We start from the raw sequence: 1,153,433 nt of genomic DNA on the forward strand, positions 1-1,153,433 counted from the left end.
TTCATCTGTCTTAGGCTGGTCTTGGCCTGTGGCTCTCATTCTCAGGAACAATTCACAGGTCCAAGTGGCAAGGTCCACGTCCAGCCTGCAGTCTGCATTTCAGAGTATAGGAAGGAGACAGGAACAGGCAGTACTGGAGAGCCTCCATTTCACAAAAGCCAACCATTCTCTGAACACTTCATCAGCCGCTCCGGTTTGTCTGCCAAAATACACCTAGCAGCAAGAGAGGCCAGGAAGTGTTTTCTAGCTGGTCACGTGCTGCTTTGGACCAAATTCGGGTCTTGTCCAAAAGGAAGATAGGGAGGATAGACATCAGACTGGCAATCAGCGGTGATTTGGGCTTTCATCAAAATGTTTCAGCTTAATCAGAAGAATGAATTGAGAAAGTAGCACATAAATGAATCTAAAAAGCCAAATCAAAGCTCTAAAGCGAAACAACACAATAAGACGGTGATGTGGACAAATATATTTTTTTAACGTTTGTTTATTTTTGAGAGAGAGAGAGAACGAGACAGCAAGCATGAGTGGGGGACGGGCAGAGAGAGAGGGAGACACAGAATCCCCAGGCTCTGAAACCCGAGGCAGGGCTTGAACCCACAAACCACGAGATCATGACCTGAGCTGAAGCCAGGCACTTAACTGACTGAACTACTCAGGTGCCCCAGGGACGGGGACAAATATTAAGAATTAAGGGAAGAAGCTCAAGCTGAGTTTGTAAGACTGAGCAAAAATCAGCATTAATTTTTGAATTCACCCTATGCGTGCAGATTTTGAGACCTGCCTATGTGACTAATTATTATTTTTTACAGACTACCCGACAATCAAGGATTGGTGATAGGATCCAAACTTTTGTTAATACACCCAGTGTTTCTTCTTGGAGCTACAGTACAAATGATCATAATATATGCCATTGACTTTTCTGAATCGAATCATTTAGGTTCTTCATTCTCAAGCCTATTGAAAGCCAATGCTCGACTTTTACAACAAGTGTTCTGAGATGCCCACTCAGCCATCCTGAGAAGAAGAGATCTTAACTGGTTTTTAAGGGCTTATAGTATGCCCAACAAAAATATAAAGATGAAATAATTATTTAAAATAGAAGATTATGTTCCTCTTTGTGTAAACGCTTGGTCACAACCAGGCCAGAAGAGCTAACCTTACCCCTGTACGTAGCATCACTGTGATAGTGATAACTACACAAATTGACTGATGCAGGGGCGTCTGGGTTGCTCAGCCGGTTAAGTGTCTGACTCTTGATCTCAGCTCAGGTCTTGATCTCAGGGTCATGAGTTCAAGCCCCACATTGGGCTCTGTGCTGGGCATAGAGCTTACTTAAAAGAAAAAAAAAAAAAAAGACGGATACAGGAGTGTTCTTTTGGTGAGTTGTTGTTCTTAATTTTGTGAACCAGCCTTGGTCAATTTCTGATCAAAACAAGGTTGAATCTTTCGGTAATTTATATCACCGTGGTTTTTCCAGGCAAAAATGCTTCTTGTCTACATGTCAAATGGAGCACTGTTACAAGCTTACATACTTCTGAACAGGTTCTTAACACCTGCGGATGACGGTGGCACCCTCGAAAGCCATGAAGGATACTGGCAATTCTTCCTCCTGTAGGATTGTCTCATATACCGCAGAATGTTTAGAATGTGTGGCTTGTGACCACTGAATGTTAATGACAATAAAAAAAAAAAAAAAAAAACCTTTCACACATTTCTAAACTACCTCCTGAGGAGGCAGTAATGATTCCATTAAGAATCCTTAACCTAGATGTTTGGTCTAAGAACTGAAATTTTGTTGATGAAATTCAATACTAAATCAGTCTGCCTTAAAATTCATCTAGGAGGACTGCATACATTTGATAAGAATGCCCCCGTTCCATTCTTTGGGTCTTAATTTGCCATTGCTGCTTCCTGTTCCTGTCAATAGGCCCCAAGCCAGTCAATCTGGGGAGTCAATTTCTTCATTCAGTGGAAGAAGCTCATTAAATCTATAAGCATTGCTGACACGTTAAATCATAGCACAAAGTTTATTTCTCCTTGCTGCTAATATTTGTTATGAAGATTCTGTGCCCAGCTCTATAATTTGATGTCTTCTTCCTGTATATGCAATCCGTCAATTCCTGTCCACTTAGACTTCTGACCCACGGTCCAATTCTGATCAATGATGCTTGACCTTCTCTATGCCTGAGCAGCCTACATTGAATTTCGATGTTTTGGTACCAGGTTGTGACTTTTGATAATGTAGGGCTGCCACTGGACACCTCATTGGTCTCTGATGCCTTCATTCAGTCTGACTCCGTTCAGAGTGAATGTATTCCACTCCACTGTAAATCCAAGAACCCAGGCTCTCTCCAAATACACCCTCTCTAGCTCTCTCCTTCCGCTGCCTCAGCATTTAGGGCCTATCCCCTCACCATGCCACCTATGTCCTGGCATTAAAAAACAAAAACAAAACCAAAACAGATTCTCTTGAAGAGGCAAAAACAATGAGAAAACGTTGAAGAAAAGGATTGAATAAAGAATCGTCAATGCCCTAAACCATATAGACAGTCAGAAAGAAATGAAAATATTTGAGCGTTAAGTACCTCCTCTGTGTGTTTCCTCTTCTTCTCTCATCCCATAACCACAGATTATAAACTCCCTGAGGATCGGGATCTGTCATTTTGTCTATTGTTTGCTACTGATACCACAAATTTTGCTAGTGTCTGAACCACAGTAGACACTCAAACATCTGATAAATGAATGAATGAATGAATGAGCGAAAGCATCATATGAGGGACAGCAGTAGTCAAAAGAAGTCTGTGTGAAAGTGTGAAGTTGCCCATCAAATTCTGAAATGGCCCACACATTGATCTTAACTAAAATGGTTAATTCAAAACAGTTATAACTACTTTGAAAGTCTTTGAAAACAGAATAATGTTGTCCAGTAACAAATGCATATCTTTTATGGTCAACAACAAGCAGTGTTTACTATTCTCCTGAATGTGTGTATATAATATATATAATGATAGGACTTCTAAATTTAAATTGTAAATTGTGAATTTTAAAAGAGTGTCATTATTTCCCCATTTAAATGCTGGGCAGCAACAACAATCACTCACATAGTTTAATTTTACAACTTGAGAAATTTCCACTTGTTTATCAATGGGTAAATCATTTTAAAAAATACAAGAATATTATCTTTCTAGTTGAACCTCAACCAGAATCTATAGTGCTAGATTTAAATTGCTTTGAACCAAGCATTTCAGTCTCCTAAAATTGGCATATTTTGAACTATAAAATACATGCATTTGCAAAAATATTTTGAATTGTTGGGTTTTATGTCTAAAATGAAGTAAAAGTGGCATATAAAAACATACTTGAATCAAATTTTGAAAACTGATTGAAAAAATCAAGAGATACAGCATTTAGTATTTAGATGATTTCTGCACCTTAGAACTCTTTTGATACAGAAACAGAACGAACAACAAAAATTTTTCATTTTGTGTCAAGTGCAGTAATTTGGAAACAATAAGCCAGTAATTTCCTGGTCTCCCAGTGAAATCAGGGAATTCAGAACATTCCTTTGTACAGGAACTTTCAGACGCAGGAGGCAAAAGATGGCAGCAGTGAGTTGTTCCAAGACCTACACTACATATGATCATTGGACTTCATTTTTCAATATTATCTAATTGTGCATTTAATAATATCTTAAATTATAAGTGATTTTAGATGAAGAGAAATCATAATTTACCAATGAAATTGGGCACAGAGCAAATCAAAACTGTTCAGGGCATCACTGCCCTTCTTAAATACCCACCTCACCTACCCTCTACATAAGTTTATAGGGACTGCCTCCGGGTCATTTCCAAGGATTACAATTAGCGAATAGGTTTTGCCACGGCTCAGTTAAAAAAATAACTCTAAAACACTTATAAAAAATTATTTTCTTAACTTAGATCTACATAGGCATAGAAGACACATGTTTCCCATGGATAATATTTATGCATGTACTTTAAATTTAATCCAAAGTGTAACTAACCTTTTCTTAACACCTCCCTCTCCACCCCACCATGACTTCCTGAATTAAAAGATGTGAAATACAGGTTAAAAAAAGTTTTTTCCCCTCCAAAATCCGACCAAAGCTAAGGTGAGAACAGAGCATCCTTTAAAATATAATGCAGCCTAATGGATACACTACTGCTAATTTGTCTTGTACCAAGTTCTCTGCAGTAATTGAATGCCTTTCTGAGGACTAAAACAAAAAATACAGTTCGACATGTGCTGAAATATGGCCCTGCAGTGTCCTCTCTCACAGGGATCGGGAGTATTTTAATATGGAGCTGGCTTTAAAACTTGAAGCCAGGCCAGAGCACTAATTTTGGAGGCGAGACCAAGCTTGTGTGGGCACCTGTAACCCTGGGTTGAGAGGATTAAAAACAAACATTTGCACTGTCGTCCGAAGTCCTTGTCTTAATATGCTGCTCCTTGCGTTTATTTCTACCTATTTAACCTGTCTAAAACTTTTTTTTTCTCTTTGCATTTACTTCAAATGATAGTTTAGCATGCTCCAAAGTACAACAGAGAATAGCCCCGGATAAGTATTCAAGTCATTTAACTTTCTTGGATTATCTCTTTTGACACAAAAGAGAAGCACTTTGCCAGGGAGAATCATAAGCCCCCCAAATCCCTCTGATGACAATTTCCTGTATTCTTCCCTGCTTATCCGTGTCTCAGAAACCAGCTCTGGGGAGGGGAGGAATAGAGAAGATCACAGCCTCAGACAGTCTGGGATCTACAGGGTCAGGGACGGCGAGCTGTGGCATGATTAGGAGAAACGTTTGCCTCTGGCCCAGGGTGGGCTGCGGTCTGCGGTCTGCCCGCCCAAGTCCTTTGCAGGAGGGGCAAGCCCCGTCATGATACCTGAAACAGGGACACAGGTGAAGGCCCAGAGGACTTTCTTGGCACATAACTTGGGGCTTGTTTTCTAACAGTCCTTTCATCGTTCACGACGTTGATTGTACTTGCTGTATTTCACAGTAAGAGAGGCACAGAGAAGTCTCAATGGAGTCAATGAGTCAAACCATGGGGAGATACGGAAAACCAATCTCAAAGTGAAGAGAGCAATGCGGGATCCATTGGAAAACTATGCAGAAGGGACAGGTGGGGGGGGGGGTTCCAGTTGAGCTTGGGGAAGGGGCGGAGGGGGGGGGGTGGAGGGAGGAGGACGAGAAGAGAAGGTGCCGAGGTGTGGAAGTAGGAAGGCACAAGAGGGGGCTCAAGAGGAGGCGAACTCGTCATCGCGGTCTATTCAAGTTCCAGACTGGACAAAGGTCTTTCTCGCAGTTAAGTTCACATACGTTCCAGATTCAAAACCAGAGGGATTCTGTTGAGAAGAAAGTCTCTCCCATGTGCGGAAAACATGTTTTAATCTAAGTGCCGGGGGTGCCAAAAACAGGACTGGCGCTGTGGTGCGGCTCGCAGATGGATGTCCTGCGTTCTCTGCTCTAGAACAACAGGATTTCAGAACACCCACTTGCACCCAGTGGCTTGCACCTTCAGCCTGCCCCCTGCCCCCAAGGCGCACACCAGCTGCTCTAGACCCCCCTCCCGCCCCTGCCCCTTTGTTTGCAGGCCGGCATCTGCCCCGCCACAATAAACTGTCGGCTTCTTGCACGTGAACCAAGGAACCGGCCCAACCCGGGGTTCCAGGCCTTCCCGGGCCCCTTCCGGCTTTCGCCAGGTTGCGAACAGCCACCCGTCTCGAGGCCCGGCAGCGCGTTCGCCAAGGATGCTCGGCCCTCTCCCAACCCGCGGCCTCCTCCCCTCTCCCCTGCTGCTGCTGCTGCTGCTGCTGCTGCCGCGAAAACCAGGAGAAGTGGAATGCGCACGGCGAAGCGCCGCGCGGTCGCGGCGGCACTGGGCATGCTCGGCGCCCAGGGCAGGTTTGGGCGGCGGGGCGGACGCTTCCTCACTAGCCGGGCGCCCGAGCCGGCCGCCGAGGCATAGGTGGAGGCTGAGGCTGCCGCGCGCCGCGGGAGGAGCCTCGCCCTCGGCGGCGGCGGCGGCGGCGGCGGCGGCGGCACAGGTGGCGCGGGCCGCGCGCGGGGCGCAGCACGGGAGCGCTCGGCGCCGGGCGCCGCGGCGGCCCCAGGCTCGCGCCCGCGGCGGCAGCCGGCCGAGCGGAGCGCCGGGCGCGGCGGCGGCGGCGCCCGGAGCCCCGAGGAGCCTGGAGGAGCCCGGAGCCCGCGCAGCCCGCGCAGCCCGCGGAGCCGGGCAGGGGGCGCTGCGCTCGCCGCGCTCGGAGGGGCCGCCCGGCCGGGCGCCGCGCACTCGCGTCGGGAGCCGCCTCTCCCCCGCGGCGCTCGCCCCTGCTCCCCGCCAGCCTCGCCTGTCCCGCGGCCGCGCTCAGACAACAAAAGCGGAAGATGCTGCACTTGGGCAAGGTCAGGACCTTGCCCTGAAGCCGGGCGGCGGCGCGCACGCCTTTTCCCGGACTGAGGAGCTGTCGCTGGTGGCGGGTGCATGTTCTCCAGGAAGCAGTCGGGCGCCGCGCCGTTCGGTGAGTTGCTTTCGCTGGGCTGCCGGGGCCAGGCGCATCCTCCTCCTGGGCGCCGTCCTCCTCCTCAACAACCACCTCCTCCTCCTCCTCCTCCTCCTCCTCCTCCTCCTCCTCCTCCTCCTCCTCCTCCTCCTCGCCGCCGGTGGGGGGTTGGTCCTCTGCTCCCGGCCGGCTGGCGGCGGCGACTGCTGCGCGGTCCTGCCAGCCGGGGGAGGACCACGATCGCGCCCGGTCCCCTCTCGGAAGACGGCTCTGCCTGGAATGGGGACCAGGGTTAGTGCCTTTCTCGGAGCGGTTAGCAAGTGGCTTCTTGCGTGCTCCCCCTCCCTGCCGCCCCTCTCCCCCGGAGGAGGCGTATATAGGGCAACATCAACAATACTGCTCCCCGCCACCCTCAAGAACATACCCGTTGCCTTCATGACGTCCCTAATATACGGAGAAGACGGGGTGGGGGTGGGGAGGACTTCCCTCTAGTCTTTTGCCCTTATGTTCAATGTCATTACGATGTTTGGCTAGAACAAAATGGAAATACTTAGTCATATGCGTCCATGGCCGTTTCTTCAGTCTCCCGCTGCTTGCCAGACCCAGAGCCCCTTTGGTCTATATTTAGCGGTTTCAGAGGAAGCCTTTTCAGCTCGATTCACAGGTTTCGGGGGCTTCTGCGTCCTGACAATAGATAGCGAGGCTCTGGAAAGCGCCGCCTGAAACCCAGGTTTGGAACGCTGTGCATGTGTGTGGGGAGACTGCGATGCGATATTTGGGGGATCGGTAATTAATGGCTGAAAAGCAACGCTGCTTTTCTTTTCGCCGACCTTCCTCTTATTCTGGTGTGTAATGTGTTCTCACCGATTGCTGCTCAGCTGGTTCGAGCCACTACGTTCAGAATTAAGTCACCGGAGAGGTGGTGCAGCCTCCCCGGTCGTGTGGTAGGAAAGCAGTCTTGGGGATTTTTGGGGTGTGTGTGTGTGTGTGTGTGTGAGATTCCAACAAAGGACAGCTACTTCCCAGATGCCTAAAGTTGTGTTTCCTTGTACGTGCAGGGGTAGGGAAGGGTGTGGAAATAAAGAAAAAGAAGGGCAGGTTGTGGTTCCAAGATGTTTTGTTCCCCTTGTGTGCTTGGGTTGAACTGATCTGATTTGCTTTGGCCCTGAAAGGTGTTGTTAACATGCATGCCTAATGTTACCGAGCAAATGTGTTGGTTTAGAAAAGGGATAGGGTACAAGCAGACTGTCGGGCCTGACATGCATAGATTTTCACTTTTCGGAACTATGTGACCAGTGTTTAAGATGCTTGCAATTTTCTGCAACGACTTCCATGAAAATAGGGAGGTGGTCCAACTACCCAAGAGTTCTCTCATTGTGCATCTTTCCATCAGTAGCGCAGGGTCCGGTGGTAGTCCTGTTCAGCTCTTTGCAGTTAGTAATTCACCTACAGGATTAAAAGGCTTTCAAGCCGCAGCACTTCTAAAATCCCATGGAGAAGTGTTTGATATGACTCATGTAGAATTACAAGGATGAACCTGTGCATGATTTTGGGGGCTCGTTCTGTGAGAAGCATGACACATAGGGGTGGGCATCCTCAGATGAGGACTGGGTGCTTTACACTGCCCTAAATTCTCTTTGCCACATGCAGAATCCATGTTTAATGCTTTTGGGGGAAAGGTTAAGTGGCATCCTTCCTGCTCTGTGGGCCACAGGATCTCAGGACTTGAATGAAGATGCTTGTATCGGGAGTTAGACGGTGAAATTTGGGAGGCCTGTAATTATACAGCTAGGAGGTGTCAGCGTTGTAGGAAGCCCTCTACGGCTTGAGTTAACTGAACGGTGTGATTAGCTTTACCTGTATCCTGTTAGTTTCACCTTCTACATGTTTAGAAAACTTTCCAAAAGCACTTTGAACACACCATTGTGTTCGTTGCATTGTTTTAATACAAGATTTCTTTCAAGAAGAAGCAGAAAGTGAGGGAGACAGATTTTTTTTTTTTTTGTTTCCTTTGGAGTCTGCTGTTCAGTTTTAAACGTGATTCTTAAAGGACTAGTGGATACTGTTCTGTGCTTATGTGTGTACGCAGACAGGTGCCGGTGAGCAGGAGTAAAACTACGTGTGTTGTATGTGTGAGTTTCATGTTATATTGTAGATTGAAAACGATAGTACCTGATTGAATGGCAATTGTAGTACGTACATGAGGTTGTTGCTCTAATAAAATTGTCATAGTCTTGTGGAAAGGAGTTATTTAATTTCTCGAATGTTTGTGTAGTTGTACAACCTAATCATTATAGATGTCACTAATGTTTTCATTGTTTGTAATAAAAGTCATGCACTGTCGAATTACAATATTTCCATCAACTTCACATCTTTCACAGTAGAACACAAGCCAAGTCTTTCTCCCAGTGAAATGGTTCATTGGCGAGAAAATGAATTTCAAATGAAATTAGTTGGAAAATGCAATTTATAGTTTGTTAAATAATTTCTGAGGATAATATCACTTTCATAATGACCTTTAAAATTAAAAATGAAGATATCATATTCTCAAATATAACATTACTTTTGACATATAATTGAGAATGCAGTGCTCTCCTGAAAATATTGTAGAACGTGCTCCTTTCCACGGTGCTTTATCAGAATTCTCTTTTATACAGTACGCGTTTATGTAGTACCGTTGGAGAGTTCTCTAGAGGAATTTCATCAGGCTTTCCTTATGTAAGAAAACAGCAAAACTGCATTTAAGCTAATTTATTGTAATTTGCTTGTCCATAAAGTCAGGTGTGCTTGGTATGGACTAGTGTATCTGGTTAACAAGACAATTGAACCAAAATTAGAACTGTTGCGTTTTGGACATCCAAAAATGTTTTTCTTCCTTCTTTTTCTCATGACTGTCCACAGAAGATTTGAACATCCATTTAGGATTGTTTCTCTATGTGAACATTATTTTTACTTCTGTAATGGGGAATGGGTGCTGTGAGTATTACTCTTCCTGAAAGTTTCTGTTTAATAAAGATTGTTATTTTTGAAAGATGCCATATAGTTGAGAGTATTTAAACCGGAACATCACATTCAGGGAATGAATTACCTCTGAATTGCCATTCAGGGCACGAAATACCAAGAGAAGTCAGGCATATATTCTTAAATCCAGTAGTTCCGTTGAAGGCGTGGTACCGTGGGTCCTGGTGGGCGGATTCACAAGTCAGAAGTACATTTTCAAGCCAGATTCTTCAGTTGGCTTCCATGATGGTTTTCATCATCCATATTCCAAAGGTGTTCTCAGTACTCTGAAGGCTCTGTGAGAGGTGTTATGTGGGTGTGGGTGAAAAGTTAATTTGAGGGGGAGCAGTTCACGATATTTGTTGCTGGCTTCTGATTTTTTTTTTGTATTAATGTAAAATATTAAACATGTCATAAGTAAATCATTTCTATCACATTGTCTGCCAGTCTAGCCTACTGATTAATACACTGCCTGGTTGGGTTTAATGAATCTAATTATCTTCACAAACAGTACCTCTAACAGAGGAAACTCACAGAAATATTTGATCGTACTGTGCTTTTAGTCCATTAAAAATGTTAAAACTCATAGCAAAAATGTGTAGTTTTGACACTTCTCGTTGTTTGTCTTTTGGTCACGTAGCTGTTAAGTATGCTCTCAAGCTCTTTATCATGGTAATTGATTTGTAAGAAATGTCTTAGCTATATTAGGATATTGAAGCTATACTCTATATCAATTAGTTTTTGACAAATTGGAAATAATGACTAAATAAATGAAATAGTACTTCCTGGAAGCTTTCCATCTTAGACACATATTCACATGTGTCCCTTGGTGAGATTCCTCAAAAGTTATCTGTAAACTGAATTACATCTATTGAAACTTCTTATTCCCTTAATTGTCATTTCATATCAGAAATACATTTCTAGAGGAAAAAGTTGGGCTCTGACCTACAATGAATATTGTGTGTGTGTGTGTGTGTGTTTTATATATTGTATGTATATATTATATATAAAATACATGTGTAAAATAATGAAATATATTTATGTTATAGTGTAATGAATGCTATTTGGGATTCTGTTTTGTGCGGGTGCAGAGATGTGGAGAGAGTGTTGGCTTTGGGTGCGTCCCAGTCTGTCTCTTCTCAGCTGTGTCCTTGGCCATTTATGTGATACTCAGACTTTAGCTCAGTTTTTTTCCACTGTAAAATGGGCACAACAGGACAGAATATCTGAAAAGATTGATTTCAGGATCAAGTAAGTAAGAGCACAGGTGGCTTAGACATTATGAGCATTTGCATAAACATATGAGATATATATCTGCATATTAAGGTGGATAGTTGTGCTTCATTTATGTATTATTAAATATGTCCTATAGGCTACCACCCTCTCTAACAAAAGTGTTCAATGGATATATTCTCTCCCTACTCTTATTGTAATATTACTTTATTATGTAGCTTGGCATATAAAGTATATCAAGTTTTCTAGTCTACAGCATACCAGTCCTTTGAGTATTAAAATATATATTAGTTAAGCTAAAAGAGAAGTAAATTGTATCTACCAGCACTATTATTAATAAAAAATATTCTAATCAGAGTCAGAAATTATAAAACTTTGATACTCTCTATTAATGTTTATATTATTCACCTGATTAAGATCAAATTTTCTACAACGATTCACATTATACAAAGAATATCATAGACAGTTTAGGAAATACAACCTCACTTTCTGTGAAGTCAGATACTAAACACATGCTCTGTTTGGAACCACAGGGCATGAATCCCATAATAATGTCATTGTAACAAAGATAAAGAAACATTAAACAGCTAAACTTATTATGTAAATAAAAGACTCACTCACCCCCACCTCCTCATTCAAAGCAAGTTTTTTTTTTGAAGTTTATTTATTTATTTTGAGGGAGAGAGAGAGAGCGAGAGCGAGCATGCATGAGTGGGGGAGTGGGGCAGAGGGAGAGAGAGAATCCCAAGTAGCTTCCAAGTTTGGCACTGAGCCCTATTTGGGGCTCAATCTCATGACCATCAGATCACAACCTGAGCAGAAATTAAGAGTCAGTTGCTCAACCCACTGAACCACCCAGGCACCACTAAAATCAAATTTTTGAAAGTAAAATGTGTGTTGTGGTATCTTTTTGACACTAAAGGATAATTTTCACTTGCCATCTAATTCAGTAACTTTAGTAAAGTGTCCTACTCCTTTGGGTTTGGTTATAGGAGCTCCTGCAAGGGAGAACTGTGATCTTTAGCAACCTAATTTTACCATACTAAAGCTTGGATGTATCTTAGGATTTGTTACAGAATGTGACCTGTTTAACAGGAGACTAATTTATCTGAAGTCAGAAAAACATTTTGACAATAAATATAGTTATTTATATTCAAATTTATGTGTTGTTGTGGGAACTGCCAATTATGTTACCAGAGTAAAATACACGTTATAATAACAGACCTTTCTGGTTTTTGGCTCAAAGTGAGTGGTAAGCCAATTATGTTTGGTTAAATAGATTTAAGTGTCAAGATGTCTACAAATTTCGCATGATACAGAATGTACTATTAAAGGGTATATTTAATTTGTAGCATTAGATGATGAAGAAGAGATAGAATTTAATTCCACCGTGGAAATTATCTAATACATTTATCCCGCATAGGTAAGGGCTAGAGTTTTCTCATTTAAGAACATTTTGTGTGTGTGTAATAGATGTGATTATCACTACTGTCATTAGAAAGTTGATCCAATAGGTGTATATTAAGAAAAATGCATTTTGTATGCACGTTTTATTTAGTTTATTCTTTGGGTTTTTGCGGTTTTAAGTAATCTTACAATGTTTATTTTAATCTTTTTTCATTTAAATGTTCAACATCACAAATCACAAAAAGCTATACATTTACCTTAAATTATAACACGTGCCAAAATGTGGATTGTTGGGGGTCTTTAAGAAACCCAATAAATATCATCCCAGCACCCTTATAGTTTCTGAAAAAGTCGATATTTTGAAAGAAAAAGAAGTAAAGGAGTAGCCACCGTGGACTAAATAATCAGGTTTGATTAGAGGTAGTTTGATGTGATGCCAGATGACATCCCAGGGCCTTGGCCTTCTCCCCTCCTCCCTTCCCACAGGGACGGAGCTGTCTCTGAGCCCTGGAGCGTAGCCTTGACTCTCTGCAGGCAGGGGGTTCTTTAGAGGAAGAAGGAGGGAACTAGCCAAGCTGCTTCCTTTATTTTTCAGAAACAGAGGAAGTGAAGGTATGGAGAGAGGCCATAGTGTCACATGAATTAAGTTCCCTTTACCTGGAAGGAAATATCAGAAGTAGGAAAGAAGTGTTCCTCATTGACATGCTTTATAAAGAATTCTGGTTGTAGAATTCTGGATATAATAGCTTCCACAGTATTTTGCTTAGAAGTTGAGCTCTTTAAATATTTTATGGTATTTTGACACTATATCAGGAATTATCTAATGCCCTGGCTGATTTATAGAGAGTATGGTCCATGAAATTCAGCTGATTTATGTATTGCCAACTTTAAAATAACTCATTCTCAGTGTTTCTTCCCTACTCTCCACGTTAGACTTTGACTGCCAATACTTGGGTGGCCTTGTAAGTGGTGAGAATTGGGCATAAAAGGGACAGTGTCAAAATGTGACTTCCCAAACCATATATAAATGATGATCCATGCCAGCTGTTATCGACAGCACTTTCTACCTCAGTGTAGATAATTAGAATTTGGCTGGCATTTAATGTTTTAACTTTTAATAGAAGCAATAATGGACACCGTCAAGAAGAAAAAAGTGAATTTCTAAGGAAATGTGATGTTTTATTTGACTCCGAGCATGACTACTCAACCTTAAGAAAGCTCACTTCTTAAAATAAATTTTATTCTTCTCTCTCAAATAGTTTGTTTGGACTTTCAAACATTAGAGTAACCTAGCAGTCATTACCTTCAGCAATGCAATAATTTAATTCTCAGAAGAATAACTTCTTTGGCAGCAATCCAAGTCTCCCAAATACAAAAAAGCCAAGATTCAGTCTCTTGTCTCTAACACGGTCCTCACTGGTGGCTCTGGTGTTTGTTTGTTTGTTTGTTTGTTTGTTTGTTTTTTTGGGTTACTAGATAAGGAGGTGGGACGAAGATTTCCAGAAAGGCAGAAAGGTGAAATGGGCATCATCTGAAAAGTCTCAGAGACAGTAGAAATCATGTCATATGTACCCAGGTCATAGAAGGTGATGCAAGAAGCCTGGTGCTTGTAGTGTGTGGGTCAGACTGTTTGGCTTGAATTGGGTTGGAGAAAAGTAATAATGTTAAATCCACTGTAGATGCATAAATATATTATGGCACCTCTACCCAAAGGAACATTATACAGTTGAGAGTTATCTCTTCTAAGACAGCGGGGAGTGTCCATGACATTGAAGGTTAAGAAGAAGGTTAAGGTTAAGAAGCAAAGCAGAAACCTATATTGAATATGATACCCAGCACACATACCCATATACACACCCATACAAACACAAGAACATCGTGTTTATGACAGGTTTCAAGAGCTTTGTTCATTGTATATTGTCTTTCCACCAAATATATAATAGTTTATTATGTATTACATCATTACACAGAACAAAAGTATGCCTTTAAATTTGAAAAGGATATTGTATTTTTGCTTTGGGATAAATTTCGTTAATTAGCTGAATGCCTGACTGAAATTAACAAGGCGCATCCTTCATTCAGTGTATATTACATATATTCTGTTCAGTTCTACACCTACATTTTCTGCTTTTAAAGTTAAGAGATGTTTTGAGTAGGTTTAGCAAGTTGGTGTCTTCTTGAGAGCTGTGCAGTGTATTAGTGAAATATTTTCTGTTTTTCGAATAATGTTTTATTATTTTTTTCTGTTTTCAAAAGTAATGTGGATTAATTAAAAATTTGAAAATATGGTAGTGATGAAACAAAGCTAAAGTTCATGCATATATCTCAAGCTACAGAAATGACTATTTTTAGCAGAATGCAAATCCATGTACATTTTTAAATTTAGAAGATCCCTCATATTCTGTTTTGTTACTTTTTAACACATAAAGCTGCTTTTTTTCATATGATTTGTATTCATTTTTAGTGTCTGTTTTCCATACCTTTATGTAACATCATTTACTTAAATAACTTCCTATTTTTGGAGATTGATGGCATTTTTGTTTTTTGGTGGTTTGTGTAATGCTGTGATTAAAGCTACATAGTTTTCATCAGGCTATTTTCTGTAGATTACTTCCTAGAACTGGATGTTTTCAAGGCTGTTGATAGATGTTGTCAATTTGTCCTCCAGAAAGGTTATATAATTTACATTTCCTTCAGCGAGGCAGGAGTGTGCCAATTTCTCCATGATTTCAACAACTGGGTATTTTAATTAAAAAAAAAACAAAAACGAAAACAAATTCCAATTAGGAGGAAAATTGTGTTTTTCCTGTGATTTAATTTGCCTCTCTGTGACTATGGCTGAGGTTAAATATTACATAAGTTGATGACGCCGTCCTAATTCTTTTGTAAATTGTCTTTTTATATGTTTTGCGCATTTCTGAGTTGGTTTATCTGTCTCATTTCTCATTGTTTTATATTATTTGTCTATAATAGTTATATTACCTTTGCCAGGTTTTATCAATTTATTAACCATTTTATTCTTATTTTTAAAGCATAATTCTAAAGCTTGTAGTTAAATGTATTCCTTTTTCCTGGGGGGAGGGAGTCCCTCTTTAAGGGAGCATTCTACCTTCCCTGATTTTGTTTGTCCCAGTAGTAAATATGGTAATGGAGCAGATGGTGGAGGGAGTATTTAATAGTTGTATTCTGACTTGACTGAGTTCATATCTCAACTGTTCCATTTTTCTATTAGCAAGTGGTAAGTTACTACTGAGTGCCACTGTTGATAGAGGGCAGGTAACTCCTGTGTCTTCAGGCTGTTGTGAAGGCAGATTAAGAGACTATGGACCTCACATACATAGCAGAGAGGCTAGTATATTTGTGAATCTCAAACACCTTAGTTATTTCTACTCTTCCTTTTTTTATTAAAATTTTTTTAAAGCTGATTTGTTTATTTTGAGAGAGAGAGAGCGAGCATGAGCAGGGTAGGGGCAGAGAGAGAATCCCAAGCAGGCTCCCCATCGTCAGTGCAGAGCCTGATGCGGGGCTCGAACTCATGAACTGGGAGATCATGACCTGAGCTGAAATCAAGAGTCGAATGCTTCACTGACTGAGCCACGCAGGCGCCCCTCAACTGTTAAATAATAAAGATGACACATCTTTTTCTCTAATTCTGCCTTTTGCTTGCTCCACAGGAAGCATAATTAGGCACCTGCACAGGCTTAGGGACCTGTGTATGACGGGCCAGGTGTTTGCCACGGTCTGGGGCTCACAGGTGGAAGGTCTGTGTGTGTGCTCTTGTCATCCCCACTGTGGCCTCACTGAAATAGTGTTTCACGTTCTTCCGGAAGAGTAAGGGTGACATTCTTAGGCAAATATATGATTTTCTATTTCACAGATAATATAGATCCATATGTATATTTCCCTATCAAATCATATGTGTACCCTTTAGTACATGCACCTTTCTCTCTGGTCACATAGGACCTTGCTTCTTTCCACCCCCACTGCACACCGGTAATCTGTCTTTTTATCATTGATTCTCAAATCTTCGGATAATAATTGGCACATAGTAAACACTATGTGTTAATCATTGTGGGCTCTACATACATTTGTTTTCATTGTCAAAACTGGTTCATCAACTAGGGTCTGTTTGGTTTCTTTCAGTGAATTTTGGGCACTGGAATTCTGGAGGGAACGCTGAATTAGGATTCTGAGTTTGGGATCCAAATCATGAAATCATTTTTGTTCTGTCTTCTGACCTTGCATCTGAGACTATTTTGTCATTCGCTTATCAGGGTCAACACTTACAGTATTTTTGTGAATGTGATATTATAATAAATGTGAAAATGCTTTGGGAAATGCTATCATAATAAGCATTTAAGTATAAAATACATTCCCTGAAATTGTTGATCTGCTTCAGGGTTTTTGATTTGTTTTGTTTTGTTTTGTTTTCTTGATGAATTGGACCGGACCAAAAGATTTTCTTGTCTGTAAAACTAAATCTCTGACCTCCATGATGAACATGGTTATGAAATGGTCAGTCCCCTAATAGTTGTCAAGATGCTGTGACATTCCAAGCTTAGGCCTCACTTAGAGGAAGAATTCTCCTTTATCCACCACTGGAAATAATTCCTGTTGTTTCTTTATAGCACTTCAAAAATTATGTCACACCAAATTGGCTCAAAAAAAAAGTTCTATTTTTTTTCTCTCTGCACAGATATGTCCTGCTGAAAAGAGGAGGAGTGAAAATGAAGCCCTATTGTTCCTCAGGGACTGAAGTCTGTAGAAATGTCCCCAGAATATTATTTTCTCTCCTGGTGGGCTGCTGAGTCTGGCGCCTGGAAGGCTTTATCAGGACAGTTTTAGAGGTGTGAACTGAAGCTGGCTTCCATCTTTCTTTTTTTTGAGCAGATTTCCTTAAATCCTTGGAACAAAATTTCAGAGGATTCTTATCACTCTAACTGTAGGTTGCCAATAGGAAGAAATCGTGTGTAAACTTATGAGAACAACAACAACAACAACGAAACTTTAATTTGTTCCCTGTTCTCAAAACTTGAAGGAAGTAAAGAAGGGAAGTTTATATCCCTTCAGTGAGTATGTTACTTAGTAGTAAAGGTTTAGGTACTCGAGGGGAGATGCTGGTCAATCATGGTTTTGCTTGTGCTTCTCGCAATTTCAGAGACGGTTCTATTTTTTGTTTTTGTTTTTGTTTTTGTTTTTAATTTAGCTTCGGGTAGGTTGTGTGATGAATTGTACAGTGATCCCGTACTTCTGGCTGTAGCAGTCGAGAGGTTCGTGGTGCGCTCTTAGCTTGTACATGTGAACCCCAGAAAGAAACAGGGTGTAAGAGGATATGGGACAAGGGGACAGCTCGGGGAACCTGACCCTTGGGAGATATCCCTCCTTCATCTGCAAATACAGACTGTGGAGACAGAAGACTATGTTCTGGTGGCTTCTGATAGAGGGGTGGAGGGTTAGTAACACGTGAGAAGAAGTATGGACTTTTTAAGAAGTGAGAGGGAGCAGGAAGCTTCAACTAGTTTTTGGTAACAGAATGTTTTTCGATGGGCTGGTCAGTTGTTTGTGGACTAATCCATTCAGTCAACACACCTGGCCAAGTATAAGGTTCGAAGAAGCGATCTGATATGTTATACTTATATGTTACGCAGAGTAGCAAGTGATATACGTACACGTTAAACAGAGCAGCAAATGACCTGCTGCTCCAGGGTCAGATAACCTGCCGCCCGCCCCCCCAGTGGTTTAGCCTATTTCTCTAGTTGAAAAGTGACTGTATCTCTATCCTCTTCAGACTTGGACTTCAAGCTGAGCATGCCATCCCCGAGCACACCTTATTTCCTGTCACTTCTCTGAAATCCTTCCCTGCCTTCTGAGTGCCAGGTCTGCGAAAACGCGTTATATAATTGCTCCCAGGACTCGCGATCTTTCCGTATGAAGCATAAATGCTTTGCATTTGCACAGTGTAATAATCCGAGTTTTATGTGGCTTCCCGGCGGCTTGTCAAAGTACGCATTTTATACCAGTGGTTGTATTCTCTCCAGGCTGGCAAGTGGGAGAGCGGGGTGATAACCTGATACGGTGCTGTCTCAGCCGAACAGGGTGTGGGAGGAAATACAAGCAAAGTTACTCCTTTGGCTTGTGTGGCTTGTTCGTCCCGGCAAAGTGCTCCCCTGTGTTTCAACTTTTGAACGCGAGGCTGAGAATTTTGAATACAATGTAACAGATTTTTGAACCAGTAGTAGGTTTTGTCATTTTTGCTTATTCTCAGAAGCTGCTTGGGTGATATTACGTCTGAGTTTGAATATACATGCTGTTCCTTGCAGTCAGTTCTCATTGGAGCTAATTGAGATGTAATGGATTCAGGATTTGGTGGCCAGATGAGGTTTTTGTTTGTTTTTAGCTCTGACCCAAAGAAGCTGCTTTTGAACTTTGAGTTATTTTCAGTTTCTCTCACTGTCCTTTATGCTTACACAGAGGCATTGGGGGTCCTTGCTTTTTCTTCTTCTTACTTTTTCGAATGAATTGCTTTGTGGACTTTGAGGGATGATTCTGTTTCCTGTTTGTTGCACCTTATTAGTTTTCAATATGTATGCCCGTGACTTACATTAAGACGCTGCCTGTGTACCGTAGGAGTAATTTCAGATTTTCTGCTTCATAGTTTTCATGTAAGTAGAGCTTTGCTACCTGTGTGTTTGTTACTCATGCATCTTTGAAGACAGGTATCATTAGGCATTTGGGACGAGGTAGGGCTGCTTCCACATCCACTGTAAGGCACTGAGAAGGACAGTGAAGGCAGGTGGGTCGTCCTGGTGTATGCGTGTGGTGCCCAACGCTTTGCGGTGACTCTGGAGGCACGTGGAAATGTTTGCCATCGTGACATTCAGAAGCTAGGCTGCACGTGCATATTAGGCTAGAAAGTATAGATGCAGGGTGAGAGGTCAAGTGTTGTGATATGCAGATGTACGCGATTATAGAGAATACTGTGATGTCAGAATTTGTGAAGCTGGTGTGTGTGGCTCACCAGAAGAAGACGGTAGAACATTTTGACAGTGGGTCTGTAGGCAGCTCTGTAGCACTGAGTAGATGCTGGGTGGCATCAATATCACTAAACCCAAAGGTAGGGACACACCATGTTTCCCTCAGCTGCAGAAGTTCAGGAAAATGTCCAGGGGCTTGTCTTTTGTGGTGGTGGAAGGACTTCACTAAATGAAAACATTATACCAGATAGTCTTAGCTCAGGCTGCCATAACCAAATACTGTGGACTGGGGGGCGTCAACAACAGACATGTATTTCTCACAGCTCTGGAGGCTGGGGAGTCTGAGTTCGAGGTGCCTGCTGATTCGGTTCCTGGTGAGAGCTCTCTTCCTGGCTTGTAGATGACTGCCATCTTTCTGTGCCTTCACATGGCATTTCCTTGGTTCATGTATCTTTCTCTCTTCCTCTTCTTATAAGATTCTTTATCCCTTTATGAGGACCTCAGCTCATGACCTAAGCTAGCCCTAATTATCTCCAAAGCCCCAACTGTAAATACCATCACATTAGAGTAAGGCTTCGATATACACGTTTTGTGGGGATACAAGCTTCCTATCCGTGACAGAGAGCATAGTGAGGTCTCAATGCCCAGGAAGGCCCACATCTGATGGCAGATTTGGGGTGTTTGATATTGAATTGATCCCTAAATGAATGAGAATCACTGATTGATAATCTGGGTCATTACTCAAGGTATTTTTAATTATTTTTTAGTTCACTTTAAGTCTTTGGCTTTGATTTCTAAATTATAGAATGTGACACACAGAACAATTAGCTAGGTAGAATTCCTAGACATACATTTCTTTTCTTTTCTTTTCTTTTCTTTTCTTTTCTTTTCTTTTCTTTTCTTTTTAAGTTTGTTTAGGGACGCCTGGGTGGCTCAGTCGGTTAAGCCTCTCACTTCGGCTCATGTCATGATCTCGTGGTGTGTGGGTTCGAGCCCTACGTCAGGGACGGCTGACAGCTGACAACTCAGAGCCTGGAGCCTGCTTTGGATTCTGTGTCTCCCTCTCTCTCTCTGCCCCTCCCCTGCTCTCACTCTGTCAAAAATGAATGAATGGTAAAAAATGTAAAACAAATAAAGTTTGTGTATTTATTTTGAGAGAGAGAGACAGAGGGAGAGAGAGAATCCCACGCAGGCTCCGCGCCATCAGCACAGAGCCCAACGCAGGGCTCAGACTCACGAACCTTGAGATCGTGACCTGAGCCAAAATCAAGAGTCAGATGCTTAAACACCTGAGCCACCCAGGCGCCCCCTAGATACACATTTTTATATTTATTAACATATGCTATTCCAAAGTTTTTTAATAATATTTTTACAAATTACATGGATGCTCCTCGTCTTGGTTGACCCTTCCATCTCTTACCACCTTTACTCTTAAAGATGCGGATCCAAGCTCTCGTCACTTCTTACCAAGATTTGTGTAGCAAGCTGGCCCCCCTGCCTTTCCTGTGCTCCCTTGAAGTTTCCCTCCACAGTAGCCGGGCGTCTCCTTTTAAGTCTTCTCATATCTTGCCTTTGTTTAGAAGCCTCACAATGATGCCAAGGAAAAGGTTCAACTTCTTCCTGTCTTGTCTCACCTACATCTTCTCCCAGTGGTTTATTAGGCTGCAGTCCAGCCAATTTGGCCACCTCTCTGTCTCCCCTACTCATTTCCCTAAAGCTGATCCTCTCCTGGTTTCTCACCTAACACTTACCATTTTATTTTCTTCACGACATGTAAGAGAATTGGAAACCATCTCCTTTGTTTATTGGTTTGCAAGTTTATTTTCACGTCTTCTCCCATTAGAATACAACCTTTTGGAAGGTTGGTCATTAAAAAGACTTTAAAATTTGGGCACCTGGGTGGCTCAGTTGGTTAAGTGTCCAACTCTTGATCTTGGCTCAGGTCATGATCTCATGGTTTGTGGGTCTGAGCCCCGTGTCCAGATGTGTGCTGATGGCACGGGATTCTGTCTCTCCTTCTCTCTGTCCCTCACCTGCTTGTGCTCTCTCTCTCTATCTCAAAATAAATAAACTTAAAAAAAAAAACTTTAAAATTCATCCTATACTGATGTAGTAGCAGGAGGAACTCACAAGGATTAATGTCTGCCTGGCTTCGAGTAGCGATCTTATGTAGGATAAATTTTTAATACACAGTAATCATTGAATCATATCACAGATGTATGTTGAAATGGAAGACAAGATAGAAGACAGATCACCTATCACTGAATGAATGTCAGAGACCAATACGATGATTAGTTAGTAAGAGCTGATGCGTTTCCATGTGTGGATCTAATATAATGCTTTTGCCTAACAGGTCAGCTGTCATATGATTTCCTGGCATCCTCAAGCATGGTAGGCTGTTTTTCAAAGGCAGATTAGCTCATAGTAAATAGGATATAAATATGCCAGGAATTTTGCTGCAGGAGGACATTAAACTTACTTTTAGAACAAAAAAATAGAACTGTACAAAGTTTACTTTTTCATGGAACAGTATTCATCATCTTAAAGCAGTGGAGTATGAAATATGGAAATGTTGATTTAGATGAGAACTTCCAGGATATTCTTTTGTCAAGACATTATCTTAAAGTATTGATGAATGTAGGCAAAAATGGGAAAAATGATCATGTAGGATTATCAGAAGTAGATTTATTTTCGTAAGGTGAATTTATTTAATATTCCCTGTTATATTTAAATTGAAGATACTGTCTATGATTTGGAATATTGTCAACCGAAAGAAAAGTAAATTATTTTGAATTACTACAGCCTTATCTAAATGTTACTCTTGGCATAAGCCCTTGAATGATATATGTTGATAATTTTGTGACTTGTTTAATCAAGAATAAATGGCAATGTTTCAGGGATGTGGATTTTTTTAACTGCTACCTATTAAAATATCACAGGCCAATTTATGTGACTTCAAGACTGATATTTCATAATTGCATATTTGCTTCTATTTCCTCTCATACAGGAAATGTCTACAACTTGGAGTTAATATTAACAGAAAAATAAGTATTTGCTTTTACACACTTTCATGTCTCATGTTAGGACTCTGCTGTCACAAAATCCCCTTTCTATTTAAATTAGCTATGCTTTTAGTCAGATTATTTGTCTTTGAAAAACAAAACCTCCACATAGCAAATTTGATTGAAGTTATTGAATTAGTGTCATTAGGTTGAGGAAGTTCCTTTTAAGTAACAGGAGTATTTTAGGGTGGTTTTCTTTTCTTTTCTTTTTTTTTTTTTTTTTTTTAAGTTTAAAGTTATTGCTACCCACTCGAGCAAAAATATGGATTAAATTGTTTCCTGTTGTCTTGGCTACATATTTCTGCACCTTTAGCTTATGAATTTCTCTGTAGATGATGTCTTAAAATAATTGACAGGTTAGTCATGGAGAGCAGTTTGGGAGTTTGTAACAGGAAAGGAAGGTGTCATCTGTGACCTTGTCTAGATGCTGGTCACCTCAGGAGCTCAGCGCAAGGTAGCAGGCTCCTTGCAGTGTTTACCTGTTGACATTCAGCATGCGAATAGTTTCAGCTTTTGGCATGGAGCCTTGTTCAAAGAGAAGTGGGGCCCTCACCTGATTGTTTACCAAGGGCAGTACATGTCTTGAGAAGGTTTTTACTTAAGTCATCCTGGGAAATGCAGGCCTAGGCCTACATTGCTATATCATTGAGAGTATTAGGTACATCCATGTGAAATTGCTGACATGAAACTTTCTTTGACCTACAAAAATGGCAATTGAAGCCAAATCATTGATCTCATTAATCGAGGAGTTAATTAATAATTGCAAAATAACATCTATACTTTTTTCCTCTTCAGTTCACCATTTAGTAGGTTAATAACAAATAAGGGATTCAAATTCTCTTGTGTTTATGAGTACTGAGGGAGATGTGCCAACTTGTGGCTCGTGGGGGAAACCACTGATTGGATTAAGGTTGGCAGGACTGGAAAGAATTAACTTTAATCCCGGAGAAATTTAAGGAACTGTCAGCTGGTATGTTTGGCCCCAGGGAGTGGGATGCAGGCTGTCACTTTCTGCCCTAGATACTTACTCTTATCTTCATCAATGATTTTACTGGTGTGTGTGTGTGTGTGTGCGTGTGTGTGTGTTTAGCCTAGCTATAAGCTTGTAATTTTGGTTTTTAAGCTACGTAGGATTTATTTATTTATTTAAAGGACAAAATAAATTAATGTTCTCATATTTTCATGAGACTCTTTTCTAAGTTTCAATGATTTTTGGTTCTTGCACTTTAAAATGTCATACGGTCATTCTAAATGATGTTTGAAGTCGTATAAAAATGCCATTGATTTATACAATTGAAGCTCCTCAGTCTTGTCCAAATGTTTACTTCAAACTGGATATGCTGGTAATACTAAATTGAGGACATTAAAATATACTTTAGTTTCCAAGAACACAAGTAAGCAATTTATAAAAACTATTATTTAAAAAAGTCCAGCTTAAAGCCTTGATCTGATGGGTTGAAAATGGCACGTGACTTTTGTGGCTTCCTCCCTGACACCTATAGGCCTCATCCAGTCATGAGAAAAACATCAGGCCAGTCCCAAATGAGGGACATTGTACAAAATATCTAGTTCAGTATTCCTTAGAACTTTCAAGGTCATCAAAAACAAGAACAACCTGAGACATGGTTAGAGCCAAGAGGAGCCCAAGTAGACATTAAGACTTAAAGTGCTATAGTGTCCTGGATGGGATCCTGGAATAGTAAAAGGACATTAAGAAAAAATTAAGTAAATCTGAATGAAGTATGGACTTTAGTTAATAATAATGTGTCAAAACTGGTTCATTAATCGTAACAAGTATACCAATGTAAGATGTTTATAATAGGGGAAGTTGGGTGCAGAGTATATGGGAATTCTGTCTACCGTCTTTGCAATTTTTCTATAAACCTAAAGTGGTCCTAAAACATAAAGTTATTTATCTTTTATATCTAATTTTTAACACTGTAAGTTTTTAAAATGCCCACTAAAGGATTTCAGTAAAGGAAAGGATGTTTCTGTCTGATTTTAATAGGCTTGGATGTTGTCCTAATATTTTTAAATTGTTATTCAAATTGATTTATTAGCTACTTGTTAAATAGTAAATCAGCATAAAATATTTTTTATCATCTATGTTGTGGATTTATGGTTAAGGTGAGAGAAAGGACAGAATTTCTCAAAATTATAGAAAAAATAATGAAAAAGAAAATTTTTGTTTGATGATGTTTACAGTCATTAGATATGGATAACTCATAAGTGGCAAAATATCTCCCTTAATGTATTTTGTGTAGTGGCTTTTATAGAAGCAAAGGACATTGTCATCTTTTGTTTTGAAAATATTTTAACAAACAAAATATATACATACATATTTTTTAAGTAGGCTCCACTCCTAGCATGGAGCCCAATGTGGGGCTTGAACTCACGATCCTGAGATCAAGACCTGAGCTACCATCAAGAGTTGGATGCTTAACTGACTGAGCCACCCAGGTGGCCCCAAATGAAAATATTTTAACAAATATTTTAATAGGGACTCTTTTCCTCCTCCCGTTTACAAAACCAGAAACAAATATAGTTAGTTTTCATTTTATCATTTGTCTTACTGAAAACTTTGATGCCTTGTCTCTGACCTTCTTAGGCAACCTGCACAGTCCCCAAGATGTACCTAGAGTTAGAGTTACCAGATTTAGCAATGAAAATACAGGATCCCTAGTAAAGTACAAATTGCAGATAATCAATAGTTTTGCTTGTTTTTTTTTTTTTTCCCCAGTGTAAGTATGTCCCGTAAATGTTGCATGGGGCACACTTATACTAAAAAATTGTTTTTCTGTAGTTCAGATTTAACTGGATGTCCCCATGTAGAATCTTATGGACATGATAAGATCTGAAATTCTGTTGCTTTAATAATATTAACAATAATAATTACAATAGTTGTTGAGCCTTTAGTGTATGTTTAAGACTCCAACACTTTCCTTGTAATAAGAGACTTTCTTTTGGGTTTATTAATTCTTCAACATCACTATCTTAAATGCCACTTTCTTATGCCAAACCTTTTAGTCTTAACCTTGGCCCAAAGTGGACTCTTACAGAGCTTTTGTTTTTCATTTACTGTGGAGTATTTCATATTTTCGCCCTTTATAGCAATCATCTGCTAACTTGCCAGACCGTGACTTTGAAGAGACAATCTGTGATGATCCTGTGGACACCTCAGACAAAGGAGTATAATATATTAAAATTAAAAAAAAATTTTAATGTTGATTTTTGAGAGAGAGAGAGTGAACAGGGGAGGGGCAGAGAGAGAGGGAGACACAGATTCAGAAGCAGGCTCCAGGCCCCAAGCTGTCAGCACAGAGCCTGATGTGGGGCTAGAACTCACAAACAGCGAGATCATGACCTGAGCCGAAGTCGGATGCTCAACCGACTGAGCCATCCAGGTGCCCTTGATATATTAAAATTTTTATGATTGAGGGAGGAGATTGTGTATTCATTAGGATAAGCTTAGTTAAGTTGGTTTAACAAATGGCACCCAAATTTCAGCAGCTTAAAAGAGTAAAAGTTGGTACATCTTCAGCATGGTTGGTGAAAAGTGGGAATGGAGGCTTGGATAATCCTAGGCACCCCGGGCCCCAGGCCAATGGATCTGGCTTCTTAGTGAATTTTTCCATGATCATTGAAGTAGGGAAAGGGGAGTGGAAAATTGAGTCATCTGTCACTCAGTCCTGTATCATCAGGTAGAGTGAGTTGTGTGGCCATGCTCAACCTTAAATGGTGAGGGAAGCCAGTCCTACCATATACCCTGGGTGGGGAGAATCTGGACACTGGTGAACAGCCCTAAATACAGCATGGACACAAATGTTGGTGGAGCCTTTGAATGAGAGTTGGACAGCTTAGAAATACTTTAACTGTAGGAGTTATTTGTGAGCCTACAGCTTTTATTGGTAAAACAAATATTGCTTTGGAATTCTTGTACATAAAATAAAAACTGAGGATTTTTTATAAAAATGACAAAAAAGTAAATGTCAAAGTCTCATTGATGGCACAGAATAGGGCGTGAATCATGATTGCGAATAAATATTATGATAATGTGCTCAAATGAAATGGTAGCACACTCCAAAGTAGTCTTGCTGTTTTTCAATATTTCCATGAAAATTAACTTGTCTAGAAATACTGTTCCCAGATGTTAAGAGAAGGCAGATCAAACTTTTCCTGTATACACACACACACACACACACACACACACACACACACACACAGTTTTTTAAAAATAAACTTGAAGACTTGATTTTTACATTTTATTTTGGTGCAAACAGTGCATCGTATCCAGAGACACTTGCCAGTTTTAAATGTCTCTCTTTGTCATATCCATTTGTTTTCTGTTCTATACTGACTCCCTGTCATTTCTCCCTGGCCCTCCTGTCCTTGCTTATGCGTCTGTCCCGAGGACCCCAGGGGTCGGTGATGCTTGGGTCAGGTTCTGCTGCTCCCCTTGGCATCCTTCTTGCGCTCCCTTCCATGCGGCCCTGTCTCCATGGAAACCACAGGCTACTGGGCGGGCAGCTCCTCGGTGCCGGGTGGCTGGAGCTGGCAGAGGCAATCAAAGAGAGAGGAGGCCTTGAAGAGCCCTGGAAAAAGCTTCCAGTGTAATTGCAGAGACAGGACCGAAAAACGTTATTAATTTGAGACATCCAGGCTTGTGGCGAAACTCCCGGGGGCCCCCATCTCTGCTCACGCCTTGCAGAAGTGTGCTCCTGCATCCACTGGCTTCCTGCTCCCGTGGGCCAGTGTTCTCCTTTGGGGTCTGAGGAAATTTGGGGAGGACCGAGGGAGTGTCAGTGCTGCGTAGCTGGTCACAAGCAGCAGACTGCCATGGCTCTTAAAATAATTTAGATGTAGACACTGAATTTCCTGGTCACTGGATCTCAAGGCTACAAGCTTCAGTTCAGGGTTTGGCCATAAGTTGTCACTTTTGCAGGTGTACAAGCATTAGAGGAGTTTTCTGATGGAATTGTGCTATTTGAGATCTGGATGGCTGAACAATGACAAACATTTGCTTCTGCTTTCTTCTCTAAGCATTGATCTCTCCTGAAGGTGGGAGGTAAACAGAAGTACAGATTCCTTCTGTTTCTTGGGTTGCAATGAATCCTGCTCTATTTGGACCTGACCTTTTCTCTGGGGATCTCATCCCAGAGACAAGTGAGCAACCTTTTACAAGAAATACACATACTGCTGAGGAGAGAGAGCAAAGAAGACAGAGAAGAAATTCTTTAGGGAACAGACCTGAGGAAAATATGTAATATTTATAACAGTTTTTTTTTTTTTTATAACTCTGTTACACCATGCTTGTTAGTACACGCTGATGTAGTTTTTCAGGTATAAAATGAAAAACAATTCAGAAAGAATGGAATCACATTTTTGAGAGTCTCTTATTACTTCCAAAATTTCAGTTCCTTTGTGTATGCCCCTGTGTGTGTGTGTGTGTGTGTGTGTGTGTGTGTGTAACATTGTTAAGCTATTCTATAAAACAGTTTTAAAAAAGAGAGCATGAATAGAAGATAATTTTCTTCTGTGTTTCTTTTCTTATATGCAGGATTCATTTATTTGATTCCACTGCACGGAAGGTCTCAAGTTTGCATGCTACTCTTTGGTGCTTACATATTTTTAGATATTGGGTGGATTTATATGTAGTTTTATTCCAATTTGATGTCTTTAATTTGAAATTGTATTTTTTCTTGCCTTTTACTATAGCGCATTTTCCCAAATGCAATAGTGTTAGTCCTTCTCATTTGATTCTCTTATTATATCTTTGTCTCAAAGATCAGTGATACTCTCAAAAGAGAATATGATGACAAACGATGCAGATCATAATTATTATTATTGAAAATGAGGATTTTTCCCCCAAACCTCTTATTTTCCAGCTGTGGATTGGGGGTTGATACGAAGCAAGAGCTTCTCAATAATAGATTCTTTAAATATTGGAGATGATCTACAAACATATTCAAATATTGGTGATCTGGTTTAAAAACTATTTCCTTATCTTTTGAAATCTGCTTCTTTTACAAATTAAAGATGGTTTATTTCTTAGATTCTCAGTTTATAATGATCATTCCAAATTATTTTGAAAAGTTAACTTTTGAGACATAATAATTAAATTTTAGAAAATTAACTGAATGCCAATTAAAACAGCAAATAGCAAAATTTGAAGAGTGTATCTAGTGTAGTACATAGAAACCAACTTTTAGCATTTAATGCATATATTTGAAAAGAAAAATAATTGATAATGAATTAGGTAAGTGTGCATGTTAAGATATTAGGGAAAAAAAGGAGATGGAGTAAAATGAAAGAAAGCAGTTAAAAGACAACTATTACAAATATGCATACTACAGTCATTCCTAAGTATGATTTAGTAATAGGAATATGTTTTATCGGTCACAGACCACTTCAGTATTTACAACAGAGGGGATTTAATAGAGGAGATTGGTTACATAGTTGAGAGAAAAGCTGAGAAGTCAAACAAGGAGGCAGAGAAGTAACTCACAGACTTCCTCAAAGCATGACTCCCATTAGCCTAGAGCAGTGTTTGTTGTTGTTCTTTTAAGTTTATTTATTTTGAGAGAGAGAGAGAGAGACAGAGAGAGAGAAGAAGGGGGGGAGGGCAGAGAGAGAGAGATTGAGAGAGAGAGAGACAGACAGACAGAATCCCAATTCCAAGAAAGCTCCTCACTGCCAGCGCAGAGCCCCGTGCGGGGCTCTAACTCACGAGCCATGAGATCATGACCTGAGCTGAAGTCAGATGCTTCACTGACTGCGTCACCCAGGTGCCCCTAGATCAGTGTTTTCCAACCAGGCCCTGTGTGGTCCCTCTCCTCCACCAGAGGACGCTTCGCAATCTTTGGAGACATTTTGACGGTCATCACTGGGTGGGAGGTGCTGGTGGGATCTAGTGTATAGAGGCCAGGGATTCTACATGCACAGGACAGCCCCCTCTAACAAAGAATTATCTGGCCCCCAAATGTCAGTAGTACTGAGACTGAGAAACAATGACCCTGAGAGATAGGGAGAGGCAGTGCCACCAGTGTCCTATGCCTGGATTTCCCAGGAGAGGACCATCCAGCAGGACATAGAGCCACGAAGGGGATGCGGTAGCTCTGAGAGGCTGCTGGACAAAAGGAAGGGAGAGTGATGTTCTGTCTCCTGCTCTCTTCCTTGCATCCAGCCTCTCATCAGGGCCTCCCATTGGCTAACCTCAGCTGGAAGCGTGCTGTTACTTATGCACAGAACACTGCCTGCAGGGTAACCTCATGATGCTGGACGAGTCAGGAAGGTGGAAGGCTGGCTGGATCTGAGGGCACAAGGGAGGCACCAGCCAGCAACTACTGTAATTGCCAACATTAACAGATGGAGGAGAGACCAGTGATGATTTCAGTCAGTGTTTCAAAACTGATACATTTCAATAGTAGGTCATAATTAATAATTCGTGGTAAACTAAGAATTGGAGAATACTCTTAACCTAAATAGTACTGAAATCCTAGTTTTATAGTATCATTTTAATAAAAAACAATAATATCTGCCCCTACCACTTGTCAGCCCTCAGATGTCACAATAAGACAAGAAAAGACAAAAGCAAGGGATGCGAAAAAAGGAGGAAACATTTAAAAATTATTTGCAGATAATATGATTGTTTATACACACATCCCAAAGGAATCTGAAGGTAAACTATCAAAAACTACAATCTGTGTGTCTGTTTTTGTGCCAGTACCATACTGCCTTGATGACTACAGCTCTGTAATATAGCTTGAAATCTGGAATTGCCAGTTTTGTTTCTGTTTTTCAGTGTTGCTTTGGCTATTTGGTATCTTTGGTGGTTCCACACAAATTGTAGGATTGTTTGTTGTAGGTCTGCAAAAAGTGCTGGTGGTATAGACAGATTTCAGCAAGTTTTCTGGGTTAAGTATCAGCATCTGAAATACAGCATATTTCTTTCAGCCTTGATTTATAATGATAATTCAGATTACTTTTGAAAGCAAACAGTGAAACATCATAATAAACTTTAGAAAACGTTTGTAACCCGATGCCAATTAAAATGGCAAAAGTGCGGAGTAAAATAGTGCTGGCTTTGATCACTTGTTCAATCCATAACATTGTTAAATGCATATGAATTTGCAGTATGTTTTTAAGATAACCTTTTATCCAAATCAGGCTTTTTGACTGTTTCTCAGCTTTACTCTCTATGCAGAATTATCTTTCTACTTTGTTTAAATACGTATATGCATTTTAATATGTACACATGTATATGTACATGCACATGTGTATGTGCACACATGGTTTGTTGAATGAATGTGATTATATTTGATATTAGCTCTGTGATTAAGTGTTAACCTTTTAGACTTTTAAATGGGATTCTTCCCTGTGAAATGCATTTGTAATCTGATTTACCAAGCTGAAAGGTTATGTATGCTATCTATAAACTCATAAATCCATATATTTATAAATATATAATTAGACACATGACACAGACTTTCTGTTCTTTTAAGGGAATAGAAATAGGAAACAGTTCTTGCCTGTTTCATCTTATGTTTCTTTGTATGAGGAGCAGCAAGTTAAATATTTTATATAATGTCATCCATGATATGGCTGTTATAGAAATGGAGAATTTATATACCTTAAGATTTAGTCTACTGAATTTTTAATCAAATATCTTCCCTTAAGACTGCTGTGCAAGTAAAATCATACCCGATGGAGAGCCAACATTTGGCTTTGATGATCTTGATTGCTTTCTTGCTAATGTTCACAGATTGAAAACTCTACATGCTGGTGATTCTAGTAAAATCCGGAGTCTGCTCAGTTCACTAATCCGAAGTGCCGAGATGCTTTGGCAGCACTTTTCCTTGCCAACATATTGAAGATTTTTGATTGAGTTATGTATTCTCAGAGTAACAACCATAAGAAGCAGTGCTCTTGCACGAGTTTAATAGTGAATGTGGGACTTCAAGTGAACATTGAGGCTTCAGGGTGAAGGGGATATTTGTGAAGCTGGAGAACTGGATACAACAATAGGTTAACACTCGTGTCTATCGAGTGTTTGAAACTCAGTAGAACATAGGTTTCTACCAGCATGATTTAGCAGTGCGGAGACCTTTGTTCCTAAATGGGTAGGAACTTAGCGGTTCTATAGGAAAATTATTTCCAAATTACTCACAAAAATGAAAGATACAGCCATGAAGAGTGTAAGAGGTTCAAAATATTTGTTTTCCACTTGTGCAAACCACTTTGGGATTAGGTCATTTATATATTTTTAAAAATTGTTTGAAAGCATCTACTTAATCATATATACATATATATATATAATATCCAACTTAATATATATATAATATATAATATATATATAATATATATAGGTATATAATATATATAATATATATTATATATATAACCTAACATATATAAATATATATATGTATATATATATATATATATATATATATATATATATATATATATATATAATCTAACTTAAAAGGTGTCTGGGTTATACTTTCCTTTGAAAATTAATGATGAGACTTACTTTGACTTATAGGTTATCTGGGTGAGGGATTGTGGTGCTAATTCCCTAAAGTAAATGTTATTGTACTTTACCGGCTCAGTGACATTTGATATTAATACCATGTTTTTGTGTAGTGTGGAGGTTTTGATAAGTTTTTCACAAAGAGGTCATAAGAATGAGATAATTTTATCATTAAAGGTTGCTGTTTTAACTTAGAAATAGGATAGGGCTTCAGTATGTGGTTAATAAATGGTAAAGTTTGTTTTTTCCTGCCATTTCTCCTTAAAGCAAGTCTATAAAAGTGCTCAACAGTCTATTCACCACTGACTAGTAGCACTTGAAGTCTGTGTCGGCCATCATATGGCTGTCATGAAAATGGAGAACTTATATATTTGTATGCAAACATGACAGTTTAACCAAACTTGTGATACTTTTCCCACAAGTAGGAAAACCAATACTAAAGTTGTTCTTTTTCAGACCCAGATATCTTCAGCAAAATGAAAATGCAAGAAGCATATTTTTTATATTTAGAAGAAAATAGCACTGTCAAATGAAATGAGAAATGTGTGATCTTCTATGTAGTTCTTACACATTGACTATGAAAAGTGTTTCCCCGCAAAGAGAAGAATCTTTACATGGAAAACCCAAAAGACTCCACCAAAAAACTGCTAGAATTGGTACATGAATTCAGGAAAGTCAGAGGATATGAAATCAATGTACACAAATTGGTTGCATTTCTTATATGTCAATAATGAGGCAGCAGAAAGAGAAATCAAGGAATTGATCCATTTATAGTTGCATCAAAAACCATAAAATACCTAGGAATAAACCTAACCAAAGAGGTGAAAGATCTATACACTTAAAACTATAGATCACTTGTGAAAGAAATTGAAGAAGACACAAAGAAATAGAAAAACATTCCATGCTCATGGATTGCAAGAACAAATATTGTTAACATGTTGATAGTATCCAAAGCAGTCTACATATTTGATGCAGTCCTTACCAAGTTAACACCAGCATTCTTCACAGAGCAAGAACAAAAAATTTTAAATTTGTATGGAACCACAAAAGATCCTGAATGGCCAAAGTAATGTTGAAAAAGAAAACCAAAGGTGGAGGCATCACAATTCCAGACTTCAAGGTGTATTACAGAGCTGTAATCATCATGGCAGTATGGTACTGGCACAAAAACAGACACTCAGATCAATGGAACAGAATAGAGAACCCAGAAATAGACCCACAAACATATGGGCAACTAATATTTGACAAAGCAAGAAAGAATATCCAACGGAAAAAAATGGAGTCTCTTCAGCAAATGCTGCTGGAAAAACTGGACAGCAACATGCAGAAGAATGAACCTGGACCACTTTCTTACACCATACACAAAAATCAACTCAAAATGGATGAAAGACCTAAATGTAAGACAGGAAGCCATCAAAATCCTAGAGGAGAAAACAGGAAACAACCTCTTTGACCTCAGCTGCAGCAACTTCTTACTTGACATGTCTTCAGAGGCAAGGGAAACAAAAGCAAAAATGAACTATTGACACCACATCAAGATAAAGAGCTTCTGCACAGTGAAGTAAATAATCAGCAAAACTAAAAGGCAACGGACAAAATAGGAGAAGATATTTGCAAATAACATATCAGATAAAGGGTTAGTATCCCAAATCTATAAAGAACTTATCAAACTAAATACCCAAAAACAAATAATCCAGTGAAGAAATCTGTAAAAGACATGAAGAGACACTTTTCTAAGGAAGACATCTAGATGGCTAACAGACACATGAAAAGATGCTCAACATCACTCATCATCAGGAAAATACAAATCAAAACCACAATGAGATACCACCTCACACCTGTCAGAATGGCTAAAATTAACAACTCAGAAAACAACAGATGTTGGAGAGGATGTGGAGAAAGGGGGGGACCCTTTGGAACTGCTGGTGGTAATGCAAATTGGTACAGCCACTCTGGAAAACAGTATGGAGGTTCCTCAATAAATTAAAAAAAAATTTCCCTACTACCCAGAAATTGCACTGCTAGTTATTTATCCAAAGGATACAAAAATGCTGATTCAAAAGGGCACATGCACCCCAGTGTTGATAGCAGCACTATTGACAATAGCCAAAGTATGAAAAGATCCCAAATATGTACTTACTGACTAATGGATAAAGAAGATGTGGGATGTGTGTGTGTGTGTGTGTGTGTGTGTGTATGTATGTATGTATGTATATAATGGAATATTACTTGGCAATCAAAAAGAATGAAATCTTGCCATTTGCAACAACATGGATGGAACTAGAGTGTATTATGCTAAGTGAAATAAGTCAGACTTATGAAACACCATATGATTTCATTCATACGTGGAATTTCAAAAACAAAACAGAAGGACATAGGGGAAGGGAAGCAAAAAGATGACAAAAACAGAGAGGGAGATAAACCATAAGAGACTCTTAAATACAGAGAAAAAAACTGAGGGTTGCTGGTGGGGTGTTGGGTGGGGGGGTGGGCTAAATGGGCGGTGATTCACTAACTTCTATTCCTGAAATCATTATTACACTATATGTTAACTAACTTGGATTTAAATTTTAAAAATGGTGGGGGGGGGGGGCAGAGAAGACTCTTGTGTCGTCACAAAATAATTGAGAGTGCAGAGGGAAGGGAAGATGTAAAATAACCAATCTGGATAACAGCATGAACCTTGGATGCGTAGTAAAAGTGAATCTAATAGCTTATAAAAAACACATGAGATCTAGAAAATAAAATAATTTTCATGTACATCATAATTTAAAACAATGCAATCTGAATAACAAATTTCAGACTAGTTATCAAATTTAAGACTGTCAAATGAGACTAATTACTATTACCTGAATATCAAATTTAAGACCAGTTACTGTTACCATAGTTTTTTCCCCATATACAATACACACACATTATTAAAAATAGTAAAACACTTCCATATTCTTAAATCTAAATTATTTCTCTAGAAATCTTCCAAAAGAGTAGCTTTTACAAAGAAAGGATTAGTTTAAGTCTACGTTAGTTTTCCCATCTCCTACACCTCTGTGGAGGTGTTACTAGTAGATGGTCTCATATGGACTCTGTTACGTATACTTCTTCTTGCTACGGGGGGCGGGTCTCACCTGCTGGTGGATCTATGAGTGGAACCAGCATGTTAATCCTAAGTATTCCACACAAAGCTCCTGTCAAACTGCTCATGTCCTCCTTCTCTTCACCTTCTTCTTGAGCAGGTGTCCCACAGGGAGTCTTTGTTCCAGATCCTTGCCCAGCTGCTGGAAGGTATGGAGTGGCTGGCTTTGGCCTTCAGTTCAACTCTGCCAGCAGTAAAGCAGAGGCTTTATTTCTAATTCCATCCAGTCTTTCTTAACTGGTTCAGAATGGAGAGGTGACTTATATGCAACATGTTTGTATCGATTTGAACTTTTTGATAAAGTGGGAAATTCATAGATAGTCAATAAAATCTTCTGTGACTCAGTTTGCCTTGAAAGATAAATATATAGGGGTTAGAGAGGAAGCCTCAACCTTCCCAGGATACATCTCTTGTCTGTGCCTTGGTGGTGGGAGCAAACACACTGTAGATCACCTCCTGCTGGCTGCTGGATCATTTTGTTTGGAGAAGATGGCCACTTTGTACAGTAATTGTCTCCATCTTAAAGTGTCAATTCAGGGCATTTCAGGTGGTTATCGTGATATTGATTAGCTTTAAATAGTTGTGGTGAGTGTCCTCAGCTTTAAACACTGTAAACATCTTGGAGCTACTTTTTGCTTTTTTTGTTATTGCCTAGGAGTTTTGGACAGGTATGTGAGACTGTTGAATAACTATGTAAGAATGAATAGGTTTCTGCAGGAAATAGAAATGATCAAATCAGACCGTGCTGTTTCTTTACCCACCCTCCCCCAAAAGTGTTTAATCATTTCTCCTTCCTAATTAAAGAATGGGAAATTTGCCAGAGAAAATTCTTACTTAGCATAATTGAGTCTTATTTTTATCTAATCTTTTTTGCTCAAAATGAATGGTGAAGAGTTGCTTCGTTTTAAATTACTACAGTGTTAACAACATCACAAGGAGCAGCAACATACTCCATGGAGATCATGTGGAGACAGGAGTAAAGCCTCTAGAAGGTACCAGAAAGATAAACTGTCAGTGAAATTTCTGATAATGTCACCATCTTTTTCTTTTTCTTTTTCTTTTTCTTTTTCTTTTTCTTTTTCTTTTTCTTTTTCTTTTTCTTTTTCTTTTCCTTTTCCTTTTTCTTTTTCTTTTTCTTTTTCTTTTTCTTTTTCTTTTTCTTTTTCTTTTTCTTTTTCAATACAGGTTGTTATAAATCTGATAGTTCTGGAGAAAATGAAACAGTGAAGAGAAAGAAGGGACTCCATGAAATGAGCCATGTTGAATGCGTTTTGTAGGTTCTCTTCAAAGTGATAAAGGGAATGAGCTACTTGGAGGTTTTGGATATAAATGTCACAGTCATGAAACCAACACTACAATCCAAGGACTAACATAGTCTAGTCCTATTACTTTATTGTGTCACATCCACTTCAGTGTGGAGTTGAGAATAAAGACTCTTCTCTGGGCGTAAAACTTCAGAGACCTTTGTTTGACATTGACAAGTTTAGTTAATTATTTCAAATTACCGTGGGCTTAACTCTGCTTTTAATTACGTGCGATATTAATATGAAGTGAAGAACATTTTTAATGTTAAAATATCCGCCCCCCCCCCCCCGCCAAGTTTTCAAGTATTCTTTTTCTTCTTGGCAAGAACACTTTGATTGTGGTATTGAATGTTCAGTTTCTGGCTACCCAACATTTTCATTTTAATATTGGCTACAAATAATCTGTGGGAACTTGGGCATCACATTCAATTTTGGGGGGGCCTCAGATTCCTTCTCTCTAAAATGTGCAGTTGGCTGCCTCTAACATTAAGCGCTATTTACAGTCTTTATTAACACAAACATGGCACTTTTGATGTGCCAGGCATTATTCTGAGTCATTTATGTAATTAACTCCTTGACTCCATCTAACAACCTATGGGGTAGGTACCATTTTTATCCATTTTGCAGATGAGGAAACTGAGGCACAGAACGATGCCTGCCCCTGTGTGATGTCTTCTACAGAAGAGCAATATAAACATGGGAGGTGGTGTCTTAGTTTGAGCTACTGTAACCAACCACCATGGACAGGGTGGCCTCGCAGTTCTGGAGGCTGGGAAGTTTAAGATCAAGGTGCCAGTGCATCCCGCGTGTGATGAGAGCCAGTTTCCTGGCTCATAGATGGCTGTCTTTTAGCTGTGTCCTCACATGGCAGAAGGGACGAGAAAGATCTCTTGGGGTTTCTTTATCCATGAGGGTTCCGTTGTTTTGGCCTAATCACTTGTCCAAAGGTGCTACTTCCAAACACCATCATATTGAGAAATAGCATTTCAACGTATGCATTTTGGGGGGGGGACACAAACATTCAGTGCATTGTCAGTGACGTAGATAGAAATCTCATTTGTGAGTCTCCCCTGAAGGTTAATTTTCCACTAATTGATGTCCCAACGCTTTGTCTTGATCAGTCGGTCAATAGTAAGTTCAACCTCTATGCCTGACTCTGAACTTGGTTCCCCTTCTGGCACTGACTTCCGTGTTCCCGCCAGTCCTTGCGGGAGCGTGCCCTGGGACTGGTTCTCCATGACTGGATTGGGTCAGCGTGGGGGTAGATGGCAACAGGCCGGAAGAACGTCCTCCGTGCCTCACAGAGATGTGGAGATGATGACAGATTTTCTTGCTCTGCCTGTAGAAAGCAAGCTTAGCACTTCATGCCCTTTTAGCACTTCCTTTTTACAAGGGATTGAGCTGAGGGAACTTTTTGTTTATCATCAGGTGTTTTTAAGTTAGGGACCTTTGCCAGAGCATTTCCGTGGTGAGCAGCTTTGGGTCTCCGGTATGTTTGCCCGCGTAGCTGGGTCAGGAGTGCGCCCGTGGCTCTGAAAGGAGAGACACGACTGCTGACGAGGGTCAGCTTTCACGTGGAGCAGGGTGTCTCCACCTTGGCACTGTTGTCATCGTGAGCTGGCTAACTTTCCATTGTGGTGACTGTCCTGTGTACTGTAGGGTTCTCAGCGGCAGTCCTGGCCTCTACCCGCTAGATGCCAGGAGTGCCCCACCCTCCATTTGTGACAGATAGCAATAGCTCTAGAGATTGTGGAATGTGTCCGGGGGTGGAGGCCGCACCCATGGATGAGAACCAAGCTGTAGATTGAAAGAGGCTTCTGGTAGACCCAGTCCCCTTGGCAGCCCCCTGCTGTCCCGCTAGCCCTCTCCATGAGGGGTTACGGTGGGTGCCTCAGATTCCAACGTGACCAGTGTTCTTATTACAGTCACCCTACATGTATTCGCCAGGTGGTTATCATGGCCCATCAAGGTCTGTCTCCCCAGTGTTCTTAAAGTGCAAGCATCTTGAGATTTTCACCCTGATGATGATTAGCTGCTCCGTTCAGGCTTTAGAAAAGGGAATATGCTTGTATTTGGCCCAGATTGCTTTGTCTCTGGTGCACGTCTTGGGCAAAATGCTTTTTAAAAATACTTTTTTATTATGGCAAAATATATGTAACATTTTAAACTATTTTTAAGTGTACAAAGTGGCATCATGTATATTCACGATATTGTTACGATTACCATAACTATCCATTTCCAGAACTTTCCATCATTCCAGATAGAAGTTATGTACCCATTAAACAATAACGCCACCTCCTTCCCTATCCCTGCCAGGCATGGGCAACTATCATTCAACTTTCTGTCTCTATGAATTTGTTTATTCTAGATACATCATATAAGTGGAATCATACGGTGTTTGACCTATTGTGTCTGACTTATTTCATTTCACATGATGTTTCCAGAATCATCCATGCTGTGACATGCATCAGAAATCCATTTCTTTTTACAGGTGAATAATATTCCATTGCATATAGAGACCGTATTCGGTTTATACATTCATCTCTTGATGGAAACTTGTGTTCTTTGCACCTTTTGGCTGTTGGGAATAATGCTGCTGTGAACATGGGTGTATCTTTCTGTGTGCCTGCTTTCGGCTATTTTGTTATATGGTTCTTTGTTTTTGTTTGCTTTTCTTTTTTTTATATTTGGAGTGGAAATGGTGGATCACGTGGCAATTTTTTTTTTTTAATTTTGAGGAACTGCTGTACTGTTTAACATAGTAGCTGTAGCACTTTACATTGCCATCAGCATTGCATGAGAGTCATAATTCTCACCAACACTGATATCCCATTTTTTAAAATTATAGCCATCCTAATGGATAGGAGAATATATTATGCTGTGTAAAATAAGTCGGTCAGAGAAAGACAAATACCATAGGATTTCACTCATATGTGGAATTTAAGACACAAAACATGAGCATAGGGGAAGGAAAGAAAAAGTAAAGTGACATAAAACCAGGAGACAAACCATAAGAGACTCTTAACTCTAGAGAACAAACTGAGGGTTGCTGGGAGGGGGGGGGGTTGGGGGGATGGGCTAAATGGCTGATGCACATTAAGGAGGGCCCTTGTTGGGATGAGGATGTGATGAATCACTGACTTCTCCTGAAACCAATATTATGCTATATGTCAACTTGAATTTCAAGAAAACTTGGAAAGGAAAACCAAACCAACCAAACAAAAAACAAAAACAAATGAAGTTGTATCTCATTTTGGTTGTGATTTGCATTTCCCTAATAACTAATGATGTCGACCATCTTTTCTGGTGCTTACTGGCCATTTGTCTATCTTCTTTTGGTGAAATGTTTATTCAAGTCTGTGCCCATGTTTGATTTTTTTGTGTTATTATTATTAGATTGGATACTTTTAAAGAACAGATAAATTCCACGATCTGCTTGATTCTGAATATCCATCCAGTCGTTTAACATTAGAGGCCATTACTTCGCTTCATTTAGTTTGTATGGATTTCATCTCGTGTTTGAGGGCATCGTGACACTGAGACCAGTAGTTCTGTCCTGTCATTAGTGTTTCCCACGGGACTGCTCGAGGTGGGAATTTCCACCAAAACCAGATCACGGTGGAACATGGAGGGTCTGAGAGATGACAGTCCAGCTTCAGGTCTTAGTGGTGGCCAGTGTGGTCATAAACAGCACCGCAGAGACTGTGGCTGCAGTCCAGGAACACCTGCTGCCCATACTTCCCTTCTTTCTGTGGCTGTGACTGCAGTTGGCATCTGGCCTTTGTTCAGACCGGAGGGCTTATACTCCCCTCTTCACATGAACCCAGCTGTCCACGATGGTGTGCACGACAGCATGGCAAGTCTTGACACGAATCACACTTCCCATTTTGTGGCGAAGACCGTACTAAAATAGGAGTCATGCTAATCATTTCCCATAAATTAAGGGTGGCAGGGTTTCCCAATGTAATAACCCAGTAGAGCTGAGAATCATGGGAGAATGGAGGCACCCTTTATAATTCCGACGAGAAAAAAAAGGATAAGAATGATGAGAGAGGTCACATGTGATCATGAATGTCAGAGCCTGTCCCCACCTCGGGACTGTCTTCATGTGACTCCTTCTGCACAGCTGGGTTTTCTGGGTTGATTAAAGATGGCACGGACACCCTGCATGTGGCACCGGTTCCATGATGGTTGGGGAAGAGAATCTGATTGGGGTATGTCATGAAACAATACATTTTAGATGTCCAGCACTGCATGGATTCAACCCCTGTTTTTAATACAGTCCTACAGTTTATGAAGAATAGATTATCTTCTGTAGTCACACCAGTTGGCATTTTAATAGGTATATTGGTTGATCTGTGAAAGTTCCTGTCTTAGGATCATAGCTCTGCCACTGATTTACTGGGTGATCCGGGGGTCCGTGTCTGATTCTTTGAGACCTGCACGGGCCTCATAGGGCACAGGTACTAATTGTTGAATGAGTGAATACATGAAGAGTCTTTCTGTCTGTCACTAAGGGCAAAAGTGGTCTTTCAAGTCAGTCTCAGCTCTGATACACAATAATTCTAAAGGGATCATTGTTCATCTCTGACAAAGGAACCTGTAGGTTTCTGCCAGCGTGCCAGAGCATCTTGTTAATGGACCAGAATTGCCATCTCCACAGAGGAGAGGGAGAAAATCTTCCACAACTCATTACAGTTCTGATTGGCTGATTATAATGATCTGAGATGTCCCTCTTCCTCTGCAATGCTGTCTGTGATTTTGTATTTTCTTTCCCCAAATAAAAACAAAAACAGCAATTATTGCTTGCCTCAAATAATTATTGGACTTTTTTCTGAAATCGGTACAAAGTCTGAGCAAAGGGCGATTTCCCTGGCTAGAATCAACATGATATAAAATTAGCACTGCAGCCTTGAGCAAGTTCGTTCTTCTCTGGAAGAACTCAACTTGTTGAAACTATCTCTGGCTTCACCATATATTTTGCATGAGCCAGCCAGTATTCTAGGCGAGGTCATTAAGCCTTGGCACTCCAGCAGACATTAAAAGGAAAGCTTGAATCAGAATCATGTGGTATTACATACAGACTTGGGATATTAAAAACGAAGCTGGGTGGAGAAAATATAATGCCACATCATGCATTTGTCACAATGATAGATGCGCTCATGGATATCCAGAAAAATTGTTACAGCTTATCTGCTGCTCCTGATAAGGTGTCAGGGAGGCGAGACTCAGAATGAGTTCATGATGACTGGAATCATGTATTGATCGGGACCACACAGAATAGCACACAGGTATTGATCATTCTAAAGATTCTAAGAGAGGCCTAAAGGCACGTGATTTCTCTCTCCCTGTGCATTTTTCATGAGTGGTAGTATAACTTGTCATTAGGCCAACCCGGGAAACACTATTCCACTGTGGCAAAAGTTTTTCTATTTGCCCACAGGGAAAATGCAGCAGCATATCCACAATAAACATGTGTTTAGCACTTAGGATGTGCCAAGTACTGTGCTGGGCACTTATATCAACATCTCCTTAAATTCTCCCAGTGGGTCTCTGAGATGATTTGGGTTTTAATTTCCTATGTCAGAGAGGTCAGCTCGGGCCTCCTGATTTTCATGTATGGTTGACTTTGTCCCGTATCGCCATTTATATGGCCATTGAGATATGGGCATCTTCCACTGTAGGGTTTCTGTAAATTCCTAATAGGTCACTTGCTCAGGCTTCCCTGGAAGCCAAGCCCTGCGTCCTCCTGTGCTGTATCAGTTATAGCTGACCGAAGTTGCTGTAGCAATTTAGCATAACTTCAGTGGCTTAAAACAGCACAGATCTATTCTGTTACAGTCCTGGAGGTTGGACGTCCAACGTGGATCTCATGGGGCTAAAATGAAGGTATCAGCAGAACGTGGTTCCTTTCTGGAAGCTCTAGGGGAGAATCTGTTTCTTCCTGTTTTCGAGGCTGCCCGCCATCCGTGTCTCGTGGCCCCTTCCTCTGGCTTCGAAGCCAGTGACAGCAGGCTGAGCCGTCCCATCCCATCACATCCCATCCCATCACATCCCTCAGACTTCCTCTCCTGCTTCTTTGTTCACGTTTCAAGACCCTTCTGATCACACTTGGGTCACAGCTGGAGATGATCCAGGATACTTTCCCTATTTCAAGATCACCTGGTTAGCAACCTTCATTCTGTCTTCACCCTAACTCCTTTGACATGTAACATAAAGTATTCACAGGTTCCAGCATTGAGGATGTAGACATCTCTGAGGGATATTGTTCTGTCTCCTACAGTGCTTTAACCTGGAAGTAAAAAATCTAACTCCTTTGCTGATCTTTAGTAATAAGCCGTGTATCTTAATCGTATCAGCACTTTATTCAGTTTGATGAAGGCTAAAGAAGCTGACGATTATACCACTTTTCTTCTTCTTTCCTCTCTTTTCCCTTTCTCTGTGGTTTTATTGGTAAATGACCTTCCTTATTCAAACCAGATGGTTCTTCCTATCTCAGCCCCTGGAAGTCTCTTTCTCTCAGTAGCAGATGAGTCACTAATAAATAAATAAGTAAAAGGAATTTCAGAACAATGGAGTATCCATTTCCTGACAGAAATGTTATGATTATGCTTTTTTCCATCTCACATTAACCCATTTTACACATTAACAACAACAACTGACTAGGCAGGTGAGTGATGTCCCATAGGGCGTTGGTTCTCATCTGGGCTGATTTTGCCCCCCGGAGGATACTCGGCACTGATGGAGACATTTTGCTTGTCGCAACCAGGAGGGGAGGGGTAACGGTGCTACTGACACCTGGCTTGAAGAGTCACGGGGCTGCTAGATCCTTTCTCACACAGGAGAGCCCCTAAAACAAAGAGGCACCTGACCCATGGTGGTAGCAGTCCCGAGGTTGAGCAAGTCTGCTGGAGAATATGCAGCCACCTGGTGGATGAGGGGCGGGGCCGGGGGAAGGCCCCCTGAGTGCCAGTCTCCGGTCGACCAGCCGTCTCTTCCAGAGAAGAAAGAGGACACTTTGGATAAACTTTTAACTTTTCTTAGTTGTAAGGTTATTGTATTTGTCGGAAATGAATCATGTTCAGGGGGTTTGTAAACATCGAGAATGTGGTGGGTTGCCTGTGTTTGGTGTGGTTTCCACATTTCTGGGTAGTACAGTGATGATTTCCAGCGAATAACTACAATAGACATTTCTTAGAAGAGCAGTGTCATTCGTCCGCCTTCAGAACTGAATGACTCTTTGCCTCTCTGAATTACACCTCTTTTCCTTGAATTAGAGGCCAGCGAAGGCCCTCGCTGGTGGTGTCCCTGGGTCAGGTCAGCTCATGGAGCCATGCCTCTCATCTGGGAGGAGTGTTTTTCTGTGAATGCTGAAGACACATGAAGTCAAGGAAGAATCAGGAAGCAGCAGTGCTGGCCTGAGCAATGCAAAAAAAAAAAGTAGGCAGTATTCGTGATCCATTTGCACTGAACCTAGAGAGAGGGCCCAAGCCATTGAAAGAACTGAGAATCGTTTTAGGTGGACCGTAAATTAAACCTTAGATAAGTGGATGCTAGCCTCAGGTGTACTTCTGCTGATTTCAGACACCTTTCATTCTGATTTCGTAGAGAATGTTGAAGGGAATTCTAGAATTCAGAGGTGTAAAACCATCCATTTGTCTCAGACAACCATAAATCTGACCATCTCTGATTGTGTGTTATTTTTTATATACTCTGCTGCCTTCAAAGAATGCGATGATAATATTCTCAGGTTTAGTTTGGACAGAAGAGGTGCTTTGATAGAAGCAGCAAAGTATGGGGGGGGGGGCACCTGGGTAGCTCAGTCGGTTGAGCGTCCCACTTCAGCTCAGGTTATGATCTCATGGTCTGTGAGTTCGGCCCCCATGTCGGGCTCTGGGCTGACAGCTCAGAGCCCGGAGCCTGCTTCTGATTCTGTGTCTCTCTCTCTCTCTCTCTCTGCGCCTCCTCCGCTCATGCTCTGTCTCTCTCTCAAAAATGAATAAATGTTAAAAAAAATTTAAAAAAAAGTATGGATGTTGATTTAGTTTTGTGCTGATTATGTACTTACAGCACGTTAGTATTTACCTAGAAATTGCTATGTTGAGCTTCCAGTGCTCAGGTTTTATTATTTTCCTACAAATCAGCACTAAACAGAAAGAACCTCTCTCCCCTCCTGCTTTGCCCATGTGACACATACACGAACACCTTTTGTCCTAATAATTGAATTACTGCTGGAAGTTATTAATAATTTCATTGTCCTCATAGCTTCCTTCCATGTAATGTTCTTACCAATCAAAAATAATTGGTTTGGAAGCTAGGGAAGCTATTGTGTGTGGGATCCCGTTGTGACATATCTGGCCCCATAATTTGATTTATTCCTATTGAGTAAAATCCTTTGAGATCTATAGCCCTCAAGTTGGGAAAGAGAATAATTTTCAAAGATATATCATTTATGCTAAGAAACACCGATTGTTTGGTGATCCAGGGTTTTATTGAGTATCTCTTTGCATAACAGTGTGCGGGGTTCTCTGGAGAATGTGCACATCAATATATGATTTGTTCTCTTTAAGAGAAAGCTTTCAACTTTATTAGGAAGACATGATTTAAACGTGTATGTTTTTGTAGAAGTTTATGGGTTCGATGAAATATGAGAAAATAGATGTGATCAGGAGGAGTGCTGGGCACTGTGGAGTCTTGTCAGCAGAGCTGACCTGTCCCACTGAGCCTCAAGTCTCACTGGTCTTCAGACTGTATTTTAGCCCTGATCTTACTTTTTAAAAACATGTTTTTGATGTTTGTTTATTTTTGAGAGAGAGAGACAGACAGAGTATGAGTGGGAGAGGGTAAGAGAGAGGAGGAGACACAGAATCCGAAGCAGGCTCCAGGCTCTGAGCTGTCCGCACAGAGCCCGACGTGGGGCTCGAACCCACAAATTTTGAGATCATGACCTGAGTCGAAGTCGGACGCTTAACTGACTGATCCACCAAGCCCTCATCTTTCTATTGATTGGATACAGAAGACTTTTATTTTTATATTATGCATATTCACTCTGTGTCATTCATATTTGATTTTGATATTTCATTTAATACCACCTTCGTTAATAAATGTCACCTTATATTTATTCCAGAACGGATCAACGATAAATAGAAAGGAATTTGAGAATAGTCAGGAAGTGAAGAAGGGAAGAGTTGGTCACGTGTCAAAGGAAATAGTTGAAGTATAGCCAAGAAGCTGTGTTCCAATGGTCCTGTTAAAACAAAGTCTCCTTTTTAAGGGAAGCCTGGGGAGTGAGGAAGCAGGTGAAGTGGCAGCAAAATGATTATTCTTTTAGTGGCTCTTCAAGATGTCAACTTTTTAGGATTATGAGGTAGCACACTAAAACTTGTCTTTTGTACTAACGTTGAGAAACGTCTTCAGTTTCCTAATGCCCTACTCACCAATGCGCTTTCAGGGTGAGCTCTTTGAAGAGGTGGAATACAAGTTTCTTTCAAAACCATAGTGCCTTAGGGGCGCCTGGTGGCTCCGACTTAGACTCAGGTCATGATCTCACAGTTCGTGGGTTCGAGTCCCACATCGGGCTCTGTGCTGACAGCTCGGGGGGCTGGAGCCTGCTTCGGATTCTGTGTCTCCCTCTCTCTCTGCCTGTCCCCTGCTCACGCTCTGTCTCTCAAAAATAATAAATAAACATTAAAAAAATTAAAACAAACAAAAAAACAAAACCATAGTGCCTTCAAAGTAGGGAAAGGTCATGTTAGTGAATATTTGGATAAATTCCATCATTTGAAAGGAGACCTCTTCAAAATATAACTGTCCTTAAAAGACCATAGCAAAAATGAATTACTGTAGCAAATACTGTCATATTTACTAGTTTATATTGGCTAGAATAGAGCATTCTTTGAGAAAGGTCTTATTAACAATTGGTTCATTGTTTTATGATATAAATGTGGATATTTGGTTCCATCAGTGGTTGGAAGAAGCCTTAATTGTTAGTTAACATTTAATCCCATTTCACCTAATTACAGAAGGTGATTAATGCTATTAAAAAAAAAAAACATAGAACAGGGTTAAAGGGTTTGGGTATTAAAAGATAGGGTGCAGGGGCACCTGGGGGGCTCAGTCGGATAAGCATCTGATTCTTGGTTTCAGCTCAGGTTATGATCACACAGTTCATGAATTCAAGCCCTATGTGTGGCTCTGTGCTGACAGCTCATAGTCTGCTTGGGATTCTCTCTTTCTCTGTCTCTCTGCCCCTCTCCCTCAGAATAAATAAATAAACTTAAAAAAAGGTAGGGTGCATTGTTTGAAATTCTGAATAGTGTGGTCAGGGTAGACTGCGTTGAGAGGTGTCATTTGACCTAAAGGTTCAGGAAGGTGGGGGCGTGTGGATCTTAGGGGGAATGAAAATCAAGGGGACAGCTGATGAGGTCCCTAGGTGTGAGAATACCTAATACTGTCAGAGAATAACAAGGAGGCCAGTTGTGGCTGCAGACAGGAAGGGTAGGTCATAGGAATTGTAGTCCTGACATCAGACTGGCTGTGAGAGGACAAACCCAACGATTTTATAGACCACCATGAGGGATCTTTGGCTTCCACTCTGCCGAGTTTTGAGAAGAGAACTGACACGATTTGATTCACATTTTAGAAGAATTCTCTGCTGACCTGCAAAATTGTTGGGGGCGAGGGGCAGAGTGGAAGCAGGGAGCTCAGTTAGGAGGCTCTCGGTGGGATCCAGGCGAGATGTTGGTCGGGACAGTGGTGTGGAGATGGTGAGAGAAGTGATCATATTTTGGATATGTTCTAAGGGTCAGAGGATTTGCTGGCCAATTGGGAAGGGGTGTCAGAAACGGGGATAAAAAGTGACTCCAGGTTTTTTTGACACAGCAATTGGAAGGACAGGTAAAATTGCCATCCAGTGAGAGGGGAGACAGTGAAACTGGGGGGGGGGGGAGGGGCGGGGCGAGGTCAGTGGTTATTGTGTTATGTTATTGTTATGTTATTATGTTACATTATGTTATTATGTTATGTTGTTATGTTATGTTATGTTATGTTATGTTATGTTATGTTATGCTACGTTATGTGGCAGCAGTTTCTCAGACATCTAGGTGGAGGGGTCCAGTAGGCAGGAGATTATAGGAGTCTGGAGTGGAGCATAGAGGTCTCAGGTCACAGTGGGAACGTAAAGCATGAAAGCATAGAGTTGGCGATCGTATTCTGTAGACATAAAAGTGGACTGTGTATGTGTTGAGAATGGGTGTGTGTGTGTGTGTGTGTGTGTGTGTGTGTTTCTGTTCAAGTTATTTTCTATGGTTTGCAGCATAGAGGGCAGTACCAGTAAGAACGTTCCAGTACCTTTTAGCATACTGTAATAATGCTATTTAGATTGTGATTCGCAATGGAGAGGTTTCTGAAGGATTTTATTCTTTGGGCACAAAAAGAAACCTCATGGTTTTTTGGGAGAAAAATTCTGCTGTAGTAGTGAAATATAAGTGACAATATAGGCAGACTCTTTGCCATGCTCTATACAGTAGTACTTATTGAGAGGTCATGTTTTATGGTAGATCTTGGATTGGTGGGGGTTTGCCAGTTTTCTTCAAGAGCCATGTTTGTTTGTTTACTTATTTTTGAGAGAGGGAGAGAGAGAGAGAGAGAGAGAGAGAGAGGGAGAGAGAGAATCCCAAGAAGGTTCCACAGTGTCAGCACAGAGCCCAGCGCGGGACTGAAACTCACAAAGTGTGAGATCATGACCTGAGCTGAAATCAAGAGTCGGACGCTTACCCGACTGAGCCACCCAGGCTCCCCAAGAGAGCCATGTATTTAAATGTTACGTCATAGTAGCTAAGGTCACTGCTCGAACTAAAATAAATTAAACGTTATAAGAGGTATCTAAATTACTTGGTTTAGCCTCTTTGTAAATGTGTAGTATAATAAATTATAGCACTTGTTAAAAAACAAACAAAAAACCAAGCAACCTCTGGCTTCCATAGGATGTAATTGTTATAAGCAGTAAAGTTATGTGTATGTTCTTTTGCCTTTTCCTATTTTGTAACTGTAACGCATCTTATGTGCATTATGGAATTTTTAGATGCAGTTATCAGAAATCCAATTAAGATGCTAGAACAGTAAAATTTACAGATGAGCTTAAAAGTCCTTAGCTCTAATAGGGAATTAGTTATAAACCTCTGTGTAAAACATTACTGATCATGTATCTTTTGAAATGTTACCAACTATAATATTAAAACCATAGCATTCACAATTGAGCTCTAAAATTTACTAAAAAAGGGATTACAGAATGGACTGGCAGTTGAAATGTTAGTATATCTGCAAAGAGTGGTTTCACAGCAGGAAGTGTGAGTGCTGTTTTGTTTAAAATATGTAACACTTCTTACCAGAAGAATCAAACATGAGAGTAAACTATTTGTGTAGCCAGTAAGTCTTGGTTACAAACCATTCTTAAAAAAAAAAAAAAACATGGGGCGCCTGGGTGGCTCAGTCGGTTGAGCGGCCGACTTCAGCTCAGGTCATGATCTCATGGTCCGTGAGTTTGAGCCCCGCGTCGGGCTCTGGGCTGACAGCTCAGAGCCTGGAGCCTGCTTCAGATTCTGTGTGTCCCTCTCTCTGACCCTCCCCCGTTCATGCTCTGTCTCTCTCTGTCTCAAAAATAAATAAACGTTAAAAAAAAAATTAAAAAAAAAAACAAAAAGAAACTTTGTGTGTTATTACGAATACACCACGTATATGTTCCAAAACATCACATGCTCTAGGATACTTAATGAAATCACTCCTAGCTAACTCCACTGTGAGTGAGCAAGTATAATAAAGAACACTGCTTTTAAAAAAAAGTAGCTTGAGAGCCAGAATTGGAGGCGAGAAGTAGTAATTTTTTCATTCTCGGTACTGCAGTTTCTATTTTCATGGGAGATTGAAGTGGAAATACTGATACTGATTATACTGATAGAGTCAATGCTCCTCTGGCATTTCCTGGCAGATTAGACACCCAGGACGTACACAGCACAGTCCAGTTTTTGAACTTCAAATTTGTCACTAATACAACTGGTGAGGTTTTACAAAGTCTTTCATTGTAGTATCATCTGATTGAACCATAAGTATCTTTAGAGGTTTAACCTGGTTGTGATTTACATGGTGAACCAATGTATGGTTGACATTTGTGTAAAAATGGGGCAACAATTTACCCAGGTTGTTTTTTTCTTTATTGTGATAGTTCCTGGCATATATGGCAAATAAAGAACTCGGGGAAAATCTATTTGTCTGTTTCCGGTAGTCTCCGTGCTTCTACTGTGGTAAGAGGAGGTATTGAGGACAGAGGGCTTCATACAAAATACAGACCCTGCCTGGCCTCATGGTGCTTGGTCGTATGGGGAGGAAGATGTGCTGCTGAGAAGAAGTCTAAGTGGGAAAAAGGCAGGATGAAGATAATCATCAAGGGTGAGAGTCAGGGATGGAGAGTTCTGGACAGAGCATGTGCAAAGACCCTGAGACAAGAGAAAGCTTGGACCCTTCCCTGATTGGAAGAAGGCCAGTAAGAAAAGGGAAGGTGACCGACAGAGCCCTCCAGGGCCATGTAGAGGCTCCAGAGAGCCAGGTCATGCCGGACTTTGTTTTTCCCTAAGAACTGGGAATTTACTCTTCCTGCAGTATCTTCATGGTGATGGAAGGAAGGATGTTGTCATTATTATTGGCATTGCTGCTGTTGAGTGCTTGGTTTGTTCTGTGTTTCCAGCCTTCTTGCCCTATGAAGGTCTGCATCTGGAACTTGGCTGGTGTGGAGTAAGTGTGAATTGCAGCTCTAGGCACCGTGTTTTAAATATGACAGCTGTGGCACAGAAAGGAACTGTGTCAGTCATTCCTGGAAAAGAGAAGGCAGCATTAAAGGAGAACGAAGATTCCATACAGGAAGGGAGCTGGGGCTGTGTCTTAGCAGACAGTCCTGAAGGAGGTGTTATGGCAGTCGATTCACAGTCTGAGTCTAAGATCAGGTTGTATTCCTAACCCGTTAGCTTTGCAGCCTTGGAGGCACTCTTCACTGTGAAACGTCGCAGAGCCGAATTCATTAGGTTTTCCTAATAAATGAGGTAATACGTGTAAAGCACTTAACCCGGGGTGGCATACCTGAGTTTACTGAAATTATTAGCTATCATTGTTGCTGCTACTACTTTTATTATTTGATTAAGTTGGTAACAAGAAGGGTGGACAAGTAGAGAATAATTAATGCCTTGGAGCTAAGAATATACATCCATGATAAATAGATCCGTAAGCGGGGATGCAGGGTTCCTGTAGAGCAATGTTAGTAGATAAGATTAGAAAAAACAGGATGCATACTGATATTTTATTGCTTATGTCCTAACCTGCCGCTTGCAGACAGCAGTTCTGGGCTTATTCACTCAACAAACACTTCATGTTCTTCATGTCACTCAACCTTCTGCCCCCTTACCCTACTCCTATCACCTGGGCATTTAACCACCTGTAAAATTGTAGGGGTTTCTTTGTGTGTGTCTGTAATGACATCCTTATCAGGCAGTATTTCATAAAAGCAGCTATGCCTCTTGTTTATGTTGTTTCGAGAGTTGAGAGTTGTTCTGGAAAATGTCTGAGAAGGCTTTTGAGAAGTGTGTATTGGTCACCAGAAGATCGAATTAAACGTGGAAACAAGCATGAGAAACAACCATGAGCAATTCTAGTATAAAGTTGAATTTGAGCTACAGTGTCTGTGATTTTGTTCTACACAGTCATTTGGAGGGAGAAAGTCCAGCCACCAAGTACATGCTGTAAGAAGTCCCAGACGTGCTATGGGCCCCTAAAACAAGGGTTCCTGAAGAACCCACAATGCGCGTGGCTCCAGCAGAAAAGCTCTCTCTGCCTTTCAGCATTGTGCTGACCATGAACAACAGGTCTTGTCAGCCTTTTGTGGAATCCTGGTTGGAAGGTTTGTGTTGAAATTGTAGTATGTTACAATGTGTATTCTTCCTTTTCCTGGATGCTCATGTAGGATCTCAAAACACATAAGAGAGCAGACAGGCATCATTTCTATTATATGGAAATGATATTTTTTTTTCTTTAATAATACAGGTGGTGATTAAATATGCACATTTGTAGCTCAGCTCAAATTTATGAAATATGACACTAAGTAAGTTAACCCATACTTAATGTATATTAGCTCTCCTGCTTATTGACCTATGAAAGATCAAAGATACCCTCATGAGTCAAGAGTTTTTTACATTATTCCAAGTCTAGATGACATGATTTGCATTACTCAGTAGAATATAAGTAGAAACTTGTGGGCAGAGGGTAGTCAGTCATATTATTCTCCTGCTTACCACCCTCTCTGCAAATCCTGTGTACCTGGGAAGAGTGTTTTTACCATGGTCTACAAGGACATGACCCCGTTGACAGCCGTATCCCAGCCACACTTGGCATTTCCTTGTTTCTCACAGACCGGGTGTGTTTCTGCCACAGTGCCTTTGCACCTGCCATAGGTTCCTCCCAAACATCTTTGACAGAACTGTACGTCTTGACCTGACTGGCTCGTCCTTATCATCTTGGGCTCTATTCCATTGGAGGGCTCATTTCTGTGTCTGTTTTATTGCACAAGATGTAATCATATGAGAGTAGAGGTCATTGACCTATGAAAACTGATGTTTTTAATATTTAAGATGCACTTTAGTATTTAGAAATTTAGCCCTGATGTCAGGAATGTTTTTAAAGTACAAATATCTAATGAAGGATGTGAAATTTTAAAAGTGCACGTTCTCCAATCAACTAATTTGGACATCGATGTTATCTTTACTCACTGACTGATTTCCACTCTCTAAGCAGATTGTTTGAGAATTTGATAAATTTGAGAATAGTCTTATATAATATTAAAGGGATTTCTGTAATCAGTTTCCATTTTGGTTTGACCCTCTGAAGCGCTGTAATTCTGGTTTGGTTCCTTGTGCCAGTAACTTACGTCATAACGGTCGAGCGTATTGCCGTCCAGACGTAGCGTTCTGAACAGGTTCTGTAGCCCAGCGTCAGCCACGTTATCACTAAGTGTAGTATGTCCCATGCCACATACGTGTGAAAGGGAGATGTACTTTGGGGCGTACTTCCTTAAACCTGGGTCTATATTTGACTCCCCCTATATTTGACCCCCAGTCATTCATTCTGCAGATCTAACCGTCGTTCTATCCTGACTGTGCTTTGCCATTTTCACTAACGTTTCCTGCTCCTCCCCTCTCTTTTCTGTACAGTTTGCTTGTTTTCTGAGACTCGGATTGCTGCTTACTGTCATCTAGACTCAGGTTTGGTGGATAGAGAGAAACATGGCCTTTCTCAAAACCTCATTCACTTTGTGCTGCGAACGTAATAAAGGCCACTTCCTCAGGGTGACACTCAAGTCCCAATTACATGTCCAGCCTCCTCCCCAGCAACATCGCTCGTTACCTCCTTTCCTCCTGCCGTGCCTGACCGACTGCTGCTATCATCCCTTGTTTGCTTATCTTCCTGGACACTTGTTCCTTATTTGTGACAGCGGGAGCTGCATTCGGCTTTGTATTCTTCTTAGTCTTTCTGGGTCTGAATACCTCATGATATTACAGACTCCCAAGGGCTGAGGTCCATGTTTCATCATCTCCGTGCCTCCTGGTTCATAGCATGCTGGCTGACACATAGTTATCGCTCGGCGGATCCTTGTGAGTTGAAGATTTTGTGTGCTGCCGAACCAAATACCGTTTCCAACTGAATATCGTCTTCAGTCTGTGTTTTCTAAATGTGTTTTCTTGCAACCATATACTATCAATTCATCACTTAGATAAAGCATTTGAAGAGTCAAGGTCAGTTCTCCATCAATATCTTTTCTCTCTCGGGAGTTGATGGCTGAAGGCAATGGTTCTCCGATTGGCTCATGCCCCCATCGTCTGGCTTGTTAGAATTGAGATTGCTGGGTCCCAGACCCATAGTTTCTGATCCGGTTGGTCTGGGCTGGGGCCCAAGAATGTGCATGTCTAACACGTTACCAGGTGATGTGGCCGCTGCTCTCCCAGAATCCCACTGAGAGAGCCTGTTTTAGGGTCACCTGGGATCACTGGGTATCTCTGTGCTAAAGCAGCTGAGTCAGAGAGTGCTAAGTCTGTGGAAAAATCTTCCCATCAGGGTTAAACATTAGCACTGAGTTGCGCACGTCTCATTCACCCCTTTGCGTGACGGTTTTGTTCCTCCACCTAATGAGAGAAGATGCTTTCCTACCGCCTCTCCACTGGCCTTCCCTTAACTGGCGGGGAAGATGCTTTCACCTGCGGGATGCGTATGTTGAACTCTGTTTAGTTTGTTGGCCCACGCTTGCTTTCCCTAAAGAATTCCTGGTGAACACGGGTTGTCTCGGTGCCCCCCAGGTAGCAGTTCACGTAATCCTCCCAGGAAGCCCGGGGATTGTCTTTGTTTTTCCCATGCGAGGAGGTTAGGCGCTTAGTGTGAGGCCATATGCACAGTAAAGGTGGGTGAACCAGGGGTTGAGCCCAGGAAGTCTGGCTCTGAGTCTGGACACGTCACCACTGTCAGCTGGTCTCTCTCTAGGTGGGAAAAACAAAACAAAACAAAACAAACAAAAAAACCAAAAAACAAAAAACTGCTGTTGTCCTCGTTGTGGCTTGACGGCTTCTCCACAAATCCTTTTGGCATCTCCAGTTAGTATCTGGTCTAAGACTGCCTTCGGGGCCTCAGAGGATTTTTACGCTTCAATGGGAAAACCTTAGTGACCATCACTCTTTAAGGGACTGTGTCTTAATCAGATTTATTTTGGTCAGTGAGTGCAGCTGCACGTTACGATTTCAGCGTATTTTCATCGCTTGCTTTATACAAAATGACAGCACAGGGAAAATGACCCAGTTCAGAGGGAAACAGGGGTTCCTCTTGTCGTATGATCTTGCACTTCTGATTTCATAGTTTTACATGCACCATCATAGTTGGCCTTACGCATAAAAGCAACAGCAAAAAAGCATGAAGCATTATCTGATTTCACAGAGAAGGAGCTGAGTCTTGGGGAGGCTGAAGAAGTTCTCCTTTACCAAACTGCAAGGATGGGATTCGGGCTCAGCTCTGGGTTTTCAATTCAGAGTTTGATATTGGTTTCATGATATATTAGGAATTTATATTCAATCGAGTTTCCATTAAAATTTGTAAATTTCCGGTGGGGCTTTGCAGATATTGAGTGCAATATTTAAATTAGATTTCTGAGTATTCGTTTATTCAACAAGTGTTTACTGAGCCTCTCCTTTGAGCTAGGCATTCTTCTAGGTGTGTAGAATATATTAGCAAACAAAACACTGAGACAGCTGTTACAACACCGTGCTGGTAGGAAAGGACAATAAGCAGTGAGCACAAATGAGTAAATTATATTGTATGTTGGAACCTGACAAGTGCTATGGAAAACAAAAGAAGAGTAGAGCAAGACAGGGTAGAAAGAGCAGGAAGAGGATGTCGTTGAAATTTTCTGGGTAGTTAAGCAGAGGGACGGTTAAGCAAGACGTAGAGAAGGTGAGGGAGTTAACCGTGGACCTGGCTGGGAGAAGACCAGTCCAGGTGCAGAGAGCATTGCTGGCAGGGAAGGGCCACATATGGGAGTGGACTTCAGGAATGGCAGGTGGGACAATGTGGCCATGGAGAGAACAGCAGGGGACTAATTTAACGAAATGATGCTTACCCAGATTTTCTAGGGCCTTGTATGGCGTCGAAAGTGTTGACCTAAGGTGTGGCCTGATCTGACATAGACCTAGGCTGGTGCTCTAGTAAGAATAGACTGTAGGGAAGCTGTGGTGGAGACTGTATCATCAAGCCAAGTGAGTAAAGATGGATTGCTCAGACTAAGGAGAGTCAACAGTGGAGGTGGGGAGAGACGACCAGGTGCTGGATATATCTGACAGGTTGAGGCAGCTGAAGTACCTGATGGCTTGGGTGTAAGGTGGGAAGGAAAAGGTGAGTCAGGGCGATTTCCAAGACTTTTGACCTGAACAACTGAGAAGGATGGAGTGGGCACCGACTGAGAGGCAGAAGAAGGTGGGTGGAGCAGGTTTCGGAGGTGGATAAGCTTAAGAGAGGAGTTGTGAGTTCCACAGTGTCTTGGCATCTAGATGTCGGTGCTGTGAAGACAGGGGAGAAGGGCGTGTGGTCCAGGCTGGATATAGTGACTTGAAGTTCATCAGCATCTGCCAGCAGGATGAGATCCCCCAGGAAGGGAGTGTAATACAGAAGATGAGAAAGACTGCTGAGCCCTGGTGCGGGTGCCTTTAGGGGGTCAGAGAGGAGGTAATGAATGCCAATGAAGTGGGAGGAAAACCAGCCGAGTATGATGTTCATGAAGCCAGACAAGAAGATTAGTCAAGGCTTTGGAGATAAAGAATCCTGAAAATGCTGTAGGTAGCTAAAGAAGGCAGGCCTGAGAATTGCCATGAGTCACTGGGAATCCTACCAAAGCTGTTTTAGTGGGGTGACAGGAGCAGGAGCTGCATGGGGTACCTCCTGTAAAATGGGGAGACTCTGGAAGAGGTTGGGGACAAATGGATCCTTCGAGAAGTGTACTCCCTTCTCAATTTTAAGATGCTTTGATTAGGTTTCCTAGGTTGGAATATTATTCAATCATGTTCAATAGAAAAAAAAAGGTTCAAAAAGGAAAAGGTTCAAAAAGAAAAAAAAAAGGCATTGAGAGCAAGACACAGAAGCAGGCCAGACAAAGACACTCAGAGGAAAAAGACACGACAGTGGCTCCCAGAGAGATCACGGGAACTTTCATCTGTGAACGTGCACAAGGGAAGACACATTATCAAATCAGTTTCCTGTTGTTCTTTTCCAGCTGCCTCTTTTCTTTCTGATGAGTAATTAATTGGGTTTTCTGTGAACGAGTAATCCTAACATGTCTTTTAGCTCTCTGTTAAATTTCTTACCTGCCTGTGTTTCAGAGGTAAACCATGAGCTATTTCCACAAAGGGTCAGTGTAATTCCAAGATCTAGGAAAGACTGGTTTCAAACTCCGTTGAAGCTAGAATGTTGAGGTTTTAAATTTTAAATATATAGGATCTTTTCACTAAGTGTGTATTTTTGAACTTGATACTGTTTGTGTCATCCCAGGATATGTAGAGGTTTTCCTGTAGCTTCTGTGACCTGCGATACTGATGCAGCCTCCTTTAGGACAGGGAGCTCTCTGCCATTACCTCTGCATGATGCTGTATACATGGAAATTGGAAATGCCCCATGTGAACTCAGATAAGTTTCTCTCACTGTCTTCCTCAGTTCTCTGCTGATTGATTTTTTTTAAGTTTTTTTTTGAGAGAGACAGAAAGAGTAAGTATAGGGGAGGGACAAAGAGAGAGGGAGAGAGAGAATCCCAAGCAGGTTCCGTGCTGACAACAGAGAGCCCAATCTGGGGCTCAAACTCACGAAACCATGAGATCATGACCAGAGCTGAGATCAAGAGTTGGTCGCTTAACTGACTGAGACACCCAAGTGCCCCGAATTCTCTCTTGATCCTTGTTATTGTTCTCTGTTGCTGTTAGACCATCGCTTAGTGTCAAGGGAGGAAAATAATGGTCCAGAATTGTACGGATCAAGTTTTGTGTATTACTATTAAACAGGGATTCTGTTATTATTTTTTTCTAACTTGAAGAATGCGCTTTTCTTTTTAATCCTTTTGGACCTTCAGGAAATTTTTTTGTTGTTTTTGCATTTTTGAGAGTGAGAGAGACAGAGTGTGAGCAGGCGAGGGGTAGAGAGAAAGAGGGAGACACAGAATCTGAAGCAGGCTCCAGGCTCTGAGTTGTCAGCACAGAGCCCAACAAGGGGCTCAAACTCACAAACCACAAGATCGTGACCTTAGCTGAAGTCGGATGTTTAACTGACTGAGCCACCCAAGTAACCCCCCCCCCCTTTTGGACTCTCATAATCATAATCACCTTTGATGATAATGAGTAGCTTTACAGGTAGCATATTGAGGTTAGTTGCTGGGTGACATTCTTGGGCTAAGCCCGGGGTAGTTGTCCGTGGTGGGCACTGCAAAATATGAAGCTAATAACTGAAAGCTAATGAATCAAAAAGGTAAAGGAAAGAGGGAGCAAACAATGGATAACATTGGATACAGTTAAGGAGGGAGCAAGGTCAAGGTTTGTAAGCTAATTCTTAATGTAGAGAGTGAGAACAGACAGAGAGGGGGAGGGAAAGAAAGCGTAGGGCTGACTTGAGGTGGGAGAAAGCATACTATGACTGTCTGACTAGAAACCATACTCAAAATATTTACTTGTCCTTTCTGGAAATCGTGGAATGGATTCAACTGCCCTCTGTCCTAACCAAGTATATACCACTGATTAGAATATAAATAGCTTTTTCTGGCTAGGCTCTTGAGTATTAAGACTGAGATTTTTGAGATTACTTTTATGATCAGCACCCTATGAAACATACTGTGTTTACCAAAATCACAAATGGAATTGTCCATTGCCAAAATGAACACTTGGCATCAACACGTAGGCCAAGCAAACTCCCAGAAATATAAACACTATTGCTGGTTGAGTCAGTACTATAAGCCGAATACAGCGCTTCTGTGGGAAGGTCCTGGTTAGACTCTGTTGAATGACTTTAAAAGTGGGATCACCACACAGGCTCTGTGTTGATTAACAAGGAAGCAGAAAGCCAACTGGTCCTGTTGACTGTGGATGGATGAAACCAATTACCATCAGGCCCCCAGAGTCTAGTTAGGAAATTCCTTTAAGAAATAACTGGAACTGAGAAAACACAGCACCATTTCTCTCAATCACGCAAAGACTTCTTCTCCTGAAAGGTAGAGTTTAAGCCAAGATCTTGTTGATGGCATTTGAATATTCTAGTAAATCTGCTCCATGATAGACCATGTGTACAGATATTCATTATATATTACCTTAAAGAGGTACATTGTCATTGGTGAATGTATTAGTCAGGGTTCTCCTGAGAAACAGCGCGCGCGCGCGCGCGCGCGCGCACACACACACACACACACACACACACACACACACACACACACACACACACATTGTCGACCCTTGAACAACATGGGGGTTAGGGGTGTTGACTCCCTTGCAGTCAAAAATTCACATAGTGTGATGGCATGGGTGGTAATTTATTTTCCTAAATAGAATCATGAAACTCACTGCATCGGTGCTATTAATTTGAATTTTGTTTATTTTATTACGCTTTATTTTATAATTTTAAAATTTATATTTGTATTTGCTGTAAATTGCTATAAATATAAACACTCTTAGGCTAGTTGTATATTCTCTGTGCTTAGGGAAGTTTACAATAAATGTACTTAAAAACTGGATGTCCTTTTTTTTCTCTTAAAGTTATATCATTTTAGACCACGGTGTGTGTTTACTCCTGTTGAACCTAACAGTGTTTGGACTCAGGGAAGCAATTTGGTGAATATTTTAGCATTCATTTTTGACCAAAGGAAATTAAAAGTAGAAAGAACAGAAGGGCAAGTTTGCCTTGCACAGGATGAAATCTGTGAAAATTATGTGTACAAGTATGAAAAAGTTCTCATCACCAAACGAATCTTGGATTCTCTTTGGTATCTTAAAATGTGTTAAAGGTAAGCCTTAAATAATGTTTCTACAGGGGCGCCTGAGTGGTTCAGTCGGTTGAGTGTCTGACTTCGGCTCAGGTCATGATCTCACGGTTCATGAATTGGAGCCCTGCGTTGGGCTCTGTGCTGACAGCTCGGAGCCTGGAGCCTCCTTCAGATTCTGTGTCTCCCTCTCTCTCTGCCCCTAACCCACTCGCATTCTGTCTCTGTCTTTCTCAAAAATAAATAAACATTAAAAAAAAATAATGTTTTTACAGAATTCTTAACAATGGCCCACTTGTAATATAATTAATATTGTTATTGAAAGTTTTTAAAAAAAATATACCCCTGGACAGTATAATGCGTAATTCATTAAGGAAGGTATCTATGGACATATTGGCATAGTTATGCTTTTCATTTAAAAACTTCAGTAACTATTTCCACATTGTTTATTTCTAATCACCCCTTAAAGACAGAGCAGCTTTGCCTTCTGTACAGCATGAGGCAAAAATTTGATAAATGGTTCTTTGAAATGTTAAAAATGTCATTGTACTTGTATTTTTCTCAAGCTGACAACATATGGCATATTTCTAATTTTTCTACTAGGATTTCCTTTTTAGTGACTGACATATACGTGATTTAAAAAGAAATCACAAAGTTCTTCAAGTAGAAATTGTAAAGGAACAGTTGCTTTGTATATAAACCTATTTCCAGTTTCATTTTTTAGTTTTTAACATTTTATTAAGCATGATCACCTATTTGCTACTATATTTTGAGTTATAATTCTCTGTATTAGACATTCATTCATTCATTCAACAAATCATTATGGTTTATGGCCATAATGTTGCTAGGCTGTATTTTAGGTACTGAGGAATGTGTCAGTGTACAAACGAAGTTTCTTTTTTCGGAAGGCTTTATGTTTCAGATGTTCTCATTTAATTTAGTTGATCATCTGCTTATGCTTATCTAAATGTAGACTAGGTGTAATTTTGGGGGATCTAAACATTAAATATGGTGAAAAACAACCCTTGAAAATTTTTTCTTAGCTTTCATATTCTGTTTATTTTATTCACAATTAAATTTCCCATGTTTATTTATAAGTATCAAGTCATAGGTTGGTTCCTGTATTTGTTTGTGTTAGTATTATAGGGCTGCTATAAGAAACTTACACAGATTGGGTGGCTTAAGTAACCAATTTATTTTTCTTATTTATTTTAAATTTTTTAATGTTTATTTTTGATACAGAGAGAAAGAGACAGAGTGCGAGTGGGGGAGGGGCAGGGAGAGGGAGACACAGAATCCGAAGCAGGCTCCAGGCTCTGAGCTGTCAGCACAGAGCCCAATGAAGGGCTTGAACCCACAGACTGTGAGATCATGACCCGAGCCGAAGTCAGATGCTGAACCGCCTGAGCCACCCAGGTGCCCCGAAATAACAAATTTATTATCTCATATTTCTGGAAACTAGAAGTCCGAGATCAAGGTGTCCAGAGGGCCGTGAGGGAAAATCTATTCCACACTTCTCCTGTGGTTGTTGGCAGTCTTTGGTTTTCCTTTGCTTCTACTGCATCACCCCCATATCTGCCTTCACCATCATGTGACGGTCCCCCTATATGAATGCTTTTTCTAATGGCATTCCTTTTTGAAGGACAGCAGTCATATTGCATTAGAGGCCTACCCTACTTCAGTATGATTTTGTCTTAACTAATTACATCTGCAATGGCCGTATTTCCATATAAGGTCACATTCTGAGATACCAAAGGTTAGGATATCAACATGGGAATTTTGGGGCGAGATGCAATTCAGTCCCTAATAGCTACCATGGAGTGAATGAGAGCTTTTTTACTTATTGAACAAATATTTATTATATACCTACTAAATTGTAGCATTGTGCTAAGGATAAGTGATACAGAAGGGTTTTGTTTTGTTTTGTTTTGTTTTGTTTTTTAAGACACGTTAAGGTCCTGATTTTGTAACGCTGACTGGCAGGTAGGTCATCCATATAATGTTGGTAAGACCAGTGTCAATGTCCCTGGTTGTTCCACGTACTAAATATTGGGACAGAAAACTGGTTTCCATCTTGGATATGCTCTCCTACCATAGCAGTGATTTCTCCGTCAATCCTTAGCCATTAAACCACTGGAGAGTCGGGTTTTAGCCATGTCACATTAGGTGACCCAGTTCTAGGTACATTCCAGCTCTTGTTTGCCAAGGCAATAGCTCCCTGGGCACTCAGTCATGTACAGGATAGTTCCCTCATTTTACCTTCCTGCTCTTACTTACAGTAAGCTTTGTGATAAGCAAATTTGACTCAGATACTTCCCGTGCAGTTTGAGTGAGACACTAGTAAGACTTACCATACATGAGGCTTAGGAGTGAAAAAGTAATCCCCAGAGGAATATAATGGTTAATAAGAAGACAAATTTAGTTCTTGAGGTTTTTTTTAAATAAAAATCATCAAGCCATCAACAAACTGGAAACTGAATAAACATGGGATCTCTAAAATGGCTGAGATTAAAGTAAACAACAGGTGCTCTATGAATCCATCAGTTCCACAATTAAAAACAAAGTGATATAGACATTCTGGGTTATGCTACTTTACGCTAAAACAGATTTCCCAATTTTCAGGATGCGTGAAATAATTATAGCTGGGAGATTGCTTTCATTTTAATGGGAATTTGCAAATGCAAATCCCAGTTTGCTTTAGGAGTTGCATTATTAGATTTCAAAATCTGGCACGGAATGGTGTGTGTGTGTGTGTGTGTGTGTGTGTATTTCAATCTATCCATTCCTAACTTAGGAGGATTCATAATGCATTCAAGTTAGATGGCTTTATAAATTTTAAAAAATCTTTGAGGAAATGTTGCACACCCTTAGAAATATGTATTAAAATATTTCTATAAAGATGTTCTTAAATATCACCTAGGTTTTCTTTGGATAAATGTGGGTTTTCTTTGGTTAAATAGGAAGTCTTGTTTTTTCCGTTCCATTTACTTAGAACATTGGAAAGTTGGAGCCAGGAGGAGAATGGTAGTACAACAACTAGTGTCTTCATTGAGCTCTGAGCAAGTGAAGATCTTAATAATTTGACTAGGACCCAAATTAGTTATCTTGATTCTAAGTCTAAATGAGATGGCAGTGCTTGAACCACTTTAGGTTACTGATATTTCATAATTTAAAGATACATCAAACTACTCTTCAGATTCTCTGTGTCATATCAGATGTTATATTCTTTGATTTTTCCTTTAAAACTCCGGTTCTCTTAAACCCAAACAAACAGCCCTTGAGAAAAATTTACTTTTTGAGATTTCATTGATCCACATTGGGTCAGAGTTCATCTCTTAGGAATGTAAATAATCGTTTGTGTTCTTTAATGGGCATCAGAAAGTGAACTACTTAGAACTAGTGAAATGTGAGCCCAAATTTTGTAGCTTTAGATTGGACTCAAGATCAGATCATTGTAGGGGTTTTTTTTTGCTATTATCCTCAATATCATAGTGATGAGACAGATGTATTTTTGGGGGCTAAAGTCTGTTGGCAGTCTTGATTATATGTTGCTGGGATCAGCATTATGGAAACAGAAGCTTGACTTATTTATTTTTTTCCTTCTGCAATACTGAAGCAGTCTGGCTGGATAGCTTAACAGTGTCAGTGTGGCAATATTCGTTCTAATAGATGATGTGTAATTTGTTCAGGAGGACATTTAACAAGGGTAAGTGGCATCTTCAGGAAAGTGTTCGTCTGCCATCAAGGATGTCACTTCCTCTGTTCATGTTATTGCCTGCCTAGACTTCCACCAATCATCCTCTAAAGCGAAAATGAAATGAATTGCTGTAATTTTTCTCTGGAGAAAAAGAGAGAGTGTGTTGGGAACTGCTCACGAGGCAACGTTTTTTGAGACGTGGTTAGGTTTTCTGGTTTCTTTTTCATGGCTGTATTTTCAGATTATTTTGTAAGACAAGAAATGCAACCTTTTCATGACTCTCTGGTTCCGTGATGAATCTGTGGGAGGATTGACATTCCCTACTGGGCATTTTGGAAAACGAGCAGATCTGTTGCCTGCCCTCGGTCATATAACAACATTAAGGCCTGGTTGTAATCCTTGGTTTCAGACTGAGCCAAGTTAATATTTCTTGCATATAGAGGTGCTCCAAATGTTGGAAAAGAACTACCTACCTACTCTGGTTGTCTCTAAAAGCAGTACTGTCCCGTAGAAATAAAACGGGAGCCACACAGACAATTTAAAAGTTTCTAGGGGCGCCTGGGTGGCTCAGTCGGTTAGGCGTCCGACTTCAGCTCAGGTCACGATCTCGCAGTCCGTGAGTTCGAGCCCCGCGTCAGGCTCTGGGCTGATGGCTCAGAGCCTGGAGCCTGCTTCCGATTCTGTGTCTCCCTCTCTCTCTGCCCCTCCCCCGTTCATGCTCTGTCTCTCTCTGTCTCAAAAATAAATAAAAACATTAAAAAAAAAGTTTCTAGTCGCCCTGTTAGAAAATGCAAATAGAAACAGCTGAAATTAAAGTTTGAATTAAACCACCGCAGCCAACATATGATTGCAACATAGTCAATATAAATCACTATTAAAGAGATACTTCACATTGTTTTTTTTTTTTATGAAATTTTTGCCCTCGAGGTGTATTTTACACTTACAGAACATTTTAATTTAGAGTCACTTCATGTTAAGCGCTGAATCCTTACACGTCGCTGGCTAGTGGCTGCTGTGTACTGGCGAGCACATTCTGAGCTAAACATCCCCAGTGCCTTGGAAGAAGATCGATAGTTTTAGAGGTTTGAGCCTGTCCCCTGTCATGGCCTAACTGACCTACGTCTTATTAATGGTACTCTTACATTGCAGCTATAGTCTCTCTGAGCTAGAGGAGAGATTCACTTGGTCTGACCTGGTGAAGGGACTGGGGTGGTACATGCACAGTCACCGGGGAATCTTTCTAACCTCCCGTCTGATTGTATACATCTGGAGTGGATTCCAAGATTCTGATTTCTAACCAGCAGCCAGGGGATACTGATGCAGCTGGTCCAGAGAACACACCTGGGGCGATTGTTTGGAGGAACCTGTTATTATTGGTGATTCCAACTTCTACTTACTATAACTGCTAAAATTTCTAAGGAGATTTTCTTTATATATATTGCTGCAAGCCTCTTTATTGCCATTCTTGTTCGCCTGGTTTGCTAATCCTTTGTATAGAATTTTGCATTTGTACCGGTCCATTTGTACTGGTGCATTTGATTCTGCCCATCAAACTGGGCTTAAGAGGTCCCTGAAGACCCTGCTCCTCAATTGTCACATTCAGAATCACCTCCTCCCTTTATGTAATTCCTGCCCCTGCTACCATTTACTCAATAGCATCCTTCTTGTCACACACACACACACACACACACACACACCACACACAAGTCAGGGTTTCTGCATGAAATTGATTTCTTTGGTGTCTTTTTCAGGTTATGAGAACTTGGACAGTAAATATTTTACCAAATTAGATATCTCTGGTCAACAATATAAACCAATGTGGAATCCTGAAAATTCCTTAGTGTTGTTTGGAAATATTATGTCTATGGTATTTCTTCAATAAATGGTGCTGGGAAAACTGGATAGTCACATGCAAAAGAATGAAACTAGACCGCTATCCTACACCATGCACAAAAATTATCTCAAAATGGATTAAAGACTAGAATGTAAGGGCAGAAAGAAGAAAACTCTTAGAGGAAAACACAGGTGGTAAGCTCCTTCATATCAGTCTTGACAATGATTATTTGGATCTGACTCCAAAAGCAAAGGCAACAAAACCAGAAATAAACAAGTGGGACTATATCAAACTAAAAAGCTTCTACACAGGAAAGGAAATGGTGAACAAAATGAAAAAGGCAACCTACCGAATGGGAGAAAATATTTGCAAATTATATATCTGATAAGGGGTTAATATCCAAACTCTATAAGAACTCCTACAACTGTGGACAGAAGGTCTGAATAGACATTTTTCCAAATTAGAATACAAATGGCCAGCAGGTACGTGAAAGGATGCTCAGCATCACTAATCATCAGGGAAATGCAAATCAAAACTACACTGAGATATCGTCTCACACCTATTAGAATGGCTGTTATCAAGAAGACAAGAAATAACAAGTGTTCCTGAGGATGTGGAAAGAAGGGAATCTTGTGTACTGTGGGTGGGAATTTAAATTGGCTCAGCCACTGTCGAAAATATTGTGGAAGTTTTAATAGAACTACTATATGATCCAGTAATTCCACTTCTGGGTATTTGTCCAAATAAAACGAAAACACTAATTTGGAAAGAAAACTGCACCCCTGTGTTTATCACAACATTATTTACAATAGCCAAGATAGAAGCAACCTAAATGTCTGTTGATGGATGAATGGATAAAAAAGATGTATTTATACGTCTAGATATCTAAATATATAATGGAATATTATTGAGCCATAAAAATTAAAAAAAATGATATTTGTGACAATGTGGATGGGCCTTGAAGTCATTATGCTAAGGGAAGTAAGTCAAACAGAGAAAGACAAATACTGTATGATCTCCTTGTAGTTGGACTCTGAAAAAAACAAAAACAAACCCCAAACCAAGTTTGGAGATCCAGAGAACAGATTGGTGGTTGTCAGAAGTAGGGCATAGGGCATAGGGCATAGTTAGAATAAGTGAAGGGGGTCAAAAGGTATAAACTTCCATTTATAAGATAAGTAGGTCATGGGATGTAAAAAAAGAAGTATTGTGTCTATTGTCTAGCAAATAGTTACTATTTAAACACCGTTTTTAGATTAAAAAGAAGAAAGCAGGCCTTGCCCGTAGAGGGGAAAGATTCATAAGGAAATGCAAGATGGTGATGGCTCAGTATCTTGGTTCCACTGGAATCAGAAGGTCTTCAGGTTGGCTGGTGGAGTCGCCTCTTCACTGTCAGGCTTTCCTCTGAATAGAAGGTCTCAGAGCCCTAGAACTTCAGAGTTTGGAGGTCCATTAAATGCCATTCTAGTCCAATCTAGTTTTACAGACCAGGAAACTTGGACATAAAAAGCTAATATGATTTGTCCAGGGAAAGCAGATAGTTTCACGTCAAGCTGTAATGTATAACGTCACGTCGGCTGAAATGTCACCACCCCCAAAGAGGCCTTTCCTGACAGGGTCACTCTTTCCACACCTTGCCCTGCTTCCTTTTCCTTTTGTAACCACTGCGACTTGACTTAGCTATTCCATCTACCTCAACCTCTAGAATGGAAGCTCCAAGAGAACAGGCATTTGTTGCTTTAGCTGTTTTGTCCTGGAGTCTGGTACACAGTGTGTGGTCAGTAAATATTGTTACCGATTTACTCAATTTGCGTCTTGACTTTGGTGATCCGTATTGCAAATTTAATTAGTTCTTTCACTGCAGTGAAATGGGGCTGGTGGCGATGGGTGTGCAATGATGTCTCATTACTTTGTTGTTGTTGTTGCTATTTTGTCTGGGATTGATTAATGCTGGTCTGGGGGTTAGATGTCTTCTAAGGCTGATGGCAATGCTGAGATTTGATAAAGAACTGGCACGAGAAAATAGGTTTCTAAAAAGACTAGCAAGAAATCAGTGGGTGAAGGTTGCATGTTGACAGGGGTTTTTTTTCTTTGCCTTTTCTTCATTGTTGTTTGTTCTAAGGAGCTGAAATGATTCTGTGAGAATTTGTAGAGAATTGGGTGATTTGCGGAGTGGGTTTCTCAGATCTAAAATGGAGAGGGTGTCATTGGCCTGATATGGATATACTGAGGGTTCAATGAAATCGTGTATTTCAGGCACTCAGGATGGTGCTTAAAATAAGGCTAGTAATAGGGGCGCCTGGGTGGCTCAGTCGGTTGAGCGTCCGACTTCAGCTCAGGTCATGATCTCCCGGTTCGTGAATTGGAGCCCCGCGTTGGGCTCTGTGCTGACAGCTCAGAGCCTGGAGCCTGTTTCAGATTCTGTGTCTCCCTCTCTCTCTGCCCCATCCCCACTCATGCTCTGTCTCTCTCTGTCTTAAAAATAAATAAAACATTAAAAAAATAAGGTTAGTTATATTAATACCACTAATATAAAATTATCTTAATGTAAATCTTTCTCCACTCTGGTGAAAGCATATTTTTAAAGTTTATCAGTGGCTGCCTGTTGGGATACATATGTACATTAAAATGTAAAGCTTCTAAATCACTTTAATCAATAGCACATGGACAAATAGATTTTGGGTGTTCCTTGTTTTAAAGGTGAAAACAGTTTTTACTGACATTACCTCCTGTGAATCTAGTCACTTCCCCTTGTGCCCACTTCCTATTGAAAATCAGGCTCACGGTACTGCTTCTGAAGACTCTTTACCCCAAACAGCATGGCCTCCCATGCACAGGCATCCATGAGTCTTTACTTTTCGCTTTTAATGTTTTATTTATTCTTGAGAGAGAGAGGGAGACAGAGCATGAGTGAGGGAGGGGCAGAGCGAGAAAGGGATACAGAGTCCGAAGCAGGCTCCAGGCTCTGAGCCATCAGCACAGAGCCCGACGCGGGGCTCGAACTCACAAGCCATGAGATCATGACCGGACCCGAAGTCGGATGCTCAACTGATTGAGCCACCCAGGTCCCCCTTCGTGAGTCACCCAGGCCCCCCTTCGTGAGTCACCCAGGCCCCCCTTCGTGAGTCTTAAGTAACATGAAGTAACAGAGAATTATCGTGATGGATCCAGTGTGCAGTGTAGTTGAGTCCAAATCAGAGAATCATCTGCCCATTTAATGTTTGTTTCTTTGAAAAATGCCAAGCATGTAGGGCGTATTTATTGTTTTGATGATATTCAAGTTAAGCCTCATGTTTCTCAGGATGCAGTGCATAGATAAAACCATCCAGTAACTTGAGATAGTTAATTTTGAGGGATACAGTCTTCCATAATGCATTTTAAAAATGTTTTTCAACACATGGTAGTAAACAATGAATATTTCATAAATACTGGTATTTTTTATGTTTATTTTTGAGAGAGAGATAGAGCATGAGTGGGGGAGGGGTATAGAGAGAGGTAGATTCAGAATTCGAAGCAGGCTCTAGGCTGTTAGCTGTCAGCACAGAGCCCGACCCTGGGCTCAAACACATGAGCCACGAGATCATGACCTGAGCCTAAGTCAGATGCTTAACCGACTGAGCCACCCAGGTGCCCCAACAATGAATATTTCATAAAAAAACATTATTTATGACATTTTAAGCAACTTTATGGAGATATTTTTGTATTGATCCAGTTTTTATTTAGGAAAGACATGCATTGTATATCCTTGGGTTGTTGGGTTTTATTTACTTTTTTTTTTAAGGTTGTTTAGAGTTCTGTTTGTTTCAGCAGAATACTTACATGTAGTTGTGATTTTTTCTACTTATCAAAAATATTGCAGTAACTCTTACAACTTTTTTTATGAAATACCAGATTTTTCAGTGATTAATTTTCCCAGTAGAGATTATTTAAAATAGAAGAGTTGACTTTAGTATTCAGAGAATGATAACATTTAAAAAATTCCTCTCTTTGTGGCAGTTTTAAAACATATCCACAAATTTAGTTATCTTCCTTTGAATGGAGACTGGCTTTAGGGACTCAGTTCTAACAAATATGTTGCCACAGACTCGTCAGTGCCTAGGTTAGGTCTTAAAGAGCTTAGTAGTTTCCGTAGGCTCTGTCTGTCTCTTTCTTTAACTTTCTCTCTCTGGAGACACCCACCTTTGGAGCCCTGAGCTTGCATGTGAGAAATCTGACTACCCTGTAGCATCTTGAGAGACCCCCTCCCAGCTGTCTGTGTCTTCCAGATTTGTGAGGGGGCTCTAGACACAGTCTAGACTCAAGATTTTACTGAAGATCTTTTATACTTCTAGGTGTAATATTCCAGACTGAATTAAGTCAATCATTGTAATATTGTACCATTCTACTACTTTATTTCTATAATATTAATTGACTTGTAACTTTTAACTTTGAGTTAGAGTAGGATTTTCTTACTTTTGAATTTTAATTGAAAGATACACTATTGTTACACAGTGCTGACCAGTGTTTTTAAGATGCAGATTTTAAGGCATAATCCCATATCAAAGGCATTCAGATGTGGAAAAGTCTATCTCATAAATGGATGCAATATAATATTTAATATTGCTACTCTCATATTCTAGCAAAGAATCTTGAGAATAAACAAAATTTCAAAATAGGCTCAGCAAGTGGGGCATGAGTTGGGTCAGTTTGTTCTAGGGCCTGACTTTTATTCTACAACATAGAACTTAAGTCGTCATTTACGCAAAACTTTCTGAGGCACCTGAATCATAGTACCCCATATCCATAGCGGTCTTTTTCAGACGTCCACATGTATCAGAATCTTTGCTGGGAGAGCTCCTGAGTCATAACGAAAGGCAGGTGTTCATTTAGGGGGCCTGGGCCTCTGTATTTTTACCAAATCTCCCCACAGACTTCACTACACACCTGTTTGGGAACTGTTACTCTAGAACATGCTTTCCTTCACATCTGGCAGAGAAAACGTAAAATAAATGTGCCTGCTGCTTTCAGAGTCCTTAAAGGACAGCTAGGGGAATCTAAAAATGTGGAGATGGCAGAAAAGGAATCCCAAGAAGCGTAAGTGAGTCCCAGGAATTGGGACTTTGGTGGAAGTGAAGGCCTGACTTGTGGAGAATTATGAAGCTTCTCCATGGGGAGAGGAAAATATGTGAGATCTGAGGCTCCATCTGGCATGGTGGGAAGTGCAGTTTCTCTGAGAAGGGAACATGAGGATACAAGGGAGGGAAGGCATGAAGAATGGGAGTGGTGCTTTCGGAACAGAAGCTGTGTGTAAAATTGATTGTCCCCTCTTGGTGAGGGGGCCAGAGTCAGGAGGACAGTAACCGGGAGGTAGCCTGAGCTCAAGGCAGTGAGAGCTGATCATAGACAGCGGCTCTTGTGATGAACAAGAGGAAGGGGCCTGGAAATGTTAATAAAAGCGAAAGTGTTATACACTTGACGGTTTTCAGAATTGATTATGTCCCAAAACGTGACCCGAAATTCCAATAACTGGTTGGACTTTGACGATATCCATGAGCAGAAATTGTATACATTATTTTCTCACTCTAGAACATGTTGAGCCTTTGAGACAAAAAAGATTGAAGGAAAGATTAAGCATCCTTCAAGAAAAGCAGAAGCAAAAACCTCCTACTTCTCATCCAAGGGATCTGATTGGTTCCGAAAGATCCCCATACTAAAAGAAGCCAAGGCAACACGGACGGAACCGGTTACTTAAAATCCAGCAGCTAGGCCAGTGGCATGACCATTCGGTTATGAATTGAGATTTCCCATTGCCACATGTCACAGTGACTAGTCTTTCCTGCCTTCTCCTATGCTGATTAAAACAAAAAATAAATAACCTAATTTGCTGAAGATTCCATAAAAGCACTAAGGTCAGGGGATGTTACCAGCTTTGTTCCTCAAATATTGATCACTGGAACTAATGTTCTAACTACATACTTACAATTTAAAAAGCGTGTTAGACAGAAGCCAGTTTTAAAAGTTTAGCTCTTATTTCTTGTTTGGCCCCATCTATGCGGTCTTTATGGGAGGGTAATGACTGCAAGTGACAGACAGCAGGTCATTGGGCGCCAGTGGTTAGGGTGAGAGGAGGGCGCCCAACAAAGGGAGGAGGGCATTTATTGGTGGAGGATCTGTTCTGTGTCTTTGTGGTGAAGGGTGGTGGCTATCTAAACTTATACATGCGTTACAGTTTATAGAACTGTACACAAAAAGTTAACGTTACTGCCTGTTAATAAATACATTTTTAAAAACATGAGACCTAAAAGTAAGGGAGAAGATGGTGTCCTGATAACAGTTATACGAAGGCTTATTCTACAGAGAGGCTGTGGATGCTTTGGGGGAAACCCACAACAGTGAATTTCCAAACTTCTCTGGGCTTGCAGAAACGTATCATATACGTGTGTATGTGTAGGATATGTACATATAGATATATGCATGTACGTATATACACAGATGTGTATATGTATTTCCAGTTGAATGACAGTCGATAAAAATGGTATGTGACTTCTGAAAGTGAGCATTTTACAGTCGGTATCAGCTAAAGAAACATCTCATGATCTTTCTGACATGGTCACGTGCTCCATGAATAGCTACGGTTCGCATGTTGTTTTCTAAGAATGAACATGTGGCATGACATCCACTGGATTCTATGATGAATAATCTTACGGAGATCCTTTACTAATTCAGAGGGACAATACAAGGAGTGAGTGCTGCAGAAATTCTAGCATCTGGTTTCGATTTTACTTCTATGGAGGTACATAGGCTCTTTACTGGTTTCTATCTTAAATATTAGATTAACTTAATTTAATTTAAATGAGCTCCTATTAGATATTGTGTCAGAACAATTGGCTGGAAATGAATTCTTTTAAACAGGTAAATTAATTTATCTTCCAAAGGTGGTGTTGTCTTTTTATTATTATCAATTACTGATATTAAATTGCCATTTATCGTGTTTAGAGCCCACTACGTATTGAGTGGATTCCGGGAGTGTTACAGTCTCACTTGAGAGGGAGGAGGCCCAGTGCTGGGGGCCGTTAAGGTTGAGCGGACACCGTGCACAGGGCAGGATAAGCCCAGAGCCCAGCGCAGAGAAAGTGCTCAGCGCATTCTTCTTCTCTTCCCCTCCGTGTCCATCTATGTTCAAATGCTCTGTAGTTCTCCGTTTCCGACAAGGAATGTAGTGTGAAGAGGGGAGAAGCGGAAAGACCTGTGAAATGAGATTTGGAAGGTCTTGTCACCTGTGTTTGTACTTCGGGTTTGTTTGTTTGTTTTTATGTTTACTTTTAGAGAGAGAGAGAGAGAGAGAGAGAGAGAGAAGTGTGAGGAAGGGAGGGACAGAGAGAGAGGGAGACACAGAATCTGAAGCAGGCTCCAGGCTCCGAGCTGTCAGCACAGAGCCCGAAGCAGGGCTCGAACTCACAAACCATGACATCGTGACCTGAGCTGAAGTCGGGCGCTTAACCGACTGAGCCACCCAGGTGCCCCTGTCCTTCTGGTTTCTGGTGTGGGAATCAGAATTTATTTCTCTGTGATTTGATAAAAGACCACACACACTGGATCCAACTCAAGGCCCTGTAGGACACACGGGTATTCATGTATTCTGATTTAACTGAGGCCTTTCCGATTACTTTTTATCCTATTTTGGGAAACCAACCCTGGACGCTTTCTTGTTTGGGCTTCTCATGGTATCCAGGGAAGAAAAATTGGAATGCATAGGAAAAAGCTGTCGATTCCAGTGCTTGTGGGTGTCGTAGGTAAAAGTAAACATGGATGACCCGGGGGAGAGAGAAGCAGAGGGAGAGATCATGATGTTATTTTGTAAAGTATTTATTTTCAAATGCATAGGTTTACTAAGGGCCTGTCTTAATAGTTTTGCAAGGATTTTGATGGTGCAAATATTAAGATTGTTAGTTTTTCATCATTGTGCCTTATTTTATTCCCCAAGGTCCTCTTTTTCTTAGATTTTACCTCGGGCTGCTCCCTAGCTGCTCGGAGAGAGCAGACTACTCTCGTCCCTCCTTTTGGGCTTCTGTGCCTCTCCCACAAATGTTTAGTTTGTGCTGCCACGGTCCTGTAGATCTGCCGTGTGATTAATGTGTATTTTTAACTCAGGATTGTTTCCGGATACATTGAAGATTTGGTGTATAACATACATACAATAAAACTCATATTTTAAGTTGAAATCTAATGAGTTCTGGCAAACGTGTAGTGTTATAGTTGCCACCCAAAGTAAGATACGAAACAGTTATTGTTACACAGAGCTTTGTCTTACCGCATCCCTGCTTTCTGTCCCCAGCCCTTGGCAACCCCATCTGATTTCTGTCCCGGTAATCTTGCCTTTTTCAGGGTCTCATGTGAGAGGTTCATATTATGTGTACATAACCCTTAATGTCTGGCTTCCTTTGCTCGGCAGAATGCATACGATTTTGTATCTTGCATCAATAGTGCAATAAAAAATTGCTATTTGGTATCCTGTTTGGATGTATTCAGAATCTGTTTATTCATTCACTAGTTAAATGGACTTGTACACTGTTTCCAGTTATTAACTATTGTGAATAAATTTGCTATACATTTTTGCATGCAGATACCAGACATATGTTCTCATTTCTCGAGTAGGTAGATGCCGGGGGTGTGTGGAGGGGTTGGTGGGTCATACGCTTAAGTGTGTTTTTTAATTTTTCAAAAATTAGTGGGGTTTCATTGTGCATTTGTTTTGCCTTTCCCTAATAGCTGCAGATGTTGCCCTTAGTATATCGATTGCTTTTTCGGCCAAGTGTCCGTTCAAAACTTTCGCCAGTTGTTTTAGCTGTGTTGTTCTACTTTCCAGAGCAGTAAGAGTTTTTTCTATCTGCTGGATACAAGTCTTTTATCAGTTACATACTTTGGAAATATCTTCTCCCAATCTATGGCCTGTCTTTTCACTTTCTGGATAGTATATCGCTCTCAAAGACTGGAACATTTATATTTTAATGAAATTCTATTTAAAATTTTTCTCTTTGATGACTCACATCTTTTGGGTCATTTGTTTGAAATCTTTGCCTAACTCAGGACTATAAAGACTTTTCTCTTGCATTTTCTACTAGAGTTTTTAACACATTAAATTTTACATTAGGTTTGTGATCCTTTTAGTTCGGTATTTTATGTATGGTGTGAGGCTCTTGTTATGCTTAAAAATACGTCGAGTTTCTGTTGTTAAGAGGATGATTTTCCTATCTCCAGTGAGTAACGTTGGCACATTTGTGAAAAAGCAGTTGACCCACATATATGAGTGGGCGTATTTCTGAATTCTCTTCTATTCACTCCTTCTCTGTTTCCATTCTTATGTCAAAGAGACACATGGCCCTAATTATTGTAGCTTCCTATTAGGTCTTGAATGAGGTACTAGAAGTTCTTCAACTTTGCTCTTCTTTAAAAAAAATTTTTTTTAAGTTTTTTAAAGTTTATTTATTTATTTTGAGAAAGAAAGAAAGAGAGTGAGTGAGCCAGCAGGGGAGGGGCAGAGAGAGAGGAAGAGAGCGAGAATCCCAAGAAGGCTTCTCACTGTCAGTGCAGACCCCAACACAGGGCTCGAACTCGTGAACCTTGAGATCATGATGGGAGACAAAGTCAAGAGTCGGATGCTCAATGTACTGAGCCACTGAGGCACTCTTCAAAATATTTTTTTTTATTAATCTTGGTCCTTTCCTTTACCATGTAAAATTTAGTGTCACCCTGTCAATTTCTACAGCCAAGACTGCTGAAATTTTGATTAGGATTGCATTGAATTTAAAGATTAATTTGGAGACATATGATATTGTGTCTTCCAATCCATGAAAAAAATAACATTTAAAAAATTTCCTACTTCGTTGCTTTATAATTTTCACTGCATAAGTCTTGAAATTATCTTATGACTTTTACCCCTGCATATTTCATAATGCTTTGATGCTATGAGTAGAATTTTTAATTTCAATTTCCAATTGTTCATTTTTTTTTCTGTAGTAAGCAGAGTCCTGCAGTCTTGCTAAGGCAACTTATTCTGGGAACTTTTTTTAAAGTTTATTTATCTTGAGAGAGAGAGAGAGAGAGAGAGAGAGAGAGAATGCATGTGCGAGCATGAGCAGGGGAGGGGCAGAGAGAGAGGGAGAGAGAGAATCCCAAGCAGGCATGCTATCACCACAGAGCCCGACGTGCAGCTTGATTTCCAAACTGTGAGATCATGACCTGAGCCAAAATCAAGAGTCAGATGCTTTGCTGACTGAGCCACCCAGGCATCCCTAGTTCCAGTAACTTGTATGTGGTTTCTTTGGAAATCAGTGCATAGCCAGTTATGTTGTCTATGAGTATTTACTGTTTCATTTCTGGCTTTGGAAACAATGTATCCTGTATTTATTTTTCTTATTTTATATCACTAGCTAGACTTTCAGTATAATGTTAAATAAAAGTGGTGGCTGTACATTCTTACTGTGCCTTCACTCTTAGGGGAAATCATCAAGTCTTTGATCATAAAGTGATTTTAGCTGTAAGTTTTTTTCTAGATCTTCTTTATCAAATTGAGATTGTTCCCCTCTCTGCTTAATGGGCAGCAGGTTTTTATTATGATGTGGAATTTGGTCTAGTGCTTTTTCTTCATCTGCTTCCTGCAGATGGTACGATGGAGGGTTACCTCTTCTCCTCCTCAAGGGAGACACATTTTTTCCCCCTACCGCTGCCAGCACCTCCCCTTCTGTCCACCCCGGAGTGAAAGCATTTGCTGACCTCCCTGCAATGCGTTTACTTCCTACGTGAACAGAGTGTGGCATGAGGGCTGTGTTGTATGCCTGTCGACTGAATTTGTGACTGTGGTACTAAGGACGTTTATGGAGTGACTTCCCATTGGCAGAAACAGCCATTTCTGTATAACTCATTTCTGTTCAAGTCTGGATGGATCCTGAAGGACCTGGCGACAAGGTGACATTATAATTGTGACATTATACATATTTCCTAAGACTGTTAGAACTCAGAGTGCAATGGTATCTATCGGCGGAGCACCCCTCTTTGCCTGTGTACCAGGATACGGGCGATGTAACCACTTCCTTGCAATTACACTGCTTCTATCCCTTCCTTGTCTGTTCCAAACCTTCCGTCAAGCTCACCTGACATATTTTATACTTCTCAGATGTAGCAGCTTTAAACACCTTTCGTGTACTTCTCTATCAGTATAAGCACTGTTTTAAAAAGTTATCATTTTAAGAATTATTTAAGCCATGTAGTCCTACTTGCTGTACTTAGAGATAATAATTGTAACTCATCAGTTGACTATCCAAAACAGGCCAACAGGCAAATGATACAAACAGACAAAACGCTCACTAGTGCCTTTCTGTCCATGTGTCAGGTAGAGGGATGCTACGTTTGGCTTGTTTTGCTGAGTATCCAGGTTGCATACTGACGAGTGAGTATACATCAGGAATGCTTGATGGCTTAGTGATTTTCTTTCTGATGATATCAATTTTTTTTAATATTGCCAGTACTGTGTTGTTAGTTTGCTATTGATGTTATTGTGAAAAGTGCTTAAGAGAGCAAAACTTTGTTTAACTTTATGCTCGTGTGTATCCATTTTAATGAAGAGATCTGTGATGAGGATGCTGGTGACAGAGCGTAGCTATATAATCTTTGGAACTTAGTGTTTAGAAATGCCTCAGATTGTGTATGACACTTCTCATGTAAGCGTTTCCCTGGATGTCATTCATAATTGCCACCAAGATACAATTTTAAAAATACTATAGTATAATATGGCACTGAAGAAGTACCAAATAGCCTAGAAACATTTATAGTTTATCATGAGTTATACCTTCATCCAAACTTCTCACTGATATGAGTATATCCTTCTACCTTATGAAATTTTTATTTTGTATATATAACTTTAATTTGCTTAATGAAAATAAGCCATGTAGCAGCTAAAAAATTGTTTTGTTTTGTTTTTTACTGGCTGACAGTTACACTTCGGTTTTTATTCTCTTCAGATATGAAAATATCCTCAGTGATTAATAAATTGGGTAGGCTACTAGTGTATTTCAGTAACCATGGCTGTAATGCTTTTAGAAATAAGCTAAAAAATAAATAATGAGATATTTTCTTTGCAAATATTTGAGAATAAAATTGAGTCAACAAATTGCTGATTGACTCTAATAATCTAATGTAACCCAGCCCAAACTCAAAAAGCGCAGTAATTGGGGAAAATTGCATGCTTCATTTGTGGTTTTCCTTAATATCTTTTCATCTTCCTTTTGGAGGGCACTAAGCATCAAAGTTTGAAATATTCACCATGTGTAGCTCTTTAATTTATCTCCTATTAATCAGTGTTCTACTTTTGAATATAATCCTCATTAATTTAGTTCAATATACATGTCAATTGTTGATACAAGTATTAAAATTATGCACAAGATATGGATTGAAGGAAATTAGAATTTAATATAATCATCAGTAGTTAGAATAATTGAATTATTTCAACGGCGATATTGTATCTATCATTGCATTGTAATAAAAATGCAAATTTTAGCAGTTATGGAAACGCACTGATCATCTTACAATTTCTGTGAGTAAGGAACTGGGCATGGGCTGGATGGACTTCCTGTTTCATCGTCTTTCACAAGGACTGAATCATGATCTGTAGTCTCATCTGAAGGGTTGACTGGGGAAAGATACACATCCATTTTCAATCAGTAGTTCTTAGTAGACTCTGAGTTCCTGGCAGGTGCCAGCCTGAGGTCTTCGTATCCTCATTGGTTTTTAGCCAGTGACTTCCCTCAGCTCCTTGCCAGGTTGGTCTCTCCAGTATGACAGCTTGCTTCATCACTGTGTGCAAGCAAAGAAGCCATAGAGAGTCTACTAGAAGTACACAGTCACAACCTTTAACCTATTCATGGAAATGACATTGTATCAGTGTCTCCTGTTGTTGGTTAGAGGGAAGTTATTCATGGAGAAGGGATTACACCGGCCATGAATACTAGGCTGTGGGGCCTATCAGAGAGGCTGCTTGCTATCCTGAAATAATCATTTGTGACACAAACCAGGTACCGTTTGAATCTTTGCTTAGACTGTGATTCTTTATCCTAGAATTCAGTTGCTTTGGCGAATTTGAAAGTCATACACCGTTCATCATTTTTTAATCGTGTCACCAGAATGTCTTCTCGGCTATATTTCTTCTCGATTCAAATTGTACCATAATTTATGACAACCTTCCAAAACATAGTGTTGGAAATACAGACCAAGACAGTTATTAAGGAACTGAATGGAAGACGTATAACATAGAGGGCAGGGTATGATTTAATACAAATTCTCTTTCTGCTACTTACTACACGTTGCCGAGGCCCATTTCTTCTCTTTCAAATGGAGATAACAGTGCAATCATATTGATAGTTTTTAAAGTTTACATAAAGTAATAAATGTAAAATACTTCTACGGCTACAGATTAGGTGCTACATAAATGGGCTTTATCAGTATTATATATCATTACTGGACAAATGAGGAATCTTCTCCTAATGAGGAAAAACTTTCAACACACCGTTACTAAGCTCAATTTTTTGTTTTCTTATTTTGGGTCACTTGGTTAATTTAAAGGTGTATTTCAATGAAAATAGAATTTAAATGGCTGACGGTTAATCAGTTACTGAATTGTGGTTTACAAAGGAGCCATGTTTTATCCGGAAGCTTCCGTAGATCAATCACTGTGGTCATATATTTCAGTTTAATACTGTTAAAAAGTCCATACTGTCCAAAGTGCAGTTTCAGTGCAATCCCTATGAAAATTCCCAATGGCAAGGGAACCTGGGTGGTTCAGTCAGTTGAGTGTCTGACTTAGGCTCAGGTCATGATCTCACGGTTTGTGAGTTTGAGTCTCACATCAGATTCCCTGCTGTCAGTATGAAGCAAGCTTTGGATCCTTTGTCCCCCTCGCCCTGCCCCTTGCCCATGTGCGCTCTCTCCCTCTCTCTCTCTCTCTCTCAAAAGTAAACATTAAAAAAAAAAAGAATTGTCAATAGCATTTTTTGCAAACACAGAAAAAAAAATCCTGAAACTTGTGGGACCACAAAAGACTCTGAACAGCCAAAGCAATCTTGAGAAAGAGGAAAAAATGAGGGAGGCATCACAACACCTGATTTCAAACTATATTACAAAGCTATAATAAACAGAATAGTATGATACTGGCATAGAAACAGACAAATAGACCAAATGGCACAAAATAGCCCAGAAATAAACCTGCACTTATAAAGTCTCAACTCATCTTCAACAAAAGTGTCAAGAATACACAATGGGGAAAGGATAGTCTCTTCAATAAAAAGTCCATGGGGCGCCTGGGTGGCTCAGTTGGTTAAGTGGCCGACTTTGGCTCAGGTCATGATCTCACAGTCCGTGACTTCAAGCCCCACGTCGGGCTCTGTGCTGACAGCTCAGGGCCTGGAGCCTGTTTCGGATTCTGTGTCTCCCTCTCTCTGACCCTCCTTGGTTCATGCTCTGTCTCTCTCTGTCTCAAAAATAAATAAACGTTAAAATAAATAAATAAAAAGTCTTGGGAAAACTGGATATCTAGATGCAAAAGAATGAAGTTGGACCTTGTCTTATACCCAATGCAAAGACGAACTCAAAATGGATTAAAGATTTGAATTTAAGACCTGAAACTGTAAAACTCCTAGAAGAAAACATAGGGGAGATGTTTTTTGACATTGGCTTGATAACGAATTTTTTATGTGACACCAAAAACACAGGCAACAAAAGCAAAAGTAAATAAATGGGACTATTTCAGTCTAAAAACTTGGTGCACAGCAAAAGAGACCAGTGACAAAATGAAAACACAACCAAATATCTGATAGGGAGCTAAGAGCCAAAATATATAAGAAGCTCATCAACTCAATAGAAAATAAACCAACAAACACACACAAAAAAACCCAAACCTGATTAAAAAGTGGTAAAGGACCTGAATATAGATTATTGCCCCAGGTACTTGAAAAGATGCTTGAAATACCGAATTATTGGGGGAATGCAAATCAAAGCCACAATGAGATATAACCTCACGTCTGTTCAGATTATATCTGCTAAGTTATCAGAAAGTCAAAAGAAAGCAAGTGTTGGTGAGAATATGGAGAAGGGGAACCTTTGTTCACAGTTGGTGGGATTATAATTCGGCACAGCCTGTATGGGAGCAGAATGAAGAGTTCCCGAGAAACTAAAAACAGAACCACCCTCTATGATCTGGCCGCTCTTCTGATTACATATGCAAAGGAAATGAAATGAGTACCTTGAAGAGATATCTTCACTCTCAGGTTCATTGCAACATTATTCAGTAACTAAGATGGAAATAATAAGCGTCCATCAACAGGTGAATCAAGAAAATGTGGATAAATGTATACACACACATAATTAGATATTATTAAATCTTGAAAGAAATAGGGAAATCTTGCCATTTGTAGCGATAGGGGTGAACCTTATAGAGGTACATTATGTTGCGTGAAAGAATCCAGGCACAGAAAGCCAAATACTGCACGATCTCACTTATATGTGGAATCTAAAAAAGTTGAACTCAAACTGAGAGTAGACATGGGGTTACCAGAGGCTGGATGGCAGGGAGAAATGGAGGGATATCGGTCAGAGGCTACCAACTTTTAGTTACAAGATGAGTAAGTGCTGGAGATGTGTGTGTATAGCATGGTGACCATAGTTCGTAAAAAATGTTGCTTGAAATTTGCAAGTGGATCATCTTATGTGCTTTTACCACACACACAAAAAGAGGCATATATGGAAAAAGAGACAGTTTTAGAAAAAGGTTTATTTGTCCAAGGAGAGAGAGAGCAAGCAGGGAGGGGCAGAAAGGCAGGGATAGAGAGAATCTCTGTGCTGTTAGTGCGGAACCTGCCACGGGGCTCGATCTCACAAACTGTGAGGTCATTACCAGGGCCGAAATCAAGAGCGGGACGCTTAACCAACTGAGCCCCCCGGGCACCCCAGAAGCAAGAGACAGTTTAATTTAGACATATTCTTTTCTTAAATTGTTGCTGTGAATGGAGACAAAGTGAAATAATAGGGTAACTTACAATAAAGAGAAGGTAAGTTGTGGGTGTTAAGTACTCTATATTCACTACATATTTAAATACTTATCAACTTATGAACACTATATATTTAAATACTTATCAATACTTTAATGCTGGTTGCATATCACCAAGTAGGACTTAGTATTTCTTTCTTAGGTAAAAGTTATGTAAAATGGCACAAATAAACTTAAGTGTACCATTTAATAAGTTCTTTTTTAAAATTTTATGTTTAATCACTGCATCCAGTGTGGGGCTCGAACCCACAAGTCCTGGTACAAGAGTCTTAAATGCTCCACTGGCTGAGCCAGACAAGCACCACTGCCCCGCCCCCCCCCCCCCCCCCCCCCCCCCGCGCTTAAATACCAAATTCTGACAAGTGAGTTTTAGGCCTTTAGTTTATATGTTACATATGTTTAAAAAAATCAATATGAAAATAACAGAGAACAGTGTTTTGACAACTGATCAAAGTTATATTATCCACAAAAAAATTCATATGAATTAAAGGTATACGTAGATATTTTATTTTTATAATAACATTGTCAGAATATCACAGACATTAGTATTTTGCCCAATAAATGGTGGCTAATTTGTGAATTGTACAGCCCTCTGAAAGCTTAATTTACCATGGAGGATGATTTCTGTTGCCATGGTAATCCTGGGGCCGTCAGACTATTGCCAAATAGCCCATAAATGAACTGAACCTGGCATTTAGTGCAAGTATAGAGAGTGAGTATCATTTAAAACCCACCTCATACAATGCCTGAAGTTTTGAGTGATTTACTCAAACTTGTTTAGCAGAAAAACAACAACTGTCTTAGTGCCACATTCACAGAAGACTTTATATCAGAGTAAGCACATTAATTTACAGACCAAATAGGAAGAATCTAAATTGAAACAATTCTGTAAACCAAGAAAGTAAATCCTGTATGTAGGGTAGATGGCCAAGAGAATTTCATCTGAAAATCTGAAACCCTTCACGAGCACATCCTAGAGAGTTGGGACTGTTGTCACAATACGAATTTACCATGACATTTTGTAAATACAGGCAGTGCTATTAATTTTGGGACAGAAACTAATATCATATGGGTAATATTTTGCAAATATAAAGGTGATGCATTTTAACTTCCACCTGCAGACTTGTTCCATTCCACTATCTTCCTTCTGTTTGGGCTTTAAGGTTTCTAGTTCCAGGGAAGGAGATATTAGATACACCCAGCGTGGAGAATCAGCTTTGGCCCTTAAGTAGACTTTCTTCATCTTTTAGCATGACAGAATCATGAATGCCATGGGATGGGTAGACATGAAAGGATTTTCCTTGTCTGTAATCCCCTGTACCACACTGATAACAAGGATGGACAGATTAGACTGTAGAGTTTCATATCTGAGTCTGGATCGGATGAGAGGTTGGGAGCTCACATCTTCTGCATCGGTCAGTGTAGGAAAGGGGCCCTGTGTCCCCTCTTCCATCCAGAAGTTCTGAAGGGAGGGGCCACGTTAGATAAATATAAGAAAGAGAAAGAGAAAGCCAGTGGCTGAGGGCTATTGAGGGCTCTTTATTTAGCAGTAAGAGAAGAGCTGGCTTTGCTGTGAGAGACTGTAAGAACAGTCTCATCAAAGTAAATTGTGAAGAGTGAAGGCTTGTGTATAGCTCTCCCATGCCACCTTGAGATCCCCTTAGGGCGTGAAGTCATGAGCTGCCATGACAGGGCCCAGGAGTCTGCTGAGACTCTTCCTGGACAGTTTGCCGAAGGTGTCGCCAAGGCCAGGCAGAGGGGCCCTGAAATCCAGAATGCAGCAAAGATTGCTTTGGTCTGGATTCATCCAGCCCTCAAGAGGATTGAGAATACCTGTTGATTCATCTGAGTTGCAAGGAAGATAATCGAGCCTTCCTAACCAGAGACTGAGAAGAGATTGTGAAGTTTCCCCAGCCTCCAGCTTCTGTAGCAAAGCCTGACAGAATGCTGAGGGAGAGCACCAACAACCCTCAGCTCCCCAGCTGGTGAACAACACCCCAACAGGGGCTGTCAGAGTGTTCAGAGTCCATGTCCCCTAGCCTTGCACCCAGCTCACGTACCAACTGGGCACCATCTTGGGAAGGAAGAGGGGTAGGTCAGACTCTGAAATACCAAGTACTGATGATAGACATACAGGCAAAGACTCCATTCGACTATTTAATTTGTTTAATCTGGCCAGAGTCACCTCATCGTAGTAAAATTCAATTTTCCAGCAACTGATCGACCAATGGCTTCAGCTCAGGAAAATAAAAATAGTTATGGGGAAAGAGGATATATATATATATATATATATATATATATATATATACACACACACACACACACACACATATACACATATGTGTGTATATATAAATAGTCACTCTAGTATTTTTGTTATTCCTGTAGTTTGATTATTCAAAGTATATTTATTGTATTGCGATAAAAACTGTAGCCAGTAGGTTACATGGATACACCCATAGTCTGTGAGAAACAGGGCAAATCCTTTTGAAGTCTTTGCTTCACCTGCCTCCACTCCTCAATGTGTCTCCAGTCAGGCCCAAATGGAGAAGAAAGTCGTAAAAACTTACCAGTTGCTGCCTCATAGCTGCAGAGACTGGATCCGCTAGAATTCAGACAGTTCCCCACAAGTTATCAGGAGAGAAAACTACTCGAGGTTGTGCAGTTATTTTTCTCCCATTAAGAAGATAAAGACAGGCACTTGTTTCTTTTAGATTCTGTATTCCTTCTTTTCTCTCACATTCACAAAGCCTAGCGTAATACTATTAATTTTTTTAAATTTAAATTTCAGTTAACATGCAGTGCAATACTGGCTTCTGGAGTAGAATTCTGTGATTCCTCACTCACATAAACAGCCAGTGCTCATCATAAGTGCCCTCCTGAGTGCCCATCACCCATCTAGGCCATCCCCCACCCACCTCCCTCCGTCAACCTTCCATTTGTTCTCTTTCATTAAGAGTCTTTTGTGGGGGCACCTGGGTACCTCAGTTGGTTAAGTGTCCAGCTTCAGCTCAGGTCGTGATCTCGCGGTCCGTAAGTTCAAGCCCCGCGTCGCGCTCTGTGCTGACGGCTCAGAGCCTGGAGCCTGCCTCATATTCTGTGTCTTCCTCTCTCTCTACTCCTCCCCCACATGTGCTCACTCCTCTCCCACTCTCTCTCTCTCTCTCTCTCTCTCTCTCTCTCTCTCAAAAATAAAAAATAAACATAAGAAAGAGTCTCGTGGTTTGTTTGCCTCTCTCCTCTTTTTCTCCCACTTCTCATTTGTTCATCTGTTTTATTTCTTAAATTCCACAAATGAGTGAAATCATATGGTGTTTGTCTTTCTCCAACTGACTTATTTTGCTTAGCATAATACATTCCAGCTCCATCCAAGTCATTGTAAGTGGAAGATTTCATTCTTTTTGATGGCTGAATGATATTCCATCACATATATTTACCACATCTTATTTAGTTAACTATTTATTGAACTCCAACTCTACAGACATTGTTTGAAGTAGGGAGTCAGTAATGCACGTCCTTGCCCAACATTCTTGGAATAAGTCTTGGAAACAAATCCTATCTCCTGCCCTGTGCTCATTACCTCCTCATCTACAGTTACCTGCTGAGGAGAGAAAACATGCTATAACTAAATACCTGGCATTTTCATTTTTAAGTTGACCACGTATGTACTCAAGGCTTTGTTTTAGCTGACATATGAGGTTTCCCTTTTGGATGTGTGTATATCACACACACACACACACACACACACACACACACACATACACACACACATATTCTTTGGTACACTCATTTTTTTTTTTTTTTAACGTTTATTTGTTTTTGAGACAGAGAGAGACAGAGCATGAACCGGGGAGGGGCAGAGAGAGAGGGAGACACAGAATCGGAAGCAGGCTCCAGGCTCTGAGCTATCAGCCCAGAGCCCGACGCGGGGCTCGAACTCACATACTGTGAGATCGTGACCTGAGCTGAAGTCGGAGGCTTAACCGACTGAGCCACCCAGGCGCCCCTGGTACACTCATTTTATTGAACTTGCTTATTCTAGTATTTCCTTGCCACTTCAAACCAACAGAGCTTAGAGGTGAAGACTGTAGGTACTTTAGCCATTTGGCCTAGTTCAAATGAGATGCCCCCTCTCTTTCTAGCTGTGGGAACTGAACACTGGCTCATGGGGCTCATACACAGTTGGTGGAATTAATACTCTTAGCGAATTAATGAATTCATGGGCATCACTATGTTAATGCTAAAGCCCTCGCAATAATGTCTAGACACATCATAATCAGTACATTTCCTTATCTCCATCTATCTGTCCGTCCCTCCCTCCTACTTTTTCATTATTGTTAATAGATTTCCATGTTGTTTAATGAGTTGGCATGTGTTTAAGAACCATGATAACCTGCCAAATTTATGATGCTTCTGTCTTCTGAAACATAATATGCTTTGATAATGGATGGAGAAGTGCAAAAAAAGAAAGTCCTATAATATATATATTTCCTTAGTCAAATTTTGAAACTCTCCAGAGACTTTTTCTTTTTTGAGTGCAGTTATAGTTTAGTCTGTGTCCTCAATTTCTGTTTTCAGCTTATGTGCTTCTTCCCAAGCATTAATTTTCTTATTTTATAATAGTGGGGTTTTTTTAGGCGTAAAGAACGTGTCTGTACTGCTGGTCTACGTAATGCCCTAGACCTGCTTGAGCTGCATCGTGGTACCCAACATAGTAAACGGGCCCAAATCCCCAAGGTCAGAGCCTGTGCCTCTCTGTAGCCTCTGCCTTCCAGCATGCCCCATGGAATCCCCTGACCTCTCTGTGGAGACATGGCGTGGAGACTCCCGGTCTTTTCAAAGAGAGAAGCTGTCTGATTTTAATAACCACACACAATTTTCATGTGTTCAGTCCAGCTTGATTCTGAATTTCCATCATAGATACCCGGCAAAGCGCTCTGCCCCCCGACCAGTGGGATGGAGTTGTGCCGGTGAATCACCAGCCCAGCTGGCTGTCTGCTGTCTCCTCCCTTCTCACTTTCTGCTGCCCTCGGCTTCTGCAGTGCTGGGCCCCTGGGAGAAGGCCTTAGAGGCAGAGCAGTTGTACTGATGTCAGCCAGCTGCAGGCCTCCCGTAGGAGAGGCATCCCAGATGCTAGTTCTGCCTGAACCCCTGGTCCCGGTTCTTTTCATGTGTGACACGTTCACGAACTGCTGGGATTCTCTCCCCTAAACTCTCCTGTGCACAAAAGACCCCCGAGCACATCTTATTTCTGTAGTCTCCTTGCCCCAGCATGCAGGCCTTTGGAGCAAGATCCCTCTGAAAGGCCCGGGCAACTTGTGTTTTCCCCAGGTAGCTGATGGGAAGTTCACACCTTTCTCACCAAAGAAAGGATGAACAGACTTCATCTATTCTTACCCGGCCCATGGTGAGTCTCCCACACTGTATATGTTTTCAGATTTCTCCAGGCATGAGACATGTGCCAGCCCCCAGGTGCATGTGTGGCCCCAGGCCCAGGGACACCTGCCAGGCCTTTGCAAGGGCACTCTGTGCACGCTCTATGTGGATACCAGGGTGGGCTCTTGGGCTCATGTGCTCAGCTGGCCAGCAGGGGGCAATGAGAAGCTGTGTCTCCTCCTTGCAGGTACCCCCTTATATCTCAGTGGGTACCTCGGAGATCTCATCAGTCACACGAGGGGTGGGAGGGAGACTTCCCCTCTGCTTTCCCGAAGTTAGGACCCCACCTCTTAACAAGTCTTGGAGGAGGCTGATGGCAGCTATTCAGCACTATTCAGCTGCTCTCATTAGAACCCCTGTTCTGGGCTTTTGCTGAAATGCTCAGAGGGCGTGAAGAGCTCCATACCTTGTCCCGTCGTATTAACAAATTGCTGGCACAAGCCTCGTTACCTGAATGGCATACTTGATTTGGTTTTAATTAGCATTTAATGTTAATTTTAATTCATTGGTACAGAAGCTTCATATTTTTCTATGGTTTTCAGTTAACTTAAATTTCTTTTTCATTTTCATTTCACTCATAGCAATGTTCACGTCATTTCCACATCTGGCTGTATATCACTCCTTAGTGATATCTGTCCTCTCTTTATGAACGTACATTTTGGAGGGATTTGGGTTCTTATATATAACTTGCAGGCATAATTCCTGCAGGTATAATTTCGCAAGTAGGATCCTGGCATCCACAAAATTCTCATTAACGAGAATCCTACAAAATGAGAGAAGGGCTTAAAAATAAGTTCATAAATAATGTTTACCTTTTACAGTAGAAGTCTGTACAATCCGCCCTGGTCAATCATAGCTTAGTGCCAGTTGATTATAAGAATGGAAACATCAACTCATTTATCTTGTTTAGAAATCTTAAATATAAGTCTACATTGTAATCTCACAACCAGAATTATAGTCTTACTGCTGCTATACTTTCATTTGATATTTTATTTTGATCAAAGGCAAAAACCTTGTTTGGGCTGCATTGCAGAGTCCTTTTTAGAATGAGATCTGAGAATTTCTAGCAAAATCCTTGACATTTGCCCATTAAAACTGCAGCTTAGATATGATTCAAAGTAGCTTAGCCTCACCCAACAGTAGCTCATCATTTCCTGTGTAGCGTTTCCTCTTTTCACCTGGCCGAGTGCCATTCACTTTCCTTTTCCACACATACTATGCTCCTCTCCATCCCATGAGCCTACCATGCTGTCACTACTGCTTGCAAACTTTAAATTTGAGACAGATTTGCCTTCCGGTCATAGAACTATTTAAATTAGCAGCCCATGATAGTGTGAGTACATCCAGCGGTGATATCCCACATACACGGACTAGAACTTCTGTCATCTACCACGTCTTTTAACTAAATGCAAGTCCACTGGGGACTCTGTTCTGCAACGTCAAGATGTCTCTATGCTCATATGTGAGATTTCTAGTTGTGTAGGTACGCAAAAATGCATTCTGATTTAAAAATGCATTTAACACACATCTTAAAATCTGCATTGGCATGATTTTAAATGTTTTAGGCAGCAGCTAATTGAAGTTGGAAATGTTTCACTTTCATCAGTATTAAAAATGACATATGCTAGGGGGCACCTAGGTAGCTCAGTCGGTTGAGCGTCCGACTTGGTCTCAGGTCATGATCTCATGGTTCATGGGTTCGAGCCCCGTATCGGGCTCTGTGCTGACCGCTCAGGGCCTGGAGCCTGCTTTGGGATTCTGTGTCCCCCCCGCCTCTCTGTCCCTCTCCTGCTCGTGCTCTATCTCTCTCTCTCTCCCTCAAAAATAAATAAACATTAAAAAAAGACTTTTTAAATGACATATGCTGGTAATCATAGATGTAGAAAATAAATACACAGATGATGAAAATACGTGTCAGATACATAAGCAAGCATAAACTAAAAAATCAAAAAAATTATAACAATAGCATAATTCCATTAGCAATTTTATGGTAACTAATAGATTATACTTCTCAAATAATTATTGAGAGTATTAACAGCATTTACCTGGAGCAGTGAGTAAGTGTGCTTACATTGACTTGTGGGAAAGCATGAAAATCATAGCCTCATTGTAAAGCCTTGTTAACATTTTGATTAAAACACTTATTTAAATGTTTGTTCTAAAACAGATGTGGACTCTTCTGGAAATTGGGTGCTGACATAAAATGAGGTATAGGTACCACCAAAAATATCAGTCGCTCGGGAAGTATTTGGATATGCGTGTCAGTGCATACAAGACCCAATTAACAGCAGAAATAGTTGAATATACTTCTGTAGCAAGTGGTGGAGGACGAGAGTTATTGCAGCTATTAAAATGATAAATTGAAGAGAATACTTCATGTTGTGAAGACGTTCCAGGGTGGCTAAGGCAGAAGTATGTTATTTCATTTTATTCTGGAAGACCGTAGTACAAATGAGATTCTTAAAAAGCCCAATTATGCGGCTTCATTAAGGTGTACATCTGCGTATGTGTGTACTTTTTTGTGTGTGTTTGCACATGGCAGTTCATATTGCTTTGACCCTATAAAGCCGGGAAAAAACTCACCCAGAATTAAATAATCATAGGAATTTATTGTTTAACATATCTGAAAAATCTACTGGGATTGTAGGTTTCAAGCATGGTTTGATCAGGGCTCCATAACATGCCTATGTAATTCACTTCTCCTCTCCTAAGAGGAAGCTTGATTCCAGGCTCCTTTCCATTATCAATAAAACAAAGGCTACGGCAGTTCTGAATGTCGCATTGCCAAATACATCTGCTGGAGAAAGGAATCTTCCTTTTTCCCTTTTGTTTCTCACCAAAGGTACTCCGCTTTGCTTTTATTTTCCTATCTTAGGTTTTGCCCACATCTGAGTTGTTCAATGAGGTCAGTGAAATGACCTGTTTGGGTCTGGTTAGACCTGGGTTACAGACCAGTTACTATGCCAGGTTTTGTTACAGTGTGGTGATCAAGTCAATTCCACACACAAGCCTTGGCCTCTGAACAATGGACTAGGGAAGGGAACACGTGTTTGAGAGAACCCAACAGAGTCTGCTCTTGGGGAGAATATGAACAGGAGACTGGAAAGATACATAGGGGCCAGGATAGTTTCCAGGCTTGCAGTTAGAGAAGGACAGAAGGACTTTGGTATATTTCCAAAGTGACCTCTTTTCTAAAGAATATGTTTCCACAGAATTAAAAAAATGTTCAAATAGAGGGGCACCTGGGTGGCTCAGTCACTAAGCGTCCAACTTAAGCTCAGGTCATGATCTCGCAGTCTGTGGGTTTGAGCCTTTGTCAGGCTCTGTACTGACAGCTCGGAGCCTGGAGCCTGCTTTGGTTTCTGTGTCTCCCTCTCTCTCTGCCCCTCCCCACTCACGCTCTGTCTCTCTCACTCTCAAAATGAATAAATGTTAAAAAAAAAATGTTCAAATAGAATCTAAGAATAGAAATAGGGCTGCAATAGTAAGGATTGCAAACACAGAGTGATGATAATGACATGCAGTTCTAATTAATGTAATTAACTTGATTCCTGCCCTCAGGTGCCTTCTCATCTTCATTCAGATGTCAGTGATCTTAGGGAGGACATGTTGATCCACTCCATTTAAGAGAGCGATATCTCACCCCACAATTTCAATTCACTTTCTCTGCTTGGTTTCTCCTACTCAGGTGGACATCTGTATGGTACTAGCTCATTTCAGTATTTAGTGTTTATTTCTCCCTGGTAGAAGATATGCTCCACAAGGGCAGGGATATTGGACTTTTTGAACATTTGATTGTAATGGGGCTTCCATTGGATAGTGTCTAATAAATACTTGATAGATACATTACCCTGTGTGCTTTTATTATGTTTTAGTTAGCACTTCAAGTGTATGAGGATGGCCATTTCACTAAAGATTTTTTTTAAGTTTATTTGTTTTGTGTGTGTGTGTGAGAGAGAGAACAGGAGTAGGGGAGGTGCAGAAAGAGAGGTAGAGAGAGAGTGTGGAGAGAGAGAGAAAGAGGGAGAGAGAGAGAGAATGAAAATCCTAAGCACTCCATGCTGTCAGCACAGACCCCAATGCAGGACTCAGTCTCACAAAACTGTGAGATCATGACCTGAGCTGAAATCAAGAGTCGAATGCTTAACCCACTGAGCCCCCCAGGTGCCCCCTTCTGAAGATTTTTAAAGAAGCTAATGGAACAGGAAATCAACCCACATAACTCTCATGATGCCATGTTTGAGGCTGTTGCTAACCTAAGACATTGCCAGCTTCTGCTGTTCATCCAAGGACAGTAAGTTAGTTGATTCTGGCTGCTGTAACAAAATACCACAGACAGGGTGGCTTAAACAACAGGAATTTATTTTGTCACGGTTCTGGAGGCTGGAAGTCCAAGACCAAGGTTCTGGTCGATTCAGTTCCTGGTGAGGACTCTTCCTGATGTGCAGCTGGCCACCTTCTTGCTGTGTCGTCACATGGTCTTTCCTCCGTGCATGGGCACGAAGAGAGGAAGCAAGCACGTGTAAGCTCGTTGTCTGATGTCTCTTCCATTAAGGACACCGATCCTATCAGGTCAGGTCCTATGACTTCATTTAACCTTAATTACCTCTTCCTTCCCTCCAAATACAGCCACCCTGGGTTAGGGATCAACATACAGATTTGGGGGAGGGGGAGGGAGGCACAAACAGCCCATAACAGCTTACTTGTGGATCCAGTGTCTACAAAGAAGCAGGGTTATTGAGCCTTAAATTATATGTGATTTTACTGATCTGATCTTCTCATCATTGAAATGGGGGGAATTCATGAATAGTTATTTCCCTTCATCTTTAAATGCCACAATGAAAATAGATCAGAAGCTTTGTTGACTTCTTAGCACTTAAGCAATGCATAATATAAAACCAGGACTCAGACCCTGTGTAATATAAACTGAAATTTGGTCAATCTAGCTTTTAATGTTTATTTATTTTTGAGAAAGAGAGCGAGAGACAGAGCACAAGTGGGGAGGGGCAGAGAGAGAGAGGGAGACGCAGAATCTGAAGCAGGTTCCAGGCTCTGAGCTGTCAGCACAGAGCCCGATGTGGGGCTTGAACTCATGAACCTCGAGATCATGACCTGAGCTGAAGTTGGACGCTCAGCCAACCGCCTGAGCCATCCAAGTGACCCTGGATCTAGCTTTTAGATGCACCCAAGAAGCATGTGCCACCTTACATGTTGACTTATGCAAAGAGAACTTCTGGTAGCCCATTACATTTATTTGTGTTCATACATCATCTTATTTCACGACAGTCTTTAAAAGAAAAGTCTAGTCTAGAATCAGTCAGTTGTGCTACCTATGTGCACTCAGTCAGGAGACTCACGATGGCAATGAAATAGCCAAATCTTATCAGCAGTTGTACCGACCCATTAAACTGAGCACTGGAGATGGTAGTTTAAGTTCCCCAGGCAGTATTTAACTCCCTTCTCTGTAGTTAATACAACTAGTCAGTTCTCAATTAAGCAGACTCGTTGTGTGGTGGTGAGAGCATGGCATTTGCAGTTGGAAGGCCAAGGTCAGATTTCAGCTCAGCTGCAAACTGTATGAGGAAGTCTGTTCCTGTGGTTCCATTTCCTCCCTGTCTCAGACCCCAAGAGTGGCTGGTTCCTAGGGAATCCAAGTATTTGTTGGCTGAATGTAAAATCCTCATTTTTCTAGTAATGTTTTTTTTTTAAATGCAGACTTTTCATTTTTAAGGTGATTTCTTATGGCTTAAAGATACTGTAATTTTTAGCTCACTATAGAGTACATCTAACAACACGACCTATAGCAAAGCTCAGACAATCCATACAAAATATAGTAACGTATGTAATATAATAATATAAAAACCATTTCACCACTGCATGTCACAAAGTATGTCTGTCTGTAAAAAATAGGTCCTTGGGGCACCTGCGTGGCTCAGTCAGTTAAGCGTCTGACTTCAGCACAGGTCATGATCTCACGGCTGGTGAGTTCAAGCCCCACGTAGGGCTCTGTGCTGACAGCTCAGAGCCTGGAGCCTGCTTCGGATTCTGTGTCTCCCTCTCTCTCTGCCCCTCCCCAACTCACACTCTGTCTCTCTCTCCCTCAAGAGTAAACATTAGAAAAAAAAAAAAAAAAGACTAGGTCCTTAAGTATGGACTCCAGGTGTTGGCTAATTTACCCGACAATTTTAGAATCACATTGAAAGTGGCATGACAGTACTTAATTAACTGATTTAAGAGGTTCATTGCTTTTCATTTTAATCAATAGCATACCTGTATATACTCATACATCCACATACACACACGAGTAATTTTGTTGCTCTCCAAATTACAATCATGCCTTATAATAAGCACTAGAAACAAAGTTTTTCACATTAATGATTTTCCTGATGCAACACAATTGATGTAATTGCAAATTATATTTTATAGTAAATGAAAAAAGTGCCCATTTTTAATTTAGAAATCAACATTTGTTAAAAGTAGTAATCCACATTTAAAAATTTAATGCAATGCACATTTAATTTTCAAAACATTGCTCTAGGCAGTGGTTTGACATTTCTTATAATTTACCAGATTGCTTTTTAAAATTAAGCTAAAAATTAATTTACTCTAGTAAATCCTTGAAAAAATTATGAATATCATCCCAAACTCCACAACCATCCTTAATGAAGGCCTTTCTTCTTTTCCATCATCAGTGTCATAGTTATTCTTAATTGCTTTTTAGCTTACGTCATAATCTTGGCAGTTTAACTCAAATTAACATGATGGCTCAGATGGCAACTTTAGCAAACGCTCAGGAAATGTACATAACACCATTTAAAACTACTGTGCTAGATACTAGATATGGATTTTCTGCGTAAAGCAGAACATATTACATACAAATATTTCACATGGTAAAGAATACGAAGTTCCACTTGGGGACATGTGGTGTTGCATTTAGTTCTTATATTTAGGGTTCTGAGTATCTCTGGGCACTTGATTGTCCCAATATTTATAAAGTAGGGTACTGTCAGGTTCAGAGACCGATACTTTCTTTGTTTTTGTTTGTTTGTTTTTGCTTCAGAGACTGATACTTTGTTTGTTTGTTTGTTTGTTTGCTTCAGAGACTGATACTTTGTTTTTTTGCTTCAGCGACTGGTACTTTCTTTGATTCATTTGCTGCATCCTTAGTGCCAGTGTTTGTAGACCATACTGTTCCTTGAGTTCCACTCTTCCATTGGGAACTCGTACACGTTCTCCCCCCTGATGATAGTGACTTCTCTTATACCCTGTGCTCTTCAACCATCATCGATTGCTCCGTGCATTTGAAACAAAGACGCCTTTAATTGGTTCCGGTTGTTTCTGGTTGTCAGCCACTAAACTGTGAGCCTTCCGTGAACCATGACCTGTTCCTGTATGTTGGTATAGCACAGAACTTTTCTTTATCCTTGTGTACACATGGTGATAAATCAACATTTGTTGATGCTGAGGAAATATCATTTGAACGTGGAGACCTGAGTCTACCCTGCCTCAGTTATGTGTGTGTGCCTCCTTTCCCTGGCATAAGGTACGCATTTCTACCATGGCTCACCCTTCATCATTTGTGAGATTCATGCTTGAAGGGTATCCAAAGGAGTTGACTAAATTCAGTTGGGTAATGAAATTAGGAGCATTTTCTTGAGTTTTGAAGTAACCTTGTCAATATAGAGTCTAAGAAAGATGACTCAGTTTGAATCCCACCAGTTTACTGTGACACACATATACTTTTAGAATTTAGAATGTCCTGAAAATTCATCTTTTTATGTTTTATTGTGTGATGTATGGCTTTACAACACTTTGAAAGTGATGTATTTCCAAAGAATGCTAGAATAAATGGATAGCCCATTTAGAAGAATTCACTTGTGTGAAGAGGCTTAAAATAAGGTTGCCGTAGTTAAAATCCTGATCATGAAAACATCCAGATTTCCCATCTTATCACAGAAAAGCTTGTGCTTTTACAGTTTGCTTAAGCATTTAGAAATTAGCTCCATGCTCAACCTGCATCATTTCCAGGGAGTTAAATTCCAGGAATCCGCCTTCCGTGATGACCACAGAGTGAAGTGTTCCTAAGTGGTCTCAGAGGTGATCATTCCAACCACTTTCTCCTCTTATTGGACTCGGGTCATTATTGGGCTCAAGTTAATTTCCTTTGTATCTTTTCAGATGTTTTAGTGGTAGTTGTCAATACTCTCATTTCCACTTTCGACATCTTTTGTAATAATGCATATGATGCAGTTTATAACCACTGAGCTTCTGGTCACGGACATGTTGTGATGAACGTGAACTTTGCATTTCAGTAAAATCAGTTCTGAAATGTTTGTCAACCGTGTTCCGATGGATACATGTTCTAATGGATTGGAATAAATAACTGAAGGAGGATGAAACCATTTTAAAGAAATCTCAGTATCAGATCTGGCATGTGTGGGTGATTGTTAAAGAGCCAAATAGACTTGATGAGTGCAAGTCCTCAATGACTTACCTGTAATTTGGAGATGCAAAATGCTCCAAAAACCAAAGTTTCTTTCAGGCGTTCATGGAAAAGTCGTTGGGGAACAACATCTAACCTGGACTGAGGCACAGTTATATGTAATCATCGTTTCTCTCACTTAATGTGAATATGCCTATCTTGGCTCAGAAATATCAGTAAGTATTGAAATTTCTCAGTACATTGCTTGGAGTTTTCTATAGAAACGGTAGATGCATCTTTCTAAATCCAAAAGAAATTGAATGTGGAAGCACATATAACTCCAAGGATACAGATAACCAACTGGGAAGCCTCTAAAAGGTGAAAGTTAATAATTGGTTCTGCTAAGAAAATGATGGGGTCATAATCAGGCATAGGAAACGGTGCTGTGGGTAGGGACATGCACAGATGTTGGTTCGTGTTGCTAACTCCACAGTGAATGGCTTTGATTTCTATTTTCCACAGTGTTAGTGCCTGTAATAGAGAGATGAAAGAAACCAGTGCAGGTGAATCCACGGGGGTGGACAGACCAGCTAGGAGGGGAAAACATTAAGGAAGAAATCAACTTCTGGTAGCTCTGAAAAGCTCCACAGAGCAGTTGGCATGAAACTGCCTGAAAGCCCAGAGCTGCAGAAAAGTCCTAAGAGGATCCAATTCTAAATGAAAGAATTCCCTGTGAAAGTTAGGGTTAGTTTAAGCAGCGATTGATCTCAGTACTTATTGGTCTGCATTGTTAGTGCCTGTTTATATCTCTGTGCCCCACTAGACCGCAGGCTCCGAGCGCGTAGCACTTGTCATCTCTGTTGTTGAGGGAGGGGTTCTCAGCTCCTGGCACATGGCCCGCCGGGTGGTGGGTGTTCAGTAGATACTTGGAAGTAAGTCAGTGAAATATGTTTAGCTGCGCTCCAATAGCTGTAAGTCTGCACATTATATTTGAAATCTATGATGTGTATTGTGGTACATTGGAGTAGGGCAAGGGAGAAAAGTGGCCACGTGTTTCTAGAATCCCTTCCTTTGGACAGAGACATGGGGCATATTTTCAGACTGCAGCACATATACTATCCCATCTGAATTCTAGGGCACCCCACATCTGATGAGAATTTCTATTGTAAGGAGCCTTTCTTACTAATGGAATATCTCCTGGTTTTTTTTTGTACTGAAGTGAAACATAAGGGTGAGAACCACCATAGAAAGCAGCATATAACCCACTCAAACACAACCATGAATAATATAAGTTAATTCATAGGCTTAACAGTTCTAATAATAATGGCTGTGTTAATATATATTTGATAGAAAAAACGTGGCACGCGTCTCCTTTTGGTTAAGCGAGCCCATGGGAATATGCAGACACTACTTACTGGTATGCTTGTGTTCATGGGTCTTGGTGCATGCAAATTGCAGACTGAGTCCCAAGGGGAAACATAACATGGTTTTCATTTGGCTTTTGCACACGCAAATCTATAACGATCACACGGTTAACAATTCTAAAGTTATATTAGAGATGAAGTCTGCATTTTTCCGGATTTCCAGTCAATTCTATTGTGTAGATCACAACTCTGAGCTGTGTGTTATATATCCTCATTCCTCTGGCTATGGTGGCCTCGGTGCCATATTTGTTGAAAGTAATACTGGGACAATTAATGGCAGTCAAGTTTTTGACACCTTCTTTATTTTCTGGCACCACAAGATTCTCCAGGCTCATCTCGTACAGTCCCAGCCATAGTCCTTAGACTCCACGTGTCTAAGTGTCTAAGTCTAAGTGTCCTTAGACTCCATGTGTCTAAGTCCTTAGACTCCTCCGTGTCTCCACGGAGCCCTGGTTTCTTTTATTGGAGAACAGTGTGTGTGCTCTTCACTACTGGGATACCCTTGTTTTAGGCCCTTTCTGCTGACTGGGAAAGGAAGCACACGTGTGTATACTGAACGTATATACCTATCTATAAGTGTTTCTATATGTGACAGTCTGTATCTACATGAAACTATACATGCGTTCCCTTTTTGTCTCCTTCCTTACAACATGGGTCATTCTACTTATTTCCTTGCTTGTGTATAACGGCCTCCTCCACATAAGAGAAATCCTTCAAACCATCTGCCATCCATTTACTTAATTACAGTTTACATTTAGAGCAGGAGCAGAATTGTTAACCTGTAGTCCTGTGGAAAATTACAACTGGATTGCAATGCTTCAGGACAACTGATCTTCCCTGTAGTCCTACAGCAGCAATGCTCTTCCACACTTGCTTAGGTCACCATGTCTTTACCCTACCGCCCACAGTGACATTACTCCACGTTTGTGATGCCTGTAGGTTGCTTTCTCATATTCTGCATTCCACTCCAAGATGCCCTGATCTCCTCAGTGAGCTTTAAACTTTGTATACATTAAGCATCAGACTTGTGCTGTAATACTGCATTGAAAGATGCATATTGAAAATGAATTGAAAAATTAATATTATCATGTCTCCACCATTATAGTTTCATAGAGAATATTTTCACTGCCTTAAAATATCCCCTGTGCTATACTGTTCATCCCTCTTTTCCTCTCAAAACCCTTGGCAACCACCAATCTTTTTTTTTTTTTTTTTTTTTTACCATCCCTATAGTTTTGCCTTTTTCTGAATATCAGATCTTCCTCAACTTATGATGGGGTCACATCCTGATAAATGCATTGTAAGTTCAAAATATACTGAGTTGAAAATGCATGTAATACGCCTAACCTACCAAACACCATAGCTTAGCCTTGCCTACCTTAAATGTACTCAGAATAGTTACCTTACCCTACAGTTGGACAACAGGTAGAACACAGAGCCTATTTTGTAACAAAGTTTTGGCGATCTCATGTAATTTACTGAATCCTGAAAGTGAAAAGGACAATGGTTGGTTGGGTACAGATGGCCATCAATGTATCACTTGTTGGCCCTTGTGACCACCTGGCTGGCTCACTGCCACAGCCCAGCATCATGTTAGCTTGCAAAAAGATCAAAATTCCAAAGTATGGTTTCTATTGACCCCATGTTGCTGTTGTACCATTAAGTTGAACCGTAATGAGTCTGGACTGTCTGTGCTTAGAACATATAGTACGTAGCCTTTTCAAACTGGCATTTTTCCCTTGTAACAGTAGGCATTTAAGATTCATCCATGTCTTTTCATGGCTCGATAGCTCATTTCTTATTGCTGAATAATATTGCATTCTTCGGATACACCACAGTTTGTTTATTCACTCACCTACTGAGGGAGATCTTGGTTGCTTCTAGTTTAGGTAACAATGAATGAAGCTACTATACACATTCACAATGCAGGTCCCCCCGCCCCCTGCTAATTTTACTGAGATATAGTTGACATACAACATCATATAAATTTGATGTCTACCATGTGAGGACTGGACACATTTTTAAATAATTTGTGTATGTAACTAGGAGTGTAATTACTGGATAGCATAGTAAGACTGTATTTAGCTGCCAAATGGTCTTCCAGAACGGCTGAACTATTTTACAGTCGCATCAGCGATGAATGAGAGTTAGGTTGTTCTGTATCTTCAAACGTCAATTGGAATTGTCAGTTGTATTTATTTATTTTTTAGGCAATTCTAATAACAGCATAGTCATCTCTCTCTTTTAAAATTTTTTTTTAAGTTTATGAGAGAGAGAGAGAGAGAGAGAGCGCGCGCGCATGAGTGGGGGAGGGGCAGAGAAAGAAGGAGACACAGAATCCGAAGCAGGCTTCAGGCTCCAAGCTGTCAGCACAGAGCCCGACATGGGGCTCGAACCCACAAACCACGAGATCATGACCTGAGCCGAAGTCAGACGTCTAACTGACTGAGCCACCCAGGCACCCCTCTCATTTTTGTTTTAATTTGTAACGTATCTGAAAAAAGGAACCATGGCTTTTATTTGAAATCGCGTCTACCTAGAAGTCCCTGAATCAGAGTCTTTGCCAAACTTACTCCAGAAAGTATGAAGACTTTGAAAAAGTGGAGAACTCCTATGAATCCTCAGAATAAAAGTTAGCAGTTAAAATTTAGTAAAACTGTTTTTACAGATTAGACTGGAGCAGAAAAAAAAAATGTGTGAGAGAAGAAAAAAACCAACAGCAATATAGCAGGACCAGATGGGGAAAGGTGGATACTGGCCAGAAAACATTGAATTCTAGGAGGGCTGGTATAAAATTGTATAAGTGCTGAGATCTCCCTTTGAAACAGTAACAGAAACAGGTTGTAGAATAAAAAATAAACTCATCTCATGTTGGAAGGACACTAGACAATGACAGCCAACAATGCCCTGAAAAATGGGCTGTGGGAGTCAGATGTGGCAGAAAAGGGTTGTTCTCTTCATGTTTCACTTGCCTTCAGTTGGGTGGCTCTTTCTCTCACCCCCTCAATCTCTGAATCACCAAGGTGTCTGTTGGGCCCACCTCTGAAAGATCACTCAACACCAAGTCAGTAACTGGGTGATGGCTACAGACTGTTCCACTCAGTCTTGGACTTTTCAGGTCTGTTTCCCTGCTGGAACTGGAACTAAAATGGTCTTTCAAAAACACAAAGTTAAGTTGCTCAGTGGCTCTTTGTTCTGCGAATGTTAGAATGTCTTAATTGGGTTGAAAGCCTTGTGTGAACTCACAGCCTTCTTAATAAACCTTTTGTGTATCAGAATTCTGTCTTCCTTCTCTCTGTGTTCTCGGTATCTTGAAATGTGTCAAGGTCCCTGGTTTTTGGTGCTCCAGGGCAAATGTAGGCCACTACACTATAAGTTTTTGAGAACAAAGATTGTATTTATTGTGAAATTGCCCATACCAAGGACTCAAATGTAGCTAATTGAATGAATACATATTTGACAAAATGGTCTTCATTATAATGCAGTTAATAGTAAAAAAGTAATATTATCCAAATAATCATAGAAAGTTGTTAAATGCATTAGGATAGAGCTATATACTGGACTATTATGTAATATTAAAATCATATTTTGCTTGTACCCAACTTGGTAAAGTATGTGCACTTAAACAAACAATAAATAAAGGTGTTTTTACAGTATTTCAGCACCAGACACATAGGGACATAGAGATGAGTTTGGGAAAAAAGTGTTAAAACATCAACACATTAACATCTCATGAGTGTCGAGTATTTTCCTTTTTGTGCTTTTTCTGTCTTTTCCGAATATTCTATAATTACAGAATGACATATTTTTCCAAAATTTGTTATAAAATATATTTTGTTATTTAGATCACAATGTTCAGCTCAGAATAACTGATTATTGTTTACTGATTTGATATGGTAGGATTGCTTTGACAATAGGAAAGTCCTAGTTTTATACTGACACACTTTAGGATAAAAGTTTCACTGCTAAATATATAATATAGTTAAGGGTATATAAGCAGATGTGAAAATAAAAAAAAAGCCCAAAACAATTGCTGCCTATGGAGATTCCCCAATTATATACCTGGCATGTGCCAGCCATTCTCATTTCAAACGCTTTTAGATACAATGTCCCCCCAGAAGCCTTGCAAAAATGGAAACTGTAATTGCCCGATTATCATAGGTGAGAAACAGCTAGCACTGAATTTAGACATCTCTGTACCTGCTCAAATTAGGCTGCTCATAAGTGAGCAAAAGCCCGGGTTTTGTTATTAAACACAGAGCCAAAAACAGATTTGAGATTTAAAAGAGATCCAAAAGCAACTGTATCACCGATTCAATGCTTTGTAGCTAGTCAATGCAGTTATCGCTGTTCCTCACCCTAGGTGTGTAAGAGTTTGCTCATTATTACATCTGTTCTGTACTGGCTCAGAAAATAAAACCACTGTGCAAACTTAGACAAAAGCTCTGTGCTTAACTGGTACCCGTCAGCTACCAAGACATTTTGCCAGTGTGCTGTTTAACTTGGGCAACAACAACAATGAAAGAATGTGTTCATTCTGGAAGATAAAATAGTAAAAGATAATTATGGAAGGACACCCTTGAAAGTGTCCAAACCATTTATTATGCCTGTAGGAAATTAGCTTCTTAAATACCTTCTTTCTTTTAGTACTGGTAGATACAAAGAACACCCTCATGAAAAGCAGTCATGAAACACTGTATGTACTTCCTCATTAGGTAATTAGTGGGCTGATTACTAGTCAACAACTGAATTTTCTGAACGTCACGTAAGGACAAGAAGGGAATTCCAAAATGTATTTCATGCCAAGTGTCAGGGCACCTGGGTGGCTCAGTCAGTTGAGTGTCTGACTTTTGATTTCGGCTCAGGTCATGATCCCAGGGTTGTGGGCACGAGCTCCATGTTGGGCTCTGCACTGAGCTTGGAGTCTGCTTGGGATTCTCTCTCTCTCCCTCTGCCCTTCCCCTGCCTATTGCTTGCTCTCTCTCTCTCTCTCTCTAAGAAAAAGTAAAACAAAACAAAACAAAACTAAACTAATAAAAAAATGCAAAGTGTCTGCCAGTTTATATTTGAACTTTAAATATAATACTAAATTTTGATTAATTATTTCTTCCAGGATTTTATTTAAATTCTAGTTAGTTAACATACAGTGTAGTATTGGTTTCAGGCATAGAATTTAGTGATTCATCCCTTACTTACAACACCCAGTGCTCATCCCCTCCTTAATGCTCTTCACACACTTAGCCCATCGCCCACCCCCCGCCCCTCCAGCAGCCCTCACTTTATTCTTTCTGTTTTCCTTTTATTAAGTAAACTCCATGCTCAACATGGGGCTTGAACTCGTGACCCCACGATAAAGAGTCACATGCTCTACCAACTTAGCCAGCCAGGCACCCCATAATATTTAATTTTAAATGAGAATGATTGGGCTTCCTATTAGCTGAAGGTATGCGGGCAGTGTTATTCTGCTAAAATAAATTGTTTCTGCCTGATTATCTCAGTTTATTCCATTTTTACCAATTGTTTCATATACTGAAGATGAGTCAAATTAAAATACTGTTATAAAAGCTTCTTCGGTTGGCTGAAGAATATGCCATTTTTTTCCACTGTAACCCGGATGCCCAGCCGAGTGTCTGGCACACAGTAGGACCGCAGTGAGTGTCCGATGCATGGATGAATAAATTAAGGAATTTATACTGGTCAGTTTCTTATTCTGCTAAATAAGGCTCAGTAATTTCCTTAATATGTACTGTGTGATTCCATGACTGCTTAGTATGTCCTATCTAGATGGAATTTTGAAATGTATATCCCCAGGTGCTTTATGTCATTAAGATTTTGAATCGCAGAGATAGTTTCCGGTATTAGGAGCCCAGAGGCCATAACATATTGAATCATCTTTGGTTTCAGCTCCTCCCAAAAGTTCTATATTTGCTAACAGGTGGCTACGTAGGGAAAGCCCAAACTGATATGCTATAATGTGAGTAATTATTTGATGACTTAAATTCCATTTAACAACATTTACTCAACACCTAATATGTATCATGCTTTTTTTAGTGTTTATTTATTTTTGAGAGAGTGTGAGTGGGGGAGGGGCACAGAGAGAGGGGGACAGAGGATCAGAACTGGGCTGCGTGCTGACAGCAGTGAGCCTGATGCGGGGCTCGAACTCACCAACCACAAGATCATGACCTGAGCTGAAGTCAGATGCTCACTTATCTGAGATACCCAGGCTCCTCCCAGGCTTTTCTCATACATTTTATATCATTAAGTCACCTCAGAAGCCCATGAGGTTTATTTTATCATTCAGATGTGGGGGAAACATATTACTGAGGCCAAGAGACATTAATTCATTTGACTTACTAGGTAGCTGAATGGACAGCCAGTCCAAGATTCTGTTGTATCAAACTCTACCACGCTGGTCTGTCCCTCTTGGAAATGATTTAGTATGGAGTTTGTTGTACTAAAAAATGTTTGCAGTGTTTGGACATGAGTCTGAATCCCTACTTTGCTGTTCATTCTATGACTTTGAGTAAATTACATAAACTTTTTCAGCCTCATTTTCTTTACCTTGACTAGCACAATTTAAGTGTCACGTAAATAGCATCTGTTACTATCTGTACTGTTAGGACCTTGTTTCATCATAAAGGATGGCTAACACATAAACAACATTGAAAAGCCTCCTCTCTATCCAAGTAGAGATTTGGACAGAGAGGGGGGATATTTCATAGTAGAGGTGTAATATAGCACCTTGTATCTTCTCCCATTAAATTCTGCATAAAAGTCTATAATTTGCCTGAAAGAAAGTAAGTGCATTGAAAATAATGTAAGTTAGCAGCACCGGAGTGGCTCAGTCAGTTAAGCAACTCATTTCAGCTCATGTCATGATCTTGCAGTGTGTGAGCCGTGTTGGGCTCCGTGCTGATGGCTCGGGGCCTGTAGCCTGCTTCTGATTCTGTGTCTCCCTCTCTCTCTCTGCCCCTCCACTGCTCATGCTCTCTCTCTCTCAAAAATAAATAAACATTAATTTTTTTAAAAAAGAAAATAATGTAACTTAAAATGGGGAGAAGTTCATAAAAATTAGTAGTTGATGATTTTATGTTCTGAAAACACGTACACACTTCAAAGGGGGGAAAACAGTAAAAATGTACAGATTAAGTTATGAAATTCTACCACAAAACAAAGACATAGAAGCCAGCAAAGAATCTAGACCTTTACTCTAAGAGATAAGAACAAAAAAACAAACAAAAACAAAGAGGGGCATCTGGCTGGGTTAGCTGGAGGAACATATGATTCTTGATCTTGGGGTTGTGAGTTCTAGGCCCACATTGGGCATAGAGGTTACTTAAATAAATAAACTTAAAACAAAACGAAACAAAAGAAAATTAGCAAAGCAGGTGGTAAACAAAACCAATATGGGATTAAAAACATCACCAGTGAGATAAAACTACTTTAGAAATTAAAGGTAGAACCACAGAATGGGAAATTAAATCAAAGAAGTAGAAGATAAAGTCATGGCACACCTGAGAAATGTGGGCAAACATTAAAAAGATAGGACATATGATGCATGATGTAGGACATAAAGGAAAAAGCACAGAAGTCTAAACTGGATATACTATTTTCCAAAGCGACAAAATGTATGTCACATACTAAGTCGCTAAATACTTCCAAAGTGAAAAGAGGGATTGAGTTTCCAATTGGAGAGACATTATAGAGTGCCAATTTAAAAAATAATAATAATAAAAGCACAAACCAATACAAAGAGAATTATTCATAAAATTTACAAACATTAGGGGAATATTAGTATATGGCATATATTGACAAGTGTGCAGTGTATAGAAATCAACTATTTTGATTGTTTGCCCTATAGAATATGGTGTGAAATATATCACTAAGTAATATACACATATGTAAGTAATAGTATATATAAGATAAATATGTATACATATATGTGTATATATACATATTTACATACACATACCCACACCAATATATTACTGAAATAAAATGATGTTATAGAAATGAAAAGTTCGCCTAAGTGTTTCTCCACAGATTCAGGACCACTTTCATTATTGAGTGGAAGGCTGCAGTATTGGTATGGAAACATGGAAATGATTACAATTAATGATCTGGACTGCTTTTATAAACATGCCATTCATTATATAAGCACCTAGGGGAACAAGTGAAATACTTAACAAACAAAAAGAAACTATAAATTAGGAATATCTTAAATATTAATGTTCAACAGGTCTGTGTCATCATAGGGAAAAGAAAGGTGAACATTCAACACACTACCCTTATGGACTGAATGTTTGTGTCTTCCCCAAATTCATGTGTTGGACCCCTGTTTCCCCAGAGCGATGGAATTAGGAGTTGGAACCTTGGGGGGTGGTTGGGATTAAATGGGATTGGTGCCTTTGTTAGGGTCAAGAGGGATCTTATTTTCTTTGTTCTCTGCCATGTGAAGAGATAGGGAGAAGATGGCCATCTGCATGCAAACGAGCAAGCAGGCTTTCTCCAGACACTGGATGTGCTGGCACCTGGTTCTGGGACTTGCAGCTTCCAGAACTGTGAGAAATAAATGTTTGTTTAAGCCACTCCATCTGTGGTATTTTGTTATAGCAGCCCACACTGACCGAGACAGCCACCAGAAGGAATCAGATACTGGCATCAAACAAGCCCACAACTTCTTCTGCCTGATCAACTATGAAGTCATGTAGTGACTTAGTAGAGGTGTTATCTGTGAAAGAAGAAAGACAACTCGTTTATAGTGACTAGAACATGAAGTAATTGGTAGCAACCTTTAATCCAGTGGGTCATGTGATCTAGTTAAAGAAAACTAAGAAATTTTGAGTTTTGCTGGTGATCACACCATTTGTATTTATTTCTACCGAGATCTACTGTGCTTCTATCATATGCCTTGGAGAAAAGTTACAATGTCGTGCTTAGGAAATATTTTCTTGACTGCGTGAATGAAGGCTCCGAAGCAAGACCCATCTCTCCTGTGGATAACATTTCTGTTCCAAACTACATATGTTCATTCATCTTTGAATTCCTTGGAACACATTTACTTCTAGCACACGGTTAATTCAAGATCTAGTTATTGTAGTTGCATTGAAGTAGCCTCCTTAATAATAATGATATAATTATAAGTACCTTGTTTAGGAAAATGAAACAAAATGGAGATCTCACATATTTGAATTTTACAACATGAATTGTGTTGAAATCTAGGCTTGCTTCTTAGGGAAGAATTCCTTCTTTACTGTTAACGTAATCAACTTGAAATGTACAATAGTAGTTTCAACGTGTGTAGTGCTAAGTTCCTCAGGGAACAATGATAAAAATACAATACATGAGGGGAAGCTAACAAACTTAGATTTGAATGCTGCTATTAATATTTTAGAAGAAATTTTGTTTTCAATGGTTTAATAGCATATCAGTTTAAAAAAAAACATTTTTGAGTTTAAGCTTATTTTTCTGTGGCAATGCGTTTCCAAAATATAAGCAAGTTTGAAAATATGTTGTCCCATTTTTCCAGAATATCTTTCATAAATTGAGGACTACTCCTGTTGGAAATATTGGATTTGAAGCATAATTTCCCATTTAATTGGATATTTTAGGATAATATATTTCATAATTTATATTACCTAGAAATGCTCCCTTAAATCTTATATTATTATTATTCAAGTTTACAAGTAAATGGTAGTACACTGAAGATTTTACAAATGAGTAAATTGAGGTTTGTCGAAGTTAACTTACTCAACACTCTTTAAGAATCAGCCTCAAACAATCCCAAAATTTGTGCAGAATCACAAGAGACCCTGGAATAGCCAAGGCAGTCTTGAAAAAGATGAAGAAAACGGAGGTGTTAGAATTCAGGACTCCAAGTTATATCACAAAAATGTAATCGAGACAGTATGGAACTGCAAAAAATAGACACATAAATTAATGGAACAGAATGGAAGGTAGAGATGAACTCACAGTTATATGGTCAATTAATCTTCAACACAGGAGGCAAGAATATACAGTGGGACAATGTCTTCAGCAAATGATGTTGGGTAAACTGGACAGCAACATACAGAAGAATCAGTAAATTGAGGCTTAACCTTCAATGTCACGCCTTATCAGGGAAATACAAATCAAAACCACACTCAGATATCACCTCACACCAGTCAGAGTGGCCAAAATGAACAAATCAGGAGACTATAGATGCTGGAGAGGATGTGGAGAAACGGGAACCCTCTTGCACTGTTGGTGGGAATGCAAATTGGTGCAGCCACTCTGGAAAACAGTGTGGAGGTTCCTCAGAAAATTAAAAATAGACCTACCCTATGACCCAGCAATAGCACTGCTAGGAATTTACCCAAGGGATGCAGGAGTTCTGATGCACAGGGTCACTTGTACCCCAATGTTTATAGCAGCACTCTCAACAATAGCCAAATTATGGAAAGAGCCTAAATGTCCATCAACTGATGAATGGATAAAGAAATTGTGGTTTATATACACAATGGAGTACTACATGGCAATGAGAAAGAACGAAATACGGCCCTTTGTAGCAACGTGGATGGAACTGGAGAGTGTGATGCTAAGTGAAATAAGCCATACAGAGAAAGACAGATACCATATGGTTTCACTCTTATGTGGATCCTGAGAAACGTAACAGAAACCCATGGGGTAGGGGAAGGAAGAAAAAAAAAAGAGGTTAGAGTGGGAGAGAGCCAAAGCATAAGAGACTCTTAAAAACTGAGAACAAACTGAGGGTTGATGAGGGGTGGGAGGGAGGAGAGGGTGGGTGATGGGTATTGAGGAGGGCACCTTTTGGGATGAGCACTGGGTGTTGTATGGAAACCAATTTGACAATAAATTTCATATATTGAAAAAAAACTTGAGGCTTAACCAGGTTAACTTACTCAACTTTCAGCAGGGAAAAAATAATGGAAAAGCAGGAACCATTGTCAGATATTTCAGATTTTTGAGGTAGCATTTTCTTCTATGAATGAAAATGCTTGTTACCTTCTTTAAATTCTGCAGATTAAAATAATGATTATTTACACTATAACACATATATATTTATGCTATTATATATACAGGTATGAACATTTTCTATGATTTATACTGTGTTTTATATGCTTCATTGAATGTATTCAGTATGTTTTAATGCAAAACCTCTTATTTCTGCTGAATACTTATTGGCCAAAGATGTTTACAACCATATAATTCCACCATATTTTTAGAAAATGTAATTAAAATATGTAATGTAAGCTTATACACACACACACACACGAACACACACTGGTTTTTACAGGAACAAAAGAATTCTAACACACAAGAAAATAGTTCCCAGTAAAAGAAAATAACCTTTAAAATATTTAAAGAAGTATATTAATATCTGCATTATTTTCTGGAAGCTCTAGTGGGGAATATGGTTCCTTTTTCCAGCTCCTAGATGCTGCCCACATTTTCAGTGGCTTCTCAATGCTCATAGGACAAAAATTTCATCTCTTTAAAGCCTGGTAAATCTTGTTTCTAGAATTTCATTCCTTCTGTGTGGTTTGTATCCTGACCTGTTAGTTTGGTGACTCCGTTGTTCTTTTCAGTGCTCAGCTTTAATGTCACTTCTTCTAGAGACCTTGTGTGACCTTCTAAATAAAGATGACCTTGGCATTTGTAACCTCTGTCTACTTTTCCAGAATGGCGGGCATCAAGTTTATTTGGCCTCCCCAGGATCATAGCCTATAGGGCATTGTCTATCACAGTAGGATCACTCTGTATTTGTTTCAAAACTGGGTGAGTTAATGAAAGAATAAGTGAACATTTATTCTCCTTCAAGAGTATTTTTTTTCACCGAGTTGAATAAGTTTGTCAAAAGAGAGAAGTCACAAATGCGTGAGAAAATATGAGACTGCTAAGTAGAAATACAATGTTTGGAAAGAGAATAATTGTGAGTTTCTTTCCTATGGGGCTAATGACATAAGTTTTCCTGTGTTGAGCCTCCTAATAATGAATACAGACGTTTAAACCATTATGGATGACAAAGGGCACCCAACTAGATATTGCTTACCCAGAGAGGCTTGGGCCATGCAAATGGGGAAAATGGAAAACCCACCTGCTTGGGTCCTAGCATTATATCCTTTCCTTTCAATCATGCATACACTGGAGAAAGATGGTATTAAAATCTCATTTTGTAAATGACCGGTATTTATAATTCTTGCTTTCCTTGCTGGTTTACAATTTATCATCTTCCCATCCTGTTGAAAAATCAGCATTTCGTGTGGACAAAGATGTTTAAGTATGCTTCCATGTTGTAAATTAATTCTAAATACTTGTAAGATATCCTGAACAGAGATGAGTCTACAGATGACAAAGCAAACCAAAGAGAGAAATGCATCCTCACACAGCAAGACTCCAGTCCTCTGACACACTCTCATTGATCTAAGCCTCCTCTGATCTATTTTAGCAAGTAACATCTGTGTGCACAATTTAGCACCTAATTACTCAGTGACTTGTATCTGTAGCTGTTGCGTTTCCGGTTCATAAACTATTTTTTTCCAAATTCAGCTCTGTTACTAAAATTTCAACAGACTGATTAAAAAAATACAAACCCAATGGATGTATTAAAAGACAGTGAGAAATGATAGTGCTTAATAACTTTGAGGACTTTATTTGACTTGCTTGATGATTCCTGTTTGAGAAGGAAAACTCTTTGGGGAACAATTAATATTGAAAACTTGGCTGTGAATAAAGAGGGCTAGAATCTCGGAGAGACTCAGGAAAGCACAGCCTTCTGAAGGTGTGATCACCTGGTATGTTGTCATGCAGCAGGTGGACAGGCTTCCCTGTGGTCCACCAGCAAGGATGGAGGAAACAAAACAACAAACTCACATCTTTTATTATATTTCTTATCAGTCAATTTAAAAGAAGTACTGGAGGGGCACCTGGTTGGCTCAGTTGGTTAAGCACTTGACTCTCGGTTCCAGCTCGGGTCATGATCTCATGGTTCATGGGGTAGAGCCCTGCATCCGGCTCTGCGCTGACAATGCGGAGCCTGCTTGGGATTCTCTCTTCATCTCTCTCTGCCCTTCCCCTGTTTACTCTCTCTCTCTCTCTCTTTCTCAAATAAATAATCTTTTAAATAAGCAGAGTCAAGGTAAAACTAACACTATTTCGTTGAAAACTTCCTCAAGGGAAGTAAAATCTAGGAATAACCCTAGTGTTTGAAGAAAAACATTTGCAAGTAATTTTATGGGTATGCGGAGCCAGTAGGTTTGGCTGATGGATTGACTATTCTTAGTTTGCCAGGCCACTGCCATAGAGTACTGCATACTAGGTGACTTCAAACACCAGAAACTTAATTTCTCATGGTTTTGGAAACTAGAAGTCTGAGATCAAGGTGTCGGTGGGGCTGTGCTCCCTCTGAAGTGCCAGGGAAGGATGTCTTCCAGGCCTCTTTTCCCAGCTGCTGGTAGTTCCTTGGCTGGCGGCAGAACGATTCCAGTGTTCACATGGCATTGTCCCCGTGTGTGTGTGTGTGTGTATGCCCAATTTCCCCTTTTTGTAAGGGTCCCAGTCATATTGCATTGGAGGCTCACCCTACTTCAGTATGACTTCATCTTAACTAATGACACCTCACTCGATTCTATTTTCAGAGAAGGCCGTATTCTGAGATATTGACGGGGACACAGTTTAACCCATAACCAATCCTGTGTGTGAAATAAGAGTCAAGAATGAGTCCAGAGTTTTCAGACTGGGCAAATAGAAGAACGGAATTGCCATTCATGGGAAATAGGTGACAGAGAGGAGCTGGTGTATGGGGAAAATCAGATACGGCGCCCCGGAAGGATGGATTTCGATGGGTCCTTGTGAAGGGTGTATGTTTAGAGTGAGGATCAAGGGTGTATGTTTAAAGTGAGGATCACCAATAAAACAAGAAATCACAAAATAGTTATCTAATTCTCCAGCTTTCAAAATTTATATCAATAGCTCAGCATGTGGAAAAATATATATTGATTGCATAAGATAATTTTTAACTACCCAAAGCATTTGTAGTTTTTCTTAAAATGCGTCATGGGTTCATCACTGTATGTATTAAAGAGTCCTGCAAATGTGGACTTCTTTCCCCCTAAATAAATGTAGCTTAGGCATTTTATCTGAGTTAGTTTATCATTTCAAGTCTTTGTTGGCAAGAGTTTGCTGGCTGTGAATGGGATCTTGCCAGGAAGCTTTCCTTAGGGAATGAGGAAATGGAAGCACAATAGAAGCATTGTGCACTGCTAGAATATTCTTCTTTTAAGAGGACATTGCTGTTTTATTGGTGGAAGTAACCATGGAATTTGATAATTAAAAGAAAGAATAAGCAAAATTCCAGGCGACAAGAAGTGAGAATTTTATAAAAAGCCATGTCAAGCATGAATAATATCTTGAATACTCAATTCATTGGCCTTGATATGCTTCCTCTTAGACCCCTGCTGTAATTATATTTAAATTTATGAAAGCTTTCACGCTTGTACAAAAATATACAGGGAAGAAGTGTCTATGGACTTTTTCTTATAGTCGCATACCGTGTGATAATAAAATATTCATGTTTCCATTGAGTTAACCAATATTTTTGAATTGTTTAAAAATGGAAAGAAAAACACATGTCAGAACTAATTTGATAGTAACAAGTTTGTGCTAATAATCATTAATGATGGATTTTAATGGATACACATTTAGATAGTTAAAAAATATCTGCATATATGTTTTAAAGAAAATTGAATCTTGGTATTTAAACCAATCAGCATTGCCCTACAATTTTTGAGGGTAGAACCTGCAATAATTATCATCAGTCCTTCCTAACTATGCGATTAGAGCATTGAGGTTGGCAGGAGTCCTGTCATTTAAACTGATTATCATTGGAGAATTAGAACTTTGAGACCGCATGGTCTGGAGAAGAGAAAACTGATGGTGAGAAATTCTGGTTTCATTCCCAGATTTAGAATTGCTTCATCATATGACTTGGAGAGTAAGTCAATTAATTCTATTTGTAGAATGTTAAATGCGGCCCCCCACTTCTTATCATTGCTGTTCACATCTTTGATCCCGTTTGACCAGAGTGAAACCAGCATGACTACATTTTGCTCATCTGGAGTTTCTGATCAGGGATAATCATGATCAGTTTAGCTCTTGTCATCAATTATAAAATAGAGAGTGATGAGGAAGATGCAGTTGTGAAAGTTGACATTGACACTATTAAGAAATTACATCTAAGAAAGTTTGGCAGTAATGAATGGATGAGACAAATGGGAGTTACAAGGCAGGGGAGTCCCAGTGCCCAGGATGCTTTTTCATGAACTGTTTTTGTGACAAAGGTAATTGGAGATTATGAACTGTTCGGGGTTACTATGCCCCAAGAAGTTGTGTTTCTTTGGCAACATTTGTTAAACCCATTATCAAATATATTCTAGCAGTTAAAATGGTACCTGTTACCTAGTGAGTTAATGAGCATCTGATAGAATTGTAGTTACTCTTGACCACGGTTCACCATTATGGCACAAATGGTTGTATTCTCTGCTCTCTTCTAGTTTTATTCTGCTGGATGCACAGTTCAGTTCATGTTCCTATTTTTGTCCCAGCTCAGATAGCATCCAACTTAAAAATCAACACTTTCTTCTTGCTGGCTCTGTGCCATCTTTCTCTTGGTTTATTCCATTGACAGCCTGAACCTCCAAGCCATTCCCTGCTTCTGATGCCCAGGGGGACCATTACAAAGTAACAGCAACTAGGTGGCTTAAACAGTGGAAATTTATTATCTTAGAGTTCCACAGGCTAGAAGTCTGTAATCAAGCTTTTGGCAAAGGCTCCTTCTGAAGTTCTGAAGAGAATCCTTTCTTATTTCTTCCAGCTTCTGGTAGCCCCAGGTGTTCCTTGGCTTGTAGATGCATCACTCTAGTCTCTGCCTCTGTCATCATGTGGTGTTCTCCCTGTGTGCCAGTGTGTTCACATCATCTTTCCTCTTTTTATAAGGACACTAGTCATATTGGATTAAGAGCCCCTGCTTACTCCAGTGTGACCTCATCTTAGCTAATTATATCTGAAAAGATCCGATTTTTAAATAAGGCCACATTCACAAGTACTGGAAGGAATAGGTTCCCAACATATTTTCGGTTGGGGGGGCACAACTCAACCCAGAACAATCACCTACTTGGGCTGTGGGCCCTACCACATGGTTTTCATTTCCTCCACTGCCTTAGGATCTGTATCTATTTTCTGACACCAATCTATTCTTATACGTCTACCAGTAAGCTTTCTTTTATGAATGATATTTGTGCATATCCTATGTCAACCCTAGGTGTCACTCGACATGCAAAGATCAAGGCTGACATATTCAAAGAAAAATGTTTGTTTACATTCATCAAAAAATCACGACCTTTGTTATTTATAGAAAACCTTGTATATATCAGATACTCTGTGAACATTAACTTATTCTTCTAACTGCATGCAGAATAGCTATATCCATCCACTTTACAGAGGAGAACATGGATCTCAGTTCACACAGTACTGGACCACATGGGGTCTGACTCATTCTGCAGTTGTGTGGCATTCCCACCCAAACCAGGGGGCTTCAGGACTGCACAGTAAAATGTTCTTTGAACAGGCAGTGATAAGCATATGGTTGGTACTAAGTGGGTGAAATGTAACCTGGGTGGGGGAGGATAGAAAGGCCGACAAGCCAGCAACAATGTAATTTGAGTTGCTTAACCAAAGAAAGATTATGTTAAAGAAATTTAATTTTATATAAACAATACGGGACCCCACTGCCTACGCCAGAAATGAAAGTATAGCTCGGCTTCACTTTTAAGCACTGGAGCAAAAATCATATGTAAAACTCAATCAGCTAAGTATAAAATAATCACAGAAAAGTGAGTTTTGTTTCAGATATGCAAGGATGGCTTAATGTTAAAAAACTTGTTAATGAAATCTAGTATATTAATATTAATCAGAAGAAAAGCCTATGGCCATCTCCACAGATGTCCAACATCTACTTGAAAAAGTACCCTATCATAATTAAAGGAGAATTCTCTTATAGCTTCCAATCATGGAATGAATAAGTTACAGGCGTAAAAGGCACAGCATAGGGCATATAGTCAGTGGTATTGTAAAAGGGTTCTGTGATGTCGGACGGTAGCTACACTGAGATAAGCACAGCGTAACACATAGGCAAGTTGAATTACTATGTTGCACACCTGAAACCAACGTAGCATGGGGTGTCAACTATGCTCCAATTAAAAAAAAATAAAAATAAATAAATACAAGTTAAAAACTCTCTTAACAGAACACAGAAGGGGTGTTCTTCAATTTCTCAGGGAGTTACCAGTCAGGTATATCATATTTAGAAGCTTTATAAATATTAAAAACATTTCCAAAAAAAATGGAATTTTATGCATCATGTCATCTATAATATTTAAAATTATACTTGGGATACTAAGCAATGCTAAGCATCATAAAAGCGAAGGGAAAAGCAAGAGACATGCCATTATTTGTGGACTTCACAATTATATACCCAAGATACACAGGAGAATAACATCAAGCTGTTATAACTCATAAAATGAGTCCGTTATCCAGATATAATCTCAAAACACAAAATCCCATAGCTTTCCTTTATACCAGCCATAAATAACTAGAAAATGTAAAAAGAAATGCAATCCAACCTATAAAAACAATAAAATGATAAGATACATAGGGTAAAATCCTAACAGAAATATGCAAAATGTTTTGGGAGAAAAATACTAAATTTTATATAAGCTCAAAATGACCAGAGGAAAAAGAGACACGTGTCAAGCTCATGAATGAGAAGGTTCACTATAGAAGCCTTGAATTTGAAGGAGAGGACCCCTCCCAATAGGCTCATTTAATGATCTTGCATTCAAAGATTCCAATGAGATTTTTCAGGAGTGGCAAAAAATTGATTCAGTAAATCACATGTAAATATAAATGACCAACACAGCACAAGACAATTAACAGGAAGATTACAAGAACCATAAGACAAAGCATGCACAGGCACTATGTTCTTTTTTAAATGCTGATTTAATTATTTTGAGAGAGAGGGAGAGTGGACACGCAGGGGAGGAGCAGAGAGAGAGGGAAAGAGAGAAGCCCAAGCAGGCTCCACTCCACACTCAGCACAGAGCCCGATGCAGGGCTTGATCCCCCGTGACCGTGAGATCATGACATGGACCAAGATACAGAGTTGGATGCTTAACTGACTGGGCTACCCAGATGTCCCTATGCTGTTTGGTTTTTTTTAAACGTGAATTACCTTAAGTTCTTAAGACAATAATATAAGGACTAGAAGTAGACTCCTACTTGGATAAGAATTTCATATGTGGGAGGGATATATAGAACTTTTCAGTTCTAACTTTTCAGTCAGTGCAATTGTCTGAATGTTATATCCTTGGCTGTCTATATGGAAAATGAAGTAAAATTAGATTTCTGTCTATACACCACAAACAAATTCTGTGTTGAATAAGGGTCTACATGCTTTAAGAGTATAAAAATTAGGTAAAGTTATGGGAATGTTTATTCATGTTGCATATTTAATGTCTTTATGGACAACAAAATAAAGTATTGAGAAATTTGCCCATATTAATCCTTAAATCTTCTGGAGAAAAAAAGTCTTCATAGCTAAGGTTAAAAGTCAAGGGATATGCAAAATAAAGTAACAGTGAGGTAGTACTGCACATCTATTAGAATGGCCAAAATCCAGAATATTGTAACACCAAATCGTGGTGAAGATGTAAAACTGGAAATCTTTTTTTATTGCCCATGGGAATGCAACACGGTACAGCCACTTTGGAAGACAGGTCGGTGGTTTCTTCCAAAAGTCAGCACTCTCTTACCCTGCGAACCAACAGCTGTTCTCCTTCACGCTCACACAAAGGAGTTGAAAATTTATCTCCACGGAAAAACCTGCACACAGTTGTTTGTAGCAATTTTGTTTATAATTGCCCAAACTTGGAAGCAACCAAGGTGTCCACAGTAGGTGGATGGATAAACTATGGTCCATCCAGACAATGGAACAACATTCAGCACTAAACAGGAATGAGCTATCGAGCCATGAAAAGAGATAGGGTAAACGTAAAAGCACATTGCTAAGTGAAAGAAGCCAATCTGAGAAGGCAACGTGCTGAATGATTCCAGCTATATGAACAGGCAAAAACTATGGGGACAGTAGAAAGATCAGGGATTGTCAGGGGCTTAACGGGGGAGTAGGAATGAATCAGTGGAGCATTGAAGACTCAAAGGGCAGTGAAAATAGTCTGTATGAGATCATAATAATGGGTACGTATAATTAAGTATTTGTCCAAACCCAGTGAATATACAACACCAAGGGTGAACTGTAAGGTTATCTGTGGACTTTGGGTGATTTTGATATGTTGATCTAGATTCAATCATTGTCACAAATGTACTACTTCGGTGGGGGATATGGATAAAGGGAGAATGTACTTGTGTAGAGCAGGGAGTATATGGGAAATCTCAATACCTTTCCCTCATTTTTACTGCAAACCTAATAAAACTGTTCTAAAAAAGTAAATTTTTAATTAAAAAAAAAAGCTAAGGACGGATGGGAACACACACCTATAGAAGCAAACAGTAAATACCATGAATATGTAAAGAAGTCACATGAGTGAATTTTCAAAAGTCATATATACTAACGTCCCAAATTTTGAGGAGGAAAGAAAACGGAAATGGATGATATATGTAAGACGAGATGTTCAACCTTGCTGACATTCATAAAGTACAAATTAGAAAGACATACTGTTTTCAGGCATCAGATCGGCAATAATTAATGTTGGATAATATAAGGATTAGCTGTACGTGTGGGAACCTTGGGATTCAAAGTGGAGAATAGCCATCTGGGAGGGCACTGTGGCAATATTATTTGAAATTTGACATCAGCATTACTCATCCTCCAGCAATTTCCTAGAGCAGATCAGTGATTCTAATAGTGCATCTCTATTCTGGTAGCATCGTCATCACCTGGGACTATGTTAAAAATGCAAAGCAGGTCTCCCAGGTGATCCAAATGCCAAAATTTGACAATCACCATTATGACCATTGTTAGGTAACTAAGGGATGACAGAACCATGCGATGAAACACTGTGCTACAATTAAGAAAATATGGGATAGATCCATATGCCTCGCCACACCAAAATATATTGTCAGTAAAGCAAGCTGCAGAACAGGACGTGATAGAATAGCCATTTATGTAAGTGGTTCAGATAAGACTTGAGTCTTACCTGAAATGACTCCAGTTGTTACAAAGGAGAAAGTATTCCATGCCATATGTACACATTGAAATGAACGATAACGAAAGGTCTTGCTAGAATGACCTGTAAGTGTAGACCAAATGGAGCCATCATTGCCAGGTGGGCCATGTCTGGTATGGTTTCCAAACTGGGGTATGCCTATGCCATTGGGTGCATGTTGGGCTCTCGGAGAATATATTAGCTCTACTATACTGCTTGTGTGTGCAGTTTTTACACCCCCAAACCAGAAAAAATAGAACTTTATTAGTTTTAGTTATGGATTGACATAGGAGCCTTCACTCTTTCTATACATCTGATGGCCATATGAGATTCATAGTGAGCATATAAACTGAAGAAGTTGGGATTCTGTAATGCAACCATGTGCCTCGGTCGTTGTCCATTGTCGGTCCATTGTCTTCAATTTATTCAGTTTAAATGGTGTCATAGAACGTGTTCCTTTAACATTACTGAAACTTAATGATACTTTGTAATGGTGACTGAGATTAAAAAATTATATCCGATAAATGTGAACAGCTTAAACTATCACTAGTGGAAAAAAATGCACAACTTATGGACTAAAAAGGTTTCAAATTTTCCTCATTTTTTCCTGTGATGACAGGTGGCTCTCCACAATATGCTACATATTTGAAAATATATTTGAAACGAAAACACATTTTAAAAGGTGGATATTTAAAGGTGGCCTTTAAAAATCAAGAGTAAGTTAATTGCTTTTATAAATGAATTATGCGCTAGAAAGAACATTTTGAATGTTTGAAAGAGCTTGGAATATGTGATTAGTCATTATGTGACGTTGTTGCTAAAATCATGTAAGCCATTGTGTATTTTTTCATATTTGCTTACTTAACAAGTCCTGAAAAATCAATGTTGTAAACATTTTTGATTACTCGCACAGTTTCTTTCTTTCTTTCTTTTTTTTAATTTGGGCCCGGTTTGCTCCAAAATATTAACATGAAACAACTGGACAGTTGCACGACTGGAGTGGAAATAAAAATTACTACCTCAAGTTCAACAAAATATTCCTTAATAATAATTAACTTTGGTCAATTACAAATGTAATTCGTCAAGCATGTGCAAAAAGGAGCACCCCATCTGTGACTGTGGCATGGTTTCCTCCTTCTTTGCTGTTCAGCTCTGTATCTGCTACCTATGAAATTCATCCCTATGATTCTCTATTTAGTTTTCCAAAAGCTGCCTTTTGCCTTCCTTGCCTGTCCTGCTCATGCTTCTCTCATTCTGGCTGACTTTGTGGAAGTTGTAAAAAGGGGATTGCTGTCCTGTGCATAAATCCAGTCCAAGGAGTTGTTTCACAGTGACCATGGTCACCTGTTAGGGCTTCTCAAGTGCTTGTTTCATGTGCATTTGTTACAGGGTGCAGTCATCATTTTCCACAAAGCTTATTTCATTCAGGTTTTCAACAAACACAAATACCTAAGGTGAACAAAATATAATTCCTCAAAGAACTGGTGAATTAGGGAGAAAACAGGTAAAACAAGTGATGCGGAGAGTCTCGGACCATATGGCTTATCTGAGCAGCCAGAAGGATAAAGGAATTAAAGAAAGGTTTCAGCAGGGGTAGTATTGGCCAGGAGGAAACAGAGGACATTCTAGGAACAAGTAAAGGCAGGAAAATGTAGAACAATATAGTTTTGAGGTAAAATTACTACAGTTTGCTTTGCTTTGGTAGAAAGCCTGTCAGCAGCTGATGGAATCTCTCCTAGGAAAATTTTTTATTACTAAATTATAGATTTATGGTTCTTAGCGTGGGCTATGCATCAAAGTTGTCTGGGACCTAACCCAAGACTACTGAAACAGGACTTCAGGTTGGGACCTCAAGCACTGTATGTTTTTTTGTTTTTTTTTTACAAGATCAGTTAATTTTGAGGGGCTGAGAAATTTGTGTACAACGTGTCAGTATTTAATATTCTTTTGATGTTGCAAGACCTTGCAACAGTGATGTTTATCTATTTCATTAGGTATCTGCTGCATCGAAAGCAATACTCTCATAGATTTAAGCAGAGTCCTTAGGGTTCTTAGCACTGTCTCAAACATAAAGTTATAAAGTAAGGGAATAACTTTAATAACAGATTGTGAAAATTCTGAATACCGTGCTAAATTATTTAACATTTTAATTGTTAAAAGGTGGATAATCATCGAGCAGAACTAACTACACGTAAAAATTAGTTGTGGCCAATGGAACATTCTCCATGATAGATCACGTTAGCTCACAAAACAAGTCTCAGTTCAAAAAGGTTGAAATCCTATCAAGCATGTTTTCTAATAACCACAATGTTTTGAAACTAGAAATCAATTACATGAAGAGAACTGGAAAAACCACAAATGCATGGACATTAAACAGCATGCTACTGAACAACAGTTCAGTAGGGTTGTTGAAAAACAGTTCAGCTGGGTTATTGAAAAAATCAAAAGGAAAAAACATACTTGGAAACAAAGTGGAAACAGAAAGCCAATGGTGGAATCTGTGGGATGCAGCAAAGGTGGTTCTGAGAGGGACATTCTTAGCAATACAAGCCTACCTCCAGAATGAAGAAGCATCTCAAAAACTCTAACTTTACACTTAAAGGAACTAAAAAAGAAGATCATAAACAAAGCTTAAAGTTAGTAGAAGGAAGGAAATAAGAAAGATCAGAATGGAAAGAAATGAAATAAAGACTAAAAACACAATAGAAAAGATCGATGAGACTAAGAGGTAGTTTCTTGAAAAGATAAACAAAATTGACACACTTTTAGCTAGACTCACCAAAGAAAAAGAAGTTTCAAAAGAATAAAATCCAAAATGAAGCTACAACTGATACCACAGAAATACAAAGGATTATAAGAGACTAGTGTCAACAATTGTATACTAACAATTGGACAATTCTCGAAGAAATGGATATATTCCTAAAAAATGGACTATCTATGTAAGACTGAATCATGAAGAAATAGGAAGTCTGAAAGGACTGATTACTACTAAGGAGATTGAATCAGCAATCAAAAGCCTCCCAACAAACAGAAGCCCAAGACCAGATGGCTTCATTGGTAAATTCTACCAAACATTCAAAAAAGATTTAACACCCATACTCAAATTATTCCAAAAAGTTGAAAAGGAAGGAATGCTTTTAAACTCATTTTACAAGTCCAGTCTTTATCCTGAAACCAAAAGCAGACAAAAACACCACACAAAAAGAAAGAAAATTATAAACAGTATCCTTGATTAGCATTGATATAAAAATGCACAATAAAATATTAGCAAACTGAATTCAACAATATATTAAAAGGATCATATGCCACCTTCAAGTGGGATTTATATCAGGGATGGAAGGATAGTTTATTTCTACAAATCAGTGTGATACACCACTTTAACAGAATGAAGGATTAAAGTCATATAATCATCTCAATAGATGCAGAAAAAGCATATGACAAAATTCAAAATCCATTTATCATAATAACTCTCAACAAAATAGGTATAGAGGGAATGTACCCTTAATATAATAAAAACCATATATGGCAAACCCACAGCTAAAACATACTCAAGGATGAAAATCTGAAAGCTTTTTCTCTGAGATCAGAATAAGACAAGGATGCCCACTCTCTTCACTTTCTTACTGATGGGAGTCCTAGGTACTGCAATTAGGCAAGGAAAGGAAATAAAAGGCACTCACATTGGAAAGAAAGAGGTGAAACTGTCACTGTTTACAGATGACATGTTACTGTATACAGAAAACCCTAAAGACCACCCAAAAACTGTTAGAGCTAATAAATGAATTCAATAAAGTGGCAGGGTACAGAGTTAATATACAAAAAGCTGTTGTGTTCCTCTACACCAATAACAAAATATGACAAAGAGAAATCAAGGGAATAACAGCACATACAATTGCATCAGAAAGAGTAAAATATCTAGAATAAATTTAACCAAGAAGGTGAAAGATTTGTACACTGAAAACTGTGAGACATTGATGAAAGGAACTGAAGAAGACACAAATAAGTGGAAAGATATTCCCTGTTCATGGACTGGAAAAATTAATATTGTGAAGATGTCGATACTACCCAAAGGAGTGTACAGATTCAAAGGAATCCTCATCCAACTTCCAATGGCATTTTTTTTTTGCAGAATGGAACAAATGATTCTAAAATTAGCATGAAACCACAAAGACACCAAATAGATAAAGCACTCTTGAGAAAGAGGGACAAAGTTAGAGGAACCACGCTCTCAGATTTCATACTATACTACAAAGATGTATTAATCAAAACAGTATGGTGTTGGTATAACAACAGACCCATAGATCAATGGAACAGAATACAAAGGCCAGAAATAAACCCATACATAGGTGCTCAATTAGTTATGATAAGGAAGCCAAGAATATGCAATGGGGAAGAGAAAATTTCTTCAATAAATGGTGTTGAGAAAACTGGGAAGCTACAAGGAAAATAATGAAATTGCACCAGGATCTTATACCACTCTGGATAACAGAATGGAGTTCCCCAGAAAGTTAAAAATAGAACTACCCTACAGTCCAGCATTGCACTACTCGGTATTTACCCAAAGAATGCAAAAATACTAATTCAGAGGGCTACATGCACCCCAATGTTTACAGCAACATTATCTATAATAGCCAAAATATGGGAACAGCCCAAGTGCCTGTCAACTGATGACTAGATAAGGAAGATGTGGTCTAGACATACAATGGAATTTTACTCAGCCATAAAATGAATGAAGTCTTGCCATTTACCAAGATGTGGATGGAGCTAGAGGGTATTATGCTAAGTGAAGTCAGAAAAAGCCAAATACCTTATGATTTCACTCATATGTGGAGTTTAAGAAACAAACAAGCAAAGGGATAAAAAAATAGAAATGGAGGCAAACCAAGGACAGACTCTTAACTATAGAGAGCAAACTGATGGTTACCGGTGGGGGGGGGGGGGGGATCGGGGGGAAGGGATAGGGTAAAATAGGGAATGGAGATTAAGTATTGCAATTGCTGTGATAAACTCTGGGTGTTGTATAGAAGTGTTGAATCACTGTATTGTACACCTGAAACTAATATTACACTGTATGTTAAGTAACTGGAATTTAAATAAAAACTTAAAACAAAAGGCAACTTACTGAATGGGAGAAGGTATTGGTAGGTCATATATCAATAGGGGGGTTAATACTGAACATATATATGGAACACATACAACTCAATAAGAAAAACAACAAATAATTTGATTTAAAAATGGGCAGAGGATCTGAATAGGTGTTTTTCCAAAGAACACATACAGATAGCCAATATGCACATGAAAAGGTGCTCAACATCCTTAACCATCATTAGAGAAATGCAAGTCAAAACTACAAACGGATATCATCTTACACCTGCCCCAGTGGCTATTATCAGAAAGACAAGGTTTAACAAGTGTTGATGAGGAGGTGGAGAAAAGGGAATCCTCATGTTCCATTGGTAAGAATACAAGCTGGTGTAGCCACTAGTGAAAACAGTATGGAGGCTTCTCAGTCACTAAATTCTACATCTGAAACTAATATTATACTGTGTGTTAACTAACTGGCATTTAAATAAAAATGTAAAGAAAAATGAACAAAATGCCCCCTCAAAATAGAAGTATTATCTGATCAAGCAATTTCATTCCTGGATATCTGTCAAGAAAAGGAAAATGCTAATTTAAAAAGACATATGCATGGCATTCATTCGTTGCATTCATTCATTGCATTCATTGCAACATTATTTATTAGGCAAGATATGGAAACAATGTAAGTGTTCATGGATGGATATACACAATGGAATATTACTCAACCAAAAAAAGAATGAAATTTTGCCATTTGCAACAACATGGATGGATCTAGAGGGTATTACGTTAAGTGAAATAAGTCAGAGAAAGACAAATACTGCATGATTTCACTTGTATGTGGAATCTAAAAAATTAAAACAATTAAAACCCAGACATAGAGATAAAGAAAGCAAATTGTTAATAGCCAGAACGTGAACAGGGAAAGGGTGGGTAGTGGGTAAAGGAGATAAAAAAAATACAGACTTTCACTGGGCACCTGGGTGGCTCAGTCTCTTAAGCCTCTGACTTCAGTACAGGTCATGATCCCACGGTTCGTGGGTTTAAACCCCGTATTGGGCTCTGTGCTGACAGCTCAGAGCCTAGAGCCTGCTTCAGATTCTGTGTCTCCCTCTCTTTCTGTCCCTCCCCCATTCACACTCTGTTTCTCTCTCTCACTCTTCTCTCAAAAATAAATAAACATCAAAGAAAAAAATTTTTAAAGTACAGACTTACACTTATATATTAAATAAGGCATAGGATGTAATGTATAGCATGGGGACTATAATCAATAATATTAATCTCGTGTGATGAGAGATGGTAATTAGACTTATACAAAGGTCAAATCACTATGTTGTACCCCTAGAACTAATGTAATATTGTATCTCAACCATACTTCAATTAAAAAAAAAAAAACTAGATGTGAGCGTCAGCTAATGATGACCTCAGCTTCGAAATCTTCTGAAAAATACTTTTAAATATGGTTTGAATAAGAGAAATATTAGATTTTCCGCATATCTTCTTCAAAAGCAGTAAACTTGAAGTTCTACAGATGAATATCTACTGTGTATTTGTTGGGAAATCAGTCATTAATTGATAGAATTCTTTGTAGTTTAGTGTAAAAGTACATTAAAGATGATTGAACACATTCTCAATAGGAATTGGAAGTAAAAATATTCCCCCAACAAAACTCAACTGTGTTTTAGGATTTGCTTTCACTTTTCTTACGGCAAGTCACAAGATATCTGCATAAAATAATCTTCCTATAAATAATCTTCCTGACTCATCTTAAAACTAGAGTCTATATTGTGTGGGCATGTGCACACATGCTTGCACACACACTTGCGCACACACACTGAGAGCCCTTTATTAAGTGATGGAAATTTGTGCTAAAATCCAATGATTTCTAATATAAACAGTCAAAAATGTTAAGTGGAGTTTCAATAATCCTTTATGTTAATTAAAAATCTTAAGACGCTCCAAATCCAGCCTACTAAGAAGGAAAAAGTAAACCTCACAAATACTCTGCATAATTAGATCGATTACAGATGAGATTAGAAATGTCATCACTGGGGAGCCTATTTCTTAGTGCGACTGTGGTGGCTAAGTAGTGGCATATAAACGAGTCCCTAGAAAAGTGGCTGAGTTAAATGAATAAATAATGTGTAATAAGTCATGAGTTACTGGTTATTAGTATTGTTTCACTTATCTTACTTATGGTTTATGTTCATTCTCAAATCTTTTTCTGAGTTGGTATTACAGTTGGAAACGTTTAGCATGTCTGAACTCTCAACAGACTTTTTAAGCTAGGTGTACATACGCATAACAATTTTGCTTAGCTCTGTTTAACCAGAACAGTGTGTAAAGATATCATTGTCTAATTTAAGAAACATTATCAGTATTAATAAAGACTTGCATTTTGTTTAAAAAAAAATCAAGGTCTTTAATAACTTGCCTACTGTTGCATAGTCCAAAAGTCCTATATTAGGATCATGGGATCATTCCATCCATCACATTCCACAAACTGATATCTGATTTCACCTCTGGAGGATAACTATGTTATTGTTCTGATGTGACTTTATTGTTTTAGCCATTTTGCATCTCTGTGGTGGCTAAGCATTAGGAGGGTGAAAGTTCCTCTGGCATTTTCATGATCTGACTTGTGGCTCCTGATTTTATTCTGATACTTAGAGAGAATGAAATTATTGTGCAATAATAAATTAAATATGGGGATACACCCTAAAAATATCACTGAGAGTCTCAAGCTCATTATATTAGCACACTGTTAGAAAGTTGAACAATTGAAGATAAATGTTTATGCACAGAAGTTATTTAGGAAAATATACCCAACTTCGGAGGAGAGAGATTTTGAGGAATTCTTCATTTTTACTTTAGTGTAAACTACTTTTCCTTAATGGCCCCAGGATAGTATTATTTCATTTATTAAGCACTTAAAAATTATTTTCAGGGTGCCTGCATGGCTCACCTGGTAGAGAGACCAACTCTTGATTTTGGCTCAGGTCATGATCCCAGGATCGTGAGCTCGAGTCCCAGGTTGGGCTCTGCTTTGAACATGGAGCCTACTTAAGATATTCTCTCTCTCTCTCTCTCTCTCTCTCTCTCTCTCTCTCTCTCTCTCTGTCTCTCTCTCCTTCCGCCCTGTCCCCCCACCCACATGCTCTTTCTCTCTCTCCCAAATTAAAAAAAATCACATTATTTATTACAAAAATTTTTATTAGTACGCATTTTCCATTTCTCTGTTATTTTTCAATTGTCTCTGACTTCCATGAACATTTAATGTTCTGTATGTTTTCAGGTGTGTCAACTCTTTTTTTTAATGTTTATTTCTAGTTAGTTAATAGTGTGATATTAGTTTCAGGTGTACAATATAGTAATTCAGGACTTCCATACATCACCCTGTGCTCATCTCAACAAGGACACTCCTTAATCCCCATCACCTATTTCACCCATCCCCCCCCCCCCACCTCGTCTGTGGTAACCATCAGTTTGTTCTCTGTATTTAAGAGTCTGTTTCTTTCTTTTTTTTTAAGTGTATTTATTTTGAGAGAGTATGCACAGGGGAGGGACAGAGCAAAAGGGACAGAGAATTTCAAGCAGGCTCCGTGCTGTCAGCACAGAGCCCAACATGGGGCTCCATCACCCGAATCATGAGATCACGACCTGAGCCAACATCAAGAATTGGATGCTTACCCTAGTGAGCCACTCAGGTGCCCCAAAAGTCTGTTTCATCACTTGTCTCTCTCTTATTTTTTTCCCTTTGCTCATTTGTTTTGTTTCTTAAATTCCACATGAGTGAAATAATATGGTATTTGTCTTTTCTCTGACTTGTCTCACTTAGCATTATCGTCTCTAGCTCTATCCATGTCATTGAAAATGGTGAGATTTCATTCTTTTCATGGTTGAATAATATTCCGTTGTATATTTATATACCACATCGTCTATGTCAACTGATGGACACTTGAGCTGTTTTCATATCTTGGCTATTGTAAATAATTCTTCTGTAAACATTGGGGTGCACGTGTCCCTTTGAATTAGTATTTTTGTATCCTGTGGGTAAATACCTAGTAGTGCAATTACTGGATCATAAGGTAGTTCTATTTTTAATTTTCTGAGGAGCTTCCATACTGTTCTCCAGAGTGGCTGCCTCGGTTTGCATTCCCACCAACAGTGCACAAGAGTTCCTCTTCCTCCACATCCTCGCTGACACCTGTTATCTCTTGGGTTGTTGATTTTAGCCATTCCGATGGGTGCGAGGTGATAGCTCATTGTAGTTTTGATTTGTATTTCCCTGATGATAAGACATCTTGTGTCTGTGGGCCATCTGGCTGTCTTCTTTGGAGTAATGTCTGTTCACATCTTCTGCTCATTGTCGGCTCTTATCGTCATTTTGCCATAGGTTATGTCATTTTCAACAAGGCAACAATAAATGTTATAGTATCAACTCTGTATGTATCCACTGATCCCAAAAAGAAAGTCTACAGGATCCCCAGGGTTTTCTGTAAGCCATTGTCTTTTCTGTTCTGCTTGAAAGCAGCAGTTTTGTGGAAGTGGTATGCAGTCTGTCTACGGAACATGCCGGTGGCGCCCTGCTGAGGGGCTTCGCAAATCTCCTGTCTTACTCTTCCAGCTTCTCTGAGAGTTCCCTGTCTTGGGGGGTGGGGGGCAGGGAGAGCCATCACACAGGAAGTCCTGGTACCGGGACGGTAACACTGGCGTTCAGGGTCTTCCCTGTCTGTGGTGGCCCTGGGAAGGAAACGAAGAATCCTCTGAGCAATAGGGCAGGACAGTCGTTTGTTAGAAATAGAACAGAAGACATAATTGAAGGTGGCAAATGAGAAGAGCCACCAAGACGAAATAATAGTGCATATTTGCCAGTTCCTACTGGAGGTCATGACCGGATCTGCAGTATACTTGCTATGTGCCTGTGGTGAGGGAGAAACTTCTTTCCCTGGACCTCTCTTGCCACAGGAAGGCACACCAACTAGAGAAATCTTGACTTCTCTCAGCTGCCTCTCTCATGTCCCCTTGGGTGATTGGGGAGCCTAGGGAAGGGACTTGGCATGTGTTGATCCCCTTCTCCCTCCTCTTTGGGGTCTGCCTCTGTATTGCTCTGCTTTATAATACATTAAGGTGGCTAAAGCAGCCTCAGTTGGTCTGGCTGTGTATGTACTTCAGTATCCGCGTTCCTTCTGGCCCACAGCTATAAGCCACATTCTCCAAAGTCCACGAGACTAGCACTAAGAGTGAATTTTTTATGTCCATTTTTTCAGTCTTGCATCAGTCTCTTCCTTGGTTCTAAACTTAGGCTTTAAGCAGAAGTGTGATTTACTCAACTCCCTAAAATATTAACATCATAGATATTGGTGAATTGGGTGTAATCAGAAGAAAGATCAGCACATATATGGGAAATACATTCCTAATATCATAATGGAATATGGTAATGAAACGTGAAGATACTGAAGTTTTCATAGTAAACTTGGATAGTTCGTAAATGAGGGTTAAATTAGGCCCAAGCAAATGATTCTTTTTGAAATGTTGCTGTGGTATGTAAACACTTTTAAAATAGTCCAGCAGTATATAACAAAGCATGAAACTTTATATGAAAAACACACACATGTTTACGCTTGATTTTATAGACATTGGATGTGCTTGATAGAGAGTTTAGATGACTACCAAAATCATTTTATTGTCCTGATGAGTGGTTAATTTAGGGTTGGTCTTCAGTCTTATTTCTTATAAAGGAAATTCTAAATATCATAAGGTTACACTTTTTTTTCTTATTTAGTTGAGCAGTTTTCTTTTTTTTTTTTTTTAAAGTTTACCCATTTATGTTGTGAGAGAGCATGCATGTACCTGTGCATGTGGTAGAGGGGAAGAGAGAGGGAGAGGGAGGGAGGGAGGGAGAGAGAGAGAGAAAGAGAGGGAGAAGAGAGAATCCTAAGCAGGCTCCTTACTGTCAGCACGGAACCCTCCAACCCATAAGCCCTGGGATCATAACCTGAGCTGAAACCAAGAGTCAGATACTTAGCTGTCTAAGCCACACAGGCATCCCAGCAGTAGTTTTATGCTACATTGAAAATTGCTACGTTGCTACACTTTAAAATTACCATCCCCCAATCCAGCCCACGCTCCGGCCTAGTTTCTTCAGAATTTTCTGGGGACAGGAGCCCAGGTATCAATATATATTTATTAAAACCCAAACGATCCCAAAGTATAGACACATTTAAGGATTATTGTAGCAGTAATTTAAAAGTACGTTGGCACCCTCCCCCACCCTCATTTACAGCTTCGCTTTCTGGGGGTTTCGGTACCTGTGCTCAAACGAGGCTGGAAACGGGTGATCGTCCTTCTGACCAATCTTGGCACATCACTGATAGCCTAATGCTGTACTTACAGTGCCTATCTCAGTCACCTCCATCTCATCATGTATGCATTTTATCATCCCACATCATCACGAGAAGTTGGGTGAGTTTGGTACAATAAGGTATTTGGAGAGAGAGAGAGAGACAGAGACAGAGACAGAGAAGAGAAGAGAGAGACCACATTCACACAACTTGTATTACAGTATGTTATTATAATTGTTCTATTTTATTATTAGTTCTTTTGTTAATGTCACAACTGTGCCTAATTTATAAATTCAGCTTTATTGTAAGTACATATGTAGAGGAAAAAACATAGCGTGTGTAGGGTTCAGTACTGTTGTGGTTTCAGGCATGGAGGTCTTCAAACATATACCCCTCAAAGCGGGACTACAGTAGTACATTCTTTTTTTTTTTTTAAATTTTTTAACATTTATTTATTATTGAGAGACAGAGAGAGACAGAGCATGAGCAGGGGAGGGGCAGAGAGAGGAGGAGACACAGAATCCGAAGCAGCCTCCAGGCTCTGAGCTGTCAGCACAGAGCCCGATGCGGGGCTCAAACCCACAGACCGCGAGGTCATGACCTGAGCCGCAGTCGGAGGCTTAACTGACAGGCGCCCCGTACAGTAATACATTCTTTAGGACAATAATCAGTTAGAAAGTAGAGAGAGATGTGAGTACCAGTTATATGCCCTGTGATCAAATGTGATCGTTGTGGTGCATTGTGAGTGTCATTCAGTGTGGACAAATTCAAAGGGAAAAAAAGCAAAGAAAACTTTTTTAAGTATAGATGATTAATCAGTTGTAAAGCTGATTTACAGGTGTTTACACAATTATCCCTTGTGTAAATTATCTGTTAAATAGATTTCAGAGAAAAGCAGATGTTTGCTCTTGTATGCTACTGTTTATTTCCGAACCCATCGTAATATAGGTTATATTCAGAAAGTACCTTGTGCTTTTATCAGATATTCCTCATATTGTAATATTTGCTGCAAAAAGATGAAGTGAAATAAAAAGCAAAAGTGAAACGGTGGGGACGAGAGGTTCTCAGCATTGGATTGTAGGCTGCCTGACTGCAGGGCTGGGTGTAGTTCATTTCTCCACATTCCTCGGGATCCTCAGGACTTGGTTGTGGCTTTGGTTAAATTGTCAGCGTTTGGTGAGTGATCACATTAGGGAATTTGTAGATTAGAATGACAGTGGAAAAGCCAGCCAGAAACTGGAAAGGCACGGACTTTTTAAATTTTTTTTTTTAAACGTTTATTTATTTTTGAGACAGAGAGAGACAGAGCATGAACGGGGGAGGGGCAGAGAGAGAGGGAGACACAGAATCGGAAGCAGGCTCCAGGCTCTGAGCCATCAGCCCAGAGCCCGACGCGGGGCTCGAACTCACGGACCGCGAGATCGTGACCTGAGCTGAAGTCGGACGCTTAACCGACTGAGCCACCCAGGTGCCCCAAGGCACAGACTTTTTAAATTCAGCTGGGCTGGAGTTCAACAGTGTTTCTACTTAGTTCCCTCCCCTGTAAATGAGATTAGTGTTCTCTCTCTTACCTACTTGCTGGCAAAGTTGAAATGATGTTTGTAAAACACCTGGTGACTGTAATAACTGGTATGTGTTGAGGTACTTGTCCTCTTCTACACCTGTAGTGAAAACAGTTAATATGAGAGTTAATACAAGAAGTTGCTGCGGGCAAGATCAAAGAGGTTTTTGGCTGCTTTCTCCTCGAGGATTTTGATGGCTTCCTGTCTTACATTGAGGTCTTTCATCCGTTTTGAGTTTATTTTTGTGTATGGTGTAAGAAAGTGGTCCAGGTTCATTCTTCTGTATGTCGCTGTCCAGTTTTCCCAGCACCACTTGCTGAAGAGACTGTCTTTATTCCATTGGATATTCTTTCCTGCTTTGTCAAAGATGAGTTGGCCATATGTGTGTGGGTCAATTTCTGGGTTCTCTATTCTGTTCCATTGATCTGAATGTTTGTTCTTGTGCCAGTCCCATACTGTCTTGATGATTACAACTTTATAGTATAGCTTGAAGTCCGGGATTGTGATGCTTCCTGCTTTGGTTTTCTTTTTCAAGATCGCTTTGGCTATTCGGGGTCTTTTCTGGTTCCATACAAATTTTAGGATTATTTGTTCTAGCTCTGCGAAGAATGCTGGTGTTACTTTGATAGGGATTGCATTGAATATGTAGATTGCTTTGGGTAGTATCGACATTTTAACAATATTTGTTCTTCCTATCCAGGAGCATGGAATTTTTTCCCATTTTTTTGTGTCTTCTTCAATTTCTTTCATAACCTTTTTATAGTTTCCAGTGTATAGATTTTTCACCTCTTTGGTTAGATTTATTCCTATGTATTTTATGGTTTTTTGTGCAACTGTAAATGGAATTGATTCCTTGATTTCTCTTTCTGTCGCTTCATTGTTGGTATATAGGAATGCAACCGATTTCCGTGCCTTGATTTTATATACTACAACTTTGCTGAATTCATGAATCAATTCTAGTAGTTTTCTGGTGGAATCTTTTGGGTTTTCCATATAGAGTATCATGTCACCTGTGAAGAGTGAATGTTTGACCTCTCCATGGCCAATTTGAATGTCTTTTATTTCTTTGTGTTGTCTGATTGCAGAGGCTAAGACTTCCAATACTATGTTGAATAACAGTCGCGAGAGTGGACATACCTGTCTTGTTCCTGACCTTAGGAGGAAAACTTTCAGTTTTTCCCCATTGAGGATGATATTGGTGTTGCACTATCAACAATAGCCAAAGTATGGAAAGAGCCCAAATGTCCATGGATGGATGGATGAAGAAAATGTTGTGTGTATATATATATATATATATATATATATATATATATATATATATACACACACACACAATGGAGTATTACTCGGCAATTAAAAAGAATGAAATCTTGCCATTAGCAACTACGTGGTTGGAACTGGAGGGTATTATGCTAAGTGAAATCAGTCAGTCAGAAAAAGACAAAAATCATATGACTTCACTCATATGAGGACTTTAAGAGACAACAAAGATGAACATAAGGGAAGGTAAACAAAAATAATATAAAAACGGAGGGGGACAAAACAGAAGAGACTCATAAATATGGAGAACAAACTGAGGGTTGCTGGAGGGGTTGTGGGAGGCGCGATGGGCTAAATGGGTAAGGGGCATTAAGGAATCTACAACTGAAATCACTGTTTCACTATATGCTAGCTAATTTGGATGTAAATTTTAAAAAATTAAAAATAAAATTAAAAAATATATGAGATACTATAAGTATAATTGGGAAAAAAAAGAAAATGGAGTAGTTGGTTTGCAACAAGATTAAGGAGGTTATAACATTTAAGTTTGAAGGAAATAGTGAGCCCCTTATTGGTTAAAGAAATTCTCATGGAAATCCATGGACCTTACTGTCCTTGTTCTCCACCTACTCAGAAATGACTGGTTAGCTTTGGGTGGGCTCCTTGGGCCATTGGTGACATCACTGGCCTGTCTTTTTGAAGGCCTGGCCCTGGTGAAGTCATAGAGAAGGAAGGCACCATCTATATTAAACATCTCTGGCGTCAGCTTTTTGTGCCAGTGTCATCGCTCCGTGGAAAAGCCTTTGCCAACCTCTCCCAACCTCCTCATTCCTCTCCTTGTTGGATACCTTGAGATAATGTGTAACCGGGGGTGGGTGTGCTAGGTGGGGACTTTTCCGGACTTGGGGACGGGGATCTGTGGATTCAACGACATTCTACCATCACAGGTTTGCTGGCTGTGGGCTCTCACTTAGGGGAGACGAGAGGTGCCGTTTCATTGAGTGGTCACCATAGACTCAGCACTCCCCGGTGAGAGGGCAGATGGAGGATGCATGGTGGCTTTGGGGGCAGTGCAGTGTGAGCAGAGGCAAACTCCCCCCTGCCTGAGTGAAGACTGGAGGCTGTTCCCTTCCTGAGGTCCTGCCAGTCACTGGCAGAGTTGGGGAATGCTAAGCAAAGAGTGAAGGACCACATCTCCTTCCCTGGGCTTACTGAACTTGACTATGAGAAAGAAGTATGGTGGCTGGCTGGCATTGTGTTGAATTTCTGGTTTCTGGGAAGTATGAGAGATGGGTCCAGCCTGTGCCTGGGAGCTCAGAATTGTGCAGCAGGGGCAGATGAGGGTGGCTTTCAACTTCCCAGGGGCCCTGTGGTGTGGTGTTCCTAAACAAGTGACTTGGAAGTCCAGAGGGGATCATCTGGAGGACTTGGCCCTGGCTCCAAGGGTCTATTGATGCCCAAGGCAGATGCTGTGATCTGAGCAGCTCTCACAGGTGCTTTCCAGGAGCTTAATGAGTGGGAGCCCCTTACAGGAAGGAGACCTCACACTCAACAGGGAAAGTCACTTGAAGCCCCCCCCCCCCACCCTTTCCTTATCCTTCTTTTGTCCTCTCCCAAATCCTCAAAGTGGAAGAGAGAGGAGATAGGTTACAGGGTATGGCCTCCACCCTCCTTAATACTAAAAAAAGGGAGATTGACTTTAGAACGATGTTAGAGTCTTAAAATCCACAAGTATTAACTCCTCTTAACTGAAATTAGACAGTTTAAGTAGCCAAAAATCACTGAAAATTTAATAAATTTAGACAGAACTATTTTTAAGGAAACCAGCCACCTGGCAGGAAAGGGAAGGTTGACAAATGATCGCAGGTAGAAGTAACTGGGAAAAAATAAGACCATTTGATATTGAAACCTCAAAAAGTAGTGATTCCCCACATAGCCAAGGTAGATATTTGAATTCCAAGAGAAGCCGTGATAATAGCTGACCTCCATCTAAGTGACTTATTAAGACTGCCAACTCATAACTGATATAACCTATATTTTATGTGGACGGAGGCCAGCAGCTTCCTGGGTGCTGGCTCTCCTCGAGGCTACCTATGGATTCTTCCCCAAGGGCCTGTTGTGTTCCCATGAATAGGTCATTTAGCTGAACAATACATAAAGCAATGGGATGGGAGGCAAGGTGAAACCTATTGTTTCAGTGGGAGCCACCATACATGTTGGAAGGTGAGAAGAAAAAAGCTGTTGTATCCTTTGGATAAATACCTGGTAATGCAATTGCTGGGCTGTGGACTAGTTCTATTTTTAATTTTTTGAGGAACCTCCATACTGGTTTCCAGAGTGGCTTGCTGATTCGAATGGGCACATGCCCCCAATGTTTATATCAGTGCTGTCAACAATAGCCAAATGATGAAAAGAGCCCAAATGGCCAATGACTGATGGATGGATGAAGACGATGTGATGTAATATATACACAATGGAATACTAATTGGTGATGAAAAGGAATGTAATTTTGCCATTCGCAACAACATGGCTGGAAGTGGAGGGTACTGTGCTAAATGAAAGAAATCAGTCAGAGAAAGACAGATATTATATGATTTCACTCATAGGTGGAATTTGAGAAACACAACAGATGAACATAGGGGAAGGGGAGGAAAAATAAGATAAAAACAGAGAGGGAGGGAAACCGTAAGAGACTTTTAAATACAGAGAACAAACTGAGGGTTGCTGGAGGGGCGGTGGATGGGGGGAGAGGTTAAATGGGTGATGGGCATCAAAGGGGACACTTTTGGGGATGAACATTGGGTGTCATATGTAAGAGATGAATCACTGGGTTCCATTCCTGAAGCCAAGACTACACTGTATGTTAACTAACTTGAATTTAAATTAAAAAAAAAAAGATTCTGGGGAAGGTGCAGGTATCTGCTCATCCTGCAGCCACCTAAGACAAGCCACCAAGCCCCTTGTATAGGTTTCCTTGCTTATAAAACGACCACATACAAAAAAAAATAGCTGTTGGATTAGGGTGTGTTATGAAGGCAATAAAAAGTATGGTAAAAAAAAATCATAAAAAGTCCAAAATTGGTCTGCACTCACTCTGTTTCACAGTTTTGACATTGAATTCCCCACACCTCTGATAATTAACTAAAATGTGTGCTTATAGAAGATGCAGCATGTATCACAGGTCACACGTGAAGATGTTGTTGCCTTCTGATCCGAGGTCCAGACCCCAAAGGGACCTGTCTTTCTATGGAAAGATGGGAGAGCGAGTGTACATCATGTTGTAAGTTTAAAAAAAAAAATTAAAGGATTCTATCAAAATTTGTCAGTTTTTTTGCTTTAACTGATTTTCTCGCTTTTTTTTTTTTTAGTAAACTTTCTTATTTTAGAACACTTTTAGATTTACAGAGCTGTGAGAAAATAGTTCAGAGAGTTTCCATATGCTTCACACTCAGTTTTCCCTATTATCAACATCTAACATTCCTGTGTTTCATTTGTCACGATTAATGAAGCAATATTGGTACATGATTACTAACTGAAGTTCATAGTTTATTCAGATTTCTTCAGTTTTTTTCCTAATTTTTTGTTGTTGTTGTTGTTGTTCTGAGATCTCATTCAGGATACCATGTTACATGTAGTAGTTATGTCTTCTAGTCTCCTCTTGGCAGGGCAGTTTTCCTGACCTTCCTTATTTTTGACGACCTTTGATGGCCGTGGCAGTTTTGAGGAGGGCTGGTCAGGTATTTTTTAGAATATCCCCCCACTGGCATTTATCTGAAGTTCTGATCATGATTCAGCTGAGGTTATGGGGTTTGAAAGGAAGACCACAGATAAAGTACCATTCCTGTGAAGGTTACTTCCTGTCAACATGACTTCTCTCTATTGATGTTGACTTTGATCCTTGGCTGGGGTTGCTGCTCAAAGTCACCTGGAGAATCCACTGACCGTTCGCATTTTTGGGCCTGGAGATTTTGATTCCAAAATTAAAAGATACATTTGGCAACTGGTTGGTTAAAATAGTGCAAGGAATGTCATAGGTAATAAACACCATTAGGATCTTTGAGCTCTGAAATTCTTTTATTCTGGGGCAACCTTAAAACCAAGTATCAGGTGCTGACACTTACACTGGTATGGACTAGCAGTTCTCAACTACTTAGGTACATCAGAATCAAAATCAATCAGAATTGTAGAGCTAAAATAGAAATACACGAAGGCCAAGGGTCATCGAGAGAGTCAGGGCCTGGGTGTTTGTGTTTACCAAATTTTTCAGGTGAATTCTGACATGACAGACATTTGAACACTAAAAATGAAAATGTTGGCTGCAGGACACTTTGGGGCAGGGGGAGAGGGGGAGAAATCTGTTGTGTTTTCTTGTCTTACATCCGGTTCTCTACTTTAGGTATAGATCCTAATGCTTGTTAGTGAAGCCCTTTCTCATTTGTATGGTTGCCTCTGTCTAAGACTCAGCAGTGAAGCCTTGACTCAAGCTTGGTCAATGAACCAAGTCCATTTTCCTGATTTCAGAACTTGATCAGGGCTGGAAACATGAACCAAGTTGACCATGTTAACTGAAGTGAAGCAAATGAATGGGAAATATGAGTATGAACATTGCATCTAACAAATTCAGTGTTTTGAACATTGATGTACGAAATGCCAAGGTAAACTTGACTCAAGAAGTGTTTTGTAATCAATAGTCAATGAACTGATTATCTAGTTATGGGCAGAATGCCATCTTTGAATTAATGATAGATGGCTATTGTTAAAGTAATTGTGCACAAAGGCCCTGTTTGTTGAAGAGAAAGGTGATTCATTTGTAGCTGAGAGACAAATTCACATGCCAAGAGATGTTTCCTGACATTTTGTTCATGTGAAGGTCAATTATGGTAATTTATTTAAGCAATTCATTGAGTATATTAAAACAAAGTGATTGAAAGTGAGGATGTGCTTATACAATTAAGTTTTTGGAACAAAAGGATGCCACACCTATGTATGTCATGAGTGTTACATATTTATTGAGACTTACTTAATGAAGATACTTACTTTTTAACAAGCAGTCATCCCTAGATTATCCTTTTTGACAATCTAGATTTTATATACTGTTTTTATTGGAAGCACCGATAGCTAGTAATATAACTTACCTAATTTTTTTATTATGGGATGCCTCATAGTTCTCAATTATTCAGTTATTTTGATCATTATCATTAAGGACTTGTAACTGAAGAATGTTTAAAAATAAAATATTTCTATCCTCTGCTATTCAAGATTATGCCCCACTCCCTTTATGAATAAGGAACAGGCAATTTTTATTTGCTACATGATTAACTTGGGGACATCTCCCTGGGATAAAGCATCCTATCGTAGCTAAAGTCAGATATATTTTGTGGGGAAATCCCAGATTAGTCGCTCCTTAGCCATTTGTGAAGTTGAGTATGTTCATCAATCTAAGTCATAGTTTTCTCATCTATGAAATAATTGGGATATTTGGTATCCCATTTCTGATTCTGCAGATTAAAAACAACATAGCAATAAGCCTATCACATAGTACATGTTCACATTATCGTGGCTGTTTTAGAGTGCATATACTGCATCTGTTGCTTCTTTGTGTCTCTGTTCCTATAGAAACACTTGCATGTCCGGCAGAGAAGGCACATGATTAGGAATTAAATTAATAGAAACTATTATCGACAATACATTGTTGGTAGAATGGGAGGTGACCATTTCGAACCCCAGTGTTTTCAACACGTCTTGCTAACTGGCTGAAGAAGGGGAGGTCTTTCCTCCGTGCTCTGCCTTGCTTTTTCATGACCACAGCAAAACCAAGATTTGGGTGTCTTTCCCACTCCCCGGGTGTATTTGTTCCCTAAGGTTGCTGTAAAAAATGACCACAAACTGAGTGGCTTAAAGCAATAGAAATCTGTTCTCTCTCAGTTCCGTGGGTAGAAGTCCTAAGTGAACGTGTCAGGAGGGCCAGCCATTCCCCTTCTGAAGACTCTAGGGGAGACTCCTTCCTTGTCTCTTCCAGCTTCAGTTGGTTGCTGGTAATTGTTGACATTCCTTGCCTTGTGGCGGCATACTCCAATCTCTGCCTCCATCATCATATCGTTTTCTTCTCTGTATGTATGTCTGTGTCCAAATTTTCCTCTTATTAAGGACACCAGGCATTGGATTAGCTCACACCCTAATCCACTATGACCTCATCTAAACTTGATTATGTACGCAAAGGCCTTACTTCCAAATATCACATTCACAGGTTCCAGGTTGACAACTTTTGGGGGATACTACTCAAAACAGTGCACCAAGGCTTCCGACACATGCTCCATCCCTTGTCCCTTCTGGAAACCCTGGCTTCTCACACACTTTGCCCCTCTGAGTCCCCTGCAAGCAACAGCAGCCCCCCTGAGAACAACCCGTAGCCCTCCCTGAGGTTCTACGGGAACGGAAAAGGCCAAATTCTATTTGTGATATTACCTGCATTGACTTATTAGTTGTAAATATCCCAAGTTGTAAATTTTCCATGGGGAAATATTCTCCATGGGAGAGTGATATCAAATAGCAAGAGAATTGGGGAAAATGCAATGGAGGGACACTCGTAACGGGTACTGAGCGTCCAATGGTATGAAGGTCTAAACCCGCCTGAGCTCATCTCATGTGAGGATAGTGCTCAGCATTCTCTCAGTTTTACAGGTGAGGAAATGGATGTTTCAGTTACATGACTTCTCCAAGGTCCTACAGCTAATACATGGCAGAGAGAATTGTATGTCCAGTTTTCTCCAATGCAAATGTTCAAGTCCCTTCCTCTTCTCCAAGAATTTAGGATATGTGTATATATATACATATTATATGTATATATATATCTGTATATATATATAAGCATATATATATAATATGTATATATATCTGTATATATATATATAAGCATATATATATGTATATATATATATATCTGTATATGTATATATCTGTATATGTATATATGTGTGTATATATATATCTCTACATATCTATGTATTTACATATATACGTATATATATACATATATATATATATATATATATGTATATATATATATACACACATACATACACACACACAAACTTTTTTCTCTTTTAACTGCCCACTGAATTTCTATGATATTTTCTTATGATGGAATAATTCCTGAAAAGACATTGTGATGAAAACAGTGTTTTCCCCTACCCTTGTAAGTGCTATTTGTCACACACATATATCACACATATACTCTTCATCCTCTTTATTTTGCTGCCTTTGATAACAATGCTTTCTGACCACTACTTGCAACTTATTCAAATGAGATGTGCATCCTGAGGGGATTCCAGAAGGCAAGCTAGGATGGATGTGGATGGAAGAAGCGAGGGGCTGGTGACTGCATTTCCAGCTAAGGAGTATTATAGTCAGAACACTGCAGCAGTTGAAATTAGTTGTTAGGGACGGTCTCCTCGATATGCAGAAAAAGACTGTCGGGTAACACAAAGTAGAGTAGTGTGATACAGTTGGAAAAACACATCCCTTCAGTCAAGACGGAGGTATATTTTATTTCCAGTTTGCAAATGACAATTTAAGTGACTGCTCATCAACATGGCTAGCGTGTAACTGGTGATTCTGACAAAAGCCGGCATTATTTTGTTCTCTGTCTAGAAATAAGCAAATTGACTTGACTTGAAATATATTCCAATGAACTATGCTGTGTGTTTATCGAATAATAAAAGACACAGTAACGTTAAGGCTTATTCAGTTGTTGTTGTTGCTGTTGTTGTTGTTTTGTTTTAAGCTAATACTTGAATTGCCTTCTGCTCAATAGTTTTCCTGACCACATTCAGTCCTACAGATTCATGTACTGTCTCTTCTTGCTTGACAACATATTCAGTATTTTATCTCCTCTAACAAATTGTTTAGAATAGCAAGTACAAAACAAAAAGAGAAAACAACCCTATTGTGCATTCTCTTAGTATTAAAAGAAAGAATTTAATGGCTTCTACATAATGACTTTCTTTTAATATTGATTGGGTATAAATTTCCATGTTTTTCACATGGTTCTTTATTTGGTCCTGATTTGTGGAAACTAGTTGTAAAAGAAAACAACATTGTCAGAGCTCTGTCCTAAAACAGCACCTGGAGTGAAGGCTGAGTTTGGCATAACTGATTCTGCATTGCAATAGCTTTTAAATCAATTGGCGATATTATGTATTAACTAAAAATGAACTGTTTGGGACAATATTATTACTATTGCCCAAAGTAGGAAACCTAAAAAGAACTGAATTTTACTGCTTGAAAAAAAATCATTATATTTGTGTGGGCTTACAAACATATTTAAATTCACATGTGGATGCAATCTTTTTTTCTTGTTACATTCTACAATGGGTACGTGAACTCGCAGATTAAGTGGGTCGTGTCCAGTGGCCTCCACTGCTATTTGAGGTTGATTTCATGGTGGGCAGACACTGTTCAGCACAAAAGCTCCCTCTGTGACACTGTCAATCCAACTTGGCACTGACGCCACAGGGTCTCGTATAGGATGATGACTTGGGTCATCTTATAGTCAGTTCTTTGAGGCAAGGGTGCATCTTCCTTAACTGGTCCACTACATGATTTATTTCAGTTTCTGTAACCATGGCAAATTTGAGTTATGATAAATCATTCCGAGAACTTCAAATAAATGGTAGAAGATGAATTTCATGACACATATTTTGCTCCCTGGAACCATATTCTAATAAGATATTATAAAATTCTGCTGCAGATTTTGAGGCTCTCCAATGCCTGACTTAATAGAAACTTTGCTATTATCTGTTGGGCTTTGTGTGACATTTCACTTAAACAAAGGTTTCAGTGGCCAAAAGATCAGGCAACTATGTCTGCTCTTCTGAAATTAAAAGGAGTTTACCACCTTTTTAAAGAAAAGGACCACTGTATGTTTCATCTGTATTTAACTCTTTAAAGCAAAATTCTTCACCATTTAGAGTTTATATACCTATTTGAGAATTTTATATTAAGTTTGAAACTTAGATAAATTTACAAATGCATAGGCATGCAGTTTTTCAGAGATAATTTAAAATATTCAAAGTTTACTGTAAGCCCTTGAATGCCAAGTTAACTCTTATCTAAATTTTATGTGATTATTAATTTTACCACCAGAAAACCTGAGACAAAATGCCTGCTACTGGCCTTTATATTGTTTATAAAAATGAATTCAACAGAGATATAACTTTAATTCTAAAAATAAAACTTTAGAAATAGTTAAGAGAGTGTATGTATAGAATATTGGAAAATCAAAGGCAGACATAATAAAGAGTCAACGATTGAATAAAGATTAAAACATCGAATTTCTAAATAACAAAATCATTGTAAAATGAACTTTTGATGACTAATAGGAAAAAAGTAACTTGATACATACATATGCTAGTTAGATAGTTCATCTTTTTCCTATATAATGAAAAATATATAAGAAAAGACTGTCATGATGGTAGAAAAATGGAGAAAGGCCCTGAATGTGCAAACCTTAATAAGAAATAAAAATGTTCAATGAAATGTTCATTTTCCCTAGTAATTAAAGCCTAATGTAGCTGTTTGTTCTTCAGATCAGCAGACTTAATACAAAAAAAAAAATCCCGGTACCCAGCATGGCATTCTGATGTGCCTACTGAGCCCATAAATCGAACAACCTCCCTGGAGTGAAATTTTTCAGTGTGTTTCCAAAGCCCTACAATGGTACATGGCTTGAGGCAGTAATCCCATTTCAAATAATTTATTTAAGAAAACGGACAAGAAAGCAAAGGTTTCTGTTGCAACCTCTTTTAATAGTGGGAAATGGGAGACAACTTAAATATTCTAAAAAGCAGATGGAGTAGGTAATTATAATACATCAGCTAATTAGATATGATTGAGTCATTAAAATGACATTGCATAAAATGATTACTGATATAGAAGAGTGTCAGAAGAAAATATTAATTGAAGACTGCATATTACAAAGTAACTATAGAATTTTGTTTGTATGTGTTATGAAAAATATATATGTATGTATACATACATACATATATACATACATATATATAAACATACTGTTTTTTTTAATGGTAGTATTTTAAGTATTTTAACTCTGCTCTTTTCAAATTACATTGCTTATTGGTATTTTCTATTTTCTGCTGTCCTGCACGGATGGAATCTGTTCCAAATTTAAATTTTAAATGTATTTCGAAATCTAAAAAACAATGCTGAAGGCGTGGATGTATGAAACATGTAGTTATTTCCAAGATGATAAGAAGTTCAGATTCCTTTCCTTTTTTATATTTTAAAGCTTTTAATTACATATGTGTATATATGTGATTTCATATATATTTACATCATGTATATATAGTGATTTTATGAGGAGATTAGGGATATTTGGTTCTGACAGAATCCAGCTCGTACATGTTGAAGAAAAGAACAAGTTCTTGTTTTATGAGGAGACAGCTTGGGTCTCTGTTACCCAGGAGGACGAATGTGACTTTCTCAGGAAACCAATGATACTAGTCACCTCTCTGCTCCTTTTTGGGTACTTGCTGTGCTCTCTCCCTGTCTCTTTCTCATTCTTTCTCTCTCCCCTCGTCTTTCTCTCCATCTTTCTGCTTCTCTGGTCTACATGATGGGAAGTGCAAGCACTCAGTATTCTCAGACCATACAGTGGTAGAGCCGTAGTCATCGGAGAGAGATTGGGTAACCCCAGTGGACCCCAAATCCACAGTCCCAGGTCAGACTGTGTCTGTGGTAGCATGGGTCAGATGCCCGTGGCCAGAAAGTTGGCTCTGGGGGAGGGGTCCAGCAGGGTAGAAGAACATGTCAGCTCTCTCCTGTTCCCTGTGGGTCACAGCACACAAGTTCCTTGATTATTGGGAAAAATTCAACCGAATTAAAAATGTGTATCTGCCATCTTGAGCAGTCTTTTTATTATTTGTTTAGTTTTCTGCAGAACACCTGACAAACTGAATGTGAATCTTCACTAGGATTTCAAGATCCTGATGTTTTATAATTATGCGTTGTTTTGTGTAGTATTAGTTCAGTACCAAGCACTCAGATTAAGATTAGAATTTAAAATTGCAATCAAATTCCACGGATGCTCGTTCTGTGTTTTGGAAAGTACAGAGACCAGGTGTCAGTGCATGTGTGTGTCCCTCAGTCTGGCTGCTGGGGAGGGTCTCCTGATAAGCTTCAGGCAGTCTCTGTTTCGTCTTGTCCAACACATGACTGTGGCTTCTCTCCAAAGACTTCGCCAACCGCAGAAGTGTAGGGTGTTTGGAACAATTTAACCCACGGTGTTAGTTTACTTGAACTATTCTCGCAGGCTGATGACGTCCTTTAAAATTTTTAGCTACTTAGAATTTTATCGTTTTCCCCAGAGTTCTAGCAGAATCCAGTCCTAAAAATATACAGAAAGTTATTAAACCTGGAATTAGGCTGCCAACATATTTTCAAATCGAATGTTTAATTTCATAATTGGGAAATGATACATCTGCCTGGAGAAAATCAGTGGGGTTGGAAAACAAATTATGTGTCGACAGTGTTGGTGCAGAGAAATTATACATATTTATGAATGGCCAAATCATCTTATTACTGGAATTTGAAAATATAATTATCAATCATTTATGAGGTAATGATTTCAACTGAATGCCTTCTCCCGGGGCATGTATTTTATGTGTGTGTGAATTGACACACGTATACTACTCATGCACAGTCTCCCTGGGTACTATCTCATTTAATCTTTACATTTTTATTAATAGAATTCAGAATCTACAGAATTACGTGTCCACTTCACTGCTACTGCAAATAGGTACTGTGTGAAATGATTAGTAAAGTAAATTTCCATTTTAAGTTTTAGGAGAATGCTAAGCGTCACAGTATTTTAATATTTATGTGTCACATACACCTTAAGTACGTTGTGTGATTCGTTCAAAGACCGTATTAAACTGAGATCCTTTAAGGATTTTAGTTTCGTACTCATAAATGTGAAAGGACAGTGTCTTCTATTGATGTGTGGTTATTGTAGTTCGCTATAAATATAAATGTGTTTTCCATGTCACTTTATTTTGATACTGTGGGGATTGGATGACATCAGTCTGCAGGAAGATACTCTGGAGGTACCATCACCGCCCCCCACAAAGTTGCTGTGGAGACAACCTCGCCACGGTTTCTGTGTCTGGGTTTTCAAGATGAGGTATGGGACAGGCGGTTCCTTCAGTGACCGAGGCCTGGATCCCGGAAGGAATTCCAGAATTTGTAAATCTGATTTTCTGGTGTGCTGCTTAGAATTCTACATTTTTACCAAGGTCCCCTGTGATCTGCTGCATATGGACGAGTGAGACCCACTGACTTTATTCAGAGGGGGAAATACATCCGTTATATAATGTGTGAAAGTCAAAGCATCGAAAATGCTCTTTCCTCCCCTTTAAGAGAAATCGACTTTATTATGTTAGCTGGATGAGTTCTCTCCTGCAGAAACCTAAATCTGGGGAGAATAACTCCATGCAACATTCTATTGCTGAGTTCTGGAAAGGCAGAGAAAGGACCCAGGATCCTGCACATAAAGGAATCGGGGCCTTTAGAGCTAGTATGTTTCTCGTGGGAGGATCTCGTGATTCATCTCTGACACTGGTTTGTCCTCAGAAATGACTGCAGAGAGTTCTTGTCAATCATTTGGAGATAGTGTGCTGTTGAGAACTCTAAATGCCTAGTCGGGCAACCTGGATTCTGGGTCTAGCTTAGTCATTCGTTGGTTATATGAACTTTGGAAATTCTTGGGACCCCAGATTCTTGGCTCTTTAGCAATATCCTGATTGAGAAGGAGGCTCTTTGAGTTGTGGGTGGCCCTCACTGCCCATGACTTAGTATATTACATCCATAATATAGTTCTAGTTGTTGTTAGAAAGACTAATTAAGAGACCACAGAAAACCAGGTTCATTTAGTTTTGTAGAGCTTCATGCAAGAGTTTTCTCATGCTTCATACTGTAATTAGGGAAAAAAATTGGTATGACAAGTCACGTCAACCTCTATCTTGGATTATTAGTAGAAATGAAGGAATCTGCAATTTCAACCTAGAATTTTTATATTTCAGTGAAGAATTTTGTGAAACATTATTGGAATGTTCTCTCTTTTTTTAACGTTTATTTAAACATTAATGAGAGAGAGGGAGAGAGAGCACAAGCCTGGGAGGAGCAGAGAGGAAGACAGAGGATGCAAAGAGGGCTCAGTGCTGACAGCAGCGAGCCCAATGCGGGGCTCAAATTCATGAGCTGTGACATCATGACCTGAGCCAAAGTCGAACACTCAAACAACTGAGCCACTCAGGTGCCCCTTGGAATGTTCTTTTAATTGACCGATAAAACTATGGACTGTTATGTGTCATATCTGTATCTGTCATATAGTTTTCCCTTACTTAAATTGGCAAATACTGTCCAAAGAATGTACAGTGGAGTAGATGGGGTACAGCCACAGAGACTGTCAACAGAACACACAGTGTTGATCAGATGTTTGCCAAATAAGCTTGCTTCACTCTGCCTTTGGCACTCCTACCAAAGTGATCGTCAGCGTCTGGTCAGTGGGAAACTTGTGCAGACTCAGGGAGAATCATTCTTCATGGCAGGTTGCCTCGATTTGCGTCCTCTAGGAATCCATTGTCAGTATTACGTAAAAGAGAGGCTAAAATCATCCTGGAGGTTTACCAAAAGACAGTAAGATAAAAACGGGCATTCATCTGACTCACTCAGCGGCAGGGATAGAATTCTTGTTTGTGGCTCCCTTCTAAATCGGCTCCTGAGTGTAGCATATACTCAGTAGTCCTTTGTCCTAGAGACAGGTGCTCAGGCACAAGCTGTGCATTTTTGGAACTGGGGTTGGAGACATTCGTTGGGTGTATATGAACAGACAGAGACACGGACACAGCACACACACACTCTCACACCTGCAGTACTATGGCATCTTAGTAATTAACATTGTGCGGCCACTGGTTTTCCTGCCATCAAAGTATTTTGAAACAGTGGCAGTATTGGTCTGTCATGTACAGCTGCACAGGATGCACTCTGCACAACTCTTAAGGGATGCTTTCATCTACCTCGGTGCGTCCTGTTACAATGCTGATTCCGTTCAGCTTCGCGTGACAGCCAGTGCTGCAGGAGTAGTGACTACATTGAGGAGTGTGCCCCCAGACAACAATGTGGATGGTACCCCCCAGAGTTGCATGATGGGGCAGCCCTAGGTTGGAGCCAGGCTCGCACAACTGCCTGCCACAGAGAACCGTCAGTTTCTTGGTTCTTCTCATAGCTGGTACGTATCACCATGAATACTTCAGACTCACAAATCTTCCCCTAAAATACAGGGTGGGTTTGAGATTTTATGTTACCGTATTTTAAAAAGCAAGGAGAGGAGAGGAGAAGTAGGATTTATAGCACATCAGTCCACAGGTGACAGGCTTTCCTCCATGACTTGTAGGGGGCTCCCCAAATCCTCGTGGGCTGAACCTCTGAGGGACAATTAAATGGCCCCAGACTTCCCACTGTGAACATGAGGTGGCTCTGAGCCACTAATACTAATGTCATTGTGACTTGCCTTATTATCCCTATGTAATGCTTCCCAGCATTTCTTCCTATGGGATGTGCATTCGTTCAGCCAGCCAATGGCATATTGAATCCACAAATATCTGTAAACAATTTATTACAGGAAATGTGGTTCAGTTATTCAAAGTAAGTGTAATGGGAAGATAAAAATCATGTATAAGTCGAATTCTCATTATAGGAGTGACATAGTTAAAATGCCCCATATATGTGCCACGGGATTTCCCCAAATTGAGTATTATAGCCTGGCGTCATTGTGTGTCTTTTTGAAAATCCAAGCCTTTGTTTCTGTCTTCTGTGATGATTCTAGTCACTAAGAAATCATGCAAAATCCACAGTGTATACTCGATCTATTCTGATAAAATGAATAGATAACACTCACTATTTGAATATTTGTTTTTGATTGAAATATATTTTTTATTTTATTTTAAAAAATTTTTTTAAATGTTTATTTATATTTGAGACAGAGAGAGACAGAGCATGAACGGGGCAGGGTCAGAGAGAGAGGGAGACACAGAATCTGAAACAGGCTCCAGGCTCTGAGCTGTCAGCACAGAGCCCAACGCAGGGCTCAAACTCACGGACCGCGAGATCATGACCTGAGCCGACGTCGGCCGCTTAACCGACTGAGCCACCCAGGAGCCCCGAAATATATTTTTTAAATGTTTGTTATTTACTTTTGAGAGAGAGAGAGAAAAAAAAAAACACAAGTGGGACGGGGGCAGAGAGAGAGGGAGACACAGAATCTGAAGCAGGCTCCAGGTTCTGAGCTGTCAGCACAGAGCCCAACGCAGGGCTTGACTCACAAACTGTAAGATCATGATGTCAGTCAAAGTCAGATGCTTAACCGACTGAGCCGCCCAGGCGCCCTTGATTGAAATAGTTTAATAACTTATTATTAATAAATTATTTAAATCATTATCTGACCCAAAGTAGTTTTGACTCGTTTTGAAAAACCCACATCCATCAAATGGACTTCTAGATGTTTATCCTGGCATCTCCAATCTTTCCTCTTCTCTCCATCTCATTTGAACCCATCATACACACAGATGACTGCAAGAGTCTTTATAACGGGGCTCTGCTGCAATTCCTACACAGATAATTTTCAGACAGTTCTCAAAATTAAAATCTGACCTCGAAGGTCATTACCCCATGTATAAGATCCTCGAATTTATTGCCAGATTCTTTAAGATAAAGAGGACAAGCTCAAAAGTGTGGACTGCAGACCTTCTGTGGCCTGGACTTCCCTTTCTTTCCAGTCATATCTTGTAAGGTTCTTTTCTGTGGGACTTCACTCCACTTTTCCGATCGCTGTGGCCGCCTGGAGACTTGCTGTATGTGTGACTGCCTCAGACAGAGGAGCACACATGCTCCCCGAGACTGGCGCTCCCTCCCCTCCGCGCTCCCTCAGCCCCACTTCTGCTCGTCCTGTAGGGCTCCGTGTCCTGTTCCCCAGGCATGCTCCTGGCCTTGCCATCCTGCCTCACCCTGTCAGAACATTTGTCTCATTGCAGAGATGATCTCTTTAGTCAGCTGCCCCCACTGAGGACCACAGAACGCCAGTATCTTTTGACTTTGTTTCTCTGCCTGGTATTCCCTGTGCTTAGTGCATAACATAGAGGCTTCATGAACACCTGCTATATAAGTAAATCGAAGGAAAGAAGAAAGAAAGAAGACGGAAGAAGGAAGGAAGGAAGGAAGGAAGGAAGGAAGGAAAGAGGAAAGGAAGGAGACGAGATAGGGAAGAAGGAAGAGTGGGCCCTACCTGAAGAGAGATTTAGTGACTCATTTTTTGTGTGTGTGCGTTTTTATTATTTTTATTTTATTTTATTTTAATTTTTAGAGAGAGGGCACATGAGCAGGGGAGAGGGGCAGAAGGAGAGAGGGAAAGTTCTTAAGCAGGCTCCACATGCAGCATGGAGCCCAATGCGGGGCTCGATCCCATGACCCTGGGATTATAACCTGAACCCAAATCAAGAGTTGGACGCTCAACTGACTGAGCCATCCAGGCTCTCCTGGTGACCCACTTCTTGAGGATGGATCTTACAATATTCACCGTGACCGTGACCGTGACCAAAAGAATCTTGACAAGTTTACAGTTACAGTTTGTGCCAGTTAGATGATACTCCTTGGTTTTTAGCAGGATATCTTCTTCTTTGTATGAATGTAGCTTTTATTTATGTGAATTGTATCTATAATATTGGCAGCTAGAATGTAAGCACTTTGTAGTAGAAACTGCTTTTCTTGTTGACTTCTTGACCCTCAGTGCCTAGCATAGAGTCTGGCCCTTGGAAAATAAATTTTAATAGCACAGTCAACCAATGGTGTTGCTACAAACAGACTAGGTAGCTGACTGAATGAAATATACCAGGATCACTGATTGCAAGTCTAAGAAGCACTGGTTTGCTTTGAGGAGGAAGAGGCATTTGTTGGAACTATGTGAGATGCTCGTAAAAGAAAAAGAAATGTCCAAAAGCCAGGGTTTGTAAAGGGCAGGATCCAGGAGAACTCCAGGGGTATAAGAACCAGGGACTAGTAGACAGGGGCTTTGGAGTGCTCCCAAGGACAGAATAAAATTCACTTTTTTATTCTTGTTTCAGATCCCAAGAGGAACCCATTAGATTAGAGACATTCCCACAATTGGCCAGGAAAGCATGGGGTGTTAGTTTCCTATGGTTGCTGGAACAAATTACCACAAATTTCATGGCTGCAAACAGCACAGATATAATATGTTATAATTCTGGAGGTCAGGAGTCTAAAATGGACATGTTAATAGGGCTGCATTGCTTCTGGAGGCTCTAGAGGAAAATCCATTTCTTTGCCTTTTCTACTTCGAGAGGCTGCCCACATCCCATAGCTTGCTTCTGTCTCAAAGCCAGCAATCACATCATTTCATCTGCTTCTATTGTCACATCTCACCTTCTTTTCTCTTCCACTAATAAGGATCCTCTGAATTACACTTGGCTCACAAAGGTAACACAGGATAATCTGCCCAATCAAGAGCAGCTAAGTAGCAACCTGACATCCATCTGTACAAACTCCCCCTTGCCCTGTAATGTAACGTCCTCACAAGTTCTAGGCATTGGAATGTGGACTACTTTGGGGGCCATTATTCCACCTCTCGTGGATTGGAACCCTTGATTGTGAACCCAAGCAATGTCATGCAATCTAAGGTGGGTAACTCCCTCCAGGAAAATCAAGGTTCAGTTAACAAAAGCAGAGAGAAGGACTATAGGTGAGACAAAAGCAGGTTTTCACTGCACAGGTTGCAGATCATTTTGTTAATTTTTAGCACTGAAAATTACATTCTAAAGATGTTTCTCCTTGCAGTGAAGATGTTTGAAGTTAGGTGAGTGGATTTGCCATATGAGATGTTTGAAATAGCGTTGGAGTGAGCCATTCCCCTCTTCTTTATTACTTACTTTGGAGGCTTTTGTAATGTCAGTTGACCAAGTGTGGCACACAGTTAAAGCTAAATCAGTGTTTCTTCTGTTTCTCCTACAGAACCAGTTGCCCTAGTCATTTGACCCATAGGTTGTTGGGACATTAATAGGCCAAATGACCAGTACAGTACGGGTCACTATCCTACAATGAAATGGTCTAAAGGACTTTTAATCAGTTTACTTGTTTTCATAGGCTTGGGTAATTGGGCAGAACATAACAGCTCCGAGGAAAAGTGTGTTTCTCTTATTTCTGTTGGCTTTTATGAGCCTTTACTAACAGCCAGTGGAAAGGGCTTCCGTATCCTAGACAAAGAACAGTTGTCCAGGCATGATTCAGTTGGTGAATTCTCTTCTCTTTGCAAATTCAAATGTGTGATCTCAGATTCACAGATAAGCAGGGTAAAACAGGACACAGGACAATGTTTGGAGTTGACTGGCCCGACAGAGGATGTACTTCTTATATGGAAATGTTCCTGTGCATTCTAGGTGCATTCTAAGGCAGCTGAACTTGTAATTTAAGATACCCTACATTAACCTCTCAAGGTCATTACAAAGTACATGATAAAAGCAAGCAAAGGAGAAATATTTTGAACACTGTCATTTATCTTAAAGCAAGCTGCCACTTGGGAATAGCATGCGCCTTTATTTCGTCTTTCATTTACTTTTGGAAACAATTCTTTTTTGAATCATTTCGTGTCTTGGATAAGCCAGTGTTTCCTATTACACACGTGAGGGTTGTACAGTGCCAGTAACTTCCTTTTGGTTCATTGTTCAAGAGCATAAGATTGGGAGCTTACTCTAGACATTACGGTATGTATTTAATAGCCAAAACTTATGGTTTCGTTCTCTGCTCTGTTAAAGACTCCGGGTCTGACCTTGAAAATGTAACTTAATTCCTATATGCCTCATTACTCTCCCATTTATAAAATACATCTGCAGAGAGTCCTCACTGTCCCTTGGGCTACTTCCTCAAGGGCTGTTCATGTGCTTCTGTACTGTTGGCTCTGTGCCAAGAAGGAACGTGTAGAATGGATGTTGCTATTGTAGTGGCTTCTGGAAATGATGACGTGAAATGGAGATTTCGGCTAGTTATACCAACAAATACTAGTACACTGTTTTCATTTTTTTTAAAGGTGCAATTTATCTTCCACGTAAGAAATAATTAAACATATTCAAAGTCACGTATGCATGCGGCTAACAGAGTTTTTCCTGTTACTGAGTTGACCAGCACCACCTGTCTCTTTGTGACTCAGTCCCCGGACTTTTCAATTCTCACATTTTTCTAATCATGGTAGAGTTCACTGTTCCAAATTTGCCTATTATGTTAAGTAATGGGGTCAATTTAAATTTTAAATTGGAGGATTTCTTGGTGACCGATATAAGCTACATTTTTGTGTGTGTGTGTGTGTGTGTACAATTGTGTATGTGGAAGACCTTGGTTTTATATCCTATAAATGCTTAGATGGCAACTTGATAAGGTCTTATCCAGGCTAAGCAGCTTGTTGTATTCGTACTAGGCTCATCATCTATTCTGAGGTTGTTTGTTCCTAAATCATTATATCATAACTCTAATAACTTGAATTTAATGATGAATCTGTGCAGTATGGTACATACTTAAATATATAAAATTGAAATTCAATACATTATTATTCAGTTTTCTCTAGTTACCTATGCAGTGATTAAAACATGACTAGGTATTGTATAATCTTGAAAATGAAATCTACAAATTAATTTTTGATTAATGTTCTTCACCCTATTTTGTTCAATTCATTCAATATATCAATGGAACTTTAATCCCGTGTTCAAATTTCAAAGAGATTTTATTTTTCAAACAGTTAATTGAGAGACAGTTTTTTTCTCAATTGTTAAAATTATATATGTGGTACACAGAAATTCGATAATGGTTTTCCAATCAGATGACATGTAGATTTATTATTCCAAATTGAAATTCAGTCACTTGTGTAATTTACATTTAGCATCATTCTTAGAGTACTTACTGTTTCATAAAAGCAGCCTATCGGACTGCATTGCCTCATGTGGATGCCATGAACAGACATAAAGTCACAAGGGAACAGAGGCAGAATCCATGGAAACAAAAGGTTCTTTCAAAACCCAGCATTGTTTTCTTTGGTGGAATTACTGACATCAACAAGTAGCACTAGCCACTTGTTTCTTAATTAAGTTAATAAATGACTAATTGATCCAGTAAGTAAATGATTCCAGGCAAAACAAATGCTATACAAAATGAAGACCACTAAATAATCGCTTAACAGACAGAATAGGTTAAGAATGATCAGTTTACTTACTGTTCATTCATTCAATCACTCATTCATTCATTCACTCACTCACTCAGCAAATAAATACGGATACACTGGTTGCTTCAAAAACTCTTTTAATCAAGAGATTGAACCAGTCAGTAAAGAGGTCATTTAAAATAGGGAATCATTTTTTAAAACTATTTAAAGCTGTATTCTTTTGGTTTCAATTTAATTGTACTGCTGTTCAGTCACCTTATAGAACCTGGGTCATTTATTTAAGTATGGCGCTGCTCGTAAGAGTGCTAACTAAATATTCTTGCAGAGCCCTCCCCAGCCCTACTCTCTCCTCTTTGCATCTTCTATGATTTCCCATTCCATCTCTTTAAAGCAAGTAAGGAATCTAAGACATTTTTGAAGCATTTTGAAGAAGGAGTTTCTCTATGTGTTTATAATTTTTTCCTTAAACTCTTTATAATCATCTCATCTATAATTCATTCCATAGCTTTTTAAAATGGGTTACCTTCAAGGAGTTTCACCAAATCATTCATAAGGAAATAAAAACTTACTCTTGATGCAATTAGATCTCCTTGGTTTACGTATGTTTAATAGAATTACAAGTTAAGCTGGAGAATGAGTGGATTTGGAGGCAACATAGCTAGCTTCCGGGAAGCTGCTCCTTGAGCAGTGAGGGCAGGAGGACCCCAGTCGGCTGTGGAGTGGACAAGTGACCTCAGGTCCAGTGGGAGTCAGGTAAGGTTACAAAATGGAGCCAGGTAAAAAAGCTTCTTGAGTGCATGCTGGTCATTGTGCTAGACACTGGGACACCAAAATAAGCTTTCTGAAGGCATTCCCATTTATAAACTTCCCCTCTTCACAACAAAGATCCACATTTTATTTATTTTTGTGTTTTTTTTTGTTGAGGTATGATTAACGTATGGTGTTTCAGGCAGACAACATAATTGTTCATCCATTCTATACATTACCCAGTGCTTACCACTGTAATAGTCACATCTGTTACCAGACAAGGTTATTACAGTCATACTGACTGTATTCTCTGTGCGGTACTTTTCATCTCTGTGACTTATTTTGTAGCTGCAAGTTTATACCTCTTAATCCCCTTGATCTATCTCACCCATCCCCCATCTAACTCCCCTCTGGCAACCACCAGTTTATTCTCTGTATTTAAGACTCTGGGTTTCTTTTTCTCTTTTAACTTTGTTTGTTAATTTGTTTTCTTAAATCTCACGTGTGAGTGAAATTATATGGTATTTGTGTTTCTCAGACTGACTTATTTTACTTGGTGTTACACCCTCTAGGTCCATCCGTGTTGTTGCCAATGGCAAGATCTCACTCTTTTTTTATGGCTGAATAACATTCCATTGTATATATTTGCCACATAGAGATCTATACTTTATATCCGATTTCTGTATTCGTTATTTCCGCCCCATGACTCCTCTTCCCCTTCCTAGTTTTCTTTTACATCCAATGTTCAATGCCTTGTGCTGAGCCTGGCACATGCTGTGGTCAGTGAATTATTTTAAAGTAATGAATTATTTGCTAAATTAGTATCAGTATTAAAAGATGTTGTTTAGATTAGCAACACATAGTGATTGAGAACCATAGGTTGTATGGCTTCAAACAATAGCTCTTCCCATGTTGCTTTGGGGAGGTTAACCTCTCTGGACCTGAGTTTCTTTTTGGGGAAAATGGGTATAATAATAAAAGTACAGCACAGGGTTGTTGTATTAATTGTGTCAATAATGGTGAAGAGCTTAGAAGAGTGTCAAGTACATAGTAAGCATACAATTAATATTATTATATTATCTTATAAAAATATTCAGTTGTACCTTAAATTTTTAAATATACCGCCATATAATTAGGTAATATTCTTTTGTATACCTGTGAGGACTGGTATGATACTGATACTCATTGTTTATTGTTTTTTCATCTAAGAAATACTGTAATTAATTGAAAAGAAACCTGATTGTAGGAAAGGTCAATGTAAGAGAATATTTATGATTTTTCTACCCAAGATCTATATGCTTAAACAGTATTTATATAATTGGGATTTTTAAGAAATCTGTTGATTCATCTTTGAGTATTATTTTCTTAAGACCCTTGAACTTTGTAAAAGACAAACAAAAGCTTCAATCTCAGGTGCTTTTTACTGTGCTTCTAGTAATCCCTGCACGTTGCTGAGGTTTTTACATTAGATAGATCTTTAAACCTTTTTCCCCTTTAAAAAATATCATCTTTCAGTAATTGGGATTTCATCTTTTGGAGATCATGAAACTTTGTCAACAAAATAGAGGCATAAAAAAGTAGATTATAATCCAGTTTATTTACTTTTGGATCTCTCCCTCCAGAAGGATCACGAACTGCACCAAAATACTGCCACATAAAAAGTACAAGCTTCCTACTTAATTGGCAGAAATGTTATTTTTCTGCTGGACACAAAGCCACAGTTTATTTTTATAGAGGTTATGCGTATTTGCTTTAAATTTATTAATATATTGGGGCGCCTGGGTGGCTCAGTCAGTTGAGTGCCTGACTCTTGATTTCAGCTCAGGTCATGATCCCAGGGTCGTGGGATTGAGCCCTTTGTCAGGCTCCATGCTTAAGATTCTCTCTCTCTCTCCCTCTGCCCCTCTACCCTGCTTGCACGCATTCTCTCTCTCTCTCTCTCTCTCTCTCTCTCTCTCTCTCTCTCAAATAAAACCAGAAAATTATATATTCTAACTCTTATAATTGACTAATTTTATAACTAAATACTAAAAAATTTTACCTCATTTGGGAACAATTTGTGTATTAAAGAGTGGTGCCTGCTGATCATGGGAGATGTTGAAAGTATTCAGAAACAGGAGAGAGAAGAAAGTAGGAGGTGGGAAGCCTAATGCTGGAAAGAGACTTTTTCTCAAACTTAGAATAATTTAATTCTGAAAAAAATTGTTTTAAAACATAAAGTAGAAACATGATACAAATGAACTATAAAATGTTAAACATTATTTTTAGATCAGGAATATGATATCATTATAAACAAACCTATTTACATATGTCTGAGATTTAAAATACAGTATGATTGCATACAGTAAATGGAAACATAGAGAATTTTATTTCAAACAGCTTTGCTAAAATTTGCCTTTGGAGATCTGAACAAGCTTGGTCTGGTAGAGAATAACGGGCTTCACAACCCATTAAAGATGTTGGCATCATGATGCTTTCAAAAGAAGGCACCCTCTCTTCAAGATCTCCATAGTAATTAGTGTCTTAGTGTCAAAACCTAAGGATTTATCTAAAATTATCAAAACAAAAATCTTTCCCGAAACCAATGAGTGTTGTTTGTAATCAGATTTCCAATGTAAAAGAACTGTTGCATTTGAGTATCAAATGTCAGCTATTTGGGTGAAAATCCTTAACCACTGTTGTCTTCTGCCTTCTGAGACTGGACTTGCTTTTTGTTTTTTTCAAGCCTCGTTGTTCTCCATTTGTAAAATGAAATTACTTTTTATATTTTATATTATTTTATATTTCTATATTATTTTATATTATTACTTTGTATCTTTTTATGTTTTTATATTACAGTAAAATGGATTAGGTGTGATAAGGGCAACATAACACTTATGTGACAACTCACAGAGTGAAAGATGACCTGTGTTTCTCCCTGGTTGGAATCAGCTTTTTGTCTGATAGATTCTATAGTTTAAATGTCGTTTTATGGACGGAAGAACTGAGTAGACGTTTTTCCAAAAAAAGATACAAATGGCCAACAGGTGCAGGAAAAGACGCCAGTGTCACTGGTCATCAGGGAAGTGCAGATCAAAACCGCAATGAGATATTACTTCACACCTGTTGGAATGGCCACCATCCAAAAGACAAGAGACAACGAGTGTTGGCAAAAATGTGGAGGAAAGGGAACCCTGGTGCATTATCGGTGGGAATGTAAATTGGTTCAGCCACTATGGAACACATTAGGAAGTTTTTAAAAAAATTAAAAACAGAATTGCCATATGACCCAGTGGTCCCACTTCTGAGTATATATTGAAAGGAAATGAAAATAGGATCTTTACGAGATAGTGCCCCATGTTCATTGCAGCATGACTTACAGGAGCCAAGATACAGACACTTGGGTGAATGGATAAAGTGTGTGTGTGTGTGTGTGTGTGTGTGTGTGTGTGTGTAAAATATTATTCAGCCATGAGAAAGGAAATCCTGCCATTTGTGACAACATGGATAGGCCTTGAGGGCATTATGTTAAGTGAAATAGGTCCGACAGAGAAAGACAAAATATGATATCACTTATGTGTGGAATGTAAAAATGATTACTCATAGGAACAGTCTAGTAAACAGAAAACAAATTGACAAAAAAAAAAAAAAGTAGGGTTATGGATTGATAGTCACCTTTTTGTAATATCCAGTCATTCATCCATTTAAAATTATTTATTGATCACATGCCAGGATATTTGAACTCCCAGTGTGTATTTAATGAATATATATTCCAAAAAATAAGAGAGATTCTTTGCTATGTAACCTTCACAAGTAAAATGAAACCTCTACACACATGATTTAGATTTACTCTCTATGCAAAGTGTTACCTCTTCCGTGAAATGTGTGTTATAGTAAGGTAATTATATCATTTAAAATTACACAATTTCTTATATGTGCGTAAATATTCAACATAATTTGGTAACTATCAAAAATCATCATGACTTCTGATTTTGTCTTATGTAATTGTTTTTCTTTTAAGGCTAGTTGATTTGTTGAAAAGATTTCTAAGTCAGTAGTAGCAACTAAAGTTGTGAAGGAGTAGTTGAAACTCTGTTCTAGAATTAAATTTAAAACACTGATTGACAGTTTCCCTGCTTTGATGAGTTAAACATGTTTTCTAAATTGGGATGCTACAGATGCTTACTTGCAGTGCAAGACTGTCTTTGGTTGTCCATTGATAGTAATTCTGGAAAAAAACAAACGTGTGGTTGTTCTTTAGTATCTTGAGAAATTGTCGAGTGGCAGATACGTATTTGGAATCAATATGAAGGGCAAATTGCCGTAATTTGAATGGACACTTTCAAGTACTATGAAGTGAGAGCATGTTGCAGGCCAGTGTGTGGCTGGCATTTGGGGACTTTCTGTTTCATAGATCGTGACAATCAGAGTTGGTAGTTCACAGTAGTGAAACTGTTGCGGAGTGGCTTTGTGACTTGATTTTTTTTTTTCTTTTTATTTTGGTACCAGATTTCATCATGTCAATCGGTGATTAAGTAGAAGACCTCAAAATGGAAAACCGCGTATTTGTTGAAAACACCGTTAGAGAGAGTGTTTGAGAAAGCACACTGGTTTTCACTTGCAGGCTTAGAGGCTATTGTTCAGCATCTTGCAAAGACACAATGTAGGGGATGGTGGTGAGTCCAGTGCCTGGGGCATTTGGCAGTGACAGCGTGTTCTGGGCAGTCGCTGTGTGTGAGCAGTACTGTATTGGGAGCTGTGCTAAGCATGCTTCTTTGAAGTTTCAGCCAGAAGAATAGTCAGTCTACCGCTGAGCCTCTTTATTATAGGATGTTTTAGAACTTTTCCTCCTATTCAGGGAGAGCCAAAATTTCAGGTATTGTGCCTGTTTCAATTCCTCCTCAGCTTACAGTTACTGTGATGGATCTGTAATTATAGAATCTCAGACTTTATTTCTCTGGTGTGAAGGGAAATGTCCCTCTAGCTTAGCAAACCCATGAAATTGGCTGGTGAAACATCCCTTGTAGTGTCTGAGGGAGCTAGGATGGTTATTGATTTCAGAAGTGGGTCACTGACTTTTCAGGGAAGATCAGCCCTGAAACTTTATTTTGTTTTTATCACAAGCATTAGTTTCATCAGATACATTCCTGCTGTAAAAGGAGACGAAGGTGGAATTAGAAACATACATGGGTGGGCTACTTTTGTATGTTACGCAAGGTCATTAATTTGAATGTTTCTATTTTCATGGTCCCACGCGTCCATTTCTTCTTCTCTGCAGTCTTTCTAAACAATTCGACAATGCAAATCCCTTCCTCCTCCCTGTCACCTTCGTAACGCGAACCTTCCTCAAGCAGTGCATTTATCATGATGAGCTGTAATGATCATATGTCTTCCAGGATTGAAAAAATCTTTTAATGTTTTTGAAATCGGGATGCTTCTTAATGTGACTGTTGCTCCCTTTTTCCTTGAAGCCATTTGGGATGGATTTTCTGTCACTTGCAAATGAAAGCATTATTAAGTCCCAACAGCATGGCAGCTACCTCCAGTTTCCTCCGTCTCAGTGTTTCTGGTCTCGCCCTCGATGCTCCCTGATTGCCAGCCCCGGTGCTTCCTGCCTTTCCTGCCCTTCTTACCTCACTTTATAGATCCATTCTGATCCTTTTCTCTCTGCCAGCAACCTCTGCCTTTCCAATGTCCACCAGTCAAGCCACTGTCTTCTCTCTGCTTGTCCCTTCACTCAGGTTTGGGCACCCCGATCATGGTTGAGGAATCTGTGAGATCCCACTCTTAGCTTCTTGCCTGTCGGGATCCGGCCTTATCTCTAGGTGGCTGAAGCGCCTGCCCTCGTTTCCCCTACAGATTATAAGTGTGGCTGGGACAGGAGGGGCAAGTACTCACTGTCATCTGCAGGCCCCTTTTCCAGAAGCACTGCCTTTTCAGTACTTCTTAAAATGTTTTATTTATTTATTTTGAGAGAGAGAGAGAGAGAGAGTGCACATGAATGGGGGAGGGGCAGAGTGAGCAGGGGAGAGAGAATCCAAGCAGGGTCCGCGCTGTCAGGGCAGAGCCCTGAACTCATGAACCGTGAGACCATGACCTGAGCGGAAATCCAGAGTCAGACGCTTGACCGACTGACCCAACCAGGCACCCCACCAAAACTTTTTAAAGAAAGATAAATTGCTGACATAATGTCATTTATAATGTCATAATATCACAGGTGAAAATGCCTGAGATCATGCTTTAGGAAACAGGACCGTGAGACACCCAGGCAAGACCGTCTCCTGTCCTCACTGACCTCATTTTGGTAGAGCTCGGCTGATTGTACGACTGTCCCAATCATGAGCCCTGCCATTCCTCCTTGCTCTCCAGTCTCTACAGAAGCCTTCTTTCTAACTTCAGACACAATTTATGTCACCAAGAATACTATTCAGGTGGGCTCTAAGTCTGTGGCGCTGTTTAGGTTGGTCCCATCCTCCGCAACGAAGTGGACTTTTGACTCTCTCTGTTGTTATGTCCAGCTTCCTACCGTTCCCACTTGTCTGCACACACAGGTAGGACACGCATCCCCTTGTGTTCGACATGTGACTCTAACACTCAGATCCCATGTCTCTCCGCCCTGCCGTCCTATCTTCCACTGTAGGGACGAGGGACCTCATGCCTCTGATTCCGTGAGCAGCCTCTTATTCTTCACCCCGAACTATCAGATAGAATAGGACATTTCCCTGCCTCCTGGTTTCGCCTGGCAGTTGCATATTCTGTTTATGGCTCACTACTCCTTCTTCCTTGCTTGGTGCTTTCCATAAATATTGCCAGATTCCATTTGCAAGTTGGGAGTTGTAGCATCAAGTCCCGGAAGCTCCAGATCCCGCTTAATTGACGGTTCTGCCTAAGAAGCCAGCAACCCTGGGTGGCAACCCTGGGAGGAAAGGCATGCACTCGTCCTAATAAGGTTGAGAAAAAGCAGCTTTCTTGAGTCAAAGTTAAGAAGTGTCATTTCAGGGACATCATGGTGGCTCAGTCGGTTAAGTGTCTGCTCAGGTCATGATCTCACGGTTCCTGAGATTGAGCCCCATGTCAGACCCTGCACTGTCTATGCAGAGCCTGCTTGGGATTCTCTCTCTCCCTCTCTCTCTCCCTCATTCTTTCCCTCTCTGCCCTTTCCCCACTCGCACTCTCTCTCTCAAAATAAACATAAATAGACTTAAAATAAAATGTGTCATTTCAAACACCATTCAGAGAAGTGTTCCTTATACAAAGCCCATTTTACTTATGTTATGTGCTCTACTAAGCAACCATTATTGATTTTGCACTAATAGTTCATACATTACCTCAACAAATACTTATTGACTGGCTGCTATATATTAGATACTGAGCCAGATACAGGGAATTGAAATAGACCAAGACGGATTGAGTTTCTGCTCTAATTATGTTGAGTTTTGACAGCTATTTATTATATTGTGTATGTTATTAGGACAGGCTGTGATTTAAAGAAAAAATTTTTAATGTTTATTTTTGAGAGAGAGAGAGCATGAGCAGCGGAGGGGCAGAGAGAGGGAGACACAGAATCCGAAGCAGGCTCCAGGCTCCGAGCTGTCAGCACAGGGCCCGGCGCAGGGCTTCATCTCACAGACCGCGAGGTCATGACCAGAGCCGAAGTCGGATGCTTAACTGACTGAGCCACCCAGGTGCTCCAGGACGAGCTGTATTTCAAAACTTCTCTTTAAAAGGAAGAAACAGGGATGGATATGCTTTTATGCGTGCAGAGTGCACCTGAGAACAATGCTGTGCCTATTTCTCTGGGCCGTGACCTATCAGTTGCAAATACAGAATTGTGGTCTTGGTGACCAGAGTGATTACACAAATGAGGTGTTCGGTATTGTTTTTCATGTCACTAGTTTGTACGAATCCACACATTCTCTGCAACCTAATGTTAATAATATGCTTATGCCGGTTCTTCGGTTTTACATGATCTCTTACATGTCACCTGTGGAGTGGAAGGTTATAAAAATCGCATATATATTCAATTTAAAATACCACATGGAGGTGGGGTCCGACTGAGTGGTTCAGTCGGTTAAGCATCTGACTTGGCTTGGGTCATGATCTCATGGTTCGTGGGTGGGAGCCATGCGTCAGGCTCCGTGCTGATGGTGCAGAGCCTGCTTGGGATTCTTTCTCCCTTTCTGTCTGCCCCTCCCCTGCTCTGTCTCTCTCTCTCAAAAATAAATAAATATTTAAAACATCAAATTGGATACGTAAATGCGTATGTATTTGTTTATATATATATATTTAAATTTGTGTATGTATGTATATACATATATATGACTTTATTTTAAGAGGTCATCAAGAACTTAAGCAGTTCTTATATAAGCAGTTCTTAAGCAGTTTATGTGTGTGTGTGTGTGTGTGTGTGTGTGTGTGTGTGAGAGAGAGAGAGAGAGAGAGAGAGAAAGAGAGAGAGAGAGAGTGTGACAATTTTTGGCGTATTGTAATGGCCAGTTTCCTTCCTCACTGGGCTGCAACCATAATGGAGAATTATGAAAGTGAGGCCTAAGGATAGGCAAAGCTACAAGTCAGTCTATTTTGTTTTGTACTTTAGAAGATAGGATCAAGAACAGGGTGGGGCACTGTCTTGAAGAGGGTGGTACATGTGAGGGAAGGAAATAGCTTTAGGTGTGGCCGCATATGCATGGGATGCATTTGTTAGTTTGGTGTGAGGGTCAAGGAAGCTAAAGTCTAAAAGTCTTAAGTTGAAGCCATTGACTAAAGCCAAAGGAAGATGAGGAGAATTCTAGAAGTTTCTAGCAATTCTAAAGTAAAAGATAAAAAGGGACCTGCCTGAAGAAAAGGAAAAGGGGAGAAAATGATTTGATAAGCAATGTTTAGAAATCATCAATCTCTACATTACCCAATACATATCAAAGTGTAGTTTCTGGCTTGAGCTGGTCTCAGCTACCCAGATGTTAACAGCAAAGAAAAATCATTGATAGATGCATTTTGGGTTGTAAGTTTATATGCCAGGTCACCTTCCATTTTCTCAAATATGTTTTACCCACAGTGTCAGCATTTTGGCTAATGGCCAGTCACTCAGACCAAACCCTGGAATCATCTAGACTCTTCTCTCTTTGCCTCACTATTGCATGCAACCTGTCAGTAATCCTGACAGTTCTCCCTTCAAAATATGTTTATAAGCTGATCCTTTTTCATCACCTGTTCCCAAGGACTGAAGCTACAGATAAAAGATTACATCAAGGCATTGACTGTTGGGTATAGATCAAGGCCATCAATAGAACTTTCTGCAGTGATGGAAATCTACACTTTTACTATCCACTACAGTAGCCACTGGCCACATGTGGCTATTGAGCACTAGAAATGTGAACACTGCAACTTGTAAACTGGCTTCTTAATGTTATTGAGACTTAAATAGCTATATGTTGGTAGAGGCTACCATATTGGACAGTGCAAGTCTAGCTAATGAAATAAGTTTTGAGTCCCACAGTATGCAAGGGATTTGGAATTTGAAGTAGGTGGGACCTGCACCCTGGGAGAAGAAAGAAACAGGTCTCTATGACAACACAGTGTGAGGGCCTGGGTAGTGACAGAATGAGAGGGCACTTGAAAGGATGAGACGTCATGGGTTATAGACAGAGGGTAGCCAGTTCAAGAGGAGCAATGACCTCATCGTGGCCAAAGGGGTTATTGCTGAATCAGAGAGGAGGAATCAAGTAACAGTGGCATGAGAAGACTAGGTGGCTCATTGAATTAGATGATGGTGTGACACCAGAATCCATCAGTTAATTTTTTGAAGGTGGCAATATCTGATGTCAAAGTCTGTTGGTTTGCAAACTGGAGCCCATACTCAAGGGCAGGGAGGGACTGAAGAAGGCAACAGACCACTCTAGACTGGTAGGTGGCAGGTTTAATAAACAAGAGAACTTATTTACAAGGCTCACCTTGGGTGGCTATGGCACAAGTAGATTTCTGTACTGCCCACTGGCCAGAATCTTAAAAGTTTCTATAGGCCTTAATTGGGTTCAGTCACATACCCTACCACCACATTTCTACCACCGGGCTATATTCTTAGAGAAGCTTCTGGGAGTGGGGAAGGTGAGCAGACACGCATTCATTCCAAGGACAGGGGAGGGAGTATGGAGCCTGTAGTTGGCCGGATCCAGCTTAAGGGTTAACTGGTTTTCAAGAACTATTTAAGTTCTTGATGACCTCCTCCAGTAAAGTCATCGGTTGCTGGGCAGCAGTGACTAAAGAAGGAACGAGTTTGAATACTTACAAAATGTAAAATAAGAATTTTATTTTCTTTTTGTGTGATGGAGGTCAATAAAAGATAGCGTTGAATGTGGTCCTTGAATTGAAAGCAGGAGAATTTGGCCTTCTAAAGTGCACATAAGATTACAACATGTACGTTTATATCCCAAACTCATGTTTGGGAAATGAAAGTTTAGAATATTTATTTGGACCTCATGAAATCTTATTACTTATGGTCATAAGAGTTCATATTGGGAAGGATGCTCTGTATATGAGGGCTGCCTGCTTTTGCTATTTTTCTCATCCCAGCCAACTTTGCTGAATTTCTTGTTGCATCATCTGTGAAAGTCCCATGGAGGTTCTTAAGATAGTGTTTTGTTCCATAGGCTTACTTCACACCAGTGGGGCACAGCCCTCTTACAAGCTTTGGTTTATCCAGGTTGCTGATTTGAAGCAGCACATGCCTTTTCCTGACATCTGTATTTCATCTTGGACGTAGGCGTCCGCAGAGAGGACGTATCAATAATACGTGATATTACTGGCCTGCTAACATCGGTTCCCCAGTGCCCCCATACTCGCCTCCCGGGGGAGGTAAGAGAAAGAAGCTGAGAACATCCAACCCCAGGCTGCCTTAATAAGATGCCACAGACAGAGGGGCTTCAGCAGCAGAAATATATTTTCTTACAGTTCTAGAGGCCAGAAGTCCAAGATTGAAGTTGTTGGCTTATGTTTTTGCTGAGAATGCTCTTTTTGGCTGCTCGCTTCTCTCTGTGTCCTCACAAGGTGGAAAGAGCTCTGGTCTTTTCCTCTTTTTTGTAAGGGCAACAGTTCCACCCTTAGAAGCCCCACCCTCGTAACTGCATTTAACCTAAATTACCTCCCTGAAGGCCCCATGTCCAAATATGGTCACCTTGGGCATTAGGGCTTCAGCATATGGATTTGGGGCAGAGGTGGGGCCAGGGATGGGGGTATGAGTCAACACAGTTGAGTCCGTAACACTCATGCATGCGCAGGTATAGCACAGCACGACTTGTGGTTTTGTATTTTCTGGACATAGAACTTGTTAGTACCAAGTTCTGCTAGAGAACAAACCCACTAACATGTGACAGTATCTGTCCCTCATTATTGTCCCTTTTTCTCATGTCGAAGATGCTTCCGTCTAAAATGTAGTTTAGATATTTGCCGATTAGCATGTGACTAGCGATAGAAAGACTTCCTACACAGTCGTTGTATAAAGAGAATAAGAGGTGTTGTACGTAGGATCAATAAATCTGTAGGAAAATGTGCACTGTACTTGTTGCCAAAGAGAAAACAAATCAAAGGGATGCATTTTTCTATATCAAATTGGTAAAAGCAGGAGAAGATAATAGAGGCCAGTCTTGTTCACATTGTGGGGGGGGGGGGGGGGGACATTCTCATGGGCAGATATGTTGAACCAGCCTGGCGGCAGGGAAACTCGTTCTGGCTCTCCAAAGTCTGAAACCTGCACTGGTTCCTCATTCCATCAACACCACTTTATCTATTGAAAATGTCACAGACATAACAGTAGGGTAAAAGTTACAAATAAGAGATAGTAAATTATGATGCCTTACGAATACTAAGTATTCGTGACATTTTAAAACTGTAGAATCATTTTTGTTGACATAAGACACAGTTCATGCTATGATGGTGAACAAAGTTTAAAAACACATCGAGAATATTACATTAGGACTCCATTATGTAACACTCATTACATAGAATGTGTTCAATCAGAAAAAAACATTCTGTCAGAGAAGCCTAAACCAATACACCAACGTAAATATACTTATCTCGGGTGGCAGAATTACTTGAGGATGCCTCTTCCTTGGTGTTGGGTTTTTTTTTTTTTTCCTTTCTTATTGTCTCTCTACATTTTCCAGATTTCCTGGATTTAACACAGAATATCTCCTCATTTTGGTGGATTAGTTCTAATTAAAACTAAAGCACTTGGCGATTTACTGCCAAGTCAGAAGGCTTAAAGCTTTTTACACTTACCATTAGGCAGTCCACAGCTTGGTTGCCGTAGTCTTCACGTGGCCCTGCCTCTCTTCTTGTGCTGTGAGCTCAAAGGATTAGGAGTGGAGGTCGGGCAGTCTTACTCATACACAGGGATGGCCAACGGTCGAATTAAATCTGGGTGTGAAAAATCACGAGCCATGGAAATGATTCCCAGTCATTTCCATTCAGGCACAATGGCTAGCCGTGACTCTGGATGGTGGGCCTTGAAGGCCTTGAAGCATTCACTTTTTTTCTGTCGTTGCTGTAAGGAGAAAGGGGGGGAAGTAAACAGACTTAATTATTCCTTACAGTGTGTGGGTCAGAGTTGTCCGGTGCCTGAGGATTTACCTTGATTCAATGCCTATTAAATCCCACATTTTATTATGACAGGTTACCCTCCTACTTTTAAGAGTAACATTTTAGAGAAATTGGTGTGTAGACTAGCATTTATGAGGCAGCACCACAGGTAATGGGAAATAGGCCAATGCATCACAGGACTCTAGGAATAAAGAGGGAGAAAACCCGGGTTCTAGGCCCAATTATATAAATAACTTAGAGACTTTAGACAATTTCTTTGTCAAAAAATATATCGATAATAATGCTGGTCCAAAATCTAGATTCACATGGACCTGACAAAATTTGGAAAACATGAAAGCTAAAATAATTTAAAATATGTAAGACTCATCCGTTCCCATCTTGAGGGCGTCCCCTTTGGAAGAGGTAGAGTCCCCTTTGGAAGCCAGTGACATGGATACAGGCGGAGATGCAAGGCCGGGGAGGGGGGTGACTTTGCATGTAAGAACTGCCATTTTCCTTTCTTCTTGCTTTCTGCCTTCCCCCCCTTCCCCCCATTCTCACACTTTTCCTAATTAGAAGGGCTTGGCTTCCAGGCTCTGTTACCTGGGCACAACATTTGTTGATCTGTTTATCTAAATCCTTATAATTATAAGGCTTGATCAAACAGGATACTACGTGTGAAAGCAAGTGGAATATAAAACTGTGCTTTATTATTATCTTCTCAACCCCACCACCATAATTATTTAAATCACTTTCTTTCATCTTGTTAGTATCCATCACCTAAAATACCTTCTGGTTTTTAGCCATGGTTACGTTTTGCCAAACTATGTTTAACTTGATCTTTACTCTTTGCTCGAATCTTGCTTGCAAATATTATTTTCCCGAAACCTCCTATAAATTCTGTTTGTAACCGATTTATCTTTTCAGTGCTATTCTAATCGTCGTTGATATTATTATTACAATTTTTACTTAAAAAATGACAACAAATCAAAACTAATTTGGAAAGTCCAGTGAAAAAATTAGATGACCACCTTTTTCATACATTTTAAGGAACATTCTATAATAGAACCTGTTTCAGATAGCATAGCCCTAGTTAATAACTGCTAGCAAATATAGGTAATATCACAGTGCAAGGGTTCCTATGAAAATGATGTTGTTGACTGGAAAACCCAGGCTGCTCAGATACAGTAGAACAGGAAATACTCTAACATTCACATAGCACTGGTTCCCGGAGGGGCATGTGATATGATAGTTGGAGGCAAGAAAACCACCTTTATTTACTCCCAGACTTTTATTTGAATAGTGGTTTTGTAGTGCTCTGGTAAAAATTGTTATTGGTTAATTATTATTTCCCCTGCTAATGAGCACTGCTAGATTATATATATAATGAGTACTTTAGTCTTATTTATTTGTTAGGGAAAGATAACGGGAAAAAATAACTTTCGGGATGCTGTTTTTAACCTGTACAATGGTGTCCATTTATGAATTGAGCTGATGTTATTTGAGTTTCTTCTTTCTTTTATAAACTCAGAAAAAAATAAACTGTGGCAAATGAGCCTTGGCAGCTTTAAAAAGCTTTCATCTGCCGTAGGTCACAGAGAGGGAACTTGGTAAATATTTGTGGAGTGGGCTAGGTATTTAGTATTCACAGTACTAATCTTCTTATGTTAATTCATGAATTCCCTTAATTATTTCTAAATTATTGATCATTTATTTTTGTGATTTCCTTATAAAGGGGAATATTGAATAGATTTTCTTTGAGATGGAAATACACCAATACACAAGTAATAAAATTATGTAAAACAGAAATAAAATAGTAGATCAGCTGGCTTTTTTTTAAAAAAAAGACTCAGTACTTCATTTCTTTTCTCTTTTTTTTCTTTCTTCTTTTTTTTTTTTTTTTTGCTTCTTATTATTTCTTCTTCCACTTACTTCAAATACAAAACAGAAAATTGTGAGTGTATCTTAGAATTTGGTTGGGGTGAGAAAGGAGAAACGATTCTGTTTACTTGTGTTGTTTCCTATTCTATAATGATGTCGTGTGCCTTCTCTGTAGTTCATAATTTTCATTTTTCCCAAGGGGAGTGCTTAAGGTTCCTGACAGTTGTATCTGTTTGCCATGGCGACATCTCACATCGCATTCAACATGTCCCTCTGCATTGCAGGAGCTATGCCTGTCCCAGACCAGCCTTCGTCCACCTCAGAGAAGACCAGCTCCCTGAGCCCTGGCCTGACCACCTCCAATGGGGATGGCTCAGAAACGGAAACCACCTCCTCCATCCTCGCCTCGGTCAAAGAGCAGGTAGAAACGTTCCACTTTTGTGACCTACTTATGGGCGCACTTTAGAACTTGTTCTTTCAGGTGAACCCGTGATGACTCAGCTACGTTGGAAGAAACTTACGATTTTCTGGCCAAATGTTGGTTTTTAGCATAAAAATATTAAAATTGGGTTATAATTGCCATTGGAGAGTGGATTCATATGTTTTATGTTTTCATTCATGATTTAGGCACTTTTCGTTGAGAAATATTCCACAGGGGGTAAAAAACAAACAAACAAACAAACAAAAACACTTTACAGTCAAAATTCCCTATATGGGTGAAGTTTTGGAAGATTTGGTGATGGACCTTTTATTTAATACTGCTAAATGCTGAGGCCAAATAATTGGTCTTTAGAAAAGATAAAGTCTAATCAACAATCAAAATATATCCACAAGTCTAAAAAATTAGTATGTGTGACAGCAGATGAATTCTGTGTTGGGTCAAGGCAATTGGTCTTTACAGTATCTCTGAGATAGATCTGGAAGAACTGTGTTTTAGAACTTTCCCTATAAAACTAATTAAAATCTGAATGCTTCTTCCCCCGACATTACTTTGCCTTAAAATGAATAAGTAAATAAAGTCTGAAGTCTTAGATCAAAAAAACAACAACAACAAAAAAACCGTTTCAGAAAAGTTATGTTTCTTGTAAATAAAGGGTGGCAAATAATCAAAGAAAGCTGGAAAACCAAGATTTTTTTCTCACTTCTTTTAGCATGTGCTAGAATATAAATCATAATTTTTTTAAAGAAATTGAAAAAGCATCCTGTGTTTGGTTTATATGATTCAGGGATGCTGAATAAGCAGCAGAAGTGGCCAGGCTATCAATAGAGTAGCTGAGGAAAGATCCATTGACAGAAGGGATCGATGATGCTCTCAGTCAAAGTGTGCCCTCGGGTCAGGAAGTGTATGACTAAGTGGGTACACAAAGCAAGTTGAATAGAGTAATTGGATAATCTGGTTTTTGAAAATGGTCTGTAAGCAGGAAATTGAGGCACAGGCCGTATTCCTTGATGAGTTTGCTACCAAAAGCACACTCATGAGCGTGCTGACTCTTTTTAAGGAGTAATTGAAGAAAGGAACGAAGGTTCATGCCAGTTCCCATACTCAAGATAGTGCTTTGTTAAAGTTGGTCTATGCCACGGTTTCTTACTCACGTATGATCTGGAAGTCTTTGGGCCAGTAACATTGGACTAGTGACAAAATATAAAACAGGAGGAATAAACTGAACAAGAAAATGACAAGACCTGTCTGATGAAAAGTATAGCATTTCATCAGAAGACATAAAGTAATTAGGAATAAATGGCAAGGTATGCTATGATCCATAATAATATCACTTTCTCCCAAATAAAGGTATAAACTTTAGGCTATGGTAATAAGGATCTTACGGCTGATTGTCTCTTTGACAAACTGGAATAAACTATTGTAAAAATTACATGGGAAGGATAAGTATATGAGAGTTACAAGGAAATTTTTGGTAGAGAGATTTTACCTTACCAAACATACTCATCACTATAGTGTCCAGTGGGTCCAAAATGTTCTCTCTGTAGGACATAACTGAGGGCTCAGAAACACAAGGACACATTCAACATAAAATCGTAGAAAAAATAGGCCAAGAGAAAATATGTGCCAAAAATATGATGAAGTGTTGATACAGTTAGTATATTAATGCTTCCTAATGTTGATGAGAGAAAAAGAAATACAGAATAGAAAAGTAGGCAAAAAATACGAACAGCAATTCACAGAAGAAAAATGTAAAAGACCAATGAATACATGCAAATGTTTTATACTCTACTGATCAGGGATATAAAATTCAAGATGGAAATGATTTTCTTTAATCTACCAAACAGACAAACATTAAAAAATAGTATATATTGTAATCTACCTAAGGGTTAAGGTTTGAGGAAATTCACATTCTTTGTCACTTTATATGGAAATGTGTATTGCTGTAACCTTTGTTTAAAATGAAATGTTGCTATGAATTGGCATTTATAGTGTTCAGTAGCCTTTGATTTGTTGTGCCTAGACATGGATAGTATAGAAATGGGTGACCTAGATCATAAGGTTTTATGTATATGGGTGTTTATTGAAAAATTATCTAGGATAGAAAAAATAGAACAATAATGATAAGTTGAAAAACAAGGTGTATCTTTTTTAATGTTTATTTTTGAGAGAGTGAGAGAGCATGAGTGACTGGAGGAGGGGCAGAGAGAGAGAGACACACACACAGAATCCGAAGCAGGTTCTATGCTCTGAGCTATCAGTACAGAGCCTGATGCGTGGCTCAAACTCATGAACTGCGAGATCATGACATGAGCCGAAGTCAGATGCTTAACCAACTGAGCCACCCAGTTTCCCCAAGGTGTATCTTTTATATAAAAGCTATATCCTTTTTATGTAGTTATTAATAAAATGAGTTGGAGCTATATATTATATCTTTGAAAAATTCCGTGAGAACTTTAAAAAACAACATAATAAATATTTTTGTTTATGTTTATGAACATCTAGAAAAGTGTAGGAGGAAATAAATCAAACTATCAACATTGGTTACCATATGTGTTTCCGATTAGATGGAGGTAGAGTATAGGGAAGACAATCACAAATGAGAGAAAGAATTGGGAGATTGGAATAGATATTAGTTGGATACTAGGAGATGCTACTTCTGCTGAGATAGTGATGTTTGTAGTCGAGAGAGTGGATAAGCTGCTTGAAGCAAAAATACATTGCTATAAATAACATGGCCTCTCCAAATCCTTGATGAAGATTTAATAAAAACTTATTGTGAAGAGTTTTTTGAAATAATTAAAATAAGTCCAGCGTTCATTTTTGGATGGCAAAGGTTAGATTCTTTGTGGCAGGAAACTAACGTGAACAGGTGTGACAGTCTGTCCTGGAAGCCGAGTAGAGGATCTGGAAGCCTCCGCATCAGAGGTTCAGGCATCATCAGGTCCTGTGGGCAGCGTGTGCCCATGTTAAGGCCAGATCCACCAGCAGCCAGGTCCATGGACTTCCTTGGGTGGCCTGGTGCAAACAAGCAATTTTTTTCTTCACTGAAGATTTTCGTCCTAAATTATTTTTAAGGTTTGCATCATTTCTTTTCCTGAGGTCTAGGCTATTATCTATGGAGCCAAAGCTAAGTTAAATATATGTGAAAAAAAAAATTAGCTGAGATGAAAGAAAACTGACTTTGGCCATTAAATGTCTTTTATGATTTTAATAATTATGTACATAAAATATTTATAAATATGTTCATTTGCCTATTGCTTGCCTGGTCCTCTTTGGTGCTAATGGGAAATAGCTTTCTTGACTAAAAGTCCTATTTATTAAGTTAGAAAGTTTGAAGGAAGAAATTTTATGGCATCACTCTTATGTGCTACCCCAGTGCTGTCTCCTTGGACATCAGTTCTGCAGGAGAGAAGTCATTCTTTATCACAGCAGGCATATATTCTGAGCTAACTGCCAAGTGATAGGTTGCATAATTTATTTACTCATTCATTAAACGTATTGAGCACTTTATATATGCAAAGTACAATAACGATGAAAGAAATACATGTATAAAGAACACTCAGTTTGACAGTTTATTGGAATAAGTTGTTATGGAGAGTAATAATGTAAGTTTTTAGACAGGCAGTTAACATTGCATAGAAACAAATTCTGGTTTATAACCACAGAATGAGCTTAAGTCATGCCAAGCCCTGTGTCATGAAATGTGTCCACATGACATGTATGGCATGACTAAGATATTTGTAATCTGAGTCCTAGAGACCTTGCACCCAAGCAGTCATGGGTTACTCCATGAAAAGGTGTTCATTGATTTATTTCTTTGTTCTAATTTCCCATCTTGATTGCTTTTAGCTGGTAAATTTTACACTTTCATATTAACATAAATAGAACCATGATTTATGTTATACTCTATGGGTAATTTTCTGTATTTCAGACACATCTGTCTCATTTCCAAGTTATCAAGTTTCTCTATGGGGCATTAAGAGAGAGGGACCTAATTCCTATTTCCTCTCCTGTAAACAAGCGTCCTTCACCAGAAGAGGAGGGGGGTGGGTGGAGGACAAGCATGTGATGACTTCGTTCATGTGATTTGGATACATAACTTAGAGCAGGTGATTGATAGCCATTCATTATATATAGCAGCCCCAAACGTGGGGTGTCTTAAAGGGGTGAGAACAATGAAGGGATTCTTTTTTAAGGATGGTAGGTATCCCTATGATGATGGCAGTGACTTATAGAAAGTGAAGTTTATGATGCTTTAAAGGGGGGGAAATAACAGGGAGAAAAGTTACTGGGTAGATGAGAGTGAATGGATCTAGTGCATCAGAGAAAAGAATGGCTTTTGGAACAAAGACAGTTCATCCATGAGAATGGAAAAGAGGCAAAGTGCATGGTCTCAGGTCACGCGATGGCTTGGTGTTGGAAACTGTGGTATTTCTTCCCCTCTCTTCAGATGAGCACAGTCATCTTGTTTGAGTTGGACTTGTTTGGAGTGAGCTGGGCTAAGCAGAGGTGGGGAGGGGAGGCATTGGAGATGAGGGATGCAAGACAGCCATTATAACGATGGATCTTAGAAGTGACATAGAGTGGAAGCGAGGAAAGAGAAATTGTTAGTGACAATGCATTCGCAGTGAGTGTGCGCAGATGGTGATAGCTTGAGAGCTGTGTGCTCAAAATCAAGAATTAGAAAGTCATGATTGTTAATGTTTAGACCTAGGTTGTGACTCTTTGAGATGAGATCAAAATGAGAAAAGAGAGCAAAATTTTTTTGACTCTGGGAAAGGTGGTGGGGAGTCATGACAATGCCAGGACAGTGGTCTCCAGGAGAAGGGACAGTGCTCGCGTCGCCCATGTGGAGGGGTGTGACTGTGAGAAGCACGATAATGTTCGCTTGTGGTTGCCTAAGAGTAGTAGTCCTGGTGTTCGCCCGTGTGTTTTCATTGTTTTTAATTGTCACAGTGCTGGTCTACACAATTAGATAAGAATTTATATTTGTTTACACTATGTAACCTTGTCTTTGTATTTTGCCTTAAATCAACATGGTACCCCTTTGCTCTTAAGAAAACCATGACTTTCCTAAAAATATATTCATTTCGAAAGAATATTTCTTTTCCTTCAGGTAACTATTGTTTCATTTGATCATCACACAATTCCAACACTGGCATCCAAATAGTCTTCTCGTATAAGCTAGAAAATTACGGGGCATTTTAAAGACCTTTAGAACTCATATAGTTCATTGATCTTTGTAAATTATGACTCAGATAAGTGTGTTTTTTGTAATAATTCAACCAGTGAAGTACATTTAAAAATGAATAGGTTACATAGAAATTGTAGGTATATAACAGTATATGCCAGTGTCTCATTTCGTTGTATTTTTCAGTAGTGTTTATCAAATGCCAACACTGTGCTTAGAACTAACCTTCCCTGGGTGATACACAAATCTGAACTCTGACTTCTACTATTTAGCAGTGAAGTTAGAAGACAAACCTATATAGAAATGTATAAAACATTTAAAAACTTATAGACAAAATTTTAAGGAAACTCTCTAGTCTATTTACTTAAAAATTCCAAGTAATTTATACTAATAAGAACATTCCTTAACTTGACAGTATTTATAACCCTAGACACTATTGCTACAGTAATTTCTCTTGTTTTTTTTTTTTTTTTTTGTTTTGCTTTGTTTTTTGTTTTTACTTTGCACAAGGATTGCAATCATGTTCTTGATTTTAGAGGAAATTTTTGGTACCATTATTTAAAATACTGATTATTTTCTAGGTGGTAAAACAGAAGATTTCTTGCTTTTAATCACTTTTGTTACTATTTTTAATAGAGGGGAAAGTAGGAGTGAAGACATTTCTGACCTCCCACTATGGGCAAAGCTACTGCACAGAGTACTTCATACATGGTATGTCCTGTGAAGGCACGAAACAAGCATTTTAAAACATTCTTCTTACACGGAATCTAAAGAAATCTTGATATTTTACATTGACTCATGGTGAGGATAGCATGCCTTTATTTTTATTTAGTTTCTTTTATTTATAATTAAAAAAATTTTTTTTAATGTGTATTTATTTTTGAAAGAGAGCGAGAGAGTGGGGGAGGGTAGTGAGAGAGGGAGACACAGAATCGGAAGCAGGCTCCAGGCTCCGAGCTGTCAGCACAGCGCCCAACATGGGGCTCGAACTCACGAACTGCGAGGTCATGACCTGAGCCGAAGTCAGACGATCAACTGACTGAGCCACCCAGGCGCCTCTATTTATAATTTTTAAATTCCATTAGCTCTGTATAAAAAGCATATGATTGGGAAAGAGCACATTATAAAATCCTCCTTTAATTAGTCTTTGTCCTGTGCCACATGTCATTGCCAAGTCTTTCAGCATTGGTAGTGTTACTGTAATGTGGAACAGTAGTTTCTGATAACATGATGTGAAAAATGACCTGTGATGATTAATCACTTTCCAAACTATGTCTTGGGAAAGCATCTTATGAAAGTAATGACACAATTATCATCCATGAAAAGGAGGAAATTAAAACACCTTTGGGAAAGGTCAAGAAGATAGGGAAGGATTATCTGCAAAGACTAGTGAACTTTATATTCATGTAGTCAGAGAAAAAAGAATTCTATGTATCAAAGTGCCACAAGTGGAACTCTTTCCATATATTAAAATTAAAATGAGAATTGCTCGATGATTTTGAATTTATTTCTTGTTTCAAGCCAGATGTAGATTGAAAATGGGGGGAGAAAGCATATTTTCCCCCTTGCTTTCATTGTTAGAACATAAACCATGGTAGGAACAGTCATGACCTTTTTCGAGATGTGAACTGAGCTATGAAGTTGCAAGCCAGGAGTCTGCGGATCTGGGTCCTGGTAGAGGGTGTGGTTTGGAAGAAGGAAGGGCAGATCCTGGAGTCGGCAAGGATCAGAAAGCCTTGTGGATGGATATCGCATGCACAGACATGGTGCAGACAGGCTGACCAGACTAGGTGTTTAGATTCGCAGCAAGCTAAAGAAGGAAATTAAGTGGTGTATGTAGCAGTGTGGAGCTCCAGGTAGGAAGGAAGGGGACTGGTCAGGTGGCAGCGGGTTGATGGAACTTGCTGGGTATGAAACAGTCTGTTTCTTTGTGGATCCTGGATCTGTTACATCGCAAAAATGATGACCGAAGCTTGAGAGAGCGGAGCAACGAGTGTCCTAAACCGCTTGTCTAAGGTCTTGGGAATTGGTGCTAGGAGTTCTAGTCACTGGTGAATATTCTGGAAGTGTGGATGGGTCATCTCCCTCCCTTCCTCCTCCTGCCTGCCATGCTCTTTTGTATATATTCTGTTCTTGCCTGTAAGTTATTTTGAATTTTTCCCTTAAAATTTGACTTTGTAACGCTTCTCAAGACACACATATACTTATCTACCTTTTTAATCACCCCAAATTCTAAGAATTAATTCGTTTGGATGCTGTCTGTTCTGTTCCCTTTGAAGCTATTAGGAGTTGGGTTTTCCAGGCACTGGAGGCTATGATGGGAAAAATAAAAATGGACTAAGCTTTTATATGCTAAATTAGAAGATAAGCTCTTAGGGGCGCCTGGGTGGCTCAGCCGGTAAGGTGTCCGACTTCAGCTCAGGGCATGATCTCACAGTCTGTGAGTTCGAGCCCCACGTTGGGCTCTGTGCTGACAGCTCAGAGCCTGGAGCCTGCTTCAGATTCTGTGTCTCCCTCTCTCTCTGCCCCTCCCCTGCTCATGCTCTGTCTCTCTCTCTGTCTCAAAAATAAATAAAAACATTAAGAAAAATTTAAAAAAAGAAGGCAAGCTTTTAATATGTGGGGTTTTGTAACATGACATTATAGTGCCTTTCTAATGCCTCTTTTATATTTATCATTAGAATTCATTGCTAAATATTCATATGTGAAATCACATTGACCATTTTAATATGATATTTTATAAAGTTTCTGTGAATTTTCCATTATAAAGTAATTCATACACATTGTAAAAAAGTTTAAAAACTCAGAAAGGAATGAAGATAAAAATTTTATTTGGGAGTCATATTGCAGCTAGAGATTGGTGTAAATATTTGGGAAGGGCCCTTCTAAGATTTTTATATGAATATGTAATTATTTATACAACATTTTTATTTTCCTTTATAAATTTTTTATACTTCCTCGTATACTTAATATTATAGTAAGACTATTTTTCATATCACTATTGTATTAAAACCTAAACAGATACACTGTGAGTTAACATTATAATTTTATTGAACCTTTCCATCTTTGTTGATCTCCTAGGTTGATTCAATTTTCTCAGAATGAAACAAAAATGCCATGTCACACTTCCTTGTACATAAATCATTGGGTCTACTTTGACAGAACCTGCCTGGAGCAAAGTTTTGAGAAAGACTTTAAAGACCCTTACAAACTCACTGGGAAAATATGTCATAATTAGTTACTGATAAGAGCCACAGGCAGGACTTACAAAGCAGGAGCTCCAGGGGTATTAGTCAGTGCCCTTGTACAGGGTTTGCAAAGTAGGAAATTAACAAGCAGAATATTCTAGAGGGAATAAATGGGGGAAACATGTTCAGTATTCAGAACAACTGAACCAAATATGGTGGAAACAGTAAAGATAAACATATAAAATACGATAGGACAAGAAAACATTGTTAAATAGTATCTCAAAATCACAAAAATGTTTTTAATATAGACACTACATTTCATTAAAATGTACATATTTTTATAAAATATAAATGACATACTTCTGTTAACTCTTTATGTAAAACTTATTTCATGAGATCTGTAAGTAATGACTGTTACTCTAGTAATTATTTCATCCAGTGTCTTCTGTTGATGACCAAAGAAACTCATTTTAAAATGGTATTTAATTTGCTTACCTCAAGCCATATAAGAAATTGCCATAGAACTGAAATGAGAAAATTAGCTTGTTTTATTCTGAATCCAGTGCTCTTTTCACTGTACTGCATTCTCTCTCAATTCAGGTATAATAATGGGGCTTCAATATATTGTCTAATATTTCTCCCAAAAAAACATTTCTCTATGGCCAAAGTTTGCTGAGGTCAGGTTAAATGATGCCCCTGCCTGCCTTGCTCTCATTTAACTAGGAAAAGAGAGGCAGACAACTTCATATCCATTTGATCTGCAATATATTTTTGCAATCTGAAGGAATCATGAATGAGATTCTAAACAAAAGGAATTCACACGCCTAGGTGGCTCAGTTGGTTAAGCGTCCGACTTGGGCTCAGGTCATAATCTCACGGTTCGTGGATTCGAACCCCTTGACAGGCTCTGTGCTGACAGCTCAGAGCCTGGAGCCTGCTTCGGATTCTGTGTCTCTCCCTCTCTCTCTGTTCCTCTCCCCATTCACGCTCTGTCTCTCTCAGTCTCCCAAAAATAAATGTTAAAAAAAAAATTCAAGGAATTTACGCACCTCATTGTTAATGTGTGTAGAGAAAATGTGGTATGAAACAAGAACTGTGAGCTCAATACCACGGCTTTCTTTTCATTGAACATTCCTGTTTCCAAGAATCAGTGGTGTGGACGGAAGTTTTCTCTAGCATGCATCAGTGACACAGGTAAACACGCCCGCGGCAGCCCATCGATCATGTTCAAGTTGCTGTCATTCAGCTGCAGTCATTAAAGGAAAATGTGCAGGTTCATGCCCCAGGCTCTAAATGAGCTGGCTCCATGGCCTGCTGCCATAAAAAAAACCTGAAGATCAGCATCCTCCTCCTTGATAATGACAAGTTCTGATTTTCACATTCTTCACAGCGTCTCCAGAAGTAGCTGGACCACTTGCCTAATTACTAGGAGACAGAAGGACTCAACAAGACCAAAACAAACAAAAGTCGCTTAGGACAGGTAATCCTCAGCATTTAGTAGCCAGTTCTAAAGAGCTGCATTCAGCAGTCAATAGATGTTACCTGGGGGTGCATTTTACAGCTTAGACGGGTATCCTGGAGGGTCTGCTAGGTGCAGGAGTTATGTTCAGAATTAAAAATTAGAATTACATTGGGGCGCCTGGGTGGCTCAGTCGGTTAAGCGTCTGACTTCAGCTCAGGTCACGATCTCGTGGTCTGTGAGTTCGAGCCCCACATCGGGCTCTGGGCTGATGGCTCATAGCCCGGAGCCTGTTTCCGATTCTGTGTCTCCCTCTCTCTCTGCCCCTCCCCCGTTCATGCTCTGTCTCTCTCTGTCTCAAAAATAAACGTTAAAAAAAAATTAAAAAAAAATTAGGATTACATTGAATTCAATCTAAGATCATGTCATAGTTGTAGGCAAAGACGAGCAATCCCGCGTGCAGTTTGGTGCTGCTGTCTGCCCTGTTTTGGGAAGCAGAACTCCGAGGTGTCAACCAAGGGCATTTCAATCTTTGAGTTGTTGTGAAACTTTTAAAGTGCAGTTGTGGTCCTGTAGGTCAGCACCGGTACTCTCACCTCTGCCCAGACAAGAGATCGGCTGTGTCCGGAGCCACCCATTGGTGAACACAGACACTTCGAATAAATGATACCCCAGGCTTCAAATACTTGTCAGCCACCTGCCTACCTTCTGTAGACCTCCTGTCAAAACGAGAGACTGTTTATGCTGAAAATTAATAATCTAGAGTGTAAATTCTTTCTATTTGGGGAGCCCTCACGTATCACGAATGGCATCTCAGCCCTCTTTGGGCATGCCTTCTAAAAACATGGCTTTAATAATACTGCAGGAATAGGGTCTCTTTATGGAGACCCAAGATAAGAAATTACCATGCCGAGGATTGCCTGGGTGGCTCAGTCGTTGAGCTTCCGACTTCGGCTCAGGTCGTGATCTCTTGGTTCATGGGTTCCAGCCCTGCATCGGGCTCTGTGCTGACAGCTTGGAGCCTGGAGCCTGCAGCCTGCTTCAGGTTCTGTCGCTTTCTCTCTGCCCCTCACCCACTCATACTCGCTCTGTTTCTCTCAGAAATGAATAAACATTAAAAAAAAAAAAAGAAATTATCATCCTGAGAGCTTTTCAACCCTTCTCACGCTGTTGTCACTTGATTTAATGTCAATGAAATATTTTAGTATTACATGCATATTGCTACTAAAATAATAATAGTAATAATAAAAATTGTGATTCTTTTTCTGAGAACTGACTAATCAATTAATTTCTGGAATAGGTTTGTGGCTGGGTCTCCCCCCCCCCCCCCCTTACTGTTGTGTTGCTGCCCAAGAACAGTAGTGCCTGCCCGACACAGAGAATGAATCCAGTGTCTTTGTGTGGAGGGTACGCGTTCATTAATTGACTTATTATTTTGGTTTTTTTCTGCTCCATTTTAGCTGAAAACTGAGTGCTTTGCTTACTTGTAATAAAATACCTGTTAGGGTTTCAGTTTCTTCAATCAGTGTTTTTATTTTTTTATTTAAAAAAAAACCTTGGAGAGAGAGAGAGACAGAGAGAGAGAGAGAGTACATGTGAGTGGAGGAGGGGTAGAGGGAGGGAGAGGGAGAATCCCAAGCAAGCTCCATGCTGAGTTTGGAGCCTGATGTGGGGCTCAGTCCCACAACCCCAGGGTCGTGACCTGAGCCAATATCAAGAGTCAGAAGCTTAATTTACCGAGCTGCCCACACAAGGCCCCCCCACATCCTTGTTCTTGTATGTCTTTTTTTTTTTTTTTATAGTTATCCCTGTGGGCAGAGGTCACTCTTTGAAATGAAGTGCTAGCCCAGAGTCTAGTGACACATGGCAAACCATTCTATAGCATATGTTATTCTATATTCTACAGGATCATAGATTTTAAAATATTTAAATAATACATTTAAAAATATTTGCAGTATGTTTATAGAGTAGACGCAATAAGCTCCTAAACATGAGTTGTTGTAAGCCCCAGCATTCCCCGGGGCAGCACCAAGGCCTGTGAAGAGTCTAGAAGGCAAGTGATGTGGGGTGTCAGATGGGAGAAACACTGATGAACTGTCTTGGAGTGGGAAGGAGGTTGGTATGAGCTGCCTCTAAATATTTGGTATGGGGAACGAGAAAACTTTTATTAGACAGATGTTACCCAACTGAGAAGAGAATTAGGATAAAGGATCAAAACTGGCAGATAGCAGGTTCAGTTTTGTACCAGACATGATCCTTAGTTGCAAACTTAAGCAACTTGAAGCTGAAAAGGAATAATTCAGTGACAGGTAACTCTTGAACTATTTGGAAGGCCCAAATAAAATGGTCAGGCTTGGGGTTCGTATTGCTAGAGTTAATGACCAATTTTATTCCAAGTCTACCCTGAGAATGGGTTCAAAAGGTGGAGACTTTCAAACATGGAAGAAATCTCCTCAATGATGCTGGCAAATGACAAATTTAGGGAAGTACCAAGGAGTACAACTAATCACTTTTCTGTCTCTTCGGGAAATGCGCTAACGAACAATGATCAGTGGCAGACCTTTGACCAGTGGGTGGCAGCACAGAAATGTACCATGGCTGCTTGTAAATGTGCTATTATTTGACGCCTGTAGCCTTGGGTGGCTCTGGGTGGGCCTTTTGCTGCCAACTTCATTCATTGCCTTTCCATAGGATGCCCAAAATATATTATTGTTTTTCTTTTTTCTTCTTGTCTTTTCTTTTTGGTTTTCTCTTCTCTTTCCTTCTCTTCTTTCCTCTCCTCTCTTCTCCGCACCAGTGCGTAGCCCAACATGGGCTTGAACTCATGACCCTGATTTCAAGACCTGAGCTGAGATCAATAGTCAGACACTTAACCAACTAAGCCACTCAGGCACCCCTATTTTATTCTTTTTCTGACCAGGATATGAAACTAAGATATGGCAATCCTAGGAAACAAGGATATGAAAAAAGTTGGAAAGACTATGTGCTGTAATATTACCTAAAATAACAATTAAAATAAAATCAGAACTGCCCAGAAATTCAAAGAAAGAAATAGTGAATCCTTTAGTTATTAGAATTAAGGAGAATCTGAATGAATATCTGTCAGGGACTCACGTTTGATACAAAGTTTAACTAAATGAACTCAAGTTGCCTCCACATGTTAAATGTTTTTGAGGTCTGGTATTCACTTGTTAGTAAATAAAATTTGTTAATTAGTATTCCATGACTAAAGATAAATATTGCAAATTATTTTTTAAATATTGGCATAGTTTAAATATATGCAGATTTTTTGTATCTGCTAAGAGTCTTTTCTCAGTTGTCTAAGGTATTCATAACTTCTAAATAATTTGGTGTCTACCAACAGACTGATTATTAATATGTAGCATTAGAAACTATTGCCTTTGTCGTGAGTCCAGTTAAAAACTTGAGCTAAGACATTTGATGAACCTTTGATAACCTGGCGAAAGGGCAGTAGGCATCACTGGGCTAAAAACGTTTCTTCCAGTTTCAAAGACAAGTTAAATTTTCAGAGCTTCTGCCATGGCACAGAGTAAACTGGTAGTGGCTCCTGAAGTAAAGTGGGTCATCTTGTTTTGAGGATTTATTCATAAGTGGATATGGGATTTAGGCCAATATTTGATATGGTGGGAGAAGTGATATACTTGGCATCAGTACATTTGATTCAAATTCCTCTAGCATTTTCTTACTACATACCCTTTTAAGGCATGTAACATCTCTCCAAAATTAAGTTTAATTATCTACTGAAATGAAGAGTCTTATATGAGAGTTATAATGGAATGTGTGCAAATTATAACACAAATTGTACAAACATGTTAGTTAATAAATTTACTATGACCCCATGGAAATCTGTGCTCCCTAATTAGTTTATATCTGCTTAATGAATTTCTCTTCACCAGTCTTTGTTTGACAATTAAACATATATGCAATCTCAAACTTTGGATGAATTCATGAAACCCAAAGGTAAATCTGGGGGTTTCTTTGGTCCCTTAGCAGTTTGTGAGAGAGGAAGAGGATACTTGGCTGAGGATAAACCATAATAAATAAGCCTTTAGAGTTTTATTTATGGTCAGAATATCACATGCGACGTAATGCTGAAGAGACAGTATAAGAGGTATTTTGAAGCTCCTGATTACACTTAATTATATTAACTTTCTAGAAGAATATATAGATCATTTTTCCTGTCGCTTTTCTTTTTCTTTTCTTAGAGAGAGAGTGTGCGTGAGTAGGGGAGAGGAGTAGAGGGAGAGAGAGAGAGAGAGAGAGAGAGAGAGAGAGAGAGAAAATCTTCAACAGGCTCCATGCTCAGTAGGCAGCTCAACAGCAGGGGGCCTCTATCCCACAACCCTGGGATCATTACCTGAGCCACCAGGTGCCCCCCTCTGTCACTTGTCTTAATTAAACTCTTTATAAAACAAGAAAGAAACAAATGGGTCTAGAACTCTTGATAATCAGGTCATTTGTATTGCTGTGATTTAAAAGTCGTCTGAAACCACAGGCATGGACACATGCCCCAGCACGGGTGAATGCCTGATGTCAAGAAGTATGGATAAATCAGAGAAAGCAAGATGTGTGTCTCATCCTGGTGTGCTCCTGGGTCTATTGTAATTGAGAGAAGGGAGAGGTCTTTCCTACAGAAGCAGGAGCTCAGAGCCAAAGAGGACTGGAAGAATGTTAGGTCCCAGGGTTTACATAAATCTTAGGCCAGTTAGGATTCTCACAAAATGAGATAGGAGATTCCAGGTAGTCCTAATTGTTAATTCAAGGATATTAGCCACTGCTTGAATTATATTATGGAAAGTGATTCTGTGCCCTTCTGATGTATATCCCCCTTCTTTTTTATACTGGAGAAAGGGACTTCCACAATTCCTGGACTGTAGAAACTATTCCTTGTGCAGTGGTTACACTTTTAAAAATGACATTATTTTGTCAATTAATAATATGAGTAACAATAGTAATAAATTTCATTCTTAGCCACCAAAGTTGAATTAATTATGTAAAATCCATTCCAGGAGTTCTGATGTTTCACTGCTATTGGGCTATTTTATGTAAGTGAAAGGAATGCATCCATTTTATTCAGATTTGAGGAGTATTTAAGAAAGTGTTAATGGTAAGTTTGGTGAAGGCTACTTTCTGCCTTTTCCAAAACTCTCTATTTGATAACAGAATTTCTACTATCGAGACTCTAGTACTTTCTAACTTAATAACTGATGGTGATTCAATTTTAGGTTGAATGAATGAATGGGTAGTAAAATAAATAACAATGGTTAGGAATTGTACGTGGAGAGAGAAATTAGATGAAATTTGATGTATTTAGATAGATCAAGAGTTGCAAGCTCGTGATGTGAATATTTCAGTAGCAATAATCCTCACATTTAATTATGAAAGACTTTAACCCAAGTAAATTATCTTCTTTATTCACAATAATGTGAGATGTCTGGGTGTTTGCTTGATTTTTACCTTTTTATACTGTGTACATAAAGGAATGAGTGAGAAATTGCATTTTCACCTTGTTAACTTCCCTCATTTGTGATTTCATTATTTAAAGTAATTAGCTATGTGCATGACTAAATTGCAATTCTTTTTGTTGCTAGGATTTTCATTTTTTTTAGGCATTATGACTTTATAATGATGCAGTGTCACTTTAGGCCTCATAGAAAGGAATCTACAGTACACTTGTAAGAGATAAGACACATTGGCGGTGGCTGCCAGGCTCACCCGAGGCCCCTGCTCTGAGGACAGTCCCAGATACCCCGGGTTTGTGCCATCCGCAGGGGATTGATGGCCCCCGAGTGGTGACTTGGATACGGACACATCAGCACGTGTCTCTGGGTCTTTTTGTCCCAGCGCTGCATGTTGAGTAGAGGCTGATGGTCTAACAGATGAAATTTGGGTAATTGGTGACCTTGTTTTCTGACCTGTGAAGAAAGCCAGAGTGCTTGGTTCAACTTTTTGAAAAATCTAATGAAACATCCCAGCATCATTCCAATATATTACTTTTTTTTTTTTTTTTTTTTTTTTTTTTTTTGGTCATTGTTTCTTGCTTAAACTCGTTCAAATTGAGCTTCAGGTCACTTAAAACCAGATGAATCCTGGCTAAATCATGTATTTGGGAATTGATGGGTAAATTTTTAAAGTCAGGCCCATGACTTTTTTCCCTGTATCTTCTGACACATTTAAGATGCTTTAAAAAAAAAAGAAAGAAAAGAAAAAAACCACCGTGAGTCAAAGCATTGCAGACTATTGACTCCTGGCAAGACCTCTCAAGAACTGAATTCCTGGTAAAGAACAGCGTAGAGAAGTCTGCTCTCCACGTGCAGCTGTTATTTGGACAATCTTCTGTGGTTGGTTAGGGGAGATGTTCCTTAGGTGAAGAGACGTGATCAGCTAACAGGAGAGTTCTGGAATTAGCTATTAAGTCAGTTATTTGCGAATATTTGTACCAAAATCATCACAAGGAGCCAGTCAGGGTTTACTCACAGGGAACCATTACAGTCTTTCTTGATGTTTCTTTCTTTCTTTCTTTCTTTCTTTTTCTTTCTTTCTTTCTTTCTAAAGTAGATTACTATACAGATAAGAGCAGTGACAGTCTGAAGATGTAACGCTTCATGATGTCACTAAAGCCTTTGGCAGTCTCTTGTGATATTCTTGGGTACAATGAGTCTGTGAATGACAGTACAGTTCACATCTGCACTGGCCGTGGTTAATAAACTGTTGCCCAGAGACTATTGGATATTAAATTGGGCTTTTTCGTAAAGAAAAAAAAAAAATCAGTCTGCCTGGACTTAGGGCAGTAGAGGGAAATTCAATCTAAGACTGAAATTCTGTCTCCAAAAAGCTTAAGATATTTCATTTTTGCATGGCTTTTGATAGTGATAATTGTAATAATAATAGCTAAGACTTACATGCCATTATTAATGCTAGTGAGGTTTTATTCTTTATCTTCCTGGATCCTTACAATTTGCATGTGAGGAAGGTTATGTTAATCTGCATGTTAAAGTGAAGATGAGACCATGAGCGATTTTGCACCTTGCTGGGGCTCTGTGGTGTCGCAGGGAGGGATTTGAATTAAATTGCCTTCCCTTTAAAGCAGGCTCCCTTCCACACTCCCCTATAAATGTGCATACATGAAGGAAGTGATCAAGGCCACAAATGTCATGCTCTGTGACTTGCCTGAGTAAGGTATTAGAGAAGAGAGAGAGAAGTACCGGCAAGGATCTTTAGAAGAATTCAAAGATCTTGGGGGGCACCTGGGTGACTCAGTCAGCTAAGTGTTTGGCAGTGCGGAGCCTGCTTGGGATTCTCTGTCTCCCTCTCTTTCTCTGCCCCTTCCCCGCTCTCTTTGAAAAATAAGCAGACATTAAAAAAAAAAAAATTCAGAGATTTTCATTTAAAAACGTCATTATTCCCAGGAAGATAAAAACATTTAAAGATTTATTGATGCATTTCTTTCTCTGTCTGCAAGATTGATTCTAGACAGTTTTTGCTGGGGTTTCCTTTTTTCTTTTTCTACCAATTTTAGCTCCACAAAGAACGCCCCTTCAGTCAGATCCATTCACTTTGTTTTCAGATACAATCACAAGAAAAACCTTTCAAGTTCTCCTTAAAAATAAATTAAGCCATCACTCACAGCAAACATGACCTCCCCGCGTACGGAAGTTAAATATAGAGGGTAATTTACAATTAAGCTAATATTTAACTTGCTGTCAGAGCCACAGCCTTGTTACAGACTGATGTGTTTGAGTGGGTGGAACTCGGAATCCCATGGTGCCCCTGCGTCCCCTCTGCCTTGCCTCCAGGAAAGCAGGTCAAGACAGCCAGCTTCAACGTTAATGATTGAGTTTATCAAACCACTTATTTCAGTCTTAAAATCCATCCAAATTTTCTTGTCCTTTGTACCCTTAGAAAGATGCGGAGTCGTACCTCTTAATATTAAATTGTATTTCTCCCTATTGGAATGGAGCTGATTTTTAAACCCTCTAATGATACTGAGGTTGTTGGTAAAGAAATCTCGTCTTCCTAAGGAAAGTGGGAGACGAACTGCTCTGAGTGTCTGCACGTTTGCATTTCTTATGCATCGAGATGTGAAATATCTCCCCAAAGAATAAATCATTTGTAAGCCAGCCTTTCTAATAAACAGTAGTAATAACAACAACAACAAATGGTGTTGATGAAATTGCTCAGTCTGGCTCATTTCTCTCCTCCTAAAATAAGAAAATAAAATACTAACTAAGTTTACTATTTCTGTCTGGCCATAGCCAATATTATTTTTAATAGAAAGATCTAAATATCCGAAGTTCTCGTTTCTCTCTTCTATCCAATTAGCAACACTATGTACACACCATTTTTGTAACAATGGGACGATAACTTTATTTTATTTGTCTTCACCATGATCCCTAGGCTCATATAGAAGAATTGATTATCCAGAAATAACCTTATTTTCATATGCTTCTGTTCCCTACCATTTGCCCATTTCCCCTTATATGATTTTTTTTATTATTTAAAAGTTTGTTTATTTATTTTGAGGGGGAGGAAGGGCAGAGAGAGAGGGAGAGAGACAAACCCACTGCACTCATGGTGCAGAGGGTGACACAGGGCCTCATCTCATGACCATGAGGTCATGACCTGAGCCAAAAGCAAGAGATGGATTTTTTTAAAATTTTTTCAATGTTTATTTATTCTTGAGACAGAGACAGACCGTGTACAGGGGAGAAGCAGAGAGAGAGGGAGACACAGAATCTGAAACAGGCTCCAGACTCTGAACTGTCAGCAGAGCCCAACGTGGGGCTCAAACCCACAAGCTGTGAGATCATGACCTGAGCTGAAGTCGGACGCTTAACCGACTGAGCCGCCCAAGAGCCCCAAGAGATGGATGTTTAAATAAATGACTGACTCACACAGGTGCTTCTAAAAAAAAAAAAAAAAATTGATCTTAGGAGCGCCTGGGTGGCTCAGTCGGATAAGTGACCGACTCTTGGTTTTGGTTCAGCTCATGATCTCATGGTTCGTGGGTTCGAGCCCCAAATCAAGCTTGGGATTTTCTCTCTCCCTCTCTCTCTGCCCCTCCCCTGCTCGTGCTCTCTCTCTGCCTCTTAAAATAATTAAACTTAAAAAAAAAATGATCTTATTCAAACTTTCCTTCTGAAACTAGTATTTTTGGTTTTTTCTGAAAGCCTATTTTAAGCCATTGAAAATTTCAGCCATGTCCACATTGAAAATTGTGGAAAGTTTCTAAATTCCAATTTCCAGAATGAATAGCTGTTTAGTGGTACTTTATTCTGTTTGCTGTATGCAAAAGCAATCCTTATATCCCAAATTTATGAAAGTATTATTTAAATTATACCCATTTACTCAGCATCATTGGAAAGTGAGTTTCAAATAAATAAGAGAATTTACATTTAATTTGGGTTTGACCTTTGTGCACACTATAACAATTTTATTTAAATTATCTTTATAAAGTTATTTTTATCTTAACATTGCCCCATCGTTCAGCAAATTAAGGACAAACACTGAAAACATTTCAAAGTTTCCTTGATGTGTTGGTGTTGTTACTAGGAGCACTAAATTTATTGTGTTTCATCTGTAATTATAGAAGCAGGGCTATGAAACTTTGGAGAGACAGGCCTGTATCTCAAGAAAATCTCTGAGAGTTGCTTTGTTGAAGAATTCCTGAAAGCCTATTTTTTAAAAATTATCTGCCATTTTGCCATTAAACACATATAATATATATATACATATACAAAGTAAAAATATGTATTTATATTTATATGTGTGTGTATGTATATATGTATATATATACGTATATACATATATATACATACATATATACATATATATACATATACATACATATATACATAAATACATATATACACACACACATATACACACACACACACACACACACACACATACACACATATATACATATGTATAAGGTAAAAACATTTAGCCATGTGATCTCCAGGGCCCTGAAACTTTCTGAAGTGGTAATTACAGAATAAAAGGTCAAAGCAATTTCCTCCCAGGTGATTTAATGAAAATGATAGTTTGTATGTGTGTAGTTCTTTCCAGTTTACTGACTGCTCTGCAAACATTAATTTGATCTTGCACTGCATGATCTGATTGGCAGGGGACATTTAGCTAATCTCATCTACAGGCAAAAAAACGGAGAAACTCAGGGCTTTCAGGTCTTCTCCAACAGTACACGAAATATAAGCTTCAGATCCAAGACGAGAAGTCATTGTTTGAATTCCTACCAATAATAATATTAACTAAAAATCATGGATGGCTTACCCTGAGCCAGGTACCTGTGCCACATACATGATCTTAATCCTTTCCACGAGGAACCACCTGCAGTCGTAATGCCCATCTGACACATGAGTAAACTGAGGTTTAATAAGATAAATTAACTGGCCTGATGCCATGTGGCTAGCATGTGGCAAAGCATGAATGCTTAAGAGGTAAAGGTTATCCATAAATAAAAGTATTGTAAAATACATTTTACTACATTATTCAACCTCTCTATGCTTCCGTTTCCTTATGTGTTAAATTAGGGTTAATAATACTGTCCACCTCGTAGAGTTGTGAGGATTTCAAAGTGAGTATATGAAGGGAGCTTAAAAACAGTGCATGATATGTAATAAACACAAAATAAATATTAGCTACTATTTTATGTTATAGTAGCCTAGGAATATATGTTTTTTTAATTATTATTTAAAAGGCAATAGCGAAGCCTGGACATTTATGTAATATAGCTTGGAATTAAACTAGTTGGAACTGACAGATATGTTTCCATATGTAAGTTGCACATAATGAACGTGTCTTACAAGTTAAAACTAGGTCTTGCCAGTGAAACCAAAACCAGTGTCATCAAAATAGTCAGTCATTGGTAAGAGGAATGTGAATCTCAATGATACATGTTTAAGATCTAAGTTCATAAGAAAGATATTTGAATAGAGTAATGTCTGTGCAGTTAATGTGGAATAACAGGTGATTAAAACTTGTTTTCCTTCATAGGTTTGTTTAAAGTTAATAGGCAAGGAATCAGATTGCATTGGATTTTGTTTTGCCTTGACCAACAGTAATTTAGCAAAGGGGTGCGTAGGTGACTCAGTCGATTAAGCATCCGACTTCGACTCGAGTCATGATCTCATAGTTTGTGGGTTTGAGCCCTGCATCGGGCTCTGTGCTGATAGCTCAGAGCCTGAAGCCTGCTTCAGATTCTGTGTCTTCCTCTTTCTCTGCCTCTCCCCTGCTTGTGCTCTGTCTCTGTCTCTCTCAAAAATTAATAAACATTAAAAAAATTTTTTAAAGAAGAGTAATTTAGCAAAACTTTAATGCTAGTACTTAGCTCAATCCTAACCTTCTTCTATCCACTGATGCAGCTATGAGGTGGTCCTGTCCTGAACTTCATCTGTAGCTGCTGAAGGAAGGAGCAGGCTAAGGCATTTGGTGAAAAGACGAGGTGCATAGAGTTAAAGTTTATGATTGATCTTCATCAGTTCCTTTTAACCAGATCAACCCTCGAGGAATTCCATACATAAGTCAATGAAGGAGAAAGTGTAGACACCTTTCATGTTGTCTTTGCTGTATGCGAGATCACTTCACAGAAAACTGATTTAGGCTTTTTCACAACTACTTACCCATCAACTCCGTTTTTAAAATAGGTTCCAAGAAGTATTTAGCTTTTCACATAGACACAGTCCTGGATTCCTATCTCAAAGCTAGGGAATAAATTCTTTAGAACTATTGAAGGCTCTACCCAGTTAATATTAGACGTAATCCCTATAATCTCTTCAGATTTATTGGGCTAGGATTTTAAGAACATCTACTGGGAAGCTTTGTAAGAAACATGCTAAATGAGATCTTACAGTAAAGGGATAGCAAGTTAGGTATACAATAGGGTCTTGAGAAAATTTATTTATTTTTTGCATTCAACTGTATATAGATTCACCCAATCAACAAACATGTATTGAGCTATTCTATGCCAGAACTGGAAAGATTAATGAAAAATTGTGCGTCTTTCAAGAAGTTTAAATAGTAGAGCAGGAAAGAATGTAGTGAATGACAACAGCATGGGATAAAAACAGAAATGCGTTATAGGACAGCATAGAAAGGAAAATGGTGAAGCCAAGCCTTGGATGGGTAGGAGAGAGTGCTGTCATGGAATATGGGTCTTGAAGACTTAGTAGGAGCAAAAAGTAGACGTAGAACAGGAACTAAGCAGCCCAGGTACATCCCTAAATTGTTTCCCCTCTAGTCACCATACAGATCACATAGATTGGGATTTCTTTTGTATAGGTTTGCTGAAATCAAAGAAATAATCCTAACAATACCATCTGAAAGAATGTTTATTACTTTTACCTGTAAGTGAACCTGCTACAACAATAAAGCCATGCATGTCTCCATGGATAATATCCCCTTGAAGTAGAATCAGTTGACTATGAATGCTTCCCCAAATAATCCTCTCTTCTTGTTATTGTCTAGTCATTAGTGTTAGAGTGTCTGACCACCAGGATAGAGGCAGTGAAATGAACTCACAGACTGGCAATCTAAGGGTGAAGTCTATAGTCCCCAGAGAGCCAGCAATCCCTCTGAAGTTCCCAGCAGGAATGGCGGGGAGTTTTCTCTGGGCATCAGGAGTGTTCTAGGACAGGCAGTGCCACTCTGTAACTGCATGGTGTCACATCGGGCATGGTGTCACAGTGGGCATGATGTCATACCGGGCATTGGAATGAGGGAGATACAATGGCCCAGGAAGAGAGGACTTAGGATCACTACTTCTCCAGTTTTGGATCTTAGTTTTCTAGATCACCGTGTCTATCATTCCATATTGAAAATGGGGCCACTTTTGGAGCTCCTGGGTGGCTTAGTCAGTTAAGCGGCTGACTTTGGCTCAGGTCATGATCTCACGGTTCCTGAGTTCAAGCCCTCTGTAGGGCTGCTGTGCTGACAGCTTTAGATTCTGTGTCTCCCTCTCTCTCTGCCCCTCCCCACCCCGCTCATGCTCTGTATCTCTCTCTGTCTCTCTGAAAAATATACATTAAAAATTCTTTAAAGAAAATTGGTCCACTTCCCTAGTAATAGTGAAAGAAAGTGACTTCAAACACAAGGAGTTTTGATTTTGTTTTGTAGACAGTGAAATATCACATCTAGAAGTGGTGATGCTTTGGTTTTAAAACAGGGGGATGCTATAATCAGATTATTCTTGGGGCGCCTGGGTGGCTCAGTCGGTTAAGCGTCTGACTTCGGCTCAGGTCGTAATCTTGTAGTTCGTGAGTTCGAGCCTCATGTTGGGCTCTCTGCTGACAGCTCAGAGCCTGGAATCTGCTTCAGATTCTGTGTCTCCCTCTCTCTCTGTCCCTCTGCGCGCGCTCTCTCTCTCTCTCTCTCTCTCCCTCAAATATAAATAAACATTAAAAAAAATTTTAAATGTTTATAATCAGATTATTCTTTAGGAAAAAAAAATGACCCCAGCAGCTTTGTTGAGAATCAGATCAAGGAGCTAAGAGCTTTCACAAGACTCCAGGGGAGAGGAGATGGTAACCTAACCCAAGGAGGTAATCTGGGGAATGGACAGGGACATGGGAGAGCTGAAGGCATTGGGATTTGGTCACTGGGTAGATGTGCACAGTCACAGGCAGGAAGTAGAGCATCCTTCTAGATCGAACCTTCATGTGATTTAGGAAATAGAGATGAAGCACAGCAGTTCAAGATCCAAATGAATTGTTCTTGGATCTGTAAAGTTTCCTTAAGGAGTTAATCATCACTCCTTTGCCTACACCTCTCTTGGGACCCTTACTATTTTCTAACTGGTATTACAATTATCTGTGTTTGTCTCCCCCTCCTAACTAAAGTGAAAGATCCCTATGGGTTCAGCTTAATCCCTAAAATGAAAATGTTTTTGTATTCCATGTATCACAGAATACGTAGCACTCAAGGACTTTGAGTGAAAACACTGTAGGCATTTTCATAAATAACCTCTTGGTCATAATCTACCAATACGATTTTGGGGGTATCTCCACTTGTTTTTATTTAAATGAGTATATTTTCTATTTTTAAAATATACTTAGATAACAGTTTCATTATAGGATGCTTTAACTAACAAACATGGGTGCAAATATTAAAATGTTGTTCTTTACAAAATCTTACTATGTTAAAAAGAGCCCATCTTCTTCTTAAAACATTATCTGCATTCTTTTTGCATAATCTAAATACTTTGTCTACCATTTCAAACATGATGGAAGCAACTGTGTGCTGGGCTTTTTGCCTTCTGCATAATTTTTAACTTCGTACATTGTTTCTGTAGCTCACCATATGATCTTAGGAAGCAGGAAAAAAGAAATTAAAATCACACAGAAAGTGTTCCACATTATTGTGTACAATTTTAGAATACAGTATTAGTTCATCATCTTATTTTATCTGACATTTTGACAAGTGTCTTAGCAGATCAGAGAAAAGAGAGGCTTTTACATGATTAAATTATACTAAGAAACACACACAGCATGTCACAAAATAGTTAAGAATTTTCGCAGAATCAGTAATCACTGGATAAGAGGTAATTCACATCTCTATATGACTAGGCCTGGGAGTTATCTCTAACTGCTAATGTCCTTAAGGAATAATTACCATAAAAGCACTTTGGACTTGTGAAGTGTCTTCCAGGCACTGTAGATTGGCCAAGTTCAACCATCTTCCGCCATAAAAACAGAAAAGCTGAATTTTATCGTCCAGTCTTTTTTTGTAGCCAGGTGTGTCTGAGGCACAGAGCTGACAAATAAAAGCAGACACCGACTATGCCTTTTGAGACAGCTCTTGCTTTCCTGAAAATGGCTGCTGTGCTGCCCTTGCCCATTATCCCTGCCTTAAATGTGCACAATGCTGTGAACTATAATAGTGGCTTACAGTTGTGAGTTGGCCGGTGACACGCACAGGATGTGAAAGCATCAAGAATTATGGAATCTGGGTCTTCAGCCTCTTTGAGCCACACCACAGAATTCCTGGACTAAACACCTGCAGACTCATCATGCAAGAAAAATAAACCTCCAGTTTTTAGACATCATTACTCAGATTGTACAGAAGGGCACATCCTAGCAAATACAATAGTATGTAAATAAGTCATGTGAGTATTGTAATTATTAGAAATACTCAAATCTCTGTAATGTCTAAAGAGAGCCACAATTAAACCCTTGCAGCAGGATGTAATCTTTTCTTAAAGCCTTTCACTGTGGGAGACTTTTCCACCTCCTTTGGTAATGTTTAATGGCTTTCTTTCCTTAATAAGCTGAGGCACATTTTATATTATTCTAAAAATGAAATAAAGCTGATTATGTTCCACTCGCTGTTTTCACATTTTACCACTCATGGAAAATACGCAGCTATTCCTTAGGTTAAATGAAAAATCATCTTTTAAAACATTTTTAATCATGTTAAACGTATTTCTTCTGGACATATATGAGTTATTATTTAGTGTCATAATTAATGTCCTAGAACTAGCAGAATACAGAAGTTAAGAGTTAGAAAGTTCTTAGACATATTTATTTCTGTATCTTTACTTTTTTTCTGCTTACTAGTTTATTTACCTTAAGGTCCATACAGTTATCTACTTCTTTTTTCCTGGGGAGTCACGGCCAAAGTGGTCATAGGTGAATTTTTTTTTTAATGTTTATTTGTTTTTGAGAGAGACAGACAGCATGAGTGGGGAAGGGGCAGAGAGAAAGGGAGACATAGAACAAGAAGCAGGCTCCAGACTCTGAGCTGTCAGCACAGATCCCTATGCGGGGCTCAAACTCACGACTTGTGAGATCATGACCTAAGCCAAAGTCAGACGCTCAACCGACTGAGCCACTCAGGCACCCTGATCATAGGTGAATTATTTAATCACAAGATGACTCATTTTCAATAAGACATTAATTCATATTATGGAGATGTTGAGGATCCAAGAGTCCTAGCTCTGAATTTAGAAATATTAAATTAAAACTCTAACTCACTTTTACTCATATAGATCTGTTAATATAAAATATAAATAAATTGTGATGTTGTAAAAAGGGGGAAATTATTTTCCTTAATTATTTTGTACCAGCATTCACAATTTTCCCACTTAGCAAAAGCAGTAGGTAAGCTTTGTAATAAGCTTTGAAGTTTGCAGAGTTCTTTCACATAAATGGACTCATCATGTCCTTATGTTAGCCTTATATCAGTTCTACAAATTAGAAAGTATGACTCAGTAATGTTCAATGATTGGCCCAAAAATATATCACAGAAATCCTGACAGACTGAAGTTCAAATTCTAATGTCTGTCTTTTTTTTAACACCATTACCAACTTTGCTGTGTTCTGTGTTAGATCTTAGGCATTCTATATCTTATACCTGAAAGTAGTGTTGTTTCACCAACCTGTGTTTCCCCCACCAGCACGCCACTGGGAACAAGTTTTCTACTGTCTGTTTCTATGAGTTTAAAGTTTGTTTTTTTTGTTGTTTGTTTTTTGGTTTTTTGTTTTTTAATTCCATATACAATTGATAGCATGCAGTATCTGTCTTTCTTTGTCTGGCTTATTTCCTGTGGCATGATGCCCTGAAAGTCCATGTGGTTCCAAGTGGCAGGATTTCCTTCTTTCTCAAGACTGAGCAATATTCCATTGTGCGCACACCCACTGGTGGCCACCGTTAACCCCGTAATTCTACCTGTTAGCATATGCTTTCAACAGAGATGAGCCTCCAGTTGTTTTCCAACAATGGAGATGAACTTGCTGATCTGGCCAGTTCTCTTGCCAAGGCTCCCTGGTGAACAATAGCTTCTATCAGAGCACGGTAGCTACCACAACGATGAGGCCCTGGGGCTCCTCTCACAAATGGATATAGAAATGTTGAGAACAGGGATGCCTGGGTGGCTCAGTCGGTTGAGCTCCAATGCTTGGTTTCAACTCAGGTCAAGATCTCATGGTTCATGAGTTGGAGCCCTGCTGAGGGCTCTGTACTGACAGGGCAGAGTCGGCTTGGGATTCTCTCTCTCTCTCTCTCTGCCCCTCCCCTGTCCACTCTTTTTCAAAATAAATAAATACCTTTAAAAAAATGTTGAGAACGTCTGCTACAAGCTGTGCTGTGGGTCCACTGCCACCTGCTGACACTTGCAGGACCTCTAGTACCACGTCCGGAGCACCAGCTCCCCTGACGTGAGGGCGGTGCCACTTCCTTTTTCCAGTCCCTGTCCTGCACAGGCCCGGGACTTTGTAGCTCCGGCCAGCTGGCCGGGTGGGGACAGTCAGCACCAGAGACAGCTCCGACAAGGTGGGTGCACAAATATCACAGCCCCTGGCCTCTCACTGTTTGGAGAGATGGCCTTTCATTGAGCCTCCGGAAGCCAAACCTGGAAGCTGTCTCTTTACTTTGAAGATGTAGAAGTGGAGGCTCCAAGAGGTTAGTGAAAGTTGCCCACAGTGGTGGTGTTCGAAGACCTTCTTGGCTTTTATGAAGCTTTCCTTCTATGTCTGGTTTTCATTATTTTTAGGGAGGCCCCTTTTCAGTTTATAGACTTTGTCTTTGTAAATTGTTGCTAGTCTCAAATCTCGGCTTATAAAATGAGATTTCCATAATAGAATGAGGGGGAAGAGAGCATTAAAACTTCTATTTATATTTAGGTTGAATCTTAAAAATAATGGAACATCTACCATTTAGTATATATGGTGGCAGTCACCTGTACCTCTGTTCCCAGTTTGAGGCAGTGGCCCACATTTCAGGTGGACAGAAAGAAAGGATAGAGGGATATCCTGCTGGACTACAGAGACAGGAAAGGTAAAAATAAATTTTCCAGAGTCCTTTTCATTTAGACATTGAATTTGTTAGAGGTTTTTGCCAGTTGGATTGCTTACTTGAGAAGAAGGCAGCATTGAGATGGGTGCCGTCCTTCTGGCTGTGTGTGGGGATGGGGAGATTTTCCGAGGGACGTCATTAGGTTTGTGCACATCAAGAGGAAGACGGGTCTAGCAGGACTGCTCTGTTCCTGAAGTCATCAGTTGTCACAGGGGATAGCCATGGGATGCCTGCTTTTCACCTTCTTATCAGAGTGGCATCCCTGGTGAGCAAGTTCAGAAATAAATAGAAGCTAGTTATCAACCCATGCAACAACTGGATGAATCTCATAAGCATTATGTCACATGAAAGAAGACAGACGTGCAAAACTACGTAATATATGATTCTACTTATAAGGAATTCACAAAAAGACAAAACTGTGGACAAAAATCATATTGGATATCTGGGGGTTGGGGGAGGGGGCAGATGACAAAGAGGCAGGAAGATACTCTTTGGGGGGAATAAAAGTATTCTATATCCTGATTGTGGTGGTGCTTGTACGAGTCTAGACATTTGTCATTTTTTTATGCCTAAGTAGGGTGAATTTTATTGAATGTGAAGGTTACTTCAATAAGCGTGATTTTCAAAAAATGTTGGGAGAACACAGGTCTTGAGAAAATCTTCTCATCCCTATTCCCTGGCTCGCCCATGTTTTATCACCATGAATCTGATCACGCTAATGGAAATGGTTTTAGGGTTTTGTTTTTATTTTGTTTTCGATCACACACAAGATTTCCTGGTTTCTACGGGTCAGAAGTCCAGATACAGTTTAGTTGGGTCCTCTGGATATTCCACATGGTTGCAACCAAGGTATGGGCTGAGTTGGATTTTCATCTGAAGGCTCAACTGAAGAAGAACCTTCTTTTATATTCACTCAGGTTATCAGCAGCATTCATTTCCTTGTACCTGTGAGGCTGAGAGCCACGCTATTTACTGGTTAGAGACTGGAGGTCGCACTCAGCTCTTAGAGCCCACCTGTGGTTCCTTGAGATTGCCCGCAGTCCCTGGCCATGTTGGCTGTCTCACTGTGGCTGCTTATCTCATGAAGCCAGCCAGGAGTCTCTCAAGTGAATCTGTTAGCAAGATAGAACCTTAAATAATACAGTATAAGCACAGCGAGACATGCCTTTACTTTGCCATATTCTGTTGGTTAGAAACAAATCACAGGTCCTGCCCATGCTCAACAGGAGAGGATTGTGCAAAAGTGTAAACACTAGAAGACAGACATCATGGTGGAGGCACCCTAGAGTCTGTTCATTAAGGTCAGGAGAAGGATATAGAGGGATTCACCGGTTATGGTAGAGGATCAGTTCTGGGCATGGTGGAATTGGTTGGGAAATGGGGGGAAGTTGGGTCAGGAGCGGGTTCAGGAGCAGGGAAGTGCTGAGCCTGTGAGGATGAGGGTTTGTCAAGGGGCCGATAAGGTAGAGGGTCACGTTTGACACCACACTGAAGTATTTTCCTAGAGAGAGGTCTACTCTCTCCAGAGACAAACCAAACTCAAATTTTTCAAAGATGGTATTTTAAGAGAATCAAAATGTATCTCTATGAATAAAGTAAAGAGTAGAATTTCATACTTCTTCTGGCTCATAACTCAGACATGTACCGGTTAGATTTTTAGATGTCTCACCCCAGATATTATTGTATTTATCTGACTACATATACGTCTATTTTTACACAAACGGGACCTGGCTCTCTATGGTTTTGTACTTTATTGCATTGTTTCTCCCATCTGCCTTTTGCTTTTTCCACTTTATATTATTTCATCTTTTCTTTTTCTAATAATGCTTCTTTTTCTTCTTCGATTAGAGGTCTGGCTCATGATTTGCTCAGGATGGCATTGGGCAATAGGAGTAATATTGGCTAGCACACTGCACAGGTACATTCTGTCTCTCCAGACATCGTCTGTAGCATCCTTAGTTGGGAGGCAAAGGAACTGACCATCCTGGCAGAATGGCAGTATGGCGATTGTTTGCTTCTCATAGGCATTGATTAGCTATTTGGGGATGATTTATCCCTATACCATTGACAAAAGCCAGCTCTTCAAAAGCTCACAGCTATTTTCTCTTTTTTCCCCTCTGGCTTCATCTCCAGACAATTTCTCTAGTTTAATTGCAGAAAATGGATCATTCAGTGATATACTGAGGATTCTCTCACTTAATTCCAGAGAAATCTACCTTTTGCTTAAGCTCTGGAGAGAAACGTATTGGCTTTGTGTATCCTCCATAGAGGTTCGTTGGGTTTGCATTTTTATGAAATTTTCCAGTTTTATTATGCATGATTATAATAATGGTGTTCCTTCATTTCAGCAGGTTTCAACAGAAAGGGGCCAAGTAAATAAATACACTTTTCTTAGGCAGCTTTTCCCCTTTTCCTAACTCTGAGCCATAACCAAGCTGCAGCAGCTATATCATCGTTAGGCTGGACATAAGGTCGCCAGAGGAACAAGCTGGAAGTGTATTCATTTAGATGTGAGCTTAAGTGCATTTGGGTTAAAAGTTAGGATGCATCCATTAGAGCTGATGTAAATGGACTCCACCAACACATTCCGTTCCAAACCTAAGTGTCCTTCACTGGTGTTTGCTGTCACCTGGAAACCGACTTTGAGCTGCACCTCTGATGCTCAGGGCCTGGTCCAGGGTCCCTCTGTGTGGCTGAGGTGCCTTTAGCTCTCTACCAGGTGAGAAATCAGAGGTACTCACTCATGTTTTCCTCAGGCCTATGTTAAAGTTAACCAGCATCTACTCTCTGTCATCTGTCTCTTGACCTAAGTGAAAAATGGTGTGTGTCACTTCAGTCCTCATTATGTAGGCACCTGCACTCCGAGAAGACTTCTTAATTAATCTTCATGAAGTGAATGTCAGCCAAGGCCATGTATGGAATTGTTCTGAAGTGTGAGCTGTCTTCACACCTTTGTAGGTGGTCCTTTGAGGTCAAGCCCGAACAAGATTGATAGGAGAGTGCTGTTGAGGCTTCTTAGATAATTAATTTCAAAGGAGTTTGACTACATCTGGTCTTCTGGTCATTGCTATTAAAACAGCATGTTCACATTTCTGATTCAAAAGCCATTTCCTTTCTTCTTTTATACCCTCCTCATGAAAGATGCAGAAATTGTAGGATTGTGGCCTAGGCCTGACTCGAAATGAAGAGTCCAGTACAGGTACTGGGACACTATATACTATGTTTTAAGATTCCATGACAACCAGTCAGGCAAGATAAAATTCTTTTACTTTTCTCCCTTGAGGATAATATTCCTTTGCTGCTTCTTAACTATTTTAGTTACTAATTGGTTCTGATCAAAGACACTTGGTTCTGATCAACATATATTTTGCATACTTATTCCAAATTCCAATTTTTTGGCAAATATACAAGAAATCCAGATAAATAATTAAATCCAATTTAATTAAATCCAACTGAAAGCCTTATTTATTTATTTATTTATTTATTTATTTATTTATTTCACCTATGAAATTACCCGTCTGCTCCCTGAAAACAGAGATGATGTTGTATTCCACTCTAAATCCTTGAGACAACTAGAGTAATCCCTTGAGTATAACATTTGCTCAAACATTAGAATGGGAGTTACTGTATTATTTCAACACATACTTGACGTTGGTAGGAGATGTAACTCTACAGCAACGACACAAATTTACCTGTGTAGCTTGTGAGTGCCTCTGTGTTACACTGTGACCCTATGAAACCTATCTAAGGGCAAGATGGGAGTGTGTTGCCCTCAATAAATAGCATCGTTCAGATACCTCACAGATTTCGTGATTGTAAAGACAGTTTTCCTGCGGAAAAATGCACCAAATAAATCAGACCCTTATGGTTGCCATCCCCTGATTCAAAGTTAGCAAAACTGTAGCCTAGATATATAGATACAGATGTAGATATAGATAGATATAGATACAGATACAGATACAGATACAGATATAGATATAGATATAGATAGGTATAGGTATAGATATAGTTATAGATAGATATTGATGTAGATGTAGATGTAGATTGTTTGGATCATGTTAAGAGTTTTTTAAAAAAGGATTAGTTGCCAACTACATTCCTTTTTTATTTCTTTTGAAAATTTGGAAGATTGAAACTACATTCTCCTTGGGTAGCATTGGCTAGAAATTTGTAGAGTTTCTGTAAATCTAGCTTCAGCCTAGCCCGCTCTGCTCATGTACATTACCTACCTGATCCTGTTGGAATTTGCTGTTGTGGTTCCTGAAGGCTTTATCCTAGAATTCCCCTGTGCAGGTTTCTCCTATAGCCATGTTTTGGGGATAACATTGAAGCATCTGGGTGTCAGGGAAGCTGGTTACTGAAGTCGACATGATCAGGTACCTAGGCTCTTATCCAAGTTAAGTAGGGAACCTGGCTCTCTGGCCCAGTGTGGGGTCCTGAAGTCAGGGCTGGTTTGTATCTGTGAAGATTAGAGCAAGAATAAATGGAAGAAACATCCCAGGCAAAGAGTGACTCAATACTTCTTTTTTTTTTTTTTTTTGAAAAAAAATTTTTTATGTTTATTTCTGAGAGACAGAAACAGAGCATGAGCAGGGAAGGGGCAGAGAGAGAGGGAAACACAGAATCCGAATCAGGCTCCAGGCTCTGAGCTGTCAGCATAGAGCCTGATGTGGGGCTCGAACCCATGAACTGTGAGATCATGACCTGAACCGAAGTCAGATGCCCAACAGACTGAGCGACCCAGGCGCCCCATGGTGACTCCATACTTCTGGATAGAGAGAAGGAAGCTGTTAACTTCATTGATTTACAAGAGTGCTCAATGGAACGTCCCTCATATAAAAAGATTGTATTCACAGCTAGACAGAAGAGTTAGACAAGGCCTTTGCCTTGGATTTCCACCTGCAGGATCCAATGTAATACTCCCTGACCTTTGGAAACTGTCGGAAGATGGTGACCTAGTATTGTCTTTGCAATTGTATGTGGAAGGAGGAAGAGAAGGGCAATGTGGGTGGGTAGGTAGCACTAGATGATGTGGAAGAAGCAGAACTGGGTCAAGGAGAATGATTGGTCTTAACAATGTGGCATTTTGTTGGCAGGAAACAGTGAAACACGCACTCTCTCAATACTTCCTTCATGCATTCTCTGTAACTCCTGGGCTGTGGATTGAGGAAATTGGCATGTGTATGCATGTTGAAACTGATTTTAGGTAGTGTCCATCAAAACAGGGAAATAAACTAGAAACTAAAGTCAGACCCCAGGGGACTGATAGCTGTATAAGTCATCCCTTACCACAGTAACCCCGTGGACCAATGACCACTAAGCTTCAGTGAGAAACAATAAGCATTTATTGTCTGCAGCACTGAGGTGGTTAACTCAGTTCTGCTGACTTTGTGCTCATGTGTCTGGATGCAGCTGGATGTCACCTGGGCCACATGAGCACCCGGGTTCTGCTCACTGTGTTTTATTATCTCATAGGCTAGTCATTGTGTATATGCATAGCAGTGTTGAGGCTCGAGATAGAGGGCAAACCCAAGAGTAGAAGAGTCATTCAGGCCTTTCCTTGTGTCATGTTCACCATGACTAGCAACATGACCAAGCCCAGAGATACAGTGGGAGGGCGCTGTAAAATTAATCCTCATTGATCTCTTGTGGAGTTAAGCTACTAAAATTTCCAGGGTGTTTTTACTGCAGCATAACCCAGCCTACCTTGACTGATAAAATCATTAAATATCTTCTCAGCGTAATTTTTGCATCACAGGTGAAAAATTATACAGATGACAAATACTTGCGGTCATGTATTTTTCAAGGATCTATAACAGAGATTCCGTACTTACACTATAGAGGGCTTATATACTTTATAAGGGGTCATACTATTCCCTTGTTTGTTATACGTTCATTCTTATATGCATGTATATTTTTGGTAAGTTTTAATACCGCAGTTATATTATAGTAAATGAAGTTGGTAGAATTGTGTCCTCATACATTGTCATTGCATATACAATCATGTATAAACTTATCAATAGCAATTCTGTGTTTCCTAGTAGCATTTCAGCAGTTGAGTTGAAAGTAAAATAAACATAAATATCAAATATATAGAAATTCTTTGAGATGTTTATGTAATCACTTTGTGCCAGATGTTTGCTGACTGATTTTGATATTAAGTTCAGTTTGGACTTATCTATACTGTGTTCACAGACTTCTGAACATTAAGCTGTCAGTCCCATGTGTCTGTCCAGCAGACTGGTTGAAATGTAGCTGTCATCTCTGATACCCAGTGATGAAATTCTCTATGCGGGAGGCTCCTAGCTGGTGGCGTAGTCCTGGGGGGCTCCTCTTAGGATGTTTCCTCACGGGAACTTAGGTCTTATTAAAGGAATGGACACTCAGAAGGCCTGCTGTGCCTTCAAATAAAGAGGAGAAATATTTACCTGTGGGCCACAGTTATCTTAAAAGCCCTTGGACGATTCTATTAGAAATGCAAGATTATTCAATGCAGCATGGTCTCAGCTGATCACAGAATATTTAACCAAAATGAACATCTGTTGACTAAAACAACTGCCATTTGGTAATGTCTGACATCAGTGAAACAGAGATCTTTTTAGAGTAATGCTGAATTTACACAGATTCTATTTCCACTGACTTCAGTATTCTCTAAGCAGAATAAGTTGACAGTGCAGTCCCGACGTTCTAATTTCAAGTAGATCACTTGTTTTAAAAAGGCCTTTCTCTGTCTTTCGTCACTTGTTCAACTGGACTCTTGTGTCGGGGTTTCTTTTCTCTTCTTCACCTTTCTGACACTTTTGCGCTGCCTAGAAATTCCTGAGATTTGAGAATAATCTTCAACTCAACCAGTACCTCTGTTGACCTTTGGCCCCAGTGAGTGGATAGGTAACAGAAAAAAGGATGCCCACCTAAGAGGATGCCACAAAATGCAACCCTTAGAGCGCATACGAAAAGCTCACAAATGTGTGTCACCGTGTGGCAGATTTCCACCATGGGTTGTCTTCCCGTCGCACTTAAGAAACCAATTAGAGGTTTAGCTCTTTAAGTCATTCACCCCTCAGTAAACAGTAATCTCCTAAAAGTCAGGGACTTCCTATTAATAATTAAATCTTTTTAAATCAAAGATTAACTTTCAGTACATACTGATATGTTAAGCGCGCGTGCGTGTGCGCGCGCGCACACACACACACACACACACACACACACACACATTTAAAAACCCAACATATAAGTGATTTGGATTTGGACAAAGCCTCCAAGGTGAGTGAAATGGAGTTTCTACAAAGCACTCAACTTCTTCTGCTGTAAAAGAATGAAGCTGTACCAAAAAGGGAAACCACTCTGTAGGAATTTGATTAAATTTACAGTCTGGTGTATTGTGCTCATTACAGGCTTACCCTTATAATTTCTAAGTTTGTAAAGAACTAGTTAAAATTTTGCTTAAGCAAATATTTTTATTTTGGAAAGAAGCTCATGGACTATACATATGTGCACGTGGTAAGAATTTAACGAGAGAGAAAAATAAGAGGAAGAGGAAATGGTCCAAAGTATTTTTTTGGACACTCCTCTTTCTCATCTTGTTTTTTAAATATTCCTTCCATCTTGGCCCTTTTCTGTCCCTCTCACTGTGTCTTCGAGGAATTTTACCCTTCTCCCTGTTTTCACTTACATTTCTGAAGTTTTGCAAAAGTTTGGCTCAATACTCCCTTCAGCGATTTAGACTTTTTCACTCAACTGCTCATGCCCTAAGAACATTCTACACTTAGCACACACATAATATATCTAATTTCTCCTTTGCCCCCAACCTTCTCTTGTTGTTCTCACTGTAAGTCCTTGGATGACTCAGACACCCTTCCAGTTCTCAAGCAAAAGGCTTAGGACCATGCCACACTTGTTTGTTTACTGCACACAGCCAGTTAGTTACTAATTCTTCCTTCTTCCTTCTTTAACATCTGCTCCCCTCTATCCCTATCTCCACTTCATACTTCTATGACTCCTTCCTCTCCACTTTGTTTTTCAGTGGGCTCTTGGCTACGCCTCTGATTTGTTCCAGCCCTTATCTGTACAATCACAGTGATGTCTCTGACTGTATTGTCCCAGTGCTTCTTATCGTGATTGACCATAACAAACTATTCCACAGATGCTCATTTGAAAGGTATTGATGTAATTAGTGTCAACTTTAAAAAGGTTTCTCTCTTTCTAAAAGAATAATTATATAGTTCTAAATATTACATGGGTCAAAGAAGAAATCCCAAGAAAAATTTTAAAATATTTTTAACTATGTGAAAATGAAAACAATGTATCTCGTACTTTATGGGATAGAGTGAAAGCAGTGCTAAGAGGGAACTTATAGCATTGAATACATATATTATGCATATAGGTATATTACTCATCTAATGATCTAAAGTCAATAATCTAAGTTTCCAGCTTAGGCAAATATCAAAAGAAGAGCAAAATAAATCAAAGTAAGCTGAAGAAAAAAGAAATAGTAAGAATTAGAACAGAAATCAATGAAATTAAAACAGGAAATAGAGAAAATCAATGAAACCAAAAACTACTTCTTTGAAAGGCCGATAAAATTGATAAGCCTCTAGTCGGGCTAAGAAAAAAAGTGAGAGGACACAAATTCTAAAACATAAATGGAAGAGGGGACTTTACTGTAGATCCCATAGAATTTGAAAGGATTATAAAGGAATACCATGAACAACTTGATGACCACAAATTTGATAGTGTGGATGAAATGGCACACTATATGCCAAAACTCACACAAGAACTCACACACAAGAAGAGAAAGATCTAATAAAAATGAAGAATTTAATCAATAGTTAAGAATATTCCAAAACAGAAAGTTCCAGGCCCATATGGTTTCACTGGTGAATTCCACCAAATACTTACGGAACAAATTATAGTAATTGTCTACAATCTCTTCCAAGGATAGAAGCAGATGGGATACTTTGTAATTCATTCCATTAGGCCAGCACCATTACCCATATGCCATAATCAGACAAAGACATTACAAGAAAACGACGACCAGTATCTCTGATGAATATAGATGCAACATTCAACAAAATATTGCCAAATTGCATCCAAAAAAGTATATGAAGAATTATAAACCATGACCAAGTATGCAAAGCTGGTTCAACACTTAAAAATCAATTAATGTGATCTGTCATATCAACAGACTGAAAAAGAAAAGTTGCATGATAATATCAATATATGCAGAAAACATACAGAAAAGTGTCTGACAAAATCCAAATCTTCATGGTAAGAACTATCATTAAACTAGAAATATAAGAGAATTTTTTTCCAATTGATAAAGACTATGTACAAAAAAAATCTATACCTCACATTGTACTTATTCATGAGAAACTTGAAACTTCCCCTGGGGAACTTTAAGTTTCCTTGTTCCTCATGGAAGGTATGTCCCTGTCACCATTCCTTTTCAGCATCATCCTGGAAGTTCTTGCTAATGCGACAAAACAAGAAAAGGAAATGAAAGGAATATAGATTGGGAAGGTAAAGATGAAACTGTCTTTGTTCAGGGATGACATGATCATCTCTATAGAAAATCCAAAACAGTCCACAAAAACCTTCTGGAACTAATAAGTGATTACTGCATGGCTTCCAGGTACAAAATTTAATATACAAAAATCAGTTGCTTTCCTGTGTATTAACAATAAGCAAGTGGAGTTTGTTACTGAAAACACAGTACCATTTACATTAGCATCTGGAAAAAATAAAATATTTAGGTGTAAATCTAAGAAAATATTGGGGGCGGCTGGGTGGCTCAGTTAGTTAAGCATCTGACTTCGGCTCATGTCATGATCTCATGGTTTGTGAGTTCGAGCCCTGCATCGGGATCTGTGCTGACAGCTTGGAGCCTGAAGCCTGCTTTGGATTCTGTGTCTCCCTCTCTCTGTTCCTCCCCCACTCGTACTCTGTCTCTGTCTCTGTCTCTCTCTCTCAAAAATAAAGATTAAAAAATTATTTTTAATAAAAAAAGAAAATATGTACAAGATACATATGAGGAAGACTATGGGCTGGTGAGTGAAATCAAAGAACTAAATAAATGGAGAGATATTCAATGTTTATGGATAGGAAAACTCAGTATCTTTAAGATGTCAATTCTTCCCAAATTGGTGTATAGATTAAGTACAATCCCAATCAAAATCCCAACAAATTACTTTGTAGGTATCAACAAAGTGATTTTGAAGTTTATATGGAGAGGCAAAAAAACATAAGAGTAGCCAACACAATATTAAAAGAGAACAAAATTAGACTGGTTCTACTTGACTTTTCGACTTACAAAACTGCAGTAATCAAGACAGTGTGCTATTGGTGAAAAAATAGACAAATAGATCAATAGAACAGAATAGAGATCCAGAAACAGACCTTCATAAATATAGTCGATCTTTGTCAAAGAAGCAAAGGCATCGCTGTGGAGCAAGGACAGTCTCTTCAACAAATTGTGCTGGAACATCTGGACATTCACGTGCAAAAACATGAATCTAGACACAAACCTTACACCTTTCACAAAAAGTAACTCAAAATTGATTGTAGACCCAAATATAATATATGAAAAACTATAAAAGTCCTAGAAGAGTACATAGGAGGAAGCCTACATGACGTTGGGTATACAATGGCTTTCTAGATGCAAAACCGAAGAAATGATCTGTGAAAGAAAGAATTGGTAAGAGGGACTTCATTAAAACTTAAAACTTCGGCTCTGCAAAAGGCAATTTATCAGGAGAATTTGAAGACAAGCCACAGACTAGAAGAAAATATTTGCAAAAGACACATCTGATAAAGGACTGTTACCCAAAAATACATCAAGAACTCTTAAAACTCAACAGTAAGAAAATGGATAATGCAGTTAAAAATGGGCCAAAGAAGATGTGTAGATGGAAAATAAGCATATGAAAAGATGCTCCACATCATATGTCATCAGGGATATACAAATTAAAATAACGAGATACCAGGGGCTATGCAAATTAAAATAACGAGATAAATGCTCCCCATTTAGAATGCACCATTCCGCAACTCTGACAACACCCGATGTTTACAAGGATGTGAAACTATAGGAATTCTCAGGCATTGTTGGTGGGCATCACAAAATGGTACTACCACTTTGGAACACATTTTGGTGGTTTCTTACAAACCTAAACATACTCTTACCATAGGATCAAGCAGTCATACTCCCTGGTATTTATCCAAAGTAGTTGGAAACAAGTCCTCACAAAAAAACTGCACGTGGATGTTTATGGCAGCTTAGACATAATTGCCAGAACTAAGAAGCAACCAAGCTCTCCTTCCCTAGGAGAATGGACAAATGAACTATGGTCCGTCCAGACAATGGAATATCATTCAGCACTAAAAAAGAACTGAGCTATTAAGCCTCGAAAAGATATGGGAGAAACTTAATACTGCTGAGTGAAAGGCTACATGCCATGTGATTGAATTGTATGACATTCTGGAAAAAGTAAAACTGTGCACAATAAAAAGATCAGTAGTTGTCTGGGGCAGAGGTCAGAGAGAGTTAACTAGTCAGTGCACAGAGGCTGTTTAGGGGAATGAAAATACTCTGTATGGTAATATTACAATGAATATTGTAACTTTTTCTAAACCTATAGAATACACACCACTATAGCGTGAACTATAATGTAAACTGGAGTTTTACACTATAGTGTAAAATGGGGTTTGGGTGATTATGATATGTTAATGTAGGTCCATCTTTGGCAAAAAAAAAAAAAAAAAAAAACCCGAAATGTTTCATTTTATTCAAAAATGAATAAGTTAAAATTTCTTTTAGTAAAAATTAAAAAAAAATGTTCTGGTGGGTTTTTTCTTCTCCCCAGTGTTTATCCTGCTTTAAACTACTCTTGTTTCTGATCTTCAACAACCTCACTCATCTCACCTTTTATACTCTCGTCCCCCAACCCTCATTATCAATTTCTGCATAGCAACCAAAGGCATTTAAAAATAAGATCTGACCTGTGCCTCCCCTACTTTCAACCCTGCAGCGGCTTTCTGTTGGCGTAGAATAAATGCCAAGCTCCTATCCCTTGGCTTCCCATGTTCCAGGCATATCCGCTTCCCTTCTGTTCCAGGAAATCTCCTTCCAGACTTAGGATGTCAGACATGCTATGTTTGGGATGCTTGCCTTTTTTTCATGGATGATTCCTTCCCACTTGTCAGGCTTCAATTTAAATTACCCTTGCTCGGGCAGGTCTTCCCTGGCAGTGCATGGAGTAACCCCCACCCCGACCCCAGAATTACTCCACCACACTCGGAAGTGCAGAGATTAAGACCACAGACTCTGGCTTCAAATGACCTGTGTTAAAACCCCAAACCAGCACTTTAAAGTTGTATCATGTCAAGAGATTCTGTAATTCCTCTGTCCCCCAGTTTCCTCATTTGAAAGGAGGGGATAATATCAGAGTTAACTTATCTGATAAGGTTGAGGTTTTGAATGGGTTGATACACATCATGCACTCACTGAGGACAGTACCTGGCACATAGAAATCCTTATGTTAGTGATTAGTACAGTACGTCGTTGTGGTCTTATAAAAGAGAAAAGAATTTCAATGCATTTTAATTGCTTATTTTTTATTCCCTCTTCTCTAATAACAAGGCAGGGACTATATCTGCCATTTCCCCCCACTACTATGTACCCAGCTATTCCTGGCACATAGGAGAACATCAGCAAGTATTTATTGAAGAATTGTGAATTGGGATCAGACTTTGCCAAATTAAATTAAACCATATTGCTGAGGCTCAGCTTTTTTTTTTTTTTAATTTTTTAATGGTAGGCAGTGGAGTGGCACCTGCTAATGCTTAGAATTGGGTGAGACTTAGCCACTTCCCGACAACCTGTATCTAACTGCCTTTTTTGCCATGCCTGCAAGCATTTATAAAGCAAGCATTGATCCTCAAACAGGCACGAAAGAGGATCCAACTGTCTGTGAAATCAGATAGAATCCTTTGAGGCAGGGCTGATCTTTAGCTATTAGGCACTGATACGACCATATTGGTTGTTGACTACTAGTGCTTATGTTGCTTGGCGTGTAATTCCTGTCCAGATTCCTAGAGTGCCTCTGACCTTCTTAAGCATCTTCAGGAGCTCAAACTGAATGCCCAAAAAAGGGTTAAAAGCTGTCTCTGAATACCACTAATTTCACCCATGAAAACTCATTCTGATTCAAATTATTGAAAATAGCTCTTGCTGATCAGATGTAGAAATAGATCAAACTCTGGTAGTAGCTTCCCTCTGGAGGAAGGGGCTTCTTACTGGAAAGGGAGTTGACCAGTCCTGGAGCATGAAATCCTTATTAGAGCATTTGACTAAATTTGCAGTGTGGCTTATACTAGAAATCTGCAAACTGTAGCTCTAAGCCAGACCCAGCTGCTGCCTGTTTTCCTACGGCCTGTGGGCTGAGAAAATTTTTTTACATTTTTAAGTGGTGGGGAAGAAAAAAAAAAAGAAGAAGAATATTGTGGTGTAAAAATTTTATACGATTCAAATTTTAGCACCTAATAAAGTATTTTTGGAACAGAGAATGCTCATGTTTATGCTCTGTGTATCACAGCTTTGGCCTTTCCATGGTGGAGGTGAGTAGTTGGGTTGGAGACCTTGTGACACAGAAATCCAAAAATACTCACTGTTGTCCCTTGACAGAGGGACAATCCTGGCTTACCCTACCAATGAGCTATCCGTGCTCAACAGTTTAACATAAACTATACATATCTATAAAAAGTGTAAAAATACTTATAATAAATGTGGCAAAAGGTTAAATGGTTCAGCTAATATGGATAATGTGAACTGTTTCTGGAAGACTGTTAAGTGACACTGGACAGTACTCATGTATTAAAAGGAATGAATCAGGCAGAGAAAGACAGATGTCATCGTATGTTTTCACTCATATGTGGAACTTGAGAAACTTAACAGAGGACCATGGGGGAAGGGAAGGGGGAAAATAGTTTCAAACAGAGAGGGAGGCAAACATTAGAGACTCTTAAATACAGAGAACAAACTGAGGGTTGATGGGGGGGCGGGGGAGAGGGGAAAATGGGGGATGGGCATTGAGGAGGGCACCTGTTGGGATGAGCACTGGGTGTCCTATGGCAGCGATGAATCATGGGAATCTACCCCCAAAACCAAGAGTGCACTGTATACACTGTGTGTTAGCCAACTTGACAATAAATTATATTAAAAACAGAGTAATAATAAAATGGGGAAAAAATCTAAAACTATATAATATGATTGCAATTTTAATATTTGATATGTATATGTAATATTACACTGGTTTATAATGAGAAAGAAATGGAGCAGATTAATGGGTAACAGCTTACTTTTCTGTATTTATTGCCTAAATAAACCTATTTATTCTAAATAAGCTTGCATCAGTTTTATCAGTTTTCAAATAACAAGACTAAATGGCAATGCAGAACATCAAACTCATGGTAAAGCTAAGTAAAAGGAAGTTTGCATAGTCTTCTTCATTAGTGAAATAAACATAAATGTGCCATAGTTCCAGAATAAAAATATTCCAGTTATTCTCAAGAGATAGGAAAGTGTTTTATAAATGGCAAAATGTCTCTTAATCACTTGTTATCGCTCCATTCCATTATAAAATACGAGAAGAGAAGTGGTGCTCTTTCCCTAGTTCTTAATGATTCATAGAGAATTGTATTCTTTTTTTTAAGTTTATTTATTTATTTTGAGAGAAAGAGAGAGGGAGAGCAGGAATGGGGGAAAGGGCCTGGAGAGAGGGAGGGAGAGAATCCCAAGCAGGCTCTGCGCTGTCGGCACAGAGCCTGACTTGGGCCTTGATTCCACGAACCATGAGATCATGACCTGAGTTGAAATCAAGAGTCAGCTGACCACCACTGAGCCACCAGGGCATGCTCAGAAAATAATTCTATTCTTGAGCATGAAAAGAAGGAGAAGTTTTAAACCAATACACAGGGCATAGGGCTATCCAGACAAAAAAAATCTATTCCCCTCATTGCTTGCCACTGAACAATAGCTTAGGTAGGTTATGATAGGGTATTAATTTCTTCTAAGGCCAGTTGCTAGACATTTGTCATGGACCATAAGTGATGTGACAGGATATAACAGAATCGGCATCTTTCATAACATACTACTTCAGTCAACTGTGTGCAATCCTTCTTCTTCTGGGCTGCCTCTTCCTGATCGGACCTTTTTATGATTATAACTTCCTATAGTCCCTGATTGAAGCTAGTTATTTTCTATCAACTTTCTGTTTCCTCAGCCTCATCTAACATAGTTCAGTTTCTTCTAACTGTTCCCCAGCCCAGTAATGTTCATTTAAGGCCATACCTTTGTAAGCGACATCTTTCAGAATGATGTGCTGTATATAGTATCTTTTGGATGACCACTCTACCAAATATATTTAAGATAGTAAGACAAGTTGTGAGGTTCTTAGTCCTGTTGCGTAGTTTCCACTGGACTAAAAATCCCCCAGACGTGCTCATTTTCCTATTCAGCAATCAGTGATGGGGAAAATCTGTATTTAAGATACTGTTGTACAAAGGGAGAGGGGAAAAGGTGCTGATACACAAAATTAGAAAGGGTGATCCTTATCAGAATATCGTATATTTCCTGTTAGATATACAGTCAATCCTCACTATTTTCAGATTCCATATTCATGAATTTGTCTACTTGCTAAACTTTGTTCGTACTCCCAAGTCAGAACGCATGTGTCTTTTGTAGTCATTCATGGGATTTGCACAGAGTGGCAAATGATTTTAGTTGCCGGACATGCACATTCCCAGCTGAGATCAAACAAGGCGGCATACCACCTTCTTGTTTTAGCTCTCCTACTGTAAGGAAGGGTTTATTTAGTGCCTTTTTTTTTCTTCACTTTTCTGCTTTTTTGCTCTGTGTGATTTTGCTGTTTAAAATAGCCCCCGGGCACAGTGCTGAAGTACTGTGTGATGCTCCTCAGTGCAAGAAGGCTGTGATGTGCCTTATGAAGAGAATACGTGTTAGACAAGCTTCAGTCAGGCATGAGTTATGGTGCTGTTGGCCATGGGTTCGATGTTAGTGAATTGACAATACGTATTAAATAAGGTGCTATTAAATGAGCTATATATTGACAGGTTGATGAAAATCTGTGGCCAGAGGCTTACAGGAACCTCACCCTTCATGTCCCTAGGAGTAATGCTTCATCTTTCACTAATTTAGTGTTTGGGTTGATTTTGTAGAACGTAGCTAATAACGAGCATCTACTGATTCTGTTTGGGCTGGTACTTAAGTTTAGAGAAAAGTCTTGGGGTAATTATTAAAATAACGATGGTTATTCATTCAGCATTTACTGAGAATTTCTGTGTATAAAATGCACAGCAATGATCAAAAGACACAAATATCCCTGCCCTCAAACTTCCATTATAGTTAAATTTCTTGGCTTCTGAAGGCCTGTGCCACACACTTCATGTGCATCATGTAACACTACTGCGAAGTGGGTCTTTTAAGGCCCATCACAAAGGAAGCTGTAATTCAAATAATTTTAAATAAGTAGCCCAAGATAAAACAGAGTGTCCCCTCCAACAAGGTTTCAAACCCAAGCTGACTTGATCTAAGCCTCTACTCTTAATACTATGCTGTTGTCATGATTTACTTTTAAACTACCTAAAATGGTATACTGAGACTTGGTCATAGAAAATCCACATGCCTACTGAATATTTCCATTTTATGAATTCAATGCTACAGGATAGCACTTCTTCAGATTCAGTAATTTAGGCGAATATTACATCGTGGGTCTAATCTCGTTTTGCCTTTGGTAGATTCTTCATCATCTTGTTCTTCTTTGGAAGTTGGAGTTAACTTTGAAAAATGCTCTTGGTCTCTGGACACTGCGAGTTTACATGTAGCATTTGGTGAAAATGGACATGGCAGACATTGTTAGGATTAAACTTTGAAGAGAGAGGGGGATTTTCTATTAACGTTTTAGGGCGGTAAGAAGAAAGCATTTTATTAAACATCGCATAGTGACATTCTAAAAATCTTGTTTCAACATCTGCCTAGTTTTCCAGATTTCACTAATGGCACTTATCATTCTCAGCTTCATTATCTTTTGTCCCTCACACTCTCCCAGCCTCCTCTTGAGCCATTCCACCTCCTGGAGACCCTCCTCAGCCCTCATGACTTTTGCCAACATTTGGTTTGTCAGCTACCTGATAAGACAGTCTAGACAAGGAGATTTCAGCAGAGCTCATGAGTGTGGCAACAATCTCATCGCGCCTCTGGCTGGTTTCATTTTAAAATACTATCCTTCAATATTCTTCCAGTTTGGGTTTTACATTTTTAAGGTGGCTTAAGAATTTTACTTCTTTATTTGAAAAATACTTTACCTTTTATTCTAAAATTTCCACCAAAATTGTTAAGAGAGAGCAAATTAAAATGTCTGGCAATTACATGTTCAACATGAGCCAAGATTAAAATTCAGAATTCAAAATTCAAAATAAAATGCAGCCATGTTCCCGAATTATTAAATATTCATCTGCTAAAACATGGTGAGGCAGAAAAATTATTTACTGGTGTTTTTGAGATACTAGGTAGAGTGAACTTGTTTTTAATCAAAGTTTCACCTTATACTTTTTTTTTTTTTTGGTACACAAACTTTAGATTGTACAGAACCCCTTTAAAGAAAATGTTAATGTAGAGTATGGGGAAAAAGCACTAAGCACATTTTAAAAATACAGTTGTATGATTGGAAACCAAAGGATTCCTTACCTTTTTTTATTACATACTTAAAGTTTCCTTCAAATACAATAAAACTTGTGTCTGGACTATGCATCTTTAAGATAAAAGCCACTTTTCAAAACAGAAATGCTTCCATTGAGGGTTCATGTGTTTGGGGAAACATATTTTTCAAAACTCACACTAAAGGCTGCATTCTGTGATGTGTTAGCCAAACACATAATTTCGTTCCTGTTACTAACTTTATTCACATTCCTTTTTCCTTATCTCGTGGAGACCCGCTGTCCTGTGGGTTATTTAAAAAAAATGCCAAAACAATGCAGCTGTTGCCATGGTCAGAAACATTACATTCTGTTAACTGAGGGTTTCCTTTTTCTTTCCACCATTTTTCAGGTTAGTAAACTCTGATTCCTCTATGTGAAGTTGTTAATTTCTTATTAGCCCATCGTACATACAGCAGTGATTTCTGTCACAGTTAGACATAATGAAGCTTAGTGTTTTGGAAAGGCAGTATGGAATTGAGGGCATAGATTTCTTAAGTCAGAGCCCGGCCTCTTGAGTGAGTTATCTGGGCTTTCGTACTTGATTTTCACTTCTCCCTGTGACTAGAGGACCATGCAATTTTCAATGGACGTGCTTCCTTATTCGTTTATAACATTGTTTGACAGATTTTTTTTTAATGTTTAGTTGTACATTAAAAACTGCTGTGCTGCTGCTTAAATATTTGTCAGCCGTTACACGATCTGGAAGTCCTGTGTATGCCAGCGGGCTGACACATTAGATTCCATTCTCTTCCAGCTCAGTCCTGGCGCTCGTTTTTATTTCCCCATCAAAGTGCAATTTTCTTTGACTTAGTCATTTTCACTTAAGTCATTTTACAATTGCAGCAATTTGGAAATTGCCAAGCTTGGAATGATAATCTTTTAAAATTTAAACTCAGGTTATAAGTTTCCCCCTGACGTGTGAGTGGTGCTAAATATTTTCACAATTTTGTGTAGGAAGGAAGAAAAACGGCGATTCATTCACATCGTTCATTGCTATCCCAGAGTCAAGCCAGGGATGGTGACACTGTTCTGACAAATTAACTTCGCTATATTATACTAGACACTGTTGAAAAGAGATGATAGGATCAGTCATCCTCATAGTAAGGCGGACGAAATAAATTTCCTTCCTTTAGCTTGCTAGGCAATTTGATGTAACTGTTCCCTTACCTCTTTCTGATCACAAACTCTTACAGCTTCTCCTCGTCAAATATTAAAGTAGCGCTATAACAAAATGTAGAAATGGCATTGCTGAATAATACACCTATTAGACTATTTTGGTAATACGGTGATTATTAGCTACATGAAACTGTGACACAATGTATGTGGGGGAAAAAGCAAGTCCCACCGTGTTCTCCAGTGGCATTCCCAAATTGACATATTTACTCAAAGGAAACACTAAGATATGAATGGTGGGTGCCTGGGTGACTCAGTCAGATGGGCGTCCAACTTCAGCTCAGGTCATGATCTCATGGTTCATGGGTTTGAGCCCCATGTCAGGCTCTGTGCTGACAGCTTGGAGCCTGGAGCCTGGAGCCCCCTTCAGATTCTGGGTCTCCCTGCCTCTCTGCCCCTCCCCCACCTGTCTCTCAAAAAAATAAATAAACTTTAAAAAAAGATATGAATGGGAGTGGAGTATGATTCTGGATTCTGGTTTTAGGTGTCGGTAGTTATTTAGATGGTAGAAAAGATTCTTGAATATGTATTTTATAAGAAACCCAAAGCTTAGTAAATTATCATGTAATTTTAAGACAACACAATCCCCAATATACAGGGAGCGAGATTTATATTATCTCTCACCTTCATAGAACACTTCATCATTTTTAATATTCTACCATATTATTCATCCTGCAACAAGCCTCTTACAAAGACACGGTCTCCCCCACTTTGCAGTTTAAAACCCTGGGCCCCAGGACCGAGATAAGTAGCACGTCCGCGATCTCACGTGCAGGAAATGCAGTCTCTCCCGGATCTGAGCACAGTGCTCTTTAGTCTTTGGTGGATGTGCTGCGGCTGCTCTCCATCACGTAGCACACGGCCCTGCTGCGTAAGCGTAGAAGTTCATGAAGATACAACATAATAAAGCAGTGATTTGGCGAATCGACACCGCTGGTAGCAACTTCGGTGTAAATACTGTCTGTGTGAGTCATCTTGACAGCTCCCCTTGTTTTGTGGTCCTCACCGCCTCATCCATCCAAAGGATGGCTCCATCCGCGATTAGTGCGTACAGGATGGGCTTCTTTCCCGGTGAGGGTCTCCCCGCTCACGACGAGTCTTGCTTCATCATCCGGGTCTGTTGTTAATGGTGTTTCTGCCCCCCTCAGCTCGCCGTGCTGTGGCCGTTCTGATGGGATCCTCTGCTCGCTCTCTGGGCTTAAGCGGCTGCTCCGTTCCATGCAAGCAGCGGGGCCCTCCTCACAGGACATGGGTTCCCGGGTTCGGACACTGAGCCTGCCATTTGCTGCTTCTTTGGGGAACGGGGCTCAATTTTCTTATCTGGAAAATAAGAGATATTTACCCCGGGAAAAGCACAGGGTTGTTTTTGAGACAGATGTAAACAATGCATGTAAAAATTTTGCAAATTATAAAACAATGATTTTATTTTTTTTATAAATGTTTTTCAAGTTTTATTTATTTTTGAGAGAGAGACAGAGCAAGTGAGAGGGGGAGGGGCAGAGAGAGAGAGAGAGGGAGAGAGAGAATCTCAAGCAGTCTCCGCACTGCCAGCGTGGAGCCCATTGTGGGGCTCGAACTCACAGGCCACGAGATCGTGACCTGAGCCGAAACAAAGAGGTGCTTAACCGACTGAGCCACCCAGGTACCCCTAAAACAGAATAATTTTAGCGAAGTAGCCTAGTGTCTCTGAACCCCATTGCTGGAATTGTTGAAAATTCAAACACGATGACGGTGGAGGACATATGCTTACTTTCCATGTCTGTCTGCAGGATCTTATATGGTAGGCTCGCCTCACTGTGGCGTCGACCCTTTTCATTGGTCTTCTGAAAGTGTGTTGCTTGTTTTTCATTTTCATGTTCATTTGAAAATGCGGTCACTCTTTACTGAACGGTCCCTGCACGCTTGTCAGCCCCACAAACCGCTGCAGATGCTGAGATGAGTGACTGGGCCTGGGGAGTTGCGGGGCTGGGGGGCTGCTTTACCAAGAGGCTTGCTGGAGGTGCCAGAGGCCCCATGGCAGCAGAGACAACGGGCTTTGCTCCCAGCCCGGAAGATTGGGGTAACATTTCCCAGGAATATCAAGCGGTAGAGGGAAACCAGCATCCTTAACGTGGCCCGCGAACCACCGCACAACATGGCCACAGCCCTTGTCCCTGATTTCAGTCCGACGCTCACCCAGGCATGCCGGCCTTCAGCCTGGCTTCTGTGCCCTCTAGTCCCGAGACTCACCTGCCGCGTCCCACCTCACAGTCCTTGCTTTGCTCCCTTCTCTGCCCGAATGTGCTTCCCCAGACGCCCGTGGGGCTCACCTTCTCGTCTCCTTCATGTCTTTGATCAAAGGCCACTTGGTCCGTAAGGTCTTCTCCCTCCTGCCCTGTTTAAAATAACACTCCACGCTAGCCCTGCTTTAACTTTCTTCGCAAGAGTTTTTTACTTCCAGCACACTAAGTATTTATCAATATTTTAAATTACCTGTCTTCACTGGAATGTGTGCTCTGTGGCTCCCCCCACCCTTGTTAGGAGTTAAGTATAAAGCATTCTTAGCTGGGGGCGCCTGGGTGGCGCAGTCGGTTAAGCGTCCGACTTCAGCCAGGTCATGATCTCGTGGTCCGTGAGTTCGAGCCCCGCGTCAGGCTCTGGGCTGATGGCTCGGAGCCTGGAGCCTGTTTCCGATTCTGTGTCTCCCTCTCTCTCTGCCCCTCCCCCGTTCATGCTCTGTCTCTCTCTGTCCCAAAAATAAATAAACGTTGAAAAAAAAAAAAAAAAAAAAGCATTCTTAGCTGTCAGAATAGGGGCCCGAGAGTATTACTGGGGAATGAGCCACACCCTGCGTGGCCAGCTTTACGTGCGTTATCTCATTCGATCCTTACAGCTGAGCTGTGAGTTAGGTCTAATTGCCTCCTTCGTATTGCAGCAGAGACCGTGGCTCTCAGAGCCACAGAAGCTTGCCCACGCCTCAGCTACTGGGTGATAGAAGTAGGCTTTGAATCGTGGTAGAGAGCCCGTACGCTGAGTCTTGACCCTCGAATCTAGACAGGAAAGAGAACCCGGCATATTTGGGGCACTGCTTCATCTACCTGTGACTTGGGAAGTGGCTGGGGATGTGGTGTCAGGAATTGAGGCTGGGAAGGCAGCAGGAGATCCTTTGTCGGCTTTGTGACAGTCTGGTATTTCCATGTGACGGTTATTGAAGGATGCCGAGCAGGGAGTATGGTGACCAGACTGCTGTTCTAGGAAGATCACTCCAGCTACAGAGTGATGAATATACATTAGAAGGAATCGGTGTTGGGCTTGGGAAGCCAGCTGGGAGGTTATCAGAGTAGCCCAGGCCAAGAAAAAAAAAAAAAAAAAGACAAAAAACTGAACCAAGTGAATGACAGTGGAAATGGAGAGGTTGGAAGGCAAAATGGGCTGATGTGTGTAAAAGTAGATATGGAAGCAGGTGAAGGAGAGTCTTGGATGGTACATTTCTGGGACAGATGGGAGATGGGTGGTGCCACTCTCTTACCTTCTTGGATGAGTTTTCTACTTTCTTTATATTAAGAAAATAAAATATATATTACTATATTATATATAGCTATTATATATATACATTTTATTGAATAATATTACAATTATATATATTACTTCCAATAATAAACCATGTTGTGAAATACACAAACGTGCTAACATTTAGGAGTATATAACGCTCACACAGTTCATTAACTATCATTATCTCTTGAGGAGGAACCAGAGATACAAGCCCTGGGAATTCTGTCTGGAGCTCACAAACACTCCAGAGAGAGCCCTTTGATTTTGGCACAAATAAAAATAAATATAGTAATATTAAGTAATTCATAATAAGTAATTATGTTCATAATTCATAATAAGTAATAGTATCATCATCATTGTTACACATTTAATAGCACATCCTCCTCTTCGGCCACCTGTCAATGAGCAGCTCACTCCTGCCCCCAAAGACTGTTTTCCTAACTCTGCCTGGAAAAGAGAGATTACTGAATGTGAAAGTAGGCTGTTGACAATAACCAGTGCAGTGGCCTGCTCTTGGCAGGTTTTTTGCTTTGCCTGGCAAAGTTACCCGCAGTATCTTATTAGGTACTTTATATTTAAATCACAGTAGAATTTTCCACAGTGCCATCCTTCATATAACTAAAAAAAAATTGTTAAGCTTGTTTACATAATGGATGTAAATGTTAAGAAGACTTCTTTTCGGGGAGCATGAGGATTTAAGATAAACACCTCTGATTTTCATTGCCTCATCTTTAAACTAGGGAAAATAACCCCAACGAAGGTTTGATGTGTGGGAATTACATGAGATAATGTTTATAGAGTTTCTCGGAACAGAGATCAATAATATTCCAAGTGTTCTTCAAAAAGCAGTTAGTAGTAATGGGATTGGTATCATCATTAAAATGATTACTGTATTATGTATTGATGTAATTTAGCCTAGGAAAACCTTTTAGGGTCTGCATGCAAAGTGTGCTGTCTTTAGAATTTCGATATTGGGAAGTAAACGGTTGAGTTTAAGAATGATCTCAGTTGGGACGCCTGGGTGGCTCAGTCAGTTAAGCATCCAACTGTGGCTCAGGTCGTGATCTTGTGGTTTGTAGGTTTGAGTCCCGCGTTGGGCTCTGTACTGACAGCTCAGAGCTTGGAGCCTGCTTCAGGTTCTGTGTGTGTGTCTCTCTCTGCCACCCCCCCCCCCCCCCCGCCACTCGTGCTCTGTCTCTTAAAAATGAATAAATGTTAAAGAAAAAAAGAATATGATCTTGGTTTGGTAAATGAAGCCATAGTTAGACGAATTTATTTGAACAATCTAAAATTCAAAGTCTATGTCACGGCAACTAGTGGGCCATTATAATCCTTGTTTGATAGTTTATGCACAATCAAATATGGCCTGGCACTCAAGTAACCAGAAGCTCAAGTAGTTCTAAGCCCGTTGTAAGAAAGTAACAAGGGATGAGATTGTGAGCTGTCCACGTGTTTGGTATGATAGCTGCCATTTTTATTTCATTTTTTATGAAGTTGAACCAACTTGGGCCGACCATGTATTCCTCGGGTCACTTTGGTCCCCATGCTCACGGACTTCACACGTGCACTTAATCTGTTGCTCCTTCTTTGAATGAGTGACTCCAACTTTAGTGAAGAAAAGTATCTTAAGGGTCAGCATAGTATTGATATTCCTATATACTATGCTCTGGTGTTTGTAATAACCTGCTTTTCCAAAAACAAGAATCCACTATGCTAAACCATATGGAATTGCTGAACTAGACTGTTCTAGATCCACAGGATGGCACTTTTATTAGGTTCCATCACTAATAAGACGAAGGCAGTGAGTTAGTTCCTAACAGTAAGTTAGTCTACCGAAGCATTCATGAGAGTAATCCGTAGGCCATCAGTTAACAGGGAATAGGGAGGGAGTGGATCATTCTCTGCTCCTACTTGTTGAACTGTAGGTAGTAGGAAGCATTTTGAGGAAGGAAGTTCGAGTGATTTCAGAAAGGTGGAAAATCTTCCTGTCTTTAAGGCCGTTGAATAAAGAGATGATTCACATAGAAGTCTTGAAAAGCATGGATAAGGTGACTTACCAAAGTGATATTCTGAGCACACGGTAATTAGAGGAACAACTGGTAGATCGTGTTAAGACATTCGTGGTAAAAAAGCACTCCAGTACTGTCACACTCCGCAACATCAAGCCTTTTTATAGCCCACCTTGATTGTGTTTTAACTTGACATTTGGGATAAGCCTCTAACACGTTCTCCTTCTTTTTCATCTTTATGTGATTCGCGCTTCCTTACTGTGGCTTCTTCTCCAGTCTTCCTTCTGTCTTTTTGTTCCAGTGTCCCACTTAGCAAAATCAAAACCGTGAATGCATAAAAAAGTTGTTAGTCAATCCTCCCAGTATCCTTGGTCAGTATAGTAATCAAAACTGTGGTTTTGAAAGCCACCTTGGCATTTATAAATAGAGAGGATCTTTCTGGCGCGAAGATACTTCCATCTGTCTAAACATTAAAGTTCTGTTGACATCATACACCAACTCTAAGATAACTTCTCTCTGAAAGCAGGATTGCCGTGAAAAGCCCATCATGCCCTGGGACATACTCTTTAGTGTGTTGAACACAGGTCAGTGTGAAATAGTTCAAGAAACAAACCCACGCAAAAAGGCACTATTCCTTTGCTTGTTCTTTTTCCCAGAGGTGGCACAGCTGAAGAGACCCTTTAACAGCGTGTCTTTGTCTTCCCTGAAATCACGCAATCCCAGCACTTTGACTGTCATAACGTGTTAGACCCTTCGAGAGCTCAGAGTTTATTTCCTCCAAACGCTTCATGTTACACCCGAGGAAATGGAGGCATACACAGAAAGTAGTGATTGGGGCTTTGACCTAGAGTCACTGTGAGTCTGTCGCTCAGTCATGATGATGGAAATACACCGTCATGCTGCCGGGAGCCCTGTTTGTTGTTTCTCCAGGGGGTCTCAATAGAGATTTCTAGTTTACCCTGTGTGATTTTAAGTTTTTTGAAGCAGAGAGATGGGAAACTCACTTCAGCTGGGTGATCTGTCTCCAGGAGCCTTTTGCCATGACATTTCCACCTCCTGGCATGTATTTAGCCACAGTGGGAAACTCAGGAGGATATACATTCATTCCGTCTTTGAGCACTCTGTAAGAGCAGTCTTGTAGAAGAGAAAAGAAGAATACTGATTATTGGCAAAGTATCGTGTAAATGCAAAGACAGCCTTCAATAATTGGAGGACCACTGACTTAAATTGTGCGATGAACCATTAAAAAGATAAACGTGGGTTTTGGTAAAAAAACATCATTGTCTTTTACTGGATTGTAGATATTCTATTGATGACTTCATGGCGCATTATAAATCACAGTTTAAATAAGTGATGAAGGAGAAAGTAAATCTCGGGAGTAAATGAAGCCTGCTCATTTTCTGCTGCTTGATAAATAGTGTGTACAGTGCTCATAATACTTAAAATGGTTTCAGTGAAATTGTTATCGTCTCTTTAGAGTTTACATTTTGACACGAAAACTTGATATTCTGTTTAATGCACTGCATATAAAAGACTTTTTCAGTGCCATGTATCTCCACTGTGGGCCCATAGATTTCTGAATGACACACAGAGAACGTTAAGTACGAAATGGTAGAAACTAGTTAGGTAACCCATAAGCACATGACACGTTAACACTGCAAACTGAACCGTAAGAAAATCCAGGTGATATTATAAATCAAAGCACGATCGACTGGGAAATAAATGACGTGGGAATGTGTTGTAAATCATGTTATGGGGCTACATATTCTGTTTCGAGAAATTTAATAGTACCCCTTATTTAATTATTATGTGTTCTGCACACTTACTTTGTAAATTTCACTTCCCCCTCCCTTTCTTTTCTTCCTCATTTATAGGTGTTTATTTCTGGGATGTTTCAAGTTGGCAGGGTTGTTTCGGTGGTTATTTTTAGATCCCATTCTGAACATCACACTATCTGCCAACATATTTAGCATCTTAGTCTGGTTATTTGTTGCATTTCTATCCAAGAACAAGGACCCTTTGTATTACCTGCACTTCACACAGTTCCTGGTGCATTTTAGCTGTTCAACAATGTCACTGGTGCCATTGAATACAGTAACTGTCTCCTTATACTGTTCACCTTCTGTTGATTGTAAAACGTGTTAGGATTTACATAACACCAAATTTGTTGACCTTTATAAACATAGTGAAAGGATTAGTGAGAAAGAAGGTAAGGGAGGACCCTTATTTTTTCTCTGAATTTCACACACACACACACACACACACACACACACACACATACACACACACCCTTCCACTGTATATTCCATGGGTTCTTTTCATTTTGAACATATTCACCATCCAGAATAGACATTCTCTTATTTTTATGGGTATGTCCAGATGCCATTAGTGTCATATGCAAATGGTTCTGAGTAAATCGTGTTGGGATCATCCGTGGAATATTGCACATCAGGGCGCAAGGGTGCCCTCGACACCTGGGCCTGTCTCTGTCATCTTTCTTCCATCTGTTGGTTCTAATAAATATTGTCCCCAGCCCAGTGGAGGAGTCCAGGGCTTCCGACGCAAAGGCTAACTTTAATATAAAGAGCCGAGTGTCTAGGAAGGGGATACGAAACTGCCACATGCTAAGCCAGAGTGCACCTGTGCATGTCTTCTCCACAGAAACCAGAGAGAATTCAGATGCGACATGACTTTGTGCTGTGACTCAGTGGCAGGAAGTCCCAGCTAGGTCCGTGTGCTGTTCCCAGGTACCTGGGGGTGAACAGGCAGCACACTTACCTACACAGAAGGACAGCAAGCTGTTTCACTCATTTCCTGTGTAGACAGCTTGTCTGCTTCCTACTAAATTGTGATAATTACTTCAAACGGTGGCCATGGGAATGCTGCTGAGAAAAATTAACCCCTTCCTGATGGGTCAGTAGATTTTCATAATAGGTAATTAGTACCCTTGCAGGTAGCTGGCAAGAGCAGCCTTTCTGATGAGTCTAAGCTGCCTTGTTTTAAGGAATTAGGCATCAGATTTGACATCAAATGTATCTACGTGGAGTGGTCAGCGGTAATTACCTGGTGATAAATGACTGTGTAATTATGATTACTGTGTAGTAGTGAAAAGTGTTGGCTTGTACTTATACGACAAGACTATAAGTTAGTCTTATACTTTGTGTTGCATTAATTCTTCCTTCATTAACTTTCGCTGTTGGAAATGGAAGGAGAATGTTTTGTCTCCTAAAGAACCAGACTTGCTTAGAGTCCTTTAGCGGGTACATAGCAGAAGCACTGTGGAGCAGGTTGGAAGATCAGGTTTGTGTAAGAGTCCAGACCGATACGGTATTATCTGACTTGTATATGGAATCTTCAAAAGCCAAACACAGAAACAGAGGCTATAGTGGTGATTTCCAGGGGCTGTGGGTGGGGGAGAATGGGCGACGTGGTCCCAAGGCACAGACTTCCAACTGTAAGATGAATGAGTTCCGAGGATCTGTCATACATCATAGTAATTATAGTTAACACTGCTCTACTATGTACTCGAAAGGTGTTAGGAGAGTAAGTCTTAAGTGTTCTCATCCCAAGAGAGAAATGGTAATTATGTGATGTGGTGCAGATGTTAGCTGAAGCTATGGTGGTAATCATTTTGCCATATATAAGTGAGTCAAGTCAACACATTGTACGCCTTAAACTTACACAGTGTTATATAAGTCAATTACATCTCAATAAAGTTAGGGGGAGGGGGAGAGAAGCTAAGCCCAGAAAGGAAAAGGTAAACCTGAAAAGGCAGGACTCATATGTCAGTATTATTGACACAAGGTTTTGATTTAAAAAAAAAAGTAAAATTTTTATTGAGTTCTGAAGTCTTAATCTACAATCACTTAGATTCATTCATTTGAATATATATTTTTAAGTTTATTCATTTATTTTGAGAGAGAGAGAGAGAAAGAGAGAGCATATTTGTGGCGTACCAGTGCAGGAGGGGCAGAGAGAGAGAGAGGGAAAGAGAGAATCCTAAGCAGGCTCCATATTGTCAGTGCAGAGCCCAATGTGGGGCTCAAACTTACGCACCGTGAGATCATGACCTGAGCTAAAGTCAAGAGTTGGATGCTTAACCGACTGAGCCACCCAGGAGTCCCTTTTTGAATATTTCTTGAGTGTCACCTGTGGACATGGTAGCATTTTCATTTTACTTCATCTGTAGATTCTATTCTATACTATTAAACAGTCCATCCTTCTGGAAACACTTTCCTTGTTAAGTACAAATAATTACTTGTTTTTGGGTTTCCTCTTACCCTTCTGGTTATTCTTTCTGTTTTCTTTGCTGGCTTCTTCTTCCCTACCCAACTTTAAATGTGGAATGAAGGCATAGCTGGAGCCTTGCCTTGCCTTGCCTTGCCTTGCCGTGCCTTGCCGTGCCTTGCCGTGCCTTGCCTTTCCATTCCTTCCCTTCACTTCCCTTCCCTTCCCTTCCCTTCCCTTCCCTTCCCTTCCCTTCCCTTCCCTTCCCTTCCCTTCCCTTCCCTTCCCTTCCCTTCCCTTCCCTTCCTTTCCATTTTAAATGTTTATTTTTTTATTTTGAGAGAGAGAGAGAGAGAGAGCAAGCAGGGAGGGGCAGAGAGAGAGGGAGAGAGAGAAACCCAAGCAGGTTCTGTGCTGTTAGCACAGAGTCCAACCCTATGAACCATGAGATATTACCTGAGCCGAGATCAGGAGTTGGACACTTAACCGACTGAGCCACCAGGGGCTCTTAGCTAGAGCCTTTCTTTGTATCTCATTCTGCCCTTCCCAGATGGCTGAGTTCATGTCCATCACTGAGAGCTTTAATTTGCATCACTTTCCTTACTTCCAGCCTTAACTACTTCCTTTAAATCTTTACTGATTCACAGGCCACTCAACCTCAACATGTCCAAAACTGAATGTGTGGTTTTCTCTCCAAAACTTGGTCCTCCTCGAGCATTGGCCTTGTTAGTGAATGGTATCTCTGCCTCCCCAACTGCAAAAGCTAAAAGGATAGGAGTCATTCTTGGAACCTTCCGTTTTCTTGTCCTCCATGGCCAATCATGGGCAAGGCTATTGGGTTTTTCTCCATGGCATCTCTTGAATATGCCCACTCTTACCACCTCCAAAGCCACCACACTCATCTGTGCCATCATTTTGTCCTGTCCTCCTGGACTTGGACGTCCCTCTCTTTGGACATCCCCACATCCCATCTTGCTCTCTGACTCATTTTCCTTGTAGGAGCTTCAGTACTTTGGTTGTTTGAGGTGCATGTGGTGCATATATTAGCCTGCTCTTCTCATTATTTTAAGACTGTTTTTTTTAACATCCACACCATTGACATTCAAGCCAGACAACTCTATTGTGGTGCTGTCCTGTAAATTTTAAGATGTTAGCATCATCCCTGGTCTCTACCCACTAGATGTCAGTAGTACCCCATCCCTACAGTTGTGACAACCCAAATGTCTTCTTTCCATACCAATGCCCTGGGGCTGCGAGGGATGGGGTAGGAGGAATTGGGGTAAAATCACTCTAGCTAAAACCACTGTTCTAGGGATAAAGAGCAAAAATCCTAAGCACAGCCCTAGGTTCTGGCATTTTGTAATTCCTGGTTTGGTGCCTCAAGCTTATTTCATGCTCTTTTCTCACTTTTCCACTCTGGCCCCCTCACTGTGGTATGGCACCCCATAGGCTTTACATCTCAGGAAGTTTTCCTAGACTGTTCCCTTTGTCTGGACCCTTCTCCCACACTCTGCCACCCCCATTCCCTTTGCCCTTGTAATGTCCATGTTTCCTTCACATCGCACTTCAAACACTGCTTCTCCCCTCAAAAGTAGATTTCCTCTAACCTCCAGAATAAGTAATGCACGTGTGTACCTTGTTTTGTTGCACTTCCTTTCATTGTGCTTCACAGATAATTGCGTCTTCTACCAATTCCAGGGTTGGGACAGCCCTGTGTCTGGCAAGTCTGTTGGCACCATTTTCCCAATGGCATTTGCTCACCTCTTGTCTCCTTGTCCCATTTTGGTAATTCTGGTGATATTTCAAACCTTTTCATTATTATTGGATTGGTTATGGTGATCTGTGATCAGCAATTAGAACTTACTGAAAGCTCAAATGATGGTTAGTGCTTTTTAGCAATAAATTATTATTTATACAAGGTCTATACATTTTTTTTTTTTTTTTTTGGCGAGAGCATGAATACAGGAGAGGAGCAGAGGGAGACAGAGAATCTTAATCAAGCTTTATGCCCAGTGTGGAGCCTGATGCAGAGCTCAATCTGATGACTGTGAGATCATGACCTGAGCAGAAATCAAGGGTTAGACACTTAATGGACTAAGCCACCCAGGAGCCCCAGGTATATATGTCCATTGAAGCCATAATGGTATTGAACACTTAATAGACTACAGTGTAGTATAAATATAGCTTTTATGGGAAACCAAAAAATCCATTGGAGTTGCCTTATTTCCATATTTGCTTTTATGGAGGTGGTTTGGAAGTGAGGCATGATATCTCCAAGGTATGTCCGTACTCAGATTATACTCTTTTATGAACCCTGTAATTGTACTTAAGGACATGTATCACAATTTAATTAAATTGTTAATCTTCAGCTGTTTAATTTCTACCTCCGTCACTGGAATGCAAGATCTATGAGGGCAGGACCTGTTCTTTCCTGTTTCACCAGTGCCCAGAACACCATGAGTTGTAAATATTATTAGGTAGAGTTCAACAAGTCATTATCAAGTGTGGTAGACTAAATAGCTACCCATCCCAAGATAGCCACATCCTCATCCTCAGAACCATAAATATTACTTTAAAGAGACTTTACAGGTGTGATTAAGGATCTTGAGATAGGAGATTATCCTAGATGATCTGGGTTATCACAGAATGGTTTTATAAGAGGGAAGCAGGGGAGATCTGACTACAGAAGAAGGCAGGGTGGTGGTGGAAGGAACTCACCATCCTGCTGGCCGTAGAGACGGAGGAAGGACTGTGAGCCCAGGAATGCAGGGGACCTTTATAAAAAAGAAAGGCAAAGAGATAGAGCCTCCTCTAGAGCCTTGAAGTCCCAGCACTGCTGGTGCTTTGACATTAGCTCATTGAAGCTGATTTTGGGCTTACAACCTCCAGCTCATACAGTGTATTAAGCCACTGTGGTAATTTATTACAGCAGCAATAGCAACTAATACATCAAGCAAAGCAAAATTTCGAGCTGTGACAGTGTCTATAGAGAGAAGATGGTTTTTGGCATCAAAGACTTCATAATCTAGAAGTAAAAAATATGCATAATTATAGGACAAGATAAATTGGTCATAATTGAGGTACAAAGAATGTGCTGTTCTGGTGCAAAGGAAGGAATAGCAATATCCTGTTAGAAAGATCAAAAAAGCCTATTAGAATGTTTACAATTTAAAGGAGGCATTGAAGGACACATGGTGTTTGGATGCACAGAGATGAGTTGAGGGAAATTCAGGCAATAGAAACAGCTTGCATGAGAGAAAGACGACAGAGAATATGAAGTGCATTTGGAAAAGACTTGTTTATCCTGAATGTTGAATGCAGTGAAATTAATCGAAATGAACTCAGTGATACGAGTTTGGTAAAGTAGACTGGCCCAGATGACAAAGGATCGTGACTGACAGCCATCTAGTGATTCCCACGGCTCAGGAGCCCATAAAACATCGCTGAAGTTTTTGACCAGGCACTGAGGAGATAGAGCTCTTTCTTTGCTTTAGAAAGCAAACCTCGGTGTATCATATGGTATGTACTTGGTTAGAGAGCAGTTGGGTTGGAGGCAGGAAAACAAAGCAGGTGTTTTGTCAGTCTAGGTTCGAGAGAGCTAGAGCATGAAGAAGGCTGGTAGCAGAGGAAATAAAAACCAAAGGAACATCTTAGAGACGTTTTGGAAGTAGGAGTCACAGCAGTGTAATGGAAGGCCAGAGTTTAAAGGGTTGGTATGTGAGAGTCTAGAACAGATCCGGGTGCAGGAAGTAGAAAGGCTGCTAAGAGTGTGGAAAGAAAGGGATCACTGGATTAGCCCATTTGACTTCAGCCACCAGAACAACTATTTCAAAGTCCAGACCTAAAGCTTTGGGTTGTGGCTAAAGTTATTAGCACCTGAGAGAGTGAGGTTCTACCTGGATGAAACGTCCCTGACTTCATTACAGACTTTTTTTACAGAGATTCCTGCTACTAATATAATCCAGCATAATTGACCTAAAGGTGGTATGTATATGAGACTACAGTTAATTGCTTTTCTTTAATTATGACAAAAATGGGAAGTGTCATTAGTTTGAATTCCCATGTTTTGGGCTTCATAGTGCTTAGCAGAAGGCCTGGCCCATAGTAGATACTCAACAAATACTATCTAAATTGATAGAAAAGTAATTTGTCTGTAGTAGAAATATGGTGTTTGTACAGCCTTTTAGTGTGGTTCTGTTGGGATGGTTGATTCATCTTCAAGGGTACGGAGGTGACTCATGAGTAGCCAATCGAGGGCCTCATCTCCCTGACCACAGGGTTTAGTTCCTGGATGGGCATCAATCCAGGAAAGGCCAATCAGAGTCCCTGCATGGAATGTGATGTAAGGATACTGAGCAGCCAGAGCCATAGACCAAACGTTTGTATGCTCTGCAAAATTTATATGTTCAAACCTAATCCTTGATGTAATAGTATTTGGAGGTGGAGCCTTTGGGAGGTGAGTAGGCCATGACATAGAGCCCTCACGAATGGGATTAGTACCCCTATAAAAGTATCCACACAGATCCCTCACCCGTTCCATCATGGGAGGACCCAGTGAGAAGGTACCAGCCGTGAATCAGGAAGAGGGCTCTCACCGTAGCCTGACCTTGCCGGCACCTTGATCTTGGGCATCCCAGACATCAGAACTTTGAGAAATGAGTTTATATTTGTTTTTAAACCACCCAGTCTCTTCCTCTGGGAACTCAAACTTTTAGAATGAGGTAATCCCAGAACCATCGGTGAACATCTTGCCTCTGTGTGGAAGATACCTGGAATGGATGTATCTGTCAGTGTGACCAAGCCCAGAAGAGGAGTGGTAGTGAGGGATTGTGGGGAAGGAGGAGCACACCCACATTGCTCCTTTGCTCCTGGAGGCAGCTGTGCCTGTAATTCATGTACTCTGGACTTCGCATTTACATGAGCCAGTAAACTTTACTTTCTTCCTTACATTAAGCTATAACTTGCCACAGTCTTACCCACAGTACGTTAAAAGAGTGTTCGTTACTTTAACTAAAGAAAGAATAGCCTTAGCTCTTCTCATGATCCACATGGTTTGCATTATTTTAGCCAGATTAATTTGTGGGGCAGTTGCAAAGGACACAGCAATCAGGTCAAATGTAATCCACTTGCTCATATCAGAAGTCAGTAGTGCTAGAGGGCTTTGTCTTAATAATATTTAATTTCCTAACTGAGGCTGATGATTGTTATAGCATTAACAATACTCCTTATTTTGTTTGAAATCTTTCAAAGCCTCTGCCATGCACACTGTGGCCTCCTGAGCTGTCCAGATGAAGGATTGCTAGTTGGGGAATTTTCTTTTAACTCAGCTCGGCAGAGCCCCATAGCTCTAGCCAATTGTATTATTGTAAAATACAGTCGTGAGGTTCTGAAGTCACCACTCAGAAAACCCAATGTCTTCTTGACAGATAATGGGTTTGTTAAACTGCAGCTGTTTGATTAGTAAGTGAATGAGCATTCCTGCCAGAGTAGGAGGTAACTCCGGGTCAGCCTATAGAGGATTGATCTGATATGTTAGTTTTCTAAAATATCTATCCAGATTATTCTCCTGACAGTGAAGGGAAATCTGACGTTACAGATTTGCTCAAGTAATGTATGAATGTTTATTGTCAAAGTTCTGATCTGATATTTGTTAATTCTCCAATGGTCTGCCATAGAGTGGATGTTTTTCCTGCTATGATAAGGAAATCTTTCCCCTCTTTTTAGTTGACTACCTATTCTTGGATGTTGGACCAGAGTAGTATGTTGAAAGTGTAGAAAATAAGAACAAAGACACATTTTGAAAATCAGTAAGATCCGTACAGCCTCCTGCTCAAAACTTCCTGGTTCAGATTAACTTGACCTTTGCCCCATATCTGGACTTCTTGGAAAGGCCAATAACGTCATTGGATAATTTCGGTGTTTTGTGAGGAAACTACACGCATGATCAAATAGAATTACTTATATGTTCTTCTTTAACATTAAAAAATTTAAGTTTATTTATTTATTTTGAGAGACAGAGAGAGAGAGAGAGAGAGAGAGCGCACAAGCAGAGGAGAGGCAGAGAGAAGAAGAGACAGAATCCCAAGCAGGCTGGGTGCCATCAGCACAGAGCCCGACGTGGGGCTCAAACTCACAAACTGTGAGATCATGACCTGAGCCCAGATCAACAATCAGACGCCCAATTGACTGCATCATCCAGGCGTCCCTCTTTTTCATATTTTTGATATTTTTTTTCATATTTTCATTTTTTGAACAATAGCAACAAAAGGAAAAAAACAAAAAAAACCCAAACTTGAATATGTATATTTGCATAAGACTGCATGTACACTTTTTAATTGCCCACATTTCTTAAATACATTATTAGACATCAGAGGTTTAAATATTTCTACTCAAAAACATTTCCTTTTTTGCCTCTTAATGTGTGTTCATCTTAACCTCTGCCTCAAGGGAATGGCAATCACAGTATAGTCTGTCTGACGTTGCTCTACTGGAAAAACCACTACAAACCAAAGAAGCAGACATAGAATCAGTTAGTCAAATCAGTAGAGAAATGAAATGGAGATTGGCTTACAACGGAAGCAACTAATTGAGCACCAAGTTTTGAATTACCTTTTAGAGCGAAAGAGATAGTTTTGAGAAAGTGAAATGTTGGTGAAATTAATACCATTTCCTGATTGTATATTAATTCACACAAAAGGAAAACAAATTCAGTATTAATCAGAGTTGTACCTTTCATAAGAAATGCTTTGGGATTAAGAATCAGAAGTCAAGAATAGTAGAAAATCAGCAGAGAACCATTAATAGAAAACATTAAGAGAACATAAAATACAATTTATCTGTATTAAAGAGGAATGGCTCCAGAACCTTCTAACGCTGACAGGAAAGCTCTGTGAAGGAGTGATAAAATATGGCACAGACTCATTTGGGATTGAATGTTTTTGCGTGTAGTAAAAAGCACAGCTTGGAGAGACTTGAAAGATGTACATCTTGTTTTCTTTCACTTTTGGGGAGCATCGCAGGTGAGCCTCCCAGGACTGTTTGGACAGTTTAGTATTCTAACTGTTGTTCTAAAACTTCAGAGACTTACATTACTCCTAAATACTCATCCATTCTCAGGGTGTGAGCCCCTCACTGCTGTTTTGAATCACAGCATTTCTTCTCACTCTTCTGAACTCTGGTCCCCTATCATCTGGGGCTCTAAACCCTCAGGATTGAAGTCGCTGAGGACGTGGGAACCATTTAATTTGCCACCATATTTTATGACTTTCCAAGAATTTCCCACCTCTTCTCAGTAACTGTGACCCACTTGAGAGGAACACAGCAATGGTGACAATATTAAGCCATGAAGTACACTTCTTGCCACACCTAATAAAGCCTGTCTCTTTAGAAAGCATGCCACTGTATAAAGCTGTCTTTATACCTGAAAGGCAATAGAGAAAAAAGGGAAATTATACAGAAACAATATATACATGGGACTTCCATTCTTTTTTTAAAAAAAAATTATATTTGATGGATTTATGAGTATTTCATTCACAGGGAAAAGTTTTGGTTGTGGCTACATCAACAGTCTCTTAGAAATCAATCTCATTAAAAAAATCTCTCCAGGGTCAGAACGCCTGGGTGGCTCAGTCAGTTAAGCATCCAACTTCGGCTCAGGTCATGATCTTGCAGTCCATGAGTTCCAGCCCTGCGTCAGGCTCTATGCTAATAGCTTGGAGCCTGGAGCCTGCTTCAGATTCTGTGACTCCCTCTCATGTTTGCGCACACGCTCTCTCCCTCTCTCTCTCCTTAAACATTAAAAAAATTAAAAAAACAAACAAACAAACCTCTTCAGGGTCACCTCTGGTTTGGACTGACAAATGCAAAATGCAGGTGAAGAAGGAATTTAAAACCAGAGAGAGAAAAATTGGAGGGGGCATGGTTATGCAGAGGGGTGAGAGGAAGGTGGGGCTCTGGAACAATGAGAACTGACTTCCCCAGTAGTTCTTGTACCACTGGTTTCCCTCCCTTCTGTCCGTCCCACGCCCTTGGACCCAAAATGTCTGTTCTCGCCTGAAACACAGGCTCTATTTAGATAAGTCTCTCCTGTCCATGCCAGTGGATGCTTCAAAACTGGGATAACAAAATTAAAACAGGGGCTGGGGTGGGTACTGTGAAAAGTTTCTATCCTGCTACACTTCATTTTACCTGATTGGTTAATTTCCCGTTTCAAGTAGGAGTATAGAAGATCAAGTGCTCCTCCTCCTCCTTCTTTTTTTAGTAAATGCTATATTTCCTCCAGTTCTCTGTCTTACAGAATAGTTCCATCTGCAGTCTTACTTTGAATATTTGAATCAACTCAAACATTCTGCTTTCTTTAGAAGGAACTTAATGAAACTTGACCCATGTTGTATCAAATAGACTCTTTCCAAACATGGACTATAATTTTGAAGGCTAATGGATTGTTTCATTAAGAAAAAAAAAAGCTCGAGATATTATTTCACTTTAAAATCTACTGGCGTACCTTATCTTATGTCTGGTATTCAAAAGATGCTCAGAATCAACACCTAGACGAACCAACTTGTATAGTCGTTTGGGACTTGAAGAGACATTTACTCATTTTAATTCACAGATGACTTTTTCTGCTAATTAGATACATCTATTTCCCAAACATCTGTGAATAAATATGAATTCATTTTTTGTTTATTTTTTTAACGTTTATTTATTTTTGAGACAGAGAGAGACAGAGCATGAACGGGGGAGGGGCAGAGAGAGAGAGGGAGACACAGAATCGGAAGCAGGCTCCAGGCTCTGAGCCATCGGCCCAGAGCCCGACGCGGGGCTCGAACTCACGGACGGCGAGATGGTGACCTGAGTCGAAGTCGGACGCTTAACTGACTGAGTCACCCAGGTGCCCCTGCATTCATTTTTTTTTTTAATGGAAATGAATATGCTCAGATCTGGTCGATACAGTTCAACTTGAGTTGTTCATCCCCAGATCTGGAACTTACTCGGTCATAATTATGGTCTGTGGAGACACACAAAACAAAAACCTTGCCCCTGAGCCAGCACCTGGGACACTTCTGTGGTTCTGATTTAGGAATTGTGTTGATCAACAATAGAGCCTCTACCTAACATCAAATTGTGTGTGTGTGTGTGTGTGTGTGTGTGTGTGTGTTTTATATCCCATTATCTTTCTATCTAAAGTTATGAAAACTGCCCTGCATAAAGTGTCACCGCACTTTTAATGTAAACATCAGCTAAATTCCTAGTATTGAATAAGTAAATCAGCATGCTAAATATCCACCCAAATTCTTGATGCTTCTGGCTGGAGGCCATTACAAAACTTCCAAAACAATAAAAACACAGCCTTCAGAATAAGATTTTAAAATACGAGAAAGAGAAGATTGGACTGAATTCCCAAATGTGAAGCAGCAGCATCCCAAGTTAATTTTAACTCATAAAAATGAAAGCATCTGCATAATTATTTACTGCAATTTGAAATAAGTCTTTGCTCAACGTTTGCAATAGCTTTTCAAAAAAAAAAAAAAAAGACTGCAAAAGCCACAAACATGCATTTGTAAACAGTGACATTTATATCTGTATCTTTCTCTATATATAGTGAGGACTCTATAAACAGAGAGATAAATATATATAGAGAGATAACTACAGACAGTAAAATTCAACAGCAAGAAGCTTCTGTACTCCTTCCTACTCTGGTGGGAAAATCAGATTGATCCTGTATACTGTGGACTGCATCAAAATTCCAGACTTCTTGGAAAATTTGGAAAGGGTAACGTGTTCCCAGGACGAAAGTCCTAGATTTCCCGATTGCATAACCTGAGAGTCTTGAGGTAATCAGGTAAAACATTAGAAGAGATTCAGCTTTATTTGCATCCCAGATTTGGGGACTTGGTGTCAGTTTCAGAGAAATCAGATTCTCTGAGTTTGCAAGGAAGAATTCATTCGCTTTACATTACAAAAGAGTGTTTAAGACTCTTAAGTGTTTGCCTTCTTTTGTAACAGCCAGAGCAGACCTTGCAGTGTCTGTGGCTCTGCTGCTCAGATGCAGAAGAAAACAATTCCAAAAATGAAGCACAATTAGCTGCATTTTGTGATTGAATCACAGTGCACTTTTATTTTTACCCAAACCTATTCCTCCAACTTAATCTGGGGAAAACTTAAACTTTGTTTATTTTGTAGTCTCTATTGAAATAATTCCATCTATGAAAATTGTTTCTCAAACTTCCCCTCCAAAGGGTATAGCGATTTTTCTAGGCAAAAGCTGTTCTTTCCTTCATCTTTGTCCTTGTCTTAAAGTACTTGTCCTGTTCTGGTCGTCTAGCCTTTGTCTTCCCTTCTGGGCTGATAAAAGCCTGTGGATGTGGGATGTTCCTTCTAGAAAGACATAGCCCTAGACCAGGGTGCATAGCTTAGCCAGTGTAGTGAGGGTCAGATCTCAGTCTCTTATTACCTCTTCTTTCATTTGCTTTTTTGGCAGTGTGCAAACTGTGCAGCTGGACCTGGAGGCTATGATTTTATCTCAAGTTGCAATTTGTGCACATGCCTTTATCTCCCTAAACTTTAGGTTTGGGACTTACCTCGCCTCTTTCATCACCATCCTTCTATAGTACAAATTCAGTGTTTGAGGTAAATTTAATAATCATGGTCACTGCATACAGGTATGGTGAAGAGCTCAGATCTTTGAAAACATGTTTATATTTCTTTGCTCATAATACGTGTGATTTCTAAGTGGTGATTATCTAGGAAAATATGCTTCATTTTGTTTTCTTCTGACCTATTTCAGCTGTTACATCTTTATCTTGACACTGTATTTGTGAGGCATGAGGGTAACTGGTCCATTTGGGAAGACAAAGCAAAGGGATTTAGCCAGAGTTAGGCAGTGAGGTTGAGGGAATTGGCTGGCGAGAGTCCTCTTGTCACTTAGCTGGTCCCTGAATCCACTTTTTCCTCAGTTCTCAATTTCGCATAAATATTAAGATAGAGAAAAGAAATAGTGGATACTTTTTATTTAACGTATGGGCAATTATGTAAATTTTCCCTTGTGGAATGTTAAAACTATCCAGGAAATAGCCATGTAATATCACATATAGCATTAAAATATAAAACCAAATTACAACTCTTGAAAAGAAAGAAAGTCTTTACATCACTTAGTCTATTTCCCTCTCAAGTGAAATAACTGAAGACAGCAACATTCTGTTTGTGGAAAGGTATTAAGAATGACACATGGTCTTGGGAGTTCTATGTGTATTAAGTGACTGGCTGCATGCTATACAGAGAAATCTAGATCAACCTGTATGAGAATTCTTTCATGTAGCTATCATTATGCTAACTCTAGCAATGAAGCAACTCGGAATAGCTTGCTCACCATCTTGTAGCTGCTAAGTAGTGAAGCTGAGATTCACAGGCTAAGATCACAGCCAGCCCATGTTCTCATTATCATATTTGTAAGCTATATAATTTCACTATTGAGCCCTAGACTAAGGTACCATATGCACAATAAGAAATACAAACTCAACAATGGCAGGGGAACTTGTTTGGCTCTGTGGGTTGAGCACCCAACTCTTGATTTCAGCTGGGATTATGATCCCAGGGTCATGGGATCAAGCCCTGTGTCAGGCTCCATGCAGGGTCTGGAGCCTGCTTAGGATTATTTCTCCATCTCCCACTGCCCCCCCCCCCCAATTTTGCATGTTCTCTCTCTCTCTCTCTCTCAAAATAAATAAATAAAAATTAAAAAAAATTTAAGGGGCATCTGGATGGCTCAGTCTGTTAAGCCTCTGGATTTCAGCTCAGGTGATCTCATGGCTCATGAGTTTGAGCCCCACATTGGGTTCTGTGCTGGCAGTGTAGAGATTGCTTGGGATTCTCTCTCTCTCCCTCTTTCTTTCCCTCCCCAGCTCTCTCTTTCTGTCTCTTTCAAAGTAAATACATGAACTTAAAAACAAAACAAAACAAAACAAAAAACCTCAATGATGACATTAGTTATTAAGAGGCAATCTGGTTAGATTAATTTCCAATTCACCCTCATATTCCTCATCTAAAGTGGGCCAACCCTTGCATATTAGAAAACCAGGTGACATCAAATATAAACACTTTAGTGATTTTTCATCCATACGAGCCATTCCTTTAATTGGGGTTTTTCCTTCAAAGCAATGATTTCACCATGCAATTAATTTGCTTTCAGTCTACAATTACACATTTAATCCTGCAATGAAGAACGACTTCATACTTCATTCCCTGAACAAGATCTTTTGGAGCAGTTCATTCTGTGGAGAATGGGAAACTAAGTTGTCAATTCCAGTTTTGCCCGATAAGTATCCATGGGGGGAAATAGCAAGTCAAATGAATTAGAGGTGATAATTTTGTTGAAAATGATCTCAGCCATCTGAGACTCAGAAAATGAGCAAATGTTTTTCAGTGATAATTTTTTTAAATTCATTCATGAGTTTATGTTATGAAACTTAAGGGAATGTATCTATTTTTATTTTTCAAACATCTCCTTAATACAATCAGTCCTGAAAATTGTTTTTTAATTTTTCTCAAAGTATGAGAAAGAAATAATCTTTCTTTTCAAACACTGTTTTGACAATGATATGTGCAGAAGTATTTGATAGACATATGACATTTTGAATAAAGATATTAATGTTAGCAACCAATTTCTATTATTAAGGAACAGCATTTTCTTTAGTAACTTCAACTGAGGCATTCAGATCTGAATGAATTTCAAGACTAAACCTTTTTAATTAACTACTCTGTCGCTTTGAGATATGTTGGCAGCTAATGGTATTTGAAGAAAGAACAGCATCTGGTCTTGAGATGGTTTCTACCTTCTTGGCTCACTAAGAAATGTTTCTTTGGAATGCTGCCAATCAAATTTTCTGTACCATCATTAAAATTAATTCCACAAGCTAGTATAATTCAAGGACACAACAATTTAAGTTATTTAATGTTACTAGCAATGAATATAGTGGTAAAATAAAGAGTATTTTAAAATATTATTATTCTACATATGCAATATGTTAGAATTATTTTCTTATTTTTTCCAGGTTAAATTCTGACTCCTTTTTGGTTTATTTCATTAGAAATAATATTTGTTTGGGGTACCTGGGTGGCTCAGTTGGTTAAGTATCTGACTCTTGATTTCAGCCCAGTTCATGATCTCACAGTTCATAGGATCAAGCCCTGCATTAGGCTCTGTGTTGACAGTGTGGAACTTGCCTGGGATTCTCTGTCTCCCTTGCTCTCTTCCCTCCCTTGCTCGCTCTCTCTCTCTCTCTCTCAAAATATTAAAAATGCCACATAATCTTTGATTTATACAGAGTCTTTGAATTAAATATACATGTTTTAAGACTTTGTGCAAATTTAAAATTTGGCTTTATTCTCTCATTTCTAAATATGGTACTAGAATATAATATTTTAGAATAGTAATTAATTAAGAATAATTTTTATCTGTGTTAAGTGAAAATACATGTTACACATAAACACATACAATATGAATTCATGGTATTAGGAGTACATCATATTTCAGTTGTTTTTCTGATTGTTATTATAAAGAAATAGACCATTATATTTTCCAGAAATAGATATCTTTCTTCCAGTAATATCTTTGCTGTACCTGTTAAGCAACTTAGTTGTTTGACAGGTTGTGTGTATTAAAGTATCAGTGGCAAATAGGAATAGAAACTCAGGTTCATAGTTGGATATTTTCTCTTTAATAGGAAAATTTGATCCCTTTGTATTATAACCTATAGACAGAGAACATTAGGATAGTGGAGAACATTAGGATAATCTGATTGTTTTAAAGTTCATATTTCAAATCAATTATGTAGACATATTTTCTACAATGACGTTACCACTTCATTTCCAGAAAGTCCAAATGCATGGGAGGCCATCTGCAATGAGTTGGGTGTGTGTGTGATGTGTTTGAGTCTTGCCTTAATTAAGAACCAGATTTGAGACATTTCTTTAAAATGAAAATGTTAAAACCAGCTAGGTATAATTTGGTGCCTTTGTCACTGCTATAATTCCCTTTAACTCATGCCTTAATCAAATCCTGGTCTTGACATAATGCCCCAGCGTTTTCCTTCTCAAGTAAGTCCAGATTGGAAATATTTGGGCTAATTTATTTGTTTGGTGATGGCTTTTATCTAAGCAATTGTCTAGTAATCATGTTTAGGCTTGTAGAATGAATTAAAATAAAAGCCTTAATTTGCTTTTCTTATTATCCACATCAATTAGGACTTAACTCTTCACTCTGAACTTATTTTTTGCCTCCAAAAGGTAATAAGAAGAAAAGAAAAGTATGGTTTTTGTATCTCTGAACTAGAAATCTAAAATTCTTTCTTATTTGGTCTTTCTAATCAGAAGGAAGTAATTGCTTTCTAAAGAGGAGGGAAGCAGCTTTCTTTCCATTTTTAGTATCCATAATGAGTGACTTTCTTAATGGCCTGGCAAAGAAAAGTTTGCTGGCAAATTTAGATATGTACTTTCATAAAAACTCTCCTGTTTGCATATATTGAACAACACATAAAAATAATTTTGAAGTGGGGGGTGGTTCAAGGTGGCAACACAGGAAGACCATGAACTCCCCTCCACCCATCGACACACCAGATCCATAGCTATATATGGAATGGTTCCCACTGGAAAAATAGCTAAAACTAGCTGAACAGCTTCCACAACAAAGGATAAAAAGACATGCAGACAGGTAGGAGAGACAAAGATGTGGTCTTACCAAACCCCCACCCCTGTACAGCAACACACAACATGAGGATCTCATGGATCCCAGGCTTCTCCCTAGGGAGTGCAGGGTTCATGCCTACATTAGGCATCCCAGCCCTTGAGATCTGCATGGGACAGAGGAGTCTCCCAAATGTCTGGCTTTGGAAACCAGGGGGCCTTACCTCCAGAGGACCTGGGGGGCTGTGGGGATCTGAGATACTCTTTTTTAGTGGCATTCATATGGGCTTACTTATCCCAGAACCCAGCACAAAGGCAGTTTGATAGGTGACTGGATTATATGAGAAGGAGATTCATTTCCTAATGTTAAAGCATCTATGGGAGGGGCAAGGACCAGCTGAGACTTTCTTCAGCGACAGAGATGCTGGTGAGTGCCATTTTTGCACTCTCCTTTACCTTGCTAGCACAGGTGGTTAGGCATGGACACAGACATACTAAAGCAATGGGTGTGCCCCTCCCCCAACAGTCTTCTAAACGGCCAAAGCTGAGTGAATACCCCCCTCTAGTGTGCAAGACAGCCTTCAGGCTTACCACACATCTAGATGCTACTCTAAGGAAACTTAGGCAGGGAGGTGCCGTCTTTGTGCTCTACCTCGGCCTTGCCACAACTTGCTGGTACCTCCCAGAGAGGAGCGAATACACTTGTCCAAATCCCTGATTCTTGCTACTGTCTTCCAGGTGACAGAGACATCCATGTCTGATATGGAGGTCAACAGGGTCTACAGTCGTGGTTCCACAGGACTGTGTGTGTGTGTGTGTGTGTGTGTGTGTGTGTGTGTCTGTGTGTGTGTGTGTGTGAATATATATTTGTATATATTATTTACTTATATTAAAAGCTGCTGCTTGAGGTTCTGGCTTCTGGTCAGCCTGAAACTAGGTGCTGTCTGAGATGACTCCCTTTAGAACACTGACAGGTCCTGGCACATCCTCAACAACTGGGACCTCAACAATTGGGAGAATAAATCAGCTACTTAAACTATCACAAAAGTTTGAGAGACAACCGAAAGCTAGGGCAAGGGTGAATAATAAGGTTCATTTCCTACACAAGGCCATTTCTTGAAGACTGGGAGAGGTAGCTGTTTCACTAATACATAGAAGTAAACACACAGAGTCAGGCAAAATGAGGAAACAAAGGAATATGTTCCAAATGAAAGAATAAGACAAAACCTCATTAAACAAAACAAAACAAAACAAAACCTTAATGAAACAGAGATAAGTATCTACCTGATATGGAGTTCAAAGTAATAGTCAAAAGATGCTCACTGAACTCAAGAGAAGAATGGATGAACATTGGGATAACTTCAACAAAGAGATAAAGACTATACGAGAATACCAAACAAGAAGGCACAGAGGTGAAGAGTACGACAGCCACACTGAAAAATACATGAGAGGGGTTTAACAGCAGACTAGATAAAGCAGAACACATCAGTGACCTGGAAGACTAGGCAGTGGAACTCACTCAAACAGAACAGCAAAAAGAAAAAAAAAAATCATAATAATTGTGAAAAGTGAAGATAGTTTAAGAGACATGGGAGACCAGACCAGCAGAATAACATTTTCATTATAGGGGTCCCAGAAGGAAAACAAAACAGAGGAGACAGGCAACTTATTTGAGGAAACAATGGTTGAAAACTTGTTTAACCTGGGGAAGGAAACAGACATCTAGGTCCAGGAAGTGCAAGACAGTTCCAAATAAAATAAACCCCAAGAGATCCAAGCTAAGATACATTATAATTAAAATGTCAAAATTTACAGATGAGAGAATCTTGAATAAAGCAGCAAGAGAAAAACAACTTGTTATGTACAAGGTAACTCCCATAAGACTGGCAGCTGATTTATCAGTAGAAACTTTGCAGGCCAAAAAGGAGTGGTATAATATAGTCAACATTCTGAAAGAAAAACAAAAACAAAAACAAACTTCCAAACAAGAATACTTTAACTGGCAAGGTTATTACTCAGAATTGAAGGAGATGTAAAGAGTTTACCAAACAAGCAAAATCAAAAGAAGTTCATCACCACTAAACTGGCCTTACAGGAAGTGTTAAAGGGACTTCTTTAGGCAGAAAAGAGAAGACACTAGCTAATAATAAGTTAATATATAAAAATAAAAATCTTACTGGTAAAGGTAGAGGTAGTGGATCAACCACTTTTAAACTAGTGTAAATGTTAAAAGGCAAAAGTAGAAAATTAGTTATAATAATTAAGTGATACACAAAAATAAAAAGCTGTAAAATACATATTAGAAACATTACACATGGGAGAAGGGAGTAAAAAAAGTAGAGGTTTTAGAAATTTTTCAAGTTTAAGTTGTTATCAGCTTAAACTATACTGTTTTATATGCATATATATAGGTTATTCTATGTAAACTTCATAGTAGTCACAAAGCAAAAACTTACAGGACATACACAAAAGATAATGAGAGATGAAGCTAAGCGTAACATTAAAGAAAGTCATTAACCACAAAATAATAGAGAGGAACTACAAAATTAGTCATAAAACAATGAACAAAAGGGCAATAATTACATACCTATCAATAACTACTTTAAGTGTAAATGGACCATATTCTCCAGTCAAAAGACATAGAATGGCTTAATAGGAAAAAAAAGAAGAAGAAGAAGACTCATCTATATAAATTGCCAATAAGAGATTCAATGCAGATCTAAGGACACACACAGACTGAAAGTGAAGGGATGGAAAAAGTTATTCCATGCAAATGGAAACATAAGGGAAGCTGGTATAGACATGCTTATGTCAAATAAAATAGACTTTTAAACAAAATCTGTAATAAAAGACAAAGAATGACATTACATAATGGTAAAGGCATCAACCCAACAAGAGGCTATGACATTTGTAAATGTGTATATACACAACATACGAGTACCTAAATGTATAAAGCAAATATTAACAGACTTAAAGGGAGAAATAGACAGCAATACTATAAATTATAGGTGAATTTAACACCCCTTTTGCATCAATGGATAAATCAGGAAGAAAATCAATAGGAAATACCTGCCTTAAGTGACACATTAAACCAGATAGACTTAGTGGATATATACAGAGCATTCCATCCCCAGGTAGCAGAATATACATTCTTCTCAAATGTACATAAAACACTCCAGGATAGATCACATGTTGGGCCACAAAACAAGCCTCAATACACTTAAGAAGGTTAAAATCCTATCAAGTATCTTTTTTTTAACACAGCAGTATGAAGCTACAAGTCAATTACTAGAAGAAAACTGGAAAAAAATCATAAATATGTGGAGATTAAATAATATGCCATTGAACAAGCATTGGGTCAGTGTGGGAATCATGGAGAAATAAAAAAATACCTTAAGAAAAAGGAAAATGGAAATACATTCATCCAAAACTTTTATACTAATCCACTAATAGACTTTCACAGTTATTACCATCCTTGTGTTAAATTTCTTACTACCTCCATCCTCATTTATGGCCTTACTGCCTCAAGTAGCAGCATCTTGCCTGGTCTCTATATGTGAATGTCATCCCATTTCCAGTCACCTGCTAAAGCTCAGCTAGATTAAAATTTTCAACACACACTGTTGATAGCATCACATCATCTCCAGATTCTTCAGAAGCTTCCCCTTTGCCAATCTAATAAAGACTTCATTGGCAGCCAAAGAAGTCCAAAATCTAATTTCATCTATCTTTTCATTACTTTAGTACAAGTACCCAGTATTTTAATCTGTTTAGTTTTTACTGTTCACCTCAAAGTGTTCATTAATATTAGTTAAAGACTGTTACTATGGTAGTAACAATTATTCTTAACACGTGTTTGACTGGAAGTCTGCTTCTGGTCATAAAGAAGTAATTGGTAGAAGAGGGCCTCTTAACGGCATGAGTGGCTGTAACGCCGAACAAGTATATGAGGCACTAGTTTCCAAGACTGCACAGCAGGTGGTGCAGGACTTGATTCTTGAGAGAAAAGAAACAGAAGAGAGGAGACTCCAATTTATCCCAGCTTTCATTCTAGAAGTGGTTTCCCAACACTGACACAAAGGAGAGAACGTGGATGTCTCTCTCTGAGTTAAGGAGCAGATACCAGAGTTTGAAACTTCTAGAATTTGAACAGCTGGGTATCAGAGAAGAGGAAAATGTACAATTTTCATGTGATGACCCCTCATGAAGAGGATGAGACCCCAAAAGGCTGTAAATAGAACAGCTTCTTTGGAAGGCAGAGCTGAATGGAGATATCAGAGGTTATGTGGTCCTGAGTGATGCTGGAGTCCTGGTCCATCCAGAAGAAAATAGGCCTACTGAGCACCTAAGACATTCCATTGAGACCCCACAAAAAGCCACATTTGGAAACAAGAACCACAGCCGAGAGTAAAACTGATCACCTAGTCCTAAGGAGAGAAACAGAATACATTGGTACTATCAAATCATAAGATCAGGTCTGAGTCTGGGGTGTTTTCTACCCCCAACTGCTAATTCTCTGAATCTCTGGATACCAACTGGGTGTTCAGTAATTCAGTTCTGACACTAACAACCCAGAGTTAATGGAGACCCCACAAGTTAAATACTCATTTCAGCAAGTTTGCACCTTGCTTCACATGTGAATCACACGCCCCAGGAGCCACCTGTACTGCTGACCAACCAGCTGTAAACTAGGGATTCCCACAACCCCCTCCTCAGGTCTTATAATTTGCTAGAATGACTCACGGAAATCAGGAAAATGATTTACTTACTGTTACTGGTTTAATATTAAGGATATAACTCAGGAACAGTGAAACAGAAGAGATGCATAGGGCAAGAAATGAGAGGAAGGGGGGAGGGCTTTCATGCCCTCTCAGCCTGCCTCACCTTCCCAGCACCTTAATGTGTTTCCCAACCCCAAAGCTGTCTTGAACCCCATCATTTAGGGTTTTAGAGGGTTTTGTTGAGGTTTCGTTATATAGGCATCATTGACTAAATCATTGACTGCCGTTGATTGACTCAGTCTCCAGCATCTCTCCACTGCTGCCCTCTTCCTCCATGTTGGGAGCTGGGGCTAAAATTCCAAACTTCTGATCAAGGCTTAGTCTTTCTTGTAACCAGTCACCATCCTGAAGGTATCTAAGAACTGTCAATAGTTTGCTTGTTTAGAAGAGTAGACACTCCTATTACCCTTATATGGAAGTTCCAAGGGTTTTAGGTGATCTGTGCCAGGAACTCAGGACAAAAACCATACACACACACACACACACACACATACACACCACTGAGAGAATCAAGATACTCTGATTGTAATTCAGCTATCTGTTAGAGAAAAAGTTAACACACTTTATTGGGGAACATAATAACTCTCAGTTCCTACAATGAATCATCACAAAAGAGAAAAATACAGAAATATGGAAGATTAAACCAACCTTATTAAAAATTATATTAAGTGTAAATGGGCTAAACATTCCATTTCAACGGTAGAAATTGTCATATTGTGTAAAAACAATACTAAACTATATGCTGTCTACAAGAGTGTGCTTGAAATATAATGTCATAGATAATTTTGAAAATAAACAGAAAAAAAAGTTATTTAATACAAATAGTAAGCATAAAAAAGCTGGTGTCAGATCATTAATTTAAATAATTGATTAATCACTGACAAAGTAGACTTTGAGGAAATAGAAATTAATAGAGATAAAAGATGTCTTTACCTAGAGGCAGAAAGATATAACAATCCTAATGTGTATACGCATAAAAACAGAATTTCAAAATATATGAAACCAAAACTGATGGAACTAAAAGGAGAAATAGAAAATGCAGTTGGAGATTTTAGCAAGTAATACAAGTAAATGAAACATCAGTATGTATCTTGAAGGTTTGAACAATGTGTGTGGTTTTGTTGTAAAGGCAGTTTATCAGTGAAACACAATAAAATTGAGAAATCCACTCTTATCGTCAGAGTCAACTGATTTTGGTTGAAAAGACACCAAGGTATTTTGATGAGAACAGGAAAATCTGCAATAGATAGAGGAGGAAAAATTGGATATTTGTGTAGGGAAAAATTGACTTGACCATACCTCACGTGATACACAAAAATTAACGGAAGATAAATAATAGATTGAATTTTTAAAGCTAAAAGTATAAGGTTTCTGTATCTTTTCTACTGATTTTCCTAACAGTGTCTTTTACTATGCATATTTAAAAACATTAAAAAATCCAAATTGACTTTTTAAAATCTGTATCTTAGAACTTTCCTGTTCTCTGTAAGAAATCTTTTCCTATGACAAGATTATTCTCTATGGCAAGGAAAATACAGCATGTGGACTTTTCATAGATTACAGGTAGGAGTCTAACTGGTGTAACCATTTTGTAGAAAATTCTGATAGTTAAAAAAAAAAAAAAACTTAACCATCTACCTACCACATTCCCCAGTGATTCTAGTCTTAGAAAAATAGAAACATATGTTTAAAAAATAGTGACACCAGGATTTCATAGCTTTGTAATAATAGCCTCTGACAGAAAACAATGAAAATAACCATGATAGATAAGCACATTATGGTACAGCCATGGAATGGAGTATCGCCCATCAATTAAAAGGTATACATTCTTCTGAAACATATAACAATATGAGTGAACCTCAAAAAGTCATTTTGCTGAGCAGAAGATGCTGCACAAAATTAATTTATGATTCTATTATATACAGTTCAAAATCAAGCACAACTATGCTACAGTGACAAATTAGACAGTGGTTGTGGGTTGTGGGCAAAGGGGCATGAGGATACTTTAAGAGGTGAGAGAAATGTTCTCCATCTTGATTCAGGTGTGAATTACCTGGTTGTATGCATTTAACAACTTATCAAATTGTATAATTAAGATATGTGCATTTCACTTTAGGGAAATTTTATCTCAATTAAAAAAAAACTACTTCAGTAAATTCAGTTTGACCTGGAAGAAACAAATATGTGAGAAAAATACCTTTGAACTCCCCCTCTCTGCATTTTTATCTTATTCTTTTTAATTTATTTTCTTCCATTTAAATTTTTCCAGCCTTCTAAGCCCATGCAGATGGCTTCTCTGGGAATTACCCTCCATCTAGTTGTGTGCGTTCATATAGCAGCTATCAGAAATTATTATGCATTACAGCTGTTAGCATAAATGATATATATGCAAATGCAAAAAGTACACTACTTAAGGCAAATAATATACCTGTTTGTTCAAGAAAAAATAATTAATCCAGGCATTGGGCTCAGAGTTATAGAATCTAAAGAAAACATAGTATATTGGTCTTTAAGGCTGTTTTTGTTTTGAATGAATGTGTTCGGTGAATGAATCTATTATTAGAATTTAATCTTCAGCATTTAAATTATGGTTTATATACACAATGGAATACTACATGGCAATGAGAAAGAATGAAATATGGCCTTTTGTAGCAACGTGGATGGAACTGGAGAGTGTTATGCTAAGTGAAATAAGTCATACAGAGAAAGACACATACCATGTTTTCACTCTTATGTGGATCCTGAGAAACTTAACAGAAGACCATGGGGGAGGGGAAAGGAAAAAAAAAAAGAGCTTAGAGAGGGAGAGAGCGAAAACATAAGAGACTCTTAAAAACTGAAAACAGGGGCACCTGGGTGGCTCAGTCGGTTAAGCGTCCGACTTCGGCTCAGGTCATGATCCCGTGGTCCATGAGTTCGAGCCCTGCGTCGGGCTTTGTGCTGACAGCTCAGAGCCTGGAGCCTGTTTCAGATTCTGTGTCTCCCTCTGTCTCTGACCCTCCCCCGTTCATGCTCTGTCTCTCCATCTCAAAAATAAATAAACGTTAAGAAAAATTAAAAGAAAACCAAAAAACTGAAAACAAACTGTGAGTTGATGGGGGGTAGGTGATGGGCATTGAGGAGGGCACCTGTTAGAATGAGCACTGGGTGTTGTATGGAAACCAATTTGACAATAAATTTAATATTAAAAAAATTAAAAAAATAAAATAGTAGATCATCAAAGAAAAAAAATAATTTAATCTTCAGCATTCATACTCAATAATATGTTTCCAGACATTAAGAATAACAAAGAACTTATACAACTCAACACACTCACACACACACACACACACACACACACACACACACACATACACACACAACAATGTGATTAAAAACTGGGCAGAAGGCTTGAATAGACATTTTTCCAAAGAAGACACACAGATGGCCAACAGACACAGGACAAGATGCTCAACATCACTCATCATCAGGGAAATGCAAATTAAAACCACAATGAGACATCACCTGACACTTGTCAGCATGGCTAAAATCAAAGACAAGAACCAGCAAGTGTTGGCAAGCATGCGGAGAAAAAGGAACCCTTGTGCACTGTTTTGTGAGAATGTAAATTGGTGCAGCCACTGTGGAAAACAGTATGGAGGTTCCTCAAAAAATTAAAAATAGAAATATCATATGATCTAATAATTCCACTACTGGGCATTTACCTGAAGAAAAAACACTAATTCAAAAAGATCTATGCATGTTTATGTGTATCGCAGTATTATTTACAGTAGTTAAGATATGGAAGCAACTTAGGTGTAGATATATATATCACGTCCATATCCATTCATCTACTGATGAATTATAATGGAGGATTATGCAGCCAAAAAAAAAAGGGTAAAATCTTGTCATTTGTGACAACATGGATGGAAGCTGTTAATGCTAAGTGAATACGCTAAGAGGTATTATGCTAAGTGAAATAAGTCAAATAGCAAAAGACAAATGCCATATGATTTCACTTGTGTGAAATCTAAGAAAGAAAACAGAGGTGCCTAAGTGGTTCAGTTGGTTAAGCATCTGACCCTTGACTTGGACTCGGGTCATGATCTTGCAGTTTGTGAGTTCAGGCCACATGTCAGGCTCTACGCTGACAATGCAGAGCCTGCTTGGGATTCTGTCTGTCTCTCTCTCTGCCCCTCCTCTGCTTCCTCACTATCTCTCTCTCATAATAAATAAAAATAAACTTGAAAAAAAACCCAAAGGAACAAATGAACAAAAAGCAGAATCAGACCTCTAAATACCAGAGAACACTGATGGTTGCCAGAGGGGTAGGAGGTTGGGGATGTGTAAAATGGGTGAAGGAGATACAGGCTTCCACTTACAGAATGAGTAAGTCACGGGAATAAAATATACATTATAGACAGTATAGTCAGCGCCATTATAGTAGTGTTGTATGGTGACAGATGGTAGCTACCCTTGTGGTGAACATAGTATAGAGATGTTGAATCACTCTGTTGTATACCTGAAATGAGTGTAACATTGTGTGTTAGCTATACTCAAGTAAAAAATTTCAGAAAAAGAATGACAGTGATGGCTTATAAAATATGGCTCCCGGCTTTAAGGCTCTCCCAGCCAATATTCAAGTCAAACAACTGAGTAAGAAACTTACAAAAATTTAGAAAGGTATCAAATGCTACATAAGATCAAAAGAAGCAGAATGAAGGAAGTTTCTGGTTGGCATGCCCAGGTGAGGAGCTTTAAGTTGAGACCTTATAATCTTAACAGCTTTGGAGTATTGCTGAGATTACATTAGTTTTGATGTGTAGAAACAGTAATTATATATTGTTCAAGCTAGTACCTGGTTGGGAAGTGTTTCTGGCAAGAGGGGGTGTGGAAGGACCCCAAGGAAAACAAAGTGTGTTGCATTCAAAGAATGGAAAATTTAGTTCAGTTCCAGTAAGGCTGAACTGCGGGGTGAGAGCTGAAACTGGAACGGCACACAGGGTCAGAATTGTAGAATCAGTCCACCATTTTTTTTCCAGATGGGTAAGGAGAACAAGCAGACATTAGAGAAAGAGGGAGAAAGAAAAGCCCTAAAACTTCAAGCCCCGACACAAGAAACGATGACCACAACCAAAGCTTCATTTGGCCTTCACATGTCTTACGTTTGATATTTTGGAGGGGCCACCACCCATCTGGGGATAATCAACTGAACAGGCATCATGAGACCTCGTTCCAATGTCCCCTGTTCCCATTCCTGTTCCAGTCAAGGAGCTGTTTACTGGGTGGTGCTCTTGCATTAACGTACGCACTAAGACTTGAAAGCTCTAATGCATTTAGCAAATGTGGGAATTGTGTCTGGATATGTATAGTCCACACCTAAGCTTCTTCTGCAGGAGTTAGGGATCCATTTTAATAGTGTGTACTCTATTAAGAATATTTGCAATATACACACACACACACACACACACACACACACATATATATACATATATATTGCGTACGATTTGTGCACATTTTACTGAAATGAATTTTTAAAACTTTTTATTACAATGTTAAATCTTAAATGCTATCCTGTTATACTCACCAATATCTAATTCATTATAGATCCCTAAATTCTTTTTGCTCATCCTTTGTATACTAAATAAAAATGTGACTCGTTTTTATTACACAAAACCTCGGCTTATAAAATTTCAAATTTTGTACCTGTTTTTGAAACACTTAGCATCCAAAAATGCCACATGGTCAGGAAATGTGTTCATATAGTGCCGTGTAAATTTTTAATTCACTAATTTGTCACTTCCTCCCGTTAGCAATCAGCCGTCATTTATGAAGAGCTTACAAGCTAAGTGCCTGGAGAGAGAGGGCTTAAGTGACTTTAAGACATTGACTTTAATTTTTTTAGGACCTGGACCAAGATGAGGGATGTCAGGGCTTTTCAGTTTAGTGAGCTTCCCACTGAATACAGCAATACAGAATAGAAGACAAAAGATGGACTTTCCAGTGATGGATTCTGTTCATTTGTTAGTTGTCAGTAATTTGACTTGCCTCCTTCTGGTCCAGTCTAGAATGGCAGATGACCTCAGAATGTACCATCACCATCAAGCTTCTGTAATATCCGTGATGTTCAGACAAGCTTGACGTAATGCATACTTACTTATGTCTTATTTTTGCTGTTGGTCTTGATCTCCACTTCTAGAGATTGTATTCTTTGTCATCTGTGGAAGGTTAGCGACACCAACTTCATGTAGTGAAGACATGTGTCAGTATGAACACACATACATGTACATGCAAGGTGTGTTCAGTACATATGTGTTACACATACTTGGTAAAGAATCTTCAGTTTTACAATCTTTAGAATAGGTAATATTTACAACCCTTATAAAATTTGAAGGGGGAATTTACTATAATTTGTGGATGTAGAGATTCAGAGAATAAATGTTACAGAATGGATAAATGAAAGATGGATGATAATTGTTTGAAAAATAAAAAAATTTACTTTTGATCATAAAAATAAATGACATTCTTCTGGATGGTGATTTTAAGAAGATGATTTTCAACTACTTTAAAGATAATTATAAACATCTATATGACAAAAGTCATAGAGTTAATAGGAAACAACCCAGATTTTTATGTCATGTCAAATATAAAGCATTGAATTTATGAGTATTTGAATTTTATGTGCAAGAGACTTATCAAAATGATTTTGAAAAATATTTTGACTAGCATGGCAATGAAAAAAGGCATTTAAAACGTACTTGTGAAAAAAGATATTAATCTGAAAAATGGCTTTTTGTATTGTCAGTCTTTAGACTAATTGTCACTAATTGTCACTACCTGTAACTGTGTGACTAAATGTCAGAATCACAAACACTATTTGAATTAGTGCCAAAATTTGAGACACATTAAAATGAAGACACACCATTATTTTATGTACCACTAAGAGATAAAGGACAAAAGGAAGGAAGAAGAAAAGAAGCAAAGGAAAGAAGGGAAAGAGGGAGGAGGAATAGGAGGGAGAGGAAGGGAGGGAGGAAAGAGAGAGGAAGGAAGGAAGGAAGAGAGAGAGGGAGGGATGGAGGGAGGGAGGGAGGAAGAGAGAGACAGGTAAGAAGGAGGAAGGAAGGAAGGAAGGAAGGAAGGAAGGAAGGAAGGAAGGAAGGAAAGAAGGAAAGAAGGCAGGCCAGCCAGGGCATGAAGCTTTCTTGGTACTTAATTTTTTTTAATTTTATATATATTGGAAAAGCTCTTTTAGATTCATCTAGGTATACAGTTTTCATTATGTGGTACACACTTTTATTTTTAAGTTTATTTATTTGAGAGAGAGAGAGAAAGAGGGAGCAAGAGAGAGTGAGAGCATGAGCTAGCCACAGGGGGTTTGGGGGGCAGGCAGACAGACTGGGAGAGAGAGAATCCCAAGAGGTTCCGCACTGTCAGTACAGAGCCCAGTGTGGGACTCGATCCCATGAACCGTGAGATCATGACCTGAGCCAAAATCAAGAATCATACGCTTAACCAACTGAGCCACCCAGGCGCCTCACATGCTCTACGTTCTTAAAAATGGAAGGGATTATTGTACATTCTTAAAAAATGAAAATCTAAGCTCGGCAAGTTGTTTAAGTATTCCCAAAACTTCTCCAGAGTCTTTCTCTTCTGACTCACTTTTGATGTTTTGTCATCAGCATCTCTGTTTTCCACATGCCACCATCCATCCCCAGCAGCACCGAAGCGGTGAGGGCACAGAATCCTTTTAAGAAGTGTTTCCCAGTTGCCTCTGTGATTGTCCTTTGAGCTGCTGTGACATATTCTGCAAGTTTTGTTTTCTTGATCTCCCCAGAATGTCACTGGAGGGTTTACAGACAACAGCCAGAACTGATAGTCCTTCCTCAACGTCCTTCAAGAGTGTTTTGAGGGACACACAGGGGCCACTTTCCCCTGGGTGCAGGACTTGAGAAGAGCACCATGACCACCATCTACCTACAAGGGATCGTAAGAAGCTACTGGCTTTACATCTGGCTACTCCTTTGTCATTCTCCTTTTTGTTTGTGGTCGTATGCTTAAATTCAGGGATGTTAATAGTTTATCTTATGAAGCTCTGCTTTAAAGCTTACCTGGACAGGAGAGAGAGATGGAAAAGATCTTTCCCTCTGTAGGTTTCCACGGTTCACGGGTCAGGAGGAGCAAACGTTCTCTCTTGAGATGGAGGGCTGGTGGCTTCACTGGCCATGGGAGCGTGATGTAGGTTTGGAAAAGCCTCTGTGGTGGCTGAGACAGGGAATCTAGAAAAGAGAGAGCCTTCAACAAATAGGCTGAAAATCAAAAATGGGGTTGTGTAGTGGTTCTAGTCCACAGGAGCATGGAATTTTTCTCTGGCTCAGCAGTGAGTGCAGAGGCAGAGATGGTGTGGGGCTGGCTAATCAAAAGTGGAGGTTTCATCATACAGCAAGTGGCAAAGGAAAGTCAGAAGTCCCCTACCACTCTTACTTTCTTGAATGGCGTGTAGTATTAGTTATTGCAAAGGGTGACACTGCAAACAGAATCATGGAAAGAGCAGAGACGTTAAACCGCTTATGGATTGTACTTCTGCGTAACATGCCTGTGGACGAAAACTGAACAAGCATACGTGAACGTAAATTAAAAAGATCCAGTTCATCTTGCTTGGGACGTTGTTCTTCTTTGACTGCAATACTCCTGGGCCAATTGATAGGTACTTGTCTTTTCTGTAATTCTGCCCACGTTCTAAAACCCTGAAAACGATTTCGAATGGAATGGCTTGGTGGCACTTTAAAGCTAAAATGATTTGTTGTTGTTGTTGTTGTTGTTGTTGTTTTTAGCTAAATCAAAGAGGAACCTGCTACAAGTACAGCCTTCACCATGTTGCTACAAAACTAAGTCAAAGATCGGTGACTCAGTACCTCCCATATTAAAAAACAAATGAATGTGTGTCATCATTGAAAGAAAAAAAAATAACAGAAACCTTGGAGCCACGTGAGCAGCCATTTCAGTAACTGAAACCACAAGTGTGTGTAATATTTACTTCCTGGGCAACCATACATGGGCTGCTTAGGGCTGCTTCTCGTGCATTGGGATTGATCTCGTTTGCTTCCTCAGCCCTGAATGAAAATAATCAATGGATATAGCAAAGCTTTCTGCCATTTGAGTTGTGAGTTATCTCAGGAAAAAAAATACGTGACCCTGAGCTGAACACTGAATGTCTTTCTTAAACATTACCTATTAGTGTAATTTATTATGGAATGCTTTTAAGTGAAGTTGGAAGGATTAATCATGACAGAGAGAAGAGGCATAAACCCGTCCTCACACTTCTCCTTTCATTTACAAATATGAGTTGTACATCCGTAGTGTGGCAAACAGAGCCCCATTGGGTGATATGTGCCTGTCTTCTCAATTGAATGGATCGTCTCATTTTGCAGGATGTGGGGGAGCTATGGCGCTCTTTCATAATAAAAGATCCAGGGAATGATAAGCAGTAGCTGACTGAATGTAAGACTGTCGGTGCCTGGTGTTTCCTTAACAGATTAGACAGTACCCACCTGAAAAAAAAAACAAAAAACAAAATAGCAGAAGCTCTCTTACTAGAAGCATTCCCACTGGTGTGGGATATAAGACAGGTATGTCTGATGCAGAGTCTGTTGAAAATTGTTCAGGAAAAAATATGGTTCAGGAAGGGCTAACCCAAACTTTTCTTTTTTTGAGAAGAATATAAAATGATGAATTTTGGATATTGAGAAACAAAACCTAGATTTTTTTTTTGATGAACTTCCTAAATAACCTAGGATGATCAACTGATAAATGATTGGGATTTATCACTTTTCAACAGGGTAGCAAGATAATCTGCAAAAACCAGTGCTTTCCTGTATGCTAGCAATAACAACATAAAAACGAATGAGAGAAGTTCCCAGTCACAGATATCAATGTATATGAAGAGGTAGAAATATACTTTATCCATGATTTGAACAGTAGTTGAGAACTTAGTGTTCAAAAGTCATGGGTTCTGGAACTAAGGGAGTATAATAAAAATACCAGCTTTGTTCCTCTTTGGCTGTGTGATATGAAATCACTTAATTTAAAGAGACATCTCTGTGCCATCATTCCCAACCTGTGAAACGAAAATGATAATAATGATGCCAATGCCATCGGGTCATAGTGAGAATTAAACGAATTAGTATTTATAAGGCATTCAAATAGGTGCCTACAATGTGGTAAGTACTCTATAAATATTAGTTGTATTAACAGTATAAAACTTTAATGAAGAACGAATAATTTGGTAAAGGATGATCATAATACTGAACAGGAAGACTTACTATTCAACACTGTCAATTCTCCCCAACTAAATATGTAGATTGAATCTCAGTCTGAGCCCGGTCTCTGCAAGAGTCTGTACAACAGAAGGGATGCACTGTAGTCATATGGGGTACACAGTTTAGAATCAGGTGACCTGGGTTCCTTATTTCATGATTCCCATTTTCATTCTCCTGATTTGTGAAGCAAATGTAATAAAAAAGTATATCTCATATGATTAGAGTATCTGTGTCGATAAAGCCTTTATCACAGTGCCTGACCCATACAAAACAAACTATGAGTAATAGTGAGTTGTTGTTACTAATATGTTTGGGGGAAAAAAAGAGATTTTACTAAAAAAAATAATTGAAAAGATTAGCAAAGTGATTTTTTTTAATAAGAGGAAGTGAGGAGAAGTTTGATGATTCAGGGAGATTATTCTTCTAGACCTGAAAATGTGTTAGCCTTCTACAGCGATTAGAACTGAAGGGGCGCCTGGGTGGCTCAGTCGGTTGGGTGTCCGACTCCAGTTCAGGTCATGATCTCGCAGTTTGTGAGTTTGAGACCCATGTCGGGCTCTGTGCTGACAGCTCAGAGCCTGGAGCCTGCTTCGGATTCTGTGTCTCCCTCTCTCTCTGACCCTCGCCCACTCATGGTCTATCTCTCTCTGTCTCTCAAAAATAAAAAAAAATAAAAAAAAAAAAGAACTGTGTGGCATAGTTTCAATAATGAAAAGGTGAATGAAGCTGAAGACAGTGACGAGTGCACAGTAGCCCTGTTTTGTGTCCCTCCTTGAAGCATTTTACATGTAGTGACTGCTGTTACCCCTGAGTTACAGGTGTATGGGGAGGTGAAGTGACCTGCCCAAGGCGTATTGAGTATCATAGTGACATTGGATCTGGGCATCTGGTTCTGGAATCCATACTCTCCTCTGAGGCACTAGGAGATATTACTATTTAGTGGAGTTGAAATTTTTGATCATTGGAGAGTATTTGAAGAGTTCAGTAAATAGTGGCAGGATAGCCAACCAATTGGAATGACACACATCCGTATAGAATGTAATTCTATATGTGTAGAGTATAACTATATATGTATATATATATATATATATATATATATATATAGAGAGAGAGAGAGAGAGAGAGAGAGAGAGAGAGAGAGAGAGAGAATGTAGCTATATATAGAAAGAATGTAACTATACATGTACAGTATAACTATATATATAACTATATATACATATATAGAATGCAGCTATGTATATAACTATACATGTAATTGTGTTACATAGTTATCTATATCTATATATCTATATCTGTGTATCTATCTATGTATCTATGTATCTCTCTGTATGTATATAGAGATACATATATACAGTTATATTCTAGGAATCCAAATTCCTGATCAATAAATGATTTAACATGCTAAGTACATCTAAATAAACTTGGGGGCGTGATAATCGTGGGGAAGACTTTTCAAAGTATGGTAAGGTGTCAAGGGGAACCCAGATGGGGCTGTACATTCCACTACTCTGAAAAATGGGCGGGTCATTGGCTTCATTGGCATTAATTAGCAAGAGCTGATAACCTTGGAGAAAGTGGCTTTTGAGGAAGATGTCTGAGCAATCATCCCTAAAAAGTGACAGCTGAGACATGGAGATTAACAGGGCAGGACCAAACGACCTAGCTTTGGCGGCCTGTGTGTATAGAGAGAACCCAGGTAGAAGTTAATTCCATTCCGTTCAGTTCATTCCAGCAATAGGCACACCTGCCATGTGCACTGTGCAGTGTTGTAAATACAGTAGTGGGAAAAATTAGTGTTTTCTCTGTCCTCATGGGGCTGGTTTATAGTCACCTGAGAGAGAATGAAAATCATATACGGAAGTATCATACAGTGTGCTAAGTGCTGAGAGAGAAGTCCAGGGTGCTGTAGGATAAAAAGGGCACTTAATCTAGATTTTGTGCCTGTAGAAGTCTTCCTAGAGAAAACAATATCTCGGCTAAGATCTGAAGGTAAAGTAAGATACAGCCACGCACATCAGCTCCTTTTCCTCTGATTGTGAACACAGCTGTGTTTTATCCAAGTGGTGAAGCCAGAGACCTGGATTTCTAAGGAAATAAGCAAATGAACCATAAGATACATAGGCTGAGAATCGGGAGCAAGATCTTGGCTGGGTGTGGAACTGAGGTGTCATTAAGCGAGCAGCTAGTGATGGACAACATGACAAAGATTGTCAAGGGCCAGAGTGCAGAGTTAGCACAGTTCCTACTGCGGTGCTCTGAGGATCATCAACAGTTACGAGTGTTGAAACATAAAATTCAACTGAGAACATTTTAAAGATCTTATTGGCCTTATTCAGCAATTCATGAATTGGGCAGCATCCTGTCTGCAAGATAGGAAAGAGCCCTGATGAGCCGTACAAAATGGAGTCTAGGCAGTACAGGGGACAAAGAAGTTCCGAGCACAGAGTGGATTGATTCAAGAAAAGTCACCTTGCTTTGGGTGACACAGGGGTCTGTCAGGCAGATTACCTCACTGGTGCTGACCAGGACATTCCAGACTGACTAATTAAGATTATATTCCTGGGAGAGGCTGAAACCTCAGTTAAGATATTAAGTCTCCGTTTGGTGACCTGGGCTTTGCAAAGCGACTCCCTTTTGAGACTGCTGTTTCCTTTTTGATCTGGGACAGAGAATCCCAGAGAGTATTGTGAGAAAGGGGTATAATCAAATGAGGAGCACACTGGGAGAGCGGGTGTCATGGAAACCGGTGGAAGGAGGCTTTCACTTGTACGGGGCAGGTGACACGGGAGCATCACAGACAGACGGAGGATGTGAAGGCTCCGTCAGCAGACTGGTTCACAAAGGAGCCAGGCCGCGGCCAGTGTGATTGGTGATTGGTGGGCTGGGCGAGGAGAGGATGTATTGGGACGGTAGGTGGAACTGGGGACTCCACACAGCCTGCCTTCTCAGAACCGTGGTCTGTTCAGTTGGGCGTTTTTCCAGCAGTAATCATGTTGCTGGAACTCATACATGAAGTAGGCAGATGGCCTAATTGGATTTGTTGCCAGACAAGTAATGGAAGGAAAGTGGGCAAAGGAGTCGGGGGTACTTGAGAAAAGCCAGCTAAGTGTTTTAATACGGCGTGGTGTCTAGCTAAGGAAGGACAAGTGTGATCAGCACTAGAGTTTGCTGGGTGAGCGGAAATGTTGATATAGGACGGGACGATGGTTGTGGATCAAATGCCGCGTGAGTACAAGAATGGTTTTACTAGGCATAATGTTCTGGCAGTGTTAGAAGAACAGAAGGCTGAAAGGAAACAGAAGACAAAAAAGGAGAAGGTCTTTTGTTAAGAATCCTGTTGGGGCGCCTGGGTGGCTCAGTCGGTTGAACGTCTGACTTCCGCTCAGGTCATGACCTCGCAGTTTGTGAGTTTGAGCCCCACATTGGGTCTGTGCTGACAGCTCAGAGCTTGCTTTGGATCGTCTGCCCCCCTCTCTCTGCCCCTCCCCCACTTGCACACGCACTCTCTCTCAAAAATAAATAAACATTAAAGAAAAAAAGGATCTTGGGGCACCTGGGTGGCTCAGTCGGTTGAGCGTCCGACTTCGGCTCAGGTCATGATCTCACAGTCTGTGAGTTCGAGCCTCGCATCGGGCTCTGTGCTGGTGGCTCAGAGCCTGGAGCCTGCTTCCGATTCTGTGTCTCCCTCTCTCTCTGCCCTTTCCCTGCTCATGCTCTGTCTCTCTCTGTCTCAAAAATAAATAAAAACATTAAGAAAAAAAATTAAAAAAAAAAGAAAAGAAAAAAAGGATCTTATGACTTTGTGGCCTGCATGTACTCTGCTGCTTTCTTGTCCTGGAGGCTTATCCGTAGAGAGAACGAAGAGAGAGCCCGGTGTATGTGAGGACTGAAGACTCCCCAAGGGTCAACAGCTTTGTGAGCCCTAAGGGACAGCACCCTGAACCAGTTTGCACCTTTTGCAGTTGGGGGTTGTGACTACAGTAAGAGGCCATGCAGCTTCAGAGGACTCACCATCCTTAGACATTCTCAAGATGGCTCGGGCAGAAGGCTTGGTCCTCTGACATGCCCAGGAATTATGAGGCAGGGAAGAGGAATTTTCCTTAGCAGATAAGAACAAAAAGACAAACTGAACAAAAATATTTTAAAATATTGAATAGGGGTGCCTGGGTGGCTCAGTTGGGTAAGCATCTGACTCTTGGTTTCAGCTCAGGTCATGAGCTTTGCGCTGACAGTGTGGAGCCTGCTTGGGATTCTGTCTCTCTCCTCTCTCTCTTTTAAAATAAATAAATAAACTTTAAAAAATAATTAAAAATAAAATAGAATATTGAGTAAATAACATTGGGTACTAAGAAGTGGAAAGCTAGGGATTTGCGTGCATTTTTAGTAGAATGTTAATTGAAGACAATTTGTAAGTATGAATCAAAAGTTATATATATATATCTTTTCTCCCTTCAGAGAATCCCCCATAAAATTTCTTGCAGGGCTGGTTTAATGGTCACAAACTCCTTTAATTTTTGTTTGTCTGGGAAACTTTTTATCTCTCCTTCTATTTTGAATGACAGCCTTGCTGGATAAAGAATTCTTGGCTGCATATTTTTCCGATTCAGCACATTGAATATATCTGCCCCCTCCTTTCTGGCCTGCCAGGTTTCTGTGGATAGGTCTGCTGCAAACCTGATCTGTCTTCCCTTGTAGGTTAGGGACTTTTTTTCCCTTGCTGTTTTCATGATTCTCTCCTTGCCTGAGTATTTTGTTAATTTGACTATGATATGCCTTGTTGACGGTTGGTTTTTGTTGAATCTAATGGGGGCCCTCTGTGCTTCCTGGATTTTGATGTCTGTGTCTTTCCCCAGGTTAGGAAAGTTTTCTGCTATGATTTGCTCACATAACCCTTCTACCCCTATTTCTCTCTCTTCATCTTCTGGGACCCCTATGATTCTGATATTGTTCCTTTTTTTTTTTTAATTTTTTTTAGTGCTTTTATTTATTTTTGAAGGAGAGAGAGAGACAGAGCATGAGCAGGGGAGGAGCAGAGAGAGAGGGAGACACAGAATCAGAAGCAGGCTCTAGGCTCTGAGCTGTCAGCACAGAGCCCGACGCGGGGCTCGAACTCGCAAACTGGGAGATCATGACCTGAGCCGAAGCCAGACACTCAACCGACTGAGCCACCCAGGCACCCCTGATGTTGTTCCTTTTTAATGATGTACTGATTTCTCTAATGCTCAAATCATGCTCTTTTGCCTTAATCTCTCTCTTTTTTTCTCCTTTGTTATTCTCTGTAAGTTTGTCCTCTATGTTGCTGATTCTCTGTTCTGCCTCGTCCATCCTTGCCGCCGTTGCATCCATCCGTGATTGCAGCTCAGTTATAGCATTTTTAATTTCATTCTGGCTATTTTTTACTTCTTTTATCTCTGCAGAAAGGGATTCTAATCTGTTTTCGACTCCAGCTAGTATTCTTATTATCGTGATTCTAAATTCTGGTTCAGACATCTTGCTTGTATCTGTGTTGGTTAAATCCCTGGCTGTCGTTTCTTCGTGCTCTTTCTTTTGGGGTGAATTCCTGTTGAATTCTGTGGTTCAGATTCTGCAGATTGTTGTGTTAATCCTCCAATCAGTTTTCTAGGTGTGTAGGATGTTTTAGTGTTGGTCTGGCAGTGTTTCATGGACGCGAGACACACAAAAAACTTCCATGCTGTCCCGCCATCTTGGCTCCTCCCCTGAATCAAATTTTAAATTAACATGGCTAGAACCATTGACAGGAACTCATTCTAAGGAAATTTTCAGACAAGGATACAGTGCCACACACTTAAAATGTATGTATAAGAATCTATCACAGTGAGATGGTTAAGGGCTCTACTCTAGAGATTGACCCTCTTTTTGTTTTTTTAATTTTTTAATGTTTATTATTTATTTTTGAGAGAAAGAGAGAGAGAGAGAGAGGGAGAGAGCAAGCAGGGGAGGGGCAGAGAGAGAGGAGGACCCAGAATCCGAAGCAGGCTCCAGGCTCTGAGCTGTCAGCACAGAGCCCGATGTGGGGCTTAAACTCATGAGCCATGAGATCATGACCTGAGCTGAAGTCTGATGCTCAACCAAGTGAGCCACCCAGGTGCCACTAGCAACTGACCCTTCTAAATTTGGATCTCAGCTTTGCTATCTGTTTTTCCTCGATGACCTTGGGAAATTGTTTAATCTCCTTAAACCTCATTTCAATGATCTGTAGAAAGGGTGCACTGATAATGACTACCTAGAAAGTTGTGATTGGGGCTGTGATGCTGCATGTGAAACTGAACACAGAAGCTGGACATAACATGGGAAATGCTCATTCCATTTTAATTATGCTAAAAAAGGTGAGAGGGAGGGGATATGAAGTGAGAAAAAGGAAGATAAGGAGGGGAGGAGAAAAACATGGAAGGGAGGAGGGTAGATTAATCACTACCACCTGGTGAAATAAAATACAGTACATCTCTAAAATGGAAAACTTTGCAGCCATTAGAGTTGCATTCTGTATTTATGCATAGTGACAAGAACACCTGTAGAAGACAGGTTACTTTCCCCATGATTTCAGTTTATTTATCATATAAACACTGCTATTATTTTGAAATTGCAGTCCAGCAGCACTAATTATTTTTCTTTTTAAATCAGTTTATCGATGTATAGTTTACTCACAGTAAAATGATACGTTTTTTATGTTATTTGCTTTACTTTTTTAAATTGAGGTGTAATTGACTTGTAGCATTATATTAGTTTCAAGCGTGCAGTGTAATGATTTGACATTTGCGTATATTGCAAAAGGATCACCTCAGTAGGCCTAGTTAATATCCATCACCATGTATAGTTATGATTTTTTCTCGTGATGAGAACCTTTAAGATCTGCTTTCTTAGCAACTTGCAAATGTACAGTATAGCTATATAAACTATAGTCAGTCAACGTCACTCATCATCAGGGATATACAAATCAAAACCACTATGAGTTACAACCTCACACCTGTAAAAATGGCTAAAATTAACAACACAGGAAACAACAGATACTGGCGAGGATGCAGAGGAAGGTAAACCTTCTTGCACTGTTGCTGTGAATGCAACCTGGTGCAGCCACTGTGGAAACAGTACGGAGGTTCTTCAAAAAGTTAAAAATAGAACTACCCTATGACCCAGCAATTGTATGACTAGGTATTTACACAAATGATACAAAAATACTGATCCAAAAAGGCACATGCACCCTGCTGTTTACAGCAGTATATCAACAGTAGCCAAGTTACAGAAAGAGCCCAAATATCCATCAACTAATGAATGGTTAAAGAAGAAGTGGTATACACACACACACACACACACACACACACACACACACACACACAATGGATTATTACTCAGCTGTCAAAAAGAATCAAGTCTTGCCATTTGCTATGACGTGGATGGAGCTAGAGTGTATTATGCTAAGCAAAATAAATCAGTCACAGAAAGACAAATACCATATGATTTCACTCATATGTGGAATTTAGGGAACAAAATAGATTAATCTAGGAGAGGGGGGATAATAGGGAGGGAAGCAAACCATAAGGTACTCATAACTATAGAGAACAAACTGAGGTTTGCAGGAGGGAGGAGACAGAGATGGGCTAAATGGGTGATGGGCATTAAGGAAGGCTCTTGTCATGAGGACTGGGTGTTATATGTAAGTGATGAATCACTAAATTCTACACCGTAAACCAATTTTGCCATATGTTTTAACTAATGAGCATTTAAATAAAAACTTGAAATAAAATAACAACTGTAGTCACCATACTGTACATTATATCCCATGCCTTATTTATTTTATAATGTTGAAATTTGTACCTTTTGACTCCCATTTTGCCCACTCTCCCCAGCCCCACCTCTGGTAAGAACCAATCTGTCTTTTTTTAGATTCCATATATAAGTGAGATTACACTGTTATTGACTTTCTCTGACTTGTTTTACCTTCAAGTTCCACCCATGTTGTTGCAAATGGCAACATTTCATTCTATTTTTATAGTTGAATCATATTTCATTGTGTTTATGTGTGTGTTCGAATACGAATATTCTAATGTGTATGGAAGGTTGTATATATTCCATTATATATATTTACATTATATGTGTACACATGTATGATATGTGATATATATGATGTGGCACAGATATGATGTGTTATAGGTGTAGATACACATTCACACACATATACACACACATATGTACACACATATCACATTTTCTTTATCCATTCATCCACCAATAGACGTTTAGGTTGTTTCCATGTCTTGGCTATTGTAAATAACGCTGCAGGGAACACATGGGGTGCATTTATTTTTTCTACTTAGTGTTTTCATTGTCTTTGGATAAATATCTAGAAGTGGGTTTGCTGGATCATATGGTAGTTCTAATTTTATTATTTTTTTTATTAGAGAGAGAGAGAGAGGAAGGGAAGGAGAGAGAATGAGCAGGCAAGCAGGGGTAGGAGGAAGAGGGAGAGAGGGAGAGAATCTTAAGCAGACTCCACACTTGCATGGATCCCATCGTGGGACTGGATGGCATGACCCTGGGATCATGACATGAGCCAAAATCAAGAGTCAGATGCTCAATTGACTGAGCCACCTAGGTACCCCCCCCCCCACTTTTAATTTTTTGAGCCATCTCCATACTGTTTTCTATAGCAGTCGCACCAATTTATATGCCAACCAATAGCATAAAAACGTTCCCTTTTCTGTACATCCTTGACAACACTTGTTATCTCTTGTCCTGATATTAGCCATTCGGAAGGGTATGAGGAGATAGTTCACTGTGATTTTGATTTACATTTCCCTGGTGATTGGGGAGCATCTTTTTCTTTAGTTGAACATCTTTTCCTGTGCCTGTTGTTTGAATATATCTTCTTTGGAAATGTCTAGTCAGATCTCCTGCCCATTTTTAAATCAGATTGTTTGTGTTTTTCTATTCTATTGGATGAGTTCTTTATTTTGGATATTAATCTCTTATTAGATATATGGTTTGCAGGTAGTTTCTCCCATTCGAGAGGATGCTTTTTCAGTTCCTTTCCTGGATGGCTTCCTTTCCTGTGCAGAAGCTCCTGGGTTTGATGTAACTCTGCTTTTTTTGTTTTTGCTTTTGTTGCCTTTGCTTTTGGTGTAAAACCCCCCAAAATCATCACCAAGATTGGTGTTAGGAGCTCACCTTTTTACAAAAAAAAATCTTCTAAAACAATTTTACAAAATCAGAGTATAAAACCAAGTAAATAGCATGATATAATTTTTTAAGTTTTTATCTAAATTGCAGTTAGTTCACATACAGTGTTAACATTACTTTCAGGTGTACAGTATAGTGATTCAACACTTGCATACATCACCCGGTGCTCTCTTCCATCACAGGTGCACTCCTTCATCCCTATCACTTTTTTCACCCATCCCCCACCCCACCTCCCCTCTGGTAACCATCAATCTGTTCTCTGTAGTTAAGAGTCTGTTTCTTCCTTTGTCTCTCTCTTCCTTTCTCTTGTTTTCTCCCCTTTGCTAGTTTGTTTTGCTTCTTACATTCCACATACGAGTGAAATCATATGGTGTTTGTCTTTCTCTGACTCGTACCATTTTTTATTTTGAAAATTATTATAAGATATTAAATATAAATACAAATGAAGTTGTCTACTGTATTTTTCAGGTGATGTACTGCTGATTCTCTTTTTAATATTGTTTATTTTCAGAATATTTTACAGTAAGAAAGTAATATTTAGATGCTCAGTACATTCAAGAAACTTTTATTTTACTTTTTAAAAAAAAAACACCTGCACATGCACAAATAATACAGAAAATGTGTCTGAAAGTGCTATTAACTCTTAATTATTGCACCAAAAGAGAATCCGTTCCCTTTTGCTTAAAGGCTATAATGATAATTGGGAGATATTGAGATATCTCAAAAAATAATTATTAACATATGCATTAATTTATTATAAATAACTACAGAAAATGATCATAATGTCTCTTTTTTAAAAAAAGTGCTTTGACAGTGAGCAGAATTTCTGGTATGTAGTTTTGTGTTACATAGCCTATTTTGTATTCTGTTGGGTCATGATATAATAAATATGTGGAAGGAATCATTATAGCTTAAAGTTTGTATATCAGGAAAAAAAGAATAGTTTGCTACTTGATGGTTTGAAAATACATCCATTAGTTTTCTGCCATCAAGTACAATGACTTCTCTCATGTCTGTATTCATAAAAACTATCTGTTCAAATGTGTGTATTTTGAGGTTGATTCTCAGTGTGGTTCATAGGTGACGAGCTTCAGCTGTCTACTTTTATGCCTGAAGGGACAAGTTCAATGATCGTGTGATGGACAGTCATGACCGATGTCCTCTCTCATTATGCTTTTGTAAAACCAGGATTTAAAAAAAAATTACATTGCTGGGTATCACTCACATGATTTAATTGTTACTGTAGTTAGAAATAACAATTACGGTTGTTTGTCTGAAACATGTTCTAACTACCCACAGCAAGGAGACAGATCAGTTTATCACCGTAAATATAGATCAGGTAACACTGGTCCTCGTGTCCTGCATCTGGCACGAACACTCCTATTGGTCTTCCCCCTTCTGTTATCTACACTGTTTTCATTTTTTCTTATTGATCCATTTATTGATTCGGCCATTAATGAAACTTTCCCACTGTGGCCAAAAGTAATGAAGTTGGCCTCCAGACTAAGTGATTTTATTGTACTTCATGCACTGAATATTTAGGAAACAAAATCAAGGGCTTGCTTCCAGTCACTGGCCTATTTGACAAGTGGAATGAATCATTTCTTTTAAAATTCCCTTCTCTGCAAAAAGTTATTTTTTTTAGTATTTATTTACTTTTGAGAGAGAGAGAGAGAGACAGAGTGTGAGTGGGGGAGGAGTAGAGAGAGAGGGAGACACAGAATCCAAAGCAGGCTCCAGGCTCTGACCTGTCAGCACAGAGCCTGACACAGGGCTGGAACCTACGAGCCGTGAGATCATGACCTGAGCCGGCGTTGGATGCTTAACCGACTGAGCCACCCAGGCGCCCCTAAATGTTCAAGTTTTAAAAAAAGTTTTTTTAATGTTTATTTATTTTTGACAGAAAGAGAGAGAGACAGGCTCCCGGCTCTGAGCTGTCAGCACAGAGCCTGACGCGGGGCTCGAACTCACGGACCGTGAGATCATGACCTGAGCCGAAGTCAGATGCTTAACCGACTGAGCCACCCAGGCACCCCAGGGGCTCAGGTTTCTAAGAAGCTCTTAGAGGAGGCCAGACTGCCATAGACAACAGTCTGAAGGGCAAGAATATTTATTTGTTTGTTTGGTTGTTTATTTATTTGGAGAGCAAGAATGGGAAGGGGGGGGGAGAAAGAGAGAGAGAGAGAGGGAGAGGGAGAGGGAGAGGGAGAGAGAGAGAGGGAGAGGGAGAATATCTTAAGCAGGCTCCACGTCCAGCACAGAACCTGACTCGGGGCTCAATCTCATGACCCTAGGATCGTGACCTGAACCGAAGTCAAGAGTCAGGCACTTAAATGACTGAGCCACCCAGGTGGGCCTGAATAGCAAGAATTTAGACTGAGGCTCTCACCCTTAGCACCATTGGTATTTTGGACTGGATAATTCTTGGCTGTGCCTGATGGCCTGTGCATTCTAAGATGTCCGGTAACATCACTGGCTTCTAACCACTTGGTGACTGCATGGCCAGGTAGCACCTCCTCACTCTAGTTTTGGTAACCAAAAATATCTCTAGACATTGCAAATGTCCCTTGCAGGCAGAATCACATTTTTTGAAAACCAGTGATTAAAGTGGTTTATATTGAGACATTTTGTCTCTTTGGTTTCTCAAGTATTCCTTCTCAGTTGTCATAGGTCAGGGAAAGACACTTTTTCTTTTTCTTATAAAGCAATAGGACACTAGCCTTCCTTCAGAGTTGAGGCAGGGGGACGCCACGGTTCTGTTCAGTTACAGGGATAGCTGGTGTGCACTTGTCGGCTTTTTCCAGGGAGTGTATTTATAATTTGATGGAACTCTCAAGAACTGGAGAATGTAATGAGCTCCAGACAACTTAGGGGCTTGTGCAGAGCTAAGAAGGAGAATTAAGGCACCCATTTTATTACTGGAATAGCAGTGATTTCTTAAACTAATGCTTGTGCTTCTGGCTAATTTTTTTTTAAATGAAACCAAAATTAAGGCATAAAAACAATGAGCAAACATAAAGTAAAATACCTAAAATAAGTGTGGCTAGTTTTCTGAGGAGCTGAATTTTCTAGTGAGATAGCCACGAGCAGAATGTTTGGGAATGGATCACTCCCAGCATGTGCATTATAGCTCCACAGAGAAGAACGTTCTCTAGACAGGCCTGGACAAAGGCCATTAATCTCCCAGAGGGGCAGCTGGGAACAAGAAAACTGCACGCCCTCCTCTGGCTCAACTAATCTAAAGGTCTGAGAATGTTTTAACACAACTTCATAAATCTGAAACTAACTCATTTGACCAAAAGAGAAAGAGAGAATCTATTATCTTTTCTCATTAAAATCAAAGACTTTGGAGACCACTTCTTCACATTAGATTTTACATTTGTCTTGTTATAAGTTATTACTTTTCTTAAGCAGATGAAACCTGTATCCAAGTTACGTTACCCTCTCTGGGCCCCCATGGTCCTATCTGTAAACTGGGGCTGTAGATTAGATATTTGTAGGTCTCCCTCAGTTTCAAGGTAACGCATTGCGGTGATTCTGTAATAGGTCTTGAGTAGAGGAAGCAGAAACCAAAGTGGGTCTGAAAACTGACTCATCGATAATAATTTTAAGAACCATAAATATGTATGTATTACAAACAGTTATTATTTGGTGACTAGATTGCCTGGGTAGTTTGTAAGATAGATCATTTTTTCATGTTGTTAAAATAAAAAAGGCATGATAATTTTCAAATTGAGGACTGGGATTCAGTGAGTTAGAAATAGATATTGCAGAATATTGTGTACGTATTAGTGCTCTGTTCAGTAACACTGTTCTAAGGCTAAAGAGGGAATTCTAGACCAAGGTATTTTAATAAACAAATAAGCAATTCAAATAGGATTGACTTGTCACATAAAATTCTGCAGGAAAGGTAATTGGTAGTAAATTAAGTGCAAGATATTGATTTGCATATTCTCAAGATGAAAATATTTCTAGAGTTTGAGCAAAAGACAACATCTCCATTACTTTGGGGCATCTATAGTCTTTTTTTTTCAAACGGGCTGTTAGCAAGATGTTCTTTTGATACATCTCTTTACTCAGGAATTATATGTTCTATTAAAATGGTTTATTGACAAGAATTCTGTTTGTTTAATACACTTTCTGTCTGTTAGTTATTTAAATCTAACTCAGTGAGCATTGAGAAATAGAAAAAATTAACTAAATATTTTCCAAGGTCATGATTGCATTTCGACAGCGTTATTTCTCCTTTAAAAACTGTAGAGCCACTGAATGAAATGGCCATCTTACTATTCTGAAATTGCCACTTATTTAAAATTTTTTTAACATTTATTTATTTTTGAGACAGAGAGAGACAGAGCATGAACGGGGGAGGGGCAGAGAGAGAAGGAGACACAGAATCGGAAGCAGGCTCCAGGCTCTGAGCCATCAGCCCAGAGCCCGACGGGGGGCTCGAACTCACATACCGCGAGATCGTGACCTGCGCCGAAGTCGGACGCTTAACCGACTGAGCCACCCAGGCGCCCCAAATTGCCACTTATTTAAGGTAGTAACTCCTTTTTTCTGCTGGTTGCCCCTTTTCCCCCCATGGCTTTTGGGATCATGATATTATTTACTCCTGCTACAATCCACCGGTACCTTGGAACCCCGAGAAATAAATTCTAAATGCAGAGAAGCCCATGTGAAGAATTGCCTCCACCTTCCAAATGGAAGGTCATTGCTTGATATTTATGTGGTCTCCGGTGCTCTTTCTTTCTGCTCCGTTCAACACCAGCGTGCAACACCAGCGTCTTAAGCTTACTCTCTGCGCATATTGAGAAATAGATCTGTTCCAAATGCTTGCACTTCAGCTGGTTGCCGAGATGACACATGTTATAATGTTTCAGAAGTGTCTTCCAGACTCGGCCATTGGACCTGATTTTCTTTGGTTAACAGTGTTCCACTTTTTCGGGCAGTAGAGGTAGTTTGCCAAGTTGTACCCAAAGGTGGGAAATAATCAAGAGGGAGTAGAAATACTCACTGAAAGTTGACCACATGATCATAACAGCCTGATTTGGGTGCCTATCTGTCATTGGTACAACTTTTTCCCACCCCAAGCCTATATTCTTTCTTTAGTGAAATGCTTATTTCTATGATTTCTGAGGACTTCATGTCTCTACTATAACCAGGATCTGGATTGATAGAGCAGAGAATCATACCCCTTCACAAAATTTATCCCAGAGTAGGAGGAAGAGGAAGACAAAGCTGGTGTTTTCTGTAGAGGGATTCTGGGGCAAGAATAGGTTTGAGATTAGTAGTAGTTACAGCTATGAAATCTTTTGTTTACGTCGGCTCCATGCCCAGCTTTGGACTTGAAATCGTGACCCTGAGATTAAGAGTTGCATGCTAGCCAGGGGCCCCAGCTGTAAAATATTCTATAGCTAGCTGATAAACAGTTTAATTGTATGTGTGTGTGTGTGTGTGTGTGTGTGTGTGTGCGCGCGTGTGCGTGCTATTTAATTTCTATTGGAAGTATAATATACACGCTAAATAGACTATTTTCAAAGGTTTATATGTGGTGTCCATTTAAGAGGCAGGCTTTTCTCATTTTTCTCCCATCCTGTCTAAAACTCCAGTAAAGTGACAGCAGAGTCACGAATGAAGGGAATTCAGCTCGTAATGCTGGGAGGGCTCAGAACATGAGGCATTGAGCCCATTCCCAGAAGACCATGACTTGGTGTGAGAACTTTGATCTATGACATGAAGAACAGGAAAGAGAAACCCAGAGTCCATGCACAGGGGAGGTGGCTTGAGGAGCAGGGTGGGGTGGGGGCTGATCTTCTGGCAGCACCCAGAGGACCTTCAGTCCCAGGCAGTGTGTCCACGAGGCCAGACTGACAGCGGTCCTGAAAACAAATAGGTTACAAAAATAGCTGGTCTACATTATGAGATCCTATGAGGAATGCACGGGACTGATGTCCTACAGTACAGTCATAAAGACAAAACAATGATGATTACAAGTAAGATGTGCATGTCGAGTGTTGAAATGTGGCCAGAAAGTTGTGGCAGTTCTGAGAAAGAATCTGCAGCAATTTGGAATGCCCTGGAAGTTAATAATAGAAATGTCTCGTCCCTAACATGCCTTCAGAAATCGTGAATTTCTCTCCTTTCCAATCACATCTGATCGCATAATGCTCCCATGAAGTGAGTTCTGGAAATAATAAACAAAATTCCTGGTGAGATTTATTTCTTTTCTCCATATCCTACCTCCCTCAAGCTTCCCATTCCCTAGCTCCCCTTACTCTTAAGAGATGACCCTGCAACCCCAATTCCTCACCCTTCTGTCTAGTCATTACCCTCTCAGCCATGGGGCCTTCTTTCTAAAGATACCATTTAACCACTTTACTCCCCGACACACACCTTTGTTCTATATTCTTATGAATCTTGCTTCATAACCTATTTTCCTTCTCAAAGTTTTAATTATGGTCTATGCTCTTCTCCACATTCTTTGCCTAAAAACATTCCCAAATCATTCCCTCCATTTTCAGTTTACAAAGGATAAAAAACCTTTGTGTATATATTTTTTTCCTTTTCAAACTACCCTCTCCTCACTATCATCACTGAATGTCTTGAAAGGATGCTGTGTACTCTTTGCCTTTAATTCCTCATTTCCCATTGATCTTTTCACCTATTGGCTCTATCTCCTGCCCACAGATGACATTAAAATTGCTCATAAGGCACATGATCACCAGGCTGCCAAAATAATAGCCTCTTTTTGTTTCTTAACTGTGGACCTATTGAAAGCACCTGATACCATGGGTTTCACACAGAAAACTGCCTTTCACCCTGCATGTTCCAGCGCCACTGTTCTTCTCTCTTTTTCCCAAGATTCTTCTCATTTCCATCAATGGCTCATTTTCTTCCAGTTTTCCCTTAAATATTAAAATCCCCTATAATTCCACCCTGAACCCTCTTGTGACTTACCACATGCTTTCTGGGCCATTTCATCTTATGTTCAACTACCACCTACTTAAACAGTAAAATATTCAACTTTCCTGATCTGTGTTTCAAAATCTAGTGTGAGATTGCATAGAAACAGCATCCTGTTGAGAATGCAGATTCTCTTACATGGCTTATCATCTCTCCTCCCTCCAGAAAAAGAGTTTGATAATGAACCACACACATAGTGCCTAGAATTGGGGCAGAGAAGAAACACAGGAGCTTATCTATGCCCTTTACATCACTTTGGACCTAAAGGGAAAGGTGGCTTCTGCTCTCCAAAGTCCTGAAGTGGGAACTCACAAGAGAACTCGCTCTCCCTCTCACTCTCCCTCTCTTTCTCTTCCCCTCAAAAGGAAGTTTATTGTGAAGTTTATTAAGTGCTTTCAAGAAGAGGAGGCAGCCACCCTGCTCTATGGCACTGTGTGTGTGTAATCCCATGGTCTCTGTGGCCTCCGTGGCTGTGTGTGTGTAACCCCGTGGTCTCCGTGGCTGTGTGTGTGTGTAACCCTGTGGTCTCCGTGGCTGTGTGTGTGTGTGTAACCCCGTGGTCTCCATGGCTGTGTGTGTGTGTAAGCCCGTGGTCTCCATGGCTGTGTGTGTGTGTGTGTGTGTGTGTGTGTGTGTGTGTAAGCCCGTGGTCTCCGTGGCTGTGTGTGTGTGTAACCCCGTGGCCTCCGTGGCTGTGTGTGTGTAACCCCATGGTCTCCATGGCTGTGTGTGTGTGTGTGTGTGTGTAAGCCCATGGTCTCCGTGGCTGTGTGTGTGTGTAAGCCCATGGTCTCTGTGGCTGTGTGTGTGTGTAAGCCTGTGGTCTCCATGGCTGTGTGTGTGTGTATAAGCCCGTGGTCTCTGTGGCTGTGTGTGTATGTAAGCCCGTGGTCTCCGTGGCTGTGTGTGTGTGTAAGCCCGTGGTCTCCATGGCTGCGTGTGTGTAAGTCTGTGGTCCTGCTCCAGTTCCACTGAGGCTGAGAAAGCGTACTGGAAAAATATGATGCTATGTAACCCCAGATGTTTTTTTTTTAACAAAAGGTAAAATTGTCTCCTGGTGAGTGTACAGTTTCTTGAAGGTAGAGAAGAATGATCTTTTGATCCCAAGAATGGAAGCTTTGTGGCAGAAAGGTGAGCCTGATTCTGTCAGCCGGACAGTAGACTGAGAATGTAACCAGATTTCACAAGGCACTCGAAACGCCTGGCACCATGTCACTTCGGAGCTCTCGGCATCTGCCAACTTGCACAAAAACGTTTCTCAAGCTGTTGGATGTGCCATGATGACCAGCACAAGGGGGGTGGCCATATCTCCACTACCATGGTGAAATTGTTCATGTGGCTTACAAACAATTACCCACTTTCAATGACAGCCTCATAAAGAAACATCTTTCTCTTCCCCTGTGCCTACCCAAGGAGAAAGATCAGATGTAAGAAGACGGACTACAGCCCGATCTTCTCAAAATCACAGAGCCTAACATCCAGCCCTCATTAAAAGCAGGAAATTATTTGATTCCAAAGGAAGATTTTTAAAAAATGTACAGAACAAAGTCTTAAGCTGCAAGATACTGTTTTTAATAAAAACTTGGCATAACTAGGAAGTTATGCAAGCCGACTCAACTTCTTTAAGAAAGCCTGTACCTAACAGATAAGGGTTTTATAAAGAATTTCAGTGCTAACCATAAATGCACAGGTTTGTTTCTGGACTTCTAATTCTGTTCTGCTGGACTGTATTTCTACCAAGATAGTCTGTCCATTAGTGTAAGTGGGATATTGAAGTCTTCAACTAATATTGCTGAGTTTTCAATGTCTACCATCAATTCTGTGTTTTTGCTTTATGTCTTTTGGGGCTTGGTAGTTAGCTACATTTATTTTTGGAAACTTTATATCTGCCACATGCACCGACCCTTTGGTCATTAAAAACATCCCTCATATCGCTAGTAAACGTGTTGGTTGGGAGTCTGTTTTGTATGATATTATGATTGCCACTCTAGGTTCTCTTTTTTTGACCGTTTGCACAGTATACCTTTTCCAATCTACTTGCTTTCCATCTATTTATACCTTTCAGTCAAAAGGGTGTCTCTCTAGGTAGCATATAGTTGGATCTGTTTTTCCTTTCTCCAGCACGAAAATCTTCATCCTGTGATTGGATTATAATTCACATATATTCAGTTTGTTATAGTTGGATTTATGTCTGCCATGGTTTTTGGTCTGGTTTGGTTTCTGTGTGTCTCGTGTGTCTCTCTCTGTCTCTCTCTCTCTCTCTCTTTTTTTTTTTTTTTTTTGTCCCTCTGTTCATCCTTCCTGCTTTCTCTTGCATTAAGTGAATATTTTCTAGTGTGACATTTTAATTCCTTTAATGGCTTTTTACTACTTTTTAAAAGTTATTTTCTGGGGTGCCTGGGTGGCTCAGTTGGTTAAGCGTCCAACTTTGGCTCAGGTCATGATCTCACAGTTTGTGGGTTCGACCCCACATCGGGGTCTGTGCTGGCAGCTCAGAGCCTGGAGCCTGCTTCAGATTCCGTGTCTCCCTCTCTCTCTGCCCTGTTCACACTCTGTCTCTCTCTGTCTCTCAAAAATAAATAAAACAAAAAAAATTTTTTTAAATAAAAGTTATTTTCTTAGTGGTTGTTTTGGAGCCTAAATATACATATTGACTTATCAGATTTATACTAACTTAATTCTGGTGATTTATAGAAAAGCTATTCTTAGGTAGCCCACTTTTCTCTTCCCATTTTTTGTGCTGATGTTGCTAATGTCTATCTATGTTCCACTACAAAACCAACAATATAGTGTTGTAATTATATTTCATACAATTTATGTCTTTAGAAGAAAGGGAGAATGAATATGCTTACAGAATTTGTCTTTTTTCCTTTGTTCACCATTTCTGGTTGTCTTCATTTGTTTCTGAGTATTCAGTATACCATCTGGTGTCACTTCTTAGTCTAATAATCCTTTTCTCCCATCTTCTTCCTTTGTGCTGTCAAATATACTATATTTATATATTCTGTAATAGCACTATTGCAGTGATATACATATTGTTTTATGTAGTTGCTTTTAAAATCAGTTAAAAGAAGAAGGGGGAAGAATTAAGCATTTGCACCTTTATAAGTACATTATTACCTTGACTGGTGCTCTTTGTTTTCTTATTTTTATTTTTATTTTTTTGGTTTTAATGTTTTATTATTTGCTTTTGAGAGACAGATGGACAGACAGAGCGTGAGTTGGGGAGGGGCAGAGAGAGAGGGAGACACAGAATCCAAAACAGGCTCCAGGCTCTGAGCTGTCAGCACAGAGCCCGAGGCGGGGCTCGAACTCACGAGCAGTGAGATCATGACCCTAGCCAAAGTGGGATCTTAACCGACTGAGCCACCCAGGTGCCCCTGTTTTCTCTATTTTGATTTAAAATAATGTCCAGCATCACATGCTCTCATCCTGAGGACCTTTCCTTAGTATTTCTTGCAAGGAGGTTGTGCTGGCAACAAATCTCTCAGTTTTTGTTTACTTGAGAATGTATTTATTTCACTTTTAGTTTTGAAAGATGATTTTGCTGAATATAAGATATTTGGTTGTGAGGTTATTTTTCTTTCCATACTTGGAATATTTCATCTCACTGTTTTTTTGCCTCCATTGTTTCAGGTAAAAAGTCAACTGTTCATTTTATTGGTATTTCCTTGTAAATAAGGAGTCATTTTTCTCTTGCTGTTTTCAAGATTTCTCACTGTCTTCCTCTTCTAACATAACCATCATGTGTCTGGGTGTGATTCTCTTCGGATTTACCCTCCTTGCTTATTGAGCTTCTTGGACTGTGGATTACTGTTTTCCATTGAATTTGAGAAGTTTATAATAATTATTTATTTGACTATTTTTCTGTTTCTTTCTATCTCTCCTGTCTTTCTTGTAGTCCCTTTACATGCATAATGTATAGCAATGTATAATGGTGTTCCCCATTTCTCTGAGGCTCTGCTCAAGTTTCTTCATTGTTTCCTCTCTGATCTTCAGGTTGTGTAATTTCCATTGGTCTGTCTTCAAGTTTACAGCATCTTACTTCTGCCAGCTCTGGTTTACTGCGGATCCCCTCTTGTGAATTTTTCGTGTCAGTGGTTCTGCTTTTCAGTGGAAGAATTTACATTTGGCTCTTTGTGATGATTTCGATCTATAGATATTCTGTGTTTGATTAGTCGTCAGTCATGCAATCCTTTTATTCTGTAAGCACGGTTTCCTTTAGTTCTTTGGACGTATTTGTACCAGCTGCTTTGAAATCTTTGTCTGTGAAGTGTACCATCTGGTACACTTCAGCTGTAGTTTCCAAATTTTTTTTGGTCCTTTCTATAGGTCCCTGTTTCTTCGTATGTCTCCTGACTTTTCTGTTGAAACCTTGCCATTTTAGGCAATATATGTCAGCCGTTCTAGATGCCGCTCCCCACCCCTCACCCATACACACCACACCTAGGTTTCTTCTTTGTTTTGTTTGCTTGTTTAGTTCTTTACTAACTTGGCTGGACTGATTCGGTGAAGTTCGTTTCCGCCGTTTAGCATCTGGTGTTGCTTCTCAGAAGCTGCATCCTTAGGCACGTGCTCCGTTCACCCTTGCTTCGCGGCTGGCTTTGGTTTAGACGGGCTCCTTCACTGTTTTTTGTTCTTTTTTCTTTGACCTCCCTAGTCCTTGAGATTTGCTTCATCTCCAGGAAGTGTCTTCATAGTTGCCTCTGTCCTGGATTCTCTCTCAGTCTAGCTGGTCTGCCTCCTCATCTCCTGCTGTCATGGAACGGCCAGCCTTCTGTCGATTGTTCCCTACCAAGATTGTCATTGTTTTCAGTAAACGCTTAGGCTTCAAATTCTCCATGTTCTGCTTCAAATATAGTCAGTTCCTTTAGGGAGAACACTGGAGTTCTCTGGTCTTACATGTGCCTCTCCCTTTGTTCAGATCATTGGCATCAGTGCTCTGGAGGTGGGGATCAGGACAGTGGACCACTTCTGGAGGGCTACATCTGCTCTGTGAGAGGGGCACCAAGATGGGACGGTGATTCTTGGTTGTCTCAGCTCGCCTCTCCCAGTATGGCGCCTCCTTCTTATAAGCAAGCTGGACCAAGGCCAGTCAGGGCCAACCATTGTCAGCTTGCCGGCTGGGACAGGGCGTCCACCCTACAAATTGGGCTGGATGAAGGAAGACTGCTCCAGATACCTCAGTCGCATTTGCCTGACATAGAACTTCCGCATGACAGAGGTCCTGAGATAAGTAACACCGATGTTTTTCTCTGCCTGAGAAGAAACTACGGCCTTGGACTTGGAAGTGGTGGGAGAGGAAGCCCTGTCTTTTTGCCCCAGGCATTCAGAGTAGAGCTTCTATGACATTTATCCACAGGAAGGGGAGTGTGCCATGGTTCAGACGCCACAGATTCTCTTTTTACTGGGACTTAGTCAATGCCTTGAATAAACGTTTCTGTCCATTTGTTATATGCCTTTAAGACAATTTCCAGAGGCTTTAAATGGTCGTTGATGTTTAAAAATCATTTGTGCCAGTTCTGTTTGTTTCACTGGGGAACCTGAGTTTTAGGGAATCACTAAGCTGCTTTCTGCCTCTATACCTTTACCCTTCCCAAACAGCTCATACAAATGGCATTACACCATATGTAATCTTTTGCCCCTGGCTTCTTTTGTGTGTCAAAATGCTCTTGAGCATCATCCATGTTTTAGCATGGATCAGTGGTGCATTCCTTTTAGTTGCTGACTAGTATTCCATTGTACAGATAATCCACATTTTGTTTACCCATTTGCCAGTTAATGAACATTTATATTGTTTCCAGTTTGGGTTTATGATGAATAATTCTTCTATGAACATTTGCATGCACATCTTTGTGTGGACATAAATTTTCATTTTTCATGGATATATTCATAGAAGTGTAATTTCTGTGTATGGTGAGTTTCTGTTTAAATTTTAAGAAACTGCCAAACCGCTTTCCCAAATGACGGTATCATTTTAAATTCACACCTGCAACGTACGAATGTTAACAGTTTTTCCACATCCCAGACAACATTTGTTATTATCTGTCTTTATTGCAGCCATTCTCGGGAGTGTGTAATGTTACCTCATTTTTATTTTATTTTATTTATTTATTTTTTATGTTTATTTATTTTTGAGAGAGAGGGAGAGACAGAGCGTGAACAGGGGAGGGACAGAGAGAGAGGGAGACACAGAATCTGAAGCAGGCTACAGGCTCTGAGCTTTCAGCACAGAGCCCAATGCAGGGCTTGAACTCACAAACCACGAGATCATGACCTGAGCCAAAGTCGGGCACTCAGCCGACTGAGCCACCCAGGGCCCCATGTTACCTCATTTTTAAACTGTGATAATGAAATGGTTACTTTAATGCCCCAAAGTAAAATCTTTTACGTGTTTGAAAACTGTAATAGATATCCTCTAAAATATATGAAGAAACAAAATTTGGTCAAAGGGGGAAATTGGCCTAATTATAAGTTACCAGTATGATCTTAAGCGATATTATATATGATATTATTTAACAGTACGTACTAAAAATGATATACCTTTCTCCTCAAGATCACACAAAGAAACATTTCTCTTTTTTTTAAGTTTATTTATTTTGAGAGTGGCGCAGGGACGAAGAGAGAGGGAGAGAGAATCCCAAGCAGGCCCCGCACTGTCAGCACAGAGCCCAAGCAGGGCTGGATCCCACAAACCTTGAGATCATGACCTGCATTGAAAGCAAGGGTCAGACGCTCCACCGACTGAGCCACCCAGGAGCCCCCACACAAAGAAATATTTAATGTTCTAGAATGTTTAGACATAGGAGAGTACCTTTTTATCCTTACATAAAACTGATTCACAGGGACATATCTGTGTGAAATACCAATTTTAGAAATACCAATTTTGTTTGACGAGGTGTGTCTAATCCTTTTAGCTCGTATTTTGTTAAAATGCCCTTCTTCAGCTCCGAAGCATGTTGCCTTGGTCAGTATTAATTTAACGTAAGATTGCGTTGTCCTGTGTTGGTTTTACTTCTGTTACTTTTCAAGTAACCTATTTTGAAGTGAAGGATGTGTCTATGTCTTCAGTTGATCGACACAGGAGCGATCTTGTGTTTGAGACAAGGCATGAAGGTGAATGCATGAAGAAAGCCTACCTTCTAGGAAATTTGTCTAGAAATAGAGACATGGAAATTACCTTTTTTCACTGAAATTTCTATTTGGGTGATTTTTATAGGCTCATAAAAATTTTAGGGTTTAAACAGACCTTCAACATGTTCGTCTCCATTCCTTTTATTTTAGAAGTGAGAAAACGGGCTTGGCATCAGACTTTAGTTGTAAGAAGCCTGGAACTTTATAAAACTTCCTCCTATAATAAAAAATAAGTGTTTATACTTCAGAGTAAACATGGTGACAGACTCTTTATCCATGGCAATATGTGATGTCTTTGTGGTAACTTAACAATGTATTCCTTAATCTTGTTAGAATATTGTCAAGAACTGAGTATTTCCATTTGACATTGTAAAATATAGACTGGAATGTTTTAAAATTAAGTATCATATAAATGAAATAGTAAGGAATCTCTTTACCATATAGTAAGATCAATTTCATAGTAATAAAACCCATGTATACTTGTTCAGCAAAATACAAACAGATCACTGCTGCACAGGAGTCCAGAAAGATCTCCATGAGTATATGTGCCTTTGATATGTGATCAAAGTAATAGAACTTGCAAGCAAATTTGGTTTACTGTGGATAGAACATATAAAACTTCTGATGTATTAAAGACTAATTATGAGAGATAATCCTATAAAGTGTATAGAATAAAATGTTGGGGAGTATTTTAATGATAACAAGATAGGAAATGCGTTCTTGAACAAACCTGTTTTTTTTCTAAAAAGCAAAAATCATAAGAGAAATCAGAAGTTGACATTATAAGATTGCATCAGAATTAATATTTCTAGGGGCACCTGGTTGGCTTAGTCGGTTGAGCATCCAACTCTTGATTTTGGCTCAGGTGGTGATGCCAGCCAGGGTGATGGGATTGAGCCCCATGTCGGGCTCTGTGCAGAGCTGGGATTCTCTCTCTCTCCCACTCTGCCCCTCTCTTTCACTTCTGCCCTCCCCCCCTTCTAAAAAAGTAAAAAGAAAATCAAAGAATTAATAAAGTTTTAGAAGAGCGTATTCTATTAGAAAAATGCACAAAGCAAGTCACCAGACAAGTTTCAGAGGTAGAAACTGGAAGCCTTTCTTAGTAGTTGTGCATGTAATTTAAGAAAAAAATGACCAATTTTGCAGAAGCCAGATGACAGCAAGTGCTGTCAGGAATTTGGGACACACCATCCCACCTGAAGTCTTGACTGCATCCCACCACACGTGCTGGTCAGTCCTCCGGAAGCAGGGGTCTGAACTGGATGAAATGCACTCTGTGTCACCAGCATTCTGCACTCCCCCCTCGAGTACATTACTGGGCCACTCTCCCAGCTCACGAGGCATGCAGCAGGCACCCACCACAGCAGTGTTTGGAGAGATCCCGGGGGGATGAATAAGCCAGGTGTGATGCATGGGGAGCTCTGCACAAGCCCAGACTGATGAATTCAATCTCTAAGCAGGCACAGGGTCTCAGAAGCTTGGTGTTAGGTGAAATAAAGGGAAACAATTAGAATTAAAATATATCTTCTTTTAAGGAGACACATATGATTAGGTAACCACATGGAGAATGGATTAGAAGAACATATATTAAATACCCTTCTGTGAGTTACTGTGAGGGAAGGGAGGAGGATTGAATTAAGATGAAGGGCAGGATGACCAGAACAAACACACACACACAAAAGCAAACACGAAAAAGAGCAGCCTTTCATAGACCAACAGAGTGTAACTGGGGTTAAATCACAAAGATGCGTTTTCATTTTTGCGTCTGTTAAAAAATGAGGTTGAAACACCTAGGTGGCTGAGACCGTTAGGCGTCTGACTTTGGCTCAAGTCATGATCTCGCGGTTCATGGGATCGAGCCTGGCATCGGGCTCCACACTGACAGTGCAGAGCCTGCGTGGGATTCTCTCTCTGTGTCCCTCTCTCTTTGCCCTTCCCCACTAGTGCGTGCTCATATGGGCACTCTCTCTCTCTCTCTCTCTGACCCAGCAATAGCACTACAAGGAATTTATGCAAAGGATACAGGAGTGCTGATGCATAGGGGCACATGTTTTCCAATGTTTATAGCAGCACTTTCAACAACAGCCAAATTATGGAAAGAGCCTAAATGTCCAGCAACTGATGAATGGATAAAGAAGATGTGGTTTATATATATAATGGAATACTACTTGGCAGTGAGAAAGAATGAAATCTAGCCATTTGCAGCAACGTGGATGGAACTGGAGGGTATTATGCTAAGTGAAATAAGTCAGTCAGAGAAAGACAGATACCATATGTTTTCACTCATATGTGAAACTCGAGGAACTTAACAGAAGACCATGGGGGAGGGGAAGGGGAAAAAAAGTTACAGAGGGGGAGGGAGGCAAACCATAAGAGACTCGTAAGTACAGAGAACAAACTGGGGGTTGATGGGAGAGGGGGTGAGGGAGAGAGGAAAATGGGTGATGGGCATTGAGGAGGGCACTAGTTGGGATGAGCACCGGGTGTTGTATGTAAGTGATGGATCATGGGAATCTACCCCCCAAAACCAAGAGCACACTGTATGCAATGTGTGTTAGCCAAGTTGACAATAAACTATATTAATATATAAATAAACAAATTACTTTTTTTAAAATGAAGTTAACCTTAATTTTAATTTGCTTTTTCAACATTTAAATTAAGGCATTATGTATTGTAGCCTGTTTGAGTTGGGGTCCAGCTGTATTTAAAAACATATATTATAGGCTATATTTTATAAGGGCTCCTAGGTGGCCCAGTTGGTTAAGCATCCGACTTCAATTCAGGTCATGATCTCATGGTTCGTGGGTTCGAGCCCCGCATGGTGCTCTGTGCAGACAGCTCAGAGCCTGGAGCCCGCTTCTGTCTCTTTCACTCTCTGCCCTTCCCGGCTTGTACTCTGTCTCTCTCTCTCAAAAACAAAATAAAAAATAAAAATAAGCATTAAAAAATTTAAACATAGGGGCGCCTGAGTGACTCAGTCAGTTAAGTGTCCGACTTTGGCTCAGGTCATGATCTCGTGGTTTGTGGGTTCAAGCCCCACGTTGGGCTCTGTGCTGACAGCTCAGAGCCTGGAGCCTCCTTCAAATTCTGTGTCTCCCTCTTTCTCTGCCCCTCCTCTGCTTGCTGTCTCTCTCTCAAAAGTAAATAAACATTATTTTTTTCATCTTATATACATTATAAACTATGTATTAAAAGTTGAATGAGTGTTCAGGTACACACAATGTATGCCTACAAATACAACACAAAATGGAAAACTGTAAATGAGCAGAAACAGTCAGTAGTTCTTTGGTGCTTGGTCACTGTGTTCATGGTCTCTCCTAATGGCTGGTAGTTTTTATTTGATACATCAAACTGTTCTCTTTTAGAGGTGGAAATGCTCATATCATTTCTAAGCAAATACCATTATCGCTTTTAGTGATATGAGCACCCTGGAGAACAAGATGGGGGAGGTTTCTGAGCCACCTGTGGAGAACAGTTGTTACACCGTCCACCCAACAGACCTGTCCTGTCTCTTCTGTGTCTTTATTGGCTTCAGTGTTAGACGACACACATTTTTCAGAAATGTTGACATTGGCCTTACCAATCGTGGTTTTAACATTTCCATTTGTTCTGCAAACTAGCTCATCGATAGCTATAGAATTGTAGATGGGAAAGGAACTTTGGAGTCACCTGTCAAATCTTCCAGCCTGGTACAGCCCCCCTGAACTCGCATCATCCACCCTCCAAATAAACACTCTGCCGTGTAGAGGAATTTCCCATCGGTCTGTTTTGGGACACTCACAACTGCTAAATAGTTGGTTTTTTTTTTTCCCCCATCGCCACTTGTTTCTTCTTCTGGACCTACGCAGAAAAGTAAAAGTCCAATTTCCAAATAACAGTTCTCTGGACATCTCAAGATGGTGGTTGTGTCCTTTTAAGTCTTCTCAAAAGTTATAATCACTCTTTCTTTTTGGGCCCTTTCCCACCCTGAAGATGGCTGTAATTTGAAAAGCCACAATTTGATAAAAAGCACAAACAGCAATGAAGAATAACCATCCTCCTTAGCCTGGATATAACACATCTGTTAATGGCAGCATAAGGTGTTATTAATATCTGGGGGGGCCTCGTCCCACCTAGCGTATTTGAGAATCAGCATAGCGTGTTGGTCCAGAGCAGGGCTTTATGCCCAGAGAACCAAGGATCTTACACTGTGTTGTGTCACATATTAATTGTGTTACCTTGGGCAGGTTAGTTAAGCCCTCCCTGTGTCAACTGCCTCATCTTTTATTTGCTACATTAGGCTCTGTTATGAGGATTGAGCTAAGTATACTTGTACTGCTTAGCCCTTCAACTGATGAAGATGAAGTGCTCACTATTGTGGTCTTCTCTTCATGTTATGCTATAAGCTTCAGTGTCTTGATCCTGGACTGTGAAACATTTGTATCTAAAACTAGGCTTATTTATTTATCCTGATTAAATTTCATCTTTTAGGACTTCACTCATTGTTACAGCATGGTGCAAACTCCTTGAATTTCCTGTGTCATCCAAATAATGCCTACCCCTATCCAAGTCTGAAATTACATAGGGAAGTCATTTGGATGCTCTAAGTTAACTTCCTGTCTTTTGAAATGAAATACCATTTCCATGTTGTTATGAAGTATCTACTTATATCTACTGTTACCCACAGTCAATTTTCTTCATTTTGTCTGCAGGACTTCACCTACGGCTCTCCTCGAGTATTTATTGATACCTTAGCGCAGGCCAAACATTGTGCCACCTTACGGATCACGTTCTAGTAGAAGAGGCCGGTGTCCAAACAAATTGTTAAAAGCCCTGTGATTCACACCTAATAAAAGGGCACAGTAGAGAACATCTGTTCCAAGGCACCACAGAGAAGCTGCTGGTGACTCTCCCTGAATGAACCAGGGGTGTGCTTTGCAGAGTTGGTGATATCTGGATAGGTCTTGAAGAATGGTTAGAAACGATAAGAGTTGGAAGAGCATTCCAGGACCCCACAAACAGTCTCCTCAGATGCTTGACTAATGGCCAGAAGCCTCATTTTCACACACTTCCAGTTCTAAGCGTTCTTCCAGGGCTAATAAATCTATCAAAAAAGACAAAAGATCTGCCTTACGGGACTTGCTCTTCATGACTCGGGTTTGGAGCCTAACGATCACCAGTAATTTTTCAGATGCTTTCCAAACACCTCTGCAAATTAACCCAAATTTTACTCACCGTCTCGCCTCCACCTGGCAGTTAAAAATAGATGAAACAGGTTCCTAGCTTGGCAGAAATAGTGAAAGAGCCTGCAGCATGCTGAATAAGGAGAAAGAACAATTTGGCACAGTGTGTATTATTTATTTATTTGTCTGTTTGTTTGTTTGCTTGTTTGTTCATTCATAGGAGAGAGAACGAGTGGGGGAGAGGGGCAGAAGGAGAAAGGGAGAGAATCTCCAGCAGGCTCCACATTCAGCACAGAGCCCGACACGGGGCTGGATCCCACGACCCTGGGGTTATGACCTGAGCTGAAATCAAGAGTGGGACCCTCAACTGACTGAGCCACCCAGGTGCCCTGGCATAGTTTTTAAAGCTTAGGTTAAAGCACCAATGGGTTCTTGAGTGGTGTGTGTGAGTGTGTGTGTGAATCTTCTCAGACTTCCACTTTCCTATTTGCATGAAATGCAGAATGCATAGTCTGGGGCAAGTATTTCATTTCATAAAAAGCATGCACCAGTGTATTTTTGTGGGCTGGATATGTGATGCCATAGCCTCCTATATCTGAGGTAGTGTTAATCTTGCTGCCTTTGCTGCTCTAAAGAGAGAACATTAATTACACGGTGGCAGTCACCAGAGACGAAGTCAGAGAGTCTAGCGAAACTGAAAGCACATTCCAAGACCCAGCCACTTAACAACGTGTTAAGTGACTTAAACACCCTGAGTCTTCAATTTGTGTTGGTTGATGGAATATAATTTTGTAATTAGCAATGTGTACGTTCCTAATATGATGGTGTTTTTATATAATCTCAATGAATTATGTAAATGACTTACCTCTACGCTTACATTTTAGTTTTTACCTCATCACTAAATACCACACATGCTATAGTGTTCACTTTTAAAGACAATGCAATTAAAACCTTTAAATAAGGTAATCAGGGGTCCACAACAAGCAATCAGCCTCAAATATGCAGTCAAATGAATAAGAGGCAAACACTGCTCAGTGTTTGGGAGAAGGTAGACAAGTTGTTATTGCCTTATTACGCAAGATGTGGGCGCAAGTGTCCCTTTGCTGTACTTGAAATGGGAAGCTCCATAGCCCTTCTCAGATTTTGGTTAGGTTCATTTCCATTGTGGTCTCAAGGTTGATTTCATGGTAGGTATCTGTTATACTAGCACTTTGTCTCAGTCTTTAATCGTTAATGATGATATCATTCTATACTAGTTAGAAGAATATTTTTTTAAAATACAGTATGCGGTCATCTTTTGGGTTCATATTGTTCTGTATGACTAGATTTTGGCTTTGCACTGATTTTTATTTCTGACTTCGATACCTGTGACCCTGCCTGCACGTGAGTCTAGCTGATTCCTGGGTCATCAGCATAGTCGTATTCATCTCCTTCTGTGCTATCCCTGGACCATAAATCTAGGATTGATGACTTCCAGGGGACTGATGGCTAAATCCTAGCCGACTAGCATTTGCGCTTTTGCCTCGTATTCTCCTTGCTGAAGGAAGCTGCATTGACTTTCCTATTGGCCCCCCTTTCTTTGGTAGTAGCAGAATTTAGATGAGCATGTCCGTGTTCACACAAATGACTGTTTTACTCAGGATGTATTCAGCTGCATTCCTTGTACTCCTCTGGAATGTGTATCTGGAGTGAAAAGAGTATGTTTGTAATTTTAGCTAAAGTTTAAAAATTAATTTATAGTCTGTATCTAAACTCTTAGCAAACACACTATTAGAATTTTTTGTTGGCTTTATTGAGGTGTAATTTACAACTCATAAAACTGTCCAATTTTAAAAGCATAATTCCACGAGTTTTAACTAATATATTTAGTCATGTGACCACCACCACCATCTGGATAGGAAACCTTGCCGTCACCCTGAAAAGTTCCCTTGTGCCACTTGAAAAATCAGTCCCCTCCACCATCACCCCTTCCCCCCACCAACATTGATCTCTTTTCTGTCATTCTACTTGTGTCTTTCCTAGAATTTCATATACATGGACTCAAAGAGTATTGCATCCTTTATGTCTGATTTCTTTTAGTTAGCATAATACTTTGAGATTCATCTAGGTTATTGAGTGCATTAGTGTTGTATTAGTTTTCTTTTTTTTTTGCATAGTATTTTATTGTATTTGTTATCCAATCCTCAGTTATTTCCATTTTTCATGAAGTATGAATAAAGCTGTTAGTATCATTCAAGTGCAGGTTTTAGTGCAGACATGTCTTCATTCTCTTGGGCAGACACAGGAGGCAGAATGGCTGAGCCATATGCTAAGGGTATTTTTTTTTAGGGAACTGCTGAACTGTTTTCTAAAATGCCTTGCCCATTTTGTTTTCCCTCTGGCAGTCTGCGAGCTTCAGTTCACCAACACTTGGTATTATCAGTCTTTTCCATTTATAACAATTCTAGGAATTTGTTATGGTATCTCATTGTAGTTTGAATTTGCAATTTTCCAGTGATTAAATATGTTGTGCATCTTTTAACATGCATATTTATCATTTGTATGTTTTATTTTTTATTTTGATTTTTAATTTTCATTTTTTTATTATAGAGAGAGGGAGCAAGAATGCAAGTGGGGGAAAGGGCTGGTGGGGGGGGGGAGAGAGAATCTTAAGCAGGCTCCACACTCACCTGACTGAACCACCCAGGCACCCCTGTGTATTTTGGTTTTTTTTTTAAGTGTTCATTGAAGTCATTTGCTCATCTTTTTCATCAAGTTGTCTGTCTTACTATTATTGAGTTGTAAATATTCTTTATGTATTTTGGAAATAAGTCCTATGTTAGATGTGTGTCCTGCAAATATTTCTTCCAGTGTGTGGCTCCCTTTTTCATTTTATAGCAGTGGTTTGTTTTTTTTTTTTTTTTTTGAATGTACTTATTGAGAGAGAGAGAGAGAGAGAGAGAGAGAGAGAGAGACAACTCATATGCAAGTGGGAGAGGGGCAGAGAGAGAGAGAGAGAGAGAGAGAGAGAGAGAGAATCCCAAGCAGGCTCCACACCATCAGCACAGAGCCCAACACAAGGCAGGATCTCACAAAGCTTGAGATCATGATCTGAGCAGAAATCAAGAGTTGGACACTCAACCATCTGAGCCATCCAGGTGTTTTTTTGAAGAGGAAGAGTTGGTGATTTTGAGCAATTTTAATATATGCATACTTTTATCGTATACTTCATGTGTATGTGTCATTTTAAAGAAATCTTTGTCTAACCCATGATCACAAAGATTTTCCCATATTTTCCTGCAGACGTTTTGTAAGTTTTGGTTTTACATTGAGTCTGATTCATTTCAAATTAACATTTTTTAAGTGGTGTGAAGTAACGTAGAGATTTGTTATTTTCCCTTTTTTTGAATTTTTGAATATGGTTACACCATTTGTGGAAAACCGTATCCTTTCCCTGTTGAACGGGATTTACCCCTTGGTTGAGAATCAATTCACTGTGTGAATGTGGTCTTCTGCTCTAAGTTTTAGAATACAAGTGTTCCTCAGTCATTCTAACAAGAAGGTTGGTAGAGTGGACTTTTGAGGACAAAATCCCTTCCCCAGGAAGGCAAAAGGCAATAAAGGACATACTGATTCATAGCTGTTTTGTGAAGTGTCACTGACATTCATGTTTTAATCATTTCAGCCATGTGGTCATTTCTCTGCGTGCTACTGACAATCCGTTTTGAAGTCGATTGTAATTTGTGTATTTTTGTTGTTGTTTGCTGTTGTTACTGCTGGATTTTCTTTTTGTTTTTGTTTTACAGATGGATGCTTCTAAAATATAAACCTTAAATTATAGTATTACATGAAGCTTCAAGTATAGCACCTGGCATATAGTAATAGACTCTAAATAAATATCTGTTGAATGAATGCACATTTAATAGATACAGTTTTAGTTCCGTCATTGCATTTCCCCTTGAAACTATTTTTGGTACAGATTTGGGACACCCAAAATTAGGGGTGGAGGCAAAAGAATTGTCATGAAATTCTTATCATTAATTTTCCTTAACTGAAGAAGAATCATTTTGCTTTGTTTCCTTTTTTTAACACCTTATAAATCAAAATCACCCAAAATACCATACGTTTAAAAAACATTCATAATAAATAATTTTTTCTAAATATTTCTATTCCATTCAAGTCTCCTTTTAGTTTGGTATTTGAAATGAAATCTGTTTAAGAAATCATACCTGAAATTAAATCTCTTTAATGAAATACAACCTACTGCACAGTGTATTTTGACTAATTATTGTCAGTGAATAAAATGATACCGTTGTCACCAATATTAAAATGAATTCCACGTCTCTTATGTAAATGAAAACAGTAGGATTATTCAATATTTTTACTCTAACCTAGAAAGTCATTTCACATTTGTGCCTTTTTCTTCTCAATAAGCAGTTGATATGATCTGGTTTTTTAGAATAAAGTAGATAACTGGAAGCTCCTATATTGCTGAATATTCTGTCTCAGTAAAGACAATCTTTTTTCTTATTTTAAGAATTGTTAACAGTGGGGGCGCCTGGGTGGCTCAGTCGGTTAAGTGTCCAACTTCAGCTCAGGTCATGATCTCACGGCTCCTGAGTTCGAGCCCCCCATCGGGCTCTGTGCTGACAGCTCAGAGCCTGGAGGCTGCTTCAGATTCTGTGCCTCCCTCTCGTCTGCCCCTCCTCTGCTCGTGCTCACTCTTCCTCTCTCTCTCTCTCTCTCTCTTTCTCTCAAAAATAAATAAACATTAAGAAATTTTTAAATTAAAAAAAAGAATTGCTAACAATGTATTCTTCCATACCATTCCTGGCTAATTTATCACATTATATTCCAAATATCTGCACTTTTCCTTATTATATATTTTATATATAATATATATATATATAAATTATATATATATATTTTCTTTCAGTCTCCTGAGCTCCAAGGTTTTTTGTCTTGTTTTGTGGTTTCTTTTAGTTTTTGGTTTTTTTGGCATTCATCCGTAATTCCAATTCCTATTATAAATCTCACTGATACTATTCCTGTGTGCACCTGAGCGCACACACATATGAGTATACAGCATTTTGCAGCAAGAGAGAACCAACTCATCTAGTTCTAAACCGGTGCACCCTCTCCTCCTTCAAATATCAGCTTTAATGCTAACGCCTCAAAAAACTTTGCTAGAATAAATCCTCCGGTTATTCTGGATCACAGTGACTTAATGACTTTCTCTCTGAAGTTATTCAAATGTGTAATTTTAAAACTGTATGTAATTGTTAATCTGTCTCTTCTAATAAAATATAAGATCCTCGGGCGCCCGGGTGGCTCTGTCTGTTCTGCCTCCAACTTTAGCTAGGGTCCTGATCTCTCAGGTTGTGAGTTTGAGCCTTGCGTTGGGCTCTCTGCTGTTAGTGCGGAGCTTGCTCTGGATCCTCTGTCTCCCTCTCTCTGCCCCTCTTCTGCTTCACATGAATGCTCTTTCTCTCTCTCTCTCAAAAATAAATAAACGTTAAAAAAATATAAGTTCCTGAAGGCAGGGACCATTTGTCTTTCCTGCTTTGTGTCCCCATCACATAGAATTGGGCCAAACACATTTAGAGGTGTGTTAAGCATTAATGAAATTAAATTGAAAACAAAGACGTGTAAACTTTCTAAACTTTCGTGTTTTTGTCTAAAAAAAAGAAAGAACAATAGACTCCTCTGAGGATCCAAAGAGATCTCACCTAGAGGCCCTTGGCACCCTAAGACATAGTAAATCTTCCATGTATGAAAGGTCACATACCCTTTTCACTTCTTTACTTCTCTAAGGAAGTAAAAATAATCCAGTGCAAATTCATGAATGTGTGCTTCTCCTAATTTAACATTTTCCTCTATAAAATAAAGAGCAGTCTGCCTGGAGGTCAAAAGTCTCATTCCTTGTAGGAGGAAGGAGTATTTCCACTGGAAAATTCTCAAAGACCAACAGGGTGATTTAAGTTTCTTATCCGTGTTCAGTGGGGACAGTTTGCCAGTAACTATTCTGATGATGCCAAAAATAAACTTGTCATTTTGTTAATGTTACTTTGAAGGACATAATTGTAGTAGACTAAAAATATTAACAATGAAAGAAAAGGTTTTAAGAGGTGGAAATCTTACATGTTTTGGAGTAGAATACCTGTTTTAATCATTCTGAAGTTAATGTGAAAGGTATCAGTGTTATTTGCTAGTTTGCTTTTCTCCCTTAAGGGTTTTTTTTTTCCTCCCTTGATGTAACTATCTCAACTCTGTTTTGAAGTAGACGAAATATAAATAAATGCTTAAGAAGATGCCATTGTATGAATGTGGGAAACCTTTCGGAGCCATGCTTTTGTGGGGAGAGTTTTGCCTCTGTCAAGGCCATGTTTTTCTAGAAAGCACTGAAAAGAGCCATAAGCAATATTATCATTTTAGCCATTTTAACTAGGGGGTCAGTTCAACCAATTGTGCCATTTAGAATGATTGGAATAAATCCTTATCAACAAAAACTGTTCTGTTTACGAGCTGTCATGAATACAACCGACAACTCTATTTTAGAAAAGGACTCATCAGGTCTTTCTTAGGTCATCACAGTATTAACTACAAAACTTGTTAGGTGTATTTGCTTTCTATTGATGTTTTATATTAGGCTGGCTAGTCTCATCCCCAATCAATGACACAGCCATCATGTTTTATGTTGGTAAGAAAATAAGTTCATTTAATTTTTGATAAATCTTTGCTTGGAAAACATACATTCAATATAAATTCCAATATAAAAAGAGACATAATTTTAAAGCTTATTTAGAGCTTGGGGAACAAGTCACATTATTCCTTACCAGGATTTTATGTTAGGTAACATTTGGCAAATCCGTAAGAAGGCACAGGTGTTTTGTTCTCTTTTCCCTAAGTGAGCATGATGATATAAATGCAGCATTTAAGGCCACGTTATTCCTATTTAAAGACTATTGGATTTTAAAGTCTCCCTTTGACAAATTTGTTTTTAGTTTTATTTTGAAATGAGGATGAATATTTCATTTTAAAAGGAGTATATTTTGTTTGTAGATTATATGTGTGACCCACAAAGGCTTTGGAATAAGGGATGGGAAGGTGCTTAAAGGTGGTTATGGAACAAGCCAACTATAGCAGGCTTCATACACATGAAATCAACTCCAAATTTGTAATATAATTTCAATACATTTATTAATATATTTATTATCTTATTTATTATTAATGTGTTATACAAATTAATATCTAAATACAATTTAAAATATAATTACCAGTAATTATCCATTAATTTGTGTGTATACGTGTGTGTCTATATCACAAAATTATTTCCTAAGAAGTGCAAATATGGTAGTCTGAAATTTGATATTTATTTTTACATAATCTCCTTAATACTGATTTTACGTGTTTACCTATGGCAGAATTAGTTTAGAAAGATACATGTGACTGTATATACGAATGTGTGTATGTACACAAGCATGCACACATTCATCCATGGGGACTTGAGTGCATGACAGTGAACCAGGCCATCGAACTGGACTTGACCCTCTGGCAGGAGGCAAGGTCAAGTGGACCAGATATTGGCTAACAGTCATGTTTTCTGTAGCCATAAACAGTTGCCCTGGGGCCACATCGGGACTACTACAGCTCGAGCCCCAAATGCAGGCTTTGGCATCGGGAAATGCTAGGAGTTGGGTGTCAGAGCCACCGGGCTGCGTGTCACCTGCAACTAGAGCATCTTCAGGATCCGGATACAGAGGGGCTGTGATGTCACAGGAACAAACATGGGATGCAGTCAGCCGCAGGTATTAAGATATGGACCCAGTGACCTATAGTTTTAAAATGTAGGTTTTATTATTATCCAGGTGTGATGAGTTCAACAGATCAGGGGTTGCATGTCAAGGAAAAGATACTTACTCATAATTCAGAGTTTCGAAGGAACTGTTCCACACAGTGTGGGGCCTTACAGGTAGAGGCCAGGATTTGTCAGGAGGCACAAGGAGCAGCAGGTAAATGTGGGCAAGAACCTTTGTTGTGGTTTCTGTGGGAAGGAGCAGGGGAGGCAGGGGAAGCAGGTGTAGGATTGGCTACCTTCTAGAATAATGTCAGTGGGCTTTGTGGTGCAGGAACTGCCCTAGGTTGTCTGGTTCACGGCTCTGGGGTGATTGAGGCAAGTGAGTGAGACAGCCTAATAGACGGCAGGCTGTGTGGACCCAGGACTAGTTAATTTTCGCATGAAAGGCACACTCCAGGGAGAGGCACTGTCTCCAGGAATTGGCTAGTCCTGGGAGCAGTGGTCTCTCTAGGGTCTGAAAGTCCCCAAGATGTCAAAGCATCAGAATTACAGAAAATAAAAAGAACTGATCAATACATCTGTGATACATAATACTCTTGGAAAGACTAACAATAATAATGATAGAAGCTACTATTTTCAAAGATTTTGAGATTTATATTTATTTCTGTATATTTTTTAATTGTTTAATATAATTTTTGTCAAGTTAGCTAACATACACTGTATATGGTGTGCTCTTTGTTTCAGTAGTTTCCCATGATTCATCGCTTGCATACAATACCCAGTGCTCATCCCAACAAGTGCCCTCCTCAGTGCCCATCTCCCATTTTCCCCTCTCCCTCTCCATCAACCCTCAGTTTGTTCTCTGTATTTAAGAGTTTCTTATGGTTTGCCTCCCTCTCTGAGATGTAAAATACCATTGATTAAACTTTAAAATTTTTTTTTAACATTTATTTATTTTTGAGAGACAGAGAGAAACAGAGCACAAATGGAGGAAGGATAGAGAGAGACACACAGAATCCAAGTAGGCTTCAGGCTCTGGGCTATTAGCTCAGAGCCTGACACGGGGCTCAAACCCACAAACTGTGAGATCATGACCTGAGCTGAAGTCGGACGTTTAACAGACTAAGCCACCCAGGCACCCCATTGATTAAACTTTTTGTTGTTGTTGACATTAAAATGCATTTGGTACATTATTTTTTAAACATTTCTTGAAAATGTACTTAAAAATAAATATAAAATATGTTTGGCCTCAAATTCCAATGAATATAAACTGAAAATGAGCTATGCCACCAAATAAAGTGCACCGGCAAGAAATGGGCCCTGCTTTGTAAGACAGTGTAGAAATGTAAGACGTTGAGAAGGGTACTATGGTGGTAACTTCAAAGTTCAAACAGGAAGATGAGTCATGTGAATTCTTTCTTATGTGAAATTTCCAAATGGCCGCCAATTTGGATGCCCATTCCTTGAGAACCAACAGATGGCACCAGTAGTTAGTGGAGAAGGGTTATGACTCTAGCTAAGTGAAAAAATTGGAGGTTCCCAGATCCTTGTACAGCTTGAAGAAACCGGGATGTTCTGAATAGTGTCATTTTTATATACCTACTTAAGCCAAAATGCTTGTACCTTCTGTTTGGAATGTTTATCTAAGTTCCTCTGCCATCATGGAAACAAGTTCAGAAATTTAAAATCTGTTAATTATGACCCACATTGAGAGTGCAGACAGGCTCTGATCGGCAGAGACCCTTGGGCATGAGATTTAAAAAGCTAAATAATGAAAACAGAGAGGGAAGCAAACCATAAGAAACTCTTAAATACAGAGAACAAACTGAGGGTTGATGGGGCTGGGGGGTGGGGAAAATGGGTGAGTGGCATTAAGGAAAGCACTTGTTGGAATGAGCACTGGGTGTTTTATGTAAGTGATGAATTCTACCAGGAGGATTCTATTTCTAAAGGAAGATGACACTGTAAATTAACTAACTTGAGAATTAAAAAAAAAAAAAAGCTAAATAATGAATAACGCACCAGGACCACAAATCAGCTGTACTTTCAGACTATGGCTAGGACAAGGCAAGGGAAGGGTTGTACATTAACAATATATTTTGAATGGTTTTCATTTTTAAGATTCTTAAGTTGTAGTGCTTATAAATACAAGCCGTACACCAGAAAACTCCAGAAAGAAGATACTGGTTTTTTAAAACAATGACTCTCTTATTAATTTTGCAAAATTCTAACTTGGATTCAAACATCTCCTAAAGCTACGCATATTTACTAACAAGAAGCTGGAGAGAAGCATAATATAGTTTTCAGTTAATCAATAATAACTTTACTGAATTTATTTTTAGCAAAAAAATAACTTTTAATTGATAAAATAATGTACTGATAAAATGAGGGTGCAAATTATGTGAAATATATGTGGGAGGCTCATCCAATTACTAAAGTTCTGCCTGGATCATAGTTGCAATGTTTCTTTTAACTAGAACAGGCTAGAATGATTTGATTATTAAGAAAACTGATGTGCATTGTGCCACTGATCAAGATTTTTTTTTGTTAACAACTCGGATGGTCAGAACATGGAAAGAATGAAAGGCTTCAGTACTATTTCTACCAGATTACATACATTATCACTGAACTCCACAGTCTATGAGTGTATGTGTGTATATGTGTACGTACATATGTATATGTATGTGTATGTACATACGTATATATGTGTGTATATACATACGCATATACAAATGTGTATATGTATATACACACATATACACGTATATACATATACACACATATATATGTGTATGGTGAATGTGGTATTGTGACGAGGTTTCCTAAAAACAATAAGCAGCATAATGTCAGCGAGGTGTTAAAAAGAGAAGTGACTAAAAACTTCTTCCTTTTTGAATCTAACCATGACCCAAACTAACATGAGGCTATGTATCATGTTATTAATCCTGGTAAACACGAGTGATGGCACATACTTTTGTGGAAACTTCAGTGTGCTGATTCTGGGTGCTTCTCCTTGACTCCATTATATACGTATAGTAATATCTTTGTAGTCAAAAATTCTTAATTCAGAAATACATCTAGTCCCAAGGGTTTTGTATAAGGGACTTGCCGAGCTGTAATTGATGGAGAGGATGCTTTAACGTTTTTCAAATGATGTGAAATGAACATCAAAACCCAAGTACCTGGTGTGGTCAGATATAAATGGGATAAAGAAAACCTGACAGGTTTAGGTAGAGAAGGACAGAGAAAAAGATAAGGGTACAAGGTAGGTGGTAAAATGGCTAAATATGTGCAAAGCAAAGGAGCAAATCTTTTAGTAGACTTAGGAGATAGATTAGCCATCATTTTGTAGTCTATTACTGTAATTACTTAAGTTCCACTGACATCTGTTTTCCCATCCATAAAATGGGGGCAGTGACGTCTCCTCTGTCAGTCTGTGTTGTTTGCATGTGCCCAGGGATAGAAACCTTTGTCTGGGATAATAAATTAGTGATTCTGTGCTCCACCTCCATTTTCTGGGTGCTTCTCCTTGACCCCATTATATATGTATAGTACTATCTTTCTAGTCAAAAATTCGTAATTCAGAAATACATGTAGTCCCAATTTACAATGTCCATCAGCATACTCATGATTCTGAGAATCCTATAATGAAGACTCTTGTTCACCTGTGACCCAGTATGTACCAGAATTATTTCTCCAGAACCCTTGTGGAAGTACTGCTCCCTGGCTGCCATTTTGGGAAATGGCTCACAATCTGCAGGACACCCAGGAACTAAGGTCGAGTCATATTTTATTCATATTCATATTCATGTGCTCCTGATCTAAAAAAAAAAGGAACCTAGCATAATAGCTGTGCAATAAATGTTTCTTGCGTGATCACTTGAAAATTATTCTTAACAAAGCATGCATTTCGGTAAACATACTCCATAAATGCTGAATGAATGATGGATGAGCTAAGAAATGGCAGCATAGATGGCAAAAGATGAATCACGTTTAGGGGCTGTGATATCAAGCACCCTGTGGGCGTTAGATGGGATGAGAATAAATTGCCACTAGGGATCCAGCTACTGAGAAATGCCCTGGAATGTCTCTGCAGGAGTGAGAAATAATGAAGATGGTGTCACTAGAGGTAAATGAAGGGTCATATTTGATAGACCCTCTTGAACTTGGAAATAAATGTTGGAAGCAAATAAGAGAGAAGAATCAAAGCTAACATCACAGTTTTTAGCCTGGATGACAAGAAGAATGTAATGCTATAAACCAGGATAGGGAAGCTAGAAATAGGAGCATTTGTGTTATGAACATGATTTTTAGTAACCCTTTGGTCATCCATGGAGGTAGTAGATGATTGGAAATGTATTTCTGGGATTTTATAGAAAATTTGGGAAAAGAGGATCAGAAGGCTGATACACATAGATATGCTTGATGATGCTTTGGGGATCGACAAAATTAATGGAAGAAAACGTGTGAAGGAGAATCAGTCCTTGTCGGCAAAACCCAGAAGAATGCCTGTATTTAAAGGGAAGCAAGCAGGGATAAGAAGATTGGCATAAAGAAATAGCACAGAGGCAGAAATTAAGATAGTATTAACATCAAGGCCAAGGTATGTGAACTGTGTCAGGAAGGACGAGTCATCAACAGTCATATACTGCAGATATGAAATTACGAGTCTCAGGAAGACAGCCACACTTGGGAATTAGGAAACCATTAGTCATGTTCAACAAAGCGGCACTGTAGAGTGGCAGTGATAGAAACTTTTTGCGGTGGACTAAGATAGGGATGGATGAAAGGAATAGAGGGACCACTTTGATATGCTTGGCAAAAGTCATAGTGGAATTATTTTGACAACACACACACACACACACACACACACACACACACACACACACACACAACCCCCTGTTCCCACCACCTCCCAAAATGATGAAACGCAGATTTAGATACTAATGTGTGGTGTCCAGCTGTAGTTCATTGAATTCATTGTAAAAAGTGAGCATTTTTGTAGGGAGAAAAGTGTCCAATGGAGAGAACGAGATTGGAAATGAAAGGCAAGGTAAGGCTGACTCAGGAAGCGACGCCCTAGAGGAAGCCATCTGAAATGTGAGCACGAACCCAGGGAGAGGGAGGAAAAAGTCTTGACTGTAGGAGGAAAGAATGGAGGCTGAAGACTCAGATGGATTTTGAAGTATAGGGAAGTAAGAAATTGCTGCTATGAGTTGATCATCATCTGTTGAAAGCAGAGGTGAGTTTGGAGAGGGTAGAGGTTGGGGAGGTGGTTAGGCCTGCTCCTCAAGCCCGTCAGAAAGAGTCCCTCCTCAGGGTCTTCGGTAGGCTGGACTTGGCGCCTAGGAAGTTCCTCCTGGAGATACCCACAAAGCTGTCTCCCTCCTCCAGGATCTTGACCCATCAACCACGTGATCCTAGTTCATAGGACAGGAGGTCAGTTGTCTCATTATTAACTTGAACAGCTATTGTATTATCAGATATATTTCTTTACAATTTTTTTAATGTTTTTTATTCATTTTTGAGAGGGAGAGAGACAGAGCGCCGGCAGGGGAGGGGCAGAGAGAGAGGGGGAAACAGAATCTGAAGCAGGCTCCAGGCTCTGAGCTGTCAGCACAGAGCCCGACGCGAGGCTCGAACTCACGAACCATGAGATTGCAACCTGAGCTGGAGTCGGATGCATAACCAATTGTGTCACCCGGGCGCCCCCCAGATATACTTATTTAAAATGAGTTTATATGACCTACTAAACAGAAAAACAACTAGCAATCAGAACATAATGTTTTCCAGTTACTGTCCTTTCCCCAGCTCATGTGATAGTTTGTGTTATTTGTTAATTTCTCCATGTCTCATTTTTCCTCATTTGGAAAATCAGGGTTTTGAGTAGATTACTTCAAAGATTTACTCCAGTCTGGAATTTTTCATATATATATCTGAGCAATATCTCAGCATTTCTAATTTTGGTATTTAATTTAAAAATTTATAGTCATGCCAAAGTGTCTATTTGATAAGTAACCTTACATTATTTTTAAAAATATTTTAAATATTAATCCAATTAGGACTAGAAAATTCTTTATATTCATAGAGTGTCTAATTGTTTGGTAAGGGACTTAGATCACATACTAATAAATATTATCCTTCAGTGTTTAATAGCTGCTGTTATTGTTCCAGTTAAATAAATATATATCTAAACTAGTCTGTTGAATAGAACACATGTAGTTATGCTGTAAGAAGTAGATTCGATCTCTTCTACATTTGTTTAATGCATATGTACATTAAATATACTTGAAATTTTGTTCAGATTCTACTATACGTTCTAGCAAAATGGTGTCAGTAGTGAGAGAAACACATATGTAGTGTCATTGCCCATTCAAATAGCTTGTGAATAGTTATATTCATGAGTTCTTACAAAGACTCTCTGAGCCAGGTATCATTACCCTCACTCTAGAGATGAGGAAACTGAGGACAGAGAGGTTACAGAATTTTCCAAGATCGCACTGCTATTAGTGCCAGGCCTGGTCTGGCTCCCCGATCTGGACTTTCAACCCCCTGTTACCACCACCCCACAAAACGATGAAACACAGATTTAGATACTTATGTGCTGTATCCAGCCATAGTTCATTGAATTCACTGCTCTTAGAGTATTCGATGTTGTAATAATACCACTATTCATCCATTTTTCCTCGATGGGCATTTGGGTTATTTCTGAGTTTTTGCTGTTTTGAACAGTGCTGCCATGAACAGTCCTGTATATGTCTCTGGCTTTACGTTTTTCCAAGAGTTTTTCTTCATTATATGTTCAGGAATCAAATTTCATCTTAATAAGTTAATGCCTAATTGTTTTCCAAAATGGCTATCTACATTGTATTCCTGTCAGCCAACAGAAGAGCGTCACATGAACTGTATCGCTTGGGTTTCTTAATCTTGGTAGACAGAAATGGAAATAATTCATTAGGAGAAAAGGAAGCGGTATTTGGTACAGAGGAAAAGTAGACCTTTAGCATCAACAGAACTTTTCTGTGTTTGAAGTCGTGGTCCTACAAACTCGCCAGAAGTCATAGCTCACATGCAATTTTTAACCCTTCCAGACATCATGATATACTTTTGTAAATTAAAGGTAGTTTATTTAATCTGTTGAACATAGTCACTACATAATAGTGTAAATTCACTAAAAAATGTGAGTGGCATGCAAATAATCAGAACTGTAATTGTACACACAGTGTGAAGGAGTTTAATGTCAACGTAATTACAGTGTCCTTTACAACAAATGTATGGGAAAAAGGTACTTCATCAAGCAAGACATTTTCTAAGCTTATCGACACAGTCAAACCTTTTCAACTGGCACGCATCTTGTTTTGGTCTTCATAAATGCATGTGTTTCAAGTACAACCTGGCGAGCCGCTGTAGATGCCAAGATGAACAAGACTTTCAAAGGATTGATAAATGTACTGGAGTAGAGATGGGGTCTTGTTGGTAGAGAAAGAGATGGGGCAGCTAAAGTGATGAGACCCTGTGTAGTTGACATTAAGCTACAGATAGGCGCTGACTATTATGGACACGCAGATTAAGGTCTAACCTCATGCTCGTCGTCCCCAGGCTGGGCAGGATAGGGATGCTGGTGGGAACGAGGTGACGTGACCTAAGACTTCAGAGCCCGGCTCCTTGGGCTGTTTACATATAGTTATCTCTGGGAAATGTGTGCATGCTAGTATCTAATTCAGTTCTGAAGCAGTACATTGCCAGAAGGAGAAATATCAAATTAGTACATAAAAATTAAATACAGAACATGTCAGGTGTGGTATTTTTGCATGCCCAGATTGGACCTCAGGTTCCTCTAGAGACTTAGCTCCTAGCAGTACTTTAACGCCATGATTCTGTGTACCATGGTCATCTTGATATTTTCTTATCATTAGGAAGGAAGCACCAGGGTTTGCTTACATTTTTCACAAATGTCATTGAGAAATTTTAATGAGATGGTCTTTAAAAAGATTATTTTAGTTTAAGCTTCAACAAATGGCATAGATAGGCACACACATGCGTATATGTCTACATAATTGTAGGGAGGAGGGGATCCACACAGGCTACTTCAAACAGGATAATTGCTATATCAATGCCATGTTGACAAAATAAAAACAATTCCGAAGCAAAATGGGTTTTGATTAAGAAAACTTGACATTGGCAAAAATTTATTAGCAAATGTCACAAAGAAGCAGATTGGTACCACCCTCCACGTGTATTTCATTCATAGCATCACTCAATTCAGAGGGGAAGAGGATGTGTTCAGGAAACAGGCCATACCCAGGACGGAAATTCGGTGACTCTATTAAATATGGCAGTTAATGTAAGTGATTGTCAATTGACCCTTAGAGAGCTGAAAATTGTTTGTGTTTGGTTTTGTTTTTAGAAATAGGAAGGACTTTAGTCTTATTAAGTAACAGGACCTTTTTAATTTTTTTTTTTTTCAACATTTTTTATTTATTTTTGGGACAGAGAGAGACACAGCATGAACGGGGGAGGGGCAGAGAGAGAGGGAGACACAGAATCGGAAACAGGCTCCAGGCTCCGAGCCATCAGCCCAGAGCCTGACGCGGGGCTCGAACTCACGGACCGCGAGATCGTGACCTGGCTGAAGTCGGACGCTCAACCGACTGCGCCACCCAGGCGCCCCAACAGGACCTTTTTAAAGCCATGCTTTCTATGAATAGTTTCCCTTCACATTCACATTTACTGTATAACGTGTACCTTGAAGGAATCGAAATGTGGATAGCTGAGACTCAGTGTGCCTTGGCATAAATCTGCTTATTTGGGTCATTAGCAGTTTAAATATATTTCAGAGATACTGAATTGTTTAATACTATTTTTAAAAGATAATTATTTCTTCTGAAAATTTTGGTTTCTATAAAGACAAAATTTCTGATTCAGAAGGCATGAGTAATAATATAACAAAAGATAAGATTCATATTCAAACAAAAAGTTCTTTCAAGTGCTCATTTTGTAAAATCACATCTCTTAATGCCCGAAGTCAAGACCATTAAATGCTAGAACAGAGTGCCCCTTCTCTGGGATTTCGAATTTCCTATCATGAGTTCTCACATGTATACGCTGTTAGGTCAAAAGCTCTGTATCTCCACCTTTTGTGACTTTCCCTTACAATCTAGGCTTAAAGAATACCTAGTACTGGGATGTCAATCCAAATAAAAAGGATTTTTTTTCTTTTAATGTCTGATATTCCTTGATCACTTATTTCTATTGGGAACACAGTGAAGAATATGATACAGTCTTTGCCCTCAAAGAGCTCAGAGTTTGGAGAGGGCTGGCAGTTAGAGATAAATGTCTATCAGACAGTGGAGGGAAAGTCACAGTGGGACATCTGCCTGAGGCACGTGAGCCTGAGGTGATCCCTTTCTTTGAGAGGAGCAAGGAAAGCTCCTTATTGCAACTGACCCTTGAACTAGACAAGAGCCAGGGTTTGCCAGACTGGCAAGGGGAGTGGTGCTTGTTAAGGGGGTCCGGTGGAAGAAACTGAACCTGTAGAGGATTACAGAGCAGAACTGGGTGTTCTTGTGAGTGATGTGTCATTGAGATGCACTAGATAACTGGGGTCTGTGCGCTGGATAGGGCACAGGAAGACGAACTGGTCGAGGTGTCCACCTCCTCTGTTCCGGGTTTGAGAAGACCTTATCACTGTATCCTGATACTCATTGTATGAAATAGAAGTGTTTTGGGATCGTTGGACATGACAGTCTAGAAAGAAGCCTGGAGACATTTTACGGTGTAACTTAATGAGTTTATTTCAGTAGCATGGCGACAGGCCCATGTGCACAAAGAGATGCACTTTTGCCGTACGAAGCTGGTGTTTATATGATTAGTGCTAAAGCAGGAGGGGATGTGCAAAGAGTATTAGACCATAAACATTTTCTTCAAATTTCTACTTTTGCGTGGTTTCCACTTTTCTTCAAATTTCTACTTTCACAAGATTTCTCTGAAACTTATCATTCAGTTTGATATTAACCATTGGTGAGATGTACAGGCAGTCATGAGACCCTTTAAGAACGAAGCACCAAGCACATATTTGATCCTTATGGAAACCATGCAGGCTGTAGGTCAGCCTTCTGGGCTTCAGGTGAAGATCTTTCTGCTTCTGTCCCTCATCTTGAAATACATAGACTCCATGACTAAGTGCAGGCTAACAATGATAGTCCTAAATCTTGCTTAAAATGAAACTTTGAAGGTGGTAGAATTGACCAATTTTGCTGTTGGAGAGAATTTTTCTACCAACTGAGACCCTACATTTGTATCCTAACTCTTGGCTTCCAATTCCAATCTACCTCTACTCTATTTGCCTTAAGTGTCTTCTTGTTTCAGCAGACAAAGGAGCTTCCTTTGATAGCTTCTTAAGAGTGTTTTACGTAACCACATATGCAGCCAAAGCTCACAAGGCAACAGCATAGCCAAACCTATACTGTGTCATTCATAATGAAAAGTTGAATTTATCATGCTTCTTTGAGATACATAGAACTCTGGATGACCAACGTATCTTTTGCTCCAATTGATTCAGGCATCATTTATGGTGGTAATATTCTATTGCTCAATTGTTATGGAACATCAGCTAGAACCCAAAGGGTGTGCTTTAATAAGCAGAGGAAGGAAAGTGCCTTATTGGGAGACAGGTGCCCTGGGCTGAGAGTCAAAATCATGATAGCCCTCCAACATTAAGATTTAGTGACTTATAAATCCAGGAAACTCACTTAACTTCTCTAGGCATGTTTTTCTTCGCTGATATGGGAACGCTATCGGTCTCCCCACTGCCTTACGGGGTTATGGCAAATATCACATCTGATTATCACCAGCTTATCTTTTAAGGTATTTTGGAACATTCAGCTATTCCTATAAATAAAATTTTCAACATCGTTTCAACTAAACAGTTTGAAATCTTTAGTATTTTGAATCATTTTGAATGTCATTTCCTTAAGATGTTTGTCCTTCCCAACCTAAACAAGGCACTGGGTTTTTGCTTAGGATCTGCATATGAAGGCCATTACTCTCCTTGGGCTGGCTGGGCATTACTCCAGCTCCCCTCCAGTGGAATGGCCTACCGATTTCAGTGTGTGCATTTAGGGAGAACTCAGTGTCTAGGAAGCTAATGTTGAACTTTGTGTCCAGAACTCACCATAAAACTCTTTGTCATCAGCCCTTCTATTGTTATCATAAATCAACATAACAAATACTAGGACTAAAACCAAATTGCTGTCACATAAATCAGTTCTAAATTTCTCCTCATGTTTAAAGGAGGTCATTGTGGAGGTTAAAAGATTCTCAAAGTGATTTTGTTAGGAAGAAATTGTAATGGTAAAAGGTTAACAGAGTCTGGCCAAGTGTAAGAAGTTTACTATGAGTAGGTGGTGAGGTCAAGATCCCAACCCTGAGGGTGAGGGTGGGGGTTTCTCAGGTTCAAGCCTCCCCTTGGAGGTTGTCTTCAAACTTCAGGACACCTGTGTCCAGGCCAGGTTTTGTCTAGACACATCTTCCTGGACTTTTGAAACAGTCATACCTACGACAAGGCATTCCTTCGTCTTATTTCACTGGCCAGTGTTGGGCATTATTAGTGTGTATTAGATCAAAAAATAAGTTTTGAAATTTTGTCCATTATCAGTATGATAAAAGAGACCATTGTTCCCCCAAAAGTTCAAGAAAAGTCATTCTCTTATTAGGATATCAGTGGGTGATTAATAATTCTCACTCAGTTAAAACTGTCATCGTAACAGAGGGTCAACTGAGATCTACTAATTTGGAAAGAAATTCATGCTCTTAAAGAGCACACGTTTTCCCTGTCCTTTAGGAAAAAAAAAATAGCTGTAACCTTAGGTCAGCTATTCATAATATTCATCAAAAAGGATCAACCCTTCATATTTTGTGAAAAGTAAATAAAAACTAAACCAGAGTGACTTACTGGGGGAGATAGGCAAAAGCAAAACAAAAACAAAAACAAAAAACAACAAGATAAAATATAAATAAGCAATACATATAATTTCAGATCATGATCCATGGTATGAAGAAAATAAAACACATGGGGCAATGGCAGGAAGAATGAGCAGGGGACAGCTGGTCAAGAGTAGCTGAGGAGATTTGGGGCACCTGGGTGGCTCAGGCGGTTAAGCATCCAACTCTGGCTCAGGTCATGATCTCAGGGTTCTTGACTTTGAGCACCATGTTGGACTCTGTGCTGGCAGCTCGGAGCCTGGAGCCTGCTTCAGACTCTATGTCTCCCTCTCTCTCTGACCCTCCCTCACTCGCACTCTATCTCTGTCTGTCTCTCAAAAATTAAACAAAAGCATTAAAAAAACTAAAAAAGAAAATAAGACTAGCTGAGGAAAGCCTTCTCTGGATAAGCATCATTTGTGCTAAGGCTCAGAGGAAGAGTGGGAGGCAGCCGGGTGAGGGTCTGGGAAAAGAATGGTCCAAGCTACTGGAATGGTTTCAGGGGTCTGAGGAAGAAAAATGCCATATGTTTGGAGCCTAGTGAAAAAGAGGGAATAGTGAAAGCAGACCAAGTCAGGGAAGTAGACAGGTGCTCTGTGACTGAGATGATGATGATGATGATGATGGTGATGACGACAACTTCATGGGAAGACCATTGGAACATTCTAAGCAAAGGTTTGAAATGATGTGATTAAAAATTGGAAAAACCCCGACTGCTGTGGAAAATAACATTCTGGAGGCAGTGGGGGATGGGGCAAGAAGGGAAGGCGGGAAACCAAGAAAGATGCTGTTGCAGAAATGCAAGCTAGAGATGATGGATTAGGTGGCATAAGGGGGGATGACGAGAAGTGGAAGAGTTCAAGATATAGATTGCAGGAGAATAGAACCAATGCTCACTGATGTATGCTCATGGGTCATAGGAAAAAGAGACTGGTCCAGAATGTCTCCTACGTTTTTGTCCTCAAGGACTAGATTGGTGATGGTCCCATTTACAGAGATGAGGAAAGGTTGGGAGTGATGGAATGGGGATAATGGGAGAAATAAAAAAAAAAACAACAAAAGCTCTCTTCTGGATGTGTGAACTTAGAGAGAAGTCTTGTGAATGAACACCCAGTAGAAATGGGAAGTAGGTAGTTGACTAGATACGTCTAGAGCTCAGTGGGAAGAGCAGAGCTGGAGATGAAAGCATTGGGAATCATCAGCATATAGATGATGTTTAATGCCTTGGGCCTGGGTGCGATAACACTGTATTAATTTTCTCTTTCCAGTCATGTTGTTTTCTGGCTTTTTATGAATCATAGCTTTTCAGACTTGAACGGGACTCTTCATAGCTTCCATTGCTCTGGGTAGGTTCACATTTTATTTAGCATAATACATTAAGCTGGCAGCTTCTATTTCTAGGTTTGTTGCAAATTGTTGATAAAATTCACAAGTGCTAAGTTTTATAAGAGTATTTTTTCCTTGGGTTCTTTTTTATAGTTGTTAATGAGCTTGAGAATTTCTTATAATGCATAGTGTCAACTTTAAGCACATTTCTTGCATGGGACCTCATTATGTATAAATTTCTGCTTATAACAGAAGGCATGCTCCTTTTAAAATTGGAGGGGGTTTGATACCTGCTGTGTTCATAGACATGCAGCCCAAGTTTTAAATTTCTTCCACTGGAGACGTTGACAGTTTGACATTTTTAACAGGTCTAAGTTAAATAAAACAGTATTCAAATAAATACAAAGAATATCTTGGAGAAGTGGGTTCATAGCTAAGACTGTTGAGCATCCTTCTTTCCATAATTTTTCATGGAGGATGAACATTCAAATACTCATAATTTGTGTCAATTGAATGGCAATCAATTTTAGTATCTAATAAAAGAAACTTTAACTCCAAAGTGAATTTATATGTATCTGTTGGTTCTTAAAAAATGGTTAATTAAAATTGTATGATGACTGTTGCAATTATTAGAATGGATCATTTTTCCTTGCCACACTTTCATCTATTTTATTTATTTTGAAATGAGTGGTAATATTATATATGCCAAAGATGGAAACCATACTGTTCGAGACACGTCTGTATAGCTGTCTCAGGTCAATTTCACAATATTATGTGTGTGAATTAGTTAGGGCTGCTCTAATAAAGGACCACACCTGGGTGGCTTAAACACCAAAATTTATTGTCGCTCAGTTCTGGAGGCTAAAAGTTGAAAATCAAGGTACTGGTTCCTTCTGAGGCTGCGAGAGAGAACCCGTTCTGTGCTCTCCCTTGGCTTCTGGTGGTTTTCCAGCAATCTTTGGTGTCCCTGGCTTGCTCAAGCATGACACTGATTCTTCAGTGATGTTCTCCTGCTGTGCACGTCTCTGTCCAAATTTTACTTTTAATAAGGACAGCAGTCATTTTGGATGAGGGAACACCCTAATGGATTCATTTTAACTTCTTTATGTCTCTAAAGATCCTATCCTCAGTTATGGTCACATTCACATGTTCTGGGGATATAATTCAACCCATAAAAGTATGTAACCCTCTTTCCTTACTAACATTCTTAATTTTCCTTACATGTTGTTAATGTTAATCCTGTAGACGTTCTGACTCTATGTATCCTTCTAGCGCTCGTGCGTAGCCCCATTTATATGCTCATGACACATTCACAAAGCCAGTTTATATCTTTGATCCTGGCCACTTCTCCAAACTTCAAATTTCGATTTTTACCTGCCTTGTTACCTCCAACTGGATGAATGAGAGATGTCACAGGCTTAAGATGTTCAAAACCAAAGTTTTGTTTTCTATCCCTCTCTTCAAATGCCCTTATGTCATTCTTTCCCATCTCAGTAAATGATCCCTCCATTCCCCTTCTCTGTCCGAAGAGCTGAGTCATCCTGCCATGTCTCTTTTCTTTATTCCCATCTAATATCCGTTCCATTGCTGTATTAGTTTCGTATTGCTGCTGTGACCAATTGCAACCTAATAGCTTAAAACAATGCTATTTATCTTGTGTCTCAGAAGTCCAACATAAGGCTCACTGGGCTAAAATCAAGAGAGCCGCACACCTTTCTGAAGGTCCTGGGGGAGACTGTGCTTCCCAGTTTAAGTTGTTGGCTACATTCATTTCCATGCAGTCATAGAATTGAGGTTTCCATTTCTTTCCTAGCTGGTGACCACCAGCCATTCGTAGCATCTGGGTCCACTTGTATTCTTTGGCTCAGGCTGTCTTCCTCCATCCTTGAAGCCAGCAAAGGTGCCTTTGAATCTCTCTGACCTCCTTTTCTGCCTCATCTCTTGCTTTTTCTGCCAGACTCCATGCAGAGAAAATTCTGGCCTTTTAAAAGTTCATGTGATTAAATTGAGCCAATCTGGTTAATCCAGGATAGTCTGTATATTCTTGGGTCAACTCTTGTATAACCTTAACTCCACCTTCAAAGCCCAAGTCCCTTGACAGTAGGACTTAGTTAAATGTTTTACTGAGTAATCAGGGCACAGGAAGTAGGGGAAGGGGGAATGTTTTTTAGAATTCTTCCTGTCACTACAACCTTGTCTTGTTAGCTCCATTTCAGGACACTTCTGCTTTTCTTCCTCCACCACTACCACTGTATTCCAGGCAGCGATTGCTGTTTCTAGATGTTACCATATATACCTCACTTGTTACCCCACATGTTTTGTATGGATCATCGTTTATCAGATCCAAACAGAATTATTTCTTCATAACTTGTGTTGTTCAAGACACTTTTGCCTTAAATTTAGCATAATACATTAAATTGATCTTTTTAAAAATAATATCTGTCAGAAAATGTTACTCACGTCCCTCCAGTGGCTTTTTTTAGAATCAAATCCAAACCTTGAAATGGCCTGCAAGTCCCTATTTATTCCTATGAAGGCGAGATCACTTCATCAGACAATTTTATTTCCTGCATAGCACTTATCACCATGAGAAGCCATCTTTTTCATTTATTGTGGATGCTAATAGTCTGTGACTGTCCCCCCTTGTCTATTATCTTCATCTCTTAGAACACATTGACAATGTGGTCATTCTAAATGCTTCTATCTCTGTATGATTTATTTATTTTCTTTTTTTTTAATATTTATTTTAATTCTAGTTATTTAACATACCCTGCAATATTGGTTTCAGCAGTAGAATTCAGTGATTCGTCACTTATATACAACACCCAGTGCTCATCATAACAAATGCCCTCCTTAATGCCCATCACCTGTTTAGCCCATCCCCCACCAGCCTCCTTCCATCAACCCTCAGTTTGTTCTCTATCATGAAAAGTCTCTTATGGTTTGTTTCTCTCTTTTTCCCCGCTCCCCATTGTGAAACTCCATGTATGAGTGAAATCATGTGGTATTTGACTTTCTCTGATTGACTTATTTCACTTAGCATAATACATTCTACCTCCATCCATGTCTTTGCAAATGGCAAGATTTCATTCTTTTTTTTTTTTTTAATTTTTTTTAACGTTTTTATTTAGTTTTGAGACAGGGAGAGACAGAGCATGAACAGGGGAGGGTCAGAGAGAGGGAGACACAGAATCTGAAACAGGCTCCAGGCTCTGAGCTGTCAACACAGAGCCCGACACGGGGCTTGAACCCACGGACCGCGAGATCATGACCTAAGCCAAAGTCGGCCGCTTAACCGACTGAGCCACCCAGGCACCCCAAGATTTCATTCTTTTGATGGCTGAGTAATATTCCATTGTGTATATATACCACATCTTTGGACATTTGGCTTTTTCCAGAGTTTGGCTATTATTGAAAATGCTGCTATAACATGGAGGCTCATGTACCCCTTTGAATCTATTTTTGTATCCTTTTGTATCCCTTTCTGTCTGTTCTGAGGGTGTCACTGTGCTTGGTACCCTCTACTCTGAACAGTGAAAAGAACTTTTCCTCATGAGATTTTCCCCTAGACACTGTGAGGAATATATTAGGCAAGCCCTCAACCCCCCAAAACTTGTAGCTTTAATTTCATATAGTTCTATAACCTTTCATTGAACTAGGGTAAATAAATCTTATTCCAATTTTATAAATAAAGACACTTCATTCAAGACCAATTAAGTAGCTTCCCCAAGAAAACCTGGTGCTATAACTCACACTCTGAGCACATGTTCCGGATTCCTTTCTGAATCACACCAGCATTGGCATTTATCCCACAGGTATGCAAATTAATTATTCAACCACTTTTTTCCAAAAGTGGATATATATCATTTTTGTGTTACTGTCTAATGTTTCTCTTTGGCACTTTTATTGCCATCAAATATTAAATTATATGGAGGAGCCTGAAAACGACTGGCAATGTGTGGCAACAAAACTTTTCCAGGGAAACAAAGAAGGGAGGTTGGAAAGAGGAGATGATGCGGAGGCTTCAGGGTTGGCACCTAAGGCTGTTCATTCCTTTTTCTACTTCACTCAGGAGCCTAAGAGGAAGCAGGGATTCATTTCTTTACTACTTGAGACCCAAACCTGATTGTGGTTTCTACACTTCCCATTATACATTTCCTAATCCCTGGGGGAACGAACGAACATAGGACTCCAAACTAAAAACAAGGGCTGAATGAAATGGTCATGCAAATCTCCCTGGCGTCCTTCCAATGGTATATTGAGATTATGCATGCCTTGCTTCACTTCCCATTCAGTGTGATAATACTAATGTGACTGTTTTAATGAGATAGTTTCTAGGATTTGGGACCTGGGTGTTTAAATGGATCCAGGTAATATTAGACCATTGGACATGTCTAGAGGTTAGCCCCAAGCTTTCTAGGGGAGAGAGGAGGAACTAAGATTTGAAAAGCCAGAGAATGTCAGAGCAGGGGGCAGGAGAATAAACACTGCATACGGAAGAGGGGAGGAAACTTACAAAATTGGGGCTAACAATCCGCAAGGAAAGATTCAAGGCTTGAGAGCAGACTTGTGCTCCGGTCCACACTCCACCATATACCGGCCTGGGGCCTGCCACGGTCATTCCCATTCTGGAATCTCTCTCACCACAAAGAGGGGACAATAGCAGTTAGTTGCAGTGCTGAAAATTGTTGTTGATGTAAGTATTTTGCATGATGTCTAGGTTATGGTTACCGTCCAACTCATGTTAACAATCAGAACCTTTGTAAATTTCCCAGGCCAACCGCATGGCTGTTGAGACCCGGGGCATGAGTTGCTGCAGCTGAATGCTATATAAATGAAATACTGCCTTTCTTCCAAAATCTGACCCACCGTAAGCCACATTTTAGCAACTGACTTCAATGGTAAAAGAAGAACCAGCCTATGAATCTGAATGCTCACCAAACATGCAATAGGAAATTTCTGTGTTCCTATTTCTGCCCTCGATGTGAAAGAGTAAATTAGCAAATAACTTTTAAGTTTCAGAATACGATTTAATACTATACATTTATCAGTTATAAAGGAAACTGCTAATCAGTCTGTGTGCATCACTATAGGAATGAGTAAATTGATTTGTTTAAAAAAAAATAAAATTGCAGGGTGCCTGGATAGCTCAGTTGGTTGAGCATCTGACTCTTGGTTGCGAGCTCAGGTCATGATCTCATGGTTGGTGAGTTCGAGCCCCATGTCTGCCTCTGTGCTGACAGAGCATAGCCTGCTTGGGATCCTCTCTCTGTGCCCCTCCCCCTTTCTCTCTCTCTCAAAATAAATAAAATTAAAAAAATCAATAAATAAAATTGCTTTTCTAGAAGGAGGAATAAGTACCAGATATTGAGTGTTTCCAAATAATAGCAGAGAGCAACTATGTGAGGGCGGAGATATGTCTATCTACCTAACTGCCTTTCAGAATAGTGCTCAGAACAAAATAGCCATTTAATAACCATTCATTGAATGAAGAATGCATGAATGCTAAAAAAAAAAAAAAAAAAAAAAAAAAAGGACTGCTCAAAGTACTAATTTGTTGGACTATGTAATAGACTTCTCTGCAGTATTTGCCTTTCGTAAAGACAGCCTCTGTCTATTTACATTGCCTTTTACTTTTAGGGAAACCCATCTTCCTAGGTTTTACATTTTACATGAGCGTAACATGATAATCCAGACAAATGTGGGACCTCTGTAATTAGCCATTTACTCTGGACTCCTTTGGGGCCTCCAGTCTGTTTTACTTTTGCTCCCGGTGTGTGGCAGGATAATCTTGGTTTCTCAGGACCACACTGAGTTTTTTAGGAGTCCCAGTGCTGCACGTGAAATCCTGACAACAACACCAACAAGGGATAGTAAAATTGAAACCTGTCAGTTACTATAACTATAATATCTAATGTAGACGGCGTTTGTTCCCCAGTGTGGTTCTTGTTAAATGCATGTACTTAGACTGTGTTTTGGAAACTAGAATTGACGACTTGCGTATTGCAAAAGTAGGCAGCCACCTTCTTAATATGCTAAATGCAGGTGAAAGTTTGTTCAATGGGTTTATGAAACTATGGCACTTACACTTCTTTGCTCATGGTTAGTTCGAGTTATGTTTTGGAGGTAAAGGCGTACAGGGTCAACAGTCTATTTGGTAGTTGTTAAGACGCCTCTTGTGAAGTACCCTCTTCCAGATCTTCTTTACTCTGTTATAGGTTCAAGAATAACCCAGGAAGGCATCTTTCCTTTTAACAAATGGGTAATTTCTATTGCATTCACCAAAATATTTTAATAAGTCACCTCACTGTGTCCTAAGGTACTGGATGTACCCCCTCATTGATTGTAGGCTGCCACTGGCACAGGATAATTCTAGAACTATTGCTTCCTTCTAGTATTATACATTAATGTTATTAGCTTGAAAAAGGAAAAGCAGCATGCTAAATTGTTGATTTTGTTGTTGCTGTTGTTGTCGTCGTTAGTATTTAAGGAGAATGTGAAACTGTCTCTTGGCTTCTTTTTCAAACCTGAATGTTGTAAGATCATTCTGTAAGTGCCCACACTGGCGCAGTGTGTCAGTCTTCCATCTGGACAGACACTGGGTGAGATGCTCTGGACTCCATGGCCAAAGGGCAATGCCCTGGCTTCTTGCTGCGACTGCCAAGGAGGTGTTTGAATAGTGCTATCGAATGTCATCATGTTTATTATGCATTCTGACACATGTCCATGGGGAACTTGCCTGAAAAGAAATACTCATTTGCGTTGCTTTGGATTCTCAAATCTTCCTGGATGACAAAAATCATGGAGATATTCCTAGTGCCAACGATGAAAAAAATATCTCTAATATATCTCTACCTATAATTTCCTAATTATGATAATATTAATATAGAAGTGGCAATGCTTAGGTATTGTTATGAACCACTTGCATTGTTAAAATTAAATTATGATGGCATATTTTACAAAAATAGATTTTTAAAAAGAGAAATTATATCATTAATTTCCAGAGGAAGAGAAATTGAATCTCATGGTGCTTTGCATGCCTTTATTATTAAGGGAACTTAATTATCATACCCTTGGAGGAAATCCCTTGCCTGCCAAAGTCTTGGGAACAAAAGAGGGGATGGAAGGGGTCACTTGTTGCCACTTGGCTCAAAACCTTCCAGAGAGTCGGGGGTTGGGGAGAAGGGAGTTGAAGGGGTTCAGGTGAATGTTTTGAAACATAGCACTAAGTACTTCCTTTAATGAACACTACCAAAGTGTATTTTAAGAAGTGCCTGAGCACTTTTTTGTAATTAGCTTGGTAACTTAACTTCCCAAATAAGAACTTTGATATAAATTGGCTTTCTGTTATTAAGTTCACAATATCATTCTGGTTTTAGATACTGCTGTCTAATTGAAAGATTGTTAAGATCAAAAGTGATAATTTATGTAAAACCATTTTGTAAACTATAAGGCAGTAGATGTTTATGTGGTTATCATTATGGCATATTTTAGGAAAGTATGAGTTATTAAAATCTTAATGAGTCGTGAGACGTGAACAAACAAATATTAACAATTAAATCTAATAAAGTGATTTAAATAAATTTACAATGACTAAGGTTTTTCAGATAGACCGAATTAGAATTTGGAGACCTAAATTTTATTTTTTAAGGAGCTGAATTAAATCCGTTCCAATTCTGTATGGCTTATTATGATGCCTCGTCCTGTCGGGGAAATTTTCTGCAGAAGAAAATAAAATTCATATATAGCAATATGCCCTTTTCCATAGTACTGTAAGAAAGACACTGTGCAAAAAGTTGAGTAGAATCTGATAATGCCAATTAGGTCACAAACAGCAAAAAAATGGTGAAAATTATGGTATGGTAAAAAGCAATGGGTATGCCTGGGTGGCTCAGTCAGTTAAGCCTCCAACTCTTGGTTTCGGCTCCGGTCACGATCTCATGGTTTTGCGAGTTTGAGCCCCACGTCAGGCTCTCTGCTGACAGTGCTGAGCCTACTTGGGATTCTCTCTCTCTCCCTCTCTGCCCTTCCTGTGCTCTCTCTCTCTCTCTCTCTCTCTCTCTCTCTCTCTCAAAATAGATAAGTAAACATTAAAAGAAAAGAAGCACATTATTTGTGATTCTGGCGTCTCCTGTACTTCTCAGATAATGTGTTGTCTCACAGTATGTGCATGTGAAAAGTATGTACTCATGTTCTTGTTCATACATACATCGATACAGATACATATTCACATGTGCCTCTGTCAGTCTTTCGTTTCAGAGATGAGATATTCTACAATACTTCTGCATAGTGTATTACTCTAGAGAAATGTCCTTACCAAGCACTTTATACAAGTCGAATGGTAGTATTTTTTAGATTCAGAACTCTTAATGTTCTTTTCATTTACTTCAGCTATTTATCTGCAAGCTTTCAATCTCACCAGGAGACAGGCGTTCATGGATGCCTTCACAGTGTTGTTCCTGTTGCATTTTTATCACCAATACTCTCATTACCTTCGACTTCTGTGCTATTACTGCTGAGTTAATTGCTGACATTTCCTTCCAGATCAAACCTTTCATTACCAACATCATTGTCTGGAAATGTTCTGCCCAATAATTTTTAAACACAATTTCCTGTGCCAGTATTCATTTTAAAAGATATGCCCGTGTATTGGTTCAACTGATGCATATTTTGTTTCAAGTTGGGAAAATAAAATACATAGAGTATTTAATATATCTGTAGAAGATATTCTGTACTTTTATACATCGGCAGATTTTTTTTTATATATAGTTTCAGGGTTTCTCAAACATTGCTTAGAATTTAGGTGACAGCAAATGTTTTTTTACATGGTGATTAAAAACACACACATACACATACACATACACACACAACAACAACAACAACAACAACAACGTGCCCACATACTGATATTTTAATGTAGGTAGTAATCCTCTAAGTAGGTAAGTATTTCAGTGATTATTTTGGACATCCAGCAATTCCAGATGAGGAAGACGTAGATGGTAGATAGAGAATTGGAAGTTGGAGTAACATATTTCAATGACAGGTCATTTTCTCCAGATTTGTATTTACATCTGTGCTTCAGAATTGGATAACCAACATTTATGGTCCCAGGTTTTGAGATTTCCAGAAAGTGGGTACATTGATGCACTTTTGAGCGACCTTGAAACTTTGGAGTTCCTTAGCATGCACTTGAGGTATCAGTTTGATGGTAAAAGAATGTCATCAGAATATCAGGAGAAACTTGTACCTTTGAGATCCCCAGGTGTACAGTGAGTCTCAATTAATTGGAGAGCCATGTCTGGGTGCCATTTGTCAACACGAAAATAATAAACCCTTTGCCCTAAGAACCCTAGTGGAAAGGCTAAACGATATTTCATTTGTCCCTTTTCCATTGCCCGGATTCATCACTGAATTGTACTCCCAGGCATAAATCTCACCTTTGATACACATTGACCTCATAGATAAGTAGAACTTATAGTCATTTTGGATTTTAGAAACTAGTGGAAATAAAACAAAAAACCAAAAAAAAAAAAATCCTTTTTCTTTCTACATACATACGACCTTTTGGGGAAAAAGGTTTATTTGGCAAAAACTACTGCTTCCAAGTTCAAGATTTCATATGCAGGGGAGAATGAAAAATCCAAAAGTTAGTACACTTAAAACCTGTTGATACCTACAAAAAAGTTCTAGAAGACACAAACTTCCCAAAAGATGAATTAGAAATAAAATGCTTCTTTGAGATAAAATTCTCTCTGATAGTTAACTTTTCTTTTTTAAAACTAGTTCTTTCAGTTTTCTAGGAAATGGCACTGTGTCCTCATGATCTACCAAATCAGCTTGCCCCATACATTTTGTGGCTACAGGTACTATACTTACTTTGGATGTTTATGAGCCAGTCCTTAATGATTATTAACTTGCAGTTACTGGTAAAATGTTTTGGTTATGTCTTGTACTTTTCGTAAATTATCATGGTGACTTAAAACATGTTTCTTCACCTCTTGGTCTTCAATTCGTGTGTTAAAAGGCTGTAGGTAAAAGATAATTCCTCTCTCTCCTCAACTGGTAAACCTGCCTATCGGAGTCCTATTAAAGGGAGAAGTGATATGTGTTTCCTGTTATTTAAGGAAGTACAACTAAATCCTTCAAATGTTAGCAGATAAAGAACTTTTAAATGTCTATATACAATATCAACCTTAATGACCTTTACAATGATAGACAAAACCATAGTTGACAAAGGATTACTTAGTAGGTGGAGTAGATTGGGGACAGTTCTGGGATGCTGGCTCCCTTAGGAACCTGGCTGATTTGGGGGGGACTGGGATTTCTCATTAGAACTTCCTTCCTTCGTGAGGAGTAAGGTGTGGATAATCTGATCCTTCATTGCTCTACAAACCCCTTAAGAACATGATGGCACTGTGGCTTTTAATCATGACACCAGAAGACAAACTTAAAACCTTGTAAATGATTATAGGGATCTCCAGTGGGTAAGAACATGAGTTCTGAAGTTAAACTGCTCCCGTGGAAATACAGGTTCTATTACGTAAAATCTCTGTGATTTGGGGCACATTACTTAATCTCTCTGAATCTTTTTCCTCATCTTTAAAATGAGGTAGTAACTTGCTCCATTCGACTGGATGCAGAAACCATGTACAGTTTCACTCCTACTTGAGCTGCTTTTTTGTTAACAAAAAAGCAAGCTATTCCTTACCACGTGAGGATATGGACAAAGGCAGTTTCAGGGGTGTGGGAAGTGAGTTCTTGTTATCCTGTGGTGAGTTCCTTACCCAGTAAAATGCCAGCTCTTCTTATTCTCATTGTTATTTGTTTAATATTCCACAGTCCAGAGTGCTCGGTTGCAAATTAAGGGAAACTTATTATCAGAGGCCAAATTTTGAACCTAGGGCAAGAACGAGAGAACATAGCGTAAACCTACAGAGGTAAATGAGCCTCAGTTTTTCATCCAGTCCATCTGATGACCTGAGAGGCTTTGAAAATGCCAAGCAATCGCTTCACTCCAGATGGGCCGTACTTATAAAGGAGCAACCTCAGGATTTAGGAGCTTTAGAGAACTGTAAACAAAGCTTATAGACATCCTAACAAACGCTTATTTCAAAAATGTGGATTCAATTCTAGAACCAGCTGCAGTTGCATCATTCGGCCAGGGCCTCCGTTTATTGGATACCAGTGTTTGGGCAATGTTCAGAAATAGAGACATATTCAAAACATATTGTAGAAAAGTCTTCAAAATTCTCAAAAGAGAGTGTATTATTTCAATAGATGATACGGTACTTGATGTGGGAAACAAAGGCAGGAGGAAGTGTAGATAAAATTAAATTTGCTTATAACCTGCAGCCAAAAATACTTGAGGGCAGGAGAGTAGAACATTTCTCCAGGAGCTCAGCACAATCTTAATGTTCATGTTTTGCTAGAGGGAAAAACAACCTTAGCTGGACCATAGCTAGGCCTCCACTATCCCGGGAGTCTTTTTCAGCATATGATATTGCTTTTGGAAACCTCCCCTTGCCTTTACCTCCCCCAACTCCCAAGTGTATAATCAGTCACTGTTCCCAATCCAGGGGCAGCTCTTTCTGCCCAGGGGTCCTGGCCCCATGCTTCAGTAAAATCACCTTTTTGCACCAAAGACATCCCAAGAATTCTTTCTTGGCCTTCGGCTCGGGACCCCACCGCCTCCAAACCCCATCAGCACCGATCCTATTGTGATTCACATCTGTTTGATATACACATCTGTTTAGTAATATCTGTTACCATATCTGCAGGCAAAGTCCTTTCAGGAAAGATCAGTTTGGACTTGGCTTTGGCCAGCTTCCTACACTACTCCATCCACATCCAGCCCCACCATAGGACAAAGAACAAGTTTAGAGATTGTTCTTAGGCAGTCATGATGAAATGGAACAGAAAGCATACTACAATTCATGAAAGATTGCTGACCAAATAATTTTTAAATTTTTTTTGTGTTTATTTATTTTTGAGAGAGAAAGAGCACGAGAAGGGGGAGGAGCAGAGAGAGAGAGAGGGAGACACAGAATCCAAAGCAGGCTCCAGGCTCTGAGTATCAGCACAGAGCCCAACACGGGGCTCAGACCTACCAACCGTGAGATCATGACCTGAGCGGAAGTCAGATGCTCAACCCACTGAACCACCCAGGCGCCTCTATTCTTAAGTAATCTTCACACCCAGTGTGGGGCTCAAACCTACAACCCTGAGATCAAGAGTCACATGCTTTACCAGCTGAGCCACCCAGGTGCCCCTACCCAAATATTTAAATGCTACTCTCAGTTTAAAAAATGCTGACAAGCAAGCAAAAGTACAAAGAGGGCACTAGCATCCGAGAATTACAGGGATGCTCATCATCTTGAGCCTTTTGGTCCTTGTTTAATCCCCATCACCATGAGAGTGCACCGCTGGCCTTTGTATCTTAGTTTTCCAAGATACAAGTTAAATCTTAAGTTAGAGGACGGAATGTTCCAGGCTAAATGTAAGAAAGTGTGCCAATACCCTGGGAGAATATATCCTGTGGAGGAAATTATACCAGAATATTATGTAATTCTGATGTGATATATTGAAATGTATAGTTTCAAGTATTTACTTGTTTGTTTTAAACGTGCCCCTCCAATTTCTTTGAAACTTAGTATTTTTTTTTTGTAAAGAATTATTTTTAAAGTAGTCTCTTTGGGTAATGTTGTAGCCAAACACATTGTGGGAAGAACTTAAAATGCTTAGTCATGCGCGTTTTCTTGTTGGTATTCCTTAGGCACCTCAGCCTAGGGCAATGACGTAATACCCAAGTCGGCCCAAGAAACAGGGGCCACTCTGTTTTGACAGAGTATTATTCATGACCACCACTTTACATAAATGTTAAAGAATATCAGATAAAGACGGAAGCTAATTATGCAAAAAAATTGAAACAAATGCTACTCTTAATACTGGGAGATGAAGATAGGATACTCTTAGTAGTCAGATACATTGAATTATTTGTTAGAAGATAATGTCTGAAATATGTGCTTCAGATATGGTAAAGGATAAAATATGGTAGACATTGTCCATTCAACCATAAAGAAACTCTACCTTGTCATTTAAAATGTTGCATTCTGCAGAGGTGTGTGTGTGTGTGTGTGTGTGTGTGTGTGTGTGTCTGTGTGTGTGTGTCAGAGAAAGAGACAGACTGCTTTAAAAATAGGAACTCTGCATTTAAAAATGAGAATTCTGTGTTATTATTAATATTACTTGGAAAATGCATATATTCATGATAAAACTGGTACACTGTGGCATTTTAGAAGTATTCCATAGAACAGATGTGTTTCTACCTCTTATTAATTAATGCATTAAAAAAAATCATGTTCTAAATTCACTCTCTTGGAGTCATTGCAGTCATGCATTCGGTAACTGGGGATTCCTGACTTCCAGCCTTGTTTATGCCCAAAACATTAATTCATATGAACTTCATGGATTGATAATTGACAGCATTAGGAATGCCAAGGGGTTTGCTGAACCTTTACCGGATGGTCAACTGCACATCCTATTTGAGAAACCAAGAGTGCTTTGAATACAGTGAAATTAATTTCATGCCAGGGTAGAGCGCTGTCCCTGCAATCCTCTGGTCTTAATCTCTCATTCCATGAGCTTTAACTTAAAGCGGACAGTGAAGGAAGGCATGTGATTTGCCCAGTATAAAAGGTCCCAAATAAGAGGTTTATATCCCGCTAGGGCAAATAATCACCAAAATGTATTTTATTAATGGGATTTAGTATATGTAGCCTACATTTCTAGTTACAGAGTTCAGGTTTACACTGATTGGCGGTCAAGAGCTAGTGTGTGATCTCATGCATTTCCAGCCTCTTAATACTGAGTGTCCTATTTCTGAGTGTGCCTGTCACCAGGTAGTGACATTTGAGCAGCAGCAGGCAGCACGGGGTTCAGTTTTATCCAAGTAGCTGTCACTACCAGGGCCCTAGGCAAAAGTCCAGCATTGTTTGTGTCACTCGCTTCCTCTTTTCTCTTCTTCTTCTTTCCCCCAACGCTAACATGTCCTGCAATCCATCCTGGCCATGGGCAGCAGAGATAACCACAGACTACAAATGAAAAGCTGAGCTGGCCCCAAAAATATTACTCCTTGCAACTATTTAATTGCAAAAGAATCTTTGTGCTAAAGTTTCACCATGCCCTTTGAAAGGCAGACTCAGTAATTTGGCTGTCATTCATTTGTAATTTTATACCTTAGAGTCCAGAGGGATAGTAAATAGAATTACAGAGTTTTATCCTGGAATGCTGGTTCTGAGGGGAAAAAAAAAAAAAAAAAAAAAAAAAAAAGCCAAAATTTCAGGAAAGAACCAAGTTAAAAAAAAAAAACAACTCGTTTAAAGATTGTTCTACTAAAAGTATACAACTATTCATATTACACTTACTTGGAAATCACTACAAAGTCTTCACTTGTTTGTAATGTGAAAGCTTTCCTGTATTAATTAGTGCTGCTTATTCCTTTATCGTGCTGTCAGAGTTAGTGGGTAAAAGTGGCCAGAACATTAAAATGCAGTTTCTTTCTTTTGTCAGATCATTTGTCCAGTAGAACACAACATAGGGAATTATTTTTAAATTAATGATACCACACCAAATAGTGATCCCTTCATTCTTTAGTTCTACTTCTAAGACTTAAAAGCCTTTTATTTTCATTTAAAATAACTTGGTAAGCTGAATTTAAAATGGTTTTTTTCTCATTTTTTTTTCTTTTTTTTTTAGAAAATCAGGAACATTCGTAGCTACATAATGTACACGTTTTCATTCATGCCTGATATCTAGGATTGGAAATCATTTAGGACTTTATTTTTTTAAGAATAGTATACATACAGAAAAGTGGATACACCATGAAATACAGCTTGGTCAAGATCATGTGTATAAGACTCAGCCATACACTGCGTTTGGTTATCTGTTTGTTTGTTTGTTTGTTTATTTATTTATTTATTTTGCTGAAAAGAATTTCATTGTGCACAGATGTCATACTACATTTCTTCTTGTTCCTGGGCATGTCCGTAGTGTCCAGGTGGGGCGGATATGAATATTGCTGGGAGGAGCATCTTGATAGATGTTTCTGGTGTACTTGTGTGCACCTTTCTGTGGAGTGTATACCTGGAAGTAGAATTTCAGAGACCTAGAGGGATGTCCTGAAGGGCTGTAGAAGAGATGGAAAAACACCAAATTACTCTCACCGTTTTACAATTCCACTCAGTCTGTGAAAGTTCTGCTAACACCCAGTACTTTTCAGTATTTGATATTTTGTCTCTTTTTTTTTTTTTTATTTTAACCATTCTCATGGTTATTCTCATGACTATGTACTGGCATCCCTTGGAAGTCATAAATTTGCATAGCACTAATGAGTAATAAAGTTGATCATCTCCTTTCTGTACTGCCTATGTGGACAGCCCCTTTTGTGAAGTGCTTGTTTAGGTATTTTGACCTTTTTTTTTGTATTGGGTCACGTATCTTTTTGTATTAGACTGCATTTGGAGAGTTTTGTTGATGATATAGATATACTTACATACACAGACACACATAAAGAATGAGAATATCTTTTTCCACTAGGTGCCCCGTCACTTTCTCAGTGGTGTCTTGATAAACAGGATTTCCCGATTTCGAAATGGCCCAATTTATACCTCTGTAATTCCTTCTATGGTTAGCACTTTTTGCATCCTACTTAAGAGAGCCACGGTTCCTGTAAGATCCTGTTTGTGTCCTATATTTTACTCTCAAAGCTTTATTGTTTAATCCTTCACATCTAGCCTGAGGCTCCGTGGGAACCGATTTTTGTGTAGCTTTTTAGATGGAGTCATCGTGCATTTTTTCACCATGTAGATACCCAGGTGAAAGCACCATCTCACCAGTATGTGGCAAGGGCATGATTCTCATAAATTACATATAAGCCTGGTTTGGTGTCATAATTCTCTCCTGATCCACTGTTCTGTCTTTGTCTCTTCTTATATGGATGCCATATGGTCTTAATTTCTGCCCCTTTGTAAAGTGCCCTCTTATCTGTAGGTTCAGTGTATTGATCTGTTTCTTTCCTTCAAGACCGCTTGTATGTCTTGACCGTTTGCATTTTCATGTAAATTTTAGAATCCACTAGCCATTGTCTCAGCCTCTCCCACCCCTGGAAGAAAAAAAAAAAAAAAGCATGCTGAGGTTTGAATTGGAATACTGTTAAACCTGTCAATTAATCCAAAGAGATTGAAATCTTTACAACATTAAATCAGCCAGGCATAAGCGTGGTATTTCCCTGTAAAACCATTATTTGGGTCTGCTTTAATTTCGGGAGTGTCGTGGAAGTGGTTAGTGACGAGGTCTTATATCACCTTCACAGATTTATCCCCAGGTATTGGATGTTTTCCTAGGTTTTTTGTAAATGTTACTATTGTTGTAATTTCTTTATTGGCAATATACACAAAGAAAACGGATGTTTTTGTACATTGGCTTTTTGTTTTCACTTTATCCCAGGAGACCTCCAGTACAATTTGTTTTTAAGTTGTTTTTTTTTTTATTTTGAGAGAAAGAACGTGTGTGCGTGCGTGGGGGAGGGGCAGAGAGAGATGGAGAGAGAGAATCCCAAGCAGGCCCTGGATGATCTGGGCGGAGCCACACCCAGGACCACTCTTACAATGTGAAGTAGAAGTAATGATAGTGAATAACACATCGTTCATCTCTTAAGGACGAGTTTGCAGTTTTTAAATCTGTAATTTTTAGGCAGTCTTTTTTTTCATTATCAAATTGAAGGGGTTCCTCCATATGCCTAGTTTGCGAAGATTGATTTTTAAATTGTGAATTACTGTTGGATTTTGTGAAAAACACATATTTATGCCTTTCTAGGATTTAGGTTAAGTTATTAATTATGGATATTCTGCAATTTTTAGTTTATTTCTTTTCTGGAAAAAGCAAAATCAACCAAAAATGCAATAAATTAGTAATACAGTTCCATTTACAGTAACACTCAGAAGAGAATTGGCCACAAACTCCTAAAAAGAAGGTACACAGAATGTAGATATCACTTTTAAGATACCATACATTGAACCAATCTTATTTAAAAAAAGTAAAGAGGGGTGCCTGTGTGGCTCAATGTGTTGAGTATCCGACTCTTGATTTTGGCCCAGGTCATAATCTCATGGTTTGTGGGATCAAGCCCTGTGCTGGGCTCCATGCTGACAGTGCGGGGCCAGCTTGAGATTCTCTCTCTCTCTCTCTCTCTCTCTCTCTCTCTCTCTCTCTCTCCCTCTCTCCCCCCCTCCCCTTCCTCTCTCTGCCCCTCCCCCACTCTCACTGTCTTTGTCTCTCTTAAAATAAATAAACATGAAAGAAGAGAAAGAAAGAAAGAAAGAAAGAAAGAAAGAAAGAAAGAAAGAAAGGGAAAGAAAGAGAAAAAGGACTGAATTATGGAAGAGAGGGAGGGAAAAAGGGAAGGAAGGAAGGAAGAAGCAATGGCCATGATTCAGTGTCCTTCACTGGAACACTGAGCTCTGCAGACAAGAGGAGACACAGAGGAACAGGAAGCCCCGTGGAGGACAAACTCCCATAAGAGAGAATATTGTTGAAATGGGGGATGTTACAAGAACTGCATGTTTAACCTTTTTTTTTATTCATTTATATTTAGCCCCCCCTCTTCTCCTCAATCTGATGAAGCAAAAGCCAAGCCCAGGTGAAGTTGCTGGAATTATCAAGGAAATAATAAATTGAAGGGTTTAAATATAAGACAGTGGATTGACATTATCACACACACACAAAAGATAAACAAAGAAATCAGAAAGAGAAGAAAGTAACATAACAGTAATATACAAAATGAAAAGAGAGTATAACTCCAGAAAAATTAAATTACCTACAAGTAATGTAAAAGAACATTAGCCATATTCTTTTTTATAGTCTAAAGGAGGTTAGAATCATAAAATATATATATATGGAATTGAAGAAATGACAAGACTAAGAAGTCATGAAAGGAATGATGAGAGTAGGCAGCGCTCATGGAAAAACCAGAAAATGTAAAGCCATTGTGTAAATGAAACCACATTTAAATCATTAGGAGGCATAAATAGTGCAGAAATAAAGAGGACTGCTATGAGGAAATAAAACAGAGAGGAAAAAAGGCAATAAAAGCAGCAAAAAAGGTGATAGATACGGAAGAGAGAAAACTGGGAACTAACATGTGGGTGGAAGTTGTTCTCTCCCAGGAGAACTCTTTTCTTAAAAGAGAGTACTGTTAGCCTGCTCTTTAATTCTCTAGTTTTCAGTGTGAGGTTATCTGAATGATGTATTCACAAAATTTGTATAGCCGTCTAAGTAGGGCCATGAGTTGTGCAACTCAGGAGGCATCCTCATGGAAGATGAAGGTGAACTGTGCTTCTGGAGGCACCAGGAACACCCAGTTCTGGGAGATCTATGCCCCCAGGAGATATATTTGCCTATGTTGCAGGCAACAGAAAATCTTACCAAATATGCTCTGACAGAAAACACTAGCATCCATGAGTCAATCTTGCAAATTGTCTTAAAGACAACGCAGAGTCAATCAAGACTTAGATCAAGATGCATGATTTAGGTCTTAGACATACACTATATTAAAGGAGAGTGGTGTGGGGTGGGTGGGGGATAAGAATGGTCCTTTATAAAGTAGGTACTGGGGCACCTGAGTGTCTCAATTGGTTAAGTGTCCAACTTCAGCTCAGGTCATGATCATGTGGTTCATGAGTTCAAGCCCCTCATTGGGTTCTGTGCCGACAGTTCAGAGGCTGCTTGGTATTCTCTGTCTCTTCCTCTCTCTCTGCTAGTCGCCAACACATGCACACATTCTCTCTCTCTCAAAATAAATAAATAAACTAAAAAAATAAAAATAAAAGTAGGTTCTGTTTGAATTTTCATCTAAAAAGCTTGTACTATTTTAAAAATAATCAAGACCTAGTTTTTAAAAGTCACCTTGTTTAGCTCTATTTGAGCTAACACTAAATATGATACTTTCTTTCCAACATCAAGTATTATCCTAACAATTATAGTCATATATTGTTTTAGAATTGAAGAAAGTATTTCCTCAATAAGATAACATCTTATTAATATGGTAACCTCATTACATCGGGGTGCTATCTCTGTTGTACATAACTTGCCCTAGGTCATCTAATTACAACATGTGGACGTGGGGTCCCTTGGCCACACAGTTGGTAAAAAGTACTTAAAATACTTGGAAGTCACACCCAAACTAGAATCAAGTAAGACTCAGAACTGAGTTTTCTGAGGTACTACGATGGCTGGGAATGGGTAGGGGTGGATATAAGCATATAAAATTTAGTGTTAAAGTCAAGCATCTAGACAGGTTCTCTTTTCTGTAAGTCTTCGGGTTTGTTAGAGTTTCCCATATTTTATATTTCTTTTGAATTACAGTCTCATTTCAAAAATAAAATAATTTGAGGGGCGCCTGGGTGGCTCAGTCGGTTAAGCGTCCGACTTCGGCTCAGGTCATGATCTCACGGTCCGTGAGTTCGAGCCCCGCATCGGGCTCTGGGCTGACAGCTCAGAGCCTGGAGCCTGTTTCAGATTCTGTGTCTCCCTCTCTCTCTGCCCCTCCCCTGTTCATGCTCTGTCTCTCTGTGTCTCAAAAAGAAATAAACGTTAAAAAAAAATTTTTAAAATAAAATAATTTGAATAAACTTATGTTTTTTCAAAGTGTCCATTTCTAAATCAAAACTAGACCCCAGCTTTGAATGTGAACTCTAAGCAATCTTGAATCTACCTCTTGCCTTTGAATTCACCAAGGAAACAAAGTCTAGATTCAGTCTGAGACTAATTTTATGATTCTGTGGGTTTTTCTTTCTTTTTTTTTTTCTTTTTTTGTCAAAATGTTGAGATACAGATCGCTAAGGATCCAGATACAGATTTAGGGTAAAGAAATGGAAGATCCGAAAACTAGAATTTGCTAGGCAGGCTAGTGGGAGGGTCCTTTTGTGATGAAATGTTGCATAAATAATGCCGATGGGGGTCTAAATTCACTGTTGCCATGGAGACCTTTGTGCCTGGCTGAACTCAATTCTTTTCTCTTTTAAGACTGCTACCACTAGGCTTGTGGTGTCTCTGATGCCTCTTTGCTTTGCTTTCTCTTAAACTGTTGGCGAGTGAAAGAAGAAATTAAACTATGATAATTTGGCATCCTGACTTTTGCGAGACTGTTCTTCCACTCCATTCGTGATTTTTGATCTCCTCTGGGGTTCCTTTTAGCCCTGGCTCGGGGAGGGAGGAGCAGGTGCAGAAACGGCTGAAACCCCCGAACGCTGCCTGGAAAGAGGGAAAAGTAACCCCTCATCTTTGTGACTAGTCGACTTGTTGGCCTCGACTACAGTTTTGAAGTATTTAAGGACCATTTGTTTCCAAAGGTAAAAGAGAAGAAAAAGTGAAAATGGAACGTATTTGTTTTTTAAATGCTTTCATTATTAATGTTGTTTGTGTGATGATTTTTAGCTAAAGTTGTAAAACTGCAGGTTGAGAGTTACATGTAGAGAACACAGGTACAATTTATCTCCAGCCTCACAGTTGTCAGTTTATTCAGAGTATTAATGTTGAAATTGTAAATGCCAAATAACCGAATTAAACAGAACGCAGTTGTAAGGACCCATGTGCCATTTTTCTATCTGTGAACCATTATAACTGCTTCATGACTGCATTTGGTAAAACTTGGTATGTTGTAAATACATCCTTTAGATTTCATGGAAGTTATGATTATCCGTGTAAATGCCGGTTTAAGTAATTAAAAGTTGGCTTGGAAATTGTGGGCTGTCGACCCCCCCCCCCCCACTTTGGCACACAGTTAAATAAAGAGCCTCACTCAGAAAGAAATTAATCATTGAGAGTAAGGGCATAAAAATCGCACAACCAGTGCCAGTGTGTCAAGTAACTAAAAATTCAATGTATTGGACAGCTAACTTGTTGCATTGCATTGCCTTTCTCAACAGAGCTTGTTCAGTTCTCAGTGATGAGCTTTGCGTTAGAACTAGAATGCAATAATTGCATGTTTTGATCATTCTAAATGGTGTAAACAGGATGCGCAAATCCCATAATTATAGAAAACCTTTACCGTACAAGTATTTCCAGATTGCTTTCATCCACACAACTCAGTGAGAGAATCATTGACCAAAATTTACAGTGACTTCGTAGGTTTCACGTATGTAGCCACCAGAGTTTAGAATATATTTGTATACTCAACAGGTTAAAGAGACAAATCAATTTAGGAAAGCTGGGGATTTAACAGTGGGGTGTCACTGGGGTGACAGTCTGTGAGAATTATATGTTCAATTGCTATATATTTATGAGATAGGTGCTCGCTGGAGAATTCTAAGTGAAATACCATGGTGACTCAAAGTCTTTAGGTTTTTATCTTTAGTGTTTTCAGCTGGATGGTAATAGCAAAAGAGAAGAACGAGTTCCAACTTAATTGTGACAATCACAAGATAGAATTTCTACTTGATTAATATTTTTGAAATTTGAGTGACTTTGTAACTCAGATACTGAGGGCGAATAATAACCAAGTTGATAGAAAGAAAATTACTTCTTTTTAATCAGGAGCATGTTAGGGCACATGTTTTAGTATGTTAATTGACTAGCATGGGTATGTTTTATTTTAAAGAAGCTAACAAAGGAAGGCTTGAATATACTCTGGGGATACCTCTCAGTAAATATTTCATTTCGATTCATTAAAGTTAAAAGTTATTTGGATCATATGAAAGCTAAGAAACCTTTTTCACTTTGGGGGAATGGGTGTAAACCTATTAATGGTTTCAAAGGTATCCGCTGGGAATTGCTACTTAAAACTTTGACCTTTGAAAAGAGTTTTCCATGCATTGACCATTATTTAGTAACACAGCCTAAATGTAAACTCAAATGATCAAGCCTAAATATAAAGCTTCACTTCGGGAATGTAGTGTCTAGGCACTCACACTTTGTGGAACACCAATGTCATGGGTTCAAGTGGCATTAAGTCTTCAAGCTGCAGGGCACAGTATAGGCATGTGACCCAACTTAACTAACTACATGGTATAATTGCCTATTACCTCACACTGCTGAATATAAATATTGTATATGGGAAGAAAATTTAAACTCTTTTTAAATTTGTTTTTTTTTTTAATCCAGCTATTTAAATGCTGTGAATGCATCAGACAACATACTAAATAGGGTCCTTCAGATTTTGAAGATCCTCAAATGCCAAGTTGCACAATCTTTCCTGGAGTATTTTACTGTGAAGTTTTATGCAAACAGTGAAGAATAGTTTTAATTGTTAAATATTTATAATTATATACATATATATATATATATATATATATATATATTTTTTTTTTTTTTTTTTTTTTTTTTTTTTTTTTTACCCAGACAATTCCAGATTTGGCCCAAATCATTGACATTATATTGATAGGTTACAAACTCATAGCTAATACATTTGACCGAAAGTTCCCGTTGAAATGGTTTAGGAACAAAGACTTGTGTTTGTATTTCTGTAAGAAGCTTATTAACATGTGACTCCTGATTTAGAGTTCTGTTTTATAGCTCTTTTGTAATTCTTATCTCTTACAGTACCTTATATTCAGCAAATCGATGTTGAGTTCCTCCCTGGTACTAAACATTGTATGCCATGAACAAAAAGGAAAGAGGAAGTTCCCAGAGTCCATGAACTAAAAAATCTGGTGCAGATGAAGATATGAGAACTCGTAACTGTAATGCAGTAAAATTACTGCTGTAATGGACCCTGGCCAAGGAGAGCCAGAAACACTGCTGAACTTGATATAGTACATTAAAATATGATTATTTGGTCTTCCCAAACCAAAATGAGGAAAGAATCAGTGACGTGCACAATATAATTGTTAAAGCATGACTGTAAAGATTTTAAATAGTAGCCAGAGAAATCCTCTGGAAACGTAAATCCTAAAATTTAAAAAGTTTCGACTCTTTTTAGTCTAAAATTTTACTATATGCAGAGTCAAAGTCAAAGACCATGCAGTCGCCCAAGCCCCTCCATCGTGTGTCTCCTACCACCCCTGGCTCTCCCACCTTTCCTAAGTCGTAACCTCTTGCCCACTTTGCTCCAGCAGAGAACCTCCTTGCCTTTTGGAGAACCATCACGTGGCCCTGGCACTTGCCATTCTTCTCTGCTGAAAACAGAAAACAGCAGCCCCCAACCAGAATCCAGTCCAGATACACACGTGCCCCCTTCCCCTCGTGTCTCTCAGGTCTCTGATCAGAGGTCACCTTATCGATGAGTCAGGTCTTGATAACCATACTTACATTGCCTCCCTATCTCCTTTTCCTGCATTATTTTTCTCCTCCGCCCTTACCACAGATGGTACTCTAAGTAACCCATTGGTCCATCTTGTTCCACGTCCATTTGTTTCTACCAGAACGTAAACTCCATAAGGACAGGGATTTTTGTCTAACATTTTTATTGATGCATTCCCAGGACCTAGACCCTTGCGTGCCTTATTTATTGAACAAATGATGAACTAAATATAAATTTCCTGGCACCAAAGATACGGTGTTCTACTTTGGTGGTGTTGTTGTTTTTCGATTTTTTAAAATAAAGTAGAAATTTTCAAATTTATCACTGGCCACTCATTATTCTAGCATAAGTGTGAGAGAAAGTGGTCAAATACCGGCAGTAGATTTATGATTGTTTATGCGCCGACACTCAGCCAAGTCATCTGTATCACAGAATAGGGGTTGAGAATTTCCCTCCTAACGCATGGTCAAGGCATCAGATGGATTCTTAGTGAGAAGACCAGTGTGTCCTCCCCTCTTCCCAGCCTCTAGTGGTGGAAACTTGACCACTGCCCTCAGCTTCTGAAGTCATCTGTTGCTTCCATCATAAACGGTGTGGCTGTTATTGTAATACTCCAGCTGTCTCTAAGGTTCTGTAATTTATCCGCATATTCTCCAAACTAGTGCATAAGGAACACACAAAGAATTATACATAGTCTCTAAAATCTCACATCATCTCTTTCTTCGTATTTCTAATGTTCATTGACAGGAGAAAAAAGATCCAGTGGCCTGGATCATTTATGTGATCATATTCAGTCAGCGGTTCTGTTAAATAAAGTTCTACTCAAAAATCAAAACCCGTTTTCAGGATCCTAAGAATTACCAATCAGCATTAATTATGTCAATAGTGGCATCTCATATAGTGGCCATAACTAATGCTGGCTCATCTGGAAAGCATAATCAGAGTGAGAATATTTTTGTCATTTGTGCACCCAATCACCTGCTTCTATCACATCAAGTTTTTCCTACATTTGACAAGTTTAATTAAACTTAGCACTGCTGGTTTTAAAAATAAACTTTGCAAGCTCTAAGAATTTAATGAATGCTGCAGTGTGGCTAAATTACATAGTGACCTTCTCCAGTGTATAAATATTTTTCAAGGATGTGAAGGTTACTTCCTCTAGGAATAAAAATGTTGAGCTAGTCTGTGGCTTCCAAAAGTACTGGCTCATTTTTAAAGAGGAAAGACTGATTTTAGGTGTTGGTCAACTGGTCAACTGTCTCCTTGTTTCGGTAGGAGTCTAATCAATTGTTAGAACCTTTTTGTTTCCCTTAAGCCTCAGCTGCTGTTTGTGTGGGGTGGGGTATGTGACATTTGGATACGTAGCCAATGAGAGTAATTCCCAATAGGATTATTTGTTGCATGGCTTTCCCATTATTCACACACACCTTCTTTATGAATTTCAGCTGCTTCTGGTTAGTTTAAAGCCCTCCTGCTCTTCTGAACCAACTTCTGGTAATTTTCATCAGCATTAGTAGAGTTTCTACTATCTTCAACCTCGAAATGGTAAAGGTAGTTAAATATCGGTGTTAAGGCTGAGGATTAACTGCACCCACATTATCATGCAGCAGTTTTGCCGGAGATTGGAAACCATAAACACGGAGGTGAAGACGACAAAGACTTGCAGAGGGTCACTCTGAGTGTGTGGGCCCGTGGGTTGTTGGCTCATTTGGTTGTCGAGCCTAGTGCTGCTGTGGACCTGATGTTAGTCTGTGGACTGTGGCATATTCCGGCATATATTTTGCAAATGGGGTGCACAAATATTGGCCAAATGTCACACGTTTCCCTTTTAGGGATTTCTCTAATCTCCAGGTATATGGAATTAAACAGGAACTTTGCATGCCTTCATTTCAGCATTTATGAACCTAACCCTGCCTTTTATTTGTTGCTGTGAATGATAACTAACACACTCGTTGAGCGTATCTAGTGTTTGCTTATGGCACCTCGCTAAATCCTCACAGAGGCCCGTATATGTTAGCTATTGTCCCTGTGCTATAGATGAGAATCATTAAGCAGAGTAATTATTTCATTATGTGGATGTCTGAGATTACAGAAAAAAAAAAGTGTGCAAGATTTTGAACCCAAGTCTACTTGATTATGCACCTCCCTCCCCTTCAGCCTTCCCACCAAGGGCACTGCTCAGTTTAACCATCTCACTTAGATTTTGGAGAACCTTTGTAGATCTTTGCCTATTCATAGAAACTCCCCTCCACACATTGCATAGCTCTGCCTGTTTTTCTTTACTGGTCACCTCCGGCCACATGCTCCAGGCTCTTCTCCCTTGTACTGTGAATTGACCCACTGATCGACATGTTCCTGTTTAGAATCCTGCAGGGCCTGGGAGCCTTGGTGGCTCAGTCACTTAAGTGTCCGACTTCAGCTCACTGCATGATCTTGTGGTTCAGGAGTTCGAGCGCAGAGCCTGGAACCTGCTTCGGATTTTGTGTCTCCCTCTCTTTCTGCCCCTCCCCTGCTAGTACTCTGTTTCTCGGTGTCTCCCTTTCTCTCAAAAATAAACATTAAACAAATTTTTAAAAAAAGAATCCTGCAGGGCCTGGAGCTCAGGGATTGATAATGGGGTGCCGCATCAGAATCCGCTTGAGTATGTATTGTAAATACAGCTCCCTGACTCAGCATCTCAAAGTCTGGGCTGGACATCTGCATTTCTAAGAGGTTCCCTAGGGGATTCCAGGAGCAGTTGAGAACCACCTCTCTGCTTTTATGGATGCAGAAACTGGCTGTGAATGAGGTGGGTGAGAGAACAAGTTTAAGGTTGATTTGAAATTTTTCTGCAGAGAGTTAGGGGTAGCCTATAGATCGGGGCAGTCTCATCTGCCACAGTGGAGACTCCTGCAGGTTCAAGGTGAGAAGAGATCGGAGGGCTCAGTGGTATCTGGTTTATCCTAGTCTTGTATTTTTCCAGGCTCTTTATTTCCAGGCTCTCTGCCATGCTGTATTTGTGCATGCACATGTAAGGTAGAGAGAGGGAGATACGCAGCAGGAGGGGAGAACACGGTAGCCTGATCTTGTGGTGGCCTCCCCATTCCTCAGTCTCCTCCTTTCCTTCTCTCCTCACTGCTTTCACCTGCAGCCATTGTGTGGCTTGGTTTACAGTACGGCCTTGTGTGTCAATTCAATACGTCTGTGGATGCGGATATTTCCAAAGCATCTCCTAAGACTGGTTTCAATGAAATGGCATGGTCTAGGGATTATTACAGCACGATGTACTGAGCTGCTCTTTGCCAGTCCCTGTTCTAAATCTAGGAGTAGGGAGCTGCACAGCCATTGCCTTCATGGAGCTCTCTTTCTTGCAGGGACCGGAAGATAAATCAATGACTATGATTGCTGTCACTCCTCCTCCTCTCAAAAGAACAACAGTCTAGGAGTCGAGTCCCTGTGATGACCCAGAGGCTTAGGATGTGTGCCCATCCTAAGGAGTTTATCCCTGCAAGTGTATCCCTGTCAGTGCTCTGGGAGCCCTTTCTCTTTCCTCTCATTTTCAAAAGGAAGCCAGGCCAACTGGCTTCTCATCCTTGTCTGCAAGTGACAGTGACGATTTGGGGTAACTTGGAGAATCTGTGCTTTGTGTGGAGACAAAATTCTTAGTGTTTTTAACCAGGTATGAAATAAGCCTTTTAGCTTTGGGGTCGTGGGAAAAAATATGGGCCTAGAGGCCAGAGGCTTAGCTCTATGCGCTAAGAAAACACGGGCATACTCGTGCCTCACTTTCTCTCCATCGGAATAGTGACATTCTCATCCCTGTGGCACAGGTGCAGTGTGATGTCCTGTATAAGCATAACTTCATACGGTAACTTCCTCTTCCATCTGTAGAACATTTTACCGGATCTAGATTACAAGTGGATATTCCCGTGCTGTAAGCATTTATTTATTTTGGGGAAATGCGTTATTCATCCTAGAACAATGTGGATGTTCACAACTTCTGAAGGCAGAATTCTAAAGGGGCTTCAAGTTAGAAGGTGGCTGTGTCACCCTGAGCGATCGGCCGACGTTCAGAACGTTCACTGCCAATGCTTCTGCACTGTGTTTGGTGCATTCCCCAGAAAATCGGTCAGCCTAAGTACGGCGCCTAAGGCTGTGTAAGACTGTATTCGGTGACTGTCACCCTCCCATCCCTTCTTCTTCTCTTCCTCAGTTGTGGCTTTTGGCTTTGAGTTTGTATGTTTACTACTTTATCGGGATATATTTTGAGAAAAAGCGATGGAATGAACTCAGTTCCAGCTCTGGTATTAATTTTCTTTCATTTCGTGTTCTTTTTCCCTCGAATGTCCCCCAAGGGCTTTGAAGCTGCACCATCTACTCACTTAATCCCTCTGCACCTGAGTTTCCTTACCTGCAAAATTAAAGGCTTCAATTCTGTGATCCCTTCCAAATGAATAGGATTTTAGTATTTCTCCTCTAGGGGCTCCCTGGTGCCGAGTTAGGGGTACAACTTTTAGCTGTGGAGCACAGAAGATTGGCCAAGGTGGGCTCTCAACAGGGTCGCTGGCCTAACCTGTGTGCGTCTCTTACCCTGGGGTCTCCAGCCCTTACTATTTTCACTCCTCCGATCCGGAAGTCTTTTGAGCAAGAACATTCATAAAGTGCCCATTGATTTGTACGTGATATAAGTGTACTACTGTACTAAGATGCATATGTTAGAAAATAAGATAAAAAGCTCATGTTAAGAGGTGAGAACAGTAATTTAAACCGTAAGTTCTTTCTTCCCCTACCCCAGGCGATTGTCTTATGCGCCCTACTTCAGAGGAGTGTCGCCACCACAGAGCTGCACGACTCAACGGGGTCGGGAAGTTAACGGTCACATCCCAATTCAAAAGCTGCAGTACGAGAAATAGGAACATTTGTTAAGCTCAGCCGTCTGTCCTTGTAAGACACCCCCCCCCCCATCTGGCTTATCTCCAGATTCAGGGTCAAGGATGAAGAAGATCATACAGCCATGAATGATTGTTCCTAATTTGTAAATGAACACGTAGTTACTGCCAGGCATTCTGCAGACAGCGGGCCAAGAAGACAATGTTGGAATCACAGCGCACTGCATCTAGGTACTGGAAAACAGTCCGAGGCTTATGTTGATTTTTGTATCCTGATGACATGTACTAGGCATGTCTTTATATATCTCTTTGGATGGTTGTCTACAGGAAAGGAGATTGGGGTGGAAAAGCATTGAGCTATGTACTTACTTTTCAAAACAAAACTAATCAAACAATTGGCCTAATGTCTTCAAAGCAAGCTTATAGAATATGCAGGTTTTCTTTTTTTTCTTTTTTTAAAGTTTTTATTCATTTTTTGAGTGACAGAGAGAGAGAGAGAGAGAGAGAGAGAGAGAGAGCATGAGCGGGGGAGGGTCAGAGAGAGAGGGAAACAGGCTCCAGGCTCTGAGCTGTCAGCACAGAGCCTGACGCAGGGCTCGAACTCATAAACCATGAGATCACGACCTGAGCTGAAGTCAGACACTCAACCAACTGAGCCACCCAGGTGCCTCCCCTCTTTTGTTTTCTTTTAAATTTTTTAAAACTTTTTAGAATATGCAGGTTTTCAAGGCTAGTAAAATACACATACATTTTGGGGCTCCTGGCTGGCTCAGTCAGTAGAGCATGGGACTCTTGATCCCAGGGTTGTAAGTTTGAGCCTCACATTGGGTATAGTGGGTGTAGAGATTACTTAAAAATAAAATCTTAAAAAAGTATGCATACATTTGGTATAAAATTAGATTTCAAGAAAAATCTAAAATCCCGAAAAAAATATGAGATAAAACAAAAAGTTGAAAATTTGGAATCCATGTCTGTGGGCTCATAGGGATCAACTATAGAGATATATTGTGTATGGAAGTCTGGTTCTTGGCAGTTTAGAACACAAGTACTAAAGGTTTAGTTGAATTCAAATTTCCTATAAGGCAACTATTTGACAAAGTTAAGAAAGCTAATGTAATGTTAGGTTCTATTAATGGAAGTTCAATATCAGTGCTATGAGTGATGCTTCTGAAGTACTTGATAGTTTTCAGATTATATTTGAAATAGTGCATGGAATGTTGGTTATTAAGGGAAAGGGAGATCAACAAACAAAAGAGACCATGTAGAGGTCTGGCCACAATGATGAAAGCCCAAATAAGCAGGGGTAGGACCTCTGAACTGCTCCTGTTTAAATCAGAAGAGAAGGGACGTCTGGGTGGCCCAGTTGGTTAAACGTCTTACTTTTGAGTTTGACTCAGGTCATGATCTCACGGTTCGTGGGAACCAGCCCTGTGTTGGGCTCTGCACTAACAGCGTGGAGCCTGCTTGATATCCTCCCTCCCTCCCTCCCTCCCTCTCTCTCCCTCCCTCTCCTTCTCTTCTCTGCCCCTCCCCTGCTTGCTCTCTCTCTTTCTCTCAAAATAAATAAACTTAAAAAAAATAAATAGGAAGAGAAGATGTGGTTTTCAAATAATGGGGTCTATTGTATCAATGAAAACATCAGAGTATTGCTTTAGTGAATCAGGAGACAGAACTAGAACAGAGGTCAGAATCAGAAGCAATTATTAGATTTTCATGAGTAGGCATGTTATGCTTTTGATGACCTGGGCCGCCTTCAGTGGGTGTGCGTCTGACTTTGAACCACCGTCCCCAGTAGTTTCCAGGTGGGAACTGTCTATGAAGCTGACTGTCCAAGACCGACAGATGATGAACTTCAATGACCTTGTAGATCCCCTCCGCTTATGAAATTCTCTGAGACTTTTCAGAAATGACATCTTGATCGATTAGAACTAGTTTGGGTGTGTAAAGATCTAGAAAACCCATAATTGTACTTGCAATGTCTGTTTTCCTGTATGCTAAGGTTTCTGGAGGTAGGAGGAAGAACGTGAATTTGGAAAACATCACCCAAGCGATTCATGTACACCCGCTGTCTAAGATAGAATGAGAATAAAGGAGTTAGATTATTCACATAAGTACTTATTCATCCTATACATAAAACTCTATGGAAATACCTAGCTATATATCGAATGCCTGTTCCCTTAACGTAGCAACTGGCTAACTATGGGTTATCCATTTCCTCATCTATAAAATAGCAATGATAGTCTTTATAATAGTGATATTATTATTAACAGCAATTAATAGTAGTAGTTCCTACATACCGAAAGGGTATTCACTCTACTGTGGGGAGAGAAGGAGGGCATTGCTTTTCTAGGGAAAACGGTGGCCTAAGTTAATTATACTAGGAAGGTTCTCCATGCTGAGTTGGGTAGGATATGGTTCAAGTCATTTTTCTTAACTAAGTACAAGTTCTACAGTATTTATCAAATACACGTGTCTTGCTGATTATTTAATTTCTGACTAGACTATTGCTTTCCCTGCTTGAATAGCAAGGGAAAAGCGTTTGGTGGAAAATTGGCCTAATATGTGCGAAACAGCTGCTGGAATCCTGGCAGCTTGCTGTCCGGCTCGGCAGCCAGGGAGCTGGTGTTCATTAGCTCTGCCCTCCCTATCAGGTAAACACTGCAGCTGATGGAAATTACAGTCCCCTGTTTCAGGGGACACAAGGATAATTTGGCTGTTCCTAAAAAGGCATAAACAAAATATTGGCTAAGCACAGACAGATGTTAAGGTTACACTCTGTACATGAATTCATGTACTTGAATTCACTTTAATGGAGTTGAGCTTATGGTGTAAGATCTTGCAGCTCATTATAACTAAGTTGTTATGGGCTGCTAATTTGCTAGAAGCTGCTGTATCATGAGCTAGCCCAACTGCCTTGATGGGTCTCCTGGTAGTTAATGTGGATTAAATGTGAATCTTTTATTTTTTCCCCTGTGGTCTCCCATAATGATATTAGCTTGTCTACAGTGTGACAAATTCAGTGTACCAGGAGCATCTGGTACCCTATTCTTTATGACTGAAAATAAGCCTGCAAACTCGATACTGCACGTCCATTAAGACATTTCCCCAAATTGGGGAGAGGTGGAAGGGTGGCGACCATGGAAGGGATTTATTGGTCACAGTTCATTTTGCTCCAGTGTATGTAAACTATCTCAACAGTGGTACATTCATCAATGCTGCATTCCTACAAGTTCTCGCTGCATTCTCAGGATGCAAATATGGATATATTCCTTGTTAGACTGAGCTTAATTTATTCCCAGAAGAGGAATTTCAAAAAGAAAAAGATAAAATAAAAGGAAAAGAAACTGAATTTTCACAGCTTGAAGATAGGTTTATATTCATCTTTTGAAGTTGTTCTGGGAATGGATCACCCTGAAACGTTCAAGTCATGAAGCTACTTTAGTAAGGAGGGTATTTTTTTTAATTGAATGCCTAGTCTTGTAAAAAATGAAAAGTAGAATCAGATCCCGTGGTGCCATTTGGATTTAAACAAGTTAATGTAAGAATGTTCATGTTTTGTTGTCACTACCTAAGCAGTGAGGAAATGTAAAATGAAAGACTTGACTTGTCGTTTATATATAGCTTGTCTACAGTATGTAAATGCATATTGCATACCTTATCAAGAATAGGGAAGACCATTGGGCTAGATGTCACTGTGTTATCATCTCTGCTATACCGTTAGCTGAGTAATCTTGAATTATTCACTTAATCTCTTTGATTGCTAGTTCCCTCCTCTCTATACCAAAGAATTATATTTCATATCCTATATTCTTCTCTGGGGCATTTGAAGATAAAATAATCAGAGTAATAATACAGCTGTTATTATTCAAAGACTAAAACCATTATACTATTACATTAGAGTACAGTTATAATAATAACTCCCTCTTACCTGATGTCAGTGCTGTGGTGACCTCAAGCCCCTCAGTCAATGGTAGATGTGACATTGGCAATTAAAAACCACTCTGGAGGCAATGAGGTGAGCTCTGAAAGGCACACCAAAAAAAAAAAATAAATAAATAAGAAAGAAAAAAGGAAAAAAAAACACACACAGGAAAGAAATGTCAACAATATAAATGAAGCAGAAGAGAAATGAAACTATTTCTTTGGGTGTAGGACCCCATAACTGTGTCCAGAATGCCAGAGGACTTTACTGTGTCCACCTAATTGTGAAAAAGCTCTGGAGGAGACAGGAACGTTTAGGGACAGGCAAACTAACATCCTAGCAGGACAATGTGCTTGTGATGTAACACGAGATCCACGTCACCACTGAAGACCTTCACATGTCAAAAGCCAGTTCAATGCTTTTATTTCCTTATCAAATGGGTTCAATAAAATTTCAAAGGATTTCTTAGTTGGAGTATGGAAACAGATGAAGTGGTGCATCACATTTAATGGATGAGGAAAATCGGGATCGTTGTTGAATATTAACCTGTTATTTAAGTCACAACTTCCAACCTAATTTGCCTGATATTCTCTCCAGTCCTGCACGCCAGTCAAACCGCACTCTAATTACTCCCTGAAACACTTACATACACCTTCAATATTTGTCTAATTCTATGCCTTCATTGATGCTGTTCCTTCCACTCATAATGCTTTTCCTCAACCTTTTCACACAGTCAACCACTAACCTCTCATCGTCCACCTCGGGTGCCACCTTCTGTATGTGCCATTATCCTTGATGTTCTTCTCCCCACCCTCTCCCATCTTCCCTAACTGGATGTTGCCTTTGAAATTAATTTGTATCCATCTCATCACAATTTAGCATTTTACTTTATATTCTGTTTAATTATATACAGATTTCAACTCTTTTGCTAGACTTAAAACTATCAACAAAATCTCTGTTAGGGTTCTCCACAGAGAGAGAGAGAGAGAGAGAGAGAGAGAGAGAGAGAGAGAAGCAATTGAATATATGGAGATACATAGAAAGTTTTATTATGAGGTCAGGATGAGATGATTGTAGAAGCTGAGAAGTCCCACAATCTGCCAAGTGCAAGCTAGAGGCCCACGAAACCTGATGGTATAGTTGCAGTCCAAACTCAGAGAACTGAGAATGAGGGGAGTCCATGATGTAAGTTGGTGTGCTCTGAGTCCAAAGGTCTAGACAACCAGGAGTGCCAGAGTCTAAGGGCAAAAGAAGATGGATGTCCTAGCTCCCATGGAGAGACCAGACTTGCTTTTCTTCTACCTTTTGTTCTATTGAGACTCTCAACTGATTGGATGATTGATGCCCACCAGAATTGGTAAGAGTGATCTTCTTAGTCTACTAAGATTCAAATTCCAGAAACACCATCATAGACAATGTAAGAAAGAATGTTTCTCAGCGATTTGGGCATTCCTTAGCTGAGTCAAGTTACGTAAAATTAACCATCGTAGGATCCATACCTGAGCTAATTTTGTACCCATGTCTTTGTCATCCAACACCTTATAGAACGCTTTGCTCCTAAATATTTGTTGCCCTACTGCTACTTTATTCATTCATTCAATTAATGTGTATTTGGCACCTACTGTGTGGTTGGTATTAGAGATCTGGATTAGAAAGGTATCAGTATTTTTCTGCCTGGGAATTTAGCATTATAAACATAGGAACTCCAAAATAATGGGTTCTTGTGGTATGCTGGCAGTCAAGAAAGTGTTGATGGCTTAATCCCCATCTATGGTTGCTTTTAGTGAGAAGACAGTATTCCTTTTGCATTTCATCTGTGTACCAGAGAAATCTGATATCGTAGCACTGAAGAGATACTAAGCAGCAATGTCCGCCATACTACTGGAGATAAACTTTGATTTCTAGGGATCTAATGACAGAACTCCTCGGAACTTTGGAGCCAGTGAAGATACTTAAGTCATCTCCTCATCCTGAAAAACTGATAGGCACTCAGCTCAAAGAACTACCAGTAAAATTCATTAGGGATTTTTATGTTAGGAAGATGGTAAATCGTGGGAAAATTGATTATTTTGCCATACAAGTGTTACAGCATGAAAGTATATGAAGATGCTGATTTTATAATTGAGGGGTCTTTTTTAATGTAGATTTTACAGTTTGTCAAGAGAACTTTGGAGGCTAGGTCAATAGAAAACAAATATTTCCTGGGGCACCTGGGTGGCTCAGTAGGTTAAGCGTCTGACTTTGGCTCAGGTCATGATCCCACAGTTTGTGAGTACGAGCCCTGCATCTGGCTCTCTGCTGTCAGCACAGAGCCCGCTTTGGATCCTCTGTCTCCTTCTCTTTCTGGCCCACCCCTGCTTGCATGCTCTCTCTCTCAAAAATAAATGAAAACATTTATAAAGCAAGTATCTCCTGAAGCTTTTCTCAGAATCAGAAAAGTGTTCTTTCTTACTCTGTAAAGTATTATATTCTTTCTTTTCTTGGTGGCCCAGCAAAGGGATAATATCTTTTGAACTTGGGAGTAACTAGTTTACTAGTGACTAGTAACTAGTATGCTAATTTGTATGTAATTAGTATACAGAGTATTTAATTGTAATTAAACTATAGTAAAGTGTGGAAGAAAATGTGAGAGGATTAAGTTTTAACTATTTTAGGTTATGTCTGTAATTTTAAATTAATAATACTATATTAACTTGCAAAAGCCTATGTTCTGTGTCAACAAAAAAGTATGAATAGAGACCGCCAGTCAGATTCTCAACATATTCAGTTCCTCAAGTTGATATCAAGACTTAGTAGAGATATCGTGATGCGTGTGATAATAAATATTTCTCTTAATGTTACAGAGTATTGAGCTATTGAAGGGTTAAATGTTAAGAATTATTAATTTTCATTTTTAGTAAGTAAGGAGTCACTGAAAGGTTCTAAGTAGATGAATAACAGAATCACATTCATTAATATTTTAAGGATAATTTTTTACTATATTGTGGAGAGCAGACTGAAGGCAGGTATGAACAGGGGCATACACTCTAAAAATGAGTTTAGTTTTGCAGGCGTGTGTACACGACTGTCCACTGACACCCAGTGTGGGGTAGAATTGGAGTGGTGGCAATGGAGACAGTGGACAGATTGGAGAGGTAGAATTGGGAGCTACAAGTCTGTTCTCATATCCAATGTGGGTTTTCCCCCCACACCAAGCAATTACCTAATACCACCTGGGTGTCCTACAATTCTGCCACTCTCTACCTGGAGATAGCATCAGATCCCACAAGTTAAGATTCAGTCCTACAGCCCCTCCCCCGGCCACACATACACTTCACACGCCAGTGGCAAATCCAGGTTGTCACCTGTCCTTCCAGCCAACCAATCAGCTGTAGATTGGGTTCCATTAATTTCCTAGAGCTGCTCTTAGAACCCAGAGAAGCATTTTACTTACTAGATTATCGGTTTATTGTAAAAGGATATAACTCACGAGCAGCCAGCTGGAAGCGATGCATAGGGCATGGTATGGGGGGAGGAGCTCAGTGCTTCCATGTTCTCTCTGAGTGCACCCCTCTCCCCAGATCTTCATGTGTTCACCAACCTGGAAGCTCTTTGAACCTCATGATTTTGGGTTTTTTATGGAGGCTCCATTATGTAGGCACAAATGATTAAATCATCAACCATTGATGACTAAACTCAATCTTTAGTCCCTCTCCCCTTTCTGGACACCCTGGCGTATGGGACTGAAAGCCCAACACTCAAATTACATTGTTGGTTCTCCTGGCCACCAACTCCCCATCTTTTGGTGTGGTCCAGAATTTCATTAACATAACAAAAGACACCTTTGTCATTCTTAGCACCTAGGTTAATTTCAAGGGTTTTAGGAACTATGTGACAGAAATGGGACCAAAGAACAAACATATTTCTTATTATAAATCACAGTATCACAGTGGTATTTAATGATCTATTGTGCATATCTGGGGAGAATAAAGTCCAGAATCATAAACAAATTTGGGGACTAGGTAACTTGGGTAAATGATGGTACCATGGACTAAGATAGGAAAACAACAGAATGAGAACAGGTTTGTAGGTTGTCTGTGATGTCAGTTTTGGACATGAACCTGTGGATTTTCTAGAGTGGGTGCCGGGGACAGTTGTGTACCCACCATTATTGGTTATTGAAGCTGTGAGGATTGGTGAAATTATTTAGACAAAAATCTAAGAAAATAGAAATTTAAAAGAATCCCAATGAGAAGAGTAGCTTGAGAGAGTAGGAGGCATCCACAGAGAAGAAGAGCAGCCAGAGAGGTGGGAAGGAAGGCAGGGAGGGGTGTATTGAAAACCATAAGAAGAATTTGTTTCAGGAAGAAAGGAGAAGCCAACAAAGTAAAAAGCTAACAATAGGTTACAATACTGGTGGCATATGGTAATGAGAGCATATATAATTATTCCATTGATACGAATATTTAGCTATTCAAATTTCAACAAAGCATTGAGTGAGAAAGGATAAATATTGGCCTTTGTCACTCAAACATTTCTATTCTAAATAGAATTATTACTATAATTCTTATTCGGTAATTCAAGTTAGTTATACAAAAGACAGTATGGGGGGAAGAGCAAGCACAATTCATGGAAAAATATCATAGAAATTTTGCATTGGAAATGCCACAAAAGTATCTTTTATCTTTTATATTTTATATTCCTTCTTTTATATTCCTTCAGATCCCTTAATCAGTTTGCTTTAGGCATGCACACTGTTGCACACTTTCTCATATTGACCCAAACATTATTTTTTGAGGTCAGACATTAAGTCATCCATCCATCCACCCATCCACCCATCCATCCATCCATCCATCCATCCATTCATCATTTATTGAGAGTGCTATATATTACGTGAGAAGAAGATGATAATGTAAAGGCATGACCCCTGCCACCAAGACATGTATGTGCTAAGACAGAAGGCAAGTATGTAATTAAGTTAATTCAATAAACATTGTTGTACTATGAGAGTGGTGGTCATTTCTTGTCATGTATAGGGGGTGAGGGTGAGGCCAGGAATGTACTCATACAGAACAGATGAGAATTAAATGAATCAATGTTGGGATTCAACACCATAAAACTGAAAGGCAAAAGCATATTTCCTAAACATAAGGAACAGAGGAACGGTGGGGAAGAGGAACTGGATATTTGGAGCAATGGTCGTAGAGTCAGCACATGCAAAATCCATTGGAGGAGATGCAAGTCATTGATCTTGTCAGAGCCTAGTGTTTTGGTACTTCCTCTTTTACTCTTTAAATATTGGAAGGCTGCTCTCTCCACTGTGGTGTAAACATAGACAAAGCTGTTGGAGCATAACTTCTTATCGTCGCCCTTGCCCTCACAGGGTGTATATGAGTTTCACAGTGGCACTCTTACAAGTTAAGGATCATTATTAGAAGGAAATATTTCAGTTGTACTGTGAACTTGAACACAACAGTAAGTATAATTCTTCCAGTGGTTGGACGTACTCATCCCAGTATTTTATTTCTAGAAAGGCAAGGAGAACTAAGAAGAGAGTATGAAATGGTAAGCTGTAGTCATTCCTCAATAAGGAAGTTTGTATTGTTATTTTGGCTGGATTGCTCCTGATTCTATAGCCTCCATTAAAATGGTGGGAACAAATAATCCTAGATTTTTGAGGCAGTGGGGTTCTGAACAGTTAGAGCTGGCCTTTGAGTTCTACTCCCGCCTGATCTTTGGGGAAGCTCCTAACATTTTTAAGTTTGAAATGTCTCAGACAATAAAATGCCTTATTGGGTCAGTGTGAGGAATGAATAATTAATGCATGTAAAGCACTTAACAGAGTATGATACATGGTAAGCAAATACTTACAATCTTGATTACCATTATTATGTGCTACTATAATAAATAGAGTAGTCATTCCTAAACAGATATGGGCATAAAAATCACTAGTAGAAGCTTTTCAAAATGTACATGGTAGGGCCCCATTACCTTTAATTTTTTATTCTGTAGTTATGGGTTATGTATTAGGTATTTTCAAAGTTCTATAAATAAAAATGAAAAAAAAAAAAAAAAGAGGGGCACCAGGGCGGCTCAGCTGATTGAGCGTCCAGCTCTTGATTTTGGCTCAGGTCATGATCCCAGGGCCATGGGTTCAAGCCCTGCATCAGGCTTTATGCTGAGCATGGAGGCTGCTTGAGATTCTCTCTCTGTCTCGCCTGCTCACGTGCTCTCTCTTAGCTAAATAATATGGAAAAAAGTTCTAGAAATTATCATGATATCGTTAAGAGTCACCAATATAATACCATCACTAATTTTTTGAATGAAACTTAGTGGATTTTTACATCATTTTAAACTACCAAGAACTATGGCCTTCTTTATTTCATGGAGTCTTGTCATTTAGGTGATTTAAGTAAACTGTGGTAAACATGCTTTATTCGGATAACAAAGCATTTGGTAAAATGTCAGAACAAAGCAGATAGAATTCTACAGCTTGAAGGAGTTGGTCAGAAAGAGGCATTTCTTCATGTTTTTATTTTATTGAAGCCGTTCTGGAAAGATGCCTATGATTTTGCTTCAGGGTGCTGATTCCTGTCATCTGCTGTCTTGCTAGGTGACCCAGAATGACACTGTGGTTGTTTAAAACATTAATCTGTCAGTTTTGTAAACTTCCATGGACAGCTCTTTGCCATAGTTTTTGACTCATCAGTGAGGTCTACACAGCGTTACAGTTGACATTGATTTGTTCCATTCCATCCTGACATCATGGCTTTGTTCTTTCCAGATTTGTTGGACACTTTGCTGTAGGCTTCCTATCATTACCCTGTCATGTGTGCCACCGTCCCTTTGATTTGGCTTCAGAACATGTCTCAGTGGGATGAAATTGACATTGCCAGGAGTTTGTGGCTATGAAATCAACTCATTCATGTGAAACAGGAATTAAAAGCGATGTGGGGGGAAAAGGTCACCTAAGATTATCTGATGGTATAAATCCTTGATGGACACAGGGATGGGGGGCACTGGGAAGCAAAACCTCATCTACACAGTGGAAAAAGGACACGAGCTAGAATACAGTCCTGGAAATCACTGCATCCTAGGGCCTGAAGAGAGATGCAGTGATCTTCCATTCTGTCATTTTATATAGAACTAGCAAGGTTGCATTAACATTGATGCTTCTGAGAATGAGGCCTTAGAACCTGGTGTGGGATATGGTTAGGCTTGGGTGAGGAGTAGGAGGACCGACCAGTGTAACTTACAATAATCTTGCTGAGAGCACCCCTCAGATGGTAGGTACGAAGGCCAAGGACATTTGAGGTTCACTCATACTGTGGTTTGTACTCCTTGGCTCTGAGGTTTCTGATTCCTTTTAGAAAAGGAACTGACCTCCAAGTAAAGAAGGTAAATGGAACTCTTGCGTTAATATCTGCTCCCTCGCCAAAGTGGACTTTTTAAAAGGGATAACCCCATAAACATCTCACCAAGTTTGAGTGGCCATCAACTCAAAATTATTTCACATGCCATGAAGAAGGCCACAGTGCTTCTGATCAAACTAGAATACACTATGAAATATAAGTCATCCCAATTCAAGAGCGAATAAACCCAGCATTAAAAGGTGAAGTCTTAGAACTGATTAAACATGGTTCATAGACAAAGTGGTAAATAACTTATCATATCTAAGAAAATGAGTTCTAAACAGAAGAAGTAAAAACATAGGTTAATTTATAAGGAAAGTCTTGGAAAGGTTTGTAAGAGTGGGGACATGGGGTATGAAGTATAGTTCTACAGACAGGAGATTGCTTGCAAATCTGTTTAAATATCAATTGACCCCCAAGTCCCTGACCCTACCATACACCAGATGACTGTTCCTCTCCCACACTGGCGAACACTAGAGGTGTAATATCTGGAGGGGATGAAATTAGAGTCTCTTAACTCAGGGGCATGAGGAAGAGTGAGTGATAAAGTCGGTATTGAAAGTTGACAGTGGGAGTAAGTGAAATTTTACTTACTAAATTTTGAGCAACCCCCCCTCACCCTGCCGCCGGCCTCTACCCCTAGACAGTTTTCAGAACAGGACAGCCACATGTGTATACTCAAAGATGGAGCTTGAGAGAGCCATCTTTGGGAGTTCTGCATGGACACACCCACGGATTCTCCTGGAAGAGCACAGATAACCAGCTCGTTTCACCAAAGGTCTGATCAGCTGTCTGAACGCCCTCTCAAATAGAAGAAGCCTGCCAGGGAATCTGATATGTTCAAAAGCCTAGAACGTGAAAGAAAGACTCTAAAACAAATGGAAAATCATTATAAAATAGGAAGTATGCAAAGAGAAGAAAACATAATATTAACATCATGGAGAGAGGAAAAAAAGATTTCACATAAAATAAATATTGGATGATAATTAAAAGAAAGATTCAGAGAACAAAAATGAGGTCTTAGAAATTTAAAGTATAATAACATATTGACGCTGATGATGATTAAATTGAGGAAACTTCCCAGAAAGTAAAAGCAAAACATAAAAGAGATGGGAAACTAGAAAAGAAATAGATTTAAATAAGAAACTTAGTCAACTGATGTATATAACATCTGAAGAGTTAAAAACACAAAAACAGCAACAAGAAAATTTTTTTCTATTTTTTTTTAATGATGTTTTTTAATTTTTGACAGAGAGTGCAAACGGGGGAGGGGCAGAGAAAGGGAGACACAGAAACCAAAACAGTCTCTAGGCTCCAAACTGTCAGCACAGAGCCCGACGCGGGGCGTGAACTCACGAGACATGAGCTCATGACCTGAACTGAAGTCGGATGTTTACCTGACTGAGCCACCCAGGCACCCCAAGAAAAATTTTTTTTCAAGGGAGAAAAGCATGAAGAAATTTTGAATAGAGTTATAGAATTGCCTAGAACTGAACAATGTAAGTTTCTGGATTGAAAGGTCCCACTAAAGGTCCTGAAAATGTCTCACATTTCAGGACTAAAGGTCCTGAAAATAGACATATCACAACAGAATTTTAGAACACTAGGGACCAAGAAAAGATACAAGTTTTCTGGGAAGAAGTAAAAGCAGATTTCACGCAAAAAATAATAAAAATTTATAATGTTTCACACTTTTCAACAGCCACACTGGAAGGCAGGAGATAATGAAGTGCTAGCTGAAAATTCTAAGGGAAAATTATTTCCGACCTAGAATTCTCTACTTCTGTAACTAGTTTTAGAACTAAGTTTGAGAGTAGAATAAAAACATATCAGATATGCAAGATCTCAAAAAACTGCCTCCCACTCTCTCTTTCTCTCTGGAGAGACATTTTCTACCAGAAAAGGAAACAAAGTAGGAAAACGAAATAGCAGGTCTAGAAAGAGGGAACCCACATAAGAGAAGGCCAGAGGAGATCCCCAGCTTGAAGGTGAAGGGAGGGTCCAGGATGACCACTGTGTAAAGAGGCCAGATTAGAACAGGTTGGAAGACACCAGAAGAGAGGTTTTTTTCAATGGATAGAACTGATATGTTCTTTCCTGTGTTGGATTTATTGAGAGAAGTTGATATCAAGCAAGGGAAGTTTTTGGTTGGATTCATGGTAAGTACATAGACAGCTGAACAAGTGAACAGTAGTAACAAAAAAGACAAGCCATTCATTTGGAGAAAACAAAATGTTTGATATTGGTGTGAAGAAAGCCATGGTATGAAGCATGTGCGTTTTGATATTGTTCTACTGAACGTCAAAGTTTAAAATATGTAGAGAACATGGGGGAAGATGGGCAAAGTGTCAATGCATGATGGCAGATGGGGAAATGGAGCTAAATCCTTGTCTTCTACTGTGGGAAATCAATTGATGATGCCTATAACCAAAAATTTCAGGAATAGTAATGTTTGAAAGTTAATGGAGATTTGGAAATAGAAATCAGTAAAGGAGTTAAAAGTGCTTGACTCTGAAGAAGAGAAAATGACAAGGTGGAATTGCTGCTAGTTTTCAAACAAACTTGATCAAATCTTTTACCCGCTTCAATTTGTACATATTTAGATGGATTGAACAGTGACAAGTATTTTCCCTTATACAGTTAGAAAGATAGATGACAATTGGATTATCTTTTTATATATAATTTTATATATTTATATTTTATGTGTGTTATTATATATTTATTATATATAAGGCATGTATAATTATGTAATATGCAAATAAGTGTATTTTTATATATGTATAAAATCAAAGAGGCACTGATTAGAAGGAAAAAAAGCAAAACAAAGAAAATTTAAACAAAAGAAACATCACCTAGATAAACCTTTAACAGCTCTTTTAAGTAAGGATCGCACAAGTTTATTACAATTGATGAGCTGACTGAATTCTGAGAATAGCACTATGAGGAAATCATTTCATAGAGCTGCTGATATTTTTTAAGTCCTGTGGAAGTTTTCTCACCTTCACTTGTGACCAGGAAATGCCTTCTTTGAAAAAAAAAATACTTTGTAACAAACCATTTAGCAATTTCATTCCAGGGAACTTGATACCAGGATCTTGTGTCATTTATTCACCCACATGCACCTAGTTCCAGTTACATATCCAGAGTTTTACTCACAAGATAAAATGATCACTTAGGACCTAGTCCCTTCCTTTAGAAGTAATCATAATATTGAAGAGATAATCATAATAAAGTACATAAAGTATGAGAACAAAAGTATAAACTGATTATCATTGGATCCCAAATTATAGCATTATAGACTCTTGACAAGTGGAGATTAGAACAGCTGGCCATTAAAGGAAAGTAGACCTGTTGCCCATTAATAGGTTTTCCATTCCCATCTACGTTGACCTAACAGGCCTCACTTAGGAGACCCTGGGAGCCTTCACTACCATGGTCAAAACGATCAAATACCATCCCCTTTCTGCTTGTCACCTTCATGCCTACCACTGTTCTGTTGCAACATAAGACTGTGCAGGACCGCCATTTTGTGTCTTGGTAGGTGCCGGTCCTCATTCTACCTTACTCTTATAGGAGAAAGGTTGACGAAGAAGTCTTGATGCCTTAGGATGTGAAGTCCACACAAACAGTCTCAGAATATGTTCTGAGTCCATCTTCCCACTTCATGTGGTTGGCATGGTCAGTTTGAATCTTAAGTCATTGGCTTCTAGCAATCAGATCTACTCTGTAGAAAATGTCTTCCGCTGCCTAGAAGCTCATCCATCTTGCCCATTCTCCACTTCTGTCTAATCTCTTTTCTATCTTCTCATATTAGAAAAATCATGGCAGGGGCGCCTGGGTGGCTCAATTAGTTGGGTGACCAACTTCGGCTCAGGTCATGATCTCACAGTTTGTGAGTTCGAGCCCCACATGTCTGTGCTGACAGCTCAGTGCCCGGAGCCTATTTCAGATTCTGTGTCTCCCCCTCTCTCTGCCCCTCCCCTGCTCACGCACTGTGTCTCTGTCTCTCAATAATAAATAATCATTTAAAAAAATTTTTTTAAAGAAAAATCATGGCAAATCTATATTTACTGAATTCACTATGCAGTCTAAAGTTTTCTACTTCCTTAAAGTTTATTTATTTTTGAGGGAGAGAAAACACAAGTGGGGCAAGGGCAGAGAGAGAGAGGGAGACACAGAATCTGAAGCAGGCTCCAGGTTCTGAGATGTCAGCTCAAGTCAGGGCTCAAACCCACAACTGTGAGATTATGGCCTGAGCCTAAGTTCGACGCTTAACCAACTGAGCCACCCAGGCACCCTTAAGGTTTTGCACTTCCTTAAATCTAGTTAGTATAGTCCCAATTTATGCTATGGTACATTGTTAAGTAAATTATTTATTGAAGGAATTAATAAAACTGTAAGTATGTGTTTTCTGATTTCATTTTTCACATTGAGTTAGCTAAGCCCCTTCAAGAGGCTTTCTATGCTTTTATCCTCTTAAAAACATTTAATAAGCTGTATTTAATTAAGTGGAATTAATTATTAATTAATTATTAATGTAGGCTCTTTAGGAAAAAGTTATAAACTATATGACAATTTTTCTTATAATACTAATGTGTTATGTGACCTAATGATGTGCTATTCTAGGAGTGAATATCATTTAGATCTGGCTCTTAGTAAATTTTAATGAACTCTGGTATCATATATCTGCTACTTTTATAAAATTTTATCTCTAAAATAAGATAATTTCCACAGAGTGGGGAGATTTAGGTTTTCTAACACTACTTAGCTTTTTCTTCAAACTTCTTTTATCAAAGAATGCCTTCTTTAATCCACATCCCAATGTTAATTCCCATGAAATACAGTACAGTTTTATTTAAGCATTATTGATATTAAAAACTGGCTATATTTAATACACACAATTTGGTGAGTTTGGACATATGCCTATACCCACAATACCAGCACCACAATGAAGGTAATAAAAATATCCATCACCTCCAAAAGTTTTTGCCCCTTTTATTTATTGTTTATTTATTTATTGGTGATAAGAACACTTAATATGAGATATACAATCTTAACAAATTTTTAAGTGCACAACATTGTGTTGTTAACTATAGGCACTATGTTGCATAGCACATGGCTAGAACTTGTTCATCTTGTATAACTGAAACTTTGTACCTATTGAACAACTCCCTATTTCCCCCACTCCCTAGCCTCTGGCAACCATCATCCTATTTTCTGATCCTATAAGTTTGACTGTTTCACACATCTAAGTGGAGTCAGGTGCCTTTTGTCCTCTGTCACTGACTTACTTCACTTAGTATCCTGTCTTCTAGGTCCATCCATGTTGTTGCAGATGGTGCTAATTCATTCTTTTCTAAGGCTGAATGATGTTCCATTGTAGGTGTCTACCATAGTTTCTTTATCCTGCTGTCTGTTGTCCATTTAAGTGGTTTGCACACGTTGGCTCTCGTGAATAGTGCTACAATGAACATGAGAGTGCAGAGATGTCTCAACTGTAGTTCTTTGGCCATATACCCAGGAGTGCAATTGCTAGATCATATGACAGTTCTATCTTTAATATTTTATGGAACCTCCATACTATTTTACATCATGGCTGCAACAATTTACATCCCCACCAAGAACATCTAAGCATTCCGATTTCTCTACATCCTTGTCCAACTTGTTATCTTTTGTTTGCTTTGATAATAGTCATTCTAACAGGTACGAGGTGGTATCTCATTATAGTTTTGATTTGTATTTTCTTGATTAGTCATATTGAGCACCTTTTTATATACTTGTTGGCCATTTGTAGGTCTTATTTGGAGAAATGTTTATTCAAGTACTTTGTCCAATTTTTTTCCCTACTGGGTTGAGCTCCTTCTGTATTTTGGAAATTAACTCCTTTAAATATTTTCTCCCATTCTATAGGTTACCTTCTCACTCTGTTGGCTATTTCCTCTGCTAAAAGGAAAGGAAGCATTTTAGTTCGGTGTAGTCCTGCTTGCCTAGTTCTGCTTTTGTTTCCTGTGCCTTTGGTGTCAATCACTTTTTCAAGCCTGGTTTACATCATCACTTCTGCAGTGAAACTGCTGAGAAGGCGGCCATGCTAGCGGTCTTTGTCCTGTAATTCTTCCTCTATTTATTTTGCTGGCTTCTATTGTTCCTACTACCCTCCAAATCCCAAACCTTCAAAGATCTTTCTTTGCTCTTCTTATCTGTTCTTACACTCTCCCCTTCACTGAACTAATTTAGTCCCACATATTCACTTTCAGCCAGCATTACAAATTTCACTGACTATATCCACATTCTTTTATTTTTCCAGTTGATTTCTTGGCTACCCACCTGGCCTTGTCAACAACATTCCTGTCATGAATGCTCTTCTATCTATCTCAAAGTCTTTCAGAAACCCAGGGGGTTATTCATTCCTAAGAGGCCTGTTGTCCCTCCAAGCATGAAATCTAGTTAGAATTGGAGACTGTAATGTTTGCACCTACACTACAGTTCAAGTATCCCCAGTGGAGTGGAAGCTCACTCATTTTTGTGACAATGCCCTAGGTGATACCATGGAGGCTGTAAGGCCACACGAGTCTCTGCGTTTGAGAACAGGTCCAGCTCTTCTAGTTCCCAATTCTAAAGTCAGTTTTCAATTCTAGGCATAAAAACCACACTAAACTCTGCGTAGGCCCTGAGAGCTCCCAACCCCAGTGATGTGCTGTGGCAAGAACAGCCCCCCTTCCTCATGAGCTTGAGGCCCTTTGGTTTGGGGTAAAGTAGGAAATGACTGTAATATGAGCGCTAGGCTGGAGGACATTTCAGAACCTGGTCTCTAGAGTTCAGAGAAATAAAAACTATTTAAATGACGAGTCTTAATATGAATGTAAGTGAAATTCATAGTTTATATTGGCATCACATGCCCACCATGTTAATGGACTGCTATGGCCTCTAAAACAAAAGAATTGACAATAAGAGGAAGATGTCATCTACCCAATATTAGGTAGCTTCTTCAATTAATTACCCCTTGTCTATGTCCAGATCTCCTAAACACCATTCTTTAGCTCACTCTCTTTGCTCCTTTTGAAAGAAGAATTTTTTTTTTTCCTGGCCAAGGCTAATAAGCCTTTCACCTTAATGAACATTTTTGTAAAATGAGAGAAAAAAACCCAGAATCTAGGAAATAGTGGTGTGATGATGTTTACACAAGGTAATACATGTAAAGCATTTAGCTCAGTGCAGATACATGTATCTAACAGGTGTTTATTGAGTAACTTCTATGTGCCAGGACTGCTCTAGACACCAGATGCATTGGCAACACAGCACAAAAAAATTTCTGGTTTATACGTGGTCCTAGAAATAAAGTACTCAATAGTGAACACTTGATAAAAAATTGTTTCCAATTTTATTCTTGTGTTTTGTGCTGTTACGTTGATAAAACATAGGATTGTAGATGAAGAAGAGAAACTTCCTTGCTCCTTGAGGACCTTAACATTTACTATGTACTCCTTAGCAAAGCACAGGGGAAAATTCACTTAATTACTTCCTTGGTTCATATACACGATGACAAAGTAAACATTTATTGAATGGACCTTTTAAAAAGGCAACATATTGATACCGTTGCCTTAATAAAGAAAATGTCAGTTCAGTTAAAAAGTCATCAGGTAAATAAAACAAACAAGTAACCCAAAGTAGCCATCTATTTTTAATAATAGTGAACAACATTGAAGAGAATGTGCAAACGCATAAGTATTTGCTTGGTTAGTAGCTCATTGACTGGGAGTTTTAAAATACGGCAGAAAATATGCATTTACAAATCAAGCATAGAGGAAACTTGTTAATTCTTAAAACCTTGCGGCTTTCAGGTAAGATAGACTAACAGGGCCCGGCAGTGCCTTCCCACCTGAAACAACACATCACAGAGAATATGAAACACCAGCTTTCAGGAGGACTCTGAACTTTAGGCAGTGAAGAAAGGTGGTTCGTAAGAGACACGGAACAAATACACTGGGTGCACAATTTCCCCAGGTACAACAGTGTAGAAAGGGAACCCATGGGGCGCCCGGGGGGCTCACTAGCGTAAGCATCTGACTTGACTTCAGCTCAGGTCGTGATCCCACATTTCATGAGTTCAAGTGCCATGTCAGTCTCTGTGCTGACACTGCACAGCCTGCTTGGGATTCCCTCTCCCTCTCTCTCTGCCCCTCCCCTGATTGTGCGCTCGCTCTCTCTCTCTCTCTCTCTCTCTCTCTCTCAAAAAGAAAAAAAAAAGGTGGGGGGTACCCAGGCAGAGCCCAGAGAACTCCCTGCACTGGAGAGACAGTGCAGACAGTCCACGGAGGTAAAGGTAACTAGAATTTGTGGGGCAAAGTAGGAGGGCGATCACCGCTCAGACCAAGAACCCTGGAGATCTGCAGAGGGTCCACTTGTGCTATTCAGCTGAGACCTGAGAGCCTGCATATGTAAAAGGAAACCACCAGGGGGCAGGGAAGGAACCATCTGAGAGGATGGGAAGAAACAGTACCTGGGGGCTCACCTGGGGCCAGGAACATGTGTCCACACTGACCAGCCGAACTGGGAAACCCACCACCCATTGGATGTTGAGTACTTGGAAGGATCCGCCCAGGTAAAGGAGTACTTAGCCCTAGACCAAATGCTGCTCTGTCTCCCCTAACAAAGCTGAGCTGCAAGACTCAAGTGTATCCAATTGCTTCCAAGTAGTTGTGCCCCCAAACAGGCCTTAAAATACCTGTAAGGAATATGAAGATATGCAGCACACAAGGGGGAAATTCAAAATGTGTTATGTTTTATGAAAGATCACCATACGATACAGACATCACCCAGGCCTCATCCCAAGAAGTGCCCCCCTCAATGCCCATCACCCATTTTCCCCTCCCCCTGCCCCAGCGATGAATCACCAGAATCTACCCCCGATACTGTATGTTAGCCAACTTGACAATACATTGCATTTACGAATTTTTAAAGATAAAAAAAAAGTGAAAATAGAGATTAAAAAATGTAAAACAAACAAAAAAAGATCACCATACCTGACAAGGAGCAGAAATAGGGCCTGTACTCAGGAGAAAAGTCAAGCAGTTGGAATTGACACAGGTGCTAGAATTAGCTAATCAAGACATTAAAACAGGTTTTATATGCGTATTCCCTAGATTTCTAAGTTAAAGAGACATGGAAAATCTACAAGAGACCCGAGGGAAACTTCTAGGGATGTTTGATTCATCAATGTTGGAGATAAAAATATACTCTACAGGATTAATGGTGGATTAGACATTGCAGAGGGAAAGATTGATTAACTCGACAACCAAAGGACACTGTTCAAAATGAAACACAGAGTGAGGGGAAAAAAGGATTTTAAAAATGAAACAAGAATCCATGAGCTGTGGGGCAATTCCACATGATCTAATGTATACTTAGTTATTGTCACTGAGGGAGGGGTGTTACTGGGGAAAAGAGAAAAGAAATCGAGGAATTAATGACTAAAATTTTCCCAGATTTGATGGAAATGATAAATCCACAGATTTATCCAGGAAGCCCAGCGAATCCCAAGCGTAAGAAACATGAGGGAAACTACATCAAAGAGCATTATGATCACGTTTTGTTCAGAACCAGTGATAAAGAGAAAATCATAAAAGGCAGAGAAGAAAGACACTGGGTACACTAAGAACCAAATACGCAAATAACAGAGGTGTTTTGTTTTGTTTTGTTTTGTTTTGTTTTGTTTTGTTTTGTTTTGTCAGAAACAATGTGAGAGGACAGATGCCTTACAAAAAAACGAGGGCAAAATAACAACTCTTGTTAGGCACATAAAGCTGAGAGAATCCACCGAAAGAACTGCATTCCAAGAAACACTGAAGGAAGTCTTTCAGACAGAAGGAGAATAATGCCACATGGAAATAAACATCTACACACAGAGATGAGAAGCTCTAGAAATATGTGATTCTATGTTTGCAAGGCAGCTGACGTAACGGATTTCCACGTAGAGGCACCACGGTGGCTCAGTCGGGTTAAGCATCTGACTCTCAGTTTCGGCTCAGATCATGATCTCACGGTTTTGTGGGTTTGAGCCCCACAACGGGCTGTACTTTGGCAGCATGGATCCTGCTTGGGATTCTCTCTCTTTCCCTCTCTCTCTGCCCCTCCCCTGCTCACGCTCTATCTGTCTCTCTCAAAATAAACTTAAAAAAAAAACAATACTGAATCTCCATGTGCCTATGAAGAATGCTACATGATCTTTAAATATTGTTTTTCACGTGTTATCAATCCAAAGGTATAACTTGGTTTTCTGTTACACAGACAGATGCAGGATAAAATATAAAGCCTGGAAATGAAAATCTTCTGGAATCTGTGTATTTCTGTGGAAAGGAGCTGCCAAAAAAAAATTAAAATTAAAAAAAAAATAAATAAAAGCAGTAAAACTTGCTGGAAGAAGCGGTGGAGGTTAGGTACACAAAAATGCATTTTGGTAGAGGTCTTGGTTTTTCGTCCTTACGAATAATCTTTGCCATCCTTCAGAACATGTAAGAAGAAAGATTTGAGCTCCCATAACATGCTTCCTCAGTTTTAGCACCTTAAAGGAAAAGTTGAGCTCTCATTTGTGAAGTGTCTCTTGGTTCCCCCAAATAATGTTGTTAACAGAAAAGAAATCTCCTGTGGAAAAGGCCAAGGGAATTTTTAATATGTATGGAGGACACGCCAGATCCTGCTTTTTACAGGTATCCCCCAAGAATGTCCCAGGGCAACAAATAAAACAAATGCAACTTTTATGGGAAGACACATCTCTGCGATGTGGCAAGTTACAATTCTTCCAAACTAACCTGTATTTTCAGTATTCTCCAGCATTTTTGTTTTCCCCTACCCAAAACATAACTGTGCAGATAACTTACATTTTACAGAAATTAAATGTGACATTGCAAAAACTTTTCCTGAAATTTTTAGTGAAAATATATGCTTTGCTATAATTATGTTTAGTAAAAAACTTAAGTGTATGGGAAAATATAATGCAAGATGAAAATGTGGTACAAAAGTCCTATAATTGGAACAGCTAAGATCCTTGATGCACTGATTGAATCATTTTTCGTTAATGTTGACCCTTTAACAGTGGATTTCAGGCATTCTTCAAAGCATTCTTCATTGGTTTAATTGGTTTTTTTTTAAGGTGATACAGCAAATATCTCAAAAGATATTCATTTAGTAATTAGGTTGTGTAGGATCAGTATCATTGCCTTTCTCCTGGAGTTTAAAGCCTACAGAAGTATAAGCATTATTTTTCTTCAGTCTACAATATATGTAAGTAATATTACGATCAAGTTAGTAGAGAGGCAGCTAGAACCCAACAGGGAATAAACACAGTACTCCAAATGATAGAAAAATTGTTTCTTTTAACATTTCATGGAATGTTACAACTTTAATGGAGGAAGTATTAATATCCATTGGGTGCTGGCCGCCAGCCAAAGAATAGTTTTTCATGGGCGGGCTCATTTAATCCTCACCCCGACTTTATGGAATAAGTATTGTAAGCCCATTTTACAGGTGATGAAATCGATATAAGAAAGATTAAATAACTTACTCAAGGCCCCACAGCCAGCAGGTGCCAGGACAGAGATCTGAACTCAGCTCTGTCCAAACTGCCAACCCTTCTTGGGTTTCCCAACAGCATCCTCTGCTTCTCCTGTTTGACATCTTGATAAATTGCATTTTTCCCCTTGACCATCATGTCACTTTGATAGGAATTCCCCTTTGCAAATAGATGATAGAACTCATCTCTTTGGTGGTTTTATTTCAGGAATTACAGTTTGAGAGACTGACCCGAGAGCTGGAGGCAGAACGCCAAATCGTAGCCAGCCAACTGGAGCGATGCAAGCTTGGATCAGAGACGGGCAGCGTGAGCAGTATCAGGTACTGGGCACGCTGCCTCCTTACAGTTCTGGGCTGTGAGCTGCCAGTGCAAGTAAATTGTGGTGTTTGTCTTCTCCTCACAAACCTGGCAGTGGAACGGAACAGTCAGATGTGGGGAGGGAATTGTAACCGATCTGATTTAAGATGTTCAAAAGGTGTCTGAAATGGCCTGATTTGTACTTGAAACTCCTTTAACAGAATTAACACCTGCCCCGGATGCAAATGGCGCATAATTGTCCATAAAGGAAGGCTCTGCATGCAGTCAGCTTGCTGGAAATCAGATTCCACAGCGCAGTCTCTCAGTCTGGTTCTCTTTTCCTAGATGATCCAGAGTTGCAGGTTCCTGAGGGGAAAGGGAGAACATTTTGATGTAACCTGTATTGTTTGCTAATATATGATGCTAAAGTGTGAAATCGCACCTCGGTTATCAACCACACAGGCAATTCTCCTGGGTAGAACAATTTCAAATTCATAAGATAGAAGAGTTATTCAGTTAGGGGCTGTTTTGAGGTTCTAGAATGTCTCAAAACAAGACTTAGTCACTTGCCCACAAAATAAATGATCCACCCTAGGACCATGTTTTCACATTTAAAAAGTGTGTGTGTGTGTGTGTGTGTGTGTGTGTGTGTGTGTGTAATGTGAGTATGTGTGAAAGAATCATGAAGCTCTCTATAAGACAGCTTTTATTTCTCAGTAATGCATCGTACTTTTCTGTCGTCCTGTTCTACATTGTGTTTTTGACCTTCTACATTTTTAGGGAGGAGTCTTAGTTCAGGAAACAGTAGTTGCTGTGGCAAATCAACTCCAACATTGCAGTGACTTAATGCAATAGCAGTTTGCTTCTCATTTATGCAACAGATGGAGGTAGTGGATGGTAACCAGGGGCTGCCCCTCTGCTTTCCCTCCTACAATGGTGAAGGATCCAGCATCTCTCTTGAGAGCTCTGTCATCCCTATACCTCATTGTCAATTGCATTGCCAGTTGCATCACTGCACCTACAAACCATTGGTGAAAACCAGTCACATGGCCTCTCGTAGATGAAGAAGGGTGGGGATCCCTAGACCTGGGGTCTACAGCCACTCTGCTCAGGAGCATGAATTTGATGGTCTCTTAGCCACCTGCTCTGACAAAAGAATTAAAAAGGTCCTTGTCTCCATTGCTCTAAAATATTTTATCATTGTAGTCAGAATGTTTCCCACTAGAGTCATTTGCCATCGGTCTTTTAACATTATTCTTTTTTTTTGTTTAACAATGATGAATTTTTGCAAGGAAATCATTGCACTCTTGTTAGACTAGCTTCCTTGGGTGCAATATCATTTTCCATCCCAAAACTTTATTTTGGGCATGTGGAAGTGTATCCACCTCTGCATCCAAGTACCTAGGTTATCAGTAGCTGTAAATGGGTACACGGGGACCCCTTAAACTCATCACAGACTTGTTGAACACCCAGATTAACCAAAGCAGAATGGACAAGAAAAAAAATGCGAATTGTGCCTACCTGAAATTGTTTACAGAAGGTTGACTGGTTGAAGATGGTGAGACTAAGTCAGGGAGAAAAATGTTTGTAAATATGTATTCGAACCAGTTCCTACGGTTATACGTATTTGAAGAGCTTTTTGTTAAAGATTTTTTTTTTTTCTTTTTCCCTACTTCCTGAGAAGCTAAGACTGTCAGGTTTTTAGGTCTATACACACCACTGAATTCATGTTTATTTCGCTTTGAAACCCGTTGTTTCATTATTGGTCAGTTTATATATCCAGTCTTTCTGTGTGCTATGTTTGCATCCTGTACATCTTTTATTTTATTAAATCCACCCCCAGCCCCTGGTAGAAATAGGTCTAGGGGACCATGTTGTATCCTGTGCCTGAATGCCCAACCTCTGATTGGATTAGAGATAGATATCTGATCTAATGGTGATTCATCCAGTGACCAACCTGTAAGAAATTGGTCTTACTCTTGAAAACGCAAAATAAGTGATCCACAGGTGCCCGGGTAGCTCAGTCAGTTAAGTGTCTGACTTCGGCTCAGGTCACGATCTCACAGTTTGTCAGTTTGAGTCCCACATCGGGCTCTGTGCTGACAGCTCGGAGCCTGGAGGCTGCTTCAGATTTGTGTCTCCCTCTCTCTCTGTGCCTTCCCTGCTTGTGCTCTGTCTCTGTCTCTCTCAAAAAATAAATAAATATTAAAAAACATTTTTTTAAGTAAGTGATCTAAAGTCTGTGACATCTAATGGTAAGCGGTAGAGGACGGTGGCCCTGTGGATTCGTGCCAGTGGAGGCATCTGTAATGACAAAAAGTGGTCCAACAGAGAGACTGTATTGTTCCTGAAAGTCAAACAGGCCAGTTTGCTTATCATTAGGACCAGCTGAATTTTTAAATTCTTAAAAACTTCCCTCCTCCCTCATTTGATTTGACTGAATTGATTTCTTTTCCTTGGGTCCAAGGTATCTGGAATAGAACCCATCAGTGAACCACCAAAGTTGACAGAAAAATTATCCCATGACAACTTTTGATTCTTAATCTTATATTCTTAGCTCTCAGCCATGATACACAATCAATAGTTCTGTGTAAAATATATATTGAATGGTAATGTTAAGTGCAGATGACACTACCTAATTATTTCTCCTTGCCAGATAGCTATATAATGTCAGTTTTCATTAAGCTTAATTATTTTGTATATTGGAAATCTCCAGTGTATGAATCTGCACTTGAATAATACAAGCAATTTACTGATAATTCATTGGGGGAAAGTCTAATACATAGCTTCCACTGTTCTTTTTTTGTCATAACCTAGTTGTTTGCTCAGCTTCAGAAATCACCTTTGGAAATTCAGGTCTTTATTAAGTGTGATAGACTAACCTAGTTAGCACATCAAAAGGAATATTCAAAAAACATTTAAAAATAGAATACAAACATTTTTTAAAAGGAGACTAGGTAAAGAAGTCTTTGATAATTTAGATGTTGTTTCGTACTTCTTAGGGATGCGAAGGAGGGGTAAGAGAGTTTCTTAGAGGAAATGAAACAAATCAAATATTTTTTAGACTTTTAGTGGAAGTGGTAAAAATGACTCATAAATATAGTTTGGTTTTCCTCTGCCTTTTATCAGTGATAGGAAACTTTCCATTTGGTTTCTAAGACCCTTTCCCTGGTAGTCACATTGACAGTTGAAACTTTCAAGAGAACTTTTGTTGATATGCATTTGTAACAGCCAACTTTGTAATCATCAGATCATGAGCGTGAACACTGGGAACTTGGAGAAGGAAAAGCTGGAGCTCCCTGTTGTTGAAGCACGTCAGCGACTGTGTCCAAACAGCCAGACCTTATGTAGCTGCAGATAGGAACGTTGTGATCTCCTAACATCTTCACAGACTTTTTTTGAATGTTTATTTATTTTTGAGAGAGAGAGACAGAGCGCGAGCACGGGAGGGGCGGAGAGAGACAGGGAGACACAGAATCCGAAGCAGCCTCCAGGCTCTGAGCTGTCAGCACAGAGCCTGACACGGGGCTCAAACCCACTAACCAGGACATCATGACCTGAACCGAAGTCAGACATTTAACTGACTGAGCCACCAGGGAGCCCCGCTTCACAGATTTGTCTAAACATCCGTGTTGGTATTGAAGCTTCCCGAGTTCAGATGCATTAGTGGTGAAGTGTTGGGATTCCTCTACACAGGAATTATTGGTGCTTCTTACTGCAACTACACATCCACCATGCACCTTATCTCCTTCCTGACTTGGCTTTGCTCACTCTTTCCAGCCCAGTCCTTTCCAAGGTGTTAGATTCTGCTCCCTTCCCATGAGAGTGTTTGGTTTCACATCTTCTCCTTGATTGCTCAGAACCATCCAGATCCGAGTCAGGAACTTTACTTACACAGATGTTGCCCTGTATTCAGGGTCATGATCAAATCCCCCTTGCTCGTGGCTCACCCCCACACTCTGGCCAGTTGTGATTGCTTGGCTAATGCCTGTCCCTCGGGCCAAGGCCTGTCAGTGATCATGGTCTGACAGCCCTGTGAGCCATTCATTCCCTCCCAGGCTGGGGGCCATGCATTACTCTTTTAAGTCTCCTGGTCTGAGGACCTGCTTATACCTGTACCCATGTCATTCTCTCCACAGACTCTAATAACAGCTTTCTAGCTCATCCTTCTGCCTGCGGTATGCCCAAATCTATCCCCCATACAGGGTGAGATTGAGCTACATAATACATAAATCAGAACCGTGTTCGTGAAGCATTCTTTCCCACTTCTATAAACACACCTGTCTTTCCCATTTCAGTGCCTATGACCATGTGATCCCTTCTATCTAGAATGTCTTCCTTCTTTCACCAGGGCACCCCCTCCGGTGAATCCAGTTACCCAGCTGAGGGCTCATATCCTTCCGAACCTTTCCTTGATCAGTCCAAATTGGATCAGGTGTCCCTTCCTTGAGGGTCATTAGAACTTAAAGCATTAGAGATGAAACACCATTGACGCTTTGAGAGGTTACCTGCCACAGAATGTCTAACCTTCACTCAAAGGATGTGTGGGGATTTTCTCGAGTGCTACTGAAAATTTAAGGACATCAAAATAGATGACTAATCATATCCCTGATTCCCAAGAACACAATGGGAGAAACACTGAATGCAAACCAGAGTTGAACCTATCTTATGGACTCTTCTTAAAGGACACCTGACTCTTGGAAACAATGATGATGATGATGATGATGATGATGATGATGATGATGATGATTTATAACAATGGTCTAGAGCTCAGAGACAAAGGAAGTCAAAAATTCAAAGCTACAGAGATTTGACACATAAATTCTCTATTGCTGGCTTTAAAGATGGAGAGGCTATGTGACTAGCAATGCACATGGCTTCTAGAAGCTGAGAGTGATCCTTGACTGACGGCAGCAAGAAGAGGGTCTCAGTACTAAAACCAAAAGGAATTGAATTCCGCTCACATCCTGAATAAACTTGAAACAGATTATTTTCTAGAGCATCAACAAAGGAATCTAGCCCAGCAGAAACTCTGATGCTAACCTCTAATGACCTTGAACAGAGAACCCAACCATACCACATCTGAATTTTACAAAACTTATGAAACTGTTAGCGTAAAAAATGGGACATTGTTTTAAGCTGCTCAGTTAGTGGTAACTTGTTACACAGTAATAGGAAATATCTACAGTGCTTTCCAGTTGGTCGTTAGAGATTATAATAAGCTGAATTATTGAAAGTTTTCCAAGAAAATAAATCTTTTCTGTGACCATCTATATTTCATTCCAAAGGTGAATGTCTATAGCCCATTTTATTTTTCATGCATGTATATATGCGTTTGGATTCACATATAAAAATAATCTGTAGGCTTTATTCTAAGAAGTGGAGGTATTTGAATATGGAGTAGCGGCATTATTTATTGTGGAATAAGGGCTATTAAATAAAGCAATCATACTTAGGCTCACCATTTTTTTTTAATAATATAGACACCCAAGATTCTAATTGGAGTTATATATGTTTAAAAAGATGAAATGTTAGGGGCACCTGGGTGGCTCAGTCAGTTAGGTATCCAACTTCGGTTCAGGTTATGACCTCAGGGTTCATGGGTTCGAGCCCCACCTTGGGCTCTGTGCTTACAGCTCAGAGCCTGGAGTGCTCTGGATTCTGTGTCTCCCCTTCTCTCTGCCCTTTCTCTTCTTGTGCTCTGTCTCTCTGTTTTTCAAAAATAAATGTTAAAAAAAATTTTTAAATACAAAATGTAATATATATATTCACACACACACACACACACACACACACACACACACACACATATGAATTGCTTGCTCCATGTAAGAAGCTGCTCTTTCTTCCCTGCAGATGAACTATTGAATTTCTTGCAAACAAGTGTCCACAAAAGTTTGCCATATCTTAGAGACTGGATGCAAAAGGAATTAATGTTATACGTGTTACCAAAGGTCATTCTCTTTATTAGCTAACTTCTGTGAGCTGAAATGCCAACAATTCTATTAATGGAGTCTAAAAATCTTGTCCACAGTTAACAAAGAAGTCAGGCTTATTTTAGGAAATATGCTGATTTCTGGTTAAAGTAGTTAGAGGTGAAGAAACATTAGTCAAGTAGACACATACTTTTTGTCACAATGAAATGTATTTATTTAAAAGCATGATCACTGAACTTTTTAAGGAAATAAACCATATATGAATATAATTGTAAGTAAAACATGTGCATTTTTTCATTATCCTGTAGGATATGATGTTTAAAAAAGTAGATAGTTATATTTATTGTTTCAAGATAAAGAAGGAGTAAATTTGCCAAAAAATTTCATTTTGAAAAGAACACAGCTTGGATAATTAAATAATTACTTTTATTTTTTTTTCACATGAATTTTTTTTACTATGAAGATATTTCTACACATTTGCATGTTCCCAAATGACATCATTTAGCCAAAGGAAAAAATCACTCAATGCCATAGGATTCTAGGTTCTTATCAGTGGTGAATACAGGCTTGCTCACAGGGGAAAAAAATAATAGCAATAATAATATTGCTATAATATTATAAAAAGTAGTTTTTACTTGAAAATTAGAGAATAGCTGTTAGTTTCCACACTAGGCAGTATTTCTCATGTGGCTGAAGTATTACTCTTCCAACAAAGTCTAGTGATTTATTTGAGCAGGACATTTAATTGATTGAATTGGTAATAAGAATTAACATTGCAGTGGTATTTTCTAAGTCTTTCAGAATGGCTTCTTTGTATGAAAACAGAAATAAAAACAAAAATATAGAGACTATAGACCTATTTTAGAGGTTTTCCTTTTTCATTGCCAATTAAAAAAAAATTGTTTCGATCTACTTTTCTCCAGTGACCTAGTCTCTCATAGCTTGCCTTTTAATGCTACCGTTATTCCTTTAGAATTTCCTAGTGTAGTCTTGTCTTTTTCCGACATAAATTAAGAATATTCTAGACCACTTTCTGGGCCCTCAGAAGCACCATCACATTTCTGCTCAGGTCTCCACTCCAGAAAGAGCGAGAACATTCATAGTCTTTGTTGGTTTCACGGGGACATACTTAACTCCTCTCGACCCCTTTTCTCTCAGTCTTCAGTCCCTGGAGCCCTTCCCACCTTGCCTAGAGTCCAAGGTCCCTGTGCTGAGCCACCTGTAGATAGTACCCTAGTGTCCTTTGGATTCCTAGGCATGCAAGAAAGCTTACACCCCAGGTTGAAGCCGCCACCTCGTCCTCACCTGCACGGAGACTTTGCTGAGCCTTCTCAGCCACTGGAAGTAGTGGCTGTCCCTCCTGCCTGTCCTCCGTTGGCCTCTAAGTAATTCCTGAAGGGCAAGGGCCAGGGGCGTATGCCAAAGCCGTGGCCAGCACATGCTAACTGTGCAGTCAGTGCTGAGTGAAGCAATGAGTGAATGGATATATAGTATTTCTATGACTGTTCTTATTTTTGTCACTCTTGTTCTGGTAGAAATCACTAGTCGTACTAATTTATAAGGATTTCTGTCTCTATGTATTCCAGAATATATATACATATAATATATATTACATATCAAATGGTTTACATTATTCTGAACTTACCAGATCGGAATATCACTTTTTAGTACTCATTCTAGTTACTTTTCACGTTAAAATAGCACACTGGATTCCAGAGCCAGTTGATTTGAGGTACTCTGTGCATGGAGTTATGGTTGACCTAGTCTCATACTTTCACTCTGACCTTAGGAAGATGATGATACTGGTGATAACTTTAATAATATTAATGACAGGGCACCTGGGTGGCTCAGGCGGTTGAACATCTGTTTCAGCTCAGCTCATAATCACCCTGTTTGTGAGTTCAAGCCCCCCATCTGGTTCTGTGCTTATAGCACAGAGCCTGCTTCGAATTTTCTCTCTCCTCTCTCCCTGCCCCTCCCCTGCTCTCTCTCTCCCTCTCTCTGTCTCTCAAAATAAATAAACATTAAAAAGTTAAAAAATATTAATGATAATATTTGTTGAGCAATTTTCATAGACCAGGCATGGATATGGTTTACGTAGATCATGCTGTTCACTTCGAGTTAACCCTATGAGTTAAATCTGATTTCATTTTGTAGATAACAACACAGATTCAGAGAGGGAAATTTGTTTTCCCAACATCCAGCAGCTAGGACCAGACATTGATTGTCGAGCCCAGGTATCTTTACTCCCCAAGTACACATGTTAATATGCCTTACCACGATGCTGTTATTCAGTCTTAAATGGTGTCTTAAATTATGTTGGAAATTATGCATGTTGTAAATAACTATCTAAATGTCTCCAGTCCCTTTTCTTCCTAGGGATATAAACACTTTGGACTGATTTTGTGCTTATTTTTTCTCTACCCCCCACCCCAGTAATTATAGCTATTTTGAATTCCTTTATCTGAATATATTTCTGAGATTCATTCTTACACAAATGAGGTAATGAGTGCTAATAGTATATGTTATTATTGCTTTTAATTACATCCGGACTGTTAGGCATTCTCTTGCAAATTGCAGTGGACAAATTATACTAATATTTATGTGTATAAAATGCTACTTGTATTGTCTTAGGCTGTTCAGGCTGCTATAGCAGAATAACGTAGATTGAGCAGCTTATAAACAACATGAATTTATTTCTCATACTTCTGAAGACTGGGAAATCCAAGATGGAGGCACTAGCCAATTTGGTATCTGATGAGTGCCTGCTTCTCGGTTCGTAGACCATTTTCTTTGTGCTGTATCTTCACATGGCAGAAGGGCTGAGGGAGCTCTCTGAGGCCTCCTTTATAAAGGCACTAATTCCATTCATAAAGGCTCCACCCTCATAACCTAATCATATCCAAGAGGCCCCCACCTCCAAATACCATCACAGAGTAGAGTAGATTAGGAGGGGCACAAGCATTCAGTCTATGTCACATATTAAACACATTTTTCTAGATTTCTTCTGTGGGATAACAAATAGTCACCTGTCCTGAGGATTTGATGTAGGTCCTAAAAAAGGGTCAAATACTTATAATGATTCAATGTTTGTTTAATGTTTATTTATTTTTGAGAGAGAGAGAGAGACAGAGTGCAAGCGGGGGAAGGACAGAGAGAGCGGGGGGACACAGAATCTGAAGCAGGCTCCAAGGTCTGAGCCGTCAGCACAGAGCCCAATGTGAGGCTCCAACCCATGAACACAGATCATGACCTGAGCCAAAGTCGAATGCTTAACTGACTGAACCACCTGGGAGCCCCTTATGTATTTCTTATAGCAACTACCATAGTCAACACTTTTGTATCAATTTTGAAGCCTGGGGTCTTTCCAAAATGATATATCAAAAAACTAATATTAACTTTATATTTAAAAACAATATACCAAATCTTATTTAGAGATTTTACATTGTAAAATAGATATTTCAGGAATATTAACTCTAGTTAATTTTAAATTTAATATTCTGATTGGTATAGAACTGAAAATCTTTAAAAATTTAGTCTAGAATATTTTCCATATTTTCTGTCATCCTTAGCATTTTTTAACTCATGGATCTGAAAAGTGAAATTGGTAGTTGCATAGTTTAGAGCTAAATTTCTTCATTGTGTTTTTAGATATTGCCTACGCTCACTAATTTCCCTGAATTTCACTTTTTAAAAAAATCTGTAATAGTATAATGCTTTTCTGTAATTTTGCAAAGGTTGAATGAAAAATGTAAGTAAAGCACATATCACCTCGCACATTGTTCCTGGTGAATCATATATATTTTTCCTTTTTGATGAATAGAACACATAATCTTTTTGTTGAAGTCTCTTTCCTAATTTTTCTACAAAAGATGATAAAATAGTTTTTCTCACTATGGGCTAAAACGACATATGAGGGTAGCACCACATTTGTCTCCTTCATTTTATAGACTAGACAACCACACAGAAATTGACATGATGAATGGAAGAAACTTTTCACATGGTGCATCTTAATATGTCTCTGCACCTACTGCTCAAGCTGGAGATGAGATTCTTGATATTGTGTGGTTGTGAAATGAAGAGCAGTAATGCAGTGGTAACATGTTGACAGGAAATGTTCAGTAAATTAAGATCTAGAAGCCAGTGGCTCTTTGCATGGGTATTTTTCAGACAGGGAGCAGCAAGAGATTAATGCATGGACCAAAATATGCATGCTCATTATTTTCTCTGCTTGTGTAAATACAGTGAGAAGTAGAAGTGTCTCTGATGAAGGCATTTGGGTGTCCTTCTGCCTTTGCTTAGACACTGAGGGTTCAAGAGCTTTTACCAGCTTTTTTGTATTTATATTTGTGTATGCTCCTTTCAGAGGATTAAAAACCAGTGATATTTCAGCTGACGAAATAACAATGAACATTTGATTCGCTTAAAAAGAAAGAACTTCAGTGGTCATCACTGGGATGACAGCAGCTCGCTCAACACCATGACCATTGTGTGTTCAAATTATTAGGATGGAAAGGCAGTGGGAGCGAGCAGGAAGAATGTGGTAGTGTGTGTGAGGAGATCGTGGTCTGGGCACCAACACACTCAAGAAGTGACTCAGGGCAAGTCATTTGGGTTTTCTGGGCCTCCATTTCTACACCTGTAAAATAGGAATAGTACCTAGGTTTGTTTCAAGTCTTCACTCCTGTGTTCTTCATCTCATTGGCACCTTTCATTTTAGGCAGTAAGTTGCGTGGGAATATTTTAAGATGGCGACATTATGTGAACTTGAGTAACAAATCAAATTGAGAAATGAGGATAGCAAGATGTTCCCAGATAGATTTGGTGCTTCAGAGGAAGGCAGCTAGATGTCTGTACATTCATATAAATAGTTTTTTCCAATATAAGAATCTCCAGTTAGGTCAAGGCATGGATTTTATATTTGGGAAAACACAGTCTAAAAGAAATTGTGTACATATGTATGTTATAAACTACCTCAGATGTTCTCCATGTTTTCTAGTTTGGCTAAAACTAGGGCAAAGATATGGAACTAGAACACAGTTTCACACTGAGAGACCAGGGAGATTGGGCTTTTTTTAAGAAAAAAAAAGTTTATTTATTTAGAGAGAGAGAAAGCTTGAGTGGCGAAAGAGCAGAGAGAGAGAGAGAGAGAGAGAGAATCCCATGCAGGCTCTGTGTTCAATGTGGAGCCTGACGCAGGGCAGGGTCTCACAAATGTGAGATCAAGACCTGAGCCAAAATCAAGAATTGGACACGTAACCTACTGAGCTACTCAGGTACCCCAGGGAGTGGGCTTTTTAAGAAATAACCATTGGTTCCATGAAAAAAAAATGCTCACGAGGTAATTCTAAGGACCTAATAGGTTAGGAAGCTCTCCTGTACTTCAAATATGAAGGCTCCTGGACTCCAGGGGTTTCCTATCAAATACAAAGAGAGATTTATAAGCAGATGAAGCATGATGAAATTTGTCGGTGCTCTGAAGAGAGCAAGTCGTGGCTCTGGGGATAGTTTTACGGAGGGATATTTGTGTGTGAAGGATAGGAACCACTGGTGGGAGACAAAACGGGATAAAGGCATTGCTCAGAGGTAAAGTTCAAAGTCAGAAATACAGGGGTCAACTTGAAATCACTGTGGTTGGAATAGCCAACGCATGGCGCAGACTGGTGTTGGAGAAGGGTGCAGGCAGACGTAACCATTCTGTGAGCGGTCCCGCAAGTCAGTGTAGTGATTTGGGGTTTGTTGAGTTGTCAGTAGAACGTGGAAGACAGCTTTATCCAAGGAAGTGATGTCATCATCCTTGGTTCTGCCAGCCGCTCGGAGAATGGAGTGAAGCCCGTGGAGGCTGGTGACAGCCCCACATATTAGAAATGGCAGCATTTGTCCGACAGAGAAGTCAAAAGATTTAAACCAAGGTCATGAGCACCTATAGCAATTTCAGAGTTGGGAGGCTCTGCGGACTCACTATGTCAAAGGAGACAGAGTAGGTTTGTGAAATTATTATTTATTTTTCTTAAAAAATGTAAACATTTGTTAGGCTAAGCCAACACTGAGCTTAGCTTCTATTGCAAGCATTGCCCGTTTTCAACAAGGAAATCTCTGATGTTTTTATTTCATGGAATGTGAATGTATTCTAATTCCCCTTTATCCAGGAGAAACTATCATAGAATTTTAAATTTAAGAGATTGCTGTGTTAGCAGCAGGCAGCAAAGATGTTGCCTGATTTGTTGACAGTAAAGCTGTATTCATAAGCCTGTCTTCTCAAACATCTGTGTGTTTAGTACCTCAAGAGCTGAGGAAGTTTAAAAATTGTCACACGTTGTTGCTTAGTCTTCTGCACGTATTTGAGAATGTACCTCTCAGCAAGATTTTATTGAAAAGCTATGTCTAAAGAATTGACTGCCAACTTTACTCAAAATTTAGCAATTAACCTTTTCTCTCTAATGTGGGAATGACGGTATCCACCTGTTAGGACTCTGTCATTTTGACACTCTTCATTTAAGGTAAACAGTTTCATTCCGTCTCTTGAAACTCATGCATTCCTGTCATATCATAAATGCCCAACAAACATTGCAGCTCTAATTTAAGCAGGTGGCTTAGGGTTGTGGATCACACCACGGAATTTTGAACTAGTCAGCTTTGGGTTTGATTCTCAGCTCCACGTATCGCTAACTGTGTGACATTTGGAGAGGTCTTCTAGAAGCTCCATTGATCTATGTGTAAATTGTGGAGAATAATACTTACCTTAGAGGTTTGTTGTAAGGATTAAATATGAAAATGTGTTTAAAGCAATTGGCGTAGTGTTTGTCACTGAGGAAATATTCAATATGTGAGGCCTGGTTCTCTCCTTAGTAATTGATGAATTAATTTATATAAATATTGCAATTATGACTCACATGTCACATACACAAATGGGAAAGGCCCTCCTTTTCACAGAGAAATGTTGTTTATTTATATTTTCTCTTCTTTATCTTTTATTTAGGAGGTGATTATGATATCAAATTAACTGAAAGCAGTATTCTCACTATTGTCATTCTCCGCCATCACAGTAAAGTGATGTTCTTAAATTTATGTGTGAGTGATATGTATGTGAGGTATGACCATGATGCCTGAAATATCACACTGGTCAGGATACAGTCTCATCACCACTGAAGAGTGTATTTGCCCTCAAGTGGACAGTTGCTCAAGGTCACTGTAATTTGGAGCACCTGTGTTCCCCTATCAATAAACTTTGCATAATGCCTTTGTAACATGGTACAAGAAGAGATAAAGGTGAGAATAAAGAAGATGCTCGATGTTACCTAAACACTGGAGTTGCTAGCATTTTATTAAAGCATTGGGGGTCTTTAAGGAATTGTGGAAGCTAATGGTGTCCACTGACACCTGTGTCTAAAAACTGAAGTCTGCTTATCTGGTTGCTGATTCACAGAAGAATTGCCCATGGCCACATGGCTAGGTTGCTAGGGTCAACAAAATAAGGACAAATGTGTAGAGGCATGGATTTGTGAAGTTGTCTGTTAATAAGGAAGGAGCGCACGGTCTCATAACATCCATCCATCCATCCATCCATCCATCCATCCTTCCATCCTTCCATCCATCCATCCATCCATCCTTCCATCCATCCTTCCATCCTTCCATCCATCCTTCCATCCATCCTTCCATCCATCCATCCATCCATCCATCCTTCCATCCATCCTTCCATCCATCCTTCCATCCATACATCCATCCTTCCATCCATCCATCCATCCATCCATCCATCCATCCTTCCATCCGTCTATCCATCCATCCATCCATCCATCCATCCATCCATCCATCCATCCATCTTTCCATCCATCCTTCCATCCAGCACATAAAAATCATTGACCTAATATATGTCACACAATATGATAGACACTGGGAGTATAGCTCTGGATGAAGAAGGCAAATTGCCTGTTGTCAAATAACCTACAGTCTTCATGCTTCCTTGAGGATGTGACTTTACTTAGTAAGGATGATAACCAGATCATTCCCTGGTTAAAATTGCTCTCCTTAGTGTCTATAACAAAACATATGTCAGACTAACCTTTATATGTATGATAGACTATTTAATACTAAGTTAACACAGCAAATGCAAGATCCAGATTCAAGAGAGAGAATTAAATTAGCTCGATTCTATTTAAATTAATCTTTGGGTTGGGGATGCAGAGGTGTATTTTAAGCATAAATCTGCCCATTTTCAACACTTATTATATTTGGATAATGAACTAGCATTCCAGAGGGAGAAAATTAATCAGAACTTAGTTTCATGTGCAACTCATGGAATCATAATAAAGTAATAATAAACTAATGAAGAAATAAGGCTCCATAGGATATTTGAAAGTTTTTAAATAAATATTAAAAACTTCAAAAGAGAGAATTTTAAGAAATAAGATTTAAAAGAACTCGTGGTGTTTCTGTCAGGGGATTTGATTCGTCATTTTTCACAGAAGACTTAACTTGCTTTACTATTTCCAGAGAGAATTCTTTCATTTTCAGTGAGAAAAGTAAAACACACACACACACACACACACACACACACACACACACACACACGCACACACACACACACGAAATAAAACTCTGAGATGCTAATTGAGCACAAGGATAAAATAAGATACTTTTCCAAATAAAAGTATTAAAATGGATTGATGGCCTATTTTTAAAGTTATCATTTATTAATAGGACTTTAGTTAAGAAATGAAGTTTATTTTGTGAGATTGTTATACAAATATAACTTTCAGAAACCAAGCTCATATTTTAAGATAGTGGCATATATGGGCATAATGAAATATATGACATATGCAATGGAGAACATGTGGGTTTTTTATGTGCACGATTTAAAGAATGCCACAACTCTGCCGAGGAAATAGAAATTGACTAATAGTTAATGGAGACTCTACTATTATTCTCTCTCTCACTATCTCAGAGAGAAACGCTTGACTGCATTTTGTGTTTATTCATTCCCTTGGATTTCTTTATATTTTCCCACATGTATCATCCAGATATGCAAAATATTATTTGGTTTGCCTGTTTTTGTATCTTATATAATTATGTTACACATTTTTTGCAACTTGCCTTTTTGTTAACCAACTGTTTTTCAGATTTATCCATGTTGATGTGAGCGCTTGTGATTTATACACTGTTTTCACTGATGCCTCCTAATTCATCATGTGAATATGCCATAATCCATTTATCCTTTCTCTTGAGGAGAACATTTGCAGGCAGATGTTGCAGGTTTTACTTTTAGAAACTTATGGCTTGGGACACAATTATATGAACTTCTAGTGTAGGTGTGCAAGGGTTTCTCTTGGATGTGCACAGACGTCCTGTGCACCCATCCTGGGTGGCCTTGAGGATTTGAACATCTTCAGGCTCCTCTGTAATGCAGAAGAACTTTCAGAAGTAGCGGTACCAATTTACATTCCCTTCAGCAAGGAATGATGCATTACTCCATTTACTCAGCAATACTCGCTATTTCCCAAGTTTTTGTTGGTGCTGTTGTTGCAGCTCTGGTGGGTTTGCTTCTCCTTGACTTCTGCATTGAGAGAACTTTTTATACATTTATTAGATATTCACGTTTATTCTTCCATTTAAATCTTTTGCACATTGTTCTATTGGTGGTTTGCCTTTTTTTAGTTATTTTAATTCTCAATATACTTAGATCGTAATATTTTGTTGGTTGAATGCATTATAACCATGTGTCATAACTCTCAGATTGTATGTTTTTCCGTCTTTATGGTGTCCTCTGGTGAACACAAGTGCTTACTTATAGTGTTGCTAGGTTGATCACTGTGTTTTCTTTAGCATCTATGCTTTTTGGAATCTTGTTTAAGGAATTTTACCCAGTAAAACAACATTAAAGCCATTTCCTGTTTTTTATTTTAATAACTGTAAAGTGATGCCTTTAATTCATTTGTAGTTGATTTTTTTTGACATGACAGAAGGTAGAAATTCAATTTTCTTTTTTTCCATGTAAATAATCAATTGTCTCAGTACCTGCTATTGAGTAGAATGCCATTTGTCCCAAAACCTACAGTTCCATCTTTCTCATGTGTCAAATTTTCATATATGTATAATCTAATTCTGGGAAATTGGGGGAGAATTATAGATTTATTATTTTGAGTCTTCCTGTCCATGAACTTGATGTCAGTCCATTTTATGTGCCATCTTTCAATGAAGTTTACGCGTTTCGTCTTAAAGGGCTCACACTGTTTTTTTGTCTCATTCATTCTAAGGCTCTTTAGAGTTTTGTTGCACTTGGAAATGTTATCTTTTTTATAGGATGCATCTGCTAAGAGTTTCTTTTTTATATGGAAGTGCAGTTGATTTTTATATCCTGATCTAATACCAAGAAAACTCACTAAACTCTTTTCACTACTTCTGGAAATTGTTGGTAGATTCCTTGAGGGTTTTTATATGAGTAATCTGTGAAGATTACTTTATCATGTCTTCTTTTAAAATCTTTTAAGTTTCATTTTGTTTTGTTTTCTTTTTTGTGCTGGTGAGAAGAGACGGAGAGTGGGCAACTTTTTTTTTTTTTTATTTAATGGAATTCCTTTCATTTCTATCGCCAAGAACTGCTGCGGGGTTTCTTTTAATACCAACTCTACTGACATATAATCCATGTTTCATTCACTTCACTCATTTGAAGTGTCCGATTTAATGAATTTTAGTATATTGCAGCCATTGCCACAATCAACTTTAGAACGTTTGCATCACCCCCCAAAACTCCCCATCTCCATACATTTGCCTTTCCTGGACATTTCATACAAATGGAATCATGCAGTATGAAATCTTTGATGATTGGCGCTCTTGGTTAGCATCATATCGTCAGCATGATTTTAGTTAGCATCATATGGTTCACCCATTCTGTACATGTATCAGTATTCATTTTTTTTATTGTCCAATAATAGTTGTATGGCTGTAACATACTTTATTTATTAATTAATCTGTCACTGGACTTTTAGATTGCTTTCTATTTGGGGGATATTATAAATGGTGCTGTTATGAACATTCCTTAAATTTTTTTAATGTTTATTTACTGTTGAGAGAGAGAGAGAGAGACAGAGCACAAGTGTGGGAGTGGCAGAGAGAGAGGGAGACACAATATCTGAAGCAGGCTCCAGGCTCCAAGATGTCAGCACAGAACCCCGACATGGGGCTCAAACTCATGAACTGTGAAATCGTGATCTGAGCTGAAGTCAGATGCTTAATTGACTGAGCCACCCAGGCACCCCTTATGTAAAAGTTTTTATGTGCACACGTTTGTTTTTTATTTCTCTTGGTTTTTTAGCTACAAATGAAATTTCTGTGTCCTTCTATATTTAATGTATTTTTTAATAGATTCATTTCATCTCTCTAAGGTCATTCCTTTTAGTTCCTAATTTGCTAAATGTTACATCATAAAGAACTATTAAATTTTACTTGTTGGTTATCAGTAGTGCATTCCGTTTTGTTGCTGCATGTTATCCTTCTGTATGAATATGTCACCATCTGTGTATTCATTCACCTGTTGATGGGCATTTGGATTGTTTACAGATATTTTGCTATTTACAAATGAAGCTGCTGTGAACAAGTATACAAGTCTTTGTATGACATATACTTTCTTTTTATGCGGGTAAATACATGTGGAATGGCTAGGTCATATAGCAGGTGTATATCTTACTTTTCAAGAGAATGCCAAACTATTTCCAAAGTAGTTGTGCTATCTCTAATCCTATCAACCTGAGAGTTCTATTAAACTATTTTTAATATGCTAATCTAAAGTATATAATCACTTCTCTAAGTTCAGTTTGTTCTTACTCAAATTTTTTGTGGAATATTGGATGATCTCCTCTAACTTTTAATTCCAAAGTCCGCTTTATGTCTTTAACATATTAAACAGACTTGTTTTTATTTTCTGAATCTGACAATGCCACCAACTTCATTCTTTGCGAATTTTATTCTGCTGCTTAATGTTTCCAAAGAATCTGGCTCATAGGGACTTATTTTTTCTTGTGTTTGAGACTTCTGATTGTGGGTTTATGTTCCTAGGAGCTCATGCGTGGGAATTATATAAAGGCTGAGTGTAACATGTGGTCTTCCAAGGAAGGTGCGTCATTTTCTTCTGCCAAGTGTGGGAAGCCCTACTTACTTAAGGCCACCTCAAACTGAATTATTGCCCTGGGTTTACAGAGAGCATCATATGTAATAGAAACATGGCCTTAAACACATATGAGTAAGGATGCTTCTCTTCTGTCATGTTCACTATTCTCTTTTATGTTTAGATTGAGCTGAGAAAGCATGCATGCCGTATTTGTTTGGATCGCTCCATTCCAGCTTGTGGCTTTAAATGGCAGTTGTTGACATCATTTTATCAGCGAATGAGTAAAACATAACAAAATAAAACAAGGCAGGATGAGACGATGCTAAATCCTCAAACTAGTTATTATAAACATGACTTATGCAAGGAATAGAGGGCTGGATTTTATTTTTAAGTATTCAGTTAAAAGAAGTATCTTCTGCCCCAAACCCCATGGTCTCCTTTGTCTTGTTTACGTCATAGAATGTATGGAGAACACTTACCTTGAGTGGAAAGCACAGCTCACCCCCTTTCTCATTGACTCCTATTACATTTCCAATGAAGAAACATTTTTACAAGTCTGGAATGTTTGCAGACTTAATCTACAGGGAAAACAAAAAGAGGACCCTGCCCATCTGAAGAGTTTTCAAAGTCAGACCTGAAGAGAACTCCGTGATTCTGACTGCAGGGACCATACAGTCTCATCTGTAAAAGCAGATTCCACCTACTTACAATACCTACTCGTAGCCACAGAGCACAGAGGAGGTATCTGTGTTTTTATTGAGTCCTGCAGATGCCTGACAATTATATGTCTTGCTTATCCTGAATTTTTATGTGAAAACCCAGGGTTAAGAAGCGAGAGTACTAGAACTCAGAAATGAAGCCAAGGGAGAGCCCGTGCCCCACCCCAAATGTTTCACCTCTCTTTCCCGTTGCTGTTGGTCTTGTAGGACCCACATAAATCAGAGGTGGGATGACGCTTCATTATATTCCTGTATCTAAGATTTTGTGAGTAAAAATGGAAAGTATGTCTTTTGTAAGTTTACTGATAAATTGCCTGAGTTCAGACTTGTATAGCGACCTTTTCATTTCTTTTAAAGGCATAATTATAAAAACTTGACTGGATTATATGCCTTCTGAAGTTTATTATGATATACGTAACCATTTCGCTACCTTCCCATTATTTAAATAAGCTGATGCATGCAACGGCATTTTTACTTTTTTTTTTTTTTTTTTTTAATTTTTTTTTCAACGTTTTTTTATTTATTTGTGGGACAGAGAGAGACAGAGCATGAACGGGGGAGGGACAGAGAGAGAGGGAGACACAGAATCGGAAACAGGCTCCAGGCTCTGAGCCATCAGCCCAGAGCCTGACGCGGGGCTCAAACTCACGGACCGTGAGATCGTGACCTGGCTGAAGTCGGACGCTTAACCGACTGCGCCACCCAGGCGCCCCAGCAACGGCATTTTTAAATGGCAAAGCACAATGTAAATAAATGAAAGGGATTTCATTTATTGTTAGGGATAGCAGTGAAACATTTCGCATTGTTAGTGGCTACCTATTACCAACTTACGTTAGCAGCTCTAGCAATCAAATCATTTATCTTAAAACTAAACAAAGTGAAGGCTCAGAATGAGAATGAGAATAGAATTCTTATTTGAGCATTTACTCAGAAAACAAGCAGAGAAATCTGGATTGTTAGTTAAAAGGACCCTTGAAATAATGAATAGGTAGAACATTCTTTACTGTTATCTATATTTACCTATCCCTCAATAGAAAGTTGTGTTCACCAGGCAGTGGGTCTCTGCAGCGTGATACAGGGCGAAGACTTAGAATTTGATACAATTCATTATTGATTGGATTTACTGATTCTGAGACATGAGAGTGTCCTCTTGGGTTTCCTCTGAAGCAGCTTCTAACAGCTCATGCTCTTGGCTGACAGAACCACTGAACCTACAGCATACATTTTTTAAATTAAAAAAAATAATGTTTATTTGCATTTGAGAGAAAGAGAGAGACAGGCAGACAGAGTGTGAGCAGGGGAGGGGCAGATAGAGGGAGACACAGAATCTGAAGCAGGCTCCAGGCTCTGAGCTGCCAGCCCAGAGCCCGATGCGGGCTCGAACTCCCAAACCACCAGATCACGACCTGAGCTGATGTTGGAGGCTTAACTGACTGAGCCCCCCGGGCGTCCCTACAGCCTGCTCTCTTTTTATTTATTTTTATTTTTTTTTAACGTTTATTTATTTTTGAGACAGAGACAGAGCATGAACAGGGGAGGGTCAGAGACAGAGGGAGACACAGAATCCGAAACAGGCTCCAGTCTCTGAGCTGTCAGCACAGAGCCCGACGCGGGGCTCAAACTCACGGACCGTGAGATCGTGACCTGAATCGAAGTCAGAAGCTTAACCGACTGAGCCACCCAGGCGCCCCATGCTCTCATTTTAACAGAGAGCAACAATTGTTTTTTGTTGGGGAGGGCCAACAAAAGTTAGATATTATAGTGGCTTGCTGTCCTCCAAAGACCACAGAACATAAACAGATATATGGCATATCTATGGTCTTAAAATTACAGGGGCGGGTTGGAGGGATGCTTGGTAGAAAAGTCCAGAAAGACTTCTTAGGGAGTTGATACTGAACAAAATGGACAGATGTTGGCATATGAGGATCTGGAGATTCGTCTCATGCAGAACTCAGCTGCGGGGGCAGGGGCTGATAAGCATTTTGGTTCATATACCCTAAGAAAGGTTTCATCGTAGTCAAATAATAGAATCCATTGAGTGTAGGTGGCACCTGCAAACGTTCCCTCATCCAAGGTAAGAGGCATTTCCTGCCCCTTCTTTAGAGCTCTGTATAGAAAAGTATAAGCATATTTGCAATTCTCTAAAGGCTAGAAGCTTACTTACACTTCTTTCCTAACCCCTAAACTCTGGCCATTAAGTTTCGGTCACCAAGTTTAATATGGCAGATGTGTTCTATTTTGGTGGTGGCCACGGTTTGAGGAAATAAAAGAAACAGGAATGATACTTTCCCGATGAGGCGTGACAACCTTGGGAAAGAACTTTTACTTTGAATAACTTTTCTTTATGGTTGTTTACCATTATTTCACAAATGAGTACCAGACTACTACAGGTAATAGTGAAGTGTGGCCCGGGAGTGTTTTATGTTAGTGGTTCTTGGGCCTGGCTGTGCTATTAGAATCATCTGGGCAGCTTTTTAAAATGCTGATGCCTGGGCCCCAACCTCAGGGAGTCTGATTTCATTCTTCTAGAAAGGCGCCCAGGGATCCATAGCTTTTGAGGTGCCCCAGCTGAATCGACGTGCAGCCAGCGACACGGGCCCATGCGCTTGCTCTGAAGCAGCCTTCCCCGCTTCGTGGATAGCAGCTTCCTGTTTCACAGTCTAGCCCTCAGTTTTCCTGTGAAAGGGCTGGCCTCTGAGTCTGCAAGAGGCTGGTTTACAGCACTTGTCATTTTGAAATAATAATAATAACAACAACAACAGCAACAAGAACAACCACAATAAAAGCTGGTATCCATTCAACCCGTGGTGAGCACTGACTGTGACCTTACTTAATTCCCATACCAAACTACAAGGCGAGTGTAAGCTATTATCATTGCCATTTGCACACAGGGATAAACCGGTAGGAAAGGATTACATTGGAATTTGAACATGGGCATCATGACTGCAGGTTTGGGTCATAGTGGTTTTTCTTCTCTTCTGAGATTCTCGATGACTCTTGCAAATAATGACAAGCATTCACAGGAGCAAGGGGTCTGGAAGATACAAGGGTGAAGGAAGGGGAACGGGTACAGCCCTACCGAGGACCTATACTCCACAACCTAATGGCAAGGTATGCATCCTAAAGAGCTATTCTAGCAACTTAGAAGTTCTCTACAGAGGGACTTTGGTCTAGGGAGAAATTTCTTATAGCTAAAGTAAGCAGCACCGCTGCAGGCATGGAAAGCAGTTCATTGTAAACCGGGGCCGTGTCATATAGGGAGTAGATTTGTAGACGTATTAGGTCAAACATATGAAATTGCTAATGACCATCCACTTGACCTACAGCCATAGCAATTTCAGAGTTCAATCTACGAGAGACAGTGATCTTGGTAGAGAGACGAGCGAGTCACCGTGCCGCAAGAGTCGCTGCAGATGTTGACAGGTTAGGTCTGGCCATTGGCCTCATCCATGGCTTGCTAATTGCTTCAACATTACATGGAGGCAATTTTTGCAAGACTGAATGACTTTGCTTGTCCAGACCATGTGTCTACACTGCTGGTCCCGCAGACAGCAACAGCAGAGTGACTACGACATCGCTAAGCCACTTGTAAATGATAAGTTAAAAAGGGGGTTAAGACGAAGATGGAGACAATGCTTCCTTAGGGCTGAGCGCCCACAGCTTCCAGAAGTGTGGCAAGGACTTAGAGAACTGGGACGTGAGCTGGACGCGAGGCAGGGCCCTGGGCCTCAGCGGCGGGCGAACCCTCTCCCAAGGCAGCAGTCGGCAGGAAGGGGTGAGAACTCAACTGTGGAGACGCTCTACAGTCAGCCAGAGCAACATCCAAGTCAAAGAACAATCCTCACGCGTCCACAATGTGGACGAATCGAGCATCTCATATCTGCCTTGATGCAGGGTTATGGGCATGGGCTGCCAGGGCCAGGGCACCTGGAGAGCAGGGATCCTGACATTTCCATCTTCAGGTCCCCCACAGCCTGAACATAGGACAGCAAGGGGCACCTGTGCACGTGTGAGTTGGATTAACCTGAAGTATACATCTGACCTGATGTATGCATCTAGGAAGCAACAGTTAATGTTAATGACAATAATTTTAATTAATCTTAATAATAACTTTGGGGTTTAAAAAACTGAGTGTAGGGGCGCCTGGGTGGCTCAGTCGGTGAAGCGTCTGACTTCGGCTCAGGTCATGATCTCACTGTTTATGAGTTCAAACCCCACATCGGGTTCTGTGCTGACAGATCGGAGCCTGGAGGCTGCTTCGGATTCTGTGTCTCCCTCTCTGTGTGCCCGGCCCCTGCTCACACTCTCTCTCTCACACACAAAAATAAACAAACATAAAACAAAATTGAGTGTAGATGCTACACATCATTTCTATAAAAATTTTCATGACTTTTGCTTTAGTTTATTTATTTTGAGAGAGAGAGAGAGAGAAAGAGAGAGAGAGAGAGAGAGAGAAAGAGAGAGAGAGAAGCATGAGTGCGGGAGGGGCAGACAGGGAGAAAGAGAATTCCAGGCAGGCTCCACGCTGTCAGCACAGGGAGCCCGAGGCAGGGTCTATCCCACAGACCATGAGGTCATGACCTGAGCCCAAATCAAGTCAGACTCTTAACCAGCTGAGCCACCCAGGGGCCCCTGTTTATGACTTTTTGATTCCATTCACGTGACATTATAGATAGCCAGCTGAAAATCATCTTGGTGTACTGGAAAACTATTGAGGATTATTTCTGAGAACTTTATCGTTGAAGATACATAAACACCCTGTGAATTTTTTGGAGAGCACTATAGAACAGAGTGCACAGGCCCAAGTTTCCCAGCCAGTGTGATTAGGAAAGACTCTTCACAAAAAGTAACTAAGAAGACACCAAGAAATAGATTACTTCTATTTCTCTTCATTAAGTGTCTACATCTCAGGTAGAATGTCACAGAGTAAAGATAGAATATATAATGTTGTTCAGTTGCCGCGTTACTGGTCTTCTCAGCATCCAGAAAGTGTTAGGGAAATAGCAGAAACAGCACCATTAATGGCAACAATTAATCTTTGAAATTTAGACCAGGAAAAAAAATATTATAATGAATCTCTTTGCCCTGTTTATACAACATTCCTTACTTTGATATGCTAAGAATACTAATAAGGATAGTGGCCCTTGGTTAAATGAGCAGACTATTAGGTTGATAGAAGTGTTGAAAGGAGTTTAAGTTGGATGAGCATTGCCTGTCGATGGCAGATTATTACACAATAGGCATAATTTGTATGCTTTGCCGAAAAGATCCATGCATTTTTCTTCCTTTCCCTTACTCTTCCATTAGATTAAAAACCTGACTTCTAAAGATTCTAACAAAATTGGAGACTAATTCTAATTCTTGGTGAATTCAAGGCTGTGGTGAGTCGGCAAATTCCAGGGATGGAATTAATGTCTGGACACACTGCTACTTTGCTACTTGGAAGAAACCAGAACGAGAATGGATAATCGGCTCCAAAATGGTGCTCACACAGGAAGAGTTTCTTTGGATTCAGTCCAAGTGGTAGATGGGCTCTTGAGTTGCTTCAGAATATTCTAGGAACATTATGGATGCATATAGAGAATCTTAAATTGGCAATTAATGAGCGCAAAAGTAGCACTTATGATTCCACACTCTATAATATTATTTCCAGGAGAATGTACTGAAGAAATAGTTATAAAAGCTAATGAATATGTATTTTGAACAGTTTTCTTTTTATTTTTATATAGGATATTAAGATATATTTTCCATGATCTTGTTTACTAAAGCTAATACCGTATTTTAAGTATATATCTCACCCTTGGTCTTGCTTTTGGGAAGAGCACCTCCTTCTGAATCCCACCCTATGACAGAATCTACATTCCCCCGACCTAAGTGTAAATATCTTTATCACTTGGTCGTTACTTTACTTTTCCATGTCAAAACAGAATAAAAAGGATAACTATTTTAAGGGTAAACTAATTTAAAGGGTAACTATTTAAGGGTAAACTATTTAAAGGGTAAACTATTTTAACTATTTACTCTGTGTCTGTAGAATAGTAATGCCCAACTCAAAAGAATCATAGCTGAGACAGAATGGATTTTCAACAGAATGAATTGTACAATGTATATAAGTTCTCTTCAAGCCCATAATGTTTTTTGATTAAAATAAAATTGTTAGTGCCAATATTTGCTCTTAATTTTGTTTGGGTTATACCAAAAGGATAATTGTAGCATTATTTTTTAGATATTTATTACTTTCAGGACAGATTTTATTTTATAGTGCATAAGCATTATAAAAATGATGAACTAGTATTAAAGAAAGATACTTGGGTCATTCCTAAGTTGAGCTTTATAGCTGTTTACCAACCTTTCCTCATCACCTCAAACTAATTAATGCCTAAAACAAAGCCAGAAAACCATTGGAAATTCGTATCAATTAGAAGGGTCAATAATATATTCTACCTTTATCCCAGTGGATTGCAAACTTGAGACTTCCCCGAATGATCTGGAGAGCTTATCAAAGACTGACTCCTGTGTCCACCTTTCCGGTTTCTGATTCACTGGGTCTGAGATCGATTGGGTCCAGGAATTTGTATTTCTGAGTTCCCAGGTCATGTAGATACTGTGCATCTGAGAACCACATTTTGAGAACCACTCCTTTAAATTATTAAATGTGTTTTGAAATAATAAGAGCTAATGTTTATTATAAGAGTGCTTCCTGTGGATCAAGGGTTCCTTCAGCATTTTACATATAGAATAGGCATTTAATTCTTACAGTCAGACCACAAAGATGGTTCTGGTCTTAGCCCCATTTTACATAAAGATGGGGAAATGGAAGGTCACAGAATGCAGGATGCTTTTCTAGGTCACCTAACCAGTAAGTAGCAGACCTGGAATTTGAACCCAGTAATGGAGGTCCAGGGCTCATGCTTGTACTACCAGGAGAAAAATGTCTTCTTTAGTCAACGCTTTTATATATTTTACTATTTGTGTAATTTTCCCACTCCACATTTTTCATATTTCACCAGCTCCATTTTACTGAGATGTATCAAACATGTAAATACCATTTTTATAATATTCTGTGAGGGTACAGACACAGCAATGCCTTTAGTTTTCTTTCAATCTATAAATACTCAAGGAATGAACCAGAGGAAGAGCTGCCTCTCACAAGATTACACATGTAGAAAATTTTCATGTTATAATGGAGAACAAAGAATGCAAGACAAGAAATTTCACACTCAGCGTGGTGCCACCTATGGGGAAAAAATTTGTATAGGAAACAAACATATTTGAGAAGAAAACATATCATAATGCTGACATACACACAAGACAATGTTATACATTATTTGGAACACTTTGAAGCACATTTTAGACCATATTGCAAACCATTTCTTGGACAAGGCAGTATAGTTTAGTAAATCATTTTATATTAGAATTCCTTTTAGCATTTAAAATTAGTACAAATTAATGTTCCATAATAAGTAAACGTCATTTATTATTATTGTTGTTGTTTAAGAGTTTCTAAAATAGAAGACCAGAAAGAACAGGTTGTCACAGAAGTCTTTGAGGAAAAGCTAGTTTGTGAGTTTCTTAGAATATTTAGCTCACAACCAGGTCCCCATACTTTGATTCATTTTATTCTGAGAACAACCTTCTAAAGAGGGAGGTGTCACTCCAGATTTTAAGTGGATGTTGTTAGAACCCATAGCAGAGAACTGTCCTATCCTATGAGATATACTCTTCCCCAAATTTCTGTGGAGGTCCATAGTTCTACCCAAAAGAACTTGGGATTTTCAGTTTTTCCAAAGATGTTCAGTACTCATTGAATTAATTAAGGAGGTTGAAATGGTTTGCAAACTAGAAACAATAGGAAAATGGAGGGAAAGGCTGTTTTGTATAACATTTAAGAAAAAAAGGTGGATGTTGATTTGGAGCAGGGTGCTAAAGGGAGAGGACCTTTTGGGTAAAATGATCCTGTAAAATTCAGGGCTGTCCTGAAGCCAGCATGCTGGGAATGTATTCATTCTTTCTAGCAGTGGGAATTCATGAAGTTATCTGTAATGGTGTGCAAACTTATCCCTCTCTCTACAGTCTAGATTACTAAATCATGGCTTCTCAAAGTGAGGTGCCATGTCCGTGAATATCACTCCCCACCACCACCACCAGAGCTTATTAGATTCATAGAATCTCAAATCTGGGGTAATTTGAATACACATCAGAGTTTAAGAGAAGCTGCCATTGATAACACTAATGTCTCCATGAAGCCAAATTAGCAGACCTGTCTTGGGTGAGGAGGTTGACGTTGGAAGGGGAGACCTTTGCCCGTAGAGGAAGTTCACGGCCACCAGGAAGAGGGGAGTTGTGTGGGATGTCAGTGCTTAGCTGGGGCTGTGCTACCTCCTTGCCTCCTGGCTCCCACTGGACCTCTGTGGTGGGGTCAAGACCAAAGAGTGGGCACTGTCTTAGGTCCCAGTGGCGTTTGCTCATGATTCCCAACGGATCTGCTGGGAAGACATGTTCTCCCTGGGGCAGCTATGGGCTACCAATTCCTACCCCAGGTGGAAGGAGTCAGTGAGGCCAAATTCCCATTGGGACCTATCCTGAGTATGATTGACTTTATCAGTCCACGCACTGATGACTCAGAATTCTGAGCACACCCTATCATGTGTTTCCTGTTAAAGATGCTTATCTATGTAGGCATCACAAGCCTTACATTTGATGCAAGAATATAAATTTAATATTTTTAGAGAAGATGGGTGACCTCTTATGCATGTAAATGTGAGCTCTTTTTGACTCCTCTTAGCCCCAAGTGTCTTTGTGAACTTGGATTTCCGCCTTTCCTCTTCTCGGCCCCCTGGGGCTGCCACTTCTTGTAAACACTAGTGTCTGGTGTTAAAGTTTCTACTAATTGCCTTATCATTTCATAAAGAGGCATTAATTGCTAGCATAATTTCCTCTTTTCCTCTGAATTGCATACTCCTTTTATGCAAAATGACTACTTCAAATGCTTTTCCATCCCCCTTCTTTTTTTTTCCTATCAGTGGAGAAAACAGCAAACCTTGGGTGCTTGTAGGAAAGCTTTTCCTTCAGCATTTGACTCTTTGTTCATAAATTTCTTTTGTGAAATGTTACTTGAAGTTTATTTCTTGAGCTAGATATCCATTTCTTCAAGCCCCTTCTGAATTGTTTTGTTATTTTGAGCCCATAGAAATTCTTTGAAATGATGGAATGAAATATTTTTATATGCAATTTGTTTTCTTACTTCCCATTAATTTCTCTAATTTCATACTGTATTTTAATTGGTTCTCTTCTCTGTAGACTGCTCACCTGAACTCACACATGCACATACAACACGCATGTTGCTGATATGCCAGACATACCACTCACACACACACACACATCCACCCACACACACACACACACACCCACACACACACACACACACCCCGCATCAGTAATCTCCATAGAATCTACAGATCAAGGTCTATGCCTATATATTTTCAGTAGCTGGCAAGGTGGATTCTCTACAGTAGGTGCTCAATAGCTTAATAAAAGTTTGGCTTATCATTGAAAGGTCTTTAAATCCTTTTGATTAAAAGAGTATTTTAAATTTTGAAATTGAAATTGTCTTGTCGAATGCTATCTCGAAACCAGTTGGAGATTCAAAATCTTATTTTTCTAATAAATGCTAATCTTCCAGGTCAGGTCCCCTGGGAAGCCTACTCCAATATGAAGGGTAGCATGCAGGAGGCATGCTAAGGGTGCTGTTGGGGTCAACACTGCAAAAGGAAAGGGAAGGGGAGGGAAAAGGGGGGGAGGGGACTGGGCAGAGGGAGAAGTTGGCTGTGGTACAGGCACAACAAAGGCCCTGGTTGACTTAGGGAGGGGTTGTAGGGCTTACCTGGTTCAGGGGGTTGAACCCTAGATCTCCCATGGTCAGCCAGTCAGGAGACGCAAGCTGGTCCAGAAAGGGAGCTGAACTTGTCAGCAGAGCCTCCCCACTGGGGGGCTGACAGCTGAGGGCTGTCTGGCAGCTGCATTCCCAGCACTTGGGAGGGATAGAATAGGTCCTTCCTTAGAGGATCACAGTGCCCACTACAGTTAGTTATGGTTTATAGTAATGTTACTGGACTTTATTTAGCAGACAAGCCAAATCAGTGATCAAAATCACCGTTAAGCAGTATTAATTGCAATCTTTGGTGAAAGCAACAGAATATAAATTTCCACATGCAGTATATCAACTGTGTAAAATACTCATAGGAAAGAAGACTGGAAAAGCTCATTTCAAAATGATGAGTGTTGGGGTGCCTGGCTGGCTCAATCGATAGAGCATGGGAATCTTGTTCTGGGGGTCTTGAGTTGGAGCCCCACGTTGGGTGTTAAGATTACTTCAAAAAAATTGTTAAACAAAATGATGAGTGGTGTCTTTGGGTGGTTTTTATTTTATTCTTTATTCTTTCCCGAGTTATCCGATTTTCAGAATTAATATTCACTATTTTATGCCTAAAAAATCCACCGTGGCAGTTCACCCTGGGGGGTGCAGTCCGCTATCATTCTCCACTTCCTCATCCCTACCTACGTAGATTTGATTCATTGATTTAGTCCCCTCTTGTTGCCTTTGTTCATCCACTTGATGTTTTGCCATGGCTCTCTTCCCATTTTCTGTGGCCGGCCTTGCTATTTCGAAGACAATTGCACCATCCACTCTAGCCTGACCCCACTGGATTGGACCCGTTTTGTAAATGCAGACTGTGCAGTTCCAACAAAGTATCAACATTTTCCCTCACTTCTCCAGCCACTGGAGTAATAAGCCAGGAATGATAGCTCTGGCTACAGGATGTTATTTCCATTGCTTGCAGGAGAGAAAACCTTGTGTTACATTTTCTGTAGATGAATCTCTTTTAAAGATACTTCGTGTAAGCAGAGTGCTGTATGTGTGTGTTTGCAAGTTAACTTTATTTTTCACCCCAGGTTTGGGTAATCGGTGGTTGAGAACCCCAGTCAGAAGTGCCTAATCTTGGAATGGTCACTGGGCCCTTCAAAAATGGGTACCAAGACCCTCACTAGTGGATTTTGCCATTGGAAAAAAGGGTGCTAGAGTCATGGAGTCATGGTTAAGATGTGCAATGTCAAGATATACCTATCACCCCTTTGTGACCGGAGCGTCAGATTCTGGAAAATCTTTCACTAGAGAGCTTTGAGTACAGTGCTCAGGGCTTGAGGTCTGACGTGTTGTGGGCCCCACGGCTCCCCAGCTCCTGAAGATTCGGTCTCTTGGGCACACTTGAAGAATGACCTTCCCTGCCACAGAATGCTGCTGTGTCTGTCTTGCAGTGAACTTCTCTCTCCTGGAAAGTGCTGGCCCTGGGCCTGAAAGCAAAGAAGGGGAGTCCCACAAGCCACAAACACAGGCTGTGTAACTTTTGTGTCTGCTGGGTAATTTGGATATGAGGCCAAATTGGGTCTAAAACTGGATGATTTTAAACCACGTGATGTTTGTAGGGACAAGATTATTTATGTCCCACGTTTATTTTTGAGAGAGAGCGAGAGAGAGCGTGAGCACACACACACACCAGTGGAGAGGGGCAGAGAGAGGGGGACAGAGGATCTAACTTGGGACTTGGGCTCCGCGCTGACAGTATAGACCCAGATGCGTGGCTCAAACTCACTAACCGTGAAATCATGATTTGGGCTGAAGTCCGGCTGAGGCACCCAGGCACCACTCTCCCACTCATTTTTTTTTAACGTTTATTTATTTTTGAGATAGGGGGAGACAGCATGAACTGGGGAGGGTCAGAGAGAGAGGGAGACAGAGAATCTGAAACAGGCTCCAGGCTCTGAGCTGTCAGCACAGAGCCCGACGCGGGGCTCGAACTCACGGACCGTGAGATCATGACCTGAGCCGAAGTCAGATGCTCAACCGAATGAGCCACCCAGGCACCCGTCTCCCACTCATTCCTAAAGATAGGAGGATATTGATATTTTCAGCCTTTAAACTGGTATATTCAGTGTATAGACATTATGAGCCATTCTGGAATTCTCATCTCACACTTCCTTCCAAGCAAGAATTGTACCCACTATTTTCATAAAGAAAACTTTGTGGTGGACACTTAGAAAGTTAAAACCGAAAGAACTGTTGTGTTCTAGGAGAATCTAGGATGCCCATTTAATAGAAACATCTTGGTATCTGAAACTAAGCTAACTACAGGGTGCAGTGTAGCTTAAAGTACAGCTTCAAAAAGGAAAATTACGGCATATAGTATGTAATTTTCAAGATAAATTACTATTTCTAAATAATATAGGAATGAAGGAGTTATCAGAACAAAAGGATTTTGATAATTATGTTCCAGATACCTAAGTGCATATTGTTGAGTAATTTGAAAGACAATAAACCAAAGCAAGATCTTTCAAATCCATGATTTTAGATTGTTTGAAAATACCATTAATCTCTTTACAACCTTTTTTTATGAAAATATTTCTAAATCTATTTGAAATTTTGCTCTGAATAAAGCTTAAGCTATCTGCATAATCTTGGGTTAACTCACAAGTCCCCATTCATATTCATGTTCTTGCTAAAGATCTAGCAAATCCATTGCTTGCTTAGTATTTAGGAGACTACAAAACCAGCTTCCAAACTAAGCTTTATTTGATTATTCTCCCATGAGGATATTGCTTTTTATTGAATCATTTTTTTCTCCATAAGTTTCTCTTGAGCACCAAGGCAGAGTTAAAAATAGATCCGAGTTGGCTGGAATTATGTAGAACTGTAGTGTATATTTCTTATTTATGAACTATAGAAGAATTTCCCTTCTTTTTGGTCTCCCTTTTTGAATATCTACAAATAAAATGTACTTCACTGAAAGAAGACTTTGGTGTTACGGAGCATTTGATTTTTTTTTAACAGAAATTAGATAGTTTACTAGCATTCTCAAGCATTACAATGTCTCCTATTAAAAAATCTGCTTTCACACACCTGATAGAACATTCACTCGAAGCATCGTTCCCTCATTTGGTGTTTTGGGCCTAATGAACGGTCCCGTTTTCACTTGGGAAGGCCCAAGAATGAAAATGAATGGAAAGAAGTCAAGCTTTGATTTCCATGTCCTTCAGGATGGGGCGAAGCAGCCCTTACTTCTCCAAATCTCACAGCCAGTGACTGCATTTGTGGCCAGGCATCCTTGTTGTCTGCATTGCCATGTGCTGCAAACACCCATCTGCCCAGATTAGCACAGTGCAAACCTGGCGTTTCTCTCCTCAAATATTTTCATCACCTCCATGATGTCAACACAGGCCTGCTGCCTCCTGTCCGAAAACCAGAGACCCAGTTGTGTCCCCTGAAGCCAAAGACTTAAACTGCCAACCCCCAACAGCTTTGTTTGGCCCTAGCAGCCGCTGAGGCCACCTCACTGCTGGTGATGAGAAGCTTCCTAATGTCCCCACCAATCTCAGGGCAGATCAAGATTAGTTCAAAGAAATGCCTGCCACACCTGAGTTCATCCTATTCGGCAGGTGTGTCCATGCTTATTTCCTGTGTGGCCCACATTCCAGGCGGAAATGGCCCTCTTGCCTAATGTAGGCTCAGGATGGGGTGACAGGGTTTGGCATCAGTGTGTAGCTGGACATTTGGGACAGACTCCTCTGGGGACCCTGGCCCTTGTCACAAGTCCCTATCACCAGCCCTGGATCCTTCACCTCCTTTTTGGTGATTTTTGAGGGACCGTGATCCCCACTATAGTCTGGCTGTCCCTCTTCCTCCAATTACTTTGACTTTCTAAAATCTCCAAGCATGGGGGGATAACTCCTGAATGTATTGAATAAGAAACTTCATTTTTTTAAGTCAACTACTGTGAATAACAGCTCTTCATATCATTGGTTGCTGTGTTTCACTTGATAAACCCAAAGTGAGTATATAGATGAAAAGCTGGCAAATCAGTCTTCAAGAGCGTGGCTTTGAGGTGCTGAGAATAATCTGTGTGTTCCAGAAAGCCTCTGTGCATACAGCCCAAGGCAGGCTTGGCTTGATTTTACCACGATGTCTCCTTGATGGATGACGTTGTCATTTGACACCTAGTACATTTGCAGGAGTAACAATACATCCATTCTTTCTGAACCCTGGATGAGACGCCTCAGCTTAGAGACCAATTGTGAAAATGATATTGATTGATAAGTCCCCTGGGAGCTATTACATGTGATTCTCTTTGCTCTCTGTATGTATTCCCATACGGAATGGTTTTTTTTTAACTGATTCTGTTAATATTATTGTATTATCATGGTATTATTCTAGTTTATTTACTTTTCTAGAGAAATCTGTTTATCTCTACTTAGAAAAATGCATCTTGGTATCCAAGTCATAAACTGTTGCCATTATGACACCCTGGGGTACCTGTGAGGAGGACATTCATTATGCAAATGTTTATTGTGCATTTCTGTGTCCGCTGTTCTCCAAGTGCCAAGGGAAATATAAAGCATGAGGTCACCCTCTCTCCTTTAAGAGAATACGGTAACATTTAGAAGACAAATTTATATGAGATGTTAAATACAGTGACATTGTAGTTAGAAGAGTATCATCCAGTGACAGAGTTCTTGGTGAGAAACTATAACGAATGGAACAAATAAAAATGTCCCGCAGCTGCCTACTGAAGTGTTGTAGGAAGAGATGTTGGGGGAAAGGCCATTAACTCCATCGGTGCTGCTTTTGATCTTAAGTGAAACATGCAAGAAATAAGAAAGGTGATCTTTAGAACCCAGAGGTTTAGGGGATTAGCTGAAGCAAGGCAAGTTCAGAGAGACTTGGAGGTGGGTGGGAGGGAGGGCGAGAGCCAAGGGCATACTTGCAGGTGTCCTTGTCAAGGTCTCGTCAAGGCGGGGCAGGCGAGCCAGTGTAATTGTGATCAGCCACACTGTGCCTCGTGCAAGTCTCTGTTCATTCCTACAGCCTGCACTGATGGCGGACGTGGTGGGTCTGTGTGAGTCCTACAGGTTCATAGCTAAGAACGTGGCCTCTGGCCCCTGACTGTCTGAGCTCTAGACCACGCTCTGCCATTCACAGGATCAGTGGTTTGGAGCCTAAGTTCCACTTCTTGGCACCTTGGTTTTCTGCTTTCTTTTATTTTGGTAAAATAGACATAACATAGGGGAGCCTAAGTGGCTCAGTCAGTTGAGCATCCAACTTCGGCTCAGGTCCTGATGTTGCAGTTGGTGAGTTCGAGCCCTGCCTCGTGCTTACTGCTATCAGCGTGAAGCCCGTTTCAGATCCCCTGTCCCCCTCTCTCTCAGCACCTCCCCGCTGGTGCTCTCTCTCCAAAATAAATAAACATTAAATATATATAAAACATAAAATTTGCCATCTTAATCACGCTTAAGCGTACAATTCAGTTTCAGTAAGTATATTCACACTGTTGTGCAGCCATCACCACTGTCTATTTCTAGAACATCTTCATCTTCTAAAACTGCAGCTCTGTGCCCATTAAATAATAACTCCGCATGTCCTTCACCCCCAGCCCCAGGTATTCTCTATCCTACCTTCTATCTCTATGAATTGGACTCCTCTGGGTACCTCATGTAAATGGAATCATACAATATTTGTCCTTCCGTGTCTGACTTATTTCACCTTGCACAATGTCTTCAAGATTCATCCATGGACCACATTTGTTTACCCATCCACCTGTTGGTGGATGTTTGGGTTGTTTCTACCTTATTAGAATAACCCTTATTGGGTTGTTTCCACCATTATTGTGAATAATGTCACTGTGAACATGGAGGTACAAGTAAGAGTCCTTGGTTTTGTTGTTGTTGTTTTTGTTGTTGTTGTTGTTGTTGTTGTTGTTGTTGTTGTTTTGGTGTACCTGGAATGGAAATTTCTGGTTCAAATGGTACTTCTGTGTTTAACTTTGTACCTTCATTTTCTTATGTATGAAACAGGGACAGTGATGGTTCCTGATGAGCAGGGCTGTTTTAAAGATTGAAGGCTAGTGTATTTGAAATCTTCAGACCTGTTTCAGAGCATATGGAATATGAAGAGTTATGGATAAGCGCTGGCTGCTTGATTTTACCTGAAGGCACAGCCCTGTGCAGGCTGCATGGTGGCATGAGGGGGTGCGGTCTGAACACCGGCACGTCTCCCAACAAGGCCAATGCAGCCGTGAGTAGCGTTGGACACGTCTTCGGATTCACATGAAGCTCATGACAGTACTGTTCTCCCTCTAGCTTTTGAGGTTTCTGGTACCTCACGGGTAGGCGATAGAATTCTGGGTCTCCTTTTCTACAAAGCCCGGGATCTTAAGTCAGAATTTTTGAGTTGCGCCTCCTCCTGAATTCTTTGGGAAAATCAAATACGAGCATATGTTTTTAATTTGAAAATGTTATTCGTAGTGCATAAAGACAGTGTGTCCTTTTGTGCAGTCTGTAAACTTAGCTCTGAAATATCACATGTGTTGCCAGGGGCCACCTCGTGAAGTTGGGTCTCCAGAGAGGCACTTTCTAGTCGATAACTCAGCAATTACTGAGGACTGATAATCCAGTAACCAGTTCGTACTGGTAATTGTGCTCTAAGTGCTCCAAGTTGGGCTGCGTTGAAAAATCTCCTTTGATACAAAATTCTATCTTGGATGTGTGACTGTAACTAAAAAGCACTGAAGCCCTCACTAACGTTATCTCTCATGAGGAGGGTAGGACCATAGATATGTTCCTTGGTTTCACAGGGAAAAGGTCATTTTATAATAAACATAAAAACCACTTTCAGGGGCTCCTGGGTGGCTCAGTTGGTTTAGCATCCAACTTCGGCTCAAGTCATGATCTCGTGGTTGGCGGGTTCAAACCCCGTGTCGGGCCTGGAGCCTGCTTCGGATTCTGTGTCCTCCCCTACCCCCTGCCCCTGCTTCTCCCCTGCTCACGCTCTGTCTCCCTCTGTCTCTCAATAATAAATAAATGTTAAAAAATGTAAAAAAAAAAAACCACACACTTTCAGGGCGGCCCAGGTGTCTCAGTCAGTTAAGCCAACTTCAGCTCAGGTCATGACCTCAAGGGGTTAGTGAGTTCGAGCCCTGCGTCAGGCTCTGTGCTGACAGCTCAGAGCCTGGAGCCTGCTTCAGATTCTGTGTCTCCTCTCTCTCTGCCATTCCCCTGCTCGTACTCTTTCTCTCAAAAACTAAATAAACATTAAAAAAAAAAAAACACTTTCAACTTCTTTAGACACCCTGCTTTCCTAACTTAGGTAACCTTAAATATTCTGTTTAAATTCCGTGTCAAATAATATCATTCAAAGAATTCTGAGAATTGTGAGCCATGGATCAATGAACACAGCATAGAAAGGATTCAGGTGAAAGGACACCACTGTAGTCTTGTTTGTTTGCTTCCTTCACAGGATGGGAAACAGAGATAGGTTTGCAAAGTGAATTCATTCTACATTTACAATTTGCTGTACGATACGAGTGCTGGTGAGTATCGCCAGCATAAAACATCTATACGACATTTATTATGTTATGGGTGGTACTTTTGTCGAAGCGTGTGGGTTACTTTATTGAGGAAACAAAAGGTGGCCTTTTTAGGGAGAGAAATTTGTTGAGAAAGCTGCCCCCCCGCCATGGTCGTCTCTAGTACCCATCTGTGAATTGCCTCAAATCCTCTGGAGAGGGCTTTGTCGGGGAAAGACCTTTGTGCACAGGGTTCTCCGTGCATGCCAGGTCACCGTTCGCTCCCTCCCGTGAAAACAGCCAGAACTGGAGTCTCCTTTCAGCTGGTCCTTCTAGACCCAGAACAACAATAAAAATCCTGTGTTTGCTGATGCTTGAAATTCTGTGAGCCAAAGAACAAAAGCTTTTCATTCCACAACTTGCAACCAGAATACATTTGGTTTAATGCTTTAGTGTGATTATGTCGAACTCAGAGGGGTCATAAGTCAAGAAAACCATTCAAATGATCGGGTTTTGTTAGGAGGTCAAAGGGCAGGCGTTGTGACCAAGTGCCTGAAATGGAGGGGGGTCAGGCAGAGGGAGCGTGAGAAGATGGAGACCAGGAGTGGGGTACGGGAGGGGTTGGGGTTTGGGGCAGGGGAAGGGTTAGAGATTCCAGCGGGGGCTTTCCAGCTTCCCCTGTCTGCAATCCTACCTTTATCTGAGGTATTTACGAAAGAAGCTGGCCCTTCAGGGATTTAAAATTTCTGCCCGTCATGATTTATGAGGATCACTTTTTAAACTTGGTTGAACTTGTAGAACCAGGGGATTAATTCGCTGAAGAATCACTGTGACAATAACATAGATAAAGCACCAGGACCCAGGGCCAGAGGTGCGGGTGGAGGCCTGGCCTGCGCTTACATGGTGCCAGGTGAAAAGCAGGCAAGGAGAGGTCAGTGCGTGCTGGTCTTGTCCGAGGAGGGTGGATCTGGAGCCCAGGTCAGTAGGCTATCTGTGAAACAAGGGTGGACAGAGTTGGGAAATGTGAAGAGGAAGCATTCCAGCCAGATACTTCAGAGACATGGAGGGGGAGAGACACTGGCAGGTAGACAGGAGAAAGAGAGGGAGAAAGGACAGACACACACACACACACACACACACACACACACACACACACACACACACACACAGAAGTCGCAGATGCAGGACACCTTCCCTGCACTGGATCTTTTCAGACACCAGTGAAGGGACCAGTCCATTATCTCATTGTATCCACTTGCTGACGACCTGGGATTGTCACGGGTTCCTCTCTCAAGAGATGTGGACTCCAGCCTGTGGTCCTCTGCACCTGAACCTCTAACCCTGTGGGTACCTGAGCAATACCACTTGGTATAAAGTGCTAAAACATAAGTAGAGGATTGAAGTGTCCTGTTCTGGGTGCTGACACTGGGGATCATTGATTGTTGAGGGATCGGTGGTTCTGGAATTGCACCTCCATTACTTATCCTCTGTACCTTTATGTCTCCTGGGAAGTTATTCTTCCAAGGCATAGAAACCATAAATAAGCACCTTAAAAATTAATCTTATGTGATTTGAAAATAACACTTCAGCAACTGTGGAATGATTTGCTTTAGGGCTGGCACACGTCTTGGAGAGAACGTAGCTGTTATCCTTCATAATTGCGTTATGTATTTAGTTTTGAACAGAGCCACTATTTGTGGATTCGGTGTGAAATTAGTATCAGCTGTGGAATTTTTTTAATCTCAATATTCAGTAGCAAGTAACGTGGGGAAGCAAGGTCAACGCATACCATCATGCCACATAGAGCCTCTGTCACTCTTCGATATCAGAAGGATTGGACAGTATGCATTGAAAATGTCCTCATTTTCCCACAGAACGTCGATTTTTAAAAGTATTAAAAATGTATGTGTTTTTCTCTACAAAACTATACGTGTGTAAGTAGTTTATAGAGACAGGATTTATCGTATTGAATTTTTCTGATGTCCAGAAGTTTCCGTCTGCACCTTTATCATCAGAATGCTGCCTGTGTCTGTGGACTAACAGGATTTAATTAGTCCTGAAGAATGCAATGTGATATCCTGCTCTGGCCCCGTCTGCCATCTTGTCATGAGTAGGTGATGATGAGAATGAGTGGGAAATACTGGTTTATGGTGTCTTTGGACATTGGAGTCTCATTCACATGGAGAAGGAACTGGCTGGCCGCAGCAAATCCTCATTGTGAGTGCTGATTTGATATTATCTCCCCGCAGATAGAGTCTGGGTAGAATGGTGAATTCTAAGATGGAAAATACAGTCGACTGTAGTCTGTGACAGTGCTTCCAGAGGGGTGACACTGACAAAACACCAGATTGTAATGATGGGATTATTTTTGGCAACTTGGAGTTTTACAACTGAAAGGTAACCCTACAGGTCTCAGAAGAAAACAAAGAGATTCCTGTATATATGAGGTTTGTCCAAAATCATGAAGTCAAGACTGTGCAGCTGGATTCTAGGACTCCCAGGGCCCCTTTCCCTCAAACCACATAGTTCGGAGATGGAGCAATAAACTATGGCTCCATCAATCTGTCATGCAAATTTTACTTTCTCTCCTCTGACACACACAGAATCAAAAACCTGTTTGAGTGACAATATTAAAGAGATTACTCTTTCGGTAACATTTACCCATCTATTTAATGTTTACTTTTTTTTTTTTTTTCATTTTCACACTCTTGTTGCCGGAATTACTAGCCATCCGTCACTCAGCGTGCCTGCTTGATTTGAGACGGAGGGCTTCTTCGCTGTGCTTTAACGTTGCCGGATGAAGCTCATCTCAAACACCTGGACGGACTACGGGTTACGGCAGCGTTCTTTGTAAATGTAATCAGTTATCAGTAAAGGGCAAGAAAGGACACCTTATAAATTATTCTTATTGGGGGTGTGTCCAGTGTCACTTGTCGTTGTAATGGAATATGTAGCTTTCTGCATCATTTCCTAATGGATGTTTTACATCGAGATCCATTGTGTTTGCTGCCCTTGACACCATGCCCAGCCTCAGAAGGGCTGCAACATGACCGTCTCCACAGTGGAACTGCACAAGAGGATAAAATCATGACTAACGCTCTTTATACATTTACTAGATACCTAATTTCTGCCGTATACTGTCTTAGGACTAGAAGACTAATAACGTGTGGCAGACTGTTTTGAAGAATGCTAAGGAAGTTCACAGTAATGTTGATTAAGTATGTGTTGAACGGTAATGGTAGTGGGTTTGATGATGACAGACATGTATTGAATATTTACTATGATTTAAGCATTGTGCTAATTATCTTACCTGGGTTATAGAGCAACCCTTACTCCTCTGTAAGAATGACAAGGAAGAAACAGAGGCTTAGACAGATTAAATAAATTGCTCAAGAATAATCAAGGAAGGCTCACTTAGAAGAGTCCTCTGATATGCACCTTGATGTTAAGATAGAATTTATTTGACATTGCAGTTGCTGGGGGGAGGAAGTAAAATTAAAAGGTAACTAACACTAGAAAATGCATGGCCGGGGCACCTGGGTGGCTCAGTAGGTTAAGCGTCCGACTTCGGCTCAGGTCACGATCTCACTGTCCGTGAGTTCGAGCCCCGCGTCGGGCTCTGTGCTGACTGCTCAGAGCCTGGACGCTGTTTCAGATTCTGTGTCTCCCTCTCTCTCTGACCCTCCCCCCTTCATGCTCTGTCTCTCTCTGTCTCAAAAATAAATAAACATTAAAAAAAAAATTTTTTTAAATAAAAAAATAAAATGCATGGCCATATTAGGTTTGAAAAAAGCCTTTGGCTGTGTCATTTTTCTGGTATGCCCAATTTTCCTTTGGTATAAATATTTATTGTATTTCAAAGTGGTAATAAGTACATCATCTGCTTGCACGTCCAAAGGAGAATACCTCTACTTCTCCCTAAATTGAAATAGAACATACAGAAAATAGGAAAATGCTGAAAATTACATTAAGCAAACTATAAACCAAGTAGCACAAAGCTATAGTTCCTTTTCATTTATTTCTTCGGGTTTATAGAATCACAGAGTTCCATGGTGAAACATACATCATTGTCATCATTAGCATTTCTCCTAAACAGAAATCCTGACTATATTCAGTCTATTTATCGCAAACTGGTAGGTGCTGAGCTCTGGTATATGGTAGATGAAATAACACAGCTTCCCTACAAAGCTGCTGAGATCAGGGCTGCCCATCTGACTAGGGAAAGCAGGGGGCACCATGGTTGATGAGTTGGCATTGGATGAAGCCAGTCAAAAGTAGAGGGGCCACAATTTCAGGTCAGGCTAGATGGCATCAGTCAGAACCCAAAGGAAACTACATAAGGCCTTGGAGAGACTTCTGGGTGACAAGTTGCTGTGACTGAAATCAAGGCCCAATGCTACGCTGTAGGCTGCTCAGAAACACCTGTAAAAGGGATCCTGCTACTATACCCTTGCTTGCGGCCTAGTGAACACTTCACTCTGCCTCTGTGAATTTTGGCATCCCTGCTTCATGAGTGGTTCAGTCCAGCATGATTTAGTTCTCCTGTGGAGGATTTATACTCATAGCAAACATCCTCGTAGCAAACATCACAGAGTAACCTGGTTCTTCTGTTTAATTTAGGTTAATCCTGGGATCCAGTAGGGGCAGGGCCATGGTAATACGAGGGAGTCAACAATGCTGATGCAGATGGGCCTACCTAGTAGAATGCAGTGAAATGCTAAGTGTAGAGAGCGACCCAAGCTTTGTCAGAGAAGGGAGCCCTGAAGTAGAGGTAGTCCAAGGTCAGTCCTTCCCCTGTCAGGTCACAGTTTTCCTAGGAAGAGGGGATTAAAGTTTATGCCTGAACTACACTCTCTTCCTTCCTTTTTTCCTCCCTGCCTTCCATTCATCCTTTCATCCACCCATCCATCCATCCAGAAAACACTTATTCGATACTTTCTTTGTGACTCATGGTGCTTATGTACTGGTGTGGGGAGACGATAAGCCAGTAAACAAGGAAATAAAATCCAGATAACTTCAAACAGTGTCTTGTGTCTACCCCTGAAAGTGAGGATGCAGAGGCCCAGGGCCAATGGTCAAGGACTGTAGCCCTCTATTACTTAGCAGTTGAGCAGAAGGAAGGAGCCCACAAAAGAGAATGAAAAGTAAACCATAAGAGCCTTTAAGTCACAACTGCCAAGAAGAAAGGATTCCAAGAAGGAAGCTGTCCGGCGTGTTCAATACTGCTTTGAAGATGTGTAAGATAAATCAAGACTAGTAACTGTTGGATATGCTAACGTGGAAGTCATTAGTGACCTGGGCAAGACCAACGTCAGTGAAATGGGGAGCTTGAAAGTCCAAGAATGGTACTCAAAGTAGTGGAGCCCTTTTGAAAAGTTTTGCTGTAAAAAGGAGCAGTAAATGGTTGCTGTTAAGAATGGACTAACTGTGTGTGGTCTATAAAATTATGCTGAGCTGAATTCTGGCTCCACTGTTTGCCAGCTATATTGTAATGGGCTGGTGCCTAGCCTTACCAAGCCTCAGTTACTTCATCCATACAGTGATTTTATTTTTTAAATGCTTATTTATTTTGAGAGAGAGAGAGAGAGAGAGAGAGAGAGAGAGAGAGAGAGAGTGTGTTGGGGGGCAACAGGGAGAGAAGGAGAAAGAATCCCAAGCAGGATCCACACTGTCAGTGTGGAGCCCCATATGGAGCTTGATCTCTTGACTGAAAGATCATGTCCTGAGCCAGTATCAAGAGTCGGATGCTCAGCCATTTGAAGCACCCATGTGTCCCCATACAATGATTTTTATAGGGCCTATTAAGGAAGGATGCATAGGGCTAAATGTTTTCTCTCTCTATCTCTCTTTTTTTTTTAAATTACCCTTGTATGTGTGTTTGGAGGTAGAGAAAGGGCCCAGAAAAAAAAAAGAAAGAAAACAAAGCAAGAAGCAAAACCATAGACAATTTGGGGGTGAAATTATATTATCTTAAAATTATTTAAGTAACACATAATTAGTGTTACCCTGTCATAGAGAGAAGACTTTAGACATCTTGAGAATTACCTTAACTTGATTTTATATGCAAGTATTTTCATTCAGTAAGGATGATGTAAAGGTGTGACTTGTTTATATTCTTCTTAGATTTGTTAGTTACATATATATCTTAGTTAAAGTAGATGTAAAATTGCCGAAGATCAAATTAAGCCAGTGATTTAAGGGATAAGAGAATAATTACATGATTTAAGCATATTTTGTGTTGGGTACTTAGCAGTGTTCATTTTGCAGATCTCATCTGGAACTTACACATATTGTAAAACGTAAAATGAAACTAGACCTTGCTGCTACTTGGAATATTGAAATTCTTTTTGCTATTGGAAAGTAATTACGGTAATATACTTGCCCAAGAAATATATATTTCATGTGGAAGATTAATTCTAGGTAGTAGGAACAATGTAAACATGGGCCACTGCATAGTTACTATCATTAATAACCAAAGTTACTATGTTGATGTAGGAATGCCATGCCAATTGGGGCACCTGGGTGGCTCAGTCGGTTAAGCGTCCGACTTCGGCTCAGGTCATGATCTCACAGTTTGTGAGTTCGAGCCCCGCGTCAGGCTCTGTGCTGACAGCTCAGAGCCTGGAGCCTGCTTGGGATTCTGTGTCTCCCTCTCTCTCTGCCCCTCACCCACTCACACTCTGTCTCCCTCTCCTTCAAAAATAAGTAAACATTTTTTAAAAAAATCAAATAAATAAATAAATAAATAAATAAATAAAAGGGTGCCATGCCAATAAGTAGATCTTGTTTTAAATTCATACCATCTCTTTGAGATAGGAAGGGTAAAAGAAAATCCCCACTTTTCACATGGCAAGATTAGGTTACTTAATGTGATCGTTTGGTAGTAGGTATGATTAAAAGCAAGACGCTTTGACGATCATCATGGTACTTTCGTCTCTAGTGAGGCATCAGCATAATTAGATTGATACTTTGCGAGCAAGAAAATGTCAAACACAGCTCACAACATTGTGCAAGTAGTTAGTTTTCATTCTAAATGCTTTCTAATGGCAGCCAAAACATCTCTGGCTCAATTTATACAGTTTTTCAGTGAACACAAAATGAGTATTCTAGCTGTAGCCATTACTCCATGCCGAAGACAAAGTGGGTCTGTGGCTGTGAAGATGATTTTGTAATAACAGCTTTGTTGAGGTTAAGCTCATATGCCATAAAATCCACGCTTTAAAATGTACGTTTCAGTGAGCTTTAGTATATTCACACAGTTGTGTAATTATCACCACTAATATTGGAACATTTTCATCAATCCCCAAAGAAATCCTGTACCTGTTCCCTATCACTCCTCATTCTCTTTTCTTCCCACCCTTGGCACCCACTGACCTGTTTGTCTATGTATTTGCCTCTTCTGGACCTTTCATACAAATAGAACATACAATATGTGATCTTTTGTAACTGGCCTCTTAAGTTAGCATAATGTTTTCAAAGTTGATTTATTTTGTACACATCTGGGTACTTTATTCCTGTTGCTGGCTGAATAATATTCCATGGTGTGGCTATACCACATATTTTTATTCGTTCATGAGTTGATGGCCATTGGGTTTGTTTCCACTTTTTGACTATTATTATTATGAGTAATGCGATTGAACATTCATGTGCAAGTGTTTATGTGGAGGTATGCTTTCATTTATCATGGACTAAGCTTAGGAGTGGAATTGTCGGGTCCTGTGGTAACTCTATACCTAATCATTTGAGGAACCGCAAGCAATTTTTCAAAGTGCGAGCACCATTTCTATGGCAAGCAGCAAGGTGGGAGGGTTCCGATTTCTCAACATTCTTGCCGACACTTGTTAGTGTCTATCTTTTTTATTTGATTTCAGCATTTTAGTAGGTGTGAAGTGGTATCTTATTGTGGTTTTGATTTGCATTTCCTGAATGACTAACAGCCTGGAGAACCTTTTCATTTGCGTATTGGCCATTTGTGTATCTTTTCTGTAGAAATGCCTACTCAGATCCTATGTCCAATTTTTAATTGGTTTATCTTTATATTGTTGAGTTGCAAGTGTTTCCTTCCGCTCTGTGGTTTGTTATTTTGCATTCTTAACGGAATCATTTGAGGCACAAATATTTTTAATTTTGGTGAAGTCCAGTTTATTGAATTTAGTTTTTGTTGCTCATGTGTTTGATGTCATATCTAAGAAACCATTTCCTAGCCCAAGGTAATGAAGATTTATCCCTGCAGTTTCTTCTAAAAGTTATATCGTTTTAGCTGGCACAGGTAGGTGTATGATTTATTGAGAGCTAATTTTTGTGTGGTGTGAGGTTAGAGGTCCAACTTCATTCTTTTGCATGTGGCTATCCAGTTGTCCAAAGACTCTTATTTTCCCATTTATTGACACATCTACCCTTTTATCAGTATGTCATTGTTATGATTACTGCGGCTTTTTAGAAATTTAGAAATTGGAAAATGTGAATCCTCCACATTTTCTTTTTCATGGCTATTTGACTATTCTGTGTCCTTGCTTTTTCATTGTGAATTTTAGGATCAGCTTATGGATTTCTGCCAAAAAGAAAAAAAAAAAAAAAACAGCTGAGATTTTGATAGAAATTGTGTTATATCTGCTGAGGAATTTTGGGAGTATTGCCATCCTCACAATATTAAACGTTCCAATCTGTAAACACGGAGTATCTTTGCATTTATTTATATCTTTTTTGATTTCCTCCAACAATGTTTTTTTCATTTTCAGTTTTGCATTTCTTTTGCTATCTTCATTTGTAAATATTTTATTTTTTGAAGCTATTATAAGTGGGATTTTGTCCTTAACTTCATTTTCAAATGGTCCATTGCTAGTGTGTAGAAATGCAAATGATTTTTTGTATATTAGTCATGTGTCCTGCAACCTTGCTGGACTTGATTATCAGTTCTAAAAGTTGTTTTGCAGATTCTTAGGATTTCCTTTATGCAAGACCATATCATCTGTGAACAGCGATAGTCTTGTTTCCTTCCTTTCTCATCTAGATGCCTTTTATTTCTTTCCTTGTCTAATTTCCCTAGCCATGACCTTCATTACCATGATGAGTAGAAGCGGCAGTAGTGGACGTCCTTGTCCATCATCCCTATTTTTGATTTTAGGGACGATTTAAGATGTGATTACTTATAATGAAATATATCGGTGGAGACTCTGAAAATTCAGTTCTCTTGCCCACTTTCTTGTTTAATAATAATGAGATTATTGTACTTAAAAAGTTAAGTAAATATTTTTGACTTGAACTATTAACAAATTTTCTGGAAAATATAATAAAAGAGTCCGTTATAGATTCTATAACTATTTTACAGCCTTTTAACTGAAAATTTTATCTTTGTTTAGATTTTTCATGTAATTAACACATACACTTCTGCTGAAATTCAAACATTGAGTGTTTTTTGAAAGCCTAATGGGGTGCTGTGTTCATAAAAAGACATATTTTGTAGTGTTGTAAAAATTATGTAATTACGTATTTGTGTTTTGCTTTTATGTCCAGGATTACAAGATCAAAGAAAATCAAAGCTATGTTATGGTTATAGAATATAGTAGAACTCCACTTAGTTTGTCCGTTGATAATCTTGAAACTTCTTAGCCAGCAACTAAATAACTCCGTATCCTTCTGTGTGCCTACCTAGTGAAGTGGGGACCCTGCTGGTTAAAATGCATCATAAACTGAATTTCCATCTCAGACTCTTTCTTCCTCTCTCTTCTAATTTTTCGAATCGCGTTACTATGGTTGTGTCAGCAGAAAGAGGATAGGAGCTTCATGTTGTCTGCAAGGTTTCACGTCATTAACCTTCCGGTGTCACTTTTATTATACGAGGAAAATTAATGGACTAATATTTGAGGGAAAGCGTTGCAGTGAGAAAAACACACTTTCAGAGCGTGATGGCCGTGATCCTTCTGCACAGAAAAGCAGCCCCCTTTCATTAGGGCATTGATGCTGTGGGTGTGAATTAATGAGATGCACAATTTTGTTTCTATGTTTGTTTCCCTGCTTTTAAGGAAAGTTGACTGATTTCTTTTCATATTCTTATCATATGGCACAGACATTAGAAAACATTCTTCTCCACACTGCAATGCAAAAAGTATTTGAATGAATTCTGTAGAAATATCATTGCCTGTAATTTTCTGAGGCGTGTGTGCGTACACATTTGCATCTCATGCGGAAGGAAGGTCAGAGTCTAAGCAAATGGGTACTTTAGAGGTTTGTCTTAATATTTCCTGTGCATATGCCTAAAATGCCAACTTCTGTGTGTAGCTGTCACTGCACATTCATACAGCATTGCTTTTTGAGGTCACACTGTGACATTTAAAGATGAGGAAATTTTTATATTGTAGACAGTTGAAAGGACACAGTAAAATAAGCTTGACAGCTGATCATCCCCAAAATGTGTTATGAAGTTACATAGAGAGAAGACGATTTTTAAATATTTGTATTGTATTCATACTCTTAAACATGTTAGTAACTCAAAATCCCTCACGTGACTACAGCCAGCTGTCTGGGAGAGAACATAGCTAACTTCTTTCCAGAAAAAGATATATTTATGCGACATCATTTTTAAAGGCTGAATTATCTTGCATGGATAGCCGTGTGGTAGGCTATATTTCAAGTCTTTTCAAATGTATCAATCAAAACTGTTGCAGTTAAATACTGTTTCATTCCCCGAGTTATTTCTTTATTATCAGTACATGGCAAATGGAATTACTGGGTCAACATGTTTGTCTTTAGTACGTTTGATACCTAGACATACTTTCTTTTTTTTTTTTCTTAAGTTTATTTATTTATTTTTGAGAGAGAGACAGAGAGAGTGAGCAGGGAAGAGGCAGAGTGGGAGGGGAAGAGAGAGAATCCCAAGCAGGCTCTGCACTGTCCACACAGAGCCTGACGCAGGGCTCGAACTCACAAACCGTGAGGTCATGACCTGAGCCGAAACCAAGAGGCAGACGCTTAACCGACTGAGCCACGCAGGTGCCTCAAGACTTTCTATTGTCTTACCATTTATTTGTGAATACATCTCTCCCCTTTTTAGATTATTGAGTTATGTGTCTCAGGACCAGGCCAAATAGTACGGACTTAACAAGTGTCTGTCCAATGAATGCTTCAAATTAGGCACATTCAGAAATGAAGATGTGCCCGAAAAGATTTTAAAAACTATAGAACTGAACTGCTGAAAGATCAAAGTCAAAAAGATATTTGCCTATTTGATGCTCTTCAATTACACATTTTTACCAATCTGCTATATTTTCTCTAATAGAGATGGTGTCTGGTTTAATTGTGAAAATTATAATTGTTGAAGTGAAATGGTGAGATGCAGAAAAGTTGAGCGCAGTTAAGTATCTTCGCCAGGAACACAAGGATGTAGGCAAATGCTAATCCTTTCTGTATCACACCGCCGAAACATCATGCAGCCTATCTTCCGAAATAGACGTGAGAAGATTCAGAAATAGCGGACACAGCCCCTGTTGTCAAGGATTTCAGTTTGTTATTAGTTGGGACTAGTTTGTAGAACAAACATGGTGACAGGCCATGAATTCAGCTGTGTGTGTTCAGGTGCCTGGATCCTTACAGAGAGAAAGAGAAAAGAAGGAGAGGGCATTTTTGTGGACTGTTCAGGCCTGCAGCCGTGGAAGGGAGGAGGTGGGTCAAGCACACAGCGGGAGCGTAATCTAGTGCACTAGAGTCTCCTGACACGGGTTTGCACGTGTCTTGTCTGCCCACCCGTGGATGCATCGCGGTCGGGGTTCCTGTGTAGACCAGCAGCTTTGTGAAGAAAAGCAGCCATGAAAATGAAGTGGACCATGCTTAGAAGTGCATGAGTTAGTGCAGCCTTCAGAGGGATCTGGAAAGAAGTATGCACGAGTTTTATGGTGCAGCGAAGGCATGAAGTCAAGAAGGCAAAGACTTGGGAGCTATATGAAAAGACTAGCTTTTTCCACTTGAGGGAACATGTGGTTTGGGAAGCGTATCTCTTTTTTTCTTCTGCTGCTTTGGGCGAAAGCCAGCGTTGTTAATGAGCCGAACGCCCCTGTCGTCTCACACGTTCTCGTCATCCTGCTGCCAGAAGAAACCAAGGACCGGAGAGACTTGTACTCCATCCCCCTGGGCCTTCTGTAGATTGGCTAGTGGTCACTTTCCATGCCAATACCGCTAACCCAGATGCGGGATATGAGGGTGATGAAAGGCAAAGAAGGGCCATGCACCACAGCAGTAACACTGAATCTTGAAGCATGAGTGAAGTGTGTCACATACAGAAAGGAAGTGACTCCAAGTCCCTGGGATACTGACGCAAACGCGTGAAAGGCAGGGTGTCTAGAGGTAGAGATGCATGGGAATTTACGCTGGTGAATTAATGGCAGTCAAGGCCCAAAGACACGTCTTTCACCTGTACTCTTTGGGAAAGTGATAGCAGAATTTTAGATTTGTAAAAAAATAGTAAAGGAGATACTAACTGCATATATTTATTTGATTTAGGGAAATAATTCCAGCTGACATACGTAAGGACAGATTACAGAGAAACAGAGCTAATATAACTCACAGGGTCCAATTCACAATGAAAATGTGGTTCCTGTTGTTAAAAAATTATTAAGACTTTTCAGATGGCAACAGCAGAGCATTAAACCAAGCGTAGGATTCTTCTAGGTGCAATATCCTATGCAACTGCATGGGTCATGGGCCCTTGAAGCCAGCCTTGGCTGGGGAATAAGTGAGAGGTGAGAGAAATCCAGGATACTTCTGTGTTTAGGTTTGAATGTAGGAAGGTGGCATTGTTCCATTAAAAGAGAGTTGAATTCAGGAAGAAAATTTGCTTCATGGGGATGTGAACTATGTTTGCCTTGACGATTTTGAGCTGACTTCAGGAACATTCCTTGGTAATGTCCAGGGGCATTCAGAAGTGGGAGTCTGGAGCTCAGAAGTGAGATAAAAATTTTAAAATAAAGACCTGAGCGTTAGCCATACAGAAGTGATCCCTGATACCCTCATGAAAATGACAGGGACCAAGAATACATTGTGACCAAGGGCAGAAGCTTATGGGACACTGGAGGTCAAAATGGGGGGAAACGGGGGAGGATTGTTTGAGATGTCTTTTTTCCCCCAGTATTCCAGCCTCAAGCTCACTTCTTAGTATGTAAGGGGGAAATTAATGGACAGGAAAAAAATGAAAGCTGAAATCATTCTTTGGGTCAAGATTCAGGTGTCCACTGCATTTCTAGAAATTAGATGATCCGTCCATTAAATGCCCCCAAATGGGCTTGTTCATCACCCCCTAAATTTGGAGGAAATTTAATTAAATGGGAAATCCTTGAAGCTGGGATTTTATCTTGCTCTGCACTCACATCCATCACTCACCTTTGCCAGCCTACACTTCCTCCTAAGACGACTTTCCTCTAATCTTCTCCCCAGACGTGGCTCTGGCTCAATTATTCTAATTTCCTGACACATCCTGGGTTAAAACTTTGGTTTTGATCTTTGCCTACTACAGATAGAAACCAAATAGAATGATATGTCTGTGACTCATTAAATGTTAGATATTTTTTTCTTAAGAAAGTGAAATGACCTTTAACATTTTCTGAGAAAACATGACAGAAAAGCTGAGAGTAATGACTCCTTTAAAGTATAACTCCAATCAGCTCTCAGCAAGACAACGTGAAATGCCACAGGGCTTTCACTGTGCAAGGCCTTATTATCATAAAGTTCAGATTCTTGGACATAGCACCACATTATCAAAGTTTCCTGTGTTCTCATGTAGAGACTCTGCTACGTGTTCCTCTTTCATGATATGATGATGAAAGCTGGAGACAGAATTTCTATTCAAATGCATTTTAATGTGAGTCTATTTACTGTTTCATTCCTTTGAATTCTGTTTCTTACATAGCTCTTAATGCCTGTCACAAGTGTGTACAATATAGAGAGTCCTAGTAATAATTAATGAAAGAAAAGTACAAATGAAGGTTATCCAATTACATAAACATAACCACAAGTAAAGTTGTCATAACCGATACCTAAACAAATACCGTTCATCTCTTAGAACAGTGATTTAGACTAGTGCTTTGTAAAGTCATGATCGTAGGAACCGAGGATCTTGCTATATGCAGATCCGGACTGACTGGTTTAGGGATGGAACCTGAGATTCAGCATTTTTAACAAGCTCTTTGGTGATTCCAGTGTTTGCATCAAAGACTGCACTGAAGTAGCAAAGATTCCAGTCTTAAGGCAAAATGCAGGGCTTTTTTTTTTTTTAATTCTCTTTTGTGTAACTTGTGAAGCTTTGATTCTGTTCCTAAAAATTACAATAAGCATTTCTGCTTTGGTAGGAAGGGGAATCCTCTCTAGAGAAGGTGAAAAATTTAAACACACTCCCCAGTAATGCCTCTTTGGAAGGATAGCTGTGTCTCTGCTAAAATTTAAATGGGTCTTTGCCGAAACAAGAGTGAAGGGATTATTAGATCTACTTTGATTTTTCCTGCTTCAGAGATTCTATATGTGTTGTACATTAAAAAAAATAAACAGAACACTGATTTCTTTTTTAATTTTTTTTTTACATTTATTTATTTTTGAGAGACAGAGACAGAGCACAAGCGGGGGAGGGGCAGAGAAAGAGAGGGAGACACAGAATCCGAAGTAGGCTCCAGGCTCAGAGCTGTCAGCACAGAGCCGGACATGGGGCTCAAACCCAGGAACCGTGAGATCATGACCTGAGCTGAAGTCAGACGCCTAACCGACTGAGCCACCAAGATGCCCCAGAGCACTGATTTCTTATGTTAGAAGATAAAGTGAGGCTTATTAAAAATTAAGGGTTTATTTGAGCAAAAATCCATTCAAATAGGGCAGCACAAAACCAGAAGTGGTTAGTAAGTAACACTCCTCTGACGGGAACCAGTGGAAAATTAAGGGGGAAAAAGGAAATTATTGCTTGGCTGTAGCTTAAAGCCTGGGTGGCCATTTGTGATTGGTTGTCCCTAGCGTTTTGATTTCATAATCTTGAGGCATTTACAGGCTTAGGTTTTGGTTGACTTATATAAGCCACTATGGCATTCAAGCCACCTCAGTCTAATGACCTCCTTGCTTCATTAATTTAACACTTATTTATTTACCTTTTGTTTTACTTGGATATCTTTGCTTTTCCTTTTCTCTACTGCTCAATTTCTGCACCCTGTAATTATAAACATCCTCTTGCTTTCAAGCTCCTCTTACACGATTCATTCTTTAACCCTCACACTTTTCTTCCTTTTTTCCATTATTTACTTTCTTTTCTTTCTTTTCCCCAAAGTCAAATCTTAGATGGGAGAAACAGGGAAAAAATAAAGCTGTTTTGAGCTAGATAAATGTTATAAAATATCCTATGGGATGGCTTTTTAAATAGTTTTGTTGTTGTGTTTTTTTTATAGTTCCACAATATGTGTAATTTCTGGCATCCTCTGTCTGTTTTATAAGCACCTTTTATAAGTCTAAATGCCTGTATTTACAGAGAATTGTTCCCTTTAGCCAATAAAACTGAAATCTGTTCACCGATGCAATGCCTTAGGGAAACCAACTGAATTCTGGCCTTTTGGAGTTACTGGAAATGTGGTCTTTCTTATTAACACTTAGTTACTTGATCTCCATAGTACTCTTTTGTGTTTTAAATCAGCCAATTGGTTTTGTCCTTTTTTTAACTTTTTAAAAATGTTTATTTATTTTGAGAGAGAGCACAAGCTGGCGGGGAGGGGAGGGAAAAAGAGAGAGGGAGAGAGAATCCCAAGCAGGCTCCACACTGTTAGCTTAGAACCCCATGGAGGGCTCAAACCCACGAACCATGAGATCATGATCTGAGCCAAAATCAAGAGTCATATGCTTAATCGATGAGCCATCCAGGCACCCCAGTTTTTGGCTTTAAAAGAAGTCAAAGGTATCAAAAAGTTACCTATGTCAAAGGCCAAGGCCAATCATGTTAATGTCATGTTAAGGTCACCCCCAAAAATGGTATTTCTAGTGATTCTCTTCAAATCTAATAACATTACCTGTTCTGTAGTTTTGATTACAAGTTGGAAACCGTGCTGCATCCTGGGGAAATTTTTTGTGTTTATTTATTTATTTATTTATTTATTTATTTATTTATTTATTTTTGTAACACAGTGTTTTTTGTTTTGTTTTGTTTTTTTCTGTATGAATATTAAAACTTTTTCAAAGTGCAACGTAAAAGACATTATTTCACTTGACAATGTGTTGATATACGGTGTTTGGGGCCATGTGAAAGAAAACCAGTGTTTTCTTCTGCGTTGTCATAGCAGAAGCAGGAGGGAAACACCTTCCTTTCCGGCTCTCTATCTGTGGTTTCAACCTGAAGTCCCAGGAACATGGGGATTGTTTGCTTACCAGACCATCAACAGAAGTGCAAGGAAAAAGTCAGAGCCTAAGGCTTTGCATTGAAACGCATATGTGGAAAAGAGAACCTTAACTACAAAACAGATGCCTAGTTTTGTCCCTAAGAAAAGAAAATGTTCACAAGCATAGTTTTTCTGGTCACAGATTCCAGCTGTTTCCAGTGGCTGAATTATTTCCCTAGAATAACTCCTCAGAGATAGCAGAATATTATTTCATATACTTAAAATAATTCTAAATCCTGACAGCCATGATATAAAATCGAGTACCTCAAGACAAAGCGATAGAGAAAAGAGTGTCACTGTCCTCAGTAGCTACTACCGACAGAGTGCAATTCCACTGTGTCATTTGTCCAAAGTGTCCAGGCGTAAGACTTACCTCTCCTTACTTGCTGGAGGTCAGCCCGCTCAGTGACCCTCGTGCTCCTGAGAATTGCACCTGGGACCTCCATGCCTGGGCTGTGCAATGTGTCCTCCAGTGCTGGTCCTTAGACTCCTCTTGGCCCCAGGCCTCTGTTGCTGCTGAAATGCCCAAGCGTGTGCCATCCGGGCCACTCCATGTTGTGGGCAGAACCCCTGCTCTCAAGCTCCCACAGCACTGATGGTTGTCAAGTCTTGGGGAACCCCATGAGCAAAGCGTGTATGGCTGCTCTCAGACCAGGCTTCTCTGCAGCCTCATAGGGTGGGGGAGGGCGGAATGCACCATATGCCGCTTTGCCACACCCCTGAACCCATGTGGCACTGCCCTTGTGCCAACAAGGAAGGAGGAATCCCTTCCCCACTCAAAAACTCAGTTCCTTTTCTGCCCGTGATGGATGGAGGTAGGACATTCACTTCTCTGAGTGAATCCCCTGCCTACTCTGCAAGGTACACTCTGGACCCTGTAGCCTGAAGGAGAGTGTCTCAGTCCATTTGGGGCTGCTTCAGCAAAGCCACACAGTCTGTGTGACTTATCCAGAACAGAGATTCATTTCTCACAGTTCTGAAGGCTCAGAGTCCAAGAGCAGAGAGCCATCATGGTTGGGTTTTGGTGAGAGACCTCTTCCTGCTTCTTAGCTGGCCAACTTCTTGTTTCATTTGCGTGGCAAAGAGAGGGGGAATGAGCACCCCGGGGTCTCTTTATAAGAGACCTAACCCCGTTTAGGATGGCTCCACCCTCATGGTTTAATTCACCTCTCAAAGACCCCACCTCCTGCTACCATCACACTGGGGATTGAGATTTCAACATATGAATCTGGGAGAGACATAAATATCCAGTCCTTGCAAAGACCATCGCAATACACAGAAGTATTTTCCATTTGGCTTATCTTTGGCTTAACCTCATGAAGCTCCTACCATCTAATGTAGGTTATGTGGACCAAACTCAGTCCAATTTCTAGCCATCGTTTAATTAGAGTTCAGGAGAGGGCCAGGCCCCCCCCCCCCCGGTACCTAATCACTGCCTACCCCAACCCAGATTTTTTGAGAACTGTTCAGAGCAATTGCGGACATCTCTTAAACACAGGCATAGAACATTTTCATCCTGTGCATAGGCATCATCCAACTAAAAATGCATCCAATTCATGTTACTAGACAACATTTAAAGTCTTGGGCTGGAGCACCTGTAGAGTTCCTACCTGCCTACCACCTGCATGACTGAAAGGGCTCCCCGCGGTGATGTCCCCTTCAAAAAGGGACACCCACCACAAGGTCAAATTCCATGCGTCAGTCAGTATAAAATGCAGGACCCACTTAAAACAGTGCCATTTTAGGTTCACATATCTGGAGACCCTGTCCCCAACAGAACCCTCGTGATGATCAGCTCGGGAGATTAGTCAGTCACAGAAGGAAAATGTCTGCAATTTCCAAAGGTGTTCCATGTGTGTCACTACATGAATCAGATGTTTGGGGGTTCTGGAACGATTGCCAGGGTACAAAATAAGCAGCTCTATTCCAGCTCGAAATGCAGCTGTTTAGATGGAATCAAGCTCTTCATTTTTCAGGTAGTCGTTCCACAAACATTGGAGTGCTGACGAGTCTGTGCTGGGGATTTTAATAACAGGAAAAGATAATGCGTAATGAGGTGAAGAATATTGAAATAATGGTGTGCAACAAAGCATAGTGAGAGGAGCAGGAGGGTAGGAGAGTAGGAGAGCAGGAGGGTAGGGAGATGGCTTTAGAAGACTGTTGTGTGAAGTGAGTGTTGCAAAGTCACATTTCTCTGGCAGCACTAAGCGGACTTGATGGTATGTTGGTATCCAGAAAGAGAATGGCTAGACATGGAGAGTCTACACGTTATATACACATATGTGTGTATCCATCTACTTTCATCGTGTTGAATGTTTTCTGAACCCTAGACACAAATGATAGACCCTTCTTCTGCAAGGATCTCTTTTTAATGAGACTTTTGACACCACTTTTCTTCATGGCTTTTGGTAAACAAATAATCTAAGCATTGCTTTTTTTTTTCTTTTTTTTCTTTTTTCTTCTCAGAGTGGCTTTCTAACCTGATTGTCCTTGGTTGTATATGAAAGGGAGACTGTTCCCAAACACCAGGCTATTGATTTTCTCACCAGAGACTTCTATCAGGTTAACAGACTCCAGGCATCTGTTAGGGAAAGAATACCAAGTTCTGGGAGAGAATTTGGTCTCTGGAAACTTAGTCTGACATAGTTTGCTTGTTCTGTGAATGTGGAGGCAAAAGCGGCTACATCCAAAGGAAGAGTCAAATCAAACTGCCAGGTGCGCCATTTCTAGACTATGTACCCAAAGGGCTTACACGGAGAGAAAGAAACTATCACAAACCCGGTAGGACTGAGAGTCATAAGACAGCGGATGCTCCAAATAGAGAAATGGAGGGACGTGGAATAATTCTCTAGTCGGCACTGCTACAGGACGTTTGCCCATAACAGGAAAACATGAGTAATCTAGCACAAAGTGAGCCTAAGTCGAACGCATTGGAAGTGTGATCTTGATTTTTCAACAAAAGGTTTATTTAAATTATAATAAGTGTATAATACATAATAAATGAGCCAGTGTTGGCTAACAACCCTGGGGAGTATCTCCTGCCACACGTTTTACAACACATTTCAAAATACCATTCCTCATAATCACATTAATGTAGAGTAGAATACAGTCATCCATTTGTTCATTTATTTTTTGAACCCATCCACCACTGTGTTAAGTAAAATCCAGATAAGTATAATCTGCAATGAGCATGCAGTTTATTAGAAGATATAGATATATCTGTATAGCTATGTATGTCTTCATATAGATATTTTTATATATGAAGCAAAACATGCTTATTAAACATGGAAAAATACATGTTTTATGATAATTTTGAGGAAATGTCATGCATGGAAAGATGGAGAACAAAGCTCTTAATTCCAAAAAGGTTCTTAGGGAGAACATCAGGAATGTGACGCATCTTGAAATACAGGTAGGACTTTCATGGTCAGAAATGGAAGCAAAATCTATTCTGCACCAAGGGAATGCCATGACTGGAGTACCCGAAATGTGGGAAGGTGCCACATGCAGGGCCTCAAAGGTGCCTGTCTGCACCTGGGTGAGGTCAGATCTTTCAGCGCTCAGAAGCCTGGATGTGATTCCTCAGTGAGTAAAGAGCCACTGAAACTTTCTGAGCCATTTAAAGACATTATTATATAAGAACATAATTGGCAACCATTAAGGGTGTTTTAGAAGCAAAGGGAAACTATTACAGGCCAGTAGTCTATGAGGCAGTCCGTGTACAATATCCCAGTGAGGGGTCAACCACAGAGGTACAGATGAAAGATGGTGAAGGGCCAAAGTAGGTCGGTGACTATGTGAAAATAAGGAACACAGCTTAGCTTTAAGATTTAGTTTTTAGATATTGGGCAGGAAGGTGGGAAGGATTTGGCAACTGATTGGAGGTGAGGATTGTTAAGGAAGTGGAAAATGACTCAGGAATTGATTGCTGGTCTCAGTAACTAAAGTGGTAATAATTTTGTTACTGAAGTAGGGTACAAAAGAGGAGAAATACTTTTTGAATTTAAGGTAATGGATTAAGTTGTGGACAAATTTGAAGTGACATCAGTAAGGTGGGATCTAACAAGCAGTTAAACAGAGCTACCATTTATGGAGGATGTACTTTTGTCCTGGGCATTTTGCTAAGCGCTTGACATGCATCGTATTATTTATAACCTATTGTTTTTCATTTTTTCCCATCTCTGATATTTTATTATCACTTCTGGATCCTAGATAATGGAAAAGGGTCTTAGTTGACTCTTGCCCTGAGCCATACAACTTGCTAACGTTGGAGCCACTCTATTGGCCACTGCCCTATGCTAGCCCCAAGTATGTGGATTTGGAGCCTAGGGAGAAGTCAGGGCTAACAGCGTAGAATTGGAAGTTAACCATTTACTCACAGCCTTTGTTGAACCCCTGCAAGTGGCCATCTGTGGTGCTCTGAGCTGGGCACACTCAGATACCACTGGGGCAGCCCTAGAAGTGTGAGTTGAAGTAACAGGCATGAATCAAAGACTTGTGAGCAAGAGGAAGAGAAGAGGATAAGGCAAAGGATCCTAGTAAGTTGGGCAATGAAGACATCACTGAAGAAGAGGGAAAATAGATAGTAAAGAAAATAAGAGGAAAACCCAATACAGAAAGCACAGGCAGCAAGGGAAACTGGTGGGTGTCTGTTAGTACTCCAGAAAATAATCTGATGAAAGAAGATTGTGAGAAGCTGTTGAGTGTTAATTTTGGGGGTGTTCATGCTCATGGACTCCAGCCTAGAGTGACTTTTTTGAGGGGCTGTGAAGTGCAAATGTGGAGACGTAGTAGACTAATATACTTAAGAATTTGAGGCTTGAACAACAAGAAAACAGGTACAGGAGGATGGCTAAAGGAAGAAATCAAATTGAGAAGAGGATTTTGTTTTGTTTTCTGCCTCAGGCTTTTGTTTTGTTTTGTTTTGCTTTTGTTTTCCGACTCTGCAACCTGAGGGAAGGAGACAGTAGGGCAAGGGAAGCACTCTATTCTTACAAAGTCAGCGATGGGGGGTAGATGGTCAGGCAACTGAAAAAGCTAGTTCACACAGAAAATCCTAAAGATGACACATACAAACGTTAAACATTTTATTTTAACTAAACCATGTAAATGTTGATTTCTTGGCTAACTTTTTGCTGAGAAACTGGACCTTCACTTCACATGTGGGCCTGCTTTGCATTTCTTCACCACGCATCCTGTAGAAATTGCACCTCTAATACAGCATCTGCCCCTCCAGTTCTGCTTTCTTTAAAGAGAAGGAGACTTAGAGTTATTACTTGAACACAGAGACTTTCTTGATTGTTTGTTTTTTTTTTTAATGATTTCCACCTGCCATTTTCTTTCTCATAAGTAATTCAACAGATTTTGGTAAGACTCTTCGAGAGCATTAGACCCAGTTTTTACTAAAACATTAACTCCCCTGCAGAAGAGTTAATGCTTATTCTTCTCAAGATATTCCAAAAAATAGAAGAGGAATAAAAACACCCAAATTCATTCTATGAGACCAGTACCACCCTGATACCAAAACCAGATAAAGACACCACAAAAAAAGAGAAGTATCACTATCTCTGATAAACTAGATGCAAAAATCCTCAACAAAATACTAGCAAACTGAATCCAGCAATACATTTGAAAAAGTCATTTACCACAATCAAGTGGGATTTATTCCCAGAGTCGTTCAGTATTCCCAAATCAGTCGAAGTGATACATCACATCCATAAGAGAAAGGATAAAAACTATATGATCATTTCAATAGATGTGGGAAAAGCACTTGACAAAGTAAAACATCATGATAAACATCATTGATAATGATGATAAAATATCATTCATGATAAAAACCTTGACAAAGTAGATTTGGAGGAAACATACCCTAACATAATAAAAGACATATGAAAACCATACAATGAACGTCATACTGAGTGGTGAAAAACTGAGAGCTTTTCCCCTAAGGTCAGGAATGAGACAAGGATGTCCACTCTCACCACTTCTATTCAACATAATATTGGAAGTCATAGTCACAGCAGTCAGACAACAAAAAAGAAATACAAGGCATCCAGATTGGTAAAGAAGAAGTAAAACTTTCATTATTTGCAGGTGACATGATACTATATATAGAAAACTCGGAAGATTCCACCAAAAAACTGCTAGAACCGATATGTGGATTCAGTTAAGTCTCGACACAGAATCAGTGCACACAGGAATATGTTTCAATTCTACACACTAATTATGAAGCAGCAGAAAGAAAACTTAAGGAAACAATTCCATTTATGACTGCACCAAAAACGATAGTGTACCTAGAAATAAAATTAACCTAAGAGGTGAAAGACCTGTACTCTGAAAACTACAAAATGTTGATGGAAGAAATTGAAGGAAAACAAACAAACAAACAAACAAACAAATTGGTAGTAAAATATCTATACTACCAGGGTGCCTAGGGGATCAATTAGTTAAGCATCTAGTTCTTGATTTTAGCTCGGGTCAGGATCTCATCATTTCTGAGTTTGAGCCCCATATCAAGCTCTGTTGACAGCATGGAGCCTGCTTGGACTTCTCTCTCCTCCTGTCTCTCTGTCTCTCTGTCTCTGTCTCTCAAAAACAAATAAACTTTAGAAATAAATAAATAAATAAAATGTCTCTACTACCAAAAGCAATCTACACACTTAATGCAATTTCTATCAAAATACCAACAGCATTTTTCACAGAACTATAACAAACAATCCTAAAATGTGTATGGAACCACAAAAGGCCCCAAATAGCCAAAGCAATTTTGAAAAACAAAACTGGAGGTATCACAATTCCAGACTTCAAGTTATACTACAAAGCTGTAGTAATCAAAACAGTATGGTTTGGGCACAAAAATAGACACATAGATCAATAGAACAGAATAGAAAACCTAGAAATAAACCTACAGTTATATGGCCAATTAATTCTTGACAAAGTAGGTAAAAATATACAACGGGAAAAAGTCTTGTCAATGAATGATGTTGGGAAAACTGGACAGCAGCATACAGAAGAGTGAAAGTGGACCACTTTCTTACACCATCCATAAAAATAAGTTCAAAATGAATTAAAGAACTAAATGTGAGACCTGAAACCACAAAACTCCTAGAAGAGAGCACAGGCAGTGATGTTCCTGACACCAACCATAGCAACATTTTTCTAGATATTGGGACTACATCAAAATAAAAACCTATCCATGGTGAAAGAAACAATCAACAAAGCTAAAAGGACCCTGGGACCGGGGAGAAGATATTTGCAAATGACCTATTCAATAAAGGGTTAGTATCCAAAATACAGAAAGAACTAATGCAACTCAACACCCAAAAACCAAATAATCCAAATAAAAAATGGGCAGAAGACTTGAACAGACATTTTTCCGAAGAAGACATCCAGATGGCCAACCATTAAAAGATATCCAACATCCCTCATCATTAGGGAAAAATCAAAACTAGAATGAGATATCACCTCACACTGCTTAGAATGGCTAAAATGAAACACACAAGAAACAAGTATTGGTGAGGATGTAGAGAAATAGCAACCTTCACACACTGCTGGTGGGAATGCAAACTGGTGCAGCCACTGTGGAAAATGGTATGGAGTTTTCCTCAAAAAGTTAAAAATAGAACTATCCTATGATCCAGTAATTATACTACTGGGTATTTTCCCAAAAATAATACAAAAACACTAATTCAGAGGGATACATGCAACCCTATGTTTATTGCAGCATCGGTTACAATAGCCAAATTATGAAAGCAGCCCAAATATCCATCAATAAATAAATGGATAAAGAAGATGTGGTATTTATATTCAATGGAATATCACTCAGCCATAAAAAATAACGAAATCTTGCCATTTGCAATGCCATGGATGGAGTTAGTGAGCATAATGTTAAACAAAACGAGTCAGAGAAAGATAAATACCGTATGATTTCACTCATATGTGAAATTTAAGAAACAAAACAAATGAGCAAAGGGAAAAAAACAAAACAGAGAGGAAAGTAAACCAAGAAACAGACTCTTAAGTATAGAGGACAAACTGATGGTTACTAGAGGGGCCAAGGGTCAGGGGTGGGGTGGGGAACGGGTGAAATGGGTGATGGAGATTAAGAGTACACTTATCATGATGAGCGCTGAGTAATGTATAGAATTGTTGTATTACTATGTTGTACACCTAAAACTAATAGAACACTGTATGTTAACCAGGCAAAATTAAAAAATGAATTAAAAAATAAATAACATGTAAAGGGAAAAAATGGCTATATTTGACTCTGTTATGAGGACAGTGAGAGAGTCCACAGGATAGAAGTAGCAGTCTGGTACTGGAAAGGTATCCAGAGCTCCTGTCTGGAAAATTCGTAAGAAATTACCTTCTTACAAGTCAGTGGGGGATGAACAATGTAGGGGAGGAGGGTCTGCAACAACAACGAAGACAACAGAGAAAGCACAGTGCTTCCTGATGAAGTTCCAGGACCAGAACCTTGACCAAAGTACTCCAGAGCAAGGGCAATCGGGAGAAAATAACGCCTGATGATTTCAGGAGAAGAGAGCTACCAGGTCACCAGTATGTAAAAACAAGGGTGGGCACATTGATGGGCACAACAAAGATGACAAAGAGGCTGAGGACATGGGCCAGGAGGGTGATGATGGGAACTGATCTCATGGCGGCCTCAGAAGGAGCAGTCACAAATAGGTGCAATGTCACCCAACTTGCCAGTCACCATCTTTGGCCCCATCAGACCCAACAATACCAAAAGGGAGTTCAGTAGTCAGAAACAGTTGATAAATGACACATTCAGGAAAATCCGTTATGAATCATAGTTCCTAGTGATTTTCAAAGTTCAACCCAAACTGTGATGACGATATTTTGAATAACATCATTGCACAAGGTCTCCTCTTCTATCAAAAATAGAGTTTAATGTGGATGAAAACTGATATCGGGGTGGCGAACTTAAAGGTTTTTTGGGTTGTTTTTTTAAGTTATCTGAATTATTCAGAGCAAACAAATCAGTCATGGATGACACTGGTAGTTGTCTCTCTTCTTGTTGACAAATCTAGATTTTCTTCAGATGTTTACCCATCCAGATGCTAATGGAAAGTAGTAAACCCCAATGGGTTTATGGGTTTAATACAATTACAGTAGTTCTATTTCTCCTTAACATGTGACCCGATCCTCATCTCTGGGGTGGGAAGGAGTTTTGGAAAGAGTGTTCTTGTTAATACCAAGAAGATCACTAGAGGACAGTCTCTTCATTGTCCAAACATTGTGTATCTACATAAAGATGCCTGCCACTGAGGCAGCCATCTGGTAAACAAGAGAACAGAGGCCTAAAAACCAAGTTTATAGACGCAACATAACATGCTAAAATCCCATCTTTTAGAGCCTGGACCCTGAATGATGGTATTTGTGAGATGGAGAATCCTTCTGGAACTGTCTCAGCTTTAATAATATTAATAACACGATTATATTCTTATTGTCTTGGTCATCATTATAATTGTCTCAGGTAATAAAAGAGCAAAACACTGAAAAAAAACTCAACTCCCTTTACTAAGAAATATTCCACCAGTTTATAGGATGACTCAAGCCTGAGGCAGGAAACAGGCTAAGGAGCTCATGGTGGCAGAGTGGAGGGAGATGGGAGAGAAGGTGTTCTTTGGACTACAGGGTGAAAAGAAGATGTGGACCCTGAGGAGGAGAGCTGGGTCATTTTGAAAGGACTCGAGAGACCTGCCAGGAGCTGGACACCTCAGTGAAGATGGCTTCAGGGACACTGTCAGATGCTAATGCTGGGCTCGGGGTGGATCTTAGTGGGGGAACAGCAGGGAGATGTTGCCCAGGTCCTGCGTCCAGGCAGTGGCCATCCGATGTCCCTGGGGAACACCTCTCCCTCAGTCAGAGTCAGCTGCCAACAGCCATCCCCCTAGGAGAGCATCAAGAAGGAGTGTCATACTACTCCTCAAGTCAGAGCCTCCCCTCTGCAGCTCACCCCCTTCCCACCCTCATGGACCCCGAAGGGCTGGGAAGCCCCCAGTTTGAGGTGTGGAAGGAAAGAGATGCAAGGCAAAGACATCAAAGAGAAGTCAAATACAGCTCAGTTTACCGGAGTCTTCTCCCCAGCTGAAGCCGGGACTTGATGACGTTTGATATATATGCGGGAATTTAGGCTCTTTAAAGAGACAGGACATTTTAACTAGTGAAATTATCTTGCCTTTATGATTAATAGTGACCAAAGGACTTCCAAAGTCATGATCTGTGTAATCAATGTAAGAATAATTAGAAGAGGAAGACGACAGAGGAGGAGGGATAAGGGGAAGAGGAGGAAGGGGAGGGGAAAGGGTGGGTGGGGGAAAGAGGTGTCCTGCCAAGGATTTCATCCAAGAAGTAGATAAGAGGGTAGGGGCGCAATGTGAAAGTCAAATGCTCCATTTGAACTCTTTGTAGTTATCTGACTCGCATGTAAAAGTTACAAATAGTACCGAAAATTTTAGCCCAGCTTCCAGAGACTATTATAAATATAATGGTTCTTTTGCATTGTCATTCATAGCTATTGTGCTTTGATAATTATCTTTTAGGATGAGGTAATAGTAAAGTCATTTAAATGGAAATACTGATGTAATTCAGGCAGTTTTTTTTTTCTTTTTCTTTTTTTTTCCCCCTCAGTGAGTGATTTCCATGTTGCACTACTCTCAGTGGTAACTGCTTCCAAGATCAGAGACTGGAATAGGAGCTAAAGAGAGAATTACTTAGGTTTACATATTTTGTCTTCGCTCCTGTTCATTAGAACGTCCTTATTTATCCCAAAACAGTCATGAAAAGACATGTACGAGGCATAGTGGAGGGTGCAAGCATTATTTCTCTTTCTGCTATTTTCTTTTCTGTTATTTTTCTTTCTGTAAACTGGCTTATCCACGCTTGCACCCTCCAGAAAGGAAAAATAATGCCCAATCCAACTGCAGAATCCATTGTTTGAGATATGCAACTGTCTCTGGCTTGCCTAGAGTTTGGGTGAATGCTTTGTGTGTTTTCACCCTCATGACTACAACAGTCTTTGTGTGAGGCCAATAAATCTGCACAAACCTGTTGCTTTTGAATGCAAACAATATCATAAGTTGTAGGTATCTCCTTCTGCCATTTGAATCCCTAACAGAGATGTATTTTTATTTTCTTATTTTTGAAAGCATATTACCACATGGTTGATGACTTATGAAATTCACCAAAAATAAAAGCTGAGAGCAAAAATTTAAAGTAATAATATGAAAACCTCAAAGAAGTCACCCACGACGTTTGGGGCCACCTAGACAATTAATTGATCTTTCAATTGAGGCAGTATTCCCAAGCTAAGTGGAGTAATAGCCCAAAAGAAGTAAAGAGCTTATACTCACCTTTTATCAGAGTGGTAGATACCAAGAAACTGAGACCTGCAAGTCTTATTAAATAGGAAAATATGGTCTTACCTTGTTCAGACACTTGATAGCACAGGAGTTATGATAAATTATACCCATATGCATATGCACGCTGTCTTTGTGTGATTGCTGGAGGGACAGATGGCAGTCTGAAGATGCTGAGGGGACAGATGCAAACTGACCCCCATGAAGTCATCAGTACTCCCTCGCTGCAATTTTAGCCGTATTTCTGTCGCTGTATACAGTTTCGTTCATTGATACTGGTTCTAATGTGAACAGAATAATCTAGCTGACAGATTTTCATACGGTGACAATGGACATTATGAAAGCTTCCAATAGAACTCAGATTTGATGTCAGAGTACAAAGCATACATTTAGGCCTTTGCATTTCAGTAGTCTCTTCATTTTATTTCCATGGTGTGAAATGCCCTTCGCCTCCATTTCTGACCATAAAATTTCTACCTGTATTTCAAGGTTCTCTCTTTCATGATGTTTTCTTTATCACACTTTTTTGGGGATTGGAGCTTTCTTCATTTTTCCATGAATATAGGGTGGAGGAGAACACAGTGGAAGGGTTTCAGGAGTTGGCAAGAGTGGAAGGCAGATTTAGTCAAGAGGTTGTACGAAGCCCTCCCTATGAGGATAAGGGTCTATTTGCTGATGGGGGCTCAGAGTTCCTGGGCTTTTTGTGCTGAATAATGTCAATGGGGAGTTATCCTAAAGGGTTTTCGGGACAGATAGTGGTGGGGAGGCAGGCGGTGCTGGTGGGGAGGGTGTGGAAAGCAAGGATGGAAGTTCTTGTGTGTGGGTGTGTGTCTGTCTTATTGTATACACACATAACTTATTTATACATTATGTCTCTTATTTATAAGTAATTCTCAGACACCCATGGTTTTTGGCACTTAGCATGGAGCTAAGCAATTAGCCTAGTCATTGCTTAGACTTCACAACCAGCACAGCTGATATTAAGTTCCCACACCTGTCTTCCATCTCCCAACTCAAAGCAACCATCAGCTAGAGCTAATTGTGCATTATAGGTTTTATAGGATTCCGTTCCTTAGTTCCTTTGAAGAAAAATATCAGTTGGTTCAGCACCGAGAAGAGGAGAGAAGAGAAGAGAAGAGAAGAGAAGAGAAGAGAAGAGAAGAGAAGAGAAGAGAAGAGAAGAGAAGAGAAGAGAAGAGAAGAGAAAAGGAGAGGAAAAAAAAAAAAAAAAAGAAAAGAAAAGAAAAGTAACAAAAATGGCCAGTACCTAAAAGCCTGGCTCATGGTAGCTACATAAAATTTGTTGAATTGGATTAAACTTAATGAGTATAATAGTGACTTTCAAATTATGTTATAAGGCCCTCTCAGTGCTTAGAGACAGGGCTTCAGTAACTTCCGGTTTTGGCAAGTGGGTAGTCCTTGGTCAGATAAGAGACTTAGCTGTCACTCTTCATTGGCCCCAGGTGGGAGCTCTCGCCAGGAGCACACAGAGCTCTGAAGTGTCATTCTCTTTCTGGGCCAGTAGGGGTTCTATCTGGAGAGAATCCATCCTGGAGGCTTCCACCGTGTCCTTGGAGCACCTGAAGCTCTGGGGCTTCCCCTCAGCTCTCAGGAATGGGTTGAAGAAGGGTTCTAAGAAGCAAGTGTGTTGAGGACAAGAGCTTTACCTTTTCGTTCTTTTCTCTAGGGTTGGCTGAGCTTGTAGCCATAGGGATTTCACAACTTTTTAATGGAAGAATGAATGATAAGGTAACCCCTGTCTTCCTTAAGTGACCGCTAGAGCAGTCTCCTCTTTCTAGGAGTATCAAAATAGGCTTGAGAGACACACAAAGTTAAGGGGAAAAAAAAGAAAGAAAAAGAGAATTCAATAAAAAAAAATGCTACAGGGCAGTTTTTGATTAATTACAAATCATGAGGCACTGATGGTGGACATGCCTATGTTCTGACTAGTGTGATTCTCACATCAGGGTTCATTGGGTTTTGTCTGCATAAGTAACAATAATCATCTTTAGTTGTCTCCCAGTAGCTAATTTGGATTCGAGCTGAGAGAGTACCAAAAAAATTAATTCTGTTTATGTTCTTCTGATAAAATCATCATCCACTCCGAGATTCGTAACATCACATACTTCATAGCCTGGTGTTCAGTACAAATTTTCGAATGTGTACCTATTAGAGTAACAACCTCTGGTCAATATGTACAGTGACAGACTGGTGATAATTACACGGCATATTCATTTTCCCTCCAACCATACGATGTGAAATTGAGATTCTTATGTCACCTTCCTAAGCTATTATATTTTGAGTGTTCAGCTTTTTGACTGGCTTTTTTTTTTTGTTATTGTTGTTTGTTTGTTTTTGAGTAACAGTGTTTGAGTACCAGATAAGACCAAAATTCCCTAGAAGATGAAATTGCCTGTGACAATGAATAGGAAAAAGAATTTTCATTCCATTGCCAATATAGAGAATATCTTGGTTTATGTTGTGATGGGTTGTAGAGCGTTTGTATACCATAATCCAGAAATTGATTATATATTTTAATGACTGATGTACTGTTATTTTGAGTGATAAATTGAGATTTATTTCAATTCAGCTTCAACCAATATTTAGGACTTTGCCATTTGTTAGGGATTGTGCCAGATGCTTCCATGCATATTGTCTAGGTGCAGGATTTAGAATATACTGTATAACAGCCTACCTACTATTTAGAAAAGGAACAAATGCTGGAAAATCAAAGTCTCTTTATCAAAACAGTCTTGCTCCTTAGAAGAGAAATAAATCAGTGAAATAATGGAACAGCTCATATTACAGAAGAGACGAGGGGAGGTTGGATTGAAAGATAAAAATATGCCTTCCATTGATCCCACTCTCCATGGAATGAGGGGATTTTCACAGATTCTTACTCTCTTTTTAAGACATATTCTTAAAGATCACCTATCTGGGATATTCTGATTTTAGGGCATCATAAGACAGAGGCTCAAATTATCAAATTCATTGATAGTATAAGGGAATTACTGTCCAAACCCAGAATGCGAAAAATTTTTTTTCTTTAAGAAAAAAAATTAAAAAAAAAAAAAACTCCTTTTAGAAACAAATCAATAAAAGGAGAATTCAGGAAGGGACTGTTAAATAGAAGAACTTTAGAGATATAGCAAGCAAATTAAATATGTGGGGTTTTTTTTGGGGGGGGGGGTTCCTGATTTGAATAAATGAACTGTAAAAAACAATCTTCAAGGTAAGAGAAATTTTCATGAATTTGGAAGATGAAATGAAGGATTTTTACTAATTGCCCTGGGAGTATCTACTAATTAGGATAATGGCATATCCTTATCACGTAGGGTGCATTGAAATTTTCATGGATGAAATAGTAGGGCACCTTGGATTTATTTTAAAAGACTTCAGCCAAAAAACTGAGGGAGGGGGGAATAGATGAAACAAGGTGGCCAAAATGTTGACAGTGATCGAGAGCACCATGATGCATCTGTTGAAGCCCGGTAAACTTCTCTGTAAAAGCTTTTGAAAGTTTGAAACAAACCAGAAGCAAGTTGATAAACAGTAACCCTGCAGTGGCCTGGTCCCTCACCGTGCTTTCTGCCAACACTGAGCCTTCAGGGCGATGGGCAATTTGATGGATAAGACAGGGAAAACGATTCTCTTCTGGAATGAGGACAAGAGCGGAGCTGTTATTCTGGACAGATGGGTTCTGTTATTCTGGATGAAACCCACGGGCGAGTTTCAGAATGATCTGCCCTCCCTGTATGTATATCCCAAGGTTGGATTAGAATTATTTCCTGGGGAGACATTTCGTAGATTTCACTAGATCCTCAAAGGGATTCATGACCCACGAAATTTGAGATAGACTAGATTATAGGAATTCTGAAGCCTGTGTCAGCTGTAAATTTTATAAACCCATCTAAGAACACGATGTTTAATTGTGCTATTTTAAGAACTCCCTGCACATTGTAAAGGGCTCTAGGTTTCAGGAAGTCTGCATTTTAATATATTTAATTTTTTAGGATATGGGAATGTTTAAGAGCTATCAGATGCATTGAAAAAAAAATCACATCTGGGTCTTACACTGGTTCAGCCATTAACACAATGGCCAAATGTATCAATGCAATTTTCTCTCTTTTAGATACCTTTCAATGTCATCCTGGAGTCTATGTAGTAAAACCTCACTGTTAAAAGATCTGCTTAAAAAAAAAAAGTTAAGAATTGGGAAGCATTATAGTAACATAAAAATCCCTCAGCTATACACAAGGGAGCAATGTAATCGCTCTAAGTGCCAGCATCTTACTGGCTATAAAGAAAGAAACGTGCCAGTAAAGTCTGAGATCTCCCCAGGCTGGAAACTGAGATCATGCTAGCTGCTCATGGCATTTCTTTTATGCCATTGCAGTTAATTTGTATTCTACCTTTTTTTTTGAATAAAATAAATTTGCAGTAAAATAACAGGTTTATAATGAAGCATAGAGCGGTGCGGTCAGTAACAGGAGGCTGCTTTAATTCAGTTACAAAGTGGGGGCCCAACTAGCCATCATCCAGTATTGTCAGAGTTCAGACTATAGTTCATGCACCAGGTGGGCTTCTGGCCGTGACACTGTTTGCCTGTTTCTTCTTGCTGTCGTCAAGCCTGGTGATGAGCCAGAGCAGAACGAACTTGTGCATGCCCGTGTGCCCATCTGTGTGTGTTTGCGAGGGCACACGTGCATGTTTGTTGGGGGGGGGGGGGGGTGGGAGTAAAGAGAGCAATTTTTAGTATTAAAACTTTGTATTCAGTAGAACTGCAACAAAATTACATGCTAAACCACCTTAAAAATCAGTAGCCTGTAACACCAAGCATTTATTTGCATAGTCAAGACTTGTGCACATCTCTCATGAATGAGGGTTTGTCTGTTCCTGGCTGGGTGGCCCTGATTCATGCAGTTTGCTGGCTGAGCTTCTCTTCAGGCTTCAGATGCGGCTCAGATCAGTTTGCTGCCCAGCGATTCTGGGCTGAGGAAGGGGCATGGGCCTCTCACGATGGGAAGCCAGAACCTCTGATGCTCACATCATATACATCCCCTTCCTACTGGCTGTATCCAGTCACCTGGCCAGGTCCCAAGTCAGTAAAGCATAGAAGTCTACTCCACCACAGTGGAGAGGGAAGAAGTACAGATTAGCTGAAAGATAATCCAATGTATCACGAAGCCATTTCCTTACAATATTACACAAGTGTGTTATTAATTTTCTTGCTCAATTTGTGGCTAATTTCTGGCTTAGAAACACTAGACTTATGGGTGAGTCATGCACACAAATCAGTGTCCAATCAGTAAAGCCCCTGGATCCAAATGTGGGTCACCTACCTTTTATTTCCTAAAATTTTTCTTCCCTTTCAGCATACTTGTTATCTCAACCCTGCTTTTCGTTTTTGTTTTTGTTTTGTTTTTTGTTTTGTTTTGTTTTGTTTTGTTTTGTTTTGTTTTGTTTTGTTTGCAAACTCTCCCCGTTACTCTTCCTTCACTCTTCACCTCCCAGTGGGTCTTTCGGTTCCCCAAAATGCATCACGATTTTGGTGCCTCAGGGCCTTTGCTTATACTATCCCCACCACTCTACCCATGATTCTTTGCCTCATGGAAGTCTATTCATCTTTCCTATATCATCTTAAGCATTACTCCCAAAGCCATCTTCACTGACCACCCAGCCTCATATGCCCCCATTATGCTCAGAATACTCTACCCCTTCCTTTGAAGCCCGTGATAATTTCTGTTTACATAGTTCTTTTGTGATCACATCCACCTTTCCCATTAGACCTAAAGTGTCACTGATACAGAAGTGATATCTTTGTTCCCCATTGCATTCAAAGCACCCAGCCTGGAACTCAGAGAGTTGTTGAATGAATGATTGAGAACAGAACCCTGGAGGGTGGGAGATTCCTCTTGTCAAACGTACTGCGTTTCTAAGCTTGGAGACATGGAGACAGACCAGCATGAGTGTGAACACCAGCTCCAGTGGTCACTTCGGCTCCCATCCTTCCCAATGTGACCTGAGTTCTTTGTGCGTGTGAGCATATGCCTCACTCTGACCCCAGGTTTGAAGAGTAGTGGGGTTGTGGATGCAAAGCTCCTGGCCCAGTGCGAGAGGCGGTCAAATCCAGGAACCCAGGAGGGGGTGCTGTCTTTCTCTCTCCCTGAGTGTAGAGTCTGGACCACTATCCTTCCCAGGCACCAGCATTGGGGAGTGCTTGTCCCACATCCTGCTTAGTGTTAGTCCTACAGTGAGTTCACGTAGCTGCCAGAGTAAAGCAATATTCTGAGTGGAGTGTGGGGCTGGTGGTCGTATATAACACCGTTGCTATGGGAAAGTGAGTTTGGGCTTCAAAACAACTGGCTGAGTAAAGGGCTTTTGAAAAATAACACACAACCAGAGGCTTCTATTCGTGGTGCATTCCCTCTTTTGACAATAATGAGGGAACTCTCTGTCCTCCCCAGTGACACAGTCCTCTCCCCGGTTTATCAAGTGGATGTGCAGTATTTCATCTGAGTTCCTCACTCGGGGTTGGGAGGGGTGATCCCTGGAAAGACTGACTGCATCTTCTGATGGGACACAGCAGAACCAGCAACCCCTTCCCGGGGACAGCCCTGCTCCATGAACCACATGCCAAAAGAACAGCTGCAGTTGTATTGGCCCCAGGAAGAAATCTTACAATAGAACATTGACTTGAATCACTCCTGTGCTAAAAACCAATGTGTTCTCAATGTGACCGTTCTGACCATGAACTCTTTGATGACAGAGGTGGAGGTTAGGGGTTGGGTTGAGGGGTGTACCTGACAAAGAAATAAGACCACTGCCTCTGGCCTGGTTGTTCTGAGATCTATTCATTCATTCCCCATGGTCCTGAGGTTAGCACACATACTTGCATGGTCCTTGCTACTTTTTCATTCCTTACAGCAACAATAGATAAATCAATTTAAAAAATAGCCTTGGCAGAATATCCATGATGCTTATATCCAGGTGTAAATGGGGTGTAAATGGTGAGGCATTCTGGGGATTGTTTAAGGAGTCACTCTCATTTCAGAATAATCATGATAAAGCATGCTGGGGAAGTGAATGGATGAGGCAGAGCCATTGAGACAGGCTATGGGTGAGGCCAGGAGAGGAATTATCATAGCATCATAGGACATGACTTAAGACACTACAGGCTTTGTGGTGCCCTTTGGGGGAAAGCTTCTTTGGGACCACTGGGCTGTGAGAACCATGAAATAGGGTGGGGAATGGGCTCTGTGTGTCCCCACCTCCTCAGTCCTCTGTAAGGGAGGCTGGAGTCAGAAGTTGGGTGAGTTCCTGTCGCAAACAGGACTTAAGTGTCAGTTTCCTTCTGTCCTTTGGAATTAGTCCGTGGCTCACATGGCCGGTCACTCTTCCTCTAAACTACAGGTGCATTTTGGAAACCCTTTAATTTAAATCTTCGGCATGTGAACTGATTGATTTGAATAAATAATTATTTTAAAGAGGTGGAAATACTGTAGATATCAACGATGCTATTGAATATTCCTTAAGACAGCTTCCCAGTTTTTAAAGTAAAACGCTTGGCATTTAGTATACCACGATTAATATTTCAATTTGTTAAAATATTTTGATAAATAAAAGATCATCATTTGACTCAAAAAAAAAAGATTTCCAATTTCAAGTCAGAGTCAGTTAAATGAAATTGTTACAAAGGCATGGGGCCTACTCTTACTATAATTATTGATCAGACCGCGACTGCAGTTACTATAGTGGGTAGATTATTTTCTTAAGGGTAACTGTTCCTTCAACCTGAAAGAAAATTAATTTTGGATAATGAAAGAAATTGTAAAGAACTATAAGAAAATTGGAGAAGAGAAACTTGGCCCCTACTACATTTAGAGAGTGAAATTGGTAAAAAGATGCTCACAAATATGAGAAATAATCAATGATGAAATGAGACTTGAGTCTAAATAGAGTGCTGAGAACAGAAAGTGTAAGACATCTTTTCTGTCCCTTTGTTCAATACGATAAAAATTACTTTTTATTGCCTCTGATGGTATCATAGTATTAATTGACTGTAGTAAAACATGGAAAAATCTCTATTTCTGAACTGGATCGTTTCTACTGTGATATTAATAATTGGAAAAATTATTTCTTACCCTTGAGTCTTCCTGAAACCTACCAAAGATAGTGGGAGCCATCCAAATAAGACATACGGACATAATGGAGTTACTTGTGGTCTCAGTATGTTCAGCCTTTCATGAAGCGTTTCTTATGACTGCAAGCTCTCAGGAATGAGTGTGTGCTTCTTGGAAGAACAACCAGAAGGGGGCAGCACGTCTTTGAAAACTATATTTATTTTATTTTTTTAATGTTTATTTTATTTTTGAGAGAGAGAGAGAGACTGAGAGTGAGCATGGGAGGTGCAGATACAGAGAGAAACACAGATCTGAAGCAGGCTATAGACTCTGAGCTGTCAGCACAGAGCCTAATGCGGGGCTCGAACCCACGAACAGTGAGATCATGACCTGAGCTAGAGTCAGATGCTTAACCGACTGAGCCACCCAGGCGTCCCCAAGAGTTATTTATATTTATTTCACGTCAGCACTTTTTTCAAGTGCCCCTCATACATAGTTGATGTGTGCTATAATATGCATTTATAGGTCAGAAAACTCCCTTTCTTTGCAAAGAAAAAGATGATGCAGTAACAGCTATTGATAAAATGGAGCTTCAAAAAATGCTTGTTTCCAATGAAGACTTGTCCTTCTCTTTAGTCACATGGCTCATTATTTGTGAATTATGTGGCAACATACCCATTCCTTCTTCAGTCAGAAAATCTTCATGGAGTCACCTAATCGTTAGCAATAACTGTGTTAATTAACCAATGGAAGGTTTAGAAGCTTCCTTATGAGAATATTATGAAAACCAATATATTCTCAAGAACCACAGATAGGTCTTTTTTTTTTTTCCTGAGGAGATGGATGCTGAATTAACAATTCTTTAAATAGTTTTCCTCCAGCACAAATTCTACCAGACTTTTCCATAAAAATGTTTTTAATCATGTGATATTGGCACCCCTTCAATGTCAAACTTAAAATTGTTTTTTAGAATAATTCAGACATTCATAATTCTAAATTAACCCGGCTACAAATCTGTGTTTATCCTAGATTAACCTATTTTCAGATCCTTAACCTTTCTCGTATATTAAAGACTTCAAGAGAAAATTAGCAAAGTCAAATACTAAATTTTTCTTAAAACAATAGTTTGCTTTTCTGTAATAACACATTATGTAAAACCTCATTGATTCACATAAAATAAAGTCTGAGGATTAGCATTCTGTTTATTGGACTTTAATTATTCTCGCGTGCTTATGGTTAACCTAAATTAAGCTAAGCAAGGAAAGAGCCCCTGTCAAAGTCTTCCTTTGATATATAAATTATCGATGGATGTAACTGACTTTTAGACAGTTGGATTCTTGGTTCCATTAGAGCAGCAACATTATACTTTTCTGTGTTGTGCACAGATGTATAGAGTCAAGATGCCATTCTTTAGAAGATTGCAATAAATTCTAACATCAGTGTGTCACTTTAGGAATTAAATGACAGAAATGTATAACTGCAAGGGGCTTTGAAGATCAGAAGTTTTCCCCTCTGTGTAAAGATTAGAGATTTTCACATATGTGTCCAAATTTCTAGTGAAATCTTTTTCAGAAGTCCAGTCTAAAACTCAGCCCAGGGAGGCGAAGTTCTAGTTCTTTGCTGGGTGGGGAGCCTGTTGTCTCTCCCCCTCCCTCTGCAGCCCGCTCACCCTGAGACATGAAACCAGGGACCCTGCAGACCTCAGGCCCAACAGCGCTGACTTCACTATCCCTTTGTTTTCCGAATGCCAAGTGAGGATGCCGTCATCTAAGCACATGGTTCAAAGCGATGGAGGTCATTAATTAAAACCCAGTAATTGCAAGAATAACTGCGTGAATAAAAGTATATATTTCATTTCATCTCATTGTACCATATTTTATGTTATTCTGTTACTTCTTTTCAACGACAAAGAAGGGTTGGTAAACGAAGGTCTAGATATAGCTATCTGAGAGTCAGTTCACAGAAAGTGTGCATAGAAGCAAACTTCCGTATACGTTATGTACATTTTCGGGTATTTGCACATACTTCAAGTATGCGTAAAGCACGCTCGCACCATCGGATGAAACTTTCTTGCACTGAGACAGCAGGAAGTGCAGAATGGACCGCACTCTCCAAAGGGAAGAATACTAGTGTAGAAGCTGGTTTGAGGTAAATAGCCAAGCGGGACGCCCCACTTCCGTTTCACACATAGAGACACTCAACAGCTTACTTCATGATTCCTCACATTGCAAAGGTTATGATCATTTTTGACAGCTGTCCTTGTTCTTTTTGAAAATATTTTTGCTAAGCAAGTTCTCATGCATGAAATAGCAGTGTTGTGGTGACAGCAGAATGTCTAGAGAGAACCAAATGTTCAATGGTAATTAGAAAGAGTGCATCGCAAGTGCTTGCCGGATTGCTGGATTCTGTCTAAAATATGTTATTTAAAACACTGGGTATTTGCGTGGAAATCAGACTCGTCGCTTTAGCGTCTTCCCATTTTGGCAACGGCAACTGCTCCAAGGGTCCCCCACTCTGTCAGGGAGCCAGAGCACTTGTAAAGAGGAGGGTGTTGATGTGAGGAAGGCTGGAGAGAGCCTTCCGTCTTTCCAGAGGACCCGTGGAGGAACAGCATCTGTTATTTCTAGAAGGGTGTTCTGCATTTCTGTCTTGCTGGGAGGCAGTGCGGGGTGACGATTGTGGACTCTACGGTCATCTGCCTGGGTCGGAATCCCAGCCCTGCCCCTTCCTAGTTCGGTGAACCCGGAAGTTCTGTTCGACCTCTCTGTGTCTTAGCTTACTTTGAGGTTGGTCTTCACAGTGGTGCCCACGTCCTAGTGTGTTTGAGAGGATTGAGCGATATTGTATATGGAAAACACTCGGGAAAGTGCCTGCTGCACGTGTGTGCTATTTAACTGCTTGCACTCTTTATAATAAATGCTCTGCTGCATTGCAAATGTTCCAAATCCTGCCATTTACAAGAAAAGGGAGTCCTTGTGGGATCAGAGCAGGTGGGTCCTAGGTGGAAATCATCATCATAATTGCGTCGTTCTGTGGCATTGAAAAAGCTTCAGGCTTTTAAAACATTCACTTTTTCCACGTTTTCAAAAACCAAGAGATTAATAGTCATTCGTCTCACATTTTGATTTCTTGATGGTTATGGTTTCCACCATAAGCAGTGACTCTTTTTTTATGTGTTCTTTTGCCAATTTTATTTGAAGGAGGGAATTTACTAGAGATTATTCAAGACTTGTGACCAACGGTGGTCATGTCTCCTGATACGTTTATTAACATTTAAGAATGTGAGGTTGCAGGTTATCTAAGGGATGAAAAATAAAACTTTAAGCCGTGTGTGTGTGTCCGTATGTATATATGTTCTATTTTGTTTGGTTCTTAAAGCTAACATTATTGTCAGGCCCAAGAATTATAATGTAAAATTCAAAATGAAAAGGCTTCAGCTATTTAAATGTTCTTCATTGAATTTGTCTGGCATTTTGTGGCTCTTTGAGATCTTTTGGTTAGTATCTAGTTCATACTTTCCCCAAAATAAGTGTGTGATAAATGTGCATTTAATTTCAGGGGTGCCTGGGTGGCTCAGTCTGTTAAACGTCAAACTCTTGATTTTGGCTTAGGTCATGATCCCATGATTCATGGGTTCGAGGCCCATATCTGGCTCTGCTCTGACAGCATGAAGCCTGCTTGTGATTCTTTCCCTCTCTCTCTGTCCCTCTCCCACTCTCTCCCTCTCCCCCACTCGTTCTCTCTCTCTCTCTTTCTCAATAAATAAACTTTTTTAAAATGCACATTTAATTTTAAAAGCAAAGAAAGAAATGGAAGTAATGGATGCTAAATCTGTATCTTGTTTTAATGTTTCTGTTTTGTAAAGAGCACATCAAGGATGAAAGTCAACATATTTCTCAAAATGTATTACCATTTTTAATAGGTAAGGCACAATTGTGCACCATTTCCCCCCTTCTTTGACTGTGAATATCTGGCCTCAAAAACGCATGCATCGTTATTTTTTTCATATGGGAGTTTTGAAACTCTCATAGACTAGGTTTTTTTTTTTAAAAATGCTGTCGCAAGCTCTATGCAGCAAAAAGTCGAATATTAGCAGAATAAAGATCGAAAGAGGGACTCTAACCAGAGCTATAGGCTTCGCTTTATATCTTGAGCTTCTCTGAACCACCACCAGCATGAATTCACATCAGGGATTTTATGCACCTTCAGTGTGGGCTGGGGTTGATACGCGGCTGGCTGGGGAGCACTTTCTAGAAAATGAATATGAGCCATTACTAGAGCAGGTGGAGCCAGAAGGCATTGGGATAAACACAATAAACCTAGTGCGGAATTTGCAGAGACTGTCTTGTGTGCATTCACGACGTTGTCGTTTCATACACAGCTGGACGTGCAGATGATAAAAACGCTTTCCTAACAACAAATCCAGTATTGAAAAAACCATAAGTACAGTGAATAACAATTGAATGTATGTTAGGACACCTCAGTGAGCAAGCACAGAGAATATGTTCACGCGGATGTACAAGTTGTGTGGGCAGCTGTGTGCCAATCTGCATTCTTACTCACCGACTTTGTTCTTCTTTGCATATTTGGTTACATTATCCGGAACGCATCTCCCAACTCGCTCTGTTTTCATTTCACCCAAAGAAGGAAAACTGTGTGTTGAAAAGCTCCTCTCTTCACATGTTTCTCTCTATTCAGTGATTTTCAGGGCACATTTATTGAATTTATAAAAGGCAGATGAGTCGACAGCATAAGAAAATCAAATGGATTGCCTAATCTAGCCATATTTTTATAGCCTATACATTTTATCTAGAAAAGTGATGACAAAGAAATACCTCTCAAATTTAAAGTAAAAAGGTACAAGGAGGACTGGAACAGGTACTTTATCCAAGAGGACATGAGGGTGACATAAAAGCACAGGGAAGAACATCCAACATCATTAACCACTGGGCAGGGGATGCAATTGAAAACTGTAATGAGACACCATTCACACTCGCCAGAAGAATGACTAAAATTTAATAACAAATTTTTAAAGCTTTTTTGGGTACTGTTTATTTTGAGAGAAAGAGAGCATGAGCTTGGGAGGGGCAGAGAGGGAGTGAGAAAGAGAATCCCAGACAGGCTCTGTGCTGTCAGCTCAGAGCCTGATGCGGGGCTCAATGTCAAGAACCATGAGATCATGACCTGAGTCGAAATCAAGAGTCAGACACTTAACCGACTGAGCCATCCACACGCCCCTAATAATGAATTTTCCAAACACCTGGCAATACTAGGTTCTGGCAAGAATGCAGAAGATCCAGAACTCTTAGACACTGCAGAAGGGTATATAAAATGCTACAGACTCTGGAAAATGGTTTAGCAGTTTCTTATAAGGTTAAACATATTTTCCATATCATCCATTACCAAACTTCTGGGTGTTTACCCTAGAGAAATGAAAGTTTATGTTTATACCAGAACTGCGTATGAGTATGCATACTAACTTTATTTGTGAAACTCATGAGCTGGGAACAATCCAAATGCCTTTAAGCGGGTAAATACTTAAACTTCAACTGTGATACAGCCAAGCCACAGAATGCTCTTCAGCAGTAAAGAAAGAACTCTTGATACATGGAGCAACTTCAGTGAATCCAAAGACATTTGGTGAGTTAGAAAAGCCAGCTGGATGGGACACCTGTGTGGCTCAGTCGGCTAAGCGTCCGACTTTGGCTCAGGTCATGATCTCGTGGTGTGTGAGTTCGAGCCCCGCGTCGGGCTCTGTGCTGACAGCTCAGAGCCTGGAGCCTGCTTCTGATTCTGTGTCTCCCTCTCTCTCTGCCCTACCCCCACTCATGCTCCGCCTCTCTCAAAAATAAATAAGCATTAAGAAAAAAAAAATAGAAAAACCAATTGGAAAAGTTTACAAATATATGACTATCTGCATGACACTCTCCAAAGACAAACTCATGAAGATGGAAAACAGATCAGTGATTACCAGGGGTTGTGGGTAAAGGGCAAGTGTGGCTAAAGAGATTTCATGAGGTAGTTTTTTATGATAGAACTGTTCTGTATCCTGATGAGACTATATATCTGTTCAAATTCACAAAACTATACAAGAAAAATATCCCAACTTTATTATATAGTAATTAAAAAAAATTTTTTTAAGTAAACTCTACCCCTAACATAGGGCTCAAACTCACAATCTGGAGATCAAAAGTCACATATTCTACTGACTGAGCCAGCCAGGTGTCCCTTTCTTTTTTCTTTTTTCTCTTTCTTTCTTTCTTTCTTTTCTTTCTTTCTTTCTTTCTTTCTTTCTTTCTTTCTCTTTCTTTTTTTTAACTAAGCTCTATACCCAACTCAGGGCTTGAACTGATGACCCCGAGATCATGAGTCGCATGCTCTAATGTCTGAGCCAGCCAGGCACACCCTTAAAGATACTTTTAAAAATCATGGCTAGCATATTTCTCTCTAAGCCGCTTGAGAAGCTGAAGTCACATATGAAAAAGGTCAAATCAAGTACAGTTTCACAAACTTTAAAATATTTAATGAATTTATATTTTTGGTTAATATCTGCATCTCACACAGTGCTCTCTAAGTGGCAGAGGTAAGGTGGTACCATATGGGATGGTTGCACGTGGCTCATGGTTGAGCACTTTTCATTTTAACAGTTATATATTTATTTCAATAGGTAAAGAGGCAAATAACATGTCAGATCCATAATTTCATGGGTAGTGTTGCTCAAGAGTGGCTGAATGTAAAAATGGTAAAATAACTTAAAAGCCACTCTGTGTGTATGTGTCTGCGCACACGCATGTATGTGTGTATTGAGAAATAGCCAAGAAAGTTGATTGAGATCTAAGAAATACTAAGCAAGTCATTTTTTTGAGATAGCTAGCTTTTTAGACCATATGTAGTAGGAAAGAAAAAGTTATAAGGAAATGACCATATAGTCAGATTTTAAAGACTTAAAGCAAAATCGTACTTTGTTTCTGAAAAAAGAAGAAAATGTTATACGGAGAATTTCCATTGTTTAAAAATAATCGCTTGTGTCTGTGTCTCCGTGTTATCAAGGCAAATGCTAAAGTGCCAAACAGGCAAGAGAAACCTACAGGTATATTTCACAAAATAAAAACTAATTGTACAGGTAAGGAGGAATTCAAATACATGTTTTGTCTCGGTTTATCTATTTGAAATTCTTCCTGACATAACCATTTATATCCTGTATTCCGTGTTCAGTCATGGATGTTCCAATGAAGAAAATAAACTCTTATTAACATACAAGTGAATAAAAACATTTAACCGGTTTCATATTTTCACTGAACCAAGAAAAGAATTAATTTTATGGAAACCTAAGTATAGACATGAAAATAATCGAGCAGTTTTACATATTATCCAGAGCTTCAGGTTATTAATATGTGTTTCAGCTTCTTCCAAATAACTTAGGAATATTATAAACTATATTTAGAATTACTAATAAGCAACACATAGGAAAAAATAGCTAACAACTAGTTGATTGTTTATATTCAATTTTAAATCATTTGGTACATAGCTTTGGTAAGATTTTCTCAGATTAGAGATGAAAACAGGGAGTTTCACAAGGCAGTCATACTAGGAGACCATTTAGGTTGTTACTGGGGAAGAACTGATGACGGTTGCTGATGATGGTTGTTGAATTGCTCTTTTCTCCACCATTCTCTCCTGTATCCCCTGCCCATCCTCCTCCTTCTTCCTCCTTGCTTCCTTTCCTCCTCATTTTCTCTCCCTTCCACCATCCTTCCTGCCTTCCTTTCTTTGTTTCCTATACAAGGAATTTCTGGGTCAGAAAATATATGCACTTTTTTTCTTCGCTGTTTATTGACATATTGATTTCCTGAAAGATTCTGCCAACTTAACCCAGTATTGTGTGAGACTGCCTGCCCTCCGCCAGGCAGGGGAATGCTGGATGGGATCAATCAAGGATACCTCGTTCTTATATAAACTTACCTTTCCCTGGTCGCTGCTGACACTGAGCATGTTTCCTTCCATCTGCAAGAGATTTCTAATTCTTTTTTTTTTTCTGCAGACTGTTCTAATTTAAAAAAAAACAATTTTTTTACATTTATTTATTTTTGAGAGACACAGTGAGACAGAGCACAAGGGGGGAGGGACAGAAAGAGAAGGAGACACAGTATCTGGAGCAGGCTCCAGGCTCTGAGCTGTCAGCACAGAGCCCGATGCAGGGCTTGAACTCATGGACCGCGAGATCATGACCTGAGCCAGAGTCGGACGCTTAACCGACTGAGCCACCCAGGCGCCCCTCTAATTCTTCTTTAGTGAATTGCCTGCCTATGTGTTTTGACCCTCTTTCTACGCCCTTTATCTTTTGCTTCTTGCTTGGGCTTCTTTCTACACTATTTTTTATTAACAATGATATACTTTGCAAAACATTTTCATAGTCTTTTGTATGTTCAATTGTTTATGGAATCATTGGACTTAACAAAATCATAATTTGACTTACTCTTAACTGGATTATAATCTTAATTTGATAGGAAAATAAAAATAACGGGCTCCTATTTCTTCAACTACTTTCGTACTTATTTATTTTCTTGTTTGGGGTTCTGTTTGTTTCAAATGTCAGCCTAGCTGGGATATATTTTCAATATCGTATGAGACAAGTTCAGCAAACTTGAATTCTTTCAGATTAATTTAGACTTGACTTTTCAAGTTAAGAAAGGATCTAAATAGGTTTTTAAGAAATTGCATTGAATATATATATTCTGGTAAGAAGTGGCATTTAAAAATATTATCTCTTGCCATATAGGAATATAATCTGTTTTCAAATTGCATGAAATGTTTCCTTTTTTGTTTTTTCTCCTTCTTTCAAATTTAAAAAATTTTTTTTTTACATTTATTTATTTTTAAGAGAAAGAGACGAGCATGAGCAGGGGAGGGGCAGAGAGAAAGAAGGAGACAGAATCTGAAGCAGGCTGCAGGCTCTGAGCAAGCTGTCAGAACAGAGCCTCATGTGGGGCTCGAACCCACAAAACTGTGAGATCATGTGATCTGTGAGCTGAAGTCAGATGCTCAACCAACTGAGCCACCCAGGCGCCCCAACCTTCTTTCAAATTTAAGAGTTAAACTATATATATTTTTTTCTTATACTTTTTCTGTTACATCTATTTCTAGACATTTTATAACTTGATATTATGGTAACCCCCCCCCCCCACACACACACACCTAGTAATGTGCATTATGTTGTCTTTTCACCAACATACAGATAATGTATTGATTTTAGTATATGTCATATAACCTACTGTTAAACCGATTCTTTTTTTTTTTGAGATAGTTATTAAAGTTTGTTTGTTATCACTTGATACTTTCATCTCTCCTAGGTAATCAACAATAGTGAGGGTTTTGTATTGTTTTTCTTTTTTAATTGGAATTCCAGTATAGTTAACATAGGGTGTTATAGTTGTATTTTTCATATAGCACCTCTTCTAGAAAGTATTGGTAGACCTTCTAGGAGAGAGTTAAATACCCCTGGTGAAGGTCAAGGTTGCTGACTTTATGTGCACACTTTTAGTTTATATTGTGCATTTCATTTCCTTCTTGTTTGCTGTCATTTTAACTAGAATCTGCTCTTCATAAGTAATTTTTGGCTAGTTTTCAGGAGTTCACACTTACTCCGTATAGTACTTAAGGATCCTCTCTGTCATTCTTTATGCTCTAGAATAGTTAAAACAACAGAATGTATTATGTAGAATTATTGTGGCTAAAAAGCATCTGGGATATGAAATTTCTCTGTAAACTGGAAGGTAATGGTTAGGAGCGAGTGCACAGTCTGGAGGAAAATCAGGGTTTAAATTTCTGGTCTGCCATTGACTCCGTTTTGACTTTGTAGAGTTCACCTACTTACTCTCTGAGTGTAAGTCTCTGAAGTACAGATAACAATAATATATAATTTCTTGAACTTCTCTCATGTATCTCTTTGGTAACACATCCTCTAACACATGAATAGCCTGACCTGCTATTCCACATCCATCAATTTTAATGTTCTGAATTAGATTATAAGATCCTTGAGCATTCTATATTTATTTTGAATCCCCTGAAACTTGTAACCTACAGAGGAGGCAGGCAGTACATTGTCTGATTAATTGAATTTCAGAACTGTCTTACTCATTTTTTCCTCACGTAGTTCTCAGGTTATGATTCTTAATTTTGCTGGTAGAGTACATTTTATTCATTTTCCAAACTTCAGTTGACTCTGGGGAACTCTACTTACTATATTAACCAAAACTAGGAAGCTCATTTTTAAACCATAGTTAAAATGCCTTAAATGCCTTCTAGAAATGGTATATTTGTCACCAAATATTTATTCTCCATCAAAGGTGATCATTTTACAGTGTCATGTAAGAAAAATTAAATTAATAATCAAAAGATTGCTTTGTGAAGTTCAAAAACAAAGCCAAATCAAACATGGAGACAGGAAATCGTTGGGCTCGGGTGACATATCATCTTGGCATGTTAGGGGTCCATGGGCTACTTTCCCCCAAGGAATAGATTCTGGCTTTCACAGTGAGTAAATGCGGGTTCCCTTAAGTTATAGCACATTCCCATGGGAGACTGACCCTTTCTTATTTGCCAGCTCTCGGTTTTCTAGATTCTGTGCTACATTTTCTAGATTCTGTGCTACACATTTACTAGTTCCTCATAGGCCCTGTGCTCCTATCGCTCCAAACCGCCAATCCGGACCCAGTATCAACGCTGCACAACACCATATGACAGATTCTGTAGTTTGTCAGGAGTTGGGGGGATGGGGGAGATGTTGCCACAGAGACACAACTCTTGGTGGCAGCTTTGAATACTGAGTGAGAGTTCACAAGCTGAACAGTAGAGGAAGTGAAGGGACAAGAGTACAGTCAAAGCCAAGAATGTGCAAAAGAACTTAGAGCACTTGGGAATATGGAGTGGGGCTCAGTTTGGCTACTAGAACATGGAGAATGTGGTTGAGATGCAACCAGAAGGAATGTCTAGGGAGAGCCAGTTGGTGATATCACCATGTTGACCCAGACTGATTCTGATCTCTAGTTCTGTGCCTGTGTTTAACTACCATTCTCAGTTCCTCTGTGTTGAGTCGCTTGTATGAACAATCCAGTTTTCCTTCCCCTGGATCAGACTGGCAGTGAAAAGTCCATTCTGGGACATTGTTTTTCCTGAATCTGTTTCCTGCCTCTCTCTCTAATCTTCCAGTGTACTCCTAGGAGTTGACTTTCCTTTAACCTTTGTTGAACACTTTCCACTTTCTGTACGAGAAATCATTCATTTGCCAGGCTTCACTGAGAATTAATTCCATGCCAAGAACATGCATCCCTGAACCATAAAGAGCAAGGATCCCTACTCTTGGGGAGCTTATGGGGGACCACAGGCATGGTGCATGAGTGAAGTATGACAGGTTATAAAGCAAAAGCGTGATGTCGAACATGGTAAATCAAGAGTTACATGCTCCATCTAACGGCGCACAAATTCTCTTTTTAAAACACCCAACAGCACAATGAGTCACGTCTTCCAGTTGGGTCCACTCCAACTTTAAATGCCATCTGTTCTCTGCCAACTGCCAAATATCTATCTCCAGCTCCTTCTCTCCATTGAACTCCAGACAGCTCAGAGTTTCCTTTTGAATTCCTCATTCCCTAAACTCCAAGGTGCGAACTCTCATGGCCCCTTAGACGTCTCCTAGGCCCACACTCACCACACCCGGAAGTGACCTTTCCATCTCACCCAGCCCAAACCTGTACTTTCTGCACCTGCTTCTCCCAGCCAGAAAACAGAAATTCCATTTCTCCAGCTGCTCAGATACAAAAACTCAGGTGTCATCTTTGACTCTCACTTTTTCTCACATTAGGTATTTAACTTATTAGACCCATCAGCTCTAACTTCAAAAATTATCCAGAATTCACACCATTCTTTCTGCTTATCTTCTGCCACCTTTGTGACAGCACCACCGTCCTCCACCCGTTTTCATCTTTGTCCCCGAGCAAACTCATTTTCCTAACAGCCAGAGGAGCCTAGAAACAGGAGGCCAACTATTTCACTCCTCTGACCAACATCTCTCCACGGTTTCTCATCTCAGAGAAAAGTCCATGTCCTTACAATGGCCTAAAGGACCCTCATACGCAATTCTGCTTCCCCCTCTGTCCATTCCCATCTTCTGACCTCCTTCTTCTCTCCTCCCTGACCCTACCTCCATCCCTCTTGCCCTCATCCACCCCATCTTATTTTGTTACAGCACCTGGCTCTCCTTCAGATGATCAGTCTTCCAGCCAGGTCCCAGCATCAGGACTTCGCGTTTGCTGGAGCTTTCTCCCCTACCCCTAGTCATCCACTTACTCTCTCACCTTCTTCAAGTCCTTGTTCAAATGTCACCTTCCCAGTGAGACTTTTTTTTTAATGACCTACCAACCTAAAATGACATTGGCCCACCCCAGGCCATCTCTGCCTCCTTCCCGTGCCTGTTTCATCTTCCTCTCTGGCCCTTCTCTGTCTGACTCACTTACGTGAGTCTGCTCTACTTACGTGCCTTTATTGTACAGCCTTTTCCCACTGCAGTGTTAACACCTTGAGGATAGGGGATTTTGATCCTTTTATTCATTGCTTCATTCCCAGGACCTAGATTTGTGTCTGACACATAAAAGGCACTCAGTTATTTTATGTTTAATGAATGAATAAATGAAGGCACATGGGAAAATTCCTCTTCATTGAATCTTAAACATTCCTTGTGTCAGTGCTCAGAATGCTTTATCATTCAAATATTGTGTGTAGGGGGGTTGCATTTCACCAGGGGGCCTTGCTTCCTATACTCCTATCCATAGAGATGTAATGTATTGGGGATAAAACCCTTGACCGAGAAGCTGTGGTGTGCAGACGAAGGGTGCTGGGAAACCACATCATGCTGATTCCTGCTGTATTGAGGACAGTGCCATAGAGGCCAGAACATAACGAAGTTCATGTAGAAGTCTGGGCTTCGGGCATGGGAGAGAGCTTGACTTTATAATACCTTTTGAGCTGGCACAAAGTCGTGTTCCTCAGACCCAGGGAACCGGTAGCAGGGATCAGGCACTTCCCCCACCCCTTGAGGCTGTGTGCTGTTCTTTACCCCTTCTTGTAGTCAAAAGACAATGCAAAGGAATTCACAAAGAAATGGCATAATTAAAATCTTTCCAAACAGTGCATTCTGAGGCTTGCACAGGCTGCTTTTTGTGTCGGTGATTCCAGTGTCTGATTTTGGTCTCCCTCAGCCAGTGACTTTGCAACTTGTCTATGACAGCAGAAAGTAATACATCTCATAACCCAATGTGTCCACACAAATGTGGCTGATAAACACAGAGAAGAGTTAGTCTTCTTAGGTTTGCAGCACCCAGATGATTTCTGTTTTGTTCTCTTCTATTTTATTATTACTATATTCTTAATTCTGACGGACAACCAGCATTAAGGTAAGGCAGGTGAGAAACTACCTAAAGGCATGATACTTAAGGGGTGCGGGGCAAAAATCACTATTAAGACAAATACTATTTTAAGGCAGTATTTCAAAAAAATCCAAATTAAGGCAAACTACCCACAATCAATGACTTGTGGAGATTTTAAATACAAAAAGGCAGTTGCATGTTTTACGACCCTAGTGTAGGGTGCACCTCTACGTTATTGTGCCCTTGACAGCCAGCCACGCGTGTCACCTCTGGTGGGTTTACAAAGGTTGACAACGGCATGCAAATTAGGCAGCATGGGGCTTTCTAGGCATGCTTTTTGATTGTAGAACTTTTATTAACTTTTGCCACCTGGTTCAGAATATGAGAGTGTATCTCGATGAGTGGACACAGGGCGCATTTCTCCTTTTGCCTCAGACTCCAACATGACTCAGCCCAACACTGCCGGTTGACTTGTCTCTACCTCTATGTCTCATACTATTGGTTGGAAAGAAGACAGCCCTAGTCTGTCACCGACCTTCCTAGGATGCATGGCTTGTGCCGGTGTGGGGAGTTCACCTGCCATCAACAGCTTCCCCTCCCACTGGTCTCCTAGACAGGCCATCCCGCACACCTGCACCGGGCTCTGTAATCCTTCTCTTCCAAGTTGTTTTTTTATATGATTTATCTATAATATATACTATTATGTCTTATGTATATAATATATATATATATATATATATATATATATATGTATGTATATATGCACCTATAAACACATACACACACACACACCTATTTTGTAACTATATATACCTATAAACTATATATACTAACTATATACACCTATAAACACATGCACACATATACACCTACTTTTGACTCATAGAGAAGGCATGTTTTAGGTTAACAGAAACCTAAGTAGTTCCATCAGAATGAAGAGCTACCACTGAATCAGCATTAGACATAAGATACTAGGAGCCTAAAGGGAGCGATCTGAGCACCTGACTCACATCATGGGAGTAGCAGGTGGGAGAAGAAAGTTTAATAATCAGCCCCTTGAAATGATAGCACAGGAGACACAAACTTAATGTGGTCTTTACTTTGCCGGTGGAAATCTTAAACCGTGAGGAGTTGATTGCCCTGCCCAATTTTGCTCAGAGCTGCGTTGGTGAATTAAAATTCCAAGTTTGCTTCCTGTTCCAGTATTCAGTGTAAGAGAAGATCCTCCGGTGTTCTTTAAATGCCATCACTATTTAAGCTTGTGATGATAACGGTGAGATTCTAAGTGAGAGAGACATGCAGAATGGCGTTTCCATCCAGCGTCTCCTGGCCCTGGAATTCACCATGTATGCATCTCTTTATGTTCAGATTTCAGCTTAGCAGAAATCTAACACACACAGTGGTGTGTTAAACAGTTCCACGTTCAGAATTCACCTCAATGGTGATAAGTGCCAGAGCACTCGAAGCCCAGTGCTAAGTTCACAGGACCGTGGAACAAAATGATAATTATCATAGGCCGATGGTAAGTTGAGCCTGTGAAGGGGAACACAGGCATAGACCTTTAGGAAGTAATCAAGCAGCAGCAATGTGCCTGATTTAAGAAGATCTTAAAAGAAAAGCTGTTTTCTCTGGTTCGAATAAAGGAACAGATGTGGCTGGTATGATGTGTTTTGACAAAGTGCTCCAAAGACACGGTGCTTAAAAGGCTGAAAAGCCACTGCTCCAGTAATTCCCATCTTCTAAGTGCCACACTGCCGGATTTCACAGCTCTTACACAGGGAGGGAACGCAGTTCACGAAAGTGCAGGGGGCATGAGCAAGTCCAGAGCCGTGGGTAAAATGCAAGATGTTACATTCAATCAGCTGTGTTCTGATAACCGCTTTTGGTAAAATAGAGATCAAATCCAGAGGTCCCCAAGCGCCGCAAAGGCAGAAGGACCCATGATAAAACGCATACAAATGGATAAAACAGGGTGGAAGAAATTTAAATGAAATCTCAGTCTACTATGAAGGAGAAGAAAATGAAATCATGCACATGCACATTTGTATATTCCTCCTTCCCCCCGTCCATAGGTGTGAGCGAGAGAGTCTAATGTGAGGGTCTAGGATGGGCAGGTAATGAAAAATAATTCTAGTAGACTTATTAATAACAAGTTAATTTCTACCAAAATCATATTTTTTTGTCAGGTGAGTTAATCTGAGTTAATTATGTCACCCCAAGCTGAATGATTGAAGATAATGTCTCACTACTTGACATCCGTCATATTTATTTGCTTGATTTAAATCCCTAAAAATCAAGACAGCCCAAGAGTACAAGTTAATTTGCCAGTGGTTCCTCATCTTACCAATGTTTTCTTTTTTTTCCCATCCACATGTTCTAAGGAAAAGTGAAAGTCATAACCTAACGAGAAGAAATTTCTCATACACCGTTGTAACCACAGTGGAAAGATAAACTTGGTATTAAGAGAGGTAATGTGTATTCAAACCATCATCACTTTCCCTTGGGTTGAGTCTACCCTCCAAATAGGTGTATGTCTACTCTAAGATTACCCTCTCATAATAGTCAAATTTTTACACAAACAACAATACTTGCCTTTCAGAGAAAACATCCTGCAGAATTGAGAGTGCACAATGGTCAATTATCGTGATAATTATGGTATAAATCATGACTGGCAAATAAAACAATGAAATATAAAAGATCTGCTTGTAAAGCCGTGAGAACAAATTCACACAAAAGTCATTCGGCACAGTCTCATTCTTCTTGCCTTTCAACTGACTCCAGTCAAGTCAGAAAAAAACATCACTGAAGGCCAATTATTTCCTTAGTCAGCTCTTCTTAAATGTGAATCTCCCAATGGTCTTTGTTAAACTACCCTTATACAAAAGGGGCAAGTTTCATTTCAGGCCAGGCAGAGTTAACTAAGACCCATTCCATTCCATTCCATCCCATTCCATTCCTGTGCAATGTTATAATTTAGCTGGCAGGAAAAGGCAAACATAGAAATCACTGTAACAACACAACTATTACTTCGACAGTACAGGTCTCTACTGTTTTTTTTTTTATTATTTTTTATGTATTTTTTACTATAAAGAGTGTTAAAACCTTACATTTATATAGCATTTTCCATTTCTGAGGTAAATTGGGCAATACAGTAATTTAATTCTAACAGTGACCACCACGTGAGTTTAGTATATACCTCTTGTTCTACCCAGAAATAACACCCCCTGGGCATGTTCCCTATACTGTCTAGGAAACGGATTATTATTCACAGAGAAAGAAACTTGGGAGAAACCATGACTGGAAAGCTTGTTGGGTGTGTGGAAGAATGGGGTTTTGGATATGTGAAGGTGGTATGGAATCAGCCAGGTTTGTGTTTGTTTTTGCCTCCGTCTGGCAATGGGATCTCTCTAAACCTTCCTTACCCGTGTGGACCTTCTATGCCTCGCCTGAGAAACCTTGATACCTGCCTTGCATTATTATTGAAAAGTTTGCGTGCAGTCATGCTTGTCACTCACACGACATGTTGTCTAGCACCCAGTAAATTTTCCAAGTAATAGCTCTTAATGGCAATTATATCTGAGCATGGAATGGTCAAGTGGGAATTTAAAGATATCCTGGAACTCTGCAAAGTCATTAATAATGCAAGACTGTTGATAGAGTTACAAGTCCTTAAGTGAATTTTCCAAGTTAATTAGTTTCCTGAATCATCCGGTTTGAGTCCATCCAGGTTGAGCAACGTAAAGCCATCTATTTCTTTCCTTTATGTGAATATAGGGCATAAGATGCTGAAAGCAATCCTGCATTTAAATATAGAAAGTGGAAGAAGGTAAAGCCTCCACTTCCCATGCCAGCCTCTACTTCCTCATAGCAGTTGACTCTGTGTGCCATATTGCAAATTCCACTGCTCAGACTTCTGTGTCTCAGGCTCTCAGTTTGCCTTGCTGGCATTGGGAAATCTTAGCACATCAAAGTTTGGATGTTCCTTCTGCCTTGATTGGAGTTCACTCTTTATACAAAGTGTGTTTCCCCTAAATTTCTGAAAGCAAGAGACTAACCAAGCATCCTCACACCCAAATGAGGCACATAAATACTATTGAACCCAAATTGGGCATTTTTATGACATTAATTTTTCACTTTTAGGTTCTAGAGTGGATAGAAGGCAGTAAGAATTAGGCATTCAGCTCCTTGAGTAAATTTAATTTCTGGCGATACAGTTTCTTGAGCAAGCTTTGATAGGTCGTTTCACCCCTTGGTCTTATAGGACCAAAAAAAAAAAAAAAAACAAAAACAAAAAACAACTGTTGTGAATCCTAAGTTCTCACTTTCTGCCAGTATCCAGGCTACCGAAACCTCATGAGGTATATTGGCTTCTTTGCAGTGTGAAGGGAGAATGGTGGTAATACCTGAGACGTGTGTCATTTATAAACTCTACCTTAAAGACTTTCCATAGAAGTCTGCTTGGTGGTTCAGAAAATTCTCCCTGTGGAGGCAGCATAACTTTGTTAATCACAGCTCAGCTTTGCGGGCAAATGCAAAAATGGGTGGCAGCAAGTTGGCACAGAAGTATACTTCTATATACTTCTATATACTTCTATATACTTCTATATACTATATGCTCTAGCATGCGGAGCTGGGGAGAGGCAGGTGTGCACATCCAGAAGTTGAGGACGCTTCAAGGGCACCATGGAAGGTAATTTGTAATAATGAGAACAAGACCTGGGAAACAGCCATAGGCCACTTGTTGAACTAGCAGGACTCAATCTAAAGGGCTCAGTTTGAATACTTTAAGACCGAGAAATTGCAGTTATCATGGTCTTCAGAGATATCTCATAAGAAAAAAAAATATTTTTTCCATCCAATATTCATAGCGGTGCTTCAAGCCAACCATAACTTTTGAGCAGACATATGCCAGGGCACCTTCTATGTTGGTGCCCTCTCTCAGGTTCGCCCTCCAGGAAAAGCTCTAACCTGTCTTTTGAAAGCTATCCAGTGTCCAAGGCCAAGGTCAACTACTGCCTACTCCAAGGTGCTTTTTGGATTCTCACGTCTCCACCAATTTCTGTCTTACTCTGGGTTGCAATAACGAAACATCATAGACTCGGTGTGGCTTATAAACAACAGAAATTTCTTTCCCACAGCTCTGGAGGCTCCAGGTCCAAGATCAGGTGTCAGGATGGTCGGATTCTGGTGAGAGCCCTCTTTGGGGTTGCAGGAAGGAGGTTCGATATGATTTGGGGGATGGACACAAGCATTCAGTGTGTAACATCCAAGCAGCTCTCTTCCTACTGGGCTCTCCTAGTATCATTTTTGAAACTTGATTCTCATCGTTATAAAATTTTTGAATTACAATATGTAAGTCCTTTTATGTTCTTCCTAATAGATTGGAACATCTTGATAAATCTAGCTCGTTTGGGGGAGTTGGGAGAGGAAGACCCAATACTTTGCCCAGTGCATGGAGTAGAAGCTAATAATTAATTGAATTATTAAATAAATAATAATTGTATAAACAACTCATTGAAATCTTAAACTTACAAACCATGCTGGATTGTTGTTGTTGTTGTTCTACTTCCACCTGGCCAGAAAGGTTACAAATGTTCAGAGTTTTTCTATAGACAAATCTCAGTGTAAACCGGATGGTCATGTATGCATACCTCATTTATGTTCCCTCTGTTCCAACCAGCATGGATGCTATTCTTAGCACTCCTATTTGCGGCTCACCAAGGAAGAAAGGGCTCTTTAGCTGCAGTCAGACTTGGTCACAGGTGCATGCAGGAGCTTAAAACTCTATGTGGGATCAGGGGTTTGTTCAAACTTGTCACTATGAGGACCAACACAACTACTTTGCACTGGCACAACTACTGGAATGCAGTAGGTCCCACAGAGACTCTTCTGAAATACTCTGGTCTCAGACCTTGTCCTTTTATTCACAATTGTCCCTGCAAACTTTGTCTTCAGTTCTTGATTCAGTCATGGGTCTTCTCACAGTATGTGGACTGTGCAAATGCCTCCTGTGTCCTCTCCATTGTGTTCCAGGACAGGTTTTTTACTGTCCCTCAATATGAATGTCATCCCTGGGAGTGCTGATGAAGCCATCCGCAGCCCCTCCACCCCACATCCCCCTCCAATACCCCCACCACTTGTGGTTGAGGGTACCAGTGAATTCTTCTGAAGGCAGTGAGAGCAAACTTGCTTGGGCTCTCTCGTTTGCTCTGGAAGCCACAGGCACTGCACCCCATCCAGAACTCAGTATCCCCTTCCCCTTCTCGAATGATAGGATGCCCTTGGGATGCCAGGCGTTGCTTATATCTTTATTACTTGGTCTAGGGAAAGCTTATTACTTACAATAAACCATGTGGACATTCAATGCCAGAGTGAGCTAGAAAATGCTACAAGTCACATTTGCTTCTTATTGATTTTGCATTTGCTCTCCTCCCCACCTCCCCTGCCATTGGCTTGCTTCTGTTGAATGCCATAAAATCTTTGAGAATGCGGTTGTCTTCCCTTCTTCTTAAGCCCTGTACTCCAAAGATCTGGCTATAAAGTGAATCTTTTTACTTTATTTCTTGAGTTCTGGCAATCCGTTTTGTATTTTCTGCTGAAGATTTTGACTTGCTACTAAATTTTGAGTATAGACAAAAGTACTAAAATTTAATCAGTAACGATCTCTTGTCTTCACGTCTTCACTGAGACTAGGAAACATTTGGTCTTATCCATTCCACTCTCTGTACTGAACTTGATGTCAGCATAATTGCTGGTCAGTCTAACATTTTCACACTGTACATGTTTCCAAATCAGAAAATAGACTATAATATAAAAATCAATAGCAGCCCTAACTATCTGTAAGAACCTGTTAGAAAATTTAACAGTATAAGATCTCAAATTCAATAGCTGCAAACCTGTAACATTCTTGGAAGTTACTTCAACCAAACATGCTTGGAATCTAAATGCAGAAATTTACAAAAGTAATATATACGAACACTGAAAAGACATAAGTTCTTCCAAAATATACTTAGAAAGTAATATGATTCTCCCAGTTAAACAATTCATTAGGGATGAGTCAAGAAAATAGGAAAGGAAAATTAATCCAAGGTTTTTCTGGAAAAATGAATGCATGAGTAGCAAGTAGTTCTTGCTACTGCCAAGAACATTCCACAAAGCAATGGCAAAGCATGAGATAATTCTATTGAAAGATACTGCTTGACTATCCCATCTATTGTAAAGTAAGAATTAACATGTTAGTTAGTAAGGGTTCTGTTACGTTCAATGTTTTCCAACAATCATAAGGATTAAATGAGAATCTACCCTAAAAAACTGAGAATGAATAAGTACTTATGTAAAAGGAGAGCCTCACACGGTGACACTTTTTGCTTCTTCTGCACTTAGTTTTAAAGGCAAGAAATTAAACAGATTTTAGGGATATCCTTTGGATATTATAATGTCTGCCTCTGAAAATAAATTGAAGGCTGAACTGTCCTACATATGCTGACAAGAATACAAGTGCCTTTGCCAGCCTGTATTATGGACAAAATGGAACCAGGCATATAGACTTACCTTAACAATTTTAATATTTAAATAGTACCAAATTCCAGTATCTTGTGGCTTTACTTTGGAACTAATTCTATATTAAACCTAATTCCTATTCTTCTTGACAGTGATATTTCTTATTTCTGGCATTGGTAACTCCTACTTGGAAATTAAGTCTTTACAATGACAGGAAGTTCCCATATCAATTTTTCTCAGAATGATTTTGGCACGATATTTAATGGACCATTTTTTGGCCTTTATAGAATGAACTGTCTGAGCTTTTAAAAGTCACAGTCAATATGTGTCTGTCAGATAGAGAGGGACACGCTAATTAGTAGCACATGCTCTCAATTTGTTTAGCATTTACTGTCGGTAAATACCTTTATCAAAAGCAATATTCTCTTCCTGGAATGTGTTATTTACAGACGTTGATAACATCACTAAACATGTTTTAAAGACAGTGGGAACTGATGCAATCTGAGTATAATCAGTTTCTCCCTAAAGAAAAAAAATGAAAGAAACTTTTTAATGCAGAAAAACATTCTGATGTATTTAATTTCCTTTCTTAGACTAGAAAATATATAGTAAAATGTTATAAAAAAAGATAGAAAACTAAATTAAATGTTTAAAAAAATGCATTGAGATCATTAAAAAAAATATTGACCCAATTCTGGGTCGAAGCATGGTTCTGTCCTGCTAATTGAGCAATTGGGGGAATTTTTTTGACCCAATCTAATCTTAATTATTAGGAAAAATAAGTATCTGTCACATCTGAATGACATGAGCATTCAGTGAACTAAAGCAGCCAAGTGCTTAGGATAGGGCTTTGCAAAAAATTTCGACCCTCACTGCCAAGGAACTATTATTGTTTTTATGCTTTCTTTCAGATAAAGAGTGGATTTCTTATCCCCCCCCCCCCCATGGAGTGTTCCATCTATGCTAACTGTCAAACAGCCACTAGGGCAAGCCGAGGCTGTGAGATACATTATTTTCTAGTCCATAGTTCAGGAGTTGGGCAAATAATAATTACTGATCATTGAAGTAGACACCTCATAGGCTTGCCTTCTTTCTCCCCATAGTCCTAACAAGAGAATATAGCATAATAGTAGGAGCATGGGTTTCATGGTTAGACACCCTGGGATCAAATTCCTACCCTCCCAACTTCTTAGCTACGCACATTTGGACAAGCTTCCAACTTGGTCTATAAAATGAAGATAATAATCTTGTCTACTTCCTAATGCTACATGGAAGGTAGCCATAAATAGTAGGTAATTCTGTTGTTTTATTTTGCCCTACAAGCGAAGTAAACTGTAACTCTGATAGGTGATGTAACCTGCCGGTAGTCATGCAGTGAGTCCCTGGTAAAGATCTAACTCAGATGTCTGAGGTCAGAATCCTTTCTTGCCTTTTCCTCTCTGCTCCTCAAGCTTTCCTGGGTTCGGTGTTGCTGGGGAGACAGGGTGCTTGAACTTGCAATGAATTCAACAATTAAATTAAAAGATTTAACTGGGAAGAATCCACAGAGAGGTTGATCTTGAGAGACCAGTGAAGTGTGGATATAGGGATAAGAGAAAAACATGAGCGCGTTTAGCTATAACTTAGATAATGATGGTTTTTTATTAGGACCTGCACTGACTATGATGAATATTCATGAGTGACGAGACAGATAATCCAACAAAGAAACTAGTATTTGATATCAGACCTGGATTCTTAAGGGAATTATGTGTTTGGTGATCTCAGCATTACAAGTCACAGGCTAGAAAGTAAGTAGTGCATCGTGTTGAAAATTGGCTCACTGCATGGAGAAAAATTAGTCATCTCAATATCAAATCCTATAATTTCATAATCTAGAATACTATGTTGGTGACCGTGAAGAAGATAAGTATTTCTTTAATGTTTATTTATTTATTTTTTTTTGAGACAGAGAGAGAGAGAGAGACAGAGAGAGAGAGAGAGACAGAGCATGAGGCGGGGAGGGGCAGAGAGAGAGGGAGACACAGAATCTGAAGCAGGCTCCAGGCTCTGAGCTGTCAGCACAGAGCTCGACTCGGGGCTCAAACCCATGAACTATGAGATCATGACCTGAGCCGAAGTTGGACACTTACCAACGAAGCCACCCTGGTGCCCCAGAAGATAAGTATTTCTTAAACAAAATGCCCAAAGGCCAAAGGGTAAGTAGAGAATTTGATGTATTTGACTACATCAAAATAAAAGATTACTGGTTTAAGAAAGGACTTCATAAACAAAGGTGAAAGCTGGGATAAGGTAATGGCAACGTACAAAGCAGACAGGAAGACTCAAGTCCAGAGTACAGAAAGAAGTTTTGTACATCCACTAGAAGGGCAAAACACCTACACACACACACAAAACAAAATAAATAAAAAAGGGCAAAGGATGTGATTAGACTGTTCACGGTAGGAGTAAAATATATGCTAAGACCTGTAAAATAAGTTAGATCCTACTAATTGTTGTGCTTGATTTTATGTGTCACCTTGACTGGCCATGGGGTAAGAGAACTCTAAGACACTGATAATCAAAAATGCAAAGTAAAGCAAGAAGGATATACCGCTTTATAACTATCAATCTGGGGATGATTCAAAAGTCAAATAATATTAAATATTAAATATTATATTTAATAATATTTAAATAAATAATATTTAAGTCAAATAATATTAAATATTAAATATTAAAATAAAATTAAAGGATGTGGGCAAAGAGGTAGTCACAGCCCATGAAAACAGGGGCAGCCACTCTCAAAACATGATTTTTTTTCTAAGAAAGCTTTTTTAAAGGGCATTATAGCATGCATGTGTTCTTAAAATTGTACATGCAAAAATACCACCTTTTATCTAATAAAAGAAGATGAATAGATGGTTACATGTTTAATGTATTAGAGAGTGTGTGGGGGGGGGGTTAGTTGTGGCAGGGATGTGTGTAGAAATAGAGGAGGAAGGAAAAAAGTAATAAAATAAGGGGCGCCTGGGTGGCGCAGTCGGTTAAGCGTCCGACTTCAGCCAGGTCACGATCTCGCGGTCTGTGAGTTCGAGCCCCGCGTCAGGCTCTGGGCTGACGGCTCGGAGCCTGGAGCCTGTTTCCGATTCTGTGTCTCCCTCTCTCTCTGCCCCTCCCCCGTTCATGCTCTGTCTCTCTCTCTGTCCCAAAAATAAATAAAAAACGTTGAAAAAAAAAATTAAAAAAAAAAAAAGTAATAAAATAAAATTGAACAGAAAAGGTACCTTGCAGAAAGCCTTCTTAAGTGTGTGCTGGGAACCAACGTGTAGCTATATAAGTCAGTGCACCATGAGTCCTGAAAAGGAAAAAAAAAGAAAAGAAAAAGCAAAAACAAATAAACACTGCCTTGGCCAGGTTGTCAAGGTCTGCGTCAACAGTGACAAGTCACATGGGCACTGTCTGATGTGATGAACTTGCCTCTTTATCTCTGTGGTCTTCCTCCCCAAACCCACCATCTCTGTCTTAGGATGAGAGAAAAGTGAGACAAATCCTAATAATGGGACATTCTATAAAATATCTGACTACCACTCATGAAAACTGTCAAGGTCATCAAAGACAAAAAAAAAAAAGTCTGAGAAACTGTCATGTACCAATATTGGTTTAAGAATTGTGATAAATCTGCCACACTACTATAAAATGTCTATAAAGTGGGGAAAACTCAACGTCGGGTATATGGGCATTCTCTGTACTGTTTTCCTAATTTTTTTCTGTAAAGCTAAAACCATTTTAAAATATGTAGTCTAATAAATTAGTGGGAGCAAGATTGGAGTGGGACATAGAATTATTACATGCTGGACTAAGCAAGTCAGAATATATTTTGATCTTGGAATGTATTTGAGTTGGGGGGCCTCTAAAGGATTGAGTCGTAAAATATGAATTCTAGAAGGCCTCTGAAGGCTCACGTGCAGAAGGAGCAGTAGATCAGGGCGGGGACTTTAGAAAGCGAGTCGAGATAAGGCTGAGTCCCGAACCAGGCAACAGCACTGAGAATGAGTAGGAAGCAGAAGGTAAAACGATAAAGCATTGGAATTAAAGCAGTTAATCTCTGAGTAAATGGGGTAGATTGGAGGAAGGAGGGAAAAGTCTGTCCGCGGGGTTTTTAAGTTGAAAATGGAATGTTGCAAAAAGTTTACAAAAGGAAAGAAAATGGCCTAAGGAAGTGTTCACAATACCAAGAAACAATCTGGCGAGGAAGTCATGCCTGGAATTTTGTAACGTTAGAGAAAATTCCGTGGAACTGGACTTCCCCGTGTGGCTGTGGGTTTTCTGGTCTAAACCAGACAATACTTGGAAGCTGACTTTTGTCAGCCTCTGTGATGTGATAATTTCTGTTTGTAACGAGCAGTGTCAGTTGATTGACTGACTTCTCTGAAAATGCTTCCAGGTTTTCAGTCCCCTATTGCTTCAATAAATGCGGCGGCTTTACACATTTCTGTGCTGAAAGCGAATTAAGAGGGTCCTGGGTTTAGTGTGCTTGCTTCCATATCGATTTATCCAGCTCCCAACAACATGGCTGACTGAGCTGATGTCTACTGGCCTTCTTTCTGCATACTAGAAACGCTTAGAAATCATCAATAAAATATGACCAAAATATTTAATCCGTAGCTAATCTCCAAGGAAAGCAAGGGGTATCTCCAGGCACCAGAAATTGAGAAATCAAAGCCAGTGGAACGTGAAAGCAAGGCTCTGAGTTTAAGATCCAGATATAAACTGAGAGGAAAGAGAACCAGATGCTAAAAGCCCGTTGCTCAAGGCTGAATGTGCGCCCCCCGCTCCAAATTCATATGTTGAAACCTAATCCCCAGTGTAATGGTATCTGGAGGTGGGGTCTCTGGGAGGTGACTAGGTCATGAGAGTGGGGCCTTATGAATGGGATCAGTGCCCTTATAAAAGAGACCCCACAGAGCTCCCTCATGCGGATACAATGAGCGGGTGGCAATCTGCAAGCCAAGAAGAGGGTTCTCGCTAGAATCCAGCCATGCTGACATCCTTATCTCAGACTTCCCAGTGTCCAGAACTGTGAGAAATATTTTTTATAGGCCATCCAGTCTATAACACTTTGTTATAAAAGTCCGAACAGATGAAGATACCCACCCAGAGAGAAGGATGCAATTTTAGGCTGGATGAAGAGGGAGCTGAGCCATCTCTACACAATGCCTAGAGACTCAAAGTCCAGCCCCATCTGTGGAAAAAGCTAGAAACTCTCTGACCACTGGTTTGGGATCAACAGGGCAGCCGGTCCACTCAGGGCACTTGGGTGGGGAAAACCCTCTTCCTTGAGAAACCCAAATTCTAGACCCATTTGAAGGTAGCATCTAAATTTGCACCCTGCGTGCCGTGCAGAAACTCTAGCTCGAAAGGTTAAGCTGAAGAGATTGTCCAGAAGCCCTTCAGCGCCAGCATGGGCAAAGGTAACACTTCTCTGAAGGGCCCTTCCACAAAGCAAAAATCCCACAGGAAAAAAAGAGAAAACGCTGCTGAACGTGAGCTCAGAGTTAAAAATGTCAAGTGACAAGACAAGTGAGTCACCATGAAGGAGTCAAGGTTTTCAACAAACAGAATGATTAGCAATCCAGGGATTTGAGCAGAGCAAACTGAAAGAAACAAAAGAAGAAAGCATAAAAATTGAAAAAGGATGAAATAGAATTTCTAGAAATGAACTAGTATAGTCACTAAAATTAAAGCCTCGTGGGAATGTTTGAGTAACCCCAGTATTGACGATACGCTCATTAGACATTTCAGAATAGTGGTCAAGGGCCTGATAAACACCTTGGAAACAGTGTCCACACACCTATCTGAAAGCTTGCTATTATTTTGGCGAGTCACTGCTTCCTGTGGTTTACGCCATGGAACTATTGAGATGGTTTCATTCTTTCCCCAGATTTTTATCCTGAGTTTTTTTGATTGATAAGTACCTCCTAATCCCCTTATTCATTTATTTTTTGTTGAATAAATTTGACATGTAACATTGTATAAGTTTAAAATGTACAGCCTGTTACTTTGGTACGTTGATATGTTGTAACATGATTGCCCGTGTAGGGATATTTGTCACATTATGCAATTATAGTGCAATATTATTGTCTATATTCACTATACAGTGCATTAGATCTCCATGGGTTATTTACTACTTGTTACAAGTTTGTACCCTTAAACACCATCACTCTTACCCCCTGCTTCCCATCCCCCCGGTAAAATCACCATTTTACTCTCTGTTTTTTACAGGTTTGCCTTTTATAGATTCCGCATATTCTCTGCCCTACTTTTCTCGCTTAGCACAGTGTGCTTAAGGTCCGTGCATGTTGTCCTGATTGGAAGGATATCCTCCTTTCTCATAACTGACTAATATTCCATTCTACATATGTACCACATCTTCTTTATCCATTCATCCATTGATGGGCATTTGGGCTGTTTCCATATCTTGGTTAATATGAAGTAATGTTATGGTAAACATAGGAAGGCAGAGATCTTGTCAGAATCCTGTTTTCATTTCTCTGGGTATTTACCCAGGAGTGGGATTGCTGGGTCATATGGTAGTTCTGTTTTGAATTTTGTGAGAAACCTCCATACTGTTTTCCATAGTGGTTGGACCAACTTACGTTCCCACCAACAATGTATAAGGGTTCCCTTTTCACCATCCCTTTTCATGCTTGCCAGCACCTGTGAAATCCCCCTTTATAGACCTGAAGTGTCGTAAGTGGACTGTTTGTTTTAATGAGTTTCCATGTTATGATCACACAGTGAAAAATCACTTTTCTTCTCTCACCTTTATCTCCATTGGCTGGCAGACCTGAGAGATACTTAGGGACTCTGATTCCAAAGGATCACGTAACCTCTCAGGTTGCCACGATTCCCTCTTTTGCGGGCTGGGGACCACTTTTATCCCAGGACACCTGGTACCCTGGAAATAACACAGGACTACAGTTTTCTTTTATTGTTAACTCTGCCACGAGTCTCACTCTCCCTGCTGACTTTGCCATTTCTTGGTGTTGATTAGAATGACGATTCCAGCTTCGCACTTTACATTAAGACATTTTTAACTCTCTAATTTGAATTAATAAAAGAAGAAGAAACTGACATATCTTAGTTAAAAGAGGAAGAATAGCACAGTATCACTAAAAGTGAACACGTACTTTTTATCCTATTCTTTTTACAAACTAAATTTAAAGGCAGACAGTACTTCCTCACCTTTATGCCCCGTAAAAGTACTATGTATGTGTTAGATGTCTGTTTAAAGACACTTGCTAAAAGTTCTGAATACTTCCGAATGTCTAAAAAAAATGAAATGTTAGTTGCACCATAAAGCTGATTGGTCAGAATTCATTTTAGGGATTTCTGCCCTTACTGCTAAGATTAAATCCCCAATAATTACTGCTCAAATAATGTTAATAATTCTGTAAGTAAAAAGATATTACCCGGAGCCCAAACACATCTTTTTAAAAAAACAATCTAGTAAAAAGTGTTTGTTCATTTAGTCTACTTACTTATTTTAAATATGTGTATAACACAGAGAGAAAAAAAATTAAATTTCAAAAGCCAGAACCTGTTAAGACATCTTTTTCCACGCATGAATATTCTGGGCAGGGCCAGGCCTGACAAAATCGCCAGGCTGACAGAATAGCTACTCACCCCAGAGACATCACAGATGTCAGGACCTTGGACATGTACTAAGACGAGCACAATGTGTAGGATGGAGAGAGGCATCTTGGGGCCAGCTCATTCCAAATAAAGCCAAGCCAGGCAGAAACCATCCAAAAAGAGGAAGGTGGGGGATGACGGGGTCACACGGTAGAGCAGGGGCAAGCCCGGGAGAACCTAAGCTCTCTTCACTCTCTTGATGGAGTTCACAGCCCATGCTGGCCCCATGGACACTTCCTGCACATCTTGGACACATTGCAGCTCTCCTGCGGGCCATGTTGTGGACACCAGCCTCATGGATCAGCTTCCACCTGTGCTCCTTGCATGCGTCCATGAGTATCCTTGTGAGCAATACCCACTCTTCGGTCTGGGCAGCAGGACCCAGCCCTGGGTTCTGTACTTCTACTGTGTCCAGCTCCTGCTTCTAGACCACACTCAGGATACCCGGTTCCCTGGAAACATTGACATAGCACAGTTCTCCTTCCTTGTAAATTCTACCCGTATAACATTGCTGCTGCTGTACCTGCACGTGTGGAAACTTGAACCCGCAGAAGATCATTCGCCCCAGAATGAGCGTGTCACAAAGAATCGATTGGGTGGTATGAGAGAGGGCAAGTGGATAAGAAGGCATCGGTAACTTTCATGTAAGATGGTCTTACAGAACCACTGCTAACGGGGGCCTTGGAGATGCTGTCATCTCCTCAGTATCTCAGGAGTCTGCGGACAGTATGCTCGTCAGCAAGTAATTTTTTATCGTCATTTTTAGAGGCGTGTTTTTTTTTTGAAGTACTTCAAGTCAGAATGGAGGGGGGTAGCTCGCAATACTCAAAACTTTGGAAAAGGAAGAGAAAGAGGAGTAAATTGTTTATTGTCCTTAGTAAGTCTTTACACTCGACTCTGTAGACTTTCCTCTACATGTGATGTGTCATAACCTAGTGTTGATTTGAGCGTAGAATTTGTGAGACACCAGCTAGTATGTTTTGCCATATTTTCTTCAATTTTTTTCCCCTAAAGACAATAGATCTGGAGGAACTCGTTAATAAACTGGCAGATGAGTTTCAAGATCCTGATGAAAAGGTCCGGAACCCAGTGGTAATCGGTAACTCCTCTGAATGAACTGCCTTCCAGATGAATGGCTATAGGAGAGAACAGTCTCCTTTTAAAAGTTCCGTAAAGTCCATTTTTAGTTGCACCCCTCATCTGTTTCCACAAAGGCTGCCATTCGAGAAGCTTTTCCAAAGATGGCCATCTGCACCTGCGGATTCAAGTGGAACACTGTGTTCAGCAGCACCCTGCACAGGTAGCCACCATGGACTGTAGCAGCACCCATAGTTCGATAATGAAATTCCAAGGAGTAATAAAAAAAAAAAAAAAACCTCCAGATGGATGTGGTCATCTCCTTGCCAGTATTTTTGGAGAGGCTAAACTGGACCAGCCTGCTAAATTTACTTAATCACCTCAATTGGTTTTAATATTTTTAGGGCCTGGACCATTTTGGGAGGAGAAACAGATGTTGTATGATAGCTGTGAGTTTTTCAGGACCTGCTGCTGAAATAATTACAGATCAGGAACCGCACAGTCAAAAGTGATCTTCATTCAAGTCAGTTTGGCAAAAATAAAGGTGACGGGAAGGCTGTCTCCCTTTTGTTTGTCCGCTTAGTCCTTCCGTTTCAAAATTGGGACACGGCTCTTCTGAGAATGCCCAGGTGCACAGCTGTTGCATTTATTATGTTTCCGAGTTTTACCATTTGCTAAAACATGCATATTCATCAACAGTAATTGAGAGCAACCCATTAACTGTGAAAGTAAGAGGATGTAAAAAAAAAAAAAAAAGAACAGTCTAGTTTCTAGTTTGGGATATTTTGTATTATTTCAAGAAAAACTCTGATTGAGTAGACATAGTGAAAGACGGAGGGTTTTTGGAAAATATTTTAATACACTTACTTGGAAAAGTTGTGCATATTAATAACAATGTGAACAGTAATTTTGTGAAAATATAAAATGTTTCCAGTCATTTTTACCAAAATTATTTAAGAAAAATGTATCTTCCAAAATACAAAAACAGTTACAATGATCATGAAGTCTAAAGAAAAAAGTGGGGTAGGGGAAGAAGAGAGAAATATCCTTTCCATTAGGAGAAACGAGGCACACGAGGAGAAATCATTTAGGGGTCTCTACCTGTACTCAAGGTAACTGACTAAACAAGGTGTTAACTCTTTCATGTTGTTAGGTATTTATAGTAAATATGGCCACAATGACTGAACACCTGTATCAAAACCATGGCTGAGTATTTGTAGAATTTTAGTTAACAAAGTATATGACTCAGTCTCAGCTCTTTTTATCTCTTAAACCCCATACCCCACCCAGCAATCAATCCTGTTACCTTACCTTCATAATCTAGCCAGGATCACTCAGTCCTCTTCAGCTTCTTACCTAACGGGGCCTCTGCTCTATCACACCTGAAGAGTTGCCTTTGCCCCATGACTGGCCTCCCAGCTTCAGCTCCTCAAGAGTCTATTCTCAAGAGTCTGTTCTCAGCACAAGAGTCAGTGTCATCTTTAAAAGCTTATGTCAGTTATTTTCACTCTCTAGTTCAAGTACTTCCTGCCTCTCAGGATACTCAGATAAACGTCAAAGTACCTGTTACAACTGAGTTGATCTTCTGATGTTCACCGCTCCCTGGGCTGGTGACATACAGCCCTTCGGGTGCTGTGTTCCCTGGAGGACATTGAAAACGTTCTTTCCTCTGCCTGGGACTCTCCTCCCATACCTTATCACCTGCTCCCCCTTTTCACCAGCTTGGTGAAGACCTCCCAATACTTCATTTAGAACTTAACACTTCACCTTATGTATCCCTGTTTCCTTTTGTCACCTTCCAACATACTATACATTTATTTACTTACTAATCCCATCTAATATCTTCCTCTCTCAAGAACAGAATTAAGAACATTTGTCTGTTTGGTTAACTACTGAATTTCCCTAAATGTACCCAGAGAGTCCTAGGCACTTGTAGAGAATCAATAAATATCTGGTGAATGAAATATCCAGTGTGTTTGCCATATAGTTTTTTAATCATGTCATTTAGATATAATCTCCAAAGTGAATCTTAGGTCCTAGTCACCACTAGCTGACAAAAGTTAACTCAACATAACTAATTAAAACTGCTTCTAAGCGAACACATTTTTCCAGTCTCTATAGAGCCTGCCTCACTGATCAGTTGAGAATGGAACTCTGTCTCATTTACAAATAAAATTGCTTTCCCAGCTGCCAAAGCTTAGCAGCCAAACCTCTAGTTCATAAACATCTTCCTCTTCTGCTTTCTAATTCATTAATAATAGTAATAATACAAGAAATTGAGTCAGGGTTTGCTTTTTACATGACAAAGAAAAAAGGTATAGCTCTGTATAGATACAGATATATATCATTTTATATATATTTATACCTGGTGCAACTATGGCAAGGGGGTTGTACTCGAACTGAATTCTGGCAGAGTCAGTCAAAAGTTGAGAAAGTAGGAAATGATGCCAGGAAATGGTTTGTATCTCTCACCCTGCTAGGCTGGAGTCACCAGAAGTGATTCCTCAAAATACGTAACTGGGAACCACGTTTCCCTTATGCATAGGTTTATATGCCTGAGAACTCCGGCGTAAATTGTTTTTTTATCAAAAACACAAGTGAAAGATGGAAAAATGGTTTAACAAAAAGCCAAAACACCCAAAGAAAAAAGTAATTAGTCCTCCTTATGGATGTATGGGTATTACTGCACAGTTTAAGAGATGGATGGATGGATGGATGGATAGAGGGATAGACAGATAGATAGTAGACAAACAGAATGTCTTACTTCAGTAGACACTTATAAGTACGTTTTCAAGTTTTGTGCATAATTGTCATGAGAAATAGCCTTAACAGTGTACCATATACCAAAAATAGGATTATTATTTGAATACACTTTCTAACTTGGCCAGAAGCGATACAATATAATTACAGTACACTTGAAATGAAACGTTGGAGCGGGAGCACTTAAATTGGAAAAGCTATTATGTTGGACTTGTGCGATTAATCTCTGAGAAGAATGGCAAACAGGTTTTTAATGAGTTTTAAATGTAGGACTAAGATTGATGGATCGTCCACACTGGGTACCAAGGCTGAGGAGTAAACCAATGCGGGGAAGGAGGGCATCCATGCAAAGTCCACATGGGACGGAGGCAGTTCCTGGTGTCAGTGTTGTTCTTTTGTTTGTTTCTTTACACCATGGCCATTTCTTAGCTGTAGACCAGAGTGAAGAAACCTATAGACTGGAATTGTAGCAACTCATTTCTTTGTTGACATCTTTAATCATTTAAACAACACACCGTATAGCATAAAAGTCACTTACTTCCCAAGACCAGAAATAGAGTTTATTTCCCATTTACATTTGTAACTTCACTTTAAAAAAAATTCTGCTTCAGTTTTCATGCTGAAATTTTTTCTCATTATAACTTATTTCAATCCAGCTTATTATTTTGAAGGGAAAAAAAAGTAAGTAGAATATTTCTTCTGTAAGTGCGCCTAGAATATCCTAAGACTGAAGTCCGAGGTCACAAATGGTGAACAATCATCCACTGCCACATCAGGAAATGTGCAGTGAGGAACAGGTATGCCAGGAGAGACCAAGGCCAGGACTCAAGTTGAGAAACAATGTGTGGCAGATATCAGTGCTTTTCAGTAGATCAAGTCCAAAGTGAATGCCAAGGAGCCAAGCCTTGCCTGAAAGATCACCTGTGTCTTCTGCCTGTGAGGTCATTGAGAGTGAGGTATAAATAACCTTGACTTTAAAATTGCAAATGGGATCTCTCTCATCCTCAGCTCTTTGCTCTGGGCCAGGAATTATGCTCTCTAGTTTGAGTGGACACACACAACTTGCAGAAGTGAGTTTAGATATCCCTGGATTATAGTGAAAAAGAGAGGCATTTATTCGTCAGCAAGGCTAAATCTCAGTGATCCTCTGTAGAGGTTTTGAAATCCCGTGCTCTGATCTGAATGCTTGTGTCCCTCCTCCCCCAAATTCTTATGTTGAAATTTTAGCTCCCAATGTGATGGCATTTGGAGGTGAGACACTTGGAAAGGGATTATTTCAGGCAGGTGGAGCCTTTGTGGTGGCAATAGGGCTCTTACAAGAGACCCAGAGAGGTCCTTCACCCTCTTCACCAGGTGAGGACACAATGAGAAGTCTGTGACCTGGAAAAGATTCCCCACCCAACTGCGCAGGCACTGGGATCTCAACCATCCAGCCTCCAGAACTGTGAGAAATAAGTCTGTTGTTTATCAGATGCCCAGTTCAATGCACTGTTAGAGCAGCCCAGACAGACTGAGACACCACCAGGACCTGGGTGCCACCTGCAGTGTCTGTTAGCTCCTACCCTTGTTTTCCTCTGTCACCTTCGGTTAGTTCAGTTCAGACCACAGGGTTCACTATAACCTGGATATCAAATAACAATGAAACAGTGATCCTAATATCACCTTTGAAAATTTTTTAATGTTTATTTATTCTTGAGCGAGAGAGACAGAGCATGAGTGAAGGAGGGGCAGAGAGAGAGAGGGAGACACAGAATCTGAAACAGGCTCCAGGCTCTGAATTGTCAGCACAGAGCCCAACGCGGGGCTGGAACTCGCCAGCCATGAGATCATGACCTGAGCCGAAGTCGGATGCGTAACCGACTGAGCCACCCAGGCACCCCACTAATATCACCTTTTAATGATAAAACATTTTATTGTTAAATTTTTAAACTTTACCCAGGATGTACATGAGTGCTACACAGTATCTTTTAGAAGCAATGTCTTGGTCCCTATTTCTTTCAAATCTAAAATTATTTCTTGAAGACTAATTTCCCCAATCCTTGAGTGCAAATAGTTGAATTTTTCAAAATGTCACTCTATTATTTCCTTGTTTATGAGGAGCGTTGTTGGCTCAGTGATCCATTCCAGCTTTGAAATTTAGTGATTTTATACTGCTTGTCCATCGAAGCTAGAACATGTTGCAAATGGTTTGCGTCAATCATCCTGAGGGTAACAGAGTCCCCAGTGACCTTGACCTGTTGTCTCTGGGCTTAGTCCACCCCAAAGTCAATCAGAGTTCTTGAAGCTAGACCAGCCAGAGCTACACCTGGTTCTTAGAGCTGAGAGGTTCATAAGCAATCTCTTACTCTGGGTCGTATTGGATCTCCTCCCTACCTGGCCTGTTTCTCATTCCTTGGGCTTATTTTTACATTTAGTCTCAGGTTCTTGCAAAATGGTGGGGTTTTGGGCTGAGGTTGGGATTTTTGTACCTTCTGCCCTGTCTGTACATAATCCAAGTACATGTGCAGATGAGACCTGAAAATGCTTCACTTATTTATTCATGTTTATCCCCTCAACAGATACTTATTTGGTGACACTTTTGTTCCACACACTTCTAGAGGCATGAGATTCAACAGTAAACAAGACAAGCAAAGGGAACCATAAAGAATAATAAAGCAGAACAAGGGTGAAAAGAGTAAAGGGATAGATGGTATTTTATATATAAAATAGCCAGTTAAGGTAAAATGATATTTGAACAGAGCTCTCAGGAAGAAGAGAGGGAATGAGCTGTGTCTGAGGGAAAAGTAGTAGCAAGTGCAAAGGTCCTGAGGCACTTGAAGGAGAGCACCTGCTGGGATGGCCTGAAGGAGGGGGCAGGTCCAGGAATAGGTGGAAAAATGCAGAGGGGCCACCTTTAGGGGTAACACTGTAATCAACTAATGGGGAAAAAAAGCAAGTGGGAAGCAAGTGGGGGGAAAAAAAGAAAGTGTATGTTTGGGATTATTATACACAAACACGCTTCTCAGTACTAAAATATGAGTGAAATCTCATGTGTCAACATTTAGGTTTTCCAATGTATATCAAAATCAGAAACGGGTTGGACAGTTATTAAAGAAACAGATGATAAGTATTAGCCATAATTCAAAGCTTTATTCTCTGCATATTTTCCACTGAATTTCTTCATTAGGTAGTCTATTTTCTATTTCTTCTTGGGTTATTGTTTCCTGGGGTCGCCCTGTGCTGTGAGGTGGGAAAACTTTAGCACACGGTGTGTGAGGAATGCCATGGTCCCACCTATGTTGGAGGCTTCCTCTGACTGCATTTATGTAATGGACTGTTGGAGGCAGAATGTACCAGGAGCGAGATCATTAAATCTGTTGTCAAGGGGGCCCAAGAGCTCTGTCCATTCCAGTTGGGTGATCTTGTCAGAATAATGGGTAAACATTGTTTGAGAACAGTTCTGCTTCATCAGAATTCTAAGCATGAATTCTGCAGTGTGAGAATAGCCACCTTGTCAGATTGCTTGGGGTGTAGACCACTGGACCTTTTATCAGTACACAGACCACAAGGTCTGTGCGAGGCAAGGAAAGAATGCAGGTTCTGAATTCGTTTGCAGGTACTTGCAACATGATACTGGCCTGAATGTAGATGTAAAATCATAAAACATTGAACAGAGGCTGCAGCATTGGCTAAATGCACTCTGGCAAATGTACACATAATGTCCTCCAGGTAAGTTAGAAATTACGGTCGCAAGGTTTTATTCACATTCGTTTTGAAGTTTTAAATGAGCTCTCTTTTAACATCTTCCTGCAAATTTGGGGATTTGTGATATGTAGAGAAGAGGCACTTTTTGTGGAGGAATAAAAGAACTATGTGGAAACATTTTCCTTTCCGAGAGCAAAGGCAGTTAGCTGTATATGCTGACAAAGCACATGAAAGGTGGGCAGTATTAAATCTATCACCTTATTCGTTGTTGCTCTTTTAAGAAGTGCAAAAAGGAAGAGTATCTTTATCTTTAATATATTGTGGTGGGTAAGAGGAACCCCTGCTGTTCCACTGACTGCTGCCAAGTGGAACTTTCCATGGTGCGGTTTCAGTGCTTAAGGCGCTGTTTATCTTTCTACATGAAGTGGAAAACGTAAGACTGACACACTGTTGATGGCGATAAGATGCAAATGACAATCTAGGACTCTGCTTGAGACAGAATTCTTTGTCTCGCCAGCAGCACTGTTTCACTAAATATTAGTTTAAACTTGGTAACTCCTGGGCGCCTGGGTGGCTCGGTCGGTTGAGCGGCCGACTTCAGCCCAGGTCATGATCTCGCGGTCCCTGAGTTCGAGCCCCGCGTTGGGCTCTGTGCTGACAGCTCAGAGCCTGGAGCCTGTTTCGGGTTCTGTGTCTCCCTCTCTCTCTGACCCTCCCCTGTTCATGCTCTGTCTCTCTCTGTCTCAAAAATAAATAAACATGAAATTAAAAAAAAAATAAAAAAATAAACTCGGTAACTCCGTCAGCTGTGTGGTAAAACAGAAATAACGGAAACGGAACTTGTAATAGCCACGTGGTCTGTGCCAAGCCCTCTGCTGAGCACGTTCTATGTACTTTCATTGACTGTTCCCCTTGTTTGCTTCCTCCTTATAACACACCTTTGAGCCAGACTAGCGCCATAATCTGTACGTTATAGAGGAATACAGTGAGGTGGGGCAGTTAGGGGGCTTCATCGGCTGGCCACTCGGGTGAAGAGCTGGTGTTAGGGATCAGGACACCCAGAGTTTTTCCATTACACACGTGAATCACTCGATCCAAATGATCTCTCTGAAGATCTGAAGTGTCTAGAATTGTGCACTCTGGTAAATGTTTTTACATGGTCTTATATCTCACCCTTTACTTTATCTTGTCCATGGTCAAGATCTCAAGTCTGATCGCAGAGATTTGGGCGAAGATAAGACAAAACTAAGATCAGTAAAAGTTAGGAAGAGGAGAATCAGCGGGAAACAGTTGAACCCACTGCTTTACAGCAGGACTTCTAAGAAATTTCCGTATGTTAATGTGCTTTATGGATCTGCAAGAGGAAAGTAGAAACTATGGTGTTTTCCAAACGCACATGGCCACGTCAGGGAGCACACATTGCTGTCCTGTGGTGCACTGTTTTTCTCCTGGTCCCTGTCAGAGAACTAATGAACTAGAGAGGAAGGATGTGCTCTCTCTCTGGTTCCCCTCCCCAGTCTGTTCACCTGTTTCTGCTTAGAGACTGAAGTTTTCACTTAGGGGATTTCACATTCACAGATCTGCCTGGGAATCCCACAGCCAGGATGCTCGTGTGGAAACGCACTTTAGGACAACTCCTCCTTGCTAATATTTTCTGGGATCACAGTGTTCCCAGTTTTCCTATAGAAGTCAGAGTCCAACAGCTGTTTGGGACTTTGCTCCCATCCCCGTGTGTGAAAACTCCATCTACACTTCTCTCCACGCATCCACGTTGGATTATGGACCAGCTGGCACAGGAGCTACCGGAAAGGTCTCCACAGAGATGCCCTACCATTCTCTCAGAAGTCCACAGTCACATTCTTGAGCTTGGAAGTAAGCAATTCTCAGGGATGTCCTCGAGTTATTCACATCAGTGAAGCCTGGAGAGGATAAAGGTCAAAACTGGAAGGACTTAATAAGATGCTCTTTATTAAGCCCTAAGTGAATGTCAGACTGTTTGGCTTTTTACATGCATTAACTCATTTAATCTGAATAGCTCTTTTAGGACCATACTCTTCCTATGATATGAAAATTTGCCCCGCTAGTAGATTACAGGACTGGAACTGGGCTGTAGTCCAGGGTCCAGATTCTAGAGCCCATGCAAGTAACACTGTAATGTTTTGTCTCTCGTCAGTTAATATGATGGTTAAGTTTCTAAGGGAGTTGGGAACCTAAAGGGTCACAATCAGAGAGATAACAGTGGACTCCAGGAGGCAGCCAAAAAGGAATGGAAGCAGATGTCCCAGCGGTGAAGACAGGCAAGGAGCCATATTTTTGGGTCTTGGAATCATTCAGTGTGATGACAAGAATCTGGTAAATGACAGCATCTTTATAGATATGCCCTATAGATGTGCCCTAATAGAAAGGCAGTCAAAACTGCCTGCAGTTTGGGAACGATCAATCATCACCCTTGGGATGTGCACATACCTGACTTCTTCTTCATCAATGAGGAGTCAATGAGCATTCCATTCCTTAAGAAGACAACGAGGGAATAATGCCAACTTGTGGAGTCAACAGTCCTGGCACCACCACTATCTCTGTGACCTTTAACAAATGCTGTCACCTCTTTCGATCTTAAAAACGTGGATTATCCTACAGAGGGTGTCATATGAATTAATGCGGTGACATGTCAGTTGTCATGCAAATATAATGTGGTGAATTAATATTGTTTCTCCATTGTGCAGCTGATATATATAGCCATTCTGCTTCTAGAAAATTTTAAGTTTTGAGATCATCTGTACAAAATTGTTCCTAGACCTTGAACTCTGGATAATATTTTTGGAAAAGATAAATTGCAATAACATTTTTAAATAACAGAACGTATTTGGGGCCGCCTTCCCAGGTCTTGGGGCTGAAACGCAGAAGCGTGTACAGCTAAGTGCGTGAGAAGCATTTCTCAGGGCCCACATGTGATACAGCTCTCTGCTGTGTCACAGCACCTGTGTCTAGCCGCTGATGTGAGACTATCATCAGTGCAGAGCTTCCTGTTGCTATGAATAGAATACTCATAACAGCTGGAGGGGTTCGCTAAAAGGAGTCTCTGTTATCCCCTCACCACACCCCATTTTGCACAGCAAGCATACTGGGCAAGCATACTTTTACATATGGGTAAAACCAGCGCTGTCTCCTTGATGCAGAAAGGAAAAAACCAAATACAATCCTTCCCTTGGGGCACATCAAGAAGTTTCAGAACCCATTAAAATCTATTGCCCAGATGATTGAATTAGATTCTAGATGAGTGATGGTAATAAGTGTGCATTTGCCCAAGTGGGTAAAGACTGAAATGTGATTTGCAATCTTGTAGATGCTGTGCTGGGCAAAGACGAATTCGTAAGAGTAGCTTAAAAGTTCCATTGTCTTTAATTGTATTAATTAAAGTATTATTCATTCTCTTGGAATATGAAAGATTCCGTAATAATAAATAAATAAATAAATAAATAAATAAATAAATAATCTTCTCATTGCCAGTGGGGAAGATTTATGCAGAGATAGAGTGTAAGTAATCTTGTATTGTTTCTCAGAGGTGCCTGAAGGAGCAGTGTTGGGTTACAGGAAAAGCAAAATCTTAGCTTCCTATTATATGTGATCACTTTAATTCTGAGCAGAACAAACCTTCCTTGATAAGCATTAGTTGCCATTAGTTCAAGTAAAAAAAGTCATCCTTTTTCATGCCCTTATTTTCTCTCCTGCTAGAAATGTGTGATCCCTTTTTGAATGACAAAATGATTGATTTTAAACCAACACATCAAAAACTGAAAGGCAAAAGGGAGGAAGGGGGAGGGAACGAGTCCCACAGAACTTTCTAAGCTGCCTCAGAAAAGAGACTTTAAAGGTCACCTCCTGCCATTTAATTTGAAATTCCCAGCCAATGCTTGGAAATCTAAATCAAGATCAAGCTCATCGTGAGAGGTAGCAGTGTGCCGGCTCTGGGTGAGGCATTGCACTGGGCTTCACACAAATATACGGGGTTCAGATAAACTGTTTCCACTAACAACGGGAGGACCGTGATTATGACGTGTGTACCTGCGATAAGGTGAACTAGAAAAAACTAGAACGGGGTCCAAAAAACTGTTATTATCACTCTATCTGGCAAAACAAATAAGGTTCTTTGCATGATTCTTCTCCCTGGAAGCAAACAGAAAATAATACTGATTTTATCTTCCTTCTCTTCTTCCTCTCAGTAGCAGCATTTAAAATCCACTTCAATTCCATATTTTAGTCCCATACTTGGCCCTTTTTGCTACCAGTGTTTGAGTAGTTCCTATCCACCCCGTTTAGCTTAGACCCAGAACAAGTTCAGTAGTTCCGACTTCGGTGCCGTGATGCAAAATGGGAGGTAAATGATGTGCCAGCATTCGGTTTCCTAATGCAGCTGGTGCCCAACTTACGATGGTTCAACTTAGAATTTTTTGACAAAGCAATGCACATTCACATTTTTATTTTGGATCTTTCCTTGGGTCCATGCTCTGTGGTCTGGTCCTCTCTCTGGCTGCTGGGTAGCAACAGCCCCCAGTCAGCCCCGTGATCACAGGATCCACAACCCAGACACTGACCACCTTCTGTCTCCACACAACCGTCCTGGTTTTTCACTTTCAATAGTTGACATGAAAGAGTCAACACTTCATTATAAAACGGGCTTCCGGTTCGATGATTTGGCCCACCTGTAGACTACTGTAAGTGTTCTGAGGACGCTTGAGGTGGGACAGGCTAAGCTATGGCGTGCAGTAGGTTAAGTGTATTAAAATGCATTTTCCACTTCTATTTTCAACTTATGATGGGTTTATCAGGATGTAACCCCGTTGCAAATTGAGTTAGATCTGTATTCAGAAAATTTCCATTTGTAAGAAAGAATTCGAAAGAGTACCCCTCTCAAAAAAAAAAAATAAATAAACTTTCTGTTCTAAATATTCTGTTAACTTGTGTCTTAAGAATGCATAACACGGAGAAATCAGAAGATTTTTGTAAACCAAGATTACCTCTGATTTGAACATAGAGAAAATTAACTTAGGGCATCTGAAAGCAAAACAAATATTATGCTAATCATATTTTATAAGTAAAACCCTAAGGTCATCTAAAAAGTGTTACAGAGAATATGGGACAACCTATATGGAGAAGAACCAAGTAAATAATTTGCTACTAAATAGTTACTTCGGCCTGTGGCTCCTTTTCTGCGTGTTAAAGCCTATAAAGTGTTCATGTCGGTAAGGTAAATTTTTGTTTATAGCAGTGCTCCAGAAGCGAATGAGCCTTGATTCTCCATAAAACAATCTTTTTCTGTTTATTAAAGGAAGTTATGTGTCATCCTATAGAAAATGATTTTCAAGCAGAGTAACATAAATCTAACAGAAACCAATACAGTGGTCTTCAGAAGGAAGAGTATAAATACGCACGGAAGAATATAAAAGAGAATCGTGTTATATCTTTACCTCATGAAAAGCAAAAGTCTTAACTTACATCAGTGTAATTTTGAATTTGTTTTTAATGAGGTGTTCCTTTTTGAGGGGAGGAGTAAGTATACCATGGCTGGTAATACTGGGTTATATGTTCTTTCAGTGCTGTAATCCAGCCAGAAGAGAGCCTTGCCCAGATGGAAAACTCATCTACTTGTCAGAAATAAGTCTTGTGCTCCGATATTCTGAGCCTCCTCTCTTTGGTTCATACTCCATATAATTGACAATAAGCAAGGACAAATTGGCCAGAGATGAGAGCATCGCAGGACAATGGGAAAGAATCTGCAGTCAGGTCTCCGTAAACTAGAAAGGACACTGTTTCACCTTCTGCCAGTGTCCTTTCTGCTGAGAGAGCTCAAATGTTTTGCAAAACAATCAGGGCCTGCGTGTAGTGCTGTGGATGCTGGTGTCAGCCTTGATGAGACAATTTTTAGTGTTAGGAATCAGCCTCTGATACCCACTGTCACAGACACCAGGGTTATGATGGTGTCAAAGACGTGTTGGTAGAGCAGTTATGTCTGTTGTAAGTAAGAAGTGGCATTTTAGGGAAAGGCACGGTGTGGAGGGCACACGTTTTGACCTCCGTGGCCTTTGGGATTTTTTTTAATTTTTTTTTTTAATGTTTATTTATTTTTGGAGAGAGACAGAGCGTGAGTGGGGGAAGGGACGGAAAGAGAGAAAGAGACAGAGACAGACAGAATCCAGAACAAACTTCAGGCTCTGAGTTGTCAACACAGAGCCTGACGCGGGGCTCGAACCCGCAAACCATGAGATCATGACTCGAGCCAAAGTCTGACACTTAACCGACTGAGCCACCCAGGTGCCCCCAGACTCTCATTTTTTCTACAGCTTCCTTTGTCACTTTCTAGCTCTCTGGTCTTTGGCAAGTCTTTTCAGTTCCCTAACCTGTGAAATGAAGATGATGTCACTTGCTTTTCAGGGTAGTTGACAGAGTCCCAGTTGCATATGTAAAAGCACCTGAAACAGGCAGGGGACTCATCACTGGTGGCTGTTGATGAGTAGGGTATGCTCATGCAGATTTTTCTCCAGGAATTTTTCTTCAACCCAAGTTGATCAGTGTAATATACATATATTATGATGGAGTTCAAACACGTGCAGCTCAAACAAATATATGCGCATTTGTCTGTGTGTTTCAAAGGACAAGATTCTTCAAATTTTCATTTAAATGAGCTATTTCAAAACAAGTTTGGGTTTCTTGTCTGAGCTTTTTTCCTCCTTCTTGAAACCAACTGATATTGGATGTGTTACTGGATACAGGTCAACGTGATTGTTGGTGTAACAGGCTACAGAGAATGAAAAGATAGAATGAGTAGAACTTTGAAGAATCTCATGTCACTAAGCATCTAGATACATGATGCTTAAAAAAAAAAAAGATATTGTTAGATCATGGTATTCATTGCTAAAACCCAAAACAAAGCCTTGAAGTTTCCATAGAGTTGAGCTGTAGAAAGTGAATTTCCTGGAGGAAGGAGCCACTTTACAATTTTCCAGCTTCTCCCTAAACAGCAGTGTCACCAGTCATATATATATATATATATATATATATATATATATATATATATATATATATATAGGGTGGGGGGGGGTGGATTCTGGAGTAAAATTGTTAAAATTATATGACCCGAAATAATTACATTTCTGAAAAACTTGAGACTTCCTGGCCTTTTGTAAAGGTTAAGTTATGTTAGTTTTTTGTTTAGGGGATTTTTTTTTTTAAGTTTGGGGTATATTTTTCTATAGCAACTCAATTTCCCTTTGTAGAGCATGAAATGCCTTTCTATTTACCAATACATTCCCTTCATTAATTCATAGACTTGCAATAGAACTGTATCAGCCATAATAGTTGAAAGACCAGCAAATATTGAATTCCATTTGCTCTTTTTTATTGATGTTCTACAGCCTGGCCTTTCATCCTGTCTATGCCAGCACTGGGTGCTTAGCCCGGAGGCACACAGTAGTTCTTATCCACGCAAACATGTAACATCACTAAAATAAGCTAATCCATTATTTTTAAAGTTTCCTTCTGAAGCATGCTTAGCTTTAGAATTTACAGTTATGCCTGAAATTATCCTTGTAATCGCCATGGAAAGTATCACTATTGGGACAAACGAGAGGAAAGCAATCTTTGGCATGCTATGGTTGCTTGTTGTATTTAGTTGATGAAAATAACTAAAGGAAAATGCTGAATGGAAGGAGATGCCATTACGCTTACTTTTTTTTTAATGAAAGAGTGTGTGATTCACATGTATTATTTAATCTGAATAAGTCTTAATTGATTTTCTGTTTCCAATTTAAAATAAGCATATTATGGGATTTAGGCAAACAGATTGCTAACGTGAGAAGTATATAAAAATGAGTTAAAAATGTCTTCCATAAAAAATGATCACCATTAGACGTTACTATTTTAGTCTGATCCTACAGTAAGATTACCACCCCTAAGATAATTGTGGTGGGAATTTTTCATAGAATCCAAGGTTTGCATATGTGTTTGGCAATGCACAGTTCGGGGAGAAGGATTACACTCTACTTGGCATGTTTCTAAAACCCTTGAGTCTAGCTATGGTTCTATAGCAAAGTAGGGTGATGTTGAGGAAATATAATGCCTCTAGCCTTCAATTCTTATATTAAATGTGGCTTTTGTATTAGCTGAGCTACAAAGCCTTTTTTTAAATCAGGTTAAAAGCTTATATAATTTAAAGCTATGATTATTATACTTAAGGTATACTTCTAATCCAGAAATGGATAGGTATCATATGCATAAACATAATATGTATCGTACAAGAGACTCTGGTTCTAAAGTTAATAGTTAATATTTTTCTCCCTTTTTTTTCCAGTTTCTATAAACCCCAGAATTTTTGCGACAACAAAGTACTCCTTGTATTAAAGACTACTCTTATATTTCCTTCTTAGGTCTACCATGTATGATAACTTGTGGCAATGAGAATAGTCTATTAAGAGATGTTAGAGGGGTCCCTGGGTGGCTCAGTTGGTTGCACATCAACTTTGGCTCAAGTCATGATCTCATGGTTTGTGAGTTTGACCCCTGCATCAGGCTCTCTGCTGTCAGGGGGTAGCCTGCTTCGGATACTCTGTTCCCCTCCCTCTCTGCACCTCCCCCCGCTCACTCTCTTTCTCTAAAAAATAAATAACCATTTCATTTTATTTTTATAATGTTTACTTATATTTGAGAGAGAGAGAGAGTGAACGAGAGAGTGAACAGGGTGGTGGGAGGAAGGGGCAGAGAGAGAGGGAGACACAGAATCCGAAGCAGGCTCCAGGCTCTGAGCTGTCAGCACAGAGCCTGATGTGGGGCTCCAACTCATGAACTGCGAGATCATGACCTGAGCTGAAGTCAGAGGCTTGACCGATTAAGCCACCCCGGTGCCCCTAAGAATGAAATGCACATTTTAAAAAAGAAGAGAGATGTTAGACATTTTGCAAACAGAATAAAGGATTATCGGTATGTTTAGTAAAGAAAAAATACTTACAAATAAGAGCAGAAAAATACAAAAATCCTAATGTAGTGTGCCAAGGACATGAACATGTAATTACCAAGAGTAGATATTTACAAGATAAATAAAAATGGGGTCAAGTTCTTAAAAATTGAAGAAGCCAAAATCAAAAGAAGTGTTATGAACTCAATGTGTATGTCCCTCCAAACTCACAGATTGAAATTCTAACTCCAGTGTGACAGCTCTGGGAGGTAGAGCCTTTGGGAGGTGATTAGGTCTTGAAGGGCCAGCCCTTACGGATGGGATTAGTGCCCTTATAAAAGGGATCCCACAGAGGGGCACCTGGGTGGCTGAGCGTCTGGCTCTTGGTTTGAGCTCACGTCGTGACCTTGCTCACGGATTCATGAGCTCCAGCCTCTCATAGGGCTCTGCGCTTACAGTGCGGAGGCTGCTTGGGATTCTCTTTCCCCCTCCGTGTCTCTGCCTCCCACTCTGCTCCTCACCTGCTGGTACATGGGCGTGTGTTTGTATGCATTCTCTCTCTCTGTCTCTCTGAAGATAGACTTAAAAAAATAAAGTGTTTCACCTTTTTCAAAAAAGGAGGATCCCACAGAACTCTCCCTTCTCTCAAGTAAGACGATGAGAGATCCCTCTGCAATCGGGAGGAGGGTCCTCACCAGAACCAGATCATGCTGGCACCCAATGTTTCATTTCCAGCCTCCAGAACTGTGAAAAAGAAATTTCTGTTGTCCATACGCCATCCAGCTCTTACGTTCCGTTTTAGCAGTCCGCAGTGAGACAGGAAGATATACCACTCTTACCTACAAAATTGAGCAATATATACTTTGAAATACTCTGTGCTAGCTTGGGCACGGTGACCCCCATAACATTCATAAACTACAGACAAGGGGAGAAAATTGTCTCGATTCTTCTTTGAAAAAAGTGACAATATGCACAGTCCCCTTAAAAATGGTTACAACTACTGACCATTTACTTCAGTTTGCAGAACTCGATCTAAAATTGATTTACATTTTAAAATACATAAACTTGGGGTACCTGGGTGGCTCAGTCGGTTAAGCGTCTAAATTCGGCTCAGGTCGTGATCTCATGGTTCATGAGTTCGAGCCCCGCGTCAGGCTCTGTGCTGACAGCTCAGAGCCTGGGGCCTGTTTCAGATTCTGTGTCTCCCTCTCTCTCTCTGCCTCTCCCCTACTCACGCTCTGTCTCTCTCTCTCTCAAAAATAAATAAACATTAAAACAATTTTTTTTTACTATCTAAAGAATCCCTCCAATACAAGGTAGATGGTTAAATAATTCCAATGCATCTATTGGCTAGTGAACACATTTTTTTTTGCCCCCAAATACGCAAGAATGTATCCATGAAATGGCTGCTTTAGTTTTAAGTTTTGTCTTGAAGATTTAATAAACAAGACTGTGTAAAGAAGCCCGCTGTGCTCTGGGCATTAGTGGAGCAAACCAGGCGGTCTGCTGGCTTCACTTCCCTAGAGTAACATATTGGATGAATAGATGTGATAATTAATGATACGCCTCTCTCCAGCACTGTTAGTTGTTTTTAAGAGCTTTAAGCTTTGCCCATTGGCACCATCACTGGAAGCATGACGGTTCTGTTGCAGAGCATGGCAAGACAGCCCAACGCTTTAGTCCTTGGATTTTTTAAGGCGATATGCAGAATAACGTCCTCTGTACATTTGATGATAGAACTTACCAGTAGCGTCCCAAAGACATGTATAGTGACCCAAAGAAAGAATCCTGCTGGTGAAATTTATACTACATGTCACAGAAACGTGAGAAGCAACTCATTTTGTAAACCTGGTATGTAGGTTGAAGCCCAGATCTGCAGAAGGCAGGGAATATGGGCCTGATGCAAAGTCGAGTTCAGTGTAGACCAACCAGCCTTGTGTGAAGTCTGAGAATGGATTATTCTTTATCACTCAGTTTATGCTACTTCTATGAAAGGAAGGGCTCTTTCCAAATCTCATGAACTACAACTTTATATCATTACTGTCTAGCAACTGTAAAGATAATGAGTACCTCGGAATGACAGTATGTTCAGTGGATCCAACAAAAGTATCTTATATTCAGTCAACATTTACTGAGTGTCTCTGTGCCAGATGGGGTGGTAGATATTGGGGGTACAGCAGTGAACAAAATAGAAACTATCTTCACTCTCTTCGTCAAAATAAAAAGCTTCTGCACAGCAAGGAAATAAGCAACAAAACCGAAGTCAACCTATGGAATTGGAGAAGATATTTGCAAATGACATATCTGATAAAGGATTAGTATCCAAAATATATAAAGAACTTACCAAACTCAACACCACCCAAAATGAATAATCCATTTAAAAAATGGGCAGATGGCATGAACAGACATTTTTCCAAAGAAGACCTACAGATGTCCAGCAGACACATGAAAAGATGCTCAACATCACCGATCATCGGGTAAATACGAATCAAAACTACAATGAGATATCACCTCACACCTGTCAAAATGGCTAAAATCAACAACACAATAAGCAACAGGTGTTGGTGAGGATGTGGAGACAGGGGAACCCTCTTGCACTGTTGATGGGGATGGAAACTAATTCAACCACTCTGGAAAACAGTGTGGCTTTTCCTCAATAGGTTAAAAATGAAACTACTTTACTCTCCAGCAATTGCACTACAAGGTATCTACCCAAAGAATACAAAAATACTAATTCAAAGGGATACATGCACCCCAACGTGTATAGCAGCAATTTCTACGATAGCCAAATTATGGAAGTGGCCCAAGTGTCCATTGATTGATGAATGGATAATGGAGATGTGAGATACACACACACACACACACACACACACACACACACACACACACACACTGGAATATTACTCAACCATAAAAAAGAATGAGATCTTGCCATTTGCAATGACATGGAGGGAGCTGAAAAGTATTTTGCTAAGCAAAATAGTCACAGAGACAAATAACATGTGATTTCACTCATGTATAGAATCTGAGAAACAAAACAAATGAGCAAAAAGAGAAGCAAACCGATAAACAAGCTCTTAACTATAGAAAACAAACTGATGGTTACCAGAGGGGAGGTAGGTGAGAGGATGGGTTAAATAGGTGATGGGGATGAAGGAATGCTCTGGTTGTGATGAACACTGGGTGTTGTATGGAAGCGTGGAATCACTATATTGTACACATGAAACTAATATAACACTGTATGTTGACTAACTGGAATGTAAATAAAAACTTTTAAAAAAGGAAAATACCAGGGCACCTGGGTGCCTCAGTTGATTAAGCATCCGACTTGGGTTCAGGTCATGATCTCTTGGCTCGTGAGTTCCAGGCCCACATGGGGCTCTGTGCTGACAGCTCAAAGCCTGGAGGCTGCTTCAGATTCTGTGTCTTCTTCTCTCTCTGCCCCTCCCCCTCTCGTTCTCTCTTTCTCTCTCTCAAAAATAAACGTTAAAATTTTTTTTGAAAAATTAAAAAAAAGAAACCGCCTTCACTCTTGAGCAAAGTATATTCTAGTAAGGGTTAGAGATAATAGGTAACTGAGCAAGAAATAATGTAATTTATTACATATATAATGTTATTAATGAAATAATATTTCATATAGAACTAAAGGACATGTAAAAAAAGAATAGTAACAACACCACATTACTTAGGATGCTTTCAGCTACAAACAAGTAACAGAGAAACCAACGCAACAAACGAATGTAGTATCTCACTTCTCTTGAACCACATCACAGCTAGTTGTGACTCAGTAGAGTCATTCGGGACCCAGTGATTTGAGGTCTGCTCTTGTGTGTTCCCCAATGCCTTTACTCATTCAATGCACAGCCCCCCCCCTCCACCCTGGAGTACTCAGATGGCTTCTGGCTTCTATAAGGCCACCTGCTATTTGCTATGGTTAAGAGAGTGGAGCTGTCTGATGATGGCTGATCCAAATCTTGTTGGCATCACAATGGCCAATAACAATGTGGTTTTTGGCTGGAATGCTATGGCCACATGTGCTCATTGACAAAGCCTAAAGATGCTGAATTCTTCTGTGAATTCACTATTCATCGGAAACAGTTGATCAATTAATTTGCTTTCATATACAGGGACAATGAAATGCTCAGGAGACAAAAGCTTAGGATTCTCTCATAAGCAATCATATTATATCTGTAAATAACCTTAAAATAAACAAATTTATTTAAATAACAGCATAGAAAACATGTATTTGACCTCGCAATAAGCAATAACAATGAATTGTTTGTGTTTTGATTAGAATTAACTTTCAATGAAAAGTTTAGATACCTAGACAATTGGGTTTTTCTTTTTCATTCTTTGGGATTTATTAGCATCAGAACCCAAGTTCTAGGATTAAAAATTATGTTTTATGCAGGATAAGGGTGGGTGGATGATATGTTAGTATGTGAAATAAGAACTTAAAAAAATTAAATTAGGTTCTTTTACTTGCATTTTTATAGTAGTACTTGTAGCAGAACCTAATTCTTTTACTTAAGAAAATGAAAACAAAACAAAATTAAATACACTAATGAACTACTAACAAAGCAATAAAATCTCACCTCTCTGAAGGGATTGAAATGTTAAGGTAATATTTTTTTACTTTTTTCTGCTTTGGCTCATGGTGAAGGATGGACATAGCCCATCTGTTGCCTACTGTTTTTTTTTTTTTAATATTATTAACTAAATTTTAAAGGATTTTAACTGATCATTTAATAAACTTTAGCACATAAATCCATAAACCAAGTAGTCAAACTGATGATATTCTGTATCCCATATCAATCGTTATTACACTTATCCATTATTGTTGGATGTTATAAATCATTTGGTAGAAACAATTTTAACAGCAGTAACAATTGAACAGCATAGGTAATCTTTAAAATGCACTCTTAGGATAAGATTACTGTTTTGTGATTCCAAAAAAATAACTAAATAATTTTGTGATTCCACACGGGGGCTAATCCATCACCATTTATACCACCATTAAGATTTTGTCCTTCCTCCCTAGCTACATCTTCAGGCAACTTGAAGATGGTACAGTTGTATATATCAGGCTCTGTCTAAGCAGCTTACTTAGTTAATGTAAGTAACTAGTGCATCAGTCAAGATTCATGGAATGCAGTCACAAACAATCTTATTTTGTTCTCACTGTCCCTTTAATATGTATTCAGAGAGCTCTTTCCTTGGCCAGTCTTTCAGGCCTCCCTTCTCAAACAAGTGGCTGGTTAAAATATCAATGCACTTCAGTTTGGGTTGCTAACAGCCCTCTGCCTCAAGTACGCCTCACCCAGCCACCAGCCAGTGACCGGCCACCCTGACACCTCCCCTGTCACCTCCTCAACCTGCAGCGACAAGGCACAACATAGGGCTTCGGGGCTCCGCTCCAACGTTGCTGGTGCCTGTTCTCAGCAATCAGTACCCAAGCCATACTGGATTTTCACGTTTGAATATTTGGGTAACAGATGTTTTTAGAAGTTACCTTGATTTTTTAAATTTTTTGATGTTTATTTATTTTTGAGAGAGAGAGAGAGCATGAGCAGGAGGGGGGCGGAGAGAGAGAGGGAGACCGAGAATCCAAAGCAGGCTCCAGGCTCTGAGCTGTCAGCACAGAGCCCAACGCTGGGCTTGAACTCATGAGCCATGAGATCAGGCCCTGAGCCAAAGTCAGACGCTTAACTGACTGAGCCACCCAGATGCCCCTGATTTTTCAAACGTAGTCTCATTTGATACTTATAATACCTACTCTCATAATAGTCGAAACTTCTAGCTTCATTCAGAGTTAGAGCTATGCACCCTCCTTTGAGGTTAGGTGTCCTGTAGGAATGAAGGGTTTTCTCTTGGCTACCTGGGAAGGGAGTTATGGAGCCCTACAGAGGTGTGTGTGCACACGCGCACGTGTGTGTGTGTGTGTGTGTGCACATGTGTGCATGTGCATGTGATTAAGGTGGGAGAACAGGGAGGAAAGGATACCAGGGAGTTGAGAAATACAGGAAGGTTCTCGAAAAGCTGGCTCCCCAACATTAGCACCCCAGCACCAACGTCTCCCCTGCGATTCCCTTGAGGCAGGCAGGTGATGCTCTCCTGCAGCCTTTCCCCTCTGTGGAGGTCTGCCTGTCAAATGCCTCTCGACCCTGACTCACTGTCTTGTAGCCCAAGGAATCCACATCTTTTTCCCCACTGGCCCTGGAGTGTAGCTCGACTCCTATGCAGTCACCTCTCCTTCAGACTATCAGTCGGCAGCCAGCCAGCCTGTCTCTTGCCCTTTTCAGCTTTTCCAGTTCAGACAGAATATGAGTCCCTTGATTACCCTCAAATAGTCTCCTCAGGCTTGAGGCATGCAGAAGTATCTTCCAGAAGAACTCTGAGCATAGCAAATCGTATACTGGCTCTTAAAGCTTCTTCCTGTGGCAAACAACACCCCTGCCCCATGTCGTTGGCCAAAGGATGTTATTATCGTAACCCTGTCGGGTTGGAAATCCCAGTCCTCCCATGTGCCTCGGAGGAGGACTGGAATACTTGTGAGTATCATCACTGATTGCAAGTTACAGAACTGGGTTCGTTCAAAATTTGCATTTAAGTTTGTACCTCGCTTTGATATCCACCCCATGCCATCTTATGCCTGTGCCCAAATTTCCATTTAAATACTGTTACATTTACATTTAATTGTTGACCGCTGCATTTCAAACTGATATTTTATTTTTAACAATTGGCTTTCTTATTTTTATTTCTAGAATTTACTGCCTAACAAATAATCTACATGTATTGTAGAATACTCACTTTCTTGTTTTTGTTTTTGCTTTTCTGTTTTTTGTTTTGTTTTGAGAGAGACACAGTGAGTGAGTTAGCTGGGGAGGCACAGAGGAGAGAAAGAATCTTAAGCAGGCTCTGTGCCCAGCATGGAGCTCCGTCTCACGACTGTGAGATTATGACCTGAGCTGAAATTGAGAGTTGGGTGCTCAACCAGCTGAGCCACAAAGACACCCCTCCCTTTCTTGTGTTCAGCTGTCTTCCATACCTTCCACCCCACCAGCCCTGTTCAATTACTTTGCCAAAATCCCTTTGCCTGACCTCCAGGACTCTATAAGTGGGCCTTTTTAATACTGTGTTTTTTCTGTTGGTTCACTGGGGTTCAATTCTGTTGTTTGGTTATCATCAGTGTGGGGATCCTAGGAATGGATGAAGAAAAGCAAATAGAGCCTGTGTGGCAAAGCCAGTCTCTCTGTCCCCACTTAGGCACCTAGAAGATGCCGCTTTGGGACCCCAGTACTCTCAGAGATGTAAGAGAAGAGGAGTTAGCCTGCCATTTAGTTCCTTTACAGATTCAGTTGTGTCCCCCCAAAAGATATGTTGAAGTCCTAACCCCGACCTTATTTGGAAATAGGATCTTTGTAGATGGAATCAAGTTAGGATGAGGTCATACCCCACTGGGACAGGCCATAATCCAACATGACTGATGTACTTATGAGAAGAGGAACATTTGGACCTACAGACACACAGAAGACAATGCTGTGTGTTGACAGGAGGCAGAGATTGGAGTGATGTCTCTATAAGCCAAAAAATGCCAAGGACCACCAGCAACACCAGAAACCAGAGGGGAAACAAACAATAGGATCACCCTCTAGTCTTTAGAGAAGATGGTCCTTCTGACACCTTGACTTAAGACTTTTAGCCTCCAGAACTCTGAGAAAATGCATTTCTATTGTTACAAGCCACCCAGTTTGTGATATGTCAGCTCTAGGCAGCAGTTTCCCCCTTACTTTCTGGGGCAGACAGACCCTCGCACTCACTCAGGGTTGAAAGTGTCTCTTGACCCTGAGCACATCCACTCTGGGCAGTTCTTCACATGGTTCACACACTGTGGTCCCTGCCTCTGAGTCCCAGCTCTGTCCACGGGACCTCAGCGCAGCTCATGGCTTTGCCCATGCGTTGTTGTCCACAGGTCCCAGTGTCTACCCCAATTAGGAGAGGACAAGAGCAAGGGCCTTACAAGCCACTACATTCCCAAAACTGGTCAATTACTTGTACTTGCTGTTTCAGGTACATGGACTGGCCCATCTGCACTTCCTTATTTCCCCATTGCTCTTGGCACAGACACTTGGTGCCTTAGCACAACTGAATTTAGTATGTGCTGAGCATTTCATTTGACCAGTGTTTTAGAGAATCACATTGTCTATATGAGGATCCCCAGTTCCCTCCCGTTTTTTACTTGAGTCATCTTAGGCAATTGTGGGAAAAATCATATTTTTGTGAACATTTTTTCAGTATGTACCGTTCTGAAGGAGACAAAAATGCTTTGTGTATTCTCCACGTCAATCCCAAAAGTGATCAGGCGATACTAGTTTTCCTGTAGCCCAGTAATTTATTTAGGACCCATATCACTTCCACAGTGCATTAGGTCAGGTGTTAGTGGTCTGTTATTTACTTGGAAATGTCTTAATTCTCCTGAAGTCTGGCATTAAGTCAATGCCAGGGTAGACCAGTTAGCTTTTTGTAGTTACTATTTCTGAGCTGAGTTAAACAAAGCCAATATTCTGTGCAGCAGTGATGGAGGGTAATTAATCACTTTATTTATCCATATGTGTAAATGAAATCATGCCATTGTTAAGCAGCCAATAAACATTTGGTGTAAGCATGGAATAAATGGATTAAGTGGAAGGAAACTAATGTTTATCCAATGCAGCTTTTTATTATGGCCACCCAATAAGGTTCATATTTATAATTCTGTCTCAGAAAAGAAATCTGAAACTCACAGGGCGTTTAAAAATCTTACTCAAAGGGCACCTGGGTGGCTTAGTGGGTTGAGTGTCCAACTTGGGCTCAGGTCATGATCTCATGGTTTGTGAGTTTGAGCCCGGCATTGGGCTCTCTGTCCCCCTCTCTCTTTGCCCCTTCCCCATTTTTGTGCTCTTTCTCTCTCTCTCTCAAAAATAAATGAACATTATAAACAGTCTTACTCAAGTTATTTCTTATGCTGTTGAGAAATAACAGATCGAATTTGAACCTGATTTTATGTGATTTCAAATGAAAAATGTTTCCTCTGGAGTAAAGTTTTCTCATTGTATAGAGTGTCGGTAAATGTCTTGTTTGGTTTAGTTTGTCTTGGAGTTAACACTATATAATTTAAGTGCAAATGTCAAGACAAGTAACAAAATACAGAGACAAATAGAAAAGAAAATAAAGATATAAATTTGGAAGATCATTTTTAACTAGAAAATTTTAATTAACTCTATATGTTCTTATATTAGGAAACACATATACATATATTTGGAGACCAGAGTCAAAGTCTGAATTTGTTTCATTTATTTATTTTTTTAGTGTCTATTTTTGAGAGAGAGAGCGAGCATAGTGTTTATTTTTTATTTACTTTTTTAGTGTTTATTTTTGAGAGAGAGAGCGAGAGAGAGAGCGAGCATGAGTGGGGGAGGGGCAGAGAGAGAGGGAGACACAGAATCCGAAGCAGGCTCCGGGCTCCGAGCTGTCAGCACAGAGCTCGATGCTGGACTCGAACCCACAAACCACGAGATCATGACCTCAACTGACGTCGGACGCTTAACCAGCTGAGCCACCCAGGCGCCCCTGGATTTGTTTTAAAACAAAAGTGGCCTTCTTTGTCACATCAATGACTTTTCCTCAAGTGCACTTGTGGTAAAATGTGGATATAAGCCAATTTACTCTTTGGGTGTATATGTCAGGTGTATATTGTGATTGCAGCCCCATAAGATTGAATGTATTACCCCCTCACTATCATACTGATTCTTCTTTTACGCTTCATAAACAATTTAAGTTCAAAGCCCGAACACAGCACATCTGAATTTACTCTTTATTTGCCTCTTGGGCACTGAGAAAGCCTGCCGCAGAGAAAACACATTTCCCAAAACCTCTTAGTGTACCCACAGTAAGGAAATCTTCGAGTTTCTTCAAACTCACTCTTCCTTCTTGTACAGAGGCTGAATGAATAATTTTTTTAGCTGTTGCATCACATTTCCAGTCAGTGTATTAGCACAGCTGATTTTCTGTGCTTATTTGTCCCATGTTAAGTTAGTTGTGTTTTCATGGTATTGAACCACTAAGCCAAATCTTCAGCAAACTAATTAGATAACTCTTTTCTGCATGCACAAGGAATTCTAATTTGTCAATCCATCTGGTATATACCTATATCCATATCTATATGCTTTTTACAAAAAAATGAATTAGAGAAAAAATATCAACACCTAGACTTTTTAATAACATATACACGTTCTGTTTGTACCTTGTAAGTAACAGAAGGACTGGTGCCTGAATGAAATGCATCTGTTGGGTAGATATGTAGTAGTACCTTTTTCATGGTGTTTTTCTTGGAAGATCTAGTGGAGTATTGCATGGATGTTTTTTCATTAAAATAAAGAAAAATTAAGCTATTGTCAAATGAAAGAGGAGATTGATGGAGTTTTTACATTCTCGTAAAATCTGGATTCAAATTTGAGCTACTTGTATGTAATTGTAAAACCATAAAAAATTAAACGGTGAATAGTTCTGTGTCAAATGTTCACCTATAAGCATTATTATAAAGAAGGGAACAGTAAGCTGTGGAAAAATCTAGTTACTCTCTTGGTAAATTAAGCTGAATTTGATCAGAACAAAACAAAATAAGCCAATTACATATAAACATGCAGAGTTTTAATATTTGGGAGAATTGCTTTTGTAGTTCTCTTGAGGAAAATAGGGATAGCAAAAAATAGATTTATTGTGTACTGTATAAAGGGCAGAGTATTTTTTCCAACATTCTAATCTCTTTGAACTTAATGTATATATAATTTATTGTTCCTATATATTCATATATCTATGAAATTAGGAAGTTGATTTATTGAGAATGTCCAGCTTGTATTTAACCTGTAATTAAATCTTAATGTTGAATTCAGATTTTTTTTAAAAAGCCCTGTAGGAGTGATACTTGAACTATTGTCAAACTAACTATAAACACTGATTTTTGGAAAGTAATTGATAAAATTAATCAAGAACACGAAAATAGTTTTATTGTTTGTCTCCACAATGCCACTTCTAGAAATCTGTTCAAACAATCAAAATTTTATAAAGATATTTATTAACATAATACATGTATATCCATTCACACATGTACAATGATAATATCTGTAACACTTATTAAAATAAATATATAACCAAAATAAATTGGAAATCAACTAAATGATCAATAATAAGGTATATATGCAAAGTACATCATATGGCTTAGTGTGTACCCATTATAAATTATTTCTTCAGGGAATAAAGACTGTAAGAAATGCTGACAAATCAGTGGCAAGTAAAAAAAGTAGTATGATTTTAATTTTTAAAAATATAAAATAAAAAGTAAATAGACGTTAATAGAAAATAGTGGAAGGAAACGCAGTGAAATGTTCCCAGTGATTGTCTCCGACTTACAGGATTAAAAGTGATTTGATTTGGGGGCACCTGGGTGGCTCAGTCAGTTGAGCGTCCAACTCTTGATTTCAGGTCAGGTCATGATCTCGCAGTTCGTGAGATTGAGCCCCGCGTCGGGCTCTGTGCTGACAGTGCAGAGCCTGCTTGGGATTCTCTCTCTCCTCCCTCTGCCTCTCCCCTGCTTGCTCGCTCTCTCTCTCTCTCAAAATAAATAAGTAAGCTTTTTTTAAAAAGTGATTTTATTTTATTTTTTTGACCTTTACTGAATGTCTAAATTTTTACCATACATATGTAGTACTTTTATTTAAAAAAAAAAGAAAAAATCTTAAGAAGTCATCCAAAAAACCTGGATTAGGAGACACATAAAAGAATGTCATCCCTGACAAGTTTGGGAAGAAACTAGATTAGAAATCCGCATGGGCCTATTTGCTGCTGCAATTTTTATGTCAGATATTTAAAGATTAAAAAAAGCGTAAGGTAATTAGGGCCAAGAATTATGCTAATGGAAGCACATATTGGATAAAATATCTTGTTAATATTCACATTAACTGATGATTAAGGGAGAAGACAGTTTGACTGATATACTTTCCTCCAGACATGGTAATGGAGCTGAGATATTGCCCAAAACATCCCCCAGTTCAGTTAGCAACGACTCCCATCCCTCGTTGGAGATTTGAACAATTTTCCTTTTTTTTTTTCCACTGTGCATATAATGAGTTCACTAATAAAATGGCTTGATCTGTGGTTTTTACATACGTATCAACTCTGCTCTATGCAACTGAAAGTATACATTGCAAGATTATGCATAGTTGTAAGAAAAATTCATAAATGTTTCTAGTTTATTCGTTATTAATGCTGTGACAGATTTCAGTAACAAAATTAATTACCAGACATGATCCTAATGTAGTATTATTTTAAATTTGCCTCAGAGCAAAACAATCATCCTTTAAAAAAAAAAACTCAGTGTAATTATAATACATTATGTTTTCAGCTCTTTAGATGAATAAAAACATGTTCTTCTGAATCCAATGTCAGTGTTTCTGACAACTGTAGATATTTTATGTAAAATTTGTATATTTTCATGTATGGCAATCATTTACAAATATATATTCTCCTTTACATGATTATACTCACATTATATTTGTTTGCATATGAATTTGCTCAGCATATAAATCTAAAATATAGCTTGGCAAGTTTGTAGATAATAGAGCTTCAAGAATAACTTTATCCATACTATCTGGAAGTTAAATTTTAACTTCTGGAGGGAATTTGTTTGTGCATATTTTCCTAAGATGTACTTACTTTATCATAAATACGTAAAAGTATACATATTGACCCTCTTACATCATTCTAGCACTGTTTAATACACTTTATAATACTGGTATTGTGAGCATTTCCAAATAGTAGTTGCAAATCAAAATACACTTTAGTGTTTGCAATTTCTGATTATAAGGCTAGATTATTTCTCAGTATTTCTCATTTAGGAATCCCCAACAGTAAACATGTTCTTATCCTATAATTGTGCATAAGAATTTGGAAGAACGTTTTATTTGCCCAGAGCTTTTCATAGGAATCCCAACATTCTGAAGGTAAATTGCCTGCCTTATCAAATAGTTTTTAAAACCTATACACTAGGATCATAACATGCCAGATGACTAAGAAAGTAGAAATTGAGCATGAGGAGAATAAAAATCCACATAATTTCTTTTTAAGTTTTAGATAAGATGCAACATTGTTTGCAGAGAATTTTGATGCAGTGAACAAAGCTTCTCTACCCACTAGAATAGTTGCAAAGTCACTATTAGTATGCGTTAAATTAACGAGAGTGGGGAGCGTCGGTGGCTCAGTCGGTTGAGTGACCGACTTTGGCTCAGGTCATGATCTCACCGTTTGTGGGTTCGAGCCCCGCATCGGGCTTTGTGCTCATAGCTCGAAGCATGGAGCCTGCTTCAGATTCTGTGTTTCCCTCTCTCTCTGCCCCTCCCCTGCTCATGCTCTCTCTCTGTCTCAAGAATAAATAAACATTAAAAAATAACACTAACAACAGTAAGTAAAATCAATGAGAGAATATGTAGAAATGCAGGGGGGTATATTAGATTGAGCAAATAATCATCTAAGTAATATTTTTACCTGAATATTAACAGGGGAGTCTTTGAATTTATGGTTTACCAAGAACAGTATGGTTTCTGACAGTGGTCCCGGCATAACCGTTGGTAGATTTTCCCTCTCAAAAAAACTGTCCCAGTTTGGACTAGAAGTCAAACTATTCATGGGAAGTTATTCACTTTCATTTATCCCCTCTTCTCCCATGGAGCCTACTAACAAGAGCTTAAAGAAATAAAAGAGAACGAGTATTTGATTTCTTTTTGGCTAGTGAGGGTGCCACAGAGCTTCTGGCTAACTCACGGACAGAAGACCCTCTTTGCAGCTATCATAGTCTATGGAGACCCTACCACCGCCATCCCCAAGGGGTCAGTCCTCTGTGCAGTGATTTGATACCCGTTGAAGTCTACTGAACGGTGACCAGGATCAACATTGTAGGGCTTCACTTGGAGGTTCCACAGCAAGAAAATATGGGGCCGCTCACAGAAACCTGAAGACTCTGTGCCTTGCTTCTCGGACTTGGCTGGCGCAGGCATTGAGACCTAATACGGAGCCCATTGCTTTTCCCGCCAGGTCAGTTCCGTGTGTGGAAAAGGCCTGTCCGCCGCTAGCTGTAGAGACATGCTGATCATGGTGGTGTGATGAACATCTCAAAATCAACACTAGATATTCCACTTGAAGCTCTTCTAAGTCATTGGCCATGTGTAACTTTTAGGTGTAATCACTTTTCAGCAGCTAGGTTCATTTCCTCTGGGGAAAGGAATAAAGAATAAAGAGAAGAATTACATGTCGATTAGACTTTCATAAAAGAGCCATATCCCTTAAGCAGGACCATGTGCCGTATCTCTTATCCAGTTAAAATTGAAGCATGTCTTTTGGAAAGAACTAAATCATGTTTTACTAGACATTGATTAGATCATCAGATCTCAACTGGGCTGTGTAGGAAGGACGTCATGATAATGCAAAGAAATCATTCATCTTGTATGTGAGACTATCCAAACATTCTCCCTTTGCAAACTATAGATCACTAAGATTAACTATTGTGTTCATTCTTGGAAGTTTCCTTCTTACATTCTTTCAACCATATAACTGAGAATCCTTTATCAAGTGTGATTGTGAAATTAGGTACACATTTTTAACATAAGACCACATGTTTTTCTCAACACCATGTGTAGGTTCATATATGAGAACTTGGAAACTCCCTAACTCCTCCTGGAACCTTTCCCAGGCGGCACACCCTATCCACCCATGTCGATTTTGTATTCCCACTGACGCCTCCTTGTATGTTCCCCCCTGAATAGCCAGTCTCCAAAAGAGTACCTGGTATGTTGTGGACATTCATACATTTTATTGACTGAATGAATGAATGAATGAAATGAAAACAAAAATATAATTACAACTATTGTTGTAGTGGTATATTCTCGATGTGATTGCCTTTACCAGACCAAGAGAACCATCTCTGAAGATGAAGACTCCATTCTCCCAGTTGTGCATATTCCCTACAGTCTACCTGTAGGCAGCTGGCTATTTTTGTGTGCCTTTGAGATCCTCTTAATGTTCCTCATTTGCATCAGTTATGGCGGGACTATGGGGTCTTCCCCGTGTTGTCACACACACGGCACACACACGCACACCCTGAGATCGTGGGATTGAGACACTGCAGAAGAGCCTGTACTGAACCTGCAGGGAGCCTCACAGGTGCTGTGTTGGAGATCTGGTACCTCTGACAAGGCTAAGCCTGACATACCTGTGTGAAGGTGTTTGTGGGACATTCTTCCCACCATCTTCTTTAATCAGGCCATCCTATTACTCAGAAACCTCCAATGGCGCCCAAGTTTTTCCAGAAAAAAAAAAAAGCCAAATATTAGCCCTTGGGGTCATTCACAAACTGGCTCCAGCTTATCACCCGGGACCATCTCCTACTACACCCCCTCTTTTCCTTCTCGAAGGTACCTCCTTTGCTCCTGACTTAACAGGATATTGCCTTTGCTCCATAACCACCCTTTGGGTTCGCACTCATGTCTTTATTTACTGTCAGTCTCTCTCTTCCCACACTGCACCCAACCCAGCCATGATCACCCTCCCTCTATTTGTTTATCAGAGATCCTCCTCAGCCCGTGCACTGTGGCTCCCACACCACCTCTCCTTTGGTATTTCCATGGTTTCCTCCTTCACATGCAATGGTGCCCAATTCTGTGCTTCTGATGCCCCATGTCTTAGACCGGGTGCCCACCGCAAGCCTGTCCTCACCACTGAATCCAGTGCACCTTGAGGGCAGGACCGCTGGCTGTCCACTCCTCTCCCAGTGCCTCGCACAGTGGTGGGTGCGGATTGGGTACGTTGAGATGGGGCCAGATGATCATGCATCTGTTGAGTCCGCTTGATTTCTTCCACAGAAAATGAGAATTGCTGTCATGTGTACACAGGTCTCCTGAAACTCAGAGTTCAATAAAACAAACAGAAGGAAGCAGTTTAATTGGCTCAGTCTTAGAATGGCTCAAATACATAACAGTTGAGTAAATTTTGCTCTTTCACACACTGGCAAGTGCATCGTTGGGTTTCTGGAGTGCTTCGGTGTTTCCAGTTGGTACTCCAGAACGTTTCTTACAAAGTGATGGGTTTGTTTCAAGATATAAGGAAGATATATGGCTCAGGTGGGATGTAGTTGCTAGCCCATATTTCTAGATATCCACCATTTCCATCTGTGGGTTGACATTTGAAGGCATGACTAATGAAGTAAAATAAAATGTTATGTCAATTAATTGAGGCGTTATAGTTACTTAACTTCTATTGCTTTTATCGTTCAATGTTTAAGGGACTTGACACCAGGATACTAAAAGAGCTTAAAAGCAATCTGTGTCATTTGTGTCATTTGGAAAGTGTCCACAAAAATAATTGGTGAGATTTTGCTAAATTCCATTTTCTTTTTTTTTTTTAATTTTTTTTTTAACGTTTATTTATTTTTGAGACAGAGAGAGACAAAGCATGAATGGGGGAGGGTCAGAGAGAGGGAGATACAGAATCTGAAACAGGCTCCAGGCTCTGAGCTGTCAGCACAGAGCCCGACGCGGGGCTCGAACTCACAGACCGCGAGATCATGACCTGAGTGAGCCGAAGTCGGCCGCTTAACCGACTGAGCCACCCAGGCGCCCCAAATTCCATTTTCTAAATAAAATAGCTTACATTTTAACCTTTGATCTGAGGTAAAGAGACAGATGGTTTACAAATGTTTCATTCCTTTTTATAAACTAATCTAACCTAAGGAAAATTGAATGAACACTTTTGGCGACAGGCTGACCATTGCAGTCTGCTGAATTCTAGATAAAGAAAAAGTAGATGGGGCACCTGGGTGTGGCTCAGTCAGTTAGCCATCCGACTTTAGCTCAGGTCGTGATCTCGCGGTTCATGAGTTCGAGCCCCACATCGGGCTCTGTGCTGACAGCTCAGAGCCTGGAGCCTGCCTCAGATTCTGGGTCTCCCTCTCTCTCTGCCCCTCCCCTGCTCACACTCTGTCTCCCTCTTTCTAAAATAAATAAGTGTTAAAAAATTTAAAAAAAGAAAAAGTAGATATAAGTAAAAATATTTTAAAATGTTGTGCCTAATGAGTCACAAGGCCCTGTTACTAAGTATCATCTGTATAATCTGATATTTTCTCTCTCCCAGTAACAAACTGTGTTTGTGAATTGTGACATTTTACACCAGATTCTGGGTTTGCTCCTTCTGGTTGAGGCGTTGCTCTAATAAACATGCCTGACTGGAGGTTATTTGCTTTTTCTTGATTACTTCCAGGGATGATGAGCTTCCTCTGTCTCTGGGAATAAAATTCAACCCCGATAGCTCTACTTACAGAGGGGTCTTCATAATGAGTGAATTTTTCTCCCGTTCACCTGTTGCTTGTTGGTCCCATGACTACAAAATCACCAGCACTGTAAGTTCCTGGAGGGCAGGAAGTATGTATCAGAAGTGGTTGGCCCTCCTACCTCGCCGGCACCCACTTGGAGCTCAGGAAAGAGCGAGCGAGTCTTTTCTCTCCTGCTTGGATCTGCCCTTAGGCAGGTAAAGGCATTTACCTTTATCCTGCAGTCTGCTTTCTCCTACCCCAATTCTCTCAACACTCCTTCTAGTTACACTCATAACTGCTATTTCATCCCCAATCATTATGCAGGGATACCAAACTCCCCTGTAGTAAGCACTCAGGGAGCCAGGAAATGTGAACATTTCACTCCCAGTGAATTTTGAGAACAAGATCTACTCTCCACAGCAATCCTGGATCAAAAAAAGGCCCCGTAGGGGCACCTGGGTGGCTCATCAGTTAAGTGTCCAACTTCGGCTCAGGTCATGACCTCGCAGTTTGTGGGTTCAAGCCCTGCGTTGGGCTCTGTGCTGACAGCTCGGAGCCTGGAGCCTCCTTCAGATTCTGTGTCTCCCTCCCTCTCTGCCCCTCCCCATTCACCCTTTCTCTCTCTCAATCTCTCTCTCTCTCTCAAAAATAAATACATTAAAAATTTTTTAAGTCCTGTAAAAACCTTTTCAGCTTATAGAACTGTCCCTGAAGATATTTGAATTACAAGACTTGAAAAAATAAGGTTGACCTACTAGCTGATCTGAAACTAATGTTCACACTCTAAATACTGTAAAATCTGTGGTGTGGGGTTGCCCACAAATTCAATTATGGTGATTCTTCAAATAGATCAGGAGTTGGCAAACTATATCCTGAGGGCCAAATCCGGCCCGCTACCTGTTTTTGTAAATAAAGTTTTATGGGAACCTAGCCAGGCCTCCTGGTTTAGGTGTTGTGTACAACTGCTCCTGCACTATACCACAGGCAAGTAACTGCCAGAGAGACCTTATTGCCCACAGAGTCTAAAACGGCTGCCCTTTCCAGGTGCTTGAAAAAACTTTGCCAACACCTAAATAGAAGATCAACCAAAATAGACCTTCTTCCCATGGCACTGAAAAGCTCAGATATTTCTGCAGCAAAATAAATATTTGATTTTAGATTAGAATTGGATAAAGGCAATCTCAAGCATGTTGCCATTTATTGATTGTGTATATGTTGCACTTGAACATGCTGTATTTTCTATACAGGTGTCCAGTTAGAGTGGGTTATATACTCTCCTTATTTGGGAGAATGTGCTTTTTCCTTCTGCGTGTATAGACGACAATTCTGAGCGAGGAATACGAAATGCATTCTTTTCCCAATTGCTAATGTTCTGGGTAATTCTTTTCTAGCATTTAATGATGAAAAAAAAAAAAGGAGAAAAGTTGAAAGAATTTTACAGTGACTACCCATATGCCCACCACCTGCCTCCTACCACTAACAGTTTAATATACTTGATTAATCACATATGTATTCATCTATGTGTCATCCAGTCGAATGCGATTTGTTATATAACAAATACTGTTTGTTACGTAACTAATGTTATTTGTTGGTGCATTTCAAAGAAAAATCGCAAACTTACACCACGCTCCCAAATACTTCAGCGTGCGTATCAATAACTAGAGTCTAGTATTTAATTCCAGTTCCTGTTTTTCTCTTTGAAGTGCAGCTTATGTACCAGGAAATGCACAAATCTTAAGTGCACCATTCAACTAGCTTTAGTAAATGAACAAAAGGAAGTAACACAAACCTCCATCGACATATATGCATTTCCAGTCGCCCCAGTAAGCTAAGCCATTACCCTTCCCAGCAAACTTCAATCCCATTCTCTGACAGGCAACCACCACCATTTCCTACCATAAACTGGTTTTGCCTGCTTGAGAATTCCATATGAAATGGAACCAAGAGTATGTGTTATTTGCTGTCTTTTTTCATTGAACAAGAAGCTTTTGAATTCATCACACTGATGACACAAACCGTGCTTTTTTATTCACTGCGTAGCACGATTACAACACAGATTACAAACCCATTCCATTGGTGCGCATTTGGGGCTATTATAAAGTAAGCGGCTGAGAACATTCTTGTACAAGTGTTTTAGCATGTGTATGTTTTGTATTTGTGGGAAAGATACCTAGGATTAAATTCACTGGATCATTGAGTAGGTGTACGTTTTGTTTTGTAAGAAGCTGTCTGACCTTTCCTCATCGTGGTTGTACAATTTGACACTTCTACAACAACATATCGGGGTTTCTGTTGCTTCACAGCCTTGCTGATATTGGGTAGTGTCATTATTTTTAAAATAGCCATTCAAGTGGCTATGAAGCAGTGTCTCATTTTGGTTTTAATTTGCATTTCCCTGATGAGCAATGATATTGAGCATTTTTTTGTTGTTTTACTGTAGTTAATTTTAACATAGTCTTAAAATAAAACTCCCATGGAAAACCTGATGTGGAAAAAATGCACACTTTCCATTTGTTTTGTAGCAGTTTCTTCCCCATAAAATTTCATGACATGACTGATGTCAACCCCCTTCTTTCAGAGTCACCAAAGATATCAAGATATCCGCTGTTGCAAAACACACACATATGCACACAATTACAGTAATAAGTCCAGAGCAAGGTGCCCCTGCAGTAATTGCTGATTTCTTTGTTTGTTTGTTGATTGGTTTCTGGCTTAGGGGTTTTTGTTGTTGTTGTTGTTTGCCTATCATTTTATTTAGCTTATTCTCTCATGCTGTCTCCTGGGGATAGATCCCAAATATCACGGTTCCGCTTAAATTGCACTCCCCACCCACATCCCTCCATTTCACCACCTCCACAGCAAGGGAAGAATTATTTCTCAGGCTGAATTACATTCTGCGGAGCTTAGCTATAGTATTGTCTAGAAATGTTTAACTGACTTAAATAAGTTATTGATTTTTATTTTTCTTTCATCTTTAGCACCTATTAGAAACCTGTCATGTCAGTATGCCCATGGGATTCTCCTCCATACTCCCATTCAGTTTTCTCCTATCATTTCTTGCAAGATCAACGTCATACCACGTTTCCACCCAGGTATCTTCCTTGGTGAAGTTCACTTCATTTTTTTTTTACAAAGTCTGTGCTATCATATGCCCAGTTTATGCTAACTTGCCATACTTTCTTTGTTACCTACTATTAATTCATAGTTTTATATGTCATTTCCATTGCAAACTGTACTTTTTTTCCTGAAGGTAACAGGCCCTAAACATTTTACTTCTTTTTAAATCTCAACTCCAGAAACTCATTGGTTGGAGTAAAGCTGGTGTGTATTCACTTTAATTCATTGAAGAATTCAATAAAATAGAAGATTAATTCCCTCAGGATACAACAAAGCAAGTAGTTAAATGTTTAACCTTGTGTTTAAGTATCTCTGTGTTCAAAACAAAATGCAGAAATACATTATGCCTTGTAAATTTAAGAGTTAATCATTAGATTCATTTCCTTTACTACCGTCGACTGCCAAGGAGTTTTCTGTGCTATGAGCATTGTTTGGGTTATCCAGAACCTTTCTCAAACCAGCCTAACGCTCAGTGGCTTTAACATTAAGTACCATTTTACTTGCTACAGATCAAAAATGGAGGCAGGGTTCATGTGGTTCTTCATTGTGTGCAGGGGTTATCCCCTCTACCAGCTAGGCTCAGAAGGAAGGTTCAAGAAGTCTTCACCCCTGTGTCTGGCACCTCCGTGCTCCCCCGTGTGGCCCCCATTCTCTGCACGTGACTAGCTTTGGCTTCCACATAGCAGGGTTGTGACCAAGTAGTCAAACTTCTTATACAGAGGCTGGCCTCCAGAAGGAATATTCTATCATGCAGGAATGGAGAGGTCTTAAGACCCAGCCTCGAGAAGTTTCAAAGTCACAGAGCATCACTTTTGCTGCATTTTAATGATCTAAGCAGGTCATGGCGAGTCCAGAATCAAGGGAAGGGATGGAAAGAGACCTCCCTTCTCAGTGAATGAAGTGGTGGGAATTTGTGGCTAACTGTGATCTATCACGTGCATTCCTGACATAAGTCTATCTAGTTTAACTTGCTAGGCTTGTTTAATGAGGACTAGCAGCCGCATTGCAGGGTATCAGTCCCAGAGCTAGGGGCTCGCCCTCGCTGTGGATTTACAGTGGTTTTAGGTGAGTTCCCTTCCAGGAGCTCTTTGTCGTTTTTAACCTCCGCTTGCAAAGCACAGACTTGGAGGAGGCGAGCATCACAGCACCTTCCAATGAAAGAGGGCTTAAGAAAAGAAGAAACGCCATAAAAATCCTCTCCTAAATGCCAGAACCTCTGGGAAGAAAAACTGCTAATACTATTTCATGTTATCTAAAGGCGTTTCTACTGACCAATCCTCAATAGGTAGTGTATTTGTATCATTATTTTTTCAAGTAGTGACGATACCTGTCAAGGACACTGGCACGTCAGACTGCTCAATCCCAGCCAACTACAGACCAGATGTGATAACATGACAAAATAGAGTTCTTCACTGAATCTCTGACAAGGAGAAAAAAGTATGACCCCTATGCTTGCTTTTATTTTATTTTATTTTATTTTATTTTATTTTATTTTATCTTATCTTATCTTATCTTATCTTATCTTATCTCATCTCATCTCATCTAATTTCATTTTATCCTATGCTCTTCTATTTTATTCTCTTCTATTTTATTTTTCTCATTTAATTTTTTAATTTTTTAATTTAAATTTCAGTTCGTTAACATACGGTGCTAGATTAGTTTCAGGCATATAAGTTAGTGATTCGGGACTTCCATACTTCACCCAGTGCTCATCCAGACAAATACCCGCCTTCATTCCCATCACCTGTTTATGTCAACCCCTCCCCCACCTCCCCACTGGTAACCATCAATTTGTCCTCTGTAATTAAGAGTCTGTTTCTTGATTTGTCTCTAAAAATTTGTTCCCCTTGGCTTGTTTGTTTTGTTTCTTAAATTCCACATCTGAGTGAAATCATACATCACTTGTCTTTCTCTGACTGACTTATTTCACTTAGCGTAATATTCTCTAGCTCCATCCATGTCGTTGCAAACGCCAGGATTTCATTCTAAAATTCACATTTTCCTATGTTATCCGTAAGGTAAAATACTGGCATTTCTGTTGTCTACTCTCTGACACAAAATACTGTCTTAACTTCCAAATTAGGACAAAAAGAAGATTGGTACTGTCAGTGGTGATGGGGCGTGGGAGGTGTGTGTGTTTGTCCAGTGACTCTGGGTAAAGCGACATTTTAGGCAACAATCAAGTCATTTCTCAGGATAGTGCATTAATTACATACAATTCTAATTTTGAGGGAATTTGATTTGTTGGTATTTTCTTATATTTTGAGGGTCAAAAAAGAAGAAAGGGAGTGTGATTTGTATTCTCGTTTTGACTTTCAGCCTGTTTGAAAAAAAAATTAAACCACCCTTACTTACATTATACTATTATTTTTTAACTATTTATACGATAAAACAGGAGAATATGTCTTCCCTGACTCTAGCAGAATCAGTTTATTATATTTTATACTGTGTTCCAACATTTTACTTCTTTTTGTATTTTCTTATATTAACTCATAATAGAAAAAAAAGTCACTTTACATTCCAGTAGTGAAAATACCAACTACAAATAAAAGAAAACAAAACTACTATAAATAAAAGAAACTACAAATAAAAGAAAACAAAAATTACATTCGTTTCTCTGGTTATTTCATTCTGGATAGCGGGGGTAAGTGGAGAGAATCTTTAGTCCTGTTAGGGTATCATTTTCCCCTATGCTGATAATGACCTGCACTTTGAAGGGGGTGATAACCCATTTTCTGGATTCCTATCATTTCACTTCTGTAATGCTCTTGGAATCCATACAAAATGTCAAGGTCTAGTTTCTGTGTTTCCTATGAGAAAGGCTCATTAGAGTAATTCATCAGGGGCTTGTATGACTTAGAAATGGGTCCAATAAGGACTAAACCAACACCACCAACTGATTTCATTTAGACCATTAAGCACATTAGGTGATGAAGATTTTGTCAGTTCCTCTCTAGCCAGATTAAACCAACAAATTAAAAATGAAGGATGTCCTCACTGCCTGTGAATTTCCTGAGCTTCTTCATCAAGGCTCCCTCTGGAGTCTTCATATGCCCTATTGCCTTAAACCAACATGTAGGCATCAGAAGTCGAACAGGGACATGCTAATGACAACTGCCCCTGATGAGTTCTGATTTATCTGTGTATAATTGTCCCAATTAGAAATCACTAGGAGCACATCATAGAACATTTATAAGTGAAAACAGTGTTTCATTTCATAGGAAGCTTGAGTGAGTGAAATATGATAATGGGATTAATTAAGAAGAGGAAAATTAGTTTGTTCAAATCTATAGGATGAACAGAATTTAACAATTAAAAAAAAGAGATTATTATATAGTGGCCTAAGATGTAGTGCTACTTGAAAAGGATAGATTTTCCATAGGGATGTCAACATCGCCCTCACTCTTACCCCCACAGAGAAATAATCTTGCCCGCTCTGGACTTCTCTTGAATCAAGATATATACTGAGCTTAAGGGAAAAAAAATGGTAATTTCTAAATTTTGGTGTATAAAAACATAAAGCTCCGTTGTTTTTATAAAAAGATTTGTCATGGTGCACCATGAAAACATATGTGCTTTGATCATTTCATCTATAGGGTAACTGATAGCTTAGCAGCAGATTAGTGAACGTTCTTATTCCAATTGGGGTTGTACAAATCAAAACACTCACTCAGTGGGTGACTGACTTACTCCACTGATGTTTTATGATAGAAGTATAGTAAAAGAGTGTAGTCCCTTTTCGTCACGATGCAACTCTGAAAAAGAGAAAATTCAATGAAACAAGAGGACACTCCGAATATGAAGTTGAAGGTCCTGACTTGTACTAACTGTGCTGATCTTCATTCATGAACAAATGTGTAGTGAATACCAGGCAAAGAGCTTTATACTGAGGAATACAGAGATGAATACTGTTTGGTTTCTTGTCCTCAAAGAGGTCATCATCTAGCAAAGTATTAAAGACAAGTCATTGTGGTGTGTTTTGACAAGTGATAAGGCTGCTCTGGGCTCTCAGATGATGCAGAGCCTCAATCAGCCGGGACATCTAAAGCGGGTGGCTGAGGCTGGGTCCTCAAAGTGGGTTAAGGAGGTCCTTATAGACCAAGAAGATTCTGGAGAGGAACCTGGGTGTGATCTCACAGGCAGTGGGAAACCACTGAAAGCTTTTGAACTACTGGTTTCCATGATCAGCTTTCTGCTTTAGGATGTTGACTTTAGTGACATAGTGGGTAATTGATAGGAAGAAGAAAAGACTGCAGGCAGAGGAGAGAAGCAGTTGGGTGGAGTGAATTGGAGGAGAGACAGGAAAGGATTGGTTGATACTCTGTGCCTAGGACCTTAATGTCTATTTTCATTTAATCTCCACAATCTCAATTTGTGGTAACTCATGTTTAGAGCCGGTTATATAATCTGCAACACTCAAGTTCAAAATTAAAATATGGAGTTTGTTGTTTAAAAACCAGGGAGTGGAATGCCATTAAAGTTACTAAAAAGATACTAAAGCTTTTTCCTAACACATACACTCACGAGCGTGCTCTCTCTCTCTCTCTCTCTCTCTCTCTCGTCATGATGTTTTTGTATTTACTATTTAATGTTCTTCTAAATAAAGAAATTAAAATTTTAAACTATTAGCATGAATTTTACCATTTATCTTTGTATTGTGCTTGCCAGATTTAAATGCAAATATAGGCGCGCTTAATTTATATGTTAAATTACTGAAATGATACAATTCATATTTCATAGCCCATACATGCATACATATTTTGTTCTTGGAAGATCAGAGGAAACACTGTGCAATTTACCTCAACCATTTTTATTTCACTTCTCAATATGCACATATTCTACCAACATTCTCTTACTAAAGAGTAAGGAAGGACTGAATGGAAATAGGACTGGGGGCACCTGGGTGGTTCAGCCATTAAGCATCCAACACTTGATTTCAGCTCAAGTCATGATCAGTTCGTGAGATCGAGCCCCATGTCGGGCTCTGAGCTGATAATGCAGAGCCTGCTCGGGATTCTCTCTCTATCTCTCCCTCTCTCTCTGCCCATCCCCCCCCCCCGACATGCTTGCTCTCTCTCTCTCTCAAAATAAATAAATAACATTAAAAAAAAAAAGGAAATAGAACAGTGGATTGTCATATCTTTTCCTTTCCTTCTAGGTCATCATGTTCATCATAAGTAGTTGGCAGACACAGGAGAGTAACATGAGTAAGAAAGAATATGATAGGGTGTCTTGATTGCTCGTGGTTCTTAGAACATCATTGCCTTCTTCTTTCAAAGCAAGTTCTGGTTCAGAGGGTAAGCATGGCCTTTTGGGGGCAGTCAGCAAGCACTCCTGCTTACTCAGTCATAAACATAACATGTTTACCTGGTACTCGCCTTGAGTCTTGCTCAGCTCCCACAACACATCATGGCTCCAACAGGGCACTGCACGCATTCTGTGAATGAGGCAGGACAGAACAGAATTACACATACATTGTGCATATCCACATCCTCATGCCTATGCTCCACCGTCTTGTTGGATTCCACTTGCAAAACACAAGTTCAAAGATGGGGGGCCCTCTGAGTGTGACACAGTTGTAATTTGAGACAACTGCAAGGTTTCTAGCCCATGGAGCCCACCCTGGTAGTATTATCTCAGTACCCAGGAGGAGACTGAGGTTCCAGAAGGATGCGACTTTGCATGTTCCCCTCGGGCTGTGGGGCATTGGTGGTGGGAACTAAAAAGAACGGTGTGGCAGGCTTTATTCAAGGGTGGGGCTTGAATACAGTGGGGTTTTTCAGTGAGGGAGAAAGATTGGGCCCAACTCTAAATATTACAAGGAAAAACGGGAATTTAAAGCCAAGGACCAGGGTGGGGGTCAATGGATAGGAAGTTACTCAGAGGAACCATCAAGAGTAAGGATGGGGGGTGCACCTAGGTGGCTCAGTGGATTGAGCATCTGACTCTTGATTTCAGCTCAGATCATGATCTCATGTTCATGAGATCAAGCCCGGCGTCAGCCTCTGCCCTGACAGCACAGAACCTGCTTGAGATTCTCTTTCTGCCTCTCTCTCCCTCTCTCTCTCTCTCAAATTAAATAAATAAAAAAAAAAAAAGGAGTAAGGAGGGGTGGTGGGATTCTGGCTAAACTGACCTACCAAGATTCATGCTAAAGACAGGGCAGGTGAGCAGACATCATCAGAGGATGAAGAACCAATGAGATATGCAGGGTCCTCAGACATCAAGTGGGGGGGATTCTAGCTATCCTGGCTCAGAAGGATCCTTGTTAGAACTAGACTCTGCCAGGAAGGTCATGAGAGCCCAAGATTGGGCCTCGTCAAAAAAAAGCTCGCAGGAGCCTAGCCAAAGTTTGATCAAGGAGAGAACCTTGTGGACGGGAAGTTAACATCTACCCTTCAGTCACTGAGCTCTTTATAGCACCAGGGAAGAGAGCACAAAAAGATCCAACAAGGCAATGGCAGGGAGTGGTTTTCAAGGCACAATTCCAGTGCAGAAATGATGGGTAGATGCTAAGGATCCCAAACAATGATTCTGGGAAAGATAAGCTTTCATATCTTAAGAATATTAATAGATATTTCAATTCATGGATTTTAAAATGGTTTTATACATCTGGCAGGCAGTACAATTGTTTAGTGAGATCTCACATTCAAATCCTCATTCTTTCTTCAAAAGAGGACTCGAGACAAATAAAGGCACCCTGCGATGGTAAGATAGGGAGACGATGGAAAGGCTGATCCAGCTTTTCAGTTTCAAACACCAGATATTAAGGGCTGGCTGGAAAGGAGGCAATTTTTAATGTGTGAATTTTTCCCCACCACAATAAATACGGAAAGCCACAGACAGATGTAACCAAGGAAACCAATTTCCAGGAGTCGGGATAGTGGGTAGGGGGTTGTGGAAGCAGATTGGCACCAGGGTGGCTCCCCTGTGACTTGGCGGGAGGAGCGGGAGTGCGTCTGCCAGGTGTGAGCCTAACTTGAATAAATATGCTTCCAGAGAGCCAATGAATTGTATCATGTGAGGTCTCTTGGACTCACCTAGAATGCATTAAGACTTGTATTTTGCTCTAGGACTGTAAGCCAAAATACCATTTTTAATTTTCCCCAAAAACATATGGCAATGGAAGTTAATACAGGGGCCTGATGAGCAGGGAGCTTAGATATAATGGATGAATTTTCATTTGGAAGCAGCACTAGTCCTTGCATCTGAATGACAGTGGGCAGTATGATTGGTATATTATGCTCCAGGGATAATGCCTTCATTCACAGAACAAAGGAGAAGAGAGCCCAGGGCAGAGTCACTTGAGTTCTACTGAATAAAGAACAAAAAAGATAATCAGAAGTTAGCAGTGGTTTCTTTTTTTATTTCTTCCCTCTCTCTTTGTTCCTTCCTTCCTTTGTCTTTACTCCACTCTTCTCAATGCCTTTTTAATTGTTCTTTAATTATATAGAAATAATTAAATAGTATATTGCATATAGAGAAAACAGTTCAGGGGAGAAAGAAAAGAAGGCATACCAAACCATACCCCACTGTTTTTTAAGCTTTTTTTTTTAAGTCTATTTGTTTTGAAAGAGAGAGAGAGTGCATGCTTGCAGGGGAGGGGCAGAGAGAGAGGGAGAGAGAGAATCCCAAGCAGGCTCTGTGCTGTCCGTGTAGAGCCTGATGTGAGACTCAGTCTCACTGAGTGTGAGATCATGACCTGAGCCAAAATTAAAAGTCGGACGTTCAACCAACTGAGCCACCAAGCACTCCTATATTTTAACCTTTTTATTTTGAAATGGTTATAGATTAGTGGGAAGTTACAAAATAAAATACACACAGGCATATCCTATAACTTCTCCCAGTTCCCATCAATGGCAACATCAGTGGTGTCGCCACGTGGTACAGAATCACAACCAGGAAACTGACGTTGGTACAACGTCGGCGCTGGCTTTCCCCAGTTGTACATGCACTCCTGTGTCTGTGTGTGTGTGTGTGTGTGTGTGTGTGTGTGTGTGTGTGTGTGTAGTTCAGCTCAGTCTTATCAGATAAGTAGCTTTGTGTAACCACCACCACAAGGACATGCAGGATGCCTTCAGCACCATAAGGCCTCGTGTTACCCCTTTATAGTCACACACACACTCACCCTCCGTCCGGAAGCCCTGGAAACCGCTGATCTATCCTCCAGTTCTATAATTTCGTTATTTCAAGAAGGTTATTTATCTTTTTTTACTCAGCATAATTCCCTTAAGATCCCTCCAAAACGTCATTTGGGACATATTATCAATAATCCATTTCTTTTTATTGCCACATACCTCCCTTTGGCGTGGATGTATTAGCGTGTTGAATCATTCACCTGTTGCAGAACATTTGGTCGTTTCTAGTTGGGGGCATTTATGAATGAACTATCAACATTTGTGCACCCATTAAACATTTGAACTGAACCTTCATATGGTTTTTAAAACCACTACTGATCATAAGGAAGTAAAGACCTATAATGCCATGAGAGTTGTTCATGAACATGACATGATTTCTGCTCCATAAGGACACTGAAATTGAAATTTATTTTTACAAATCATCTGTTGCTACTGAAAGACAGAAAAACAAAAGATTCAGACTTTTCTGTGAAACAGGCAATGGTTATTCGCATAAATTTCCATTAAATATCTAAGAAGTGTTAGCTTCACTTATATTAATGAAATCATTTCACTCTCAGTCAAGTTCAGTACTCAGGGTTTGACATATCTGTAATAGACACAAAGTTATGAAGCAAGAACAGATGAAAGCAAAGCAAAGCAGGGAGTTTCAGAGGAACAGAAGAGTGAGGGACACCCCTGAACACGATCTCACACATGAGCCCAAGAAGCTAGGAAAATATAAACTTGACCCCTCCTTTTGTCCAGAGATGTCTCCAAGGTTAAAGTGCTCCCTTCACTGAGCAGATGCTAACAACAGGAATAATTCTGGCAGAATGACTGCAAAAGACTGATACTTGGAACATCTGAGAACCTTCATATAGGTACCACCTCTGTCAGCAGACAAACCTACTACTCTTCTCCTGCCTGAGAAATCACTTATGAATGAGCAGACTGCAAAACGCAGTGAGCTCTCTATTCACCCTCAATATTCATGAGTGAAGCCGTCAGGCTCACCAAAGATCTAACCCTGAGTTGCAAGGGACCCCAATGGAGATTATGAATATCATGATGTATAATGCAGGAATCTACACTTAGCACAGAAATGGCATAAACCACTCAGTTTCTGGTGGTTTGGAAGGCATTTCAAAATATTACAAGATCTCAGAATTAATTCATTAACAGTATCCCTGGTCATCTGCAATTGCAATTTACTACATTCTGATTTATGGAGTGCTCACTGACAAAAATATTATGATAACTTTATTGTCTAATGTGGCTGGCATTCAGAAATTTTGCTTCAACAACTGTAAAATTCTGATGCATTCGCATAAGCATTTAAAAAAATACCCAGCTCGTTCATGAGAAATCTCTCAGAAAACTACAAAGGGAGCTATAACGTGAGAATTTTCTAGTTTATAATTTACCATTTGTTCCTCCTTCTGATATTGAATTTTATGCACAATGTGCCTCTTGTAATATAACTACAACCAATGGCAAAACTAGAAAAGCATTTGAAGAAGAGAAACTTGAAAATATGTGTTTCCCATGGTAAGACCTTGACTTTGTGTAGATAGTGCCTTTAAGGTATTGAGCCAAGGGCTAATTCTTTGTCGTTGCTAGAAACTGGAGTCCGTATTTTGAAGGAATTAAAACAAACCAGAATTCATGTTCATTTCCTGTTGTTCAGCTCTGGCTGGCCAGCGCACAACCCTGACATTGTTGTGGTACTCCGAGATAAACATTGCAGCCGTGTGTATCCAGGCTACGGCATGGGAGCCATTTTGCGGTATCAGTTTCTTAGATAATTTGTCAGTCAAGAGCTCCATCCAGATTAATTTAGGAATATGAATTTCCCTTGCCTCAAAATAAAAGAAATTAATAATAGCAATTTGGGTCTGATTTATTTTCTTCCAAGGTTTTGAAAATAAGTTTTTTACTACGGGAAGAACAGTAGTGGTTACCAGCAGGGGCATTTTGTGCTGGACCGATGGGAAAACTTACAGCTTAAAAGTGAGTCCTCTTTCTTTGGAAATCACAGACTGCCTCTTTTTCTCCACAGCTTTAGTGTAGAAAAAAAGAAAAGATGGACAATGTAAATTCTACAAAGGCTATATGTAACGTATTGGTGAGATGGTATTTATTGGCCCCCAGCGTGGACAACTTGAATCGCATATGTGGACCTATGGAACTTTCAATTCTATTAGTTGGCTGTGCTCTCTCAGCCTTCTGTTCTGCATGTGATAATGAGAGCTTACTTTTAAAAAAAAAAAAATAATGCCTTCTGTGTTCCCCCACTGTTTTGTGGGTTTTACATACATTGGTTTTCTAAAGATCCCTCTGGGAAATTCTAGTAAATCTCCATTTTATAAATGGGGAAACTGATGTTTAGAGAGATTAAGTGGTTTGATAAAGGCCCTACGGTCCTATGTGCAGTAGTGCCTTGAACACATCTTCTCGTGCAATGACTCTCTGAGCTTTGCACGCTTGCTTCCCACACCTCTAGCGACTGCAACGTCCTGGTGAGCCGCACTGCGTCTCTCTGTTCTGTATGCCCGAAGCCACCATGAGCACTCACTACGGGTTTGTGCTGACTTTGTTTCCATTTTCTCCAGGACTGGCTGTCACCAACAGGCTAGGCACGACACCACCGTGCCTGGGTATTTTCTCAATGTCCATTGTTCTCACGACCCCACGTCTGTCCCCATTTTAACCCTCCCACAACAGACCACACCAGGCTCCAAAGGATGAAATAGAGTAAGTCATAACCTACAGGCCATGTAAACCATTTTGAAGCAATTCCGTCCTTGCTCAGGTAGTGCCAGGCGCCGATCCACTGAAAATACATCACTTGATATAAACTAATTTATTTCACCCACAAAATGTCTGCGCTTCTGCCCACAGAGTTTAAGTCACTTGCCCAAAGTGTCCTAGACTGAAAGCAGCGAAGCTGGGCTCCAGTCTCATGGAGTCTGTCTTGTGAGTCCACACCCTTGGCCACTACACACGGCCCCCTGGTTCGGGAGCTTTGCGGTCCTCCAGCTAGGTGGTGTAGCCCTGCGAACATTTTTATGATAGCTGTACAATTATATTTCTAATGAGAAGAGGTAGAGCGGGAAGAGGATGTATGATCGAAGGAAGAAAGAAACATGCCAGTTGCATGGCAGAGAGATCAAGACACTCATTTGGGAATATATCGCAGATGCACGTAGAGACCACAAGGCAGTAGAAGGACGGAAAAACAGCTCCACAGGAAGTTCTGGGGGGAGCAGGGTTCCTCGCATATCCAAACAAATATGGTCTGGGTACAGTGCACTAAACAGCTGCCTACCTCTCAGCTCCACGGGCTGCCGCTTCTCACCATCTTTAGTGAATATGTCACATTTGCACATATTTGGGACTTTTGACCCAGGTCATTTTATCTTGCAACCAATATGCATTCTTGTGAGGTGGCTGCATGCAAGACCATATACTAAGAAGTATTTTATGGTAGAGTACAATTTTAGGTCATACTGACATCATAAATATGAGGGCCTTTGTTCCCGTAGGCAAAGATCCAACATCAGTTCTGCAAACCTTTATTTCACAACAGTTTCTCTAGCTTATGTTTTAGGTACATTGCTTAACTTGAAAGCAAACTAACAAAAAGAAAAAAAGGGAAAAAAAAACCCTCATAGTTCCTTGCCTTTATTTCATTTTGAGTCATATTGTGAGCAATAACGCATCACACGATACAGTGTAGGGATTGATGCTCTGGGCATCAGAAAGCTGAAAAAGAAAATAAGGAAATATATTTGTGCAGCTTCATGACAGACAGAGTAGCTATAGTAATGGCTTGCTTTGTGTCTTTTCCTGACATTAAGCAAACTCTCTGAACTTTCATATTATATATATTAGAAGTGGCCTGGAGGTGGGTAAGGATCCTATCATGCTGGAAATGATGAGGGTGAAAATCACTTCTCTAGGAGCTCAAAGGTTATTCTTTGGTTTCAACTAGTTTTTCCCCAACATCATGCCTGCAGAACTTGAAAGTTATTGGTTACTTACTTGAAATGTTTAAGCTTATATCAAGACATAGCCGAAGTGATCCTGTCATTTTTATCACATAGAAAATAGAGACAAATAGTAATTACATCTCTAAAACCATTCTTTTCCTCTATTATTTGGACTTACATATTTCATATTTTTTTTGCATTATTTGAATTTCAACTACGAGTGATGTATCAACAGTGAGAATATTATGTAGAACTGGGTCACCAAGATTTATCTAAGCATTTAAGGAGACGTTTCTAGATGTAAGAATCATGATGTTTTCCTAGTCCAAGTAACAAAGGCATTCCTAAGTTAATGTTAAGATTTTCCCTCATTTTTCATGAAATAAAACATTAAGAATAAAAGAGAAATTCCCTTTTAACCCACCTCAGACATTTCTCTGTTCCTCAGAGGCTACCACCATCAAGAAATTCAGTGTATGAGGCCACCTGGGTGGCTCAGTCGGTTAAGGAACTGACTTTTGATTTCGGCTCACAGTCATGAGATCAAGCCCCGTGTCATGCTCCATGCTGAGCATGGGGTCTGCTTGGAATTCTGTCTCTCTCCCTTTGACACTTCCCTGCTTACACACATTCTGTGTGTATCAGAAAAAAAGAAAAATTCGGTGTATCTTTTTAATCTATGTTTATATGATTTCACTCAATAGATAGACAGACATATAGTTGAAAAACTAGCTTAAACCAAAGAATAGCCTTTGTGTATATACGTGTGTGTATACATATATGTATATGTATTTATACACAACATCATTTAATCAATGTTTTTAAAATTCACATAATTGGGATCATGTAATACATATGTGAAATTTGCATTTCCCACTCTATATTTTACATTTGAGAACTACCTAGGTTGCTTCATTGTGTATTTGGCTAATTTATTTTAACTGCTGAGTAGTGTTGATTCCATATATACGTTCTCTGTGTATGCAATCATATTATTTACATTTGTCCATTCCCTATTACTGATCCCTTAGGTTATTTCCATTGTTTTGGTACTGCTGACCTCTAGGCGTGAACAGTCTTGTAGAGGTGTTCCAGGCATAGGTGCTCAGATTTCCCTGGAAGTTCTACCTAAAAGCAGACTTACTGAGTGATTAGGCATCTGCATATAGGACATGACCAAGTATTGCCTCATTGCTCACCGAGGTGACTGGTTTATTCTCACGTGCAACGTATGCGAGTTCTTGTTCCCATCTTCTGTCCAGCACATAATATTGTCAGACTGTCTAATTGTTTGACAGCCTGTGGAGTGTAAAGAATTGCCTGTGTTTGGTTTTTATTCTTTCAATTGCTAATAGGCTTGAGTATCTTTTAATATGGTCAGTAACCATACATTCTAGATTTTTTTCTACTGTGCATCAGCTATATGTATACATACTGACCTTGCTTTTGTTTGACCTTTTTCATCTTTATCTTAAAATGATTTGTAGGAGTCATTTTAATATTTGTAAGTTATCTGCGCTGCCAATATCTTCTCCCAGGACATGGCTTGTTTTTTCAACTTAGTTTCCGGTTTTATGTTTATGTTTTTGCTTTTATCACATAGGGGTGTAATTTTGATGCCGCTAAATGTGCGAATAGAATGGTAGTTCAGAATGTGGCCTCTAGAAGCAAGAGACCCAGGGTCGTAATTCTCCCTCCACTGCTTGCTGGATGTGGGACCACCAGCAAGTTCCTGAACGTCTTTTTACCTCAGTTTCATTATCTGTAAAATGGGAAAATAGTACCTGTCTCAAAACTGTTGTCTTGGAAATTAACTGTAAATCAACCAGAATATTGCCTGGTAGAAAGCTAGAGGTATGTAAGTGTTAGCTATTAGGAGTTGTGCTTTTAATATATTGTTTTTAAACTCTTTCCTAGCACTACTGATTTATGGACATATTTCTGTATACATTTAAAGGTTAAATGTTAGGTCATCTTTGTTACAAATATGTATTTTTCTCACAATAATTGGGTTCTGGAACTTGTACATAGTTTTATGTTTAAATACATACTGGCTAATCTAAATTATATCTATATCTTTATTAAATTTAGTTCTTTACAGATTACTTCTATTTGAAAAAAGAGCATTTTGGTAGTGAAAGCAAACTTTAGTTTCTAAAATTGAACATGCATGGAAGTTACAAGTGTTTCAGAAATAACTTTTATATTATACTAAATTGAATGCTGTAATTGGGAGAAAGTTCACCATGAATAATATCCAAACACTTGAAGTAAGAATGTGTGAGACACAGGCATAATCTGTGTTTATCGGATGAATAAATAGTTTGTTTGCTTTTTTAAAAAAGCATCCACCTAAAAGCAGCTTTTAGGAGAAGAAATCAAGTATATAAGATATACAATTGCATAGAATCCCCTAACAGAGAGTCAAGTGAGCACTTAATGGAAATAAAATCCAAACCAGGTCTCTCTTGGGACTTCTATTTTCTGTGATCAGTCATACTTTTAATGCATTTTAACTGTGCTAAAGGAATCAGGATTTTAAATGATTGATGCTCTTTATCTGGCGAAAAGGAAGCTTCCTCTGCTTTGAGAGGAATAGTTTCATATTCACTGCGAACGGCATTCTTTCAAATGTAAGGGGAAAAAATGTCTCATCTTGTTTCTGTTGCATCATCAAATTGAAACACTTCTGAAAGAGATGAACAAAAAGTAAATATTATAGGAAACTCTGATGTGTGGTCTGACACATAAAATCACCCGTTATTGTACATGAGCAGATACATCTCACAGGATGAGTAAAAGCTGTCACACCACCTTATTTGTGGTAGAGTGACCCAAGACATTTTCTCCCAGCGCTCCACGGCGGAAATGTAAAATAGAGAAGCAAGAAACACCTTACAAACTCAAACACTGCCACATTTCTCTATTACTCAGTGTGACATTTATTCAACAGAAACAAACCCCCCTCCGGCTCCAGCGTTTTCACACAACAGTGGTTTATTTCTCACTCGTGCTGTGTCTTCTCTGGGTTGGCAGCAATCTTCCTCCCTCCTACTCAGGGACCCATCTCAGTGGGGGATTAGGAGAGAGAGAGAGCATGAAAATCTCGTGCCTGGCCTTCTGTGCTTGGGGCAGGAAGTGGCACTTGTCCCTTCCTCTCACGTGGCGCCATCTATGTGCAAGGGCGCATAAAGTGCGCTCTTCGCTGCGCCTGCGAGCAGAGGAGTGGTGAATGCAATGACTTCTGTTGACTTATTCGTATTGTTTCCGGTGGGAAGCCCCTTGAGTGTGTGTTTCCCTCCACAACGTTTTATTGTGAGTTAGAAATATGAGCTTTGGAGTTTGGCGGATTAATTTAAATCCTTGTTGAGTTCCTTATGATCCATGTGGTCAAGTTATCTAACGCCAAATAAGCCCGTTTTTGCCATCTCCCAAAAAGACCATTGTGGTTGACAGGAATCAGAGGAGCCAAGGTATACAGTAAGCACTTAGTAAAGGGTGATACTGACAAAAGAAACATAGCAGCATAGAGATAGTAGTAAATCCTAGAGGGTTAACATGAGACCATCTTTATTGTACAAGAAAAATATTGTTACCAGTTTCCTGGGGCCGCCATAACAAGTGACCACAGCTGAGTGGCTTAAAACAAAAGAAATGTATTCTCTCAAACTCTTTGGAGACTGTAAGTTCAAAATCAAGGTGTCAGCAGGGCTGTGGTCTCTATAAAGGCTCGGGAGGAGGATCCTTCCTTATTTCTTCTAGGCTCTGATGGCTCCAGGCATTCCTTGGCTTGTACATGCCTAATTCCAGTCTCTTCATCCTTTTTCATATAACCTTGTCTTCTGTGTGTCTCTTGTAAGGACAGTTATAATGGGATTTGGGATGATCTCATCTGAAGACCTCTCCCTTAATTTAAACATCTACTAAAACACTTTTTCCCAGGCGCCTGGGTGGCTCAGTTGGTTAAGGGTCCAACTTCGGCTCAGGTCATGATCTCACGATTCGTGAGTTCGGGCCCGGCGTCGGGCTCTGTGCTGACAAGTCAGAGCCTGGAGCCTGCTTCAGATTCTGTGTCTCCCTCTCTCTCTCTACCCCTCCCCCACTCACATTCTGTGTGTGTGTGTCTCTCTCTCTCTCTTAAAAATAAATAAGCGTTAAAAAATATTTTTTCAAAAGCGCTTTTTCCACTAGTAGTCATATACAGTTTCTAGAGATTTAATGTGGACATATCTCCTGGGGGTGAGGGGCACCATTCAACTTACTACAACTATGAAAGCATTTTTTTTATTCCTATTTAAAATCGCACTTACTGGGGCACCTGGATACCTCAGTTGGTTAAGCCTCTCACTCTTGGTTTTGGCTCAGGTCCTGATCTCACAGTTCATGAGTTCAGGCCCACATCAGGCTCCATGCTGTCAGTGCAGAGCCTGCTTGAGATTCTGTCTGTCTCTCTCTCTCTCTCTCTCTCTCTCTGCCCCTCCTCTCTCTCTGTCTTCTCAAAAATAAATACATACATACATACATACATACACTTAAATTTATTAAAACAATCAAATAAAATGCTACTAACTGAACCAGTGCATGCAACTTTTAAAATATTGACCTTAGGATTACTTTTCTGTTTTAAGTGTGGAACTTTATAGATAACATATTACCACTATATGGCACATACCTTTTTGAAATAAGAAAAAGTTGCTTTGGATTGAATTTGTAAAGTTATCATTTCATGTATCAGTTGTGTGTATGGTTTTCACCATTGTGCAGCTGTTTTCCAGTTTGATAAAATGGATTGGTCAGGGAGAAAGATGCCCAGGAAACAGTCACATGTCCCTTAAGATACTATTCTTGTGTTCATGTATACCGATCGCAGCTTTTCTGAACACTGATTCATACCAGAATTCCCTTTCCTTTTCCCTCTGTAAATATATCCAGAAGCCCCCTCTAAGGTACAGATTAAAGGTCTAAAATCCACTTGCTGTTGTGCAACTGATGAGCTATTCATAGAAGCTGCTGGATCAGAGTAAAAGATTTAGTGAAATAAGTGTAGAAAATCATTCTCAAAATGATACCTGTCTGTAATTGGCATCTAGATTTCTTACCAATCATTGACATATAAAAAGGGGCATGTAGAAAGTATTTGCATGTGTAATGAAAGAGTTATGCACGTGTAGACATTTTAAATTTATTTATATATTTAATAAATCATTCAAAATTAACCATGTCGCCTTCATAGATGAACTCTGCACATTGTCTTTGGCACATCGTGTATATGAACAACCCTTTCTCCCTAGGTCGTCTTATAAGATGTATTTGTAAAGCGAGGAATCGGGACTGTATATTCAATTGGTGGCAAAGTGTTACAATTTGTAAATGACTTAATTTGAACTAATAATCAGCTGAAAGGAACTGCTCATGTGATATGTCTAGAAGAAGGAATAAATTTATCGAGCCTTCTTTATAATGAAAAGGAGGTTATTTCTTTCCTAGACAATCTCACAAAGTCTATATGAAACTAGTCAGACTCGTATTTTAAAATAACTAAAATTGGGTAGGACTGCATCTATGTAAAAGCTGTTGCAAGAGAGGAGTATAATAGGTTGGGCTTTGTAAAAAAAAAAAAAAAAAGAGCTGTTCTCTGAAAATTACTGAACAGTGTCCATTTATAACACACTAGTTAGTGCCTGTGAATCAAAAGAGATCTACATCAAATGGATTACAGTTAAGATTGTATCAAAATGGGATCTTTTTTCTCAGTAAAAATCTAAAGGACACACCATGGAGCCACCATTGCTACTCCAATGCATCTTTGTGTCTTCTAGTCTAGGGTCCTTGGTTTCTAACCAGTGCATTATATCTGTGTATTCTCTTTTTTACAGTTCAGCAGAAGAGCAGTTTCACTGGCAATCACAAGGTAAAGTACAGCTTCTTGATGAAACTTACATCCATTTCTACATGTACGTCTACTGATTAATATCCTTGTGAACTTTAGAAAAAAGACTGATAAAAATGAGTATGAGAACACCATGACACTAAAATTAAATGTTCCTGTGATAGCTCGTGATTCCCTGAGAGTTAAGTTCTCTCAATTCCCTAGAAACCTTTGGGTTTTTCATGGATACCTGGAATTGGCTGGCCTTGGCTTTTGATACTGGTTGACCAAGGATTACAATGCGAAATCTAATGAGAAGCTCATGAGATAATGTCTTTGGTTAGGATACTTTCCATTATTAAATAGTAACCTGAAGCTTTAGTAATAAGAGCATCATGTGTTTGTTCATCACTTTAAAATGTTGTGTTTCAGATGGTCAAAAAGACATCGAAGATGAACTTACAACAGGTCTTGAGCTGGTGGACTCCTGTATTAGATCCTTGCAGGAATCAGGAATACTTGACCCACAGGATTATTCCACAAGTGAAAGTAAGTCAAATGACAATGATGCTTGAAGACAATTTTAAAATATAAGAGTATACTTTATTCTAATATAATTAACATCAAAAGCTATATCTAAGAGGACTTCAACCTGTGTTTGTACATGTTTTATCCATTTCAGTCCACTCTCATCTAATTCCTTCCCACATCACCCATCCCAACTCACGTTAGATTATAGTCTCTCTTAAGTCAGCAATTGAATCTAGATTCCTCACAAATTACTGACAGAGTGGGGATTCTCACCAATTTTCTGATATCCTTTTTGGCACCTAACCAGACTATCACATTGAATGAACTCACCATATATTTGTTTAACCAGTACAGTGTCTGCTTTGAAATTTACTGTGAATGCTTTACATACACAGATCATTGTTGGTAGAGATCATAAACAGTACAACAGCTATGCAACAAAATAGAAAGAATCGATGTAATATATGCAGTACTAACTACTTAGTATTATGCTGTAGTACTCTGCAGTAGCCCCTTGTATTTCTATATGTAGCCACCTTGAATTTGCATATTAACCTCGACAGAATATTTTAAAATTTCTTCATCTCCTCCTAATTATATATATTTTCAACCATAGTGGTTGAGGCTTAGGAATAAAAGTGCTGTGAATTGAAATGAGCTTCACTTTAATAAATCATAAAATTCTCTTGACTTAGTTTAATAAAATCCCACAAAAAGCTAAAAATGAAATCATTAAAACATATATCACACTGGTAATTTCTGTATCAGAAATCAGTGGAGCATTTCATTTCTTAATTAAAAAAAATAAAATCTCCTTGAATACCCATCAAGGTTTGCTATTTAAAAGGAAGATATAAGAATAAGATAGCATACTTATCTTGAAACCATTAAATTTACACATTAGTTCACTTTCTCTACATTTTTTATAATACCACTACTCCTAGGATAACATCATCATGAATATCCAGATTTATTTAAACCCATTTGAATCCCCTCAATAAAACTTCTAAAATAAGATGCATGATTTATAGTATCCTTGTTATCTGTATTTTATATTTTAGAATGTAGCCTCATTACTTATCTCTCAGTCAATAAATGTATTTCTCTTATAGGGGTAGTTGTAGTCTGACTTATATTTAATTAATATTTGAGGCACATGTACTCACTTTGTTAGAGTAAGGAAAATAGAGATAAAATAGTGTGTCTTGTGAGAGAGTTGATATTTGATATCATATTTTTCATATGATAATAGAGGAACATCCTCTTATGAGCTTAGGAGAAGGAATAACCTTCAATACACAGAAGGTACAGAAAAAAAGAAGGAAGAGAAGTAAAATAAGAGGCAAACAAGTTGAAACAGGAGGGATGAATCAAGTGTATTAGTCTCGCCCTACAGGTGAGCACACTGAATTCTTTGAAAAGAATAAAAAGTTTGTAATAAAGATAAGATAGTTATGTGATGTTGATAAGGGACATATTTATATTAATGAAACAAATGTTGAAGTTCAAGGAACAGAGTAGTAACAGCAATTATAATCAATATAAACTAGGATTGGGAAGAATTTGTGAGATGAAGTGGAATTTAATGCAGGAACATGAGGCCAGGTCAAAGAGGAATTATCTAGTGAAAATGTTTTTGCTTATAAGGATGTGATAAACTCATACTAACATCTAGTGAACGTGATGTACCAAACAGAATAATACCTGAATATTAAAATAAAAATTATTAAGAATGAACAGAGAAATTGATGAAAAATACCGTTGTGAACATTTCAATGCGCAGAATCAGACAGAATCCAGGAAGAGAAAGACAAGTAAAATTGGAATACGTAATCGACAAACCAATGTAATAACTATATCTAAAAAGTTAGATCCATTGAATGATAGTATACATTTGTTATATATGTCCAGGAAAACTTAGAAGACTTGATCAGCTATAGGGCAGTAAAGACAATCCTAAAAATTAAAAAGTACAGAGGGGTGCCCGGGTGGATCAGTCAGTTAAGCATCTGATTCTTGATTTCATCTCAGGTCATGATCTCATGGTTCATGAGATCGAGCCCCACATTGGGCTCTGCACTGAAAGCATGGAGCCTGCTTGGGATTCTCAATCTCTCCCCTCTCTTTGCTCCCCCACCCCACCCCAGTCATGCTTTCTCCCTCTCTCTCTCTCTCTCTCAAAAAAAAAAAAAAAAGTCATCTTAAAAAAAAGTATAGAAAGGCCACCTTCTTTGGTAATAATCTAGTAAAATTAAAAGTAAATAAAATGATAAAATATATCCACGGTAAAATTAAGAAAATGCATTTGAATCTACAAATAAAAATAGAAATAAAAAGAAAGTTACATACTATTTAAAAAGCAAGTAAAATAGCAGGGCGCCTGGGTGGCTCAGTCGATTAAGTGTCCAACTCTCGCTTTTTGGCTCAGGACATAATCTCACAGCTCATGGGTTCGAGCCCTGCATCAGGTACCATGCTGATGGAGCAGAGCCTGACTGGGATTCTCTCTCTCCCTCTCTGTCCCTCCCTTTCTCTATCCTTCTCAGAAATAAACTTAAAAAATAAATAAACAGAAACAAATAGAATAGTGATATTTTATAATGAAAATACAGGGGTAAGGGGGAGAAACCGTACTCAGTAAATCTTAACTTTAGGGGCGCCTGGGTGGCTCAGTCGGTTGAGCAACCGACTGCGGCTCAGGCCATGATCTAGCGGTTTGTGGGTTTGAGCCCTGCGTCGGGCTCTGTGCTGACAGCTCGGAGCCTGGAGCCTGCTTCTGGTTCTGTGTCTCCCTCTCTCTCTGCCCCTTCCCAACTCACACTCTGTCTCTCTCTGTCTCAGAAATAAATAAATATAAAAAAAAATTGTTAACAAAGATCAGATCAAAGAATGTAGTACTCATTTTGGGGAAACCTTAAAAAGAGCTAAATAAACCAAAGAAATTAGAAAGATGGGAATAATAAAAGTAATGCAGAGATAAAGTAATATAATATAAAATAGTAGAAGAGATAAATAAAGTGATAAAAGGAGTAAATATAGGAACTTACAAAAATTTTTAATCAACTGATAATCCTGAGTTTTCCTAATTGAAACACTCTCTACACATGAGAAAAATGGAATGAATTTTTAGTGTTCACTTTTCGTTTCCTGTAATATGTGTTCAAAAATTATCTACAAAAGATGTATCTTTGTTCCAGGAAAGTTAAATACTCCAGTAGGGTTTTTTGGAATGTTTATTTGGTAACTGCTGGATTTTTGTCTTTTGGAAAGATTAGTTAGGTCCTGTTACTATGTACTGGGTTATCTTTTGAAGACTCCTAGGATTTTAGTTGTTTGTTTTTCCTGCAAGGCCCTGCTTTGTTGTTTGAGAAAGAAAAGTAACAAGGCAAAATAAACCAAAAACAAAAACAAAAAAACTCAAATAACCCAGGTGATAAAATCACCATCTAAAACTTTTATGCCAAAGGATCAAAAACCACAATGAAGAATATTGTTACTCTTTTTTTTTTTTTAATGTTTCTTTATTTATGAGAGAGAAAGAGAGACAGCCGGGGAGGAGCAGAGAGAGAGAGAGACACAGAATCTGAAGCAGGCTCCAGCTTCTGAGCTCCAAGCTGTCAGCCCAGAGCTGGACACAGGGCTCGAACTCAACAACGTGAGATCATCTGAGCTGAAGTTGGACACTTACCCGACTGAGCCACCCAGGGGCCCCTATTGTAATTCTTCAGATACATTTGTTCTTAATATTTTCAGAGTAACTTTGAGACAGAACTAATTAAGTAAAATTGGGGAAATTAATTTTAATTTTTTTAATGATTTATTTATTTTAGAGAGAGAGAGAGAGAGAGCAGGGGAGGGGCAGAGAGAAACACACACACAGAATCTGAAGCAGGCTCCAGGCTCTGAGCTGTCAGCACAGAGCCTGACGCGGGGCTCGAGCACATGCACCGTGAGATCATGACCTGAGCTGCAGTGGGACACTTATCCAACAGGGCCACCCAGGCATCCCAGGAGACTAATTTTAAAATATTGGGTAGGTAACTATCATTTCAGGGATCAATTACGGCTAATTTTAAGTGTTTAGAAGGCCATAAAATAAAAGTCTCTCTGTTGCTCTTGTATTTGTATCAGGGTCCAGCTGGGAAATAGATTGTACTCAAGAGTTTCACCGAAGAGAAGTTCATTAAGGGACTATTTGCAAAGGAGTGGGCAAGATCGAGGGCATAAAAGGTGTCTGTTGAGGTGCTCAGGTAGCAGCAAGAGAGGGCAGCCCTTCCCACGGTGGACATGAAGGAGAAGTCTAGGGAATAGGACCAGCAGTCAAGAGGTGTGGCAGGAGCAGAAGGATGAACACCCTAACTTCCCTCCTCCTGCTTTCTGATGTCCCCATGCCTACTATTGGCCAAATCTGATCACAAACCAAAGAGCAAGGGGCCCTCGTGAGACTCCACATGGCAAAAAGGGCAGAGAATGACTACGGGAGTGAAGAAGCAATCTGCATGACATCCCATTAAGTAGTAGAACAACATACCATGTTTATGTTCTTGTTTTGTAAACAACACATTGATATCCGGTGACTTTTTGACACATTTCATATAGTTAGTGCAAATTTAACAAATATGTGTCACAGAGTCATTAGGAGAATTGCTATTGTTTACTGGGGAAGAAAAAAAGTTCTAGAACCTCAGCGATAGAACCTTAGCTTCTCACATAATGTACAGCTTGAGCCAAACTGCTGTGGACTAAATACCTTATTTAATCCGTGTATCTTTGGCGATATAAACTCAGAGAGAAGTGTGATTAGATCTTATCCAAAAATTAATAAAACTATTTGCCAGTCAAAATCAGAAATGGAATGGACAACTTTGGAGAAAATGACTTACATGTTTATAGACAATGTTAATTTGTTTAAATATTGTATTTTGAAACAGTAATTATTTTTATCTGGAGCATATTGACAAATTTAAATTCCACCACATTCTAGAAAACCCCAGCATTCGGGAGGATGAAAACCTTAGGAGCTTATTATATTCTGAATGTTATGGCAAAGAAAGGACTGTTATTCTGAGATTTTAAATCAGAACATATTCAAAGAAATCAAGAATCAATCATGTAACCTACCATTCTGAGCAGATAGAATCCAAATTGAATAATCATATATACTTGGACAGAGGTGGATATGTTATTTACTGTTGATTTACAGTCTGTCATTTTTATTTAATTACTGTGATTATTCTTAATTGTTATGCAGCAAGAGAATTGTTGAGGGATCAAGTTAGTAAGATACTGTAAAATATAACTCCATCGAGTCTTATGCGGTAATAACAATAAAGGGGAGGGACATCCTTATAAAGTGAATCTTTTCATAATTCCTAGTAAGCATGGCACCAAAGGATGCAGAACACTTTTAGGAGTAAAGGTTTTTATAATAACTAAAATGATCAAAAAATAAATGTATAGACCACGGCTCACAATATTGATATCACGCTCAGGGAAAGAGAACTGGTTCGTTTCATTTCTTTTATGGTGGAGACCAGTCCTTAGGTAGACCCAATGAAGAGCCTCTGAGAAGGGGTACAAGGCAGCCCATCCCACCCTTGGAGTCAGAAAACCTGGATTTAAAAGTCCTCCTGCTCCCACTGCTCCACCAGTGGTTGAGAACTATCACCCGGAATCTGGAGATCCCAAGTCTTTTCCTGGAAATGCATTTATTCAAGTTAGTTGAGTTGCTCCTTGGGTTGTTCATTTCCTGTAAAATCACTTCATCTTATGCCTTTGGTTTTTGAAATGCAAATGACAGTCTTCTTTCCAGAAGTTTGTCATGGTTCCAAGTCTAAAATTATCTTTAAATACTACATGCATCTATTTGTTTCCTTTCAAAATTCACTCACATCCATTTCCCTTACTGCCTTTGGTGTCACGGGGCCAGTAGGAAGTTAACAGCGGCAGAAATGGTAAGTACGAGAAAAGTCAAGGGAAAACACCCAGGTGACACACAGGACATAGGAATATCCACCTAGAAGCTGTAGTTCATTTCCCTTCCTGATGCTCCCTCTGTCAGGTTTGCAACAGTTTCTTTTTCTCTGATTTCCTTCTATCACATGGGTATTCAAGGGTCATGTTCTACCTTTTCCAAAGAGGCAAACATAGGAATCGAAGGGATAAACAAAGGCATGAAGTACCAATGCTTCCTTCTCCATTTCCAAAGCAAGGGAGGACATGATGCAAATTTCTCGTTAAAAACATCATTCTCAGGGCGCCTGGGTGGCTCAGTCGGTTAAGCGGCCGACTTCAACTCAGGTCACCATCTCACGGTCCGTGAGTTCGAGCCCCGCGTCGGGCTCTGGGCTGATGGCTCAGAGCCTGGAGCCTGCTTCGATTCTGTGTCTCCCTCTCTCTCTCTGCCCCTCCTCCGTTCATGCTCTGTCTCTCTCTGTCTCAAAAATAAATAAAACGTTAAAAAAAATTAAAAAAAAAAAAAAAAAAAAACATCATTCTCACCCGTGTTAGTAGGGTGTCCTGAGATCAAGCACAGAGTTTAAAGCCCGATGGGAATTTTTAATAAAAATAAAATTGGGTTTTGGAATTGTCAAAGTGTCCAAAACACGGGTGTGCAAAACATAAATATGAGTATCGAACAAAAGCTGGTGAAAGGAAGGAAAGGATCAGAACTGGCACGAGTATAAGAAAAGTTACAGAGGCGAACGCCCCGGTGAAAAAGTCAGAACAAGCAAACTCTTTCTCAGGAGACAGTGAAAGGAGGGGCTGGTAGTACCTTGTGGAGACATCCTGTGGGATTCCCCCAGAACTTAAAACACTCAAACTGCCCCTGGTCAAACAATAAGCCACTGCAACAGCAACTGATACAATCAAAGTATAATACGCTGGGTTTTTATTGCATCAGTATGGGCACAGGTGGTGTTATAGTCATTCATTTTTTTTTTAACATATGTATTAAATACTTATTAAAGGAAGCACAGAGAGTCTCTGCCCTTGTGGCATTTACATGCTAGTCAGCAAAGGCTGAAATCAAGTAATCTGAATACTATAAGGTCAAGTAGATAATGGCTACAAGCAAAAAAAAAAAAAAAAGTAAGACGTGGAGTAGAATAGGGTTCTCAAAGTGTACTTGGGCATCGTGGAGGGTCCCGAGACCCTTTCAGGGGGGCTGCAAAGGCATGAGTTTTCACAAAAATCCTACGATGTTATTTGCTTTTGCATGCTCATTCTCGCCCAGTGAGGGTGAAGGCGTCTCACCGGAGCCACGTCACAGGGGTTTTCCAGAGGCTACATGGTGCGTGATGGCATCACTGTCATCCGTTTCAAAGATCTTTCGGTTTTAATACAGTGAATAACATTCTCTACCACCCATATAAATAAAAGCTCTTTGCAGTCCTCAGTGATTTTTTTAGAAGCATGAAAGTGTTATGAGAACTGCTCTAGTTTTGAAAGAATGATCAAAGGCCCAGGAAGACCTCCTTTGGGAGAAGATGTTGGATTAGGGACCTGAACGGAATGCACAGCCAAGCCCTGCAGATTTCTAAGGGAAAAGTCTGTGATTTGTGGCAAATCACACACTGGTTCTTTAAGTTAGTATACTCCATAAATAAATTAGTTTTCAGCATTTAGCTTTTAAATTTTGTTTCCTGCTAAACTGGTTTCTATTAATTTTCTATTTCTTTTCATAATTCTTGATAATAAGAAATATGGATGTACTATCTTTAGGCAATTAATTTATGAAGAAATATATATAATGCTTTTCCTCTGTGTGCTACATTAAGTTTTTTAAATGGTAAATAATCTGAAGATAAAACTTTACAAGGAAATAGTTGGGAATTGTAATGAGCTATAAAAAAAATACTGTTCTGTGATTATAACATCATGTAAAATCCCATGCATAATAAAATTCTTGAGCGATACATTTTAAACTAAAGTTATACATTTGAAGTTCATTTTGTGGTAAATGTCATTTTGTTAATTCCCCTCTATTGGTTACAGCTGTTAAAGAAACTGAGTTGTTGCATAAGTGTGAGTACATTACCGACCTTCTATTTATCCATATACAATAGGAAAACTTGAAAAAGCCCACTGATTAGGACAATAGCATTGGTCGAATCTAAATCAGTTTAAAAACTAAATGAGTACTTTTCTAATCCTGGGACCACTAGAGCTGTAATTTTCACCTAAAGCATTGCACACTGCAAGCAGCTGCCCAGACAAACTTGACATTCTGCGGACAGACTTAAAAATCAAGTGTAGAAACACACCTGTCCTCGGAATAATTCCACATCACTCGGAGCTTCCTTGCATAACAACCTTCTCGAGCTTTTTTCTTTGGTTAATTCTAGGAATAGTGGATGGGCCTAACTACCATTTTCAGGGAAATTCCTCAGTGAAATGCCTACAGTTGAGCTTTGAGAGTTACTAGTGAAGATTAGAAGAAAATAACTAGTTTAACACCACGAGCCACCTGTATTCCAAGTAAGCTTAAGCTGACAAGTTTTCCAGAATTCACAAAGAGGAAATGGCCACTCTAAATGAAACTGATTAGTAGTTCGATTTAAATAAAAGTCAATATTTGTACTCTATAAAGTTAACTTGCAGTTAGATATGACCAAAATGCTATGAGCTTATTAAAATCAATTTGATAATCTTACAAATAATTGACAACTTCTCATTGATTTTGTGATTTATAACAGCCCATTTGTATATGTCTATATAATTTCCACCAACTATTTCCTCTATTCTTGGTCAACATTTTTTTTATAAAGAAAGATGTTCTCTTTCTCTTCAGTTGATGTGGCTCTGAGAGTTTACGCTCATTTAAAGCACAGTAACACTTAACCTTCAAATCATTCTTAACCTCCCAGAAAGACTGGAGAATGAGAGGGTAGAAATGAATGCAGATTCTGTCAGTTATAGATGTATGTGAATCTAGGTGGCGTTATCCTTCATGGTCTATGTAAAGATAAGTTTTTATATCATTTTGACAGACTCAATTTAGCCTAAGAATAAATGTTTCTAAACTTCCTGACAAACGTAAATCTAAACAAAGCTGCCAAAGTCAGGTGTCCAGTCCTGAAAGGGTCTGTCTCAGTTTGCGTTTTTATTATTCCTTTGATAATCCTGAATTAACAGCCTCAACAGAACATTCATGGAGTGCCTGTCTGAGGCATTGCCTAATTCTAATGGTTTATTTTAGTGCATTCTTGTTAGTAACGCTTTGTTTTTAATGGTAAAAATGACCCTTTGGAGTTAAATTGATAATCACCCCTTAGAAACCTTATCTTTTTTTCCCCCTAAGTGTATTTATTTATTTTGAGAGAGAGAGAGCGAGAGTGAGCAGAGAAGGGGCAGAGAGAGAGGGAGAGAGAGAATCCCAAGTAGACTCCATGCTGTCAGCACAGGGCCCACCATGGGGCTCGATCTCAGGAACGATGAGATCACGACCTGAGCTGAAATCAAGAGTCAGATGCCTAACCGACTGGGCCACCCAGGCGCTCCCAGAAACTGTCATTCTTGTGGCTTCAACTTCCACTATTGATGACTTTGGTAGCTCCGTCTCTGTCCTCAAGTCTCACCCACGTGCAATCAGACTTTGATCTTGGAAATTGCCAGGTTATATTTGAGCCGGTACTAAAATCAAGCTCAGAGTCCCTTTCTAACTACATAAATCCTCACCATCTCCTTCTGCTCTGTAATTTAAAAATTAAGCCCATCCTTCCGTAAAACACACCCACTAATTTCTCTGCTTGGGAATGCCACGTCGTTGGGAGTTTCGGCTTTCCCGCCCTCACCTGTGAGCGTGTGTTGTATTCTGGGACAGGTGCTCAAGTAAAGCAGACCAGAATTAGCAACTCCCAATAAATCACCTTAGAACTTACAGATTCAGAAGGTACGTGCATGATTACACCAGTGCATTACTGTCTGCTCGCTTTTCTGGAAAGACTTACTCTGCACTGTGCGAACCTCCCGGGCTCCCACTGCAGTGCTCGCAGTCAGCTACACGGTGGAGTCATTTTGTCTCGGCTTCACTCCTGCCCTCTTCGTCACTAAGTCCCCGTGAGCTTTTCTTTTAAAACGTCTCCCAGCTGTGCACCTCTCTCTCCCTTCCTCAATTACAGCGGGTTTTCTTTCTCTACACTGCAGGAAATTCCCGGTCCTAGTCTCTCCAGTATCTAAGCAGTGTCCTGCTGCCTTCATTGTAAATGTTCAGAATTCTGGGGCGCCTGAGTGGCTCAGTCCATGAAGCGTGCACCTCTTGGTTTCAGCTCATTTCATGATCTTGCAGTTCACGGGACTGAGCCCTGCTCTAGACTGTGTGCTGACAACGTGGGGCCTGCTTGGGATCCTCTCTCTCCCTCTCTCCGCCCCTCCCCTGCTCATGCTATCTCTCTCTCTCTCTCTCTCTCAAAATACATAACTAAACTTAAAAAAAAGAAAGTTCAGAATTCTGCTTCCATCCTATTACCCTCCGTCTGGAGAACCCATTGCTGTGTGATACTGTACAAATCTCCCTGTCAAATGCTTAAAATTTCTCAAGAGTCTGGGCTGCTCAGAGGGTTAAAGCAACCCGGTGGGGGTAGGATGAATTCTCTCTGAGCCATCAGGCATCAAGGCAGGCTGCAAGGAGGAGGTGACATTTAAACATCACTTTAAGGATGAGTTTTGATATTGACAGAGAAATGAATTTTAAGCTGAGGGGACAGAGAGAACCTTTGCTTTCTCATCTCTTGGCTCTGACGACTAGGTGTTGTTTGGGTTTGTTTTCAATTTTAAGCAGGCCACTTTAATGATCTATGCCTTGAATGTCTCATTTGTAAAATGAAAGCTCACGAGGTGTTGAAGGGAAACATTAAGTGATACCTGGGATAGTACTAGAATAAGGTTTTCGGGACAAACAAATCCCAATCAAGGTTTTGTTATTATCAGACCACGTGGCTATGCGATTAGATCTAATGACTAACTAAAAACGGACATCCGTAAAGGAGTTTATGCTTTCGCGAACATTTTTCCATCCATTGTCTCCTTAGGTGCTCAAATTTGCCAAGATTAACATTTGTAGAGACACAGTGATGGAGTGTGGTTAAGAACACACGCTCTGAAGCCAGATGCCTCACCTGCAGGCAGCCCTGGGTGTCCTCAGTTAGTGCCCCTCTCAGTCCTGTTGACACAAACGGGATGGTTGGAGGTGCCTTCCCACTGGCTCCTTGTGAAGATTCGGTGAGCTAAGCGATGTCAGCTCTTCTGGACGGTCCCCAGAACCTAGAAAGTACTCAGTGAAGGTTAGCTTCTATTACTGACACATCAGTATCCTCATCATCTCTGCTTTTATAAACATGGAGGTCTACTGAGTTCTAGTTCTGGATTCTATTCAACCCACCCCATTGGCATGACTGTGACCTACATAATGACTTAGGAAAAACGCACTGCAGGTCTCTGGCCTTTTCTGTGTTATTGCAAAGTATGTAGCTGAATTAAGGGTTATTGTTTTCTGAGATCGATATTTAGCTACAGAAGGCAAGAATGAACAATTCCAGAAGTCTCTTTAAACCTGTGCAGAATAAGTGCATATAATCATGAAAACTCTAGAATTTCTAGCTCAGTTAGGAAAAAGCAGACTATATATTACAGTATATGTGCTAATACGACCTGTGAGTCTGAATTTTTATGCACAAAATTAGCCTTTCAAGCTTTCTACCTGCCTAGGCTGATCTCTGCCCCACTGACAGTGGATAGCAAGCTTCCCCAGCCAATACCGGAGTCTCGAAGGAGAGGTTCTTTGGGGGCGTACCACAGTCTGAGGCATAGAGCTTTCTCCTGCAAACAAATTGGCTTCTCTTTAGAGAAGAATTTTTCAACCTTAAAGTATCAGTTTGTGTATAGGACTTAATACTGCTTGGATACTAAACAGCACCTACCCCTAGACTTGGGGATAGAAGATGAGGATCTGAGTCCCATCTTCGTTTTACCACGGGCATGACACTGGCTGACCAACCCTTCAGCCTCTCCACACCTCTGTTTGCGTTTCTGAGAATAATCAAAAAGATTCAAGGACGGTTGTTTTCACAGATTGCTGTGTGGTCTCTAGTCAATTCATGTATGTGAAAGCACACAGAGATATTATTGAGATACTGGTATTATACTCAAGATTCATTGCTTCAGGTACCTTTCTAGGTTCAATGGAAGGTTTTATGTCCCTCTATTCTGCAGTTCCCTTGGAATTTCTCCCCTGTGTCCAGTTGGATTATTGTGTCTTGATCAGATCAAGGACGCATATAATCTTGAATTTTAACTATTTACCAGGTCATCGTTTCACCTCCTCTTCCCAGTCCCCCAGAACTGAGTCATATTGAGCAGACCCCTGGGCTCAGCTTTGAGGACTATTCCACCCTGGGGAAGGTCCAGAATGGTCAAAGAAGTCACAGTCAATGCCCTGGAAATATGCTTCCCATACCAGAGGGTAGCTGTTGCTTTCTGTGACCTACTAAGACTTGGAGATCCGCTGTTGCTCATAGTTTTGGTTTCTTCTGGAAGAGTTAATTGCCCTAAAGGCAACATTCTATTTCCCTAGGTGGAATTTTAAAGCCCAGTCTCTCCCCACCCCCCACCCTAAGAAATCCTCTCACATGGTCCTTATCCCCCAGCAGAATGCTTCATATCCTCAGGACTGTGGTCTAATACTACCTCTAGCCCGAGCCTCTAGGCAAGACTTGATGAAGGAAAAAGTTCTGTAGAAAAAAAACAAATCATAATTTAAAATCCAGAACCATGAATGCTTTCGGAATCCCTGGAAATTTTGTATTTTCTACCTCAATGCACAGTAATGTTAATAAGCAAATCGATAGTTAGTTATATGTAAATTTTACTTCCATTATAAAGTAATTAAGGATTATCCTATAATTTTAACCTTTTTCATCTTCTCATATAACTTTGCTGTTTAAAATTAGAATGAATAAATGCTGTTCATTTGAAACCTAGTGAGCAATGGAAAATCATTCTAAAAGGCACACAGTGTTTCAGCTCTTGTCCTGTTTCGTCCTTGCCAGGTGATATGTCAGTGCTGTAATATTATGATACATTGCTCATTGTTGCAATTACCTTTGTCAGAGTGCATCTAGGTTTCATGCTTGAGATGTGTGAACAAAGTCATGAGATGGAGAATCTCGGTTTGTTTTCGTTGAGTATTGATCAAATACAACACTGATTCTATAAAAGATGAGCAGATCTGATTATTACGTGATATGTATTTCAGGAGCACATAAATCACATTTTTAATTGAAATTTCTTTGCAAAGGGACTTTAAATTGCTACCTTTAATATCCTGCCTGGAAGGCGTTCGTAGGTTTCTGGTGATGATTTTATGAATCTCTTCAGAATTTACAGAATTGTTTCACTTGCTAACTTCATAGGCAAGAAAGTTCATCAGAGCAAAGTCATTCAGTCTCCCTCAAAGGCAAATAACCGGGACTCACAGTTCTCTTGCTTTATAGATTGTTTCACTGTGTACATGAAATTAAAGATTTTATTTTGTTTTGTTTCACTTTTACTGAAGTTTCCAAAGGTCTGGGCACTGTGGTGTTTCAACTTTCACTGCCCTGGAGATGCACTGTCATGGGGGAGGGGGCATGGCCAGGACAAGCCATTACCTTGGGGCAGAGAGAAGTAACCAAGGGAGGTCTCTGTGGGAAGCCCCCCAGTGGCAAGTAGAATGGTGACCACTGATCTTAAAGGGCCTTCCCTCTCTCACGGTGGCTCACTCTCCTCCGCTGAGCTGTGATCTTCAGTAGGGTAGCGACCAAGGGGAGCACCTTTGGCTACGGTTTGTAACTGTCCCCCTCCCCACCATGCCTCCCTCTTCTTCCTTCTCCTTGCATTTAGTCCCATCTGCCTCTGCCCCCATCACCCTGGCTCTTCTTGCTTCCGAGGGTTCTTTCGTATCTCAGTCTGCCCCTCACCTGGGCCTCTTGACTCTGTCGGCGCCTTGAAGTTGCCACAGCAGCAGTGGGGACAGTATGTTCCTGGCATCCACAATGAAACTCTGACTGCACTCCCCATAGACACATCGTATTTCTGGTGATTAGGCCTATAATACCATCAGTATGGATTAAACGATTTTTTTGCAGGCTATTGCAATCTTCACCATCTGGTATATACTGTTTGCTTGGGACTCTATTTTCTAAATTACAAGAAAAAGGATTACGATTGTACTTTTGTTATGCCCTTCATGATGAAATTGGGACTGGATGGGAGCATTTTTATATCCTTGCTTGACTTGTTTCCAGATTTCAAAATACCCAGTCTTACCTGTGTCCGTGAATTGGCTTATTATTCAATATCCAATGATGAGAAGGTATATTTGCATTGTTTAGAGTTCTCACCAAAGAATTCGAGGGAAGGAAGGCGGAAGAAGTTCTTAAATGGCAAACATTATAGGAACTGATGCTTTTTGAGAAATATACATCACTTTTATACTATCGCAGGTCAAATCTGTGGTTTCATTCGAAACATGAAGCCATGTTATATTCTTGAAAAGAAAGAAGTGGGGAACTTGAAATCTGCCCACATTTATCAGGAATGATACTATTGTCTAAAATAGCCAAAGAGGGCGATTAAGGATGGATGATGATTACAGCGTAGTCTGTGTGTATATAATTATGCTCTATCAAAAGAGGGAGAGACTTTGTGCTGTGGTTCAGATAGCATGAGAAAGCTTGCATTGCCAAGTCCTTCCCACCCAACTCCCCCTCCTCACCCCAAGCCCCTCTCAGACACGCACAAGTGTGCTTGGGCTCTTTTAACCCCCAAGACGAGTCGGTAAAACATTCGATTAAAGACATTTGCTTAAAGAGAAAGTGGGCAAACTCTCACAAGGAGCCCATTGAAATAGAAAGGAATACAATAAAACGCAGTTTCTCATACAAAGTATAATTAAATAGGACGGCCAGGAACTGAGTCTCATATCTCCATCACTTGTAACATCAGCCACATTAGCAACACCAATTTGAGCACTGTATCTTCTCATTGTTCTGCACACGGCTGCGATGGCAAAGATAACCAGCCAGTGGCTGCTTATTCTGTGAGATCAGGGTGAATTCTGCATTGTTTGAAGACCTATTAATATTTTAAACACTGTCTACCCTTCAGGCATTGAGGTATTACATCACTATTTATACAGCGCAATTTGCCACTGCTTGGAAGGTTTCGAGCACTTCAGCATCCTGATAATTAAGTAGGAGATAGAATTATATTAACACAATTAACATGAGCCAAAAGGTAGACTTTTAAATTATTTCAAATGTTTCTGATATTGTGTAATCCAAAAATAACTCCTTGATTAACTAATTTGTCTCATAAGAAATGTCTCTATGTAGGTCAGGATGAGATCACTTGAAAAAACTCTACTCTTTTGAGAACTTTTAAACCGCCAAAAAAGAAAAATCTCATTTAAGAGCTGGAGTCAAATTATATGGTCATTTTAGTTCTCAGAATTCAAAGCATAGATGGCTGGAATCATGCGCGTGTGATAATTCTAGGCTACTCTCAATAAATAATACATGTCATTTCTGCTTCACTGAGGCTGTCACTTACTGCTCTAAATGACTTTCAATGCAGGGCCCAGCCTGCTCTCCCAGAGTGCACTTCAGCTCAATTCCAAACCTGAAGGGTCCTTCCAGTATCCGGCCAGCTACCATAGCAACCAGACCCTGGCCCTGGGTGACACGGCCCCTTCGCAGCTCCCTGCCCGAGGCGCGCAAGCCCGAGGTGCGGCCCACGGCTTCAGCCAGGTACGTGTGGGAATGGGGGTTCCACGGGAGCAGGTGGGGAGCAGGGCTGCGAGCTGGCCACCGCGTTCCCTCCTCCCCTCTTCAGGCATGCCCGGTAACTTGGGAAAGTTAGGAAAGATGCCTTCAGGGCTGTGAGTGAAGGAAATGAATGATCAAATACCATTCTCAAGTAACACCGAATTGTAGATATTTTCTTGAGGAATGTCTGTGGATCACTCCTGCTGTCTGCTTTGTACAGGCTCATCTATGTGAATGTGTGCCTCGTTACTATTTCTGTGTCTATATGGGATATAAATATGACAGACACTCCGAGTTTGTGAGTGCACCTGGAACCAATTTTTTCTCCTAAAAAAAAAAAAAAAAAGCACGAAATTATTCCTTGGGCATAATCGTATCAAGGAACATAGTATTAATGCATAATCAAGTACACCGAACTCTTCTGTAGATAACTGTGATTAGTTTAGGAGTGGTTACACGTTGTCAGGTTTGATTTTGAAATGTGCCTGTAATTGTTTCTTTAAAGCCGCGCACTTTCTCCTGTCGTTTCACAGCACAAATTCATCAGGTGCAGTTGAGATCAGCTCTTGGTAAAGAGAACTAGCTCCTCACCTGAATTTGTTTTTCACGCGAGATGTAAGCGTTATTTACATGTTAATTTGGGGGTGCAGGCTTTAGTTGGTCAGCGCACCAGAATTAATGTATTGATTGGAGGGCTGTCTTCTCTTCAGCGACTTTAAACTTACTGTAATCTCTGCATGTTTGGTCCTGGAATGAAGAACCGGCCACCTTCAAAGTAGCCCTTTAAGCTGATGAGCTTCATTTCATCCTTTCTGCACTAACGCTCGGGACCTCCGTACCCCATTACCTCCGCCAGGAACAGTTCCCCAGCTGCACTGCCCATCTGGGGGCTTCCAACGACCAAACCCATCCATCTCTGTTATCAGTTTATCGTTACTACACATCCGTGGATCTTTCCACCTAAAAACTGAAAGCAACCTGAGGGCAGGGCCATTTTCCTCTTTTATCAGCAGCCCCTAGCCATCCCGGTGGCCCTCTGGAAATGTCTGCAGACAGGTAGGAGGTAAGGCGAGCCAGAATGGCATACGGTATAGTCACCGGGAGATGCTGATTTTCAGTGACATGGACACAGAGAAGCATGAACTGAAAAGTCTCAGTGCATTTCAATTATTAAATTATTGCCCTGGCAATATGTTAAAAATACGATTACCTCCTGCAGGCAACACCCTTGTCCGTCAGTGGCTTTGTGACTTTTACCTTCTTGGGGATGCCAAGCACAGGGTATGTGAATAAAAGGGAGGGGTAAATAAAACATTCCACTGAGAAGATGGGCCGGCTCCCCTGTTGTGGTGCAGTGTGTGACCCTTGCGGTGCTTGATTTTTTTTAATGTTTATTTATTTTTGAGAGAGTGAGAACGTGAGCGGGGAAGGAGCAGAGAGAGAGAGAGAGAGAGACAGAGACAGAATCTGAAGTAGGCTCCAGGCTCTGAGCTGCCAGCACAGAGCCCAACACGGGACTCAAACTCACAGACCGTGAGATCATGACCTCAGCCGAGGTCGGACCCTTAACCCACTGAGCCACCCAGACACCCCAGGATCACTGTTCTTTAAATGTACTGGTCTGTTCTATTTCCCTGAAAGAAAGATGCAAGGATATGCTAGGGACTATCTAAAAATGGTTTTTAATTTATTAGAAAAAAAATCATACACACATGCATTTATCACATATACATAATACTGCGTAGTTTTTCATTACCTAAGAACATTCATTATGTGATGTTTGAAACACTGGGTGTTGTCAGCATAGGAAATATTGTTAGATTTTTTTTTAATCTAATTTTATTTTATTAAAAGATAAAATGGAAGCTGTGATTTCACTATGTAGATGTAGATTTTTTTTTTCTCAAAAGCATCCCATTCTTGAAAGGGACTATTTTTCTCCTTCTCATCTGTCTTCTCTTTGACCATGATACAGTGATTGTGGTAGAATGCACTCAATTTTGAATTCTTTGGAAGCAAGCAACTGTATTACACACCCTCTATTATCCTTGTATCTGACTATACTTCTAGGTCCAAGAGGCCACATTCAGAAATGAGGAATATTTTATACTCAAATTAACCTGCGAAGGTTATGAATTTAGCTTTTACCAGCCTCCTAGAACTTCTAAGACACACAGGTAGTAAAACAATAAAGTTCTGTCTTTTTAAAAAAATATCTTGAACTCATATTACTCCTGTTTGGCTTTTTTTTTTTTTTTTTTCATAAATACCTAAGACCTCTGTAATTTGAGCTGAAACACTGAATCAGTTTCTTTTTTTAAATCTGTATTACCATAGCTGAGCATCATGGAAAATAGAAATGTCAATAGAAAATGAAAAATCAGTTAACTTCTCAACTCATCTGTGAGCATCTTCTAAGTTCAATTCACACATAGCTGTATAATGACTAGCTGTTAAAGCAAAGCTTTCTTATAAAATTAATAGCTACCATTTTTTTTTAATTTTTTTTTAATGTTTATTTATTTTTGAGACAGAGAGAGACAGAGCATGAATGAGGGAGGGTCAGAGAGAGAGGGAGACACAGAATCGGAAGCAGGCTCCAAGCTCTGAGCTGTCAGCACAGAGCCTGACGCGGGGCTTGAACTCATGGACTGTGACATCATGACCTGAGCTGAAGTCGGTCGCTTAACCGACTGAGCCACCCAGGCGCCCCAGTAGCTACCATTTATTAAGCATGCAGAAGTAATCTGTTTTACGTGCATCATCTTATTTCATGCCCACCACGGGGCTGTATTAGTATCTACACTTTAAAGACGGGAAAATTCAAGCTCATCACATTTAGAGACGTTGTCACACACCATTTTAAGGAAGCAGTGGTAAAACAGGGCACAAAATCTGGACTGAGTTGAAGCCTAGTGATTCCAGCACTGTTTCATAGGTTTCCTTTTATTATTGACCATGTCAACAGCTTGGATCTAGTCAGAGGTCTATAAATGTGGACGAGCAGTATGGCGGTTTATCTACTTCCGTGTTATAGAAGTTCTGTTTGGAGCTAATTCTTTCATTCAGTACTTAACATGGGAGTATAACAGTGGAAACTCAGAACGACAGGACTGGGCCTCACATTAAAAGTCTGCTTTAAAATTTAATCAGAAAATGTAACAAAGTTATAAAGATATCAAAGCTATGTATTTGAAGTCATCAGAGTTATAGTTTGAAGACGTCTATAAATGTGCATGTTCAAAGTGATGACTTAAGTTTGAGCCAAAAGTGACTGGCATACTCATTTACTCTGGCAGGTGGGTGGATGGAAAGTCTGAACATTCAAAGCAGGGGGTTGTTCTAATCCACTTGATTAACAGGATTGAGGCTGTTGGCAAACACCTAAATCTTATTTATTTTACTAAGTGGTAGATCTTGGTACCATGAGTTACTTTTAGCTTTTCTGTGCTGCAGTAGGAAAGTCATGTTTTATTGAATACCCAGTAGGACCTCTGACTTCAAAATAATGTCAGAGAAGCGTTGAACAAGTAAACAGTATTTTTAGTTGGCTTTAGCATTATACCTAGAAAGTAGGGGCACCATTTCCCATTCCAATAGCATCCCTTTTGTTTAGATTATCTCGAGAATCCCTCTATTCCAGTGGTTTTTCAGAGCCCAGTGACACATTCTTTTCAATATTCTGACTGGTGCGAAAGCTCATGTCTTCAAGGCTGGATTAATTTTTAGAATACCTTGCAGTTTGAAAGTGCCAGCGGGGCTAGGGAAATTCAAATTATTGCCAACAGATGCCAGACCAAGTTAATAAGGTCAATAATCAATCAACACAAAAACATTTCTTTTTTTTTTTTTTTTTTTTGGTTTTTTTTTTGTGTGTGTGTGTGTCTTAAAAAATATGTGTAATTCTAAAGTAAAGCAAATGGTTTTGTGTCTGGCTCATAAATCATGTCACCATGCAATGTCAAAGGAGTATCATGTGTGTTCAAAGATTCTAATTTCAATTAAAAAGAAACAACTCTGACTTATTCAGCAGAATAAATGTTGGTGGAGTGACCATCACCCGCTCTACACCAGACCCCGGCAATACATGCCTCACCTACATTGCCCCATCGTATCGGTCTGCAGATAAAACTATGAGTCACAAAAGGTGCAATAGAATATTGATTCTCTGGTGTTGCCCTAACTACAATCCTTGAAAGTCCTTCCCCTCAGACACTAGGTTGAGTTTAGGAGACTGGGAGGCATAGAAGGTAAGACCCTACCTATCAGCCCCCAGGGCCTTTCTGGGAAGTAACATGAGCCAATTTATGGTTATTCTTTACCCCACCTTGCAGTCTCCATGCCCCAGACTCTAATCAGGCTGTGTAGATAACCTCTCCCTCCCTCCCTCCCTCCGTCCCTTCCTCCTCCAAGTCAACCTTGTCCTTTATGTAACTCTCCTGAGGTGCCCCAGTTACATTTGTGTATCTATGGGCTATTCTTTTTTTTTTTTTAATGCTTATTTATTTTTGAGAGAGAGAGAGAGGGTGCAAGCAGGGGAGGGGCAGAGAGAGAGGGAGACACAGATACCAAAGCAGGCTTCAGGCTCGGAGGTGTCAGCACAGAGCCCAATGCAGGGCTCGAACCCACAAACCGTGAGATGATCGTGACCTGAGCCAAAGTCAGAGGCTTAACCGACCGAGCCACCCAGTCTCCCCATCCGTGGGTTATTCTTTAATGCATCTGAGACGCTTTGTGTGCCTGTTGTAAGCCGTGTGCTGTTGTGTGTGCTTGGGAGAGAGCAGGAAAGAAAATAGACACAATCCCCGCCCTCAAGGAACCTACATTCCAGCAGCAGCAATGAGAACGCAGAATATCGACACAGGGAATAAGTACATTACATAGTTTGTTAGACAGCGATGATTTCTATGAGGAGGAAATGACGCAGAACAGGATAAGCAGGATCCAAAGTGTGGGACCGGGTGTGGTATATGGGGCCTTGTGCAGAAGGTAAGGATTGGGAAAGACCTGAAGATGGGGAGAGAGGTAGCTGTATGTAGGGGTGTCGTGGGGACACGAAATACAGTGAATGGCTCCCGGATGAGGTGGCCTGGCATCTTGATGGAGCAGCAGGGAAGCTAAAGCGGGTGCAGGACTTTTCAAAGGGGCTGGAAACCCAGCCCGTTATTGTGAGGACCTTGTGTTTTACCCTCAGAGGCACTGCATGGCCTGACGTAGGCCTTGAAAGCATCATTCTACCGTATCACGTATAACGCCTGTAGTTAGTCACGCAAGAGTCTGTTTCTTCGATCAGACTGCCTTTGCTGCCAGAGTAAGAACCACACACAGTTGACCTCCATATCCCAAGTGACCGGCCCAGGGTTCACCAGGTGTCCATCAGGCTCCTCAAACCCCAGCCTCCCTCTTTACAGTCGTACCACAGAGGTTGTGGGTAGAGAGCTGATAGAGAAGCTGGATCTCCTCCAGGCTTGTCTGCTTCCGCTCACATCAGATTCCCTGTGGATTATATGAAATGCATCGAGGAGTCACTCTAAAAATGTCAGTGTCTCCCCATGTGCAAACATGAAGTAGTCTCGCCGAGCATTTCTTCCCTCAAAGAAACAAAATGTGCAAGAGAGAAAGTATATCCCTGTATAAGGGGCACTAGCAGAGTAGCATTGGACCCTCAAGGTTTTAACACCGCTCTCATGTTCTTCCGCAGAACTGATGTAAGTAGGTGCGTATTTATAATTCTAGAAAAATGCCTGCTTGCTGTAGGAAAGTCAGAATCGTATGCTGGTTTGGTGGAATAAAACTGGGCAATAGTGGATCTATCCTAGAAAAGCAGTAAGCTTTCTCAGAAGCAAAGTTGCCATTTCTTTTTGATGCGGGCCGCTTATTTAATGTGGCACCGACTTTTATGTCTTAAAAGTGCTCATGTAGGCTATATCGTAATTATAAATATGCCATCTGCCCACTTGGGCCAGCGCCCTGGTGTTTGTAGAATTTGGAGCATCTCTTACAGGTGGTGCAGTCTCACATCAGGACGATGTGAAGGTCAAGGGGGTGGAGAGCTCGGGGGATGGTGGCTCAGTGGACAGAGACCCACGTGGTGTAGAGGAGGAGCAAGTCCCCAATAAACACCGATTTATTGACCGCTGAATGAAAAGGGTCATACAGACAACTGGGGTGACATCACTCCGATTTGCTTCATTATGAGCAAAGTCGTTGTCTGGTAACATTGATGAAGAGAAAAGTCACCCATGACCTTGGGAAACACAAAATTACATGGATGCATTTAGCATATATACAGTGCATAGCATTTAGAGGAGAAATCATGCCATTTTGTCTATTTTCCTTGACTTGTCTGTGGCAAACTAGTGGTTCTTTTAAGATAGTTTTCAGACGACCACCTATTGGAAATCTTTCCTCATTGCGCTGCTTTAAAATCTTCCCCCTCCATTTTCTGTTTCCAGTATAAATATATTTAATCTGGCTTCAGTAGGTGAAACATCTCTCCTTGCAGGGAGGGTGTGTGTGTGTTGTACTATAACATTTCCTCTCCTAAGTAAACATTTGATGTGGCTTCTTGAAGTAAATACTGAATGAACCTCTTGCCGAAATAAACCGTTTTTCTTGGTAGTATATTTTTCCCAAGGCCCATTTAGTTTTTTTGAAAAAGTTGCTATCCAGAAGCCCTCCTTATATATTCTTTAAGACAAATTTATGTAAGTCACTGTTTTCTTTTTCTCTCTTTTCTTTCCATTCATAGAGACTTTTAATGGCCATAGGAAATACTTGTCTGAATATTTATTGATAATGGCCCTAATCATACTTTTATTAAGTGGAGGTCAGAGGGTAGGAAAATCCATCACCCAGGATGCAAAAGTCTGCACCACCCTGTTTTTATAGTGTCTGGGAAACCTTGGAAAAGGGCTCACTTAGTGCCTCCTTCTCACTTGAGTGACAGACATGATTTGCAAGAGCAGTGCTCTCTCCCTTTCTCTCATACTCGCTCTCGCTTTCTCTCATAATTTTGAGACCCTCCTGCAAAAAGAAAGCAGTGAGTGCGGTCTCCATTATTATCTCAGAGATTATAGCTCTTAGGGTCCTTTAAATTAAATTGTCCTCCTCTGAAGAAGGAATTTCTTCCCAACTCCTTGGTTGTTACAATTACCTAAGTTTACTTTGCTCTGGGTACCACCTTTTGCTGTTAGGACAAGGTCACCGCCAGGTAAACCCTGTGCTTCCGTTCTCATCCAGCAGTGATGACTCCAGGGATAGTATGAACTGTGACCAGAAGCTGTCTCTTTATGTTTCCTGTTAGTTTTTACCAAAACCAGTGCTCCTCAAGGGAATTGCTGAACAAAGGTCTTCATGATTCTATTTGGCTATTTCCAAAATCAAACCTTTGTCACAGCACCAGACTTTTCTACCTTGGGGATTATTTTAAAGAGTGACATTCCTTCTAAAGTTAATTTCAAAAGAGAGGTTATCAAAATTGGGGGGCGGGGGGCAATGGTAGTAGTGCTCAGGAAGATGTATTTCATCCCAGGGAGTATGTTAGTTCCAGGGCACAAAACTTTTGGGGAATGTCGATTCATTTTAATTATTTTGTACTGTAGGAACATTTCTGATAATACCTCAATGCGACTGCTTTCTGGAGGTGTGATTTCTTCTCTTTTCCAAGTTGTGAGGGTCGACGGCTTTGTCATCCTGAGCTCCTGAGTGTGCTGACCTAAAGCCCCATGCAGACTTACTCTAGGAAAGTTCTCCGTGCTCTCAGATATTTTAATCAATAGCATGTAGCTAATATTTCTAAATCGTGTTACCAGATTGTTATGGTTTAGAAATGTATTTCTTCAGAGACTTCATCTTATGGGACACCTGGGTGGCTCAGCCGGTTAGTGTCCAACTTTGGCTCAGGTCATGATCTCACGGTCCGTGGGTTCAAGACCCGCATTGGGCTGTGTCCTGACAGCTTGGAGCCTGGAGCCTGCTTCTGATTCTGTCTCCCTCTCTGTCAGCCCCTCCCTGGTTCTCTCTCTCTCTCTCACTCTCTCTCTCTCTCTCTCAAAAATAAGTAAACATAAAACATTTTTAAAAGATGTCCTCTTAAAGCCATGTCCTATTTACTTAGTATTTGAACACTATTCAAGCTTCTTAACTCATCAAACAAATATTATTCAGTCATTGCTTTTATTCTCTTATTTGCCTCAACTGGCTGCCCACCCCTTGCTCACTGAGTCAGTGTTGTCTCTGTGTGTGTGTGTTCTTTGGCACCCTGGCCCTGCGGTGTCTCCCTTGCTTTGAAACGTGCTCACCGGCTTCGCCTCGCATGCCAGTATTTTTGCCCAGGACCTCCGTAGTCACCACAACCAGGACTGTCTGCACCATGAATTATTAGGTTCACCAGTCTGATGGTAATCCCAGGAAAGTGAAGGTGATGAATGTGGCCCGAGGGGAAAACAGACAGCTGATCGACGGCTCCCTCTGGGAAGCCATGAAACAAGGACTCCTGTTCCCCATTCCTGACAGTGTCGGCCTGGCTGCCCAGCTTTCCGGGCAAATACTCCTCCTGACCCAGAGTTAGGGGTCTCGCTGACAATTCCAGGAAACTTGGCAGGTCTGAATGCGTCTTCACGGGGACTTCCCATAAATCATGGGCCTGCTTTATAGAACGTTGTGTTGCTCGGTGACACTGCTTACTTGTGGTTTGAAGTCAAGATTCCTTAGACAGTCCAGGCTGTCAAGTTTCTTTTTTAACTGGCTGGAAGCATGGCTGGGTTTTGTTTTGCTTTCCTGGCACTGCCCGATCCCCAGACAATGAGGATTAAATAAGTTTCCAAGTTTGGAGAACTTCTACCCCACGTCACCCCTATGCCCAGCCTCACCCTGTTTATGCAAGATAAAATGTAAAGGACGAGGAAGTGACTCTGCTCTCTGTTGAGGCCAGTGCCACATTCTGGTCCAAGAGTGCCATATTTTCAGAGATTCAGGCTTCCCGAAAAGAACGATGTCATAATTGTTAACCTGGCATTATTCTGTATAAATGACGATAGGTCTCCACAATAATGTCATGGTAAAATACGATCGCAGAGAGACCTTCAAGAACAAAGTCCTCATTTGTATGTGGAACATAGCAGGTGCTAGTTTATGGTTTACTGAGTTAGGGAATGAATTAAAGCATGGATCTTGAATACTGTTGGCTAATGGGTGGTGGGAATAATGTATACATTGCCTAAATTCCCATTTTAGTACTCTTTTTACTACACTTTGAAAATCCATTCTCCCCTTAAACACTTTCATAAAGTAGATATAAAGGTACTCCACAATTACACAAGAGGCCTTGGTGTATAAGTGTATACACACAAACACACACAAACATAAATGTATAAATCACAACGAGTATTTGCTAAATCTGACCCATCTGAAACTTATATGTAAACTATTATGCAGACGAAATACTTAATCTATAAGAACTTTCATAAATTTTATATATTGCTCATGTGTCATTAAAAAACAAATCCCGACTTTTTTTAAATTTGAGATATAATGTACTTAAAGTAGCCATGGGAACTGGAATAATGTTTCACTTTTCTCTTGATGAATTTCCATAATGGGAAGCAAGAAAGGAAAGACATTTAGTGTGTACCAAACTCAGCCTATTGGAAACTATTTAATCAGAGTGTCTATTTGGCAATGTTCTACTTCCTTGTTAATTTCACATGGGTGGGTCTCCTATTTCAGAGGGGTAGGAAAAACAAAGTAACCCTTTGGGTGGAGTCTGTTCCCAAGAGCTGAAAATGAAGACCCGGACAGAAATCGTCCTTCTCCAAAGGACTGTCTTAGAAGACAGTATTAGGGCACAGTCTGCCCCAAGTATGTAAAAAAAGTTTTATATCATCCTAAGGGTCTCATCATCAATAAGAAGGTTATATCAATTCCTACTGCATTTCCAAATATCCTTAGGGAAGAAGGTGTCATAGTCATTAGTTTTTTGTTGATATTGTTGTTCGGGATTTTTTTGTTTGTTTGTTTATTTTTGAGAGAGACAGAGCACAAGCAGGGGAGGGGCAGAGAGAGGGGGAGACACAGAATCCAAAGCAGATTCCAGGCTCTGAGCTATCAGCGAACCATGAGATCATGACCTGAGCTGAAGTCGGATGCTTAACCAGCTGAGCCACCCAGGCATCCCTGGTTTTATTTTGTTTGTTTGTTTTAAGTGAAGTTTTGGAATGCTACCTTTAAAACTGGCTTCATAGTTTTATAGTGTTAACACACTTTTAAGGTGGAATTGAGCTTCTGTGACAGTCAAGTGGGTAACATTCATTCTATGTGTGTTGAAATCTGCCTATCTTATTTTAACCCAATGACCTAGGTAGGAATAAGCCTAGATCTGAGGCACAGATACTGTATCCTTAACTGGCTAAGAGTTGCTAGACAAATTATATAATGGAACAAAACATAAACACAAGAGTGGAAACAAGCTTCCAAAACATTACTGCTTTTGTCTAATTGATGCTCAAAAACAGATTTCTTTGTGTAGCCAAAGAATCATTCTTAGGCCCCGATTACTCCACAGCCTTCAGAATGGAGTCTAACATCCAAGGGTTATTTATTGAAAACTGCAAAGGGACATACGCAATAGTCAGTCCAGTGAGGTAGGCCACCACCTACAGTTGCCTGTTGGAATTCAAATTAATTAAAATTAAATATGTGTTAAAATCCAATGCCGATGTTAAGTACCCAATAGACTCCTGTGTCTAGTGGCTACCATATTGGACAGTGCTGATACACAACATTAACAACGTGAGCAATACCAATCTTAAAAAGCATATAAATTTTTTTTTTATGTTTTAATTATTTTCATGTAAAAAAATGGCCAAATTTCACCAAGATCCTACGCTATTTAAAAGATTTTGGAATGGGGCACCTGGGTGGCTCAGTCAGTTAAGGGTCCAGTTACTGATTTCAGCTCAGGCCACGATCTCATAGTTCGTGAGTTCAAGCCCCCTGTCAGGCTCCGCGCTGGCAGCGTGGAGCCTGCTTGGGATGCTCTCTCTCTGCTCCTCCCCCCCTCTCAAAATAAATAAATAAACTTAAAAAAAAGACAGAGAGAGATTGTCGAATGGGCTGCTATAGCCTGTCAAAATATCTGGAGGTGATAGGCCAGTTCTCAAAACTTCTACGGACTCAGGGGCCATTTAAGGAATCTTTTGAGACAGTAATATTTAGCAGCCAGCACTCCTGAGACTAGAAGTGTCAACGGATTAAAAGGAAAATTAAATGTGTGCAAAGTGTGTTCAGGGTTTTCCTGGTAGCCACATCAGTCTAACATTTAAATCCTAGAGTTCTACATAGCATTGTTTTCATTTATATTTGTATACTTTAGTATTTATTAAAAATTGTGTCACTTGGTGATAGCATTGCTGATGTCACATAGGGTTATTAATGTTACATACCCAAGACATAACTCAAAGTATCTGTTCTGTTATAAGCAGGGAACGCTCTTGTGAGCCTCTGGGGTTCTCTCTCCTCTTTATGCTCCTGTGGGAAGGGGTTGGAGAAAATTCCTGTTGTAGGCTTTTCTGCCACTTGTCAGCTGAGTTCTGCACAAACGAATGTAGCTCAGGCCCCAGGAGAGCTCCAGAAGAAAAGTGAAGGAAGGAGGTCCCTGTCTGCAGCTTAATGGTGGTTCTCACATCAGCAGCATCTGTCTTCCCCGGGAGACTGCTGGAAATTGAGGCTCACAGGCTCACTCCAGACCCCTGAATCAGAATCTCTTCTAGATCTGTGGCTTGTAAACTCTAGCGAGCACCATAATCACCTTTGGAACTTGTTAAAACAGCTCCCTGGGCCCCTATCCCAGAAGTTCTGATTCAGTAAGGGTATACTGATTCTGACCGCAGGCAAGGGCACACTTGGGAAACCATTGCTCTGGGATAACTTGTTCTCTTGTTTGCTTGCACACTGGAGTCACCTAGAGAGCTCCCCAATAGCCTGATGCTTGAGTCCCACCTCCAGAGATTCTGAGTGCATGGATACGGAGATTTTTTACGGAGATTTTTTTTTAAAAATCTCCTTTGCCCATGATAATATGAAGCCAGGTTTGAGAAGCCCAGCCTGTATAAATTTCATGCTCAGAACTTGTACCTGGATGGAAGCAACATTGGAAGTGAGCAGCACCCTTAGGACCCTGGATGATGCTGGGATGAATCTCTGGGCTTCAGGATGAACACACCAGTTTTACAGAGCTTCTCCACCATCCTCCACATAGAACCCCCCTCCGCACCCCCAGTGTCAACGTCTTGGGACCAGCTTTATTAACTATCCCTTTTTTCTGCAAATATCTGTGATATCTGGGCTATGGATCAGGCCTTGTTCCAGTTGCTGGAGACACATTATTGAACAAAGTTATGGAGTTTATTTTACATTTTACTTCCACTCCTACCGTTAAATTCAAAATAATTGCTCAGTGATGTTAAAGGAAAACTAGAGCTGGGCAGTAAAGTGGTAAATAGAGATTTTATTCAGGAAAAAAGAAAAACAACTGTAGTAGAGGAAAAGAGACCTTGGTAATGAACTAGGCTCAGTCCATTCAACAAGGAAAAGTGGGATTTATGGCCAAGGAGCAGGGTGGAGTCACAGGGCAGAAAAGAGGAAACATTAGGGGGAAGGGGATTCTGACTTAAATTCACCTCACAGGTACTTGCTGAAGGCAAGCCCGGTGCTCAAAAGGCACCTGAAAGGTGGTGAGGCCTGAGGAAGGAGGTCCGATCTGCAGGGTGGCCGGGCATGGAGCATGGGGGCTTCCGGCTAAAGTGACTCAGCAGGGTTCTTGCTAAAAATGAACAAAGCAGAGGTGAACAAGGAAGGGCCCCCAGCCAGGGTCTAACTGAGAAAAGAGCTCAGAGGAGCCTCACCAGAGTTTGGTCAAGGAGAGAATCTTTGTCAGCGGACTGATCTAAAAGATACACAGATATGTAAAATACATACATCGTATATAAATGCACACACAGTCGTACACACACAGTGTCTCCACCAACTGCTGTCTCCTCTCATCCCACTGCCGTTAATAGAGAATTTTGATTGTACTCAGTTTAGTCTCTGGGATCTTCCCATGAACCTGACAACCAGATAAATTTTGGAATGGAATGGAATGGTGTGTGTGTGTGTGTGTGTGTGTGTGCACATGCGTGCACACACACGAGGATGGAAGTGCCCAGCCTGTTATTTGCCAATTGCCATTCCAAAACGGGTGGAGAGGCAGCATCGAAACTTTTAATGGATGGCATCTGTTCAGGCTCTCGCCCCCCCTTCCCTCCACCTTACCCGCTTCCTCCTTCCCACTCAGTTCCCACCCCTAATTTCAAAATCTTCCTTCCCCAGCTTCTCTCTCTGTGCACAGTCCTACCCCCTTTTCACACCAGCCCGCTCTCAAAAACCTTTCTGCTCCTCCGGGAAAGCCTGGAAGATCCCAGACCTCCTGCCCAGAAGTGGTTGACAATGTAGTGTTTTCATTCGAATGCAAATTTGTCTCTGGACAAGATTCAAGGAAACTGCTTTCCCCTCCAACCGTCTCTCCAGCTCCACCCCAGCCCTTGTTGTCTTTTGTGTTCTTGTAAATAAATGAGAGGCAACTGGCTTTCAGTTTGAAGACACAGCTGCAGGGGGCTCTTCAAAGACAGCTAGAGAGAGACAGATGCTGAAAGATTTGTCTCCCAGCGTTAAAATCTAGAAAAGGGAGGCTTTTTTAGTCTTTCATTTGCGATGGCTCTGATTCCTCCAGATACCCCCCCCCTTTTTTTTAACTACTGAAAGACTAAGGGTACTTCTTTTGACTTAATAGTTTCCCCTCCTTCTAACTTTTCTGGTCCCCAAAGAAGAATCCACACGGCAATAGCAACAGAATAAACTCTGAGAAGTATGTTTGCTCTTGATGTTCTCCAGATAAGTATGCAACTGAGCCCATTTTGGAGGCAGAAACTGTATCCAGTGAAATGACGGTGGGGGTGGGGGATTCAGTGCCTCGATTTCTCGTTTGACCACGAACGGATCGTGATTGCATTCAGGTGCATCCCGGTGGCCCCGCCGGGTGGCCTTTGAAAATCTGCGCCTAATGCGATGCCTCTGCTATTCCAGAAACATCTTAGATATGTAAGCAGAACAGTGTGCCCCGCTCGCCAGACGCGATCCCCATCCCGTTGTCGGCCGGCCCTTGCCGGCCGGTTGTCCCTCGTGTCCGAAAAGACCCTGCCCGAGAAGATCGGGGGCCTCTGCGTCCCGACCCCGCGCGCAGGGCAGCGCGGCGGGCCTGCAGCGCGCGCGAGTTTCGCTCCGTCGCCGGGGCGCGGGGGGCGCGGGGGGCGGGCTTCCCGCCGGCTAAGCGCGCGTGTTCTCTGCTCTCCCGCGCACAGGGCACCACGAGCCGCGCGGCGCACCTGGCGGGGCCCGAGCCCGCGCCGCCGCCGCCGCCGCCGCCGCGGGAGCCGTTCGCGCCCAGCCTGAGCAGCGCCTTCCACCTGCCCGACGCGCCGCCCGCCGCCGCCGCCGCCGCGCTCTACTACTCGAGCTCCACGCTGCCCGCGCCGCCGCGCGGGGGCTCCCCGCTGGCCGCGCCGCAGGGCGGCTCGCCCACCAAGCTGCAGCGCGGCGGCTCGGCCCCCGAGGGCGCCGCCTACGCCGCGCCGCGCGGCTCCTCGCCCAAGCAGTCGCCCAGCCGCCTGGCCAAGTCCTACAGCACCAGCTCGCCCATCAACATCGTCGTGTCCTCGGCCGGCCTGTCCCCGATCCGCGTGACCTCGCCCCCCACCGTGCAGTCCACCATCTCCTCCTCGCCCATCCACCAGCTGAGCTCCACCATCGGCACGTACGCCACCCTGTCGCCCACCAAGCGCCTGGTCCACGCGTCCGAGCAGTACAGCAAGCACTCGCAGGAGCTGTATGCCACGGCCACCCTCCAGAGGCCGGGCAGCCTGGCAGGTAACCGGCTCGCCGGCCCGCCTTCCGCGGCTCCGCCCCGGGGTGGAGGGCGGGGGACACCTGGGCGCGCGGTAGGGGCGCGTGCGGGACCCGAGCGCCCCGCCCGGGGTGGGGGTAGGGGTGGGGGGTGGCTTGAGCGCAACTCGAGCCGGGCGTGTCTGGGCCAGCGTGCAGCGTGCGGGGTGGAGAGGGAGCCAGGGCGTCCCTAGGCTTTGCTGGTATCCCAACTATGATGCGCCGGCTACTTCTTTGAGAAGTAATGCTGTGTCTCAAACTGATTTCTCCAGCTCTCACTCCCTGGCTCTCTCCCTCTCAATCTCTCTCTCCCTCCCTCCCTCCCCCCAATCTGAAGACTTAGACATCCATACAATTCAGTCGTATTGAATAAAGAATCACACAGACCTGTTGATTAATGTCCAGAAAAAGAGCCAAGCAAATAAAAATCGCAGAATCCAAGTGATCGCCTGTAGTCACCTACAGTTGGTGGTTTTTTATATATATATATATATATATATATATATATATATATATATATATATATATATAAGATTTTTCCCAAAGCAGCCTTTCAGTTTACATAGATTTCAATAGTAGTGAGAAAGTAACCAAGGATTAATTGCTTTGAATTGTTACTACTTCGTTATGGCTCTCATTTCTTCAAACTTATTCTATTTAGTCTAAATTTAGTTACTGGGAAAAGTGAAAGATTCCTCCAGACCCGTCATTGCATACACATAGATTCCAACAGTGGGCATAGAGTAAACCAGTGATGAAGTCCCTTGAATTCGTTACCTGCTTATGGTAGGCACAGAGGGGTTGGTGCTAGGAAACCTTTTCTCTGCCAGTTCAGAGGAGGTGACTTTTCTGTAGTTGTTGTGCCCGTCAAAGACCAGGCTGAGCTGGTGATTCTCTGCTGGTAGCACCATATGTTCAGCTTAGACGGGACACTGTGATTGAAAGACTGTTTTGTCTCCTAAAGCACCTGACGACTCACCCGGATTTATTGTTGATTTTTTTTTTCCCTCTTATGAAAGTATTTGGTAATTGTGTCACTCTAGTAACAGATGCTATGATCATATGTTTCCTTTCTTGACATAAATAGATGACTGCAAGATAAATAGGATTAAAAAAAGAAAAAAGGAACTTGTTGCATGCAGAAGGCAGGTGTCCGAGGGCTTCTTTAATTCAGCACAGTAATTGCTGGTGTGGACTGGCCTGGGGTAACAGGATGCAGGCTGGAATTCAGCTGCCCCCGATTTATGTTAGCTGTGCTTACTGAGATGAAAATATTTCCTCTCACACACTCCACTGTCTTTAATAGAATTGTGGAGGTAGATAATCATTAATGCCAACCCAGTAGCAGGACCAAAATCTCTAAATGTAAGGACTCAGGTTTGGCACTTTGGATGGCAAAGGTGGCCAGGAGACATGTATGGCAACTTTGTGTTTATAAGCTTGGAAACTTTGTTTTATGAATTTGTACAATAAGTTACTAGATCTGTCAAGGAGGGGGAACCAGCTGCAGAACTTGTAGAAGACTGAAGCCCTGTGTGGTCCTCCTTGGCCACAGGGCAAGGACCCTGAGTCCCTGAGAGCCCTGCGATTGCTAATGGCCATTTCATTCCCTGTGCAAACCTGGGGAAAGAAACCAAGAGCTTAGCCCTTTCTCCTACTGAGTGTATATATGTGTGTGTGTGTGTGTGTGTGTGTGTGTGTGTGTGTGTGTGTGTGTATATATATATATATATATATATATATATATATATATCCATCCTAAACGTGTGATTGTTCCACTGGATCGTCGTAGTTAAAACGGGGAGTATGGGTCTGTTGGAGAGTTTGCGGGAGTGTGAACGGGGCAGACGGAAAGTCTGACTGCTTGGTATGTCCCTGAAGTTAGGAGTAAATATGTTGTGAAAATCGCTTGCTCTCTATAAAAGCTTGAATGAGTGTTTCTAGGATCTGATGTGGGATGTGTGTATGTGTGTTGGGGGGGTGGGGGGTGGAGGTAGGGAGGTGCTGGCCAGAAAGAGGGAAACCGTCCCTGGGATCAACAATCCCACGTGCCTTTGCTGCCTCTGCATTTCCATCTGCCCCTCAGATGTTCTGACCATATTTCATTTTTGCTACCTGGCGGTGGGGGCGGGGGTAGGGGGAATATCAATGTGCCATTGATGATTCTTAATTTTAGAGCTACAGTGAACATGTTTAATGTTTGAATTATTTTGTTTAAAATGCATGCTTTTAAATATCCATTTAAAGATTTTCTCATGCAAATTACTGCTGGTGGTGTTTGAGTTTAAAATTACTCCATAACTCTGCATAAATACTTGAGTGGCATAAGATCATAGTCCCCATTTAGGAATTAGAAAACTGTGGCCCAGAAAAGATACGGGGAGAGACTCTAACATTTGCAAGAGATCAGGCAGGACACTTGGAGCGCTGACCAAGTGGGACCCCATACCTCAATCTGTGTGCTTCGTACCATACCTGACTGGCATGGTAAAGTTTGGATCCACCTGGTTTGCTAGTTGAAAGCACCATGAAAGTCAAGACTGACAAATACCTTTTAGATTTTCAGGGTTGTGATTTTGAAGATTTGTCACTGATAACCAGGAAGTACAAATTACGGGATAGGTAGTGATTTTCACTACTGAATGACTTAATTCATTCAATAATTATTAAGTACCTCTTACCTACCGGCACTGATTAAGACCCTGGGGATCCAGCAGTGATCAATATCAACCAAAATCCCCGGCCTCCTTTCAAATGGAGGAGACAGAAAATCAGCAGATAAATAGTTTTGGTAGAGTGGCCAGGGAACGCTCTAATTAAAAGGTGACTTTTGAGTTCCTCCCGAAGGAGGTGAGGGAGCTGGCCCTATTGATGTCTGGGGAAACTGCATTCTGAAAAGAAAGAGTGGCAAGTCCCAACGCTGGTAAATGGGGGTGTGTCTGATATGTTTGAAGAACAGCAGGAAGTCGAGTGGGGGTGGATCAAAGAGAAGGAGGGCAAAGAAATGACCTGAGGTCAGCAGAGTGAGCAGCCGGGTCAGGGTGAAAGCTGAGGTTAGGGAGAGACTGGTAAGCCTTGAGGACTTGAGGATGCCAGCTGTGGCCAATCCATGGGAGCCATCGAGGATTTGAGCCGAGGAGTGACACAAGCTGCCTTAGTTTGTAACAGGGTCTCTCTGGCTGCTGTGTGGCGAGTACGTTGTAAGGGATCAAGGACAAAAGCCAGAATGCCAGTCAGCAGGGTTATTGCAGTAATCTAAGCAAAAGAGGATGGCTTGAGCCAGGATGGCAGCAATGGAGGTTATGAAAAGTAGGGTAATCTGGATGCATATGTATGGTGGAGCTGAGCAGATTATCTCACACAGTAGGTTGTGATGGTAGGAGAGAGAAGATTCAGGGAGCCCCAACAGCCAGAAGAACGGAGTCCCCATGGACTGAGGTGGAGCCAGGTACAGAGAGGTCTAGTTGGGATTGAGGCAGTGCTAGTGAATGTTAAGGTCTTGGTTTTGAACATATGATGTCGGTGTGTCAGCATCAAAATGCACACGTAACTCAGACCGTTGGATCTGTAGGTCAGTTCAGAGAAGAAGCCCCTGAATGAGGGAGTCATAAGCAGGTGGATGATATTAAGACCATGAATCTAGAAGACATTAATTACCTAGGAAGTCAGTGTAGAGAGAAGAGGTCCAAGGACTGAATGCTGACCGCCCCCGCCCCTGACAGATGTAAAGGTCTGGGAGTTGAGAAGAAGCCAGCAAAAGAAAGAGATAACCAGAAGTGTAGGTCAGTGTCGTTTCTTAGAAGCCAAGAGAAGAGCATGTCTCAAGGTTAGAAGATCAGTAAACTATGTCTAGTGCAATTAAGAGGTCAAGACAAAGGAAGACTGTTCGATGATACTGGTGGAATGATTTCAGTGCAGGATGGTGGTGAGATCCTACTGAAGGCAGGAGGTGGCCCAAGAAACAACGGGAGGAGGAAAGCTGGAGACGAAAAACGTGCAGAACCTTTCCAGGGAGCTTTCCTTGCTTAGCTACAATCACTTCCAGAGATTCAAAGTCTGTCTGAGGATTTCAAGTCCTCAGTGGTAGTGGGCGCTTGGTAAAGAACACAGCTTCCACATGTTCCTCTGGATCTTACCAACAGCCAAACTTTATAAAAGTCTGGCCAGAAATCTCAGAGTTCCAGCTCTCTGGGGAAACACCCCGATTCAGATCAAACCTAGAAAAGTACGATTTCTCAGGTGTTAGGTCATCAGGATCCAAAGACCTCTTAGAACGTTTCATCCCCCTCCCCCCACCCCCACCTCCTCCTCCTTCTTGCAATTCTTTGCATCATAGAACAGTGCCTGAGTGAAAACCTAGCTCTGCCTTGTGGGAGGTCCCTAAGGTTAGGTATATTACACCTTGACATTGTTCTCTCATCCAGGGGATCACAACAGTGTCTATTTCTATAATCTCAGGCATAAATAAGATAACGTGTATAAAGTTCTAGCCCCTTTCCTGGCTCAGTAAAAGTTAACTCATATTATTTAATAATACCTACCATATAAACTTGGATTCGTAAGGAAGAAGCCATTCGTTTTTGTTTCAGACAAAAGCAGGTCTTTTGAGTCCCCAAAACATGCCAGTTTCTGTGTTGGACACACAAAGAGGAGTGAGAGATACTCTTTGCCCTCCAGAGACCCAGCCTCGGAACAGATAAACGAATGGACAGTTTTAGCCCTCGTGCTGCAATAAGACAGATTTCAGTTACTGTGGGAACATACTGCAGGGGCATCTTATGCTGGGTGTTCGATGTCTGCCACTGATGCTTCCTTGACGTCGTGGCTCCAGAGCTAAGTGGTGTAAGCGGAACCACTGAGGAATGGTAGCCGGAACAAAGTCCAAGAAGAGAGAAGGTAGGGAGCGTAAGGGTGGAGACTTCCAGCAGATCAGGGTTTCTGGAGGGAGAAATGGATGGTTCAGGTGGTGAGAGAAGGGGAGCAGGAGAGGAGGAGCAAAAGCTGTGTTATTTCATCCTTGCGGCGGACAGCCGACATGATCATATTTGCACATTAAAAACTCCATTCCAGGGACTGAGTGAAGGAAGGATTTCTTTTTACAAGAAAAAAGAGGCAGGGGTGCCTGGGTGGCTAAGTCAGTTAAGCGTCCTACTTTTGATTTCAGCTCAGGTCATGATCTCCCGGTTTGTGAGTTCAAGCCCCGAGTCAGGCTCTGTGCTGACAGTGTGGAGCCTGCTTGGGATCTCTCTCTCTCTCCCTCTCTCTGCTCCTCCCCCACTCGTGCTCACGAGCTTTCTCTGTCTCTCTCTCTGTCTCTCAAAATAAATAAATAAACATTAAAAAAAGAAAGAAAGAAAAGACAAAACAGGCAGAGAGACACAGGAAGGCATTGGAATAACCCTTCCATTGGAATAACCCTCCCAGATCTAGTAGTCTAAACTGCCCCCCCCACACATACATACTTGAGGGGAAGAAGGCTAAATAAATAGCATAACTAGTTCTTACATTTTTCTCTTGACAGATAGGTGGCTTAATTTTCTTTTTTATAGTTTAAAAAATGTATCCATTTTGTGCATGATGAATAAAATTATGTTAAAAAAAACCCATACTGCAATATAAAGCATTTGCGAGATGCCAGGCACTTTGCAAACTGTATCTCATGTAGTTTCCAACAACTTAAGGAGGTAGGTGTGATTTTTGCCACATTCTACAGATTTGGAAACTGAGGTTTCTCAATGATAAGTTTCTTGCCCAGGGTTACTTGGCTGGAAGTGACAGGGATAGGATTTGAACCTAGATCACTTTGAGTGTGGCTTCTCTATACCTTTAAATATACAGGATAAGGCAGAGAGGCAGTATATTTTTTGTTGTTGAAGAAAAATACCAGGAATATAGAGATACAGTGTAAGTTTTTTTAGCTTTTTTAAATAACTAGTAATTTTGAAGAAAGCAAAAGTATCTCAGAAATGTGTCAATATCTTACTGAATATGACTCTACCAGTACCTATTTTTGTTCCCTTTTGTAAAGAAGACAGCATGATCCTCTCATTTTCTGTGTTAGAGGAAAATCAATCCTATTAAAAGTAGGAATCTGAGTTGTAAATAGGTATTAAAGTTAAGCCAAACATTAGAAGCTTATTTTGAGGTAAAAACGAAATGAATTAAATGTAGGTTCTTAACCAATGATTACAATACAGATTGGCCTAATATGGACAGGATTTTGGTCACGACGTGTTCATCTTTTACCTCTGCCTAGCGGACATAAAACCCAGTGTTTAGAGTGTATCACATGCCATGCCTCTCAAATTCGCGTACTTGGTGATTTCAGTTCCATTCTGTGACGTGCTGATTCTTCCAGGTGTACCTGCTATAAGAAAGAAAGAAAGAAAGAAAAAAAAAAAGCCTAATCCCACATAAAAGCTTTACAATTTTCACTGTCAGGTTCTCAAAGGAAACATGAACTCTACTCAAGTAAGGAGTGAGTTTGTTTAACACCCAATGCTTGGGATGCGGTCACAATGCAGCACGAGATCTTGGTGCCTGCTGTCCTTTAAATCACATTTCCCGAAGGTGATCCTCTAACAGTTTTTGCGAACCTTCCTCTCACCCTTAAATAAGACAAAAATTTCTAGTTTACATTTACTAATTAGAATGTGATCAGCCTGTGATATCAACCAACACGTTAATCTTCTCTCCAAGGCGGTTAAGGCCAGTTCTCAGCCAAAACTTCCAGGGCGTTCCGGAACCAGACCTCTCTCGGGTCTCCTCCGCAGCCACAGAAAGCCTGTGGCATTCCCTGCCGGCCATGCCTCTCAGGCCCAGAATCTTCCTCAGAAGTTCCTGCTCTCAGAGCTCAGTCCCCATCCAGGCTGTTTTCTAGTTCTGCGTTTAATCTAGTCTCTCTCCTGCAGGCTGCCTTCTGGTATCCCGCACCCCAGTGGACACTGAGAGTGCAGGCCAGGTCCCACACGCTGACCCTCTCCTGCTTCCACCAACAAAGTGATTGTTTTGTCAACCACTTGCCCTCCAGAGTTCTGGAACCTCATTTTCCAGCAGGGAACTCACATCCAAGTGGTCCCACGGAAGCCCACTGTCTTCAGGCTTTCCCTCCGAGGGGATGGTTACTGAAATCTCATCAGCAAACCCCCTCTGGACTTGCTGACTGCTGTCTCACAGCCCCCGTCTTCCTAGAGCGCAGGGCACACAGAAATGGCAATCGGACATCCTTTGCGAAGTCACTCCATGCAGCGTCTCATCATACTCATATTGGTATATGATTTCTGTCCAGTTTATGTCCACGGCAAACTTGCATCAGGGAGACTGCCATTTGAACATCCCGTTACAGTAAGTTAGTGGCTGAACCTGGAACTAAATGTTTGGGATGCTAGGTGGCCACAAAAGGCCTACCTGACTTTTGTTGATTCGCAGAAATTAATACCTTCCCTTCCCTTCCTACCACATTGGCAACCATGCTAGTTGAAATGGGGCAGACAGGTCTTTTTTGTACTTTTGTAGGAAAATGGCATCTTTACCTACAGTTCTATAAAAAGCTTTTCCAGTGTCTCTTACGCTTTGATGATTTTGATCATGCTTTATCTCAGAGAGTGGTTCCAGATGTCATTCTCTGTCCATGCATCTGCCTCCCCTGTGTCCAGATCCTCTGAAAAATACAGAATTTCAGTGGGTAAGCCACCAAAGACACAAGAACACAGAGGCCAGTGGTTGTGGCTCATCGAAAGCAAGCCGTGATAGGAATTTTCTAGAAAGCAAAATACACAGGAGTGATGAGCACTTAAAATGTTGAAAGTTTCTCCCAAGAATCTGCTGTGTCAGTATGACAGAGGTGGACTGATGATTTTCAGTAAAGCCTTGGACAGGCTCAATTGTCAGAGTGAAGCTGGGGAGATACGTGGGGCTAAAGATGGAGGGATTCGCTGGAAGTCAGGGCTTGATACAGTTTTAAGTCTGCTGCTCGCTCCCACTTACATATTCTCTCTCCTGCCAAGATGACGAGCCTGTAGCCATGGCTTACTCCAAAGTGAAGAATGGGGGTGGTCTCATGAAACTGGACAGGCTGTCTGAGAAAGTTCGACTCCGATTTGGCGGCCGGTGGCTTAGATAAAGTTTATTTCAAACAGTCATGCGGGTGGTGGGCTGGAAGGGGGCTCAGGCTGTTCTTTACCCTCTTTCTCTCATCCCCAAGGAGGAATGCCAGGCCGTATGCCCCTCCTACCTTACTCAGGGGCATTTAGCGGGAGATACTTCCATTTAGGCTGTAGTTGAAGAAGCTGCCAGCAGGTTTTTCTTTCTCAAATATGATAAATTAGTAAGGATTACTGAGGAATTGGAGAGAATTAGTGACATGAAAAAAAATAGCAAAAATGAACTGTCTCTCAGAAAAAACAGATAATTTACAGAATAAAAGAGATTAAAGGAAACAAGGAAGAACTTTTGGATCCATACTGAGAAGGGTTTAAGAAGATCTTGTGTTTATTAAATAAGAACTGGGTGATACATGAGAGGATCAAAGAACAAGAAGATCTTTATAGGCTGTAAAAATAGCACCACCCAAACAAAAAAAAAGTGATAGAATAAGTGGGAAATAGTCGAGGAAATCGCTCAGAAGGTCGCCATACAGGGAAGGAGACAGAAAATACAAGAATGATGCAATAATAGTGCATGGAAGACACATCCAAGACTTAGGAAAATCCCAGAAAGAATAGAGGGAAGCAAGCTACCAAGGAAGTAATACAGAGCAATTCCTCAGAGTCGAGGGACCTATACCTTCATAGGAAATGCCCCATGTTTGCAACAGGGCATTTCCGCATTCTGCATCGTGCAATTTCAAAGCACCAACATAAAAGACCCTAAAGCCCCTGGAGAGGAAGAACACGTATGCCACCAGATTGAGGCAGTGATACTGGGTGGCAAAGAACAATCAGGTGATGTGCTCAGAGTTCTGGGGGCAAGTTATTTTTTTAACATTTATTTATTTCTCTTGAGAGAGAGAGAGAGAAAGAGGGAGAAAAAGGGAGAGAGAGAATCCCAAGCAGACTCTGTGCCTTCAGTGGAGAGCCCAGTGAAGGGCTCGAACCCACGAACCATGAGATCATGACCTGAGCTGAAACCAAGAGTCTGACGCTTAACTGACTGAGCCACCCAGATGCCCCTGGGGGAAACTTATTTTTAACCTAAACTCTATACCTAGCCAAATTTTCCACATAAAGGCAGAATCAAATATTTTCAGTCCTGCAAGTATTGATAAAATTGATCTCCATATAGGCCCCCTTGCCTGGAGATTTACAACACTCAGTGGGTGTGTCTCAGCTGAATGAGGGCATAAAACAGGAGGAAAACGTGGTACCCAAGAACAGTGTATATTGACCGTCAGGACGGTGCAGAGATGTCCCCAGGGTTGGGGGGGGGGACATCTGGGCAGTAAGCTAGCAAACTAGGAAAGGTAGGACTCAACACATAAATGTTGACAGTCGTGAATGTTGGCCTAAGTCCCAAAGAGTCTGGGTAATTTCAATATCTAAGTGCTGAACAAGTACAAGTTAAGAATAATGAGTTTAATTGCAGTTTGACAAAAAAGAATAGTTCCTGCATTGCATTGAGTTCCACAAATACAGGAGGCGATGGTTAAGAGGGAGAATGGATTGAGGCCAGACATGGGTGCATCAGTTACTAGCTTGGGTCCATCATTTACTTGTTCTGTTCACCTTTTTTATCCTACTTTTTTTTTTTTAATATAATTTGTTGTCAAGTTAGTTAACATACAGCATATACAGTGTGCTTTTGGTTTCAGGAGTAGAATCCCATGATTCATCGCTTACATACAACACCCAGTGCTCACCCCAACAAGTCCCTCCTCAATGCCAATCTCCTCTGCCACCCCCCCACCCCTCCAACCCTCAGTTTGTTCTCTGTATTTAAGAGACTCTTATGGTTTGCCTCCCTCTCTGTTTGAAACTGTTTTTCCCCCTTCCCTTCTCCCATGGTCTTCTGTTAAGTTTCTCAAATTCCACATAATGCGTGAAAACATATGATATCTGCCTTTCTCTGACTTATTTCACTTAGCATAACACCCTCCTGTTCCATCCACATTGCTGCAAATGGCAGGATTTCATTCTTTCTCATTGCCAAGTAGTTTTCCATTGTATGTATAAACCACGTCTTCTTTATCCACTCATCAGTTGATGGACACTTGGACTCTTTCCATAATTTGGCTATTGATGAAAGCACTGCTATAAACATCAGGGGTACATGTGCCTGGGGATTAAGGATCCCGGGAGCGTGCACATGATCTTCGAGACATGAGGGATTGAAGGCAGGGTGACGGTGTGCGTGAAGTTTGAAGAGAAGTGGATTAAAACGGGACCGCTTTGGGGGCTTCCGGAAATGAACCAACTCACACGCAGTTCCCTTTTCCTCTTCGAGAAACAGGCCAGGTAATGTGCAGTCAGGTGTTTTGCAGGTGCTGAACCCTGAACACCCGTCTTACTTCCCAGCGCTGCGGGTCAGATCGGTGGAAGCTAGAAATAGGAGTTCCGCGGGAAACTGCTCTTAGGTATAATACCGCATCAGGGAAGGAAATGACAGAATGCGAGGAGAGATGTGGAGACACACATAGTAATTAGGTCTGGAAGCCAGGCTGCAGATGCACTGTTCGCTCTTGTGCTGCCGGGGTATCGGCCGCCCTGACTGTGGACCATTTTCTTGGCTGGGTCCCCGGCACTCAGCAATGGGGGCAGCCTGGCTGATGTCTGACACGTGGTGTGGGTTTCTCCTGCTCTTCAGGCTCTGTGCTGCTGAACTTCAAGTCAGCAGGGCATTGAAGGTAAAATATTCCTGGGTCTGTTTTCACTGATCGCTCCTTGCGGGTCACAGGTGTCAGTTAATCTGAGCAAAGGGGCATCTGTGCTTTGCCACTCACCTCACACGTGAGCATCAGTTCGATTGTTGCCTGGTCGCTCCACCTTAATAAGTACGATGCTGTTAAATATTTATTTTCTTTCTACCTAAGCCACAGGGGTGATGTGGAGACCAGCTATCTTAGTAGACGCACAAATACTCTTCAATAATTAAAAACCTAAAATCTCTCAAAATGGAGTCGATTTGCAACCAAGGCTGCATCAAAATCCCACCTGCCACTGTATCTCACCAAGGTGCATTTTGTAATTTTTAAAAATCTCTCTGTATGTTTACTTTATATGTGTATATATATATATGTATATATATATGTATATATATATATATATATATATATATATGAAGTGTGTATATATATTAAGTATGTATACATAAAACCTACAGTTTTTTCTTATTATTTATATATATTGTAAATATGACAAAAATTACCGTAGATACATTTATTTATACATATACATACACATATATGCGTATGTATTTTATATATACCTATAAAAGTTTGCATCTCCTGTGGATAACTAACGTGAAATATCTGAAATCTCTAAAGGCTAATCCCACATGGGTCTACATGTATTTGTTGTGGTGCCCTGTATTGCCAAAGAACTTATTTACATTACAAAGCAGAAAGTATCTTGAAGTATCTTGTAATCCTGGCAGAGCATTTGAATAGTGGGAGTTGTGGGCTCCCAGAGGGCAGCTAATGGGACTTTCAGAGTTCAGAGTTTTCCAGAACTCCTCACCAAGCCTCTTCTAGTAGGTATTCAACAACTTTTTTTTTTCCTTAAGATTTTATTTTTAGGTAATCTCTACACCCAATGTGGGTCTCGAATTTACAACCCCAAGATCAAGAGTCACATAGCAGCATAGCCAGCCAGGAGCCCGTTCAACAAATATTTTTGAGTGACTATTGTAAAAGTATTTATGGGTGCAAATGGTATATCCCATTGGTAACCGGAAGTCATGCTTAGCACGGAGAGAATACAGAGAAATACCAGGTTCTACCCAGAATGAGTGAACCATTAAAAACTTAACCAGTAGCTACCAGAAAGACTTGGTTCAATGCATATTGAGAATCTGTAAGATAAAGTGTCTGCGTCCTCACCTCTGAGTTTCCTAATTCTTTGGAAAGTGGCTTCCTGTACTTTCCACGTTCCTGTTGCAGCGTGAACAGAGGCACGGACAGCATTCCAAGGAATGTCGCAGGCTCACCTCGAGAGCTAGCAGTTCTTTGTGTGTGTAGCTGTAGAGACGAAATCATAAAAACAGATAATTCCTATCCTGTGGTGTCTGTATTCTGAGCATGTGCCCAGGATCCTGCAGGTAGAAACTTGGCAGCAAAGAGAACCCAAGGAAAACCATTAATTATTTTGGTTCAGTAGACTCTAGTGGCCCCTCCTATTTCTGCTTGCTATGCTAATATCTTCAAATAGACGTGATCGCATTGATTTTTCCTGTTGGGCTTCCTAGATGGTGCCTGGGCCCGCATGTGCTCTGCTGTTACAGACGGTGCCTGGGCACACAGGTGCTGTGCCATTACAGAGGTGCTATGCCCATACCGTACCCCAAATGATATCTGCATTTCCCGATGTTTCTGGCTTCAACCTTAGAGCTCCCCTAGAATGGACTGGCAATGTGATAAAGTCAAAACCCCCCTTACAAGATAAGCTTCATTTTAATAATTGATGTAGAAAAGGGAAGTCTGTATACATTTCTCTTTAGAATGAAGAAAATACACACACACACACACACACACACACACACACACACACACATGCACACAGGTACTGTCAGGTCTTAAGCTCAGCTGGTTAGAAGCTTATAATACTCCAGTCCCCTCCATGGCGGAGCCAGTTAGTTGGTTATAGTTGACATGACCCCAAAGAGCCCCCTACACCTTGACAGCCTTCTTGCAAATATGTAGTATTTGTTTTGCACTTAAAGAGTCAACACAGATTGATTTCTGGACTGGAAAACCATCACTGTGCCTACTGTGCCACACCAATTGGTGGTTTAGTAGTAACTTCTTTGGATAAAGAAAACAGTTAAAAATAAGGTGGGGGAATTATAACTACACATCGGTCTCATCCGGGTGCTTTGTATTAGGGATTTAATGTTTAAATAAATGTAACTGGTATCCAAATAATAAGTATACATATATAATACATTACTAATTGGATTCTAAAACCCACAGATACAATCATTAAAGCCCTTTAACCAGAACAGAATCAAGGGAAAATTTTAATCCTCCTCAGAACTGTTTATTACACAGCATACTCTCTCTTCTCAAACCCTTTTTTTATATGCCAAATATTATGTTGAGTAAAATAAGGAAAATGTAATAAAGTGTTGATACGAAGAATTTATAAAATGTAAATATAGAGAATGAGTAATCTATGAAGCAATTTGCTTGCCATTTCTCCCCCCATAAATTATGTTGAAAGTTCATGGTATCTTCTTCTTCTGGAATTAACACCAGGGCCTCCCTGTGGGTGTTAGTAAGATATATAAAGGAATGGAAAAATGATAACAGGAGAATACATCTGAACTTCGCATTATAAAAGCTAAGTAATTTTTGAAAAGGAATTTGCACACCCTGTCTATGGTATATTTAATACAGTCTGATCAAAAAGGCCTGTGTTTGACAAAACATCTTAGCTCATGTATATTTCAAAATATTTAAACCAATTAATGAAGAAAACAACTTAAGCCTACTTTTGTCTGATAAAACTTTTCTCCTTGCCTTTACACTGAGAATTTCATCGGTGCCCTTTGAGGGGCACATACACAAAAAATGAAAATTCAGCTTCAATTCTGAAGAGCTCCGGTCCCTTGCAGCCGAAGCTGGTCTATCTGTCCTGCTTTGCATCTCAACAACAACAACAACAACAACAACAACAACAAAAGATGGGTCAGGAGCGCCCTGTTCGGGCTTCTTTCCATGGAAATATCCATAATTATCCATAGTAATTAGGTCCTGAAACCAGACTCCAGATGTACTGTTCGCGTATTGCACTGATGGGGTATTGAGAAGCAGCTGTCAAGAAATAAAATGACACTCATCGAATTTTGTCCGCCTTGTTGATAGAGAAGAGTATCTGTGTGAATATGAGACTGGCCATTAAAAACTCTGGTAAGTGACTAATTAATAAAGCACCGAGTCGTAGATCACTCTGCATCAGTAGTTAATTAGGACAATAAGATAGTAGTGAGCCTGGCTCCTGGTCCCTTTCACCCTGAACGTGGCTGCCCAAAGCTTCTCTCCAGGCGGAGATGGGGTTCGAAGCAAATTTTAAACAGGAGACCCCTCCTGGGTAAAAATTAACATTCACAGATCACACTTGTTTACAAGTTAATGTCAGAAGACTTTAATTACAAGTCCGAGGTCACATTATGTTGCCCTTCTGCACAAAGATACTACAATTCACGATTCACCCCTGCCAATTTTTTATCTACCAGGTGTCAACTGAAAAGGATTTGGGGTGTCTTGATGGACTGTTTGGGGGAGTCATTCTTTCAGCTTCACTGGGACGTTTATCTGAATAGTTGTGATTACACACGAGTTAATTTTAGAAAGATTCCTACGTGTTCACAGGATCCATGATTGTCACGGCAAGGACCCCACCCTCACCTGATGTAAAAAATCAGGCACCTTCCAGCCTAAATGCCCCTTTTCCCAAAACCACGCTGTGTCGGGGCGCCTGGGTGGCGCAGTCGGTTAAGCGTCCGACTTCAGCCAGGTCACGATCTCGCGGTCCGTGAGTTCGAGCCCCGCGTCAGGCTCTGGGCTGATGGCTCGGAGCCTGGAGCCTGTTTCCGATTCTGTGTCTCCCTCTCTCTCTGCCCCTCCCCCGTTCATGCTCTGTCTCTCTCTGTCCCAAAAATAAATAAAAAACGTTGAAAAAAAAAATTAAAAAAAAAAAAAAAAATTTAAAAAAAAAAAAAAACCACGCTGTGTCCAACCCGAAGACATTTTCTGGAGACCTACAGAAGTGAGGGGATGGGAGGGGCAGGAAATGTCCTGCGGGCCGTACGTGTCTACGGTCTGTGAACTTGGGGGACTTCCCAGCAGGAAGTCAATTGCAGCACAGTGAATAGCACAGGTGGACAGAAAGCATTCCGTACCCTTTTTACTCTCAGAGGCGTTGCTGCCTTCCTGCAAAGCTCAGAACCTGCACCTCCCTCCAAAGGGGGTGACTCCTTTCCCCCCACCACCCATTCAAGAACAGAAATTTCTGTATTTTATTTATTTTTTTTAATTTTTTTACATTTATTTATTTTTGAGAGACAGAGTGAGACAAAGTGAGAGTGGGGGAGGGGCAGAGAGAGAGGGAGACACAGGATCGGAAGCAGGCTCCAGGCTCTGAGCCGTCAGCACAGAGCCCCACGCGGGGCTCGAACCCACAGATTGTGAGATGATGACCTGAGCCGAAGTTGGACGCTCAACCAGCCGACCCCCCCCAGGCGCCCCATGAGATTTCTGTATTTTAAATCTGCAGTCTTAAGGGCTCTGCTGAGGACCAAACCTTGGCATGCACTCCTCAAGACCCTACATTGGCCCCAAATCTACCAGGCCTGCCCCTAACCATCCAGTGCTAGATCTTGTCTTAGAAACGTCTGGGGAGTGTTTGAACTCTTCTGTTCCCTGGGCCCATCCCCTCAGGTCCCAGTTCAGTAGTCTGGAGGGGGCCCCAAAAAATCAATACTGTTAAAAAGGCTTCCAAGTGAACGCCATGTGTGTCCTCCCAAGGTTGGGAAGCACCGAACCGAACTCTTACATAGGTGTGCACCGAAGCAGTGAAGGGAACCTAGACTTGCTTCCCCAGAATCCTCCTAGAAGCATAGCAAAAGCAGCAAAAGCATTCCTGGCCACCCATATGTAAAAAGTCTGCCCTCTGTAGGAAAGATGGGCTTTTATATGCCCCTTGGTGTCTGAGCCTTGGCCACCTAGAGCTGAGATCAGTCACTCTGCAGCAGCCCACAGGTGGAAGCCTGACCTATAGGCCCAGGCAACCCGTGGCAGCCAGTACGATGCCCGCGTGCGGTGGCCGGCACAGCCACCTGCTGGACCCAGCTGCCGATGTTCCTGCTGAGGCCCCATCAGCATGGTCAGCATCTGGCTGCACCCTCGGCCTGCACCTTTGTTGTTGCAATCGTGTTTGCTTAGTAAGGCAGGGAGAGATAAGGAATCCATAGTTCGGTCCCCAGGGCTTCAGTATGGTGCCTAAGTTGAAGCCCCCTAGCAACCAAGATATGTGTCCGTGGCTCAACCAGTACGTGTGTGGACCATCCGCACCAACGTTGCCAGAGAACTTGTTAAAAATGCAGAACTTCGGGGCCTCCCCCACACCTGAGCCAGGACCTAGATTTTAATCAGAAGATGCGTGCCAGTGGTGTTTGGAGAACCACTGAAATCCATGGCTGGTTCGTTTGGAGCAGCTCTTTACCTAGCCTGAGATAAACCGAAAGCAGATGATGAGGACACTCTCCAGGCCACCACTAAGTTTACCTGGTGTGTTTCACTAGTATGTGTACCATCTTAGACAAGTGTGTTTTCGCTCAGAGTTCTGAGTTTTGCCATAGGACGCCGTCCACTCTGGTGCAGACGCAGAAGCACTGGTCGCTGCAAAGAAAACATAGAAGTGGTCCGTCCTATGAACGTGAAGATAGCAGACTTCTCATTGCCCGTTACTTCCCGTTACTGCTGTCTCGTTACTTTACTCGTGCCTGCCTGTCACGAAAGGAAATGAGCAAAAGAAGCCTGGCTTTCTAACAGCTTGAGAAGAAATGCTCGTGGTAAGAGAGAAAATACTAGAAAGAATGAGGGACACCTGCTATTCTAAGGGACATGATCACATGGGCACCGTAAATGCTACTTCCTGACTTGTGATTTTTGACTTTTAAGATACGCTTGGTGGAAAGTATTTGAGCCCAAACAGAATACAGTATCCATTTGGTAAAAGGTGTGGTGCGGTCTCATAATTAAGTTGCATTGGAAAATGCGTCATCAAGTTGCAGGAATAAATTCTGTGTTTTGTACCTGGTCAGAGACTGTATGAGCATTCACGTTATTTGTGACAGCAAAGTTACCATAACGGATGAAAATCTAGGATTCATGGAATACATGAAACAGAAGGGCATTTTCTAAAGGTTTCCAAAACAGACTTTTTGTAGAATCACTTTATATCATCAGATGGCCTGTTGCATTGAACTTATTAGGCTCCAATGCAGATTTTGTCATTGAATATACATGAATAGTCTCCTTCCAAATGTCAGTCTGAAATATGGCTGGTAGCCTGTCTAGGAAGTGTGTTCATATATCTTAACATTTACAACAACGTGGGATAAGATGTCTAACTAATTCAATGAATTGATGATCATTTGCAAATGAAATTTAGTGCAGGGACTTGACTCAAGATACATAGGAAATATTTTGGGGTCTCTTAAATACTAAAATTAGTGAATTAGCATAGGAGTGGGGAGGAGATTTTGGAATTTTGAGTTGAGTCCAAAGCAAAAACCAAGAATTAAACAAGTCTTTATTATGGTAAAGTATTCCTTAGATCTGAGATGCTATATTTGCATCTTTGAGCAATTTACTTAGCACACATGTATGAAATAATATTAGCCAAAGTGGCTTTTTTTATTCTTAAAAGTGCTTTTATGTTGATATCATTTTTCTCTCTTGAGATTAATAATGACAAATATCAAGGGCTAGAAGTTTTAAGAGGTTCAAAGTCTACAGAATAACTGTTCCGGGGCCATAAACTGTCACAGAGCACAGGCTACCTACCTGCATGGGCCGTGCTGCCTGGCCACGTTGCTTAGTGACGCCAATGTATCAGCAGGGATCAAACCGCTGATATCGGAGTATTCAGCGGGAGGAGTTCAGTGGGAATTTGCGAGGGGAAAATCTGCTACTATTCCAAAAACCACAGTTCTCTTTGGAAGTTCTGTTTTGGGGTGCCTGGGTAGCTCGGTTGGTTAAGCGTCTGACTCTTGATTGCATCTCAGGTCCCGATCTCACAATTTGTGAGTTGGAGCCCCGTGTCGGACTCTGTGCTGTCAGCATGGAGCCTGCTTGGGATTCTCTTTCCCCCGACCCCTCTCTCTGCCCCTACCCTGCCCTCTCTCTCTCTCCCTCCCTCCCTCTCTCTTTCTTTCTCAAAATAAATAAACTTAAAAAAAAGTTCTATTTTGCACTTCAAAGATACAGTTTTACTAATAAACATCGATGTTGAACTGGATTCACAATTTTCAAGAAACCTGAATTCCTAGATTTTACTTTGGCCTTTTCTTCCTCTGAATACCGTTGTTTAGATCAGGAATGAAACTGCCTGTCTCTGCCACCTGTTCACAAATACTGAGTCAGCTTGCTCTGGCCAACGGACTGCTGTATCATTTGGGTCCTTATTTTTGCCTGTGAGCATTTGAAAAAAATTTTATTTTATTTTATTTTAATTTTTTTAATGTTTATTTCTGAGACAGAGCATGAGTGGGGGAGGGGCAGAGAGAGAGGGAGACACAGAATCCGAAGCAGGCTCTAGGCTCTGAACTCTCAGCACAGAGCCCGACTCGGGGCTCGAACTCACAAACTGTGAGATCGTGACCTGAGCCCAAGTCGGTAGCTCAACCGACTGAGCCACCTAGGCGCCCCTGAAAAAAATTTTTAAATGTTTATTTATTTTTGAGAGACAGAGAGAGTGCGTGCACTAGAGGGGGGAGGGGCAGAGAGAGAGGGAGACACAGAATCCGACCGAAGCAGGCTCTAGGCTCTGAGCTGTCAGCACAGAGCCCGACGCAGGGCTCGAACTCATGTGAGATCATGACCTAAGCTGAAGTCAGACGCCTAACCGACTGAGCCACCCAGGTGCCCCCTTTGCCAGTGAGCATTTGAAACTGGCTCCCAGATTTGGAAAGAACAGATAATGGCAGGCAGTATGTCCTTCAGAACCTAATATTAATATTTCCAGATAAAAACATGCAAACACTTATTTCTTTGCAAAAGCGAGTGAATTCATGCTAAATTAGAGGGTCATAACTTACATATTATAGAACTAAAAGAATGTAAACGGGTCCCAATTAAAACCAGAATGTATTTGTTTCATTCTGTCTGGTAAAGTAATTGGTATAATGTGGTAGTAAATTATATTATTAGAAGAAAGCAAGAAATGATAAATTGAATGTTAACAACTTATTAGGCATTTCTTTCTTTCTTTTGAATATGCCTGTCTCCTCTCTCTCTCTTTATCTAAAACAGGGGGGCTCTCACTGTCATCTCTGCAGTAGAATCATGAGGTGAGAGGGTGCCCATTAAGAGAGGCACACAGCCTCTCCTTGCTCAATAGACCAAGTCCTCATCTTTCGGGGCTATGTCCAAGAATCAGCCTTCCAAAGAGTTCCCTGGATGATTTTTGGGAAAGTAAATGAAGATTTGAGAATTAATCATGTTCTAAGGAACAAAAATTCAAAGGCTGTATGTGTGTGCGTGTGTGTGTTACACATGTATATACATATATATGTATGTATTATATATACGTGTACACATACATACATATATATGTAAATTTGAGCCGAATCTCAATCAGAGATTGTGCTGCTCTCATGAGCTCATTAAGTGTGATCTTCCACTGAATATTCCAAATCCCTTTGATATAAATGTGGCTATTGTGATTGTGAAATTTTGAGTTAAAAAGGAAATCTGTTCAGTTCTTACAACCGATTGTAGTCTGAACTCATGAAGAGTCCATACGCTGTGTTTCTTTTTAAAGACAATATGGATTAAATAGGTACTGATAAAATCACTTCTATAAATACCATGAAATGAATTTCTTAAAGAGGGGCCTTTGCTCTTGCGGCTGGTTCCCTCTGTCTGGGAACCACGTGGATCTCCCTCCATCATGGCTTTCTCTGGCCTTCGGAAGTTTTCCGCTGAAATGGCAAATAAGCAAAAAGAACTTTCTTGACCACCTTATCAAAACAGCATGCACCACACTTTGTCTGCTGTCCCCTTACCCTGCTTTACTTTTCTTGAGTACCTTTATCCCTATGTTGAATGAATCAATCTGTTAGTTAATAGGGACTAGCCTGCTACATGTAAACGACAGATATAAAACTTAACATGTAGACATTTATTTGCACATCAGTCTAAAAACAATAACTTTCATATTGCTGGTCAAATGAAAACAGTGCCTGCTGGACTCTGACCCAATGAAACTGTGGCGTGGAGGAATGTGACAAGCCCTTTCTGCTCCGTGATTATTTCCCCGTGCTGCTGGCTTCCTCCTGGACTAGCAGAGTGTTGTTATCTGTAAATTTGCAGATTTAATTGATGCTATATCTCTTTCTAAAAAGTATTGCGCATTTCCTTGGTCATTTCAGTCCTTCCCTTTTTGACTTCATTCATCCCTGCAATCTTTGCAATTACCCATTAAAAGCCGTGCTAAGGGTAGGCTTTAAGATTCTTGCTCCTTGCCTAGGACCCTTGGTCATTAATGTCTGAATCGTGGTTCTATAAAAATTTCCTCATGCCCAGTAAATGCTGGCCCTCACATCCTGTCCCCACTCAGATCATCAGGACTTTTTGTGGTTCCCTTGTTGGGTGTTTTTAGAGACTTAGAATCAAGAACATGATTAAGTTATAACTCTAAATCTACGAGTGATGGATGGCTTTCATTTAGCTATATAACATTTGGATATAATGACTGTTTCCTTGATTTTTACACTTGTAAGTCTTTGGCAATATTAAGAAAGCCTCCAGAAGAAGGAAGAATTGACAGCAGGAACTCAAGGCGTATCATACTTAAATATATTCCTGGAAAATATGAACATGAGATAATATTCAGTGTGATGTTGGCATTTGATAAATCAGATGCAATGAAGCTAATTATGCAAAACAGTTATTTTGAACCTATCATTCATCTGAACGCTATCTAAATCAGAGTTGATTTAATTACTAGCAAAGGGAAAGGTAAGGAACTAACTTTCTCTATTCCTTCCCTTTCCTCAAAACATTCAGTAATTTTTATTAACACTGAATTCATAGAATTCTGAGCACTGCCTCAATCATTCAGAAATGCTCTGTTTTGTTTATGTAAATTTAAAACAGCCCTGTGTACAATATACTAATAAAGCGTGTATTTATCTGCCAGCAATTTCGAAACTTTGGAATGGGCTTTTTCTCAAATATACTCGATGAGAATATTAAAATCCTGGGGGTTACATGATCCTGAAGAAGCAGTGCAGAGTCACTGAGCATTGAAGATCTTGTCTCTAAAGTGGCCACCGGTGACTGCCTTGGACGGCCACACAGAGATAGAGCTGCCCGCAGACACTGCTGAAATCAAGGAATTCCAAAATCCCGTTGCTTAGAGTGGAGTGGAGAGCTCCCAAGTTCGGGCTGTCCAGAGGCCGCTGACAGTTAAATCCCAGCATGGCGTGTGGGTATCGGCTTTGAAGGTTTAGCCGAAGGGTCTTGCCAAAAGTCCGCTCTCCGCCTCATTCGGTTCTTGTGTGTGTGCTCCGCTCACCGCCATGAGATAGCCGTCTCTCCTTGCTGCCCTGCATCCTTCATTGTCCCCCGGTGTCCTCCACCCCATCTGCCCCAGTGGAGATGATGCTTCTGGGATTCTGACCGTACCTCAGGTGCAATGTTGGCTCTCGGTCAACATCGTCTTTTCCGTGTGTCAGCCGAACCTCTTAGCCCTCGCAGAATGCACTGTCCTCGGGTCCGCAAAGGTTCCCTGGTCCACAGCACTGTTTCAAAGCGACACCTCCTCCCATACGGTGCGAGGAAATGACACAAATAAGGATTTACAAATACTACAAGGCGAGCGATGCGCAGACTCCGTTTACAAATTCAACCAGTTAGTGACAGCCACTTGTACCGTTTTTTAGAGGAAGGTAGACTAAATGAGGTGCTTCAGTTTGGAGGGTAAGAGTAAAAGGAAATGTGACTTGAAAACCTGTTTCTTTACAATCTGCTTCTCTTAGAGATGTAGGCTGTTGTAAGTCCAGACATTTCCGTTCATTCATTGTCCGGGAAGAAACTGCTGATGAGAACGAATTCTGGCTCACTTTTCAGGAACAGCATCAGGATGGCTTGCCATCATGGTTTATTTGTTTGCTCATCATTTTACATAATAATTTCTGTTGCAGAATTTAAGGTGCAAGGACTATGGGATAAGAAGAGGTTTTGAGGTTCGACTTGTCTGCCTGATTCCTTTAGTAAGGAAGCCAGCCACATTCGTTAGGCTGAGAAAAATGATGTTTCGCTGGCCCTGTTCAGGGTGGATTTATCTCAGAATCATTATCATCCTTATAGGGAGATCAGGTTTGGGAGCAAAGCAAGGCAGCTGGGTGATGCCGATAAGCTGATTAGCTTGACATATTGCTGCCATTTCATGCTATTCATTTGATTTTCTGCAGATTTCACCATTTCTGTGCAAAAAACAAATTCAAATATGTCTTTGATAAAACAAGTTCTGTCTGAATGTTGGTTGGGTCCTAATGTCTCCTGTTCGCTTATTTCAGCTGGGTCCCGGGCCTCGTACAGCAGCCAGCACGGCCACCTGGGCCCGGAACTGCGGGCCCTGCAGTCCCCAGAGCACCACATAGACCCCATCTATGAGGACCGTGTCTATCAGAAGCCCCCTATGAGGAGTCTCAGCCAGAGCCAGGGGGACCCTCTGCCATCAGCACACACGGGCACGTACCGCACGAGCACAGGTGTGTATTCAGGCCCCCCTGGGTGGTCTGTGCGTAATAGGCGGTGGGGGGGGGGAGGTCCTGCTCGGGAGCTCATCAAAGGTGTGTGTGTGTGTGCGCGCGCACACACCTTCTCATCCTCTCTCCCCACCAGCATTATGACCTGCTTCTACCATTAATGTCTGTGATGATAATGAGAGAAACCAAATACGATTCATTTAGCTACCTGAGTCTCTTTTAAATGAAAGAAGTTTAATGGGGGGTTGTAAGCTTATTTTGTCCAATAGGCGATCTGAAAGAAAACTAATTTTTTGTGTGCCATCGTTAACATATTTGATGAATTTAAGTACTCCAAGAAAGCATAGTCATTATGCAGGACAGAAAAGGCATATACCTAATGCTGGTAAGTGTTCTTTAATGATACAGGCTACCTATCTGGCAAGCTGGGGGGAAACCTATTTAGGAAAATGTCGCATTATTTTGTAAGGCAAAGTGAGACTTTGCTTCATAAGCACTATCAGGTTCAGTCATGTGAAATTATCGTGTAAAGGTCAGATATTGACAAATTGCACATGAGTCAATCAACCCTAGAGCTCTCCTGGACTAAATACATATTTTGAATTGAACACGACCACAGGCTGCGCAAAGAAAGGCAAGCATTTTCCAGAGCATGTAGCCATTTGCAAAATAACTGGCTAAATGCCATGCTTAAATGTGCTGGAGAGCATTCATCTAACAATAAAATTGATACAATTAAGATACTGAGAACTGCCCTTGTTACAAAGCTTCACATTGCTAAGGAAACTTAGAAAATAGTATGCCACTGGTTTGCGTACAGCCACTGATACACGCTGCACTTGAACCAAGGCTGAGGCGTGGGAAGACCGAAGCTCTGGTCCAGAACTTGGCACACAGGGGCCTGCACCTTCAGACTATTGTAACTTCCAGTTACCCTGAAGTAGAGCATAGCAATTTTGTTAACTGCATTATGATACTAAATTACACGTTTTGAAATCCAGGCAAGTGAAGTTGCTTTTATGGTTGATTACTGATATTTACATTTCAGTATTTCACTGCACCGTAAGAAGAATGGCACAAAATACTCTTTCTTTTATTTTTGACATCGTAAATGCCATCCACCGTTAATAATTCATATCTTGGTTCAGATGAAAAGGAATACCCATTTATTCTTCTGTCGGAGTTCTTCATTGTCAGCCTGCTAGAACCACTCCTGTGTGAGGCTGGGCTCTTTTAACCATTAGTTGGTTGCATAATAGTAACTAAGGCAATTTTATTTCCATGCACCCCTTACAAAAGGCAAGGATTACCACCGCAGTGATGTTCAATATGTAATTTGCATAAAAACTGACAACAAAGGGGATTATATGCTGATTCTCTGTCCTGCATTCCTGTGCTCTTCGAATTATCTTTTGTTAATAAACTTCTGGGGGCTTCATAAAAATTTACCTACAATAAGAAAACAATACTTCATTCTACTGTGTCGGATCAAAGGGGAAGATGTTCACACTTAAAACAAAACAAAACTAGTATTTTCTCTAAACTAGGGGTCTGAAAACTCTCGCTCATGGGCCACATTCAGCTGGCCACCCATTTGATTAGTGCTCCTGAGCTAAAAATCATTATTACATTTTAAATGGTTTATGGTCAAATGATGGATAATATTTTCTGATACGTGGCAGTTCTATGAAATCCAAATTTCAGTGTCTATAAATAAAGTTACTGGAACACAGCCATGCCTATATGTTCCCATATCATTTCTAGCTGCTTCCATGCTGTAGCAGCTGACTTGAGTAGTTGTGGTGGAGACCATCTGGTTGGTAAAGCTGACAATATTTACCTTCTGGCCCTTGGTAGAAAAGTTGGCTGACCCCTGCTCTAAGCCATCAGTGGAGCACTGTGCCGAATGAACGAACAAGGGTGTCATCCTCCTTAGGAGGGAAGCCAGCAGTGTCCTCTAAATGCATCAAGGAGAAAAACCTGTTTGCCTGGGTGTTCTCAGTAACAGTAATCTCTGCCCTGGCAGAGAGCTGCTGAGGTTGTGACGTCCAGATGTCCGAGACCCCAACCCAGCCTGCCCTTTTGAGCTTGAGGCACTTTTGAGGAAATCTGCTGATTTATGCAACAATATTGACATTTCCAGGAGTGCATGGATGGTCTCTTGGGGTGACAGGTGGGGAGAAGCCACCTCTCTCCAGCTCCTAAGTAGAAAGCCACAGGCTCTATCTTCCCTGCACCTGCTCGGGTCACTCCCTGTTTCTACACTTAATTCATTTCATTTCAAATCCTTATACTTTCTTAGCTAACCCTGCAACCCCAGGAACTGTCTCTATTAGAACCCACATGTTTGGGAAAATGCCTTTAATATGGGTGTATGCCCTTTACTTATAAATTGTATACATAGTATACAATATCATTAAATAATATCTAGTAAAAGTCAGGATTACAAATTAATATAAAGAAACATTCTAAGATTGTTTTTTCATATCCAGGAGGTTATTTTTTTTTGAAAGTTTATTTATTTTGAGGGAGAGGGAGAGAGAAAAATCCCAAGCAGGCTCCGCTCTGTCAGCTCAGAGCCCGACGCAGGGCTGGATCCCATGAACCTTGAGATCATGATCTGAGCTGAGATCAAGAGTCCGGACGTTCAACCTAGTGAGCCACCCAGGCACCCCCAGGAGGTCGTTTTTCAAATCCTGTGTTGCACACACCCCATACTGGAGACTTCTGATGCAGAACTTTGAGAGGTTTCCAGGGCCAGAGCAAATACCCCAATTTCTTGGGACGGTCTTCTAGGGCCTTTTAGACCCGAAGTATTCAGGGGCCACTGACTTTTGGCTCCCATTGTGGCTAAGGTGGTTTGAGCAACCTATCTTGGGTCTCAGCCCTTGGGTAGCAGGGCACTGACTGGTGTTCCTTCAGTTTGACCCCTAAAGCATTTCCAGAGGACACATCAAGGAGGTGGGTCACGGGAATTGAGGGGCACTTGTTCTAGTCAACACTTAGGAATGAAGACAAATGTACTTGCCTAAAAAACCAGGGAATTACTAGATGGCGCTATAGTAAGAGCAGGTGAGTCCGAATGACAGAAGCATGTAGCAGGTCACTGCTTTCAGAGATCATTCTAAATTCTCTGAACATATTCACAAATCCTCAGAACCACCGCATGAAGGAGGTACTGTTACGATGCTCATTTTACAGGATACTGAGGCACAGAGATGTTGAGTCACCTTCCCAAGGTCCCACAGGTTGTATCGAGCCAGTCTTTAAACCTTTGCGCCCAGGCAGTCTTGCTCTGGAACCTGGCTCTTAACGTTCATCTTGATTGAAACTGTATTTGTAGGGGCTCCGTTGGTTAAGCGCCCAACTCTTGATTTCGGCCCAGGGCATGATCTCAGGGTTCGTGAGTTCAGGCTCCACGTGGAGCTCTCTGCTGTCAGCACAGAGCCGTTTTGGATCCTCTGTCCCCCCTCTTTCTGCCCCTCCCTCGCTTTCTCTCTGTCTCTCTGTCTCTCTCTCTCTCTCTCAAAAATAAATAAACATTAAAAGAATAAAAAAGAAACTCCATCCTTCTCTCTGCGTGCCTTCTCCAGGTCTCTTTGACTGCCATAATAACCACTCACCCCTGTTATTTACTCTGAAGACTGATTTATTTCTCTATTTTTAATGTTTATTTTTGAGAGAGAGAGAGAGAGTGCAATCAAGGGAGTGGCGGGGTGGGGGGCACAGAATCCAAAGCAGGCTGTAGTCTCCAGGCTCTGAGCTGTCAGCACAGACCCCAATGCGGCACCCAAAACCACAAACTATGAGATCATGATCTGAGCCAAAGTCAGACGCTTAACCTACTGGGCCACCTAGGCCACCCCCTTTTTTTGTAACGTTTGAAGGCTGACTTAAATCTCCACTGGAGACACCAACTCCGATGGGGACCTCTCTCTACCTTTGGGTAGGCAAAGAGGTCCTCAAGGCCTTCCCAAACCACAAAGCTACCTAACCCTTCTGTGAGAGAGCCTACACACATGTATTTGTGTACATTTATGAACAGGTTAGGGGGTCAGGGTGCTAACGTCCTACTTCTCACCTCCCTTCTGCTCCAGACTGTGGAAGGTGAAACTTATACAAACAAGGTTCACTACTCAACACTGGAAATCAGTGGGATGTTACTCAGCTGGTGGATACTCTTGTCAGGGCTGTGCCAGGAAGCACGGTGTGAAGAGGGTCTTGTGCCCCTGCCCCCGCACGCTCAATGGGCCCCGGCCATTGTAAGACAAGAACCGCAGACCTTTGCCCCACCCGGTTCCGGCATAAGGGAGCAGGTTCTGAGGACGGCCCGCTGGCCTCCCTGGCCCCAGACGTGCTCTTGGTAGGAAGGCAGACAGAAAGTAGAGCAGCACGCCCTCATGCCTGAGGACGGGATTGAGATAGAAGCCAGCAGTGTGGCCCCAGAGATCTCGCCGCCTAAGAGAAGGCAAAGGGTCACTTCCTGAATCAGCACTGGTGTCTGCTGAACGGAAAGCATCCTCTTGCCAGACGTGACAGCCACTCATTCCTTGTAGAGCCAAGAAATGAGAGGGGCCACCATCGATGTTCTCTCCCTGTGCAGGGAGGCGGAATGGTGTGATCTGCGGCCGAAAAGGCAGGCCAGTGAGTCTGATGGCAGCGCGAATATCCCCACCTGCTTTTACAGGACATCAACCCAGTGTCTGAAGCTTTACTTCTTGCGTGATGAAAATTTAAAGAGGCACACTTTTAACTTGGATGTCTGTTTAAATAAAACATACCTTTCATCTGGGATAAGGCTTGTCAAAACCAGAGCTTATATAATAAGAAGTACAGCCAGGCAGGGACGATGCGATCTTCATGGATTTGCTTATGATAAAGTCTATTAAGCAGAAACTAAGTAGCACGAATTTTTATTTCAAACTCAAACATACCAGTAACTGTCAACTTAGGAGTCATTTGATTAACACAAATGCTTGACTCTGACACTCCCCCCTATCCCGGCCCTCCAAATGCATCTTTCTAAACTAATGAAAATGGCCAATGTCTGCCGTGATGAATGTCGCATGAATTTACTTTGGGATAAATGCGTTTCTCAGTGAGTGGAGAAAACAAGCTTTCTGTGATGAATGTGTCAGCTTGTAATAAAAAATGAGTTATCATAGGTATGTTGCGAGGAGAAAAATCCGCTAACTATCTCTATGAGGTTGACAAATCCTAAAACATAAAAAGAAAAAAAGAACGGGATGAAAATATTTGCACGTGTGGAGAAAGTACTTTGAAAGAACTTAAAATTCTCCACAATAATGGCCACTGCTCAATAAAGGTTAGAGGCATATTCACCTTCATATTCATACAACTTTATTACTTTTATTTACTTTACAACTTTATTACTATTATTCACTAATAGGTAAATAACATCTTCAACTAAAATCATCATTGGAGTCCACAAAAACGTGGCATATTAGCAGTTTATTACTTCTTAAATGCTGTTACTTCAAACTGTAAAAGTGATTGCTTTCCATTAGAGCAAGTCAAATTAGATCCTTCATAACATCTTGGTTATTTTTTTTTTAAGTCTAGGAAGTCAGGGGCACGTTATTACCCTATTGGAAAATTTTAATGAACCTGGTGATGAATATCCTCTAAAAATGGAGAAGGGCTTCCAGAAGCTTACCTATATCAAACCACCTAAAGAGATGTGAATAAAAAGTGTAACTGAGCTCAGCTGAGGGAAGGCAGAGTGTTGGCTAGTAGGAACAGTTTTTTGGTAAAATCCAGAAACATCAACATCCGCACCATAATAATGATTCTATTACTAGCAAAACCCCTGCATTAATGCCCCTCCCCACAAAGGCAGTAATACCTGAAGTTAAAAGATTATGTTCATGATGAGCCCCGAGTAATGTATAGCATCGTTGAATCGCTGTTTTGTACACCTGAAACCAACATAACATTCAGTGCGAACTGTACTGGAATTAAAATGGGGGTGGGGGGGAAGATTACATTAAATTTACCCAGGAATATTTTCCCATTGAGTTTAGCACGGATCAGCCTGTGTAGAGTGCAGAAAATGGGAAGGCCTTTACAGTTGAGTTCTAGATAATAATACTGCTGGGAATATAGCAGATTGAGTGCTAAAAGCTCTTTGTCCCTAAAATAACAGAGTCGAATTCTCTTTAAGAGAGTTCATGGCCACGTTCTTGGACCTGATGGCACCTAAGCTATCTTTATTTTCTGAGATTGCACAGGGAATAGTATTTAATTATTGTGTTCCTATTTTGTATTTAATAAGGGTAGGTATAGTTTATGTTTTCATATTTCTGTAAATGCAAATATACAGAAAAGCAAAGAGAATTAAAAAAAACAAAAATAAAGGTTTTTCTTCTTTTGTTGAACCGCACTTTTTATTCCCCCTGCAACCAAATCTCTTCATGTGCCAGATTCTTATATTTTATTCTGTTTTTTTTGTTTTGTTTTGTTTTGTTTTGTTTTTTATGGTCAGTAAGTAACGGATGTGACCATCTATCATCATCCAAGTAGAATGTCTGGCTGATGAAAAAGGATCCCTCCTCCCCCATTCCGAGCAAATATTACACATAAAACATCTCTCCCCCTTTTGTACAGTAGACCTTTATTTGTGTAGCTCTGAAGAAAACAGGTAATTTCGTGAACAGTGTAGAAGTCGGGTGAAGTATCAAGTCAGCTGCTGAAGAGGCTGCTTTTAAAATCTCCCCAAAGGTACCAGCGACATGGCTCGCTGAGCTCTGAGAGCTCATTGAGGGGAGAAGGGGCCGTTTGCGGAGCAGGTGAGGAGAGAGGGGAGTGTTGGACACGCTGACGGGGAGCCTTCCACTTCAGATGTTTGCCCTGGAAGGTTCCATTGAATAGAGCCCTCCTGCAAGGCGGGTGACGTGGTCCACCGAGCTCTAAAGCTCAAATAAGAGAAAAATGTGCGATGGGACAGAAATGCAGGCAACGTGTTAAAGGAGAAAGTCTTTAAGGGTGTGACCAGTGTCCGCTGATCCACACTAATGGGGGGCCATGGTTTGCATGTGCCACGCTGAGGTCTGAACAGGTAGGGCACAAAGGGGGAATTTAATTTGTGATGCCGAAGTCATTTTTCCATGTCGTGCTTAAAGAAATACAAGGCATCGCGTTGTTACACTACTGATGGCTAGTTTGAGATCTATTTGAGCCTCACACGTTTTCTTCAAGACAGACGGTTGCATGACCCACACTTTCAGAGAGTGTATTTTTCTCCCCGTCTGTATTCCATGTTGCATTATTTTCTTTGCACTGATTAGTCTCTTTTTTTTCTCATTTCGGCAGTACCAGCTTGAATTCTCATTTTATACTTTGAAATTCCCATCAGGCATCCTATTTATTCTGACCTAAAAGTTTAAACTGTGGATTCAGGAAACTTCTGAAATGTCATTTATCAAATGCCACACATGCGATTATGATTTTCTAATAAGATCTCTCTGGAAGTTGTTCACCCATCTTAGATTTCAGAGTCTACCCTCTTTTTTTCGAATTATAGTGGTATTAGTGATTAAACTAAGACTCAAAACACTTTGAGTGGTGCCTGGGTGATTCAGTCGGTTAAGTGTCCAACTTCAGCTCAGGTCATGATCTCATGGTTTGTGAGTTCGAGTCCCGCATCGAGCTCTACGCTGCCAGTGCAGAAGCCTGTTTCCGATTCTGTGTCTCCCTCTCTCTTTGCCCCTTCCCTGCTCACACTCTATCTTCAAAAGAAATAAACATTAAAAAAAAAACTTTGAAATAAAATTAAGGTAACTATGAGTATCCCTATTCTTTGATTTTTATAGACATGAACAAAGTTAGGTTTTTTTTCTATGTGAAGAATTTTTCCCTATATTTTTCTGCATATCTCAATAAATTCAATTTGAGGGGAAATGATCTAAATTAACACACGAACTTTTACCAATTTTTACTATAATATTCATGTTAATTCCTATTGTAAACCTGTCTATCCTCTATGCCTTTAGTAGACATTTCCCTTCATTTTAAGCCTCTCATAAATTGTCTTACCATGAAGCTAATTCAGTAACACACATTTTGAAGTTTAAAACCTGGTCCAGTTGCAGCGGTGGTTGTAAGAATAAACTCTGGAGGCAGCGTGCGAGGACTTGATCCCTTCACTGCTAGATACCAGGCAGATCCAGGCAAGTTACGTAATCTCTCTGTGCCTCAGTTTCCCATCTGTAACGTGAGAGTGATGTGTTCAGTCTCTTATAGGGTCTTAGCAGAGAGAAAGCCCTTGCGGGAGCTCTGGAGCCTGATACCCAGTGGCAAGTGTCTCCCCCTCCCCACCCCCCCAGTGCAGTGGGTACAATTTCCTTGTCGAGCATCAGTTGATTTCAACATTGTTAATGGTAGACATAGCAATAACTCACTTGTTTCACAGTTCCTACATATGGGATGTTTAATACCCTTCATGTCTTTAAAGCAAATAATGATCCCATGAGGCCATCTTGTTTTCTTCATGCCACAGTCGGGAAGGTGGAGCTTAACAAGCTCAGTAACTCACTCGTCTCATACCCAGAATTGGCCAGGAGGCCTGGATAGGAACCCACTTGTCTAACTTAAGAGGCCAGGCTCTGAATGAATTCCCTGCCCCTGACCCCAAACAGGCCAAAGTGAAGCACAAATACGAGCCTGACGATATTCCTACATCTGCCTCTGCCTTCTCTTCCTCCTGGAACACTGGAGCTATTCCTGTTTCTGCTTAATTAACTGCATTTCACACCCTGTTTTCACCTTTGAAGCCAGTGTCCTTACAGTCTTTGCTGCTGCAAGTGTTTTTTTTTTTTTTTTTTTTTTTTTTTTTTTTAAACCCTCTCATGATATTGTCTTTCAATTTAAAGTCCCTGGAGAGTTTTTGGCATGGTTAGGTCGCTCACCTTACTGTTACTGCTTTTTTAACAAGTATGTTTTTGTTTTTGTTTTTTTAGATTTCTGTATGATTTCCTGATCTGTGCCATGTTGTCCTTCTTTCCTGTTAATCATTGTACTTACTCCATTAGTTATTAACACTTTGGAATAGAAAAGGATATATTTTCTGCTATTAGTAACCATTTTCAGCAAGCTTGAATGTAGATACTACTTTCCTGAAGGGGGAAAAAATGAATGTATCTGAAAAATGTCAGGTGTATTTAGTTTTCTGCTTTGGCCCTGGATTTGCTGGCTGTCCTGTCACAACTCTTCTAGAAAATGAAATTTTGTTTGCCTCTGTACATCTGTTCTTCTAAAAGCAAGGTTAGGCCTGGCCTAAATCTTAAACCCCCGCCATCATGATATAAAACACATTGTTCATACGTTATTAAAACATGAATTCTAACTACACACGTTTGTAAGTTTGCGAGAAAATAGAACTCTTCCAGAAATTGCGTAAAGACATAAGACAGATTTCCTGGTTCTGAACTTAATGTTCATTAGTCTAAACTGGTCATTTTGAAACAAGCCATCAGGACGGTCTTCATCATTGCAAAGACCGCTCCTCAGAGTATACATACATTTTTTTGTTTAGGAAGTTTTTCTTAAATGTGTTTCTACTTTTCACCATGCCTCAGTGGCTGTTCTCCTAATTTTGATTATTGTAAGATGAAATATTGTAATTCATTGGAAATGAGAAGCCCTGAACTCTTTTTTAATGTTTCTTCTTTAAGATTATTTATTTACTTTGAGAAAGAGAGCACAAATGGGGAGGGGGGAGAGAGAGAGAGGGAGAGAGAATTCCAAGCACACTCCATGTTGTCAGCACAAACCTAATGCGAGACTCAAACCCAGGAACTGTGAGATCATGACCTGAGCTGAAGTAGGATGCTTAACTGACTGAGCCACCCAGGTGCCCTGAGAAGCCCTGAACTCTTCATTAAAACTCAGTTCTCAGCATTAGAGTGTTTTCCTCCAGTTCACTTTATAACTTTTTTGTCATTTGGCACAATTTCCTTAACTTCTTTTCATAATTGTTTGCTCAATGTGACATAATTTTTTGGGTGTTTGATTTGGCGTATGTCCTGTAATGCGAGAGAGGACAAAATAAACTCTCTGTCACCCACTAATAAGCACTCAGTAGTCAGAGTCGAGGGGTATCGTTTATAATTGAAATCCTACTCCTTAGAGCCTGGATACTCCTGGATACAAATGGTTGTATCCAGACACTGGCTGTTTTTTGGATATCTTCTGATCTGCAATGCCAGTAAAGAAATTGTACTGTCTACGGCTGATCATGGCTAACAACTGTTGCAACAGTTAATGACTGGTCCCATTCTGTTAACATGAAAGATGCTGTTTGCATTGTATTTGGTCATTAAACCTTCGACGTCAAATATTTTTGAGGACCAGATAAAAACAATGCCATGCAATGGACTGACAAGAATCCACGAAGGAAGCATAATTGAAATTCAGTTTGGGACTAGTCAAACTGACATTAATAACTGGTGGAGACTCTTCCCGGAACAATGTAGACGTTTCGAAAAGATGCACGTGCTTCTGGAGAAGCCAGGTCGGCTCGTTATTTTGTCTGGGTTGCAGTTGGGCACCTCCTCCCACCTGCCTACCCTTCCCCGAATTTACTTGCTACTGTGACAGCTTTAGTTGAAGAAGAGGCATATGGAAATCTTTGGGGAATTGCTTTCCAGGAGCTAGAGCAGTCCTGTGTTTACTGCTCTAGGACTAATTGTGGAAATAGGAGCCCTGCCCCACCCTACCTCCCCACCCCCAGGCCCGCAGTTTCTTTCTTTTATTCAGGAAAATGCGCGACATTACTAAGTTTGCCTTATACTCTTAATAAAATTAATGTGACATCACCTGAACACCTCTGAATTTTCTCAACTTGAACAATAAGGAACTACTCATCCATGATGCCTTATAAATGGTCCCTATGCAGCCTCTGGGTTTGGGTTCTACACAGACTTTATTTTCCTTTGAGATGAACAAAACTTCTCTTGGGGATTGGGAAGCCATCAACACACAACTGATGCATTTCCCACCCACCCCCATCGCCGAAAGGTTTATTTCGGAGATAGCATGCTAATGATCATATTAGTGGATAACATTGAATGTATTGGTTCAAATATGACAGATTATTTTTTTTATTCTTCCAAACCCCCCCCCCTTTTTTTTTTCTTATGTGTGTAATTTCCCCCCGCCCCCTGCCTTAGACCTGGTTAACCGTTTCTGTGAGCAGGTCCTCAATTTTTTACTTTGTCCCTACTTTCCTGTCCTAGCCCCATCTTCCCCCGGTGTCGACTCCGTCCCCTTGCAGCGCACAGGCAGCCAGCATGGCCCGCAGAACGCCGCCGCGGCCACCTTCCAGAGGGCCAGCTACGCCGCGGGCCCAGCCTCCAATTACGCAGACCCCTACCGACAGCTGCAGTACTGTCCCTCTGTGGAGTCTCCGTACAGCAAATCCGGCCCCGCCCTCCCGCCCGAAGGCACCTTGGCCAGGTCCCCGTCCATCGATAGCATTCAGAAAGATCCCAGGTGGGTACAAATCCTTTTCTTTTCCCGACCGCGATGTCTAAAGAGGTTTTCCAAGCAGACGTCGTTAAGACATTGTTCCATGCATGTCCCACCATCGCGTTCGTGTTCCTGGCCGAGTATGAAAGGGTTGGCTTGGGGCTGGGTTTTAGAATCTTGGTTTGATTTGGAATACGGGTATTGATCATGTGTCTCTGTCTAGTATCTTTTGTGGTTCAACAGCAAATAATAACCTCTCCAATAAGATACGAAACAGCTCTCTTTCGTGCAACAGAAATTGAGGAGTTGGGGATTCAGTGGTTCGACTTCAGGTATCCCGGTCTAAGCGCCTTCTTGTCTCAGTGGAACCGTGTTTGGTCACTGCGTAGCCATGTTTCTGTATTCATGCCTTCCGGGTTATACCCAGAATTGAAAATTTAGAAAATCCAATTACCTTTATTTTTCTGTGTCCAAAAATAAGCATTAGGTTGGCATTGTTTGGGCGTCGATAAAAACTTGGGTGTAATATCAAAGAAATTCTTATTACTGAGTGGTGTTTCTTTTTTGCTTCCTTTTTTCCAGCAGTGGTGAGATATTTAGTGGTGCTCTACTTCTGAAGTTTAGAATTGGTTTAGTGATGTTTTATTCATAGCCATTTGATTTATGCTGATAGAATCCCATAAATATATATCTGCATCTGTGAATACTATAGATATGTCAGATTTCTGGTATTTCTTTATAGCAGGGCATATCACTTGGCTTTGGTAAGTATACTTAAAATTCGTCTCAAGGAATTTTCTCTGATAGAGCACACAAGTGCATATGTACTGTATTGAGGAGTTCCATAGATTCTTTTGTGGAAAAGAAATCGCTTCTACAAACATAAAAGGAATAATGGGACCATTTCATAGTATTTTTTGAGACAGCTCCTTTCGCACAATTCAGACTGGCTTTGAGGGTCCATGTTGAATATTATATTTGATGGAGGCTCCATGATAAAAATAAATTGTAATAAATGCTCACTGTTAACTACTAGAAATAAGAAGTATGCTTACATTACATCGTACAGTGTCTACTTATCCAGATCTTCAGTTTCAAAGGTCCTGAAATCTGCCCCAAGTCCTTAAGTACTTTCGCTGGCGTGGGTAAAATGTTCTTCAGATAACACCTCAGCACTCTCTTAAGTATTTGTTCTTGACGTGCTACTGAAAGCATACAGAAATAGAAGAGTAGTAAACTCTTAGGAAACGGTAAATAGAAAAATACATCATTGAATTGGCATTGGTTTATTTAGCACCATATATTTAAATGAGGGTAAACATTTTATCTCCAGTGGAAAGGTTTTAAATTTTCATATTAGGAAAAGTTGGCTTAGCAAGAAACCAAATGTACTTGTTTCTCTAGCCACAGCCTAGCCTCTTTATTTTATGCTGTATATTAAATGTATTTGATTTTATTAAATGGTGTATCCTTTCTATTTTTTATTACTGTCATTTTTACGACCTTTTTTTTTCTTCTTTCAGTGTATTGCCATGGCTCTCTTACCTTTTTAAGTTATGGATTGTGTCACCAATATTTACTGCATGCCCACTGTAAACCAAAAAAGGGAAACACCAATAAGCAACGTTAATCATAAATAAGACAGTATTGGCTATTAATATTGTGTATGTGTAAAATTTATGTGTAAGCCATTGTGTCATATGAATTACAAATTCGCCGTTACTTTCAAGAATGCCAGTCGTTAGCCCTTAACTATGTGTTCAATCTGAAAAAAAAAAAAAAAAAAAAAAAAAAAGCACTCCACCATCCTCAGCTCGGATATACAACAAAACAGAACCATATCTAGAACCAGAATTAGACTGTCATGGCTTAGTTAAATACAAAAGGAGCTAATAATCTGGCATCATCCAAAAATGGATAGAGCTTACAATACAGTAATGCCTTTCTTGTAGAGTTTTCTTTAAAAAAAGGAACATGTCACAGTGTTCAGATTTAACTGACAGACATCTCAAATCTAAAATTCAAGTCCAAATTACAATGATTCTCCTATGATGAGATTTTTGCATCTTCCTTTGAATAATAAATTTTGATTGTTACCAGGTGAATTTTACTCGAACCAATAGGTTTAACTTCCAGGGTTCAGAATTGTTTATTTTGGCACTGTGACCCATGATTTAAAGCTTTCCGGTCCTTAGACTTTTTTGAAGCTTTTATACATACATTTTTAAAGAGAATTTCTTTAACATTTTATTTATCATTAAAATACCAGACCATGTAAGCCTCTGCTGTTCCCAACATGTTTATAGCACGTTACAATTCTCAAAGCCCTTTTACTTACATCTTTGATGTAATTCTCCTTTGTGGAAGGAAACTGATAGGTTTAGTGCCTTGAATAAATGGAGAATTAGAGTGTTAAATGACATTGAAGACCACATTGCTGGCAGGTGGGTACATGGGCTAGAATCCATACTTTCAGGACTCGGAAGCACGTGTTGGCATGAACATCTTAATTTTTTCATAAAAAAAGGAAAGAATATACCCCCGTCTCTTATGATTATTTTCAGAGGGTGATTGAATGGTAGTACCTGGTGCTTGGGTGTAGGAGTTTGGAATGATGAAAGAAATGATAGAAATTACTGAGATCGGTCTCCTTGCTCTGCTGATTGCTAACTGGATGTGTGGTCTTTGTTTTATTTTTTTATTTTTTTGGCTTTCTTTTCTTTTCTAATACCTGCCTTATGTATCTTACTGCAGACCAGGGTATTTTTCTGTGGAAGAGTTTTAGTATTATTTATGTATTTATTTTCTGAGAAAGAGCAAGTAGGGGAGGGTCAGAGAGAGAGAGAGAGAGAGAGAGAGAGAGGACCCCAAGCTGGTTCTATGCTGTCAGAGCAGAGCCCTATGTGGGGCTCTATTCCACAAACCGATGAGATCATGACTTGAGCCAAAATCAAGGGTCAGACGCTTAACGGACTAAGCCACCCATGTGCTCCTGAGTTTCAGGATTATTCAGTGAGAAGCTTTCCAGAAAATAGTGTACCTTAAAATAAGAATTTGAAATCAAGATAGCTCCAATTCAGTCATTAGACTTGAAACCAAAGATTCAGCTCTTAATTCCTCTGAACCACAGCATGCAAAAAATTGGTTCTAAAGGCTTGCATTTTTCTCACATGCTGGCTCCGTCGTATATGGAGGCAAAACTTTGGTCTTTTTACTTTTGACTGCCCCCGTGATGTACTCCAACAAAGAATGCACAGAAACCTTTTTTATACAGAGAGATGATAAAATCTAATTTTCCTTTTTAGAGTCAGCAACCCCTGAGAAAATTTACATCCATGTGTTTTTGTTTTCCAAGAAGTTTTTATTTTTTAATTGCATGTGTGAATCTCTTAAGGATTGTTAACATGGCTAATATATTTTCAGTGCCCTCCAAATTCTGAATTTTATACACTGTTGTTTTCAAACACATAGGTCAAATATAAATCTTAACATCAAGTAATATGAAAGAGGTTTTAGTGATGTTGGGAATGATAAGTCATAGCATCCTTATTTTAAAAATCTGGTTGATGAAATAACCAGAACAACATAACGTAAGACTGGCGTACCTGTGTGTACTAAATTTACTATAAATGTTCTTATCCATAAAAGGAAACTTACGGCTTAGCCATTTCCTGTCATAACTTAGCGTGTAGGTTGTAGTAGGAATAACATCTTTTAATCTTGTTGATGAATCCCTTTTCAAGATGTTGTAATTCGTGATGTGCACAATCTCCAGCAATTTTTCAAACATGTTAAAAGAATCTCACTTAGGGGCGCCTGGGTGGCTCAGTCGGTTAAGCGGCCGACTTCAGCTCAGGTTATGATCTCGCAGTCTGTGAGTTCGAGCCCCGCGTCGGGCTCTGTGCTGATAGCTCAGAGCCTGGAGCCTGTTTCAGATTCTGTGTCTCCCTCTCTCTGACCCTCCCCCATTCATGCCTCTGTCTCTCTCTGTCTCAAAAATAAATAAACGTTAAAAAAAAAAAGAATCTCACTTATTATAAACCTGGTTTAAACTTAAACGCTGTCTTCTTTTTGTTACTCAACATAACAGAAATAAATACAATGGCACATCTTTGATGCTGACTTTGGGCCCAGATTTGCACCTGCCTTCTAGTTGGCTCTATGAGACTTCGATTCCATAGAATATTTGAACACAATATTTGAACAATAATAAAAAGATAATTCATTTTTCTAAGGAATCCTAAGGAATTGCCTAGTGATTTCTACTATGTTTTAACTATTTTAGGAATCGATTAAAGTTATTTTACTATTGGATGTTGTATTAGCAAATATTATTTAGTAATGCTGCTTGTAAACATCTTATCAGTAGGTAAACCTAGGTTAAGAATGTTTTCCAAAGGCTGTTTCTTCATTGCCCACTACAAAACCACACGTACGGCATACAGTGAATGAATGAATACTCAGGAAACAAAATATACTACAACAATGCTTTTTAAAAGGTGAAGATTTGAAAAATAATTTTCAATTCTTTAGTAACGTTTAAGACACTATTATGTAACTTACGTGACATGGCTGAAGTGTTTATAGTGAACACAGTTACATGATATTCTTCATTGTCCTGTTCTCTTAGATGGGGGGATCTCTGGGGAGCTTGGTTTTCACTTCAGATGCTCAATAATCATTTATTTAACTGCGGCAAAATACAGCGTTCACAATTTACAGACCATCCGAGTGTGAAGAGCATTTGGAAGTCACTTATTCAGTTAGGCTAAAAGCAAGCCTAACAGTTGACGTTCAGTCTCTACTTGAATGCCTCTAGGCCACGGGCCACTCACCATCTCCTGAAAGCATTTTATTAATTCTTCGAGTAATTCAAGCCTATGAACTAATTTATAGTGATACAAAACCTGCACCTCTTGTAAGTTCATCCCCTGACCTTGTTCCTGACCTTTGAAATCACATGAGATCATGCCTACCCTCCCTCCCAAGGCCAGCCCTCGAAGACAGTTACACCACCTCCCCAGTGCGCGGGGCTCCTGTCTCTGTGCTGGCTGCGTCCCTTCCCTGAGCCGTGGTTTTCATTTGTCTTTCCCTGATGGTGAGTGATGTTGAACATCTTTTCACGTGTCTTTTGGCCATCTGGATGTCTTCTTTGGAGAAACGTCTGTTCATGTCTTCCGCCCATTTTATAATTGGATTATTTGGTTTTAGGGAGTTGAGTTTTATAAGTTCTTTATAGATTTCAGGTACTAACCCTTTATCAGATATGCCGTTTGCAAATATCTTCTCTAATGCAGTAGGTTGCCTTTTATTTTCGCTGATTGTTTCCTTCACTGTGCAGAAGCTTTTTATTTTGATGTAGTCCCAATAGTTTATTTTTGCTTTTGTTTCCCTTGCCTCAGGAGACATACCTAGAAAGAAGTTGTCATGGCTGATGTCATGGAAGTTACTGCTTTTATTCTCTTCTAGGATTTTTATGGTTTCAGGTCTCAAATTTAGACCTTTCGTCCATCTTGCATTGATTTTTGTGTCTGGTGTAAGAAAGTGGCCCAATTTCTTTCTTTTGCATGTAGCTGTCCAGTTTTCCCAGCACCATTTGTCGAAGAAAGTTTTTCCTGTTGCCTTTTCTTTCCTGCTTTGCTGAAGACTAATTGATCATACGACAGCATGAAACTTTTTAAATATGCATTATTTAATTTAATCCTCCCCTAAATCCCTATGGCACAACTCTTCGTAGTGCCCATTTTACGTATGGGTAAACTGAGGCCTAGAGCGCTAGAAACTGGATCCATACCTGTCCAAATTCTTATCTCATGTTCATAACTACTATGAATATTGATCCCAATATTAATGTTACAATCAAATAAAATGCAGTCTTTCCACATGTGACTTCTATAAGGCTATAAATTAATGATTCTTACCTTGAATTTTTAATTTCCTCTTTAACATAAATGAGGGGCTTCAAGTTCACTTCTTGTTCGCAGTCATTCCAGTATCCAATGCTTCAGAAATCTCTGGATCCCAGTTTTGTCGTCCAGCATAATTGCTGAACACACTGCTCTGTGTTCCTTGGAAACATGAAAGACACACATGCATGTCCTCAGTGAGATTTTATCAGGAGTGGCCAGAGCTGGCCCAAAGGCAGAGCCTTGCGTGTATTCCCCAGTCTTTGGGCTCCTCCCTCCAGGTCCGTCTGAAGGCACCTGTGTTCTATGTGGCTTTCCGGTGGAATATTCTAGGGTGAGCTCTGTGGGTGTGATGACAGCGTGAAAACAGCTTCATTTTTCAAGGAGCTTTCAAACTTATGTGAGAGAGAAAGTGACTGAGGGGCCCTGTGTGAACAAGACAGACATGATCAGAGAAGCAGAGAAGAGCAACTGAGTGTTTTTTGCAGTGTTTTCACTGTATTTTGCAGTGTTCTTCTTATGCTCTAAATGTGTTACTTTAACTAGTAATACAGAAGGGAATGTTAGCTTATACCCCATATGAGGATCTGTTTCTTATGAAGTATAGATATAATGTATTACTGTCCCGTGGCTGCCATAACACCGTACCACAAACTGAGTAGCTTACACCAACAGGATTCACTCTGTCACAGTTCTGGAGGCCAGAAGTCCAAAATCAAGGGGTTGGTGCAGGGCCACGTTCCCTCTCAGGCTCCAGGGGAGGATCCAGCTTCTTGTGGGCCCGGCCGTTCCGTGGATTGTGGCAGCATCCCTCCTGCCTCTGCCCCAGGCTTCACTTACGAGCTTCTCTCTTTCCCAGCCCCCTCTCCTCCTGTAAGGACACACCAGTCGTTGTATTTAGGGTCCGCGCCAACCCAGTGTGGCCTCACCTTAATTACATCTGCCAAACCCTGTTCTCAGATAAAGTCACGTTCTGAGCTTCCGAATGGATGTGAACTCTGGGAGGACACTCTTCAGCCAACCACACAAGCTTTAGTGTACATTTGCACTATTTACACTATTTGCACTATGAAATAGTTGTACACAGGGCTCCTGGGTGGCCCAGTGGGTTAAACATCTGACTGAAGCTCAGGTCATGGTCTCGCGGCTCATGGGTTCAAGTCCTGCTTCGGACTCTCTGCTGACAGCACAGAGCCTGCTTTGGAGCCTCTGTCTCCCTCTCTCTGCCCCTTCCCCCCCTCCCAAATAAATAAATAAACATTTTTTAAAATTTTAAATAAAAAATAAAATAGTTGTACACCAAAGATAGGACTTGAGATAGGGTATGTTAAAGATAAAACAACAAAATTGAAAGTTTTTAGATCGCTTTGTATTTTTAATTATGAAGACATTTCTTCAGGAAGAGTGACATGGTTGAACACGTAAGGTCTGAGCACAGTATCTCTGTTGTTACTGGTTCACATGGCTGGTGGTCTTTGCTCTGGCTGGAGAGAGATGGGTGAACTCAGCTCTTTTCTTGGCCTTTGGGCGTGCTTGAATGATTAGTGCTGCCTTGCTCATATTGTGAAGGTTGGTTTCAAGCTAGATAAGATCTAGAACTTCACATGGGCTAACACCCACCGACAGCAACAAGGGGCCGTGGGGCCGTGGGGGATGTGCTGGAAGAAGCAGGGCGGGGGGGTCATAGTCAGCCCTGACATGGGTAGCTTCCAACGAAGATGCACCATCATCTGACTGGGAGAACCAGTGAGCGGACCAATCCATAGAGTAAATACGATAGTTATTCATTCCTTTATTTTGTTTCATTAAATAATCGAGTAGAAATTCCAGGGTTCTCCCCTCTCAGCCCGACGGATGATCTTGCACAGCCCTGCAGTGTAGACTCACCTCAAACGGGAGAGTGGAGGGGGTCACCTGGGGAAAGGGATTCGCAGCCAGTCGCTATCCTGGAAGTGACGCTCTGCCCTTAGCGTCCGTGTACGCGAAACAGTGATGTATCATCATCTTCCTCATAAAGTTGTGAGATGAGAGTTGTTAAGACTCCGACATCTTTGGGATATTTCCTTGCACGGGGAAAGGCCCATCATAGGCTGTGTCAGGACTGCTGTCCCACCCCCTGGGACTGCAGCCACCCGTCCCCTACCCCCTACACCCCCCTCCCCCCGCCATCAAGACACCCCCTGGGATGGAGTCAGAGCCATGGGAAACATGGCTGAAGGCAGAGAGGCCAGAGCTGTCTAGTTGCAAGGACAGAGAGCCCAGGAGCTGGGAGGCCAGTGTGGGAGGGGATCTGGGGAGCCCAGTGCAAGGAGGTGGGGTAATTGAGAGCCCAGCCCTCGTGGCAGGAGAAACAGAAGTGCAAGATGGAAGGGAAGACTTCACTGCAAAAGGATTTTTTTTTTTTTTTTTTGGTTTGTTTTACAAAAGCCTCCTTTCCGGAATTCCTTTTATCGGTTTAAAGGAAAGCAGTGTTTTCACACAGTACTTGTCTGTGCCAGTATTGATTTTTCCCACAGCCAAGGATACTCGTTTTGCCTCCTGTCTTAAAAATCACTCGTAAAGAGTAAACAAGTGCACTTTTAAAACAGCAACTCATTTCTAAAACGACACCCCCACCTCATTGATACCAAAGCAGACTCAGGCCAGGGAGCGCCACGACATTCCACGGTAAAGAGCCACGAAACGGAGTCACGACTGACAAGCAACCGTCACTTGTGCTGGAAGTCTCCCTGTTGTGCTTTCCTGGCAAACAGACTTTTCTCCTGAGAACCGACCTCTTCTTTGCCTTCAGTCCACGTGCTCTGACTAAACCAGACGCTGCCCCAAGTTCGAAGGGGAGCGTGCAGTCCACACCCGCCCCAAGAGCTCACGCCTTGCAGGCCCCACAGACTAGCCAGGCCTCCAGGTGTGTGGATGAGTCTGAGGAACCCATCTGTCTCAAGCGGGCTACACGCATTCTGGACTTTTCCACCTCATTTAGGTCAAAAAGCCAAATCCAGGTCAGGTAGAGCCGACGCACGCCCTCTTGTCTGTAAAGTTTCCTGTCCCCTGCCCAGTCTCTCCAGAGCTGGCTGTGATGGTCTTTGGTTTGGTTCCATTATGCGGCCAAGAACATTCGTCTTCGGTCACTCTAGTTGTATGTCTAATGATTTAACAGTGTAAATTGAGTGTATACACTCTTCCCGGAACTTTCCTTTAACCTTCTGCTTAAAGCCAGCTGCACTCTGTGTCCCAGAAATCGAGATTTTTGTCTTTCCCCCAATTCAAAACAACTGAGAGGTTCTAGTCAATAATTAAATTATCATGAAATCTTTCCCAAATAATGGGAGAGACTAACTCCAGTGACACCTTCCAGCATCAGGGTACCTTGGATCCCTAGAAGTCAAAACTCTGTGGAGTATGAAGCATTTCAGTCTTAATTTAGGGCCCCCAACAATGGTAAGTACAGTGATAACTCATAATAAAAATAAAAGTAATTGGTGGTTCGAAGGAATGGCATATTGACTTCCTAAGTAAAACAAACAATTATTTTTCAGGGTTACTCTTATGCTTTGAATGTGCTACTTTAACTAGTAACTTACGTTCCTTCCTGCTTCTCAGTTGTTCTCTGTTTTTTCACTGATAATCAGATTCATGTGTGTGATGTGTGTCTTACCTGTTGGATTTAGATGTTTTCATACTGAAAAGAATAGGATCTTGCAGGTGAAGTCATGCCTTGTACCCATCACTGAGGATAAACAGAGCTCTGACACAGGAAGCTACAAACGAGACGGAGGAAGTCCATCTTTTCATCTTTAGTGTGAAAGAACTTATCAGACTATTTCAGAGCACAGAAGGGATGTAAATATTAAAAATGATGCCCCTTGGGGGCGCCTGGGTGGCTCAGTTGGTTAAGGGTCTGACTTCTGCTCAGGTCATGATCTCGCAGTTCGTGGGTTCGAGCCCCGCTTCGGGCTCTGTGCCGACAGCTCAGAGCCTGGAGCTTGCTTCGGATTCTGTGTCTCCCTTTCTCTCTCTGTCCCTCCCCCGCTCGCACTCTGTCTCACTCTCAAAAATAAACATTAAAATTTTTTTTTAAAAAATGGTGCCCCTTGGAAACAAGTTGAGAACCAAAAGTAAGGGGCCCCCTTTCCCTGAAATCTCATGGAGAATTTGAGACCTGTAGATCCACAGGAAGCTCCAAGATCCAAATGCTCCATTTGGGTGAACTGCCTTTATTTCATGTCCAAATACTGCCTGTTTACTTCCCACTTGATACTGTTTAGGGTTCTTGGAGGGAGTTTGAAGGAATCAAAAGACGATTTTGTGCTTCAGAGGGAATCAAAGGAATGTTGTTTGGGTCCATTATTGAATGAGCTTATAAAAGTGCTGACAACATCCCCCCCACCATTGTCGGTTCCTGTGGGTGGGGAGCCCTCACCAGGAAAGAGAACCCAAGAAAACTCAGGGTGACAGAATTAGCTACGTTGGTCAGTCATTCCTCAGGGACTGTCATTTTCCAGGGGGATCTTGACAATCCCAGGTACACATACACATACCTATATGGGAGTATACATGCATACGTGTGTGTGTGCTGCATAGATTATGTGTCTTTGCATACATAGATTGTGTGTATATATATATATAGGTACAAACAGACATAGTTTATGTGTGTATGTGTCTGTATACATGTGTATATTTTTACACAAGTTATCTGTTTATTGGCTCTGCACACATTTATCTGGAGATACGACTTTGCAAAACTTACAAAAGCACAATATTATTCACGTGACAAAAAGACACAGTAACAAGGTACTGATTTTCCTCCTTGTCTACTTATCTGCCGGCCTGCTCTCTCACACCATGCTTTGCTTTTATTTTGTTTTTCCACTTTTTTTTTAAGTCATTCTAAAAATAATCCGTTCTTTAAATCAATGTTGATAGAGTGTTAAAAATGAAAAATAGAAATTCACAAAACCGGAGAAGCTCAAGATTTGTTTCCCCTGCAGAAATATGGATCCTTCACAGTAGCTATCAGAACATTGAAAAACACATTCTGGTTGTTTGTCGACGCATTTAATAGGCATCCACATGGTTCCGCTCAACCTTTTGCAATTACGTGCCATTTTAAAGTATGCTATCCTTCTCAGAGAACTTGACTAGTTCTTAATTTAAAAGAACTTCCTTTCTTTATCTTCGACTTCTACTGTGGAACTATTCAAGGCCTATTGCATTATAAGCATATCTCAATTAACTAATCCTCAGAGCCTTCCGTGTAGATTCCCCTGCAATCAAAATCTGAAATCTCCTTTGTGATTTCATGTACAAACCAGCTTTAATATTTCTCACGATGTCGTAAGTCGCCTTTCTTCACCATCTGACTTTAAACATTTGGTTGAGGCCAAAAGGGGAGCTTTCAAAACTTTCATTGTCCTACAAGGAAGGTGGTAGTTGCCTGTCAGTTTGTAACTAATGGGAATTAATTTTTGTTGCTTCTTGAGGTATTTTGCAGCTAATAGCGCTCATTAATTTGGAGGCACTGACATCTATGGAGATAAAATTAGCATTTGATAGTAAGAAATACTGTACATTTTGAACTGAAATTTCCATTGCCATGATAAATTATGGTTTGACAAATCCAGTAACCTAAATTCTTTCATCTACTGAAAACCACATTCAGCTGTCTTAACTGGACTGCTGAACCACGCGTGGTCTAGAGTCCAAATCATTGTATTACGAAGAGTAGGAGGAAAAGGAGGAGGAAGAACAGGAAGGGAAGGAGGAGGAGAAAGATATGGGGTGGGAAATTTAGAAGGAAAGCCTCTTGCCATACAGAATGTTTTATGTGCTAAAATGCCTCTCATTGAGTGAGATGAAACGTGTATCCTCACTTAGAATTTCATACCAAAACGTGGCCCATGGGCCATCAGTTGTGGGGTCCTCTTCAGAGATGAACCCACTACACCAAGAAAACTCTGTTTGATATCTGGACCATTTGCAGAGAAGCCCCTAAAGCGAGGGACCCCGCCCGCCGTCAGCCGCTCTATACTGAAGGAGGCCGCAGTGAGACCCCAGGTGTTTCCTGTAGACTCTGAAACCTGGGACAGTAAATTCCCCACAGTTTTGGAATTCATATGCTGGTTACATTGGGGTGCCGCCAGAAGGTGCCCAGTCTTTTATTCTGTAATATCCTCCAACCGCATACTCTCTCTCAAAAGAAATAAGTTAACATTAAAAAAAAACGTCTCCATGATTGCTTCCAAAACAGTGCCTTCTGCTGCTTTATGGGCTCTCAAGCCCATTTTTAAGGGAGATGCACACACAGCATCCTGTCCCATTTATCGCTTGCCAAATATGTTACCTAAGTAAGGTATTTAATCTCTTGCCCACATTTTCTTATGATTAAATAAAAATAAGTAATATATTACCTAATATACGAGCTATAAGACTAGTTAAAATAATGAATGTGAAGTAACTTTTTCAATGAGCTGACACAATATTATTCTACAGAAAAAAAAATTGTTCATATTAGTTGAGAAATAGTGCCTTATGGTGATCAGTTTTAAATAGTTTATTTATTTTTCCATTCAACAAATATTCATTGAGTACCAACAGCCAGCCATTCTGGATACTGGAAACTTTTGGATAGGAGATGATACGGGAATATTAACTAGGAAATAAGTAAGAATTATCTCGTTTAAAATCATATAAGCTTAAAACTAAATCAAATTTAAGTGAAAACTATCTGCTACATTTTTATTAAAAATTGCCTTTAGAAACGGATTATATGAGCTACCACATAATTCTAGTGTAATAACTCAGGCATTCTACTTGTGCTTTTTGCTTTCAGAGCCCAGGTTCTATTTCATGACTTGTACTGGGGTTAATTTCCCCTCGCACTGGAAATGAAGGCAGTAACTCCTACCTCAAAGGCCCTAAATCAGAAAGCTTTCAACCAACATAAAGAAAACAGGCAGGGAAAAAGCATCCCGTTTCTCCCAGGAACCAATAGTATTCCTGTCCCTATCTCTCCTTGACAAAGAAGTCTGCTATATTTCAAGCCAGGCTCTTTTATATTAGAAAAGAACTCATTAAGATAAGTGGCAATTAACATCTACACTGCAATAAAAGTGCTTCTGACATTAAAGAGGAAATATAAAACATGGGCTCTTTTAGATAAACTGAAATGTTTCTGCAGGGGGCCTTACAATGTGTTTGCTGTGCTTTGTTTTGAAGGTTACTAAAACATTAACAGATTGAAATTTGCTATAAATCAGTTTGAATGGAACAGGCGATATTGTTAATATTGTAGAAGTGACCATCAGGAACACAAACGCAGGGCGTGTCTGCTGAGCAGTGTTGGTACATACACACGCAACCACACGCGCGCGCGCGCACACACACACACACACACACACACACACACACACACACACACACCCCCCCGGCTGGACCTGCTCTGTGTAAGTAACTGCCAACCCTTAATGACTATAAATTTTCACTTTTGTCCATTAGAAAGGAGAGGATTTCTTGTTTGATGATCCCATGCTGTTGCTTTAATAAAAAAAGGCAAAGCTTGCAACATATAACAGGACCCTTACGTACATCAGTGTGGAACGTTCCTATCATTCAAGCCCATACTGTCTCCTGAAGCGCTTGTATGTAATATGCAACATTAGCTCCTTCCCTGCGATGAGAACTTACAAATTGCAACGAATAAAAATGCACTCCTGGTTATCTCAGTCAATAGGAGCTTGTTGTAAGTTTCCAGAGGGGTATGGAAGAGACAGGAAGCTGTTTCAGCAGCCCCAGCCAGGCAGGTCTCATTGAAAAACAGATCACGGCCATGGATACAGAAGCTGCTTTGGGGCCATGGCAGGAACTCTGAACAGGGCGCTGAGAAGTCTGCTGGGCCCTCATGCAGAGCTTTGCGGTGTGGGGTCTTTTCTTCCCTGTCCCCGCTTCCTCCCGACCTCTTTTCTCTTCTCCTTCTTGTCTCTTAGCACTGACTGCCAGGGCTGCTAATGGCCCGGCTTCTGCCTGTCTTCTGTCTGCATCTGTCTCCAATTGTATGTCACGGTGCAGTGCCTTGAATTCAAACTTGCTCAAGAAAGTTGTTTGGGGCTGAAGTGGGTGTCCCCCGAAATTCAAATGTTGAAATCCCAACCCCGCAGTATCTCTGAATATAACCATACTGGAGAGAGAGGCATATTAAAGAGGTGGTTAAGTTAAAATGAGGCCATCATGGTAGGGCCCTAATCCAGTAAGACTGGTGTCCTTATAAGAGAAAGGACCATGTGAGGACAGAGTGAGAAGGTAGCCGTCTGCAAGCCAAGACGAGGGAAGCCTTGGGAGAAACGAAACCTGCTGACACCTTATCTTGGATTTCTAGTTTCCAGAACTGTGAGAAGATAAATTCTGTTAGGACAGTCCAAGTGGACTAATGCAAAAAGCTGTGTTTGGAGCCACAAGTGAGTGTTCAAGATAAAACTTGCTGGACAGAGCTCAGCGGCAGATGACGTCGCCCTTCTAGGCAGGGCTGCCTGTGGGTCAGTGGGAATTCCAGTGGCATTAGCTGTGGTGGGATTCTACAATCATCTACACATGTATGTCCTCAAAGGAGGGCCTAGGGGGTGTGATAGCTGCTCTGGGCCCAAAGTCCAGCTGGCCAATCATTTTCCCCATAGAGGTGTACCTTTAATGAAGACAAATTTTGTATAGTGTTTATTTTTTTTTAATTTTTTTTAACGTTTATTTATTTTTGGGACAGAGAGAGACAGAGCATGAACGGGGGAGGGGCAGAGAGAGAGGGAGACACAGAATCGGAAGCAGGCTCCAGGCTCCGAGCCATCAGCCCAGAGCCCGACGCGGGGCTCGAACTCACGGACCGCGAGATCGTGACCTGAGCTGAAGTCGGATGCTTAACCGACTGAGCCACCCAGGTGCCCCTTGTATAGTGTTTAAAGTGTAACTTGAAAGTCAACAAATGTGTATTTATCTTCTGTAAATTTGAAAAGGTTTGTGTAGGTTATAGAGAATGGGATTCAAAAGAGTAGTTTTACTAGTTTTACACATAAATCATGAAAAGTATGAATAAATCCTCGTAATGTAATAAATCACTAGTGCTTTGATAAATTGGACATACCCGCTTGTGGAAATGGGAGTCATTGCTACAAATTAAGAATCACTGTCTTTTCTGTTTCATGCCTTCAGTTTTCAAATCATTGAAATGTTCAGTCTACCCCATTTGGAATTTTATATTAAAATATATCTTCGTATTTAAAACATTACAAACACTAGAATAACCAGAACTTAAACTTTCTAGCACCTTCTCTAGAGCCTTGCTGTCCAAAGTGTGTTCCAGGACATGGGTGATGGTTAGAAGTGCATGTACTGAAGGGGACTCGGCATTTTAATAAGGCACCAAGATGATTTCTGTGCACGTTAAGGTCTGCATCACTAATATGTAGTGAGAAACTTCTCACAAATACCGCATCCAGTTTATTGCAGAAGTTAGAAACCAAGCTGTGAATTAAGATGCCAATCATATTTGACCTTGCAAATGTGCTTTTTATTATCTTGTGGCATTGGTGGCATAATAAGGCACTAGGATCATTTGACTTTTGCAGGCTTAGCAGGCTTTATCTAATCAAAAGTCTGAATTTAGGTCTACAGTTGATAATGTGATCAGGAAAATGTAAACTCGCTTTTCAAAATGTTGCAGTATAGATTTATGAAGATACCATTTTCTTCTTACAGTTCCCCCACAGTATCAGTTCTCTTTATTTTTTATTTTTACAGTAATTGCATTACACCTGTGTTATTCTGCAACTTTCTTTTATTCACATAATGTGTCTTGATGAGGCTTTCTGTCAAAATATATAGACTGACTTTATTCATGTAACCACCACATCCAAAGTACGAGATGTGACATGACTCTTACATCACATTGTCTCATGGATTGTTTTCACCTGCTCGTCTTAGAGAGACAGTTTTTTCGTTGTTTATTATCTGAGTATTGGAGTTTATGAGATGATGCCGTTCCCTCTAAAATGCTAAAAACGAAAATCTCAGTTTGTCTTTCAAGGATAACCAACATTCGTTCTCCTTCACGAACCGTAGCCACACCCCATGTCTCTTTTTTCTCCTACTGAGCCTGTCTCAGCCTAGCTGAGGTCTTCTGAATGGGTCGTGCCAAAATTACTCAGACTTGCTTGGAGATTTATTCTTTCCCCTGTCTTTGCCCGTGGCCTCCATTTGATCTAATGCACTACTCAGCCACATCTAGTCTCCCTAACTTCAGTAGATAGCATCATCCCTTTCTCTAGCCTGTGACCCCTCAACAAGGACATAGTCCCTTCATGCTCTGTCGTGAGCCAGTAACAGCCCGGATGGTGCCTTGTGAGTGCTCCTTACAAACCCAGTGGGCACGCCCTCAGTCCACTGGGTGCTGCACACCTCTCCAGCGTGGGGACTGACGTAAGACCATTCTCTTCAGCCAAAGCGCCTGCCCCTCGGTATCACATTGCGGTGTGCAGCTCTTAGAAATGCAGAACCCCAGACCTATTGGCCAGAATCTTCACGTTAACAAGATGCCTCAGTGACGCACATCACAGTAACGTTTCAGGAGCCCTGATCAGAAGCTCCGTGTTGTCCAACCACTTTCATTATGTCTCATTAAGAAAAGGCCTTCGTATTTCTTATGCAGAGGTCGCACCCCCAATGGAGAATCTGGGGCTAAGCTGTGAGAGAGCGTGGGGGTCCGGAGAGTGGGGCCACACAGCAAATTGGAGCCCTTGGGATGGAGGAGAAAGGGAGACTCACCTGGAAGGCAGTAGTAGTTTCTTCTCTCTTGTCATGATGCTTTCTGAGCTTTGGAATGGGAGTTGTTTCCCCAAAGTCTGGGCCCCTGGCTTTTGAGCTGAGGTGGACTGTCCTTGGGGTGAGGGTCACTGAGCATTCCAACCCATTTCAAGACGCTCACCTTTGCCAACACCTATCTGCTCTTCACCCATTCTCCTTTCCACCCTCCCTCTCATGGTTTCTCATCACCTTCTTTACAAATAAAGGCCAGCCCCCCACTCATTCAGAGCCTTGCTGCTTATTTACATGAACAAAGTTTCTCCATACTTGTATCTCTAAAAGCCAAAAATAGAAAGATTGGTACTGACCGGTCTCGTTCTAGCAAAAAATATTCATTTCTTGGGGTACCTGGGTGGCTCAGTTGGTTGAGCGTCTGACTCCTGGTTTAGGCTCAGGTCATGATGTCAAGGTTCATGAGTTCGAGCCCCGGTGCTCGTCGGACTCGGTGCTGACAGCACAGAGCCTGCTTGTGATTCTCTCTCTCTCTCTCTCTCTCTCTCTGCCCCTCCCTGCTCATGCTCTCTCTTTCTCTAAAATAAATAAATAAATAAACAAACAAACATAAAACAAATACTCATTTGTGGATTCATAAACTAGTTTTTAAAACTCCACATCCATTTCATTAAGGGATGTGTTTCCAATAAAATTGCATTTTATGTTTAATAACAGTCTGTCACATTTTGTATGCATTAATAATCCTAGGTTTTGAACAGTTTGTGTACGACCAACAGCCAAAATAACTCCAAACAAAAGAAACAATTAATAGATCTCTATGGTCAGAGGAAATAAAGCATGCCAGGATGTATGTGTAGTGTGGATGTGTTTATGTGTTGTTTCAATGAAATCTCAAGGCACCGTCTTTTAATCTCTGATAGATGGTTACTTTAAAGGGAAAAACCACAGAGGCTCATTCAACAACTGAGGCTACTTCACAATCTAAATTTTATTGGGTCAGACTCTGAGGCTTTCATTAAGCCTGCAAAGGAAAATAAAACTTCTGAAGACTTCCATTAGGCTTGACCTTTGAACCAGTTTGTCAGAAGAAAGGAAATGCATAGTGGCGGCTCTTGTTAAACACCAGTTCAGGCAAAGGGGGTTAGTTCTTGTGCTTCAGACTTTGATTTCCATTTAAGGCTTTCACTCCTTAGAAAAAAAGGATCATGTGTTAGGTTGAAAGCAGGAAAAATTAATGTTGGCCTTGAGTTTTCTGAGAAATCGGCACCCGTTTCTTAGCAAATTTCAGAAGCAAACTTATTTTAGCCTCAAAACAAATGGTTTCTTTCAGTTAATACACAGCAAATGAGGGTGTCTGGAGTTCTTTTTAAACAATGGACCAACTATACTGTGCCTGTCCTGTTACCCTCTCTGCGGGCACAGCAGTGACAGACTGCCGTCAGGCTGAGAAGCCGAGGGCATTTCATCTTTTCAAGAAAGCCAGAATTCTCCCCTGCCAGTAACCTGATGTGCCCCCAGCCCTGTTAGGATAGGCTCCATTTGAGTTTTCTCATCATTATGCGAAAAAAGAGAAGCATAGGGAAATATCCTCAAATACCTCCTAGATCGTTAATGCCAATAGAGAAAAGGCTTTCATTGCAATTGATGGGAAAAGTCTCTTTGGTAAGTTTCAGCAACAGAACAGAGCACGTGATGACTTTTTAATATATATATATTTAATATATGCCCTTCAAAGTTTTCCCTACTCAGTTTCAAGTGGTAGAGAATGACAAGCAGGCTGTGACTTGGCAAAGTTCTGCCTCGAGCAGGTAGTATTACCTGCACATATTAGTATATGTGAGCTTGTTAGTGTTACCCTGTAGGATTTCAGCCTAATGGGGAAGGTTACCTATAAAATGGGTCAGGCATTAGTCTTTATTGTTCTCTTGGATCACTCTTGTATTCGGCACATCAGCATACAAAAAGAGTCCCCTGGGCTTGTCCAGAGCCCCAGGGGCCCATACCAAGAAGGTTTAGTTTTCTACCAGTGCTGTAGTCAATCTAGACCAAAGTCAGAAAATGACTAAGACAACACTGCTCACTTTCCAAGGACCCGGCATCCTGCTGGCCCACCTGTCACCTAGGACCTGGCCTTTTCTGCGTTGCTAATTCCCATCTTATCCCCTACTTCTAATAACCAGATGATGGCATGCTTCCCTGGGCCTTAGCCACACCTTGAAAACACAACACCACAGCTCAACACTCCTAAGACAAGGTGCTCACTCTGCTGGGGTGGTTCCCATTCCTTCCTTAGAACCCCATCCTTGGTGAGGATCTTGTTTCTTGCTAGTCAGGATTCTGTGTTGCCATGTGCTTACCTGCCCGTGGCCCATCTGCCAGCTTATATCCCCAATGCCAGACTCCTCTCCTGATGGCCATGTTTGCACTTATCGGATAATTGTTGCAGGCACCTTGAAAGCATCTTATTTTATCTCTAAAGATGCTAAATCTGTTCTGCTTCCTTGAGTCTGCACCCTAGGTAGCCTTCCAATTCCTAAGCTTAAAAACCTCAGTGTCGTCTTCCGCCGCATCCTCCTCACAAATGACCATGTTGGCCATCAGTTTTATCTCTGAAATATCTTAGAATTCCTGGTCCACCCCCACTGCCTTTCCCTTAAAGTAGACCCTTGTCATCATTTACCTGGTCCCACTCAACCCATCTCACTCAGTTTGAGGCGTCTTCCCCCCTGCTGCCAAAAACACCATCTTCAAAATTAACTTGACCATGGCATTCCCCTTCTTGGTAGCTTCTGCTCGTGCTCTGTCACCTACAGAATTAATCCCCACTCCAAAATAAAACTATGCACACCAAGTGTCTAACCCTGTCCCCCACCCTGCTCCTGTATCCTGTCTGCCATGCGGACCAATGTAGTGCCATCATGTGAGATGTCATGTGCCCTTTATAGAGTGGCTTTTCTACATGCTCTTCTCTCAGCCAAAATGTTCCTTCCTTTTTTTACTTCTGGAAGATTCAAATCATCCTTCCAATTTCAAGTATAATCTCGTTTGCCTCTCTCTGTGCTCCCCCTGGAGGGTCTGCCTACATCTGCAATGTGTCTAATGGAAGGAAGGCAAAGGAAAGAGAAAAACCCAGGGCCTACAGAATTTGAGAAATCTTGAAGAAGTGTGAAAGGTGTTCCAGTTGAGTAAAGACTTGGCAAATGCTGTTTTTAGACACACACACACACACACACACACACACACACACACAGTTCGATAGTTTGATTCCAGAGATGAGAGACCAACATGCTTGAGATTTATGTTTTAGGGACAAAAAATCAGGAACATATTTTAAGAATGTTGGTCAGCACATTAAAAATAGGGACCAATAAAAACCATCGTATTTTTACTGAGATTGAGTGATGACAAACTAATGTAATTTAGGTTTGTTGTTTTTTTTTTTTTTTTTTTTTAATTTTTAACATTTATTTATTTTTGAGACAGAGAGAGACAGAGCATGAACGGGGGAGGGTCAGAGAGAGGGAGACACAGAATCTGAAACAGGCTCCAGGCTCTGAGCTGTCAGCACAGAGCCCGACGCGGGGCTTGAACTCACGGACCGCGAGATCATGACCTGAGCCGAAGTCGGCCGCTCAACCGACTGAGCCACCCAGGCGCCCCTGTAATTTAGGTTTTTAATGAAGCTATTTGATTCAAACATTAAGGGGTATTCATAAAGATGCCATGCATTTCTTTCCAAAAAAGCCCTTGAAAAAGTTTTTTATGTTGGGATAAAGAAGGCATGAAACTAGTGATTACCTAGTTTAGGTGTTCAAGACTCTATTAAACTACCACTGTCTCCTCTAAGAACCTATTTCCTGCCACTGTCTGAGTCCATTTACTAATCGTACAGGTGACTTTATAGCATCTTTTTTTACATCACTTTCATTAACCTTCTAATTGACAACGTTTATACTTTTAACAATAGAACAGTGCACAGAAACTCCGATTCTCTTCTTGAAACTCACCGTGGTTTTCCAGGCATGGAAAGTTTGAGAGGACCTTAAAAAATCACATCCTTCGCATCGGAGCTGACAAGAGAGACCTTTGTGAAACAGTTATCTCTAGTACAGAAGAGACACTGAGTGGTTGTTTTAAAATATTTGAATCTAAAGAGAATTTTCTTTATTATCTAACATCTTTTAAAACTATCTTAAAGATAAGGAAAAAGTAAACATACAGCATGAAGTATTTGGATGAAACACATGATATGAAGGTGTCAACCATGAGCCTTATTGGTGGCTGTTAGTAAGTTGCCAGGATGTTTTCTTTCTGTAGAGTAAGTTCAAACACAGGGAGGGCAGATTCAGTCTAAATCCTTTCAGGGGGTGCCTGGGTGGCTCAGCTGGGTGAGCATCCACCTCTTGATTTTGGCTCACGTCAGGATGTCACGGTTTGTGAGATGGAGCCCCAAGTCGGGCTCTGCACTGACAGCACAGATTCTCTCTCTCCTCTCTCCTCTGCCCCTTCCCAGCTCCCTGCACCTCTGCTCTCTCTCTTTCAAAAGAAATACAGTGTTAGAAAAAAATAGCTTTCAGAATGGTGCCACGTGGCAGAAGGGGTAAGCATAGTGAGCTACCTGTTGCCTGCTTCTTTCTGATGGCACAGTCATCTGTTGCCTGTCCTACTACTTTGTCTTCATGGATCATATGACTTATTGACTTTCTCGATGCTTTGAATTTAAGAGAGTGTGTGAAAAAAGAAATCAGAAATAAGTCACACGTGCTAAAACGGTGTCTCACATATCCGTGAAGTTAACTACACCAGGGACACAAATTGTTGACTCATGAAGACTGTGTAACTTTTTTCCTTTAATTTCTAACTGCAAGTATTTCAGCAGGATACTCTGTAGCCTTTTTTAATGCAGGTATCTCCCTACTCAAGAGTAGGTACACAATTGAGCCTGTTTGAAAGTATTTAACTCACTTAAAAAAGTACATACATATGCTTTACTACCCGCCAAAGAAGAACACTCATACTTTGATAGAAATTTATTTTGACTTGGAATATAAATTTTGTGGGTTTTTTTTTTTTTACCATACACACTTTTAAGTCTCCTGCTTATCATAAAATACCTTTTTATCCTATAGCTGTCAAAATGAAAAGAGCTCACATAGTAAATACATTCAAGAGGCCACTCAAAGTACATATCGTTGAGCAGTTGCATAAAATATTGAAAACGTTAATCACCCCAGTGTAACTTTGCTGCTTTTATACATACACAAATGCCACTTCAATGAAACTCTCATGTGGGATGACGCATTTATGTCTGTCACAGATCTTTTTGGAGGCAATTCACAAGTGCTTATTATATAATATTATTATGCAACTCTGCCTTCATTATGTCAAGAGATTCTCTGCAGCGAATACTGAGACAACATTAAAATTACAGAGATAAGTAAGATGTAGCCACATCTTCAAGAAACTTTGGGATGTCTGTGGGAAGTGAGAGATCCACGGTTTCGGTCCTGTAATACATATGCTCTGAGAACACTAAGCAGGGATTCCATGGGAGTCTGAGCAAGAGCTTTAATGAGAACAGGAAGTGGGGAAGACCCCCTAGAGCTAACTGCGTGAGGAAGGGCATTTCCTAAGTCAGGTTCACGATGAGTTTCGTGCGAAAAGAAAAGATACAGGTAGAGAGCAAAAGTTATCCAGTGTGGGAGATGCAGGTGTGTGGAGGGGAGGGGAGGGGCAGGACAGGACGCCACCAGGGGGCGCAGCGTGTGAGCCTGAGCTCAGAAGGGCTTGGCGCTGGATGCAAGATTTGATTTCTTGTATCTCAAACCAAGGCCACAGGGGTTGCACCGGAAAAGTGGCGGTGGACAGAGGAAGCCGGCTTCTGCTTTGGGACCAGTTGTGGGAGGACAGTGCCATGAGCCAACCTTCCATGTTTGGAATCTCTTGATCAGTGACCACATACTGGCCAGTGCTGAGTGTGTGTGTGTGTGTGTGTGTGTGTGTGTGTGTGTGTGGTCTGGATTTGTGTACCATCTTTGAAATAAGGCAGTCTGACACCTCATGTTTCCCATCATTTCTCTTTCAGCTGTATTCCTTTCCAGGTTTTAGGAACTTCTCACAATGCCAACTTTACATTTTTATTACATTAATACCAAAATGTCTTGTGTTGATAAAGCCCTAATTTTGGATGTCTTTTGTGCAGTGATTACAGGATTTTCTTAAATGGAAGCAGGTGTGGGCATGACAGAAGAGGTTGTAATGTCAGCAGTAACTCGCAGCTGCTTGTCTCCGGCTTGACCGCTGTTGCTTGAGCCTCCAAAGCCGTGTCCGGTCACCGCTGGGCCCTGGGCAAAGCACAGAGGTGAACCCAGATGACAGGCCAACCAGCATCCAGGGTGTAGAAGAAAGTGGACCTCGTGTAGAGTGTAATCCTGATCTGACAAAAGTTTTTTTTTTTTTTCTTTAATCAGACGTGGTGCCTGCAAGTGACAAACAGGGAGGAGTAAATACATTTTTAATGCGGCAACATAACATTGTAGAAAATCACAATTTTTAAAATATTACCCAATTTTAACATCAACTTTTCTGGCAGCTCAGACTGTTTTAATTCTCCTTTTCTTGGTGGTGGGTCCGTTATCATTTATTTTTACGTTACATGTATTAGAACGGTAATAAAACTGACGTTTGGGACGCATTGCTGATCCCTGCATTTATTGGCGAAAAAAAAGGATAGTATATGGGAATTTTCACATAGAAGGTACAATTTACTGCGTAGGATTTAGGAGCTATCTTCATTTTATCAGGCTGAAAAATAGATTACATAAAACTATGTTAAATTCTGTTTCTTTCATCCTCAGAACAGAACTGATGTCACTTTTCAGAATTTGGGGGATCCGAGAGTGCCTTTTTTAGTTTCGCTTTGAGATACTTTTCCGTCTCAGTCCTTGGGCTGATTAAACGTTCAGTGTTATGTACGATTTTTCGCCCACAAAGGTTTCTTAAAGTCATAACGCAGTCACCGGCTTATCCGAGGGCAACAATATTTAAATAAAAAAAAAATAGCGAAAAGCAAACCAACAGAAACTGAAGAGACTCTTCCTCTGTGACCAAACGTGAAATATATGATTATTCCCCCAAAACTCTTTTCCTGCCAAAACCTGTCAACTTGGCTTCCCAGAACTGAAGACAAAAGAGTTACCTAAAATGTCATATGTGAACGTTAATTTGGCTTCCTCTGGAAATTTGCTTCTCTTGCAAGTGGACGATGCCCTGTGACCCGGGGGCTTGAATGGAAAGCCCACGTGGAACCGTGCATGTCTTTTCAAGTGTGGCTAGTGGTCTGGTATCAGGTCAGTGTGTGGGCGTGTGTGGCTTCTGGTTGTGAGCCTGACAGTGTAGTGGACACGCTGTCCGTATTGGAGTAAACCGCGATCTCCCAAAACAGCGCCATCGCCCATCGAAGAAAATCCAAACAACGAAAAATCAAATGGAGCCGCGGACACACTCTGTGCTGCACACAGAAATAACTGGCAGATGATTTCACGGCACTGCTTTTACATAGCACGTCCGTCGAAAACACATTTTAATTTACGAAGATCTATTCTGCACGTTCTTAGAACTGTGATTTGTGAAGTGAAGTCACGGTGTAGGTATGTCACTTTCTTTATCGGAAGGATGCTTATCAAGCGTCAACCGTGGACCGGGCATGGCTCCGGGTATGGAAAATGGACAGTTTCTGTTGTGTGGGAGCTTACGTAGCGCCAGGGGAAAATGACGTTGAACAGAGAAATACCGGTAGATAGAATGTTCTGAAGGAACTAAACCGCAATAAGGAGACTGAGAATGAAGAGGAAGGCTGCTTTACACAAGGTGGTAGGGGAAAGCGTTCCTTTGCACATTTGAATAGAGGCCCGAATACCAGGTGGAGGTGATGTCTGAGGTGCCTGGGTGGCTTAGTCAGTTAAGTGTCTGATTTGATTTCGGCTCAGGTCATGGTCTTATGCTTCATGAGTTCAAGTCCCGCATTGTGTTCCTTGCTGTCAGCTTAGGATTCTCTCTCTCTCTCTCTCTCTCTCTCTGCCTGTCTCTGCCCCTCCCCTGCTTGCTCTCTGTCTCTCTCAAAATAAATAAATAAACTTAAAAAAATAGGAGGTGGTGTCATCTGGCAGGTATCTGGGAGAAGAGTCTTTGAGCTGGAGGGACTGGAGGTACAAGAGTCCTGGGGCACAAACCTGGTTGGTGTACATGAACTGAAGTGTTTTGAGGGTGGAACCCATAGCATTTGGCGATGAGTTGCCTTTGGGGAGGAGGCAAGGACAACTGGAGTGGTTTTTGTCCTGAGTGACCAAGAAGAAAAAAAGCTCTGTTGGCTGAGATGGGAAATCCCAGGAGAGAATGCAGATTGGGAGGCAGGGGGAAAGGATAGCAGAAGCAGGCCTCGTCCATTTTGAGATACTACTTTTCATCCAAGTAGAGGTGGGGAGTTGGAGGTCAGGGGTTGGACCGGGAGAGAAAACTCTGGGCATCATCAGCATGTAAATCCCAAGAGACCAGACTTTCCTGGCAAGCAAGAGAACAAGCACAGGAGCCCTCACAGCTTGTGGAGGCTTTGAGGAAAAGAGAATCCAACCAAGGAAACTGAGGAGGTGCCCAGAGTGAAGTCAGGAGACCCAGGAGAGTGCTGGGTTCTGGAAGACAAGAGAAGAAAGTAGAGAGGAAGTAATCCGGGTGGCCGGAGATGCTAAAACTCTGCTTTCCTGGATTCACCAAAATATAGATGAGGAACACAGATATCAAGTAAAGATACAATTCAGGGAGGCGGTACTGTGTTCAGTGAGAGGATGTGAGCTATCTTGGTGCAGACCTCAGCTCCTCTGGGTCCTGCTGGCGTGAGCTTCACCTCTTTGTGGTTCAGTTTGGTCAAATATAAAATGAGGATAATAACAGCCTTTACTTTATTATTATGAATTCTAGGATTTCTGCATGGAATAATTAATATACACAAAACACTTAAAACAGTGCCTGGCATTATGTAGGTGTTTGCTGTAATTATTGACCTTATTATTTTTGTAGGGATTTTGCTCTAAATGAGGGCAAAGAAAGGAAAGTGGGACAGTATCTGGAGGGAGGTGTGGGGTCAAGAGGATGTTTGTGTGTCTGGGTGTGTGTGTTTTCTTGCTGTGTTTTATGACAGATAAGAGATTTCACAGCATGTTTTAACATTGGTGAAGGATTAAACATTAGCGGTGCAGGAGAAAGAGAGAGGGTAATTGTAGGTATGGTCCTTGCATATGGGAGAAAGGATGGATCCAGTGGAATCAAAGGAAAGTGGGACACTTTATTCATTTTAATAGAAGAAAAGGCAGAGTAGATGGGTGCAGACGGAGGAGGGTTGGAAAATCTGTTGAACAGAGAGACTGCCTTTGTTCTCTCACTGGGAAGAAAAGCCAGGTTCCCAGTTGAGCGTGGGAAGGGGGCCCAGGAAGCTGAGTGATCAAGGAGCATGGGGGTGCACAGACTGGAGAACAATGTGGAAAAAGGAAAAGTCAAAAAGCTGTGTATTTGCTGTTGCTCAGCTACAAGAATCTATTCCTCCCTGAATTTTCTGTTTCATATAAATATGTATCTTCATATATTTGTATGTTAAAAATACTTTTCTTTATTTTTAGGAAAGAGAGAGAGAGATGGTGAGGGCAGGGGAGGGGCAGAGAGAGAGAGAGAGAGAGAGAGAGGGAGAGAATCCCAAGCAGACTGTGCTGTCTGATGCGGGGCTCGAACTCATGAACCGTGAGATCATGACCTGAACCAAACCCGCGAGTCAGGCACCTACGTGACTGAGCCACCCAGGCTGCCCCTTTTATATTAAAAAAATACTTTTAAATGAAAATAGCATTAATTGTAATTTCTCAGTTACTCTTCTAGGCTGTGCTAACAATGAGAATTCTAAAGTAAAAACTTCCTCGATAGCAATTTTTGCTATGAAAGCTAGCATAATGTATGTGATTATTTATAAATTAATATTTTAGAATAATGGAGTATAAAATAATGTAAGGTCTCCACTAATCTCTAAATTGTATCTTTAAGCTAGTAAAATGATAGCAAAAAGCTGTACTCCTCTATTAAAGAGATTGCTATCTGGGATCATCCCTTTATCTTCTCTACTTTTTATAGTTCAGTGTGGTATCTAAGAGGACCGTAATTTTGGAAACATTAAACTGACGTATTTCATTCCTGGTGAATATTCAGCTACTAGGGATGCCTGTTTTTACTTTGGGTGCTCGTTATGACTGCAACCAACCTGAAAAACTGGGAAATTAGAATTAATAATTATTTGTATTAGTACATTAAAATACATGACATCTAGGTAAATTCAAATTTCAGATACACAATCAATTGTATTAAGTACCGTGTGATCCACACAATATGTGGGGGATGCTTACACTAAAAATTGATCCATTGTTTGTCTGAAATGCACATTTAAGTGGACATCACATCCTGCACTTTGTCTGGCCACCCTGTCAGCCACGCGGGTTTGCCTCCTCCCACATTACAGCCAAGACATTTGTTCCTTCGGGGGAGAAGGAACCCAGACCCAGGAGATCATTGCTTGGCCTTAAGTTTCAAACCGACATCTAAACGTGGTTAGTGGATTTGGGTATGCCAGCAAGATTCTTTGCTTTTAGAAAGCCAGGCTGCAATGCAGGGGAGCAAAGAAGACGTAGGGGGTCCCCAAACCACAGCTGGAAGGCAGATCCGAGACGGCAGGCAAGAAATCCAGAGAGAACCCAAGGACAGATTTCCTGAATTTTCAAAAGAAGTTTAAAAGGTCAAGCAGGAATCAGCAAGCTGAAAAATTCAGAGAGGATGAGTCTGGGGTTTGTTGGAAACCCATGAAAGTGCCCGGGAGGCCCCACCCCGGAGTTTCATCCAAGGTGGGGAGGAGTTGAGACTTGAAAACCCCAGAGAGGGGTTGGTGGCTGCTCCCATGTGGAATTCTGGGAAGACCCAAGCCGTTGAGTAGGAAAGCAGCATGGCACCAGGGAGCCTCCACTTCCCTTCGGCCTGCGGGAATTCCAGATGTTTCCACAGGATGCCTGCAGAAGGGCCCAGAGTATCGGCGGCCTGGACGAGGGTCTCAGGACCAGGAAGGCCGAGGGCGGTGTGAACATTGTTGCTAGCGCCTTCTACTGCCCTTGACCTGAACACCGTGGAGTTCACTGAGGCCAGCGAGACGCTAGCCCTGCTTCCTGCCAGTGACCCGCGACCTGCCCAGGGTGAAGATGCTCTGAACAGCATGAGGATTTTCCTCTTGGGGACAGAATTGCCTCTGACAAGAGAAGCACTGGACTCTGAACAGGATGGAAAAAAAGTTTCAGGCCCAGCCAGGAGAAGCTCAGGGACAAATGGGAGTTTGTTTGGAGACAAAAAGCAGTCACATTTCTGCACCAGCGATCAACAGTGTGTAGACGTCAGCCTGCGGCCGTAGGGACACGATAAGGACGACCGAGCTGTAGACCTCAGACGCTGTCAGGGCCCTCCACTGTCCGCTGCGGAGGTGGGGGTGAAGTTGATTGTCGCGGTGTCTTGAAATGGAGATGAAGTTGGTCTGGAAGGATAAAATGCCAGGCAGAAATTCACTTAGAAAATGCTCCAAGTATGTGAAAAAGGCAAGTTCTCCAAGGTAGTGTAGCGTGGGAGGACTTGAGTGTGTGTGTGTGTGTGTGTGTGTGTGTGTGTGTATGTGTGTGTCTCACAGGGTATGAGCGGCATGCTGGGACCAGTCACAGGGGAAAGTCAGACGGAGAGGACAGGGAAGTGTGGGCCCCATGGATGAATTCCACATCGCAGAGCATCGGACTTTGTCTGAGACTAAAGGCTGACTCCCCAGGTGTTCTGAGCGAGGACTGACAGAATCAGAACTGAGTTGTAGGAAGATTACAGTGATTATAACATGTAGGATGGAGTGAAGGGTTGGATCCATGAGCTGTCACAAAAGATGACTTTGGGGTTTTAAACCTCAGAAAACAATGTTATAAATAGAAGCAATGAAGGCAGAGGAGAAATTAAGTTTGAGGGGAAGATAAGGATTCACATTAGATGTGTCAAACGTGGTGTGGCAGTTCAGTCAATCAGCAAAGATTCTTTGAACACCTACTAGGCACCAGGCCCGGCTTAGTGCTGGTGTTGCAGTGAGCAAAGAACTGAAAGCATTTGGACTCCACGAGAGTAGGAACCCCATTGGGAGTTAGTTTGATTTATTTTGATCCAGCCACTCCCCACCACGGGACCTAGCCCATTGGAAGGGCTCAAATGTTGGTCAATGAAGAGAGATCCGAACAGACTGGTACCTCCAAATGGAAAGGTCTGAGCGATTACAAATGCTGCCTGGATTCTCATCCGTGTTAATTACTTCCGATTACTTTCATCTTGAATGAAGCTACACCTGTTTCCCAAGTAAGAGCCAGACCAACACAACACACATTTTCAAAAAGTAACATAGATTTCACATTGCATGCAGTCATTCACTGATTTTAAGTTTGTAATTAATGGATCCTGGGGAGAAGAGAACACACATGCCCTATATCAGGTTTGGCAAACTATAGTTCCAGCCCACAACCTGTTTTTTAAATAAAGTTTTATTGTAACACAGGCCGCGCTCATTTGTTTACTATTGTCCCTGGCTTCTGCTGCACTACAACAGAGGAAGGAGTAATTGTGAGAGACGATCTTGCAAAACCTAAGATATTTACTGCCTGGCACTGTAAAGCACCTTTGCTGACCCCTGCTTCTAAGCCAAGATGTGATAAGTTACGAGCGGGTTTGCAAATGAAATCGATTGACAGCTTTCTTAAAAAAAGAAAATGTGATTGTAATCTAAACAGAAGGTAATGTTGCTTAGGCATACAATTTAAAACACTAATTACACATCTGTACAGTAATTAAAGCAAGGCTTTTAATAGGCAGCACTATGAATCCAGTGTAATGAATGTACTTAAAAGGAATACATTTTCTTTATTCTGAAAAATCTCCTCTAATTCACACATTATATAAGCAAACCAAACCACTGATGTCTTCTATGGAATCATGATTTTTTTCCCCCAGAAAATTGTTTGGTGAGCTCTAGTTAAAATGAGCATAAAATGGTTTCATTAAACAATGAATTAATATTATGCGATTTTTATCAGTGAGAACGTATTTGAAACTATAGGCAGTACTTAACTAGTTGAGCTCCTTTTGGCCCCTTGGGCCCTCCTCTTTCTTTCTTTTTCTTACTCTTTTTCTTCTCTTTTTCTTTTTCTTTTTTTCTTTCTTTTTTTTTTTTTTTTTTTGACAACACATCAGTCAAAGAAGTGGGTCCCATGTGGTCTGTCTCATGCTGGGAGTAAGAGGGTTTTCCTTCCAGCAGGGCACCTCCACCAGTGATTCCCTTTGCTTTGTGTTCCATGGCCATGAACACACACATGCATGCCAAATACACACACACACACAGCCACATGCACACACGCACAGGCACACGTACACACACACACCCATTTGTGGTTTGGGTATGATCAAGGGCCTAGGCCTCTGATCTCTCACTTCGTTACCAACTCAAAAGCAGAGAAAAGAGGCAGAAAAACACTTCTGAGTGTAGGATGTGGAAAGAATTACTATAGCCGTAAAGACTAATTTGACCTTGGGGACTGATGAATGACTATGGAGGTAGTTTAGAAAAGAAGCTTTGTGGGGCGCCTGGGTGGCTCAGTCGGTCAAGCATCTGACTCTTGATTTGGGCTCAGGTCATGATCTCACGGATGTGAGATCGAGCCCCTCGTTGGGCTCTGTGCTGAGCAAGGAGCTTAAGTTTCATTCCCTCTCTCTCTCTCTCTCTCTCTCTCTCTCTCTCTGTGCCTCTTTCCCTCGTGCGCACATGTGCGCTCGGAAGGAAAGGAAAGGAAGGAAGGAAGGAAGGAAGGAAGGAAGGAAGGAAGGAAGGGAAAAGCAGTTTCAAGATCACACTGAGCAGAGTAGCCTCGTTTAACTAACCAGGGGTCTCCTCTGGGGAGAACAGTCACATCAGTCCCAGAACATTGGCCAAAACTCTGCTTCCAGGCTGCACAGGAGAGCTGCACGCTCAGACCATGAGCCTTCTCCTTGAGTGACATACAAAAGTGAAGCTCTGTCCCCAGTGAAGGTCGCAGTCTTCTGTTTCCAGGCAGAATGTGGAAGTTGTCACTATGGACAGAAGATTGGATAGTATGAATGTAAAATCTGACTTGGTTCTCTGTGCCTTTCATTTGGCACAATGTAAGCCAAAACCTTTGAGGTATTTTGGCATTTTGACTCAGCAACATGGTAAAAGATCAGAGCACCAAGCAGTCCTATGCCTGCATGTGGATATGAAAGCACACCCATCCTTTTTAAAGATCTCTGCGCCTTGCCTCATGGGGCCCAAGGTGAGCCTGTGCATTCTGAAAAGATAGCAGATCAAGAAAGCTAAATTCTTTCTGTTTCCAAGGCAACTGAATGACAAATAGCTTGATTCTTAATCCAATAGATGATATGATGGTGCTGGTACATTTTCAATTAGAAAATGGCTATAGGAAAACAGACAGCCCTGAATCCGCTCCATGCTTGCCCAAGGAGCCTATTTCCCTAATAGTCTTCCTGAAAGATGCCCTAACAATTTTGATGGAACATAGATTCAGCCTCTGATCTGTTGCAGAAAACGAGGCCAGAAACAAATATAGAGATAATATGATAACTATATGCGTTGTGTTCCCACACTAATTCTATGGGGCTGGTTCCAACGTCCCAGTGCCTTACTTAATCAGTTTATATACTCCTGAGAAAATATTCTGATGGTGGAAAGAGGAGACTGGGGGATCAGAATGGCTACCGAACCGACATTTCCACCAAGCCTGGAAGGGTGAGTAGACTTTGAAGGATAAGAGGGGGCGGGGTACAGCCCCAGACATGGAGTGAGAAAGATGGCGTGACTTTCAGCACTGCTACTTAACTAACTGTGGCATGGCCGTGACAGGGAAGGACAGGGAAGTTGGAAGACATTGCTGAGGTTTGAGAGATTATCCTTCTGGGAAATTTGGGTGTTATCTTGCAGGCAGGGTGAGATCAGCCACATATTAGAAGCAGAAATCGAGCAGGATGGATAAAAGAAGTAGGAGATGAAGCAGAGGCCATTCTTTAATTTACATGCACCTGTTGATTAAGAATCATCGTTTGCTCACGTCTCCCCTCCATGCTTCCGTCCATGGTCAACAGCAGCTCCACGCCAGCTGGCATCACCCCTGCCTGTCCCACCACGAGTCTCCTAGCTGTGAGCACTTCTGGGCTCATCTCATTCTTCTCACAACAGAGTACAGTAAGACCCGTGTTTGAGAGCACAGTTTGTTCTGGAAACATGCTTGTAATCCACAGCACTTGTAAATCAAAGCGAATTTCAAGAACCATTGGCTCAGTTGTGCCCATGTGACACGGCGTCACATACTACTCGTATTTTAAGATCTCGCTCGTTCATCAAGTTAAAATTTATTAGAGAGGTTTGCTCATCTTGCAGAACACTCGCGGAGCAAGGTGCTTGCAATCCAAGGTTTTACTTGGATTTACTTTTCAGGTGTGGAAGTCAGCATGTCCCTCCCCCATGCAGACCATCATTGTCTTCCCATTACATCTAAGATCAGGTCTGACGTCTTCACAAAAATACCCTATCAGATGGCATCTTACCTAGCCTTCCTGGCTCTCCTGTCACCCCCGTGTCATTTACTCCTACTACTTCTGCTTTGTGGGCCAGCCCTGGGGACCTTCTGATGGGGCCAACATGTGTGCACCTGAAGGCCTTCCCACGGGCACAGTCCTCTGCCTTAGATTTTCTTAGGATTCCCTCTGCCTCACTTGGCCAACCCTACTGGTCTCTCAGGTGTGCGCAGGAGAACCATGTTCCTGACCCTCACCACCACCCGCCCATCTAAACTGGATTCTTTGTTAAAAGACACCTGGCATCCTTAACCTTTCCTTCTTGACACTTACCATAGTTTGTCACTGTGCACAAGGTGTATGTGCTTTTCGTTGATGTGGGACGGTCTGCAGTATCTCTATCCCAAAAGTCTGTACCCAGCTCGTGGCAGATAGGAACCTTTGTGGAAGAAGGGAGGGTAGAAGAGAGGCCACTGAGCATGAGAGAGAGGCATAAATCACAAACAAGTAATTCAATAGGGTGCGATAAACGAGTGGCCTCGTCCTTGAGGGCACATGGGACCTTCCCTGAGGGAGTATATGCAGGTAGGTGACACAGGAGACATACAGGAGAAGCTAATACAGTATTAGCCTGAGAGCTGGAGCTACCAGCCTCCATTCTGGAAGGAAGGAGGGAGCCAAGGAGGGAGCCAAGGAGGGAGGAGGGGCCAAGCACAGGTGCCAGAATGCACGAAGGGGAAATAGATCCTGTGATCGCATCCTGGCTCTGTTCCTCCCTTGCTGCATGATCCTGGGGCATCCACTTACATGTTGGGTGTGCTGGGTTCCTAATCTGTCAGGTCGAGATGGTAATGGTGGTACCTGCCCCACTGGGCGGTTTCGAAGATGAAGGAAGTTAGTGTTTGAAAGGTGCTCAGAATGTCTTGTCTGTATTGTAAGAGCTACATCCCTGTGTCAAAACACCAACTCTGAAAGGGAGCAAAGACGTGAGGGAGGGAGGCGATCAGGGAAAGCAAACACGGGGACCAGAGATGCTGGCAGGACTTCTGACTGCTGACTGGTGGCCGAGAGCACGGGATGCTGAGCCACATTCATTCATTCATTCATTCGCTTGGCAAACACAGCCTCTGCGTGCGGCAAGGAACTGGGGATACAGGGGTTCCTGACCTCAGCTCTTATCCTCACTGAGTTTGCGCTGGTGGGAAATGCACAGAGGAGACATCCAGCAGATGGAGGGAATGGCTGGATGTGCAAAACATGTGGGAAAAGAGGGAAAGGCTCTGATTTCTGACCTCAGTGGACAGGAAGAGACAAATTCACCTGCCAAGAGCAGAACTGATGGGGGCAGGGGTTGGAAAAAACGGGGATACATACCTATTGACAAGGGATGAGGGGTAGTTTTAGAGCTGAAACTCCAGCCCCTGTCTTGTGAGGAATGCCCCCCCCACCACTGCTCCTTGCCACGGTTCTCATTGTACATAAATATCCCTTTCTAAAGCCTAATTTTGTGTTTGCAGGCTTATGTTTTTTATAGAGGGGCCCAAAATTATTATATACGTTTAGATCCCCCAAATCCGAGATTTATCTGGGGATGAAAATGCACTGCTGAGCAACCTGGAGGGAGTAGAGAGGCCAGACAAGCCTGCTGTGGCCAGGAGGTGGTGGTGTGCAGGGGGCATCTGTGTGTGTACACACACGTGCACGTGGGAGGAAGGCCAGTACGCACAAAACCTAAAATTCCTTGTTCAGCATTTCACAGTGTCTTCATAAAGCATTAATCCTCAACAATCAGAAGGTCAGGTCCCGTTATCCCCATTTTATTTATTTATTCATTTAAGTTTCTTTATTTAGAGAGAGAGAGTGTAGAAGGGGTTAGAGAGAGGGAGAGAATCCCAAGCAGACTCTGCTCTGTCACTGCAGAGCCCGATGAGGGGCTCGAACACGAACCTTGAGATCATGACCTGAGCCGAAGTTGGGCGCCCAACCGACTGAGCCACCCAGGCACTCCATCCCTATTTTATTTTATTTTATTTTATTTTATTTTATTTTATTTTATTTTATTATTTTTTTTTATTTCTTTATTTTTTTATATTTTACTTTACTTTATATTTTATTTTACTTTATTTATTTTATTTTATTTTACTTTATTTTACTTTATATTTTATTTTACTTTATTTTATTTTATTTTTTATTTTATTTCATTTTATTTTTTAAAGGTTATTTATAGTGAGAGGAGAGTGTGTGCGTGCGCATGTAGGAGAGGCAGAGAGAGATAAGAGAAAGAGAATCCCAAGCAGTGAAGGAGGAGCCTGATGCAGGGCTCTATGCCACCAATGGTGAGATCGTGACCTAAGCCACAATCAAGTTAGACACTTAACTGACTGAGCCACTCAGGTGCCTCCCCCCCATTATCCCCATTCTAGAAAGAACAGTGAGATGCAAGAACCCCTGAGTAACCGGACATTTCTGTGCCAGTTAGAGAATGTGAAGCCAGATTGGTCCCATTGCCACCTATGCCCTCTTGATGGAAACTAAGAGACATCAGGAGAAAAGCTTTGCCTTGGAGCGTGTTCCTAAGTGAGGACTGGCAGTCACTGTATTGCGGCCAGCAGGTACACACTAATGGCTAGCATCCATTGAAGGCTCACTCGCCCCGGCATCCCTTTCAGCAATTTGCCTCTATTATATCACCTGGTCCTCCCACCAGCCCATCAACAGGAGTAATTTTATCATCCATGTTTTCTAGAAGGAGGAAACTGAGGATCCAGCCGATGAGTGACTTTCCCAGGGCCACGAAGCTAGTGGGATGAGTTCTGGAACTCACTGAGGCCATCTGCTTCCCGAGCTCACACCCATAGCCACCATGCTGGGCTGACCCTCCTGGGTTTCCAGAGAAAATTATACCCACAAGAGGGAATCATTAGGAATTAACTATATCCTGAGGTCAGGAAGAATACAGACCATCCCCAACTTACAGGGGTTTGACTCACGCGTTTTTGACTTCATGATGATATGAAAGCATTACCCCATTCAGAAGTACAATACTTCAGATTTTGAATTTGGATCATTTCCCGGGTTTGCACCGTGCAGGACGATCCTGTCTCGTGACTCTGGGCCATGGAGAAAACCATAGCCTCTGGTCAGCCACGCGATCACGAAGTGTCAGCGGCCCATGCACTGACCTTCCCTCCCCATTCCACCGCTCTGTTGTTCGGGTCCAGTTCAGCATTCAATAAATGACATGAGGTAGCCAACGCTTTATTGTAAAATCGGCTTTCTGCTAGAGGACTTTTGCCCAACTAATATAAGGTTGATGTAAGTGTCCTGAGAATGTTTAAGGTAGGCTGGGCTAGTCTATGGCGGCCGGTACGGTGGGTGTATTAAACATATTTTCAACTTACAGTGTTTTCACTTTATGATGCATTTATCAGGACGTAACTCCATCATAAGAATATCTGTAGTCTTTGTACCCATGCCAGTCCCAATTTATACCTCTAATACCAAACTGAAGTTAAGTTCAGGTCGGCTATATTTTTGAAAACCTGCTAACCGCTAGGAACTATCCCAAGCATTGCATGGGAGAGAAAGGAAGTTTCTGGAGCATCCCCATGGCTTCAAGATGTTCCCAGTCTTGAAGAGAAAAGACACACATGAAACCTAGAAACACAGTAACATGCACCACCCGCTAAAGATTGAGGGATTCAGACAGCACATTCAAAGTGGCTCTGCCCGCAGGTGTCCACATGTAAGGAGGACTCCTTTGGGCACATGGGCAGAGAGGAGGAAGGACGGGGGTTTCTGGAGAGAAAGGGCATCTGGAATGGCCTTCCTGACTCCTTTCTACACTGTTGAAACTTGCCAGCTGACGCCTCATGAAGCAGGTGTCATAAGCTGGGCATTTTTACCTCCTCCATTTGCCCAGGAAAATCATTTTCCCTGATTTTCCACCCTGCTGCTAGCAACAGCTCGAGGCAGCTTCCCACAGCTGGGATGCAGAGGGCACAGTTGTGCTGGCGTGGTGACCCTTTAGCCTGATCTTTCTCTCCGTCAGTAGAGAGCAGCTGGAGAATCACTGGGGACACCTGGGGAGTCTTTTTCTTCCCTCTGCTGCCCCTCCTGGGTATCCTGAAGCTGGTGAGCTTCTTGTTCCCACATTTAGCATTGACAGATTTACTGTGCGCGTGCAGTGCTGCCCCAAGAAGGCTGTGCACCGTCCCTGTCTCTCCTGTGGCCCCATTTCAGTAAGCAGCAGAAGGGGTGGATTGTGGGGTGTACGAAAACAGCCCCTTTCATTGACATAAGCACACATACGTCAGGATTTCAGCCAAGGAGAGCCCCAGGGTGAGAACAACCATCTCCAGGTAGGGGAAGGCTCTGTGGGAACAACACGTCGATCTTTCCCTGTGCCTGTGGTTTTCCCTCTGATTAGGGGTGACAGTCATACCCGGCCGCTAGGAGCGCATCACTTACCCTGAGAAGTACAGCCCCCCCCTTCACTCCCTCGGGACAGAGGAGACCGGCCAGCCTTTGGGAAATGTTTTTTTTTCCCCAAAACCACGAAAAATAGATGCCCAACTAATTACAAAGCAAAAAGCCAGACACACAAACCTAGGAAAGCAAATTTAGTGTGGATTTCAGATTCAACAACGATCAGATTCCCACGCAGCTCCCCGCACCAAGTGCTCTGAGGATCCAGCTCCCACATCCCTACTGAGGACATTCCCTGCCCTCCTCCGTTGTGACCAGTTTGCCCGAGGACACGTTCAGTCGTTCGAGTTGAAACCAAGGCAGAAGAGAACACAACAGGTCAGTTACGGGTCAGCGTGTTCCAGGAGAAGTGTCGTTCCCATAGAGAGATGATGAGAAAATCTAGGACAGTTGAATTTCCAAAGAAGGGAATCCTTTTTTCCCCTGGGCTGTGGGGGGCAAGAAATGGCAGGGCTTCCAGTGGACATGTATGTGGTTTTAATATTTAAAAATGTACATTTTAGACAATTTTTGTAAAAAATTTCACATTTTAATATAAAAAATGTACCGTCTGCCTGCACACTGTCCTTTATTGTAGTGCTGAGCAAAGAGTAAGGGTTTGCGATTTCCTTTGTCTAAATGAATCTTCAGAAAACAAACAGTGCGTTATTCTTTTTGAGGTGTTGAAGAAGAACAAAAAGAAGGAACAATCATAACGTTGGAGAAATTCCTTTAAAACCAAGCCATTCATGGTTGTTTGCACTAAGTTTCTTAAAGATATGAACCCTTCGTGACCCACGGTCCCCATGTAGGCTTGGAACCACACAATGAGGAATCCGTTGTGTTTTTCTCCCAGTTCATTTTGGCTCCTCCAGCCTCAGCTGGACCAAAGCTGCTTCTGTTCACTGGACGCTAGACAAAGGAGCAGGTGTGGGAGGCCCACGTACTGAGATGTGAGGTCCTGTTCGTTGTTTTTTCTTCGTGCCCCACCAGCATCTTTTATGCTCTCTCACCTCAAGGGAAGAATGTGCTACAGACCAGACCCCCTCCCTCCCTGCTCTCCAGCTTCAAGTCTGACCCCTTGGGCGGGTGGGGCAGGAGGTGGGGCCGCTCAGGAAAGGAGAGGCAGAGCAGAGAGTGGGGCAGGGCTGAGACTGCCAGGTAAAAGTCGAGACATCCACTCAAAATTGAATGTCAGATGCACAGTGGACACAACACGCTTCCTTGGCTTCTGTGGAATTGGGAGTAAAAACACTCAAGTTCTGTCTCAGCTCGGCTACTTAAAGCTTTGTGACTTCACCGTGCTGAGCCTCGTTTCCTTCAACTGCAAAATGGGGGTGACAGTATGGAGGCCTTAGCTCGTTGAAAGCAAATCTATGAAAAGAGCTTGGGATGTGCTTGCAAATGATACAAACACTTTGGGGAGTGAAGCTTTCCCAAGTTGAACATTGAAATGGTACATTTAGACAAAACAGTGCAGAAAAGTTCAACCCCTAGCAACTGGTAATTAAACAAAATACATGCTGGCCTTTGAACCACGTGGGCTAGAACTGTGCGGGTCCATTGATAGGCAGACTCGTTTTTCGATAAACACAGTAAGTGTTTACTGTAAGGACTGTAAGTGAATTCTCCTTTTGATTTTTCTCAATAACATTTTCTCTAGCTTACTTTATTGTAAGAATATAGTGTATGATCCATATAACATACAAAACATGTGTTAATTGATTGTTTATGTGATCAGTAAGGCTTCCAGTCAACAGTAGGCTGTTAGTAACTAAGTAAATCTCTGCATGAATTTTCAACTGTGGAGAGGTTGGCACCTCTATCCCCAACATTGTTCAAGATTCAACTATAGATGCTAAAGTTAAGAGAAGAGACAAGTAGAAAGACAATCTAAAGAGTTGACTGGGAGCTGGCTTGCATGCATCGCTATGATTTTGTTCACTGATAAAACAATTCGTGGAGAGACTCCCCAGCTCACATCCAGGGTGAGCGTTTTTGCATTTGTACCACAAGAGTTTCTGTGCACTGGTAATGGGAAGATGACCCAAGAAAATACATTTACCAAGTATTTTATAGTGAGTGATCAAACACTGTTCTAGAGTGTTCACCAAATACAGCTTGTTTTAATTCTAGCAAAACACAGTACAGTAGACCACTAGCCCCATTGCACAGCTAAGAAACCTGGGGCACAGATGCATCTGTAATGCATATTATAGTGGACTTTGGGTTCCAGGTTGTCGACCACGCCCTGAAGCCCATCTTCACTGACTGTGCCAATAATGCGTAAGCAGTTGGAAAGTTCCTGTTCAGGAACATGTTTGTGGATATGATTGCCAGAAACCAGGATCATAGAATTAATAGGACTAGCTTGATGAGAGACATAACTAAATGAGAGGTAATCCAATTATTTAGACACTTTTTAAAGCCAAGCACGAAAACTTTAGGAGAAAAGGAATTTTACGTTCCAGACTTACACATTAATTTCCAAGCTTTAGCATCTAATTGTGAAACAAAAGACAGCCATCCATTTCCTGAGGATTTCATTATAATTTACAAATTGTCATGCCTGTGGTAACGCATGAAGTTTTGCCGTCTGGGTGCAGTTACAGTAGTAAAGTTTGCTACCTTTGAAATGCGGTGTCATCTGGAGAAAGTAAAGAAAGGGGACATTACAGGGCCGTGTTCACTGCTGTTGTGTTTTCTTAGTTAACCTGCCCGGTGTGTAAGGTGCTAATTGGCATTTCAACATTAGGACAATGGAATGTTCATTTCTTCTCAATTATCAATGTGAATTTTGAGGTGAGAATAACAAAGAATCCTTGGGAAGGATCCTTGGGAAGTTTGCTAGACAATGGAAGGTGGAATAAATTTGTGTCCTGGGATAAAATCCAAACTCATGGCCCCTCTGGCCCATCATTTCCTCATCCCCACCCGTCCCACTCAAATCCTCGGAGGCAGTGGTTCTCAGACTTGTTGGTTTCCTACCCTCCCTTCACATGCTTATCTGTTACAGAAGGACTCAGAGCTTCTGACTGTGAGTTACATCTATTTATATTTATCGTATCAGAGATTAAAATTGAAATGTGCTTCAATATTTAATTTAATATATTCATTAAGAATTACTTTTAAAGTCATGGAGCGCCTGGGTGGCTCAGTTGGTTAAGCATCCAACTGTTGATACCGGCTCGGGTCATGAGATCAAGCCCTGTGTCAGGCTTTGCAATGATCGCAAGGAGCCTGTTTGGGATATTCTCTCTCTCTCTCTCTCTCTCTCTCTCTCTCTCTTTCTCTCTTTCTCTCTCTCTCTCTCGGCCCCTCCCCTGCTCATGTGCACACACACTCTCTCTCTCTTTCTCTCTCCCTCCCTCCCTCCCTCAATGAATAAATAAACTTAAAAAGAATTACTTTTAAAGTCATAATAAACCCATTACATATTGATATAAATCTTTCATTTAAGGTAATTGTTTTGGGGGTGCCTGGGTGGCTCAGTCGGTTAAGCGTCCAACTCTTAGTTTCAGGTCAGGTCATGATCTCACAGTATTGTGGGTTCAAGCCCCACCTCGGGCTCCATGCTGACAGTGTGGAGCCTGCTTGGGATTCTGTCTCCCTCTCTCTCTGCCCCTCCTTCACTCGTGCCATCTCTGTCTCTCTCAAAATAAATAAGCTTCAAAAAATAATAATAAATAATAATAACTATTTTGATGGTAGCTACACTTGTGAGCATAGCATTGAATGAAGTATCAACTTATCCGATCCCTAAGTCACACAACTGAAACTAACGAAATATTGTATGTCAAATATATTTCAATTACAATAATAAAAATAAAATGACTAGCTTTCCAAATACAGCATTCTTTTATAATTTGCAAATCTCAAACGTCTAGCTTAATGGAAGACAACTACTATTCCCATATCTGCTTCTTTGTTCAGCTTGTAAAATATTTTGTTTGATGTATATGAAGGAAATCTGGCCTCACACAGATACGTAGTCGGAAAATGAGTATTTTCATAGCTCTTTAGATAATTGTGGATATTATTTGAAACCACACAAAACCCTGTAGGTTGTAGTTTCTTAAAGTTTAGTTGAGGGGCACCTGGATGGCTCAGTCAGTTAAGCGTCTGACTTCGGCTCAGGTCATGATCTCGCATTTGTGAGTTCAAGCCGCACGTCGGGCTCTGTGCTGACAGCTAGGAGCCTGGAGCCTGCTTCGGATTCTGTGTCTCCCTCTCTCTCTGTCCCTCCCTTGCTCTCTCTCTCTCTCTCTCTCTCTGTCTCTCAAAAGTAAATAAACATTAAAAAAAACAAGTCCACTTGAAATAAACAACATAAATTTTAGCAGCGAACTTTTTGTAACGGGTTGCTGAAAATCCCTTGCTCTGTCTTGGATAAATTTTGAGTGCTTTGAAAGGTCTTTTACCCTCGTGTGCCGTTGGCATATACTGTGGAGAATTATGCAGATATTCTAAACATGGATATATCTCATGTAGGATACATTTTTATATTCATTTTATAGTCGTATTTGTTGGGGCTACCAACAATCCCATCAGAAAGTCTTCAAGTACCAAGAGATTTTTAAATTCAAATTTTCCCATCCTCTCATTTTTCATGAAAGCTGAAACTTTCTCACTGGCATCGCATACTGCCAGTCATTTCACTTAAAGTGAGAAGCTCCCTGTGTTTCTTGTTGTCCATAGGAGAATGCCTGCCGATACCCAAGACTCAATATGACTGTAGTTTGTCAGTCTTTCACGTGAAATTAGTGCCCCGTGAAAAAGGAGGCTAGTTCGTTTCACAACTCAACACACACGAAAGTGCTTTTCCAGGACAGACCATTGCAGGTGGAAGTGCCTTATGTGTGTTTTCCATTTTATCACCCAGAATATTAAAAAGATGTGCAATCGAGGATCAAGATTTAATAAAATTAATAATTTTGACTGCTGTGTCAAGGACATTCTTAATTGGAACCGGCCCTTTCTTCTTTCTTCTTTTTTTTTTTTTTTCAACTGTGAGCGTGTGACAATGAAGAATGTCATGGCTACGAGAACAGTGTGGTATCACTCTCCTGATTCCTGCTAAGACACCAGCAGTTTTACCCCCACTGATTCCATAGCCTCGATGCCAATGTGAACAAAACTGAAAGGGCGAACGACATTTTAGTGTCACTATGGAAATAGTCTTAACCGTGCAGATGCCAGAAGGAGTCCCCGGGTTCCTGGACCAAACTTTAAGAACCATGGCTTCGGATTAACCCTGGTCTGTGCTGGATCAGTGACTGCTTTGGGTACAAGGACGATTTTATAGCACAGCTCACAATGCTGCCCTGGGAAATACTCCTTTTTCTTTTTAGAAAGAGCACACACTTCTTTGAATAGTGTTTACCTATGCTAAATGCTTCAAGAAAGCTGCAGTTACGTTCTGTGCTCAGTTGACATAATTCCTCTCTTTGAATAGCAAGGAAATGAATGTTTAAGCTGTTGGTTGCTTTTTCACTCAGTTGCACACTTATTAAGAATAAATACAAACTTTGAAATGTTTTCAGGATTTAATTTTTATTTGTGCACTGTGCGATGCTACAATTTTAATTCCTTTGAGCAATAGTAATACTTTGTTTGCATTATAAAATAAATACCACAAAATGTGCAGCCAGGCATGTTAGATTGGTTTATGAGTCATTTTATTTTAAATAACACATCTGATAAATTAGATAAAAATAAGGTCCTCTGGGACTTTTTGTAAACATAGTCTTGTCTAAAATACAATGAATTATTTTATTCAAGTTTCTCTTTCCATGGAGTGTGTTAATGAATATCTTAAACTCTACAGCATAGCACACTGGTGTCACGTGAGGGCCACCTGTGTAACCTTGTCCCAGCCTGGAAAGGTGTCAGGACAGGCCCTCCAGACGACAGGAAGAGAGTGGTTATGAACTTGGGTTTTGAAATCACAGCCATTTTGGTTTGTGCCGTTTATTATCTGAGTGACCTCACACTACGTACTTAATTTTTTAAGGCTTTGTTTCCACAGCTTTAAAATGGGGTAATATCTGGGGCCCCTCGGTGGCTCAGTTGGTTAAGTGTCCGACTTCAGCTCAGGTCATGATCTCACAGTTGTGAGTTCAAGCCCCGTGTCGGGCTCCGTGCTGACCGCATGGAGCCTGGTGCCGTTTTCGGATTCTGTGTCTCCCTCTCTCTCTGTTCCTCTTCCTTTACACTCTGTCTCTCTCTCTCTGTCTCTCAAAAATAAGAAAACATAAAAAAAAATTTAAGTAAATAAAAATAAAATGGGGTAATATCTGTATGAATAACTCTAGATGACTCCGTGGCTACCGCAAGCAGTCAATCGGTATAGGTCTGAAAAGGGTGTTAGCCCCTTGGCCGGTACTTAATGTATTAGTTCACTGGAGCTTCCAGGGCCAAGCTGAGGATCACAAACTGAGTGGCCTTGTCCAATAGAAATATAATGTCTCACAGTCCTGGGGGCTAGAAGTCTGCAGTCAAGGAGTCAACTGAACGTACTCGGGGAGGATCTGCCACGGGTGTCTCGGGTAGCTTCTGGTAGCCCCTTGGCTTGTGGCAGCAAAACCCCAGGCATTCTCCCCACACGTATATCTGTGCGTAACCACGCCATTATGTTCTTTTAGGCTCTACTTCCTTTATCAATGGCCAACATGCCTCGCAGGTGATTTACAGACATACGAACTCGACTTAGCACATCCCTTGAGTTGCTCCTATATGTCTTAGAAGTTATTTAAGGACATTACAGACATGATGTCTCTTTACTTCTGTAGAAAGGAATAACTGCCCCATTATTATAGGGACCCCAGCCAGTCACACTGGGTGAGGGGCCCGTCCTGCTCCAGGATGACCTATTTTTTGCAGAGTCTCTGTTTCTGATAAGGGCACAATCTGAAGTATGAGGGGTTAGGACTTAAACATATGCATTTGGGAATGATCCAGCTCAGCCCATAACATTTAGCAAACCCTCCATAAATGTGAGATCTTGCTATTGTTGTTTTGTTGGCATATTGCAATGCAGATAACTCTTAAATGGTGCGTACGAGAAGTTGGAACGAACTCCCAGGTTTCTGGTTTTGTCGACTGCTGCCGTGAACTGAACCGAGATGGAAACTGAAAAGGGGGGGCAGGGTCTGTGCTGGGGGTGTCGGGGAGCAGGAGTCAGGGTGTGACTGTTTTTTTTTTTTTAACTTAGGGAAATTTTGTATATCCGGTGGCATATCATGTAACGATTGTAAACTCAGACCTGGGGAGAAATGTGGGCTTAAGATACAGTTTTGCCAAAATCATCAGAAAATAAAATGTTTTGTCTGTATGCTACATACACATGCTCTCATTCATCCCACAGACATTTATCAACTGACTATCGTGTACCAGGTTTTCAGGTCATTTTTGTTCCAAGTTATCGGTGTTCAAGAGGTTTGGCAAGCTGACAAGTCATAAAACTAGAGATGCTTTTGGAGCAAAGTGAATACTCTGGTTTCACAGCAGCCGCAAGGGAACTGCAGAGATTCATCTGGAGAGACGGGTTGGAGCCAGGTGGAGGAGAACCAGGCTTTTTTCAAGTTGAATATTTGTTTTTCCTGAAAGCAGCGGGAAGCTACTGGGGCTTTGAGCTGAAAACCGGCAGGTGCTAGGCTGTGCTTTAGGGAGACGAATCTGGAAATACTTGGGGAACAGAGCGGTGGGCACCTTCACAGGGAACGCACAGGATGACGAACTTCACCCGCAAGGAGGCTAAAACTTGGGGCCAGGGAATAGGAGAAAAACCCCATGGAGGAAATCGGGACGGTATGTGGAAACAACACAAACAATTCACGACAAAATGTGTAGCCTAGGACAATGGGAAAGTGTGGTATTACTGAGAAAATAAATAAAGGGGGATTCAGAGGGGAAATGATTTGTGGAAAGAAGTGGCTCTCGGGGTTAGACGGCTCGTCTCAGTTGGCAGAGGGTGTCCGTGGCGGAATCCCGAGGTGAACGTGGCTCAGGAGCAGTGACATAGTGGCAGGAGAGCACTTGACATCCGCCAGGAAACATCGCCATTCCCCGCGGGTGGTTAATACCAGATACTTTCTCTTCGCTTCTCTGCAAGTGTCCTGCTTCTCTCTCCCCAGTATCTTAATCTGTCAAGACTCGACTGTAGGTGAGATGTTAATTCCCTAAGATTCTGCTAAAAATCAACAGTTTAATTAAACTTCACGAAACCAGCTGCCGCCCCATGTCCCTTGTTAGGGGCCCAGTGTATCCTGCTTTGCTATATTAAGTTAAAGAAACAACCAATGTTACCTTCTGTGGAAACCACAAGGATCTTTTTAAAAGGTCTCAGATTTTGATTGCTCTTAATGTAAAAGAGGGATCTGAGCATGAGACTCAGACCAAAGCACGAGGTTAACTTCAGAAATGATGTAGAAGGGCTGACAATGGGTAAAACAGATGTTCTCAGTGAAATAGATCCCTTTATGTAATCCTTTTATAGTGTTTCAAGAGCCCTACCCGAAGTTCATGATGGTTGCATTCAGGATTATTTCTTCATCTGACACCATGACATTAGGGGTATTTATTCATACGAGGTCATTCGCATATAGATCAAACATTCTCAGTATAAAAGTGATAGTTATTTAAAGGAATCAAAACCTGGTGGAAATAGGAATGGTGAAAGACAAGCAACTATTTTTATTGTTGAAATGGAGGGCGAGTGCAGAATGCACTGTCAACGTGTGAGCCACACATCGAAAGTGCCGAGAAGAAACAATCACGTGTGTCTTCTTGCGAAGGGTGTGGTTCTTCTTGTGAAACGAGCTCCCTGTTACGTAGCTTATACATAGCTCTACACTAAATTAAAAACCTACTTTGTTCTCATATAGCTTGAAATATAGTTTAAGAGGCAGGGGCCACCCAGCCAGCTCCGTGGGTAGAGCATGCAGTTCTTGATCTCTGGGTTGAGATTGTGAGTTCAAGTCCCACACTGGGTATAGAACTTCCTTTAAAAAAATAAAAGATAAAATATGTATACGGTAAAACTTTGCTTTGTGAGCATAATTCGTTCTGGAAACGTGCTCGTAATCCAAAGCACTTGTATATCAAAGCAAATTTCCCCATGAGAAATAATGGAAACTCAGATCATTCGTTCCACAACCCAAAATTATTCATATAAAAGTGATTACAGTACTGCGATATAATACAAAATAATAAATGAAATATAAAATATAAAGAAAAATAAATTAACCTGCACTTACCTTTGAAAACCTTTGTGGCTATTGTGAGGTAGAAAAGAGAGAGGAGAGTTATTGCGTGGGACCTACTTTCACTATCACTAACAGAATCGCTGCTATCTACTGGCTCAATGGAATCTTTTTCTTTTCACGAACTTGAACAAGGAACCTATCCAATGGCCTAGAATGAAGCAAAGCATTCCTGAGCTCACTCTTGTCTGGAAAAGCAAAGGACTGTCCATAGGTGCTCTGAAGTGACAAAACATCCACCACTGCCAGTGGTGGGCACCTTCCAACGTTCTGAAAAATCACGCTTTCTGTCCAATACTGCAGCCTGAGACCGAGCACCTGAGGATGGGAGATGATCACCTATAAGCCTGCAGCGAGGGAGAGAGAGGGAGAGAGAGACAGAGAGAGAGACAGAGAGAGAGACAGACAGAGACAGAGAGAGAGAAAAGAACCATTGGCTTAGCTGTGATCATGTGATGTTTGGCATCACATACTATTTGTATTGCAAAACATCGTTCGTATGGAGTTAAAATTTATTAGAAATGTTTGCTCCTCTTGTGGAATACTTATGGAACAAGTTACTTGCAATCCAAGATTTTACTGTGTGTGTGTGTGTGTGTGTGTGTGTGTCTGTGTGTATTTTAAGAAACAGGATGCAAATTTAAATTACTTAAAGCTACTTACGCAGTGGCAATGAAACATTGCTCCTGAGTGGGGGAAAATTGCTACAAGTTAATATTATGAAACCACGTGTAAATGGAGATATTCTCTAGGAGCTTACAGGAGACATCCCCCAGTTTATGTGTCCAAAGTAGTAGCTCCTTTCCTTGTGGAAAATAACATTTCTCCATACTGTCTCCATGCAGTTTACTTATTTATTTTTAGATTTATTTCTTTTTTGAGAGAGAAAGAGAGAGAGAGAGAATGAACAGGGGAGGGGCAGAGAGAGAGGGAGACACAGAATCTGAAGCAGGCTTCAGCCTCCGAGCTGTCAGCACAGAGCCCGATGCGCGACTTGAACCCATGAACCGCGAGATCATGACCTGAGCCGAAGTCGGCCGCTTAACTGACTGAGCCACCCAGGTACCCCTATCCAAGCCCTTTAAATGAGAGTGGCCATTTTCTGAGGCCACATGGTTCTGGTGATTCTCCAGAGGTGACCGAACATAGTATCCCACGCTCCGGGAACAGTGACTGCATCAGGATTTGGCACCTGCCCCAGGTGGAGCCCCTGAGAGCCCTTCCCTGGCTTGGAACCCAAGAGAATGGTCCTCATTTATCTCTGGTGGTAAAGGATGAGGAGCGGGAGCCAAGCGTGGCCTTGGGAGAGATGAGAGAAGCAGAGACAGGCCCAGGAGAGAGGAACCCCGGGGCTCCTTCCTGCTCCTCTGTTACGGACGCTCACGTGCTGTGATGGAGCCACTGTTGCTGTTTGCTTGTTGCCTTTTCCTCTTGTATTGTTGTCACTTACACCCAAAGGGTTTTGACTGATACAGGAGAATGCCTGAGGATTTGATCTGTGGGAGAATTCATCCCTGCTCGTGCAGAACACTGCGCTGATGGTGAGGAATTACTCTATTGTGAGTAGACTATGGATCACTTCCCCAGTTCTCCACTGTTCTTCTTTGGCCAAATTTAATTTGATAAGGCGAGATACCATATGCAGCCTAGTTACGACATGTGGCCTGTTTTCCTTTGTGCTACTAAACAGTGGCTCTTTCATTGGGAAACAGCATCAGAGCCTGAGGTCAGGGTATGGGCACCCACAACCATCGGAGTAAATATAAAGAAGGCAATATATTTTGTACCTGTCATGGACATTTGATGGTCTCTTGCAGGATTGTGTCAGGTACTGTGTTAGGTGCTCTGGATGCTAAGAAGAATGAAACAGGTTTCATCTTGAGGCATCAGAGCCTCATAAAGAAATGACCGCTTAAGGATCTACTGAGGCCCGTGCCGGTGACATGTGGTGGGGACATGGCCCCGGGAGGGGGGGGGGCAGCCTACCAAAGCTTGCGGTCAAGGGGAACAGACTGGAACTGGGACTGGTGGCTTGTCCTTAACTCTACAAGGGGACCATTAAGTACGAAGACATGTGGTTCCTTTCAGGGCAATAGAGCAAGAAGAATGTGTTGGCAGAAGCAGGACTGATGATTTGAAGGGGGACAAAAAGCCTCCAGTATGTAAGAGATCAAGAAATGGAACGAAAGCTATGTCTTCCCAACTATTTTATGACTTTTAATTTGTATTCTAATTCTGAATACGAAAGCGTAACGTTACTAAAAGGGTACACAACATCTTAGTAAACATTTTCTGAAAAAAATAACACGACACACAATTTTTTATTTATATTGCGTCTTCTGTTAGCTACTAAGAGTAATGGACTATGGAGTCTGTGATCTGACATTTGATCATGAATTTGACACAGAATCATAAAAGTCTCTGGGAGGCAGGAGAACTTCCACGTCATTCATTCATGTCCACTCCATTATTGTACCGAGAAAGAGAGCCACAGAGAGGAGGTAGGAGTTCTTCAAATTCCCGTAAAGACTCATTGAGACTAGTATAATTTTCAAACTGCAGATTGCAACCTACTAAGTAAGGGTTGTGAAATCAGTTTTGTAAAACATAGTGTTGCGAGAGAGAGCATATGGCAGAATGGTGATGTCACATTGCATCACATGTAGGAAGAATGAAGTTTTGTGGTCTTTTTCTTCATTTACGTGTCCAATCAGCATCTAGTAAATACTGATATACATATGTAGATGCATACACGCGACTGTTCTCCAGCTGCCAAGTCAAATGTACTTTTTACCATAGGTTGCAAAATAAAAGTGGTGGGGAGAAAATGGTGGTCAGGTGCTGTGGCCAGAGTCCCGGTGGACTTTTGGTCAGCCGACCACTCAGCTGCTTGGGAAACATCAGGGTTCTCAGGAGTCCAGGCTGAAGCCAGGCCGCGGTGAATCCTGACCACCTTCAGGCTGGCATCTTCTTCCCTCACGGGCCCTTGTTCTTCTCCAGCACCCTCCTCACCCTGCTTCCTCGGCCAGGCCTGTTCTTTCTTCTCTGCGACCACCCTGCCTTCACCAAGCAGCCTTACAAATCCTTTGGTGTTCTCCCTTCTCTGGCTCTGCCCAGCGTTTGGACCCCTAAAAACAGAACCGGAGACAAGGATTTGGGCGTGGATTTCGGAGGTGATTCCAGAAAGCAGGGAGAGAGACAAGAAAGGAGGAGAGAATAGTCTAAGGTTCCCCATCAAGGTCATTGCTGACGGTGTGGAGTGAGGGCTTGATGTGCTAATCCTTCTCAGTAGCATGAGCAGCGCCTGCCCCAGTGGTCCGGGGTTGGGGAGGGCAGGGGGCGGGGAGTGGCTGCTACCTGTTAACGACCAGCTTCCAGCGGCTGAAGGGTGCCTGGGGAGCATTAAGTTCCTGCACTTCTGGGCTGTGTGTCCTTGTAGCCAGGTGGACTGGCATGGCTTTGGTGCCCTAGGCAGAAAGCTACAAGATCATGGCAGCTACTCAAGAGTTCATCTGAGCTCACAGGGAAACGTCCCCTGGAGCAGAGGCTGAAATCAGAGGGAGCCACGCGGCACCAGGAAGCTTCTGCTCCGCCCCCTGTGGCACCCATCATGTCTGTCACACAACTGGGACTTGGGTGCTGTCCACCTCATGAAGTAATAGCAGCCAGAGTGGAATCAGGGTCCTGAGTCCTAACACAAGCCTGTTCCTTCCACCACCCCAGACTGCCGCCATCACAGCTTCTAGCTTTAAAATTTTTTGGCGTGTTCTTCTTTTGTTAGACTAATTTATCTGATATTCCCTTGAGGGCCCTTGTTTTGCAGTATAGAAAACTGTATTTACAAGTGGGAATGATTTGTTTTCTACACAGAAAAGCCATTCTTTCTATCTCCTTTGAATTATTTAGTTTTTCTTTGAAGAATGCTGAACGTAAAGGTTCATTTACATCCCCAGCTTCTCCTAACTGATCGCTTCGGGAATCCGGTGGCTGGCGAAGGCAGCCTGGAAATTAAGCATGCTGCTGGCAGGCAGGATAAAGCACCGGGAGCCCCAGTCCCTCATACAGAAGAGGCCCCCATTCGGGTGGGTTCTCCAGAGCACACATTTATCAGGCTTATCTCCTCCTGAAGTGAGGGCTCAAACACAAGTGATTTCCTACATGTAGGAAGATTTAGTGCCTTAGAACCTGCTAGGTTTTAATGTTTTCTTCTTCCCTTGGTGGAATTCAGAGGTGCGAAATCCTAATGATAGACTTTGCAGATTTATAAGCAAATAGGTGCCATGTGGACTTTTTCCAGAGCTCGCTTTTCTCGGCATAGATTGCTTCACTGATCGTATGTGTATGATGGAGAGGCAGGGGACTTTTGTTACCCCAGTTAACCTCTGTTTTCCTGGGACTCATGACAAGCTGATGTCTCCTTGCACTGATTTCTGTTGTGGGTGTACAAAGAAGCACTTTGCCATCCATCTGGACACCCGAGCATCGAAATAAGGGTTCTCTTTCTGAGGGGCCATTTCTTCTTCACGTTCTGTTTTCTTCCTGCACCGTGAAGATGACAGGTTAGGAGCCCGAAGCCAGGTGTTAACGTCTCTGCTACCCGAGGGCCATCCCTGCCTTGCTGTCTCCGCCAGGCAGCACCCTGCTGGAAGGAAGGGTCTATGTCTTATTTCGCGGTGCCCCCAGACCCCGGCTCAGGGCCAGGCAAGTAATAGGGACTTTGCCACTTTGAGCAGCAGCTCAAATCACGGCATCCTTGATGTCCCCCAAGTAACCCTTCTAAGCTTACAGCGTAGATGCTGCTGAAGTTTTATGTTTGTTTTCATTGTGCAAGCACGTGTAATCAACCTGAAATACGATAGTGTCCAAAACTGCCCATCCTCTGTTCCCTGTTCCCTTTAAACAAGTTAGTTCTCAACCTTCAGTCCCATTCTGCCCTCCAGGCTGTTTCATTTCCATAATGAACATCAATCAGCTTACCCCTGTGGTACCTTAAATACTAGTCTACCTCCATTAATTTGTCCAGAGCTTATGGCAGGCAGAACTAGGTGTGTCAAAAGATCTGTACACAACCAAACCCACTGCATAGGTTCGCCATAAAGTGAAATAAGGATCTGATGGCTGCTAGCCTATGTAATAACTAACACACGTACACTCTCACAACACACAAAGAAAGACTGATTTACATCACAAGGATTTTAATTAGAATTTTATTAACATAATTGACATGGTGTTAAAATTAATTAGCAATTGTTTTTCCCAAGTCATCTTTAAAGAAATTACTTGAAGGCACTCTAGAAGATATTTTATGAGCTGTTTCTGTACAAAAAGAAGAATGTGAATGTAGGTGATTTGCGATATATCAGTGTCATTTGGTGTTTGTGTTTCTTTTGGAATCCCGATCTCATAGGACTTTAAATATAGAACAGGCAGCCCCCGTGCCACATCACCTTAAAATATTGGTGTGATATTTTATGCAAAAAGAGAAATCACCTGCAGCCATGGATCTGCCTACAGTCACATAATAACTTAGAATGCATTGAATTATTTGTCATACCTGAATGATGTCTGACACGGTCCAGAAACCAGTACAGCATATTTTTCTCTAATTCATAATGAAAAAACACATTGTAAATTTTAATACACATCAGAATATAAATTATTTTCTGTTACAAAATAAAAATAAAAGAAATGACAGCCTGGGGAAAATAGGTAATTTGCATTTATTGCATCAACTGACTGATGTGGAGTTTTTATTCTAATATAACACTTTTATATAGTCTTCAGAACTGGTCCAGTGATTCAAATTATAATTGAGGAAGATCGACTCCTCTTGTGCTAGAAGATGAAGCATATTCACTTTCTTAAAAAATGAAACTCACTTTAAAGGTAGCTCTCAGAATTGTCCACGTCTGTCCCCCAGCACTTTTTTCATCTTAATATGACTTTTTTAAAAACCATTCCGTACAGCGCTGTCTTTATGCACACTCATGGTTAAGCAGGACACCGTCAAATGCAGATCGATGTGTCATTCACACGTGTGTGTGCCCGTGTACTGCCTCGTGCGTTTTATACATTTACATCTTCAGCGACAAGACCAAAATGTGCAGGGTCGGCCTGGGGATTTTGTAGGTTGGAGACCCAGGAGAGAGCTGCACTTTGAGTCCGAAGGCCATCTGTGGACAGAATTCCCTCTTCTTCCCAAAAAGTCAGTCTTTTTAATTCAGGCCTTCTACTGATTAGATGAGCCCCACGCACATTATGAAGAACGATCTGCTTTACTCAGTGTCTACTGACTTAAACGTTAATCTCACCTAAAAGAATACTTTCACAGAAATATCTAGAATAACGTTTGACCAAATCTTTGAATATCCTGGCTTAGCCAAGTTGACCCATAAAATTAACCATAACAGCACCATATTACATCGAAATGGATATGGTTGTAGATATAGATCCACCTGAAACTTACTTTTTTGATTCAACAGTGTTCCTGAGCTTTATCCACATGGATGTGTGTGTGCGTATTTCATGCATCCTTCTGCTTTGTAGTATCCCATTGCATACATAGACCACAGAGCATTTCTCTGTTCTTTGATAGATATTCAGATGGTTTCCATGCTCTTCTTAGTGGATATTTAGCAAGCAGTGACTGCCCTCTGTGTGTGTCCTTGGATGGATGTGGGACATTATAATTGCTGGACCAGAGGGCCGGTCATCTTCCAATTTAAGAGTTACCTTTTATTTGTTGTCTAAAATGGTTGTGCCAATTTTCACTCCTGCTCTCAGTTTACGGCCAGCTCTTGCTGTTGTCAGTCTTTTAAATCTTTGCCACCTTGATGGGCCTGTTGTTTCACTTTATCCCTGAAGTTCAGCATGTGTTCGGGATTGTTAGTTGCCTGTGAACTACCTGTTTATAGCCCCTTCCCTTTTACGGTTGGATTACTTGTGAGGACTCTGGAATCAGGCTACCTGGAGAAGATCCCACATGTCCTAGTCATATGAAATTGCTCAAATTTAATCTTTGTTATCAGTAGCTTCATTGAATCTTCAAAATAAGACTAATACAGTTACCTACTTTGTTAGAGGTGTTGTATTTTCTTAATTAATTAATATATTTAAAGTACTCAAATGGGGTTGGCTCAAAAAATGAAAGCAATTATTAATATACAGAGAAGATATTTATGCATTCTTGATGTTATCTAGATTGTGACCTATTCTGCCAATCCGTGATGCATCTCTTTATGTTATTTTTTAACTTTTAAATTTCAGTGTATTCAAATTTTGCCCTTTATATATTCTTTTAAAGGAATCATACCCTACGCTCAATTCATACTGTCATTCTCCTTTATTATTGGAATAGTTAAGATTTAACCCTTCAGATTTGTTCTCTAATGTATTGCGCACTTACTATTGGGTATAGTGTGAGGTAGGGATCTAACTTTATTATTATTTTCTTCATATGAATATCACTTGCTAGAAAAGCACTTCTTTTTTTCAGTATCTTTGCCTCCTTTATTTGTAATACTACTTTTGCCTTCAGGATGTGGCATCCTCATTTACCAACATCCACCTGTGCTGTCTTATACACGCTTACATTAAGGTGCGTATCCTTAATGATTTTTGTTTTGTTTCATTTTTTAGCGTTTATTCATTTTTGAGAGACAGAGAGAGACAGGGTGTGAGTGGGGGAGGGGCAGAGAGAGAGAGGGAGACACAGAATCCGAAGCAGGTTCCAGGCTCCGAGCTGTCAGCACAGAGCCCGACGCGGGGCTCGATCTCACAGACCGAGAGATCATGACCTGAGCTGAAGTCGGACGCTCAAGCGACTGAGCCACCCAGGCTCCCCTATCCTTAATGATTTTTAAAATCACCTTGTGTTTAACACATATGTGCAGGTCTCCCCTGCCCCACTCCGAGAAATACACCCCTGCTTTCAGTCCTCAACTACCTTCTTTACTCCTGTGGGGAGCACGTAAGGCTTCAGGTCTCACAGGAGCTAAAGAGGACTCAGGTTGGAAGGGGAGGAAGAAGATGGCTCGGGGGTGGGGGCTCTCTCTGGTTCAGCTCTCCTGCTGTCAGGCCAGCTTGTGGCAGAATGGCCACCTGCCCGCTCTCTGAAGGGACGAGGGGAAAACCACCCACTTTTTAGGTCCCTAAACTTAAGGGGGCAGAAAATATAGACGGGCACCTCACACTAGCATCCATGGGACTCTCCCCAGGTTTTTGCCCAGAACTCTTCTCCCCGGTCGAGAGGGAATTACATCTGGCGTTACTTCCACATCTAAGGCTCTTGGTAACTTCTCTAAGCCAGGCTTATGTTCGATTTGCAAAGCCAAGTTTTTCTTTATCATTCCAAAAGCCTTCCCCCCACCCCTCCCCGCCCCCGTCAGAGCTTTTCTTCCAACAAGTACACTTTGGCTGTCAGACTCGTGTCTTCACTTCAAAAAACTCTTCTTGGAAACGCAAAGCAGGTTGTTGAGCATACATTGCACAAAGGATGTGAAGTGTGTTCTTCCTTAATGCTCTTAAGTACCTGCCTTGCACTGTTTCCTAAAAGTCAGGGATGGTCAACACAAAATGCCCTAAAATTAAATAATAACGACACTCATAAGAAAATAATTCAAGGGGAAAAAGCATGCTAGAAGAGTGTTCAAGACGATGCAGATTTCACTTAATAAAAGAATCAGACTAAAAAAATGATTACACATTATCGGGCTTTCCGATTGTGATTCTTACAAGCTACTTCTCAAATAACATCTTCTGATTTAATCCATGCATACCAACAGCCACATTACACCTCGGTAGTTGTGTTTAGGCCCAATCTGATTTTTTTTCTCCCAGCCACATGTGTCACACACAAAAGGAAACAGCAGTGTGAGTAGTAAAAACTTCCTTTTTTATTTAAAAAATTTTTTAAACAGGTATTCATTTTTGAGCAGCAGAGAGACCAAGCACAAGTGGGGGTGGGTCAGGGAGAGAGAGGGAGACACAGAATCGGAAGCAGGCTGCAGGCTCCGAGCTGCCAGCACAGAGCCGGATGTGGGGCTCAAACCCACAGACCGTGAGATCATGACCTGAGCCGAAGTCAGATGCTTAACTGACTGAGCCACCCAGGTGCCCCAAAAATTCCTTGTTGAAAGTAATATTGTGAAGTTCAGAGGAGACAGTCAGCGAGGTCTGGAACTGCAGGACCACCCGCCAGGGAGAAGGCGTCCGTCCCTGATGGGGTGGGTGGCCTAAGGAGGATGTACCTGTGAGGGTGTTTAATGAGCATATGGTGAGAGCCAGAGGTACCCTGAACTTTGGCCTGCCTCCACCCTTTTCCAGGATGACATTTAGACTGGGGTCTGTCAGAGAGAACCAGAGTTGGACTGCAGTTCAAACCATAAAAGCAGATCTTATCCAGAAACGATTGCAGTAGGGGAAGAGAGGCCTGGGTGTGGAACCGGGCTTAGTTTTGAGCACAGCCCAGACTGGTGGGGATTGGGGCTGAGGAGGCCAGTGGATGGCAGATCGCTAGAGGCCGCACCTAGGGCAGGGGGCCTTGCTGCCAAACTGACTCGGCAGGATTCTTGCTCCGGGCAGCCAGCGTGCTCCCGTCTCACCTGGGAGCCAGTGGGGATGAAGAATTTGACGAGGTACGATCCGAGGGTGGGGCGTTCCCTCCAAACCGGCAGCAGGCTTCTTGCCCAAAGTGGAGGCGGCCAGGACACTCTGCTGTGTGATGGGAGCCTGCAGGGCTTTCTCTGCAAAGTGACCACCTCCACGTTAGAGTGTCGTAGACTCTGGGTCTGGAGTTGTTTCTTGTCCGGCAAGAGAGTGGATGCAGGATTGAAATGCAAGAGAGGCTAATGCCTGGGAGGAGACAAAAGCCCCGAGTCCGGGTCCTTGCTTCATTTTTATTAGGATCACGAGGCTTACAAGCATGACGGGCGTGCACAGAGAGACAAACCCTGAACGTTAACTCATGGGTGTGGGGGAAAGGGGGTTTTGAAGATACGCGGTGTTAGGGGTGTGGGTCAGTACAAGACAGAATCCTGGCACCCGGCAGATGGTTGCTTACAGCAGGCACGAGGTGCCATGTCTGTTTTCTTAGCCAGCCTAGGGGATAAGACAGATAGAACGTGTTACCTCAGGGTCAACAAGCCTTTCTTTTGCTAATTAACTCCATTTGGGGCAACTTGGGCCTGCTGCGGTCTAAAGTCCTATTTACGTGTTTACTTCTTTTGGTCCTTCCTTCCTGTGAAAGCAGCTTTCTACTATTGTACTAAGTTTGGGGGCATTGCCACCCTTAATACCTAATATTGTTTACCTCATTTTTGATGCTTTCATCCTGAGGCTCTTCTATTCCTATATATTTGTCCTATACTGGGGCCTTTGCCCTGTTTACCTAATCTGTTTTACCTAATCTTAGATGCCTACATCCTGTGGCTTTCTATTTCTTTGTGCCTTGTTAACCCATTGGTACAAGCTCAGGGAAATCCTAAGCTTATTCCCCACATCAGAGGAACAGTTTTATGGTGAAGTGTCCTAATACCCAACATTTCCAAAATTTCACTGCAAGGGAATCGGACAAGGAACACAGTTCCACACTAATTGGAGGAGGTGAACAAATGCATCAGGCCAGTGTTGTGGAACCGCCAGTTTAGTTGGGATTCATTTTCCTTAGTTTTATATCATTCGAGTCAGTACTGGGGCGCCTGGGCGGTTCAGTCGGTTGAGCATCTGACTCTTGATTTCGGCTGAGGTCATGATCCTAGGGTCATGGGATCAAGCCCCGCATAGGGCTCCACATTAAGTGTGGAGCCTGCTTGGGATTCTCTCATGAGATTCTCTCTCTCTTCCTCTGCCCCTCCCCAAATTTTGATCTTTGGAAATGAAGGAAGGAAGGAAGAAAGGAAGGGAGAGAGGGAGAAAAGAAGAAAGAAAGGGAAGGAGGGAGGAAGGAAGGAATCAAGTCAGCACTGAATTTTTTATATGTGATTGAATTATTTTCTATTTTTTTGTAGAAATTACTCAATAACCTAAGATGTATTTCTTTAAATCGGTCTCCTTATTTTAAATTCCAAATTTATTGATTCCCTTCTTCTGTTTTTTGTCCTGGATTTACAACGGCAGGAAGCAAGTACTACTCTTTGGTTGACTTTCACTCTTCACATCAAAGGCAATGCCAAGACTTTCTTTATTTGTATGCTGGGCATGGACAAGCTATTACAGCTCCAGTACAGAAGGGGACAAAATCCATACTGTATCTTACTTAAAAGACAGGATTCATCTACAAGTTAACTACTGGATTAAGCAGTGTGGTTAAAAATTGCTCACTGGGGGGCCTGGGGGGCTCAGTCACTTAAGCATCTGACTTCAGCTCAGGTCGTGATCTCACGGTTTGTGGGCCCCTGCACTGGGCCCTGTGCTGACAGCCCAGAGCCTGGAACCGGCTTTGGATTCTGTGTCTCCCTCTCTCTCTGCCCCTCCCCTGCTCGTGCTCTGTCTCTCTCTCTGTCTCTCAAAAATAAATAAATGTAAAAAAAAATTGCTCAGAATTTCTCAAGTGAATATGGTTAAAAATAAGGGCATGGTAAAAAAGCAAATAACAGTTGTAAAGGGGACAGCATTTGGGGAAGATTTTAAGGCTAGCTTTTGAGGATTTAATCAGGCATGCTTTTTGGGTCATCTCTAGGGTGTTAATTGGTCACTCTTTGATCTTGAAAAGATGTGAGGAAAAGGAAGTACTATACTGGGGCAAGATTTAACATGGTTTTCCGAGTTATGAGTAAAAGGTTTCTGCAAAGATGTATTTGACATACGGATGACACAGTAGCAGGGACATTGATCGTTGTTAGTTAAGGTTGTAGGTAAACCTGTGTAACAAAGATGAAAAAGTAATAATTTGGAAGTATGAGATTTAGTCCTGATTCATTATTCTACAAATATTCAACGCAAGATTAAATTTACTCGTGAAAGCCTGATTCTTATCACAGTTAATTGATTCGAAGAAGAGATGTAAATCCTATCCACTTGGGTGACCTAAGTCAATGTTGATTCCTAACACCTAGGAAACACGCGACAGTCACACCTTAGCAGTGTGCATGTCTGAGTGCTGACCACAAGTGGCTGTCCTTGGTGCCCTGTAAACCGAGGCCACAGTGATCATCTCAGAGCCAGTCAGGTCCACTTTTTAAAAGGGTGCTTTGCGAAGGGATACGTGATTCTCTGGACCGTACCAACCCTAAAATCTCTTTGTAGTGGGAGGATGTGTCAGTGCTCAACCCTTTTAAGTCCCCTTATTAAGTATACCTTCTTTGGTCCTTTATGAACTAGTATTTTTAGGGCAGTGAAACTACTTTGTTAAACACTATAATGGTGAATGCATGTAATCATACATTTGTCTAAAGCCACAGATTGTACATAAGCAAGAGTGAACCCCAACGTAAACTGTGGACTTTGGGCAGTGATGGTGTCTCGATGTGGGTTTGTCATTTGCAGCAAATGAATCACTCTGGTGGGAGAGTTCGTAGCGGCTGTACATGTGTGACGGCAGGGGGAATAGAAACTTCTGCACCTTCTACTCAATCTTGCTACGAACCTATAACTGCTGTAAAGAATAAAGTCTAACCATTTGCAACAACATGGATGGAACTAGAGTGTATTATGTGAAGCGAAAGAAGTCAGTCAGAGAAAGACAAATATAATGATTTCACTCGTATGTGGAATTTAAGAAACAAACCAGATGAACATAGGGGAAGGGAAGGACAAATAAGATAAAAACAGAGAGAGAGAGAGGGAAACCATAAATACAGAGAGCAAACCGTGGGTTGCTGGAGGGGAGGTGGGTGGATGGATGTGCTAAAGGGTGATGGGCTTTAAAGAAGGCACTTGTTGGGATGAGCACTGGGTATCGTACGTAAGTGATGAATCACTAGGTTCTACTCCTGAAACCAATATGCACTGTATGTTAACTAACCCATTAGGCGAGTCCTAATCCAATATGACTAGCACCCTTTTAAAAGGATATTTGAAAACAAGAGAGACAACAGGGATGTGCATGCACAGAAGGACGATATGAGCACGCAGCAAGAAGTCGACCATCCACAAGCCAAGGAGAGAGGTCTCAGAAGACACCAACCTTGCTGACACCTTGATCTCGGACTTCCAGTCTCCAAAACCGTGACAAAACAAGTATCTGTTGGTTAAGCCACCCAGTCCGTGGTATTTTGTTCTGGCAGCCCTCGCAAACTAATCTACACGTTAGGAAAACAGATCCAGTCTCCAAGAGTTGACTTTATTCTTACAATCCTTCAAGTTTTTGCTATTGGCCATTATTTCCTGTTGCTTCATAGAATACCGTGTCCTACGATTGTCTGGTTTCACTAGCAGTAACATCTTTCATGGGGTAACAGTGTCAGGCATTAAAAGAACATTTGATAAAAGCTTCTCCTGAAATATGGCCTCTTTCAGTCTGAAGTGTAAACATGCATGACCTTTCCTCTTACCCACTGAGCTTATATCCTCTGGAATTTACTAAGCGTCTGTAATTATGTCTGAAACGTGAAGGAAACATTTCCCCCAAGGAGCAAAGAGCCACTATTACAAGGTCAGAAAGATAAAATGTTTGATACGGTTTGGTTTTTTCATTTGTTTGGTTTTTGTTTTCTTGAAGGGTTCTTTTTTGGTTTTGGTTTTTGGGTGTTTTTTTTTTTTTTAATAATTGACTAGCTACAAGTCCACTAATTCTGATTTATCTTCATGATTTTGTGTGGAGTGAACACATTACCTACTATTTCAAAGAAGATAAATCCTGACACGTATATATTTTTTTGCTTCTGCTTTCTTTCTTCTTTTGCAATGGCTTTTTCGCCAACGCCAAGCTGTTGCACCTGTTTTCACCTTGGTAGAGAGTGAGGCTTTCTCCACCCACTGCTGTCCACATCCCTTCCCTGTCTGCTCACTGTTGTGTCCAGGGAGTTGAAGATACACAATTGAGGGGGCTGGGGGATGGGAGGAGGACACTGGGCCGGTTAATCGTCTCCAGAGCAGGACAGGGTAAAATCTTCAGGGGAGAACTGGGGGAAGGAGGAGCCCTGAAGGCCACAACTGAAAGCATTTGGTGATTGCAGTGGGGAGCATAAGAAGAATGTGCAAGTAGACACTTTAATCTGTTGCTGTGAACTGAATTGTACCTCCCCCAAATTCATATGTTGAAGCCCTAACCCCCTCCACATAATCCAAGGAGGTCATTAGGGTGAAGTCCCAGTCTGGTAGAACAGGTGCTCTTTCGAAGAGGAAGAGACACCAGAGTGCGCTCTCTCTCTCCCTTTCTCTGCCACGTGAGGTCACGGCAGGAAGGCGGCTGTCTGTAAGCCAGGAAGAGAGCTCTCATCAAAACTCAATTAGGACTCAAGTCCTAATCTTGGACTTCCCAGCCTTCGGAACTGGGACAGATTATGTCTGTGTTTGAGTCACCAAGACTGAGGTACTTTTTACGGCAGCTGGAGTACACTAATTGATATCTGGCCTGCTTGGGGATTAATCACTATTAATCCTTGCTGGCCTGTGTTCCTTTTGATTTACAGTAAGATACAGCTGGAATGTAAGTATTCTGAAATCCACAGTGAGTGCTGCTTGTACGGATGAGAAAGAGAAAAGCAGAAATTAATTACCTCCTTGGAAGCATCAGACTTTAAACTGAGTGGGCTCTTCATCCATGCACGATGGGGAAGCATCAGAGAGGTTGGGCACAGGAGCGACAGGATCTTACTTAGCTCTGAGGTGGATTGTTCTAGCTGCTTGCTTGCTTTAAAAAAAATTTTTTTAATGTTTATTCAGTTTTGAAAGACAGAGAGAGACAGAGCACAATCAGGGGTGGGGCGGAGAGAAAGAGAGGGAGACACAGAATCTGAAGCAGGCTGCAAGCTCTGAGGGGTCAGCACAGAGCCCGACGCGGGGCTCAAACTCACGAACTGCAAGACCATGACCTGAGCCCAAGTCGGATGCTCAACCGACTGAGCCACCCAGGTGCCCCGTTTCTTTCTTTTTTTTTTTTAAGTTTATTTATTTCTGAGAGAGAGAGAGATTGAGCTCACACTAGTGAGAGAAGGGTGGAGAGAGGGGGAGAGAGAGAGAATCCCAAGCAGGCTCCGCATTATCATTTGATCCGGGGCTCAGACTCAGAAACTGTAAGATGATGACTTGAGCCGAAGTCGGACGCTTAACTGACTCAGCCACCCAGGCGCCCCTAGCTGCTTTCTTGAAGGGAGATTCAAGGAGCAAGATCCAACGCAGGGAGACCAGTAGGAAGGCTGTCGCAGTATCTGGGATAGCGATGACGGTGGCCCGGGCCAGTGTAGTAGGGATGGAAGTAATGGGTGGTCAGACTGCAGATGTATTTTGCAGGTGGAGGTGGAAGCTTCGTTGACGGGTCCGTGTAGGCTCTAGGCCCCGGCCGCTGCCTGACTGGAGTGGTCATGGGTGGAGATACTGACGGTAAGAGGAACAGTTCTGGAGGAGACGTCACAGCCACAGTTTGCCTGGGAACGTCACATGGGGTGGAGAAGCACAGAGGCTCAGGCAGCCAACTCGGGAAGAGGAGGAGGAGCTCTGCACAACACTATGGAACCAATAGGCGTTTGTACGTAGAGTCGAGCGACCGCACGTTCTCTTGTGCCCAAGACAAGTCCGCTGTATCATCTCCGTCCCCCCGATCCAGGCTCAGAGGTGTCCCCGTTTTGACAACAAATTATATCCGTCACCGTAGTCTGCACCCTACTGTGACTGAAGTCATGGACGGGATGGGAGGGCCGTCGAGTGGGTGAAGATGAGGACAGGAGAGACAGGATGAGCCCCTGGGCTGCTGTTATTTATGTGACGAGGAGTGAGAGAAAATCAGTGCAGGAAACAGAAGGGGCCCGTGAGCAGGAACCCCCCCTCCCGAATCCACATGGAGACACCTATGGAGAAGGGAGACGATGTCGGGACGCCCCAGGCACAGTCCTCGGCCTCCTCGCTGTCATCTGCACCCATTTCCCTGTGTGCCCGCCTGCCCTGTAACCACGTCTGTATCGCAGTGACTGAAGAGTGCAGATCCCGGGCTTCAGCTCTGTCCCTGCCCCCGTCTCCCCCATGACAGCAACCATGACGTCTCTCCCATGTCACCTCCCTGTCAAAGTCCCCCTGGACACTAGCTTCTACTCCTGTTCCATGTCATTTCCCTGCTCTTCTCCCCTTTAGCACTTAGGACAACCCAATGTACTTTTACCCTTCCTACCCCTCGCCTCCCCATAGAATGCAAGCCCCGTGGGGGAAGGACTTCTTTGTCCACTCCCTGCCCGGCACATCTAGGCCCTCAAATGAATGAGTGAATGAATGAATGAACGAGTGACCGGAAAGGAGACCGGCCCTTGAAGGAGGCGCAGTGAGCACTCAGAGGCAGGAGGGAGATGAGAATAGTTTGGGGGCAGACACTGGAGAGTAGGGGGAGCAGCTCGTCAGTGCTGCCGAGGGGTTGAGTAGAAGGACACCCGAGGACAAGCGCCGGCTCGCACGTCGCCCGCGACCGCTGGTGGACGCGTCCGGGGGCTGTGGCACAGAGACCCCTGAGCTCACAGGGAGCACCGAGTGGGATGCGGGGCCTCCCGGAGAAGATGCTGGCACAGCACAGAGGTGTTGGAGTGGAGGTGAAGCCGGTGACAAAAGACGCGGACAGAGACGTGAGGACAGTGGCTTCACAGCACAAAGGAGAACGTGGGGCTTTGCTGAGAGCAAGGAGAGTTTTGGGGGGTTGGGTGTCTCAGAAAGAGGATGTGCCTGGGAGCCGGCGTCCCCCAAGTGGGCAGCCTCACCGCATCTCTGGCAGTGCCTGGAAGCTTCCCCCTGTGGTTTTGGGGACCAAAGCTCTTCTTTAGTTCTTTCATGTTGTTGTTGTTGTTGTTGTTAATTAACAAATGGGTTCACAATGTTTTCTTTTCTAAGTCAAATATTTACTGTTCCTTAAAGAAGGAAATTATAAAACCTAAAAAGAAGAAAAAAAGTCATGTTTGTTCTTGATAAACTGGATAGTTGGCTTACGTTTTCATAAATAATGCTTGTAGAACCCAAACTTCCTTTGAGTTGTGCTCAGATTGTGCTTTCAGCATTAGTTTTTAAGTCTTTTCTCTCACTGGTCTGGAAAAGAAAACACGAGGCAAGGGGGCACTTTGAAGCTGTTCTGTACGTGAAAGAGGATTTGGGTCCTTGCTTTTCTCTTTCTCTTCAAAAACAGTGTATTAATTTCCTAGATCCGCCAGAACAAATTGCCATGAATTCTGTGGCTTAGAGTCACACGTTTTTTTCTCTCACGTTCTGGAGGCCAATGATCTGAAAACAAGGTGTCACTGGGGCCTCCCTCCCACCAAGGCTCTCCGGGAAGATCCTTCCTGCCTCTTCCAGCTCCTGCTGGCCTCAGGCATTCCTTGTTTTGTGGCTATACCATCCCGAGTTCTCCCTTCATCTTTATGCGCCTTCTCCCCTGATTTTCAAAGACACAGGGGAGAAGAGACACATGAAGACACATGATGTCCTTATAAGAACAACAATCCTTGGAACGAGGTCATAAGATGATTCAAGGTGACTTCATCTTGAGACCCTTAGTTTAATTACAAGTGCAAAGACCCTGTTTCAAATAAAGTCGCATTCACAGGTACTGGAGGTGAGGACTTAGAAAGATATGTTAGGGGCCCCTTTGCACCTCCCTACATGTAGTTTTCTAATTTGAGACATGATTCGTTTTGGGGTTCATCACTCTTTCGCGTCCTGGAAAGCCACTTAAAATAATTATAGAAATAGAGTTGCTTTGCGTTTCAGAGAAACAATGGAGACCGTTCTTTAATTGTATTTTTTAAATCATGTGCAAGTAATGGATGACTTGGGAATTAAAATCAGATATTCAGCAGTCTACAAATTGTATGTTTCTCTTGCTGACATTAAATCGACTAGAAAACACAATTAGTAAAACGTCTTTTGAAGAAATACATTTTGTTCAGTGCATTCCCCCATGGATTGGCACAAAATAGAATCATGATTAATTTGAAGTCATGGCAAACTTTAATTCGAGTTGTTTCACATTATTGTTTCCCATGAATATAGAGCTATAGGAATTTATGAATAAGCAGGGAACAGAGAAAAGTTTAAGATACGCGGTGTAAGGCAGGGAAAGGATGTTCATGAAGCATCTAACTTGATTAAAACCCTGGACCCTTTGTTGGAATCAATGGAATTCCTTCGTTTGTAGAACAACCCAGGCAGGTGGATGGATTGGATCTTACCTGCCTTATAGTTGAAGGGACCGAGAAGCAAGACAAGTATATAAGAAAGCCCACCACCCAGCTAAGAATCAGTGGAGTCAGGATTTGAACCCAGGGCTTCTGTCCCATCGCTGTCTCCATACGCTCATCTCACTCACTTGCAGAGTGAAAATAGAGCAGAGGTCAGAAGCCTGGCTCTTGTTCTCGCTTTACGGCCAAACCTCTGTGGATCCTGAACACGGGTCAGGAGGGGGTGCTACATTAAGAGCCAGCGTCTGGGGGCACCTGGCTGGCTCAATTGATGGAGCATGTGGCAGTTGATCTCAGGGTCATGAGTTCAAGCCCCACATTGGGCGGAGAAGTTACATAAGAATAAAAATAAGAGCCAGGGTTTGAATCGTACCTCTGCTGCTTGCCAGCTGCGTGACCTTGGATCACTTACTCGTGCTCTTGGGCCTTGGTTTACCCATCTGTAAAATGGGGATGATGTTAGCACCTCATAGAGTCGTGTGAGGAGTAAGTGGAGGGATTTAATACCTAAAGCACTTGCAGCGGCGCTTATGGAGCCGAGCTGGGGAGACCTGCTCCTCCTCTTGTCTCCCCCTGTGTACATTTATTTGCATAGCTGGACTCCTCTGCTCTCCTGCAGCCCTGCGCCATGAGGTTGCTAATGGTGGTGAAACGCCCTGCAAGGACCAATGCCGGTTAAGCCCAAAATGTACATTTTTTTCCCACCATAGAAGCATTTTTGAAGTGCGCATTAGCTGTTGGCAAAGAAATATTTATTTATTTATTTATTTATTTATTTATTTATTTATTTATTTTAGATTTTCTTGTACATCTGTGGTTCTAGCTTTGCCTCATTCTTTGTCCTTGAAATGCAGCTCTTTGTTAGACAAAAATAATCTTTGCTTGAAAAAAAAAATATTTCCATCAGAGGCTTAAGAGCAAAACTGAGCCAAAACATTTACTGAAGGAGAAAATAATCATCACTATTAGACTTGATTATTGGAGTTTGTAATCTGTTTCCAGATAGATCATATATTATTTAATCTATGTGGCAAAACCAGGTTAAATAAACCTTGGATAAATCTTATCTCAGGGGAATTCTTAACATACTATATTCCTGTTGGTTTTTTGTCAGTTTTTTTTGGTGGAAATTGTTTTATTTCCTTCCACGTATTTGTTTTCTAATCACTCTCCAAAATACATTTGCAATTTGATATTGAACATGTTTTTTTTTCCTACCTTGGGCTTGTCTAACATTTTAACTGATGAATGTTATTTATTTCACTACATGTTCACCTGAAATGGGGATTTAATAAGGTGGTGGTTTTGCAAGAAAATATTATTTATAGCTAAAGCTGACATATAGTGAACAAAAATTTTGATAAGGGCCCAAACCAGTCATACAAATTGCCACACGTTAACCTAAAGGCTTTATGAACAAGGCTTTGATTAATATATGTCCTGTAAAAAGTAAAGATGACTTCCACAAATGTGTAACCTGTTGTCTAGAGGATAAGTAAAACCATCACAAATATACCAGGAAGGTAACCTTGGCTCATCCCCTAGTTAGCATGAGAGCCAGTGAGGAACACTGGTGGGAATTGTTGTTCAAGGGTTGCTAAGTATGTTCTAGAGAGAAGTATTCATGTCAGCAGGGAAAGGAGGGTGGATGAGCCGGAGCGGTCTGCCAGGTAAGACATGGCAGAAATGAAAAGCAGGAAACATAAATATTCCCCAGAAACATCTATGTATTCATTCACATTGTGTTTTTTCCCATGCTAAAATTTAAAGTCTTTGTATGCAAAAGGGCAAAACATCGTTTTAGGGGCACTCACTGTGTATCATCAGGATGGAGTAGAACTTCTTTTTCTAGTGGAAAATATACACAGAGAGCTAAACCATGCTTCGTGTCGACGTAAAAACAAATGAGAACTTGTTAAATGTCGTAGACACTTGATGGTGTGATAGGCCGTTTATCTGTGCCCGAAAGCGCGGTTCCCCAGAATGGAATAGCTAGGAACTACTTCCTTTCCTGAGATGCTCACTAAGTCGAAGTCTCTTGCCATAGCTCTGTGCACCTTCCCATCCCACCGCAGGAATTAGGTGAAAAGCAGTTTCATCAAGAAAAGCCCATTTTTTCCACTGAACTTAAGGCATCTAATGAAATCAAAAGCCAAGTTATTTTTAACAAAGACATCTGAGTTTCCTTGGCTAAAGAGAGGGGCTTCTCTTCAGGGGAATGGCCCCCCTGGAATCAGGGGGACAAAATTTTTCACGTGGAGCAAGGAGGGAGGCTCCCGTAGGTGGTCAGGCATACACCTGCTGTGTATATCAGCTGTGTGCTCACCTGCATCACCTGTGTGGTTAGGTTGCAGCCAGGTCACTATCTGAGTTGACAGGTGTGCATGTTAATAATTACAGCAATTTAAAAATGATGCTTTCATGAATGCATGGGTTGGCAAGCCTTCTGCAAAGGGGTATGTGGTCAATGTTTTAGGCTCTGCGGGCCAAAAGGCAAATTGTGAATATTATGTAGCTACTGCAAAATAATTATTAATGAAATCCAAAATATAACAATAAAATGTTAATAATGTTTTGTAATACAGGTTCTCTTTTTAAAAAAATTTTTTAACATTCATTTTTGAGAGACGTAGTGTGAGCAGGGGAGGGGCAGAGAGAGAGAGGGAGACACAGAATCCGAGGCAGGCTCCAGGCTCCAAGCGGTCAGCACAGAGCCCGATGTGGGAGCTTGAACCCACAAGCTGTGATATCACGACCTGAGCTGAAGTCAAACGCTTAACCAAGTGAGCCACTCAGGTGCCCCGTAATATAGGTCTTTCAATAAGAATGAGGCTATTTAGGAAAGATAACATTTTGCCTAATTTGGGTTCAAAGTTAGTGTTCTCTACCATCAAATCTATTGTAAATGTCCATTTTTAGAAACCATTTGTTACCTCACAAGCCATACAAAAGCAGGAGGTAGCCCAGATTTGGTCCAGGAACTGACCCTGCTCTAACTAACACTGTTGATTTTATGTGTTCATGAGTATCATTCTAGTATGTTTCTCTAAAATATAAAAGTAGATTCTTTGCTTACATATGTTTTAGTAAGCTAGCCCTTTCAGTCTGAGTGATTAAAATGAATTTCTATGATATTTTTATGAGATGCATTCTGTCTAACATGTAGATAGAATTCAGAAGCCCATGGCCTGATTGGATTAGCCCAATTTTGTTTTCCAGCTGGGGACCACCCATGAGTGTGTAGTAAAATCAGTTTAGAGCATTTTGACCAGCGTTGAAAAGAATGAGTAGGGCAGCATAGCATAGCATACCATGAATAATAACAATTACCATAGTAAGGAAGGTTTGGTTTGCTGTTTTGGGAAAGGGGTGCCAGACTTGGGTATGTGTGTGTGTGCATGTGTGAGCCTAAGATATATTTTTATGATATATTTTAAGATATAAGCAGGGGCTCCTGGGTGGCTCAGTCATTTAAGGTCCGACTTCGGCTCAGGTCATGATCTCATGGTTTGTGGGTTCAAGCCCCACATCGGGCCTTGTGCTGACAGCTCAGAGCCTGGAACCTGCTTCAGATTCTGTGTCTCCCTCTCTCTGTGTCCCTCCCCTGCTCGCTCTCTGTTTCTGTCTTTCTCAAGAATAAATAAATAATCATTAAAAAAAATTGAAAGATATATGCAAAACACTGAGAACTATTTACCTTTCCCAAAGTAACATATTAAAAAAAAAAAACAAAATAGAATCTCCTAGATGCTGGCAGAGAAACAACATTATCAAACACATCCAGCTTTTGGCAAATAAATTATGTCATTATTGATGCCTATAAAATATTTTGAGTGTCTGTGGAGTGGTGTTTTCCACTGTAGATGGTGAGAGATCAGATGAATAAATGACATATTTCTGTCTGGAAAATAATCTCAGGTTGCTGTAACTGTTTTTCTGAATTAATGCACAAATTTGAGTGCAGAAATGATATAAATTCTCCCTCTCTGGATTTGTCAGGAATTGGTATTTTAAAAATTATAACCACTTATCTTTATTAGCAAACGGAAATTATAGCTGTGAAGGAAATTATTTTTGTAATATTTTAGGTTTCATTCTGCAAACAGCTTAGGCATTTGTATTTACACAGTTTGTTTCCTTCCCAGTAAGTCCTTTTCTCCTTATGTTGGGTGGGATGGGCCATATCTTAGAATGAAGTCTTTGTACTCCGTCTCTATATTTCTGCCTTTCATTCACTTCTCATTCAGCCTGCCCTTGGTAGGGACACAACTGGTAACTGGACCCAGATTTGCAGATGACACGAGATGCTCAGACGGACAACATGACCCTTCCCCATGGATAATCTAAGTCAACTGTCCCCTCTTCATTTGAATATAAAATATGGACCTGCCTGAAAACAGACGTGAGTGTCCAGATGGAAGTAGACAATATTATCAATATCACTGTTATCCTCATCATCTTCGTGTGTCTCTGAAAAGTAGATTGTAAGTGTGGAGAAAGGAAAAAGGGTAATGTTGAGTAACGCAGGAATTTAAATAAAATGAAAACAATAAAAAAAAACTTTTCCCCCAGCCTAATTTTAGCCTTTAAACCTAATTATTAGTGAAAATGTCAAACAATTCATATTCTATATATGATATTTTATATTTGATAAGTGGGTATGCATGATTATCTAGCTTTCCTATAATAATATATACAGTTATACTTGTATATACATATGTGTATATGTATGTGTATACATAATTGTACATATATGTATAAATATGTAAATTTATTATTACATATAAAATTGTTTAAACTGCAGATTGTGGTGCCTTAGTGGATAGTAAAATACTTTTGTTGGTCAAGAACAGTGTTCTGGGGCACCTAGGTGGCTCAGTCAGTTAAGCATTCAACTCTTCGTTTTGGCTCAGGTCATGATCCCATAACTCAGGGGTTTGAGGCCCCCATCGGGCTCTGTACTGACAGTGTGGAGCCTGCTTGGGATTCTCTCCCTCTCTCTGCCTCTTCCCTGCTCTCTCTCTCTTTATAGAAAGAAAAGAAAAGAAAAGAAAAAAAGAAAAGAAAAGAAAAGAAAAGAAAAGAAAGAGAGAGAGAGGGAAGGAGGGAGGGAGGGAGGGAGGAGAGAAAGAAGGAAAGAAAGAAAGAAAGGAAAACAGTATTCTGAAAATAATTTAATGGAATAAAACAGAGTAAAGTAGAACAAAAAAGAAAGTAACCTATCAAAAGGCAGCTACCTTGGGGCACCTGGGTGGCTTAGTCAGTTAAGCATCTGACTTCGGCTCAGGTCATGATCATGATCTCATGGTTCATGGGTTCAAGCCCATGTGCTGACCCCTCAAAGCCTGGAGCCTGCTTCAGATTCTGTGTCTCCCTCTTTCTCTGCCCCTCCCTTGCGCTCTGTGTCTCTCTCTCAAAAATAAACATTAAAAAATTTTAAATATAAAAGGGCATCTACCTTAGTGAGAACAACTTTCTTTCCCCCTTAATTATACATTCATTTATGTCTGCTCTTGGATCTGTATGAACTGAATTGCAGTGTAAATATTTCGTGTTGTGGCTCATTGCTAAAAAGTTTTGAAAAATGTTGCTAAGGTCATAGTGACAGCAGTGATTCACGTGTCCCTCTTATTGTTGTAGATATTCATTTTTTTAAGTTTATTTTTGAGAGAGAAAATACACGCACAAGCACAGGAGGGGCAGAGAGAGAGGGAGAGAGAGAATCCCAAGCAGGCTCCACACTGTCAGCACAGGGCCCGAGGTGCGGCTCGAACCCATGAAACGTGAGATCATGACCTGAGCCGAAATCAAGACTCAGACGCTTACCTGACTGAGCCACCCAGGCGCCCCTACATACTTTTTATTTTATTGCCAAGTATCAGAGCATTATAATTAGTAGATTATTTCCTGGAAATGCATCCTGCAATTTAATGGAGATAAATATTTTTATGTTTGGTTCCACATGGCATTCACTCAGACTATTATTTGGTTAGCTTGTTCTATCTGCTGGTTATTGTAGGTTTCTTATCTGCTATTTTAAGCTTTCTTGCAATAACAAGGCTGAAGATTGGATTGCAATAATCCAATAATGCCACCCAAGGAAAGTCTAGAAGTATAATGTTAAACACCAATTCAGAGAGAAAAGAGCTTGATCCCTCTCTGATACTGTTTCAAATGGCACCCTGTGTTGAAGTAAGGATCCTGTATTTTTTATGAGCATTACATAATCTGTTGTCTCCCTGTTGAATAAAATTCCAACCAGCCAGAAATCTGACACTGCAAAAACATGAGAATTCTCACAGTTCAAAATTACAGTGGCTGGAATTTTTTTTTACCATATTGTTTTCCTTTGTACACAAGGAGAGGACTTAATAAAAATACGGTAATATATCTGACAAGCATTGTTGTTCTGTGTAGTATGTCAACAGTTGTTATTAGCTGATGTATATTAACTACATAGAAATGCATTATTTACTGTGTGGGTCTCTGGGTATATAAATTAGTAGCTGCTTGCTAGAACTTTAGAAATAATGTAGTGGCAAAAATCCTACCATAATTGTACTTTTTGTTTGTGAGCAAAATAGAAAGAGCCCCATATTAGGGAAGTTGTGCTAGTGGGAACAAATTCTAGTAAGTTCCAACATGAATCGAAGATGGACTCGAAACTGAGGGCTTAGATACAAATTTTATTCAAGATCATCATGAGGAATTTGTAACTAGGAATTGAGAAGTGGTGAAATATAATGTGTGTGAATGTCCGTGTTTTACAAATTTGGCAGCTTTTGAAAAATAATTGTTATGAGATTAACATTCCCAAGATTAACCTAATCACGCGATCCAAGGCTCCACGTTCTACAATTTACAACGCCTAGTAGAATTTCTGTATTCTGTAGTTCATAAGTAGACTTCCCTTTGAACATTTCTGCCTTTTGGCTTATGTTATGCGTCTGTAAATATTGATGATGTCCTGCGTTTTCTGAGGGGGAGGGCTTACTCCTGTAAAAATCATTCTGCGGGGTTCCAAACTGCAAGTCTAGAGAGGAACTCTGGCAGCAATTTCAAAAAGAGACCCCTTTTTTGTAAGTATTTACATTTATGCCAAACGTATGTTGTGACCTTCGTGTACATGTAGTATTTGTTGAGATCAGAACACCGGTTTCTTTGTATTAAACATACAAATCCAGATCCATTTTTTCGACCCTCTTACAGTACTATGTGCTGTGGGCCAGTTGAGTATGTGGTATGGACAAAACACAAATTTAGGTTGAAATTCTTAAGTGAGGAAACAGTGTACGATCTATTTTGGTCAAGATCAATAAGTAGGAGAAAATATTTTTCCAGCATTCCCCTTGTAGCACGGACTAGATTTCACATTTTTCAGATTTAAGGGCCCCCAAAGTGTTGTAAAGTTGCTTTCTTATATCTCTCAAGTCTTGGGAACAGGGGAAGGTGAGTGAATCCACATCACTTGCTGGGATGGGCATTGTTCTAAGCCCTTTCCCTCCCATACCTCCCTCACTCCTCTGCGTGTCTGTAGGCTGGATGCTGTTGTGTCCCCATTTTGCAGGTGAGCAAACTAAGTCCCTATCCCTTGCCCAGGGTCTCGCAGCCATTAAGTTAGAGGACCTGAGCTCAACCCAAGGCAGGCTGCCTTCAAAGGCCGCATTCTTAGCTATGGTGCATTTTTTTAATGAAACGGTTTTGATAGAAGAAAGAAAAGGAACACAGGGAGCATGAGTGCCATGACTGAAGTGAAGACAGGTCTGTCTTGTTAACTAACATCCAGACCTCTTCAGACACCTGTGAGAATACTGTCGGAAGAGCTTGGCCACAGCACCACAGCGCGAAAGGGTCGGGGTGCACATTGTTCACCGTTATGGAAACCCTGTTTCGGAAGAAAAGACCTCATAATTTTGAAGAAATAAGTACAAACCTAAGTAACTATTCACAAAACTCATGAGCTCTAAATGGTTGAAGACTGATGGTATGGAACAAATACATATTGTGACAATATAAATGAGCCTTCATTATGTATTTTGTATTCCATGTGGTGTAAATAGTGTGATGATGCTTTACATACATTCATTGTTATTGTTAAGTTGTCCCTTCAGTGATTGAGAGAATTAATTAGGTTCCTTACTGAAACGACACTAAGCTCAGTCTTTCTTCCTTCCTTCCTTCCCTCCTTCCTCCTTCCTTCCTCCTTCCTTCCTTCCTTCCTTCCTTCCTTCCTTCCTTCTTCCTTCCTTCCTTCCTTCCTTCCTTCTTTCCTTCCTTCCTTCCTCTCTCTCTCTCTCTCTCTCTCTCTCTCTCTCTCTTTGCTTTAAGTTTCTGTTATACCTCGGAAAAAGGAAATACAGAAATGTTTGAGGTAAGAGACACGTCCTGTGTCTCATGGAATACCTGGGCTTTCCAGAAAGACGCTGATGTCAGGCGTGTGTAAAACCCCCCACTTCAGACAGTTTCTCTGAATCCCACCTCCTGCCATTGGCGTGAGCACATCGGAAGCAGTGTTTTCTTGGGTTTCACCACCACCGGTTTGATGCACCTGTTTCCTTTATGGTTACTTCTTTTACATTTTTCTGCACAACAGCAGGCATTTCTCACTTTCCTCAAGGCTCATCTTCTTTTTTTTTTAAATATAATTTATTGTCAAATTGGTTTCCTTACCACACCCAGTGCTCATCCCAACAAGTGCCCTCCTCCTTGCGTATCACCCATTTCCCCTCTCCCCCACCCCCCATCTACCCTTAGTTTGTTCTCAGTCCTTAAGAGTCTCTTATGGTTTGCCTCCCTCCCTCTCTGTAACTTTTTTTCCCCTTCCCCTCCTCCATGGTCTTCTGTTACATTTCTCAAGATACACAGGAGTGAAAACATATGATATCTTTCTCTGACTGACTTATTTCACTTAGCATAATACCCTCCTGTTCCATCCATGTTGCTGCAAATGGCCAGATTTCATTCTTTCTCATTGTCAAGGCTCATTGTCTTGTCCCTTGTATGATGCTGTCACTTCCCTTTAATTTTAAATTTTTAAAAAATATAATTTATTGTCAAATTGGCTAACATAGACTGTGTATAGTGTGCTCTTGGGGTAGATTCCCGTGGTTCATTGCTTCCATACCACACCCAGTGCTCATCCCAACAAGTGCCCTCCTCAGTGCCCATCACCCATTTTCTTCTCTCCCCCACCCCCATCCACCCTCAGTATGTTCTCTGTATTTAAGAGTCTCTTGTGGTTTGCCTCCCTCCCTCTATGTTGTACCTTTAAAAGTTGCCAACTCAGAGTGAGCAAAATTCCTCATTCTTCTGAATAACAAATAGAAACAATGAAGGGCTTGGTTAAAATGTTAAAACAAAAACATTGGCAAACACTTTTTCATAAATTCATCGCAATAGTGAAATGTTTATGCAAAATATAATGGGCCACTAGAACTGAAGATTTTCCTTTGAATCAGATGATTTTTGTTATTAGGACAGATTTGCAATACTTGCAAAATGTGTTTAGTGCCATTAAATCACACTAAGTATTTGCCATTTCATTGCCAGACATGTAGGATGGCTTTCTCTCATTGTTAATTGGTCTCCCACAAGGGAGCATTGGAGGAGGAACCAAGTAGCTTAGGGTCTTTCAAGTTAATAAAAATCTCTGAAAGCTCTCATTTATTGTGTGCAGCAGTTAATAACTGATGGCATCTAGTAGCGGCTGGATTTGAGGCACTCAAATGGCCATCCCTTGAGGATACAGATCCCAAGTAAACTGTGGAAATGTTTTCACACCTCAGACTAATTTATAGACTAATGCCAAACCCCGGCACCACGTGGCACAACTGACCCATCGCCTGGTCCTCGGTGATTACGGAGGCTGAGTGCCCTGCTGCTCATGCCCTCAATGGGGGATGGCGGTGTGGAAGCTTCCATGAGATCTCCTCCTTGGGAGGCGTGCCCTTCCCAACATCCTCATTCATGGAAAGTAGACTTCAGATCTTCTGGGTGCATTCGTGGTGATTCCTGAGCAGGAGACATTTGTCTCTCCTTGCCATGTTCCCGGGAAGAGTTTCGACACGGGAAGCCAACCCATAATGGCAGCTTCTTTATTAAAATATGTGCAGTGGAAATTATGCTAATTAAGCTGGAGTGTAATTATAGACTAGAAAGATTCTTCGCAGTCTGAATTGAATTGTTGTAGATAAATGCGCATTAACTTAATAGTGTGCAGCTAATTATGAAAAGTAAAGGAGAGGAAGAGAAGCGATCAGTTACGCGATGTTTTAGAGATGCCGCTGTCCCAGTCCAACTCTCCCATTAAAGCCCAGGTAACCCTGTGATGAGAATTCTTCTCTCGTCTGTCTCGGAGTTTCAATACCACAATTAAAATGGCCACTGGTGACTAATTAACCCATTTAACTCTGTTTGTCTGTGGCATTTATTACAGCAGAGAGTTAATGCAGTAACACTCGGCAGCTTTATGCCCTCGTCCAAGTATATCTGTGGAGTTAATTCTTCATTCTTTATTTATGCTTTTGTGTGCATTTATGATAATTATAAAAATGAGGCGAAGCTCCATCGTCCCAGTGTGATTTGCCACACTCAACTAAAACTGTATTCTGGGAAATAAATTCTTTTTACTTAGAATTAAAATAAGCTCAAGTGGTAGTCATATGCCTTCTGTTCCAAAGCTATCAGCTCTAACAACCTGAGAGATATGGTCATGATGCTGTGCTTATGCAAAGGAAGAGTTAGTCATTGAATCCTCTCAGCTACCGACTTCTAAAGTCTATCAGTAAGGTGGGTTTCCCGTGTCCATTGATCAGTGCCACCTGGACCAGCTAAATGACAGGTGCTGTTTGTAAGCATAGAGAAGCTGTGGAGCGACCTTTCAATGAATTTTCGAGAACGTAGTGTTCACGAGTCCTCTGAGCAGAATGGCTCGACACCCGCTTGCACACTCCCAGAGAGTTTGGAAAACGAAAGACCCAGCAAAGCACTGAGAATTCAAAGGTCCTTTATAGAGGGCATGACTGTCCGGTAAAAGGAGGGGGCCTGTGTTGTGGGACATCACACCTCACTGTTTTCTTCCGTGTTTCCAAGAAACCTCAAAAAAAAAATCCCTTTAATTGCTTTTTATAGCTAGAAAATGAGTGAAAATGTGGGGATGTGCATCAGGTCTTTTCCAATTCCTTCAATTTCCATCTTTTTTCTTTTCTCATTTACATTATGGTTGTGTTCTTGCACGTGGTTTGTTCGAGACGCTAACAATCAATAACCCTGAATTTTCATCGGAACTTCCTAAATCTTTTCTAACCTATCTGCAATGTTCTTTAGAACATGTATAGCTACTTCTTTTTTGACTTAATGAAATGTTGCTTCTAGTATGTTGTGACATTTGTTTAGCCAAGATAGTATTGGTATCAGAAAGTTTCTTAAAGCTCGTTATTTAATTCATACACTTTCGAGGAAAGCATGAAGTTGTTCTTGCCTGTGGGATGAGACGGTATTACTGAGTGATCGTAACCCTGGTTTCTGGAGATTTGGTGCCAGGCCAGAACCCTAGAGCTACCTGATATCAACTGTGTGACTTTGCACAAGATGTTAAACCTCCAGCCTCTGCCCACCCCCCCACCTGTGCACTAAGTGAAACCATCATTATTTCCTCAAAGGGGGATAGCAGCAGTCAGCAAACCACAGTCCATGAGCCAAACCTGGCCCACCAAATGCTTTTGCAAATAAAATTTTATTGGGACATAGCCACGCCCATTTTTAATGTTCACTCTATGGCTGATTTTGAGCTACAGTGGCAGAATTAAGTAGTTGCAACAGAGACTATATAGCCCGCAAAGCCTAAAATATTTATCTTCTGTCCCTTGAGAGAAAAGGTTTGCTGATCCCTAGATTTGAATATTAAATTTGTGTTTGTATGTAAAACGTATATAAAACACACGTGTATATAACATAGGCCTATAAATGTGTGTGCATATACAAACGTAGCATGTAGATAAAGCTCCCAGCATAATGCTCGACACATTGCAAGCATTCAATATCTGTGGACAGTTTTAAATATTATTATGATTTTATTAAAACCAGTGTTACTTTGTTGTTAGAAAATTAGTTGTAAAGGGGATATTAGATGGGGTAGCATAAGCCTTCGCATTAATCACAACTAAAATATTTTCTTTAAAAGTATTTTCTAAAGACAAGACTACGTTTATAATTTAAGCAGAGGCTGATTTTAAGATTAGATATCATGACACTTTTTAAAATGCATTAGTTTCCTAGAGCTGCCATAAAAAAATGACCATCCATTTAGTGGCTTAAAACAACAAGTTTGTTTTCCCACAGTTCCAAAGGCAAGAAAGCCAAGGTCAAGGTCACAACAGAGCCAAGCTTTCTCCAAGGGCTCTGGGGGAAGATCCTTCCTTGCTGCTTCTTAGCGTCTAGTGGTTACAGTCTTTGGCATTTCTTGGCTTGTAGACAGATCACTCTATTTTCCCTGCCTCTGTGGTCACAGTGTCTCCCTGGGTCCATCTTCACACGGTCTTCTCTCTGTGAGTATCTCTGAGTCTAAATTTCGCCTTGTTTTAAGGACACTGGTCACTGGATTAGAGCTCAGCCTAATCCAGCATGACCTCATAATTGTAGGACATCTGAAAAGACCTTATTTCCAAATAAGGTCACATTCATAGGTTCTGGGGGTTAAGACGTCAATGTATGGTAGCAACATATCTTGTCAAAAAATATATTTTGGGGGGGAACCCCAAATATTGTAATGTCAAGTATTATCAACCTGTAATGTCAGGTAACTATCCTTTGGAAAATTGACACTTATCCTAGTATTTTAGAATATATCTTAGATGAAAACAAATGATTACAACAAGTATTTCACTCCATCATTTTAATGGCTGAAACTAAGAATCAAAAGACTGATCAAGGGGCGCCCGGGTGGCTCAGTTGGTTAAGCGTCCGACTTCAGCTCAGGTCAGGATCTCGCGGTCCGCGAGTTCGAGCCCCGCATCGGGCTCTGGGCTGATGGCTCAGAGCCTGGAGCCTGCTTCTGATTCTGTGTCTCCCTCTCTCTCTGCCCCTCCCCCGTTCATGCTCTGTCTCTCTCTGTCTCAAAAATAAATAAACGTTAAAAAAAAAAAAAAGACTGATCAAAATGCTATCAGCAACACATTTTTCAAAGGGACGTGTATGTGTATTGTGTCGAAGTGAACTTGACGCTTCAGGTGACATGCCACCATTGGGAATGGGATTCAGGCAGATGGATAGACAGACCCTGTCCAGGGCAAGGGGGACCTTACCCAGCCCACCTGAGCTAGTCCCACCCCACCTGGGACGCTGTGTCCAGAGGCTGGCAGTCCCTGAAAGAGGCAGGTGCACACACCGAAGTGTGTTCCGAGAAAAGATAAAATACATACGAAGAGTGTGGAGGGGTTGAAGACAGAGGCACTCAATAATTATAAAGATCTGGATCCAAGGCTCATATTGGAAAGTACAAGAATATTTTAGAGACAACTCGTGATGCCGTCATCGGTAATACTCTTGACACGTTCATTTATTTTCTTGGTCTTTTAAATTCTCTGTTTCCGTGTCCATTCTTTCTCTTGTCTCTCATCGCGCCTACCCTCCTTCACACACAATGCACGTACATGCACATTGTGGTCATATTTCCTGTAGAGATTTGTATCTCGGGTTTTATTTTTCAGTGAGTATCATTTTATGAGTGCCTTTCCATGTTATTACATATATTGTTTAAACATAATTTTTAATAACTGTAAATACTCTGTTTTCTGGCCATAGTATTCTGTAACCATTCTTTTTTTTTTTTTTTTTTTGATTGTTCAGTTTTATTTTTTTTTAACATTTATTTATTTTTGAGACAGAGAGAGACAGAGCATGAACGGGGGAGGGGCAGAGAGAGAGGGAGACACAGAATCGGAAGCAGGCTCCAGCCTCTGAGCCGTCAGCCCAGAGCCCGACGTGGGGCTCGAACTCACGGACCGCGAGATGGTGACCTGAGCTGAAGTCGGACGCTCAACCGACTGAGCCACCCAGGCGCCCCTTGATTGTTCAGTTTTAGATACTAACTCGGACATCATAGAAAAGTGATTTTAGATATCGTGTAAGGTTTCAGAAGCCAGGGACAAAGCCAGATGGGTTGAGATGCAGATGTGGGGCCAGTGTTCAAAAGAAAATTCACAGTGGTCATCCTGAAGCGGAAGGGGGCCTCTCTGGTCATGCGCACATACTTAAATTATTCTACAATCTGGGTTCCCGTAGCAGGTGACAGTTGGACTGCATGGCTGTACCCACATTTCTTTCGCCTCTGAAATGTTAGGTCACAAATTCCTTCTGGAGCACGGCAGGCCTTATGCACATGGATTAAATGACTCTGACGGGAAGGTCTGTTTTCAAGGAACAGTTTTTCTAAAATCTGTGTTGTTGAAAGGAATAGAGGAGGAATCGAGAAACCCAGCCCATGAATGTCAAATGTACCTGTGAACCTGGGTGCCTTTCACAGATGCAATTGATCAGAGTAGCTTACACATGGGATCCATTCGAACACCTAATTTCTTGGTTAATTTAGGCCTTGGACCTAGTTTTTTTTTTTTTTTTTTTTTAAGTAGTTGTCTACAATGACTGGGTAGTCACTGAGTTGCTTTACGGCATGTAATCCTAGTATTTGAATTTCAAGTTGACTTTCAGGAAGGAACATTGTGGGTCCATTCGCTTGCCCATAAAGCTACAAAACCCAGGGGATACCAGGCTTTCCCTTTCTTTCTCCCTTACCAGTGCTAGTGGTGGGTTGGAAAGGCCAAAGCCCGTGGCAGGTTCCCACCTCTCTACATCTGCCTCAGGGCCCAAGGAGCCCAGAGGATTTGCCCCCAGGGAGTCCTGCTGTCCAGAGATGGGGGAACACATGGTCCGTGGTTTGTTCCCCGGGACCCTAAGAGGCGGCTTTAATGTCTGAGATGGGAAGCCAAATAAAAATGCTAAGTGATTCTGTCCTTGGGAGAGTTCTTGGATTTTATAACGATGTATTTGTCAGTCTCCATTTCAAACCACCCGGGAGGACACAGGTAGCTTACCAGCGCAGTGTCAGCGTGCGACAGATCACAGAGTTTTCTGTCAGCGGGTTCTGGTGGAAGGAGGTGCCAGAATGCAAAGAAGCTCAAGCCTATCCCTCTTCCTACTTCAGGACAAAGCCAAGAGAGCCGGCCTGGATATGTACATAAAAGGCCAGGAGAGACCCCCACACCCGTGACCCTATTTCTAATGTGCAATGCGTCATTTTGCCTCTATATTTGGAGCCCTAATTTTATTTAAAAAATTTTTTTAATGTTTATTTATTATTGAGAGAGAGACACACACACAGAATCCGAAGCAGGCTCCAGGCTCTGAGCCATCAGCACAGAGCCCGACGCGGGTCTCGAGCTCAGGAGCTGTGAGATCATGACCTGAGCCAAAGTCGGACGCTCAACCGACTGAGCCACCCATTTTAATTAATTTTAAAATTTTTCATCAGAGAGAAGGAAGCCACCTTGAGTCCCTTCTGGGCCCAGGTGAAGTTTGAGTACATACATGCGTGACTGTGGCTGGTGTCATAGTGGAAATGTCCACCCCTCCTCCCGTCAACTTGCATACAGAGCAAGACCCGACCCTCCGGATACGTGAGCCAATGACAGTTAAAATATTCAGAGTCCTGGTCTTGGGCCGGTTTCAGTGAGAGAAACGTCAGAATTAATTTAATAACTTTTACACAGATAAAGGCCTGCTAACTCATCTGTTACACTTTCTAATAACACCAAATTTCATGTTACTACCCTAACAGTCACCTGTAACATAATAATCCTTAGTTGTCACCTTTGTCTTTTTCAGATTTTTGACTGTCCCCTTTTTACGTAGTAAAAATCCACATTACATGATATTTGAAAATATTTTTCTATTTCAAAGAAATTATGGTATTGATTCTTCTGGGGTTTTCGCTTAAGACCTTGTCTTTTTTAAGCCTCTTTTCTTATATTGATATATTATATTTCTTAGATATATATATGTATTTATATTTATATATATTTATATTCATATATAATATATATAAATATATTTCTTGGATATATATAAATATATTTTCTTATTTTTCTTATATTAGGTGTTAAATTAGATCCATTAGAAGAAATAACAGTTTTAAAACACGTGTCATTATTTTATACGTTACAGCGGTAGCTTGTCATTTAATAATAGCATCTTACGGACCACACCTTCCAAAGATATCTAACTACCGGGAAGTATCACTTTGTACTTGTAGCCTCTGCTGGAGGGAGCCGGTTGAAAACACATTTGCATACCTGCTCTGTATCTTCTGATTCGGGTCTTTGTTGTCTACTCTTCACTCCTAGCTGCATCACTGCAGGCAGCAAATATTAGACGCATCTCTCAAGGAAGGGCCACGTCAACTTCCACGAGCCAGCCCAGTGCAGCAAAGTGCCTTTGAGCGACACGTATGAGCGAGGCAGTATTTGCGATGCCTCTGTTTTAGGACAGTTTCTGACTGGCTTAAAACAGTGTGTGTTTTTGCATTCTTTAATGAGATATCAGTCAGACGTGGCTACAAGAGGAGACAGAGCTGAGGCTCAGGAAAACAACGTTTATTTTGCTCACAGGTCCTGGGGACAAGAGGCCCCAGCTCACCGTGCAAGGCCACGAGGGAGAAAGCAGAGCGGCCGGGAGGCAGAAGCCGGGAGGAGGGTAGCACTTAGCCATGGCCTTTGTTAGGAAATGAAATGTAACTGACTGAATTCAAAGATTCAGTTGGCTTTATTAAACAATTCATGACTTGGGCAGAACCCCCCCCCCCAACACCCCAGCAAATGGAAAGGAGCTCCCAGGAGCTGTACAGATGGGAGGATTTTATAGGCAGAAACGGGGTAAGACGGTAAGCCAAAGAAAAGAAAAGATTGCTTTAGGCAAGGTCAACTTCCCTGTGGGGCAGTTCGGGGTGGGGGTGGGGCTCTTATTAAAGGGTGAATGACCTCATCTTCCCTTGGAGGATAGAGGGGGCCCATGTGACCCGTGACCTCATTGGTGCTGGCCAGAAATTCCTCCTACCGGTTAAGACCACATTTCTGGGGGAGGTCGAAACTACACTTAGGTTAAGTATTCAGCTCCATTTTGGAGCTGTGGGTTTTTTTTGTGACACCGTTATTAGGGTTTATGTGAGAAAGTTATAAGCACGACTGGGTGAGCAGGTTAGGGCTGGCTGGTTTGAACAATTCCAGGGGCTCTAAGCCTCTAGCTGCCTGGTACCTGGCCCTGGGATGATGAAGTAAAGGAATACTGGCTTGAAATTAATATCCTGGGGTGGACAGCCCAGCTAGAGGAGGTTTGACCCTGGGATGGTTGGCTTGCATGTCCAAGACATGCTGCAGGATTGGCCCTTTTCTCTCTCTCTCTCTCTCTCTTTAATGTTTATTTCTTTTTGAGAGAGAGAGCGAGAGAGCCCAAGCAAGGCAGGGGCAGAGAGAGAGGAAGAGAGAATCCCCCAAGCAGACATCACGCTGTCAGCACACAGCCCGATGTGGGACTTGAACCCATGAACCATGAGATCATGACCTGAACCAAAATCAAGACTTGGACCCTCCCTGACTGAGCCACCCAGGCTCCCCGCCCTTTGCTTTCTATAAGAAATATCTAGCCCCCACCCACCCGTGAAGGAGCAGTCTGTCTCCAACCAGAAAGGTGGTTTGAGATGTTAGAGCATCATAATATACAGACAAATTCTTAAATATGCAGTACGATGTGCTGCCCCTTTTAAAATATTGGTGAAGAAGCATCTGAGATGAGCTCCCCACTAGGCCCACAGTCTTGACACAGATGGGCTGCAGCCATTCAGCACTGTCTTGGGGGTTCCTAACAACAGACTGTCTCAGCAGGGTTCCTCTGAGACCTTTTCCCGTCTGCTGGGAAAGAATTTAACAAAATCACTGCATCATTTGGACACATTGGGTTCTCTCAATAGTTTCAAAATTCTTGGGCCAGTGTTTTCAATAATTAGTGTGAAAAGTATCCTTGGTTGAAACAAAGGCAGGGGCCCGAGAACGATGTAACAGAAGCGGTTCCCACATGCCGGAGTTAGGTAACCTGTTCCCGCACAACGCCCAGTGATCGCCTCGAAAAGTAGTGGCTTCCAACCGTAATGCATCCTAGTGTCTTGGTCCTCGGGTAAACTGGGCTTAGCTGGGTAGTCCTCATCTGGGTGCCCTCATGGGATGTATAATGGCCACACAGAACTGGACGTCGTAGGGGAGAAAAAATAATGTCCCCTTTGTCCTTCTGAGTTATTGGCTGCCACACCCCTCCCACCCTGTAATAAAAGATAGATTTTTTTAAGTTTATTTATTTTGAGAGAGAGAGAGAGAGAGAGAGAGGGAATGAGTGGGGGAGGGACAGAGAGGAAGGGAGACCCAGAATCCAAAGCAGGCTCCGTGCTGTCTGCGCAGAATCCCTCACGGGGTTCGAACTCATAAACTGCGAGATCAAGACCTCAAGAGTCGGATGCTTGACTGACTGAGCCACCCAGGTGCCCCAAAATATAGATTCACAAGAGAAGAACAAGTTTGTTGACATGTAGATTCCATGCTCGCTTCCGCAGTACATATACGAAAATTAACACGCATACTCATGCACACATGGGAGAGACCCAGGGAAACTAACTCCCCGAGATGACCCACGCCCCCAGCCTCGCGTACCACCTTCAGCTGAAGACAAGGAGAGATGATGGGTGTGGGGAGCAGAGCTTGGCAGGTGTCGGGGGGGGGGGGCGGTCATCAGGAAAGGCATGCTGAATAAGGATGAGGTCTGTGATGCAGGTTAAGTCCCGGTCTTCTCCATCGATAAATTCCTGGTGACAGAGTCCTCCTGTCTTCCCGGTCCAGAGAGGGAGACTTACAAATAGAAACGGCCCTTAGAAATGTACGTTTCCCTTAGGAAAGGGTGACTGCCGCTCTGTTTTCAGAGCTTCTCCTGTGTCTGCAGTTCCTCAAAAATGAGCAGCTCAAAAAATCCCGATGCCAAGGAGGCCCGTTGTGAGGTGGTGTGTGCAGCTGGCCTTCGGCCCCCGCAGTGGCACACTCTCACGCACGCCGTTGATGCTGGCCGCCATCTGGAAGCTCAGCTGGGCGCCTGACCAGGACGCCCACGCTGCGCGCGGCTTGGGCGTCTCACGGCGCAGGGGCCGGGATCCGAGAGGGACCGGCTACGAGCGAACATCCCACAAGACCAAGCTGGAAGCCGCGAGGCTTCTTACGACCTGGCCTCAGAGCCCTGTTGTGTTAGTGCAGACAAATCACTTAGCCCAGCCCGATTCGTGGAGAGGGACCCCTCCTCTCGGTGTGAGAAGTAGAGGTGAGGACAGGGCGGGGAAGGAACTGGCAACCTCTTTGCCTTGCTGCTGTATCAAATACAGCCACCGTTCGAGAGCCTAGATAGAGGATTCTTAGTTTCTCGTTTCTTTCTGTTCTATCATAAATATACACTTTATATACATAACATACACTATACGTACATTACATTTGTATATGTCAGTTTGCGTGTAGGTGTATGTGTGTGTATATATGTGCCTCTACATATACATATATATATATGCACACTAAGAAGAGAGATTTTCAGAAATTGTCTCGTGATTGTGGGGATTAGCAAGTCTTAAATCTGTAGGACAGGCTTGTAGGCTAGAATTTCAGGCAGGGGTTGACACGGCTGCTCTGAGAATTTCTTTTGGAAACCTCCGATTTCTTCTTATGGGCTTTCGTCTGATCGCATGAGGCCCACCTCCTATGAAAGGTAATCTTAAGTTGACTTAAGGTCAACCAGTTGTCCACGTCCACGACATCGACATGGTACCTTCAAAGCAGTGCTTAGGTTAGTGTTTGATTCAATAACTGGGTACTGTCGCCAAGCCAGGTTGACATCACGGTCAGTAAAAAGGACACGGTCCATAAAAAGGACACACCGGTTCATATAGTGGTGATACATGAAGGACAGGAGAGAGACGCAAGAATCTTCTCCTTGGCAGATCTTCTGTACGCAGAGGGAAATCAGAAGCAAAACAACAACAACAACAAAACGAATGAAAAGATTGCAGAGAATGCACAGAATGTTTCTGTTTATGTACACCTTGGGCAAAACTTTATGAAATATAAAAATAGGAAGGCTTTTGGGGCACCTGGGTGGCTCAGTGGGTCGAGCGTCTGACTTTGGCTCAGGTCATGGTTTCATGGTTCGTGGGTTCGAGCCCCATGTTGGGCTCTGTGCTGACAGCTCAGAGCCTGGGTCCTGCTTCTGATTCTGTGTCTCCCTCTCTCTCTGCCCCTCCCCTGCTTGTGCCCCCTCTCTCTCTCTCTCTCTCTCTCTAAGATAAATAAACATTTAAAAATTAAAAAAAAAAATATGAAGACTTTTAAATATGACCTAAAACTCTTGGGTTTTTTTAATGTTTTTATTTACCAAACTTTAGAAGCATGACTGCTCTTTGTCATGATCATAATGCACACTTTCCTCCTTATTCTACTACATTCCGTATTTCAGAGGCAGTGACCTGCTCCAAAGCTGAGGAAACAGCTTAATGGTTTTTGTAAAGTCTTCAACTGAAAACAACAACAACAACAACACACACATCGTGTGTGTGCACGCGAAAGTGAAAAGAGCAGACAAAGTGAAACTTACCACGGTTGGGTCATTTTATTTACATAAGGAATTAGCAGTGAACAGATTCCCTTGCCTGGGAGGAGGGATTGGAACATGCAGGTCATTTTCAGCTTCTTGAAGAATTTCCTGTGTGACCTTGAATAATGTGCCTACCCAACTGGTGCCTGAGTATTCGCTTGTTGTGCGCAAGTTAGTGTTGTGAAGGGTTTTTGGGCGACCAGATGGAAGCCAGTGTGTTTCTGGGGAGAAGGAAGAGGAGAGCGGGGTCCACATGCTCTCAGCTTTGCCAGCTCTCCAGCCCCCGTGCCTGTCGCCTGTGGACCTCGTTACACTGAAGCATACGCCGGATTCCCTGATGGGAAGGGTTTTGCGCTGCTCTGATGTCTGGGGTTTATTAGAGGAAATCTATTAAGCCTGAGGTATGAGGCTGGCTTCCTGCTGTCACGGGGCTCGTGGAAACAGCTCCGGAAGCATCTTTCAGTGAAATCTAAGTTTGATTGAGACACCAGATCAGTGGAAAAGCATTACTCACCCCAGGAATATAACGACTGAAAATACTACCCCAGCTCCCTTCCTTGACAGAAGAGCGTCTGGCGGGGTAATAGGAGAATGACGAAGATGTTAAAATACGTGCCAAGAGTTATTTAGTACAGGGATTCCCAGATACCTCTCCTTGCAAATATGTGCTCAGACTGCAGAGCTACGTGTAAGGAACCAGCATCAAATAGTCATCCGTTCTCGCCACAGTTTTATGGAGCACTAAGGAGGCGTGACGTGCCACAGAGGGCCTGTCAGCCAGCAGGCTCCCACCAGGGTGGCTAACGAACTCCCGGAATGTCCCCACTCTGCCCACCGACTGGTCACATGTGGTCCTCCGTGCCTCAGGCTGGGCTGACAGCTGTTCATTCGCTTAGGTGAACCAACTTACGGGAATCTTACCAAGAGGTGACCACTACGCGTCCTCTCCACTCTTTCCTTCATGCTCACCGTTCCAGACCAGAACTCACTAGCATCCAGTACAGGAAGTCTGCTCTGCCTTTTGACGGCATCAGCAGCAGGAACAGAGTCGACAGAGGCCTCTATGATACGAGCAAAGACGCTTCATTGCCTGTGATCTTTGTCGGGCACCGTCAGCAATATTCCGTAAACCGGTAGTTCTCAACAGGGGTGTGATTTGGCCCCCTACCCCCCTGGGGTTACTTAGCAATATCTGGCACATTTTGGGTCGGCACAACTGGAAGGGGATGCTATTACTGTCTAGTCGTTAGAGGTTGGAGATGTCACTAAACATCTTACAATTTTAGGAAACCCACCCCCCTTTTTCCAACCAAGCATTATCCAGAATATCCACAGTCCCAAGGTTCAAAAACTCCGCCTTGCTCATGTGTCTTCTTCCCCTTAGCTTCACCCTCAGCCTCCCAGATGGAAGCTTGTAGGGCCAGGGATCATACATGATTCACCATACTTCACTGACTTTTTTTTTTTTTTAACGTTTATTTTTTTGAGACAGAGAGAGACAGAGCATGAACGGGGGAGGGTCAGAGAGAGGGAGACACAGAATCCGAAGCAGGCTCCAGGCTCCGAGCTGTCAGCACATTGCCCGACGCGGGGCTCGAACTCACGGACCGCGAGATCATGACCTGAGCCGAAGTGGGCCACTTAACCGACTGAGCCACCCAGGCACCCCACTTCACTGACTTTCAAGAAAAACTCAGGGAACAAATGAGCGAATGAATGAGGTCAGGGAGGCATTCTAGGCGAGCGAGTAGGTAACCATTAAGTTAGCACTTACATGATATTTGCGTATACGGTACTGCATCCTATCGTCGGTATTGTTTTTGTCTCCGAGATGTTTTTATCCTGGCCTAATTTCATTCGTTCACTGTGCACCTGACTGTATATAAGCAGCGTGGTAGCCACCAGGGGCAATACAGTGAGTTCAACATGACGTGACCCCTGCTCCCTGGAGTTTCCTTCCCCAGTGGAGAAAAGCGGCATGAACCAATCAAGAAGACAAGTGTCAAATTGCAGTGGGACAAGCGCTACAGATTCTGCGTGCCTGCCACAAAAGAAGCCTGAGAAAGGTCCGTAGTGTCAAGGACTAGGCAGCGTCGTCTCCGGAGTGCTGTGACCCACAGATGATATCTTAAGTATCGGTGTTAACGTACCAGTATCACCTGTGGATATTTTGTCATCAGGAAAGAGCTTTTGCAGGTCTTAATTCTCGAGCAGATTAGCATTTCCCAGCAGAAGGGAAACGGCCCACGTTAGTAATGGAGAAAGGGAGACTGCCAGGCCCATGCAGGGACCTGCACACGGTGCAGCGGGGAAGAGGCAGGCAGGGGCCGACGTACGGGGCCCTTCTGGAGCACAGGGCCCTGAGTGACAGAGTGCAGCTGGAGAGTTTCCAGAAGGTCAGTAAGATGTTCTGGTTTGCTTGAGAAGCCTCGCAGCAGTGTTGGTGTGCGGGATAAACTGGGGGTGGGGATTTTTCCAGGCTGCAGAGAGCCCATTAGGAAATACCACAGTTTTCATAGCAAGAGATAATGAGTCTGATCCCCATGGCTCCAGCCACGGGACTGCTTTGGAAAATGAATTTACAGTTCTCTTGTCTGATGGCATGCGGCGTGGAGAGAGACGGGGAGGAGCTTAGATATCATTCTTTTCTTTGCAGGGTTATTTTTTCCCAATAGCTCTTGAAGGAGCAATCCCTCATAAATATTTGTGTTCCTCCAAGGTGACAACGCCTGTCCTTCCTTTCATCAGCATCCTGCTAGATTGGGTAATCTCGATGTTCACGGCAACTCTGTGGATTTTGCATTTCAGAGAAAATGAGACAAGATTGAATTTTCTTACGTGAGAATAGGGTGATTTTAGTTCTAAGAGTCTTTTGCCAAAAATACTTGATACATCCCCAACTGCTAAACAAACATGAAAAATGCCGGGATCCAAAGATGATTCTTTGTCACACACTTCCTGCCTAAAGTTCTGGCTGGGTTGTGTGTGAAACCTGCAAATACAAATTCTCCTTTCTGGGAAAGATGTTCTAAAATAAGAAGAGGAGACCCAGATGTAGCAGGAAGGAGGCTGGGAGTCCTCGCTGCAGTTGGGATGGCTCATTCTCCATAAAGTGAAGTTTCCTTTCGTCCCTTCCCCCCCTCTTTGCTAATTCAGGACTCTCCCCCTTCTGTTTAACCATCAAGGATGTATTAAATCACGCAATAGGCAGTAAACCTGAAACCTCAGATACTTCAGAGACTCAGAACATAAATCGGTCAAGGCATATTGAGAAAAACTCAGTGAGTTTTTCTACACATGTAGAATAAGGGGTGAAGAAAAGGTGTTTAAAACTTATCCACAAACGTGTAGCCCTGGCATCGTCCAGAATACAAATTTTAAGCAACAACACTACCTAAGCCACTTGACTCTACTCTGGGAAATGAAGATACTCAGCTGAATTGACGTTTCTCACCTAAACTTAGTGCCTTCTGCAGTTTATGTCCGGACTATCAAAATGTGTGTCCTATTTCAACCAATCAGGATTACTTCTCAAACCTGCAAAGGGGGATGATACCTGCTTTTCCTAACTCGGGAAATATTTTACACGTCTTACACACTTCTACTTGAAGTTAAAAAAAAAAAATCTAGACCAAGTCTTCTGCTTTCTTATTTTTGTATCCACCTACATAGAATGAATCTGAATGTTCTCATAACTTGAGGAAATACACACTTCCCGTGACCCTAGTGGATAAGAACCTTCCTGGAGATTCTGCCTCTGAGCACAGTCCAGACCTCTGATGCTTGTTCAAATGGAAGTCAAACAGTCCCTGAAGAGCATGAGAAAATTCGAGCGTGCTTGGTTCTGTTATGCCAAAGAGGACAGTGTCCTTTCCACTATGTCCTTATTCCTCCCTTGTGCCCATACACATTCCACCCCCCGTAACCAGCCCTGAGGACCACAGCTCTAAATGGGGCGGGCCCTGCTTCATGCAGCAAGCACAGGCTATCGGCTCACCGAAGCCCAAGGTGGTTCTCAGGCTTCCTTTCAACAAATTGAGAGGGCGCCCGGGTGGTTCGGTCAGTTAAGGGTCTGATTCTTGATATTGGCTCAGGTCATGATCTCATGGTTCATGAGCCCAAGGCCCAAGTCAGACTCTGCACTAACAGCACAGAGCCTGCTTGGGGTTCTGTCTCTCCCTCTCTCTCTGCCCCTCCTTGCTTGCGTTCCCTCTCTTTCTCTCCAAGTAAATAAATTAATTTAATTAAAAAAAAGGGCAAGTCTCTCAAGCTCTCTGAACCTCAGTCTCCTTATCTATAAAGTAGAGCTAATGATAAGCCCTGCCTCCCAGAGTCATGGGGAAAGAGACTTAATCGACCACTAATGTTTATTGAGCGACTACTAAGGTTTATCACTCTGTGTATTAAAGTTGGATGATTTATGTAAATTTTCAAAACGCAGTCAAGATTTTAGCTTACTAGGTTTATACATGCGTCATTTTCTGAATCCACTAATTGGAGGGCATTTTATTGGTCATTTTAGGGGATTTTGGTGGAAAATACTAAATCGTTTTGGGACAAGATAATATGCCAGTAAATACAAATAAATGAATATACTGAAGATACAGAAAGATAAGTATTTTATATCAGACCTTGTTTAAAGAAAATATCTGTCTTGAATTCCAACCAGCAGATTTTGATTGGCATGACCAATCCCTATGGAAAACTTAAAACAGGAAAACACAAAGGGTAGTAGAATAATACAAATTAGGAAATGTTTTATGCCTGGAAAGTATTATTCATTATACCTCAAATAGCATAAATCTTTATGGACATAAACCTCCAGACAGCTCATTGTATTTGACATCGTAGTCATTAAATGAATGAATCCCATGTAACTTGCAAAAGCCAGAGAAATGCAGAACATAACTAATTTGGAAGGAATTTGGAGGAATGGGCCCAGGGTGGGACCAAGTACAATTTAGAGACCAGGTCATGAAAGAAAAGAAAGGGATTGTGTTTAAGAATTGTTGAGGGGAGCCTGGGTGGTTCAGTCAGTGGGCCATTGGACTCTTGATTTTGGGCTCTGATCTTGTGGTTTATGGGATCGAGCCCCACCCAGGGCTCTGTGCTGCTGACCAAGTGGAGACTGCTTGGGATTCTCTCTCTCGGCCCCTTCCCTGCTTCCACATGCAGCCTCATGCACGTTCTCTCTCTCTCTCTTTCAAAGTAAATAAATAAACATTAAAAAAAATGGTCGAGAGCATTTATCTTTCTCTGGGTTAGACCTTTCCTTTTCTGTTCCAGCACCTGACTCTGGGTCCTGGAACCCTTACAGTGAGGTTGCCTGAAGTTGTAAATGGACTTTGCTTAAACATAAAATGTTTTGCTTTACAAAAGTCAATGGCATAAAATGTCTATGTGTGTGTTACTGATAATTTAAAAATTATACAAGTCTTGATATAAAAACAGAAAGCAGTTGCCATTGAAAAATACATAACGGACGTGGCGGTAGTCCTGAATTAAATGAATTTTACCTTCTTCTAATGTCTGTGTACCGAGAGACAGACATGCATTCCAACTTCTGGTTGTTTGTAAAAATGAAAATGAAAACTGTTTGGTTAGTGCGGCATCTTGGTTAGGAGGGTGGGGCCACCTAAGTTGTAATTCTGGCTCTGTGGCTTGGTCGTCTCTGGGATCTCAGGCAAGTTGCTAAAGCTTTTCTGTGCCACCGCTGCTGCGTGTATAAAATCGGGGTTCTGATGGTGCCAATCTGATGGGAACGTGGTGTGGAGTGGGTAAGGTGCCCACAGCAGTTGCTAGCACACAGGACTCACTCAGTAAACGGGAGCTCTCAGTACGTTGACTTCTTGTGCAAACAAAAGTCATGTCAGGGCTTATAGTCAAGTCCTACTGTGTAAGGAGATATTCTCCCTGATTAAGAAATCTATAATTGCCTCTAGAGGTAGTGGATGAAGTATTACCTCCATACAATCTCTGATCACTCCAGTGCAATTAAATCTAGAAAGAGTGCCTAGAAAGATTACCTGTTTATCTGAGAACGGTCTTCAGTTCGCTGAGCTCATTTGCTTTCTGTGGTGCTCGTGTTTTCTCACATGACCTCCTTTTCTGCAATCTGAGTCCATAGAGCCCAACAAAGCCCTGGAGAAAAGACTGGAAATAGGTGTGAAGGAGGTCTCTCAAAATCAAGTTCAAGAATAAAAACTTCAATGATAATTTCAGACAGTGAAGGGCATGCTGAATATAAATGTTCTCAGTAACATCAATGCCACCAAAGCAGTATTTTTTTCGTGAACATTTCATCCTGTTGTACTATACTCTTGTTAAGGTATAAAATAGAAAGACAGATGACAAATTTAAATGTTGGTTTCTTCCCCAAATTCTGTTGTAAGCATTTTTTTAAATACATAGCAAACCATTAAGGAATTCTGTGATTTGTGTCTTTAAAAGTCTTTAAATAATGCATTTGAAAACATTTACGAAAGGAAAAACTGTTACAAAAGAGTAAAAACATTTTCCCAAATGACAAGTGTTTATGCTCATTGAACGTAACTACTGCGTCACTTCATTGAAATTCTAAATTTAAATCTTGCAAGATAAACTTTCTATTCCAATACGTATCATCTCCCCTTCCCCCAATAATTGTTCATTATGCAAAAATTCTTTATTGAGGTTTAGGTCACAGCGATGGGAAGGACCGTTCCTTTACCGCTGTTCCCCAACCATGTTCCAAGGTGCCCCAGGACGACGCAGCAAACTCAGAGGGGCTCCTCAGGATAGTTTAAGTTTTCAAAGGAAACAAAACATCCGTCAGACACCAGGAGAAGCATGAACTTGAGTTGGTTCAGTTTCAGAGTTCGGTTGTCACATTCCTTTTGACGACGTCATAAACTTGCAGATGTGGATGTTCAGAAATTTCTGTCACGGGAAGCAAGCACCATGTGAAAATCAGCGCGAGAGGAACAGGAGGCAGCAGTGTCTGAGTCCGAGGTTGGAGAAGCAGAGCCGCACCCCAAAGGTGCGAGCTTCTTAGGACATAGACAACTCTGAAGTTATTCGCACCGGGTTCCTTAATAAATGGAGGTGTCGGGCAATTCTTTTGGCCCAGGGACACCATGAAGAACTGACAGAGGACCCCGTGTGCCAATAAAATTGGAAACCTCTGCAGTTATATAAAGTCGGGCTCTGCCCAGTCACTTCCCACAAAGAAAAAACAAATGGGTTCAAACAATTAGATATTAGCATTCTTCAAGATCCAAGTGATTTGTTTCCTTGTGGCTTCATTTCACAGCTGTGCATGGAACTTAAACCGTTCTTCTAGTGAATAAAGAAATGCTTAATGAAGAAATCATAATTCTTAATTAGTGAAAAAGATAAAAGAAATGTGTGCTTTTATTATTTGCATAAATAAAACTGTACTTATCTGCCATTTGCTCTTTTCTCTGGTAATCAAATGTATTCCATGAGCCCTGTCGGCCATCCTGCCCGTTTTAAATTTGAAAGGTCTATGGCAGCAATAACAGAAAATATCTTTAAACTCATTGCAAACTCTTCAATTAATTTTCAAATTAATCACAGCCATTCTGAGAGTTAGGCGGACCTAGAGGTAATAAAAGCCGAGTCTAAGTCTTTATCAATGGGTAGAAATTAAAGGTAATGGGACACTGTTATCTGGAAATGAATACCTTCTTTTTTTTATGATGGCACTTTAAAAAGAAGCTTACTAATACATTCAGTTGTACGGATATGGAATCTTCCAGGATAATGGTATACAGCTGGCCTGTCTGTACCCCTTTCATTGATGATCTGCAGGGATTACAGGGATTACTAATAAATATCCATTGTTGGTTACCTTACTCAAAATGAGGGATATATGTATCGTTTTATATATATATATATATATATATATATATATATATATATATATATATATATTATCGTTATATATATATAATTGTATAATTATAATATATAATGATATAATATATATATCAATAATATATATATTATATATATACACACATATGTATCTTCCACATTTTATATTTAGAAAAATCCAGACCAACAAGTAATGTGAAGTAGGATAAAAGAAAATGTCTTCACATGGAATTCTTTTGCATTTAATGTCTAGTAATGAGAAATAATTGTGAACGGCCACTTGGACACTGTAGTTCTCTTTTTCTAGTATTAAGGCTTGGCTCAAGTATTCATAGTTTCTTTATACTTCCTTTAAGGGCAAATGGAAACAAACCTAGCTAGGTGTGTTTGGGCTGTTTTCTGATGTAGGCACTAACAACTGTTTATAGTTCTTTGCTTGTTTTTTTTTTCCTTTTCTAGCAGCTAAAGAGCAACAACACCCAAAAGCTTTCCTCCCATTCCTGATACGTTTCAGTAAGAACAACAGCAGAAAAATGCAGGAAGATGTAAACCCCGAAGTCATTCATCACTACTTACATTCGAGGGTCAGATTGGCTGTCTCTGAGATTTTAAAATAACCAGCCAAAAGTATACAAAAAAACAAAGAGCTAGACAGAATGTGGCTTCATGGGGACAAAGCATCTTCTCTTCTCTTCTCTTCTCTTCTCTTCTCTTCTCTTCTCTTCTCTTCTCACTCATGGTTCTGATATCATGTTGACAGAGCTTAACAACACCACTTCAACCCCCCAGCGAGCCACTTCTCCAGACACAGAATGGAACATTGATCTCTGGCACCTACCCTTCCCTTTCTGGTATCCCCTGGATCTCCCCTAATGGGGCAGCCCCAGCCCCGGGGGCCAAGAAAGACAAGAGGAGAGCCTGGTGTTCTTTTGAGCATAAGCAATGTCACAGACCATCAGCATCACACAAGGCCACCCTGACGATGATGGATCAAGACAAAATCAAGACCCCTCCGTAGTTATGTCTGAAAACTGACAAATCACAAAACTGATGGAAACAGCCACCTGTCCAAGCTGATTTGATGACTGCTCTTTCTTTACCAAAGTTTGAGCCTTGCTATAGTCTTCCCTCCTTCTAGCTCTTTAAGAATCTTTAAGATACCGAGTTACATCCCGGCAGCAGCCAATCCAGAGCCAGACCCTGCCTCCAAAGCCCCTGACACAAGCCCAGATGCTGTAAGTCTGCTTTAACACCATCTTATTGAACTACCCTGCAATCCTGCGGTGGGGGTTCTTTGGTTAGAGCCAATAAGAGCCAACCACAGATGCGATCCTGATAGGCTTGGTTGGATTACATTGACATGTCTAGCAACATGCTTTTTAAAGTTTACCCTTCCTGGGGCACCTGGCTGGCTCAGTTTGTAGATCATGTGACTCTTGATCTTGGGACTGTGAGTTTGAGCCCCACATTTGCATGTAGATTGCTTAAAAAATAATATTTTTAATTAAGAAAAGTTTACCCTCCCTGAATACCACCTTCTTATAGCACATGGCCCCATGCTTATCAGGAAATTAATCCGTAACACAGAATAAGTGTTTTTTTTTTTTTTTCCTTCTTACACAACATGCTTTTTCAATTAGGTAATTCTGCTCCAACATTACTGCCTACTACAGTTCAGAGGCACAAACCAAGGTTTGGAACTAGAGTGTGTGTGCATTGCAGAACAGACTTAGGGAGGAGATATCTTGGCCGAATGTAACTTTGAATAAGCTTTGAACCTTAACAATTGACCTGTGACCTTGGTCAGGTCACTAAACAATCTGACCTGGGTTTCTCAGTCTACACAATAAACATGGGAAATGCTAGCTGAAGTGCCCTCCCATCCTAAAATATGAAGAAAAGCCATCAAAATGCATATATACAAATTCTGGAAATACTAAGTCACTATTTTGATTTTTCACGATGGTATAATTATTTCATAATGTTAACAATAATTATTTCTGCCGTCCTTTGGATGGATTTGAATCCAGCATTACTGAAAAGAGAAGAGGCAACTAGATGGTCTTTAAATGCAGGTCTGGCATTTCTTTAATATCTTTTCTTCAACGTACAGTCATTGCTTATTTTTTTTTCAATATATGAAATTTATTGTCAAATTGGTTTCCATACAACACCCAGTGCTCATCCCAAAAGGTGCCCTCCTCAATACCCATCACCCACCCTCCCCTCCCTCCCACCCCCCATCAACCCTCAGTTTGTTCTCAGTTTTTAAGAGGCTCTTATGCTTTGGCTCTCTCCCACTCTAACCTCTTTTTTTTCCTTCCCCTCCCCCATGGGTTTCTGTTAAGTTTCTCAGGATCCACGTAAGAGTGAAAACATATGGTATCTGTCTTTCTCTGTATGGCTTATTTCACTTAGCATCACACTCTCCAGTTCCATCCACGTTGCTACGAAGGGCCATATTTCGTTCTTTCTCATTGCCAAGTCATTGCTTATTTATAGTTGTCTTCTCTGCTAAAGTATAAGTGGTTTGAGGTCAAGACTCAATATGCATATCCGCAGGACCTAGAACTTCTCCTGGTTCATAAAAAGGCCTCTCAAATACTCCTGGAAGGAGACCATGCGTGGGTGCTATTTTCAGAGGATTTGTTACTCATTTTAAAGAATGCCCTCAAACATCTTTCTCACTTGGTGCCTCTTCTAGACTAAATTTCGTTTCGATTCTGTAAGATTTTCCTTAAAGGGAGTCTCTCTGTTCGGTGTTGTCTGAAATACACTGAGTTGTCATTCTTTGGAGAACTAAAATGAGGTGACAGACATGGAATCGTATGTGCGAAACATGCTAGCAACATTCCCAGGACCAAGGTCAACAGTGGATATCACTAGATGCCCACCGTGGACTCTGCGTAGCAATCAACCCTCGAGCCTGTACTCACAACTTACATTCTAAAGACAACGTGACAGGTGCCGTGGGACAGGTTCTTGCTTCCAGAAACATGGAGTCCAGCACGCAATCTTTGGAGATGGGTTCTTCTAGAATGCATTTACCCGTGTCATTTTGGTTTTCGGAGAGGTTCGGAAGTTTTCAGAAACAGAATCATTAAAAGCTCTTTTTTAAAGATTCTTTTCACAGAGAACTGTCAGATGATATCGTTATTTAGTTTATAAGAAAGCACTCTCCATTCTATAATTTACATGCAGTATATTGCTAGGCCATTTTTAATAGTATTTAATATTAAGTTTCCTTTAATACACATATAGTAAAACTTTCTGAGGGTGAGCAAGACCTTTGTGGCTTTTTCTCCAATACCTAATCTAAACAGGAGGCAGGGGGCACCTGGGTGGCTCAGTCGGTTAAGGGTCGGACTTCGGCTCAGGTCATGATCTCGCAGTCTGTGGGTTCGAGCCTCGCGTCGGGCTCTGTGCTGATAGCTCGGAGCCTGGAGCCTGTTTTAAATTCTGTGACTCCCTCTGTCTCTGACCCTCCCCTGTTCATGCTCTGTCTCTCTGTCTCAAAAAAAAATAAATAAACGTTAAAAAAAATTTTTAAAATAAATAAATAAACTTGAGGCAGAACCCTGATCTCTGCCGATACTGACAGAGTAAAAACTATTGCTCTAACATCCTACAATCATGCCCTCCTCTCATGGGTCTTGGGTGTCAGATCCTTCCTTCTGTTCCCACTGGAGGTGCACAGGTCCAGATTTTTCTAGGAAGCATCACGGACTGTTAATTTTAAAATGGGTACATAGTCATAGAATATAAACATTTTCCATAAAGTCATTATGGCTTACACGGAAAAGTTTATGGGTACTATTTGTCCTTTGTTCCCTTGGGCTATTACCACCAAAGACAGCCTGTTAGAATTTCCAGGGCAACTAAACGCTTATGTGTATGAAGTTGATTTTTCCTTGTGGAACCTATTTTATTGAAAATGTCTAGTTGTATTAATAGATAAAAGCAAGTATTCTACATTTTATTGAGACTGAATAGGTATTACCATATAATTGATAATATTATTTGCAATCTAATGGACTTTTAGGATATTTAAGCCCTTGGTAGAAGCAGAAATTCACTGGTACTTAAAATACATGAGATTAAAAATGGTAAATAGCAGCATGAACTTTTGCCAATCATTTTACATTATCCCCCACCCCCCCCCCCGCCTTGATTCCCAATAAGTTGGACTCCAAGAAAAAGCCCTTTGCTTGGCTAAGATTTACTTAAGGCACCCAGCACCTGTAATAGTTGGGAAATGAGCAGTTTTCTCATGATTTTGCTGTTTCTGATTCTCCGCTTCAGCAGCCAGTAGAAAACTCACTAGTCGAAAATGTCCCTCCTTGTTCTGGAGTAATAGATGCCAGTCCCCAAAAGTGGGTCCTAGCCTGGCCAGTCCGCCCTGTGGTCCCCGGGCAGGGCGTGACGGACGAGGCCACAGGAGTCACCGGTTCACGTGAGCAGCGGGTGGGAGAAGGGCCGGCTCTTGCCTGCACACTCTGCGTGCACCCGTCCCCGTCCCCAGCGTGTATCCCCACCCCCCGACTGCCCAGCACCAGCAGCCTCGCCAGGGTCCCCCACACGAGCCACTGAACTCTCTCCTGCTTCATCCGCACCCTATAGAGTCTGTTCTCAGCCCTGCATCCAGAGGGACCTTTCGTAAACACAGCTCCATCAAAGTGTAATTTATATACAATAAATGCACTGTTTTAGGCTGCAGTTTCTGAGTGTTGACAGATGTATACACCCATGTAACCACTGTCAAAGCGATTCTCCAAAAACACGAATCGGACCACAACATGCCAGTGCCTCTGGTCTCTCTCAGAGCAGAAGCCAGAGACCTGCCAGGACTGACGAATCCTGTGTGATCTGGGGCCTTACTGCCTGTCTCCACATGGCCCCAGGACCCACGCCACTTCCCTTCCTGGCCTTTTCCCCTCTTGTCTGACGTGCTAATTAAGCACATTCCTCTTCAGGGTCTTAGCGCAATCTATAATCTATAATTGCCTCTAGAGGTGGTGGATTAAGTATTACCTCCCACAGAGTTTACAATAACAACCCCTGTACAGCACGTGTGTGTGCATGTACACACACACACACACACACACACACACACTCGTGTTGCCTATGTCTGTTTTATTTTCCCATTACACCTGTATTCGTTTCCTGTGGCTGCTATAACAAAATACAACAAACGAGGTGGCTTAAAACAACGGGAATTTATTCTCTAACAGTTCAGGAGATCGGAAGTCAAGTGAAGGTGTCAGCAGAGTGGGTTCCTTCCAGAAGCTCTAAAGGAGAAACCGTCCATGCCTCTCTCCCTGCCTCTGGTAGTTGCCGGCCATCCTTGGCATCCCCTGGCTTGTAGCCACATCACTCCAACCTCTGCCTCTGTCTGGACAGCGTTTTCTCCTCCCTGTGTCTCTCTGTGTCCTTTTGTGTGTCTTATGAGGACACGGCCATAGGATTTAGGGCCTGTCCTCATCCAGGAAGGTGAGGATCTCATCTTGGTCCTTAATTATATCCTGTAAAGACCATATTTCAAATAAGGTTATGTTCTGAGGTCCCAAGTGGACATGAGTTTTTGAGGGGACACCATTCAACCCAGCACACGCTTAACGCTGACAAATAATGCATTTTGCTCTCTTGATAACGAATTGCCAACCACCGTTGGGAAGCAACTCCCTGCGACAGGAACTTTTGCTGCGTTCAGTACTGAATTTCCAGTGGCTAGAGGCACAGTGGTCACCCCGTGAACATTGGCTGGGGGGGTGAGTGGTTTACAGCTGAATCTGCCAAAGCAGGAAGTCAGGCGGCCTGCAGGGATGCAGTGAGAGGCGAAGGCCGCAGGTTAGAGAGGTGGGTGTTTCAAATAGACAAACGAGCCGGTTGGTAAGTCGGAGTAAATCGCTAGAGGAGTCGACCTCGTGACCAGCGATCACAGGGTGGATTCTCAGAGGCATGAGTTGGAGGTGGTGACTCTTAGGATAGTCCAAGCAGCTCCCTCCACCTCCTCGGAGTCTCGCCAGTGGGATGGTCTTCTGTCAGCTTAAAAAGGCCATATGTGCATTTGTTTCCTGCGGCTGTTATAACAAATGGACACAAAGTTGATGACTTTCAATAACACAGATTTACTCTCCTGTAGTTCTGAAGGCCAGAAGTCTGCAGTCAGGTTCACTGGGCTATCATCGACGTGTCAGTACGGCCATGCTGCCCCCAGAAGTTTCGGGAGAAAATCCTTGTACTTGTCTGTTCCAGCTTCTAGAGCTGCATTCCTTACATTTCTTGGCCCATGGCCCCTTCCTTCATTTTCAAAGACAACAATATAGCATCTTATTTCAGTGGTATGTCTCCTTCTTCTTATATACAAAGTCCATTTTGTCAAATAAGGTAACATTTACAGGTTGGAGGGATACCTTTGGGGACATTATTCAGCCCACCAGAGGGATCCTAACTAGAGACCAGCCATGGATCTTGGGACAAGTATAGAGAGTTCCAGATTCTTCCTTCCTGATTTCCCAGTGCAGGAAGTGGTGGGATTCTGTGCTTTCATTTAACTAACAGGAATGACTCATTTTCTACCCTAATTAGTGTCTCTGCTGAGGGCAGGGCTACTTGTAAGGAAAGGGTCCAATTTGAAACAAGCAAGTACATCGACCTTACGCTCATAACATTTGAAACCCCCCTCTTTTTTGTACTTGGTTTTTCATTTATCATATCGTCATAGATGATCTGTCTGTGCGAGTTGCCTCAGTATTTTGTGAAAAGAGAGGGTGTAATTAATAATGCAGATTTAAGATAAGATGAGGATCGTCCCCAGGAGGGAAGAGCTGGCTGGTGGTCCTTGACAGCATTGAGTCCCTGTGAGCTGAACACATCTACAAGGAGCACAGTGGCTGCTCCATCAGAAGACAGGTCAAGAAATCATGGGTCAGTGAGTTAATGCTACTGATGCAGTTTGGGTAATTACATTTTCCCAAAATGTAAAGCTTGGAGAGAGCCATTCCTTTCTACAAATGAAAACAGTTGAACTTGTTTTCTAGACAGTCATAATTCCAATGCTGCTGTTTCTCTGAAAGCAAAGATTTGTTTTCTAAATGTGATAAGCCATGTAGGGCAGCTTCTGGTTTGGGCTACAAAATATCCAGGAATGAGGACCAAGACACGCATGCTTCCATATGTTTCTCATTGGATAAGATCTCGTTCGTCAACAAGAATTAAAATACTTCCGTTTCGTCATAAAAATATCCACCTATCTAACGTTCTTATGACCACCACGTCTGCACTGCCAACCTTATTAACAAGACCACATCAGAAACAAAACAGCTCACCTCATGGCTCTAGATGCCAAAGTTAAAGCCGATGTGCTCTTTAAAACCTTTAGTTAGGGGGTGCCTGCGTGGCTCAGTCGGTTAAGCGGCCAACTTCGGCTCTGATCTCACTGTCCGTGGGTTCAATCCCCGCGTCGAGCTCTGTGCTGACAGCTCAGAGCCTGGCGCCTGCTTCCGATTCTGTGTCTCCCTCTCTCTCTGCCCCTCACCTGCTTGCACTCGGTCTCTCTCTCTCTCAAAAATAAATAAACATTAAAAAATACAACTTCTGGTTACAGTTCAGAAGTTTAAAGAGGTGGAGATTTTCACGTTTTTAAGTAATGTCCATGTAGCCCTGCCCCACTGAAACCACCGAGGCTGCAAAGTGGGCAGTGTCCCTCCAACATAAAGAATGAAAGTAAGCAAGGTGTCTCTGACATCAAGCTTTGCTGAAAGTCAAATTTTGAGTTCCCAGAGACTCTGGCCCTGAGGCCCGTTACAACACAGAAGTAAACGTGATAAAATCTTGTGACGGCACATCAACTCTCCAGTTTCTGTGCCAGCATAACATAGTAACGGATTTCAAACTGTTTTGCTATTTAGCTCTGAGCTGAGCGCTTATAATTTTAGCAACTCAGATAGTCCATATAAGAGTGAGAATTTTGTCACAATATTGTCGGTCTATGTGACAAGTTTTAATGGAGAAAAGGTTACATTTGCATATTCTCCAGTTCCATTAACATTTCTAAAATGAAGCCCAGTAACAAATGAGAGTTATGAGTTCGCTCCGGTAGAAAACTGTAGATGGTTCTTATTTCTGAGTCTTTACTCCGTCGTCTAGTTATATACGACAGCTGGCATGTCTCAAGGGTCCACGCTGCGTGCCAGACTGTGCTCCAAGGGGTTCGTATATATTATTTCCGATCATCCCACCAATACTCCCAGGTAGGAATTATTATCTCATTATGAAAGATGGACTCAAAGCAAAGAGCACGCCAGCCAGTGGAAATTCAGCAGGAAACCAGACGCAGACAGAAGGAGCCCAAGGCTGCAGAAAGTGTTCATGGTGGGTGGAGTAGGATTCGAACCAACTCTGACTGCATCCAAAGAACTTTTGCCCACCATGGCACTCTGCCTCTGGAGGGGGTAGGGGGCAAAACAAATCATTTCAAAGTGGCACATTTTCAGGCAGAATTTTTACTATAAGCTAAAGCAGTGTCTCTCTTTACACTTAATGTTCTTTCATGTCAGTATCAGCTCTAATGTCAATAAACCCATCAGTAACAGGTTATTTTTAAAAAATTAAATGGCATTATATAAATATTTTAAATATGTACATATGTCCTTTAGAGCAATCTTAGGGTAACAGTCGCTCGTATATATCTATCTATAGCTCTTAATACCTTGCCAACCACTTTCACATTCATTATCTCATGTGTCATTTCAAAAGATATCCCATGAAATAGGTGGTATTATTTGCCATATTAGATCCATGGAAACCAAGCCCAGCAAACAGTGAGGGACTTGAAGAGAGAAAGCCAGATGTTCAAGTTTGGAACGCTTTCCTAGTTACTCTCGTACCAAATCCTGTGTCCATTCTACTAAAATAATCCAGGAGTAAAAGACTTTAAAACATGCTTGCTCAACACAAGTGATCAGACACACTTCATGTTTGGACCAGAGTTTCTCAGCCCTGGCTCTAATGACAGTTCGGGGATGGAGAATTTTTTCTTGTGCACTGTAGGATGTCGACCCGCATTCCTGGCCTCTCCCCACTGGATGCCAGGAACGTCTTCCAGTTGTGACAACCAAAAATGTCTTCGGTCATTGCCAAAAGTCTGCTGTGGACACTGTTTTAAACATATTTTTTTAATGTTTTAAATGTTTATTTATTTGAGAGAGAGAAGAAAGACCGAGCACAAGCGGGGGAGGGGCAGAGAGAGAGGGAGACAACAGAATCTGGGCTCCAGGCTTTGAGCTGTCAGCCCAGAGCCCGACGCGGGGCTTGAACTCGGGAACGGCAAGATCATGACCTGAGCTAAAGTTGGACGCTTAACTGACTGAACCACCCAGGCGGCCCTAAACATATTTATTTTTGAGACATTGTCTAAAGAAAAAAATCCTTCTTCTAGACGTTATTGCAAGGCAGTGATTACAGCAGCCAACACAGTTATATGGTTAAATTTATCTATCTGAAAGCAGACAGCCGAGTTTTATTCTGGCTCCACCACTTAAGTTGGTACCATCTGTAAGTCAAATTTCCTCCTCTGTAAAATGAAAATAAACCACAGAAGGCTACTTAAGGAGTAAAGAGTTAAGGCATGTGAACAGGGAACCATGGCAACTGACTTTTAGTGCACTCGTGTTGTTTCTTAAGGTTATTTTTCTGGCTGTTCCGTAAACCTAAACAAATCTGAATGTTCTTAGATTTCTTCTCCACCATAGTCACCGCAGACCAGAAACAGCATTTTTGCATTTGTATGAAAGGCCCTTCGTGATCTCATCCCGAACTTGCTTTCTAGCCCTGCCTCTACTATCCGGCCTCCCGGGCAGGCTTCCTCCACACAGCCTGTTTCTTAGCCATTCCCCAGCTAGTCTGAGAATGTACCTTTTCCAAATCCACCAACCTCTCCGTGTGCTGATCCTTTATTGGCATGTGTCTTTTCCGGAACATCTTTGTCTTGTGAGCCACTCCTTGTCCTTGAGGATTAAGACCCTTATGCAAGGCCATATCATATGCCAAATTCTGGTCCAAATGAGATGGACATTTTACTTCCTCTGGGCCTCCAATTCTTTCTCTGGAGTCTATCTCCATGGACAACAAAAAATCTGAGCGATCTAATTTAAGCAAAACAAAACCATTCTGGAAAAAGAGACTTGGATGTAAATCGTTCCCCCCCAACTTATTGTTGAGGGGGTACACCTTTAGCATCACTCTTGTGAAATTGAGGAAGGCATTTGAAAACACTAGTAGTATCCTCTTAGACAGCACCTGCTGCTGTGGCTAAGGCTGGGAGATGCCAGTTAGAATAAACCGGAAGTGAACTGCCCGGACGCACAATCCACTCCGGCATGATTCCTGGAAAGCAGGTTTAGGCTAAGAGACATCAACTCATTTTGAACATTAATTTACCGTTGTCCTAAGTCTCACCTGGCTTTGTGATCTCCCTTGCCCCCTTTCACTCTGTCCCAGAGTCCCCCCCAGGGACCCCACTTTCACATGTTGTCATTGCACCAGAGGAGGATTGGAGCATGGCAGCCGAGGGAATTTCTTCATGCTGTGGGAAAAACCCTTGTCCCCGTGAAGCTTACAGCAGAGAAAGGGCGGAGTGATGAATCATCGTAACAAAAACAATGGAGGGGAATTTCAGCCAGTTATAAGTGTGGTGGATGAAATATGGCGGTAGTAAGATGATATGAAGGGTCAGGCTTGTTTGCCTGGAAGCTTCTAGGAGATGCCCTCCGAGACATACGAACTAAGACCTGGTCAAGACAAGAGAGCACCATGCAGAGACCTGAGGGAGGAGCCTCCCCCAGAGTACCAGGATCTTGAGATGGGAACAGAAGAACTGTTTTCAATAGGAAGGAAGCAATTCAGGGAACTTGGTGCAGGAAGCTCAGGAAGAGGGAGGAGTCCTCTGTGTGGGAGGTGGCTGTTGTCCTTGGTGCAGTGGGAAGCCACTGGAAGGTTTCGGTGACAGAATTACTGATGCATAGTAAAGACTGCACAGTTTGGCAGTATGGAGAGAGAGAGAGAGAGAGAGAGAGAGAGAGCGCGCGTGTGTGTGTCTATCTGCCTAGGTGTGTCAGGGGAGGGGGGAGCATTCCAGAATGACCAATTGGCCAGAGAAAAGATGTCATTAGAACTGAGGCAACACTCCCTGCCCAGATACTTCCTTCACTCTTTCCTTCATGCCTTCACTCTCCCAAAGCACATTTATGGAACGTTCATCAGGTACCGGGGGTATTGTATGCTCTAGTGAGCAAACATGACCAAAAGGGCTGCGGTCCTGGCCTCAGGGAACTTACCACAGTGTGGAGACGGAGGCAGCGATGGGACGCAGTCCACAACAAAATGGAGGCACTACCGCTAGGCGTTGCATGGATGGACTCAAGGAAGGCCTCCCTGAGGGAATCACAGGGAGCCCGGGGTCCTGAGTTTGAGTGAGAAACCGCTGGGCCAGAGCTGTTCCAGAACAGAGGTGGGCGAGAGCACCATCCAAATGTCTGCCAGTGCAGGGAGCCCAGGGAGGCAGCGGGACACAAGGGGAGATGGCAAGCCAAGCAAAGGCCTCACGAGCCATGGGAATATCCTGGTCTTTATCCCGAAGACAGTGGGAACCACTGAAGGGCTTTAAGCAGGGAAGCAGCCCGATCAGTTTTGTGTTTGTGCCCAGTCCGATGCCTTAGGTAGGAAGAAGGGTGCGTGGGAGGTGACTGGCTTGGTCAGCGGGGTGAAAGGTGAGAAACAGGTCTGGGAAAAGAGTAGTGGGGCAGAGGGGATGTCTGGGATTCCAGAGTTTTCAGGGGAAGCTGAATAGCCTTTTTCCCCCTAGGCTCATGATTCCTTAGAAAGTGCATCTGCTCTGAGTTTGGGCTGTGTGTGTGTACATGTGTGTGTGTATATATACATGCATCCACACAAACGAACCCGTGTGTGTGCATGTGTGTAAAGGGTCCCTCAGACTGTTCCCCTAGAGATCTTGTTCCAAAGATGTTGCTGATATATGCCATATAGAGCAGTTACCATCCGGTTAATAAAATAGGCTCAAATGAATTCTTTACTAATCACTTTCCAATAGCACAGGCTCACCCGAATTCATCTTAGCCATCCAGTACCTATAGGACACTGCCAATCTTAATGTATAGGGTATTCTGTAGATTTTTATTTCATTTGAACAAAGAACACAATTTTACTTGGCTGCTATTCTGAGCAGAGGGGCTGTGGGTGCTATCTCGATGTTGCAGAAGTGGTTTAGAATCATGTGAGAGAAGGACATTAAACTTAAAGTAACACAAGCTTCCTGTGTTTTTAATCTGTAATTTCTGCTTTGATCACACAGCCAAAAAAAAATGTAATAATTTGTCTGTTACCAGCAATCACTTATGGGTAGTTTGTAGCAGATGTATTACTGTACTATCTGTTCTTTTGAAAATATGTGTGGCTACCTAAAATTTTATGTCAAATTTATTAACTACTTAATGCACATTAAATCAAATGCTTGATCTTGCCAAGAAAAACTAAGCTAACTCAAAAGGAATCCCATTGACGATTGTCTTCAGAGCCGTGAAGGGAGTGCTAACACGTTTCAAGGTTTGCTTGACAGCCTCTATGGGTTGTGATAAAGGAAAGATAAAGAGAACAGGTTAGAATCTACGAGGACGCTTTTAACCTTTGTCTGTTCCTTCTCTGCCCCATTTTTTTGTGACTCCTCTTCTCCAACGACAGCACTGACCCAGCATCAACAGGATGGATGCTCTTGAGCTGTTTCTCTGGGAGTAGAGTGGTTATTGCCAAGCTATCTTGTTTGTCTTTCACCCTATCCTTTGGATAAATAGTACCCTTTTGTGGCACGTGGGGTCACCTTTTTATCTGCGGTCTCAGAGGTTGCTTTTTTATTTCTCTGTTAAAAATGGGTTCCCTGCTACAGGAATAGAATCCATGCAATTGGCCCTGTTAGCCCCATGTCCTAGCTGGTTGAGCCGATTGACTTCATAAAACAATATTCATTTGCATGGTACAGTCAGTCTTGTGTTTTAGGGTGGACTTAAATGTCTCAGAGCATGTTTCTTAAAATTAAATAAACAACCATCTTCTTGGAGTAGCTCAGATGTGAAAAGAAGAATGGAGGAGAAAAATGTACAGTGAAAAAATATATATTAACATTGTATGAATAAACCCAACTCTTGAACTTCCTTTTATAAATTCTTTTTGTTGCTTCACTTTTCCCTCTGGAGAATCGTTTAAAGAAGAGATGATGATAACAGTAACTAATAATAGTCAGAAAATAATAAAGAAGGCATCAGGTTCTATCACAACATTTTGGATTTTGGATTGGACCCCATCCAGTTATATTTTCTCTTGTCTGATAATTTAGCTAAATGCTGTCCTTGAATCAAACTGTTGAAACAATATATTAGAAAACCACTGTGACCTTGTAAATTCTCCATTTAAGCCCAAATTAAAAATGTGTATATTAATAAAATCATGTGACACTTTAAGTCATTTTTTTCACAATCTTCATAAACATGTAACTTCAGTTGATACATTTAAGGTTTTATATGTATAGGGTGTGTGTGTTCAGCATACATACATACGTGTATACATACACGCACCTCCAAGCCATCAACTTAAGGACGTCTTTTCAGAGTCTTTTAAGTGAATGTGCGTGTATGAAAACCAGACCGGCTATTTGTGAAATAGTTCCGTGTAAACTCAAGTACATTTCATAAATGGGTTAAGCGTGTGTTAACACTGTGGTAGGATTTCTCTCTCATGTTCTCCTGCCTTCTCCTTGTTCAGAGAATTTGGATGGAGAGACCCAGAGCTACCGGAAGTGATCCAGATGTTACAACACCAGTTTCCTTCAGTCCAGTCTAATGCTGCAGCCTACTTACAGCACCTCTGTTTCGGAGACAATAAAATTAAAGCCGAGGTAAGCGCTGCTTGGATTCTTAAGCGACTGGTGGTAAATTCGTCGGCACCGAGGTCTATAGAGTAGTGTTGAAAGGGGAAAGGAATAGGAAAACCAAAGTGAGGTTTCCAAAATTTAGATCCATATGTAAGACCGAAATGGCACCTTCTGATTAACTGGCGTGTGTATGCATAGTCTTCTTTTTTAATATTTGGATACTGAGAAGTAGATGACCAAAGATACCTGCTAGTATTAACACAGGCAAAATGGTCAAACGCTGGACTTTTCATGAGATTTGCCTTCCTCTTCCCAATATCATCCCTGGAGTTATCTCTGCCTCTAAATCTTCAAGAAATAAAAAGCATCGTACGTTGTCTCCTCAACTTACAAGATTACTGCAGTCACCTATGACATCATCTCTCCTTTCTGGAAAACTCACTTACAGGATGAGAACTCTAGGCAATAGATAAGCTTTGTGTTACAATCAAGGATTTTGAGCCATTTACAGAATTACTAGGGAATATAACACGGGTGGATGTGGTCCAGGAAAGAATATATTGTCTGCACCCATTATGTAAACAATTGTCAACATGCTTTGTGTTCTTGGACTACTTTGTATATACACTGTGCTGCGTGATATTTCTAGAAAATCACAGTGGTCGGCGTAGCTCACTCTGATTTTTTAGACAAGGGACAAGTATTTGCATTAAGCTGCTGAGTAATCAAATGTTTTAAAACAATTTGGTAAGCTATAAAGAGTCATCTCCCTAGCATGGGAGCAGTTCTGGGGATCAGTCAAAATCGGTTTCAGAGTGGAAACAAGAAATTTAGAGATATAATTGCAATTTATTGTAGATTTTGCTTGCTTGCATTAGGATGGATATAGCCTAATGGCTTTTCATCATTTCTTTCTATCTTCCACTGAGACTCAGAGGACTTAGCAGAAAGGTCACGTGTCTTTGTGGATTGAATAAAGGGCAGTGGTTCTCAGCCAGGTGTGATTTTTGCCTCCCAAGAGATAGTTGACAACATCTGGAGACACTTGTGGTTGTCACAATTGGAGAGGACCGTGGCGGTGCTATCAGCATGTTATGGGTAGGGTTAGGGATGCTGCAGAACTTCCTAAAATGCACATGCACCGGGCAGCAACCACAGCAAAGAGTTATCCAGTCCCAAATGTCAACAGTGGTGTCAACAGTCACATAAAGAAAAATATTGTTCATCCAGATAAGTTTAAAAATGCCAAAAATACTATTAAAATTATATAAAATGATCTACAAATAAAGCAAAGTTAAATTTGAGTTCTGTCCCCGATGGAAATTCTCTCAATCCTTCTATGCCTTTAATAGAAAACCAAAGAGTCACTCAAAATGAAGGACAGATTTCTGATTAGGGGATTACAGCCCATCATTTGTTTCAAGGTCACCACTTTGAGGGCTTCTTTAAAGGCCAGGGAAGCATTTTATTCCGTTGTTCACATAAGGTTGGATCAGGGGTGTTGTGATGCACGCCCCCAAAAGCAGGAGTGTGGTTCCGATCTGAGGATTGATGACGCCCTGTGATACACCTGGAGGGTACGGAAAGTTGGGTGACTCACATAACGAGGCTTATTGGGATGGTCGGCATGGCTCCTAAGTGGGACTGAAAACGTCTTGAGAGTAGGAAAGGGGGTTGGCTTGAGTTTTTGTGGTGATTATGGGGTGGAGCCAGTGTGAGGGTTCTCAGGTGTGGACAGGGGCTGGCGTGATTTGAACTTCCTGCTGATGCCAAAAGAGGAGGCATCCAAGCTTTCATATCACCTTGCTCAGAGGTGGGCAGAGCAGGAGAGGGAGGCTTGAAAGCAGTCAGAAGCCAGACATCCAAAAGCGGAGTCTGAACCTTTATTATAAAGGGTCGTGTGGTCAGTACAGACAGCATGGCCTGGGGAAGTGTGAAGTCACTGGTCCCACTGGCTCTGTCTGAGAGCTCCTTGGACTGGCCAAAGCCTCTCAACAGCAGTGACTGCTGGCAGCTGGCCACAGACTTGGGTGTGGCCCCATCAGACGCACCTCTCGGCCCCGCGGTGGATCCGAGGTGGCACGATGTCGGGGGCGTGGGGGGCGGGGGACCGGGACACGCGTCGGCGTCCAATAGACACATCCATCTCCCAGTGCTGCTTCCCTGCTCACCAGCTGTGCCTCCTGGAACAAGCCGATTGTCCTTCAGCCCTTAAAATAGAGACGCCGTACTCTGGAGTCTGTGTGGGGCTAAGTGACTTAATGTATGCTGGCCGCTTAGTGGTAACATATTCATTCATTCATATTCTTTTTTGGCCAGGAACAGTTAGAACATTCAAGTTACTTTATTTTATCTTTTTGATGTTCATTTTAAGTTATTTTACTCTATTTAAAATACAAGTTATTTTATCGTATGTATATATATATATGTCTGCATGTGTACGTGTGCTTATTTTCCTAATTTGCCGTGGGTGCCTGTGTCCCCTCTCACTGCCTGGAGATCTTCCAGCAACTGGCTCTCGGAGGAGGGGCTCATCTGGTGGGTGTCAGTGCTCCACTGCACCCCCAAAGATTCCAGATGTGGCCAGGACCTCAGGGTAACGTTGGCCAGGTCCCCGGGAGCCTGGGATGGGGAGGAAGGGAAGAGTGGTGTAGGACCGAGGGCACAGTCTGCCACCACGGTGGACAGGGACAGTGCACGTGCCTAAATAAAACCCAGAGTGAGCCATCTGAGTTTCCCTGTCTCGCTCCTTCACTCACGTGGGGAGCACACATACGTACACACACACACACGCACACACACACTGAACCTCTGGAAGGGATTTTGCACAGTTCTGTTTTGCTCCCTCATCCTAACTCAGGGCCCAAGCCAATAGTAATGGTTCTCCCTTCGTGACGGATGGCTGCCTGTCATGTTCTCATACACAAGTATTGATTTTTGTAATTACCTGTTGTTCAAATACTAATCCTGCAGGCACTCGCCTTTCCAACGTACTCAGTCCCCCAGTCTTTCTATTGCATTTTATTGAATTAATTTAGCCCTTCAGTCTGCATTTCATTATTAGTATTGACTTTGCTCACACAATGGATAGACCATTGAGCAAAAGGCAGAATTAAATCTCCTATATGGGGAGGGTCATAAATCATGCCTTTCTCATTCCTCATTCCAGTGCTTGGTACAGTTTTGGTGTAATGAAGCCAAGAAGCTCAGTGCTGTTCAAAATGATGCCGGATATTATAGGCACAAAGTTGAGAATTTGCTTCCATAAATCAGCAGATGAAAGCCCCGTTTCTAACTTTTCCTCCTGGTCTGGTGACCGGTGGATTTGCTGGATTGGTGGCAGCCTCCCAGGAGGGGGTGGCGCCCCGGGGAAGGAGCTGGGGAGGGCGGCTGGCAACCACCAGGGACCGAGCTGGAGTCTGCGGGCCAGTGGGGGACCCGGCTTAGAGCGTTCAGTTACAAATGAGACAGGAGGGTGCTCCACAAACAAGACCTCAGATCAGAACAGAAGTGGTTGAGGAACAACTAAAGAGACCTGGGAAGGAAAAAGAGTAAGAATAGATAGGGTCTGGGCTGTTGCCACAAACACACTGAGTTTGCGCAGCTCGTTTTCACAGACCGATGAACATCTGATACGTCGCTGCCCTCCTGCTTCAGGGCAGGGGTATCAGTGACACCGACGGGTGTCAGTACTATTTGAACTGTGTCTGGTGTACATTGTCTCCTAGATCGTTGGGACTGTCACAGTAAATTGAGCTGTACATAATCTCTGGAGTTGTTTGACGTGAAAACTTGCTCATGTGTGTGTATCACCGGCATCTTTTAGGAGGTACCCGGGTGATAATCTTTTAGTATTTTTCATAAATACTTTCTTCATTCCTTCTGGGCGCTCCCCAGTTAAGAATATTAAGATTATCCATCGACTCGGGGATAATACTAGGTGCCTCTCATGGATTCTAATGATTTGAGTTTTTTTATGTTGCCCCTCCTGCTTTGTCCCCCTGTTTCTGCCCATGCACACGTTAGGACAGGTAGGTGCCCACGTAGGCACCCCATACTTGCACGTGGACAATCATGCACCAAAAATGAGCATAATATGTATGATGTAGGGCAGCGTTCAAGATAATATGTCTCCTAGAAATTAAAAAAAATCTATTTTCACAGTTTCAAGTGAGAAGGACTCTTCTTAAAATTAAAAAACATTAGCTGTTTTAATTTATGATGAACTAAGGAATTAAATTTAGTGGAAGTTTAAAATTAATAAGTATTTAAGTGTTAAAATAATTTTAAGATGTATTTTCTTCTAAACATGGGACCATTCCTTTAAACAACATACCTTTTAAACAAAACTGGAGCTGTATTAGTAGAACTTTGTTATTAACTGACCGTATTCATTTCTTTGTGATGGAAATGGCCGCTGACCACTGCTAATGAAGATTTTTAGGGTTTTGACCTGGTCACCTCTTTTTTTAAATTTTTTTTTTAATTTTAGTTATTTTTGAGAAAGAGAGACAGAGTGTGAGCAGGGGAGGGGCAGAGAGAGAGAGAGAGACAGAGACAGAGACAGAGACAGAGACAGAAAGAGAGAGACAGAGAATCTGAAGCAGGCTCCAGGCTCTGAGCTGTCAGCACAGAGCCCAACATGGGGCTTGAACCCACAAACCGTGAGATCATGACCTGAACTGAAGTCAGATGCTTAACTGACTAAGCCACCCAGGCGCCCCTGGTCACCTCTTTTTATATGAGAATTTAGCTTCAGCTATCAAATCTGCACCCCAAGTATTTGAAGATCTTGCATATTAAACACACATTTTGATAATAAACATGATTGCTCTAGGAAAACAGTGCTGATTTTACTTTCCTAATTCCCAACACACCTCTGGGAAGTTGCCTTAGCATCCTGGCTCCAATCAAGTATTTTTTGGTGTTGTTTTTAAAGAAATGGCATTTTCAGTTCTAGTGGGAAAAAAAAAGTTTATCAAAGCCTATTTTAGGTTGGTAGGGGAATTGAATATTAATAATATATAGATCCTATTTTTAAGGAACCCACAACCTACCAGACAAACAGCATACAGACCAGGTAATATGGCACCGTGTGTTAAGCACAGTGGTGACACAAATCCCCAGCCTGTGAGCGTGTTTACCAAATGCTCAAAAGCCAGCCTGTGGAGTCAGAGAAAACTGCCTGCTTCCTAAAGTGATTACACTGAATTTTAAATTAGAAGTTGCAAGAAGAATATAGCCTAAGCCATACCCACTTAGAATTAATGGGAAGACGGCTTGGATTTGGGGATATCAGTCCTTTGGAGTGTGTGTGTGTATGTGTGTGTGTGTGTGTGTGTGTGTGTGTGTGTGTGTATGCATGTGTGTGCACACACACATGCATACACATATCCATGTAGTTTCAATGTGTTTGTACCATTTACAATAACCTGTTTTTCCAAATTGGCACCATCTTTCTTGAGTGATGATAACATAGAAATTGGTTTCAAAAAAAGAAAGAAAGAAATTGGTTTCTGTGTATACCCATACCATCCCCCTCCCCCGTAATTTTTATTTTATTTAGAGTGATTTAGAACATTCCGTATGTTAAAAAAATTGACTTGTTCCTGTCTACTACACTTAAAGACCTTCATCATTTCTATTTTATCCTGGTTCTTTCTACCTCATATAGTTCGAGAGGAGGTGCAATCCATCTTTTCAGTTGATTACCTTTGAGCCATTTCTTGTCTTCTTCATCATAAATTGTTCTGCATTTGTAAAGAAAGAGCCTCTATGAGTTGCTAGATGTGAGTCGAGAGTATACCACTGAGTTACAAACACAGGCTCTGGAGCCAGGCTGCCTGCCCTTGAGCCCTGACTCTCCTGCTTTCTAGCTCTGGGATCTTGGGCAAGTTTCTGTACCTCTCTGAGCATCAGACTCCCAGACCATCAAATGGCACGGAGAATGCACATCACTGCAGCGAGGAGGCGCATAGACCGCCAGCCAGCATAAGTGCTTAAGGAAAGTGGGTTATTGTTAGTATATGTTGAAAATATAAACTAAGGAAGTCTCTTCCAAACTGTTAAATGTAAAACCAGTCTCCTCGTGTTAGAGACAGAATGGTTTATATATTCTGCTTTACTTGTATTTTTACCATTCACATTTTGAAATCTACTGTTGTCAACTAAAGAAATGGAAAGCACATGTTGTGTGTGGCTGTATGCCAAGCCACTGTTGAAATGAGTGGATTCAACCACGGGGCCTTTAGGAAGTTAGAATCAAAGAACCATTTTCGCGTGGCAACATAAAACAACACACAAACGGGTCCGAATGCTTCACACACTGATACTGTGTGGAGGTGGAACTCAGGAGTACGTGCATTCGGCAGATATTCCCCGATCGGCTGTAAAGTTCCAGGTTCTGTTCTTGGCCCTGACATCCCAGCAGTGAACACACTAGACTCAGGTGAGCCACTGGGAGGCAAGAGTGAACAAAGATGGAAATCTAGGACGTGTGAGATGGTGTCATGAAGAAAACACAGCATAGGAACTAGGGTAAGGGGTGAGGGCATGTGGAGGCAGGGATCACTGCAGTCTTACAGAAGGTGATCGGGAAGGTCATCTCTGAGAAGCGGTGCTGGAGCAGTGCCTGAAGGCTGAGAGAGAGAGAGAGAGAGAGAGAACCATGGAGTCAGCTCTCTGAGCAGGAGTGTTCCATGCAGAAACCAGATAAGCCCAAGACAGGAGTGTGCTTGTTTGTGGACTTTCTTGTGGCTGCTGTAACAAAGTACCACAAACAGGGTGACTTAAAACAACAGAAGTCCAAGATCAAGGTGTCGGCAGGGCCAGGCTTCCTCTGAGACTCTGGGTAGAATGAAGAACCCTTGCCTCTTCCAGCTTCTGGTGGTGGCCCTCAATCCTTGCAATTCCTCGGCTTCTGGCTACATCCCTACAATCTGTGCCTTTGACATCCCAGGGCCTTCTCTGTATGTGAATCTGTGTGTTTCTTCCCCTCTCTTATAAGGGTAGCAGTCATATTAGATTAGGGCCCACCCTGATGATCTCATCTCAACTTGATTACATCTGCAAAGACCCTGTTTCCCGCTAAGTCACATTAGTCGGGATTAACCTATCTTTTGGCTGGCACAATTCAACTTATAATGAGGAGCAGCCAGAAGTGTGCTTGGAACCTAGAGAGAGGGCTAGAAGATGAGATCAGAGAGGTAACTCAGTCCAGGGCTGCATCACATAGGTCTGGCAAGCTGAAGGTCTTACCGTCGATGAAGAGAAATCCGGGGCCTGCTTTTTGGCAGAGTGGTTGAGAAAGTAGTGCATTTCAAGAAAGAATGCTTGGAGATTTTTGGAATCCATTAAATGGCCACAGGAGAGGGTAGCTGGTGATAGGAAAGATCGGGAGAAGGTGAGTGCATAAATGAGGTGGGTAGGATTGCCCCGGCCCATGTAAAAGGGTGTGCTTGTAAGAGGCAGTCAGAAAAGGAGGAAGGTAACCTCAGGTGGCCTCTTGGAGTGACCGCAAAGTGGTTAAGAAAGTGTGATAAAAACAGAGTGACTTACTAGATCTGAAAGAAGTCTGGGTAGCTTCTGAGAGGACTCTAGTGTCAAGGACAAAGACTTAGAATCGCAGTGAGTGGGAGGGGTGGAGGGGGCGGACCGTGACCTTCCAGGACAATAGTATGAGAAGTGGCCCGGAGGCAGAAGGGGGAGCATGAGGAGTGGGTGACTGGGAAAGTAGTAGTGTCCTATGCACGCAGCCGGCAGGAAACAGCTGAGTGACAGGTGGTGGGTCTGCATAAAGAAGAAGGGAGACACAGTGACCCTAACACACGGAGCTGTAAGACCCGTTTCCAGAGTGATCCATGATCTCGTTGCATTTAAATACCACCATGGCGGAAGGAGAGAGTACAGAGTGTGATAAGGGCTGGGCGCACTGGTCAGAAGACGGAGATTGGCTCTGGGTCATGGGGAGGAGTTGGCTCCGTGGAGAAGTTCAGGCTTCCCAGGGATTTCAGCGCTTGTGGACACAGGAGAGGCGGTATAGGACCCATGCCGAGCACCGCTGCGCCCGGAAGCTGGGACTGAATGAATGAAGACAGCCCAACATACATGTTTTTCGTTTTCACGAAGGCTTGGTCTTTCACACATGACAAGGGATAGAAGAGGGGGAATCGTGAGTTTTTGGACCAGTGCTTCCAGCAGAAAGGCCCATGGGTCATCCTCAGTGGCATAGATGGCAAGTAGACAGTATTGCTAACAGGCTGGGGCAGAACTACAGCTAAGAAGGACAGATACGATCGCACAGACGTTTGCATCCAGCTGGTGGCCATGCCCCCGTGCTGGGGGCGCTGAGTCAGAATCGCGGCCTTTTGGAAATGTGGGGAGAAGCAGAGACAAAGGCATCCAGAGGCACCAAATAGTGGCGGTGCAGTGGCCTTCCATACTTAAGGGCAAATAGGACCTGAGGAAATGGCCAGGATGTCTGGGGCTCGATGGCCCTCTGTCCGTCCCTGCCACATAGCTTCCGTCCACGTCCTGTGCTTCTGCCTCTCTGCCCTGCTGGTTCCATCTCTTGCCCCTTTGAGCTCTTCTCACTCCTCCTAAATTTGCGCCTGTCACAGCCCCCATCACCCATCCAGAGGTTTGTCCTGGCCTTGGTGACTTTTTCCAAGTGCTGAGGAGACCGAGGGCTTCTCTGGCCCAAGGTTTCTCCTCCCCGGTGTCAAGGGATCAGACATCAGTGTGACAGTTCTGTGTGACTCACCTGATAAGTGCCTTCTGCTGGCCCCAGGGGTCACCGAATAGACACAGCAGCAGGGATGGTCCCCCATTAGGAAGTAAGTCGATCTTTACCAGAATCCAGTTCAAAGAGGGCCCAGTTCTTGACAGGAAACTCCTGCAGTAGACACAAAACTGGTTTGATGGCCTCTTCCATTAAGAAGTTGAACAAAAGGGGTACCTGGGTGGCTCAGTCAGTTGAGCATCCCACTTTGGCTCAGGTCATGATCTCATGGTTTGTGGGTTCGAGCCCCGCATCGGGCTCTGTGCTGACAGCTCAGAGCCTGGAGCCTGCTTCGGATTCTGTGTGTGTATCTCCCTCTCTCTCTGCCCCTCCCCCCCACACACTCTGTCTCTCTCTGCCTCTCAAAAATAAATAAAACTAATAAATTTTTTTTTCAGTTTAACAAGAGACCTGGGAAAGAGAAGCAAAGCATGTTGGGAAAAGACTGGACATAGGACGGGAACAGCCCATAGTTTGTAGGTGGCAGTGAAAACTGAAGACTCACGTCTCATTTCCAGACTGGCTATCAGCTTGGCTTCAAAGCTGGTGACTTATCTGGTGCCACCAGAGCACAAGGTGGGAGAGAGCACAGAGGGTCAGTCAGATCTAAGGAGCAAGGATTGTGTTTCCTCTAGTTTAAGGTCCCTTCAAGGAAGGCCAACTATGGCAGGAGAGAAGAGACAGCACGCGGTGAAGGAAGGCATGGGCATCAGAGGTGCAGTGGGGGACAGAGCCACCTGCCACACACGGTCTATAGCTGTGGGCCACACAGACGGAGACCAACGTTCAGAGACAGCCTTGGGCACCTGGGTGGCTCAGTCCGTTAAGTATCCAACTTAGGCTCAGGTCATGATCTCATGGTTCAGTTCGTGAGTTCGAGCCCTGCATCGGGCTCCACGCTGGCAGTACGGAGCCTGCTTGGGATTCCCCTTCTCTCCTCTCTCTCTGCCCCTCCCCCACTCACGCTTTTTCTCTCTCAGAATAAATAAATAAAACTTAAAAAAAAAAGATGGCCTTGGGGTCTGCCTTTATGTGAAGAAACCTCTCTTCTCCCCCTCTTCCCCGCCAACAAAACTGGAAGAAAAAGGTGGCAGGTGGCAGGTGGGAAGCTTGCTCCCCGCACCCGGGGAAGCTGGTAACTTGTCCAGTCCTCAGGGAGGGTGGGATATCGGAGGAGGGGGAGGGAGCCAAGACCGAAGTTGTAAGTTGGATAGACTTCATTCTTTGAAACTGGAATGAGACTATTTTCATAACCAAAAGTGAATGAAAGTTAAGGAATCAGACTGATGTGTTGAAATGTAACCAGCCTACAGTGAGAGTCCTAATTAAAACCACCAGGTACAGAAGGTTCTCTTTTCAAGACAGTGATGAGTCAGAGAGCTGTCTGCAAAGCTGGGTCATGACTCGGGAACAGTGATGCAGCAGGTATTTTTTTTTTTTTCTAATCTCTGACAGTTCCTTGCTGCGTTTGCTAAAATTTGCTCTAGGTTATTTTAACTTTGTTTCTTCTTTGGGCCATGCTCTTCTTCTATTTTAATGGGTTGTCTTTGTACCTGCCCACCCCAGGGATGGTTTGTATCCTTCCCAGTAATTAACAAAAGAAACAAATGACCCATCCGAATGTCAGTCGATTCCTGTATGTATCACAGGTAGGAGCCAGGCTCTAACCAGAGGCCTCTCGCCAATGATTTTTCTCTCGGCAAATGTCTGAATGGGATCTCCTGCATCATAAGTTAGAAAAGAAGATCTGTAACTAAAGAACCAATCCTTCCTTCAGGGGCATAGACCAGCTTTATGTCCAACATCAACCTCAGCTGACCTTTATGGTAGCGTCCTTTTCTTCACTCCTGGGAGAGGTCACAGAAGAACCTTGACCTCTGTCCTCCTGCTGACACTTGGCTCCTGAGGGCTGCCGACTTGCCAACATTGGCTTTGTTTCCTATTGAGCAATCTCTCAACTGTTGAACCAAGGAGGAGGCGTGTTGTTGGCCTGTCATCCTTTTGATCTTTCCCTTCCAGTCTCCAGGTTTTCCTGGCACACAGACTAGAGAGAACGTTTTGTCAGGATGCTGATACAAACGACACGAGAACCCTCCACGCCAGGTCTCTGCACACGTGGCTTAGAGCGTGCACTCCTTCTCCCTCCCCAGATTCCATTGCAGTTCGGTGCTTTCCTTTATTTCAGCAACCTCTGTTCTGTTAATCCACCGTAAGTAAACGATCTTGCACGTGCCCTTTTTTGAGCCTCTGACTACTTACTTCTCCAGCTTCACCAAGGCTATTTCTCCATTTCATTCTGAATCCAGAGTTTGGATCTCCTCATACTGATGGTGCTTGCGAATGCGTTAGCGACCTGCTCTCTGCACACTTGGATGCACCATCTTGGAAACCTTTAACATGGCGGGAGTCAGATCCCATGGAGGACAAGAGCCCCCCCTGACTTCAACTGTTGCCTCAGTTGACGAGAGTGTATGCAAATTTCTAATCCCCCATATTTCAGCCACTCAAAATCAGATTCTTATCGGAAGAAATGTGTCTTTATACCACAACTATCCCATAGATGTTTTGTTACGTCTCTTCCCTATTGGGTGCACTTCATCATTGCAAATTTTTTTTTAATGTTTCAAGAAAAGCTGTAGGTGATCATTGTGAGATGACTATTCTTTCTTGGTAGTTCCAGTGCACTTTTTAACCAAACCTCTAATATAAGTGAAAGAAAAAAAAAAAAAACATCTATTTTGTTAAGAGCCCTTCAAAATTCAAATTGCTCTCCTGTATTTACAATCCTTTTTAATTAATTTGCCTCTTGAATAAAAAGTAAAACACTGAGTAGGCATTAGGTCTTTTGTTATTTGTATTTAACTTTACGTATGCAAAGAATTCTGCATTTCCTTCGAATCTATAAGGGCGGCCTTCAGTTTCCAAAGATTGCTTGAAAGAAAGTCTTACAATTGACAAAGTATTTCCCCTGGAAACGTGGTATATAAGAAGACCAGCCTCCCCAGGACAGCTCACAAATGCCTCATTAACCCAAAATACATGAACTATAACAGTGGGTGAATAATACTGTATAATATCCAGCCTCTTTGTATTCGTGGGGGAAAGCAAAAAGAGTGTTCTGAAGGCTAGGAATTCATCTCTGGCATTCTACTGCTTAGCACCCAGTGCTCCCCACACAGTCCCTGTGGATTCTGGGGGGAGAATGGAGACCATCCATCCTTACTGCAGAGCATAAGTGGTGGAATCTGCTGTCTGGACCGGGGGCCCAAGGAAGGCAGAGGCAGATGAGAGGGAGCAGGGAGACAATGGCAGAGCCATTTCTGGAAGGGGTGCATAAGCTTTCAGAGACCCTCGTGTGTGGACGGAATGAAGGGGATCCGAGGATGAAGGACAGAAACTGGAGACTGGAAAATAGAGGTGAGGAGTGGACACTCGTAGCCGCACTACGTGCAAATCCCAGTGACATCCCCCAGACCTGATTGGACTCTCCCTGCCACTCCCTTCATTTAATTCCACTTTTCCTACTGTCCTTTTCTGTTGCTACCTCCTGTAGCCTGTTTCTCTTTTTTCTGGTCCGCAAGGGAAGAAGATCATCTTCCCAGCTGCCCCCTGTTCTTTTACGTATAATGCAAATACACTTGATCCTGACATTTGACTAGATCCCTCCTACCCTCACAGGCGATAAGCGTACCAGGAATAAAAGGTTTCCCTCATAAACATCACACTTCTAGTTTTCATTCACATCTTGAGGACACAAATAATTACCACACATTGGTAAATGGTAAAATGGTGGCGTGTACATTTGGGCAGAAAGCTTTCCTAAGATTCTCTCATAGATGGAGCTGTCTGGGGACTCCCCAGGGAGCAGCCAGGTGGTGCTGGGGAAGTGGGGTGAGAACTGGGCCCCCCATTTGCAGGCTGAAATAGCCCCACCCTATTCCAAGAGATACTGAAATCCGATCACTGGGAAAAGCACTCTATCAACAGAGACTCTGAAATTTCGTCAAAGTTCTTTCAGTAAAGGGTGTTTTCTGAATTCATGTTACACTGGCTATTTCTTCTTTCTGCTGACGACGATAACCCAGAGTCACCCTGTCCATACCACACGTACAACTAGTTATTTCCAGTGGTCCCCTGGAAGGTATCTCTGTTCGGAAGCACACCTATCAGCTCTGGCATGGAAGGCACCATTTCTTTCCTCCCTTGCTTCTCCTGACAGAGAAGGTGCCTCATGCCCATGGAGGCAATGACGGCACCCACAAGCAAGCCACCGTTTTCCGGTTGCTGCCTCCTGTATCGGCCTGCCAAGCACACCTGACGCTATCACTGTGTTTCACCCAACTCTGTCACTCTTCCCAGGCACTGTTGCTCCTTCTAATGACTACCATCATCCCCTGGCATCAACCATCGCTTTTATGGCACACGTGATAGATCTTTCAAAGGCTAAAAATGTCAAAAGCAGTGAGAATATCTCTATACCACTCCTGATTGGGGGTCTCTGATTTTTTCGCATGGCTAAAAATAAGTAAAGTAGAGACCACTTACTTATTTTACTTACAGCCTCCAGATTTTGTGTGGTCCATGTAGGACTCCGAGGGAGACTGATCCAAGAGTTAAAAATCACAATCTGTCTAGAACTGTCCCTCTTCCTAACCATTAAGGCTTTGCTACTGGATCCAGCTGCCTGGTCCTCCCTTCTCTCAGTTCCACCTACAAACACATTTCTGGAATCTAGCCCCTAGACCTTGTTGGACATGCCCCAAAAGGTCTAAAGAATAGCAGGTGCACCATTTAGGCTCAACCCCCTTGCCATGTACTTGAGTTTACAGAGAAACTCAGCCATACAAAGCAGAAGAATGTGTCTTATCTCCAGCAGGTAGTGATTAAGCTCCCCAGCCTCCCAGATTCTTATGGGGTACACACAGCACTATTAATATCAACCATGCAGGTAAGTGTCAAAAGTGATATTGATACATAGACTCTAGACTCTTAAGACCATTTGGGGCAAGCATGGAAACTGAAGGAAAGGAGATCGTTCTATAATGCCATCTTGGTGGCCAGATGATTCTTAGTAGGAGACCATACAACCTTATATATGTAAAGGAAAAGAACTATTTCAGTGGAACGTGTCCACTATCCCCTTGATTATAGGTGATCTGCAACATTATGTTGTATAAAAATTAGAATCCAAAGGAAAAAGGTTGCTTCCATTGGCTCTTACCAAACAAGCAGGGATATCTGAGGCTTTTAACAAGGAAATAAAATCTGACCTATAAAAAAATATGAAAACTGAACTTGGCATGCCAGTATCTCCATTGCAGACAGGTGTGTCAGGGATGTGATGAGTGGACTTACCTCTTGGTAGAGTATTCTCTTTAAAAGAGTAATATGCCATCCTTTATTCTCATCTGTCATTATTAGGCATGTCCAGAGGGCCATGGAAGTGGGACTCTAGAAGTTTGGGGGCAAAGGAGCAAGGCAGTTTTTCCAAGGAATATAGGCAAGTATTCAGGTAAAAATTACTGCCGGGGATACGGACACAGAGTGAGCCAAAGACTAGTAGTTTCCAACGAATATTAGTGATATCAGAGTTTAAATAGAATTAAGATTTAATCACAGGTGGTGGCTTGCAGCCAAATCCAAGACCATGTCCCTCTGGCCTGGGTAAAAACTGTGATGTTGGAGACTAACCGCAAGGGTAGAGTTATCGTATTTTCTCCAACCCCATCATTGCCCCTCGTAAAAGGCAATATCGAGAACCTGAAGCCAACTGGATTGATCTGTGACCATGCCCCAAATCAAATGGGAGAAAATATCTTCATGACTCAAACAATGGATGGTAGGGTGATTTGAGGAGCCCTCTCTAAGAAAATCGTCGTATTTCTTAATGTTATAATAAGTGGAAGGTGTCCAAGAGAAAGTTAAGGTGCTGTAGCCTGACTTAGCATAAAGGGGGCATTTGGATCCTGTGGTTAAACTGGCATAAATAGTCATGAGAAAATGAGGACTCATAAGCTATGGGAAAGTTGGGCAAAAATGGAGCAGGGCAGCCTAAGACAAATTAGATTTTGGAGGTGTTTGTATGGGTCATTAATAAAAGAAGGAAACCAAATACAGGTTATATTCGCTTTTTCTTGCCACTGTAACAAATTAGTACAGACTTAGTGGCTTAATACAGCAGAAGTGTATTAAGGGAGGTCAGAAATCTGAAATCAGTTTCACTGGGCTGAAGTCCAGGTATGAGCAGGGCTATGCTACACAGCCCTATATGGAGAACCAGCTTCCTTGCTGTCCCAGCTTCTGGAAGCTACCAGTACTCCTTGGCTGTGTGGCTTCTTCCTCCACCTTTCAAGGTTATTCCGACCTCTGCTTCCATCATTACATCTCTCTCCTCTGACTCTGACCCTCCTGCCTCCTCTGACTCTGACCCTCCTGCCCCCAAGGGGGTACCTTGGGCCCACCCCGATACTCCAGAATAATCTTCAATCTCAAATTCCTTAATTTAATTACAGCAACCAAGGCTCTTCTGCTCTGTGGGGTCTTTATATGTAATATATTCACAGGTTTCAGGGATTTTCCCATCTTTGTGTGAGGGAAATTATTTAGCCTGCCACATAAGTCCTTGTTCACTGATAGATAAACTTAAATGTCTTTCAAGAAAAAAAAAAATCTGAATAGGTGTTCTTCACTTTTCCACAAAGTTCTAGAAAATTTCTGGTATTTGTGCTTAACTTCACTGATCTGCAAAAGACCCTAATGGAGGCTAAGAAAGACATGAAACACAATAATCCTGGGAAAAGATTTGAATTCAACTCTTGTAATGGCGTAAGGAACAGATATGAGTGGAAGGAATTATAGCGTAAAGAGGGGTGAGGAGGACCTAGTGACCAGGTAGCCCTCTGCAGGAGGGTGGCGGGAGGTTACTCTTGTCACATTCTGAGCAGGAGAATTGGGGCCACATGCTGAGGCCTGTTGGATTGGCAAAAGGCTGGGAAGCCCTATTTTCTGAGCTTCATCAATGAAATTTTGCCTGGCCATTGTACTAAAGAATTGGAGGTTGTTTGAAGGGAGCATGGAAAGGTAGCTGTTCAAAAACAAAAGGTGACTGTTCATACCACTGGCCCAGACATAGCACATGTGCAGACCACAGTGAGTTTATGCTCTATAACACATGAGAGGAGCAGCTGTGGTAAAATGATGCTGGAAGCCAGTTGTGAGTGTATAAAGTCTTGAGAGTCCCTTGGCCAGCCAAGAGCCAACATTCTCAAAACTAAACCAAGAAAGATTTCTTGGAGAGGTTCTGGCAATTTCCGCATTAACATGGGGACAGTAGAGACTGGTACCCTGGCTCACAACACCTCCTTATATGAAAGACTTACTTGACCGAAGGAGTCAACTTTTCCAGATTAGATTTATAGATTATCAGGTTCTAAATAGAATGGCTCTCCCATTCTATTGGGAGAATACTATTCATACTGTCAATGGCTTTGACAGTATCCAATATAGTTCAAGTTAATAAGGAAGCTCGATAGGCACTAGAGAGTTCAGTGCTGTCATTGATCTGGAAATTTTTTTGTCCCAATCCCAGTTTCTGAGGAAAAAAAAAAATCTCGATTTGCCTTTACCTGAAAGACCATAGATTCTATTTTAACAGTTCTTGCACAATGATACGTTAATTCCCTCACCAGTAACCAGAATTCCTATGAAGGGACTCAAACTTACTGATATACTGTAGATTAGATATTCTAATCTACAGCTTTGATGATTAATGATAATTGGGCTTACAGAAGAACAGGCTGACAAATGGAACTGGCATAACTCATGACAAAGTGAGACTAGCTTGTAAATTCTGCAGATTTGTAACGGGGTAAACTAACAGAAAATTTGAAGAATCAGGGATCTTTCCCAAATGATGAAAAATATTCCCCAGATGCACCCCTAAAATGAATAAGAAATGTAATACTTGTAGAACTCCTTGGGTCCTGGAGAAGTCATATATTTGGGGATATTATAAAATGACCCCAAAGAGCAGGAGCTTCTTTAGGTATTCAGTGGATAAGAGTACTGAGTGTAACTGTGAATGCCTAAGGTGTACAAGGTGCTTTCCCCAAACAGTGACAAATACTCAAAGAGGTTGGAACATCATGCCCAAAGCCAGTAGGGGCAACAGAAAAACAGCCTGAAGGCTGACCATGCTGACTTAGTCTCCACCATTAGATACTCACTTTTTGAAATGGCAAGTGGCTTGCTAATAGAGATTGCTTGCATCCCTGAAAGACATTTGAGACCTAGAATCCCTGTTAGACGTTGGAGAACCTCAGAAAACACTGACAACATAGAGTCTGTTCCAACACTCTGATTAAATGCAGGGTTTTGCTGAAACACTCTTAAGTGGGGTTATACCAGAGGCATCCACCAGATGCATGAACAGGATCCCTCATAACTGAGATTCTCCTGCTTTATCTCCTCTGGTGTTTCACCCTCGGTGGAAGAAATCACGGGACCGACCTGCGATTCCTTGTCAGAGCAAGTCCAGCAGTAACAGGACTTGGAGGCAAGAACACTAAACAGTGGAGAAGGAACACCTTTGGGAGGCTGCCTCCTCCCAATCTCTTTTGTAGGAGAGTTAACTCGAATAGAACAAAAATCAAAACCACAGCGCCAGAGCGTGTCTTCCTAGTTGGCCAGGTTGTATTCTTTTGAATGACCTTTTGAAAAGGTGCCAGTGACAGTGAGTCATTCATCACTCATGTAGACAGGGTCCACCATCCAGTGTGCAACCCGCCACATTAAGAAGACTTTTTCCTTCGACTAAGTTTGTTGGCTTTATCATACGATTCCATTTCGTCTTGACCACTTGGTCTCAAAAGCAAGCGTGCTGATCATATGCTGGGAAAGCGCCAACGCTCATGAAAATCTCCTTTCAACATTTTCAAAGTAAATCGTGATTTCCTTAATTTTCTCATTCAGATTTGCCATTTCCCCACCCCTGCAAAGATGGGCATCTATATTAATAAATACCACACAATTTCTCATATTTTCTTTAAAAGTTTCCAAAGCTGATGTTTTCCCCTTTTTTGCTAAGTCTACAAGATCTAGATTTAATTTTTCTGCCATAAGAGAGGAATCAATAGATGATAATTTGTTTTGCAATTTAGATTTGTTCATTTTAGTGTCCTAAACCCTGAAGAGTGTCAGCAGAATGTGAAGATTTTGAATTACGAATAATCTTCCTTATTGTTCTGACTTTTATCTGTCTCTCTACCATTGAGCCCAAGTTCATCTAATGGAAATTGGATATTCAGCCATGGGCATGAGTACTACACGATTTCGCATGATTTTATATCTTTTTTGCATTAAGGAAAACAAGCCATCTGCGTATCTATAATTAGCTAATATATTCAGCATTGGCTCCTGTAAACAAGATGCAGGTGTAAGTAGTGCTGAGGCATTTTGTGCCCAGTGTTGGCTTTTGCTTGTGGGAAAAATTACTCTCACTTGTGAAATAAAAAGATAAGAGTTATAAGAAAAACCTTTTTAATTGTATAAAATGTTTGCTGCACTAGTGGCCTATTTATAGCTGTATGACATTCTAAGATCTCATCTTAGGCAGCAGAAATCTTTGTTCTTAAGTACTAATTCGCTTGGCGTAGGACATTTGTGCCGACAGGTGGACTGTAAAAATTGGCTTTGTTTCAAAATTGTGAAGTTTAGGGTAAAAAAATGCGTTCTTTAAAAAAATAACATGGTATGGGGCGCCTGGGTGGTTCAGTCAGTTAAGCATCCGACTTGATCTCGGCTCAGGTCATGATCTCACGGTTCAGGGGATCAAGCCCTGCATTGGGCTCTGAGCTGACAGCATGGAGCCTGCTTGGGATTCACTCTTCCTTTCTCTCTTCCCCACCCCCCCAACTTGTGCTCACTCACGCTCTCACTCTCTCTCTCAAACTAAATAAGTAAACATTAAAATAATAATAACAATAATAATAGTCCATTCCTGCTATGTGCCAGGTACTCCTCTTGGCCCTGGACATTCAGCATTCAGCAAATTAGGCAAGATCTTTGCTCTCACAGTGCTTATATCCCTCTAGGTGGGGGTAGGGCAGGACTCAACAGGTAAGTATATGAAATGTATCCGGTGGTGAATGGGAGCAAAGGAGGAATACCAAGAAGGAGAGGTAGACCAACAGCAGAGAGGGGGCTGCACAGGGTAGATGGGCTACTTTTGAGGGTTAATCGGGTTGAGTGGACACCTGAGTGATGGAAAGGAAGCCATTCTGTGGAGTCTGGGAGAACTCCTCCAGCCACTCAGGAACTTCCAGAAACCCAGAAGAACAGAAACCAAAAGTAGAGAGGAGAGAATGCCGATGAGTGGAAGCAGAGGGAAGACAGGGACTGGTCGCATAGGACCAAAGGCCAAGGTTAAGGATCTTCTGAATGTGATGAGATCATTAGAAGGTTTTGAGCAGGAGTGACGTGGTCTGACTATGTATGTTTTAAAACAATGATTCTACTGTGGGTGCAGAATTTTAAAACAAAACAGTATTCTTCCCTAAGTCCTCGGCCTCGACCAGCCTATTAAAAGCTGGAAGTATAACTGTCACCTTCCTTTTGGTCTAGAAAAAAATTGTATGCAAAAATACACATAATTCATTTGAAAATTATTAAATAATTAAAATTGGAAACCAAAATAATTAAAATTAAAAGCATGCATGTATTCAGTACTCTTTTAAATGCATTATTAGAAAATGATAACACAAAAAATACAAAAACTTGATTTTTTTTTTAAATCTAGGATTTCATATGTTGAAGATTTTTTTAAAAGAGTTTAAGTAAGGGGGGCCTGTGTGGCTCAGTCAGTTGGGCCTCCAAATTTCGCTCAGGTCATGATCTTGCAGTTCTTGGGTTCTAGCCCCGCATCCAGCTCTGTGCTAACAGTTTGGAGCCTGAAGCTGGATTGGGATTCTGTGTCTCCCTCTTCTCTGCCCCTCCCCAACTCACACTCTGTTTCTCTCTCTCTCTCTCTCTCTCTCTCTCTCTCTCTCTCTCTCTCTCAAAAATAAATAAAGGTAAAAAACTTAAAGAAAAAGAGTTTAAGTAAGAAATTCTGCTGAGAGCTGAAGCCTGAGATAGAGTAAAGCTGGAGTATTTTATTATTTATAATTGGGGTTCCGGCCATTTAATCTGGTGCACTCCAGAACTAAAGATCCTTCAACAGGAGTGATTAAGCTAAAGAAATAACAATCACCTCAATCCCTGTGGCTATTTATATTGGAAGGTGGACAGTCAGCAGGGTAGGTTCTTGGAGCCCACAACTCTCGGTGAGTTATAAGAAAAAGCCATTTATTGCTAAAAAATTTAAATTGGAAGGAAATAATTGAAAGAACTGAATGCATCACAGTCTTGTGGGAGAAGGAAGAAGAGACGTTTCGAATTGCTCTCTTTTAGATATATACATTTGCAGCATACTTATTGATACATGCATATCATTATACATACACTCATTATATATTGTACAGTATGTCAAATATTATAACACCTGTATATAAAATAATAGACATGTGTGATTTAGTACTACCCACTTCCTAAAATCACCAGGAGAGGACTTCTGAGATAACCACCCACGTGATGCCTAGAATAAAGTCTCCTCCGTTAAGGATGACACATAGGTTTAGGATGTACTGCATTGCCCTTGAGGGGATTTCTTAGAATGTAACTTTTTTTTAATGCAAAAGCTCACAGATGCACCAAACAAGTGTATTTTCTTATTATACCAAGATCCAAGTGTCATATAGATGTTCTGCTTGGGCTGATGGACAAAATGAAGGGCGAATAACATTGAATCAGCTGAGCAACATCGTTGAATAACTCCTCTTTCACGATGCTGTGTAGCAGACGGTTTTCCCTGGTAACAGCTTTCTTTGTGTTCCGTAGAAACGTGTGAGAAAATAAGGTTGACATGTTCCAGTGTGTGGATTCTCAAAAGAACTGGTCACAATGGATGCATCTGACAGACGTCTGGCAGGGGTGGGGGGGTGGGGAGCCCCAGGGAGCTGAGTGGTGGAACTTATGTTTTTTCTCTTTTGCTCAGCTTGTGGGATCCCCTGCAGCCTCCACCCACTGATTCTGTGGGGAGAGCTAAATGCAGAATCACAAGAAGGACTTTACCAGTCACCTTGCTGGGGCTCAGTCAGAGCACAGAGCAGCAGGAATAAGCAAAGCAAAGTAGATTTAAGCAAATGGTTGAGAGTTGTAGAAAAATTCATATGCGTGTTAAACTACTTACAAATTCCCCAATGCCAGGAAAACGGTTGAGGATGTTTCGTATCGAAGATACCCTTCTACACTACCCACAGTGTCTTCCTTTGTACAGTCTCTCCGATTGATTCTCTTGCCCCGTTGCCGCAACTCCCCGCGTCATTCTTCTGCTCAGGAGCTATGAGTGGATCCTCATGTCCTGTCCCCTCAAATATTTCCTTGTTATGTGGTTTTCTGGTCTCATCTTGGCATCCCACAGCACTCCCTGGGCCCCGCCTCCGGGAGACGTTCTGTGCAGGTGGACACCCTTCTCCGCATGCCTCCTGTCTTCTCCAGCCCCCCATGCCCATCCGTCTTCAGAGCCCTCCTCCACGTGGGCTGCAGGAATTGCAGACCGTTGGCCACAGAAGCTTTCTGCAAACTCTCCCTTAGATTCTGTGCTTTTTCTTTAAACTCCCATACATTTTATATTCTACTCCATAAGGTATCTAAGATCGATAATAATAATAATAATAATAATAATAATAATAATAATAACAATAATAATAATGCCCCCAGCCACACACCATCAGTCCATCAGTCTTTGGGTAAATTTAAGGGCAAAGGAGATACCTCACTATCTAATGCACTGATGACTACGCTTTTACCCCAACCCTCCCATACATGTGCCCTACTTTAAAAAGTACAGACCTACTGCATCCCAAACATTTTAGAGTTTAATCCTGTTCAAATTGTATGGCTCACTAGTTTTCAAACTTCTTTTTTCAAAGTCTTTTTATTTTATTCTCTCTCTTGAGAGAGAGCGCCCATGCACATGAGCGGGGAAGGGTCAGAGAGGGAGGCCAGAGGATCGGAGGTGGGCTCTGTGCTGACAGCAGAGAGCCCGATGCAGGGCTCGAACCCACCAGCCTTGAGATCATGACCTGAGCCAAAGTCAGATGCCCAACTGGGCCCTTCAGGGCGCACCTTCCCCGCCCCCCCGCCCAGTTTTCAAACTTCTTAAAATCAGTTCAACTCTTCTGTCTTCCAGAACTAACTAACCCACTCCACTTCCCAAGGAGGCTGGTTTCATGAACTTCCTGTGGGCTCCTCAGCACCTTGTATGTTCCTGTGAGTTTCTCCTTTATTAGTCCACGAGATCCTCAAGGGACATACAACAGTGCGTATTACTAAATATCGGTTGAGCCGAACAAGATGGAAATTCCTTCCCCAACCAGTTTTGAGGCCAGTAAATATTGGCCGTTACTACCACCAAAGAGTGGATGAGCAGGTAGATCTTCGGAACATATAGGTGACTTGATAACCTAGAACAGAAAAGACATATGCGTGACGAGAAAAGTCTTAAGCGAATTTTATATTCTGTACAATTTTATAGGTATAATAGAATAAGTCTTACTTGACACAGTTTATTTTTTTAACATACATCATTGTTTATTTTCAGTCTCATTATTTATTTATTTATTTATTTATTTATTTATTTATTTAATATGAAATTTATTGTCAAATTGGTTTCCATACAACACCCAGTGCTCATCCCAACAGGTGCCCTCCTCAATGCCCATCACCCCCCTCCCCTCCTTCCACCCCCCCCCCCCATCAACCCTCAGATTGTTCTCAGTCTTTAAGAGTCTCTTACGGTTTGGCTCCCTCCCTCTCTAACTTTTTTTCTTCCTTCCCCTCCCCCCATGGTCTTCTGTTAAGTTTCTCAGGATCCACATAAGAGTGAAAACATATGGTATCTGTCTTTCTCTGGATGACTTATTTCACTTAGCATCACACTCTCCAGTTCCATCCACGTTGCTACAAAAGGCCAGACTTCATTCTTTCTCATTGCCACATAGTATTCCATTGTGTATATAAACCACAATTTCTTTATCCATTCATCAGTTGATGGCCATTTAGGCTCTTTCCATAATTTGGCTATTGTTGAGAGTGCTGCTATAAACATTGGGGTACAAGTGCCCCTATGCATCAGTACTCCTGTATCCCTTTGGTAAATTCCTAGCAGTGCTATTGCTGGGTCACAGTGTGGAGGTTCCTCAAAAAAATTACTTGATACAGTTCAAATTGTCAAAAATTTAAATGTTTAACTTAAAAATAAAATAAATGCATAGGAGAGTTTTCTCTAGACATCTATCGTAACTCCTTTGCAGGGAATATATTACATTTATTTTAATGCTCATTATTTGTTATAACCATGGGCTATCTAAGGTACAAAATAATTTTTCTATTGTGTCTATGTATTTAGCATAATTTTATATTTTAGAAACATATTATTTTCTGTTTGCAGTAACAAAAGAACAGCAATTTTTAAAATGTGTGCTTTTATAATGCCAGTGAAACAAATTTAAACGAGGGGCCGTGTCTCTCATAAATGCTTTGCCATCTGTCAGTCAACCAAAATCTACTGTGTGCTGATTACCCACATACCTGTTTATTATAGTTAAAGGCCAAAAATCTTAGTAGGTCATGATGCTTTCAGTGATATTTTTTGCTCTACCTGCAAAATTTGATCTAGAATTTGACCATTTCTTAGCACTTGGGCTCTCATTACTCCTATCCAAAGCTACCGTGTCTCTTGCATCCGGACCATCTCGGTGACCCCTACCTGGTGTCCCTGCTTCTGCCTTTGGGACAGTGTGCTCTCTACATGTCACATACAGGTGTGTTCAGTCACGCTCTCAGTCTCATGTTCCTCAAGGTCAACCCAATGCTCTTACAGCGGCTAATGCCTCCCAGACCTAACCCTGCCCTGCCTGGCAATCACTCTCATCCTCTCGCCTTCACTGTACTCCAGCCACCCTGGTCTCCTTGCTCTTCCTTGGGACCTGTTGTCACCGTCTCATGGCCTTTGGTCCCTGCTCGAGTGTCACCTGACCACAGCACTCAGACTGCACACTCCCATCTTTTTCTCCTGCTATTTCTTCTTTATGATTCTTATCCCTGGAGAGGATCCCAGTTTTTGAGGGGCTTAAACCTTATACATGTTGGTGGATCATCTTTAAGGATCCAGATTATTACTAGAAAATTGCTACATCCTCCTTCAAATAAAGCTATCTCTGTTCTTCACTATTGAAATGGTCCCATTCGCTGGTTTCTTTACTCAACTTCCAATTCTCGTACAGGTATGTGAGCTCCTTTGAGGGAGGGGCTTCGTTCAACTCATCCACCCCCGGCCCCAACTCCCAACAGTCCACTCCGTAAGTGTTCTTTAACGAGGGACTGTCTAATCAGTACAACAGTGAAAGTTTGGGGGGTAATTTTTGTGGGCTTCCTCTAGTCACATTCTAAGATAGTTTCATAATTTCCAAATAGCCAAGTTGAATCTCTGCCTTGCGGGGTTTGTGTTTTCAGAATTTATATGTGCTCATCTAAAATACTCTTTGACATGCTGAACACTGCGTGAACGTAGCGTTGTGGTTCACGAAATTATGTTGATTGAGTTCAGTTTGGAGCACAGTAAGGGAGATTTTTATTTCAGGCATCCTTTGTGATTCCCGCTACTTTGTGAGGTTGTATTCCATATCTACAAGGGCAAGCACAAACATCATGCCAGATAATAGAAGCCATTAGACTTATTTGGAACATGGGGAGTGTGCCTGAGTGGGGTCTTCAGGAAAGGAATTTGTGGAATCGCTTGAAATTCTTCCTTGTTAAAAAAAAAAAAAAAAAAGAAAAGTAAGGGCCTTTCCTGGGCGCTCTTAGAAAGGAATGTGGAGGCCCGCCTTTTGCACACACCAGTTCTCAGAACCGAGTTCAGTTTGTGCAGAATGTCAGCGTCGGCTTCCAGATGGACAGTTCTGAGGCCCTTTGGCCTCCGCACTGGCTTCCTTGGTGGGCAGCAAGATTTTCAATACAGGATCCTGATGTCCTTCCACTTCGACTGACTGCATTTCATTCTGAGACAGGGAAATGGCTAGAGAAGTTCAGTGTTCGTGATCAGTTAGCAAAAAAAAGGGATGGGAAGGGCCAAGGACTGTGGTAATGTAATGTTTGTGGTGTCTTGTGATTTTTTAAAGTGTCCTGTAAAATGCGTCACTGTGTGCAATCATGATTCCCATTCAGACTAAAATAAAGGTCTTTTCCCCCTCTTTCTTTTATCTCTTTAAATAACAGGATCATGAGCGTGATGAGGAGTCAGAATGTTGAATTGCTACAAAATAGGTCATTTCAGAGATTTTCATGAGAAATGGTTTTCTTTAACCAGAGTTACGGACAGGAACCGATTACCAGTCCATAACTGAGACAATATCAGCGACTTCTCTAGAATTGAGGATAGCAAAAAAATGGAAAAATGTTCAGAATCACCCTTCGGAAATGTGCATTTTGTTATAGGGATAGGCGGTTGCCTCAGTGATGGTCCTCAGTACCTGCTGAGGACACACTGAATAGGGTGGGAGCTGCGTTTGGAAATCTGTACAGGGGACAAAGATTCTCGAAATGTGTGGAGGCTTTACAATGGGAAGCATAAGGGAATTCAAGTCACAGTGATAATGTATTTGTAGACTTCTTTATATTTTCCATATGATTTTCAAAAACCACATAGTTTCCTGCTAGACACAGGTGGAGTCAAAACCAAAACCACTGCCTGCCCTGTACCACGGCAGGGGAGTAGCACTCGGGAAATCTACATGCGACTAGAACCTTCTCAGTCATTTCTCTTGCTACTGGTTGGATCTTTTGTTACTGGTTGCATCATTGTTTTTAATCTGTTCATTAGAAATTGATCTGTTAAATCAAAAGATGGTCTTTCTCTCTTTGTGCTTAATGATTCTCTCTGTATTTCAGAAAAATACCTTCTTTTTCCCAGTGACTAGTATCACCTCATAATTATTTTTAAATGCCTTTTTTTTGGTCAGTTAATTTACCATAACAAGACAAACCATTGCACTTCTCTTCTTTTTCAAATATAGATTAATTCCTGTACTTACCTTGAAAATGTACCTAGCAAGATATGTCATATGTATGGTAATGATGCAGCACCCTGTGGTAGTTTTTTAAATGACTACAGAATAGAGTTTCAGAGTAAATATATTTCTTTTTAAATCTCATTAGGTATACACCAGGTTGGATTAATGATCTGGTAGATAATAAACAGTCTGCACACTAAATAAAATTTATGAAGCTATCACTCTGAATTGTATACCTTTCACTGATTCTATCATATGTTATGTCATTATATTATTACGTTAATTCATATATTGACCAGGTAATAAGTCCATTAAGAATATCCTTTAACAAGGTAATACAGTGGGTGGTTCCTTGACAGATAATATTTGTTGAACTCTTTGTTAAATAATTCACACTTGAAGTTTCATTTACTCCTGAAAACAACCCCATGAGACAGGTTCACATTTTGTTCGCGTTTTACAGACATTTAAGGAACTTGCCTCAGGGGACACAGGTGGAAGAGAAGTAAAATGATTCGAACCTTATTGCTTCCGCCTCGAAGCCAGCACCCCCTCCAAACACTGCAATACACTTGCTCCCTAAAACATAACTTAAAAAGAAACATAATCCATCTTGGTTCAGCTACTGAATGGAAAAACCAGATCATTTTGCACGACTGCAGAGATGTATTTTCTCTCAAAATTCTCAAAAATAATTTCTACCATAACACCAAAAAAGATTTTAGCCTTTATCAGTTGTACTTCTGTCTTGCTCAGAATCAACTACACGTACACACATCAGTTCAACTCTGTGGAAACATTGATCGGTTACCTGACTTTGCTATGCAGGTTAGGGGTGGAATTCGGTGAGGTAAAATATGTATTTTACAAACTGATAACTTTGCAGTTCCTATATTAAAATTGAAAGTGAATTTCAGGTACCTCTGGTGAAGCTTCTGGTTTTAGATCCACAAACTTTGTATCTTCCAGTAGCTTTTTTATGTTTTACTTTTTTTTTTTACTTTAGGGAGAGAGAGCCAGTGAGTGAGAGTGAAGGAGAGGGGGCGGGAGGGAGGAAGGGAGGAATGGAAAGAGAAAGAGAGAGAAAGAGAATGAATGAATCCCAAGCAGTCTCCATACTCAGGGCAGAGCCCGACATTGGGCTTGATTCCAGGACCCTTGGACCATTACCTGAGCCAAAATCAAGAGTCAAACGCTCAACCAACTGGGCCACCCAGGTGCCCCTCTTCCAGTAGCTTTTTAAGCAGAGAAAATTATTTAATTTTTAAACATTAATAGGGAATATAAAACAACTATATCTATTTTTATTGTTTAAATGAACACCACTGAAAAATAACAGTTAATTAAAATTTACTAAAATCACCAAGCCCGAGGTTCCTCTTTGTAGTCAGCTTTTGGTAAACCATTTCTCAGATGTGGTGAGTTGATTGCTTATAAGTATCTGAAGCGAGAGGAGGTACTATATATTATAATTCTGCAGTCCATTATTTAAATTTACTTTGCATTTCAGGCCAGCTTAGTTTCTCTTAGAACTAAACCGGAAGCCCAAAGATATATCTACTTTGCTTAAAACCAAGCAGATCCTTGAGCGGTATGGAAACGTCTACCCAGGTCCTCAGCTGTTTGAGGATCTTACCACCAATGGGTTAAAAAAAAAGGCTACTTACTCCAACCTCTTCCTCCTTCTCCCAGCTAATTCCAAATTCCTTCCATTTCATTTGCAGAGTCGGTGAGCAATCTCTTATTGCCAAGAACAACTATAACCCATCCTTGAGGGTCTTGCTATCCTCAAAGCAACTTTTCATAGTATTTCTCTAAATGAAGATAGGAACCCCCAAGAAAAATTCTATTCTCTGTTAAAGTACTATTTAACCCACTATACATCATCATCATCATTCTACAAAAACTGTCATGAGCTTGCAAACACTGCTGTAATTGGATATGTTCTAAATTATTCATTGATGTTGATGTCATTTTAATGATAATAGCTGATTCCTTGGTAAATATAGTTTATTCTCAATAAATGCAGAGAATATCAAGAGTAACAAATTCATTAAGTGGCAAGGCCACATTTTTTTACAATGGGTGATATTGCATTACCTGCGTTTTTCTTTTCTTTAATTTAATTGCTCATCCATTTGCTTCCTGATTTAAAAGGCTTATATATGGTCTGCCTTGTAATGAGAGGACAAGGAAGAAAACCATTGCATCCTACTCTTTATGATTTTTAGATACTTTTAGTTCTAGAGTTTAAATTGTAAAAACACTTTAAAACAGTGGGTTATTGTATGGCAGAGGTGTGGAGGCTGTCTTCACTCTCCCTGATACACACTGGGTGGGCTTCACTGATTCCGTGCAAACACATCCCAACTGTCATCCTCAAGAGACTGTCTGTGTCAGGCTGAAGAATGCCCGCTCTCTAAACAACCTGAAAGGACAGGCAGAGGGCATAGTTTTGCTTTGTTTGATGAGGTGATCTTTTTATTTCTCCTGCTGTGGGGTTCATCGGCATCCATCTTCCTTACTTCTTGTAGACTGATCTCTCAGTCTAGATCCCTGAAGTTTACAGCAAAGCATAAAAATAAATAAGAGCTATTATCATAGGAACAGTTGACCAACGTGGACCATCTAGCAGAGAATCATTTAAGAAACGAATTTAAGATTGTCTACTCAGGTTATGTATCAAAAGGCCTTTCCGGTCATTCTTTGAATCTATTAAGTCCAGGAAAGTAGCAGATAGGAAATTTATTCCAGGTCTAACTCGAGCTATTGCTTTCCCTTTATGTATTTCAACATTGTTGGTTTTTATTCAGTTATTTGTATTAATGTAAGTAAATCTGAATCACGGGTCAGCCTTGCAAGAGAAGGAAACACAATGAAATACCACCACAGTCTATTAGAATGGCCAAAAGCCAAGAAACTGACAATACCAAATGCTGACAAGGATGTGGAACAAGAATTCTCATTCGTTTCTAGTAGGATGCAAAATGGTACGGCCACTTTGGAAGACAGTTTATCAGTTTCTTACAAAACTAAACATACTCCTAGTAGATGACCCAGCAATTTTGCTCCTTGGTATTCACCCAAAGGATTTGAAAAGTTATGTCTACACAATAACATGCAAATGATTGTGTACATCAGCTTCGTTCATAATTGCCAACACTTGGAAGCAACCATATGTCCTTTAGCAGGTGAGTGGATATATAAAGTGTGGTACATCCACACAATGGGATATTATTCAACACTAAAAAGAAAGGAGCTATCAAGCCATGAAAAGACATGAGAACAATCTTAAATGTGTATTACTGGCTGTAAGAAGCCAATCTGTAAAGGCTAGATACCAAACGATTCTAAAGCTGTGATATTTTAGAAAAGGCCAAACCATAGAGAAAATTAAAAAACAATCAGTGGTTTCGGGGGTTAGGGTAAGGAAGGAAGGAATTGGTGGAGCACAGAGCACTTTAGGGCAGTGAAATCATTCTGGATGATACTGTAATGGTGGTTACATGTCATTATACATTTGTCAAGACCCACAGAATGTACAGCGCCTACAACACCGAGAATGAACTGTAATATAAACCATTGGCTTCAGGTGATTATGATGTGTCGGTATAGGGTCATCATTGCTACTCAGTAAGTTTTACAATGGGGAAGGCTGTGTATGTGTGGGGGCAGGTGGCACATGGGAACTCTCTGTACTTTACTGCTCAGTTTTACTCTGAGTGCAAAACTGCTCCAAAAATAATGTCTATTCTATATTAGCAAAAATAAGAGGGAGAAGGAAGCTATCATGTGACGACCTAGCGCATTATTCTTCCATTCATCTGATAAATAGTTCCTAGCTTCCTTCCATGTGGCAGATGTTCTTCTTGTGCATTTTATTTTATTCTATTTTACATATATCAGATACATATGATATGGTATGACATTTTATGAGCCCTATTTTAGTAAATATTAAATGTAGACTTTGGAAGAATTCTCCATGAGGATGATGGAGTGAGAAAGGGGAGACAGTGAACTGGCCTGGAATGACAGTTGGTGGGGGGGGCCAGAACAAAGGCCTCTGCCTGCTGGGTGTGGAGTGCCCAGTGGGGAGCATACATGGAAAAGAGATTGCTGGCCATTTAGTGGGAGAGAAAATACAAGTGTCATTTCGAAGAGGAGAGTTCCCCCGATCGTTTTTTCAAAGGGAACTTGTACTTTATTAGTGTTTAACATAGGTTTATCTGGAGTCTTATAAGAATTTAAGGTTGGGTACAAGCAGAAACAAGAAGAATCGGGTGCCAGGAGAAGTTGACGGGAGGCAGGATACAGGGGAAAGACAAAGCAGGGGGGAAGTGCAGAGAACAGCACCCGGACCCATCCACAGCAATCCACAGCACCCAGAAGTCCTGCCATGGATAGAGACCCTTCAAGAGAACTCAAAGTCCACCTCTCACTTCCTTCCTGGTCCTTTTGGGATGTGGGAGACAACAGGAGGAGGCAGAACCAAGGGCCTGACCATCACATTTCATGTGTGTGAACTCAGTTCTGACTAATGTTTGACTTCAGGATTCCAAAATTCTTAGATAAAATTCAACACAAGAAAACAAGAGCTTTTTATGTGTACCATCTGGTGACCGCCCCCCCCCCCCAGCCCCCCGCCAAAAAAAAATAAGAGCAAAAGAAAAAGCTTATCATCTCATTTGTGTTTCTCTAAGTAGATTAAAATAAAACTTAAGACTTCATTTTAAATTTAGAACTATGGCATTAATTAGGGCCACACCGAAAACATTGTGTTCGCATGGAACCATTAAGCATTGATATTGCATTTGTTTTGAATCCTTTTTCCTTTTTAATGCTTTGGAATAATATTTTAATAGCTTAATTCACTAAGTTGTATGAATGGGAAATATGTCAAAAATTAAATACTAATTATACAATATAGCTAAAATATAGAGATAGATAGATAGATTTGCTACACCAACTGCTTTTAATTATAACCAGTCAATTGTAGAAATGGCTTTATTAACTCTTTTTTAATGGTTTCATCATTATTAAGATCATTAAACCCAAATAATTTTAAAGTAAAGCACACACATGCAAATAAACACACATAGAGAAAACAATACTTATAGCTTAAACTTTTGTACAAATGGAATATCCTTTCTGAAATATTATGATACAGTGGGTGTGGCTGTAACCCAGATGCATCTACGGGACATGGTCACAGTGATTACAAACTTTATCTCTCTTGAGTGGGCACCAAGCAAGCACTGGTAAAACTGTACATCAGGGGAAAGTTGTTTGCTGCTTCCTTCTCGCATTTTTAGTGGACCCACTGACATGCTTGGCCACTTTCCCTGGGTTGTACCTACTACCACCAGCTGTGCAGGAACGTCACAGATGCTAATGCCCTCCCTAACAGCCCTGTCCCATGTCCTTCCCTCTTCTGCCCCTGGTCCTGCTCTGCCGAGACATGACATATGTGAAATACCATATTCGTTTCCCAGATTAGGGACTTTGAGGCCAGGAGTTCTGGGGGAATTGCAACTTTTTCTGTTTCTGTTTTGTTTCGTTTCATTTCTGTTTTCGTTTTGTTGGTGGATGAAAGTAATTCCTACAGCATATTCGGATTTATCTGATGGCCCACTTCCTGTGAATGGTGTATACCCTCATTTTATCTCTAAGCTGGTATAAAGAGCTGCGGTAGCCACTGGAGACATTTGTACACAGAAAGCATTTTGTTTATTCCCCCCCCCCCCCTTAAATGAGGGATATTACTCAGTTTCGAAAAGTCAAGTTCCAACAAATCTGAGAAACACTGCTATCACAGGTAAGAGTCTCCCTCCTCATTCACTCGACAGATATTTGTTGAACATCTGCTATGTGCCTGGCACTGCACTTGGGGTAGGGTAAGAGATCCCTCAGTGAACAAAAACAGACTTGCCCTGGGGCACCTGGGTGGCTCAGTTGGTTAAGTGTCCAACTCTTGATCTCAGCTCAGGTCATGATCTCGCAGATAATGAGATCGAGTCCCACATCAGGGTCTGCGCTGGCAGCATGGAACCTGCTTGGGATTCTCTCTCTTCCTCTCTGTCTGTCCCTCCCTCTCCCCCACTCACACTCTATCTCTCTCTCTTTCTCTCAAAATAAATAAATCAATATTGGGGTGCTTGGGTGGCTCAGTCGGTTGACCTTCCGACTTCGGCTCAGGTCATGATCTCGCGGTTCCTCACTTCAAGCCCCATGTTGGGCTCTGGGCTGACAGCTCAGCACCTGGAGTCTGCTTCAGATTCTGTGTCTCCCCCTCTTCTGTCTGCCCTTCCCCAGCTAATGCTCTGTCTCTCTCTGTCTTTCAAAAATAACAAATAAACATTTTTTTAAAAAAACCTTCATAAATAAATACTGAGAAAGAAAAGAAAAAAAAAGCAGACTGGCCCTCCAAGAACCAAGATTCTAGCAGATAGTCCCCGACAAGATACATAATAAAGAAGTTAGAACCTGACAAGGGATATGAAGAATTCTGTAACGGATTAAGGGAAAATAAGAACTGTTATCGGGGAGGGGTACGGATCAGGGTGCAGTTTTAAATAGTGTGGGTGGAGTAGCTTCACAAAGAAAGTCACATTTTCACACCTTTGAAAGGGTGGGGGTTTAGCCATGTGCTCGGCACATCTGTGGGATGAATGAGTTTTCTGTGATAAGACAGCTGAATAGGGAAGGTGCCAAATTATAATGGTTCGTGCCAAACCGTAATTTTTCAATCCCCAAGGGACGTTGAATTCAAAAAAAGAAGACAGTATTACTGAAGGAGCTGTGTTCTTTTTTCCATATAAATGCAGAAATATTCAAATACAGCTTTGCTAATGAAAACTCCATGAAACAGTCTGTCTGTTAACAAACCCATTTGTTTCCGTTTTAATTTAAAAGTCGGACTAAAAGGACAGCGAGAAGACTCATCTAGAAACATATTGCAAGGAGTTTTTTTTTTCTCCATGTACTTATTTTAAAAAAATCAAAACTATTTTGGCTAACAAGAACATCAGAATTTAATGTGACTTTGTTAATTAATCTAATACCTGAGTTAAGCATGACATGCGTTGGTCTTAGTGTTCCGACCGGCTCTAATTGTGACTTTCTTACTTTCCCGAGCTTCTTAGATGAGAGTCCTTGTGTCCGTCCTGGTTTCTCATTTACTTCTGGTTCCTTTGAAATGCTGAGAGAATTTTCCAATTAAGCCTAATTTTAACATTTTGCACATCAGTCCCACAGCCCGTTAAGACAGAGGTTAAATGTAATTAAGTCTCAGGAGTGAGAAACATCTTTCGTCCTCCTATCTACTTCATGCAATGAGTATGTGCCATATTTTTATAGAGAAATGTCCACCCATTATGAAGTTACAATCACCTTTCTTAAAATCTAGAACTCGAAAGGAAGTATGTTTGACGTTTTACCGCTGGGGTATTCCTCAAAGTGAGGCGATCACATCTAAGGAGAACACGGGTTTGCTTGCTTTTTCCTTTGTGGGCTCTAATGCAGTTCAGTGAAATTCATTGTAGCGACAGCTTCACAGGGAAAAAACCTGTTTTAGTTTACGTGGCGACAGCTTCTGACTCTCTAAGGCAAAAGTTGTTCCCTGTGCTCTTGCAGATAAGGAGACAAGGAGGCATCCAGCTCCTGGTGGACCTGCTAGATCATCGGATGACGGAGGTCCACCGTAGTGCCTGTGGGGCCTTGAGAAACTTGGTGTATGGGAAGGCCAATGACGATAACAAAATTGCCCTGAAAAACTGCGGCGGCATCCCAGCACTGGTGAGGTTACTCCGCAAGACCACCGACCTGGAGATCCGGGAGCTGGTCACAGGTGAGCATCCTTGTTAACGGCACGCCCGCCTCTCAAGATGAAATCGCCATCATCCAGCATGGCAACAAAAGTGCTAACCAAGTGTGGTGGAGCAGGGCCTCTCGGAGGGCTCACGCCGTGGGCAGGTCCCAGTACGCATGTGCGGAACAAGGGGCTCCACGGATCATCTAATTTCACACACATGGAGTAGCCAAATTAGAGCATTAGAATCCAGGAACCATTACCCTCCTAAAATCCTATGACCGTATTTCAGTTCTGTCCCTTGATTTGGAAGTGGTTCAGCGTCTTACAGTACCTATAGGTCATCATTAAAATGGCATTTAACAAAAATTGATGAAAGGACAAAATACGTGAGTGACCGTTAGGAAGGTGGATATTCTTGTTTATAACGTGGCTAGGAAGAGAGGTCTTAGTGTACCTAACAAGAGAGGTCTTAGTGTACTTAACAGTTATTTTCTTGAAAAAAAAAAAAAAAAATGTATGCCTAGTCCAGGTTCCCAGGTGATAGGATTACATGTTAGGGAATTTTTCGAATGTGAACATGAGAGAAAGCCTTTCTGTGAACGTAGAACTTTGGGGCTTTGTAAAGTGGAGATCACTAGAGTAGCACCTCAGAGAGCCACGAGGATTTGAAGAGTGAGAACTTGTAAGCATTTAGCAGTACCTTTCTTGGAATACGTGTGAATGCAGTAAAATCCGTGTGAATGCCATCACTCTCATCCCTCACCTCCGAAATGTGCAGTTATACTTGTTGAAATGCTAACAACAGAAGGGGCCTCAAGATGGGATTTCGGATTACTCCTCTTGGTGACCCATATTGTTGGCGATATTCGGGTTTGGGTTCATCAAAGTTCCCCTGCAAGCGTTTGGCAAACGGATTGCAAAGTTGACTCAAGAAAGGGGTCTCTAATCCTCCGTGATGCTACTGATCTTCCTTCTGTCTTGATTCTAAAACTTCCTTGTAGCTATGCTCATGAGGTATATGTGATCTTGTTTATTTAAGAAAATACTTTACCCAAGCTGAGAGGCATCAATTTTGGCTCAATGTGAGGTCAAGACTCTCAGCCTCAGCGTATTTTCTTAAAGGTACACCCTTCAAGATTATTGTCACATTTCTTTTGCACTCTTAGCTAAATTAGAACTAGACCCCAGTTCCTTTTGTTTTGTTTTGTTTTGTTTTCATTTCTCTAAGTGGAGAATTGTCCTCATGGAAGAATATCGTCATTAAGTTTACAGTGCTATTAAAATGATGTTTCACACCAAACTAATATGGGCCATTAAAGGTAAAACTATTATCATCAGATATTATGATGTGTAGGACCGTTTTGGGGTAAGTTAAATAATTGGAAATGTGCCTTGCCATTATGGTTATGAACCCCCATCCCTACTTTCATATTGAGAGAAAGGACTCAATACGTGTGATGGAAAACATCATGGCGCTTCTGGGCATGAAGGCCGTGCCAATGGGAGCACGAGGCCAACAGAACTAAAGCAGCACCTTGTGCTGTGCACATTATGCGTCCATTTCATGATTTCAAAATTTTACCGAAATTTGGATTTGCCCCAACACAAACCCTCTTTGGTGGCTTATCTCATTGCCAAGGAAATTCGGCCACATGCAAAAGGCTGAGGTGATTGATGGCTTAAACCAGAAAGAAAATGGCAGCATACCTCTGTCCCATGACATCGTCCACTGCAACATGCTCCTGCCTCTTCTGACATTGGAAGCCACTCCAAAACACTGCTTCTGACAGATGCCGGATGTCTCCCATTTTATGCATCTGGGCAACATGGAAAATTTCTATGTGAGCCTCGTGTGTAAACATCAGAGGCAGGTAACCTCTTCAGAATGTCAAGAAGTTTCCTTTCTTGGCAAAGCTTTGTACCCATTGTCATGTCACGACTCAGTGTTTCTTCATAAGCATGTGCTGGGGGCTGAAACTCAATTCCACTTCCCCTCCTGAAAGAAATGCTGTCTTCTGTCATGACTCCATCCAAGCCACGGGGGCTGAACAGTTCTGGAAAGACAGTGCTTGCTACTTCAGTAGATACTTTCTGCCGTTCCGGAGTCATGGACTTACCATGCATGGCTGAACTTCATGCATGAGTTTTACTTTTCCCAAAGAAAAACATGTTGTTAAAACATTTTGATGGGTTGAAGCCCATGGCTTCTGAGGTTTCCCTGGTAGATACTCTTGAAAAACAATAAGCATCTTGGCAAAGCTACTGCTCCAGAAAGAGAAGTTAGAAGCAAGCATGTGCAAGAACATTCCAGCATGGAAGGAATTGCTGCTGCGGGCCAGTCTGTAATAACAAAGGCTTCTGAACCCCCATGCTGGCAGAAATCTGAGGGTGCCTGGAAACCGGCAAGGTTCTGCTGACTTCTGTTTAGGCATAGCATCAGTGATGCAGATCCAGCGAGAGCTGATTCTACTGCCTGAACCAAAGTAAAAGGATTCAAATGAATATCCCTCAAAGAGCTTTAGAGGGTCATTTTCGTCTTCAGCACCATCCCAGCACTCATCTGCCAAGGTGAGCTACGAAAGCTTGGATTCCGTTGGCTCCTGGGGAACTGTGGGAATCCAGTATTTTAGTACAGCTAACTGATTTAACCTCGAGGACATCAAATCGTCCATTTTTCTTATCTTTCTCTTTCCACGCCTCCTCTGAGACTCTTGTCTCCCCGCAAGCCTGGCAGATGCTTTGCTACACTAAGCCCACGGTCTCCGTTCATCCTTATTGTTCATTTCTCAGATGCTTTGGAATTTCTGCGGCCATCAGGCGTGTGCGAACCCTTGGACATCTGCACATGCGGGGCTGATGTTCAGCAGACCCACACCGGCACTGCCATGCTTACGACAAAGCCCACTGTGATGGTTGGAGGCTCTGGTGGGAACTCTCCCACCCATGTAATGCCGGCTGCTAGATATTGAAAGGGAAGTTTCTGACAAATGTGTCCACATTTTAGAAACTTAATTAGATGAGCACCAAGGCTCATGATGGCCCTGGAGGATGGAGTCATAAAAGCTGCTCTTCACTGCTGCTGTCACATTGTCACAAGGACCCTCCTGTTTTTTCTAATATGAAATTTATTGTCAAATTGGTTTCCATACAACACCCAGTGCTCATCCCAACAGGTGCCCTCCTCAATGCCCATCACCCACCCTCCCCTCCTTCCACCCCCCATCAACCCTCAGATTGTTCTCAGTCTTTAAGAGTCTCTTACGGTTTGGCTCCCTCCCTCTCTAACTTTTTTTCTTCCTTCCCCTCCCCCCATGGTCTTCTGTTAAGTTTCTCAGGATCCACATAAGAGTGAAACCATATGGTATCTGTCTTTCTCTGGATGACTTGGTTCATGTAGCATCACACTCTCCAGTTCCATCCACGTTGCTACAAAAGGCCAGACTTCATTCTTTCTCGTTGCCACATAGTATTCCATTGTGTATATAAACCACAATTTCTTTATCCGTTCGTCAGTTGATGGCCACTTAGGCTCTTTCCATAATTTGGCTATTGTTGAGAGTGCTGTTATAAACATTGGGGTACAAGTGCCCCTATGCATCAGCACTCCTGTATCCCTTGGGTAAATTCCTAGCAATGCTATTGCTGGGTCATAGGGTAGATCTATTTTTAATTTTTGAGGAACCTCCACACTGTTTTCCAGAGTGGCTGCACCAGTTTGCATTCCCACCAACAGTGCAAGAGGGTTCCCGTTTTTCCACATCCTCGCCAACATCTATAGTCTCCTGATTTGTTCCTTTTAGCCACTCTGACCGGCGTGAGATGGTATCTCAGTGTGGTTTTGATTTGTGTTTCCCTGATGAGGAGTGACATTGAGCATCTTTTCGTGTGCCTGTTGGCCATCTGGATGTCTTCTTTATAGAAGTGTCTATTCATGTTTTCTGCCCATTTCTCCACTGGATTATTTGTTTTTCGGGTGTGGAGTTTCCTTAAAGTCTTTTTGGAATTAGGTTAGATGTGCATACATGAATTAATAAAATAGTGATTTAAGTAGTGAAGCAACTATGCCCTTTACTTCCATTGTAATTCTTCAGCAGGCCTAATTCCGAGTCTAGCAAGGAGTAACAACATGGTACATGATGGAGCCCTGCCAGTACAAGGGAGCTTTTTCTCTTGCATTCCTCTCCCTGAATATTAGCAAATGCATGAAAACCAGTGCGTTTTAGAATACACTGGAAGGGTGAAGTTGCCTTTGAATTCCTCTTTAGATATTTACAAGCTGGGATGTTTTATAAACAAATATTGGAAAGAACAGTGTTGGTGATTTTTTTTAAAAAAATAATAAAGCATGTTTCTAAACGAGATTTTTAGATTAGATAGAGCCAAGCCCTATAACCAGAAGGATCTAGAGTGCCAAATTATAACCAATAAAAAACTAGAAGAAAGAAATGTTCTTGGAGAGCTTTAAATTATTTACTGAATATTCCTTGGCAAACTATTTGAACAATAATAAAATGTTAAAATTGAGCTATTTACATGCATTCACATTGAACACATAGACATACATACTTTAAAAAAAAAGCTGCCTGTTTGCACTGCGGTGTCTATCCACAGCAGAATATGTTCTGCCTCTGCCTATTAGGCCTTGCAATAAATAATTTTCTTCCTATGCAATAATTGCTATGAGATGATCAGAATTTTATTTAAATCCAGTTGAAGCTATTATATGCTAGCAATTACTGGAAATATCCAAATAAACTTTGGTTACAAATTCTGCATGTCCTTTGGGCTTGACTGATATAATTTTTCTCTCTCCAAATATGGATATAATCAACCTAAATTTTGAAATGCCCAACTAAAGATTTCAGAATGCTTTACAAATCACGATAAGCCACTTTTTATTAAACCATAAAACCTAATAAATAACTTTTATTTCTGTTGAAAGCAAGTGTCCTGAAGAGTTCTGCTTCTCCAAGAGCTGTGTTTTCTTCCATCTTATGTTTCAGATACTCGAATAGTCTATCCTGATTTAACTAATGAAAGAGATAAGCCTCAGTTTATTTTACTGACTAGCATTAGGTCCGTTGATTTCAAGCCGCGTCGGTTAGAAGCTGAATTATGTACACCCCACCCCCAAATTCATACGTGGAAGCCCTAACCGGTAGCCCTTCAAAATGTGACTCAGATGTAATTAGTTAAATTAGGATACTAGATTAGGGTGGTTCCTTAATCTCATATAGCTGGTGTCCTTACGAAGAGAAGAAATTTGGACACGGACACACACAGGGAGGGGCCATGTGAACATAAAGGCAGAGATGGGGTAATGCTTTTGCGAGGCAAGGAGCGCCACACAGATGGCCCGAAAACACCAGAACCCAGGAGGGGGGCCCAGAGCAGATTCTCCTCACAGCCTCGGAAGGAACTAATGCCGGTGACATCTTCACCTTTCACTTCCAGCCTCCAGAACTCTGACCATGTAAGTTTCGGTTGTTTAGTTCACTCGATCTGCGGTGGCAGCCCTAGGAATCTATTACAGACCCAGATCGAGGGAGTTTTTCATCTTTTCCCAGATGTGAGCAAACACATGTGTTGGCCCAGGAAAGAAGACAATGCAAATAAATGCAGAACCATGAGGGCGTAATAGTGTTGCCAGGTTTAAAATAAAGAAGACCCTGTTGGCCTCATTCCATAATGCATCTTTTTTTTAATGTTTATTTATTTTTGAGAGAGAGAGAGAGAGAGGGAGACAGAGAATCCCAAGCAGGCTCTGCAGCTGTCAGTGCAGAGCCCGATGCGGGGCTTGAACCCATGAGCCATGAGATCATGACCTGAGCTGAAACCAAGAGTCAGTCACTTGACCGACTGAGTCACCCAGGCACCCATAATGCATCTTTTTAAAGCAATTACTTGTGAAGGATCTGAAGTGGCAAAGATGATAACTTAATGCACTTTAGTATTTTTAATCAAAGTAATGGATCTATATGGTCAAAAAATGAAATTGCATAAAAATGCTTATAATGAAAACAAGAGTCCCCAGCTGCCTCATCTGTCCTCTGGTTTTGGACACTCGCAGCCTCTCAGAGGCTTTCAGCCTTAGCCTCTGCTTTGTCTTTTAGTTTTCTCCTGTTTATTCCATGTCTTTAAATAATATGCTTATTTCACTCTATATAATTCAATGATCATAGTCTTTTCATACTGACTTTCTAGTATGGTGGAGAAGGATTTTTCACATTTTCACCACTCATGCCTTTTCCTTTCCCATTATTTTTGGTTCCTCAGTACATTCAGTCAATAACTTCAAGGTTGAGCCTCTATTTCTTCTGTATAATAAAGACATGGTCTCATCACCCATATTATAAGATAAAAATAATAGTACTCTTCTGTCCTCACCCTTCTTCACAATCTCTGTCGCCGTACTTGACTTTGACATTGTCAAGGTTGGATGTATTTGCAATCTATTCTGTCACCATAGTCAGTCTTCCAGGTTTGTCTATAGCTTGATTCAAAAGTTGAAAGCCAGAGATTAGCCTTTGCATTATGATGGAAGAGCAGATCCATGTGGTACCCAGCCATCACATTTCTTTCCCAATGGGTCCAAAGTAATGATCCTTGTCAAAGGAGTACACTTCTGGCATCATATCTAACATCCTTCATCATCTATAATGCCCACCAACTCAACTTTGTCCGTGATTTCTATCATCATTAATTCCCTGGTTTTCCAGAGAGCTCATGAACCCTCTATTTTGAGGGCAGAATTAGATGACTGCTCTCTAGAACTGCTGTATTGCTCTCCAGGTTTGGAATGTCTATCTCCTAGATCCCAGGCCCTCCTCTTTCTTGGTTTGTTCTTTTATAACTTCCAAATATTAATTAATTAAGGTGCTTAGGTGATGAAATTCTGAAAATGTCGCTAAATCCTCATACATGATTGACATTCATTAGATATGGAGGGATAGAAATTATTTTTCTCAGGAATATCTTCTATGATATAATTTTATCCTTGAGACATAAAAGTCTGTGGTGATATATCTAGGTATTTGCCTTTTTAAAAATTCACTGATGTTAGACATTTTCAGTTTAAAGAGTCATGATCTACAGTGCCAGAAAACTATATTTTTATTTTTTTTAATGTATTCATTTTCTCTATCCTCTCTTTTTAGGATTATTGATAGTCAGATTTTGGACCTCTTGGACTTTTCCTCTCTCTTATATTTGCTTACATAATTTGGAGCCCTTTTTCTTTTTATCATACATGGTGAGAGATCTCTTCAGTATCCCACATTACTCTCAACCTACCCATGAGGGAGTTTTTTGCAGGGATATACTGAGATACTATTAGTGGTATTAACAGTGTTCTCATTTCAATCTTAAGAACTCCCCTTTGTGTTTTTTATAACCTCTGTACTTATTCTATGAACGTAAACAATTCTGGAATTTTAATCAGGATATTATTTTGAACTAAGGTTTGTTTTCTGTTCATCATGAATCATCTGACTTTTCTCTGTTGTCATTTCTTTCTATTTGTTTTTATGGGGGTCTTCTCATTGATTTTGCACACTTACTTTAAATGCATAGAGACCAGTTGTCTACCCATTTTTTTTTTTGATGAAAGAAGATGTCACTTTAATAAAGGTTTATACACAGTGTAGTTTCAAGCAATTGAGGACACGGCTATTTCCATATGCTTCTACACATAAATTTATAAAACCATGTATTTTAAGGAAAGATGCTACTGACTGTTTATACACAGTGAACTTTCAAATTATGTAAACAGTCCAAGTGCCAATCAACTGATGAACAGGTAAAGATTTGGTATACACACACACACACACACACACACACACACACACACAATGGAATATTACTCAACCATAGAAAAATGATGAATTCTTTGTTCATTTTTAAGACAGAAAGAGTAGAGAGTTTGAGCTCTGTGCTTACCCATGAAGCTTGTTAACTGTGAACTTGACTTCAGGTGAGCAGGTAAGCATGAGCTGTTGTGATGGGGAATCCTTTAAGGATCTTGATGAGGAGAGCTTTTCTCTAAGGCTCAGATATCCACATTAGCTTTTCCATTCTCCTCCCGTGCAGTCAATCTCTTTGGAGAATATTCTTCTGAGTTGTTTATTTGTCTGCCCTTTAGGGAGGGGCCAGCAATTTTCTGGCTGCCGGGTATTTTTTCCACCTGGGTAGGAGTGGACAGTGTGGGGGCGAGGTGTTCTCTGCACCCAGGCAGGAATGGATAATGAGAGGGTGGGCAGCTGCTTCCTTTGAATCAGTCACCCTTGGGTACCCTCCCTTCTCATTTCTACATTCCCTGTGCCTGCCTTCTCTGAACATGAATCTTCCCTAGGTTCCACCAGGACAGGCAGTCACCACATTGGATCATTGGCATGGAGTCCCCTCTGTGTTCATCCTGGGCTGTGCTGGCTTCCATTGCAACTTCATCAGCCAACTCCCCTCCATCTGGTTTGCATCTTACAGAAACATGATAAAATGTCTCATCTGCTAGGTTACTCCTTCCATTCTCTTCTTTATTCCATTATGTCCCTATTGATAATCTCTTGCCTGCATGAATTCTGAACAGTTCCATAGATAAGACAAAGTGTGAATATTACTAAGTATTGTCTCTATTGCTGATAGAAGCCAACGTGGAAGCATTTCTTTAGGTCTGTTTGCCAAGAGGGTTTACTCTTGCAGCATAAGTCTAGGGTGTAACGTTAACTAAATACCTTTCATGGAAAGAGACACTGGAATAGAGGGGAAGCATTTTCCCGACTAGCATCCTCCAACCTGTTTTTTTCTAATCCTATTGGCTGTGATCACCTAGAGGCATGGCTCATCTCTCCAAAGCAGGAGCTAAGCATTTTTCAAGCTAGCCTATCCTCTATCTTCCTGGGTTTTTTTGGTGATAACCTGGGACTCCTGGTGGGCATTTTATATATTATATTAAAAGGCACTGAAATGGATGAGGGTAGCACATCATTTAAATCAAATCCAGGGTCACTGTGTTCCCAAAGTGTAAAGTTAAATCCCACACTTATTTCTTATCCCAAATAATGTCCACCATGTTGTCTAACATAGCATATCAGAGGTTCTTCCATAAGATTAAACAGCATCACAAAGATAAAAATGAATAGAGACGTTCCAATAATGAAATGCCAGCAATGCAGAGATGCTTCGAATTTTAATATAAACCCCTCCAAATATCAAATTCCCAAGGAGAAATTAAAAATCAAAGTTTCAATCCACTTTTATGTTGGAGTCCAAAGACATTAAAGTTCAAAGGAATTAAAGCCTAAAAATCAATATCTCTTGCCATTGTGTGTTAAAGTTCAAAGTCTACAATTCTTAAGCTAGCTAAAGTATAAAAATCATCCTCCCCAACCTTTCAATTCCTTGCAGCCTCTGCCAGAAGTCTTCACTGTCCCTCCATCCCTCTTTAGGTGGCTCAGAGCTACCTCACGCAGGAATTGTTGATATACTTTAAGGGCCTCAAAGATGCATTGTTCCAGTGTGAAATCCTACCCATGACTCTCCAGGGGTGTGAACGCTGGCCCATGATGCGTCATCTTTAGAAAAGGAGCCATGCTAAGCCCTGAGAGCAGTTATCCCAACACAGGTGTGTACCCCAATAGCAGCCCCAGACAAGGCCATGACAGGTACCCAGTGAAGTCTGTATCTGTTACATTTTGCTGCTACAACATATTTCCACAAATCTAGCCACTGAAAACAATGCAGTTTATTATCTTCCAGTTCTGGAGGTTAGAAGTCCAACATAAGTCTCACCGTGCTAAAATCAGGATGTCAACAGGGCTGTGTTCCTTTCTGGAAACTTTAGGGTATGTTGTTGCCTTTTCTGGCTATTGGAGCTGCCCACATTCCTGGACTGGATACCCACTTCCCCTGTTGGCTGGAGACCCACTTCCCTTGTTGACTGGAGACCCACTTTCCCTGTTGACTGAGACCCACTTCCCCTGTTGACTGAATACCCACTTCCCCTGTTGGCTGGAGACCCACTTCCCTTGTTGACTGGAGACCCACTTCCCCTGTCGTCAGAGCCAGCAGCATCACATCTCTGAGAAGTCTTCTGTAGGCACATTTCCCTCTGACTGCCGCCAGGAGTGAATCTCTAAGATAATCTGCCCGTCTTAAATTAATCACATTTTCAATAAAAGGTAACATAGCTTATGGGGATTAGGGCATGGAAATTTTTGGAGGACCATTATTCTGCCAACCACAGTATTTGAGGGAAGATGAGTAATTAGAGATCTTTTTGGATGTAGTCAGTCAGGAGAAGCCCGTCTGGTGGTGCCTGACTTCCAGGGTCCACCATCGGTGAGCTTAAATTGAATCAGGGGACAAAATCCAAGCAAAAGGTAGATTTTGGTGTCACGCATTTACTGGTTGAAGGGAAGATTAATCCTTCCATGAAATTGGAAACATTGCTGCCCTCTTGCAACATTTAGATATTGGCAGTGGAAGCCACCCCAACACTAGGCATCTCAGCTGTGATTTGACCGGAAAAGCATGAGCAGTGTAGGTGATACAGTAAAGGGATTTATTATCTGGGTGAAACTTGGTACAACGTAGGAGCTAGTGAAGACGTCTGAGGAAGGCTGTGTTTGGTGCTGAATGTGAAGTTGACGTGGGTCAGGAGGTAGAGATCAGGATGACAAGCTCGATATGAAGAAGGCAAGCTCAGGAAGACCAGCTGGCACCTGTGAGGGTAGAGAGGCACCCTCTTCTGCCTCCCGTTGGCTGAATATTGGCCTCATGAGAAAAACACAAAACCTGGCTCCTTTGGCCACGGCGTTCCACGCGTGCCTGCTGCAGGACATGGATTGCTGAAGAAGGAGAAGTAGTGAGAACAGCAGCTTTGCCGCTGGCCGTGGCCCCACACCCAGAAGGCGAGGCCATGAAAGTGCACACAGGCCATGGCAAAGCTTGGTGCCCTGGGCCTACAGCCATCAGAGTTCAGCACCTGCTGTTTCCCTGGCACCTGCCAGGTTGCCTGCAGATTTCTCCTGTGGACATCATTACCCTGGAAACGAGGAGGAAAGGGAATTCTGGGAGGCATCGTTCCAGCTCAGCTAGGCTGACACAGCACAACCGCCCCCTCTCGCCCCCGCCGCCACCCCACGCCACACCGGGTCTTACTGAAGTGACTTAATTCCCTTCCTGCAGATTTGACACCTTTGATTTTTAATTTCCTCTTTGGAGGTTGGGTTTCTTGGCTGTGCAGTGCCACACAGAGTGTGATCACTGTGTGGCACACCTCCACTGCCACATGTCAGTCCTCTGCCACCAGGGCTATTTCCCCGAGCTGCCCTGTGGACCCCTGACATTGTCTATCCCTACAAAGCCTGCAGAGTCTCCCTCAACAGAAACTCGGGCATCCGGGGGCACCTCCGCTCTGTGCCCGCTTGTCCCTGTTCCAGGCCCCGGGATCCAGGCCTGCCGTCACCTCTTTCGGCTGCTCTCACTGGATGCCTCTCCTCCTCTGCTGCAATTTCCAGGAAGGTTCAGTTAAGTTTCCATCTGTTGAACTTGCTTCTGCATTTGGACTCTCCTTTTAGCGTGTTAGGGACAGCAGTGTTGGCTGGAAATGAGTCCTGCCTTCCTTTACTTTTCCTTTGCTTTCAAACATGAAAGCATGGCTCTGGCAGCAGCGTGCCTTTCTAGCATTCCTCTAGATCCCAGAACAGGAATTGGCAAACCTTATCTGTAAAAGGCCAGATGATAACTATTTTAGCTCGTCGGCTATAACATCTCTGTTACAACTACTCAATTCTACCTATGTTGGGTGAAAACAGCTATAGACAGTACATAAAAAATCGGATGTAGCTATGTTTCAATAAAACTTTATGTATAAAGGCAAATAGCTAGCCCTCAGGCCATAGTTTATACAACCCTCTACTACACCCGCTTTTACCCTCTTTTCTACGCCAAGTTCTGAACAAAATGAAGAAGGAAGCCACATTATCAAACCATTACTCTTAGAAGTCAGATTGGAAGCCAGGTTCTAGGCCTGTTTACCAAGCGGGTTTGCTAATAATGAAGCCCAGAATTAGGCAGACGTATCCACTATTGCACAGGCAGCAGTTGGGTCGGGGAAGCCTTCCTGTTCCTCTGACAGCCCCCCGGGACATATCCTGCGGAGACTAGAGGAACCAGAGTTTCCTCTGGCCACTCATTCCCAGGAGGAGGAAGGACAGACAGAGCTGAGCCAAACGATGCATGCCGCGGATTGTTTGGACAAGTCCCTCCTCCTACCAGGGGAAGAGTGAGTGAGGGTCTGTGCTCCAGTAATTGTGCTCCATCCACAGGAAGGGAACAGCAGGCCTGAAGAATTCCGCAGCACTCCATCGAAGGGTAGAAGAGACAGGTGTTTGTGGTTGGTCTGCCACTTGCCCCCAACTCATTTCCTAATACGCTACATAGCTCACGCATTCTTTAGAGAGATGTCTGCTCTCGCCTCCTCTAAATTGTCATTTTCACCATATTAGGCTTATCTCTCTATAGCAGATAGCCCGATGATAACCAAATGGGAACAGCAAAACTTACAACCCTCCACACAGGACTAGTTCTGATTCCTAATTTCTTCCCCAGCCAGGCCACGTCTAACCGAGTTAGAAAATTCACACCATTACCTTCCTGCTCACCCCATTCTTAATTCTAGAGATTGAAGCCAGTCTGTAGGCTATGAGTCTAATTCATTCATTCGTTAGACACATGTTTGTTGAGCATGTACTGGGTGGCAGTGAGGCGTAGGTCCTCTGGATACAGGTGTTTGGTGAATACCCAGGTACGTTCTAGCCACAGGCCATCCCTGGGGCATGGCCCTCTTCCTAATGGCCAAGATGGCGATGCTTGTGTTCAGGGAGCTAGCTGGAGGAAGGCAGAAATAAAAGGCATAGCTGGAGGAGGTCTTGGGTTTCCGTTCATTTACATGTAAAGAAGTAGAAAAAATCAAAACTTTGAGTGTGATTTTAATAGCCATTAACAGAACTGTTGTGGAATGTTGCAGACTTAAAATTCAGAGCCCTGCTCTCAGAGGGCTTGTGTTGTGGTGGACAAGACAGACAATAAACCTGTCATTTCAAGAAGCGCTATGATGAAAAATGGAGCAGGCTAAGGAGATTAGAAAGTAATGGAAATTTATTACTTAGAATGAAGCTTCGCTTCAAGAAATGAAAAGCTCCAAATGATGGTGTATGTTAGCTTAGATGGAAGTGTTCCAGTGAGCAAGTCGTTTTGATAGAAAGTGTTTGTTAAGGAGTTCTAGTTTATGTTATGGTAAAATATAGACTTGTTGACTGTAGAAATCAGTATTAGAACCCTTCTTTATTACATTAGCCACAGGGGAGGATACTGGTAGGTGTTTCCGGAGCTGAGATGTTACATTATTTCCTGTGTTTTACATTCTCATTGCTCCCCGATGTGCCTAACCTGAAAAGCCCGGTATTCTTTGCATTCTTATGTTTCAAGACAGAATAAACATTCCTGAACACCCGTCACTTACTAGTCATCATGCTGGGTGCCTTAAATATGCCCAGAGGTCCCCAGAGGACAGGCTTAAAGGAGCTTGCTCAATGTCCCAGCTGGCACGCAATACATTCCCTAACCCTCTGTTCCCGAAGCCTGTTCTCTTTATACTCTACCCATGATCTCCCAATTCCCCCAATCAAATGAAGATTTCTGGGCCCCAGATCTCTATGGTAATAGCCTGGGAATCCGTATTTTCACAAGACCCTCTGGCAGTTGTCATGATCGTGCACGTTTGAGGAACATCACTTTCTGCTCTCTCCAGGCCAGCAGTTACCACAGTGAGCAGCAGAGGGATGGGGGCGTGGGAGGCACAGGTATGTCTTGAGAGATGCCAAAACAATCTGTTGCAAGGAGTAATAACTCAATTATCCAAAGAAAATGCTCGGCTCGTTTCTCGTTTCTGCAAATTAGGATGAATTTGAAGTTACCTCTTATTTCAGTGTGCCTGCTCACGTGAGAGAGAAGAAAGTGAGGGCACTTCTAACAAAGGCAGCAGCGGTCCCCTGTGACAGTCTGTCCCCTAACTGACAGCCAGCGGTAGGGAAGCAGCTGTCACCGAGGGTGCTGTTGACCGGGACGGGGCTTGCAACTCCCACGGTCTCCGTTTCCCTACAGAACCCATGAGGGTTTCGTTAGAACCTCTGCACACCCATCCGAGCGCACCGTTCGGCACGCTCTCGAGGTGCGTGTTGGATGTCCCCAGACTGCGTGGGGTTGCCTTCATTGCTCACCCCTAGGATCGCCGGTGCCGATGGTATGAAACACACCTGTGCTTACCTACAATTACGTTCCAGAGCAATGCTGAGACGTTGTAAAGGTTCACGGGAAAGGATTGCCAAGGGCGTTTCGTTTTGTTTTGTTTATTTGCCCGGATGGAAATGTACAGCGTATTTTACTTGTTCGGTGTGACAATGCATAACTGATTTGTGGCTCTAGTTTGCGACTCACGAGTTACAAGTTAATTAGAAACACTTTTCCCTAATTATATTTGAGAGTTTGCTCTATTTGCTCTACAATTATCACAAAAATTACATTAACTAGTGTTAATGAACACAACGTCGAAATCCCCACCGGATCCTGGAGGAAAGGGGAGAATTAAAGAAGGTACACATCTCCTGCCCAACACCTGGTTTCCTTTTCAACAGATGTTTTTATTTGTTATTCCCAATGAAATGTGCAAAATCAGCCTCCTTCCTGGTTGTCCCTCGGAGGATGAGACTCCACCTGGCAGGGGAGGAGCCACCGCTTTGTCTGCATGCACCCAACCGTGTTCCCGTAGTGACTCACTCTCCCGGTGGGCTGCCCGTCGGGATCGGTGGCGTATTTGCCTTCACGGAAGCTGTGTGCCATCACCGCGGCACCCTCCTGAGGGACAGCCCCGAAGAAGAAGCTCTTTGGAATGATTTCCCAACTCGGGGACCTGCACCACAGAGCCTCGTAATCCCAGAGAAATAGGGAAGTTGTCCTCGGCAGCTGGCCTTCCTGTCCACCTTTCTTTCCTGCGTGTGCCAGGTTATGTCCGAGCCCCAAGGAGCTGTCGATCAAGTGTGAGAGAGGGTACATCCACGTGGATAACTGTTCTACAACGTAAGCACCGAGACAGGGCTGGAAAAGCTTCAGGGAGGAAAGGGAATTCTCACTCTAGGGGATCAGGAAAGGCTTAATGAAGAAATTAATGTTTGTCGTGGGTTTGAAAGATGGACGGGAGTTTGGTTTTCAGATAATGAGAGCAGGAGAAGAAAACACACCCAGTACTTACAGAAGGGCTCCTCCTTTCCCAAGAATAAATTCAATTGTGTCACTCCTGTGCGTGTGTGGGCATCCCACATGCCACCCCTTAGAGGGTAGGTGCCGTCTGGATATCTGCTGCGGCTACCTTCCTTGAATGCTGCCTGCTTCAGACAGTTCTGGTCTTCTGTCTCCATGCATATTTGCCTTTTAATCTAACACCCTCCAAGAAGCCAGGCGCCTCTTCTGGGGAAGGGGAGGAAGCAGTCGTGGGTGTCCCGCTTTATACTTCTTACATAACCTGAGACGCCTGGGTGGCTCAGCCAGTTAAGCCTCCAACTTGAGCTCGGGTCGTGATGTCGCGGTTTGTGGGTTCAAGCCCCGCAGTGGGCTCTGTGCTGACCGCTCAGAGCCTGGAGCCTGCTTCGGATTCTGTCTCCCTGACTCTGTCCGTACCCTACTCGAGCCCTGTCTCTCTCTCTGACTCTCAAAACTAAATAAATCAATGAATACACGCTGAAACATGTTTAAAAAAATAATTCCCTATGTGACTTGAGTTGCCTCACACAAATATTACTAGAAGTGCTCCCGGGGTCACACGGTATTCATTCACCATAGTGAGCAAGAATTCATTTGGGGCACAAATGACAGCTGTCCGACTGAAAAGTTTGGAAATTTCTTGCAGACCCTTTGGAAATGTAGAAACTCAGGCATAACGGTATTCAGCACCTCACATGAAGCCGTCCCATAACAAACACATTTAGTACTTAAACTAAAGATACACATTAGGAAAAAGAGCCATTTGCTCTACACTCGGTGTGGCTTTCATGCATGTTGGATTTTTGGTTTTTTTGAGCAAATGGATTTTCATTCATCAACTCAACTCCATTGTCAAGTGGCGTACCTGGTCTGTTCACAAATAGAGTTTCTGAAGCCCATCTTTGTGGTTACTTCATTGAAAAATGAATACGTACTCTCATCTGCTTTCCAGATAGATTTCATAGTTAACCACATTTTACGTTCGTAAGTGTCAGCAGTAAGAAGGCTACTTCCATTCCTCACGTTTTATGTTAAAAGATTTGTTTTCAGATGAGGAGACGTTGTCTTCCGTGTTTTACTCTTCACTCAAAATTCTTTCCATTGAGAGTTAGCGAGAGGCAGGAATATGCTCAGAAGTCTAAGACTGAGAAATACGGATTCCAAAGCGGTCAGAAAACACTTTTATTAACAATAAGAAGCCTTAGATATTGGCTGTAGTGGTATTTGTTTTGTTTCAGTTTTGTTTGCCCTTTAAGTGATTTTATAGTCCAGGTGGAGCAGATGTTTAATATTTTGTTTTAGTTTTGTTAGTTTTTACTGATGTATAATTAACATGAAGTGTTCTATTAGTTTCAAGTGTACAACGTTTCTCAGCTTTGCTTAGTGCTGCTCAGAATAAGTGTACTTTGACCTCCGTCTCCTAGTTCATCCATCCCTCCCCCCCCCCCCACCTCCCCTCTGATAACCATCAGTTCTCTGTATTTAAGAGCCTGGGGTTTTGTCTCTTTCTTTGTTTTCTTAAATTCCGCATATGAGGGAAATCATCTTGTATTTGTCTTTCTCTGACATCTTTCTTTTTTTTTTTTTAATTTTTTTCAATGTCTATTTTTGAGACACAGAGAGAGAGACAGAGCGTGAGCAGGGGAGGGGCAGAGAGAGAGGAAGACACAGAATCCAAAGCAGGCTCCAGGCTCTGAGCCATCAGCACAGAGCCTGATGTGGGACTTCAACTCACAGACCATGAGATCATGACCCAAGCCAAAGTCAGACGCCCAACCAACTGAGCGACCCAGGCACCCCTCTGACTTACTTCATTTAGCATTACGCCATCTGGGTCCATCCATGTTGTTGCAAATGTCAAGGTTTCATTCTTTTTTATGACCAAGTAATATTCCATTTTGTGTATGTTGTATGTACACACTCACACACCTACACACCCACATACACAAACACACACATATCACGTCTTTACCCATCCACCCATGGGTGGACACTTGGGTTGCTTCCATATCTTGGATATTGTAAATAATGATATAGTAAACATAGAAGTGTATATATCTTTTTGAATTAGGGTTTTTGTATTCTTTGGGTAAATTCCCAATAGTGGAATTATTGGATTGTGTGGTAATTCTGTTTTTAATTCTTTTTAAGAAACGTCCGTACTGTTTTCCATAGTGGCTGCACCAACTTGCATTCCCACTGACAGCACGTGAGGGTCCCTTTTTCTCCACATCCTTGCCAACACTTATTATTTCTTGTAGTTTTAATTCTAGCCATTTCAGTAGGTCTGAGCTAGTATCTCATTGTGGTTTTGATTTGCATTTCCCTGATGATGAGTGATGTTGAGCATCTTTTTACTGGTCGGCCATTTGTATATCTTCTTGGGAAAAAATGTCTATTCAAGTCTTCTGCACATTTTAAAAAATCAGATTGTTTTTTGGGCGTTGAGCTGTATAAGTTCTTTGTATGTTTTGGATATTAACCTCTTATTGGATATGTCATTGCACATATCTTCTCCCATTCAGTGAGTTTCCTTGCTGTCCTGTTGATGATTTCCATTGCTATGTGAAACCTTATTATTTGGTGTAGTCCCAATAGTTTATTTTTGCTTTTGTTTCCTTTGCCTGAGGAGACGTATCTAGAAAAATGTTTCTATGGCCGATGTCCAAGAAATTACTACGTATGTTTTCTTCTAGGAGTTTTATGCTTTGATCACTACAGCTTTGTAGCATATCTTGAAATCTAGTATTGCAATACCTTTGGCTTCATTCTTCTTTCCTAAGATTGCCTTGCGATTCAGGATCTTTTGTGGTTTCATACAACTTTTAGGGTTATTTGTTCTAGTTCTGTGAAAACTGCTATTGGTACTTTGCTAAGGATTACATTAAATATGTAGATTGCTTGAGGGTAGTGTAGACATTTTAACAATATTGGTTCTTCAGTCCAGGAGCATGGAATATCTGCCCACTTGTTTGTGTCACCTTCAATTTTTTATAGTTGTTGGAGTACAGGCCTTCTACCTCTTTGGTTACATTTCTTCCAGGTATTTTATTCTTTTTCGTGCAACTGTAAACAGAATTATTTTCTTACTGTTCTCTTTCTGCTACTTCATTATTAGCGTGTAGAAATGCAACAGATTTCCGTGTATTGATTTTGTGCCCTGGGACCTTACTGAATTCATTTATCCATTCTACTAAGTAGTTTTTTGGTGGAGTCTTTAGGGTTTTCCATATATGGTATCATGTAGTCTGCAAATAGTGAAAGGTTTACTTCTTTACCAACTTGGATGCCTTTTTTCTCTTTTTCTTGTTTGATTGTTGCAGCTACGACTTCCAGTACCCTGTAGAATAAAACTGATGAGAGTGAACACCCTTGTCTTGTTCCTGATCCTGAGGGACAAGCTCTCAGTTCTTCACCATTGAGTGTGGTGTTCCTATATGTGGGGTTTTCATACATGTTCTTTATTATGCTGAGGTGTGCTCTCTCTAGGCCTACTTTATTGAGAGTTTTTATCATGAATGGATAGCATACTTTGTGAAATGAGTTTTCTGCCCCTATCGAGATGATACGTGGCTTTTGTCCTTTCTCTTATTGATGTGATGTATCACATTGATGGATTTGTGATTATTGACCCACCCTTGTGTCCCTGGAATAAATCACACTTGATCATGGTGAATGATTTTTATAATGTATTCTTAGATTCAGTTTGCTAATATTTTGTTGAGGATTTATGCATCTATCTTTTTAAGTGATTTCCTAGTCTGGATGGAGCAGGTGTCTAATTTTGTACGAGTTCCAAGCTCGCTCACAGCAATGAGAGAAAAGAGAGTTCAAAGAGAGAGAAGAAAACTAAATACATTTCCTTTTCTTTGGCAGTGGAGCCTCAACTTTGGGGTATCTTTCTCAGACAGAACGAGTGTAGAAGCTTTCCTTTTTGTTTCTGACCCTGAAGGCATTTTCCGATACATGTAACCACTTAGAATGCCCGATCACATGTACCTTTCATGAAGAACATTTATAGGCAGGACAGTGGTAAGTCACTTTACCTTCCATGGCGCTTTCAGTAGACTCCCTAATGTTTTGTTAAATTAGCAGGAAAGAGAAATTTGTATTTAACACACAGTTACAATGATAAGATGAACATGGGTCATTTAGGATTTTCAAGCAGTTTATCAATTTAATAATTTTCTGCAAAACTGCCCTTGCTATTAACTTAGCTATCGGAGTGTGCAAACACAGACGTGAAATTTTATTGTCATGTATAAACTTCACATTGAGCACAACTAAGTATTTATAACTTGAATCTAATGAAAATGGGATTGAAGAGAAAGAAATGATCATGTGACCCCAGGATGGGAACTCTCCCATAAGCAAGCAAGTCTGATTAACTTAGCCACACTAAAGGAAGGAAGGAAAGGAATTGCTCTCTCCAGTTAGCTGATGAACCTCCAAACACCAGGGTCTTATTAAAAGTCCTTTTACCTCCAGGGAGCCGTCTCACCATCTCTCGGTAGCTTTGCTAAATGTAACCCTATCTGGGTTGCTATGGAAACAGCTATATCTATGCAAATTACTTTTTAAAAAATCATTAGGCTGCAGAAAGTCCGTCTGACATATGAAATTTGCAAGGACCCCAGCCCATAGCTTCTCTTGGCATTGTATCTCCGCTCTAACTGTCCCCAGGTTTCCTTTGCTGTGCCTGTTGTAAACAAATACTCCCAAATCCTTGAGAAAGATCTCCAACAGTAAGAGTTGAACAGTGGTAAGGTGAGGGCAGTGGCCTGCAGTCAGAGTCTGGAGGGTTGTGGGCTGTGGAAGAATCGAGTTGCCTAGACACAGGTGAGGGAAGAGAAAGGTTGCAGGCAAATCTATTGAAATACCAACTGTCTCCCATTCATCTCTGTCCTCCGGTGTGGCGCTGGCACACACACGTGTGGGCATCCGTGTGCAGTGCAAGCATGTGCACACGTTGACACACGCTGGTGTGCTTACGCACCCACATCACGCAAGTAGCCCCTGCGTTTGTCACACATTTACATCCCTCTCACAGCCTGGCCGCTGCTCCGCCAGGCACAGACCCGCGTTGGAAGGACTGCGGTCCCCAGCTTCCCTTGTGTATCTGTTTCCTACACGATGCTTGGCTCGAACATCCTTGGGGCTCCCGGAGGGCTGTGCAGTTCCCTGCCCCACCCCCCCGTTGCCGCTGCTCCCTGAGCGTGGCGTGTAGCACTCTGCCTGCTGTCACAGTGTCACCTGCTGCTCCCTGGGCAAAGTGGCCCCACATCTGCCCTGAGCCCCCAGGAGGCCAGAGCTAAGAGGCGGCGTGCGACCCAGACGTAGAAGCACGGCCCCGCTGCCCTTGGCTTTCCAGTTTGTTCTGGAATCCCTCAACAGAGCTTCCCATGCTCCAGGCACTACAAAAACAGCCTCCTTCATCTTTCCCTCTGTGCCTTCCTAGTCACTGGGCCGGGGACAAGTTCAAGTAATGGCTCTCGTTCTGGTCCTCGAGTCCTCACTCGCCATCACTGAACTCTGCTCATGGTGCCTGGTCTCCACTCAAACCAGTTCTCTCCTAGGAGGCTTCCCCGCCCTGCCTGTCAGTAGCTGCCGGGCTGACCCCACCTGCCCAGGCCCGTCCCAGTCCCCAACCTGCACAGAGCTTGAGTTCTTCTCCAGATCCTCCTGGGCCCGCCTACTGACTCTGCCCGCCCCAGGCCTCCAGGCTGCCTGGAGTGGTCAGTCCTGCCGGACCCCAGCCGTGAGCAAGAGGGATCAGCTCGGATTCGAGCTCGGATTCGGATTCCTGCTGCACGGGGATCCTTCATGGCAGTGGCCAGTTCACGCCGTCACACATCTCAGTACACATCGTGTGCACATCTCACTTTGGTTCCCCGAGGAGCCGACTCCCGTTTCCGTGTTTGCTCCAGAGAAGGGGGACCAAGAGGGTCTCGCTCAGCTGAGCTCTTGGGACGGACAAGGGACCGGTGGGCGCCGCAGGAGTCAGCCCACCTTCTTGCAGGCACCGCGGTGCAGACCCGACGATACAGAGGGCGCACGAGCATCATTTCTGCTTTCGGTATGTGAAATTTGTAAGCGAGTTCTCAACCAATCACAGTTATCTCTTTTTCTCTGAATGCTTTAACAATTAACCTAGAATTCTACCTTCAAAGTAGATGTGTTCCATTTTGAGCCCATGTTTCCTACTTCCTTTGCTCGTTACAGAATTGGTGTCCCAGGCTCAGCCTTCCTTGCATGCAGGTCAGTGTTCTAAGTTTTCTCCTCAAAGAGCAGAGTCATGATTCCCAGCAAGTGAGAAGCATGTCATTGCCATTATCTCCACGTGGGGATGAGAAGGAAACATTAAAAGACTAACATCATAGGTCCCAAACCAAAAGTTCTCCCTTGTACTTTGTTTAAACAGAATCAGGTTAGAGTAAAAATACGTTTTCTCGTGTATAAAGTGTGTGTGTGTGTGTGTGTGAAGTTAGATATTATCCAGGCTTAATTATTCTAGGAATAGTTTAAGCTTTTAATGCAAGGGTGTAAATTAGATGAAATGTCCCTAGACCTCAAATTTACTTTTAGGAGTAAAGGGGAGAGTGTGGTTTTAAACAACCACGTCTCCTCTTACAAAAAAATCTCTTTTTGAAAAGAATTGGAGGTATCATAGATTGTCAGTGTTATATATGTAAATACATATGTTTAAAGGCATAATTTATATTTAAAATGGTAGCCTTATCTTAGGAAATATAGTGCAGTGCTCTGCTTTTCTCTCTAAAAATAAATATTTATGTGATTTATCTTGAAATGTTTATATCCAAAAAAAATGTGGGCGTGTGAAACTGAGAAAATCTACTCAAGCCAAGAAAAATTGCTTATTACCAAATATACCAGCTCCATAATTAATAAATTATTATAAAATGTATGCTGTCTCTATGAGAAAAATTATAAATAAGAATTTTTGATCTATGAACTATTGTAGTTGTGTATTCTCAGAGACCAGTAAAGCATAGGTTTTTCCTTTTTAAAGAAATATGTCTTTCTAATAGATAAATATAAGATCAACAGGGGTGCCTGGGTGGCTCAGTAGCTTAAGCGTCTGACTCTTGGTTTCAGCTCAGGTCATGATCTCACGGTTCATGAGATCGAGCCCCAAATCAGGCAGTATCAGTGCAGAACCTGCTTGGGATTCTCCGTCTCCCTGTCTCTACTGCCTCTCTTCCGCTCACATGCGCATGCATGCACACACACTCTGTCTCTGTTTCTCAAAATAAACAAACTGTTAAAATAATAAATAAATAAATAAATAAATAAATAAATAAATAAATAAATAATCTCCAATAGATTGTATTTATCACCCTTGTACACCAGATTGATAATCATTATATTCTTTTCCAGGTGAAAGTTTTTAAATAGGATTCCTCTGGGTATAATTAATTTTAATGGCAAAAGTTTATATACTATACATTTCTAATGTTACGTATGATTTTTAAAATGATAAAATTCTACCAGGCTCTACTGACTTCTCTCATCTCAAATACTCTAGGCTTCCTCATTTGCGCTTCCCTTCATTTGCTGGTGCCGTCTTTCATATTGAGGCATATTCATCATACACCCATCTCCATGTTGTTATGAGAGATTTTCCTTTCATGCCGTATGACAGATATTCAGTATCAACTCCTCCTATTAGGAATATTAACCCATAAGCTCCTCAAGGGCAGGAACGGTGTCATAGTCATCTTCGTATCCATGATGCTCAACCCAGTATATGGATGGAGTTTGGTAAATTTTCCCTGGGTGACGTTGTTGGAAACTCTATTCCGGTTTCTCTCTTGTTTATTGAGCTGCATATCTACAATCTACGTCTCAAACGTATTCAGACAGACAGCTAGCAACCACTGTTGTGTCCCCCCTTTCTGCTTCCAGAGAGAGGGGGTTACCACAGTGGCAGACTTGCCTCTTCACTGACTGTTCATCCGCCTCTCCTTTCCTGGTGAGAGCACGTAGGAGATGTCCTGGGTGGCAGTATGTTAACGCTTCTGTAGAGAGTACCAGCCGCTCGTGCAAGGATAAGAAGGGCAATGAAAGAGAGCTTTTCCATCTCAAACAGGACAAACCCGGCTTGGATTCTAGGCCAACTTATTGTCTCTTTCAACTCTGCCTGTTCAACTTTATTGCCTTCAACTCTACAACCATCATCACACCGCCCCCTCACTGTCACCACCACCTCCACTGCTCTCTCCACCACCACCTCCACCTCCACCACCTCCACTCCCACCACCACCACCACCTCCACCTCCACCAACTCGACCACCACCTCCACCACCTCCACTCCCACCACCACCACCACCTCCACCTCCACCAACTCGACCAACCACCTCCACCACCTCCACCACCACCTCCACTCCCACCACCACCACCACCTCCACCTCCACCAACTCGACCACCACCTCCACCACCTCCACTCCCACCACCACCACCACCTCCACCTCCACCAACTCGACCAACCACCTCCACCACCACCACCTCCACTTCTGCCACCACCACCTTCACCAACTCCACCACCACCACCACGTCTCCAACACCGTCCCTGTCTCCACCACTACCATCTTCACCATCATCCTTATCTCCACCACCACCACTACTACCTCTACCACCGTCCCCCTCCCCACCCCCCCCCACCCCCACCATCTCCACCACCATCTCTATTACCACCTCCACCATCACCACCTCCACCATCACCACCACCATACCAGTAGCTACCAGGAATTGATGAGTTACCTCATATACACAATTATCTGATAGAAACAACATATTTTGTTAATTAATTGGTGCATGTGTTCTTATCATAGAATTGAGGATACTTTTCATCTAATGATAGGCTTTCAGCATCACAAATCATAAGTCAGCGGAAGAAATAATTGGCAATGCTGTCTAACTATTGCCATAAGGAACAGCTTAATGTCAAAGATCACAAAGGTTGTTTCGCAAGATCTGTTTTAGGATATTAATGGATGATACAAGCATTTCTGTCTAATAATTAATTGTATGTCATTTAATGAGGACATATCGTAGGTCTAATAGCTCTAAGCAAGAACCAAAGAAATGATGTCCCTCAAACTCTCGCTTCAACTAAATATTTTTTTTTTTACTCTCTAGGAGTTGATAGGTAAAAGCTGTCATTAATCATTTGCGGTGCATGTATTTTGTACATAAATTTGTACATATGTTTTGACTAATTTTCTATTAAAAAAGTTTGGAGTCTCAAATAAGTAGTGCCTTTATGTTCTTGAGTAGACCAAGAATTTTTTTGTCTTTTTTTGAAAAAATAACAGTATTGGGGCGCCTGGGTGGCTCAGTCGGTTAAGCGGCCGACTTTGGCTCCGGTCATGATCTCACAGTCCGTGAGTTCGAGCCCCGCGTCGGGCTCTGTGCTGACAGCTCAGAGCCTGGAGCCTGTTTCGGATTCTGTGTCTCCCTCTCTCTGACCCTCCCCCGTTCATGCTCTGTCTCTCTCTGTCTCAAAAATAAATAAACGTTAAAAAAAATTAAAAAAAAAAATAATAACAGTATGAGTACTGACTACACATAGTTTGTTAGATATAGAGTTGGTAGGAAACTGAAAATAAAATACCTTGAACTATTTTTAACTTATTTATTGTGAGAGAGAGAGCACATGCACAGGGGATGAGCAGAGAGACTGTGAAGGAAGGGCAGAGAGAGAAGGAGAAAGAGAATCACAAGCAGGCTCCATGGGCTATCAGCACAGAGCCAGATGAGGGGCTCACCATGAACCAAGAGACCATGATCTGAGCCAAAATCAAGAGTGGGATGCTCAACCAACTGAGCCACCCAGGCACCCCCAGACGCCTTGAATTTTTTAAAATTTATTTGTCTATTTTTTTTTACATTTATTTATTTTTGAGAGACAGAGAGGGACAGAGCACAAGTCGGGGAGTGGCAGAGAGAGAGAGGGAGACACAGAATCCAAAGCAGGCTCCAGGCTCTGAGCCATCAGCAGAGAGCCCAATGCAGGGCTTGAACTCATGAACCGTGAGATCATGACCTGAGCTGAAGTCGGACGCTCAACTGACTGAGCCACCCAGGCGCCCCTAGATGCCTTGAATTTTTCATTGAACATCAGTTTTCCTATCTAGACACTTAGAAACAAAAGCACAAGGATTTCCCTTGAGTCTTAGGAACAGAATATCTACAACTCACTTTCTACTTGGAACCCAAACTTTAACTTATATAAGTTCTCACTGAAAATCCAAGTGTTTGGGGATTTGTTGAAGTTTGCTAAGAAATATAATACTGATCCATCTTTACAGGTGTTATAAACTCCATCTGCTTATAACATTCAGTCCAGGATTGCATACCTGGACCTCATTAGCTCGGACCCCAGAAGAGAGGTTATGTTTTAATGTTATTGTCCTTACTCTTATTAGTAAGAGTTTATGTAACAAATTTACTTAAAAACATGTCAGCAAATCCTACCACCTTGGTCTTTAATTATGTCATTTGCCCTTGGTGGTGTCATTTGTTCTTAAATCTGTTGGTTATGGGGACAAACAGATGGTTGTTGAGTAGGACATGAATCCCTACTGTGGAGTGGGAGCATTAATCTGACAGCAGTGACATGATGAATTGGAATAAGTAGCCTAGTTTGGGATAAACAGAGGTGGTGAGAACGGTTAGCTTATTGTGATATTTCAAGCTACAAATAATGCATCAGAATCATGACCACAGAGTCCAGTTAAGATTACACGAATCCTGAGTCCCCATTGTTGCAAGCTGAGGTAAGGAAACTGGGCTTTCCCAGTAGTGTGGTTGGAGAAGAGCGTGGAGATTACTAGATAGATCAGTAGGAACTCATTCCTCGAGTGAGTTTATCCTACTCTTCAACCCTATCCGTGTTACTACCCTCAACCAACAAATGCAATATACTTACTGAAGTGGATGGATAGAACTTTATGCTCTCAGACTCCACCAACAGAGAATAGAGTTTGCCCTTGAAACTGTGTAAATGGTCATATCCATTGTCAACAACGTATATGTCTGTTGGCAACAGGTTTCAAAGCCTTTTTACACAATCTCTTTATAATTGTTGAAGCTTGCCCCTACCAAGAGACAAGATAAAGGTGGGAAATAGCAAAGACAAATGTCACCTGGATTTTAAAAGGAAAGGTGAGTCTTAGGAAACAAAAGAATTAAAAGATGCCGTTAAAAGTGAACCGTAGGTGTCGGCAGATGAAGAGTCACAAAAGAATGAAGATTAGCAATAGGAAAAATAAATAGCGATTGTGGGCATCAATACTGGTGCTGATAGCTTCTCAATTCTTCAGGGTCTTCACAAGTTTGCAGCTTTTAGTGGCTTTATTTATGTGTTTATTCCCATGCATGACCCAATTGGGAAATAAAATAACAAAAAAAACATGAACTGGCATTTCAGAAAACCACATGCAAGCAGCTAATACGCTCGTAAAAAGAAGTTTAATTAAAAGGAATGCCGATGGGAAGGAGGCACCATGTTTGGCATTAAATCTCCAAAGATGAAAATGGTTGCTGGCGTGCAGCGTTAGCGAGGGACCACCGAACAGTCCTGTCGGTGAAAGTGTCGTGAGTACGGTCTTTCCAGAGAACATTTTGACAATATGCCTCAGTATTAAAACGTGCAGACTCTTTACCCAGCAATTCAAGTTTTAGGAATATATCCCGAGAAACTATTTTAAAAAGACCTTCAGAGCAAACGAATTAATATAGGGAAAGCATTTAAAACACTCTCTGGCATCCAGTAAGAGCTAATGTCAGCAACACAAATTAGAAACAATGCCTGTCAATGCACATTTGTATAAAAAGAGTCCATCAAATAGAACACTACCACACATTAAAAATTACGGTGTGGCTAGATATTTGTCGATATCAAAATATATCCATGGCATATGTTGAGGTGCAAAAAGCAAATTAAACAGCATGTGTGCTGTGGTTCTGTTTCTGTAAAGTAACACACATGAGTGATCAGCATAGAAAGGTGTACAAAAGTGTACTCTTTGGGTGGATTTCTTTTCTTCCTTTTAAAAAAAATTTTTTGTCCTTTTTAAATAGATTGAAGATTTTAAGGTTATCGTGTCAATTTTATAATCAGAAGAAAATAATGCTCTTAGTATCTTAGATTTTTTAAAGTTTATTTATTTGTTTGAAGAGAGAGAGAGATTGAGGGAGCACAAGCAAGGAAGGGACAGAGGGAAGGAGAGACAGAATCCCAAGTAGGCTCCTCTCCTTCCATTCAGAGCCCAAGACGGGGCTCAGACCCATGAACCATGAGATCATGGCCTGAGCAGAGATCAAGAGTTGGACGCTTAGCCGACTGAGCCACCCAGGTGCCCAGTATCTTATTCAAAAATGTTTAAGTATATACCAGAACATGCACTTTTGGGGAACTTAAAATTTTATTTAAAAAAATAACTGTAATATAAAAGGGAGTTTATCTTATATTCTGTATCCACACAGAGAAATTGTTAATGTCAAAAAATGGACGCATTGTAAAATTTGGTTGGAAATAGAGGCGCCTGAGTGGCTCAGTCAGTTAAGCGTCCAACTCTTGGTTTCGGCTCAGATCATGGCTCACGGTTTGTGAGATCGAGCCCCGCAGTGACAGTGCGGAGCCTGCTTCAGATTCTCTCTCTTCTTCTCTCTCTGTACCTGCCCTGCTCACGCTCTCTATCTCTCCCTCTCAAAATAAATAAACATTTTTTTTAAAAAAAAGTTGGTTTGAAATAAAACATAGAAATTCCACACATTTGCATAATGACTCAGTTAGAGTCGCCTTCAGTTCTCGGGAAACAATGTAGTTTTTATACTCACCTAAGGGTTAGTCAACAGATAAATGCATTACATGTGTTCCACATATTCAACAATATCTCTAAAAGTCATTTTATCAATTTTGTAATTTTACCTGAAGGAGCAATGCCGAATGTCACATGGCATTTAAATAAGCAAGATTGTCGCTTTTCCTAAATTGTTTTCTGAAAATCCTATTACGCTTTACATCGCAGTCATAATAGGGGCTCTGCCATTATGCAAGCTTCGCCACGCGCTGCTTATGTTGCTACTGCTTTGATTCGGGAAATACCTAAAATAAGTGATTTTATCCCCTCCTGTCATTTGTTCTGCTTACGGTCACTGAATACATGCTGTCATGATCAGCTGGCCAGCTCGTTTTCATTTGTCCTCAATCAACCCATCAGTGGGCCTAAAACAGATGCCTTTAAATGAGAAAGGCTGTGAGGCATTTCAGGAACGTGCATAAGAAAAGGAGAACTTGACCTTTCAGATCACCTGTGATATAAAAAAATAATAATCATAAATATACTTCAACTAACAGGAAAGTGTCCGCTCGTAGACTCAAAAGGAGCAATGTTTCCCCAAGGTTAACAGTGTGTGTAGCTAAATTTTTTATGGTGCTCTTCTCCTTTGTGACAACCAGCCTTCACCAGCAGACTTCAAATGTAGGTATGCTTAGGATCATTACCTTGAACTCTGTTTCTGTGACCACATCCCATCCGGCAGCTCCAAACACCATCCAAATGCAGAGGGCTTTAAATTTCTATCTCCCCACGGTGCTCTAGATGCCGGCATCCAGCTGCCTCTGGATATCGCCCCTGGCTGTCTAACTGGCATCTCAAAGTCAACGCATCCCAAACAGCAATCCCCAAGTTCTCTCCCGACCTCTTGTTCCCCCAGGCCTCCTCGCCTCTGTTGTTCAACTTCTCATTTCCCCCCAACCCCTCCATCCAGCCCACCCGCCGGGCCAGACGTTCTATGTCACGCATGACGACTTCCATCGCTGTGGACCTGATCGTCTCTCCCCTGGAATTCTCAAGTGGCCTCCTCACCGGTCAGCTCACTTCTTCCCTCATTTCAGCCTGTTCTCTGCCAAAAAGCCTCCGGAATGGTGTCTTTAAAGACCAGTTGCCCTTTTTGGGGTGACGGAAATATTTTGGAGCTAAAGGAGATGATTGCACATTCTAGCGAATGTACTCATTGCCACTGATTTGTACACTTTAAAACGCTTTATTGTATGTTATTAGAAACAGATTTCCTTAAAGCTACCCTTGTAGCTGGGTGACTAGTTGGGAATGCATCTTATATTTGGTTTTTAGTGCTGTGGATGCCCCAGGAAGGAATGAAACATAATAAAACATATTATGACAGTTACCTGCTTACTGTTACCCACTGCACTTATGGGTAAAACAGAAATGTCTGACTATGGCGTCCGAGGCCCTTTTTAGTCTGTGTTCCCTGCTTACTCACTTTAATCAAGGATCTGGCCAGACACGTAAGGCACCCTCAGCGAGGATTCTGGAGAGAATTTAGTGAAGGGCCTTTTTTCCAAGGTATGGGCAGAGTAAAGGGACTGATCCAGGGGCGGTCAGGTGGCTACTGACTGTCACCCGTGGAAGCAGTGAGAGAAAACAGTATTCCAGAGATCAGGAGCTGTGGGGATGGGCTGGTCTAGCCACAAAGTGTCTTGGCCCTGTGGGCAGAGCTGAGGATGGGGAGCGTGTGTAGCAGAAAGAGCTCAGCACTCTCTCCTCATGCTCTCTCACCAATTCTGCCATTGCCTGAACCCAGCTGCCCGCGGAAGGGCCTGGTTGCCTGGGAAATTCAGCCCAAGGGCATGGTTGGGTTTTGGGGGTTTTGTTTTATCTTTTAATGTTTATTTATTTTAGAGAGAGACAATGCGTGAGCAGGGGAGGGGCAGAGACAGAGGGAGATGCAGATCCGAAGCAGGCTCCAGGCTCTGAGCTGTCAGCACAGAGCCTGACACGAGGCTTGAACTGACAAACTGTGAGATCATGACCTGAGCCGAAGTCGGACGCTTCACCGACTGAGCCACCCAGAAGCCCGATGTTTTGTTTTGTTTTGTTTTGTTTTGTTTTGTTTTGTTTAAGAGCAATGTGAGTTGGTAGGAACCTGGAAGAATCAAATGCCTTGAATTCATAATTGAACATCAGTTTTCTTAAGACAGTAACACAACAGCACAAGGGGTTCCCTTGAGTCTAGAGCATAGAGTATCTACAACCCACCCTCGAAGTCTTAACTTCAACCTTGCTGAAAATCCAGCTAAACACAGAGGGAGCACGTGGATGGCCCATTCCACCGCCCCACACGCTATCTGGCCATGCAGACCCTCTTTGTGTTCCCTGAGTAGAATGTTCGCTCTGCCTGACTTGACTTTTACGAGAGCTTTTGCCATCCTGGTCTCAGCAGCCCCATGAAACGCCTTGAGGCCTGAAATCCCTGCTGCCCCATTTCCCTCACTGTCTCCCAGCTCTGCAGGGGAGCCACACCCACAATGCCCAGTGTTTGTGGAACTGAATTCGGGGGTGGCTTACTCACTCGAAGGCTTGAAGTTGTTCTGCTAGACAAAGAATGATCTGTTGACTGAGTGGATGAATAACCAAATAAATGAACAAATAAAAGGATTGAGTGAAGCAGTCGGGTCTTGATGACATGAAAGTACAAAGATCTCAAATGTGGAAGCTCACTAATCACTTTCCTTTTGTCAAAACAGGTAGTTTTTCTGTGTTCTTCAGAAAGAAGTCACAGTGGAAGCTGACAGTGATGAACTCAGTTAAATTCTCCATAGCTTAGATGTAGTAACTTCCACTGGCTTGCTAGTCTTCCAAAACAAACAAACAAACAAACAAACAAAGCTGGTGGCAGGACCCACTGAGACCACTTTAAAAAAAAAAATTTTTTTTAAGTTTATTTATTTATTTTGAGAGAGAGCACAGGGGAGGGGCAGAGAGAGAGAATCCCAAGCAGGCTCCACACTGTCAGCACAGAGCCTGAGGCAGGGGTCGAACTCACGAACCATGAGATCGTGGCCTGAGCCGAAACCAAGAGTCGGATTCTTAACCGATTGAGCCACCCAAGCGCCCCTCACTAAGATCACTTCTATCAGAATCTCCAGAGATGGAGCCTGCACATAAGCATTTTTCTTAATTTCCCCATGGTGGATAGAAAAACTGCCATTTTGGTAGTTAGACTATGATTGTCCTAATGTCGTTCCCTTTGGATTGTTGAGAAATGTATTTTTTTATTCAAATAAGTTTTGAACAGGCATCTACACAACTGATCTCATGGACATAAGACTGTCTTCATATCTGCAAGCTTTTGTTTTTTCTGGATACCTGGATGCCTCACTCCCACTCCTTGGCTAATTGTTCTTAGCCCTCAAGGGCCAACCAAAGACCCTCTTCTCTCCCAGATAGCCTTCTGTGATCTCTCCTTTGGTGATCTTTTATTCCCTGAATTCTCATGGCACAGCATCTCTGATAGTTGGTGGATTTTATCATCTACAGCCCAATCATTTTCTCTCCCCAGGTAAACTCTGCCTCATTCACAGTATGTTACCCAGGGTGCTTAGCAGTCCTTTGTTTTCTGGGGCATTCGTAAAATATCTGCTGAAAGATTAAAAGCATAGAAATGGCACAAGGAAATGGAAGTTTCCCCAAATCTCTGATTTGGGTAGTAGATTAGCTTGGAGAATATGAGGGGGAAGGAAGTATGTTTGGAGAAAAATACACAGCAACAAAGTTCAAATTTGGAGTCATAGAAATGAAACTCAGCAATACAAATTTGAGAATGATCAGAGATAATAGTTGAGTCTTAATGTTCTTATCCACTGTCGTCATTTTTTCCATAAAAAATAACCTCTGAATGGAGTGTCTCTAAAAAGCAAGATAATTTGGACTATGGGAGCCTATATTTATATCCCAGCTCTTTATCTCTTGTTACCTGTCCTTGGGAGATTTTTGTAACCTCTTAAATCCTTAGTTATGAATCTGTAAAATGAAGTCAATAGCAGTACCTCTCTCTCAGCGTTGGGATAAAGAATTAATAAAACGGTGCATGTGACATGGTAATGATTCAATAAATGAGGGCTTGTGTTTACCGTTGGTATCATCATGATGGAGTGGCAATATGAAGCAATTTTGATTTAATGGAAAATAAGACCCAGTTTTAATATTAGTGTGATGGATAGGGACAGGATTTGTTTTAAAATTACCCTTCATCTCAATCTGGTTTTTGTTCAGTGTTTTCTCCATGGAAGACTGTAGCTGCATGTTTTCATAGAGGTCAACAGAATTAAGGTTTGCAAGAAAAGTGTATTTGTAAAAGTTGTTTCAAAATGGAACACTCTTCATTCTATGAACTCAAATGACTTCTTGAAATTTCTCAAGTTACATGACCTGAGGCTAAAACGAAACTGGGCGAAGATGAAAAGCAGAGCATTCTCTTGTGTTCATGTGTATTCTGCTTCAAAGAACTGCAAGCCATATCACCTCTCTCCAATTTCAAGTAGCAGATGTACGTGCCTGACAATTGTCTGATTGTTCATAATGCATCATGGTCAGACTACTGACCTTCATTTTTACTTACATGTACAGTGACATTCGCTGGGTCTCAGTCTCATCATCTGTAAAATGGAATTTGTTGAAGGTTTACATGAGTTAATACATGCAAGATGATAGCAAAACTCCTAGTGTATGACAATAATGCAAAAATATTAGGTATATTTGGCTAGTTTTCTTTTTTTCAGTGTGATCTTATTTTGAATGCCTAGCTTCGTCACGATCTGAAAATGTGAGACCCTTGTACTTGAACATCATCATGACTCAACAATGTCATTCATTCCACGTTCTTTCATTCAGTAGGCACCTATCGATAGCCCACTGGAAACTAAACTCTTTTTAATGTTGATTACGTGAGAGCTGAACTAAACTTTCAGTCCGATTCCCAACTTCCACTCTTTGTTCACTCCACCACCATGTGGTCATCAAGGCAGCTTTTTTGTGTGAGAACCCTAGGAACCAAGGTTGCACTTTAAGATGGCCCCGGTATAGGAGAGTGTCCCCAGCTATCTTATTTCCAGGGATTCTTAGCCAAGGATGCTCCCACAAACTCAGTTTGAGTCCTTATGTTGATTCTTGGCAGGAGTAAGGAGGATGTGCTACCTGTAATATTAAAAAGAAATCCTCAAGGAGCTAGCCATCCCTATCTTTGTGCAAGGCTATATAATTTCACCTTTGCCTACTCACTCTAAGCCTAGAGAGTTTGGAATGGCAGCCTCGGGCCCTACCAAGAAGTGTATGGGGCCTTGTCACTTCTGGGTTATGGTACCTAATAGAAATGCAAACAGCTTAACGCCCATTGTCATCCACACAGATAAAGGCATGACGTTATGGTTAGTGAATGCCCTGCGGTTCCAAGAATTTTCCAGACTCTGTGTTTACCAAAGATGAAATTAGCTATCTACTCATTTTCAGTAATTCACATGGTTTGCCAACTGTCAGCTCCTCTACCAGAAAAACCTGTAGACTAAGCAAAGCTAAGTTTACTAGATTTACTATGGTAAGGGAGAACACGACCTTGCAGAAGTCCAAAGGGAAATTGGGCCTGGTATTTATAAGGCCTTAGATCCTTGGCTGAGTTTGTTTAAGGTGGGTGTTCCAAGATGCAAAACAACTGGCACTGGGCAGAGTTTATAATGTAATAGCTCTGGACTGGTGGTACATAGAGGCAAGGGTCATGAAATGAGTTTTGATAAGCAAACTATTACTTTTGATAAGCAAGCTGCTCAGCTCACAGTCTGAACTTCCAGAGGCAGGTATTTTCTGAAGCAAGCAGTTGGATTAGTCTGTCCTCACATCATTTAACCCAGGGCCAGAAATTATGATGATACCACTTCCCACCTAAAAAATCATTATATGATGGGGCTGAATGTCTTCAAATCTCTCTCTCATTCTCCCTTCCTCTCTCAGTCTCTTCTTCTGCCTCTCCCTGCCCCCTCTTTTTCTCCGTTCTTTCCTCCCTTCCTCAATAATTTATGAAAGAGGCAAACTTAAGTTACTTTATGTAATGCATGTAATTTGGGGTACAAACAGCTACCAAGAAACACAACCAAAGTATAAGAAATCATCTTTATTACTACACAGAAGAATATGACAGTTGTTAGCTGAAATGACATAATCTTAACTACAGTCACTTTTAGGAAAAGAGGCCCAGGGCCAGTTTCCAGAGATTATAAAACAGCTTGTGTGCTTTTTTTTTCAAGGTCTGACTTATCCAAGGTCATTGAGGAAGGCTATAGTTTCAAGCAAGCCCAATTTTATATTCCTAACTCTTGATCTCTCAGGAATTGAAAAATAAAGTATTCTATGGCTCATTTACAAAATGCTGTGCTCAAACATGCACCCATGACTTTCACAGATGGTTACTATCAGACATTGACATCATATAGGGGAGGAAAAAATATTTTTCCTCTACCCACCTTAGGCTCTCCAGCTGGGGTCTTGTAACTGAGATAGGCAAAAGACAAATTAATGAGAGAAAAACAGAAGTTTATTAACTTGCATATGGCACATACACGTGGGAGCACCCAGTGATGGGTAGCTCAAAGAGGTGGTTAGAACTTATGCTTAAATATCATCTTAGGCTAAACAAAGGAAAAGGGATTGGGGGCTTCTGGGAGGGGGAGACAAGTAGTTATGGGAAGGTGACTAAGAAAAGTACGGTTAAATAGGGTTCCATGCTAAGGTTTGTTTTGCATATTTAAGTTGATGCTGTAAGAGTTGCTAAGGGTCCTCCTCCTCTTCCTGGTACAGAAGAGGGAGACATCTTGACAAAGGGAAATTGCCTTTACAAATGTAAATTTCCATTACAAAATGACAAGCTGTGCTGACTAGAGAAATTTTTTCCACTTCTGTTGGTGCCCAGTGGCCTTTTTCCCAAAATGACCCATATGCCAAAGGGACGTGGTTGGGGATGGCATGTTTTGGTTACGTTCACATCCAGATTCTTTTTGACTACAATTTACTTTAAAAAGATACCATGGGAAGAGCTTCTTACTTCTTAGATAGGAGCTGCACTGCTTGGCCCCAGTTGGAGATAAGCCTCGTTTCTGACGACTGGAATCTAGCTTGTTATTCCCTTACTGTAAGCATTTAATGTAATTTGAAAAATTGCAGATCTACAGAATCCAACTGGAAATGGAATGAGATATCATAGACACACCTGAGTTTTGATTCTTCCTTTCAAAAAAAAGTCATCCTCTTTTGTCTGTGAAATTACCTCGTTTTCAATTAAATTAGTCCCAGCTTTGAAAACAGAGAGGATCATTTCTTACATTACTAATGAAAACTTTTTTTTTTAACATTTATTTATTTTTGAGACAGAGAGAGACAGAGCATGAACGGGGGAGGGGCAGAGAGAGAGGGAGACACAGAATCGGAAGCAGGCTCCAGGCTCCGAGCCATCAGCCCAGAGCCTGACGCGGGGCTCGAACTCACGGACCACGAGATCGTGACCTGAGCCGAAGTCGGACGCTCAACCGACTGAGCCACCCAGGCCGCCCCACTAATGAAAACTTTAAGCGAGTTTGGGCCTCTTGCTTAAACTAATCTATACCAGCTTGTTCTACACGTGTTAGGTGCACTGCTGGTACTAAAATTTGAATATCAGAGTGTTCCTGGGATCAGTTTTGGCTTTGAAACAAGACAGCACCTCAACATGGATGGCTGTATCAATAACAGAGCTGTTGCAGAACTTCAGGAGTTAAGATGTCTCAAGGGGGAGCCCTCATAGATTTAATCAGCTTAAACCAGAATTTGCCTCATTTGTGAAAGTGAAGATCTGATTTTCTTGCTAATGTGAAAACCATCTCACTCCTCTGGAGTTAACCAAATTTTGTACCTATTTTGAAAATAAGCAAGAATAATTCTGCTTGATTCTCAGCATGTAACATGTATGCGATGCTTTCAAAAAAGAATTCCATGTCTGGGCTAGAAGCTGTTAGTGGCATTAGTAGGGTGACAGTTTTTGGTTATTGAGGCTGACAGTACAGTTCTTCTGCCTGCTCTCCCCACACATTTATCAGCCCCCACAGCCCTCTCTCTCGTCGTCACCACCTCGGTGAGACTCTTAACTCAGAATGATTGGGTGAGTCCAATTCTAAAAGGATTAACCTTCACCTAAGCCCCGGTGGTCACTGCAGTTTCCTCTCCTGAAATATTAAAGAAGAGAACTCAAGAGATCGTGTGTTCTGGTCAGCCCTCCCCTGGGATTCCTGGAAGCTTGAGGAGTCTTGGCCTAAGGAACTACCCTTTTTTCAATATTTTAAAATTATTTTAAAGTAGTTATTTGTTATAAATTGGGTGGTGGGAATCACTTATCATCAAAAAATGGATTGCTCTTAAGGGAAGGTTTATAAAAGAAAGATGAAGATTCAAATCTTAACAGAGAATTTTTATATCCCGGAAATACTGATATTCCGTTGATAAAATTCACTAAGGCTCTGTCACTATATCCAGCATCCAATCCGACTTTTCTGAAAAAAGAATATATACAATTACTTTTAAAATTTCCTATGACGGAGGGACGCCTGGGTGGCTCAGTCGGTTGAGTGTCCGACTTCGGCTCAGGTCATGATCTCGTGGTTCATTGGTTCGCGCCCCATGTCAGGCTCGCTGCTGTCTGTGTGGAGCCTGCTTCAGATCCTCTGTCCACCTCTCTGTGCCCCTGTCCCACTCGTGCTCGCTCGCTCTGTCTCAAAACTAAATTTTAAAAATCATTTAAAAAATGATAAAATAAAGTAAAATTTCCTATGATGCATAACACTACATGTTAAAGTTAAATTCTTCTATTTCACACTCTTATAACCATCTTTGTTCCATGTGTTTTAAAACACTCTTCTGCATGCACTACAGAATGACTGTCGCATCCATTTCCTGTAATTATTCTTCTCAAAGTAACATTCACATCGCATATTAAAAAAAAAATTTTTTTTATTGTTTTCGAGATACAGTTGACATAAAGCATTGTGGAAGTTTACGGTCTACAAGGTGTTGATTTGACACATTTATATATCACAGTACGTTACTGCCTTGGTATTAGCTAACACATCTCTCATGTCATATAATTATCATTTCTTTTTGTGGTGGGAACAGTTAAAATCTAGTCCCTTAGCAGTTGTAAATTGCATGATATAGTATTGTTGTTCATGACCACCAAGCTGTGCGTCAGATCTCCAGAACTTATTTATCTACCAGTTGCATTTCTGTACCCTTAAACAACACCACCCTAATTCTCCGACCTCCCAAACCCTGGTGATTACCATTCTGCTCTCTGTTTTTATTAGTTTGGCTTTTTAGATTCCACCTGTAAGTGATATCATACAGTATTTGTCTTTCTCTGGCTCATCTCACTTGGCATAATGTCCTCAAAGTCCATCCATGTTATTGCAGATGGCGGGATTTCCTTCTTTCTTGTGGCCAAGTAATATTCTAAGAATATATATACCACATCTTCTTTATCCATTCATCCACTGACAGATGGTTAGGTCGTTTCTAGATCTTGACTATTGTGAATAATGCTGCAATAAACACCAAATACAGATATCTTTTCTGTAACCTATTTTCATTTCTTTCAGATATGTACCCAGAATTGGAATGCTAAATACTATGGTATTTCTATTTTTAATTTTTTGAGGTCCCTCCATACTGTCTTTCATAACAACTGTACCAATTTACATTCCCCCAGTGGTTCCTAAGGGTTTCCTTTTCTCCACATCTTTACCAACACTTATCTCTTGTCTTTTTGATAATATCCATTCTAACAGATGTGAAGTGATATCTCAGCGGTAGTTTTGATTTGATTAGTGATGTTGAGTATCTTTTCATGTACCTGCTGGCCATTTGGGTGTCTTTTTTAGAAAAATATCTGTTCTGTTCCTCTGCCAATATTTATTCAAATTGTTTACTTATTTTTTGCTACTGAGTTGTATGAGTTCCTTACATACTTTGGATATAACCCCTGGTTCGATATATGGTTTGCAAATATTTTCGCCCATTCCTAGGTAGCCTTTATTTTTTCTTTCTTTTCTTTTTTTTTTGCTGTGCAGAAGCTTTTTAGTTTGATGTAGTCCCATGAGTTGCTTTTTACTTTCAAGTACCCATTATTGTCGCAACATTGTGGTAGACTTTATCTTTGAGGTCAGTGCTTTTCTTTTTTAAAAGCATTAAATGAGGCTGTGTGCAAATCTTGTTGAAGCTATGCCGCATACCATCTGGAAGAACTTTCAACACAATCCTAATTCACAACCACACCTTGAGGGTCATGACTTCTCAGGGACAGTTGAAAGTTTCTGTATCACGCACCCAAATACTCAGATACATGCACACACACACACAGATGCACAGGCACTCATGCATACACACACACACACGTGCACACAGCATAAATCGAGTACAGCGTGTCACGGGCCTCCAGATTTTGATCAGTCACCTTCCACCCACCCATGACTCACGGTGTGAATGGTGTGGATGGAGGAAGTAGACACACTCGTTTGCTCCCATTCTTTTCTCTTCTCTCCCTTCCCCAGATGTACACATTTTCACTCACAGAATAAGATGAGTAATAGATTCATTTAAAAGTAAATCTTCATATATATTATGTTAATTTTTAATTAGCTGGTGAATTTAAAATAAATTTTGAAGCGTTTATTTAAAATGAATTCAGCGTAACTTTTCTTTGGTTTGAGCCTCACTGATGCTCAGAGGTTATGTTTTAGGTCTAAAGATTAAAAGCAAATGAGGGGGTCATAGGAAAGGCCTGCACAGACAGAGGCAATGTTTGATTTTATTATGATTTAAGACTTAAGGTTATTAAAATGTATTTTTTGTCAATCTGAGTCTCTTTTTCTAAGATATCCCTTACCTCTTTTAGGGAAAAAAAACCCACACAATTACCTTCTATTAAAATAAAGGATCCAATGAAAGTAATTAAGATTTTATTAAAGAAATTTTAATAAACCAATTACTGCTTATGAATATGGATAATCTCAGGGAAAAGAGCCACCCTGTGCCTGAAATAAAAATAAGCTATATTTTAAATATATTTAGTATACGTAATTAGTTATTTAAATGTCTTCTCAACTAAACCTACTGTCAAAATTATATTTGGAACAGCAATAATTTTATACTTAAAGGAAAGCTTTTGAATCCATATAATTAAAGGAAAGATGCTACAAAAATTTTATTAGAGATTTTAACCTCAAAGAAATTAGCATATTTTCAACAGGTAAATTGAAATTTGCTAGTGACCATCAACCAAAATACTAAAACATTTTTATGTTACTTTCAGATACGAATAAATGAGGTAGCTCATATAGATACCAAATATCACTGTGAATTCAGTTTATTCCACAGGTTTTTTTCACAAATTGAAATTTTAGCACTACGTTAGCTAATTTAGAATTATCAAGGAGTTAATACAAGATAATTACTCAGATACAACATTGGAGATGAGCCTTCTAATGCTAAATTGACTAATGTCTTTGAGCAGCATAAATTGTTCTCTACTAGCTAAAAGTGGAATTTCTGTAGAGTTATATTATCTGTATTTCTGTGGAGGTTATAGTGTTGTTGAAATAACATTTTGTATTCTCACTTGGACTTATTACTTATAATATCTGCTATTTTATTTTTTTACGTCATGGCTTCATTTGCCTGGAGCACATGTCATCTTACAATGGTCTATCATCCAGCTATTAATTCTTGTATTTATTCAGCACCTGAATGGTGAGCACCTGATATGTGTCAACGCATATTCTGTGTGTTGTATGTGTTCTGTATGCTATGAACACTCAGGCCTCCTGGTTTCATGTCGTGTCTGGGACCTTGTTGGGGAGGAACAGTGAGGAAATGGCAGAAGTTCAAATAATGGGAAATAGGAGTTAGTGATGAGGTCTCTGCTAAAAATTAAAATACTCTCATAGCAGGTGTCTGGGAAGCTAGTTTAGAGTGATCCAGAAAACTTTCGCTGAGTTTTTGCACCTTTAAGGTACCATGTGAGCAGAAAGAAAGATCAGCCTTGGAAAGCTCTAGAGAAGAATATTCCAGGCTAAGAGAGCCGTAGGTCTAAGAGATCGGAATTTCAAAGGAGCTTGTGTGTTCAAGGAGAAGAAATATGGCCATGATGCCCGCAGCAAAATGACTACAGTTACAGCAATGGAAGGGCCCTGAGGGCAGGGACGTTTTGTTTTCTTCAGTAATGTATCCACAGTATCCCACACGGAACCTGGCACCTAGGTCCTTAATGTGCATGGAGTGACTAAGTGAATGAATGATTCAAGATGAATTTAGAGATTTAGGGAAATGTCTGATCATGAAGCTGTAATAAGAGATTTAACTTTGTTTTAAGCATAGCAATATTTTAAGGGGATGTGTAAGGGCGCCTGAGTGGCTCAGTCGGTTAAGCATCCGACTTTAGCTCAGGTCACGATCTCACAGTCTGTGAGTTCGAGCCCCACATCGGGCTCTGTGCTGACAGCTCAGAGCCTGGGGGCTGCTTCAGATTCTGCGTCTCCCTCTCTCTCTACCCCTTCCCCGCTCATGCTCTGTCTCTCTCTGTCTCAAAAATAAATAAAAACATTAAAAAAAAATTTTAAAAAAGGGGGGACGTGTAGTAGATTGAATGTTGGCCCTCCAAAGAAGTCCATATCCTAAATCTTAGAGCCTGTGAATGTTATCTTAGGTAGTAAAGGGGCTTTACAGACGGGATTAAGTTAAGGATCTTGAGATGGGGAGATTATCCCAGATTACCCAAGTGGGCTCAGGGAGATCACAAGTATCATTATAACAGGGAGGCAGGGAGGTTCAGAATCCCAGAAGGGGATGTGATAATGGATGCTGAGGACGGAGTGATGCAAGCCTCAGGCCAAGGAGCACAGGCAGCCTTTAGAAGTTGAAAAAGACAAGGGAATTCTCCCTTAGAACCTCCAGAAGGAGCGCCGCCCTGCTCATGCATTTTATTTAGCCTTCAGATCTGCAGAATTGTAAGATAATAAATATGCATCATTTTGAGCACCATGTCTGTGGTAACTTGTTACAGCATGAATGGGAAGCTAAGACACTATTATTCCAAATTAAAGCAAGTGGTCATTTAATAAGTTGCAAACATGACGATGGTTACATTCTTAAAAGTCAATCACTTATCACGCTCACTTCGGCGGCAGCACGTGTACTAAAAAAAAAATCAGCGTTTGTAATCTAAATTAAAATGCACTTTGTATTTAGTTGCAGTATTTAGGTGGATCCTCCTTCCTGTATCTTCTGTTCTCTCACAGCAGATGAAGAGGGTAAGAGAACCAGGGGCTCTAAGTTACGAGAGGGGTAACCAGGAAAAAAGTGTGGTAGAAGGGAAAAAACTGAGCCCAGAGACCGAGACAAAGGAGGAGGAAGAGAAGGGATCCCATGCAGCGTCTGAGTGTCAGGACTCCAGGGATGGCAAATCTGGGTGGTTCTGGCTCAGGGTCCCACGTGAGACTGTGTCATCTGAAGCCTTACCTGGACCCAGAGGTTCTGCGCCCAAGGCAGTCTCCACGTGGCTGTTGGCCGGAGACCTTGGTTCTTTGCCCCATAGGCCTCTTCAGAGCAGCACTGGAAGATCTTCCCAGCGGGACAGCTGGCTTCCCCTCCAACCAGCAGAAGCCGAGACAGAACTTGGAGGGAGCAGCGGTACCTTTTCTGTGACTGAGTCTCCAAAGCCACCTCCGCCATATTACGTCAGTTAGGGCAAGTCTCTAAGTCCAGTGCTCACTCCCAGCGAGAAGGATTGGGCTCCGGCATTAGAAGGGGATGTCAAAAAAGAGAATAACAAAAATGTTAAGCCAGCACAGAAGGAAGAGGACGGAGTGAAGAGAAATTTAAGCAGAACAATGACTTCTCGTTTCTTTATAGAGAATGCCTAGATATGCCCATTTTTCTCAAGTAATCTCTCTCCCGTCTGCCAGGACTATGGATGTGTGTGTGTAGAGGTGTGTGTGTGTGTATGTGTGAGTGTGTGTCTGTCTGTCTGTAGCAAGACAGCTTTAGAGTTCTGGCTGTTTCCCGCTTTTGACTCCTGTCAGACATGTCAACCTTTATCTCAAATAACCTCCAGAGACCTCTGGTTCTACACTCGAGTGGGTCTATACGTCCAGATAACGTAACCAAAACTCTCTGAATTCCCCTCAAAAGAAATTCTGCCGCATTACATCCATCTGGCCAAGCCCTCATCGAAACAGAGGAGTTAAAAGCTGCCCCCAGTCACAGGTCCAGTGCACCCCTCCCGGGTCAGGAAGCACTTGGGGGTTGCAGATGGGAATTAGTACAGGAAGTTCAGAGGCGGGATCTAATGCAATGATAAGCTGTCTGGAACATGAAACAAGGATGGAGCCAGTCTGGAAGGTGGGATGAATGGGAACAAGGAAACTTCTGTCCGTGCTAAATGCTGAATCAGGTTACACTAATTAATGAATTAATGAGGAAGGTAATGAAGAGAAGAGCCCAATAAAGAGTTATCTTGGACCATCTCCTGTCCCATCATTCACTTCTTGTCAGATATTAGATTAGGCCTTCACACTTCCTTTGATTTTCCCCTCTTTAGACCTTTTTCCTGGTTGTTAGAAAACAGTAAAGATTGTTTTATTTTTGCAGAATGCCTTTAGATTCTTTTAAATCCATTGCATGTAAAAATGCAGAAGACTTTCTTTTACTAATTAGGTTTTAGAGGAAATGTATTTTAGAGCAAAACATACCACCCATAACAGGAAAAAAATAGTTACAAACAGAGAGGGAGGGAGGCAAACCATAAGAGACTCTTAAATACAGAGAACAAACCGAGGGTTGATGGGGGGCTGGGGGAAGGGCAAAATCGGGGGGGGAGCATTGAGGAAGACACTTGTTGAGATGAGCAATGGGTATTGTATGTAAGCGATGAATCACGGGAATCTACCCCCCAAACCAAGGGCACACTATATATGCTGTATGTTAGCCAACTTGACAATAAATTATATTTAAAAAAAAATACCATCCATATTTTAAAACATATATGCCTCAATTTTCATGTATTGGTATTTTCAAATCGGGATTTAAGAATGAAAAAAATTATATTTTCTGGCTCTATGTGTGTGCATCGTATCCTTAGAAGAACAGACACAATCCTTGTAATGTGATATTTTTTAAAGTTTTCTTCAGATACTTGGGTAGATATTAATTTCATTGTAATGTGCTTTTTTAAATCTGAACACCTAATTGTTTTATGAGAAAAGACAATTTTCACAAGACTACAAATGAATGTATTTTGATTTTCTTTAAAAAAATTTTTTTAATGTTTTATTTATTTTTGAGACAGAGAGAGACAGAGCATGAGCAGGGGAGGGGCAGAGAGTGAGGGAGACACAGAATCCAAAGCAGGCTCCAGGCTCCAAGCTGTCAGCCCAGAGCCCGACGCAAGGCTCGAACTCATGAACCACGAGATCATGACCTGAGCCTAAGCTGGACACTTAACTGACTGAGCCACCCAGGCCCCCCTGTATTTTGATTTTCTAAAATTTGGTAAAATCTCTCTTAATGGACTGAATAAGCAGCTTTATATATTATTTAAAGCAAGATAAATGTATGTGATAATATTGCTAGCATTTCAAATCCGTCCGAATCAGAATGTATTTTTGAGCACCTTCTGTGTACCACTGAGCATTTTTTTGTGTGTACCCAGTCTGCAATTCTAATGGTAATGCAAACATGTGCATAGAAGTTTATAGAAAATGGTCTATATACTAAAGCAGGGTGGGCGAAATCTTTCCATAAAGGGCCACATAATAAATGATTTTGGCTTTATGGGCCATGCAGTCTGTCACAAATATTCAACTCTTCCCTTGTAGGCCACAGACAGTATGTAAATAAACAGGCAGAGCTATGTTCCAATAACACTTGATTTACCAAAACAAGCCGGCAGGATTTGCCCTTGAGCCAACCCCCTGTGCTAAAGGATTAGTTTATATATATGGGATGGCAAAAACATTTTGTTTCCTTTGCATTTACTTCAGTAAAATTCCCAGCAAATGTTATTTTGAAAGACAACTGACAGGATTTGTCTCTATAGTCACATTTTTATAGAACTGATTTAAAACTGTTCCTTCAGTTGTGAACAATCGAACATTGTCAACTTTCAGATGAGTATTATTAATGCCCTTGGTAAGTTCAACATGTGCCATGAAAAACTAACAAATTTCAGAAGTACCTGTGTCCTGTTTGTTCTATTCATAACACAGTAGATAAAACGCAGTCTCACGTTAAACGTTTATTGAAAGCTTATTAAACAAGTAAGTTGGAAGTTGTGTTTCTAAAAATAAATATTTAATCTCCATGTCTGCAATGATGATGCACATTTAGATTAGTCTTGAGAAGAAAATACAGTCTTTCATAAAAAATTAGAATATAATTCTGTTTATTTTACCTTCATGTGTTCTGTTTTGAACAACAAAAAAATACTTTAAGAGCATTTTCAGATGTTATAACTTATACGTAGTACTTAGGAACATTTCTAAACTTAATCCTATTTTTAAGATTTCCTTTAAAAATATGTAAGGGGCACCTGGTGGCTCAGTCGGTGAAGCGACCGACTTCAGCTGAGGTCATGATGTTGTAGTTCGTGAGTTCGAGCCCCACGTCAGGCTCTGTGCTACCAGCTCGGAGCCTGGAGCCTGCTTCGGATTCTGTGTCTCCCTCTCTCTCTGCCCCTCCCTTGCTCACACTCTGTCTTTCTCTTTCTCTCTCAGAAATAAACATTAAGAATTGTTAATAAAAATATTTGAAACCCTAAAACATTCCATCTGTCCTAAAACTTTAGCTTTTTCTCTGCCTACATTACTTTCTGTTCTAGTCTGTCCTCTGCGGACATGCCCTCTGCTCTCTACTGCTCCCTGTTCTCTGCATCCTCCACGAGCATTGCCTTCTGAGAAAAACTGACAAAGCTGTCACAAGTGACAGTGAATTTAAATTCCTTGTTGAGCATCAGACCTGATGCTGGACTCTCATAAGGTCCTGCGTGTTGGTGGCCGTTTCTAAATGGAGGCCGCATCAATCAAACTGTCCATATGTGCGTATTGAGGTCTTGGATAAAACAAGGATGTCCTGCTAGTTCGTAGCTCAGATAACTTTCACAATTCTTTTGTCTTGGTTCGATTTTTGGATACGTAGGCCTGCTGTATTAAAAGTGAACAGAAGCCTGGTTGGTATCCATAGTTCAAATCAGACCTCACCCTCTTCGAGATGGAACGAAGACGATGGTGTCACAAGTCTTATGCCCGCTTGTCAGGTTTTCACAGCAGCCCTTTAATGGGTTCTCAGAGATGTTCTAAAATCAAGGGTGCGCTCTAGGTCGTGCGTTCACACTCTCTAAGTCCGCCTTGCCCTTGACTTTAACTTGATTAGGGAAAACGGTTTTGAGATGAGAAAAAAGAGTGGCCATCCAAAAGCTCTGTTTGTGTGTATCTTGCAGGAGTCCTTTGGAACCTCTCGTCTTGTGACGCCCTCAAGATGCCAATCATCCAGGACACCCTGGCAGTGTTGACCAATGCCGTGATTATCCCTCATTCGGGCTGGGAAAATTCACCACTCCAGGATGATCGGAAAATACAGCTGCATTCCTCACAGGTGCTGCGAAATGCGACCGGATGCCTAAGGTGAGTGGCACCCTTGCTGCCTCCCGCTGCTGTCATATGCTTTCTGCTTCTGCAATTTTCATTGCTGCTTTACTGAGGATCAGAGCGTCCCAGAAAGATGAATGTTGACATGGTGAAGAAGGGTAAGAGGCTAGCGAAAATCATTTCTAATGAGGTACTGACGAGGTGTAGGCATCTTCTTCTATAAGTCTTTTATTTAACATGTTTTCTTGAGTCTTGGGCAAAAAATAAACATTTTCATTCCAACCAAAAGTAATTAGTTTTCTTTGATTAAAAACAATAGTTCACAGTAGTTTCTTTCCCATGTTATAGTATATCATGCGTATAGAATAACCAGGCAGGCCAGTTGGTGGGGGGAGAGTCTATGACATATACGTAGGGAGCTAATTAAGTGGCATCACTAATTTTGGTTTTCATTTTTAAAAGTTTGTCTGTGTGACTACCGGAGCCCATAATGCTTAGAGATAACTTTTTAACAAAGCCTATTGTATGAAATGTTTTTTTTTTAAATAATGAAAGTAGCAAATACATTCTAGTTCTCTCTCAGTGCCTTTTTACAAAAATCATCCCCCAGAAATCTCTTGAGAAGTCTTACAATCACCTTAATTTTTGTTTAACTTTTGCTCTTAGAAAAGAATGTAATAATCAGGATACAGTTTTTCCAAACTCGGGCAACTGTGCCCCCAAGGATGCTGTCTTTGGTACCAAAGTTGCAAATCTCTGCTAGATAAACTTAATGATGAGGTGGGAGTACCAGAGCAACCCATGGTACCCAGTCAAATGATCTGTATTTCAGACATAAAATGTACAGGTTTGTTTTAGCTGAGCTGCCTCAAAGCTGTCATCTTGCCTGCAATGGATTGGTTTCCAGGGGCAAAAACTGGTCTCTACTGAGAAGGAACAAAATCACCTTGGTGACATTAATAATAATTATCTCATGAATATGTATAGCAATGCTCTGGGCCTCCAGTCTTGAGAGGGGTGGTGCGTTGGTGTAAATGTGTGTGTGTAGAGGGAGATAAAGCGAGTCTACCTCCATAAATATCGACATACATTCGCAGACAGGAATAGGAAATCCTCTAACGATCTTGCCGTTCCTCAAGGTCACGAAATAATGATCTTTTGACATGATTTCTCTGGCTAAGCTTTACCATAAGCCAAATTTACAGTTCTCCAAAACTCCCTGTTGAGACATTCATTCTATAACCTCTTACATTCTGTTATCCTTCAGAAAACTCCTGCCCCACCAGAAGAAATATAACTCCTTCCCAAAGCTAAAGCTGTAAGCCACTTCCAACTTTTTATACCTGATTTTTCTAGTCCAGTTATTTTCAACTATTGTGGGTCGTTTTTTCCCTTCTTAGCATCTTTGACTTAAAGAGTGTCATTGTTCCTAATAAGGATCATGGAAGAAGTGCCTCGGAATCAATTGTAGACGTATGGTCAGTAAAGACTTGGCGAACTCCGTCAGGTAAAATTCTCTCTGAATGATACAGTAACACAATTCTACATTCAAGATGTTAGACTTATGGATGTGGGCCACCTCCATTAAGAGCATACCTTCAGCACCATTTGATCAAAAGTCAGATGAGGAAGCTAGACCATGTAGGTTCACGGGGCTGCTTCGTAAGTCATCTGGCTGAGTTGAGCATCTGGGATGTGACGCAGAGTGAAGATAGGTCAGATCGGGATCAGATCAGAGAAACTATCCATCCCTCTCGGTTCACACATACAGCGGGTTGGCCATGTGCTGCTTACACTGAATATGGCCGGGAGCAAACACATCATAGGAAGCAAAAAGGGGGACATCTGATTTAGAAAGAATTTCCTGTAGTCAAATTGGGTTTCCTTAGTCAAGATGCAACCAGGTTTAAGGGTTTTCCCACTTTTCTGAGTTTATCATGTAATTGGCAAAGCAAAACGCGACAATATATGGTAAATACTTAATTTCCCCCTTATTTCATCAAACCCCTGCCTTTCTACAGGAAAATAATAATTTGTCCTCTCTTATTTAAATGTGTTTGTGAATCATTCCACATGGATGAGCAGGTTGAGCTGAGAGAGGAAGAAAATAGCGTTGGGAAGGGGCGAAAATGAATTTACCAAAGACTCAGTGGACAAAGTTCAAGAAATTCCAACTAACATTTGACACGTAACTTACAACCAGTGTTGGCACACCAGAACAGTCACGAATGTTTTTAGCATGATGGAAGATTCTAGATTTTAATTGTTGAGGTTATATGCATTCTTGATTTTTCCAAGAAAGCCTGGCTTTTTATTTATGTTAAAGAAATTACTTTGTACGCTATTCCTGCCTTTCAGCAGTGTCAACCATGAGCATTTACTGAGTGTCTGCTGTTTGCCAGAGAGGGATCAGGGAGGCAGAAATAAACAAGGCTCAGCAAAAGCCCCCTGGGAACTGCAGAAATGATTCGAATATACTCCTTAAAATGTATATGAACAACCAGATTGTCTCAGTTTATAAATCATATCTGGACTTGTACCTTTGCAAAGAACATTTTCTTCTATCAAAATATTTAGAAAGAATTTGATGCTTTGGTGCTGCTAAAAGCAAAAAAAGGAAAAACTCAGCAATTGTTCTTGTCATTTTCATGGACTAAATTTATATTGCATATAAAAACAATACAGTGAATTTTCACAGCAAAAAAGATATAGGAAGTTTGTGTAACATTTGCATACTTTGATCTGGTGTATTAATTTATAGCTTTGGTTTTGAAAGTTGCCCGAATTGTATAAAAATGCCAAATTTACATGTTAGAATTATTTTGCAATGTGTCATGACCACTGCTATCATATTCCATGAAATCTGGCTAGAACGTTCAGTATATGTTTCAGGAACTTGTTTAGTTGGTAAGAAAGAGCCAGCTGCATTTGGCCAACAAAATGCACCTGTCCGCACGTGGGTGCATAAGGAATTCGATGTAAGTGGGGACTAAGTTGGCATACACCACGTTAAGTGTCACAACTGGCAGATAATACTTCAGTTCATTTCATGTGATTTATGGATATTTCACTGCAAAGGCAAAGAAAATTAGTAACCTTAAAAAATAATGTAAAATATGCACAAAAGATTTCTTACTGTCTTCCTGTTTTAGATCTTATTCCTTGTTAGGGAATCATTTTTAAAACTAAGGCATTGTTGAGGACCATCCGATTATATTAAGATTTTTTTCAGTTATTTGCTTTTATAGAGTTCAACTTCTAGAAACCCTCCACAACCTTTTAAGGATCAGGGGTTCCATATAATTCAGTCCTTTTCATAATTATACATTTTATAAACTTATTTTGAGAGTGTGATTTTCCCATTACCATTCATTATCAAACAACACTTGGAATTAAAAAAAAAAATTACAAGTAGCAAGGCACATGAGTCACTGTTTAAGTATTTTTGATATGTGGGATGTCAGTTAAATTTAATTCAGCTATCTGCCCTCGGGTGATATTTTCCCTGATACTGAGTTGGAATGGAAACTCTCCTTTCTCATGAATTCTTGAGAAATTGGAAGAATGGAGCTGTGTGAGTGCATGTGCGTGTGCATTCGTTCATTCCGAGGTTTGACCTGGCAACATGTTTATCGGATAATTTTATACAGTGTCGATAGAGGTAAGGTTTTGACTTTGAAAATGAACATTTTGATTCATAAAATCCCCATCTTCCAGGGACCAGAAACTTCTACTTCAAATACATTGTTTATTCTCGTATTTATTATAAGTTCAATAGCCTATGGTCAGTTGGTCGGGAAGCTAGTACCTGCACTCACATCCTGACTCCCGGGCCAGCCTGCTCCCGCTGTGCCACACAGAGAGGAAATACAATGTCCTGTGAAGTGCCAGGAGCACATCTGTGCTCAGAGCCTCGCAACCCACGGAGCACCCAGTTGGCGGATGGACTCGCTCTCCTTTGTGTTGGCTCCTTTAATTTGCTTCTGGACATCCACTGAATTGCATCATCTCAGCCAACACCCATCCAAATTACCAACTGTCTTCCTCCTCCTTCTCCTTTCCTACTTCCCATTCTTCCCTCCCAAGGCTGCCAGTATGGAGTGGGAAGCAACATGGACAGTTAGTCATGGAGCCTCACGTCAGCCCCTTCCCTCCACCTCCACCTTAAATCTTAATTTAGGCAATTAGTCAGAGCAATGGATGCCTTTTTTAAAAACATAAGACTGTATTTTAAGACATACCCTAGAAAACAAGGTTGACATTATTTTCCCAGTACTCAGGCTCCTTCATTCTTTTACTGATGGCTTGATTCTCTTTTACTGATGGCCCCACTCTTTTTCCAGGATAGTATTTCCTAACCTGGGTGGCCTTTGACCCCAGTAGGAGCTTTGATGGTGGGTAAAAGTACATTTATCGGGTCACTGATGGAGAGCAGTGTTCTTAATTTTTGTTCCTAGCAGGATTCAAATTTGTTTGTGTCATTTCGGAGTGGGAAGCCGAGGTTAGGCATTTAAGTAATTGCTATTCTAAAAGACATCATCTTTTCATTTTTCAGAAAGAAAAAAATATATTATATATGCAAATTGTACCACTCTTAAATGTTCCAAAGCTTATCAGAGTGAAATTTAAGGTGGGGAGGAGGGGCGGGGAAAGCCTATGCCTTCCTAAGCTAAAATCTGGACCGCTAACACTGTTCAAACCTTAGATAATTGTGTACATTCTTAATAAACTCTGTCCAGCTTCTCAAGACTTCTCTTTGGCGGCAGATGTACCGATACCTAGTGGTATCCACACGCCCCACCAGCCTGCAGCAGGGGCCATACTCATGGGGAGTGTTCTAAAGAGAAGAGACTCTTGCCTTTGCCTTCTCTCAAAAGATACGGTAAATCTTCACGGAAAGATGTCATATCATGTTGACATAGCAAAAATTTAAGCACATATGACATATAAAATGAAAAGTTAATGCCCTTAGTCCTTTTCCATTTAAAATTCATTTTGGGGTAGGAAATGGAATTTTTCAAAAGCAGATCTCTATTTGTTCCTGAAGTATCCATCTGTCACTGAGGAAAGAGGATAGAAATGGAAAAAAAAAATCTCTTAAATTTTGTTGAAGGAGCGAGTTGATAAGAATGATGGCGGCTAGATTGTGGGGCTCATGGCGGCCGGTGATTAGTGGGGGTCGGACTGCGTCTCTGCCAGCATCCTTCTTCCAGCCCCCACCCTGGACACACACTAACGCTCCCCCTCTTCCTTGCTCCTTCCTCTTTTATGATGTTTGTCTTTTGCTCCAATACTGCCCAATTTAAGCTTTACTGTTTGATAAAAACCATTTTCAAATATGGCCTAAAGTGAATGCGGTAAAACGTTAGGTATGGCTTAGGTCGTAAGTATGCATGAAGCTGTTGGATTAGCTTTTTCTTCACTTGATGATGAAGGAGTCCTCCAGGAAATGGCTTTCCTTTGGCCTAAGTTAGGCAAGTCAGACCTTGAAAGAGATTCAGTTCTGCGTGAGGATTGTTTCATTGTACCGCATATAATCAAATACTTTTCCTAACTTGGGCCGAAATGATCAGCTTCAACTATAACGTGTATTGCCCAACCACAGCCTGGTTGCTGAAAAGTGAAGGTCAGACTGGCCCCACCCGAGGACAAGCTCGTTGTAGCTGAGATCGTTGTAATGGGTTAAATAAGTGTGTCCCCCCCCCTCCACCAAAAGCTATGTCTACCAGGAACCTCAGAATGTGACCCTATTTGGAAATAGGGTCTTTGCGGGTAAAACTATTTAAATTAAGATGAGGTCATACTGAATTAGGGTGGGCCTGAATCCAATGGATGGTGTTTGTTTGTTTGTTTTATTTATTTAATTTGAAGTTGAGAGAGAGAGAGCACGCGTGCTGGGGAGGGGCAGAGAGAGAGGGACAGAGAGAATCCCAAACCAGCTCCACACTGTCAGGACAGAGCCTGACAAGGGGCTTGAACTCGTGAACTGCAAGGTCATGACCTGAGCTGAAATCAAGAGTCGGACGCTTAACTGACTGAGCCACCCACGTGCCCCGATGGTGTCTTCATAAGAGGGCATAGACACAGAGGAGGAGGCCACGTGAAGACAGAGGCAGAGATTGAGGCGATACAGGGAAAAGCCAAGGACTTTCGAGCATGGCTGAAAGCCATGAGAAATGAGAAAAACACAAAGAAGGGTTCTTCCCCAGAGTCTTCAAGAGGGAGCATGGCCCTGCTGACGCCTTGATTTTGGACTTCTAACCTCTCAAACTGTGATAGAAAAAGTTTCTGTTGTGTTAAGCCCCACGCCCCATGCCCAGTGTGGGTGGTACCTTATTCTGGCACCATCAGAACCTCTACAGTCACACTAGTAAGTAACCAGCGGGGGCCTACAAATCCAGGGAGCCACCAGAGAACACAGCCAAGGGAGGGGGAAATGGTAGCTGACTCCCAGACACTGCCTGTCCCCACACAGTGTTCAGGCACAAGAACAAACTCCCCAGATAGGGAGCTGTTTGTTCTCTAGCCCATCTTCCTCCATAGCTCAGGTGCAAGGCCAGACATCCCTGGGACGGGACTGGGCTCTGCCCAGCCTCAGCCAAAGAAGGATCGCATGCACCCTCTGGACTGGGTAGACGCGAAACACGTGGATCTGGTTTTTGTGTTTTCTGCTCCTATTTATGGACCAACTTCCCGTTTCCTCCAACCTTTAAACTACCTTCTGAAAGTTGTGTGGGTTATTCTAGGAGCCAGGAGCCATTCTAGGTTTTTCAGGCAGGGCACATGACATTTAGGGATCGTTTAAGGAAGTTGGCTCCAGCAGCTGGGGACAGGATGAATGCTTTCTGCATCTCGCGTGAAACATGACTGTATTTCCCATTTAAAATACCAGAGATCAATATCCTAAAGATCCCTGTCATGGCCATTATCATCATTTCAGAGTGAACTGTAGGTGAGGCCTCGCCAAGCGTCCTTTTTTACCATTTAATCTGCCGGCTCAATAAGACAACTCCGTTCCAATACTGTTTGGCTGTGTTACGTTTTGTCATGCATAGTTAGGACTTTATCTCCAGCCGAAGTATTCGCATAAGGCTAGCTTTGCTAACTTCCACAGCTCATTTCCTAGAGCCGCTGAGTCATTTATTTATTTTTACTATTCTGTTCCCACTTCAACATCTTGTCCTGAAGGACAACAATATGCAACCCTAATTTTTCCATCTATCTTTGCACACGAGAATGTTATTAAGCCCATCAAAGGAGCTGCACTGAGCCTTTGCTTATGAGTATAATTAAACTCAGACCCTCGATTGGTCACTTTAACCCATCTAATGGATGAGCACTTGGTCCCATGGGTCCACTCATTCTGGAGTGACCTTGAGAAAACCCGTTCACCAAGTAACACTACTGATAACCACACTCTGGCTGGAAAGCTCCAAGGACATTTATTTTATTTGGTTTACCCCTGGCATTAGCCATAGGTAAGAGGAGGAATTATTATGACTTTTAAGCTAGGTTCAGTTGGTTGCCAATATTATTCAACCATTAAAAAGAATGGTTTTGTCGCCGTGACTTGCTCATTCCATAACTGAAAGCGTGTACCTCCCACGCCCCTTCACCCATTTTGCCCATCCCCCCACACCCACCCTTCTCACAACCATCAGTTTGTTCTCTGTATTTACGAGCTGGTTTCTGGTGTTCTTGACTTGTTTGTTTAGATTCCACACGTAAGTGCAATCATATGGCATTTGTTTTTCACTGTCTGACTTACTTCAGCATAGTGTATGTAGTAAAAAAATTTTTAAAAATCTGTTTTAAAAAGTGTTTCTTTTATTTTTTTTAAGTTTATTTATTTATTTTGAGAAAGACAGAGAGAGCAAGCAGGGGAGGAGCAGAGAGGAGAGAGAGAATCCCAAGCAGGTTCTGCACTGTCAGTGTAGAGCCTGATGAGGGGCTCGAACCCACGAACTGCAAGATCATGACTTGAGCCGAAACCAAGAGTCAGACATTCAACCAACTGAGCCACCCAGGTGCCCCAGTTTTTTTTTTTTAAGTCTTGTATAATGAGTTCTGGATTAATCTTGTGTTGCAGCTGAACTGAGCACTCTTTATCCAGGGACTTAAAACAGGAATGACGTAGACTGTATGGATGCTATGAAGAGAGGAGAGCCACTCACCCACTCACGCCTGGTGTTCCCATACCTGGCCCCAAAGCAGAGGCTATTCGTCACCTGAGCAGCTCTCCACTTCCGATCCCTGGGTCTATCACGGATGCAAAGTGAATGGTTTTGTTGAGTCATGACTCAGCAATGAAGGTCTTCTTTGAAGGAAGGGAACAAGTTGGGTGGCCGAAAGAGTTTGGAGTATTAGGGCCCCATCAGAGAGGACAGTTGGGCTACCCACCTGAGCAGCTCCCTTGGTGACGAGGGCTCCCACCTCCCATGGAGCACCCCAGCTTTCTAGCTCACTCCGTGTCACCCAATCAGGGAAGTTCATACTTTATTACTTTATAATAATAGATCTATATGCTATTAATAGGTTTTAACAAGTTTATACAGTATTACCTTGCTGGGGCTTTTGTAACAAAATGCCACAGACTGGGCGGCTTAAACAACAGAAATGTGTTTTCTCACCATCCTGGAAGTTAGAAGTCTGAGATCAAGATGTCAGCAGGTCTGGTGGTTCTCAAGCCTTCTCTCCTTGGTTTGTAGATGGCCATCTTCTTGCCCTGTCCTCACATGGTCTTCCCTACATGCCTCTGTGTCCTGATCTCCTCTTCTTATAAGTCTCCAAGTTGGGATCTCCAAATGAGGCTTCCCCAAGTGGGGCATCACTATTGAATGCCACAGACTCCAGGGCCTGGCCTTTGACCTTGCCTGGCCAGAAACTGGACCTTAAAGCTCCAATAATATCAGAAGGAAATTAGTTTTGGCTTAACATCTGTTAAAAGCCCATTGTGATTTTATGTGTCTTTAATATGCACACTGTCTGATACAGTTGTCCCAATAATCTAGTGAAGTAGGATCCCCTATCCCATTTTACAGATCAAGAAGTTAATGCTCATGAGGATAAGAGTAGCTTGCCCCAAGTCGTACAGTTAGTAAGAGAGGGAAAGGTGAGATAAATCCCGGGTCGTATGATGCCTCAGCTGGGTTCCTCCCACATCACCATGTTCCATTAGGCAGAGGCAAGGAGCAGCCCCAAAACACATTTGTTTGTTTACACTGGGGCTAGGATGCTGGCTCAGCCCACATCCTAAGAGAAGCAGACACCAAGACAGAATTAGCAGTCCATGCAAGATACTTAATTAGGGGTAACACCGGAGAGGAAAATGAGAGGGAACCAGAGAAACTTTGAACAGAGTCTTCAAACCACGCATGATGCAGCAGGTCTGACCCCAAGTGAAGGAGAGCAGAAAAGAAGGAAGGAATGTTGGTTGCGTGGGTGAAAATGTCTTAGACTTTCGGGGATGTCGACCAGACCACTGGAGCGTTCTTAATCCCAGTTCATTGTTCCAAGGAGCCTCACATCTCCCAAGACAAGGCTTACCCTATCACTGCTGCAGAGCTGGGTCACTGGCTGGAAGCACCCATGGGGAGTGAGGCTTTAGTATGAAGGCAACCACAGTACGAGTCTCAGGGCACAGCAGCTGGACCATCAGTCAGTGATGCTCCTGCAGTGAGAGATTTTGAGTGGGTGTAATTTTATGGTCGTTACGTAAGCCTAATTCTTTACCAGTGCTTTCGTTCTCTATAGACTAGCTACTAAGAAGTCACATTAAACCAGAAAATTGCTTGGTAATATGGAATCCAAACAAGAGGAGCTAGTTACATTGACTGAAAGCTTCATTGTCTCAAAATCTGTTCTTTTGAGTCCTTACTCTGTGCTTGGCCCTTATGGTAGGCATGGGTGTTGCAAGAGAGAGCAGATAGGCACGGTCTGTGGAGTTTGCTATTGAAAGCGATTCATAATGTCATTAAGACAACCTGATTGCCTCCAAGTTCCATTAGGCTGCCCCAGAACTGGAAAAGCTGGAGCGTGTCTCTCCTAAAGAATACCTCAGAAGGCCATATTCTTTTTTTTTTCCAATGTTTTCATGGGCAACCTACCTCTCTTACTAATCCATTCTTTCTTTACATTTAAGAAACTGTTTATTTTTAACTGACTCGCTGTTAAATCCTGTAGTCTTAAAGCTTTCTCTCTCTTCAGGATTTTGCATTCTCTTATCTTTTCTATTAGGAAAAGTCTAGAAAAGAATTCATTTTTTAATTCTTTCGGAAGACATTGCTATCCCCCAGAGGACTAACCATAATTTTGCAAAGTTCTTTCTGGCATTTATGTTCCATGAAATAGTAATAGGGATCATTTCGCCCCAAACATTGTTTTCTTTTCCCAAGCTAGAAGAAGTGAGAGCATAATGATTTCACCATAAATAGAAAATTTTAATATAAGATATCCCATCATGCTATTCCTTCTTAAAGTTTCCACAACTTTTATTTCTGCAAAATTTGATCTACTTAATTATGAAAATTTCCAGGATCTAACTAAAACTTGCTTTGAATTATTTATCTTATAATCTGGTTGCAAGTGTGGGCTTCTTTTAAAAGGACAAACAAATGTTAAATTTTATCTTTTCGATATGAGTAATCATCCTTCCTATTAGAATATGAATATTCAAACCTTTCCATTAGTATGAACAAATTACTTCCTTTGAAAAATGATTAAATAAAAAAAGCTTAGTTAATCTCCAATTGGTAGACAATGGTGTTTAAAATTTATCCCTATAAAACATTGGGTTGTAGGGTGTTAACTCCCTGATAAATAAAAAGCAAGTCGTCAGAGCTGGATCGTTCTTCAAATCCTTCATAACTTCTTGATATTAAAAATATAATTTTTCCTCCTGCTGCCTCCCAAATTATATTACATCGCATCAGAAGTGGCTTCCCTGGAGGAGAAGCAAAGAAACAAGTCTATTATCCATAAATTGAAGAAGAAAGAGTTCACTAAACAGTTTCACTTACATGCTAATCCTCTCCAGTATTTTAACACATCTATTTTCATACCATTTCTCCTTTCCCTTTTCCAAGTGGCACTTATTTTAAACTAAATAAAGTCAGCATTTGCCAGAGTTGTGACAAAACAACCAGAGAGATGGGGACAGATCCAGGAGGACAAGCAGAGCACGTGTGGAAGCTAGCCCACACCCAGTGGCGTTAGTGAAGACCTCCAGCTTCCAGTTCGCATTCCTCTTGGAGAAGAGAAACATAACCAGTGAGAGCATGAATAGTGGTTCCAAAGCACCGGCTCGGAGATCACGCCTCCCACCCACCATCCTGTAGAATTCCAGAGTGCAGAGCTGAACGCACAACTCTACTCTGCACAACCTGGCTCTAAACTCTGTTGCCCCCCTCGTTCTCCTCTTCTTGAGTCTGGGTGTTCTTTAATTGACCAAGAATATTTGAAATAAGTTCCACTTGTCCCTTAGTTGACCAAAGGACCCTTTGAAATAAAAAAATGGGAAGTGTTTGAATTTCCATCCTGTTCTCACTGTCCCCCTTTACTGGGTTAATGACTTTCTCTGGTCACGGAGCCATCACTGTTTGCTTCAGGGCATTTGATGGACAGCTGCGGGTCAAGGCTGACTGGGATGGCCCATTCTGTGGGTTCTTCTCCATCGCCCTTTGGAGCTGTGATGGGGAGAGGTGACAAGTGGGGTCTCTGACTCAGAGAGCTATGGCAGGGTGGGGATCACAGGAAGCAGAGGTGCAGGTGGGGGTGAATAGAATAACTACTCGGTTCCCTGCCCTGCGTCGTAGAGCTCCTGGTCACCTCTCTGGCAAGATTTTAACCATCTCATAAGAAGTTACGTGTTCTGGAAACAGAGAATTGGGAAAGCTACTAGATACAAAAACCTTTATCTCTTCATTCTCATTGGAAAGTTCTTGTTCTGAGCTGGCAGAAGATTCTGGAAGTACTACCTCAAATGCTTTCCTTAGGCAGAGAAGAACAGCCCTACCTAGATTTCATGCTGGGTCTACAGTTTCTTGCCTCCAGAATATTTAAGCACAAGAAGCAGTAGGTAGTAACAACATGGGCCAGCAGATTGACAACCTTCAGCATTTGATTTTTAGACTACTGTCCTTTTTTTTTTTTTTTTTTTGGCCTGTGTCATAAATTCTTTTTCAGTTTTTCAGTCTGCTAAGTAAAAGGACAGGCATGCCAGGACTTCGGATCAACCCTCCCTCCGTCCTTCACTATTATCCTGTAGAGGTACAAATACATCATTATTCCCCATTAACAAGCACTCAACCAGCAAGGAAGATGCTGTGCCCTGAATGCTCTGACTGGAGCTAATGAATCCCAACAACTAATTACATTTCTCTTAAGGTAACTTATGACCAGAAAGTAGCTGTGTTAGCACAAAGGTTTTATGTGAGAGTGGCAATACTCAGGAAGAGGCCAGCTGATTAGTCATCCCCCATAATTCTCTGTAATGGTCCTGTCTGGACTTTTTGTGTCCAGACCATTGTTCTTTCCAGGGTTACATTTTCCCTGACCTTATTTTGGACCAACAATGTAATTGGTAATTGTGGGCTAATTTATATAAACAAACGAGGGTCCTGCTAAATGAAAGCATTGTCACTGTGATGGGTACTTACGGCTCTAAGAGCTCTCTATTTTGTACAAGTTTGGGTCAAGTGGTTGGAGCCAATGGGGCTTATTGCAAAAAAAATAATTATTTCGAATAAGAAAAAAACCCTCCTGTCCTGTTAAGGCCTGTCGGGAAGCATGGTTTATGGTCTCTTGCATGGAATGAGTGCTTACATGGTTTGCAGAAAACTGGTTTCGTCCTTTGCTTAGACTCCTAATAGGGCCTGAAGGGTCCTTCTCCTTACCATGTGTGAAAGCAGCACTGATAAGTTTCTTCCTAGAACATAAAGGAACCTTACTTATTTCTCCTCTGCACGCAGCACTGTCATCCTGGCTAGGAAACGTGATTAGATGTCATCTGTCCTTGACCCCTGTCACTCCTAAGCAGTTGAAATAGATTAAGAGGCTGGTGCTTCCCAAATCAGATGAAGCCAAGTGTCTTCAGGCAGTACCTTCCGTAATAGGCTCACAAAGGAATTGGTGCCTGGGTTTATTACCATGTTTCAGGGCCCATGCCTATTTGAGGGGAGATAATTGAAACAGATTATGCTGTTGTTTCCTTTTAAGCACCTAGCCAGGATCCCCTGCAAGCTTAGAAGGACACCTTCGGAAAAGGCCCGGGAGGGACAGCAGCTCAGAAAGGCAGAGCTGAGGGTCCACGCGCTCATGTGGTCAGTGGGACCAGGATGCTGTGGGAGAAAGGGAACCCCTTACCTCGCACCTCTTAGGGCCTATGAGCTTCCTCCTCTTTCTTTGGAAACCTTTTATACTCTGAAGGCTTTAATTCAGGTGAAGCCAGAGAAGCACAATAAACCGTGGAGATCGGATTAACCTGACCTGTGGATCAATCTGACCGGCACAAATGTGTCCCTCCACCCAAGGGGCACCTTCTGTTTGATTCTAGCATGAGCCCCTCACATCTCCAGCATTTTCTTCCCTATTTTTTTTATCTGTCATTTAAAATTTTTTTCAGGCAAAATTCAATAACATGTAATTAAGCATTTAAAAGTGAACAGTTCATGGGGTGCCTGGGTGGCTCAGTCGGTTGGGCGTCTGACTTTGGCTCAGGTATGATCTCGCAGTCCCTGAGTTCGAGCCCCACGTCGGGCTCTGTGCTGACAGCTCAGAGCCTGGAGCCTGCTTCAGATTCTGTGTCTCCCCCTCTCTCTGCCCCTCCCCTGCTCATGCCCTGTCTCTCTCTCTCTCAAAAATAAATTAAAAAACATAAAAAAAAATTGTTTTTACAGTGAACAATTCAGTGGCATTTAGTACATTCACAACTTGGTGCAACCACTTCTATCTAGTTCCAAAATATTTTCATTTCCCCCAAAGGAAATTCTGTGCCTATTAGGCAGTCACTCCACATTCTCCCTCCTGCGGGCCCTGGCAGCCACCAATTTGCATTCTGTCTTTATGAATTTACCTCTTCTGGATATTACGTTGGAAAGGAATCGTGCACTAACAGTCTTTTGCGAATGGCTTCTTTCACTTAGCATAATGCTTTCAAGGTTCATCTGTGATGTAGATTCCTTTTTAGAGCAGAGTAATATTCCCTTGTATGGATATACCACATTGTGGTATAGACCGTCGATAAACATTTGGGCTGTGGCCACCCTTTGTCTCCTGTGACTAATGCTGCTGTTAACGTGCATGCACAGGTATTGGTTTGAGTACCTGTGTTCAGTTCTCTGGGGTATGCACTGAGGAATAGCAGGGACTGCTGAATCATGTGGTACTTGTATATATAACTTTTTAAGGAGCAAAGGGTTTTCCATAGCCCTACTCATTTCATGTGCATTTCTCTGCATTACATTTTCTGCCCCAGATTGTTTTCTTTTTCTCAGATTATTTGCCTTTTCTTGCGTCCTTTTTTTCCAGAGAAGTTTTCTCTCTGCCTGCTAGATTATTAAGGCCATTTGTCTTTATATCACTCTGCATGAGTCCTTAGAAGGAAGGTACTACGTGAATGTTATGCTTTTGCTTTAAAACTCTGAGGACTGATATCAACTCACTGCAGCTACGTGGGCAAAGTTGGACAGATCCCCTGAGTCTCCAGCCCTGAGCTGGGCCCCTCTGCCCTCACTGTGTTTGCAGTACTGGCCTTCTTTCTATTGCTTTATACACCGTGGTCTTTGTGACCTCGGGACCTTTGCATGTGACTTCCAGCACCTGAAAGACTTTATCCTCTCCCTTCAGATCTCAGCTTAAAAGTGTCCTCCTATCCAGAGAGACTTTCCCCAGCACTTTCTCTTGCCATATAAATCAGGGCTTCCCTGATGCCTTTACAAAGCATTCTGAGCTTTTAATCTGACCTTCTGACTATTTGAAGTGACATCTCTGCCCATGTGCTTGTGTATTTAAGGCCAGAGAGCTACATTCTCATCCACATGAAGATAATGTCATTGTCATCCTGGATTACTCAGCCCTAGGGCCATAGCTGGCACCTGGTAGATCCCTGATAACTAGTGAGTGAATGAGACAACCAGTGAGTGGCCCTTCCCTGGCTGCTTTTCTGTGTGACCCAGAACTGTCCTGTATGAATTTTCACCAAAGCAAGGAACCTTTCAATTCTCCTGGTGACTAATAAAATCTTCCCGGTCACAGAGACAATGTTCCTTTGCATGATCGCCAGTTTCCACATGAGATTAGCCTCCTGGTTACAGCCACATACATACTTGTCTTTCAGTGTGGGGTTTTTGTGATATTTCTGCTAAATAAAACCACCACATCAGTTAGTCTCACCATCATACCTTTTCTTACAGTCTGCAGGTTTTGTCTTTGCAGTTTGCTTACATTGCCCATGGTTCCTCATGATACTGATTTCGTCACCCACCTCATTTGAAGGAAGCCGTTGGACTATTGATTGATCAGCACAGTGGAATAATAAATGTGGACAAAACTCCTTAATACTGCCAATCACCACTTAAATCTCATGACAGCTTTATAAAGGAGAGGTTATTATGGGGTTCTCCCCCCCCCCAGTTTTAAATAAGAAGAACCTGAAACTCAGGAAGGTTGAGCAGTTGGTTCTAGAGCCCATGTTGGGAAGCCATGAACCCAGATGCAGGCCTGGGCTTTCAGAATCCAGGTGGAGCACTGCCCAGTGACGTCATTGCCTCAGGGTTGGCCTGTTAGCATGAAACACCGCAGCCCGTCTGCCGCACTTGTAAATAATGAGAATGGCCATAGCCATCTCATCATCGGCTGCTTGGTCCGGTGCTAAGTCAACACCTTGGCAGATCAACATCTTGGCAAATCAACACCTTGGTAAAATGGATGACGTCTCTCATTCCACACAAATGTACAGTGAATTTCTATTACATTCCCAGGACTCTGCTAGGTACCCGAGAAGCAAACATGAATAAGACATGATACTTACAGCCTAAAAGGATAGAAGGAAATCTGAACCATGGTGCATAATGCTCATACTTAGTGTTTTCATTTCTTTAGCTCAAAAGGATGAGCCCCAGGTTTTCCACATCTCCTGCAGTAACCCTTACCCTCACTTGCTCAACCCCTCCTGCCCCAGGACACAAGGAAGGTTAACAGGTGGATCCTGAGAGGAAGCAGCAGCTGACACATCTGAGTGGGAAGAGCTAGGCTCCCGTGACTAGGCAAGCCTTGACTCTGGCAAGAGGTGTTGGAACCTTTGGCAACTTCCCAAACCTTCTCGACCCTTCACAAGCCTCCATGAGCCTCCGATGCCTCACGGACGCCTCCTTAAGGGCTTATGTTAGGACGTGAGGGCCCAACAAACATAACCCTTTTTTGTCCTAAGTTAAGAACTAAATGATAAATAAGACAAAGAAAACTGGTGAATGGAAGCCAGACAGTCTGTTTCCCTCTGAGAATGCTGAGCAGAGATCATGCCTTCTTACCTACAGCCAAGAAGCAGGCTAAGGATCTACTGATGGCACTGCCTTGCCAGTGTAGACCTTGAGACTGGCCCCAGGGAAAAGTTGAGATCTGAGGAGCTGACAGACATACCCAACATCACTGCCTCCCAGTCCTGGGATGTTCTGTTGGTGGATCAGCTCCACGAAACGAGAAATCTCAACAAAAGGATGGCAGAGCTTTGCCCGCCCTCCCCCCAGTCAGATAATTCACTCTTTCTGCTGGGGGCTGTTATGGATTAAGTGTTGTACCCCCCAAATCCATATTTTAAAGTCCTAACTCCCAGTTTACTTCAGAATGTGACCTTATTTGAAAATAGGTGGCTGCTGGTGTACAGAATGTGCATTAGATGCACATTAGCTAAGAACATCACGGTGGGCTCTCATCCAAGATGACTGACTGGTGTCCGTACTGAAAGGACGAGTTTGAACACAGAGACACATACGGCAGGACACCATGTGTAGGTGAAGGCAGAGATCAGGGCGATGCTTTTCCAAGCCAAGAAACACCAAAGATAGCCAACCACAGGAAGCTCGGGTTGGCGAGGAGTGGGGAATAGAGACTTCCTCACAACCTCAGAAGAAACCAACCCTGTGGACACCTCTGCCGTCCAGAATTATGAGAGCACAAAGTTCTATTGCTCAAGCCTCTCGGTTTGCGGTGCTTTGTTACTAACGCAGCCAGCGCAGAGTAATACAGGGGAGAGAGCCTGGTGAGAGGGGAGAGAAAATGCTGGAGAGTGTCTCGGAAAAACGAAGCCGGGAGAAGAGGTTCCCTTCTTCCAGAAACTAATATGATAATCTTCTGTACGCCTCCCTAGGATCTTCCCGTGTTTTGTTCTTAAACAGAGAACAGGTCTTAAAACAGGTCTCTCTGTCCTTTGCTCAGGCACCTGTGCCTGCGTGAGATGTCTGGGAAGGAAGGGCGGTGGGTGATGATAGGTCTGCCTCCTACGTGCTGCACACTGTGCCTCATCTCATCCTTCCAAAACGTTAGCCCGCTTTACAGATGGAGAAACTGAGGGTCAGAAAGGTTAATGTGTCGCCCAAGGCCAGGCAGATAATAACAGAGTTGAAGTCTGACACCAAAAGCTTCTCTACTCCCCTAGACTGTCTTTTGGAGTATCAAATACTTCCATCCTTTACAAGTGAATGCCAATATTCATAAACATCATGTTACACGAATCAGGACCTGCTGAGGTTGGGGTGTGACAGTACCTCTGGTATGTTCTTCTCCCTGTTCATAACCCTCTCCCCAGGCTCTTCAACAATCCCCATTGCTTTCAACTGCAGAGTCTCTTGCTTGAAATTCCTTTAACATGCTTGAGATGAGAATGTCGTCTGATCTGCCTATAAACTCTCTGTGGAGTAGGGCTGGAAAAGGAGCAAGCAGTAGGAGGCTGTTCTGTTGCTGGCTTTGAATTTTATTTCCTTCCGTGGTGGGAGTCCATAAGTGTTGGTGTCATTCAGTCCTTCTGTCTCCTTGCATCCTGGCAAGTTATCATCTATCTGACAAGCAAAGAAATCAATCACAGGCAGCCATGCATATTTATTTGGTCACAGACCAAGATCGGCCCTGGATGAAGACGCAGAGCCATTGAGGGCTGCCTGCTGCCTGCAGACTCAGCTGGCCTCGGGCGTCTATCTGTCTGGGTTTTCCTTCCCCTAATTTGAGTTTGCTCTCGCTTTGTCAGCTTGCTTGGCTGCCCGTTCACCCCGCAGCTGGCCTTCTTGCCGGCCAGCTGCCCACCTCTGACTCCCCAAAGCATGTGATGCTCTGCAAGCTGAGCACAGAACGCCAGCGGGCGGCAGGCAAGGAATACAAGTCGGGGGGAATGTGCAGGTGCACCTCGAATGAGCACAGAACACAAGGATTTCACCTGCTCGGGGGGACAGGGGAAGCCTCCCTGAAGGAAAGATGAGTAGAAGTTGGCCAAGTGAAAACGGGGAAGCTTGTCCTGGGCATGTGCCGTGCTGGGGACTTGGAGTTTGAGTGAAATGGACAGTCTTGGGGTGGGGGGCTGATGCGCTGAGGCACATTTTAGGAGAACCACAGGAACTTCCCTGGGAGGTGGGGGATGAGGGCAGAAACGCAAGGACTCGATTAAGAGACAAGACATGGCAGTAATGGACCTGTCGGTAGCTACGGAGGACGATTCTGGAGATGCTTTGCGGTCAGAGCTGCCTGGGTGTGCCGACTGAGTGGATGTAGGTGTATGAGAAAGACTGAGTCCAGGGTGAGCAACGCTATGTTTGTCCAGTGAGTCGATCAAAGTGTCTTGGCACACAACAAAATAGCTTTTAACGGAAACCCCCAAAGCAGGTTCCGATTAGCGATACTTTTCTTTTCCTCCATTTTGCTCTTACCTCCTTTTCGCCTTTGAAATTTCCTCCTTCTTTGCTTCTCTTGGTCACTGTGACCACAGATATACTTTGTGAAGGTCGCTAGTCGCCCTGATTGTCATTCTCATCCCGTCCATCCCTAGTAGACTTCAGGGTCTCCCTAGTGAGGAAAACCCAGCACAGAAACCAAATCAAAAAAGCTAACCGACACCCATTTTGGGGTGTGCATCTCCACCTGCCCTCTGTGACGCAGCTCCAATGGGGAGCAGGGGTGAAGCTGAGGCTGGCTGGCCGGGACTGCCTGTAAGACCCACAGCCCACCGTGTCTCATGTCACAATGCTGGGGCCGACGGGAGAGTGCCAGGCACCAGCACATGGTCCTGCAGGTGTGTCCGCATGGAGAAGGTGAGAAGAACATTCTAAGACTGCAGCAGTTCAGAGTTCCTCTGGCACCGCAGTGAGCTAACACGGCACGTTTGATTTTTAGTACATTCTGCAAAAAGTACTCCATGGTGAGTATTTGTGATTAAACTTAAAACAGTACGTTGTATTCCTGGGGAGCATTTTGGCAAAATAGTGGATTGTTGGAAATATCGGGTTTGATCACCGGATCTACTGGTCTGGTAGCAGTTTATCTAACATAGAAGGATCCTCTTTCTGCCTCTGTCTTGTGCAAAAACCAACTAATTCTACTCCGTCTTTTCCAAAACTATTTTTTCTTCACTGAGGAACAGACCTCCAAAGCTTTCCATATTCGCACATAAAGAAGTATTGATAATAAGAGTAACTGTATTAGGGTGAGCTTCAGAAAAACCTGGAGTTGCTAGACTATGCATTCCAGATTATTTTCATGGTGCACTGATGCCTTGACATTTCGCCCGAGAAATCATTTTATGTAGTCTCTTCCGGAGCTTCAAGAACTGCCATCATTCACAAAGAGCAGTGAAGCCAGCACGCCGTGTGCTCCCTGGGCCGATGGTGGAGACACGACTCTTCCTTTTTGTTTTCTACTTATTCTCGGGGTATCCACCGTGCTGGTTAAGTGCATGGCATTTAAACCTTAACACTTGCCCGACATCAAAGAGAGTAACCCCAGTCCCATAACCGGGGAGAACACTTTGATTCCAGTGCATATTTAGGGTGACAAGGATCAACAATGAAACTAAACTCTTCGCGGCCAACTTGTGCCCTGGTTTTAATGATGCTCTGAGGCTCCTCGAAGTGTCTTTGTTAGGTGACCTTCCAACGCAGCATTATAATTCTTGGAGTTTTGAAACATTACTCCCTTCACGGCTAAAGCAGTAAAAGAAAGTGGTACACCCAGCGGTGCCATTATCCGACGCTCGTGTTAAGCACAAGCCATCTGGTAGTAGTAAACCAAGTAGTCAGTCTCAGGCTACCTGGAGTCGGGGAGAATCTCATTCCGCCTACCATACCTGCAACGAGAGGCAGCTAAAAGTCCTAACGACCACATTTTGTCTTGTCACTCAGAGCATCTAAAAACACCTTCATTTGAAAGATGCAAACACTTTATCTGAAAGTTTTGAAATACTTCAGAAAAATTAAAAATGAGCGTTGATGGAAAAATATCACAGGGAGGCCGTAATTGTCTTACGTGAATGTACAAATGTAGTTTCTCCACTGCCGCCATAGCAGTTACCACAAACGTAGTGTTAGAACGGCTTGAATGTGGTTTCCGTCGGAAGTGCAGGGGGCATGGCTGGTTTCTCTGCTCAGGGTCTCGCTAGTTCGAAATCAAGGTCTCTGCCAGCAGGCTTTTCTCAGGAAATTCTGGGAATAAGCTGCTTCCTGGGTCAATCGGACGGTTGGCCAAATTCAGTTTCTTACAGTTGTAGACGGAGGACGGTACTTCTTTGTTGGCTGTTGCCTAGGAGATGTTCTCGACTTCTCGTGGCCACCTCATTCCCCGGTTCATGGCCCCTTCTGTCATCCTGCGAAGCCAGTAATGTCCGAGAATCAGGATCTCTTCCCTCATCTCTCTGTTCTCTCTTCAGCCACATCTTTAGACCGACCCTTCTGCTTTTAAGGACCCATGTGATGACATAGGACCCAGCAGCATAATCCAGGATCATTTCCTTTATCCTAAGGTCACTGATCAGCACCTTAATGCCACCTGCAAAACTCCTTCACTGCAGTGCCTAGATTAGTGTTCGGCTGAACAACTCCAGACCAGGAATCTTGAAGGGACATCTTTGAAATTCTCCCTTCCACCACAAAGAAAAAGTCCAGTCATGACAACAATGGAGGCAGACAATTAAACTATAGATTCATAGGCACTAAGCAGCCTTGGTTTTAAAATGCAAAGACTCTTCAAACAGCTTTGACTTTTCCAATTTTTCCTAAATTGCGATTAAGGCCAATGCCTAAGCGGCTTCTTTTTCCAGAAGCTGGCACCCACTTTTTCAGTAAGTCTTCCAGGAATTTCCTTCAAAATGTAAAAACATATTTCAATAATTAAGAATAAGTATATGCTCTTCTCCTTTTCAGAAAATAAACAGGCCAGATGATCTTAGTTTACTGAGCTCTCTGTATATTTTTTTCTCATAGAAGTTTATGTGTATTCCTATCGTTTTTTGCTCTGGTCACTCATCACCCCCACACTAGATCCTTTCCTTTCAAAACAAGCAGAGAAGAGAGCTGTCCACAGACACCCTCTGCCATTTTAATTCATCTTTGGCCAAGCACAGATTGGCTGTTTGTTTGTTTCACCTAGCTAGAACTACACAAGCATCTCTGGCCGAAGTAATTGGAGTCTGCGTTTTGTTTTGTTTTCATTTTTTTTTTTTTATCATTTATCATGTTCTTTGGCCCAAGTAGAAAACTACTCAGTGAGTCGTCAAAACTTCTAAGTTGTTCGGACAGCAGTTAGGAGAGATGGGAGCATTTTTAAGAGATTAAAAGAAAGGTGCTTTTTTATTTTTTAATCCCTTCCTTTCCCTTTGCACACAAGGAGCCTGGAGCTGTTTTGATCCAGGGACTATTTTTATTAGCAATTTGCCCATAAATTTAAGGAGACTTTTCCCAAAGAAAAATTTAAGAAGACACACACACACACACACACACACACACACACACACACACGTGGAGAGGGATGGTTACCATAGGCAGACAGCCTGGAGCAGTGGGGTAATAGGAATGGACTCTTCTCTCTTCCTTACCCTGTGGCTGCCTGTTCTGATCACTCACCCTAACTTGCTGGGCAAGGATCGTGAACAGTCAACTCAGAGAAATGCTGCTGGTCCCAACCCAACAGTGAATACCCAGAATAAAACACCGGGTGCGGGGGGCAGGGAATTACAAGAACATGATGGGGGTGGAAACGGGGAGGGGATGAGACACAAGAATAAATGCAGTTCTTTCCCCTGGAGATACTTTCAGATTTTTGGTTGTTATTATTGGAACCCAATAAGGTATCAGTGAGTGATCAAAGCAACCATGAAAACAGAAAATGCACCTCGAGGACAACTCTTCATCTAGATAAGTGAACTTTTAGAAATCACGTTCATTCCCAGCTTTAATAAATCTTTGAAGTACGATTTGTTAAAATTTTCCCGCAAGTAAGTAAATTGAAAGATTACATGAGTGCATATAAGGAATTAGGTGATGAATTGAAACGAAGGTTTAAAGGGCTAATTTAATAATAGCTATTAATAATCCGGAACATAATGCCAAATCTTGAAAGTCTTCAAACCCACAATCTGACATTTAAAAGGCAAGTAACCCATTACCTATAATCCCTTATCAATCAGATTTGTTCTCCTACTTCTGAGAAGACAGAGATCTCAAAATACAAGGAATTGGATGGCCTTGGCCTGGCTCCTCATTTATGTAGCCACGGTGCTCACTTGCCTGAAAGCCACCTGTTGGTGAAGTGAATATTGCATTTCCAGTTTGCAGGGTTTCCCAGCATATTAATATATTGTATGTATTTTTATTTTTTATTTTTTTAATTTTTTTTTAATTTTTAATTAATTTTTTTTTATAGTGTATGTATTTTTAAAGCTCAGGTTTTGTGACTTACACTCAGTTGTGCCTGGTCGATAAGGAGTAATTTGGGCTAGTAAAAAAAAAAAAAAAAAGAAAAAGAAGAAAACACTGGTTTTTAATTCGTTTTGTAACTTAGTTTGCATTCTGAGCGGATATTTCCTTTTCGCCGTTGGCTTTGTAGTGGGGCCGTGGCTGGCGGCCGGTTTTGTTCCGTGGGTGTGTCTGCCGTGGCCGCTGGTGGTGCCAGTGGGTACGCTCCACGGAAGGCCCCCTCCGTGGCAAGCAGAGGAACCAGGACCGAGGTCGGGCGTGGGGCTCGCAACGTGAGATGCTCCCTGGTCCTGAGTCCGCACAGAGAGCCTGCCACAGACGTGCCAGAGTGACATGTTTCAGGCGTTCGTGGAACACGGCAGAGCTGGGCCTCGGCCCAGGAGGTGGGGCCACGTGGCGGTGCTCCAAGCTAGCCGTGTGGCTCGGTAGCTACAAAGTCAGGGCGCAGTGAAGTGAGCGCCGCTCACGCCCGCGTGCAAGTGACAGAACGACCACGGGATGTGCGTGGACCACAAAGGACCGCAGGCGCGATTAGGTTCACGGTTAACGGTTTTAGCCGCTCGCCTTTTTTCCCTGGGATTTCCTCGTCATTCCGCCCAACAGGACCCTGGCGGCAGACGTTTCCTAGAGCAGTTAACTCTGTGGCGTCCATCAATTTTAATTGGAATCATGAAGCTAAAACCCTGGGTAGTACTTGCCAGCCATAGGTGTCTTTCAACTCAGGTACTTCTGGTTCTGCCGTGGGCTTCTTTGCGACAGTGCGCCCTGCTGCATGGCCAACTCCGGAAGGCAGGGATCTGGGCATTCTTAACAGGGACGGTGTTCAATCGTCGACAGAAGAGGAGCCTGTCCGTCTCTCTCTGCTGGCTTACGTTCATGAGGGTGGCTGGGGTGTCAATGCGGAGGGACCACCGCCCTGAGGACAGCTCAGCCTCAGTGTTCGCTGCCAGCCCGGTAGGTAGTTGGTCTTTAGGCCACTGAAGCATTCTGTCCCTGCAGCTCTACAAAGCAATTACCGAGCCCTCACTGTCCTGATTTATAAAGAGATTGCCTTCCTTGCGAGAAGACAGTAAGGTGCATAGGAGGAATCCAAAAGCAAGACTTGTGCTAATCTTAAAAAAAAAGAAGAAGAAGAAGAAGAAAAGACAAAAAATAAAAAGGGAAATTTATTTCTCTGGAAATCGTTCTGACTTGGCTGTAATGAAGGTGCCACCTTAAGAAACAAGTAAGCCTAGGGGCGCCGGGGTGGCTCAGTCATTTAAACGTCAGACTCGTGATTTCGGCTCAGGCTGTGGGATCCCAGCGTTGTGGGACCAAGCCCTGCCTCAGGTTCCACACTGAGTGTGGCACGTGCTTGAGATTCTCTCTCTTTCCCTCTGCCCCTCTCCCCCCACTTGTGCTCTCTCTCTTAAAAAAAAATCAATCAAATTAAAAAGAAACTTAAAAAGAGAAACACATATGTGTAAAGAGAAGTCAAGAGCTTTTCAAATAAATTCAGCCTTCTGTTACTTGTACCAAATAAAAATGAACAGAGGTGTGGCTAATCTTAATACAGGTGTCCCTCAGTTGTCAAAAGTTTGAATCATGCCACTTTGCTTTTGCAAAAAACCTACATGAGTAGCCGTTTTCACAAACTGAAGGAAATCCAAGAGGACTTTTGCTTTTATGGGGAAAAGGGTGAGAAGCAAAACCTGTGTCCCACGCTGGTTTTGCAGAGAGCTGGGACCGAGGCAGGGATCCAGAGCAGCAAGAACGGCCCCACCCAGCTCCTTCCCTGCGAACCACGGCCAGCGTCCTGGCATCCAGCGCCCAGAACTTCAAACCGCGTCTGTGAGCATCTGGGCTGTCTTCATGTATTTTGTGCATGTGTTAGCGATGTGCCCTCAGGTATCAGAAAAGCCTAAGAGAGGAGATTTCAGGGTCTGGGAATCCTCAGAATTGTTTTCCTGTAAATTAACGATAATTGCTTCTTTGCTTTACACACTTCAGCGTGTGAAAGGTTTCCTAGGAACACCCTACTTGGGCCCAGCACAGGAAACTTGACCATTCATACCATTTGGCACTTAAGGTTGGCGTTGCAGATAAGGTTCCAGAAATTCACTTAAGACCCCACTACAGACTTCACTCAAACAGAGCCAGGACATTGCCCATTTCTCTCCCTTAGGATCCCACATACTCACTATCCCCCCAGGAGAGAATGCCAACCACTCCACTCTCTGTTCACTGGAAGCTGTGAAGACTGAGGTTTTCAGGAGCCTCTTCCGCAGTAAGAGACCAGCTGAAGTAAAAGGTGTATGAGGCGCCTGGGTGGCTCAGTCGGTTGAACATCTGACTCTTGATTTCAGCTCAGGTCATGATCTCACGGTGCGTGGGTTTGAGCCCCGCATCTGGCTCTATGCTGACGGCACGGGTCCTGCTTGGGATTCTCTCCCTCTCCCTCTGCCCCTCCCCCACTTGCGCTCTCTCTGTCTCAAAAAATGACTTAAAAAAACAAAAAGAAGAAGAAGTAAAAGGTATCAACCAAGCACGAGAGCCGTCTGGACCAAGCTGATGCCCACGTGTCTGGTAGCTTATCTCGTGGCTAATCAGATCAGGGATAGGGCAAAACAAGTACTTTTGTCCCAAAAAGTGCGTCATCACTTCAAAAAGTGCGTCACATCAGTGCTTCTTACACAGAGGGCTTTTGTCTGCTCTGAGGTAGATAAAACATCTCCTGGCCTTGCATAGTTGAGGGCACGTGCCTTATATGTCACCCCCTCGCCCCCTCCCCTACACGCATGCCCCAAGGAAGAATTTTTATTTTCTTTTGTGTGTGCATTTTCACGTCTATTTATTTTTGACAGACAGAGCATGAGCGAAGGAGGAGCAGAGAGAGAGGGAGACACAGAATCCAAAGCAGGCTCCAGGCTCTGAGCTGTCAGCACAGAGCCCAATGCGAGGCGTGAACTCAGGAAGCGTGAGATCACGACCTGAGCCAAAGTCAGATGCTTAACCAACGGAGCCACCCAGGAGCCCCTGATTTCCATATATAGGTGGCATTTTGGTCTTGGTCAAGACAATACAATTATTTGATCATTGAGAAATATCTTCTTGAAACTTGCGTGAACCCACTACAGAGAAGCAGTTTTCCAGGAAAAGGGTGGGGTGGGAAATATATATGGTTGGTGTTGAGAAGAATTTCATTTACCCTTGAGTAAAACAAACTAATGCCCTTTCTTGGTTTCCTATGCTGCTGTAACAAGTTACCACAAACTTAGGGACTGAGGACAACGCCAATTTATTATCCTCCCGTTTCTGTGAGCTAGAAGTCTGACACTATCCTTACCAGTTCAAAACCACAGTGTTGTGCTCCTTATTAATGGCTCTTGGGAGAAGATTTTTCCAAGCTTCTTCAGGCTGTGTCCAGGATCGAATTCCTTGTGGCTGTGGGACCGAGGTCCCCGTTTCCTTGCTGGCTATCAGCTGAGAGCTGACAGCCTCTCTCACAACTTAGCATGTGGCCCCCTCTGTCAGAACCAGCAATGGGGACTTGAAGCCTCATGCTTGAGACCTCTCTGACTCTTGCTTCTGTGCCACTCCGCTGACACCAGCCAGGGAATCCTCCCTGCTCTTCATGCTCATTGGGTCCACAGGGATCATTTGGGATATTATAAAGTCCCTAACCATAATTCCATCTGCAAAGTCCCTTTTTCCATGTAAAGTAACCTAGTCACAGGTTCCAGGCATTAGGACATAAACATTTGGGGGGGACATTATTTGGCCTACCATAGTCCTCCCTCTGGGCCCCAAAGATTCGCATCCATCCCACATACGTTCATCCCATCCTAGGGTCTCATCCCAGGACAGCATCATCTCCAAGTCCTAAAGGTCGACCCAAAGGTGTAAAATCAGCAGCATCTAAATCAGGTGTCATCCATGAAGTACAGCTCCTGGGGAACGATTCTCCTCCCCTTGTGGTCCTGCGATATCAAAGACATAGGTCATCTTCTCCCAACAAACACTGGTGTGACAGGCATAGGATGATAGTGAGAGAGATGCCAGCTCAAGAAGGGGAAAAATAGAAAATGAAATAGACTACTGGATCACAGCAGCTTAGAAATCCAGCCCAGCAATCCCCATTAGATTTCAAGGCAAGGGATTTATCTTCTGTCATCCTTGGCTCTGCTCTCTGGGTAAGACGTCCCAGAAAGTCAACATTGGAAACGCCCCTTGAATGAATTCACCAGGCAGGTCAGGGGAGGCTTGCTTTGGTTCCCTCTTGGTTATTGGCCAAGTGTCACAAATGGTTTTAATTTTTTTTTTAACACTTATGTATTTTTGGGAGAGAGAGAGAGAGAGAGAGGAGACAGGCCACAAAGCAGGCTCCGCACTGTGAGCACAGAGCCTGATGCGCGGCTAGAACCCATGAACCCTGAGATCATGACCTGAGCCAAAATCAAGAGCCGGACGCTTAACCGATGGAGCCCCGCCCCCAGGCACCCCCAGATGTCACAAACGGCACATTTCTGCAGAGCCACAACAGGCAGGAGAGCCACTGGTGGTACACTAGCTGGCATTCAGAGCAGCCTGGCTGGGCTACTGGGCAGCTAGGTGTCAATCAAACAGGACTTAGCACAGGTAATGTGGTTTAGCAAAAGAGCATCAGCATGATTCACCTTGGTGAACCATGAGCCCCCCGTAGTTTTATTGAACACAAGGGGCTGGCATAGCATACCAGGCTTAGTAAAAATGGAGACGTATACACCAGAATTGGCATTTGCCACAGACTGCTACCTGTCCCTACAGGTCCTATCCTCTGTTAATGCCAGGAGTGGTGGCCTGGAGACCCCACCTCTGCGTGGTTGTGCTTGGTTAGCATTTCCGCAGTCTGGTCACCTGGAGCCACCCCTAAGCCTGTTATGTGTAGGTTAAGCCTTGCCCTTCAAATTTGAAGGTACATTCCATGAAATATGCATAAAATGCTTTCTTGATGAGACACGTTTATCATACTCCGGCCTCTTATTTCTTAAGAACCTATGACTTGCAGCAGCAAATGTTAAGGAAAACAATTGATGTCCACATTTATAGAATTACAACCTCAGCGGGGTGCCTGGGTGGCTCAGCCGGTTAAGTGTCCGACTTCGGCTCAGGTCATGATTTTGCAGTTTGTGAGTTTGAGTCCCCCATCGGGCTCTGTGCTGATGGCTCAGAGCCTGGAACCTGCTTTGGATTCTGTGTCTCCCTCTCTCTCTTCCCCTCCCCTACTCGTGCTCTCTCTCTCTCTCTCTCTCTCTCTCTCTAAAATAAATAAACATCGAAAAATTAAAAGAAAAGAATTACAACCTCAGCAAAGATTTTAATTACAACTTAAAGGTGAGTAGTAAAACCTCCATCCAACTCAGCCTATGTTTCTTTTCCAGACACATCTAGGCATTACTTCCAAGGGAGATAGGTTCCCAAATCCTTCATACCTCTGTTTTCATACCGATGATATCAGATCTAGGCACATCAGATATGTTTCTGCTTGCCTGCTAGACGGAGCTCCCAAGGTCAAGGGCCAGGTGTTCTTTTTATTCCAAGACATGGCATTAGGTGTGGAGCAGAGTCGATACCCAGTCAAGGTGGGTTAGTTCGTTGCTTTGAACTGATCTATCTGTTAGCCTTTCTTCTAGTTCCATAGACTGTATCTCACAAAATCCATAACTCCTCCAAATTTCAGTTCAATGTTACTTATTGCTGTAAAAAATTAAAAATAACTTGTATGTGCATTAATAGGGTAATAAGTTTTTAGGTTATAAATCATCATATAATTATCCACGGAATGCCCAAAGTTGTTCCATGAATAGGGTGCATAGGTAGGTATTACCGTGAAAAGAGGCTATGGTAGGCTTTTAATGCATAAAAGCAAGCAAGGTGCTTTACAAACCACTATGGTAAAAAGCAAAAGCATACCTACACAGTTTATTGGTATGAGTAGAAAATAACCTTGAACAATAAATGTCAAATGGTGACAGTGATTTCCTTGGACAGAAGGATGAGGGGGAGAAGAGAGAGTAAGGATGTTCGCTTTTACTGATGTATTTCCCCCAGGGTTTGAATACCTTTACAATAGTTTCAGATTTTTAAAAAAGCAGTAATGAAAATTTTCAAAATGAGGGTGTCATTGTTGCCAGGAAACCTTCCATTCTACCCTCTGCACACCCCTCATCCTCTCTGCAGGCTTGCAGTACATGTTCCAGGTGCTTCCTGCAGCTCCCCGCCTAGTGTCTCTCTCCCTCTTGGATGGGGGTCTCTGGGCGACAAGCAGCTAGAACACTTAACATTGCCTTCATAGACTCCATACCAGGCCCTGAGCATTTGGCCGTATCACCACACGGTCGGGTGATGCCAGATGCTCCCATCGGCGCACTATGGATGAGCAGACCAAGGCAAGGCACGTGCCTCCACATCTAGGTAGCCCCAGCTACGAGGCCATGCCAGGTGCACGAAAGGGTCCACCTTTGTTGAAGTTATCAAATGAGAAGAAGGCAACAAGCTGGTCCCTTGTTTTGCTAAAAGTTTGTGAAGGGGCACCTAGGTGGCTCATTCAGTTAAGCATCCGACTCTTGATTTCAGTTCTCACAGTTCATGGGATCAATGCCAAACTCTTCCTGCAAGCTGGGGGTGAAGAGAGCTATGGCTCAGGGATACCTGATTGTCTCCAGGCGACAAAATTGTGCCGTTCTCTCCAGCACTCCGTGTGTCTGATCAGTATTGTCAACAGTCATAAGAAAGCTCATATCTCAAACTTGTTTAGTTATGTTCAGCTGTTGTTGTCTTTTTCTTCCTTCCCAAATTGAGCCTGCTCTGAATAATCCAGGATGGGGGTTGTAGTGGCAGGGCACAAGCCACAGTGTAAGAAGCCTGTATTCTTGACGAAGCAGACATCCAATATTGTCCAGTGAGTACGGCACACGGAGGTAAATCAGTCACACGAGTGACTGTCCGATGGGAGGGCTGAATGCACGAGTAATAGCCACCTTGCTCTGAGCACCTAGGTTGTGTTGGGCACTCAGCTGTATGCTGAGCATACAAATGACAGCAACATGCCTTCTACCCTCCAGAAGGTTCCGATGCAGCAGTAAGGTCACAGCCTAAATAATTCTAATACAAAGTCAGTGGTGATGGTTAAGAGAGATTCAAAGAGCAAAGAGAGTGTAGAGAAGAGAGGGCTCGTTTCAAACAGACTAATTGCTGAAAATCTCATCCATTGGTTTTCTCTGCAGTTTCCCTGTTCATATCCTGACCATCTTGAAGTGGAGGCACATAAAATGAAGTCTTTCATGTGAAATGCTGGTTGCGTTCCTTTGAACGTGCATTACAAGTGCCTCTTTGGATCCTATGAGGGCTCTGTATATTGAATTTGTTTTACATAAGCTCAGTGAGTGATGGAAACTAAGAGAAACAGCATGTCAAACAGCACTGAAGAGAGGGGAAATAAAGCAGCTTAACTCGTTACAGTTGAATAACAGAGATTGTAAGAGATTTTGTACCTTTTCATTGTAAGAAATAAAAAGTTTCATTTTTATCAATTAGATAAAAAGATTATAGAACCTACTTTAAGCAGAAATCTCCAAATGACATGTCAACTGACAGTTCAATCAAGATTATAAAGATTATTTCTAAGGCATAGCTGTCATGCGATCTTTGTGCTTGTTTTACAAATAATCCATCAGTATTTGTTTGAATGTCATGTTTATGCATAGAAATTTGCTGTACCGGTTTCTCATCAGACGTGAAAATCACCTCGGTCAAGATGGGCAGAAGGTGGTTTCAAGTGCAACAGGAGGGTGGAACTTTGTAGGTTGGACACGGGCTCATTGTCCCTTCCTTAGGACCATGATTAGTTAATTGCTACACACACAAAATGTTGTTGGTTTTTTAAAAATTTTTAAATAGTGAAGCATGCACGATATAGTAGATCTTGTTTTGTGGGGGGAAAGGAGAAACAGGAAACTCTCCTCTCCTCCAGAGTGAAAAGCCAGGGGTGCTTTTCTGATGTGTTTCCCTCATTTAGGAGTAGTGGCTTAAAAGCCAACTCACCCCCCAGAGGGTTGTAGGACACTGTTCCCCATTGATTAAGAGACATGTGCACACCTCATTCTGTTCAAAAATATGTATTGAGCATCATCATACCTGAAGACACTGTGGTAACTCCCTCTTCCCCTCCGTATCATAGAGGTGTGTTTGTATGTGTGTGTTTACACGTGTGTTTATATGTGTGTGATTATATGTGTGTGTGTGTGTGTGTGTGCGTGTGTGTGTGTGTGTGTGTCCCATTCATTTCCCCTTCTCTACAGGGACCCAACTTATTAGTCATCTCATTTCTCAATATCTTACACATTTTTTAAAGATTTTATTTGTAAGTAATCTCTACACCCAACGTGGGGTTCAAACTCACAACCCCAAGATCAAGAGTGGCATACTTTACTGACTGAGCCAGCCAGGCACCCCACAATATCCTATACATTCTAATATAGCAGCCAGTTAGTAAGTTGTTGTTTTTTTAATTTTGGAGGAGAGTGGACTAGAATCAAAGAAAAACGAGAATAAAGAATACTGCTTAGATTAATATTCACAACTATAATGTTGACCGATTGATAATTCATGATCTTTCCCAGGTTGCCCTGTCCATTGATTACCACTGAAAATAGGCTGATCATTATGAAGTGTATTTGTGAATGAGGAGGCAGTCTGCCCTCACCATAAAGCTACTCAAGGGCAAGACTGAGCATTCATTGGAAGAGGGCAGAAGACTTCAGACTAGGGTGTACAGAGCTACCCTCAGGCACTTTCAAGACTACATTCCATCGTTCTCTCTTTGGAAAAACAACCTCTTCAGAGTATAGGTGCAAGATTTAAAACACACAGGCACACTGCCATCCAGCATTCTTCTGGCCAAAGAGGTCTGATTGGGATTTTTGACAAGCCTATTACTCTAACAGCCTCAAAGCCTGACCTGTTGAAAACCATTTCAAGGAGGAGTGGTCTAAAACTGCTCTGTCACAAAGGCCGTCTTTCTCGTTTAGAGTAATACCAGCAAAGCTCTCACCACTTCTTCCTGCAGAAATTTTGGCTCTTCCTCCCTCTCCGAGATCCAGAAGTGAGGGTTGGCCACCCCAAGAGGGAGTCCTGACACTTTTCCTAAAAATGCTGTCACTATTTGCCTAGTTATATTATCTGAGGAACTGAAAAATTTTGTTTATATTTTAAGATGAGCAAATGCCAAAAATACTAATTTGAATTGAATAACCTTTCCCAGTCTTAGATTAAAATGCGGAGAGATCCTCCGCATTTAAACACATTAAACACATCCTCCAGAACCTTCTAGATATCGAAGAAAACATTTATGTTCAATAGCATTTTAGCCGTTAACATTTTAGTGTCGGCCCTATTTTATTTTCGTTCCTAAAAAAAAGTAGTATATCCATGTTGTGCATCAAGCCTGAAGGCCTTGCCTTCCTCTCCTCATAGACTGGGTTCAATCCCAGCCCCTCCACTAACTCCTCCCTCTGTGGCCTTGGGCAGCTCTCTCAGGGTTCTCATCTGTAAAACAGAATGAAAAGTAACCTCGAAGGACATTTTGAAAATGAAATGGGAATGCCTCCGCCAGTTACAACGTGGGCGTGAGATTCATCCTGTTCGGTGCCTCCTGCGGGCTCTGTCCGGGGCCACAGATCCTTGGGATCTGCCATGTGGCAGCCATCAGCAGTCAGCAGAGAGGGTGCCCTTCCCGACCAGACCCTCTCCCTAGAGCCAGAGTCAGCGCGGTGGTTCTCCGCTTTGGCGTCACCAAATAGGAAGTTATCTGATGCCACCCAAGACTCCAGAGTGGGGCCCAACAGTCTCCGCCGGGTGATTCTGATATTAGCCGAGTTTGAGAGCCACTGGCCTACTGGGATCACTCTCGAGAGATCACTCTTCCCGTGGTCGCTAAATTCCCTCAGTTCCTTTATACCTTCCCTTCACTCACCTCCAGCATCCCTCCAACAGGCTGTGTTGTCCACGACTTGCCACAGAAATTCTCCGCCTGAACCAAATCCTAACCAGGGGTAGGAGAGGAAGAATGTACTCTCAGGTGGTGCGGTCACTAAAAGCACCCCAAAGACTCACCCTTGACTGAGCTTTTCTCATGTCTTTTGTAGAAGTGGAAGATCTCACTGCTTCCCAGCCGCCTGTTCCCTGACTGTCCGCCCCTTCTGTTGGCTTAAGCTCAGCTTGTGCTGGTGCAGGAAGGAACTTGGGCCACGTCTGCCCATAAAAGGTGCCCATGGGCATCCCGGTGATTAAATTTCCACAGAACCCCCTGCCTATGCGCCTAGAATAAATTTCTAGAAGTTTACTTCTGGTAGGGCCAACGTAGGTATATTTTTGAAGCAGGCGAAATTAGATCTCTAAAATATTTCAGTAAGTCAGAAGCTCCGTCTTTGAAAAACGCTCTCGCAAATTTCTCCAAGAAGAGGCCTTTGAATCACAGAGCTTGATTCCCTTGTCAGCTGTCAGTGAAGTAAACCTTAAAGACTTTCCAAGAGCCCCCATTCTCCGCGGCCACGGGACCCTCACAGATGACATGTTCAGAACTCTGAGTCTCCTTTGCACAAGTTACGATGCAGATACCTATGACTTACCCAGTTCTACGATGTATTTGTGGAAACCGTCCCTACTATTTAAAACCGTGTTCTCGGTAAACATTCTGGAGTTGCGCGTGGGAGAAAGGTTCTTTTGGGGACCACAGGGAGGTAGCTGACGTGCCCTTTTGCTTTTGCAGGAATGTCAGTTCAGCCGGAGAGGAGGCCCGCAGGAGGATGCGGGAATGCGACGGGCTCACAGATGCGCTGCTCTACGTGATCCAGTCTGCACTGGGGAGCAGTGAGATCGACAGCAAGGTTTGTTGTGTTTGCATAGATTAAACATCTTAGTCAATAAAGATGCCCAAGGGACTAAGCAACGGCTAACAACGACGGAGAGCTAATGCTGTGCCTAATACCTTCACTCTGAAATCTATCGTGGTCTCCCCGTAGGAATCCTACATTTTCTTGATGGCTTCTAATAATCCTAGCCTAGAACTAGACACCTAAGTCTCAACAATGAATAAATTAAAAATGTGGATTGTTTTAAGTTACTCAGACGGGATGAGTGTATCAACTTTTCCATGCTACATTACCCACAAGCTTCCAGTTTTATTTTTTTGAAATCTGCTTTTAAAAGAAAGAGACCTATTAAAACTACCTGAGCTTCGAATAACTCTATATTCTTACCAGTTAGCTTTTTACAAATGTTAGTTGTTCAAATGCCATTTTAAAAGTACCTGATGAAGGGGCACCTGGGTGGCTCAGCTGGTTGAGTGTCAGACTGTGGCTCAGGTCCTGATCCCCTGGTTTGTGGGTTCGAGCCCCGTGTCAGGTTCTGTGCAGATGGCTCAGAGCCTGGAGCCTGCTTCAGATTCTGTGTCTCCCTCTCTTTTTGCCCCGCCCCCTCCCCGCACCCACTCTATCTCTCTCAAACATAAACATTAAAAATTTTTTTAATTTTTTAAAAAAGTGCCCAATGAAGGTAAGTAACTGCTTTAAAAATGCTAAATAAACGAGGCTGGTGATATGTTAATCATCAGAGTCTCTTCAGTGTTTGAGTTCACAAACCAAAAAAGAGTCGAGTGGGCTTTTCCAGTGTTGGAGGTATTTTGTTTCGCCTCAGTTTGTCTTTTGATTAGTTTCGATTCATTCTGAATGTAAAACTGTAAAGTAATAATGTCCTGATGTAAACACAGACTCTAACGATGCTTTTAAAGTAGTCCGTGTGACAAATGTAAACACAGACTCTACTGATGAGTCCACGTGACAAACGCGAGACCGTAACGAGAACTTCTCTAGTGCCACACCATGGACATTTGGGGCTGGATAATTCACTGTTTGGGGGCCACCCCGTGCATTGTAGGATGTTGAGCAGCATTCCTGGGCTCTACCCCCTAGATGCCAGCAGCTTCGTAGCTGGGACAAACCAAAATGTCCCCAAGATATTGCCAGATGTCCCACAGAGGGAGCAAAATTGGTCCTGGTCCTTAATCCCATGGCTTTTAATGCCAGCTCTTCGTTAGAATTAGGACTGCTTAGTAAATACACGTGCCTAGACCCCATCACAGCCCTCTGACTCTGAACGTCTACCTCTGATCTCAGATTTTTGTTCCTTAGAAGTTCATCAGGTGATTCGATGTGTGGCCTGGACTGAGAGCCCACCTTAGTAGATACAGCTTTGACAAGGACTCTCATCAGAAACACGATGTAATGTAATTTAGTTGTAAAGTCCCATAAAGAACAGGTACGAGTGGTTTGATCCCTTTGGTTACCGGCTGGCGTGGGGAATGACCTAGCGAGGGGTTCTCAACCTTGACTGCACAGTGGAGCCACTGAGAAATGTAGGAAATTGCTGATACCTGAGACCTACTCCCTGTGGTGGAGGCATGATCCGCCTTCTGGGATTCCCATCCTTTGAGTACTAGTTTACCGCAGTTGTGAACACAGTTTGTCACCTGATCGCCGCCACTGACTTACGCTTGCATCCATCAGCTTACCGTGAAGTGCTCCTCAGTTTCGAAATGGAGTATGATGGACTCTAGATGTAATCGTCCCCTTTTGTAAACACTGTTAATGGCCATTTTAGAACTTTTAATATCATTGATAGGAAAACGGAGTCCCTAAAAACGTGACCAGTCAAGATGTCTTGAGGATTTACAGATGTCCGTTAACACAATAGGCGATTTTTAAAAGAGCTGCCAAAGGAGATTCACTAAGGCTTCAGTGCGGCGGGTCTTAACGTTCAGAGCAAGAAAGGCTACAGCATCGGGACGCTGAGCCTCTTACTGTAACGGATGCCAAAAGAGCTTAATATTGTCTCGGCCTTGCAGTTGAAAATAAGGGTCAACAGCCCCTTGCTTTGGCCAACCGCCCATGCCCACACTGGTGGGAAGGTAGTCTCTAGCAGCACGGCCCCAAAACGAAGTGCTGTGAGGCCCCACCCCTTTCTCCTGACGTGTCAGACTCCTGGGAGACACTGGAGATCACCTCTTTTAATGTCCACATTCTCTTCAAAAGAGGACCCTAGAATCCCTGGGAGTATTAAAGGCGGGAATCATAAGACGCGGCTATTTCTGATGCAGCAGCTAGAGCACCAGGCTTGGGTAGATTTGCCCCCACCCTCCTGCTGATTATAGAATTGGACCCGGGGACCCCGACTTCGTGACAAGGAAGATCGCCGTAGCTTCTGAAAGGATCAGACTCCACAAGTTACTTAGCAGTGTTTTGCCAGCCAGAACGTGCCAGAGAGTCCTAACGTATTATGGTCCCGCAGTGTGCCACTCAGCCCTCTGTCTGCTCACCTCTGAGCTTTCACGGTGACAGGATAGAGGAGGGAGGTGAGTGCACATTCTCTTTACGGCCAGCAAAGCTAATGGAATCCTAGAGACCGGAATCCACACTGGCTCTCAGCTCGGCTCCTGTGACTGGGACAGTTTGTCGAATGGGTAACATACGGTTCAGCAGTCTATGGACAACTTCCAAATTAGCCCTTTGCCATAGAAAATAAGGCGTCAAAATGACCCTGGTGACCACGAGGAGCCCCCAGAAGCTCTGTTGACAGCAGTGCATGTCAAGAGCAGCGCCACCAGCTGCCACATGCCTTCTGCTGGCGTCCCAAAGAAGGACGGTGGCTGCCTGTTTTTCTGTCCCCTGTCCCCCTGCTTTCGAGGAAAGAGCTTGAATGGGTGGCCCTCCCACACCAAGCTGAGCTAGAGGGATGAGTTCAGCCTCTGTGTCTCCCTCGCCCCATCTTTTCCTCTGCACCCCCACCCCTCCGTCAACCCCACTTTCTCCCCCACTCCGGCTTCTCCCAGACCATCCCCCAGCCACAGGTAGATCATAGAGCATTTCTCAAAACTGTGGCTGTGTTCCCCAGTAGTCATTTGTTAAACAGAGGCACGGAGATGCCCCCAGGGAACATGAGCAGCAGGATGAGAAAGAAGTTGATTCTCCCAAGTCTTTGATGTAAGGGAAAAAATCAGTTTGAGCTGATTTAAAAATCGTTCTGACTTATGCCATAACATTTCCCTTTCAGGGAGAGACTTTTCTCTCTTTCATGCATCGTCCTGTGTTTACCTGCTTTCATGCCGGTTCCTTTTTTTGATGCTGAGAGGATGCTTGAAATAGAAAATCAAGTTGGCTTAAAGCCTGTGGGATTAGCAGCCGTGAAACCTTGAAAAGCTGACAAGAAAGGTCTAGAATGGAGCAAAGGCTCCCGAGATACATTCTGAAAACCAGTTTTCCTGGTTGATTGTCACACGCCCAGTAGTCAAGTCAAAGATGTATGCTTCCTTTAACCAGATCCCTGTCGTGGGAGGGGAGCACTTAGCCCCATCCCTTCCAGGCTGGGCCCAGGACTAGGAAGAAGTGGCCCAATCTGCTGTGAGTCCCCGACGACTACGGGTCTCGTCCCTCTCGTCTGTGAAATGGAACCACGTTCCCTGCCTTGAATGCTGGTGCACACAGCAGGTGCCTGAGAAACCATAGCCAAATTGGCATGCTTTTAAAAATAAAACTTAGCTCAGTTCAGTTTTTTTCCCCACCATTATTTTTTGAATTGGGTGCATTTTTCTTCTTCCCACTGTTCGTCAAATTCGGAACAAAGGTCAAAAGGTCCGTGCAGTGGCCTGAGTGTATGTGTCCTCCCAAATTCATGTGTGAAACCTGTTCTCCAAGGTGATGATCTTTGGCAGGAAGGGTCTTTGGGAGGAAATGGAAGCACAGAGAGATTAAGCACTTTGCCCAAGGTCACACAGCCCATGAAATGGCAGAGCCAGAGCTCACACCTAGACTGGCGGCTCTGGGCCCCATGCTCTGGACTCCCAAGCGTGCTGTGTGCACCATTGTTCACGGTACGAACTCTCATACAGCATTCTCCGTGGGCAGGCACTGTCTTCAGTACGTACACACTAGGTTGGTTTCCCACTGTTGCTGGAATAGATCGCCACAAACACAGTGGCTGGAAACAACGCATATTTATTATCTCACCGTTTCACAGGCCAGGAGTCCCACGTGGGTCTTGTTGGGCTAAAATAAAAGTGTCACCAGGGCCGCATTCCTTCTGGAGGCGCCGGGGAGAGTCCGTTTCCTCGTCTTTTCCAGCTTCTACAGGTGCCCACAGTTCCCTGGCTTGTGGCCCCTTCCTCCATTTTCACAGGCAGCAGTGAGAGGTCACGCCTTTTCACACCTGTTCTGTACCCTCTCTCGCTTCTAAGACCCTCATGGTTACATGGGCCCCCCAGGATAATCCGGGACAATCTCCCTAACAGAAGGTCAGCTGATTAATTCTGTCTGCCACCTCCATTCCCCTTGGCCTCGGAACCTAACATATTCAGAGCTTCCAGAGATTAATGCGGACATCTTGGCAGGGGAGGCATTCAGCCTACAGCACACACATACTCTAGCTCACCTGATCCTCACAGCAAGCTAAGACGTGGGTACCATTCCGAGCATCTGACAGAGGAGGGAATTGACTCAGAGAGATGTTGGGTGTATCGTCCCAAGTCACAAGGCAGCAGAGACCAAGGGCCTTAAGGTGTTCAGCTGCACCTGTGTCCTCAAGCACCATCGAATGCCTATGCTAAGAAAACAGGAGCACCAGCCACCTCAAAACAAATCGGTAGCATGGAAACATTTATGCCCCCAGCTGGTCCCAGCACATGGCTTGTCTAGGACCCCCCCAGCTTTATATCTCCTACCTCATTTTACTACCAGAAAGGGCCCTGGTGGATGGCAGATAGTAGTGTCTCCCTCCCAGAGCTGATGGAAACGTGAGTATCCATATTCTCGGTGATGCCGAGCCCTGGTCCCCAGAGGGGAGTGGCCTGTGAGTGGGCCACCATCCGAGACCTCTGGAGATTGTGGATTCTTCCCCACTCATTAGTGAACTTCAACCAACAATGGCAGCTGCTTATATAACCATAAGAGACTCTTAAATACAGAGAACAAACTGAGAGTTGATGGGGGCAGGGGAAATGGGTGATGGGCATTGAGGAGGACACTTGTTGGGATGAGCACTGGGTTGCATGTAAGTGTTGAATCACGGGAATCTACTCCTGAAGCCAAGACTACACTGTATGTTAGCCAACTTGCCAATTAAAAAAAACAAAAACAAAAACAACCACAATGACAACTGCTTATAAAAGGAGCTACTTTGGATAAGGAAAGGTTTCAAGACCTTCTCGGGCTTCTCTGAATTCTTTCCACTGCGACCATCAAGGGCGCCTTTAGGAGCCGACAGCTAAATGTATCCAGAAAGGATCAGGAATGTGGAAATGACTCACTTTCCTGGGTGCAGGAGGGATGCTGGTTAGTTTTTATTCATTCCTCCTTTGTTTCTTTTCCTTTCTTTCTTTTTTTTTTTTTTTTGTTGTTTGTTTGTTTGTTTTGGGTTCTCCAGACCGTTGAAAACTGTGTGTGCATCTTAAGGAACCTGTCATACCGGCTAGCAGCAGAAACGTCTCAGGGACAGCACATGGGCACAGATGAGCTGGACGGGCTTCTCTGTGGTGAGGCCAACGGCAAAGATGCAGAGAGTTCCGGGTGCTGGGGCAAGAAGAAGAAGAAAAAGAAATCCCAGGATCAGGTAATGCGGGCGACTCTGCAGCTCCACACAATTATCCCCTCCCCTAATTACAACATTAATACTTCTTCTGCGTATACACGTACGGGGCTCTGTACGCAGGCTAAAATCATTAACACATCTGCACAGTGTTCCATGGGGAGGGGGGGTCTGACAGGGGGACATCGAATGACTTCCCCCACATCCTGCAGCCCACTCGACATAGGAACTTTGCCAAAGAGAGTCACATCAGTCCCAGGCAGGCTCTGAGGTACCAGCTTGGAGAGTCCAGCCCGGGCACCGATTCTTCTGTGTGTTGATTCGTACCTCGATGGAGGTCCCGGCCAGGGACAGGAGGGTGCTTTGCAGGTGTTCCACAGGTACACTGTAGGTGTGATCTAGGAAGAGAAGCTAAGCAGCCAACACATATTTTACTGCATGTTTTGAAACGTTTTGATATGTGCTCTTGCATTTATTGTTAGAAATGGGGGCTCAGATTCCCAGTTCTCCAACAGAATGGCATTGGAAGCTTGGCCTTGGGGGACAATTCTGATAAATTCAGAAAGCTGAGCAGCTGGAGAGGTGTCTCCAAAATGATGGAGATTTACCTTGGGCGGCTGTAAGTAGGCTGCCTGCACTGAGGTAATGGCCAATAGGAAGCCGCTCTTGGCCTTGATGGAATCAAGATAGTCTCCAGCCTTTTCTCCCGGAGCCTCTGGAAGACGGAACCCTCACCCATCGGCCCCCCACCAGCTGAGGGAGTAGTGTGAGTCATAGCTGCGGCCAGAAACCCCTACTACTGAGGTTTCTTCATCTCTCCTGGACAGTGATCATGAGTCCAGCCTTCCCCTGGACACTGTGGTCATATCCCAGCTGCTAACGGTCATACAGACCCAAGATCTCACTGTCTTCCAGAGTGAACAACTAAGAAAGCAGGACAGAACTCCCAACACTGTCTCTTAGCAGGTTCTAATTCAAAATAAATATGCAAAAGTATCTGTTTAGATCAGAGCCCATCATTTTTTAAAGTGTTCTCAAAATCATTTTGCTTTGAGTAAGGGTTATAGGCGCTATTTTGTTTGGAGGAAGGATTCATGGGAATGCATTCTTAAACATCATTCATAAATTTAACTTGAATGCATCAGTGTTCACATTTTTTAGGTTCTAGTTCTCTTGCTCTTTGTGGCCCTTGACGGCCGCTCCAGACACATCTACAGCCTCTAGATCTCTACATTCCAGCATAAACACACCTGTAACCTAAAAATACGTGCTGCTGGCCTTTTCGATGGTGATCTGCTGCTCTGAGACGCTCCCAACCCTGCTTTCTCTCCTGTGCTCTGTGTCCACCTTCTCCCTGAATTGCAGGAGCCTTTTAAGAGGATTGAGCCATACTTCTTAAAATCTCCCCTCAGGGGAATGCAGTGGTTAGCTAGCAGGTGTTTATTGAACTGTGCCAGGAATTATGGCAAACAGTATTGGATACCTCAGTTTTCCAACCCAGTACTTAAGGGGGCCAGACCATAATGCTTCTGACCCTTTCCATTATCGTACAAGCGAAACATGGCCTAACAAAGGTATAATGGGTCCTTCTCATGCTTTCCTTCTGCAATACTGTATACCATGGGGCCCCGTCCCTTTACTGCTTTATCCTGGAAAGTGAATGAGCATAATAAAGGTTGAAAAGAAGAATGGCATATGGGCAGGAATGTGGTGCTTGCCAATCTGTCAGGTGATCGTAATCCCCCAGGTCTTACCCACCACCTACAGACTCAGAACCTCCTGGATGGGCCCAGGCAACTTTGGAAGGCAGATTTGGGCAATTGTACTAATGCATGAGCCTTGGTGTAAAAAACAAAAACAAAAAACTTTGAACTGAGATTGAATTCACTCTGATTTCAAGGTTTTGTCTTCAGTCCTTTTTTGGATTCTGAACCATCCTTCTGATGGTCCCTGCATCTGCCATTGGTGTCCCGTTAGTAAGAGTCGGCCTCAGACCCTGAACCCTTTTTCTAACGCTGCCAATGTGTGCTCACGTGGCTTGAAGCCTTTCAAGTGACAGGTGACATTAGGCATTGATTGGGTCCAGAGAGTTCAGGAGTCAGAAGAAAATATTCCCAACCACATCCCTCCTTTCACGCTGTGAGCTGTGTCACGGAACCTTATGATGAGCAATTTCCCACCTTAGAATGTTGTACTTCTAACCATATTTTACGACATCAATGAGCCATTTTCTAAGTTGAGTAAGATGAAGAGATTAAAGCACTTTTATCATTTTTGCCAAAAGTCTAAGTGAAAATTTATAAGGGTCATTTGTCCCATCTTTTTCTCACAATATTTTCAAGGAGACAAAAAGGATTTCTTTAAGAAAGTTTTGCTGAAACAGCCATGTTAGAATACAGAACATTGTTGCTTATGAAGAAACATCAAAGCCATGGTTTCAGTCAAGTGATAGTTACGTAAAAGACTTTGAACTGTGCTTTCACATAATAAAAGTATCTTATGAAACATTTTAGTGAGGGTGTAAACAGATAATAATTATGGTTGTTTGAAAGTCATTTAGGATGTTTTGTCAAGTTCAGTCAAAAGTAGAAAAAACAGCCAAAAGTAGAAGCCATCTTCCATTTAAAACGGATGGAAGGGAGGCACAGCTGAAAGGTCTGGAGATGGGGAGGAGAGCACCAGCATCTGGCATGAAGAAGAGGGATAGGAAGACGCCCTCACATCCAGTTGGCCCCCAGCCTGGTGACTGGTCCCCAGGAGAGAACTGAGTCTAGATGGCGCCACCTGCTGGGAAGGATGGGCATATGCACCAGTCTGGGTCTCAACAGGGAAACCTTGCTTCTTGAGGAATGTGCTTTGCACTTGGGGAAACCAGGCAGCCATTCCAAGTCGTCTAAAGGAATTAAATGCCAGCTGCCTCCAGTGAGAGGAGGAACCAAGGCCCTAATTCATCACTGTTAACTGGTTGCCGCAAGGTGAGAAATGGAAATGTCCTCGGGTCTGTCTAGGACAAAGGATCCCCATCCTTGCTAACACCAGAACAGAAGGTTACCTTCAGAGCCTGCAGACTGGCGTAACTCATCTAGAAGCTTCCAGAAAGTTGTAGGTTTACAGCTTTAATGATTGTCAGATATCCAGTGTCTGGAATCTGTTGCTCATGAAGTCGGGTTTTCAAAGACTATGTAGTGACAAGAGAGCATATGGAATACAAAGTGGAGGAAAATGACATAAAAATGGGAGTGTATATAGAGATACGTATGATGTTGATAAAACCTGGCCAGGTTTGCAAAAAAGTGTATCACATGCAAATATAAAATACATATGTATATATTTTTATTATTTATATATAATACATTCATTATTATATATTTATATATATTTGTATTTGTATATATACATGTATGTATTTCTAGGGAAAGTACAGTAACATCAAAGACAAAGGCTACTGATTGTTTCGTACTTTTGTATTTACAAATTTTCGAACAGGGATTACATTTATAATCTTTTCAAATGCCATCTAGAAAATAATATTTTGAAAAGCACGAAGTGATTAAGTCAGTGTTTGCTTATAAGAATGTATTTGTTTTCCTTCTTCCATTTGAGACACCAGAGAAAGGTACAAGGAAAGTTTGTCTAATCTGCAACAGATACTGCCCAGGACAGAGAAACCAGAGATTTTACGAGGAAGCCAAAGTGATAAAAATCATAATTGGTTTAATGATTGCCTCTGGGGCTTTGCTATATCCCAGAATTTTATGTTGATCTTACCTCTAGCATTGTTATTCTATACCTTAGGAAAATTCTCTGACACTATGAAGGTCAGATTTAGTTATAATAAAAAATCTCAGAAACTTTATCCTTCGGATACTTAATTGAAATAATTCAAGAAGATGTAGGGTACAAAGATATGCTTCATTCATGCTCTTCTTTCAAGAAATGGCTGCTGTTGAATCATACTGGAACCATCACACCATGAGCTCCTGAGGGTAGAAGTAGTTAACATTTCTGGGCATCATCTTCTGGTCCAAAAGGGCTTTGCAAATTTATTAATTTCTGACTCTGGGTTCAGTGCGTGTTGCCAGATTATAAGAAATTGCTGGTCTCTCTAGCCCTTTTCGGGCAGAACCCTACCCCTGCCCCACCAAACAATGTACACATCACGTGCCCAAAGGCACATGTCACCTGGCAGGGGCTCCACCTTCTCCAGCAGGGCTCTGTGCCAGCAGCTGGGCACGGTGGGGCAGGACGGGCAATCCAGAGATTGGGATCCAGGGAAATGCAAGTAGACAAAATCGGTGTATTTACTTTCCCACCTTTTGTAGAAATAAGCATCTTTTGTTTTCCAATTTGGGAGATGGCCAAACTTCCCGGGATGATGTCCTGGGGTTAGTGGTCCTCGAAAATGGACTTGAAGTCACAGGATACCGCTGGCTGCTGGCCAGAGCAGACCTGAGGCTTCAAGACCCCACTCAGTGTGAACTTGACACTGCAGAGAAACCGCTGAGGGGGAAAAAAACAAAACCAGAAACCAAAAAACAAGACAAGCAAGATGACCTAGAAGTCAAAACTTCTCCCTTCTGTTGGAATATCCCTTGTGAATGTTTTATTCACGTGGGTATAGATGTATCCACGTGGGTGAGGACATAGACCTCTGACAATTCAAAGACGATTCTGAGCCTCTTCTCGTGTGCTCATGTCCCCTCTCCCGGTCATCTTTGTTTCACGGTCTAGTGCGCTGTGGTCAATTTAAGCTCCTGTTCACCTCTTTCTTACGCCGTAGATGTCAAATGCATGGGCCAGCGGGAAGTTTCACTGATGATACCACCATGCTGTTTTGTACGCCAAAGCGATAGTAATGGGATTCCGTGTAAAATCTTGAATGCCTTCTTTTGTTCCCCATGACGATGGGCGTGTCTTGGAGGAACCTCCAGGGGCTTCCACCTGCCCATCCTTTGTCCCGCAGGCCAGCCTCTAACCTTTCGCTCATGCTCCTCCTCTGCGGTCTTCCCCTCCCCTCCGTCCACTGCTTGGACGACTATCCTTTAAGGTCAAATAAAAACATCTCTTCCGCTATTTCAGGACTTCTTCCAAGTAAAAAGTTACCCATCTTCTAATCTACTTGCACATGGCTTTATTTAAACTCCCCCCCCCCCTCGTGCCAGTCACATTGTGAGTTATGTACAGTTGTTGACGCCCATGGAGAGTGGATCTGCTGAGGCAGGGGACTGGGCACGTCCGGTTTCTGTCCATTTCTAGCCCAACACCCAGAACCAGCTGTGCTGAGTGATGCTCGGTCTGGGGTCCGCAGCAGCCTCTACCCCTCGTGTCAAGTAGACATTGAAACCTGTGACTTGTCCCAGTCACATCCATTTCTTTCCCGGTGACACTTGGGCTCCAGGAGCCGCTGCGAGCCAAGGGTATTCCATGGACCTTCTCTCTGCACTTTTGGTCCAAACTGCTCTCTGGCTTCTCGTGGTAGTGCTGTATTTTATGACGTTAGTCAACATTCTGAATCTGTGGGGACCACCAAACCTAACAAACATTGTGTATCGTGGTGATCATCTAAAACCTGAGGATTTGTGTCAACAAATAGATACGGGTGCGTCTCAAAGTACCCCTGGAGAAGCAACACTTTTGATCACACCAGACTCAACGATGCTTTGTTCTGAGGGTGTTCACGCATGACATACATAAATGGCGTGAGACGTCATGAAACCCCATCACCTGAAAGGTTTGCTGGGATTTTCAGGACTTGCTGTCTGGTGTCACTTCTCCGTGAGCGTGACACATTGCCCACTGCATCACACAGATGTGACAGATGCACAGGAATGAGACTGTGACGCTAAATAGTGGTCAGTATCCCAAAGCACACAAACGAATTTCACTGCTAAGTTAGATCACGTTGGAGATTTGAATTTTAAATAAGTTTCTCCTTATCTTGGCCAAAACGGATGTTAATTATGAACAGACATAAATATACCGGTATATATGTGCACGCATAACATGTAAATTATACAGAAATAAAATAGTAATAAGCCACGAGATGAAAGTAACACAGACACCCCGCCCCCACCATCCCCCTCCTAGACAGAGCTGTGATTGGAATTTATACCAGGCATGTATCCTTTCAAAACTTCTTCTATCCATATTTATGCACAGCTTTGTTTAACCCTTCAAAAGACAATTTTAAGTACACTGCTGTGCGTATGAGTCAGGCCACATGTCAGACAGCCAAACCCGTAGACTTTATAGGCGTCCTTAGGGTTTATAAGTGTCCTGAGAATAGGTAAGTGTCCTTCCCAGTAATGTGGAGGTCGAAGCTGCTGGCCGCCGTCATCTGCAGTCTTCGGAGGCTCTTAGATCTGTCATGTTCTTCTCTTTCGGATAATTCCTCCTCCTCGTGGTCCAAGGTGGCTCTTCCTGTCCGCCGTCCAGGAGGAGAAATGGCACAAAGTCGACAGGATAGAGCAGAGTGCCCTATTGAAAGTCACATACATCACTGCCACTCACCCCCTCTTTGGTCTGCATTGGGTCACCTTAGCCCCTGAAGTGCACGGTAGGCGGGATGTGTGATATGTTTGTGGGGAAGCCATGACCCTCGGGCATTCCCTTCGCTCAGGAAAAGGGGGTGTAGTGGCATGCTTAAGGGGGCCAGCAAGAGCTCCCCCCGGGAGGAGGAATATTGTGTAGAGTTACCTGCGCATGGTAAGAAAAGTTCACTTTTTATTCGTTTCTTGGTTCGCGATTCCTCGGCAAATGGTGCAGCCCCTGGTTACCTGCACTCGGGGCCGCGCCCGCTGCCCACCTGGGCACGCCACGGAGGACAGGGGTGAGCGCAGCACCCACTCTGTCTCCAGCTGCGCACTGTTGTGCACTCATTTATCCCTGGCCTCAGCGTGACCTCTGTCCTGGCCAGCAGTCACCAGCAGAACGTGGAAAGGCTGCCAAGAATCGCGCGGTAGGAACACACCTACAGCCACGTGTGCTGCGTGAACCCACGTGCTCGTGGTGTGGGAACCAATCCCTGATGAGCAGCAAATTTGGCGGCTTCCGAATTTTAGCTAGTGCAAACTGTGACAAACTTGTGTAGTGAAGTCTCGCCTACACCCTTCGTCGCTTTTCAGGGATTAATCCTTAAAAGGGAAATGTGGAGACCAAGTTCATGTGTTCAAGGCTTGGGATACATAAGCCGGAATTTGTCCTAATCGCTCTGGATGGCAGCGACAGTCGAGGCACATTTGGATTTGGTTTATTATCACTGATGGATCTGCCCCTCGTGACATTCCTGATGCTTTTAAGTTCTCATTTCAGAATAGCACGGGTCGCCTTTCTTTCTTCCAGTTTTCATTTTATTAGTGAGCCATACTTTTTCTTTTGCTGCTTAATACCATTTCTTTTCCAGCCATCGGCTTATTTCGGTGGCTGCTTGCTCCTCCCGGCTGGCTCCCGCTCGGTCTCACTGTAGCTTCACGTCACCGTATGCCAGGAGCTTGGTGACCCAAGACACGGTATTTCATGTCCTGCAAGCAATAAGTCACATGAGCCTGCAAAATCACGGCCGTGCCTTTCTGTGCAGTGACTCTCCTTTGTCACTACGCATGAGTGAATGAGATTCTCTTCCTAGTTCTGTGCCTCTCATATGAACTATATCCCATCAGCAAAAAAAAGTGCTGGTTTTCTGCTTTTAGTGAGTTTGCAGACTTAAAACTCTGAATTAGGCTTCCCCTTTACTTTCCTTGTTGACATTTGACCATTCAGTACTCCATGCCATTAATAAATACTCTGTTATATACTACTAGATCAGGGTTCCTCAGCCTGGCCACTCTTGACATTTTGAGCCAGATAATTCTCTGTTGTGGGGGCTGTCCTGTGCCTTGTAGGACGTTATCAGCATTCCTGTCCTCTACCCAGTAGATGCCAGCAGTACCCCTTCCCCCCGGTTGTGACCACCAACAATGTCTTCAGACATTGCCAGTCGTTCCCTTGGATGATAAAATCCCTTCAGTCAAGAACCACTGTATGAGACTGTCTTTCAGGGGTGTATCAGCAAAGATATTAACAAACAAGACTATGGGATTCTCTGAGGCAGGTTGGCATGTCAAGGACAGAGTGCCTTTAAAAGGAAGGTAATGGAAAAAGTAAAAAGAAAGTAATGGAGAGGTTCCTGGCCCAGGTTTTCCTAGATGTGGATGAGAAGTTAGGAGCAGAGAGAATTCTAGAGGGGTCTTAGCGGTGTTCTGGTTGGTTCTTTCACAATGACTGGGAGAAAAGGCGGATAAGCCTGGTGATGTGGCCCAGCCTCGATAACTCTGTGGGGCACAGCACAGTGGTGTCATCGTGTAGGTCTCTGGAACAGGGCAGTATCGCCGGCCTCCCTCCCACCTCTTCCTAAGGGGCGGGTGGTTCTGAGCAAACGATTGTGGGTGCCCGTCACCCTCACACAATGCCCCTTGGCTCCACACTGACAGAGAATCAGCAAGGCTATCTATCCCTGAATCTCTTTATTCTGATACTTGATTCAGAAAAGAATCCTGCCACTTGAACATAGGTTTCTAACCTCTCAAATGCAAAACGCTTTGTGTCTTCAAGGAGAGCCGAGAGACCATGTGTGCCGCATAAATACGGCTCCTTGGCCACCACCTCTGTCCCGTTTTTGCACGGATTCCGCCCTCCCTGTAATCTACGTCTTCCGAACAGCGACCAGGGGGGTTCACACACCTGAGCCACCCTCTTCTTCAAAATTCCCAAGAGTCAACATAAGAATCATCTCTCTCCTGGCTCTTTAGCATCACTCCGAGTTTCTTCATAACCAGAACTTCTATCCCCTGCCTCCTTTTCCCTTAATCCCCCCAAAAGCTGGAAGTGCTAAGGAAACCCCGTCGAGGGAAGATCTATTAGCAACTCGGCTGTTCAAACCAAGCCAAGCAAAACCGGCAGACAGAGGATGGACTTGTGTTTATGTTGTTGCTTTTTAAAGTATGTGTACAGGCTGACGCCTGATTAAACGGAGCCCGGTGTAAGAGGACATGCCTGCCAGTTCACATCTCTGAGCTATCTTCTCTTCTGACACACGACGTGTGCCTTCAGCTGGGAGGGAAGAGTGGGATTTTAAGGTCAATGTTCCCCTGCTACTGAAGATCCACGCAGTTTCCTTGGCCTGTTGTATATTTCACCCAGATCCCTTCGGAACAAAACTTGGCCTGCACAAGGGTAGTGACGGTGATGCCCTCTCAATGGTGGAGAAATATGGGCAACAGAGATGCGTCGCAATGGCGAAGAAGGCTTTTCTGTTTGTGAAGACACAGCCGAACAGGAGAAGCTCTTCTCCTTACGTGGCCTTGCACGGCTGCGACATGGAGAGAGGAGCGGGGTATCTCTGCACCTCTGGACTGTAGACGCTTCCCCCAGCCTTGGGGAGCTCTCCTCTGCATCTCTGTGGAAGCCAGCCCAGTGTGACAGAACGGAGGCTGGGCAGTTGGAAACTTGGCAGAAGGGGAAGAGCTGAAAGGCTCTCGTTAATTTTTCTCACTAGTAGGGGCTTTTATGAATGCAATAGAGCGCTCTGTGAGCCACCATCCCTGAGAGAAGCCCATGTTTACAAATTCTTGGTTTAAAGGGGCGCCTGGGTGGCTCAGTCGGGTAAGCATCTGACCTGAGCTCAGGTCATGATCTCAAGGTTCATGAGATCAAGCCCCGCATCGGGCTCTGTGCTGACAGCTGGGAGCCTGGAGCCTGCTTCAGATTCTGTGTCCCCCTCTCTCTCTGCCCCTCCCCTGCTCATGCTCTGTGTGTCTCTCTCTCTGTCAAAAATAAATAAGCATTAAAAAAATTTAAAAACAAAAACAAAAAAAAGCACAAAGTCTTGGTTTATGGACATCTTTGCTTTCTGGTTTGGGAACGTTCGGATTTTTATCCCCAACTTACACCGTTCTCTTCATATAAGGAGAAAGTGGCTTCTACTCTCTTCCATACTGCAGCCAACTAAGAAACCTTTTAAATAGAATTTAAGCTGCGTGGGGAAGCAAAAGTATGGAAACCAAGTCCAAAGAAAGGCTTTCACCTTGTTTTTTGTTGGTCCTTTTGTTTGTTTAAGCCACACATTGGACACAGCCCCGCACCTGTGTAACTTTCTTCCCAAACGGACATTTCTTAACTGTGGCCAGTATATCTCTCCTCCCCTGACTATGACCATAGCAGAAACATCATGTCCAAAAGTCAGCAGCTCCTTGGCTTGTAGCACAGAGGCTTGTTATTCTCTTCCTTTCCAAAAAGATTTAAGCATTACCTTCTTGAACAGAATACCTTATTTTCAATTCTATGCAGTTTTAGAAAATGAATGATAGAGACTGTTGATTGATTTGCTTTATTGATGTCAGTCATACAGTTACACATTTAAGATCAGTAGAGAAAAGCGCTGATGGTATGTTATCGAGTGTGGCACTATTTGGGGCGATAAAACCAATTGATTTGCTCTGTGATTTACTGTCAACATAATCCTGCCACGCACTCTCCTTGCTTTGCTGACAGCTTGTCCCCGAGAGAGCTTCATGGCGGAAAGGTCATGGGGGAGCCAGAAGGATCAGAAGGATCCTACTACACCAAATGTACTTAATCCTTACTGTGATTATGGCTTAGTCTGCTCAGGCTGCCGTAACAAAATACCAAAAACAGTGGGCGGGGGAGGGAGGACTTAAACAACAGAATTTTATCTGGAAGTCCCAGATGAAGGTACCAATAGATTTGGTGTCTGCTGAGAGCCTCTTCCTGGTTCACAGATGACCCCTTCTTGCCACACCCTTACAAGATGGAAAAGAGAGAAACTCTGGGTCACTTCATTTCTTTATAGGGACACTAATCCCAACATGGGGGTTCCATTCTCATGACCTCATCTAGACCCAATCACTTTTCAAAGGCCCTGCATCCAAACACCATCAGATTGGGTGTTGAGGCTTTTAACATAAGAAATTGGAGGAAGGGGGCCACAAACATTCATTCCAAAGCATTATCCTTTAAAAAAAATCTGAAAGACTCTGGTGTAATGCACTCAGTTCTTAGCTTCTTGAGCTCTAACTGTATATGTAAAATTCTAAATTACTACAAACCAGACAATTGAGTGAGGGCAGTGTTAATGCCAGAAATAAATTCTCTGGCATTTTCTTCCTGTGTAACAACACGTGAATCACCTGTACAAAGTGTAGTTTGAACATTTAAGTAATAACTCTAAGAATCGAGGGCTTCTAGAACTTTTGCAATTTTTGTTAAAATATAACCGATGAAAAGAAAACTGTGCACAAAACTGAGGAACGTTAACTCTCGAGCATAAAAGTAAAATTTACTACCAAGAATAAGGGAGGGTTTCACTGAAAACTTCCCCCAAGCCAGATTTTTTTTTTAAACCGCATAGGCCTTTCTCCTTTTTCTTTTGCTTTCCCTTTAGCTACTCTCTGCTTGATTTTTAATCTTCAGCCTGATAAATGAAGATACGTAAATATGGAAATATATGTATATACATAGAAGTGTGTGTATGTCATAATTTGGCAGTAATGCAGATAGTAAATCAAAAATATTCTGCTACCTTTGCTCCTGTTAGTTTCCTGGAAATATTTTGTCTTCTTGATTGTGACCCGTCTTTGTCACAAAGAAAGTTCTCTGTCCTGACTTGATGACATTTTGCATCTTTATTTTTCTCATATTTCAAGCTCTTAGACAATGTTTGGTAATGTGCCCTCAAGATCTAGTCCAAAACAATTTGCTTAAGGCTTACAAATTCAGTCCTGTGTTCGTAGGACTACATAGCTGGATGATCAGTGGGTTGATTATATGAAAGATGTAGCCACAACTTGCCTTCTGTCCATGTGCTAGTCTTATAGCAAGTTTAGGATGGATGCATCTGGTGTTTCAATTTATAAATGATGTATTTCCACTTTGGTGATAAAATTGCATATCCCATGACTTGTCACAGAGCCTCACTCCAGAAGAAGCTTAGCCCTAAAAGTTTGCATGGGCGGAGTGTTCATGACCGAAGTCAGATCCTGATGTCACTGTCACCCTAGGGTCCTGTTGGAGTTGATTTTCCAGGCAGCATAATGTCAAGTACATTGGCACACTCTTAGAGAAGACTTCAGGTCTTTTTATAGGTGGTAAAAGTCTATTTTTAATAGACAATTGATAAATCTTTCCCTGTTAACTCAGTAAAAGTTTGAAATAATGTACCCAGATAAAAGCCACACACATTGAGTGGCTTTGAAATAACTCTTTTTCTTTGGTATTGACACACCAGGGTGCCGTCAATGTTCCGAAATAGCAGAGAATCCCCTTTGAACTTCATTTCTAGTTGCCACCAAAGATTATCCGTATTCACATCAGTTTTCCTTTTATTTCCTTCAGATTCTCTTTGTAGCCATTAAGAAAGGATTGTAATAAAAGATATTTAAGAGCTACATAGATCACATGTCAGAGCAGAAGAAAATTGTCTACTGATTTAGCCATTTATCCTATTTTATTGTGAAGAAGTTAGGAAAGGAGAACAAGATGAGCCCAGCAAATGATAACATAGCTCCCTTTTGTTCTTAGAGTTTGGCTATCGCATTTTGTAACCAGCGTGCAAATACTACTCCTGGGCACCTCCAGCTGTTACATTAGTTCTTCGTACATGACAGGGAAATGCCATGCCTATTGAGTTTCAAATTGCATAATATGATTGTTCTGAATATTATCAAATCTTTATTTGAAGACAATAGCTTAAAGGTTTGAAGGGGGCACCTGGGTGACTCAGTAGGTTAAGCTTCTGACTCTTGATTTCAGCTCAGGTCATGATCTCACGGTTCATGCGTTTGAACCCTGCATGGGGCTCTGTACTGACGGTGCAGAGTCTGCTTGGGATTCTCTGTCTTCCTCTCTCTCTGCCCCTCTCCTGTTCTCTCTCTCTCTCTCTCTCTCTCTCTCTCTCTCTGTCTCTCTCTCTCTCAAAATAAAGAAATAAACTTCAAAAAAAAGTTTTAAGGAGATGACCAAATAAACCATGAAAAAAAATCTTATATAAAGTAATTTTCCATTTCCTGTTGCACCAGCAGAGACATTCAGTTCCCCAAACTGGTTTCTCTGGACGAGTCAGTATTACCCCTGCTTCATCATGGAAGTCAGCAAACCTGCAGAATGACTGGTCTCTTTCCCTGGCACTACCTTTCTACCCAGTGTAGCGAGCCCTTCTCAAATAACGAACCAGGAGTAATGTGACAAGGCTGGTTCACTTCCAATGTTGTTACTTTTTGTACTTACAAGAAATGTACTGGTTTCATTAGTAGGCTTGCACAGGCGCAAAGTCATTTCGGAATGGTTTAGAAGTGGCTTTGGTTAAAAGCATAAGCAGATTCCCCCACGTTGAGTGCCCTTGTTACAACGTTGAAATTGAGTGACACTCTCATTGAAGATGACCTTTTGTGGGATGTCCAACGTCCATCCTTGGGATATTCATCTCTGAGCTTTGGCCTTCGCTTAAACTAAGCTGTGGCATAGTTGAGAAAAAGAAGACATGAGTTTTTAATTTTTCTTGTAGAAAATAATGCAATTCTTAAAATGATTTGTGACAGTTAAATAACTTTACACTTTCCCTATCAACACTTCCATCTTTATGTTCCAAGGATATGAAGTAAGCTTGTGCTCCAGTAAAATTTTTAGAACTAAGAAACACAGGTTTTGAAATACAGTTATGATTGTGTATTTATACATAGATGTGTACACACATACATGTACAGATATGGGCCCAAATATGTGCAGGGAAGTTTAGTATATGTCATTTAGACTATATGTTAAGCAGCTATTAATAAACACAAATAAGGAGTAAAATAAATTAGTGTCCCTACCCTGAAATTGTGAAGGATGATTTTGTTTTCCTGGGACTTTTCTCAGAAGTAAATATGCGAGTATTTTTTCTAAACATAGGGTTTACTTCATTTCTACTCTCATTGTATTTATTGCCTTTATCTTTCCCAAAAGACAAAGGTTGTTTGTGATCAAAGATCAGAATCACTATTATAATTTTTCATATTTTTAAAATCCTAAGAGGAACAGAAAACTTGAACTGTGGAAAAAATGAAAGACATGAACACTTTGTTAATGAGTTTTTATTACCATGCGTGTTTCTGTGGCACATTTTACTTGCTGTAAAGCACAAACCACATACCGCTTTGCATCCTGCTTTGTTCATTTTACTTTTATTATTTGTCCAGACACATTGCTACACGGTCGTCATAACTACCATTTTTAATGGGCTGCTGATATTCCCTTGTGCAGTAAGTGGTAGTTTTGAAATTATTTGTTTTAATTTTTAATTACACATTCTCTTATTATTCATTAGATCCAATTCAAAGCCAACTGAATGATCAGAATCGCCATAAAATCTAGATTTGCCGTTAGCTAGGTCAATGCATCTGATACGTGATAGCAATTGTCTCTTTTTGTGATGTCCATAATGCAGTGATGGAATTCAAAGTCCGACAAATATGTATTTTAGGAGTTATATAAGAATTTATCAGCTGGCACTTAGGCATAAGAATTGAAGGCATTTGAGTGTTGCTATGTACTCTGTTATGCTAGTAGTATGCTAACTGTAAGACATGCCACCTTGATCTTTGGCTTTCATCCACTCTGCCCACCAAAATTAATTTATTTCCTCTTCCTTTTAACAGCAATGTGCTGGCACCGTTCTTACAGAGCTTATGCGTTCTCCTGCCAATTACATTCACTTATGTTCATGCTCTACAGCCTTTCACTTTCCATCCTAAGCTCTTGGTGGACAGGAGTGGCTCCCTCATTTTTGGCTTACGAAGGCACTACCCTGCGCGCAATTGATGTTCACCAAACGTCGTGTGTGTTTTTGTTTCTGTGTGTCACGTTTACAGAAGGCAAAGTTGGGAAGTGTAACGATGTTAAAAATGTTTACTCTCTTATTTTTTTTCCACCAGTGGGATGGAGTAGGACCTCTTCCAGACTGTGCAGAACCACCAAAAGGGATCCAGATGCTGTGGCACCCATCAATAGTCAAACCCTACCTCACACTGCTCTCTGAGTGCTCAAACGCAGACACGCTGGAAGGGGCGGCAGGTGCCCTGCAGAACTTGGCTGCAGGGAGCTGGAAGGTATGACTAGTTCATTATCATAAAGAGGAAATCTGGAATTATGAGCACGTCCTTAGAAAGGAATAGAAATCCAGTTGTGAGATATGCAGTTCCAATACAGTCTTTGAGGATGTTAGAGAAAGACCAGTTCCATTGAACTGTTGGACATAGAAAGGTATTCCTTTTAAAAAGTCTCAAGGGCTCGGGAGTCCTTGAAGATCACTACAAAGTATAGATGAATAGATGTAAGTCTGGTCATTGAAAATGCTGTGATATGCTTTCCATTCTATCTGTGTAGCTGAGCTATTTTGTTTTCAGGGGAGATTGTGACATGTGGATGCTTTCCCAAGCTCTGTTGTTTCCTGTTAAGGGAGCTAATACCCAAGCACCTTGTTTCAAAACCCGTGCAAACCCCTATAATGTTGTAGTTGGTCCAGTCCCCAAAGGAAAAGAACCTCTTTCATTTTTAACCTACGGGCTTACAGAGTAGAATAGTATTGCTGGGTCTCTTTGGCCAGAAGGGACAATGGGGAAGGAGATTAGGAGATTAGGAGGGCCTTTTTCTCTGAATTCTTGAAAATACACACTGTTCCTGATTGGTTTTCATGGAAAATTTCCACGACCCTCATTTTGGGTAGAAAAGGATTCACCATAGCAAAGAATTCTTGAGTTTAGTCACTAACCATTACATGAGCTAACTTGTCTTATTGCATAGAAGAGTGTAGTCAAATGGGAGAATGAGGGCATATGGGGAAAATATCAAGAGAGGAAGTTTGAACCTCTGCCATCCATTTTTCATGTCATTTAATATAAAAGCCTGGGGCTTGGAAGACACATAAATCACTGTCTCGCATTCACTTTCTTTAAAACGATGTTAATAAGACACAGAGAATTCTCAGAAGCTCAGTATCACAGGCACTGCACATACTGTCCTCAGCATTGTCACACAACTACATCCTCCCTTCTTGCTCTAGCTTCCAATATCTGCCTTCTTGTGTCTTCTCTGTCGTTCTTTATTTCCACTGCTGCAGCAATGCCTTCTTTCTCAGGTGGGACATCCCAGCCCTTGGGGACAAGCCCTGACAACACCTCCCAGGAGCTGGCTGCTGACATATGGGCAGACCCATCCCTTCTTTTGAGAGTCTTAGGAATGAACATCACTGTCTCTTTCCTCCCCGTCCATAGGTGTCCCCAATGTTGCTCAGAAGGAATTCAGGCTGGACTAGACTTGAAGTGAAGTTACCTTTTGCTTTCAACCAGAGAAAAGTTTCAAAAGTTGAGTCACGTCAGGAGGAGTCTCAGAGTAGGGCCTTGCATGACTGGAGAAAAAATAATAATGGAAATCACTTCCTTGAATGAACCCTTCGTTCGATCTTGTCTCCCTCTAAATTTAAGAGGCTTTGATTCAAGTTACAACTCAAACTTAGTCTCTGCCTTTTCTGAGCTTTGTGACCCTGAGCAAATGATAGTGCCTGATTGCTCGATGTGTCAGTTTCAGACAGAGAATACTGTGGCTGCTTCATGTCACAGCTTGCAGATCAATCCTGACACTAGATGCAAAGATGGTGGCAGGATGCCACAGGCCAATGGGCTGTCATTACATGTGGCCCAAAGTTTGGTCAAAGTTACTTATCAGAAGCATTTGCCATCCTAATAACTCTAGAAAAATGGCGTAGTCCTCAGGCAGAGCAAGGGACTGCTAAGGAATATTTGTGTGTAGTTATAAATATATAAATATATGTATATTTATTTACTAAGAGTTTTCTTATCAAAATACAAATGCACAAGCATGCATAATAGTCAATCATATTATCTTCATTTACTGTATAATGTATTAACACACCATATTAAATGATAAGGAAATATGTGGGAAGGGAAAGTAGACAATCCATAGTGATGATTTAAGGTCATCATTAAGCCAAATACTGATAAATTGTTATAATTTTTAAAAGATCAAAAATAACTTGTACAAAAACCAAACAGAGAAATCCTTCCTTTTCAAAATAAAAAAAAATATTTTTTTAAGAAAGAGTCTTCACTGATTAACAGATTGATTAAAGACTCACAATGGGATCAAGTTTCATGCAGACAGTGCTACCATCTGAAACCTAGAGTACTAAGAATGTATTTTTATAGCAACTGTTGAAATTTAGTGGCATTTTTTTAGTGTCCTTAACTTTTTATGACCCAAACAAAAGCAGAAATGTAAAGTGTAAAGCACCAGAATTCTGTATAGAGACAGCTTTTTATAGACCTCATCATGCGAAACAATAACTTCTCTTTATAGGAAGATCACGCCCACTCTTTTTCTGTAACAAATTGACTAGCAAACTAGATCTTCAGAATGGTCTTAAATACTTTTTAAACTTTAAGAGACTCATTACTTGGTTTATGAGCATCAGAGAAAGCATAATGGTATTATGGCAGAAGCAGAGTGATACATTTTTTTCATAGTCAGCATGGACTTTGGTTACTTTTTTTTTTTTCCACTTACAGCACAATTATTTTGTTTGTCACAGAATATCAAAACAATTGGATATAGTACTTTGGAGATTTCCAAAATGTGAATGAATGCTCTTTCAACTCGCATTTATGGGTTATTTCCGTTGTAATTGAACTTTATGCAAACCTAGGGTTTGAACTATAGAAATACATTCTGCACTTATTATTAAGTCGGATACTTTAGATATTTTTGTAGAGTCCATTTCCCCCTAAAATGTGACCATTTTCAAAGAATCTATTATTTATTTTATTTACTTTCTAAAAAAAGAGAGAGTAAAGAGATACTTGGATATTAAGCCGTTAATATTTAATGAGGTAACATGATAGCAACATAGATGTAGTGAAGAAAGAAACAGAATCTCTGGCCATGTGGCCAAAATGAATAAAAAATAAGAGAACTGGGAAATTTGAGACTTGTCCCTAGAGTCAGGGGCAACAGCCTTGACAAGGACAGTGAATTAAGTGGAGCTTAGAAGTTGGAGTATCATGTAAACGTGAACCCAGGCATCAGTGGAGTACAGCAAATAAAAGTAGAAACCATGGTTTGACAGTTGTCTTATTCTAGTTAATGGTGTGATGTGAAGCATAAAGTTTAAATAAAAAGAAACAAAGTTTTGAAAATGGTGCATGAAGCATGATGCCTAGGAGGTAGGAATTGGGTCAGAATAAACACAGAGGTTATCTGAAGATCCTGCCCAATCAACAGGCTCCTAGAGACAACACATTCAGTTGGACATGATGACCAGCCTGAGGCAGGACAAGGATGGGCCCAACCTAAGGAGGAGGAGATGGAGAGGATCTAGGTCATTACCAAGTCACTGGCTTAATCACACATGACTTAGTGATTTCTTCCCCACAAGACCCCAGTAGCTAGTCCTGATAGCAAGGACTGCACTTGTCTTGTAAGTGCCATATACACCCAAATCCACTATAGAGTAAACCTGGCGCTTGGGAGTTTGGCATTACTTTCGTCATCATCATTGAATGATCTGATTTCCAAAGCCGTAAGTTACAGAAACAGCTAAACCTGGGGGGACTTCCAGCCAAGATGCCAAGATGAAGTGACAAGGTCCAGGTTTACCTACCTTTAAGGAAGAATAACAACAACAACAAATAATCTAGAGATATATAACAAACAATGGTTTTTAAGACACCAAGCATTAGTCAGTGAAGGACAGTGATCTAGGAGAGACAGAAGACAAGCAAGGTGAGCCCTCCAATTGCTCCAGAACACTGCCTTGAGAGTCTACAGACCATGGCCCAAGCCCTGGAAACTCCAGAGGAGCTCAGCAGACACTGAGCCTAGGAGAGGGAGCTGGGAATCTGGGGAGACAGGGCGCCTGGAGTTCGTAGGACAGAGTTCCAGAGAGGGAAAGCCACACACAGAGGATTCCCCTCAAATATTCAGCAGGGAATTATCAGTGAATGCATGTGAGGTAAATGCCCAAAGCAGAGGAAAGAAGCTCGTGCAATTAGGGAGAATTAAACTCGGCTCACACAGGGATGGGTATAGTGTGCCTAACGAAGAGCCAGACAGGAAAACCTCGTACTTCATGGGCCACTGGGTATGTGCTCAGGAGGGTCTTGTCTCCTGATACTAAGCATATAATTAGCCCTGGACTAAATATGACCTGGTCTCTCCTATAAAATCTTAAAAGTAAGATCCAAAAGTAGCAATAGTTTCCACATTAACTGAATCCTAGAACAATGCTTAAAAATATCTGTAGGAATGCAAAAAGCATGCAGCATCCAGCAGATTAAAATGAAGAATGTCTGGCATCTTAGTTGAAAATAAGCTTACAACCAAATAAAGAGGAAAATGTAGTTCATAATAAGGAGAAACAATCATTCAAAAGCGACTCAGAACGGACACAGAAGTTAACATTAGCAGACAAGCAGTTGCTATCAACTGTGTTCTCCATGTTCAAGAAGTTAATTAGAACATGGAAAGTAAGTAAGACTCAAATAAAACCTCTAGAGTTGTAAATACAATGAAATACAATGCATGAAATAAAAAACACATGGGATGGGATGGGATAATAGGAAGGTTAGCTATTGCAGAAGAAAAAGATTTACAAACTGAACAGAAACTACCCAAAATGAAACACAAAGAAAAAAAAAACCCATAAATTATCAGTGAGCCTCAAGTGGCCTGATACACATGTAATTAGAGTCCTCAAAGGTGGGGTGCCTGGGTGACTTAGTTGGTTAAGCATCTGACTCCTGATTTCCGCTCAGGTCATGGTCTCACAGTTTGTGAGATCGAGCCCCTTGTCAGGTCCTGCGATGAGAGCACATAGCCTGCTTGGAATTCTCTCTCAATCCCTCTCTGCCCACACTCTCAGTCTCTCAGATAAAGTTAAAAAAAAAAATTCTTAAAAAAAAATCCCAAAGGAAAGGAGAGAGAAAGGAGAAAGATAAGAGAACAAAAATATTTGGAGGAATAATACCTGAAAATTTCCCAAATGTAATGAAAACCCTAAACTCCCAGATCCAAGCAGTTCAAGAAAACCCAGGCAGAAGCATGAAGGAACCGTACTAAGGTGCATCAGTCAAATTGCTCAAAATCAGTAGTAAAGAGAACATCTTAAAATCAGCTAGAGAGTAACATTGTGTGTCAACTGCACGCAAAAAAAAAATTATGACTCATTAAAAAAAAAGGCAAGTAGAAGAAAAAAAGACTTGTCCTTACAAAGAGAAGAGTGACAGCTGATTTCTCATCAGCAACAATGACAATGAGAAGACAGTGAAGCAACATTCTGAATCTGCCGGGGCCAATTACATATAAAACTGATTCTGGTTCGGTATCTACCAGGCACAACCTGTTCTTAAAGGAACCCCAGGGGCACAGATTATACCTAGGACAGTTGTAATACGATCAGGAACCTAATCCCCATTTGAGCACAGTTTAAGACATGGGCTAACCTGGGAACTGGCGTTATTAATTATCTGAGCAGGTGGGTCAGTGGGAATTCAAACAAAAACTTCAGGTTAACTGTTCTTGCATCATCAGAGCTGTGGGGCTCAGGTCTTGCCACTCAGTATTCTGTTCTTCCAGTCCAGAGGATAAGCAAGTATTCATCGGCCCCGTGTCAGGGTCTAACCCCACACACAGGGACCACAGGATTAAGGGATTAGTTTGGCTTTAGAAAAGACCAGTAAAGGAGCACGTGAGCACTTTAAGCCCTAACAGTGTTTCTGTGGAAGTGGCTACAACTTGCTGGCCCTTTCAAAAATTGTGGTAGCTTTGATCCTTTTTATTAGTTCCTTTCAGTGGAGAGTGCTATTCTTAAATAATAACCACTAGATTCTAAAAATTAACCTAATATGATCTTTCATCAGGTAAACACTTTTTTACTCTCCGATTGTGAGCTGTTAGTTGGAAAACACTTGAAACAGGAAGCTGAATTTGACTTGGTACCTTCCCCCTGGTACCTTCCAGTATAATAAACATGTAAACGAGAAGTTCAAAAGCCATTATGGATGCTATGGTAGGAATGTATACACAAAGGTGTATGTCTACACTAGGCACAAGAGTGTTCCTGGAGTCGGTTTTACAAGGAAGAGGTCAGGAATGAGGAAGTACACTGCCAACGTCACTAGCTAACACCTTAGGGCTAGGAGTCCGTGATTAGAGTTCACTGTAATACGCTAGCAGATCTCCTTTAAGAAGGATGCTAGCGGCCATAGCAAAGAGGTCCCAAATACGCAAGGGCTAATTCAAGATAGAAGACAGAAGTTATCTTCTCTGATGTAACAGGTATGGGCAGGTGTGTGAAGAGGGAAGCTCCCTTCCATGAATTAATTCACCCCGGCTCACGACAGCCGTTCTGCCATCTTCAACACGTGACTTCCAAGGCTACTCTTGTGGTCGCCATCTACCAGCAAGAAGCGGAAAAAAACACAAATCCACAACCAGGAATGTTCCCTTACGAGAGTCAAGATCTTACGTGTGTGTCCCTCTCGCATAATCTGGGCTCAACTCCTAGCCTCCAGTAGACAAATGCTTTCTCTACATTCATAGTCCCCTGACATTGAAAACCAATTCCCAGTCGTAAAGTAATCTGAATCCAGATTCAAAAAGAGGAAAATTCTTCATTCTGAAGGGACAGAGATTTGGTAATATATTCAATTTATGTTACAAAATAAAACTGTTAACATCTTTGTAAAAACCAATGGCACTTTAGGTACCTCACTAGCCAGGTCTTCAACCAAAGGTGTGCCTTGTATTTGCAAGACGGAGAGGGTTTGTATCAGCACAGTCCCTCCAGACTGTGCTTCGTGTCCCCCGAAAAATATGTTTTCTGGATCCAAGAGAAAAATATGAGATGTAACTCCCTCTCCCCATGAATCACCATGTTTATAAAGAAAAAAAAGAAGGATGCAATAAAGGAAAAGCTTTCTGATTTAGCATCTAATAAGTGAGGATGAGGAACAATTAAATTACTTTTATTTTGTTATATTGAACAAAGAATCCCTGAGTTCTTCCTGCCTACACTTCCCAGTCACCATCTTTGCTGTCAAAAAAGCAGGGGAGGAAGCAGATTCATTTGAACACTCATTCTTGTCCGTGTCCCCTTCCCAGTGGGATGTTTACACAGCGCTGTCACTAGAGAACGTGCCAGACTCTTAGAATAAGATCTGTGGCATCCTTCCACTCAGACACACCACGCCTGTGATCTAACAGTGTCACATTTTGTTGCCCAGAAGGCATTTCTAAATACCATTTGCACACAGTGAAGACATATTTGATAACAGTCACCAAAAAAGACTCTGTGTTCAGAAAGGCCCATTGGTAAAGGTATGTTTTCTCATTGAGAATTGCTGATCCTTGAGACGGCCTGAGAGGTAGGGGGACAGGTGTACTTGTTACTGTCAGTTGAGTGAATGCGTCTTCTCCATGGCTTTTATGTGAGCTTGACCTTGTTTATTTGTTCTTACCACAAAAGCATATCTAAATGCTTCCTCCCCCCCCAGGAAATTCTCTTGCTTGCACTTCAATTTTCAGCATCACATAAACACTTGCAGTAAAATTCAGTCTTTGCACTAACCTGACTTACGTTTTAAAAATACAAACAAACACTTTACGTATGCAATAGCTGCCATTACCTTAATTAAACATTTTATTTATCAAACTGATTTATTGGTTTAACGACACAAGGGAGTTCCTCACTAGCCCTCTTCATTACAGATACAACTTTTTAAAATGGACTTTGAAAACAAAAACATGTAATCCTGCAACAAGATCTGAATTTAAACAGGGGACACCTATGTCCTGTCTCCACCACAGCCGAACCCCAGCATTTGAGGGCCTTGTGGTTAAGGTTCCCAGCTGCTTCATAAATCCTGTTGTGATCACCAGCCACCGTCCTGTATGAACATGGTAATTCAGTAGAAATCCACACTAGAGAGAATAATGTGACACATGCAACAAAAGCCACACCGTTTCTGAGTATTTTGAACATTCTTTTTATAGTAAACTGACAGAATGAGACGGAAGAAGGAAAATTTTTTTGATACTTTCTGCCCTCACATCGCAAGAATGAAGGACTGCGGTAAATAACATAGCATCATAAGTGAATTCAGAAACAAATTTCAAAGTCTCGTGGAATCTGTGCAAAATTCGTTGCAACTTATTCAATTTACAGCTGTCAGATTTTAGCACATTGTGGTCCTGTGACACTGGAGGATGCCAAAATGCATCTGAAAGGTGAAATTATGTTTGGAAGGATTTGGTTTGAAAACGTGACTTTTCTTTACCATATCAAAAGGAAACGTAGGGAATTTGATAAAGGAATTCAATGGGAAAACAGTCACGCAACAGAAAACCATTTAATCGCCGACTATGCTTCTAAACCAGGAGAACTTGTAAGGTATTCATCAAAAATATTAATATTTAATGCGAATAGAGATATTAATCAACAAAGTCAGAAGTTTAGCACCATCATGGGTTCAGCCTCTTAATAGAATATTTAGTACCAAAAAGAGAACACTATCTCTACTTATGTAGCAAACTATTAGGATTTCAAGAGGGAAAAGCTAGTTAAATTACGGTGTTGATCTTTTAGGAACATAAGTCAGCCTTAACCAGGGCTTAAGCAGGGGAGAAGTTTTTGGAAAAATTGTAGCCATCAATCCTGTTTATGGCTGGGCTGAGAATTTGAAAAGTGAAGCTTCTGAGAATCCACATCAGATTGAGGTAGCCTGAGTGGAAAGGGTTAAAAAGCATTGTCCTAGCTTTATTTTTTAAATATTTTTATTTATTTTTGAGAGAGAGACAGAGCACGAGCTGGGGAGCGGCAGAGAGAGAGGGAGACACAGATTGGGAACCAGGCTCCAGGCTGAAGCTGTCAGCACAGAGCCTGATGTAGGGCTCAAACTCACGAACCGTGAGATCATGACCTGAGCCGAAGTCCGAACCCACTGAGCCACCGAGACGCTCCTATCTTCACTTTATTACCAAATCCTCCATGGGGATAGTGAGGAACATTATTGAACAAAAACTCATGTAATTTTCTTTATTTTGTGTAGTTCAGTTTGGTTTCATCTCTGCACTTGCATTGTGTCCAATGCAAAATGGGAAGAAAAGAAAATAAACAATCTAGACGTTTCTAGGTAAACTCAATAAAATGCAGCTATTTTTCAGTCTCTTCAGGCTTAACACTTGGCCTTATTTATGTTTGTCAGCCTTCATCCTCTCCTGCCCCCTGCAGTTGATGCTAAACTTGGGGGGTGGGGTTCTTACAGAAATATCCCTGCAGGGGACAGGGATTGGGTGTCTGTTTTCAGTGTGGCATCATCTCTGTCCTAAGCTGCCTCTTGCCCAGGACAAACTTCCTTGTCCTGTTGGGCTCTCAGACGGGATATGATAGTTGGTGATAGGACTCTCACTGGTCCAAGGTTCTCTCCTGGCCCACACCTGCCCCCCCATAACTATTAAGCTCCCCTGAGATACAGCCACAACCTGTAAGCTCCCCTGAGACGCAGCCACATCCACTCCTTAACCCAGGCAAGCGCTGTCCACACCTGCTGTTCTGATGTGTCCTTTCCTCCTGGCCGACTAACCCCCCTCTGCAGCCCTGGGTCCTTAGCCTTTCCTCCTCAGCTGACTTACATGGCCCACACACTGGAGACAACAGAAATGCTCAGAGGCTACTCTATGCCACACTGGAGCCACAGGAGCCCTTTCCTGCCCCCCAAGTCTGTTGCCAGTGGCTCTGTGGCCGCTGCTCCATGATGATGCAAGGACTTCGCTGGTTCTTGAACAGACACTGCTGTGAGCAGGGTAGGCAGCAGAACCTCGGTCTTCTCAGCTCTCATCTTCCAGGGATCTTTGTCAGCCCCTCAGGGCACGACTTGTCTGGGGGGGGCATCCGGTGGCAGCCCCCACGATGCTCTCACACCTCCTGCTCCCTCTCCAACCCGGACCCTTTCTCTCCATGACTTGGAGGCTCCGTGTTGCCTGAGGAGAGGCCAAATTGTCTTCTGCCTATTCTCATCCCCTTCCAGATATGTCCCAACCTTTTACCTACATCTGTGCCTTCCACCCTTAAAGTCAATATTCACGGCTTTATGCTCTGTCCCATCCTGAAAACACCTGGGTCAAATAATGGCGGACCTTTCTTCAGGGAGAGCCGTAAGCAAGGAGAAGGAAGAGCATTCGGTGGTTTGAATTGCTGTCACATCACATGCACGGAAGCATCCTTTCCTGGCACAAACGAGGCCTTTCTCTTTGCCATTCCAATCATACGTAACTTCTTGTATCAGATCTGCTAAGTCTGGACAAGCTGCTCTCAAGACAGGGTTGAAATGCCCAGTAGTTCCATTGATAGCACTTGAAGGGTCTTTAACTCAGGAGTTTCGAGGAGTGCCAGATGGGCTATTTATTGCAAGTCCTAAGTAATAACATCCCCTATTAAACCAAGATTAATTGGTGCATTTGTAAGGATTATATCAACCATGAGTGCAGATGTCTTTCTGAGAGGCAGATGAGAATGGAGGCCAAGCCCACCAACTCTGGGACAGCGCTCCCTGGGTTCAAGACCTGCCCAAGCGTCTGCAGGCTGAGAAGCCTTGCTGTGGCTCCCTTGCCTCATCTGTAAAGTGGAAGTTACCATAGTGGCTACTGCATAGGGTAGAGATGGGGATTAAATGAGTTAATACGTATAAAGACATTAGAGCAGTGCCTGACAGTTGATTGAAGTGTTAAGTTTGTTTTTGAGGACTCATGGCTCTCCTGGGATCATCACTGGGAAAGCATCTCACCAAGAAGAGTTTGAAACATATCTGTGCTCTTTTCTCCTGGACCAGATCCTTCTCCTCGTCTTTCTCCTCCTCTACCATCTTTCTTGTCATTCTCCCCCCTCCCCTTCCTCTTCCTCTTCCTTCCCCTCTTCCTTCTTCTCTCTTTGAATCATCAAACATCGTCTCTTCAGTTCATGGACCACTTTTCTTAAAGGCATCCTGGTCCATGCCCTTCCCTCTACACTGACGTGTTCTGTGCACAGTGCTCTCGTATTCCATTTACGGGAAGTTAAGGTTCCACCCAAAGAGCCACTCAGCCACAGTGAGTTATGAGGCATTTTTCTCTCTTGTTGAGCTGTTTTTATGCCAGCAGTACTCCTACTTTGTTCCTATCACCAAACTTTTGGCAACCCGCACACCTTTCTAAGCACCACAGAGGCTGCCATGCTTTTCAAGGCAACTCCCTTCTTTTCCAGAAAACCTCTAAACGAGCTTCATGTTTCTGTGTTGAGTGCACCTGTGAAACATTCCCCAGTTACTGAATTCCTTTCCCTCTTTCCACCCCTGCACTCTTTTACTCCTTCTGCTGGGTTTCATACAGGTTACACGCATGGCTTACACGTGATCTACTCCAAGACTGATTACTACGTAGAAACCATCACTGTTGTGTCACTTTGCATGTCAATAAAACTTGTGGAAACTTGCAACATCTCTTGAGTGGAATGTAAATAACGTATTCTGAGTCATCTTGTATGGAACTAATATTGGGAATTTTTCCTATACAGTTGACTCTTGAACAATATGAGTTTGGACTATGCACCTCCACTTAATCATGGACTTTTTTCAATAAATACATCAGTACTATAAATGTATTTTCTCTGCCTTATGATTTTCTGAATAATATCCTTTCTTAAGCTTACATTCTTATAAAAAAAATACAGTATAAATACGTGTAACATACAACCTGTGTGTTAATCTACTATTTGTCTTGTTGGTAAGGCTTTAGGTCAGCAGCAGCCTGTTACGTTTTGGGCGAGTCAAAAGCTTTATGCAGATTTTTGACCACATAGGGGGTCAGTGCCCCAAATCCCGTGTTGTTCAAGGGTCAACTGTATGTGCAAGCACACAGGACTAAAAGTGTCAAAATAAAAGTTCTTTTCTGTGTATCAATAATGTAAGATCAAATCCATTATCTGATTATCTCTTTTCACTTAGGGAGAACATACCACTGTTGTTGACCATTTTCCCATGCCAAAGAGGCATATCTGTAACTCAGACACATTTGGGCCTATCTACAGCCATTTTTTGTTACTCCAAAATCACTTCCCAGGAAGGCTTAAGGATTGCCATTATTTTCCAAACACCAGATCATCTTTCCATCCAACATGGGAGGGGTGTAATAGCTGAACTTCTAAGAAGAAAAAACAAAGTCCAAGCCTTCCTTTCTTGGCTCATTTCAGATATGGCCAGGTTCCCCTCTGTCTACGTTTGGAAGGATGAAGGAGAGGGCGAGGCAGTGTCTGGGAGTCAGTAATGTACGAGCCAGCATCCTGGGCCTAGAAAGAGGTGCCAAAAAGGTCATCTTTAGGGCTTATGCTTCAGCCTGCTCAAGTGACTGAGAACGCTCCCTGTGGTGTCTTAAAAGGTCCAGAATATCACCCCAGCAGTAAAGTTTATCATTGACGTTCATCTTACAATACGTAGACATTGACCCTACATCTGATTTCCGTTTTCTTCTTTTTTCTAGCTTCTCTTCTTAGTTTTAGGGAAGAAAGCCAACAATGAGTGGGCTGCATAAGCTCAGGTTTCTAGTCTTTTCCGGGCACTGGAGACAAGAAGGTTCACAGGTAGTGGAGGAAGTGGATGAAAAGCATATCTCAGCATGTCACGTTGCAAGTGAAATTTCTGATGCCACAAAGTGGTTTTGTACTGTCTTCACGAGGGGCCTCCCTCCCTCAGAAGGGATATCCCATCCAGACACCCAAATTTCAATGAGAAGTTTCCAAACCTTGAGATTTTTGTATGTCTAAGGATTTCTGACTGTTGCTCCCTGAGAGTGGGGCTGTGGAATAGTCCATTGCAATCAAGAGATGCTTTAGTGAATTCAGTCTGTTTCCCCAAGCCCCTCAGGCTTCCTAGAGCTTGAAGGACAGAGTGGGGGCAGGAGAAGAACCATACAGTGTGAGTTGATGGTGATAAGAAACTATGTGAATGTGACTTCTGACGTAGGACAGGATGAAGTTGTGTGTGTTTTTTAATCTCATATTTCATGCAGGGCTGGGCTGAGGATGTGGCAGGCATGGCGTATGCCCTACGTTCACTGCCAGAGGGGGCTCCCTGCCTGCCACAGGTGAGAGCCAGCTCTGGGGTGCCTGCCCTAATGGGAATGGGGGATGGAAGGGCCCGGTGGGGGAGGGGTGGGGACTTGGCCCCACCTTCGGTGGTTCCCTGAAGGACTCTGCCACAGAATCCAGAACTTCATGTCGTGAATGCCATTTTCTTAAACCCTTACATTGCTTGGTTTTTAACGTGCACACTCTTCTCTGGAGTACTGTACAACAATATGAAGTATATATGTGAATGTCCGGAAAATGTGGACCTCCCTGCATTCCATTAAATGAATCTGAATGCTTTATCATCCTGAAGTTGCAAATCCGTTTCAGATAAAAAGTAGGTGTGTTCCATTAAAGCCGACAACCACCAGTCCAAAACAAATTGTATGTCTTACTTTATAAAATGGACATTGAATAATGGCCCCAGACATAATACATTTGGATCCAAATGTTTTCTTAAAAACCTTTGACGGTTTTTACTCTTGACTTTAAGTGTCATGTTTACCTCTCCTCACCCTTACCTTTTTCTGACTCATTGACTTTTTATTACTCAGCCAACAACTTAGTGACCGTATGTTCACCAACTCACGTGTGTGCCCCACCTCCAAATGCAAGTCTCTTAAAAAAATGACCTGTCCTCAACTTTTTATCATTTTCTACCTTTTCCGGAGTTCTTTTTTATTCCTCCTAACACCAAAAAACCAGCCCACCCTTCCTGTCCTAGCATTTCCTGTCCTAGCCCTTCCTGTCCTAGCCCTTCCTGTCCTGGCCCTTCCTGTCCTGGCCCTTCCTGTCCTGGCCCTTCCTGTCCTGGCTCTTCCTGTCCTAGCCCTTCCTGTCCTGGCCCTTCCTGTCCTGGCCCTTCCTGTCCTGGCCCTTCCTATCCTGGCCCTTCCTGTCCTAGCTCTTCCTGTCCTAGCCCTTCCTGTCCTGGCCCTTCCTGTCCTGGCCCTTCCTGTCCTGGCCCTTCCTGTCCTGGCCCTTCCTGTCCTAGCCCTTCCTGTCCTGGCCCTTCCTGTCCTGGCCCTTCCTGTCCTGGCCCTTCCTATCCTGGCCCTTCCTGTCCTAGCCCTTCCTGTCCTAGCCCTTCCTGTCCTAGCCCTCCGCATCTTAAAGCATCAAGTGTACACATCACACAAATGGCTTGCCCAAGTCAAGGACTGCAAATGCCAGCATCAGAGAAATAAGCGTGGCTAACTGATCAACCCCAAAGCCTCTTGCATATACTGAAGGCAGAAAATAAAGTTAAGACATTTCAGTACATGCCTACCGCGTTCAGCCCATTCTACAACCAGGTCTTGATAATTCATCCTCTTGGCTCCTATAAAACAGCCGTCTGAAAGCCTGCACGTGCTGTTAGCTTCTAGGGTTTTCCACCTCCGCTTCTAACGCCTTGGCCTTCCTTCTCATTGCAGTGGTCAGTATATATCCGAGCTGCTGTCCGAAAAGAGAAAGGCCTGCCTATCCTCGTGGAGTTGCTCCGAATAGATAACGACCGTGTGGTGTGCGCGGTGGCCACGGCACTCCGGAACATGGCCTTGGACGTCAGAAACAAGGAGCTCATTGGTACGTTCTCTGCAATTCACAGTGTCTCAGAATCTAAATGAAAACATTTCCCGGCAGGTGCATGTGGCCGAATCCATAGGCAAGACAACCGCACGTGCAAAACACAGTGCATTTATTAGAGGTCACGTTTTGTCAGCTGGCCGCCTTCTTTAAATCCAGTGCGCTGATTTTAGAATTTACAGGAAAATGCAATGTGTGTTGACATTCCTAATCCTTGCAACTTAAAAACGACCACAGTGCTCAGCACTGGATACCACTGTCCTGAGCCTCTACGTCTCTGTCTGGTTGTTTGCTTTCCACGTGGTGACCTGGGATTCTAATGGCTGCACGCCACATCTCTTCCCCTATCTGTTTGAAGATCTATTTTGGATTAGAGCATACTGGCCCTTTAATCCTATTTGTGAAAGACTCCTCTTCCTCTAATTCGGTACTCAAGAAATAGGGGAGATCTTTTATTAATGAAGCATTAAGGAGATCGTATATTCATCTATTTATTCGATAGATGTTTATCCCTGACCTGCTTTGTTCCAGGCCTGTTCTAGGCTCGGAGATTTTATCAGTGAGCACAACAGACAGGAAGGCTCGCCCTTGTGGGGTTTATATTTGGGAGAAGGGAGAGATGCATCAAATAAAATATACATTCGCGTGAACTTGCCGGTATGTTAGAAACCCTACATGGGGTAAGGGAAACCATCATTGTGAGGCGGCGGGTTTTTTCATCGAGGTGAGATTCACATAACATTGTGTTAACCCCTTCAGAGTTCACCATTACCGTGGCATTTAGTATTTTCATAACGTCGTACAACTACCATATCTGTCAAATTCCAAAGCCTTTTCACCACCCTAAAGAAAACCCCGTAGCCGTTAAATAGGCACCGGCGTTTTCCGTCCTCCAAGACCCTGGCAGCCACAGTCTCCTTTCTGTCTCTGCAGACGTCCCAGTTCTGCATATTTCATGTAAATGGAGTCATATCGTATGTGAGCTTTTGCGTCTGGCTTCTTCCACTCAGCATAAGGGGTTGTGATTTTAAGTGGAAGGTCAAAGTCAAGGTAGTCGTGGGAAGGTTACATTTGAGCAAAAACTTGAAGGAGGTGAGAGTAGGTCTTGTGGACATTTAGGGGGAAGGGCAAACGGTGGGGGAGCTGGGAGCTGGGTGGTGAGTTCAGGGTCTTCAAGGGGCCACTTGTGTCTGGGGCAGAGTGTGGTAGGAGCCCAAGTGGGAGAGGCCTCCTGGTTCCTCCCCTCTGTAGGTAGGAAGATCCCAGGCCAAGGCCGATGGATGCCTGGAGGAGTGGTGAACCAGGAGACCTCCCTCCCCCAGAAGAGACACAAGCCTCCGCACAGACAATGTATTCCTGCTAGAGCATCTGAGATTAAAGAGGGGATTCCAGTAGGGTCTTTGGTCAATGCCTCATGAAGCCTGGCAAGCCTCCGTGCAGGTAACAGGTGTCAGTGGAGTTTGGGTAGCAGGGAGCTGGACCAGCCACCATGCCAAAGATTCACATGGTACCGACTCTGGGCCGGGGGAAAGGGAGAAAGTGAGTGAGCGTGGGCAGAGGGTCGAGTTTCCATTCCTGGGACAGTTGGGGTCCCAGGCGTGGGTCTAAATGTCATACACAAATTTCACATAGAGACATGGGTCTATTTGTGCTGTCCTCATTCCTGAGCATGGCGTTCCAAGCCCTTTGTGATCGGGAAACCAGATACTTTTTTCCTGCCGTTTCGTAATACCCATCATATCCTCCAATAAAATCAAAAGTATTTGTGGACCTTTGTCCATTATTTATTTACAGGGAAAACAGACTTCAAATCTTTGCCTAATAAATGCAAGTATCTTTTTAAGCTCGCACTTTGTTATAAATCATGAAAATTAGACTTACAATTTGATATTTGTAGTTAGTTTGAAAAGAACTTAAGTGTCGCTGTGGATTTTGTATATTTAAATTAGGCCATTAACTCAGAAGGTTACCCGCTGCATATCTGCTCTTCCTTTCCTTATGGAGTTGTTTCAGACGGGACAGAGCTGGGGCTTCTGATAAGATCTTGTCGCTCCTGTGTAAAATGGAGGAAAAATCAATAGCTAATCAGTCCGCTGCCTGGATACTAACTACTAGGTATTGTATGTCTGCGTGTTTTATTTCTTTTGCTGGATTAAAATATAACAAAATAGGGAACTATTGATTGGTTTTCTAGCTTCCAGACACCTCTTCTTTCTCAGAAGCCCGTTATTCGGGACTCTCTCTGAGGCAGGAACATTTGGAGCTCCATATTGCCCATGTTAAATTAAGCCTTTACTATCAAATGTCACCAGCCAGGAAAGGGAGCCAGTCACTTAAAAATAGAAGTGAAAATATCCAAGTCACTGGCTTTATGGAATCAATAACTTTTTTTCTCGAATGAGAAAAGCAGAATTTAACAACAACAACAACAAAAAGAAAAGAAAAAAAAAAAACCAACATACCTGTCTATTCCATCTAGAAGAAAGGAAATGTGACCTCTGCCAGCTCTTTGACTTTAAATACTGTATCACAGTAGTGATTTTTATAGGAAATGCTATACAGAACTTTGTGCATTGAAAAGAAAGTTGCAGTGACTTTGAACAAAGAACAGCAACAAAGGGCAAGAGTTGAACTTGGACTTCTCTTTTCTGTCACTTCTCAGTCAACGCTTTGGTGGTTTTGTGGTTTCATGGTGTCAAAGATCTATATTCCGATGACGCTCAGATGGGTATCTCTGGTGTGAGTCCCACATCTCTGAGTCTAGCTGTCTGTCCCCCATCTTCCACTGGCTGTCCAACAGGCATCCAGATACATCTCCAGACCTGAGCTCCTTACCTTTCCCCCTAACCACAGTCCCTCCTCAGTCATTCCCAACAGCAAACGTCAGTTTGTCCTTGCCGAGGTCCGGGAGAGGCACCTGGCGGTGCCCTTTGACTCTTCAGTCCCCATGCCTGGTCCATCGGCAAATCTGATCATTCTTCTACATTCTTCCAGGACCTGACACTTCTCACCCTCATTGCTCTTTTCCCCAAACTCCCACCATAGGTCACCTACCTGGTTATTACCATGGCACCTGCCTCTGCCGTCGCCCCCTACCATCCACTCTCGACACAGCAGCCAAAGTGGCCCTGTTAAAACCTTAACCAGAGCTTGTCACCTGTCCTGTCCTCCTCAGTGGAGGTGAAATCTTCATCAGGCACGTATAGCTGTACGTAAGCCAGCTCGCTGGTTCCCCTCCACCCTCACCTTTTCCCCTCTCGCTGTTACAAACGTGCTGTGGTCACTGGTTCACATGTGGTTCCCATGAGCCATGATCCTGCCTTAGGACCTTTGAACATGCTGCTCCCTCTGCCTGCAGTCCTCTTTCTCCAAGTGCCCATGTGCTTCTTCCCTCATCCCAATCAGGCATTCCTTTCCAGTAGGACCTTTTCTGGCCACTCTTCTCAAGTCTCACCCCCTTCCCCACTTTGCTTCTCTCCACAGCACGGGTCACCTTCTAATATATAGCATAACACTTCTTCATCTTGTTTTTCGTCCCTCTCCCTGCCACTGGAACATTTGCCCACTAAGGGCAAGAAGCTCTGTCTTATTGGTTCCCTGGGGTGGCCCATGAGGCTAGAAGGGCACCTGGATCCATTGTAGGACTTGATAAAATTTTGCTAAATAAATGACAAAAGTAAAATTTTTCCTGTCCGGCCATCATCTTTTTTTTTTTTAGCTTCTTTAAAATTTTTATTCTTTATGAGAGAGAGAGAGAGCACATGAGTGGGGGAGAGGGGCAGAGGGAGAAAGAGAGAGAATCTTAAGCAGCCTTCACACTAAGCGTGGAACCCGATACAGAGCTTGATCCCACGATCCCGGGATCATGACCTGAGCCAAAGTCAAGAGTCGGACGCTCAACCAAGATTAAGCCACCCAGGCACCCGTGTCAGGCCATCGTCTTAAAATGAACCCCAAATCAGCAAAACCTTAAGTACGCAAATTAAACTTTAAAGAAAACCATTTTATATTAATAAAGAAAATCATTTTAAAAATCTAGTTCATTTTCCTCCTAAAACTTACTAGATGTATGCAGATGTTCAGAATTCCCGAAGAAACACTGTTTTTCTCATCGCTGGTTCTGGGGTTTCAGTTTAGCTCTTTGTTGATGGTTCTTTTAGTTAGAGTGGGGGGAGGAGCTGCTACGGCATTTCGGTTGAGGAATGCTTCGCCTTCAGGGACTCCCATTTCTGGCAAAACACCCAACAAACTATTGGATGATGGTCCTCCTACCCCCTCAGCTCTAATGAGGATCATCTAAAAGGAATGGCCTCTTCCCGTTTTTGGGTTGTTGTGATTCTGAGTCTGTCTCTGACACTGGGCACTAGGTATATCTACTTAGCTCTCTCTGTCTATAGATAGACCTTCATGTCCTTCTGAATGATGTGATGGGGCAGTAGTCCAAATTAGTAGACACGCATACATTTCTTGGCCGCCTTCCAAAAATGGTAATTATCCTTCTGAGTCAAGTGTTATTTCATCATTCAGAAAGGTTTTGTTTTTTTTTTTAAAGAATGGTAATGGTTACCTTCAGTGAAAAGAGCAAACAATATTGTGTCCCTTTAACAAATATAACAAAATGCCATCCATTTCAGCACATTGTCAGGTCCTGATAAAGATGGCCGATACTTATTTTAGCCACATCCCTACCTTCTCTGCCAACAAACAGACGAAACTCAAAAAAATTAAAAAAATAAAAAAAAATTTTAAGCATACATAAACACTAGACAAGAGAGCTATCTGTCACCTGGCAAACATTGGTCATTAAGCCACTGCTATACATCCATGGAAAATAATCCCAAAGAGAGTAATTTCATCCTATGTGCTGTTCTGTTTTGCTACATCTGCAGACAGCACAGAAACTCAAGACTGCATCAAAACCATTACTTAGTATAACAGGGACACTGCAAGTAAGTTTTCCAACAGGCAAGATTGTCTCGTCTGTGCATGTCTTGGTGTCCCATACAAGGCCACGCCCATGCAAACTGCCTCGTATTTCTAACGGCTTTTTCACGAACTCTTCCGCCATACCAGTTCCTGTACCATTATTCCCACTTACGCGCCTACAGACTTCCCGCTCACCGTTCAAAGCTCAGCTCGGGGTGACCTTCCCAGTGAAGGCCACTCTTTGAATTCAGAGCACAGGTGGGCACTACCTACCTGATTTCTTAGATTCCCATCGTGCAGTTTTACGTTCACAGTATCTGGTGGGTTTTTGTGTGTATGTGCCCTGCATCATCCCCCAGTGAGACGATAAGCAGGGATCGGGTACTATGTTTATTTTTATGCCCTACAGTGCCCAGCACTTTGCTCGGCCCATACCAGGCACTCAGTACATATGTGCTGAAATAAGGCACTGAGGGGGGAAACACACTGGTATTTATTCTGAAGAATGATCTGGAGAATGTTTGGGGAATCCCAAAGAGAGAGAGGGAGGGGTGGGGGAAATGTCTGTTTCAGCTTCTTCCCACAGCTTTTGGGAATAGGAAGAGAGACAGCTCAGCTGCCCCCTGAAATCCAGCACTCTTGTCAAACTCAGACTCATCCTGCTGCCTCCTTGGAAGAGGCTTACGATTGGGTGGGAAATAGTAACGTCTTCCGTGTGTGCCTTGATCACTGCCAGAAGATCGTGTTGGCAGACTGTCTCCACCCCTGCGGGTGGGATTGGCAAAGCTGGCAGAGCACCCTCCCTTGGCTTCCCAGGGAGTGGCTTCTTGTCACACTTTCCGGCAGGCGAGCCGGGGCTGGGGTCCGGAAGCATCCTCCCGGTCCTCTTCATCCCTCCTTCCACTGCCTCATGAACCTGGCTCTTCCCTAGTTTGCCTCGGCCCTTCACCTCATCCTCTCTGGTTTGCACAGCTGTTTCCCTCTATTATCATTTGGATGGTTGGGGCACCACATCTGGAATGATCTATAAGAATGTTCCTTTGACTGGTGGCCCCGCGCATTCGTATTACAAGATCCATTCTTCTAATTCAACTAACCTTCTACTCACTTCATCAGCTAGCTGAGCCTCTGTCTCAGCAATACGTTCTCGATCGGTTCCAAGCTCCAAGGAGCACAGACAAAATTTGATTCTCTCTGGGGTCGGGAAGGGACCATTTCTCAAAGGAGTCTGCCGGCTCCACACACAGGTAACCCCCAGGAGAGATGGATGAGAAGGGAGCCCCCAATCTCCAGATGTACCTAGTGGTGGACAGCACGTGCTTTCTAACACTAGTGAAATCATGAACAAAATAAGGGTGATTTCTTGTCTAGGGGGTGATTATTCTTTAAGCAGTAAATCCATTGTTGTTTCTCTGCCCTTTTGGGGGTTTTCAGATTATCCTTTTCATTCATTGCAGGAAGCGGGGGTCAAGGGCCTGGAGGCATTCCCTTCCTATCTTTTTTCTTTCTTGCCACAATGTTGAAATATTCAGGTGAAAGATTTTATCTGACCACCGTAGGCTGTTTATAGACAGCGGTTGCTGGTCATATTTAAAGGACAACATAAAAAGTTTCATTTAAGTGGAAATAGAGACTGAATGAAAGAAAAGTTAGTGAATTCTGTCAATAGAATGACCTCTTACATGCCACATTTTTACCTAGGGAGAAGTGTATTTTCTTTTGGAAAACTGTAGGGGTGGGGTGGGGGGTGGGAGTCTTGGTTGTGTCTGTACTGTCCTGAATGCTGCATAGCTTTGTAAACATTTCCTTTCATTTAGTGATCTCACAGCTGAATTTTTTGAGATGTGCATCCGTGGAATTACAGAGCTGGCAGTACCAATCTTCATCCAAACTTCGGGATGCATTTTTATTCAATTCTCGAATCATGAGCACATGCTCAGGGGAATAAAGAGACACCTAAATCAGGGTCTCCATCTCCAAGAAGCATTCCACATATTCCTCAGGAGGTCATTACTCAAAGTTTATCGAAATTCTTTGGCTCAGGATTGAAACACATCTTGGTCATCATCCTGTGTTACTGAGAATATCACTTGGTACCCACAGGACAAAACTAGAGAACAGAGAGCTCTAAAACTGTAGGGTCAGTTTGTGTGTGTGTGTGTGTGTGTGTGTGTGTGTGTGTGTGTGTGTGTGTATGCTTATGTGGGTGTGCCTGTGTGTATTTTATTTTCTCATCTCATGTAGATGGCTTGCATATGGCAGAACGTTCTGGGATATGGGCATCCCATTGCAGAGGGCAGCGTTCTCACAGGTCAGTCATTGCACAGCACTGAGGGCTCCTTCTTTACCCGTGTTCTTGACCCTGGGTGATCCCACCTGTGCCTAGGAAAAGACCAAAAAGCTCTAGAGACAGCCATGCAACCGGAAGGCCGTGCGTTATTTTCATCCCTGGAAATGTGTGCACTTCACTTTGTTGAGTAGGTTTGAGGACGTTTTAGAGACCTACCTTCTCTGCTTTTCAGACGTGTTTCTTCAGACCCTGGCAGATGTTGTTTTAATTAAAACACATGCAATTTCAATTAGTATTTTAAAAGGAAGCCTGGTTTCCCAGACAAGGTGATTTATTGGAGCACCCTTTGCCGGCTCTTTAATAACTTGATTTCACAAAGCCAAATTCTAGGCAGCAGGAAAGCTGTGTGCTTTGGCCAAAACTTGGTATCTTCAGATTAGGTGCCTGTGTTAGAGCCCCCAAACTCAAGAGCCTAATCTCATGAATGCTACCCTCCTTTCCAGTGGAGCCATAGAATCTTCGTTAATTAACTTTGGACACCTGTTGGGGAATTTTGGTGTCTGAGCCTGGCAGATAAGAATTGCTTAGAAGGGGAGTTGTAAATAAATCGAAGAGCCAATAATTATTTTATTAAACAAGACTTAATGATTCACCCCTTGGAAATACTCCATGTGGGGAAAAGGCAAAACTGACTGAAATTTGTGGTTGATCCAAATTTCAGAACCTCTACTTAAAGACCTCGAAGAAAAGAGGGAAAAAACCCCACCTAACTTTACTCTGACTAGTTAGATATTCATGTTATGCCTAGCCAAACAGTTTCAGGAGAAAATGATTTTAAGAAGAGAATACATGAGAAATGAAACAGATCTCTTGACAACCCCGAATCTTGAGAATCTAAAAATAGAAAAGAAGGTTTTAACAGAGTCGTGTTTTTAAGTTGTATTCCTTGTGCACGTAGACTACCATCTTTCCCCCTTGCCTGCTTCAGAAAAGATTTTTTTGATCCTGTGGAAAGAATTGATATTTTTACTCTCTGATACTAAAAATAGTGGATTAGAAAATAGCTGAAGAGTTCAAAGACGAATATCGTTTTGGCATCCGGGCTTATGTTTCATTGTATTTATCGTGCTGGATTTGAGGAATTACAGAGCAGGCAAGGACAGCCATTACTTGGGACTTCCGGTTTCAAAACAAAGTGTGTAGGCTGGTACCACACTTTGAGTGTACCAGTCAGTGGTTCTGCCCTGGAGGACATCTGAGGCAATACAGGAGGAGAAGGCAGACGGTGTAGAGATGGGGCAGCCATCCCAGGAAGGAGGACACAGGGAGCCTCAGGCAAGAGAGGCTGGGGACCCAGGAGGTAGGTGGCCGATGGAGGTGCAGCCTGCGGCCAGGACCTGCGCCGCTGGTGTGTGAAATAGCATATGCAGAAAGAGCAGAGTTTGCTCCTTGAGAGGAAGCAAGCTTGAGAAGACAGAGTTCATCCATTCAGCCTATCAGACTAGAATCAAAGAGATACTCGCTTCCGAGGAGAGAGGAAGCAAAGAATCATTCCCAGCCGTGATTCACTGAAATATTCTGAGTCCTTTCAAGAAACTTAGGTGAAATTCAGAGATTTCTTCTCTTCTAACTAAGAAAGTTCATGAAAGTTCATTTACTGTCTAGCAAAAAAGCCTAGCCTTTTTCCCCAAATGTATTTCTTTTTTAAAAGGCGAGGTACTTTTTTTTCTTTTGGTCCAGATTTTTTTCCTTTCTTTTTTTTTTTTTAATTTAAATTCAAGTTAGTTAACATATGGTGTAGTATTGGTTTCAGGAGTAGAATTTGGTGATTTATCGCTTACATGTAGCATCCAGTGCTCCTCCCAACAAGTGCCCCGTTTAATGCCCATCATCCATTTAGCCCAATAATGAAGCAGCAGAAAAAGAAATCAAGGTGTTTTTTTTTCAAATTTCAAATGAAATTTCCCTATTCAGTTTTGTGCCTTATAGTGTCTCTGAACAATGTCGGGTAAAATAAATGGCTTTGGAGAGGAACGATAAAGGACAAGTGACTTGTTTCCTAAAGCACATAATATCCTTTGAGCCAAATTTTATCATCCTTATTAGTGAATAGAGGCAGCTGAACTTGACACGGTACCAGCCAGGCTGGTGCAGGCATATAGTAATGCGCAATATGTTGCTTTTAATTAGGAGTCACGAGTATTCCGACACCGACATGAGGTGGCATTCAATGTGCAAGAGAGATCAAAAGATTTTTTTAAAAATCCCCATGGTCCTCACTTTGAGACTTGAACAGTTTCATTTCCTCATCCGAAAGGAAAATAGTAGCCATGACATGGACAGTGGTGGGGTTAAAGGTTTTAACTGAATATTAATTAGCTCCAGAAACGGATACCTAGCCTCTGCGGGAGAGTCTGGTCCATTTTAGGAGTGGTCTTGTTTTTCTTACAAGGTCAGAATACAGCGGGTATGTGAGAGACAACCCACAGGCTTCTCTCACCAGCAGATGGTCACGGACGGGCCGCTGTCCTGGGACCACGGGGAATACCGTAGTGAGCAAGGCTTCAACTTGCTCCTCTGGACCAGCGTTCCCACTAGGGTGCACCATGGATGGGTGACAAGTGTGCTGGGGTTGTGATGCCCTCCGCATCACGGTCCGGGTAGCACCTGAGTCTGCCCACCCACCCGGATCCGTGACCTCCGACGGGGTATAGCTGTCGTCCCACGGAGCTCTTACCCCGACACATTGCAGGTGCTCTGGTTTCTGTGTGTGCCATGCTGAGGTAGCAATATGGAAGTTCTGCCCAAGACGGACCTCCCACCTTCACACCCTGTACGAGACATCGTCACCGTGTCACTCTCCCTGGCGCCCAAAACGTTGGGCATTCAAATCCTCATCTCTTTCGTCCTCAAATACTAACCCAAACCCTGGTCTTTTACTTGCCTTCCTGTTTCCAGTGATAGAAATGGATAGAAACTAGGGGTCTTTTTCTTCCTTTTCTTTATCCCTGCAGATGCATCACGATGCTTTCCTTGCACTTCAGGGAATTTCTCGAATTCTGTGTGTCATTCCTGTGTCGTTGGCCGTTGTGTCTCACGTGTGGCATGGCGGGTCCACTGTACACGGAGCTCCCTGCCTGGGGCACTTCGCCCCCTCCACCTTCCTGTGATGCACCCCCACCTCACCCTTCACCCTGAACTCCGGGCAGTACTCCGGCTAAGGGCTCCTCGTAGCCTCCACGATATGAACGACCTGCTGGCACCTGCCGAACGGGGCCGTGTTGCCACGTGGTATTTGAGTAACAGGTTGAAGTCATACATGGTGCTTTCATAAACCCAATTCCCATTGCCCTGTGTAGATTTTCCTAATTATTCAAAATTGGTTTGGACTTTTAACCTACACCACAGCATCTTTGACAATGGAGACCTGCCTGCCCTCACCCTCCTTCCTCACCCTGAGCAAACCACCGCCCCTACGTCCCCCAAAATCGAACTCCATGCCTTATTTTTATTATGCAAACCAAAGCAGACGAGAAGCACTTTGTCAGGACACGATTCATAATCTCAGTTGTACATTGGAATCGCCTGAACCCACCCCCAAGAGATGCTCAGGTATTAGTACTTATTTTGAGGCTCCCCGGGGGATTGTAATATACGGCCAAGGCCGAGAACGTTCTCGAAGACCTGTCGTAAATAAAACCAGCCTGCTGATCTCCTGCAAAGCTGTCTTCTTTCAATTTTGAAATAATTCATAACGACAAGTCTAACCCTAAGCGTTTTTTGGTAAGACCATTCCATTTCTTTGATTGGAACACAAGATTTTTCCTCCAGAAATTATTCCGTTCCAAACTTTTTCCTTACGGTATTGTATGTAATGAATAATGACTTTGAAATAGCTCATTTCAGGTCATATCACCACTAATGATACTGATATCTAGACCAGAAGCATAGGAACGTCATGTGGGTATTATTACTCCCCTGTGTTAGTACAGGTCTTCAGAACACAGATGAACATGTCATGAGCTTCTTTGGCGTGGCCAGGCGCATTCTCACTTCACCTTTCCGCTTAATAAAGCTGTTGATGCTGAAAGACAAATTGAATCAAGAGGACGAGTGTAAGGAGCTTGTTGAATATATCACACACAAGTGTAACACTGACCGTGGAGGTCAGTGCTTAGAAGACCACAGGGAACGTCTCAAATCTTCTGACGGGGGCCGGGTTTTGCCATTGACATCACCCTTGCTCACTCAGGGTGTCTGAGCTCCCCCACCACCCAGGAAGCCTGCATGTGTCCAGCGTGGTTCGCTGGGAGATTTGAAAGTACTGTTCTCCCCAGCACCACCCACCGCAGCCCCGGTCTTAGCTAATGTTTGGAACCCAAAACCCTGATCCTCCAAGCAGCATCCAAATCTTCCCTGCCTAGGCCCGTAGCTTCTTCGAGATCGTGTCCGCCTAGGTGTGGGGGTGAAGAAAGGAAAAAAGGCCCTCAGGGTACCTGTTAGCAAGCAAAGGAAAAGAAAACTAAATCGAAAATTTACAAATTAATACTTTGAGATGTATGTAATCCTGCCTCAAAACCATCCTTCAGAAATGCTAAAGTTGAGGGGGGTGGGGCACATGGGCGGCTCAGTCAGTTAAGCATCCAATTCTTGGTTTCAGCTCATGTCATGATCTCATGGTTTGTGGGTTCCAGCCCCGCATCGGGCTCTGGGCTGACAACAGAGATTCTCTGTCTCCTTCTCTCTCTACCCCTCCCCTGGCTCACAAGCTCTCTCTCAAAATAAATAAACACTAAAAAATGCTGGAGTGTTAATCTTACCTTTTGGAGAACCATTTTTCTTGAACTAAAGCTACTTACCTCTTCCCAAACATACTCTTCTTGGCTGCCACCTTATACCTTATGCCTGAATGATTTTTAAAATGTGTTCTCCTTGATATGCAGAGGCGATGCCAGGCAGCGTGTGCTTCAAGTTGCTTTTGAATCTGTTGTGACAGGATTCCTCAGATGCCCCTCCATCTGGTCCCCTCCCCCACCCGTGACGAGCAGTGTATGTTGCTCGCGGGGCTCTCTGCGGTTGGGTATGGAGGCTGCATCAGCTACAGGGAGAAGTGATGGGTTCCTCTGAGGATCAGACTTTTGACCTTGCTTTTTTGGCGGGCTGCTAACGTACCAAACTGAGGAATGGCGGGCAATGGCGAGACCCAAGGAGCAACCTCACTGGACATTCCTCAATGGACCTGGTACTCAACATCATAGTGTGTGCCTCACCCCCTTCTGTGACACCTCACTTACCCAAAGGAGCAACATTGGAATCGTATTCCATTGTCACCAACTCTCGCTGTTGGTCCAGGCTGGGAGAGAAGAGGTAGTGAGTAAGAAGAGGTAGGGTAGACGATGAAACTGGCAAGGATATTTGTTGATGAGGAAAAAGGGTGTTGTTTCTAAAGTGTCATTATAGGGGAAAATCAAGAATTCCCACTTTCCTAGTTTCCACTAGGCAAAGGGCTAGAACTAGCTGAAAACAGTTGAATTACAAAGTAGGGGGGCCTCCCCTGGATCAACATTTTAAATGCTAAGCATGTGACCGTACGAGCCAGTAGGACATTGACAATCTATGAGCAACAGACGAGGAATTCCAAGCATTCAGTAACTAAGTACAGTCTGCAACAAAATCCATCTTAAATGGGTGAGGGAGCTCATATGTAGAAACGCGACTGCGTCGGCAGTAACTAGGCGCACTCGGGAAGGGACGGGCTGGTTGACTCAGGCTTTGCCATCTTCCCACGTTGGCCTAAGGCAGCATCTCAGCAACCCTGCCTTGTTCCGTTTCCCACTGACTCCAAAGGCAACCCCAGGCAAGCCTGCTGAGCTATAGGCGGGGATGGAGTAGAGGTTTGGGGGGTGTGGAATGGGAGCCGTACCCGGAGAGCAGTGCCGGGGAGACAGAAGGAACTGCAGACAAGAGACGATATTGATGACAAGTAACCTGTACCCGTCTGCTCCCTAAAGCGTGGGGCAAATCGGAAATGGCACATACAAAAGGCAACCCCCTTGAATGTCAGTCTAACTGGACTAACAAATCAGTTAGTCTAACAAGGAACAAGGGGGTTGAAATGGGTCCAGCCTTCACTATAAATTTGATGAATCCATTATTTTTCTCTAAATATTGTGCCGAACTTTTTGAAACAAATGCTGCATTTCTGTGTTGCTTCGGTAAGGGATTTTAACTCCCAGAACAGACAAAGCCAGGTGGGCCCAGGCCTGGGGCAGGGATCCAGTCAGGTGCAGTCTTTCTTATCCTCTGGGAGAGCAGAGTAACGTTCCGGGAATCTCCTGCTAATGAGAGGGGGACAGTGGGGAAGGAAGGACAGACAGGTGTGTGGACTGGACCTCCCATCGTGGAGGCACATCTTCCAGTGACTTCCATGCTTCCTGTCACACCGTCTCTTCTCATGTTTCCATAGCCCTCTGCCCAGGGATGGTGGCAGCCAGCCTCTATGTTTTTTGGAAATCTCCAGGCTCAGGGCCTTTCACAGATTACAACTTTGCTCAGTTGTTTTTTTGTTTGTTTGTTTCATTTCAGAGACCTGGCAGATTCTTTATTTGGGGAGGGTTCAAATACACGCATAAGATTAGCCCCATCACTGGGCTGAAGCTAGTTGGTATCTTTGCGTGGACGATGGAAAGGGAATGAGAGGAGACCTCCCTTCTTAGGCTTCCAATAAAGGCCTGAGGAAGGACTCCATTCCCTGATACTCCTCTTTTCCCTGATGTTCCCTGAAGTTCTCTCTCTCTCCCTCTCCCCCTCTCTCTCTGCCCAGCCCTCTTTCTCTCCCTTCCTCTCTGTCTCCCTCCCTGTCTCCCTTTCTGTCCTCTCTCACTTTTTCATTCTCTCCTTCTCTGTCTCTCTCTCTTTTTAGCAAGGAGTATGTGGGATTTTATTTAACTCTTCAAGTTAGAAATTTAAAGAATTGTAAAAATCAAAAATTCATCTTCATTCTCTCAAGCCTAATTATCATGGCCCAAAGGAAACCATCACAAGGCTGCTGGGGACATCTGTCAGTCGTTGATTTCATTAGGAGAGTAAAGGACATGTTTTTTGTTGTTGAATTGAGGAAGGAAAATTTAAGACTTTTTTTTCTGCAAAAGCTGTCCACTTTTTGTATTTATTTATTCATTTAATTTTCTTGAAGTATAAAAGACTATATTTCTTATTATGGTGCCCCTGAAGTTCTGAAGTCATTTTATTGTTTCCTACTCCTGCTGACCTTGTTCCCCACCCTGCCTTGTAGTCTCTCTCTCTCTCTCTTTTTTAATTCTCAAGCTAGTTAACATACAATGTAGTCTGGCTTCTGGAGTAGAGTCCCATGGTTCATCACTTACATATAACACCCAGTGCTCATCCCAACAGGTGTCCTCCTCAGTGCCCATCCCCCATGTTCCCCACCCCCATTAACCCTCAGTTTGTTGTCTGTACTTAAGAGTCTCTTATGGTTTGCCTCTCTCTCTGTTTTTATCTTATTTTTCCTCCCCTTCCCCTATGTTCATCTGTGAAGTATCTCAAATTCCACATATGAGTGAAATCATATGGTGTCTGTCTTTCTCTGACTAATTTTGCTTAGCATAATACCCTCCAGTTCCATCCACGTTGTTGCAAATGGCAAGATTTCATTCTTGTTCATCACCGAGTAGTATTCCATTGTATGTATACATACATCACATCTTCTTAATCTGTTCATCAGTTGATGGGCATTTGGTCTCTTTCCACAATTTGTCTGTTGATAGTGCTGCTGTAACCAACGGGGTGCATGTGCCCCTTCAAATCAGCATTTTGTATCCTTTGGATAAATGCCTAGTAGTGCAATTGCTGGGTCATAGGGTGGTTCTATTTTTAATTTTTGGAGGAACCTCTACACTGTTTTCCAGAAGGCCTGCACCAGTTTGCATTTCCAGCAACATTGCAATAGGGTTCCGCTCGATCCACATCCTCGCCAACATCTGTTGGTTCCTGAGTTGTTCATTTTAGCCACTCTGACCAGCAGCACCCAGTTCTTACTTGACATGTCTCGGGAGGCAAGGCAAATAAAAGCAAAAATGAACTATTAGGACCTTGTCAAGATAAAAACCTTCTGCATAGCAAAGGAAACAATCAACAAAACTAAAAGGCAACTGGTGGAATGAGAAAAGATATTTGCAAATTCCTGGTCATCTCCTTAACAGGAGTGTTGACCACACAGGGCCTGGAGGGGGTCTCTGTCACTTTGTTGATAGAATCAAGGACTTTGAATCATTGCTAGTAATTAGTAAGAGCCAGAAGTCTGTTAATTTATTTTTGCTTGTGAACTTCCTAGAAGGCATTTGGACAATTGTTTTACCCCTCTCACACTTTTAAATTTAAAGTGTGGCCAAGGATATGGCTTTCTGTGTGATATTTAAAAAAAAATGAAATTGACACATCCGGGGCACCCGGGTGGCTCAGTCAGTTAAGCATCTTACTTCGGCTCAGGTCAAGATTTCGTGGTCCATGGGTTCGAGCCCCACATTGGGCTCTGTGCTGACAGCTCAGAGCCTGAAGCCTGCTTTGGATTCTGTGTCTCCCTCTCTCTCTCTTCCCCTCCCCCTCTCATGTTCTGAATCTCTCTCTCAAACAATGAATAAACATTAAAAAAAATTTTTTTAAAGAATGAAATAAGACACATCCCTCTTTTAAATAAAGCTGAGAAATCTGATAACCATAGTAGTTTAATGTCCAGCATTATCCTTTTTAATAATATATGAGCAGGTTTCTCATTAATGTTAGAACTTGTACATAATTCCTTTACTCTTTACACATGTGACCGTTCCGCATTCCTTAACAATTTTACCCTGATTGATGTATTTTATGCTTAAAAGTCTCACTGATCATTCTTTCAGCAAACAAGACGTACACATATTAAAAAGTGTTTTGTTTGTATTTTTATGGTATTCGGTTTTAAATTAAAATTGCCGTATGGATTAAGTTATTATTCTAGTTAGTAGCAGGGTACAATTGATCAAAATAAATAATCAAATAAATCTTGATTAAAAATTTTAAATATAACAAGTAAAATTGTATTGGAAATTTATTCCTTAGATGAATGAGCCCTTTTATCCCAATCAATTCATAGAATCAAAAATGAATATTACTTATTTCTTGAATACACAGGGTTCAGTATCAATCATTTCTCAATTCTTTATAGATTTAAATACTGAGAAACATCATTCATATATAAGGCAGAGGGAATAGAAGATATTATATATTTCAAAAATCTCATTGGGATCCATCATCAGTAGTTTTTAATGTTTATTTGTTTTTGAGTGAGAGAGCACGCGTGAGCAGGGGAGGGGCAGAGAGAGAGGAGACAGGATCCGAAGCAGGCTCTGCACTGACGGCAGAGGGCCCAGTGTGGGGCTCTGACTCACAAACTGTGAGATCATGACTGAGCCAAAAATCAAGAGTCAGACACTTAGCTGACTGAGGTACCCAGGTGCCCCTGTTTTTAATCATCTATCAAATGACAACTTGATTAGGTTCTCCTTTAATGTGGGAGACAGTAAGGAATTGGAAAAAAGATGAACTGCCCATCATTATTCTTGTTTCCTTCTCAACTCAGACACTGACACTTTGCTGAGACCCTTGATTTGGACTCCGGAAATGTTGGCCATTCTGGCAGAGGGAGGAACTAGACTTAGTTTTGTTCATTGAGAGAAAGGAGGCTATGAACGTGTGCATGGGTGTGCTTTCAAGCAGATTGGTTTTGTAAGAGGGCATAAGGAAGCCAGGGAGCTGAAAATGAGTTCCCTGAAAACTCCAAATGATGCATCCCCTTGAAAACTCTTCATGAAACCACAGGGCACATGAGGGCCCGGTTTGGAGACCAGTGCCCCTGACGGAACTCTAGCTCTGACCTTCACATTGTTCTCGCATGACCAAGGGTTGATGTTAGAAGGATGCGCTTCGTGTTGGGTGAGCTGTGTTTCCACAGGCCATTTCTACACGGGCCAGTTTTGAGCCGAAGTTCCCCAGAGGGAGCTTACCACATTGAGAAGAGCAGCCAACTGTGTGCTGAGAAACACCAGCCAAGATTTAAGGATTGCATTTGAAGCTAATTAACTACAGTACAAATTTTATGCTAGACCATAATTTCTTTTCTACATATAAAGTATCATTATTGGGACAATGAGTAGAGTATTTAAAACTTCCTGGGGACTAATTAATGTAAAGAAGTCCAGCTTTCAGACCGGAAGCTTCACAATTCAGTTCCCATACCATAAAAAGCTAATGTGATTGTTTAATACAGTTTCCAAGATATTGAAATAAGAAATAGCTGGGTATTTCAAGAGGCAAGCATAATTTTCTCCTTGTGTATTGACTTCCAAGTGTAGAATTAATTTATCTCCGTATCCATTCATTTGACCAATGAACGAATGCCTTCTTGAATGCCTACTGTGTGCCAATCGCAGTAGACCATCAAAGTTCCTGCTTCATGGCTCTTGTGGTCTAGGGGTGGAAACAGTTTCAAAAATAAGCTGACAATATTTACTTTCTTCTCTGCAATGTGAATAAACTAGTCTAAGGGATTGGAGTGTGAGGTAGGAAGGAGAATGTTGAATGTGGTAGTCAGGATGGTCCCTACCAGAGGGTCACATCTGAGCAATTCCTGCTCCTGCGTGGTGGACAAAAGCCAGCCATTAAGTCATTTGGAGAAAGAGCTTTCTGGGCAAAAGGACCAGCAACAGCAAAACCCCTGGTGCAGGAGGGGAGCTTGGAATACGGTAGAAACAATGGTAAGGTCAATGTTGTTGCAACCGGTAAATGAGACAGGAAAGGTCAGAGAGGATGGTGAGTGAGAAATCCCTCTAAGCCTGGATGAAGACTCTGGAGGTTTTGGCGAGGGATCACATGGTGGGATTTGCATTACTTAAAGCCCTCTCTGGCTGCTGGTTGGAGACTAGACTGTAGGAACTCAGGAAGGCCAGTGAAGGTTTGACCCGGCTAGTCTGGAGAGGAGATCCTGCTGTACTGCACCAGAGCATAGCAGAGGGGTAGGAAAAGAATTTTCAAGGCAGAGCCAGTAGGAATTGTTGATGGATGGAGCACAAAATAGGAATAATAATAAATAGGAAAGGGACAGAGATCAGCTGGTAGAATTAGGAGTTTGGTTTTGGACTGAAAGTTTGAAATGTCTCTTAGACATGAGAGGGAGATGCCTCATAGGGAGTTGGAAATACATGTTTGAAGCTCAGGACTGGTAACATTAATTGGTGCATCATCAGTGAAAAAAAAAATATGTTTAAAGTCATGGTCCAATTATTTTCATTCTCTAAATACAGAAACAGCTACAGGAAGCCTCATCTTAAAATAAAATGCCTAGCCACAGGTAGACAAGCATTTCTTGGCTCATTAACCAAAGATAGGTTTCTTACATAATTTTCTTCTTTTTTCTTCTCTTTGAATAAAGCAGACAAGAGATAATGTTCTTTCTTTGCATGAGTGCAACTGGAAAATATAAAACCACATATGTTCAAATGATTTTAGAATTATCTGTAGATCATATTGTGAAGCACTTTTAGGTTTGTGTTACTTGTTGAAGCACTGTGAATAGCCGCTTATTCCTATACTACAGTGGACGCAATCATGCCTTTTAATCTACCCCAGGGAAAGATATCGGAGTGGGGGTGGGGAGAGAGCCAACCAGTTCTGACTGATGAGCACTCTGCATTTCCATCCACTGGTCTAGACTCTCTTATTGGGTATTATTTGTTTTACTTTTATCTCCTAAGGCTCATTATTCCACATGGTCATATTTTACTACTGACATTTTCATCTTTCTAGTAATTTGTGTGTGTGTGGAGTCATCCCTTGTTATAGTGCGTCTGGGAATTGATGAATCCCTGTGAACAGGACAGCATACCCAGCCATTCTGTCTTGTTCGGGGTTCCTTGTGGCAGAAATTGTTTCAGAGGGCCTGTAAGCTATTTTTCTGAGGAATATATTATAACTGAAATGCTGCTAGTATGTTTATAAATTCAGCAGGGGTAGCTATGTCCCCTTGACACCACTCGTACAAATGCCGTGGTAGTCAACTTATCTTCCATTTTTCAGCTGTGTGCAGGTCTTGGCAGGAAACTTTGTCAAACATTTACAAGTGACAATAGCCTGTGGTGAGGCGGATGTTTCCAGGAGATACAAATCTAATTGATAGAGGACCATTAGAGACACCTTGTACTCAAACGCGCCTTATTTTGCAGGAGAAAATAGTTTGCTTCCTTCTTCTTTTTCAATTTTAGGTAAGCCTCCACAAAATTACCATTTCGTTTCTATTGCTGTGTGTGGATATAGATACACACAGGTGTAGATACAGATATTGGGTGCAGACAGTTTCTGTGATACTCTTTCTTATAACTTGAATGCTTTTTTTCATGTATTTGAATTCCGGTTGGCTATGGGTGAATGATTTTCTTAATCTCATATGTAACTGGATCTTTGTACGCGACCAGAGTTGTTATAAGCGAATGTGACTTTTGGCCCAAGACGTTTTTAGAGATGGATGTGACTCATGTGAACTGGAAAATCGTGGTGGTTCTGACTTCGTATTCCCAGCAGACTGTTCATGTTTTTTCAGTCGCGACCGAGACCCAGGTTCGTAGTGTTGATGATCCATACGATCCAGCCCGTTAAACAATCAGTATTCCCCCTGCACGCGTCCTGCTTCCTCTAGTTTTCTGGATGCTTCATCGGTGAAGACTCTTTTTGGTTCTGGTAGCCCAGGATGTCAGCTTTGGAGCAGCTATCCTCTACATAGAGGCGTGAGCTGGAAGAAGAATGTGGGCAGCGGCACACAATTTTTTAGAATGCAGATTAAAAGACAGGCATTGTTATATAAATAGACCTATGTCACAGCAATATAACACAAGGCAGGGATTCCACACGTAGAGATTAAGTGGAAAATGCTCAGCATGAAATTACCTTCAGAAAATTCAGAGTGATACATGTCCTGACCTGACCTCAAAGCCCCTGGGTCTGAGTCTCCAGCATGGAGCCTGAACATCTTTCTCTGTGTTTTCCTTGCTCCACAGGCAGTGCTGATACCCAGTCGAGGTTGACCATCGTATATGTTGTGTTGTGCTAATTCTTACTAGGTCAGCCATTTCTCCTTACGAGCGTGCACTGCCCTTTTCGCTCTTACTGGGCTACTTCTTACTGAGCTCTGAATTATTATTTACAGAGAGTATTAGCACCTTAAAAAGACTCAAGTCACGTACCATTAAGGTTGTGCAACGAACCCATGAATTTAAAATACACACACATGGGATGCCCGGGAGGCTCAGTCAGTTGAGCATCTGACTTCAGCTGAGGTCATGTTCTCACAGTTTGTGGGTTTAAGCCCCGCTTCCTGCTCTGTGCTGTCAGGGAGGAGCCCACTTTGGATCTTCTCTGCCCTGTTCTCTCTGCCCTTCCCCTGCTTATGGTCTCTCTCCCTCTCCCTCTCTCTCAAAAATAAATAAATATTAAAAAGCAATAATAATAGGAGCACCTGGGTGGCTCAGCCAGTTAAACGTCTGACTCTTAAGCTCAGCTCAGGTCGTGATGTCATGGTTCTTGAGTTTGAGCCCTGCATGGGGCTTTGTGATGATTTGTGGCGCCTGCTCAGGATTCTTGCTCTCCCTCTCTCTGCCCCTCCCCCATGCTCTCTCTCTCAAAATAAATAAATAAACTTAAATAATAACAATAATGATGATGATGATGACGATGATAAAATACACACACAATTTGGAGGGGAAATGATGTCATTTTGAAATAAGTTAGGTGAACTGTACCAGGTTGCATTATACATTAACATAGGAATAAAACTAAAATTTGGCCTGGATGTATTTACATGTATTTATTCGATCTCATTTGTCAGTATTTGTTTAGCAATACTCTAAGCTAATTCGCTCTGTGAACATTAACCGAGTGATCGCCATATTCAAGGCTAGGGGCTGTGATTCTGTGACAGGTGTTTATTCACATTCTCAAAAGGAGACTCGCTAATGGTATTGAGATGTGACGGTCTTGTTCTCAGAAATGAAAGCCATCGTTCGCACGTCTCCTTTGAATTCAGACGTAGCGGGAGGCCCCCGTGGCTCACCTCCATTGCCCAGGGTCCCGGCATGAAACTTGGTCCTTCTGGGTGTGGCCATCTAAGATCCCACACCCCCGTGTGGCTCTGACCACAGAGCCTGCTTCTGTCTGCAGCCAGGAAACCTGCCCAAACTGATGCGGTACTCCATGTTGACTCCCCTGTCTGCACCCCACGCAGATATTCCGCCACGAGCAAGCCTGTCTAGCCACGTGGCTTGTGGCCCACCCCACCTCCCACGCCCAGTGCACTTCCTGCCACACATCGCTGTCCACCACAAGCTCACGTGGAGGCCAACCACGGCAGGCCAGTTTCTCCTCTGCTCTTCCCTCCATGTGGTTTCTCTCCCTAAAGCCAAAGACCACCTGCTGTGGGACCACCAAACACGGCTTACCTCTACAACCACCCAGTGCCAGCTACTTGGAGCCATGCAGGCCCAGCTTCTGGCTTCAGATGGTCAGGAGGAAACCTTTGTCAGCCGACTAAGGCCCCTACAGTAATGGGGGCGGGGGGGCAGGCAGGAGTGGTGGCGAGTTCATTGACCATAGACAAGCTAACAGGAGAAAAGACAAAAGTTTATTCACACGCATGTGAGAGACTCAGTACTCTGCGTACGTCACTGAACAGCTGGGAGTTACGGTTTGTGGGGAGAGTGGAGGAGGACAGGACTTCTAGGGGACACAAATGGAGGGTACGGTGGCTTCCATAAAGTTTATTTATGCAATTCCTCATCCCAGTGCTAAAAGTCAGGCGCCTTCGTGGCTGGAAGCTTCCCAGAAAGAGGATTTATGGCGTCTTCCTTCTCAGAAAGCTCTGCCTTTAGTCAGATAAGAGAAGCTCAGAAAAGGCTTCTTTCTATATCCACCGTATTTCAGATGTCTCCAGTTTAAAGTAATCTTTATGTCATTCTGTTGGGTCCCTTCAAGATCTCGCGAGTATCTGTTCAGCCTTACTTATGGCTACCGTTCCAATGTCCTTAACCTCATTTTCCCAGACCTTTGTACACTTTTCATTCCTCAGTCCATGGTGTAAAAGAAATGGTGTCAAAGAAATGATTTAGGTCTTGCCAGACCTCAAGCTAGCATTCACGCGACAGGTAGAAAATAGGACCCTTCGCGCTGCTGGGCCTTGGCCAGGCAAATAGCTGTCTCGGAGCCCTTGCATCGTTCTGAGGAAGCCTGTCGAGGCTCTCGGTCTGCTGTTTAACCTTAGAGAGTATACTAAACGTAAGAATCTAGAACCAAACAGGCGATGTTGGAGGATGAAAATGTAACGACTCTTCCTATTCACGTAGACAGAGAAGTGTCTGGGACAGCTTCGTGTGGGGCAAACAGCCCTCCATAAGAACATGATTGTAAAGCAGAAAAGCAAATGATGCCCCCAACAGAAACCATGAGTCATCGAGAAAGTGTTAGATTATGTTAACCATACCATCCAGCAAGCCTTCCACTTTCACACAGAAGGTTCTCTAAAGCTTCACTGAAAGCGGTGCCAGGCAAAAGGCAAGTGCGTTTTTTGAGGACAGGCTGGAGGTGATGTGTGGAGTGACAGGCTGCAGGGTTGGGGGCTGAGGGTCGGCGCAGGGAGGTCCCAGTCACGAGGTGGGGTTCGTGGGCACTCGAGGGAAGTAATAAGAAGCATGTCTCTTACCCCCTCCCTTGTTACCTCTGATATTCCTTTTAAAAGGCATCTTTTTCGGGGCGCCTGGGTGGTTCGGTCGGTTAAGCGTCGGACTTCAGCTCAGGTCACGATCTCACAGTTCGTGGGTTCTAGCCCCGTGTCCGGCTATGTGCTGACAGCCCGGCGCCTGCTTCAGATTCTGTGTCTCCCTCTCCCTCTGCCCCTCCCCCAGTCATGCTCTGTCTCCGTCTCTCAAAAAAAATGAATAAACGTTGAAAAAAAAATTTTAATAAATAAAATAAAAGGTGTCTTTTTCCTGTGCTTATCTTTTATTTCTGGCTCAGGGACGAGTGGTGGTGCACATTTTCTAGCTTGAATCCCACGGGCAGATTGTGTGCCCGTGCCTTTGTTTCTTCATGTTTGGAATGGAGATAATAATAGTGTTGACCTCTTCGGGCTGTCCTGACAAACAAATGAAGACATACGGAGTGCTTAGAACAATGCTGGGAACATGGTGGCCCTCACTGCCTGGGCCTCGCTTCAATCTTAGGAACACTAAGTAGTTCTAGAAGTAGTTACTCACTTGGTTATGCGCCTTCATTGCTTTCTCTTGGTTCGGTGCAGGCTCCCAAGGAAAGGTTGTTCAGGGCCTCTGTTCTGTGAGAAAGAGAAGAAAAACTTGCAGTGGGATGTTATCACACGGCTTACAGTGATGAGGCCTTTTTTCCAAAGCACGTTTTTCATTTTGTTGTAGCACAAATCTTTGTTTACACAGATGTTTAATTTTTCCCAGTAAGAAATATACTCCTTTCACCAAGATTTTAGATCTGGGCATCATATCTCTATCATTCCAAGGAGCCCCCTGGTAAATTATGGAATAGTGAGAGAAAGCGTTGACGATAACGAGCTCTCTGCGAATCACACAAGGAGCTGGCATCCCGAGTACCTATAATTATATTTTCCTACATGTGGGCAGACTTTGATTTAAAAAAAAAATATTGGGGGGGGGGGACTGCTCTGTTACTCCTTAATTTTAAGAGGAAGAAACTGCCAAGAACGCTAGGCTTTAATTGCCCAAACAAGCTTGCTTGAAACAAATCCAGAAACGTGAACACAAAATAGAAGATCGAATACGTGACCTGGTACCTGTACACTTGTCAAGAGGCTCTGTATTTCCAGGTGACCGTGTCTGTCTTTGATACATCATTAATGCCACACTGTCTAAATGGCACACGAGAAAAGAGCCATCTTACGGCGTCTTCAGTGAACCATGAAACATCTCAGGTAAAAAGTACATTTTTAGGCAAATCCTTTGAGATGAGGAATCTGAGGAAGGATTTGAGTGCATTATCCAGTGTAGTTGAATTCTTTCTTTCGTATTAAATATGCTTTGCTTTATACCAAAGAGCTCAGCCTCTCCTTCCAGACATTGAAATTCATCTGTCTCACTCATGGCACCATTTAAGTTGGTTTTTTTTTAATTTTTTTTTTTTTCACTCTGGAACTTCTCTGATAAGCTTCTCCACTTACAAAACCATCAAAGCCTGGAAAGAAATTATTAGAAAAGAAGAAAGAAAAGCACCTTTAGTTTAAGCTTCAAATGAGACCAAATTGATTAGTCATCTAAGATCAGGTGGCCCGGCGGTAAGCTTACAGCAAATCATGTCTATCACCTTCTTCTTGGTCTGATTTCTCTTTTGAAACTTTGAGTAAACTGCCTGCATGCAATCATATCTTTAAGAGAGGCTGATTAAATCTAAAACTGAACTAGCTGGTGCCCTATGTGAATCTTGTTTATTCTAAATAAGAAGATAAAAATCAACACAAGGAAAAAGGCAGCGTAGGCACAGAACAAAAATAAGGCCCCCTTAATTAAAATATACAAACCTTATGTGTTACACGATAATTTTTCTGGCATATCTAATGAATGGCGGGCACAAAAGGCTTGTTGCCTCAAAGGCCCTTACCTACTTGTCTTTCTGGATAGAAAAAGTTGTCCTCAAACATGTGTAATGCTGGCTCCCCAGGTATCAGCCACACAGCCTGTTGCTAAAACAAAGCTGAGTTTCCTGCACACCATGGTGAGAGGCCCCATCACTCAGTGGAGCTTTGCCAGTGCCTCAGAGGGGTAAGGTGACATCAGATCTTGTTAAGAATCTAAAGTTTGGGGTAAGGTGCCAAGATTCTCTGACTGGTAGAACCAGGAATTTGGAGTGGCGACAAGAAGGCCTCTGTTGATGCTTTCAGTTGAAGACTTGATGGTTCTTTCCACAAGTCTTTGTGATGAGCAGCCAAGTTATTTACCTGGACAAGAACTTCTTAGAATGAATGGTAAGTGCGGTTCAGGAGGACAGTGAGATAGTTAAGTGGTGTTAATGAAGACAGTAGGCTGCTCTTGTCTCCTCCTTGTCCAATCCATGTGTAGGTGGGGGCGGTGAGGGAAGAGCTGGAGGGAGAGGATTTCAGTTCTCCGCGGCCTGAAAAGAGACCTGTGTCTTGAGAATTGCTCTGTTTCGTAATGGATAGACAGCCAGATGCTGGGAACAAATAAAGTCATGGGTAATGCAAAGCTATGATGGTCCAAATTCATTTGCATTTAACTTTAACAGCATTTAGGCTTCGGGGTCCCCACCTCTTGACCCACAACTACCGTCTCTCAAATTGCCATGACGAGTATGACAGGGGATCTCTGTTCTCAGGGAGTGGGCCATTCAGCTGGAGACCCATTTCAGCCCATTTCAAACCACACACATATATCCATAGACTTTTCAGATAACAGTGCACACTTTGGTGCTGTTGGAGTTCACAGAAGATAAACATAATGCAGTGACATTGCTTAGTCAATTAACAGCTTTACGTTCTGAAGAAACAATAGTGAAAGTGGAGTATTTTTAAGTGAAATTTATTTTGAAGTTTATTCTTCATTTTGGAGGGACATAGTCTCCTCATGTCATTCCTGTTTGCCTTTTGAAGAAGTCCAAGATCAACAAAATCTCAGGCTATCAATCAATATCTGTTGAATGAACAGTTGGTATTTAAGCTTTAAATTCATAGAGAAGAGACATTACAAGATCTGTAGCTTTAAAAATCTATTTCTTCAATGTTTATTTCTTTTTGAGAGAGAGAGCGCGCATGAGCGAGGGAGGGATAAAGAGAGAGGGAGACAGAGGGTCCGAAGTGGGCTCTTGGCTGAGAGTGCAGAGCCTGACGTGGGGCTTGAACTCATGAACCACCAGATCATGACTTGAGCAGAAGTTGAATGCTCAACCAGCTGAGCCACTCAGGTGCCCATAAATCTGTTTCTAAAAAAAAAAGAGGGAAACATCTCAGTTCTCATAAAGAGAATCTTTAGCAATTCTGATTTTCCAGTTGTTAGAACATTTTCATATATTCTCCAAGCTTATTTATTAGTGTCAAATGTCTATATTTTTCTCTCTCTCACTTCCTTTCTACTAGAATTAGGCATGCCAAAAGAAGTTCCGAATGCACAGATTGAATAAGTGGCTCAGAATGTGGTTAAAGCTCCTGTCGGTCTGGGTTCTTGTCGATTCATCTTCCCTCTCTCCCAATGTTTGTAAGATTAACTAGGGAATCCTCCACTTTTCACATGCTCGTGGCTCTGGCCAAACTGCAGTATGGCTGAGTCCTTGCCCCTCATCCAGAATTGTCTTAAATTTCAATTAGCTTTTCTATCTCTCTTCATGTTCTACTCTTCATGGGTGCCCACCGGTGCTCTTAGCCACTGGGCAGACATTGTGCTCTATCCTAGAGATGGCAACATTTTTATTAAAGAGCCTCCTTGGGACCCTTGGGAAGGAAAGCAACCGGCCAATCTAGACAATGTATGTAAGAATTCACACATTCCCATGCTGGTGGTGACGGGGGGAAGTGGGAGGCGTGGAAATAAACAAAGAGCAAGCAAATGGAAATAGCAAAGGCTATCTATTCTGAGCTTCCTATAGCAAGGGACGCCACCATCCCTCACTTGTATTTGGCCGAGACTCAAAGGCAGGCAGCAGAAAGGAAAGCTTCAGAGTAGAGAAAAGGGAAGGATTCAGATGTGCCCTGATTGGTGGTTGGCATGGGGAAGTGGGAGGACCAATGAGAATTAGGGCATCCTATGTGTTAGGGGTGTGTATTTGGCTTTCTCTGATTGGTCCAAAGTTGATCCCCAAGTCAAGGGTGCTGCTAGTTGTTAATCAGGTACTGGCCATTGGGGCCAATTGTGACAGAAGTTATTGTTCAGCTTCCTAGAATGTCGCTAGGGATAGCAGTCTGGCTCCCTGCAAGTCTGACTTTCAGCAGGCTGGCTTCTTGGGTTTACTGAAGATAAGGGGCCGGCTTCCTGGACAGGCTGCTGCAGGTTGTGTATCCAAGTTCTTTTTGTACATGGCCTGGCCATTGTCAGTTCATACATTCAGTCTCTTCCTGGGAATGTATGTGAAAGTTATAATGTAACAGAGCCCTGACTCCGAAATACACTTTATTGTAAATTACTTTTTAGGTAGAGTTGTAATAAAATTAAACACAGGTTATTTAGAATCACTTTTCTCTTCTAGGTTTTTCTCCATCAGATACGAAGTATATAGGCCAGTCCGTAGCAACGGGTATGAATTGTAAAGGAAAGCCCTGTGGAAATACAGGAACCAGGGAGTGAGCGAATGGGAGAGATGAACATAACTCAGTGTCTCCCCGGATCTGTTTTGCCTTGGGGCCTGGGTTGGTGGATACCTCTGAATGTGTTCCCTGGGGGGGAGTGTTTGTGAGCTCTTGGTTTAAAGGTCTAGGGACCAGCAGACGTGGGTGGATAAAGAACAGGACCTCACAGAAGAAGGAAATATATCAGAGGTTGATAGGGAGGGACAAGGAAAGAGCATTGAGTTAAAATTCCACAGGCTAGGTAATATAGACAGAATTCTATCGTCTAAACCATTTAAACTTAAATAACAAGTTGCTAAGAAGAGCTCATTGAAATGCCGCTTTGTTCGACTTGATAGACTCTTCCCCTGAAGACTTGTTGGTCCCTATGATGAGCCTGGCACTAGAAGTATCTGCATTATTATCTGTTAACAGTTGTTTGTAACCACACAAGAAAAACAGTATGTATCTTCACTAAGACGGTAACATTGCTTGTGCCTTATAAATTTAGCATTTAATTGGAATGACTGACTACTAGAAGATATCAGTGGTGAGCTATTTCGTCCTTAAAGAAAAAAACACTTTTTTATGTTACTTTGATACGCATAGTATTGAAACCAGTTGTTTATTGAATACATACCAGGCACAAGGGACTGGGTTGGGTGCCTGGAAGATGGAAACTATTTCTGGACTTGAAAGAATTTTGGGAAGCCTCATACATAGGGGATAGACACCTATATCTGCAATGCCTTGGTAGATGGTTAAATATGTCTTACGAGTGATATAAAGTCAAGGGCTCCCCAGGGTCTTTTTGGGGAGGGTGCTATTTCCTTTGCTCTGGTGAGCAAGGGAGTTATCATAACACTTTTGTCAACTCCTACATTTTCATTTGTCAGGTTGAAAGTTAATACACCATCCATGCCAATGCATGTTTAGACATTTATTTTTCTCTGCGTGCGTGTTCCCACCATTGCGCTCTGCAGACAAGTGAGAGAGGAAATTTGACAAGCAATTTGTATTATGTCAGTTACACCAAATCACATCCCTTGTCTGCCCCCCTAATCACACAAAAGCCTCCCAAAGCCCATGAGGCGTGAAGTTCCAGGGGCTTATGACGTTATTGAGGCAAAGTGAGAAGCACAGAATAGACATGAGGAGACTTTAGCAAAAAGAATCTTCCTTTCAGCCACTTAATACAACTATCCCATGACTTTCAGGAAGTGACTCACCTCCACTTATTTCCAGCAGTTACCTCATGTAAATGTTTGTGTCCCCCCAAAACTCATATGGAGAAGTCCTAGCCCCCAGTATGTATTTGGAGTTGGAACCTTTGGGAGGTGATTATGTTTAGAGGAAGTCACGAGGTTGAGATCATTATGATGGGATTAGTGCCCTTTTATAGGAGGACACACATGCACTGAGAAATAGCCATATAAGCACACCCAGAGAAAATGCTATCCAATAAGCCTGGAACACCAGGAACCTAATCTGCTGGCATCTTGATCTTGAACTTTCCATCATCCGACCTATGAGAGGCAAATGTCTATTGTCTGTTGTTTGAGCCACCCAGTCTATGGGGCTTTGTTTGAACAGCCCAAGATGACTAAGTCACCTTGTTGTGAATCTCTAGAGCAATGGCTTTCCATGAGGTGCAACTTTGCCCAACCCCCAGGGGGCATATTTGGCAATATCTGGAGAGAGTTTTACCTTGATAGAGAGGGTTTGCCAGCAGCATCTACGAGCAGAGGCTAGGGATGCTCTCAACCATCCTACAACATACAGGAGAGCCCAACAGCCCCCATAGCAAAGCAGGATGCACACCAAATAGCAATGGTGCCCAAGTTGAGGAGAACTGTTCCAGATCCTGTACAGCCATCTCCCTAGAATCCCTGGAAACCTGAAAATTCCCCTCTCTCCCCAATAGCATTAGCCTTTCCTACCTTTCTGCGATAATTCTTAAAACCACCCCAACTAGGAAACCCATCAAAGCGCAACTCTTGGTGGACCAGGTGACATTAGCTGGAAATCGCACAGGTGGACCCCTACAAATGATCATGCTGTGTCCCCTCATACATGCTTGAGTCTCCCTCCACCTCTTCCTCTCCCTGTTGGCTCACCACAGAAACTGAGCAGGGTCGGGGGGTTCTAGCAGCTCACACACATAAGATGTGCATCCTGAGATGCATGATTGCACCGTGACAGCATGGCCCAGAAACACTCTGTGGCCAGTTCTTTCCAAACTCTTTATCTCACTCTGCAAAGACCCTTTTGGTTTCCCAGGCAACTAAATGCATTAGTGACAAATACATGCATGCAAGATCTTTATGGTGAAAATAAAACAAGCAACTACCTTCCCTTGGGGAACAGCTTATGCTTCCATTTTAAGTACTGTGTTGAGGTGACTGACTGTTGTCCGTGGTGCTCTGGGCCCGAGGTTGGGTGGGGTTCTGGTTTGTTTGTTCATGGCTGCTTTTCAAACGTAGAGATCGGATTATGCGTTGTTTACGGTAGTGTTTGTGGAAGCCTACGTTGATCCAGACCAATCCCAGGTGCTAGGAGCACCCGTGATATGCACCCTTATCCCTTCCCTCAAGGAGGTTACTTAGGTCAACAGACCCTTTTACCCTGCAAGAGATAGGTGTGCATCTAGGGTGGGCAGGGGGCACTAAAGCAGCTTCGGAGAAGGGGAAACAGGAATTCTTTCTTAAATGACACGGAGAAGTCAGAGTTAACCAGACAAAGGAGTGAGCGACACAGGAAGCAAAAACAAAGGGAGTTAAACCCCGACGAACTCCTGTACAATATTCATAAAATTATAAGCAGGGACGCCTGGTCGGAGGAGAGAGTCTCCCGAGACCTGCAGGGGCCCCAAAGAGCATATGTTTTGTCTGCTAAATGAGAGGAGCTCGCTAAGACGCGGTCAGCAGAAGAGTTACACACACAGGCATGTGCTGTCAGTTTACTTTGGCTGGGATGAAAACATAATTGGTTTGCATATTTTAAGGCACATTCAGACCCATAACACAGTATCACACAACGAAATCAGCTGATTTTTCTGTTTTTATTGACCTCCCAAGGAACAAAGTCAAGGTATTTATGTACGCTTTCCAATTTTTCCCTACACCTAAATCTACATGTAGTCTGTCCCTCCTTCAGGCAGAGAAGAAACCCCTTGGTGGATCATTGCTTTTGCCTTATTATAAATCTGGAGCCCAGCGCAATGGAAAAAACTGGACAAAAACAAAAACCATTGTTCTTTTTTTGTTTTGTTTTGTTTTGTCGGTCATTGCTGTTGGTGGAAGACTGTGCATGACAGGACTTATTTCCTGTGTTCCTTCAGAACCAACGTCCCAGCCCCCTTCCTGTGACTTCTTCTTTCTAGACTTCCTAGACTTCCTACTTCCTAGGTAGAGGTGCGCCCTGGCTTCTCAGAAGCGTGCGGCGCTCTGATTGCAAGTAATCTTTGATTTCCGAGATAGAGATCCTGTGCAGTCACTCACTTCCCTGAGAGAATCACTGCAGAGGTATTAGCAGTAATGAAACCTGTCTAATTAACCCTCCTAAAATTCATGAGGAGACTGTTAAAAGGAGTAACTTCTTGTGACAGAATTTTACACTTTATTTTCTGTTCCCGGTAGTGTTGGAGATTATCCCCATGAAAACATCAGAGCTTTATGTTGCTGTTCAGAACTTTCTAGAGAAATTAGTCTTGAGCTTGCCAACACATCAGTGCTGGGTCTGTGTGTAGTTGACTCTGGGGAACGCAAAGTGAGTTTGCTTTTTAACGGGTTACGATGAAGCAGAATCCAGGGGTGTGACAACAATGATTACAGCCGATGTTACGGGGCTGATACATCCTCATTTTTATTTAAATAGTGTTGGTTTCCTTTTGTTATCTTGTCTTAGACACTAATCTTAGAGACCTCGAAACTGGGGATGTCACTCCAGGAGGTTCCCGAACTTGCTAAAAGGGGAATGCCAAATTACATGGAATTGCCTGAGACTGATGACACGTGAATATCTGTCAAATAAAACAAAAGACAGTTAACTGTTATGTGTGGTCTCTCCAAAGCAGCTGTCCTAAACCGGACCAAACACCAATGTTGAGCTACCTAGGGCTGCCGTAACAAAGTACCACTAACTGGGTGGATTAAACGATGTATACGTCTTGTCTTTCTGGAGGCTAAGGGATTTGGGCAGGTTTCTTCTGGATCTGTGTGGGAGAACCTGCTCCCTGCTCTCCTCCGGATTCTGGTGGTTTGCCGGGAATCTAGGCCATTCCTTGGCTTGGAGAAGCATCACCTCGTCTCTACCTTCATCTTCACGTGGGAATCTCTGTATGTGTCCAAGTTCGCCTTTGCATAAGGACACCAGTTATACTGGATAATAGAACTTGCTCCAGTGTGACCTCACCTTAACTGATGACACCTGCAACCACCCCATTGCCAAATAAGGCCACTTTCTGAGGCAGTGGAACCCAGGACTTCGACGTATGAATGGGGGTGGTGCACAATTTCACCCATAAGTAGCCACCTCCCTGGTTTCACTCCCATTCCACACCAAAGTGAACCACCAACTGCTAAGCAGGCAGCCACCGTGCTCTTCACCACAGGATGGGGTGAGCCGCTGAATTGTTTTGGTTAAAACCAGTGAGGATGACAGTCCTGAGTCTCTGACTAAAGAGAAGAAGGAAAGGAGAGAACACAGAAAAGAGAAAAGAACATTCATTAAGAAAAACAAAGGTGGGGGCGCCTGGGTGGCTCAGTCGGTTAAGCGGCCGACTTCGGCTCAGGTCATGATCTCGTGGTCCGTGAGTTCGAGCCCCGCGTCGGGCTCTGTGCTGACAGCTCGGAGCCCGGAGCCTGTTTCCCATTCTGTGTCTCCCTCTCTCTGACCCTCCCCTGTTCATGCTCTGTCTCTCCCTGTCTCAAAATTAAATAAAAAACGTTAAAAAAAAATTTTTTTTGAAAAAAAAAAAAAGAAAAAGAAAGAAAAACAAAGGGGGCGGGGGGAGGAAGGTGCAGTGAGGTGAATGGTGGCCCCCAAAACAGATGTCCACATTCAAGTCCCTGGAATGTGTGAATGTGACCTCATTTGGTAAAAAGGTCTCTGCAGATGTCATTAAGTTCAGGACTTTGAGATAAGATCCTCCTGGATTACCCAGCTGGGCCCTAAATCCAAGGGTAAATGTCCTTTTAAGAGACAGAACTGGGCACAACACAGACCCATGGAGAAGATGGAGACAGAGACCAGAGTAGTGCAGCCACAAGCCAGTAAAATGCCGGAAGCCACCAGAAGCTTCAGGAGGCCAGAAGGATCGTCTCCTGCTGACACCTTGATTTCAGACTACCATCCCCACGAACTGTGAGAAAATTTTCTTTTTTAAAAATTTTTTTAAATATTTATTTTTGAGACAGAGAGAGACAGAGCGTGAGCGAGGGAGAGGCAGGGAGAGAGAGAGACACAGAATCTGAAACAGGCTCCAGGCTCTGATCTGTCAGCACAGAGCCCTATGCAGGGCTCAGACCCACAAACAGCGAGATCATGACCTGAGCTGAAGTCAGACGCTCAATCGACTGAGCCACTCAGGCGCCCCAGAAAATTAATTTCTGATTTTTAACACCACCCCATTTGTGGGAATTTGTTAGAGCCATCACAGGAAACTACTGGAGAAGGAAAGAAAAAAAGCACTATTTCCAGGGAGCCCAGATGTCAGGGAGCCTATGGGGGCACCACCCTGAAGTCCTGAAACCCTTTGCAGCTTTGCTCTGGCCTGCTTCCTTGAGGAAGAACAGAACCACCAGAGGATTCTGAGCGCCATGAGAACGTGGTTTCCCTTCCTTGAACATGGCTATTTATTCCAGCCCCTCCCATCACTCAGCTCCTGTGCGTGACCTTTGCGACCAGTCACTGGTGGGAGGGTAATCGCCTTGAGAACTACGTGCAGCTTAATGGAATTATGTCAGGCCCAACAGACACCACTGATCCTCATGCTTTCAGACAAGCTAACAGCCCATACATGCTTGAAAGCCTACTTGAAATTTCTATCGGCTTGCAAAGAAGGTAGAGGAGACTGCTCTTGGTGGATTACAAGATGTACATAAAAATATGCATTTCTATAATGGGAAGACTCCTCATTGTTTTTGCTTGATGCTTGGTTTAGATTTGCGTGGTTTGGATTGTTTCGGTTTGATTTGATGGTGCTAACAATAATCATTAATAATAACAGAGAAACTGTCGGTAGGCCATTATGTAGGCTCTTGAGTCATCCTTTTAGATCATGCTGAATCAGGCTCAACAGAGTTCCTGGGCCGAGCCTGCAGGACATACTTCGTGTCTCCGTTTTAGAAGGTGACACTGCGAAGAATTCATCCTTACCAAGTGAATGGACCCCCGTCACCAAACCTCACTATAGGGAGAGCAGATGGCCGGGAAAATCAGATTCCTGCCAGGCGACGGCTGCCGTCCCGCTGTGCAACCTGCGAGACGATGCCGGGTGGGTGTCTGTGAGCCCGTCACTCTAGACAAACGTGCCTGACAGCCTCTCTCCCCTGCCTGGGCTCCATGGTGCACGACACAAATAGGCAATTAGGGTTCCCCCAAACTGTGACGGTTTAGATAAGAAAACTCAAACACCAGCCCCTTAGCTTGGCTTTAGGGCAACTGACCTGCCTGAGCATTGTGTCTAATAGTTTCCTACTTTTTTAAACCTTCGTGCAATCCCTTCTGTTTGCCATATCTTTCTCCTTGGCTACAAATGAAATCCCACGACAATAAATTGCCGAAGGAGTATCCAGATTTTTTTTCTTTTCCTAGAATTTGCAGTATTAAATGTCGCTTGTTATAAAGATGCCATCAGTTGGGTTCAGATGTAATATTGAGTTCTTTTTGATTGAATGGGATTCACAGAAACAAATTGGTCCGTTTTTGGTTTTCTAGACTCATTATTTGCTTCTATCTTTATATCTAGTGTTTCTAAATTTTTTATCTTCATACCTCCTTCTTTTCCTATTTCTTGTTTTTCTAGTATAGCACACACCCACCAAAGTTTTCAACTCATTTGATGTATAAATCCTTTAAGTTTTAGTTTTACACACACAACATAAGCCTACAATATGAACACTGGAGTTGTGAACGCATCAGAAATGCCAACAATTCCATATGAAACGTTCACTGTGGTTAATTAATAAAAGAAAACAGGGTATATTATATAGCCCAAGATAATTTTACAGTTCATCCGAGAAATGTTTTGCCTACCTAGGGAATTTAGAGAGATAGCTAAAACACAAACCAATTTTTATTAAAATAATTTGTCAATATCTTTGGGTTCTGGTGTTCTTTCTTTTGAAATTGGAATTCTGTGCACTATAAAAATACAAAATAGGCCACATTTGTTTACTCTGAAAAACAAAATCCACAGGCAGAAAGTAAGACATGCTCTGATGTAGACATCAAGTTTTATAAATTAACACTATTAAAAATCAATCTCAAAGTGATGAGAAGTTTTTTGTTGTTTTTTTTTTTTTTAAAGAAAAAGTTTTAAAAAAATGTTCTTACTTTTGTTAGTAGGGACTGCTCTGAATCTTCTTGTGTCTAGTGAAGGAGATTGTCTCCTAAGCATAAGGGAGGCAGGAATTTTATAAGATTTGGATAAGTTCAGGCCCTGGCATATAATTTAGGGCCCATGATGTGCGTCAGAGGGACAGACTGATTGATGATCCAGACAGCCCCAAGCTGCCTTGAGTTACCTGTCATCTGAGGTTTATTTCAGCTATGAAGGTAGATTACCCATAGCCAGGTTTTATGTAAGCAAAGTCAGGCCCTGAGGAACCCATCACCCAAAGCCAAATAAGATCCATTCGCATCCAAAGCTCAGTTCAGTAATTTAAATTAGAACTAGAATTGCCTAGTGGAAATCAGTACGTGGCTTGGCTGTTCTGTACTAGGAAGGAAAGCAACTTGGGAAAGAAAATTAAGTGAATTTCAATCAGTGAACTTCCTCTGAGAACCTATACTAGGAATTGCTCTTCCATAAGCAGCTCATTGGTCAACAAAGAAAGGGAATCGTAGCCAAAGAATTTATATCCTCCTTCTGTGACATTTATGTCTCTGATTTATGAAGTCTGCTGTGAACCAAGTATGAGGGTAAGGGGTGTATGAAATCAGAACAAGGCTGTCGCATTTAGGAATAAGGTACACTCTGGGAGAGGCACTCCTGTCAGCCCATACTTAGAATACACTGCCGTCCGTTGGCTCTGGCCATGTCTTTTGTATAGTTAGAGCAATTCTTTTAGTTCTGATTTTCTCGACATTGCATCAAATTGTTATGAAATTAGGATTTCTTTGGTGCTGAAGATCTGTGAGTCCTTGGTGATACGCAGGCATAGTAACAGGAACAGGAACGTGGCTGCCCTCATTCAGCAGGGCCACCCAGGGTGAGTCCCTCAGAATCCCAGTTCTTTGGGACAGGAATGGGTGGCATGCACAACAAGATTTCCTTATTCGGATACAATATTCAGATATCTGGGAAAGTCTAGATTAAACGAAGTTCACCAAGTGGTTTCATTTTGTCTCACTGAAGGACTGACAGGGCCCTTCCTTTGCTCCTATGCATGGCAAATTTCTGAGGGTCAGGCGCAGCATTTCCCACACTTAGGCTACAGAGAAACCTTTTCGAGAACACAGCATCCTAAAGCACTGGTATTCCTGGGATCTGTCATAGAGGAGAGAAAGCAGCGGGGTGGGTGTGAGCCCAGTTCTCAGCCAAGCACTGTTGTTGCGTCTTCTTAACGTTGTGTAGTCAAAGAGCCCGTGTAAATTGTTTATTGATTTATCAGCAAACACGTCATTAGATGTCACCCTGTCCTCAGTGTGTATTATCATTGGGAAGGTCTGTTACACGTGTAAGCTAACGAGACACAGCTCCTACGATGTGACTGTAGAACGACTGATCGGATAGATGAATTACATGGCAGGTGTCACACAGGAGGTGAAATTACACCTGTGATTTTACCTGTGTAGCATGCATGAATAACATCTAGAGCTGATGAGTCTCTATGTTGGGCACCTGAAACTAATGTAGTTTGTGTGTAATCTGTACTCAAAAAACCTTTTTAGAAAGGAAGATTATACCTGTGGAAAGAGCTCAGAGGCAAGAGAGAGGAGGGCTGGTCGGAGAGGGGAGCTTCGAGCTGGGAGACTCACAGAAAGGGACCAAAGCCAAGAGACAGTTAGCTCTGCAACCTTACACACATCATCTAGTCTCTTTGGGCCTCATTTGTCATTGTGAATTGCACCTGCTGTTCTTATGCCCCCACGGAAATGCTAAGTAGAAATTGAAACAATAGATGTGACTTTTCTTGAAAAAGTTAAGCTACTCTATAATGTAATCGATGAGTAGTGGCATATGAAGAAAACCTGTAGCTGATTCCCTGTCTTTGTGGCCTTTGTTGAGACTAATTTTTATTTTGGCAGAGGGGTAGATGGATTTGAGAAGGCAATACAAGGGACTGCAGTGTTGTAATTCATCATTATTTACATTAATCATTGTGTTACTGTTATCCCAAAGTGCCAATGTCAGGTCAGAGGACTACCTTCAGGTTCTCTTCCTGAAAACCAACTTAGCTTATGAAAATGCCAATCTCATCGTGTCTCATGCTATTGTCTGCTGAAATTTTCATCCTGGAAGAGTTCTTAGGTCTTTGCTGGATAACAATCTTGACCTAAAAATAAAGAGCCTTCCTAGGTTTCTCCCCTGAGGCTAGAGTCAGTGAGTTTAAGTTTTCACCTTTACCTCCTTTCTGCTAAAATTAGACAATGAATTAGCACAATTTTTTTTGGCTATCATGCTTAATATTTAACCAAATTATTTAAAACCTGTTATAATGTGTCATATCAGTTGCTTGACTCATTTTCAGTATTTCCCAAAAATCATCTTATTTCCAGTTCAAAAGGTGCTTCAGCAAGCTTCCTGCCATTTTTTAATTAACTGCCATTTTTATTTTTAGAGCAATTCTTATACAAATTAAATATGCTTATCTTAGCCACCTCCTTGTCCGTATTTCTACTCATTACCTTACTTCTCAACAAGTATGACAATTTTTCAAAATCTAACACAGTGAAATCCTCTGGATAAGAGCTCAAGGTGCTAAAAGGTACAATTCCTTTTGTCTTCTAAACAGGTGGAAGGGGTTATTTATTTGGCGGTAATAATTCTTGAGAGAACTGTGCACCATCCACTAGAAACCTATACAATTCTGCATTGTTTAATATTATTTCCATTCAGAGGGCTGAGTTCTTGTTTGAATCATTTTCGCAGACCAATTGCTTATCAATCCTGGCATGTGAAATAGGTCCTTATATGTGTTATAAGGCTGCACTTGTTTTCTAAAATCATAGTTTAGAGACAAAAAGCATAAGGAATTTTTGGGTTTCTTCCAGAATTTGTCTCAACTTTTGCCCACAGCAACCACTGATACCTTGGCTCCAGCTTATCCCATTCTACTATGCCTTTCTCTCTCTCTCTCTCTCTCTCTCTCTCTCTCTCTGGATAAATCTTTAATCAATTAAAGCACTGGCAGATCCATAAAAGAAGGTTCATTTTTTGGAAAAATCAATGCATCTCATTTAAATATTTATTCGAACCCAGCAGGAGCGAAGGATTAGATGTGGAGATGAATAAGTCTCATTCTGGGAAAAAGGGACTGGCATGATTAGATCAGAGGTCTGGTGTTGCCACAATTATTTTCCAGTCTGTGAAAGGGAAATGTAGAGACAGAAGCATCAAGAGAAAGGAATTTTTACTTATGAAATGTTGCAAGGCATCCAGACTTCATAAGAACCAGCCTTCCACATTTAAAATACAGAAGTACAGGGATGCCTGGGTGGCTCCGTCCGTTGAGCATCTGACTCTTGATTTTGGCTAAGGTCATGATCTCAGGGTTGTGGGATCAAGCCCCACCTCAGGCTTCATGTTGAGCATGGAGCCTGCTTAAGATTCTCTCTCTCTCTCTCTCTCTCTCTCTCTCTCTCTCATGCTCTCCCCACCCCCCGACCCCTCTTCTCCACTCTCTCTGTATCTATAAAATAAAAACAGTAAGAATAACAAAATTAAAAAGTACAATCTTACCACGTTTGTAAGCTTATTGGTTGGTCACTTCATGCTGGACAGTGGTGTTCTCACAAGGTAATCATGGCATCTGTCGCAGGTCGGTCCTGTGAATGTCAGAGAGAAAGTTGATCCGGGAAGTCAGCAACTGCTAACAAATGATCCAAAGATTCATTCTGGGGGACTAGGATTAGAAGGACCATTCCGTATTACTTTTTCTTTTTTTGATTTGTTTCCCTGGGTTGATTTTCTGGTTTTGTCTTGTTTTCCTGATTCTCCTCTGTGATAAGCTCGTGATATGCACACGGTCATGACGGAGACGGAACGTGGTACCGGTGCTCCTTCACAGCCCCTCCTGATGCAGAAGTTCCGCTCCTGTGATGAAGATGTCAGCTTAGCAGTTTTGTTATTTGTGACCATCCATCACTTCGATGGTTTGCTTTATCTGACCAGTACACAGACGTAGGTATAGCAAGCAGCGTGGATTCATTCACAAAGACTTCTTTGTATGGTTATCAAAGCTAGACCTATATGATAATAAATCTTGAAAGTTAACTTTTGTTTTGTTGGTATATAGCTCCTGGGTTTGTAATTTTGGCCACGTTATTCAGCAGAAATATTGCATTTCCTTTCAGCTCATCTACAGGGACCAGTAACCCAGAACTCTCAGAGTCAACCTCTGCCAGTCTTCACCCTCTCCCCCTGTATCTCTCTGAGCTGTAACTTTTCAGTGCACTGGCCATGCTGCCTGAGGATGGGGCTCCTTGGGTCATACAGCAGTAGCCAAGCCTGGGAGGAGGTTGTAGGCATTAATTCCAAATGAAAAGTGCTTGTCTTTTAATGGGCTTGTCATGCCTAATTATATTATATTTCCCTTAAATGTGACATCTATGGATACAGATTTGATTTTTTCAATTATGCTCTACTAGAAAGGAAGAGAGATTCCAGTTCTTTCCATGAAAAACTAGGGTCAAAGAAAGTAAATAAATTGGTCAAGGCAATTTTTTATATTATTAAACTACTGTTTTAACTTGTGTAGACAAGACCCATCAACATGTCATTATATTTACAGAATTATTAGTAACTCTCCCTGGTAATTTATTATCTTACCTATTTTAAGAAATTTTTAGTATATTTTTCCGAATTCTGAATGATTAATTACAACAAAATCCTATTTGAAGATTGTTTTATCAAGTTTTTAGAAGCATAACCTGTGAAATCAAGCGTTAATAAAGACAGAAGAAGTAGAAATAAGGAAGCTTCTAACATGCCCAAATCAAAGTAGAACATTAACGACAATTAAATTTGTTTCACTTAGTCTAAGTAATTAATCCTTGTTCTCTTGATCTTGGGTTAGTTAGCAGTCTTTCAAAGTGAATGAGTTCCGGAAAGCCTGACTGAATCTCTTAGCGGTCTGAGAGATGTTCATTTGGTTGACGATATCACTTCTGCAGGGGCACCTGTAGCCAAGAGCCTATTTTCTATTTTATCAAGTGTTAAGAGGATGTGTTGGAACCCTTTAATCAGGCTATTTTGATGTTTCTTCCAACTGACCCAATTACAGACCTGTGGCTCCTGCAGGGGTCTTTAGGCAAGAATGAGAGAAAACCAGAACCCACCCATTGATGATAGGGCTGAACGGCTCTGATTACTCATCACGACCAATAATAACAAAATTGAGAAAATTTTAGCTTTATAAGGTGTTAGGGACTAGCATGAAAGTCAGTATACATTGTGGACAGGGAGGGCACTGAAAACCTCCAGGACCTCATCATTTATCCCATAAAGATTACGTTAGGATCTTTGAAACCTAGAAATTGAACCTTTCTTTTAAAAACTTGTTGACATCCCTGTGCCATTCTTTAACACAAAAGGAATCATGCTTTAACCAAAGTGGAAGGTTCATAAGTGCCGAGGCAGAATAATACTACTTGTCGTGATTAAGTGGAGGTCAAGTTTCTCTGATTTTTATTTGCTAGGTCTTTTTGTCTTGGAAGCCTGATGAAAGTACATCTCCCACACTGGTATTAAACCAAATAAAAACCTGCAAAAGTCCAAATATCCCTCATTATTTCCAGCATCTTTATTTTACAAAATCAGGAAGAAAACTCCTTGATATTATCCAGTAACAGTCCGGGAACCCTAAGATGATTTTAGATGTAAAAGACATTGTTTAAAGTTTTATTAATTTGACGATGGGGTGTAGACTTGGGGAAGACAATTTCAAAAAGGGTTCTCAGGGGACAGAAGATACGAGTATAAGTCTTTAGTGTGTAAAGACAAGAAATAACTGCAGCTTGATTCAGAACTTTCCCATGTGAACAAGAATTCAAACGTTTTCAATAGGCAAGAAATGCCATCTTGAATGCTTCACCTCTTTGGTCTGTAAGCCACAGAAGCCAGTTTTATAATACAGATTTTTTTGGCATGTTTTTTTTTGGCATGTTTTCTTGGCATGTTTTTCTCCTCTTTTATAATAAACTGTTTATATAGATACCCTTATAATGTATACAGTGACAGATTTTATGATACATGAGGGCCAGTCATTCCCCAAGGAGAAAGAAAAGGTCCTGGTCACATTATATAAAGAGTTACGGCTATTGACAGAGCATTGTAAAAGGCTAGCACTCACTCTTTGGCAAAGGGGGCAAAGGCTCTTTTCACGTTTACCTACAGACACACAGTCACGTTGAAATCAGCACCTCACTTTCATATCTTCAACCACTGATCAAAAGTAACTTCAGAGTGGAGAGAGGATTCTGGCAAGGTGGCAGAGTAGGAAGCACCAGGAATCTGGCTACCCACATTGGCAGAATCTATCTGATGTATTTTGGAACTCTGGAGTCTAATGAAAGCTGGAAACTTGCAAGGGAAACTTGGAGGGTAAATAGTGATATTAATTTCAGTCAATGTCAGCTCTTAGCACAGTATCAAGTACATATCCCTCACCCCAAACCCCTTGGCAGGCAGCTATGTATGTGTTCCTGAGCAACTTGTGTGCAGCTGGTGGGAACCAGGGTGGGCATTGAGGACTCTGCCCTCCAAGTATAAGGTATCTACAATCTGATCACTGCTGCTTCTGATAATGGAGGTGCTGACACAGAGATGGGCAGCCATTTTTGCACACCTCACAGAGATGGGCAGCCATTTTTGCACACCTCACACATTTTGCAAGCCCCTTCCCCTCTGGCCGAGGTGACTTCCAGGGGATTTCAAGTGTTGGAACCCTCCCTTCCCCTTCAATTCATTTTTCTTCCCTTTTGGGAGCAAGACTTTAAGGACTAGGAGATTCATAAGCAAATGCATATGCAGAGGAAATTAACAGCCCCCCACATTCCTGGAGAAAGGCACAAATTCAGAAAAGACCCGAGAGGACTTTCAGGTTTATACCTCAGGCTGATCCTCTGGATGCCTATAACAATCAAAACAAAAACAAAAACTAAAAAAACAGCAAACTTGGGGAAGGGGAAGAATCTAATTTCCAGGGTTACATAAGGTGTCGTAGACTCTGGGTCTGGAGTTCTGTCTTATCCAGCAAGAGAACAGGTGCAGGATTGAAATGTGAGAGAGGCTAATGTCCAGGAGGAGATAAGAGCCCCAAGTCAGGGTCCTTGCTCCATTTTTATTAGGATCAGAAGGCTTACAAGCATGATAGGCGTGCACAAAGGGACAATGAAACTGTGAACATTAATTCATGGGAATGAGGGGAAAAGGGGTTGTTGAAGATATGCGATGTTTGGGGTTTGGGTCAATGCAAAACAAAATCCTGACACCAGGACCGAGGTGCCACCTCTGTTTACTTAAACTGCCTAGGGGAAAAGAAAGACAGGGCATGCTACCTCAGGGTCAACAAGGCACTCTTCTTTTGCTAATTAGCTGCGCTTTGGGCAACTTTGCCTTGCTTCAGTCTATAGCCCTATTTACATGTTTACCTATTTTGGTCCTTCCGTCCTGTGAAAGCAGCTTTCTGCTATTGTACTAAGTTGGGGGACATTTCCACCCTGAATACCTAATCTTGTTTACCTCATTTTGGATGTTTCCATCCTGAGATTTCCTATTCCTATGCCTTTGTCCTATACTGGGGGCCTTTGCCCTGTTTACCTAATCTTGTTTTACCGAATCTTTGATGCATACATCCTGTAGCTTTCTATTTCTTTATGCCTTGTTAACCTCCATCAGTGCAAGCTCAGGGAATTCCTGTGCTTATTCCCCACAATAAGATCCCAGTGTCTACTTGTACGCATGTCCACACACACACACACACACACACACACACACACACACACAAACCCATAAGGCATATAAAGAAAGTATGGCTCGCTCAAAGGAAAAAAATAAGCCGACAAACCTATCCCTGAAGAAGACCAGATGGCAGACCTACTAGACAAAGACTTTAAAGCAACTATGTTAAAGATGCTCAAAGAACTAAAAACTGATGTGGAGAAAGCCAAGCAAATGATGTAGGGATAACATTGAAATATTATTAAAGAGATACAAAATCTAAAAGGAAATTTAAGAAAGGAATTCTGGAGCTGAAAATTACAATAACTGAAATGAAAACTTCACTAGAGGGATTCAGAGGTAGCTCTGAGTAGGCGGAAGAATCCATGAACTTGAAGACAGGGCAGCTGAAATCATCAAATCCTAGGGATGGAAAGAAAAAGAAATGAAGAAAAGTGAAAATGTTGCAGAGCAACATCCACATTGTGGAAGTCTCAGAAGGAGGAGAGAAAGAGAAAGCGTCAGAGAGATTATTTGAAGAAATAATGCCTGAATACTTCTCAAATTTGATGAAAGATGTGAATATAAACATCCAAGAAGCTCAACCAGCTCTAAGTAAGATAAACCAAAGGGACCCATACAGGCACACATAATCGAATTGTCCGAAGACTAGGACAGAGAGTATCTTGAAATTGGCAAAAGAGAAGTGACTCATCACATAAAAAAAAAAAGATCCCCATTAAGATTATAAGCAGATTTCTCATCAGATTCTTTGGAGGTCAGAAGGTAATGGGCTATATTTTCAAAGTGCTGAAAAAAACCTATCAATCAAGAATCCTGTATTTCGAAAGTGAAGAAGAAAGACATTCCCAGGTAAATAAAAGCTGAGGGAGTTTGTCACTAGAACTTTCCTACAAGGAAAGGTAATCCTGAAATTTGGAATAAAGTGACTCAAAGCCATATGAAGAAATACAGATCTTGGTAAAGTTAAATACAGGGGGTAATGATAAAAGCTAGTACTATTATAATGACAGTTTGTAACTCCTGTTTTTCATGTTTTCTACATGATTTAACAGACTGATGCATTAAGAAAAACATTCTTTTTTTTTTATTTTTTAAAACTGTTTTGTAAATATTTATTTATTTGAGAGAGAGGGAAAGAGGGTGCACACAAGCAGGTGAGGGGCAGAGAGAAAGGGAGAGAGACAATCCTAAGCAGGCTCCGCACTGTCACCACAGAGCCTGATGTGGGGCTCAGTTCCACAAACCATGAGATCGTGACCTGAGCCGGAATCAAGAGTCAGACACTTAACCAACTGAGCCACCCAGGCACCCCCCCCCAAAAAACAATTATTTTATGTTTTTGGACATGCAACATACAAAGGTGGAATTTTGTGATGTCCATCACTGAAAAGGGTGGGGGTAGAACTATATATGAGCAAGTTTTTATATGTTATTGAAGTAAGATGGTATAAATCTAGAGTTTTATAATTTCAGGGTATTAAATGTAATCCCCATGGTAACCACAACAAAAATAGTTACAGAATATATACAAAAATAAATAAGGGAATTAAAACATTTCTCTATAAAAATAATCAAATAAACACAAAAGAGACAGTAACGCAGGAAATGAGGGACAAAAAAAGCCATAATCTATATACAAGACAAATAGCAAAGTAACACAAGTAAGGCCTTCCTTATCACTAATTATTTTAAATATAAATTGATTACACTGTCCAGTCAAAAAACAGAATGGCAGAACGGATTTAAAAACATGATCCAACTATAGGCTGTCTATAAGGAGACTCACTTTAGATCCAAATGTTGCGGGTGAGAGAGAGTCTGTGTCATGTGGATGGCGATCTCGATCCTTGGAGTCCCCACAAGATTTACATGGGCGTCTCCACTCAGAATAATGACAGCTAGAAGGAAATTAGCACCAACCAGTTTATTAACATGAAAGTACACTCTCAAGGTGGGAGAGCTGGGCATGAGGTGGAAATGGCCTCTAGGGTGTTTTGGGATTGGGTGTTACTGGGTCTCTCTGGACTGGGAGGAGACCTACAGTGGGGTGGTCTCTAACGGGGACTGTTTCCAGTGATTTGGGAGGTTCCTTCCACAGGTTGGGAGGGGGAATTTTTGACCCTACAAGGTTTGTAGAGGAGCTGTCATGGAAGCCTTCCTCCATTGGTTGGGGCTGTTCCCACAATGCAAATGCATTATAATGAGTCTAGGGATTACCCTGGGGCAGAGGTGGAAGAGGAGAGCATGTGCTCTGCACCTGTTCTGGCTCTTTGGTCTGGCACCCCCAAGGTCTTGGAAGCCACAAGGTCAGGATGTCGTGCCCCAGGACTTCTACTGTGTAGCTTATTTGTCACCATCCTTGCCTCCAACTCGTGTCTCTGTCATTCCCCTTCAAGGACTTGGGACTCTGCCCCAGGGTGTTCCTCCCACCACTCATGTCTAGCTTCTACCTAACACAAAGACATAAACAGATGGCAAGTGAAACAAGAGTTGTACACCCATGTTCACAGCAGCATTGGTCACTCTAGTTAAAATGAGGGAGCAACTCAAGTATCTGTCAACAGATGAATGGAGAAGCAAAATGTGGTATATGCATATATGGAACAGTATTCAGCCTTAAATAGGAAGGGCATGTTGACATATGCTACGATATGGATGAAGCTTAAGGATACCATGCTAAGTGAAATAAGTCAGTCACATAAAGATGTATACTAGGGGCATCTGGGTGGCTCAGTGGGCTAAGCGTCCAGCTTCAGCTCAGGTCATGATCTCATGGTTCGTGAGTTCGAGCCCCACACCAGGCTCTGTGCTGACAGCATGGAGCCTGCTTCAGATCCTCTGTCTCCCTCTCTCTGTGTCTCTGCCTCACTTATGCTCTCGCTATCTCTCTCTCAAAAATATTTTTTAAAAAGGGGCGCCTGGGTGGCGCAGTCGGTTAAGCGTCCGACTTCAGCCAGGTCACGATCTCGCGGTCCGTGAGTTCGAGCCCCGCGTCAGGCTCTGGGCTGATGGCTCGGAGCCTGGAGCCTGTTTCCGATTCTGTGTCTCCCTCTCTCTCTGCCCCTCCCCCGTTCATGCTCTGTCTCTCTCTGTCCCAAAAATAAATAAAAAACGTTGGAAAAAAAAAAATTTAAAAAAAAAAATATTTTTTAAAAAAGACATATGCTGTATGCTTCCACTTGTATGAGGTACTTAGAGTAGTCAAAATCATAGCAATAGAAAGTAGAATGTTAGGGTATTATTGTTTAATGATAGAGAGTTTCAGTTTTGCATGATGAAAACAGTTCTGGAGATGGACAGTGGTGATAGTTGCCCAATAGAGACTTACTTAATATCACTGAATTGTATACTTAAAAGTGGACAAGATGCTACATTTTATGATATGTGTATTCTGCCACAGTACAAAAAAAAAAAAAGAAGAAGAAGGAGAAAAATTGGAAAAGAAAAGAGTAAATTTAGAGCATCTTGGCAAAAACTCATAGGGCCAGGCTTAGCAGCCCCAGAAACATAGAAGTCAAAGAGGTGTTAAGGCCTCAGTGGAAGGGGTCATGATGTTCCTGACCCAGCACTGCTCTGCATTCCAGCCGTTGTTAAAATTATCTTTTCTCTAACATTGCTTTGAGAGAGATTTAAGTTTAGAAAGACATGTGAGTCGTCAGAAAGACCAGCTATCCAGCGGACTCTATGAATGATCAAAAGAGATACATAATCAATGTAGGAAGGGACTCCAGTGACTTCTGTGATGTCGGCCACCTTACAGCGGCTAGACCACAAAGCCCTGCTCAATATTGCTGCCACCGACGGGGAACCGAGTAGTGGTGCACAAACCAATACCACAAATAAACGTAATGAAAATAGAAGCAGAATCATAAGCAGACAGACAACCCAGGAGCAGAAGCAGCCAGCAGGAACGGAGCCCTGTGGCGCCGTCACGAAATCTCCACCAGCCCTCGTCTGCACTTGCTCTGCAGAGAGTGCCCTTCTTGGACAGCATAGTTGCTCAGGTCCCCAATTCCTTCTGCGCCTTTGTGGGCCCAACACTCTAAACGGATGACTCCAGAAAGAAGCATTCTAAAGAAATATTTTTATTTTTCAGTTTTTTAGAGATTCTGAATTTAGAAAACTAGCTCAACAAATCTTTTTTTTTTAAGAGAGAGGAGAGAGAGAGAAAGAGAGAGCACAAGCAGGAGAAGGAGAGAGAGAGAGAGAGAGAGAGAGAGAGAGAGAGAGAATATGAATCTCAAGTAGGCTCCATGCTGTCCGCGCAGAACCTGACTCAGGGCTCCATCTCACAAACTGTGAGATCATGACCTGGGCCAAAATCGGGAGTGGGATGCTTAACTGACTGACCCACGCAGGCACCTCACAGCAGATCTTAAACACTTAAGTGTTTAAAGGGAACACACAGAGACACAGGTAGGCACACAGGTGCATGGAGGAAAGGGTATCAAAGTTACAAAGGTTACAGTTAGTCTGTCACTGATGGAAACTCGGGGTATTTCTTACACACTCATAATATCTCCGCTGGTCATTTCATACCAGAATTGCACACCAGAAGTAATGTTATTTTCACCAGAGACTAGGTGACTTAGAAGAAATGACCCAAGTATGCGTCTCTACCAGGAACTTGAGCAAAACGGAGCAATCTGTTCATTGGCAGTGGTGGTGGTGGTGGCGGAGTTGTGTTTTGTTTTGTTTCAACCTGAGGGAGCAGCGTGCTTTTCTTTTCTTTTTCTCACATGCGATTCTACGACAGTGGCTACTGGGGAGCACAGTTCTTGCAAATGGAGGCAGGCCAAGGCACCCACTTTGCTCTCACAAATCTGGGCGTCTTTGGAACCTGATGACCAGTGGGGTCTCCCTGATGGAACCTTGCTGTGTTGTTCTCCCGTATCACATATCAGGTTAAATAATTCTGCATGTTTTTGTTTGTGCGAAGAAAGTACGATAGACTCTAACTTGTCCACTATTATTAAAAGTTGTAAATTCACTTGGTTTTCACGACCCACCTCGTTCCAGCGAGAGACTTCTGAACCCTTTTTCCTCCACTTCTCCACCACCACCAGTGTTTCACGTGTCAGTTTCATCCTGGGATTCTCCATGATGGCTGGCTGCTGTCCTGTCCCTGACCCACAGCCACCTTTTTGTGGTCACAAGTCCTTGTTTTCGTTCCAAAATATTACAGTTGCCTGTTAATTGAATCATTCTATGAATGAATCATTCTGTGACTTTCAGTCTGGGCCGTCCCATTCACTTGTTTTTAAACCAATCAAATCCAGAGAAAGGGGGAGTGGCTCCCTCTGCAGTGGTTGCTGATGCCACTGGCCTTTCCGTGGCCTCAGCGATTCATTCTAAGACGGAGGCTCCCGTGCCTCCTGCCAGACTCAATGCCAAGGTGACACCTGTCTGCTTATGATCTCCTTTGCACCCACATGCATCCCAATGCACCACAAGGGCGCCGCTGGGCTCCAGGTGTCCTTGACATTCCAGACCCATGAAGAACCTCCAGTATTCCTCCTCCAGGTTCCTAAGGAGATGCCATCCATCTGGGCATCCAGCCACGCTCCTCCTTAGCCTGTGAAGAACCTTCCCTCTGTCCATCTCTGTCTCTGAAACCAAACTGAGACAAAAAAACCGACCTGATCCCCTTCATGGTGTTAGACTGAAAAACTTGCAGTTTGGCTCACCTGCCTCACAACTTTTTCTCATTGCCTCTGTGGCACAAAAATTAGTTCCTAAAGAAGGTTAACTCCTTTTTTCCTAATGTTTATTGATTTAGAGAGAGGGAGTGAGAGTGCAGGCAGGGGAGGGGCAGAGAGAGAGGGAAAGAGAGAATCTCAAGAACTCCTTTTTTTCTAATGTTTGTTTGTTTGTTTGTTTGTTTGTTTAGCACAAACTGGGGGGGGGGGCAGAAAGCGAGGGAGAAAGAGAATCCCAAACTGACTCCATGCTGTCAGCTCAGATCCTACTGATGCAGGGCTCCATCTCATGAACCTGAGTCAAAATCAAGAGTCGGATGCATAACCAACTGAGCCACCCAGGCACCTGAGGATTAACTCCTTTTACCTCCAAAGAAACCTCAGACCTCAGAGACCCAAAAGCTTGACTGGGGGGCACAAGAGGGAGTACCTCTTATTTATTGGTAGCAGCAAAGGCTTCTTAGCTCTTTCTAATGTTTAGAAACTTAGGGAACAAAAAAAATATGTGACATTGAATAATTATAGGCAAAAGCCACCTTGTGCTGTAATGCTCAGAATTTCAGCAGAAGTTCAGAGAAACAGAGTTTTATTGTCAAGAGAAAGACTACATGTTTCTCCAAACTTCAGTCTTTCTATTCTGAAACCTTCCTTCTTGCGGTACCAGAATTCTCTTTGTAAGATATCAACCTGGTCTTGGAGCTCCCCTACCTATAGAACAAAATCTGAATGCTGACTTGCCATGTCAGTCCCTCCATGGTAACCCCAGTGCAGTCTCCCTTCCCTGGACTTCTGTTATTAGCCTGCCACACAAGGTCACTTATGGCTGTAATTATTCTATGCTCCTGTTTTCTCTTTTCCCCACCCAATTAGCCTCCAAGTTTCTGAACACACGCACATGCACACACACACATACACACAGCTATTCTTGCTACGCAAATTTCACATGATGATAGGATTCAAGTTCTAGTATGAGAAGACATCTTTTCTCAGAAGCATAATCGAAGGCTAAAACAATTGTATGCCCTTTAGAGGATTAACAAACTTTGTCCAGAGGTTTTCCCCTCTATGGAATGATTTTACTTGATTTGTTTCTTCACTTGGATGGTCAAAAATTTAGACGAAAATGTATCCCTCCACATAGACTAATAAATAGATATATGAAAAATCTCCAATTGTCCAGTGAAATGTCAGTGAACTGTATTGGAAATACTAGAAATAAAATCATTCCAATGGGTTTCCTTGACAGGTGGTGGTAGGTAATATATGGCGGTGACTCCTATCATTCTCCATGGAATGGAAAACAGTGTTTATACAGCGTCGTGGGGCAAGCGGGGAAGGCTGCTCTGGGAGGAAGCAGTTGCCTGTGTCACCTGAATGTTATGGGGACACCTTGTATTTCATTCACGGCTCTTGGATTTGGAAAGCATGCAAAATGAAACACACCTTCAAATTTATCTGAGATAACTTTTTAACTGACAGTGACAACAAAAACTGGAAAATGCTGCAGCCGAATCTTCTCTCTCTTTTCATTTTTGCTTTCAACCTCAGTGATGTTCAAGGTCACAAACAGTCTTCCATACTCCGTCAGGAGCGTGAATGCCCCTGTATGCCCAGTGATTGAAATAGCTTTCTGTTCCCTTCCTCTATCACTTCCCTGAGGAAGAAAAATTTTAATCCATCCCCCCATTCATCCATCTTCTCACATCTGTGGAACTCAGATTTGCCTTACGATATAATCTCTGGGGGTTAATGACCTGATGAAGCCCCGGCATGCTGAGCTCAGCAAAAGGAAGATCTTAGCCAGAGCCGAGTGTGATTTAATGATAAATACATACAGCAAGTTGCTCAGAGAACTGCCCATGCACAAAGGATCTTCTCCTAACTATTTCAGATATTGTCTTTAGAAAATAAATATGCTATGCTTGGGGGTTTTCAGGCAAACCATTTTTGTCAGATACTTCTCAGCTACCATCAAGTGAACGAAGACATTTTCCTATTTCAGTAATTTAGACATCAGCATTTTTTTTGGCCCAGGCTAAAATAAGCCACCTAAACATAGGATAAGAGCAGATACCAAAATGACATGGGCCTATGTTTTATTTATTAATGCCTGGAATGGAGATGTCATTGCCTTCTCCCATGAGTTCCCTTTCCTTACCCCAGGCACCTCGCACTGGAGGATTAAACAGCAGAAGAGGCTATCCTTTAGGGACATGTATGGAAGAAAAGTATTTCAAATGGCTTTCAGGAGCTAGCTAAATATGTCTAATTGGGGGATAGGAGACAAGGAAGGGATTTTAATTTGGACACGTGCCAATTCCATCTGAAAAATTTAAGAACAGCCAACTTTGCTACAGGCACTCATTTACTTAGTTCCAGAAGTAAATTAATGGAACAGAATTGGAAGCTGCAGGTGGGATGAATTAATGTCTTGCAGGGTTATTGGAATGCCTAAAATGCTTTGTAAACCAGAAGTACTCCATAAAGATGTCATTATAAGTACCTCTATCATTGAGAGCAGCAAGATTAATAATGATGAAGCAAATTAAGGAAGCAAAGTTGGATTTTATTTTCTTTGTTTTTCACACAAAGGGGAATGTGTCAAATTAGTAAGTGTTATATGGTAGAACCAGACAATAAATCCCATCAGAGAGACAGGTGGATCATTGGGTTACCAGAGTTCCAAGGACACCTAGTTATACATCATTTGGAAAGCCTCTCTCCCTTGCTTTGAGTGTTTCTCTTTGTTTTATAAGGGCCAGAACTCGGAAGTTACGTATATGATCATGCTGTCCATATGTTTGTGGTTTGACTCTGACTTGTTAAATAGTTCAGGCCCCAACGTAGTTCCCATCAAGGTATTTTTGATGTGATGTTCGAATACCATATGTTTTCTTGACTTCAAGAACCACTGACAGCTCACATCTACAGAGTCCCACATCCTCAGTACTCCTCGTGTTTTACATACTTTACACACTTTTACTCATTTAATCTTTGCAACAGTGTTGTGAGATAGGTACCGTTAGTGTTCTTGCTGTACAGGTTTAAAAAGCCTAGGTTTACAGTCATGGACTAACTTGCCCAGAAATTCTATCCCACATCCATCAGAAAGTCCATGCACTCACCATGAGGGAAAAACTGTTCTCTGTATGGGTTCAGTGGCCCATGCCCAACAGAGCAGTGACCCAACAGAGAATTTTCAGTGATGAGAAACAGACAATAATGCATTAACGTGGCCTCTTGTGTTCTCGGTTTTTCTCCCCTGTTCCTACCATCGCCTCTCCCCTCGTCTTCCATTCTGGCCTCATTTCAATTCTTCCCTTGACTTTTTTCTCCCAAAGGCAAATATGCCATGCGAGACCTCGTCCACAGGCTTCCAGGTGGGAACAACAGCAACAACACAGCGAGCAAGGCCATGTCAGATGACACGGTGACAGCCGTCTGCTGCACCCTGCACGAAGTGATCACCAAGAACATGGAGAACGCCAAGGCCTTACGGGATGCGGGCGGCATCGAGAAGTTGGTTGGCATCTCCAAAAGCAAAGGAGATAAGTAAGTCGGACGGTGACTTCATATCACTGTGGAATGGGTATTGGTAGAATTGGTTCTAAGTGTACGCGGCATCCATTGGTTACGGGTAACACTGTTGAATGTCATTGGATATTCAAGAGGAGGCAAAGAGCAAATGGTTTCCAGGCTTCCCACCCGTGGTGAAAGCTGATTTTAGCTGGTAGTCTTGGTGACTGCCGTGATACTGGAGAGATACATTTGACAATCCAGCATGCATACACTAGAAAAGACAACCCGCGTAACCTGAGTATGTGAAAGTGTTTTGTGGTTGCTGTTCCTTTGTGGTTGCAGGCCCGGGTGTTCATGATGGATCCACACCCTTGTGCCCTTTCCCTCGTCGGCTGTACGGAGCAAGCCATGCAAGGAGGGTGAGGGAGCACACAGTGGGGAGCCCAAGAACTCATTGCTGACCTGCCATCCTTCCATGCTAGCCACGCGTTTGAGGCAAATAGTTTAATTTAACAAGTCACTATGCCTGTCCTTTCCAGTCTAAAACTGAGGAAGGGGCTGCCCTAGTATCCAAGACGTGATAATCAAGTCTTAAAGCATGAATAGAATTTTGCAGAGGGGATGGTGGTAAGGAAGGACTTCTACACTAGTGGAATAAAGAAAGATAAGGTTCTGTGTCTGACCAGCCGCACTTCCAGGAAATGGAAATGTCCCCCATTTGATTTAAGAATCAATGGTATCTTGCTGCATGCAACCAAAACATATCTTCAGAAGCCAGGGTGTCAGTCTATCAGCAAGCTGTCAATGTTACAGAAACATTCACAAACCTTAATTAAATTTTGCCTCCTAGAAATCCCTCGATGTAATCAATGAGATTAAGAGGGTAAACCTTTTGTTACCCAAGGTCTACTTCTTGACTTTCCACTCCCTGCCTCCCCCCATTTCTTCACAACTAAACGCTAAATAATTTTTCTTCCATTATTAAGGGCTGTAAAGGATGTACTTTGAGACTATTTGGAAATTCTCTCTCATTATTTCATTTGATTCAGGATATTACCATTGTATAATAAAAGAAGTCTCTGGTTTCTGGTTAAGACCTTCAAATAGGTTCAATCAACAACTTAGGATTCGAATACTTTTTTATATCAAGTAGAGAAGCCCCACTGGACTCATGCAGTAATGGTGTCATATAGATAGTTGGCTTGAATTGTATGTTATTATGTTGTACTTAAAATAGATTGCTATTCTACATAAACACGAAACCACATGGTTTTCTTCTTCATAGAGCTTCTGTAGAACTTTGGAATCTCTAAGTGAAATGCTTACCCGTTTTGAACATTAAGAGCTTAATATGTCAATGCTTTTTTAAGCAAACACACACACACACACACGCACACACACACACACACACACACACACACACAATAAAACCATAGTCCACAAAACATTCTGACCTATTTGTGCATATTCATGAGATGTTCAAAGATTTTTTTTTCTCTGAAATGTAAGAACAGAGAGTTTGAGGGTGGTCTGGCGTGTGTTAATTTCTTCCAATTGTGTGAACATCCTTACTGTAGCATACATCACTAAATGGGCCTTAAAGAGAAGAGGTGTTTTTATCAGTCCTATGGTCAAAGAAAATTACTTGGTGAAACTAACTTAAAAATCATTTCAGGAAACCATCCATGAAAGAGTGTGTATCCACAATGCCAGTCCAGAAAATGGTCCTGATAGGTCTTGTCCAATCTTGATTATTGTTAATGGGAAGTTTCTTTCACTATAGATGATCTCATAACCGTCCTTTGAGTTGACTGAAAATTTCTTTTAAGAAAGTCATGTGTTTCATTTCATTAGCCCTTGCCCTTTTTTTCCAAAGTTAATAGTCGAGATTTACACACGAGTTGAATAAGCAGCACTGAACTGGGTTGAGTCAGGCATCTTCCCTACTTTCCTGCTTATCTCAGCCGTCCTTCCATGTGATTTACCTCTTTTTTATATAATGACTAATTTGGGGATCAAAACAAGGTTTTTATAACTGCAGATAGCCTCATCTCCCACCTACACTTGAATTTGGTTACTGCTTTTCACCGCCCTTAAAAGGAATCCAGAAGAACTGTTCTGAATCTTAACACTAAACTCACCACTTATCACTCGATTCTGTTATGACATTAGGCGCTGTGATTCCCAAGGCCTTCGACAAGTTTTAACAAAATAGAAATTCTTTATTGAAAGGAGAGTTTTTAAAATTGGGGATTAATCATTGAAAAATGGAGGGAGAGCAGTTTGCTCTGGTTAATTTGTACAGATCTGCCCTCCCTAAAATGTCCTTAAAAATTATTAACAGAAATCAGTTTAATTCAAACCTGATTTGTAAATTCCAGATAGCATAAAGGCACAGGTGGAAAAACATGCCTCTCTACGACTCTCCATTTTTATGTATTTATGTGTTTTACTTCTAAATATACAGAAATTTAAATATGCCATGCCATTAATGAGTCGGACTGGTGAGTTGCCAGTCATAGTCTGTTTGAACTGTACAACTCATTGTTTTTGCTAATACAACCACCAACACTGGGGTTCTGGGGTCCTGCGGCTTTGAGTAGCTGTGCTCAACACCCACGATGAATTGCACCAACGGACATCCTCAGTCACCCCTCATTTGACAATGTTGGTGAAGATCAGGTGTGGTATAATCATCAATGACTCTTATAGGAATCTTATACTTACTATTTTCAAGTCTGGATAACTTAAATTATTCTTTTCACGTCATTTTAAACACCCATTATGGACATCCTGTCACATCTATCTCTTTCAAAAGTACATTTGGGGTTTTTTTTCTAAATTTAACAATTATATAGGAAATAGGGTTGACTGTGTCACTGCATTTTGTCATGAGACAGAAAAGCCATTAACAGTCTCAACCGTTACTTGTCAGTAAGGAACTGTGTATTGCAGCTTAGGTTATAATCACTTGTCACATTAGAAACACTCAATTGTTCAGTCCTTCAATCAATAGTTATAGTCTTTCAAGTAGAAGTTGCTATGGTATCAGTCTAGTGATGGGTCAAAATTAAAGTATAAAAAAAAAAGCAATATGTCTTTGACCTTTGCATGTTATGACCCTGTGATGTGTTGGCATTTTAATTGAAAGGTTAAAACCTGCTATTCATTACACATTTGTAGTCTTTTTCTATTTTGTACCCAAGCAAGAAGGAGAAACAAAAAAATTACACTGTTTCTGAAGAATTTTTGCATGCTGTGTCTCGACCAGCTTACCACTATCTGAATATTAATTCATGTTCCTCAAGAGTTGCTTAACTGTTGTCGTGGACAAATATCTAGCTAACAATGATAAAATACAGCAACACATAACATTTAACCTTTGATCTGCATTGATTATATAAGGTTAACACACACCTGTACCTGTATCCATGAAAAGCTCTAAATTCTCTGTCTTTAAATCAAAGGAACCTAATATTAAATGTAGCACATGATACTAACAAAAATTCTGAAATCATTTAGCAACCATGCATTTAGTAAAGGAAAATATGTGTGTTACATATATACGTTTCATCTTTCATAGTGAAAAAAATTGAATTTATGAGAACTCTACTTTTTTTTCTTTTGAAAACGCATGATATAACTAGTGTTTTCAAACACAGCCAAAATTGTATTTCATCTCAGCGATAAAAATAGTAAGCATGACTGTTACTGTCACCAGTAAGCAAGTGGATGAAGGAACCTTCAACTTACTTGGTCTAAATCACAAACTTGAAGACCCAGGAAAATAGCAGACATTTAATTGACCATGTATTAACATCCCATAATTCCATCACAAAATGCATGTCCTCACAACCTCCACTTACTCTGGCTCTCCTAGCCAACCTCAACCTCATCCCATCTAACCATCTGCTCACTTTCTATTTATTTCAAAAGCCATTTTATTTCAAAGGCATTTTTGGTCCCAACTCAGATTTTATCTTCTGGGAATCTTTGGGCCACTGCCCCACTGGTCAGCTTCAGGTGGGTTCACCTTGGAGTCCTCATGAATGGTTATGTCCTGCCCGACTCCAGGAGTCACCATACACATAGACCAGGGGTCAGCAATCTACAGGCCAGGGGCCACATCCCACCTGCTTTTGCACTGCCTGCTTTTGTAAATAACATTTTATTGGAACGCAGCCACATCCACTCGCTGATGTATTATTTATGACTCCTCTAGCGGTACAGTCACAGGGCTCAGTAGCTGTGATCGAGACCATATGGCCCTCCGAGTGGCGTATATTTATTATCTGACCCTTTACAGAAAAATGCGCCAGCCCAAGACAGGCCACAGTGGCACTAACAGCCACTAGAGGGTGCAACTGTTTATGGAATTGGCCATTAGAATAAAGAATCTACAGGTAATTAATTAATAGCTTCCGCCACCACCAGCCAAAATAACTTCCAAGAATGTGATCACATTAAAGCAACACAGATTTATTGACCTCGTGTCTGTTTGGAGACACAGGTTGGCACCGACCCAAAGTCGAAATATTTAGCTGTTGTGTGCTTCATAACGATTTTAAAGCCATGACTCAAAAAAAAATGGTCCGCAGGATGGAACTTTAATTGTACACAGGGCTTTACTTCTAGATGCTTATGCCTTCCTGTATATACATGTGAGAGAGCACGCACACACATCTTCCTTCGCTGCCGGTGTCTTGTGCGTGGTACCATCGGCAAATGGAGAGCAGCTCCCTGTAATCACGTAGGCATGCGGAACCAACACTATACATGCTCTCAAGCTTCAGCTGAGAAAATGAAATTTTTTTTTTCTTCTTGCTGCTACACAGATATTACACAACACTGCCATTAAAACTCCCAAATCTGGCCCTTCCCGATCGGTGTGTTTCTCTTCTTTCTTTTCCACTTTATAGTCAAACACTAAATTTCCATTCAGACTCAAGGCTCTGCTCTTCCTTTTGCATTTTGAAAATTCTTTGCCAAACTGACTGTGTTCCTATCTCTTGCCCTCGTGGGTGTGCCGATGAGAGGAAGGTTGGAGACTGGTGGACCATCCCTTGCACTCCCAGGGGTGGGAGGGAAAGAGCCGGGAAGCCATACAGATGTGGTTTTTTTTCTGTAAACGCTGGATCCTGATGAGTCAGTGTCAGTCTGAAACCCAGCTTCCCCACTTTTACCATCTTACGTGTCTTCTCTCTATCAGACACTCTCCAAAAGTGGTCAAGGCCGCATCTCAGGTCCTAAACAGCATGTGGCAGTACCGAGATCTGAGGAGTCTCTACAAAAAGGTAAGATTTGCTTGACCTTCTTGGTCCCTGGTTCACACAGACCCTGAGCCCAAAGACAAAATATCTGGTCACAACCACATACATTATACATATGGAAAGTGCTTGTCCAACAGTCCAAGTGACGGAAACACAACTAAAAAGCAGAACAGTCAATGAGGAAGCAGGAGAGAGGGGTCAGCAAGTGTCCCCGAATATACACTAAGATCCAAGAACCTTCTGGATTAGACAGACCCATATGCATAGGGTCTTACCCTAGATTGTCTCACGGAAATGAAAGTAACTTTGTTTTCCCAAGCTTCCATATTGTACAATAGACTAAAAATTAATGAACTGAGCGATTTTGCCAAAAAAAAAAAAAAAAAAAAAGAAAGAAAGAAAGAAAAAAGAAAAAACAGGCATCAACAATAATGGTGGAGAGAAGACAGAAAAAAAAAAATGTAAAAAGCAATTCAGGAAGCCAAGAAGTGTCACAGCCCAAGAGCAACGAGGAGAAGACCCTACAGCCTGCCCTGTGTGCCTCACCCATCCCTGAGTTACCGCCCAGCAGGAAAGGCCTGATGTTCCTAATGATGGGTGCACATCAGGAGGCAGAGGCTAGGCATTTGTCCTACACACTCTCAGGAGGCAGGAGGGAGTTTGTATCATACATGTTGCAAGGGTGTTCATCCCCAAAATGGTTTCAAGTGTAAAATCATAAGGGGAAAATGTCACATCAAGAAATTTTGCTCTCTACCTCATTTCCAAGTGATGGTAAATAAAGGGTGTATAACTTTTCCTTTTAGGGTTAGAAGGGGAGAATTTTTTAACAATATGTCTCAGAAGTTGTTTCTGTTGTTCTTGGACCAGCAAATGTGGATAGCTTAAAGGATTGATGATCCCATGATAGATTTGAGTGGATGGACCGGGGAAGAGACCATCGTTAATCCGCAGGGAGAGTAGTGTAGGCATTGATCTCCGTAGGGATTCAGAAAGCTTAAACAAGACTGGGGTGGGGGGCCTGGGCTTCCTCAACAACTGCTGAGAGTACCTCCTTACACCCTCTGGCCACCGGCATGAGAAGAAGGAGGAGCCAACGTCACTGCTGCCTTCGTCCCCTAGCCTGCCATTCTTGGGTTGGGAATGTGGGGCTGCGGCAAGAGGTCACATCACAGAGACCAAGACCTATCTTGCCAGAGGGAAATTTTTCTAAGCCAGTGGGAAAAGAGTAAATATTTAATAACTGGTTCTACTAAGTTGGAGCCTGTGTGTAGACTTACCCCAAGGTCTTTCTATCTATCTCCCTTATGCTCTCATTACTTTGCACTTCGAGTTTACAAAGTTTAGCCTATATATTTCTCTTTCAAGATTTTCCCATTTGCTGAGAGCAAGTGTGTTTAAGTTGAAACCGAGATGGCAAAACGCAGTGTTAGGGGAGTGTTGTAGATTAATTATATTCTTTTCTAAATATTTGGCACGTTAGCGTAAGCCCTTCTCTCAAATGTTTTGGGTTACGTTTTGTTTCGCTTGAAATTCACATCCCAGAATCCCTACTTCGTTCCTTCCTGGACTCCTCCAGGAGCCAAATGAATTCTCTCCCAGGGCAGGATCCTTCAGCTGAACAGGCAGCTTGGCATGAAGAACGCGCTATCAATTAGAAGGGAGCTGGTCGTTCTGAATCGGTGGCTCCGGAAGCTCGATGAAATATGACTGCCTCAAATAAACTCCACTTTCCCTTGGATCCTGAACATTTGTTTGCTGAAATACACCTTCCCCTACTTATGTGCATCGAAGGGGAACTGCTTTTAGAGACTCTACAAGTTATTTGTTGAATACTAGTATAAGTTTGCCATCATAGTTTCTTTCTGTGTCGGTAGTACAGTCCAGAAAGTGTAATTGTCTTTTAATTTTCATGAAGGAGAAAAATGTGTTGACAGGAATTTAATGGAGCTAAAAATCAAGAGCTAAAGATGATTCAAAATGTGTTTCGTGTGAGGACATTCAAGGAGGATGAGCTGGGGAAACGGATGCCAATGTTTTCAGTTGACCCGTGGTGATGTTTTCAGTTGACCCATGATTTAAAAAGGTGGAGAAAGAGCCGTTCTTAATAATTTCCAAATTAGGCGGTTGTGAAATGAAATGAGGACCTTTATGCTCAATATCATCATAGCAAAGCTCACCGTTCACAAAAGCTTTTCTTTTTGAAAACTCCTTTGGTGAGACGACCAGATTCATTCATGCTTGTGAATTGTTTTTAATCAGTGGGGAAATAGATTTCCTTTTTGTTCTTCCTTGACAATTTGCATATCATTGAAAAAATGTCTGATCCGTATCTTTTAATTCTCCACGCTTCAAATCTGTTTATTAAACATCTATCGTAGGCTTAAAGGAAGAAGAGTTTCAGAGAAAAAATAAGACATGGGAAGTAGCTAATGTGGGTAAAAATGAAATATGGAATGGGGCACCTGGGTGGCTCAGTCGGTTGAGCGTCCGACTTCGGCTCAGGTCATGATCTCACAGTTTGTGGGTTCGAGCCCCACATCGGGCTCTGTGCTGATGGCTCAGAGCCTGGAGCCTGCTTCGGATTCTGTGTCTCCCTCTCTCTCTGCCCCTCCCCCGCTCATGCTCTATCTCTGTCTCTCAAAAGTAAATAAACATTAAAAAATTTAATGAAATATGGAATAATTACTAGTAACTTCAATAGTTTCAGAGATATGTACTACAAATTTACTGGATGAACTAGGGCTAAGAAAAGTACAGAGCAAAATCTTGAAGAATTCATGGAGTTTGCATAAATTAGGAGGTAAGACGTAGAGGCATTATGCGTAAGAGGAAAACATGAGTAGAAAGAGAGAAATGGAAATGGCATATCTATCAGACAGAATTAAAGGTCCATCTGTCACTGGCTAATTTCCTCCCAGGGCTCAGACACAGAGGCCAGGGTCTCATTTCATTAGCTCAATGACTTTATTTTACATAGAGAGACACATTTAATACATCAGAATATTCTTGTGGCTGGGTGTCTTGACCAATACAAAATTATGTTTGGTCCCTGACACATTGTGAGCCAAAACATATTTGTATTATCTGAACCTTCAACTTTAGTGAGGCCTGGACTTTTTTTCCCTAAAGGAACATCAACAATTGCAGAAGAATCTTATCACATGCCTCATACACCATCTTTTTTCTTTTCTTTTTTTTTTTTTTAACCAGTCCTTAAGTTTGGATAACCACAAACAGAACTTTAAAACTTCTTTATCCACTGTATCATCACAGAGGCTGTTTGGTATTGGAAAAGAAAATGAACCCTTGATATAGGCATGAAGGACAAACTGGAGGTCAATGATTCTGGACTTCTTCAAACCTCGGTACTTTAGGAAATTGAGGTCACTGACATAATGGGGTGCTTATGTTTGACCCTGGTAAGGACCATCGGGACAGCTGGTTTTAGAAGAAAGGAGACAAAATTGGGGTGGTGGGGAGACATAGAGTTATACGATTACAGAAATCATTGTTTACAGACCCTTATATAATGCCTTAATGGTCTGTACGGCATCTCCCAGACCTAGTTATACCGGTTGGGATGCAGGCTATGCTGTTCTAACAAAAAGACTTTAAAGTGTTCAGAAGCTCACCTGAACAGGTATCTACTTCCCACTCATGGAACCGTAGGCAGGTGGCCCAGGGCCAGCAGGTGATTCCAGGAGCCATCTTGTTGCTGTACTTTGCCTTGTTGTCCTTGCCTTTGTAGGCAAAGTTCCCTAGCTCGGCCGTCTCTCATTCCAACACACAGGAAGAGAGAGAGGGGAAGTGAGGACCAGTGAGGTCCTTGTAAGCAAGGATACAAAAAGTGCTGAACTCCTGCTCACATCCCCGCACCAAGAACTCAGTCGCATGGCCGTACCCAGCAACGAGGCAGGATGGGAAAAGCGAGCAGCCGTGATCCTCGCTAAACTTTATGGCGGGAGGAAGGTGGTTATTTTACTAGAAGAAGAAAGGCAGTAAAAGCTCCAGTAGTCATTTCCCTGTGTTCAAATACATTTAATATCAATTGCATTCACTGTCTAATGAGGCATATTATTCCATTTTAGGGTAGCTGTGGTTATTCAGAACTTCTTACTTGCATTAAGTAAGAATCTCTTGATCAGCAACTTCTGCCCTCCAGTGCCATTCTGAAAAGTCTAATTTTTCTTCTCTACGATAGCCTTCCTGTTTTTGAAGCTAGTCATTCCATCTCCACGAGGTCATGCCTTCCCAGGCCAGACATGCTCAGTTCTAATATATCAGCATTTCCATGACCTTTGCATGACTCTCTCTTTTTTCTACATGCGTGCAAGTTTGTCAGGATCCTTTCTGTAAGGGGGCACCCCCAAATGAGAATATTCCTCCAAATTTAGTTAAAACGGAAGAAAGAGAGTGAGACTGGGCTTCCCTGGTGCTGGCACTCACCTGCCCATACGGTTCAAGAGCAAGTGAGTGCCAGGGAGGCTCATCCTTCTACCTGGTGAAGTACAAAGAGCACAGGGCTTAGAATCACATGGCCAGAGATCCAAGGAGCGGCTTGCCCCTCACCAGCAGCGTGACATGGCAAGTGCCTTGAGACCTCCCTGCCTATTAGTTAGGAATTGACTTTGGGCAGCCCTGTGGTGCCTTCCTGCAGACGGACAGCGCACAGACCTTCAGTTCACCAGGTCTCACTGTCAATGCTCACAGGTGTGCTGGTGTTGTCTCATAGCCTTTATCTGAAACTCATCACCAGCCATTACTAATGCGGAGTCTCCAGAGAAGTGAATAACCTCTTAAAATGGCCTGTGGCAATTCTACCTGGTGGAATGCTCTCTCTAGGCATCTGGACATGTCCTCAGGGCCCTACAGGTTTGGGAGGCCTGGGCCTCCTTGATACTTGCCTTCTGCTTTGTGTTCCAGTCTGGCGTCAAAAGACCCATCACATCCTTTGATGGAGACAGCGGGCATCTCTCTGTCAGTCCCACCCCGCCCCTTGGTTTTCTCAACCGTGCAGTAAACACAGATACACATGCCTGGTAGGATCGCTGATTGTGCCCAATGGGACAGTAATCATCAAAGAGCTTTGTAAACTGGAAAGTCATATGCCCATGGGAGTTCTAAAATTGTTCGTTGTTCATGCCATTTGGCTGACAAATGCTCTCTGCCATTCTGTTCACAGGCAGCTGGATGTTTGGATCCAAGGGTTTCATTTGGCCATCACCATCATCATCATGATCATTATTGGCTTCTACATTTTCATAGCTCTCTTCCTCCTTGGTTTCCCTACCCTCTCTCCTCCTGGCCCCTAGATGCCTCTCTAGTGCCCCAGCTTGCACTCTAAGGGTATAAGTAAACCAGGTTACACGGGGCTTTACAGGGAGGCCATTAATGACAATGTAAGTTGCCATGGTTTTAGAAGGGAAGTGAAGGCTGTTATTTTACTTAGTGTCAACCCGTGTGTGTGCAGGTCACATGTACTGAAGACTAACATTACATAGAGGATGGTGGAATCTAGGACGGCAAAAAGAAGACATGAGCTCAAGCCCTGACTTAGTAAATAGCATGCCACGTTTCCCTGACAAGGAGCCCTGCTGTGATCCTGTGTGTTTTCCAGTCTGAAAATGATGTCGTAAAACAGCATCACTCACAGAAATATTCTTCTGGTGACTCCTATGACATCACTGTCCCCTAAGTCACCTCAAGTTGTCTGATTGCTGCTTCTTCATCATTCTTGGGCTCGTCTTCTTGTTCATGCTTGAATGTGATGTCCCCTGGGTGTGTGTCTAGACCTTTCTTTCTTTTTTTTAATTTATTTGAAACAAATTTTTTCAGTGTTTATTTATTTTTGAGAGACAGAGGGAGACAGAGCATGAGCAGGGGAGGGGCAGAGAGAGAGGGAGACACAGAATCCGAAGCAGGCTCCAGGCTCTGAGCCATCAGCACAGAGCCCGACGCGGGCCTTGAACTCATGAACAGCGAGATCATGGCCTGAGCCGAAGTCAGACACTTAAGCGCTGAGCCACCCAGGCACCCCTGTGTCTAGATCTTTCTTATCTCATGCACAGCCTCTTCCTGGTGTCTGGACTCTTTCCTGGGCTTCAGTTACCGCCCACATGTAGGGCTCTTCCGAGTCTGTCTGTCTGTACATCTGGCCATCTGCCAGATAACCTACTCAGATGCCTCAAACAAAACTGGATCTCAAACTGACCTACCCTCCTGGGTTTGACTCCTCGTCCTACATCCTCCCTCACCTAAGCCCATACCCAGGAACCATCGCTGGCTCTCTCCTCTCCTTCACGTGTCTGCATCCATCCCACCAGAAAGCCCCACGCTTCTGCTTCCGTCTGCTTCTTCCTGTGGTCATGACCGTGAGACGGCTGGCTTCTTTCTTCTGGATGATTGCCACAGACCTGTAACTGGGTTCTCCACCCTCGGGCTGCCTCCTCTCCAGGCCATTCTCCAAAGGGCGAGCAGGGCAGACTTTCTAGAAAGCAACTTTGACTAAGTGACTCTTGGGCGCCATACCTTCCAGTGGCTCCCATTGCCTCGGGATGGAGTCCAAACATCTTAGTTCAGGCGTCGAGACCTTTTAGGAGCAGCCTCAGCCTAGCTCCCCAGCTCACCCCTGGCCTTCTGCCTACATGTAGCCACCAGCTATACTGAACTCCTGTGTCCCCAGGTCACTTTCCCTCCTTCTCTCCCCACCCTCCAAAGCCCTTCCACAGTCCATGCCCCACCACCCCACTTGCCCACCTAATCTTCTTCATTTGTCCTACATTTTCTGTATCACCTACCCTGAAAGTCATCCTTCTGACCTCTTCTCCAGGGCTGAATTAAGGCCATTCCTTATAATTTCAAATAACTGGAAGGTATTTCCATTTGAATGAATAAAAATTTTTTAATTCAAACTTCTAAGCATTATGAATAGTTTGAGCTTACAGCTAAAAAGGTTGCAGCAGAAGGTGCCATAATATTTAATATCTAAAAAGATTTTTTTGTACTTTTAAAAAAAATGTTTATTTATTTTGAGAGAGAGAAAGAGAGAGAGAAAGCACGAGTGGGGAAGGGGAGAGGGAGAGGGAGGAGGAGAATCCCAAGCAGGCTCCACACTGTCAGTGCAGAGCCCAGCACAGGGCTCAGTCCCACAAACCATGAGATCATGACCTGAGCTGAAACCAAGAGTTGGATGTTTAACCAACTGAGCCACCCAGGTGCCCCAGATTTATTTGTACTTTTATAGAAAACAGTTTTCTTGCTTGGTTCAAATATTAATTGTGAAAGGATTTGCATTGTGAACTTATATCACAAGTCATTTCTTAATAGAAATGGCAATGAAACTTGCCTCTGACTCTAGTACAATTAAAATATCAACCCCTGGGGCGCCTGGGTGGCTCAGTTGATTAAGCGTCCGACTTTAGCTGAGGTCATGATCTCACGGTTCATGGGTTCGAGCCCCGCATCGGGCTCTGTGCTGACAGCTCAGAGCCTGGAGCTTGCTTCGGATTCCGTGTCTCCTTCTCTCTCCCTGCCCCTCCTCGGCTCATGCTCTATCTCTCCCTCTCTCTCTCTCTCAAAAATAAATAAACATTAAAAAAATACCAACTCCTAAAGAGCAAAATCCTGAATTACATGCAAAATGAGCAAACACTGCCTGAAAGAGGCTGCACTACTATGTGCTAGAAAATCGGAAGGAAGAAAATGAATACATCCAGTCTATCCCTCGGGCAAAAATAAAGCAGATGGCTCCACTTTTTTTAAACTTGAGGTTCTTAGTTTACTTGAACTACTTTGATTACTCTGTTCTCCAAACTTCTAGATTTCCCCTCTTGGCTGCCAGTGTCTGAAGGCTTTGTATGCAACCCTCGGCTTAATGACATGGAAAATTGGCATTTATCTCCTTCCTAGCCGGTACAGATCATTGTTTTATTGGTCTTCATGAGCACAAATTCCTGAACACAAATTCAGTAACAGGATTGGGTTTTAAAATGTCCGTGGCCTGTTTTGCCTTAAAGTGTTCTGTACCCAGCAGTCACTGAAAATGTAGGCTTGCTTATCGCTGGGACTCAGATGTGAACCAGATTTAGCACATTGTTTTTAGGCTTTGGATCCAAATCTTTCTTCCATCATAGTTAAACGGTTCTACGTTAGTATTCAGTCAGTAAAAGTGCAAACGAGGTGATCAATGCTCGCGCTCATGTTAGGGCAAAATGACCTCTTAATAAGGGATTCCAAGGAGCAAGCCTGAAGGTTTCACTGGCTGTTGTTCCCCCCCTTCGTTGCGGTTGGCCCCTCGGTCAGGTTGCCGGCCAGGAGGTTCCCTGCCACCTGCCACGGCATCTGTCTTGCGCGGGACTCATTCCTAGATCTCCAGCTCAGCACCGCAGCTCTTTGTTATTTCTGTCTCTCTGTACCTCCAGGCCACGTGCTGGTCTCTGGGTCTCAGTGGCACTCAGCTGGTAAGGCCACTGTGCTCCACAAAGATGACCCCAGGGGGTCCCAAGAAAAGCTTCACTGGCAACCTGCAGTCACCCCAGGCCATCGTGTGATGCCAGGGGGACCCTCCTCGGGTGATCACTCAATGAGAAATCATGGCCCTCCAGGCACAGTGGGCCCGCTCCGTCTTCTGAGGCACAGATATATCCTGAGATGGAGCAGACGTTGCAGGCAGGCTCAGGGCACCACAGCGAAAATGCCTCTGAGTATCGGTTGCAGAAAGAAAAGGATCAGGAATGAGGGAAACGTACCTTTGTTCTTGCATTGCTTTGCTTCTCCTGGACTTCCTGCTTAGAAAACACGCTGGGCTCTTAAAACAGACTGTGGAAAGGGAGAGAACAGTCCCTATTGTCAAGGAGGGGGTCACAGTGTTTAGCTTATGATACCGAGCCTTGTTAGTTTGCTCTAAGAAATTCGAAGGGCTCCAGAGAGAACAGCATCCACTCAACCTGTCCAAGAGTGAATTAAAATCCCTGGTCCATAAATGCAGGAGTCAAATCAAAGCCAGATCAGATGTCAGAATCGCCCTCGTGTTGACAATCATCTGGGTTAGAAACCAGACTGATTCTTTCCACTAATATTCACTGCCCAGTGTTCTCGCAGCTGTACTCCTATCGTGGCCCCCACCCAGAAACATCAGTTATCTTTCACAATGAGCTGATGTCTCCCAGAATGCCAAATTGTTTGTGCTTGAAACCGAGTAAAGTCGTGTTTCTCTGGATAGAGATATTGTATTCATTCTTGCCGTTGGGATGAGAGAAGCAGAACATAAAACGAATCTTTAAATGTCCTTCCTTTTATTGTCGGGAAGATAGACTCTCAGGTTGTGCGCACCATTCAGCCAGTGACTAATGAGCTTAGGGAGGATTGGAGTCATGCCCTTCACGGCCCGTCTCACACAGGGGCTCCCTTTTCTTACTGCTGCCGTGTTCATTTCATTGGCTCTTGCCATCACTGCACTCACAAAACAAGAAATCAATAAGTAATTATAGATGGGTGAGGGATGCCTGCAGATTTCCTCCAATGTCCAGACCATAGAGGATGAGAGAGTGGACACAGCCCTTGTGTGGTTTTTCACTGCTTTGGGGAGGCCACAATGCACAGACGAGCCCATGGTCCCTCTGCCACAAACGGGAGTCATGGACTCGTCATCCTCGCCTGCTAGACATTGAAAAAATCAGTACTGGAGGGGCGCGTGGGTGGCTCAGTCTGTTAAGTGTCCAACTTCGGCCAGGTCTTGAACTCGCGGTTCATGAGTTCGAGCCCCACGTCAGGCTCTGCGCTGACAGCTCGGAGCCCGGAGCCCGCTTTGGATTCTGTGTCTCCCTCTCTCTCTGCCCCTCCCCCACTCACACTCTATCTCTCTCTCTCTCAAAATAAATAAACATGAAAAAAAAATTTAAAAATCAGTACTGGATCCCAGTGAGAACTGGAAAGCGGTTTTGAAATATTGTCAAGAAAAAAACACAACAGTGTCAAAATTTCAAAATTTTGATCTTTAAGCTTTACGGTAAGAAGGGCCTTCACATGTTGCCATTTTGAAAATTAGTAGATTTTTGCTTTGCGAGTATCTGAGATGTTGATGGGAAAGCAGTAAATCCTTTATAGACATAAATTAAACTACTGAATGTAGAGCTGTCATTTTATCAAGGAATTTATTAATCTTTCTAATGTGACGGAAAAATTCTTCAAGAGATGACTGGAAGGACATAAGGACTTCAGCCAGTTTCTAGAACAACCCAAGCCCAGTATCCTCAAGACTTATAATCGCAACTCCTCAGGTTCTTTCTTTTCTAAATCACTTGATGTCAAGTTGGGGTAAGAAACAAACAGGCGGAGGTTAAACTCAGCTATGATACTGTCTCCTCCATAAATCCGGGCGTTTGCTTGTTGACGTTTATATTGACAAATAAGGTCTTTCTTCATGAGGTCCCCTGACCTCTCTGAGACACTTCTCAGACACTCATCATATGATATCTGTCCAAAAACAAAGGCACAAATGGGAAGAGAAGCAAAAATCAATTGTGCAAAAGTGGAAATCGATGCACATGGCAGTTGCTAAACAAGAAGTGACTAAGTTATAGCTATTGCTGGGATGGATGTCCACGTCAGGAAATCCTGCAGAGCGGCGCCCAAACTGAACGTTTCCTCTGTGCCTCCACTCTTCCACGAGGCATTACCCATAACATTTTAAATCAAAACCCGCAAAAATACCCCAGAGACCAAAGGCAGGGAAAAAGGATCGAATCAGGAACAAGAAAATTCCCTTAAGTTTAATGTGAGTCTACAACCATTCTTGTTTCTTTAAGCAATTAGCTGAACCTTATCTGCTGTTTTTTAGTGGATGACAGCAGTTGGGATGATGTTATTTATGTCTATGAGAGCCTTAATTGCTTGAGCAGAAAGAGTGTGATCAGTTTCTTCCCTGTTCCTATCTCTCCCTCACCTAAGCTGTTCCTTCCCCTGTCCCGACCCCATCCACCCACCAGGCTCTGGAAGGGAAGGAAGAAGAGAGGCGAGCATAGCCCAGCCTGGCCAGTGAGGTTTTAGCCTGTCGTTGGTCCTTCTCTCATGGGAGCAGTGATGTGGTTTGCTCAGAAGAACCACCTGGCAACTGAGAACCCTGGCCTGGGCCTAGCCTCCCCCAGCTAACTCTTCTGATTTCTCCATCAGCCTCAGGATTCCCCTGCTCTACTGCACATAAGTCAGGGTGGGTGCAGGTTTTCTGCCTCTGTAGCATAGGTAGTTTTGGAAGTCTGGATTCAGAAGAAGCGTAGGCTTTGCGAATATACATTTCTGGACAGGTCTTGGAAGGGGCTCAGGCAGTGGATAGGCCTGGGATCTAAGCTGTTGGAGCTCCATGATCAGTCCATCTCTGCCGCTGAGTCTGTGTATCTGCTGAAGACACCAGTCCCTGCAAACCCCGCCCTCCAGAGAGTCCACGGTCATGCTGAATGGGTAGTTCGCTCCCCAGGCTTCAGGAGAGAGAAAGTGGGGAACGCCCAGCCCATCAACCATCTCCAAGGAAGCTCTCCCCACTTGCAAGCTCTGTGCCGTCTAGTGAATTCTCAGCCTGATCTTGTAGATTCTGGACCTGAGACATGCTAACCCTGAAGACCGTGTTTTGTCTTTTGTCTCGCATAAGAGTGTAACAGTCCTGGTCTGACACCACACCTCCCAGACCAGGGCTTCTGGTTCCTTCTATCAGTATTCACTGTCTCTGTTCATTCTCCACCATTGGCTAGCACTGTGTCCACATTCCAAGCAGCTGGAGAGGAAGAGAGAAGAGGAGGGCATAGCTTCAGTATTCCCAGGTCTTAGTCACATGGCCATACCTCCCTGCAGGGGAGCTGAGAACGAGGCTAACCAAAAAACAGAGTTTCTATTGCAAAGTGGGAAAATGAAAGAGAAGGCTACTGAGATGCTTATGCCCACCACATTCACATGAGATGGGCTAACACCAATGGCCTTTTGGTATTGGTGGCCAGTATTGACAAAAACCACATTCTTCAGAAGATCCCCCAGTGCTTTGATTAAATTGAAAATCCTCCTACAATAATTTCCAGTTGGCTTCAATTATGAAGACTGTCTCGTGTCCATGAATCCTTGGTCCATGCAGAGAGACCAGTTCAGTGGGGAATGAGGAAGGACAGTAACTTTTCAGACACTTCTTGTCACTTGAGCAGTGCAAGGTATATTGGCTGCACCCCAGGGAAGAAGTGCGGAGGTCATGGGGTGTGGATACACCTCAGACATTTCCTGTTGTTGCTCCTTGTTCTGTTGTAGCACGGTGCCCCGACAGGCTGTCAGCAGCCCCCTGTGATGAAGCTGAAATAGGCAATATCAAAAATATAAAATACACATCAATTGCTTTTTCCTTGGCACCAGTCTGTACTGTAACACCCCCATCATCTCTCCCTTCTTGTTTAACGACATGTGATTCTCCTGGAGCCATCGTCATAATCCTATTAGCAAATGGCCATCCTAGTTACTTCATTCATTCATCCAACACATGTTTATTGAGTCCCCACTCTAGCCCAAGCTCTGTTGTACGTAGTGGAAATACTGAAGTAAATATCTACCTATTGGATTAACTTTTCCAAATACACCATGGCACTTCAGCCGTGATTTCTTGCTTGCTTTATTTTATGCTTCTCTTTCTTGAGTCCTATTCCAAAATATGTTTTTCTTACTTAATATCCATGCTTCCTATTACATCTTCTTTGAGTGAGAACCTTACTCTGTTGATTTTCCTCTTGTTTCTTCCGCCTCTCCCAATCATCATTCCTCCTCTGTGGGGACACATTCTCTCTGTACTTCTGTCTTAAAAACAAGAAATGTCCTCTCCTGCCCATCCTCCTCCATCTTCTGCCTCATCACTTCCTGTCCTCACATTTCCCACCCTCACAGTCACGTTTCTAGAAGGTTTGGAGTTCATGTATCGTGCCTGCTTTCTCACTTTCTGTGTTAGGCTCTCACCCCCAAAATCTGACATGACGTCTGTCCTCATGCCTCTCTTGAAATTGCTCCTGATCACTGTGTTCAACCAGTTCCACTGTCCATGTTCATCAGGGAAGGCTTCCAGCTGGGCCAAGCAAACCTAAACGTCCAATGATACAACTTGATAGAAGTTTATTTTCCTGTTCCTGCAACCATTCTGGACAGGTGTTCACGTGGGCAGATCAGCTCTTCTCTTTGTGGACGTTCAGGAGCCCGGAGCCCAGAGTCCTACCATGTGTAAGGCTGTAAGACCTGCCACCATACTAGCAATGGCACATCCCCATCCCTCTGCCCTCAATGGGCTAGATCCCCATCACACAGCCATAGGAAGCTGCAAGGCAAGCTGGAACATGGGGGTTCGGTGTGTGTCCAGGAACAAAAGGAAATGGATTTGGATGAGCGATTAGTAGTCCTGACCATCTCCTCCTCCTTTGCATGATCTCCTCTGGGCTTCTCTGCCCCCACTCCTTCCTGCCTGGTTTTTCTCTGACCTCCCAAGGCACTCCCACTCAGTCTTTTGTGCGGGCCCCTGGTCTTCCCTGAGGCATCTTTGCTTTTCTCCCTATTCCTTCCATTATAGATGAGCTCATCTGCTCCCTTGTGTTAAAAATACATTTGAATGCCAATGGCGTCTACATTTATTTCTCTACATGGTCTTCACTCCTAAACTCAAGCCTATATATACAATGACCATGTGACATCTCGACTTCAGTAGATCACAAGCTCTAACAGTCCACACATCCAACAAGCCGCTCTCCATATCTCCCCCAAATCTGTTCTTCCATTGTCGCCCATCTCAGTAAAGAGCACCCACTTGGTTGTTCTTTTCAGAAGTCCGGGAGTTATCTCAGTGTACCTCTTTCTTCCTTATCTCCACTGTACTTTCCACCAAGCCCTACAGGGTCTATTTTCTAAATATCTCTCAAGTCCAGCTACCTCTCCCATCGTTACCTCCATCACCATCATGGTGGACCGCTAGTCCTGGTCCAGTTGCTGCCTGATTGGTTTTGTGGAATCTACTTTACCATCTTCAGCCTGTTGTCCATTAAGCATTCAGAATACACTTTTATAAATCCAGTTCTAGCCTTTTCAGTGTCCTGATTTAAAACTCATCAGTAGCTTCCAGTATCTCTCAAGAGAAAGCCTTACTCGTCTCTCCAAGCTCACCTCCCTCTACCTTTTCTCAGTCACTTGCAGCTACTCTGGCCTCCTAGTTCCTGTCTGTGCTCTTCCTTACAGGCACAAAGCTGTGCCCACCTCAGGGCTTTTGCACTGCATGGGCATAGGTTCATTCCTCAGCAAAACATGCCTTTTCTCCTCTCCCACCAAGCCTGTCTATTTCCATCTCATTTTAATGGTCACTTCCTCAAGGAAATCTCCCTGACTCTCTCCAACCTTCCAAGGCTAGTAAAGAACCCTTATAATTACTTGTACTTTTTCTTCATGGCTCTTACCAGAAAAGTAATGTGATGTGATCATATCTTAAATGTCCATCTCCCCTCTATCTCCCCCTCAGGAGCCATTGCTACCTCCCTCTGTTCTAGCCCCTGTGCCCAGAACAGTCCCAGGCACTTATTAATGTTTACTAAATAAACCCAGCAATGTCCCCACTCTAGAGCTGAAGCTTAGCAGAGGACGCGTTCAGTGACCCTGCTTCCATGTCCACGGTCTGTAGCACGTTTCAGTAGGGGGGGGATGGGAAGACATCAAGGTTGGGACCCGGACTGAGCTTTGAACTTCTGATCACTGATGAGTACAGATGTAAATGACTTGACTTTTCAGATGTCAGAATGGGGCGCACTAGAAATGAGACATTTGAATTTGTCAAACACTGGACTTTCTTCAGTTCACCCCGAATTTAATTTTGCAGCACGAACTGGAACACAGAGGGCATTGTTAAAGATCATCCACCTCAGGTCTTTGTTTTAAGGCCTCAGAAGGGACACCAGGGAAACAAAAGAACTGAACTGGTCTTATTTCAATTTTCTGAGCGTTTTTCCTGCATTCTGTTGGTACCAGTTAACTACTGGTCGTTAACAATGGCACGCTTTCTTTGACCAAATTCTATAAATTTCTTTCCAGCCTGTTGAGTCTTCTCAGTCATCTTGATTCTTCAGAATTAGACCCATGGCAGTAAATTGAATTCCTGAAATAGATTTACTTGGTATTTGCTTTGAAAAAAGATGGTACGGGTTTCCCCCACTATCCAAAAGTAGAGTGCTCCTATAAAACCTTTTGTAAACTGAAATCGTGTAAAGTGAAGCCGCAATTTCCATTTCATAAAAGCAGAAATCCTCTCTGGATTTCTTCCATTTAGTGAAAACAGGTTCTAAGGTAAGTCCTTCATAAGGGAAAAATGGCATCAAGTGAACTTTTGGATAGAGGGGGAAATCTGTACTACAGAAGAAGCTTCTCCGTGTTTACTGTACCTTTAAGTATCCAAATCAATTTAATTAAATTCCATTAGAAGCACCAGAGCTGAAACAAACTAATGAAAGCAACTGGTATGTCAGGTGGTATTTATTTCTGTATTAAACTGCAAATACTCCCTTTTGGCCCTTAAGATTTAGTTTAAATATTTAACTCTACTAGGTTTTGTTGTCGAATTGTTGATGGAATTAGTTTTAATGAATCTTTAACAAACACTTTACCTTAAAAAGAGATGGGAGCTTGTTTTATTACAGCAAAGGGAGGCTGAGATTTCATTGACATGCAGACTCTGGCCTGGGCTTCAATCATGCCCGCCGCGCATACCCTACTTCCCTTTTTTTCTACATAATACCTTTTATTGAAATAGGAAGTACGTTTGCATAACTACCACTAATTTGGAACCTCTTCTCTCTCTGCTTCATGTGATTACATTAATGGGTTTATTCCACTTAAAAATGACTGGAAAACTGGCACAATGTTGAGCAATCAAGTTTTTCCTCAGTGAGCCATAATATCTTAGCTGGTTGCCTTTTTCAAAGGATGTCAACAATTCATGTTTTGACTTTCATCTGAAAAATAGGTTCCTGATGAAGAAGGCCTGTTAGTGCGTGCAAGAAACAAGCTGTAAGCATTCCAGTTTGAATGAGCGACTGCGCTTGGGTTGCTAAAAGCCCAAAGGGTTTCTACCACACTTCCTTTCTATCTCAGGTCACTCAAAGCAAATTAGAATTGACAAGCTTTATGGACTGAGAGCCTTCAAGGACAGCTAACGCAAAAAACTTGTATTTGTTACTTCAGAATCAAATAGTCTGTGTGTGCCTACTGAGAAATCCTTGTTTAGAGGCCAAGAAAATCTCATCAGATTAAGGACGTTCCAGAGCTGTTTTCAAAAGGGAGGAAAAACACCAATGACCGAAGATGGGCTAACAGTGTCCTAGTATGTATCTTGGGTTCCCACTGCCATCTAGCTCAGTGGAAATAACAACTGTTCTCCATTTTCAGGTTAGTTGTTGATTGAAGCTTTTGTCCAAGTCAGAGATGTCACTTAGCATTAGAAAAGATTTGTTAAATCTAAATTCTAAGTATAGAAGAGAAGACTTCCAAAAGTCACCTTGAAAATGGAGCTGTAAATGGGAACATCGCCACTTAACTTACCATTCGATGGGTGTTCACTCACTCCATCATCCTCCACCTGTTGCTGTCTAGTTTCCAAAGGGTTCCTTCTTCCAGAGGTCAGAGACTTCTAGGGAATTCAGGTGAAATTCCATTTCCTTTAATCGCATCTCCTGAACTATGTAACTGAGGATTTGGTATCTAACCACTTTTGCTCTCTCTCTTTTTTTTAATTTTTTTGAAAGTTTATTCATTTCTGACAGGCAGAGTGTGAGCAGGGGAGGGGCAGGGAGAGAGAGAGAGAGGGAGACACAGAAACCGAAGCAGGCTCCAGGCTCTGAGCTGTCAGTGCAGAGCCAGACACAGGGCTCGAACTCACGAACCATGAGATCATGACCTGAGCCGAAGTCGGATGCTTAATCAACTGGGCCACCCAGGCACCCCAGCCCTTTTTCTCTCTCTAATCACCAGATCCTCTCAACAGCCCCTGAGATATTTACCCTTCCACCATCTCTTTAAACTCTGTAGTATATACATGGGGTAACCTCTCTCCCTCATCCTTTTCCTCCCCCTCCATCTAACAGTGTCTTTCTGTCCTTCTGCATCACTTCTCTGATTCAGCATGGAGGCCAGGGGGTTGGGGGCTCAGCTGGGTGACAGGATGTTTCCTGGAAGTTAGGGGGTCGGGGGATAAATCTTCAAACATTCCCCCATGGTTCAGCTTCACTCCATCTTACCAAACTGCTCTCCACACCTCCTGTCGGAGTGCCCTGCATCCCACTTTCTGGGGCAGTGATGCTGGGCACCAGTGTTCCCCGCCCAGGAATGTCCCCACAGGAGACCCATTCAAAAACCATCCCTTCAGTCTGGGGAAGCACAGTCCGGGAATAGGTATGGGCTCCTGGACCCAACCTTAAAGGAAATTGGAGCAAAGCTAACAGAAAACATGACACGTCCTCCCTTCTCCCCTTCCTTCCTGGCTCTCCTGAGCATTTGTGTTTGCGGAGAACTGAGTGTCTGTGCCGTGGACAGGTGCTGGTGTTTTCTGTGCTGCAGGGAGTGGTAGAGATGGGGGTGGGCTCAGTACGTGCTCTGAGAGCCACGAATGGAATCAGCACCCATCTGGGGCCAGATGTGGCAGGTATAATGGTGCCTCAAATTATCTACAAGATGGTTAAAGAGGAGGCTGTTTTATATACCTCACACTGAAACAGTGGCAGCTAAGGAAGAAATTACCATCTAAAATGGAGCAGGCAAGCCGTAGGCCTTTTTTTTTTTTTAAGTGCCGTTTTACCTAAATAAACTAACACAGCCTTCAGCCCAGCGGTAAGCATGTCGTAAAAGACAGCTATACCGACAGCAGAAGATGATACTGATGAGGTTGCCCTAAGCTAGAATAAAAACATCATAAAGATCTGATAACCTTCATTTGTTACAGGACAATGGAGTATAAGAACTATAGAGGCTGGCTATAAAGCCTATGACATTGATTATCATTTTGTTGTACAATAATCAGTGCAGTCCTCTTAAATCACTGGGTCCAACTACTATTTCTTAAGCTTCTCTGTGTTGCAGGTACTATGCCCAGGGACCTGGGCTTCAGAAATAAGCAAGGCCCGACCCTACCTCGCAGCTGGGGAGACGGGACCGCGGCGGTCCGTAGCGGGATCGCAAAGTAGTTTGTTCATAGTGAAGCAAAAAAATCTAGAATAGCAATGCTAAAGGCCCCCCACAAAATCTGGGAGGCATAATCCATTTAGCAATAGTGATTTAATGAACAGGTACTGCCTGCCTCCTCTTTACCTTGCACCAAAGTGTGCAGGGTACGTAAGACCTGTCAGGAAGAGGCAGGGAAGGGGCTGTGCCAGGTTGTGGAACTGCCTGATCCGAGGTGCAGACATGCGAAATTGAATCACATGGCCGGTGGGTGCTGGGTAATCGGGTGTGATTGGGGTTCCGTGTGTGTGTGTGGCACCTCTCGGCTCTGAGGTTGGGACCTATTTTTGTTCCTGTAGACGTCAACCTTGAGAAGGCCTTTTCTGACATTCCCCAGGGAAGTCAGACATTCAGGGCCTCCTAGGATTCAACACTTGAAAACGTATTCTGAATCCCTATTAGTCACCACGGCCTGTGCACAGAAACTTCAACAAACCAGCAGGTCACTGTCCCTACATCACCCAGGGGGCTTTTGAAAATACCAATGCCCGGGCCCTACTCAGAACAATTTAAATGGGAATCTCAGGGCCTGAGACCCAGGCATTACTATTTTGAAACCTCCCCAAGCTGATTGAGTTATTTTTGCCCTTAATTTATGGAAAAGAAATGGAGGCAGAGCTTACCAGGAATTGTGATACTCACGTAGACCAGGGGAGAAGGGCTGATTCCTGGCGACCTTCTCATTTCAGCTCTCGGGCGACAGAGAGGCCCCAGGTGAAAGCAGTTTTCAGCCTTGACGAAGAGCTCTAGCTAGCCTTTGTGCGCAGACCTAACAGATTCAGATGCTGACCTGTGCTGCACACTTTCCAGAGTAAGAAAATGGGGGCAGGTGTGTGTTACACTACCCTCATGTAGACCAATCTGGAAGCCACTTTGTCCCTTCATCTGAAATCTGTTAGTGGAAGTCTCTCCCATCAGTCTTCTTGGAGGTATCTACAAGATGGTCCTAAACTTAATATTCCTATACACTGGAGACCTCCAAATACTTAAGGGGAAGATGCATAAGAACTAAATGGAGTGACCACCAGATGCACATATGGTGAAGACCAGTTTCGAGCCCATGAAGAAAGACGTTGCCCGGATTCTCACGAGCCCTGAACCATTGAAAGTACCGATACGGGTGATAGTAGCTTTGGGGAATAATACAGTTTCATAAAGAAACAGGCTGGGAACTTTAACACAGAGACTGAAATTGGTAGAAGGACAGTAAAAGGAGAAGATAAAGAAAATCAGATTATTCCTGGCGGCAATTTAAAGTTCAATGACTTTGAACTCCTCTTTCAGGTTTCTATCTCTATCTACTTGGAACAATTGAACAACCTCTAGTTTTAAGTTTAATGTGTTAAAAATAAAAACCAATCTGAGGCACAGATATCATATCACCTTTTTGACAGCTTGGCTGGGTCTTGAGCTGAAGGGCACAACTTCTCGGTCATTCTCCTGGAGGCGAAAGACAGACGTTGAAAGAGTCCTTTATCGTCAATATTAAGGATTAACGGCCCTTTCCTATTTGCTGTGGCTGTCCTCCATTCTGTTTTTCTTCCTTGAGGTTTCTTATCGAACACCTAGAAGGCAAAGGGGTGATGTGCATGGGGACTGTGGTCGAGCCCCTGGTAGACTAAAATTCAGGAAAAAGCGTCTGGTCTACAGGGAGTTAAAATTTTAAGAAGAAAAAATAGTAATCTAAGAGGCAAGTGATGTAAAAGATATGTGCCCAAGTTGTGTGTGTTTATGTAAACCACTTCAAGCCTTCCTGAGTGGCCCTGGGAAGTAAATGAATAATGAATTGATTGCAAGCTGGCTAGATAACAAATACACACATGGCTATTTGGATAAAAGGAATGTCAGCTTAGCAATAACTTCCCAAAGAAAATATGGCTTCATTTCCCTTCTTCTTTGGAAAGCAAAAAAAAAAAAAAAATTTTTTTTCAGAAAAAAATGTTCAATTTTGCAATTTCAAAAAAAATCATACACTAAAAGATCTGGAGGGTCATGAGATTTCTTCTCAAGGTAATTAATCATTCCACATAACTTACCGACTGATCTGTACCATCATCTGTAGCATCTGATGCACTGTTTTCCATGACATTGGGAAGTTCCTACCAGTTTAACCAGAGTTAAAACTGCGGGGTCCCTTCTAGGCATGGTTGCATGTAGCAATGTGAGAGTTCCATGTTTTAGTCACGGCACCTTCGCTCTGGATCGGTGAATGAGAGAGAAGGTGGACATGAGCTGTAACCAGATCACCCCTCCTTGCTCCTGCAGTGGCTCAGGAAACTTCTCTAATCAAGAGCCTTAACTGGGTTTCCACTGTGCCCTGTTCCCTAGGCTCCCTCCTCCGACCTCCCTTCAAAGTTTCTGTGTTCACATGCATACAAGTCGTGGGCTATGCGCAGAAGTGTCAGAAGCAGGGTGGCCTTCTCGGAGCCTCTAAACATCCTCCTCAAGTGTGTGCTAATACCCTCACCTGCAGACAGCTTCCCTGCAAGGCCACATCTCTGTCATGCCTTTGCATTCCCAGAATCGGGTCTTACAAGGGATTGGAAAGCTTTTGTTTGGTGCATCCTTACAAGAGTTTCTTCCTGAGTGAGCAGTTTCAGTATGCGCTTTCCTGGTATTTCCTGAGATGTAAGTACTTCCATGGTCCCATTGTCATCTAAGCATCATGGAATCTGAACTGCTGAGCAAAAAGATGCTTTGTTGTAAGAGACGTTGTAAGAGACGTTGAGCAATCCATTGCCGTCTCACCAAGTAAAACCAAACCAGATCAAGAACTGTGCCACATTTCTCTCTAGCGCCTCCTTTGGTCTTAAAACATACAAAATGTTAGCTGATAGACTTATTGGGAAATATTTTATTTACCTTAAATGACATGTGGAGCATCGTGACTTCTTCATGACCGAAGAAGCCAAGGTTTTGATTAAAGCTATTTCCTGAGCCACTATGTGGAACCCCAAAGTATATCTTCTAAATTGTGAAACAAACATAACATGATCTGCCTCTGTTGATCATATTCAAGGATTTTTGTGGTCAACAGAGCTTTACCTTCAAAAGAAAGGAATATATTTTTTAAACAATTTTTCAAATTGTTCCCATACATGAATACACTTTTTCGGATGCATACGCTTTTGAAATAGCTCCCATCCTGCACGTGCTCTTTTAAGACTGCCCCTTCCCTATCCTTGCCACCACCTGACAGAGGATTTAAGGGAAATGCACAAATTCCCATGGAGACATTTTCTCCTTCTACCCTGACACCTACCCCTTACCTACCATGCCACACTCCCACCTTTCTCTGAGGAGGATTTATGCCTTCCACCCCTCATCACCTCAGTCACCACAATTGCATCGCTCAAGACTTGTGGGCCATCTGTTGTTACTGGACCATTAGCATTTAAAGATTCAGGATAGCCAGTAATCTGCCCCAGTAACCCACCTTTCTTTCACCTGCTTCCCATTCCTTTCCCCCTTTAGCCCATGGTCTGGTATCAGCAAAATCCCCTGTATGCTTTGCCCACCCCTTCTTCTTGCTCTGACGCTGGGATATCCCTGAACACACGCTCCCCACACCCGCCACCCTGCTGCCCTCTCAAGTGGTGGCTGTTTCATTTGCCACGCCCCTCCCCAAGGAAAAAACCAGCATCTGTGAAGTACCCTCACCCCAGCAGCCTGTGACCCTTTAAGGATCTGCAGCCACCAACTAGTTTTCATTCTCCATCTCCTCAACATTTACACTTTCCTTTGTCCCAGGCATAGATTCCAGGCATTCCCCAGGCATGGGCTTCCATGACTTTCAGTTTGCACTCCCTGTCTCCTTCCAGGTTGCCTTCCTGACCACCCCCATCCAATTCAATCAACTCCACACCTGACACAGGGCAGCTGAATTTGGCTGGAGAAAAATAAGCAACGATGCGAACCTGTGGTCTCATTGTAAATTCATCGCCACGTGCCTCAAGTCGCCTCTCAGCATTCTGGCCTCCAGACCGCCTGGCCGTGGTCAGCTTGCCCCCCACTTACCTTAAGAACCATTTCACACACCTTCCCTCCTTCCTCTCTTTTGTCCCCCTCCTCCCTTTTGTTCTCTAACCTCCAGCTCTTCCTCACGCTCCGCTGATGACCTCACTTCTCACCCCACCCAGAGAACATGCAAGAAAACATGAGAGAATGTCCTTAGCCTCCCGCCACCAAATCTACAGCCTCCTTGCTGCATCTGTGACCACACTACCTGGCTGTCCTCCTCCTATTCCATGGCGCACGAGCCCATTGTTCCCAAATCCTCTCCACGCTCCTCCCTGAAATTCCCTGCAACTTCTCGCTTCCTCTGTGGTATCACCGGCTCTTTCCTCCTCTCTGTTGAGTCACTCCCAAGGAAAGAATGAAATGCTCAGTATCTCCCAGGTGATCTATGAAAATACCTCTTGTCACTCAAGTCTCTCCAAGCCCCATTTTTCCACTCCCCTTAATAATAAAACTTTGTCAAAAGTGGTCTGTGCTCACCCTTCTCCTTCATCAATTCTCATTATCTGTGGAGCCCACTCCAGTTAGATGTTTGCCAACCTGACCAGAGAAAGTACTTTTGCCCCAGTCATAATGGCTTCCATGTTCCCCAGGCCAGTGGCCAGTTGCTGGTCCTGCCTCTCATCTGGTTGGTCTTCTCCTTTACCCATCAGCTTTCCTAATCTTGCCTGATCTCATACCTTCTTGGTCCTCCTCCCAGCTCTTTCTGTCCCTTCTCAGGCTCCTCACACCCTCTAAATACTAGAGTATCCCAGAACTCATTCCTGTGTCCCCTGTTTTCTTCCTTTATCTGCATTCACATTTCTGTCCATTCTCCTTGTTTCAAATAACATCTCTATGCTCAACTCCAAAATTTTATCTCCAGCCCTGAAATCACTCTTGAAACCCTGATTTGCACATTCTGCTTTATTCTGTATCTTCTTTTTCATGTCCAACAGGCATCTCTACCCAACTTGTCCCAAATGGCAGTTGGTTTCAACACCTAAAGCTACTTCTCTCCCAGTATTCCTTGTCTCAGTAAATAGCACTTCCAGTACCCTATTGTTCATACCAGGAACACTGGGGTAAAGCTTGACTCCTCTCGCCTACACCCAACAGCCAGGTCATCAGCAAACCCTCCAACACAGATGCCATATCTGCCCATTGCCCATCATCTGCTGCTATCCAAGCCAGGGTTGTGTCTCCCTCGTCCAACGGATAGTTTCTTCCGTGGTCTCCCTGCTTCTGTTCTACTCTCCCCAAACTGTTCTAGTCACTCCGAAGGCTTCTTATCTTTCTGGAACCTCTTGATCGCTCCTCAGCCACAGGGACTTCTGGTGGCTCTCACATGCGCTTAGCCCACGTCCACCCGCGTTCCCATGTATTCTTCCTGTGGCCTGGAAGCCCCAGCCTGCGTCTTCGGTACCTGGCACCTTATCATCCTCCAGGTCCCTGCTGCAATGCTAAGTGGTCCCAGAGCAACACACATTCCATAACCATATCCCATAAACTAGCCACACCAGCATCTCCACACTCCACGCTCCTCGATCCCCTAACCTTGCTTTATTCTCCCTTCAAATACTTACAAGTGTGCCACATTTCAGTGTTAATATTTCTTGACTTGCTTCGTGTTTGACTTAGGTGTCCCATTAACTGTCTAAGGCTGACTAAAATGGGATAATAATAGTATCCAGCCTATGAGATTGTTGAGAAAGTTTTGCCTTGTGGTAAAGGTAGTGCTAGGTAAGCGCTAGATAATAGCTTTTAAAATAGCATACTTCTCACCTTGGCTTTTTCCTACCAGCCAAACAGAATAGGAACAAGAATTAGATAAACAAAGACAGAAATACTGAAATGAGTATGAATTTTATTCTTCATTAACTTCCGTCTATTTATGCTTGCAACGATTCTTTATAGAACATTGAGTCCCTTAAAAATCTAAATATAATCAGAAACAGAAAAAGCCAGAAGAGTTGAAGTGGTTGCCTCTATGAAGCAGGAGTGGGGGTGAGGCCGGTGTCTGCTTTTCTTTGTTGTAGTTTTAGGTCCCTTTGACATATGACTTCGATGCAAATGAAGTTAAATTAAAAAAGAGAAAACACTGGGAGGATATACATGAACATGAGTTCTTGCCGGGGTGAAGGGAGGGTGGAACTCCTGGCAATTTTTTTTCTTCTTTATGCTTTCTAAATTCACAAAATATGATGTACAATGTGTTTATTTGGCTTTTATAATGAAAAAATGGTACCTGTGCATTTTTGTATATTAACTGAAGGCTTAATGGAAGACTTAATTGGTAGGACACATTTCGAATATGCTCTAAAGTGAACAATATAGTTCCTGGGTTAAACCAGAGAACATACCCATCTGGGCGTGAAGACACAGTGACGGTCATGCTAAAGGCCTTGAGCAGGTGAGGCCGGGGCGTTGGCGGCCAAGGAGGTTGGAAGCAAAAATGGGGGATCACCTGGCAGGGAAGATGCTGCTTGGCATTGTGATCGCAAACTGGTTGGTCCTCGGGGATAAAAAGCGTACTTTTGGAAGACTTCAAGGCAGTTGAAAAGAGGGCCAGACAGAGCTGGAAGCAGGTAGGTAAAGATGAGACAGTTTCAGTGAGGTCATCTAACATTTTTAGCATCATCTTTTTGTTCAAATCTTCTGGCCATTTATTCAACATTTGGGAAGGAAAGCAGGCCCGCCCCATGTCAGGCTGTCTGGAGGGAGCAAGGTGGGTCTCTGTTCACACTTGTCTCTGTGAACCTTGATGATCGATCGAGCAGGGCTCAGTGATCTCTTTTGACAGACTGCAGAAATGCTTTGCAAAATCTAGCGTTTGGAACGTCGCAATATCAGGTGATGAAGAATCACTCCACCTTCCCCACTTAATGGGAGCGTGCTGTCTGTTGCAGGACGGATGGTCACAGTATCACTTTGTAGCCTCATCCTCAACCATCGAGAGGGATCGGCAAAGGCCCTACTCTTCCTCCCGCACGCCTTCCATCTCCCCTGTGCGTGTGTCTCCCAACAACCGCTCAGGTAAGCGACGCCTGTAGCCAGCCAGGCCTGCTGTCCCTTGGCCCCAGAGCCCTCCTTCCCACCCCTTAGGCGACTCCCGCAGGAGGAGAGCTGTCCGACTTGGACATTTGCTAGAAGTCTCAAATGAGTCTGTTTTCTTTCGTAGCGGTGGTGACTTTGTGTTATGTTTACACAGACTCAGAGCAAATCTCTCAAACAGATTTCAAAAAATCTCTAACAGGTATTAGATCTGCATTTAGTCAGCGACAAGAATAAAGACAGCTGTCAGATGTTTGCAAATCAGGGTTTTCTATGCACCTTTTTCCAACTTGGAATAGTTTGAGTAACATTGTATTGATTATCACTGGAATAACAGAGTAGTGGAGAAAGGGCATGCTATTTCTTGCTCTAGAATGACATACATTTGAATATCCCACTGAGGGTCTCATTACCACCCCATATCTGATTAGCCTGTTGTTATTACCTTTAAACCAGTTGATAAATGATAAAGTCTTGTTACGAAGCGAAACCGTAACTTTTAAGTCACTCAGTTTAATTTTCTTTCTGGTTTTGTCACATTTCTGTGACATTTCATATTGGGAGCATTTCACATTGCTTACATTTTGAACTAACTGTTCTTATTTACTTATAAAGACACTTTATACCCTTTTACAATCACATTATATACTGCCCAAGATTAAGGAAAAAATTAAAGGCAAAATATGAGCACATCATTTACTATATAAGTGACATAGTGTTTATTGTTTTTATTCACAGCGTAAGTTTGAATTTTTTATTTCTGCGTTTTGGGTTTTGTTGTAAGAAGGAAGCATGGATAAATAATCATATCTATATGTGTGCGTGCACGCGCACACACACACACACACACACACACACACACACACACACAGCTATATAGGCTTTTATTTAAGAGTGTCTCCTTGCTCTTTGCTGCCCTGGCCCTGGTGAGGAGCTATGAGACCTGCATCTCGGATGGCATGGTAGAAGGGCACTCCTCTGCCCTTGAGATCACTTGCCATAAAACTTTACACCGCACTTTACTGTCAAAATGATGAAGAAAATCAGACATGAATGGGGAATATTTGACTGAAATAAATCACTCTCTCCCAGCCCCATGAAAGCTTCTATTTTTAGTGTGATGTTACTGCTGCTAACGTTTAGTCCCCCACTAGATGAGAATCAGAAACCTCCATGTAACTGGAGAAACCTCCACCTGCCTCAGAAGCACAGGGGTGGCCTTTTACATGTCCTACCTCCATACGTCCTTGTTTTTATGTTTTGTTTATTTTTTGAGAGAGAGAGAGAGTGGGGGACGGGTAGAAAGAGAGGGGGACAGAGGATCCAAAGTGGGCTCTGCGCTGACAGCAGAAAGCCCGACACGGAGCTCGAACCCATGAGCCCTGAGATCAAGACCTGAGCCTAAGTCAGATGCTCAACCGACTGAGCCACCCAGGCACCCCTTACCTCCATATGTCTTAGAAAGATAAAGACCAGTGAGTCTGAGAAGCACAAGGATGGGTTCTTTCTAAAGCCCTAACTGTGAAGAGCCCCTCATTGTTAGGAAGATGCGAAATGGCATAATGGATTGGAAGATGCCTGGAAGGAGAAGCGGTGGCTTATCAAGACGCTATCCCAGCCATTCAGCTAGGCCGCCACCCGGTATTTCCTCGTGAGGCACATTGAAGACATCTAGCAAACACTTGTTGGCGTGATTGGATTTTTCCAGGAGTATGATCTTAGTTTCCTAGCGACTCAGACTAGTGTGTGAGGTCTTGAGAGATAATTACACACTTGACGTAGCTTAATAAACCCACCATCTGCACACTATTAGGTGCTAATATTGAGAACTTTGGTCAAGAGGCTCCAAAATATTGTCCCTTCGTGGTTTCCTGGCAGTGACTCATAAAAGGCTAGCCTTTATGCAGGAAGACCTAGAAACGAAGAAGCAAGGGCAGGGAAAGGACTTTCCCAGGAGAGGACAACAGAGAACTGAAGGTAAGAGAGGGGCAGAGGTGGAGGAGGTGAGGGAGACACAGTGGCCGATGTTCTGAGAACACCCGGGAACTGGATACACACAGCCCAGCCACGTTATGTAGAGCAAACACCATTTTCTTCCCTGTCTCCCCAATAGACTTAACACCCAGAGATCCAGAGATTCCGATCCAACAGGTTCTGGGTGGGGTTCAAGTGTCACTATATTTTTATAGTTTATTTATTTTGAGAGAGAGAGAGAGAATGAGAACACGAGCGGGGAAGAGGCAGAGCCAGAGGGAGAGAGAGAATCCCAAGCAGGCTCCACACCGTCAGCGCAGAGCCCAGTGTAGGGCTCGGTCTCACGGACCCTGAGATCACGACCTGAGCCGAAATCAAGAGTCAGGTGCGTAACCAACCGAGCCAGCCACCCAGGCGCCCCTCAAGTATCAGTATTTTTGAAAGTATTCCAAAGATTTAGTTCTAATGGGAAGCCAGGATTGAGAACCTCTCGGGGTTTTGAGAGCTGAGCAGGGAGCCTCGATTTTGTTTGGATAGGTTTGAGAAGCAGGCAGGGTGCCTCTCGGGAAAGGATGGGGGCAAAGGCCCCGTCTGTTTCTCTCCTCAGCCTTTGGCTGTGATGTCTGCTAAGCACTCTGCCTCTGACACCGGTTTATTTGCATGTCTGTTTCCTGACCTCCTCGAGTTCAGAAAGTGACATGATTCGTGTTTCCGTTCCCAGTGTCTAGCATAGGGATTTGCCCATAGGAGATACTAAGCTTGATGAAATGCACCAAGCGGCTCAGACACGGAAAAGAAAAGGACATTGAGGGAACAGGCAGGCCCGGTGGGCTGGAGCTGAGGGATCCTGCAGAGGGTGTGAATGATAAGCTGAAAGACATACTGAGGATTGACTGGAAGGGGCTTGGATACTACTGGCAAAGAGGGCTTTATCCAAAAAAATCGAGAGTTCCCCAGAGTTCCCCTAGCCTTAATGATTACCAGGTATGCTCGTTAGGTATGGACTCCTAGACCCACCCCCTGAAAATTCATGTTCAGAAGGTCTGGGGTGGGGTCCTGAAATCCCTGGATTCTAGATGAGTCTTAAGGTGAAACAAGTTTAAGAAGCACTGTCCTCGGGCATGGAGGCTGGGGACAGATCTGGGACAGAAGAGTACCACACCCGAGCTCTACTGAGATAGGGGCAATTGTCTAAGCTCTAGACGCCAAGCGGTGTCACTGAGGAGCGCAGACCGCGGCTGCCTCACTGCCACCCACACACTCAGACCTGCACTCCTTCCGACCCATCTCGGCACCGGTAGGGCTGTTCACCTGCTGCCGACCGATCCATTCTATCTTCTAAGAAATCTAAACCTCTTTCTGTTTGCTTCCCTACCTCCAAGGTTAGTCTCTCCTCTATTCTGAGGGCACTTTAAAAACTCGAGGACTGGGGCGCCTGGGTGGCGCAGTCGGCTAAGCGTCCGACTTCAGCCAGGTCACGATCTCACGGTCCGTGAGTTCGAGCCCCGCGTCAGGCTCTGGGCTGATGGCTCAGAGCCTGGAGCCTGTTTCCGATTCTGTGTCTCCCTCTCTCTCTGCCCCTCCCCCGTTCATGCTCTGTCTCTCTCTGTGCCAAAAATAAATAAAAAACGTTGAAAAAAAATTTTTAAAAACTCGAGGACTTCCCAGGGGGATCCTCTAATTACAACCCATTGTTTTAGATATGGAGACACGAAGAGATGACAGGGCTCACTCCCTGGGTCGGGGTGCAAGGCGTAGGTAGGAGATTGCTCGGGGCGTTCATCAAGGATGTCTTTGCGCACCCCTGCCCCAGCCCCCTCCACAGGCTGATCTGTGCAAGTTGGGTCACGCCAGCCCCACAGAACATCCTAGCTGCTTCCTCTGGCTTCCTTTAGGGCAGTCTCTGAGTCACGCGGCGTTTAAGTAAAACCACATTTATTTTAATCAGAGATGCTTCAACATCAGTACCAGCGCCTCTGAAACACCTGATTTTTAAAAAGGAAGAAAGGAAGAAAAGAAGGAAGAGGGGAAGGGAAGGAGAGAGGGAGGGAGGGGTAGGGAAGGAAAAGAGAAGAGAGGAGACAGAGAAAACAAGCCTGATCTCATTCTGAAAACTGTCCTGTGCACCTTGGGTGGGTCATGTCCCCATCAGGATGTCTTTTAAGAAAGATGGCCTCAGGAGATCGCCTTTAATTTCCTGCCCCCAAGCTGCATGCTCCCATAACTATAAAGCACCGAATGACAAGGACAAGGGGAAGGGGTGAGACAAGAGCCAAAAGAACACAAATCAGCAGGTCCACGCACACATGTTGCTTCAGGTTGAGTCACGTGTCTTCAGGACCTTAGCTGTTGGTGTGAAAAGCTATCCGGGCTGCAGAATGAGACCCACAAAGTCTTCCTTTTGATTTCTTTATGTAGCAAGTGCCCCAGCTTCACCTCGGGAAATGATCAGCCTCAAGGAAAGGAAAACAGACTATGAATCCACTGGGAGCAATGCCACTTACCACGGGACTAAAGGAGAACACACTTCCAGGAAAGACACCATGACAGGTGAGCTCGGCTTCTTGCGTATTCTCCTCAGAGCCGGTGGCTTGATCCGGGACGGGGCCAGGCCGGGAGACTTCAAACCATGCTTGACAGCTCAGCAGGACTTAGCAGCTAGAGGGTCACTTGAGAGCTTGACAGCAAGGATTCTCAGGAAGTGGGGACGAGATTAAGCCAGAGGAATATAACTGAGCCTCTTATACCTGAAAATAACTTATACCTGAAAATAACTAAGAGAAAATGTTCTCTGTGGACATTGTATTCTCATTCTTCACCTACCCCTTTCCTTCTCATCTGCTCATCTCGTAACATTCCCTCAAATGAGAGAGAGGAGTCACCATAGGTTTTCTTCTTGACTGACATAATCCAGAGTGGAGAGGACCCAGGATGGTGGGTGCACTATGGCCAAGCTTTGCTCTTCTCAACAGAAGGAAGGGAAAGTGGATGAGAAAAGAGGGGGAAGGGAGTGGGGGCGGTAAAGAAAGAGATTTCAATGAAACCCTCAGAACTCCTGTGGAGGCATTTTCTCTTCTTGACATGAAACCAATCTCTTATCGTGACAAACTCCTAAGAAGATTCATTAAAACCAATCATCACACTTTCTATACGGAGGCATTGATCTTTTCTGCTCTTTATCCCTCACTACCCCAATCATACCCATTGCCTTTCCTTTCTCATCAGCTGGGACCCCATCAAGGCAAAAATTGGTGCCCAGCACCACCCATCCAGCATGTGCTGCTTGGCCTTTCTCATGACCAGCCTTGACCTTAACTCCCTTTCTGCTCTGAACAACTCTCCTTGGGGCAGTGTTACTGTTCCCATTCCTCATCCCCTCCAGGCTCTCCACATACTCCTCCCTGTGCTGGTTTTCCCCTCCTCCAAGAGACAGGACTTGGAGGTTCTGCTGTAGAGGAGGTTGTGCCTGGAAAGCAGAGCTTCCAGAGCCATCGGGACCTCTAACAGGGATTCCACACCCTTTTTTTGCCACGTGGACATAGAGATGGATCCCTCTTGAAAATAGGCTGTGAGGAACATGGCCGGATGAGGCCATTCACAAAACTGGGGTATAAAGGGAAGAATCCTAAACAGACATTGAGAACTTATGAAGAGGATCTCCAAAGTGTGAGTTTCTCAGATATTATTTAGGTGTAGACCTGCAGGGAAGCAGAAGAGACAAATTGGATGATTTATTAAGGTGTCTTCCAGACCCAGGCCATCTAAGATAAATCTTTCTAATGGTAAGTGCACTTACCCCAGAGGCAGTGTTTTCCATGGTAACCGTGCATGACCGCAAAAAAGAAAAGCACAGTAAACAGATGCTCCCGATGCAAACTCCCAGGTCAGCACTCTGCCTCCACGTACAGTCCCTACCAGGGAACGTCTCAGCCTAATGCCTGAACTCGTTATGCAGGATGTACCTTCTTATTCTTACGTGCTGCTTTCCCCCCTTAAATGTTGGCCCAGTTGTAGACAAGCATGAACAAAGAAAGCTATGAATCTGAATGCCGAGTCCCTAGAGCCAACGCATTCAGCAGAGAGTCTTATTTGTACCAATTACTCCAGAGTAGTGACACCAAATCCACCTGCCCCATTCGTTTTGTGGTTCTTATTGCCCTAGGTGGCCACATCACTGGCTGTCTGAGATGACCCATTGAGATTATAATTACAAGAATAATTGTGAAACTGTATTGTTATTTAATTTTTCTTTCTTGCCCAGTAGAATTATTCAAAGGCTTTTTTTTTTTAATGTTCATTTATTTATTTTGAGAGAGAAAGAGAGAGCTTATGAGCAGGGAAAGAGCAGAGGGAGAGGGAGAGAGCAAGAATCCCAAGCAGACTCCGTGCTGTCAGTTCAGAGCCCGATGTAGGGCTCCACCTCATGACCTGTGAGATCATGACCTGAGCCGAAATCAAGAGTCAGACACTCAACCAAGTGAGCCACTCAGGCACCCCTCACAAAGCTTTTAAATGTGGGTGTTTTTATGTTGAAATATTTCCAATGGTACATAATCATGCCCTGCACACATAGTAAAATAAACAATAAAATCTAACATGTCTCCAGATGTTTAATCTTCCTAGAAAATGGCAGGGAGCTTGGTAATTCCAGTATTGAGGTATATGTAATTTTTCAAACCTGTTTAAGAGGCTTAACCATCTTTGCTCTAATGTACTTTAAACAATTCAAAAATACGCTATCACTCATCTAGCACGCCTAGAAGAGCAGAGGTCTTTATTGAACAATACATTTATACAGGATGGTTGCCTTTAAGCCGAGTTCTATGTAAAAGTTAGTTACTGTTACCTACAGTGATGGTAGTGGTGGTGGAGTTGCTAGTGGAGGTGATGATGGGGGTGGAGGTGATGACGGTGGTAGAGGAGGTAGAGGTGAAGTTGATGGTAGTGGAAATATGGTGGTGATGGTGGAGGCGGTGATGGTGACGGTGGAGGTGGTGATGGAGGAGGCAGTGACGGTGGTGATGGTGGGATGGAGGTGTTGATGATAGAGGCGGTGATGATGGTAACACAGGAGATGGTAATCAGCAGGTGGAGGTGGAGGAGGTGATGGTGGAGGTGATAATGGAGCTGGAGGAGGTGGTGATGGAGGAGGTGATGGTGGAAGGATGGAAAAGGCGGTGATGGAGGGTGCAATGATGGTGATGGTGGAGGGGGTGGTGATAGAGGCAGTGATGGTAGTGACAAAGGAGATGGTGAGGGTAGAGGAGGTGATGGTGGAGGCGGTGATGTTGGAGACGGAGGGGGTGATGACAGAGGCAGTGACGGTGACGACACAGGAGACGGCGATGGCAGAGACGGTGATGGTGATGGAGGAGGTGGAAGAGGTGATGGTGAAGGTGGTGACGGAGGAGGTGGCAGAAGGAGGAGGCACTTACTTACCACCTTCCACAGTGGCAGGAGTGAGTCCCCAGCCAGGCCAGGTGGGAGCCAAGGTTTCATATAGGAATGGAGAGGACGAATGGCCAGCCCCTGCTCTACAGCACTTTTGCTTGTGCCCATCATTTCAGTGTTCACCTGCAGGTCGCATCTCTTGTGACCGCCACATCAAGAGCAATACCTTTTCTCATTCACAAATATCCAGGGGACACTTACAGTATAGTACCTTGAAAAATATCTGAAAAACTGCCATCTCCCTTGTTTCTAAGACATCAGAGCATGTCCTACCGTTTCCCCCAAAGAGAACACTCCCTCCACCTTGGGAAAACCATGGGAAGTTTCACGCTCAAAATGCAGCATGGGACAGCTTAAAGTGAAGCAGGCCCTTGCCTGGGTTCAAAATCTCCTCTGCTGAGCCCTTAGAAATGAAGATCCTTCGAGGTTTTTGTGCCAGCCTCCCCCCACCCACCTCTTCTGGATTCATTATCGAGCTGAGATGGAGTCTTTTGAAATGTCTCCTCCCTTAGTGTTCTTTTGCCACCGAGGAGCCTGCAGAAAGCCAATGTCAGCTCTTCATTCAGGCATGCAGAACGGTTATAGCTATTTCTTGAGGTCGTGATTCCCTAGGAACGTTACGTGTTCAGAAGCATGCATTAGAGGAGGGCTGTGTGATCCCAGCAGCTGCATGGCCTGACTTTAAAATTCACCCAGGGGATTTTGCCCTCCCATCTGAGCTTCCCAAATGCCTTTACATCAAACGGTCCAGCCCGTTTTTGTCAGTGTCTCTCTTACGCCCTTTTAAAGCCATTCTGATCTTCAATATGTTGATTCAGTTGGAAATCGGGGCCCATACAGAAGAAGAAAGGCATTTCCTCATGAGTGTGCTCTTGGGTCAGACATACAAGGGCAGAGCATCCATGAAGACATCTGCTTCATGTGTCTGCAGAAGCTTCAAGTTCAATCTCAGCTACACAGCCTCCTATAAACAGGTGAAGTGGACCAAAGAGCAGGAGGAAAGAACTTCCAGTAGGAACATCTTTAGCCCAGAAGCCACAACCATGACAGGAAGGGGGAGCAAGTCAAGTACGAGTGCATGATCCCCCCCCCCCCCACTAATTAAAAAATGCATTTTGTTCTGAGTCCCAGAAAAACAAAATTTCACCTTGATGTGACATTTTCCATCAGCAAACCATAGCTCTGAGGGCCTCTTTTCTCAGGGTTACTCATTCATTCGTTCACTCCGCAAATAATGCTCGCTCCAGGAGCATCCGCTGAGTTCAAGCACTGTCCCAGACGTGGGGATACTGATTTCTGGCCTCATGGAGCAGTGAAGGGAGGTGATACACAAGGAAGACACCAGAGCAAGCTCACCCACAAGCTAGGACCACATGGTGTTGAGTGTGATGAAGAAAATTAACAGGTTCAGAAGCCACAGGGTGCCGGGGAGGGGGGCAGAGTTGTTTCACAGGGTTGAGATGGGAGACTAAACTAAACTCCCCACCACCACCACCGCCAAGGGGAGGCAGTCCAGAGGGCGGAGTGGGGGGGAATGGAGGGGGAGTGAGTTCCAGGGAGAGGGATCAGCCAGCACACCATCCCGGAAGCTAAACAAACAAACTCTGCGCGCTCGACCGAGGAAAGAGGGCCAGCATAGCTTGGGCTTCCTTGACGAGAGAAGAATGGAGGGAGACACTGTGGAAAATCGGACAGGGCCCCGATCGTGCAGCTTTTGCCACAATCACCTTGGCAAAGCCTTGCAGTGACATGATCCAGTGTGCCAAGCAAGGTGGCGCTGCTTTGGGGAACAGGAAGGATGGAGGAGCAGCGTTGGGAAGGGCGGAAGCTGGTTGTCAAGGAAGATTCGACAGCAAGGGTCTAGGCAACAGTCCAGAGAGAGGAGCGTCGTACGCCCAGCCAGAGAATATGCCAGGGTGGTCTTTAAAATCTCGAACGGGCTCTCAGCTCTCACTTCCTAAGCTGAATTTCCTGAGAGGACTTTTACTGCACAGCTATTTTGTGCTTTTAGTAAGAGTCATGGGTGGGGTGATAGGTATGACTGGCCTTGTGTCTCGAGTTAACTGTGTCTGTGAGAGAACAGCTATGGTGTGTCATATCCTATTTTATTATTCCACGGACACAGGAAACTAAAGAAACGCTTTTCTTTATTTCTAGAGTATTTTAGTATAGGTGCTGCCGAAGCGAGCACATCTTTATTTCTAGAGTATACCCCAGTGACGCTTGATAATTTTTTCCAGAGCTCTCTTAAATCATGACCTTTTAAGGGCTATGAGGGGAGTGGTGCCCTGGGGCCTTCCTCTGGGCCTGAGGCATGAGCCCCAAGGGTTCTAGGAGGGTTCTAAGTGAGGAGGTGGGCAAACCCTGCCCGTGTCTTTGGAAGCTGCTGGCCACCGGAGGAGACCTTCCTTCCTTTCGGCTAGACCACAGGCCGCTCACAAGACAGGGGGAGGGGCTCCTGGCCCTGTGTCTATTGGGTCCCAAAGCTGCAGCCTTCCAGAAGCACAGGGCAGAGGCAGATGATGCTTCCTGCCCATCCTTGGGGCCTTTGAGACACGAACTGTCTACATGATGATGAAGCACTCTGTGAGCCCAAGTTAGAAACTGCATTCCTGTCGTTCTCCAGCTCAAACCTAAGCTTCTCTTGCAGATTCCTGCATGCTTCGATGTGGGAGACAAACCTTTATTACCCACCAGTTCTCACCAGAGAAGAAGGCAGTCACCCTGGCAAGATAGCCGTCTGTTTGCTGCCCCTGCCCTGACCCTGTGGACAGTCTGAATGTTATTGCAAGAAACCCACATGCTGTGGGGATTGTATAGAATCCCTGTTCATCTTTCTTAATATCTGCATGTAAAATGAAGAGTCCAGGGCCAACGAATTCTTCCCCTTGGCAATGGACCTTGGGATGGTCCCAGAGAAACCAAGCTTTGTCAGGGCAAGAACTCACCTTGATAACCATCATTCCTCACTTGAAATCTTGCTCTCTTTGCTAATACTTTTTGTTTCCTTCTCGCTTTCAGCTCAAAACACTGGAATTTCAACTTTGTATAGGAATTCATATGGTGCGCCCACCGAAGACATCAAACATAACCAGGTAAAGGAGATGCCCGCATTTGTATTCATTTTCCCCTTCGACTTATGTGAAAGAGCCTGGAATTGTAAAATAATAAATTAGCTTCTGCGTAACAGACATAAAGGACCGAAAAAAGAAAATCGCCTTTTCCTCCACTCACATTTCACATACCATACGTGGGGTGACCACGGTCACCAGAACAGCCTCAAATTTGAAAACAAACTTTGATTTCACTACAGCCACCTGCTCGGGGTAGAAAGCAAGTTCTCGGCTATGACCCACAACCAAAAGGCTCAAATACACAAGTGGACACAGTGTGTAATTACTAGACAGGGATTAGGTGGCTCCTGTAACCCAGCCAGTTCTCACATACAGCTCGTTATACATGATGGTTTCCAATAAAATAAAGACAACAAGTGCAATAATATACAATGAAATAACATGCATCGAGGAATGCCCCGCTATTCGGTCTAGTTGGGGAACCAGCAGCCTCAGCACGGCCCGGGAGCTTGTCAGAAACGCAGAAGAGCTTCTTGTCTGACCCCTGCCCCTAACCATCCAGTGCAACAAATGCATCAGAGCTGCCTTTTTTCGAGGCGTTTAGGTGATGCGTGTGCATGTCCAAGTTTGCGGAATGCTGGCCGTAGCTCCGTCCAGAAGCGCTCTTAAGTTTGTGAGTGTTTGTCTTATTTGGCAAATATTCACTGAAGGCTCGTGTTCCCTGTGCTTCTGTGGGAGCTATCAAAGCAGGAGGCACAGCCTTCGCCCCTCCATTGACTGACAGCTTCATACATTTGGCCCCTGGAGTGGTCATGACAGAAAGACGGCTGTTCCTCATCGCCGTTGGCCACCGATAACCACTGCCAGAGCTGGCTTCTGCTGACGCTCGGGATTCCTGCCACAGGTCAGGGAAGCTGGGCTGAAAGATAAATCTGAAAGCTGTTTGTTTGATCGCAATAACCAGATGACATGGAAGTTCGATGTGCTGTGTTAAAGCATTTCTCAACACCCTGTGGGGCAGCATCTTTGAAAAGGAAAGGGACTCCCTTCTAGCAGATAGAATATGTTGTGCAGGGCCGTTTCCAAAAGAAGGAGGAGGACACGAAAAGTATCTCCTCGACCTTAAATTACCTTTTCCTCTAATCACCCATCAGCAGGAGAAATGGTCGTGGGTAGAGGAGTTATCCCTTTGCCCTCGATGTTCCAGTCCGTGCGGAGCCGTTCTGGAAGACAGCTGGTGTGGTTCACAAACCCCTGGTGAATGCCCAGGCCCCACGGCCCGCCTGACACATTGGTAACATCTACTTGGCCTCCCTCAGCTCCGGTCTTTGCTAAAAGCAAAGAGGTCAATGAATAAATAAATAGGTGCATGAGCACTAGACAAGAGAGCACCGGGGGTGGCCACCAGCCGTCCGCGTGTCAACGTGCCTACGGGAACACAAAGGAAAATGGAAGCAAAATGTATTGGAAATGCCAACTTCAGTCACGGAAAACAACTTTTATATTTTCACAAATATCAGGTACAGTGAGAGAACTAGCTGTAGCTCTTAATGATACTTGTCAGGATGTGATAGGACCCTGACTTTGCATCCAAGAGTATAGGAGAAGTAACCTTCTCCTCAGGTTAGGAGAAGCTCATCACAAGAATGGAATGTATTCTACACCAGTATTTCTTTCCATGGGATTCCACTAGCGCTGGCAGCAAAGAAATGTCCCGGTGTGGCCCAGAGGTCCTTGGCATCTTACAATGTGGCTGCAGAAGTTTCCTAGCACTGCTTGCAACCTAGATATGCAGGAAAGTCCACAGTGGCTCTATGGGCAATTCTTTTCTCCAGAGCCTATTCTGAACAATGAAGCCAATTGGAATTAATGTGCTAGGATGGCATCACTGCCTGGAGGGAGGGCGTGACATAATGTAACCTTTTTCCCAGCATGCCCCAGAACATACTCAGCCTCAGCGCGAATTGTCAAGGCCATGGTGCCCCCCGGCGAATGCTGGGAAACCCAGCCGGGATGGAGTGCGAGCTCTGCACCATTTGGCAACACAGGGGAGATGCTGTAGACAGGCCACTGGTTGAGCTGAGTCCCACAGTTTCACCTGGTGTCATCAGCTCAGTGCCGTCATTAGTCCCTGAGAAGGTCCAGCAAAGGGAAGTAGATGATGAGACTCTTAACCCCATTCTAAGATCAAGCAGCAATTAAAAATGTCCACCAAAAAGAATTGTTTTTTCCCCCCAAAATTTCCAAGGTAAATCATTATGACACTCCAGGAAACTCCAGTGTTACTGGAATAAACTTGGGCTCTGTTTTGAGGTATGACCACCCTACCCATTCAAAAGAAGAGGGGACTTGGTTCTTTTCCAGCTGAGTAGTTCTAGAGACAACCTTGTACTGAGCCTCCATAATTTGGATTTTCTGGCCATGTGGACATGGCTAGTCATCCCAGATGGATGGAATGCTTTCATTTTTGGAATTTTCCTGAGTTGAGAGTGACCTCACAACCTCACAGCTAATAAAAGACCAGCTTGAACAATTTAACCAGGAGGAATATGCCAGAGTCCGTTCCATTTCAGTGCTGACGCTTGTCCTCTGCTGAGCACTCTAGTCTCCTGGATGTCTCAGTCGCCCACCGGGCTTCATGAACTTCACAGAGGCTGGACAGTGACTCATCTCCAAGAAGAAGCAATTCACTGAGGGAAACTGGTTTGAGGTAGGTCTCCAAGAGGAGTCAATGACAATGAGAGCTGGGAATGTGGCCCCAGCTCCAAATGCATGGGCAGGCGAGGCAGGGTCCAGGGCAATGGCCATAAGCCAGGCTTTCCATGACTCAGTGGAAAGGGAGCCAGGCAGCTGCTCAGCTGTGGCTGTCTCCATGAGACCACCTGGAATTCCAGTCTCATTTTCACTGAGTTCCAAGCCTTACGACTCCTAGAAGAAATAGCCATTAGTCTGAAATAACATCTGTGGTCCTTGATTTTTATATCTCCAATCAACTGGTTGCAGACATCATTTTAAGAATTAACTACTTAAACTCCCCCAAATTGTTATTGAGCTTCTACTAGTCTATCACATACTGATAAAGAAAAATAGGGGCGCCTGGGTGGCTTGGTCGGTTAAGCGTCCGATTTCGGCTCAGGTCATGATCTCGGAGTCCGTGAGTTCGAGCCCCGCGTCGGGCTCTGTGCTGACAGCTCAGAGCCTGGAGCCTGTTTCAGATTCTGTGCCTCCCTCTCTCTGTGACCCTCCCCCGTTCATGCTCTATCTCTCTCTGTCTCAAAAATAAATAAAAACGTTTAAGAAAAAAAAGAAAAAAAGAAAAATATCACATTCAACTGCATATATCTAGCTAGCAACAGAAGTTTTTGTTCCTAAACTAGAGACAAAGGGGTTTGGTGTTTTGATGACCACCATTAAAATGATTACCATTGACATCAAAACAGCATCTTGAGGTCCTGGTTGGTGTCCTCAGTTTCACTGCCAGGTGGGAAGAGCAGGTGAAATTGTCCTCAGAGATTCAAGGAGAATAAAGGTTTGCTTTTGGTCACCCAGCTCAGAAAAGGAAAAGACTCCAACCTGGTTCATCTGCCTTCTTGTCCCATCTGGTCTCCTCTCTACCAGTGGTTCTCAAATTTGAGCATGAGCCAGAATCCCCTGAACAACTTACTAAATACACATCAGTGGCCCCCCCACAACCCCATAGTTTCTGACTTGGTGGGTAATCTGCATCTCTAACAAGCTTCCAAGTGATGTTGATGCAGTTGAACCAGACTTTGAGAACCGTGAATCCTTATCACATGACCTCTTTCATTGTATATTATCACCCTGAGTCTTCAGCTTTCGCCATGTGGTCAAGTTTGAAGATCTGTAATGGACAGCTATTTCCCTTGTGTTAGAAAGAAATACAGGTTGTAGGCAAACTCCGTGAGGAATCAGCCAAGTTTTCCTCACTATGCTAACAGAACTGGGGGGTAGAGAACTGGCACTATCCTTCATAATTTAAACTCAACATTCTCCTATTGAGGAAAAGGTTCAACAAAGGTGCCTTTATGGGAGCAGGAGCCACAGGACAGAGCCCAGTCTCCCCATGTGAGCCAGCTGGTTGCACCTCCCCTTCCCAGAAAGGACGCTGCCTTAAGGCAAAAGCAGACACCCTCAGGCTCCTTGGTTGTGCCACGGTCTCACTGAGCCACAACAGACACTCAAGTTCAGAATATGCCACTATTGTATATGAACATCATTCTACTTCCTTCATAGAAGTCTGCTTTATGCAAACAGTACAATGTAAAAAAAAAATGCATTTATTTTTAGTTCCTCTATGGGGAAGGCTTATATTTGGGAGCTCAAAATACGTCCAATTTTGAGCTCTGTCAGATTATCCCTTAGAGTAAGTTATAAAATAGAGCCAACATTCCTCCACTGTGAATGTGCATCCACAGTCAACATCTGCACGACCAGGCCGATGAGCAACTTTAATCCCTCCAAACAAAGCAGTGCCACCTGTCACCCATCCTGGATAGTTCATTTACACACACTCTCAGAACCACAGAACTAACTCTTAAAAGGGGTTGACAGGAGACTTTATGACCAATACAGATGAATTAAAGAGGGCAAGTCCTCAAGGTAAGAGACTAAGATAAACGTGCCCGACCTAAAAACGTCCACCAACCAGAGAGAACATGGCAACAGTAAGAAGTTTGAAACGGGTTGTGCAAAAGCCTGAAAGAAGCAGCCACTGTGGAGAGCCATAAGCTTGTGGGTGATTTCCCCTGCAGATCTCCCCATCTCTGGCCGATAAGACTGACACAAAGAAGTGAGACCTCTTCCAAGGTTACTTTTGTCCACTAGCCTCCCTTCTTATTATAGAGCCTTGGGTCAACACAGTGAGGCTGGCCCTCAAGCTTGACCGGTTTGGCTCAACCGAAACTGTGTTTGTGTGGTGGAGAGAATGTGGACTTCTGACTCAGCCAGACATGGATTCACATTCCAATCTCACACCACCACTAGCCATGATATCTTGGAGGAGTTTCTTAATTTCTCTGAGCTTCAGTATCTTCATCTATAAAGTGGGAATTGGATGGATGGATGGATTGATCCCAATAGGGAAGGAGAGATACATGATGAGATAGATAGATAGAGACATATACATACATATATACACGTTTCTGTTATTAAAGGTTAAACAAAGAGGAATTTGTTAAATGTTGGGCATAGCGCCCACTGACATAAAAGCACAGTAAACTCTAGCCCCCTCCCCGTGTGATTTTTCTAGATCTTCCAGCTCCTACCCTTCGTATGCTCGATGCTTAGTAGCAGCACAGTGCTGGAGCACAGAAGTTCAGCATAGCACACAGCTCTTCAAAGGATAGCAAAGAGCGCCTCAGCCTAGCCACGTAATTTGGTAAACCTGGCCTTGTTTAATTACAGATGATTAATTCCAAACATCCCTCTCATGGCCAGGCTCTTAGGCTAACATGTTTCGCAGGTAGCCCAAAACCTCACTCATCAGCACCACTAACGAGAAGTGTGGGACATAGTGGATGGCAGCTATGATGAAGAACAGGTCAATTACTAGTGTAAATCAATTACATGTAAAAGAAGGAGGTTCACTTACTTGAGAGAAGAATTATGTGCAGATCATTAGAAGCATTCATTTACACACAACGTGCTAATTACAAGTCATTATTAACTAGGACCAATTTCTATAGGATGTTTCCATTCTGAGCTTTAGTTAAATTAATAGGGAATTACTGAATCTGCTTGGAGGTGATCATACTGTGTTTCTTTAGAAGTGTTCTATCATTCACACCAGACCTTCTTCCCAGTGACTGCACATGAGCAGAGCTTCACAGGTGACTGTGTGCCCTAGCTGCGGGGAGGTTCCGCTCATTTCGGGTGCATAGTACTAGAAAAGGGACCCCAGAGGCAGTCAGAAGGGAAGAGGAGAGCCAGACCTCCACATACAGGTGTTAATTACCAGCCCATGAACAGTCTTGGTCTTACTGTCCTTAAAACTAAACAGGTGGAACTAGTTCTTGACTTTACATATCTCAGAGGCTCATGTGACCCCTCTAAATTTTCAAAGCCTCCTACATCAGACAGTAACTTGCAAAGGACAAGAGGGCAAAGAGCACGGAGGTGGGCTGAAGGGATACGAGACAGTACTGAAACCCCTCCTCCTCAACTAAAAGCTTCATAACCCCACATCATTCTCGAGTTCAATAAATTCTTATGGAAACCAAGTTGGGGAACGTTTTCATCCTCCTGAATATGTTATATTTGGAGTGGATTTCCTGTTGTCAGTACATGCTTGTCTGTGCAACCTTCTGATCACTTGTGCAACCTTCTGATCACTTAGGCAGGTGTGATGGAATGACCCTACCAGTGGGAAGCCTCCGTCCTCCAGAGAGGTATTGATCACAGCCCACTGCACGGGTGGAAAGATACCCAAGTGACCATTAGACCTCATACATCTTCACCGTCTCTTTCTCTGGGATTGCAACAACCTAGGTTTAATGGAAAAAAAAATGCAGAAGAGAGGAAGATCAACTAGTTGTGTTCTATAGCGTCTAGTCTATGTGTCTTTAATTTAAAAGGTCATCTACTAAAATGTTCAGCTGTTGTGGCAGTTTGGCAATTCCTTGAAGAGTTACACCTCAAATTATCAAAAGATCCAGCAATGCCACTTCTAGGTCCATACCCCGAACATTGAAAGCAGGGACTCAAACAGGTACTGGTGCGCCCACATTCATTATAGCATTATTCACAATAGCCAAAAGGAGCAAACAACCCAAGTGGCCATCAACAGATGAATGGATAAACAAAAAAAATACGCATACAATAGCATATTGTTCATCCTTAAAAAGGAAATCCTGTCCCATGCTACGATATGGATGGCCTTTGAGGACATTACGCTAGGTGAAAGAAGCCAGACAGAAAAGGACAAATATAATACGATTAGACTTACATGAGGCGTCTAGAATAGTGAAATTCAGAGAGACAGAAAGTAGAATGGGCTGCCGTGGCTGGGGCAAGGAGGAAAATGGTGAGTTATGCTCAACGGGTCCAGAATTTCTGTTTGAGATGATGAAAAAATTCTGGAAATGGGGTACCTGGTTGGCTCAATCGGTTACGTGTCCGACTCTTGATTTTGGCTCAAGTTGTGATCTCACAGTTCGTGAGTTCAAGCCTTGATGACAGTGTGGTGCCTGCTTAGGATCCTGTCTCTCCCTCTCTCTCTGCCCCCCTGCATTCTTTCTGTTTCTGAAAATAAATAAATAAACTTTTAAAAAACGCTCTGGAAATGGATAGTGGTGATGGCCGCACAATGCCATGAATATACTTAATGCCACTGAAGTATACATTTACAAGTGGTTAAGATGGCAAATTGTATGTTAACGTATGTTTTACTACAATCATAATCTTTTAAAAAGATTATGTAGAATGCTAGTGCATGGACCCAGGCACCAGCTTATAAAAGGAAGGGCGATCAGAAGTTGGCAGTGTCTGGAGAAGCGCCATGGTGGTCGATCGGGGGGGTGGGGGGCACGGCCCAGCCCTTAACATGGAAGGCTTGAGCGCCTGGCCGTGGGGGGGTTGCATCAAGGGAAAGCGAACCAGCCCAGGTGGATCTTCTTTTCTGTGCAGGTTCCAGCACAGCCAGTCCCACAGGAGCCCAGCAGGAAAGACTACGAGATCTACCAGCCGTTTCAGAATTCCACGAGAAACTACGACGAGTCCTTCTTCGAGGACCAGGTCCACCATCGCCCTCCCGCCAGTGAGTACACCATGCACCTGGGACTCAAGTCCACCGGCAACTATGTCGACTTCTACTCAGCTGCCCGTCCCTACAGTGAACTGAACTATGAAACTAGCCACTACCCGGCCTCCCCCGACTCCTGGGTGTGAGGAGCGGGCGGCACGAGGCGCTCCGGGAACAGTGCATGTGCATGCATACCACAAGACATTGCTTTTTTTTTTCCCCCTGCAAATTTAGTTTGTTCAAGCCTGTTCCGTAGGAAGGCTGTGATAACCAGTAAGGAAATATTAAGAGCTATTTTAGAAAGCTAAATGAATCGAAAGTTAACTCGGAAGTCAATAGGAAGCTAAAACGATCCTAAATATGACATCATGCAACACCTTTCTAGTTTGAGCTGTAGAGTATAAAAAGTGCTTTATATTGAACGTGGCTGAAGGCAGCAGAGGAGACGGTCGGGGTGGTGGGGCGTGAAGGTTGCAGTTAAGCACAAGGGACAGTGTAGTTCACACACTTTAGAGGGACGGCTTCTCACGCTTTGTTTACTCTCTTCATTCGTTGTGATTCTAGGCTTCAAGTTGCATTGGGGTTCCTCTGTACAGCAAGATGTTTCTTGCCTTTTGTTAATGCATTGTTGTAAAGTATTTGATGTACATTACAGATTAAAGAAGAGAAGCGCATTGTGTATATTACACCATGCCGTGTTTCCTCATCTATGGTTCTAAATATTGCTTCAATTTCAAACTTTTGAAAGATGTATGGATTTCCAGTTTTTCTTTTCTTTTCTTTCTCCCAGTATGTTTTAACAAAAAAAAATGGGAAAAAAAGGAATATTTAGCAGTATTGTTCGTTCTGATATGTGAATTTGTTTGTGGCAAGTAAGCAAGGCATTCAGCAGTTTCTGACAATTAACATACATCATTCCACACTCCTTGTCAACAAAGTGCTTTTTCACTGCCTAAAATTTTAGATGTAGATATTTGAAATAGATTTTTTCATTTATACCAGTTTTCTTTATGATGATACAGTGTTAAAAGAAAATAAATTACAATTGATCTGTCATCCATATTTGCTAAGAATGTCTATTTCCAAGGACCCTATCTTACAAAATACACATTCTTGCCTGTGTGTCTGTGCGTGTGTGGGTGTGTGTATGTCCACGTATGTATAAAAATGACCTGTGTGAGATTTTATTTTGATAGAAGCTACTTCATTCGCTGTTCATCTTGTACAAGCTTTGTTTCTGGTTTTCGGTATAAATGTACATCACTTTGTTCTTCTCGTACTCCATCTATTCTTCTGACCATCTAGTGACTCAGGATATTAGGCCAGTTGAAGTGAAGTTATAGGATTTTCACACATTCACACATTCTTGGACACCACCTCTTTCTACAGGTCCATTTCCTTCCACGTTTTATGCCCTGGGAACACAATAAACCATGGCCAACTCAATAATTTCACTTTGGGGCCAATTACTTGAAGTATCAAGAAATGTAAACTGCTCGCCTTATTACCCCCAAACTTTCTGTTCATGTGGCAGGGAGCAGTGGACCATTATGGATTAGATTATTAAAATTGAACTTGAAGCCAATGTTAGACTAGTGGTTAACAGAGCTAAGAAATAAGGCTAACCATTTACAAGAACACGGGCTGTGGGTAAATCAGCTTTGCTCTTAGATGCAAGTGACTGAGGCCAGTAGGTGCCTAGTAAATGTTAACTGTTCTTGGAAAAAATAAAAATTAAATAACAAAAGAAATTGGCTGACCATCTTCCTTTAAAACTTGCTCCCCTTCACTCTACATAGTTGAATTCAGCGCAAAGCCCAAGATCAGTGGTTCCTTCTCCAAATTTAGCAACAATCAAAAAACTTTTTTTGTTCAGGTGTATTTTTGCAAATGAAAAGCTGATTTCCAAAATAGAGCAGGAGACACAAATTTGCTTTTGAACTGTCCTGTAAATTACCTGCAAGTTGGACCCTGTTGCACTGTTTATTCTAGGACTGGATTCGGCATTGGTGGGTTCCCTCACAGGAATGCTCCAGCCCCCGTGGAGAGAGAGAAAATTAGCACTGAGCACAACGTGTCCTCCTCATCCGTGAACTAGTGAAGTTCATCGAGGCAGAGGTTATGGCATAGACATGACTTATCCATAACCTAGTAGCTGGTTTGACTTTTCCAAAAGTGAATGATAGGACTCATTTCTGGCTTGAGTTGTGCATGGAGAAATGACTGCATGTGCTGAAAAGCCCTCCTAGTGGGAACTGTACATTTTCCTTTATACTCTTTGAGTCCGAGAATTCCCTGCATTTGCGACCTGGGAAGACTAAAGATGCCTCTGCTGCCCGTGATTCTTTGACAGCATGTGGTGCCAGGCTGAAATGAACCAATTCAGCCAGGAGCCTCTGGCTTCAGAGGTAGAGGTAGGAAAAAGAAAATTAGAAGTGTTGTAGTTACTCAAACCAATCCTGTTCTCCTTTTCATACACACACACACACACACACACACACAGAAGTAAATAAGGAGACAGTAAGAAATGATTGATAGATAAATAGAAGATGATGTAGATAGGTGGTGATGATTGATAGATAATAGATAGACGATGGATACTAGATAGATAGGTAGATGAGTAGGTAGATAATAGATAGGTGAGATTTTACATAAACTGTGAAATAACCTAAAGTTCCCACAGGCTCCCTTGGCAACAAACATTGATCAGCTGGTAATTTATTATTAAATTGGATAATACTGGATAAAAGCCCCAAATGGCAAGAAACTTTAGTTTGTTTTTGCTTTCATTGTACTGAAGTCACCAAGTGTGATACTAACCCCCACCCAAGTCCCCGCAGATAGTTGCCTCTTGGGTCTATAAGAACCTCCAGATGTCAGATTATTTACTGAGACGGGAATGGTGTTTTTCAGAGCAAAGGAGGGAGGAAAGGAAACTAGAATTTTTTTTCCTCTCAGTCCTTGTAGTGGACCATACATACGCCCAGTACATTTAACAGTTTGTAAAATCTGGACATTATGTATGAGAAAGAGACCTGGTTTTTCTTCACCTGAGAGTTTTGATCACCAAGGACTGATTAAAGGGACACTTAAAACTATACCCCCTTCAATGATACTAATATTTTAAAATAAGATCTTTCATATTGACTCAGGTTTCATAGCACACATTTATGTTTTAATCCAAATGATCAGTTGTGAGTTAGATGAGAAAATACCTAAGAGGTTCATAAGAATTAGGGTGACACAGATATCACATCACACTTGGTGCAGACTAGGTGAAGGTTAACCACTGATGACCCATTTCATATAAGCAAGACACACATTATGAAAACCTGCTGTTAAAAAAAATAAGCAGTGTTTAAATTCAGTAGCAAAACCAATCTCAATTTATTTGCTTTGCTCATTTCTCTGACTTCAGCTCTGCTGTAGGGCCTGATACTGTCCCCCCATCCTTGAGAACTGTGCCCTTGGAAAGTGAGGTTTCCCTGTCTGAAGACACAATTTTGTCCACCTTCGAGAACCAATTTCCTTCTTGCCTGGTGATTCTGTCCCTCCAGAGAGAAAGTGGCACCTCTCAGGTCAGGATCTTCATGAAAGTGCACTGGCCTCCATTCCTTGGAGAGAGCTTGTTGGAAGAACTTAAACACATCACCTCCTCTCTGGGCGAAATGTTGTTTTGTAACCCACAGAGTTAAATAAAAAGAAGGATCTGGGAGTGGGGGGACAATCCTTGGCCATACAAAGTTGAGAGACAAAGACCTCCAGTTCCTTACAAATGACAACACTCCCAAGCCATGAGCCTGTGTTCTTCAAACCAGAGAACTGGTACGAGTACCCAGTTCAGGACTTGCAAGGCAGGCATGTGACCTCCGTGTCTTCACCATTTCAATAGTAAACAACCGGGCTGCACCTATGGTCTCCTCAAACACAAAGAATGAAGTAGTTTAAAAAAAAAAAACAAGCAAGCAAGCCAACCAACCAACATTTCTGAGCGCACTAGATAATGGTGATACTGGGGTTTTGAGTCAAGGGTTTGATCCTCAGTTAAGACAATGGAATTCTTGGCATGAACTTCAGCAGTGGCTACATTAGCATCACACATTTAAAATTTTTCACAATATTTCATTGCTTGGTTCCTCAATAAAATGAAGACAAAAGCTTTGATGAATCAGCACCTGGTACTCTGTACTACAATGTGCATGCAAAACTGAGACATCATCTCAGGTGGTGCTGACACCCATCATGAGAGATGACAGAACATACACATAATACTCTAGAGTGTCTTCACTAATGCACCATTGATGTTTGGGGCTGAATAATTCTTTGGAGAAATAGGGGAGATGCAGCATAGGATACTTAACAGTGTCTCTGGCCTTTACCCACTGGAAACTCACTGGATGCACCACCACCTGCAGTTGTGACCATCATAACAGCCTCCAGATATTTCCAAATCTCCCCTGGGGCGGGGCTACATCAGCCCCAGTCAGAACCACTGCTCTGGTGCAATGCACAACGTCCTAACTACAACTGAGCATAAGGAAGGAAAAAGATGCACTCCCAGGTGGGCGATCTGAGAACACAATGCAGAGGAGATGGTATTGGGCTGGAACTTAAAGGACGGATAGGCTTCTGATGAGCAATATTGGAGATGTTTCTGGAAAAAATGCGAGTGAAGATGTGGAAAGTATGGGGAACGGACAGGGAACAGAATGCAACAAAATTAATTCTAAAATGAGGAACAGGAAGAGCAGGGAGAGAGAGACAAGGCAGGCTGTGAACAAACTTGAGGCTCCTGAAAGCCATTTTATAGAACACTAAAGATTTTTCATAGCATGTTACAAAAATTCGGGGGGGGGGGTGTGGTGGTTGTACAGGTAAGGTATAGATCAGTGGTTCTCCAACCATGCATCAGAATCACCTGGAGCACATCACCTGAACAATTTGTTCAGACATTGAGTTTATGATTGCATAGGGCTGGGACTGGCAGAGAACTTTCATTTCTAACAAGTTCCCAAGTAATGTTGGTGTTGCTTGTCCAGGGACTATGCTTTGAGAACCCCTGGTCTCAAGAGAGATCACTTCTGAAACTGTTAGAATAATCTAGAACCTTGTTACTTAAAGTATAATCTGGGGGACTGCAGCCTCAGCATCACCCAGAAGCATATCAGAAGTGGAGAACATCGAGTGCCACTCCATACTTTCTGTGTCTGAATCTGCCTTTTCATAAAATCCCCAGATGTTTCATAAGAACATTAAACTTTGATAACAATGATCCAGAAAACATAAGACCATGAGCTAGGAGAAAACTAACATGAAATGTTGCAGTTGTAAAATTCACAGTACTTGGTGAGTGCTGGGTGAGTGCTGGGGGAACCTAACGATCCCTCTAAGATGTGAGCTTGGGTGACCGGAAGCCCAGCAGGGGATAATCCACAGGTAATAAGGAAGAAAAATCTTTCTGACGAGGAAAATCCACTCCATGTTGGACATATTACAGATGCTGATGGTAGATCCAGGGAGAACGTTGCAACAGGCAGTTGAAATGCAACCAGGACTCTGAACCAAGATTTGGTGGACTCTCGGCAAGATTTGGTGCCGAGAGGTGGAAAATGGCACGGATAGAGCAGTCACGGAAAAGGGGATGTAGAGAGGAGAGCATCACGGGGATGATGAAGGCTCATTGGCAACCAGCATGATACAGGAGTACACAATAGCATATTGGAGGTGGGGTTTGGGGAGAACAAGACCAGTGTACTGTTGTCAAAATCGGGGAATTTCATATAAAGAGAGTGGAGAGTATCACTGGTGGCACTGATACCAGAAGATGACAAGAAGGAAGACAAGAATGAAGAAACCTGTGAGTATTGTCATTCGGAGACCACACAGGGCCTTAGTGGGTAGCTCCAGTGGCAGGTTAAGGAGACTGAATAGCAGGGGAGGGGGCAGGGAACTGCGAAGCTTAGCAATGAGCTGTTGATTGTGACAAGATGCTGGCTTGAGACAATCACAAATGGAATGAAGAATTATTTTAGGGCAGCAAAGCAAACTTGTAAAGCAAGGTTCCATGCTCATACAAATGGTTTAAGAACAACTCCTTCAGTGTGTGCAGCATTTTAGTGCTTTCATGGTGTTTTAATAGATGTTCTGCTTGTCCCACTCACTACCAGGTAGGCTCGTATTATAACCTGCCCTGTTTTGGAGATGAGGGGAGTAAGACTCGGTGATACCACGCAATTGGCAACTTTTGCTGCTGGACATAAAATCGAGGCTTTTTCACCATAGACCATAACACCAGGATGGCTCTTTCTGGGACGGTGATGTTCAAGCAGTGGCTTCAGATAGGATTAGGAGTCATGAAGCAAAGGGGCCATGGGGAGAGGAAAGCCTGATTCCCCAGGGCCCACTCTTTGCTCAACACCATGGAACCAGGCTAACTCTCAGGCAGTGGGACTCCAAGGTCCGAGAGGAGGGTGTCTGTCTGCGGACCCTGGCATCTGTTTGTCCACCACACGTCCTATACAACCAGTGCCTTCCACATCAGTTACTGCTGTGGGGTAGTCATCCTCAATACCCCCACCCAACTCCCATCTGCTCCAGGCTATTTATTCTCATTTCTCATATGCCCAACCGACCCTAAGCCTGAACTTCATGGAGCCAACACGATGTTTTTGTTCAGAAATTCTAGTTTGGGAGCCTGTCCAGTCCATGACCGCAACCTCCCTTAGTGAACAGCTCAGCAGAGAAGCCTGGTGTCCATCTCCAAATGGCCACAATGTGTCTTCATGCTCTCAAAATTAAGACCAGACAGCTGTGAGATAACCACACAGTTAAGTCACAGAACAAAGTGAATTGGCCTTCATTGAAATTAAACCTAAATCACTGGCCATGTGAAAAGTGAATTTGAACTACATGAGCTAAGTTGTCATCGACGGAAAAATTATTACAATACCACTGACTTTTTTCATATACAACTCTTAATTAAGGTCAAGGATAGAAATCACACATGTAAAATTTGATCTAGACTCATTCTGTTTACCTATTGCTTTATACAGAACACTCCAAAGTTAGCGTTTTTTTAAAAAGAAAGAAAGGGAGGTGCCTGGGTGGTTCAGTTAGTTGAGCGTCTGACGTTAGCTCAGGCCATGATCTCGGGGCTCGTGAGTTCGAGTCCCACACTGGGTTCTTGGCTGTCAGCGCAGGGCTCACTTTAAATCTTCTATCCCCCTTTCTCTCTGTCCCTCCCCAACTCGTGCTCTTTCTCTCAAAAATAATAAACATTAAAAAAAATAAAAAGAGAAAGATTTATTTTCTTCAGGAATTTTCAATCTGGATTGGGCTCCATGAAGACAGCTCGGCCCTGCTCCACTCCACTTGGAATCATCCTGGAGGCTGGAAGCCTGGACTGGAACCACTTAAAGGCTCAATCACTTAGTATCTGGCTGGGACGACTCAACTAGCTGGGGCAGGGGGAACTTCAGCTCCTCAGGCATCCTGTGAAGTATCTCCACGTGCTTGTCCAGCAGAGATGGTTCAGTGGGCCAGTCTTCTTATATATTATCTCAAGGTTCCCAAAGTCTATGTCCCAAGAGAAAGAACCAGGCTCAAAAGTCAAAATGCATTCCATTAGTCAACGCACTAGCAAAATATTGCTCAGTTCCAGAGGGTAGGGAAGGAAATGGACTGTATCTCTTGGGGTGGGGGGAAGATTCTAGCAGAGCATGCAGGGATGGAAACACAGGCTTTGCCTTTTTCAGACGGTCTCCCACAAAACTGATAACACTTTGCCTTAATAGGTTCAGCTTCTTTCAAACTTTGGCCAATATTTCTTAACAGCAAAAGCAATGAGTTTTACTATCAGAAGTTACAAACAACTAATACAACTCACGAAAATGGGATAAAAGGCCATGTAATTATGTCAGAAGGAAGAGTTTGGATCTTGGGCTTGTGTTTCCACCAGCTGGATGAGAACAAGGAAGCACTTCATGATTCTTAGTCTTAGCAGCCATCTTGTCACCGTGAGGGGCCCAGAAAAAGGTGAACTCAAAGCTGACGAAGGCAGAGTAGATAGAAAGAACCTGGCTCTCTTCTCAGAGCACAGGAGAATCACCAAATTCCCCAGAATATTCCACAACAGACAACCATTAAGTACTCGCCCCCACATTCTAAAGACTTTCCCCTGACCTCAGCTGAGAAGTAACAGAAGGCTGGATGGATGAAAGCCATCTCAAGGTAGAGTTAAATATTCACATCATCATTTCCTTAGAGTAAGAGTATATTTTCCTAAAATTCAGCAAAATAGAATTAAAAAAAAAAAACACAAGTACCAATTTTGGTAAGCATAGAGACATTCCGTGGACACATTTTCTAGCCATTGTCCTAGTATACCTTATTTTTTAATCACAAGTAAAATGTGCTGCAAATTCATACAGGTTTGAAACTATACTATTGCCTCAGTACACTAGCAATATCAGCTGATTTCGGATTTTTAAGCAATTTTGTTCATGCGTCATGATCTATAACCAAAGAGATCAAATGGAATCAAATGGAAGGTGATTAAAGGTTTGGAAAAGTGAGGCGTACAGAACAATGATGCAGCTTTCCTCTGTGTTGGGTTGTCTTTGGGGACGCACAGTTTCAGAATGGGAATGTCTCCAAGTTACATGGCCCTTTATCACTCCCTCTTCTGCTAGCACACCCCCCCCCACACACACACACACACACACACTATCAATACAGTGGCACCGCCGCCTTCTCTGTTTCCCAAATTCCCAGCCCCACGCATCGGAGGTGAGCTGGCCAACACTGGTCCTTGGGCCCCTGTGAAGATAGAGTGCTCGGCGCATTCGCAGCCAGGGAAACGCTGATACAGGTGAATGGCTTCAGCTTCTAATTGCCAGGTGCCTGCGGACAGGTGCTATAATGGGTCCTCCAGTGATGCCTCCGTGGCCCTGATACATTCATGAGCTCCCTTAGGGAAGAATTCCAACCAGATTTTCTGCTCACTCAAGACCCAAGATTCTGAAGGGCAGCTTTACTTGTTTTCCCAAGAACTTTTAAACCTAAAAAGAAACGGCTGAGAATGACGGAACTGATGTCCGTGCGTGCTGATGGCACCGACAAAGCACCGTCAGGACCCAGGAGAAAGGGTCAGTAAACTGTGTTATGAAATGGACATAGGTGGAAGGAAAACTGTTTTTAGGTGGAGTCAGAAACGAGATTGATGGAAAGTTTGTTGGGAATCCGGTCACTAGCCCAGTTACTAAGTAATCTAAGGAATTTTATGTCATTAATTTTGACCCTAGTAAAGTGGTAAAGATAGAGCTGACCATAGTAAGTAGGAGAGGAGATCAGAGTTTGTAAATCTAATAGGACTATATCAAGAAATATTTCCATCTTCTTAATATGTATACACAGATCTCATTTAATCAGGGTTGCAGGGTCCAGCAAATAAAAATATAGGCGTCCAGTTAAAATGGAATTTCAGTGAAACAGCCAATAATTTTTTCAGTTTAAGTAATGTCCCGTGCAATATTTGGAACATACTTACACTGAACAGTTGAAAGAGAGAAAGAGAAACCCCTTTGACCTATAGAGCACTTGCCAATTTCTGTGCTCTAAGTACACCCGCCATGACCAATTTCAAACCGCCGATTTGATGCTAGTGAATTCAAAACCGGAAGTGGCAACATGTCATTTCCCAGGTACAGATAAAACAGACAAAATAACCTCAAGAGCACAGGTAATAAAAATGTAATCAGGTTGTGCTGGTTACTGATTATTTATTACCTTTATTTTTTATATAACTCTAAATTTAACTCTAAATTTTTATAATGCGATACGTGGTATGGCCGGATTCAACATCCAGCTTACGTATTCCTGAAAAGGTAACAATGTGGTCTCATGAGCTATACAAGACTCCTCTTGCACACCACTGCTTGTGAAACATAAGTGGCTGTCCGAATGAACATTAACACTCACTCATCCCGCCAACCTTTATTGAAGTTGCCATGTAAGAGTCACGATACCACGCTCCTTGGGAGACAGATCTAACAAGGATCACGGTGCTGTGGATAACCACCCGCAGCTCGCCAAGGTGGCAGGTCCTCATGGAGGCGACGCCTTCCCAGCAGGTGGAGGGCAGTGCTGCTGTCACCCACGCTAGTGTGGAGCAGCAGGGACGGGGGCAGGGTTAAGGGCAGCAGAGGTAGAGCCCTGCTCCGGCAGGAGAAATGCACCTGCGGACGAAGGTTGGGAAGCTCTTGGAGTGGGGACAGAGCTGTCAGCAGGCTTGCAGGACAGAAGAAAGGAAAGCCTGCAGGTGGACACAAATGAAGAAGAACTGAGGAAAGGCACTGTGTTCAAGAGCGATTGGCAAAGCAGAGGACAAGGTGGCACCCTAGCACCCCTCTCTGCCCGGATGCCCCCCACCCCCGGACCAGCAGCAGGTAGCACAAGACAGACCCGTTGCCTGGGCCACTCGTGTTGTAGGGCTCATAAGCCTCGGATTCTGGAACAGCCCAGAGAAGGGAAAGCGGCCATGAAAATGACATATCGCATTTCTTCTTTTAGAAAAATAAAGACGTAGAACACTGTTTGCAACCTTTAGTGCTTTGTGGCAACCGTTCCCATCACCAGCAACGATGTCGCGCTGTTCACGCTGCTAGACCAAATTATCACACATTTAGTGGTTTAAAACAAGAGATATGTATTACTTCTGGAGGTCAGAAATCCAAGATGGGTTGGCAGAGTTGTGTTCCTTTCGGGGGCTTTATGGGAAGGAATCCTCTTTTTGCAGCAACTGGAAGCCACCTGTGTTCCTTGGCACCATCTTTAAAGCCGGCGGAATGGCATCTTCGATCAAATCTTTTCTCTGTCTTCCGCCTCTCTCTTTTCTCTTATAAGGACTCTTCCGATGACATTAATAGTGTCCCCAACTCAAGCTCTTTAACTTACATCTGCAAAGTCGTTTTGCCATGCAAGGTGACGTATTCACCAGTTCTAAAGATTAGCACGTGGACATCTTTAGGGAGTCTTTATTCAGTCTACCACATCAGGCTCTTGCTATAATATCATCTTTGAATTCATGTAAAAAAAAAAGTCTTAAAATGGCTTCTAACTGTATTAATACCTAGATTCAGAAAATAAAGCCTTAAAACAATCTAGTTTGTATTAAATTCTTGGGGAGGGGCATAAACTCATTTGTTTCCTATAGTAGTATACTTCCAAAATCTGTGAACAGGTGGAAATTCTCATACACGTTTCTGGTCAAAAAAAGAAAAGATTTCCTTTGCTAAATTTATTTATGTTAATCAATATTCATGCATCTTGAGGTGGGGTGGGGGAGGATAGATTAAATGCAAATAAAAGGAACAGGAGGTAGAGGAAAGGGAAACCCTTGCAGAAGTGTAACAAAAGGTCCCAGCGTTTGAATTTTTTGCCCGGGTTATTGAGGTATGATTGCCAAAATTGTTAGATATTTAAAGTGTACAATGTCATGATGTGATATATGTATCCTTTGTGAAAGGATCCCCCCCCCCCCCCCCCCGCATAGAGTGATTAACCTGACTTACATTAAATTCTGCTCTGAACTGGAATCATGATTATAACGAGGAGCCTTACATTTTTAAGCCTTTTCCAATATACAGTGAAATAGGCTTATTTGCAGACTGGTCTGCTTACTGCAGGGGTGGATGAAAGTTCCCAGCATGGGCAGGAGTCAAGGTATGAATGTCCAAAGGGGATCCCTAAAGCCCGGTTCTCTAAGGGCACATGGCTAGAACGCTCTCATAGCGCCTGGAGCTAAGCCCCCGCCCCCCATTCCTGCAGGCCCCCGCTTCCTGACCTGAATCACCATTCTGAGGCCTCACTCTGGCTTTGCCCCATGGCCCTACCATCTCATGTCTAAATGCTTCTTTGGCTCCAGTGAGAGCAAAGTGTCAACAAAGAAGGGCTGCATTTTGCTCTCTCAGCACCAAAATGTGAAAGCGATTGGTTTCCACTGAAATATGCCCCCCCCCCTTCACATACTCGAGCCATAAACCCCAGTGTCTCAGAATGTATCCTTATTTGGAGATAGGCTTGTTAAAATGGTAAGCTAAAACGAGGTCGCTGAGGGGGGCCCCGATATACCTTGTTTTTTACGACGGGTGGCCTTACAATGAGATGAAACTTGGACACAGACACGCACAGAAGGCGGAAGAAGCGAGGACCCAGGGAGAAGATCCCCTGCAAGCCAAGAGAGAAGCCGTGGAAGAAAGCCACCCGGCCGACGCCTCCAAATCCCAACCTCCAGAACCTGAGAAAATAGATTTCTGTTGTTTAAGCCTCTGGTCCCGGCTATTTGGCGACGGCAGCCAGAGATGACTGATACAGGGATCAAAGGCTGGCACCCACGAAGCCAATCAGCTTATGGAAAAGTCGAAAAAACGAAACATGCCCTCGAGCAACAAGTCTTCCGTCTTGATGGGTACTCGGTGAGAACTGTATTTGAAAGCAGGCTATCTCGTCCTGAGGCCATTCAGCAGGCCACTGACGAACATCCCAGCTTCGGAAACTGGGCTTCCTGTTGCTTCCCCAAACATCACAGCGTTTCCTGACTGGGCCGGTGTTCCTGCTGAGAAGCCAGGCCCGGAGGGTCCGTGTGCGCCACCCCCGGCTCCAGGGGAGTCCTGGGTGGAAGGCACCCCCCCATCTCTCCCTTTTCCCTTCTGCCCGCACTCTGTGCAAACCCTTCCTTTAGCCCCCAGCCCTCTTCAAGGATCATGCCTTCCCTGGGCACCCCAGGAGCCCATGAACCTTCTCTCCAGTCCCATTTAGGGATGCAGAAACTCAACAATCTAAGTGAGATGGAGAATGTGATTTTTTTTTTAATTTCATAACAAAGTGCCTTAACTTTGTTTACTGAGTTTAGTGTCCCCCAAAGTCATGTTCTCCTGAAAGCTCAGAATATGAGTTTATTTGGAAATAGGGTCTTTGCAGGTATCATCTAAATGATGGAGATGAGATCATACTGAATTAGGGAGGGCCCCAATTCCAAAGAGCATGTCCTTTTAAAAGACAGGACAGAGAAGAATCCCATGGTCTGGTGCAGGCGGAGACGGGAAGGATGCATCCACGGGCCAAGGAACACCAATTGCCAGCAGCCACCGGAAACAAGAGACGTGGAATAAAATAAAGCGACTGGAAGGAACCAACCGTGCCCACACATCGATTTCTTACTTCTAATCTCCAGAAGTGCGAGAGGGTACATTTCTATTGTTTTAAGGTGCTCTGCGGTAATTTGCAATAGCAATCCCAGGAAACCAATGTATTTGTTTAGGTAAGATTACATCTAATTGTAATGGAGAATCTGACCTCATTCTTTAATTTTTTTTAATGTTTGTTTATTTTTTTAATTTTATTTTTTATTTTTTAAAATTAGCATATAGTGCAACAATGATTCCAGGAGTAGATTCCTTAGTGCCCCTCACCCATCTAGCCCATCCCCCCTCCCACAACCCCTCCAGTAACCCTCAGTTTGTTCTCCATGTTTATGAGTCTCTTCTGTTTTGTCCCCCTCCCTGTTTTTATATTATTTTTGTTTCCCTTCCCTTATGTTCATCTGTTTTGTCTCTTAAAGTCCTCATATGAGTGAAGTCATAGGATTTTTGTCTTTCTCAAATTTCACCTAGCATAATTCCCTCCAGTTCCATCCACATAGGTAGTTGCAAATGGCAAGATTTCATTCTTTTTGATTGCTGAGCAATACTCCATTGAATATATATGCCACATCTTCTTTATCCATTCATCCATCGATGGACATTTGGGCTCTTTCCATACTTGGGCTACTGTCGATAGTGCTGCTATAAACATGGGGGGTGCATGTGTCCCTTCGAAACAGCACACCTGTATCCCGTGAATAAATGCCTAGTACTGCAATTGCTGGGTCGTGGGGTAGTTAATGTTTGTTTATTTTTGAGAGACAGACAGAGTGCGAGCAGGGAATGGACAGAGAAAGAGGGAAACACAGAATCCGAAGCAGACTCCAGGCTCTGAGCTGTCATAGCAGAGCCCGATGGGGGGCTCAAACCCACAAACTGAGGGATCATGACCTGAGCTGAAGTGGGAAACTTAACGGACTGAGCCACCCAGGCATCCACAGTTCACTTTGTACTCCCTTTTCTGTCTTACCCTCCCTTCCTCTTTGGCGTTACATCTGGACAGATTGGTAAAAAGACCCTGAGCTCGCATCCTCCTTTGGGACAGTGGGAAACTTAAACCTCCCCTACTTGGGAACTCTCCTGCAGTCCCACCCCTTGGCCACTTACTATAAAGGCCCAAACTCAATGGCTCTGCTCTGCCTGCGTCAACCTGGACCTGCTTGTGCCCACCAGCTCTTCCTAGAAGTCCTTTGAATGAGTAAGAAGCCTCTAAAATTCTCTTGGTTCATGGAAATCATCGACCTCAATATATCCAAACCCAAAGTATCCAAACACAGGTGGGGGTCCTGTGTGCATTTGCAGGGGACCAAACAACACTAACAGGGAAGAGGCTCCTCTGGACAAGACACTGACACCGAGTGACTGACAGGCGCAGAAGTCAGTAGGACCGTAAAGCTTTCACCAGCACCTGCGCCTCCAACCTTCAAGAGCAAGTCGACAAGCCGACCTACCTGTCTCCTCGGCGTTCGTAAGGAGACTCTTCATTACGCTTACCAGATTGCTGAGTTTCTGCATCAAGCTGGCACCAGAAAGAGCCGAGTGATTCTGACAACCTTGCCCCATGATGGCACCATAGATCTGGTGTCGTATCCATTTTGGCAAGTTTAACTTAATTAGCGAGCAGATGATGGCAGCAATGTAACGAAAGAAAGAAAGAAAGACTAACTCCTGGGAGTCTACATGGTGACTGAGCAGTTCCAAGTATTTCTGTCTTTGCTCCAACTTTGGCTTGCCACAAGCCCCAGGCTTGGCATTTACCTCTTTGGGCCAGATGCTAAATTAAGTTTGAAGACATTTCAGGGATTCATTATTGATCAGGCTTTTGGCACCTGGAGGAGGAACTAAAGAAGCAGCAGCTGTGGTTTCAAAGGTGCCACCTCGAAGCCAAAAGCCACCAAAAATAACAAGTAAACTTTTCAGGTCTATGCGTCCTTGACGTATCAAAGCCGGGTGCTGCCCTGGGCTCTAAGCGGAGATGATTAAGGAAAGCAGGGCTCTCCGTGGCCCCTCCAGCTCCCTGCATGGAAGAAAGTGGCTGCCAGGTCGAATCTTCACATTAAGCAATAATAATAAATCTATGAAGATGTGAGAATGTCTCCCTCCAGGCCTGCGTCTGTCACAGATCTTTGCTGCACGCTAGACTGAGAACCTGACCCAGGCTTCAGTAAGCAAAATGGAATTAATTTACTCCTGTAAATGAAAAGCCCAGAAGTCAGCAGACTCCAGGCATGGCTGGATTCAGGGACCAGATAAAGTTACCGTGGGCCTATTTGTCTGTATGTCTCAATTGTCTCCACCTGTCCTGGCCGCACTATCCAAGTTCAGGTGTAATCAAACCTCCAGGAAGTCTGTCTTCTCAGCTTTAAATCCATGAAGCAAGAATAACTCAGACAAGCCACTGCAAAAATCTTGGGGCATCTCATTAGTCGTTGTGGGGTCACATGCTCATTCCTGAATGAGTTATTAGATATGGGAGAATGGAAAGCTCTAGAGACACAAACTGTTTAAAAATTATCATGTTACCAATCATTAAAATTACCAAGCACCATATTAAGGGCTTTATTGTTTGTGGGGCTCTATTACCCAATGTGGAAGGGCAGGTGCCAAGAGGTTGTCCTGACCAGCTTTGTCCACTGGATAAGTTCTTTTTTTTTTAAATATTTTTTCATGTCTATTTATTTTAAGAGAGAGAGACTGAGAGAGTGTGCACATGCATAAGCAGGGGAGGGGAGGGACAGAGAGAGAGAGAGAATCCCAAGCAGGCTCTGCACTGTCAGTGTAAAACCTGATGAGGGGCTCGATCTCACGAACAGTGAGATTATAAACTGAGCCCAAACCAAGAGTCAGACGCTTAACTTACTGAGCCACCCAGGTGCCCCAGCTGGATAAGTTCTTAAATACCATGTCAGTTTATACCTCAAGCCCAGAAAAATACCACACTCTTCTCTGTCACAGGTGATGGAAGTTGGTAGTGGATTTATACTGATTTATACAAACAGCTCATTTTTAAATAAAATGCTTTTACACACACACACCAAATAATTAACTTTTTATTAATATTAATATAATACATTATATAGCATTAATATATTAATATTACTCATTTTAATCACCTATTTATTTGGTTTTTATAAAATTTTGATATTAAAAATGGTTTAAGATATTAACAAATATTTGATCACATTGCCAAGGAATCTCAGAATCTCAGAGAAGTTAAATAACTTGTCTAAGTTCACATGGTTAGTTGTGGGATTTGGAGAGTTATGTCGGCCTTTGGACTCATATACTTGAGTTGTAGTGGGGCTTGGGGGCCATCGAGTCCAAAGCAGAGTCAAATTTACAGCCTCCCTGACAGATGTTCACCCAGATGTTGTCACCCTTCCAGAGAAGGGTGTTAATGTTTATTTATTTTAAGAGATGTTACATCAGCCCGAACTAATACAAAAAGGTGCTAGAAAGTTCCCTCTTGTATTGACCTTGCATCCATTCCACCTATAAATTCTTTTCTCTGGGTGTCTTAGACACTGAGCCCAATTAATTCAGCGTTTTCAGTGTTTTCAATAGTCACATCATGCCCTTGGTGCATCCTAACCTTGAATCAACAAAAACTCCAGGTTGCTTTTATTTTGGGGGGTTTTGCTGGTTTGGGTTTGGCAAGTAGAGTTTCTATGATCAGGACCCTGTCTCCTTGAATTGGACCTATGCATCTGACCTTCTCGATTGCACTTGGATTCCATCTTGTTTGTTTCAACCCTGCCTTTTTGCCTCTTGAGTCGGCATTGAAGCACTTGTCACTGTCATAAACCTGACCTTGTCGGGCTTCACTCGGGTGTGTGTTCGATAGGAGAGAGCCTGTTCAGGGATGTGGAAGTCCAAGCCACTTTTCAGAATTGAACAATTTTATCAGCAGAGAATACTGCTCAACTTGCTGTTTGCGGGATCCATGCTCTTTCGCTTGTAATTGTCCCCCAGATTTTTATTCATTACAATGGATACATTAGAGAGGTGTCAGTACCTCAATCTTAATGTTGTCACAATGTTCTGTCCTTCAAGTGGCAGCCTTCTAAGCCTGGCACTGTCTCACTAATAAGTGGACTTGGACAGGTCACTTTCTTGTCAGAACCTCAGTTTCCCCCATTGGCAGAATAAGAGTATTATACTAGATAGACCTCTAAGGCCCCTTCCCATGAATTTATTCTGATACCTACAGTTTTGCTTTTCACACAACAAAAACCTTGACAAAGTGTTCACTGCTTGGTATAATGCCTTGGTTTTGAATTTAGACACGATCTGGAAACACCCTCAATTTCCTGCAAACATAAACAACAGCTAGTTCAATGTCTCACCTATTATGTTCACAGCTCATCCATTTACTTTCTTGTTGATTTTTTCATTCTCTCTCATCCCCTTTCAAAGGTTTGCATAACACACGTAGCTCCTGCTCTGTCCATAAAAATGTCCCCGAGTCTCTCCTGGTGATGAGTGAAGCGGACCATTCAGACGTTTGAATATATACCTCTGCTCTGAGCAGGTCACATCAGAAACTCCAAGTGCTATGCTTTCAATTGCAAGCCAGAAATAAGTTGTTTTCTGTTAAAAAGAGACAAAATCAATGGTACTTTATTAAAACAGCATTTCCCATCTTCCACGACCGCATCTTGTCTAGTTGAGTCCTGGGAGCTGCTTTTCCCACTAGCATCCTGGCTCAGCTGATACCCCTAAGAGTCTGTCAGGATTATAAGCCACCACTGTGCACGCTGCCTTAAAACGATGAGCATTTACCCATAAAAAAAAAAAAAAATGGCCCTCGTCTCTGCACCATGCCAAGGGTGCCCATCTTTCAAAAGAATGAATTACAACGGTAGTGGGTACATGTTCTGAATGTAAGGGAACGAGAAGTTACAAAATTAATGAAACCAGATGCTGTTTCAAATCTCCTGTTAGAGAAAGCCATTTGTCAACCGAATCGGTCCTATAGCTTGATTACAAACGTCCATCTATGGAAATGTTGATGAAGCCGGGAAACTTGTTCAGAAAATATATGATTTGTATAGTGCTGACACAGTCATTAAAATAGCCAATAACAATCACTGACTAACAAGAGGTTTTACTTCAAACCGAAAAATGAATACAGTTGACAAGAGCAAGAGATAAGCTCTGGAATAAGTAACGCCTTCTCTTTTTTCTGGTCTTCGGCATCGGTCCGTGACTTACACAGATGGAATGTAGGTAAGGATTCTGATCTACTCGGAAGAAGCTATCTAAGCTTACCCTTCCTTTATTTGACAAAGCAATATGCAATTTTTCACATACATCTTTGGTGATAATCCACTACTCAATCAAATGATAATACAAGCAAGACAATGAATTTTCCAAATAACTGTAGCTGACTGGCTGATGGAGAAGAAAAAGGAGGTGTTTACAGGACTGTTGGGAGGGCTATAGAAACTGAATTGTGGGTAAGGCTCAGGATGCAGTGCCTAAAACCCAGCCTCAGAACTGCCTGAATACGGAGGACACGGCCGTGAAGGCACAGTCCATCCACGTGACTTCTGCACCAGGGAGGGACCTTGCCAGACAGCTGTGGGAGAATGGATTCTGCCCAGAGTCTCCCTCCTTGAGTCACTCCCTCCCCAACTGAAACATCCCATGGCAGAGGTTGTTGGGTTGAACTCAGGTCACACGTCTACACTACTGCCTCGAAGACCGCTCAGGGTTCAAGTGCTCGGGTCTCTGCCTTGGGAAGCCTTGGACTTAGATTAAGTCCAAGCAAAGCTGTCCTAACAGTGCCACCCTCTAGAAAACCTGACAAATACCCACACCTACCCACGGGCATTCAGCAGTGAACCAGGAGAAGCTCTGAGGAAGACATCCAGCGGTCAGAACTCTGTAGCCAACCAGATCATCCTGCTGCTTCTGTCTACTCCATGTTTCTCCCAAGGACCAACCTCCCTCCCATCCAATGGATCCAATGGATCCCATCCAGTAAATACCCAGGGCCAATATGAAAGAGCAGAGGCTGGATTTACCACTGCCAACCCCCTACCAAAACCTTAAACACCTAGAAGACCAGACCAAATATATGCAAAGGATTTGGACAAAGGTCTGCACAGGATTATGGTTCATGAAAGGAAGGAAACAAGGTGAGCCCGGCGATTACATGAGCACACAGCCAGGGGGCAGAGAGGAAAACAGGACCTGTCTGAGTTGAGGACAGCTCGAAGTTGAGGATGGCCAAAAAGGCCTGAATTAGTAGCACAGATACAGGAGACAAGATAGTTGCAGAGAATTAGGTTGGACAGGGCACCTCTCCCGTTGATCCTGAGAAGTTCTGGCCCCTGTCCGCCCTTCCCAGACTCATCCTAGACCAACCCCCTTATCTCCTTATCTTTACGCAATCTTCAGACATGTTAGGGAAGAGCTATTAGGCTAGAGATTTCTCAACTAGCACAGTGTGGTCCAAAAACTGGACACCATTTGACTGGACATGAGTGTTTTCCAAGCATCTTAAGACACACTTTTAAAAAAAAGATTATCCCGGGGTGCCTGGGTGGCTCAGTCGGTTGGGCGTCCAACTTCAGCTCAGGTCACGATCTCACGGTCCATGAGTTTGAGCCCCGCGTCGGGCTCTGGGCTGATGGCTCGGAGCCTGGAGCCTGCTTCCCATTCTGTGTCTCCCTCTCTCTCTGCCCCTCCCCCGTTCATGCTCTGTCTCTCTCTGTCTCAAAAATAAATAAAACGTTAAAAAAAAAAAGATTATCCCTAGGGCACCTGAGTGGCTCAGTTGGTTAAGTGTCCAACTCTTGATTCTGGCTCAGGTCATGATCTCGTGGTCTCTGAGTTCAAGCCCCGTGTCGGGAACCATGCTGGTGGCGTGGAGCCTGCTTGGGATTCTCTCCCTCTCCCTCTCTCTGTCCCTCACCTGCTTGTGCTCTCTCTCTCTCTCTCTCAAAATAAATAAATACACTTAAAAATTTTTTTTAAATTATCCTTGAGTTATTTCTTCAAATGTATTCATTAAGTTTACGATGGTCTTCTCACCAGCCCTTCTGCACCAAGCATTATGCTAAGTGGAGAGATTGAGTTGACATCCTTAACCCTTACAGAAATCAGCCCAAGAGGAGCATTGCTCTGACTCACACTTTGTGAGGTAAGTTTTGGACAGTCATATTTTCAGAGGGTAAGCTTTGTCCCCTATCCTGGGCACATCTTTCTGATACCTGCAGGCATCTTGAATACCCACAGCACCAAGCTGCTAATCTACTCTGGGAATATTCAGTAACCACTTTGTACTGATCTATACAGTTTAATTGCTTTAAATACATGCAAACAAAGACACATGCCAGCTAATGTTTCCCTTTCCAGTGCAGTAGATATTTGTTGAGTTCTGGCCACTACGCACCCGCTCACACTACTTCTGTTAATAATGGCACAATTTTCCTGTGGGGCACCACTTCCCTACCCTCTAATGGTGTGCACTGGGTGGAGTTGGCCCTGCCCCTGGCCCCGGGACTCAGATCTGACCAACCAGAGTATGATACTTCCCTCATCACTGCGAATGGTTCAGAAATGATCACATCATTCAATCAGAACCAGTGAAACGAAGACTTTTCTTTAGTGCTCTTTAGCAATAAGGGAGATAAGAGTCAGTTGCTGGCAAAGATCACCAGAGTCCTGAGAATGAAAACAATGTAACAGAAGTCAGAGCCAGAGATGGAGAGAAACCTAGCTCCTTCTGGTCGTGTTAGAACGCCTTTGCCAAGCCTCACCTTGAGTTTTTTAATAAATGAACCAATAATTCCCCATTTCTGGCTTACCATTGAGTTGACTTTTTTATCACTTATTATTAAAGAGCCAAGCCCCACCCGAAACAGGTCTACTCCTAAGTTTTTCAAGATATTTATGTCTAATTTCCTTTTTTCTGCCAAAGTTTGGGTTGTGTTTTCCAATACTTGCTATTAAAATCCTCCTGACATACCAAATGAGTAACTTCTCTGCCTCATTTTGTGCTGATTCTCTCCAAAATGTTTTACTGCCTGCTCATCACTGAGGAAGACAGCTCATTTTTAAAGATCTTTTAAGTGTGGTCTCAGGTTGTCCCTGATTCTTTAAACAATATCATGGGAGGTACTGAATGACACTAGACAAGTTATTTGGAGTATTTTGTTTTCACACATGCCAACGCACGTCATGAGTTTCCAAGGTTTATTTGGCAACTAAACGTAGCTTTTACATGACAACTATTTCATGCTAGGAAACTTGTACTCTAAAGAATTCTTGTTAAAGTATTCTATTTCTAGTCATTCCAGAAAGACTAATGGAATAAGGTACATTGGCTAGAACTGGGTTACGAAATGTGTGATAACTGGAATCTGATGACATTTCTGCCAAGGTAAGATCTCCAAAGTTTCATGGGCAATGTTGGAGGGGAGTAGAGGGAAAGGGAAAGCCCAGGTGAGGTTCTGCATCAGATGGCTTTGGAGAGTTTGGGAGCTGCATAATAACTTTGGACACTTGATGAAGTGGAAATTAGGGTCAACAGAGAGTCAGAAGGAGCAGGAAAGGGACGGTGGGGAAACACTTCACATGGTGCTTAGAACAATCTTTCGGAATAACAGATGAATGGAGATTTCCTCGTTCTATTGCTATTTATTGGTAATGAGACAAGCATCTCTCATTTTGGACTTAAATCCCCTTAAGTCCAAGTCATTGGACTTAAATGACTTAAAAAAATTTTATTAACAGAGGTCTTTTTCATCCCAATAGAAATGCTCATAAATGAATTGGCACTCTCAAATAACCAGTGTGGGAAGAAATTTCTCCAGCAACAAGCTTTTGTATGATTTTAAGAGTGATTGTCCTTAAATTGGACCAGAGAACTTACGTTGTTTACTGAGAAATGGGAGAAACAGGATGGATAACTGAGAAGCCAACACACTTATAAGTAAACTTACAGATAGTGACACAACTTACTACTTCTTTAAGATATTGTAGGATTTGTTGTGTCTGTTGGAGTTTTAACTGATTTCCATTGTACTTGTAATATTAAATATGCTACTTGAACAGACAAGATTTTTAAACATAAAAATCAATAAATGCTTTTGCTCTGGGACCGCGATGGGGATGTGGTGTCACGCCTGCTGCTGAGTGCACAACGGGGCATTTGTCAGGCTGCCAAGATCCCCGTATCCTCCCCTATCTCGTCTCATTACTCATCCAGATTTGAGAGCTCATGTTATCATGTACAGGCTGTACATTCCCTTGAAATATTAAAGGTATATAATCATGACTCCTGTTTAGGTCCTCTCAAAATGACTAAGAATATGGCACGTGTAGAAGTGGAAGGCAGACGAGAGAGAGATGGAGAATATAGTTGGCTTCTAGAAGCTAGAAAAGGGAAGGAAATGGATTCTAGCCTAAAGCCTCCAGAAAGAATGCAATCCTACTGGTGCATTTTGTCCCTGCAAGGCTCACGACAGGCTTCTAATCTCTAGAACTGTAAGATCAGGGATTTGTGGTGTTTTCACACACTGAGTTTGTAGTATTTATTATAGCAGCAATAGGAAACTAATACAGACCCCATCCAACCTGGGCCCACCAGACTTTCTCTCATGCATGCCTACTGTAAATAATAATTTACCTAGAGAATATTAAAGCACACTGAGTAACAGTGGAAAATATTTTTTTACTTCCATTTTGAATGCTACTTAATTCCACTATTCAGGTTAAAAATGTTGGAATGGGTGCGTTTTCTGAAAATGCCAGAACTGTCTTTTAAAATAATATAGTTGGTTAGTCCTCTATGTATTCAAAAACAATGAATTTTAAAGATGAAGGTCAACATTACAGGTTTTTAGAAAATATCCTGGGATGCCTGGCTCAGTTGGCTAAGCAGAGCCTGGAGCCTTCTTCAGATTCTGTGTCTCTCTGTCTCTCTCTGTCTCTCTCTGTCTCTCTCTCTCTGCCCCTCCCCCACTCACACTTTGTCTGTTTCTCTCTCAAAAATAAACATTAAAAAACTTTTTTAATAAAAATATCCAATGAGAGCAAAAACCTTATAACAATTAGTGAAAATTATGTGAGGCTCCTTTCTCATCAGATAGGGATCTCCTTGAGGTGTTCATATAAACCAGCATATCTTAGTATGTGATTTTGTTATTCTATTTCTTCTGGGTCTAAAAATGAACCGACTGGCAGCAAAAGAGTGAGAGGGCCAACCACTCATTTCCCTGATAAGTTGTCAGCCAACTCATTGATCAATGTATCCATATATATTCATTCACAATTTCCAGTAGAGAAGGTTAGGGAAGTACAACGAAGTAAAATGCCTGTTCTCAAGGGTTTTGCATATAATGTACTCAGAGTTCCCTTCACACAGTAAAAATGAGGGTGAAAGAAAGGCTATAGGGTGTTGACACCTGGAAAAACCGGTTTAGGGTCTTTCAATAAAAGACAAGTGCTGAGGAATAAAATCATATCAGAGTGAATTAATTAAACTTGTATGAAAATAAGCACCATACTGAGCAGTGATTGACAATAGTTCTACAATTAGATCAGCTGTATTAAAGCACATTAAGATAAACTGTAACTGGGTGTTTTTATTTGTTTAAATTTCCCCTAAACTGTGCACCATTTTTAAAAAATATTTATTGGTGATCAGAAATGTGCCTGCCCAGTTTGTTCCCGTGGAATGTGATTTTAATTATATATATTAAGAAGGTGGCCTTTCTTCAGGCATAGAACTAAAGACCCACATTGGGGCGCCTGGGTGGCTCAGTCGGTTAAGCGGCCGACTTCGGCTCAGGTCATGATCTCGCGGTCCGTGAGTTCGAGGGCCGCGTGCTGACCGCTCAGAGCCTGGAGCCTGTTTCAGATTCTGTGTCTCCCTCTCTCTGACACTCCCCTGTTCATGCTCTGTCTCTCTCTGTCTCAAAAAAATAAATAAACGTTAAAAAAAAATTAAAAAAAAAAAAAGGACTAAAGACCCACTGATGTATGGTGCTACATATTTGTGAGGTCACTGACAGACAGGACCCATCATTATAGAGAACGTTAACCAAATCTAAGGACTTGTACAGTGAAAGGAAATATTTCCATTGTTCTTGAGGAACTCAGAAGAGGAAAAGAAACAGAGTTGTCAGCAGTGGGGAGAAACATGTCAGCTCCACAGAGATTCATCTGGGATATGAAATGAAAGTTCCGGAGCAATCCCAGTCTTCCCTCTAGCTCCCTGACAAGCCCTTTCCTGGTGTTGCACTGGATTAGGTTCTTCTTCCTCCATTCACTTCCTAAATGTCCATCATCCTCAAACCTCTCCTCTACTTGTCTGTTCCCTCCCTTCATATAAATCAATACTTCCAACCATATGTCCAGTCAAGACCTGTGTCCCAAGGTCCAGCCTCAAGTGTAAGACTACCTTCATAACTTCTCTTCCGAATTTCTTACATGTACATGCTGGTTTACATGCCTCTGACCCCTTGTAAATCTCCCTTTCTCTCCATTCCCCAATTCATAGGATGGCCCCACCACCCAGGCAGCAATGGGAGTCATTCTAAACCCTTTCCCATTACCCCTGCTCACATCAGTTACCCATTCAATTTTCTGGATATTTCTTAGTCCTACACTTTCCTTTTCTTCCACTGTCTCTGCTTTTATCAAGCCCTGATTATTTCTCACTTGGATTACTGAAACAACATCCTCATTGGCTCCCTTTGTCTAAAATGGTTTTCTTCCCAACCTATATCCTATAATTTGGCTAGATCTAGCTTTCTGTAACAGAAGTCCATTCATATTGCTGCCCTGCTTCAATTCCTTCCTGAGAGCTTTCAGCATAAATTTTGAACTTCAAGACCCTTCACAATCAGAAATTGCCTCTATAGTAGCTCCTGCAACTTTCTACCATACCTGTTACACCATCCATTCCAATCAATGGCCATTACCCAAAGTCTTCATGACCTTCTGTCCTTTGCATCGGGAATGCATATCACTATTCAACTCCCACTCATCCCTCAAGGCTCAGACTATATCCTGTCACCTTTTGGAATGACTCTCTGATGCAATGATCTGATTTGGATCCCTTTCTTCGGCTCCCATGACACCTACTACACGCCTCTATTATGTCCTACCCACCCTACATCATAATCATTGGTTTGCTTTGCTGTTCTCAACAGATAAGGCAACTTGAGGTCCAACCCGGGCATGTCGATGCCTTGAGCTCCTCGCACGATGCCTGGTGCATAATTGATTCCCAATAACTGTGGTGACACAAAAAGGTGTCGTGAAATTCTCAGGCAGAGAAGCTACTGAGATAATGGACTGGTGACACAAAAATAATGAGGTGGGTCTCTGCTCAGAAATTCTCACACTTGGAAAAGACTTGGACATATCAAAGAAACCAGCCAGGAAAGAATTTTAGTATTGTTTAATTGGAAGTGAAGTTTGTAGGATTCAGGTAACAAGAGCATCATCTGATAGAGAAATTGGCCAGGTAACTGTTCGTGGTCCCCTAAAATAAGAAAGATTTTAACAGAGATAACAGTCTGAAAAAACGGTGATTTATTACTTGGGTTAATTTCTTTTTGCTTACTCTCCATTTTACTCATAGCATCGATCAGAAATCGTATGTGGAAGGTAACACCCATAAAAATGACTTCTCTTCTATGAACCAGGTTTTTTTTTTTTCATAAGACTAAATAAATCTTATGTGACGTCTTCTCAAATAAGCACCAAACACTAGTGCCTCTATTTGAAGGACACAAACCTCTCCTTTGAAAACACGACACGTCTCCTGTTATAAACCTTTAAAAATTTCCAGTTTCTAATTTTTGTTGATTTACAAGGTATTGTCATCCATAAGACCTTTATTTCTTCTGACATAAGCATTTACCCAAGAATACCTCAAGGTACGTAAGTGTGAGGAGACCCAAAAAAACCCCTCATGCGCTGTGGATACTGGTACAGGTTTGGTTCAACTGTTTTTCAATTAGTAAAGAAAAACAAACCTTCTACCCTTCACGGGCATTTTCCGAACTTCAATAACCATCAGGATGTCAAAGCCATTTCTTTTATGTAGTTGGTAACCTCACACATAAGGACAGAAGAGTTCAGACATTAAAACACCATTAAGATCACTTTGGTTGTAAGATTCCCACATTCTCAGCAAATCTGGGCCTCATTACTGCCACCTTAAATGTGAACGGAGGATATTCTGCACTTGCTTACAGGAAGGTCTTGCACAATTCAAAAAATGAAAATCAACAGTGAGACAGTGGACAGCCTTAACTTAATTAAAACATAGCTTCTAGTGAAGAAAGTAACAGGTACTCAGGAATGCTGATACAAAAGCACTGAAATACCTGAAGGGGTCTGGTAATTAGGCTCAAAGCTCTTTAGCAATCCTGTCTTTTTCCTCTACCATTGCAGGGGAATTATGCTCTTCTCTCAACAACCAAATAAAGAAGAGAAGAGAGAACATGACCCAGTGAAAATGAGTTTGGGATAGGAGGGGTGGCCAGGAAGTGGACCTATAAGGAAAATGTGTGACCCCTTTCAAGGCAGACCCACAAGAGACCACAGTTATTTCCTCTTAAACCCGTAGCCTTCTTCAGTCCCCTCAACCCCAGAGAGACGCGTCTTCTTTCATTCTTTCCTCTTTCTGATCTGCGCTTTTGTACCCACCGACGCTTTCATTCCTTTCTGGTTCCCTTCTTCCATCGCTGTTGGTGATACAGATTGCGAGGTCGGGAGGTGGGTGCAGAGCTGAGTAATGTGGAAATCCCCCTATTATTGTTGCCTTGAGAGGAATAGCAAAGTCGGAGTCAACATTCTCATAGAACACATTGTACCTTAGTATATTTCAAGTACATTGCACTTTGACTTGGAATTAAGTTACATGTAGAAAAACAGTTCAGAAGACACTGGAATATTGGGTCAAATCCTCTTGGATCCCCATGTACCAGATTCTTCCCAGTGTCTCTTATTTAGTCAGGTTTAGGGGAACACACAGTTCTCCCTAGGCATTTCTAAAGAAGTTCTGATCCTCTCTCTCTCTAGCTCCTGCCTTGAGGTACCCCCCCAACCCCGTCTCCCCTACACGGGGCTCAGAGCTATTGCAAACAGTCATGCAAGAGTCTGTGTTGTAATTCACATAAAGGGCCAACACTTCCTATTGCATTTTCTCTCCTGGAAAATCTAGAACCTAGAAGGTTGCTGCGCGGTACATGTCCCATCCCTCCACGGTCTACCAAACTCCCCAAAACCAGCACATCAGATCACCAAGTATATAGAAATGGATGACACGGTCCATATGTGCTCAGGTGCTCAGGAACTGCAACCGTTTTTCTACATCCAAACTGATTCCAATTCAAAGTGCCCCTTGATTCCTTATGGGTGGTGGGGGTGGCCTCAGTCTTCAGGCTACAGAACTTTGCTGCTGTCCGGTCCATTTTGGGGACAGTGGAATGAGAGGCAGGGGTTAGAGTGGGGGAGGAGAGGAGTGCTCCAGATCTAGTCCTGTCTCCCCAGGGGTGAGAACTGCCTGCAAGCTCGGGTCTTACTGGTGGTCAGTGAAGTAAGCAGAGCTGGAAGTATAGGGCTGTGGTCCCCTTCAAGAACAGCAGTCTGGTCTGGGCACCAGCTTGAGGGACAGTCCAGGGCAGCTTTGGCCACAGGTGAAGAATGACACCACTAAGGGAAGGTGACAAGTCAGTGCAGAGGAGTCCTCTCTAAGCCCGAGAGGGTCTCAGGTGCAGTGAGCTGCAGATCCCCAGCTGGTTGCGGCAGTGTTGGGACCAATTCACCAAGTGCCACGTGTCCCTGATGTCTGGCTGGTCAGCCCCAACATCGCTGCTGCAGAGGAAGGGCGGCAATGGGGACAGTGGGCTGTGGGTGGGTTGTCGCTCCTGCAACGCCATGAAGAAGGGTCAGGATGCCCCAGCCAGCACCCCTTCCACTCTAGAGTGGAAGCTAGAGAAGTGAGCTATTCTTTATTTTACTGAGGAAGCAATATTACAACCTTTGTGACAAAAAAAGCTGCTTCATAGAGCGGTTAAGAACAAGAACATTGGAGGCAGAAAGATGCTCATATCCCGCCTTCCACCCATGTGATAGTGACTCAGGTCATTTCCTGCCTTACTTTACGTCTTGAAGCCTCAGTTTCTCTATCTACATAATGGGAATGATAATTGTGTTTCCCTCTTAGATGCAGTGTGGAGTAATTAATGAAAACCACTTAGCATCCAAGTGATGATAAACACAGTAAGTAAATTATAGGGGTGCCTGGGTGGCTCAGTCAGTTAAAGCATCCAACTCTTGATCTCCGCTTGGGTCTTGATCTCAGAGTCATGAGTTCAAGCTTTGCATTGGGCTCCATGTTGGACGTGGGGCCTACTTTAAATAAATAAATAAATAAATAAATAAATAAATATTCTTAATAACCATAATAACCAAAAATATTTGAGGCTACTAAAAAGATGAGTATTACAATTTTCATATCTTTCAAAATGAACTCTGGGGTATAATTTATATACAGTACAGTTGTACTCATTTAGGTGAACAGCTGAGTACTTTAAACAAATATATTCACTCATGTTATCATTATTCCAATCAAAAAATAAAATATCACCCCCCAGGGCACCTGGGTGGCTCAGTCAGTAAGCGTCAGACATCGGCTCAGGTCATGATCTCACAATTCTTGAGTTTGAGCCCCACATTGGGCTCTGTGCTGTCAGCATGGAGCCCGCTTCAGATCCTCTGTCTGTCTCTCTCTCTCTCTTTCTGCCCCTCCCTGCTCCCTCTCAAAAATAAATGAACATTTAAAAAAATATACCCCCCCCCCCCAAGGATCCATCCTGCTCCTTTGTGGTCCAGCCATCTGCCATCAACACTTAACCCCAGGGAACCACGGATCTGCTTTCTGACACTATGGATGAGTTTGGCCCATTCTAGAATTTCAAGAAATAACATTGTATCGTATGTACTCATGTCTTTTGTTCAGCCTCCTGTTTCTGACACAAGTTGTTACATGTGTCAGAAGAAGCTTTATTTGATAGGGGTATTTTGTTGAGTGGGAAACAAGGATTGGCAAATAGGGTGACTTCAAAATGGAAAGTAGTGAAGCTGTCTCTTCCTGGTTACAGCTCAGTTGCTAAAGCCTGAATGGGGAAGCACGTAGCTTTCTGCCGTGACTGGTAACTGGAAACTTACATTCAGGGTCGGGGGGAGGGGATGTCGGGGGAGGGGGGGCATACCGGGGGGGGGGGGGGGGGTGTCGGGGGGGGGGTGTGCAGTAACGCTCCATAAGCTTACTTGCTTGTAGCCTAACGGCTAGGAAGCCGCAAGTCCGTGCCAACATAAATTAAACTTTGTTGAAGGTCAGAGTCAGCCTTTGGGGGATATCATATAATTTACGTTTTGGTGATGTGGCTGTGGGTGGTTGGCTTAGGGATACACTGGAACCCTCCACTTGCGGCCTCCACTTTGGTTTTTCTTTAACACGTGCCTGGGACTTCATTCGTATTGTCACGGAGTAATATTCCATCGACAGGATCCCCCGCTGTGTTTACCCATCATCCACTTGTTGACAGACATTTGGCTTGGTTCCAGTTTGGTGACTTTATGAATCAAACATTTATGAGCATTGTGGGGCGCCTGGGTGGCTTAGTCGGTTAAGTCCCTGACTTCGGCTCAGGTCGTGATCTCTCGGTTTGTGAGTTCGAGCCCCACATCTGTGCTGTCAGCACAGAGCCTGCTTCGGATCCTCTGTCCCCCTCTCTCTCTGCCCCTCCTCTGCTCGTTCTCTCTCTTTCTCTCTTTCAAAATAAGTAAGTAAACTTTAAAAATATATACATTTCTTACCAGCTTGGTAGTAGGTCTTTTCATTTTTTAACAGTGCCTTTTGAAGAGCAAACTTTTTTTCCGATTTGATAAAATGTATCCGTATTTTAATTTTATGATTCGTGTTTTTTGTGTCCTGAGAAATCTTTGCCTACCACGGGGCTGTGCAGATTTTCTCCTACGCTTCTTCTCTGTGCTTAATGGTTTTAGCCATTATATTCAGGTTTCTGACCATTTCAAGTTGTTGTTTTTGTTTGCTTGCTTGCTTGCTTATTTGTTCATTTGTGTCATGATGGAAGTGAAAGGTTAAAGGCCAGATTTTCCCACAGGGCTATTTCAGGTGCCAACACCTTATGTTATAAAGCAGACGCTTCTTCACTGAATGCTGACGCTAAGGATTTCTACTTTTTTTTTTTTTAATTTTTTTTTCAACGTTTTTTATTTATTTTTGGGACAGAGAGAGACAGAGCATGAACGGGGGAGGGGCAGAGAGAGAGGGAGACACAGAATCGGAAACAGGCTCCAGGCTCCGAGCCATCAGTCCAGATCCTGACGCGGGGCTCGAACTCACAGACCGCGAGATCGTGACCTGGCTGAAGTCGGACGCTTAACCGACTGCGCCACCCAGGCGCCCCAAGGATTTCTACTTTTAACCCCGATGGAGTCACAGGGAATGAGGTTGCCCTTAACTAACTGGAAACCGGGCAACATTAATGAAACAACAGACAATAGGCGGTTCAGGACAGGGGCCGTGGGAGAAGGAAGCTGCAATGGCACTAAACCTTACTGCCTAGAAGGTTTCCAGCCTGCAGGAAGGGGGACCCACAGAAGCCCAGCAGTCTCCCTGAGTTGACAAGACCAGGGTTCCAGACCGGGAAACCAACGCAGACACAATTTACAGAGCAAAATACCTAAGTTGTCGAGAAGTAGAGGTATTTATCCTCAACTCCCATCCATTATCAGCTGAGAGCTGCCTCCGGGCACCTATTCCCAGATTCTCTGACTTGTGCAGGTAAAGAAGAGAAAGGTCTCGGGCTGAAACACAGCCTTCAGGCCCCTTTGGCGGGTTCTGGAATGGTAAGGAAAGAGGCCATACGGGCAAAAAGCTAGCAGTTTCTGCATTGGGGTCTGGGGCCATCTCTGCAGGGAAACCGGCCCAACTGGCATGTCCTGATGAATGAAAATTTCGGGGGAGGTGGTAGCCCTCCTACCCCATCTTGGCAAGGGCTGAATGGTGGGTTCCGAGTGCAGTTTTCCCTAGGAAACTAGGAGGCCATCGCATGGGCAGCGGGCACCTGAGCCATAACAGGAAAGGCAGAAGCGGACAACGATGGGGTGGGAATGGCTGTGGAAAACCTGTGCAGACACATGAGAGGCATTGCAAGGTACTTGCTCCCGGAAATAAGTAGATGAATTTGGAGGGAGCGACTGAGGCTTTGCTGCTACCAAGGCCAGGGCCATGGAGACATTTACTAGGGGAGCTCCCGGCGTGGAACCCGAGTTCCCTGGCCCAGCATGTAACCGCCTTTCACCATAGTGATATCACCTGTCTGATATCAAATGCTTCATACTGATTCGTATCTTTGGAGCACTGTCACTTGAATAGGACTTCCAGGGAGGTGGGAACTTGTTCATGTAATTTGCTGCTATGTCCAGAGCTTAGGACAATATCTGGCGTATAATAGACCACAGTAAATATTTGTTGAAGGGATAAATATCGCATGTTCTTGTTCCCTCTGTGATGTATAGTCTTTGTCCCCACCCCACCCCCTGCCCCATCTGTGGAAAGCTCACATCAAAAGTTACTTCCATTTAGCACTTACCTCTTGTTCCAGAGATGATTATAAACCCCATCACCGGTCATGAACCTTGCTTAACGATGACACCTATCCTGGTCGAGGCAAAGAAACTAAACCTTGACTTAATCTTCCTCCAAGATGCACCCTCATTTTATTTTTTTTTTTAATTTTTTTAACACTATTTATTGTTGAAAGAGAGAGACAGAGCATGAGCAGGGGAGGGGCAGAGAGAGGAGGAGATGCAGGCTCCAGGCTCCGAGCTCTCAGCACAGAGCCCGACGCAGGGCTCGAACTCACAAACCGTGAGATCATGACCTGAGCCGAAGTCGGTCGCTCAACCGACTGAGCCACCCAGGCGCCCCGAGATGCGCCCCCGTTTTAAACCCCAACCAAAGTATTCTTTATCACTATGCCAAAAGCCGAAAACTGATGAACGTATGCATCAGCAGAATAACGAAGATGGTGAGTCTCTATTTCCACCCCCTTGTTAGTTCATCATTACCACGGCCTTCACGTTACCGTAAGTAACGACCATCACAGGGCTGTGACTTCACCTGGAAGTAATAGATGGGTGTTTGGCTCCTGGCTCTCAAAAAAGAACATTGAAATAACCCAACATAGTGATTTCAAAGGCTTATTCTCAAAAACCTGACTTCCGTTGGATCCTGTGTTAGGCTGAATAAAAGGCTCGTAGAAAGTGAAAACTTAAGGCTCAAAAATATCTGAGAAGTCAGGAGGCCCATCCTCTTCAGGTCAGACCTGTTGCAGCCTCTGCGTGCAGGAATTGACTCTTTGTGGTTCTTAGAGACCTTCCAAGGAGAACACGCTTTAAGTGCACTCGCTTGAAGCACTTGCTCTAAGTGCGATTTCAATGAGGACAGTGCTTCTTGTATTCAAGCAAAGCCCCGCCATCTCTTCTTGGGCCGTCCTCTTTGGTTTGGGCACTAGAATCGCTCACAAAAACTCCAAATGCTACCAAACGAGGGACATTCACGCTCACAGATCAGAGACGGTCACCAGGACTCTTAAAATTTCACTACAGCGTGGTGCAGAATCCGGTACACCGTTGCCCAAGCCTTAGGTTCTGAAAACGAAGCATTCCAGAACAGTCCTAACGTAACACCATTCCACGCCTCCACTCGTCAGCAGTGTCCCGGGTCTCGGTGAGGATTCAAAACACGCGGTGGGCCACATCCCAGTCATTGGTTAGCAGGGAGTGAGGGGAAACTCAGCCCGGAGGCTGGTGACCGACGCACAAATCCCCCGATGCAGGATTAACCGTCACACTTAAAGAATAAATTCACCGAAGACAGAAACAACACAGAGGTCACTTCCTCCTTTTTCCTTCTAGCTTGACTGTCCTAACCACCCCTGATGGGTCTCTGTCAGACACTTCTGTGTAGCTCTAGGGAAGCAGTCTCCTATGCGAAGCCAAATCCACTGTTAAAAAGAAAAAAAATAAAATACAGAGATTTCTTTAAATTTAGCCGGAAGTCTCCTAACTTCATGTCATGATTTTTTTGTGGCCTGAAATTGAAGAATCAATAACACGTTCAATTGCCCTAATTGGTAGTTACAGATCTTATCTGTGATTCATACAGGCAATCTCCTCCCGCATATTTTAAAGTCAGCTTTTACAGTTCACTAATGCAATTTGCAAAAGATGCTTTAACTAACAATGGTTTTGCCTCGGTTGAGGCCTTTATCGCATCTGCTCTGGATGCTTTCGAATCCCGTCTCCACGATGCTCATTCGGCTCACACGCCTCTTTCTATCTGCCGTATCCTCCCTCCGACAGACCAGCCTGTGTGGCCGCCTCGGGGACGATCCTTCTGTGACGCCACTCAGACTCTGGGAGAAAGTCGAAGCTCCTCATAAGCGTCTTCATCCCTTGTCGGCAGCTCTCCTACCTCTTCTCTTCCCCCTGCCCCTTCCTTCCATCTGGATCAAAGACTGTTGCCTAGACATCACATACCGCTGGTCTCTGATCTCCTCCATAGGCTCCAGCCTCCACCTAGATTTCGTTTCTTGAATTGGAAGCCTCGGATTAGCCATTATCTTCTCCCGACCTCCGGGCTCCCCACGGTACCTCCCCCCATTCAGGCAGTGACACCCAGATAGGACTGGACTGGCACTAAGCGATGAATGGGTTGAGATGAAGTGAGGGGCCACCAAGACCAGACCCTGCCCCCTGGTCCCCCCGTGCCCCGCCCGGTCACTGCAAAGGGGAGGAGATAAGTGTCTTCGTGTCCCTGCAAGCTGGCTTCGACACACCCACTGGGAAACCCCCACTCCACTAGGCGCTTCTGTTCTCCTCTGCTCCTCCCCATCATTAAATGTATCACACAGGATGAAGCTGTTTCATTATCCATTACAGGCAAGACAAGAGGCCCCCCTTGTACACTCCTTCGTGGGCGGCACGGGGACCCCAGCACGGCATCTAGTGCATCGCTGGCTCTCAGCAAGCGTGCGTTGGCTGCTTTGCCCACAGAAACAAGTGCGGATGAGGAACTTGGTACCATCCCTTCTCAGCCATGTGCCGTTGCATGTGTCTGTGACAAGAGGGACAGGGACAGCTTAGCCAAGAAAACCGTGTAGCCGTTGCTTTCCTTGCTGGCTACAAACCAGTTATTCCCGGTGCTGGGGTCCTGGAGCAGGAAGAATTCTGAAGGTCCACAGAGAACGCATACGTGGCACTTCCTTTACATCGTAAATAAGAGTGTTTTCCCCTCCACAAGGGAGTCGGTTTTGTTCCTCCTTTTTTTATTTTCAACAAGACCCAACTTCTCTGAATTTGAAGAGTCTTCTGTAAATTGCCAGAGCTGTTTGGGACGATTTTTCTCGGACTACCAGGCAGCCAAGCAATTCCAAACCCTCCTCGGGATGTCCCTTTCCACCGGGTTCCATCTGGAACCCCGCCACCAGCGTCGCATGCGGATTTCAAAATCGAAATACGGCAGCCTCCTAACGACACAGAAAGAGCATCGCGCTACATCGTCATGGCATGCTCTGTCTCATTCGTATGGCCAAAAAATAGTTTTTGAATCCTAGGTACCACTGAAGAGGCATCCTTGTTACACAGCCGCATTTTCTCACAGATTAATTTTTCCTGAGAGCTTCAATTTAAGAGTTAATACCAAGGACATTTATGTAACTCCATGCAACCTAAACGCATATGAACAACAAAGCTGGGAAGAGTTTGTCAAAAACAGAATGTGTTCAGAAGAGACAGATGCTTTTTTTTTTTTTACTTACCTTGAACCGAACACTATTTCAAGAGCTAAAATTACAGACTTGCTTTCCCACAGGCCACGGCAGCAAATCCAAACAAAAGCTCTCCTTGCAGCCCCAAAGCAAACCCATGACCCCAAGTGCCCATCACCTCTGTGGGCTGTCATTATCACTCTTCTCTCCAGAAAGAAGTAAATTTAGGAAGGGACAAAAATAGGCAAGTAAAGCTGTCAGTCACTTTACTTCTTTATTTTTCTGAATAGAATATTTTTCTTGGTCTATTAAAAAATACATGACCGCTCGTTCAGAATCCTTTCATTAATATAAAGCATTAAGTCTAATCCATTTTGCCTTTTTGAAGAACTTGTCTTCCGTTCATTTAAAAGCCTGCTCTCACGATAACGTTAACACCTGCACCTCTCGCTCCTGTTTCATTCTGTGCAAACTCCAGACGTCAGTTACACAAGGCCTTCTTATAATGTCACATAATTTATTTTTGAGCAGAGCTCGTATCATATGCAAGAGATTAATACACGGGACAGCACTTTAAGCTCTAAAGAAGAATACGAGCATTAGCTACCTTTATCCTTATCATCCCTTAAGCACTTAATGAATAGTAAGAACCCAATAAAATGTCTGCTGGCCGAACTTAAGTGTGGACAAATAGAAAAGAAACAAAGGAAACTATTTCATAAGAGTGATAATAAATCCAGGGCGCCTGGGTGGCTCAGTCGGTTGAGCGTCTGACTTCGGCTCAGGTCATGATCTCACGGCTCCCGGGTTTGAGACCCGCGTCGGGCTCTGTGCTGACAGCTTGGAGCCTGGAGCCTGCTTTGGATTCTGTGTCACCCTTTCTCTTTCTGCCCCTTCCCGACTCGTGCTCATGCTCTCTCTCTCTCTCAAAAATAAATAAATAAACTTAAAAATTTCTTAAAAAAAGAATGATAATAAATCCAAAATACAGAATCTCCCACGACACCAGCATTGCCAACCCTACATCGTTGGCTGTGGGCTGAAATGGGCTTCTGAGGCTGAGTGTGTGCCCAGAGGACCAGAAATGGCCGTTGTCCAACTCAGAGTCATCTGACCTCAAGCAGTATCCAGTGCTCGTTCCTCAAAAAGTATCCGGGCGCCTGGGTGGCTCAGTCGGTTAAGCATCCGACTTCAGCTCGGGCCATGATCTCGTTGCTCATGAGTTTGAGCCCCACGTCGGGCTCTGTGCCGACAGCTTGAAGCCTGGAGCCTGCTTCCGATTCTGTGTCTCCCTCTCTCTCTGCCCCTCTTCCATTCGTGCTCTGTCTCTGTCTCTGTCTCTCTCTGTCAAAAATAAACAAACTTAAAAAGGAAGTTATGGGGAACCTGGGTGGCTCAGTCGGTTGAGCATCCAGCTTTGGCTCAGCCATGATCTCACAGTTTGTGAGTTCAAGCCCCATATCAGGCTCTGTGCTGACAGTGCAGAGCCTGGAGCCTGCTTCCGATTCTGTGTCTCCCTCTCTCTGTGTCCCTCCCCTGCTCATGCTCTGTCTCTCTCTCTCTCTCTCTCTCAAAAATAAAAATAAGCATTAAAAAAAATTTAAACAAAAAATAAAATTACCCATGTAAGACATTAGCGAACAATGAGACTTTACTGAAGATTCCACAGGTTCCACAGGGAGTCTCAGGATGTGGCATCGCCCGCTGCCAGCAGCACTCTTCCCCTGCACCGCACCCCCCGCGGTTCCTGCCGGCTTCCTGCTCGCTTCCTGCTCTCAACGCAGCACTGTCATTGGAGAGGTAAAAGGCAGTCACGCTGAAGATGTTTATATAACCAGGATAGAGGAAAAGGTAGAGAGGTACATTAAATTGAAGATAGAGAAAAAGAGGTACATTAAAGAAAACAGGAACAGAAAGGACAAATTCCATCACAGAGTTATCGCACAAGAGACAGACGACATGGTAAACCTCGCCACCACGATAATATTGTAAACGGGCACAGGCTTTTGCAAAGGGATGAGAGGCAGCACACGGCAGGAGCACCGTCAATACCCAGGCCCTTTGCATCCCTCCAGAGAGCACAGTCCAAGAACGTATCTCCTTAATAGGAGAAAGCATTCCGTGCAGGCTGAAGCATTCTCAACGCGGGGAAGAAAGACAGCTGGGTGGAATGAAAACCACAAAGACATGTTCCTTCTGTTAAGTGATGGTGCATCTGCACAATCAGATATTCTTCTTGTTTTCTGTATTTATCGTTTTGTATTTTGATTCCAGTGTAGTTGACATACAGTGTTAGATTAGTTTCCAGGTGTACAATATAGTGATTCAACAATTCTAAACATTGTTAGTTAAAAAGAGAACTACCCTACAATCCAGCAATTGCACTACTGGGTATTTACCCCCAAAATACACAAACACTAATTCAAAGGGATATCAGCATGCCTATGTTTATTGCAACATTATCTACAATAGCCAGATTCTGGAAGCAGCCCAAGTGTCCATCATTAGACGAATAAAATATATATATATATATATATATATACACACACACACAATATACAAGAAATATATATGCACAATATATATGCATATGTACTACATATATATAATGGAATATTATTCAGCCATAAAGAGATATTTTTCCTGGACTTAAAAATGTGATTAGGACGGCCACCTCAAAATACAGAAAATGTTTATAATCATATTGAGTGACAAAAGAAATAAATAGGCGATGATGACAGCTCCATTAAAAAAATATGTGTTTGGACAAAGGTTTGGAAGTACTTTTAGAATTTTTTAAATGGTGACCATGAAAAGACTTTCAAGTTAAGTTTTATTGTGTTTTCTGTTTTAGGAAACGTGTCTAATAGTTACTTCATCAGCTTTGGAGTTAAAAAGGAACAAAAATACTTGACCATATGGAAAAAAGGTGGGTTTCTTTTTTCTATTTAGCTATGGATCCCAAACAAGTTTTTACATAGCAGTATAACCTGATACTTAGAGGAAAACATTTTCCACGTGCAAGAGTTGTCTCAAACTCAAGGTGACGACATTCAATGAGCAGGCACAGGAAGTAACATAGGGACAAGATGTTCACATATGTTCTAATGACATGCTTTCACATGAAGCCTTTGAAGTTCTAACCACAAATCTATTTGAACTTCCCTGGGAATCAATGAACTCGCCAGTCTAAAAGAAAATAACAGTGAAGACATTTTTGGACTCAGATTCCATTTTGCCTCTCAAAAAAATTTATTCTCGAATAAAACCACTTTGCCAGGATATGCGCCTGGCAGTCCAAAAGTGGTCTTAAAGTAGTATCCAATGTGAACCAACGGAAAGTGAGATCTCAATTATTTTTCAATTTCTCTGAAAGAGGAAGGGGTTACTAGCAGTTATGATTCCCCCGATGAATGGCAGGCACGATGGAAATAGGTTGAAGCAAGATGAAAGTCAAGCCTATTCTTGGCTAAAAGGTGTGAGTAAAAACTGATTCAGAGCCGTTAGCTCCTGGCCCACTGTAACCAGACACAACATATGAGAACATGTAATGACTGAAATTGTACTAAAAGGCTAATAATGAATCATTATCTAAATGGAAATGGAATGGGGAAGAAACACAAAAGAATGAGTCTATACTGTTCCTGGTGTATCTTTAGAAAGACCCACCACAAAAAGAAGTGCACCTACTTCATTGAAGACTTTTGGGAGAAGCATGGAAGGGGGCTCTCTGATTCTAATCTCTTACCAGAGTATCCCTGTTGCCAAGGGTAGCACTGTATGAACACAGCCAGCCCCCCCTTAGCTCTCATAAATAGGCGTGTTTCTCATCAAATCTATAAGGTACCAGTGGTTTTAACATACCGTTTTGGTGACTGCTCAAGGCTTTTGAAGGCAGAAACTCTGGAGCCACCATGAGCACCGTCCAACATGCTGACTCCTGAGTTCTCTCTCATAGTGGTCTTCTAGAAACAAATTTCAACTGAGACTGGGAGAAACTGGCATTGAATGGTTTCTTCTGAATACCAAACAGTAGAACTGTTTTTACTGATTCAAACGAACCATGATCGATAACCCCCAGAAAGATAAAATGTACATGGAAGCCGATAGTTAAATTTAGATTTCAACAAACATCGTACCTAACATGTGAAATAATGTATTTCCGTGTTGATGGAATCAGAAGCTTGAAATTCCAATGAGCTGCTCAGAAAAGGAAGCTGACGTATTCCTCTGTCAAAACGAATAACCCAATAACCTTGCTTTATATCTTTGTCATGACTTCATGCTCTCCAGGTGAAAGAGTTCAGGGCACCTGTTCAAAACCCTGTTGTGTAGGGAGGAAGCTCCTGCTGAAATATCTGATTTTGAGACCCCTGGCCTCTGCTCCCCTCCAGACCCTTTCTGCCGTAGGCCTGCGCAGAAGAAATGGGTAGGAAAGCATCTTTGGAACTGGCGATGGTTTACTGATACTCCCAGTAAGCAGTTTTCTTGAGGACAAACAGCACTTAGCTCTTTTGGGTCCACCAGATGCTTAACCATAGAAAATCTGCCTTTGAACCCGAATAACTAGTACCCCAAAAAAGCCTAATTTGTTAGCATTAGCAATTTTATTTCACTTATGAATATTTTATTATATATAATTTATTTTCTTTATTAATGTATGTTATTGCATTCATTATATTTATTTTATGTTATATTTTATGGCCACAAAACAAGGGGAAGAACACCATTACCCATCTCCTCATCTCCTCTTGCTAAATAAGGTGCAAAGACAATTATATGTTCCCACGAAGCAATGGGGAAAGTGAAATGATGAGGGGTTATGCATGTGATGTCATCAAGAAAAAGTTTCATCTGGGTCCCAGGTTTCCTGATCCTCAATTTCAGGAGACTTTTTGTTGGTTCTTGGTCCCATTATTCCAACGGATGTTAGAAATGAGACAGTCACCGGAGGTGATGCAGACATCACAGGTCCTGAAATCCAGATGCCAATAAATAACTCCTTAAATGGTGTTTGCAGCCTTTTATTGTATGTGAAAGGACCTACCATATGTGAACATGTCCACATAAAGGCAGGTGGAGCTCTAATTCTAGCACTATATTAACATGTCACAGATAGGTCCCCACTTCCATAACTACTTCTTTTGAATCTCCATGCTGGCTCCCCCACAGCTCTCGTCTTTAACTTGCAGGGATAATAGGCAGTGAATTTACTTTGCCTTTTTTTTTTTTCCTGGAAGCAACTATAAACCACCGCAAGCCTTGCCTAAATCCAATTTACAATAAATAACATAGCAAGATTTGGATTGTTTTACTTACTCGCCTCTCTACTGGCAAACCTATCATTGGCAGTAAGAGATATCCTTGCAGTGTTTTCGGAAATTTAATCTATGGCATGAAGTGTGTAAAATTCCCTCATTTCAAAACTGGTGTAATTTGTTAACCTCCAGAACGATAAATGCATCATGAGCCTCGGCAGACATTCTCCCACTTCTTCCATTGCTGGGGAAATGAGAAAATCACGTGCTCTGACGACCACTGACAGAGCAGCACCTGACAAATCCCTAGCCTCGTGTCATGTTTATCAGAAAAATAAACCCGAGTGACTAAAAGATGTACAGAGTGGAAAAAAATCTCTGTCTATATTCATTATTTATATCTGAACACTTATTATTTTGCCATATCATTCTAATGAGAAGAATACTAATGAGAAAATGAGAAAGGTACATGTGATTACTTTCCAGAGCTGCTACAGCAAAAATATTACAGACTGAGTGGTTTAAACAACATAAATTTGTGTTCACGGTCCTGGAGGCCTGGAGTCCAAGATCAAGATGTCGTCAGGGTTGGTTTCTTGTAAGGCCTCTAAGGAAGAAGCTGTCCACGCCTCTCCCAGAGTTTCTGCTGGTTTTCTAATCCTCTTTCATGGTCCTTGACTTGTAGAAGCATCACCGTGATCTCTGGCTTCATTTATCTACATGGTGTTTATTCTCCTCATGTGCATGTTGGTCTGCATATTTCTTCTGTTTCTAGGGACACCACTCATACTGGATTAGGGCCCACCCTAATGACTCATTTTGACTTAACTGTTTCTGTAAAGACCCTGTCTCCAAATAAAGTTACATGCTGAGCAACTGGAAGGTAAGTCCTCCACATATGCATTTTGGAGGGACACAATTCAACCCACAACAGGAGGTGTTTCTAAGACATAGGGTGGGAAGTTGAGTTTTGCTATTCAGCCAAGCCTGGGCCTTGCCAGTACATTTACTTCATCGACGAAATCACTGCTTTATGCGCAGGTGGTAGAACCGCATCCAGCACTGTGAGGAGCCACCAGACTTTGCATCAGATGATGCTCAAGAATTTCCTCCAGCCGGTGTGAGGCCAGCCTCGTAGTGAGGCTAAGCGTGGTAAGAAATGTTGTCCGGCACATTTCCTTCCAGAAACTTTCAAGTTGCTGTAGAGTCTAGGGAGCATGTGATTCTTAGGCACGTACCATGTTCTTCCAAATAGCATGGGGTGGCACATTTGTTGACATAGATGTGCTGTTACTTGCTACACTTCCGTGCAAGTGAGTACAGTGGATTAAAGACATATGTTCAAACCGTAACCCCAGATACCTGTGAATGTGACCTTATTTGGAAATAGGGTCTTTGCAGATGTAATTCAGTTAGGACTCTCGGGATGAGATCATCCTGAATTTATGGTGGGCCCTAAATTCAGTGACTGGAATCTTTGTATGAGGAAGAAGGAGATTTGACACACAGGCGTGAGAGACCAAGATCCTGGAACGAAGGACAGTAAAGACAACTGAGCATAATAGTCTGAGCCACTCTCTGAATGTAAGATGAACAGGCCAAACAATTTATGGAAATTGAGATGACAAAAACAAAACAAAACAAAACAAACAAACAACTTGAAAAGGATAAGAAGTTAAAAACAGCTATTGGCATGGCATTAGAGAAACAAAAATTAGGCTTGAATCCCTGCCCAAGTAGAGGGGTCCTGGACAATATTGTAGGGTTTCAGTTGGGACCCCTGAGGGACTATACCCTAGAAGTAAGAGTAAACTAAAAATAGTCTGGATCTTACAAAGACTGAAGAGTAGATGGGCATCAATTCTATCCTCAACTGGATAGAAGATGCTCCTGTCCTTGTTGCATATCAGAAGAAAAAAATGTAAAAAAAAAAATTATTCAGAGGAAAGTAACATCATCCAGAGCCTCTAATGGTTTCCCATAATGGGTATGAATAGTGAATTTCCAGCACCCAATACAAAATTAGAACAAAGGGACAAAAACACAATAAAAACATACCCACAGGTGCTCCAAGTTAAGGGGAGTTAAAAGACCTGAATTTTTACCATTAGGTTTAAAGAAAACAGATGACCATATGGAGAATCTCACCAGAGGACTAAAATCTATTCAAAAAGTTAAATAGAAATTCTGGAACCAAAAAATATAATAACTGAAATTAACAATAACAGGGATGTTTCAACAACAGACACAGCTAGAAAGGGTCGTAGTGATTTTGAAGACATGTCATTTAAAATGTCCATCCTCACGGTACCTGGGTGGCTTAGTTGGTTGGACGTCCAACTCTTGATTTCAGCTCAGGTCATGATCTCACGGTTCATGGGATTAAGCCCCACATCAGGCTCTGCACTGACAGCAAGGACCCTGCTTGGGATCCTCTCTCTCTCCTCTCTCTGTCCCTCCCCAACTTGCGCAGGCTCTCTTTCTCTCAAAATAAATAAATAAACTGTATTTTTTTTAAAAAATGTCCATCCTGAAGCCCAGAGAGGGGAAAAGAGGAAATAAGACAAGAGAATATAAGAACAGAGAGCTGTGCAACCCAGTGAGCAGGCCTGTCATGTGTATACCTGGAATCTCAGAAATGAAGGAGAGAAAGAACTGGAAAGAAGTCACATCTGACAAAGTGAAAGCTGAAAATTTTCTGAAATTGATAAAAGAAATCAAATTCTAAACTTAAAATATCATATAAGCACAGCAATAAAAATACATAGAAAATTATATTTTAGTACACCACAGTTGAAAATCAAAGACAATGAGAAAGTCTTAAAAGCATCCAGAGAAAGAAAAAAAAATTATCTTCCAAAAAGCAAGATGGATGACTGACTCTTAATAGGATTAACTGAAGCCAAAAAACAAGACAGTGACATGTTTAAAACAATTAAAGGAAGTTGGGGCACCTGCGTGGCTCAGTCAGCTGAGCTTCCGACTTCAGCTCAGGTCATGGTCTCAGTTCTTGAATTCGAGCCCCGCGTCAGGCTCGGTGCTGACAGCTCAAATCCTGGAGCCTGCTTCAGATTCTTGTCTCTCTCTCTTTCTCTCTCTCTCTCTCTCTCTCCCCTTCCCCTGCTTGTGCTCTCTCTCAAAAATAAATAAATAAACTTTAAAAAAAAAAACCATTACTATATACTGCTTACAAGAAATGCATTTGAAATATAGGAACGCACAATAATTGAAAGAAAAGGATGGAAAAAATAGACCTTTATACTGACCCCCCAAAAGCTGGTGTAAGTATGTTAATATCAAAGCAGTTTTTACGGTAAGAAGCATTACTAGAGATAACAACATTTTATGAGGAAGAAAAGGTCACTGTTTGAGGAAGATAAACAAATAGTATGTACTTGATAACGTAATTTCAAAGCACATAAAGCAAAAATTGACAAAACTGAAAGGAAAAAATAGACATATGTGTAATCACAGTGAGGGATTTGAACAACTTCTCTCAGTAACTGTTAGCACACGTGGCAGGGGGTGGGGGAGGAATACAAAGATAGAAACAAAGATTAACAAATATGAAGTGTTTGTTATTTAAACAACAACACACTACACTACACTACTCGTTCACTTTTTGGTAAATGCATAAGAAATGTTTACCAAAAATGTCCGTATGCTGTGCTATGAAGAACATTTCAAAAGGGGCACCTGGATGGCTCAGTTGGTTAAGTGTCCGACTTCAGTTCAGGTCATGATCGCACAGTTCCTGAGTTTGAGCCCCACATCAGGCCCTCTGCTGTAGGCACAGAGCCTGCTTCAGATCCTCTGTCTCCTTCTCTTTCTTCCCCAACCTTGCTCGTTCTCTCTCTCTCTCTCTCAAATAAATAAACCTAAAAAAACAAAAAAGAACATCTCAACAAAATTCAAGCCATCAAAAGTATATAATATATTGTCTCTGATCTCAGTGACATTTGGCTAAAAATCACTAACAAAAAATAACCGAAAGGTCCCAAGGTTTAAAAAATTAAACAACACGTATAAATAATCCATGGACCTCATTTTGTGTTGTGTATGCTTTCTATCGTGTATTCACCTAAGCTATGGAGCTACCGGCAATTTCTATTTTTTTTTAATGTTTATTTTATTTTTGAGAGAGACAGAGAGAGAGAAGAGGAGGAGGAGGGACCGAGAGACAGGGAGGAGGATCCGAAGTGGGCTCCGTGCTGACAGCAGAGAACCCGATGCAGGGCTCCAACTCCCGAATCTCAAGATCATGACCTGAGCCAAAGTTGGAGGCTCAACCGACTGAGCCACCCAGGCGCCCCCTATTTCTAAGAAAACTCATAAAGTCTTTTATTTACATCTTACCAATTACAAATATTTAAAGATCATGTGAGAGCACTGTAATAAAGTTTATTAAACCATACTTGGGGAATCTCTCTTTTCCTTTAGTGAAGTTAAAAGATAAAGATTATAGTACACTCTTTCAGGATTGCAGTGCAATTCTTCTGGAAGTAGATCTTCAATTTTTTAACAAAAATATTCTATACTTTCAAGGACACCCAGAAAGGAATACCAATCACTGGCAGCTAGAAAAGATGACCTCACCTCTAAGATTCTGGTTATTCCTAAATCCTAATTTGGCCTATTTCCATTATTTCGATTAATGATCAAAGGGTAAAATAGTCCTAAGCTCCATGCTAAAACTGTGTGACATGAGGTTAAATTTCCTTTTTTTTTTTTTTAGTTTTTATTTCAATTCCAGTTAGTTAACATACAGTGTGATATTAGTTTCAGGTGTACAATATAATGATTCAACAGTGCTCATCATAAGGGCCCTCCTTCAACCCCACCGAGGTTAAATTCTTCAAGAGCAAACTTGGAGAGACAAGAGTTGATTCTTCATATTTTAATATAGAAAAGGGATTAGACTTGTTCTAATCTAAATTTCATAGGGCAAAACTAGAAACAAAAGTGGCAAATAATGGGAAGAAGATTTCAAGTCAAAATTAGTTTCCTTTCATTTTAATGTATATTAAGAAGGGAAAGTGGGTGATGGGCATAGAGGAAGGCACCTGTTGGGATGAGCACTGGGTGTTGTATGGAAACCAATTTAACAATAAATTATATTTAACATAAAATACATATATAATTACATTAATTTAATGTGAAAATAATAACATAATATATTAATATAATTATAATTATATTATAAATGATTAATATTAACATATTATATTGGTATTATTAGCATAATATTAAAATACACAGAGCCTGTGTATTTTGGCAAGCCCTGTGGCCAGACCCCAGTGTTTCTGAATATTTGACAGCCTGAACTGGGAACAAATTGGTATCTGGTTAAAATATCAGAAATGTGTTTCTTTTGCTTCTAAAGGTAAAGATAATTTGTCTATAGGAAGAGTTCCCAATGTAATTTCTATAAATAATTTTAAGGCGAGTACCTATTTGTCATCCTTGTGCTAGCCTTCAACTTTGGGATGTATTCCAAATGCAATGCTTCAAACAGAGATGTTAACTAGTCTGCTTCTTAATGTGAAAAGCTACCTTCATTGCAGACATCATCAAGAGATTCTTATAATGGGAGTGGGGGAAGGGTAACTGTGGCCTCTGGGACTCAGGAAGAAGAGAGATGATGAAGTGGACTTTAAGCAGAAGAGATGGGCCCAGCAAAATGGCAACACATGGGGACTAATGAAAGACCCAGCCAGCAGGGCCCTGAAGAACTGTAGGAGTAGTGAGCCATGGGCATCCAATTTTAAATTGTCCTTCCAGCATGCTAATTCTCTTCTGTCATTCTCAAATCCTCAATAATATTTTTAAACACAGCTCTCTTGATGGCACCATGTCTTGGGGATTAAGGAAGGTCAGTGTCCAAATGTGAGATGGAATCCAAGAGAGCTGCAAGCATGGACAGGAGCACCAAGGTGGTACATGGAAAATGGTGGAAGAGGTCAAAAGCAGGTATGTGGAGTAGGAAGTGAGAAGCGAAATGAAAAGAATGTGTATACTCCTGGGGTTCCTCAGAAGTATTTAAGGAAGGGACAGGACTCTGTCCTAGATAAAGTCTTAGATTCTGGGTATTTGGTAATTATATGGATGGATGGTCCTTAGGAGGCTGAAGACCTTGGGAACCCTGGGACCCCTCTTACGCTGAGTATCATGGGCGTTTGGGGGGAAACCCTTCTAACGATAAAATAATGGACAGACTGCCCCAGCAAGAGAAAGGTTCCCACTATGGTAACCAAGAAGAAGCTGATGGCTACAGGGAGAGGTTTCCCAGACAAGCTCTTAGATCCTGTGTGCTCAACATTAATAGAATGGTAAGCTTTTAAACTGAAGCATAGAAAAGCATTTCTGAAATATAAAAAGGAGGTCAACTGCATGCCTTGAGAACTTCTATGAGAGTCTTCTAGCTCTCTCCCTCCCACAACCTGGGGACATCAGTCCAGGACTGCTCCCCAACGGCACTTGGTATGAACCGGCTAATGGGAGGTATATCAAGACAAGGGGCGAGACCCCAGAGTAGCTGTTAATCTCTGAGGAGTCAGATCCAGCATTCATGAGTCCAAGGAATGTTCCACCAGAGATGAGTCATTAAAAGGATATGTCACAGCTTTTGGAAATAGTGGGTCTTGAACATGGAGAAAAGAGAATATTGGTAAGGCCGGGCAGAGCAACCCTATTTCCCCTAATACAGGACCCTATTTACTTTAGGACACATCCTGATTTCAGAGATGGTAATTTAAAAAACAAATAAATACACAAACTATGCATCCTTAAATTACTACTTTCAATGATCTAGCCTATATTTTGGAGAAAATAAATGGATAAAACTAAGAACGAATTGAGTTGATACTAATGGAAAGAAAATTTATCTACAAACAACCACATTATTGAAATAGTCCCGATTTTCTAAAATTTCTCTTCAGGAGAGCAGGACTCATTAGATTTTAGCTTTTTTTCTTGGTGCTGCTTTTGACTGCTCTGCATGATTTTCCTGCTAGGATCCACAGAGCCCCTCATTCTGACCTAGTGTTACAATGGAGCCCTGTTATATTTTGTGAGAGAAATTGCCAATCTGCCTTGCCTTGAGTTACTCCAGGAATGGTTGATTTAGCTACTCAGAACTGTAAAATTGAGAACTATACTCCAAAAGAGAATTTTATCAGGCCTATATTTTAGGTAAAAAAAAAAAAAATTCTTTTTTGCTACTGGACTATGGTACACTAATGATGACTGTTCACTCCCTTGAAAATAAAGAAGATCCTGGGTATTCGTCCCTGTGTGGTACGCCGACAGCTGAACAAATTTTAAGGGTAACTGTTTGCCTATGTCTTTTCAGCCTCCACAATGAATTACATCATCTGACCTCCAAACAGGAAGTACTAAATTCAGCTCCGTCTCTGTATCTTCCAAACCCCCTTCCTATTCCAGCAACTAGTTGGCCCTGGCAAAATTTTAGAATCACTGGATTGTGCTTCCATGGGTCTTTTCTCCCTCCTTTTTCTAATCTTCCTTATTATTGGCCCCGACCTTCACCATCGTCTTCTAGGACCCCTGACATTCCAGAGCCATGGGCATTTTCCCTGCTCACCTTCCTGTTCAATTCTCTTCAACCTCAACTGCCTGTCCTAAGGAGCCCGAGGCTCATCTCCTGCCAGATGCTTCCAGCAAAGGTGTCAACGATTTCGTTGACTTACAGTGACATCATGTGTTTCCTCTGCCAGAAAATGTTTCTGTTTAACAGAAGAGATTAATGGAGTTCTTGGCCATCTCTGCACATGAGATTCACTTGAGGCACTTCAAAACTTATCAAATGCCTATGCCCATCCATAGATATTCCGACTTCATAGTGCCAGGGTGGGACCCAGATATATCATTATTTTTAAAAATTCTTTCCATGTGACTCAAATGTCAAGCCAGGGGTTGGAAATCACTGCCTATCCCAAGAGGGAGAGAGCTGGGATAATTGCAGGGCCTGTGGTGAGTCAGGAGGAGATAGGATCAGGAGAAAGCCTCCAACCTCATCATGTTGACAATTGGCTACTTCAGCCAAAACCTAGTTGTATCCTTATTTATTGGTAGAAGGAATTACCTGAAGATCTCATCTCATCTACTGAGGAAAAATCAAACAGCTGTGCAGAGAGATTGTATTTTTCTAACCAACTGCCCCAACCAAGATCTTTGAGTTGGCAAAATATGATCAGTCCCAGGACATGGTGTCTCCTAAGAGTTCTGTTGTTTCTGAGACTGGCCATTCCTTCTCTCATCCTCAGAAGAGCACAGACCTTTCTATCTTCTGAGATCCAAAAGAAGCAATTCACAAATGTTTTTGTTTATCTCTTTCTTTCCAGAAGTGGGTATAGAGACACCTGTTCAGAGTAAGAGAAACCAGTTGGTCTCAACTGGTACCCCTAGAAAGGAGTGTATTAACAACAGGACAAAGAAATGTGGGAGAGGAAAAGAAAGCTTAACCTTCTCAGCTTCTGATTCCAGCAGGCGTCTACAAACACACGTAAGTAGACTCCCTGCTTTCAGAGACCTTTGCTAATAACTAGATTATTTCCAGTATAGGAGGTGCCTGTAACATTTTCTCCTCACGTGCCTAGATCAGCCCTACTATCACAATATATGAATGTAAAACATGGTAAAGCTGAATTCTTTTTTGTATGATCTGAAGAAATTTTATGCTCCGGATTTTCCTCCTAATGATGTTATTTATCTCCCATACTGATGCCCTTTTAAATTGAAATTACACACCATCCTGGATCAGCACGAGTTGGCAGTTAGTTACACGGTATACTAGGCTTGAAATGTTTCATGGCAGGTGAACACATTCAATGGCCCCAACTGAGGAAACAAGATGGGTGTTAAGTGATCATGTATTAAGTCCATGTATTCAAGAAGCCTCCACATGTAACTATTAGGAACAGGGATAGTTCCCAGAAAAAAAAAAATTAAAGGAAAAACAAACAAACAAAAAACCCAAAGAAGGAGATTTCAAAGAAAAAAAAACAGGATTTCAAAAACAGAAGAAACAAAAGCCAGCCAATGGCTGATTGCTGCTCCTAGCATTCTGCTCAAGCAAGGAGCCAGTCAAGTCCCGAACTAGAACAAAACTTCTGAAGCTACAAATTCCTTGGGAAAAACCATATGGGTCAGACATTTTGGCAAGGGTATTTCAGACATCTTACTGATGTCTTCTCAGACCCAGCCGTATTCTCTGATGCCTACTCTGGATGTGTATTTTGGGGATCCCAAGTAGCCACCTACAAGACCAGGTACCTCCTTGACCAAGAAGAGCCCCTTCACACATGTCTACAAATTCTTTAGGGTCCAGAGGCACCACTGGAAAGGCATTTCCAATCTCTAAGACTTAAGAGTTCTGGGGAAAGAGAGAGGGGATGAAGACTAAGGTAGCTTGTTTCCACATTTTATCACTGCACCCTTTGTACATGGGCTCTAGCTTTAAAAATACGATCTTCAGCGTGCAGATTGAAAGGAAATCAGAAATCCAAATAAATACTGAGAACATTCATTATAATAGCTAGCAGACAAGTAAGACAGATGATCAGGAATTTCTGGTCCCCTCATTTAAACCTACCAATTTATGCTGCAATGCATCCTTTTGAGCAATCTTCCACTTTCTCCACAGTATGAAACCTTTTGGCTCATTTTCAAATGTTTTATGAATTTCTGAAAGAGCCATTTTCTAAGGAACCTTTTATATGTTATGGCTCTACTATATCTTATTATGGCCTACTGTTGACTTGGTACTAAGAAACCGTCACAAAAATATATGGTTGTATCTTTTCTTAAAATCTGTGAAGTTGAGCTGAGTTTGGGAAACTTAACTGTTAAGAATATTGGCTTTAAAAAATAATACTGATATTAGCAGTAAATTGTCCAACTTGTGAGCCTAATTAAAGTCAACAGAATGAAAAACAAGACCCTTAGAGCGTTTCGTAGCTCCAGGCCTACAAAACTTGTCAAAATATGATATGTGCTGTGATGTAGGCATTTGCGTTGTGAGTATATTTATTGTTCAATCTGTCCCACTTTTCTTCCATCCTCCCCGAAGTTAAGGAAAAGGGAGAGACACACTTAAATTATAGCTTTCACAGTTTAGATTGGATATATGCTTTTCTTGTGCTGGCCTCGTGGCCTCTCTGGGTCTCCCTCCCTAGTTAAAGAGAGTAAGGCACAGGGAAGATACTCAATCACTTCATGCCATGTGGACGAACAGAGACTCTGAACAGAAAAACAGGTGAAAGGCCTACGGACAAACCACTTACATGGCTCTGATCATTTTTACGTATTGGCTTTAGTTCTTTGTTTACTTGACCCTAGGACTTATCCCCTTTCGTCCTAGTCCTTTTCTTTGCAAGAACATAGATTGTCAAAGGTTAGTATAGGTGTTTCAGGAGGTGTTTTGGGGAGGTGTTTCAGTGGGTGGGCAAGACAAATTAATGAGTTTTGGGGAGGAAAAACCAACCATGTGCAAAGGGAAGGGAAAACAGCACCAAGAAGAGAAACACCAAGCTTGGCCATTGTCCCAACTACCGACACTCTTCCTCTTTGTTTCAATGAAGTATCATCAGAGAGAGGTTTACCAACTTTCAGATTCCTGGCACTGTAAACTGATTAATCCAAGAGCTTCAGATTGCTCATTCTTATAATTTTTTCTTTCTAATTACCAGTGTCTTCTTTGTCTTCAGTTTGAATTTTCTTCTTTTGTATTACCTGAGCTGAATATGCGATCCATTTAAAATGTTCCTTTGTAAGCTTAAGAGTCAGTCATTGTGAGGGTGTGGGGGCTCTGAATAAGGTAGGTATTTCAAGAGTTTCTAAAGAATAAGCCTTGACATTTGACTAACAGATTGTAGTTTGTAAAGTGCTTTTCTTACCCAGTATGTTCTTTGATTTTCACCAAAACTTTATGAAACAGACAAGGGAGCCACTGGAGAAACTGAAGCCCAGGGAGGTTTGTCCAGAGTCATGTGGCTGCTTGATATTACCTGTTCCGGTGTCCTTTCTGCTATGCCAGTCTCCCACATAATAAGGCAAAATTGTCTGGATATTTCTCAGCTGCTGTTTATTAACATCCAGCTGAAGGCCCAGGATCAGTGACAAAGTAAGCCTATAAATTACTACATCAGAGATCTTTATTTTGCTTTCTCTGAACGTAAAAGAACTTTTCATTTTTTGGTAATGGATAAGAATTTTTAATTAAGATAAGAAATTAATTTAAACTTGTATCGAATTTAAAAACACACAAACATGGTTAGAGTCAGTCATCTGTAAAAGAACACATTTCATCAGCGTTTCATCTACAGCCTTCTAAAAGTCATTGTTCTCACAAAAATTCAGGGCGCTCGCTCCACATGTTTTGCCAGCAAGACTTCTAACCATTCCCGTTGCCCCTGGTAAGATGCACAGAATCTGCTTGTACTAAATGTGCTCTAAGTTTGTTCACCAAAGAACAAAGTTTCCTCTAGAAATTTAAAATTTAGGAGAGAGAGAGAAATTCTACTGTGCTTCCTGTTCAGCTCATCAGCTACCTTTCACTAGACCTGCCCAGGGACACAGACGTACAAAGCCTGCCCATCAACCCACGGGGGTGGGCAAATATATTCGTGTCCAAGTCAGGATCCAAAGGGACCACATCAGGATAAGACCACAGACTGGGCCTAAAAGGATGAGCTGTCATATAGATAAATATAAGTTCCAACTCTGCAAAAGAGCAATTGTTCAAATACAGGACAAGAAGACATGAATCCACAGGAGTAAATGGGGGGAAAAAAATCCAGGCTTTCAAGTCAATGGTGAAATCACAGTAAGAGGCAGCCCCCTGTGAGCCAACACAGCATTAGCCTGTCTAGACGGAAGTCATATGTCCTGAACAAGGAAAGCATTCTTTCCCAGTAAGAATTGTCCAAACTATACTTGAGGACTGGGTTCACTTTTAGGTATCTCTCTTAGGAGCAGTATAGACAAGACAGGAGGCATTCTGGAAAAGAACCAAGCTAATGAGGCTATTCAGACTGTGCCTGGCATGTTGGAGATTAAATGAGTATTCATTGAATGACCAATGCATGAGGAGTAAACATGAGGAATTCTAGAAGGAACTGAGCCTGCTCATTCTTTGTTTTTTTAATGTTTATTTATTTTTGACAGAGAGAGAAAGAGAGACAGAGCACAAGCAGGGGCGGGGCAGAGAGAGAGAGAGAGAGAGAGAGAGAGAGAGAGAGGGAAACACAGAATCCAAAGAGCCTGTTCATTCTTAATACAAGACTTGGGGAAACTCAATAAAGGAATGGTGCATTGGGTCTGCTAAGAAACTGCCGCCAGCCCAGGTGTAACACATAAGGATCTTATTTGACCACTTCGAGGTGTGTTTTTTTCAATACCACCAAGCAGTTCACTCAATCCTGGCATTATCTACCTAAAGACAGAATCAGATCTCACAGCGTAAGGGTTCAGATCTACGAGACTGCCCCACTCCCCCACCTCAGACACCAATCACAAGTCTGTCTATAGTTTGGTTTCCACAACCTCTTCTTGGATTCAAGTAATTTACTAGAGCAGCTCACACAACCCAGGAAACATGTTTACTTCCTAGATTATTAGTTTATTATGAAAGGATATAACTCAAGAACAGCCAACATAGGAAAGATCCATAGCACAAGGATGGATATGGGGAAGGGCAAAGAATTTCCATGCCCTCTCCAAGTGTGCGACTCTCCTTGAATCTCTGTATGTTCACAAACCCAGAAACTCCCCCAACTACCCTTTTTGGGTTTTCATGGAGACTTCATGACATAGACACGACTGATTAAATCACCAGCCGCTGGTGATTGAACTCAGTCTCCAACTCCTCTTCCCTCTCAGGTCTGGGGTGGGACTGCAAGCTTCAACCTCTAATCACAAGTTTGGATCCCCTGGTAACCGGCCCCTATTGTTAGGTTTCCCCAAAGTCACCTCATTAACATAACAAAACACATTTTACTGCTGTCCTCACTAAGGAAATACCAAACTTTATAGGAGCTCTTTTCAGGAAGGGGACATGACCAAATACACATTTCTTATAAATCACAATATCATACCAACATTGGGAAAAGATCCTTCTGCAGCCTTTTCCTTTCTCCCCAGTTTTCCCCTGTGTGGCAGACATCACCTGGATGTCTCCAAGGTCAGAGCAGCACTTTTGAATGCTGCTCCCATTATATCCTCATAGCAGAAGCAGAGTGAATTTATAACCCCTGGTAGTCTGAGTTTGGAACACAAAAAGTCCCAAGTCTAAAATAAAATTTTTTGTAGTCTAGTATTTTATGTTAACATTTCATGCTCCTAAGATATTTGTGACTGTAATAGAATAACAATGTTTTTTTCCCAAACTTTGATCAAAATGAACTCCCCAGAAATGTGTCAGATTTATCTGTAACTTCATATGTCTCTGCACAATGCTAAGGGTTGTGAAAAGCATGGAAATTGGGAAATTCATTTCTCTCTCCTTTTTTTTCCCCTCCAGTCCCAATTTCTCTATGACAGTTTTTCCTATTTTATGACTTCAGCTCATCATTGTTTCTTCTCTTTCCAACTCACTTCTGAGCCTCTGCCCCATCCTCCTCATTACTGTCTCTGAACTGTATGTATTCTAAATACTCTTCAACACCGTGATTCTTCGTGAGTCCCATTACTCTACTTCTTCTAGGCAATAGAATTTTCTTTTTAGATTCACCCTGGGTACCAGTACCAGAACAATTATGCTAACACTTGTATTTATTAACCTTGTTTAACAATCAACAGTGACTCCTGGTAACTATTGCATAAAGCCAAAGATTTCTGGCCGGATCCCTTCACTTCAGGTCCAAGATTCCCTTTCAAACTTTACTTTTCTTTACGCTGAAATATTCAGATTGGTCATCACCATGAACACACATGTGTGCTAGGGACTACGTGCTATGCACGATACAAAGATGAACAAGACGGAGCTTACAACAGAATAAGTGCCATGAAACGTGCGCACAGATCACTCTCGTTTAAGATAAAAATAGTCCTTGCTTTAAGGGAGGGACAAACTTCAGACCAAAGGGACTCCAAGAGGGAGATCTTATTTCTGGCTCTGAGGATAGTAGTGAGCTCTGTGAGGGGTATCGAATTTTGAATATGCTTTGAAGGGTGACTAAGACGTAGGAAGACAAAGATTTGGAAAGAGGGCCAGTGTGACCAATAACATTACAGTATAAAGACATATAGGCAGAGTAGTGAATTCTACAGTTCTGCTGGGCTAAGTAGAGGACATGAAACACAGTGGTGAGGAACAACTTTAGGGAAGCAGGTTTGGGCCAAATCCCAAAGACCCCCACACTTGTCTTCCCATGGAAGGAGATTAGCCCAACGGCCCTTTCTCCTTGCCAGCACGGAGGCTTTGTCCAGACCATGCCCAGGATGCCCTCTCCCTCTGCCCGGTCTATTGTTAGAATCTAAACACGTTTGCCAAGTCACTTTGTTCCATGGAGTCTTTGCCACCTGCTCTAATGCACGCACCACATTCAGTGGCATGTGGTCAACCAGCCTGGCCTGTCTGGGCAAGTGACTCAATCTCTGAGCCTCAATTTATCCATCTGTAAAATGTGATAATACCTCCCATCTGAGGTGTGAGCTTTACATGAAATCATTGTGCTCAATTAAAATGAAGAGAGTATTTGTTTCAGGAATGATATAAAAAACATGTGACAACCGGATTAGCACAGGCACCAATCAATCAGAAAAAATACCAGCCATAAATTCCGCTCTAGTGGTACATCCCAGATAAACGTCAGCCTGGGCTGTTAATATCACCGTCTTCACATCATTATAAGTAGGTACCAAGCCATCACTCTCCTTCATTTCTCTAAACTCCCAATAAGAGCTCTTGTAGCCCAGCAGTTAAATTACTATTAGGTAATGAAATTTTGAGGTGTGTGAGGGATAATCATTTCTTACACACTTTTGTGTTTTCTAAAACTGTACTATGATGTTTGGAAATATTTAGCAATTAGCTTGAGCCAAGAGAGATACTATTCCCACAAAGACCTTCAATTTTTCTATATTTATCCATCTCACGTCCGCGGTATTTGCCAAAAAGAAAAAAAGATTAAAAATGAACACACAAGTGTTTTTTAAAGTAAAAAACACACATATTTTTGAGCCAGCATCACTTCTTTCAGACATTATCTGTTAGAAATGAGTCAGTGTACAGGACTGTAGGCAAAGAGGGGACTGTGGCAACTTTGCCTGAAATGGTAAACGGCTGACATATCCCTCCAAACCTGCATGGCTGAGTCCACTGTGGAGCCTCCATCCATGGGCTACTGTGCTAAGAATGAGGTCAACAACATCCATTATTTTCAAGGACGCTGTCTTAGTCTGCTCGAGCCGCTGTGACACAATGCCATAGACCACGTGACTTAAGGCAACAAACATTAATTCCTCATCATTCTATAAAAAGAATAAAAATAAAAAGAATATACAAACATATGTGTTTGTATAAGCAAAGAAAAGAGTATGGGAGAAAATGTATCTAATTGTTAATTATTATATCAGGGGTAGAGTTAGGAGGAGGGTTGGGGGCATTTTTAGTTTGACTTTAGACTCCTCTGCAGTATTTGAATTTTTACTGGGAGTCTGATTTACTTTTGAAGTTCCAGTAACTAAGAAAAAAACAAACAAACCGTAAACCTGTCATTCACAACACTTATGCTGCTCATGTCTGAATAGTATACAAGTCCAATATATACTACACTGGAGATGTGGCTTCTCAAGAACGTACTTCTTTTTTTTTTTTTTTAATTTTTTTAATGTTTATTTATTTTGAAGGAGAGAGAGACAGAGTGTGAGCAGGGGAGAGGCAGAGAGAGAGGGAGACACAGAATCTGAAGCAGGAACCAGGCTCTGAGCTGTCAGCACAGAGCCCGATGCAGGGCTCAAACTATGAACCGCGAGATCGTGACCTGAGCTGAACTCCAACGCTTAACTGACTGAGCCACCCAGGCGCCCCTGAAGAATGTACTTCCTAAAGAGCAGTGGCTGAATAATGTCTATACTCCAAGTACTATGATGGGGGGCCAGGGAAGCCTCACCTTCATGTCTTGATGAGAAGGTCATCATGATTCCAGTCTTGAGGGACACACACCCTGCCCATGACGGAATTAGCAAGCAGACCACAGAGCCCGGAGATACGGCTGCACATCTCAAAGAGAAGTATCCTCTAAAAGTTGAAAGAGAGCCAGTGATGAGGGCTGTCAAAGTAATTACAACCTTCCAATAAGAGGAACTTAGGTAATTGCAGTGGGTGAACCATTCTATTTAGATTCACAACTGACTCATGATTGGAAATGGTTGGCCACATAATTACAAAGTTTGGGTTCCTGAATGATTAATTAGATGCAGTGGCTTCATTTTATGTAAGTCCCACTTAAAGCCACATTGCCTGAAATAGAGCCCCTTTGAAATGAATCACATTGTGCACTAGAGACTGGAAAAATAGATTACGTTGAAAATGAATCCAAAAAATCCGTCTTTTTTCTTCTGACTGAACTTGCCAAACTTTTAAAACTTGTATTCAGATGGGGCTTTTGAAGTGTTCTTGGTCTAAACTCAAAATATAGGTTACAAATCATGTTATTAAAAAAAAATCTTTTAATTAATTGAATTCTTTTCAAGAATGAAGAAAGGATTCTAACATTTTACAGATCGTCAAAACTAGAAAGGACCTTCAGAGGATGTCTGTAGAATCCCCTTGTCCCAATGACAACTTGACCTTCCCAGTTCTTCCCAGAGACACAGCTAGCTAACATTGTCCTTCTTCTTCCTACTTCTTTCTTTAGATTTGTAACTGTGGTGGAATACAGACAACATAAAATTTACCTTCTTAACAATTTTTAAGTATACAAACCGGTAGTATTAATTATATTCACATTGTTGGGCAACCAACGTCCAGAACTTTTTCATCCTGGTTAAGCTGAAAGTTTATACCCGTGAAACAACAGTTCCCCATTTACCCCCTTCACCGCAAACCCTGGCAAACACCACTCTCCTTTGTTTCTACAAGTTTGCTGCAGGTACGTCATGATTGGAATCATATAATATTTGTCATCTTGTGACTGGCCGATTGCACTTAGCATAATGTCCTCAAGGCTCGTCCATGTTGTAAGAGGAGTCAGCATTTCCTTGTTTTTTAAAGCTGAATAATATTCCATTGTAGGTACAGACCACATTTTATTTATCCATTCATCCATTGATGGACACTTGGTTTGCTCCCATTTTTTGGCCATTGTGAATAATAATGCTACTCCGAACACGGGTTTACAAATATCTCTTTGAGACCCTGCTTCCCAATCTTTTAGATACATACCCAGAAGTGGAATTGCTCGATCATATGGGAATTCTATTTTTCATTTTTTGGAGGAACTGCCATACTGTTTTCCATACCTTCTTCTTTCTTTTTAATAAAAATAGGTTTGTTTGGGTTTTACTCTGGCAATGAAAGTTACATATGCTCACGGAAAAAGCTGTCAAAAGTGGAAAGTGGAGGGCTCAGTTGGTTAAGCATCCAACTCTCGATTTTGGCTCAGGTCATGATCTCACGGTTTGTGGGATCGAGCCCTGCGTCGGTTCTGTGCTGACAGTGTGGAGCCTGCTTAGGATTCTCTCTGTTGCTCCTTCTGCCCTTCCCACCCCTCTCAAAATAAATAAACATTTTTTTAAGTGGACAGTGACCAGAAATATGACCAGTAATATGACCAGTAATGCTACCCACCAAAAACTAATGTTAACGTAGTACGTTGCCTTCCAGATTTTATCATTTTTTCCTGGTTTATTCTTATTCTTCTTATATTCTTATTCTTCTTATATTTTTATCCCGGTATATTCTTATTCTTCATAATAAAATATTTAAAACCAAAGTAAATGCCGTAACTAACAATAACCACAAAAATCAGCGAATGAAACGATCACTTATGAAATTGGTATTCACTGAGCTTCCCTCCCTGATAACACTACCTGTCAACTGAGAATCTTTGCTGGGCAGTCTCTCTCACTGGTTATGGGATACTCAAATAAAACACAAGTTGATTCTAAAGTAGAACTAGAAATATGCCACAGATGCCAAATTTCATTATGTCAATGCACTAATTTAAATGACCTGAACTGTGACTGGGCGGTGATGTTTTTCAAAGTCCCCCTGCACTTCTGCTGTGCAGTCAGGCTTGAGAAACACAGTAGATGGACTGTCCGTGCTCCCAGCTAAGGCCAGCCCATGCTGGACCCTGATTCCAGTCCTTCCTTCTGCTCTAGGATGTGGCTGCAGCTGTGTTCTCTCCCAACATCAGCCATTTTCTTCCTTTTACCGGATCATTCCCCTCAGCATGACTCAAACATGCTGCTATTTCTCCCATCTCCCCCCCCCCCCCCCGACACACACACAACACCCTTTCCTTGTCTTATCACTCTCATCTCCAGATTCTGTCTTATTTCTTTGCTCCTCTTTATAGGAAAATACTTTAAAAGGATTGTTTGCTCTAATTTCCGCTTCCTCTCTTACTGCAATAAATTCCTTCACCACCTCTCCAGGGAAGCTGGCCTCATCCAGTGACTTCCAAGCTGCCAATACAATGATCTTTCTCAGTCCTTAATTTACTTGATCTCCGGGCACTGGATTCTCTCTTCCTCCTGAGACACTTCCCCCCACTTGGCATCCAGGTGACCATTCTTTTTTGGTTGTCCTCCCTCACAGACCCTTTCTTCTCAGTTTATTATATGCGTTCCTCCACGAGTCCCCAGCCCTGGCCCAACCATGGGGCGCCATTGTTGCTCCTGAGACATGTCGGCATCAGTGCTGGCCCCTGGTCTTTGCACTAGCATTTCCCTCTGCCCAGACTTCCCTCCCTTTTGGCCCCTCCCCACTTTCTGTAGGCCTTGTCTCAACTCCCCCTGATCAGAGTCCTTCTCTTTCCACTCCCCAGGGACTCCTCACCTCAATCAATTCTCCTTCTAGCACTTACCTTCTTGTCTGCTGATTTGCTCCTATCTGTCATCCCCTCCAGAAAGTGAGGTCTAGGTAAGCCTTTGTTTTCTTCACTGTTTGCTATATCCTCTGTGTTTCCAAAGTGCCTACACTTCATGAACACCTAAGAGTTGCTGCCCTATACACTTTGCAGGCAAAGTTTTGCCAGTGCAGTCCAGTATTCTTTGTTTTAACAATTACTGCTTAGTTACCCTTACATTTTAAATTTTTTAAAGAATAAACCCTAAAATTTGTCAACAGTTTTAGGTTTAATTGTGAAGATAGTCATAAAATACCTTTTTTTCATTTAAATCCAAGTTAGTTAACATATAGCACAATAATGATTTCAGGAATAGAATTTAGTGATTCATCACTTACGTATAACACCTGGTGTTCATCCCAACAAATGCCCTCCTTAATGCCCATCACCCCTTTAGCTCATCCCCTCACCCCATACCCCACCAGCAACCCTCAGTTTGTTCTCTGTAAAATACCTTTCTTTATTCTCATTTTTTTACTCCAAAATGTTTTACCCATTTAAATAGATTTACGTCAAATGGCTACTCTCTAATATTCATTACCCTGATGTAACAAGACTTTATAAATTTCAGAAATGTATTCATACTACAAATCCTATTTATAAATTGCATTTTCACCTAATAGTATATCTTAGACATCTTCTTGTGTCAGTAAACAGAATTTTGCATCATCATTTGGCGCCTGAAAGGCTGCACAATATGAATCGACCTTAATAGTAATGACAATGACAGTAGCAAACATTTATAGAGCACTTATACTACATCACATATTTTGTTAAGCACTCAACATGCATTGCTTCATTTAATCCTCAGACCGTAAGGTGTGATTAATCACATCTGTTGTGCTCATGAGGAGACCAAGGTTTCGAAAGTTATGGTGCTGGGATTCAAACCCAGGCCCGTGGACTCCTGGTGTGCATTCTCACATGCCCCACTCTGCTGCCCACACATTTACTCCTGTCTTGGTTTCCCTGGTGATGGATTTCTAGAAATAGAATTTCTGTGTCAAAGGCTATACACATTTTGACTTTTGAAACATATCTAAATTTTCCGCAAAAAATCTGTTGTGAGTTTGTATTGCAGATTTCCCATAACTTACCCATCTTTGGGTATCTCATTATTGCTTAATATGTATTTTTTATTATTGAAATTGCTATGGTTCTTCTTTTACACATTGCTTGTTTGGGAACTTGCCTTTTTTTTTGGCTTGTTTTTCTGTTGTGGTATATATTTTTCGTTTATCCATAGAAATTCTTTATGTTTAGACTGTTAATCTCTTATTAATATTTTTCCTAGTTGGTTTTCTTTATATGCATAAGTTTTATCATTGAACTAAAGATTCTTATCTTCTCCTTGTTGGTTTCCAGTTTTGAAGCCCTGAAGTTTTTTCCAATCATTTTAGTTTTATTTTTTGCATTAAAATATTTACTTGTTCTGAATTATGTGTGTGTGTGTGTGCATGTGTAAAAATTGTGAGGTAGGGATCCAAATTTGTTTATTTCTAAATTGTTAGCCAACACTCTCAATTAACATTTATAAAGTATATATTTTTTCCAGTTATTTGAGATGCCATTTTTCATATATACTTGAGTCTTTTTCTAGAGTTAGCATTTCACTGATCGATCTTTTTTTGCATCAGTAATGTAGCAATTTTGCATCTTTTAAATGTGTAGTAAAATAATTTAAAATCTTGTAGAACTAGTTTTACCCCTTCTCACACTTCTTTCCTTTAAAAAACTTATGGCTACTTTCTCATGTGCGTTCTTTTTGTTGTTGTTGTTGTTGTTAATTTGATTAAGTTTTTTATTTTAACTCCAGTTTGGTAAACATACAGTGTTACATTAGTTTCAGGCGTACAATATAGTGATTCAACAGTTCCATACTTTACTCAGTGCTCATCATGATCGGTGTGCTCTTAATATCCTTCACCTATTTCACCCATACCTCCCACCCACCTCCCCTCTGGTAACCTTCAGTTTGTTCTCTAGAGTTAAGAATGTATTTCTTGATTTGTCTCTCTTTTTTGTTTTCCTTCGTTCATCTGTTCTGTTTCTTAAATTCCACAGGTGAGTGAAATCATATGGTATTTGTCTTTCTCTGACTGACTTATTTTGCTTAGCATGATACTCTCTAGCTCTATCCATGTTATTGCAAATGGCAAGATTTCATCCTTCATGGCTGGATAATATTCCATTGTATATATATATACCACAACTTCTTTATCCATTCATCCCAGTAGTATGATTGTTGGATTGTAGGGCAGTTCTATTTTTAACTTGTTGAGCAATCTCTGTACTGTGTTCCACTGTATATATTCTTTTAAAAAACTTAGGGGGAAATGACTTTAAGTTTTGAATTTATAGAATAATTTAGATTAAAAGTTTATCTTTCCAACTTAGGATCGTTGTAGCTAAGGAAAATATATCTCTCACTATTTACTCAAGTCTTCGTTTACATTCTTTTAAAAAGTGGTTCCGTTTTTGGGGCGCCTGGGTGGCTCAGTTGGTTAAGCGTCCAACTTCCTCTCAGGTCATGATCTAGCAGTCTGAGAGTTTAAACCCTTCATCGGGCTCTGTGCCGACAGCTCAGAGCCTGGAGCCTGCCTTGGATTCTGTATCTCCCTCTCTCTCTGCCCCTCCCCCACTCTCATTCAGTCTCTCTCTCTCTCTCAAAAATAAATAATAAAACATTAATAAATAAATAAATAAATAAAATAATAAAAAGTGGTTCCTACAAATCCTGCGTGACTCTGGTTGATTTTATTCCCAAGAGTTTTATCACTATTGTTGTAAATGAGACTTTTTATTTCCATTACATTTTCTACTTATTTCTTGCTGATATAGTAAACAACATGATTGATAAAAAAAAGTGTTTGGGTGAGGATGTGAAACACTGAGAACTTGTATATGCTGCGATTCAAACATGAACTCAGCACAATTGGTCTCTGCCTAGAAAAAGTGAAGATGGGGATCCTTTCCAATTCTTGGTGCATATACTCTAGGTCCCTGGGGTCCCTGGGAGCACCCACATTTGTAAAAAGAGAACGTGTACATGGGTGTTTAGGACAGCAGGTAGTGGGATATGTAGAGCTACATTCATTCCCTGGAACAACACATAGCAACGAAATGCGTGTGCTAAAAGCCCATGTACCCACTCACGTGAACCCCATAAATCGGATGCTGACCTGAACAAGCAGGCCAAAAAAGAACCTTTTCAATGGGATGCCATCTTCATGAGGCACCAAACAAACAGTAATGGAATTGAGGAATACGGATCTATTTGACAAACATGTTTAAAGCTGCACAAAAATAATACACGTTCAATTCATAATGAAGATTCTGAGGCAAGGATGTGACCTGTGGAGAATACACAGGCAAACTGCATCAGCAATGTTGTATTTTTTTTTACCAGTTTTATATACTTATTTATTTATTTATTTATTTATTTATTTAATGTAATTTCTTGTCAAGTTGGCTAACATACAGTGTATACAGTGTTCTCTTGGTTTTGGGGGTGATTCTTCGCTTACATACAACACTCAGCGCTCATCTTGAATGCCCATCACCCACGTTCCTATTTCTTAAGCCAGAGTGTGGGCACACAGATGCTTTGTAGTTTTCTTATACCATTCTGTGTGTCTGAACTATTTTATACTAATTTATAAGACAAGATGCCATTGTTTCTGTATCCTCTTTTTTTTTTTTTTTTTACCAGACATCTTATTCAGTTTTCCTCTTGCCTCTAAGAGCTTTTTCACTGGATGCTGTTGGATTTTCCAGGTAGATCATCATATCATCTGAAAAAATAACTGCCTTTGTCTTACCAGGATATGGACCTCTGATTAAATCTCTCCCTAATTTTACTAAATAGCACTCCAGCCCAACATTGATGGTGACAAAAGTGGCCTATTTTAGTGTTTCACCATCAAACGGGATGCTGGCTATTTTCCCGAGGCAGTTGTCGAATTTTTGTGATGTAGAGCTGTGACGTATCGTGCATACACACGTGACTGATGTGTGTGTATAATATCATGTGCACGCATGTGGGTGGCACATGAGATACGGTGTGCACATGTGATTGCCACGTGTATAATACGATTGCACGTGGATGTCATTGGCGTGCGAATGATGCGTGTGCTCACATATGTGATCGGTGTGTTTATAATATGATGTGCATATGCCTGGGATTGATGTTTGTTTTGTGCTGTGCACACATCTATGACATGTGTGACACGATATAAAAATACATGGGTTCACACCTGTGTTGTATAAGGTGCTCACACGTATGATGTGCTGTGTGTGTGAGTGTGGCTGACATGTTCAATATGCTATACACATGCATGAGACTGGTGTGTGCATATAACACGTGTGTATTATTTATTGTTTCCTATCTCATGTCTTACAAGAAGGCACCCTGTCATCTATTCTCATGAGAACTGGGGCCTGGTATACATGGTAAATATTATCATTTTTTCACATATAATATAGAGTAATCTATTAAAAGAGTATATGGCATTAATAGATTTTCTCATATGAAACCATACTTCTATTCCTGGACCCTGATCTCTGGGCATTCTTTTTCTGATAACACCGTTGCGCTTTACCTGCCCACATCATATTGAAGCTGTCTGCTTCTACATTTCAGAAGAAGTCAGGTGTGCTCTCCCCATTGGTACCAGGGTTGAGCTGACATCAGGAAAGAAGAGGGAAGCTTTGTTCTTTCTGCTCTAGAACAGTTTATACAGCCCATGAATTGTCAGTTCCTTGAAGGTGTGAAAGTACTCCCCAAGGAAAGCATGCATTTTGAGGTGGGGGTCCTTCTTTGACAGTTTCTTAATTTTCTCCTTTCTTTGGTTGCCTTTTCATCCTTAGGAATGACATCTAAAGGCGACATCGTCTTACGGTACAGCTGCAGTTATAACACCCCACAGTCATGCTGCAGATAAAATCATTCTTGCAAAAACTGAAGACATATTCAACTACCACCTATACGATGTGTGTTTTATTTCGAAACTGGGTTTTTTTTCAGACTTCCCTTTCATAAAATAACACCACCTTCTTCAGTCTTCCTGTTATGATTACCCAAGTTAAAGATGGCAGAGTGGGGAGAAACTGCCAGCCTTTTATCCGAGTTATGACAACTTCAGTGTGGTTGACCACATATTTTCAGCTGGTCACAGAACCACGGAGTGACTAGCTACTTCTTGCTAAGAAAGGAAAACTAGCCAAGAGGTGTCAGGGGACATATGATAAGGTACAAATAGTCTTCTTCACAGCAGAATTTTAAGAGAGTGATGGTAATGAACCTCATCGTTTTTTTAAAAATAAGTTTCAAATGTACAGCTTTATAATTTGACATCTGTGTGGACTACAGAGTGATCACCAGCTTGGGGTACCTGTGTGGCTTGGTCAATTAAGTGCCCAACTCTTGATTTTGGCTCAGGTCATTATCTCATGGTCATAGGATCAAGCCCTATATCAGGCACCATGATGAGTGTGGCACCTGCTTAAGACCCTCTCTCTCTCCCTCTGCCCTCTCCCCCACGCTCCCTCTCTCTCTCTCTCTCTCTCTCTCTCACACACACACACACACACACAACACAGAGTGATCACCACCTCTAGTTACCATCCATCACCATTCAGCTGAACCCCTTCATCCATTTCACCCACCTCCCAACCCTCTTCCTCTCTGGTAACCACTAGTCTGTTCTCTGTACCTGTGAGTTTGTTTTGTTTTATCTTGTTTGTTTGTTTTGTTTTGTTTAGATTCCACATATAAGTGAAATCATTGGTATTTATCTTTCTCCACCTGACTGATTTCGTTTAGCATAATGCTCTCAAGGCACAAATGGCAAGATTTCATTCTTTTTTATACCTGAGTAGTATTCCATTGTATAAATATACCATATCTTCTTTATCCATTCACATTCCTATTTCTTTCTTAATGTTGACAAGTTCCCACCATGAGGTAGACAGCAGATGTCGACTGAGATCATTGGTTGGAATAGTTTCAGGCAGAGGAGTAAAAAAATCCAAATATCTCAGTCATAGCAACAAAGTGAAAGCTAACCTGTGGAAAATTCTGAATGACCCTCTGTGCCACAGATAAAAAACATTGATGTAAATAATTCTTAACTTTTTAAAGTGGCCTCATATCGTTTTACAACATAGCCTTTGTTAGCAGTAATTACGATGGCTATTATTATTTTGTAAATTCCCCAGTTCATATTCACTAAAAATCTTTATCTTGTTGTTTTAGTAATTCCAAGAAATGATAATAAGACCCAAGCTTCATGTAATTGGAAGTTCATTATCACTTTTCAACATGTATTCTGGAATACTCACTGTGAACCTCTTTAAGCCTGAATGAATATTGGATGTGCTCAGAATCGCATTAAGATAATCAGCTTCTCCTTCTCCCTTTGTTTTAATTCAAACTTGGGAGTTCAGCTTTCCTGGGCCTAGTGATGTGGGGTAACACAATGCCTTTCCTGCTAGTAGGCGAAGGCCAAGTATGGCGGGGGAAACAAGTCGGCTGCAGTCTTTAAAACCAGGGTCATCTCTGTTCCACTAGAGGGGTTACTTCTTACGCTGTGCTTTCTGGGGCAGGTACTAGAATGATCGGTGAGAGCAGTGGCTTTGCAGGCCCCTAACCTGGAGATTCTTGGTTCTTCCCGTTCCTTCAGTGAAGTCTGGCAAATTAATCTTCAAACGTCAGTTTGCCCATCATAAAGATTTCCCCGCCATAGGAAAGTTCTGAGGATTAAAAATATATATACCATTTATAAATGGCGTTTGGCATTTTCAATGGTATTTAGACAAGATCTCAAAGGCCTTGACTAATGACGCCACACAACCTTATCTGCTCTTTGCCTGAGTTCCAGGAATAGTGTATTTCAAACAAGGTCTGAGGTCTACAAGAATTTCATGTTCCTGATATATTATCAATGTCGTCATTATGCGGAGGAAGATGATGCTGTAGGACCACACACTCCTAGGCTGTGCATCTGTTCTCATGTTGATGTCTGTGCAAGATGAAGACCGAATTCCCTGGCAGCAGACGACTCAGAGATCTCACCGTAGTTTGAACAAAGAAACATGGGGAGAGACCAAGGTTAGATTCACCTTCTTGGGACAGTTCACTGGCAATGAGCATAGTGGCAAATACGCAGTGATGGCTTTTTTCATTACATGGAATTTTTACTTTTCATCATTATATCGGGGGCCACCTTTTCATCAATTGGCTTGCTGAGATCATGTATCACTGATTTAAGATGAGATCATAATTTAAAAGGAACGCTGAAACAATCAAAATTGATACTAACAGTGCATTTGTTTAATACTCTGTACAACACTCTTCTGTGTGCTTTGAATAATGATTTATTTACATACATACTTCACATCCTTTAATCCCTACTGAAACCACAAGAGGTAAGCACTACTATTTCATCCTCATTTTACAGATGAGGACAGCAGGAACAGAGAAGTTAAGCAACTTGCCCAAGGCACTGAATGGTGACCTCAGGCTTTCACATCCATGATTTTAATTACCATGCAGCTGACTTTCCACAATGACAGTCACTCAACCGATGCTCCATCCTGGGGAAAGTCATCGGACAAGTTGGCAAGAAACAATGATAACCCATTCTTAAGTCCCTTGTAAGCAATTTAGTTTTAGGAAAACGTCACCCATCAAAGTAAATTAAATTAGATGTAAATGTTATTGGTTTCATAGTTTCATCCATATATAATTTATAAATACGCTACTCTATAATCCTTAAAAATCTGTACTTCGTCTTATGTTTATATTTAAATAGCTTTATAAAAATAAAGTTTAAGCCAACCCTGGAGGAACAGAATGAAATATTTTATGGGGTCCATCCATCTCAAATTTGAGAACATGGTATTATATTTCCTTTCTAGCTCACTCATTTAGGCATTTACAATATCCCTCCTGCTCCAAGGCCAACTAAAATTATTTTTCTTCCCATAAACCTTGACTCTAAACTAACGTGGAAGAACACACTAGCTTTGTTCCAGAGTGGAAACCCAAAGCTTTGGATTCCAGGTGTCCTTTCTTTGCCTTTTCATTCACTCCCTTGCACAATATGTGTGCCCATCCCCTCAACAAAGTGTTCACCACAGTGAAGACAAGGACAACACTCTTCTCATCTGCTCATTCCCTCTAGGAAGAACACACAGGTTTCAGGAAGTAGCAGGTGCCCAAGGAATGTCTGCTAGTTAAAAAGAAACCCAGTCAGGGGCGCCTGGGTGGCTCAGTTGGTTAAGCATCTGATTTCAGCTCAGGCCATGGTCTCACAATTCGTGAACCTACTTCAAGTTATGTGTCTCCCTCCCTCTGTCCCTCCCCCACCCCTGCTCACACTCTGTCTCTGTCTCTGTCTCTGTCTCTGTCTCTCTCTCTCAAAAATAAATAAACATTTAAAACATTTTAAAAAATAAATAAAAAATAAAAATAATTAAAAAAAAGAAACCCAATCAAAAGACCAAGACTCTGCATTTTTCATGCATTTGTTTGCGTTTTTCGCAGCCTCCTGGGGGATTAGGGTAAGTTCTGTAACCTCACTACAGCATCTCCACTAAGACCCAGTGGGTCCGTGCTGGAGAGTCTGCAGGGATGAGAGCTCACCGGCAGGCTGAAGCAGCCTGGGGGGATTAAGCACCCTGGGGGATTAAGAAGTCCCTCCTCAGGCCGTCTTAGAGAATCTGCCATTTTGCCCCATTCAGTCCAGTTCTGCTCTCTGGTGTTGACCAACTCAAACCTGCTTGGCCCAACAGTTCAGGGAAGCACACATCAAAGGTGATTTTTTAAAGGTTTTTTTTTTTCTTCTTCTTGAAGTTATCCCTACACCCAATGTGGGGCTGGAACTTACAACTCTGAGATCAAGAGTCTCATGGTCTTCCAACTGAACCAGCTGGCTGCTCCATCACAGGTGTTTTTAATCTCCATTTCACTGAGGAAACTGAGAGGCTCAGACACGTTAGAAGATTGTCCCAAGGTCACACTGCTGATGAGGATGGAAGCCAAGATGGTTTCACATATTTCAATGTGAACTTGGCCATCTGGATCAGAAGCTACTAGAAGACAGGAACTATGTCTCAAATCTATTGGCACCCTCCATACCACTTGGCCTAGTCCATAGTAGATTTACAATAAGTACTCCTTCGATGAGTGAATACTTGCATAAATTAATTATCCTGGGGCCATAAGTAGAAGCTATATCTCAGATACTGTACCCTACAGTTATTATAGAATGCATCAATTAGCATGTGCTGCTTTGTGGATCAAAGCCACAAGGTGACTCATGAAGCTGTTTGGAGATGATACAGGACTCTGGCAAGAATCTTGCCCAAAGCAGAAGACTACAATATGCTTTGAAAGAGGCAGCAATTGATATGTTGGCTCATGAGGCATACAATATGGGAACAGCCTGAACCACTGCTTGGCTCTGTGCTGGCAATTTTCCTAATTCTCTAAATAGATGTAGCCAGAGCTCTGAAGGGGTGAGATCCTTCCCGCTCAGGCTCAGAGCACAGACACCATTCCCCACCACCCCAGTTCCTGGGAGGTCAAGTGGGCAAACACTAAAATGGCTAATTTTGTAACCTGTGCTGGTGGAAGGGAGGGAAAGCCTGGAAGAGTCGAGATGTCTTGGACTGTGTGAGGGGCAGAGCTGTCCATCCAGCACAGGTGGCGACAGTGGCACAGTGGCAAGGGTGAAAGAGGGGCCTGTGCCAGCAGCAACGAAGGCCAAGTGCCCAGGCAAGATCAGGACTCGGCCAAGGCTGATGGCAATGGGTAAGCAACCAAGACTTGGCCATGACCACAAGGGCTGTTAGTCTGAAGGATCCCCGAGACAGAACAGAAAGAGGCTCAAGGAGGACTGGGCAACATTTGCTGGAGTGTTGGAGGCTAATGCTGGGGCAGGCAGCACTGTGTGGACTATTCCCTTGTGGACTCCTAGCCCCTTGACCATGAGCCACTAGAGGGCAGCACCTATGACTGAGTCATCTAGAGCAGGGTCCATACGGGATGCATGGGTGGGTGAAGTGGCCTGGGAGTGGCCAAGCACATAAGCCCCTTGGGTTCCATGGCGAGGCAGGCCATGTGCAACCACTGCCAGTCTTTCTAGTTGGAACTCAACTCTTTTTTTCTTTAATGTTTATTTATTATTTTTGAGACAGAGACAGAGCACAAGCAAGGGAGGGGCAGAGAGAGAGGGAGACATAGGATTCGAAGCAGGCTCCATGCTCCAAGCTGTCGGCACAGAGCCCGACGTGGGGCTCAAACTCACAAACTGCAAGATCGTGGCCTGAGCGGAAGTTGGACTCTTAACTGACTGAGCCACCCAGGAACCCGTGGAAATCAACTCTTTTCTTTTTTTCTAATTTTTTTAATGTTTGTTTATTTTTGAGAGAGAGACAGAGTGTGAGCGGGGGAGGAGCAGAGAGAGAGGGAGACACAGGATCCGAAGCAGGCTCCAGGCTCCGAGCTGTCAGCGCAGAGCCCGACGCGGACTCGAGCTCACCGACCGCGAGATCATGACCTGAGCTGAGGTCGGATGCTTAAGCGACTGAGCCACCCGGGCGCCCCGTCAACTCTTAAGACTCAAATGAGAAGACCGAGAGGCTCCCAACTGGAATGGACTTTTGAAGGAAGGAACCCTTTGTCCCAGGGTGTCCACCCCCAAACAGATCTCTAGGCTGTGCAAACACAGAGCATGTCCCCTTATCATTGCAGAGTCCCCAACCACAGATGCTTCACAAGTAGTCCAAGCGCTCCTTTTGGGTCTGGACATGTTTGTGATGTCAGCTGATGTTCCAGTGGATGTTATTGCTGCTTCAGAAGAGTGCCTTCCTCTGTGTGGATTCAGACTTTTCCGAGGTGGCCGTCGCTGGTCCCGTGGGGCTGTGTGTGCCAGTGAGCACCAGTGTTCCAGCTCAAGGAGTCTCCCCCGGTCATAGAGAAAGAACTACGAGCCCCGAGATGCCGGAATGGACGAACCAGTCCAAGCTTCACCTGAAGCTGAAAGACAATACGGAAAGGAAACACGTGAACTTGGCTGAGAACAATTCGGGCTGACGTCCTACTCGTGGGGTCATTTTAGGTTCATTAGTGCACTGGGGGAAATGCTGATAATGGGTTAGAACACTGAGGTAACATGATTTTAAGGAAACATAAGGCAAGAACACTCTAAGAGCAGTTGGGGGTTTGGCGATACATTGAAGGGAGCAGAAGTTGTCACTGTCGTTGGGGTCTGTGCGTGTGGTGGCCAGGCCCTGGCACTTTTAATAAAAACTGGTTAAAGGTCCCAATGGATGTGAATGAGAGACCGGGGAAAAGAAGAATGTGTCAGCAGCCAGAGGGAAGCCCTCAGGGCCCAGGAGGCAATTTGCAGCAGAGCTGGTATAGACCGCGGTCAGAGCAGATCACACAGGATCATCACCGATGCTCCTGAGCCAGGTGATAGCTAAGTGACAACCAAGAGAGATGGGGGAAACTTCTAAGAGATTCCTAAGGCCTCTCAGATATTCTTGGGGAGAAGAATGGACTGTCTCATAACTGAGCAGAGTAGGGGTTCAAGTGGTTATAATTTGGAAAATCCATGTGGCCTAGTGAACCCCACACATAGGAAAAAACCTGAATCTGTAACATTCAACAAACTGCTTACTAGACAAGAGACGACTAGTAAGGGTTTGCACCACTGACCCGACCTCACTTCCCGGGCTGGTGACCCCAGGACCAGCCGGTACATAAGCCCTAGACCTTGAGGTCCCCTGAACTGGCTGTATGACTGAGCAAACTTTTGTCATTCCGGCTCCCGCAAGGTGGCCTAATTCAGGATCATCAGAAAGAGAGGCTTTACTCATTTGGTTGGCCTTGTTCAACACAACCTACCCATCTCTCAGGAGGGAGGGCCCGACCCTTAGCTCCTATGTGTAATCATAAAATAAAGAGCATCTAATTTCCTCCCTATCCAGTCTTCTTTCTACCTTTATCTTCAATTCCTTAGCAGCTCACTTCATTTGAAATAGTTTCAGAAATGTCTAAAAGTCATTTTGAGTGAATTTATCTCTCTGTAAGATGAAGGAAAGGACGTTTTCTTTGATTTATCTTTCCACTCTCCCTCAGTTTTCCGGCACACTATCACAGAGATGGCAGAGATTTGCCAACTTATTAACGTGCATCCATGGTACGACAAATCAAAGGAATGGATGAACAACAACAACAACAAACCCCAGTTAACCAATCACCTGGTTTTTCTTTTGCCTCATTTGACTCATCAATTGCTCCTGCCACTACTAACCCACAAGGCCAGCAGTTGTGGCCGGAGTAGCAAGATGGCACAGGAGAAGCCGATGTCTCAAAGAGAAAAGACGGCTTTCGTTGGAATTAATACCTTTTTCTTACCCTGATCTCCTTTTAAAGTGGCTTCTTTCAGGTTTTCTTTGCTTAAGAATAAAACGCGCAATTGAACTAAAACACAGCACCACAAGCAGTCACATCGGAGGATCCCGGACTCCGGTTGAATCCCGGCTGATGGCTGCCTGCTGCTCTTACCTCTTTTCTTCCACGGTAAACCCAACTCTCAAGTTTCGTTCTGCAAAAACTCCTTTTATCTTGCGCTTTAAAAGAATCTCATTAGCACATTTTGTCTTTCTTTAAGAATGTTACTGAGTGTTAACCATAGCAAAAGGAACTCTGTAATCAGTCCCAATCTTTGAATATTCTCCCTTTGTTTGTAGAAGGAATGAGATAATCAAAACAATCCTTGACCCCCAAGAAGAAAACAACAACCAACCTGAGCAGAGCTGGAGAAATGAGTCTGGTGGGGAAGTTTCCCTGAATCATAAACAAATCAATGAAGCTCCATTAAAGAAGAAAAGATCTGACTGTTCTCCAGATTTCATTAGGAAAGAAATCATTACATATGCAGGCATGAGTCCTTTTCTTGCTTTTCAAGGAGCCACTTAAACACAAAGGCAGTGAGGAAATGTTCTTTGCAAATGCATCACTGACATGCAGCAGATATTCCTGGGCCCAAGATAAGGTGGAATTTGGCCACTCTTTGCAAGGTTTCCTACTCCCCCTCTCCTTCCATACAACCCATTGTCACCCGAAGATTTCTACCATCTGTGGCCTCAGAGACAATCCTCCACATGTTGGGAACATGTTTCAGTACATTTCTGGAATGACCAGATGCCCCTGAACAAGCCCTAGGCTGTGGGCAAGGAGTATGGATTATCTTGGTCTTTTCTTCTCCGGTCATTTCCAATTCACTAGAACTCATCTGTAGTGGCCAATTCAGGAACCAGAAGTCTGATGCAGTAGGGGAATCATTTCTTTCCTTCTTTAAGAATTTATGTGCATGGGGGCACCTGGGTGGCTCAGTTGGTTAAGCGTCTGACTTCAGTTCAGGTCATGACCTTGTGGTTCACCAGTTCAAGCCCTGCATTGGGCTCTCTGTCCTCAGCACAGAGCCCACTTTAGATCCTCTGTCTCCCTCTCTCTCTGCCCCTCTCCTGCTCTCTGTCTCTCAAAAATAAAAGAATAAACTTTAAAAAAAAGGATTTATGTGTACGTAAGATGAACATTTAAGTTTTTATGGCAGGTATGCTTTATTTAACATGTGAGGGGAAGCCCAAACTATTGTAACTGAGTATTTAAAACTCTATTCTTGGAGAGCCTGCGTGGCTCAGTTGGTTAGGTTAAGCATCCAACTCTTGACTTCGGCTCAGGTCATGATCTCACTGTTTGTGAGATCAAGCACCGCACTGGGCTCTGTGCTGACAGTGCAGAGCCTACTTGGGATTCTGTTTCTCCCTCTCTTTCCGCCCCTCCACCTCTCTCTCTCTCTAAAATAAATAAGCATTTAAAAATAAATAAATAAATAAATAAATTTCTTCTTTGTTTATATAAGAAGTAAGTAAATTTGGTTGCTGCAAAACAAAATTGAAAAACAAAAGAAAAGAATTTTATAACATTATAAGTAAAGTTTTCCCCTCAACCATCTCCTCCTAATGTCATGCCCCAGAGATGACCATTGCTAATTAGGTAATGGGCTTTCAATGAAAAGAACGGGATTGCATTAAATTAAGACTGCCCCCCATCCTTGGGTCACTGGGAAACAATGATATCAATATCGATGTGCAGTTATTAATTTGCCACCACTCTTGGCTTGCTTTTGCCTTCATATTCGGTGAAAGGATGGCACTTAGCACCACAGGATTGGCTCACATTCCAGGCACCTGGCTCAGCACTGCTTCGTCCAAATCTTATACCCATTCTGAGTGAACTCATTTACCTTCATCCTTTGGTTCCTGAATACTACAATTCCCAGCCCAAGCCTTGCCTGCCGACTGAATAGACAGACAGACAGCCCTCCCTAGAGGAGCCATGGGCTTCTCAGACACATCTTGGGAGTGACCCACTCCTGTTTATGGACCATCATGCCTCTGTCTATCCAAGTTACAGAGCCAATCAGAAACTATCCTAGGCTCTACCCTTCATGACCCACCTCCCATCCCATTCAACAACAAACCCTCTGCATTTTCCTCTCTAAACCCATATCGAATCCACGCCGCCTCCCACTGGAATGACTCACAGCCTCATCTCTTCCCACCCAGATTGGCGAGATTCTGCCAACTTCATCTGCAAAGTACATCTCAAATCAGCTGTCTTCCCCACATCGCCAATGCCACTGCCTCTTCCTTGCCAGGGACAACCGAACCAGCTTCCTAGCAGACTTCCCTGCCTCCAGTCGTGCTTTGCAGAGTAGTCAGGATGACTTCTACTCCTCCTTTGGTCCCTAAATAAATGTCACTGCGTAAGGAGGCCCTCCCTTGGTCACCCATTGAAGTGGACCCCTCCCCTCCATACTTGACTATGACATCATAGAATTCCACTCATACCACTTACCGCCATTTGTAAATATAAATTTATTTGGTGTCTAGTTAAACTCGGCTCTCTTATTGTAAGCTGTATTGGTCACTACCATATCCCCAGCACCTAAGCTGTCACCTGACACATGGTAGGCATTCAAAGATTATTTGTTGAATGAATGAATGACTGGTGTTTTCTAATGGGTCTCCCTCTCTTGCCCTGCTGTTATTCTATTCTCAAGCTAGAGAGGTTTTTCTAAGTTGCAAATATGATCTCATCATCTGCTGGTTAGAATTTTAGAATTTTTAGGGAATTAACAAGAATCAATTCAAACTCCTTTATGCTATCTGCCATTTTCCCAGACACAGCTCATATCACACTGGTACTCCCTAAACTTACCCACCCTAAACTCCTGCCGTTTCCCACAAGGGCCACACTCTTGTGATTCCGTCTTCTTTTTTCCTTCCTCAACATCCCACATGCACTGTGTCCTGCCCTGAAAACCCTCCCTTGGTTCTTCAAACACTGATCTTGGTGCCACTTCTACTCCTATCAAGTTTAGGCATTTCAAAACACGTGAAGGAACTACGTTTTCCCCCACTGGTTTGTATGTTTCTTGAGGACAAGCACCACGCCATTCACCTTTATCTTTCCAGTACTTTCCACTGAACTTAGAAAATAGTGGGTGCTCAACAAAATTGCATTAATGGGGCTATACAATAATTAACATCTGGTAAAGCAAAGACAGCAACAGTTAGGACAGAGCGTCAGACAGATATTGGCTACAAACACAGGTGACCCACATGAGCGTGTGCTGGCCAGATATCAGCTGGGTCTGATGATTCAGTGAATGAATGAATGAATGAATGAATGAATAAAGACTGAAGATCCTCCTTTCTGTGCCTATCCCTATGCTTCTTCCAAGGACAAGCAGCAGCAGAGTCCATCTCTCTGTCCAGGTCCCCCACAGTGGCTCTTCTCGAATGCTCTCGCCAGCCCAGAAGTCAGCACCAGGCTCCAGACAGCCCTGTCTGCATGTCTGTTTGAGTTGTGACCACATCACTTGCTGCCATTTGACTGGAGAGAGGTTCCCTTGAAACGCATTCATGCCACACGTTGAGTTAACACAGTTCAGCTGCAGAGTGATGTATTGTTCAGGGAGTAATTATCAGAACTTGTCAACTCTGCTCCATTTCACTGAGGGGGAAAAAGATGTATTTTGAACAAAACAAGCCCAGGACACAGCACTTGTAGGAATTAGCTGATGAATGAGAGATAGAAGTCACGATGCTGGCCCTAGTGGGGGATGTAATCCTCACCAGATGAACTCAAGCCAACCTGCTTCTAAATAAATATGACTCTCCACGCTCGGCCCAGCCCACGTCGGGCTGACTCCACAGTTTTCCATGGTTTCCTTCCCTTAGAAGGCATCATGTAAATGGAGATCTGAGTAACGTTTTACCCTTTTCCTTCTCAGCCCTTCCCTTTCCTTCCCTTTCCTTGGCTCAGCCAACAAGTCTGCTGTAAATATGCTACCTTATCCCCATCTCCAGGAAAGGGTCGGTTGTAATCTCTAGCCTGACTCCCCTACACCCCAACCCTGGAAATGCCTGGAATAAATGAAGTTTCCAATCCAGAGCAAGCAAGAGGTGTGCTGACATAAACTGGCAAACAGCACATAGGTATACATTGTGCCAGACGGTGACAAGTGATCTATCTGATATTTGATACATGCCACATCAGAGACACCAACATAAATTTGGAACAGTATTCTGTAATAAACTCATGAGATTGCTAATAATCCAGAAAATACAGGGTCCAGTGAGCTGGATGGTGATGCAGTCCAATGAGCTAACATCTCTGTGTCTGATCATCTGCAATCCAATTTGATGCCTGAATTGGATTTGATCCACTTTGCAGGAAGGAAAGAAAGAGAAATCAGAAATTGGGAGGAGAGAAATCATACTTTGTTAGGTCTTCTTAGACCACGGGCATTTTGCATCGAATTCTATCTTCACAGCAATCCAGAGAAATCCACACATAGGCCCGGCAGCTGTGTTCCTGGTTTGCGGACCGACAACACGGGATCCAGAAGGTCAGGATACACACCAAACGCATGAAACATCTGGGCAGGGTGGACGCTTGGGCTACAGATCCCCACTGTGGTGCCCCCAAACTCCTTCCACTGAATCATGTTGCTTCTTAGTAAAATGGGGTGCAGAGTCTCTAAAATGGTAAACATAATAACAGCAACTACCAGTCCTAACATCTCCGTGCTCAGCACTGTTTTGGGACTTGACATGCATCAACTCCCCTGAGCCCCCCAACAAATGTATAGAGTCCACCTTACTCCCATTCTACAGATGAGCAAACTGAGGCACCAAGAGTTAATGCAACTGATAAGCGGGGATAAGTAGTAGGGCTGGACTTTGGAACTAGGCAGGTTGCCTTCCAAGCCTGGGCTCTGCCACCAACACTATAGAAACAAACACGATTGGTGCTATGTATCCTATTCCCAAGATGAGCCCTGGAATTGACCTCATCACTGACCTCTGCTTCTCAGGCCGATGTAATTGCCCACCTTGGCCTGAGAGAGAAGAGCTGAGGCCCCAAACATCTTGGCTCTGGACAAGCATGAGGCTGACCTTCAGGAAGAACGCTGTAATCAGATGGAAGAAAAGAGGCCATTCTTTGGAGACAAGCCATTAAAGCTTAGGGATAATATTTTCAATTTATGTTGCTTCTGTCTTGCTGAGGAATCATAGGCTATCTATTCTAATTTTATTTTTAATGTTTGTGTGATGAGTTCGCTGAGATATTCCTCCCCCAACCTCCCCAGCATGGCATTATTTCTCCCATCCCTTCTATTTCCCTGGGGGAGCCTTGGGTTAAGCTGTCTGCTCGTTATCCACAGTGTATTAATAGCCACCTCTGTCCGACAGCGTGCTGTTGTTCCTCCAACGTGCATATGAGGCGAGCAGGGAACACAGTATTCTTTTGGGTTAAAAAAGTAAATAAAAAGACAGTGTGTGGGAAGTGTGGGGAATCGGCTAAGGAAGGGAGAGTGTAGTGTGTGTTATATGGAACAAGAACACGTTGGTCTCCTTGCAAAGCCTGCCTGTCAGAAGAACAAGTGCCTCAGAAACTTCTTTTCTTGCTTTTTTTAAGGTGTTTTATTTTATTTATTTTATTTTTTAATGTTTATTTATTTTTGAGAGAGACAGACAGAGTGCAAGCAGGGGGAGGGGCAGAGAGAGAGAGAGACACAGAATCCGAAGCAGGCTCCAAGCTCTGAGCCATCAGCACAGAGCCTGATGCAGGACTCAAACCCACAAACAGTGAGGTCATGACCTGAACCAAATTCAGTTGCTTAACTGACTGAGCCACCCAGGCACCCCAAAATTACCTGACTTTTTTAAACATTTTTTTTTACATTTATTTATTATTGAGAGACAGAGAGAGACAGAGCATGAGCATGGTAGGGGCAGAGAGAGAGAGAAACACAGAATCCGAAGCAGGCTCCAGGCTCCGAGCTGTCAGTCCAGAGCCCAATGCAGCGCTTGAACTCACGCACCGTGAGATCATGACCTGAACCAAGATCTGATGCTTAACTGACTGAGCTACCCAGGTGCCCCAGAAACTTCTTTTCAACTACTGATTTCGCGATAGGAGGTGAAGTCTAGAAATATGGATTCTGATCTGTGTAATGCTGTGGTAGTCATGTTTTCTAAAATAGAATCAAGACATAGGGTCGTGGACGATTTCCAGGTGCCAGGAGTAGTCTGAGAGACAGTGGGGATTCTCACCGACTGGGACCCCCCCAGACATTTCTGTGGTTTGTGGTTTGTGGGGGGGGAGGGGGCTGTAGGGGTCTGTAGGGCGAGGCCCAGTGTAGGGGCTCTGCTGCCTGAATCAGACACAGTGTGCAAGTGAATGAGTGGACAGTCTCAATGCCAGAACAGAGCATTTCACAATGGCATTTCTGGCATAGTATGAGCCTAGATGGAGAGCCCCTGGCAGTTGGGCAGCCTGCTGGGATCAACAAAATCACACCTCATGACCTCATTGTTGTGCTGGACAGCTGAGCACAAAAGTAAGTAGAAAACACTAAGTTCTTTATTACTATTTCTATTACTTTTATTGTTAATTATTGTTATTATTCTTACAAATGAGAATTTCCTGTTATTCTTTTTTAAATTATTTATTTTCTTTTTTTTATAATTTTTTTTAACATTTATTCATTCATGAGAGACAGAGCGTGAGCAGGGTAGGGGCAGAGAGAGGGAGACACAGAATCCGAAGCAGGCTCCAGGCTCCGAGCTGTCAGCACAGAGCCCGACACGGGGCTCGAACTCACAAGCTGTGAGATCATGACCTGAGCTGAAGTTGGATGCTTAACTGACCAAGCCACCCAGGCAGCCCCTAAATTATGCTTAAAGGAGACCATCTCAACTCTCATTTTCATCCAAAATGAAGGGACAGCAGCTAAAATGCTACCAACCCTTCATGCCAGTCGACACCCCCAAGATACCAATATTTCCTGAGTTTCCATTTTCTGTTGCTCTGGCCACTGTGGAGGAGGGTGCGGGTGAATATAAACACACAGAGAATTGCATCCAGCAATGACCATGGATGTCCCCGGGACGTCACCATCTATACCCCACAGATAAGCCACTTAATTGGCGTGACTCGAGAAAGCAAAGCTTTTCTAATCTGTCGTGTATGTCCCTCCTGCACTGCACAGAACACAGCGATTGAGATCTCCAACTTACCCTACCCCTGAAGAGCCTCAGAGCTTTTCACTGGCACCAGATTCTGTTTTCTAAGAAGGTTGCTAGTGAGTTAGCTAATGCATCCTCTGAGATTGGTGTACCTGATGAGAGCTCATTATCTCCCCAGTCTGCTGGAGTTGCAATCCCCCAACCTGACTACAAATCAGAAGGACCAGAGTGCTGGTTCCACTACAGACTCTTGAGCGCCACCTCCCAGACCTCGTGGGAAGCAGATCCTCATGGGGTGGGACTCAACCATTGGCGTGTTACGTGAGCTCTCCAGGTGATTCTTTGCGTCATCAGATTGGGAGCCATTGACAAGAGGGGGAAACTTACTCGAAGGGAGTAAGACCCTCCTCAGGTGGGCTAAATGAAAGAACATGCCACAGGTAAGAGTTGGTAGAAGGACCCAGTGGAGATTCCATTAAGTGACAGGACAATTACTGAGGAAGGCATCTGGGCTTTGGGGCACCAAAATAAGGAATATAAGTGGTTCACATTCAGACAACACCTACTTTATGGCCTTGCCCATGAGCAGTATGGCCACTACAGACAGCCTCGCCATGTTGGCGAACGTGGACAGGAATATTCTTCTCCCAGCAACCCTATGCCTGCTGTAGGCCGATCCTAAACCAATGTTGACCCACAACAAGGCATTATGACTCTCCCTTCCTGGATCCCCCTCAATCCCCATCCTCAATGACAAAATGTATTAGTGCAAGTGTTGCCTTAGTGCACAATCATTTGAGAACCCTCTGCTGAGTCAACCTTGTTTTTCACTTCTAGTTGTATAAACAGCTGGGCTCTTGGCCTTCAGTTCCCAGACAAGCCTAATTATCACACAAGAAATAATCCTGACCACAGTGGCCCTGGCAAGGCAAGCCCAGAGTTGCCAGAGACAGCTGCCCCCAGACTCATTGCTGCTTTTCCAGCTCCATGACAAGGCCCTCAGGGAAGGCTCCCCAGGCCTGTGACTTTCCAGCCTGGATGGCTCCCAGGCATTCCTGCATCCTGGAAGAACCCTCTGTCTCATGCCCCTTCAAGACAACAGCAGTAAGCATTTGTTCCAAGTCCTCCATGAGCCAGGCTCTTTGCCCAACCCTTTACATACATTATTGTTCATCTTGATCACAAACCTGCAGTACATGTATTGTTTCCAGCTCAGAAAAGTGAATTTTGGAGAAATTCAGAGTCTCTTATCCTAGATCACACAGCCAATAAGTGGACTTTTTGGTGTTCTGGTATTCCAAGAAGCCATGATATTTTAATAACTGGGATTTGAGTCCATTTGTTGTTATAAAAAAATATTTTCATATTCAAAACATATGAACTCTTTGGGGCTCCTGGGTGGCTCAGTTGGTTGAGCGTGCGACTTCGGTTTAGGTCACGATCTCACGGTCCGTGAGTTCGAGCCCCGCGTCGGGCTCTGTGCTGACAGCTCAGAACCTGGAGCCTGTTTCAGATTCTGTGTCTCCCTCTCTCTCTGACCCTCCCCCTTTCATGCTCTGTCTCTCTCTGTCTCTAAAATAAATAAACGTTAAAAAAATTTTTTTTAATATGAACTCTGAATCACTTATGTTTTCTGATCAAAATCAATGACTCCATTATTCAATTAAAAAAAAAAACAAACCTATATCCAAACTGCAAATCTAAGCAAGTGTTTGCCTGACAGACCAGAGTGAACAACCATATTGTGTTATTGCAACGTTTCTCTTTCAAGAATAAATCTTACTTGGGGCACCTGGGTAGCTCAGTCAGTTGAACGTCTGACTTCAGCTCAGGTCATGATCTCGTGGTCTGTGAGTTCGAGCCCCACTTCGGGCTCTGTGCTGACAGCTCAGAGCCTGGAGCCTGTTTCAGATTCTGTGTCTCCCTCTCTCTCTGCCCCATCCCCACTCGCACTCTGTCTCTCTCTCTCTCTCTCTCTCTCTCTCTCTCAAAAATAAATAAACATTTTTTAAAAAAAGGATAAATCTTACTCTAACTCAAAAATTTTCCAAACAAGTGGGATGCAATGATGATAGTATGAAAGTTGATAAATTACCCGCACTGGATCTGTCGTCTACACCTGAGGAAAACAAAGGCACAAAGACCAAAGAGCATGCTGTTGGAGAACAACAGCACAAACGTGGAGCTCTTCCTGTATTAGTGAGCCCAGGCTGCCAGAACAAAGCACCACAGACTGGGTAGGTAACAAACAGTACTTTCTTTCTCACAGTCCTGGAGGCTGGAAGTGCAAGCTCAAAGCGTTGGAAGGTTTGGTTTCTTTGGAGGCTTCTCTCCTCAGCTACAGCTAGACCTCTTAGCACTACGTTTTCACATGGCCTTTCTCCGTGCACGAGCATCCCCTTCTTCTTCTTCCTCTTCTTCCAAGGCCTTCGGTCATATTGGATTGGGACCTCATCCTATGAGCTCATTTAGCCTTAATTACCTCCCTGAAAACCCTATTCCAAATACAGTCATGTTGGGACTTAGGTCTTCAAGGTACGAATTTTGAGTGTGACATGATTGAGTTCCTAACAGCTCCTTATCAACTAGAGTCCAGTTCATGAAAAGAAAATGTTCCAACATGTCTCTGGTGGCACTTTCTTATGTAACATGGGAACTCATTTCCTGGGTGTCAACCCCGGCTTCATTTTCGTGCCCTTGGCTCCAGATCTGTGCATGTGCGTTTCCATTTTTATACCGTCTTGCAGGCCCCTTCTACTTCACATTATCTTGTAAATATTTCCGCACAAGTTAGTTGCTATGATTTTAATCTCAGTGGTTTCACATTTTGCACGCAATGTGGCACATTAAGCATTGAACTTTCTCAGTGAGAAAGGGAAGAAGCTACCCTGGAGGTGGGGCTGGGAGGGTCTGAAGAGAAAGGCAGCAGCTGGCGGCCCCTCCTCCCTCCGTCCAGCCAGGAAACAAGATGGAGGACTGAGGGTAACTCTGCGGAACACGGGTCTATCCAGAAGAAGGTGGATTTTTGTACGAAGCAGTGTTGCTCATCGGACACACTTGGATTGTGATCTCCTAATCACTCACTTACTAGCAGATGATTCTGGTGAATCACCTTTGCTCTGAGACCTGGATTCCCACCCTGTGAAGGAAGAATGCCTACCTCACGGGTTCAGGATGAAATGTGAAAACAGGTAGGGTGTCTAATATACAGTAGGTGCCCCAGAGACCTTAGGTGAATGGCTGAGGAGATAAGGACCATTGGAATCCCCTCCAAACACACTGAACACATGGGCTTTTGGTGAGATAGACCCAAATTCCAGTGTCTACCCCCCACCCACTCACTGAGGGCTCACCCCAGCTCACCAGTTACCTGCTTAGAGACCTTGGGCAAATCATTTCACCTCTCTATACCTCAGTTTGTGATAATACTACCTAATAATGGGTTTCTGGTGAGAATTAATGTATGTATCTAAGGTGCTGGGACATGGTACTTCTTGATATCTGGAAGATAGTAAACGGCATTTAATTTATCCAGAAAAAATACTGAAAACCAGACCTAAGCTTTGCTTTGCCTCTGTGGCATTGAAACAGTTATTTGATATCCCTGAGCCTTGGTTTTCTCACAAATAAAGTGAAGTGACTATAATAATGAATATAGGGTATATTATAGGCCATATAATAATAATCTTAGATAATGAATGCTTAAATAATGAACTAGAGTATCTAAAATCCTGATAAAGTGCCTGGTACATGGAAAGTTTCCGTAAACCTTTGTAAATGAAAGAGAAACGAAAGAAGACTTGAGGAGTTCCAATCCACTGACAAACATCATGGAAGCAATTGTGTAGACGAGTAATGTGTTATTTTAGGAGTCAACAATTCAAGGATCCCCTTCACCAAAGCAGACTGTTTGTGTTCTCTTTTCTAGTGTTCATCACCAGCTCTCTGACACTCGTGATGTGCTGAGGGCTCTCACGTCTGACATTCAGAGTCCTCAAGTCATTTCCATTGTTCAAGAAAGAAGTCCTCTCCTCAAGAACACAGGCAGAGAAGGAAAGTAATTGCTCTGGAAACCTTTCCATGTGGACAAAAGAGGACCCAGCTCAGATATTAAAACCTCTGTTCCATTTTCAGCCCCTCACATCTCTAATTCCAGCAACACAAACTGGCATCAGATTCATCTTCATAAAGCCCAACCTTAGATAAGGCACGTTCCAGCTTAAACACACAGTTTTCTTATTGTGGGGCAAATTATGTTTGGGGGGAAGAAACCCAAAAAACAAAAAACCTCAAACTCAATATTCAGAATGCTCTGCTCTAGAACCTGCCCCCTATCTACCTCCCTGGCCTGACCTCCCACAAATCCCCAAAGTTACTGCCATGTGCTGAGCCAGCCCCATTGCTTACTGAGCCTGTATCACTTTCCTGTGAGTTACCCTATTGGTTACTGAGCCTGGATCACTTTCTCCATGAGTTCACACCTCATCAATCTTCCTCTGTTAAAATTCTGTCCAATCTTCATGAGCTATCTACCCTTGGAAGACCTCACTGACTCCTCCCTATCTGTTGTGCTTTCTCATTCATTTTACTCCAATCAACTCTTAATGGCTCCTTTTGTCTTATATTTAACCATAACAGTTATTTTTATGTCAATTCTTATCCCCATGTCCACACCCCTATTGAATTATAACATCCTTTAGGGCCAGGAAGACCATGCCTAGCCTCATACTTTGCAGTGTACACATTTGAATACTGGTTGGATTCAGTTACACTTGCCAGGGTCCAGAAGCCAGTGCAAAGGATTTTTTAAATAGTTTGTATTTTTAAAAATCCAGTTCAAATAGTTATTCAGCAATCATTTTCTGCACACTTGCTGGATGGCAAGATATAGATAGATGATAGATAGATAGATAGATATAGATAGATAGAGTTTGTTGTTTTTTTTTTTACTGCTCTTGACAAGATTTCAAGCTGACATTAATAAGACCAATGTAGGGACTTGACTGAGGCTAAGGAAGCCAACTGCACAAGTGCAGGGTGCAGGGAGCCCATAATTACTACAGTTCACTGGGGGGCCCTAAGGTAGCAAGACAGCTCACACTACGTGGGACGATGCTCATGGAAATGGTCACCAGATCCAAAGGCATTTTGGGTTGTGACCCTTCAGGAAGCACTGAATAAAAGCCAGAGATGCTGCTAAACATCCTACACTGAACAGGGCATCACCACTCTACACAACAAAGGATTATTCAGGGCCAAATGTCAATAGTGCCTGAGGTTGAGAAATCTTGGTTTACAAAGAAGGATGATGGGTGCAGTGGCCTTGGGCCAGTGGCTTCTCACCCTGGACATAGTTGGCAGAGGGGATTCTGTGCAGACCTTGGGCTCCAGGGCAATGCACCAGTTGCTTAATATAACACTGGACCTCATCTGCAAATCACATTTCAGGTCGGCTAGTTGATCTGCTCTTATCAAAATAAGCCAGATATGAGGAAGGGCTAAAAGCATGAAAAACAAATCCCAGAGACACCAGGGATGGTAAAATAAGAGAGAGAGAGAGAGAGAGAGAGAGAGAGAGAGAGAGAGTAAATGTCATTTGCAAAGTCCATAAACTCAGCAGGTACACTGTAGCTGTGCAAGACCATTAGCCCATGAAAATTAATTCTAGTTTTCATTCAGTAGTAACCGGCATTAAAAAAAAAAAAAAAAAAAAGACAAGTAATTTTGAACAGCGCCATCCCAGCCAATGCCAACTACTTGTCTATCTGGGGTGAGGCACTGTCAATCACTGAGTCCATGAAGCAGAAAAACAGTAATTTCAGAGAGCTTGCAAATCACCCAAACAGCAGCCTGTTTTCACTCCTTTCTTCCATTTAAAAGCATTTGAGAATAAGCTAGATGGAAAGCACTCCTCTGAAAATTTGAAGATAGAAGGTTTATTGGTTCTCTTCCGACCAAAAGAGGGAAAATAAGGTAGTGGCCACAAAGAAAATGAAGTGTGCGTTTCTCCCACATCACATCTAATGAATGAAATAGTCAGACAGTCGACCTCGGTTGAGGAGGGAGAATGAGCTGTACATCACTCGATTTGCAGGCTGTAAGTAATGGGTGCCAGAGTCATAGAAGACGACTTTGACTCTTCAACAAATAAAAATACCTGCCTTTTAGAGAAATGTTGATATCTGTTAATATAGGCTGAAATTGTTGCTGTAAAAATGGGGCCTGTAATTCATAATAACCATGAACATCCAATTCCCACAAGGAGCTTGGAAATTTGTGGGGAAGAAATTCTAGTTCTATTTTGAGGCCAGCCCTTTCTGGTTTGACAAGTGTTAACAGGAGCTGGCGAATGTTTTACGAGGAGCATGGTCATTAATGTGTCACCTTTTGAGACAGAGTGGGAGTCCCTTCCTATAAAGAAAATTTTAGAGCAGAGTCAAAAACTATGTCATGCTCTTTTTATCTCCTCGATGGAACACATCTAAAGAAGAACAATGAATTAAAATGTCCAAACTTTGGGTTGTTTTTTTTTTTTTCCCCGTGTCCAACTGCTTGGTGTCACTTTCTAAAGTTTTTGTCCTCATCCCATCTTACCAGAGACCATTTCCTCTTGAGACTACAAAACAAAGGATACTTGAATATCAGTTTGATGGTGAAATACACATGATTATCTACATCAATAAGGATCCTAAAGCTAAACTCAGTGGATGTGACCAATCACTTCGTTCTCTCGGTACTGGGCTCCACTGCACTTATTCTGGCTGTCCTGTAGGTCAGGAGAAGCAGGACCCAGAATTCCTGGATTCTTAATCCAAAATTCAGACTGAACATTTCCCTCTTTGCTCCCCCTTGGTCAAGAGGGCAAGTAACCAGAGCTGGTACTGCTGAGAGGTTCTACCAATCCAACATAAAATTCAACATGGGATTAAGAGCCCTACTCTTGGTGTCTTTTCTGGAATTGGTTCTCTGCTCTATGGCCTTGGAACAAATGAAATCAATCTGATCTGCATAAAGATCAAATCCAGGTCAGGCACAGAGAGAATTTTGAAGAAATTCTTTCTTCCATGGACGGATGGGAGGCGCGTTGGATGAACAGATGCACGGGTAAATGGAAAAGAGGTAAGTGGATGGGCCGATGGCTACATAAAGGAATGGAGAGAAGGCTAATTGGATGGATGGGTAAAGACACAAAGATGAGGCAATTATATGGTTACATTGTCAAGGGAACAGAAAAGAGGGCTTAATTACATCTGGCAGAAGGCAATACAGGCGCAGAAGACTTCAAGACAAAGCCTTTAAATGTTTCCAGAAGGAGATCTCTCAGAAGCAAAAAAGGTTTGAGCCAATATGAGAAAAAACAGAGTGTAAGCTGTGGTCACAGTGACGAGTGGCCCAGGGTGACCCAGGGTAAGTGTAACAAGAGGTGAGGTTTTCTACAGGAAAGAGTGATCTGCCAGTCACTTGGATCACTACTCGAATGAGTTCTGAGGATTTTTATACCCCAGCACAACCGTATTGTCTTTGTAATGATATCCTATTCGATTTTGCATTTCCTTCGGCTCGGAGGAAAACTTTTCCTTCACCGACTTGTGTTCAAGTAGTCCGGGGCCTGGGAAGTAATTGACAACAGACAGACTACTGGAGAGAAGTTGCTCATAAGCCGTGACTCCATGAACAGCCAGGGGTCAGGGTCTATAGGTCCGCTTGGCAGGGTGTGGGTGTGTATGGGAGGTTCTGATGGACCCTTTTACACGATGTTCTTGAAATGTTACAATGTTAAAGGTCAGTCACCTTCCTGACTGCAGACTCCCTCGAAGACAGGAGCAAGGGGTACTGGCAGCCGAATTCCCAAGAAGCCCTTATTTAGTCAGATAAGGGACGTTGCGATAGGATTTCGTTCTGCATCTGCTATAACCCAAATGTTTTCAGTGTAAAGTAATCTTGATGTCACTCTGGACCCTTTATTTCTCTATCCTTTGGCTCTGGCTCTCTTATCATCCCAAGGTCACACGAAGGACCTTGGATTTGGTCCAGTGATGAGGAGAGCTTCTGAAGGATTTAAAGCAAGGTGACTCGTGGAGATCTGGAACTGAATTTCCAAAAGCGAACCCCAGCCTCAAGAGCCGTGCAAGCAGCAGAAAGACCAATGGCTCCGGAGAGGAGAGTGAGGCGCGTGTCCGTGCGCGGCACTCGAGACCCACAAGAGCGCCCAAGAGGAGGCAGACCACCATGCCGGGCATGCGGGGCAGGAGCAGGGCCCCCGGTGGGCTCTCTTCTGCCACATACGGGCCGCAGGGCACCTGGCACAGGGGCTGATGCCTGCAGACTTGGGCTCCTGTCCTGGCCCCATCCCTTCCTGGCCACGCAAGCTACTTATCTTCTTCAAGTCTCAGTTTTGCCAATCGGTTAATGGGAATATACTTATTTTATGAGATTACTGTAAAGATTAAGAAGAGAAATCAGTTGCAAAGTGTGGGGCCGAGTGCCCGTCACATGGTGGACATCCGAGACATTCTTTCCCTGCCCTTCCTCCCCTTACCCCCGTTCCTCCTCTTGGGAGAAACCGTACTGTTCGTCAGCACAGGGCACTGCCTTCCTCCCCGTGTCTCATCTGAGACAGGTCCTTCCTCCCTATCTCCACATTTCTTATGTAGCTAAGACCAGATAAACAGCACCTCCCGACGCCCACATCCTAGAACTGTAACCCAAGAGTATGAGAGCTAGAACCATCTGTAGCCCACAGCTTCCCACGTAGGCTGACACGACTTCACCATTCGACACTCTCATTAGGACCTTACATTTCCAGGGAATCCTTGCCGAGGAGACCAGTCTGTAAGTTACTTCCTCGTTTGTTTCAGGAACTTCGTAAAAATCCACACGCCTGAACCAGAGACTACACAACTAGCCCCCATCAGGGTGGGAAGCCTTTTCTGGGAAACACGCATGACTGTTTTCAGGCTCCTGGAACATCTCCTACCCCCACCCAGCCGGTTCCAAACTCCCGCTTCACTGTGCCCACCGGGCCTGAACGACGATATGGAAACTTTTGCCAATCAGCATCTCCCTTCCTGGCGTTGAAAGACCTACCTGGAACTAACTGGAAACACCTTAGAGACACCCTGCCCTTGGCCTCCCCGCTTCCCGAGACAGCTCCAGCCCTGTCGGTGCACTGGCTACAGGGCTACAGTGACACATGGGGCTTTGCCTCCTCCCCGGGCTGACGTGGGGTTGCTTTCGGGGAGCTGGCACCCTCCACCTGATTAGGACCGGCTGATCAACCTGGCCTTCTCCAGCCCCAAGGGGAGTTACTGAGGGACTGTGCCCCCTCCGGCCTTTCCTTCTCAGCGGGGGTGGCTATCAGAGGCCTCCCATGCTTGGTTTGTAACCAAAGACCACAAGTAACCAGATTTGTCTCAAAATGACCCCTCGCACATTCTGTTAGCACCTCTGCACTGCTTGGGGGAGCTCGTTTTGGGGACACATGGCATCCGTTGCCTGGGCTGGGACTTGGCCTCTGAGCCAGGCCCAGGAGGGAGCCCCAGGCTCGGGACGTAGTACCTCCCCTTTTCCAGCTTTTAGGGGCAGGCAGCGCCCTCTGAGGTCCCAGCGTTCCTGTTCACGTACCCAGGTACCCACTCCACTTCCAGGAGACCCTGCCCTGCGCAGTCCCCCAGAGTGACACGCCCATCTGGGCAGACGGGAGAGCCACGCACAGCCTGCGATCTCCCTCCGCTCAGAGAACACCGGGAGACTTGAAGTTCTGAGGGATTTGTGATCAGACCTGCCTCATGCCCTTGTCACTTAACTCCACTGGTTTCTGTCTGCGACCTAAGAGAGATCCAGGAGGGAATGAGAGTGCCCTGGAACGTTCCCAGAGCCAACAACAAGCCCGCCATCGGCAGCAGGTGGGTGACGACAAATGACCCCAGGTGCTCCCCAAAACCAGGCCGGGGGTTTTACTCTACACGGCACGCCTGTTAGAAATCACCAAATAAGAGGAGACTGGGGTGGCGCTATTTATTTTCTCAACTTTTCACGTCTCAGAAAATGTTTTTCCAAAGGGAAACCTGACTACAGGTAGATGGCCTCTTCCATTCCGGCAGAAACCTCGCGGAGTCTAAGCGGGGAACAACCGTCAAGACCTGGGGACGCAAATCCAAACACATCTGCCAGGAGCAAGTGACACGGGTCCCCGACAACTGGAATGTCTTTCCGTATTTGTCTCACTTGGCCTGCACTCGCCAGCTTTCCCTGCCTGCGCCTTTAATCAGGACATGAGGCCGACTGAGCGTCCCAGGGATCCTGTTGAATGGCTTTTTCGAGGTCGGCCCAGCCAGTAGGTGCGTGGGTTTGTCTCTGCAGAAGGGGCGACTTCGAGCGGCCCAGAGGTGGTGGTGTCGGCCTTGCCCTCATGTCCAGACAGCTTCCCCGGTTGTGGGCTGGCTCTTGGGTGGAAGGAGAATGTCAGCATTGCTGCCGTTTTCAGCTAAAACAGAAAAAGGAGTTCTTTTTTTCTTTATATGAAATTTATTGTCAAATTGGTTTCCATACAACACCCAGTGCTCATCCCAAAAGAAGCCCTCCTCAATGCCCATCACCCACCCTCCCCGCCCTCCCACCCCCCATCAACCCTCAGTTTGTTCTCAGTTTAAAAAAAAAAAAAGAGGTTAGAGTGGGAGAGAGCCAAAGAAAAAGGAGTTCTGAGTGAGAACCGAGTCATTCTCTCGCCGGATCGTGCCCCGCTCTGGCCCGTGCGTGCAAGAGCTGGTGTCTTTCTGATGCAAGCATTTGGAGCCACGAGGCGAGGGTCTGGGGCAGTTCTCAGTCAGCTGACATCAACATTAGAAGCACAGGACAGGGGCGCCTGGGTGGCTCAGTTGGTTGAGGGTCCGACTTCAGCTCAGGTCATGATCTCACAGCTCGTGGGTTCGAGCCCCGTGTCGGGCTCTGTGCTGACAGCTTGGACCCCGGAGTCTGCTTCGGATTCTGTGTCTCCCTCTCTCTCTTCCCGTAACCCACTCGCATTCTGTCTCTGTCTCTCTCAAAAATAAATAAACATTAAAAAAAAGAAGCAGCAGCAGCACAGGACAGCCAGGCAGCCCACATGGGGGGTGATCGTTCCGAATCCCCTGAAAGCAGCAGCCCTCCGGCTTCTCCGCATCCCAAGGCAGGTGGCTCCGGGAGGCCCTGTGCTAGTCTGCCTCCGTGCCCACTCTCCCTTCCATCTGGGATCAAATATTCATCGAGCGATGCTTTGAGTAAGAGAGGGGCTTTGACCTCCCACAGATCTGGGCTTCCAGCGTGAGAGACAAGTGAAACACGTTTGAAATGTTTAGTAACGATACCAAAGGCCAAAACAAGGGATTCAGAAATAATAGCTGCTGTAGAGTTCAGAGGAGAGAAAGATCAATAAGGGCCAGCATGATTAGGAGAGGCTTTCTAGAAGGTATCAGAACTGGGGGATAAGCTTTGTGTAGACCCAATGTGTGTGTGGGGGGGGGGGGGCAGGCGTCTGCAGTGAAAATGAGCATTCAGGGCTTTGAAGGTGGCTTGGAGAGACACGGATCAGGGGTTCTCTTGAGGCAGGGAGGAATGTGCTGGGGCGTAGCAGCACGAGGAATGCTCTGGAAATAGGCCAACAGCCTCTGAAGGAACCCCCTTATTGAAATAGCCCACCCCTCATCTCTTTCCAAAAGCACATCCCTCATCTCTCTCCAAAAGCACATCCTACCCCAAAGCTGTCACCGGCTTATTCCCTCCTAAGACCTGGAAAGGGGATAGGGAATTACTCCCTCAGCATGTTCCGCCCAAAACAGAGTTATCCTAATGGTACAAATTTGCTCCAAGGCACTTCCATGCAAAAAAGGTCACAAGTCTTTATTTTTGCTAAATCAAATTACATATAGTGAAACGGCATCGAGGGCACAGAACAGACACACAGATCAGCTTGCCCTTGATTTACAACAGGTGACACTACAGAGCAATGCAGAAGAGACGATCCTTTTCATAAACAGTGCCGGGTCAGTCGAATAGTCATATTTTCAAAAAATGAGTCTTATCCCCTCACATCATACACAAAATCAATTCCCGGTGGTTACATGCCTAGACGATCACATAAGAGAACATGCACCTGAATTTGGAATGGGCAAAGATTGCATAAAATAGCAGAAGAGCACACTGACCTCAAGGAAAAATTTGATTAAACTGGAATAGATTAAAATTAATAATGTGTGTTCATTAAAAACCGCCATTAAGAAAGTGAATAGGAGCCCAAAGAGAGGGAGATAATATTTTCAACTCATGTACCTGATAAAGAAGTTCTTTCCAGCACACTTAAAGTACTCTGAAAATACATAAGAACAAGACAGGCAAAACCAACAGAACTACAAGAAAAATATGTAACAAGGCAACCCATTCATTCAGAGAATAACCAAATGGCCAATAAACATATGAAGAGTCCCTCAAACTCATTAGTGATCAGGGAAATGCTCATTGAAAGTACAATGAAATCCTTTTACACATGGCTAATATGGAAAAGACACAATGCCATGAGTTGGCAAGAACATAGAACAACTAAATTCTCACACAGTGCTGGTAGGTGAGTAAAGTTATAAGTCACTTGGGAAAACTATTTGACAGAATCTACTGAAGTTGACCATACACAAACCCCACGACCCACCAAGTCCACTCCTTAGTGTTTACCCAAAAGAAGTGAAAACATGTTCACACAAAAATTTATACTCAAATATTTATAGCAGCCTCATTCATAGTAGCTAAAAACTAGAAACAAACAAATGTCTATCAACAGGAAAAAAAGGAGAAAATTGTAGTATATTGATACAATGGAATACCACTCAGCTATAAACAAACTACTGATATTCATAGGGAAAGAAATACACATGTGATGATGTCAATTACATTGTAATGGCAAGGAGAAGCCTGGAAATACTCTGAATGTTTATATCTTTAAAAAGGAAAATTCAAACAAATTACGGTATATCCATTCAATGAAATACCACACAATAGTTAAAAGAAAAGATATATAATTGGATGTGTTGATAAGGAAAGAGTGTCAAAGTAAAGTAACTGGAAAGTTCAAGTATGTAAAAACATGTATAGCCTTTTTCTTTGACATTAAAAATGCACATCGCATATGTGGAAACGTTCTGGTAGGACACCCAAGAAATAGGTAACTATGGTTAGCTCTGGGGAAAGGTCTGGGGCTGGAGTAAAGTAACCAACTGGCCACTGAGGTCAACCTAGTCTGAAGTTAAAGGCCCACTCACTTTTCATTGCATACCTTTTGTACGGCTTGGATTTTTTTTTTAACATAAGCATGTTATTTTCTTAGTTTACAAGACTCAAATAAATAAAATGTAAAGTGCTCCTCACATGTAGAATTTAAGAAACAAAACGGATTAACATAGGGGAAGGGAAGGAAAAATAAATAAGATAAAAACAGAGGAGGAGGCAAACCATAAGAGATTCTTAAATACAGAGAACAAACTGAGGGTTGTTGGAGGGGAGAAGGGGGGTGGATGGTGGATGGGCTAGATGGATGATAACACTGTAACAACTTTGTAGGGTGACAAGCGGTAACTTATTGTGGTGACGATTTTGTAACGTATATAAGTACGGAATCTCTATGCTGTATACCTGAAACTACATTGTATTCAATTATAGTTCAATGAATAAAAACACACGTAAGGTAAAATTTTCAAACGCTAGGAAGCACTCTTTCTAGACAAGAATATGTTGGCAAAGGCTTATCATGTGAACAATCCAAGTATCTGATGTCAAGTAAGCTCGCAAGGCCAGGCTAGGTTGAGATCACACTGCCTGCTTTTCTTCGATGGGAATTTTATTTGTATGGCCCATTACCTTCACCACCGACATTTACTGGACTCTGGGTAGAGTTTTGGAATTCAGATCTTGAACTCTGCTGTTGAATGCAATTTCTCTGCTTGGGAAACAATCTGGCACAGATTCAAAAATCAATACATTCACGCTATGACCCAGGATCAAACTCCAGCCAACGTCTGTAGATCTTTAATAAACGTGGGTCTAAATGAGGCCATTTTTTCATATCAACTAAACTCACCTCTGTATTCAGACTGAGATCTTCTTGCTTTATTACCCTTTTCACTCCGAGTTAATGAAAAATAGGTGGCAAAGTTTTCAAATATGTGTGAATCAAGCTATTGTACATTCCTAAAATTACTTTTAATTTGATAGAATAAGTCAATTTGAGGAGTGCTAAGAATTGTCCAGTTTCTTTTTTTTAAATTTTTTTAATGTTTATTTACTTTTGAGATAGAGAGAGAGAGAGAGAGAGAGAGAGAGAGAGAGCACAAGCCAGGGAGGGGCAGAGAAAGAGGGAGACACAAAATCCGAAGCAGACTCCAGGCTCTGAGCGGTCAGCCGAGCCAACGCAAGGCTCGAACTCATGAACCGTGAGATCATGACCTGAGCCTAAGTCAGACCAGAGCCCAAGTAGGACGTTCCACCGACTGAGCCACCCAAGCGCCCTGTCCAGTCTCTGAGACTAGCCTTAATTGCCCATTTCCCCTAAATACAGTTAATCCAGAGATGTGATACCTACACATTTACTGGAAACATTTGCTTATGTGCGATAAGGGGGCTGGGCACGTACATGCTCTAGGATTTCCCTCCCGATTTAGTTTGTAGATTCTCCCTTTAAAGTACCATGTTTTAACCTCTCTTTTTAAAAGATTGAATCTAGAAAAGGGAGAGGCTTAAAAGGCCAGACTTTCCAGTGGCAAATTCTTACTGTTTTCTCTGATTCGTGTTTCAGCCCTCCCATCCCACCCCACCACCTGCTCTTTCTCTCATGGGCACGTTAGTATTTGAAAATGTTCTCCCTGAGGAATGAGAACAGATGAGTTTGCAGAGCATTCCCTTCTGGAAAGGCTCTGATTTTTATAAGAGCGAAGGTATGTGTTAAGTGGGATTAAAGAAGGAGAGATTTGCGGAGAAATTCACTCCACCAATAATACCCTGTGGCACCCACCATGAGGATCAGAACGCGAGTGTGTCAATGGTGTTTGTGCAAGAGTTTTAATTTCAATGCAGCTTCTGCACATGGAACAAAGCTCCTTCTTGAGTATCCTTTCATCTTCCCGGGTCTTTATTGTTCTCACCTCCAACTCAAGACATCAAGACTCACCCTAGATCCCCACACAAGGGCACAAAACATAATCTGCATTTTCAGATGCCAATTTCTGACTGCAGACAAGACAGAAGGAGATCACACAAAGGTTCACACACACACACACACACACACACACACCAACAACAACAACAAAACTTGTATCCTGACCTCGGGCAGACTGTCTGCTTAACATGCTCCAATGGGTACTCCCTGACTCTGTAGTCGACAGGGAGGACTATTTTTCAAATAGTTCCCTAAACTAGAGGTTTATACAAAGAGGGAAGAGGAGGAGAAGGAACTGGACTGGAAGACTGTGTTTAAGAAGAAAAGAGGAACATTGACTCCTACCTTGCGATGCAATTCAGCGGGCATTTCGAGGGGGAATCTCATGTACACTGGGGAGATTTCCCCAACACCCCTGACCAGTAGACTCACGACGCTTTTTGGCTAGAGGTTGTCAGAATAATCACGGCCCCCTGAGCTGGCAATTCCCGTCAACCCCACCCCTCCGGCCACCTGCCACCCACATCCACATATGCTGATCTCTTCCTACAACAGACTCAGAGAAACCGTCCCAATGCCTCTTTGAAACTATATTATATTAATCCCATTTTCCCCAAAAGATTTCCCTTTCCTTTCCCATTTCAACGCAAACTTCTTTGTTTACACAAGTTTGTCTAATGATGATGCCTATCATTTATTAAGCTTAGTATGTGCTGTTTTCCGTGCTAGAACATTATCTCTTTCCTTTCCACCATCCACTGCGGGAGGCATAATTACATCCCTTTTGCATCTGAGAAAGTGAGATGCATAGGCTTAAATTTACCCAAAGTCAGACAGTAAGTGAAGGGTCAGCATGTGCTTGCTGCTGAAAATCCGAGCCTTGAACACTCTTGCCTCCCAGCAGATAAGCAGTGGCACAGAGCGGCTTTTATTGGAAGAGTTTACAGAGCTGTGGTTCCAATTGATTTTTAAAATTTTTACAAATTTACCGCTGAATTCACACTAAACTTCACACAGATTATAAAGCCAGATTCAAATCCAAGATAGGAAGGAAGGAATGGAGGGAAACAGGGAGGGAGGGAAGAGAGACAGGGAGGAAGGAAGGAAGGAAGGAGGGAGGGAGGGAGGGAGAGATAGGTTTGAGAAATTGTTCTTTTAAACCCAAGGAAATTCTATCAATGGCCTGAATTTTACCCACCTTCCCCTATAATGGATCACTAATTTGATGGTTATTTCTCCAAATACACAGAATAAAAGGAAAATCATCCTGTTGTAGTTTTCCCATTGGCTTCACATCTCTGAAGCAGAGGCTGTCAAATTGGCACAGGATCTATTTTTTATGGCTGATTGAGCCTGGGGCAAATGGACTACAGTGAAAGAGAGCATTAAATCAAGCCAATGGCCAGCCTCCAGCCACATTTGATAGCAGCCAAGATGTCACCTAAGTGGCAAAAGACTCCAGAATGAGTAGAGGAGCACTATCTGATTCTGGCCCCTGATCTCCACGGGCCAGAGCCAAAAAGATAAAATAACTAAGATGAAAAGTTCCTGATTTACTGCCTTTTTTTTTTTTTTTTTTTCATATTCACAGAATGGAAAAAAAAAAAACTGCCTTGGAGAAATTGTTTTTCATTGGCTTTAGAAGGTGGGTATGTAACATATAACTCGGCAACAGTAAGCAAAGTACTAAGATAGGAGCCCCAGAAAAGCTCCAGTGGGCCAAGCAAAAGCTATGAATCAAAGCCGGCAAAGGGGAGATTTGTCATGTAGATTTCAGCAATCTGTTTCTATTTGCCCCGCCCACTCCCTGCTCACTCCAGCCTCAGGGAATGTTATTAAGGGTGCTGACTGGCCGGAGGAGGAGGAAGGGAGCTGAAGAAGCATTCTCAAGGCCTGTATTGAAAGATAGTTACAAATTGAGAACTATAACGTAATTGTTAACATAGTAAAACACTTTCTGGTTTACAGAGTGTTTTCTCATGCAGTATAAATTCATTTGATCTAGTATTTATGATTTCCGGAACATGCAGCTGCTGCAGCCGTCCCCAGAGTTCCTGCTCTGATATATAAGGCAGGGTTCTCCCAGGACTGCCTGAGCCAAGGATTCAGGCGCGAGTGATTCACTGAGGACGCTGGCAGAAACCCACAACCGCGTAGGTGGAACCAACGCGGGCGGAGACGCCAAACAAAAGATGTAATTGCAGCCAAAGTCCCCAGTTCAGCCTGATTCCAGGGGGGGCTTTGAAGTGCATATTGTTGCCTCAGGAATTGTCACACCTTTCAGCAAAGCAGACTGGCTTTTGTACACAGGGGCCCCCTCTTGGGGCATGGGGGGTAGGGTACCGCTTAAGCATCCAGGTACTTCTATCTTTGTTCATGGAGGAGGAAGGACAAGTGTCAGGGCAAAGGGTGATCATCTTAAGGTCTCAGATAAGCCTTAGCCATGAAGTGCAAGGTTGCAGACATTGAGCGCATATTCCTGGAAAGGGGTCCTCCCTACGGAAGAACTCCCACCCATCCTTTCAAACCCTGTTCAGGTTCTGGTGACACATTCTCTGACAATTGGTAACCCAAGTGGGGGACCTTTTCTTTTACACTTTTCCTTCACCTGGAATATCTTCTAGAGTGCCATTTCTCATTACAATTTAATGAGCCTTTCCCCAAGAGCCAACAGGAATCCCTCTTAGTAAATTTGATCCCAGGGAGCAGATACTAATGAATCTCTCCAAGACCCTAATTATCCCCAGGGAGGCAATGAGGAAAAGCTAGCCCACTAGCTGTGATTTATTAATGTAGCGCTAAATGACTCCAGCTATAGGAAGTTTGTTTGCCAAGCCATTCTATGAAGATACAGAAGGAAACCATATAAGCAAGTTCCTAAGAAAACTTGATTTCAGATAGCAAAAAGCATTCAGAGAATAACATTGTGTTTCAAGAATCGCATAGAGTTTCTCAAAAACCTGAGAGTTTCTTATTTTCATGGATAATTATGTAGTGATCATATCCATTAAGGCGACACTCTAGGAATATTGGGGTTTTCTAAAGAACATAAAATACCAAAAATTGAAGCAATACCATGGTCAAGATTTTCTCACGTTGACTCCATATTTATGTGTACAGTCCACAGATGTTCAAACTAGAAACACATTTAGCAAATAATTCGGGTATTTGAAGAAATTCTCTTCTCAGTTTCATCAGGCAAACTCGGGGATATGTTTTACAAGGCACGTAGGAAAAAAAAAAAGATCAATTCTACTGCTGAGAGAGAATCTGGGTCAATTTTATAGATTCACACCCACATGAAATCCACATAAGTACAAAATTTGGGAGATATTGGTTAAAGGAAAAATCATACCAAGTATCAAAATCAGTTAAATTGCTATATGTTTACAGTTCCATAAATGGCAAATATCCTAGGTCTTTACCCCGATCAATTTCTTGGGCATCTTACAAAAGCTTGCATGAGATTCTAGTACTTTAAAAAATCTTACACAGCCGTGTTCTTAAGAAAAGGGAGCCAAGGCTGGCAGGCAAAATTTCCATTTTTGCTCATCAAGATTTCAATCAATTTTACTTGAACAAGCTGTTTCACCCAATTCGCACTGATTAACCTTAGCCCGGTCACTGAAAACTTTGTGGTTCTGGGATACAGGTTTTAATTGTCTTCATAATATACTTGGAAGGTCACTGGGGAAATTAAACACAAAAGGTTTTCTGCACAATGCTGATGAAATATGGAATTTGGGCAGGAATCTCCATCTCAAACTGACCTTTTTTTGTGCCTTCTCTTTGCTTGTAGAGTGTATTTCTCCTTTTTTTCTTTTTTTCTTTTCTTCTCTTTTTTGGTCAATATGTATGTGGACGTCATCTATATCCTTACCTCTCTCTAAGTCTTGCTTTTCCCTCGAGCCCTAATATGAAAACAAAATTTCAGTTAAAACTCTGATACTTTTATCCCCCTTCAGTGTGTCACAAGGATGGGACTCAGGTGTGAAATTTATAGGGGTACCAAAAAAGTCAGTCATGAAGATAAATCGTATCTTAATGCAATCTTTTTAAAAATAAAAATGAATATTAAAAAAGAGTTCATGATGAATAAAATAATACAATTTTAACAACTCAGCCATCTTACTCTACCCTAGTCCCCACCCTGAGAGGGACTCTGGTGATCATAAGTGTGGTCATTCGTGCTCCGGGGACATGGTGGAATTGTCCTTCCTGGGTCCCTTGTGGACATGGGGAGGGCCATGTGACAACTTCCGATCAACAGGTTCTGAACAAAGCGACGATTGCTAGTTTTAGGCAGAAGCATGTGATTGCCCGTCCAAGCCCCTCGTGAGTGTTCTTTTCTCTCACTCACAACCACTGGCAACTTTCCAGACCAGCAACGCTATACTGACCAGGTCCCTGAATGACTATGTTGACCAGAGTGGTTCCCCAAACCCACAACAGATACACAGCATGAGTGAGGAGTAAACATTTGTGATCTCAAGACTCTGAAGAGTGTTTGTTATAGCAGCTAAACAGAGCCTCTCCTAACTGACACAGACTGAAAACAAGGCCCTCACTATGAGAACCCTCAGCTTTTCAGGTGGGAGAAATAAAGTTGTCTTTCACATCCGGTCTTCCAGCTCAAACTCCTTCTTGCCCTGAAAAAGCAAACTGCTTCTTTTCTTCTTTCCAGCTCTCCTGTAGATTTTATTCTTAGGGCTGAGGGCTTTGTAGACAGACAGATATAGATCTGAAAAACTCTTTCTTACAGTCTCATGATTATAAAGTTTAATCGCCAAACCTATCAGATAAGGTTAGAAATAGCTCCCATGCAAAGTAGTTATGGAATTCAATGATACAATGCAAGAACATACCTGGAACACAGTAGATAATTAATGCAGTGTAATCTAAATGTGCTCAAATCATACCTGAGGCGTTTGCTTAAATACAGACCCTCTACATCACCCGAACTCAGGAGGTGTAGGACCCAGGGGTCTGCATTTTAGCCATGCCACCTAAGTTTTACAATGGACCTCACCTTGAAAAGGCCTGGGTTCTTCCTTTATGCCATGGTCATTATTTGAGTCATGCCCAGTAGCCTGAGTCTTTGTTACATGTGTAAACTATTTTCTGCTAAAAATGATCCTGGAAGGAGAACTCTAACAACGTAAAAAAAGTGGAGAGAAAAAACAATGTGGCTTTGGAAAAAAAAAAAGAGTTCTGCCAGTCTTTATTCCTTACCGATTATAACACGTCTAAAGTAAAGGTAGATGAAAAATTCCTGAGATCAGGAAAGCGTGTATTTTCACTGGGCAAAAATTCTCATTCTCATTAAGAAATCCATAAAATATGCCCACACAGCTAAGAGATTGGTACTCAACTAGGTAGAGTATTTTGCTGGTATAAAAGTACCACTTTTCCATGTTGCGTCAAGGAGAGAGAACATTCTGGTGAATCTGAGCCACAAAGGGTCATCCCAGGGTCTGTACACTTTTCATAGTAACACTCAAACCTTATTCTAATAGGGGTAAGCAAATTCATGCCTTCATTCAAACAAAAATACCTTGAATATATAAAGAGGACAAGAACTGACATGTACGTAGATTTGCCACAATTATCCGTACACAGTGAGGCACAGGGCAGCAAACTGGGAAAGGACAGTATGGGGACAGGAGTCAGTTGGCAATCAGAAATGTGGGGTGGAAGATGCCAACTTAAGTGACAGAGAAATGCTAATGAAGAGCAGGAGAAAGCCTTATGTCAACAACTTGGAGCCGTCACATTCACCGGCCATTGCGGTCGAGATTAACCGTTGGAGAGTCCTTTCCCTGACCCTAGATACCCTACTTAGGCTTTCCTTACAACTGATAGCTCAGGACATCCAGGGATTCTCCTCAGGTTTAAGCCTTGGAAGAACTACCCAGTCAAGGGAAAAAGAGATACCAGTGTCTGTACCCACTACCTGAGAGCCTACTATGTGGGTGTCTTGCAATCACTTATGTAGGAAAGCGTGGTCACCTTCTCACTTCTCCTTTCTTGGAGCATCAACATACCAAAGTGTACCCAATCATCTGTTGAGATCCTCCTGGGAGTCTCCAAAGCAAAATAAGAAATAAAAACCTTTGTTCTCAACCTTTGGAAAGTAGACCAGGCTGTTCAGCATCGCATATCCACCTGGGTGTTTGCTATAATATTGTTTGCTTACTCTAAGAGCAACAGTGTATGACTGGGGACCTATTGAGAAGCACAAAAATGAAAAGTTCCTCTCAAGAGGGTCTGCCAAAGAATTAACTCATATTGTTTATGTTGTAGTGGAGACCAGCTTAGCATGGTAACATGTGTTTTCTGTGCAGTTCAAGTGAGCTGAGACACCTCTAGGGTTCAGCTGGGTGGTCCACCAGGAGTCCCCATGCATGAGGGACTGGAAAGCTCCAGAAAAAAAAAGAACTCAGATTCATGGAAGACAGGACCAGGGTGCAAAAGCCAGATTTATGGGTCGGTTGTAAAAAGTGTCCATGACTTTGTATGAAAATGGTCGCTGTATCTCCGAGTATCTCTTAACCCAGGTCCCTATGGATTCATGCCTGAGTCATGATTGGAGGACTGCAGCAAAGGGCAGGTGAAATATAAATGAGCTATTTTGTCAAAATCTCCATACGACAATGCGAGCATAAGGCAGTATCTCTTAAGGATTTCCGCTCAATGAAGGATGCCATAAACAAGGGAAAGAGACAGATGGCCCACTCAAAGAAGATACTTTCAGTGTATAAAACAAGAGATTAATGTCTAGAATAAACAATGTTCTTTAAATTCGAAAAAAAATAGGAGGTACTTTGCCAAAGGGGAGGTGCCAAAAGCCACTGGTACATGCAGAGATGCTCAAGTCACTGGCAACGGAGAAGAAAAGCAAGTGATGATGGAAAACCATCATCAGAAAGGAAAAAAAAAAGGAAAGGAAAAGACAGTCCCTGATGTTGGAGAGGATGGGGGGAGACAGGAATGTTTATGTGTCACCACTGGGCATGTGCAGCTCTTGGGGAACTAGGGCAGCTCCAGGGGAGTAACATGTAAGGCTCTGTACAGATAAGGGGCGCCTGGGTGGCTCAGTCGTTAAGCATCTGACCTTGCTCAGATCATGATCTCATAGTTCCTGAGTTCAAGTCCCACATCGGGTGATCATGAGCCCATTTGGGTGAGCCCCACTTCTCTCTTCTCTCTCTCTCTCTCGCTGGCTTTCACTCACTTGTGCCCTCTCTCTAAAAAAAATAAAAATAAACAATACTCCGTAAAGATACGTCTGCAGGTGCCCAGAGCTCAGGATCCATTCCCAATTGTCCATCCAGAGAAATTGTCATGCAAGTCCCAGGGGCTGTGTACAAGGGTGTCCACTGAGGTCATGCCCACAGCCCTGGCGAAGAGGCAATCGATCTGTTTCTCACTAGGGAAGTGGCTAGAATGTGGTGGCACACACTGTGGAATACGCATGCAACAGAAAGAAGGTTGTTTCTTTCCTTCTTTTTCTATCTTCATCATATTTAACCTTCACAATGCTCTTGTGAGGTAGGTATTATTGCCCCATCTTACAGATGAGGGAACTGAGGCTCACACAGCCCAGAGGCATAAAGTCAACAGGAAAGTTCTGCAGTCCCAACACTGGGTTCTCTCCTCACCCAACCACACCCCAGCCAGGGTGGTCAGGATTCTCTTACACTGGCAAGAAGACAGCTCCCAGGGGGACATGAGCACACACCCAACAAGCACCCAGAGAAGCTGCCACTGAGTCGCATCTCTGTGTCACTGTAGTTCTGGTTCAAGAGCATTTGGAGGACACTGCTGAATGAATGGATAGCACCAGGGACGGCTCTTGGACCGAGGGTGCTACCTGAAAACAGAAGGAAAGGGTGTGAGCTGGTAGATCAACACTCTTCACGCCAGCTAAAATACACACACACACACACACACACACACACACACACACCCCACTACACATTCAGTGTGGACACTGTCTCAATGTGGATCCCTAGATGCAGAACATGAGACAGGATTCAGATGCATGTGATGCTTTGAGGGAGGCTTTCAGGAGAAAGCAGGGAGGGAGCAGGATCCAGCAGGGGAAGGAGCTCAGTGAGGCTATGGAGTTGGGGAACGTCTAGAAAGATCCCCAGGGCCTGCTGGGGCACAAGGCACACCCTTGAGACAAGGGGCTGGCCTTTTGTACCGCTTTTCAGACAGTCATTTGGCAGGGGTGGGGGAAACTCTCAGCCCAGACGTTCTCCACCTGAGAGCAGTTACCACCATCCAGGGACACCGCACTCACAGTGGTAGGGGGTCAGGTACTCCACCCCGGAAGGGGTCCCTGTGAGGTGCCATTAGCATCCACTACAGATACAAACATTTAGAATACATTATTCTAATGTTTCTAATTATTCTAATGTCTAAGTCTTATTCTAAGTACCTATGGAAGGACAGGGGGCTGGCGAAGAAAGCCGCTTTTCAGAGTGACGACGAGAATGTGCCAGAAATAGGAATATGATTAACTCAACCTCTGAACCTGAAGCCCCTTCTTTTTGATTTGTAAAAGAGAAGAAGGCACACAGGGATGGACTGCCGCTCGAAGCACCCCCTCGGTCTCTCTTCTAAAAACCCGAGAAGGGTGGACATTCTGCCACCTGCTGGCAAGCGACGTGGAGGCTGCGGAGAGGTGGTGGCTCCGGGCCCAGGTTTTCTGGGAACAAAGAATCAGAAGCGTTCAGATCCCCTCTCTGTGAGGTGCAGGATCGGCAGCCACGAAACAAACGATCGGAGAGGTGAATGGAACAACAAAAGCGGAGAAGATTCAACACTTCCTTCTGTGTAATTGACACGGACAAGGCAGAGCACGATGAAACCCTGGACTTGGCTGGGCGGGAGAGTGAGGTGGGAAGGAGCAAACCCCAAGATGCCAGGACCTGCAAATGAGGATGTGAGGGCTCTCAGACAAAAATAGATTGCTGCACCCAAGGAGGAGTCTATATGAGAACGGGGTGTGTGTGTGTGTGTGTGTGTGTGCGCCCGCGCGCAGCGGTGGGACTGTGGCTGTCTTGCCCTTTGTGCTGGGAGCTGCTGCTGCTGCTGGTGGCTGTCTTGCCCAGGTGACTCAGAGCACTCAACAAGGCCGCGACCGCATGCTTGTGTCACACACTCGCATGCATACACGCACGTGCACGCTTTTGCGCGTGCGCACACAGATGCACAGGCGCGCCCAGGGATACCCAGCTCCCCTTTTCTAAGTCAAGCTAGTCCCTCTGCCCAACAGAAGTGTTTGGGGGACCCCCTTCACCTCCTCCCGACCCTCCACCCATCGCACAGATTCTTTCCATCCTTTGCCCAGCTTCCAAGCTCTCACATGCACGTTAATTTCCGCAAACCTCTCCCGCCCGGTACACTTGCCCTATCGGGTCTCACCCATCAAGCCACACAGCTTGGGCCACTAGGTCTCAAAGTGTGGTCCTTGAATCAGCAGCGGCAGCAGCCGCAACACCTGGGAGGTTGTTAGAAATGCCGATTCTCGGCTCAGTCCCACACTTCCTGAATCAGAATCTCTGGGGTTAAAGCCAGGAACCTGAGCGACTCTCCAGGCGCCCCCTGTGCGGGCTACAGCTTGAGAACCACTGCCCGGGGCCATGCCTTACCCAGTGCTGGATATAGTCACCGGGAAGAAAGTCTGCGCCCTCGGGGAGTCCCTACCTGCTGTCTGGGCTCAGCTTCCCCGGAAGCCACGCCCGAGGCAGGGACTGGGCGCAGAAGAGGACTGGAGCTACACCCGAGAGGAGGGAGGAGGGCAGCAGGACCCGGCCAGGGGAGCAAACAGAGCTGCGCTCTGCAGGAGAGCCCCTCGGCCTGACCCCGCGGGAGGTAGGGTGCGGGGGTTCCGGAGCCGGAGTATGAGTAATGAGACCGGAGTCAGTCTCAGTAGAGGCGAGGGGAGCAGCACTGCACCCCACTGCGTCCCGCACCTGGGGACCGTCCTCCCTCCAGCGGTGGCGCAAAGTCTCCAGGCTGAGAACCGCAGCTGCTGTTCCCAGAGAGCAGGGCAGCTCAGCCTTCAGCAGCCAGCACTCAGAGCGGCTGGGGGAACCAGCGCTCTAAAGGGGATTCAGTTGGAGCTCACTCTCTGGTGAGCCTTCTCTGGATCCCTGCAATGTCACAGCCTTCTGAATGTCTGACCCTGGGAGGGGCGCCTGGGGGGCTCAGTCCGTTGAGCGGTTGAGCGTCTGACTTCAGCTCAGCTCAGGATTTCACGGCTCCTCTCTTGAGTTCCAGCCCGCATCAGGCTCCGTGCTGACAGCTCAGAGCCTGGAGCCTGCTTCTGATGCTGCGTCTCCCTCTCTCTCTGCTCCTCCCCTGATCACGCTCTGTTTCTCTCTCAAAAATAAATAAACATTAAAAAAAAAAAATCTGACCCTGGGCTGGGGGAGAGGGAAACAAGGCAGGAGGGAGCGTCCTGAGCAAAGCAGCACAAATCATTGTTTCTGTGTAAACAATAGAAACTTACTCTCTGGCTGTCTGGAGACCAGAAGTCTGAAACCAAGGGGTGCAGGGCCATGCTGCCTCAATGGCTCTAGGGGAGGGTCCTGCCCACCCCTTGCTACTATCTGGTGGCCCCAGCCACACTCAGCGCTCCCTGGCTGGTGGACACATCGCTCCAGTCTCTGCCTCCGTTGCCGCGTGGTCTTCTTCTGCTCTGAATGTCTCTTCCCTGTCCCGGAAGGACACCAGTCATTGAATTTAGGGGCCACTCTGAGCTGATGTCATCTCACCTTGATTCTTAACTGCTTAAGCCTGCGAGGACTCCATTTGCAAACAAGGCCGACTTCACAGGTGCCAGGGGCCAGAACTTCCACTAGCATTTGGGGACACAGGTGAATGCACGACCCACTGAGGATGACCTTGAGTGCCACCCGGGGCCACCACACGCCAAGCCGACTCTACAGGAGACTCGGTGTCGATCCTTGAGCAGGAAGCTACTACGATTCTTAGATAGAAAATACTATCTAATAATATTTAGTAGCAGGAAGCTGCTCCTATTATTAATGGAAAAATATTAAGGCCAACCTCCAGAGGCTGAAAGAGCAGTGATCATCCAGAGGCCAACTGCCCTACAGAGAAAGCCTGGAAAGTTCCTCCCGCTGGCTGAGTTTCTCAGTACACTGGGTGGAGTTTGGCCTTTGCAAGGGTGTCAAAGTGTTGGCTAAAGTGGCAGCCAGTGAATGCCCCACACCCCGGGGAGCCAGACAGGATGCTGTTGTGGCTGGCAGAACAACCACGGAGCTCACTGAGCGAAATTACACTGTGAAATAGTCCCTGAGTGCTTTTTCCTCCCAGCAGCTCTGCCTTGTGGTCTTCTTTTTCGCCCTGCAGCCCTTCCTCCACTCGATCCAGACTGTGAGGTTCCAGAGAAGAGCTGGTCCCAAGGAGACAGCCAGAACAAGTCATGGGACTCTCCCCTGGGGAGCTCTAGGGGGAACTTCAAGGAATCAAGAGCACGGGCTGGTCTTGGAAACAATAATTTTCTGTTGTAAGAGCCACACCGGTGAGAGAAGAAAGGGTTTTCCTTATTATTCAAGTAATATCAAGAGCCAGCCTGGGGTAAAGAGCATGACCTCCAGTTCAAGGGGATGACAAAGAGCCCTTCCTGGGTAGGGGCGCAGAGCTCACAGAGGGGCAAGCAAGCCAAGGAAGGGAGGGTGAGGTTCTGTGTCTGCTCTTGAGATCAAGCTACCCCTCACCCCACCCCACAATGGGTTTGCAGCCCCACTACAGAGCGGGCTCATCCAAGAATTGGGGGAAGCCGACCCCCCCCACACGGGTGGTTCTTGGAGCACGGAAATGGGAGCAAAGCTGGCCTACATATCCCCATCCCCAAGTCTCCCTCACTCCTGCAGGATGTGAAGGAGTCAAGGATCCCCGAATGTTGCAGTGGGATGTCGCTGGGAGCTGAGTTGCGAGCCGGCGTGCATGGCAGGGAGGCAACTGTGCTATGAGATCAGGGACCTGTGGGCAGCCCAAGCTGGGGACTGGATGAAGGGCATGGCTGAGTTTCTAGAAACTGAGCTGAGAGCTGGGTGTAGACACAGCCGGCAGCAGTGGCTGCCCGGTCAGCTGGGTCAATCACAAAGGTCTGCACCAGGTCGGAGGTCACTCCCAGACCAGACACTTTGCCTCCTGAACATACTTGCTAGAACATAGACCAGCCCCCAGGGAAAACAGATAGGGGTGAAGGGAATAGGAATCCCGAATTAGCTAGGTATTTCCCCCCCCAAAAGGTACCAAGTTTTATACCAGGATTGACAGAATTGCGTGGAATCAGCAAAATTAAGTTCTCCATCATTAGCAGACACGAGGGTTTGTGAGCTAAATTAAGCTCAATTATAAAACAATAAAGAAAGTTATATTTCTGCACACCGGAGTTTTATGGCTGTGAGATTTGTACCCACCGTATGAGAACTGTAATTGCAATTCAAGGCAATATGTGATACACGCTATATCAATTGTAGAAGCAAAGTGTTTTATGATTTCAAAGAAAGGAGAAGGCATACCTACTGGAGTTTCAGAACCTGTTTGTAGCGCAGTCTCCCCAGTTTATAGATTGCCCGACGCCACAACTCAACTTCCAATAACTGTATTAGTTATGATACTTTCTGCTGCAAGTGACAAAAACCCTAACTCAAACCAGCTGAAGAAAAGGAACAGGAAAAGGAATTTATTTGCTCACATAACCAAAAACCCAGAGGGAGCTTCAGGTATGGTTTGATCCAGGTTCAGACGATTTCACTGAGATGGAGCTTCTGTTTGTGGATTTCTCAGTTCTGCTTCCTCGATGTTCAGTCCTCACTTAGGACCCGTGTGCTCACAAGATGGCTGCCACAATTCCAGTCCCATCATCTGTTCACCTAGGCGCCAACAAGAAAAGGAAGTGTGCTTCCCTGATGACAACAAAAGACTGGGAATTGAATCTCCTCAGACATGATGAATGGGATTTGTGTCATGTGACCATGGGAAGCCAGCCATTCTGATCAGAAGGATGGAATGTACTGATTGCCTTACATGTGGAGTCATTATGCAAACTTGACCCCAAATATGGCATTGGAAGATGGTGAGGCAGTGGTTGCTCAGGGCAAGGAGAAGAAGCTGGGAGCCAAAACAACAAACACCCAGTATTCTGTCTCAGATTATGGCACACAGTTTGGTCACTTTTCCTTCTAAAGCACACAGACTGTCCTGAGGCTGAGAAACATTCCATTTGTTTTCCCATCACAGAGTATGAGCTTGATGAGGTCTTTGGATTAATTAATGTCAGATGAAACCAATGTCTACCTGTCCATTTGGGCTGCTATGACAACGTACCATAGACTGGCTGGCTTAGAAACAACAAACATTTATTCCTCACAGTTCTGGAGGCTAGAAGTCTGAGATCACAGTGCCAGTCGGATGGTTTCTGGTGAGGTCTCCTTCTGTACTCAGTTTGTACAAGGCTTCTTCCCACTGTAACCTCCATGGCTTTTCCCCTGTGCATGCAGGCACAGAGAAAGACATCTGGTGTCTCCTCCTTTCCTTACAAGGATGTCAGTCCTATCAAATTAATCCCCACCCTTGTGACCTAATTTAACTTTAATTACCTCTGTAAAGGCCCTATCTCCAAATATAGCCAACCTGGGGGTTGAGTCTTCAATATACAAATTTGGGGGGACATAATTCAATCCGTAACATCATTCTAGTAACACACATAGATTGAGGATCTTTTGGTGAAAATCTAAACTCCAGGGAAAGAATAATCTTATCGGCTCAGCTTGGGTCACGTTTCTAAACCTCATCCATCCAACTGTTGCCAGAAGGTTTGTAATTCCGTCATGGGTGTGGGCAGGTCCAGCAGAAGGGAGCACCATGAACCCAGGCGAACATATTCCGTATGCAGTTTATCCCAATGGATCAATGCTTCGTGCCTTTCTGGCCTTTCTTGCTGTAAAGAGTAATTCTACTTGGTTTATGTTCTCAGTGGGTCAACGAACCTTGCTACATCGGGAACTAAGAATATAATATATTGGGTTGTGTAAAGACATGTCTTTTTCTGAGCAGGTCCACTAGGAGAGAATATGACTGTTCTGCTTTGAAAGGTTGCCATGTTTTACTCTGAATCATCAGCATGTTGTCCATTGGCGCCCTTGGCTTTTTTTGGCCTCCTTCTCCATGAGGAAGCTTCTCAGCACATGAGGGGATCTTCATTATGTACAACTAAATACTACTAATGGAAAGGCAACTTACATCAGCCTCAGGGACTGTGGAGGAACTGCAGACAGTCTTTCTCCCATCTGCCCCTCCTGGTCCATGTATAGTAGTCAGAGTATTCTTTCAATTGTCAAATTCCAAAGACACTCAACCATGAATAAACATGTAAATCCTTCAGGAGAAGTCTTTTTAAGTTAACAAGATTTGGTTTTTATCTTGTGTTATGGACTGAATGTTTGTGTACCTGCCCCCAAATTCGTAGTGAACCCCAATGTAATGGTATTTGGAGGTGGGACTTTGGAGGTAATTAGGTATAGATGAAGTCATGAGGATGAGGCTCCCATGATGGCACTGGTGTCCTTATAAGAATAGGCAGAGACCAGAGCCTTCTCTCTGCCATGTGGGGACACATCAAGAAGCTAGCACTCTACAAGCCAGAAGGACAGCTCTTACTAGGACCCAACCGTGCTGGCACCCTGTTCTTGGACTACCAGCCTCCAGAACTGTGAGAAATAAATATCTATTGTCTAAGCCACCCGGTCTTTGGTATTTTGTTATAGCAGCCTGAGCAGACTAAGACGTCTTGACCTAAAAATTTGGGTGAAGGGTCATCCAAGGAATGAAGATAAACAAGCAAGCCTTTTCCTTAATATGGATATTTGCCCGGTCCATTGGGGATAGAAATCTATTCATATACACTTGGGAAAGGCTTCTCAGACACAGCTTGTGTTCCAAGGTTATTTACATCCTCAAAATGTATTCAGATTTTCAACTCAGTGACGACTGCGGCAATACTAATGTAAACAGGGAACAGGTGCAGGAGGCAGTGAGCGATACCAGAGGCAAGTGACTGTGCACATCGAGGGACAAATGGAAGGGGAATAAAAGGAAACCTCCAGCACAAACCGGATCCCATTATGTGTCAGTTTTTGTTTCCTCTAACCTTAACGATACAGGTGTCCCCAGGAAGTCTGGCCCTTTGCTGTGGAGCTAACCGCACACTAGCCCAGAAGGGCAGACATGGGCCCCAGAACAGCCTGTGCCGATGGGCCAACAAACCAGTGACAACACATGTGAGCTACCAACGGCGGTTGTTTCACACACTCCGGCCAAGTCTTCCAGGAGAATCTCTCTTGTGGCTCACCGTCACCGGAAACATACGGGAAAGGGAATTCTGACATGTCGCAAATGACCTCACCATGGCTGTGTGACAAACCACCCTACAACTTACTAGTGGAAAACAACCATTTGTTATGTTCATGTATTCAGTGGATCTGGGTGCAGATGAGGCACAGTAGCTACAACTCATGCCTGCTTCACGATGCCTGAGGTCTCAAAGGCTGGGGGCTGGAGCGATCTGAAGCCCTGTCCGCTCATGTGTCTGGTGGGTGATGTCAGCTGGAGGTGGAGGGCCCAGCTCCTCTCTTCTCCTGGCTCGGCCTTCCTCACAGAACAGCGACTGGCTTCCAAGGGCAAGCATCTGGAAGAGGGCCACGTGGAAGCCACAACCTTTTTAGGACTTAGCCTCAGAAGCCACAGAGCATCACTTCTGCCATTTTATCCTGGTTGGAGCAGTCCTGAGCCAACCCTCCCCCAGAGTCACCAGGAAGAAACTCGGAGGCCACGTCTCAGTGGAAAAGCAGAGAGTACATTGTAATAAATAACAGGCTGTGGGGTGACGTATGTAAATACACACAGCTGTTGAAAAACACAACCCGTCACAAGGATGTTGGCAAAGTATGACCGTGGTCATCCCACATTATAAGGAAAACCATCCCACTGACATTTTGATGAATTTGGACATCGATATTATTCTGACAATGTAGGATAAAAACCTGAATCAACTCTTACTGAGGGCTCACCATGCTCCAGAACATTCTAGCACAGAAACAATCCAAGACTTCCAGAGGCCATGAGGGGTCAAAAACTAAAGATTATGCTTTGCAGGTTCATTAAGACACTTGAATTGTCCATGTCAAATACCCAACTCAAAATGGCTCTAAGTACAAAGGAGATGTCGTTGGCTCCTTCCTGTAAGTAGAACGTCAAAAGATTATTTCTGATCAGGGAGAGTTTGATCCAGGGGGTAAGAATTTTCTGACTGAGCCTGTATCTCCTGTCCCAGCCTAGCTCCATAATTTTCAGTGCGGCTTCCATCCATCCCCAAACAGAAGTCTGCACTCACCTTAGGACTTAGAATGCCTGATGAAAAGGGCATGTCTTCTGATCAGGCTGGTGAGTTCCCTGGGAACACACAGATTGGTCTAGCGTGGGTTGCATTCTCATCACTGAAATGAAGAACTCTTATTGGAGCTTCCTGGACTAGCTGGAGCTCACAGCCTCACCCACACGACGTGGGCAGAGCAGGGATTATCCTGTGGCTCAGGAACATTCCCCAGATGAGGAGAGGTGGGGCAGACCAAAAATATTCCAAAATAGAAAGATGTAATCATTGCTAATATTGCACTGATCGGTAGCTAGTCACTTGTGTTCTCTAATTAAATTTTCATGCGGACAGCTACATGATTCCCTTTAAAATAAAACCACCAATCAATTTAACTCTGAAGGAACTCAAGGGAAAGGCTCCTTAAGTAAATATATGGAACACTATTTAGTTCCCCAAAGGAAATTTTACACTACATTAGTAGTAACCTAGTCACTGAGGAAAAATCACACCCCATACCCTCATGCATTTCAGCTCAAGAAATTAGCCTGGGTATCAGTTTCCCAGGGCTGCAGTCACAGGGCCCCGCAAGCTGGGCAGCTTAAACACAGGCATTTACTGTCTCCTAGTTCTGGGGGCTAAAAGTCTGAGACCAAGGCGTTGGTAAGGCTGGTTCCTTCTAAGGGCTGAGGGGGAGAGCATCCATTCAGTGCACCTCTCCGAGCTTCTGGTGGTTTGCTGGCAATCTTTTATACCCCTTGGGTTGTAGAGACATCTCCCTAATCTCTGCCTTATTCTCCACATGGCATTCATTCTCTATGTCTCTCTGTGTCCAAATTTCCTCTTCTTGTAAGGACACCGTTATATTTAATTAGGGTCTGCCCAGATGACCTTATTTTAACTTGATTACCTCTGTAAAAATCTCATTTCTAAAGAAAAAAAATCACATTCTGAGGTCCTGGGGTTTAGTACCTCAATATATCATTTTGCGGGCGGACTCAGTTCAACTGACAGCAGCCTGATTTCATATCAGGTATTTAAAATCTAGTTGGTACTCTCCAAAATTCACGTCTTATGATAGCATCACATCTATTCCCTTTTGGAACACTTCCACTATTGTTCAGCCCCTCCATGAAAGCAAAACTAATACTTCCTGCAATATTACCACCATATGATTACCACGGTTGCATATTTCCTGGTTATCTGGATATTCTTGTATAAGATGTTCCATCACATTGTCCTCTATCCACAAGAACTAGGAATAACCAAACACAGTTCCAAACCTGAAACGAAAGAAATAAACATTACCTCTGTCAGAGACCAGCTAATATTAATCATTACTGCGAAAAGTAATTTTAAAAATCCGGTCATCAACAGCGAAAGTGTCAGGCATTTAATCAAGTATCACCAAATACTTGGAGGAAAAGCTAGAATGTTAGACAACTTTACCTGCACAAAAAGTCTTGAAGCACTAATTGGCTTGGAGAAAGTAAATATGAAGCAAAGTTTACACGTTATCTTTTCAAGATTTTTAAAGTTACATTTTTCTGTTGTCAGCAAAAGTAGAGATTTCTTTCATCAATGGAAAAAGAAAGCCATAATCTGTCACTAGCTCACTGATATAATTGGATCTTCACTGGCGCAGTCTTGAAAATGGACGTCGAAGTCCCATGTATTAACGGTTACATTTTGGACCTGTGTATGGTTTCCTCTTTATTAAACTGTTAAATCTCTTGGTTAGGGATTGCGTCTGTGAATTATTGATTAGCCCTAAATTAAACTGGGCTTTTTTGGGAAAAAACCCAGAGTTTGAATCCTTAAGAGGCTGACACTATAATTTTCTGTCTTGATTTTCCCAGCCATACCATAAGCACGTTCCTATTTACCTCAGTAAGGGAGTGAGTTCCAATTTTTAAACTATTAAAAACTACCCTCTCTCCCCATCAAAGTAGCAAGTGCTTTCCAAGTAAAAAGAAAGACTAACTACAATATTTACACATCACCAAAAAATATAGAATACTAGTTTGTTAGAATTCAAATTCAAAATTCTTTTCTCTGTTGCCCTTTTTAAAAGTTTTTTTATTTATTTTTGAGACACACACACACACACATACACACACACACACACACACAAGTGTGCAAGTGGGAGGAGGGGAAGAGAGGGAAAGAGAGAGAATCCCGATGCGGGGCTCAAACTCACAAATCGTGAGATCATAACCTGAGCCAAAATCACGAATTGGTTGCTTAACTGACTGAGCCACCCAGGCATCCCCTCTGTTGCCTTTTTATTAGACAAATAGGGATGGAGAAAACAAACAAAAAAGCCATATTCCATGTTTTTGTTAATTTCCTTAGGTGTGATAACAGCATTGTGGTTATGTAAGATACTGTCCTTATTTTAAGAAGGTGTGTGCTGTAGCCCTTAGGAAGGAAATGCCAAGGTATTAGCAACTTACTTTCAAATGATTCAGCAAAACCTTATACATATATACAGTAAAACCTTGGTTTGCGAGCATAATTCATTCTGGAAACATGCTTGTAATCCAAAGCGCTTGTATATCAAAGCGAATGTCCCCGTAAGAAATGATGGAAACTCAGATGATTCGTTCCCAAACCCCAAAATATTCACATAAAAATGATGACTTCACTCATATGACAACTTTAAGAGACAAAACAGATGAACATAAGGGAAGGGAAACAAAAATAATATAAAAACAGGGAGGGGGACAAAACATAAGAGACTCATAAACATGGAGAACAAACAGAGAGTTACTGGAGGGGGTGTGGGAGGGGGGATGGGCTCAATGGGTCAGGGGCACTAAGGAATCTACTCCTGAAATCATTGTTGCACTATATGCTAGCTAATTTGGATGTAAATTAAAAAAAATAAAATTAATAATAAAAAAATGAGTGCAATACTGTAACATAATACAAAATGATAAAGAAAACACAAAATATAACAAATTAACCAGCACTGGCCTTTGAAAACCTTCGTGGCTAGTGTCAAGGAGACAAGAGAAGGGAGGGTTATTGTGTGGGACAACTTTCACTATCCCTAACAGAATCACTGCTGTCTATTGGAATCTTCTGCGTGGGGGCCATTGGTTACGCTCACACGGATGTTGACTGCAGTACAGTATTAATAAACTTTTGTCATAGACTGTGTTTAATGTAACTGGCAATAAGGCAGCTGAGGAAAGGGTCTCTATCTGCAGGCAGCCTGACCTAGCATGAAGCAAAGCATTCCTAAGTTTACTCTTGGATGGAAAAGCAAAGGACTGTCCACAGGAGCTTGGAAGTGACAAAAAGGACACCAGTGCCAGTTGTGGGCATCTTCCAACATTCCGAAAAATCACCGATTTCTGCCAAACACCTCAGCTTGAGACTGAGCAGCCGAGCATGGGAGATGATCACCCACAATCCCGCAGAGAGAGAGAGAGGAACCACTGGCTCATTGGTGATCATGTGACGTTCGGCAACATCGCATGATGCTGCAAGACATCACTCGCTTATCGAGTCATTTATTTATTTATACTTATTTAACATTTATTAGACAGGTTTGCTTGTCTTGTGGAACACTCGCAGAACAAGTTACTCACAACCCAAGGTTTTACTGTGTATATCTAATTGTATGTTATACGTGCAGAATATTAGCGATCGCTGAGCTTAGAACATAGATCTTGTACGATTCTGCCTACTCTTCTGTATATTTGAATTTTTTTTTAATCGAATGCTGCAAAGGAAAGAGGATGGCAAAGATGGGGAACGTTTTCTTCCTCTGGTGAATTTGTCACTTAGCCCTTGTCCCACGTCTGCCACATCCAAGTTTCAACTCACTGCTCCCCTACCCACCACCCCAAAAGAACATAGTTAAGGCTCAAGGCCCTTTTAAAAATTATTGAAGAGTGAAAAAATGTACACTTACATATTATTGTCTCTTTTGCTTTTTTAAAAAAATTTTTAATGTTTATTTGTTTTTGAAGGAGAGAGAGACGGAGCATGAGCAGGGGCGAGGCAGAGAGAGAGGGAGACACAGAATCCGAAGCAGGCTCCAGGCTCCGAGCTGTCAGCACAGAGCCCGATGTGGGGCTCGAACTCACAGACCGTGAGTTCATGACCTGAGCTGGTCGGATGCTCAACCAGCTGAGCCACCCAGGTGCCCCACACATTATTGTCCTCTTGATGGAGTGTTTTGAGGGTTAAGCGAGCTCTTTTGAGTAAGGTGCTGAGAGCACCTGGCACAAATTAAGTAGTCAATACAAGTTTGCTGTGGTGACTGTTATCTAAAAATACAGGGCCTATTGATTACCTGGTGCTGGTGCTTGAGTACCATGAGTACTGTTCTGGTAGGAAACTATAGGCATTGGTAGGAAGAAAAGATCCGCACTGGCTGTGGTGGATAGGGGAGGTAAGACAGGCTGCGTTGTGGCTTCCCCATGCAAGGAGGTTATAATTCAGAGATGTGGAAGGACACACGGTTTCACACACGCACACACACACACACACATGCACACACAATCAGTAATTCAAGAAAGGAAGGGGAAGGAAGGGAAGGGAAGGAAGAAGGGAGAAAAAAGAAAGAAAAGAAAAGAAATTTTCTATTAAAATATGAGTCTCTGGGGAGCCTGGGTGGCTCAGTTGGTTAAGTGTCCGACTTGGGCTCCTGTCACGATCATCTCGTGAGTTCTCATCTCGTGAGAACTCATCTCGTGAGTTCTACTCTGCATCAGTGTGTGGAGGCTGCCAGGGATGCTCTCTCTCTCCCTGCCCCTCCCCCCTCAATAAATAAATAAAATGTGAGTCTTTAACGGGCCCTACCTTGACCACAACCTAAAATGGCATGAAGTACAGTCACGGTGGTAAGTCACCCTTGTGATGGCTAAGCAGGGATACTTTGAGCCAGAAAAACTACTCTTTCCAAATGTTGGTTAACTTCTGTCATTCCTAACATCTACCTTTCGTCACGGATAAAACTACAAAATTTCTTTGCAAAACTTCAAGAAGTTAAAAGGGTGTGATACACAAGCCGTGTGACAGCAGTGGGTTAACATCGTATTTCAACAAAACGGGACGACATTGTTACAATTCATATGCCTGGGATGGTCCGATGTAAAAAGTGATTCCCCAAATATTATCTCTGTTGATCAGACATCTTAGGGGACAGTCAGGCTATGAACCCACTTGTGTGATTCTGCCTTCTGTACTGTTCTGTGGGGAATTAAGGGAAAGTCAGTGTGTGCCTTTTTGGGACTCCAGTCTCTAAACTTCTAATTTGAACATCTGGAGCATGATTATAATCCAGTCAGGATATGGATTCCATCTGTGAGCTATATTAGCTAAATAACCTTGTGTGAAACTTTTAACATTTCTGAACCTCAATTTTCTCATCTTTATTTACCACCCAGATTATGATGTTGATTGAAAAAGGTACATGAAAGCACTTTATGAATTTCAATGCACTATATGAATGCTATTCGTATTATTCTGAATGACCAACCTAAATGACCATGTTCTAAAGAACTTACAGAGCAAAACTTATTCAAGAGCGATTAAGAATTTCACTCTCCAGCTCAGCGTGTAATACAGTCCACCGCTCTGCAGTGCTAACTAGAGACCAGGTGCTCTGCCCGGCTTTTTCACGTATGATCTCAGTTTAACCTTCAGAAAAGTTCCAGGAGGTGAGTGTTATGATTATTCCCATTCAACGAATAAAGAACCAGGCATCTTGGAGATAGTGAGCCAGGCTTCGAACTCAAGTGTTTGGGAGTCCAGTCCCCTGCTGTGCCTCCTTTAAAGCTTGTATTTATTCCCTGATTATGCACATGGATTTATCATAATACGATGAATCCTACTAAACCTATATCTCACGGAGCTACCTCTCCAGCCACGTCAGACGTGTGGGCAACAAACACTCGCCATCGTACAGCACTGTGGTTGTGTGGTTATTTGCTACACCACATTACCGTGGCAAGAGAGAACCGATCAAGCAGGGCATTCCCACGTGCAGCCAAAGGCGAGAATCACTGCCCCGCTCATCCAGAGTATCCTAAACACAGCCTCTCTGCCTCAAACACACTGGCTAATTCATATCCCGCCACCACTGCGTGTGTATCCACTTTCCAAGTTCTTGATCTAAAAATCATGCTATCTGGATGTATCTTCCTGGATGACCTCCATCCCCCGCCTCCCGGAGCAAATTTAATGCTTCTCTCCTGTGCTCCCAAGGCACCAGATTCTTTTCACAATTAGCACTTCTCCCAATTCACTGTGTAGCAGATGGAGAAAGCCTTATTCTCAGGAGGTGGTAGCATTGAGACCCTGGCTTAGTCAGAAAAGAACTCTGCTAAGCCAAGGGGCTGGATTATCAAGAAGGGCAAAAAAAACACAAAATAAAACAAACAAACAAACAAAAAACCCCACAAAAGCAGGGTTGGGGGGATGGTATCTGGTGAGAAAATGTTGGAAATGACCACACTCCATGTTTATAATTCTGCAGAAGAAGCATTTAGAAAAGAACATGATGGAGGGAGAGAGGAGGACATATCATAATCACTAATATCTATCCAAAATAGAGCACTTTACAGTTTATATCATGGCTTCCGCGCACAGATTTCTCGATGAATATTTAAACACGGCTACCTTATTACCTCTGTCCTTCTTGATTAATTGGGGGAAAAGTTCTACATGTTGATAAGTATTCTGTGCTTACATGCTAGCTAGATTTATTACTCTAGGCCAGTGCCACATCTAAATCAGATAATTTAAAATGACAGGATGTAGAATTACTTCTAAAAGAAATTGTCAACAATACTAAAGTACCACCGACTCAGACCCACTAACAAAGCCTATTATTGTAAAGGACATTTCCTGAGATACCTTGCTTTTATTTCTAGATAAGACCTGCTTGCAATTACCTTAGGAGTTATATATTTAAATGTCATTTCTAAAGTAGTTGATGACTAGCTCTTGAGTTTGAAATATATATCTCATACTGAAATATTAATTGACATTACCTGTAAAGAAAATGCTTGATAAATAAAAAAGATGTGGGTTGAGTTCCAGTCTGAATGATTATAAATTTTAAATCGATGAAGTCTAAATAAAGGAAGTATGTTTGCCATCAGAGCTCTTAACTTGCCAGAAATTATGATTTGAATTATTAACATAAAATACATAAATGGAAAATTATACTCTTGATATATTTTTATTTATGCCAGTAGAAGAATGTCGGGGATCCAAACTTTGGATCACATTTACCAAAAAAGCTGTGCAACTATGTTCTTCATAAAACCTATTCTAGAATGTTCAGATGAGAACTATTAATGATAGCCCACATGGGAAAGCACCCAAATGCCCATCACGTGTGGAATGATGAATAAAGCTATTCGAGAATATTTGTCTAGTCTATTAGTTCGTGGCTCCATTACGAAGTATTATTTTCTGTATAATAATAATAACACTGTAATAAAATACTGAAGTTCACACCAGGGAGTACTATGCAGCACTGAAAACAAATGATCTACAGCTGCATCCTACAGCATGGGTGAGCTTCCCAAACATATTATCGATCAAGAGAAGCCAGACACAAGAGATGTCCGTACACAAAAAATGAAAGCAGGCAAAGCTAACGTGTGCCCTTAGCGTTCGGGCCAGCGATTACCCTTCGAGGGCACGGTTTCTGAGAGAGAACACAGGACGGTTTCCGACAGGCTAAAAACTTTGTTTCGTGCCCCAACTCCATAGATAGGCCTGTGCTCCACTGTTGACAGTCTATCGTGTGAAATCTTTCTGTATACAGGGTATATTTTAGGAAAAATTTTTCTTTCTTTAGTTGGGGAGAGAAAATAAGACCCAGAGAAGAGGAGTGCAGAGTGTGTCCCAGAAGACGGTGGTTCACAGTCCACTGTCAGTAAAGTTGCATTCGAATTCTGTCTGGTAAAAAACAAATTCAAAATCAAACACGGTAAACAAAGCTAGGAGAGCTGGAGGATCCAACACACGTTAAAGCACAGGAGGATGAGAGTCTCCGGGGTGACTCAGGCGGTTAGCATCCGACTCCTGATCTCAGGTCAGGATCTCACAGTTCATGAGTTCTAGCCCCTTGTCAGGCTCTGTGCTGACAGCATGGAGCCTGCTTGGGATTCTCTCCCTCTCTCTCTCTCTCTCTCTCCCTCTCTCCCTGACCCTTCCCTGCTCATGCATTCTCTCTCTCTCTCTCTCTCTCTGTGTCTCTCTCTCTCAAAAATAAATAAACAAATATATTGTTTTTAATTCTTTAAGAAAACACTGAAAAATGATAATGAAGACCACTCACATGGCTTTGCAGAGCAAAATGCCCAGATAGACCTGAAAAACCCAAGTGTATGGGGAAACCACTTAGAATTTGGTAATGCACTTGAGGTTCCCGGGAGGAATTCTGCGTTTGCAAATTGCATGACCCTGGTCAAATCATAATTTCTCCATTCCTTAATCTGTCAAATGAGGCTAAGAATACCTACCACACAGGCTTATTCTAAAGATCAAATGAGGGGAACCTGAGTGGCTCAGTCGGTTAAGTGTCCGACTTCGGCTCAGGTCACGATCTCACGGTCCGTGAGTTTGAGCCCTGTGTCGGGCTCTGTGCTGACAGCTCAGAGCTTGGAGCCTGCTTCGGATTCTGTGTCTCCCTCTCTCTCTGACCCTCCCCCGTTCATGCTCTGTCTCTCTCTGTCTCAAAAATAAATAAACACTAAAAAAATTTTTTTTTAAAGATCAAATGAGAGAAAGTGTGGGAAGATGTTTGGTCCTACACAAATGGAAGATCTCCTTTTGAGTGCTTCCCCCCGCCCCCCCGCCCCGCCAGCATCTTGTACAAACCAGCCACAAAAGTAATGCCACTTGTGGCCACGGTGAGGCTACAGTCTGAATATACGGGTGTGTCTTTACACTTCAGGTCACAATCATCCACCCAGCACAACCGAGGTCAGAAACTGGAACTCTGGTTCATTATTCATTTATTAAACTTTTGTCTAAAGGGCAAGACCCAAGAATTCAAAACAACACCATTTTAATTCAGAATTATCCTTCATAATCCTTCTAAAAAAAAGAGATTGCCTCATTATTTGGCATCATAAGACCAATTTTATCACTTTGTGATCAGCTATCGCTGGCACTTTTCATTTTTATGAGGCCTTTCTTCCAATGCATGTGGCACCTAAGCCTAATTTGGTCTAATTTTGGATCCACAAATATAAACGTCACATAGCATTTCACTTATGTCTGAAATAAAGTCATCGCTCTAATTTTAAATTCCTTCCTCTTACACATTATTGTTTGTTGAATTATTGATCTTACATGGAAAATTAAAATATTAGCTTTCAAGTCCTTTACATTAAAATGCCATTTGTTAATTTGCATTAAATAACTGGCATTATGGGCCCACTGAGAATTAACTTTGCTTCTAGCTGTTACTAATTATTAACATTTTTTATCCTTGGCCTTCAAGTATTTGTTTGGATACCCTACTTTCGTAGCTGTTCCAAGTCATAAGTCATCAGGGAGGAAGCAATTAAGCCACCAGATTGCCCTAATGGCATTCATCCTGGGAGATCATTCATATTATGAACTAGAGTTTGTGCTTTAACAACTGGCAAAGATCAATCTGTTTAAATATTGAGAACTAAAATACAGAGACTTCCCGATTTTATGTATAAAAATCCAGATTCTTCTGCTTGACCTTGGACTTCTGGCCATAAGGGGCACTGGACAGGTGAAGGTGTCCGTTTCTTCCTCAAACACAGGGAAATTTGGGGTAGATATTACAAAATATTTTCAAGTGCATTGTCAAGTTCAAACATAAAAGAAATTTTCCCAGGCTGCCAGAAACTAAGCAGGAGCTTGCAGAGACATGATGCTATGTGATGTGGATCATGAACATGAGCCTTAACACCTGAGGGACAAGGTTTTAATGACCGTGTTGGGAGAGCCAGAGAGGTCTTGGGGCCTTGAGGACTAGAGATGACTGGGACTGCCAGCACCTTTGGAGACCTTCTGCCTCCCTCAAAAAGCTATTCTGTTATCAGAAGTGGGGTAGGATTAGTTACGCATGGCTGTGTAACAAATTTCCCCAAAAACCTCTTAGCTTAAAACAACAAAAATTTATTATCTCATAGTTTCCGTAGGTTAGGCATCTTGGTGTGGCTTAGCTGGGCCCTCTGACTCAGGCTCCCCTGCAAGGATGCCATCAGGGTGTCAGTTGGGGGTAGATCACCCCCAACTCACCCATGTACCTGTTGGCAAGATCCAGTTCCTCATGTACTGTGGGCTTGAGGGCCTCAGCTTATTGTTGCGTATTGGCCAGAGGCCTCTCTTCACTCCTCATCACTGGGTCTCCCTATGGGACAGCTTGAAACATGGTAGCCCACTTCCAACAGAGCAAGCAAGCAAGAGAGTGAGAGAGGAGAAGCAAGATGGAAGCCAAACTCTCTCTGAACTAATCTCAGTAGTGGCATCTCAACATTTTTGCTGCATTCTGTTTGTTTGTTAGGTCCAGCTCGTGTTCAAGGGGTGGGGATTATACAAGGGCATGAAAACCAGGAGACAAAGATGATTGGGAGCCATCTTAGAAACTGCTTCACATACTTATTGGTCTGGACCCATACGTTCTTGCCCAGAAGTGGGGTTATTAGAACCTAGAACTTTGGAGGGGGGGTTCCTGAAGACCTGAGACCCAGAGCTTGAAGGAAGAAGTGCTGCCCAGCTGATATTGGTATCTTGGGGTGAGACTGGCACCGGTGGTATAAAAAAAATCCAGAAACTAGAACCATTGCCATCAATGGGATGATGAGCCATAGCCAAAATGATGCTTCAGGAACAGTGAGCAAACAGGAAATCTTTTCTCTCTCCTTCTGCCTTCCATTCTCTCTGTGAGACCCTTTTGGCAAAAGCTGAAAGACAGCCAGATGGCATAGGGAAAATGTGGCTTGCAGAATCCCATCCCTGGCATCAGAAACAGAGTATAGAAGCAGGGGGTAAATTTGAGAGCCTCCAGCTGAATAACCAGCACAAATGGCAATAAAGAATATCTTCCTACTGGCCCAAGAAGGTGGCTGAATAAGCAGCTTCTCTCTGCATGAGGGTCTGGGTGAAAAATAATATTCAGTGTGGGTCTAAATTTACACTATCCAAATAATACAGGAATCTCAACAAATAACAAAAATCTCAGACAATGAACCCTGTGGTTACCAGCAAGAGCAAATGCTACAACACTCAGCAGGGACTCTTGTGTAACCCCAGGGCCTCCCACAGAAAGAAGTAAGCCTCCAGTGAAGATGAGCTCCTTGTCAAAAATTAAAGAACAGAAGAGGAACTGCTTTACCATAATGGTGACTCGGCAATCACAAAAGCAGAAGCAAGGAAGGAAGGAAGAGAGAGAGAGAGGGAGAAGAAAGAAAGAAAGAAAGAAAGAAAGAAAGAAAGAAAGAAAGAAAGAATTGCAAGGGCTTGAGAGATTAGAAAAATCTTGAAGAGCTCATAAAGCCACATCTGTTAAAAAGTGTCAACAAGAAGATAGATGAAAGATAAAGGAAAATAATTGTAATGAAAAACACAAGAAAACATGGAGGGAGAGAGGCAGATTTTTCTAATGGGTGAAAAGGAAAAACATATGGTCATTAAAATTACAAACTTAGTGGTCAGGCTAAATAGATAAAACCAAAGATAGAATTTACCAGTGAAATCTCTAGATCTGAACAAATTAACCAGAATGCAGCAAGAGAGATAAAGAGGCCTTTTTAAAAAGAAGGGGATGGGGAATCTCTAGTAAAACATGGCAGCTTTAACATAAACATTTATCACACCTCCTTCCTGAAAATTCCATTAACATGATAGTGGTCAAAGAAAGCGGGAACCCAAAAGGACAAACAATGGGAGAGAAGATGCAATAATAAACATTAGTAATAATCACTTAGACTGGAGAAAACTCTGCCAAATCTAAGCCAAAACTGGCAAAACATGAATGCAGTTTGGTTCACACTGTGAAGCCTCTGTTATCTCTGGGAGCAAGAGTGTGTGTAGAAGTCAGAATAGAACTAGCTGGAAGACTGAGTGAGAAGAGGTTGGATCTAGTTCATCCTCATTCCTTAGCAGAAAACTCCCTGGAGAAGTTGAACCCAGCTCAACCTCAGGCAAGGACTATGCTTGAAAACTGAGGGAGTAAATGAAATTCTGCCTACTGCACAATGGGTCCCTTCTCGTCCCTGCCCCACATTTGAGTTTGAAAACATTGGCAGCCAAGAGCTATCAATCAGAAGGGAAAATGCAGGACGTGCCCTTTGAGAAACTGAGCAGCTCCAGAGAAAGCATCTACTCTTTTTTTTTCCTTTCTTTTTCCTTTTTTTATTTTAGAGAGAGAAAAAGAGCATAAGTGGGGGAGATGGGGAGAGGGAGATAAAAAGAGAGAGACAGAGACAGAGAGAGACAGAGAATCCAAAGCAGGCTCGATGCTCAGTGTAGAGCCCAATGCAGGGCTCAATCCCATGCCCTGGGATCATGACCCAAGCTGAAGTCAAGAGTTGGACGCTCAACTAACTGAGTCACTCATGTGCCCCTACATCTACTCTTTGGCTGGGTTTGTATTTAAGACTGAGGATTAAAAAATTAACTGGAAGCTCTGTGTGTCAAAAAGATGAGAGGAGAGGAAGGGAAGGGTAGTGAAGGGAACAGAAAAGGAAACAGAAACAATGAATTGAGGCAAAAAAGTAAAAAAAGAAAAAGGAAAAAACAACTATAACATCCTCAGAGTTATAAGACAAGACAGCACATACACTAAACAAGAACAGGACACAAACAAAAAGGAAACAGCTGGGGAACAAAATAATTTCTTGGAAAATAAAAATATGACAGTAGAAAGACAACCTTCCATGACAAGTTTGAAAGAGAGTGGAAGGAAGAGGAACACATCAAAGAAGTTATTAAAAAAAAGAGCTAATTCCTCTGATTTGGAAATTTATTATAGCAATACAGAGGCAAATATCAGAAGAAATGAAAAGAAGAGTTGAAAATGGTTGTTTGAAAGGTGGAACCTACTGTAAAGCAGAGACTCTTCCTTATGTTGTCACAAATCTTGTAGACCTATTTCGCTTTAAATATTTTACATGAGGGGTGCCTGGGTGGCTCTGTCCATTAAGCATCTTAACTCTTGGTTTTGGGTCAGGTCATGATCTCATGGGTTCCTGAGACTGAGCCCCGCATCGGGCTCTGCTCTGACATTGTGGAGCCTGCTTGGGATTCTCTTTCTCCCTCTCTCTCTGCCCCTCCCCTGCTCTCGCTCTCTCAAGATAAGTAAATAAACTTTTAAGAAATGCACTAAATTGCATGTTAAATATTGCACATGTATTACTTTAATAAAAATGAAATTTAAACTGCATATATATACACATATGTGTGTGTGCATGCATATGTGTGTCTATACACACGTATATAAAAACATCATTAGGAATCACATAGAATAAAATGAGAAAGTCCAACACATATCTAGAAAGTAGTTTCAGAAGAAGAAATAGAGAAAATGGGAGAGATACAACATTTTAAAAGACACTGGCTAAGAACTTGGCATTTTTAGAGAAATACATGACATTCAGATTCAAAAAGCTCTCCAGGTCTCCAGCAAGATAAAGTCAAGTGCATGTATTGTAGTAGATCTCTTTCCCTGTGTTCTGCATTTTACTTAATTGTGATCTTGTCTTCCCTGGGACTCCCACCTTCTCGGGTGGTGGAAATGTCCCTACAGACTGGTTTAGCCTTTGCTTTGCTGGGCGTCCCAAAGTTCCTGTCCTGACATCTGTTTTAAACTAATGTCTTGGCTTCGGATTCCTCACCCACATGAATAGTGTATGTGTGGGTGCTGTAACAGGCCACTTTATGGAAAAGATTTACTTTCTCTCAGGAGGCCTATAATTTTTTTTCTACTCCCCACACAGACTCCCGGGCTGTGTTTCAAATATGATGGAGTGAGTAACTGTGGAAAACATCGTTGAAATTTGTGGAAAAGTCAAGTAAGAGGAGTCTTGAGGACAGACCATTGGTTTAGCAGATTTAGATTATTGTTGAACTTGTCCAACAAAAACCTGCACATATAGAAACTTTAACATAATATGATATGATATGTAATATAATATACAGAAGGTTTGAAAGAAAAGGGATGGAAAAGACACACCAAGCTAAAAATAAGCAAGAGGAAGTTGGCTTGGCAGTGCTAATATCAGAAAGTAGTCTTAAGGTGGACTTCTGTCCTGAAGGCATTGATCTCCCAAGAGCCCCAGGAGATGGGAACGCTCCCCATTTGTAATCGATCCAGCAGGTGTATGCGGTGGCTACAGTGGCTGCCCCGTGGGCTGACCAGCCTACCCCTCACCGGCCCCTGGGTCTCTTGTCCTTCTCGCCTCTGTCCGCAGTGCTGACCTGTTTCCGCACACACCACACCCCTGAAACCCCACACCAGTGCCCCAGTGTTTTTAAATCAAATAGCCATTCCCCCTTACTCGTCTTGTCGGTACTGGAAGCAGGGTTTGCCCATCACCTTCCTCTGACCTCCATGGGCTTTGGTGCCTCCACTCTCTTCCCACTTTTCTCCCTATCTCTCTTCAGTCTACTTCTTTGGATCCTTTTCCTCCACTGGCCTCTTGAAGGTGTTTTTCGGAAACCCTCCCTGGAGCCCCCTGCGCTCGGGGGAGGAATCCCCGAGTACAAACCCGGGGCTTCAGTGCACACTGAATGCTGTTGTCTCCCAAAGCGGTATGTCTGTGGGGGGCTCTTCAGTGAAACCCTCCTCTTGAATGTTTTAGCCAGTATAAAACTGACCGCAATGTTTCTGACCCCAGCCAACCTGCCACACCCTCCTCCCGTGTCCTTTGTGTCCACCCAGCCCCCAAAGAGCTCTCCTTTCTGTTCTTTGTCATATGAAATGTCCTACCTTCCTCCTTGGGACACATAACTGAGTGGCCTGGAGTTCTCTGAACTGCTTCTGTATCCACCCCCATCAAAGCTGTGATCAGATCCTTATAATCTACCTGGTTATAGCTCTTACAAATAAGGTATAATATAAATAAATCAGTAATATTAAAAATAGAAAATATGAAAGGGGTGCCTGGGTGGCCAGTTGGTTGAGCATCCAACTCTCGGTTTCCACTCAGGTCATGATCTCACGGTTTGTGAGTTTGAGCCCCACGTTGTGCTTTGCACTGACGGCGTGGAGCCTGCCTGGGATTCTCTCTCTGCCTCTCTCCCCCACTTGTGCTCTCTCTCTCTCTCTCTCTCAAAATAAATAAGTAAATAAACTTTAAAAAAAGAAGATATGAGAGCCCAACACAATGAGAATTATTACTATTTTTAAAGAGGAGGGAGAAAGGTTTTCATTAATAAATATTAAAACATGTTAAAAACTATAATAATTTAAAAGCACGGTATGGTGCCAGAATTAAATAAATGAATGGAAAAGGAGAGATGGACCTCAAACAGATCCTGAAAAAAGACAAAAAGCTATCGATTTTTCAATGAATGGAACTAGAAACAAATCAGGTACAGAAATCCTCACAGCAAAATAGGTTTCTGATGTCTTCAAGCTTTAAATACAAAAGGCACATGAAGCTAAAGAATATTGGAGAAAAATAAGCCTGTGTGAAGAATCAGTTTCTTTTTTTTAATTTCTTTTTTTTTTAATTTTATTTATTTTTTTAAAGAGAGAGAGAGTGCACAAGCAAAGGAGGGAGGGCAGAGAGAGAGGAAGACACAGAATCTGAAACGGGTTCCAGGCTCTTAGCTGTCAGCACAGAGCCTGATGTGGGGCTTGAACTCACAAACCATGAGATCATGACCTGAGTCGAAGTTGGATGCTTAACCCACTGAGCCACCCAGGTGCCCCCTTAAGAATGACTTTCTGATAGACGAAAAAGCAATTGAAGAACTTTCGACAATATGGTCAACAGATTTGACATCATAAGAATGTAAACCCAGCTTGTCAAAACCTCAGTAATATAATTCACACATAAACAGTAAACTGGTTTTTAGTAAGTTAACAGCCAAACTAAATGCACAGGCTGCCCAGTGGAAATCAAGGCTGGAAGAGGGATGGCCTGGATAACCATGAGCCGCATTCCTTGGGGGGTTGTTCCATCGTTTCGGCGCTGAAGTGTTGGAGAACTTTCACACCAGCTTCTGGATAAATGTTGACAACTTCTCAGCTTCAAGTAAAATACAATCAAACTAGGGACACCTGAGTGGCTCAGTCAATTGAGTATCTGGCTCTTGGTTTCAGCTCAGGTCACAGCTGGTGATACTGAGCCCCCCATCAGGCTCTGCACTGGCAGTGCAAAGCCTGCTTGGGATTCTCTCTCTCCCTCTCTCTCCCTCTCTCTGCTCCTCCCGCACTCATGCTCTCTCTGAACATAAATAAATAAACATTAAAAAATACAATCAAAATAGCCAACTGGCATCTTTACTGAAAGCTGGTGGAGTACACTTGAGCGCCCCTCTGTCTCGGGCCACCCATAGTCAGTGGTTCCGGAACAGCTCTGGACTCCCTCCCCCACATCATGCCTGCTGCCCTTTTCTCGGTGTTTATTCCCCTAGCCTTTCTCCCTGGCTCTGCAAAGCTTTCTCCCTACTCTCCCCACTGCTGATGAGGGCCCCAATAATATGTACTCAGTACCGTCACCAAGTTCAGGAGCAACATAGTGGTTAAGAACATGGACTCTGGAACAGAATGTGGGAGTTCAAATCCTGGATCTGCCTCTTACCAACTGCCAGTGAAGCCCTGTGCCTCAGCTGGCCCATCTGTGAAACAGGGAAAACACTGATGAAGTTGTTCTGAGGGTTACATGAGCCAATACTTACAAGGTGATCAGAAGGGGCCTGTCACAAAGTGTGCTGTCACTGTGTGATACATGCTAGCACCTGTTAGCTGTCGTTGTTTCTTGCGGTGCACTTGGGACAACATCAACCCTCCAGTCAAGTTTAATCTCTTGGGTATGGCACCCAGGCCTTCACCATCCGTCCTCCCTTCGGGCCCTAACTCCCCAAATTCCCACATGAGTACATATGCAGCCTCAGTGAGATTCCCAGCCAAGGACCTTATCCTTAAAAACAGGTTAGGTTCCCCAAAGCATATATTCCCAAATCCATCTGTCTCCAAGAGCAGGGTGGCCCTGAGCCTATAGCTGCCAGCACTACCTCCTGAAAGTGAGCGGAACAGATGCATGTTTTTCTGGATGCAACGTCACCCACTCTATAGACATTGAAGGGTAGAAAGCTCACACTTGGGCGCCTGAGGCTCCCCGAGAACATCTAGCTCTTTCTCACTCTCAGCCCTTCTTGGGCACCGTGTGCCCATCCCACACCCCCGAACTGCCATTTCCCCTCACTCCGATAATTCACACATCGACAATGTTCCTCTGGTTCATTGTTTGTGTCACCTTAGTGTTTATTATTTAAGTTATGCTACTATTATCCGATTCAAGCAAGAAGCACCTTTCCTAGAAGCTTCCCTAATTCCTCCATTCATTCACTTATTTGCTCACCAGTTAGTGAGATCCTGTGCTAGATCCTGGGGACAGGCAGGGAAAGAGACAATCTTTGTCCTCAAAGCGTTTCCAAGCTGACTGGGCTGCCCCCTCCCTTCAGGGTACTGGAAGCAGAATTTAGGGGTCTGTTTGCCCTACCAAGCTGTCATAACAACGCCTAAAGGCACTGACACAAGCCCTATTTGATTTTACTGACATTCATCTAGTTATCCTAGTTAACGTTTATTTAACACCAACACAGGACAGTCCCTATGTTTTATGTGCAGTGTTCTGTTTAACCCTCGTGACAATCCTATGCAACAGGCACTATTATGATGCCCGTTTTACAGATGAAACGAGGGAAAAGAGAGGTTAATTCACCTACTCAGAAAGATGGAGAATATAGATCTAGATTTTGAATGTAAGTCTTTTCAGTCCCCAAGTTAACAGCTCATCTAGACCAGCGTGTCCCAACCTTAGCACTACTGGCATTTTGAGCTGGATACTGCTTTGTTGTGGGGGCTTCATGGTGCACTGTGGGACGTTTAACAGCATCCCTGTCCTCGAACCACTGGATGCCAGTGGCACCGTTAGCCACCCGATCGTGGCAAAAATGTCTGCAGACATTGCCAGTGTCTGCTGAGGGTAGAGGGGGCAAAAAAGCCCCTTGATTGAGGGTCACTGCTCTGGAGTATTTTTCTATATCCCCAAACTAAGGGCTACGGCTGTCTCCTGGAATCCCTGGGAGAGCTTTCAGACAATAGAAGCAAGGCTGAGGACCATGGCTCTATGGTCTACACCGGACTCCAAGTCTCTCTACACCTCCATCTTGTAGGCTTTAAAATGAAAGTGGATCAGATATAATCTAATGATTCTATCAACTCTGCAATCCTGTGATGCCCTTACAACACGGAAATACCTTTGGGTGTGGAGATCCATGGAATGTGGCTGCCTACTCCACCGTGCCCCTGATTTGATGGACTCATCAAAATGGCCCCGTAATGGGAACCCCTGGAACAAATGGTCAGTGAAGCAGCTTATTCATCCTCTCATTTGTAATCCAGAGAATCGGCCAGCTACTTCATAGCACTCTATCAATTTACTCAATATACTGCAACACCCAGAGGAATAGAGAGCAATAAACAGTAGTATAGCACTCAATTATACTCCGAGAAGGCAGGGGATAACTAGAGAATTCTAAAACAGAACCATTCTCCTTTGCTTGAAATGATTGGATGTCTCATTTTTTAAGAACGTGAATTCTTTAAAAAAAAAAAAAGCTTGTTTTCTAAAATAAATTCGGTGTTAAATTTAACTGTTTTTCAACAGACCTTTGAGGTTCTCAAAGTATGAAAATGCAGGGTGCAGTTGTGCAGTATTTACTATTTGCACAGTACTTTTTAATGCATGACCTTGTTTTGTTATCTACATTTTATTTTCACAACTCTGACTTGAACAGAGCTATTTGAGCTGTTATCATTCTTTGATGAAGAGCATTAGGCCCAGAGAGTGTAAGCTATTTGCCTAAGGTCGCATGATAAAACAGTGCCAAGGTAACAAACCGCCTCGGAGTTCCCACATCCATCACGTGACAAATAGTGTGTGTTGACCTGAGAGGACGTCTTCTCCACGTGATCCGTGGTGCCCAGGTCTGCATTCATTTGATGTCTGAATTTGAGACTGGGCACTCAACAGAGACAGGGTTGGATGGTGGGGAAGTGGTATGACCCAGCTGAATTTGAAAAATGGAACCTAACAGAACACCTTAGACAAAACAAAGATGGGGAAGATAGGCAGAACACGATTGTTCAGACAAAATCAGAATTAAAAAAAAAATCCAGCTACAACAAATACCCCCCAATTATCAAATTTAGACCAGAATTAAAATATTAAAAACTTGAAAGTTTACAAATAGGGCTATGTTAAATCCCCAGCAGACTATAGATGCAGGGTCCTGGGGAGGATTCGCAGGAAGAAGTAGTTGGTGGGTGGGGGGGGGGGACAGCTGATAATTCATTACCCTTCCCCCTCCCATCCCTGGTAAGGGGCCTGCCCTCTGCACAAAGCTCTGGCGGGGAATGTGGCCCATGGTTTTTATTTTGCCATCATGAATGTTGGAAATGACATATTGCAACGAAAAGAGCACAAGACTGCATATCAAGAGAGCTGCTCCTTGAAGTACGTTGCCATTGACCAGCCCGATGACCCTTGGTGAGGCGTTAACCTCTGGGGACACGTGATCCTCACTTGTGAAATGACTCTATTGAACTAGCTGAACTTTAAGGTTACCTTTTGCCTTGAACATCAATAAATGAAGCCAGATGAAGAGAACACAGCTAGATCCTTGAAGTTGAACTGAGATCCCTACAATCTCTACCTCTTCTTTTCTACCCCTTGCTGTCCAGGCTGTGCCTTTATTGTCCCCCATTAAAACAGGATAGGATCTGATGCCATCATTTGTACCTTGGCATTACGCCTTGTATACCAACCCATTGTGTCCCATTGTATTTATATAACAAGGCTCTCAGTCTACACTGGTCTGGATGAATGAGTGAAGATTTCAGCTGAAGCCATGAGTGGAGATTTGGTGTGCAACGAGAACACCTTTTTAGCACTTGTGAAGCCATGTCCTTGGATAACCTGGCTGGAGTCATTTCAGAAAGTCTGTGAGGTGGGGTGGAAAGAGGAAATGGGGACATTTGCCTTCTCTCCCCACCTTCTTGCCCTCCCCTTCTCTTAATCTCCCTTCCTTCTCCAACACGGGCCTAGGAGGGTAGGACATGTGGATAGAGTTCTGGATATGTAAAGAATCTTGTTGCCCTTGGACCCTGAGCCTGTAACGTATGTCATCCCTGGGGTCCATCCATCTGGAAGAATCTGTGTGCGTTTCCACACATGCAGGAGCTAGACTTGCATAGAATATTCTCTTGCAGGGGAGTAAATTTGCCGCAAGATAAGCCTGACGCACTACCCCTACCAGAAATTTGGCTTTGCGCTAACTCGGAATAAGCAATAAGAAGTCCATGAGTGTAGTTGTGTTAGTTTTGGTTCGTTTGGGGCTTCTCGCTTTGCCGGCACCCTCGTTTTTCCAGTGGGCATGCACTCCCACACTCACAAACACACTCAGGGAATTACCTCCGCACGGCAGGTGTCTCCTTCTCCTGGAAATCTGCTCTGTGAGATGTCCCGGGTTCTGCCTGCCCGGCAGACGCCATTCTTCAGCTGCCCAGATCTCCAGAACTCTGCCGCCACGTCCTTCCTGTCCATCCCCTGGCCTGGGGGGGTCCCGAATTACCACCTAAGCTGGAGTTTCTGCCCCAGCATCGAGTGTGGGCTTTGACCAGCAGGTGCGTGAGAAGGAAATAATGAGGCTCAAGAGAGAGAAGAGAAAGATCCCAAACATTCAGAGGCACAGAGTGTTTCACCTTCTCTGATCCTTCCAAGACCACTCAACTTCTCGTTTGATTTTATGTCTCTCATTCTTCTTCTCAATACAGTGATTAAAAGTAAACTGAGGGGGCGCCTGGGTGGCTCAGTCGGTTAAGCGTCCAACTTCGGCTCAGGTCATGATCCCGTAGTTTGTGAGTTCGAGCCCCACACTGGGCTCTGTTCTTGACAGCTCAGAGCCTGGAGCCTGCTTCGGATTCTGTGTCTCCCTCTCTATCTGCCCCTCCCCCGCTCACACACACACACACACACACACACACACACACACTCTCTCTCTCTCTCTCTGTCTCTCAAAAATAAATAAACATTAGAAAAAGTTAAAAAAAAAAAAAAAGTAAACCGAGGACAGCTCTAAAAGAAAAACATATGAATAAGGTAACAAAAGCACGAGACTGAGACTCTATCTCTAGAATCCGCTGACTCCCTGGGACACTGTCCCTAACCAGTATTCTTTTCAGATACTGTGACTCAGCCACAACATGATATTTAAAGCCCCTCACATTGTGTATGTTTCAAACATCCACCTGCACAAGTAGGAAAGAAGAGGGATACAAGTTCAGGGCCCAGAGAAAGGTAGACTGATCTGCAGGAAAACCAGAAAGCCAGAAAAAAAGAGAGAGAGAGAGGGAGAGAGAGAGAAGCTAAAATTTCAGGAAGAAGTGTTCTTCACCAAAAAGTCAAGTAATTGAGTATAGATTCCCCTGCATCCTTTCAAGAACTGCATGGACATCCATCCGAGATATGTCTATGGATGCTGCAGCTTATGCTCACAGAAGTCTCATCAATAAACTGCAAACCAGACTTTCTCTAAACGTTGGTTTCTTCCTCCTGCTGGAACTAGAATGCCCATTGGGGCGCCTGGGTGGCTCAGTCGGTTGGGCGTCCTATTTCGGCTGAGGTCATTCTATCGCAGTTCATGAGTTCGAGCCCCACGTCAGGCTCTGTGCTGACAGCTCAGAACCTGGAGCCTGCTTTGGATTCTGTGTCTCCCTCTCTCTCTCTCTCTCTCTGCCCCTCCCCTGTCTGTGCTCTGTCTCTGTCTCTCTCAGAAGTAAATAAACATTAAAAAAAATTTAGAATGTCCAGTATTCCCACTCTTACAGCAGAAGAGAAGGGAAAAAGAGAGGAGGATAAAGCGAATCTTCAAGAAACACAGCCACCCGCTGGGATGCTGCAAAATACAGCAAAAAATATTGACTCCGTGTATTAATCAAGTGATGGAGCAGCCACATGCAATTTCCCAAATAAGAAGTAGTTATGGTTACTGCACACGGGAAAACAGGACTGGGGCGGGGGGGGGAGTGGCGCTTCAGATAACTGCAATGTAAGGAAAACAGCGGCTTAATAAAGTGACAGCAGCTCCCTCACAGTTTAAAAACAGATGGGCTTTGCTACCCGGGAAGAAAGAATTTTTAGCTGCGCTGCAATTTGGAGAAATCTGTCATCGCCTGTACGGAATTGTTAAAACTCCGAGAAGCTTAAAGAACGATAAAATTTCACTTCGCAAACTTGGGTGCTGAAGATCTCAGGTGGCCAGCAGTATAAAGCCATCATCATGTTCAAATCATGACACAGAGAACAGACAGTTATAGATCTGCAAACTTGGAACAGGATTTTGGCCAAAGTATTTACAACCTTTTTAATTTTTTTTGTGATCGAGTATCTAGGATGCTAACAGGCAGGTTCACATTCCAAGCTTAGACCCATGGATCATACGTGCGTGTGCGTGTGCGTGTATTTCCAGTGTGGAATGTAGAGATTTCCCTCCTGCCACAGACACGGTGAGCAACTCGGTCCAGCATGTCCAGAACTTTCCCAGTGTTAGCCCTGGGAAGTTCCGGATTCCTGAGAAATTTCTCGTTCCCAGGCAAAGCAGGACAGATAGTTACCCAAGCCACAAGAGACTTAGGCTCAGCATTTTCAGCATTTCAGCTCAGCATGTTCAATGCTGCTATTAAGTACAAGTAGAATCTCTTTTTCTTTTCTTTTCCCAATCTATTGAGATGTAATCGACCTAAGTATTGATTTGATACATTTATACACTGCATTATGATTACCATGACGATGTTAGCTTTTTCTTTTCTTTTTCCAACTCTACAGATGTAATTGACCTAAGTATTGATTTGATACATTTATACACAGCAATATGACTACCATGGCGGTGTTAGCTCACACCTCTATCATGTCACAGAACTGCCATTTCTTTTTTGTGGTGACACCATTTAAGATCTACTCTCTTAGCCACTTTCAAGTACATTAATACAGTATTGCTGTCTCTAATCACAATGCTGTGCATTAGATCTTCAGAACTTATTCATCTTCTAGCTGAAAGTTTCTATGTTTTGGCCAACATCTCCCCAATTCCCCCACCCCTGGTAACAAGCATTTCTGCTTTTTGTTTCTATAAGCCTGGCTTTTAAAAATTCCACATGTAAGTGGTGTCAGACAGGAATTGTCTTTTTTTTTTAACTTTTTTTAATGTTTTTTAATTTATTTTTGACAGAGAGAGAGAGACAAAGCATGAGTGGGGGAGGGTCAGAGAGAGAGGGAGACACAGAATCTGCAGCAGGCTCCAGGCTCTGAGCCATCAGCACAGAGCCCGATGCGGGGCTCGAACCCACAGACCACGAGGTCATGATCTGAACCGAAGTTGGACGCTCAACCGACTGAGCCACCCAGGTGCCCCCAGGAATTGTCTTTCTCTGGTTTATTTCACCTAGCATAAAGCTTCCAGGACCACCCACGTTGCCCTCAAAAAATTAAAAATAGAACACTGTATGACCCAGCAATCCCACTTCTGGATATATTCTCAAAGGAGGTGAGGACAGGATCTCAAAGAGGTATCTACATCTCCTTGTTTACCACAGCATTATTCACAATAGAGGCTTTTTTCTTGATAGAAATATCTGGCACCTTAAGAAAACCATTAAACCCCATTTATCCCCTGACCCTAACATAAGAACCTTGTTTATTTTCCATTTGGAACTGGAAACGGAATCATTGAAGACAGAATACATAGTTCCTAAACCTGTCCCATAAAGAAACCTGGAATTAACGAGACTTCTGAGGGTTCTTTCATCACAGGCCCTATACACCATTTAAAAGAAGTGACCATAACATTTTTCTTAAGGTGGAAGCAGCCCTGGGGTAGTTCAGGGGACCGGGGTTCTTGTCCTGGTGCTGCTCTGAGTGGCTGTGTGACCTGAAGTAAGTAAGTTCACCTACGTGGTGGACCAGCCAACTGGTTGACCAGCTAGTTGGTAGGTTGGGCTGAAGTTCTCTTCCCAAGCGTCCAACTCTTTGTATTATCCTTTCCGAGCTGCATGCTATTAACTCTGCTCCTAACAACCCTCATAGGCTTGTGTGTCTCACATACTGGGCCACAGGAGGCAATAATACAGTGCTTCAATCGGACATTTTTCTTCAGGCTACCGAGAGGTTTCCAAAGGGATGATAAAGTTAGTGAACAACACTTTCCTAGAGCATTTACTCCCTGATAGGATTAACATCTCTCCCCAAACTCTGAAACCCTTTAGAATTTCTACCACATCATAGTAAATTACGAAATGACACTACACCTTTATGTTTAATTACTACTGAAAAGAGAATAATACGGCATCATTTCATCAAACCAATAGAGAAGATGCCTTTATGTGATAGAAGAAACGATGTTACAATTTTAAATAGGAAGATCTCCCGTATTTCTATCAAAATGTTGTGCACTTCTCCTTTTAAAATTTGATTCTCATTTTTTGGTTGTTATTCCCATAACGGCATTTATTTTAAAAGTGAGATCTTTAGGGGAGCCTAGGTGGCTTAGTCAGTTAAGCAGCATCTGACTTCAGCTCAGGTCATGATCTCAGGATTCAGGAGTTTCAACCCCACGTCGGGCTCTGTGCCGACAGCTCGGAGCCTGGAGCCTGCTTTGGATTCTGTGTCTCCCTCTCTCTCTGCCCCTCCCCTGCTCACGTGCTGTCTCTCTCTCTCTCTCTCAAAAATAAATAAAAATATTTAAAAAAATTTTTTAAGTGAGATCTTTTTATACCAACACAGACACACTAAGATAATAAGACAACGTCGTATCCATTGTGGCTCCTTATGAACATTGCCTCACACCCCGAGGCTTTGTCCCAGACTGAAAAGAACAAACCCGTCTCCCTCGTCTTCCCCTTCCAACTCTGTACGGTCCTATCACCAAGCCCAATTCTTCACACGCTCACACTCTGTGTGTTAAAGGAGGAGTAGGTCAGTAAAAATTAATTAAAAGAGTTGCTTGAGCAGAAAAAAGAAATTTACCGAGCAATTTCCCACTTCTTGGTGAAAACCTCATCCCGGGGAATAGTGTCCCCTGAACAAGTGGCTTTATTTCTGATTTAACAGTAGGATATTTCTAAGCCTCCTCATCCCATCTGCATCCATTTCACAATGACTGAACAAATGCAATTAGCCTGCAGTGAGCCAAGTAATGGTTTTCTTAAAGGACTGGGAACACTTTCTTAGACTAATATGGACGGACGTCTGCTGCAGCTTCTTCCAGACAGGCTCCCCTCAGCAGCAACCACATGTGTGCGTCCAGTGCCCCGAGACAGACGGTTTTTACAAGAAAACAGTACCAAGGCATTGAGGAGCTAGATGGGAGTGGGGATGGGGAGGTGCAGGGCCTCCCTGCCACTTCTGGCTTGGGAACCTTACCTGGAAAGAAAAGAAACGAACACTCCTGGCACGCCTCCCGAATGCTGGGTAGTGCACTCATGCTTCTATGGGCATTACGCAGCATTCTAGAACTTCGGTTCCATCAGAGCAGAGACGTCATCTGTCTTGCTCACCACTATATCCCTAGCACACGTGGGAGGCATGCAAAACATATTTGTCTGGGGAAGCCACCGGAAGACCCCTAGGAGTCCTCTCCATCCTTGGATCTAGTGGATTCCAAGGTACTGTCTCACTGCTGGGTGGTCCTGGAAACCGATCGGCTTCTCAGGAGTCATCATGCCTGGGAATCCCCTGAGAGCTTGAAGAAAGGCTTTCAGAGTTCAGGGAACGTGCAAACACATTCATGAGTACCTTTTATTCAATGCAGAGTCTGTAAGTGGGTAGTACATCAAGGGCCACTTATGGATGCCAGTATTTGAATGAGACTATTCATCTACTCTAGGGATGGCTCTCTTTCTTGCCTGATTAAATTAGCTGCCTCTAATCTCTAGAGTTACTGGTCATCTAGTATTCTTCAGCTATAGTTCTTCAATATTTGTCTTCAATAACAAGTACTTGAGAATCTACCCTGAGTGTATAAGGCTCTGTGCTAGGGACAGTGGGGATTCCAAGCTGAAGCAGCCACAGCCACTTTTGATCAGCCGGTCAGCCTTAAGCCTCCTGCATTCCAGCTCACTGATCACTGCATTTCATCAAATCTAAGAGACATTAACTGTAAGACACATTCTGATTTCAGAGCATTCTTATCTCTCCTGTTCTGTTCTGCCTCCTGTCACTGTACGGCCAGTGACACGCACAGAGGAACAGGTTAGGAAAACTGAGAGTGCCTGATGGTTCCAGGGAGGGCTGGGGCCCTTCTCACTGGAAAGGATCATGCAGTGTGAACCCCGTTAAACTCTTTTCCCCAAGCCTCTGTATCCTTCTATTACCACAATCCACTATATCGCTTGCATTTGAATACACAGTTGCACACACACACACAATTTAATTCAAATGGGAATTGACAGTAAAACTACATTTTTAATGACAAATGAAGTGAAGTGATACGAGAATTGAAGAGAACCAGATTCTTATGCGTGTATACTTTTTGGTAGATCCATATTTGAATTCAATTGCTACACACAAAAATATCTAATTTTTTCCATAATCAGTGCAAATCTATTTGGCAGGCTTAATTTTGCATGCTTCAAATGTATTCCAAGTAGTCACTATGATATTCATATCTTCCGACTTCTTTCTTTCTTTCTTTTTTTTTTAGAGAGAGAGAGCGGGGAAGGGGCAGAAGGAGAGGGAGAGAGAGAATCTTAAGCAGACTCTTCAGTGCAGAGCCCAACCTGGGGATCGGTCCCACGACCCTGAAATCATGACCTGAGCTGAAATCAAGACTCGAATGCTCAATGGACTAAGCCTCCCAGGTGCCCCTCTTCAGATTTATTTCAAAACCTAAAACCAATATTGCTCATGTTTTTGTAACCAAGAGAAACTTGCCCAAACAACTTTTTTTTTTTTAAAGAAATTAAAACTCATTGTAAAAATTCATTTCTATATTTTTTAGTTTGGGGGAAGAAGAGCGAAAAGTCACCATTACTAAGTAGATTTTTCCTTACAAATAAATCAAAACTTCCTGATCATAATGATTTCTAGTACGGAATCTTGGACAATTTCTGAGGTGTAGAAACTTGATCAGTAAAGAAACCATACTTCCTTGGAAGACTTCCCCTTTTGTAAACTGTTGATACCAAAGACACTCCAATAGGAAAGCAAAAGACATAAGTACGAATCCCCTGAAGCATCAGCCTCCCAAAGGGAAGGGATAGATACCGGGTTTCATAACACTGGACAAGTAATAGGCTTTTAATAAATGTTTATTCACTGAATGGATAGAGGGACGGCTGGATGGATGTGTCCCATAACCACATAAGAAGAAGCTATGATAAAGCAAAGGATCCCAGGACTATAGGACATTAAATAGTGGCTATAAGAAACTGGTGTGGACATCCACTTAATAGGATGCATTATCTGAGAACAAGTTAGATAAGATGGAGATCTTTGTCTCCTGTAGAGGTCATAGATTTATTCTAATCTGTAAAGCCAGAGAGCTGGTGCATGTTCACATAGAGCAGGGAGGCAAACTCGAGCAGAATACAGATGGGCTTTCTAAATTGGGATATTTTAAGAGCTACAGAGCCCAGGTACAGCTCTGCTGGCTTCCCATTACGGACTCTGCAAGACCTAAATAAAGCTCGTGTGGGTTACTCGCAAAATTGAATGACTTCATGAATCATTTCTTGGAGATTGCACATTTAATTTATAGGCAGAATGCAGGAGGGGTAGATCTCAAACCCTTGTGTTCTCAGTCTATATCCAGAGCTGGTTCTCTAACGCATAATGCTTTCCTGAGTCCTCCCGCAGGAAGGCCAGGGGCAGGACTGATGGATTCATGTCCTGAAAATAATGGACACAGCGACGGAAGGTAAACCGAACAGTCACTCGACTCAACACTTGCCTAGGCACATCTTCTCACCGAAGCGAGAGGGCAGATTTTGACGTGGGACATTGTTGCCCACTGCGGTACAAGCTCTTGCCCGCCAGCCCAGCTTGCTTTGCCTGACGCCGGGCCCCAGCCGGCTCCCTCCGCCACTGCAGAAATGCTGATCTGGTTTTTCCTTGGCCTTGGGTGTCGCTGGCAACATTGTCAGTTGAGCGGGGATTGCTGAATCTCTCTATTCCTGGCGACCAGGTGAGAAACAGCCAGTGCACAGCTGGATTATCTGATCTCGGGTTGGGTTCGCAAGGCTCGGGGTTGGAGAGGGAGGGAATCATCTTTTCATGTGCTGAGTAGTCAGGCTGGAAGTCAAAATCCATAAAAGCCAAGAGGAAATCCTATACTTTTGTCTGTTTCCAGTTCTCAGGCGGGGCTTTCTCTCAAAAAAAAAAAAAAAAAAAAAAAAAATATATATATATATATATACACATAATATATAAAAATATATATAAATATATATTTATATATAATATATATTTATATATAATTAATATATAAATATAATTAAAATATATAAATATATATTATATATATTTATATTTATTTATTATATTTATATAAATATATATATAAATTATATATATATATAATATATAAATATATATTATGTGTATATATATTGCTATATATATAATATATATTTATATATATAGCAATATATATTGCTATATATATAATATATATATTGCTGCATTGCTATATTATATATATCGCTATATATACATATGTATATATATATACATATACACACACACACACACACATATATATATATATATATATATATACACTATAGCAATTTTCTTTCAGGTGGTTAAATGAAACAAGTAAGAACCTCCCAAAATAAAAATCACTGGATTTAAATAATTTACAGACAAATTCTGTCTTCTCTTTCCAGCTTGTCTATAAACTTCCTGAGAGTCGACACCTTGTCTTCTGCCTCTTTCATTCACCACAGTACAGTTTACACTGCCATACGCTTGACAGGAAGTGAATAAATGCTTTTGGACTGAGTGAAAGAATGCAGACCCAATACAACTTCACTCTCCATCAAGCAGAAATATGCAGGCCTGAAAGGAGGCATAAACGAGACGCGTGGATTAAAAACTTTGCAACCAGTGGGGCGCCTGGGGGGCTCAGCTGGTTAAGTGTCAGACTCTTGATTTCGGCTCAGGCCATGATCTCTCGGTTGGTGAGATCGAGCCCCGCATAGGGCTTTGCACTGATGGGAGCCTGCCTGGGATTTTCTCTCTCCTTCTCTCTCTGCCCCTCCCACCCCCACTCTCTCTTTCAAAATACAAATAAAAAATATTCTTATAAAAAAAACTTTGCAACTAACATATTTGGAAGGAAATATTCCCAGTAGATAGAGCAAGGACTTTTGACCAAGAGCAGCCGATTTCAAGTCCTGACTCCACCACCCTCTCTCTGTGTGACCATCAGGAAATTATCGCATTTCTGGAGCCTCAGTCACTGACTTTGCAGGGTCGTGACCGCCCTGTGAAAACACATACGTCGGATTACATCACCCGTCCGCTGTAAGACCGCCCTCCAGCAGCTTCTCAACTCCTGCCAAGCAAAAGCCAATGTCCCTATAAGAATATTCTCCCCACTCTGGCCACAACCTTTAACTTCTAGAGGAGCAGGGCGACGATGGGTCTCATATATTTTGTTGACTGATGTCATTTATTTTCTGTCTTCCTCCTACAGTGTAAGCTCAGGGAGGACTGAGAATTCAGACTTTATCCACAGCACGTTGAAGTTTCCTGGAACTCAATGAATATTAGTTGAGTGAATGGATGACCTTCCAGCACAGATTCTGGCACATGGGAGCTGCCCACTAAATGGGGATTTTCACCATTATTCTTATTATCTGGGATCTTCAGGATAAGCTAAGCTACGTACTGTTGGCTTTACATTGCACACAAAAATCAGCCTTTCTAGGAACAAAGCCACAAACACGTATAGTAAAAAGTTTTCATATAATAGTTTCAAGACCTCTTTTCCTGGATCGGATTTCATTTTTTTACTTAGTCCTCATTATTCTCCAATGTTCTCATCAATGGATAGCAAGGAGAAAATAAAGGAAAATAAAAGCGTAAGACCAAAAAAGAGAGAGAAGGAGAACTACAATGAATCAGAGACTGGCCAAACAGTAAAGACTGGCTACAGGAAGAAATCGAAAAGAGCAAAAAGCCGTAAGTGTCTGTGCAGGAAGGACATTCCTGGATGCATGTTAATATATAAGGAAATGGGGTAAAGACAGAAGGAAAAGCCTTCAGAGAAAGGAGAGAAAACTAACATTTTTGCAACGCAAAAGCCAACTTTATAACTTGGAGATGCCAGTCTGAACACTCAAAAAGCTACATTTCCTTTCCTTGCAGACAGTTTTCCTAGTTGCCAACAGTGGTGGAAATTACATTGATTCCATTCACATGGTTCACGAGAGGTGTACTCTCTCAGAGATTCCAATTTCAAACATTTCTTCAGAGCTGCTAATACAAAAAAATGTTTTCACTTCATATTTATGTATCGGGAAAATTGAAAAGAATCAAAGGAAAAGCTACTATGACAATTAGAGACTTTGTAAGGTACTGATTTTTTTTAATTAACAAAGAAAAATAAATACCCATTATATATCATAAACAAAAACTAGTACAAAGATATAAAAGAAGACCACATTCATGACAGCAAAAAGAAGAAAATATTTAGGCACAAATCTTGCAAAAGAACGTCTGAAACCCAGTGAAGAAAACTAGAAAACACTCCTAAATGACACAAGAATCGTCTCGAACAAACAGGAAGGCACTCCACATTCTCAGATAGGATGATTTGGCATCAAAAAGGAATCAGTTTTCACTAAACTAATGTATAAGTTTATTGTGATTTAAATATTAAAAATTATCAGAATTTTTTCTCTCTGGGGAGACAGGCTGGTTATAGAGTTGATTTAGAATAATGCACAAGCAGGCACCTGGGTGACTCAGTCGGTGGCTCAGTCCAACTCTTGATTTTGGCTCAGATCATGATCTCACGGTTCGTGAGTTTGAGCCCCGCGTCAGGCTCTGTGCTGACAGCTCAGAGCCTGGAACCTGCTTCCAATCTGTGTCTCCCTCTCTCTCTACCCCTCCTCTCCCTCTCTCTCAAAAATGAATTAAAAACTAAACGTTAAAAAAAGGAATAACAAACAAGCAAGCAGAACCCTGAAAAGAACAGGAATGGGGGAGGGGAGGGGAGGGTGGCTGGACCTATCAGATATTAACACACACTACGAAGCTTCTATGATCTAAGAAGGTTTCTATTGGTGTTTGAATAAACATACATGACCCAGGACAGAAAATCCTGAAACAGGTGTACATGGATATGAAAATTTGGCAAACAACAAAGACAACATCTTAATACAGTAGGGAAAAGATGGACTTTTTCACAAGTGGTGTTGAGCTAACTGCATAGCCATAGGGGGGAAGCAAATTCTCTGCTCATGCTGCGTGTACACCAGGATAAATGGCGAATGGTGTTTATTTAAATAGCAAAAAAGGTAAAACCACAAAATCCTAGAAGAAAATATGACTGAATTTCTCTTTAACTCAAAGTGAATAAAACTTTCTTAATTAAGACGTAAAATCTAGAAGCAATAAGTGAAAAAGATTGATTAGTCTCATTACAAAAGAAAAACTTTTATGGCAAAAAAAAAAAAAAAAGCATAAGCGAAGTGAGAAGACAGGAGACCCACATGAAAATGCATCGGAGAGTCAATGTCTAATGATAAAGAGGTTCTAAAAATAAGAGGAAAAAAAGCCAAGGACTCTACTGAAATGTCATCTATCTATAGATGATAGATAGATAGATAGAAAGATAGATGATAGATAGATATAGATACAGACAGATATAGATATAGATTAGATATAGATACAGATAGATATAAGTGGTTTATGGAAAAATAAATGTGACTGATTCTTAGACAAATAAAAAGATGTTCAACCTAGCTCATAATAAGGGAAATCCAAATTAAAATTATACTGAAATACCACTGGATTGAAACACATCAAATGTGGCTACATCTGTATGTTCATAATGACACATACAGGCACAAAAGTCTTTATTGTTCCTCCCTGGAGGATGCCTGAGAAGCAATTCATTACTGTGAAACTAAGGAAGAGAAGAGAAAGGATCAAACATTTATCCTGCCTTTCCTAAATGGACTGTTGTTTACTATAATCAAAAAGGTGATAAAAGGAGTTTTCTCTTTATGGAACTGTCCCAGCTAATACATGAATGATGGAATTTAAATATCACCATTTGCAACCCTTCATGAATTAATGTATTGGCAAAATCCCCAAATTTGACAATATGTGCTTTTCCTTTACCTGTCGCACTTCTAGGATCTAACCCAATGATACACTGGCAAAAATTTGAAAACCTATATTCAAAAGGCTGTTCATTACAGCACTATTTGTGAGATTGCACAAAACTTGGGGCAACCCAATTGTCCATCAGTTAGACTCAAGGTGAATTAACCAGATACATCTACAAAGTTCTAAGGTATGTTGCAGTATTTTTTTTAATTTTTTTTAACATTTATTTATTTTTGAGACAGAGAGAGACAGAGCATGAACGGGGGAGGGGCAGAGAGAGAGGGAGACACAGAATCGGAAGCAGGCTCCAGGCTCTGGGCCATCAGCCCAGAGCCCGACGCGGGGCTCGAACTCATGGACCACAAGATCGTGACCTGAGCTGAAGTCGGACGCTCAACCGACTGAGCCACCCAGGCGCCCCTATTTTGCAGTATTTAAAAAAAAAAGTGGGGCACCATGGTGGCTCAGTCGGTTAAGCATCCAACTTCAACTCAGGTCATGATCTCATGGTTTGTGGGTTCGAGCCCTGCATCGGGCTCTGTGCTGACAGCTAAGAGCCTGGAGCCTGTTTTGGATTCTGTGTCTCCCTCTCTCTCTGATTCTCCCCCTCATGCTCTGTCTCTCTGTCGCTCTGTCTCTCTCCCCCACCCCCCGTCAAAAATAAATAAACATTAAAAATTAAAAAAAAAAAAAAAAGAATGAGGAAGATTTCTATTATGAGGTGATCTCTAAGATGTATAATCAAATGGAAAAAGAAAGGCGGAGAATAGTAAATACAATAGGCTAAGAAAAAGGAAAATATGAATATATATGGGAATTTACTTAAAATTTTAAAAACATTAATGGGGGCCTATGGAAAGAAGGAATAGAATAGAAGGAATAGAGAGGATAGAGATTAAAGCTAGACTCCTTCGAATAAATCTTATTCTGTAGATTTAATCTTGAGAGCATAGCTATAAAACAAAATTAACTTGAAAAACAATCCCTAAGAATCAAAAATAAAGTGAACCAAATGAACTTAAATGATATCGAGGAGATAGCATAACCACACAAAGGAATGTACATCTGCAGTGACAACTCTCTAAGGCAAAAATAACTTCAAACAAATCTTAAATTGTTTTCAGTAAATATATTGCTCCTGCAAATGTTGATATTGTGATTTGAAATTTGTATGTGTGCGCTGTGGGATAATGCAAATGATTAATTGCATTGGTGTCACTGAGATCCTGAATTTTAGCGTAGAAGAAAAAATCCAAATGTAAGATTGATGAGGCTAAGTAAAAACAATGGCCCTAAACTTTGAATTGGAAGTTTAAGCATGAACTCTGGATAGAGCTTATCTTAAACAGCAGATAAATACACAAAAATATTTCCTATCTCTGTCTGCTGCAAGTCCCAGAATCAATGACCAGCCCAATAGCAATGAGAATCCCCAGCACCCAGAGTTTGACTTCAATTTTCCCACTTAAGGGAGTAAGTACTCCTTGGAAAATAGGCTCTTACGGGTCTGGGTCATTAATGTATGAGATGAGTCTGAACATCTTATCACACCAGAAAACAGGGAAGCTATCGAGAATTGCTAGGGTTCTATGAAATAACTTGGGGTCCAAATGGAAACAACCCAAATGTCCATCAGTGGAAGGATGGGTAAATAAAATGTGTATACCCATAGAATAGAATGTCATTATACAATAAAAGGAAACAAAGTATAGACACCTGTTACAGCATGGATGAACTTTGAAGGCATTTAGCCAAAAGAATCCAGGCACAAAAGATCACATGTTGTATAATTATATTGTATGGGCTCTCCAGAATGGGCTTATCCATGGGGACAGAAAGTCCCCATGGGTTGCCTAGGTCTGGGGGTGTGAAGGAGGAGGAGGCAGGCAGGGGGCGGCTGGGAGTGACAGCTAATGGATACAGGGTTTCTTTTGGGGTGACAAAATGTTCTAAACTTGATCTTGATGATGACTGTGCAACTCCGAATACAGTAAAAACAATATGCTAAAAACAATCCTTTAAATGGGTGAATTGGCATGTGAATTATGCACCTCAATAAAATTATCTTAAAAATTAAGGGGGCGCCTGGGTGGCTCAGTCGGTTAAGTGTCTGACTCTTGATTTTGGCTCAGATCATGACTGTCGTGGGATCGAGCCCCACATCGGGCTCCACATTGGGCATGGAGCCTGCTTAAGATTCTCTCCCTCCCTCTCCGTCTGCCCTTTCCCTGAATATGCTCATGGGCATGCTTGTGCTCTCCTTCTCAAAAAAAAAAAAAAAAAAAAAAAAAATCAGGGACCAATGTGGTCCAAGGCAGCAAATTTGATTCTCAATAAGGACAATCAATACATTGGATGAGAACATGTGACGTAGGGTTAAATCCATACATTCATAATAATGTTCTTCAAAGTTTTGATTTTCTTTGGGGAAAAGTCTAGGAACTCATTATTATTAAAACCAGTAAGTAAAGAGAAAAACTCCAAGCATTTATTCTGCCCTTCTTAAATGAACTGTCCCTCAGGGTTATCAAATCGGTGATAAGGAGAAACTTCTACTTTATAGAAATAATCCAGCTACTAAATGAAGATTGGAGAGTGAGACCATTTTGCCATCTCTAATAAAGGAATGGATTTAGTCAATTGGGGATTGTTTTGTACAGCCCTCAAGCTAAGAATGGTTTTATATTTTTAGAGAATTATAAAAGAAAAAAAAAAAAAACAAGAAGAATATGCTCGTCCAGTGTCCAACACCACAGACAGCCAGGTAGGTAATCCTTGATTCTTTCCGGTGGAAGGAAGCTCACCCCACCACACAGGAGCAGCCTTGCCAAATAGATCAAATCTGATTCTGACCCTCCACCCTCCTACCACTTCATAGGAAGGACAGCAGACAGAGGGACAGGTTCAGGGTCCCGAGGACGATGAGTCAGCAAGAGTCAGACTGCTGGAGAATCTACAGGATAAAATCTATTGGCATCAGCCAATAACTGCAGGGGGAAACCTATGTATTAAGACCCTGTAGGAGAGATGTCACCCAGAGCCCTGCCCGGGGCCTTGCTAGCACCCTGATTCCAGCAAACAAACAAGAGGGGCTCCTGGGTGGTTCAGTTGGTGAAGCATCTGACTCTTGATTTCTGCTCAGGTCATGATCTCATGGTGGTGAGATCCAGCCCCACCTCAAGATCTTTCCCTCTGCCCCTTCCCCTCCCCACCCCCCAACCCCCACCTCCCAGCTCTCTCTTAAACAAAAAAGAAACACACACACGAATGTAACATCTATAAGCCAAGGCCGTGGGCGAGTTTAATAATAGTAACTCATTCCTGATGTGAAGTCTTTCCTGTTACTTTTGTTTAGATGGAATGATACACAATATACAATGCACACTTACATACTTTACCTATCTTAAACTCCTAGCAAGGAATTGAAGTTGCTCCCAAGCCAGCTCTGTAAAGCCAGAAACACCTCTGCACCACATCACCCACCTCCAGTGGTCTCCAGCTGGCCTTTCCTGCCCTTGTGCCCACAGCCTCCTTTTCACCAAACAGCAACAGAGAAAGGTCCCTGCAAAGGGTGTCTTTTCTCTGCAAGAATCAAACCCCCAAGACTAAAAAGTGTTATCGATCAGAAACGCTGCTCCTTTTCTTTCTGAGAGAAGAGGGAAGCAGTTTCTCCCTGCTCAGCGTCAAATAAGGAGCTTGTGAAAACCTACTTGTGCCCACTGTGCCCACTGTGCCCAAGGACTCTCCTCGGACCCTCAGAAGTGGCCACGGTTCCCAGCCTTTTCAACTTTGTCCTGTCAGAAGCCTGTCAGAGAGCAGGACAGACTTCAAGTGTGGATCTATGCGACCACTGGCAGCATCGGTCATCACCAGCCAGGGGTCTGAGGTTCCTGCACGAGGACAGTAGCCAGAGGGGGGAGCCGAGGGTCACCAGCCAGGGGTCTGAGGTCCCTGGATGAGGACAGTAGCCAGAGGGGGGAGCCGAGGGTCACCAGCCAGGGGTCTGAGGTCCCTGGATGAGGACAGTAGCCAGAGGGGGGAGCCGAGGGTCACCAGCCAGGGGTCTGAGGCCCCTGGATGAGGACAGTAGCCAGAGGGGGGAGCCGAGGGTCACCAGCCAGGGGTCTGAGGTTCCTGGACAAGGACAGTAGCCAGACGGGGGAGCCGAGGGTCACCAGCCAGGAGTCTGAGGTTCCGGGACGAGGACAGTAGCCAGAGGGGGGAGCCGAGGGTCACCAGCCAGGGGTCTGAGGTTCCGGGACGAGGACAGTAGCCAGACGGGGGAGCCGAGGGTCACCAGCCAGGAGTCTGAGGTTCCGGGACGAGGACAGTAGCCAGAGGGGGGAGCCAAGGGTCACCAGCCAGGAGTCTGAGGTTCCGGGACGAGGACAGTAGCCAGAGGGGGGAGCCGAGGGTCACCAGCCAGGGGTCTGAGGTCCCTGGACGAGGACAGTAGCCAGAGGGGGGAGCCAAGGGTCACCAGCCAGGGGTCTGAGGTCCCTGGACGAGGACAGTAGCCAGAGGGGGGAGCCGAGGTGCAGGCAGCAGGTGGAATTCGGGAGCCGGGCAGCTCTACCCACACAGGGAGAAATCTAGTGTCTTGTTACCCTCCTCCGTATCACTGCTACCGGGGAGCCTCAGTCTTCTACCTTTTCATCTCCGGGATGACACCGTTTCTCCCTAAACCCTAATTTTCATCATCCCTTCCCGTCAGAGCAGGAGACCCCGACTGCTTCCCGACAGCGTGGCTCCCTCACTCCCGAGCTGGCCTGAGGCCACCTGGGGAGCTTGGTCCTGGCTTCTCACCTTAGCCTCCAACCCGTCCCCACCCCCAGTTCCACACGCTGCGTCTTAGTCACACGGTGTCTTTGTGGAGAACAGTGCCCTTCTGCACCGAACCCGTGTTTAACGGCTCTTAGCGGTTTCCTAGCAGGTGAAAGCAGGGGTCATGACTAAAATGACCCAACTCCGGAGCTCGCTTTTCAGGCTCTGTGTGGAGCGGGCACTGGGGGACCCTGCCCAGCTCCTCCTTACGGGCTGGTGGGGGCACCCATCCCCCCCACTGCTGAGAAGAACGCTGCCTGGTGCTATGGGTTGAATCGTGTTTTTCCTTCCCCCCCCAAATCCCCCCGTTGCACGCCTAACCCCAGTACTTCGTATTGTGACTTTCTTGGAGACGGGTCCTTACAGAGGTGATCAAGTTAAAATGAAGTCATTAGGGTGGCCCCTAACCCCGTATGACTTGCTTCCTCATAGAAAGGAGACACAGACACGGAGAGGGAGGATGAGGCGAGGAGACGCAGGAGAAGGCGGCCGTGCGCAGGCCGCGGAGAAAAGCCTGGAACGGATCCTGCCTCACCACCCTCAGAAGGGACCAGCCCTGCAGACACATTGATTTGGCCTCCAGAACCGGAAGACAGTAAATGTCTGTTGTGGAAGCTTCTGGTCTGCCGCTCTTTGACGACAACCCCATGACACAACTGCAGGGGGTAACTCGCTCCTGTTCCTTCTCCTGAGCATCCCTGCTGTCCTGGCGGATGTCACCCCGCCTGGCCACCCCCCACGGCCAGTGATCAGTGGCCATGGAAAGACAAAAACCTAGCCTTCTTGCCTCAGAAGAAACCAACTGTGGGGCATGACTCATGCTTCAGGGCCTCCCGTGGGATCGGGCTGAGGCTGGCCTCCAGTGGAGCCCACACCCTCGCTTAGCTGCCCCCACACCCCGCTTCGTCCCCGGATGCCTTCCTCCCTTGTCCCGAGAGCACTTCTTCAATCAACCCCCTGCACCAGCCTCCCCGTATCAGGCTCTGCTTCCAGGAGCCGGACTCTAGACGCTTAGCAGCTGAATGAGAGCGTCTGGGTGGGTGGGGGTCTTTCCGGCACTCACCCCAACGTCACATCATCCCCACCTTCGCGTCTCCAGCTTGACTTCCTTCCTCCCAGAAACCTCATGGTTTGACAGCCGGGACACTAGAAATCCAACAGAAATCCCCCAGAAATCCAACACCATCAGGCATGTGCCAGGGACACAGAGCACCCCCACCTCTCCGCTGAGCCACAAAGCAGAGCCCCAGGGACACCAGCACGTTTTACTCCCCACTGAATTGCCACATTGCTGCCATGGTTCCTTCCCCCTTTTTTCAGCTTCTCGATGCGTTTTAATGTGCCGCCGTGCGGGGGATGCCTGGGGATCATTAGAGAAGCTATTCAAGTCCTCGCGAGCAAGCCTCGCTAATGGACAGATGAAGGGGAAAAGAAAGAAAAAAGAAAAGAAAAGGGGAGGAGCGAATCTTACTGGTTTAAGATTCACTAGGGGGAGCGTCCACCCATTTTCCCACTAGATTTCACGTGGCTAACAGGTTTATCTCCCAGTTTTCTCTTGCAGTGAGAAGAAAGTGTTCTCTCTCAGTTTGCAGGCGTTTGGGGGGAGAGGTGTGACTTTTGTGTTTTGTTTCCTTATTATTTTTTCTAACCTTTGATTGAGTGCCTCGCTCGAGTCCGGCCCCAAAAGCACATGGGAAGGGAGAGATTATATAAATCACTTTCCCTTTGATTGTGTTCCAGCAGATCCAGGCAAACCCACACTTACGACTTACAAATGGTTTCCACATGTCCGCAGAGTCGATGGTTTTCAGGGCATAAGCGTGCACTTGGAAGCCTGCTGCTCCCTGCTGAAAACCGCTGTTCACTCTCTACTGAAGCATCGCAAAGGCAAGTCAATCCAGAGTAAAAAGACTTCAGAAGCTCTGCTGTCCAGCCAGCCTTCCAAGGCAAAGCTTCTGGGGAGTTGTCTCCAGAGATCAAATGTTTCCCTCTCAGAAAACATTCTAGAATATTCAGCCAGAGTGCTATCTTGAATAGCCTGGGTTTTAAAATACAGCAGCAATATCAGGGGAAGTCATTCTGTCTTTCTTCTGTTCAGGTTTCTTCCCGCCAGGATTTCACATCTTCCTCTGGGTCATATCAGAACTGACTCCCTTTTAGTCCTTCTTTTGTTTTTCTTATTTTTACGGACACTGTTTTCATTGCTGGGCCCTAGTTTCGATCTAGTTTTCAGTCTGGCCTGTCATTGTAATTCTCCTCATATTTGTGAAAATACACTACGTGTCTAACCATCCTCAATTGAAGATGGAAAGCTGAGCGAGATGTAGAGTCCATGCTCAAGAATTTTACAGAATTAACAGAGGAGGTTAATCGACAACCCACTAAGTACAACGTGGGGCAGAATATGATGTCTATCATGAGAATTTTGCAAAGTGATTGGGGGGTGCCTCCTACAGGAGGCATTCAGGCCAGGCTTTAGAAATGGACATAATTTCAACAGTTAGGAATGGGTTGGGGAATGAGGGACATGGTTGGGGAATGCAAACATATTTTCTGGGGGGGGGGGGGGACAATCTGTGCAAAGGTCCAGAGGTAGGGGAACACAGGTCATGGCCACTGCACCGAAGCCAATCTAGTGTGAGCAAAGTATGGAGGGTGGACACACGAGCAGTGAAGACAGCAAAAATAGGTCAGTGCCAGATCATAAGGTCCCTTAAAGTCCTGGGAGAAGAATTTTGCCCTAATGTTAAGAAACTGGAAGCCATTAGGGGTGCCTGGATGGCTCAGTCAGTTGAGCAGCCAAGTCTTGAATTGGGCTCAGATCATTAATGGGTCACATGGGCCACGGGGATGCGGCTATTAGGGGCCGATGCCCCCAGCAGCTCTTCCCCTCCTCTCTCGCCATCAGAATCCCAACTGTGTTCAGCAGTTGGAAGGCCCTGTGCCTGTGAGGACCAGGCTCTCTCTCCAGTCCCAGGATGAATCTTGATTGGTCTAAGCCAGTCACTACCATTTTATACCCCATGTAGGTAGCTGATTCAGGTTTGGAAGGGAGATGCAGTCATGGTCAAGTACGATGGGAGGGGGGGATCTGCTTGGAAACATCTGAGAAATTATTCCCTGCTCGGAAAATAGGACTGTCAACTGTGTGCTATGCCTGGAGTTGCAGCAGCCATCTTTGAACGGTGAGGGAAACCAGCCTAGCGGGACAAGCCAGGCCACCAAGGACAGCAGAGGGGACGGGGGGTGGGGGGGGGCGGTGAGTTGAGTCCCAGCTGATGTTGCTGTTAGCTTGTCTGTTGCTTGCAGCCAAAAGTACCCCAATCCGTGTAACTCTCACTGGTCCACGTGGAAGAGTTTGGCTCCCCTTCCTCTGGTGCATCTGTTGCCTTCACTCAAATTAGGGGCAGAGTCCGGAGGGCCCTCTCTGTACATCAGCCCTCACGCCACAGCAGGTTTCATATCCCTGAAACAGCTTCGCCTTGGAAGAACCTGGGAAAACAAGTACAAATTCCTGGGAGCCAAAGCGCACACGTTTCCTGCCGACTCCCTCCCAAGTTGGGCCTTCTGTTCTGGAGTGACTCACGTCGCTCTTCCCCTGGACTCTTTCCAATGTTTTCGGCGTCCTGGTGCTCGTGTTTCTAAACCCCAGTGCAGAATCCCAACTGTGGGCTCGTCAGCTTTCTCCAGACTATGCTCTTCGTGTTTGCCAGGCATCTTTTCTGACAGGAGTCACAATGCTTTTCTTCCCAGATCCAAGCTCCCTGCTGGACCTGAAATGGTAGCAATCATAACAGTGCCTCACATACCACTGCAGAGTTCACAATAGTTTGCAAAGCATTTCCACACACGCCACCTAACTGAATCCTTGCAATGAGGTAGGAGATAAGGAGAGCAGACAGAATTATTCCTACTTTACGGGACGAGAAGCACATTTAGAGAGGATGACTGGTTGGGCCCGGGGTCGAATGGCAGCTGGCACGGGTAGGATGGAGACCCAGTTAGACGGGGTGTCTCTCCACCAAATTCAACTCCACCAAGTTCAACTCTGTTCCAGTCTTCCCTTGGTGCTTGGCACTCTTGGGCTTGCCTGGACAGCCACGAGGATGAGGACTTTGTTCATGCTCCTGCTTAAAAGACACGGAAAGAGGTCCAATTGATGTCAGACACCAGTGATGGGATTCAAGCCACGTTTCACTGTTCATTTGTTACGTAAATTTAACGTGGTGCCAGGAATTTGATACAGTCTGCTCTTTGTTCTACTAGGAAGAAGGTCTTCGGTTTGTGTTTTCTTGAGCTCTGTAGAGGGAAATGGAAAGCAGGGAGTGGACGATGTTCAGTGGCTGTGAGGCACGGGCTTGGCACAGAGAGCAGAGGGAAAGGAGGACTGGAGAGGAAAGTCACACGGAAAGGGGAGGGTCACTGTGGTGCAACCAGGACCTGTTCGGTGAGCTGAATAAAAAATGAAGGTAGTAGCCATATTTACCAAACACTTATTGTGCTTGAAGCGTAACAGTTAGTTATTGATGAGTGACAAAATGTCCCAAAGTTCTGTGCCTTAAAACTACAACTGTTTATCATTTCTGAGTTAGTTGTGTGGTTCCAGTGAACTGGGCCGGGCTGTTCTCGGCTTGGCATGCTCATGAGTCTGTGATCAGTGGGCAGGGTGGCTGGGGACATGCTGCTCTGGGGTGGCCGTGGCTGGGACAGTCATCAAACAGGCTAGCCTAGCCATGTCCTCGTGGCAAAGTAGCCCAGCATGAGAAAGAACAGAAGTACGCAAGGTCCCTGCCACACTGTCCCATCTGCCGTCTTGGAGACAATGCAAGTCTCAAGGTGACCTACACACAGGGGTCGGGGAATAGATATCACATCTTGATGAACAGGGCAGCAAAGTCACTTGACGAAGGGCTTGGGAAGTGGGAGGGGTAAGGAATTGAGATCCATTCCACAAGTTGAACTGTGAGGGCTGAGAGAAAACCATGTGTAAGATCATCCTAATCCCACCACGTGGAAAATGGTTACAGGTTGGTCTGGTGACCTGTAAATGCTTGCTGAGTAGGACCACTGGAAAGACATCATTTGAGACCTTGTTGATGATTCCGAGGTCAAGGGGATATTTTTGCATGAGAGAGGATAGCCGTCCACGCACCTAAAAAATAAAAGAGCAGATCAAGAACAATGGCTTTGGCCAAGGTCAGGGCTACTAGCACCTGGAACAAGGCCGCTGGGGAGGTTTGGAACATTCACCACATCCAATAGCTCATGCTCAACATATGAAGAGGTCTTGGCACACATCATTGTGTGTGACCCCACAACACCTCAAGGTGAGGAACATTCTAAGATTTCTCTCTGAATTTGATTCAGGAAACTTTTGAGCGCTCTGATGGAGAAAGCAGCTGTCAGGTACATGTGAGTTGTGTCGTGTAAGAACACTCCTCCCACCAAAGCAAGGGGAAAAGGAGTACGTTTTATACTTTGCCTCCCACCAAAGAACATCCTTCTTTCCAACCAAGCCCCTCAGAGCTCTAGAATACTTCAAGGCTTGACATTCTTCTGTTCAAAACTGAAACGAGCCATTAGAAACAGATAATATCTGGAATATGTTATTCCCAACACATTTTTGTGATTACCTAAGTACCAATAGTCAAAATTTTTACGGAATGCTGAAGAGCAGCCTCGCTCTGACATCTGTTAACAGTAAACAAGTGAAACAAAGTGGACGTCTCTCAATGATTCCAATCATGTCGCTGCCTTGTCCACGGTGAACATTTTTATGACTCAGTAGGAAGTGCTGCCTTTAGAACAACGACTTACCGGGAGGAAGATGGGGAATCGGCCTGAAGCCCCTGCTAAAAATCAAAAATTTATGAAATTCATAAACTTGTAAAATGTTAGCATATTCCCTTTTACTAGCAGGCAGTAAAGCGACAGCGATGCTCAGACAGACAAGCGGTTCCACTTAAGAAAAGGAACAGGGGCGCCTGGGTGGCTCAGTCGGTTAAGCGTCCAACTTTGGCTCAGGTCATAATTTCGTGGGTTCGAGCCCCACGTTGGGCTCTGTGCTGACAGCTGAGTCTGGAACCTGCTTCAGATTCTGTGTCTCCCTCTCTCTCTGCTCCTCCCCCACTCTCTCTCTCTCTCTCTCTCTCAAAAGTAAATAAACATTTTAAAAATTCAAAAAAAAAAAGAAAGAAAGAAACTGGAGCCAACCCACACCAAGACCCTCACGTTGGCCTGGGAAGGTAGGATTCTGCTGGTTATGCTTGACACACAAAATGGTTTGAAGAGAGGCGTACCTGGTGGCTCAGTTGGTTAAGCACCCGATCTCGGCTCAGGTCATCATCACACAGTTCATGAGTTCAAGCCCTGCATCGGACTCTGCAAGGAAACCGCCTGAGATTCTCTCTCTCCCTCTCTCTGCCCCACCCCCCAGCTCCCTCATGCACACATGCTCTCTCTCTCCCTCTCTCAGAATAAAAAACAAAAACAAAAAAAGAATATTTTTAAAAAATGCGTTAAAGCGAGTCGCTTTAGGGATCTCAGAACCCTGCAAATAAACAGAAAGATTGCTTCTGGCCTCCAGAGAAGACAGAAGTGTGGCTGAGAGTCTGGAAACTTGGCTTCCACCCCTGCCTCTGCTACTTGCTGACTGTTAGATTTGGGGCCAGTTGCTTCGTGTCTTGGGACCTCAGTTTCCCCCAACACTTAAGTGGGATTATAAAGGACCTACCCCAGTGGATCCCTGTGAGGTTTAGCTAAAGCGGGAGTGATGTGTAAGGATTGTAGAACAAAGAGGCAAACCATAACAAGGGCACGTAAGGACTGGAACAACACAGCCTCGGGGCACAAAGAGGAGGCCGGGGCTCCTGCCCACATCTCTAACTCTGGGCGATGACTCAGGCCTGAGAGCCTGAACAGTAGCTGCAGTGGCCAGACAACAACCAAGCGCTGGACAAAGGCGCAGGGACCTGAGGTCAGTCTTCATTTTCATTGATGAGGAAGAAGAAGCCCAGCTGGAAGGTTCCAGAGAAGCCCCGAGGCTCCGACATACAGCCAGCCCTCAACTCCCACCATTGCCAGGCAAATAGGCAACACTAACACTCCCTCCTCCTTCATCCTCCACCTGCCTCCCCGTTGGGCACCGTTTCCTCCTTAAAAGTTCCTGAATGTTAAGTTTAACAGACAGGAAGGAGCAGTGGGCAAGAAAAGGGGGACTGACGTGATCAGAGTCGCCCCCGTCCTCATATTCTTCCAGATGGCCATTCCTCACTCCCACAAAGCCGTGCACGGCCCTGAGGAGCTCTTTGCCATGGCTCGTGAACGCCCAGCCCAATCCAAGGGGGGCTGCTGTATGCACTCGCTTTCAGGAGCTTCGGGGCACATGTACACGCACACACACGCTCACACACTTCTCACACGTACACACAGACACCTGCATGAATGCACACACACAGGTTCAACCACACAGGCACACACATAGGGGCACACACAGCTTCTCACATACAGATATAGGTTTGCACATACACACACACGCACACACACACGGGCACAGCGACAGCTTCCAGCTGAGTGACGGCAGCAGTGATGGCAATCATAATGCCCAGCTTACTCACCTGCTTGTAAACCCCCAGACCAGGTTCCCAGATAGTGACTTGCTTTTATTCATATATTTTTTGAAAATATAACTCATGTATAATTAGTATCATTTTGATGAAAATATTTCTGAAGAAAGCAAAATATTCCAATCTAAGCCTACAGCAACTAAATTTAAGTAGCGTTCATCTGTATAACAACTTAACAAATATTTTATTTTTTTTGTTTCAAGTTTCTATGTAAATTCTAGTTAGTCAACATGTAGTGTAATATTAGTTTCAGGCATAGAATTTAGTGATTCATCACTTGCATACAACACCCAGGGCTTATCAATCACAAGGACCCTCCTTAATGCCCATCCCCCATCTAGCCCATTGCCCCGCCCACCTCCCCTCCAGCAACCTTCGGTTTGTCCTCTACAGTTAAGAGTTTGTTTTATGGTTTGCCTCTCTCTTTTTTCCCCTGTGTTCATCTGCTTTGTTTCTTAAATTCCACATATGAGTGAAATCATACGGTATTTGTCTTTCTCTGACTTATTTTGCTTCGTTTAATATACTCCAGCTCCATCCACATCTTTGCAAAATGGCGAGATTTCATTCTTTTCATGACTGAGTAATATTCCATTGTATATCCATAACACATTTTCTTTATCCATTTATCAGTCGATGGATATTTGGGCTCTTTCCATAATACAGCTCTTGTTGACAATGCTGCTATAAACCTCAGGGTGCAGGTACCCCTTCAAATCAGTAGTTTTGTATCCTTTGGGTAAATACCTAGTAGTTCAATTGCTGGGTCATAAGGTAGTTCTATTTTTAAATTTTGAGGAACCTCCATACTGTTTTCCAGAGTGGCTGCACCAGTTTGCATTCCCACCAACAGTGTAAGAGGGTTCCTGTTTCTCTGCATCCTCACCAATACCTGTTGTTTCCTGAGTTATTAATTTTAGCCATTCTGACAGGTGTGAGGTGATAGCTTATTGTGGTTTTGATTTGTATTTCCCTGATGATAAGTGATGTTGAGCATCTTTTCATGTGCCTGATAGCCATCTGGATGTCTTCATTGGAAAAATGTCTGTTCATGCCTTCTGCCCATTTCTTAATTGGATTGTTTGTTTTTGGGGTGTTGAGTTTGGTAAGTTATTTATAGATTTTTGGATACTAACCCTTTATCTTATGTATCATTTGCAAATACCATCTCCCATTCCATTGGTTGCCTTTTAGTTTTGTTGGTTGTTTCCTTCACTGTGCAGATGCTTTTTATCTTGATGAGGTCCCAACCGTTCATGTGTGCTTTTGTTTCCCTTGCCTCCGGAGATGTGTCTAGTAAGAAGTTGTTATGGCCAAGGTCAAAGAGGTTGCTGCCTCTGATTTCCTCTAGGATTTGATGGTTTCCTGTCTCACATTTAACTCTTTCATCCATTTTGAATTTATTTTTATGTATGGCATAAAAGGTGGTCCGGTTTCATTCTTTTGCATGTTGCTATCCAGTTTTCTCAACACCATTTGTTGAAGAGACTATCTTTTTTCCATTGGATATTTTTTCCTGCTTTGTCAAAGATGAGTTGGCCATATAGTTATGGGTCAATTTCTGGGTTTTCTATTGTGTTCCATTGATCTCTGTGTTCTTTTTTGTGCCAGTACCATACTGTCTTGATGACTAAAGCTTTGTAATGTAGCTTTAAGTCCAGAATTGTGATACCTCCTGCTTTGCTTTTCTTTTTCAAGATTGCTTTGGCTATTTGGGGTCTTTTGTGGTTCCATACAAATCTTAAGATTGTTTATTCTAGCTCTGTGAAGAATTCTGGTGTTATTTTGATGGGGATTGCATTAAATGTGTAGAGTCCTTTGGATAATATAGACATTTAAAACATTTTTGTTCTTCCAACCCATGAGCATGGAATTTTTTTTCCATTTCTTTGTGTCCTCTTCCGTTTCTCTCACAAGTGTTCTATAGTTTTCAGAGTAGAAATCTTTTACCTCTTTGCTTAGGTTTATTTCTAGATATCTTATGGTTTGGGGTGCAATTGTAAATGGGATCGATTCTGATTTTCTGCCGCTTCATTATTGGTGTATAAAAATGCAACCGATTTCTGTACATTGATTTTGTATCCTGTGACTGTACTGAATTTGTGTGTTAGCCGATGCTCCATTAGCATGACACGTGATTCCCCGTCACCTTACTTTCAACCTGCAGGTGTCTCGAGGTCTAAAATGAGACTCATGTAGTCCCAACAGTGACTTTCCGTCCAACACTTATAACGTGTCCTCCACGGTTTGTCACCGAGATTTGACACCATAGGCGCTGGAGGACCATCAGTATTTAACATGGGTTCCCGAGGTGGGAGAGGGGCAGGGAGAAGGCCCTGGCTTGTGGGATTTGTTGAGTCCTGTGGTGTAGAAACTCCCTCAAGGGCAGTTCCAAGCTACCAGCATGACATCACTGAAAGTCAGGTTGGGAGAGACACCAGCAAAGACAGCCCCAGGAGCTCCAGCAATGGTTCAGGGGCCAGAGAGGCACCAGTGTGAACCACAGGAGCAGATGTCTTCCCGGTCAGAGACCATGATGCCAAACCCCAGGAAGAAACAAAACCAAAACACCTTCCCAGCTACAGGCCAAAGTTTATTTGTTCAGTTGACAATATTTACTCAAGCAAACTAAAACTATAGGAGAATATTAGGGAAGAGAAAACCTGCCTTTTGACTTTTGGCGAAACCTGTAGTTAACAAATTTAGAACGTTTTTCTCTCCAGAAACCGGCAGAATAAGTATTACTGGGAAATCTCTGGCAGTCATCATTTCTTATGGAATTTTTTTTCATCTTTTTGAGTCTGGTTTAAATTAACTTCAAACAGCTTTATAGCACACAAAGTCAGAAAAGAAGAACTTACTGGAAACACACCCAAATCTAAGCAAGGCCAGTGTGGAAGGATCCTCTGACTAATGTGTGTAGTTTCGCACAAGGGACTAAGGGACATCGGAAGCTTTGGGAATGATTACCTGGGGTGAGCACACACACCTGCCCCCTTTCCCAAGAAACCACCAAGTCCTACTGCGAGGACAGCCCTGGGCCATTATTCTGCAAAATCCTCATCAAACAATTTCTTTTCATTCCTGCTTTAGCTCGGTTGTTTCCTGCTCACATTTTTATTAGGTTTCCTGAATGTAAACCTGAGATGACTCCCAGTGCAAACAGAGAAGCTTCTGTTACAGTCCATTTGAAAAACTGCCCACTGGAATAGAGAAAGAGAAAACACATTTTCGTATTTACCCAAAAGCAATGGAGCCTCACACAATAAGTTAAGATTATAATATTCTTGAGGGAGGCGAATTCTCTATTCCAATATAAACTCTACAATTGGTTATCTCTATACCATTAAGGAAGTGTCCCAGCCGAATGAGCTAAATACACTCTGGATGGCCGAGATCATTTACAGAATAGCAATCAGAACAAAGGCAAAAGAGAGATAAAAATAGAACACCTCTCGCTGACAGCGACCCCCAAGCAGAAAGCTATAAACCTATCAGGAGTGTGTGTTTAACTTTTCATCCTTCAGGAGTTTATTAATGAAGCCATGTGGCTATGAGAGCTTGGATTTATGAGGCACAGGCTTCAAGACTCATACTTAGACACTGAAACTCAGAAAGGTGAACTTTCAGCGACGTTATCACTGCAGGTATGTGCAGAAGTGAGGATCAAACCCTGGTCCTTCTGTCTTCAAGGTCAATTCTCATTCCAGCAGATCAGAAGGGAGTGGGGAGGTCACAGCACCAAAGCATTCTTTCCATAGCATGCCTTTGAAAACTAAAATTCCCCTTGTGAATTTGTGAGATACGAGCGTTCTATTTTGTGCCACCTCTAGAAACTTGTATGTTGAGTGAACTGAAGTACATCTGCTTTTTGGGGCCACTGGGAGTTGAAGAGGGGTAAAGGAAGATGTAGCCTAACGTTCACCAGAAGGCTAAGGCATGAGGGTCCTGGAGTTGATTCTTTCTTCCAACATTTTGGAGCTGTGCAATCCTGGGCAAGTTACTTAACCTATATGAATCTCAGTTGTCCTCATCTAAGAAATGGGGATAATAATAAGTATCATCATATGTAACAGGCATCACCCTGTTGAGAGTGTTCAGTGAGATAAACCAGGCACATGGTAAAGAGTCAGAGGTTATCAGCTATCATTTCTGTTCTCCATTGGCCCGAAAATGTGCTTCCCCACTTCCCCACATTTTAACATTTCTTCAGTGAAACTGACAGTCTGCAGCATCCTAGCATTGTGTCAAATTTTAATGGCACATCTTACAATCGATGGAGTCTCGCTTTCATGAAATACGGCGTTATAATTATCAGTACTATTATCGCCAGAGATTTGACCATAAAATAATAATGAGACTGCTTCCACGAGCTGTGGACAATAAGCAGCCTTATTATTTTATAATAGCATGGCAGATTTCCCAGCTAGAAGACTCTCCTGGGGGCCACTGTGCAATGGCTAAGATGGATGAATGTTGCCTTCTGGCAGTAACAGACTTTCAATAGATCTGTCTGACTTTAAGCAAGTGCAAGATACGAAAATCCACATTTCTATTGAAAAACTAATTAGAAGGTAATACTGTAAAATAGAAGAATGCTAAAAGTACCCATTTAGGCACATTTCTCAACCTTTATTCTCCACCCCCCATCATGAGCCGTTTAAGACATTTTTGTTCAAATCCCTTCCCCCAATGAAATTTTAATGTTAAATACACACTATCTATCTATGTATTGGATGCATATCTGTGCTTGACACATAAAAACCTGTATGAACAATGTACAAAGGAGTATGACTTTTATGCTCTCTTGAGGATTCCCCTTTGAGAATGCATGGTTTAGAGACAGATGTTAAAGGTCATTTGAGATACTATTTGACGGGAAACTTTTATTTGCGCGTAGATTTTCCATGATGTGTCAACTGCAGAAAGGAAGAAACACAAGTAGCCTGTTAGATAAAATGTCCACAGTGGGGTCCCTGCTCCACGTTCATTACAGGCCAGTGTCTCTCTGTTTTTTAGACCATGGTACCCAAGCAACATACCAGGAAGGTGAGCGCAAGTATGAGCCAGATTTGACTTTATAATTGAAGAATACTTGCCTCAAAGTTCAGTAGACTTCTTTTAGTGTGCACGAGGATCTATCTACCCCATGACAAATAGGCATGAATGACCAGTAGTTCATTCAAATAACCGTGATTGGAATTACTTCTACAATAGATCTCAATATATATTTTTTTCTTATCTCATACTGTTTTTTCTCTAGTAGTTGAAATCAGCATGCAGGTCAACAAGTTTCCTGAATATTCTCTGCAGGTTAGCCCCAAGGGCAGGGTTCTCTGCCTCCCTAATCTTACGGGCCCTGGGCAGGCTGAAGTTTCCTGGATCCCAGAGGAAGGACACCTGAAGCTGCAGAAAACAACTGCTTCCTGTTTCCTGCTTCTCACTTCCTGTTCCCTGCTTCTCACTTCCTGCTTCCTGCTTTGGCCAAAGTCCAAAGCATCAGGAATGAAGGACTCCTGGCACCTCTGCCTCAGAGTAGATGGCAGAGGCTTGGACAGAAGATGGACAGAAGGTTCACAGGAAATGAGCTCTGCAGAGCTAGAAACCTTTGCCTGGCAGGAGGAAAGAACAGGGGCTAAAGGAAGGTTAATGAGGGGAGCCCCAACTTCGGTGATGGCAATGAAGAGAGGGAGCCAGTGTGGGAAAGGCAGGAAGGAGGCAGCCGGCTCACAGAGCAAACTCCAAGGAAACAGTGGGCTCCAGTCATGGGCAGCAGGAGAGGGAGCCCAGCTGCCCCTACCCCTACGTGTGTGGGGACGTGTACAGAAGCCTGGAAGCAGCAGTGATGGCCCAAAAGTTAGCCTCATCCCCCATCCAGGGGCCACATGAGAGCAGGCTGCGAGGTTCCTTTGAGGACTGTTCCAACCCAGGGCAAGATTTCAGAGGCACCTGGGGCTGGGCTCAGAGCAGCACCCACACCATCACCTCGATGCTCAGGAGATAGGCAGTTCAGTCTGCTAGTACCTGTTTAAAGAGGCCAGGGCCTTCCACTCCAATGAGATTGTTCGCCTGAAATGTGGAAGGAAGGAAGGAAAAAAGGAAGGAAAGAAGGAAGGGAGGTGGGCAGAGAGGGAGAGAGGGAGGGAGGGGGGAAGGAGGGAAGGAAGGAAGGAAGGAAGGAAAGAAGGAAGGAAGGAAGGAAGGAAGGAGCCTACAAGGCTGTCCACCTCAGTAAGGGCTCCATGCAAGGGGTTGGGATATTCAGTCCTTTCCTGCTGAGCCTCAGGAAAATAGGGACCTGGTAAGAGCCGTCTCTCCTCCCGGGGTCTGAGGGCCTCTTGCACCTTGGAACGACAGTGCTTGTTCTATAATATAAATATATTTTAAGTTTATGTATTTATTTTGAGGGGGGGAGGGCAGAAAATGAGGGAGAGAGAGAATCCCAAACAGGTTCCGTGCTGTTGGCACAGAGCCCAATGCTGGGGCTGGATCTCATGAAACAAGAGACCATGACCTGAGCAGAAACCAAGAGTCAGATGCTTCACCGACTGAGCCACCCAAGTGCCCCTGTTCTTATAAGGATCCCATTCCTGGCTGCCTCCAAGCCTCACTCACAGATTCTCTTTCCCTATGCAAGGGCCCGTTGGAGCCCCTGACTCAGTGGGCCAGCTTGGGGTCCCCAAGCATGAGGAATGGAGAGGCTCCAGAAACATGCACCGTCTTCATTTCTGGATAGAGTCCCAGGCCTGGCACCCCTGGTCCCAAGTTTTCATCTGACGGTAAGCCAGGGATGGCCACTCTCTTCTTATTTGGATAAGTGGAGGAGATGGGGGGCAGAGCAACAGGAAAGAGGTCCCCTTCCTCGACTCCACAAACTCTCCAGGTGCTGCTTTGCCTCTGTGGATGCTTACGTAAGGGAGGTGCTAGCAAGCACGTCATTTCACACCCCGTGCCCACAGTCATTCAGGACTCGACAAGAACACTGGCGAGACCCACTTGTAATTGTCTGGTGGTTGAGTGCTTATTTAATCATTTTAATTCCACAATTGGGATAAATTCAAAATTTACTTTGCACGACCCTTACCTGGCAAATGAAGGGAGGTGACACAGGTGACTGGGTGCTGACATAAAGGTGGGTTAATAGAATGTAACTTGGCTAATGGCGTATAAATTAGAAACTGGAGAGTTTAACATTGGAGGAATCTAGAAGGAGGAGGCTTATGCACATACACCCACACACATGCACACACAGGTACACACACACCCACACACGCACACACACACACACACCTCATTGTCCTGTTTATTTCCAATACTGCTGTTTGCACAACCTGAATGTACTTAATTGGTTTACTTCTTTGTCACCAGTTGACCCACGGTTAGAATGTCCCTGAGAGCAGGAACCTTGTCTGTCTTGTTCAACCCAGGATCCCTGGGATCTAGAACAATGCCTGGAACCAGAGCCCATCACTGTTGGTGAGGAAGAGAGGGAGGGTTTAGCAGCCAGGCACCTGTCCCATAGTAAGTGCTAAGACCAGGCAGCCTGCAAGGCCACGCTCAGGGTGATGATGTCAATCTCTTCAATAGTTCAGAAGGCCAAGTACAAAACCACAGGTCTGGGACAGTAACCATCTCTTGAAAGTTACCTAAAGGGCAACTACGTTAGCTAAAGTAAGACAGTAAGATGGAGAAGAGGAAAGTCCTTCCTGGTTTCAGATACACAGGAGATTTGCAGTCACCCGGGAGAGGGAAGAAACCAAACACGCCATCGGCAAAGCCACGCTGCTGGCTTGCTCGCCATGAGAACCCTGCTCACGGGGAGTTTGATGTTGGCACAGCCCAGTGAGCTGGAAACCTGGGCAGCGACCCCAACAGTAGGGCCTTCGCTCTGTCTGAAACACTAGGCCTGATGTGCGTCAGTTTATAACTTTGCCGTGGTCTACACAGTGGGCGCATGCCTGGAGTTCTGGCTTACAATGTGTGCTTAGCCTATATTCTGATGCACTTACACAGAAAGGACAGAAACCACGCGTGCCCTGGACTGATGGGACACCATGCACCTGCAGCTGGGAGATTTTTGTTTCCTCTGAGCATAACAAGCCAGCACAGTTGGAGCAGGACTGTGTCCAAGCCCAGCTCCAGACTGCACTGGGGACAACACCGTAAAGCGCTCATCAGCAAAATGGAGAGGTCCGGGAAGATGGAACCACTGTGGTCAGAGGACCCATGGTGTGTACCCTGGAAAAGTGAAGGCTTGAAAGGGCCGAGAAAGTTACAAGCGTCTGACAATGAGGAGGAGCGCAGCCGCTCTGCCATCCAAGCAGAACAAAGAATTTAGGAAATAGGAAAAGGAAATAGGAAAGCAAATACTGGCTAAGGGCAAGAGGATTTCTGCACCAGTTAGAGCTTTGGACAACTGAATATACAGCAGAAAGAAAGCATGGCGTCCGCATCATCCCTGCGCTGCCATCTGCTAGTGGCGAGGCCTTGGGCAAGTTAGCTAATTTCTGTGAACCTCAGCTATTATCTCCAAATTGGGAAACATAGCAGTTTCGTCAACATTGGCAGTGAAGGTTAAAATTAAATGGTGCATGTTGGTGGGAGTGCAAACTGGTGCAGCCCCTCTGGAAAACAGTGTGGAGGTTCCTCAAAAAATTAAAAATAGATCTACCTTATGACCCAGTGATAGCACTGCTGGGAATTTACCCAAAGGATACAGGAGTGCTGACACATAGGGGCACGTGCACCCCAATATTTATAGCAGCGGCTTCAACAATGGCCAAATTATGGAAAGAGCCCAAATGTCCATCAACTGATGAATAGATAAAGAAGATGTGGTTTATATGTACAATGAGAAAGAATGAAATCATGCCATTCACAGCAATGTAGATGGAACTGGAGGGTATTATGCTGAGTGAAATAAGTCAGAGAAGGACAGATATCATATGTTTTCACTCATATGTGGAATTTGAGAAACTTAACAGAGGACCATGGGGGAGGGGAAGGGGAAAAATAGTTACAAACAGAGAGGGAAGGAGGCAAACCGTAAGAGACTCTTAAATACAGAGAACAAACTGAGGGTGGATGGTGGGGGTGGGGGAGAGGGGTAAGTGGGTGATGGGCATTGAGGGGGGCACTCGTTGGGATGAGCACTGGGCATTGTATGAAAGTGATGAACCACAGGAATCTACCCCAAAAGCCAAGAGCACACTTTACGCACTGTATGTTAGCCAATTTGACAATACATTATATTTGAAAAAATAATAAAAATAAGTAAAGTAAAATTAAATTAAATTAAGAAGCGCATGTAAAACACTTAGCACAGAGAGTAAGCACCCAAAAACAGTAGCTCTGATCATCTCAATATTATGGAATACTCATGACATAGACATAGTCCTCTATTATGTAAAGGGGTGCTAATAGGGGCCCAATTGTTTCCCCCTCCCCCCGCAAAAAAAAGATGTATTGGAGCCCTAAGCCCCAGTATCTCAGCCTAGGGCTTTATTTGGAGACAGGGTCTTTACGGAAGTAATCCAATTAACATGAGGTGATTAGAGTGGAAGCCAATCCAATATAACTGTTGTCTTTGCAAATAGGGAAATGTGAACATTCACACACGTAAACAGAAGATGACACACAGAGACGCAGGGAGAAGAGGGCTTTCCGCAGGCCGAGGACAGGGGCCTGGAGCAGACTCTCCCTCCCAACCGCAGAAGGGACCGTCGCGCTGACGCCTCGACCTTGGACTTCCAGCCTCCAGAACTGGGAGACAATAAATTTGTGTGGTTTAATCCCCCCGATCTGTGGTTGTTTGTTAAGGCGGCCCTAGCAAACTGAAACAGGTTCCCCACTCACCAAACACTGGCAGCCTCCCGTGGGGGCTGGGGGCGGACGTGACCAGATTGCCACCATATAAATACAGGCTCCTGGGCTGACCGGAGACTTTGATTCAATTAGGTCAGGACAGGACCCAGATACGCATTTTGAAAAAACAGCCGCAAGGTCCAGCACGTGGAGGCTTGGTTTAGGGCCGGACAAGCTTCGAAGTAATTCCTCAGCTCTGTTAGCCCTCCACCTTGTTGTGCAAAGAGTGTGCACAACACGTGTGTGTCTGTGTGGGTCCAGGCCTGTGTCGTTCTAAGCATGTGCCAGATTCGGAAAGGATCCCCACGTCAAGATTCCACAAACGTACATGAGAAGAGAAAGGTGAAGAACACAAAATGAACCGATTTGTCTCTGCCCAAATTGGCTTCCATCCAGGCCCAAGCAGCAGCGGCAGCGGTCCTGCCTCCGTTGCCCGCGCGGCTCCAGCCACAGCCTCCCGGCGCCCCCTGATGCCCCCGCCACCCAGGCAGCCACCAGGGGCCCCCCGCGGACCAGGTCTGCGAGTAAAGACAGGGGAAGACCCACCGGAGGGTCCTGCCCGCCCCCGAGCAGTGTGCCAGCCTATGCCAGGGCCAGGACATGTAGCCTCCGCGAGTGTTTGCCAACAGGTGGGGATATGTGACCTCGTGGAAAAATAACAGTGCACTTGGAAAGGTCACTACTTTACCTGTGTAACAGTGTCTAATTTCATTCAACTTAAACAAAGCAGATTGAGTAAGTTATAGAAGCCCAAAAGCTATATCGTTCCCTAATTCAGCTCCGGTCTTTTTTCCCTGGGTAATAGTTACCCACAGTTGCATGACAAATTACCTCCAAAATGTAGTGGCTTAAAACAACACACATTAATTATCTCGCCGTTTCTGCGGGTAGGAATCCAGGGTGCCTTAGCGGGGTGCCTCTGGCTCAGAGCCTCTCAGGAGGAGGCAGTCAAGCTGTTGGACAGAGCTGGGGTCTCATCCAGGGCAGGCGCCAAGAATCAGCTTCCAGTTCACTCACATGGTTATTGTCAGGGCCCCGTCTCCCACCACGTGGGTATCATCCTCACAGGACCGCTTCCCAGGCTGGCTCTGCCGAAGGTAAGCAAACGAGGCGAGCAAGAGAGAACAAGAGATAGAAACCACAGTCTTTTTATAACCTAGTCTCAGAAGCGACATTCGTCACTGTTGCCATATGCTGTCCAGTGGAAGCGAGTCATTAGGCCCAGCCCACACCGGAGGGAAGCGTCTTATACAAAGATATTATCGCAAGGAGGAGGGGACTGGGGGGACGTTATCTGCGAGGCTGCCTGTCATACTCTGAGTCAAAGAAGAGTTTCAACGTGGCCCCTCGGACAAGGTCTTCCTACGTTCCACCATAAACTGTTCCTCACGGCACATGTCACCATATCACAGATCGGAAAGATGATACTCTCTGGAATTGTCTACCTGTGTCACGTTTCCTAAGAAATAAAGGCTTAAACATAAACCCCAAAGTGATCCGTTATCAGAATATTTACCGAGGGCAAATCCCTTTGCTTCTACTTTTTGTTGATCCTGTAGTCTATAGGGGAGAGCAAACAGGCTACCAAGGACCAGACAGTAAGTATTTTTGGCTTAGGAGGCCATGTGACCTCTGTCACAACTACTCAACCTTGCCATGGTATCACGAAAGTAGCACGAAGCAACATGTACGCAAATGGGCATGGCTGTGTTCCAATAAAACTTTATTTACACAGCAGACCTCAGGCAAAATTTTATTCACAGGTCATAGTTTGCCAAGTGTCACAGAAAGTAGCCCGTGTTCTATTAGAGAATAAAACAGAAGTTAGGGGTAAAAGTGGAACTAGCATGTTACTGTTTCTGACAAAGGCATTCAGGTGACACATGTATTAAATGCTTCATCGTAAACACGGGCAAATCATATCGAATCCGTATTGACCACCATCATCCAAAATTGAGAACACGTGACCTTGAACTGTCCTGTCGCCTAGAATCGTGTTAGAAGTTGTGTGACTGTCGAGGCATTGGGGTGAGTGTGGAAGGCCTAGAATTGCCTGAAAGGTTCCCCTCGCCATCCTAATGATGAATTTCTACCTAGTCACCTAGAAGAGAACTTCTATTCATTTATTTTACTTAATGACACAACAAAAGAACATTGGGCCAACCATGACAATCCCATCTGTTGAGGGGATACCGGTAATGTAAATGGGAGGAAAGGCTCATAAAAATAATTTCTAAACCTATAGCCAAGATACAAGAAGAGCCTTGCTTGTGATGATTTTTCAATTCTGAGCTTCTAGAAACCAGAGCCAGACCAGTCATGGGTACAAGGGAATTTGCCCACTCCTGCTCCAGAGGATAAAGGACTGCCACCACCCCTAGCTCACAGGGCATAAGCGATGCCTGGAAGGGTAAGGGGAGCACAAGACAGCCTCTCCCCACCCCACATTTCTTCCTGAAGGATCTTACCGGCAAAGGCACGGAGAACCGGGAATGACATGACACTTGAATTTTATCTTTTAAAATGTGTCGCAAGGAACTCTATGAAGTCTTTGTTTAGAAACAACCCAGCATGTTAACACTGCAAAGCTTCAGAAACTGGGAAGTTGTTCATCAGTTCAGTTTGTTTTAGAGGAGAATATCAGACGCTTATGTCTGTCGTTCACTATGCACAGTTTCAGCCTCCGATAGACTAGAATGTAAGCTCTAAGAAGGCTGAGACCTTATCTTCACTTTCTAGAAAAGGGCCTGGCATAGGGTATGTCCTCAAAAATATTTGTTGAATGAAACAAAGTCTATGAAATCGATAAACTCCTTCCGAGTCTTGAGATTCCTAGATTTATCCTCAGGGCCTGGTAGCCAACTGTGCCTCCCTCCCCCTGCCATTAAACCCCTGGGATCATAGGAAGAGGACAAGGACCCCAGGAGAGAGCTCAGGCCAGCATATGTCTCCCAGGACCCCCTCATGAGTAGATAAGGACAGGGCTCCTTTCTGTCTCTCAGCTACCATAGCAGCACCAGCCTTCTGCCTGGAATCTCAAGGAACATTCAGTTCTCCAATCACCTCAGTGAAAGTTGGGGAAGCTGGAAATGAATCCCAGGGAACCTGGGATAAAAGCAGAGGGCAGTTGATGGAAAGAGCCTGCGGTAAACGGTGGGTCTAATGGGATAGGACAGACTTCAGTATCAGAAAAAAAATAGCAAGGTAGAATTGCCGGGGGCGGGGGGCGGCGGGTGCAGGGGAGCAGGGAGAGGGTGGAGAGCAAGGCTTCAAATTGTGTAATGAATCCATTAGGGGCACTGCTTTTTATTTATGTGCAATTTGTAAGGGTGCAAAGGAGGAAAAACTAGACCCCTCTCTGCTATCTGTGGGTGTGAAGTCACATCACCTTTTCCATGGACCCTGCAAGGGATCCCTTCAGCGTAACTTTTCTTTACCCAAACACTCCGTGGTTCTTTGTTAGGAAGATGAATGGTCATGTTGTAAGTCTCAAGCGAGCTACGGAAGCTTGCATATTTTCTTTTATCTTTTCCATGGCCAAAGGCAGTTTATTAATTTATGTCAGTAAAAAGCTCTGAATGGTGCCCCAGAGGGTCCCTCCAAGCCTGAAGGATGGGCTTGAGATTCGTTCTTATCTAGATCAATCGCAATTGTATTTCCCAAGCTCGGACTTGCCCCTAAAAATTGAGCAAAAGCTGAGCTGGCTTTTCCGCAAACATGGTGAGAAGGAGGACGCCCACTGAAATCATTATTTACAGCCTTCTCTAGCCTGCAAAGTCACACACAGATACTTCCACCCGAGTAGAATAATTAATCGGTTTTGTTAAATCACTTCACTGGGAAGAAAGATGGCTTAAAAGGAAACCCAGGTAACCTCAGCAGGGAAAATAGGCTTTCAATTTGTTAGGGCAATTATTTGCCAACTCTAACCTCAGAATGGTGAGAGAGAATAAAACTCTCTTCCTCTCATTAGCAAAGGAGAGAGAGAGAGAGAGAGAGAGAGAAAATGAAGAAGTGCCCAAAGGTATCTTCCAGAATCTTCCAGAATCATAGCCATGTGTATGCTTATTGATACAGGCTTATCCGTTGAAAGTTAGGACACAAATAACTTAGCCCCTGTTCACACTGATGCCTAATAAATAGCTGAACTTACCAGTACATTAACTTAAATCTATAAAATAACCTCACCTATGATAACCTATGCTGATAGCAGGTGTCCTTGAAATTATGTGGAGAGAAAATGACGCTTCCCTTCCATGGTCTTCCTTCCAAAAATCCATAACCCCTGTATAACAGGGAATGAGGGAAACATCAGACTAACATAAACTGAGGGGCAGTGCACAAAACAAGACAGTTAAAAAGAATCCTTATCTATTTTTTTTCTGGAAGCCAGATGTTATTAAATGTTATCATCCTAATGCTGATAGGATTATTAAGAAGTGGGGACATGTGTCACCAAGAAGTGTCCAAATTCTCCTTTGGGCATCGCTCTGTTATTTAGGTTTTCTAAAATATATTAATTTTATTTTTCAATGTGTTTATAAAAAGTGCTCTTACACGAAAGGCGTCCAAATATCTCCTATGTAGTAGTCAAAACATCTGTGCTTATTAAGAGAAGGCACAACTCGCAGCTTTGGAGGGGAAAGAAATGGCCAATAGCCTCCTCTTTGAGATCTTCTGCCGTTTCTTATTTAAAAGTCTGTGAATTGTTTTCGCTATTTCTGCGAGAAACAATTCAAATTTTGACAGGGACCCCCTAGAATCTATAGATGGTTTAGGGTGGTGTGGACTTTTGAACTACATTCATTTTTCTAATCCGTGAACATGGGATAACCTTTCCATTTGTTTGTGTCTTCAATTTCTCTCACCAAACTCTTGTAGTTTCCATTGTACAGGTTTTTTACTTCTTTAGTTAATGGGATGTGCATGGGTTAGATCCTGAGGGCATTATGCTAAGTGAGATAAGTCAGGGAAAGACAACTACTGTATGATATCACTTATATGGGGAATCTAAAAAAGTTGAATCATAGAAACAGAGAGAAGATTGGTGGTTGCTAGGAGCTGGGGGTTGGAGGAACTGGGGAGATGTTTAAGAGTACGGACTTGGGGTGCCTAGGTGGCTCAGTTGGTTAAGTATCTGACTCTTGATCTCATCGGCTCAGATCTTGATCTCAGGGTCATGAGTTTAGGCCCCACACTGGGCTCTGTGCCGGGCACGAAGCCTACTTTAAAAAAAAAGAAAAAGGGCACAAACTTGCAACTAGTAAATAAATAAGTTCTGTAAATGTAATGCATAGCACAGCGATTACAGTCACAGACACTTTATTATAAATTCCAAAGCTGCTAAAAGACTAGGTCTTAATTGTTCTGGCCACACACACACACAAATGATAATTACGTGACACGATAGAAATGTTAGCTAATGCTAAGGTGATGATCATATTATAATATATAAATATATCAAACTATCACATTGTGTACCTTACCCTTATACAATGTTATATGTCAATTATATCTGTTTGTTTGTTTTTTAAAAAGCCTGTGAAAACAGCTCTTTTGAAAACTGGTGTCAGTAAGGCTATCAAACCTCTAAGATTTCTCAAACTGCGTTTCTGAAAGCAAGCAGCACAACAGGAGGGCTTTGCCCATCTGGAAACAGCGGTGGGGAGTGGGGAAGCCCAGCCAGTGGGGGCTGCAGCTGTCATTTGGGAAGACAAGCCCACGCCACCCCCGCATCTGACCTGGCTGGCCCAGCACCTGTGAATCAGTCCTGAGTGCCCACCGGCTAACCTGGACCACTCTAGGGGATGCCAGACGGCACTGCAGTTCAAGTCTATCGTAAGGCTGACATCACCAACTACAGGGTGGTGGTTGTTTTTTAACCTAAATGCTCTTTTATTCTTAATCTTAAATCAATGTGTCTAAAGAATGATCACGAACAGCAGCCTTCAAAATGTGGTCCGGGGACTCCTGGAGTTTCCCTATACCCATTCAGGGGAGCTATGAGGTCAAAACTATCTTTTTTTACGATACTGAAATGCTTTTTGCTTTTTTTTTTCTACTTTCATTCCCTCTTGAGTATACAAGTACAGGTTTATTTTGCTATTTCTCTAAAATCTCCAACAAGTCATGTGCTTTGGGCAGACTTGTATTTAGTTCTTTAAAGTTCACCAAGCATCTTCAATATGTGATCCCCTGCAATTCTTGTAAACATTCTGGAGGGGTGTATGATTACTCCCATTTTTAAGGCGGGGTGGGAGGAGGCTCTGAGACCCAGAGGGGATAGTGTTTCCCCAATGCCACACATAGTGCGATCAGGCTGGGTCTCAAACCTTGGTCTGCAGCCCCCAAGACGAGCGCTCCGTCATTTGCACATTCTCCTTCCCAGACCGATCCCACATGGACGGTGTGAGCAGAGGCTCATGGCCGAAAGGCAGAAGCAGCCCCTCAACATCCTGTTCGTCTTTCACTTAAGCTCTCTAACAATGACATACTCCCCCTGAGGAAACTTTTGAATTTTCTTAATGGGAAAAGGGTAAAATAATATCCTAGTACCACCGAATCCTGAATAGATTTTAAAAAAAAAGAAAAGCTAACCAAAATATGTTGTTCTTCAATTTCAGACTCCCTTGAGATGATTTTATCTTGCTGAAAGCCTCTTTATTCTTGATGCCTCTGTCATGTTTATTTTTTCTACTTATAGCAATTCATATACCCTTGTAAGAATTTTATATAAGGAGATAAATGCTAAGGCATAATATTGAATAACTGTTTGAATCCCCGAGTAGGATTCGTATTACGGCCTCCACTGTGGAACCACAATCACGGAATGCGGCGCAAGGTCAAATAATGACTCTGCGAAAGAGCCGGAAACAAGATTGTCCTTGCCCCCCCCCACGCCATTTCTCCCCGCTGGAACACACTTTTCATAAATCGCCTCCGTAGCAGGTGCGGTTCCGTGGGAAATCAGTATTCACGGCAGTAGCACTCTCATCCTGTTCGCGGCTTCTATTTTCTAACGTCCAATACAGATAAAAATGTGTTGCCAAGATTCAGGCTGCTTATTTTTTTCTTCAAACATCCTTAGCCAGAGGGTAACCTCATATGCGACTAAAATCGACCTCCGTGTCTTTTATTAGCTGTTAAATTACTTTTGAAAAATGCCTCAAAGTGCTTCTCAATTACCCTGTGACTGACAAGTTGAAGCCCAATGAAATCCCAAAGGATTCCTCGTGTGTGTGTTTGTGTGTGTGTGTGTGTGTGTGTGTGTGTGTGTGTGTGTGTGTAAGATGTGTGGTGTTCTATGATTTTTATTTGGCTCTAGGACATGCATATTCTTTTCAAGTACTGTATGTGTGTGTGTGGGGGGGTGTCATATAAGTTATATTCAAATTAATATTATTTAAAACCTCCATAATATAGTAAGAAATACCTTGGATGTTACAAAGTCAAGAATGCTGCTCTCCCTTTCTGAGCAGTATCAACAATGGAAAACAAATTCTGCATAGTGAGTAAGAATATAAAAACTCTCATCCATCAAACAAACAGCACGAGAAGACATAACGTACGGGCCAGTCTGGAATAAAGAAGCGATGTTCATCACAGTGATTGATAGGTGGGGTTATTTCAATACGCTACAGGATAGCTCATGGATTCCATGAATTCTCATGAAAACTCCCTTTGTAGTAGTAACACTACATTGTACGGTATGTTGAGGCTTACAGGGCAGGACGGCGGCCAGCACGGGGTTCTCTCGGGTCTCCAGGCACCAGCCACCGATTCCCGTGCTTGGCCTTTCGCAGACTGGGTTTCTCCACGAATGAGGGCAGAGAAGTCCTTGGGTCTCAGGATCTCGTGGACGGTTCATGTGGCGAGGCAGAGCTACATGGAGCACAGGCAGCACTCAATCCCGATCTCACACCAGTCTTGGGGGAGGTGAGTGCTCACCTCTCTGAGGGATTGTGCAGATAAGGAAACAGGCTCAGAAAGTTCCGGGGATGTAGCCCAGGGTACAACATGCACACATGGAGAAGAGGGTCTGCATTTTCTGTTCCTTTTTCCAGTACTTTTTCCAGTGCTTACAGTATTCACATTAAGAAGTATCTTACAGGGGTGCCTGGGTGGCTCTGTCAGTTGAGTGTCCAACTGCTGACTCCCACTCAGGTCATCATCCCAGGGTTATGGGATCGAGCCCCAAATCAGGCTCCGAGCTGAGCACGGAGCCTGCTTAAGAGTCTCCCTCTCTCTCTGTCTGTCTCTGTCTCTCTCTCCCTCTGCCCCTTTCCCCTGCACACTCTGGTCTAAAATAAAAAAAAAAATTTTAAATTGAAAAAGAAGTATCTTATATTCAGCACCATTTCTTCCAGCACCATTTGGGATTGGACAAGTCTACTTAGAGAAGAAGGGGGAAATAGCTCACAAAACTCTATTTGGAAGGCGGTCAACAGTGGGAGAAAATGGTATTGGGGCTTCAAAAATCCAGCTTCTGGTCCCAGTGCGCAGTCGAGAGTTGTGTCCCGTATCAACCCAACAATCCTTTCTTCTTTCTGTCTGCTTTTGTTTTTCTTGGTAAAAAAACTGCCTTGCTCTCAGAATTACAGTGAGCTTCAAATAAGATTAGTCACCCAGCAATTCTAACAAAATCTGAGTGTGCATGGCCATATAGAAACTTTCCAATGGGTGGTGCCTGGCATTTATCCTCAGGCATCTGGGACTGGTGAGGCTGGACACGCCCATGCATATGCATGTGAGCGCGCGCGCGCGCACACACACACAAACACGCATGCACGTACACACATGCATACACAAACGTGTTCACGGCGGGAGCAAATGTTAGAAAGGACAAGCGGCCATCTGTACTGATGTTGCCATTCTCTGCATAGTCCTCATTCACTGCTCTTCATTTCGGTAACAGTTGTGGGAAATTAAATGCATCCATGCTCTGGAGTTATGAGCGAGAATATCCATTGAGTGCTTTTTATTTATTTTTTTTTTAATGTTTATTTATCTCAGTTTTGTGAGAGAACGCGAGCAGAGGAGGGGCAGAGAGAGAGTGAGAGAGAATCCCAAGCAGGCTCCACGCTGTCAGTTCAAAATCCTGAACTGTGAGATCATGGCCTAAGCCAAAATTAAGACTTGGATGCTTAACTGACTGAGCCACCCAGGCATCCCTTGAACGCTTTTGATGTGCCCACCTTGGTTTTGGGTGCTGAGCATGCAGTGGGCAAACTGGACAAGGTCTCTCCTCTTTTGGGGCTGGCACTCAACCAGTGCTAGTCAGAGGAGACAGACAGCTGACACTCAGAAGACGGATGAGGGATTCTGGAGGAGGAGGATGAGGTGCCATGAAGACAAAGGGATGAGAGTCACGTACCTAACTGGCTGCTTCAGATCTGGTGGGCAGGGGAGGCCCTATGGAAAAGCTGGTTCCAGAATAAGAAGGATTCTGGGGGAATAATCTGGAGGAAACAGTTCCAGGTGGAGGGAATGGCTAATGCTAAGGCCCAAAGGGAAGAATTGGCTTATCACACTCGAGGAGTATCAGAAAGGCCAGGGTGGCCAGACGGGCCATGAGAGATGAGCTCCTAGAGGCGGGCACAGCCCCCATCACACAGGGCCTGGGAGGCCACATGTGCTGGGGGTTGCATTTGGCTACATGCAAAGACATCAACCACAGGGACTTGATCTAAATAGTCTGGAAGCGGGTCCATTGCTCTGCGGAGCACCCCCTCCCCCCACCCGACCAAGAACCTCAAGCCCGTGTATTCTGCCACCCTGAGCACATGGCATTCATGCCCTTAGTTGCCTCACAGGTGCAATAGGATTGCTCTGCTTTGCACCTGCTGTCTGAATTCGAGGCAGTGTGAGCCACGAGGTCAACACGAGAAAGAGCAGTTTTCACACCAAACGTGCAAAATTTTGCCACAGATCTCCCAACAAACCTCCACTTACATTTCCATGGCAGAATGTGCCCTCCCCTAGCTGCAACGGAGGCTGGGAAAAACTCAGATGGTTGTTTTCCAAGCCGAGTTCCTTACACAACCACATTTTCTTCAGTAGTGATGCTATTGACGAGGCAGGTACCCCACACCGTAGTCTGGATGCTATTCTAGGTGGAAAGGTATTTGGGGCTAGGTGCGAGAATCAGGAATGCTGCTTTGAACATATAAAACTAGACATGACTATCACACCAGAGTGTTCCAGTCAGCTTGGTGCTAGAACAGGCCTCAGGGCAGCCCAGTGGGGCCACCAAGGTCCTTGAGTAGCTTGACTCCCTCCTCAGAAGCCTCCTTCTTTTACCCCAGGGTTCCCTAGCAATGCCACATGCCCCTGAAGACATCATCACTCTTCACATGCAGCTTTATGTACCACTAGGGGCAAAAATGCTGCCAATTAAACTATAACACAATGTTTTCTAGAATTATTTCATACTTCTTAGAAACGGTTCAGAATTATTAAGACATGAGTCTTTACATAGCACTCATGCAAATACATAAAATGGAAAATCTTCATACAATTAATTGGTTAGGTATCCTTAAAGGTTCTTTCCATTCAGGATCCATATCCAGAGTGTCTGTGGATTTTCTCACTGTTCCATTTAGAGTGTTAGTGACGGCTCACCTCTTAAAAAGAGCGCTCTGCTATTTATTTCGGATTTTCTTCTAAGCTGATGACACCTGTCTGCGAGTTTTGATGTGAATGAATGCAAAAGAATGACAACTACATCACGACGGCCGCCTGGCCAACAACTATGTTGCTATTAATGCTATTGAAATGTGGGGAGAAAGCCCCAGTGGGTAGAACACGCATATGTGCTGTGATGCACACTTGGGCAGCGTTGGGTTAGGCACCCAGAGCTCAAGGAGACAGTGGGAGTCTGAAGCTTAGTGGAGAAACAGGGGTAGAGAAATGGGTTTGCAGATTTGTTATCCGTAAGTAAATGAATGACAGTCATACCCATGGGCCTGCATGTTGCCATAAAACAAGATCCAGACAGAAGAAGGCTGATGATGAGCCTTAGAATATTCAAACGTCTATAAATCCAGAAGAAAAGCCAACACACCTAACAGAGTTAGGAGGAGGCTAAGGAGGAGGGGGACGGTCAGCTAGGTCAATGCTGACAGGTCAAGTAGGATGAGATGGAAAGGTGACCACCGGATTGGGCAGCATGGAGGTCATAAGTAACCTTGATAAAAGAACCATACCTGTTTGAGGGTAACCTCGGGGGCAGCTGGATTGGACTGGGCCGAGGGGTAAAGGGGGAGTGAGGTGTTTAACCTCTTTGATCAGTTGTATTGCCAAGGGTAGGATGTACAGCCAAGAGAGACGGTGGTATTTCCTTTCCTCAAGACACTGGGCATGTTTGAACGCTAATTCGGCAAGGCGGGATGGATGGTGCAGGAGAGGATACCTGCAATCGCAAAGCGCTTGAGAAGGCGGGAGTGATGCGAAGCAGGGCACGAAGGCTTAGGATCAGCTTTGGACAGAACCCAGATCCATCGCAACAGCACGCCGGGGGGCCCAGAGGCAGCAGCGCAAGAACTCTGTCCCGGTCCCTGGCTTCACAGCGCTGTGTTTCTCCTGGGGGCTGCGGGGGGCACTCCCATATGCAGGGTCTTTGAGCAAATCCCTTCAATCCTCAGGCTCCTAGTCGGTCCCACGTGGGGTCTCATTTCCGCACATAATTAGTCGCTCCAAGTGTGAGCTGGGTGTGCACACCCGGCCGCGCGGGCCGGTTCCCAGACAACCTGCATCACTCCTGCGCGCGCCACCCCGGCGGCAGTTTCCGCACCTCCGTCACCGCCCCTCCCGCGGGGGGGGGGGGGGGGGGGGAGGTGAAGCGCGGCGCGAGAAGGGGCCACCCCCCCCGCTGGGCCCTTTCGACCTCCTGCCGGAGTCTGTGCCAGCATCAGCCCCGCCTCCTCCAACCGCAAACACCCCACCCTCACCCTCCTTCTTCCTCCCGCGCCCGCGGCCGCAGCTTCCAACGTGGCGCTGCCAGCCGCGCATGCTCAGTGCACAGAGCGGGAGGGAGGGGCCGGGGCCGGCTGGGCGGGGCCGGGCGCAGTGACGACAACGCGCAGCCGCGGGCAAGGGGGACGCGCCACGTCGGCGCGCGGCGGCCGCGCCCCCTCCCGGCGACCGCAGTTGCTGCCTCCGTGCGCGGCCCCGCCGCCCCTCGCGCGCGCCTCCCTCGCAACCCGGCGCTCAAGCTCGCGCGCGCCTCCTTCCCGGCTCGCGAGCCCGCCGTGGTCGCCGTCGCCGTCGCAGCCCCTCGAACGCGCGGTCGCATCATGTCTTCGCCTCCCGAGGGGAAGCTAGAGACGAAAGCCGGACATCCGCCCGCCGGTACTGACTCGTTCCCACTTTCTCTCCCGCCGCGGGGCGCGAGGGCGGGCTCGAACCTGCGGACGCGGGGCGCGGAGGGGGCGCCGGGCGGGGGCGTCCGCCCCGGCTGCGGGGCGCGGGGGCCGCTCGGGGGCTCCCCCTGGGCTCCGAGCGCCCCCGGCTTCGCCAGCCCGTGGGAGTTGCATGCAAATCAGAATGATTGGAAGAAAGTCGCTTGCACAACTTCCCCCGAGAAAGTTTGGGCCGAGTGCGTACTTAGAAGGGACAGACAGATGTCTTAGGAAAACGGGCAGCCGGAACGCTGAAAAGTCCGTGTGTGTCGTGTCGTGGTGACGATTAATTGTAGGCTGACAGCATTTCGTGCGGATAAAAGAACTAGAGAAGCGGAAATAATTTTTATCATTAATCACTTAGTGTGATTCCCCCCCCTCCCCTTCCCGACTTTCTTTCGCATCCAACTTTTTCTTAAAAGTTTTTCCTCGGACTTTTTTTTGTTGTTGTTGCAAATCCTGAACTTATGAGCCAAGGAAGTTAATTAAATCCAGGATAAAGAGTCAGCTTTCTCGAGAAAAAAAAAAAAAAAAAAACGAATCTAAGCAGACTTTTTAAGTTCATAGGGCCCACCTCTTCCCTCTCGGAGCAGGGTTCCCGTTTGTTCTTTCGACTCTGTCCCAACGGGTCGCTGTCTCCGGAATGACAATCGATCCATATGGAAGGACACAGGGAGAGACTCAAAGGCTACCGGCGCCTCTGTGTGCGTGGGTCTTTCAGAGTCTAAACTGTACACGTTAGTGTTATGAACTCAGCCTTCTAGTAACAGAAGCCTTATGGAAACGTGGCTGCTTTCTGTGCCCCATTTGTGCCCATTCTTGTTACAGTAGAGTCGCCCAATCGCCATCTGCTGTCCTCACGTTAGGACACTAAGTCTCTGCCTCAACAGGGGCAACGGAGCAGTTTTTCAATAAGGTGCATTCCAGAGTAGGTAATATTTTTCACTGGTGAAAAAAGCTCTCAACAACAGGAAAACTAACTAGCACTAGGGAAGAAAAATGGCTGACTGCTGTGTGGGGACTTAGGAGGCGTGGGATTTGGGGAAGACAGGCTTTGGGGCCATTTGTATTGCATTAGTTACAAAAAACAGTACCTCAGAGGGATTTCTTTTAAAGATAACTCTGACCTTGGATTCCTCCTGCTAGGGATCCACGTCCAGCTGCCTGCTCACCTGGGCGGTTCTGCAGGAAGGAACCCCTCCAGTTGCAGTCATGTCCTTGTACTATGTGGCATTAGTCTGCCCATGGCTCCCCTGTCCCAGGGGAATGAGTGGCATTAAAGTGTATCTGTTGGAATGATACCAAATCCACGTAGCAGTAATTCAACTTTTTTGTTTTGTTTTGTTTTTTTATTTATTTTTGGGACAGAGAGAGACAGAGCATGAACGGGGGAGGGACAGAGAGAGAGGGAGACACAGAATCGGAAACAGGCTCCAGGCTCCAAGCCATCAGCCCAGAGCCTGACGCGGGGCTCGAACTCACAGACCGCGAGATCGTGACCTGGCTGAAGTCGGACGCTTAACCGACTGCGCCACCCAGGCGCCCCAACGTAGCAGTAATTAAATTGCATGGAGAGACATATCCATATGGAGTTTTAGGATCAGAGGTATAAACTGTACATTGTTAACTCCCTGGGAGAAATTTCTTAAAGGACTCTGATTTTCTGTGAATTGTGAACAGTTAGGCTTTGCGAATTACGAACTGAATGGCTTATTTATGCCCTGAGGTGCAAGGAACCAACTTTTGTGCTGGTGAGCAGTGAACCTGGGGTTCTAAGTTTTGAGGACTGTCACTTCTCTGGGGCTTACTTTTCCTAATCTTTGAAATGGGAGGGTTGGGCCAGCTGACCTTCCTCTGGGAAAGCCCAGGACACTCTTCAGCTCAGTCCCTTCCATCCATCAGGATCAGAGCCAAAGGGCGTTTAACCCCACAGGTAAACTCAAGTGACTTCAGGACAGGTCCTTCAGCCTTTGGGTTCCCAGTCAAGAAGGAGCTGCTTAGGGATCTGTCACTGTTATTCTGCATTTTCTGAGACTGGTCACTCTTGGCCAGAGTCGGAGGAAGGGCCTGGCATCCTGGCCCAGGGGCGCAGGTTAGAAAGGGGACTTTTGCTTTCTACGGCTTGGCCTGCGGTATTTTGCTTCCCAGTAGTGCCCCTCAGCGCACTCTCCCAGATCACAGAGTTCCCTGCGGGGAAGCTCAGGGTCTGCTTGCTTACTCCGGCCAGAGAGTAGGAAGTTCTGCAGAGTAGATGTTATTAAAAAATTTAAAACAAAAGAAAAAGAAAGAAAGAAAGAAAGAAAGAAAGAAAGAAAGAAAGAAAGAAAGAAAGAAAGAAAGAAAGAAAAGGAAGAAAGAAGGGGGAGAAAGAGAGAGGAAGAAAGAAAGAAAGAAAGAAAGAAAGAGGGGGGGAGAAAGAAAGAAAGAAAGAAAGAAAGAAGGAAAGAAAAAAGACCTGCTATAATAAAGAATAATCATCAAAGATAGCCAAGAGCACCGTTCATAAATCAAATAACAACCTTAAAAACTTTAGGAACCCTCTCATTAAGTGCTTAAGTTGGATGACAAAGACTTGTGCCTACATCCTCAATCAGAAACAATAAAATTCTCTCCCATGACTGTCTTCATGTTCTTTCGTGTTTTCTCGTTATTGCTGTCTGCACCAGGGACCCTCCTGTGCATCCCTACGACATCCCGTTTCCTTACTGTCACACTTACGTGCGCCTGTCTGCCTCTCTTCTCCTTGCTTCTGCCTGGGACTTACTGAGATCTTCATCCCCGGGGGCTGGCACAGTGTCAGGCACAAAATAATAAATAGCTCCCTAGTGAGTTTCTCCCAAGCCGAGCCTCTTCTCACCTCTCACTTTCCCCAGACAGAGCATGCAGGATCCGCAAGGTCCCTGAACTTCTGAGCTGCCCCCAGTGAGTCGTAGTGATGCAGGGAGGCTGTGAGCCAGTTTAGGTAGCATCTTAGCAGCGGAAGTAGTAACCAGCCTGTGCTGAGTGTTACCGTGTGCCAGTGTTTCCCTCCACCCTTCTAATTCTTGGCTGAGGACCCTCCTACTGCTCACAAAAGACAGACTAACGAGAAAAACAAACAGAAGTTTGGTAACACGTATGCCTCCTGTATTTATGGGAGAGACCAAGGAAAACGGAGTAGTTCCCCAAAGTGGCGCAAACCACCACCTTAAATACCAGCTTCGGGGCAAGACTGGTGGAGGCATCACCTCCCAGGCTGCAGTGCTCCTGTCATCCTGGCCGGGCCCTTGGTAAAGAAGTCTTAATGATCGGAGACCCCGCCACTGCTCTCAGCTACAAAGTATCTGCGGAGAAATGGGCTGAGACCGCTCGTTTTATGAGCATTCTTGCAAATACAGATTAGCAGTTAGAATTAGCGAGGTTCTGTTGCATCACACAACACAGGTTCTGTTGCATTAACTACACACAGGTGGACCAGTGCTCCACGGCAGAAAGGAGAACGTAATTATCAGACACACTATTACTCATTTCTGCCTGTCTTCGGGAGTTTGTGGCAGCGACGTGGATAAAATCTCACTCTTCAATACATTTTGCTGGCCCCGTTCCCCTCCATCTCCCAGGGTAGCCAAAACCGTATGTCAGTAAAGTTCTCGTAAATCTATGGATAGCTTTGAGCGTTACTAATTTTACATATGGTTTTCTTTGAAAAGTAGACTTCCCATCCCTTCTAGAGCTGAGTCGTACGGAAACATAAACACGACTGTATTTATTTAAAGTAAATGGGAAGTAGACTACTTTTTTTAGTAACTTCACGATAATTGAATTCTTTGTTACATCAATCACTCAAATGTGAGTTAAGGATGCATTTAAAAGATTGTGGGTGATGGTTCTCCCTAAATCATCTCCAGAAGGTTTTTCATGTTACCGAGGCCAGTGTATTGCTAGCAATGAAAGACTAATTTGTCTTTTATTGTATTAAGCATAAAGCCGCAGATTTGCCGAGCTTGCCCCCAGTGTCCTCAACCCAATCACTGATTAACGCTGGCAGAGTACAGGGAAGAGGTCTGCCTTCGCTCCTGACATGCCAAGAAAAAGAAAAAAAAAAAAAGACCCTTCTAGTCACTGCATTTTTTTTCAGACGCTTCAAGTCGGGGTGGAACGCAGCATTTCTAAAACACAGTTTAGGTTTCACTTTGCTCTTCAGGACTTTGCTTCGTGCTCTGTGTATGTTCCTCCCATTCAGGACGACGCCCCGTGCATTCGTGCTTGGTTCGGGACATGCTTTCCCCTTCCCCGCTTGGGGAATCTTTGTGTTTATATAGGGAACACTCACTATTGTATCAAGTACTGTATTAGTCCCAGTTATATTAAAAGTATGAAGTATTAATTACAGTTCTGTCAGTAAGTCCAATAGTGCTCACTGCCGTAACAGACACCGCAGAATTCCGGGGCTGAGCTGGTCGAGGTTTGTTTCCCTTTCGGGCAGGCGGCCCTCCCACAGGGAGCAAGTGCAGGGGCCGGGGCCCCCGCTGGCATGGCCTGTGCGGAGGGGACGGTGGGTGTAGGTCATGGTGTGGAGGCTTACGGTCACTCTGTGACTTCCACGTGTCACTGCATCACTTTCCTTTGGCTGCTGTAGCCAGTCTTGGCCAGAATCCAGTTCAGTGGCTCCAGCCCACCTGCAAGGGCGGCTGGGATGGGGAGTGAACCCCTAGCCTTATGCCCCAGTCCAGCCTTGTGCTCCAGTCGCTGGTGCCAGGTTTCTCTGCTGGGCTTCCAGGCTTGGCCCCTATCCTCCCTGCACTTTTAGGCACTGGCTTCCCTAACCTGAAGGATACCCGTGTGGCTGCCCCCACCCCCTCCTCAGCTTTGGCCCAGGCTGCCCAGCAGGGTCCCCCCATCCTGGTCCAGTCAGACCGTGCAGTTTGTCCTTTGGGTCACAGCCCCGTTGCAGAATGGAGCGCGCACGGCTGTGGAGGGCGGCCCGGCCTGTCTAGGTCTGATCCAGAGCTCCAAGGCCCTGGCCATCACGCCATGACCCTGAACTTCATTTCCACCCCTGGAAAGTGACCGGATTGCCCTGTATAATGTCAGGGCCTTGCCACCTTCGTCTTCGATTCTAAGCGCAGAATAGCAGTTTTCCTCCATTCTTCCTCTGCTCTCTTAGGGATCAAACCATCAGGGGTAAGTTTGGAAATTTTTCAGGGGCTCATTTTTTAGCACAAGTCATTGCTTCCCCCCACTCCCCCCACCACCCCGCCTGTGAACCTGGAAGCTCCTGTCAGGACTGCTGGCCAGTGAGTTCTCCGTGTCCGCTCCTGGGCAGCTGTAGCTGCTAACCGCCGTGGACCTTGCTCCTTTGCCCCCATCTCCACCTGACCTCCCAGCCCTGGGGGGCGGGGTGGGGGGCCCGCCTCCACCTTCCACCCGGCTCACCTGCCCTGCCTGAGATTATTGGGTTTGCTCCTAACCTACAGCTTCCGGCTGGCTTCTGGTCTGGTTCCTTTTCTTCTCACCCGAACGGTTCTGGGACCCTCGCACCCCTTCTTTTAGCTGGACTAGCTTTCCCTCGAGTAACATTTCAGCGGCTCTTGTCAGGTAAGAACAAAGGTGCTGTACACTTTTCACGATGTGCTGGGACACCTGCAGTTAGTGCTTTGGGGATATTTGTGTGAAACGGGGGCTGAGATGTGAGTAATCCTAGGGAGAGCCTTCCCGTCCCCCTGCCCGACTTCCAGCTGTGGGGCCCTCTAGCCTGCTACTGAGCACGGACAGAGAAAGCCGCCAGCGACCCCCTTACAGCCAGCACACCCCGACCCCTGCGGGGATGCCCCGGCCACAGGAGAGTGTGCTCAATATGTCCCCCCTGGCAAAGTCTGACCAAGGAAGATGCTTCCCCCCCTCCCCTTACCCCTTAAGCAGGAAGCTGTCTGCAGAGAGCTTTGAAGGTCAAACTCATGGTCTTCCCCAGCCTGGTGGCAGTAATCAGAGCCTGCCCGGGCCATCATTGTGTCTTTCTACGCGGTCCGTGATGCTCTCTGTCTTCTGGAAGGTCCAAGCAGAGAAAGGCCTGCAGGGTGCGGTTAAGGGCACAGGCCTCAGGGCCGGATCCGGCTCTGCGCTGGCTCGGCCCGCCGGCTCCCCCCACCTTACCCTCGGGATCCACCCCGTGGTACCTGTGAGGTGGGAGATCACGAGGCCAGTGGTGAGAACGGTGCCTGCACCTAGCCGTATGGTGAAATGGTGAGGAAGGGTGAAGCTGAAGAATGAGCCGGGATCTGATTCCCTGGAAGCTTCCACACTTAGATGGTGATACACTGACAACGGTCCTGCTGTTGGGTAGCTGCCCACATCAGCAGAACGCTTTACAGCGTGTCTCCCCCTTCCCCCATCCCCCATCCCCACAAGCCTGGACCTTCATCCCGTCTTACATCTTAGGTGACTGTCATGAGGGAAAGGACAGCACCCAGGACACAGGCTGTGGAGGTCTAAGTACTAGATGCTGAGGGTTAAAACCCATTTAATAGGAGCAGCTACCGGCCGAGCCCTCGCCACGTGCCAGGCGCTGGGGAAGCCGTGTCACATGGGCTAAGTCATTTAGTCCTCCACACCCCCTGCTGGGAGAGCACGGTCTCCCCTTCCTCCCAGACGGAGCACCCCGAGCCACAGAGAACGGCAGCAACACACACACACGGGCGAAGAGACGCGCGTGTGCACACACACACCCGGGCAGAGCCAGGATTGGAACCCAGGGATCTGACTCCAGGATCATGCCCCTGACGTGCGCACAGCGCTTCCAAGGGGCATCTGGGATTCTTTCATTTGAGAGAAATTCCGAGTTCTTTTTTTCCTAATGTCTCCTAAAAATACTCACATTTGCAAAGATTTCTGCAAAAATAACTCTGGCCTTTGTATTTTTTACAAATGAGGAGTTCTAGTGACGGCAATAAAACAGCCACAATAAATGCTGTCATAGATTTTGGCAGTTATCGCCAGTTGAAATGAATGTGTCTCGGTGTTGAGTTATTATTATTATTGCCACTTTTTATTCCTGCATTAATCACCACACACGCTGTGAGGGATTGATGAAGTTCATTGTTTTTATAAACCAAATTAAATGAAGTGCTAACGGGGGGGGGGGGGGTGACTGAGCCTTGACGTGTGTAGTGACTTCGACAGAGCCGTGGAGCTTTGGGCTGGCTTATTTCAAATGTCGACTGGACCTTCATGGGCGGCTTTCTTTGTATGGTTATACAGCCCTTTTCACTTTCGTCCATTTCTAGGACATATCTGTGAGCTGTAGTTTCAAAGTGTTATGTCTGCCAAGTCGACACGATTCAGGCATTGTGTTTTAAACGGGCCTGAGTATTAGTCACCTCCAGCTGCTGTAACAAAATCCCACAGGTGGGGTTTCGTTTTCTCAAAGTGCTTGGAGACTGGAGGGCTAAGATCAAGGTGCTGGCGGGTTTCTCCTGAAGCCTCTCTCCTGGGCTTGCAGACCGCTGTCTTCTTGCTGTGTCCTCATGTGACTTTTTCTCTGTGGTGGCATCCCCAGCGTCCTTTCTTTCTCTTAGACGGACACCAGCCCTGTTGGATTAGGACCCACCCTAACAGCCTCATTTTAACTTTCTCACCTCTTTAAAGGCCCTATCTGCAACTACATTCTGAGGTGACAGGGCTGAGGGCTTCAACATGTGAACTTGGGGGACACAACACAGCCCATAGTACCTTTGATCAATTTCTAATGGGTGTGGGCAGAGGGTGGGATATATGGGGAGGAAATGAATTTAAAAAAACTTTAAAGGGCGCCCGGGTGGCTCAGTTAAGCATCTGACTTCGGCTTAGGTCATGATCTCGCGGTTTGTGGGTTTGAGCCCCACGTCGGGCTCTGTGCTGACAGCTCAGAGCCTGGAGCCTGCTTTGGATTCTGTGTCTCCCTGTCTCTCTGTTCCTCCCCTGCTCGTTCTCTGTCTCTCTGTGTCTCTCAAAAATAAATAAACTTTATTTTTTAAAAAATTTTTTTAATGTTTATTTATTTTTTGAGAGAGAGATTGACAGAGTGTGAACAGGGGAAGGGCAGAGAAAGAGGGAGACACAGAATCCGAAGCAGGCTCCAGGCTCTGAGCTGTCAGCACAGAGCCCGACTCGGGGCCTGAACTCACAAACCGTGAGATCATGACCTGAGCCGAAGTCAGGCACTCAACCGACTGAGCCACCCAGACACCCTAAAAATAAATAAACTTTAAAAAAATTTTTTAGAAAAACAAAACTTTTAGGGGGACAATTCTTACAGCCCCCTTTAGCCAAAAACATAACTCTCTGCTCTTACATTTCAATAAAGTAGAAAATTATCTTAACATGTTACAGAATTTTCTTTCAGTTTCTATTTCTTAAGGGTTGACAGACTACTCAACCTGGAATATTGTGATAAGCCACCTGCAGTGGTGTTTTTGCTTGCTTTCTTTTCATAAAAAAAAAAAAAAAATCTGAGCCCAAAGTGAGGGAGATCCCCAGGAACCACACCCGAAGAAGAAACAAATTCAGAACAGTTAGCATGAGCCTTGGGCCCACATGAGGCAGGCGGTGGTTTCTCTTCCTCTTTGTATAAGGACACCAGTATGTTGGATTAGGGCCCACCCCACCAGGCTCATTTAACCCAAGACCGAACATAAAATGGGGTGCTCAGAGGTCAAACCTGTGGAGCAAAGGAGAAGCCCATATGCCCAGCAGCACAACGGGATGGTGGGGAACCACTCTCCTTCAGCCTGGGCTCCGGCGGGGGAGAAGAAGTCTCCGTAAGAACGTGTAAACGCAGGCCTGCCTTTACAGGGGCTAGGAGTTCAAAGCTACAGTTTGGCAATCCCTGTTCTGAGAAATCTGACGCAAAAAGGATTTCCAGGTGCCTGTACTGGTCTCACACAAGCGTACAACATCTTTCCGAAGGGAGGCCGCCTGCGCCCCAGGCCCCAGAGGTCCCCACAGACAAAGCCATTCTGAAGGAGAGCTCATGATGTACAATCACCGGAATGAGCATGACAGTCAGCAGACAAAACTCGCAGTGGGATTAGACTCCCAAGGACCTCAGATCATACAGTAATTGAATGCACAATGACACGAGTGTGCCTAAAACGATTGCACACAGAAAAGACTTAAAAACACAAGACACGAAAAAGACCCTATCAAGTAAAAGACGGGGTGAATTGGAAATGCCCTAGAAGTGAAAAATAAAATGATTGAAATAAAAACAGATGGGCTCAGGGCGCCTGGGTGGCTCTGTCGGTTAAGCATCCGACTTCGGCTCAGGTCATGATCTCACGGTCTGTGAGTTCGAGCCCTGCGTCGGGCTCTGTGCTAATGGCTCGGAGCCTGGAGCCCGCTCCGGATTCTGCGTCTCCCTCTCTTTCTGCCCTTCCCCCACTTGCGCTCTGTCTCTCTCCTTCAAAACTAAACATCAAAATTTTCTTTAAAAAGCAGATTTTTGGAAGAATTCCCACACAGGATTATATTTCCTCCTTTCCAAGTAGAAGGTCCCCTTGAAGAGAATTCGTGTTGGTGGCAGATGTGTCCTCAGACACAGTCCTTTATGTTACCCGCCCTCTGCTTTGCATTTTTCCGACGGGCTGCCTGCTGCTAGGCGCTGTTGGCCTCGAAGCAGGTGCTGTCGGCCTCCTGAGGCCCGGGCCGCAAACTCTGGCTGGGAAATTGAAAACTAATAACCCCCAAGTGTGGGAGCCTGAGCGTGTTTTTCACATTGTCCTTCCTGTTCTTTAGAATCATAAGGAAGCTTGCCCTGGACTTTTCTTAATTCAGCAGGGCCCCGAGGACACGGCCTGCCACGTTGGCTGTCTGTGAGCAGAGCTGTGCGGAGGAGGGGGGGGCTACACGGAGAGCCCCACACCACGACCCTGAGGGCGGTGAGCACAGGTCACTAGGCTGCACTTTGTTTCAAGTACTCGCCGCCTTAGTCCTGTTCGGGCTGCTGCGTCGGAGCACCACAGACTGATGGCTTATAAACAACAGAAGCCTCTCGTGGTGCTGGAGGCCAGAGGTCCGAGATCAAGGCACCGGCAGATTCGGCAGCTAGTGATTTGGCTGTGTGGTGCGTAGATAGCCATCGTTTTGCCGTGTCCTCACACGGGGGAAAGGACAGGGTGCCTCGGTGGGGTGGGGGCTGGGGGTCTTTCATACGAGCCCTAATCCCACCCAGGAGGGCTCTACCCTCATGACCTAATCACCTCCCTGAGGCCCCACCTCCAAACACTGTCACGGGGGTAAGGTTTCAACAGCTTCTCTTATTCAAAGATCTCAGGATGCATCTCTTACCCCCTTTCTGCAGATGAAGCAGCGAGGCTTTGAGGGGCTAAACAGTCCGAAACCATACAGCCGAGGGCAATGTGGTGGCTTACTGACCCCACAGCACGTGCCCGTGACAGTCACGGGAGGCTGGCTGTTTGAGGATACAAGGCCGGCATTTCCAAACTCTTCTGTGGAGGACTATGGTCCTGAAGGACGAGAACCAGCATTACTGGGGTGGGAGGGACTCGTGACGTCATATGAACGTGGGGAAGGTGCTCTGCCCTGTGCCCCTCATAAAGCTCACCATGCATGCTAACGGCCAAGAAAATCTGTCTTGAGGAAAGGCATTAATTTGTTCAACCTAGCATTTCCCACGCTAACAGATCCTAGAGTCCCCATTTTTGGTGTTTCGTTTTTGTTTGTTTTCTTGGAAGGCAGTATTAACGTATTAGCCATTGAGGAAACACAAGTCAAAGTACAATGAGCTAACACTCCACACCCACTAGGATGGCTACAATGAAAAAGTTAGCCAGTAACAAGTGTCGGCGAGCATGCGGAGAAACGGGAACCCACAGACCGGTTGGCGTGTGAAATGGTGCCATGGCCTTGGAAAGCCGCTTGGCGTCCTTCTCAGAAGGATGAGTACAGTCACCGTGGAACACAGCTACTCCACTCCTAAGTGTGCGCCCACGGGAGGGAAGGTGTATAGCCACGTCTCCACACACAAACTTGGACACACGTCGCTCGTGGCTGCATCCTTCATACTAGGCACAAAGCGGAAACAGCCTGGATGTCCCACAGACAAAGGGACAGGGAAAATGCGGTCTGTCCGTGCCAAGAACACCACCATGCAGCCATAAAAAGGAATGAAGGGCTGACACGGGCTGGTGCGTGGATGAATTTTGGAAACATGCCGAGTGAAAGAAGCAGGCCAGATACGCACAACAGGCAAAGCCAGACGAGGGGTTGCTATGGGCTGGGGGGAGGGGCGCCTGGGGAGGGGCCGTTAGCGGGTATGGGGTTTCTGTCTGGGGTGATGACGGCGTGCTGGAGTCGATTGTGGCGATCGCCATACAGCAGTTCGGAGCACACTCACAACCATTGATTGTGCCCCGTGGGTGGGCGGCTTGTGTGTGAATTATGTGTCAGGAAGGCCACTTTTAAAAACAGAGTTAACGTGTGCCCACAGTGAGGCTTCACAATGTAGTTTGGGAACGGCTGCCACAGACGTTTTGGCTTCTGCCCGCGTGGGCTCTGTGACCGTGGCACGGCAGCTGTCCCGTGTCACCTGTGGCTGCATCGTCCCATCCACGGCATCATCGGTATCTGAGAAAATGTCACAGGGCGGGGACTAAGGGGGACCCCGTCGAGTCGAGACGATGTGCAGAAAGAACCCAAAGCAAGCAGCCACCTTGTCCACGTGGTTTATCCTCCGGGTCCGCTCCTGCTCTTGCAAAGTTCTTGTAAGAAACAAATGGAACAAACAAGAGCCTTGGAAGGCGTCTAAGTGGATCTGGAGTCAAAGATCGCCTTGGCTGCCGCGTCGTCCTCGCACTGAGCTCTGTCGTTAATCGTTGTCACTGCCCGGTCGTCGGGACTCACTTGTGGCCCTAGGGGGGACCGAACCTTTCGAGCAAGCTCCCCTGCGCCTCTCTCTGGTGCTTGCGTTGCCACGTCGATGACACCCCACTCTGTTTCCGTTGTAGTGAAAGCTGGCGGAATGCGCATCGTGCAGAAGCACCCGCATTCGGGAGACGCCAAAGAAGAGAGAGACAAGGATGACCAGGGATGGGAGAGTCCCAGGTGAGCACGCGGGCGACTGTGTGTGTTTCACAGCCGCGTCACTCGGTTACACGTTAGGTTTGTTCTCCTCCCTGCACGTCTGGTGACCCCTCGCCCTGTGGGGTCCTGCGCCGCGTATTGCTTTCTTTCCTACTCAGTGAGGCTCTGTCCCCAGACGGGAGAAGCGGGCATCTGGAGCCTCTGCCCTGACTCAGGCGGGGCGTATGCTTACTGTCGGTCCATGGGCAGTGCCCTCAGTTTCCACCACAGTATTGAAATCGCCTTGAGACCTGTGAAAACGCCCTTCTGGTTGAATCTCTGGGGCAGGCTGGCATCTGTGCAGCTAGGACAGTGAGCTACGGATTTAAAACCGTCCACAGGTATCTGGACTCTGGTTCTTCAGCCAAATCGAAACCAGTGAGGCCACACCCTGAGGAGCGCCCAGGTGTCCTTAAATGACCTCTCTGCCCCTCACTCCCCGGGTCCCCGACAGCTCATCTGTCTGCGGCGCCCCCAGCTCTGTTACCCGTTCTCCCGGGAGGTTCTGATGTCGGGTTTGGCTGCAGAACCTCGCTGCAAATCTATTCCTTTCCACCCTGTAATATGCAAACGTGGGCCACAAATACATACATGTCTCTCTGAGCTTGTCTGCGAAAAAGAGTGAACCCCAGGCCTTCTGCCTTACGCCGTGTCCCCAGAGGGTGTCTCCGCCGGCTGGAGGAGGAAAGTCAACGTGGGAAGGGTCTGGAAGGTAGCTAACCCATGTTTCTGCGCATCTCCTTGTTTCAGTCCAGCAGTCCTGCTGAACTGAAAATCTCCCCGATTTTCACATGGGACACAGGTCCACGTGCCTGTGCCATGTGCCTCGCAAGTTATTGGATCCGGGATTTAAACCTGGGTCTAACAGGGCCCAAACAGGCCAGGCTTCCAAAGAGTAGCTCCCAAGAACACATGTCCCCTGAAAAGACATCCATGTTCACAGAAACCCCACGTGTCCCTGTAGGGTATGAGTTATAGTGCAGTCACCTGGGGGCAAACAAAAGTAGGGGCAAAGTTTCTGGGCGATTATTGCCCGTTTTAAATCATGGGATCAGCCATGTCGAGGTTCTGTTTTAGAAGAAGGAGGCAGTTGGGGCGCCTGGGTGGCTCAGTCAGATGGGCGTCCGACTTCGGCTCAGGTCGTGATCTCGCAGTTCATGAGTTCGAGACCCACGTCGGGCTCTGTGCTGACAGCTCAGTTAAAGAAAATTCTAGAATTGCTTGCCTCACTGGCTATTTTCACACAGCCATGTTTGGAACATAACAGCATCGGTAACTCTCCTAGAGGTCCACAGTCCTGTATCCGAAAACCTTGGGGCCCAGTTTATTTCAGAATTGAGAAATTTGGGGGTCCTTAGAGGATGAAACCATGTACACGTAGCACCCGTAGTGGGGCCTCAGGCAGCATATTGGAATCTGTGTATGATGTTTTCAAATTTACAGAGTTGGGTCAGCTCAGGTTAACTTTTGCCTCCGTCTGAGTTAAAGGAAACTTTCAGTTTTTGGACATTTCTTGAACTCAGTATCGAGTAGGAGAGCGTGGGCCTGTGGGATTTCCTCCACCACAAAACCTGGGAGGCCCCGTCTTTATATCCAGTCATTCCGTAAGGGACAAAGAGGATGAGAGAGAGAGACTTGGCTGGGGAGCAGATGGAACACACTTTTCTGCGAGAGTTCCAGCGGAGTAAGGCGCAAATAGCTATTTCCCTGTGAAACGGCGTCAATACAGTGAGAGTCGATCATTTATTAGCATGTCTAGAAATACAGACCGAACAGCCTACTCGTTTTCTTTCTATTGATTTTTTTTCATGAGGTGAAATACAGCGTTTAGGGAAGACGTGCTATTTACGTAAATGTGCCAGAGGACGAACGAGTGCAAGACATAGGAGTGAGCACAGCGGCACCCTGGACCTTAACGTCCTACCTCAAAGATTTCTCCTCTGTGGGGCCAAGAACTCCGAAGCAGGCTGATTGCAGAGCAGGGTTTGCATAACATGTGAGCGAGGGTTGTTTGTTTGTTTGTTGGTTTTCTCCCTGCAGCGACATTGCTGTAATATGTTCCTTAGGAGCGTGTTGGCTCCTGTGCTCTCGACTTCGGCCTTGCTCTTGACCACTGTGGGTTAAACCACTTGACACGCCGCTGGCAGATGGGGTTAGCCTCTCAAGGCCCTTGAGCCGTGGACAAATGTTGCCGACACACGTCCTTCCAGGCCTCCGCGCCCCGCCTGGGACTCTGCGTAAGAGATTATTTCCGCCACTAAGCACTCCTCAGCTGTCTGGTGGGCTGACTGAGTCATCACAACCCGTCACCGTCGCCAGTGTTCTAGAATGCAGGACATCTGGCCCTGTCCTTGGTACCCTGTCTGCATTAGTTCATTAAATCCTTGCAACTACTCTATTTCTTATCATCCCTGTTTCTGAGTTGGTTATCGATTAACCCCATTCCAGATTGCTACTGCCCCTTCAACAGCTCAGAGAGGTTAATTGACTTCCCCAATGTGGCACAGCAAATGAGTGGCAGAGTCAGTATCCCAGCAGAGTCCAGAGTCCTCACTATCGACCCTTGGGCTGTGCTTGCGAATGGAGCACCTGTTTTGTTCTGGGCACTTCTAAGTGCTTCACATCAGATGTAAAGCTCACACCACCTGGGTGCCTGGGTTAATGCATCCGACTCTCCATCTGGGCTTAGGTCATGATCTCAGGGTTCGTGAGTTTGGGCCCCGCATCCGGCTCTCTGCCGTCAGCACAGAGAGAGCCTGCTTCCAGTCCTCTGTCCTCCTCTCTCTCTCAGTGCCCCTCCCCTGCTCTCTCTCACAAAAATAAATAAACATTAAAAAAATATTTAAAAAAAATAAAGCTCAAACCACCTATAGGCTGGTATTACTGTGCCCATTATAGAGATGAAGAAACCGAAGCTTAGGGAGGTGATCTGGCCCAGTGACACGTAGCCAGTGAGTGGCCAGGCCAGGATTCAGCCCTGATTCTGTCTGGCCCCTAATATGCTGTAGAAGCCCCCAAATTGACACAGTAAACAGAATATATTGACGGAATGTAAATCCAGTCCCTAAACTGGTTGATTCCGGATTGCCCATGACCTTTCCCATAGTCCTCTAGCCCGTGATTCCACCCATGCAGCTTGGCTGTCAGTAGATGGTGTGATTATCATTTTATAGGGTTTTGGGGAGGGGGGATAGGCTGTCTTTACCTATAAAAACGCCTGTTTATGTACAGAATTTGTCAAACATTTCGTTATTCTGTTGGACGTATCATGGCATGTGACTTCAACATCCACATGACCCTGGTCCTAAAGTTTGATGATGTTTCATGTTTGGGTCCAGGTGTCCTCCAGACATGAAAATAAGTGTAGAGTCTCAAATGCCAGTTTCCTCCTTAGATCTGTGTTTGCAAAACTCTGCTTTCCTTTCCAGGTTTTTATAACTGGCTCGTCTTTACATTTCCTGACTCATCTCTGGTGACTTCCTTCCTCATTAATCTGAAAATCAAATACTGATCACAGAATAACTGGAGCATTATTGTGTGACACACACACACACGCACACACACACACACACACACCTTTTTTCTTGCACATATTCATGCTGTTCTTCCTCCCTTTAATCTTGTCATTTTCTGGGGTTTTACAGATAATTTCCTAGGCTGCCAGGCCGTTTTGAGATGCTACATTTTAAAAAGGAAAAAAAGGAAGTAGCAGAAATTTGAAAATGTTGCCCTAGAGTTCCTGTCAAGCTGGGCACTAGTTCCGTGTGGCTCTTCATGGCCCAGAAGAGGACTAGAGCTTTGAAATTCTTCGCCAGTGCTGTCCTGAGTAGCTGCTAGATCCCATGTCAGAACTGACCCAATTAAGGAAAGCCGTGGTTTTCCCCAAAGCCTTGTGTCGAGCGTATTGAGATGAAGTGCTCACTTTGATTAGGCGAAGGGGAAATTGCAGACACAGCATGGACTTCAGGAGCCAGTAAGACTCACTAGAGAACACGGTTCAGCGTCGAACATGTCCTGAGGTCCTAGCACGAGTGGAGCTTGGGACAAGAGATTGAAAAGCGTACGTGACAGGAGGGGTGAACGAGAAATGCAAGGGTCTGGGTGTGGATGAGGTCGGGGGGGAGAGGGGTGGAAGGAAGAAGGAGATAAGGGTGGGATTGATAAGGACCCAGAGCGGACAGCCCTGGCTGAGCGTGGCCGTCTTTTCACCCTGACTTAGAACCTCACGTACCCGAAAAATAAGCAAACGATTCAAATTTTGCCACGTGTGGGAGAGATCCAGAATGGAATCCGAACAGGAAGAGGTGAACTTAATTGTAATACAGATGATTACTCTAAGCCATTGAAAGGACTGGGGAAGAAAATACCTTAACCAATAATTTTGGAAAACAGTATTCTGACCGGATACTCTTAAGACTGAAGACAACACACACACACACACACACACACACACACACACACGCACACACCTGTCCCAAAATGCTGCACACTAGTTAGTAGATGTGTTTCTTACAGGGGTTTGGGTTACAATTCTGAAATTGCTTTGGTGTTTGAACAAGTATATAAATATGTCGTGGATACTGAGAGTGAAGCTTCTCACTGCCAGAGGGAGAGGTTACAGCTGGAAAGAGGGAACCGAAATGAGCTTTGTGGTGTTGAATTGAATTAGAGGTATTCGTATGAACTCAGTTTTAAAAGATGGGTGGATGGATAGGAGACAACATACAGATGTGTACATACAGGCAGAAATAAAGATGGGGCGCCTGGGTGGCTCAGTTGGTTAAGTCTCTGACTTGATTTCAGCTCAGGTCATCAGCTCATGGTTTCATGAGTTCAAGCCACGCATCGGGCTCTGCGCTGACAGGGTGGAACCTGCTTGGGATGCTTTCTCTCCCTCTCTCTCCGTCCCTCCCCACATCTATCTCCCTCTCTCTCTGTCTCTCAAAATAAATAAATAAGCTTTTAAAAAGAAAAAATAAAGACAGATGGGGAGGGTTGGCGCTCACACCTGTATTTCCTTGCTGTGTTCGGCAGGAGCCTAAACACCTATGAGAACTGACACCCATGTAACCCTGAGCATCACTTGGACCCGGATCTTTGTTTCAAACACTTCTCCCCCATCGCGGGAACCAGGGTTCCTTGCAGAAGTGGTAAATTCCAGGGCCGGGGCAGGAAAAATCCTAGATGAGCCCGGAACAGCTTGTAGGGCCAGGACAAGAGGATGCAGTGTGACAGATGATGGGGCTCATCAGGACAGAAGGCCACTGGGAGGAGCTCCTCATGGCCAAAGCTGGGGCAGTCAGCAGCCAAATGGCCGTACTGGATTATAAGCCACAGGGTAAAATAAACATTCCTAAGTGCATCCTGATATAAGTAATTGAATATATAAATGAGGAGAAGAGACAGCTCTCACAGAAGAATTTTAATTAAGAATTATGTAAGGAAGGAAATAGACCATCACCAACAGGCAAACAGCTCAGTCACCGTTGCAGACAAGATCCACCAATGGATGTTACGAAGAGTGGGAGGAAGTCTAAGGAGAAACAGGATATTTGCATAGTCTCAAATATCTCCCCCAGTATATGTATTAATTATAAAACAAGGAGTATTCTGGGGCGCCTGGGTGGCTCCGTCGGTTAAGCGTCCAAATTCGGCTCAGGTCATCATCTCACGGTTCTCGAGTTCGAGCCCCGCGTTGGACTCTGGACTCTGTGCTGACAGCTCAGAGCCTGGAGCCTGCTTCGGATTCTGTGTCTCCTTCTCTCTCTGCCCCTTCCCTGCTTGCTCTGTGTGTGTGTGTGTGTGTGTGTGTGTGTGTGTGTGTGTGTCTCAAAAATAAACATTAAAAACATAAAAAATTAAAAAAACAAAGGGTATCCTTACACTGGAGACCATGAAAAGGAAACTTGTTTGCAGCGTAAAAACTGAAAGAAGACAGAGTGCCATCTTGTCCGACCTCGTATGGAACTACACGTCAGTGATCATTTTTTGCTGCTCTGCGCATGTCTGTGGACCACCACAAAAAGTGCCGCGAGTGTTTGTTTCTCATCAGAATTCCACCTGCTACTTTTAGCGTTCACCCGTGACCTTGCCTGGAAGTCATTACTGTATGGATGCTGTATCACTAGGGGGCCACCATAACACATGCAACAAGGCAGTGGCTAAAATAACTGACGCATAGCGCCTCACAGTGGTGGAGGCTGGAAGTCCAAGATCAGGTGTCCCCAAGGCTGGTTCCCTCTGAGGCTGTGAGGGAGGATATGTCCTGTGCCCCCAGCCCTGGTTTCTGGTGGTTTGCTGGCCATCCTTGGCGTTCCTTGGCTTATAGATGCCTCACCTCGATCTGTGTCGATCTGTCCACGTGGTGCTCACCCTGTGTCTCTTCACATCATCTCTCTGTGTATGTCTGTCTCTGGGTCCAAGTTTCCCCTTTTTGTAAGGACATCAGTCATTGGATTAGGGCCGGCCCTAGAGACTTCATTTTAACTCAATTACTTCTGTAAAGACCCTATTTCCTAGAAAGGTCAAATTCTGAGGTACTGTGGTTAGGATTTTACATAGCCGTTTGGGGGAAAGAAGTTCAGTCTCTAACAGATGCCAGTGGTAACCTGTGGCCATTTTTAATGGTTGTCTCGCTTAAAGTGAATTAAAAAAATTTTTTTTAAATATAATTTATTGTCAGATTGGTTTCTATACAACACCCAGTGCTTATCCCAACAAGTGCCCTCCTCAATGCCCATCACCCACTTTCCCCTCCCTCCCATCCCCCAAGGGATACAGGAACGCTAAAAAATTTTTTTTTAACATTTATTTATTTTTGAGGGAGAGGGAGAGTGCGAGTGGGGTAGGGGCAGAGAGTGAGGGAGACAGAGGATCCAAAGCGGGCTCTGCCCTGACTGCAGAGAGCCCAATATCGGGCTCGAATTCACAAACGATGAGATCGTGACCTGAGCCGAAGTCAGACGCTCAACCGACTGAGTCGCCCAAGTGCCCCTAAAGTGAATTCTTAAGAAATAAACAGATCCCGAGAAACTTAACAGAAGACCATGGAGGAGGGGAAGGGGAAAAAGGTAGAGAGGGAGGGAGCCAAACCATAAGAGACTCTTAAAAACTGAGAATAAACTGAGGGTTGATGGGGGGGTGGGAGGGAGGGGAAAGGGGGTGATGGGCATTGAGGAGGGCACTTGTTGGGATGAGCACTGGGTGTTTATGGAAACCAATCTGACAATAAATTTCATATTTAAAAAAGGGAAATAAACATTTATAACTGAAGCTAAGGGATAGCACAGCCTACACGCCTGAGATTACTTCTGCAAGCCGTCATCTGTGTTGGAACGTTAGTTGCACCATGTGTTGAGCCAATGTCAGCATCATCCGTACTTTCCGGTGTGGTCTTTTCTGTCCAGGCTAGTTTTCAGCTGCCGTTTAGAAGAGCTGTGTCCTCCCTGAGATGCGTGAAGATGCCAGTGGGCTGGGGGTGCTGAGTGCCCACCGGCTACCAACGTCTGTCCTGTTGCGGGCGCCCTGTGCTGGCGGGCAGGGCCCGTGACACGGCGGCCACAGACCCCTGCCCTGGACCGAAGGCAGAGAGTTGATGTGGTGGCATCAGGCGACCCGGAATGTCCTTGGGAAGGGGGTACGTGGCTGTCACCCGCTTATGGCCTGAGATGCCTCCTGCAGGGAGAAGCGGTTCTGAGGGCACCGTGTGAGCCCAGAATAGAAAGCCCGAGATCTCACGGCGGCCCGAAGAGCGCCGAACAGCCCTGACTGCCGCGGTGACAAAATGGGGGAGACTCTGGGCGCAGGTGGGCGCCTCTCACTGCCAGGTTTGCCTACGCGAGACTCGTAGATCAGTGCTCTACGTCTGCAGGTGACACGGGGCGGGGGTGCAGCGTCAGCATTCGCATACCGGCAGGGAGCGGCGAAAGTGATCCTTCAGCCGGTGGCAGCTTGGGCAGGAGAACGCTGACAGAGCAGGATGCGGGTCCCCACATCCCCACACGGCTGCCCGGGTCGGCCGGTGGCCCCTGTGACGGGCTGCCGGGGGAGGGGTGTCCATCTGCGGTCACAGAGTCTGCAGCCTGTCCTGATGTCAGCCCTCCCTCCCTCTGCTGGGGACCCCTCCCGAGTCCCCAGCTTCCAGCAGGTGTGAACTCCTATCAGGCTGGCAGCCTCTCCCGAAGAAGCAGGGTATCCATTTCCTAGGGCTTCCGGAACAAAGTGCCACAGATGGGTGGTTTCCACAGCAGAGACGTTCTCTCGAAGTTCTAGAGACAGGGATGTCAGTGGAGCCAAGTGCCCTCGGAGGCACTAGGGAAGGAGGCTTTCCAGGTGTCTCCCCGGTGGCTGGCAGTTAGTTCCTTGGCTGGTGGCCACATACAGATCTTCACCTGGCGTTCCTCCTGTGCCTGTGTCTGTGTCCAGTCTCCCCTTTTCATAAGGACGCCATCCTGTTGGGTTAGGATCCCTCCCTGCCCCAGTGTGACCTCATCTTAACCAACCACACTTGTAACCACCCCATTTCCAAACAAGATCACATTTTGAGATACTGGGTGTAAGGACTTTAACTGAGAAATTGGAAGGGGACCCGGGGCCCCTGAGTGGCTCAGTCGGTTAAGCATCCAACTTCCGCTCAGACTTCCTCTTGCGGTCTGTGAGTTCGAGCCCCGCATCGGGCTCTGTGCTGACAGCTCAGAGCCCGGAGTCTGCTTTGGATTCTGTGTCTCCCTCTCTCTCTCTCCCTGCCCTCCCCCTGCTTGTGCTGTGTGTGTGTGTGTGTGTGTGTGTGTGTGTGTGTGTCTCTCTCTCTCTCTCTCAAAAATAAATAAACATTAAAACATTTTTCCCGGAAGTGCCCGATGAACACAGACCACGAAGTGTCCCAGAACTCGCAGGCGTTAGCGTCATCAGGAACTCAGCCTCTGAGTTCTCTTTTCACGGAGATGGGCTCCAACGGAACGCTCGAGCCTGGCAGGTAGCGATTCGGAGGCTCGATGCTCTGCCGTGGGACGGAGCGTACGGGCATCCATGTGGCCCGGGAGCTTGGCTGGACCCCTTCCATTGGGGGCTGAGAAGGACGGTGCTGAAGGCCCAGCGTTCCCCCGGCGCCTGGTGCTGCCACCGATCAGCTCGTAGGCAACATCTGGTTCCGGAACGGATGCGGGGACCAGGCGTGATGGCTTAGCTTCTGAGCGCCCCATGCCTGCTCCCTCTCTCTCCACAGGCCTGCAGCCTCCTTATAAGACTGTCACCCCCCCCCCCACAGTGGGAGAGCTCTTTTTATCAGATGGAAGGAGGGAAGCAGGGAAATGGAGCTATCAGTTTTCCCCTCCAGACACCGCTCTGTGTATCTGCAGTGGAGTCATCCTCTTGGAACGGATGAGTCTTTTGTTTTCATGGTGTTACTCAAAGGGTTGCACTATTTATCAGGAGCATTTTCTTATTACATAAACATATGAACTGAATTTAAAGCAGCTCTCCAGTGCTTGGACTTTATAGAATGAAGTATGGAATAGTAGCTTCATGGAATAATGCTACATATAAGAATAACTACATAGAAACAAGAGCCCTTTATGGAGTTTGCTACATTCTAATTATTATGCCTGAAATTTTTAAACCTTCTATTTAAATACACTCTATTGACTTCAACTGTCTCAGAATCCACAGCACTCAGAAAACACTTTGGTGAATCAGTGATAATACAGCTTAGACTCTGATTCTTTAAAGGGAAAATAGTTGGGACGCCTGGGTGGCTCAGTAGGTTAAACATCTGACATCGGCTCGGGTCATGATTTCGCGTTCGTGAGTTCAAGCCCTGTGTTGGGCTCTGTGCTGACCACCCAGAGCCTGGAGGCTGCTTCGGATTCTGTGTCTCCCTCTCTGTCCCTCTCTTGCTCACACTCTGTCTTTCTTTCTTTCTCAAAAATAAATAAAGATTAAAAGAAAAAAGGCAAAATAGTTAATCAACTTTATTAACTTGATTACTTCTTATTTCCCAGCTAGGAAAGGAGGTCAGTGAGGTAAGGCCAGTGTGGAGGAAGAAAAGTCTTTATTCTTATGGACATCTTCTATTGGACCCATAGCTCTCTCTGGGCAAGATACTTACTTTGGTTTTTGGCTGTGTACAACCTCTGACGCAGGGCTGCAGTCATTAATGTAAAACGAATGTGGACTGGAGTCAGGATAGTGATGTAATCGAGAAGTTCTCATAGAATCATCAGATAGAGCTGGACATGACCTGATAGATCACCTAATCCAAGGAAGATGTCAGATGTTACCAAAGATCTAGAAGGGTCTAGACACCAAAAGCAAAACATCTACAGGGTAGAGACCCACAACGTTTTTTTATATTAAAATTAAGCCCTTGCCAACTTCTGGGTATATCTCCAAAAGATTTGAAAGCAGGGTCTCAAAGAGAAATTTTCACAACCATGTTCCAGCCATTTCTGTTCCACCGTTGACATGGCACCACGGGAAAGATGGGTCTTCCCCTCCGGGGAAATCAGACTAGGATCTTCACGGATGTTGCTTCAAGAATCATGGTCAAGTCTGAGGTTAAGGATTTTGCGAATAGGGCACCATCGTGGGTTGTTTGGTGTGCTGGTGGAAAGGTGGCTGGCCGTGGCCCCCCTCACGCTCTGCAAACTACAGCTCCCCCCCCACCCAGGACAGCTGCATAGCAGTGGAGAAAACAGTGTGTCTGTGGTACTCCAGGAGTTTGTCCAAAAGTTGGACTGCCACCACTAACTTTGTATTCTAGATAATTTTGAATTTGTACGTTGGGACGAGAGCTTAAATGACATCTGTTCACTGTTCCTTCGTGACAGGCTCTCTCAGCACGATGACCATGAGATTTAGAGCATCTTCAGCCAGTCTGACTAAGTATAGAGGAGTAATTGCTATTTTCTGGGGGGTGTCGAGGGAGGTGGGGAATGAAGGGAAGGACCGCTAAGATGACAGAGCAGAAATAGGAAGTTTTGATGTGGGCACTTACCTCCCAAGATGGCAGTTGATTGTAAAACTTAAGCTCGGTTCCAGACATACTAATTCTTCTCCTCCAGAACAGCTTGAGCTCTGCAGCGAAGGTTAGCTTTCCGCACACGTGGCGTCAGTAGAAAGTGGACACGATGGAATAGTTCTACCCCCTTTGTGGGGAAAGGGTAACTGCCCTCCTGCAATTTTGGCTAAGTTCTGTGGGTTGACCGAAACACCAGAACAATTAACACAACGTGAATGTTGTTAGTTAACACGCCGTGAATTAACATGGGGAAGTTGATACTCTGAACCTAGAAGCATATGCAGAATTGTGATAAGGCAGAAATATGGGGAGTCTGAGGGCAAATGGTGTAAATGAGCATTTTGCAAAAGGCAAAGGAGGTGATGTTGCTGATGCCGGAGGGAGGGCCGTGCTGGCTCCGTCCCCACTGCCTCGTCCTCTGTGGATCTCTTCCCTCTCTATACTCACTTTGGCACAAGGGCTGCGTGTGCCATGGCTGTGCAAAGGCGTGCTGCAGCGTGCCTGCCCAGAATTCCTATCTTCGGGCAAGATATGTCCCTCCTGAGTTCCCCCTAAGTGGAACCTAGGAGTGTGGTGATGATACCCATTTACCTGGACTTCCTGGCAGGTCGGGTTTCTAAAGAACATTCTTAGATCTGTGAGATTATACATCAGGGGGCACCTGGGTGGCTCGGTTGGCTAAGCATCTGACTCTTGATTTTGGCTCAGGTCATGATCTCGAGGTTCATGAGATCAAGTCCGGAGTGTCTGTGCATGCACTCACGCACTCTCTCTGTCTCAAAATAAATATTTAGAAAACAAAGATTCTACGTCAGCATCACTATTTTAATTTCTTGACCCCAGAATCTATGACTCTATACACTTTCTCTTTATATCTCACTTCCCTGAAGCTCTGGAAAACAAGGCAAAACAAATTGAGTGTCAGTCGTCCACCACAGCTCTCCGTTCTCTTTTTTGCCTGTCCCTTGGGCTGAGTCTGAATGTTCCCCCAGAACTTTAAGTGTGTGTGGGGGGGGGGGGGGGGGGCGGGGCAGATTTCTGGACTCTGGATTCTGTTCCATTGGTCTGTGTCTGTTTTTTTGTGTCAGTACCATACTGTTTTGATTACAGTAGCTTTGTAATATAGTTTGAAACCAAGAAGTGTGAGGTCTCCAGCTTTGTTCTTCTTTCTCAGGATTCCTTTGGCTATTTGGGGTCTTTGTGGGTCCATACCAAGTTTAAGATTGTTTTCTTCTATTTCTGTGAAAAATGTCATTGGAATTTTGGTAACGACTGCTTCGAATGTGTGGATTGCTCTGAGTGGTCTGGACCTTTTAACAGTGTTAATTCTTTCGATCCATGAGCACAGGATGTCTTTCCATTTACTTGCATCTTCTTCAGTTTCTTTCGTCAGCATTATACAGTTTTCAGTGTGTAGATCTTTCACCTCCTTTATTAAATGTATTCGTAAGTATTTTACAATTTTTGATGCTATCGCAAATGGGATTTTCTTAATGTCTTTTTTGGCTAGTTTGTTGTTTGTGACTAGAAAGGTAGTCGATTTCTGTGTATTGATTTTGTATCCTGCATCTTTATGGAATTTGTTTATCACTTCTAACACTGTTTTAGTGAAGCCATTGGGATTTTTAAAGATTGCATCATCTATAAACAGAGACAGCTTTACCTCTTCCTTTTGGACCTGTATGCCTGTTATTTCTGTTTCTTGCCTGATTGCTCTGGCTAGGACTTCTAGTACTGTTAATAGAATAGGAGTTTTGAGAGCAGGCGCCTTTTCTTGCTTTTGATCTTCTCAGCAAAGCTCTCAGTGTTTCACCGTTGAGTATTACATCAGCTGTGGAATTGTCCCAGAGGCCTGTGTCTTCCGTGTGTGTGTGTGTGTGTGTGTGTACATGCAGGTGCACACAGAAGAAGCCTGTACAGTGATGTGATTACCGTTGCTGCTCAGCTAAGTCCCCCCACCAGCGCTGTCACCATCCCATAGCCTGTCTCCTCTGACCAAGGAGAGGGCAGAGGCTCTCAAATTTCAGAGTGCTTACAAATCCCCTGGGAATGCAGATCCCACCTCAGCAGGTCTGGGGTGGGGCCTGAGACCCCGTTTCTCACAGGCTCCCAGGGGGCATGGCTTGTTCTTATCCCACTTGGAGTAGTGAGACCCCATTCCAGTCTCTGTAACGCTGATAAAGTTTATGTGCTTCTCAGAAATGTGTCAACACTACGTCAGATGTAAAAAATGTTATATGAGGGGCGCCTGGATGGCTCAGTCAGTTGAGTGTCTGACTTCAGCTCAGGTCATGATCTTGTTGTTCATGAGTTCAAGCCCCACGTGGGGCTCTGTGCTGACAGCTCAGATTCTGTGTCTCCTCTCTCTGCCCCTCCCCCCACTCATGTGTGCTCTCTCTCTCTCTCTCAAAAATAAACATAAAAAAATATTTTTAAAAATGTTATGTGAATAATTTATCCTTTCGCTATCTATACATAAATACAACTTCCTAATTGATCATCCTATTTAGAAGTACTCCAGACAGGAGAAGAGAGACAGTATAAGCGAGAACTATATATTGGGCTTTTTTTTTTTAAATGTTTATTTACTTTGAGAGAGAGAGAGAAAGAGAGAGAGAGAGAGCACAAGCAAGGGAAGGGTGGAGGGAGAGGGGGTTGCAGAGAGAGACAATCCCAAGCAGACTCTGCAGCTTTCGGCGCAAAGCCCGATTCGGGGCTTGAACCCACGAACGGTGAGATCATGACCTGAGCTGAAACCAAGAGCCTGATGTTTGACTGAGCCACCCAGGCACCTCCTAGCTGTTGGACTTTTTTATGGGACTTTAATCTATTTGGAAAGTGTCAGTCAGCCTTTTGAGTGTATGATACGTATCGTCTTAACTGGGCCCTGGGGAATAAGAAGTTCAGAAGACTGTCCCTGCTATCAAACAAGCAATTTAGCATCATTTGGAAAGTCGGACGGCCAAATAATGACAAATACAAGCCACGGTTAGACCAGGTACCTTACATACTTAGTCTTACTTTGTCTTCACTGCCTGCAATGGGAGGCAGTGTCTCTCATGTTATGGATGAGGAAATCTGCTGAGAAACGCTGCTGACATGCCCAAGGTCATCCTAACGGGAAATGACACAAGTAAGATTTGAATCCAAATCTGTCCTGTTCCAAAGACTTGCCACTGTGCTACCCACCGCTTGTGTTCTGGCAACTAACCAACCCTCTTTTTCCAAAGAGTTTGGGGGCAATTATTGAGAAGAGAACCTCATTGTTTACTCTGAATTTTAAAAGTTCAGAGACATACTTGCAGCACTAAGGTTGTTTCCAGCTAAGCTCACTTAAGATAGAGTTTCTGGGATTTTTCTTCTACCCCACTGTCAACTCCAGCTTGCAGCTGTACAAGACACAGTGCAGGTGGCACGGGTTCCCACGAGGGCATGCCCCACTGCCTCGGCCTGAACAATGGCAGCACGGCTCCAGCAAGTGCTGAGATCTCCGTGACAGAAGCCACAGAGCCAGGAAAATGACCGTCCGCCTCAGAAGCGCCCAGCCCAGTGCGTGGGAGACACAGAGCACCAAGACGGGGGCCATCTTGATTTTAGAAGCCATAGATCGGACGGAGATTCCTAAAGTCAGCAAAGAGAGGAAATCAGAGCAGAAAAGCACAAATAAGAGGAAGTTAGGGTAAAACCGATGACTCATGGCTACTGAATTCATTTTGACTTTAAGTGGAAAAAAGAAGTAAAAAGCCTTAAATGGGAAGGGTGGTGCCCACATGGGCCCAAAACAAACACTGCTAAAGAATGGAAGAGTGTGTTTTCATTTTGCCAGAGGCTCCGAATGTGATTATAGATAGAAACAAATGTCAACCCTTCCAGCTCAAGCAAGGCGGAGCCTGGGCCGTGGATTTCTATGCAAAAGGACTTTGTTGCCTTTGTTGGGTCAGAGGTCTGAAGCCTGAAGCCGAGAGGAGGGGGAAGGAGGCCCAGGGCTGCAGGTGTCCATGGAACCCCCAGCATGTTCTGGGCACTCAGAGCTCCAGACTCTGCGCCTATGTGGCCGTGGTCCCTGGATGGGAGGTTCTGGAAACCCAAGCCTGGGGGTGAACACAAGGGCTCCTCCCTCTGAGTCACTGAGCTGGCATCCTTTAGGGGACAACAGAACCAGGAAAGAGAAATGTTTCCACTTGAAGCGTGAGTTTGACCCAACTCAGACTGGGTCTTTTGTCTGTTCGTTTATCTGTTGGTCTTTGTAGCTTTCTTTTTTGATCCTAGACCATCTTTACGACTATGAAACCAAGCAGTTTAGGGACATATAGTCTCCTAGGCTCAGGCTTCCCGTTGTCTGCCTGAAATGTGCATGAAGGAGCTTGGCCAGGAAAAGTCTGCGCTGGGGGACTCCCCACGTCCTGATCCATGGCTCCTGGGTCGTCCCACCTACGGCACTAGCCTTCCGGGCCTGTCTCTTCATCGACAGCATGACACTTGTAGATGAGTCTTTTCTCTTGTGGGACTTTTATGATGAAAATAGAATGAGGAAAAATGAACACCTATAGGCTCTGAAGCAAACTAAAAGCACGCATGTGTGAAGTTCCAGTTCTGTGGCGGGGACTTTGCTGGACTCCGGAGGAGACGAGAAAACACAAGTGAATCCTCGTGAAACTTGGAGACGCGGATAGGTCCTCAGTGGGACCCTTTGCCCTGCGATGGTGGTAGAGTCGATCCTGGGTGGGCGATGAGTCATTTCAAACTTAAACAGGATTAAAGGCACTGTGCTTTTAAGTCTTTTTAAAGTTTTTACTAAGAATTATTGTATGACATTTTTAGGATAACAGAAGGAAATGGACTGTCTGTGAGCTACGGTTTGTTGAACAAATCTCTCAGGTTTTCTTTAGTGCTATATGGTTTTTTTCTGCACCCAAACAATGCATCGTTTGTATTTCAGTATTGGCTTCAATAATCTTCCAAATGAACACCCTGAAAATGCACTCAGGTAACACACAGTCCCCACTAGGAGGCAGAGGAAGGACGAGGCTCCTTTTCATAGATCCTTGGGAGCCCTTTGTCAACACCGAAGTTGTCACAACTCAGCAGTACAATGAGGATGGAGATAATGGCATATAATAAAATGTATAGCCAACTCTGACCAAGATTTTTAATGAGGCAGGAGCTGGGTTTCACACATTTATTCTTTTGCTTTAGTATCTGGCCCAGAGCCTGCCATATAATCTCTCCTCACGAAGTGCTACGTGTTAATTAGGGACTGTAGCCTGCTCTCTTTTCCTTTACTAAAAATGCTCAAGCACTGCTTTGTTTTATTTCCTGCCTGGGTATTCTTAATGATCATTCCTATATATCTCCATTCGTCATCTGTTATTTCTTCCCGAGAGTCCCCAAGACATGGCCCTACCAATACTCGTGTTAGGATGACCCAGGGGAGCTGAGCATCGTTTCCAAGGTTCCGTAGCCACTGAGTTGTTCTTACAAAGCGCCAGGGTGGACGAGGAGGCCCCAGTTAGACGACCTGAGGTGAGCCAGCTGCACCAGGAGCTGGCTGGGTGAGCTTTGCTCCGCAAATTGTATCTCTAGGAGAGGAGATACATATATATGTGGAAGGGCGGCTGAATTCTTTTCCATGGTTTGTAACATTGTCTTCTGTTTTGATCCAATGGGCTATTAATACTGTATCTTCTCTCTTCTATCAGCTTAAGAGTTTGTGACTATAAATGCTGTTTTGGAGAGACTGGATGTGTAGCCTTCTTTTATAAACTGCTTACTCTTCCAAGGGGACTGTCTGTGGCAGCCGGAGGCTTGCGAGGCAGCAGATACATAGGTCTATCTGCCTATGTTTCTTTGTCATTGGCATTTTATCAAGGGACACGGCTCTGAAGGATGACCGTGCCTTCTAATGGCCAGGACTTTGCGGCCCCAATGGCCAGAAACCTAAGGATGTGTAAAGAGGATTTTTCGGTACATTGATTACTGAAAGTCTTGCTATGCAGCTTCCGTGACGGATACTCGGTTCTGTGGGCTTCTTGCTAACTGCAGTCTAAAGGGTGATGGGGAATAGTAATTGTGAGAAAGAACCGCCGTAAGCATTAGCTGTTGGGTGGTGGGTGTGAGCGGGGTATTGTCAGGGGCTAGGCGTTGTCACGTAGACGTTGACATTTCCCCGATGGGTTTTTCCTTAGCGTGACTGGTACCTCCCCGTGGCACCTGCCTGGTGGCTGACCCCCTGGCAGCAGGGACCAGGTTTGCGGTTAGCAGCTGCTGTGGGAGGAACGCAGGACAGAAAAGATTTCTTTTCGCTGCCCAGGGGCGTACAGACTTCCAAGGGTGTTTACTCGGCACGACTGATCTGTTCCTGAAAAGTTTCTCATAAATCACGATTTCTCTTATCAAGCTTTATTTCCCTGCTGACACGATTTCAGACCTTCTGCAGCCCCGTTTTCCCCCCGATTCTCCGCGGGTGGCACTCAGTGTCTCCTGTGCCCCCACCTCCTGGTGTCTCTGGAAACTGTGCACAACCAGTAAGCATGCTGAGACCCCAGGCTTCCTAAAATGGGCCCCGGCTGTCAGCCAGAGGGGCACTGCCACCGTGGGGTGGGCGCTGAGTCGGGAGGTGTGGCAATTACTGAGGGCGACCCTGGTGTATCCTCGTGCCATGCATCTCCGCTGAGCCAAGGCTGCCGCATCATCAAGAGGGCTCCGGTCACATCCAACTTGGGATCATCAAATTAATTGTTACATGTGACAAACTGACATGGAAAGTGATAAATACCTCCGTGCGTTCTCCCTGTTAAAATTCCACGGTGAGTTTTCATGGCCGGGAGCTCGCATGATGGACAAGGCGGGGGGCTCCCTTCCTACAGCAGCCTGCCCTGCTTCGTGCCCTCGGAGCACTGGCCCTGTTTGCCTAGAAACCTTCATTAACGCATTGATTTCCTGCTGGTTGTGGCAGTTCTCAGCATTTTTCTTCTTTCTGCTCCCCAGATAACTCTGGGGAATTGCTTTCAAGGGGTGCTGTTCACCTAGAAGTGACCCAGCAGCTATTTTATTGTTTATTTATTTTCGAGAGACAGAGACAGGGTGCAAGTAGGGGAGGGGGAGAGAGCGAGAATCCGAAGCAGCTCCAGGCTCCAAGCTGTCAGCACAGAGCCCGACGCGAGGCTCGAACCCAGGAACTGTGAGATCGTGACCTGAGCCGATGTCAGACGCTTGACCGACTGAGCCCCCCAGGGGCCCCTAACCCAGCAGCTACTTTATAAGCACATTTGCCGGGTCCTCAAGAAGTACCTGTCCGATGGCCCACAGGTCAGGCAGACAACAGCCAGTTGCCAGAGTTTCTCAAAGTCAGAAGCTGCTGCCGTGGGAACCCACAACCGGTCAGACTTCCACCCTGTGTCCCTGTGTCCCCATGAGGAGAGGGGAACAGACCATGGACTCGGCTACCTGAGTGTCACCCGCAGGTGGGTGGGCGTGTCAGTAGCACCTGGGCTGGAAAGTTACCCCTGATGTATTTAGAGCCAGGCTGTCACTTCCTGAATGCTCTGGAGTGTTCCTTCCAAGGAGCAAAGCCGGGACACCTGCTGAGACTTCCCCACTGTCTCTAGTAGCCGCTCAGCACCTGTGCTCCCCATTCCTCCCCGTCCCCTTCACTGTGCTGCGGGCACTTAAGGCTCAACTTCAGGAAGTCCTTACAGGGGGGACCCATGACCCCCAATGGGAGACCCCACAGTGTGTGTGTCCGCACGTCTGTTCCTTCATTCTCGAAACCCTTTCAAATTCGTTCCTTTACGTTCTTCCCGGTTTTCTTTTTGTTTGCTCATATTACAGGTTTTCTTGCCCTAAGAAGTAGGAGATGCACTTATCAAAATATTATTGTAAACTATGACATAGTTATTCCTTTAAAACTGGAATAACAAGATTTCATGACAGGTCTAATGGCCGCTGTCACTTTGAGGTAGTAATGAACGGCACGACGTTTTAAGACGCCTGCCTGTGGCAAGGCTGCTGTGAGATGGGGTCCCGGAGGCTGCCCACACAGCAGCAGCTCGCTGCTGAATCCCTGGGGAAAGGGAATGTTACACGTCAGTTAGGTGCTGATGAGAACAAAGGTACACGGTCCGTTGGTTGGTCTCCCCCGTTCCCGGTTCTTGGGTGCCCTGATTTCTGTTTCGGAGCCCCTTGGGTTAAGAGAACCTCATCCTGTTCCTCTCAGAGCCACGTTAGATCAACACGTTTATGTCTCAACTCACAGGTCAGGTTTACGTCAGACAGCTCTTCGAGGACCTGGGTGTCGGCACGATGCTCAGAGTTCCAGACCCCAGATGCGCCTTCACCGTGGAAAGAACCCACGGCTGAGTTCCAAGTCCGCGTGCCGCGAGTCCTGACTGCCTGGTCGTAGCCACATGTAGAGAACACGCACAGGCAGACAGATGAGATTTCCCCTCGTACGATGAATGTCCCCTGACGCCCCGCCCTCAGACCTCAGTGCTGTTTTCTGTTCCCCATTCGAGAACATGCCTGTCCTCCCGCCCCAGTCCTCGCCCCGATGGTGGCTACCCGCGGAATGGCTCTCCCCGGCCTGGCCACCCGGCCAGAGCTGTCTGCCGGCTGGAGGGACGGCACCGTCCCGCGTCTGGCTTCAGCTCGCCTCTGCAGGGGCGTGGAGCCCGGGGAGCTCAGCTTGGGGCACAAAACTTGACCTTCCCTCCCAGATTTGTGACCTGCTGCTTGTGTGGTCGTGGAAGAAACACTTAAAACCCTAGAGCCTGGGCTTGGGCTTCTTGGGTGTAACATGGGGGTAAAAATGAAGACCCCTCACGGGGGGAAAAGACCCCCCTCTGCACAGGATAGGGCACTTTATGAATGCCCGTTGTTGATCACTGGGAAAGTTGAGGGCTCTTTCAGCCAGGACTTCAAGGCTCATGTGCAGAGCCACACGCTGGCCTGGCCGTGGCCAACAGCTCCTGGTGGTCTCGTGGGCACCTGCCCTTTGTAGCCCAGCCAGCCTCGTGCCATCCAGCCTTCCTCGAAGACCTCTCTTCCCGCACGTTTCCCTGAATCTGGGGCCTGAGCAGGCCATGTCCACTCGCTTACCCAAACTGTATCGACCCTTCTAGACCCACACGAGCTCCTTTGTCACAAAGCTTTCCCTCACTGCTGCAGTCCCGGGGTCGGCCCCCACCTGACTTCTCTGCACATGAGCTCGACGTCCCTCTGTGTCAGTCGGCTCAGGCCGTCACAGTGTCATAGACTGGGCGGCGTAAACAACAGAAATGTGCTTCCTGGCAGTCGTGGAGGCTGGAAGTCCAAGATCAAGGTGCTGGCGGTATTGGAGTCTTCTGAGGCCTCTCTCCTTGGCTTGTGGATGGCTGTCTCCCGGCCGTGTCTTCGCCTGGTTCCCTCTGTGCGTGTCTGTGTCCAAATTCTCTCTTCTTATAAGGTCACCTCTCATAGTGGATTGGGACCCACCCTGATGACCTCATTTTAACTAAATGATCTCTTGAAAGACCCTGTCTCCAGCTATGGTCACATTCTGAGGTCCTGGGGGTTAGGCCTGGGGGCCACCGTGCTGCCTGTAACAGCCCCTCCCTTAGCATGGGGTCATCACCTGCTGAGGCCTTCCCGGCTACCTGTGTTCTCTGTTTCCCTGAGATTGTCTTCTCTTTAAGGGAGTATCATGCCCTAGATCACTTACACACCACCGTGGGGCTCGAGGCCCCACTCGGAGGGCGGCGTGAGAAGGACGGAAAGAGGTACCTCACCCTAAATCAGCTAGTGATGGGCTAATCTGGAGGACGGGGCACAGCCCTTGTAGGGCAGAGCACGGAGAGGCACCCAGAGTGAAGCAGAAGAGAAAGTGCCTTAGGGGTCCTGAGGATTTTAAATGCCAAGAGTAAGCAAGTGTGGCCAGCGCAGCCCTCCCAGGGTATGAATGACACTAGACAAGGCCAAGTGCATCTGCCAGAGCCCCGGTTTCTAAAGAGAAGAGCTTCAGGCCCAAGCTGGGTGGGAGACCGTGCAGCCAGGCGGCTGGGGGCCGCAGGTAACTGTTGGCCACGCCGACCCCTAGGTCTGCCTGCCCTTAACCTCTCCCTCTAAGCGAACAGGAGAGTATGAGCCTTCCCTCTCCCTCATTCCCAAACCGGGAAGCGTGGACCCCTGGCAGGGTTTATGTCACGTTTGACAATTTCAAACACTTCCAAGAGGTTAAGTTTTACATTGACTCATGTTTAAATTAAGGCTCTCAATTGTGATTTTATTAGCTACATCGCATTTTTTCCTCTGTCCCTTCTTTCCTCGTCCGACGTGCTCCCAGGGTGAGCACGGTGTTTCAGACCATGCGTCTACAGCTAACCCTGTACCCAGCTCTCTAGCCCTTGCCACCTGCCCCGCCCAAGACAAACTAAATGCGATCTGTCCGTCCCTCCGTACCTGCTTCTCTTTCGTCCCACCTTGCATCTTAAACCCCAAGATGGAGGGGCTCTTGCAGCCACCCCCAGCACGAACACACACAGCACGCTGTGTGCACCTCCAGTCCTGTGCCCACTGTGCCCTCTGTGCCCAGAAGCAAGAGTCTGGATGTTTCTAGAGGAAAATCACACAACCTACCCTGCTTGACTCACTCCAGATTTCATGGCAGGGCCCCGTCCAGCTCACCTTCTTCTTCCTGAGGTGACTGTCCCCCTCAGCCCGTCTCTGCCCCACCTCCACTGTCTGAGCCCCCAGACGGTGAGAGCTCCCCCCTAGGAGAGCCAGGCCTTGGCCACCTGCGCATTCCCCCATCCCTGGCCCTGGAGACTGCCTAGCAAATACCAGAAGCCTCTCCTCCCTGCTCCCGTGCACCCTTGCTTGGGCCTCGGCTTCCCTGCCTGGGGAAAGGCCACAGAGTATGGAAGTTGTGTTTTTAAAATCTCTCTCTCCCCTCCTTAGAATACTCCGCGTGTGCTGGGCTCGGGGGTAGGCCTGGGGCGAAGCCCTGAGGGCAAGGCCAGCCCTGAAAGCATGGACACACCGCAGGCAGTCCCTGGGAGGGACTCAGGCTGGGACAGGTTGAGTCGGTGCAGAAGGGTGACTGAGTCTGGGTTCTAAGCCTGGGTCTGAGCTGAACCGGGGCGTTTTCTCCAGGGCCACACCACAGGCCGAGTGGGAGGGCACCGTCTGCCCGTGCCTCTCATGGCCAGGTGCAGAGCTCTACAAGGTGAGGGGCTCCCCATCACCTCCAGAAGACCGTGCACGGTCCTCACTCGAGGTGTCCCCTGATGTGACCTTCCCCAGCTGTGTTCCCCACACCTGCACCTCCCATCATGTCTACTTCTAGGTTGTGGTCTTGCTTTGCTCTCCCCTCCTCACTCTCTGGACATCCCCCCCCACCCCCTGCACTAGGCTTCAAGACCTGATATAAAAGTCGACCTGATCTCACCAAGAACCTTCTGTCACCTGTAAACCCCTTAGCAGACCTCCGTGACTCAGTGTTTTATCTATGTTGTGGCTCTGGGGACAGGTTTCCCGGAGGCATCTTGGTGCCATGAGGTGAGCTCAGGATGACGGATGGGGTTAAACCTGGTTCTGCCAGGGTCACCCTGTGGCTTTTGCCACGTCCCTGTGATGCCCTGAGCCTCAATCTCCCATTTTGGAGATGGGGCAGTAATACTTTGTTCAGAGGATTTTGTGGAGGGTTTAATGCGATAGAGGCTGGCAGGGCTCCCACGTGGCCAATAGCAGCCAGGAGATCCCAGGGTGCTCTGTCCCCCCTGAGACCTCAGGGAGGAAATGTTCTAGATGGGCCTGGTTGGGGCAGGGAGATAGTGTTTACAGTGTGTGTGTGTGTGTGTGTGTGTGTGTGTGTGTGTGAATGCAGATTAAAAACTGTTTCCAGATTAAAAACTGAATTGCCTCAGCACCGGTAGTGAATTTTCCCTAACGTGTTTCTGAAGGTGGAGGGGAGTAGAAACTCGGTGCTGCCCTCCCCCGCTCAGAGCACAGCCTGGTTCTCAGCCTTGAGTCATGTCAGCGTCCCCTGGGGGTGGGTGAGACACTGGGGTTTCTGACTGAGGAGGTTCTGAGGGGCCCGAGGATGTGCAACTCCGGCCAACCCCCAGGTGCACCGATACTGCCTGGAAGGACCACACGTCCAACCACCGCTCGAAGGAATACAGGCAAAACACCTGCAAACCGTGTTCAGAGACGACCACTCAGCTCGTTTGAGGGCCTCACCTGGGAACATTACAAGTAGCTAAATGTCAGCTTATTTTGCATTGACCGCTTTTTCCAAGCCAGTGTGAGCCGTGAGCACGTTCCTCGTGTAGCATTTCTCTCAGCCTGCTTCCTGGCACGCGGGTCCTAGAAAGTACTCTGATAACAAGTCCCGTGGTCAGAGAGGCCAGGCAGCTGTCCTCCTGTGGTCTCCTGTGGGGAACTCCCAGGACCCCTCAGCCTGCGACCTGGCCCGAGAGAGCCACACAACCCCACGTGCAGCCCTGTGCCCCGTGCTGGGGGAGGTTTATGAAGACAGCTGGGCAGCAGGCTGGACTATGAGACCTTCGCCTTCTCCGGAGGTGGAATTTCTTTAACATGTCACCTGTTTACCTCATTCCTCTCCAAAAGTACATTCAGTTTGGGTCTTAAACCTAGAGCGACAGTTACACCATCTTGGGGCACCTGGGTGGCTCGGTCAGTTAAGCGTCTTGACTTCAGCTCAGGTCATGATCTCACGGCTCATGGGTTCGAGCCCCGCGTCGGACTCTGTACTGACAGCTCAGAGCCTGGAGCCTGCTTCAGATTCTGTGTCTCCCTCTCCCTCTCCGCCCCTCCTCTGCTCCTGCTCTGTCTTTGTCTCTCAAAAATAAATAAAAGTTAAAAAATAAATAGAAATAAAACCACCACAACAAAAAACAGTTATACTGTCTTAACTAAACTGTGGTGGGATCACAGGACATTGGGCTTTTGTTATCTGCTCTCCCACGTCGTCTGCCTGGCTTTTCATAGCAGTGTGGGTACTTCTGAACAGCAAATCTAAACACTTACAAACTCATGCAGTAGAACTTCACCAACCTGTATTAATTCTACCGAATGGTTGTGTGATAGACTTTTTTAAATTCCAAATTATAAAATATGTATTAAACACTAGGGTATTGTTGCTTTCATGATCATACTGTAACTCAGACTTGTCCAATTACAGTGCTTCCAGTAGATTCCTCCTAGGGGGCGCATGATTTAATGCATAAGGAAGACTTCTGTATAACAAACATATCAGTTATTTGTGTATAAATTCTCATGTCGGGTGTTTTGGGTTTCTCCCCCAAACCTTCCTTCTTTAAGGGGTTAATATTCTTCCTACCATCTCGTTTATGTGGCCTGTCTGTGCAGCCACCTTAGAAGAAACCACCCCTGTGATAGCACCTGTCAGCAGTAAACGGAAGTTTGGGAGGGTTTCTTTTAGTGCATTTCGTCAGAGAAGACTGTGTTTTCCAAACTGTGGGTTGTGGCCCATGGTGGGTCATGAAGTCAGGTCAGTGGGTGGAGACCAGTATTTCTTTTCATGTTTATTATTTATTTTTAAGAGAGAGAGAGAGACAGAATCTGAAACAGGATCCAGACTCTGAGCTGTCAGCACAGAGCCCGACGTGGGGCTTGAACCACGAGCCGTGAGATCATAACCTGAGCCAAAGTCTGATGCTTAACCAACTGAGCCACCCAGGCGCCCCCCCCCCTTCTTTTAATAGAATAGGATGAAACAGAAAATATCAGAGTGCATTCCAGGCTGTAGGAGTCAGACCATGTGTTCCATGTACGTATGTGGGTCTGTCTGCATGCACAGGGTCACAGTGTTAAAAGACCCAAGTTTTTTATTGTGGGTCATGGTCAAAATACAGGACAGATCTTTGAGAAAATAGCTTAAGCAACGGCAGAGTCGAAAAGCATGCCTGACTTAAGATGAAACTTGTCTTCCTTAGTGTCCTGCTTTGGCCCTCTGTCCCCTTGTCCTCTCCGGGCTTTGCAGCACCGTGCACTGTAACCCACCCGGTAAATGAGCTCCAGCAACGCTGAGTTTGTACTGTCATTGGGATTCCTTCGCCCTGTTAAAGGTTGATTCGTGTGCTTCGGACCAAAGAAGAGTTTGGGCACCTAAGGGGGCAATGACTGCACAAGGGCCAGGCACCAAAGTGGGCGACTGGTGGACAAATTACTGTGGAACTGGAGTCGGGGGGTTGGTGCCCCCAGCATCCACCTTTGGATCAGTGCTGGCTGCCATATTGCAAAGTATTTTGAATATTGAACCGTAAATTATTATAGGGTCACCGGGGTGGCTGAGTCGGTTAAGCATCCAACTTCGGCTCAGGTCATGATCTCGCAGCTCTTGGGTTTGAGCCCCACATCGGGCTCTGGGCTGACAGTGCAGAGCCTGCTTCAGATTCTGTGTCCCACCCACCCCCTCTCTGCCCCTCCCCTGCTCTCTCTCTCTCCCTCAAAAACAGACCTTAAAAAAAATTTTTTTAATGAACTGTAAATTGTTATAACCCAGCGTGCTGCCGTTGAGAAGACAGAGCCATCCCCAACCCCCTCTCCCTGGTCCCCTGCCCACCTGGGGTCTGGTGCCCGCCTCGCTCAGCTAAGTGCCGGTCTTCTGGAGCCCAGCGGAAACATCGGGCTCTTGCACCTGACGCCCCTGCTGTACCTACTCCTGTAGTGTCTTGTCCCTCCCAGTACAAGCTGTTTGCCTAAATGTAGGCCTTCCGTCAATCTCCCACCACTTGGTCCCCACCGGCCCCCAGCTGCCTCAGGTGTGTGCAGCCTAGCACAGTGCCTTGGAGGCGGATGGCTGGCTTCTCTTTAAAGCCGACCCCCTATGACTTCTCCGTGTGGGTTTGGGACTTGGCCTGCCCCCTTGTGTCTTACAGTTGTGGGGATCCCGATCAGGAAAGGAGAAATCACTTGGCCAAGGTTACGCAGTCAGGGGAAGACAGCGGTGGTTTGCACTGTTCCTGAGGAAAGACCAGAATACTCTATGTGCATGGGGATTCCCTGGCACCTGGACCTCTTAGTGGCAGGGGCTGACCTGCTTTCCCCTCCACCCGCTCTCTGACCTGCAGTGTAGGCTTGACAGGCACACATCTGGCCACGTCTGCGATGCAAGTTAATGTCTTTACTTTAAATCATTTCATGACCTGGGGTCCCTGGGTGGTTCAGTCGGTTAAGCGTCCGACTTTGGCTCAGGTCCTGATCTCCCAGTTTGTGAGTTCGAGCCCCACGTCAGGCTCTGTGCTGACAGCTCGGAGTCTGGAGCCTGCTTCGGATTCTGTGTCTCCCTCTCTCTCTGCCCCTCCCCCACTTTTGCTCTCTCTCTGTCTCTCACAAATAAATAAATGTAAAAAAAAAAAAAAAATCCGCCCTAAACTTTCAGATAAAGTCTCATAAAATGCAAAACAAGCACAGTTTCTGGGTGATTTGAAATGAGGTTAAAGAATGTCTTGGGGCGACTGGGTGGCTCAGTCAGTTAGGCATCCGGCTTCGGCTCAGGTCATGATCTCGCAGTCTGTGAGTTCGAGCCCCGCGTCAGGCTCTGTGCTGACAGCTAGAGCCTGGAGCCTGCTTCGGATTCTGTGTCTCCCTCTGTCTCTGCCCCTCCCCTGCTCATGCTCTGTTTAAAAAATAAATGAAAAACATTTTAAAAAATTTTAAATCATTTCATGACCTTAGCTGTTGTTCTCAAGTTAGTAAAGGTGTGTTCTTCATAAAATTCCATGATAGTTTTGTCTCACAAACCATTAAAAGAAATTCTTCCTCCAGGGCGCCTGGGTGGCTCAGTCAGTTAAGCATCTGACTTCAGCTCGGGTCCTGATCTCACAGTTCGTGGGTTCCAGCCCCAAATCTGACAGTGTGGAGCCTGCCTGGGATTCTCTGTCTCCCTCTTTCTCTGCCCCTCCTTCACTTGCACTTTCTCTCAAAATAAATAAACTTAAAACAAAAACAAAAACGAAATTCTTCCTAGAACAAAAGTTTCTTATCTGCCTGGGCATTGATTTGTAAATTTAGTCTTAACCAGTCCGTCTGATTTCCTTAAAAGCCAGCGACATTTGGGTGAATTCACACAATTGTGCTATAGCCACAAAAGGTCTTAAGGTAGCTTCAGGTCTGGACTTTGGAAAACACTGGCTGCTGTTAGGGGCCAGGTTCATGACCGTGGATCCTGCCTGGCTCCGCCTCTTACTGGCTGTAAGCCTGGGCAGCTTGCTAAACTTCCCTGGGCCTGGGTGTCCTTGTCCGTAGATTGTGAGTGATGATAGCACTTCCCTGAGCAGGCTGTTGTGAAGATTACATAAGTCATGTGTCTGCGGCACCTAGAACAGCTCCTGGCACAGAACAGGAGAGAAATATTAGCTCTCGTTAGTAGTATTCCATTATGTCTCTTTATCTCTGTTATTTTACAGTCAAAAACCTGGAACTGAAAGTAAATCCTAAGACTCTGTAAACGGATAGCTGTGGTGTTCATAGAATATTTAAGGCCCAGTGTGTTTAGAAGGACGCCTTTGCCTGTCCCCACTGTGTGACGCATTCCACGTACGAAGTCAGACCGGAGGCAGATGGCCAGTGCTGTTCCCGGACACCGCAGCCCAATCGGGTGTTAGGGCATCTTTTCAGCGTTGCACCGTTTGATATCATTGCCGGTGCTGAGCTAAGCTCACTCTCCCAGGCCAGAATTTGGAGATGACTGTGGCTACTTTCTCGTCCCACCTGATCACACGTGTTTGAGAAATGCTTTGTTTCTGGGGATCTCACACGATTTCAGGGGCAGTAATTGCCCAAATGAATGTCACTTTGTTACGGCTCGTGAAACTGATCTTCGACCTTGGTGCCGCTCTCCCACCTGACCAAGGATTTAGAATTTCCCAACACATACATACGTTCAATAATTCCAGAAGAAAAGCAGCGTGCAAAGGCATGACTTGACCTTACTTTTAAACCTGCCCTCCCACCACCTCGCTCGTAAAAGGTTGTACTGAGTTGGAAAGGAAAATTGGAGGAGAGCAGACAGTGTCTTAGACCAAAGTTGAGTTCCCCTGCTTCCTGTTACCCAGCAGGATTTGCAGACAGTGCCTGCCCTGAGGGGGGCGTCCGGCCTGGAGGGGCCGCTCCTGTTCCACCACAAAGACTAGGCGCTGGGCATCAGAGCCAGACACGCAGCAGTAGAACATACTCAGGCTCGTCCGTCCGTCCGGTGACGGCACAGTGCGTGGCGGGAGGGGGCCCCGCGGTGGTGGTGGAGGAGGAAGACAAGGAGGGTGGAGAAATGGACGCTTAGACAGGGTCTCCTGATAATCATGGTGGGTTCTCTTTCAGCCTTTGAGGTAAAGCGCTTTCCAGATGGATACGCTGCTCTCAACTCTACGTAAAAGCATAAATTCAACAGTCGAACTTGCCTTTAATCAGCGTCCCAAAGTGTGTCGATGCTGACGGGGACTTCTGCCCCAAAGGGTTCCAGATTCAAATGCATTTGGGAAACATGGGTTCAGTGAAGTTAATCTGGTTTCCTTAGTTGGCTTCGGGTCCTAGTGCCTGACCCACGAAGGGGATACAGGAGGAGCGGTGTTGCCAAAGACTCAGTTGACCAAGGTCACGCAAATCACATTGCAAGACTGGAGATGGGCTGAACGGATGTGGGGCCACAGCGCGTGTGGCGGGTGGCAGGAGAGCAGTTTGCCGGAGAATCTGAGGACCCGGGTTCTTGTCCCGGCCCCGCCTCCTCCCAGCCCCCAGGCCACGGGGGACGTGGCCACCTCTCCCAGTCAGCTGCTTCCTTGTATAAAAGGAGGCCAGGGCTACCCGTGTGCCCCCCACCCTGCACACCTCGCAGCGGAGGGCCCTGGAACCTGGGCAGACAGGCTCCGGAGATCAGCCAAAGGCCTGCAGAGGTAAGACGGGGTGTTCGTGTGCCGTCCGTCGTCTCCGCCAGGAGAGGCCGTGGTGGAGCTGACCACTGGGGAGAAATTCTGGCTGCATCGGTTTTCTTCTGCCTTGCCAAAGGTTTTGCTTGCATGCGTGAACCGTGCTGACTCTGGATAGATACATGCATAGACCCGACCACAGCCTCCTCCGGGTAATCCCAGAGTGAGTGAAGCCGAGGCTGCTCTTTCCCCCTTGACGGCTATGCCCTCCTGTGTCTTCCAAATCCAGTTCTGTCTGTTGGTGCTGGAGGGAGTGGTAGCCAGAGCTGCTTAGGAAGGCGTAATCGGAAAGTGCCCACATGTCCCCAGGACAAGCAGAATGCTCAGTCCGGAGGCCTCGGGAAACTGCGAAGGTTTTACGTCTTCGTGCTGAAACTCACACGGTGGCAAAAACTGAACTGGTGTGAGGCTGCTTATGGTCCTTTCCCGGCTAATTTCCATACTTGGTGCAATATCCATACGTTTTGCTGTAGAAGATATTAATGAGTTTAAGGATGGGGTGTTGCCCCAGGACCCCTGTGGGGGTGTTCATCATACATGATTGATGTAACATGTTGTCTTTAAACATTTTGAAAAAAAAAATCTGAAGTTTGAAACCTGTCTGGCCCCGCGGGTTCCAGGTAGGAGGTCAGGGGCTATAGTGGAAACTGAGGCACCGGTGAAGCGAATGGCACCCACGCCGGCAGAGGGTTTGAGGAGCAGGCCACGCTGTTGCGGATCAAGGTAATGGGCTGCCGCCCCGTGAAGAACGCCCAGCACTGTCGTGGCACCTGGCGAGACGCCTCCCCGCCCCCTCCCGTTGCTTCCCTCTTGAGGCCACAGACAAGGCGGGGGTGCCAGGCTCTGGACCGGGTTGGGGGAGGTGAAGGCACAGTCCCACCACGGACCCGCTCTCTCCCTCCATCAGGGCCCTTTGGGAGGCCGCCAGGGAGAAGGCTCCCTGATACCCCCTCGCCCAGGCTGTTCAGTAAAGAAGCAGTTGGCTCACACCCCAGGAAGCCAGCTACCGCCAGAAGCCAGCAGTGTTTCGTGAGCCTTAGAAATAAGCTTCTTGCACCGGTCTGCTGTAAATTACTGAATCAACACTGCACATTTATAGCCACTTCTTAATAGTTTAATAACTTACTCATCCCTTATGGATCCTTTCGTATATTTCTTTTAATTGTTAGGGAAAAGAGGCCTTTTAGAGCTCACGTCTCGGGCTCCTCCCTTGGCCATGCTTCCAGAATGCTAACACAGAATCCCACACAACTGCTCCTGAGCATAGAGTACCTGACACAGCAAAGCGACCTGTCCACGTGGAGTCAGGCGTTTGCCCGCACCCAGGGGCTGCAGAAACCAGCCAGCCAGTCTCAGTCCCGAGACTCCCCTCACTGGCATTTCGTGTCCTGCCCTTGGGTTCCGTGGATTGTGAGACACTATGGGGACCTCGGCATCATTAATGCTGTTTCCGGGGGGGAAAAAGCCTCTCTGTGTCCACATAAGTGACCGCTCTGGCTTGGCACTGGACCTCACTCATGTTCTTCAGTGCTTGGCGACAACAGGGAGTCAAGTCCACAGCAGCCGGCCGTGTGTCCTAACATGTACTTGAGATGAGCAACCATCGTTAGGAGATGGCCGTAGGTAGGGAAGAAGTTTCCAAATGAAGACCTGGGTCCTTCGGGCATTTGAGAATCCAGCTGACGAGGCAAAGTCTGTAAGACTGTCCGCGTGGAGGGGACGGGTGGTGACGGAGGCTGCACATTTTGATCTTCTCCAGGCTCCTGAGAAGATGGTTTGGACGTTACAAGTCCCTTGTGCATGGAACTGGACTTTTGTCATGGGTGAAGTCGCATTTCATAAAAAAAAGACGCCGGTTTCTTTACAAGGTTGGCTGCCTTTGAGCCGGGACCTCAGTCTGGTTACCTGTACTTTTCGACCCATTCTAGATTTTTAGGGAAATACGGGAAGAGTCCTGCTAAGAAATCCAGCCCTTGTTGGGACCTGCCAGGAATTGCCATATAGAAAGACGATGGGGTTTTTCCTGTTAAATGTCTTAATTCAGGCTCTTGAGAATGGTTTGAAGAAGGATGTACCCTTCCTTCTCCTTTTTCTGCCCCTAGCACCCATGTCCTTCAAGATCCGACCGATGGAAGCTTGATGTGAGGTGATCTGAAGAAGGGCCTCTTAGCCTCAGCCCTTTCTCACTAATTCAAGCCGTTTACTAATTCAAGGACCCCAGGTTCCCTCCCCATCACCACCTGGTCGGTAGGTAACAAAAATAAATCCACCTGATCTCTGATGGCTCCCTTGCAAACCTCTGAGGCCCTCCATACACAAGGAGTCGCGTGCATTTCCGAGACGTGGGCAACAAACATCCCCAATTAATCCCCTGGGGTAATTCGATCCTGCCTCTGCTGCAGCCTGGGCCAGCCGTGCTCACGTGGCATTGGCCGCATTTGTCGAAGCTCTGTCTACACCAGACGCTACAGTGCTTCGGAACAACAGATGCCACCACCGTCCTTGACCTTCAAGGGGAATTCGGTGTGCAAAAGTCTACGCTGCACGGATAAGTGGGAAGTTTTTGCGGGAACACAGCTGGGAAAGAATCCACACAGGCCGGCAGATCGGGGAGGGCATTGGAAAGATAACACGTTAGCTGGCCTTCGAGCAGGTGTTTCCCAGCTGACTCAGTGTTAATAGACCAGAGGGGACATTAGCATTTCTTCCATGCACAACGAAACTCCTAAAAGCCCCGGGAATGTTAAGGTTCATTCTAGAATTCTGCATCTCGGCTTGGAGTGACCCTGCAACATGTTTAGACCGGTATGTTTTGAGGGTGAAAGGTGGTGTGGCTAGTAATTATGCCAGGACCGAGGCCGGGCCAGCAGCCCCAGGAATCAGGGACGCATGACCACCCCAGGGACAACTGAGGCTGATTCTGCGTCCCCTCCACCGGTCAAGGAGGACGCAGCCGGGTTTAGCTGCTTCTTTTTCCTAGAAAATATAGGAAGACAAACATGCCATCTGCCTTTGTATCATTTTTGAAGACTGCATTGCAGAAAATGTTTGTACGGATGTCACCGAGAGTGGTTTAAGACTCTCTCCCAGCCGTGTTACTGCACCATAAAGATGCTGTCTTTTCCTTTCTAGTCAGATCAGCACTTTTTTGAGGCAAATGCCGAGGAAGAGCAACAGACTGCATCTTGAGCTTAAGAAGAGCTCCCCTTTAGGGTCCTTTGTACCTGATAGAACTTAGTTCCTTAAGACAGTGCTCCAAGCAAATGCTCCCATTCCGGCTGCCTTTGTGAAACAGGCAGCATCGATGCAAATGACTTTGATCTGGGTGCTTTGTTTACGTATCTCCTTTGTTTCCTTAGGAACAGCCTCAAAGTGAGTGGATGCCCCAGTC

General features: G+C 42.3%; 2 protein-coding genes and 4 long non-coding RNA genes across 9 annotated transcripts in view; all 6 read left to right on the top strand.

The window, feature by feature from the left end:
• Window positions 1–6,349: 6,349 nt before the first annotated feature.
• Window positions 6,350–932,127, top strand: CTNND2 (catenin delta 2). 4 transcript variants are annotated; one of them, XM_042953082.1, is made up of 23 exons: window positions 6,350–6,541; window positions 165,905–166,041; window positions 352,986–353,098; window positions 508,670–508,704; window positions 509,095–509,211; window positions 524,809–524,981; window positions 539,399–539,963; window positions 562,440–562,634; window positions 573,887–574,142; window positions 680,976–681,108; window positions 714,664–714,877; window positions 760,547–760,730; window positions 794,424–794,541; window positions 800,126–800,311; window positions 815,251–815,424; window positions 828,425–828,499; window positions 829,898–830,048; window positions 882,058–882,268; window positions 887,445–887,529; window positions 912,669–912,795; window positions 917,206–917,337; window positions 923,260–923,333; window positions 930,957–932,127. In XM_042953082.1, the coding sequence occupies exons 1-23, from the start codon at window positions 6,505–6,507 to the stop codon at window positions 931,215–931,217; spliced, it is 3,753 nt and encodes a 1,250-aa protein (XP_042809016.1). In that variant the 5' UTR covers window positions 6,350–6,504; the 3' UTR covers window positions 931,218–932,127. The 4 variants fall into 4 exon arrangements, with proteins under 4 accessions (XP_042809016.1, XP_042809010.1, XP_042809022.1 ...); XM_042953076.1 differs by lacking the exon at window positions 6,350–6,541 and having other exon boundaries at window positions 165,809–166,041; XM_042953088.1 differs by lacking the exons at window positions 6,350–6,541; window positions 828,425–828,499 and having other exon boundaries at window positions 165,809–166,041.
• Window positions 321,823–325,352, top strand: LOC122228167. Its single transcript, XR_006206457.1, has 2 exons — window positions 321,823–322,143; window positions 324,332–325,352. It is a non-coding gene; the product is annotated as an uncharacterized LOC122228167 (long non-coding RNA).
• A 24,380-nt stretch (window positions 932,128–956,507) lies between the features above and the next one.
• Window positions 956,508–969,036, top strand: LOC122202098. Its single transcript, XR_006194462.1, has 3 exons — window positions 956,508–956,607; window positions 959,470–959,525; window positions 968,961–969,036. It is a non-coding gene; the product is annotated as an uncharacterized LOC122202098 (long non-coding RNA).
• A 36,397-nt stretch (window positions 969,037–1,005,433) lies between these two features.
• LOC122202102 lies at window positions 1,005,434–1,008,051 on the top strand. Its single transcript, XR_006194467.1, has 3 exons — window positions 1,005,434–1,005,511; window positions 1,007,384–1,007,458; window positions 1,007,927–1,008,051. It is a non-coding gene; the product is annotated as an uncharacterized LOC122202102 (long non-coding RNA).
• An 84,175-nt stretch (window positions 1,008,052–1,092,226) lies between these two features.
• Window positions 1,092,227–1,096,467, top strand: LOC122202109. The gene is made up of 3 exons (XR_006194468.1): window positions 1,092,227–1,092,367; window positions 1,093,360–1,093,501; window positions 1,096,319–1,096,467. It is a non-coding gene; the product is annotated as an uncharacterized LOC122202109 (long non-coding RNA).
• A 12,275-nt stretch (window positions 1,096,468–1,108,742) lies between these two features.
• The window catches only part of LOC122228173 (death associated protein), a 63,607-nt gene continuing 18,916 nt past the window's right edge, over window positions 1,108,743–1,153,433 (top strand). Inside the window, exons 1-2 of the mRNA XM_042953108.1 lie at window positions 1,108,743–1,108,934; window positions 1,120,966–1,121,062. Of these exons, the coding sequence (XP_042809042.1) occupies window positions 1,108,880–1,108,934; window positions 1,120,966–1,121,062 (152 nt within the window). The 5' untranslated portion in view covers window positions 1,108,743–1,108,879. The remainder of the gene's footprint in view (window positions 1,108,935–1,120,965; window positions 1,121,063–1,153,433) is intronic.

The sequence above is a fragment of the Panthera leo genome, chromosome A1 (genome assembly GCF_018350215.1).
Source record: "Panthera leo isolate Ple1 chromosome A1, P.leo_Ple1_pat1.1, whole genome shotgun sequence".
NCBI lineage: Eukaryota > Metazoa > Chordata > Mammalia > Carnivora > Felidae > Panthera > Panthera leo.

What these genes read in the sequence shown, in the direction of transcription:
- CTNND2 (XM_042953076.1), top strand. Translation starts at nt 165,859, where the DNA reads ATGGCGACATCTCACATCGCATTCAACATGTCCCTCTGCATTGCAGGA. An exon ending in GTTTCACTGGCAATCACAAG is followed by an intron (nt 508,705 to 509,094) that starts GTAAAGTACAGC and finishes GTTGTGTTTCAG; the next exon opens with ATGGTCAAAAAGACATCGAA. An exon ending in TGAGGAGTCTCTACAAAAAG is followed by an intron (nt 887,530 to 912,668) that starts GTAAGATTTGCT and finishes TGTCTGTTGCAG; the next exon opens with GACGGATGGTCACAGTATCA.